This window comes from Sus scrofa, chromosome 13 (assembly GCF_000003025.6).
Source record: "Sus scrofa isolate TJ Tabasco breed Duroc chromosome 13, Sscrofa11.1, whole genome shotgun sequence".
Lineage (NCBI taxonomy): Eukaryota > Metazoa > Chordata > Mammalia > Artiodactyla > Suidae > Sus > Sus scrofa.
In genome coordinates, this window is record NC_010455.5 from 25,081,568 (window position 1) to 26,178,483 (window position 1,096,916).

Sequence of the window (1,096,916 nt, forward strand, 5' to 3'; positions counted from 1 at the left end):
GTGCAGACTTGGGGGATGTGCAGCAGCAGGTGCCTCAGTCTGAAAGATGGGAAGCAGGTTTGGGAGAACCTCCACTGCCACCAGGAGGGGCTGCATATTGTTCTATGGAGAACAGTATGGAGGTTCCTTAAAAACTGAAAATGGAGTTACTATGTGATCCAGTGATCCCATTCCTGGGTATATATATGGAAAAGACAAAAGCTCTAATTCGAAGAGATAGATGCACCCCAATGTTCATAGCTACAATTTATAACAGCCAAGGCATAGGGCAACCTAAATGTCCATCGGCAGAGGAACGGATATAGATGTGGTACATATATACAATGGAATACTATTCAGCCATAATAAAGACTGAAATAATACCATTTGCAGCAACATGGGTAAAACTAGAGATTATCATCCTAAGAGAAGTAGGTCAGAGAAAGATATCACGAATGTGGAATCTAAAAAATGGTACAAATGAACTTTTTTATAAAACAGAAACAGACTTAAAGACATGAAAAACAAACTTAAAGTTACCAAAAGGGGGAGGTGGTGATAAATTAGGGGTATGAGACTAACAGGTAAATACTACTATATGTAAAATAAATAACAAGGGCCTACTGTATAGCACAGAGAACTATATTCAATATCTTATAATAACCTATAAGGAAAAGAATCTTTAAAAGACCAGATATACGTATATAAGTATAACCACATTATTTTGCTGTACACCTGAATCTAACACAATATGGTAAGTCAACTGTATCTCAATTAAAAAAAAAAGAGGGCCTACAGTAGAATGCCCACCTATCAGAAGCCTGGATAGGAGCATGGGGGTTTCTCAGTGTGGCCAGCAGTGCCCACAGCAGGCCTGGGCTTGGCAAAGGATGGTTACATCACAGCTACCACCGATAACCAATAACCTGGTCTGACAGTAGCCCACTAAGCTATTCTTGGAGATCCCAGGAGAACCCTGGAATGGTGCTTGAAAAAGACTGGGGTACTTATTAACAATTAATGTTGCATAGTCCTCCCCCACCCCCGTGAACAGTGAGGCTTAGGGATGGCTGGTTACAATGCTCTAACTTAAACCAAAATGCACCTTGAGTTCCTCATGCAGCCCTCATTGATAGAAGTGTTACCAGAGTTTCTGAAGATGGGCTGCTTAGGCTGCAATCTCAGTTCAGCACCTACTAGGTGTGTGCGGGGACATGGCTGTAATGCATTTACTTCTTTTGTAAAATTGATATATTATTTGTAATTGCCAGGGGATTTGTGATGAGGATTAAACAAGATTCTGCATTTAGAGCCCTTAGCATACAGTGCAATTGCTTAGTACCTGTTAGAGAATATTCTTACCATCAGCATTCAATTTCTCAATTCTCAACTAAAGCTTTATTAATGAATTTTGATCATTTTATTTGACCATCCAGTGTCTGAACCTCCTTTTTATTTGAGGAATCCCCTGCTTTTTGGGTCCTCCTTGTCTTGGATGCCTGCCACCCCTTGTAGACGGTGACAACAACAGAAAAACTGGGATTCCCAACAGTTTTTGCAAACCAGAGCACAAGCCATCTCCAGGACCTACCAACCCTGTGCCTACCTGGGCTTTGACTGAGGATCCAGGAGCAGAAACCATGGAGTTCTTTCCCTCTCTGCTGCAGATTCAAGTTAGTGGCACAGAGATGGCAGCACTATCACCCAGGGTTCATTGGTAGCAACAGAATTTTCTCCACCCCCACTTCAGCCACACGATTCTAGATGTCGCCCCAGGCTGCTTATCCCCCAGCTCAGTCATCTGCCTCCCAACTAATTTTCTAGCTGTCCAGTGTCTTTTCCATCAAACTTTCTTCTGTTTTGATCAGCAGAGGTTGGCCTCTGATACATATAACTAAGAACCCCTGCAATGTAACCAAGCCACAGCCTGGCACTCACACTGCCTCTGCCTATGAGCACCTTGAGTCACCAGCAGTCCCATATTTCTAAATCCAAAGCCAGTGCAAAGCCATGACTCATGAGGCCCTGGTGTCTTCTCACTTGTGTTACTGAGTCTCCCCTCAGCCCAGCCTCCACAATAGTCAAAGAAATGCTTATAGAAACACAGATCTGGATCACCACCCCCTCCCCCTGGGTCCTCAGTTTCTTCAAAGTACTAACAGCTCCCAGTACATCCATGGTCTCTTCTGACCACTTCTTTGTTACATTTCCTTCCCACCTAGCCTTGACCCTCAACACACAAACACCCACCTGGACAGACATGCCATGTCCCGCCACTTATATTTCACAGGAACTGCTCAAGCACTAAGTTATACTCCTCCTTTATCCAGAAAGGCTTAATTCAGAAGTCAACACCTCCAAGAAGCCTTCTCTTCCTCAGATGAGTTAGGTATTAGTGTCTCCTGGACATACATTTATTGACGCAATTTTCAAACTCCTTGATAATTGCCCATGTCTTTGTGTAAGTCTACCCTGTGTCCCCCTGATAAGGATTCTGCTCTTCCTGTCTGTACCCCCAGTGCCTAGAGAGGGGTGAGAGTTTTGTCAGTGTCTCCTGAGTTACTTTAGAGTCATTGCTATGCCAAGCTCCCATCCTCTCCCGGGTCCCCTCAGCCCTATGTTTCAGCATCTAAGTCTTTTTTTTTTTTTTTAATCTTTTTAGGGCCATACCCATGACACTTGGAAGTTCCAAGGCTAGGGGTCGAATTGGAGCTAGAGCTGCTGGCCTATGCCACAGCCATAGCCACAGCAATGCAGGATCTGAGCCACATCTGTGACCTGTACCATAGCTCACAGCAACGCCAGATGCTTAACCCACTGAGTGAAGCCAGGGATCAGTCCCACATCCTCACAGATACTAGTCGGGTTCCTTAATGCTGAGCCCTGACAGGAACTCCCATTAGTCTTTTCAGTGGTTCTTGATGAGCACGTCTTGTCCATCTTGGGCATTACAGCCCAAGGTCATATATCCAGTGTTTGTGAACCTGGATTTAATCTGAGTCCACAAAGTGAGCTGGAATCCTGTGCTGCTCATGTTGACCACACTGCAGAATTGTGGAAATTCTGTCCAAACCCCTTTGGTGATTCTCCTACTCCTTTTCTCCCCCCAGGATGAGTGCTGCCCATCAGTCCCTGCCCACAAAGCCTCCTTAAGCACAGGATCTCAGAGCTATCTGACCATCTTCAGAGTAAGAGAGTGGGATACCAAACTCTCCTGCAGTGCCCAAGAGAGGTCAACTGTATGACAGGGCTGGAAGGGGCAGGTAAAGTTGGCCCCAGACCAGGTACCCAGAACTCTGGACCCTTTTCCTAGTGGCCCAGTTCTTTTCCTGTGGTTTCCTGGCTGTGTCTAGGACCTTTCCATCCCCAAGGAAATCAGGAAAAGAAGGCACATAGCAGCTGCAAGTATGTGTGTAGAAGAGGTGCAGAGGTGTGTGAACTTACTCACTTATGTCTACACTCCAGAGCTTAAAGAAAGGTTTTAAAGCAACTTAAAACAAAAATTACCTCCTCCTATCTTTACCCTTCCTTTCCACTCTGCATCTGGCGTCACCAGAAGTGCAGCTTGGTTGGCCCCCAAAGCACTGTGCCCAGGATTCTAATTATTCCACCCAGTGGCAGTTCATCTCCATCCCTCTTCTTCCATTCTCTTCTGTTGGCTGTGAAATGAGGCAGACTTGGGTCCCCACATGGTTCCTCTCAGTCTCAGCTTATTCATCTGTAAAATGGGATCAATAATACTTCTTTTGCAAAACTGGTAATGGGATGACCATTTTAGGGCTTTAAAAGACATCCTATAAATGTTGGTCCTTCTCTTTTCTTAACTTTGATCCTGGCAGCCTAAGGCTCACAGTATGGAGGGCCATGTGTGGCTGCAGCCCAGGAAGGTTCAGCACTAATAGATAAGATAGAGGGAGGGAGGAGCCGGTGGACTGGCAAGGATGCCAGGGATGAAAAATGATTGAGCCATTTTGTAGTAGAGGATGATGCTCCCGGGCTTGGAGGAGTGGTCCCTGGGCCACACCCTTCATAAAGCATCAGGAAATGCCTATCCACATCAAAGCAGTCAATTCCTTGGTCTCTGCATCTTTAAATCATAAACCCAATCAATACTGGACTCGGAAAGTTACAGCAGCCCTTCATCCAGAGGCTCCTAGGGGGACCACAAACAAGACAGGTTGCCAGCCCACTCCTGCAGATGGATCAGCATCTGATGGATGGAGCTGCACTCCTTGAGTCCTGTTGCATTCTGGGAGTCAGGGGGCAAAACTGTGTACCCATTAGTAACATCTCCATTTCTTTGGTGGTTTTGCATGACAGGGTGACAGAACCCAACCAGAGCTATGTGATCTTGTACAAGTGAAACTGAATTTCCACCTTCTTAGGTCAGATTCCCTGAAGGCAGAGCTTGCCAGATCCTTTGATATGCCAATACCCTCAGTAACACTTTGTATGTCTAAATACCTATAGTTTGTGCAGGTTTGGATACAAACATCTCATCTAAATCCCAACAGCATCATTTTGTGAAGTGGATAGAGCAAGAAAGTTTTTCTTCATTTGAAAAAGTAGAAAATAAGATTCAGAAAGAATAAGTAGCTTCCTGCTAGGAACTCTCAGGCCTAGAACTCCAGCACTTGTCACAGTCAAGACTCCAACACCGGTTTTCTCCTTTAAATTTTTACTACTGGATGGTTCTGCTTCTCTGACACCCTGCACTTTAAAGTTATCAGAGCATTCAGCTCATTGGCTTAACAGTCACGTCACCTAGACTGACATGTCTCTTGCTCATGTGCATATCTCCAGTGTCTAGTATAATCCTGCTTTCTACATGAACTCCATTGATTGAAGCAATGGTAGATGCACCTGAGAAGTGACCAAGAACAGGCCATGCATGGCCTCAAATGCCAGGCAAAGGAAATTATACTTAATCCCATAGAGTGGAGATCAACCGAAGGTCTTAGGAAGGGCTGTAGGATAATCAGATTCGCATAACAGAATCTGTATAGGTCTGTGTGGAAGACGGCACGAAGACACCTTCCATCACTGTTTTAACATATGACAATGCAACAAACATGAGAGAGGTTTGCTGAAGAAGCTGTATTATTCTAGGGGACCTTGGGGAGGGAAGAGAGGGTTAGATCCAGAATTCTCTAACCTAGATTTCAGAACCATTCATGAAAGATCACTTCCCCACCCCCTCCAGCCTTATGCACCTTACTTCGTGTTTTGTACCCCAGTCATTTCAAGCTACTTACACTTCCTGAAAAGGCCACACTAATTCCAGACACCACACTTTTGCCTGCAGTGCCTTCCATTCTCATCTCCTTGGGAAGTTCCTACTCAGGTGTATAATATGTAGGGCAAATTCTAGGTCTCTTTCTGTCACGTAGCCCACTCCCTAAAGCACTGCTGATGGGATAGGTTAGTTTTAAGGACATTTATTGGGACTCATTGTGGAACTTTTGGTGTAACCAAGGAAGGTCAAACCTCTAAGCCTTTGGGAAGCCCAGTAGCCAGAATGCATAGTCAAGAGTTTAATTGGAGATTTTTCAGTACAGAAAAAAAATGAAATTAAACAATCTTGAGCAAGTTTCTCTAGAAGTTAGGCTGTGAAATATCATTCATATTTTCCAGCATATTCTGGGTTACATTTGTAGCTCTGGTGGTCAGTTTTATGTGCTATTTTTGACTATGCTCTATCCCAGGTTATTCAAGCAAAAACTAATCTAGGTAGATGTGATAAGCATCTATAAGCAGTGGACCTCATGTAAAGGAGATTATCCTTAGTAATCCAGATGGGCTCCCTTCAATCAGTTGAAAGGCTTCAAGAAAAGACCTGAGGCTTTCCTGACAAAGAGGACATTCTGCCTGTCAACAGCAGTATTTGCTCCCACCTGACAGCTCCAGTCCACTCTTCCTGGCAGCCTGCCCTCTAGGTTTTGAACATCCCTGGCCATGTCCCACAATTGAATAAGCCAATTCCTTACAATAAATCTTTGAATACATACACATCCTCCTGATTCTTTTTCTGTAGCTGACCCTGACTGATACAGTGGTCCTCATCAATGAAGCACAGTAACCATCTTTGAGAGAGTCCCTGGACCGTTATTCACAGATGGCACAGACAGAACATGATGCAGCATCATGAGTAATGATAAGACCAGCATTAAATAGGTGGCTTTAGGGAACTGCAGAGGCAAGAAGATCTATTTTGTCTCAATACAAGAGGTTTCTAAAAGTCATGGCACTGTGAGTGTGGCTATCTTTTTCTTAGAGTGGGACATATGAAATTACCAAGGAATGGTGCATTTCACAATAAAGAACATGAACAGATGGTTTTTAGACCTAAAAAGGAAGAGTTAGTGCCTGGAGCCCACAAAGAATCTTCACATGCACATGATTCAACTTATTATTGTTTATTATTTATTATTATAATGTTTATATTTATTTGATAATTTTCTAATAATAACTACTTAGAATTGTTTCAAATTGTTTATATAGACAGGGACCCTGCAAAGAATATTTTCATGGAGCCCACACTCTAAGGGTGTTCATGTCTTCCCCTTCTGCACCTGTTTCCCCCTTAGAAGAATTTGACTGGTTCTCCTTCAGAGTTCCTTCCAGCTCTAATAGTCTGATTCATTTCCCAAGGAATTCAAAGCACCTTTGATCTAGAGTTAGAAGAACTTTCAGGCCAGCAGGTGGGGTTTTAAATTTGGCTTAAAGGAAATGCTCCCTTCTCCTCTTGTCCATCCAGGGCCTCTTGCTCAATTCAAAGAGGGGATGTCATGGCTCCATTCTCTGACCGAGAACATTCTCCTAAAGACCTCTCCCACCTGGACTCTATGGCATATAGCTAGCCCAGGCCAGGGGGTGAAGTTGGGTTAGAGCACCAGCCTTACATCTTCGCTTCCTCTATAAATTCTATCTGGTCCTTCTATGCTGGTAGGACACAGATATTTTACTTAAACTTGACCTTAAAGCAGTATAGCCACTGCTGCAAGCATCTCCACACACAATGCCCTGATTCCTGCCTAGAACTCACACTTGCACATGAACGAGCACATGAAAGGAATGCTTGGCTGAGACTCAGGTGCTCCAAGTCCAGCTCTCCCCATAATTAGCAACGTGAAACTGGACCTCAGTTTCTTCATCTACTAAAGTGGGAAAATTAGACTAAGACATTAAGGTTCCTTTCAGTTCTCACGTGCTGTGTTTTTTTTTTAAATATGTAAAATAAATTTGAAAGAACATACAAATAATAATTTAACATAGTTACCATATTCCTTCCACTTGGGGTGTGTGTGTGTGTGTGTGTACGTATTTGTGTGCATGTGTGTATATATTTAGTTTAATTTTTGTAGGTAAAATATTCTTTTTTAAAAAGTGAAGAAATCAAGCATATATGATGCTTTTGGTACCTAGGGGGACATCTGAATCAGCAGTTTTTAATGGCAGTCCTTGGTCTTGATTGGTTCACAGATGTGTTTGCTTTGGTCAATATATATATATATGTCTTTCAATGGGGCATGTGTTCCCCTGGTTCCCATTATAGTCCCTCTCCCCCCGACTCCCTATCTACCACACTTCACTCATAGGTACACAACCCATCAGGGCCCCAAAGGCATTTGAGTTTTGTGAACATCAATTTATTATGCCTACCTGAGAACAGAAATATGATGAGTCTTTCCTATCCCTTTCCCATTTCGCCTCCACTGTATCTCCCCAGAGGTATTACACAGACAGTGAAGCACTTAGAAGTTTGTTTTTCATGCTGTGGATTAATTTTATCCCGACATAACACAAGCAGAACATGGGCTTGGAATGAAAATCTTGAGGCCAGATTCCAGCTCTATACTTGACTTCTTCACTCAGAGCCTTCATTCTTCATTTACCAGGCCAGAGATTTTGCAGTGATCAGCAAAAGCATCTGGCACAGGGAAGCACATAGCAGGAGCTCAATAAATGCTAATTCCTTCTCTCCTCTTGGTGCAGAATCAGCCTGAACCTCTCACCAGTTTCTTCTCCAGGGAAAGGATCTTGTGGGCCCACCCAGCCTGGGCTGTGATGCACAGCTCCTCATTAAGAGATGTAAAGAGCCTGGAAATCAAAAAGCTGGGGCTGGGGACATGGTGGGGGGAGCAGGGGCTGCCTCTTTTGTGTCCTTTGCAATCACACATGACCGTGGGGAGCAGTGTTGTGAGCAGGGAACATGTGACAGTAGCACAGGTCAAATGCAAATGGCCGTCCAGAAATGCCCTAAGGCAGCACAGCTTTTGGCAGCCCCTTTTTTACTAATCAGGGCAAAGATCTGTCCAAAAAAAAAAAAAAAATCACACAGCAAAGGAAGCCAAAGGAATGTTGGTGCCTGTCTCTAGAAGCCACATATATCTATTTTTGGTTCCCAGTAAAGCCCAGTACACTGTAATTAGTGTAATAACATGCTCTCTTCATAAAGACAGATGACACAGTTGACCCCCAGTCCCCATCTGGGCCCAGGACGTGTGCTGTGGGTTGTTTTGTCAGCTGTGGACTTGGATGACTTGTCGGTACCCTCTCATCTAGTTTGGAGTGGGACCAAGCATTTGCAGGAAGATAAGGCAAGATGAGTGTGGGGTCAGCTAGACCTCTGAAGAAAGAATGGGTAGATGTGGAGTCTGAGGGCATCAGGAGTGAGATTAGTGTGGAATTTGGCCAAAGAATCACTTCAGTAAAGACCAAATGGCTCCTGGCCCTTGAGGACTCAAACCCTTTACCTTAGCCTTTTCACCTGAGACTGGTGGACTCCTTTCAGGTCCCCTACTACCCAACCACAGGAAGCTGACTTGCCCTCAAGGCTACCCTCCAGTACACTCCAAAGTCCAGCCTCCCAGTCAGATGTCAGATATGTACTTCGGGCAGCCTCCCTGAATACAGTAAAACCCAGCTGCCCATAGGTGGACAGAAGCTGTAGAACACTGTTCATTACTGCTCTTGGCCCTCCACAGAATACAAGTCCCCATACTCTCCTGATGCCTAGGTCTTCCTTTTCGTTGCATCCTCAAGCTTTCTCTCCTCAGAGAGACTGTCCCGGCCACCAAGCTGCCCGCTACACTTTCTCTTCTCGCCTCTCACGTGCTTTATTCTTCTTTTGGTGCCCATTGCTGTCTCAAATTATCCTACTTCTTTTATTGAAATATAGGTGATTTATGATGTTTCAGGTGTACAGAAAATGATTCCGTTACACACATACATACACATTCTTTTTCGGATTCTTTTCCATTATGGGTTATTATAAGATACTGAATATAGTTCCTGTGCTATACAGTAGGTCCTTGTTTATCTATTATATATAGTAGTGTGTCTCTGTTAAAACCAAATCCCCCATCTAGGAATGAATAGTGTGAGGACATGTAAAGAAGAATCTGTATCAAGTCATCTCAGGTGTAAAGCTTTCCAAATACTCTCCTTTGAAAACAGGTAGCTTTTGCACAGCAAAGGAAACCAAAAAGAAAACAAAAAGACAGCTTACAAAATGGGAGAAAGTACTTTCAAATGATGCAACTGACAAGGGCTTAATCTCTAGAGTATAAAAGCCACTTATACAACTCAACAGCAAAAAAGTCAACAACCCAATTGAAAAATGGACAACAGACTTGAATAGACATTTCTCCAAGGAAGATATACAGATAGCCAACAAGCACTTGAAACAATGCTCAACATCCCTGATTATTAGAGAAATGAATATCAAGACTACCATGAGGTACAACCTCACACCAGTCAGAATGGCCACATTAATAAGTCCACAAATAAGAAATGCTGGAGGGAGTGTGGAGAAAAGGGAACCCTCCTGCACTGTTGGTGGGAATGCAAGTTGGTACAACCACTATGGAGAACAGTATGGAGGTACCTTAGAAAATTATACATAGAACTACCATATGACCCAGCAACTCCACTCATGGGCATATATCTGGACAAAACTTTCCTTAAAAAAGACACATGCACCCTCATGTTCATTGCAGCACTATTCACAATAGCCAAGACATGGAAACGACCCAAACATCCATTGACAGATGATTGGAATAGGAAGAAGTGGTATATATACACAGTGGAATACTACTTAGCCATAAGAAAGAACAAAATAATGCCATTTGCAGCAACATGGATGGAACTAGAGACTCTCATCCTGAGTGAAGTAAGTCAGAAAGAAAAAGACAAATCCCATATGATATCACTTATATCTGGAAAGTGATATGGCACAAATGAACTTTTCCACAGAAAAGAAAATCATGGACTTGGAGAATAGACTTGTGGTTGCCAAGGGGGAGGGGGAGGGAGTGGGATGGATTGGGAGCTTAGGGTTAATAGATGCAAACTCTTGCTTTTGGGCTGGATTAGCAATGAGATCCTGCTGTGTAGCGCTGAGAACTATGTCTAGTCACCTATGATGGGGCATGATAATGGGGAAAAAAAGTATGTATACGTGTATGTGTAACTGGGTCACCATGCTATACAGTAGAAAAAAGCTGTATTGGGGAAATAATAAAAATTTTTTAATTAAAAAAAAGTAATAGGAATTATTTAAAAAAAAAAAAAAAAACAGGTAGCATTTTCCAGCTACCCAGAACCTTCCCTTCCTGCTCTCCCAGTCATCTTAATTTCTGATTCCAGTCTGCTCCCCTCCCACCAAGTGATCCAAGCTTTCCAGTATTACATTTCAATGTTACAGGTCTTTGGTCCCTGCCTACCCTTGAGTCATTTGCCTCTAAGCCTCAATGTCATTGTGCTAGCCCTGGAGAGGGTACAAAGGAATCTCTTACCAAACCTCATTGTCCTCATTTGTAAAGTACAGATGGTCTTAGGCCTCTTCAGAGCTAATCATTCCTAATCCCAAGAATTGCTTGTCCAACTGTGAGCAACCTGATCTAAGCCTATCAACACTGGATACTCTCATATGCGTCTCTATGGGTGTGTCGTGCATAAGCACTTAGAGACAGATATGCATGTGCACGTGACAGCCATCCTTTATGAAAGCCATCGCAACCTGCAATTATAAAGACCTTACTCATTCACATGGTAGCATTTGGTCTTTATATAAACTGAATATAGGTGGGCAGGTGTTGCTACTCATGCATATCTGACTCTGAGGCAGTGTTATCTTTGTGACCCCACATTGTGTTCCTGGTAAGCAGAGGCACTGTGAGTGTGTGTGTCTCAGAGAGACCAGGTAAAGGGGGCACTCTTCCCCCAGGTTCTTGAAGCCAGTATCCCTGAAGTTAAGAGCCAGGCTCTGCATCAGATTAATCTGAATTTGAATCTTAGCTCTGCCATTCAGTGGAAGTGTACTCCTTTTTTTGAATTGAAGTGTAGTTGATTTACAATGTGTTAATTTCAGGTGTACAGCAAAGTTATTCATATATATGTGTATGTATGCAAGCCATCACAACCTGCAATTATATATATTCTCTTTTAGATTCTTTTCCATTATAGGTTATTATAAGATACTGAATTAGTTCCCTGTGCTAGACAGTAGGTCCTTGTTTATTTTATGTATGGTAACGTGTATATGTTAATCTCAAACTCTTAATTTATTCCTCCACCTCTTTTCCCCTTTGGTAAATTTTCTGTGTCTGTGACTCTGTTTCTGTTTTGTAAATAAGCTCACTTGTGTCATTTTTTTATATTTCTCATATAATTATCTTTGTCTGACTTCACTTAATATGATAATCTCTAGGTAGGTCCATCCATGTTCCTGAAAATGACACTATTTCATTGTGTTTTTATGGCTGAGTAATATTCCATTGTATATATGTACCACATCTTCTTTATCCATTCATCTGTCAATGGATATTTAGGATATTTAGCCATGTCTTGGCTATTGTAAATGGTGCTGCTACAAACAGCATGAGGTGCGTGTATCTTTTCAAATTATAGTTTTCTCCAGATATCTGCCTAGAAATGAGATTTCTCAATCATATGATAACTCTATTTTCAGTTTTGTTTGTTTGTTTGTTTGTTTTTTGCCATTTCTTGGGCCCCTCCCGTGGCATATGGAGGTTCCCAGGCTAGGGGTCTAATCAGAGCTGTAGCCACTGGCCTACACCAGAGCCACAGCAATGTGGGATCCAAGCCACATCTGCAACCTACACCACAGCTCACGGCAATGCCGGATCCTTAACCCACTGAGCAAGGCCAGGGATCAAACCCGCAACCTCATGGTTCCTAGTCGAATTCGTTAACCACTGAGCCACGATGGGAACTCCTATTTTCAATTTTTTAAGGAACGTCCATGCTGTCCTACAGTGGCTGCACCAATTTATATACCCACCAAGAGTGTAGAAGGGTTCCTTTTTCTCCACACCCTCTCCGGCATTTGTTATTTGTAGACTTTTTAATGATGACCATTCTAACTGGTGTGAGTGACTGTGTACTCTTGATCAAGTTACTTAATAACTCTGAGCCTCAGTTTTATCCTCTGTGACATGAAGGAATCAATAATATATACATTACAATGTAGTTATGAGGATTAAGTGAATTGCTTCATGGAGTGCTTAGTGTAGATTGGATACACAGAGCCCAATAAATAACATTACTATTTAGATTAATATTGATATTAACATGTACTAATTCCCAAAGTGTTTCTTGCCACAAACGTTCAGAATAGTTTTAAGTTTTAAAATCCAGTAGTATTACACCACTCCTAGTGGAAACTATGAGTCTCATTTGAGGTTAGCTGAGCAGGTTCAGAAAGGATATTTGAGAAATCTGATGGCAGGAAAGGCACCACCTCTTGTAAAATTCTGTGGTCTTCCAGATGCGGTAACGCCCATGATTCATGCATCACTAACGCAGAGCAAATCGCGTGTCGATAAACAGAGCTGCCCACAGGAATAGCTGACAGGTCTCTTTAAGGAAGCACCAATCCCAATAAAAAGCCATAAGTAAGAATGAACAATAGCAAGAACTTCGACTTTCAACACAGGACACATTTCCTGCACGGGGCCTGTACTAAGCACTTAAGGATCCAGCTGGAAACAACATTAGGCAGAAGTGGGGCTTGCAGCCAGGTCAGAACAATTTACCCTCAGCCCAGCTCCTTCACAGTCAGAGGTTTAGGGTAAATCTTCTTCCACATCCCAGGTAAGCAGCTGCTGCCTGGGGTGTGGTTTTGGGGAAAAACCTCTCCCAAACCCTGAGTAAATAAAGCATATGTCCCCACATGAAGGGGTTAACTACAAGGTTCCCAATGGAATCCACTTTTCCAACCACCCCACGGAAGAGTCTGAGTCCATTGGTTTGATTTTGTTGTTGTTGTTTTTTCTTTTTAAAGTGTTATTGAAGTATAGTTAATTCAAAATATTGCGTTAATTTCTGCTGTACAGCAAAGTGACTGAATTATACACACACATATATATATACTTCTTCGTGTTACTTTCCATTATGGTTTATTACCGGTCATTGAATATAGTTCCCTGTGCTATATAGTAGGGTCTTGTTGTTTATCCTTCCTGTATATACTAGTTTGCATATGCTAATCCCAAACTCCCAATCCTTCCCTTTCCCATCGCCCTCCCCTTGGCAACAAGTATGTTCTCTGAGTCTGTGAGTCTGTTTCTGTTTATTTGATATATGCATTTGTGTCATATTTTATTTATTTTTTCTTTTGTGGCTGCATCTGCAGCATATGGAAGTTCCCAGGCTAGGGACTGAATCGAAGCCACAGCTGCTGGCCTACACCACAGCCACAGCCACAGCCACACCAGATCCAAGTCATGTTTGTGACCTATGCTACAGCTTGTGGCAATGCTGGATCCTTAACCCACTGAGCAAGGTCAGGGATTGAGCTCATGTCCTCACAGAGACAACATCAGGTCCTTAACCCACTGAGCCACAACAGGAACTCCCCATTTGTGTCATATTTTAGATTCTGCATATAAATGGTATAATATGGTATTTGTCTTTCTCTTTCTGACTCACTTCTCTTAGTATGAGAATCTCTAGTTCATCCATGTTGCTGTAAATGGCATTATTTCATTTTTTATGGCTGAGTAGTATTCCATTGTGTGTGTATGTGTGTGTGTGTGTGTGTGTGTGTGTGTGTGTGTGTGTGTGTATATACACACCACATCTTCTTTATCCATTCCTCTGTGGATGGACATTTAGGTTGCTTCCATGTCTTGGCTATGGTAAATAGTGCTGCTATGAACACAGGGATGCATGTACCTTTTTAAATTATAATTTTGTATGGGCATTAGGTTTGGTTTTTAAGTGACTGTTGAACTCTCATCTCCAATAGCCTCAGGGAGCCTTCTGTCTAAGACATCTGGTCCTCCCAAACCTATTGCATCTTTTAAATGTAAATGGGAGAGCAAAGATTTAAGCATCTTAGGAGGAAATCCAAAGAGAGACATAATGGACCCAAGTTAGAGCTCTGGCCCAAGGCTGGGGAGCCCTGAGTCCTGGCTTTGTCTCTTGCCTCAGTGATCCACCAACCTGTCAAGGTTAAGGTTAGAGTTAGCATTTCCATGCCAAGCTGACCCTCCGACTGTGGACCTGCTCAGGGGAGATACAAGTTTCCAGGTTGGGGAGGCTGAGAAGATCCTGAAACCCTTTATATTCTGAGGTTCTGCTTTCCTTCCCTCCCCTGGACCGCAGCTATTAAACATGGAGCCTGGGCAGGCCCCTAAGCTGCACATTTGCAACAGGATGATATTGCCCCTAAGGAGACAAAAATTGGTTCTTGGAAGAAGAAATGAAAAAATTCTTTTTTCTTTATATATAAAAACAGAAATAAATAGATGTGCAGGACATAGCATAAATGTTAAGACTGTACTTGCAGCCTGTTTCATTGCTTGGTGTTCCATAGAGGATGGATAAAAGAGGTTCTTCCTCTTTATAAAGCCCCAGGTCTTCTTTAATCTAAGGGGTCACCAGATACCCTGCTTCTCAAACCAAGCTCTGTCCGTAAGCCACTTGTCCTCTATTCACGTTTTAAAAAATATGCCCATGTCACTGAGTGCCCTGATACTTAGCCCTGGAGTTAGGAGTAGGATCTGGCCATGACACCGTCCAGGGGAGGCCATGGCCATCAGGCAGACAGGTTAACTCTGGGAAACACACTTAGCACCTTGAACATCTAGTCTCTTCTGGGCAAGACTCCTTCAATTCTAAGCAGTTCTGAAGTAGGGCCTTACACTTGAGAGTAGCCAAATGTTTACCATCCAAAAAAGGATACTTCTGTGAGTGAAGGAGGGTGCTATTAATATACACATCTGGATCCTGGGAGTTCCTGGGACTGCCCCAGGTGAACTGGGAGGGGCATATGATCATCACACTTGAACATAATCTATGAAGGAGAGTCTGCAAGGATCTCATCACTAGCCCAGGACAAGAATAGATGGCCCAGGGTGGCCATGCATGGGGTGAATTTTGGTTGACATATTGATCTGGGGGTATCCTGGCATCGAGTTAGTGGGAGCCAGAGATACTAAGTGCCTGGCAATGTACAAAATAGTTCCAGAAACAAGGAGTTGCCTGGCCCCAAATGCCATTTACTATTGAGAAATAGCGATTGATATGGTGTTTTAATAATAATATAAAATTCAAGATGACAATTTCAGATGCCTCCAAGGCCAGTCAGAGATTGAAGAATTTATTCCCTTTCTTAAGATATTCAAATTCAAATCTTTAAAACAAGATCTTTTATGCACTGACTTGGGCTTTTGGTCTCTAGATTGTAGCTTTTTAATTTAAGTTTACTGATCAGAAAAGATGTCTATATACTAAGTGACAACAAAAGGCTGCTGATCAGTATGATCCCATTTTACACATCTGCATATACGTATGTGTGTACAAAAATGCATACATGTATTTTCTCTTCATCTATACACACATCACAGATGTGGAGAGACATACTTACATATGTATGAGGTATATCAGTTATGTATGTATGTGTGTGTGTGTGCCAAAATTCTGGAAGAATACGGAATGAGAAGGAGGCTAACAAGAAGAGAGAATGACCCAAAACTGAAGTGTTTTCCCCTTTAAAGTTTTCTAGAGCTTTAGGGAAATATGGAGCTTTTTAGCAGAGATTGGCAACTGCTTAGGACAGAGGTCCCCTAGGAATAGTCTATGAAAAGAAACAACAGCCACAAGTGTAGGGTCGGTGCCTGTGATTGTCATCACGTCCCAAATGATTTTTTCTAACCCTCAATCAGGCTTCTGATGGACGTCAGTCCACGCCCCTGGGCACAGCCTGCTGGCCCACAGGAATTGGAGCAATTTTGCGGGTGGGGTGCAGACCAGTGGAGCGGTGGGGTGGGGGTGGGGGTGGGGGTTGCTGGCTGCAAATGAGCAAACCATTCCCCACTTGCATGCTCTTCTGTGAGGAAAACACGGGCCCGGGCCACCAAGACGATCATTTCTGGGCTCCCAAACAGGAAGAAAGTCACTAAACACTACCTTGTCAGCATAAAGAGCAGAGCAGGTTTGCCAAGAGCACAGCTCTGTCCTGACTGGGACATTGGCAGAATCGCTAAGGGTGGGACCCATGATTTCTGGCCAGGTGTATGGTTTCCAAGGCAAAGAGCAAGCCCCACCTGCCTCAGGCCTCCTCTGATGGCTCTAGGATAGTCTGAATCCAGGTCTGCGGCTGATGTGGGAGCACTGGGACAGTTTTCTCATTCATGTGGAAGGAGACATCTTTTCCAGGCTCATCTCTGCTGGGCTCCATGCTGCATGACTTCCCCCACCCTTCCTAAGGATCCTGCAATGAGTAGGCCCTCACACATACTGTGTCATTTAATCCTAATGGTGACCCTCTCAGGCAAATATTATCATCCCCATTTTACTGATGAAGAAACTGAGGCTCAAGGAGGTTAAGTCCCACAGTAAGCCAGTGTCTAGTTTCAGGTCTAAAGTTGTCAGTGCCCTGATCATTACCTTCCTCTGCTCACTCACCCCTTCACACACCTTCAAGGAGTGGCAGAAGGAGCTCAGATGGTTTTGTGGGTGGTATAGCCATTACTGGTGGCTTTCCTTGGAGGTAATGTCCAAAGATGAGAGAGGCTCTGGAAGTAGGCCTTTGGAGACTGGATATACACTGACCATCCAGTTTATTGGCTGTGCCACTGATCTAGATCAGCCAGAAAATTTCCCCTATAATGCCCAGTAAAATTAAGTTTAAGGGACAATGGCTTTCATTTGTAGCAAGAGCTGAATGTGGGGAAAGGGACACACATCACTTTCTCTGACTCTCAGATCTCATCCAACTTTGTTAAATGATGTATTAGTTATCTATTCCTACATAACACACATCCCCAAAACTAAGTGGCCTAAAAGCGTACTATTTCTCCAGCTCACAATATCATGTCCTGGCAGTTGGGACTGGGCTCAGTGGGTGGTCCTTCTGACTGTGGCGAGGCCCCCTCATACCCCTGCAGTCAGGTGCAAGTCAGCTGTTGGGTGGCTTTGTTGATAGTCCCACATTTCTGAGGCCTGCCCTAGACAACCAGGCTGGCACAACTCTGGTCCACTTGGTCTCATCATCCAGCAGGCTAGTCTGGGCTTGTCCACATGACTGGACAGGTTTTCAAGAGAGAAAAATCCACAAAGCCTCTTGAGTCCTAGGCTCAGGCCTGTCAGTGTCACTTCTGCCACTTTCTATTGGCTAGAGCAGGTCATAAGCCAGTCCAGAATTAAGAGGCAGGGAAAGAGCAGCAAAGTCATTGCAAAGAGACATGGCTGTAGAGAGAGGAATAATTACTGTGGTAAATAATAGTGCACAACTGGTTTAACATCAGCCCTGTTAGGATCCACATCCTACTTCCCAAGATGGTCCTCACTACTGCCCCTCCCATTTCAGTTCAGGATACCCTGAAAAACCCCAACCAGGTACCTGCTCAACCTCATTCCCACTCCATTTTATTTACCTTGTGTCTAATGGGCTTCTTCAGTTCTTCCAGAAACAGCCTAAGGAGACAGCCCCTGTACCTACACATGCAACTAACTAGCGTGGGACAGCCCATTGCTTCTTCTTTGAAGGACCTTACCTCAGCTAGATCCCCGTCTATTTCTTCATGAGCTCATTCTCTTTAAAAAAGCACTCATTGGGCCCCTGTGATATGCTTGTCAGTGTTCTAGCATCTAGGAATATAAGGAAAAGACTAGAGCTAGTTCCTGTCTTCATGGAATTTACACCCTAGTTTTACAGATTACAAATGAGACCATTTTAATCTGTTGGTTGAAAGTCAATGGTAGGAATGAACACAGGACTGTAGCCCAGAGGGGCCAGTAAGACTTGGAGGAAAGAAGAGACAGGGCAGGCTGACCTCTGAAATGAATCCTAAAGGTGATGAACTTTGGGAAGGTGCTCTGTGGAGAAGGATGAGCAGTGAGAAAAATCAGGGACTAGTAGGATGTGGGCTGGAATCTGGAGTTCTTCATCTCACCAGAGCACATGAAGCTGGAACCGTGGGCTTTGTGGGCTGTGTTGAAGATTTTGGATTTACTGCTGAGGCCAATAAGGCTGGAGAGATTTAAGCATGAAACAATTGGGATAATCTGTAGTTTATATCATCCCGGTACCTGTGTAGGAAGTATATTCTCAGGGTAAGCTGGGAGGGAGTCAGTCACTTCAGAAATGATGGTAGTAATTCTCTTGAGAGATGAAGTGGTTTGGGCTTGGAGCATGGAGGTGAGCATGAAGAAGTGATCTTTCTGAAATACTTAAGAGGTCACATTTGGCAGAGCTTGTAGACTGACTGGCTGAAAAGGCTGTAAGAGGGGAAGTCAGTAGTTCCATGTTAGCTGAGTGTAATTACTAACAGAAACACAGAACATAAAAGAAAAATCAGGCTGCAGGAGATGATGGTTGGTGTGACCTATGGCGAGTTTTGAAGTGTCTGTGGAGCTTCTAGGTAGAGGAGGCAACTGGATATTACGATTAAGATCAAGAGAAAAGACTGGAGTCGTTGAGCCACAGAAGAGTATGAAACCAAGAAAGCAGATGAAATTAGGGAGAAGGTGCAGCATGGAAATAAGAGGAGTATTTAGGATGAACCTGAGGGAACATCAACATGTAGAAGATTCTTGAAGAAGGAGGAAGTTGTGAAAGAAGAGAAGGAACAACTCATGAAAGAAAAAGAAAAAAGAGCTGGAAGAGTGTGAGAGAACCAGAAGAATTCAGTGTCAGTGGATACCCCAAACCAGGAAGTTCAAGATTATGGGAGTGGCCAATAGTTTCCAGTGCATTCCAGTAAGATAAAGAAAATGCCCAGTTGATTTGGCAGTTTGAGAGGTAATCAGTGAATTTAATTAACAGTAGCAAACAGTTACCTAATATCTCCACGTTCTAGACGTCAATCTAAGCCATGCATATACATTTTTCAAGTAATCCTTACAACAACCCTTCAATTAATAAATTCTAGCAGATATTAAGTGATATCTATGTGTTATGGATCAGCTAACTTATAACAGTCCCTATAACAATCGTATGAGGCAAGTTCTATTGTTATCCCCATTTTTAAGTAGGCTTGCCCAAGGTCACAAGGTCACAAGGTCACACAACTGATAAATAGTATGGATGAGATTCAAGGCCAAGGTCACAAGTTATAAGTGATGGGGATGAGATTCAAGACCAGGTAGTCCAGAGAGCTTGTGCTCTGAACCATGATACTCTAATGCCTCGCTTCATAATTATTGTCTGCATTTCACAAATGAGGACAGTAGGCCCAACATCACAGAGTTAATACATGCCATGGCCTGGATTTAAACCTGAGCATGTCCACTGCCCAGCCCCCATGTTTATTACTGCCATACTACACAGTGATAGTAAGAGCGGCCTCTGCAGAGTATGGTAATAAAATCCCAACCAATCACAGGAGACGTTGACGTTTGGGGGGGTATAGGGAATGGAACTGTAAGAATGTCCCCTTAGAACCCTCCTACATTGTTGGCGGGGATGTAAATTGGTGCAGACACTATGGAAAAAAGTATGGAGTTTCCTTAAAAACCTAAAAATAGTTTTTTTGTTTGTTTGTCTTTTTGTCTTTTCTAGGATGCACCCATGGAATATGGAGATTCCCAGGCTAGGGGTCTAATCAGAGCTGTAGCCACTGGCCTACGCCAGAGCCACAGCAATGCGGCATCTGAGCCGTGTCTGCAACCTACACCACAGCTCACGGCAACACCGGATCCTTTACCCACTGAGCAAGGCCAGGGATCGAACCCACAACCTCATGGTTCCTAGTCGGATTCGTTAGGCACTGAGCCACGACGGGAACTCCTAAAAATAGTTTTTATTTGATAAAATTAATATGATCCAGCAATCCCACTCCTGAGCAAATATCTGGAAAAGACAAAAACTCTAATTCAAAAAGATACATGCACCTCTGTGTTCATAGCAGCACTATACAGTAGCCAAGACATGGACGCAACCTAAATGTCCACTGACAGATAAAGATGTGGTGTGTGTGTGTGTACACAGGAATATTACTCAGCCATATAAAAAAATGAAATAATGACCTTTTTAGCAACATGGATGGACCTAGAAATTATCATATTAAGTGAAGTAAGTCAGAGAAATGCAAATAACATATGATATCACTTATATATGGAATCTAAAAAATGATACAAATGAAAGTATATACAAAACAGAAACATAGTCACAGACATGGAAAACAAACTTACCAAAGGGAAGCGGGGAGTGATAGATTAGAGGTATGAGATTAACACACACAAAATATAGTGTATTAGGAGTTCCTATTGTGGCTCAATGGGTTAAGGACTTGATGTTGCCTCTGTGAGGATGCAGGTTCAATCTCTGTCCTTGCTTAGTGGGTTAAGGATCCAGCATTGCTGAAAGCTGCAGTGAAGGTCACAGATGTGGCTTGGATCCAGTGTTATGGCTGTGGTGTAAGCTATAGCTATAGCTTTGATTCAACCCCTGGCCCAGGAATTTCCATATGCCACAGGTGCGGCTATAAAAAAGAAAAAACAAAAACAAAATATAGTGTGTTTATCTACTATGTATAAAATATATAAGCAACAAGGATTTACTGTATAACACAGGGAACTATGTTCAATGTCTTATAATAACTTATGATGGAAAATAATCTTATTTAATCATTTTGCTCTACACCTGAAATTAATACCATATTGTAAATCAACTGAAGAAAAAAATGTCCCCTTAGGGTGACACAGTGGGGAAAAAGCAGAGAGAAGGAAACTGGGCAGAGCTCTTCCAGCTGCAGACACCCAGAGAGCTATGGAGAAGCTGGAAGTCCAGTCCCTCTGCTGAAAAGTTGAGCTCACATGTGTACCTGAACAGGACCTTAGAGCATGGGGGCACAGCTCCTTTCCTCCTGCCAAAGATGTTGATGTAACTTCCAAAGTGGTCTTGACAGGTACCCTTGCTGCTCTCCCCAAGGGCCAGGCAGTACTGCTCCTTAAAGAGAGTAAGGAGATGTGTTGGCTCTGGATGTGTTCCTCCAGTGCACCAATTTATCTTCATCGTGATCCAGCAGTTATTTACTTCATTCCCACGGGTGCAGCGCCAGCTGGAGCCAAACTTGGTCATCGTTTCCTGCTTTATCCTCAGCAATTGTGTATTACATTCCAGCTGATGGTGCATACACCGATATAAATTGTTCACCAATAAACACGTCTCTTAAGAGCCTTATTTATCTTTGGGAAGCTTCATGAAATAATCATACAGATTCATCACGCCATATTCTGCCCTTAGACTTTATAGGTGAGTCCTCATTAACTTTAATGGGGAAGGTTGTTAGGTGTCTTTTTCCCCCTCCCTTAGCATAGATCAAGGTTAGTGTGTGGCTAATAAAAGACACGTTTTTCAAAAGACCTACTGGGTCCCTTCTCCCCACCTCCTCAATGACAGCAAAGTGTGTTCTCCCAGGATGGTTTCTCTTGTTTTGCCCTCGTCACAGTGGAACGACCTCAGCCTTTTGACCTCAGCCCCCACGGTCCTAGTATGTATTGATCTCATGCTGGGAAAACTTTCCTGCCTGAAAGCACCACAATTCTTCCTTTTCTTCATCCAGCATCTTTCTACTCACTGTTAAACAGTGTACACCTCTTCCCACTGTGCCCACCTAAAGTTGTGGCTATCTTCTGGAGGTGCTCCCAGCTCCTGGGCAGCCCTTTGCCCTTGGTCTTCCTCCATTCTGTATTCACCCAAAGCGTCTCATCTTTCAGGCTTTCTTCCCTAGTTGGAATATGTCACTTTCTACCTTCTGATTTTCTGCTGGTTCATTGGTTCATTTTGAAATTGGCTCTTGTATTAGGTAAAGGTTAAGCTACTCTACCAAAAAGACTCCCAAGATCCTATGGTTTGGGGAAAGATTTCTTTTCTCTTTCAGGTAATGGTCCTGAGGGAAGCGGTGGGAGGAAGCTCTGCTCTGCCTACTCATCTCAGAACCTCCGTTTCCTCCATCTTATTTCTCCACAATTCTTGGCTTATGGTCACAGCCAAGTCATTGGCATAACTGCTATCAGTGTTTGAGCTTATGGGGTAGTAGAAGAGGGAAGATGCCTTCTCTTTCTACAGCAAAAATAACACTTCAAGAGTCCCCATTGTGTCTTAGTGGGTTAAGAACCCAACACAGTGTCCGTGAGGATCTGGATTTGATCCCTGAGTTAAGGATCCAGCATTGCCACAAACTGTGGCACAGGTCGCAAATGCAGATCCAATTCAACCCTAGCCTGGGAACTCCCATACGCTGCAGGTACAACCATAAAAAGAAAAAAAAAAAAAAAAGACACTTCCACTCTCCTCCCGTTGGCTCCCAGAGATGCATCTAGCTGCCCCACACCCAGTGTGAATTTTGCTGCTATGTATGAGAATGGAGGAGAGCGGATTTTTGTAGAAGTCTAGCAGTCTCCCCCACAGCTGTGCTTGGTTGGCATACTCAAAATCAAACTTAGTTAAAAGGAAATCTTTCATCAAAGTAAGATGTATGTAGAGGAAAGAAGTACAAACCAGAGAGCTGAGTGGTGGACTCTGCCACCATACCTCAAAGCTTCCTAAACCAAAACACTTTATTTAAAGTTAAAACAGGGAGTTCCCGTCATGGTGCAGTGGTTAACGAATCCGACTAGGAACCATGAGGTTGTGGGTTCGATCCCTGGCCTTGCTCAATGGGTTAAGGATTCGGCGTTGCCGTGAGCTATGGTGTGGGTCACAGACTCAGCTCGGATCCCACATTGCTATGGCTCTGGAGTAGGCCAGTGGCTACAGCTCTGATTAGACCCCTAGCCTGGGAACCTCCATATGCCATGGAAGCGGCTCAAGAAAAGGCAAAAAGACAAAAAAAAAAAAAAAATTAAAACAGGAAACAGCCTTAATAGAAAGAGATCATCTTGTCTTCTTTCTCATACACAGCACATCTGATCCATCAGCAGATACTGTGAGTTCTTTCTAGATGTTGTATTCAGAATATAACCCCTTTCTTCACCCCTGCTACCAATCCGACAGCCATCAGCTTTCTCCTGGGTAATTTCAATAGATTGTTAATGATTGGAAATCTGCACTCCTACAGTTATGTACTCAACATAGCAGCCAGAGTGATCTTTTTAAAACATAAATCAGAACATGTCACTACTCAGCTCAAAATCATCCAGGGATGTCTATCTCAAATTAAGGGTAAAGCCAAAATATTTGCAATGACCTATAAAGTCTACACTTGCTCTGACCTCCTACTAGTCTCCTCCTTGCCCCCAGTTTCATCACTTACCACCCTTCTCCTGCTCCCCAGCCCCTCTAAATCTTTTTCAGCTACACAAGCCTCATTTCTGTTTCTAAAACTTGCCAACCACATCCTGCCTCAGGACTTCGCACCAGCTGTTCCCTCTGTCTGGAATGCTTTTCCCCCGGATATCCATAAGCCTCCTCCCCCACCTCCTCCAGGTCCAGTGACACATTCTCGGTGAGATTTTCAGTGACTAACCCACACAAAATAACAACACTGTATCCAGTTGTGAGCTGATAAAAATTTAAAAACAAGCTTTTCCTGACTTACAGAATTTTATGTGTGTGATGTCAATGCTTCTATGATGGCCAATTTCAAGCTGCCTATGTGAAGTCATTAGACATGAGTTGGGGAGGGATGTACACAATTTTCAAGAGATGGTGAAAACTAGCTCCAGAACACCATTGGCCACATTTCCCCAGCATCTTCTGTCCCTTGCCCTATTTTAGTTTGGGTTTCCTTAGCACTTATCACTACCTGATATATTATTTGTTCACTCACTTGTTAATAGTGTGTGTGCTCCAGGAAACTGTGAGCTAGATGAGGGCAGAGACTATATTTTCATGATTATACTTCTACCATCCAGAATACCTTAAACACTCAGTAATATTTGTTAGAATGAAAGAATGAGTGAGTGAAATGGCAAAGGACATAAATAACTCCCACAAAAGAAAGCACATTATAATCAAATGTCTGGGAAAATATTCTTTACCACTTGCAGTAATTGTCTGCATCAGCGCTTACCATCAGGAGAGGGAGGGATGTGTCCAGAGAGCATGGAACAGTAATTCCTTAATTGAAACAATCGGAGGAGTTGACGAGACAGAAAACATGCCATGCTAGAAGAATCTGGAAGAGAATCAAATCTGGCAGTTGCCAGGGGCAAGCAGGGAGAGTCCACCCAGCTTTACGGATCAGTGAAAATAGATTTAGGGTTGAGTTGGGGGCTGCAGGGATGTTCTAAAAAGTTAAGGTCAGCAGGGCATGGTGGATTGCTAGATTGTGGCGTAAAGGGTCAGAAAGAGGGAAGAGCATAATAATTCAAGAAACGAAATTGAGGAAATTCCCTTAGTGGCTCAGTGGTTAATGAGCCCAACTAGGAACCATGTGGATGAGGGTTCAATCCCTAGCCTCACTCAGTGGATTAAGGATCTGGCGTTGCTATGGCTGTGGTGTAGGCTGGCAGCTGCAGCTCCAATACAGCTCCTAGCCTGGGAACTTCCATATGCCACGGGTATGGCCCTAAAAAGTCGAGAAAAAAAAAGGAAAGAAAAGAAATGGAATTGAAGCAGACATAGGGTACTATAAAAATTAGTAAGACAAATTTGTGTTGCAACTGTCAATGTGAGAGAAGTTGGGAAGGAAATGGTACACACAGACATAGCTGGTAACATTGTAAATTTGTTCTTTTCTAAGAGGGTGTGTGTGTGTGTGTGTGTGTTGGTACGCACAGACATAGCTGGTAACATTGTAAATTTGTTCTTTTCTAAGAGGGTGTGTGTGTGTGTGTGTGTGTGTGTGTGTGTTGGTACGCACAGACATAGCTGGTACCATTGTAAATTTGTTCTTTTCTAAGAGGGGGTGTGTGTGTGTGTGTGTTTCATGGCTGTATCTGCCACATATGGCAAGGATTGAATCCAAACTGCAGCTGCTACCTATGCTGTAAGTGCAGCAACACTGGATCTTTTTAACCCACTACGCAGGGCCTAGGGTGCAACCTGTGCCTCTGCAGTGCCCCAAGCTGCTGCAGTTGGATTCTTAACTGCAGAATATGTATTAAGAAGGAAAAAAATGTTCATACCTTTCAACCGAGTAAGCCCATTCCCTATATTTTATTCTAAGGAAGAATTTAATAAAAGAAGCTGACTGTAAATACAGACATTCATACAGTAGTCACCATTCTAGCCAAATGCTGAAAATGGTCTAAATATTCATTAATAGGGAATGACTAAATGATGGTCTAGTAACTCAATGCAATCTATGTCATAAAGCTCTAAAAATTATTATGAAATCATAGAGCAACACTAATGATGCTTATGACATAACGTTGAGTGAAAACCAGACTACAGATTGTAGACTATTGGCTGCAAAACTTTAAAACTCTATGGACAGCATGGCTAAGACTGAAGGAGAAAATGCAAAACTGATTGTGTTGGTGGGAAGGGGATTTTTTTTTCTTTCTCTAAAGTTGACATGATTTAATTACTAAAGTTTTGATGTTAATAAGCTTTTGATAAAAGAAAATTACTTTTACGCCAAAAATTGGCAGGTTAAGGTTTGGGGAGAAGACACCTCTCTTGGTGGCCAATCAACGCCTCCTGCCCCATGAAATCCACTAGAGCTAGGAAATCACTGCAGCACACAGATGCAGGCCTTCTGCCAGAAGCACCACCCAGCCTGGCCACAGTGAGCACTTGATCTGTTCTATCTACAGGGTTGAAGGCAGAAAACCACCAGGACATTGGGTTTGAATGGCTGCTTGGGGTTCCAGCTCTCAGAGAGCTGGGGGCTTCTAGCAATTATTTGATTAATGTCTGAGCCCACCGGCGCCTTGCCCTCAGAACAACCTCAGTGCAAGAGCCAAAGTGGCATAATTTCTTCCTTTCGCAACTTGTCTTTTTTAATAGCTCAGTTTTCCAATCTCCACCACGCCCCACAATAAGAGCCATATAATCTCACAGAGACGATACTTGTTCAGGTCAGATCATCTGTCTCCTGACTCTGGGCAAATCTACGTTTAAAAATTCCCCATAAAAATCATTGTCAGCCTTTGCCTCACTCTGTTCCTCAGAAAAATACTCTCTGACCTCCTGTGACTATTCTTATTTGAAAAGCAAAGCAGTATCCCACAGCTCCACACACCTGAAATTCCAACTAATTGAATTATTTTCCACACCACTGCAGTTTTACCACCCATCTTCCCTTTCTTCTTGTGATCGGAAACAGAAAATAATGGCAGGTCAGAATTATTATCATCATCATCACCATTGCATTTCCTGAGACCCTTTGGTATGCAAGGCACCTCCCCAAACTTTATCTACCCATTTAATCTTTACAACACTTCAATATAGGAGGGAGGTATTGTTATTATTCCCATTTTACAGGTGAGAAAACTGAGGCAGTGCAAAGTAAGTAACTTGGCCAAAGTCATATTACAAGTAGAAGAACTGGGATTTGAACTACTTTAGCTCATTGCCAGGACCTGCCCACATCACTCTTCCCTGCCTTCCTCTACAGAATTATTGACACAACAGAAGAGAAGCACAGTGTTCACCATGGAAAAGCCTCCAAAATCAGTTTGCTTTCTAAAATATGTCTGAGTTGCTGGGCATTTACTTAAACACAACCATAAATTCCCACTGATGATTTGCCTGCCTCGGGGGAGGCTGAAATGCTTCCAGCAGTGTCTCAAACCAGCAAAGCTTTCTTTTAAAAGTGAGCCTCAAGGAGTTCCTGTAGTGGCACAGCAGAAACGAATCTGACTAGTATCCATGAGGACGTGGGTTCCATCCCTGGCCTCACTCAGTGGGTTAAGGGTCCAGCGTTGCCATGACCTGTGCTGTAGGTTGCAGACAAGGCTCGGATCCTGTGTTGCAGTGGCTATGGCTATGGCTGGCAGCAACAGCTCTGATTTGACCCCTAGCCTGGGAACTTCCATACACTTCAAGTGTGGCCGTGCAAAAAAAAAAAAAAAAAAAAAAAAAAAAAAAAAAAAAAAAAAGAAGAAGAAGAAGAAGAAAAAATGAGCCTCAAATCATGCTCTGGGAAGACAGTGAGGGTCTTAAATGAAAACAGAAGTATGGACAAGAACCTTACACTTCTTTAATAGGAAAAAAAAAAAGTCTGAATTTAAAAAAAGAAGAAGATGGGGAGTTCCCTTTATGTCTTGGAGGTTAACAAACCTGACTAGTATTCATGAGGATGCGGGTTCAATCCATGGCCTCACTCAGCAGGTTAAGGATCCAGCATTGCCCTGAGCTGTGGTCTAGGTCACAGAGAGGCTTGGATCCCCAGCTGCTGTGGCTGTGGCCAGCGGCTATAGCTCCAATTCGACCCCTAGCCTGGGAACTTCCTTATGCCATGAGTGCAGCCCTAAAAAGCAAAAAAAAATAAAATAAATAAATAAATAAATAAATAAATAAAGGCAGAGAAGACGAAGTTTGCCAAAACCCTGTGATACTTCTGGGCCTGAGTCATGCTGCCATGGGGCCCTCTAAGAAGACTGATCACAGAAAAGTAACATCTCTACATGTGGGAGAGGGGAGCACAGGTGACCTCTATGAACCTGAGGAGGCAGGGAAGCCACCTTCAGCCCAAGGCTGGAGAGGTCTGTGGTGCCTGGCAGCAAGAGACCCTGGAATTAACAGCAGGAGCCTCCCCCTTAGGGTCCCCCGAGGATATTATAGCTGGGGTGGGGTTCTTCCCTTCAGCAGGTGGGAAGTGGATATGAAATTACAGGAACAAACCAGGATCTCAATTTGACAGTAACTTCACTTGTACCCACAGTCTGGTAAGGAAGGAAGAATCCCAGTTCCAGTCCTAAAAACAAAGCTAATCACAGGACTTCCTGTTCAGAGACCTCTGTTGTTTCCCAATAACCTAGAGGATAAAGCTCCGATTCCTTTACTTGGCACACAAGACCCTTTCTGGTCCGACTGCCCCCTCCCTCCCCAGCCTCAGCTCTCAGGACTGCAGACCTCCAGGCTGCAGAACTCTATTTTTTCCTCCACAAATACACCAGTCTCTGCACCCATGCCCTCCACACAATCTCTAGAAAGCCCGGCTTTCCTTTTCCTATCCGATGACTTATTTTCCAAGGCCTGTTAAGCTGGTCTAACTCCCTAACTCACACCTCTTATCTCCCCTTCTGCTTCCTACTCCCCAGTCGGTCATCCTTTTCTTTGGGCTCCAAAATACACACCGTTCAGCTTTATTTAAACAATCACTGCATGGTGTTATAATTGTTGGTTGCCATCACTGTTTCCCTTACTCTAGCAGGAGCAACCAGAAGACAACCACATCCCTCTCATCCTTATCCCTCACACCCTTTCCTACTTCCTTTCCTTGAGGCTTTTGAGTCAAATATTACAAACATAAGGGGACAATTTTAAATCAGTAGGCAAGTTAATCCCATGTCTAAATTAACAAAAGGAGGCTCTTAGGAATCTAGATAGCAGCAGATATTTTTTTTGGAAGGTGAGGCACAGAATGCTGGGTGCTAAATGACTCAGGGACAGGTGACCCAGGAAATGAACCTGCCTGATGCCTGGGGTTCATTGGACACTCTCTGAGTACTGGTTGAAACCATGCTTTCCACTGATGTGGATTCTTGTGTTCCTACATACAAGGTTGGGTTTGCACTTGGCAATCATTTGCCAAGGAGACTCTGTCACAATTTCCCTAAATCATCCATAGAAAAACTCCTTTTAGCATAAAGATTAGTTTTTCATTCAGGAAACAAAGAGAATCAAAAAATATTAACCAGCCGGGTTGTGTCCCCTCACCATGCTCCCTAACTCCTTGGCAGGGTCACTGTAGCCTCGTGCACCCCTCAGTCCCTGGTTCCAGGAGCACTCCTCCCCAGTCTCTGTCCCTGCTCTTCCTCACTCTCTTCTGCCGGGATCATTTGCTAGGCTGGTCGCTTCAACCTCCCTGGCCACATGATAAAGGACAGCGTTCACAGCACCAGCAGTTCCTACGCTGCAGGTCACTTTACTGAGTCATCTGTTCTCATGTTATCAAACACACCACGTTCTGAGCGCTCGCTTCCAAAAATGACACTGGCTATTCAGATTTCTAAAAGGCTCCTCTTGCAGATTTATTTTAGGGTAGACACAGGATTACCTGGCCTTCGGGCTTATGGGTCCTCTTCATATTTTAATAGGGTTTGACGCAGAAGCTTCAAGAAAAGAGACGCAAGTTGGCTTTTTCAGTCTATCCCAGAATATTTGACTCTCTTAAAATAATTCATCCTTGGCAATCAGCCAGGAACATCAATGGAACCTTGTGCATTTGGATTCAAAGGGGCTCAAATGCCTTCATTTTCCATTTCAATTCGAGGCTGAGAAGATCACCAGCTTCACTTGAACAGATGTGACCATCGTGGTCCCCTCTGCAGGAGTTCTTCATCAACCTGGAAGTCAAGAATCACTTTAGCATTTATGTCTTAGGCACGTGACCTCCAAGGGATGATCAGCAAATCTTTTATGACCCGCCCTACCACCACTAGGGCCTTCTTAGCTTCATTCAGCTGCATTTCCCAGCAATAACTCATTGTAGAGCATTTATAGGCACTATTCATGTGTGTTGTGGTTAATGTTTTTATAACCTCCAGAAGTCACAGCATAAGGCTACCCTGGGCTCTTTAAATCAGTAGCCACTTGCCATGTGTGGCTTTCTAAATTTAAGTGAACTAAGATTAAAAATGCAGGGTTCTCAGGAGTTCCCACTGTGGCTCAGTGGGTTAAGAATCCTTGGATTTCCCGTTGTGGTGCAGTGGAAATGAATCCGACTAGGAACCATGAGGTTGCAGGTTCGATCCCTGGCCTCACTCAGTGAGTTAAGGATCAGGCGTTGCCATGAGCTGTGGTGTAGGTCACAGGCACAGCTCAGATCCTGCATTGCTGTGGCTGTGGCATAGGCCAGCAGCTGTAGCTCCTATTGGACCCCTAGCCTGGAACCTCCATATGACACAAGTGCAGCCCTGAAAAGCTAAAAAAAAAAAAAAAAAAAAGAATCCTGCTACCCATGAGGGCGTGGGTTTGATCCCTGGCCTTGTTCAGTGGGTTAAGGATCCAGCATTGCTGTGAGCTGTGGCATAGGTCGCAGTCAGCTTGCATCTTGCAATACTGTGGCTGTGGTGTAGGCCAGCAGCTGCAGCTCCAGTTTGACTCCTAGCCTGGGAACTTCCATATGCCACAGGCGCGGCCCTAAAAAATAAAAAAAAAATTGAAAAGAGCAAAGTTCTTGTCCACCCTCAGCACATTTCAAGGGCCCAACTGCCATACATGTCTAGTGGCTATTGTGTCAGCATGTGTTAGAGAAATTTCCTATAATCACAGAAACTTTTCTTGGACATTTCCTACACCACTCCTCTTTTTGGACTTAGCTGTCACAGAGCACCTTTCCGCAAATCAATTTGGATTTGGAAGGAAGTACATCCTCCTACTCTGCAAAGGCACGAAACCATACCCCTCCCCCCTCAAAGCTGACAGGAGTAATAATTGTGAACTGCAACTGTGGATTTACTAGGCGCCAGGCACTCTGCTAAACACAGCCACTTCCCCCTAACTCCAAAGTGTGGGCATACTTTTAAATATAATGAGAAATTTTAGTGAAGGAAATATTCTCCCATTCATTGTAAGTCATTTGTTGGGAAGAAATGCTTTAATATGCTGCTCAGGGTAAAGGGTGAGACTCCCAGATCATGCCCAAGAAATAAAAGGCATTCTTCAAGTTACTCTCTAATAATTTATTTTTTCTGCTGTGGAGTGAGCAGAGGACAGAAAAAGGCAGCCTCAGGAGGATGTAAGCGTGAGGCACACGTGGAACTAGAAGTTCTCTTTACAAAGCCTCATGTGTTGTAAGAAGGAGCCTCAGATATAGGCTGGGGGCAGCAGAGCACAGAGACAGGCAGTGTGGCCTGGTGTCTCCCAGAAAAGGAAGCCAGAAAGATGTCTGCTAAATTCTGGGTTCCCAGGCTATGAGAGCTTGCTCAAGCCTCGGTGTTCGGACCTGCAGGATGGGGTCGGCACCTTCTAACATAGACATTTGCTTGAGGTCAGCATGGAAGGAGAGATGGGGGCTTCAGCAATGCCACCTCCCAGGCCACTAACACTTCCATGACCTTTGCCTTGAGATGGGCACCAACAGAGCTACTGAGGTGGCACTTTCATGCCAAAGCCAACCGATACAGAGCTATACAGATTGGGGAGGGGCTTGTCTGAGCCGCTTCCCGCAGCACCCATCAGCCTGGGAGCTGCTGGGAGAGGAGATGGGATCAAGTCAGCGTTTTGGGTGCTCCCAGTCCCCCAAGCAGAGGAGATGATGGAAACGTGTAGTGCCCTGAAATATTTGATGCCAGCAAAAAGCAGCAAGGTGCGTCTATCTTTGCAATTCAGCATGCCTCGGAGTGGGAGCCCCAGCACTCCCTGACATATTAGGCTTTAAACCTGTCACAGTAAATAGTCAGGAATTAATACACTGACTCCCCAACTCTGGCAGTGCAATTTGCCATCTAAATTGTTACCTTCCACAGAGCGGTACATAAACAAAACGAGTGGGTCGCAGGGCCATTTCAGCAGACCTGGCCCTCATAGAGAACAAGTTCTTCCCCAAGAAGGGGGAGGGGATGTCATAGGGCAGGGAGTTGGCATTTCACAGATTCCTGCTGTGGCCAAGCAGGGGGCCAGGTGCTTAGCAGGCTCTGCCTCTCTAATCTCTACAACCACCCTGGGAGGGAGGGAGGAATTGCTATTCCCATCTTGCCTTGGAGGAAAGTGAAGGTCAGAGTCATTTGCTCAAGGTCACAAAGCCGGTGAGTTAAGGAGTCACCCTCAGCCTTGGTGGTTCTGGCCCGTTTCACACTCCTCCACTCAGTCAGGTCTTTTTTTTTTTTTTTTTTTTTTTGTCATTTATTGGGCCGCTCCCGCGGCATATGGAGGTTCCCAGGCTAGGGGTCGAATCGGAGCTATAGCCACCGGCCTATGCCAGAGCCACAGCAACGAGGGATCCGAGCCGCGTCTGCAACCTACACCACAGCTCACGGCAACGCCGGATCGTTAACCCACTTAGCAAGGGCAGGGATCGAACCCGCAACCTCATGGTTGCTCGTCGGATTCGTTAACCACTGCGCCACGACAGGAACTCCCGAGTCAGGTCTTAAAACAGTTCCCTGTAGAGGAATCAACATGAGGTGTGGGAGCAGCTCAGCCACAAAGTGGGACCGTGGACAGAGCTCTGCTCATCCCAGAGACATTCCTTTGATTCCTTGGACCCTTTCTGTGCACCCCTCCCCCAGCAGTGGGTTCCCTTGGTTCCAACAGCTGTGCCTGCCTCTCCCCTGGGAGCACTGTCTACAGACTGCGAAAGCACTCTGCTCACAAGAGCAAAACACTCCAAGTACCCGGAGGTTCCTGACCTCCCGGGAGCCCCTTCGCCAAGGTCTGACTGTTTGGGGACTGGAAAAGCCCACCAACCCCAAGGCGTGACCTTCCCAGAACACAGCTGTGGGGTCCGGCGCAGACTGGGGCTCTGCGTGGGCTGACAGCCCTGCCCGGCTCCTGTCCTGCTCCCCCATCTCTCCCTCATTTCCTTTGGGAGCACCTCCCTAATAAATCTGTTTCTCACAGATCCCTGTGTCAGGGTCTGCTTCTGAGAAACCTACCCTCCTGAGACAGCCTTTCCTCACTGAAGACAGCGACTTGGACCTGGGACAGTGTGGCTAGAACGACTCAGGCGTCTCTTCCTTCATTAATAAGTCTCTGGAGGCTAATTCCTGTCTTTCCGTGTCCACGAAAATGGCAGCACTTTGTCCTGTTGGTGAGTAGCAACTGATAGAACATATGCTTTTGTATGTACAATGAGTCCAAATTGGAACCCAAATCCAAAAGTGCACATTTTTAAAATTTCACCTCCAAAAGACGTTCCCTCTTCCCAAAGATATATGACTGGGGTGTCCCATTCAACCAGCCATTATCTTTTCTATTCTTTAATCACTCAACTCCCATCTTCCCTTCTCATCTGGAAGAAGTTTCCTCCTTTGGACCTTCTCTATCTCCATCTCCCGATACTCTTGGGCCTTACAGACTTAAAGAGGTCAGTCCTACCTTTAAATGCCTGATGGAGCGAGAGCAAGAGCCTGCCCAATCTTGTTCCTGCTATTGCTTCTGTGGCTGCCATATGGTGTCACGTTGAAAACTGGTCCTGCAGAGTTGGATGGATGCTCCTCCATTGGGATCAGAGCCACAGCGCCTGCCACGCAGGCTGCAGCCCAGCTTCATGGGTGCTGTTCTCACTCACAGCCATGTGACCATAGGATACAAACATGCCGTCTGCAGCTGTTACAACTATGCACAGAGATGTCGCTCTGCTCGTACAAGCCTTTGCACAGCCTGTGGTGCCCCAGCTCAGGCTCCAGTTCTTTGATCTGCATTCACACGCTCAGCAGATTCCATATGTAAAGTTGAAAGAACATCTAGCCCCAGCTCCTCTCCCCACCCCTCACTCTCCCCCACACCTCACACCCACGCACACCAGCCTCTAGGCCATGCTGGTGAGCCTGGATCCACAGCCTAGGCCTCCCCTCCTCCATAGTGAGCTCAGCTTTGCTCCCTGCAGTGTCCTCTGAACAAGGGGCCTCAGAATGACACAGTGCACCATGGAGGCCCTAACATCTCTGAACATTAGCAGCTAGGGGCACAATTACTAATGCCCCCTCTGTTCCCTAGTCACCCAGCTCCCACCTTCCCATCCCCTCCTCCCCAGAAGCCTATTAGAGACAGGATTGTACCTTCAAAATTCATATGTTGACAACCTAATCCCCAGGACCCCACCCTAGGACCTTTTTCGGAGATAGGGCCTTTAATGAAGGTAAACTAGAGGTCACATGGTGAGCCCTACCTTAGTATGACCAGCAGAGTCCTTAAAAGAAGAGGGCATTAGATCACAGACCTGCACAGAGGGAAGACCATGTGAGGACACAGGAAGAAGACGGCCACCTGCAGACAAGGAGAGAGGCCTCAGAAGAAAGTTACCCTGCTGACACCTTACTCTTGGACATATGGCCCCCAGAATTGTGAGAAAGTAAATTTCCGTAGTCTAGGCCACCCAGTTTGTGGGACTTTGTTATGGCCATCCCAGCAGATGGCTAGAAAGCCACTGGCAAACCTTCCCCCCTGCCAGCTCTGTCTCCCAAGGGGTACTGGGAAGAGGCATCTTTGTTCACACCCAGAGGGTGTCTGCTTTTGCCCTGGGATGACGTTGCCCCTCATCTGACATTTTTCATGATGAAGAGGAACCATTCTCTTGTTCAAGGTGCATCCTGCACTCCTCCCCCACCCCCAGCCAGAGAAGGGCCTGGAAGTGTCTTCCTCTATGACCTCTCATTACTCATGACCAAAATAACCAAGTTTTGCAGCGACCACCTCCAGCAACCCACTCCCCACCTCGGGGTCTAAGGGTTTTTGTCTTGTCTTGAGCCCTGAAGCAGTGCTGGTCCTCCTGATACTGGATACTGTAGTGTGGTAAGGACTCTACCTACTGCTCTATTTCACCTTCCAGAATTGGAGAAGGAGTCTGCAGAATGTTACTTAAAAAAAAAAAAAAAAAAAAAAAGAATTAGCTCCTGGAAAGAAGTCACTGCTCTCACACTCGGAAAAGAAAATGCATATTATCTCCCCCACGTGCAGAGCTACCTTGAACGCCTAAGGGACATCCCCCAGAGAGATCCGAAGCGACGCTGGACCCCAGAGATGGGAGTCACTGCTAATTTGGTTCCCTGGGTCACATAGAAATGGAAGGAGGTGGTGTAGGGAGAGGGAGCCTGGCGCTTTCTCTCTGTTCACAGGGCTGCGGTACACTTTACATTTCCCAAAGGCCATAATTATTTCCTGGAGAAGAAATTCAAATGACCCAGATAGTTAATTCAGTGAGATTGGCCCAAAAAGTATTTACCTAAAAGGCAGTTTTGTAGAAAAGAACATCACAACATAGTCAGGGTTTGCTCTCATCGCCTCAAAAATGCAGGTGCCAGATCCAAGGCTGAAGCCTAATGTCATTAGGGAGGGAGGAGGTTTGGGAGTTTGAGAGGCAGAGAGGGAGAAGGGAGAGAAAGGGTAAGGGAAGGAAAGGGGAGGTTCTCATGGCCTGGGAGGGGCTGTCCGTGAACCCCATAGATCCTAGGACCTCCCTCTGCATGGAACAAAGTGGAAACACAGGAGAAGCTTCTCTTTGGCAACTTCTGCCTCCTTTCCCACGTCCATCTTTGACCTCCTAGGACCCTCTTTCCTGCCTCCAAGGCTCCAGGTCCTCCAAAGCCCTATGACTGAGCCTCAATCCCACAGTGATCTCCTTCTCCTTCCCTAATAAAAATACTCTTTCTATTAGTATAGAGAGCTCAGCTCTGAGCCAAGAGGGAACTTGCTAGTGGCATGAATTCACCCAACAGCTACTGTGTGCCCAGCATCATGCTCAGGGCCCCTGGATGAGGAAAGCTAGACGTGAGCTAAGTTGTTAGTGGTCAAATAAAAAAAAAAATGGGACCAAAAGTGCTCTACAAAAACATTATGCTATTGGTGTAAGGGGTCCTGTTTGATGCCTGAGGCTGGATAAGCCTCCACAGCAAAACGGAAATAGTAATTCCTCTCATGCAAGGTATTTGCAAGGGCTAATTCACAAATGCAAGGATGTTTTCGTCCTTAGTTTGAAGGGATACATTTTAGGTAGGGCTGAAAATGTGGGGCAAAAAGACCAATGCGAGTAAGGAAGGGAGGCCAGAGACCATGGGGGCCCATCTGAGCACTTAGCGCAGTTAGTGCTGCTAGAGGACAGTCTGTGGGCTCAACCAGAATCCTTCTACAGCCTTCTCAGGGTTCTGAGGCTAAGACCAGTGTCTCCGCATTTGGTCTGCGCCTTCCCACACATTGGAGCATAACTAGCACAGCTCGGGGGTCAACAGGACCCCCGGGTCCCGTGTGTCAGTCTGGTCTTCCCAGTCAGAACATAAGCTCCTTGTCTCACACAGGGCATCTCTGTCTGCCCACAGACCTGGGCACAGAGCTGGTACAGAGCAGCCCCTCAATAAATATTTGCAGATTGTCTGCCGGGAATGGGGCCTGACTTAGGCCAACCGCGTCATAGACCTGCCACCTCTCAGCCTGAGGCTACCTCTCAGATCTTGATTCCACAGCTGGAATGGGACTTCTATCCACTGTGGATGAAAGAAGCTTCTCCTTGGTCTCTGAGGGGAGGAAGAGCCAAGACAGGTGTCTTCAGGGCCACATGGAGGCATGGCGAAGGGTCAGGTGACAGCTGACTTTTCTCTCTGGCAGGGGCATTGTCACCTGGGCTGTTTGCAGCAGGGCCTACAGGAGAAAGAGCGGAAGGGAGGGCAGGAAATCCCAGCAAAGCCCCACACACTGCAGTGACGTGGTGCCCGGGCCACGCCCGGCCACCCGGCGGCTCCAGTGGGGAAATAACTTCCTTTTGTGGTCTGACCTTGGCTGGCGGCCAGGGCTTCCACCAGAGCCTTGTGACGTGCACTTTGAAATGCATTGGGGGTGCGGAATGGCATGTCTAACCCATGTTTGATGCCCGGCAGCGTTTACATCTCTTTCCCACGCCCACGGATGCAGACAGGCCGTGGGTGGGAGCCGCGGTGTCCAGCCATCCTCATGCCTGACCGTGTGGCCCAACACACTTCCTTTGACCTTCAGCCTGACCTCTGTCAGGGTATGGCTCCCTTAGAGGGGGACGAGAGAAGGCAAAGGGAGTTATACCTGATCATTAGCTGCTGGACATGCGTTAGGTCGTCTTTAATCCTCGCAATGATTAGGTAAAGTGTTATGGCCCCCATTTTACAGATGGGAAAACTGAGACTCAGAGAGATTAAATCTTTGGCTCAGAGTAACACAGCCAGAACATGGTAGAGCAGGGACGCAACCCCAGCCTATCTCTAGTCTAGCAATGACTCTGCCCAGACACCTTGCCCCTTTCTTAGGAGGCTCATTCTTCCCAGAATCTTTTTCCATAAGGATAGAGGCAGTGGCAGCCCCTCTCCATATTGCTACTGCCTGCACCTGCCTGGCAGATGACCCTTGGTAACCAGAGTTTAAGAACCAAGATAAGCCAGGTCTGCCCACTCCAAGCTCAGGGTTTATTTCAAGGGCATTTGACTAAATCTGGATTGCTAACTCTCAAAGCATGTCTGTCAAAATGCAGAAATTACTGTGCTTATTCTTATCCCACTATTTTCTTGTTTTGCTGCTGTTTATTGATTAAAGCAGCTCCTGCCACATAGTCATAGAGACACACTTTGACTCCAGCACATTCTGTGAGTGGTCTCCAGGCAACCCAGACAAGAATGATGTGCAAGAAGTTCCCTTTGTGGCTCAGCAGGTTAAGAACCTGACTAGTATCTATGAGGGTTTGATTCCTGGCCTCACTCAGTGGGTTAAAGATCTGGCATTACCATGAGCTGTGGTGTAGGTCACAGACAGGGCTTGGATCCCACGTTGCTGTGGCTGTAGTGTAGGCTGGCAGCTGCAGCTCCAATTCGACTCCTAGCCTGAGAACTTCCATATGCTGCACGTCCAGCCCTAAAAAGAAAAAAAGAAAAAAAAGAGAGATGTGTCATGCTTTACATGGTGGTGATGGAACCCAGCATGGTCACAGGCACTGGGAGGAAACCACTGTAACCACACAGTCCCTGGGGTCAGTGTGGGGTCCCCCAGAGGCTTAGAATTGGAGGGAACATGGTTCATTGTGAGGCCACCCCAGAAACCTGCAGGCAAGTAGTAGGGGAAGTGGGACAAGGAAGGATAGACGATTCGGGGGGTGTTGGTGGGCAGGTCACCTCTGTGGGCACCTGGGGTGTTCTGGGAAACTGTGTTGACATGACTCAGAGTTGTGCCATCCAAAGGACAAGGAAGACGGAACATTTATCCACAGGAATTGGCTTAGTTCTGCTCCAAGGCCAAACACACTTGTGGTCAGAGTCCTCAGGCAGAGAGAGACACGCATGCCTTTGAGCAGAAACTGCAGCAGGTGTGGGAATGGTCAGCGCTGAGGGGATGTGACAGGGGCCCCCACAGTGGTGCTGTGCTGGACGCCAGGAGTTCAGGACAGACTTCTTGCCTTCTTTCCCCTCCTCCCTCTCATGGGTCTAGATTTCGAAGATGCTCCAGCAAGACTCTTGGCCACCTGGTCTCTCAGCACACACACCTTCTCAGGCATTTCAGGCCAGGAAAGGAGGAATCAGGTCACTTCCCAATTTGGGGGAAGCTGAAAGGATATAGATGAGGTACTTGGAGTTGTCATCAATCAAACAGCAACCTTCCAGAGAGGAAAGACTGCTGACCCAGAGATCCTTCAGCACACTGGGCACAGAAGCTAAGGCATCGCTTGACTTCTTGCCAAGCTGGTGGTCTGCAGTGATGGGAGGATTCACGTGTTCTTCCTGGGAGATGCCCATTAGAAGCAAAGATGATTTTCAAATAAACTCCTCTGCAAACACGGTGAGGGGCTAGAGAATAGGAAGAACAGATCATTGCAACCTGGGGGCGGGTCCTGTGTCTCATTCCATCTCATTATCCAGCAGTGAACCCATTGCTGATCCTCCTCCTTCCCTCTGTCTATCTGGCTTGTCTCCGCTTTTCCCCGCGGGCTTCTGTTCCCACTTATGTTGTCTGTGTGTCTGCGTCTCTGTTTCTCTCTCTCTTCCTGCCACTGGGTGTCTAAGATGCTCACCATGATCTCCAATCTCAGCCCTCTCTCTTCCTTCTCCCTCCACCTCTCCCGTCTGTCTCCTTGGGCTCCTTCCTCAGCCTTCTTTGGAGAACTATCTACTCCCCTGGGAAGGCTTAGAGTCTCAGTGCTGGGAGCTGCATAAGTAGCCAGCAGGAGGGCATGGGGCATACGTATCCAGGTGGCACGCTGCCTGTGTAGGCATCAGACCTGAGTCTGACAGCTCATCCATTGTCCAAGGCTGCTCCCAGCGTCAGGCACCGGCAGCCTTCCCTCCACCCGCCTCCTTTAAGCCATGATCAACATTTCAAAAGCGAACGCACAGACCTACAGTTGGTTCCTATAATTCACCCAGGGGTTGCGCCTGCCTGCCGCTGGGAGACAAGCCGCATTCTTCTCTCTGAGTGAGCTATTTTTAAGACCGCTCCCCCCACCTCTTTTCCAGTTCCCATTTCAGTCCAAACACTGAATGAGATTCTTTCTTCATTTTGTAGGCTCCCCGTCTCTGTTATTATATAAAACCATTTCAGCCCTTAAGGAGTTGGCATCTGACATCCACAGCTTCTGAATCCCCAGAACAGAGAAGGGAAGGAATAAACAGAGAGGAGGGAAAGAAATGTTCTGTTTCCGCTCCAGCAACATGAATCGTCAGAGAGTTAAATAGCAACAAAGTATTTGGTGTTAATCTTTAATATTCCCAGGAACTTGTCACCTCCTCCTTCAATCCCTGAGCTGCTGTTCTCCAAGTGATTCTGGCGCCTCTCACAAGATATCACACCTTCTATTATGCTCTAAAAAAAGTACCCACCAGAGGGGAGTTTGGAGTGATTAGACTGCCAAAAAAAGGGGAGGGGGAGGTGCTCATTGATATTTACCAGGAAATGACTGAAAAGGAGGAGCCACGGGTTCCTTTGCCATCAGTCTCGCCAATTTTAAACAGACCTTTCCTGAGCTCATCCTCAGATGCAATCTCTCCCCTCCTCAGTCTCCAGAGCCAGGGGGTGGAATTTGACAAATGTCTAGGGATGCAGGTGACATTTGGGGGGACAACAGGGAGTCTGCACAAGCTGTCAGTGACAGAGTCCTGAGTACACTGGTGGAACCAAATCCAAGGGTAAGATGAGCTTTGGATAACTACGTAAACGGGGACCTGACCAAGTCCTACAGCGCGTTGACATTTAATGAGGGATGGAGTAAGAGAACCCCCCCTCCAAAGAGACTGAAAACTGTCAGAGGTGTAGCTGAGTGTGGTGTCGCAGAGGCTACACCACATCCCGGTGAGCAGTCCCCCACCAGGGAGGAACACGAGTTGGTGAATAAATGCCCCAACATCCTTCCCAGTAGATTGAGCCCCCCCTTCCCACGGGGGTGACCTGCTCATTAACGCTCCCTGGATCAGCTTCCTTCCCTCCCCTGTCCCACACCCCCACACCCCCCTAGCACTTCCCTGATCTGCTTTTGGAGGACCCTACACTTAAGACCGGGCCTCGATAAGCGCTCTGTGAGTGTTATTATGATGCTGTTTCTAGGACTCCACACTTTTTGCTCAGGGCAGGCTAAAGCCAGAGCCTCCCTGAGCCCCAGCCACAAACCGAGGGATTTATTTTGAAACTCGTAGGCCTGGATCTTTGGGTCGCATTGTCCCCGATCCAGCCAGCTCTGGCTCTGACAGATCAGACCGCTCCCTAAATTTAATGCCCCGCTGAGCTATGACAACAGCAACCACCCAAAAAGAGAGAAAGGAAGAAAGAAAGAAACGCCATCAGATACTCCTCTAAGAAAATAATAATATCTGTGTCTCTGATGGTGAGGTCAGGAGATATTTTATTTTCACACATTTACGCTGCACCTTCTCAAGCCAAACCCATGAATCCTTAGTCTTTATCTTGAAATATATATTAAATGGACATTAAACTGAGCGATAGTGATCGCTTCTCATGGGAGGCTCAAGCCCCTTTGAGAGGAAGTAGTTGGCAATGCTGGGCCCATGAGGCAGGAAGGCAGCTCTCCCAGGGATGCTGGGGACTGTGTTTCTAGTCCTTGGTGCAAATACCACTCAGCACCTGTTGCCTTGATTGCTTCCTGGGAAAATCAAGCCCTACAGGGAAACTGGCCTTTCACTCCTCACTCTCCCCAGCATTTAAAGGAAGCACTGCTTATTAGAGCTGCCTTCCTGGGGACAAACAATGGTGAGGCAAGAGGTTGCTTTGAGGTTGAACTTTAGTGCTTCCAGTATTACCTCAATCTAGATTTGAAAGCTTGGCTTAACATTTTAAGTCTGTGTCTATGTTCTAGAAAGACAAAGCAGGAGAGAGGGTATGATGATGAGCCAAAGAATAAAGCCTACTTCATCTCACTCCCCATTTGTGTCAAGAAAATTTATAGTGATTCTTAACCTTTTTTGGGTCAGGTACCCCTGAGGCACTGATGAGAGCTCTGGACCTTGTCCCTGGAAACATAATCGTTCACCCAAACATGAGAAGTGTGCCACCCATTGGCCCTTAGATTAAGGACTTCTGATAAGTCAGGAGGAGGAAGAAGGGTGAAAATAAGAAAGAAAAGCAGGGAGTCCCTGTTGTGGTTCAGTGGGTTAAGAACCCAACTAGTATTGATGAGGACGAGGGTTAAATCCCTGGCCTTGCTCAGTGGGTTAAGGATCCGGTGTTGCTACAAGCTGCTGTGTAGTTTGCAGCTGTAACTTGGATCTGGCATTGCTGTGGTGTAGGCCAGCAGCTGCAGTTCCATTTTGACCTCTAGCTTGGGAATGTCCATATGCCAAGGGTGCAGCCCTGAAAAGACCAAAAAAAAAAGAAAGAAAGAAAGAACTGTGGAACACCACAGTTCCAGCTGTGGTGCAGTGGGTTAAGAATCAATGTAGCAGATGGGCTTGCTGTGGAGGTGAAGGTCCATCCCCTGTCCAGTGCAGTAGGTTAAAGTAGCCAGTGTAGGTTGCAGCTATGGCTCAAATTCAGTCCCCGGCCCCAGGAATTTCCATATGCCATGGGTGCAGTCATTAAAAAAAAACAAACAAAAAATAAATAAATAAAAGAAGAAGAAGAAAAAGGAAAAAAAGGAGAAATGCTTGAATGGCACTTTGTAGTTTAAAGTCATCTTCACATATGTTAACTGCTGGATGCCACAGAAAAAACCTGAAGGGTAGGTCATTCCTCCACAGAAAGACATGGAAGAAGCTCCCAAAGCCAACCTGGGGGCAGAATGGCTCCAAGGCATCTTGGAAGAGGTGCTTCGAAGGTGAGATCCCGAAAGAAGAATAGGAATCCACCAACCAAGAGGGGAAGAAAGAGGGTTCAAGGCCAAGAGATGAGAGGGTGGAAGGTTCTGAAGGGAGGGGAAATGGAAAGATAGGGGTGGGTTAGAGGCTAATTAGGCTTTGTTAATGACTAGCGACTGAATGGTTAAGGCTGGGTGCGGGGGGGAGAGCAAGGAGACTCTGCTTGGTCAACTGAGTGGAGGATGGTCACTAGGACAAGCAAAAGAGAGAAGCAGCTCTGGTTGGGAACAAGGGTGCTGCTTGGTGCCTACTGGCAGGCATAAACCTGTAAAATTAGTAAAATATTTATTAATTTTATAAATATTTTCCAATCATAAAACCATAACTGGTAGGCCTGGAAGGGATTTCAGAGTGACTCGGCCAGTATCTTCACAATCACTCAAGCAAGGCCATGAAAGGGGACACATTTCCATCTATAGGCAGTGAGATTGCAAAAATAAGGACGAGCCAGGCTGTGGAGAGAGCGATCTGAACCAAGATACTAGAAAACACATCCTGGCAATAGTGTGCTGGATGGACTGATGGGAAAAGATGGAACAAAGTTTGCAGTAAGAATGATTTTCCTTTAAGCCTTGGGAGCCAGAAGAAACTGAGTCCCTAACTGTGGCCTTCAGGTTGTCACATCACCACCGTAGAATCCTGTTGCCACCTATAGAAGGGGAGATCTTGACATTTATCTCAGGAGGTGAATGAAACAGCATCTCAGTGTCTGGCACATAGTAGGTGCTTCATAAACACTTGTTTCCTTTTTAAAAAATTTTTATTAGAATATAGTTGACTTACAATGTTGTATTAATTTCAGGTGTGCAGCAAAGTGAATCAGTGATACATATACACATATCCATTCCTTTTCAGATTCTTTCCCCACATAGGTTATTACAGAAGATTGAGTCAAGTTCCCTATGCTCTGCAGTAGGTCCTTGTCAGTTATCTACTTTATATATAGTAGTATGTACATGTTAATCCCAGCCTCCTAATTTTTCCCCATGTTTCCCCTTTGGTAACCATAAGTTTTGATTTTGAAATCTGTGAGTCTGTTCCTGTTTTATAAATAAGTTCTTTTGTGTCATTTTTATTAGATTCTATATACAAGTGGTATCATATGACATTTGTCTTTCTCTGTCTGACTTACTTCACTTAGTATGATAATTTCTGTGTCCATCCATGTTGCTGCAAAAGGTATTATTTCATTTTTTACAGCTGAGTAATATTCCATTGTATATATGTACCACATCTTCTTTCTCATTCCTCTGTCGATGGGCATTTAGGTTGCTTCCATGTCTTGGCTATCACAAACAGTGCTGCTATGAACAGTACGGGGTGCATGTACCTTCTCAAATTATGTTTTCTCTGGATATATACCCAGGAGTGGGATTGCTAGATCATATGGTAGTTCTCTTTTGAGAGACCTCCATGCTGTTTTCCATAGTGGTTGTACCAGTTTACATTCCTACCAAGAGTGTAGGAGGGGTTCTTTTCTCCATACCCTCTCCAGCATTTATTGTTTGTAGAGTTTTTGATGATGGCCATTCTGTGCAGTGTGAGGTGATTCCTCGTTGTAGTTTTGATTCTCATTTCTCTAGTAATTAGTGATATTGTGCATTTTTTCATGTTCTTTTTGGCCTTCTGTCCCTCTTCTTTGGAGACTTGTCTATTTAGATTTTCTGACCATTTTTCAATTGTGTATATATATATATATATTTATATATTTATATATATAAAGCTGCATAAGATGCATAAATATTTGTTTCTTAGCGTCTTCCTCCTTGTTCCTTTGTAATTCACCTCTGCCTTCTGAAGATGCCCTTACTGGAACTGCAACTACATTCACAGTTTTCCAGGCTGTCTAAGCCCACCCTCTCCAGTCCCCAGTTCAGTCACTCTGAACTCTTCCTCACCCCTTTTCCTCCCCTCCACAGGGCTGGTTTGTCCAAGAAGCATATAAATGTACATGGCTGGGGATGACGATGCAGTTGTCTGACTGGATGTTTCGGGCTGACGTGTAGAAGCCTGTAAGGTCTGCCTCCCATCCCATTTTAAGAGGACACATTGGCTCAGATCTGTTAGGAAGACTCCTCTCATGTGTTAATTATGCCCCCACTAATTATACAGAAGGGCTCTGGCAGCATTATGGGAAGGGATGGGCCCTGAGCAGCCAGGGAAAGGACTGATGAGTTTGGCTCTTGCCTCGCACTTGAATCCAGTCTGAATTTCAAAAAAGATTTTCCTTCATTCTCTTCTTACAAGGGGTGGGGTTTTCTAGCCCCTGATCTGGTGGCAGCTGAGCTGTGACAGGGCTGGAGGTGAAGAGATAAATGAGGAGCATCTTTGGTTCCTGACTCTAGGAACTGTCCCACCAACTGTCCCGTGCAGCCCCTATTTAGTAACAGCTTCAGGAAGAGCCAGGGAGAGATCACGGCCACACTCAGTGTCCACTTCCCATCACAGGTGCATTGGAGTGCAAAAGAAAAATTGTCTGGAGATTGAGGAAATGTGACATCTGTTTTGCACGCAAGAGATGAAAAGAAAGGCTAGAGGGCTCAGAAACCCAGATCTTGAGTCCAGGATAAGGACCCTTTCTGCCTGCCCGCACTACCCCAGGAACTCCCCTCCAGATGCAGGAGCCCCTGAAAACCCGTCAGGCCCACTATCCCCTTCTCTAGGAAGGCGGTTATCCTCTGGATTATCAACTGAAGTCTTCCCAGGCATGGTCAGTGGCCACCAACTGCCAAGGAAAGGTGCAGGGTCACCTGATTGTTTGTGAAAAGTAGATCCCGGAGCGATCCAAGTACATTGCACACCCTGGCCCCACCCTCAAGGCTTTGGCAACTGCAGCCACCTCCCACCTCCCCTAATTCTGCTGGGGGAGGATGAATCTGTAAAAAATACATGCGGCCCCAAAATACGTGGGATTTATTTATAAGATGGTGCTAACAAACAGCTTATTTGTCCTGAGATAAAATGAGCCAAATAAGTAATTTCAGGCTGTTTGAAACAATCTAATAGACTCTTTTAATATGTTTAATAATATTTTTAATAAGCTAAAGAACACATGTTCATGGTAGAAAAAATGAAAAATCAGAAAGCTTGCACATCAGTGACATACTTGTCCATAAAGTCACATGCACTAGGATGTTCTCTGCAACATTGTTTCAGAAAATAAATAAATGGAAGCTACTTAAATGTCCAACAATGTGCAAGGGTTCAGTAAATTAAGGACCCCCTTGGAGCATGGAAACAGGTTATTGATAGAGTCAGACATAGAACGGTATACATGGTGTGGAAAAATTACTTTAAACTCCATGGATGGAAAAATTACTTTAAAAGTTTTTATGCATTTACAGAGAGGAGTCTGGAAAGAAATCCAGCCAATGGATATGTGTTGCCTCTAAGGAGGAGTTGCAGGGCAGATGGTGGTGAGAGGAGTAAAAGTTTTTGTTTTAGCATACTTACATCAGAATTCTTTGAAAGTTTGAAAGTCTTACTTCACTTTCTAATTCAGAATAGAGAAGATGAGAAAATCCACATTAGCAATATATAAAAACTATGCATAGTAAAAACCCATAAATAACCTTGGTTGGTGGATATTCCTCTTCCAGTTTCACTCTACAAATAAGATTGACTTCTTAACTTAAATTTTCTTTAAAATAATATATCATGCATATCTTTCCAAGTCAATAAGCAAACATATTTTTAAGAACTATCTCATATTCCATGGCATATTTAAGCAGTAGACATTAGGTTGTTTCTAAATTACATTTTTTTTCTTTTTCCTTTTTTTTTTTTTTTTTTTTTTGGCCACACCCACAGCATGTGGAAGTTCCTGGGCCAGGCTTCAAAGCCAGACCGCAGCTGCAACCTGTGCCACAACCAGTGCAACACTGGATCCTTAACCCTCTGTGCCACAGGGGAACTTCCCTTTCTCTCTTTTTCAAAAACAAAATGCAGTAATGAATGAACATCCTTATTACTAGATTGTGGCATGTCATCACAGTTATGTTCTTATAACTAATTCCTAGAAGCAAAGTTATTGGGTGAAAAGGTATGTATATTTTAAGATTCTTAATATGTGTTGTCAAATTGCCCTCCAGGAAGACCACAAGGTGTGTAATCCCTTATCCACAAAACTCTGAAAACTGAAAATGCTTTAATAAGTTTAATAACTAAACTCATTTGGTGGCAGACCCTGTCCTGAACAGACACATGAGGCTATTTACAGCCTTTATTTATCCCACTTAGTATGAATATCTGTGCCTTTCATGCAGACACGTAAGCATGTGTATTCCCCTAGTTTCTGCAGAGAATATAATATACAATTTATACACCGTGTTGCTTTTCAAAAATCTGAGAAATTCTAAATTCCAACTTCTGTCCCCAAAAGTTTTGGATAATGGATTGTGGACCCATGGTCATTTATGCTTCCCCAGCAATGTATGAGAGTGTCGTTTTCTTCATGTGCTCACCAATACTCAATGTTATCAATCATTTTCATATTTGCCAACCTGATCTTTAAAAAGCGTGAGTGAGGTGGAGCCTCTTCCAGGGTTATTGGGCCATTCGAAGGCCTCCTCGCTTAGCCTGTCAGGTGCTGTCTGTAGTTCTGAGCCTCTGGTCCAGCACCCCCTGGACAGGCTTTGGGGCTCAAAATCTCTGCATACCAATGGCTGACCAGCCCCCCTCAGGGACCAAACTCCCCATGTCCACTCTTCCTCTGCCTTCAGGGGAGCTTCTCACCCTCTGCCTTCTGATCTCTGGTTATCACTTCCAGCAGGTGAGAAGGGACACCACTGCCTTCTAACTCATTCAGCTGGTGGGTGGAAGAAAGGAGTGGTCCCACAGCAGCGTGGCAGGAACCGTGGTAATACCATTACTACAGGAAGTTCTCTTGATTCCAGGAGGCCTAGGATTCTGAAAGGGGGCACTGGGTTGGTATACATTCTGGTGAGCCTCACTCTGACCATAACCCACACCTCTGTCACTGAGGCCAACCCACCTCACCAGAGTCATGCTGCACATGGGTTATTTTTCTACCGTCGTCATTTACACCAGTAAGAATGACCATGAAATTACAGGTAGAGCCGTTCAGGGAGACTGATCCTAGCACATGATATCATTGGGGTCAAGAAGGCTGTAGGAAACCCAGGCAGGTGACTGAAGGGAGTCCCTGGGAGAGATATCGGGACAAGACTTGCCAGCAGGAACGTGACACTGACATCCAAGACCATGGGCCTTTGTAGCTGCCCCAGGTGTTTAGAAGTTGATGGCCATGCCTGCCTCCAAATACACCTTTGAAACAGAGGATCAGCTCCTGGCTGATACATGCAGATTCCTGCCTCTAGCCCAAGGCCCGAGCCTTTTGTGGACTCACCTGTGTGCTAGGGCAAGGCATCGGGAACACAAAGAAGGGGCTGCCATCAGGAAGGCATTCCAGAGAGCACTGCTCAGGCTTGGGGAAGGGGTAGCTGACTCCTGATAAAGCATTCCCCCGAGAACCTATAGAAGCAGCTCTAGCCAATGTAGACGTGAACAACAACAACAACAACAACAACAAAACTATTGACACAGAGCCTTCAAGAGGACATATGTAATCATTCATGTCCTCAGGACAAACAGTATCTGATTGCCCAAGACCACGTAAGCAGGCTCTGCGAAGTGGGCCAATGGGATATGTGGGTATTTTTAAAAACAGTGTATTCTCATGGCTCTTAATCTGGGTTACTATCTAGGTTCTAGCACTTCAGGAAACTATTAAATTTTCTGTGCCTAATTTTTCTCATCTGTAGAATAGGGATAGTTATTAGGGTTAAAAGAGATCATACGTATAATGTACCTGAAACAATGCCTGGTGCATAGTAAGCACTCAATAAATGTAAGCTATTGTTGCTTTATTGTTACTTTGAGTGGTTATTAATAGGGAGTTCCCATTGTGGCTCAGTAGGTTAAGAACCCACCATACCGTCTGTGAGGACACATGTTTGAGCCCTTGCCCCCCCATTAGTGGGTTAAGGATCTGGCATTTCTGCAAGCTGCAGTGTAGGTTGCAGATGCAGCTCAGATCCTGTGTTGCTGTGGGTGTGGTGTAGGCCTGCAACTGCAGCTCCAATTCAACTCCTAGCCCAGAAACTTCCATATGCCACAGGTGCAGCCCTAGAAAGAAAAAAAAAATTATATTAAAGAGTAAAAATGTCTTTCATCCAAGAGCCTGGACAGCTCATTATGGAAAGTAGGAGAGAAAAGAAAAAAAAAAAAAAACCACAAAGAAAGTGTTGTTATCAAGGCTGGAGTTGTGATTGCCAGTCCACAGGGAATCCCCCAGTTCTCCTCATTAATAAAATGAATATGAGATGATACAGAGGAAGAACTTGAGTCCCAAGACAACAAAAAAGGAATGCACAGAAACTGAGGGGACTGCAAGGAAACCCACCAGGACCCTGGAGGCAGGGCAGGTGAGCCCTTAACTTATAGATACAACTGGAAGGTCTCCACAAGGTGAAGCCTGTCCCCAAGAGAAATATGGAAGCAAAGATAGATTGGACTCAGTGCATCAGTGAGATGTCACAAGTCTCCATAATTTTTTCTTCTCCATGGCCTGTGTAGGGAGGGCTGAGGCCTGAGGGCTGAAGCGTCCCCTCATCATGGAGAGGCAGCAGTGCTGGAACACTAAGGAGGGGGCTGGGGAAAAGGGTGGTAGTAGTGGGTCTGGACTGGGAGAGGTGCAGGGGCTGTCTAATAAACAAGCCTCACTTGATCAATTTCAGCTGTTCAGTCTCCGCTCTGGGTGGCAAGTTTGGGCTCTGTGCGGATAGCCTTGCCACCATCCAAGTTCCGTGGAAGCTAGACAGAGGCAGAGAAGTGCCTGTAGACCACTTACCAATTTTAAAAGCTAAAGGTCTTGACTTGTTGCTCCATAAATGTCAGTTATGCCCACCTTTGGTAAAGAAGATAAGAAACATAACATAAAAAGAAGGAAGCTCCAATAACATAAAAAGGAGGAGGCTCCAATTTTGAAGAGATACCAACAGTGGCTCCAATTCACCAGTGTCAAGAAATAAAAGACCTTCTTGGAGTTAAGGGCATATCATCAAAGAGTTATGAAGGACTATTTCAGGATAACAGAATCCCTTCTGGAATTTTCAAGCTAGAGTTTTTGTTTTTGTTTTGTTTTTTGCCTTTTTTAAGGGTAGCATCCACTGCATGTGGAAGTTCCCAGGCTAGAGGTCAAATCTGAAAATTTGAGCTACAGTTGCCAGCCTATAGCACAGCCAAAGAAACACAGGATCCTTAACCCACTGAGTGAGGCCAGGGATTGAACCTACACCCTCATGGATACTAGTCAGATTCATTACCACTGAGCCACAACAGAAAGTCCCCAACCTAGAGTTACGAAATAAATGGCAGGAGTTCCCTGGTGGCTTAGTTATTAAGGATCCAGTTTGTGGCTCAGGTTTGATCCCTGGCCTGGAAACTTGAATATGATGCAGGTGCAGCCAAAAAAATTAATTATAGTAATAAAGTTGCAAAAGGGAGAGGGACACAAAATATTACCAATTTTCTATAGGCATATATGGGTGTGAGGGGTTGGGATGTGGGGTGTACATGTCTTTTTATTTATTTATTTATTTTTGCTTTTTAGGACTGAACCTGCAGCATATGAAAGTTCCCAAGCTAGGGGTCAAATGGGAGCTGAAGCTGCTGGCGGTCGCCACAGCCACAACAACATGAGATCCGAGCCACCGTGCAACCTACACCACAGCGATGGCAACACCGGATCCTTAAGCCACTGAAGGAGGCCAGGGATCCAACCTGCGTCCTCATGGATACTAGTCAGATTCATTTCTGCTGAGCCACAGTGGGAACTCCCGGGTGTACATATATGAATACATGCACATGCAGATACCAAAGAGTGAATATTTACCAAAATTAGTCTGATTTGATTTATCACTGTATAAGTGAACACAATATAGAGAGAAAAAGGATTAGAATAAATATATCATAAATGTCAATACTGGGATTCTGCAAGGTAGGACTACAGATCATCGTTTTCTTTCTAGAATTTTTCTTTATTTTTCAAATTTCCAGTGTTTGGGGGTTTGGTTTAGGTTTAATTGTTTTAGAGATGTCAGATCTCTATGCCCTGTCTCCCAGAGCGCTTCTTGACATTGACTAAATGTGCCCACCTTGTCCTGAGCAACCTCACATGAGGCAAGTATGAGGAGATGCAACAGCAAAGTCAAAAAAAGCCCTCCCTCTGAGTTCCCGCTGTGGTGCAGTGGATTAAGAATTCGACTACAGTGGCTTGGGATGCTGTTGAGGCATAGGTTCGATTCCTGGTCTGGTGCAGTGGGTTAAAGGATCCTTGGCTAAGGCAGATTCTATTCCTGGTCCAGGAACTTTCATATGCTGTGGATGCAGCCATTAAAAAAAAAAAAAAAAAAAAAAAAAAAAAAAAAAAAGTCCTGCTGTATCTTTCTCCCACTCTGATTGCTCACAAAAACGAATTTTTCCATGGCAACCTACAGCCTCCTTGGTTAGACACAGAGGCCACTGGCAACTTTCAAATAGCAGCTTCCTGCCCTGCTCCTCTTCACATGTACAACTTGAGAGAAAAGTCTGGGAGAGGCCCGCCACACTGTTGTGACTCTGTCTTCAAATTGGCCATGGTTGCCTGGGTGTGAGATCAAAGATGATCATTATCTTTCTTCTTTAGACTCTTGTTATGATACAAATTTTTAACATAATAACATATATTGGTTATATACCCATAGCAAAAAAAAATAGTTTTATTTTGGGGGGGACAAAACAGAAAACCTCATTGCTTCTCCATGACCTTGGGAGAAAACCGAATCTCTTTACATGGCTCATAAGGCCCCACATGATCTTATCCCTGACAGTTTAGTGACACTTTAACTATTTGGTTGAACCATATGACACTGTTGTCAAAAATGGTCCATTATTGGCAACTTTAGAGGCTTGAGTTCACCCAAAGCCCTCATATTTCACCAGATGCTGCTCCCTCAGCTGCAAAACCCCATCCCCTTCTGCCTTGCTAACTCCTGCCCTTTCTTCAAGTCTTCTGGTCTCTCATTTCTAACAAGTAGCCTGGATTCTGGATTAGGCACCCATCCTAGGGACTTTTCCTCATTCACTTATTTATTCACTCAGTGATGACATACCCACCGAATTCTAGGCGGTAGGGACATGGTAATGACAAAGCCAGTGACCCCTTGTCATACTCTACTGTAATCCTGTCTGGATTCTTATTTCTAATCTCCTCCACTGGGCACTGAACTCTTCTCAGTCAAATTCCATGTCCTGTACAGCATGAAACAGCCCCAGCTTCACATACCTGACACATGATAATCATATACACATCTAATGAAAAATAAACAAAATTACTCAAATTTATCAAAGTAGAATATACCTGATTTCATTTCTCTTCTGTTCCATTTTTTTTTTAAGTTATTACTCTCACAATTTATCTTCTGACAAAAGGAAACAGCTGATAAAAGAAGCCCTCCTTTGTTCTGGATTTCCTGGCTAGGTCGTGCAAGTCCTGTTTGCTTTGACCGCCTCTGGAGTGCTTGCTGGGTGAGGTCAGGGAAGGGAAGGAGAACACCGCCCGCCTGTTGTCGGAGCCACAGGAAGCCAACTGTAAGCTCCGCTGCATGGAGAGGGGGCAGGGGGTGGTAGGGGGAGGACGAATGACCAGCCTGGACAAACCCCAGCCTGGGAAGTGTGTCCTTAACACCTATGCCAGCCCCGGGACCTGCCCAGCAAAAGCAGCTCATACATATATTCAGGTCCCAGAATTCCATGGGACAGATGGGGAAATTAAGACCCCAAGCAGAGTCAGCATTTGCCAAGATCACAGAGCCAGACAACAAAGCCAAGCATCAAATCTAGCTGGCCATCCCAAAGTCCTTGCGTTTTCAAGGAACAGAGCTGGGGGTGTGTGTGGGTGTGTGTGTCTTGAGGGATGGGGTATCTAAAACTCATAGCTCTTGGCTGCCACTCAAACTGTATGACCTTGGGTGATTAATCCACCCACCACTTTTCACTGAGCACCTATTATTTTCCAGCACCTGTCTAGGTAGGCAATAGTGGAAAAGGCAAATTCCCACCCTTGAAAATCCCCACAGTGGGAGTGATATAATTTGTGGCGTCCATAAAATTGTGCAACTCACCTGGGTGAATCAGAGTCTGAGGCTCTGGAAGTCTTTGAAGGGGGAGGTGCCTCTTTGGCCAGCCCCTCCCTCCCAGAAGCGTAGGCTCTGCTCCCTGAGTCCCGCCTCTTCATAGTGGAAGCTTCTGCTAGTCTGAGGCATGCAAGAGACTTGAGAACCAGGATGACACAGCAGAGGGAAGAGAATATTCCAGTTGGCCATCTACAGTGGGCTAGGCCCTGTGCCAAGGCCTATACATGCTATGTCCTTTGTTCCTTAATACAGTTCTCTACAGACTAAGACTGAAAGCAGAGAGGACCGGGTTCTGGAGTGTCTGCTGCAAAGTTCCCAGCACTGGATTGTTTCCTTACATTCATTACACGTTAGCACAGGGATCCCAAGCACACCTTCTGTAGCAAGTGGTCCAAGGCCCTTCAGTGTGTCCATATTGGACAACACACATTTTAGAGGACCCTTCATCATCTCAGACAGTTCTATTAAGTAGCAGTGAACTAAGTCATGAGAGCAGGCATCTCATAAAAGCACTTTTCCCCTTCCTGCATCTCCCACCCTCACCCCTTCTAAAAGTGGCCATGGAACAGGGGATGTTGCAAGTGCTTAATGAATATTTGCAGGATGAATGGGGAAGGTCTGGCCTGAAGAGCAAGAAAGAAGTGGCTGCAGAGGTGAAAGTAACTCCAATTTAATTGAGAAATATTTGCTGCATGGTTGAGAGCATGGGCAGACCAACAGGTCCTTCCTTCATCACCCATCCCCACCTATGAAAACACAGAAGCGAATAGTGATATAATTTATTAGAGCAATAAAATCCATACCTACCCATTACCTTTTCAAATGACTCATGTCTGACTGTGTGCACTTGCAGTAAAGCATTCCAACTGGACCAAACAGAGGTTAACTGATGCAGGCAAGAACACCTGGTTAAAGTGAAATTTTTTAGTCCTGCTCAGGCCAGAGCTTGAGAGCTAGTATCCTGGAATTCCTGGATTCCAGCTCCTTTGAGGTACAGGTGGGGAAACTGAGGCCTGGCCTGTGGTCACACAGCTGGGTTTTATCAGAACTGTTTACTTGCCCACTTGTCAGCTGGAATTCAGGCCAGCATGAGAACAGATGCTCTTTGTCAGGATCAAGGCACAGGAGACGCGGATGGCCAGAGAGCCAAGGTTGAGATCAAGTTGATGAACAAACCAGGAGCAAAATGAGGCATTAGGCTGGGAACAAACCCAGAGCTGTCAGGTCGTCCAGATGCATGTTAAGAAGGGGAAGGCGAGTGGAAGTCACTTATGAAGTCAATATGCTGGTGGAACTGCATATTGGTGGGGCCCTTCAGAGGACAATTTGATATTATCTAGTAGAATTAAAAATGCACAACCCTATGAGTCAGGAGTTCACTGCTTCTCTAGGGAAATGCCTGTATGTGGGCACAAAAAAAATAAAACACTCCATGGCAGCATTGCCTATGATCACAAGAAACTAGAAAAAACTTAGATGACCGACCATGGGGATGCACATCAAAACAATATATCCATACCAGGGACTACTACAAAGCAATTAAATAGAGCATAGAGGATCCATCCAGGATCACCACATCACATACTGTATCTTTGAATGAATTAAAAAAAGATAGTCCTCTCTGGGTAAACCAGTTAGAGAAAGGCAGCCCTCCCTTTGGGCTAAGCTAGCAGAGAAGGGCTGAGTTTCAGCCTTCCTCATGCCCTCCCAGCTGTGTGACCAGACAGATGGCTCTGAGTTCAGTCCTTCCAACCTAAAGGACCGTGTCAAGTGGAAAAACAAATTGTAGAATAGTATACAAAACAGGATGGCTTTAATAAATTTAAACACACCTTCCTTGTAGTTTCTATAGGGACATAAATATATAACATGCATGTTAATGAGTAGAACAAGCACTGGAGGGATACACACCTTGTTGCAATAGCTATTACCTCTTTGGTGACAGGTGGGGGGTGGGCACTGTTCCTCAAACTGGCCTTTAATCTTTCCAAAGTGTTTTAATTTTTCACAAGGAGGATGCATTTCTTTGTTACTAGTATAATTAATTTTTAAGAACTAAAAATTGGGAAGTTGGGTTTTTGAGATAAAAGAAGAAATCTGTCATCGTAGGTGACAACCCACCACCAGCACCACCTCTAAATTTAAAGGCATATTGCTCCATGGGCCAGAAACCCATACAAATTCCTTTTGGACCTCAATTTCTCTGATCTCAATTTCTGGGGTAGAAAGTGAGAGAGCTCAGGTTGGATGGAAGAAGTTTTTAAAATCAAAGAAAATTAAGCCTAGTGAGACTCTCTCTCTCTCCTACGTATGCCTGCAGCCAACCTTGGTGACTTCAGCTTCAAGAATCCCAGCTTTGGAATTCCCGTTGTGGTTCAGAGGGTTAAGAACCTGACATAATGTCTGTGAAAAGGTGGGTTCGATCCCTGGCCTTGCTCAGTGGGTTAAGGACTGGCATTACCACAAGCTGCGGTGTAGGTCTGGTGTTGCCATGATTGTGGTGTAGCCCACAGAGCTCCAATTCAACTCCTAGCCCAGGAAATTCCATATGCTGCAGGTGTGGCTGAAAAAAAAAAAAGAACCCCAGCTTTCTCCCCAAAGCTGGAAAACAACTAGAAAAAATAGGCAGAAGGAACTGAGGTTTCTCCTTTCCCCATCTTACATTTTTTTTCAAGCAAGGAGCACCTCGCTGCCACCAGGGGAAGTGGTGAGAGAGTCAACACACCAACCTGAGCAAGATCAAAAGAACCATCCAATAACTTTGGGGGGCTTTATCACAGTGAAAAGAAGGTGAGGGAAGTTGACTGGTCTCGAAATTGTTTTTTAATGGTTTGATTTCACGGTCTTATTGTTACTTAAGTACCATTCATCTTCTTTCAAATCTCTAGCAGGAGCTTCATATGGCTTGGCAGCTCAATTTCCTTTTAGCCCACCAGATGAGACAAAAGGTCCACCGGTCACTTATCTAGGAAAAGCACATTGGCAACCATTAGAACCTGCACCACCTAGCCTGGGCATCCCCTCTTTGCAAGATGTACAGCCCCCGTGGGAAAGGACTTATATCTCCAAATACTTGGTACTCTTGTCATCTCCATTCAGAAGCAACCCTTGTATTGATTGTCCCTGCTTTAAGGACTGTTTAATTATCTCTCAGAACAATCAGCCAGTCAGACAAGGAGACTTCACTGAAATGACAATGATGTTGGACTTGAATGTGCGACTGTAAAGGAACAAATAGCCCCACACCAATTTCCCCATTTCCTGCACTATCCTTCCCTTTGCCTAGACCACCCACTGTCGTGCCCACCCACAAAGCATCTGCTCCAGGGCAATGATTACTGACTGGTGCCATTTCTGTGATGGACGCTCTATGCCAGGGAGTGGCCCTGGTGGCATTTACCAAGGCCCACTCCACGCAAGACAGATTTGGCTTTCAAGGCAGAGGCAGCAATTCTCTTCAAGAACTGGGAAAAAAGGAAAAATCTGGAGTGAAAGGGCAGCAAACAGAATGACAAAAAACTAAAAGAGTAAATCAGCATCTAAAAGCTGTGGCCTGGAGTTCCCGTTGTGGAGCAAGGGAAATGAATCTGAGCAGTATCCATGAGAATTTGGGTTTGATCCCTGGGTAGGCCAGGTATCCAGCATTGCCACGAGTTGTGCTGTAGGTCACAGACTCATCTCAGATCCCGAGTTGCTGTGGTGTGAGCTGGCAGCTGTAGCTCCAATTCGACCCCTAGCCTGGGAACTTACATATGCTGCAGGTGCAGCCATAAAAAGCAAAATAAATAAATAAGTAAAAGCCATGCCAGTGGAAGGAGGGAATGCTGGCTCCAAGCTGAGCTTCCAGGTCACAGATGGGCTTGGATCTGGTGTTCCTGTAGCGTAGGCCGGCAGCTGCAGCTCTGATTCAACCCCTAGCCTGGGAACAAACCGGGAAAGGCACAGAGTCAGCCTGTTACCCTGGAGGAAGGGCTGCCCTGGAGAAAAGGCACGGGGGCCGAGATTGGCTGCACCTGCACATTCAGGGAAAGAGGCAACACATGCGCGTGTTGTTCGCGATCTAGGGACGCAAGACTGCTATCTTCACAGAAGCGAAGGTGTTGAGCACAACGTTCCAGCTGAAGCGCCTCGTTCAGGGCATCCTCCACCAGACGACCAGCTTCTGGAAGCAAGACACTGGGCGAGTGTGGCTTCGCCAGCCAGACAGCACAGCCTCAGGCCTTAGCCGCGGTGGAGCTCGCTTTGCAGACAAATGAAAGTTTGAGGCTCTGTGCAGAGAGCCCTTCTCCCGCACACCTGAGCTGCCCGATGTCATGAAGCTGCAGGACTCAGGAAGCAGTGCCAGTGAACAAGCTGTGCAGTGAGAGGCCTCCTGGCCTAGGCTGGCCCCCCATGCCCCATCAACCCTTTTTTTGGGGGGGTAAAAAAAGAAAAAAAGGAACGTGTTAATCTAGCCACTTACCGCTGTGCATGAGAAGAGATCCAATCCCCGTGGCGGCTTCAGGCAAACAGCATGGCACTGTTTGCCAAACACCTCTAAGCTGTTCCACTTGAGGGGCAAAGACTTGGGGTCTTTGTCCTCCAGCTTCCACCCACCTGTTGGCGGAAGTCACCTAGGACCCTAGCTCTCTAGCACTTCCAGCCTGCCTAGCATACTTTGTAGAAAAATCGTTAAGCTGAGAGCCATACGTGCATGTGATAACAGGTGCCATGTCCTGGATGGCAAATCTGAGGGACAGGGGCTGTGAACCTGTTTGGAGGGTGTGGGAGGAGACTCGTGAATGTCTCTGGAAGGTGTGAACATCCTCATCTTACCTGGAGATAGGAGGCTTAGAAGAGGCTCATGCGATGAGTGTCCAGGAAGAAAAAGAGAAGCAGAAGGAACATGGCAGTAAGAGGGGGAGACAGGAACTGTGAAGCTACCCATGTGTTCCCAAGCCAAGAGAGGAGGTGACCTTCAAAAAGGGCATGGGGACCTGAACTGCCAGGGGGGCTGACCAGAGGCATGGCCACCCCTGAAGTCTTCAGCAATGGAGAAAAATGGGATGAAACAGCACAGCCCCCAAGAAAACCACACAGAGATGGCCACATCAGAAAAGACTTGAAGCTTCAGACAGACCATACTGAACCAGAGAGAAGTCAAGGCCACCTCACCACCTGAGAGTCATGTAAGTTGTTCCCATCCCTCCCCCACTGCCCCAGTGTAGACCAGCTAGAAAGACGAGGGAGGGGGAATAAGGGAAAGGGAGGCCATGTTTCCTCTCCATACAAGTCCTCTGAGCCGCAAGTCTAGGCAGCATTGGCAGAGGAGAGATCATGGCATCGGATAGAAGAGTGGTGTTTTTATCAGGACCTGGCTGAATGTAATCATTGCAAGTAGCCTGGAAGTTATGGAATCTGCCAAGATAAATTAAAGATCACAAAAAGCAGGTATCACAGAGCTCAACAATGAATAGGAGAAAAATATCTCCTGGTTCAAGCTCTACCGCACCGAGTGTTCCCAGTGAACCATTTACATTTGGATTCTCCTAACTGACCTATTTTCCCTAATCCTTTTGAGACATTCAGAACTTATTTTTACGTATCCTTTTAGGGATGAAAAACAAAACCAGAACTCTCTGTCTCTCTCTACTTTGCTTATATCTGCTTGGCTTGTTCTTGCTTGGCAGATAGTCTTTCTCTGGGTGGCTGGGAATAAGGCCACTTTCTTCCTGAACTTCAACTCCTTTCTGGTCCATAACCCCTGGAAAGGGCCTCTTCTCCAATTCCAACTGAAAAGCCTCAGATTGAGATCCTGATTGGTTTTGCTCGGGTCACATGATTCCCCCAGCAAACGGTTAGAATCTTGTAACTGTCAACACACACACACACCCCACATGCACCCAGGTCATTTCCTTGGAGTTGAGGATGTGCAGTTCCCAAGAGCAAGGATGGGGCATGCTGGAACAGACAAAATGCTGCAGAGGGCCCACATGGTACTATGGCGCTTCTTCAGTAAGCACAGCTTTCATTCTTCTGATATCTTAGAATTTTTGTTGCTTGACTTACTTTTAAAAGATAATTTGAATCATGGAGATTTTTTAAAATTCCTTTTAACAGAATCAAGTGTTTATGAGACAAAAAAAGGGTGACTGAAACTTCAGTGTTTTATTTTCCTCTTCTCTAAAAGTCAGAAAGGCCCATTTGTTAAAAAAAAAAAAAAAAAAGAACCTGTCTTTAGTCATCCTTTTCCTTTCTTTTGACAGTAACCAGGGCTTCTAGAAAAGACTAATTTTCTTTTCTACTGGAATCGTATCCACTTATTCACATTTTGAATATTTGGAAAAGTTAAATTTGAGTAATATTCAACTATCTAAGCAGGACATTGAAAACAATCAATTGCCCTTCAATCTATCCCTTACCCCCAGAGACCTCTAGTTTGGTCTTCAGATTAACTACTTCAGGAACTTTAGAGCTGCACAGAATAGAACGTTGCTAAATAGCCCTCTTGCTTTTTGCAGGAATGATCTCAAAAGCTCTGTCCTCTCTGACCGACCACCCACCCATTCTAACCCAAGTGAAACTGACCACGCCCATTTCTGTGTCCCTATCATTGTTCTGAGGTCTACCAATCATAACAGGAAGAATATTGTGTTGAAGGTAATGGGGCCATGTTTGTTTCTCTCTCTCTTCCTTCCAGACTGTGGGTTTCTTAGGTTCGTGTCTGATTCACTTCCGTATTCTCTACATGCAACTGAGAGTATGTTACAAGTGGCAATCTCTGAAATGGATGGATGGATGGATGGATGGATGATGAAGTTCCTCTTGATTCTGAGAGTGTAGGTGATTCATGAGTATGAAAGCCTAAGGATTTTCTAGTGACTCAGGCCAGAATCTAGGCCTGCAACTGCCAGTGTGTTAGCTACTAGCTATGTGTGGCCATTTAAAACTGCTTGAATTAGGAGTTCCCTTTGTAGCTTAGCAGGTTAAGAGTCTGATTAGCATCCATGAGGATGCAGGTTCAATCCCTGGCCTTGCTCAGTGGGTTAAGCCAAAAGCTTTGATGTAGGTCACAGATGTGGCTCATATCCCGTATTGCTGTGGTTGTGGTGTAGGCCGGCAGCAGCTGAAGCTCCAATCAACCCCTAGCCTGGGAACTTCCATATGCTGCAGGTGCAGCCTTAATACGAAAAAAAAATTATATGAATTAAAATTTTAAAGTCAGTTTTTTAGCTGTACTAGCCATATTTCAAGTTCTCTTTTCATGTGCTGAGTGATTACTGTTGGAACAGCACCGATAGTAGAACATTTCTGTCATCACAGAAAGTTCTATTAGGCAGCTTCATAGAGGCCACAAGCACAAGCAGATGGAGTCAAGAGAACACTGGTGAGCAGAGCAAGGCAAATAGGAACCAGAAGAAACCAACTGCCAGAGGGCAAGGCCAGCCAGCAGAGATCGGGAGTCCCACAGAAACTGCTAGAGGTTACATGAGGTTCCAGTTTGGGAGGTGGGAGTAACCCTTTAATTCCTTCTAGGTCTAGTTCCTTCCTCCCTGGCAGGTACCCAATTCCAACCAGTGGAAGGAGGTTAGTAGGAATAGCTGACTTGAGTGAGAAGGGTAGCAGCTCAAGGCAAGAATAGGTTTACCCCAGAAATTTCCCAGTGGTGCAACGGGCTAAAGATCTGATGTTTCAGCCACAGCGGTGGCACAGGTTCAGTCCCTAGCCCAGGAACTTCCACATGCCATGGGTGCAGCCAAAAAACAAACAGAAAAAAAACAAACAAAAAAAAACCACACTATAGATTTGCCCCACACATGTGTACAAGTACATATGTGAAAATAAGTGCAAAACTCAGAAAAGGGATAAATGGATTTAAGTCATTGTGAGGGTCTTTCTTATTCAGGATATGGTAAAAAGTTCTAATTCAAGGTAGACTGTGATAAGTTAAGGCTGTGTTTTGTAATTTTTAGGCTTATCACTAAAAGAATGAAACCATGAAGCATAACAGAAAAGCTAATAGAGGAGGTAAAGTGGGAGGGAAAAAAAGGAAATTTGCAAAGACATGTTACCCAGGCAGCAAAGAGGCCAGCATCAATCTGAGACTTCAGTAAGCCTGAAAGAAACTTGGAAATAAGATAAACTTGGTATTTTGTATTCAGAGTTTTCTAATGCTGCATCTGTGACTTCTCCTGTGTCCTTGGTGAAGTGGGTACCAGGCTTTGAAATCTGGGTCACCCAATGAATATGACAAGGAGGCTCTCCCATTATTAGGACTGGTGCTTGGAGCTGAGTGTCTGTATCTGCCTTACTTTTCTCATAGGACAAATTTCAGAGCAGACCTGGATTCCACATACTGTGTAGAAAGAGCCGGATACCGCTAACCAGAGGCTTTCCTGCCGACCAGTAGTTGTCAAGTGAGGGAGATTTGGCCCTTCAAAGGGTATTTGACGATGTTGGGAGACGTTTTGGGTTGTCACAACTTAGGAGAGGAGGACCACTGCAAACATTTCAATGCCAGAGCTGCTGCTAAATACCCTGCGATGCACAGGATAGCCCCAGAGAACAGAGATCAGGACCAAAATGTCAGCAGTGCCAAGGTTGAAAAATTCTGCTTTAAGGCAAAATTAATCACAATACCAAACTGGAAGCTCAAGTCAAAGCCAAGAGGAAGGGAGTTGGCAACATGGATGCATCTGCCCTGAATTCCACACTGGAAGACAAATTTTCAGCCCCACCACCCTGGGCTAAAGTCAGATGCACCATTAACTGTAACACTCTTCTCAAAGAGATTGGTGACTGATTCCAGGACACTGAAAAAGCTCTAGTTTCACAAAGATGAAATCTTGGAAATGAATTAAAGACCTTTCCTAACATCAGACCCCAGAGAGATCTCATGATAGAAATACAGTTAAGAAATGCTGTTTTGGGAGTTCCCGTCGTGGCGCAGTGGTTAACGAATCCGACTAGGAACCATGAGGTTGCGGGTTCGGTCCCTGCCCTTGCTCAGTGGGTTAACGATCCGGCGTTGCCGTGAGCTGTGGTGTAGGTTGCAGATGCGGCTCGGATCTCGCGTTGCTGTGGCCCTGGCGTAGGCTGGTGGCTACAGCTCCGATTCAACCCCTAGCCTGGGAACCTCCATATGCCACAGGAGCGGCCCAAGAAATAGCAACGACAACAACAACAACAAAAAAAAAAGACAAAAAAAAAAGAAGTGCTGTTTTGATGGGGCGTGTCCATAGGATGTATGATGAGTGGAAAAAATGACGTCCCTGACAACAGAGGACCCCGTGGTCAGTCTTGTGCCTCAAAAGATTTTCAGGGAGAATGAATCACTTTGTCCATCTTTGCTTTACTTGACCATATAGGGCACAGTCTGGTATGTTTCTCTTTCCTGGGCAGCTGTGGATCACTTCTCCCAGTACTCACCTGTGAACCACCACCAGGCAAGGCTGCCACTCTCACCTCCTTCTCTGCCAGAGCAGAGGCTTCTGGAGCCAACATACTGCCCCCAAGAAGTTCCAGGCCTTGGGGGAATGCTGCCCTCCTGTCTCCCACTAAGAGCCATGGCTCTGCAGGGCCTCAGAGGAGAGAAAGCAAAGTTCCCCAGAGGCCCAGTGCTGCCTGACAGGCATCCCCAGGGATTCAGGGCAGGCAGAGAACTGTCTCAGGAGCGGGCTTCCCTTCCTCTGGGTGATGGCTCTACGCAGAAGATGGGGAGGGAATGGGACATTGTGTGCAACGGCAGGGACCAGAGGGAAGGGCAGATACTCCTCTGAGAGTGCTCATCTCCCGGCCTCCAGCCATGCACACAATCTCCCCATTGCTTCTCCTGCAAGTTCTCCAGAAGCTGCCATCTCTGGAGGTGCAGCCTGGCTCCCCCGCCTGAGGACCTCAGGGTTGCCTTGATGTCAAAGCCAGTGCTGTGTTAGATGGACACGCTCTCTCATCCACAGCTGGAACTAACCACCACAGTGCAGAGCTTACCACACTCTGGGCCTCCATTGTCAGGGAGGATCAACCCCCAAGGCTTCCCACAAGTCCCCCAAACTCAGCATGTCCCAAAACTCACTTTCCCCCAGGCCTACTCTTCATCCTATCTTGGGTAGTGTGACGTTCCAGCCAGAAGTGTGAGAGCCACTCTCCCCACTACCCACTCCTGCACCCAACCATTCACAGCTGATCTTACCTTTTGACCTTGCACATACCATTTCTCCCCTCAGCCCTCTCTCCATTCCCATTGCCCTGGCTGATCTAGGTGGGTCACCTCTTACCTGATTGATGGGGAGTCCATCGCTGGTCTCCCTCACCTGCCTCCTGCCTTACTCTGTGGCCCTCTACAGACACCTATGGGTGTACAGTGTCTTCGCTTGTGATTTTCCCCTGCTGCTGAAAATCTTTGAAAACTCCAAATCCTTTTGTATTGGGCAGAAACTCCTATAGGAATATGATCCCTCTTTTTCTTGAGCTCATCTCTGGACCGTCACACCCCAGGGAGAGTGATAATTAGATCAGTCACAGGGAGAGCAAAACCTTCTGGGCCTGTGGCTCTACCCATTGTAAAGTTCATCCAGGCAGAGGCAGCCACCCATGCCAGGGAGGTGGGTCAGAGTTGAAGGCACCTCGCTGCCACTTCAAAGGCATTTTCCCCGACTCCCCCCCCCCCCCCCGTTCATGCTCCTGCACCCCTCAGGATAACATCTCTAAGGATTCCAGGCTCCAGGAAGCTTATGTCTCTCCCTGCCCACATTTGAGTAAAAGGGTAGTGATTGATATTCATGATTAATGTTCAGTAAGTTCTGACTTATGTTCCAGGTACCAGGCTAAGCCCTTCTCCTGCCCTGTCTCATTTAATCTTCAGAGCACCCCTGTGAGGCAGTACAATTTTAACCCCCATTTTACAGATGGCCGACTTGTGTCCCAGAGGTCAGGTAGCTTGCCCAAGATCACACCTACAGGGAGTGGCAGAGCAGGGATTGATAATCATGGGTATTCCCTATACCACTAGGTCATAATGTTTCTTAGGTTTTGGAAGCCAAAGCGCTTCCAAGTTCAGAATGGAGAGGGCACTCCACAGCACGTTGTTTATTCTCGTGTGTATATTTCCAACCCATGGAAGCCAGCAGCTGATTTGGCATCTCTTCTGAAAACTTGCTTTTGCCCCCTTTGAGGATTTGTGCATCCTGTTTAACGGAAGAGATTCAGAAGTATCTACGTAGTGAGTTGCAGCTTGGCCTACAGATCCTGGAAGAATTTGTCTTGGCCAAGTTCGGGGAGAAAAAGAAGAAGCTCCCCTTGGTCACTATAATCTCAGAGGCTGCAGGCAGGGAATCTCAGTTCAGAAAATGACTTCCCACATGCCCCAAAGTGAGTTTGATTGTCCCTAGGGTTCCATTAGGGACGGGGGCAGGGGGCATGTGCTCTGAATCTCAGAAATGGTAACTGAGATGTATGAGTCCTGTGTCACCTTCCTTGTCACCTCTTGCAGACAATAGGAGGCAAGACCACAGCCCCAAAGATCCTGCACAGGGAGGATCTCCAGAGGGGCTGTGTAGGAAGCGCTGTATTAGATGTGAGGACTGGCACGTGCAGGCAGAGATGAAATTTCACAGCTACGGCTGATGCCTTAAAAAGCGAATCTCTTAAGCAGCCTTTTTCATCCTTGTGGCTCTTCTGCATCTATTTTGCTTTGGATTTAAGGTCAGTGAAACTGTATAGCACAGGATATTCAGGAACTACCTCTAAGGATGCAGCTGCTTCCTTCACGGTGGAAACAGGGAATTGGCCTGTGTTCTCCCGTCCGCGGGCGGCCCTGAGGAGCCAGCCTTGAGGATTGGGGATGAGCAGAAGCTGACCCCGCCTGCAGGGCAGTGCCCTCGGGGTGGATGTGTATTCCTGGCATTTAGGAGAACACCTCTCTCTCAAGATTTATGACTTCATTTCATGTTTTAATGCTTTCTGTCACAATTCCAAGCCACGGTGACTGATGGGCAGCGTGGAAAGGGGAAGCGCGCTCTAGTGGAAACAGCCCAGAAGGGTTTGAAGTGAACGAGCACTTACTCAGCAAACATCTCCCGAGCACCTACCATACCCTCCTTGCTGACTCCCAGGAAGGCAGAGAGCCATAGCCTCTGGAAGGACACTCTGAAGGCTCTTGCAATGCCAGACCTCCTGGGAGAATGAAGGCAATCCTTCCAGTGGGGCGAGGTTGGGGGCAGAGTAGCATCTTAGAGGAGCTCCAGTTCATGCCAGCCCCTCCCCAACCAGCAGTGAAGCTTCAGAAAAACTGAGCCCGGGAGCTGACCCAGGGCTGAGAGAGCCAAGGATCAGCTCTTTGCTCTTTCCTGATTCTAGATGCTAAATCCTGCATGTCCCCAAGCACCCACCAGTTAGACCTGACTCTGGCCCTGCTGATGTCTGCCCAACCTCATCCCTCTGCCACCAAGACAGCCTCCCCATAGGCCACCTAAAACCTCTTGCCAAAGAGCCAGAAGCCCCGCCTTGAGGAGCGTGGTGTCCCTGCTCCAGCCTCTCCTTTGAAATAAATGTATTCAATACAAAGATACAAAATGGATGAAACAGTTGTTTTTAAATGCTGATTTCATGCCCCTCCCAAAGGCACTCTTTTGTTCTGTTTAATTTTTACATCACATCGACAATAACAAACTCTAGGGCGGATTCATCAAAGGAAACTGATAATTGCTAACTGTACATTTTATTTGGTTCATTATTTTGTTAACACCTGATTCTGAAAAATACTCCTTCTGAATGGGCTGGAAGCGGCATAAAAATTAGGAGCAACAAAGAGATCTTTTCTCTTGCATTGAAATAGGTTTATGACCTGCCAGCTACAGTAAGTGTGTGGGACTCCCTTTGTGACAGCCAGTAACATGTAGCAAGCCTCTCTCCACCTGCCTCCAGGTAAACAAACATCTTCTAACCAAAGGGCTGCGTTCTGTTTTGCTCTGCAGAAATGTACCCCTGTTGTGCTGGTTAGGATTCCAGGTGGGTGGAAACTAGAGTACCTGGGACGTGGAGTCAAAAAGTGGACCTGGGGCAGCGCTCCCCCCCAAAAAAGGGCAACAAGGTGTAGGCTGTCCTAAGGGTTGGTTGAAGAGGCCATACTGGGGGATCCCAAAATCACTGAGAGAGTGGAAAGTGTGTGTGTGATTCATTCCATGTTTATGAAGTACTTCCGGTGTACACAGTCAGCAGCTGAATTCAGATGTATATCATTGGTGGGTATTGGATACATCTGGATGCCTCCCAGCATCATTAAACTCCCTCCCAGTGTTTGGGGAAGTTCCCTGTTTTAGGATCCTATGCCTCCTCAAGGTAGAAGCTAGACTCCCTCTTGCCCAGCAGCTCTTGTTGATAAGGTACAGGCAGGAGATGGTGCTCACCAGCCTGACACCCACATGAGACTTTGATTGGGAAGCTAATGCCATGAAGTGATGGCACGTGGAACCCATTCTGCTGAGCCCAGTGGCAGACTGACCAGCTCCCAGTGATGAAGGTTCCAAATAGCTTCCGAGCCCCTTACTTGGGTGCGTGACCGTGGTATTTGTAGCAGGGATGTATTCTATTGGTGAGAGAAACCAGTTGCTATTCTTTGCTGCTGGGCCTTCAGGTTTGTTCCTCTGGACTGCTCAGATTCTGTGAGTTGATCTGATATGCTTGAGCAAATTCCTTTTCTACTGAAACTGGCTAGAATGAGTTTCTGATGTTTGCTACTGGAAGCCAAAGCGTACTCATAGCTCTGTATACTGCAAATGACAGAGGCCCAAGGACATTTGCTGGATTGTGAAATTGAAAACATCCAGGAGTATGTGGCTTCAGATAGGGTTAGATATACAGGGATTGGGACCAGGTATATAATTTGCAAGGCCCCAAACAAAATGAAAATGCAGGGCCCTTTTTTTAAAAATGGTATTAAAAGTTTCAAGATGACAATAGAAGAGCATTGAGCCAAGTATAGGGCCCTTCTAACTGCAGAGCTCTATGACCACATGGATTGCATGCCCATAAAGCTGGCCCTGCCAAGGGCTCAGTCATTGTCACCAGGACCCCTGTGTCTTTCTACCTCTTGGTTCTGCCAAGTCCCACCTGATCCCTTGCCTGCCCACACACTCCAGTGTTCAAGAGGGAAAGGCCTGTCTGAATTCACACAGTTAAGGCTCCCAGACCAGTTGTACCCACAGCGTGCTCAGGCATGCAGTCCGCCAGCACACTGATTAGCCTGGTATGTGGACTATGGACTTAGTTCCAGCCCCCAAAAGCAGCCTCTGCCATGAGGATTAGTGCGCAGGGGATTTCTAAAGGAAGTGCTCTCAGGCAAGCTGGGAAGTAGGACAGGGAAGGGGAGGAAACTAAGCAAAGATGTGAGCGCCCGCAGAGGTCCTCAGAGGGAGGGGCCTTGCCTGATCCTACAAGGAGCTCTAGAGTGTGAGTGATGCCTCAGAGTTGGTTGCACCTGAGACAAGGAAGCTGGCATTTCAGTGCTCCCTGTGTGGGCCCCCCAGTCACTGATTAAGGGCCACTCCCCATGTGGGTGTGGCATGTCCAGTTCCCGGGCACTGCTGGCTCTCTGTGGTATGGACAACATGGGTCCCAGTAGACTGTGGGCTGACTTCAGAGAAAGAAACTCAAGTGCCAGCTTTTGGAGGTTAACACCAAAGTGAAGGGAGGCGTCCCACAATGGTACAGGCAATCTAAGATGTGGGCAGAGCACAGCCCTGGATTCAATGACATCCCAGCATATGGACCCTACCTGTGGCTGGCCTGAAAAAATCCTGAGTATCTGACCCCAAAGTTCCACTGGGAACATTCCTGTGTGATCCTTTCAGCCAGTGAATCAGGAAGTACCAGGTGCTGGGCGAGTGGTGATTAGAAGATGATGTGTATTTCTGAGCTTTTATTTACCCTAATATTTTAAAAATTAATCTTAGACCACCTGAGCATGTAGTACAAAACTTATATTCCCTATTTTGAAGTGAATGAATTGCATCACAATGGCTTGTAAGAACTGTGTGAGGTTCTGAGTCAGTCACAGGAACAAACTTTGCACAAACTCTGCTCACCTCCTTTGACACCTGCACTTAGTCACAAGTGAACACATGTTGCTCTTGAAAGATGCATATTATTAGATTCACTAAGGATGGAATCCTAGAAGAATAAGATTACTTTTTAACAGTCAAATCTATGAATACATTTTCATAATAGCTGTGTGGATGTGTAATTCACATACCCTACAATTTCCCTATTTAAAGTGTACATTTCAGTCATTTTTTAGTATATTCATAAAACTTGGCAACAAGCACCACAGTCAAGTTTAGAAAGTTGGTGTCACTCTAAAAAGAAAGCCCATATCCATTAGCATTCTTCATTCCTACCCTCCGAACCCCTAGTCCTAAGCAAAAAAGTTTTAGGGCTGGTGCACCATCCCTCTTGTTCCTAATTTCAAGAACCATCCAGAAAGCCCTATGAGAAAGAAAGCTCTGGAAAGTCCCGCATTATCTACACATGCCTGGGAGAGTCATGACTTTGGAGAGCCTTTCTGATTGCCGGCTCAGTGACTGGCAAGTCAACAGAAAGAGAAACGGAATGGCTCTAGCAACTCAGTTGAGCCATGCAGATAAATCGGGCCCGGGTGACATCCATGGCTGTCCTGAGACCTGAGAGCAGCAGTCTCCTCCAGCACATGAGGCAGAGGTGTGGCCTGTTTCCTTCCTGAACACCGAGGGGACCTCAAGTCACTTCCTAAAGAGGTTCTGCAGCTCCAAATTCCAGCTTGGGCAAAACAGGGCATTCTGTACACAGAAAGCTGGCCATGCTGGTTGGACCAATTTATATACTTCTTTTTTTTCTTTCTTTCTTTTTTTAAAAGCCACCTTGCCTTTTTGGAGAAATGAGCAAGGGAACACTCAGCTAAGCATATTAAAAAACCTTTAAGAAATAAATTAACAACATGAAGAAGGGATTTATGTCTAATCAAACATATTTTTAAAAATTCTTCTAAGCGATGGAAGGAGTTTAGAAAAAAATTATCTATGAGACCAAAGATTATGAAGTCACATAATACCTGCATGTACCTTTGCTGTAATAAAAATCTTGGCTAGAGTGTAGTGTGACCAAGGCTACAGTATAGTGTGACCAAGTGAGGTACATTAAGTAAACACTCATTTGAAGACCTTTCCACTGGAACATAGGAATGAAGCGGTGAAAAGAATATGTGTTCTGAACATCACGTTGGTCCCATTAAGAGGGCTCTGTGATCACATTATTATGTGCTTTGTCTTCAGAGACTTCCCTGTCTTTTTCACCCATATGCAGAAAGAGTCCTCTCCATCTCATTATCAGGCTCCGGGAGCCCGATCTCTCTGATGTGTCTCCCTCCCTCACTTTGGAGCTTGACTTCCTTGAGATCTGTCATTGTCACCTTTATTATAATGGAGTCTTACAATCCCACAGCTAGTGACACTCAGGGGAGGAGTATTCTGATGAGGAGGGTGGGGGTGCCTGGAGGAGATGTGTGTGATGAAGTTTCCACAGAGGCGACACTGCAAACCCGAGGGAAGAATGAAGGACTGGTAGGGAGGTGGGCATTTCGCCACCCAATTCCCCTCCCCTGGTGTCGTGCAAGAAGAAGGCAGAAAGGCCGTGGAGAATGTCCAGGACAGTGGAGCCTGCATTATTGTAGTCGCAGCAGGCAGGAAAATTCTCTCATTAGGAGAGGCCAGCAGAGTCTGGTACCCCCAGAGGCAGTTGAGTGAATAGGTAGAGGTGAGCATTTTCTTTATATCACATGTGGGCAAAGGGAGCTAAAAGGCCTGTGGGAGGAAGGAAGGATCACTGGTTTCCTTTCCTCTCACTGCCCGACTCAATGTTAACCAGGTCAATAGAACATGAGCTTCTTTCATTCTAAGAAGATGCTAGCCCTCCATGGGTTCTGCTTAAGTAAGAGAAGGCCAAAGGTCATTGAGTATGATTCACCCACACTGAGGGGGCAGAAGTGACCTAGAATGCCATAAAAAAAAAGCACCAGAAGTACAAGAGCAATATTTTTAGAAACATGCCTAAGGGATAGCCAAACAAAAAGGCAGCAACCAATCAAAAAAGGTTTAATCCTTCCAGTTATCTACTTTCACCAAAACAATAGAAATTAATCAAGTTCATGTGCATATGTGATTTGCGGGACTTGTTTAGCATTCTATAGATGAATATAGATCACATCTATCTGTCTCTATCTATCTATCTATCTATCTATCTATCTATCTATCTATCTTCTATCTATTTTTGATATTTTTCTCCCTAAGAGTGAACAACTCTCAAAACAAAAGTAAATTTAAAACATACACTGCAACGTGCTGTGTGGCAGAAGGACCCCACAGATTTATAAAATTGCTTGTGTCATGCTCAGTCTTTTTCATTACTTTTTGAGGCTACAATGAAAAACACGCTACAATCTTTGAGGAGAAATCGAGTCCAGTATCATATGAAAATGGCACATAAGTTGCTCTGCCATTGGAACAGAACAAAAGAAAAAAAAAAGAGTTGTGGGAAAGGAAGAAAATAGACACTATCAGCTGAGATAAAATATGGGCTCAGTAAGGAAAAAGATACAGTGGAGACGGGGGGCTACTGCAATAGAGAAGTACTGTAGCAGGAAACTCTTCTGCTAATAAGGGTAGTAAAGGCCAAGTTAAGAGGAAAACCAGGAGACCCAGAATCATCTACAAGAGGAAATAGTTTGAGGCAGTGAAATATGACACCTCACTCCAAGGGCAGTTTCAGAGGGGTGGGTGATTCTAGGAGAGATCACAGTGCAGGAAAAGCATAATGAAGGTAAAAGTTGACTCACTAGGTTAAATTCCAATGAGTTAAAGATTCAAACTGTAAAGAATTTTTTTAAAAAAATGTATTATTAGAAAACATGGAATTCTTTTTCTCTAACTTGGAATGGAGGAGAACATTTCTTACCATGACTGAAAATACAGAAGAGACAAAAGAGAAGATTGATTAATTTGTTTACATAAAAATTAAAACTTCTGAATGGCAAAAAAAAAAAAAAGAGAGAGAGAGAGAAGAAAACAGAAAAAATAAAAAGGCAACAAACTGGAAAAATAATCATAGCATAGGTGAAGAGCTACTCTTCCTATGATAGAGTGATTTTATAGAAATTTAAGAGACTAATAGGCAAAAGATATGGCCATCAGTTCACAGAAATAGAAATAAAAATAGCTCAAATATGTGGCTATATGTTCAACTTCATTCACAAGAGAAATGCAAATTCAAATTACACTGAGATATCACTTAGATAATTCCAAATTTTTGATGACAGACTGTTAGATTGGGTTCTCCTAGAAGCAGACCCTGAGACAAATATTTTAGTGTAGGTAGTTTATTTAGGAGGTGATGAGAGGAAGCACGCGTAGGGAAGTAAGGAGAAAAGGGAAAGATACTACGAAGGGTGTATTCTGAAGCCCAAGCCTGAAGCTCAGCTGGAGAACTGTGGGAGCCAGTGCAGAACACACTCCAGACTTATCCCCTCTAAGACTGAGAGAGCTGGGGTATTTATCCACCTGACCCTCATCCGTGGATGGTTGTTTGTGAAGAATTCCCTCTCAGGCATTTCTGCCCTGTCCATTTCCCAGGCTCACACACAGGTCAAACCTGCTTCCAGAAGACAGAAAAAAAGCCCCAGGGCAGGGTTGCAGCTGTAGTTTAGAGAACTCTTTCTAGAGGGTCTGGGTGAGGCACAGCAGCATCTTCCTACAGTTAAGATGGACATAGTGACACATGTATAAGATTATTTATGCAGCTCTATTTGTAAGGATGAACTCAGAAACAATCTAATGTCCTTCGTTTGGAGGGAGGCAAATGAAAATGCAGCTTTTTAAGAAAAAGTATTGTTGCTATACAATATTATATAATTTACAGGTATAGAATACAGTGATTCACGTTTTTCTGCATTTTTTATTATAGTCATTTACAATGTTGTGCCAATTTCTGCTATACAGCACAGTGACCCAGTCTCTCTCTCTCTGTCACACATATATGTATATACACACACGTATTTCTCTCATATCATCCCCCATTATGTTCTATCCCAAGAGATTGAACACAGTTCCCTGTGCTACACAGTAGGACCTCACCTCACTGCTTATCCATTCCAAATGTAATAGTTTGTATATACTAACCCCAAACTCCCAGTCCATCCCACTCCCCCCCGCTCCCCCCAGCAACCACAAGTCTGCTCTCCATGTCTTTTTTTTTTTTTGTGATTCACAATTTTTAAAGGATATTCTCCATTTATAGTTATTGTAAAATATTGGCTATATTCCTTGTATTGTACAATATATTCTTGTAGCTTACTTTATACCTAAAACTTTGTACCTCTTAATCCCCTACCCCTGTATTTCCAAGATATGTTAAGTGACAAAGGTAAAGTGCAAGAAGATTATATCATCTTTTGTATAAAAAGGAGGATAGGAGTTCCTGTTTTGACTCAGTGGGTAATGAACCCGACTAGTATCCATAAGGATGGGGGTTCAATCCCTGGCCTTGCTCAGTGGGTTAAGGATTTGGTGTTGCCATGAGTGTGGTATAGGTTGCAGACTCAGCTCGGATCTGGTGTTGCTGTGGCTGTGGTGTAGGCCAGCAGCTGCTGCTCCGATTCAACCCCCAGCCTGGGAACTTCCATATGCCACAGGTATGGCCCTAAAAAGCAAAAAAAAGGGGGGGGAGGGGTGGATAGAAGGAAAACAACAGAAGCTCATATTTGTTTATATATGCATAGAGAAACTGGCAGGATACAGAAGAAATTAATAACACTTAAGGTGAGGGTTGTAGTGATGGTAACTGGTGAATAGCGTGAAGTACATGTAAAACATGTGAATCCATTATTTAATTCAGAAATTAAATTTAGAAATGCTGATAAACATGGACATCTAAAGGGCATGGAATTACTAGCACTTTTTCATTCTACATAATATATTTCTGATTTGTTTGAATGTTTTACATAGTGCCTGTGTTACTTTGCAATGTGAAAAGATAGTAGTGATATAATGACTAAATACAAACTAGGGAGGTGGATAGATGACAGTCAAAAATATAGTACAATGGAAACATCAGAGCAGGTGTTGAGCTGCAAGGAATAGGAAATGACTGGCTGGCTAAGGCAGAGAAAGAATGTACTGAAAGGCTATTGAAGAGTTCACAAGACCACCAGGAAGGTAGAAGCAACAGGCTCAAAATAAAAGCAGAAGCCCAAGGAGGCAAGGAAACAATACACACAGAACCATCTGATGGTGACACTGTTGCCATCACCCCCACCAGACCTGGTTCCCTCTGTCGTCCCTAGGGGAGCAAGAAGTCAGCCCAGAGGTTCAAGTGATCCACAAAGATATGACAATTTTTAGATGTCAGAGTAAGATGTGGGGCAGGTCACCAGGCAGAAATGTCAAAGCAGATGACTCAGAACCAGGTGCAGTGAGAACATGAAAGGGATGAGAGATTAAGATTGGAGGCAAGTCCTTGAAGAGGACCTCAGAGGGACTGTTGTGGAGTCCCTCTGTGCCCAAGGGAGTGGCAGAGTGTTCTGGCAGGGGGGCTGCCAAAGAACCCACAGAAATGTCCACAACGAAGCCACTTTAAACATTGGCTGGACCCAGAGAGCCAGCTGACAACAGTAACCAGTCTGTTAAGAAATACCACATTCCTCTTAACTTTCCTCGTGGCCCCAACCCTGAAAGGATCAAAAATAGCAGCTGGGCAATGGGAAGGATGTGATGGTGAGAGCAAGGAGTCAACCCACCCTCTTTGCATCCCTAGCTGGGACAGGGAGGAGAGATTTTACCTTTGACTGAAGATAGAACTGTAAAATTGAAACCATGTTTTGCAACTTAATGATTAGAAGACTTTGTTAGCAAACAAAGACCAGAAAGGTCATGGGCATTCATTTCACGTGGCATCGGCATCCAGTGGTAAAGATGGGACCACCCCTATGAAGGAGGCTTAAGGGAGTGTTGGCTTGGGGTGGACAAAATAAAGTTGCTTTTAAGATTAACCATTGCATACCCAGTAAAGTGACAGTTGCATAGAAATTGACATTACTGCTGCAGTCACTGAAATAATTAAATCTGCTTCTTGATGTCATCTACTCTAGTTTCAAAGTCCCAAGCAGAGAATCTGATTGGCTGAGCTGAGGCATCAGGCCCACAATCCAGCTGCCATGGCTCATGTTGCCTGCAATATACTACCTGCTGAACTCTTCTAATTTAGGGAAAGGGTTCAAAAAGTGGACGGACAAAAACTGTCACGTGTGCACTATAACGGAAGGCTCTGCATTCACTTCTGATGCCCCCTGCTAAGGGCTGGGATCAGGGGGAAGGAGGAAGGGATTCCAAGAAGAGTAACATAGACCCTTCCTTCAATGAAGTGGAGTCCTATACTATTATAGCAGCTACAACATAAAAGTATCTACTTTTACCCCAAACTTTAAGCTTACAAAGCTTTCATGTCTATTACATTTGTCCTTGACAACGACGCAGTGAGATAAATCTCCATTGTCCAACATGGTGCCTGGCACATAGTAGGTATTCAGTAAATGTTTGGTAAAGGATGGACTAGTAAAGCAAAGCATGGGTAAGGAAGAATTAAATCCAGGGGCAAAAGTATAGCCTTTGTAATTAGTCCATCTTGTTCAGCACTGCCCAGTGGAACTGTGACAATGGCTCTTTATCTGCTCTGTGCAATATGGTAGCCATGCACAGCTATTGAGTGCTTCAGATGTGCTGATGGGACTGAGGAATTGACATTTAATTTTTTAAAATTTTAATTTACATAGCCACTTGCATCCAATGGCTACTGCACTGGACAAAACAGGTCCAGAATTCAAATTTCAGTTCTATTTAGCTTTTAACCGGAGCAAACATCTTAATTTCCCGAAGTCTCAATTTCCCCAAATGTGAAATAGGGAAAATAATGTTCCGCTACCTCCCTGGTTGTGATGGTGAAAGAGGGCTTAGTGGGAAACGTGAAGTGCTCTGGGTTCATACCTGGCAGAAGCCTAGCAAATGGAAGTCATCATTTGCATGACTGTGAGTCCCACCACCACGACTCAGAGAGGTTCAAGAGTCTGTCCAGGTCACTGAGCTAGTGCACACAGAGTGGGACTTGCATCTCCTGTTTTCATTCCTGCAGTGGCTTTCTTGTCACCAAGTTAGGCAAGGGCCAGCATAGCCCAGACAGGCGCTAAGAATCATCTGTGCACTAAAAAACAAGCCTTCCACATATGTTTGTGATTAGTATTCACATTCATGTAGAGTCCACAGAGACTAATAAAATATAAATTTGTTTAAAAACATTACCGACTTTATAGTAGCTTTTTGTCATCATGCAGATTCTTAATCAGCAGATACTAAAAGTTCAGCTATTATCACGCGAGGTATCGCAGAAGCTTTTGTCACTGAAAAGCATCCTCATCCTCTTTGTTGAAAATGTCATTTACGCCTCCTCCTCGAAACATAGCTAAAGAAAGGAAAGACCTGGGGATACGTATATGTACACTGAAGAGTTACATATCAAGAGAAAATGGTGATGCAAGAAACCCCACAAACCAGTATATATTCTAGGTACACTTGCTAGACACACAAATGGTAGTTTTTACCAAAGGTGTTTATTTAAACTCAGTTAATAGAAAAGATCAGAGTGTATAATTCCCCAAAGGATTCTGCAACAAACAGCAACAATAGTAAATAAAAGTCAGTTTAGTTTTAAAATAAACAAATTGCACCCATTCAGAACAGGTGAAAAAAAAATGCTTTGACTTTAGTTTTAAAATAAAAAGTTGCACTCATTCAGAATAGGTGGGAAAAAAATGCTTTAAAGCAGATTTTGTGAAATATTTCAGAGTTTTAGAAGAGTGAATATAACCTAAGTAGAGTGAATATAACCCAAAAGGTGCCCATGAGGATGTATTGGGATGAGGAAATAAAATCCTGCAACTCCGATGTTGACTTTTTAATCTTAAAAAAAAGAAGCCAAGCTTCACTATACTTAATATATGTATTGACAGCATAATTTAAATAAATGGACATCTAGAGAACACATCCTCAAATTATTTTACTAACCAGACTGCATAATTTAAAATCTTTAGACATTTTTGTTTCAGAAGACAACAAGCTCAGGATAAATCTGCACTATGATGTGATTATTAAAAACAAGCCAAAATTAAATCATTTTCTTTCTGTTACTTAGCTTTTCCTTTGAAACAAACCACCCCAAGACAAATTGGTTTACAACAACCACTGTTTACTATTTAGAACTTGCAAAACATCTCTTGTACTGTCAACGTCATGTGAGGAAGGGTTGAAAGAATTGGGATGGTGATGCTAGGAAAAGAGAGCATTCACAGCAAAGAGGAATACGTATTAGACATTCAACAATCTTGATTTCTTACAGTTCAAAGTCTGATACAATTTATAGTGGAAAGAAAAATATTTTGAATGGACAATCCCTTGAAGCAACAGAATTTTTTTTCTCTAATTGATTTAATGCTTATAAAACTATATGATTTCAGAGAGTTTCATTTGTGTGGAATGACACAGTCGGCTAACATCAGAATTACTGGAAAATCTCAAAGGAGATGGAGGTATTTCATACTTATCAACTTTTCTTATTTTTAGCAAAAAATTGGCTACTTCTTTCTCCTCTTTTTATAAGAAAAACAATACAGTCTTTGTTTCTATTTCTTCCCCCCCATTCAAATTCTATAATTGTAAATTCAAAATATGGGCAGATTTGAAAATGGACTATGAAGAAAAGGCTTTAGCATAAACAAAAGAAACATGGAGTAAAATGCATTTCTGTCAATGCATGAGAAATTGTGTGACACATACACGGTATCTTTTTCTAGAGAATGGTGGTGACACAGAGCATTGCTGTCCACCTGAAAGAATATGTGAAATAAAATATATTTAAACAAAAACCCATGCAAATGCAGTGTCCCTTCTGGATGTAGCTGGAACAGTGTTCTGTTTGAATCATTTTATATTCTCTCCTAGAAATAAAATTTCTGCAAGGTTAAATCAAAATGCTATAGAAAATCTGTGCATTGTTTAAGAAACTAACCTAATTTGTTGTAAGATTTCTAACTAAATTTTAAGATCATCCAATAAAATAAATTTCAATAACCTTGAAAATTTTGATCAATGATAAAATTTATATATTTTTTTGCTTTTAAACAACAAACTAAGGCTGCAATGGAAACAAAAATGTCATTTCCTTCGGTAGCATTATTGAGAGAAAACTCAGAAATGACTAAGAGAATTTTTTTTTTTTTTTGGTTAAGTGGTTAAAAAAAAATCAATCTATATGTTCCTCCACTTTTCCAGGCTCAAAGTAATTTTTTGCTGAGTGGTGCAAAACAGAAAATGGACATTTGCTTCTGGCACTGTGACCTTCTCCAGGACCTGTCCACGCTGCCCTCCCGAATGCAGTGTATTTCTGGAACACACTTGTGATATAACCAGTAACTAGTCTCCGTAAACACTCAACTTGACAGCAAGTGAGAGTTAAAAAAAAAAAAAGTGTGTCTTTCGCATCAATGAAGAGTGCCACACTACAAATATATTTCCTTTTTTCGTCAGATAGATGATTTTTTAAAAAGATCAATTCAGATGGACTATAGTTCACTTATTTTTCTTCTGGCTGTACACACGAATACACTCATTTTTGTTTTAAAACCAATAGAGCTCTTAAGTATTATCAACTATTGCTAATTTAAATAAAGAATGTATAGCTGATCTATACATTTTCCAATTAAGACAGCATAAAACCTCCATATGTTTAAGAATGCTGTACCCTCCACCTGCGTGCATGCACATTCATACACATTCACACCCGATCCAACTCCACACTTCTCCACTGATGACTAAACCATTTGAGATGGGTTGGTGGGGGACGGGAAAAGGGGCTGGGGAGGATTTTTTTTTTTTACAATAGGCATGCATAATATTTACTGAACAAGACATTTTACTCTGTATTTTTTTAGTATGTGGGGGAGAATCATCATTTTGTTTAGACTTTATACGGCATGGGTTACTCAGTTCACAGCAGAGGCACCTGCACCAAATTACTTTGTTGTAGCACATTAATTATCTCATAGCTTCTATTTAGTCTGCAGCTGTTGCTTTTATGTTAATATTTTTTATCACCACTGTATACAACAGGTTATGGCAGGAATAGAAATATCTCTATTTTTTGTCCCCCCCCCCCTCTTGTTTCCATGCTTCTATGTCAGAAGGGAAGGCTGGAAGAAATTTAGGCAAATTAAGCCCCAAAGCACACTATAATTTTCTATCTCTGAACCGATTTGTGAGAGAATGGGTAACTGAAATTAGCAAAGAATCACCCCACACAAAGATGGCGCGTGCAGAATTTGTGAAAGCGAAAAAGAAGACGAAGGAGAAGCAACAGAGGGACCGAATACTGCAGTGCTGGGGTGGTGAGTGTTTGGATGGGGGCGGGGAAAAGCTGCAGTTTTCATGAAATAATAAGGTGGGGGAAAAAAGGCATACAAAGAGTAGGTTTTTCATTGTTTGTAAAATATAAACACAGATGAATTCTGTCTTTGGTTTGTTCATGCTTTTCACTCTGCACAGCAGGGATGTTCTTAAGAAGTTGCCCTCTGCGAAATTTCACTAAATGGGAACCGTGGACCCTGCATGATGGGATTATAATCACACCAGCCACTCCTTTTACATAATTTTTTGTTTAAGATCCAGTAAGACTCCCTGTTTTTAATATATATAAAGCAATAGACCTGGATATGTCGATAAACTGAGGGTTTGCGTCCCTATAGCCTAGTGCAAGCTAAAACAAAACACCGGTGGTAGCACATCTACAAATCTCAATGGATTCAAAAACAATATGAAAATTTTTAGCTGACAAGAACATGTCTGCTGCCTGCAGTCCCTGCAATAGCTCACCATGTTGCCTACTAACCGAAAGATCAAAAATTATCGATTTCATGGCGCTGCGTGCTCTGGAAAGAAAAAGCTACTTTAAAATTTGCATTGTTTAAGAAATGAGTTAAAAGAAAAGAATCATTTTTTTTTTCCTGAACACTCTGGAATGTGAAAATAGCTTGTTTTAATCTTATCCATGATTGACTATAATTCTATTATTTTTAGCAGCTGGAGTCCAGAAATGATTTTTTTCGATGAATTTAGGATTTTGCCGCAGTATACATCTGCAGTCCCAGAATCCTCCGGTAAGTTAATCCTTCTTTCGATGGGAAACGCCTTTAGCCTTCTTGTGAATGAAATATCTGCAACCATTTTGAAATTTTTAATAGAGGGGTGTGTGTATGTGTTTGTGTGTGTGTGGTAGGGGGGTATGTCTCCAAAGCACGCTTTCTTAGCAATGCAGCGGTATTTGTCTTAGTTCTTAGAAACATTGGGAAACATATACCTTTGTGCTCTTTGAATATCATGGAGATGTCTCCATTGCCTCCCCTTACACTTCCTATGGTAGCCGTTAAAATGTATTTCCTTAGTATGGCAAAGACTGTTGTGTCAAACCAGTGAAGGCCTGGAGAACACATAACTCCAAGCACGAAGAGTGTTCCTGGCATAACTGAAGCGGCCATGAACATAACTACCTCTGCTACTGCCACTGCCACCACCATGGCCATCACCTCCCACCACCTTCACCGCCCCTCCCTGTTCAGCAGTGCACACCAGATGCAAGCTTTCCATAGTGGCTCTCCGCCGAATTTGCCCAGTGGGTTCCTAGATTACTTCTGTGTGCAAGAATAGCCAACCATGTAGTCTGACAAGAGGTATTTACAACTGAGCCTGTTCAGCTGGAAAGAAATCAAAAGATAACACTGAACCCTGAGATGATGGATTGCAAATCAAAGCCCCAATCCATAAATAGCCCACTTGATGAACTGCTAACTGAAAAGCTGATCCTGATTATTGTCCAGTGTTTGCAGGCTGTCAAAAAGAAGTAATTTTTTTTAACAAGACTTGAGAGTCGGCATGCATTGTTTATAAATGCATGGAATATTATTTAGTCTTACCTTTCTGCTGAGAGAGGATTCTTCCCAAGGAGATTCAGATTGTCCAGAAGAGACCACACCCTCATTTCACTGTTTTCTACTGTTTCTGTTTATTTTCAAGTAGGGCTTATTACCAGTTACAATTATATGTTCATTTAAGAGTCCTAATCAAAAGGAACCAGTCATCTATTTCTCTCTTTAAAGGAAGCTCATTGTCTTAGTGCTCAATAAATGTTTAATTAGTGGATTTGATAGAATTAACTGTCCCAAAAGTGAACAGGCCATCTTTGCAACGTGGGCTTGATTCATATTTCTGTGGGAAGTGAAGAAACAATCTGGGCATTTATTTCTTTGGCTAAAAAGTGGTTCAAAAGCATATGTTTTAGTGAAGGGATGCAGTACCTTCAGGTTCCATGGAGCAACTGCATGATGTGCCAATGGTCTGATATCATGACAAGTAATGCTTTCACTGTTAAGCCAGCTGGAGACACTTTTGGTTTCTAGGAACACAGCCTGAAATTTAGAACCATTTGTCTTCTGCAGTTTCACAAAATGGATTAATATATGTCAAACCCAAATGGCTGGATCTAGAAGGTAAAAAAAGATAACCAAGTGTTTTTTCATGAAATGTATTGGCCAAAGTCAATTCTTAAAAATCATTTTCACAAAATCACTTATTTTACCAACTCATCAGGAATGCTTGTATTTCTTGTTGGTTTACTATCTGTCTTCATTGCAGCGAAGCTATTCATTTCATATTTTTGGTGAGGCAATTGGAGCAAATTCTGGTTTTGGGGAGAAGCAAATAAAAATTCTGAGCAATCTGTTAAATTTAACTAATTTGTCTTAATTTAACTAGTCACCCAGTAATTCTTTAGTATATTTCAAATTTGAAGGGAAAAATAGCTTGCTGCACTATTGCAAATTTTTCATTTCCTTTATGAACATGTTTGCTTAAAGTATGACTAGAGACTTTAAATATTAATTATAAATTTAGATTGAGATATCTAAATTGAAAAAATGCTTCAATTATTTTGGCATCCAATAGAGAAATGTAAATATAGAAGAGTTTTTATCCTTTAGATGTTCTAATAGTACAAATATTTCTTAACCAGTTTTAACGGTGTGTCTTATTCAGCAAAACAAAAACAAAACTGAACATAGAAAAAGGAAACATCTATAAAAATTAATATTTATTAGTCATCTGATTTTAAATATATGACTTTAATCAAATCAAATATATATTCTTTAACTCTATATGAACATTAATATTGGGGATCAGTACCGGAAAAATGCCGTTTACACTTTTGAGTTCATATTCAAAACACTGCTTTGATGAAGTATCTTTTTCTGTTCAGTCTGTTCAAATTATGACCATTCGGTTTAACCATCCGCTACAGTTAATTCTACAGAATTACTAGCAAAGACACAAATGAGAAAGTCATTCTAGACAATGGATCTCACGGAACATCATCTTAGTGTGCAGACTTTTTCCACTGCAGGGGCCCATGCTATGGTGATAGATAACAGTTTAACATTACCTCGGTGTGTAGTAAAATATCTTTAAGATGGGGGAAAATTGAATTACTTCAGGAACATGTTGGCCCTGTTTAGCATTAGCTATGCCTAAAAACTATATAGCCTACTCCATGAGTGAATGAGTAAATAGGTTTCCTGTCTGTACCTATGCATAAAGACCTATTGTTTGCATGCATTAATTACAGGGATAAAAGCCTGAAGATAACTTTCACTGTTGCTTTTTGTATGCTCTTCATTGTTTTGAAGGAAAAATAAGCATACAATAGACTAGACAAAGTGAATGGATCATAATTTTTTCATCTTTGACAAATGCCAATCTTGCTGGATTACAATGGAGACATTTCGAAGGGAAACGAAGACCCAGCTTCAGCCTATTAGGACGAATTAGAAAATGTTTTTAAGAATAGAAAATTCGTTTTTAAAAATTAGAAGCTGCCTGATAGCTCCTTCCATAAACAACAACTTGGATTTCTCAACTAAGTAATATCTATACATGAACTTCCTCCGAGGAAAAATCCTCCCCCAACAAATTTATTGATACTTAGTAAAGTGGAACCAGATAAAATTGAAATCTGTAAGAATTAACCTAGTTGACAGGGCTCTAGAGCTAGTCCATTTCTATCAGTCATTTGTTCACAGTAGGGACTAAGGACTTGTTGAATTGCGGGCTAGGCGCCCGTTCTAACACGAGTTCAGTCTTTGGGATTGGGTTAACAGGAGGCTCGGCCCGGTACTTCACTTCCAGATTCAAGCCGGTAGGGATGCGGAATCTACGATTCAGACCGTGGAGGTAATGTGCGGCTCGGCTAGGAGCCAAGTCCTGCAGAGAGCTTGGGGCCCAGACCGCAAAGACGGCGAAAGCACGATCGCGCCGGGGTCCCTCGACTTGCATAGGGGCAGCAGCAGCGCCCGGCAGCGCCGGGAGCGGGCGGGCCCCGACCTCAGCACTGCGGTTGGCCCGGTCCCGAACTTCCGCCCTCCTGGGACCTGTGCCGCTCGGCCTCGTAGGGCCGGGGTCCGGGTGCCGCCTCCCACGGGCAGCAAGCGGCCAGTCCAGCGTCCGCTCTCTTGGCACTGGACGAGTGAGAGCCGGGGGGCTTCGGGATCCCGATAGTGGAGAATTTCGGGGTCGCCCTCCCCCAGCCCATCCCGGCCCGCGGGTGCCCTGGCCGCCCCATCTCGGCCGACAGCGCCTTGGCGGATCTGTCCTGCGGTCCCGCGCGGCCCGGCAGCCGCCGGCCTCTAACCCCCGGGAGCGCCCGAAGAGCTCGCAAGCGCCCCGCCCCAGCCCGAGGCGGGCGGCTCGGCGGAGCGGGGACTACTTTCCGCCGCCCGCCCGCGCCCCGCCCCTTGTCCTCGCGCGGCGGAACGCTCCGCGCTGCGCCGCTGGCGGCAGGATACAGCGGATTCTGCGCGACTTATAAGAGCTCCTTGTGCGGCGCCATTTTAAGCCTCTCGGTCTGTGGCAGCCGCGTTAACCCGGCTCCGGGAGCTGAGAGCGAGGGGAGGCGGAGACGGAGGAAGGTCCGAGGAGCAGCTCCGGTCTCCGCCGAGCCGCCACCGCAGGCCGAGGACGGTCGGACTCCCGCGGCGGGAGGAGCCTGTTCCCCTGAGGTGCTTGGGTGCTCCTTTCCTTACCCTTCCGGGGCTGCTCCCGCTCCTCTTCGGAGCCAAACTTCGTCGCGGGCGCGCGGTCCCGGCGGCGGCTGGAAGCCGGGCCCGGTGCAGCCCGGAGGGCCGGGGTGGGGAGCTGGGGGCTGACTGGGGGCGCCGGGGAGGCGGCGGGGGCGGGCCCGGCCCGAGGGGCGGAGGGCGGCGGCCGGGCCCGGGTTCCGGTCGCGCGGCTCTTTGGGGGCCCCGGGTTTGCCGCTTGCGGGGAGGGGGCGCCGCGAGGGCGCGTTCGGGAGCTCCGTTGTCTGGCGGGGGATAGTAGGGGGGTCTGTGGTTTCCGTCCCGGGCTCCGGCCGCGGCCGAGTTTGGGGGAGGGACCCTGCGCCTCTGGATGCGCCGGGGCCGGGGTGGGGGGCGGGGTGGGGACGGGGGACTCCGCCTTCCGGGCCTTCAAGGGGAGTTGGGGTACAGGCGCTGGGCCTGGGACCCGAGGTCCCATCTGCCATGAGGAGAGGACCAGTAGACTTTCTCTTCAGAGTCCCTCTTTCGTGCTTAAGGACGAATTAAGAGAATCGTTAGTATTATTTTAATGCTCTGCTGGTGTGTTTGGTTTTGGCTCCTGTTTAAATCGGAGCAACTTTAAACCGTAGAGGATCCAAACTATTATTGCAGACGGAGCGATGCTCCAGGAGGAGTTGCACAAATAAAATCCATATCTAGCACCTTTATTTTCTTGTACGGTGCAGGTGAGTGAAAGCAGTGTGCAAGGAAGGTCCTGGGAAAAATAAGGGCGAGGGCGACTGGCTTACTGTCTCTTACCAAGTGACCCGCCGGACTCAGCCTCTGACTGCTTCGAGAATTTTGTTCGTGGAAATTCTTTATTTAGATAATTTCATGCCAGCTAAACTTGATTTTGAGAGCACTTTCCAGCGAGATGAATTTTTCCCTCGCTACGAAATTGCCCGAAGGAAATTCAAGCGTTGCAACTTCGTTCCGTGTTTTGTCTGGGGCGAGGACTTGGAATGCAGTTTCGAAGTTCAGTTCTCAAAGCCCGCTACTGGATCCGCTAAACTTGAAAGCTTTGGCAGTTGGGTGTAGTTGATTCCTTCGTTTTCAGTTCCCTGTTGGAGGGAGCATTGTCTCCTACTTTGTATCTTCCAGACATCTGTGGTCTCCCCTCCCCCCCGAGTTTGTGAGTGGTGAATGAGGAGACTGGCCTGCTGGTATGCAGAGGTCCGCAAAAGGAAATCGAGGAGTGGTTTTAGTGAAACGAGAGCTTTGTGTCGTGAATAGTGGTGGCTTAGACTAGACAGCAACTTGAAGCGACGGCTAGCCTTTGATAAAGTCTGGACTGATGTTTTTCAGATCGCTGAGTTATAAAGTATTTTGTCTGGAACTTAGGAAGCCATTTCGTTATTGTCCCTTGGTGTGCATTCAGTACCTTCAGCTATCTTCACCTTAACTTGTCTTCAGAAATGTTGGACATAGCTTGAAATATTATTTACCATAATGCTACTGTTTAGTATCTGCTTAAATCAGTGACAAAAACATACTTTGGAGGGTTTTTTGTGGGTTTTTTTTTTTTTTTTTTTTTTTTTGTCTGAACTAAGGCGATGGCTGCATTTATTTTACTTTTACATTTAAACCCACAAAATCTCTGGGTTAAAAAAAAAAGTGCCATTAACGTTTGAGAATATCCTTGCACAAAATTTGATTAATTTGCACCCAATATTCATTACTTTGACCTAGTCTTTGTTCTAAAGGCCATGTACAAGGCCCTAAAGTGATTGCAACAGTAACTCGAAAAACTTGCAGAAGACTCTTCTATAGGATTAAAGGAATGCTGAGACTATTCAAGTCTAAGGTCCTTGAGGGGGAAATAAAAAAACTAAACTAGAAAGTTTAGTATAGCATGTAGCTTAGAGCCCTTGTGGAGTTCTAGGCTTAGATTTTTCCATAGGCTAGAATAATCATTTAAGATAGCTTTCAGGAAAAACCAATTTTTAAAAATAAAGTGGCAAAAAAAAGGACAAAAAAGAAACATTTAGCAGTGTTCAAGTGTCAATAGGTATTCAAGAGTTTTCTTTTGAAACGTTATCCGACTACTTCCTCTACCAAGATAATTATGTAGAAAAGTATGGATCCCAGTATTAAAACATAAGCTGAATTGAACTTCCTACTGTTGCCAGTGATGACTGGAATAAAAATTATCCATGTAAGTGAAGTAGTGTATTTTTGTTTTCATAGATACTTCCCTCCTCCACCCCCCCCCATAGGAAGGAAAACATGAATTAGGCATATTTCTCTAAGGGTATTTTGAGATTTGGTCTTTCAGGAAAACTATCTGCAAATACTGTTTTTTTTTATTGGGAGGGGTGAAAAGAGGAGCAGAAGTATTATTAAAACTGGGGATGTGGAGAATTCAAAAGTTTGATTCTCTGTCATTAAAAGTAGCAGTGAGATTAAAACCCTAGATATGGACTATATAAGTATCTTCAGCCAGTGAAACTTGTGTTATTGAAATAATACATCTATCCAGTTACAATAGGATTTTGTTTCTCTCTTCATGATTTACTAGTTACTGATAATAATTGTAGAGGAGTAGGTGGTAAATTTTAAGTTTGTACTTTGAGCTAGGGTGGAAGCATGCTTGATTGCCAACCCAGGACAAAAAAGGATGAATGCATTTAGAGCAGGGCACCTTCTAATAAAAAGTATTGGCAACTCTTTAGTGCTCCAAATTATTGACTTGTGTGACAGTGGTTGTGAAAACATTAATTGGTTAACTTAGTTGTATTCTTTTAAAAAAAGTTATTGAGAAAACTTAGTCGTATGCTCATAGCCTGCTTTTTTACTGGAAATATGGTATCTTTTTGTTGAAACAGCTGACTAAAAACCTTTTTATACCATACAAATAAATAGTAAAACATAGACTGTGAGCTATTTTCTCATTAGTATAGAGCATTTAGCTATGGCTTCTTGTACCCTCATTGAGAGGATACTGATTTGCAGAATCAGTTCTGATTCTCTAACAGACTTTTGCTTATGTAATACTGTTCTAATCATGATGTAATAGATAACTAGACTAATAGGCTAAAATAAATGTATACTTCTTAAGTTGCACAGAAGGAAAATATGTGATTTTTGTTGCTTGCAGATGATTAGTAGTTAACTTGTGTACTTTTTCATTGCTTAAACTCTGGAGAAAGTTCTTTTATTTCCTCTGTTTACTTAAGAATGCTGCTTTTGTGTTTTATGCAAGTCTGAGCTTGACTGAATTTGAAATCCAGGTCTTTCTGTTGAGTTCTGAATCCTGCTGTTCTTGAAGTGTGTATTTAATGTGCTTTCTCCCTAACGAAAAAGTCACTCTAGGAACCCTTTTTAGGGTTTAACTATCTTTTTAAATTTGTTAATTGTGGGCATCTCTTTCTTTTAAGAGACATTCCCCTCACCCAAAGTCTCCCTCAAACCTGATGTCGCTGAGTGAGAATAGAGTTAGGGCATGTTTTCATTGCATGCTTTGGTCATGTTGAGTGCCCTCCAGTGGATATAATGTAATGCTTGTGTTTTTTTTTTTTTTTTTTTTTTTTTTGCTCCTGCAAATATGAATGGTTTTGATGAGAAAGCATCAATCAGTAAACTTTTAAAATTCTAAAATAATTTATTCATATTAATTCTGCTAATAAAAAGATTGGCATGCGAACACATCCTCTCAACCATTATTTGCAGAAGAAAGGTCAAAGTTAAATCAGGGATTAAATTTTATTTGTCGCTTTAAATAGTGTAATAATATCAGCTTAAATATAACATAATTATAAACCAAAAACTCAATATAATAATTTTAGGGTAAACAGTTCTAATGTTTATCCATATTAATGAATTATAGAAACTAAAAGTCTCAGAAAAAGGTAACAAAGAAGTGAATTGTTAATTTGTCTAAAATCTGTTACACAGTAAAATATGAGTAAGTCCTCAACTCTTATATTTTCTGGGAATATTATGTCCATTAAGAACTGGATATCAACAAAGCTAGACGCTCTTGAGTCAACTTGTGTGAATTCTGGAGTATAATGCCTAGTTACTATAGGTTCTCGTTTGTATAGTGTTGTGATACACTATACCAATATTTTGCCCTTTAAATTTTTCAATAAAAACCTTCTTCTGTGCTTTTTTGTTAAAGTTCGTGCTCTTTCTATTAATAGCATTCTTTTATGAGAATACTTTTGTCAAATCAGATTCTGATTAGTAACAGAAATAAGGCCTATTTTAAAATAGCTTTTAGAAGTCACATGGCCATTTTATGAAAAATTATCAGAGTTTAGAAAAAAATTTTTCAACTTTGTTTTCCATAAATAGGTGGTTGAAATGAAATTTAGAGGTTGATGGGGGGAGTATCACTTACTGATCCATTTTGCTCTTGGAATTCAGTATAATTTTGTGGAAATACTGTTAATGTCTTTTGACTAAGAAATATATTTTTGTTATCTTTTTTAAAAAATAAAGCAAGAATGCCTCAATTGTTCTATGTAAATGGCTATTTTAGAGTGAGCTGTGATCTTTCATAAAGGATCCTATATGGAATAAATAATGTCCAAGTCCATAACTAGTATTGGAAGCATTTATTGTCTGTAGGTCAAATAGCATATTTACAATTTTCCAAGATTTTTATGAGATATGAGAAAATTTGAAAATTATGTACATTTTACTTAAAAAAAAATTCCACCTCTTAGGGACCTAATTTATCTCTTAGAAATTGGATACTTGTCTTCATTTGTGTAGCATACAACACTTTGACATTCAGGATAAGTAACTAAAGTAAGATTGCTATCATAAACCATAGAGGATTGATCTTACATGGCAGTGGGAGTAGCTACTCACTGTCTCCTGGGCCAGGCAGGTATGGGGACCCTGTGGACTACAACAAATTGGAGGACACTTCTCATCTAAGCAACCAGTCTTCAGCTCCAGCCATTGTGTGGGAAAGTACGTTTCCACATCATCTGAAAGTTTATTTTCTCTAAGATAACAGGAAATCCAGATTAATGTGCATCCCATAATTTGCACACATTGGTGAATGAAATTTGTGTTTTAAGACACTGTTTTAACACAAATTAAATACATCTGTTGGCAAGATACTGCCAGTTTGTAACATCTGTAGTAGTCCATTTAGAGTAGTTGTTTATAATCATAATTCTGCTAAATGAATAAAGGTAATAATTGTGTATGTGTATACACACTATGTGTATATATATGTATAATTTAGGAAGTAAGACTTATTAAACTATTAGGTTTATATCTGGCACTTGAAAAATGCCTTGTATCAATTAATTATAGATTTGGAACTTAAAATAGGTTCCATTATTAACTTTGTGAAATCTGAGAAACCCACACTTCTAAGTTTAGGAATAGGACAGATTGGGTCAAGGAAAAGGAGGAGAAATAACTTGTTCATTACTTAATCATCTTAAATACAGTTTTTAAAAGTGCATTCTTAAAAGAGGGCTCAAAACTTAATCTCTGAAGACACTTAAAATACTGGACAAATTCTGGCTGTGTGCACAGAGTTATGTCAGCCTGAAATTTTATTGATGTCTTTAAACTCTGTTCTGGTTTTCAGCCAAAGTCTGCATTTCTGTGATTAACTATTACCAGACTGATCGAAAACTGAAAAACAAAGTTTAGATAGTGAAAAATTAATTGAGTATTAGTTTTATTTAAATTAGTGGCTTCTTCCTATTTGACCAGAATCAGTTTATGCAGGCAATTAAATAGATATTGGTTGAATCTTTTACAGCTAGGACAAGGTTTTTCATTTCCAGAATTTGAGAGCTTGGGTATTTAGTCTTCACACTACATGTTTAAATGGTAAATTGTGTTTGAACTGACAGTGCAAAGCATAGGCCAGAGTTGGTTTTAAAAAAACGTCATACTGAAAATAGTGCTGTAGACTGCAGTTGTTTTTATATGATATGGAATAGAATGCAAGTCAAACTGATCGGGGTGCTTTTCACAAAACATTTATCCTAGAGGTGTCACCCCTTGGCCTGTCCCACAATCTCATATAACTTTACAGAGCCACTGTAAAGTTTCTCTTGTAGCAATCCAGAAATTTCCTGCCTCTTTTCTTTTGAACTTGTTGAAAAGCCACCCCCCCCAACAGTTTGAAGAGTGTAAACAGCTGGATAATGCTTCATAGCAGTGCCCATTTGTTTCCCTGTTCATTTCCATCTATTTCTTCACTACTATTTCCATGGTTTTACTGTGATTCCAAAACTCACATGTTGCTGGACTGATGTTTTTAACTGATTTAACAGATGTGTTAGATAATTAGTTAAAAATTGGGGATGGAGGAGATATTTTTAAGCTCTTTAAAATTCTTTCAAGTTCATCAGTTCTCATGGCATACAAATGGTATTTGATAAATCGTAAATGCTGGTCGCTGATATGCTTGAAAGTAAAAGATGTGCTCGTGCTAAAGGGTTAGTTAATAAATTCATTAACAGGATTTTATGGTAGCTAAAATAATTGTGATACATATGTACACACACACTTTATTGTACATTATCCATATAAAAATGTGAGAAGTTAGATTTACTGCAAAATTTCTTAGGATGATTTTTTAATTTTTATTTTTTGTCCTTTTTTTGCCTTTTCTAGGCATATGGAGGTTCCTAGGCTAGGGGTCTAATTGGAGCTGTAGCCACTGGCCTAAGCCAGAGCCATAGCAACAAGGGATCCGAGCCATGTCTGCACCTACATCACAGCCCACAGCAACGCTGGATCCTCAACCCACTGAGCAAGGCTAGGGATGGAACCCGCAACTTCATGGTCCCTAGTCGGGTTCATTAACCGTTGAGCCACGACGGGAACTGCTGAAGATGATCTTATTGATTGTGATTTGCTTCACTATGGCATGGTTGTGAAGCTCACTCCATTCTTTTTTAAAGTATAATGAAGTGGTTTGGGGGTAAGTATAATGAAGTGGTTTGGAGGTAAGGGTGTAGGGAGTGAGTCTGTCTTTGAAGTTTTCCATATACTAGATGAATGACACATGTGTAAGGGAGGAACAAGAGTTTCTTCAAGTATTTTTCAGTGCAACTAACTATGGAGATTTTCAAGTAGAGTTCTGTTCTCTTGTGTAGAAAGTGCTGAGGTGGACACTTAAAATCTTTCATGAGCTACTGAAAGAATGTAGCAATGTCAGAGCTTACTTTCTACCTAACAGTTCAGTTAGATACAAAAGTAGACACAAAATAAATGTTATATAAAAAACATAATGTGCTGACATAGTACTCTTTAGATAGTCATAAGGTTTAGTCTTTCTTGCATTTTGCTTAATTTAAAAGTTGTTTTAAAGTTTGTTTAGTTTTTATTTTATTAATTTTTAAATTTGATATCTCTGTTGGAAAAGCCACATGAGAATATGAAGTGAGGTTTATATTCGGTTTATATTGTTCTAAATTTTACTTTTTTTTTTTTACTGCCACACCTGTGGCATATGAAAATTCCTGGGCTTGGGATGGAATCAGCTGCAGCTGAGGTATTCACCACAGCCATGGCAGCATTGGATCTGAGCTGCATCTGTAGCCTCCCCCACAGCTTACGACAGTGGTGAATCCTTAACCCACTGCATCATCACAGAGACAGCGTTGGGTCTTTAACCTCTTGAGCCACAGAAGGAACTCCAATATTATTCTCCCTTTGGTTTTGAGTGTTCTCTGTAGTCCATTTATGTAGTAAAATACATTTTGTTTCTGGTAGTTGTCCTGTGTAGGTCACTGTTTCCTGCCTTCTGATGGTGTTTTTGCTAGGTCCTGAGTCAGAGTGCCAGCCAGTCTATTTCCCATAGAATGAAAAGTAAGAGGCTAGAAAGAGATTAGAAGCCTGGAAGTCACTCATAAGGCAGAATAATGATAGTCAAAATACTAAAGTTGGGGAGTTCCCTGGTAGCCTCTTGTTTAAGGACTCAGCATTGTCCCTGCTTTGGATCGGATTACTGCTGTGGCCCAGGTTTGATCCCTGGCCCAGGAACTTCTGCATGTAAAATTGGATTTTTTTTTTTTTTTTTTAACATTCTTGAATCATGTTTGAAGAATGCCCTGACTATATGCTAAAGGGCCTCAGGTTTCTCCTTATTACCATTATACCCCAGATCATATTACGTTTCTCTAGAAAGCCCTAAGACAGGAAGACTGTCAGCCTTCTCTTTGCTCCTCAAACTAGTCCTGTCCCCTCCTTCACCTCCTTATCATCAATCTGCATGGAGGGTCCATTGTTATATTGGAGGGAGCATTATAGTCTAGTCAGAGGCCAGGCCTAACAAATGCCTTTTCAAGGGCTTTGTTCTTTATTTTTGCCTCGCTCTTCTGTGTGCATTAGCCCTTATACCTCCAGACTCTAATCCCATTGGCTTTTTTTGTCTTCATCTCCTACATTTTATAATTTCCTGAATCTATTCATGTGCCTTCTGGAACTCATAGTCCTTAGCAAATCCTTTTTATTGTCAGTCTGTCCGGGAATATTTCCTTCTCTTTCTTGCTCCAGCTGAATCCTAGCCTCTCCCCTGATAGTGCTGCTGACCTGGGAGCTCTCTCAAGTGGTAAATGTTTCCTTTTGCACATCTTTTATTGCTGAACCAAGAGGTAGAGTGTCTTCCTTATAACTCATTGTCATTTCTTGACCATTCTTTTCCAAAACTTTGACACTCATTCTGTCAAATTATACACCCAGGACCCCTCTTTATTTCAGTCATCTGCCAACTTTCCTGGGTCATTCCCCTCTTTCCTTGAATGCTGTTAGTTCTGACTCACTGTCGTCTTTATTTCTGTTGTAATTCTTGGTTCTTAGTGATATCAGTGCCATTAGAGCAGTGATACTCTGAAATGTCACCTGATCTGTGAACCAGTATGAATTGCAGTAAGGAGTTTGTGCCCAAATGTATATCACTTATGTCATTAAGTTCACTGTTGAATTCAGCTGACTTTTTTTATAGCAAAACTTTTGATGAAGGAATCAATGTGTTGATTTATATAATCTGGCACAAGCTCCTTAGGGTGTCTTGGTCTGTTCCTTTGAGTAATACTGATGTAGAGGATGCTTCCCATATTCTGACCTCTTAGTTCCTTGATTTCTTCTCCAAGTGAGCTTATTTTTCAGTGTGATTCAGCCACCCTGTATTTGAGTTTCAGCAGCTCTTCAGCCCCACTGAAACTTGCACATTGTTTATCCATATAAGCTTTTCAGTGTCCCTCACTCTCACTTCTACCCAACTGAAATTTCATGTTGAATCATATCACTTTCTTATATACACTCTCAACAACCTTGTCCCTTGTCTGGCTTCATGCCTGGTGGTTCTTGGTGTAAAGAAGTTCCTGGAGTTCCTGTTGTGGCTCAGTGGTTAACGAATCCAACTAGGAACCATGAGGTTGTGGGTTCGATCACTGGCCTCACTCAGTGGGTTAAGGATCCCGCGTTGCCATGGGCTGTGGTGTAGGTCGCACACGTGGTCGCTGTGGTTGTAGTTTTGGCCAGCAACTACAACTCCGATGAGACCCCTAGCCTGGAAACCTCCATATGCCACGGGTGTGGCCCTAGAAAAGGCAAAAAAAAAAAAGTTCCTTCATTCTTCTCTTCTCAAATCTCCTAACACCTCTTCCGCCACTCTCACACCCCCATTTCTATTTCATAAAGCATATTGAATAACTAAGAATTCCGGAATGTTCCGACATCAGTGACTTTGTCCTTTATCTCCACCTTTGTCATTTGGATAAACTGTTGTGTTCAGAGATAAGAACAGCCAGCTCATTTGTAAACTAGATCCCATTCCCTCTTGCTCTCAAGAATATTATTCTGTCAGTCTCCTTTCTCCTGCACCACTGGTTTTTCCTTCTCTACTGACTCTTCCCATGAGCATACAAACAAGATACTATTTTTCTCATTTACACAAAAAATCTTCATGTTTCCCAGTCTGCGTCTCTTTTGAACAAAACACCTTGAAACAATTGCTTGGGTACACTCTCTCCCCTTTTCTTTTGAACCCCTACCGGTGACCTCCATGTTATAAATCTCCAGACTTCATCTCACGTAACCTCTTGGTAGCATTTGGCACAGTTGTTTGACGAAGTTTAATTTGGCTTCTGGGCCACCACATCTACTAGCAGATTTTCTTCCTCCTTCATTGTGGTTCCTTCTTAGTCTCCTTTGCTTTTTCTGTGACTCCTGTGTTGAAATGGCTGAAAATATTACTCAAACTTAAAACTTTGCTATTCTTGACTGTCTTTCTCTCACTCCATATCAAGTCCTGTTTGAAAATTGTGTCTGCTTTCCTAAAATACATCCAAATTCTAGGCATTTCTTACCATGGCATTTTATAGTCATCCCATCTTAATCTTTTGCCTGGATTTCTGCAAAGGCCTTCTAACTGGTCTGCCTGCATACATCCTTGTTCTCCTTAACTGTATTCTCAACAGAGTAGCCAAATAATTCTTTTGAAGTAATAGATCTGTAACTTTTCAAAAACCTCCAAGGACTTATCTCATTCTGTAAAAGCTGAAACTCCTGTGTTGGGACTATTCTATCACCTACTACTTTCCTCCTTTCACTTGTCATGGAAATAAAACTGAAAGGGGGCAAGAAGAAAGAGGAGACCAGTAAAACACCTACAGCAATCATCCAGGTGACAGGTGATGGTTAGGGTAGTAGCACTAGGCACAGAGTAGAAACAGTAGGCTCTGCAAACTCAATAAGAGTGCAGTTCTTCTCCAACTTCCAGTCTCCATTCTTGCTTTATGTTTTTCTTAGCCCTCATCATTAGCTAACATAATAGATATTTTATCCTTTTCCCCCTTTTTCTTAGCCTCCTAGAACGTAAGGTCTAGGAAAATAGGTGTTATTAGACAGTAATTTAATAAGTTTTCTTACTGTGTTCTTCCCAGTGCCTAGAATTGTAGTACATACTAGTTGATCAGTAAATACGTGTTAACTGAAAGACTTTTAAACTTTATTTTGGATCATTCCCACTAGCATACAAATATATTCCAGACCTGGAGTTCCCATCATGGCTCAGTGGGTTGAGAAGACCTGACTAGTATCCTTGAGGATATGAGTTTGATCCCTGGCCTCATTAGAGGATTAAGGATATGGCGTTGCTGTGAGCTGTGCTGTAGGTTGCAGACATAGCTCAAATTGCATATGGCTGTGGCTGGCAGCTGCAGCTCTGATTCGACCCCTAGCCTGGGAATTTCCATATGCTCCAGGTGCGGCCCTAAAAAGACCAAATATATATATATGTACTTCAGACTTTTGCAGAGGTGGTTCCTTCCTGTCATTTATGGCTCATGTCAGATTGAGTTCTTCCTTGTCACTACCCATTTTCACTTTATCATATTCTGCTCTTTTATTTAGTTTGTGGCACTTAATCATACTCTGAAGAAACATTTTACTTGTTTTTTCCCCCGTCACAGTCTTGTCCTGATTTTGTATGCCTGTACCCAGAACAGTATTTGGAAGTTATAGGTGCCAGTAAAGTTTTGCTGCATGGATGAATATTCTGGAATCGCACAACCTTTGTTTTTATTCCAGCTCTTTATTCCCTTTAATTTTTCTGTTCTCTTTCACAGAGTGAAGGAGATATCCTATGGACATGTCTCCATTTTTCATCTTCTATTTCAGTTTATGTTCCGCTTTCATTGCTTCAGTATACATGTTCTTGCTGAGCTCACTATTGCATCCCCATGCTAACCAGTCAAAGAAGTGCTTTTAGTCTTGCTGGACCACTCAGCATTTGGTGCATTTTTTTTTTTTTTAAACTTCTTCTGGAACAGCATTGTCCAGTAGAACTAACTTTCTGTGATTTTGGAAATGTTCTACATCTGTGCAGTCTGATGTGCACCAGCTACACCTGGCTGTTGAGCACTTGGAATGTGGATTAACCCACTGATAATGTGATTGATAAGCTAAATTTTAATAAAATTTAAATGTAAATAGCTATGTGTGAGTAGTAGCTACTGTCTGTACTGGACAGTGCAGTTCTAGAAATACTCTCCTTTTTTTTCTCATATTGCAACAAATTCGGTAAATATCAACCTATTTCCTCAAGCCAAACACCTACGTGTCATCTTTAATTCCTCTCATCTAATTTAATTTCCCCCATCTACTACAACCAGTCCATCAACATCCTCTTTTTTTCTATTTACAAAGTATTTCTCTAATCTAGCTATTTTTTGTGCCTAGTGCTGTTACCCTCGCTTAAGCCACTGCCATCTGTCACCTGGATTGTTGCTATAGTTGCTTTACTGACTTCTTTTCTTTATGGTCCCCTTTCAGTTTTTAAAAACTTACATAGGCTCTTGTTGTTCACCTGCTTATAATCTTAGGTGGATTTCCAGTGGCACTTAGAGTGGAAAAAAAATGCATTTTTTCACAAAGGCTGGAGAGCTCTACATGATCTGGCTATTTTCAACCTCATTGCAGTCGCCCTTTCCCACTGTAATTGAACCACTATGATCTCAAGATTTAGATTTTAAAAGATGATGAGGTCCGAAAGATTCTGGGTTTCTGCATTTGATTCATTATTTTTGGAATGTTCCTGCTCTTCTCCTTACATTTTGGCTCTTTTGCATTTTTCTTTAGGTCTCAGCTTGAAGGTGTGGCCACGAAGTAAAGCCTTCCACTTGTCCATGTATCATTCCACTCCCTTTTCCCACTTGTTGCTTAGTTGTATACACTTAATCACACTTTGTAATTGTTTATTCAGTCATTGCCTCTCTATCAAGAATGCAAAATCATGTTTCTTAATCACCACTATATACCCAGAGTCTACTACTCCTTGGTATGTAGTAGTTTAAAAATTGTTGAATAAATGAAGTCTATACATACATTGCATTCATGCTGTTGGTATTGCTGTATTGTAACTACTGAGTTAAGTGAAGGAATTGTGGGAAGGATTTCTAGTGGAACAGAAAAGTCTCTTGATTAACTTCGAAATTTGGTAAATTGAGAATATATATCAGTGGGGCATTCCTATTTAGCTCCGGGTTATGTCATTTATTGGTGTATTTTTGGGCTCGCTATAGAATAGAGATTTAGAATTCCTTGAAGTTATTGGTATTGAGGTAACAAAAGCAGTAACATTTTGAAGATAAAAACTTCCTAGCTTACTGTATGTTCCGTAATATTCCATTACTTTTCCTAAATGTAAGAGAGCCTCATAATTATAAGACCTAGTACTATGTGTAAGACTGTCAAAGGCAGCAAGATATCCTGCTTGGGAGAGTACCGTAAACTTGATGTGCATGGTGAAGGACAGAAGATTGCTGAGAATTAAGTTAGAATATGTGCCGTCTTAATGAATAGATGCTTCTCAAGGAGCTGATATTAGGGTTACTCCGTGGAGTCAGGTTTATAATTTTTTCTTTTTTGTTTGTTTTTTAGCTTGGGTTACTAACTAATGTACACATTAGTCTACATTTGTGACCCTTTGCTCTGGAGATAACAGCATTGGCAATATGTATGGTACTTTAAAAAGTAATATAGTGCCAAGGTCTTATCCCCACCTACTGATAGAAAACCATGGGGATGGAGCTTGGTCATATGTTTTTTTAAAGTTGCAGATTAGAGCCTTTGGAAGGATCTGGTTTTCATTATAAAGGTTTCTCCAAGCAAGCCTGAAGACCTTTATAATAAATTACAAATTTAAAAGGGGAAATTGGATGAAGGCAGTCAAGAGGTACAGACTTCATGTTATAAAACAAGTGAGTAATAGGGATGTAATGTACAACATGATAAGTATAATTAACACTGCTGTATGTTATATAAGAAAGTTGCTAAGAGAATAAATCCTAAGAATTCTTGGCACTAGAAAGGTTTTTTCTCTATTTCTTTAATTTTGTTTCTGTATCTATATGAAATGATGGATATTTGCTAAATATATTGTGATAATCCCTTCATGATGTGTGTAAATCAAATCATGATGCTATATATCTTATACAGTGTTATATGTCAGTTATAACTTAGTAAAACTTGAAGGAAAAACTATGTATAAACTCTGGGGGGGGGGGGGAATGCCTGTTTGAAGATGCCAGAGAGCAGTCGAAAGAAGACAAGTTTGAGGAGATGTCACTCACTGGGTGACATCCATGTATTCAAGACTTCACTAATGAGAGCAGTCTTTTTGGTACAGGATGATTAAAACTCATAAAGTATCAGAGAGAGAGGAGCTCAGGGTTGCCATGATGGCTAGAAATGAAATGGTGTGTAGGTAGATCCAGAATGGAGGGAGTCTCAGAGGGGAGCTTTAGAATCTACCTATAAACTCACTTTAAATCTTTGGCTGATCCCAGAACTGTGTGTGTTGCAGGGTGGAGGAATCCCCAGGAACTCAGTTTAAAGCAATACATGGAACACTGAAAAATATGAGCAAAGATTTTACCTTCCTCCCTTACAATAAAGAAGTGTTTAGAGTTTGAGTCCTGCCAGGTTGGGGGGAGTGGTCTTGGTATACACCTCATGGTTTTCCTTTCTAACCAGAGAAGGGTCAGTCACACCTTAAGAGCAAGGTATTCATTAAGTCTTTTAAAATCTGAACAAAATCCCTCCTAACAAAGTTTAAGACCAAGATGATTTATTTGCCTTAAAGAAAAACTCAGTGCTCTTTGGAAAAAAACTCCAAAAAACCAAAGTCTCCATTATATCCAGTACACCATAATGTATGCTATATACAATCAAGAATTAGTAGACATGTGAAAAAATAAGAAAAAAAAGTCACCAAAGATCAAGAGAAAAAAACATGGTGAAATAACCCAGATTTTAGGATTTGCAGACAAAAATAAGACAGGAGGCATTCTCTCTTGGCTCTGCTGGCATGCACACTGCTGTGGCAGAGGTTTGATCCCTGGGCTGGGAACTTCTGCATGCTCTGAGTATGGCCAAAAAAATTAAAATGAAAAATAATTTAAAAAAAATTACTTTTGGAGTTCCCTGGTGGCTCAGTGGGTTAAGGATTCTATGTTGTCATTGTTTTGGTTAGGGTAACCACTGTGGTGCTGCTTCAGTCCCTGAAACTTCCACATGCTGCAGGTGTAGCCAACAACAAAGAAACAAAAAAGGAATAAGACCAACATATAATTTATAACAAATGAAATAAATCCTGTTTATAAAAAAGCTCTCAAACTGGGTTAAGAAAAGATTACATCCAACTTCATATTCAATATATGAGGCACATTTAAAACAAAAAGATTTTAAAAATAGAATTAGCAAAAACAGCAATATATAAAACTGAAGTTACAGTATTTTTTTTTAATCAAAGTCAATTTGCTATAAGGGATTTAAAATCTTTGGTAATCTGTACACTTTTACAGAATTTGGTATTATATCGACATCCATTGGTATCTCCATGAAACATTTAGTTAAAAAATTCTTCAGAAAACACATTTGGTATGAAGATAGGTAGTACAGTTGACCCATGAAGAATGCAAGTTTGAACTGCATGTGTCTGCTGAAATGCTTTTTTCCCCCAGTCAATATAGCTGCCTGTATTTTGATCATTAATTAATAAAAACAACTTTTTTTTTTTTTTTTTTTTGGTGCAGCATATGGAAGTTCCTGGGCTAGGGATCAGACCTGTGCCATGGCAGTGCCCTGAACCACAGCAGTGACAATGCCAAGTCCTTAACCTGCTAGGCCACCAGGGAACTCCTTTTTGTATTTTTTTTTTTTTCTTGTTTTTGTTTTTTGAACAGTGAGTAACATTTTTTATGGGGGAAAAGGCAGGCATATATTGAGGTCATATTCTACTTTAGCATGTACCAGATTTTAGTGGCCTGAAATTTTTTCCCAAGCACATGGTCTTGATGTGGCTTTCCTATATCATTTGGTTCAGTGTCATTTTTTTAATATAACTTGTTTTTGAAGATATTTAAGGGAAAAAAGTATAGATTTTTCTTAGTAACTTAGTAGCCCACTTAAACCCTTTCTGTTGTTGGTCTTCACATTTAGGTTTAAGGTACTTAATTAAAGTGTAAACTTGCCTTTGGTTTGTTCTTAGTAAAAATAAGGAATAAACAGATGAGGGGTTGGTGAACTGCTGCCTATCACCTGTTTTTGTATGGCTCTAGAATTAAGAATGATTTTTACTTTTTTTTTTTTTGGTCTTTTTGCCATTTCTTGGGCCGCTCCTGTGGCATATGGAGGTTCCCAGGCTAGGGGTCTGATCGGAGCTGTAGCTGCCAGCCTACGCCAGAGCCACAGCAACATGGGATCCGAGCCGCATCTGTGACCTACACCACAGCTCACAGCAACGCCGGATCGTTAACCCACTGAGCAAGGGCAGGGATCGAACCCGCAACCTCATGGTTCCTAGTCGGATTCGTTAACCACAGCGCCATGACGGGAACTCCTGATTTTTACATTTTTAAATAGCTGCTAAAAAAATGAAAAGGATAATATTTCGTGAGACATGAAATTTATGAAATAAATAAATTTAGAAAGCCCAGAAATAAACCCAAGCACCTATGGTCAACTAATCTATGACAAAGGAGGCAAGAACATACAGTGGAAGAAGGATAGTTTCTTCAGTAAGTGGTACTGGGAAAACTAGAAAACTACATGTAAAAGAATGAAATTGGAATACTCTTAAACACCATATACAAAAATAAACTCAAAATGGATTAAAGACCTAAATATAAGGCCAGATACTATAAAACTCCTAGAGGAAAACATAGGCAGAATGCTCTTTGACATAAATCACAGCAACATCTTGTCTGATTCACCTCCTAGAATGACAGTAAAAACAAATAAACCCCGGACCTAATTAAACTCAGAAAGGTTTCGCACAACAAAGGAAACCATAAACAAAATGAAAAGACAACTCACAGAATGGGAGAAAATCTTTGCAAATGATTCAGCTGACAAGGGCCTAGTCTACAAAATAAACAGCTCATATAACTCAACAACAACAAAAAACCCAATTAAAAAATGGGCAGAAAACCTAAATAGACATTTCTCCAAAGAAGACATACCGTTGGCCAGTAGGCACATGAAAAACTGCTCAACATCACTAATTATTAAAGAAATGCAATCAAAACTACAATGAGGTACCACCTCACACCAGTCAGAACAGTCATCATTAACAAGTCAACAAATAACAAATGCTGGAGAGGGTATGGAGAAAAGAGAACTCTTCTTCACTGTTAGTGGGGATGTAAATTGGTACAACCACTATGGAAAACAGTATGAAGGTTCCTTAGAAAACTAAATATGGTCCACATGGTCCAGCAATCCCAATCCTAAGCATATATCTGGAAAAAACTTTCATTCAAAATGGTATGTGCATCCTTATGTTCACTGCAGCACTATTCACAATAGCCAAGACATAGAAACAACCTAAATGTCCATCAACAGATAAATGGATTAAGAAGATGTGGTATATATACATGATGGACTCTGCCATAAAAAAGAACAAAATGATGCCATTTGCAGCAACATGGATGCAGCTAGAGATTCTCATACTAAGTGAAGTAAATCAGAAAGAGACAAATACAGTATGATAGTAGTTGTATGTGGAATCTAAAATATGGCACAAATGAACCTATCTACAGAACAGAAACAAAGAGAATGGACTTATGGTTGCCAAGGGGGAGGGGGAGGAAGTGGAATGGACGGGGAGTTTGGGATAAGTAGATGCAAACTGTTACATTTAGAAGGGTTAAGCAGCATGGTCCAACTATATAGCGCAGGGAACTGTGTTCATTCTGTATGAGCAGAACATGGATTACTATGCTGTACAGCAGAAATTGACATGACACTGTGAATCAACCATACTCTAATAAGTTTGCTGACTTCTGTTCTAGATAGGTTATGTTGTTCACAAATGAATCCTTCCTGTTCCTAAAGACATTTAAGAATTCTCTTAGGTTATGTTTAATTTGTTGGCTGTCTAAGCCTTTATATTACAATTTATTGTTCAGCTGCCTACTTTTATTTTTTTAATAATGATTTTTTATTTTTTCCGTTATACCTGGTTTACAGTGTTCTGTCAACTTTCTGCTGTATGACCCAGTCACACATACATGTATACATTCCTTTTTCTCATATTATCATGCTCCATCGTAAGTGATTAGATATAGTTCCCAGTGCTATACAGCAGGATTTCATTGTTTATCTCAACTGCCTACTTTTAGAACATTGTTCTTATTTTTAGCACATTTTTTTCCATCAAGTATTTAAGGGCTTAATCTGTGTAAGCACTTATAGAAACAATGAGGAACTAAAGGTATAGTCCCAAGCCCTCACAGAGTTCACTCTTTGAGGTTTTTTGTTTGTTTGTTTTTGTCAGTGTGCTAGAATGGTGGGGAAGGGAAACTCTTATAACAAGTGGAGAAGGGAGAAGTTGTTTTGGGATATTAAACAATGCATTAAATTATTTTTGGAAGTCATTAATGTCCTAATCCTGCCTGTAGCCTGAACTTAGAGATAAACATCTAGAAACTTTCTTAAAGTAAAATCTTCCGTTTCCTTGGCATGGTATACTCATGTTTGAAAATCCTGCGTGTTCTTATCAGCATTTGTGCTAGTCACAGAGTCAAGTATGGAGCATGTGGTGATTCAGATCTTAGAAGTTTTTAAAATTATTTTTTTATTTTTTTGTTAGGGTTACTATTCAGAGAATGTGGTTCTTCAGTATTGCTTATGAATCTTTTATCTGAAAATTGTGCTCTTGGGCTTATTTGCATCAGTGATGGCTAAGTACTAATTGTCTATAACTTTGGGGTGGCGATGGGATAAATGATCGAAAGGGCATGCACATAACAGGACAACTTGAATTTAATAAAGCAGTTTTACTAGCTGTACTCATTAATTGCTGCTAGTCATTTTCTCAGCTGATGATTTGGGGAATGTTTTCTATAATGTTGCAGGGAAAATCCTATGAGATAAAATTGGGCTCAGAACTGAAGTTCTAGGCATTTTAGTTAAGCTACTTTGTTAAGTATTTCAAGGGCAAGGTAAGATGTTTACCTGATACTGCAAGGCAACATCCTAAAATTATGGTTTAGAAGACATTATTTAAGGTAATATAAATCATCTAATCAGAAATCTGTCATTACTTTGTGTTGCAGTTGAGTTTTAGAATATCACTACCTTAATACTTTAGTAGAATAAGAACTGAATGAAAATGTCTATTAAGTTTCTAAAAATAGAAATTTATTAATATATTGAAATAAAGACATTTGCCTAAATATCTTTAAGAATTACAGTAAGTTTGATTTCCTTGATTTTAGAAAACACCGATTATTTTTCCAAAGAATAGGTCTTTTTTATTTTTTAAGCAATTTGCACCTTGAGGTACTGATGGTCTGCTGAGTTACTTTCTACCTTTCTTTTGCAGAAAGCCCATTTTCTAGGCCACTTAGCTTTTATGCTTAGAAACATTTACTTAGCTGTACATCACTGTTTGGTTAACATATAGTGGGCTGAATGATAGATACTTTCTTGGACAATTATTTTTTGGGGCAATGAGTATTTCTAATACTAATGTATTTCTATGCATTTTGTTCTATAAATGTATGTAAAAATATCTACTTAAAAGTATGCAAATTAGTAATTGCATACTAGGTATGTTTTGCATTTTTTCTATTTTTCATTTTTAATGGCTACATAGTAATCCCCTACTCCCTTCACCTGGATGATTTACAGTAGTCTCTTAACTTTTCTCACTGCTTTGCTTTTGCCCATCATGGTCTTTTTTCTATATTGACACTAGAGTGAACTTTACAAATCTTAAATCACAGATGTTAGTTATTCCAATGGCTTCCCACAGGGTACTCTGAATTTATTCTATGCCCTTATCATTCTTCTCCCCTGACTTCTGGTTATGCTGGTGACCTTTCAGTACTGCTTCCCTTCAGCTCTTTTCTTCCTTTGCAATTTGTTTTCTTCATGGAGAATTCTGCCCCATCCCTACCTGGCTAGCTCTTCCTCCTGTCATTTCCTTCCTCATCACTCACTCTTACCTAGTGTAGCCAGCCCTCTGCCCCTACTAGTCACTCTATTCTTATCTTGTTTATTTTCTTCACAGCAGTTCTCCCTCTTTAAATTGTGTTGTTTATTGCTTAACTCTCTAACAGTGGAATGCAGGCTTTGATATATGCATGACTTGACTCTCTCTCATTCATTGTTTCTGCAATGCCAGTAACATAAAAGGTAATTAAATATTTGTTCAGTAGATGAATATACATTCCACTCAATGGATAAATTATTTTTTATTCACTCCCTTATTGATGAGCATTTGGGTAGTTTCCAGCTTTTTCTCTATGAATGCTTTACTGTGCAGATCTCTTGGCATGCTTCTGTGAATATTCCTGCAGAATACAGTTCTATTTTAAACATGGAATTTTTATATGAAAGAATGTTTTTACAATTAAATTTATTGGGTAGTGTCAACTTACCATCCGAAAGCTTAAGCTGCCAGTTTAACTGTATCCATGTCAGCAGTGGGTATTATTAATCTTTTCAATCTACCTTTCTAATATGCAGAAATAAATAAGTTTAAAACTCTTTTGCATGTATTTATTGCTTACTTTCTATTTTTCCTTTTTAAGTGATGGTTCCTGCCCTTTTTCTGCTGTATTTATTGATTTCTCCTCAGCTCTTTGTTTCCTATGGATATTAGCCTTTAATCATATTTCACATGTCTGGTGTCCAGTATTTCATTTTTTTAAAAAAATATTTTATTTTTTTAAATTTTTTATTTATTTATTTATTTTTGTCTTTTTGCTATTTCGTGGGCTGCTCTCGCGGCATATGGAGGTTCCCAGGCTAGGGGTCGAATTGGAGCTATAGCTGCCAGCCTATGCCAGAGCCACAGCAACGCAGGATCCGAGCCGCGTCTGCAACCTACACCACAGCTCACGGCAACGCCGGATCGTTAACCCACTGAGCAAGGGCAGGGATCGAACCCGCAACCTCATCGTTCCTAGTCTGATTTGTTAACCACTGCGCCACGACGGGAACTCCCAGTATTTCATTTTTAAAAAGACATTATATGTAGTGGTTTTTTGCTTATAATTTTAAAATTCAACACACACTATACTGTCTTTCCTTTTTGGTTTCATAGTTCCAAGCCGTGCTTACATTAGACTTCTTACCATGGTTTTGTTTCCACCTTTGCTTGTACACTCTTATTTTGTCTTTAAAAAAAAATTCTGGAGTTCCTGTCGTGGCTCAGAGGAAATGAATCTGACTAGTATCCATGAAGACACAAATTTGATCCCTGGCCTGGCTCAGTGGGTTAAGGATACAGTGTTGCTGTGAGCTTGGTGTCCACGTGGCTGGGAACTGGCGTTGCTGTTGCCATGGCATAGGCCAGTAGCTACAGCTCTATTTCAGCCCTAACCTGGGAACCTCCATATGCCATGGGTGCGGCCCTAAAAAGACAAAAAAATTAATAATAATCAAATTTAAAAAATAAAATCTTGTAAATATTTGGCAGATGTAGGTTTAATTTAGTAAAGTAAGGATGAAAAAAACTTTTTTTTTTTAACAAGGACAAGCCCCTTTCTGCTAATACTATTAATCAAGTAATCCAGCTTTCTCCCACCAGTTGAAATACCATCTTTTACATTTTTTAAATTGCCACATTATGTCTGGGTGTTTTCTGATTACTGTTAAGTTTCTCAACCATCCCTACGACCCCCAGTAATACAGTTGTTTAATTGCTGTGACTGCTGATTTATAACGTATTTTGGTATCTGATAGAATTGGTCTGTTCTCATTCTTATTTTAGCTTTTCTGTTATCTTTACACTTCCATTACAGATGAATTTAAGAATCATTTTCACTCCTAAAGAAATCTAATTGAGAATTTTGTTGGGATTATATTGAATTTATAAACTAAGAGAAAACTGGCATTTTTATACAGTACAAAAATCTTTTAGTCAAGAACAAGACGTCTTTTAATTTTGTATGTACCTTTTATTAAAAATTTAGTTGAACTGTTTTCTGTGCAGTTTTATCAGACTGTAAAATTCAGTTAAAATGGATATAAAAGTGTCTCTAGAATGTTAACAAGGAGTTCTTAGTTTAAAAGTATTTAGCCAGTCATCACTTTGAACTTTGAGAAACAGAATTTTCAGTTTCAGGATGTAATGGAAACAAATTCTCCTGTTTAGCTATAATTCTTAGCCTTTTTGAAATAGACGTGTAGCGTGTTCAGCTTTTGGACTGCTACCTTTTCAAGGAGATGGAAATCCTTTATTTTATTCTCATATTGGAGACTTGAGTTTGTAAGGTTTAGCTGGTTGAACAAAAGTGTCCATAAAATACTCATGACTATTTTGGGTAACTCCATTTTAATGAACTTTAAAAGAGCAAAGTACAAAGGGGGAGTTCCTGTTGTGGCTCAGTGGGTTGAGAACTGGGTTGAATATGTGAGTTCAATCCCTGGCCTCACTCAGTGGGTTAAGCTTCTGGGGTTGCCGCAAGCTGCAGCGTAGATCACAGATGTGGCTCAGATCCAGTTGTGGCTGTAGCTGTGGTGTAGGCATGCAGCTGAGGCTCCCATTCAACCCCTAGCCTGGGAATTTCCATATGCTGCACATATGGCCATTAAAAAAAAAAATTTACAAAGGTATTCTTATTTTAAAATTATATTTGGAGTTTATCTCAGATACAAATGTATAGCTGTTTTCTTATTTTCAGTTATTTTTGCAATGCAAACTGTAGAGAGTAATGTAACAAATACCCATGTACTCATCACCCAGATTAACAGATGTAATTTTACTGTGTGTGTTTGATTACATAAGCACACAGCTAGAGTTGAAGCCATCTTTAATATCCTTTCTTATCCTATTCCTTTTGCCCCTGAATATTAAGAAGCTGGTGTATATTCTTTATACTTTTACTGCATAAACAATAGGAAGTGGATTTTTAATTTGCATAAAATTATATTTGGAAATTATAAAAATATGCCTGGGTAGATAAAGGCTTTCCTGAATGTATTTTGAATTAGCTATTCTTTAATCAATCTTACACTCACAGCAGTGTTCATGGCACTATTTACAATAGCCAAGACATGGAAGCACCCTAAGTGTTTATTAATAGATGAATGGATAAAGATGTGGTATACATATGCAGTGGACTATTACTCAGCACAAAGAAGAGTGAATAATGCCATTTGCAGCAAGGTAGACGGACCAGAAATTATATTAGTTAAGTCACAAAGACAAATATTATATGCTATCACTTATATGTGGAATCTTAAAAAAATAATACAAATGGATAGAAATAGACTCAGACATAGAAAAGAAACTAGGGGAAAGGGGCGAGGGAGGCATAAATTAGGAATATGGAATTAACAGATTCACACCACTATATATAAAATAGATTAACAACATAGATTTATTGTATGGAGCTCAGGGAACTGTATTCACTATCTTATAATGACCTATAATGGAAAAGAATCTGAAGCTGTACCCCTGAAACTAACACAGTATTTTAAACCAGTTATAGTTAAATAAAAAGAAAGGGCGAAAGAAAAAAGTTAAAAATACACCAGTCTTTTTGGTTGCTTATGTTCGTAGAAGCCAGAGAAGAAGTTTCTACTTTGTAATAATTTGTTCTTATGGTGGATCAAGTGAATATTTGTCTTAAAACATTTCTTTTGAAGGATCAGGACTATTTAGGATTGTATTACTGACCAAAGATTTTAGTGTGAAGTTACTCATTGCTGAGACTAACAGTGTATCATACATGTAAAGGATGTTGCCATAATTATTTTAGTAAAATCATATTCTTAAGACACACACAGTTTGTTTAAATGTACTGTGTCAGTGATTATTCAAGTGACTTCTTATACATAAGATATACATGTACTTTATAAAAATGTAAAATGATTACATAAAAATCTGGCAAGTCAGAAGGCTACATGTAGGGTTAAAATTTAAGCATTTAATCTCTGAATTTAGAAAGACTTGTGGGGGGGTGGTATATATGTACATTAGATGGGTGGACATAGCTTTGTCTGAAATAACAGTTGATGATAGATAGGCCCTTGGGAGTCTGGCCAGTAGTACAATGTCTTCTTTGAAAGTTATATCAATTTATGCTCCCATTAATATTTTGGAGTAATACTGTAACTTTTAAAAGTTCTTATCCTTTAACCTAGTAGTTGGAGCATTCCTTAGGTGGAAGGGAAGTTAAAGAAATTTACGAGAATTCTTTATATACCAAGATGTTTTTTCAGCATTGTTTGAATAGCAAACTAAATAAGAAAGACAAACAATATTCAAGAATGGGAGCTTTGGTTAAATTATATAGGTCAATGATACAGTACGAATAATATTTGATAAGAGTGTACAACACAAGGAATTGGCTTTTATATTTTTTATATTGAAAGAATACCTAATGGTAACGTTTAATAACAAATAAACCAAAATGTCATTATTATGGGAACGCCAAGGAAGAATAATATTTTATAATCATATTATTTTATGGATGAGCTAGAGGAGACAGTAAAATGAAAATGATCAGGACATCCTGATTTTTCCTAGCCTCAGACAGTTCATATTTGCAATAGTCATTTTTTCACCTATAAGGATAATACTAAGGGCATTAACGTAGGTTTCTTTTCAGAGGAGCAAAAGTGTCATTAGATGTTCAAGAAGACCCCTCCCAGGATATACACATGCGCACACACACACAGCTGAGAAGTAAAAGCAGAAAGGAAACTAGAGTAAGTTGTGATTTAAAAGTGTTAGTGTTGAATGAAATGCTGAAACAGGCAGATTTGAGGACACTGTAAAATTTTAAATGGCAAGGTATTAGTAGTGGTAATTAATAAAAATGCATATATATGTGCTTTTAAACTTTCAAAATAGATTTTACTCTGAACTTTTTTAAATCCCCAAGAATATACAGAAATTTATCATGTTCCTGAAATAGAGTTGTACTTTTTAACTAGATTATTGGGAAAGTGAATTGTTAGCATAACTGCCAGTATAAAACTGGTTTTATAACTTTTATTTTATATAGTGAAGTTACTTCTAGTTAGTATTCAAACTTTTAAAATTCATGGTAATTAAGATAATTTTGTGTTCATGGGTGAAATCTGTATCGTGTCAAGATTTCTCACATAGATTTTGATCAAAGGCCATTTAAAGTACAGAAGGTGAAGTAGAGCCTCCAACAATCATTTTGAAGTTAGGTGTAAGGCTAATCTTTTATAATAATGTAAGAAAATTTCCTTACTTTTTATAGCTACATAATATACTAATGTATGTAATTTAGTTTAAAATCATTCTATAGGAAGGCGCCAGTATAGCACAATATTAACAACATCAACAACTGTTAAATATAGGTGTGTTCATTATAAAGTTGTGTCTACTTTTCTTCATATTTGAAAATTTTCAATAAAAATCATTATTAAAAAAACCCCAAACTTGTGGTTGCTGAGGGGGAGAGAGTAGGATGAACTGGGAGTATGGGGTTAGTACAGATGCAAACTATTGTCTTTGGAATGGATAAGCAACGAGATTCTGCTGTATAGCATTGGGAACTATATCTAGTCACTTATGATGGAGCATGATAATGTGAGAAAAAGGAATGTATACATGTATGTGTAACTGGGCCAACTTGCTATATAGTAGAAATGGACAGAACACTATAAACCAGCTATAATAGAAAAAATAAAAATCATTTAAAAAAATTTTTCATAATAAATTTAGCTTGTTAGAAAAGCTGAAGGAAAATTTACTCATAGTAATAATTTGAATTAAGGTATTGTTCAGGATGAACTTTCTTCTGAGATAGAAATTATTATATATGTAATGGATAATATAGTTTTCTAAACCTTACAGATTTTAAATCAGAAGTAGATGAGTTCTTCAAAGTGTTCTTTACAAAATATGTAACTGGAAAGAGTATATGTTTGAAAAGCAAAAAAATAAAAGGGTGCGTGTGTCCATTGCTTCATCAGACTGGATAAGTTGTTCTCTCAGCACCCTGGTTTTTTTTTTGTTTGTTTTGTTTTTTTGAGTTTATATGATTTTTTATTTTTTCCATTATAGTTAATTTACAGTGTTTCTGTCAGTTTCTGCTGTGCAGCAAAGTGACCTGATCATATATATACGTGTGTGTGTGTGTGTGTTCTTTTTCTCATCTTATCCATCATCATGTTCCATCTTTTTATGGTTGCACCAGTGGCATATATAAGTTCCCAGACCAGGGGTTGAGTCAGAACTGCAGCTGCTGGCATGCGCCACAGCCAACACCAGATCTGAACCACATCTGTGACCTTTGCTGTAGCTTGTGCAACGCCAGATCCTCAACCACTGAGGGAGGCCAGGGATCAAACCCACATCCTCACGGGATATTATGTCTGGTTCTTAACTTGCTCAGCCACTACAGGAACTCTGACACCCCCTCTCTTTGTCAGAGCACCAGTTAGTGGTGCTGGCAGGACACAAAGCATTGAAATGTAGTCTGTAGTTAGCAATCACTTGGATTTGTGAACATTAAGTACTACATAATTTTTAAACATCAACCCTCCTTTATCTTGATTGGTACTTAGTGGGCTTTTCCCCATTTTTGTATCTCATAATTCTTTTTGAAGTGCCTGTTTAGTTGGAGCTTTGATATCCTGGGTTGATCCCCTTGCTTCTTTTTTTGCTATTCCATGTGTCTTTCTACTTTATGCTCTAGGATTTTCCTCAACTTCAGTTATCTATTCAACTTTTTATTTATTCTCTTCAGTCTTTATGAGGGTAATAAAGTGAAACTTTCTATTTCCCTCTCCACTTTATCCTGATTTTTTTTTTTTTTTTGTCTTTTGTCTTTTGTTGTTGTTGTTGTTGTTGCTATTTCTTGGGCCACTCCCGCGGCACATGGATTTTCCCAGGCTAGGGGTCGAATCGGAGCTGTAGCCACCAGCCTACGCCAGAGCCACAGCAACGCGGAATCCAAGCCTCGTCTGCAACCTACACCACAGCTCACGGCAACGCCGGATCGTTAACCCACCGAGCAAGGGCAGGGACCGAACCCGCAACCTCATGGTTCCTAGTCGGATTCGTTAACCACTGCGCCACGACGGGAACTCCTATCCTGATTTTTAAGTTCTGTTTCTCTGGAGTGTGGTTTTCCTGGCAAGCCTTAGCTGATTAGGAGCTCTAGGCCCTTAATGATTGGCAGGGGAAATGGAGGGGGGCCAACCCATGGCCTGAAAGCTCTGCCCAGAGGAAGAATGAAGAAAGCTTTCCTTTGAGGTGAGATTCTGCCCTGGTTCTCCGGACAGCATACTCAATTTCTTTAGTAAGTAATTATCAGATTTAAGGTAAATCTGGATTTGTCTTCAGAACAGCGCAGGGGTAGGTTGGTATATGCTTCTGCTTAGGTATATCCATTTTCTTTTTTTTCTTTGGTCTTTCTAGGGCCGCACCTACAGCATATGAAGTTTCCTAGGCTAGGGGTCGAATCAGAGTTATAGCTGCTGGCCTACGTCATAGCCACAGCAACGCCAGATCCGAGCCGCATCTGTGACCTATACCACAGCTCATGGCAACACTGGATTCTTGACCCACTGAGTGAGCAAGGCCAAGGATTGAACCTCATTCTCATTAATGCTAGTCAGATTCGTTTCCACTGAGCCACAATGGAAACTTCGGTAGATCCATTTTCATTCTTACTTTTTCTTCTTTACCTGCTGATTGACATTTACCTTCTGTCACTTCAGAGGGTTGCTGTGAAGAGCACGGATAATTTTTTTGTATGTTGCATAATGTTGTATAAATTTGAAAGTACTATAAAAATAATATTAAGAGGTCCCCAACATTCAAATAGATATTTTAACTTTTGAACATTAATTTGCTTTATTCCATGAAATCATAAATCATGGTCAAATTACTAGCTCAGCCCACCTAAATTTTCTCCAGTAATAACGTGGTTAATATGTTTTGCCTTTGTATCAACAAGGAAAAAATGCTATAAATGTTATTTTCCTTGATGCCAGCATGTTTTAACACAGCTGCATAGCCTATAGATGTGACTAGTAGGTTTCTGAGCTCTATGGCATTGGCCAGAGGAGTTCACTGTAGAACACTTAATTCCCCTTCCCAGGAGCATATTGTGAGCTGGAGTGGGGAATCCATTTTTCAGAGGGGTAGAGAAATGGTTAAATAGCCAGTCACAAAGATAGTCTAAAGATAAAGGCTAAAATACAGCCTCAGTGGACAGAGAACCTGGGTTCCTTCCATCAGTTTTTCTCAAAGTGTGGTCTGAAGATCACTTTCTGCATCCTATAATGTTCATTAAAGTGCAGGTTTCTACGCTCCACTCCCGTCCTGTTGAATGGAAGCATTAAACACATAATCCTATGTCGTACCAGATTTTAAAATAGAAGTTTCTTCTTGACAGGAATTATCGTTATTATTTTCTGCCTTAGAAGTAAATTGTCAGTTGTTCTTACTGTGGACACATAGCATCCACAACTTTTGTGGGATTTCCCATGTGGCTCACAACACAGCTCTTGTGAGCTTTAGGTGTCAAGTGGTCTTTGTGGTTGTAAAAACTTAGTTTTAGAAGAGCAATTCCAGAAATAATAAACACAGGCTTCCTTTACATAGAGGAAAAGGACTTCAGAGTAGTTTCTAGTTGCATGAAACATAATTAAATTTTTGCACATTGATAGAAAACACAGTTCACACTTAAATATCTTAGTCCATATCTTTCCACATTGGTAATCTACATCTAATATTTAATTTGTAGTGCAAGATGAACTTGTTTAGGGGGCAGACTTTGTAATAAAGGAAATTTTGTTATTAGGAATATCTAGACACCGTGAACCCTTTAAATGGTTTCATTTGCCGATAGCTCCCTGTGTAATTCATTGTTTTCCTGAATTTTCTTGGACACAGTAAAGCCAAAATGCAGACATATAGATGCTTTTCTATACACACACACACAAACACACACACACACGTAAATGATTTTACATTGATCAAAGCATTCTATTTAGTAATACTTGTATTTGTAATAAATTATGCTATAAATTTGAACTTGAAAAACTTAACTAAAAACGGTACTTTTAGTTTGTGTCGCAAACTTTCACTTGAAAAGGTAATTTTACTTATTAAAAAATCTCCAGTTCTGATCCAGTCACCAAAATCTGTTTTATAACGGTATTTTGGATGTCACTGTATTATATCAGAAAAGAAAACAATAACAGTTGACTCATTTAATGAAAATTTGGTGTTTTTAAAATCCCATTGGACCTGTATTGTCTGAAGAAGACCTATGAATTTTTCCAGTGAAAGAAGTTAAAAAGGGAGAGGGGAGGACTTTGGAACTCAAGGAGGAGGTGATTTGGAGTAGTTTTTTCTCCTCTCTGGCTTTCATTACTACAGTGTCTGTGTTTTCTTTGACGTCTTCAATAGTTGGGCTTTTTGACATCTTGTATGTTTGTAATTTGTATTTCTACTGAAAAGAAGTGCTTATTAATGAGAGGTTTTCTCTTAAAAGTTCAGCAATGATAGAGCTGTAGTTGAGGTGTGTGGAGGAGACCATGAGGTGTGTGTTTCACTATATCACATGGTAAAAGAGGACTTGGGGCTTTTTGTGGATGTGGTGCGTGATGTTTAGTGGCTTAATGAGTGTTAAAATCAAACTAATTTTAAATCCTAATGACCTTTGATTAACTCTTTTAGGATCTCTGAAGTACATACACCATACTACGGCTTTAAATATCCTGCGTGGACAATGGCTACCCAAGGTTTGTATCATAAGCCTTTAGTTACTGAATTGGGGCTCTGCTTCATTGCCATTAACCCAGTCTGGCTCAGATTCCCCTGCTTTCCTCTCTCCCTGCTTACTTGTCAGGCTACCCTTTGCTCCATTTTCTGCTCACTCCTCCTAATGGCTTGGTGAAATAGCAAACAAGCCAGCAGCAGGAATCTAGGCTGGATGAATGCTTCTGGAGCCTGGATGCAGTACCATTCTTCCACTGATGCAGTGAGTAACTGTTAGGTGGTCCCCTAAGAGTATAGATTTTTCATCACTGAGCTGATCCTGGCCATCATTCTGTTTTCCTTGGCTATCTTCAGATTTGACTTTATTTCTAAAAAGATTTCAGTGGGTCCTGTCACAGATTTTTATTTTCAAATTAAGATACCATTTTCCTAGTAGTGATACTAATGCTTTTGATTTTTATAGCTGATTTGATGGAGCTGGACATGGCTATGGAGCCAGACAGAAAAGCGGCTGTTAGTCACTGGCAGCAACAGTCTTACCTGGACTCTGGAATCCATTCTGGTGCCACGACCACAGCTCCTTCTCTAAGTGGTAAAGGCAATCCTGAAGAAGAGGATGTGGATACCACCCAAGTCCTATATGAGTGGGAGCAGGGATTTTCTCAGTCCTTCACTCAAGAACAAGTGGCTGGTAAGAGTATTATTGCCCTACTGAAAGTCAGAATGCAGTTTTGATAATTAAATAGTTATTCTTATGAAAGTTAGCATATAATAGCTTAAATAAAATGGTGTGGTAAAGAAAAGGGAGTGATTGCAATGTCATCATCACCATTTAGGATAGCAAATATTCAGGTGCATGCTGAGCTGTGGATAGTGAGTGTTGAATTTACCTTTTCCAGATATTGATGGACAGTATGCAATGACTCGCGCTCAGAGGGTACGAGCTGCTATGTTCCCTGAGACATTAGATGAGGGCATGCAGATCCCATCTACACAGTTTGACGCTGCTCATCCCACTAATGTCCAGCGTCTGGCTGAACCATCACAGATGCTGAAACATGCAGTTGTAAATTTGATTAACTATCAAGATGATGCAGAACTTGCCACACGTGCAATCCCCGAATTGACAAAATTGCTAAATGATGAAGACCAGGTAAGTAGTGATATGGCTGACTTAATAATCTACTTTGAAGGAAACTCCCAAGGAAGTAGTCTCAAAATGGCTACCCAGTATCAGTCTTTGAAAACTGATGTCTCTTAATTCCTGTACATTATAGGTAGTGGTGAATAAGGCTGCAGTTATGGTCCATCAGCTTTCCAAAAAGGAAGCTTCCAGACATGCCATCATGCGTTCTCCTCAGATGGTGTCTGCAATTGTACGTACCATGCAGAATACAAATGATGTAGAAACGGCTCGCTGTACTGCTGGGACCTTGCACAATCTTTCCCATCATCGTGAGGGCTTGCTGGCCATCTTTAAATCTGGGGGCATTCCTGCCCTAGTGAAGATGCTTGGGTAAGAAAACATGGTCCGAATGCTTGAAACTCAGGAGAAGAGTGCAGTCACAACATTGCTGATGAGACTTTTTTTTTCTTTTTCCCAGTTCACCAGTGGATTCTGTATTGTTTTATGCCATTACAACTCTTCACAACCTTTTATTGCATCAGGAAGGAGCTAAAATGGCAGTGCGTTTAGCTGGCGGGCTGCAGAAAATGGTTGCCTTGCTCAACAAAACAAATGTTAAATTCTTGGCTATTACAACAGACTGCCTTCAGATTTTAGCTTACGGCAATCAAGAAAGCAAGGTAAAAGAATTTTTCTGAATATGGTTTTCATAGAGCATTGGAGACCCCATTGTCATGCCCTTTTATGGATTTTTTGCAAATTCATTGTACACCTTGCCCTTTATATGTATCTTAGAAAAATTGGACATCTCTGTTTCTTAAATATTAAATATTTGAGTTGTGGGTATGTAAAGCACTATGCTGGGTGATGGGGATATAGCATGCAAGAGAGACACTGAAATAGTAACTTAATTACTGTCTAATTATATGTATTAGGAAGAAGGAGAAAGGGGATATGAGAGCATGTAAGGGAACCAGACCCTCTTTTGAGGGTTCAGGATTTCTTAGAGAAAGTGATAGTTGAGTTCAGCTCTCAAGGGTGATAAGGGGTTGACCAAGGTGAAGGTTAGGGAGAGGAAGTGTCATTTTTGAAACTCCTACTGTGAGAGGAGCAGGGTGAGTTTTGGAAATGAAATACAAAGAGTAGGAAGAGGAAAGGTTTGAGATGAAACTGTTGAGATAGGCAGGGCAGATCCTACAGGGTTTAGCAGAACATGTTAAAAAAACAGTGGGAAACAAAGAGTTTTTAGCAGAGGCATGAAGTAATGAGATTTGTTTTTGTGTTTTTAGAAAGTCAGGGTAGCATCAGGAATTGGGTGTATGCAGGGAAGTAAAGGGCAAGAATGGATATTTTATATGATTAGGAAAAGCAAAGAGCCAAATCATTAGAAGTTTTTCAGTACCCATTATGGTTTAAGTTTTTACCCTACAAATCAGCTTTGATAGAACTTTTGTATCTGGGCATTACTGTTTCATACAACACTCTTTCTCTCTTTTTTTTTTTTTTCCTTTTACTATGATCAGTGAGGGAAGAAGAAAATTGAGCCAGAGTGGATATATTTGAGGGAAGACTGAGCTGCATGATTTTGAGCTAAACATTGTAGAAGGAGGGGTTAAATAAGGCCCTAATAAAGAGCGGGGGAGGGTCTAGGTAATGATGACCAGGAATACGTTTAAGTCATTGGCAAGCTAGCAGAAACTCTTGTATAATAGTTTGATAGTAGTGGCTTTTCTTAGGCATTTGAACAAGATTCCATGACTAACAATATATACACATCGTTCTAGCTGATCATTCTGGCTAGTGGTGGACCTCAAGCTTTAGTGAATATAATGAGGACCTACACTTATGAGAAACTACTGTGGACCACAAGCCGAGTACTGAAGGTGCTCTCTGTCTGCTCTAGTAATAAGCCAGCTATTGTAGAAGCTGGTAAGTATTACTTGTTCTGTGTGCAACATGTGCAATTCTAATGAGATTACCTTTCTTAGGAAAAGGGAGATAGAACTGACCTGAACAGGCTGAAAGTAGATGGTCCTATTCACTTTGCAACCAAAGTCTCATTCAAAGAGTGTGTTCTGCTTGACACCTGCTTTGGTGCTATTCAAGCCTAGTTTAGGCAGAGTTCTTATTACCCCTCAAAAACAGTGGCTAATCCTTGGCTTGATAACAGCTATTCCAGAAATACCTGTAATGCTTGAAAGAACAGATTTTTTTTTTTTTTTTCAGACTTTTTAAATCAGAATCCCTAGAGTGTTGAAATGACAAGAAGGTCAATAGGTAGCTTGAAGTGTATGGGACTGGAGGCTTAGGAAAGAGCATTTTTAAGAAGTTCCCCCAGATTATTCTGAAAATATTCAGCCCTTGTGTAATAAGCACATGGTAGACATTGGGTAGCAAAGTTGGTATGGTCCCTTTATTTATTCGTATAGTCTGGGGAGGGTGACAAAAAAATGCAAAAAGATGGATTTATCACAAATTGGAATGAGTGTTATGAGAGAAATGAACAGCAAATAGTAATTAGAATTAATGGGGGCGGCTTCCCTGAGAAGGGAATGTTAAATGAAGTTACAGAATTAGAAGGCATCTGTCTATTATCTGTAGGAGAAATGAGGATTAAGTACCTTCTAGGTGGTCCTGAAGGTAGGAAAGAGTTTGTTGGGTTTTAGGTGCTGAGGAGAAGGTCTTTGTAACCAGAATCTAGTGGTAGGATATATAGCTCAGGATGCTATATCTTGCAGGACTTTTTAGGTCCCTGTAAGATGTTTTTTCATGCTTTATTCCAGTTTTGGAATCATAGGTATGGAATCTGAGATCAATTTGGAATGGTAGGTAGGATCTGAATTTTAAAGGGTTCCTTAAGGTTATGCTAAAGAATTGTGGTCTTTATCTTACAGATAATGAGATGCTGTCAGTGCTTCTCACACAATGAGGTGTGCTGTTTGGAATTTTTTGTTTTTTTGTTTTTTTGTTTTTTTTTTTTTTTTGCTTTTTAGGGCCACACCTGCAGCATATGGAGGTTCCCAGGCTAAGGGTCGAATCAGAGCTGTAGCCGCTGGCCTACACTACAGCTCATGGCAGTGCCAGATCCTTAACCCCCTGAGCAAGGCTAGGGATTGAACCTGGGTCCTCATGGATGCCAGTCAGATTCATTAACCACTGAGCCATGGCGGGTTTGAAATAGTAATACCAGCATTGTGGGAGGTCCTGCTGTGGTTACGAACCCAACTAGTATCCATGAGGATGTGCGTTTGATCCCTGGCCCCACTCCATGGGTTAAGGATCTGGTGTTACCATTAGCTGCAGCATAGTCGCAGACATGGCTCAGATCTGGAGTTGCTGTGGGTGTGGCATAGGCTGGCAGCTGTAGCTCCGATTTGACCCCTAGCCTGGGAACTTGCAAATGCCGCAAGTGCAGCCCTGAAAAGCAAAAAAAAAAAAAAATTGCAAGCATTGTATGACAGTTTGAATAACCAAAGGCAAGCAGACCAGGCCACTGAGATGTGTTATAGCCTCCTAGGAATGAAACTGTTTGATATTAAATATATGTAGCAAAGGGTAAATGTTACTTAAGAAGCTCACATATTCAAAGTGACTAAAAGGTCAGTAGGTAGCTAGAAATACATACTACTGGAATGCAAGGGAAGACTGGGCTAGTATAGAGATTTGGGAGTTGCCCTCTTAGTGTATGTGGGTGAGGGCTACAGGGAAGAGGTAGGGCTCCCTCACAGTCATCTGCACAGGACTTTGATCCTAGACAGGTGGAATCAGAATGTGTGTCTTTTTAAGTCTCTACAGGCTATCCGGAATTGATATCCACCCTCGTGAGAGTTAATACTTATAGTAAAGGGAGGAAACGAAGTCTGTGAGGGAGAAAAGGTAGAAGGGAATTGAGTCATTTAAGAAATACTGAGCATCAGCCTTGTGCAGGTCACTTTCTTAGCAGCTGGAGCTTCTGTGAGGAAGAAACCAGGCAGGGATGATCTTGTCTTGTAGGAGAGGAAGGCTAAATTATAGTTGTGTTTGATGCTGTGAAGAAAAAGTACGAGGTGCCTTGAGAATTATAGCAAATAGACATAACCTAATTGAGGGACTAAAACAGACCTGAAGAGATGAACAAGGAGACAAGGGACAGTGTATTTCACTGCATTTACAAGGGATTTCAGTAGGAGAGAGAGAGTGAAGTTAAGCCAATCTGTAGGGAACTGAGCCTCCATTTAGATTCCTCTGCCAGTGTCAGTCAGAGACCTAAATGACAGAAGGTTGTGAATCTTTGGAGCACAGCTTTTGGAGTCAGTGCCTTTTACAGAGCCTCAGGCAATAAGCATTCCATTGCCTTTTTTTGGATTGTTCTCACTTCATGAGATTATATAGCTCCTTCAGGTCTTTGCACAGATGTCACCTTCACACTGACCTAAGTATGCTCTTTACCCCTCAGTTCCCTTTTTTTTGTAGCACTTAACACCATTTGACGTACTATATTTAGCTTACTAATTTGTATGCGTGTTTCTTGTCTGTCTCCAATTAGACCATAAGCTCTATGAAGGTAGGAATTTTAGGCTATTTTCCTCACTGGTATAGCTCCAACTCTAAACAGGGCCTGTTATTAAATATTTTTGAAATGACAGGATGAAAGGAAATACGTAATAGTCATATTACCTACAAGGAGGACTGTGGAGGTAATGAAAGCTCTTTTCACATAGGGAAGAAACTACAGGTACTTGACAGAAGTTGTCACTAGTTGAAGTAAACTGAAAAGGGGAAACTGAGCAGCATTCTAGACACAAAAGGAAATAAAGGACTCAGATTGGGGGAACAAGCAATGACAATAAAGAGGGGCATCCTCTAAGACTAGAGAAGACACTTAGTAGGAATTGTGAGCTAGTAGACATCGCCTTAGATATTTTTTAATCATTTCAGGTGGAATGCAAGCTTTAGGACTTCATCTGACAGATCCAAGTCAACGTCTTGTTCAGAACTGTCTTTGGACTCTTAGGAATCTTTCAGATGCTGCAACTAAACAGGTAAATTCTCAGTAAAGTGGCACCATAGTGATAAAAGTCAAGCTGAATTTGTACTGAGCGTCTGTTTTCATCTCCATAGGAAGGGATGGAAGGTCTTCTTGGGACCCTTGTTCAGCTTCTGGGCTCGGATGATATAAATGTGGTTACCTGTGCAGCTGGAATTCTTTCTAATCTCACTTGCAATAATTATAAAAACAAGATGATGGTGTGCCAAGTGGGTGGTATAGAGGCTCTTGTGCGTACTGTCCTTCGTGCTGGTGACAGGGAGGACATCACTGAACCTGCCATCTGTGCTCTCCGTCATCTGACCAGCCGACACCAGGAAGCTGAGATGGCCCAGAATGCTGTTCGCCTTCACTACGGACTACCAGTTGTGGTTAAACTCCTACATCCACCATCCCATTGGCCTCTCATCAAGGTAAGTTGTCAATCAGAGTAGAAGGTTGCTGAATTGAAAATGAACTATCTCTAGCTGTTATTAGATGGCTGTCTAGGTGTCAGGGATTGATAAATAGGAGTTGTATTCTTTACTAAATAGGAAATAATAACTGGGATGGGGTAGGGGTTTGAAGCGTTTGTGTAGTCAGCTCTGCTTTCAAGTGATAGCAATAGATTTAGTGTGGCAGGGATTTTAAGATAAGAAAATGATTTTGCTGAGTTGTATGACAGTTTGTCACTCGTCCTTCTTGTCTACAGGCTACCGTTGGATTGATTCGAAATCTTGCCCTTTGTCCAGCAAATCATGCACCTTTGCGAGAGCAGGGTGCCATTCCACGACTAGTTCAGTTGCTGGTTCGTGCTCATCAGGATACCCAGCGCCGTACGTCCATGGGTGGAACACAGCAACAGTTTGTGGTAGGTAAATCTTAATAGTGACATCCACTTATTTAAAAGGAATGCATAAATCCATAGAATCCTAAACTATTTGGTTATTGGCTCCCCTCCATCCATCTTCCTGCCTGCTGAAGGGCTGCTTGCTAATGGTTAAAAAACAAAAAACAAAAACCCAACATGTCACTGTGGTTGCAGAAAAGATCCTTATTTGGAGTAATGTGTCCCCTAGTGATATTTCCCTTGACATGGCCTTAATATCATTGCCTCATCAGTCTTACAAAGGGAGTGTGGAGAGTGTAACTTCTTGTTGTGGGGTCTCAATTAATCCACACACAGGTTCAACTCCTCAGAAAATAGCAGAGCCATAATTTGAATCCAAGTCTGATTTCAGAGCTACATTTCTATCTATAAATATTTAACACACCTTTTACTATCTCTTCTAAGAGTGATTTAAACTATTTTCATGGACTTAAGAATACCAACAAATTACAAGAATAAGTAGTAGCATTTCTGAAATCTTCTTAGCCTTAAGGCGTTGAGGTCAAGTTTGCAGTCTTGAAACTAGCTCTTCATTACAAGTATCTAAAGATACTTCTGATTCCTCAGAATGTATTTTAAAATGACCCAGACCTTCAAAGAGTCTCATTTAATCAGGTTACTTTAGAGAACAAGACCTAACCAGAACAGGTCTTAAGACTTATTGGTGGTTGTGATATGTATGCATTTGTTAGGGGGCTTTGGCTTTCTCCATTTATGACTTGGTATTGGCCCATCTCCATGAGGTGACTTAATAGGATGCAAAGGGTACTTTTTATCTATCCATTAATTCAAAGGATACCTTTCAAAATCTCTTTTGAAGAAAGGAATTTTAGTGTCTTCATAAAAATCAAGTTGAGGGAGTTTCCACTGTAGCACAGTAGGTTAAGGATCCAGTGTTGCCACAGCTGTGGCGTAGGTCACAGATATGGCTCAGATTCAGTCTCTGGCCCAGGAACTTTCATATGTTGAGGGTTCAGCCGAGGGGGAAAAAAAAAAGGTTGAATATAAAAACTTCTAAAATTAGCAGAATTTTAACCTTATTTAAAACTCAGAAACAGGGAAAGCAGAATAGTCTCAGAAGGAGGTGAGTGGGTTTTCTACTGGCAGCTCAACAGAATTTTAGCAGTTGGTAATAAAACTTTTAGATGTACAAAGATAGAGGGAGTATCTGAAAGAAAACACTGATACAGCACATTTCTTTACCATCTTTGTGTATCTTTTTAAAAATTTTATTGGAGTGTAGTTGGCTTACAAAGTTGTGTTAGCTTTAGGTGTACAGAAAAGTAAATCAGTTATGTGTATACATATCCATTCCTTTTCTGATTCTTTTGCCTTATAGGTTATTACAAAATATTGAGTAGATTAGCCTGTGCTATAGAATTGGTCCTTGTTACCGATTTTATATGGAGTAATGTGTATATGTCAATCCCAACCTCCCTTTTTATCCCTCCCCCCCAGCGTTTCCCCTATGGCAACTATAAGTTTGTTTTTGGTTTGTTTTTTTTTTTTTTGCTTTTTAGGGCGGCACCTGTGGCATGTAAGTTCTCAGGCTAGGGGATGAATCAGAGGTACAGCTGCCAGCCTACACCACAGCTACAGCCACTGCCACAGCCACCTAGGATCCGAGCCATGTCTGCAGCCTACACCACAGCTCATGGTAGCGATGGTTCCCCAACCCACTTAGCGAGGCCAGGGATCAAACCCGCAGCCTCACGGATACTAGTTGGATTCGTTTCTGCTACACCACACTGGGAACTCCCATAAATTTGTTTTTGAAATCTTTATGTCTGTTTTGTAAACTCTTTTATATCATGTTTATTAGATTCCACATATTAGTGATCTCATATGATACTTTTATTTCAGTTAGTATGATAATTCCTAGATTACCTTTTCTTTATATATCCCTCTTACCCAGAGTTATGGGGGCCGTGACTGTAAAGAAGTTATCTTTGGGATGCAGATGTGTATTTAAGTTGTGCTTCATTGTACACGGTACTTTGTATCAGGGAGAGGTGCTGTCAAGAGGCCCCCGTTCAGAAAGTGACATTCAATTTAATGGAGTCCTCTTTCATTCCTGAACCTATTGTAAATTCTGGGGAACTTTGGGTTTATAATGTGAATAACTAGTCTAGTCATTACTACTTAAAACAGAAAGCCTTTTAAGTATATAAACTTTAGAGAGGAGAATACCCTATTTATTAATTCTGTTTCTTCTGATAGGAGGGGGTCCGCATGGAAGAAATAGTTGAAGGTTGTACTGGAGCCCTTCATATCCTAGCTCGGGATGTTCACAACCGAATTGTTATCAGAGGACTAAATACCATTCCATTGTTTGTGCAGGTATGTTGGTTTTAAGTGAGACATTCTAGGTTTTATATGTCAATCAAATTTCAGGATTTTAAAGATAAACAAAATTTCATGAAATTAGGGACCAAAATAGGGGCACCAGCATTTAATTTTTCATTTACTAAAATGGCAATACTGTCCATGAATCTCAATGTATAATGTCTTTTTAGTTGAATATATTTAATTTTACAAAAATTCCCTTTATTCGTCTTGGGCAGTAGAAGGAGAATCACTGAATGTCAAGAAGAGGGAGGAGATAACTCTCTGCTTTGAGAGGTGCTCAGTTTTGAAGGAGTGAAAGCTGATCTGGCTGCTAGAGCACAGGCCTCCAACCACCTCTGGAGTTTCCAAATCGTAGCTTAAATAAAATTGTCTCTTAAGAAAAGGTTTGCTGCTAAAAACACTCCAGAAAACCAGTCCTCCAGAGCATCAAACATTCAAGAACATATATTTAGAGTATATGATTTAATGTAAGTAGTACAAATACTGCCTGCAGTCTGAATTGGGAATGTTTGCACCACAGTGGGGTGCCTGCCTTGTTTCTACTTTAGGTTTCTACTTTTGGTAGTCTTTTTTCTCTTATATTCTTTTCAATTATGGTTTATCATAGACCACTGAATATAGTTCTCTGTGCTATACAGTAGAATCTTGTTCAACTTTATATTTAATTAGGGGTTTGTGTGTGTGTGTGTGTTTTCTCCTTAGCTGCTTTATTCTCCCATCGAAAATATCCAAAGAGTAGCTGCAGGGGTCCTCTGTGAACTTGCTCAGGACAAGGAGGCTGCAGAAGCTATTGAAGCTGAGGGAGCCACAGCACCTCTGACAGAATTACTCCACTCTAGGAATGAAGGTGTGGGTAAGTAGGAAAGGAACCAAAGCCTTTGGCTGGTGTGTATGGTGAAGCCTCAGCTTTTCCTCAAAGACCTTTTTTCCCATCCTCTCCCAGCAACATACGCAGCTGCTGTTTTGTTCCGAATGTCTGAGGACAAGCCCCAGGATTATAAGAAACGGCTTTCGGTTGAGCTGACCAGTTCTCTTTTCAGAACAGAGCCAATGGCTTGGAATGAGGTAGGCACATTTATTTGGGTGTTTGTCAGAGCGGGTAAGGCAGTTTGTGGTTTCTTCTCTACTCAGTCCACATTCATTTGCATTGACTGCATCCTTGGCTTAAATATTCCTTCTTTTACACTACCTTATCAACTGCTGTGAGGGAAAATTAACAGCTTTAAACAGCCTGTTCAGAACAAACCAGCTACACAGTTTAACAGTAGAATTTGTAAGGGAGATAGATGAAAAAGTTACCAGATTAAAAAACATTTTTCAGGAGTTCCTGTTATGGCTCAGTGGTTAACGAATCTGACTAGGAACCATGAGTTGCGGGTTCAATCCCTGGCCTTGCTCAGTGGGTTAAGGATCCAGCATTGCCGTGAGCTGTGGTGTAGGTCGCAGATGCGGCTCGGATCTGGCGTTGCTGTGACTCTGGCGTAGGCTGGCAGCTATAGCTCCGATTGGACCCCTAGCCTGGGAACCTCCATATGCCACAGGAGCGGCCCTAGGAAAGACACACAGATGCACACACACAAAAGAACATTTTTCAAAAGGCTGTTAGGAAAGAAGTAATCATTAAACACTGTTAGGTGGAGGTCACTTTATCAATACTTCTTAAAAAATGCTCAACTTTTCACCTATTTTCTACTCAAATTTCTATTAATTTATTCAGTATTTGTCCTCAGTACAGACTTGTTCACTGAAACATTAGAACCATCCTGAAGGTTTATTCAACTATGGTATATAGGCATAAAGTGAATTATATTTGTTGAATGAATATAGAGAGACCCTACATATGTTGTTAGGTGGGAAAAAAATAAACTGCCAAACTGTAGTATGTTAGTTGGTTTTTTAATAGGCAATCCTAACATGTTCCAACTTGAGCCCTAAACTTCTCACCTACTCCCTTTCTCCAGACCTGTTCCTGTAACAGTTAATGGCAGCTTCATTCTTCTAGCTGCTCAAGCTCTAACTTTTCATATAATAAATCCTGTCAGTAACTGCTACTGAGGATAGACACTGCCTGTTTTGTTTCCTGTTAAATCTCTAGCACTTAGAATAGTGCCTGGCACGTAGTAAGTACTTAATATACATTTGCTGTGAGAATAAATTAGCATTTTTAATAGTATGTGCGGTGAGAAAACATGTTTCTCTAGGTATCAGTGGTTAATCTTTGAAGGGTAGAGTTGAAAGTATTTCTGCATTGTATACTTCTGTATTTTGAAGTAATTATGTATTTTCTAAGTATGTATGTCATATTCGAGTTCTTTGTTCTTTTGTAATCTGAAAGTATATTCTCTATTTTGAAAACACACTTATTTTGAGTTGAGAATTTTCATTTTGCTTCCTTGCCTTGTACTGCTTATCTAGACTGCTGATCTTGGACTTGATATTGGTGCCCAGGGAGAACCCCTTGGATATCGCCAGGATGGTAGGTGACTCACATTTCTTGATTATCTCCAGATCAAGCTAAAGGTCCAAATCTTTGTCAAGAGCTGGTTTGCGCATCTGGGAAACCAGTGTTGGCAATAAAGCGGTGGCAGCAATTAAAGGCAGTTTTAAAATTCTGGAGTCAGCAATATTATCTTTAGTGGAGCACAGGGGATTCTGAGCCATACACTGAGCAAGCAACAGGATCACACCAACAAATACATGTCACTACTCCAGGCCTCTGCAGTGCAGTGCCGGCTTTTTGTTCACCTTTTTGGTCATAGAACCTATAATACCTGTGTCTACAAACCCACTCAGGGAGTGAGAGTACTAGGAAACTTTTGCCACAAGCTCAGATCTGGGATGGGTATTTATAGGGTTGTATTATCAGAGTTTTATGAAAAGCTAATTAAAATCTGGATAATGGCAATAGAATATATTTGGGGTAGACCACTAAAAGCTGTAATTATTCATCTTAAATTTATAATCTTAACCTAGTTTTTCCTAGTTACTAAACCACTAAAGCTCATAAGCCTCTTACCCTGACATGTATATATATGTGTCAACATAAAACATATAAAGGTTTTATTAGAAACTGTTGCATTTTCTCAGTATTTTTATGGGTATCACCTAGACCTTTCAACTAATAGATTATATGTGCCAGACCTTCTTTTTAGTGCCTTCATCTGCTACCACAACCCCTCAGTGCTCATACACAGTATTGCCGCTGTGCTGCTCCTCGGGAATCTGTGTCTCTGCCTTGCTAGGTGCTCCACGTCCAGGATTAGAACCTGCTGGTCTGCCTTTGGTAGAAACAGGCTGTGTAGCCTCACAGGTGGCCTGGCACTGGATAATTACTTAGCTGAAAAGTGCGGAAGTTGAAGAGGTTATAAAGCAGTTCTTCCTGACAAGTTTGCTGCCATTGGAGGCCCCTGACCTCAGTGTTCACTTTTATGTGTTGTCTCCCTCTCTCTTTCTCCCTTGCGCAACCTTGATGCTCTTCTAGATCCCAGCTATCGTTCTTTTCACTCTGGTGGATACGGCCAGGATGCCTTGGGTATGGACCCCATGATGGAGCATGAGATGGGTGGCCACCACCCCGGTGCTGACTATCCAGTTGATGGGCTGCCAGATCTGGGGCATGCCCAGGACCTCATGGATGGGCTGCCTCCAGGTGACAGCAATCAGCTGGCCTGGTTTGATACTGACCTGTAAATCATCCTTTAGGTAAGAAGTTAAAAAAGCCAGTTTGGGTAAAATACTTTTACTCTGCCTACAGAACTTCAGAAAGACTTGGTTGGTAGGGTGGGAGTGGTTTAGGCCTATTTGTAAATCTGCCACAAAAAAGATACATACTTTGAAAGAGATGTCTTAGAACATTTGAATGTTCTCAGATTTCTGGTTGTTCGTGGTCATGTGTGGAAGTTATTAACTTTAATGTTTTTTGCCACAGCTTTTGCAACTTAATACTCAAATGAGTAACATTTGCTGTTTTAAACATTAATAGCAGCCTTTCTCTCTTTATACAGCTGTATTGTCTGAACTTGCATTGTGATTGGCCTGTAGAGTTGCTGAGAGGGCTCGAGGGGTGGGCTGGTATCTCAGAAAGTGCCTGACACACTAACCAAGCTGAGTTTCCTATGGGAACAATTGAAGTAAACTTTTTGTTCTGGTCCTTTTTGGTCGAGGAGTAACAATACAAATGGATTTTGGGAGTGACTCAAGAAGTGAAGAATGCACAAGAATGGATCACAAGATGGAATTTATCAAACTCTAGCCTTGCTTGTTAAAACACTTTTTTTTTAAATATCTGTAATGGTACTGACTTTGCTTGCTTTGAAGTAGCTCTTTCTTTGTTTCTTTCCTTTTTTTGCAGTAACTGTTAGTTTTTTAAGTCTCATAGTGTTAAGTTATAGTGAATACTGCTACAGCAATTTCTAATTTTTAAGAATTGAGTAATGGTGTAGAACACTAATTCATAATCACTCTAATTGTAATCTGAATAAAGTGTAACATTGTGTAGCCTTTTTGTATAAAATAGACAAATAGAAATGGTCCAATTAGTTTCCTTTTTAATATGCTTAAAATAAGCAGGTGGATCTATTTCATGTTTTTGATCAAAAACTTTATTTGGGATATGTATGGTTAGGGTAAATCAGTAAGAGGTGTTATTTGGAACCTTGTTTTGAACAGTTTACCAGTTGCCTTTTATCCCAAAGTTGTTGTAACCTGCTGTGATACAATGCTTCAAGAGAAAATGCGGTTATAAAAATGGTTCAGAATTAAACTTTTAATTCATTCGATTGTGTCATCTTTTTTTTCCTAGAGACTAACTTATTCTCACAAATGACTTATTCAGCTCAACTTCATCATGAGGAAAACACAGTGAAATAATTTAAGTTGTAATGATAGAATTATTTGCCAAGTTTCTCTAGCATGGGACCCTGAGTTAAACTGCATCAAAAGTATTTCAGCCTTGAACATTGATTCTGAGCTTAGGTAAGAGAGGCCACCATCTCCAACTGAAGGACTCTGGGCTGAGAGCTTATGGCCAAGACTCCTTCAGCCTGAATGAGGTCAGGTGTGTAATCTTGCCCGAGTGACCAGAGGCCTCCTCATCCTCAGTTCAAAGGCATCTAGTTCTTGGGCTACACAGAACAAAACTGAAAGCCGCACAGGCACCCCCCCCCCCCCACAAACCCCATCAGATGGTTTCTTTCCATTAAGGTAATCATGAGGAATTAAGTACCTGGATTTGGACTTAAAGCACCTTCACAGACTCATTTGAAGAGGGGAGTTCCTTCAGCTCCGCTTTGAACTGATAATTAAGACAGTTGAAGTGTCGATATTTATCTGAACATAATCAGAACTAGAATGGGCCTTCTTCATGCTGTCTGCCTGGTGAGCCTGTTATCGTGGTGGGAGGTCTGACAGGCTTAGTTCATCCTGGAGGGCAGAGTCAGTAGATCTGTTAGAACTTGTGTCTGGTCTTTAAAATGCGTGAAAGTGTTTTGTGCTTAGGGAGTGCTGTCTCTGATTTACACTGCATTTAAACATATACTCAGTTCCTTTTTTGTTGAAGACCTTTTGTGAAAGCTTCATAAATTCTTCCCTGGGGTCTGTGATGGGGTTGGAGCGGAGACACCTGCATACCTGATAAGGGGCAGTTCTACTTCCAGTGCCTGAGACACAGAGCCAAGGCCGTATTACGAGAAGCTCAGAGCAGCTACTAGTAGGTTAGCAGAGTGAAGATCTTTCATGAGGTCAGCTTTTAACATACAGAACTACAGCATGCTGTTTTATTTAAAGAACTTCTTAAAACCAGGAAACATTTTTTTTTTTTTTTGTCTTTTGGTCTTTTTAGGGTCACACCTGCATATGGAGGTTCCCAGGCTAGGGTTCTAACCAGAGTTGTAGCCGCCGGCCTACACCACAGCCACTGCAACCCCAGATCCGAGCTGCATCTGCGACCTGCAACACCGGATCCTTGACCCACTGAGTGAGGCCAGGGATCAAACCCAAAACCTCATGGTTTCTAGTTGGATTTGTTTCCACTGCACTATGTCGGGAACTCCTGGAAAACATTTTTTAGAGCTTATCTAATATTATTGGAGTTTTGAAGTTCCATTTAAAAACTTAATATGAAGGTTACTCTGATTCAGCAAGGTAGTTAGTTCTGCAGTGTACTTAGAAGGACACAGGGCCAAGAACAGCCAAGACGCTCGTGAAGAATAAAATGGGAAAACTTGTTCTACCAGCCATCAAGACCTAACTCTAAAGGTAGGCGTAGTTAGTGCTGTGATTAATGCTGTAAAGGGCATGTGGACAGAAGTATAGACTAAGGGAACAGAATAAGGTGAAGACAGTAGACACTTAGAGGTAGCTTTGGAGGTCAGTGTGAAAAAGAGGGACTTTAGTAAAAGTATGGTAGCTATTTGGATAAAACTGAAATTAATGCAAAAAAAATATCTATGACCAACAAAATATCAAAAGCCCATGTGTCCAGTAATTGCTTTATCCAGATAAGGAAACGGCCACACTGCAGTAAAAAAAGCTACAGCTTCAACACAATAATATGGGTATATCTATCTCAAATAATGATATTGACCAAGTCAAGTCACAAATGCATGCCATAGGACTTAACTGGTGCAAAAAAATAAAGGGGGGGCACACTCTTTTAAGGAAATCATCCACATTAAACTAAAAAGCAAGGAAATTATTAGATTACTACAGAAATCAGAATAGCGGGTTACCTGGGGACAAAGGTGCAGAGGACATCTGATCCCACTGCAGTTATCACCATTGAGCTGATAAATGAAGCTTTTCCTTGTTGGAGATGTTCTAGACATGAGGCTTTGATCTGGTTATTCGACCATCAAAGATCTTGAGATGAATATGCTCTTTGATTCTTGTTTTCATCAGTGTGATAAAAACAGAAGATCCGAACTGTGCTGTTTGGTTTATAAAATTCAGATAGCTGAAGTGGCTCCACCAAAGTTTTTAATAGTAGGTGAGAATCTTAACCGAACACCCATCAGATACAACTAGAAAATAATGGGGAGGGATGGCAAAAAGGGTAATGCTTCCTTTTTCTTAGCCATCAGAGTCCTTTGTGGAGTAAGCTAGAGGGAGGTGACAGGCTGCCTTTGCCACCTCAGCATCAAGCTTCTGAGGGGCCGGGTGTAAAAAGCCAGTCTTCTTCCAGGTCATGTGAGGACTCCACACCGCCCTGGTCCTTGCTCTACACCAAGGCTTCTCTCGTTGCTGCTCCCCTGCCTCAGCCCCACCAAAGTTTGTAGCTCTTGGGGCCAGTGCCTCCCAAACTTAGGTAAGTCTTGTCCCCACCCTGCTCTAGACAGCTCTCCCAAGAGACCAAGCCCTTTCAGGCTTTTGTGGCTCCTTGCCTCCCCTCCCCTGCCAATTCCTTCCTTACTTAGGCTCTTACCTTAGTCCCTACATAAATTCATATACCAGAGAGATGGGTTTATACATGTTTTTCTGTTGCTGGAAGAGGAAGAAAATAGGGCATTTTGCTTCAAGTGGAAGCAGGAGAAACCCAGCTCCTCTTCTGTCACTCTGAGCAAGAGCCTTAGCCACTAGACTCCCCACTTTCCGAGCTATCCCACAGGAGTAAGACCTGACCTGCATTTGCAGAATTGACCTGAGAACTTCAAGGTAATAATAGTGGAAATATGGTTATAGAGGAAGAGCTAGACCAGTACAAAGAACCCCAAGATGGCAAATTTCATTGCTCCATCCTACAGACCCACTTCCTAAGCTGCAAGATGACTGTCAAGTCTCGGGCCACCATCACTCCAAAAAGAGGGGCAGCTCGCTGAGCACCCACTCAGGCTGTAAGCAGAGGCGGAGTCTTAAAGCATTGGGTGTCCTGTCAATGACAGAAAGAGGGCAGCCTGGTGCAGCCACTTGCTTGGGCCTCTCCATGCAAGGCATGCCCTTGCTGCCTCCTTTGCCCCTCTATCTGCAACTTCACTGCCACCATTCATCCCAAATAGCTAAAGCTCCAAGGTGGTAGGCAGGGGAGGGCCAGTAGGTGCCTTAGCCTCTTACCACTGCCAGAATCCTCAGAACTCTCTTAGGTGGCCAGGGGCCAGCTCTTCTCAGAACTGGAGCCAGCCTGGGAAGCCAAATACAAGGGTATGAGCCTCTTGTGTGGGACAGGGACAGGTTACTGCCCTCAGCCTCCCTCTGCCTACTCAAACAGACTGCTCATGTTCCCCTATCTTTGAGCTCACTAAGACTGGGAAGACAAGAGGCTAAGAAATTTGCTTTGCAGATGGTGGGACTTAAGTGACATACATGCCTTTGATGGAGTGGGGCACAGAGCTGCCATTTTCATTACAAAGCGAAATGGAAGCTGGCATACCAATCCGACCCCAGTGGCACAGTGTGACCAGCTTCCCATGATGCAATAGATGCGGTCACCCAGTGTGCCCGTGTGGCTTCCACTTCTGCCTGCCCTGCCCATCCTACCTGCACAGGCGCTTCTGTCCAGCACAATCCCATCTGGGCCTGGGCAGTGTGTTAGTGGGCAGATCCCCTCTCTCTAAGAAGCCCAGAGCACTGCAGCCACTGATCTAACTCTTTCATTGTGCAGTGGGGAAAACTGAGGCCCCAGGGAGGAGGCCAAGGAATGTTCTCACTTGCTCACTTGGTTGGAGCTGCCCCAGATCCACCCCTACCTTCCTCAATACAACAGTCCAACACCTTGTAGCAGCGTCCATCAAATATTTTCACAGGCTTGACTCTTACAAAGGAGATGCTTAAGGGCGTATTGTGAGCAAGAAGCTGGAAAGAGTTCAAGGATAAAGGCGTCATTGGTAGGAGTTGGGATGATTCTACCTTGATGCCATCGTCCCATCTAGATGGGCAGACCTTCAAGGAAGCCAGCGTTGAGTGTTTTGCATTCCTTTGGGCAAACTTAACTACCTGTGTCCGTTTAGTAGAGTCTTGCCCAATTCTCCTGAGATTCTTGGAATCAGTTCACCCCTGAAATGAAGCAAAGCCAGGCTGGTGAAAGTGGGAGGAAGACAAGAGGCTAAGACTGTTTCCAAAGGCTTGCTCTGGAGCTGTGGCTGGAAGAACATGCCTGCCTAGTCCTGCCTGTTAAATCTCCAGAGGAGAAAGACGCTTAGAGACACCAACAGACTGAGGATGGCAGCTTCTCCTCTTTGATTAGTACAGGCAGTGACCTGCCCCTCTGACAGACCTACCCGTCCACACAGGGAGGAAAAGAACATTGAGACCAGCTAGCAAACCTGGGGTTTCTAGATGTGTTCCACAGGAGATGAGGAGGTCTGTTCTGAGTGGGTTTTCTAGGATCCAGAGCTAGAGCACCTCAGCCCGAGGTTCTGAGTTCAGCTGACTTTATTAGATCCAAATAGAGCTGTAGGTGGCCATGTGGTGAGTGTGTGTAGTCGAGGGTGAGTGCCGCAGGGCTTGTGTTAAGTGCCTTCTTGCCTAGTGTCCAGCAGCTTGGAGGATTTCGAGGGCCAAGGAAGCCACTGCACTGTTGGCCGATGAACTGTGAGAAAAACCAAAGTAAAAACATTTAGTGGAGTTCCCTGATGGGCTAGTAGTTAAAGATTTGGCATTGTCACTGCTGTGGCTCGGGTTCAATCCCTGGCCTGGCGATTTTCATGCTGTGGGTATGGCGAAAAAAACACACAAAACAAAAACACTTGGGCATCTCCAGGTAAAAATGCTTGCTGTCTTCCAAAGGGGCTGGCCTGTTTTGCACCTGAGTATCTGATGGACCAGCTGCTTGCCAGAGCTGCCTGCCCCAAGCAGCATCTTGAGAAGCAGAAACTGGATTCTTAGGACCCCTCAGCCCACAGTCCCACTGGGGCTCAGCACTGGCCCTGCCAGCACCCAAAGTCCGATTCATTTTGGCCAAGTGCACTGATGCTGAGCTCTGAGGGCAAGTCAGGCAGACGGCAGCCAGAGCCTGCCAGCCTGGGGACTGCAATGAGCCTGCCTGGCGCCTGCCTGCAGCTGGCTTGTGCTAACCAGCAGAGATCCCAGTGGCTGACTCTCCTGCTCCATGTGGCCCCTTCCTGGCCAATCAGCCAGCAGCATGAGGTTTCTTCTTCTCATAGGTGTGGATGTGCAATTAAGTGCTTAAAATGGAAACAGTTACAGGAGCAAACTATTTGAGATACACTTAAACGTATGCCTTAACAACTGTTATCAAAGAAAAGTATGGCACATCACAATGTGCCTTGAAGTGTTAAATTAGCTGGTGGCACACTCTTGATTACACAAAAATAAAGCTGTTGCCAAACAACAGGGTGGGGGTGTTACATACAAGAGGTGGGTTGCAGGGGGCTGGGGCTGCAGTCAGAGACTGAAGTGCATTCCTACTCTGCAGGTCAAAGGTCCCAAAGGATGCGGGAATGCACTTGAACTAGGCCTGTTCCCAGCTGAGGCCAGGCTAGTCCCATGGAGCCATGCTGCCCACCCAACCTGCCAGAGCAGCCCTAGGGCTGGGGGAGTGGGGTGGGCAGTGACCAATAAGGAGGGCACACCAACCTGACAAGGTCCCATCAGTATAGAAGGCTGCCATTTATTCACTCTTGGTCAACTTAAAAACCCATCTGAACAAAGGTCAAATAAGACAACCTCAGAGCAGCAACCTGCAGACCCATATGAGATCTGCCTGGTGTAGATGTGTCTGTTGCTGGAGTCTTACATGTGGGTACAGAAGAGGCCACCACCTTCAGGGAGCCTTGTTTTGACACATTTGGTCTTAATTTGGGTTCAGCTCTCCCAAACTGGTGCAGCATGAGGATGTGCTGGCTTTGGCACCTGCTGGGTGAGGAGTCCCACAGAGGCAGGCCCTGGGGAGCTCCTAGGAGCTACCTATCAACTCCACGTCTCCAAGTGGCTCTCCTATCCCTCCCCAGCACAAACCTGCTTGTAGGGTCTGCATCTCAGCTGTCTGTTCAAGGCCAGGGTCCCTACTGCTCATAAACCAGTCTAGCAGAAAGTCTATGGCCCCACCAGGGGAGCCACTGTCCACACCTTAACCATAGTGGCCCCTCTCATCCAAGTCAGCCTGTCCTTCCCCTCAGCTCATAGGAACCAGGGATAAGAACCCATGTCTTTAGCTTAAGCTAAAGAGGAAAGGGGGTGGGGGTGGGGTAGCCCAGGAGATGCTGTCCCCCTCCCCCACCCAAATCAATTAGTGCAAAGAGGCTGGTTGGAGCTGAGCCTTCTCCACAGACTCTCCTTCTCAGCAATATCTCAACCACCTATTTTTTCCCCCATTAATACAAAATCCAAAACACCAGGAAGCAGATTTCAGAGAACCCTGTGGTTCTGAAAACAAACTACCAGGAAATTCCAGGCACCATCCCATGTCATGCACACCCAGTAAAGGCCAGGCACCCCTTAGCCGGGTGGGTCCTTCTCCCCAGGGCAAGGAGAGCAACTGGGGCTCAGGGATCACCATATCCTCCAGCCACCTCACTCGCTCTGGGGACAGTGCATCCACTGAGTCATTTAATCAAACCACCTGAGTCCTCCCCACCTCACCATGGCCAGGCACCAGCACTGTCACAGGCAGTGAGCCATTGTACTCAGGTGACTAAAGGGTGGATGATACCTGGGGGCAATTTTCTCTGTACCCCATGCAATTTTTCTTTTGTCACTTGGCACTAACATTTTAAATAAACTAAAACTCATCAGCCTTACTACCTCCACCCCCACCCCTGCCACCACCTCTCAAGTTCAGGGAGTGCAGGGGCAGGGGGTAGTCATGGGAAGAACCCTCCCAGCGCTCTGATCACCCCAGCATCAGCACCACCTTGGGGCTGGCTGAGATGCCAGTTCCTCCCTCCACAGCCATCAGCAGGTTCCTGGGTGACAGGGCTGCCCTTGTCTCTGCACCTCACTCCTGAGATGTTCTAGACATACTGACTGTGGAGCTGAGGACTGGGAGGCTGACCTAACCTCTTACAGTCAGCTTCTTGGTATCTCATAGTCTATTCTGGGGATTCAAATTTTCCCTCTGAAGGCAGCCGGGACTGTTGAGCAGGCTGAGCTGTGTTCTGACCCCAGCATTTCAGACCCTCTCCAATGTGGTGGTGATAATGGTGCCTCTGCTGATGGGGCCATGCATGCATGCGCAGGCCAGGTGCTGCTTTCCTTAGGAGGAGGGTCGTCACATATCCCTCCTGGTGTCCCCTCCCACTTGGTCATAACCCTCCACCCACACACACCTCAGTCCCTATAGATGGGACTATTGCCACTCCCACCCCCAGCAGGGCTAGGATATCCTACTTATCTCCCTCCCATGACCTCCCCTACCAGGGGGCTGGAGGGGCAGAGTGGCCCGTCCCACACTGGGAGGAGTCTCAGTGGGCAATGACGGGCTCGATGGTGATGGTCCCTGGGGGAGGGGAGAGGAGAAAAGAATGGGTGAGAGTATTTGCTGAGCCCACTCGTGCTCCGAACAGCTCCTCCTGGCCGTCCTGGGCTCCTCACCCGCCATCCGGGGCCAGCCACTCCAGAGCCCGCAGGAGGCTGCCTGCATGCTTGAGGCTTTCGAGGTGCTTCTCACTGGAGGTGATCTGCAAGGGAGGAAGACGAAAATGGTTGGCTGGCCCATCCCCAACATGCTGCATGCCCCCACCCCCACCCCAAGTCTCAGACTCTGTGTGTTATAGGACAGAGCCCAGAGCCCCAGTGTACTGCTGACCCCTGAGACAGAAGCAGACATGGGCAACACTTGGGAGTGAGCTGGAGATGTGCCAGGTAAGGATGGGGTGCCTCCTGTCAGTCCCTCGGGGGGTGGGGGTGGGGATTGTGTTCTGGGAACCTGAACATTTCGGTTAAAGCTAATTATGGGTAAACAAACGTTCCAGTTGTCAGTTCCTGGACCCAGTGTGCCTACTGTCCCAAGCCTAACACAATCTCTTTCATAACAATGGAAGGATGATGATTCTGGGTTCCCAATGACCTCGGGATCCTGGGAGAAGGAAATGACACAGGTCCTACCCAGGAACCTGGGGAAGTCCTGCCATGGTCCTGGGAGAAAGAGAGGAAGACCTTTGGGCATCCTTGACTCTGTGGCAACATATGCAGAATCAAAAACTCTCAGGGTTGGAAGGGACCTGGATACATGCTGACCCAACCCAGGATCCCAGAGACTCCTAATTCAGCCCCTCCATAGAACATTCCATGCCCTACAAGACAGAGGAGATAAGGCTTTAGGAATGAACCTGAATTCTAGTATTAGAGTTGCTCTTCTTAATTCACAATTTGTGTCCTATTTTTATCTTTGTTATTTTTAAATATTTTCTAGGACTTCTCTTATGGCTCAGTGGGTTAAGGATCCAGCATTGTCACTGCAGCAGCTCCACTTACTGCTGTGGCGTGGGTTTGATCCCTGGCCCGGGGAACTTCTGCCTACTGCGGGTGTGGCCAAAAAAGAAAAAAAAAAATTCTAATAAACGCTTCTGTGGCGCTTCACATTTCAGAAGGCTCTGAGGTTTCCTGTACATTTTCTCACTTAACTCTTTTCAACAGCCCCTTGCAAGGTAAGGACGTAGTATGTTTTATAGATGAGGTAACTGAGGCTTAGTGAGACGCAGGGGCCACTAGAGCAGTCACAGGGAGCCTGATCCTAAACCCACATGAGGCTGGAACCAGGCTGGCCTCAGCTGCCCTCATCCTTCTCTGTCTTTCCACATGATCACAGCAACCAAGGCTAGATCATCCTCTCCCTAGTTCTCAAGAAGAGGCTGAGCATTTTGTAACCAATCATTCATGGTAATAGGAAGGTCAAAGGGGGTAAATAGACCTTCATGTGGACTCTGAATTACATGTGAATGAATCTGCACCTCCACTGAGACCCTTACCCGGCTTCCTGAGGGTGGCAGGGACCAGCTGCCAGCCCTACTGCCATCAGCTGTAATTTCGGCAAAGATTTGCATCTGAAAAGAGCTGCATGTAAATCTGTTCTGAAATTACCCCCAACTGGATGAGTTCAAAAGGCTGCTGTTGGAAGATGTCAGCTGTAGTTCAATTATGTCTGAAGCAAACACCAGCTTACCCTGAAAGGGTCTTCGCTGAGGACTCCTACCTAATTCTCCTCAAAACTGTGCCTCACACAGCTCAGTCGAGCTACATCCAGACTCTCTGCCCTGACCAGCCCGACTCAGGGATTTGTGTATGAGACGCGGTGCTCCAAGGAAATCACCCCACAAGTGGCAAAGAAACAAGACTCCATTCCCTTACAAGGCCAGATGGAAGATGCAAATAGACGAGATCAGGCGCAGTCAGGGAGGAGAAGGGGACCCAGAAGGTGCGAATAGAAAACACAGTGAAAATAACGTGATCAAAGAAAGAGACCAAAATAGCATCTACTGTAGCTGACATAAATGTAAGCATAAGCAAAGCCAAAAGAATTAATTGAAAACTATGCGATTTGGCCACTAACCCAAACTCTTATTAACAACGTCAACTGGTGTCCTATCTATAAAGATGAGTTAATTAGAAAATTAAAATTTTAAATAGTATCAGTCAGAGGTTCCAGGGGAAGACAAAGAAAATACATGCCACTCTTTCTCTCCACATAAAACCTGAGCAGAATGCAGAGCACAGCTGTTGGAGAGCACTGAAAAGTAAATGGCACTGGCAGACTGGGGAAGGATACCACAACCAGGGCACCATCATGTCTTTCCTCCCGTACAGCCCATCACGAACTGATGAACACAGCCAAGCTGCAGGGTGAGCATCGAGGGGCAGGAGAGAGAGCTCCAGGAGAAGCAAGGCTTGGGGAATGGGAAAGGAAACTTCCCAAAGCTCAGAAAGTGGAGATGAAACCCCGCTTCCTTTTCCTCACTTCTCTTTGGCCCCAGGTCCCAGGCAATTCTGTGGTGGCCGTGGTGGCCATCAGCCAAAACCCCCTCTCTCTCTGTTCTCACACTGTTTGGCCCAGACACAACTATTGAGGAAGTGAGCAGCGGAGGGGAACCCAGGAAAAGTACTGGGGAGGCAATAGGGAAAAACTCAAGAAAGCAACCCTATAAAATTGTTTATCAACTCCTAGGCTCACCCTCGACCTGTGCTGGTGAAAAAAAGAGATGCTACACAAACATGAACCAACAGAAAGCTAGAGTGGCTATGTTAATATCAGGCAAAGAAGACTTTAGAACAAAGAAAATGACCAGGGATAAAGACATAATATTTTGATAAAAGGGTTCTGTCACCAAAAGATATAACAATAAATGTGTTTGCATTTAATAACAGAAACTTAAAATACACAAAGCAAGGGAAAAACAGACAAATCCACAATTTTCTTGAAAGGAAAAACAGACAAATCCACAATTTCAGTTGCAGACTTCAAAACTACTCTCATAGTGAAAAAGGAACCCTCCTACACTGTTGGTGGGACTGTAAGTAGGCTGGTGCAACCACTATGGAGAATAGTATGGAGGTTCCTTAAAAAACTAAAAAATAGAACTATCATATTACCCAGCAATCATGCTCCTGGGCATATATCCGGAGAAAACCATAATCTGAAAAGATACCTGCATTCCTATGTTCACAGCAGCATTGTTTATAGTAGCCAAGACATGAGTGCAACCTAAATGTCTATCAATGGAGAAATGGATATAGAAGATGTGGTAAATATATACTGTGGAATATTACTCAGCCATAAAAAATAAAATAATGCCATTTGTAGCAACATGGATGGACCTAGAGTTTATCAGACTAAGTAAAGTTAGTCAGATAGTGAAAGACAAACATCATATGATCACTTATATGTGGAATCTCAAAAAAGGATAAGGATACAAATGAATTTATTTGCAGAACAGAAACAGACTCACAGACTTTGACAACAAACTTATGGTTACCAAAGAGACAAGGAGGGGAAGGATAAATTGGGAGTATGGAATGACAGATGCACATTACTCTATGTTAAATAAATGAACAACAAGGATTTATTGTCTAGCACAGGGAACTATATTCAATACCTTGTAATAAACTATAATTGAAAAGAGTCGAAAAAAGAATATATCCAGAACATAAAAAGAACATGTAAAGAACATACGAAGAACTAAAACATATAAAGAACCCCAGAACCTATGAAGAACTTTAAAATTCAACAGAACAACCAACCCAATTCTTTAGATAGGCAGGAAATCTGAATAGACACTTCATCAAAGAAGGTACTGTATCTGGCACACCAGCACATGAAAAGATACTCAATATCATCTGTCAGTAGGGAAATGCAAATTCGAACTGCAATGCAATACCACCACATACTTATTCAAATGCCTAAAATTCATAATACTGACAATAACAAATGCCAGCCGGATGGACAGTAACAGAAACTCTCATTCATTGCTGGTGGGAGTGCAAAACGGTATAGCCACTTTGGAAGACAGATTGGCTCTTCTCTACAGAATTAAACACAGTCTTTTTCACATGGCCCAGCAATTGCACTCTTAGGTATTTACCCAAGAGGACTGAACACTTATGTCCACACAAAAACCTGTGTGTCAAAGTCTATTGCAGCTTTATTTGAAAATTATTAAAAAGCAAAAGGAGCCGAGATGTCCTTCAACAAGGAAATGGAAAAGCTACAAGGAAAGCCTTCATGACTTACTTGGTGTATAGGTTGATTTGACTTTTAGAATGAGATATCAGCAAAGCTAAGTCTAGATAATTTTTGAAAAGATAAGAGTTTTCATTGGCCTTGCTAGTTTATTTTGTCCTATGATGCCAATTTTCTTACACTCAATCAAGCTTGTGATATTAGAATTTTAAATGGCTTTGAAATGATCCTTAGGAAGGAGTTACTCCTTTCTTCCAGGGTTGGTCTCCTCATAGGCCACTGAAAGTTATAAATTATGATGGGAACCAAGCTTCTTTTAGAAACATCCCATGGCTTCTATCAGACAATATGGCCTTTAACGTTCTATTTTCTCAGTACTTAAACTTTCTTATAAACCAAGTTGTGGGTCTGCTCGAAAATCATCCTACCTACTTCTCCTTTCAGCTACCTAAGCAGAGGATGTGCTGTGCACAATGAGACCCATAGAAAAATCTCCTTACCATTCTGAATAAGGTAGGCATCAAAGTGCCACTTGTTGACTGAGACACTGAATCTGCGGCTGGGCACCTGTTGGAGAATTTCTCACAGCTCTGACTATAGTAATGAGAGTGATCCCTGTGGTAACTCTTTAGGAAAAGAAGTACTGCAAGAGGAAACTAGCAAAGGGTGTCACACAATACCTTCCTCCTGAAGTTAATACTGTCATTACATGCTAGTCAATTCCATGAGCCCAAGACAAGCAAACTCAATTTCACTTTGCAAAAATGTTCTATAGCAGAGGTTCTTGGACCTCTAAGAGTCCATGAATGGATTATTATTTCAAAACATCTAATAGTGGATGTCCATATCCTGCAAACAAAGTCATGTCTGCCTTACAGGTCTCTGCTTTATGGTAAAAAGGCATCAACTGAATATGAAGGGCTAGCCATCACCTTCTGCTGCAAAGGTATATGATGGGAGCTGGACGGCTAAAATCAATCAAAATGGAGCCAGGAACTAAACTAAATTCATGCAGTTCATCTCGCAGACAGGGATCATTCAAACCATGGGGTCTTTAAGGGAACGATCATAAAAAAGTTGGGAATTTGAGCTTAGAATTAAGATCAACTTGGAAAGACAATTCCTCCACATCTGTTTACTTGAGGATATATAAAAAGGCAGATGATGGGCTTTGAATAAATAAATGCTACTTTATTCAACCTTCTGCTATGGTCCCTTGAGCCTGGGTTTACATCCATGAGCATTCAGGAATCACGTGGTGTAACCAAAGCATGAAAGGCTCATGAGGAGTTCCCTGGTGGCACAGCGGGTTGAGAATCTGGTGTTGTTACCGCAATGGCCCAGGTCACTGCTGTGTCAAAGTTTTGATCCTCAGTCTGGGAACTTCCACATGTTTCCCACCAGGCTCACGAATGGTAGTGGATTGTTTCTGGCCACACCCATGGCACGTGGAAGTTCCCAGGCCAGGGAACTCACACCACAGCAGCAACCCAAGCTGCAGCGGTGATAACACTGGACCCATAACCCACTGTGCCACAAAGGAAATCCAGCAGCAGATTTCTTTTAATGCATACTTCCTTCAGGATGGAGTTTGGGTTGGCTCCTTTCTGGATTTCAGCTTCCCAAATGCAAACTAACAGAAGAAACATTTCAGGTCCCTGGTAAGAGCAGGACCCTGGGGAGTTCCCGTTGTGGCTCAGTGGTTAACTAATCTGACTAGCATCCATGAGGATGCAGGTTCAATCCCTGGCCTCGCTCAGTGGGTTAAGGATCCGGCGTGGCATGAGCTGTGTGGCGTAGGTCACAGATGAGGCTCAGATCTGATGTTGCTGTGGCTGTGGTGTAGGCCAGCGGCTATAGCTCAGATTCAACCCCTAGCCTGGGAATCTCCATATGCCATGGGTGCGGCCCTTAAAAAAAAAAAAAAAGCAGGACCCTGAAGCCTGTGGCCTCCTCAGGATGAGAGAGCAGAGAAGACCATGGCTCGCCGAGGGCAGAGTGGCCACCAGGGGACACAGCCAGGCCTGGTGCCAACATTCTTCAGGTCTTAAAAATGTCTTAAAAACGTGTGTCAGAATGCACTTCAACTTGTACCACCATGATCCATCATGAATGTATGCTCATAAATCTGACTCATAGCAACATCCCCATGAAGCTCATAAAATGCTCTGATGCCAGCTTCCCTGCTTTGAAACAGTTTCAGATGAGCAGCACTCCGTGGCCAAGAGTGAGTCAGGCAGGCAGACACGAGGGTCTCTGATACGAATGTGTGATCCTATGCGCCTGCCTTTTCTCTGATCCTGAATGTGTGTGGCAAAATGAAGCCAAGTGAACCTCAGTTTTTCAGATCATGCGTTCCCCTAGACAGGCCCGGGCAGCACGGACAGAGGGAAAAAAGCCCGGGCAGTGGAGCTGACGACAGTGAGCGCAGCCCAGGTGCGCCCTGGCGCATGTTGTTCCAGACACACGCTTCACACACAGGGAGGATTATTTTAATTCCGTGGCCTTCAGATCTCGTAAACACAAGTAAAAACAAGCAGGTAACTATGACAATTCAACTTCAGAGACTTTTGATTTCAAAAATAAACCTATCCCTCAAGCCCCTTTATCTTGTTCTCTTAACATCGACTTTGTCTTCTCCTCAGCTAAGGTTTTTGTTACTTCAAAGCCATTTCTACCTGCTTGCACAATGAGACGCGCTATCCCCTTGCCTGAAGATGCCACGATGGAATCCAGGAAGAACCTCTGGTTGGCATGATGGACTCGAGCAGTCCCTCCCCACTTCCCAGCTGGAGCTGTAGGGCTCATTCTGGGCCTCTCTAGAAACTTCGAGGACTGCCTTTCCCATTCTCATTTATAGCAAAACTGTGTGAATACAAGCTGTTCTGCATCCAGGCCCGTGTACACATCACGTCTTCTAAGACTGCATCTGGGGTGGGATGGAGTAAAGCTCACACATGGCCTTCGGCCTCATAGACACTGTGCCTCCCCAGGAGTCTACTTAGAAATGAGAAATGGGAAGTTCCCTTCATGGCTCAGTGGTTAACAATCCCAACTAGGATCCATGAGGACGTGGGTTTGATCCCTGGCCTCGCTCAGTGGGTTGGGGATGCAGCATTGCCATGAGCTGTGGTGTAGGTCACAGATGCCACTCCAACCTGGAGTTGCTGTGGCTGTGGTGTAGGCCAGCAGCTGCAGCTCCACTTACACCTCTAGCCTGGGAACTTCCACATGCCGTGGGTGTGGCCCTAAAAAGCAAACAAAAACAAAAAAGAAAAAACAAAACAAAAAAAGAAACAGAAATGAGAGATGTTATGTTTCTCAACAAAACAAATGAGGCCCCTTCTGACCAGGGCTAGTAATCAGGGGTATGATCTGAGGGAAATCCAGAGGCATCCCTAAGGATATCTGGCAGTGGTTTTGCTGATCCCCAAGGAGTGAGGGGGTACAGATGAAATCTACCCTTGGCCATCGGGAGGGCAGAGGTGGGCTCTTGAAGGCCCAGATCTAAAGCCTTGCTCACCTGGATTTGGCCCAGACGCCCTCAACTTAGGTTCTCTGCAGTGAAATCAAGATATTACACAAAACCTGGATGGCATTGGGGCAGAAGCAGCACCATCTTTGCAGCCAGGGCGGCCACTATGGAGGCACTCTGCCTTGCAGGGCATGAAGCACAGTGTAGCTTTAACTCATTGGAGAGCTCCCAGCAGTGAGCTGCCTGGGGAAACGGCAGCATCTGGATACAGTGATTCTCCCAGCTGAAGGAGGCCAGTGCAGAGGAAGAAGAAAATACCTGAGCATCTCTTGTTCGAAGGCACCCACGACTTTCCACACTGAGCCCTCAAGGAGAATGGGTTGGGGAGAGTGTGTGGGCATCTGCTGGTATGCGAGGGAAGAGCTAACAAAACCTAGGATTCAGGTAAAAACTATTGTGATTCACCTACGTCTATAAGACTTATTGAGAGTCAAAAGGCCTTAGAGTAAAAAGAACTTGGAATTTGTGTCAAGAAAGTAAATCTACATTTCTGAGTGCCTATTATGTGCAGGAACAGTCAGGTGCTTTTAAATATGTTATCTTCTTTCTGACAACCTTGAAAAAGAAGTATTCCTGTGTTCATTTTGCAGAAGAGGAAACGGAAGCGGGCAGGGCTTATGTGGTGTGCCCAAGGTCTCCTAGCCAGCAGGCTGTGGCCCTGAGCTATGACCCAAGCTCAGGGCTAATCCACATGGTGTTTCACTCCTAGTTCCACTGCCTACATGCCAGTGAGGGTATAAAGGCTGACCAGCCTGGGCTGCCAGGTGCCCCCACCCCCTGTAAGTCGTCTGGCCTCCTCTGCCCTCGTCATTGCTGCTGCTGCTGGTCCTCATCATTGGCAGGGGGAGCAGCGAGCACAGCGTCTCCGTCTTTGACAGAACCAGGGGTTGCTGGTCTTGACCCAGGGAGTCCGTGGATCCTACGTCCTGGCTGCTAAATGCTTCCTGGTGTGAAGACCAGCCCTCTCTTGGCAATTTCTCTGTGCCTGGCTACTGCGAGGCTTTTCTGCATTTCCCCTCACACCCTCAGGTGAAGGACTGTTGCCACGGGCAATGGGAAATGAACTAACAGTTTGCAGACCATTGTCTCCTGTTGTTTTCACAATGACCCTAAGAGGAAGGTCTTCTGTGACCCCATGTTAGAGTTGGGGTGAGGCTGCTGGTCAGCAGCGGGGCTGGCGTGGAGACCCAGGTCTGGCTGATACACTGCATTGCTCCCCGCCCCCCGACCCCAGTCGCCACGCTGCCCTTTGCCTGCCCCCCACAAGGGTCTGGCTGCAGGAGCACCCTCCACAGTGTGGGCCAGTGCCTGCTGGGGAAGACAGGAGCTGACGCCTTTCACAAACACTGGGGAGGCTGCTTTTCTGGCCTGGGGGGAGCCAGCCCCAGCTTCCAGGAGCGCAGGTCCCCGGAAGAATGGCCTCGCCTGCGGTATTTAAGACCAGCCTCTAGAGCCAGGGTCAAAGTGGGGAGCACACTCGAGTGATAGATTTGGAAAAGCAGCAAGCAAAGGAGGAGGTATGGTAGGCAAATGTTTGAGTTATCGAGTGGTGGGAGTGAGCTGACTTCAGTGACAGGACACCAGTGTGGAAGCATCTTCGGCTTTCTGTGGACCTTCCTCTCCTCCTCCTGGGGTCTGGATGCATCTCAACGTGGCCTGACACCTCCCTGACCATCTCTCCCACTCAAACTCCTGTCTGTGGCTCTGGGTACAGACACCACGGAAACGACATGCTGAGGGTTTGGATGTTTTTCTATTTCACCCCATAAGACAGGATTATTTTCTAGAAGAAAATTATCCATACCTACCCTCTGCATTCTAGGCCAACCAATTCTCTGAGCTCTCTTCAGGGCAGTAAAAATGCCCTTATTGCTGAGAAACTGTTCATAATTGCATCCATTTCTGGCCATTAAATCCAGTAAGTTTAAAATGTTGAATATAATATAGCTGGTTTGGGAAATCTTTTAGACCTGCTCCAACTAACTAACTACAACAGCCAGGTCCCAATTAAGTGAGGAAAAAACGGTTCTGATTGGCAAAGAAATGGAATTGTGGACCCCTTGTGGATGTAAGAATAAACTATAAGTTGGCCCAAAGAAAGTTCTGGGGAGACACAGGATGAAGCTGCACCATTTCCCCCGAGGGCCTGGTCCAAGTGCTCAGAAAGGCAGACACGAGAGAACGGGTTTCCAAGGCAGTGGTACGGGGAAGTCAACCATGGGATGTGGCTGAAATCAGTTCCTCACAAGAGAAAACACTCAAGGCAGTAGCCAATCCTATGATTTAATAAGTGTGAAAACTTGGGTTGTGAGAAATGAACTTGACCCAAATGAATCTCAGCTGATTCTTAGGGATGCTCTGGGGGGTCATCCCAAAGGGGCTATTTGACAATGCAGTCACTGCAAGTGTGGTGTATCTGTGTGTGTGCGAATGGCAGGGCTTTGAGGTGCAAAAGAAGTAGACAGTAGAAGTGGCTTACCTGGTGCCCATTTCCAGCCCCTTCTCTGAATTATTAGATGGTGAGTAAAAGGAGGGGAAAGAGTAGAGCAATGTCAGGTCCACAGGGCTTAATAGGCCCCTCAGGTTCCTTCCTTCCCAGTTTCTCACTTGACCAGGTGAGGACACTCAGCCACTCTGCTGTGATGTAGCCATCATCAATGAGAACAATGAGGAAAATGCACATCACTAATGTTAGGCAGAAAGCAGAACATATAACAACAATGTGCGGAACATGACTGCAATTATATGAAATGAGAATGGGGATGTTCTCAGTTTGAGGCCTCGAGTGTTACAATCCTCGCTCCCAAGGCTCTCAGTCTAGTGAGAGGTGGGCAGAAGAGCAATCACAGCCCACCATGAGCTGAGGACACATGAATGCTCTTTCTGCAGCTATAAAGGGTCACAGGAATATTAGTGTGATTCTGTGGTGAACAAGGAAAGGTGTCTTGAGCCCCTGCTATGTGTCAAGCCCTGTTTAGATTCTGGGGATACAGTGTAGGGTGCCTGGCAAAGCAGAGCTTTCAACCATGAGGAACACAGTTAAAAAGTAAAGGACACTCTTAAAAAACTAAAAAAAAAAAAAGAGTTGCCATAGGATCCAGCAATTCCACTCCTGGGCATATACTCAGAAAAGACAAAAACTGTAACTCTAAAAGACGCATGCACCCCTATGTTCATGGCAGCACTGTTCACAAAAGCCAAGACATGTAAACAACCTAAATGTCCATCAATAGATGAATGGAGAAAGAAGGTATAGTACGTATATACAATGGAATACTACTCAGCCACAAAAAGAGTGGAATATTGCCATTTGCAGCAACATGGATGGATCTAGAGATTATCATGTAAGTGAATTAGGTCAGAGAAAGACAAATACCATACAGTATCACTTATATGCATAATTTTAAAAAGATACATATGAACATATTTACAAAACAGCAATGGATTCACAGACATAGAAAACAAACTTATGGTTACCAAAGGGGAAAGGGCAGAGAGGGATAAACTGGGAATTTGGATTTAACAGAGACAACAAGGCCCTTCTACAGAGCACAATGAACTATATTCAATATCTTGTAATAACCTGTAAGAGGAAGGAATCTGGAAGAGAATACACACACACACACACGTATGCATGTATGTATAAATGAATCACCTCACTGTACACCTGAAACACTGTAAATCAACTGTAGTTCAATTTTAAAAAGTAAAAAGAATAAACTGAGATGGCAGTGGGCATAACAAAGAATCAAGCAGGGGTGAGCAGGGAGGAGAAAGTACGGTACGTGGCTGGGTGGCCAGTACAGTCTCCCTGAGGAGGTGAAGCCTGAGATGCAACAATGAAGAAGAATCAGGCACAAGAAGAATCTGAAAGAGAAAGACAAACACCATATGACAGCACTTATATCTGGAATCTAATACACAGCACAAATGAACATTTCTACAGAAAAGAAACTCATGGACTTGGAGAATAGATTTGTGGTTGCCAAGGGGGAGAGGGAGGGAGTGGGATGGACTAGGAATCCAGGGTTAATAGATGCAAACTATCTTTGGAATGGATAAGCAATGAGATCCTGCTGGATAGCACAGGGAACAATATCTAGTCACTTGTGATGAAGCATATGGAGGATAATGTAAGAAAAAGAATGTATATTATATATGTATATGTATGACTGGATCACTTTGCTGTATAGCAGAAACTGACAGAACATTGTAAATCAACTATAATGGAAAAAATTAAAAATTTTTAAAAATAATAAAAAATAAAAACAAAAAAGAAATAAAGCCACTCAAGGACTCTTCTAAGAGGAGGAAAAGTTAGGCTTGGAAAGCTTAGATTTGAAAGCAGGTAACCTGGCATACATATTAATTCTCAGAGTGGAGGCAGGATAAGGTACCGACAATTTTTAGCAAGCCTATAAACAGACTTAGTAGATGAGTGTTTTATTTTATGGCAAGTGGCCACTTTTTTTTGGCCTCACCTGTGGCATGTGGAGGTTCCCAGGCCAGGGACTGAACCAGCGTCACAGCAGTCACCAGAGTCACAGCAGGGACAACACCATATCCTTAAGCCACTGTGCCACCAGGGAACTCCAAGTGACTACTTTTTAAAAATATAGATTGTTTATTTAAATTTGCATTTTTTCTTTCCCTTTCTTTCCTTCCTTCCTTCCTTTTTCCTTCTTCCTCCTTTTTGCTTTTTTAGGGCCATACCTGTGGCATATGGAAGTTCCCAGGCTAGGGGTCGAATTGGACCTACAGCTGCCAGCCTACACCGCAGCCACAGCCACAGTAAAGCGGGACCCAAGCCATGTCTGCGACCTATACCAGAGCTCACAGCAACGCCGGATCCTTAACCTACCGAGCGAGGCCAGGGACTGAATCCGCATTCTCGTGGATACTAGTTGGGTTCTTTACCACTAAGCCACAACAGGAACTCTCAAGTGACCACTTTTTAACACATAGTGAAACTGTCACCTAAATGAGTGAAGGCTTCCACCTCCACCTGAAACACATGTCACAAGTGGGGGGAAAGGTTAGTTGGTTATGGCAACTGTAATTTTTGCTTATAATCACACTGCACTGAGCAGAAACCCACTGCAGCTGTAAGTCCATTGCATTCACAAATATCAAGGGAAACTTGGGAGAGTCATGGAGCTGGGGCCCAGGACCTTGTCCCCATAGGCTCTTGGGGCAGCCCAAGGACTCTAGAAACATCAAGTTGGGACAGAGGGCCTCAGGGGCCCAGGATCAAGGCAGCCAGCCTGGAGACTGGGCTGGAACCCTCAGCCTGGCCTCCAGCCAGGAAGGCAAGTGAGGGGCCACTCAGGGCCATTAGGCAGATCTGCAGCCACAAGAAGTCAGGACCAGCAAAAGCGTGGCCGCAGGAAGCGACCTGCTTTGCGAGGGACCCAGAGGTAGGCGCTTCCATGAGGCTCAAGGTCACATGAGCAGCATTCTTGACCTGCATCAGAATGAGGCTGGCCAGTTGGGCAGCGCTGGTGGAGATTCTCGAGCTAAGAATCCGCTTGCTTCCTCTGCTGTCTTGCACTTTCCACCAAACTTTTCCTTATCCTCTGGGAGGAGATCTCTAAGAAAACATTAGGGGCTGCTGTGGTTTCCTCAGATTGACAACATTGGGAGGGAAATGGAAAGGAAAATTAAAGCACATTTGGTCGACATGATGAAAGCCATCAGGCTCCAATTAGCCCAAATTTAGGCCAGACATTGACTGCTGGACGGCTGAAAAATCCCCTGGTGGCTGTTTTGTGCATTGAGGGACTTGAGCAAATACTCTATTTGGAAACATTTTACTAATGACCATTTTTAGAGAATGAGCAGTTCCTTTGAGATCTCACCCTCCCCTCCCACAGGCCAGACCATAGCTGGAGGATGTTCTTGGTGAAACTTTTGAGAAAGGCTGGCCCCACGATAGGGGAGGGCGGTGGTGAAGTTCCTGGATTTTCAGCTCAGAGAGACAGGTCAGCTGTCAGTTGACCCCAAAGCATTCATTCTGTACAGCTGGGTGGTGACAAGGAGCTGTGTGTGCGGTACAGAGGGTGGGCTTGGAAGACTCCCAGGAGAAGTCAGCTGACCCACACATTCCCCGCTCTAGGCGAACCTGATGGACCACACTGAGCCAAGCAGAATTGGTATGTGCAGGAAACAACTTCCTGGACAAGTGTCCAACTGGCCTTGGGATAAAATTAACTGAAGCAAGGTCTCAGAGGCTTCCGGGACAACATCAAAGAGCCTGGACAGTCCTCTGAAAAAGGCTTTGGCAGGCAGAGCTGGCCAACCTCCGCCCTCACCCTTGCGAGGCCCCTGGTGGAGGAAGGGGAGCAGGGAGAGTAGCCAGTGCTAGTGACAGGACAGGGTGAGGGTCCTGGACTCCGGGAGCTATGACCACCACATGGCAATCACTCATGTGGCCTCCTCCTGGGCCCCCCCCAGGCACTTTAATAGGGACCAGAGCTTTGGTCCAAGCGAGTCTCTAAAGGGTAGGTGTCTAGGAAAGCCTCAGGTTGACAGCAACTCTGCCCATACTTCTTTGTAGAGTTGACGGGGACACAGGGGACCTCGAAGAGTCAAGGTCTCTGAGACCAAGAAGGCCTCCCTCCCAACCTGGGTGAGCTACCACAGGCGAATTCTCTGGCAGAGGTGGTTTGGCCACCAACAGGCTAGACCATGGTTTCTCCACATTTTCCCCAGTGGCTCCTAGTACAAAGCCAAGCCTCTGGGAAGCCAAGGAGCGTGACCCCAGAGAAAACCTTTCAATGCTTCCAGATGAGGTCGAGTATTCATGACTTAAAGTGCTTCATGAACCCGACTTCAAAAGCAAACAGACACTAAGGGCATTTTCACTGAGCAGAGTCTGGAAAATAAACTGAGATGGAGAAAAGGGTTTTATTCAAGGGGAGGAGGGGGATCCCTTGCTCCTCGTTCTAATTGAAGAGTCATTTCACCTTTTCCCCAAAGGGCCTCCTCTACTCCTGGGTCCTTTAAACCTCTCTGCTCTGGAGTTGGCTCGCCCAGAACTATGGCGATGCTGATGGGAGGGTGCGGCTGCCTCTGAGAAGAGGAGGTGGTGGGTGTGTCATTAAGTGTGTATGTCTCTGTGTGTTTGTGTGTGTGGAGGTGTTAAGGCTTTTAAAAACTAATCTTAGATAGATTCCCTTATCCTGAAATGGGGAACACGGCAGAGGGCAAAATGGCAGAAATTCCATGGACCTTAACACACTCACTTCTGCATGACTTTTAGGTCTTAACTTGACAGTGGGAGTGGGTGAGGGGGATGGGGGAGACCTTTACCTGCATTACCCTGAGTGATTTCAGAACAACATGGGTCCTGGGGCCCTCTTATTCCACAGAGGGGGAAACTGCCACCTGAGTGGCTAGCCAAGGCCCTCCTGACTCAAAGCCCTTGATCTTCATCATCAAGTGACACTGAGGGAACATGAAGGGCCAAGTCAGGAGTATGAGCTGAGCTGTCGACAAGATCAACAGAGGTTGTAAAATAGGAGCCAAGCTGTTGCTGTGACTGATGGGCTGGGTTCCTGAGTCAGTCTATTCCTTCACATCGGTGTGTCTCTGCTGGGGGAAACCCATCCCCTAGAGGACCTTTGGCAACACCTGGAGACATTGTTGTCAAGACATTGTTGTCAGGGTAGGTGCTGGGCTCTTAACCCACTGCGCCACAGTAGGAACTCCCATGATATCCTTATTTTGTACCCAGAGTATAATCACTCGATCATCATTCCAAGGTTTCCCTTGGAAATGGATAATTCCATCCTCTTCCATTTGCTTCACTAATAATTTCAGAGCAAACCCATGCAAAGAATAAAGGCCATGGGCCGTAGGAATTTGACATGTCTCTCAACATGTCACTTTACAGAAAATCCCAGAAACAATCACTGAGCCTAGGATAGGTGAGTTCGAGGTTGTGTGCAAATGCACAGTCTTCTAATATCTGGATGAGAGGGCTTCAGAAGAATGTAGGCTCCCTTCATTTAAGGCTATTATGAGGCTATTATCCATTTTACCCAATGACAAAGTGGTAACAGGATCCACTAATACCTTGATGAGATGCTTTGGTTCATAATAATTGAGTTAAGAACATAGAATGGATTCTAGGCTGTGTTAAGGAAATGCAACTTTATGACAAATTCTTTTGCACATTATCTACACAATAGACCTTCATTGGATTCCTTTAAATAGTACAATCTTCATGCCTCTTAAAGTTATTCAAATGATAAACATTTGGCTTTACAGTTTCCTAGACCATTAAATCACTTACTTAGTCAAGAGAAGTGTACAACAAAGCACTTGAATATAATTGTAGTTGGAAAAAGCTGGAGAAAATCCTTGACTCTTGGGTGGCTCATCTTTTCTCCACCCTCAATACTCTGTGACGACTCTACCTCTAGCTTGAAGGTGCAATAAAAATACCATTTATCAGTATGAACTGTTATGTGTGAACATAAAGACTTTTCTGTATCAGTTGGAATATATGCATCCGTGAGAATAAACACACATACACGTCACTGTAAGAAACCCAGGATAATGATAGACCAGGCTCTTAACTAATGTGAAAGCCAAGAGTCACTCAGGAAAAAAAAAATTATCTATAATACACAGTAAAAACTACCTCCTGAAATAGGAGGCTCAGAGTCCAGAAAAAGAGGTGAGGATGAGGCAGTCAGATGGGGGAAGATACAAACCCCAACCAGGCGGGAGTCTGAGGGCTGGGACTGGACGCGCAGGGACGGTACTCACTCCACCCATCATGCTGCACCCAGTTGAGGGTCTGTGACCTTGGAGCAAGCCTCCAAGGGCTCCATATCCTTACCTGTCCACCCTTCTCCCCCCGGGGACCTGAAGAACCGCTCTGCATTCCTGTGAGGTTTCTGCCCTCAGAGTCAGGACGCATTAACACAGATCTTGAGCCCTTCCCTTCCCTCCATAGCTCTTTTTTAGCTTTTGGTGCTTGTCCCTGAGTATTCAGAAATGGGAAAATCAACGCTCTAAAGCTCAATCTTCCATTGGTCCTTCTTGGATCCAAGGTAGCCTTGTGGCAACACTCTGTTAGAAGCTGGACCACAGGGGCGAATGCTTATTGAGTATTCACTGTATGCCATGTACTACTGTTCTAAGAACTTAGTTGAATGCTGCTAAAGCTCTATTTTACATATGAAGAAATTATGGCACAGAAAATTTATATTTCCATCAAAGCTATTGAAAACCTTAAATAGAGAAATTGAAATTCCAATCCATAAAAATGACAAGATCTGAGAATAGAGAGCATTTTTTTGCCTTCTATTTATTCACTTTTGTAATATTAAAACAACTGGCAAGATGATTGTAATAACTTTTTTCTAAAATAACCATCTTTCTGAACTTTTTTTTTAACCATCTATATAGCACATGTAGTTTCTACCTAATTGATATAAAAAATCTTTTTATATGTCCTTTTATATCCTGATCACTTCTGTTCTGTCTTCACAGAGTAATTTTTAATAGTTTTACTGAGGCTTGGATGGCATGATAAACTACACAAATAGAAATTGTACGATTTGTTAAATTGTACATAGGTATACAGCTGTATACACATGGGAAGCAAACACTGCAATCAACATGGTGAACAAATCCGTCACCCTAAAAACTTTCCTCACGTCCATGTGTACCTTGCCCTTCTCCTCCCAACTCCTGCCTCCATATCCAGGTAACCACTCATCTGCCTTCTGTCACAATGTGCCACTTTGCATCTCATAAAATTTTATATAAATGGAGACATATAGTATATGTTCTTTTTTGTCTAGCTTCTTTTACTCAACATAATTATGTTCAAAGTCACCCATGCTGTGGCATACATCCATTTTCATTACTGAGTAGTACTTCATTGTATGGCTGTACTGGTTTGTTTATCTGATCACTTATTATAAATAAGTTTTTTTTTTTTTTTTTTTTGTCTTTTTGCCATTTTTTTGGGCCGCTCCTGCGGCACATGGAGGTTCCCAGGCTAGGGGTCGAATCGGAGCCGTAGCCACCGGCCTACACCAGAGCCACAGCAATGAGAGATCTGAGCCACGTCCGCGACCCACACCACAGCCCATGGCAACGCCAGATCCCCAACCCACTGAGCAAGGCCAGGGATCGAACCTGCAACCCCATGGTTCCTAGTCGGATTCGTCAACCACTGAGCCACGACAGGAACTCCTATAAATAAGTTTTAATTGAGTTTTTCTTTATCACTTGGGAACCAAAATAACCATATGTGATACAATCTATAATAACCAGTTAGAAAAGAAAACTGGGAAAAGTCAATTAACAAGAAATGCACAAGCCTTATATTAAGAAAACTAAAAACTTCTAAAGAAGATTCAAATACAGAGAGAGAAATAATGTGCTCGAGGATAAGAAAATATATAAAGATGTCAGCTCTTTCAGGGTTCACCGAGAAATCCAATGCATCCTAATAAAATTTCAATGAGATTTTTGGGGGGATGGAATTTAATAAGATGGTTAAAGTTCTGTCTGGAAGAGAAAATACATAAAATCCCAAGCAATCACCCCAAGAAGCTCCTCCTTTGAAGTGTCCAGAGCAGCCCCTTTCCTGACAGCCAGCGGCACACCCAGGCCATGGCTCTAGCCACACCCCTTCTAAAGACCCCCGCAGAGAGCCACTCCTCAGTGTATCCCAGGAGTACGGTCCTGGTAGGCAAACGTGTTAGGATCTGGGATACAGCCTGTCAGGATGGGAGCAGGATCTGAATTGTCCAGAGCCCTTTCTTCTGGATTTTTCTTTGAGTGTGGTTTGGATAAGGTCGATATCTACCTTTCCTTTGGGGGTGGGCACATGAGCAAAGCCTATCTAAGAATTCCCAGTGGAATATCACCCAAACAGGCCACGGAGACTCAATTCTAGGCTGTTGGCTACTGTGTAGGACTGTTGTGTACTGTCTTTCAGAGCTCACTTTCTTCCACTGCCTGATGCCCAGGGTCTTAAAAACCACTGTTTTATTATAAATATATAAATACATAATAAAATATATATATAATTAAAACGTATATATAATATACAAATATGTATATATATTACATATACATAATAACCAATAACCTATACATATAGTTTACATACACACTGCTGTTGTTTCAGGCAAGAGGGTAAACCCCGCCCTAGTCCTCCGTCTTGCTCTGAAGTGGAAGCCCTCATCTCTTACTTTGTGACACTTACACGTCCAAGATTTATTTAAATATTCCTCTCTCATTGGATACCTAGAATATGTCCAGTTTTTCCTTTTTTTTATGCACATGCATTAGTTTGCAATATATGTTAAGGTCGTGCAGCAAACACGGATGGCCAACAACACAGTGAGGTTCAGACACAGTGGCAATATTTTTCTTCAGAAAACATATATTAATTATCTTTAAAAAAATAAATAAATAAAGCCCCAAGGACTGAGGACCGACTCATGGATTTAAAGACACGGGTGACAACCACAGAATCTCAAATTCTTTTTTTTTTTTTGTCTTTTTAGGGCCACACTTGTGGCATATGGAGGTTCCCAGGCTAGGGGTAGAATCGAATTGGAGCTGTGGCCGCTGAAATGCCAGATGCGAGCCACCTCTGTGACCTACATCACACAGCAACTCCAGTTGCTTAACCCACCGAGTGAGGCCAGGGATAGAACCTGCATCCTCATGGATACCAGTCAGATTTGTTTCTGCTGAGCCACAACAGGAACTCCTGAGAATCTCAAATTCTTATTCATGGGAATCTTTTGCCACAGATACTGCCAAGTTAATTACAGGCCTTGACCTGGAATATACGACTATAACCATACTGAAGCAGAACCTGGTGGACTTGATGCACCGTAGTTCACCTAGATTTCTGGCACTTCAGCAAGCAGTACAGACACCTACATCCCACAGAGCTGTGCTCAGGTTGGTGGAATTGCTCTGCGTCCCGTATCTCAATGGCCTCGTGTGCCTAAGACTTTTATCTAGTGATGGCAGGGAAGATGAAGGGTGATGAGAAAAGAATGCCTCCATCATAGCTCCCTGATGCTGATAACCTGGATGCCGTGCCCTGTCCACTAACAGGTCTGTGGGAACTGGAAACTCCTGACAGATCTGTGCCCTGCACTGCCTACTGCACTGGTCAGAGACCCAAACCCCAATGGGGTGACCCAGGTAAACTCACAACCATCACGAGAAAGACAGAGACCCACTGCACACCCTGTGGTCCTCGGTAGACGCCCTGCAAGAACTTATCTATCTCTTCTTTTAAAGTATATGAGGACAGTGACATGACAAAGCAGAGTGACTGCCATGCCATTTGCTGTCTGGACTTTGGTGGGGGTGGGGTCGTCAGACTGGCTAAGCTCTCCACCTCCTATCAGGTTCAAAACCATTTGCCAGTCGCAAGGGGCAATTTAATAGCACTTTGTCAGGGGTTACGATAAAGCACAGGTATGGGTTTTGCTTTTGAAAAGTATTTGTCTTATTTGACCTGATATTTAGGTGATTTTGAAGCAAACCATTAAGTACACAGAAACAAAACATTAGATCAAAAGATCAAACTTAAAAAGAATGCCTACAAGATCAAAGCCTCCTGTTCATCTTCTCTGGCTGCAGGAGTGTCTAGCAGAGAGAGAAAACATTTCTTTTGAGAAATACTCTTTTCAAAGAAAGATTAGAATGTGGCTTTAAGAGAATGGCCAAAGGGTGGAGAGATAACGGGTGGGGAAGAGTCAGTAATGGTGTGCAGAGCCGACATTTCCGCTACTGGTCCAGACAAGTTGATGCAGCCGTCAGATCTTTGAAAGCTTGTGAGAGAACCACCCAGCTGCTGGTGAACCTGCTCAGAATATTTCCCAACATCTGCAGGATCCAGGGTCCAGGGCCCAGGGCGAGTCACGTGCCCAGGAAACCAGAGGCTCTGCCGTGCCCTCTGACCAAGACTGACTCAGCTGCTGCCATCATCAGCTCGCAGGCAGAGCCAGTGGTGGCAAGCTGTCCTCAGTGGGCATGGACTTGGCCACAGTTGTGTTTAGCAAGGGACATCGACGCAGAAAGGACTGAGGACCAGCCCCTTTTCCAGCCCCTGACTCTGGGATTCCACACTCCCACTATCTGGCAGAGTACGTAATGGCTGTGACTACTGTTGAGCCACAGGGCCTGACTTAGCCTCTCATGGGGGAAATGAGCTTAAGGAAGCCACCTGTGAGTGGTGGACACCTGCCCCAGTGGTGCACTTCACACTGTGTGGATTTCAATTCTCTGACCAGGTGAATTCTCTCATTCTCCTACAGTGGTCTGATGACCAACCCCAACTGAACACAAGACACTTCTCAGAGCGCTGGGACATTGCCAGGTTCTGGCTGCCTGACCTTTGAGTCCACCCTTCACTTCGAGTCGCACCTGCGTTTCCCATCTGGCCCAAGGCTCAAGGTTTCGGACTTTCTCCTCCTTCTTTGGACCATCTCAGGGCAAACCCAAGCCCTTGCACCTTCCCACGGCTGACGGGAAAGATCAGAGCCTCACAACACGTGGCAGAGAAAGCAAAAGGGTTTGAAACAGACTCCTTTGAAAGCTCAGAGTTGAACAACGCTTTGTTCTCATTCTCTCCTTCCAGAGAATTATGACAGAAACTTGATTACATAAAATCAAATTCTGCATGGAAACCACCGATATGAATAGAATCCAAAGGTAAACAATAAGTTAGGAAAATGTTTGCAACATATTTCACAAAGGGCTTCTTTCCTGAGTCAAGAGCACCTACAAATCAATAAGCATAGGTTAACTTTTAAAAATGGGCAAAACATGAAACACAGTTCACAAGAAAGGAAACCACATGGCTTTTAGACAGGAAACTGTCTCACAGTAAGTAAAAGACAAATGAAAACTATAGCAAAATACCATGTCCACATCTCTGATGGGCAAAGATAAAGCAACTGAGGGGAGGGGTTCCCATCCTGGCACAGCAGAAATGAATCTGACTAGTATCGATGAGGACGAGGATTTGATCCCTAGCCCTGCTCAATGGGTTAAGAGATCCGGCATCAATGTGAGCTGTGGTGTAGGTCGCAGACGAGACTCAGAGCCCGCATTGCTGTGACTGTGGTGTAGGCTGGCGGCTACAGCTCTGATTTGACCCCTAGCCTGGGAACCTCCATATGCCGTGGGAGCGGCCCTAAAAAAGACCAAAAAAAAAAAAAAAAAAAAAAAAGCAAAAAGCACCTGAGGGGCTATTACCAGAGAGGAAGCTGCCCCCTGTGTAGAACAGGGAGGGGATGACCAGCCAACACTTTCTTCTTGAACATGAAGCGTCTCTGGAGACGTGTCCAGAAAACAATCATTTTGACTGCCTTCAGAGAGGAGACTCTGGTGACTGGAAAACAAGATTAAATGGGAGATTGTTCACTCTATATTCTTTTCGTCACCTGAAATTGGAACACAAGAGTCCAATCTTGAGTTTGAGCCGAACTCATTCTGTCAATATCTAGGGATGATCTTTTCTGGGATCTCATTCTGATGGACGTACCAGCCTGTCAAGCTGAACGAGATTCTGCACCTTCAGAGATCAATATGGAATAATTTCCTTTAAAAATACAACAGATCTGTGCATTAGGGTGTGTGAAGGTCTTTCATGCATTATCTTCCGGAATCCTTGTTAAGAACCTTCTGAGGTGTGCATAATTTTTATCTTGGTTTATCAGAGGGGGTGAGCGTGGCTCAGAGAGGCAGCTTTCTTGGGCCAGACAGAGAAGTTCCAGGGCCTGGTTTGGCACTAAATTAACCGGGTAGCCTCACAACACTGCATTTTTAGATCTGCCCAGCCCAGGATTCAGAGGTCATGAACCTTCCCTAAGCCACAGGGGAAGCAGACAGGGTAGTGAGCGAGGGCAGCTGGCAGCCTGAAGCTGTGATGACCAGCAGAGGGTCCCCGCCTTGGGTGTAGCCCTGAGACCTGTCCAGACCCTCAGGAGAGGAGACAGGGCCCAGGGTAGAAGGAGAGATAAGAGCCTCTCCAGGGTCCCAGTAACACCTCAGGATGTGGCCATAGCCATGGCTAGGGAGGAGGGAGGCAGAGGCCAGGTGAAGAAAGATGGCCTTGAATGCACACTTAGAACGATGTGGGAGCACAGGTTTGGGGTGAGGCTTCCTGCCCAAACCACAGGGCATCTTCCTTCCCCTCTGTGCTCAGGCCTTTTCCCACTCAGGGCCGCCTTCTCTCCCCACACCAGCCCTCGCTGCCTCTTGCCTTCAGCCCCTGTGAAGACCCTCACCCTGGAAGTGACAGTTATCCAGGACACTCGCCAAGGAGGTCCACCATCCTCACCCAGCTGCATCTCTCCAGGACCCTGGGACTGCGAGGCCTGGAGGCCCAGATGGTGTCTGTCTCAGGGACAAGATGCTGTGATTCGGTCTTGAGATGCACTGGTCATGTTCGTGCAAACTGCTCACTGAGGATGGCAGAGGCCGCGCCCAGCAGAGGGCCCAGCGTTAACTCCAGGAGCTCAGGGAAGAGCCTGGTCAAAATCTCACAGGATACAGCAAGGTCAGGGTGGGGCTGAATCTAGCAGGGAATAAAGAGGGGAGCAGAGGAGCAGAGGTGAGGAAGGTCACCGAGCAGGCAAGGGAGGGGGGCGGGCAAGAAAGCCTTAGGAAAGGGGGTAGGGACCAAGGAGCAGGAAGAAACGTTTCCTGTTTAACTTGGTGGAAGGAGAGGAAGGAGGGCCGAGTGGCAGAGAGATGGATACAATTTCCTGCTGGCTCCAGAACTGAAATGATGTGAAGAGCAAAACCAAGGCAGCTTCCTCTGTTTTCTGCCCCTGGGATAGAGCTTTCAGCTGTGCCTGTGATGCTTATCTTTATATGGATTTTTCTCTGTCCAAAATGCCTTCAGAAATGAAATAAGATCAAATGGGGCCCCCTGTGCGGTGAGCTTTTGTTATTTTATTTTATTTATTTTTATTTTTTGCTTTTCAGGGCTGCACCCACTGCATGTGGAAGTTCCCTGGCTAGGGGTCAAACTGAAGCTGTAGTCTCTGGCCTACGGCACAGCCACAGCAATGAGGGATTCAAGCCTTGTCTAGACCTACACCACAGCTCACGGCAACACCAGATCCTTAACCCAGTGAGCAAGGCCAGGGATCGAACCCGCATCCTCATGGATACTAGTCAGGTTCATTACCATTGGGCCACAATGGGAACTCCAGGTGAACTTTGGGTTGTGTAATTTCACTCTGCAGAGACTGGGACACAGAGCTGTGATGGCCAGGGAACATGTTTTAGGCCCCTCCTCTCACCCTTCAGATACCACCACTCTGGGGGTTTGAAACATCTTCAGACCAAGCTGGTTTTCCGGCTTAGAAATCTGGGTGTCGCAGAAGCAGAGTTTTTTCCTCAACCAAATCCTCCCAGTAAAAGCCTCAACCCTTCCTAGGACTCTATTAACATGTGCCGGAGTCCAAATATATATGAATGAGACCCACTGGCAAAGTACTGCACTAAAGCGGAAGTCACGTCTGGTTGTGAAGTTTAGTCCAGTGAATCTAATTATGTACGAGCGCTACACAGGAGGACGACATTTGAGGACAGAGGTTACAAGCCTTGTTTTCTTCAACTAGCTTGAAACTTCTTTTGGGTCTTGATCCCATCAATCTGTGTAACATTACGCAATTGGGTTAAGTATCTTTAGAGTGACCCTCAAGGGGTTTGAGTCTGAGATGCAGTCTGGGTGTAAAAAGACCTATAGGGAGCACAGTGATTTCTTGGACAAGGATGAGAATTACAGTAAAATCCAGTTTGAGTCTGGTTATTTTTCGTATGTAGTTTTGTGGGAAAACTCAACTTCAAGTGATTTCACAAACAGAAAAAAAAATACGGCACGTTTGATTATAAAATACCTTTCTTACACTTTTCCCTTCCTGAGCCCCAATTTTCATCAGGTGTGCAACCCCCTTCATACACTTGCCTCAGGGAAGCTGAGCCCCCTAGGTACAAGAGGACTTTTCTTTCCTTTTTTTTTCTTTTTATGGCCATACCCGTGGCATATGGAGGTTCCCAGGCTAGGGGTTACTTGGAGCTGTAGCTGCCAGCCTGCACCTCAGCCACAGCAATGCTGGATCCAAGCTGCATCTGTGACCTACACCACAGCTCACGGCACTTCCAGGTCCTTCACCCTTTGAGCAGAGCCAGGAATCGAATCTGTGTCTTCACGGACACTGTGTCAGGTTCTTAATCCACTGAGCCCCAAGGGGAACTCCCAGGAGGTCATTTCTGACTGAGTCCAGATAGCAGTTTGTCAGCCAGGGCCCTGACCCACATCTGATTGCTGAGACTTAAGAGCAAGACTGGGCTTCTTGGCAAGGCTTCCTGCTCTATAAGAGGGCTTAGAGAACCTTTGGAGGGCCTGCCTTGGTGTGATCCAGAATTGTGGCAAATGTCCTGCTACAGCCCGAGAAAGTGGCTCATGGGAGAAGGGCAGCTCAGAACCTCCTTTACCTCCAGACTCCCTTCCATGAGAGGGAACACACCCACTCTGTGCTGAAGCAGAGTGACTCAGAGTTCCTGTGACTGGCTGATAATAGGACTACACTAGTACCTAATTCATGACCCTCAGAATGCTTTGAAGGACCTTGATTTACCATAGCCCAAGGAATGCCAACTCCACTCACAGACCTGCCCAGTGGCTGTTAACTCAGAGAAGAACCCTCCTCCAGGCAATTCTTTGCGTGGCCATCGTTTTCAATTTAGTCTTAAAAGGTTTGATGGTCAAAGACGGTGAACCTTTGGGACTCTCCTTGCTCCGGTTCACAAGAGAGCCAGCACTCCCAAGCTGCACCCCCTCCACTGTTGGGGACCCTCAGCACCAAGCACTCCAGGGTGTGTGTGTGTGTGGGGGGGTCTGTGTCAGGGAGCACTGTGCAGGGAGCACATGAAGCAGCTGGGCAACCCCTGAGGCTTTCAACTTTTTTCTGTTACAGCTGCATCTCTCATATGTTTACACATTTTTAGTTAACCTATTTAAATTGTTTCATTATTGCTGATGTTAGGACAAGTATAAACCATAGACTTCAAATATTCTCTTTTTTTTTTTTTTTTTTTTTTTTTTTTTTTGGTCTTTTTAGGGCCTCACCTGCCACTTACGGAAGTTCCCAGCTTAGAGGTTGAATCCAAGCTGTAGCTGCCGGCCTACGCCACAGCCACAGCAATGCCAGATCTGAGCTGCGTCTGTGACCTATCCCACAGCTCACAGCAACACTGGATCCTTAACCCACTAAGCGAGGCCAGGGATTGAACCTGCATCCTCATGGATACTAGTCAGATTGGTTTCTGCTTAGCCGCGATGGGAACTCCTTCAAATGCTCTTAATTTTGAAATAAGACACCATCATTTGAGTGCCCCAACCATATAAAAATCATGGCTACTGCTTACTGACTTTACTGTTTCAGGTGCAAGAGGGAAGGGACATGGTGCATGAAAATGTCTGGAATAAACAATTACATTCCCAAGGGCAATGCAATACTCTGAATTCTTCATTAGGTTTTATAACTTCTGTACCCCAAAGCCCTAAGAAGAATGATAAATACTGTCACAAAATTCCCACAGAAATTGAACATTATTGGAAATATCCACAAAATACAAAGTTAGTTTACTATGACTTGGTGACTCTACACAGACATGTGCTGATGACAAAAGGCCGAGGTTGAAGTGAACTTTTGCAAGAATGAAAGCCAGGTAGCACCCTGGGGCATCACACAGACTCTCAGGCTGAGGGTGGCGGCAGAGTTCAAGGTCGACAGAGCGGGAGGAATCTGGGGGCAGTTTTTCCAGCCTCCCCTCATTGTACAGAGGCAACAAGGCTCAGACTGCAGAGGAGCAGCCACGGACTGGACCCTGACCCTCACCTTCTCCATCAGCACAACCTTACTTTGGTACAAGGCCTGGTAAGGTCTCTGCTGTATGTTATTACAGGGATGACAGTGACGACGATGATGGCGATGACAATGGTGACAGCTACATTTCCTGAAGACTGGCTATGTAACGGTATGTACTGCATAAATACTTTATACGTATGAACTCGTTTAATCAGACAACAGCTGGGTGCAGATGAACCGGTATTACCTCCATTTAACAGATGGGGAAATTGAGACAGAGCTCATGTAACTTCTGCCCAGCTGGAAAGTGGAGGAGCTGGGATTTGAACCCTCACCATCTGGTTTCCAAAACTCTGCTCTTACTTTCGAGGTGATACTGCTTCTCTCCTGGGCTTCTGCCATCTTCTGGCATGACTCCTCGATGAACCCTTTCCAGCTATGGGAGGGTATCAGGGATGGGTGGGCTTTGCCCTGGGAAGGGCTTGGGGAGGCCCAAGTAACTGCATGGCGTTCTCCTGCCGAGATGCTGCATGTCTGGGAGGCGGCACCATAAAGCACGTGCCAGGTGCTGCCCAGAAACTCCCTGAGGGGAAGGACTGTGGCACGTGTGTGCTGAATATCATTTCTTGGTACTCTAGTCTATCACTACCCTTCTAGGCTCTTGCCTGTAAGCAGGAACCCTGGAAACTATAATTCCCAGACTCCCTTTCTAGCTGGTGCCAGATGAGATTTTGCTGGAGAGAGAAGCCAGGATCCACTGGAAGCAGGCAGCTGGGCACTAGCAGATGGCAGGTGTGAGGTGGGTGGAGAAGGCTTCATGGTGGAGGACAATGTGTCTCCATCACGAAGGATTAGAGGCAGTTTGTGAGATGGAGAGGAAGCCAAACAACTCCCTGTGAGCCAAGGCACGATGGTGTGAAGGGTGTGGGGAGCACAGGACCCAGCCCGGGGGGGAGCGGTGACACTGGTGGAGTCCTGGGTGGTGGGGGTGTCGTGAAAAGGTGCAGGTGGAGAGCACGTGGGGCCAGTAACAGGCTTTGTGCACCGTGCTAAGGAGCCTGCACCTTACTCTGTTGGGAGGAGAGAATCCTGACACTTGTTGGAAAGGAAGGGATCTGATTTGGTTTATAATGATCATGTGACTTCGGGTCACCAGGGCCAGCAGCAATGATGTGGGAAGTCCCTCCTTTTGTCAAAACACACTGGAATGCTGGGCAGTATAGAACCAAAATGACAAGAAGACACATTACTTAGTCTGCAAGAAAGGGAAAGAATCCCTAGAGGGTTGTGGAGAGCAGGGTAGGAAGCCAAACCCTCTGGGCATCCGGATTAAGGTGCCACTGCAAGGGTGGCTGTAGCATCAGCCTGGTGGGTGCTCGAGGCCACAAGGTCCAAGACTTGCTAAACCAGAGCTGGGCTCCTTGGCTCAAGGTAGGAGGCGGGAAGGTCTGAAGAACAAACACAGAAAACTGTGCAGCAGCTGGGGACCGTGGTAGCATGGGGGGAACCACCACCTCAGTGCCATTGGTACCAGAAGAATCATCTGTGAGATATTAAAGGCCCAAAGTGGGGGGTGACATTTATGCTGAGGCCTGAAGGAGAAAGGGAGGCAGCCACGAGAGGAACCAGAGGAAGAGAAGAGCATCAGGGCATTGTGAGCAGAGGGAGCGCAAGGCCCACAGCTCTAGGCCAACAAAGGGCCTGAGCCAGAAGCCCGGAGTCTCCATGGCCAGAAGCTCATCAGTGAGAGGGGGAGGAGAGTTGGAGCCAGGCTGCAAAAGGCCTTGGGGCGTCATCCAGATCGAGGCAGAACAAGCTCAATGGGGGTCATAGAAGGAAGGATGGAAGAAGGAGGAAGAACCGCATTGGGGAAATGGACAGTGAACACAGGGCTAAGGCCTGATCTCCCCCATTTTCCCCAAGCAGAGGCCTACAGGCTTCAGGCCTCAGCAAATGGGGCCTGAGACAGTGAGAGGGCAGTGCCCACAGGTGATGCAATATGCCAGCTCCCTGCCATGAATGTGCTCTCTCCTTGACTCGCTGAAGCCCAATGTCTTCAGAAACTTCAGGGACCCAATGTCTTCAGAAACTTCTCTTCGTCCCACAGCCTCTATGCGTGCCTACCATGCTATGGCCTGCACTTATTTTCTGCTCAGTTTTCCTGTGCATATGCTTTGTAATCCTGGATTCCTCCTGGACCCCTAGGTCCTACCTCTCTGTAATCACGGATGCCTGTCACCTGCAGGGGGTGGCTTCTTCCTGCTACAGACACTTGGAAAGCAGAAGAGAGGGCATGCCTTAACTTCTTGATTTTGAGTCTGACGCCATAAGATAGGAGGGTCCCACAAAGTTTTGCAGCATCTTGCACTGGCAATGTAGGAGACCAAAGGATGCTGATGTCAAGGCCTCCTTGAAGGACTGGCTAACATTCCTTCCTCAGAATGCAGGTCTAATCCAGGGGCTCTCAACCCCTGCTGCACATCAGAACTGCCTCTACAGCTTTGAAACACCGATTTCCAGGTCCCTCCAGACCCAGCAAGTCAGAATCTTTGGAGGCTAGGGGCCCACACTTTCTTAAAGCTCCATAGGTTAAGAGCCACTGAAATCAACAGAAGCCACAGAAAAATTCATGCTAGTAACTGTGTTTTCTCCGACACCTGAGGTGCTTTCTGCGGGGCCACTGCGGCTTTCCAAAGCAAACTGCCTGGCCAGACACAGCCTCTCTCACTGTAAGAGGCTGAGGATGGTCAGGCCGTCAGAAGTTCCCGGACAGACTAATACATTATCATACTGCGGAAGAGTATGAACTTCAACTCGCTATCCCAAGTGACAAAGGACATATGTCCTGGCAGGACAACACCCACATTCGTAGCAGACCCATAGGTCAAAGGCCTAACACAAATCAACACGTCCTCAGTCAGCAACTGACTAGGCGGCACTTCGCCTCATGGGTTTATAGCAGAAAAAAACTTGCTTGTCTCTACTGAGGATATTGCCTCCATCACTGGATTCTGCAAATGAGTGGAAGAAACAAATGCCCAAATAGTATCACGCACCATATACAGCAAGTGACATTCAGCTTTAAAGGCAAGAGATGAAAAATAATATTTGGTTTACAAGGCTCATACATAAACTCAAACCAGAAAGCCACTGAAAGACTTTTAAAAATTGACTTTTTGTGGGAAAAGAATCTGAAAGCGAATGGATGTGTGTACACGTATAACTTAATCACTTTGTTTTAATGGCAGAAATTATCGCAACCTTGTAAATCAGCTATACTTCAAAACTTTAAAAAATTAAAAAATAAAAAGTGGCTTTTGGGTTTCTGATAGAGGAACTATTTCAGTTTTTCTGCCCATTAGGAGAAAGAACATTGAGATACCAAGGATGAAAGTAGTAGCTTTTGTCAAGAGTTTAAAGATTAGAAAGTTAAAAGAGTTTAAGGCTCTCTATTCAACCCCATATTGGTCAGTCCCCCAAAGAGAGAATTTCAACATTATGCCATTTTTGTCCTTGTCTACTCATGTTTTCCTGTCTTTAACATAAATAAATTAATCAGAATTAGTGATGTTTGGAAATATTTATATCTTTCTATTCTTGTCCCCCCTCCACCCACCCAATCACAAAAAGAAGATTTTGATCTAGAAATAAGAGATACAGGGTCCCAGATTCCAGAGTTACGTTCTGTGTCATTGAAAGTCAAATTATTTAACAATTAGGTTGTCCTTCTTCAGACTGTATATTAGAGGAGCGATAACCCTGGGAAGGTTGTAAATTTTCACACATATCAGGAGTCCTCCAATCAGAGAGGGTTAAACAGAAGAAAAATTCAAAATACTTCAGAACTGGTGTAGCATGGGACTGAGCACTCAGAATGGACACCATGGCCAATCCCGTGTGGTCTGAGTGTTTGCATCTCAGGCTGGGGTAAAACATCAGGCTTGGAACAGCCAAACTCTTTAGAGAATCCCTGAGGGTTATAAGGATGTCAATTGTTCAATAGGTTGGTGAGGTAGAACACTTGTATAAATGGCTGCAATGATTCTCCTCTTTGCATCTACACCTCTGACTATGTTACCTACGGCTCCTCCCATCAAGAGGTGGAGTTTGTTTCCCACTCCCGAATCCTGGTTGACCTTGTAATTTGCTCTGGCCAATTGGATGTGATGGAAGCGACACCTGTACCAGTTCTAAGTCTAGGATTCAAGAGGTTTTCCACACTGCCCTTCTCCCGGTTGGTCTTATGTTTTAGAGAACAAATCCAGGTTAGCCTGCTAGAGAAGAAGAGGCCACATGGGGCAGAACTGGCCCAGGTCTGCCCGCCAACGTCCCAAATACATGAGACAGCCCAGCTCTCCTGCAGAGCCACCTCCCTGACCTGTAGCTGAGCAAGGATACATGAGAGAAACCAAGCAAGGCCAGCTAAAAAATCGCCAGCACCTCCTAGCCTAGGTGGCTGACTTACAGAATCATGAGCTCTGGGTGTGGCTATGTGGTTGTTTTTGTTGGCCTCACTAGTGGCAAGTGGAAGTTCCCAGGCCAGGGAATCAAACTTGCACCACAGCAGCAACACAAGCTCTTGCAGGGACAACACTGGCCAGGGAATCAAACTTGCACCACAGCAGCAACACAAGCTCTTGCAGGGACAACACTGGATCCTTAATGCAAGGGAACTCCTGGCTCTAGTTTTAAGCTGCTAAGTTTCAGGGTGATTAGTTAATGCAGCAACACTTAATTGATGCAACTGGAGTATCTCCTAGAAATTTGGATGGGGAGATTCTTATGTTCTGTGAGTCTTTGCTCAGGAGTAACAGTTCGTAAGCCCGGGGAAGATACAATTTTTGTGTTGCTTTACTTCCAACCAGTATAGCCCACATCTTTTTCCACACTGCTAATATGTAGTTATTATAATAATTTCTGACTATAAAATGTTCCACTGAAAGAGGATAATATCATTTACCTAATCCTGCCCATGTTGGTGGGCTGTTAGCTTGGTAGTAATTTCTGAGAATTATAAATAATTTTAACCATATAACATTTCCCTTGTTTTGGATGATGTCTCTAGGACAGATTCTTTGGGACAAAATTACTAAGTCAAGGTTGTGAACAATAACATGGCCCTTGAAATACGCCATCAGCTACTTTCCACAGGGGCTGAACCAATTTCCACTGACACCAGCAGGGTTTGAGCACCCGTGTCATCACACATTTGCCAGCACTGGATTTATTTTTAGGAGGTACAAATTTAGTAGATGAAAAATTGAAAAATGGGAGCTTTGGTTACAGTTCTTTGACTGGATGAAAGCCTAGGGCAACCACGGAGCTGTCTGATGTATATACCACTGGATAAATGAGGTTGGCTTAAAATTTTGAAAATGCAGAGAACTAAGGAAAAGGTAAATGTTACTTAGATATTTATTTCTGGAACATTTACAGCAGCTGTAAATTGTAGAAAGTGGTGGGTACTGGCTTTTCTAAATGAGTTTTCAGAGGAGGAACTTTCATCACTCTAGGTATGGTGTCTGACGCTACCTTTACTTTCCTCCAAATGCATGTTTTTAATGGGTATTATTTAACATAATCCTAGAAAGGGGATAACAGGATTTTGCAGTAGGTTTTCACTGAGTTCTGTGTTAAAATTATTCTGTGATTGTGCAACACTCCCCAAATAATGTGAGCCCTGCTGGGAGAAGCTTCCTCCCAATCTGAAGTGGGCTGCACACAGCTACCAGACAGGCTGGTGAGGGCAGAAGACACTTCCACAGCATATCCAGATGGTGACAAGAAAGCATACACATGTCTCAGCTAGGAGAATGCCATGGTGCCATCTTTCTAGTACAAGCGATTTGTGGCTGATAGTAGTTAAAGCACTGACAGTTATAAAAGAATTCATTTGCTCCTCCTAGAAAACAAACGAGACACTCAAGGTTACCACCTAGAAATGTTAAGATCACTTTCTTGCATTCTGGCAGGCTCTTTGTGTGGCAAGTTAAGGGGGGAGGTTATAGCTAAAGCTGTAGGAACTCAGTATCACTTTCAGCTTATCACATCCACGCGACAGCAAGGAAATTCCAGAAGCTTCTGGACACAGGCACATGCCTTGCCAAGAGCAAGTCAATACCAAGATTGGAAGGAAAGTCCAATTATGCTGGTGGGACATCTGCATAGCTCACAGGCATCTCAAGTTTAACATGTCCTAAACTGAACTTGCCATCCTGCCCTTGAAGTCTACTCTACCTGCAGGTGTTTTTGACTCCTTTTTCCTATGCCCCCAAATCCAGTCTGTCAGGAAATCCAGTTCTGCATCCAAAATATATATAAAACCTTGACCATTTCTCACCACCCCAGCTGCTACCACCCTGGGCCCAGTCACGATTGTCTTTTTCCTTGAGACTGTAATAAGTGATGTGACCTCACTCTGCACTGTTCTCCTGCTACCCTTTACTACTCCATCTACACTGGCCTCCCTGCTAATCCTTGAACCCACAAGGTTTCTTGCTGTTCCTTGAACCTCCTGGTTTTTGAGTAAGTCAGGTGCACTCCCATCTCAGGGCCTTTGCACCTGCTGTTCCTTCTGCCTAGTGTTCTTCTCCCAGATACCTACCGGGCTCACACCCTCATCTCCTTCAGGTCTTTACACAGATATCACCTTCCCAATTGCAGCCAAACCCTTTCATACCTACAGTCCCATTCCTTTGTGAATTAGTCCTTCGTCCTTAGTACTTTCTGCTATCCTGTGCAATTCATAGTACACTGTACGACATACTGTGTGTTTGTTGTTGATGGTCAGCTTCCCCTCATTAGAATGTAAAGTCTGTAAGAGCAGGGATTAGGTCTGTTATATTTCACTGATGCATCCCCAAATCTTGGAACAAATCTAGTGCAGAGTAGGCAAGAATTTTTTCCTCTCCTTAGTTTTAGACCCTGGAATCCGGGATAAGAAAGAGAAAAATGATGAAACCCCCAACTCTAAAAGAGGTCATGGTAATTTGCAGCCACAAAACAGTAAAAGATGTTATTCACAGAGGGGCATTCCCAGTTGGACTCTAGAAAAGCCAGAAACACCATGATGCTTTATTGAACATCAGTCCCAGGAAGGCTCTTGAGCTCAGATCTCACAATAAAGACTGAACACTTTCTAGATTGAATATAATCAAATGTTGACCATTTCAAAGATTTGTGGGGGGCTTCTAGAATCTTTAATCTAGAATAGCTGGGAGGTGAAGTCACAATAAGGAAGCAGCTGAATCCCGACTGAGAAGCAAGATCATGGAAGTGTCTGCTATGATGGGCTGAGGGACTTGTCTGAGGTCACACCACCAAGTGGATGGAGCAGGAGCCAGGAAGGGTCCGAGGAAGCTGCTGCATTTTGCTCCCAAAAGAAAAGGTGTGCTTTCTGAATCATTTATTGCCCAGGGATCATCCACACTGCTGGCCGCCTTCATTAGTCAAGACTGAGCTGAGCAAAATGGGGAAAAATCAATACCTGCAGGGATGGTGCCACTGATTTTATACCAAGAATAAGATATAGTGAAGAATTTTATACTAAGTAGGTTTTTTCCCTCTCTTAACCAGCTGGCATTTTATTTTGTTTTTAAGTGAAATGCTATTCAGTCTTTTAAGATGAGGGAAAATGTGCTTTTCAACAGAACAATAGAATACAATGGACTGAATCTCCCCAAGACCCAAGATAACTTCTAATTAGCTCTGAGTTATCCACCAGGAACTCATATAATGTGTGATCACTAACTTATTTAATGGTACAGAGATAGCTAAAAAGATTTTACACCAATCCTAATTTATTTAACTTTCAACCAGACAACAGCTTAAGCCCTGTGTAAATGGCTGCTCATGATTTTCTACAGAAACAGGCTTTCTGGTGTAGTATTTACTAGGCTGTTTTATCTGCTTATGGTAATGGAATGCATCTTTAAGAATCTACAAAAACAAATGAAGAAATGCGAAAAATATAAAATCAAGAGTTTGGTTGCCAGTTAATAAACATTGTCAGATATGTGCTCGCTAAAAGATCTCATAGCCAAAATACATAAAGAGAAAACATGTCTGTGAATATAAGTTAGTCTGAATCCACGATGAATGTAATACCCCTTAGGAGGGGGTACTCTATTTCTAAGAGTGATATGATTTTGATTATCTCCAGTACAACTTAGTTTAAGGTTCTAAAACAATCTTGGTTTCTTGATTAATAAATGTTTTTTAATAATGTTAATACATGAAAGATTTTCGATTTAGGGTGGAACTAGAATACACCTTCACACCATGCACAAAAATAAACTCAAAAGACTTAAACATGAGACAAGATACCGTCAAACTCCTAGAAGAGAACATAGGTTTAAAGACTTAAACATGAGATAAGACACCATCAAACTCCTAGATGAGAACATAGGTTTAAAGACTTAAACATGAGACAAGATACCGTCAAACTCCTAGAAGAGAACATAGGCAAAACATTCTCTGACATTGACTGTACACATGTTTTCTTAGGTCAGTCTCTCAAGGCAATAGAAATAAAAACAAAAATACACTAATGGGACCTAATCAAACTGACAAGTTTTTGCACAGCAAAGGAAACCATTAAAAACAAACAAACAAACAAAGAGACCATCTATGGAATGGGAGAAAATAGTTTCAAATGAAACAATGGACAAGGGCTTAATCTCTAAAAGATTCAAACAATTTATACAACTCAACAGCAAAAAAAACCAACAACCCAATTGAAAAATGGGCAAAAGACCAAAGAGATATTTCTCTAAAGAAGATATGCAGATGACCAACAGGCACATGAAAAAAACGCTCAACATCACTAATTACTAGAGAAATGCAAATAGAACCTAGAATGAGGTACCACCTCACACGGGTCAGAATGGCTATCATTAAGAAGTCTACAAATAACAAATGCTGGAGAGGATATGGAGAAAAGGGAATCTTCCTGAACTGTTGATGGGAATGTAAATTGGACAACCACTATGGAAAACAGTATGGAGGTTTCTCAGAAAAACTAAATATAGAACTACCATATGGTCCAGCAGTCCCACTCCTGGGCATATATCTAGAAAAAAACTTTCCCTGAAAAAGATAACATGCACTTCTATGTTCATCACAGCACTATTTGCAATAGTCAAGACATGGAAACAACCTAAATGTCCATTGACAGATGAACAAAGATGTGGTGCATATACACAATGGAATACTACTCAGCCATAAAAAGAACAAAATAATGCCATTTGCAGCAACATGGATGGAACTAGAGATTCTCATACTAAGTGAAATAAGTCAGAAAAAGACAAATCCATATGATATAACTTATCTGGGAGCCAAAATATGTACAGCAAAAATGAACCTACCTACAGAAAAGAAACAAACTCACGGACATGGAGAACAGACCTGTGGTTGCCAAGAGGGAGTGGGATGGATTAGGAGTTTGGGGTTGGTTGATGCAAACTATTGCATTTGGAGTGGATAAGAAACAAGATCCTGCTGTACAGCACAGGGAACTATATCCAATCACTTGTGATAGAACATGATGGAAGATAATGTGAGAAAAAGAATGTGTGTGTGTGTGTGTGTGTGTATATATATACACACACACACACACACACACACGTATAACTGGGTCACTCTGTTGTACAGCAGAAATTGACAGAACACTGTAAATCAACTATTAAAAAAAATCGACACTGAAGCCCAGGCTCAATTGGGAATGGATGGCATGCTGATGATGTCAGAATCAGAACAAGAACAGGGGGAAATTATAATTACTGGAAGCCCTTTTATCTACAGAATCACTATGAAGAATACCTGGCTAATGGAGACTTGAACAGACGTATCCGAAAAGTTTGACCATTGGTTTAACATAAATTTAGCTTTCAGAGATAAATGGAGTTTTCTCCAACTCTAGATTGACTGGAAACAAAATGATATGTGAATCAGGACCCAGTGAGTTGTTTAAGCAAGTAAGTAAATAAGGCTTTTCATTTGTTTGGAATCCATAATATGAGAGGGAACAGGGATGCCGGTGGAGGCCATTTATTTATTTTTTATAATGATTTTTATTTTTTCCATTATAGTTGGCTTACAGTGTTATGTCAGTTTCTACTGTATGGCAAAGTGACCCAGTCTTATATCTACATAGATTCTTTTTTTCCCATTATCCTCCATCATGTTCCATCACAAGTGACTACATATAGTTCCCTGTGCTATATATACAGGAGGATCTTATCACTTATCCACTCCAAATGCAATAGTTACTTTTAAATGTCTGGTGGCCTTTTGTAGAAGAACACAGAAGAATGGACAGCTGATGGGAACCACACAGTGAGAGATTATTCTCTGAATAACCACATTTGTGATCAAAAGAGGTAGTTTTATGAAAACTCAGCATGTTGTGATGAGCCGTGTATTCTATTTCCCAAGCACTAGGAAGACTGAGAATATTGCTCCATTGTAGCACACGTTTACTGACTTCCCAAAAAGTTCAGATTGCAGGTGCAAAACCATCCTTATTTAAAGTGAACAGAGAATTTTAAAATGAAGAAAAATAATGAAAAGCTATGATCCCAAATAAAAAATTCATGATGAATGACTGTCAGGGAGTATGGATAATTTCAAACATTTCAGTGAGCTATGTTAGCAAAGCAGCTATCTTTGCCTCTCTCTATGTCAAATTTTAGATAAACAAGTTTATTTAAATATTTAAAAATCTAAATAATTTATCTCTAATTTGATGTAGATATCATAAGAGAATTTCATAATATTAAAAAATAAGTTAAATTTCTCTTAAAATGAAATACACTAAAACCGGCTATAGTAAAAGATTAAAAGAATTATGCATTTATGTCAGAAGGACCAAAAATCAATATCATGTTCAAAATTCATAGAACATCAAACATTCAAATGTAAATGAGCAAATGTTATCATTACTCTTAAGTCATTACAATTTTTAAAAACTACAGCACTGGCTCTGATAATCATTATTTGGCTGTTAACTGATTTTGACATTGTCTTTGTGAGGTTTGGGAGAAAAGATTTTCCTATTCTTGAAGAATATTTAAAGAATTTCCAGGTTGGTTGGAAGCCTGCTTTGTGATATTTCACTCTGCCTAAATCAAGATTAAATCACCGAAGGTGTCATAGCAAGAAGTAAAACTCTAGGGAGGCTATTAACAATTTAGCGTTTCTAGTTCATGCTGGAGTGTTAATTCCACTTCCTAAAGAAAACGGGAGAAGCAGGTAGTCATTAAAATTAAGATCTTGTGACTGCAGAAATGTGCCACCACATTTATATTAGAGCACGTTCAGAGTAACATGCAAATGTCCCCACAGAGGCAGTGAGGTTTAGTGAGGTGTAGCTTGATTTCTCCCTAACTTACTTCTTCACAGTAAAATAAATACAGATAACCAACTTCTCATGATTCGCGAACAGAAGTGAGTTTCTGCGGACATGTCTAGCAGTGTCCTCTGAGACAAGGAGTTCTCTGGGCCAGGGAATAGTGGTCATCATTAAGACCACAGCTGTCATCAAACCCATGAGGACTCAGGTTTGATCCCTGCCCTCACTCAGTGGGTTAAGGATCCAGCGTTGCTGTGGCTGTGGTGTAGGCTGTCAGCTGTAGCTCTGATTGGACCTCTAGCCTGGGAACCTCCATATGCCGTGGGTGCGGCCCTAAAAAGACAAAAGACAAAAAAGAAAACAAAACGAAAAAACCATGTCTGTGTATCTGTCTTTTCTGCACTGTAGTTTCCTTCTATCCTGCTCAAGCTGGTGACTGGGAGTCATTCTGAATAGCAAGCTCTTAGGTATGCGAGGCTGGGAGGGCAGCAGCCTGGAGAAGTGACCGGGAGTGAAGCTGGGTAAGAGGTGTCAGCCAAGATCTCTGAGAATTCTCAGAAATACATGGGAGGGGCTAGACATCTCGTAATCAAGTCCAACCGGTGTTCTACTCGTATTTGCCACTAAAGAGAGGGGCATGTTTGAAGGCTTGGAAAAACGTTCAGTAGAGAGTACTCAGTATTACGTGTAAAATAGTGAACAATCTGCCTGGAGGTTCCTTCCTTAAGAGAGCATGGACTTGTGTGCTCAGTAAAAATGGGTACTTTTTTTTTTTTTCCCTTCTTTTTTCTTTTTGCAGCCGCACTTGCAGCATATGGAAGTTCCCAGGCTAGGAGTTGAATTGGAACTGCAGCTGCCAGCCTACACCACAGTCACAGCAATGCCAGATCTGAGCAGCATTTACAACCTATGTCACAGCTTACAGCAACATCAGATCCTTAACCCACCCAGCGAAGCCCAGGGATTGAACCCGCATCTTCATGGACAGTATGTCAAGTTCTTAACCCACTGAACCACAGTGGGAATTCCAGAAATGGAAACCTTTAATGTGGATAAATGTAACACTTGGACTCTTGGTTTTTAGCAGCAACTTTCCAAGATCAACCCTGGCTGACTTGAGCAGAGAGATATTATGGGCTGACAATTTGAGGGGCAGTGGTAAGCCTTAAGCCTAAGCTTTCAGGGACAAAGCCCCCGGCAATCACTGCCACTGCTATAAGGTACCACCTCAGCTTGCACCAGGGCCACTGCTGACTGGGAAGGCCATTACCCTGCAGCCATGGCTGGATGTAGCCCTGCTTTGGCTTGGTAGGGCCAGGAAGTCACCTGGCAAACTGGGCTCCCATCACTTCTCCCTTGCTTCTCAACGTCACAAGCTCCTACATCAGAATGTGCAATGAGGAAGTCTGAGCAGTACAGCTGAGACCTCCACCTGTGGCCCAGCTGCAAGGGAGGCTGGGATCAGAGCACAAAGTATAATTATTGGAGGCAGCCTTGGCAGCTTCCCATCAAGAGTTATAAAGGTGGATGGAGTTCCTGTCGTGGGTCAGCAGTAACAAACCCGACTAATATCCGTGAGAGTGCAGCAGTAACAAACCTCACATCCCTGGCCTTGCTCAGTGGGTTAAGGATCTGGTGATGCCGAGAGCTATGGTGTAGGTCATAGACACGATTCTGCATTGCTGTGGCTGTGGTGTAGGCCAGTGGCTACAGCTCCAATTCGACCCCTAGCCTGGGAGTCTCCATATGCTGTGGGCGTAACCCTAAAAAAAAAAAGTCAAGAAGAATTATAAAGGTGGAGAACATCCCCCTAATATGGAGAGGGGTGCACATGCTGGGCCATCAAAATGACAGAGCCAGGCTCAGAGGGAGAGGGTTTCCACAATGGGGAGGAAAACTCCAGCCCTCTGAAAAGGTGGGACGCTTTGTTTTCTTTAAATTAAATACATTAATATTTTTCCTGACGATACAGATGCATTGTGAGAGTCTTCCATTTCTAACATTAAGGCCTAGATGAAAAATTCTCAGACTAAAATGGCCTAGATGTGCTGATAAAATATAGCCCACATTTCCTTAAATATACAGCTGAACCAGCAAGGAAATGAGGGAAGTCCCCAGTGGGAAAACACAAGGATGAAATTAAAACCTGGAGCGGTGGTGGCTGCCTCAGAACATGCTCATTCTGGAACCCAAAGGCTTGAGTTCCCACTTCCTTTCTCCTATTTACCCAAGGTCTCACCTTCCATCCTTATGTTTAGGAAACTCAATCTCTATATTAATCTCACTGTGAACTAGGACAAAAAAGTTCTTGGATTGGCACCAATCTATGGTTCATGCTTTGAGTAACTCTGCATTTAGACTTTGTTAAATCAATCACACCTGTTAATTTTTTAAAGCTAATTCCTAAATAAAAGAAATAGAATGTACCTATATTCCAAACCAGTAGAAGAAGAAAAAAGGCATACATTTCTTTACCTCTCAATCAATTTATAGGAAGCCAGAAGAAAGGGGAGAGGGGAAAGAATCAGAAAAACACAAAAATAAAATAGAACAAATTAACTCTAAATATGATCATAATAAGTTCAAATAAAATAAATGGACAAGTTACAAGGCAGAGGTTGTCAGATAAGATAAAAAATAACAGCAAAATCTAGTTTTATATTATTTACAGGAAACTGACCTAAAAGCACAAAAGCAGAGCAAGGCTGAGAATAAGCAAAATAAAGCAAAAGAAAGTTAAAAGAGACCTTAAGGTAAAAAAGCATTAGGGGCAATACCGGGGTAGGGGAGTAAGAGGAACAAACTATTAGGTATAAAATAAGTTGCAAGGATATATTGTACATCATGGGGAATAGAGCCAATATTGTATAATAGCTATAAATGGAGCATAACTTTTAAAAACTATGAATCACTACATTGTATACCTGTAACAGACAATATTATACACCAACTGTATTTCAATAAAAGAATTAAAAGAATGAAAATGAAGAAGTCCTGAACATACTGATAAAAAAAACAATTCTCTAGGAAGTTTGCCAGGAGGCTAACAGCTGTGATGTTCATACACACAAATGCCACAATCCTAAAATATACAAAGTAGAAATGAACAAATTATAAGGAGATACTGAAATCTATAATCACAGTGGGCGATTCTACTGGGCAGCCAAAAATATTGGGAAGATAAAGATACGAATGTTACAGAACTAATAAGTATAATAGACACACACAGAATTATGTACTCATACAGCTGAAGCATAGATTTTCTTCTCAAACATGAAAAAACTGCAAAAATTGACCAAAAATTAGGCTGCAAAGATAGTATCGATGAATAGCTCACAACTATTATTACCAGATGGTATTTTCTAACCTATGATACAGTTAAAATGGAAAAAATAATTAAAAGATATATTTTTAAAAATATGTAAAATTTTGATTATTTAAAACATACTGAGCAGCACAAGGGTGAACGCATGGAGCACAGAATATACTTCATGGAACACTGAACGTATTTTGAATTTAAAAAGAATAGAAAGAATTACATACTGAAATTTGCAGTTTTTAACTAAAGGGCTACTGAAAGGATAAATTTAAAGCCTTATGTGCTTTTCTTTTTTTTTAAGAAAATAAAAGAAAATTTAAAACTAATGGGGAAAGATGGTGAAATTATGAATAAAAGCAAGGGGGTGATTCACTGAAGCAAGGAGAGTGGTTACATTTAAGAGAAGAGCAGAACGTGGTGGGAGAAGGTACACAAATGTTGCCAAGGGACTGCCAGTGTTGCTTCCTAAACCACACCAGTTACCCATCTGTTTGCATAATGATTATTCTTGTTTTTTCTTTCCTTTTTAGGGCCATACCTGCTGCATATGGAAGTTCCTAGGCTAGGGGTCATCTCAGAGCTGTAGCTGCTGGTCTAAGCCACAGCCACAGCCACAGCAACGTGGGATCCGAGCCACATCTGTGACCTACACCACAGCTCACGGCAATGCCAGATCCTTAACCTACTGAGCGAGGCCAGGGATAGAACCTGCATCCTTATGGATGCTAGTCAGATTCGTTAACTGCTGAGCCATGAGGGGAACTCCATGATTATGCTTACATACCCTTCTGTATGAAAGTTATTTTACCATAAGAGTTAAACTAAGAAAACAAAAGTGTAACTGAGATAGTCATACAAAGAGTAACACACAAAACAAAATCCAACTTCATGCTCTTTATAAGTGACACTTCTAAAAAAAAGATACGGAAAGGTTGCAGGAAAAAAACCTACCAGGAAAGTAATAATCAAAGAAATCTAGCATGAATTAATTTATAAAATAGATCTTAAGATAAAAATCACTATTAGGGCTAGAAAAAGTTACAATAAAATATTAAAATTTTCAAATCACCAAAAAAATAAAATAATTCTTAACACTGAATGCACAAGTAAAATAGTGTCAAAATATAGGGAGCAAAAATTTATAGAACTATAGGGAGAAATGTACAAATTTACAACATGGCTGATTATCAGGTGGATACAAAGTTTAAGTAGACATAAAATACCTCAACAAAATAATTAATAAGCTCAATTAAATGATTATATATAGAACTTGACACTCAACAACTGAAGGCCATATATTCTTCTAATGCACATTTTAACACTAGTGATAATAAAACTAGGCCATAAGGCAAGTCTCAAAAGTTTTCAAGAATTAGAATCTATATAGATAAGGTTCTCTGACCATAGTGCAATTCAATTAGAAGTCAGTAAAAACAAAACAACCTGAATGTTTGGAACCCCAAAACCTCACTTAAAAATAACTCGTTATCCTGGAGTTCCCGCTGTGGCACAGTGGGTTAAGAATCCAATTACAGTGGCTCAGGTTGCAGTGAGTTAAAGGATCCAGTGTTGCTGCAGCTGTGGTACACGTCACATCTGTGGCTTGGATTCAATCCCTGACCCAGGAACTTCAATATGCCATAAATGTGGCCATAAAATTAAAAAAAAAAAAAGGAGTTCCCATCATGTCTCAGTGGAAATGAATCTGACTAATATCCATAAGGACACAGGTTCAATCCCTGGCCTTGCTCAGTGGGTTGAGGATCCGGCATTGCTGTAAGCTGAGGTGTAGGTCGCAGAAGTGGCTCGGATCTGGCGTTGCTGCGGCTGTGGTGTAGGCTGGCAGCTACAGCTCCAATTCGACCCCTGTCCTGGGAACCTCCATATGCCGTGGGTGTGGCCCTAAAGAGGTAAAAGACCAAAAAAAAAAAAAAATTAAAAAAACAAAAACTCATGGTCTAAAGAAGGTATAATAAAATTAAGAAATTTAGATCTGTGTGATAATAAGAATGCTATATATCAAAAATTATACAACTGTACAAGTGACCCTATGAAGGATATTTAGAGCCCTAAATGATTATATTAGAAAAGAAGAAAGGCTGAAAATTAATAAAAGGTAGAAAAAGAAAAGAATAAACCTAAAGAAAAGAGAACTGTAGGAGTAAAGATGAATGAAACAGAAACAAACATATATAAAATCAACAAAGTCAAGAGATGGTTCTTAGAAATCAAGAGCGTCGATAAACCTCTGGAATAGTTACTCAGAAAATGAGAGAAGATATAAAACACCATTAGGAATCAAAAGAGGTGCATAATTACAGATACTGCAGGGCACTCAGTGGCTATGTGTCCCATGGGCAAATTATTCAACCTCTATAATGCTCTGGTTTCATCATCTGCAAATTAGGGTTATCTAAAGTACTAATCTCATATGATTTTCCTGGAAGTTAAACTGGTTAATGTATGTAGTATGCTTAGATCAGTCCTTGACAACGAAAACAGTAACTAATACACTGACTTTGTTGTTCCCATTGTTGGTACTTTGTTGTTTTCTTTAGTTAGCTGGACTATTTTATTAGTATTTTCTAAGAACATCTTTTGATTGTGTAGATCTTTCCATTTATTGCACTATTTTCTGTTTTATTAATTTCTTCTCTTATATCTAGCATTCCCTTCCTCTGCTTTCTTTGGGCTTAATCTGTTGTTCTTTTTTTACAAGCTTCTTTGGTTGAACATTCAATGCATTTATTTTCAAAGTTTCTTGTTTCCAAATTTTTTGTTTTAATGCTAAAAATGTGCTTCCAGCCAAGGTACTAAAGTGCTGCCTAAGTTAAACTGTATAATTTTATTACGTCAATTCTAGAGAAGTTTAAAAACATGCCCAGGAGTTCTGTGATAACCCTCTATCAAAAGCTACAGTCTAATCTCCAGCTTCCTTCAGCCTTAGTGACTGACCTCAAGTGGAGGGAAGTAATGGGGAGTGGCTCCTCAAAGGTCATACAGCTTTACACCTTCCCAAAGGCTCTACTGAGACTCATCCTTAGGATGAGTCACTGTGTTCTGGGGAAGCCCAGGCCACGTGCAGAGGCCAAGTCTAGGTGTTCTAGCTGACAGCTACCATCAACTGCTGGACACAAGAGGAAGCCTTCAGATGATTCCAACCCCCTTGCCTTTGAGATGTGCCAGCTGATGCCCATGGGGCAGAGGAGCAGAGACATGGTAACTTTTCTAATTTCAAACCAAACTAGAGATTTCTCAGCAAAATAAATGTCTTTTTTTTTTTTTTCCTTTAGTCACTAAGTTTCAGTGTGGTTTGTTTTGTGGCAATAGATAACCACAACAGTCCTAAATAATTTCAATTTTAACGTTACAAAATTCTTTTAAAGCCATTAGTTATTTAATGCTATGTGTATTCCATAGGTTCCAAACAAATAATGGTAATGGTGGTAGTGGGGATAGGATAGTTTATTATATTACTCATTTCTAATTTAATTTGACTGTGGTTGGTAATGTGGTCTGAGTATGTAATTTATTTTAAATTTGTTAAGAAATTTTGTAATAATCTATAAGTATAATTGTTTCATGTGTTCTTGTAAAGAATATATCTGGAGTTCCCGTCGTGGCGCAGTGGTTAACGAATCCGACTAGGAACCATGAGGTTGCAGGTTCGGTCCCTGCCCTTGCTCAGTGGGTTAACGATCCGGCGTTGCCGTGAGCTGTGGTGTAGGTTGCAGACGCAGCTCGGATCCCACGTTGCTGTGGTTCTGGTGTAGGCCGGTGGCTACAGCTCCGATTCAACCCCTAGCCCGGGAACCTCCATATGCCGCGGGAGCGGCCCAAGAAATAGCAACAACAGCAACAGCAACAACAGACAAAAAGACAAAAAAAAAAAAAAAAAAAAAAAAAAAAAAAAAAAAAAGAATATATCTGTTCAGTGTGGGCTTTCATACATGCATGTATTTGTGTGTATATATATATCTATACTTACACATTATATATACACACACATATGTAAAAATACACAAAAACACACATATAAAAACACTGATCTAACAGAGATTACACAGAAGTCTACATTAGAAGAGTGGTTTTCAAACTTTCTAGTCTCAGGACCCTTTACATTTTAAAAAACGGAGGACCTTGAAGACTTTTGGTTTATGTGGGGTATCAACATTTATTGAAACAGAAATTAAAGCTGAGATGCTTAAAATTTATAAATTCATTTAAAATTATAATAATAAAACCATCCGTATTAGCAAATATTTAACTTTAAAAAATGCACTTTTCAAAACAAGGAAATTTAGGAACACAAGTTGTGCTGTTTTATATTTTTGAAAATTCTTTAGTGTATGGTGTATTAAAAAGGGAGTTGGGCTCTCATATTTGCTTCTGCATTCAGTCTGCTGGGATATATTTTTTGGTTGAAGTACGTGGAGAAAATTCATCCTCACATAGATACATAATTAGAAAAGGAAGAAGTATCATAATTATCTTTCCGGGGAACTGCGGCTATTCTTCTTTAATGCTACCCCAAAGTTCAACAAGTGGTAGTTTCTTAAGGGTAGCTGTGACATGGAATAGAAACCATATCAATTAACTTTTCATACTCTATTACACCGAAATCAACTGGCTTATCATGCTTTGAATGGGTATTTTTAAACCATATAAAATTTGGTAACATGCTTTGTTTGTCATCTCAAAAATATAGGTCCATTGTATTGTAAAGATGTGCCTAAATGTCGACACACTTCATTCTTTAATATAAAAAAAATCACATTCATTAATGCTACTACTGACCTCATCAGAAAAGTCTTTAAGTGCTGGGAAGCCGTCAAACTTTCAGTGGTGATTACACATTTCTAAAATTCTAATTTTTGCTTGGAAACTCAATTTTGTAGCAATAAATGTGTTTTCTCCAAAGTGACAGACTTCATTCATTTTTGAAAAAATGACTGCCAAATGCTCAAACCTACTCACAGTCTGTCCATGGTTGTTCTTTTCAGTAAAAATGGTGTTCCCGACTTTTGGAACGACAGTGTGGGAAGCTCCATGGACCCAATCCCCAGAAAAACAAGCATAATTGATAGAAATTATAATTTCTTTCGGCCATGCCCATGGCATGTGGAAACTGGCCAGGGATCAAAATGGCCAGAGATCAAACCCATGCCACAGTAGTAACCCCAGCTGCTGCAATAACAATGCCAGATCTTTAACCCACTGTGCCACAAGGGAATTCCCTAGAAATTATTTTTAAGGGTCTAAAATTGTCTGAAAGGCATAATCAAATGAAATAGTTATTCAAGAAATCAACTAACACTCAAAGTCTGTGGCATTTCAACCATGACCCATTCTATTCCTCCCCTTTTCCAGCTCAGTATGATGAAAACTCCACACCAAGAATACAGGACTCCCTTTCTTGCCAGTTCTCACTTAAGGGCTATGATATGCCCCCAGGAGGGACAAGTAACCTGTGTTTTTCATCTTGCCCAACTATGCGTTACAGAGACTAAACTCTAGACAAATACAGCTGAGAGCTTAAAGGTTCCCTTCCTCCACCCAGCTCCCACTCAGAGAGTAAACGCTCAGCGTCAGGTGTGGCACATGAAGAATGTTGGTGCTAAATAACAAATGCTGGAGAGGGTATGGAGAAAAGGGAACACTTCTACACTGTTGGTGGGAATGTAAATTGATACAACCACTATGGAAAACAGTATGGAGGTTCCTCAGAAAACTACAGAACTACCACATGATCCATCAATACCACTCCTGGGCATATATCCAGACAAAACTTCCCCTGAAAAAGACACATGCATCCCTATATTCATTGCAGCACTGTTCACAATAGGCAAGACATGGAAACCACCTAAATGTCCATCAACAGAGGAATGGATTAAGAAGATGTGGTATACATACACAATGGAATACTACTCAACCATAAAAAAGAACAAAATAACGCCATTTGCAGCAACATGGATGGAACTAGAGACTCTCATACTAAGCGAAGTAAGTCAGAAAAAGAAAGACAAATACCATATGATATTGCTTACATCTGGAATCTAATATACGGCACATATGAACCATTTCACAGAAAAGAAACTCATGAACTTGGAGAATAGGCTTGTGGTTGCCAAGGAGGAGGGGGAGGGAGTGGGATGGACTGGGAATCTGGGGTTAATAGATGCAAACTATTGCATCTGGAGTGGATAATCAATGAGATCCTGCTGTATAGAACAGGGAACAATATCTAGTCACTTGTGATGAAGCGTGATGGAGAATAATGTGAGCAAAAGAATGTATATATATATGTGTGTGTGTGACTGGGTCACTTTGCTGTACAGTAGAAATTGACAGAACTCTGTAAACCAACTATAATGGAAAAAATAAAAATCATTAAAAAAAAAAAAAGAATGTTGATGCACTGATTGCCCTAGCTCCAGGGCAGAGGTTTCACCCTGGAATATGTAAGCTGAGAAGGCCAGAGGCTACAGCCTTCACCTGACTCTGCTGATAAAACAAGGGTGTCACTCTAAGAGAAACTGGTCACTGTCCCCTCCCTTAGCTCCAGATTTGTGGATTAGAGATTTTGCCCAGGGGAAGAGGCAGCATGTAAAAACAAAGACCTCCAGAGCTCTTTCCAAAGGAACTGATTTTATTTGGAACAGATTATGAGGACGCTCAAGCCCAAGGATGCTCGCAAAACCAAAGAAGTCTTTGGTGGTAAGCAAGCAAGAGGAGGCTAGCAGTTTAATCATAGCAAGAAGCTAAACTGCAGGCCGGTTTCTTTACCAGAGAGAACCAAGAAAAGAGAAGGCTCAGACAAGTCTTCCTGAGGTCAGAACAAACCTCAAAGACTGGCCTCAAAAAATTCCCTTAGGAAAGGGGCCTAAATTTAATTGGATCAGACTGTGGAGCAATTTTTGCCCTGAGCATCTTGTAAATAAACATGGTAATCAGCAATTAATAAAGGATCACAGCTGGATATTATACCAAAAAATGCAGAGAGTTTATTGGAGAAATTAGGCAAAAAGACAGCTTACTACAACATGATCATTCCAGGGTGACTAGGTAATACTTCCAAGGCTGCATGCCTGAGAAAGCTTCATGAGAGGATTCATGAAGAGGGCAAGGAGAAAGAGACTCCACTCCAATAACTTACCAATCACTGTAAAGTAAAGTAAACAAGCAAATAACAATAACAAGCTCTGAGGGAAGGGGGGCCAGTAAGCACAGCTTCTACAATGTATATCCCAAATATCTAGTTACCAACAAGAAATTATGAACATGCAAAGAAGCAGAAAAATAGGATCCAAACAGGGAAAACAAAAAAGAAACAAACAAAAAAAAGGCAACAGAAATTATGACAGGACCCAGATACTAGATTTAACAGATATAAACTTCAGAGCAGCATTATAAATATGCTCAAAGATTTAATGGAAATCATGTTTAAAGAAGTAAAGCAAAGTGTTTTGGCAATGTTTCATCAAATACAGAATATCAACATAGAGAAATTAAAAAAAATTAACTCTGCTGCTGAAAAGTACAAAAATGAAATGGAAAGTCCACTGAAGACCCTCAACAGTAGATTTCAAAGTGCAGAAAAATGAATCTGCAAACTTGAAGTTATATCAACCAAGACTAAGCAATCCAAAGAATAAAGAAAAAAACAAGAATGAAGAAAACTCAACAGAGGACTTGACTGTCAAGATAGAGTAGAGAGACCTGAGCTTGCCTTCTCTCATGGCACACCAAAATTACAAATATTTACAAAACGACTACCAATAAAAAAGACAGGAAACTACCAGAAAAGATTTTCTACATCTAGCAATATAAAGAAGGAATCACAGTAAGATAGGTAGGGCAGCAGGGGTAGAGTTACAATACAGTCAAGAACCACAACCCCAGGGGAGCAATCCAAACACAGAATAATTACAACTGCAGAGGTTCTTCTTAAGGAGTGAAGAGTCTGAGCCTCACATGAGGAGCCCCACCCTGAGGGTCCTGTGGTGGAAAGATGACCCCCTAGAACATGGCTTTGAAGGCCAGTAGAACTTACTTTCAGGAGACCCAGAGAGCTGTGGAAAATAAAGACTCCACTCTTAAAGGGTGCACACAAAATTCCACGTGTTCCAGGACCCAGGACAGAAGTAATGTGAAAGGAGCCTGGGTCAGATCCACCTGCTGATCTTAGCTTCCTAGAGAGGCAGGAGGCAACTGGAGCTCACCCTGGGAACACAGACACTGGCAAGAACTATTTGGGGGAGCTTGTTTTATCACATAGACATTGGTACTGGTAAGCACCAATGGAATTCTACCTCTAGCTTATCTGCTTAAGCACCCAGCACCACTTTCACCTACCAGTATGTACCACCAGTACTGGGATGCCTCAGGCCAAGCAACTAACTGGGCAAGGACAGAGCCCCATTCACCAGCAGACAGGCTGCCTTAGGACCTGGTGAGCCCAGAGCCGCCCCTGCATATGGCCCTGCTCATGAGAAGGTCCAGGACCTAGTCCCATAGACCAGTGCACAGACACTGGACCCAAGATCCCCAGGGACCTGCATTCAGAAGCCCCTGGACCCAGCTCTGCAAACCTAGAACATTTTTCACAGAATTTGAACAAATACTTTTAAAATTTATATCGAAACTCAGAAGACTCTGAATAGCCAAAACAATCCTGAGAAAGAAAAGAGCTAGAGATATTACGCCCCCTGGCTTCAGACTATATTACAAAGCTACCATGATCAAAAGAGTATAGTATTGGTACAAAAATAGATACAAAGATCAATGGAATAGAATAGAGAGCCCAGAAATAAATCCATGCACTTATGGTCAATTAATCTATGACAAAAGAGGCAAGAATATACAATGGAGAAAAGACAGTCTCTTCAATATGTATTCTATGAAAACTGGACAGCTATATATGAAAAAGTGAAATTAGAACATTTTTTAAACACTATATACAAAAATAAACTCAAAATGGATTAAAGACCTAAATATAAGTCCAGAAACTAGAAAACTTCTAGAAGAAAACAAAGGCAGGACATTCTTCAATACAAATCATAGCAATATGTTTTTGGATTTGTTTCTTTGAGTAAAGGAAACAAAAGCAAACATAAACAAATGGAGCCTAGTAAAACTTACAAGCTTTTGCATAGCAAAGGATATCATCAACAAAGCAAAAAGATGACCTATTGTATGGGAGAAAATATTTGTAAATGATATGACCTATAAGGGGTTAATATCCAAAATACATAGTATCCAATATACAACTCAATATTAAAAAACCTATTAAAAATGGGCAGAAGACTTGAAAAGACATTTTTCTTCCTTTCTTTGTGTGTGTGTGTGTGTGTGTAGGGCTGCACCTGTGGCCTATGGAGGTTCCCAAGCTAGGGGTCTAATTGGAGCTACGGCTGCCAGCCTATGCCACAGTCACAGCAACACCCAATCTGAGCTGCGTCTGTGACCTACACCAGAGCTCACAGCAACGCTGGATCCTTAACCCACTGAGCGAGGCCGGGGATTGAACCTGTGACCTCATGGATACTAGTCAGGTTTGTTAACTGCTGAGCCATGATGGGAATTCCCAAAAAGATATTTTTCTAAAGAAGTCATACAGATCACCCACAGGCACATGAAAAGATACTCAAATCACTAATCATCAGAGAAATGCAAATCAAAACCACAATGAAATACTAACTCACACCTGTCCAGAATGGCTACCATCAGAAAGAACACAAATCACAAATAACAAATATTGGCAAGCATGCAGAAATAAGGAAACCCTTGTTCACTGACGGTGGGAATGTAAATTGGTGCAGCCACTGTGGAAAACAGTATGGAGGTTCTTCAAAAAACTAAAAATGGAACAATCATAGCAGCAATTTCACTCCTGTGTATATATCTAAAGAAAATAAAATTAATTTGAAAGGCTGCATGTACCCCAATGTTCATGACAGCATTGTTATTTTTTTCTTTTTCTTTTTGTCTTTTTAGGGCCACACCCATGACATATGGAGGTTCCCAGGCTAGGGGTCCAATTGATGCTGTAGCCGAGGGCCTACGCCAGAGGCACCACAACACAGGATCCAAGTCGCATCTGTGACCTACGTCACAGTTCACGGCAACGCTGGATTCTTAACCCACTTGAGTGAGGCCAGGGATAGAACCTGTACCCTCATGGATGCTAGTGGGGTTTGATAACCACTGAGCCACGATGGGAACTCTGGCAGCACTGTTTACAGTAGTCAAGATATGGAAGCAATCTAAGTGTCACTGATAGATAAATGTATAAAGAAGATATGGTACATATATACAATAGAATACTACTCAGCCATAAAAAAGAATGAAAATTTTGCCATTTGCAGCAACATGGATGGTCTTGGACTTGGGCAGTATTATACTAAACGAAATAAGTCAAACAGAGAAAAAAACACTATGTTACTTATATGTGGAATCTAAACTATAAAACAAACTAGGAAATACAACAAAAAAGAAACAGACTCAGAGATAGAGAGAACAAAGTGGTGGATATCAGTGGAGAGAGGGAAGGAGGGGGGCAAGATAAAGATTGAGAATTAAAAGGTAAAAACTACTATGTACAAAATAAATATGCTCTAAGGATATACTGTATAGCACAGGGAACATAGCCAATATTTTACAATCACTGTAAGTGGAGTATAACCTTTAAAAATTGTGAATCACTATGTTGTACACCTGAAACATATACAACCGCACATCAACTATACCTCGATTAAAAAAAAAAAAACAGAATCAGACTCACAGATGTAGAAAGCCAACCTGTGGTTACTAAAGGGAAAGGGGGGAGGGACAAATTAGGAGTATGGGATTAATGGATACAAACTCCTAAGCAACAAGTATATATTATATAGCACAGGGAATTATAGCCATTAGCTTCTAATAACTTTTAATGGAATATAATCTGCAAAAATACTGAATCACTGTGTTATACACCTAAAACTAACAGACTATTATAAATCAGCTATACCTCAATTAAAAAAACAAAAAAAACCTCTTATGCTGTGCCTTCTCCCCCCAGCTGGTGTACAAGCTCCAAGAAGGCAGGAAACTTTCTTTGGTTCACCACCGTCTGTCAGCACTTACAACAGCATCTAGTACATAAAAGGCACTCAAATCTTTGTTAAATGAATCAGTTAACATCTTTGGAATATGTTCCTCTTCTTTTGCTCTTTGCCCGTATATTTTTCTATGAAATTTTAAAAACATATCATTCTCTAAAAACATTAACTCTCTCCTTTAACATTTTAATGTTCGAAGGATTGAATATTTTAATGTAAAATAAGCAATTACATCTACTCTCTCAGCACGTCAAACTCTCTTCTTCTGATTTTGAAACACTGTCATCTTACTTTTTAGGTTTTGAGTCCCTGCACAGCTGATTACTTACAAAGGTAACAAATCTAATACAAGGGTTTGTTACCTCTGTAACAGAAGAGGGGATGACACAGTCCATTTCCAGCCTGATGTCCTCTTTTCCACATACATACAACTGACCAAGACACAACGACCATTTTTTTTTTTCCTGGTCAAATATACATCCTTCTGAACAACAACAAATTACTGATTTTATCACAGTTAAGAACCTCAGGATAAATGGCAGAACTGAAATTCTGATGGAGAAATTCATCAAAATACTCCAGAAGGTGTTTTGACTTATCTTACAGTGCTGTCTAAACCGCAGACTGGGGTTCTGCCACCCACTAGAATAACTTCCCATGATTACAGACAAGAAAGACCTACTTTCTGGTCCTGAGGTTGGGCAAGTTGCTGCCAACTTGTCCCGTTTGATAGCTGTGTACTGTTAGCTCACATATGTCACAACGAATGGGGCACTTGACCTCCCTGCTCCTGATGAGGCAGTTTTACTGACCCTTTAACTAATGGGTGGATCCTGCGCTATTGCCCCAGGCATTAAGGTAAATTATTAATGAGTTTTAAGGCAAAAACTGCTCATAACTCCTTATCTTGCCTCTTGAAAAAAATCCCAATAAAGAAAATATAGGTTAAAAAAAAAATAAGACAGAAAGAAAAAACGACCCACTTGTTTTGTTCTTCCATTCCATGAGTGGCAAATGGTAAATGGAAATAATGTTTTTTTTTTGTTTTTTTTTTGTTTTTGCAAAGAGAGTTGAGAAGATATTTTAATTAATTAGTTAAATTATTTATTTTGGCCACACCCACAGCATGCAGAGGTTCCTGGGCCAGGGACTGAACCTGAGCCATAGCAGCAACCAGAGCTACAATAGTGACAATGCCAGATCCTTAACCACTAGGCCACCAGGGAACTTCCAAAAAGATTTTTTTTTTAATTTTTTTCTTTTTTGACTGCTCTACGGCATGTGGAGTTCTCTGGCCAGGGATAAGATCTGAGCTGCAGTTGCCATCTGGCTCTCAGCTGTGGCAACGCCAGATCCTTAATCCACTATGCTGGGATCGAACCTGCGTCCCAGCGCTCCCAGGGCCCTGCCAATCCTGATGCACCACAGCAGAAACTCCCCAAGATGATATTTTTAAAACGTGGGTCTCAAAACAAAATTTCAGTTTTTAGAGTAAGTTTGATATTATAAGAAGTCCACATCTATTTGAACTGGGTTGTTAGGTTAATTTTTAAAAAATGGTTATTTACATATTTTTATAAGATCGAACACTTGACTTTGGTTTTGAATTCAGTGGGTAGGCATAGTCATATCTAGTTTTGAGTTCAAAACTTTAGTTTTTTTAAGTGTAAACATAACAGTACTAGAAGACATGCCACAAATGAAGATTTGTTGGAGGCTACCAAATCCTAAAACATTTTCGTGAGAATCTTCTATGTAGTTCGGATACTATGCACAATGCTGATAGAAAGAAAAGTCCAGGTATGTGATGTGCCCTGAGGGAAATCCCAGCGAACAGGGTCAGCCAGCCACCTGAGTCATCTCAGAGTGACAGCAGCAGGTAATCAGCAGTATGGTCTGTGAGGTCAGAGTAAAGCTAGAAAAACAGCTTTTTGTTTGTTCAACACTGTGCGGACAATCAGGGCTTACAGAGAAAATGGGTAGCATTTGGAACGAAGAGGTCTTAATCCCCCGTAACCAGTAGAAGGTGACAATCCATTTTGACAACTTAATTCCAGTGTGTGATAATTGTGTTCTAAAAAGAACCATGGAGGAGTCAGTACCACTGATTCTATTAGGATGGATTATGAGGCCTAAAGGATTGTGTCTGAAAAGGTATGAGGCCTATGAAAATAAGTTCAGATGTTTCTTGTGTGATTTTATTTAAATGCAATATTAAAACTAGTACAAGATGGCCCCAGAGACATTTAAGTGGCCATGTGGAGACCGAGGCAGCCTATGGAGTGGATGTGAAGCTGGGTTTCTCTCTCAGGTGTCCATCCTGTGGGGTGGGGGCTTTGAGGACTGGTACAGGAGAGTGCTCTTGACCACAATTTATACTGAAAACCAGATGATTTCCATCGTCAGAGCTACTGAGACACTAGATTTAAAAGTGCTTGCCGTGTCATACACGCATGGTTATAACTCATCAAGAAGGAACTGGTGTTTAAGTGCTATAACAATCTGGGGAGAGCTCAGATCAAAAGGGAGAATCTGCAGGTCTGTGGCTCTCTCAAAATCTAGGTTCTATTAGACAACAAGAAACCTTTGCACATACTGTTTTACTAGACTAAATATACTCCGGTATGTGGTCAAAGCAAATACATCTCCAGTCTGTCAAGGCAAATGCCATCATATCGCCACAGTCATTTTATAACCATCTAATATTTATCATTTACCATATACTTGATACTTTTCTAAACACATTCTATGTATTAGGTCATGCAAGCCTCTTGAAAGCTACCTGAAATGGGTATTGCTATTATATCCAAATAATAAAACTGGAAAGTGAGGTCAAAGAGGTTAAATAACTCTCCCAGATCAGTGAATTAAGGAGAGTGGAGCCAGGAGTTCCTTGGTGGCACAGCTGGTTAAGGATCCTGCACTGTCACTGCTGTGCCTTAGTGGCATACCACAGGTGTGGCCAAATAAACAAACTAACTAACAAAACCAAAAAGAAGACATAGAGCCAGTCAGAGACAGTGAATTAACACGTGAAGAGCTCAAACTTGTATCTACTGATTTCATAGTGGTTTCTTCATGTATAAAGATGTAAAATTTCCTCATAACTTAGTAAAACTCAGTAGTGATATAAACATGCTATATTTCAAATGTTTAAAAGTTTAAACAAAATAAACCTGAATTTTCTTTAAATTATGGAACAGGGCCACACATGATTAGAAAAATCTGCTATTTGAATTCTGATTCTAGCTCTGTTTACTGGTGATGAGACTCAAAGAAAATTCTCTTAGTGATTCTGAGCCTCTGCTTCCTCAAATATAAAAGTATAGATTTCTTGGGAGGATTAAGGGTAATGTACATAAAGCCCCCATCTTATTATGGGCACATGAAAAAAGGGATCCATTATTATTTTTATTATGAGAAAATCTAGGGCAAATTCCTGTGTTAACTGTACTCCATGAATCCAGAGGGTATCGCTATTATTACCCTGAAAATGACAACGAAATGGGATAATACATGGCAACTGCTGGAATCACAGCATATTTCTCAATAACAAGGGAAGTGGTTGGGTCCCTAAGAGCCTCACACAGTTAGCAAAAAATTCCTCCAGTGCCTACAGGAACAAGGGGACATTTGCTAGCCTTGCCCAACCCTACAACCCAGGCTGGGCACTGAGAACAACTTCCACCTGCCACTACCCTGGACAAAATGTTTTGAATAGGCTCCTGAATTGATCCTGAGAAGCCCATGCTTCAAATAAGTTATCTAGGTGCTTCAGAACAAGTTTTAAGATCCAGTGATTTAATGCAATTATATCCTGCTGCCTTTTTTTTTTTTTTTTTAAGCCTGGAAACAGTCCATGGGTCTTAATTGCCAGTCTCTCTGTTCTTACTTCTTCCCTTCATAATACAGCAAATTTGGGCCCTGGGAAGGTTTTTTATCTCCCAAGACCTCACATTTCCATTATTACTTCATTATCTCCATTACTACTTCAGGGGACTCCTTTAAAAGATGAGGGGTGGAGTTCCCAATGCAGCTCAGCAGAAACATATCCGACTAGTATCCATGAGGATGTGGGTTTGATCCCTGGCCTTGCTCAGTGGGTTAAGGATCCAGCATTACCCTGAGCTGTGGTCTAGGTCGAAGACGTGGCTTCATCCTGTGTTGCTGTGGCTGTGGTGTGGGCCAGCAGCTACATCTCTGATTCCACCCCTAGCCTGGGAACTTCCATATGCTGCAGGTTCAGCCCTAAAAAGACAAAAAAGAAAAAGAAAGAAAAAAAAAAAGCTCTTGCCCACTGGTTGTCGGTGAAGGGGGACGTCATACTTTAGACGGGAGTCCATCCTCCCCCCGACCGTTCCCCCACTGATTTTGGCATGTGAAACAAAGCCAATTTTCCTTTCCACCAACCTTGCCTCTTTACTGGCTTTAGAAGAGCAAGCAGCTGGACCCTACTTTCGGTTACACTAGCTACAGACCACCTGCATCAGAACCACCTAGAATTGAATTAAGAGCAGAGCCTGACCCAGACCTAATGAACCAGAACCTTTCATAGGGACCAAGGATCCACATTTCTTCAAAGCTCCCAGGTAATTTATATGAGCACTAAAGTTTAGGAACCACTGGTGAACAAAATGACAGATAATTCCTTCTGGGCAAATTAATGTTCGGCAGATGGCCGTTAGCCTACATCACAAATATATTAAAACCATAGTCAAGATTTTCGCTTCACTCAGAAAGAAACAGAAATAAATGTGTGCCAAAGATTTCCTGGATGACATTTTGAAAATTCAAGTGAAAAGAACACATCATAGGAGGTTATCTTTATGACGAGGATAAGGGCTTTTCCTTCTTAAGCGAGCCTCCAAAGGTACAAACCAAAAGCACACAGCTGCTATTTTTCTGGTTAATGAAGCACGTCATAGGCAAAGTTAACAAGCATGACAAGTATGAAGATAATATCTGCCATCTTTAGATCTAAATATCTAGAACATATAAGCAGTACCTGCAAATCAACCAGAAGAAGCCAAGGATACCAACAGAACAATAAGCAAAGAATAGGAATAGAAAATTCACAGAAGCACTAATTTGCAGAGAAACACAAATAAAATTTACAATGAGATCTTACTTGACACCCATCAAAATGGATATAAGTGCCCAGCAAACAGAAAGTTGGATAATACCAAATCCTGCAAGGAGGTGCAGAAGCCAAGAACCTTCAAAAACCACCTTAACTTAGTGTAGCCACTCTGTCAAATCAAGGCAAATCATCTTTCCACACTTACTGCAAGAAAGCATGCCCGTGATCTATGTGTGGTCCAGCAAGTCCATCTAGGATCTATATTCCAGATGCAAAGAACTACATGTACATAGAGTATTATGAACGCAGTTTTTTAAAGTTGAGTGTTGGGGAGTTCCTGTTGTGGCTCAGTGGTTAACGAATTCGACTAGGGACCATGAGGTTGCGGGTTCTATCCCTGCCCTTGCTCAGGGTTAAGGATCTGGCATTGCCGTGAACTGTGGTGTAGGTCACAGATGCAGCTCAGATCCTGCGTTGCTGTGGCTCTGGTATAGGCCGTCGGCTACAACTCTGACTAGACCCCCAGCCCAGGAACCTCCAAATGCCGTGAGTACAGCCCTACAAGAGACAAAAAGACAAAAAAATAATAATAATAAAGTTGAGTGTTGGGGGAAAATGTTTAAAAAAAGAACATCATCAATGGTACAATATCATTTGTGTATTGAAAAAGTGCATAGTGTAAGAGTTCTGTGTGTGAGAGTGGAGATTGGAAAGAGAAAAGAAAAAACTAAATCCTGGACTCCTAGCTGAGTTAGAACAACAAACAACAAAGAACAGTGGGCAGGGTAAGTCGATCTAGAGAGAGAAACAAAATTCATCTCTAAGACAAAGGAATGAATATTTTTGTTAATTAGGATGTACAGTACTGACTGTAAATGGCCTTAGCACTGCTGTACTTAAAGGTAGATCTTTGTGGGCTGGCCAGGAGCTGACATCCAGGAATCCTGCAGCCATGCCCTGCCCAGGGCCCTACCTGCTCAGAGCCCACCACGCAGGGCTGGGTGCAAAGACACCTGCAAGTTTACTGAGAGTCCCCTTTCCCCCAACACCCACCTCCCAATCTCACTCCCCTGATCACCTGCAGATGGTATAAAAGACAGATATGGTGATGGGGGGGGAGCTGCTTTAGGGGTATTTTTCCTGAGTCAACACAAAGTAACAAGCAAAATAAGTGCAATTCAAGAGGGAATAGACAGAATCAGAATTTTAAAAAGAAAAAAAAAGAAAGAGATATTTGAAACGTTTCCCCTTTCCTGTGGGTGGTGTAGGTTAGTGACTTCCCTAAATGGAGGAAGTCCTGGATCCCTAGATGGAGGAAGGCAGCCAAGCCTGCACCTGGTTATCTCCAGCTGTCTCAGCGTTTCAGTTCTTTTGCGTTGAGGAGGGCTGTCACTGCAGGTTGGGCCCAAGAGGAAGCCAGGCCAGCCCACGCTCTGGGTTCTGAGCTGGCAGCTATTTCATTTGGGGCCAGAGCATCAGGAAGGTGGCCCTTTCTCTTCCTTTCAATTCAGAGAGAGGGCTCCGGTGTGCCTGATCTGTGCGTGGGACACAAGGGGACACAAAGAAGATGGGGCCTGGCCGCTGGGGAGGAAGTATCTAGTGAGTGTCACTATATCATCTTCTGTTCAACAGTCAGCTATCAATCCTCTGCAGAGTAAGAAAGCTAACCTAAGAGAGGGAGACCACTGAACATCTTATGAGATCTTTGATCAAATTCACTTTTTGAGTATCTACTGCATGTCCAGAGCCACACAAAGGCATGTGATATGGGAGAGGAGATATGAAAAGTTTAATAAGAACTCAGTAACCAGAGAGCAAGGTGCTGAGAACTACCCTCAGGTACAGAGGATTAAGTGTGACTTAGCGGGGCAAATACTCACTGTGCAGACAGCAGAGGAGGGAGCTGACAGCTTGAGAGAGCAGATGTGGCAGTGGGTCTTGAAGGATGAATGGGATTCAGATAAGTGGAAAGAACAATGGGAAACAGTAAGAGCAAAAGCAAAGGGTTTGAGGCGAAAGGATCCCCTCTCTCTGGAATTCTACCCGCTGACATTTTTCTCTTCATTTCATCTAAGTACACCTTCCTCTTTCACGCTGTGCCCCATGATCTTAGACGAGTCTCTTCTGGTTTTCTTGTTTCTCATTCAGCATCTCATGACAACTATGAAACTATGCATGCTTCACTCCTATGTGGAGGAAGTCTTGTACTAAAACATTAGGTTGGGAAAACATTAGTGCCACAAGAATAAAGACAAATCATCATTTTTCCAAAGGAGGTAATTACCCAGCCAAGCGAGATCATCTACACTAGCAGAGAAAGAGGGAAGAACCAGTAGGGCTTTTACAAGTGGTAAGACTGTCCCTCATTTCTTCAGAGTGGAACCTACAATCTTCTGATGGTTTCAATGATATGCCTTTCATTAACATATACCTGGGCACAATACACTCAGCCCCTGGTGACTCAAAGATAGGTATAATAGCAACATTCTCCAAGACCCCCCAAGGTAAAGCTCTCCTTCCAGAAAGTGACAATGTCAGCTTGGTTACTCAGAAAAATGAGAACAGGTGAAAGAAGCCCAGGAGGTGGGGTACCCTGGGGAGTTGGAAGAATTCAGACACGTGGATGAGAGGCTGAAACAACTTTTCAAAAAATATTTATATTTACATATAAGTTGTTCATTGGTTTCTTAGCAGAAAGATAAGTGTTGAAACCCAATATAAAGAAGAAATCAGACTTTACGTTATCATGTAAAGCAGACACTTTCAATACAAATTATTTATTCATTCAGTAAATTCTAGAATTTATGTTATTATCTTGGTTGCAAATGATTTTCAGAGACCCTGAAATTGCACATGAGGAGAGAAGTTCTGGCATTGAAGTTGTTTTTAATGAAAGAACAGATTTTTATTTCACATATTATATATGCAAGTATAAGATACATAATTCATGCATATGTATACATGCATGTATGTTTATGTCTGTACACATCTATATAGATATATGTATATATTTACATAGCTATATAAAATAATGCTCTTATATATGTAATAAAATTAAGCCAGGTCTTTACCACACTCTATGAAAATCCCTGTACACAATGACTAGGCTTCTGACTCCCCACCAGCAGGGACTATGTGCTTCAGCATAGCTGGGGCTCCCCCAGAACAGACTCCCCTGATCCACTCTCTCGTTCTCTCTGCAGGCAGCAAATTCACAGCATTCTGATCACGAGAAGCACCATTATACCTCACAAATCAATACGGACAACTCCTCAAATTCGATTCTTGAATACAAGTTTGCAGCTAATTCCTGCAAGAATTTCATTATTAACTGAAGCGCAATTTAGAATCTGTGATTGAAACGCCTGCCGGCTACAATTCCCAATTCTCCTCTTCAGCTAGATTACCCTACATTTGTTGGGAAATGTATTAACCTTAAGTTAAAGAAAGTCCCATTTGTGTGCTTATATATACACAAGAACACGCATAAAGTGGATAACATTATATACTACCTACTTCCTCTGTTGAAAAAGAGTAAAAAGAAAAATATTAGGTCCATGGCAGACTTAAAGCAAAAGAAGCTTACAATCAACACAGTACAAGTTTGGTGATTTGAGAATAAAGGAAGAGCTCACATGAAATCTGTATTTTAATGGCCATGTGCAAAGTCTACTTGACAGAAAGTTTAAGCTGTTTTTAATGAAGCTTCTTCTTTTCTTTCTCCCCGAGTCACTTCACTTAGATTGGCAGGATGGGCAGTTTGACTATTTTAAGGTCACTCATAAAAGGGCCCTTTTGACAGTGTCTGATGCTTTGGGAGAGACACAGTGAAGAAGGTGGAGGCGCCATTAGCCAGACCAGCAACCAGAGGGACCACCCACCTAGAAGCCACATGCTCCCTCTCCCCCATCAAGAGTAGGCCTTTAGAACCTAGTGGCAGATGTTTTAGGTAATAGCTCCAAACCGAATGCAGTCTCTTGGTCAACGAGTTCAGCAATAGCTATATAAAACAGCTCAGGTTTGGTAACGTTGCACTTGTACGTTGAGCTCTCTGTCCTGATGTTCCAAGCTTTTGATAAGATGAACCAGCACAGAATTTTTGCTTCTGCGGTGATTTTAGTTATTTGTTTTTGGTGAAATGAGAAAAAAAAAAAGAATTTTGGAATTAAACACCTGATTTCTAGAAGGAGAAACAAAAGACAATCTAGCACCTTCTCCCTCTACCCTCATAGCCTGAGCAATCTGTTAGAAGAAGTCTTGCTGGACGAAATCCACAGGGGACTTAGTTCAGAAGCAAATTGCACCAAATCCCTGGCCTACTTAATTTACCTCATTATAGCCGAGAGCACTTTTTAATCATGCCAACAAATTGCTTCAATGACCATTTATAATTTGCTTTTCCTTTAGCTAGTGTTCTCACTTTTCTCCACAGAGTCTCTACTTGCTTTCATGTCCTTTTGCCCTCACACTGGCACCGGGTCCCCGGCCACCTGCCTTTTCTGTCCTCTCCAGCACCACTCCCCTCCAGGACCCAGGAAGAGAAGCTGCTTCAGAATTCCTGATGATTAACATAATTAACACCTTTTCATTCTAGAACAGACCAGTAGTCACCTTTCAAGTGTGGCAATTATGGAAATAAGATACGCAGATGTGTAGTAATTCCATAATAACTACCCACCTATGAAGTTCCAGAGGAAGCCGCAAGGTTTCCAACCTGCTTAAATATGCAGTGATGCTAATTAGGGTGATAACTTGTGTTTATGCGGCGCCATCCTGCCCCAGCCACCTAAACTGGCATCAAGGCATCCAATTAACAGTCACCTGTAAAGAGTGACAACATTCAGAACACAAGAGGAATCTTTTCAGAAAGGAACACAGGCAGAGGAAACCTTAGGGCATACTGGCATTTCTTTTCTTGTGGAAGAGACTCTCCCTGTGAGTTAGGTAATGGGGCAGAAAGGAAGTTCAGACTTCTCCCTCCTTCAATTCTTTTAGAAGATGAAGATGGTGGAGAGGAAGATGTGGCATGACTGAGCCCAAGGCTACTCCAGATGCCAGAACCCTGCAGGTTGCAAAGTGATCTGGAAAGTTCAGGATGGTCACCCTAGGAAGACCAACTGAACAGGGTAAATTTGGAAATCTGCGGTGAAAGAACGAACCTGCTCCTACTGAACAGGATGGGGAGCTGAGGCTTCATAGCAGCATGTGTAAAGAGACAGTGTTTGCACACTTTAGGTCCATTGAGCAATACAGCTTCTAGAGACAGAGAAGCAACCATCAGTGTCCCTAACCGAAAAGCTCTTCAAATCTGCAAGAGAGCAGGCCAGCTCTGTCCTCTAGGTCCAACCACAGGCAAGGGATGCACATTCACTCTCGCCCCTACATTTTCAGAGGGATGCTGGCAAATGAAGCAGGAGATAAAAGAGATCACAGAGGTGGAAGGTCTGGAAATCAGTGTAGCTGGATAAGCAAAGAAACAGTTCTGAGAAGCAGAGGTGGGATGCTGAGAGGGCAGAGATGTACCTGTGATATACAGATGTTTCTGGAGTTTTAAGAGAGGCTGGACTTAGTTTTATTTCATTGCCAGTAAACAAAATTAGATTCCACTGGTGGAAGTTACAGAGAAGAAGTTACACTGAAGGCATACATGTCAATCTAATATGAAGTCTTGAAATGGGCTGAGCTTCCTGATATGGGATTTGCTCAAACAGAAACTGAACAACTCCTTATAGGTCTTGGGTGGGGGACCTGATCATGGGCAGTGGGAGGGTACGGCTGCCTCTGAGCCTCAACCAAGGAGAGCAAGGCCTGCAGAGTGGGTGGATAAATGGAGCCGAACAATTGTAAGACCACAGCCATGCTCTTACGTGGGCTCAGACACACAACCTTCCTTGGTTTCCTGTTCCTTTAATTTATTCTCCTGCTTTCATTTTCTTTTTTAAGTTTTTAAAATTAGTATACAGTGAAATATAATTTTCTGTGAATAGTTCTATGAATTCTGGCATGTAACTTGCATGTTTACCATCACCTTACCGAGACACAGAGCGATTGTATCACCAAAATAAATTCCCATCTGTTGCCCCTTTTCCCAAACCCTGGTAACCACTGATGCCTTCCCCATAGTTATGTCATTTTGAGGGTGTCAGATAAATGGAATCCCATTGCTTATAACTTTTTGACACTGGCTTTTTTCATTCAGCCCAACACCTCTGAGATGCATCCAAGTTGTTATGTGTATCAACAGTTCAAATTCTTTTTTTTTTTTTTTTGGCTTTTTGCCTTTTCTTGGGCCACTACCATGGCATGTGGAGGTTCCCAGGCTAGGGGTCTAATTGGACCGTAGCCGGCAGCCTATGCCAGAGCCACAGCAACAAGGGAGCCGAGCCACATCTGCGACCTACATCACAGCTCACAGCAACGCTGGATCCCTAACCCACTAAGCAAGGCCAGGGATCAAACCCTCAACCTCATGGTTCCTAGTCGGATTCATTAACCACTGAGCCATGACAGGAACTCCCTCAACAGTTCAAATTCTTAAACAGAGGATGATGGGGAACATCCATTGGCTACTTTGAAATCTCTGGTTTTCCAAACTTCTTGGCTCATTTGGAGAGCAATGAATCTGTTTAAGGAAATTATAGTATCTGATGCCTCTAGTGACCTTTTTCTTTCCGCTGATGTTTAATTTTAAAGGAACCTGAATTCTAAAAAAAGAAAAAAGTACATGCTCACCATAAAAAATCCATAGATCAATCCATATATATATATATGGATAAGAAAATGAAATTTTCCCTCTACAACTTTTCCCTTTAGAGGAATACACTATTAATAATATGATCCCTATCCATTATAGCCTCTTTTCTACACTAACTTAGGCATGTCTATTCAGTATTTATAAAAATGGGAGCTTAATAAAAATACAGTTGTACAACCCAATACTATAAACATCTTTCCCCATCAATTCATATAGTTCTACCTCACTATTTTTAAGAACTGCATCATATTCCATTACACAGATGGACCAACATTTACATAATAGGACCCCAAGTGATGAATATTTAGACTATTTCCAACTTTTCACTTCTGTAATGCAGCAATAAACACTTGTTTATATATCTCAGGGTTTAAAAGCATTTGAAAAAAATAGAGCTCTTCAGAAGAAAAGGTATTTACTGGAAGAGAATATTAGGTTTAAGAAATGGTATTGCATGCAGGAAGAAGAACATAGAAACATACAGGATTATTAAAAAGAAGCACCAGAATTAAAGCTTCCTGACTTGTACGAGCCTGAAGATGTTTCAGATTAATATCACATTAATTGGTCTCACATCCACAGACTCAGTGGTTCCTCTTTAGACAGTTAAATGTGTTTCTCCCCCGAAGCTAAGAGCTGTTTCCTGCCACGGATTTTACAATCCTGCTGTCACTGAGCTTTCTGGACTCAGTGCACTGGAGTTGATGCCAGAGAGATTAGAAGTTGCCAGCGTAAGGATGCAGGGCATCGTTTGGATCCCCGTACCTCTTTCCTTCTTGCTCCATTCCATCAACTTCTATCTCCTCCCCGCAGGCCTATAGGGACGGATTTTGCTTCCCCAAGAAAACTGATCTTACACTGGCTTCTTTTGATGAGTCTTGTGAATGACCTGACAATTCAAGCACATTTGGACCTTTCTCAAGGCTGGCCGCTGCTCTCACACTACCCCAATTCTTCAGATGATGCTTACCTAGGCAGTTTTTACAGGTAAAACCAGGGAGGTGAGGTCTCACTATTCTCCAACTATTCCACAAACCCAGCCAGGAATGAGGGCTCAGGGACCCCAGCTGGGTGCAGACAAGCAATGATGCTGTAAGAAACATGTAGATCATCAAAGGTGAGGGATGCCTGGAGAGTCAGAGGCTCAGAGCCAAGTCGCAGACTAGAGACCCATTTACTCTGAAGCCATCTGTAAACTCCAAAGAATCCTTTGCCCCCAGCACTCCATGGCTTAAATGGACTTTTATACCCACAATTTCATTTGGGCCCCATTAAGTTCCAGGCAGTAGGGCTAAACCTGCAAAATCTGTCTGGGGTTCTGGGCTTTTACTCAGCCACACTGCTATACTCACAGGGCCTACAAAGGTCATGGAGAAATGAGGTGAGGAGGCCAAAGGGAGGCCAGGAGGAGCGGCCCATCTCTGCTGGTCTCTGTAGGGGGTCACATGAGATGTGGAGCTTAGCAGTTGGCACTGCAGTCTCCCAAAGACTAAAGAGTTTGCTCACCCCCCCTCCACACACACACAACACACACTATTATTAAACTCCCTAAAGAACTCTTTCAGGCATAGCAACCCTTTGCGTGAAAGAAGGGAGTTGCCCCCAGACCGACTTAGGTATCTGTTAGTTCTGCAAGTCTGGCCTGTAACCATTCATTAGGGGAAGAGATCTAGTTAGTCCGGATTGTGTCAGGCAGGACTGTCCACCGGGGTGGGGAAGCTCCTCTGGGCCAACAGTTGAGGATGTGGCAGAGCAGTGAGGTATGTAAGGGACTCATCAAGAGAGCAGAGACATTTGGGCAAGTCAACTTAAACTGGGCATCTATTCCAGCATTCTTGACAGCTAATCTACTCCAATTAACTGAAGAAAATGGAGTGTTCTTGGATAATAACGTGTGCAATTATAGAATAAGTCCAGGCTGCTTAATTCTTTGCCTTTAGATCCTTAGGAAAAAAGTAAAAACATGAGGAGGGAAAATGTCTACCTGAGGTTATTCCTATGCTCTTCTTTTCTCTCCACACTCCCAACCCGAGGATACCAAAAGTGTCACAGTGTCATTTAGGATTCCTTGGGTTCTCCTTTTTTATATTCACTTACACACTCTCTTAAATGTGTTATAGATTCAAGTGAAATGAACTTTCTCGCTGCAATCCATTTCCCTCATTAGCACCATTGCCAAACCCATGAAATCTCCACAGTTGTTTGAGGCAAATTTCTAAGTACTTTGTTTTATACACTTGGATTTAGTGAGAGATCCCTTAAATAATTCAACTGGTTTCTGTTTGGTTGACTATCAATAACTTCAGATTCTTCCTTAGTGCCTTAAAAAGGGCAAGGGACCAGTGAATATTTGTTAATATGGAATGAGTAGACATATAATTAGAAGAAAATACACCAAAATTATAACCAACAATTTATCTCAGACTATGGTATAATTTTTCTTTCCTTTTAAATGTCTTTCCAACTTTTCATAAGCTAAAATAAATAGCTTTTAAAGATGAAATGTAAAAATATATGAAACTAAAATATAGAAATATATAAAAATTTTAAAATATATATTTATATTTATATATAAAATATATAAAATTTTATAAGATGTAATACATATTTTATAATAGATTTATATAAAACATAACATTTTATAAAATAAGATATTATATATTAAGAAAATAACATATTGTAATATTTATGTGCAAATTTTTATAAAATTATATAAGATATAAAATATAAAAAATAAAATGTAAAAATATGGTGGTGTAGAAGTACTGCAAGGTCATGATTAAATACAGTAAGATCTTGGGGTGCTGAATCTTTTTTTTTTTTTTGTCTTTCTGTCTTTTCTAGGGCCACACCCACGGCATATGGAGGTTCCCAGGCTAGGGGTCTAATCAGAGTTGTAGCCACCGGCCTACACCACAACTACAGCAACACATGATCCAAGCTGCATCTGCAACCTACACCACAGCTCACAGCAATGCCGGATCCTTAACCCACTGAGTGGGGCCAGGGATCGAACCCTCAACCTCATGGTTCCACTGAGTTATGATGGGAACTCCAGAGTGTTGAATCTTAAAAGCTCATGAATCTTACTTTTGGACTCAGTGGAATTCTGAGCAGAACCACCATATGCCCTATCAGAAAGGGCCGATTCTTCCAGTAAGCAGAGATTCTTCAGCCATGAGGGAAAGAAAGAAAATACAAACCAGCAAGCCCACATTTCATTTCAAAGCTGATCGACTCCAAAAGCACCAATTACAAAGCAGATCTGGGGGCCACATCAATATTTGTGAATTCCAATCAAATATTCAAGTGACTTTAGGAAAATTCTGGCAAACAGGCAGGTCCAAGTAAGAATCCACTTGATTTAATGATACTAAGTGCTACAAAAACACAGTTATTTAGAGCTTTCCATCTTCCCCATGTCAGTGTTGGTCAGAAGCCAGAAATCTCAGTTCTCAACAGATTAAGCCTGAACTGTGCTGCTTGGAAGGCCAGAGGGTATAGCAGAGAATAGAAACAAAGTGTAAGAGCCCTTCTTCAAGAAGGTTGGTACCAATCTTTAAACCAATCCAAATCAATCTTTCAAAATACTTTCTAATCATCTTAGCTGGAATTTCTGAAACAAATCTTTTCTTTCTTCAAGCAAAGCATTGTGTGTTGAGATCCAGAGGGAAGGAAAATAAGACGCTTCTGCATAACTTCTGCATGGCCGTGATGAGTCCACACAACATGGCAGGGAATCTTTCCCCAAGGTCTCATTTCAGACTATATCAGAGTCAGGCTAACTGTGAGGACATCATCCTGAAATGTTTCATATCAAATCACTAAATTGAATCATGCAGACAAGTTGTGACTTTGATAATTTCAAACTGCAAACTGATTGCCCGTGGCAGCTATGGAAATTAATGTCGTAGCAGGAAAACCCAATGGTGTACACAACTTCAACAGACCTGCACTGACAGAAGGGAACTGGTGATTCATAGTCCTCACACATTTCTGCTTGTGACTGTGATACCTTCTACACTTTTCAATGGAGATGCACTGTAAACCATGGAAAACTTAGTGCTGAGAAGTTGGATACACAGAACTGGGGGATCTATGTGGGGCCTCTGCCTGGGGAAAGAGTTGAAATCAGCAGGTGTTTCATACTCACCTGGGCCTGCATTACTCTTAATTTGCCCCAGTGTCTGGTATTTTTTAAACTCTGAAATCATTCATAATTTACCTAAGGGTAACTAAAGGTATTGTACTGTCACCTTGCGATAATTTTCTTTTTGGTCTAAAACAGATCATGAAGGGTTTTTTGACATTCAGGCAAGGTTTGCACTGAGCTGTTTTATTTTTTATCTATTTGCTACCTAGGACACATAGAGTTTGGATGCTGGCCATTCAGGACAGGTATAGCATAAAAGAAATCATGACTGGTAAACCCGGTAGTACCTCCGTGGAGAATATTTACAATTCAGACTCCTGGGCACCATGACTGGAGATTGTGATACAAGGTGGTCTGGACTGGGGTCTAATTGATTCCAACGCAGCTGGGCCACAGATTGGCCCTTGGGAACCATTGATCTAAGTGAAATACTTAGTGCCAAGTTATTAAAGCGTCCAGGCCTGGCTTCCCATTTTAATGGCCTGGTGCTATTTATTATAGAATGTTAAGATCTTGAGAGGAGAACAAAAGTTCACAGGATAGGACGACGAAGGAAAAAACACACACAATGGTAAAACTGAGGATAGGAGACACATTTGCAAAACTGCTTCTTCCCCTCTAGTTGTTTATTACAAGTGTGTTGCTATGGTGATGGGAAGAGGGCTGAACATAGAGGTCTGTGAAAGGGGCTGCAAATTGGAGAGGGCTTAACCTGCAGAAACCTTTGTTAGAATTATTTTGCTGAATTGGGTTGAGAGGCTGCCTCATCTACTCTCAGCTAGAGGTCTGTCAAGTCTCTTAAGGTTCTATTAGCCACTGTATTCTTTGTTTCTCTCTGTCATGCTGGGGGACCCAAAGCCTTGGCTACAAAGAGACTGTGTCCAACCTGATACCCTAGGTTCCTTTCAGCTCTAAATTCCTAGACCTCTATTCTGATTTTGGGGGATTTTTGTTTTTAGGAGCTTTTTTTTTTTTTCTGTTTAGGCCATATATTTACAGAAATATAAATAAATAAATATGAAGATATTTTTAAATTGGTGTGCCTGCTTTAAGCTCTTCGGGGGTTTCGTGCTTGTCCATAAGTACACATAACTGTGAGCCATGAGGGCGATACCCATGTGTGCTCTGTTGGTGCTCCTCTCTGCTACTGCTCCCCACTCAACTTCCACACACTCTCCAAGTGGGGTGATGGGAAGTCCCCTTGTGTGGATACATACCTTTTAAACAAAAAAAGTGTTCTGGGTCCTTGAAGATTAATTACTGCCTAAGAAAGATATTTGAGATGTGTATACTAATATCAGAAGAAATCTGAATTTTGTGGAAAGGAATTACCCAAAAACAGTAAAAAAAAAAAAAAATAGTTCATGTTTAATTAATTTTTTGGCCACACCTTTGGCATGTGAAAGTTCCCATGCCAGGGACTAAACCTGCACCAGAACAGTAGCCAGAGCCACAGCTGTGGCAATGCCCAACCTTTAACCTGCTGAGTCACTAGGGAACCCCCTAATTAACTTGGGTTTTAATTCACCCTTTGAAGGAGTGATGAAGATTTAGATAAAGGAGGAAGGAAAAACTGAACAGGGCTCTGGAATGTCACAGCTTGAGGGGAAAGGGACAGTCAGAATGATGGTTCATTTCCTGGGGAGAAAGAAATTAAAGCAAGACGAAAATTTATAGAGTTGAGAGTGAAAGAGAGAAATGTCAACGAAGGTAAATTGCTATTTACAAAAGAAATGATGGTTATACAAGTGAGATAAACAAAATTTTGACAATTCTAAATTGATTTTTGAAAGGTGCTTCTTTTTTTTTTTTAACAGTGGCACAAGATACTTTCCTCAAAATAGTGTTCCCTACAAGACAAGTAGAATGAGTAATTAAGTGACGAAAAATAATAGTAAGTATACTTATTAAGGGTGGAGTTTTAGGGAGTTCCCATTGTGGCTCAGTGGGAAAAAAATCTGTCTCGTATGCCTGAGGTTGCAGGGTCGATACCTGGCCTTGTTCAGTGGGTTAAGAATTCGGCATTGCCATGAGCTACAGTGTAGGTTACAGATGCAGCTCAGATCTGGCATTGCTGTGGTTGTGGTGTAGGGCGGCAGCCACAGCTCTGATTTTACCCCTAGCCTGGGAACTTATATGCTGCAGGTGCAGCTCTAAAAAAATTAAAAAAAATTTTTTTAAAAAGAGTGGAGTTTTACTCCCAGCTAACAAAAGTCCAGGACTAGATGCCTTCAAAGATGAATTCTACAAAACATTTAGAGAAGAGTTAACACCTATCTTCCTCAAATTCCAAAAATCTGGAGGGCAAGCAATACTTCTGAACTCATTCTATGAAGCCAGCATTACTTTGATACCAAATGAGATAAAGATATCACAAAAAAGAAAATTATTGGACAATTTCACTGATGAACATAGACACAAAAATCCTCAAACAGATATTAGAAAACCAAATGCCACACTATATTAAAAGGATCACACACCAAGATCAAGTGGGATTATACCAGGGATGCAATGATGATTCAAAATTTGAAAATTGATAAATGCAATACACCACATTAACGAATGAAGAATATAAACCATATGGTCATATCAACAGATGAAGAAAAAGTAACTGACAAAAATTCAATGCCCATTTTTGATAAACACTGGCAACAAAGTGGGCATAGAGGGAACCTACCTCAACATAACAGTATATGACATACCCACAGCTAACATCATACTCAATGTTGATGAACTGAAAGCACTTCCTCTAAGATCACCACTTTTATTCAACACAGAATTGGAAATCCTAGCCTCAGCAATCAGACAAGAAAAAGAAATAATAATCAGACAAGAAAAAATAATCCAAATTGGAAAGGAAAAAGTAAAAGTGTCACTCACTGTAGATGATATGATGGTATACACAGACAATTCTAAAAAGGCCACCAAAATACTACTAAAACTCATCAATGAATTCAGTAAAGTTGCAGAATACAAAATTAATACATAGAAATCCATGGTATTTTTATACATTAATGAGGAGCTATTGGAAGGAGAAATTGAGAAGACAATCCAATTTACAATCACATCAAAAAATAAAATAAAATACCTAGGAATAAATCTAACTAAGGAGGTAAAAGACCTATATTCTGAAAACAGACACTGATGAAAAAAATTGAAGAAGACAAAATCATGGAGTTCCTGTTGTGGAGAAGCAGGAAAGAGTTCAACTAGGAACCAGGGGGTTGTGGGTCCAATCCCTGGCCTTGCTCAGTGGGTTAAGGATCTGGTGTTACCATAAGCTGTGGTGGTTCAGATCCTCCATCACTTTGGCTGTGGTGCAGGCCAGCCAAATATGACCCTAGCCTGGGAATCTTCCTATGCTGTAGGTGTGGCCCTAAAAAGCAGAAAAACCCCAAAAAACAAAAAACAAAAACAAAAACAAAACAAAAGGAAAGATATGCCATCATCATTGACTAGAAGAATTAATTTTGTTAAAATGATAATACTTTCCAAGGCAATCTACAGATTCAATGCAATCCCCATCAACATACCAAAGGCATTCTTCATAGAATTAGGACAAATAATTCTAAAATGTGTAAGGAAACACACAAGATTCAGAATAGCCAAAACAATCTTAAGAAAGAATAACAAAGCTGGAGATAATCCGCAATCTTTGGTTTCAAACTATGCTACAAAGCTATAGTCATCAAAACAGTATGATACTGGCACACACAAAAAAAGACATTTAGATGAAAGGGCCAGAACTGAGGGCCCAGCAATGAACCTGCACTTACATGGGCAATTAACCTGCAACAAAGGAGGCAAGAATATACAATGGGGAAAAGGAAGCCTCTTCAATAAATGGTGCTGAGAAAACTGGAAAGCTACATGCAGAAGAAGCAAACTAGACTACTTTTTCACACCATATACAAAAGTAAATTTAACTTTTTAATCCATTTTGAGTTTAAGACCTGAAACCATAAAACTTCTAGAAGAAAACATAGGCAGTATGCTCTTTGACATCCATATTAGCAATGTTTTTTGGATATGTCTCCTTGGGCAAGGGGAACAAAAAGCAAAAATAAACAAATGGACTACATCAAACTAAAAAGCTTTTATGCAGTGAAGGAAACTATCAACAAATGAAAAGGCAGCCTACTAAATAGGAGAAGCTAGTTGCTATCAATCTTTCATATAAGGGGCTAATATCCAAAATATAGAAATAACTCATACAACTCAATAGCAAAACGAAAAACAAATGAATGAAGGGATTCAGAAGACATGGTATACAGACACTGTGGAATACTACTCAGCCATAAAAAAGAACAAAATAATGCCATTTGCAGCAACATGGATGGAACTAGAGACTCTCATACTAAGTGAAATGTCAGAAAAAGAAAGACAAATACCATATGATATCACTTATATCTAGAATCTAATACATAGCACAAATAAATCCTTCCACAGAAAAGAAACTCATAAACTTGGAGAACAGACCTGTGGCTACCAAGGGGGAGGCAGAGGGAGTGGGATGGACTGGGAATCTTGGGTTTATAGATGAAAATATTGCCTTTGGAGTAGATAAGCAATGAGATCCTGCTGAATAGCACTGGGAACTATATCTAGTCACTTGTGATGGAGCATGATGGAAGTTAATGTGAGAAAAAGAATGTATATATATATGTGTGTGTGTGTGATTGGACTGGTTTGCTGCACAGCAGAAAACTGACAGAACATGGTAAACTACCTATAATGGAAAAAATAAAAATCATTAAAAAATGTAAAGATCTAAATAGACATTTTTACAAAGAAGACATACAGATGGCCAAGAAGTACATGAAAAGACATTCAAAATCAGGAGCCATCAGGAAAATGAAAGTCAAAACTATTGTTAGATATCATCTCATATCTGTCAGAATGGCTATTATCCAAAAGACAACCAGTAGCAAATATTGCGAGGATGCAGAGAAAAGGGAATGCTTATGCACTGCTGGTGGGAAGGTAAACTGGTGCAGCCACTATGGAAAACAGCATGGAGTTTCCTCACAAAATTAAAAATAGAACTACCATATGATCTAGCAATTCCACTCCTGGGTCTTTAACCACAGAAAACAAAAATACTAATTCAAAAAGATATGCATCCCTGTGTTCATTGCAGCATTATTTACAACACCCAAGATATGGAAGCAACCTAAGTGCCCACTGATAGATGACTGGATAAAGTAGATGTGTATATATACACACACATACAGGCACAGACAGTGGAATATTACCCAGCCATAAAGAATGAAATCTTGCCATTTGCGACATGTATGGACCTAGAGAGTATGATTCTAACTGAAATAACTCAGAGAAAGACAAATACCATATGATTTAACCTACATGTGGAATAAAGAAAAAAAGAAACAAATGAAACAAACATAACAAAATACAAACAGACTCATAGATATGGAGAGCAAACAGGTAGTTGCCAGGGTGTTGGAGGGAAGAATTAAGAGGTATACAAACTTTCAGTTACATTATAAATGAGTCAAGGGTATGAAATGTACCATGTGGGGAATATAGTCAATCATGTTATATCTTTGTGGAAAAATAAAATTTTTTTTAAAGATAGCTAAAAACCAAACCAAAACAAACAAAAAGAGTGGAGTTTTAAATTTAGCTAAATTTGAGGTAGGAACTAAGGCTCCAGTCCTTTAATGCTGGTTAACTTCCCAGTAAGATGATCTGAGGGTAAAGAATCATATTTCATGACCTGGAACATAAGGAGTGACAATAGAATTCATCAGTGACTGAATATTTACCAAATCTATTTCCTTTTATTTACTAAATCCTTAAGTAGGTAGATGAGAGTATCATCAAGTTTAACAGGATTGGAAATTACTAAAATATTTCCTTATGGCTGATGTTTCTTGCGGACAGGCTAAAAATACAGGAAATATTATGATAAAATGAAATATTTTTTCCCTTTGCAAAACACTAATGACACAAGATGCAAGAATATTATAGCCTGTAAGGTGTATAAACAAAGGACTATTTTGTTCAAGAATACTATGCCTAATGCTGACCCAGACCACGGAAAATGGTAATTAGACAGCAGGTGTGTCCTGGAGGCATGAGGAATTTAAGGGAGTTGAATATCACACATGAGGACAGAAAGGAAGGATGCACTTGGTCTTTGAATATCACCAATGTTTTCACCTCAAATTCTTATTTTAGATATTTTTTAAATGCCCATCCCTCTAAGGAAATATGCGAAAGATGAGAAGAAACACAAAAAATGCTACACACTCTTGTAAAGAAATACTTAACAAGAAAATACAAACGAAATAAAAACTGTAAACCTGTTCTAGAACAAGGCAGAGAAAGAGAGGGAGAGAGAGGTGGGTGAGGTGGGGAAGATGTTACACAGAGGGAAGAGGGAACCAGCTATGCAGGCTGACTGCCTGGTCTGCCACAAAGAACATGAGCCGTCCTCCACCCAGACTCACTGGCTCCCCCTGGAGACCATGCTGGGAAAGTGAGTGGGTGATTCAGGGCTCAGCTCATCTTCCCTGCAACAGGCTGAGTTCCAGCCTCGGTCGCTGGTTCCAGCAGAATCCCAGTACTGTTACCAGGAAAACCTCCACGATAATGAAACTGCCTCTGGAGGAAGTCACTTTGTGTTCAAAACAAACCACTAAAAGGAGCTCTTGGAAAATAACCTATAATAAAGCTTCCTCTATACTAAGTTGAAAACTTCTAAGAAAAAGTAAAGGAAAATGATGGTTGGGAGAACTGCAAGCCCCATGTGAAATATTCTCCACCATTCCTGGGGTCCAGCTTGGGAAAGACAAAGCGTTCAGAATGCCATATGGATGTCTGTCCCATGTTACTCTGCAAGGTGGAGAATGAACCAACATGGCGCTCTGCTTCTTCATCTATACAACAGAAGAGGGGCTACATCAAAAGTCCAAATGTTCTACTAAAGATGCTGATAACAACAGCTCTGTGTGTGCTGTCCAGGTCACCATACTTTTCAAATGTCATCCTACTGGACTGTCACACAATCCTTCCTCTTGGGCCTTAGCCTCATTTTCTGGATGGGGAATTGGAGTCCCAGAGTGATCGCAGGTCACATGAGTCAACAGCAAATTCAGGTCTCAGGTCCATGTCTTCTTACAATCCTGATGATGATTCAATTTGTATTTTGAATTTTATATTTCTGGGCTCTAAAATACTACTCTACAGTATGTATTTATTATATTGATTTTAAAATGCACTGTAAAATAAAACTGACATTGTTTTGACAGACTCCTTGTGTGGGCTGGGGTTGGGGGAAGGGTTCTGGGATAAGAGTGGCTGTCACCCTCCCCTCTGTCATTGGGGCTGTCTGGAAGGGGCCTGGGTGAAGAAGGGGCCTCCTTACATTCTCTGTTCTAGGGGGCAGGGTGGGGCAAGGGCTGGTAACTGAAGGCACATCAACACCAGCAACTCTTGCAAGGATAGGAAAAAGCACACACACACACACACACACACACACACACACACACACATACACACACACACGAGAAAGCATGTACATGCACATACATATAGCATTCTAAAATCCTGAAGCCCAGAATTCCCACCATCATCATCGACAGCTAAAAACACACAGCACTTTACAGTTTACAATTTCCCCTCTGCACAATGTTCTCATTTCAGGAGGTGACATTATCAAAGCCATTTAGGGGCAGAACTTGCTTCAACCCAGACTGTAAATTGGTTCTTCTCCCACTGTGTGGGCTTGGGCCACAGTCTCTGAGCCTGCCATCCTAATAGATATCCCAGAATCTCAGGCAGCTCTGGATACGGCGGCCCTTGAAGCACAGTGATTAGGGGACACAGTGAGCCACGGGGAGAACGCATGAGTCTGTCTATCTCATAAAACCCAGAGGGAAAGCTGATGAGGGCCAATCTAGTCCTCATAGGCTCACACCCTCTCTTCTCTCAAAGGCAAAGAGGTTTCTCAAATGGAACAAAGCAATTTCTTTGCCAAGAGGGCTTTTATGTTCACCTTCCAAATAGCATTTCTGCTTTTTCAGAAAGAGCCCATCAGAGGAACACCTTCTTTGAAAGGGAGGAAGTAAATAAGAAGAGAGATTGTGTCTGGGGCTCCAATTTTTCTCCAATAGGATCTGAGTGCTTCGACCTAAGGTACCTGCGCTAGGAATGCCAGTTTCTTCCCCTGATTATGCCCAGGCCTGGGGAGGTTGCTGCGATGCTGGCAGGAATCACTGTAGCATTCCCAGGGTTTATAAGGAAATTCCCAGATGCTAGAGAAAATAAAAAACATCAAGTCTTAATGTATGGATTCTATGGCCTTGCCTGTGATGTTCTCGCCATCTGTACATCTTCCTTATGGGTGCTCCACTGTTCAGCCCTCTGTTTAAACCTTGAAGACTGCTGTTAAAATACCAATGTGATCTGATAGAGTAATAACCATTATGAAAGAAATCCTGGTTGCCTGGACATAGTGTAACAAGAAGATCTCCAGTGCCACTGGGGAGACTCCAGGGAAGAGAGGCTGTGTGCTTGGGAGGAAGGACAGCAAGGGGTGCCGGCTGTGGGCAGGGGCCCGGGATATGTTTCTAGTGGATACCACCAGCACTCTGCCCAATCCCCTTGGGTCTCTCCTCCCAGGTCCACACAGCCCATCCAAGGGCCTACGCCAGTGGCTGTTGACCTGCCAGTCTGTACTCTCAGATGGCTGCAGGTGCCTGGGGATTCACATCCCACAAGATGACTTTTGCCAAGGACTGACTGAAGGGCCACGGATGCAGTCCAGTCCCCTTCTCAAGTGGGCACCAATTCTGAGGCATAGCTTATGTCCAGGGTTCCTGTAGAATTAGAACTCATCAGAGTGCTGAGATGGCACTTGGGTCTGGCTTTCTTTCCTTCCGTGTCCTGTGTCTCCCAGCCCCTTAGAGGTTTCCTCGGGAAGCACTTTCTCAGTCAACTACTTGTACACAAATCCTGATTTCAAGGTCGCTTCTGAAGAACCCACCCCAGGACAGAGGTCCTGACTGCAAAGGACCAGTGGAATGGGGCTCCTCGGATGAGGTGGGGGCAACACAATCTATACCTACTCTTCAATTTCCAGCTGCCCCCCTACCCCTGCCAGAGCAAAGATGAGAATTATACTTGGAATTTAGAATTCTCCAAGCAGCTAAAGGAAATTAGCCCTTTCTCAACACAGCAGCTGTGCTTACCAGTGTATTTAATCACATTCATAGCTCCAGACCCATCTAGCGCTGCCGCCTAACACTTGTGGGCAGTAGGGCTGGTAACAGCGGCTGTTTTCTCAACAGTGATTAATATTATTTGCATAAATTTGTAGAGGCACTTATCACAAAGAAAGTCTCCACCTAGGCAGTGCATGAAAATCAGCATAATATTAACCAAAAGAGGAAATTAAAAAGGAAAATGGCACCAGAAATTTTAGCTTATCAATCTTCATTCCTCCCCTTTAACACTGTTTCGCTGCTGCTTATATCACATTTGCATAATTAAATTGCTGGGAGCGTGTGTTTTAATTTGGATGGAAAGTATATATTATTTCTACTGTGTAAAAATTATTTGATGTTTGATTGAGTTTTTAATGCTCACTCTTCAAACTACTAAAGGCAGAAAAATAGTTTTGTTTTTCTGTTTCCACCCCCGCCCCCAACCTATTTAAGCATGAGGTATTCGGACATTGCTAGAAGGTTACAAGACTACAGAAGTGAGACCAAACTAATGCAAACAGGTCTTGAGGAGGTGACATGGTGCGGGAGAGTGCCCAGGCCAACCTGCCCCAGGCTCTTATTTTGGAGGTAACTGTGTGACCCTGGGGTGGGGGTCATTTTCCTCTTTCTCGTTCATTCATCCATTTATTCCTTCAAGAAATATCTAGTGATGTCTACTCTGGGCCAACAGGGAATTAACTAGAGCTACTTATAATATGGAGTGACTAGCTCCATATGGCTATCCAAGTATAAACCTAAATTAATTAAAACGCAGTTCTTCAATTCCATTAGACGCCTCTGAAGAGCTCAACAGCCACCCATGGCTGCTGTACTGGACTGCATAACACAGACCACTGCCACCTGCAGATACAGAACATTTTGACCTGCGGAAGATTCTACTGGACAGTACTGAACTTCATGATCACTCAGTCTTTTCATCTCAAATGTTCTATGACTGAAATGATGGGAAAATATGCCCAAGTTCATACTGGTAACCACTGTTTAGTGCAAGGCTGAAGTTTCTGCCATCTAGAGTCTTCGATAGAAGTGGATGGGGGTGAGGCGGAAACACCAGGGACAAAGGGACGAGTTTCTCCTCTTGAAGGACATGAGAGCCCACTGGAGGAGACAGACACATGTACAAAGAGTGCACTGGGGGTGGGGGCAAGAGAATGGGTTCTAAGCTGAGTATAGAACCAGCCTCTTCAAATTTCCAAATGGAAGCCTGGCTGTTGTGCCAACCACCTGGGAACGTCCGAGGCTGATGCCATAATTGGTGCTCCCTCAGGATAAAGAGCCTATAATGTTTTTCAATACGTGAGCTCTTAATTCTCCTGCAAGTACTATGGGTACCATAAGGGCATTAAGACTCCTCCACAGAGGTGGTTATAGTTCAGCATAAGGAACAAGAGAAGAACAAGTAGACTGTGAGGAGATTTACCTTCCGTAACCAGGCCCTGGGATGGTGTGACAGTTTATGTTATTGTCCACAACTCTTCACTTGGCCTTGGCCATGTGACTTGATTTGGCCAATGGGGTGTTAGTGGACAGCACACAAGCAGAAGATGGGGATGTCTTCACATGGTTGGGTTTGGTCTTTTGTGCATCTGCCAGTGCCAGAGGCCTTGTTCTGATTGGCCTTCTCGCCCTGAGGGATGGAGCAGAGCTGAATCCAGCCTGTGGGCTGCAGGGAGCGGGGCTCGCTAAGCCTAGTGTAGAGCAGAGAAGCCCTGATGATTTGCAATCACATGACTAAGAAATAGATACTTACTGATGCAATGCTACAGAATCCTATAGTGGTCTGTTATATTATTGAGCTGGAGTTCCTGTCATGGCTCAATGGTTAATGAACTCGACTAGCATCCATGAGGACGTGGGTTCGATCCCTGGCCTCACTCAGTGGATTAAGGATCCAGTGTTGCCGTGAGCTGTGGTGTAGGTCACAGACGTGGCTATGATCTTGCATTGCTGTGGCTGTGGTGCAGGCTGGTGGCTACAGCTCCAGTTGGACCCCTAGCCTGGGAACTTCCATATGCCGTGGATGCAGCCATAGAAAGACAAAAAAGACAAAAATAAATAAATGTTATTGTGCTGATAGCAGACCATTACAGATGGTGAAAAAAGGGAGGGTGAGGCCCAGTTCAGAAAAAGTATTGTGATTTTGTTTGGTAACTGAGCTCTTTAAAGGGGCTGGCCTAGTAGCACCACATTAAGCAAAATGAAGACGGACCATGGAAGCTTTAACAACCACAGCCCCACGTGTGAAAGTTCAGCTATACCATGGAAACCTGTCCAAACCAGAACAGCAACTTAAAGAGAGAAACCTTGATGCTGGAACCATCACCCTATCATAACGCTGATTTCACAAAAGACATAAGTGCCCAAGCCATCCTCAATGAACATATTATTTGCCTCTACTGTAAATTCTTTATAACTGAGAGGGGAAGGGGAAACTTTAAATATATTGGAGTTCCCATACTGGCTCAGTGGTAATGAATTTGACTAGGATCCATGAAGCTGGGGGTCAGATCCCTGGCCTCACTCAGAGGGTTAAAGATCTGGCATTGCCATGAGCTGTGGTGTAGGTCACAAACATGACTTGGATCTGGCATTGCTGTGTCTCTGGTGTAGGGAGGCATCTGCAACTCCAATTTGAACTCTAGCCTGGGAAACTCCATAGGCCATGGCTGTGGCCCTAAAAAGCAAGCAAGCAAACAAACAAATAAATATAAACACATCCCTCAACTCTTCATTTCTTTTGTCTTCTATCAACGTTATCATCAGACATCCCTGGGGATAACATTACCACCGTGTAACAGCATCTGGCCCAGGAGGAAAGACGAACAAAGACAGATATGAGAGAAGACGTGAGCCAATCCCCTTGCCTGCTCCATGCTCCACGCCTGCTCCCTGTGGGCCAGACACCCCTCTCACTGCTGCCCCTTGGATTCAGGGCTACACTCCCTGGTGATCTGTGAGGGAGCTGGTGGCATCTCCTGCTAGAGGCAACAGGGAAAAGAACAAGACCTAAAGCATCTGTAAAATTGCCTCACATATCAGAACACTTCCTAAACCATATATGAAATGCCGCTATATTAACAGCCAAGAAGTCACCAAAATTCAGCAGACATGTTAAGTATGTCATCTTCAGAGGAAAATACCAGAAATGTGGTTTGTTATAAGATGTGGATGAAATGGAAGAAAGTGCTATGATCATTTAATAAGTTTTTCTCTTTCAAGTTCTTGGTTGACATTGCGTAGAGAAGAGTATGGGGAGGGGATATTAATGGGGCAAGAGTCAGAATCAAGCTTCTCCATTTGAATTTTTGTGCACTGAAACAGGCATATGAGGAATGCACAGCCATGGGCCACTGCAGAGCCAGAGGAAAGGGATGGGCACAGAGAGGAAAGGGCCACCCGTGAGACTAATGGACTCGCATCACAATCGAATGCCTGCGTCCCGACTTTCTGATGAGTTGAGGCTTCTAATAGATTTTCCTTGTCTGTATTACAATCAAAGCCAGTTTAGAGGCCTCTCATAATTAGGATGTTGCTACTGATTTTAGAGCTAAAGTCATGTAGGAAATATGCAAGGCAGCTACTGCCTAATAAAGAGTCAGAGGAACAAAGAAGCAGACCACTACTGATAAGACAAGCCATGGTCTTGTTTTAATTTGCATCCCGTTGCATTGTAATCGTTCATAACAATGAATAAGCCTCTGTCACCGTGGAAGATGCTCCCAGAGCCTAACACTAATTATCTTTTTCTTTCCCACCTGGAGCCTCGTGAGGTGATTACTGACGTGAACAGGGAAACTCAGCAGAGCTGACATGCCCTTCTCTTTTATTTTACGCAGTGTACGCAAAAAACAGCCACTGCGCTTTGGGCATCTTTATATTGGCTTTATATTTTCTAACACTTTAAAAAAGATAATAGTGTTTCATGCCCTAGTTTGATAAGTTTGTATATACTTTCCCAGCCATATTCTTTGTTATCACAGCAACTGGTGAAATTGAGCCAGCTCTGGATAAAGGGTAAACCTTACTTTGAGTGGCTCATCAGAACAGTATTAATGCTGAATGTGCCCTCCTCCCTGTTCATGGCAGAGAGGGAGAGAAGGAAAGAGGGAGGGTGGAGGAGGGAGGGAGAGAGGGAAGGAGGAAGGGGGGAGGGAGGGAGGAGGTGGGAGGGAAGGAGAGCACCTGCAGGTGGAGGAAGGCAGCCTTGGGAGCTTTTCTATGATTTGGGGGATGTAAGCCCAGAGATTCTCAGTGTCCCTGCAAAGCACAAAGCTTGATCCAATCACCTCAAGAAGAAACAAGGTGGGTCCTGTTGGCACCTGTGTCTGCAGATGGCAACCTCACCAGCCAGCGTTCCATCCAGCGCAGCCTCCTCACCCAACCCCCACTCCACCCCTGGGACCCCTGAGGTCTGTAGCAAGGCCTCACTCTCATGCTCAGAAGCTGCCCTAAGGGGCTTCAGCACACTTGGTCTGGACCACCATTCTATGCTTTCTCCTGTTGTATTTTTTACTAATTTAGTGCAAATCTCTCTTCCCCACTAGGCTGTAAGCTCCTTCTTGTGGGTGAGGGGATTGCTTTTTAAACTGATGTTTTATTGCCAGTGCCTGACTCAATCTGTGGCAGGCATTCAATTCTCTCTCCTTCTTCCTCCTCCCTTCTTTCCTTCCTCCGTTCTTCTGTGCTCTCCCTGTCTTGAGTGTCTTTATATACGTTCCATACACTCTGCTAACTGCTAGCGGATTGCGAACAAGACGGGTCCTCAAAGACCATTCCATCGAGATGCAGAAACTAAACATGATAATGTCATAAAATGCTACAGTACAAGAAGCTCAAGATATTACCCGACTCTGGTTAGAAAAGGCTGGGAACTGAGCCTCAGAGACAGCAGCGATTTGCCAGAGGAAGAAGGCGAGCAGAGGAGGTGGGGCTGGGGAGGAATACTGCTCCTGGGAGAGGGAACAGCTCAAAGGTGGGCAAGAGTCAGACCAGCGAGGGGGACTGTCAGTGGCAAGAGTAGCTGCAGTGAGAGGACACGGAGGGAGGAGGGCAAGGCAGCATTAGGGAGATGAAGTCAGCAGGGACTTTGAAAGCCAAGTTCAAGACTCCAGGCTTTATCCTGAGGGCACTGGACTCAGTGAAGGGCTTTAAGCAGGATAGTAAGTTGCTTTCTCGAGGTGCTTAATCAATAACTGCCGAGTGGATTACCTGACGCACTGAGGACACATTCACTGGGACTATCATTCTTGCCACCTTTGACATGACCCACCACTCATGTCTGGACCCATAATGCCACCAGGACTTAATTTTTCCAGCCTCTTTAAAGTTCCCATTGCCTCTTTCTTATATGTGCATCACAATTAACACTAGATTTCTGGGAGTTCCCATCGTGGCGCAGTGGTTAACGAATCCGACTAGGAACCATGAGGTTGCGGGTTCGGTCCCTGCCCTTGCTCAGTGGGTTAAGGATCCGGCGTTGCCGTGAGCTGTGGTGTAGGTTGCAGACGCGGCTCGGATCCAGCGTTGCTGTGGCTCTGGCGTAGGCCGGTGGCTATGGCTCCAATTAGACCCCTAGCCTGGGAACCTCCATATGCCGCGGGAGCGGCTTAAGAAATAGCAAAAAGACAAAAAAACAAAAAAAAAAAACCCACTAGATTTCTTCTTCCACAGCATCAATCCCATCCTTTTTGGCTACTGAAGTCTTTGGTTTTCTTGTTCTGCAGAAGCCAAGCTCCACAAGCATCCACTTGGTGATTCTACTAGTGCCCAGAACATGAAGCCCAGCAGAGCAGGAGGCATGTCTATGGCAGAAGTGGGGAGGGCAGCTAAAAGGGACAAGAAGAAGGATCCTGCCATTCAATATTTTCAATCTTTTGGATGATGTTAATTTTCACTGTGAACAATTTTTCATAATAACTGTAAAACAAATAAGGAAGTGTATTTATGTACGCCATGGAAAATACATCTTAGGCAAAATAATTGAAAAAGATAGCAGCAAGCAGAGATGCTATATCCTTGAGTTCTCTCCCATTTTGTTTTGTTTTGTTTTGGCCACACCTGTGGCATGAAGAAGTTCCCAGGCCAGAGATCAAACCTGCACCACAGCTGCGACCCGAGCCACAGCAGTGATAATGCTGGATCCTTAACCTGCTGTGCCACCAGGGAACTCCTGAGTTCCCTGGTTCTAAAATAATTCACCTAAAAAATTATTTTCCAAGTAGTTTTGAGTATATAGCTCTGAATGTGACAAAAGAGGGTAGTGAGTTAGTCGTTTGATTTGAGGACTCTTGTCACATACAGACCCATTGGTTTTTCTGATGAGCTTCCAACTTTTCTAATGACTTAAAAATAACCTATAATACATGAGTCATTACTCAGGATTTATCTTCAAAGAACTCCAATTACAGAATGTAGGCACTGGAATCCCCCCTTTTAGATACAGGAACAAGTATTTAGTTAAAAAAATCATAAGATTCACACGTAAAGATTTATACTTTTTTTCTGAATAGAATGGGCACTAAATAAAAGTGCCACCCCTGCAGCTCTAGCCAAGTTCAAAGGCACATTGTATCAGAGTGAAAGTTTATCCCAATGGTAAACTCAGTCCAAAGTTACACATGTTCTAACTAGACTTGCTTGTCTATTGCTTTCAAGTCTTCAGCATGCAAAATGTTTCTTTACCTTTGGACAAATCATACAGTTCCTGGTCTAAAAAAAGGGGAGACCTGATAGCCTATACTGTTGCAGAGAAACATGACAGATATTCTCCCCAGCTCTCAAAAGATGGAGAGATGGCCAAGCCCCTCCAGATCAGGCTCTGATTCATCTTGCCAACTTCACTTCTTCCTCTTCTCTTTCATGCATTTAGCACTCCACCTAGAAAAGGGAACCCTCCTATCTCACTGCTGGTGGGAATGTAAATTGGTATAGCCACAGAGAGAACAGTATGGAGGTTTCTTAAAAAACTAAAGATAGAGCTACCAAATGATCCAGGATTCCCACTCTTGAGCATATATCCAGAAAAGACAAAAACTCAAATTCAAAAAGATACATGTACTGCTATGTTCACAGCTGTACCACCCACAATAGCCAAGACAAGGAAGCAAGCTAAATGTCCACTGACAGAGGATTGGACTAAGATCTGGTACATGTAGGCAATGGGATATTACTCCGTCATAAAAAGAATGAAATAATGCCATTTGCAGTAACATGGATGGACCTAGAGATTATCATACTAAGTGAAGTCAGAAAGGGAAAGACAAATGCCCTATGATATCGCCTATATGTGGAATATAAAAATGATAAAAATGAACTTATTTACAAACCAGAGATAGATTCACAGACAAAGAAGACAAACTAATGATTACCAAAGGATAAAGGAAGAGGAAGGGATAAATTAGGAATTTGAAATTAAGAGATACACACCGCTATACATAAAATAAACAACAAGGACCTACTGTATAGCAGGAGGAACCATATTCAAGTCTTTTATAAGCTGTATGTTCTTTTTCAGAAGCATGTGTATGTGCAAATAAACCTGAACCACTTTGCTGTACACTTATAACATTGTAAATCAACTATATACTTCAATAAGAACCTAAATTAAAGAAACACAAACACTCCATCTAAAATTTCCTTTCCTTCCCCATATATAGACCTTCCTTTTCTGCATCTACACTCTTGCTCATGCTGTTCCCTGTCTCTGGAATGCTCTTCCCTCCATATCTGCATGTCCAAATCATATACCTGTGTTTCAAACTCATCTCAGATACTGCCTTCTCTAAGCAGCCCTAGTATTTGCAGAAAAAAAGGAGCCTCTTCTCCCAGTGGAATTCTCCCCATGCATGGACCACCTTGTGCCATCTACTCTGGGCTCTGTGAGGGCTGCCAAAACCACTGGTCATCTCTAACGTAGAGCTTTATTTACAACAGGCATCAGTGCCTGTTCCCTACATGAGCAGTAGGGTATTGGTAAGTTAGGAAGAGGCAGATTTGCTGATTTAATTAAGTTAGAAAAGTAAATGGATAGCGAGGAGGCAATAAGAAGAACAAGGCCTCAAACACGAAAGGATGAAGTTTCAGCCCAGGTGTAGCACTGACCACCAGCATACACTATTTGGCATTTCGGGTCCCTACACAAGGTATCCTGGAGAACAAGACAAAGGCTACTATTGAGTGTGTCTGTGACATGCCAGGGTTTGTGCAAGTATCTTTTTCTTTAGGGCTGCACCTGCAGCATATGGAAGCTCCCTCACTAGGGGCTGAATTGGAGCTATAGTTGCTGACCAAACCACAGCCACAGCAATGCAAGATCCAAGCCACATCTGCAACCTACACCACAGCTTGCAGCAACACCAGATCCTTAACCCATTGGGTGAGGGCCAGGGATCGAACCCCATGGATACTAGTGGGGTTTGTTATTGCTGAGCCATGACAGGCACTCTCTATGCAAGTGCAATCTTGACACTGGTTTATTTATTTCTCAAATACGATTCTAGAATGTATGTGCTATCACTCCTGCTTCACAGAGGAGGAATGGTGGTCAGCGAGACTATGTGAGCTCAGGGAGGTCCAAACAGCTGAAATTCCTTCTCCTCCAAAGCCTATGTTCCACTCCTTATGCTGCCCCAAGAATATCACATTCTAAGAGAGAGAAACATAATTGAACACACACACCAAGCTCCAAAATCTTAAGAGATCAATAGAAGTCCCTCACATCTGCATAATATATCACACTTCCCAGAGCTTCCTTCCCCATCCACAAGTCTGCTTACCTACTAGATTCAGCATGTTCAGAAACAGGGTTTGGCTGTGCCTTGCCAGAGAGGGCCACAGCTCCTGATTCTCATCTTATGTAAGACTCAGAAAGCTCAGTGACTTCAAAGAAGAGAACAGCTTCTGTAAGGTTCCCAGGAACCAGGAGAGCCAAGGAACCAAAGCGCCCTCATAAAGTTGGGATCTGAGGGGATCACTCTTCCCTCAGTTGGTCTCTAAGGTATCAGTGTCAAGAGAGATGGGGCAGATCTGGAAAATCAGAGGATCCCCAGCGGTCGGGCCATACTAGTAGGACACAGAGGGAAGGCTGAACTCCTGCTGAATTTACCACATACATTGCTGAATTTACCACATACATTGCTTTCTACAATAAGCAATAAATAGTTTACAACACAACAATAAAACATCCCTCCATCTCTCCACCCTATCTATTTCTATGTCCTCTTTTTTTTTTTATTTAGGGCAGCACCCATGGCATATGGAAGTTCCCAGGCTAGGGGTCAAATTGGAGCTACAGCTGTCAGTCTACACCACAGCCACAGCAACATGGGATCCAAGCTGCATCGGTGACCTACACCACAGCTCGTGGTAACACCGGATCCTTAACCCATTGAGTGAGGCCAGGGATCAAACCCATGTCCTCATGGATTCTAGTTGGGTTCGTTACCACTGAGCCACGACGGGAACTCCCTCTCCATCCTATCTAATATAGCTCCTAGAAGGCAGTCACGACTTGACCAGGGGCAAAAGAAGCACCTGCAGAAGAGTGCATGCTCAGGAAGTACAGGTCTCTGGGGTCATCCTCTGGGCAGCCTGGTTATCTATATTGGTTCCTGAGAGCTGGCTCCAAAGTCCATCCAACTCGGGAACTCCTCCACTCTCAGCCCCTATGCCTGATGCTTCCCCAGGGGTCAGAGTGCAACTTTCACACTCATCAATACTCAACATGTCTTGGGCAGGCATATCAGAAGGACCTGTAGTGGCAGAACTAGTAGTAATAGTACTCACAATAGTATTACTAGTAGTAGTCATAAGGAAGCAGCTTCTAAAGTCCTATCCTTCATGTAGACCTGAACTCTAGCAAAGGCGAAGGAAGGCTTTAGAAGGGCAAAACAGGAATAGGGTCTTTTCTACCTTCACCCCATTTATCAAATATAAACATAAAGCCAATTTCCCCTTGGAGCTCTGGTACACATACAAGGCATACAGGCATATAAGCGTCTCCTTGGAGGGGTCTTGCTATGGAATGGAAGGCCCAAGGTACTTCATTCTTACTTTCGATGAAACAGCATAATTTTTCTTTATGTAGGTTTTTCCTCAATAAAGTGAAGGAAATATCACCATGGCACCACTGTCAAGGCCACACATACCCTTCTGAAAAATAAGACTTGGATTATTTTGTCCATCGTGCCATTATTAATACGGACATAAATTCTCTATGCTATTTCATGGGTATATTTCCAGGCGCATGGTGTATAGTTTATAATTTAATACTGCATTGTGATAAATGTGATTTGTGAGAGTCATTCCTTCACAAACACAGATCTTTTCCATATTTTATGCAAGCCTACTATTCATCATATTTAGTGTCCTCATATTTAACTAAGAAGATAATGAAAGTGTAAGTCAAAGGAATCATTTTATAAAACTCTTAACTTGGCGTTTCTCTCTCCTCTATAAACGGGTGGCTGTCCTTGACCTTTTGTTTTTGATTTTATCTTTCCTGTTTCTGTTTTGAGTCACAGGCCTTTTTAAGACTAAAATAAAAGTTATGGATCTTCTACAGAAAAATGTGCATGAACAGAAACACACAGTTTTCATATAATTATATTTCCTTGCAAATTTATTTAAGATTAATACAATGTAGAAGTGATCTTTATAAAACTCTTTATAAAGAGTTCTATAACTTTCATTATTTTTATGCTTATTGTGCACATAAACCAAAAAGTAATCCTCAAGAACAAACTTCAGTTTGAAAGCTTGCTATTATATTTAGCTTCAGTAAGAAATTCAGATTATGGCAAGGAATTTGAGAGCCAGGGGTGTGCGTGTGTGTGTACGCATGTGTGTGTATGGGTGAGTTTTAATATATCCAAAGCTAGGCTTTCATCAAGCAACTCCAGAATTATCAGTCTTCTTTTGCAGTAAATTCATGGTTCACTCTTTACAATGGCTTTCAAGAAGTGTCTTTGTGTTTGGCAAGGTTTGCTTCACTGGGGCTGCCTCTGTCATCACAGAACAGATCCAGAAATTCAGATTTCCATTTAAAGTCTCTGAGCAGGAATAGCCCTCAAAGGAGTTGGGTGGTGTTGCATGGATTTCTTTCTGTAGAGAAATTAAAGAGGCTTTGTTCTTTTGGAGACTAAGCGGCAGGGCCTCTTCCTCCAGCACAGGGAAGTTCACAAGACAGCCGTCTCCATCCTGCTCTTCTAGATTGAAAGCTCAGTCAAAAGAACTCAGGGTTTCTTGGGAGCATCAGTGATGGCAAATGTAGGGGCATACTTTTCACTTGACACAGGAGCTCTCTGGATGGAAGATGAGTCAAGCCGCTCAACAGTTGTTCTCTGGACATCCAGCAAGCCCCTGGGCAGGAGTAGGGAACTTCATACCCTGAGTCACCACTTGATAAACCCCTTTGAAGCCGGTGAGGCAAGGCCTTGGCTCTCCTAAACGACAACTTAGCCTGGCAGGAAATACTTCTGGGATTGCCAAGGGAAGGCTGGGTACCAGAATGCATGGAAGCAGAGACTAATGGTCCTTCCTTCTTTACAAAAGGAATCAAACCAGAAGCTCTTTGGTTGAAACAACACACATCTGATGGACAAAAGCCATGGCTTGGTCTCCCAGAAATACATTAAGAATCTCATCCAGTTGCAACTTAGGAAAAGCGTAACTGCCAATTTCTCCATGATATATTTTAAAATAATTAGAAATCTCAGGCATTCCAGAGTGGATGGTATTTGACAGGTCACTGCTTCGTTCTTTCTCTTCTTATTCCAGCCAGAGGCCATAGATACCCACTGCCCACACTCCAGGATTGCTCCCAGAGCCTTCCTAGTTGCTTAAAGACAAAGCTTCCCTCGGAGACAAATCCAAGTTTCTGCCTTTTCAAAGGTAGCCATCTTCTGTACCATCTGGTGAACCTCCACGGCAGATGGACAGATGTTCCCTTCAGTTGTGTCCAGCGTCAGTCACCCAAGGGACAACTGGGGTCACCCTGTCCACAGGCTAGAGAATCTGACCTTTCCCCCTCTAACCAGGTCATTTCTAGGACGTGTGTTCTCAACAGGGTGATATTGCTGCCAAAAAGGTAGAATGTGGCTTTTTGGTAGGGGGTGGGGGTGGGGGGCGAACATGACTACCTCTTAGCTTTTAAAACGATTTGTGGCCCTCCTAAGAACCACTATATGTATATATACATGCATACAAACACATGTATGCACACACGTGCACACACACACGTGGTATTTAAATTTTATATAGAGGAGTAATTAGGAAAAACGCCTTAAATTCCCTTGGGTACAAAACAACAAGAAAAAAGACAAGCACTGCTCTGGTGTATTTGAGGGTGTTGGGATGTCTCCAGACTGTTCCCATGTCTACCTGTGGCCTCGGGTTCTTTGCTCAACTGCAGATGCCCTCTGACTCAGCTCCTGGGTACCACCCAGATTCAGGGACCACTGACTCCTTCCACACAAGTGCTCCGATCAACACTGCAGCCGTAGAAGAAAGGTGAGGTCACACCCCACACTGTCTCTGCTCCCCCTTCCTTTATCCCTCAAGTCATCACTTTCTTGACCAGCATTTACAACGGTATTTACTGAGATCATGAGAAAGGATTTGCCATTCCAAAAGAGACATAAAAGTCACTATCAAGTTTTTGGTGCTCCTCTAGGGATCTGAGCTTGTCCCTTCTTCCCAGGGACAAGGCTCTTGTCCTGCCTTCACCCCCCTACAACTGATGGGACTCGCCCCTTTCATGTATGATCTCATTCTCCCGGCGCACCAAGGCTCAGGACTCTCCAGCCTCCAAGAAGAAGTCAAAAGTACTTAACATCATACTAACCTCCCCTCCCAGAAAAGTACCCTTCTGATTTGCCCAGAAGAACAGCTTAGCTCCTCTGGGCTTAACCTCCTCCTTTAGACTAGGTTTTCACCACTGCAGAGGCCAAAACTCAAAACAGGAAGCTGTGTGGCATATGGAGGAAGGCAGATGACTCAGGGCTGGCTAATGGGGAATGAGAAAGCTCTTAAGGTCAGACAAGGCCACCTCACAAGAGAGCAGGGTACAAGCATTTTCTTATTTTTTATTTTTTGATTGTTATTTCCCCAATACAATTTCTTTTCTTTTTTTTTTTTGGAATACATTTTTTTTTCTACTGTACAGCATGGTGACCCAGTTATACATATATGTACACATTCTATTTTCTCCCATTATCATGCTCCATCATAAGTGACTAGATACAGCTCCCAGTGCTACACAGCAGGATCTCATTGCTAATCCATTCCAAAGGCAATAGTTTGCATTTATTAACCCCAAGCTCCTAATCCACCCCTGCTCCCCCTCCCCCCTGGCAACCACAAGTCTGTTCTCCAAGTCCACAAGTTTCTTTTCTGTGGAAAGGTTCATTTGTGCCATATATTAGAGTCCAGATATCAGTGATAACATATGGCATTTGTCTTTCTCTTTCTGACTTACTTCACTCAGTATGAGAGTCTCTAGCTCTATCCATGTTGCTGCAAATGGCATTATTTTGTTCTTTTTTATGGCTGAGTAGTATTCCATTATATATATATCACTTCTTCCCAATCCAATCCTCTGTCAATGGACATTTGGGTTGTTTCCATGTCTTGGCTACTGTGAAAAGAGCTGCAATGAACATGAAGGTGGCATGTGTCTTTTTCAAGGAAAGTTTTGTCCGGATATATGCTCAAGAGTGGAATTGCTGGGTCATATGGTAGTTTTAGGCATAGTTTTCTAAGGTAACTCCATATTGTTCTCCATAGTGGTTATACCAGCTTACATTCCCACCAACAGTGCAGGAGGGTTCCCTTTTCTCCGCATCCCCTCCAGCATTTCTTATTTGCGGACTTATTAATGATGGCCATTCTGACTGGTATAAGGTGGTACCTCATGGTTGTTTTGATTTGCATTTCTCTAATAATAAGGGATGTGGAGCATTGTTTCAAGTGCTTGTTGGCCATCTGTATATCTCCCTTAGAGAAATGTCTATTCAGGTCTTTTGCCCATTTTTCAATTGGGTTGTTGGCTTTTTTGCTGGTGAGCTATATAAGTTGGTTGCATATTTTAGAGATTAGGCTCTTGTCAGTTGCATCATTTGAAGCTATTTTCTCCCATTCTGTGAGTTGTCTTTTTGTTTTCTTTTTAGTTTCCTTTGCTGTGCAAAAACTTGTCAGTTTGATTAGGTCCCATCAGTTTATTTTTGCTCTTATTTCTGTTGCTTTGGGAGACTGACCTGAGAAAACATTTGTAAGGTTGATGTCAGAGAATGTTTTGCCTATGTTCTCTTCCAGGAGTTTGATGGTGTCTTCTCTTATAGTTAAGTCTTTCAGCCATTTTGAGTTTATTTTTGTGCATGGTGTGAGGGTGTGTGCCAGTTTCGTTGACCTGCATGCAGCTGCCCAGGTTTCCCAGCAATACTTGCTGAATAGACTTTCTTTTTCCCATTTTATGTTCTTGCCTCCTTTGTCAAAGATTAATTGACCATAGGTGTCTGGGTTTATTTCTGGGTTCTCTATTTTGTTTCATTGGTCTGTATGTCTGTTTTGGTACCAGTACCACACTGTCTTGATGACTGCGGCTTTATAATACTGCCTGAAGTCTGGGAGAGTTAGGCCTTCTGCTTGGTTTTTGTTCCTCAGAATTGCTTTGGGAATTCTGGGTCTTTTTTGGTTCTATGTAACTTTTTGGATTGTTTGTTCTAGTTCCATGAAAAATGTCATGGATAATTTGATAGGGATTGCATTGAATCTGTAGATCGCTTTGGATAGTATGGCCATTTTTACAATATTAATTTTTCCAACCCAGGAGCATGACTATCCTTCCATTTCTTAAGCATTTTCAAATCACAGAAATAAATCGGAAGCATCCACCACCCACTGGGTCAGAATGGTGCCCATGGGCCTTGAAATCTGCTTTCTAGTCTTTTCTTCCCATGACTTTCCTTACCTGGACTTTCGAGGCCATCAGTATCTGGCAGCCTCCCTCTTTGGGCTTAAAGAATCTAAGAAACCACTTGACTCTGGCCTCTCCTAGGGATACTGTCTCCTACTTACTCTATGAAGTTATAAGCTTAGTACCCATTGCTCTTGGGTCTCCTCCATTCAGAAGCCTCTCTGGACATCAGGGCCCCACTGGTTAGAACAAGCAGAGCTTGGCTCCACTAAGCAGTGACCTACTTTACTGAATAAAACCAGATAAAGCTCTCCTCAGGGGGCCAGTGAAATAGGCACACATCCATACTGATGTATTTGATTAACAATCTGGAGTAGCAGAGTATTAACAAGAAGTCAGTAATAATTAAAGTAAAACAAGGAAATGCCATGTTACAACTTTCCATCTTGCTTCCACTGGGTAAAACCTACTTGCTACATTAGTTAAAATAACGCTAAATTAACAAACACTCCCCACTATTCCCTCTACCCCAATCTTAGGGGCTTAATGCCCTTGAAGTTTATTTTCTGTCTCCTCTAACAGTTCAATTCAAGCTTCAAAGGTGACCTGCCACCTGATGCCTCCAAGGCACATGTTCTTTCCATCTTGTGGTTCCACTGTCCTGTGGGGGGGGGTCTCACAGCCCTGTGTATCCAGCAGGCAAACAGGGAAAGAGGTGGTGGGAAAAGAACCTCTGCCTCCTAAGGAACCTCAAACCAGAGGCCACACACATGTTCACACCCATTGGCTAGAACCTTAACGCAAGGGATGCTGGGATATGTAGTCCAGTTGTAAGCCACATGAGAGGATGACCATGGTTGGTGCATCACTGGCAACCCCATCACCCTCCTTCTCCCATCAGTCCACAGGGGCTGAGCAGAGGCTGTGCTGGGGTCATGATCTCATGGGGAGGGGCCTTATGAGACCGTGAAGACCAATCTCCTTTTGCTGAAGGCTAGAGGAACCTGGCAGGGGCTTCTCCTTTCTCAAGCGTCACCGCCTGCCATTTTCATAGACTGCAAGAATTACAAATCAAGCCTCTCTGGCTCTTTCAGGAATTTCCAAGGAGAATAGGTTTCAATGAGCTATCTTATTTATCTACAGGTAATTATCATTTTTGTTCCAGTTTTTCTTGATTTCATCCCCTAAATTACAAATGATGTGTGGTAACAGGCTTCTTGCCTATTAAGACTGGGAGCTCTTTGAGGTCAAAATAAAACAGAGTACCCTTTTAGTACTTTATCTGCTTTTAAGTTAGGAACCAGAGAGAAGCTTAACAGAAGCCAACTTAAAAAACGGTCCTGGAATCTCAGGAAATGAGAGCCCTCCTCTGAGAACAGAGCAAACAAACTCTGCTAGGTTAAGGCCAGCCCACCAAAGAAACTGTGTTTACTACAGTGTAACTTGTCTTCCAAATCGGTACTAATTCCACACACATGTAATTGCAGACAAGAACTAGGGTGTAGTCTTGTCTAGGTAAACACTTGCCTTCTGTTATAGTGTGGAAATTCAGAATGGTCTGCTGGCCTCACTCCTACCTTATGGCTTCCCCTCCCCACAATGATCTGAGTCATCTTCTTTCCTTTCCTCCAACACCTTTGTCAAAGCACTTCCATATTCCTAGCATGGTTATCTTTTTTTTTTTCCTTTTTTTCTTTTTTTTTTTTTTTTTCGCTTTTTAGGGCCGCACCTATGGCATATGGAAGTTTCCAGGTTAAGGGTTGAAGTGGAGCTAAAGCTGCTGGCCACAGCCACAGCCACAGCAATGTGGGATCCAAGCCAAGTCTGCAACCTACACCATAGCTCATGGCACGCCAGATCCTTAGCCCACTGAGGCCAGAGATCAAACCCGTGTCCTCATGGATACTAGTTGGGTTCATTACTGCCGAGCCATGAAAGGAACTTCCTGTTCATCATTCCTGAAAGAGTTGCTCTCAGCTCTCTACCAGAGTTGGAAGGCTGCTATAAAATTCCTATTTGCCAAGGAACTAACTGTGCTAAGGGTAAATAAATCACTTTTTTTTAGAGAAATGTCTAGTTAAGTCTTCTGCACACTTTTTGATTGTTTTTTGTTTTGTTTTGTTTTTTTGTTGTTGAGTTGTATGAGTTGTTTGTATATTTTGGAGATTAGGCCCTTGTTGGCTGCATCATTTGCAAAGATTTTCTCCCATTTTGCAGGTTGTCTTTTCATTTTGTTTATCATTTCATTTGCTGTGAAAAAGCTTTTGAATTTAATTAGGTCCCACTGGTTTATTTTTGTTTTTATTGTCATTATTCTAGAGGTGGATCAAACAAGATGTTGCTGCGATTTATGTCAAAGAGCACCTCTAGGAGTTTTATAGTATCTGGCCTTATGATTAGGTCTTTAATCCATTTTGAGTTTATTTTTATGTGTAGTGTTAGAGAATGTTCTAATTTTAGTCTTTTAAATGCAGCTATCCAATCTTCCCAGCACCACTTATTGAAGAGACTATCTTTCCTCTGCTTGATGTTCTTGCCTATTTTGTCATAGATTAGTTGACCATAGGTACTTAGATTAATTTCTGGGATTTCTATCCTGTTCCATTAACCTATATTTCTGTTTTTATGCCAATACCACACTGTTTTGATTACTGAAGCTTTGTAGTGTAGTCTAAAAGCCGTATGGATAGCCAATATGTACATGAAGAGATGCTCAACATCACTAATTATTAGAGAAATGCAAATCAAAACTACAATGAGGTACCACCTCACACTGGCCAGAATGGTGATCATTAGTAAGTCTGCAAATAATAAATACTGGAGAGGATACAAAGAAATGGTACCCCTCCTTCACTGTTGGTGGGAATGTAAATTGGTTCAACCACTATGGAAAACAGTATGGAGGTTACTCAGAAAACTAAATACAGAATCACCATATGGTCCAGCAATCCCAATCCTGGGCCTATATCCAGAAAAAAATATGTAATTCAAAAAAGATAGACGCACCCCTATGTTCACTGCAGCATTATTCACAATAGCCCAGACATGGAAACAACCTAAATGTCTACCAACAGATGAATGGATTAAGAAGATGCAATGGAATACTACTCAGCCAAAAAAATGCAATAATGCCATGCGTAGCAACATGGATGCAACTAGATATTCTCATGCTAAGTGAAGTAAGTTAAAAAGAGAAAGACAAATACAATATGATATCAATTACATGTGGAATCTAAAATAGGGCACTAATGAACCTATCTACAAAACAGAAACAGACTCACAGACACAGAGAACAGACTTGTGGTTGACAAGGGGGTGGGGGCAAGGCAGAGGGAGTGGGATGGACTGGCAGTCTGAGGTTAGCAGATGCAGACTATTACATTTAGAATGGATAAGCAACAAGGTCCTACAGTACAACCCAGGGAACTACATCCAACCTCTTGGGATAGAACATGATGGAAGACAGCATGAGAAAAAGAATATATAGATATGATTGGGTCATTACACTGTACAGCAGAAATTGACACAACACTATAAATCAACTACACTTTAGTAAAAAAAATTTTTTAAATAAAAAAAGACATCACTTTTCCAAGAGTGCCTGCCTACTAATGAGCACTTGTTCCCCAAAGAAAGATCTCTGGTGGTGGAATTTTAGGAACTGATTATGAGTTTCAGGGAGAACCTTTGCCCTGGGGAGAAAATTCCAATGCTGGGTTGAATCTTCACCTCTAAACCCAAGAATGCCCTTGGGCTTAGCAAAAGCCCTGCAGAACCTGATGTCTGCTTATAGCCCAATTATTGCACCCATCTTGAAGACCTGGTGCTGTTTTCTGGTGTCATCATCGCTACAGATACATTCTTAATAGAGATTTGGGGGTAGAAAGTCTTCAGGGAAATAGTCATAATCAATCAGCACTCCCTTATTGTAAGAGAGCTGATTGTCAAGACTGTTGTTGGGGAAAAATATTTTAGAAGGTCTCAAATCAAACTGTATAATCAGCACTCATGTTTTATGCAAATTAGAAGATATATTCTTACACTGCATCATAGGAACTAATCACCCCAGCACCATCGCTCAGAGAAAGCATCTGCCACCCAAAATTTAGAACAATAATTCACAGCACATGGAACAGTGCATCACTGCAGATTAGACTTGTTATAAATTTATAATGATTTCATATAAAAACATTACATTTTAATAGTTTCAAGAAATGACAGGGTAGGGCTGGTATAAATGTTTAACTAGCACTGTCTCATATTTCACACTTTGTTTATTTCATTACGGGGTATGCTAAAATGAAACTGCTAGCTTAAAAAAAAAGTCACCAAGTTCAAAACCGAAAACTTAGGAACAAATACTCTCAGTAAACCAGATTTCTAGCCCCGAGGATATTCCACAGCCTCTTTGAGATAAATACCTGGGTATTTCATCTAACTATCTAGTAATTTTTCCATACAGGTAATTTTTAAAAAATCATCCTTACCTGGGTGAGAGGAAAAATAAGGCCCAGCCCTCATAATTGAATTTATATCCATAGTGAAGGCTACCATGGAGGGTCTTGTCCCCTCATGTTCTCTGGGCTGAACTGTACACCAATCTACTGTGACTTTACATGTATATCCATAAAGGAATGAGGATCACTCAAAAAACATCAGGTCCTGTTACAGGAGAATGAGATGTGACAGTCACTGGGATGTGTCAGACAAACAGATGAGACCTGAAGCTGCCTGGCAGGAAAGCATCTGATTTGTTATTGTCAGGTGTGCTCTATTATCAGCCAGTGCCCTTTCTCTTGATAATCTCTCTTTAAATTCGCGGTGAGTCTACCCTTTCTTTTCTGACGCAATCACTCACAGAAGTCCAAGGAGGCAGTGGTATTCCAGATCACAGCATTAGAAACGCTATCTTTCCTATTTATTAACTGTACATGAACCAGACTTAAAACTCCGTGCCATACCCATCAGTGCAAAGGGGCAGTTGTGCGACAGTATGTTTAGCTGTTCTCTGTCTTCTGGGATTTTTAACCTTCTTAGTCATTTCTGCAACATTGAATGATTATGACCAAAGGCCAGATGTTATCTGTACAATCAGCAAATAAAGATTTATTTTTGCTAGCTAAGGAAAAAAAAAAGTTCCTGTGGTCTAGATGGGCCACAAGGAAGACAGTGTCAGGGTAGAAGGCGGGGGTAAAACCAGGCAAAGCCCATGAGAGCCAGGAGCTTGGGGAACAGCTTCAAGTGGCATGGGCAAGCCTCAGGTAGGGAACAAGTCCTGGGGAGCAGGAGCTAGAAGAACAGGGCAGCCTGAGAGGTGGGGTGCAAGGCAGAATAAAGCCAACAGTTTAGGCAGCAGGCTGAAAACACTCCATTCTCCATCCTTGGGAAAGTGGGACTCTGAGGAAGGAAGGACGGTTGCTCAGGTCCAAGGTCTAGGCAAGGCAGGGACGGAAAGGTCAGCAGCAAGGCCGTGATGGTGAGTTGGCAGGAAGGAATTCAGGTTGTAAGTAATCTATAGAATCTAAACCCCCTTCACATTCCAGGCATCCTCTGAAACCCTGGGAGAGCACTGGACCCTATGGTTTACCCTAGAGACGAAAGTCTTGAATATATGAAGACATTTGCATAAACATTTGATCCTCATAATAACCTATGGGGCAGATGCTTTAATCTCTAGTTTATCAATTACAAAAAGAATGGGAGTTCCCTCTGTGGCTCAATGGGTTAAGAACCCGACATGGTGTCTGTGAGGATGTGGGTCTGATCCCTGGCCTCACTCTGTGGGTTAAGGATCTGGCATTGCTGTAAGCGGCAGAGTAGGTCACAGATGCAGCTCCAGTGTTGATGTGTCTACAACATAGGTGGGCAGCTGCAGCTCCAATTCAACCCTGAGCCTGGGAACTTCCATATGCCAAGGGTGCAGCCCTAAAAAGAAAAAAAAAATGTTTAAGGAAGTTAAGTAACTTATCCAAGGTTTTCCCACGGTGTAATGAGGGACTTAAACCTGAAAATAAAACCTTGTCTCTTCAAGAGCAGTATCTTGGAGGAAATGAACAGCAGCCCCAATCAGCAGCTTTGAGCCAACTGTGAGAATGTGTCAGTGGTGTGGGACCGAACATTCCTCTGAGTGCTGGCAGGAGGGCCACACCAGCCTTGGGGTGGGTGAGAACCAGTGAGATGAAATCACAGACTGCCTTTGGGCTCCTTCCCTCATTGACAGCTCAATACGGCAGGGCTGAGAGCTCCCTGAGACTGGAGATTGACCTGGGTTCGCTCATTACTTCTTTGCCCCACGCCCAGCACAGAGCAAGGTACAGATAGGGCTCAGCGCCTTAGCTGAATGCACTCATGAAGTGGGAGTGGCTTGGGTATCAGGCTTCTGCCTGCCAACCTGACCTGCAACCCACTCTTCTTAGGTTGTCTTCCTGCTGGAGACCAGGAGATTTGATGAGAGCCCACTTAATTCAGGCTACAAGGGGGCAGGTCTCATGGCAGGCAGACCCAAAGATAAACAAAAACCACAGAGCCAACACTTAGATGGTAAGTATGATTCTAACTGTTTTTCAGAAGTAACTCTTCTGGAGATGCCATCGTGGCTCAGTGGAAACGAATCTGACTAGGATCCATGAGGATGTGGGTTTGATCCCTGGCGTCGCTCAGTGGGTTAAGGATCCAGTGTTGCTATAGCTGTGGTGTAGGTCGCAGACATGGCTCAGATCTGGCATTGCTGTGGCTGTGGTATAGGCTGGCAGCTATAGCTCCAATTCGACCCCTAGCCTAGAAACCTCCATATGCCTTGGGGGCAGCCCTAAAAAACAAAAAACAAAAGAAGTAACTTGTTTGATCATCACAATAACCCTATACATGGAGAGTATTATTAGACTCCCATCTCACAGATGAAGACATTGAGACACTGCAGGTTAGGTAACCAGAGGTCACAGTGCTAGTAAGTGGAGCCAGGTTTTAAACCAGATATTTTGCCACACTGCTTCTTGCACAATCTCCAGCCTCAGGGCATTTGGGGGTAAACACACCATGAAGGAGTGGACTCTGCAGGACAGCTTGTGCTTGAGTCCCTCCGGGGAGGAACAGGTGCAAAGTTCACAAAAAGAACTCATTTACCCAAACAAACCATAGCCCCAGTACAACTCTGGGTGCTAAGGACACAGTAAAGATGCTAAAAACAGACTTCAGAGTGCTGAAGGATATAAACAATAGAAAATAAGCAGGCAAAGAGACCAGACACCGGAAGAGGATGAGTATAATAGAGAAAAAACAAGCTGGGTCAGGAGGCAGAGGACACAGAAGCAGGGTGGGGGGGGGTGCAGGGGCAGTTCACGGAGGCTGGTCAGGGAAGGGTCTTCCTGTCCAGGTGACACATGAGTAAAGACCTGAAAGGAGGAGAGAAGCCTTGTAGGGGAGAGAAAGCATCTTCCAGAAAGAGAGGCCTTGAGGTAAAAGCATGCCTGCTGTGTCTGAGGGGCAGCAGGCATGTCTGGATTGGAGAGATCAAGAAGAGTGGCAGGAGGGATGCTGAGGTATGACAAGAGCTGAAGCCAAACCGTGACAGCCCTGCAGGTGAGGAAGGGCTGGGATGTTCCTCTGAGATGAGACGCGAGCCGTATCTCACTCAGGGGTGGAGGATAGCCCCAGAGGTCCCTGTGATTCAGTGGCTTAAGGATCCGGCATTGTCACTGCTGTGGCTCAGGCTCGATCCCTGGCCTGGGAACTTCCGCGTGACACGGGTGCAGCCGAGAAATAAAAAATAAAAGGATGGCCCTGGCTGCCGTGTTGAGGACAGGATGTGGGCTGCAGGCGGGGGGCACTGGTGAAGCAGGAAGACAAGTTCTGGCAGTTACAGTAATTCCAGTGAGAGATCAGCACGGTGGGGGTGTTGACAATGATAAGGTCCTTTTTTTTTTTTCCTCTTTTTATGGCTGCACCCATGACATATGGAAGTTCCCAGGGGTCAAATCGGAGCTACAGCTGCCAGCCTACACCACAGTCTCAGCAACACAGGATCTGCGCCGAGTCTGCAGCCTATACCACAGCTCATGGCAATGCTGGATCCTTAATCCACTGAGCGAGGCCAGGGATCGAACCTGCATCCTCATGGATCCTAGTTGGGTTCGCTAACCCCTGAGCCACAATGGAAACTCTCAACAGTGATCAGGTAAGAACAACAGGGGTAGGGGTAGAGAGGAAGCAGTTAAAGATGACTTGACTTGTTCCCTCACTTCCTCCGGGCCCCGATGAAGAAGCATTCCTAGCCTGTGCAAGGTATGGCTTGAGCGGCTCAAGCTGCCATGGCTGAGCTGGGGGGTAAAAGGAGGTGACGGGGCAGCAAGTCCAGGAAAGGAAGGCTCCAGAATGTCCGCGATGCCCATGGTCAGCTGAGCAAAGATGGGGAGCAGGCTGTCGACACCATCAGACCTGAGTTCAGAGTCTTGGGTGCTAAAGGTGCAAACTCAAGAGATGACAGGAAAGGCAAGGACCTGGCTGAGCTCCCGGAGGAACCAGTATAGTTGGAGAGAAACGGGCTTCATGAGGCATTTTCAGCACAGTGGTGTTCAGAGAGACCAGCACAGGAAACTGAGAGGAATGGCCTGTGTGTCAGGAGGGGATGCAAGAGTGTGATGTCCCAGAAACCACAGGAGGGGAGTTCCCTGAAGGAGCCACTGGCTGTGCCAAAGGCCGAGGGGAAGGACCCCAAGAAGTATTGTTCACAAGCTACCACGCTCAGGGCTGCTTTGATGGAGGCGTGGGTATGGAAGCTTGACTAACCAGACCCCAAGGAGATCTGCTGGGAAGGAGAGGGAGAAACGGGACAGTAAGACAAGGATGTGGGTCAAGAAAGTTTCTTCTCCTTTTTGAAGATGGCTGATGTAACAGCGTATCGTACACTGATGGGAGTGACCCAGCTGAGGGGACTGCTGGTGATACAGGAGAGACAGGGAAAGATGCTAGAGGCATGTCTTTGCATAAGAGGAGGGGACAGGTCTGAGGCAGAAGCAGAGGGCTTGGTCCCCCGGGGGAAGAGGAGGGAAGGAGAGTTGCAGAGAGATGGCAGTGTTGAGGGTGGGAGCTTACGGCAGTTCGCTCCTGAACTCTTCTATTTGCTCAGCAAAATAGGAAGAAAAGGCATCAGCCAAGAGAGAAGATGGGGAGAAAGTGATGGGTCTGGATATCTTTTCAAATATTTTAAAGATGAAACAGTAAATTTGGATTTGACTGAGAGAAAACTCTTAATTGATGAGATAAACCTCAGGGAAAAAAAATAGGCAAAATTACCAAAGTACTAATTCCTTCTCCTGTTGTTGGAAAAGTGCCCTGGGACATAAACTCATCTTTTTCCTGGGATCACGGCTGATGTGGGCCTTCCTGGAGGATGCGGGTGACTGAATCCATCAGAACTTATCGCATAACCTCCAGAAAACTGCTTCGAAGTTCAAAACATGCACTGTTGAAAATACATCATTATCTGGGGATTATGTTATGTTACGATATTACTGTAAATTTTCATATCCTGTGTGACTAAAATATTTCTTCAAAGCAGCATCTTATTGGGTGGTAGTTACACAAGTGTCTATCATTTTGTTCTTTGCACACATCTGTGGTGTGTAATATCAGTAATGATAATAAAATGCAGAACCTTACTCAGATGTTGATATAATGAATGTGTATTCACATGCCAGTTTCTGCCATAATATCTTTAAAGATAGATTCTAAAGCTTTGGTGTTGTTTCTAGGGAAGGTGGATTTTTTTCCCCATTCATATCAAGATAAATTAAGAGCATCAGCCAGTTTGTAAAAAAAAAAAAACAAAATAACTGAGTGAGCCTATAGTTGGTGTTTTGCTGTACACAACATTACATAGCTCACTGTCTATTTAGAAAGGAGTTCAAAATAGTCAAGCAAAGATGAATTTGTGTTTAGAGGAGTTGTGCAGGTAAATATGTATCAAATTTTGCTGGTATGTAGTGAATTAAATGACTATATTCTAGTTTCCTGAGACACCATTAGTTGGAAGCCTTTAATAAAATATAGGCCACTTCTCAGGCCAGATCAGAGAGCAGAGGTATAGGACTTTAAGTAAGTGGTCCTACAGGCCTAGAACTGTGTATTAAACAGCATGAAAGATGCAACCCGTCAGAGTACAGCTGCGCAGAATCAACAGAAAGTTCCTAGGTACGACAGCACTAAATTATTTGGGGATTTTTTTTTTTTTTTGAGAAAAGACAATTTTAAGAGAAAAGACAGAATTTGTGACTAAATTAGAGACTGACATATTCAGGCTACTACTGATAAAGCAGAGATCAGTCAGGACCATTCAAATCAGCAAAACATTTATAAAAATAGGTCCTTGCAGGATTTGTCAATTCTTCCTTTCCTGTTTTTCATTTTCTTAAATTGTGGTAAAATCCACATAAAATAACATTTACCATCTTAACCATTTTGGGTGAAATTTCTTCCTTACTTGGAATAGGTATGAAACCATATACACTATTCTTCATGGTTAAAGATGTTAAAAATATCTGGATTCAAATCCTGGATCTACCACATACTCACCTGGCCACCTGTGCCTCAGTTTCCTCATCTGAGGAAAATGGAGTTTTCCTATCTCCCCTCATAGGGTTGCTCTAATGTTATCCAGATCAGTGACTCAGCTTAGTGGCCCAGTCCGGAGAAAACACTCAATACACAGCGGCTTTTTTATCATCATTAAGTGGTCTAGACAGTAACTTTTAAGAAAACCATTTCCTAGTCTTTAGTCACCTGATTAACAGTGGGTGACGATCACTGAAATGTCCCTCAGCAGCAGGGAACCTTCCAGCATCGCCATGGCTCAGAAGCTCAGGAGAACAGAGCCCCACTCTGGCTGCCCTGCTCCTGGGAAGTTGCTGGGCAGCGACACAGTCTCCAGCATCCATCACTGCAGCCGCAGCCCTGTCCCCAGCCTGGCCAGCTTCCAGCCTTTGTCGTGGTCATGGAGGCTGCCAGCCTGCATACCACCTCACAGTAGGTTCTCAGAGCCATGCTGCCGTCCTCAGAATGCCATGGGCCCACTGATGGGACTGATACTGGCTCTGGCTCTCAGTGGTCACGGAATTAAGCCTAATAAGGCACAAGGAGCTCCTTGCAGGACACACAGGGATGCCCACAGTAATTGGCCACAGGCCTCTGATTCCCCGGGGGCTAAGGATTATGTGCTGGCAGCAGGGAAGGGCCCAAGACGGCTCAAGACCTTGAGGGGGGCCAGATGGGATCACCTGGCTTCATGCATAAGTCATGAGCAGCTCTGCTGACTGCTCTGTGCTCTCCTGTGCCAGACACGGTGAGGCCGAGCCCTGGTTCCAGGAAATAGACAACAGGGGCCTCCCCTGTGCTAGGAGATGGCTCTGGCCCAGGGCTGCTTCCCCACCTCTGACTGTGGCTGTGAGAAAGCTGACTTCAGAGCTCTGGGTTCTTGCAGAGACAAGCAATAAAAACATGCATTAGGCAGTGTGTGTTTTCATCTGGTCGCCACTGAACCCCTCAGCAAAAGGTGTATAACTCTTGACAGGAAGGGTGTGCCTTTCACACAAAAACGGCTTTACTGAGGTTCTTTCTAAGACAGGTGAAATGTGGAAGGGATGTATGCCTGGGTCCCGGATATTTATGAAGACACTTGCCATTTCCAAAGGACCTCTCTGCGTGTGTGTGCACGTGCAGGTATGTCTTTTATTGATGGCTTTCTCTGTGTGGTAACAAAGGATGCACTGCACTGTGGTCAACCCTGTGTGTCACACCTCCTATAATCCCAACATAAGGACCCTACCAAGTAAATCAGCACTTGGCTTTGAGATGTTAAGTGACTCGTCCAAGGACACACAGCATGTAAGGGACAGAGTGAACCTGCCCACCTGTGTCCAAGTTGACTTCTGTTAATCCAGGCACTGGAGCCCGACTCTAAAAGCGCTCACTCAGTGCTCCCCCAGCTCAGGTCCTGGCCTCTGTGCCTGAATTGATGATGGGTCACCAACAATTCTAGTCCACCTGCCCTCCGCCAGACCCTGAGTAGGGCGCTTTGCTCTGGTTACATTATTAATGCATTTGTAAGTGAATGGTACCATTTACACAGGTAGGAAAACTCTCGTACTTCCTGCTAGCCTGTTTCAAAGCTTTATTTAATCAGTTTTCTCTTTCTGATATTTCTCTTCTAGTGCTGCTCCAAATATCCCCCCTTGTGAATTCTTTACTTGATACACTAGCCTTTAGAGACAGAAATCCTAAACAGTTGTGTCAATTTTGAATGTCATTATCATTTTGAATATGGGGTAAAGTAAGAAATAAAAACGATTCTCAGTAGAAATCCAGATATAAATAGACAGACACAAATTAGAGATCCGGTCCCTTTCCCCACAAACATAAATGAAAGTATCTGGAATTGGCTAAAGACAGACTAGATTCTGAAAGGGGAATCTCTCAGACCCAAATCTGGTTTATAGCTTTGTTAACCACCCTTTCTGGATTTTCAGAAGTCACCTCTAGACCATGTTAGCTTTTAGAACCACTTTGGAACCATGTTAAAGCACAGATTCTGATTCAACAGGCACAGGGTGGGACCTGAGACTCTGAATTTCACATAAGTTTCCAAGTACTGGAACTCCTAATGGTCTGGGATCACGATTTGAGTAGCAAGGGGCTGGAGGTAACTTTATCACACCATCTAACTATCCCCAAGAAGGCACTTTTTCAATATTTTCACTAAACTGAAATTCTAAAGTAAGTTTTCAAAAATAAACAAATGGGACCTGATTAAACTTAAAAGCCTATGCACAGCAAAGGAGACTGTAGACAATGAGAAAAGACAATTTACTGAATGGGAATGTTTGCAAATAATATGATTGATAAGGAGTTAATATCCAAAATATATAAATAGTTCAAACAACTCAACATCAAAAAAAAAAAAAAACCTGATTTAAAAATGGGCAGAAGATCTGACTAGACATTTTTTCAAAGAGGACATGCAGATAGCCAACAGGCATGCAAAAAGATGCTCAGTCTTGTGCTTGCTTTGGCAGTAAATATACTAAAATTAAGACGATACAGAGAAGATTATCATGACCCCTACACAAGGATGACATGAAAATTCATGAAATGTTTCATTTTTTACCAATGGCATTTTTCACCAAACTAGAAGAAAAATAAATTTTAAATTTGTGTGGAAATACAAAAGACCCTGAATGGCCAAAGCAATCCTGAGAAAGAAAAACAGAACAGGAGGCATCAGGTTCCCTGACTTCAAACTGTACCATGAAGCTATAGTCATCAAAACAGTATGGTACTGGCACAAAAACAGAAATACTGATCCATGGAACAGGACACGATGATCAGAGATAAACCTATACACCTATGGTCAATTAATCTATGACAAAGAAGGCAAGAATATACAAAGGAAAAATGACAGTCTCTTCAATAAGTGGTGATGGGAAACTGGAAAAGAATCTAAAGCCACATGTAAAAGAATGATATCAGAACACTAAGACCATCCAGAAAAATAAACTCAAAACAGATTAAAGACCTAAACATAATACCAGAGACTATAAAACTCTTAGGGGAAAACATAGGCAGAACACTCTTTGACATAAATCACAGCAATATCTTTTTTTGATCCAGCTCCTAGAGAAATGAAAATAAAAATGGAAATAAACAAATGGGACCTAATTAAACTTAAAAGATTTTGCACAGCAAAGGAAACCATAAAGAAAATGAAAAGACAACCCACAAAATTAGAGACAATATTTGCAAACAAAGCAATGGACAGGGATTAACCTCCAAAATACATAAACATATGTTATAGCTTTATATTCAAAAAACAAAGAACTCTATTGAAAAATGGTCAGAAAATCTAAATAGACATTTCTCCAAAGAAGACAGAAAGATGGCCAAGAAACACATGAAAAGATGCTCAGGAGTTCCCGTCGTGGCGCAGTGGTTAACGAATCCGACTAGGAACCATGAGGTTGCGGGTTCGGTCCCTGCCCTTGCTCAGTGGGTTAACGATCCGGCGTTGCCGTGAGCTGTGGTGTAGGTTGCAGACGTGGCTCGGATCCCGCGTTGCTGTGGCTCTGGCGTAGGCTGGTGGCTACAGCTCCCATTCAACCCCTAGCCTGGGAACCTCCATATGCCGCGGGAGCGGCCCAAGAAATAGCAACAACAACAAAAAGACAAAAGACAAAAAAAAAAAAAAAAAAAAAAAGAAAAGATGCTCAAACACTGCTCATTATTAAGAGAAATGTAAATCAAAACTACAATGAGGTACCACCTCCCACAGGTCAGAATGGCCATCATCAAAAAGTCTACAAAAAATAAAAGCTGAAGAGGGTGTGGAGAAAAGAGAGCCCTCCTACACTGCTGGTGGGAGTATAAATTGCTGTACCCATTATGGAGAACAGTAAGATGACTCCTTAAAAAACTAAATATAGAACAACCATATGATCCAGTAATTCCTGGGCATCTATCCAGAGAAAACCTTAATTCAAAAAGATACATGCACCCCAATGTTCATTGCAGCACTATTTACAACAGCCAAAATAAGAAAGCAACCTAAGTGTCTATCAACAGAGGAATGAGTAAAGAAGATGTGGCATTTATATATATACAAAATGGAATACCACTTGGCCACAAAAAGGATGAAATAATGTCATCTGCAGCAACATGGATGGATATAGAGATTATCTTGTTAGGTTAGAGAAAGACAAATATCATATGAGATCACTAATATGTGAAATATAATAAAAATGATAAAAAATAACTCATTCATAAAACGGAAAGAAACTCAAAGGTTTCAAAACCAAAGTTACAGTTACCAAAGGGGAAATGTTTTGAGGAGGGATAAATTGGGAGGTTGGGACTGACAGATGCACACTACTGCATATGGAATGGATGAGTAATAAGGACCTACTTATACACAGGGAAATCTACTCAATACTCTGTAGTGATGTATCCATGGCGAAATAATCTGAAAAGGAATAGATCTATGTATATGTGTAACTGATTCACTTCGCTCTACAGAACATTGTACCTATCCCCAAGACAGCACTTTTTAACACAACATTGTAAGTCAACTATACTCCAATTAAATTTTAAAAAGATGCTCAATCTGGCTAATTATCAGGGAACTACAAATCAAAACCACAATGAGATATCACCTTATACCTGTCAAAATGGCCATCATCAAAAAGAACACAATTAATAAATGTTGGCAAGGATGTGGAGAAAAGGGAACCCTGACACACTGTTGGTGGCAATGTAAACTGGTTGCAAGCCACTATGGAAAAGAGTGTGGAGGTTCCTAAAAAACTAAAAATGGAACTGCCATATGACCCAGCAATTCCACTCCTGGGTAAAAAAACTCCAAAACTGAAAAAAAGTCCAACACACTAATTGCAAAAAATACATGCATTCCAGTGTTCATAGAAGCTTTATGTACAATATCCAAGATATGGAAGCAACCTACATGTCTATCAATAGGCAAATGGATGAAGATGACGTGGTTTATGCATACAAAGGAATATTACTCAGTCATAAAAAAGAATGAAATCTTGTCATTTGCAACAACATAGATGAACTTGGAGGGTATCACACTTAGTGAAGTTAAGTAAGAGAGAGAAAGATAAATACTGTATGTCACTTATATATGAAATATAAAACCACACAACGAACTAGTGGGTATAATAAAAAGAGAAGCAGACTCACAGATAAAGAACAAACTAGTGGTTACTGGTGGGAAGATGTAAGGAAGGTGGGGCAATATGAAGGTGAGAGATTAAGAGATAACAACTATTAGGTATAAAATAAGCTACAAGTACAACCACTATGGCAAACAGTATGGGGTTCCTTAAAAAGCTAAATATAGAACTACCATATGATCTAGCAATTCTACTCCTGGGCATACATCTGAAGAAAAATATAATTTGAAGAGATATAGGCACCCCCAATATTCATTGAAACACTATTTACAATAGCCAAAACATGGAAGAAATCAAAATGTCCATCAACAAGGGACTGGATAAAGAAGATGTGGCATATATATATACAAACGTATGTTACTCAGCTATAAAAAAAAAAAGCATGAAATAATGCCACTTGCTGCAACATGGATAGACCTAGAAATTATCATACTAAGTGAAATAAGTCAAATATAAATACTGTGTGATAGTACTAATATGTGAAATCTAACAGAAATAGTACAATAGAACTTACAAAACAGAAACAGACTCAAAAATTTTGAAACCAGACTTATGTTTACCAAAGGGGAAACTTGTGGGGGAGGGGGGATAAATTAGGGGTTGGAATTGATATACACACATACTGTACATAGAATAGATAGGATATGGGGACCTTTTTTATGGCACAGGGAAATTTACTCTTCTGTGTGGTAACCTATATGGGTAAAGAATCTAAAAAAGAATAGATATGTGTATATGTATAATCGATTTACTTTGTTATAAGCCTGAAATTAACACAGCTTTGTGGAGTTCCTATCGTGGCTCAGTGGTTAACGAATCCAACTAGGAACCATGAGATTGTGGGTTCAATCCCTGGCCTTGCTCAGTGAGTTAAGGATCCAGCATTGCCGTGAGCTGTGGTGTAGGATGCAGGCGCAGCTCAGATCCCCCATTGCTGTGGCTCTGGTGTAGGCTGGCAGCTATAGCTCCGATTAGACCCCTAGCCTGGGAACCTCCATATGCCACGGGAGTGGCCCTAAAAAAGACGAAAAAAAAGACAAAAAAAAAAAAAAAGACAAAAACAAAATCCCCCAAAAGAAAAAAAAAACACAGAAAACAAAAAATACAGTTTTGTAAGTTAGCTATATTCCAATTTTAAAAAAGAAAAAATAAAATAAGCTGCAAGAATATATTATACAGCACAGGGGATATAGCCAATATTTTATAGTAACTATAAATGGAGTATAACCTTTAAAAACTGTGAATCACTATACTGTACACCTATATACTTGTATAATATTATACAGCACCTATACTTCAATAAAAGAAGAGCCTTTTGGGAGTCTCTTGTGGTGCAACAGGTTAAGGATCTGCCTTTGTCACTGCAGCAGCTTGGGTCACCGCTGTGGTGGGGGTTCAATCCCTGTCCTGGGAATTCCATGTGCTGTGGGTATGGCCAAAAAAAGGGGGGCAGGGGGAGAGACTCTTGCTCAATCATCTTAGTATCTGCTCTAGAAAATCTAGTTGTCCTACTAGGGCCTGTGATGAGTGAGTTTCACATCCCAGGAAACAGTAACACTTGGCCTCATTTAAGAAAAACAAGAAGGGAATATATATAAACATACACATTGGTCTCCTGTGAAGGATGTGGGGAAACTGCCCACATACCACAGCTGAGTGTTCTATGGCTTTTCTCTGCCAGGAGGGTGGATCACCAGAGCTGCAAATATACCATTCTCATGAAGAGCTGAGGGATTTCCTGGACCCATCTGCCACAATTCTTAACATTTATCTCACTGTGAGTTCAGAAAGAACTCTTCAAGTTGGTTTCATAAATAATTCACTTGGCTTTTGTCAGAGTTTATTCTGTTATTCAATCCCTCTGTTGGGTTTTAAAATTTGAAAGTCATGTTCTGTGTTATGGATGCAATCATCTTTGAAGTCTTTGTGAGAATACTAATTAGAAATTTTTTAAAGAGTCTTATTTCTTATATTATTTTCCCTGTGGCCATTGGCTTTTCTGGTTCAGCTGTGGCCACTCTACGGCCACAGACTTTCCTCAAATGTCCAGTGATTCTTCTTTGTACATCTTCATAAATGAAGATCTAATGAATGAATCCTCAGCAGGTTAAGAGGTTATCTATGAGGATAAGGGTTTGATTCCTACCCTCACTCAGTGGGTTAAGGATCCAGTGTTGCTGTAAGCTGCAGCATAGGTCGCAGATGCGGCTCAGATCCTGCATTACTATGGCTATGGCATAGGCTGGCAGCTGCAGCTCTGATTTGACCCCTAGCCTGGGAACTTCCATGTGCCGCAGGTGGGACCATGAAAAGGAAAAAAAAAGAAGAGTTCTGGAACTCAGGAATTTTTAAGATCTTAACTTTGATTTCCTTGGGTAACCTGTTCCTGAAGGATGCTTCTGAGAGCTGTGGGCAGCCTTGCCCTTGGGTAGGTTAGTGAGAAATAAAGAAGAAATGAATGAAGATTTCAATTCAGTGGAGGACCAGGGGTGAGAGGGTGAATATCTACTTTGGTGGAAGGTAGAGGCTCTGGGGGGGCCAGATCAGCCCAGCCTAGAATTCAGTTATTCTTGTGCCCAACACAGGGCACCTTGGTGAAGACTCTGGATGAACAGCTCCAAGGTCTGGCTGACCCTGGGCCCTGCCCTTCCTCCCAGGCCCTGCTGTCCCTGAGTCCAGGGTTCTTCCAGAGCTTCTCAGTACTCCTATTTCTTTCCCTCCAGTGGTCTGTGGTCTCCTAACTTCTGAAAACTCTTTCTGTTAAACTGTGTCTTCTAGAAATTTCATCAATTATGGTGAGGTTGTGCATTTTCACTCATTTTTATACTTATTTTGATTATTTCATGACTTGGGGAGGCAATCAAGATTAAAAAACACATGAAATTTTTCACTATCATAATTTAAAATCTCAACTTGTTTAGAAATATATGTCAATATATGCATATCTGTTTATGTGCACGTGTGTACACACAAACACGTCGTGTGTCTAGAAAGACGTAAAACATTAACTATGTTAATGTATGGACTGTGAGTTTAAGGATGATATTTTCTTTTTACTCTCACGTATTTCCCAAGTTTTATACCAGGACTGCCTATTCCCTTTTTTTGATGCTGTAATTTTTTAATAACAAAGTCACATGCCATAAAATTCACCATTTTAAAGTATGCAGTGGGTTTTAGTCTAGTCATAAAGGTGTATAATCATCACCACCATTGGTTTTATAATACCTTCATCACCCATCCTCCCCAAACGTCCAAATTTATCAGCAGTCACATTCCTCTTTCTCCCCAGCCCCTGGAAACCACTAATCTTTCTGTCTCTATAGATTTGTCTAGTCTAGTATTTCATAAAAATGAAATTTTACAGAGTGTGGAACTTTGCATCTGAGCTTAGCAAAATGCTCTTAATGTTCATCCATGTGGTGGCATCTATCTGTATTTCATTTCTTTTTTAAATGATTTTTATTTTTTCCACTATAGCTTGTTTACAGTGTTCTGTCATTTTTCTACTGTATGGCAAAGTGATCCAGTCGCACATGCATATATACATTCTTTTTTTCACATCATCCTCCATCGTGCTCCATTACAAGTGACCAAACATAGTTTCCAGTGCTATACAGCAGGATCTCATTCTTATCCACTCCAAAGGCAATAGTTTTCATCATTGTATTTCATTCCTTTTTATGGTTGCATTATATTTCACTGCATGGATATACCACATTCATTTATCCATTCATCAAGGAGTTGGTGGACATTTGGGTTGTTTCTAGTTTGGGGTCATTATGAATAATGCTGTTATGAACTTAATGTGCAAATTGCATATTACTTTTATACTTAAGACTGCTTTAGAAAAACTATAAAAATATCCTCTAAAATACAGTTAATAAGTAACCCTTTTCACTAATGTAGACTGGCTTTGTTCCTATTACTCTAAAGCATTTGGTTTTACTTTACTCTTAAAACCCTTCTAATACCTGCAAATACTTGGATTTAATACATTAAGTAGAAGTAAGCATTCTTACATTAACTGGTGGTCAACTAATAAATTTAGTCTTCTTTTCAACATGATGAAAGTACACTAATACATGTTAACAATTTCTACGGTATTTACAATCACTATTTCAGAAGAGTAGGTCTCCCTGTTAAGAATATCATCTTAGAATATATTTCATTCTGTCACATGCAACATTCAGAAAACAATACTTGTGCACTGAATTAAAAACCTGCCCAGACTGTGAAAAGGAAAAAAAAAAAATCTATTTTGCCGCCCACTCCTGGAGTGCAACCTTTAGAAAGGGATTATTTCCATTACATTTTCATCAGGGACTGGCAAAGAAAAGTATATCATGTTATTACAGAGCCTAGAAATGTAATGACTTCCAGGTTGCTAAGCAACGCCGCAATGTTAAAGGCCCCAGTATCTGTGATCTCTAGAGACACTCTCAAATTTCATTAAACCTTCTCATAACCATTACACAAAAAGTCCATGTGGAGTTTATAAACAGACTCTATTTCTTGACATAATAATGAAGGAATTAATAAAAACAAGTGGCATCAAAACTTTTGCGGTACTTAAAACCAAGTATTTTGGTTTTAATTAATGAAACCTAAAATGTTTCTTGGGGGTTCATAGAAACAAAGGAAGTACTACCGGTTTATAGTAAATAGTTTATAGTTAATATCCTGATGAAATTTATACTGTGTAGAACTTTGCGACTTTCTTTCAAGAAAGGATAACTATACTGTGTGTATAAATGGGGAAGGGAGGCAGGGGTAATTGTAAATGACAGTCCCAATCATTATTTGCTTGAAGGAGGGTCGTGATAGTAGCATGTTTTCAAGTGAAATAGGAAAGCAAGATGGTACAGGAAACAATTCTCAGGAACTCTTTCAATATATTTCCTTTAGCAACGGTGTTGGAAACAGCTAATCCTTGAAAGAGAAAAAGTTATGACGCGTCTCAATAACAACCCCATGTGTGTCACTGGGATGCTGCTATAGGAGTTTTGGCTCAACTTCCTAAGATGCTACTGAGAGCTGGCGTCTCTGCATCACACCCATAGGTGTGGGCCCCCTAACCTCCTCATCCATCTCCTGAAGTTCCAAGGGGGAAGGGTGGAAAGAGATCGTGTAGTTTTACACAGTCTTACTCATCTAGCCCACAAATCAAAACATGAAAAGATCAAAGTAAACATCTACTGACACAGATCAAAAGGGTTATTTATCATGATGGTTGATTTTAAAACCAAATTCTCTAGCAGAAACTAGGCCTGCGTGTGGGACCATCAGATTTGCTAACCTAAAATGGGGGTTTCAGAGTTGCAGTGTGTTCTTATTACTCAAAACCCCCAGGAACCCTGACTTGGGAAGCACGTGTCCTTGATATGAATTAGTTCACCGATAAATGGATGGGTGGTTCTCTCTCTCTCTCTCTCTCTCTCTCTCTCTCACACACACACACACACACACACACAGAGTCATCCAGGCCTAGGCACAATGTTTCTAGTTTTCAATTAGTCAGTATATCTGAGCTACACGAATCAACTGCAAAGTGAAAATTCAGATTTTGCAAAAGATATGGGACTTCATATAATCATTATCAGTGATGGTGGAAGAATTACAGCCAGAGCCTTCTGACAGAAAGACAAGACTGGATGGTCAAGTATGAAGACAGGGCAGGCACTTTAAAGGGAGATACTAATTTGAATAGCAATGAAAAATTAATGAAGACATTAAACAGTTTTCCAAAAAAAGACCTCATTTTATGATGATGTTGAGAAGGTTAATCTGGAAGCTGTTATAATGTGCCATCATGCAATTTTGATAATGTGAAAGATGACACACAAAAAAGTATAGAGTTGCTGGTAGAGCCGAATGTGACGGAGTGAAAGGGCCAAGCTACAGGCCACCCTGGCAGGGCCCAAGTGGGGTCTTCACACTCAGAGTAACACCAGCCTCTGCTGACTCTCATGGGCAGGGCAATGTGGGGTCACCTCTATCCTGGCTGGAGTCAGGAGAGGTCCCAGAATTCTGCAGGCACCAGCAAAGTCCCTGCCTCTTGCTCCCAGGCTCTCCCATCCCATCTGCCCAATCTCAATTGGAACCAATCTCAATACCACATTATCCTAGTTTACACTGGTCACTAGACAGAGCCCAGTCCTCCAGGGTTACCGCTCTTCCCTAGGACTCTCACTCCCATAATGCTCTGTTCAGCCCTCTCTCAGGCTCCTTGTTCACCCCTATTTAACTCTGACCACTGAGCACTGTGGACAGTCACCAGCAAAATCTTCTCTACATCCTCATCCTCTTCCAAGGATGTTCCCTTCACTGTCTCACTCTAAATCAAACACTGGGCTTTCCCCGCATGACACTGCTTCTCCCGCAGGCATCTTTGATTATATTATTTGCCTTCCAGCCCATATACCACCTGCTAGCAAATTCAACTGGATCCATTTTCAAGATTTATCCAACATAAAACCACTCCAGCCATGACCAGGACTCCCCAGGATTAGAGGAACCTGCTGACATCTCTCATTCTTCACCCTCTTCAATGATTACTCTCAGTGCAGCAACCAGATCTTCTCACGCCTCTGCTCAAAAGCCTCCAGAGGCTCCCATCTCACTCAGGATAAAGGTTACTTTGTATAAGGACTTAAGGCCTTAATGATGTCCTCCCTCCACCAAACCCATTATCTCCCTTTTACCCCTTGTTCATTTTGCTTTGGATACACCAGCCCTTTGGGGCTTCCTAGCACATATTGTGAGGCACCTGCTGTAGTAGCTGTCCCTGTTTAGTGTGTCCTGCTCCAAATAGTGCCCTGCTTCCTCCAGGTCTGACTCAGATGTCATCTCAGTGAGACCTTCCCTGGCCACATTAACTAGACTTGCAAACTTGCTGCTTCATGTCCTTTCATTCCTTCTATATTCTTTTTCTTAGTGCTTTTACTATCTAAAATATAGTTTCTTTCAGTTTAATATAAAAACATAAATAGTTTATTCAAATAGCAGCTATCATCTCACTCTCCCCACTAAGCTTCAGTAGAGCAGGGATGTGGGTCTGTGCTGTTCATAGCTGCAGCCCCAGCACTGAGAACACTGCCTGCCCCCAAACAGACATTTCTTAACTACTGAGAGAATGGTCACTCTCAGTGAAGACTTTTTCTGCATAGTATTACAAAATGCTAAGTAACCCATTATAAGAATGCCTTCATAATGTTGTTAAAAGACAAAATCAATTTATTTAAATAAATTTCAGTTCCATTTCTTGAGGTCAAGCTCCAACCAAACATTTTAGCATCATTTACCACAATTGTTAGGTGGCTAGTTTAATCAGACTTAGATTAAGTGATTTAGTTTGCCAGTATTATCTGTTCTGGACCAAAAAAGAACTCTTGTATAGCAAAATCATATACCCAAACTTGGTCAAATATTTCTGATGATGAATTTCAAAACACTAGCATATACAAAACAACAAGAGGTCATAATGCACCTTTAATTTCTTTTTAAAATTTTCTTTTTCGGGTTGTACCTGCCTCATACATAAGTTCCAGGGCTAGGAGTCGAATCAGAGCTGCAGCTGCAGGCCTATGCCACAGCCATCAAAGCAATGCAGGATCTGAGCAGCATTTTCGAGCTATGCTGCAGCTTGTAGCAATGCTGGATCCTTAACCCACTGAGCAAGGCTAGGGATCAAACCTGTATCCTCATGGACGCTATGTCAGGTTCTTAAACAACTAAGCCACAATGGGAACTTCTTTTAAAAAATTTTTTTATTCATAACTCATCATCATTTAACTTTTTCTAACAGCTAGGATTTAAAATACTCCTTCTGATAAATATTTAAAATATCAACTGAAACTTTTTTACCTTCAGCTCTTTCAATGATTATTTAAAAACTGAAAACCTAGAAACTCAAGTTTGGTTCTTTATTACATACAGCATAACTACCTGGAAACAATCTTTTTGAGAAAAGAAAGATATTCCTGTGTATATAGTGTAGTCATTAACTATTCTTTCTTTCTTTTTTTAGGTTTTCATTTTTTCTATTGTAGTTGATTTACATTGCTGTCAAATTCTGCAATATCGCAAAGCAATCCAGTCTTACACACACACACATATTCTTTTTCTCACATTATCCTCCATCATGTTCCATCACAAGTGACTATATATAGTTCCCTGCACTAGCAGGTTCTCATTGCTTAGCCACTCCAAATGCAGTGTTATTTCTTTCAGTGGTTGGAATTCACTTATTAAAATTGTTACAGACTACATAAAGGAAATTTGTATTTACAATATTCTTTTAAAAGCAAAAATTAGAAACATTTAATGCAGGTCTCCCTAAGGAAAGGGCCTCTAGAACAATTTTTGTTGCAGCCCTTGTCCACAAGGAAGTACCTCTCAAACGTGCTCGTTCTAATTCTTAACATGCTTAGAGTGCTCACTATTTTAAGAATGGTTTTGTTAAAAGCCTGTCATTAAAGAAATCCCACATGACCATGGGAGTCTAGAGCATTCTGCACAGCGACAGCTGCACAGTGGGGCTGATGATGGTCAGAGTGATCACTAAGAACTGGGAAAACTGCACAGTAACTCATAATGACTATAATTTGAATCACATAAGAAGTCCCTGTAAATGGGAATATTCAGAGTTTGCATAAATAAATGATGCCTCCCAGCTTCCTCCCCCCGCCCCTCTTGGTTGTGAGGAGGATACAGAACATAAATTCCAGGGACTCTTGACTTGTTACTTACAATTGACAATGGGGAGATTCTCAATAGATCAGTAGATTTCCTCTCCTTTTGAGGGATATGATATCTGTTCCCAAGGACAGCAGATTGTGATCCTCTCTACACGTTCTTACTGCTTAAAGTTAGCTGTTTCTTTCGCTCCATGACATGATTCCATTTGTATAGTTTTTGCCCTTTGCTTTAAAAGGCTAAGAGGAATACAGATATTCACACAGTGCGAACGCATCTCTGGAAGGACGACTTAGTAACCACAAAGGGAAACACGTATCTACATGATGGGGAGAAGCAGCATATACCTCCTTACCCAAGCAGTCAACCTGAAAGCAGGGCAGCCTGGCAGCATGTGCTTCCTAATGCAATACAATATAATGGGCTGTTTTCAATGAGATAAGGCGACTAAAAATGTCACAAGGAAATAGTCCTACTATTTCAGACTATTGGACATTCTACCCAGGCAACTAAGTCGTGCTCTTCAAAAAGTCAGTTTCATGGGCGGGGGAGGGGGGACGGGGGAAGCTAGATAAGTCATAGTTTAAAGGAGGCACACATATATGAGACTGGGTCACTTTGCTATACAGCAGAAACTGACATAGCATTGTAAATTAACTATAATTTTGTTTAAAAAGGAGACTGAAAAAACAACAATTAAATTCAGTATATGAGCCTTGATTAGAAAATGGCTTTAGGAGTTCCCATCGTGGCTCAGTGGTTAACGAATCCAATTAAGAACCATGAGGTTGCAGGTTCGGTCCCTGCCCTTGCTCAGTGGGTTAAGGATCCAGCATTGCTGTGAGCTGTGGTGTAAGTTAAAGATGCGACTCAGATCCTGCGTTGCTGTGGCTCTGGCATAGGCCAGTGACTACAGCTCTGATTCGACCCCTAGCCTGGGAACCTCCATATGCCGCAGGAGCAGCCCAAGAAAATGGCAAAAAGACCAAAAAAAAAAAAAAAATGAAAATGGCTTTTAAAAAAAAATCTCTAGAGTCATTCTTTGACAACTAGGAAAATTAAACATGAACTATATAGTAATGATATTATGAAATCGTTATTAATTTCTTGGGTGTGATAATGTGATTATAGTTAAGGGCCAAGTGTTATGATGCCTTTGATTTCAAGTGATTTAAAAAACACACATGTAGGAGTTCCCGTCGTGGCGCAGTGGTTAACGAATCCGACTAGGAACCATGAGGTTGAGGGTTCGGTCCCTGCCCTTGCTCAGTGGGTTAACGATCCGGCATTGCCGTGAGCTGTGGTGTAGGTTGCAGACGCGGCTTGGATCCCATGTTGCTGTGGCTCTGGCGTAGGCCGGTGGCTATGGCTCCGATTCGACCCCTAGCCTGGGAACCTCCATATGCCGCAGGGGCGGCCCAAGAAATAGCAGAAAGACAAAAAAAAAAAAAAAAAAAAAAAAAAAACCACACATGTAGAAATAAAAAATACCCAGGTGACAATACTGTGTGCAAATAAAGGACATATGTATGGAGAACTTGAAAAAATATGGCAAAATGATAACAATTCTGAGAATAATTCTTGATTCCACAGGTGTTCATCATACTCCTCTTCCAACTATTCTGTGGTTTTGAAATTTTTCATAATAGAAAAGTGGGTAAAAATATCATCCATGGCAATGGGAACTTGAAAGAGGAGAGGTCTTGTTTGAGAATGAATATTATTTGAAAGTGGAATTTCAAGAGGTGGGTTGGGAGCTGAATATCTTGAGATAAGAAGTCAAAACAGAAGCGAAATTATGCTGTCCAGGGCCCACAGACATCAGATTGAAGAAGAAGGCGCGCAGCCTGGCCAGGAGGAGCCTCCATGTGTGAAGGTGCAGGGCTGGGAGGCAGGCAGATGCTCGAAGGAAATGTGGAATTTATTTTTTTTATCTTTTGTCTTTTTGCCATTTCTTGGACCACTCCTGCGGCATATGGAGGTTCCCAGGCTAGGGGTCTAATCGGAGCTGTAGCTGCCAGCCTACCCCAGAGCCACAGCAACGCGGGATCCAAGCCACGTCTGCAACCTACACCACAGCTCACGGCAATGCCAGATCCTTAACCCACTGAGCAAGGCCCACAACCTCATGGTTCCTAGTCGGATTCGTTAACCACTGAGCCACGACGGGAACTCCCAGGAAATGTGTAATTTAAAGAAGCTTTCTCTGTCAACTGATAGAACATTGTAAATAAATATGATAGAAAAAATAAAAATCTTAAAAAGAAAAAAAGAAGCTTTCTCTGTCACTTGAACATCCTTAGGAAACCTATGGCAAAGGTCTACATACCTCCTCAGGCTCTTTGAGATGGATGTTGTTTCACTCACAGAAACACAGACGTTTCGGTCCAGAGAGTGACTGGCTGTAAGTGACTCTAACCCACTGGTCATATGCTTCTTGATTTTGTCTTCCTCAAAATCTCAGAAATGTTTCCTCAGGGAACTAAGGAAAAATTTTTAGCCAAGGTATTTCTTTTCTTTGTTGGAAAGATACAACTAAATTGTTCAAAGGGTTCTCAATGAACTTGCGAATTCTATGGCCATCATGGGCAGAAATGCTTAGCCAGTGTAACAACAAATGGTGCCTAGTCATGGCAAGATCCCTCTTGGAAACTCCTAAGAGGGTCCTCTCAGTATCTCAGGAAAATGTTTTAAGGGACAAGATTTCACAAAAATTTATTATTCTTACTTTTTCTCCTTTGGGTACCTAGTGTTTCTCTAAAAATTTTCACTGGTTTCACAAGAATCTCTCCACTTTTCTTTTTCCTTTAGGAAAGTAAGTCAAGAAAAGAAGGTCTTACCATGAGAAAAATAAGCTAGGAGGGAGAGGGGTATCATTTAGACTTTTTGCTACATTTCAAGGAATAGTTCTTTACATTCAGGTTCCTTCTGATTCTAAATCCACAACTCATCCTGCTCCTAAAACAGCCAAAGAATGGCTGCAGAATTCCTAGTTTCCTCATTTCTTCTCTATAGAGCTTTAAAAACTTTATATGTGAAGAAATGCTGGTACACTGATTTTCAGCAGGATAACATCTCTGCTCTCATGGTGACATGGAAAGGACAAGGGGACCTACATAAGAATCTGGAAGAAAAATGATGGGGAGCACAGCAAAGTTTTCTGCAAGCCACAGGGTAAAGGGTCCCCAAGGGATGGGTATTTGTAATAATCTTTAACACCAGGCGTCTTCAGAGAGTGATCCCAAGCCCCACTCATGCCAACTCTGCTGTACCAGGTAGATGAGTGGGTGGGCAAGTGAAAGGAGTGAGTGACCTCAGCAGGTTCCAATCACCCTCTGCTTTCAGAGAGTAGTCAACAGTATACGTTTAAGCCAATTTCAAAGAACGAGTCTGTGGCGGTTTGTGTGTAGCCAATGTTTTGAGTTTTGGAGTAAGTGAGCTTTAATTAAGAGACAACTAGGTAATCTATGATCATTACCCTGAGAAAAGTCCCACTGATATCAAGTTTAAGAGACAGGTAAACTTGGGAGCAACTTGAAAAATTTGCATCACATTTTTAAAGCTAGAGTACAAAGTATAATTATAAAACCACCAAACTTCCTGGTAAATTACAGTAGATAATTAAATTCTTAGGTTTCCCAAACATTTGCACAACATTCTAAATACAGACTAAATAAGGAAGAGCACCCTGGGGGCAAAACATATCCCAATTCCATTAGCACAAATTAGACATCCTATTTCTTTCATCTGTTAGTGAAAATTGTGCTTTTAGAAAGTTACTGTCACAAGACTGGGAGTTTAAACAGATATGCCAAGAAAGGGCCTTTTGTGAGGTAACTCATAGGAAGGAATCCATCACATTATCCCAAGACAGAGCTCTAATAACCACAGTTCACCAGGCACAGATATGCTCATCACCTATTTAATGGCAGAAAACATCTGCACCTAATATATCTGATAAGGGGCTAATATTCAAAACATAGAAAGAACGCATACAACTTAATAAAACAAACAATCTGAATAAAAAAATGGGCAGAAGATATGAATAGATATTTTTCCAAAGAAGACATACAGATAGCCAACAGATACATGAGAAGATGCACAAAATTACTAATCATCAGGAAAATGCAAATTGAAACCACAATGAGATATCACCTGTCAGGATGGTTATCAAAAAGACAACAAGTAACAAATGCTGGCAAGGGTGTAGAGAAGACAACCTTTGTGCATGGTTGGTGGGAATGTAAATTGGTACAACCACCATGAAAAACAATAGGGAGGTTCCTCAAAAAACTAAAAATAGACCTTAAATAAGACCCCAAAATTCCATTTCTAGTCGTTTATCCAAATAAAATAAAAATACTAAATCAAAAGGATATTATACATATAATGTATAATATATATATCCCCACCTTCACTGCAGAATCACTTACAATAACCAAGATACAGAAACTATCTAAGTGTACAATGATAGCAAAATGGATAAAGAAAACACAATACACATACACATGCACATACACACACAGAGGAATACTATTCCATCATAAAAATAATGAAATCTTACCATTTGTGACAACATGGATAGACCCTGAGGGAATTTCACTAAGTGAAATAATCAGACAGAGGAAGACAAATTTCACATAATCTCACTTATGTGTAGAATTTTAAAAGAAAAAAAATAATAAAAAACCAAGTTCATAGATACAGAGAATAGATTGGTGGTGAGGGGTGCGGAGTGGGCGAAATGGGTGAAGGGATGGAAAGGAACAATTTTCGATTCTAAAATAAATGAGTCACAGGATACAATGTATTGCATGGTGACTATAATTAAGAATACTCTATTGTATATTTGAAAGTTGCTGAGAAAGTAAGTCTCAAAAGCTCTCATCATAATAAAAAAAACTGTGTATGGCTATAGATGTTAATTAGACTTACTGTGGTAATCAATTTGTAATAGATACAAACATCAAATCATGATTTTATACACCTAAAACATATAATCTAATGTTACATGAGAGTTTTACCTTAATTAAGGAAAAAAAAAAAAAGTGCTCCTGGAGGGAAAAATGTCCTCTGAGGCATGTCCTAAAGGAGGTTGTCTTTTCCTCCTTCACTTCTTACCATCAGAAGGGTATCCTTAACAGGCCTCTTTAATCCAATTACTGAATCAGGTAGCAAATTAGAGTAGTCCCTGCCTGTCTATCAAATCTGGTTCCTCAGCCCACTGAGGAGAGCCTTGAGAGATCAGGCCCTGTAAAATCGCAGGAAATCTTTGCTTGCATTCTTTCTGTCTCCAGGGTTCCCATCGTCTATGCATCTGCCTAACTAATCTCACCGACTCCTAGGAACCTGGCAGGAGTGGTGTGGACAAGACTGGAGCATCTAACTGTGGACTAACTAACTGCCTTTTAAGGTCCCCCTCATTCTGACCTGTGCATCTACAAAGCACACAAGATGAGCCCACAATTAACCCTGAAGAGCAAAAACGAACAATGGCCAATAACAAAAGTATAGATATTTCTTACTCAATTCAGTGGATGTTTACTAAATGCCAAAGACATGCCAGGTACTGTGATAAAGCTTTATTGCACAGTAACCATAATCTGAATTCAACTAAGATGCTGCCATTGCCCTTTAACTTCAGAGACCAGAAATTCCTAATTCTAACAATGGTGCCCAAACTTCAAATGCTATTAAGACCCATGTTTGGTACCCTCTGGCCTTTCCTGGCCATTTCTTGTGTCTCTCAGTCTAGCCCCAAAGATTTCAGGGCCTTTGCTCAGGATGTGTTTCTTCCTGGTCTATGCAGTAGATGACCAGCAAATTGTTTTACACTCAGCTCAAGCATCATGTCCTGGTTGATCTCCTCCCTGAGGGACTGTTTCTGTGTCACTTTACTGGCTCCTCTACTGTAGCACTAATCATGTTCTGCTTAATGAAGTTGGTGTTTCTCTCTGGTTAGAGATCCTTGGCAGCAGGGAGCAGGAAGACGTATCTTACTATCTTAGCATCCTCAGTGAAGCATATACACACGGAAATAACTCTACTATTTTCCCATGACTGAAAGAAAGAATCTCTCAGGTGACTTCTAGATTGAAATTCGGTCAAATTCAGCTTGATGAATTTGTACTGGGCAGAGCAACAGCAAGGCTGTTTTTGAATCTGTACTGGGCAATACTGGGCAGAGCAACAGCAAGGCAGCCATGAGTTGGAGTCAGTTCAACCTGGCTGACTTCAGCTCTGCCATGCCCTAGTGGGTGACCTTGGGAATGTTACAGAAGCTCTTTGAGCCTTAGTTTTTAACCTGTAAAACAGGAATAGTCACTAGAGCCTGGCTGACTTCAGCTCTGCCATGACCTAGTGGGTGACCTTGGGAATGTTACAGAAGCTCTTTGAGCCTTAGTTTTTAACCTGTAAAACAGGAATAGTCACTAGAGCTAACCTCTGAGGTTGCTATGAACATTAATGAGATAATACATCAAAAGTTCTTAATACAGAGACTAGTACAGCTAGAAATATCATCTGCTGACCACCTTTCATGGGTGTAACATGCTGTAAGACACTGACAATACAGCAATGAACAAGGCCATGTCACTACCATGAACAGACAGTAAGGGGACAGCTACAGAACAATGACAGCCATGGAGGGGAAGACAGGAAGCAGTGAGACAGAGAGGAAGAAGGACCACATCCACCCGAGAGTGGGGGCTGGCTTCATACAAGTCATCTGTGGCTATTTCTCTCTAAATGTACTGAACTCAAAACTAAGTTTAAGCAGAAGTGAGGTTAAGAATAGGCAAGTTCAAGGTCCACTTGGGCAGACTGAGTCCCAGAATCCCTGACTCTGTGTTTTGTACAACTTGAACCTGACATTGACCGATCCGCAGGTAATTTAGAAAGTTTTCAGAAACTTATAAAGCATTGATAACAAATAGCGGATAAATTTTATGCTCTGTTCATTTAACTACAATTAAAAAAAATTTTTTGAGCAGCACCAGAAACTTTTCTTCTGCAAACAAACCTACCTGGCCCTACATGTGGCAGGTCAGGAAGTATGAGGAAATCATTTTAGACAGTAAAACGGTCTAAGAGTTCACATCGTGGCTCAGTGGTTAATGAACCTAATTAGGATCTATGAGGACACAGGTTTGACCCCTGGCCTCGCTCAGTGGGTTAAGGATCCTGAGTTGCTGTGGCTGTGGCTGTGGCTGGCAGATATAGCTCCAATTAGAGCCCTAGCCTGGGAACCTCATATGCTGCAGGTGCTGCCCTAAAAAGACAAAAAAAAGAAAGAAAAACTAAATGGTCTGATCTGGCTACATAGACCATGTTTTCTGCATGATTAAATTAATCTAGTTTTGGAAAATGATGTAACTTATTTCAAAGACAGGTCCATAATCTCTCATCTGCAATTCTGAAATCTAGAAAGCCCTGAAAAATCCAAACTGTTTTTCCTATGTTTGGTTCAAAAACATATTTGGTGGCAAAATCTGACCTAACCCACACGGGGTCACACATAGTTTTATTTACCCATTTGGTATGAATATTCATTCCTATGTTTACAGCTTGTTGACGGTACCACCCTGGTGACTCCTATGGAGGCCATATGACATATAATATAAGCACCATGTCAAAAATATCTGAAAATTATGAATTCCAAACTAAATCCAGCTGTAAGATTTTTCAAGTAAGAGATGGTAGATCTCTATAAAAATTAATCGTGTTAGATATTAGGTCAATAGTCCTCAAGCTTTTGCCATTCTGTACCAAATACACAATACACCCCCTCTGTGTAGCACTCGTATTACTATACTTTCTAGCACTTGTCTTCACATTGACTCGCTTTTTTTAATTAAATAAAATTATTTTAAAAGAAATATCTTTTCTTTACTGAAGAAGCTGGTCATCCAAAAGGCTTACTCTACGTTAAGAAGGGACATTCTGCAGGATTCAAGAGGTTCTTTTTTTTTTTTAAAGACAAATGGTACTAAACTGAAACTCACCTTTGATCATCAGAAAGTTGAAAATAAGATGGAAAAGGAAACCCTTGCCTTACTATGGGATTCAACGTCATCTGGGGCTAGGCTGGCGAACCATCTCCAGGATCTACCGTCCCCGGAAGTATTTATCCTCCACCTAGGGAGGCTCGCCTCGACTGTCATCATCCCAGTCCTGAGGAACGACCCCACAAGGCAGTAAGCACTGCTGGGTTGGGGAGACCTGGCTGTATAAAAGCATAATGTAGCAGCGAGGAGGACGACTCTTTACATCCCTTCTAGTTCTGTCACCCCTAACCTGCTGGGTAGATGTAGCTGGGTCACGCGCGACCACTATTTACCAAAATAGCACAAAACCCACCTTGAATACAACTCTTTGGAGCATCCACAGCCTCTGCTGCCAAAGGGCCCCTCAAGATACCTGGATCTAGAGGTGAACCCAGACTGACAAGCCAGAACATGACACAGTCTAATGGGACCTCTACTCCTTGACCAACCTCAACAACAGCTCGTGTAAATAATGGCCTTCAAAACCAGCAGAACAAGATCTATTGTACAAAGAAAGCAAGTCAGCCTTCAAAAGTACCTTCCAGTAAACATCAGCTATACCTATTTTTCAAAAATTAAATGGGGCAAAAGGGAAAATCTTTCCTACAGTATAGTACTGGGAGTTAGAAATGTTGGGAGGTGGAGAAAAATCTTCATTTTGTAACCATTACAAAATTTAGGATAATAACCACACATCAATCAATGAGGTGATCAAAATTAACATCACCAGTAAATGGCAAACAGATATCACAAGCCTCTGGATATGACGGATTGAGGAGGAAAAGAGATTTCTTCTGGGACTTCCCTGACTCTAAGCAGAAAGCATCAGGGAGACCCAAACCAAGGGAGAATTTACAAAATACCTCCCATCCTTCCACAAGTGTATGAAAGACAAAGCAAGGCTGCAGAACTATTCCAGATCAAAGACACACGTCTACTAAAATACATCATCCTGCACCGGATTCCAGAAAACAAGCTATGAAGGACATAATCAGGACAGTTGGCAGAATAGGAACATGGATGGCAGATCAGTAAAAGATTTGTACCAATGTTAAATTTCATGATTTTGTTAACTGTAGGTAAGTGAAGAGAACACCCATTCTGTTATAAGAAATACACTCACATATTAAAAGATAAAGAAGGATGTCTCTAATTTACTCTGCAATAGTTCAGAAAAAAAATTGTGTATATAGAGAGACAGGCAGACTATGATAAATGTTAGCAGTAGGTGCCTATGGGGAAAGGCAACTGGGTGTTCTTCATGAAACTAGGTCAAAGAGAATGACTGCTCCACTTCTGGCTGCCGCTGAAGCCACCCACCTAAGCCTGTTTCTGTGCGGACTCACCATTCTCCTGAGGATCCTCAGCAGAAGCTTCTGCTCCTTTGGGTCCTCTTTGGATGTCAGTAAATCAGCAAAGTTCTCTGCATTTTCAGGAGACAGGCTGTCTGGGTTTTCCCCTCCGTACAGCTGAACCAGTATAGACAGACACTTGGATGAGATGTCAAAAATTTCAGGATCCTCACTAGGAAGCTGAAAATGAACAAATAGGACTATTTAAGTTTAAGTGAGGATGAGATTGGTATTCCTCAAGAACTATACAGTACCATTTGGCTTAGTGGGGAGAATTTCGGTCTGAGTACAAAGTTTAATTAACTGAACATTTTTTTAAAAGGATCTTTTTCAAAATGCATACAGGAACTCAAACAAAGCTAACAGTATAAAATCAGAAGTAAACCCTGTAGTCCTTTAATCCACAGTGATGAATCATCTGTGACAAGCAAAGGAACAACTTATATTTTTTATGCATATTTACACATGAACACATTCATGCAGGTGGCATATGTGTGTCTATGGGTGTAGAAACAGTTTTGTTTTTCCAAGGCACAACCCTTATATTCTTGTTTACTTAACTCGTTTAGGAAAATCCAATTCCTAGAATATATTACGGAACTTCTCTGTCTCCAAGTCATTATTGACTAATGAGGTAGGAGAAAAAGTATTGCTTCTGTATGAAAAGATACATTATGAAATAATTATCATACCACAAGCACTTTAAACTTTTAATTTTTACAGTTTTCTTTCTTTCTTTCTTTTTTTTTTTTTCTGTCTTTTTAGGGCCACACTTGTGTCATATGGAGGTTCCCAGGTTAGGAGTCAAATCGGAGCTACAGCTGCCAGCCTACACCACAGCCACAGCAACTCAGGATCCAAGCTGTATCTGTGACCTACACCACAGCTCATGGCAACACCAGATCCTTAACCCACTGAGCGAGACCAGGGATTGAACCCACATCCTCATGGATACTGGTCAGGTTCATTAACCACTGAGCCACGACAGAACTCCTGAAGTTTTATTCCTATGCCATACAACACAATTTTTAACATATACCTGTCATTCAACAGCTTTTACTACACTCAGTTATGCAACTACCATCAGAACCAATTTTAGATTTTTTCATTTGAAAAAAACCCCTGTACTCTTTAACAGTTACCCTGACATCACTCCCTCTTCCTCAGTTCCTGCCCAGTGCTAACCTGCTTTCTGTCTCTCTGGATTTGCTATTCTGGACATTTCAGATACTTGAAATCAAACAAAATATGATCCTTTGTGACTGGCTTCTTTCACTTAATGTGTTTTCAAGATTCATCCATGCTGTAACATGTATTGGTATTTCAATTCTTTTTATCACCCAATAATACTCCCTTTGTATAGATGTACCCTGTTTTGTTTATCCATTCATCAGTTGATGGACATACAAGGTGCTTTCACTTGGCTAGTATGAACAATACTGCTGTGAACATTTGTGTATAAGTTTTTGTCCAAACATGTTTCTGCTTCTCTTGGGTCTATACTTAGAAGTGGAGTTGCTGAGTCATTTGGTAACTCTGTGTTTAACTTTCTGAGGAACTTCCAGACTGTTTCCAAAGCTGCCATTAGCACAGCAATGCAGGAGGATTCCAGTTTCCCTACACCCTCACCAACCCTTGTTATTACCTATCTTTTAAATTACAGCCATCCTAACAAGTTTGGAATGTTAAATCATGGCGGTTTTTCATTGGTACTTCCCTGATGGCCAAATCTTTTTATGTACTTATTGGCGATTCATATATCTTCTTTGGAGAAATGTCTATTCAGATCCTTTGCCCATTTTAAAAAATAGGCTGTCTTTATAACTGAGTCTAAGTGTTCTTTATACGTTTTGAATACAATTCCCTTAGGAGATAAATGATCTTCAAAAATATGTTCCCATTCTGTGGGTTATCTTTTCACTTTCTTGACAGTGTCCTTTGAAGAACAAAATATTTTTTTATTTTTATGATGTCAATTATCTATTCATTTTATTGCTTGTAATTTTGTGTCATGCCTAAGAAACCATCGCCTATTTCAAGTCCTGTAATTCATGCTGCTTCTAAAACTTTTGTTTTAGCTCTTGCATTTATTTTTTTCTTTTAAGAACTTTATAGTTGCAGCTTTTACAATTAAATCTTGATCCATTTTGAGTTAGTTTTTATATATGATATGTGACCAACTTCATTCTTATGCATGTGAGTGAAACTTATTTTGAGATATTTACAGGTTCATATGCAGTTGTAAGAAACAATACAGACAGATGCCGTATATATGTCACCCAACCCCCCTAATGAAAACATCTTGCATAACGATAGTACAATCTGGCAACCAGGAAATTAACATGTATATTAAGACAGCGACTCCTGCTTTTTAAAAATTAATATTTGCATAGTATACACTTTTCAACCTTTTACTTTCACCCTGCTTGTATTATTATATTTGAAGTGAGACTTTTGTAGACAATCTACTTACTATTGGATCAAGTTTTGTTATCCTCTCTAATCATCTCTGTCTTTTAATTGGTACATTAGAACATTTTCATTTTTAAGATAAATACTAAGATGCTAGGGTTTAAGTCTAACATGGAATTTTTTATTATTTGTCTTCTGTTTCCTCTGTCTCTCCTTTTTCTGACTCTGTCTCTCCTTTTTTAATCCTCCTGTGGGCTACTCAAACATTTGTTTTATGTTTTCACTAAGAATTACTGAATTCTCTTTAACTCCCAATATCAGTTTTATTTTTTGTTTTTTGTTTTTTGTTTGTTTGTTTTTGCTTTTTAGAGCCACACCTGCAGAATATGAAAGTTCCCAGGCTGGGGGTCAACTTGGAGCCACACTGGATCTGAGCCACATCTGCAACCTTCACTACAGCTCACGGCAACATCAGATCCACAATTTACACTTTTGCTGTGATTAGTTACTCAAATGAGCTAACATCTGAGAGCTGGTCCTGAAACAAGGAACCAGGAAAAACAAGTTTTTTCAAGATTGATGGGCAGTAAAAAGTCTGCAGCATGTTGTGCAAAGGCAGCTGTAGGCGATAGTTCTGACTGTTAGAAGCTAAACTAAAAAACCCTGTCAATTACCCAACAGTTATACAAACATAACTCTAAATTCACAGTGTCTTTGTTTTCAAAAGTTTTTCATTAGACATAACATGCTGTTCCCGTGTCACATCATTTTTGGTTAACAGTCACTGCTGCTTTCCTTCATTGAACACTTAGACTGAAAAAACTCAAGAATAAAATTCATCCGATTTTTACCTCAGCTATTTAGTATTTGATATCCAGGTAATAAAATAAATAATATAGACTTTCTTAACTGTTGACATGCAGGACTGTTTGCAATGGTGGCCAGGCAGGGAAATGGCATTTTTCAAGGTGAATGATTGACACAGCATAGCCTATGGGCCATATCTGGTCCACAGCCTCATTTTACATATGGTTTTCTTGGTGCACAGCCACACTTATTCACTTATAGTAATGTTGTCCATCACTGCTTTTACACTGTAATGGCAGCATTGGGTAGTTATTGCAAAGTTATCATTTATGGTCCACAAAATCTAAAATATTTACTATCTAGTCCTTTGGAGAAAATGTTTGCCAACCTTGCTCTAGACTGTTAGAGAAATGGAGGGAAAACTTTTTTCTAACCATTTTCCAACCATTCTGAAGCAGGGAAACCAAATAGGTTTGGCCTAGTGAAAAAAACCTTGAACAAAAAAAAAAACCTAATCATATGGTTGTTGACCTTTTTCTTTTAAGTTGCATAATTAATACTCTAATATACAAATGGGACAATGGAATATGGGCCTTATTGATCATTAACTGTGGGAAGAAGAAAGACAGTATGCAACACTTAACAGCTCACCAAATACCCTTCAAAAAAAGAGGGGAAAAACATATAATTGAAGGGGCCAGAGAGGGAAGGAGCTGAGAGAGAATCCATTCAAAGCTGTAGTTTCCTCATCTGTCCAATGAGAGCCCTGAGCTTCTCCATAGGGCCCTGGCCTGGGTTTCCAAGGACCCTCAATCGGTAGCTTCCTGGGCTTTCCCTGAGCCAGCACAAAATCCCAAGACTTTATGTCCCCAAAGCCAGCATCCTATATTCACTTTCAGATTTGTTTGTTCTGGAATCCTGCCATCAACAACCATCAGCCACGGAAGCATCTATTCAGACTATCTTTAGTGTTGTATTTGACCTGATTTTGTTTGTGTATCAATTGTAGATTTTGGTTTGCAGTTATTCTGAAGTTTTGATATGAGTCTATATGTATATGAGATTGTTTTTAAGTTGTTCTCTTAATTGCAAGTTCATCTCCAGTGTCCTGCATTTGTACCCACCTCTTCTCATTATTTCTGATTTGGGTGGTATAATTGTTCATGGATGATTTCGTATCTTTACTGTATATATACCTTTACTGGTGAGCCTTGTCATTTGTGGAATTTTTGTTTCCTGTTGCTGTGTTTTCTTTTCTGCCTAGAGAAGTTCCTTTAGTATTTGTTGTAAGGCTGGTTTAGTGTTGCTGAATTCTCTCAGCTTTTGCTTATCTGTGAAGGTTTTGATTTCTCCTTCAAATCTGAATGAAAGCTTTGCTGGGTAAATTAATCTTGGTTGGAGGTTTTTTCCTTTCATCACATTAAGTATATCATGCCACTCCCTTCTGGCCTGCAGAGTTTCTGTTGAAAAATCTTCTGATAACCTTATTGGGGTTCCCTTGCATGCTATTTGTTTCTTTTCCCTAGCTGCTTCCAAGATTTTCTCTGTCTTTAATTTTGGTCAGTTTGATTAATATGTGTCTCGGGGTATTCCTCCTTGGGTTTTTTTATATGGTACTCATTGTGCTTCCTGGATTTGAGTGAGTGGTTCCTTTCCCATGTTAGGGAAGTTTTTGGCTATTATCTCTTGGAATATTTTTTCTGTCCCCTTCTCTCTTCTCCTTCTGGCACCCCTATAATATGGATGTTGGTGTGTTTAACTTTGTCCCAGAGTTCTCTGAGACTCTCCTCATTTGTTTTCAATCTTTTTTCTCTTTTCTGTTCTGCATTTGTAATTTCCACTCATCTGTCCTCCACCTCGCTTATTTGTTCTTCTGCCTCCTGTATTCTGCTGTTAGCTGCTTCTAATGAATTTTTTATTTCAGTTATTATATTTTGCATTTCTTCTTGTTTAAGTTTTCTTTCTTGTATGTCTTGGCTCAGTGTTTCCTGTAAGTTCTCCATCTTTGCCTCCAGTTTATTTCCAATGTCTTGCATCATCTTCAGCATCAACAGTCTAAAGTCTTTTTCCTGGAGGCTGAGAATCTCCTCATTACTTAGCTGATTTTCTGGGGTTTTTTCTTTCTCCCTCATCTGAGCTATAGTTCTCTGTCTTTTCATTTTTATAGGTTTTTGGTGTGGTGACCTTTTTACAGATAAGAGAGTTGTAGCCTCTCTTACTTCTGGTGTCTGCCCCCCTGTGGCTGAAGTCGGTATGGGGGGCTTGCTGTAGGCTTTCTGATGGGAGGGGCTGATGCCTGCCCACTGGTAGGTGGAGCTGATTCCTATCCCTCTGGTGGGTGGGGCTTAGTCTCTGGATGGGATTAGAGGCGGCTGTGTGCCTGGGGGATCTTTAGGTAGCCTGTTTACTGAGGGGTGGGGCCATGATCCCACCTGGATTGTTGTTTGCCCTGGGGCTTCTCAGCACTGACTGACGGATGGGGCCAGATGTTCCCAACATGGCCACCTCCAGAGAAAGGCATGCTGCTGAATATTCCCAAGAGCTTTGCTTCCAGTATCCTTCCCCCACAACAAGCCACATTCAACCCTCTTTTCCCAGGAGGGCTTCTAAGAACTGCAGTCAGGTTTGACCCAGATTCCTATGGAGACTTTGCTTGGTCCTGGGACCCAGTGCACATGAAAGTCTGTGTGCCCCTTTTAAGAATGGGGTCTCCTGGAGTTCCTGTTGTGGCGCAGTGGTTAACGAATCCGACTAGGAACCATGAGGTTGCGGGTTCGGTCCCTGCCCTTGCTCAGTGGGTTAACGATCCGGCATTGCCGTGAGCTGTGGTGGAGGTCACAGACGTGGCTCGGATCCTGCGTTGCTGTGGCTCTGGTGTAGGCCGGTGGCTACAGCTCCGATTCAACCCCTAGCCTGGGAACCTCCATATGCCGCGGGAGCGGCCCAAGAAATAGCAACAACAACGACAAAAGACAAAAGACAAAAAAAAAAAAAAAAGAATGGGGTCTCCATTTCCCCAAGTGCCGTGGAGCTCCTACGCACAAGCCCCACTGGCCTTCGGTGCCAGATGCTCCAGGGGCTCTTTCTCCCAGTGCCAGATCCCCACATGTGAGAGTTTGATTTGGAGCTCAGAACCCTCACTCCTGAAGGTGAGTCTCTGTGAACCAGTTAGTTTCCAGTCTGTGGGGGTTCCTACCCAGGAGGTATGGGGTTGTTTATATTGTGAAATCGCCCCTCCTACCTCTTGATGTGGCCTCCTATTTTTCTTCTGGAATAGGATATCTTTTTTAAGGTTTCTGATCCATTTGGGTGGAGATTGCTCAGTCTTTAGTTGTGAATTTTGTTGTTTTTAGTAGAGAAGTTGAGCTCCAACTCTATTCCACCATTTAATGCCATCTCCCAAAATGAGTTTCTTGAGGCTGCCATAACAAAGTTACCACAAACGGGGTGGCATGAACAACTGAAATTTATTATCTCATATTTCTAGAAGCTAGAAGTTCAAAATCAAATAGCAGGACCCTGCTCCCTCTGAAACCCGTAGTAGAACCTTCCTTTGCTACTTGCCAGCTTGGGGTGATTTGCTGGAAATCACTGGCATTCCTTATCTTACAGGTGCATAATTCCAATCTCTGCCTTCACCAGGGCAGGGCATTCTCCCTGTGTGTCTCTGACTTTACACCCTTGTCTCTGACTTTGTATATCAGTCAGACTGGGATAGGGGCCCACCCTATTTGAGTATGACCTCATCTTAACTAACCACTGTCTGGATGGTCACTATTTCCAAATAAGGTTTAATAGCCAGAGGTCCTGGGATTTAGGACTTCAACATATCAATTTTGCAGGGAACACAATTCAACCCTTTACACCTCCTGTCAACTTTGTTTCTTCTGTGCTCAGCTGTTTATTCACCTTGGTTTCTCTGCTTCATGCTGTTACGCTACCCCAAATATCTGGTGGTCTCAGGCTTTCTATTTTATGAATGAAAGATCACTATAGGAAGCTGGCTTCACCTTCCTTTGCATTTTTTTTGTTTGTTTGTTTGTTTTTTGTCTTTTCTTGGGCCTCTCCCGAGGCATATGTAGGTTCCCAGGCTAGGGATCGAATCGGAGCTGTAACTTTCAGCCTACAACAGAGCCACAGCAACGCTGGATCTGAGCCACGTCTGTGACCTACACCACAACTCATAGCAACACCAGATCCTTAACCCACTGAGCAGGGCCAGGGATCGAACTGTAACCTCACGGTTCCTAGTTGGATTCATTAACTACTGAACCATGACGGGCACTCCTCCTTTGCATTTGTGTATGTCAGTTTCCTCCAGTTTCTTCCCCCATGTTCTGTGATTTCCTCAAACTCCACAATGCTTCTTTCTAGGCCATAGCCCCATACTCAAAATAACATGAGACAAACAGTTCATCCTCCCTATATTGAAGTTCTTGACTTATTGTGCTAGAATAAAGCAGAGCAAAATGAATAAGGGAAGAGGCCTGATTGGTCTTCCTGTTCTAAATGTTAATCTTCAATTAGCCTGGTAAGTGCCTAGGGCTTCCATCAGTTTTCCTCTTGGAGTTTACAGATCATCTGCATCTGTTCCTACCTTCTGGTTGATTTTCTCCTATGTATGTTCTGGATAATAGGTTTCTTCACTAGACTTTGATTCAGGCCCATCTGCTTTCTATCATCTAGTAATTACACAAAATTTCTTTTCCACTAACATCTTCTCTCTCTGCTCTCCCATGACTGTAAGATATTTATTTAATCCTTTCTCTGTTTTCATAGCTGTGGGGTAGTTAGTGAGATGGGCACAGATATTCATGTTTCTATTTCAATTTACTTTAACATTCCTTCATTTTTGAGTTTTGCTTCATTGTTCAAATGATGGAAGGATGTTTATCATAAGCAATAATCTCAAGTTTGGCTTATTTTTTAGATCCTTGAAAACCTGATAATGTTCCTGTTTTGTTATATTTTGTTTGTGTCCTGCCCCACTACCACAAAAAGAATGTGATGTACAAAAATCTTTGCATATTTCCTCATAAAACAGGATAAAGACATACCCACCTGCCTGCAAAAACAAATCAGTAGGAAAATATACGAAATAATGGTTTTTAAGACACAAGACATTAGGAGTTCCTATCGTGGCTCAGTGGAAACAAATCTGACTGGCATCCATGAGGATGCAGGTTTGATCCCTGGCCTTGCTCGGTGGGTTAAGGATTTGCAGTTGCCATGATCTGTGGTGTAGGTCGCAGACGTGGCTTGGATCCTGCATTGCTGTGGCTGTGATGTAGGCCGAAAGCTACAGCTCCGATTCGACCCCGAGCCAGGGAACCTTCATGTGCTGCAGGTACCGCCCTAAAAAGACAAAAAAAAAAAAAAAAAAAAAAAAAAAAAAGACACAAAACACCAGACAAGGCAGAACAGTGATGCCCAAGGGATGGAAAACAATTGAGACTCCAGGCCTAAGCATGGGGAAGGCAAATGAGGTGGATACAGAGTGAAAAGTCTCAGAAAACCAATGCATCTTGGTTTCATAGGACAAAGTATCAGAGAGGAGAGAGGAGGCCAAGGCTCATGCAGAAGAAACAAGTAACCTGGAAAGCACCTTATCCATTAGAGAAAAGAATTTTCAGTTTAAAAACTTTCCTACGAAGAAAACTACAGGCCTAGATGGCCTTACTGGTGAAGTCTGCCAAAAGTTCAAGGAAGAAGTAGTAGCAAGCTTATACAAACTTTCCAGAAAGTTAAAAGAAAATGGAAACTTGCAAACTCATTCTACCTGGCCAGTACCACCCTGATACCAAAAGCAGAAAAAGACATTCCGAGGAAAGAGAACTACAGACCAAGAGCCCTTATGAATACAGATGCAAAATTCTTCAACAAAGTATTGGCAAACCAAATTTAGCAACATATTAAAAGGGTTTTGTACCATGGCCAAGTGGGATTTATCCTAGGAATTCAAGGCTAGTTTAGCATCTAAAAATCAAGTGATGTTATGTGCAATATTTACAGAATACAAGACAAAAATTCTATGAGCCTGTCAGTAGTCACAGAATAAGCATTTGACAAAGTAAGACACCCTTTTATAATTTAAAAAACACTCAACAAATTATAAGTGGAAGAGAACATTTTTAAACTGATAAAGGATATCTAGGGAAAATCTATAGTTGACACCATGATTAATGAGTAAAAAGTAATTTCTTTCCCTCTAAGATTATTAACAGGACAGACATCCATTCTTGCCATTTCTATTCAGCATTGTATTAGAAGTTCTATCTAGGGCAATTACACAGGGAAAAGAAAAAAAACAAAAGTCATCTAGAAAGGAAAGCTTTATCGGAAGATGACATGATTTTACATACAGAAAATTCCAAAGAATCTGCTAAGAACTGTAAGAATAAACAAGTTCAGCAAGGTGACAGAATATGAGATCAATACACAAAAATCATCTGTATGTTTATATATTAGCCATTAAGAACCTGAAAAGGAAATTAAGAAAACAATTCCATTTATAATAGCATCAAAAAGAATATTTAGAATTAAATTTAAAAGGAGTATATGAATTATACACTGAAAACTATGAAACTTCGGACAAAAATTAAAGAAGGTGCATAAATGGAAAAACATTCCATATTCAAGGATCATAAGAGTTATTATCATTCAGAGGCAATATGCTCCAAACTGATCTACAGATTGAAAGCATTCAGAGTTGCAGCTGGCCCTTTTTATTTTTATTTTTTTTTACAGAAATGGTTAAGCTAATTCTAAAATGTATATGGAAATGCAAGGAACAAAAACCAAAACAATCCTTAAAAACAGGAGCAAATTTGGAGGGCTAATTCCCAATTTCAAATTTTGCTACAAAGCTACAGTAATCTAGTCAATGTGGTACTAGCATAAGGCTATACATAAAGATCAATGAAAAAGAATTTAGAGCCCAGAGACAAACCTTTAATCATGATAAAAGTGATTTTTGACAAGATTGCCAAGACAATTAAATGGGGGAAAAATGGTCTTTTCACCAAATGGTGCTGAGACAAGATATATCCACATGCAAAAGAATGAAGTTGGACCCACACATCACACCATATGCAAAAATTATCTAAAAATGGATCAAATATCTAAATAGAAGAGCTAAACATAAAAGTTTTAGAAGAAAACATAGGAGTAATTAAATCTTAGTGACCTTGGATTAGGTTTCTTGGGTATGACATAAAAAGCACAAACAACAAAAGAAAAAAATAGATAAACTAGACTTTAGACTTGATCAAAATTAAAATGTTCTGGACTGTAAATTACACTATGAAGAAAGTAAGAAAGATCACCTGCAGAAGAAGGGGAATTTGCTATAAATATAATATCTAATAAGGGACTTGTATATACACAACATATAAAAACAACTCAGTAATAAAAAGACAAATAATCTAATTTTTCAAAGGGCAAAGAAATAGATATTTCTCCCAAAAAGGTATATAAATGGCTGATAAACATAGGAGAAGATATTCAACATCACTAGCCATCAGGGAAATGAAAATCAAAACCACTATAAGATACCATTTCACACCCACTAGAATGGGTATAATTAAAAACACAGATAATGACAAGTACTGATAATGATACGGGGAAAACTAGAACCTTCATACATAAGTGGTACTAAAGGCAGTTGTGGAAAATCCTCTGTATTTCCTCAAAAGACTGAGAAAATGGACTCAATATTGCATGGACTGACATGGACTGACCATACGACACAGGAATTTCACTCCTAGATACATGCTAAAGAGAAAGAAAGCAGATGTTTACACAAAGACTTGTACACGATTGTTCACAGCAGCATTATTCAAAATAGCCAAAAGTGGAAACAACACAAATGTCCACAAGCTAAAAAATGGTTAAACAAATATGGTACCTCTATACAATGGAATATTATTTGCCAAAACAAAGATGGAGGTACTGACACATGCTACAAACATAAATGAACCTTGAAAAAAACATCATGCTAACAAAAAGGCCACATATAATTCTATATATAAGAAATATCTAGAATAGGTCGATCTATAGAAATAAAGAGTAAATTAGTAATTGACAAGGGTTTGGAGAGGAGGGAATGGGAAGTAACTTTTAATAAGTACAGAATTTCATTTTAGGGTGATGGAGATGTTCTGGAATTAGATCATGGTGATGGCTGCACAACTCTGAGAATACACGAATCAGCATTGAATGTATGCTTTAAAGGGATTAAAGGTACAAATTATTTATCAGTAGAACTTTTTAAAAAAGCCAATACCAGGAGTTCCCATTGCGGCTCAGCAGGATACGGATCTGACATAGCCTCTGTGAGAATGCAGGTTTGATCCCTGGCCTTGTTTAGTGGGTTAAGGATCCTGTGTTGCCATGAGCTGTGGCATAGGTCACAGGTGCAGCTCAGTTGTGGCTGTGGCCTGCAGCTGCAGCTCTTATTTGCCCCCTACCCTGGGAACTTAGGGCAGGTGTGGCTGAAAAAAGAAAAAAACAAAAAGCCAATACCAACTCTACACAGTCTCTAAGAAAAGTGAAGAGGAGGGAATACTTCCCAAATCATTTTCTCCAAGATCAACTATACCAAAACCAGACAAAAAAGTAAGCTACAAAGCAATATCCCTCATGAACACAGATGCACAAATTCATAAACAAAATGATAACAAATCAAAGCCAACAAAATATTAACAGGATAATAATAAAGATAACACATCCTGACTAAAATAGGGTGTATTCTAGGAATGTAGCTCAGTTTAATGTTTTTAAAAAATCACTCAATGTAATACATCATATGAATTAGTTTCCCATCATATGAATTGTTATCATAATAAAGGACCTTCAACACCTATTTCTAACAAAAACTCAGCAAATGAAGAGTAGCAGGAAACTTCCTCAACCTGATAAAAACCATATCTGAGACTGAATACCCGACCCTGAGATCAGGAAGACAGACTGGGACATTTGCTCTCACCACTTCCAATCAGTGTGGGAGGTTCTGGCCAGTGAAGTCAGGTCAAGATTAAATAAATAAATAAATGGCATTCAGATCAGAAAGGAAGATAACTGCTTTTTTTGCAGAAGACATGATTCTCAATGTAGAGACTCCTGGGGAATTCACAAGCAAACCACTAGAGCCTAAAAATCAGTTTAGTACAGTTATAAACAAAAACACTAAATGGGAAAGGTACATACACCCTCATGTTCCTAGAAGCATTATTTACAATTGCTAAGATATGGAAGCAACCTACGTGTCCATCAGCAGATGACTGGATAAAACATATACACACACACACACACCAAACACACACACACATACATACACATATACATACAATGGAATACTACTTGGCCATAAAAAAGAATTAAAATTTGCCACTTGTAGCAACATGGAGAGACCTGGAGAATATTATGCTAAATGAAACAAGGCATATAGAAAAAGACAAATACTGTAGGATATCACTTATATGTGGAATCTAAAAAAAAAAAAAAAACCTAGTGAATGTAACAAAAAAGAAGAAGACTTGCAGATATAGAGAACAAATTAGTGGTTACAAGTGGGGAGAGGGAAAGGAGGAGAGGCAATGTAGGGGTGGGGGACTAAGAGGTACAAACAATTAAGTATAAAATAATGTACAATTAACTCAAAATTTGTTGTACAAAATGTTACACAACACAGGGACTAAACCAATATTTTATAATAACTATAAATGGAGTATAACTTCTAAAAATTATGAATCATTATTATATACCTACAACTTATATAACATTATAGTAGCAACTATACCTCATATAAAAATAGTAATAATAAAAACCTAAAGAAATAATCAGAGATGTGAGTACAGTTGCCTGTACAAAGTTACTCAAAATAATGCTGTAAGTGAAAAAATTATAAACAATCTAACTGTCCCAACAATAAAGAATTATAATAATACATAAATTTAAAAAAACAAACAGAAAAACCCCAAATAATACTATGTACAAGAACATCTAGAACACTGAAATATTTAGGGGTAAATCTGGCAAAAGATGAAAGATCTGTACACTAAAAAATATAAAATATTGCCAACAGACATTAAACAGGATCCAAATAAATGGAGGCACATACCTTGTTCATGAGTCAGAAGAAGTCGATTTTGTTAAAATGCCAGTTCTCCCCAAATTTTGATTGCCATGCCAATCAAAATCCCAACAGAGTTTTTTTCACATTTTTTGGTAGAAATCAACAAAATGATTCTAAGTTTTTATATTTTATGTACATACAAATGTGTACATACGTCTGTATGTGTTTTAGCTAAAAGACTATAATTACCTGATTTCAAGACTTATTATAAAGCTGAAATAATCAAAACAGTATGGCATCGACATAAAGTTATAGACACAGATCAAGGAAACAGAATTGAGTGGCCAGGAATTAGACCCTTACAGTCAACTGACTTTTGACAAAGGTGCAATGGCAATGCAGTTGAAAATACATTTTCAACAAATGGTGCTCAAACAACATGCAAAATCATAAACTTCAGTCTACGCTTTTTACCGCGTACCAAAATTAATTCAAAACGGTTGATGGCATATGTCACTTCTAGCTAAGGTGGCACAGAACTGCCAAGGAACATCCACACTCAATGAAAGAAACCAGACTCCTCAGGAATCCCCGAACTCATTTGGTTCTTTAAAGAAATATATTGATAGACCTAAATATAAAGACTAAAATTGTAGAATTTCTAAGAGAAAACATCGGCAAAAATCTTTTTGACCTTGGAAGTGGGAAAGATTTCTTAGACATGATGCAAAAATGCAATTTACAAACAGAGGGAGCGGGGAGGCAAAGTGGATTTCATCTGAATTAAAAACTCTTGGAAAAATACTGTCTAGTTCATAAAATGCTCAATAAAGGGTAGCTATTACCATCACAACCCTCATCACAAAGTGTTCCTTTAATGGAGGCCCATGAACAGTGTTCCTTCAGGCCCCAAACTAGAAAGAACATTTTGCCCTAAGGAACTCTCACCTCACTACCTGCCCCACTTTCTATTTCCATTTCTGTCTGGCAACCAGAACTCTCAAGGTCAAAAGCACTGCCCAACTTAGCAGTTACATTAGACTTCATTCATATTTGTACAGAAACTTCACCCTATCTTACCTTCATGGTTTTTTTCATGTTTTCTACTTAGGACTGCCAGACTTTGAAAAATAAGGAACACCCAATTACGTTTGAATTTCAGATAAACAATTTATCTTTTTTTAGCATAAGTATCCCCTTTTGGCAATCTTGTGATTTATCAGTCAACTCTTTATTGCAAACATTCTTATTAGCCAAATCAAATGCTTTGTGGGAGAAATGAGATAATAAATATAAATACACAAATTGGAAATATCTCAAAGTAAACTTATACTTGAATTTTGAAAACTGTTCTACAACAATTAAAAATCAGTCGTACTGTTTACTTCCTTTTATTCAATATACACAGTACAATGCAGCATTTCAACTTTATCCCATAGGCAATTTTTTTTTTTTTTTGTCTTTTTTAGGCTTCAACCTGCAGCATATAGAGGTTCCTAGACTAGGTGTCGAATCAGAGCTGCAGCCACTAGCCTACACCGCAGCCGCACCAGATCCGGGCTGTTTCTGCAATCTACTGATACCCAACTAGTATCCATGAGGATGCACGTTCGATCCCTGCCCTCGCTCAGTGCATTAAGGTTGCTGTGAGGTGTGGTGTAGGTCGCAGATGTGGCTCAGATCCCGCATTGCTGTGGCTGTGGCCCAGGCCAGCAGCTGCAGCTCTGATTCAACCCCTAGCCTGGGAACCTCCATATGCTGCAGGTGTGGCCCTAAAAAGACTCTCTCTATATATATGTATAGCCTGTGGCAGTGTTTTGTCAAAAATTATAAGGGAATACTTATTTTCAGAAAAGAGAATATACTGACCAAGAAAGAAAAGAAATCCACTTAATTAAGCAAAGTTTTCTACACTTTTGTTGCCATTCTAAAGTACCTGGAGAAAAGAGTCCCTCTGTTTTTAATAAGACATTTTTAACAAGATTTCGCATTAGGCCATGAATCCCTGTTCCTCTTCATTTTAATGTATTACTTCTGCACAAACTCAGCTGAAGAAGCAGCAGCAAATATCATTAAGCTGATGAATGAGAGTAATTTCATATGCCATCACCCACAGAAACACTAATGCCCACTGCCTTGACACGGCCCCCTCTGCCTGAGAAGTAAGAATACTCTAAGTCTCAATGACCCCCACCCAAGCACGTTATATTCCTAAATGTGGAAATTTCGAGGGAAGAAAACATGCCATTACCATTATTGATTTAGTTGAGAGTCTATATATCATAGACTAGAGTACCAGGGTTTAAAAAGAATACCCAAAACAATTTGAAAGTCGCTGGGGAGTTCCCGTCGTGGCGCAGTGGTTAACGAATCCGACTAGGAACCATGAGGTTGCGGGTTCGGTCCCTGCCCTTGCTCAGTGGGTTAACGATCCGGCGTTGCTGCCATGAGCTGTGGTGTAGGTTGCAGACGTGGCTCGGATCCTGCGTTGCTGTGGCTCTGGTGTAGGCCAGTGGCTACAGCTCCGATTCGACCCCTAGCCTGGGAACCTCCATATGCCGCAGGAGCGCCCAAGAAATAGCAACAACAACAACAACAACAACAAAGACAAAAGACAAAAAAAAAAAAAAAAAAAAAGAGAAGAAGAAGAGTTCCCGTCGTGGCTCAGTGGTTAATGAACCTGACCAGTACCCATGAGGACTCAGGTTTGATCCCTGGCCTCGCTCAGCGGGTTAAAGATCCAGCATTGCCGTGATCTGTGGCTCCGATCCCACATGGCTGTGGTGTAGGCCAGCAGCTACAGCTCTGATTCGACCCTAGGCTGGGAACCTCCAGATGCCGCAGAGGTGGCCCCAAATAGACAAAAGATTAAAAAAAAAAAAAAGAAAGTCGCTGGTAAGTCAAATCGGCTTTGACTTCTGGGCCTCTCAACTAGCTTTCAAAATAAACTTCGCACTTTCCTTGTCAATAACCAAAGGATGGGAAAACATAGTTCACTTTAAAAGTCACAACCAGTTAATACAGAAGGAGATGTAAACAATTCTACTAAAGCAGTAAAGCTGCAGAAACCACAGCGAGGAAATATGTCAGCACTGACTGCTAAGATAATAGGTTTTGTGTAAAAGCTTTGGCCTGATCATAGGTCACTTTCTGCTCTTTGTCTCTCCACCTTAGACATCCAGGTGGATTCTGCTGTTGTCACTGGATGACAGGAACGTGTGCGAGGCAGATACCCAAGAAGTAATTCAACGTTCTACCATGCTCCCCTTGGATTTTCCTACAATCTTTTTTTCCTACCTGAAGCCACAGTGACTTTTTAAAAAACTTTAATCAGATCATATCACCCTCCTGCTTGAAACCTCCAAAGACTTCTCAATGCATATAGCATCTAATCCAAAGGTCTTGCTGTGGCCAACGAGACCCCGTCTGAGCAATGAGGCAGCATGACTGTAGTGAATGTGCTAGAAGAGGCTAGACGATGAGGCCAGAGGGAGCAGAAGGACAGAGAAGCCTGCAAAAACCTAAGGCATCATGAATCATTCACTGCTCAAACCACTATAGGCTTGGATATTTTTATGGAGATGTTATAGTCGGACTGTAAGATATGTGAGTATAGAGCTGCGGGGACAGGTCATGGCTCAAGATACAAACTTGGGGAGTTCCTGTCGTGGCGCAGTGGAAACGAATCTAACTAGGGACCATGGGGTTGCGGGTTCGATCCCTGGCCTCACTCAGTGGGTTAAGGATCCGGTGTGGCCGTGAGCTGTGGTGTAGGTTGCAGACACGGCTCAGATTCCACTCTGTTGTGGCTCTGGTGTAGGCCGGCGGCTACAGCTCCGATTGGACCCCTAGCCTGGGAACCTCCATATGCCGTGGGTGCAGCCCTAAAAAGACAAAAGGGGGGAAAAAGATATTAACTTGGAAACCCTCCTCATGTAGACACCACTGAAGTTGGAGCTGAATGAGATCCCTTTCAGAGAGGAAGGTAGCCCAGCTCTATAGTGTGTGTGTGTGGAGCTTGGAAAGCTTCTCTTTAGGGAAGTTTCATCATCAATTCTACCACCACCCCTCCTCAAAAAATTTGGGGATGCTCCACTCTGGGGTGCTGTCTGATTTCTTCTCAACTTCAATTCCTTTAGGAAAAGTCCTGGCATTATCTTGGAGGACATACAGCTCCTTGGCCTTCTGCATGTGGAAACTGGAGAAGAGCAGAAGAGGGATCAAATGTAGAGGTTTCTTCCCAGACTTTTGAAAATTCCCCTATTTTCACTATGGCCCCAGGGAGCCAGAAGTGCTATGGGGTTTTGGCAGGAAGGCCAACTCCCACCTCCATACTGGGCACCTCGCAGGGTGTTTGAGGGCCAGGTTTCTTCTGCCTGTTTAATCCTTCTACAGGCTTCCTTCTGTTCCCTAGAAATAGGCTGAAATCTTAATATTCTACTGACTCCCACGTCCCTTTTCTCTTCATTGTTCCTGCAATGTTTTTCGGAATGTTTATTCTTTCCTAAGTTCCTGGACTTTTCCTTTAAAGGCATCTTTTGAGAGACAGGAGATGAGTGTGAAAAATAAGAATAGCTATCCTATCAGCCAAGATTTGTATCATGAAAACAGCAGGGTTTCTGGAGTTCCCTGGTGGCTCGGCAGGTTAAGGATCCAGCACTGCCACTGCTGTGGCTTTGGTCACCACCGTGGCACAGGACTGATCCCTGGCCTAGGAACTTCCTCATGCTGTGGATGAGGCCAAAAAAAAAAAAAAGTTTCTATTCCTTGAAAATTGAGAACTCACTTGTAAAACCAGCTAGGCCTGCAAAATTTTAATGATGGATGTTGTAGATGCAAAATGGCACATTACTATAATCAAGTTGTCTGGGGATTTTTTTCCCCATATTTTAAGGTTTTTTTCTTTTGGTACTAATAGTATTCTAGCATTTACACTCCAAACTGGCAGCACGTCTGTTTGTGAAAGAAATCTTAGCAGGATAATAAAGGGGAAAATGTTCCTTCTTTCCCTGCAGCTGCAGAAAAGAAGAATCTATTCTAATAAAAGTAGTCTTTGAAAATATCATTTCTAATAACAAAATCTTATAAGACATGTTGAAGGCAGAGAGGGAGATCATGTCCTTTGTAATAAATAGTTAACTTTTATTTATTTATTTACTTATTTATTTTTTTCTTTTTAGGGCCACACCCACGGCATATGGAGGTTCCCAGGCTAGGGGTCCAATCGGAGCTGTGTATGGGGTCCAGCATACGCCAAAGCCACAGCAACACAGGATCAGAACTGTGTCTGTGACCTACACCATAGCTCACAGCAACACCGGATCCTCAACCCACTGAGTGAGGCCAGGGATTGAACCTGCATCCTCATGGATGCTAGTCGGGTTCATTAACACTGAGCCATGGTGTGAGTGAACTCCATCAACAGTTAACTTTTAAAACATAAATAATTCTGATTGGTTATTCACCTAACGATGTTTGCTTTGGTGACAATATTTATATTGACATCTTGGATTTCTATGTACTTGTAAGATTTCTTTGTTGGATTGCCATAGCCTTCTTTTCCACCTGCTTGTGGTAAAAAACAGATTAGACTTTGTGGATTTCTATTTAAACATACAGTATGGGAGATGTATATCATTAGATGATCAAATTTTAATTTTATTTATTTATTTATTTTTGTCTTTTCTATGCCCTCACCCACGGCAATATGGAGGTTCCCAGGCTAGGAGTCGAATTGGAGCTGTAGCCGAATCGGAGCTGTAGCCGCCGGCCTACACCAAAGCTACAGCAATGTGGGATCTGAGCAGAGTCTGTGACCTACACCACAGCTCACAGCAATGCCAGATCCTTAACCCACTGAGCAAGGCCAGGGATCAAACCACAACCTCATGGTTCCTAGTCAGATTCATTAACCACTGAGCCACGATGGGAACTCCTATCTCCTAGACTTTTTACTTCAGGGTACATTCCCTACCTCAAACCTACATTATTTAGATGTGAGCTTTTCAGAAAGGGATTGTTATAGTACCAAGAGGACTTCAGGTATCTTTTTTCATATCCTGGATTTAGTGAACAGTAATTTTAGCAGAGTTATAAACTATGTAATTCTGTAATATGTTTTTGAATCTTAAAACCAAAAAGTAAAAAGTTCAAGTTTCTTTGTTCATTATTTGGTGGTCATAGAAAGTCATGAAGGTCTGTTCCTTGGACCTGTGAAAGGCAGCCTTGGCTCTTCACGTCTTCCCCAGCCGTTATCATTTGTTATAGCAGGTCTTGCATTTGACTCTGGGTTGGTCCATGAGGGTTATTATAGGGGGTACCCATAAAATTTCCCCTTGTTTAAATTTTAGGGGTACAGAAGGCAGATTTATTCAGATATTTGAATTACAGAAGGTGCCACAAGCCCATTATAACAGCTTTGAATAATATACAAGTGATAAAAGTAAAACTAAACTCTCCCCTCCTAGTACCATGGCACTGCCTCCAGTGTAGCCACTGCTTGCATTTGGCATGTGTCCTGGTATTCTTTTTACTTCCCTTACAATCACATGCACTTGTATCATCATTTCTAAAAATAGGTCCATGGTATAGATAATTTGTATCTGGACATCTTTCCAAGTTAGTACTTATATGTTGATCTCATTCTTTTTAATAGCTGCATAGTATTTCATAGTATGTATGTACCATTACTTACTCGGTTGAAACATCTCCTGATGAATGGCCATTCAGGTTGTTTCCACTTATTTGCTAATACAAGCATGATGCAATACACATCTTTGTATGGGTTTAGACACTTCTCTATTTCCTTAGGTTAAATAATCACCCAGAAATGAGATGGCTAGGTTAAAATTTGTAGGTTGCAGATGTGGCTCGGATCCTACATTGCTGTGTCTCTGGTGTAGGCCAGTGGCTACAGCTCCGATTAGACCCCTAGCCTGGGAACCTCCATAGGCCATGGGAGTGGCCCTAGAAAAAGGCAAAAAGACAAAAAAAAAAATTCTAGGAGATAATACATTCAATCCCTAAAAGGGTTATTTACATTAAATGAATGGATATTTTATAGTAAAATTGCAAGGCTAATAAAATGAAAAAAAAAAAACCCTTCCTAACAGTAAAAACATATCAAATCAGGCAATTTTTACAGCTGGAAGAAGAAAATTCTCTTCATAAAACTGGTTAATCATCATTATGGCTTTATTATCTAGACATTTAGCATAAATTCCATAAGGTAAAGTGTCAGCTTTATAAACCAATGGTTCATTTATTCAGAGACTGATCTAGAATTAAAATCAAACTGAGACTGTTTGTCTGAAGTTTTACGCTGTAGGACTGTGTTGTCCCCAAAGCAGCTTTACTGGGAGGCTCTGCCCTTTGTACTTTGTGATCTGTGAAACACTGCAGGGGACTCACTCATTGGAGCTGAAGTGGCAAGTTTTCCCACGGATAGTGCCATTAGGGCAGCTCATTTTAGAGCTACAACGAAATTGCTGGAAATACCCCTGGGTACATTATTTCAGCACATTAATGAGGCTGTTCACAAAGAGAGTTTATTACAATAAGAGATAGATGTTTATTAGATCAGTAATATGATTACAGAACCTGCTGTATGGGAAGGGCCTCTGGGAGCCGTAGGCAGGATAATTTTGCAAGCATTAAACAAAACAAAAAAGCCAAACATCATTATCAAAACTGCTAACTTCACTGTATCACAGTTATGGGTAAATATCCACACTATTAAATATCCACATATTTTCCTGCTTCAGAAATGGTGCATAGGCATGCTTTCTGAATTAATACAAAATCAAAGGGCTCTTTCCAATAAAACAAAGCAAACTCAGGGTGTTGACTGCTCATCTTAAATATGGCCCATTTCTGAAGACACCTGGGAATTGTATTTTGAGATAGTAGCCATAATTGGTTTTTTATTCCCACCTTATTGTACTAATGAGTAATAAAGATAATATCACAATTGGTAACGATACAACAGAGACAGAAAAGCACACATTGGTGGAGGTGGAGGGGGGGTTACTATGTGCCAAGTGCTGTGCTAACAGTTCTTTACACACTATTTCTTTAGTCCTCCTAACAAGGCTGTGAGACATTAAATTTTTCTCCTTTCTTTTTTCTTTTTTTTTGGACATGGAAATGGAGACATACTAACCTGACCAAGATCATTCATCTGGTATTCAATGAAGCCAACTCAACCATAGTTAAATGAATGGGTGTTCAGAGATGACCCAACTTCACCATGGAAATGCCACTGTGTCCTGCCAAAGAGCCTCACATGGACTGTCAAATCAATCAGCTAAGGTTGTTTTGTTTTCCCTTTTTAAACAGGTAACCATTTTTCTTTTTGTTGCTATTTCCTATAAATGGAGAGCATCATGTTATTAGGCTATTATCCCTGCTGAAGACAAAGTAACGACAGTCTACACTTTCAAAACTCTAGCATAGGCTGTAGGAAGCTGAGAAATTAAAGCCCAGCACTGACAAAGTAAAATGCAATCAGTATGACCTTGACGTAGATGTTAAATACATATATATATATACACACACATATATACATATGTATATATGCATGTGCACACACACACACACACAATATAGCAAGTTATCTGTTATTCATCAACACCTCTCAACTTTAAATGGAGGTTTCTTCATTACCCTCACCTATCTTGAGTGTGACTGTTTCTCTTTAATGAACTAGTGGAAAAAGGTGTCTTTCTGAAAACTTCCTGAAAATGATCTTCTGTGTAACCTTGGGGGGAATGCATTAGATAGTTCTCCCACTTGAAAGCCACTATTCACTTCCTTTTCTTGCTATAAAAGAATCATTAAGGCTTCATCCCCTTTTGTTTAGTTTTATTAGGATGACAAATAAATTAAGTCAAAGAGATGATATTTTCATAGGACATGCTTTCCTATTATTTCTTAAGACACTAACTACTCCCAATTATTTAATGATTATAGTACAAAGAATAAATATAATATAACCAATTGTTATGTTATATGAAAGATACAGTATTTTTATAAGATATGCCAGTGTTGCTCCCATTTATCAGATAATTATATGGTGAAGGATATAAAACAAAATCTTAACAGTACTTGATTTTGAACTTTTTACAGAGAGACCACCACAAAGATATCTACTCTACTCCTTACAACAAAATAATCCTGACTAAATCAAATATCAAATGTAAAAACCAAACATGAAGTACTAGAAGAAACTATTGGTAAATATATTTATAATTCCTGGAGTGGAAACACCTCCTAAAACATGACATAAAACTCAAAAGTCATAAGGAAAAACAGTGATAAATTTGATCATTAAATGGAAACTACCTTTATAACTAAAGTACCAATAAAAATATCTGAAATATGAAGAGAAAATGAGAAAGCCTATTTGCTATGACAAGAATTATAAACTTCTTAATATATAAAGAATTCTTAAAAATCAATAGAAAAAAATAGATTAAATAGAAAAAAATGAGCAAAGTTTACATGGAAGCAAGTCATAAAAAAAAAGAAATGGCTAACAAACCCATGAAAAGATGCTAATTATATTCACAACTAAATAAATATAAAAACACAAAGACACATGAAATTTCCTACATAGAAAAGCAAAAGGTTACAATTTCATAAAACTCAGAACCAGCAAAGGTGTGGGGAAACAGGCAGTCCCTCTTTAGTGAGAATGAAAACTGGTACTCTACCTTTTAAGGAGGGCATTTTGGCAATACATATCAAAATGAAAAATGTACAACCCTTTCACTTAGTATATTAGATAGGATTCTTTGGAGAAAGAACCAGTAAGAGTTATATTTATGCAGAAAGGTTTACTGTGAAGGACTGGCTCACATGGTTATGGAGGCTAAGAAGTTCCACGATCTGCCATTTGCAAGCTCGAAGCCCAAGAAAGCTGATGGGATAGTTCTCATGCAACCCAAAGGCCTGGAAACTAAGGGAGCCAATGGTGTAAATCCTAGTCTTGAGTCTAAGCATCTGGTATATGATGTCAGAAGATGGATGGCACAGAGCAAATTCACCCTTCCTCTGCCCTTTAGTTCTATTCAGGCTCTCAAACAACTGAGCAATGCCCCTTCACTTTGCCAAGAAAGATCTGCTTTTCTACTGATTCGAATGCTAGTCTATTCCAGAAACACCCCTTGCAGGCACACCCAGAAACAGTGTTTCACTCTAAACATTACAAAGAAACAAACAACAAAAATTCAGAAGGGAGCTGTTCTGTCCATACATCAGGATTACCAACTGGTTTTTCATTTGTACTTTTTGGTCTCATGTATGTGAGGTGCCAGAATAAAAATGTTCTAGTGTATTATTATTTTATATTTTAGTACTTGATATTTTCCCAGTGTTAGTGCTCAAAGTGTTTTGAACTGATTTTTATTTTTTTATTTTTTAATGATTTTTATTTTTTTCCATGATAGCTGGTTTATGGTGTTCTGTCAATTTGCTACTGCACAGCAGGGTTAACCAATCACACATACACATATACATTCCTTTTTCTCACATGATCATGCTCCATCATAAGTGACCAGATATAGTTCCCAGTGCTATACAGCAGGATCTCATTGCTTATCCATTCCAAAGGCAATAGTTTGCATCTATTTTTAACTGATTTTTAAACAATAACTACAGGAAAAAGTAGGTTAGTTCTTAAATATTCAATTTATTTTTCTCTCAGTGATAAATTAAGAGAAACTGATCACTGGGTTACACATTGAATTTTCTGTATTTGCAGTGTTTCTGCATGATGGATTTTGTAATTATCTAGGCCTCCACGTTCCAAACAGCTTTTGAGGTTTCATTTACATGAAATGCGAGTTTCCTATTTTTGCCTCAAGTGTATCTTTAATTATGTGCTAAACCGTACTTATAAAAAAAAAGTTAGGAGCAGAAAACTTAACCCTTCAATTCACACTGTCAAAAAAGATAGGAAAAGCTTAAGCAAACAGTTTATACTCAATTTTACTTCTCTATACAAGGAGTGGTTGTCTATTGCATTTGAAAATGTGTAGACCAGGAGTTCCCGTCGTGGCGCAGTGGTTAACGAATCCGACTAGGAACCATGAGGTTGTGGGTTCGATCCCTGCCCTTGCTCAGTGGGTTAACTATCCGGCGTTGCCGTGAGCTGTGGTGTAGGTCACAGACTTGACTCAGATCCCGCGTTGCTGTGGCCCTGGCGTAGGCTGGTGGCTACAGCTCCGATTGGACCCCTAGCCTGGGAGCCTCCATATGCCATGGGAGTGGCCCAAGAAATGGCAAAAAGACAAAAAAAAAAAAAGAAAAAGAAAATGTGTAGACCAAAAGGCCTGCACCTGTTGGAATATGATCATAGGAAATGAATTCCATGTGACAAGTCTTTGGCGACGTCATATTCTCGTTCCTGAAGACAGCTGAATTCCAAGGACAGACAAACTATGGACCACAGAGAATCCAGTCAAAATAAAAAGGAAATACCTATTAGAAGTTACACACACAGGCTTACAATTCACAACAATACACCAGTTTCTAAGAATCATGCTAGTAGGTGCAAATCATTCAAAACTGATGATTTTCAATCTGCAGACATGGTCCCAAATAAGTCTAAAATTGCTAAATAAGATTCTCAGAGTTCCCGTCATGGTTCAGTGGTTAACAAACCAGACTAGTATCCATGAGGACTCAGATTCGATCCCCGGCCTCACTCAGTAGTTAAAGATCCGGCATTGCGGTGAGCTGTGGTGTAGGTCGTAGCCGGGGCTCAGATCCAGCGTTGCTATGGTTGTGACATAGGCTGGCAGCTGTAGCTCCAATTAGACCCCTAATCTGGAAACCTCAATATGCCATGGGTGTGGCCCTAAAAAGTCAAAAAGAAAGAAAGAAAAGAAAAAAGATTCTATGTGAGAATAAATTATAACTTTGAACTAAGTGTGAATACACACTTTTTGGCCCAAGTGATACTTTAAATGTAGGAACATGGAATTTCATGTAACCAAGATTTCTTGAGGATATTTTTGGTTGATACGTTTTAAAAGTGCTATCACTTTTCAAACGGATGTTAGATATTTTTCATTATCGACTGAGTGACTTTTAAAATGACAAGAGCTTGAAGGAGTCAGCAGAGCTCTTCCAGTCCAGCTACTGACTTACTGGCAGGACATGGTCATTCTAATCCCCTGGTGAATCACACAAACTGGATGAAAAAGGTGCCTTTACACATTATGTGCATTGGCTGTGCTGGGTCACTGGATGAGGACATGTGAGGGCCCATTTGTCCAAAACAGCCTGCTTGGGAAGGGGGACCAGGCAGTAATGCTCTCTGACAGTAAGCAGAGGGCAGGCCCAGAGGTGGCTACCAGTGACCCGGCTATTCAGAGAGGGCATCAAAAACTAATTATGATTAGCAAATCATCACAATGAATAGAGATCAAAAACACTTCACCTGCTTTTCTCTAAAAGAAGTGCCCATTCCTATCATTTCACGGATGTAGCACAGGTGCCAAAACATGGAACTTACTGAGTTTGAAAGTAGAACAACATCTGAAAATTCAACATAATGTTTTATGTTCTGCTGTGACATATCTAGCTGCTTATTTGGGAGGACCAAAATAGAGTTCATTACAGCACTACAGAGCCAATTTATTGCCACAGGAAATCCAGCTAAATTGTTTTTCGTCTCCAACTCAGCAGTTGGAGTATGTTGACCTTTACTGGCAGAATTAAAGAGTGAATTCTGTGGGTAGCAGCTACTGTGAGAAACTTAGGAGTTGCAGAGCTGGTGAATATTTATGAAGTGTTCCTACTGTGCTGGCCACTGGCAGAGAGGGTGGGAGAGAAGTGTGCTTCTGAATCCTTCAAGAAGCTTGTGGTTACTTATCAGAGCTGACTCAGATTTCAAATCCTAAATTTAGAAAAAAATTCACTGTTTACTAAAAATGTTAAGTGTATTGGGAAAAACATTCAAGAGTCTGAAGCTAAAATTCCACTTCAGATACAGCTCTCCATTTGATGGCAAGAATGTCAGGTATCTCCAGAGTGGAAAGAGCTGGCTTTACCCTGCTTCCTTGCTTTGCTTCCATGCCTTACATAGTATACTCTGGGTGATGCAGGAAGACCCCCTTGGTCCCCACTGAGGCAGGGTGAGAGATGCCCTGAAGCCAGTTTCTGTCCACCCCCTGAATGAAGAGTATTTCTGAGACTGAGGCTGAATGTCACCTTCTTGTGCCCTCTCAGGAGCACCCCTGCCCCACCTCATTACACTAAGCTCTTCTATTTTACAACTCATACCCTAAGTCAAAATTTTAATTAAAAAAATCATCGAGAAATGCCCTATTAAGTCCTTGGTATAAATTCACTCCACCCTCACTTTTTTTTGTGTCCTTTATAGGTGCATACAGACAGTATGACATAAATCAGCTCATATTTTTATACTGTTTTGTTACTACATTTTGGCACTTGCTATATCTTATTCATGCACTCCAGAATTATTTATTGAGAGCTTGTGATGGCCAAGTATTTTGAAAGTGCCGGTAAAAAGGCTGGGAACTAAACAGACTCGTGACTTCCAGTCAAGATACTGATTGACTTCAAAGTTTGTACCAACACCTCCATGATAACTAAAAGAAGAAACAATTTTAAAGCTACAGATAAATATCTTTCTGAACCAGAAATGAAACACACAAGGAACTGGAGGTTCAAAACCTATCAGAAGGAGAAACTAGGAAATAGGACCTTTGGTATAACTGGGGCCACAATCCCATATGAGGCAAGGTCAAAAGTCAGACACACTCTGCAATGAGGTTGGGATTCCCTGTCCACAAAAAAGAAGCTGAACTAGCTGTTCCACTCTTGGGGTTCCAGCTAATAAATGAAGCTGCTGTACCATTGAAAATAGCAGCAACAGAACCTGTACCAAATCCCCTGCAGGCTCAATGTCTGAGTTTGTGATAAATCCATATCACCATGAGATGAAAATCTGGTGACCCAGGACAGATTTGAGGTAACCAAAGCATCACCAGATAGCAAGGGGTTGGTACAGACAAAAGATACAGCACATCACAAAACACAAACAACTTTCGTACATGATGAGTTTGACTAGGAAGGAAGGTTAAATGGAGAAAAGGAACCACCAAACACAATGACTGCCAGGTGACTTCATTCAAGAAGAAATGAAAGTCACAGTGAAACTTCAAAAGGACTTTTTTTTTTTGGCAGGGCAGGGCAACTACAGCATGTGGAAGTTCCCAGGCCAGGCCAAAGATTGAACCTATGCCACAGCAATGACAATGCCAGATCCTTAACCTGTTGAGCCACATGGGGACTCTGAAAAAAGACTAAATTTCAACAGCTTCCTTGAAACATAATTGATATGCAAAAATAAATAAATAAGTAAACTACACATACTTATACAGCAATCAAGATAATGAACACATCCATGAACCTCAATATTATCTTTCCCTCAATACTACACTATTTTGATTGTAGCAACTTCATAGTACATTTTGACATCAGGTAGTATTAACCCTCCAACATTTTTTCCCCATGTTATTTCAGTTATACTAAGGCCTTCTGTATTTCATGAACATTTTAGAACAAATTGAACAATTTCTACAAACTCCTGCTGGAAAAATTCCCAGGAACACAAAATCTACCAAGACTAAATCATGAAAAAGTAGAAAATGTAAAAAGAACTATAACTAGTTAGCAGACTGAATCAGTAATCAAAAATGTTCTGATAAAGGAAAGCCCCGGACCTGATGGATTCACCAATGAGTGCTGTCGAACATTTAAAAAATATTACTCCTTCTCATACTTTCCCCACACATTGAAGGGAATGCCTAACTTGTTCTATGAGGCCAGCATGATCCTGACTCCAAATCCAGACAAAAACACTGCAAGAAAAGAAAACTGCAGATCAGGATCCCTCATGGCCACTGATGCAAAATTCTGGCATATCTAATTCAGCAGCATATTTAAAATGTTAGATACCAGGAACAAGAGGGTTTATTCCTAGAATGCCAGGATGGTTCAGCATATGAAAATCAATCAATATAGTAATATACAACAATATCCAAAGCAATCTACAGGTTTCAATGCAATTTGTATCAAAAGCCGAACAATGTTCTTCTGCAAAAATTCAAATGTAGAGGGTGGAGCGAGACAGCAGAGGAGTAAGAGGTCATGCTCACCTTCTCCCACAAACACATCAAAAAAACATACCTGCACATACAACTACTCACACAGAATATCAACTGAATGCTGGCAGAAGAACTGAAACCTCCAAAAAGGGCAAGAAACTCTTGACATAACTGGGCAGAACAAAAGAAAAAAAGAGAAGGAGAGAAAAGGAATCAGGACAGGACTAGCATTGGTGAGAGGGAGCTGTGAAGGAGAAAAGGAGCCCACATCTTGGGAAGCCACCTAACTGACAGAAAGATCAGCCGAGTCAGAGGGACCTCAAAGTTGCCAAGAAAAGCACAGCAGCTGGACTGAGATCAGCAAAGCAGAATGAGAGCCGCACAGATCATCTGAACCACCAGCCTGGATGCCACAGCCTGAGATGCTTGGGCGGGGGCTGGGCACTGAGACTCAGGCTCCAGGGGTCAATCCCAGGGAGAGGACTGGGGCTGGCAGCTTGGAGACAGCCTAAGGGGCTAAGGAGCAGTGTGCTGAGGAGGGGAACACCATTGCAGAGGGAACCCAGGAGAAGGTCCAGATCTGCAGAAGAAGCAAGGCACATTGTTGGGGAGGGGAGAGGAGGAGGGCAGACTGCCATAGGAAACTCCCTGCACTGGAGTGTGCGCATGCCCACAGGCTCTCAGAGGGCAGGGTGGCTCTGGCACAGGCTAGGGGTGCTGAAAAGTCTCTTGCTCCTTTAGGGGTGACTGGACACTTCTTGTGCAGGCTACCAGTGGCCAGGCACCTCTTGTGCGGGCTAAGGGCATCAGGGGGCTAAGAGTGACATGGTGCCTCTTACACAATCTAGAGCTGGCCACAGTGGTCATCTCAGAGGCCAGAGGGAGGCGTGGCTTGCCACCACTGGGGGTCTGTGAGTGGGCTCCACTTGTGATCCCAATCACCTCAGGGGTTGGCAAAAAAAGAAAAAAAGAAGGCACTGCAACCAAGCACCAAACGCTATTGCTCTCACTCCCCTGGGAACACACCTGCCCTGAAACTGCCACTGCCAAACACCCTGGGCGGCGCCCAGACACTTGGTCACTGTCCTTTCCCAAAGCCCTACAACTAGGAGCAGCTGGTGCAGCACCTCCTGCATGGGCTAAGTGGGACAGGGTGCTCCTTGCATGGTCTGCAGTTGGCGGGGGCAAACCACCGCAGTTATCTCTGACTCCAGAGGTGGCTGTGGCCACCGCCACTGGGGATACCTGAACAGAAATCACATGCAGCCCCAACCACCTCAGAGGGCACCACAGAGAAAGACACTACAACAGAACACCACCTGACTTTGCTCTTGCTCCTCTGTGAGCACACACACCCTGCTGCTGCCACTGCCAAACACTTTGGGCATTACCCAGATGCTTGATCGCTGTCCCTTCCCAGGAACCCGCAACAAGAAGCTTGTGCAGCACCTCCTAAGGGGGCTAAGCAGGACGAGGTGCTTCCGGCATGGTCTACAGGAGGTGGGGGCAAACCATCACAGTTATCTCTGGCTCCAGAGGTGGGAGTGGCTCACCACCACTAGAGGTCCACGAACAGACACCACTTGCAGCACCATTCACCTCAAGAGCACCACAGAGGAAAGCAACAGAAGAAATGGACAACTTTCTAGAGACATACAGCCTGCCAAAACTGAATCAAGAAGAAAGAGAGCAACTGAGCAGACTGATCATTAGAAATGAAATTGAATATATCATAAGAACACTCCCTACAAATAAAAAAAACAGGACCGGATGGCTTCACAGGCAAATTCTACCAAACATACAAAGAGGAACTTATACCCATCCTCCTTAAACTTTTTCAAAAGGTTGAAGAAGAAGGAACACTCCCAAAGACATTCTATGATGCCACCATCACCCTAATTCCAAAACCAGACAGAGATACCACCAAAAAAGAAAACTATAGGCCAATATCTTTGATGAATACAGACACAGAAACTCTCAACAAAATTTTAGCCATCCAAATCCAGCAATATATAAATAAGATCATACACCACGACTAGGTGGGATTCATCCCAGGTGCACAAGGATGGTTCAACATACACAACTCAATCAACCTCACACACCACAATAATAAAAAGTAAAAACCACATGATCATCTCAACAGATGCAGAAAAAGCATTTGAAAAAGTCCAACATCCATTCATGATCAAAATTCTTACCAAAGTGGGTATAGAGGGAACATACCTTAACCTAATAAAAGCCATTTATGACAAACCCACAGCAAATATAATACTCAATAGAGAAAAGCTGAAAGCCCTCCCACTAAAATCTGGAACAAGACAAGGATGCCCACTCTCACCACTGTTATTCAACATAGTATTAGAAGTCCTAGCCACAGCAATCACACAAACAAAAGAAATAAAAGTCATCCAAATAGGAAGAGAAGAGGTAAAACTGTCACTGCATGCAGATGACATGATACTATATATGGAAAATCCTAAGGACTCAACCCCAAAACTACTTGAACTGATCAACAAATTCAGCAAAGCAGAAGGATATAAGATTAACATTCAGAAATCAGTCCCATTTCTGTATACTAATAGTGAAATATTAGAAAAGGAATACAAAAATACAATACCTTTTAAAATTGCACCCCAAAAAATCAAATACCTGGGAATACACCTGACCAAGGAAGTGAAAGACTTATATGCCGAAAACTATAAAACATTAATCAAGGAAATTAAAGAAGATGTAAAGAAATGGAAAAATATTCTATGCTCCTGTGTTGGAAAAATTAATATTGTAAAAATGGCCAACAACTATCAAAAGCGATTTACAGACTCAATGCAATCCCTACCAAATTACCCATGACATTTTTCATGGAACTAGAACAAACAATCCAAAAAGTTATGTAGAACCAAAAAAGACCCAGAATTGCCAAAGCAATTCTGAGGAACAAAAACCAAGCAGAAGGCCTAACTCTCCCAGACTTCAGGCAGTATTATAAAGCCAGCAATACTGGTACCAAAGCAGACATACAGACCAATGGAACAAAATAGAGAACCCAGAAATAAACCCAGACACCTATGGTCAATTAATCTTTGACAAAGGAGGCAAGAACATAAAATGGGAAAATGACAGTCTTTTCAGCAAGTATTGCTGGGAAACCTGGGCAGCTGCATGCAGGTCAATGAAACTGGCACACACCCTCACACCATGCACAAAAATAAACTCAAAATGGCTGAAAGACTTAACTATAAGACAAGACACCATCAAACTCCTGGAAGAGAACATAGGCAAAACATTCTCTAACATCAACCTTACAAATGTTTTCTCAGGTCAGTCTCCCAAAGCAACAGAAATAAGAGCAAAAATAGGAGTTCCCATCATGGCGCAGTGGTTAACGAATCCGACCAGGAACCATGAGGTTGCGGGTTCGATCCCTGGCCTTGCTCAGTGGGTTAAGGATCCAGCGTTGCCGTGAGGTGTGGTGTAGGTTGCAGATGCGGTTTGGATCCCGCATTGCTGTGGCTCTGGCGTAGGCCGGTGGCTACAGCTCCGATTAGACCCCTAGCCTGGGAATCTCCATGTGCTGCGGGAGCGGCCCAAGAAATAGTAAAAAGACCCCAAAAAATAAATAAATAAACCAATGGGACCTCATCAAACTGACAAGCTTTTGCACAGCAAAGGAAACAAAAAGGCAACTTACAAAATGGGAGAAAACACTTTCAAATGATGCAACTGACAAGGGCCTAATCTCTAAAATATACAAGCAACTTATACAACTCACCAGCAAAAAAGCCAACAATCCAATTGAAAAATGGGCAAAAGACCTGAAGAGACATTTCTCCAAGGGAGATATACAGATGGCCAACAAGCACTTGAAACAATGCTCAACATCCCTGATTATTAGAGAAATGCAAATCAAAACTACCATGAGATACCACCTCACACCAGTCACAATGGCCATCATTAATAAGTCCACAAATAAGAAATGCTGGAGGGGGTGCGGAGAAAAGGGAACCCTCCTGCACTGTTGGTGGGAATGCAAGTTGGTACAACCACTATGGAAAACAGTATGGAGGTACCTTAGAAAACTATACATAGAAATACCATATGACACAGTGATCCCATTCCTGGGCATATATCCAGACAAAACTTTCCTTAAAAAAGACACGTGCACCCCCATGTTCATTGCAGCACTATTGACAATAGCCAAGACATGGAAACAACCCAAATGTCCATTGACAGACGATTGGATTAGGAAGAAGTGGTATATATACACAATGGAATACTACTCAGCCATTAAAAAGAACAAAATAATGCCATTTGCAGCAACATGGATGGAACTAGAGAGTCTTATAATGAGTGAAGTAAGTCAAAAAAACAAAGACAAATACCATATGATGTTACTGATATCTGGAATGCGATATATGGCACAAATGAACCTTTCCACAGAAAAGAAACTTGTGGACTTGGAGAATAGACTTGATTGCTGAGGGGGATGGAGATGGGGAGGAAATGGGATGGATTGGGAGCTTGGGGTTAATAGATGCAGACTATTGACTTTGGAATGGATAAGCAATGAGATCCTGCTGTGGTAGCACTGGCAACTGTGTAGTCACTTATGATGGAGCATAATATGAGAAAAGATAATCTATACATGTATGTGTAACTGGGTCACCATGTTGTACAGTAGAAAACATAGAATACTGTAAACCAGGTAAAATGGAAAAAAAAATCATTATATGAAAAAAACCAAGCAAACAAACACCCACCAAAAAATAAACACAGACCAAATACTGGGTCTTTGAAACAACCCCTCCACCAAAAAAAAAATTCAAATGTAATTTCTTTTTTATTTTTCAAAGTTTATTGAAATACGGTTGATTTTCAATGTTGTAATATTTTCTGCTGTACAACAAAATGATTCAGTTATACATACACACACACACACACACACACACACACACATTCTTTTTCAGATTCTTTCCTCATATAGATTATGACGGAATTTGGGTAGAGCTCTCTGTGCTATAAAGCAGGTTCCATCGGCCAGTCATTCCATATACCACAGTGTACATATGCCAATCCCAAACCCCCAGTCTCAAATGTTATTTCAAGCAGTTTCAAATAGCCAAAACAATCTTGAAAAAAGATAACAAAGGTGGACTTCCTGCTTTTAAAACTTATTCTGCAATGACCAAATCAGTGTACTAATGGCATGAAGACTGACATAAAATATTTCATACCATATCTTTGATAATGGATTAATATTCATAGTATAGAGAATGTTCCAATACTCAGCAACAAAGAATCAAACTAATTCAAAAATGGGCAAAGGACTTGAACAGACATTTCTTCAAAGAAGACATTTAAATGACCAATAAGCCCATGAAAAGGTGCTCAATATCGCTAATAATTAGAGAAACGTACATTCAGACTAAAATGAGATGCCTCTTCATACCCATTAGGATGGGTACAATAAAAAAAGAGGAAATAAAAAGTGTTTAAGGACGTGAAGATAGTGGAACACTAACACTAGGAATGTAAAATGGTACAGTCACTATGGAAAACAGTTATTTCAAAAAATTAAAAATACACAGAGTTGCCATTGTGGTGCAGTGGAAATGAATCCGATTAGTATCCATAAGGATGCGGGCTCGATCCCTGACTTCACCCAGTGGGTTAAGGATCCAGCGTTGCTGTGAGCTGTGGATTGCTGTGAGATCCTGGATTGCTGTGGCTGTGGCATAGGCCAGTGGCCACAGCTCCGCTTGGACCCCTAGCCTGGGAACCTCTATATGCTGCAGGTGCAGCCCTAAAAAGATTAAAAAAAAAAATTAAACAGAATTACCATAGGATCTAGCAATTCCACTTCTGGGTATATAGTTAAAGAAGGTAGAAGCAGAATGTCAAAATGATATTTGTACACTCATGTTCATAGCAGCATTACTCACAACAGCTAAAAGGGAAAAGCCACCCAAGTGGTCTATACATATAATGGAATATTGTCCAACCTTAAAAAGGGAGGAAATTCTGACATATGCTACAATATGGGTGAACCTTGAGACATTATGCTAAATAAAGTAAGTCAGTCACAAAATGATAAATACTCTATGACTCCATATGCATGAGGTACTTCAAATAGTCAAAACAGAAAGAATTAGAAACAGAAAATAGAACGCTGGTCAATAGGGGCTGTGGGGAGACGGGAACAGATAGTTATTGTTTTATGGGTACGGACTTTCAGTTTTATAAGATGAAAAGAATTACAGAGGCAGATGGTCGTGATGACTACACAATGTTATGAATGGGTTTAATACCAGTGGGCTGTACACCTAAAACACGGTTAAGGGGGTAAATTTTATGTTTATTTCACCACAATAAAAAATGACAAAAATTCAAACAGCCCTTTCTCCTTGGCCCAAATCATGTAGTTAGTTGTTCCCTCCACAGAGTCCCAAGGAACCTAGAAGCATTATCGGAAAATTTTCTATATTGTACTGCGTGATTAAACTGGCATGTCTGTGTACCCAGTGGCTGTTCCTTGATTATATGCATGATGCTTATGAAGGTTTACTGAGGATCCTATATATTCCTATCTGCAAAGTTTATCCTGCATCTCCGTAATTCAAGAAGTTCTTGTCAGGAGGCTGCAGGTGCACAGCCAAGAAGAGCTGCTAGACGCTTCTCTAAGATAAAAGTTATCCGGAAGATGTCATAGATCAAGAGTGGAGAATAACTTCGCAGTAAGATTAGAAAAAGGCCTGAAGCGACCTGCTGTTGGCTGATGGAAAGGGGTATCGCTGATTAACCAGAGGGTATTACAAAGCCGGGACGGGACAGAGAAGGCAAAAATTCAATTTTATAAATTGTTTTTGATGAGTAAAACTGAATTACATGAGTAGAAATGGGGATATTAAACTTGTTAGGATTATAATAGTAACAAATGTTCAATTTACGAAATTCAAAGTTTACAGATGGTATAAAGAAAATAGAAATCACATGTACTTCTACCACCCAGAGTTCACCACTGCAGGCATAATCCTAAACTATGTACAGGTACTCTTTATTTTGCATCGTAGTACAGGACCATAAAAATGAACACACAACTTTAACCCATGCAAAATTATCTTACTGAATGGGGAAAATATAATTGTTCCATTACCTTTAAAATTTGTTATCAAAATGTTAAAAACTCTCTCAGTGTCAGTTATAAGTGTGCAGTTATAAATGAGTATGGGACTAATAAAAGAGTAAACATTATTTGTTGCTGTAATTTGAACCATTAGAAACAATGAGAAATTAAACTGTTTGGGTTTCTTTTATTCTTTTGCTTTGTTTTGTTTCTTTATAAAGTACTTATTAAGAGTAGTTTGAACAGTCCTTGCTGCCTTTTTCTCACGTAAGTTAAAATACAGAGAGAGTAGCTTATGCCTTGGGGAACTGTCATGTTCCTTTCTAGGTCTGGATCAGCTCCCAACATTTTACTCCTTGCTCTTTCAGTGTTGTAAAAGCACCTCCCAGAGTTTTATTCATGTAGAGCTTTGCCTGCATCACTTCCTCTCAGAATTCTTCATTCTTTTCTTCAAAATCACTTTTCTTATTCGTGTAGATAACTTCACTCCCAATAAGTTCCCCTAGCTGCATGTCTAGGGCCTCTGGAAAGTCTTACAGTTTGCTATTTCTTCTACAACTCCATTTACATTAGATTAAGATTTCACTTCTAGTATTACCACTTTTAATTTCTTTTCTTTGCTGCCTTACTCCTTTGTTGGATAATTCCCTCTTTCATCTACCTATTTTCGTAAAATGCTATGTGGATTTATCATAGGAAGACAATGAGGAAACAGAACTACATGCTTGCTGTCTGTGTGAACATAGTAATAATACACAGTGACCTACTGCTAACAGATTTTGAAAGAAGTATGTGATGATGATACACATCTATTATTTACACAGGGACATTCACTGAAGAGCTAGCAGTAAAGTTGGCACTTCATGCAATTACTAACAGGTAATATATCATGGTAGCTGAAATTTAACCATGTTGTGGGGGGACTAGTATTGTTTAGCTGAAATTTATACATCTCAAACCTATAAAACAAGGACTGCTTCTGTGTAAGTATTAGGATATATTATAAAATGATGATAGTTTAAAAAATATGTTTTAAAAGGTCATTTGCAGCAATAGGGATGCAACTAGAGATTCTGAAACTAAGTGAAGTAAGTCATAAAGAGAAAGACAAATACCATATATCACTTACATGTGGAATCTATAATACAGCACAGATGAACCTATTTACAAAACACAAAAAGATCCACAGGCATAGAGAACAGACTTGTGGTTGCCAAGGGGAAGTGGGAATGGACTAGGAGTTTGGGGTAGTAGATGCAAACTATTACATTTAGAATGAATACACAATGAGGTCCTGCTGCATAGCACAGTGAACTGTATCTAGTCTTTTGGGATAGACCATGATGGAAGATAATATAAGAAAGAGAATGTATACTGGGTCACTTTGCTGTACAGCAGAAATTGGCACAACATTGTAAATCAGCTATAATTAAAATATTCGTTTAAAAGTTTTAAATATGCAAAATTTCAATTATATAGACATTTCAATACACTTTAATTAGCATACTATAATTAATATATATTCTGACATTTCATTTAATCTTATGTATGCATATTTTCCCACTTTGTTAAATATGCTTGGATAATATGACATTTAATAGCATCACAGAATTGTACCCTAAGAATGAAATTTAATTAACTTCCAGTTGAATGGCATAGAAGTTATTACCAAAGTATTTGCTACTAAAGATAATATTGAGAAAATCTGTTTACACAAGTCATTCTTTATGTTTCTAATTCTTTCCTGTGCATAAACTTCTAGAAGTCTAATGACTATATTGAAGGACATAAATAATTTTAAGCTTTTGATATATACAAATTTATGTTTTTACAATTTTTATCCCCTAAATCACCTTCCAACTCTGAAGACTGTAGTGCATTTCTTAAACTTTCCATTTATTACCAGTGAGCTTAAATGGTTTGGTGAAAGTAGCATTGGGCATTTGTATTTTTGTTGTGAACTGCCTACTCAAGTCCTTTGCCTACTTTTCTCTTGGAATATCTATTTATAAATGATTTATATGACCTCTTTATATGCATCGCCTCCTTACAGACACCGTACCTCAAAAAAGAATGATTTCTGGAACCCAAAAAAATCATGGGTTATTACTTTCCTATCCATTGCTCACATAAGTGAAATAAATATAAAATGACACTAAAATTCTGATTTTTTTTTTTTTGGCTGATCCCATGGCATGGAGAAGTTCCTGGGCCAGGGAATGAACCTTTGCCACAGCAGCAACTCGAGCCACAGCAGTGACAACACCAGATCCTTAACCCACCACACTACAAGGGAACTCCCAAATTTCTGATGTTTTACATAGCTTTAACGATTAAACTTTAGAAGTTGGTTATAAAGGTCTGTTTATGAATACTTGCTTTCCTCATTGATACTCATAAAAATTTAACACAAATTAGGAAGAATTATTGTTATCCTCCATTTTTAAATCAAGGCAAGTCTCCTGGGGACAGAGAATAAAGCACACCCTAAAAAGTTAACTATATTTTGCTTTCAGCATGAACCATGTTTCACAGGCACACATTCAATTCTTCTATCTCTCTAACTCCCACTTGCTTCTCTTCTTCCACTGGTCCATCCTGCTATTCCAGTTTTGTTCTGTGAAACAAGTGACATGCATTCACACTAAAGCATTACTATTTGAAAGAAAGCTTGAAAACAGTAGGATAACCATGGAAAACAGTATGGAGGTTCCTCAGAAAACTAAGTAAAGAACTACCATATGATCCAGTAATCCCACTCCTAAGCATATTTTCAGACAAACTTTTATTGAAAAAGATACATGCACCCCTGTGTTCACTGCAGCACTATTCACAACAGCCAAGACATGGAAACAACCTAAATGTCCATCAATAAGTGAATGATTAAGAAGATGTGGTACATATATACAATGCAATACTACTCCACCATAAAAAGGACAAAAATCGATGGCATTTGCAGCAATGTGGATGCAACCAGAGATTCTCTTACTAAGTGACATCAGAAAGAGAAAGACAAGTACCATATGATGTCACTTATATGTGGAATCCAAAATATGGCACAAATGATCCTATCTACAAAACAGAAACAGATCATGGAAAGCACTTGTGGTTGCCGGGGGGAGGAAGCAGGATGGATGGGGAGTTTGGGGTTGGTGGATGCAGACTATTGGGTTTAGAATGGATAAGCAATAGGATCCTACTGTACAGCACAGGGAACTGTGTCCCAACGATTGGGGTAGAATGTGACGGAAGATAGTATGAGAAAGAGAATGTATATATATGTATGACTGGGTCACTATGCTGTACAGAAGAAACTAACAACATTGTAAATCAACTTTAATTTTTTAAAAAGCATACCTAGCTTTGTTCTTCTTTCTCAGGTTTGCTTGGGCTATTCAGGGTCTATTGTGGTTTCATACCAATTTTAAGATTATATGTTCTAGTGCTGTGAAAAATGTCACTGGTATAATAGAGATTGCACTGAATCTGTAGATTTCTTTCAGCAGTATGAACATTTTAACAATACTGATTCTTCCATTTATTTGTGTAATCTTCAATTTCTTTCATCAATGTCTTACAATTTTCAGACTCTTTCACCTTCTTAATTCAATTTTACTCCTAGGTATTTTTATTCATTTTGATGCAACTTTAAATGGTATTGTTTTCTTAATTTCTCTTTCTGATAGCTCATTAGTGTACAGAAACATAAATGATTTCTGTATATTGATTTTGTATCCTGCAACTTTACCAAATTCATTTATTAGTTATAATCTTTTTTTTTTTTTTTGGTGGCGTCTTTGGGATTTTCTATTTCTAGTATCATGTCATTTGCAAATAATGACATTTTACCAATTGGATGAATTCTTTCTTACAAATTGGATGACTTATTTCTTTTCTTGCCTAATTAGTGTGGCTAGAACTTCCAATGCTATGTCGAATGAAAGTGGTGAAAGTGGACACCCTTGTCTTTTCTTGATCTTAAAGAAAAAGCTTTCAGCTATTCACCACTGAATATGATGTTAGCTGTGCGTTTGTCATATCTGGTCTTTATTATGTTGGTGTATGTTTCCTCTGAACTCACTTTGTAGAGTGTTTTTACCATAAATTGATGTTGAATTTTATCAAATGCACTTTCTGTGTCTGTTGAGATAATCATATAATGCTTATCCTTCATTTTGTTAATGAAAATGAACATTAACAATGAATCAATCTGTTTGATTGATTTGAGAATGTTAAATCCTCCCTGCATCCTGGGAATAAATCCCACTTGATCATTATATAATACTTTTAGTGTATTGTGGAATTTAGCTTGCTAAACTTTGTTGAGAAATTTTGCATCTATGTTCATCAGGAATATTGGCCTATAATTTCCTTCCTTCCTTCCTTCTTTCCTTCTTTTTCCCTTCCTTCTTCCCTCCCTTCCTTCCTTCCCTCCCTCTCTCCCCTCCTCCCTCTCTCTCTCTCTTCCTTTTTTGTAGTGTCCTTGTCTGGTTTTGGTACCAGGCTAACAGTGGTCTTGTAAAGTAAGTTTGGAAGTGCTCCATCCTCTTTGATTTGGGGGAATACTTTAAGAAACACAGGTATTAACACTTCTTTAAATTTCTGGTAAAATTCACCTGTGAAGCCATCTGAATCTGAACCTCTGTTTGTTGGGAGTTTTTTGGTTAATGACTCAATTTCATAACTAGCAGGTCAGTTTATTCAGATTTTCTATTTTGTCATGATTCAGACTTGGAATATTACATGTTTCTAGAAATGTGTTCATTTCTTCTAGGTTTCTTCTAATATGCTGCCATATAATTATTCACAATCATCTCTTATGACACTGTGTACTCTGGTGGTATTGGTTATAATTTGTCCTCTTGCATTTCTGATTTTATTTGTTTGGGCTCTCATTTTTTCCTGATCAATCTAGTGAAAGGTTTGTCAATTTCATTCAGATTTTCAAAGAACCACCTCTCAGGGTTTTTTTTGCTTGTTTTGTCTTGTTTTTTGTTTCGCTGCACCCAGAAGTTCCCAGGTCAAGGATCAAACCCAAGCCATGGCAGCGACAATGCCAGATCTTTAACACACTAGGCCACCAGGCAAATCCTCACTGATCTTTCCTTTGCTTTTTAGTCTCTATTTCTTTTATTTCCACTCCAATCTTTTGCTTCCTTCTATTAACTTCTATCTTTACTTACATAGTATGGTACTCAAAATCAAAATAGTATGGTGCTTGCACAAAAACAGACATATATATCAATGGAATGAATAGAGAGTCCTGAAATAAATCCACACTATGGTCAATTAATTTACAATGAAGAAGGCAAGAATATACAATGGGGAGAAGGCAATCTCTTCAATAAATGGTGCTGGGAAAAATGAACAGCTACATGGAAAAGAATAAAACTGGACCACCTTCTTCTTATACCATATGCAAAAATAAATTCAAAACAGATTAAAGACTTAAATTTAAGACCTGAAAACATAAAACTCCTTAAAGAAAACATAGCATGCTCTTTGACATCAGTCTTAGCAATATTTTTTTAGATGTGTCTCCTCAGGCAAGGCTAAAAAAGCAAAAATAAACAAACGGGACCTATATCAAACTAAAAAGCTTTTGCACAGCAAAGGAAACTACTAACAAAATGAAAAGGCAACCTACTCAATAGGAGAAGATATTTACAAATGTTATATCCAATAAGGGCTTGATATCCAAAATATATAAAGAACTTATATAGTTAATATTTTTAAAAAAAGGATTACAAAATGGGCAAAGGAACTAAATAGGCATTTTTTCCAAAGTGGACAGGCAGATGACCAAGAGGCACATGAAAAGATGCTTAACATCATTAATTATCATGGAAATGCAAATCAAAACCACAATGAGTGACACCTCTATCCCAGTGCCTAGTCACTTAGCACAGTGGGGCAAAGTGTAACATATGTTGTACATAGTAAATGCTAGGTTTGAATATATTAAAATCCTGTTTCTCAAAAAAAAACCAAAAACAAAACCTACACAATGAAGTATCATCTCACACTTGTCAAAATGGCTATTAGCAAAAAAACAAACAAACAAACAAACAAACAAACAAAAAAAACCCACCAAAAACAGAAAAAAACAAGAGTTAGTGATGATGTACAGAAAAGGGACCCTCGTACACTACTGGTGGGAATGTAAATTGGTACAACCACTATGGAAACCAGTATGGACGTTCCTCAAAAACCTAAAAGTAGAACTACCATACCATCCAGGAATTCTCCTTCTGGCTATTTATCTGAAAAAAACAAAAAACAAAAACACTAATTTGAAAAGACATTATGAACTCTTTATGTTCAATGCAGCATTATTTACAATAGCCAAGATATGGATGCAACCTGAGTGTCTATTGATAGATAAAGAAGATGTGGTGTATACATACGATGGGTTATTACTCAGTCATAAAAAGAATGAAATCTTGCCTTTCACAATAACATGGATGGACCTGGCAGATATTAAGCTAAGGGAAATAACTCAGAAAACAACAAATATTTCATATTATCACTTACATGTGGAGTCTAAAAAAATTAAGCAAATGAATGAATACCACAAAACGGAAACACAGATGTAGAGAATACTGATGGTAACCAGAGGGGAGACAGGTGAGGAGACGGGCAAAACAGGAGAAGGGATTAAGAAGTAGAGTTTCTGGCTACAAGATAAATAAGTCATGGAAATGTAATGTACAGCACAGGGAACAGAGTCCGTGTTTAATAACTCTGTATAGTGACATATGGAAACTAGACTTGTCACGTTGATTAGCTGTAAATATCACATCGCCATGTTGTATACCTGAAACTAATATAATACTGTACGTTTTTTAAAAATGATAGAAGGGTCTTTTGAAAGAATACTTTTTTAAAAAGGTATATTATATTGCTATATGACAGCTATTTCAAGACAAAGTTCTGCAGCAACATCAGATTCCTAACCCACTGCACCACAGTGGGAACTCCTGAATCTACATTTTTACCACACTTGGTCTATTCTCTGTTACACTGAGGAAAGGTAAGAAATCTACATTGGTTAGCAATTTGCTTCCTTTCCTATGCAAATATTAATCAAATCCTTTCTCTGCACCAGGCCCCAAAGTGAAGCAAATCAATATGGCTCCTGCCTTCCTAGGGCTTACAGTCTACAGGGAGAGAGAGAGACACAAACGAGCTATTTAGGTATCATTTAATAAGTGTTGGGACTTATTATAAGTGAATCTGAAGTATCTGTGGTGCATCCAGTGGAAATGTCCAGTAGAAACACGGCAGTGTCTGATCAGAAAGAGGGGTATCTCTCCTTAGAGCAAACACTTAATGTAGAACTAATAAGATGCCCAATCTCTTGGGTTTGACTTGCAAATGGACTACGTAGTACCTCTGGGCTCTACCACCATAAACCATTACTCATATTTCATGCTACTGACTATGAAGGCAACAGGCAAGAGAAAGAACAGACAAGTCCAAGTCTATTCCTAAAGTTGAGGACTTCCTGTCATGGCTCAGTGGCTTCAATCCCGGGCCTTGCTCAGTGGGTTAGGTATCTGGCATTGCTGTGAGCTGTGGTATTGGTTGGCATGGCTCAGATCCCGTGTTGCTGTGGCTGTGGCATAGGCTGGCAGCTGCAGCTCCGATTCAACCCCTAGCCCAGGAGCTTCCATATATCATAGGTGTGGCCCTTTAAAAAAAAAAAAAAAAAAAAGATGAACTATCTGCTTAGTTGTTTCTTAAGAGGAAGAAATTAGAAAATGAAAAAAAGAAATTGTTCTTTCCTACACTTTGTGTAGGATATACTTTTAAAATTGGCACACTTATCTCAGAAACATGAACAGGAGTTCCCATTGTGGCTCAGTGGGTTAAGAATCAGACACTGTCTCTTGAGGATGCAAGTTCAATCTCTGGCCTTGCTCAGTGGGTTAGGGATCTGATGTTGCCACGAGCTGCAGCCTAGGTCACAGACATGGCTCAGATCCAGGTTTGCTGTGGCTGTGGTATAGGCAGGCAGCTGTCACTCCGATTGGATCCCTAGCCTGGGAACTTCCATATGCTGCAGGTGCGGTCGTAAAAAGGAGGAAAAAAAAAAAAAAAAAAAAAAAAAAGGACCTGTAGTTCTGAGACCTTTCTTTCCTAACAGCTGAGTATCACATGAACACAGGCTAAAATGTTACTGGCAAAGTCATGAATCACTCCAGTGATGTCTCAGCACCCTCGTCATCCAGCACCATAAGGAGTCCACATTAGGATGCTAGGCGAGGACTACGATCCTACCCGGGCTGCAGAGGGACACCTGTCTAAGCCAGGCTAAAGACTGGCATTTGTGACATACGATAAATAAAAAAATTAAAAAACAATCTCTCATATATTTGAAAACACCTATTTTAATAAAAGAGGTAACATATAATTTAATTTCCACAGCGTGTGGAAGTCCTTAGGCCAGGGATTGAATTCACATCACAGTAGTGACCTGAGCTGCTGCAGTGACAATGCCAGGTCCTTAACCTGCTGCACCACAAGGGAACCCCTATCATATAATTTCTTATAGCAATTAATTATTTAGTTATAAAACTCACCTGGGATGTATAGCCTGGCTTTCTGGATTTTTTTTAATAAAATACTTAGGTCAAACAACCTGGCTCAATCTTTTCTTCATGAGACATAGCCAACTTGTTCTATCTTTTATTTGCCATATCTTGTACTACTGTTACCAAATGAGGATTCAAAGATTCACTTGAAATTGTGTACACAACTTTGCATATAAGTGAATTTAGGCATATTATTGGGAAGAAGGTCTAGGATCATCAGATTCTCTTAGCAGTTCACACACAAAAGAGACTAAGAATCATTGTCTTAAACCCACATTTCACTATGATTCTATAGTGTCTAATATAAACATGGGTCATAAATTATGGTTTGACAGGGTTCATATTCCCTGAAGGGTAAGTACGTTTACTTTCACAAGACCCCATCTGGCAAGAACCTCAAAAGTTAACATGTTCCTTCTCCTTTCTTTAGGTAAAATACATCTAAAATCATCCAAGTCTGATAAAAACTAAAAGTCTGTTTATTTTCCCTGTGGGAAGGCAATTCCAGCACCTCATTCTGTAACCTATTACATTTTTTAACAACCACCGTAAAATTTATCTTTGGTCTGAATGTGCTCTGGTTTAGGCCCTCAATAGCCTTACTACTATTTTTCTTCAGTTTATACACCGCTATAAACGTGTGTTAATCTTTTTTCAGAGAAGATATATTGAATGTTTTTGTCACAGGCCATTTTTAAACCTAATGACTCCAGTGATAAATGTATGTACACAAACAACACAGCACACACACCTTAGACAGATGGTTAGGCAATATGTAAGAACTTAAGTCTGATCAAGTTTGTAGTAACAGGAGTTCAGAGTTCCAAAAGGCTGGGGAAAAATATCTTAGAGGACACACTGCCACAAGAAGGGACTCTCCTGCTGTTTTTGGCAGCTGTAACCTCGGCCAGAGGTGTGGGTGTGATGGCACCTAGTGGAGATCTGACCTTTCCGTGGACCCAAAATGAGCCCCCCCCCCCCCCGTGCAGCCCTCATCCTGGAGGCCTGTGATCACAATCCCATTGCTCTCCCCAGTGGATGCCACGCACACCAGGCTCCCCAGGACACTGGCACCCCCGTGCCCCCTGCTTGCCTGCCTCCAGGAGCCCCCTGCCTCCCTCTGTGTATCTGCCCACTGGCTCCCGCTCATCTGCACTCTGAAAGTTTGCTTCCTGCTCCCCCCGGGAGTCTGGACCAGCTCTGGCCTAGACAGCTCAACAAATCTGTCCATTGTCTTGTAAGCTGCAGTCACGCTTTCTCCACTGAGCTCTAACCCACAGCCTTGGGGAAGGGGTATCCCTTTCAAGTTCGTCCTTCCTTGGATCCTCTTCCTTCACTTTCGAATATCCTACAGAGTTCTCTCTAAATCTTATGGTTATTCTTCTATTATAGCTTAATAATTCTTTCTTGTTTTGGTTTGGTTTTCGGTCATGACACGTGGAAGTTCCTGGGCCAAGGATCAAACCTGTGCCACAGCAGTGACGCAAGCCACAGCAGTAAGAACACCAGATCCTTAACCTGTTGAGTCACCAGGGGAGTCCAATAATTCTTTATACTACAATTCTGCTTAAGTCACTATGTGGTTTGTCTTCTGACTGGACCCAGACTAATAGAATCAAAATGTCTTTGCCATTGATAATATTTGCTAACAGTGTATTTTTTATTGTTTTTATTTGTCCTTCTAGTTTAAGTGTATTAAATTAAAGAATGTGGTCTGTACCATTCCTACTTAACTGAAATTTATTGATACTTTTCCTTCTTCTTTTTCTTTTTTGGCTTCCCCGCAGCATATGGAGTTCCCAGGCCAGGGATCAAATCCAAGCCATAGGTGCAACCTATGCCACAGCTACGGCAATGCCAGATCCTTAACCCAGTTCACTGGGCCAGGGTCTAAATCCGCATCCCTGCAGGTGCAGAGACGCTGTCGATTGATTGCGCAGCAGAGGGAACTCCACTATTGATATTCTTTTAACTTAACACCTGGTCAACTTTTTAAAGTGTTTCCAGAAAAACGAAAAGAAGGCACAGCCTCTATTTTCAGGGTAGAGAAATTGATCTATTTCTATAAGAATCTATCATATTTAAGTTTTCATATTCTCTATACCAGGGGTCACAAAAGATTTTCTATAAAGAGCCATAGAGGAAAAAACACAGGATTGTGGACTACAGAGTCTCTGTTCTAATCCCTCAATTTTACTGCTGAGGTACAAAAAGAGACATAGACAATGTATAAATGAATTGTCTGTGTGGCTGTATTCAATAAAACTTTATTTATAAAAAAGGCAGTGGGCCAGAGTTAGCCCACAGGCCCTAGTTTGTCAACCCTTGCTCTACATCATTATTTTCATCAATTTGATTTGTCAAGCAATGAGAAAGATAGGTTAAATCTCTTGATACTACTGTGTTCTTTTCTCTTTTTCCTGTATGTTTTTGGTCCTTCTCTGTTTTTATACTACTATGTTCTGATATCTGACATGAAAAAAGTTCATAGTTCTTCTATGTTCCTGTGAATTTTATGCCTTACCATTGTAGAATGCTTCTCTTTGTCCAGTTAAAGGTTTTTGGTTTTGCATTAAACCTTACATCCAAAAAACAGGAAAACATTTAGAAAGAAAATATTCAATAAGACAATAAAATCACTAGAAATGAAATTGAAGAGGTCATAAAAACACTCCCTACAAACAAAAGTCCAGGACCAGATGGCTTCACAGGCAAATTCTACCAAACATGCAAAGAAGAACTTATACCCATCCTTCTCAAACTTTTCCCAAAGGTTGAAGAAGAAGGAACAGTCCCAAAGACATTCTATGATACCATCATCACCTTAAAACCAAAACCAAAGATATTATCAAAAAAGAAAATTACAGGCCAATATCTTGGATGAATATGGATGCAAAAATTCTCAACAAAATTTTAGCCAACCAAATGCAAAAACATACAAAAAAGATCATATGCCACAACCAACTGGGATTCATCTCAAGATCACAAGGATGGTTCAACATATGCAAATCAATCAACCTCATACATCACATTAACAAAAGTCAAAAACCACATGATCATCTCAATAGATGCAGAAAAAGCATTTGACAAAGTCCAACATCCATTCATGATGAAAACTCCTACGAAAATGGATATAGAGAGAACATACATTAACATAATAAAAGCCATTTATGACAAACCCACAGCCAACAGAATATTCAACAGAGAAAAGTTGAAAGCCTTCCTGCTAAAATCTGGAACAAGATAAGGATGTCCACTCTTACCACTTTTATTCAACATAGCATTGGAAGTCCTACCCACAGTAATCAGACAAAAAAAATAAATAAAAGGCATCCAAATTGGGGGAGAGGAGGTAAAATTGTCACACTATGCAGATGACATGATACTACATACAGAAAACCCTGAGGACTCCACACAAAAACTACTCAAACGGATCAATGAATTCAGCAAAGTAGCAGGATGCAAGATTAACATTCAGAAATCAGTTGCATTTCTGTATACTAACAATGAAATATTAGAAAAGGAATATAATGGTACAATACCTTTTAAAATCACACATGAAAAATTAAATACTTAGGAATAAACCTGACCAAGGAAGTGGAAGACTTATATGCCCTCAGATCTACAAGAGGGCTGGCCATCAGGCTTCAGCCCTCCTACCATGACTTGGAACCCTTAGTGTGGATAACTTCATGCAAAGTCTACACTCTGCAGGGTCATGTCCAGATCCTGGGGTTTGGGTTTGTTCCTTCACTTCCTTTTGACCCCAGTGTCACTTGTTTGTGACTGCTCTATTCCATATGTGATATTAACAGAACCCAGTAATGACTGATTTTTCCCCCTCTTTTTTGTTCTCCCTCAGGTGAACCAAACCTTTATTTGCTGAATACAATTAAATCTATAGGATTAGTCATCCAAACTGCATTTGCCTTCAGGGCAGAAGGCGACAAATCCAAGCAACCTTTAGCTATTGGCCACTGGTAACACGGTTTCTGGGTTACCTGTAACTTAGTCCTCAGACCCACAAGTCTGGAGAGGCTGTCAGGAGGTGACCAACCAACCCTCTGACTGACTGCATTGTCCAAGGCTCTGGAGTCATGTGTCTATATACTGGGTCCTCCTCACATCTGGTCAAAACTGTTCAGTTGGTCCAAATTCCAAGTCTCCATTTGGTTCTTTCCATGTATTCAGTGATCCTGTGCAATCTCACTTGTCTTCATGTAATTTCACTTATCTCATTTCCTTCATGTGAAGAATGAGGTGAGTATGCTCTAGGTATGTCTGTGCCTCTGCATTCTAGGGGAGTCCTACATCCAAGTCTAACTTCAAAATATTTTTTGTAAGAGAATCAATCCCAGTTAATGGATTTCTTCTTCCTTTTTAAAAGCACCCCCCACCCCCGGCTTTTTAGGGCCACACCTGCAGCATATGGAAGTTCCCAGGCTAGGGGTCCAATCAGAGGTGCAGCTGTCCACCTAAGTCACAGCCATAGAAATGCCAGATCCAAGCCATGTCTACGACCTACACCACAGTTCACAGCAACGCTGGATCCTTGACCCACGAGGTGGGGCCAGGGATTGAACCCTCATCCTCATGGATAACAGTCAGGTTAGTTACCATTGAGACACAACAAGAACACCGTAAAGCCATTTTTGATTTTTTTTTTTTTTAGTTCACTTCCATTAAGAAGAATTTGACACTCTACCTTATTTAAATTCCCACCTCAACAAACAATAAGCCACCTGGGTGTTAAAGTAGGAATTTAGTATTGCCAGGATAAATAATCTGAAATTGCTTTTAGTTCTAGTTTTGTAAGGAATCAAAATAGCATGGAAACTCAAGACATCGTGAAATTCAAATGCACCCTCGGCAAAGAGTTGAGAGATAAACAAACAGGTGTATGAACTCTTACCAGCGGGATAAGCAGGCTGACGAGATCTGTCAGGGGCTTGCTGAGCAGGAGCAGGTCTTCTGCAGCCTGAGTGCTCCCTCCTGAGCCTGACTTCTGTGCCTGAAACACAGGGAGGAGAGGAGAGGGGATTTTGGAGATGAGTCAGCTCATCTATAGGAGAGAGGTTCCCCCAGTCTCACAGATGACAATGGGAGCCAAGGAAGCATTCGACCTTGGGCCTCTGAAGACGAGTTATGCTTGGTTATCATATGACAAAGGGCACACACTGCCAACAGCTCAGGCCCCAGAGGCAGACCCAGGCGGCTGACAGATGAAGCAATTACAAGCCTGTGGTCAGAGGGATGATGCTGAAGTTCACTACTCTGTGGGTCAAGCACTCTATCCTCCTAACCATCCTGGGATGAGGTGCTGGTATCCTCATTTTTCAGGTGAGAAAACTGAAGCTCAGAGAGGTTAAGTAGTTTGTTTAAAGTCCCACAGACAGACAATGGGTGACAAAGCTAGAGGCCAAACTCAGGGTAAATGACTCCAAATCTTACAAACCCACTTCTTCTGGGCATTTTCATGCACATTATATGATGCAGACCAAAGGCATTCTGCTATGCTTTCCTTCTCTATATGCATAGACCTGCTCAAATAACACCTAAAATGTTTACCCAATCAATAGGCTTTGGACTACTGCATGAATAGGCTTCAGATACAGGTCTACCTTGCTTAGGAAGCATGCAATGGAAACTGGAAATGAGAAGAGTGGCTCTAATTTTAAGTGTGTCTTTTCCCAAGAATTTTATAGAATTAATTCCAGAGGAGATTTCTATCATGGAGATGAATATGTTATGCTGAGAGAAGGCACTGATTATTTATTGTGTTTGCTGTGGTATAGATACATTTCATTCACATGCACCCTCTCTGTTTTTCAATTGGACTCAGAACAAAACTACTTTTAGGTAATGACCTTTGCCAGAGCCTTTAGAGCAGGATGCAGGCCTCCCCTTCTCAGGTCATTAACCTGGATTCCAGGGGCCCTGCCTTTTTTTTCTTTTTAGAGCTGCCCCTGCAGCATATGGAAATTCTCAGGCTACGGGTTACATCGGAGCTACAGCTGCCAGCCTATACCACAGCCACAGCAACATTACATCCGAGATATGTCTGTGACCTACCACAGCTCAAGGCAACACCAGATCTCTGACCCACTGAGTGAGGCTAGGGATCGAACCCGCATCCTCATGGATACCAGTGGGATTTGTTTCTGCTGCACCACAAGGGGAATTCCACACCCGCCTTTTAACAATTTGCCCCTCTCTACAGCCAAGGGGGATAACGGTAATCAGAAGCTGGGCATCTCCTCTCACTGCTCCCTTCCCCTCCCCCACCCCTACCAAGGCCTCTAGAGAAGGTAGAATTTCCTCCCAGAAGACAAATGTGTATACTAACCTAGAGGTTCGAACCTTTCTGAAGCTCGGCTGTTATTTCTGCCTTCTGAAGCGTGATGTGAGATAAATATCAGCCTTTCACACTAACACTGTTTAGAGCAGAGCAATTATTTCTTGAGAAAGGTAAGGCAGTCTTGCACACCTCAGCAGGGAGGGGCATGGTGCCACTGCTTCCTCTACAAACACACATCAGCAAGCCCACATGGCTACAAGCACCAACACACACGGCAGGGCTCTTCCCAGCCAGATGTCCAGTGGTCCCCCGGACCCTCCAAGATCTAGACAGTCACTTATTACCATCACCAACAAACATCCAGACCCTGCCTACCTTCAAGTCCCACCTCCTTGCAAAGTTGTCAGGGGTTCTAGAGAGAGAATGCACTTTTGCACATCAGGAATGCTTTCAACTCTCCTCACAAAAAAAAAAAAAAAAAAAAAAAAAATGGGTCCATAGTGGAAGCTCTGAGCACCCAGGGGATCGTGGATGGCAAGCTGAGCAACAAATACAGGGGCCCGGCCAGCCTCTCCCCAACTGCCCTCTCTCCAGAGTCAGCCTCTGGACTAAGATCCGTGGCCCAACATCATGCACATTTTGCAAAGGGCCCCTTCCATGGCAGGAAGACCCCAACTCCACCCTGATGTTGCTACTGTCCTCTCCCTCCAGTGCTCTGCCTTTGCGTCTGGTCCCACTGACCTCTTTCCAAAACTAACTCCCCCAGTCAATGCTGGTGATAACTGACCCCACTCCTGGCCATCCACGGTTCTTGGTCCCCCCAGCTGTTACAGTTTGGGCAAGAGGAGATGATGGACTGAGCCAGGGTGCAAGCAGCAGGGCTTGAAGTAAAATCTACATGATATGGTGGCAGATTAGAGGAGAAATATGAAAATGGGAAATTTTAAGAATGACTCCCAGGCCTCTTGTTTGCATGGCAGGATGAGAGCAGCAGTTTGCTGACAGGGGAATGGTTTGGGGAAATGAATCTTGAGTTCTGCTTTGGATATGTTGCATTTCAGGTGATTATGGGGCCAATCTAGGGGTCATGTTTAGGAAGTTACTGGATACAGTAAGTATGGATCTCAGAGAACTCTAAGTAGAAATACATATTCCATAGCTGTAAACATATAAACATGGGCATGTCAACTTATGAGCCATATGTAATATTAAATGGCAAGATAGCATTACCCAAAATGAAATAAAGGGATACTGCTAACTTCCTGGCATTAGTAAAAGGCCAGGGAACTTGCACACTGAGGTATATGGAATGACTGGCCAATGGGGACCTGCTGTACAGCACAGAGAACTCTATCCAATATTCTGTGATAATCTATGTGGGAAAAGAATCTGAAAAAGAATGGACATGTGTATATGAACAACTGAGTCAGTTATACAGCAGAAATTATCACAACCTTGTAAATCGACTATACTTCAATAAAACTCTTATTTTTGTATTTTTTTTAATCTTTTTGCTATTTCTTGGACCGCTCCTGCGGCGTATGGAGATTCCCAGGCTAGGGGTCCAATCAGAGCTGTAGCCGCCAGCCTACACCAGAGACACAGCAACGCGGGATCCGAGCTGCGTCTGCGACCTACACCACAGCTCACAGCAACGCCGGATCGTTAACCCACTGAGCAAGGGCAGGGATCGAACCCACAACCTCATGGTTCCTAGTCAGATTCGTTAACCACTGTGCCACGACGGGAACTCCCAATAAAACTTTTAAAAGGGGGGCAGGAAGAACATAATTCTATTACATCCAGCATTGCTACAGGAACCAGTGCACAGGGGGCAGGGACTCAACAGAGGTGTGCTGCACAAACACAGAAGTAAGGCATTTAAGGAGAACAAGAGGCAGTCAGTTCCTCCAGGAGTTGCTGTCTGCTGTCCTAGGCAGGTTTAAGCAAAACAGAGCAAGGCATGCAAGAGTGTGACCCCGTGTGCTCCCCAAACACCATCAAGCAGACACTTGTGACACACAGATGACACAACTCAGTCCCCACGCTGTGGAACTTCATGGTTTCATTAAAAGAACAGCAAGCTTTCAGATAACTTCACTAAAGGTAGAGTGTGGAAAATGCTATAGTGGATGTGGAGATAGAGCTGGAAAGGGAAAAGGAAAAAGGTGACACGACTTCATCCTTTGGATGGTGGGGAGGGGACGAAGGGAGTGACGTGGAGAGGAGAAGCTTCAAGTGCTGAAATCAAATGAGGAAAGGTCTGAGTGATAAGGTGCAGGATCCACTTGGAAAATGCCAAGGCAACTGCCTGGCATGGGCACGGGCAGCACGGAGGACAGGCAGACAAGTCTGGAAAATCACCCTGGTGCTGATCACACAGGGTCTTGATTGTCTTGCCAAGGACTTAGAAAATAATGTCATAGGTAATGAGATGTCATCGAAGTTTTCAAAGGGAGGAAGAGACACTATGGGCTACCACAGACAAATGTCACCTGCATTTGACCACCAGACAGAGGGGGGCTCAAGGGGGAGGGCGACAAGGGGAAGGCGCAGAGGAGTGAAACTGGTAACTCCAACAGATACTGAAATAGAGGCTGCAGCCCCCCTCCCTCCAGCCTCCACATGCGTATGAGACCAAGGAGGATTCAGGGGCTTCATTCCAGTCTTATGGGGCATCAGTGATGCATCTGCCCATCAAGAGCAGTTTAACCATCCAGCTCTCAGAAGAGTAATACAGCAAGGCTCCCATCACCTCGGAAATGACAGACAAGGCCCAGATTGGGAAGTCAGGTGACCTGGAGGTTAATACTGAATATCAGTCTTCCCTAGCACCCCAACTCGGTAAGCCCCTTCTGCCCCTCCCACGTTCATGATGCAAGACCCTGGACCTTCCAGGGGTGCTGCTCTCAACAGTGTGTTAGGATGATGATTCATTTGCTCCACGGTTTGTGTTTTGATGGCCTTACCAAAATCAAGCTCCCTGAGACTTAACACCCTTCCTCTCTTGATCCCTGCCAAAATCACAGGTGCCAAGCCATAAATTAATATCTCATAATATTAGTTTACTATTTAGTAAATATGAACTGAGTGGCCACCCAAGTGCCAGGACACAGAAATGAGGAAATTGTGACCTGCAAGAAGGTGAGGTAAGCACCTTTCCTCCTGTGGCTATTAATGATATAGCAATCTTTTTTTTTTTTGTCTTTTTAGGGCTGTACCTGAGGCATATATAGGTCCCCAGGCGAAGTGTTGCATCAGAGCTATAGCTGCCAGCCCATACCACAGCCACAGCTCATGGCAACACTGGATCCTTAACCCACTGAGCAAGCCAGGGATCAAACCTGCGTCCTCATGAATACTAGTCAAATTCATTTCTGCTGAGCCATGACAGGAACTCCAGCAATCATTTATTGGTTACCTTCCCTGGGCCAGGTATGTGGAAGGCACTTTATATTTACATATATTTACATCTCTTGTATTTTCTCATTTAAGGCCCTCAGCAACCTGCAAGCGTAGTTATCATATCTCCTTTACAGATGAGGAAATGTTCTCTGACAGGTGAAGTGACAGGTGAAGTCACATGCCCAGAGTCTCACAGGTGGGAAGTGATGTGGCTGGGATTTGAATCCAAGGTATCCCAGCCTACAAAGCCCATGTGCCATCATCGTACCAGTGAGTCCTGAGCATGGATCTGTCTCCGCTTCCACATCTGTCACACAACCCTCAGGGGAGTGTGGGGGTCACTTAAACTAAGAATGATTCTGAATTGCCAGGCAGGCTGGGAGTAGGGACCGGCCTCCTAAGAGAGATTCTGCTACCTGCCTCCCCCCGCTCCACACCCCTGCATCATATTACCCTGCTCCCTGAAAAAGCAAAGTCCTTCATAAATCTAAGCACTATTATCACTTTAAACATTGGCCACTTTCAGTTCTTCTACTTGCAAGAAGTTGAAGCAGACAGGTTTTGAATGCAGATGAATCCCAGGTGTGGAGTATGTTTATAAATGTCTTGGCGACTCACAGAGTGGAAAGAACTGACAGCTCGGTGTTCCAGAAGTATGTGTCTTTGATGCCCACTCCATTTCTTTTTCCAACCCTTTCCTCTAATTCAGTGTCAAGGACTCTACCTCTTTCAAATGGATACCAGGTATCACAGAGATCAAAGTTGGTCATCAAGGTCAAAAGCAATACCTGGCAGATATTACAGGAAAAGATTTAGAAAGACGACAGCAGTAAAATATAAAGTGGTCCTGAAGGAAATGAAAGAATAAAAAACTGTAATCTCGTGGTACACTACCACATTGAAAAAAAGAGAATTAGAAAACATTTTGTATTAAGGAGTTTTCTTTTAAACACCCTTGAATATCTATCTGATCACTTAAAATTAAAGAGCACTTCCATTGTTCCGGAATTTACAAAATTTTAAACTTCTGATCCTTTTTATCTACAATCTATACAACCTTTTATAGATTGATATCATCAAAGTGTCTTTGAGAGTAACAGTGACTGCACCTGGAAGAATTACGGAAAACCACCACTGCAGAAAGGGAAATAAGAAGCAAAGCTTCTGAAAAGACACTTCCTTGAAAAGAGAGGAAAAACTAAGAAGAAGTTGATAATTCAGGATCCCCTAAGTATTTCACCATGATTTTCTGTTCATTTAGACTAATCACAGGTGAGGAAATTAAAACAACTAGGTAGTTCAAAGGCTATTTCCATCTACTGGCTTTACAAATTTGGCTTAAAACTTATTGACTATCATCTTTGTTGAGAAGGATCTTGGAATTACTTATTAAACCACAGGAGATGTGCTAAATACTTTACCAGCTTAACTGTGGATAAAAGATGCCATTTATCATAATGATGAATAACAGAGACAAAACCACGGTCTGGGGATTCCTTCTTGGCTCTGCTCCTCTGACTCTTGGCAAAGGTATCAGAGCACTTTGGTTTCAACCTCAACTTCTGCATCTATCGAAGCTGGGATGCTACCACTGATACACATTTCCTGCAATTTCACCCAGATTTTCCATATAACAATGAATTCATATTGGCTATGTGCTTTAACATGATCTAAGTATCAGCTGCCTCGGTTAGAGAAAACACAAAAGGAAAGAGGCAGGTGGTGCTACATACCACCCACCACGGAAAGTACTCAATAAACCTGCAGTTCCCAGAAAATGAATCTAACTAGTATCCATGAGGATGTGGGTTCGATCCCTGGCCTTGCTCAGTGGGTTAAGGCTTCGTAGAGAGCTGTGGTGTAGGTCGCAGACGTGGCTTGGATCCCACATTGCTGCGGCTGTGGCGTAGGCCAGAAGCTGTAGCTCCAATTTGGGAACTTTCATATGCCACGAATGCGGCCCTAAAAAGAAAAAGAAAGAAAGAAAAGCACTCAATAAACCCACATGGCATTTCTTTCTTAGAGCATGATGCCAAGTAAATCCAGGGTACAGTCTGGGGCAACCTGACTTTTCCATAGCCACTAAATATATCTCTAGTGTTCAAAACCACCCTGCAATTCCACATTACTGGTCATAAGGGAAAGCAATTACGCGGGTTTATGTATTAACGATGCATATGTACATATGTGTGCCTATCTATGCACATACACACACCTTATGTGCGTGTGTGTGTGTGTGTGTGTGTGTGTGTGTGTGTGCGTGCACCTAAAATCTCAATCCATTGCCCCTAGCGAGCTAATCCATCCTTTTGGGAGTGGACTGGAGCATGATCTCTGGATAAGAAAGAATGCACACTGCTTGGCCAGCCCCACAGCACGAATGATGCCCTGCGTCATGAGCAGTTCCCTAACTAGTACCAAGTCTGCTTGGGCCTCTCCTGCTTTCTTTTCAGATTTTGGGTTCAAATTCTCTCTCCTTGACACTGGTCACCCCAAGATGGCTGTGTCTTATAAGATAGTATCTCTCTATAGAATCATATGGCCTTTTTTCAAAATAAAGACACACTTGAGGAAAATGAGAGAGAAGAGGATGAAAGGGAAGTGTGACGTGGGTGGGGCTGTTTGAGGTGCAGGGAAAGGGCCTCTACCTGCAGCGCCAGCCTCACGACCCCAGATGTATACGTCAGCATGCTGTGCAAAATTTCAAGCAGGGAAAAGAGCAGGGCGGCTGCCGTCTCGTCGTTGTTTTTATTGTCCACATCCAAGCACAGTGTGGCAGTTTCAGTGAATAGGTTACAGACATGATGGACTAGTCCTGAGGGTAAAAAAGGAGAAAGGGTAAAATATTCATCATAAATTATAAAAATAATGTATCACTTAAACCCAAGAGAACAGGCATAGGTATCCTATGTATAGAAATTCCTTCAATTGTATCTGTACCAGACATACTTGGGAAAGTTTTTTGTTTTTTTGTTTTTTTGGTTTTTTTTTGCTATTTCTTGGGCTGCTCCTGCGGCATATGGAGGTTCCCAGGCTAGGGGTCTAATCGGAGCCATAGCCACCAGCCTACGCCACAGCCACAGCAACGCAGGATCCGAGCCGCATCTGCAACCTACACCACAGCTCACGGCAACGCCGGATCCTTAACCCACTGAGCAAGGGCAGGGACCGAACCCACAACCTCATGGTTCCTAGTCGGATTCCTTAACCACTGCGCCACGACGGGAACTCCTGGGAAAGTTTTTTTTAAAGTACTCAGTGTCTGCACAGGAGCCTGGGGTGGGAGCTAGGAATATACCTGTTAAAAGGCTCCCCCAAGTGATTTTGATGGAAGGGTTCCCCAAATTACACTTTGAGAAACACTCTCCCACATGGCCAAGGTTCACAGGAATGAAAGACAATGACACTGAAAGAAAACATGTTGTATGAGAAGCACCCTGTCCCCAGGTCTCTGCTTGAAGGCACAGTTCTTCATGGTACGGCTCAAGGGCCACAGGGGAGCCTGGGTGGGGATCTATCATAGATTGACAAGTAGCTGGGTTATCTCAAGAGGATCAAGCAATAAAATGATTTTTTTCCCACAGGCATTCCCCAAATCCTGAAAGGTAAGATTATAATTTTAAGCACTCTGAAATTGAGAAACTGCCAGGTGCTATCACTTCGTCTCTGCACACCTCATGTTCTCAGTGTGACTGGTCTTCATCAGCTTTTAGTTTGATGTAGTTTGTTACAACAAATACATTTAAGTTAGCCTTTCCATTTAAGTTGCTATTGTTATGCAGCATTACACTTTGAATTTCCAAGGTGATTCAGATGAAAAAAAAAAAATTCTAAGCAAAGTGATTCATATGTAACCATGGTGAAAAGACACGAAACGTTATAAATTCAAACAGGGAAGGGGTCCTTCAGCATTAATAGATCATCTAAACGTTCTAGAAAAAGTAAGTCTTCAAATATAAACATTTTACACAAGCAGATGGGGAAAAAACATGGTAAGGAGTTATGACACGTGTTGTAAGCTTGACATGCTATCCATTTATTTATTGGACCTGCAATCCATTTGTCCCCAGTTCTCAGATGATCAACTGGATGGAAACTCTGCCAAGCACAGTCATCCAAGCTTTGATATCTTTTCCAAACAATGCTCATTGTCATTTCCAGTAAACCAATCTAGTTTTCCCAGACAAGCGCAAAGTAATTAGACTACAAAAGTAATTAATTTTGTCACTAAAGGCAGAGGGAAACCAAAATTACAGAGCACTATTCAGAGCTGTACTTCTTGCGGCAAGAAAGCTGGCACAAGCCACAAAGCTGAAAATAAATATACTGAAAAGGAAGGCAGAATGAATTACTGGCAAAATTTCTCTTTCAAATGACAAGGTTTGATGGCACAAATCATCAACGACACACACTACAGAAGACCAATTATTAGGACATGTGTGTTCCACCAGCAGGCCTCCTCCTTTGAATTAGAATGCATCACTCACGCATATACTACGGATCAGTACTTGGCATTCCTGAGCTGCAGGTAGGGTAGGAGGAGCGCTTTAGAATGTGGTATTTGGTAAACACATGCTGTGAGAGAAGACGCTTTCCTTCGGGGAGCTTATGGTTATTTTGTGATGCATCATGCCGACGGTCACAGGCACAGTGGACCCAGCTCTGTGAACAGGAGCGAAGGACACGGCTCTTCAGAAAGTGGAGGTGGACCCATGAACACCAACCATCTACATGCTGCCTGATTCAAACAGAAAGCAGGGTCACGCGACAAAGCACAGTCCAATGATGTAACGCATGGAGACATGATGTAAGAAGGCCTGGGGAGCTGAGCTAAAGCAGGGTCCTGTAATGTAGACAGCTGATGCACAACAGAGCTCTCCTTGATTTTCATCCAGGCTTCAAGAAAGGAACAAACATTGACTGCAATCAGATCCCTGCTGGGCTGGAAAGCCGTTCCCACCTGCTGTGTAAAAAAACAGGCAACAAACACCAAGCTCTGACTTTATGCATGGACGTCACCTGCTGTCAGGAAAGCTGCTCATATGAGATTAGAAATGAAGTCCGACGTAAATATTTCTCCACAACAGCGATAATGCCAGCAAAGCCCATTACTGTGATGTCAATAGCCTAATGCAGCTATAGAGTCACTGCCCTTCATGGCCAGAACTTTCACTTAGAATGAAAATACATGATTGTTGGTTGTTCACCCTTTCAATTATAAAAACAGTCATAAAAGGAAAGAGAAAAAACCTACTCCATGGAGACTAAACAACATGCTACTAAAAAACCAATGGGTCAATGAGGAAATCAAGAAGGAAATTAAAAACTACCTTGAAACAAATGATAATGAAAACACAACCTCTCAAAATCTATGGGATGCTGCGAAAGCAGTGCTCAGAGGGAAATTTATAGCAATCCAGGCCTTTCTCAAAAAAGAAGAAAGATCCCAAATTGACAACTTAACCCTCCACCTAAACGAATTAGAAAAAGAAGAACAAAAAAGTCCTAAAGTCAGCAGAAGGAAGGAAATTATAAAGATCAAAGAAGAAATCAATAAAATAGAGACTCAAAAACAATAGAGAAAATTAATAAAACCAAGAGCTGGTTCTTTGAAAAGGTAAACAAAATTGACAAACCCCTGGCCACACTCACTAAAAAGAGGAGAGAAAGAACCCAAATAACCAAAATTAGAAATGAAAAAGGAGAAATCACAACGGATACAGCAGAAATACAAAAAACCATAAGAGAATACTATGAACAACTATACGGCAACAAGTTTGACAATCTGGAAGAAATGGACAATTTTCTAGAATCTTACAGCCTGCCAAAACTGAATCAAGCAGAAACAGACCAACTGAACAGACCAACCACTAGAAATGAAATTGAAGAGGTCATAAAATCACTCCCTACAAATACAAGTCCAGGACTAGATGGCTTCACAGGTGAATTCTATCAAACATATAAAGAGGAATTGGTGGATCGGAGGACAAGATGGCAGAGGAGTAGGGGGACACGCTCGCCCTCTCCCACAAACACAACAAAAAAAGCACATCTAGAGAATAAATGACTCGCACAGAACAGCAACCAATCGCTGGCAGAGGAACCTAAACTCCAATAACGGCAAGAAGTTCGTGACATTATTGGGCAGAACGGGAGAAAAGAGGAGAGTGAGAGAAGGTGAATCCGAGCGGGACGGGCGCTCCCGAAAGGGAACTGCGGAGGAGAAAGGGATCCCGCACCCTGGAAAGTCACCTACCGGGGGAAAGATCAAACGAACCGGAGGAATCCCCAGATGCAGAGAAGAGTGTAGCAGTAAGTCGGAGTACGGAAAAACCGATCAAGAACCCAACGGACCATCTGAACTACGGGCACAGTCACCAAAAATTGAGACGCCTGGGTGGGGGCTGGGCACCGAGACCTTGGCCCCGGAGGTTAGTCCCCGGGATGGGGGGGGCGGGGCGGAGCGGAAACTGCTTGGGAGGTCTCTAAACCATTTGACGGGGCAGAGACTGCCTGGGAGACTAGAAAACAAAGCTGTCCCAGAGGAAGGGAACAATACTCTAGGGGCAGGGAAGTGGAAAGCCGCCTCAGAGGGAACCTGGGAGAAGAGCCTGGTCTGCGCCCGTGCTGGGGAGGGGAGAAAAGAAGGGGTGGGTCCCCATAGAATACCCCCCACGCCACAGCAAGCTTACAGGCCCGCTAGCTAGCAGAAAGCTGTGCTTCCCAGTGCATTCCCTCCCCCCACCCCCGCCACCCCCTACGCTCTCGCCGAACCTGGGGCTGCCTGCCATCCAGGAGGGCTGGCCTCAACAATTGCCTGAAGCCTACCACCGCAGGGGCTGTCCCTGCACAGGCCTGCTTGCCCTTTGGAGGGGCTACACTTCCACAGAGCAGCACCAAACACCACCAGCCCCCTAGAAAAGGCCTGCAGCCCAGAAAAGCTAGAACAAGCCTAGCCAGGCCGTGAATAGATCGGCCTAATTCTCTGACGGTTTTTCTGAGACGGGCTGCCCCGGGGAGGAGCCTCTTGGGTCTCCAAGGGCCTTGCTACCCGCCCAAGACCCCAGGGGGTGCTGAGACCTAGTGGACCAGCTGCATAGGACTGCCAGCTCCAGGCAGGACCCCCTGCAGCCCAGAAAAGCTGCAACAAGCCTGGCCGAGTCGGGAAAAGATCTCAGACAGTCTTTCTGAGTCGGGCTGCCCTGGGGAGGAGCCTCTTGGGTCTCCAAGGGCCCTGCTACCCGCCCAAGCTCCCAGGGGGTGCCCGACTCCCGTGAAATAACTGCTCAGCACCAGCAGCCCCCTGGAAGAGCCCCTGCAGCCCAGAAAAGCTGCAACAAGCTCGGCCAGACTGTGAAAAGATCCGCCTACATTCTCAGGCTGTCCTTCTGAGTTGGGCTGCCCTAGGGAAGAGCCTCTCAGGTTCTCAGTGACCCAGATAGCTGCTCCAGCCCCCAGGGGGTGATGCACCCCTGAAGAGCAGCTGCCCAACATTGCCAACTCCCTGCAAGAACCCCACAGCCTAAAAACACCAGAGCAAGCTCTGCATGACCAAGTGAAATCTGCTACCATCGTGGGGTGGACCTCCCAGTCCTGTCTGCCCTCAGGAAGTCCTCCTTTGCTTCAAAGAAACACTGTTAGCCCCATCAACACTCCAGAAAAGCCACACTGCCTCAAAAAAGATTGACCAACAACGCCAGCCCTCAGGAAATATTCCACGGCAGTGACAAGGCAAACACTACCAGATAACGGAGAGTACAACTCCCTCAGGAGAAAGAAGACAACAAGCAAGATGAAGAAGCTGAGAAACCACCCCCAGTCAAACCAACAGGAGAACTCACCTAAAACAGTCAACAATGAAACAGATCTCTGCAGTCAGACAGACCTGGAGTTCAAAAGAGAAATAGTGAAAATACTGATGGAATTAAGAGAAGATATGAACAGTAATGCAGATACCCTCAGAAAGGAACTAGAAAATATAAGGAAGAGCCAAGAAAAACTAGAACATTCATTTGCAGAGATGCAAACTGAACTAGGGGCAGTAAAAACCAGAATGAATAATGCAGAAGAACGAATCAGTGATATGGAAGATAGAATAATGGAAATCACTCAATCTGGTCAACAGACAGAAAACCGAATCAAAAAACTGGAAAGCAATATAAGAGACCTATGGGATAATATAAAGGGGGCCAATCTACGCATAATAGGAATTCCAGAAGGAGTAGAAAAAGATAAGGGAATGGAAAATATATTTGAAGAAATTATTGCTGGAAACTTCCCAAGTCTAAAGGATACTGGATTCAAGATACAAGAAGCACAGAGGGCCCCAAACAAACTGAACCCAAACAGACCCACACCAAGACACATCATAATAAAAATGGCAAAAGTTAGTGATAAAGAGAGGATCCTCAAGGCAGCAAGAGAAAAACAGAATGTTACCTACAAGGGAACCCCCATAAGAATATCAGCTGATTTCTCTACAGAAACACTACAGGTCAGGAGGGAATGGCAAGAGATATTTAAAGTGCTAAAAGGAAAAAATATGCAACCTAGAATACTCTATCCAGCAAGAATATCATTTAAAATAGAAGGGGAAATAAAAATTTTTCCCAACAAACAAAAACTTAAAGAATACAGCAACACAAAACCCAGGTTAAAGGAAATATTGAAAGGGCTTCTCTAAACCAAAAAGAAAGGAAGGAAAGGGAAGAAAAAATAAAAAAAAAGAAGAAGAAGAAGAAGAAGAGGAAGAACTAGGACTGAGGAAACCGCAATCAGAGAGCAGTCACTCAAATAAGCCAGCATATAGATTTAATCATGAACATGCTTCAAACAAAATAAAATTAAAAAGAAAAAAATAAAAGAGTCATCAAAACCATAAAATGTGGGCAAGGGATGTTAGGAGGTAAATAACCCTTTTTGTTTGTATGTATGTCTCTCTTCTTAATTTTAATATAGTAATGAAGTGTTTGAACTTACAGGACCATCAGGCTAAAACACACAATTATGGGAAGGGGTTAGCATACTTAAAAAACAGGGCAACCACAAGCCAAAACCAAATATTGCATTTGCAAAAAATGAAAAAAAAAATACACTCAAGCAGATAATAACAGGAGACCATCCAACCAAAAAAAAAAAAAAAAAAAAAAAAGAAAGAAAAAGAAAGGAAGAATGGAGAACCATAGAATCAACTGGAACACGAGGTTCAAATGGCAATAAATAATCATCTATCAATTATCACCTTAAATGTCAATGGACTGAATGCCCCAATCAAAAGACACAGGGTGGCTGAGTGGATAAAAAGGCAAAAACCTTCAATATGCTGCCTATAAGAAACTCACCTTAGGACAAAAGATACATATAGATTGAAAATGAAAGGGTGGGGAAAAATATTTCACGCCAATAGACAAGACAGAAAAACAGGAGTCGCAACACTCATATCAGACAAAATAGACTTTAAAACAAAAGACATAAAGAAAGACAAAGAAGGACACTATTTAATGATTAAGGGATCCATCCAAGGAGAGGATGTTACTATTGTCAACATATATGCCCCAAACATAGGAGCACCCAGATACATACAACAAATATTAACAGACATAAAGGGAGATACTGATGCGAATACAATCATAGTAGGAGACCTAAATACCCCCCTCACATCAATGGACAGATCCTCTAGACAGAAAACCAATAAAGCAACAGAGATCCTAAAGGAAACAATAGAAAAGTTAGACTTAATTGATATCTTCAGGACACTACATCCAAAAAAATCAGAATACACATTCTTCTCAAATGCTCATGGAACATTCTCAAGAATCGACCACATATTGGGACATAAAGCGAATCTCAATAAATTTAGGAGCATAGAAATTATCTCAAGTATCTTCTCTGACCACAATGCCATGAAAGTAGAAATCAACCATGGGAAAAGCAAAGAGAAAAAACCTACTCCATGGAGACTAAACAACATGCTACTAAAAAACCAATGGGTCAATGAGGAAATCAAGAAGGAAATTAAAAACTACCTTGAAACAAATGATAATGAAAACACAACCTCTCAAAATCTATGGGATGCTGCGAAAGCAGTGCTCAGAGGGAAATTTATAGCAATCCAGGCCTTTCTCAAAAAAGAAGAAAGATCCCAAATTGACAACTTAACCCTCCACCTAAACGAATTAGAAAAAGAAGAACAAAAAAGTCCTAAAGTCAGCAGAAGGAAGGAAATTATAAAGATCAAAGAAGAAATCAATAAAATAGAGACTCAAAAACAATAGAGAAAATTAATAAAACCAAGAGCTGGTTCTTTGAAAAGGTAAACAAAATTGACAAACCCCTGGCCACACTCACTAAAAAGAGGAGAGAAAGAACCCAAATAACCAAAATTAGAAATGAAAAAGGAGAAATCACAACGGATACAGCAGAAATACAAAAAACCATAAGAGAATACTATGAACAACTATACGGCAACAAGTTTGACAATCTGGAAGAAATGGACAATTTTCTAGAATCTTACAGCCTGCCAAAACTGAATCAAGCAGAAACAGACCAACTGAACAGACCAACCACTAGAAATGAAATTGAAGAGGTCATAAAATCACTCCCTACAAATACAAGTCCAGGACCAGATGGCTTCACAGGTGAATTCTATCAAACATATAAAGAGGAATTGGTGCCCATCCTCCTTAAACTCTTTCAAAAGGTTGAAGAAGAAGGAATACTCCCAAAGACATTCTATGATGCCACCATCACCCTCATTCCAAAACCAGGCAGAGATACCACCAAAAAAGAAAACTATCGCCCAATATCATTGATGAATATAGATGCAAAAATTCTCAACAAAATCTTAGCCAACCGAATCCAACAACATACCAAAAAAATTATACACCATGACCAGGTTGGGTTCATCCCAGGTTCACAAGGATGGTTCAACATATGCAAATCAATCAGCATCATACACCACATTAACAAAAAAAAAAGTCAAAAATCATATGATCATCTCAATAGATGCAGAAAAAGCACTTGACAAAGTCCAACATCCATTCATGATCAAGACCCTCGCCAAAGTGGGTATAAAGGGAACATTCCTGAATATAATCAAAGCCATTTATGATAAACCCACAGCAAATATAATCCTCAATGAGGAAAAACTGAAAGCCTTCTCACTCAAATCTGGAACAAGACAGGGATGCCCACTCTCACCACTGCTCTTCAACATCGTTTTGGAAGTCCTGGCCACAGCAATTAGACAAACAAAAGAAATAAAAGGCATCCATATAGGAAGAGAAGAGATCAAACTGTCACTGTATGCAGATGATATGATACTATACATAGAAAACCCTAAGGACTCAACCCCAAAACTACCTGAACTGATTAATAAATTCAGCAAAGTAGCAGGATATAAGATTAACACTCAGAAGTCAGTTGCATTTCTGTATACCAGCAATGAAACATTAGAAAAGGAATACAAAAATACGATACCTTTTAAAATTGTACCTCACAAAATCAAATACCTCGGAATACACCTGACCAAGGAGGTAAAGGACCTATATGCCGAGAACTATAAAACTTTAATCAAAGAAATCAAAGAAGATGTAAAGAAATGGAAAGATATTCCATGTTCCTGGATTGGGAAAATCAATATTGTAAAAATGGCCATCCTACCCAAAGCAATCTACAGATTCAATGCAATCCCTATCAAATTACCCAGGACATTTTTCACAGAACTAGAACAAACAATCCAAACATTTATATGGAACAACAAAAGACCCAGAATCGCCAAAGCAATCCTGAGAAACAAAAACCAAGCAGGAGGCATAACTCTCCCAGACGTCAAGAAATACTACAAAGCCACAGTCATCAAAACAGTGTGGTATTGGTATCAAAACAGACAGACAGACCAATGGAACAGAATAGAGAATCCGGAAATAAACCCTGACACCTATGGTCAATTAATCTTTGACAAGGGAGGCAAGAACATAAAATGGGAAAAAGAAAGTCTATTCAGCAAGCATTGCTGGGAAACCTGGACAGCTGCATGCAAAGCAATGAAACTAGAACACACCTTCACACCAGGCACAAAAATAAACTCCAAATGGCTGAAAGACTTAAATATACGACAGGACACCATCAAACTCCTAGAAGAAAACATAGGCAAAACACTCTCTGACATCAACAGCATGAATATTTTCTCAGGTCAGTCTCCCAAAGCAATAGAAATTAGAGCAAAAATAAACCCATGGGACCTCATCAAACTGAAAAGCTTTTGCACAGCAAAGGAAACCAAAAAGAAAACAAAAAGACAACTTACAGAATGGGAGAAAATAGTTTCAAATGATGCAACTGACAAGGGCTTAATCTCTAGAATATATAAACAACTTATACAACCCAACAGCAAAAAAACCAATCAATCAATGGAAAAATGGGCAAAAGACCTGAATAGACATTTCTCCAAAGAAATTATACAGATGGCCAACAAACACATGAAAAAATGCTCAACATCGCTGACTATAAGAGAAATGCAAATCAAAACTACCATGAGATATCACCTCACACCAGTCAGAATGGCCATCATTAAGAAATCCACAAATAACAAGTGCTGGAGGGGCTGTGGAGAAAAGGGAACCCTCCTGCACTGCTGGTGGGAATGTAAACTGGTACAGCCACTATGGAGAACAGTTTGGAGATACCTTAGAAATCTATACATAGAACTTCCATATGACTCAGAAATCCCACTCTTGGGCATATATCCGGACAAAAGTTTCCTTGAAAAAGACACATGCACCCGCATGTTCATTGCAGCACTATTCACAATAGTCAAGACATGGAAACAACCCAAATGTCCATCAACAGATGATTGGATTCGGAAGAGGTGGGATATATACACAATGGAATACTACTCAGCCATAAAAAAGGATGACATAATGCCATTTGCAGCAACATGGATGGAGCTAGAGAATCTCATCCTGAGTGAAATGAGCCAGAAAGACAAAGACAAATACCATATGATATCACTTATAACTGGAATCTAATATCCAGCACAAATGAACATCTCCTCAGAAAAGAAAACCATGGACTTAGAGAAGAGACTTGTGGTTGCCTGATGGGAGGGGGAGGGAGTGGGAGGGATCGGGAGCTTGGGCTTATCAGACACAACCTAGAATAGATTTACAAGGAGATCCTGCTGAATAGCATTGAGAACTTTGTCTAGATACTCATGTTGGAACAGAAGAAAGGGTGGGGGAAAAATGTAATTGTAATGTATACATGTAAGGATAACCTGACCCCCTTGCTGTACAGTGGGAAAATAAAAAAAAAAATTAAAAAATTAAAACAAAGTCATGAGACATTTCAGTAAAATGAATCCTTATGACCCTCTTCAATAATTATCAACAGTTTACCAATATTATTTATTCTCATTTATTCTTTTAGTATTATAAAGAAAACTCCAGACATCATCTTATTTCTCTTTAAATACTTCTAAGTCTAACAAATAATTTTTTTAAACTAACCACAATGCCATTACCTCTTAATACAATTAACATACCTTATTTTTTATTTTATTTTATTTTTTTTTTTTGCCGCCCTGTGGCATATGGAGTTCCCGAGCCAGGGATCAGCTCCGAGCCATAGTTGTGACCTAAGTCGCCACTGCAACAACACTGGATCCTTAATCCACTGTGATGGGCCAGGAATCAAACGTGTGTTCCAGCACTCCCGAGATGCCACTAATCCCATTGGGCCAAAGAGGGAACTTAAATTAACATACTTCTTAACATACTAAATATACCTTCTGTGTTCAAAACTCAGCTAGAGTAAAACTTTTTTTTTTTTAATTTGTTCATTTGACTCAAGAAAGCAGGTCCACACACTCCATTGAGTTGCACCTCTTAAGTCTCCTTCAACCTCTAACAGTCCCTTTCATACCTGCAATTTTTTATCCCATTAGATGGACAAATTATAACATTATTCCCCAAAGATGTGCTTATAGTGTTGTTTTTATATGCTTGCACTTTCTGTAAAGTGGTAATGAGACCTAGAAACTCCATTTAACTCAGGTTCAATTATTTTGGCAATTATACTTGGCGCTTGATATCCGTATTTCTTGTTGCATTATATTTGGAAGGATAAACTGTCTGGTTGTTACACTCTTTTTTTTTTTTTTTCTCTTTTTAGGGCCACACCCGTGGCATATGGAAGTTTCCCAGGCTAGGGGTTGAATCAGAGCTGCCAGCCTACACCACAGCCACAGCAACTTGGGATTGAAGCCACATCTATGAGCTACACCACAGCTCAAGGCAACACTGGATTCTTAACCCATTAAGCGAGGCCAGGGATCGAACCTACATCCTCATGAATACTAGTCAAGTTCATTATTGCTGGGCCACAATGGGAACTCCTGGTTGTTCCACTCTTTATGATGTTGAAATGGATCCATGGGTTCAGGGGTTGTTAGCCTAACCCATCCACTATAACGTTCCCCATAAAACGTTATATATTAATGACCATTGTCTGCTTCCATTATTTTATTACATATGGCAATATGGAAATTTCAAATTCTGTCATTTCTTCTGTATTTTTTCAGCTGGTTTTCTTCTATAAAGAACCTTCCTTTGTCAACTTATTTGGTTATCATACAATATGGTTTGTAAAGGAAAAGCAAAGCAAACACTTCTTGGTTGTCATTTAGCACTTTTCATAACAGTGATTTTGGAGTGTTGGTAAATCCCAAATGTGACCAAGGTGGGGAGTGGGTAGGAGAAGGTAGAAATGACCAAGGTTACTAATAAGTTCACTCTGGAGCATCACTGGGGATATAATGGATTTTTAAAAATATATTACATGGTTTTTAATTGACTTCAATCATTATTTTTTTTTTGATGCTAAACCTGTTCCATCTTTGACCACTGAGTCCCTAGAAAGTGTCCTACTTTCTGTTAAGATAGTACGTGTGTCCCATGTTCATCTTATGAATTCCTGCCCAAGACTGGGCATGAGCTACCTCTCCAAGGAGTTCTGGGCTCTTTCAATAAGAAATGGCATTTAGATACTATGGTCTGATGGCTAGGAAATTCATTGCTACTGGGTCATTGATTCCGTGCACAGAGATAAGGATTATACATCTTTTGAACAATGAGTTCATGCAAATATTTCCAATTCCAGAGCCAGAGGTAGGACCCTCATCTATAAGGCCAAATGATTTTCAACAAGGGAATTCTTAAGAAAAAGGAAGTTATTTTCCACAAAAGAGAATGTTAAAACTGACTATCCACATGAGGGAATAAAACCCTTGACCTCTGTCCTCACATTAGGTGAAAACATTTATAAATTATATGTCTAATAAACAACTTATATCCAGAATATATAAACAATTCCTAAACTCAATAACAAATTAAAATACCCAATTTGTGAAATGGATAATAGACCAGAACACTTAGTTTACAAAAGATTTGTCAATAAGCACATGAACGGCACTCAACATCATTAGTTATCAGGAAAACATAAATTGAAACCACAATGAGGTATCACCACACACAAACAGGAATACTTATAATGAAAAAAAAAAAAAATGACTACACCAAATGTTAGTAAGGATGTGGGATGACCAGCACTCACAAACATCGCTGATGAGAAACAGTTGGCAGATTTTTTTTTTTATAAATTTAAATACATTTTTATGGTATCACCTGGCAATTCCACTCTTAGGTACTTATCCAAGTAAAGTGAAAACATATGTCCACATAAAGACTCATTAGACTTGTATTCAAAATAGCCCCAAACTAGAAGTGGTCCATCCACAGGGAATGGATAAACAAATTGAGATACTTCCATACCATGGAATACTACTCGGCATTAAAAAGGAATGAACTATGGAATCCCACAACACGGTTCAATCTCAGAGACAGATCTGAGAGACAAAAGAAACAAAAGAAGCCCATGAACTCAGTTGTATGAATACATTGAAAGAAAACTCGTCTAAGTTGATTGCAAACAGCACAGACAGTAGTTGCTTCTGAGGGAAGGACAGGGCAGAATTATCCAGGGTGGCAGAAATGTTCTCTACTTGAACAAGGTGGTTCAAGTGGTGGTGGTGGTCACATGAACAGGAGCATTTTTCACAACTGACATTTGTCCATTTCACTGTATATAAACTACACTTAAATTTTAAAAGGTGGAGCTAAAGAAAATCAGCTGGGATAGATGGAGCAGGGTTGGAGGATGCTAAATGAAGCAGGGGGTGGGTCTTTACTGGGACAATAGCAGTGTTTACTGAGCACCTGCTTCCTGCTCCCCGTTGGGCCTTTATTTGGCTTTTTACATTTAATATTTCAATATTTCACCCAAATGCTCTAAAAGCTCCAGGAGACAGATGCTGACATCTCCATTTTCTAGATGTGAAAATAAAAACCCAGGGTACTGAAGTAACAAGTTCAAGGTCAAAGAGTAAGCAGGAGTTACAGAGAGATCTGAACCTGCATTTAACTCTGAGGTCCACGGATTTTGTCAATACCTCAGAGCCTCTGCAAGCCACCAGTGGGGAATTAAGACTAGAAGGCCAGAGGGGAGGCCTCTGCAGTCATGCCAGAACCTAGTGGCAGTGTTGTGGGAAACAAGGAGGGGGTAGAAACATCACTAAATGAGTGTGACTTGTGACTTGGTGGCAACAGTAAGGTGCAGCCAAAAAGCCACAGTAAGAAATGGAACTAGACCATCCCTGGAAGAAGTGGGTGAGTAGGTTTTCTAGGAACTATAATAGAAGTTAGCCTTTAAGATGTGCTGACTTTGAGATAACACCCAAAAGCCAAGGCCCAAAGACCAATGGAGACAAAGGTCTAGAAACCAGGTAGCAGTCAGACTGGAGAAAGAGGGGTGGCAAATGACTGGAGAGAGAGAAAAAGTTTCCAAGGGCAGGCGAGAAGGAGGCTCAGAGTCAAAGACTGGATGTGAGCAGACCCCCAACAGGGCAGGGATTCATAGGGAAATGGAAGCCAAGGCGCTGACATAAAAGAGGAAGATGCAGGACAACTTAATGCCACAGATATCAGGGAGCGACTAGAATCAAACAGAAAAAGGGCATCAGGGGTGTCTGGCTGATGCAGGTCAAAGCCTGAGAAAAGTTCACCGACTAGGTTGTTTCTAGGTCACTGATGACTGTCGTTGGTAAAATTGGTTAGGTCTTGTGACCTGAGGTCAGACCTCACGTTCGTTGCCAGACCATCCGTGTCGCATTTTCCCACATGCTATGTAGGTTTTGACATATTGGCTTCCACACCATCCAGAATTTCCCCATAGAGGGAGTTAGGAAATACAGTTTCTTGGAAGGAAGGAGGGCTTGGACTGGTATTTACATAAAGTCGACAACATCCACAGTGGGGGCAAAGGAGGCAGCCTGTGCGCCCCTCTCCTCTCCCCATGGGACCTGAGGATTGGAACTTGAGGCAGCGCTCTGCAAACAAGCTAACACATGATACATTTCACCGAAGTGAAGGAATAAATGTGAGGAGGCAAAGGCAAGCAAAGGAAGTTAACATCCCCTAATTCTGTACTTTTCATTCCTCTCCCCAAAGAAATATGCTCCTCCTCCAAAGAGACAGAGTGAAGTTCAAGGGTACTGCCAGGGCTGTGTTCTCCAGAATGAAAACTTTCCCAGGCATCAACCTGGCAGTGGGCATGTGCACAGAGCTCCCTTCCATCTTCCTCCCCCACGAAGAAGGCTAGCGACAATGCTGCAGAGGCCTGAGCCCCTGGGAAGGGCTCAGCCATTCCTTTTGTTGCTGTTTTGGGTTTTTTTTTCCCCCTCCCTTTCTCTCACCAGACCCAGACTACTATAGGAAATGAGGCAAAAAGCAGTCCTCTAAGTAGACTGGTAAACAAAAAGGGTTCCTATGGCTTGCCTGCCTGTCATCTCCCTCAGAGATGTTCAAAGACATCTGGGATAATGTTCTAGGGTTTCCCAGTCCTCTGGCCAAATGCCCTCTTAATACTCCATCCCGACATCTCTAAAAGCAATCCAAATTCATTAAGCCCAAGAATTATTTTTGCATGAATTATAACCACTTCTTCAAAATATCCAAGAATTACCCTACATTAATTATAAGCAAACCTCTAAAGGAGTCATCCCCATGAGTTATTTTCAGTGTTTAATGTTCTAGGAATATCAATATGCAGGCACTATTCCCAGCATTGGTCACTGTGTCCTTATTATACTATTACTTTTTCAAAATCTGTTGGAGCAGAGAATATAAGAAACACACTCTGAAATTCCAGGCTTTGAAAGTGCTTTCTGTCATTAATGATTCAAAAACAACACTCTAAATCTAAATGCAACCTCCCTACACAGAGGCTTCCTTACAGAAAATGTTACATTTACATCAGACAAACATGTGGTTACTTCCACTAGGGTTCAGCAGACACAACCTAAGCAGACATCCTGGAAGAGGAGTATTAAAAACATCTGTGAAATCCGATGTGGGGAAATGGTTTTTCTTCTTCCCCAAATTGATCAATGCTTAATCACCAAAATCACACCACATCAACTGAATTAAAATTCTTCTTTTATTTTATTTTTTAAGTTTTTTTATTGTTATTTTCCCAATACAATTTTTTTTTTTCTACTGTACTTAGAGAAAATTCTTCTTTTAAATAGGACAACATGGAGGGTGAAAGTAGCAATGCCATCCTGGACGCACTGAAGTGTAAAGAGAGGTAGCTGTGCACTTTAGGTTCTTAGCCACATGAAAATACACCTTACCACTTATATGTGGAATCTAATATATATGGCACAAATAAACCAATATGCAAAACAGAAACAGACTCCCAGACACAGAGAAGGGACTTACAGTGGCCAAGGGGTGGGGGGAGGCAGTTGGATAGAAGATAGGCGGGGAGTTTGGGGTTAGTGGATGCAAACTCTTACATTTAGAGTGGGTAAGCTCCTGGAGCTCTTGTCATGGCTCAGTGGAAACAAATCTGAGTAGCATCCTTGAGGATACAGGTTTGATCTCTGGCCTCGCTCAGTGGGTTGAAGATCCGGCGTTGACGTGAGCTGTGGTATAGGTCGCAGATATGGTTTGGATCCCGCATTGTTGTGGCTGTGGTGTAGGCCAGCAACCACAGCTCGGATTTGAACCCTAGCCTGGGAACCTCCATATGCCATGGTGCGGCCCTAAAAAGACAAAAAAAAAAAAAAGGGTACACAATAGGGTCCTACTGTACAGCACAGGGAACTATATCTAGTCTCTTGGGATAGGCCCTGATGGAAAAAAATATAAGAAAAGGAATGTATGTATACGTATGCTGGGTTGCTTCACTGTACAGCAGAAATTGGCACAATATTGTAAATCAACTATACTCTAATAAAATGCCAGATAGATAGGAAGGAAGGAAGGAAATATGGCCAAACATCTCTGAGGTTAAAAATTACCGAGCTATCTCAATGCAGGTCTTTACCTCTATGCCTTCAGCTGCATTAAACGATGTCTAACCTGCTTGCACAGGCTGGCAAGAGGCCCTTCCTAAGAACCCTGGGTGTCCACACGGGTGCCAGGCCAACCCCTCAACCTTGCCTTCATGTTTCTCCTGCATCTACCCTCCCAGTCCTGCATCCCCTGTCCTGGAGCTCTGGCATCCACACTTATCTAAAGCCCTCATCCTCACACCCCTCCCACACACCAAGGGCCTCACTTGATGAGAATGACTAGCTAATTCATAATTCTGTTCCATGAAACCACTAACTCATAGAATCTGAAAGTACCTCATAGGCTGGGGACTTCTCAAATATGACAGATGCTAATGTCTGAATGACATTTGTTCTCCTGAAAACCTGAAGGGACCCTGGATTCAGGGTATTCACTCTCATTTATTTTCCTAAGAAAAGTTTATCTATGAGAGTATCTTAAAAATAAAGTTACTCCAGCTCCCCTGAGTCTATGATTCCTGGATCCTCCTGTGATTAGCACCGAATCACTTAATTCCATAGCTAAAGAACATTGTATTGAATTATTCCAAGTGTATGGTTTATTCTGGCCACTTGTCTCATAGCTTCATAGCTGGCAATACCCTTTTCTTTCCTTTTCTTTCTTTCTTTCTTTTTTTTTTTTTTGCTTTTTTAGGGCTGCACTGTGGCGTATGTTAGTTTCCAGGCTAGGGGTCGAATCAGAGCTACAGATGCTGGCCCACCCCACAGCCACAGCAACGTGGGATCCAAGCCGCGTCTGTGACCTACACGACAGTTCATGGCAATGCTGGATCCTTAACCCACTGAACAAGGCCAGGGATCGAACCCACATCCTCTTAGTTACTAGTTGGGTTCATTACTGCTGAGTCACAACAGGAACTCCTGCAAATGCCCTTTTCTAGTTTAAACAGAGACCCTGATTTTTAGCAACATGTAAACCTATTTCTGTGTGACCAAAAGGAGCCTCTAATTGCATATGTGAGTGGCAAAAGTTTTAGATAGAATGAACTCAGTTATTAAGAACCACTGACTGGAAAAGTTTAACACTTAAGGGATTTATGCACCCAAGATATATCGATTACTCAGCGATAGCTAAAAGAGCTTAGGATTAATTTAAACAAATAATACCTAGAACAATTTTGAAAGCACCTTGGGAATCTGACTACAGCCTCCCTCTCACAGGCCCTATATTCCAGCCTTCACACAAGGACTTGACTATGGTAGGTTCAAACTCAAGTGTAAATCTCTCAGGTGTCTTGACCAAAACTAATGAATCCCTGCTCCCCTCTTCTCCTGTCCAAATCCTCATGTCCCACCAAGGCCACTTCCAGTCCCTCCCTCCTCAAGAACCCTTGCCCTGCCCTCCCTGTGATCATCCCTCTTTGGTGGCACCCAGCTGGCATTTCACTCTGCAATGTGTTTCCCATGTGGATATCTTTTCATGGGTCTTGAAGGGAAGGAGCCATTCCTTGAGCATTTTCCCAGCTCCCTCATTGCCTGGCATGATGAAATTTCTACTAAATGCTCAGGGTATTACAAAGGACCAGTGGGTGACTGATGCATATTTTCTCCTGAATGTTAACCCACCAGCTTGGAGCTGGGTGGTAGGAGAAGGAAAAGGAAGGACTGAAAATCTAGGATGCTGGCCTCGAGACCACCTCTCAAGCTCAGGGCCAGCTCATAAAATCCCCTGCATAATTCAGCAAGTGCTGGGTTACAGTTGGAAGGGAATCAGACAAGGGTTTCAGGCTTGTGGGGAGAAGGAGGCACGCTCCTTGGGCAGTGTTGCTGCTGAGTCCTCCTCCCCCACAAGAGGGTTTCCTTCCCTGGTCCTCCACCCCAGTCTCTTCCAGCACTTTCTGGGCACTGCCCATATATGATTCATTGTTCTTTACCCATTAATTTCCTGATAAAAATTAGAAAGTCTATGCACCTTTGAGCTAATAAAATTTACATTTTGCTTTGTCATAAATGATATTGTGTCTTAAGTTTCAGGTATAAAACTGGCATCTACTTTTACTTTTAGCATTTGTGCACAGCGGGTCTATTATTTCACAACGTTCTTCCACTTCAACAACATCCTTCCACATTAGTTAATTAGCAGGTGCCAATCACACAGTGAGCCCGTTCTAGCTGATGGTGCAGGAGATGCAGAGCAATATTAGATATTCAACACCAGTGCTGTCAAGTAAATGACAACAATCAGCAGGGAATGCATTTCATTTTCCGTTTTCTGGTGGAGAAAATAAATATTAGGAAGAATTTGATATGCAGCTTTTCATCTCAAATTTCTGGAAAATTTAAAGTCACACCGGAAATCAACTCATGCTATAAAAGGACTGATAAAAGCTCACTTAAATATAAATGTAAAGGATGAAGCTGGGAGACATAACAATAGAAGAAAATTAAGGAAGAAACATAGTTAGAAACAGAAGAACATAATACTCAGGCTTTACCTCATGGAACCTGACCTCGCAACGGCTCTTGACATATTGGAAACGCTATATTCTCTTGTCCTACAAGACATGCCACTCTTCTGGGTTCCCCTCCACCACCCACACCTTCTCAGTGTCCTGAAGCTCTTTTCTCCTTCACCCTACAGCCAAGTGTGTATACTTATCTGTTAAGTTGTCTGTCTTCCCTTCTAGACCATAAATTCTATAAGAGCAGGAGACACATTTTGGAGGGCTATTCCTATTTCACTTAAGCCTAGCACAGTCCTTGGCTCATAGTAGGTACTCAAGAAACATGTGTTGAGTAACTAACATTACAGCAAGATCAAAGAAGGGCTCATTCTAGAAATTCATAACTAATTAATCATCATAAAATCTATTAATAAAAACATATACTTAACAGTGTGCAGAAATAATCAAATATCATCCAAATGAGAAGAAAGAGGGGCTATTCAGAGCTCATTACAGCAAAGGAGTCTGCCACGATCACTTGGGTTTGGCAGAGACTTGGAGCCTGGCAGGGAAGAAAGAAAGTTTTATAGTGAAAAGACAAGAAGGCTTTGCTTGTGCACTAACTCGAGGCTGATGGCATGGGGAAGGAAGCTGGAGGTGGGTTAACTAAAAGCAGGGACACCTTGTCATTGGTTTGGGGAGTGTATTTGGCTTTTTATGCCTGGTCCTGAGTTGGAAGCAGGGGCAAAAATTAAGGAAGCTGGCAGTTATTGACTAAATCCTGACCAGTTTGGGCCAAATGCTACAGAGGTGGTGGTCTGGCATCCTGAACTGGTTGCTGCAGGGGATATGAGTCAAAAGTCTATTTTCATATATGATCTGATTATTGTCCACTTATATCTGACCAATCAACAGTAGGAGCATACCAATTAAGGTCCAGGAACAAAAAGAAGATGCCCACTTTCACAATATTCCTGAAAAAATTCCATTGGAAAATAATAATGATTTACTTTGCAGCAAGGGAACTATATTCAATATCTTATAATAATCTATAATGGAAAAGAATATGAAAAAGAGTTAATATGTGTGTGTGTGTATATATATATATATAAAAACACAAAACCTAGAGATAGCAGAAGAAAGAAAATAATAAAGATCAAAGAGGAAATAAATAAAATAGAGATTAAAAAATAGGAAAAAAATCAATAAAACCAGGAGCTAGTTCTTTGAAAGAATAAACAAAATTGACAAAGCTCTGGTCAGGTTCACTGAGAAGAAAAGAGAGAGGACATAAATAAACAAAATAAGTGATAATGAGCCCAACTACTATCCATGAGGATGTGGGTGCAATTCCTGGCCTCACTCAGTGGGTTAAGGATCTGGCATTGCTGTGAACTGTGGTATAGGTCGCAAACATGGCTGGGATCCCATGTTGCTATGGTTCTGGTATAGGCTGGCAGCTATAGCTCCAATTCGACCTCTAACCTGGGAACTTTCATATGTTGCACTTTTTACGGTGTGGCCATAAAAAAGCAAAAAAAAAAAAAAAGAAAGAAAGAAAGAGGAGAAATAACAACTAATACCACAGTAATACATAAAAACTATAAAAGAATAAGAGAATACTATGAAAAATTACATACCAACAAATTGGGCAACTAGAAGAAATGGACAAGTTATTATAAACATATATCCCACCTAAACTGAATTAAGAAATAGATAACTTGAACAGATCAATCACTAGAAGTGAAAGAGAACCTATAATTTAAAAAAAAAAAAAAATTGCCTGTGAATGAAAGTCCAGGACCAGATGGCTCACTGGAGAATGCTACCAAACATACAAAGAACTTACATCAATCCTTCTCAAACTTTTCCAAAAGGCTAAAGAGGCAGGAACACTCCTAAGGTCATACTATGAAGCCACCATTACCCTGATACCAAAACGAATAAAGACACTAACAAAAAGAAAATTACAAGTTAATATCTTTGACGAATATATATGCAAAATTTCTCAACAAAATATTAGCAATCCAACAATACATAAAAAAGATCATATGCCACATGATCAAATTGGATTAATCCCCAGGGTCATAAAAAATGGTTCAACATAGGCAAATTAATCAACATGATATATCACATCAACAAAATACAAAAAAAAACCAAAAACCATGTGATTATCTCAATAGATGAAGGAAAAAGTATTTGATAAAATTCAACATCCATTCATGATATAAAACAAAACATCTTACTAAAGAGGATATAGAGGGAATTTATCTCAACAGAATAAAAGCTATTTATGACAAAACCACAGCCAAGATAACAGTCGCTGGTGAAAAGCTGGAAGCCTTACCTCTAAAATCTGGAATAAGACAAGGATTCCCACTCTCACCGCTACTATTCAACATAGTATTGGAAGTTCTAGCCGCAGCAATTAGACAAGAAAAAGAAATTAAAGGTATTCATATTAGAAGAGACGAGGTAAAATTTTCATTATTAAGCAGATAACATGATACTATACATAGAAAACCCTAAAGATTCCATTCAAAAACTACCAGAACTGATAAATTCAGCAAAATAGTAGGATACAAGGGTAACATACAGAAATCTGTTTACATTCTTTACACTAACAATGAAATATCAGAAGGGGGAAGTTTTAAAAATCCCTTTTAAAATTTCATTTTAAAAAAACAAAAACAAAAACCTTTTGAATAAACCGGAACAAGGAGGGGAAAGGCTTATATGCTGAGAACTATAAAACATTATCCTACAACAACACAAAATGATACTATGTTCTGAGAAAAATGTGATTTTTTTTACTCATGATATAAATACATTTTAGAAGCAAGGATTCTGAAAAGAGGAGCTAGAACTAGAAATACTGAAATCCAGAACCTCGACGCTCAAAATTATTCATCTGAATCAAGGCTGTGGTTTCAGCAATAGGAGAGACCATTTTGGTTGAGACAAAATAGGCAAAAGAAATGCAAACAAAAGAAAAGCACCCCACCAAAGTAGATTATATTTTTAAAAATGTTTATTTTGAGTCATTTGATTTCTAATGAAGACTGGAGTATTCAGTTGGTAAGGTAAAGGACGCTCATTCCCTTCACAATGATGTGATTTTCTCTTCCTTCCCTAATGTCTCTGGTTGGATGCCATCTTAAAAGAGAAGCCTTCCCCAAACATCCTATATACAACAACTCCTCTCTCACATGTCCTATGCCGTTATTCATGCTATGATCTGACATATATTTGACACACAAATTATTTATGCTCTCCTCCAGAATGTAATTAATCACCGTTTAGACAAGGGCCTTTGTTTTATCCATTGCTGTGACCAGTGTCAAGAAGAGTATTTAAATAAATGAATGTGTGAATGACTGAGTCTCTAGAAATAAAAGTCATTTCTGTTATTTTGAAGTATAAAATGGCTCAGGTTTTCAGACTGATGTATGCAAATATGAAAGTGTAGAGCATAACTTTGAGTTTCATTTTCCATCAATGTCTGATTACCTACTGATTAAATGTGACAAGCTTCAAAGAGAGAAAAATCATTATTAGATCCCAACCTATCATCTATAACAACCTAAATGTAACTAATAATATGTTTTATTACACATAATAGCTTTTAGAGGGAAAAAATATATGGCTACAAACTCACTGTAAAAAATTTTGAATGAACTCTGCTCTATATATAAACATAGCTAAATATATAGTTAGACTTTCATCTCAAATGTAAACTATAAACATATATTTAGAGATGCTGTTTCATTTGTTAAAAGGATCATTTTAAATCTAATCATAAGTCATAATATAAAATTCACAGAGTCAGTGCTATCACAGATGTCTATGTGTATACATACACTAATTTATAAATATATACACATATACATGTAATTTTTTCACACATTCACACACACATGCACTGCACCTTACAGGGAAGGAAATGTGCATTTTCTCAGTGACACCTATGTGACATATTAATTATCAATATAACTAAACAATGATGATATTATTCCCATTTTACAGATGAAGTAGTTCACACCTGTGCGCTAGCTGGGTGCACAAGGTCACAGAGCTATTATGTGATAGTATCAAATGACAAACCAATCTGACTCACTGAATCGAAGGTACACATATACTCAGTGTTAACCTACCATCTGTGTTATACAAATAGTAATAGACTTTTTAGAAAAACTTATTGCTGTAGACAAAACAAAATATGTAAATGTCATAAGTGCACAGTTAGATAAATTTCCCCAAACCGACAACACCTGCCTAACAGGCTGCAGCTTGAGAAAGAGAAAACCATCACCACCCAGAATTCTCTCATACCCTTGCCACATTATCCCCTCCACAAAAGTCACTACCACTCTGACTTCTAATATTAAGGATTAGCTGCCTGGTTTTGAAGTCTGTATAACAGGAATCACAAGTTACCTTAAGACCCAATCAAACTGTCGTAATAGTAGTTGTACTTAACTATCCTCATTGTCATGTAGCATCCCAACATGTGAATACACTAAAGCTTATTTAAACATTCTAAAGTTGATGAGCATTTGAGTAGTTTACGTTTTCTGTAAGTATAAATATTGTACTATGCAAGTCCTTGTACATGGCTCTGAATAATGTTTTATAGTTTTCAGGTATAGCTATTTTTTCCATGAGATTTATTCCTAGTTACTTATACATGTGGTAAGTCTTAAATTTTTTGTTTATATTTGGTGGAAACATGATTGGTTTATTTATATGTATCTTATACCAATTGATTTTTATATTGACCTTATAACGGATCACCTTTATAAGTTGCTTATTAATGTCATAGTTCACAGATTTTTTAAAACATTTTTCCAGGTTCACATTCATGTCATCTGAAAATATGGTAGTCTTTCTTAATTCGTTTTCTTCTTTGTCTTTTTAGGGCTGCACCCAGGGCATGTGGAGGTTCCCAGATTCGTTTCCGCTGCGCCACAATGAGAATTCCTCTTTCTAATTCTTATGCATCTATTTCTTTTTCTTACCTAGTTGCACTGGTTAGGACCTTCAACACAGTGCTTAATAAAAGTAATGATGGTGAACACCTTTGATTTGTTTCCAGCCTCAGGATGATGTTCTCAATGTTCCAATATTGAATATGACATTTGCTTTAGTTTTTTAAAATATTCTTTATCAAACTAAGGCAATTCCCTTCTAATCTTAGCAAGCTAAGTTTTAAAATTATAAAGTGTTGAAGTTCCCATCTGTGGCTCAGTGGTTAATGAATTCGACTAGGAACCATGAGGTTGCAGGTTCGATCCCTGGCCTCGCTCAGTGGGTTAAGGATCTGGCGTTGTTGTGAGCTGTGGTGTAGGTTGCAGACAAGGCTTGGATTCCACGTTGCTGTGGCTGTGGCATAGGCCTGTGGCTACAGCTCCGATTCTACCCCTAACCTGGGACCGCAAGTGTGGCCCTAAAAAAGGACAAAAGACAAAAGACAAAAAAAAAAAAAAAAAAATATATATATATATATATATAAAGTGTTATATTTTGTCAAATGCATTTTCCTGTAGTGTTATTCTTTTAACTATCCATATAGCAAGAAAAACTAAACTAGAAATGCCAGTCTCCTATAGTTTATTTTTCCTCTCAGATCAATTTTCCTGCCTTCCAACCCTGAGTCCTTCCTTAATGAATCATTTCCCTGTTCTCTATTACTTAAGGTAACGTTTTTGTTATTTCAGACCTTAGGTCTCCAAAGTAATAAACTGGAGTGTGATTTAAAAAGAATATAACAACTTGAGTTACAATTATTTTTATAAAAAAAAAAAAAAAGAAGAAGAAGGTCTTGGAGTTCTCAGCAGTAATAACCCTGACTAGTGTCAATGAGGATGACGGCATGATCCCTGGCCTCGCTCAGTGGGTTAAGGATCCAGCTCTGCCATGAGCTGTAGTGTAGGTCACAGACACGGCTCAGATCTGGGCAGCTTGGATCCCGCATTGCTGTGGCTGGGGCGTAGGCCAGCAGCTGCAGCTCCGATTTGACCCCTAGCCTGGGAACTTACATATGCTGGGGGTGCGGCCCTAAAAAGCAAAATAAAAGCTCTTTCTGCTGGATCTATGCATCATTTTCTGCACAAAGAGAGTGGTACTCTGGTATCTAGAGGAAAAAGCATGGGCTACATGACTCAGGAAGGCAAGAGTGGGCAATCTCATGGGTTTTGTAAAATTACAGCACACTGGGACATAAGAGCAGTTCATGTGCATCTGGTTAAATGAATGTACCTATTATTTACTTTTAACTAAATTATAATCAAAAGGTAGATAAGAAACTCATTCCTGAAAAAAGAGGACTTGCAGGTGGATAGTAACAACATGAACAAACAAAAATTCAGAAATATTCTGCTTCCTACATTTTTCCTCAGCCACAGTATGAGGCTAAACAATAACTTCATCATATCTGAAAAGAACTCAGTTTAAAAAATTACAAGTATGAAAGCTACTACTATTACAATGAATCTTACCACATATTTTGATATTTTAGCTAGAAATATATATTAATAGCATTAATTTCCATCATAATTGTTAAGAAAATTTATAACTAAGTACCTGCAATAGAAAATAAAACTCTTGGAGTTCCTGTCGTGGCTTAGTGGTTAATGAATCCAACTAGTATCCATGAGGACGCTGGTTTGATCCCTGGCCTCGCTCAGATGGCTAAGGATCCGGTATTGCTCTGAGCTGTGGTGTAGGTCACAGACATGGCTCAGATCCTGCATTACTGTGGCTGTGGTATAGACCAGCAGCTGTAGCTCTGATTCGACCCCTAGCCCGGGACCCTCCATATATGCCATAGGTACAACCCTAAAAAGACAAAAGACAAAAAAAAGAAAGAAAAGAAAAAAAAGAAAACTATTTCATGTGATTCTCAGTCAAGTATTTCTCATTTTAGGAAACAATGAAAAATATACAGAAGCCCCACTGAGGTTTCATGCTTGACAGTATTTGAATATATAATACTTATGGAGCATGAATTTTGTACAAGACAACATCCTGACCTCTTTACATTTGTTCTCATGTAATATTTGCACCAACCCCCTATACTGGACACTGCAATTAAACCTATTATTGCAGGTGAGGCCACTGAGGCACAGATGAGTTAAGAGTTGCCCAAGGTCATGGTGGATATAAGTTTAAGAACCAGGACTTAAACCCAGGCAATCTGGGTCACGAGTGCCTACTCTCAAACTCTAAGCCAGTGATGTGGTTAGTTTTATCAAAACAAGATCTTTAAAATAGGGGGGTCTTTACAAATTTTGTAATGAGATACAGAGTGATCAGAAAAATACATGAATTCACTGCTTACCTCATAGCCAAGATCTTTTTTTGGGGGGGGGGGCAGCGCATTCATGGCATATGGAGTTTCCCAGGCTAGGGGTCCAATCGGAGCTACAGCCACTGGTCTACACCACATCCATAGCAACATGGGATCCGAGCCACAGCTGTGACCTACGCCACAGCTCACAGCAATGCCAGATCCTTAATCCACTGAGCGAGGCAGGGATCGAACTCCCGTCCTCATGGATCCTAGTCAGGTTTGTTAACCGCTGAGCCATGAAGGGAACTCCCCTCATGGCCAAGATCTTAAAAGAGCTACCAAACTTGAAAGTGACTTATGTAGTTTGGTCTTTACCAGAAAAAGATACTAAGATTTTTAAGTTATAACAAATTCGTTTTTAGTATGCTAACAGAGGAACACACATGCACACAACACACATGTACCTTCTTAACATATGCACTTCATTTGTCCCTTCAGGATGAAGGAGAAGTATTAATATTGAGTGAAAAAGTTAACTACAATAAAGAGAGCATTTGAAAAAGGATGTTTGAAAAACTTTCAAGCATCATCTGACAGAGTTTTTCTACACAATAATTTGTTCTAATAGGTGGTGAAAAATCTCACATCTATACCATAAGAAAAATTAGACAAAGAAAAAAGGTCTTCAAATAATACAGAATACAAAAAATGAACCATGACCACTATATCACACTATACACAAAAATTAATTTGAGATGTTTCCTAGATCTATATATAAAAGGAAAGTAATAAGGCTTATTGAAGAAAGCCTAGGAAATTATCTTGATGACTATGGAACTGCAAAAGTTCCTAAACAAGGCACAAAAACATTAACCACAAAAATATAAATTATTTTTCATTAAATTAAGGACATTTGCTCATTAAGTTTACCACTAAAGGAGGTATAAAGGCACACTACAAAATTGAAGAAAATACTTACATCCAACAAAGAAATCTTACAATACATAAAGAAACCTATAAATCCATAAGGGAAAACACAAATCAATGTGAGAAAGGAGTGAAAGATATGCAAGGAAGAAAAGAGGATTTTTTTTTTTTCCTGTTTAGGGCCAAATCTGCGGCATATGGAAGCTCCCAGGCTAGGGGTCAAACTGGAGCTGCAGCTGTTGGCCTACCTCACAGCCAAAGCAACATAGGATCAGAGCTGCATCTGCGACCTACACCATAGCTCATGGCAAAGCTAGATCCTTAACCCACTGAGTGAGACCAGGGATCGAACCTGTATCCTCATGGATATTCCTCTGATTCATTTCCACTGAGCCACAACAGAAATTCCCAAAGAAGATATTCTAATAACTGATCAATATGTGAAAATGTTACAAGTTTAAAACATGAGATACCACTACATACCAAGAGAAAGACTAAAATTAAAAAAAAAAAAAAAAAAAAGAAAAGAAAAGAAAAGAAAAAAAGATCAGGAGAGTTCCTGTCATGGCTTAGAGAGTTACAAACTCAACTACTATCCATGGGGATGTGGGACTGGTCCCCGGCCTTGCTCAGTGGGTTAGGGATCTGGCATTGCCCTGAACTGTAGTGTAGGCTGCAGACACATCTCAGATCCCAAGTTGCTGTGACTGTGGTGTAGGTCAGCAGCTGCAGCTCGGATTCAACCCTTAGCCTGGAAATTTCCATATGCCACAGGTACGGCCCTAAGAAGAAAAACAAAAACAAAGATCAGGAATTCCCTTGTGGCACAGCGGGTTAAGTATCATCACTGCAGCAGGTCAAGTTGCTGCTGTGGCACATGTTCAAGCCCTAGCCTGGGAACGTCCACATGCCATGAGCGCAGCCGAAATACCCCAAACATGGACAGCAACTGGAATCCTCTCACTTGGCCAGTCCCCCTGCGAATTAGCATAAGACTTTAGAAAACTATTTGGCAAAATCTATTAAAGGATAATATATGTCCTGCCTGTGACTCTGCAGTTCACTAGTAGGTGTATGTATGTCTGTGCGTGTTTCTATATGTATCCAAAATAAATGAAGAGATAGCTCCACAAAAAGAGAAAAACAAGAGCGTTCACAGCAGCTTTATTCATAACTGCCATAATTAGAAAAACAATCCAAACATTCATCAACAAGAAAAGAGAGAAACTCGAATATATTCATAAAGTGGGACACTAAGTAGCAATTTTTAAGTTAAAAAAAAAAAACAAAACACAACCTTTCAGTCTCTTGAGTTAGAAGAAACAATGCAGATGATTCTCACAGCAATTATGCCAAGAAAGCAGCCAGATACAAAAGTGGGTATACTTTATATTTCTTTTATATGAAGTTCATGATCAATGATGACACAACTCAGAATATACTGACCAGCTCTGAATATGAGCAAGGGCTGGGAAAGGACTTGAAGGAATTTTCTGCTGTAGTAAAAATGTTCTTTATCTGGATCTATGTGCTAGTTTTATAAATTTATACATATGCAAGTATGCTTAAAAATTAGTGTAGTTTATTACCACATGTTAATGCTCATTAAAAAGTAAATAAAATATGACCCAAATGGAGGCTATTTTTGCACGCCCGTTAAGTGTTTTCCAACCAAATCTCAGTGGGTCTTGAATTTATAGAAGAATGTGACATGTTCCAATTAGTTTGTAAGAATACGCAATGTTCTAGGAAAATGAAATTTTACTAGACAAATAATTACTAAAATGTTTGCATAACTGGTTTTGAAAATAAGTATAATTAAGGAAGCAGAGTCAATGGTGCATCTTCTCCATCCAGATCTATGCACTGTGATGAGGCTTACTTTTTAGCTATAATGGCCATTAAAGTCAAGCATCAAAACTAATCAAACCAGAAGGAAATAAAAAGATAAGCCACAGACCGGGAGAAAATATTGGCACAACGCATATCTGAGAAAGGACTTGTATCCAAAATACAGGAAGAATCCTTAGAAGGCAACAATAAGAAAACAACTCAAAAACAGGCAAAAAGATCTGAACACATACTTCATCAAAGATACACAGATGCCAAAGAAGCATATGAAAAGATGCTCCTCATCGTGTCAGTGGGGAATTGCAAATTAAAGCAGGCACGACCACTAACTTATTGGAACGTAGAAAATCCAAAGCATGGACACCAAATGCTGGCAAGGATGTGAAGTTAACAACTCTCATTCACTGCTGGTGGGAAAGCAAAATGGTACAGCCACAGTGGAAGAGTCTGGCACTCACAAAATTAAATATAGCCTTCCAGTCCAGCCAGCTGTGCTCCTCAGTATTTAGTTGAATGAGCTGAAAACTTTATAAGTCCACACAAAAACTTGCAAAGGGATATTTATACCAGCTTTATTTATCATTATCAGAACTTAGAAGCAACAAAGATATTTTTCAATAGGTAAGTGAATAAACAAACCATGGTAATCCAATGGAATACTGATGGAATATATATGGTAAATACAAGGACAGTAATAAAAGGAAACGAGCTATCAAGCCACAAAAAGACATGGAGGAACCTTAAAATACATATTGTTACGTAAAAGAAACCAGTATGAAAAGGCTAACATTTGGATGCTTCCAAATATACGGCATTCTGAGAGTTTCCTAGTGGCCTAGGGGTTAAGGATCTAGCATTGTCATTGAATGGCTCGGGTTCTATTCCTGACCCAGGAACTTGCACATGCTGTGGATGTAGCCAAAAGCAAACAAACAAAAAGAATGGCTACCAATATAAGACACTCTGGAAAAAGTAAAAGTCGAAAAAAATTACAAAGATTATAGGCTTGGGGTGGGATGGAGGGAGAGACGAATTGTTGAAACAGGATTTTTAGGGCAGTAAAACTATCCTGTATGATACTGTAATGGTGGACACATGACATTGTATATCTGGCAAAACCCATAGAATTGTACAATACAAAGAAGGAACCCTAAAGTAAATTACGGATTTTATATAATAATAATGTATTAATACCAGTCCAAATATAATAAATATAACACACTAATGCAAAATGTTACTAAGAAGGGACTCTATATGGGAGGCTGGGGCAGGGGGATGACATACCAGGACCCCTCTGTGCTTTCTGCTCAGCTTTTCTGTAAACTTGAAACTGCTTTAAAAATGAAAATCTACTTAATTAAGAAAAAAATAAACTAAACCAAATCTGCGAACTGCAAACTGCTCTATCATAAAATGCTAAATCACATTTTCAAAAAAAACAGAGCCTATGTGATTAAACCCTAAAAGGCATGTCATACCAATCAAATAAATACATTCAGTTTAAAATAATGTTTTTTTCATTTGTGCCGCATCATAAGGGGATCCAAAGAGCCTCTCCCTTCCCCCAGCCCCACAAGGGCACACAGGAGGCAGCCCTCTAGACCCAGACTATTTTAGGGACAGGCAGGAGAGGATAAAGTGTCCTCAAAGGGAAATGGGTTTTGAAAGGAATGCAGACTGATTTACAATAGGGCCATTTTAACCAAGAATTAGACACATTTAATTTTAAAGTCCAGGTTTGAGGAGTCAACTTCAGGGTTTTTCATGCATGCGTGTGTGCGTGTGTGTGTTTATGCTACACAGTTGCAATGGGGGCTTGTGAAGATGTTTACATTTATATATATTTGTATATTTCTGCTCTTTCAACAATATATTAGTCTACAGCATCATTGGCCACGTACTTTTTCACCTTGGGAGACTTCAACTTTAGAGTAAAATGTGCCCACAGGCCAAAACCAGGTTCTACTTCCACGTTGCCATTCTGAAAGCTCCCTTTATGTGCTCCCAAGATGTGGAGGACTGGTCTTCCTCAAGACACGTTCACCCTGCCAAGTAAAGAACCCAACTCAGAGTTGTTCAGTGTTAGACTGCTTGGTCTTTAGAAAACATGCCATCTTGGGTTCCACATCTTATTATTGTGATTATTGTCATTATTTTTATTATTGGATCTACTCTTTCTCTTCTCACCTGATCCTCGCACAAGCACATACCCTATGCAACTATCTTTAATTTTCAAGTTCATTTGTTCATTCATTCTTTCGCCGATCTATTGAATAAATATTTATTGAGCAAAAATGACCTGACTGGGGATGTGCTAGAAAAATCTGAATGGGTAACCCTTTCTCCAGTAACAAATACCTGATCAACTATCTGAGGAAAAACCCTTTGGTTTGGCCGTTCAGTCAAGACATGGTTAGGAGGACTAACAATTTTATAATCATCTTACCAAACTGCTCGCTGCTTCAATTTCATAAAATGGACCTGTCCCCAAACAATTCATCTTTCTGCTTTATTTCAAATGCAATAACTCCTCACTTTTTCAATTATTTGAAACTTATCTTTAAAGTATCAGGTTTTCCGGAGTTCCCATCGTGGCTCAGTGGTTAACGAATCCAACTAGGAACGATGAGGTTGCGGGTTCGATCCCTGGCCTCGTTCAGTGGGTTAAGGATCCAGCGTTGCCATGGGCTGTGGTGTAGGTCGCAGACACGGCTCAGATCCCGCATTGCTATGGCTCGGGTGTAGGCTGGCAGCTACAGCTCTGATTAGACCCCTATCCTGGGAACCTCCATATGCCGCAGGAGTGGCCCAAGAAAATGGCAAAAAGACAAAAAATAAAATAAAATAAAGTATCAGGTTTTCCTTACCAGTTATATATCAGAGCACTAGGGTGCATGCCATCCCTAGGTGGAGAGCTCTGCTGGTAGAAGCCAGGGATTAAAGAAGGCATGGCTTTATTCTCTGGGCAGAGATGCCTTTTCTTAGCACTGGACAGATCTCTTTAAAAAAAAAAAAAAAAAAAAAAGGCACACCCCAGCTCACCAAGGACTTCAAGAGAGAAGATGATGATCCCCGTCTAGTCTGTAAAGGAGGGATCGTGAGTTATCAGTAATATTGCCCTCAAAGTGAGAAGGATGCATTCCAGTCAATTTCATCAGCAGCAAACAAAACTAAAGCAAAAGTCTGGTTCCAAATGAGAGGATGAAGAGAATACCTAATGGTGCTTTGATGAAACACTTGCAGTTCTGAAGACGGCGGTGAGCCAGCCCTTGGTGAGGGCATTAGGAGCAAGAGGGCTCAAGTCAGAACCTCTATATCTCAGGGTCATCCCAGCTGCTTTTACGTCGGGGAGAGCTTGGGGCAAGTTTCTGCACTTGGTTGACCTCATTTTCATCATCCATACAATGAGGGGCTTGAATAAATGATTTTTAGGAATACTTCAACTCTAAACCCTCTGTGATTCAAAAAAGGGTTGCTGAATGCAACTGAAGGAAACAAAACCCAAATCAGAAGAACTGTCTCCAACAGGAAAGTGCATCTTCTAGGCAAGGCGCAGTTAAAGAGCTCTTCGCAGGGAGGGAAGGACAAACTATAATGCCCAGAAAGACTCGATTATGATAGAAACTGTTAACAGAATGAGAAATAAAATGTCATGATTTATTCAGCTATGTATAGCTAATATCCAAGAGACACCTAGAGAAAAAGACTGGATTAAGTCCAGTACCTGGTGCCTATATAGACAGAAGATCATTTTATTGTCTGCCAATCACTCATACATATGTAAATGGAAAGAGCTGATAGCTTACATTTATTGAAAACGTTAAAACTAAATCATCGCTCTCTGGGGACTCACTTTTTAAGAGTTCAAAATTCTGCAGGCTTTAACAATAAGATGCACATAAAGACATTTGAAATCTAAGTGATCTCCTGACATCTGACTAAAAGTCAAAGCAGTGGACCACAGGACAAATAGAATACTTCACCCATGAAGGTTGACTATTAGCTTTGTTTCATGATCTGTAAATGAGTTATTAAACTCCTCTATAAAGTTTTATTACTGTTCTAATCCCATTAATAACTGTCCTCACTTTAAACGTCCTGTTTGCTGAATATGCCAGCAACACGCTGCTATAATGGCTGCCTGGTGTTAGATTTTTCTCTCTAAAACTAAGGATATAAAAGAGGAGGTGTTAGAGACACTATGCAATACTGATTGTATCATTTAAAGGAAAAACAAGCAAGCCAGATGTGTGCTGTCTCTCTTTGTACGAGTATAACCTGCTTGATTCCACATTTCCATCTTTAGTTCCTGAGTGTCAGCAGCCTAGACAGAAGGGAATAAAAGTGAATGTGTGTTTCAGCACATTGGGAAAGCATTTAACAGAGAAAACAATTTACATTTTAATAGCTTTTTTTCATTACATTAACTCCTCCTCTGCTTTTCATCCTGGAGGTGGCATGAATGTTTCAAACTATTGGCAAGTATAAGAATCAAAGAAACTCTAGAGCTATCAAGGGGCTCTAGAGGCCATAATCCACCCTCCTATCAGCACTGGAATTGTTTCTCAGTTTGGTCTCCCTTCAAGACTTGTGGTACTCAATTTGTCCAGAATTTGACCTCTCCTGACCAAGTATCTTATGCTGAACAGGAAGTGGCTGCCCTGGAATTTTCCCTAGACCCAAGGTCCTGCCTATTGGAGCAACTCACAGCATGAATCTCTTCTTGCTTCCCAGGAGAGGTGAACACATCTGAAGACAGTGCTAGGAGCTCTAATCAGACATCTGGCTTATCGGTCAAACACCCCAGCACCTTCTGCCACTCCTTAGAAGACATGCTTTCCATGTGCCTTGCCATGAAGGATGCCTAAAACTAAGAACGTCTAGTTTTAGCTACATTTCTTTAATGTTCCATCTAGAAGTAAATTCAACATTTTCCTTACACAGAACAGACATGCAACACCCCACATTTGAGCTGTCAGACAGTAGTCCTTCTCCTGAAAACACTGTGGTTGAGAAGTCAAAGTTGAAGCACATATGAACATACAGGGAAAACAGGGACAGGAAAACCAAAGCAAATTCATGGAAACCTTAACAAGAAGACATGGGAAAAAAACTTAAAAAAAAAAAAAAACCCTAAGAAACATTGTATTCATTTTAAATATTTAAAATGAGTACAATGAAGCCTTTAATATTAATATCTTTTACCTGGTTCATGCTTTTTAAGAACTTTAGGATCTTCTGATCCGACACTTTCAAGGAAGTGACTCCCAAATTGGATTTGCTGTCTTGCAAAATACATACATATGAAATAAAATGTGTTTGAACTCGGTCTTTGAGGCCAAGATAGTTGGTGTCCACAAAATATTCATGCTCTTCCTTCCAAACTCTGGAGTCTTTGCTGGGAAGTGGCTGCTCGGCCAGGCTGTCTATCCCCCAAAGTCCCTATTTCCTAACATGGCTCGGACACCAGTTCTCACTCATGGGATGTGAGCAAGAGGGATGCATTGTCACTTTCAGCTTGGTTTCCTGGTTAATTGTGGTATATGTGTGTGTGTGTGTGTACATACATACATACAAATAAATGTATATATTCATAGGTATGCATAATACAAAATAAAAATTAACATTTAAAAAATTTTAGGTAGACAACTTACATTCATAATTTTGTATGACACTGCCACAATTTTCACCATCCCAAACAGAATCTCTATAGCCATTAAGCAAAACTCCCATTTCTCCCTTCTTCCAGCCCTTGGTAAATACTCCCTTACTTTCTGTTTCTAGGAATTTGTCTTTTCTAGGTACTTCGCATAAGTAAAACCATATACTATTTGATCTTTTGTGTGTGGCTTCTAACATTTAGCATAATGTTTTCAAGGTTCATCCATGCAGTAGCATATATCAGAATTTTATTTTTTTATGGCTAGATAACAGTCTATTGTACGTATGTACTACATTTGTTGTCCATTCTTCTGTGGATGGGCACGTGGATCATTTCCACCTTTTGGCTATTATAAATAATGAGGATGCAGCAATGAACATTCTTGTGTAACTACCTGTTTAAGGCCCTGTTTCACTTCTTTCAAGCATATACCTAGGAGAGGAATTGCTAGATCATATGGCAATTCTATGTATAACTTTTGAGGAATCATCTTACTGTTTTCCACAGCAGCCACACCATTTCACATTGCTACAAGCAATGCATGAAGATTCCAATTTCTCTATATCTAATACTTGTTGTTTTCTTTAAAAAAAAAAAAAGTTGCGATCCTAATAAATGTGAAGCAGTATCTCATTATAGTTTTTTTTTTTTTTTTTGGACTTTTTAGGGCTGCACCTTCAGCTTATGGAGGTTCACCAATAGGGATTGGAGCTGTAGCCTCTAGACTATGCTACAGCCAGAGCAACACCAGATCCAAGCAGCATCGGCGACCTACACAACAGCTCACCACAGTGCCACATCCTTAACCCACTGAGCAAGGCCAGGGATCGAACATGCATGAGGATGGATGGATGCTAGTCAGATTCATTTCTGCTGAGCCACAAGGGGAATTGCTCATTATACTTTTTTTGTTTGTTTGGGTTTTTGTTTTTGTTTTTGTTTTGTCTTTTTTAGGGCTGCACCTGCAGCATATGGAGGTTCCCAGGCTAGGAGTCTAATTGGAGCTGTAGCCGCCGGCCTATGCCACAGCCACAGCTATGCAGGATCCGAGCCGTGTCTGCGACCTACACCACAGTTCACGGCAATGCCAGATCCTTAACCCACTGAGTGAGGCCAGGCATCGAACCCGCAACCTCTTGGTTCCTAGTCAGAATCATTAACCACTGAGCCACGAAGGGAATTCCTCATTATAGTTTTGATTTGAATTTCCCTGATGACAAATAATGTTGTACATCTTTTCATGTGCTTAGTAGCTATTTGTGTGTGTTTGGTTTTGAAAAAATATGTATACAGATCCTTTGTCCATTTCTGAAATAAGTTATTTGTTTTTGGGGTTTGTTTGGCCATAGTGTGTAGTGGCCTGATGTGGGATCTCAGTTCCCAAACCAGGGACTGAACCCAGGCTGCAGCAGTGAAAGCACTAAGTTCTACCTACTAGACCACCAGGAAACTCCTTGTTTAGTTTTGCTGCTGTTGAATTGTAGGAGGTCTTTATATATTCTAGAAGTTAATTCCCTATCAGATAGATGATTTGCAAATATTTTCACCTCTAGCTGGAGTTCTTGAGAAAAGTGCTTTTGCCACTACATTACTCTTCTGCCTGCTTGGATGCAGAGGATTTGAAGACCCAGGGCAGTGACGGATCCATGAAATGGAAGGAGATGGGTACCACATGGGTACACCGACCAGCAAGGCCACAAATTCTATGATTATGTAAATGATAAACTTATTTGCATTAATCTACTGAAATGTTGGTTCCTTTTTTCCACAAGCCAGCTTTATCCATTCTAACAGTTCTCTATCCAAAAGGTCTGATTGTATAATCTGAATTCTTAATTTTTATTTCCTCAATCTCATCTCCATTAGAGCCTCTTAAATATAGTGTCAGACCTTTCCTAATCAGACCTTCCTTTTTTAAAAAAAGACAGATTTTATTGGGGTATAGTTGACTTACAAAGTCGTGATTGTTTCAGGTATACAGGAAAGTGAATCAGTTATACATATATCCATTCCTTTTGATATTCTTTTCCTGTATAGATTATTACACAGTATTGAGTAGATTACCCTGCACTATACAGTATGTCCTTGTTACCTATTTTATATATAGTAGTGTGCATATGTCAACCCCAATGCCCTAATTTATCCCTCCCCCACCCCACATCTCCCCTTTGGTAACCATAAATTTGGTTTCAAAATCTCTAAGTCTGTTTCTGCTTTGTAAGTTCTTGTTTTTTTTTTTTTTTAATCTTTAACTTAATTTATATGCATATTTTTTCTACTGTACAGCATGGTGACCCAGTTACACATACATGTATACATTCTTTTTTCTCACATTACGTGTTTCATCATAAGTGACTAGACAGAGTTCCCAAAGCTACACAGCAGGATCCCATTGCTACTCCATCCTGAAGGCTACATTCTGCATATATTTACCCCAAGTTTCCAGTCCCTCCCACTCCCTCCCCTTCCCCCTTGGCAATCACAAGTCTATTCTCCAACTTCATGAGCTTCTTTTCTGTGAAAAGTTTCCTTTGCGCCATATATCACATTCCAGGTATCAGTGATATCATATGGTATTTGTCTTTCTCTTTCTGATGTACTTCACTCAGTATGAGAGTCTCCAGTTCTATCCATGTTGCTGCAAATGGCATTATTTTGTTCTTTTTTATGGCTGAGTAGTATTCCATTGTGTATATATACCACTTCCTAATGCAATCATCTATCAGTGGACATTTGGGTTGATTCCATGTCTTGGCTATTGTGAATAGTGCTGCAATGAACATGGGGGGGGTGCATGGGTCTTTTTTAAGGAGAGTTTTGTCCAGATATATGTCCAAGAGTAGGATCACTGGGTCAAATGGTAGTTCTATGTATAAATTTCTAAGATACCGCCATACTGTTCTCCATAGTGGTTGTACCAGCTTGCATTCCCACCAACAGTACAGGAGGGTTCCTTTTTCTCCACACCCCCTCCAGCATTTGTTATCTGGGAACTTATTAATGATGGCCATTCTGACTGGTGTGAGGTGGTATCTCGTGGTAGTTTTGATTTGCACTTCTCTAATAATCAGGGATGTTGAGCATTGTTTCAAGTGCTTGTTGGCCATCTGCATATCTTCCTTTGAAAAATGTCTATTCAGGTCTTTTGCCCATTTTTCAATTGGGTTGTTGGCTTTTTTGCTGTTGAGTTGTATAAGCTGTGTGTATATTTTAGAGATTAAGCCCTGTCAGTTGCATCACTGGAAACTATTTTCTCCCATTTTGTAAGTTGTCTTTTTGTTTTCTTTTTGGTTTCCTTTGCTGTGCAAAAACTTCTCAGTTTGATGAGGTCCCATTGGTTTATTTTTGCTTTTATTTCTGTTGCTTTGGGAGACTGACCTGAGAAAACATTTGTAAGGTTGATGTCAGAGAATGTTTTGCCTATTTTCTCTTCCAGGAGTTTGATGGTGTCTTGTCTTATATTTTAGTCTTTCAGACATTTTGAGTTTATTTTGGTGCATGGTGTGAGGGTGTGTTCTAGTGTCACTGATTTGCATGCAGCTGTCCAGGTTTCCCAGTAATACTTGCTGAAAAGACTGTCTTTTCCCCATTTTATATTCTTGCCTCCTTTGTAAGTTCTTTTGTATCATTTTTCATTATATTCCACATATTAGTAATCTCATATTTGTCTTTTTCCTGCTGACTTAAATTACTCAATATGATAATCTCTAGGTCCATCTGTGTTGGTGCAAATGGCTTTATTTCATTCTTTTTATGGCTGAGTAATAGTCCACTGTATGTATGTACCACATGTTTATCCATTCTTCTGCTGTCAAGACATTTAGGCTGTTTCCATGTCCTGGCTATTGCAAAAAGTGCTGCAATGAATATTGGGGTGTATGTATCTTTTCAAACTATGGTTTGCTCAGGAGTGGGAGCTGCTGGCTTAGATAAAGTTCTATATTTAGTTTTTTAAGGAACCTCCATACTGTTCTCCATAGTGGTTGCACCAGCTTACATTCCCATCAATAGTGTAGGAAGGTTCCCTTTTCTCCAGACCCTCTCCAGCATTTATTGTTTGTAGACTTTCTGATGATGGCCATTCTGACTGGTGTGAGGTGATACCTCACCGTATTTTTGATTTGCGTTTCTCTGATAATTAGTGATACTGAGCATTTTTTCATGTGCTTTTTGGCCATCTGTCTTCTTCAGAGAAATGCCATTTAGATCTTCTGACCATTTTTTAATTGGATTGTTTGGTTTTTTTTTGCATAAAGCTGTAAGAGCTGCTTGTGTATTCTGGAGATTAATCCCATGTTGTAGACGTTCCTTTTTCTAATTATCATAACTAACTATATCATCATTTTATTGAGACAGATTTATCCACAGTTCCGAAATTCCTCCATTCCTCTTTATGTAAATGAGATATTTTCCATCCTAAGATCCTAGGCCCCCCATGTCTTTGCTATTTCTTAAGAACAATGGCTCTGAATATAAACTTCTAGTTTAAGATGAATAAGTTCTAGGGATCTAATGTACAGCATAGCAATTATATTTAGTAATACAGTATTATATACTTGAAAGTTTCTGAGACAGTAGTACTTAAATGTTCTTACTGGAAAAAGAAATGGTTAATTATGGGACGTGATATAATTTTGCAATGTATGTGTATCAAATCAACACACTGTATACCTTAAACATATATAATATGATATGTAAATTATATCTCAACAGAAGAAAGAGAGAGGGGGGAAGGAAGAAAGAAAAGAAGGATCCCACAAATAAATATCTCATTATAAAAAAAACAACAGCTGAGATAATATTTGTGTATTTTTCAGTATACTGCATTGTAACCTATTTGGAGTGGTAAAGTTTAACTCATTTAAAGTGCCTGATAGTGGAGTTCCAGAGTGGCACAGTGGTTAACGAATCCAACTAGGAACCATGAGTTTGCAAGTTCGATCCCTGGCCTCGCTCAGTGGGTTAAGGATCCGGCGTTGCTGTGAGCTGTGGTGTAGGTTGCAGACGAGGTTCGGATCTGGCGTAGCTGTGGCCCTGGTGTTAGGCCAGTGGCTACAGCTCCAATTGGACCCCTAGCCTGGGAACCTCCATGTGCCATGGGAGCGTCCCTAGAAAAGGCAAAAAAATAAATAAAATAAAATGCCTGATACTCGTGAGAATCTAATAACTTATCTTGAGCTTCACTTTTCTCATTCTAATGATCTGCTTAGATGATCCCATGTGAAGGCCACTCAGCTATCTTTAGTGCTTATTTTTAAATACTTTCACTAAGTTTATTAACTATACATGACAAATTTACATATATTATCATGTAATCCTCCAAACAAGTGTATGAATGAGGTGCCATTATCCTCGAGAGATGAAAACTCAAAGCATCTCACCAAATGAACCGTAGACTCAGGATCCAAACCCAGCTATTTCGGTGACCCTACCAGGTTAGTTTCTCCCACTCACACGCTAACTTTTCAAATTCTTCCTTAAATAATGGACTTAACATCTTCCCTTTTTCTTGGCAGACAGCTTCCAGTAGCTCTTTGAGATATTCCTAGAAGGCGGAACTCATCGTATGCTATTTCCCGACAGTGGTATAGATCTGCACCTTCTATTCTATGTCCCTCCTTCCTGTTTTTAACATGCTTTTAATCTGACCTCGTCAAAGAGCTTGTTAAATGTCTTCTTTTCTTTTTTGAACACTGGTGAGGAGACTCAGTGGAAGATGGGTAATGCCAGGCAGGCCATTCTGTCTCAGTGAAACATAAAGGAAGGAAAAGTGGGCAGATCAATCTATTTAACACATAGTTCTCCATATTTCAAGATTAAGGTCAAAGGGAAAGAAGCAAAAACAGGGGCACAGTTTGTAAGCTTGTAGCTCCCAAAAACTACTCTTCAAAATTCAAGGTTATGTTCTCAGTCTCAGCCAGTGATTTTCACTGTGCTCCAAAGCAGAAGGACTGGAACATGCTACAATATAGATAAAACTCAAAAACATCACACTAAGTGAAAGAAGCCAGTCACAAAAGACTACATATTATACTAGTCTACATAGATAAAATTTCTAGAATAGGTTTCTTAGGCAGAGAGGTTGGAGGGACGTGATGAACAGCTGCTGACAAGCATGGGGTTTCTTTCTAAGGTGATAAAAACATCCTAAAACTGACTGCACAACTCTGTGAACACACACACACACACAAACACCGAACTGTACCATTTTAGTGGCTGGGTTGTAACATATTTCAATCAAATCTCAACAAAGCTGTTTTTAAAAGTCTAAGCAGTGACTGACGGTAGAGGGAGACCAGGAACGGGTGATACCTTTTACCCAAACGCACCCTCCCCTCCCCCACTCTTATTCTCCAGTCTCTCACCTCAATCCTCCGAATGGACTTTCAAAGAGATGCCCAGTGGTGACCCGAGGAACAAATCAAAGGCCAACCAGGAGTCCAGGAGAAAGTACAGGGGAAAAAGAGTCACTACCACGGTGACTGGGACCAAGTGTGGAGGCCACTGGCCTGAGGCAGGCCTGAGACAGAAACACACTGAGAGAGGAAGAGGGACAAGGACTGAAATGAAGAGGGGAAGGCAAACATGGGTGAAAGGCAGGGCTGGGAGCATCACTGAAAAATACAACAGGGTCCACGTAAACACTGTCTCTGTTCTCTGCTGCGATTTACTCCATACAACTGTCCAACAGGAGCATCTGTACCAACAGAGCCAATGAAAGACACGTGAGAGACCCTCATCTCTCTGAGGTGAGACCAGAGTCCCACGGCATGGCTGGAGGGGAATTTAAGACAGTAAGGCACGTCATGACTTCATTTCTACATTGCCTGTTCTTATAAATAAAAAAGAGTCTAAAATAAAGGTCACCTTCTTGACTAACTACCAAGAGAAAATGATTTGGATTTAACTGCTGTATGTCTCCTGTTTCCCTTTCTGATCCAACTTGAAGCTAATATGAGCAGTTTGTTAATGGTAGGTTTTAGTGATATTACGGTAGTGAGAAATATGAAGAGTTCAAGTATGTGATGAAAATAACTTTTTAATTCAACATATAAAAGTTTCTTGGGGAATGGTAATTTAAATTATATTATTTGCACTCTTTCTTTTAACATTAACGTTTAAACATTTTGCTCAGTTAAAGAAACCAAACACAAAGGCTGAGTATTGTATGATTCCATTTATATGAAATGTCTGGAATAGGCAAATCCATAGAGACATCAAGATTAGTGGTTGCTGGGGAAAGAAATGAATGGGAATTACTGCTAAAGGGTACAGAGGGGTTTCTGAAGTCATGAGAATGTTCTAGAACTAGACAGTGGAGATATCACAGCCTTGTGATTATACTAAAAGCCTATACTAATTTAAAGTGAATTGTGCACTTCAAAATGGTGAATTTTGTGGCATGTGAATTATGCTAATTTTTTAAACTACACCTTGAAACAAGCGAAATTTTACTGAATACAGAAGGGTATTTTCTAAAACTGCCTTGAGATAACCTTTTTTTAAAAAAATCAATCCTCAAAAATCAGTCCTTCCTCCTACATCACAGACTCTCTAGGCAAAGAGAGCACAGGAACTGCTGCTGGGTAGAGCAGAGCACTCAGAAAGATGGGGGCACAGAACGCTGAAGAGAAATGCTTGGGCCATTAAGGAAATTAAGCCACAGTAGTCAGGGAGTCTCATAGGGGTCCTTGTGTCATCAAAGACTATCATGCTTACTTTGGTGACATTGAGCATGTCATTCAATGCATTTGAAGACTAGGACAGCTTAATCCAGAACCAGCGAGAACCGCAGAAGAACCCAGCTTCACTAGGGTCCCACTGGAGTTGCCTAATTTTAGTCAATGTGTTAATGTAAAACTTTTCACAGCCTAGCCTAGAGCTGAGCCCCCAGTGAACCCACAGACACGAGAGTCAAAGTACCAGATTTTTGTTTTATTTCATTGAGTTATGCGGTAGTTTGTAATCCAACAACAGCCAACAGAACTTGAAATAAACTCCATCTAGAATGAATGTAACTGAATAAAGTCTCCTCAACAAAGGACAAATAAAGTGAACACTAAAACCAAGGAACACCAAACATTGACAGATACGTTAACAAAGGATGCTATGAATAGCTAAATAGAGTAGTAAAAAAATAAATATGACTCTTACCAAGAGTTAGCTGAAAAATCAAGAAATACTTCCGGCTTCTTAAACATGAGATGTTCTAAGACACCAACTGTGCTATTACTACAGACTAAACTTGACTTGAACACTTAACACTGGAAGGTATTTTATTCCTCCTCCAAGTGAAGGAAATAACAAATATTATCTAAGTAGTTCCAACGGGGAAAAACTAGAATCAACTAGGGTAGAAATTTAGAGAGAAGCCCAGCTTTACTTCAAAGTAAAGAAACACTTTCTAACCATTAGAATTTTTCAAAGGTGGATGTGCTGCCTTAAGTATGAAAAGGACTTTCTAATCCCAGACTATTTACACAGCATTTTCTCAGGGTAAGAGTGTACAAGGATGCTGACTCTGGGTGGAAGCTGGGTCTACAGCAAAGCTTTTCCAATGGATTATCATTATAGCCTTACCTGAGAAGCCCAGTCCCACTGATTCCCAAACCACTGGTCCAGTCTTCACAAGTCGTCTGTGAAGGCAGTCAGTAACTACTAGCTCATTTCCTAATCCACTGTTCAAAGTGAACTGCAGTTTAAAGTTTCCAAATGACCTTAATGCTTTCAGTAGCTTTTGACAATGAATGCACCAACCAGTTCTGCTGGGTTTACCTTCTGCTCTCCCAGAGGTTTCTCTGCTGCAGCCACACTGCCCTCCCTGCTGTTCCCCTGACCTGCCAGGAAGGTGCCCACCTTCCCCCTGGTATCTGCATGGCTGCTTCCTCACTTCCTTCCAGCTTTTACTTAACAACCACCTTCACAGTGAGGCCTTCCTTTGATTTCCCAAGAGAGAATTTCAACCCCACTCCCATCCAGACATCTCATATCCCCTCTTCCTTCCCCCACCCTCAGTACTCATCATCACAAAATGTTATCTACCATAAACTTCTTGATCATTTTTTTGGCCTGTGGTTTATTTTTTCCACCAGAATGTAAGCTCCATGAAGGCAGTGGTCTTGCCAGTTTTGTTCCTTGCTATATTCCTTGTACTGAGAACAATACATGGCATACAAATATTTGTTGAAAGACTGAATGATCTAAATGGTGGGGGGACAGGATTCACCTGTTTTGTAAAAAATTTTTATTAAGACACAATCATGCTCATCCTTTTATGTATTTATTTATTGTCTATGACTGTTTTTGTGCTACAAGAGCAGAACTGAGCAGATGGAACAGATTATGGCCATCACAGCCTACAATATGTAAAGTCTGGCTCTCTCCAAAGCAGTTTGCCAACCTCAAGGGCATCAGTCATGTTGTCATATAAAGCTCTGATTCTAAATTTGTAGGTAACTTACTAGGTTAACAATGGCCACGGATTCACTGCAGCTCTTCACATCAAAGACGGAACCTTTCTTCCCATCCCTTGAACCAGGCTGGCCTAGTGATTTCTTTCAACCAATGCATGTGATGGGAGTGACAGAAGCTTTCAGAGTCTAGGCCACAAGGGGCCTTGCAGCTTCCACTCAGACTCTTCTTGAATGCCACTACCGTGGGGAAAATCCCGAGGGGGGTTCCTTAAGGCTAAGGGTCCCCCTCAGCCCCACTAAGGCTCCATCTCACACACACACACACGGGAGCCCAGCTGACACCAGCAGAGCCAAACCTGTGCTGCTGACCCACAGAAGAGTAAGCAAATAAATGACTCTTATTTTAAGCCATTTAGTTTTAAGGGGTGGTTTATTAATTGACCCAGCGAAATATATCTATTATGATTTTTAGATTAAACTCTGAGGGCAAATTTTCTGCTTCCTCTTCATACATCTTCATACTACTGTGAAGGCAGCAGCCTCTTTCCGAGTGTATTCCTTTAAAAATAATTTCCGGTAACTTCTTGAGTTAAACCACAGTTTGATAACTAAATCTTACACATACGTGGATGTGGAATTTCCAGAGTCGTTTTGGGACAGTCTGCGTTAGTTACTAAACAGCAGGGGTTGGAAAACCACAGCCAGTGGGCAGGCCAGCGGATTTCGTAAAGAAAATGTATGGACACAAGGCCATGCCCATTCATGCATGAATTCTCTAGGGCTGCTTTCCTGCTATATCAGCAGTATTGCGCAGCAGTGACAAAGCCCATACTGCCTACAAGCCTATAAAATCTTCACTATCTAGCCCTTACAGGAAAAGTTTGCGAACCCCTGCTCTACAGCATCATTTTGAAAGGTATTCTTAAATGTAAAAGAATCTGAGCGAGCTATCAAGTACACCTTCAAAGCCCAAATGACGCTCATGGTAATTTTCTGGCCTCCTGAGGAAACACCCATTTAGGCAGTTTTCTAATAAACCTAGCAAGAAATGAGTGTTTGGATTTCTGACATACCATAAACCTATGGGGACAAACATAATTTCCTTAAATGTTCCTTTGGAGGTGCGAGAGATTTGGGGCTGCTGCCGTGCATCATGTAAATCCATTATGTTGACAACTCTGCTGGTAAAACTGAAGGTGGAATGAATATCCATTATCAAAAGGTCACTGCACAGGGATGAGCCAGCAGCCAACTTTAAAATGTTAATAACTCAAATATTTTGCAAATATAAACAAAAGGTCTTGCTTTGTTTTTTAATTTTTTCCCAAAATGCTTCATTTAAAAATGAAAATCTAGAGCTCCCATTGTGGCTGTGAGGATGTGGGTTTGATCCCTGGCCTCACTCAGTGGATTAAGGATCAGAATTGGCGCAGACTGCAGCACAGGTCACAGATGCTGCTCGGAGCTTGTATTGTCATGGCTGTGGCGTAGGCATGCAGCTGCACCTCCGATTTGACCAGGAAGTTCCATATGCCACAGATGCAGCTGTAAAAAGAAAAAATAAAATAAAAATATTTAAGCAAACAAACAAACAAAAACAGAAGAAAAATAACCTGAATTATATACAATGCAGCTGTATACTGGTGATGTCAGCGAACCCACTTCTCAGAGTCTGTGTACTTGGTGGGATGCCTATCAGGTGGCAGACCCTGCACTGTGGTCCTCACAGGTATTACCCACTGTACCTCACTGAGTCTAAGATGCCACAGATCAGAAGGAAGGGCATTATTTTATGAACCACTAAGAAAGGAAAAATGCCACCAATCACATATACCACGCTTTATCACCTAGAACTTCATCTGACACTCGATGTAAGTGCTCTGAGACTTATTTTGATATGGGTTTTCTCACATATTCCCTCTATAATACATAAAAAGGAATGTGTAAGTAAAAGCAAACTTTCTAAAAAGTTCTTCCCATTCAGAGGCTGACTTGTCATCTGTTAACTCGGAATCAGCCACATCCATGTTGTTCCATAAGCTTTGCTCCATCAGTGCCCAGACACAGGAGAACACGGTGAAGCATACTTTTTCTGGGCTCTCTGGGTTTACTTTTAGGGCACTTACAGTGGACCCAAAAGGTTCAATACACACATGCCAGCAGCAAAATTGTATCAAGACTGCCACCTGACAGTAATGGTTGATGTATTTATTTCAGAGATATGAAAATGCGAGAGCGGGGAAAAATGTACGCCTTCTAATTTATCCTACCATGAGCTGTTAGTGTGTAGTCTGAGAATGAAGCTCAGTTTGATACAGGCCTAACACAGCGCTGTCACGAAGCACTTAAAGGCAGGAATAACCATTTCTATCTCATCTGCATTATAGTTCACTTATATTGGGGTGATAAAGTATGAAGGCTACAAATGACTGTGTGTTTGGCATAGGGAATTTAATTCCATATGAAATGTAATGAATATATAAGCCAATGATTGAGCCAGAATTGATTCAAAAAAAAACTTAACAAGATTTCATTCACATTCTTGTTATTGTTGTTGTTTGTTTGTTCTGGCTGCACCTGATGTATTTGGAACTTCCCAAGATCGGGATCAAACCCAAGCCACAAGAAGTGACCCAAGCACAGGAGTGACAATGCCAGGTTCTTAACCACTAGGCCACAAGGGAACTCCAAGAAGATTTCATTCAAACCAACCACATACATTCAAGCCCACAGAGTGGCAGATCATTAGCGACTCTCATGTGGCCATGCTCCACTGGATCTTAATAAACTCTGGGTTTGCAAACGCCAAACAGATCTTTTACCCAACTTTGGAAAAATCAGCCCACACATTGAAGAGCCAAAGAATTCGGAGAGCAGCAGAGTATAATAAAAAGTCAGACCTGGTGTTATCTCTGGAGAATGAAATCAAACTTTCTGCAGGCCACAAGAGGCCCCCCTCCCCTCCCCTCTAACCTCCACTAGCAAGGGCCGGGAAGGAGTCTGTGTGCTCCTGAATCCCCACTACCCTGCTCCATACCACCACACTTGCAGCCTGACCACCCTTCTCAGCCTTAAGGCCGTCTGGACTCATCATACCCTCTGTCTCTTCTTACGATGTCACAAGAAGCTCAGGACTCCCAGCCACCCACAATCTCCTGCAGTCCAAACAGCAAGAGGATTTGCACATCTCCTTTCAGAAGCCACATCCCACCCATGCCCAACCTCTGAACCCCTTCTGCTCTGATATCTGGCGCTCATAGTTAGTTATCAGCTACATCCCTCCAATCATCCACTTCTTATCTATATGTACCTTTTAACTACATGCTCCATCTGAAACCTGCCCCTTTTAGAACCTTGTCTCCTCAGCAGGCCCTTAAGGTAATGGCTACTTCTTTGTCCACTCAGTCTGCTTTTACCAAGGGGCCTTGGTGGTGTCACCGTGTTTCCCCAATGCTGCTTCTAGACCAATTTTTTTCTTAAAAAGCTCTAGGGAAAGCATTTTAGTCTTTATCTCAACTACTCAATATTGCCATTACACAACAAAACCATAGGCAACATGCAAATGAATGGGCATATCTACGTTTCAACAAAAATTTCTTTGTGAAAGCAAGCAGTGAGCTGGCATGTTATAACACATCAAAAGTCCCACCTACTTCACCTCCTCCAACTGCCATCATCCTCAGGCCACCAAATCAACCCTCTCTTATTCCCTGAGCTGATGGTTACCCTAACACTACTCCTGCCATAATTATTTTTTTGTGATTTTCATTTCACTCCACAAAACATGGAAAGGGGATAGATATTATGAGAACTGAAGCTTATACAGCTGGGGAGTAGGGATGGACTAGCAGAAGAAAACAATTATGAACGTAAAACTATCCTTGTGTAAATGCGGGTCCTTGACACTTCAGCTTTATGGTAAATCCACCTGTGCTTCTTCTGGTGCTCCAATTCTGACAGGACAATGAACACAAAATGTCAGTAGCCGCCCTGATGATGTCAAAAACAATCCTTCCTTGCCTGACTTCTCAATTCCCTAAGAGCCTGTCTTCTAGGATTTTTTTTTCCCTGCCTTTATCCTACCTTAGCCAGGTAACCCCATGCTTTCATGGGACAGTAGCTGCAAATTCTGTCATCTCAATTTCAAGGATCCGACTCCTCATTCACTTTCTCAGGCAGCCAACAGGACTACTAAGAATCTCACAGGCACTGTTCCATAGTATCCTGATTCTTTTTTTTTTTTTTTTTTTTTCTCGTCTTTTGTCTTTTGAGGGATGCACCTGCGCCATATGAAGGTTCCCAGGTTAGGGGTCTAATCAAAGCTGTAGCCACCAGCCTACACCACAGCCACAGCAACGTGAAATCCCATCTGCATCTGTGACCTACACCACAGCTCACAGCAACGCCGGATCCTTAACCCACTGAGTGAGGCCAAGGATCAAACCCCCAACCTCATGCTTGCTAGTCGGATTTGTTAACCACTGAGCCATGACGGGAATTCCAGTTTCCTAATTCTTGGTCCAAGTTATGGAGGAGAATATTTTGAAGGATTCATGGGTAGGCTTTTTGTTTAATGGCATAAACATCAATAATATTTATAGAATACTAACAAAGTTTTTGCTAGAATTTTAATGTCACAAGAACCACCTGCTTGTATTAAAAAAACAAAACAAAACAAAGATAATTCATTTTCAGAACATAAAAAGGTCTTGGGGCCCCTAACTCTACGTATAAGAAGCAGGCTAAGAAACCTACTAAGCTAAAAACATGGGTCATTCTGAAGGAAAAGGAATAAGGATTCAGATGTTTGAATAGTTTAAACAGTTTTAATAGTTTCCCTTTCTAGAAATTTCATCTAAGCTATCTAATTTATTGGGATATAGTTCGTTCACAGCATTCCATTATAATCCTTTTTATTTCTATAACATCAGTAGTAAGGAGCTACCAATCCTCCACTGAACTGATTCTTTCTTCTGACAATTTCAACCTACTGTCAAGCACCTCAAGTAAATGATTCATTTTAGGTATTAAACTTTTCAACTAATATTTTACAATTTCCTTGTTTGTTTTGTTTTGTTTTTTCCACTTTTTAGGGCCACACCTGAGGCATATGGAAGTTCCCAGGCTAAGGATTGGATTCAGTTGGAGCTGCAGCTGCAACCTACACCACAGCTCATGGCAACGCCAGGTCCTTAACCTACTGAATGAGGCCAGGGATCAAACCCACATCCTCATGGATACTAGTTTTGTTTGTAACCTGCTGAGCCTCAAGGGGAACTCCCCATTTGGGTTTGTTTGTTTGTTTTTTTATAATGTTATCTCTTTATCTATATTCTCAAATTGGGCAGACATCAGTTTCACACTTTAATTCTTTAGACGTGGTTTCCTATAGTTTTTGCATGTATTTAAAACAGCTGACTTTAAATCTTTGTCTAGTTAATCTAACCTATGAGTCCCCTCTGAAATAGTTTTATTAACTGCACTTTTCCTGTATATGGGCCATACTTTCCTATTTTTATTTTTGGGGATGCTCTATAAATATTGATTAAAACTGGACATCTTACATCACATAATGTGTGAACTTTGGACCCCTCCACATATATCCCAATGGTTTTTAGTTACTGCTGTTTTGTTGTAGTTAGTTAATTGACTTTCTTGTGCTAATTCTTTACATATGAATTACCTGTAGTGTCTACCTGCAGAAGCCTCTGTCATTTAGCTCAAAGGCCAACTAATAACTGGCCAGAGATTTCCTTAAATGCCTTCAATCAGTAAGTCTTCCACACTTTGTCAAAGGGCTTTCTGTGTGGAGGATGCCTTTAGCATTTAGGTGGTTTACAGCTCTGTGCAGGGCCTCAACTTCAACCAGAGAGCCTTCTGTTCTTACTGAGACTCAACAGTTTTCCTTGAATTAACATTGCTTATATTGTTGCAACCCTTTAGTAATTTAATAATATACAAAGTTGATTACCATTTGTTTGTCCAGTGTTTTTGTTGTTTTTATGGCAAGAAAGGTTTATGGGGGTCATCAATGCACCATTCCAGAAGCATGTCTAGTCAGTTTTCTTTGAAAGAATTTCAGAAGAGAAAAAAAAATTTATATTTAAAATATTCGTTTATATTTAAGCACTTCCTTGTGTATTTCATTTCTTGCTGCAGGTTTGAGTTTTAGCTTTCACCTGTTACTGCTTCACTTTATCACACCAACAGAGGATCCTTAACCCACTGAGTGAGGCCAGGAATCGAAACTGTGTCCTCATGGATGCTAGTCAGATTTGTTCCCACTGAGCCACAACGGAAACTCCCTATAATAGGTGTTTTAAAAGCCTGATCTGCTAATTCCAACATCTGGGTGATCTTGGGTTTTGTTCGAATTGACATTATTATTATTATTTTCATCATCATCACGGGCCACATTTTCCAGCTTCTTTTTCATCAAGTCTATTGAGTTTGGGTTATATGCTTGTCACTGTGGATAATATGTTGTTAGAGAGTGTGGATTGTACTGTCATCTTTTAAGTGGTATTGATTTTGTTCTAGCAAGCAGTTAAATTTCTTGTGAATCTTTTTGCCATGAGGGCTTAGTTTTATTCTTTGTTAGGTCTATAGTGGTTTAATCCTTAGTCCCAGGACATGGTGGAAACTCTATGGCAGGTCTGGAATAGCCTTAGTTTCAGGTTGGGGTAACCTTACTTAAGTATCTCCACTGGTTAGGCTGGAATTCCTCCATCTCCCATCACTGCATACTTTCTGCTACCTCAGTTCATCCCTCAACCTAATGGTATCTGCTCTATCCTCTTCTAGGCCTACCAGAACTCTGCTCTCTGCATGTGCAGTGCAGCCCAGCCCTCACAAAGGACCTATGTGCAAACTCCATGTAGATTTCTGGGCCCTATTCCCCCGGCAACCCTTCTCTTATACTCTGCCCTGTGAATATTCACCAGTTCACATCCCTGAACACAACTCTTACTCTCTAGCTTAGCAAGACCTCTGTATTCTTCTTGGACTCTGCTTCCCTAACCAGGCAAACAAACAAACAAAAAACCTGAGAATGTTATGAGGTTCATGTCCTGTGTTTCCCTTCTCAAGGCTCATATAGCCCAACTCTGCCTACTTTCCAATGACTTAAAACAACTGCTTCATATATTTTGTTGACTTTTACTATTGTTTTGGGGAGGAGGGCATGATAATATCAGTGATTGTCGGGGGAGAATGCCAATATGAATTTTTTCCAGTGCAAATAATAAATCATGAAAATTAACTATATATTAGGCATAAGAAACTGTACTACCAACATTTGCTGATCAACGTACAGTAACACCAGAAATAACAAAATTAATAAAACAAAATATGCCCTCAGTCCTAAACAATTATTGGCTCAATGAAGGAAAATAAACCAAAATTGAAATACATGTAGAAAACAAAATGTGTATACGTAGAAGCACTCCAGGTTGGAATCTTGAGTGAAGCAATACACGAATAAAATTCATAGCCTTAAATTCTTTACTGATCAAACAAAAAAAAAGGAAATAAATGGTTTAAGAATCTTATTCAAAAAGATTCCAAAGAATGACAAAACAAACGCAGCAAAAGCATAAGCAAGTTAATAGGTTAAAAAAAGAAATTTTTTTTAAGTGGTAGTATTAAGTAAATTCCCAACTGGTCTAAAAAAACTACAAACACACAAACATATACCTAAGAGTAAAACCATTATCATAACTACTCAATAAAAATACGAAAGTGAAAATATATAGGAAACGGGAATGGGAAGATAGCTTCTGAAACCTAGCAAAATAAAAGAATTACGAGAACCTATTCTGTCCAAATCTATGACAATAGATTTGAAAGTGTGTATGAAATGAAAACGTTCTAGGAAAATAGACTACAACAAACTCTGTAAAAGATGGGAAGATATAATAAAAGATTTATTACCACTGTAGGAATAGAGAATGGCATCAAAGAGCTACCACAACCAACATACCTCTAAGAAACAGCCAGATGGCCTCACGAGGGAATTTCACCAAACTTTTAAAGAGTAGATAATTTCAATATCTGAATTGTTTCAGAGCCACAAGGGATAAAACAGTATTTTGAAAAAATGTAACACAGTGCTAACACCAACATCTAGCAAAAAAATTTTCAAAAGAAATAAAGGAATAATGGAGTTCCCATCATGGCTCAGTGGTTAATGAATGTGATTAGGAACCATGAGGTTGCGGGTTTGATCCCTGGCCTTGCTCAGTGGGTTAAGGATCTGGCGTTGCTGTGAGCTGTGGTGTAAGTCGCAGACATGGCTGGGATCCCATGTTGCTGTGTCTGTGGTGTAGGCCAGCGGCTACAGCTCCGATTAGACCCTTAGCCTGGGAACCTCCATATGCCACAGGTTCGGCCCTAGAAAAGACAAAAGAAAGAAAGAAAGAAAGGAATAAGAAACAAAACTACAGACCAATCACACTTACAAATGGCAACGGAAAATCCTGAACAAAATATTGACAAAGAACTTAAGCAGCACAATTAAAGAATAATATGTCACAATTAAGTGTGGTTACTGACTTAAATACAGGATGGTTCAATGTTAGGTAATCTATTAAATATAATCCATTACAGGAATAGATACAAGGAAAAAATCATTTGATCATTTCCAGAGCTGCCGAAAAAGCATTTTGACAAAAGTCATTATTTATTCTTGAATACAAAAGATAAAATTTAAATAGATGGGTACTCCCTTAACCAGAAAAAAAGATTCTGAGGCAATACCAAGATATCCTCTACCTATTCTCTTTGAATCTTTGCAGTTGGAAAAGAAAGAAAAAGTAGAACTATAAATGTTGGAAAGATTGTCACTATTTGCAATAATTAACACATAACTAGAAAATTACAAAGAATTACTTAAAAACCATTACTTTGGAAAGTAGTAAGAGAGTTAACCTAAGTAAAAAGTTAATAAACAGAAATCAAAAACTTTCAAACACATACTAAAAACTGAAAACTACAGTGGCAGGAAATTCCTATTTTCTAATAGCAAGGAAAAAAAGGATAAAATACCTGGGAAGAGATAAACAGGAAATGAGTACAGCCTATATAAAGAAAACTATAAATAAACACAACAAAGTCTTGAACAAATGGGAAAACAGCTCTTAGATCTGAAGACAAGCAATCTCACATGCCTTATAGAAGTGTAAAGTGGCAGATTCCTTAGAACAATTTGTCAATATCTAATGATATTACAAATGCACACACTCCTTGATCCAGCTATTCTAACCCAGAATTTACCCTATAGATAGGTCTGCTTCCATGTGCAAGTACGTATGCATAAAGCTATTCATTGCAGAACTGTCTCTAATATCAAAAGATTGGAGATTCCCATAATCATTAGCACACTGGTTTATTATGACATTTCCATAAAACAGAATAGGGTGCTGCTGCATAAAAAAAAAAAAAATATCTCTATGTATTAAAATCCCTCAACTGTTGGTAATACTTATTATTGTTGGAAATGCACATTTTTCTTAGGTGAGGAAAAATATGGCCAACATGTAAATATAATGACCACAGAGATACAAAACTAAGTTCTTAGAGAAAAAAATCAGAAAAGTGACACTGATTTTATTCAGACTGGTCTTATCCCTGTCTTCTTTTTATGAACAATTCAAGTGAAAGCTTTTATTAATATAAAAGTAGGACATACTATGTTTAAAATCTAACAATATTCCCAACTCGACCCATAGATTCAATGTCATCCCAATCAAAGTCCAAGTAAATTACTTCATGAATATCAACACACTGATTCTAAGGGTTATATGGAAAAGCAAAAGACCCACAGTAGCCAGCACAAGATATTAAGGAGAAAAACAAAGCTGGGGGACTGATGCCATCTGACTTCAAGATTTACTATAAAACTACAGTAATCAAGACAGTATGGCTCTGTTGAAAGAATAAGCAAATAGATGAATGGAACAGAAGAGAGAACCCAGAAACAGACTGACATAAGTACAGTTAAATAATCTTTGGTAAAGGAAGGAAGGCAATATAATGGAGCAAAGACAGTCTCTTCAACAGATAGTATTAGAACTAGACAGCAACACACACACACACACACACACACACAACCATATATCCTTCAAAAGAAATCAACTGAAGATGGATCAAAGACCTAGTTGTAAAAAGGCAAAACCCTGAAACTCCTGGAGGATAACATAGGAGAAAACCTAGATGACTTTGGGCCTGGTGATGACTTTTTAGATACAGCACCACAGACACAACCCATTAAAGAAATAATTGTTAAGCTCAACTAAATTAAAATTAAAAACTTCTAAAAAAAAAAAAAAGAAAAAAGAAAAAAGGGAGTTCCCGTCATGGCTCAGCAGTTAACAAACCTGACTAGTATCTTTAAGGACTCGTGTTTGATCCCTGGCCTCGCTCAGTGGGTTAAGGATCTGGCGTTGCCGTGAGCTGCGGAGTAGGTCGTAGGTCGCAGTCGTGGCTCGAATTCCTCATTGCTGTGGCTCTGGCATAGGCTGGCAGCTACTGCTCCAATTTGACCCCTAGCCTGGGAACCTCCACATACCATGGGTGTGGCTCTAAAAAAGACCAAAAAAACCCAAACAGAAACATAAAAAGTTTCTGCTTTGCAAAAGACAGTACCAACAGATTAGAGGAAAAGCCACAGACTGAGAGACACTATTTGCAAAAGACACACTGATAAAGGACTATTATCCAAAAGATACAAAGAACTCTTAAAACCCAACAGTAAGACAACAAATAACCCAATTAAAAATCAGGTTAAAGACCTTAGCAGATACCTTCACCAGAGAAGATGTGCAGATGAGAAACAAGAATATGAAAAGATACTTCACATCATGTACCATCAGGGAAATGCAGATGAAAATACAGAGCCACTACTACACATCTATTAGAATGTCCAAAATCCAGAATGCTGACAACACCAAATGCTAGCAAGGATGTTGAGAAACATGAACTCTCATTCACTGTGGGAGGGCAAAATGGTCAGCCACTCTGGAAGACAGTTGGGCAGTTCCTTATCAAATTAAACAGTTCACATATAATTAGCGATTGCACTCCTCGGATTTCCATAAAGGAGTTCAAAACGTACGCCCACACAAAAATCTAAACACAGTTATTTACGGCAGCTTTATTCATAATTGCCAAAACCTGGAAGCAACCAAGACATCCTTCATTAGGTAAGTGGATTAAAAACTATAGTACACCCAGACAACGGAGAATTATTCAGTGTTAAAAAGAACTGAGGAGTTCCCTTCATGGCTCAGGTGTAACAAACCTGACTAATATCCAGGAGGATGTGGGTTCAATTCCTGGCCTCACTCAGTGAGTTGGGGATCCAGTGTTGCCATGACCTGTGGTGTAGGCTGTGGACATGGCTCAGATCCTGTGCTGCTGTGGCTGTGATGTAGGCCAGCAGCAACTGCTCCAATTCAACCCCTAATCTAGGAACTTCCATGTGCCACGGGTGCAGCCCTAAAAAGACCAAAAAAAAAAAAAAAAAAAAAAAAAAAAAAAAGAAAGAAAGGAAGTGAGCTATCAAGCCATGAAAAGACATGGACGAACCTTAAATAAACATTACTAAGTGAAAGAAGTCAATGTTGAAAAGGTTACATATTATTTGACTCAAATTATATGATACTCTGGAAAAGGCAAAACTATGGAGACAATAAAGAGACCATCGGTTGCAGAGCAAAGAGGATTTGGGGGGCAATGAAAATACTCTACATAATATCATAATGATGGATATATGTCATTATACATTTGTCTAAACACATAGCATGCACAACACCAAGAGTGTAAACTATGGGTTTTTTGGGTTGTTTTTTTTTTTTTTTTGTAGTGACTAACCTTTATTATATTGTGTTACATTACACAGTTGTGTGATGGTTCTTGATGTCAATAGGCTATTTCCCATTCCACAGACTGGACTCACTTGACTTCCTGTTTATTTAAGTAACACTTTTGTTTGAAATTCTGGGTGCCTCTTTTTTTTTTCCTCAATTATTTATTTATTTTCTTCTTAAATGATTTTCTTTTTTTCCATTATAGCTGGTTTACACTGTTCTGTCAATTTTTTACAGTACAACAAAGAGACCCAGTCACACATTCATGTATACATTCTTTTTCTCACATTATCATGCTCCATCATAAGTGAACTAGATATAGTTCCCAATGCTATACAGCAGGATCTCATTGCTTATCCATTTCAAAGGCAATAGTTTGCATCTATTGACCCCATAAACTATGGATTTTGAGTGATTATAATGTCAATGTAGGATTAACTTTGGTAAAAAAAAAAATATATATATATATATATATATATATATATATATATATATACACACATACACACACATACACACACACCACTTTGGTGAGTGTTGATCATGGGCTGTGCATGTGCTGGGGCAGGAAATACAGGGGAAATCTCTACCTCCCTCTCAGTTTGGTTTTAAACTTGAAGCCTTTAAATTTTTAAAATTTTAATATTATAGATGTGCATAAGATGTAAAGTAAAGCCACCCTCAACTCATCCAGTCTCATTTTCCAAGGTGCTTTTGACCATATAAGTTTTTATTTTGATTGGCAGCAGTAAGTCTAAATATTCTGCTTACACTTCTATTTCTTGGTTTATCATCCATAAGAAGTGCCTATTGATTTTGTGCTATGAAGGAGAATTAATTAACTCAGAGAAACTATCACAATCTAACCACACCTCCCATTTTTGCTGGCAATATTATCATTACATGTAGACCTTTAAACATCTATTTTGATTGATCACCTTTAAATAGTCTTTCTTGACTGTCTACTATGTAAGATGATGAAATGCACAAATAGGTAAAACTCTAACATAACCAAGGACAAATCCTAAGAAGTATTTACCTTGCTCATAAAGTAGCTTCATATTCGAATCTTTGCAGGTGATCAGATTGTTGAGCAACGCAATCACACTTTGCATGGTGTTACCCAGAATGTTCTGCTGATGGTCCTGCAACAGAACACCATTTTCATCAGAGCTATACAAAAACAGAATTACATCCTGACGAAGACAAATGATCAAATGGCCTCCATCCCTTCATTCTTTGCCCAAGATGGAATGATCATCTTTTTGCACCTGAATGGAGCAGCTCCCTCTGTGTTAGGCAAGCTCCAGCCTTGGGTGAGGGGAGCTGGGAGCCGGCAGGAATCTGTCAGAGCACCAGCACTGCTATGCACAGTCCCCTGCCTGTGAGCTGAGGGGCAACCGTACAGTGTGCTTCAGGTGGGCAACGAAGGAGTCAGAGTGACCAGAAATTAAGTACGGGGAACTTAGGAGACCACACCTGATTTCGAGATGACAAAAGAAAAACTTCACAGAGAAATATTTCGTAGTTTTGAGAGTAAAGCTGGCACTGCTCTTTTTCCTGCTTTAGACTTAAAACATTTGACAGGCTGGATATGACTTGCTGCATCACTGCTTCAGTGTAATTGACTACATTTGGGACCTAAAACAGTGAACTGTGTTTTCCCTAACACTTCACATCAGATAGCAGGGAGTAACTTGGGTCCTAAAAAGAATGAGGAAAACTAGTAATGCTTTGGTCTTTATTTCGCACTGTAAAGACAAAAAACAAACAACTCCTTTGTAACTTTTAAGGGATCTCAAAAGTTAACTTGCTTTAGCTTTTTTTTCCTTTTTCACTCCTCTGAATATAAAAAAATAAAAATAAAGTAGCACTGATTGTAACTGAAACTGTAAAATTTCAAACAGTGTAAAAATACAACCTTTAAGCTCCAGGGCTACATGAGGCAAGCCAGATGCACACAAAGTATAGAAAGAAAGGCTCTCAGGTCTGTCCCAACACAAGCACTTGCTGAGACAGAGTGGTTCTAGGGGCGCAGCTTGCCTCACACCAGCCACAGTCCCACCCCTTGACCACTTGACAATAACCAGTCCTGCCCTAAAGAGTAGCAGGTCCATCGGATGGACCTAGAAATTATCATACTAAGTGAAGTCAGACAGAGGAAGACAAATATCATCTGATATCACTTATCCATGGGATCTAATAAAAACGATACAAAAGAACTTATTGACACACACACACACACACACAAAAAAAAAAACTCATAGATTTTGAAATCAAACTTCTGGTTACCAAAGTGGGAACATTGGGGGGAGGGATAAATTGGGAGGTGGGATTAACATATATACACTACTAAATATAAAACAGATGACTGACAAGGACCTACTCTAAAGCACAGGGAAACCTACTCAACATTCTGTAATAACTTACATGGGAAAAGAATGAGAAAGAATGGATATATGTGTAAGTATAACTGATTCAATGCACTGTCACCTGAAACTAACACAACAGTATAAGTCAACTATCCTTCAATAAAATTTTTTAAAAGTTAATATCAACTTACTAGGCTCTATCCAGATCCTTTCCTATTTTCACACACATACACACAAACAGCAATACATGGTTTGCTCTGTTTTAAGACAGACATTCTATCGCATTTATTCTCAACAAATGATTAATGGAGAGCTGTTCTATACAGGGCATTGTTCCAGGCACCTGAGGGGACAAAACTAGGTTCCTTGTCCTCTTGGAAACAGACAACAAACAGGCACAGGAAATAAGTAAACTGGATTATGTGTTAGAAGAGAGTAATTGCTGTGGCAGAAAAAGAAAAGAGAAGAGCAGAAAAAGAGGGTTGGGAGTTCAGCAGTGGGGCTGTACATCATTTAAAACTGTGTCGTCAGGAGTTCCCGTCATGGCGCAGTGGTTAACGAATCCGACTAGGAACCATGAGGTTGCGGGTTCAGTCCCTGCCCTTGCTCAGTGGGTTAACGATCCGGCGTTGCCATGAGCTGTGGTGTAGGTCTCAGATGTGGCTTGGATCCCGCGTTGCTGTGGCTCTGGCATAGGCCAGCGGCTACAGCTCCGCTTCGACCCCTAGCCTGGGAACCTCCATATGCCGTGGGAGCGGCCCAAGAAATAGCAAAAAAAAGACAAAAACAAACAAACAAACAAACAAAACTGTGTGGTCAGGGTGTTGAGAAGGTGTTACTGAATGGAAATTTTATTTTACCTTTTTTTGGCCATGCCCACAGCCTGCAGAAGTTCCTAGGGTCAGGGATCAAATCCGAGCCACAGCAGGGACACCAGATCCTTAACTGCAGGGCTATCAGGGAACTCCCTTATCTCACTTTTTAAATGGTGGAGCATCTTAGAATTCTTTGGATTAATTTAGTTTTAATAAATTTTTCTTTTGAAATAACTTTAGGCAGTGACAACACTGGATCCTTAACCCACGAGGCCACCAGGAAGCTCCCTATTCCACAAATATTTATTGGGTACCCAGTATCTATTTCTGAGTGATACAGTAGAGCTCACTAATAAAAGCAACTGGGCTCAGTGTATTTTTACCAGGAGATTTTTCAATCTTTTTTTGAAAAACATCAATTTACTCGGAATTCTACACAGTGACCCAATTTTGTTTAATTCTATTTTCCAAGAAAATCATCTGTAATGTCCAGGTTTTCACACATATTGTAACAGAATCATACAGAGCAGTCTTTTCTACCTTCACTTACCTCTGCTGAACCTACGAACCTCACCTTTCACACTGTCTCCTCCCTCTTTATTGATTGATTAGACTCACCAAAGCCTTGCCTATTTCACCCATCTATTTAAGGAACCGGCTTTCTGTTTTATTTATTTATTTATTTGTTTGTTTGTTTAGTCTTTTTAGGGCCACATCCACGGCATCTGGAGGTTCCCAGGCTAGGGGTCCAATCGGAGCTGTAGCTGCTGGCCTACACCACAGCCACAGCAACACCAGACCTGAGCCAAGTCTGTGACCCACACCACAGCTCACAGCAACGCTGGATCCTTAACCCACTGAGCAAGGCCAGGGATGGAACCTGCATCCTCATGGATCCAAGTCAGATTCGCTTCAGCTGAGCCATAATGGGAACTCCCAGCTTCCCCATTTTAACCATCTTTCCATATGTGCAGCTCTGAGTACACCGTTTCCCACTTCTCTCCCCTAGATACACAATAGGACAGCACCTCCCTGCCCACTCATAACTAAAGATGCCCGTGAGACTTACTCCGGCCAATGAAATTCATTTAGGCAGAAGTTTTAAGGCCCAGAGAGGGCTTTGTCATCTGTCTCTCCTCTGCCCTCAGGACCAGTGATGGTCTAGAGGGTAGAGGCTCCAACAGCCCAGGTCCCAGAGTGAGGACATGCAGCAGAGCTGCTGGGAGTCCCTTGTGGAACACATGGCTTCCAAAGCTTGCAAAAATACCAACACAGCATCCTCTGGCTCTGAAACTGCTGTCAAGAGATGTGTCCATCCCTCCGAGCATCACTTGATTTCATGAGCCCCACCATCTCCATCTTTGATACAAGACAAAAGCTTTGTTTTCCAAATATCAATGCCTGAAATTTTCTGTTCTTTAGAAACACATGCTTCAGAGTGGATGTTAATGTCTGAATGTTTTGCTGACACCAGCTTAAGAAGATTAATGTGGAAGCAATGGGCTACCACCAATTTCATGTAATTATTCTTAAGTTAGCTGGAAGGAAAGGGTGATTAATAAGTATCAGATGACATGACATGTTACTCATGATAAAGTAACTAACGATACATAGGAAACCTACTCTTGCGAAGAATAAAGAAGCTAACAAATCTTTTTGGTCCCATTTGGTAAAATAATACTCCTTGTTCAAAGGCCAGTCTTTCAGCAAATACAGATCAGTTTTATTGGACATACACCCATTGTTTGTCCTATATACATATTTTAAAATTAAATGTACCTTTTCTACGCTCTTGGCAGTATTTCTGGCTCGTTGTTAAGCCAATACTTCAGTCTTTCCCTGTGCTCAAGGGGTGGGTACCATTTGTTGATATAGGTGTTTCCTTGAAGCATGAAAGCCAACTTTCCAAATCTCTGTTACCCCTGAACACTAAGGACCCAGGATGGTGGCCCAGCCAACCAGGTTCTGAGATGCCTGGCCTGGAGTTTCCAGAGTCACTGCAGAAGAAACGGCTCTGCCAACCCCATTACCGAATCTGCAGAGGGACACAGAGGGACATTCTGATTATCAAAAGTCCCACTAAACCTTATTCCTGGGCAGACTCCGGGCACAATAGTTGATGCCAAAAAGAGAAACCAGACTGGGAGACATGGTTCCTTTCTATTCTAGCCATTAAGAAAGACACTCTTGTGTTTTGGTTACTTTGTTTTGGATTTTCAAACAATTCAGAGACTGGGAACTCTGTTCCGTGTAAAATAGGGGCTTTATAAAAATTACATTACAGAATTATATTTAATTCCTCTTCCTTCATGTCGATACATATGCTTCTTACCTAGTATTTGAGGGAGAGAGACCACAGAACAGAGTCAATGTTTCTACTCAGATGATGACACGGTTCTCCAGGGGAACCAAGACAGTTACTGCTGTGGCCTCACCCTAATTCCCCCCACAGGGAATGCTAAAGACATGTGAGCTGCAGTTGAGAAAGTATAAATATGGATTCAGCACACTTCTACTAATTCTATCAAATTGAGTTATTTCATTGCTCTTAGTAACCTTAATACGTTCTTGCTGTTCACAACACGTTCAGAGCCCATGAGGGATAAATTATGCCTTGGAAAACATCATATTTACTTTCAAAGTCAGAGTAGATTACATGAAGGGAGAAAACACCAGGGGAAACATGTGGGGCTAGAATTCTTCTTGGAACACTGGCTTCAAGAGGAAAGGGGGAGTTCTCATTGTGGCTCAGTGGTAACGAACCCGACTACAATCCATGCCGATGTGGGTTCAATATCAGCCTTCGATCAGTGGGTTAAGGATCCAGCGTTGCCATGGCCATCATGTAGGCCAGCAGCTCGGATTCAGCCCCTAGCCTGGGAACTTCCATCTGCCGTGGGTGCCGCCCTAAAAAGAAAAAAAAAAAAAAAAATGAGGAAAGAGAATCACAAATTTGATTCAAAGGCCAGAGTAGGAGGGGAGGGAGGATTTTGATTAAAGGTTGTGTCTTCATCAGATGTGTCTCTAAGACTGCCCCTCTCCCTAAAAAGTCTGCTTGAGCCCCAGGGAGAAAGGACTGTAACAAAGCCTAGGTAAAATCCAGGTGTCTTTTTGTTAATCCTCATGGCTCACTAAGAAAACCAAGAGCCCACACCATGGGCACCCTAACACATGCAAGCAAAGGGGTCTAAGGAGAGAAAGAAGCATTTTAGGGCCTGCAACAGGGCCTCTAGCAAAGGGTCAGGGACCCAGGCACTGGCAGCTTTGGCGGGGGTGGCAGCAGATGGCAATAGAGCAGAGCCAGGACAAGGCAGAACTGATGATATACTGATGTGGTACTATGTGCCAAGGTCTGTACCTCAAGCACTCTACCTTAAATCCCCACAAAAACCCTAAAGTAGCTACAGGTCCCCCTTTTACAGCCATGGAAACTGGGGTTAGTGAGATGAAGTGTCACTTGCCAAGGTCATGCAGCTTCTTGATGGTGAAGCTGGGATTCGGTCTGTGGGATGGCAGGTGCAAGCAACATTGCCTGGTGACCATACTAACGGAGCAGGAGAGAGGAGGGCGGGGTGTCAAGAGTCACCAGTCAGCACACCCCAGATTAACCAACACGACCTGAGGACCCAAGGACTTCAAGGAATCTGGAGTAGGGGGTGGAAAGAGGGCAAAGAAATATTGACTTGGGGCCGCAGCTGTAATGCTGCCCTCCCTCTTCTCCTGCTACAACGCACCCCCTCTCTTGAGTCACCACCACTGGGATCTCCTAGTTTCACAAGAGCCCTTAACATACATCACTTGCTATAAAACATGCACCCCAGGAAGCAAGACACAGGTACTGGGCCACTAGAGGAAAGGAAAGAATGCACTACCAGCCCTAAGAACAAAATTACATCCTAGAGCCACCACCAACAGCCACACAATTCAGACACTCTGCATTAGCGTTGCCTGAAGGGTGAGAAGGGAAGCTGAGCTAATGGGAGAAGCCACCCCTGATTTCCCACAAGGACACTGAAGGTCATCCAAACGCACTTTAAGATTATGACAAAAATTTTTAACTCCTTCATCCATAACCCAGTAAGCACAGCTGACCTAATTTGTGTGCCCAACAGCATAGGGTATGGACATTTAATCAACAGGGCACTTGAGAGTTCTAATAAAGCATTGCATTTGCCAGTAGAGATAATTAGAATTGAAGCAACAAAATTCTCGTGTTTGGCAACATAGATGAAACAACTTCATTAAAATGTACAGCTTCAGCAAATGAAAGGCAGGAGAGCACTGGACCCTGAAAGAATCAGCCTTCTCAAAACTAATTGCTTCAGCGCTTAAAGAGGACAGCTCTGCAACACCAAGGGCACAGCAAGGAAACACCGCTAAAAAATGATCCGCCTTCCCAAAGTGCTCCCACTGTAAACACAGCGTTAGACTCAATTCTAGTATCTGAAGATGGATAGGGCACTAGAAGACTTCAGATGCCCAGATGGAAAAGTTGGGCTGGGGCCTCAACAGTCAAGGTAGGAAATACTTTTAATGATCAAAACGAACTATGAACCCAGGTCACTCTCTTCTGCCCTTGGTGTAGGTCAGAATTCAAAAGGTGACGGACAAGTTAGACCACAAGAACCCATCCTCGGGGGTTAGAGACCATCGAGAGGATGGAGAGCAGAAGTACGTGTGGCACATGTGACAACCACAATCTCTTAGGAATAAACAGACAGCATTTCCTAGTCAATACACACTTAGATTGCAGGGCCCAGGTGCTGTCCCGGGACAAAGTAGGGTTCCACCTGCTCTCCCTTTCATACGTTCTCCTGTGTGGCTAGAGTCCTCAGATCTGGAGCCTGCAGATAGGAGTTTTCAAAGGAGGGAAGCATCCAAAGGAGGGAAGCACATTTGTGGGGAAGAGGACCTTGAACATTATTCATCCTTCACAGGGCTGTACCACAGGCAGTTCAAACTCAATGGACTCTAAGCTGAACTCGGCTCCTTTCCCGTTTCACTGACTCACCCTCCAGCCTGCCCAGCCATACATCTTGGAATCACCCAGGATGACGGCCTCTGTTCTCATCTCCCACATCCAAAAGGCCACAAAGACCCCTTGGCTCTCCCCGAGCCCCTCTTGAATCCATGGTCTGCTCTCCATCTGCATGGCCACTGCCCTGTTTGGCTGGGGCCACCACCATCTCCTCCAGTATCTCTACCTCTGGCCTCAGCTTTCTGACTGCCAACCAGGTTCCTCTTTCCACAGTGGCAGAGATGAGTCTCCGCTCCTGGGGCTTAGGTCTGGGGCCACAGGCCTGGGGAGTGAGGACCCTAGGGTGTACGGTGGGCCCAGGATGGAGGGAGGATCACTCTTCCCACAGTCCAGTCTGCATCCAAAGTCCCAGGGGGATTCAAAGGCCTGAAACTCAGAGAATCTAAAAGAACCAGAAGATGGCAGAAGAAAGGGCACTGGAGCGCCAGCACTTCGACCCAGGAAAAGCAGTGCATTATGCTGTTGGAAAGAGTCTTGATACTAAATGAGCCAAATACCAACCCCTTGGGGGGGGGGGGGTGAGGCAGAGAGAAGGAAACAAACTGGATTAAACTGAAAGGGTACAGAGTAATTTAAAACTGTTCCCCTCATTGGCCTCTTAAATATATACACGGGATTACCTGGAAAGAAAAGCCAGGATTTGGGGTCCAAAGCAGAACTGTTTGGAGTGTGAGGAATTTGGCGCTGGAGGAGCTGCCACAGGGCCTTTGCTCTGCCGCCTATGAAGCAGTCCAAGAGCTCCTCTGCTCTGTGGTCAGGGTTTCATGGGGCTTAGAAGGCTCTGAGAAGACTAAGGAAAGACCTGGAAACATACTTTTCTCCCATCTGTAGCCAAAAACATATGGTTCTCTCACCCTAAGAGCCTGGAGGTATGAGATTAAGTCCCTTCTTTGGTGTGGGTCATTCATCATTTGAAGATCTCCCTCCATCTTGCTGGTTAAAGACACGGGAGAGCAAAGAATTTTAAATTGTTTTTAGATTTGACTGACAGATATGGTAAAGGCCCTCTGGCTACAATCACAAGTTGTTATTCTTGATACATTCCAGCTGGCAGAGAAGGGAGGCTTTGGATCAACTGGTACCATCTGCCAATCAGCAGGCTGAGCTCAGCTTCAGAATCCCAGTCCTATGCAACACCAATGGCAGTGAGCCGTGGGTGCCCTTCCGGCAGGTTAATTGTGTCACTTGGCTTCCCCGGCCCTGTCCTTTCACGTTATTTAGGCTTTTAGCAGGAAGCTTCCAAACTCTGGGCTCCCAGCAGGGCCCGAGGCCTCAAGGCAGGCGCGGTGGGCCTGAGCCAACGCTGTTCAGGCGGGAGAACCCTGGGCACGGAGCCGAAGGGAAGCTGCCAGGACCAGAGTCTCCAGGGACCAACTGCGCCCCTTTCATGTGTCTGCCTCGAGTGCTGAAAGACAGGCGATCTGGCCCACAGCATGCTCTCTGAGCTAAATGTAGGCCGGAAGTAGAGGGAATGAATGAGAAAGAAAATAGCAATGTGCATCCAGACACACAACGCCTCCTGCTGTCTCCGTGCACCTCGGCCACCATCCCAAGCAAAACAACAGCAGCAGCAACAACAATAATAAAATAATAATAAAGCCTTGGAAAATTCTCATATTCATGCTTAAAAATTCAGGCGAGATATCATTTACTGAAGCTGGGGGTTGTGGGGAAGGCTGTCCCTCTCATGGTGAACCGAGCTGCCGGCACCCTCCTGTGCCTGCCTCGGTCACATCATCTACCACATCCCTTAACTGTTGTTCATCCCTTCCTTGTCTGATGCCGAGCCCTTGGAGGGAAAAACTGAGACTTCTGGCTGCGTCTCTGGAGCCTACAAGCGTTGCCCAGTACAGACAGCCCTGTGTCAAATTAAGGAAAGAACAATCTTGCTCCAGGTTGCTTGAATGATACAGCTGGGAAGGGATATACAGCTCAGAGGATGATCCTTTGAGAAATGAAGTTGTCAACAACTAGAAAATGCCTTCAATCAAGCCATCAATAAATATGGAGCACCTGAAATATGCTATTTAGTGGTGTGAAACAACTACAGAAAGATAAAAAATGATCTTTGTTTTTTTTTGTTTGTTTCTTTGTTTTTGTCTTTTTGCCTTTTCTAGGGCCGCTCCCACAGCATATGGAGATTCCCAGGCTAGGGGTTGAATCGGAGCCGTAGCCACCAGCCTACGCCACAGCCTCAGTGGGATCCAAGCTGCCTCTGCAGCCTACACCGCAGGTCACGGCAACACCAGATCCTCAACCCACTGAGCAAGGCCAAGGATTGAACCCACAACCTCATGGTTCCTAGTCGGATTCGTTAACCACTGCACCATGATGGGAACTCCAAAAACGATCTTTCTTCAAGCATTTTCAATCAGTATCTATTTACTTTTGAATAATGTTTGCAGTAAGTGATACATTCAGATCTTTTTACTTTAAATGAAATGCATAAAATCTCTTACCTGCTAAACATGTGTCAAGTACCCACTGAAACATTTGCATCAGCATGGAAAATACACACTCTAAAATTCTAAAAGGCAGTGACACGATTTTAAGTGGACTCTCCTTTAAAGGTAAATGCTCACAAAGATAAAGCAGTGTCCCATTCTAAACAAAGAAAACAGCACAGAAGCCAAAGATGAATGAAAAGGGCAACATACAGAATTACTACAAGACAGGTTTCAATTATAGCTATATCTTGACTGCGGGAGTTTGCAAAGGTTGTGCAGTGGGTGTTGACCAGGTGTTGGTACTCACAGTTCCGGTCTCAAAGGGGTGCTGGTAAATCCTTCCAGAAAAAGCTATTAGTGGGAACAGCCTGCAAGTTCACCCAAAACCTAGGGTATATAAAGGAATGGTGCAGCAAAAAAAGAAGAAAACTGGGCCCGGGATGGGATTAAGATGGCGGAATAGAAGGACTAGAGCTCAACTTCTCTCCTAAAAACAACAAAATTCACAACTAAAGGCTGAGCAATCTTCACCCCAATGGACCAGAAACCTTCAAAAAGATATCCTACTCCAGAAGAAAAAGAGGAGGCCACATCAAGAGGTAGGAGGGGCGATTACACAATATAAGCAACCCCATACCTCCCAGGTGGGAAGCCCCACAGACTGGAAACTAACTGGTTCACAGAGACTCACCTTCAGGAGTGAGAGTTCTCATCCCCACATCAAACTCCCATGTGTGGGGATCTGGCACTGGGAAAAAGAGCCCCCGGAGCATCTGGCATTGAAGGCCAGGGGGGCTTGTGCGCAGGAGCTCCATGGAACTGGGGGAAACGGAGACCCCTTCTTAAAAGGGGCACACAGACTTTCACGTGTATTGGGTCCCAGAGCAAAGCAAAGTCTCCATAGGAATCTAGGTCAAACCTGACTGCAGTTCTTAGAAGCCCTCCTGGGAAAACAGGGGTGAACGTGGCTTGTTGTGAGGGAAGGACATTGGAAGCAAAGTTCTTGGGAATATTCAGCAGCATGCCTTTCTCTGGAGGTGGCCATTCTGGGAACATCTGGTCCCACCCATGAGCGCTGAGAAGCCCCAGGGCAAACAACAATCCAGGTGGGATCACAGCCCCCACCTCAGTAAACAGGCTGCCTAAAGACCCCTCAGGCACACAGATGCCTCTAATCCCATCCAGAGACTAAGTCCCACCCACCAGAGGGATAGGAATCAGCTCCACCTACCAGTGGGCAGGCACCAGCCCCTCCCATCAGAAAGCCTACAGCAAGCCCCCCATACCGACTTCAGCCACAGGGGGGCAGACACCAGAAGTAAGAGAGGCTACAATTCTCTTATCTGTAAAAAAGTCACCACACCAAAAACCTATACAAATGAAAAGACAGAGAACTATAACTCAGATGAGGGAGAAAGAAAAAACCCCAGAAAAACAGCTAAGCCATGAGGAGATTCTCAGCCTCCAGGAAAAAGACTTTAGACTGTTGATGCTGAAGATGATGCAAGACATTAGAAATAAACTGAAGGCAAAGATGGAGAACTTACAGGAAACACTGAGCCAAGACATACAAGAAAGAAAACTTAAACAAGAAGAAATGCAAAATACAATATCTGAAATAAAAAATTCATTAGAAGCAGCTAACAGCAGAATACAGGAGGCAGAAGAACAAATAAGCGAGGTGGAGGACAGATGAGTGGAAATTACAAATGCAGAACAGAAAAGAGAAAAAGGATTGAAAACAAATGAAGAGAGTCTCAGAGAACTCTGGGACAAAGTCAAACACACCAACATCCGTATTATAGGGGTGCCAGAAGGAGAAGAAGGAGAGAAGGGGACAGAAGAAGATAAATGGCCGAAAAAAGGTCAGAGCTCCTGGGCCTGTTCCAAACCAGCTGGCAAACCTGGAGCAAAGCAAGAATGACACTACCAGACTTTGGAAGAATCTTAGATAACTTTTTAGGTCAATCATTTGACTTTTTTTTTTTCCCCTCTTTCTTTTCAGCTACGCCTGTGGCATATGGAAGTTTCCAGAGCAGGGATTGAGTTCAAGCCGCATGTGCAACCTACACAACTGCTGCAATGCCGGGCCTCGGATCAACCCAGAAACACCACAGAGGCAAGCCAGATCATTAATCCACTGTGGGAACTCCTCATTTGATTTTTAAGATGAAGAAATCGAGCCTTTGAGAAGGGAACATAAAGAGGAGGGCCAGGACTGAAACTCAGCAGTACAGCTCTCTCTCCCATTACCTCCCTTTGCCCTCATAATTCTTTTTTTTTTTTTTTATTCTTTTTTCTTTTTATTTATTTATTTATTTATTTTTCTTTTCTTTTTTTTTAATTTTCCCACTGTACAGCAAGGGGGTCAGGTTATCCTTACATGCATACATTACAATTACAGTTTTTCCCCCACCCTTTCTTCTGTTGCAACATGAGTATCTAGACAAAGTTCTCAATGCCTGCCCTCATAATTCTAAAACAACCTCTGGGTATGCATTCTCAAGGAGGTACCTTTAAAAATGGATAAAAATTTTGTGCACACTGGAGGAACACTTAAAGCACTGCTCGAGGGGGGCTGCAGATTCAGCCGCCCTTCACACCATCTTTGGCAGGTCAGCTCTCATCCATGAACAGCAAGTGGTAGGCAGGCTACCAGTTGAGGAAAGGAGTAAACCTCAGCATAATGCCTCCTGACCCCCCATGCCCTGGAAGCAAATACTTTCTAGAAATGATAAGCATTTTTCAACCAGCTTTTATTGCAAAGGGTGGTCTCTAAAGAGGTGAGAGGAGAGCCTAGCCATCTCACAGAGCAGAAATATTAAATAAGGAGCATCTTTTTCCAGTAAGTTATTCTGAGCAGGTAACAAATCAGATATCAGGGGAACTGCAAACACATACATGTGATGTTTAAAAATCAGCAGCATAAGGATCTCTATCACTCACCCTAGAATTTGCTGCACTTGGTATTTTATGCATGATCACACTTCTGTTCTCAGTCTCCTTAATGGAGGGTAATCAGTTTTCCTTTTCTTAGACTCTACTTAGATAATAACAGTTATATTTGTGGAATCACGTTGGAACATTCGATAAGCTCATTTTTGGCCACACAATGATAAAAACTATACCATCTGGGAGAATAAATTGGTTGCAATGGCATAAAATCATCCCAGGAATTTTTCATCTCATAGATGATATTCTGTGTCCTTACTGCCATTTTAAAAAAATCAGCTGGAATGGGAAGATTCCCTAGATATAAGCATTAACTGAACAGTGTTCACATGGGTCAAACAGGCCAGCGATGGGGGAGACCAAGAGGTCTTGTGCTGGGAAAAGGTTTGGGAGAAAGGATCAATAAATCCACAGATCCTGGCATAAGCAGGGTCTGGGCAAACAAGAATAAGGAGATTCCCGAAGAGTTAGGAGACTGACCAACTCAACCATGAGAGAAAGTGACCATGTACTCACCAGCACCCATTTCTTAAATCAAAGAGAGAACTCCTGAGAGCTTAAATCAATTTCTTAGGCCAAGCTAGGCTGGATGCCTAAAAGCCTTGAGACGTCAGCTGACCTGCCTCTTCATTATCTATTCTGGGACAAACACCCTTGGGGATCTTGGCCATACGCTGGTGTGAAGTGCCCATGTGGCCAGGCCCCTGTTTCTGCATCAAAGCAACAGTCCCACCAGTCCATGAGAAGTCCCTTGAGCTTAGGGATAAGGGTGTGGGGAGGAGGGGGAAAGGAAAGCTATACTGTTTTCCTATTTTTAACTTTTACATCCCAATAAAAGAGCTTCCACTTTAAGAGTTTAGAAGTCAAGACGCATGGATTAAGAAGAGGTGGTACATATACGCAATGAAATACTACTCAGCTATAAAAAAGAATAAAATAATGCCATTGGCAGCAACATAGATGCAACTAGAGATTCTCATACTAAGTGAAGTCAAGTCAGAAAGACAAATACCATATGATATCACTTATGTGTGAAATCTAAAATATGGTACAAATGAACTGATCTACAAAACAGAAACAGATTCACAGTCATGAAAAACAAAGTTGTAGTTGCCAAGTGGGAGAGAGGAGGGAGTGAGATGGATAGGGAGTTTGTGGTTAGCAGATGCAAACTATTGCCTTTGGAATGGATAAGCAATGAGGTCCTGCTGTATAGCACAGGGAAATATATACAATCACTTATGACAGAACATGATGGAAGATAATATGAGAAAAAGAATATATATAAATATATATATGACTGGGTCACTTTGCTGTACAACAGGAATTGACAGCACATTATAAATCAACTATACTCTAATTAAAAAGAATTTTTTTAAGAACTTAGAAGTCAAGATGGCTTCATTGAATTTTCCTTATGTAGATCTGAGAGAAAACCAGAACTCAGAATGAGTGATATAAATAAGGCGAGGGAAGAAGGATGGGAGGGAGACAGACTAGAGAGGAAGAGAGGATGGGAAGGGGGAAAACAGAGACAGAAGGATTTTCCCCAAGAGGAAAAGTGAGCCCAGTAGGGCTGAGCTCAAGGTACAACCCCTCATCTCCAGGTGCCACAGCAAGAGGTCTCTGCATCACAAAGCAGCTGTTTACCTCCATGCGGAACTAAAAGTGAGTCAACAGACCTAGCATATGTCCAGCAACTGGGTGCCTCCAAATAAACACTGACCAGCATCTCAGAGGGAAGTGCAGAGAGAGAGAGAGCTCTTGTCCCTGCATGTCACCACTGTATTCTGCCAGGCCCCATGTGACCCCTGCCATCCTCCACAGACAGGGAGCAGAAAAGCAAGAGATGCTCTTCAACTTTGGGCCTTTCTGACTGTTCCTGGATTCACATAGCACTTTGCCGGCTTGCTTTCTCGCTATTGCACTCTCACCTGTGAGTAATGGTGTCACAGCCCCTCCTGCGTGTGCATTTTGATGAGCTGCAAATGACTAGATGCCTGGTCCCCTAGGGCTGACTGGCTGGTCTGGAATCCTTCCTTCTGTTGGGATGCATGACAACGAACAGCACCTGTGGTGGCTGTCACACGCCTGTGTTGGTGTGGGGTTAGCAGAGAAGGGGGGTAATCTCTAGGAGATGCCCTTGAGCTTCAGAGGCATACGTATCCCATTCCAGGAGGACTGGATTTCATTATTCACCAATCTTATTGGCCAAACTTAGAACCTCATCTCTCAGGGCACAAGTAACAGGTTAAGCAGTCTGAGCAACCAAATCAAATCTATTTAGGAAGCAGAAGAAATAATTCACATCATTTCACTTGTGAAACATTTCACACCACTATGCTCTGAAGTTCAACACAACGTGGGCTCTGCTCCACCAGAAAGAGAGAGGCTGATGGCAATGACTCTGAGCCATGTCATCCAAGTCATTGTCACCAGATCCAACAAGGGCAGAGCAAGAGGTAAAACCTCAGGCAGCTGGAAATTTGTTGTCTAAAGTCACACAGATGACAGGGAGCCTTTTCCCCACAGCAACTGAGAGGGGCAGCGTGCCCAGCTGCATCATTTTGCAACAGCTGCCTCATCCAGGTGCAGGGCTGCCAGCTTCACTGGAAGCAAACAGCAGGGGGAAAGCTCTGCCTTGTACCTAAGGATACAGAAATGGATACCCAGGGAGAAATGATCTGCCTGGAGACTCAAGACCGGGTCTTTTTCTTCTCTAACATCCTTTGATGCTAAACCCAAGGCTCTGTCTTTCCAAATGAATCTCTGAATGAGAGGTTAAACAATGTCAAATTAGAACAATTTCTAAGCCTAATAACTGTTTTCAAACAAAACCCTTCTGCACAGTCTCAAATATTTCTCTGTGGAATGTGGCCAAGATCACTCAAATATAAGTTTTAGCAGTAGACTGGTGTCCCCCCATCCACCAGTCCCCAGAATGTTCACTAATCGACCCAAGAACAATAGAAAGTTGTGGTATAATGTGAGGAAAAAGTCCTTGGAGTCCTACCTTTCTCCAGCCCTCTAAAAGAATCCTACACACCGGAATCGAGCTGAGTTACAATGAAACCCAGCTTCACCAGGTAAATATTAGAAAGTAGGATGAAAAGATGATGTTTACGAATTACCACCCTCCTGATCACAGGGCTTTGCAATGCAGAAACAAAACTGACCTGGACAAAATAAATGGAAGGCAGCTAAGCGTCCACATTAAGGAAAAAAAAAAAAGAGGTTTTGACGTAAAACTGCAGAAATTTAAATACACACATTCACAAAACCCTTTTACAAAGTACTCTGTGAACAATTTATTGATTATTCATCATCTTGAAGAGTCTGCCCAACTGACAGAAAATAATCCTTCTGTATTAGAGAAAATGGAGTATGCTATTTTGGAAAAGGCAAAAAAAAAAAAAAAAAAAAAGAAAGGAAGCAGAGGTCAGGGCTGCCCTGGATCCTGATGAAGTTCCCCAAACCTGCCCTGAGATGCCTGCCACTGGGAAGCTCCCCATCCAGCAGGTGGGCAGGGCAGACAAAACTGGCTCGGGGCATGCTGGGTGCTAATCAAGCCAAGTCCTGCTTCAAGCAGCCCAGGGAGTGAGAGCTTGGTAAACTGAGAGGATGAGAGGAGACTTCAGGCAAGAGATGGAAATGGGACTGGGCAGGAAGAACCAGCAGACCAGGGGAGATCTAGAACCTGAGGAAGGGGACAGATCCTGTGACTCAGGAATACGCAGCTGAGGGACAGGAGACGTTACAAAGGCACACATGCTGTAGCGCACAGAGAACTCTAGCCAATAGTCTGTGATCATCTACACAGGAAAAGAATCTGAGAGAGAAGGGATGTGTGTACACATATAACGGAATCACTCTGCTGCACAGCAGAAATTATCACAATTTTGTACCTCAACTATACTTCGATAAAACGTAAAAAAAAATAAATAAATAAATAAAGGCACACTGAGGCCAATAACTGTGAATACTCACTCACCTGAGACTTTTAGAATCCACATTACATCCTGGTTTAAAATAAGTGCCTTGGCTATTAATTTGAGATGCAGTGGAGTTAAAAACAAACTAGAAGTGTACTGTCGTGGTGACTTGTGGAGACAAGTGACATCATCTCTGCACAGAGCAGGCAGAAGTGGCACCACGGCACCCTCAAGGTCACCTCCATGGGGCTCACTCCCTGCCAGCCTCTCCCAGCTCAACTCACCTCTGAGCAGACTTCATTACCAGGCCTCCACATCTCCCTTTCTGGGCCTCTGGGCATTGACTTCAAACCGAACCTCAGTAACCAGACTCTACCACTCTGGCTGAAAGGGTCAGTCAGCTTCCACTTCTTAGCTACAGCACACAGAGGGGGCAATACTTTCTGGGGGTTTCTAAGGCACATGGATTTTTAACTATTCCTCTATCATAAGGAGATGCCTAATACTACCGCTGATTCTGTTATCACCTGCAAGTATGGTTTATCAGTGGACATGCTTGAAGGCAAAGGGATAACCAGAGGGATTCTTAGGAATTCTCAGAGCCTCTGTGCTTTAAAGAAAGTCATCAGAAGTCTTAGTTTTGTTTTCAACTATGAAACCAAACTTCTTTTGTATGAAAGCTCTCAGATAATGATACATAGGGCTTTCAAGAGATGAGGTTAGAAAGAGAATATATGAAACTCTGGATGTGAGACGCCGATATCAAATAGCAAAAATGAAAGAACAGCACATTATTAGCTATTTTTGTTTTTTAATGGAACTCGCAGGCTTCTCTGTGCTCCCCAGAAATGCCTCAAAGTTGCGCTGTGGCCGGAAGCCTAAATGAGGTCTCTGAAAAGATAATGGAGCTTTAATGATGGAAATAGTAAGAAAATTAAATCTAATCATGTTCCATTAAGCATACTCTTAGCTCCCATTTGGACTAAATTATTTTATTATGATTTTGCCTCTGTCTATTGAAACAACCTTTTACAGCAATTTGATTTGCAAGCATAAATAAGTCTCATTTATTTTCTACGATGAAACCCAGTGGGATTAATAAGATGAGACGGATCCTCCAAATTTTACCCATTCTGCAATCGGGAAGTGACCATTCAGAGAGATGAATACTTTGTTTTATGTTTATTTGTGAGGAAAATATCGCCCTTCAATGAGAATCATGTTCAACAATAACATATTACCTGCTGGAGAGACAATCTTTGGCCAGGCAGCTTCCGCTAGACCAGCCCTGAAAGGGAGCCACGGCTGTCCCCACCTCACACGCTGGTGGGTCCCACACTACCTCGCCTCCTTAGGCCTTAGCCCTCATGCCTTCCTATCCCATCCACTCTTCAGTAGACTGGTACCATGTTCAGAGTGCCTTGTTATTCTGCACCAGAACTGCTGGACTGGTTTCATTCCAGCAGGAAGTCCGACAAAGCCAACTAGATGCAAGACCTTGAGTACCTCATTGTATGTAAACTGTTTTTCACCATGATGCTACCGCACACTTAACAGACTACAGTATAGAGTAAACAACTGCCATATATACTGGGAAATCAAAAAATGTGTGACTCGCTTTATCGTGAACAATTGTGCAATCTGCCAAGGGGGCGTGCAAACAATGGTCAACAGTCACACGATCTGTCACAGGATGAAGCAGAGGAAAATGGGAGAGGCTGCTCATTCTGGTCTCTGCAGAGAACAGGAGCACCTCTCAGAACAGGCAGGTGGGGTTTTAAACATTTTTTCCAGAGCATGTTTACCTCTAAAACAATCACAATCAGAAAGCTATGAAGCTGAATTAGAATCACAATGAGTCTCTGGGCCAAATCCTGAAGGAGGCGATTACGAATTAAAGGATTTTTTGGTGTGGAGCTGCAGAAGTTGTTTATAAAACAAACAAGCCTATCAAAAAATGGGCAGAAGATCTAAACAGACAATTCTCCAAAGAAGACATACAGATGGCCAAGAAACACATGAAAAATGTTCACCATCACTCATTATTAGAGAGATGCAAATCAGAACCACTCTGAGGTACCACCTTACACCAGCCAGAATGGCCATCATCAAAAAGTCTACAAACAATAAGTGCTGGAGAGGGTGTGGAGAAAAAGGAACACTAGTACACTGTTGGTGGGATTGTAAATTGGTGCAACTACTGTGGAAAACAGTATGGACATTCCTCAGAAAACTGAACATAGAACTACCATTTGATCCAGAAATCCCACTCCTAGGCATCTATCCAGAGAAAACCATGACTCACAAAGACACACATACTCCGATGTTCATTGCAACATTATTTACAATAGCCAAGACATGGAAACAACCTAAATGTCCATCGACAGAGGAGTGGATCCAGAAGATGTGGTACATATACACAATGGAATATTACTCAGCCATTAAAAAGAACGAAATACCAGCATTTTTTGCAACATGGATGGACCTAAAAACTCATGCTCAGGGAAGTCAGCCATACAATGAGACACCAACATCAAATGCGTTCACTGACATGTGGAATCTGAAAAAAGGACAGGCTGAACTTCTTTGCAGAACAGATGCTGACTCACAGACATTGAAAAACTTATGGTCTCCGGAGGAGACAGTTTGGGGGGTGGGGGGATGTGCTTGGGCTGTGGGATGGAAATCCTGTGAAATCAGATTGTTATGATCCTTATACAACTACAGAGGTGACAAATTCATTTGAGTAATTAAAATAAATAAATAAAAATTTAAAAAATAAAAAAATAATTAAAGGATTTGTGGGTTACAAACGCCTATTTAGAAAAAATGGTACCTATGGGAGATTAAGCTGGGAGAACCTTATATGATGGCCAGACATAAACCCATACCATTTTTCCATTAGACCTTGGTATTTAGGTCTGAAGAGAAAGAACAAAAAAATATTATAAAAGATACACTTATAAAACAATTTTAACTAGAGATCATAAAATAGAGTAAGTTCATAATGACTATTAATACATAACCAAAAACACAGCATTGACTCTCATAAATCAGAATAAGTAAAAGAAATACATGGGGAGTTCCCGTCATGGCGCAGTGGTTAACGAATCCGACTAAGAACCATGAGGTTGCAGGTTCGATCCCTGCCCTTGCTCAGTGGGTTAACGATCCGGCGTTGCCGTGAGCTGTGGTGTAGGTCGCAGACGCGGCTCGGATCCTGCGTTGCTGTGGCTCTGGTGTCCACATGCCGCAGGAGCGGCCCAAAGAAATAGCAAAAAGACAAAAAAAACAAACAAACAAACAAAAAAAAAAAAAACACATGGAAACACACTAATAATAGGGTGCTATGGATCAACTCCTTCAATTTAAGATAGGTTGATAGTAAGGCTATACATGACAACATGCTCCCTAAGATCTATCTTAAACATGTATGTCAAAATCTGAACCCTATAGAAAATGGGAGAATAACATTCAAGTATACACAGAGAATTCATAAACATTCACCATAGCAGACTCAAAGAAAACATTAATAAATTTCCCCCCAAAAAATTCTTCAATGCAATTATTCAACACTATTAATTAATTTTAAAACCAAACAAGCTTTTTTAAAAATGCTATTCTAAAACTCTTGAGGGAAATACAGACTGAAGTTGTCAAGTTTTATGAAAATAAGGCTAATGAAAACATAAAATATTAGTATCTATGGAATACTGCTAAAGTTATCAGAGGAAAATATGTAGCACTAGATACCTACAGTAAAAGTATACCAATAGGGAGTTCCCTCGTGGCGCAGCGGAAACGAATCCGACTAGGAACCATGAGGTTGCAGGTTGGATCCCTGGCCTTGCTCAGTGGGTTAAGGAACTGGCATTGCTGTGAGCTGTGGCGTAGGTCACAGACCTGGCTCGGATCTGGCATTGGTGTGGCTGTGATATTGGCTGGCAGCTACAGTTCCAATTAGACCCCTAGGCTGGGAAACTCCATATGCCTCGGGTGTGGCCCTAAAAAGACAGAAAGACCAAAAAAAAAAAAAAAAAAAAAAAGTATACCAATAAATACTCAATTTTTAAAATGCTAAGTAAAAAGTGAAGGAACCAAAACAAATCAAGAGGGAGCTACCACTGTGGAACAATGGGTGAATGATCTGGCTTGTCTCTGTGGAGGTGCTGTTTGTGATCCCCAGCCTGGTGCAGTGGGTTAAGGATCCAGTGTTGCTGCAGCTGTGGCATAGGCTGTAGCTCCAACTCAGATTCATTCCCTGGCCCTGGAACTTCCACATGCTGTGGATGCAGCAAAAAAAGAAAAACAAAAAGATGAAATTCAAAAAGATAAAAGCAGAATTTCATGAATTGAGACTTCTACCTCTACCCCTAGCAGAGTACAATAGGTGACACAGGCCAATAACACCACCTTATAGCAGCCAGAAAATTCCCTCAAAATAACAAAATCATATTTGTAGAGTTATGAGATATAGTTACAGAATCATCAAGAAGTCAGTGAACTAAAATTCCAGAAAATAGAGAACTTTTCCAGAATGAACTGATGCTTCCCAACATTTTTCCCCTAGGGGCAAGTTAGGCTGAGTACCTACAGAGGGCCTCCACTGAGGGCATGAGAAACTGGCAATGGTTTTAAATGGTTGTATTGGGCTAGAATGCAAAATAAGAAACTTGAGGGGCCTCAAATGCAAAAGCAGTATCCCCAGAAAACATCTGATGGATTTTGAATCTGCACAAGGCTGCCGAACCGAACAGAAAGTCTGTAAAGGCTGAGTAAAATCTCTTTACAATCCGTGATGCAGGCATAATGCAGAGATATTGTGAGTCACGTTTCAGACCACAAAAACACAAATACCACAGTCAAGCGAGTCACACCAATTTTTTGGTTTCCCAGTGCATATGGAAATTGTTTACACTATAGTCTATTAATTATGCAGTAGTAGTATGTCTTAAAAAACAATGAACAAACCTTAATTTAAATATACTTTATTGCTGGAGTTCCCTGATGGCTCAGCACATAAAGGATCCAGTGTTGTTACTGTTATGGTATGGGTTTAATCCTTGGCCTGGGAACTTCTGCATGCTGCAGGCGCAGCCAAAAAATAAAAATAAAAATACTTGTTAAAAAATGCTAATCATCACCTGAGCCTTTGGCAAGTCATAATCTTTTTGTCGGTGGAGGGTCTGGATGGCTTCTGTCTGGCCATGGGTGGTGACTGCTGAAGGCTGAGTGGCTGTGACAATTTCTTAAGATGACAATGAAGTTTGCTGCATCAATGGACTTGTCCTTTCATAAACGATTTCTCTGCAGTATGCAATGGTGTTTGAGAGCATTTTACCAATGGGAAAACTTCTTTCAAAACTCGAGTCTATCCTCTCGAACTCTGCCACTGCTTCACCAACTAAGTGTATCCAAATCCTTGGTTGTCATTTCAGCAATCTTCGCAGCATCTTCACCAGCAGTAGATTCTTTCTCAAGAACACACTTTCTTTGCTCACAAGAAATAATGCCTCATCCATTAAGTTTTATCATGAGATGGCAGCAACTGGGTCCCGTCTTCAGATTCTACTTCTAATTCTAGTTCTCTTGCTCTTTCTACCACATCTGCAGTTACCTTCCCAACTGAAGTTCTGAACCCTGCTAAATCATCCATGAAGGAAGGAATCAACTTCTTCTCAACTCCTATTCATATTGATAAGTTGACCTTTTCCCACAAATCACAAATGCTTTTTTAAAAAAAAGTTTTATTGAAGTATTGTTGATTTACAATGTTGTGGTAATTTCTGCTGTATGACAAAGTGATTCAGTCATACATATACACACATCCATTCTCTCTCAGATTCTTTTCCCATATAGGTTATCACAGAGTATCAGATAGAGTTCCTTGTGCTATACAGCATGTCCCACTGGCCAAACATATGTTCTTTTTTTTTTTTTTTTTTTGTTCTTAATGGCATTAAGAATGGTAAATCATTTCCAGAAGGTTTTCAACTTCTGGAATCACTCAGATTCCATCAGAGGAATCACTCTCTACGGCAGCTATAACCTTATGAAATGCCTTTTGTAAAGAATAAGACTCAAAAGTTGAAATGACTCCTTGATCCATGGGCTGCAGAATGGATCTTGTGTTAGCAGGTATGAAAACATTAATCTATTGCACATCTTCATCAGAGCTCTTCAGTGACTAGACGCATCGTCAATGAGCAGTAATATTTTGAAAGGAATCTTTTTTTTTTCCCCTGAGCAGTAGGTCTCAACAGTAAGCTTTAAAATTTTTAGTAAACCATGCTGTAAACAGATGTGCTGTCATCCAGACTTTGTTGTTCCATTTATAGCACACAGGCAGAGTAGATTTAGCACAATTCTTAAGGGCCCTAATTTTTGAAATGGTAAATGAGCACTGGCTCTGACTTAAAGTCATCAGCATTAGCCTCTCCTTTGAAACTTTGGAGTCAAGCATTAACTTTTTTCTAGCTATGAAAACTCTAGATGTCATCTCCTTCCAACAGAAAGCTGTTTTTTCTACATGGAAAATCTATTGTTGTTGTAATCCACCTTCATGAATTATCCTGGATAGATCTTAGCTTGCTGCAGCTTCCACACCAGCACTTGCTTCCTTCCCTTGAAAGGTTATGGAGAAGGCTACTTTCCTTCAACCTCATGAAGCAACCTCTGCTAGCTTTAAGCTTTTCTTTTGCAGCTTCCACACCTCTCTCAGCCTTTATAGAATAGAAGAGAGAGCCTGCCTCTGGATTGAGCTTTAGCTTAAGGGAATATTGGGGCTGATGTGAAATTCTATCTAGACCACTAAAATTTTCTCTATGTCAGCAATAAGGCTATTTTGCTTTCTTACCATTTGTGTGTTCACCGCAGTGTACCTGTAATGTACTTTAAGAACTCTTCCTTTGCATTCACAACTTGGCTGTCTGGCACAAGAGGCCTAACTTTCAACCTATCTCAGCTTTCAACATGCCTTCCTCAATAAGCTTAATCATTTCTAACTTTTTTTGTCTTTTTTTTTTCTTCTTTTTTTAGGGCCGTACCTGTGGCTCATGGAGGTTCCCAGGCTAGGGGTCCAATCGGAGCTGTGGCCACTGGCCTACACCATAGCCACAACAACACCGATTCCAAGCTGAATCTGCGACCTATACCACAGTTCACGGCAACACTGGATCCTTAACCCACTGAGTGAGGCCAGGGATGGAACCCGCAACCTCATGGCTCCTAGTTGGATTCATTTACACTGCACCAATACAGGAACTCCTCATTTCTAACTTTTGATTTAAGGTGAGAGACATGGCAGAATGGCCATCATTAATAAGTCCACAAATAACAATGCTGGAGGAGTTGTGGAGAAAAGGGAACCCTCCTGCACTGCTGGTGGGAATGTAAGCTGGTACAGCCACTATGGAGAACAATTTGGAGATACCTTAGAAATCTATACATAGAACTACCATATGACCCAGCAATCCCACTCTTGGGCGTATATCCGGACAAAAGTTTCCTTGAAAAAGACACATGCACCCGCATGTTCATTGCAGCACTATTCATAATAGTCAAGACATGGAAACAACCCAAATGTCCATCTACAGAAGATTGGATTAGGAAGAAGTGGTAATATATACACAATGGAATACTACTCAGCCATAAAAAAGAACGACATAATGCCATTTACAGCAACATGGATGGAACTAGAGACTCTCATACTGAGTGAATAAGTCAGAAAGACAAAGACAAATACCATGTGATATCACTTATAACTGGAATCTAATATACAGAACAAATGAACATTTCCACAGAAAAGAAAATCATGGACTTGGAGAATAGACTTGTGGCTGCCCAGGGGGAGAGGGAGGGAGTGGGAGGGATTGGCAGAATAGGGTTATCGGATGCAAACTATTGCTCTTGGAATGGATTTACAGTGAGATCCTGCTGTGTAGCATTGAGAACTACATCTAGATACTTATATCGCAACAGAACAAAGAGAGGGAAAAAAATGTATACATGTAAGTGTAACTTGGTTCCCATGCTGTACAGTGGAAAAAATAAAAAAATATATATATATAAAGTGAGAGACATGGGATTCTTCCTTTTACTTGAACACTTATAAGCCATTGTAAGATTATTAATTGGACTAATTTCAATATTGCTGTGTCTCCGGACATAGGGGCGCCTGAAGAGAGGGAGAGAGTGGGGAACGGCCGGTCACTGCAGCCGTTGGAACAAACACATTATTTACCAATGAAGTTTACTGTCTTCTATGTGCGCAGATCGTGGTGACCCAAAACAATTACAATAGCAATATCAAAGATCACTGATCACCACAGCAAGTAAAATAATAGTGAAATGTTTGAAACATTGCAAGAATTACCGAAGTGGGAGTTCCTGTTGTGGCACAGTGGTTAACGAATCCGACTAGGAACCATGAGGTTGCGGGTTCGGTCCCTGCCCTTGCTCAGTGGGTTAACGATCCGGCGTTGCCATGAGCTGTGGTGTAGGTTGCAGATGCGGCTCGGATCCCGCGTTGCTGTGGCCCTGGCGTAGGCCAGTGGCTACAGTTCCGATTTGACCCCTAGCCTGGGAACCTCCATATGCTGCGGGAGCGGCCCAAAGAAATAGCAAAAAGACAAAAAAAAAAAAAAAAGAATTACCCAAGGGTGTGACATGAAGTGATCGAAAGCTGTCGGAAAAAAGGTGCTGACAGACTTTCTCGGCACAGGGTTGCCAGAACCTTTCAATGTATAAAAAATGCAGTTATCTACAAAGTGCAATAAACAGAGGTGTGCCTATCCTTAAGAAACAATGACCAGTCAGAAAAAGCAATCCATACCTAGAGTTCCTAGAATGGAAGTGTCAATATTCCCACAGCTTTTTATCTCTAACTCTATTTATTTATTATTATTCAAATACAGAAATACACTAAATGTTAAGCATGTTAAGCATTATCCTTGGGTATGGGATTATGGCTAATTTCTATATTCTTCTTTGGGTTTTTCTGTGTATTTTAGCTTTGATACAATAAAGATCTAAATGTAACACCTGTATTTAAAAGGGAAAACCAGGAGTTCCCATCGTGGCTCAGTGGTTAACAAATCCGACTAGGAACCATGAGATTGCAGGTTCGATCCCTGGCCTTGCTCAGTGGGTTAACGATCCGGCGTTGCCATGAGCTGTGGTGTAGGTCGCAGATGCAGCTCAGATCCTGCGTTGCTGTGGCTCTGGCGTAGGCCGGCAGCTACAGCTCCAATTGGAACCCTAGCCTGAGAATCTCCATGTGCCATGGGTACGGCCCTATAAAGCAAAAAAAAAAAAAAAAAAAAAAACAATAAAAGGGAAAACCAAAGTTCCCGTCATGGCGCAGTAGAAACAAATCTGACTAGGAACTATGAGGTTTCAGGTTCAATCCCTGGCCTCGATCAGTGGGTTGAGGATCCAGTCTTGCCATGAGCTGTGGTGCAGGTTGCAGACTCGGCTCGGATCCCGCATTGCTGTGGCTGTGGTGTGAGCCGGCGGCTACAGTTCCAGTTAGACCCCTAGCCTGGGAACCTCCATGTGCTACAGGTACGGCCCTAAAAAGACAATCATCATCATCATCATCTGGCATAAATTATTTCTCCTCAATAATATGCATGCAGTGAGTTTGCCTGAGAAAATGTCAAAGGAAAAATGTTGTTGTGTACACGTCAATAAATGTGCAGATGTGTATACGTAGTTAAAGCACAAAACAACACGGTAGGTGAAACAAAAACTTGCACTACCCTTTGCTTGACCTAGGAGTTTACCAAACTCTATTCATATATCATGGCAAGTGTTTTGCCCTTGAATGGCCCCGTAACTTGAAATGCGAAAGCAGAAATACATGCACCAACAATCGTGTATAAAATAATTCTACCAATAAGTAGACTACTTATATAATGGCTTTCTGGTTTCACATTAACATTTCCAAGCTAGTTTTTTGGTGAGTGTATGTTTGTTAAGCAACTAATTACCACTGATTTCATTACGGGCAAACTACACACAGAAAAACAAAATATATTTAGTTGACATTCAGTAATACAGAACCACAAAATCTGCACTGCAAAATTTGAATGTTGCCACGGGCCACTCAATACATATTTGTTGTCACTTTTCAGCTGAACCCAAACCTTACATAATCCACGCATAATACAAGCCAAATGACACGCTTCAGGTGACTTTTTTTTTTTTTTTCCGAGGATCAACCATTAACACTGACAATTACTTCACACCTATCCATATCTATCTATTAGAAAATAATGTGGTCCCCAAAGTAGCCCACCAGTTCTCAAGTCTCATCGTAAGAAATCTGCTACAAGTATTGACATATGAAACGCTCTATGAAAACACTCAATGGAAAAAATTCTTTCTGGGATGACATCATTCATCTCTATGACAGAAACCGTTTTGTGGTTAGGCTCACCTAAAGAAAAACATGCTGGCATAACAAAAGGTACAGAATTTTATTTACAGATCAGTTTGGAATGGTGCCATACATAATGCCAATCTCAAGAAGACAAAAGGTTACCCACCGGTATTCTTCCTATTCTCCCTGCTCATCCCAGTTTCCAATGACTACTGTTTCATATAATGGATTCTTTTAGTCCTTTCAGAAACAATAGGTTATATAACAATCCTTTCTATGAAACAATGGGTTTGTGTTATTTAACTTTTTCTTGTAAACCCAAATCATTTATGCTGTAACGAGGAAAGTTTTGTGAAAATAAAACCTCTGAAAGTCCCAGTAGAGAAGCTGGGGGTGTTGGCACATCTCCTGCTCCAGCCCAGTAATGATAGTAATAGCAATGGAGAAGGAAAGAGTAACCCTGGAAACTCAGCATTCTTCTCTCCCCGACAGAAATTGGCACAGGAGGATGGATTTCAATGCCTCGTCTCATTTCAGTGAAATCATTATTACTCATTAACTATATAAGGCTGACAGGAAGGATATAAATGGAATTTAGAGAAAGAATGTGGAAAATGACACATTATCCTCTTCTCAACATTTATAATTATTAAGCATCTATTTTGTCACTGGCATTGTGCCAACCATGTTCATACTACAATCTCATAGCCAATGAAGATTTGACATGCAGTGGCTATAGAGTTGTGTCAGCATAGCATGAAAAAGTAATTCCTTTTATCCTACTAGGAGTCTATACATGATTCCTTATAATAAAGCCAGTATTTAGAGAACTGAAACAAACCTCAGTAGAGAAGAATAAAGTATTTAAAGACTAATTTCAAAACCAAAATCTTGAAGTATATAGACATGACTTCAAAATTATTTCTTTTCCATTTTTCTTTTTTCTTTCTTCCCTTTTTTTTTTTTTTTTTCAGCTGCACCCACAGCATATGAACGTTCCCAGGCCAGGGATGAAATCCGAGCCAGAGCTGCCACTTACATCATAGCTGCAGCAACACCAGATCCTTAACCCACTGTGCCAGGCCAGGGATCGAACCCGTGCCACCACAGAGACAATGCTGGATCCTTAACCCACTGTGCCATAGCAGTTAACTTCTCAAAATTATTTCAAATGTCTGTCTAAAATCAACAAATACAACTAAAAGCCAAATGGCAAAGGAAGCAAAAATATAAGTCATAGGTGATAAATCTAATGTAAATAAATACATATAGAGCTCTTTATAAATCAATAAGAAAATATAAATTTGTAATATCAAAAAATGGGCAAAGGCCACAAAGAGGCAACTGACAGAAAAATAAATCACACAGTTCTAGTAATGCCACTTCCTCTTCCAGGTGCTGGGGTTTCAGTGCTGAATGTGGCAAAGACTGTCCCTGCTCTTACGGAGCTTACATCTTACTGAGTGGAGACACGAAAGAGACAAATAAGCAAGAAAAATGTCAGGAAGTACTAAGGGCCCCACTTAAAATTAACATTGTGTGATCTGATAGAAAGTGACTAAGTATGTACTCGGTCGGGAGGGAAATACCTCCCAGATGAGGCGTGATTTGGACGGAAACTTGAATGATAGCTAGGCAGGCACCAGCCATACAAGGTGAAGGGAGCGCGTTCCAGGGAAATGGAGCTTCACGCGGTGATCCCAAGTGGACACGAGGTTGACAAGCTGGACACACAGGACAGCCGCTATGGCTGAAGTAAGTGTCGGGGCCAGTGGTGAGAGATGAAAGGCAGAGATGATGTGGGGCTTTGTGAGTCTGAGCAAAGAGGTTTGGTTTTCTTTTCAGTTGGATGTCAAGCCCTGGCAGGTTTTTAAGCTGGAGAGAGATATATACTTTTCCTTTTAAGAAAGTAAAATCTGGCTGCCATTTCGAGCATGGATAGAAGAAAAAGAAAACTCAAAACAGGGAGATGAATCGGGACACACTGCGGCAATCCGGGTAGTGTAACAGAGACAGAAAAAGTAAGCAAACTGAGGTGTGCTTCGGAGAAGAAAGGATGATCTCAGATTATCTTACATGGATAGAGAGAGGTTTTTTGTGTTTTGTTTTTTGGGCCTTGCCCGCAGCAGGCAGAAATTCCTGGGCCCAGGGATCGAACACACACCACAGGAGTGACAACTCTGTATTTTTAACCACTGGGCCACCAGGGAACTCTGAGAGAGGTCTATTTTACAGAGATGGAGAAAACTACCGAAGAGACAGTCAGGGTGCGTGTGAGGAAAGGCACAGGACACACAATCAGAAGATCTCCCGGGCTGTGTGAAGTCTGAGGTGCTGCTAAGATGCCTATGTGAGGATTTCCAAAGGGCTGTTAAGCACAAGACCTGGGCTTCAAAGGAAAGATCAAGGTTGGCCAGAGAATTTGGAGGTCTGCAGTGGATACAGAGACTGTAATTAGATTCCAGGTGGTGCCCAGACAGATGGCACACACCAAAGGCACTAACTGAAAAGAACAGAGTGAAGGGACTCTTCATAGATGTGTAGGCCTGCTGAGGAAAGCCAGCAGGCTGTGAGGCACCCAGGGACCAGCAGCGGCTACTGCCCTTAGGGCTGAAGTGACAAGGGAAAGAGATGGTGTTGTCACAGCCCAGGGGGAGCCGAAGTCACTGAGGAGGGGATGCCCAACAGGAATTGTACCTTTCAAGGAATTCAGCCACTGCCTGCACTGTCAGCAGGCAGGGAGGCAAGCAAGAGGACAAGCGCCCTGACCCTTCTCTTCCTGCCACCAACGCAGGCACGACAGCACCTCCTGGTGGCAGAACCCCAAAGAAGCCAGAGGCTACGGGGACCAGGTGATAGAGCCGGCTGGGTCAGCTTCCTGGGGCACTGACCAGGGTAGAAAGGCACTTTGTTAATCCTTGAAGGGAAGGTTAGTGGAGAATTACTAATATGGTATCTGAAGCTATGGACATGGATAGATTTACTTAGAGCAAAGAGTGTAGGGAATCAAGAGAGGGCGTCCCGAGACAGAGCTCTGAGGTGCTCTGAATCTTGGAGGTCAAGTACAGCTTGAGGAGTCTGCAGAGGAGTCCGAGGAGCAGGAGTTAGGGAGGTGGGAGGAAAACTGGAGAGGGTGGTGCCACGAGAGCCAAGCCCAAAGACGTCTCAGGAAGAGAGGGAGGGCAGTTTCACCAAGAACTGTTACTGTCAAGGAAGTAACAATGGAGACCACGGGATGTGCCAGTGTGCAAATCATCAGTGACACTGACAAAAGCCATCTCAGGAAAGACGTGAAAATCTACAGAGGAGCCGAGCAAACAGCCTGAGGCGAAAAAGGAAGAGAGCATCAAAGACAGCTCTTGCAAGAAATTTAGCTACCAGGGTGGTAAGAGAAATTAAGTTAGAACTTGTAAAGGAAATGGGATCAGGAATAGGCCTCCTGTTTCCTATCAAGATCTAAGGGAGAGCCAGAGAAGATAGCTGCTAGAAGAAAAGCCTTACAAAGGCCAGAGGGCTGGGCTCCGAACACAAGTCCAAGGTTCAGTTTGCTTTTGAGGAAAGCAGGGATATTCCAGTTATTCCATCAAGGGGCGGGGAGATAGGTACTCGTGCCTGGAAGTTGGCAGCTCTGGTGCAATGTCTCAGGGAGGGTGAAGCCTGCTGGGTACTGGGAGCCGTCGTTTGAGAGGGTGGGGACACAGAAAGCACCATGGATTCCCAGCTGAGCTTTAGTCAGTCACCTTAAAGAGAAACCAGTCAGTACAGCTGTGGGGTTTTCTCCAGGAGCTTTTAAGGTACCAGGTGCTGGTGAAAAGCAGAAGCGTTGGGCTTAATAAAAGCTGTGGCTCTGACAGGTAGGTAAGGGACAGGAAGGGGGGTAAGAGAATTGGGGTTCAAGGACAGAGAAAGAGAAGTGAAGACATAAGCAACAGGCAGACAGTGAGAGCAGTGGCATCAAGGGTAGGGACATTCCCTTGAGGCTGAGGACTCCCGAGGGATCTGTAGCAGGTGAGCTGGAAGGACGTGAGGGGCTGGCAGGGTGGCTTCTTGGAGCAAGACCATGATGGGAGTTCACTGATGAGTGATGACAAGGCCAGAAACGCGTCCACAGGCTGGTACGCGAGGTACGAGCAGGGGAGGGAATAGAAAACTAGAAAATGGTTGAGGTCCTGAATGGCCATCCACATGAAAACCGAAGCCACCAAGAATGATGACAGCAGTAGTCACAGGAAGGGAGAAGTGAGCCAGAGTCCAGGGCAAGCTTTAGAAATGTGGGAAGTACTGACCCCGGGGGTAGGTAGTTCTTTGTTGTGGAGCCCGTCCTGTGCATTGTATGCTATTTAGTATATCCCTGATTCCCACCCCTGAGACAGAGGTAGCCTCCCACCCAAGTCTGCTGTGGCTCTCTGAGTCGGTGGCCAGGCTTGCAAACAGGCCACCTCTGCAGACTCCTCAATTGGGAGTCAAGGATAAAATCCACTAAGCGCCCTGTTCTCAGGCAGCATGGAGGTGACTAAAAAGCAGTCCCACCCAGAGTGGGTACCCAGATGCTCTGCTGTCTCCCCACCCTGGTATGGGGCGTAGTGGAAAAGCCTTAAGGGACAGATGACCCCAGGTGCCACCCATAGGCAACCCCAAAGCTAACTCTTCTTCTGTAGCTGGGCCTTCCTGAGGGATTCTTGGAGCAACCAACCTGAATTCAAAAATTCTTTTCTCAAGGAACCCTCCTACACTGTGGTGGGAATATAAATTGGTCCAGCCACTCCGAAAACAATACGGAGTTTCCTCAAAAAACTCAAAATAGGGTTTCCATATGATCCAACAATCCCAATCCTGGGCAAATATCTGGACAAAACTATAATCAAGAGATACAGGCACCCCGATGTTCACAGCAGCACCACTCACAATAGCGAAAACATGGAAACAATCTACATCTCCATTGACAGATGAATGGATTAAGATGAATGGATGAAGATGCGTACATACATACAATTGAATACTACTCAGCCCTAAAAAATAATGCCATTTACAGCAACATAGATAGACCTCGAGATTATCACACTAAGCAAAGTAGGAAAGAGACGAATACCATATGATATCACTTACATGTGGAATCTAAAATGTTACACAAATGGCTTTATCTACAAAACAGAAACAGACTCATAGACAACAAACAGACCTGTGGTTGTGGGGGAGGGAAGGGCTGGGAGTTTAGGATTAGCAGATGCAAACTATTATATATAGGATGGATAAACAACAAGGTCCTATAGTACAGGGAACTATATTCAACATCCTATGACATTGCTCTGCTCTACAGCAGAAATTAATGCAACATTGTAAATCAATTATAGTTCAATTAAAAAAAAAATGCTGACCTGAGTGTGGGGAAAAAAAAGAATTTTCTCTGTGTGGACCAAGGGAGATACATTGGAAGCTTTTTTCTTTAGATTAGAAAACTGTCGGGTGTTTTACACAAGTCAGGCCATGGCACACTCTACATCTTTCATTTATAGCTTAACAAAAATTTGGCTTTCTGGACTTAATCCTCCTCTCCTTGCCCCTCCCCCCACAGCATAACCCAGGCTGGATTTTTTAGGCAGACAGTCTGACCTCTCATACAGTCAAGGCCCTGGTGACATACGACCATGAATTCAATGCTGGGCCACCTTGTGGTGGCCACTCTCACTCACTGCCCAGGTCATGGTCAGGGAGGTTCAGCCACATCTGAAAACCCAGGGGGCACCACAGGTTTTGAAGAGACCACACCACCAACCGGCAGATGCTCCTCTCCAGGGACCATCCAGGGACAACTGCTTTACCACCAGACAACTGAAAAGGAGGCCACAAAAGGAACAGTCTCCTTGAAACTTAGAGATTCGCAGGGAGGAGGGCAGAACAGCTCTGCAGAGGTAAAGTCTACAATTCAAAATATATCACTTGGCAAAAAGTGAAAAACAAACAAATACACAAAGCCCCAGAAATCCTAAGCACAGAGGGTACCCAGAATCCTCTTGACATGTACTTTTCTAAATTAAAAACAAATAATGACAACTTTCGTAAAATCTCATTTCTAAGCATGCCTCTCTCTACTGGCAGCCCCTGACTTCCCAAAGGATTTAAGCTAATAAACCTTAAGGCTTCCAAGGCCCCCGATGGCTGAGGGACCCACAGATAGTACGAGAATCCCCAATATGCAAAACCAATCAAAACAGACACACTCTGGTCCTAGCTGCCCCCCCAACTCCCTCCCTGAGCAACCTCCAGGGCAAGGACAAGGCTTGGCCTCGCTTCAGCTGCCGCCCCCGCCATCTATCCAAACACTTTTACAACACTGCATACCCTCTAAACTAAACCCTATGAAATATTAATTGTTAAAAAGTAGCTCAACTGGAGCTCTGGAAAACTATAAAACATTTTATAGTGAAGTAAAATCAAAATCCAGTGCTTCAACAGATATGGAGCATCTCAGGAGACCAGACAGAGGGAGAGAGAGACATGAGTGAGCATCTCCCAGAGCACACGAGTAATAGATATCAAACGGAAGCCTGTCACGGAGAGCAAAATGAATCATCTTTACAACAAAACCTAGAAACTGCCATAGTTACACAGAATGGTGGAGGTATTCACATGTGAATCATGAGGAGCAGCATGAGAAAAGGACATTATTTCTGCTTTGATCGACTGAGATCAAGAATCATAATGTGGGAGTTCCCGTTGAGGCAAAGCAGAAATGAATCTGACTAGGAACCATGAGGTTGCGGGTTCGATCCCTGGCCTTGCTCAGTGGGTTAAGGATCCAGTATTGCCGTGAGCTGTGGTGTCGGTCGCAGACACAGCTCAGATCCTGCATTGCTATTGCTGGCAGCTACAGCTTCAATTCAACCCCTAGCCTGGGAACTTCCATATGCCGTGGGTGCAGCCTTAAAAAGCCAAAAAAAAAAAAAAAAGAATCATAATGTGGCTTCTAATCTAAGAAAATATCAAATGTATGCGGATGTTTATATGACCCACCAAATACACACACACAAAAAGACCCAAGCAGATTTCCTGATTTATCTCAGTTGCTGCTTCTACAAAGGCTGCTCTGTTCCTCACGATGGTTTACGTGGCAGGCTTATTATGAGGGAGAGTAAGCGGTATTCCCTTTGTCCATTATTGCTGTAACACATTAACCGCAAACTTAGTGGCTTAACACAGATGTATTATTTTACAGTTCTGAAAGTCACAAGTCCAAGGCGGGTCTCACTGAAGAAGAAACCAAGCGGTTGGCAGGGCTGCATGCCTTCCTGGAAGTCTCCATCTCTTTTCCAGTTTCTGGAGGTGTTACGGCAGGCAGATAGTGAGATGTGAGCAGAGAAGGGGGGGCATGGGGCCAGGTGGCAGAAAATCCCGCATCGTACAAACAGTGGGGTCCATGGGCAAAGGAAAAGCAGGAACCTCCAGAATGACAGGAAACCACACATTTTGGGGTGACAGATGCCCTGGAATCAGACAAAGAAAAGGGGAAAGGGCGGCAGTCTCCAGCGTCTGAATGTAACCTGTTGCTCATTATGTCCTCTTTATAATAAAATCATAAGAAATTTTGCTATGCAGATAAGAAGTACTCATCATGCCCGAAGCCATGATACTTGTGATCAAAGTTACCTAAGGACAAAAATCCCTCCACCTTTTGGGAAGGTGGACCTGGGGTGAAAATTATGGAATACAACTCCCAAACCCCACCTTTCCAGTGAATATCCCACCCATGCAATTGGATTCCCCTTATAACTGACATGCCTCTAAGAGGTGTATTTCTCATTTAAAATCCTCACTTTTCTTTCTCAATTTCCCTCTCATTTCTGAATTTCTTCTGCAACAAGGCAAGAACCTAACCTTCAGGAACAGAGGCTGCCATATCCCTTGGCCTGTAGCTCTTACCTTCTGCCTTCAAAGCCAGCAGTGGCCAGGCAAGTCCTGCTCACAGCGTTTCATGCCACTTTGAAAACATCTCTGCCTCCTCCTTCCACAGTTAAGGACCCCACAATTACATTGGGCCCACCTGGACAACAGGCTAGTTTCCTTATCAGAAGGTCACCTGATTAACCACCTTAATTACACCTGAGACCTTAAATTCCCACCGCCGAGCAACCTAGCGTATACACAGGTTTCAGGGATTGAGATGTGAACTTCTTGGTGGGTGGAGGCAATATTCTACCAACCATAGGCACAAACTCTATAAACACCATCCCTAGCCACAGCACAGGAGAGAACCTACACAAGTGTGTAAAAACTGTGCCCAGAAAAGGCATTTTCAAAATGGGAAGTTTAGTGAATAATAACTATTGATTCATATCTACAAAAATTATCTATTTAACACTGCTTGTTTTATGTGTTCTAAAATGTGTTTTCCACACAAATAGTTCCCAGATTGCTCTTTCTAACTCAGACCTAACCACATCAAATCCTTGGTTAATATTCTTCTTAGGCTCTCAGAGGACAATATATAGAACCTCAACTCCTTGGCAAGGACATAAGGCTCTTCATAGTGTGGACCCAATGCACCTCACATATACCACCGCTCCCCCTTATGCGTCTGTGCAGGTATTCAATGAGCACCTACTATGTGCCAGTCCAGGATCTGACTGCAAGAATACAATGGTGACCAAACATGGCATAGTTCCAGCTTCACACAGTGAGTAATCCAGCTTTTAAACAACTAATCACACAGAACAAGCATAAAACTGCCAACTGTGACAAGAGCTATGAAGGACAGGGTACGTGCGCACCTGTGAGAAAGGCATCTCACCTGTCGAGGACTCCCTGGCAGGTAAACGTGGCAGCAAGGACAAGCACACCCTCCCTTTGGGGGAGAGAACAGGGCAAGTACACATAAGTCCCAACACGCAAAGTGCGATACTTCCAGCTCAGCACAAGTGTGCTTCTCTCCTGGAAGGAGAGCTCATCACCCCACACCCCTGACAGCAGGTATAATACAGAACAATGTGTATTATACACAGAACACATTGCTCTGTATTATACCTATTGAGATATGTCTGCCTCCACAATAAACTGTTTCAGTCTTCTCCCTAATCCCAGCAGTGCCTGAGGACCAAGTGACTGAGGAACAAGACCACCATAAACGTCTCAGCCCAAACCTCCACATGATACCTTCCTACTTCTCTCCCTGACAACCACTCTGCAAACAGACATAGCTCGGGTTGATCCTCGTTATCTCCCAGAAGGAAAATTGATAAATGGATAATAAAAGCACTTAAGAGACCAGGAAACAGACAAAATAATTCCAGTGAAAAGAGAAACAAGAATAATTCATGATTTTTTAAACTAATGTAGCAGAATAAAATCGTTGAATTGGTAAATAGTCAAGAGTTCGTAAACAGAAGGGAAAAAAAGCACTAAACACTAGCTAATTTAATGAAGACAAAATGAAAGAAGTCACAAATATACCAAATCAGGAAGAAGGGCAAATGTCTATGTGTGAAAATATTTATACAATATACTTTAATAAATAATGGATTGGATGATATTTTAGAAAAATTCAAATTTCCAAAGTAAATTGAAGGAAAAAAAAAAAACCTTGAAAAGCCAGTAACGAGGGGAAAATGTTTATAGTTGTCAAACAGTAAATAAATGAGAGAAATCTCCTGTAGAGAATTCCAAATACTTTATGTAGCTACTCTGCCCTCAAGAAGGTAAAACTTAATCCCCAACTTCTGAGTGCCAGACATGACTAAGGACTCACTTCCAAAGAGTAAAGTATGGAAATGGGGAGGAAAGTAACTTTACAGCCGAGAAACTGACAAATCCCAGCCCCATCGTCAAGGTTAACAGGCTCAGAGAAAGGTCAAGTTGACTGCATGTACTGTGATAGGGTATGATGAAAACAGCACTTCACCTTTGTCGTCTTCCTCCCCCAAACCCAAGACTATCTCACCATGAGGGAAACAAGAGACATGCTTGAATTATGGGACATTCTTCCCAACACCAGTAACACTTAAAATTGCCACGGTCATCAAAAACAAAGAAATTCTGAGGAAATGCCACAGACTAGAGGAGACTGAGACGTGATAAATACATGATCCACAGGAAGGCAGGAAAAAGAAAACAGAAAGAACAAAAAAAAGGTGGGGGGACAAAAAAATAAAACCACAAACTTAATACCTAACACATTAAAAGGTCTAAATAAACAACTGGAAAGACAGATTTGAAGAGTGGGTTAAGAAATAAAAATGATCCAACTGCATGCTGCCTAAAAAACTCATTTAAAATACAATAATAAAGGGAGATTAAAAAGATGAAAAGAGATATACCTTGCAAACACTAATCAAAACAAAGCAGGTATGGCTATATTGATATCAGAAAAAACAGACTTTAGAGAAAAGAAAACTAAATGGAATATAGATATTATGTAATGATAAAATGACATGATGATTCAAATCACCAAGAAAACATAATTCTAAATATGTGTGAGCCAAGCAAAAGAGATGGAAATACAAACCGGGAGATAAGGGAAAGAAATAAACCCACAACTACAATTAAAGACTTCAACACCCCTCTCTCCTCAATGGATCAAATAACCAGAAAGACAATCAGCAAGGATATAGAAGTCACAAGAACCACCAACCAACAGTGTCTAATCAACATTTACACAACTCCAACCAGTAAGAGCAGAATACATATTCCTTTTAAGCATCCACAGAACATAAAGCAAAACAGGCCCATATCTTTGGCCATAAAACAAACCTTGAAAAATGTACAAAAACTGAATGTTGCAGACACAGTATAGCAATGCAGATTTTCTACTTTTGATGTTGTACGGCAATTAAGTATGACTCAACTACTAGGGGAAAAAGAGTGCAGTACAGAGGACCCCTCTGTGCTACCTTTGCAATTTCTTGTGAAATTAAAAATACTCCACAACATAAAGTTAAAAACAGGAGTAGACTTGAAAACTACAGACCAATTTCATATACAAACACTTAGGTAAAAATCCTTTAAAAGTTTGCATATTATGGAGTTCCTGTTGTGGCTCAGTGGTTACGAAACCCGACTAGTAACCATGAAGACGAGAGTTTGATCCCTGGACTCACTCAGTGGGTTAAGGATCTGGCATTGCCGTGAGCTGTGGTGAAGGTTACAGATGTGGTTCAGATCCTGTGTTGCTATGGCTCTGGCACAGGCTTGCAGCTACAGCTCCAATTGGACCCCTAACCTGGGACCTCCATATGCTGTGGGTGTGGCCCTAAAAAGACAAAAAAAAGTTTGCATAATATACAATTTATACAACTTAACAGCAAAAAAGCCAACAACCCAACTGAAAAATGGGCAGAAGACCTGAATAGACATTTGTCCAAAGAAGATATACAGATGGCCAACAAGCACATGAAAAACTGCTCAACATTACTAATTATTAGAGTAATGCAAATCAAAACTATTATGAGGTACCACCTCACACCTATCAGAATGGTCTTCATTAACAAGTCAACAAATAACAAATGCTAGAGAGGATGTGGAGGATTCCTACACTGTTGGTGGGAATGTAAATTGGTACAACCACTATGGAAAACAGAATGGAGGTACTTCAGAAAAGTAAATATAGAACTACCATATGACCCAGCAATGCAACTCTTGGGCATATATCCGGACAAAACTTTCCTTGAACAAGACACATGCATCCATATGCTCATTGCAGCAATATTCACAATACCCAAGACATGGAAACAACCTAAATGTCCATCAACAGAGGAATGGATTAAGAAGATGTGGTATATATACATAACAGAATACTACTCAGCCATAAAAAAGAACAAAATAATACCATTTGCAGCAACATGGATGGAACTAGAGAATCTCATACTAAGTGAAGGAAATCAGAAAGACAAATACCATATGGTATCACTTATATCTGGAATCTAATATAAGGCACAAATAAACCTTCCCACAGAAAAGAAACTCACGGACTTGGAGAAAAGACTTGTGGTTGCCAAGGGGGAGAGGGAAGGAGCAGGATGGGCTGGGAGTCCGGGGTTAATAGATGCAAACTATTACATCTGGAGTGGAAAAGCAATGGGATCCCGCTATTTAGTACAGGGAACTATATCTAGTCACTTGTGATGGAACATGATGGTGGATAATGTGAGAAAAAGAATGTATACCTATATATGTGTGTCTGGGTCATGTTGCTATACAGTAGAAAATTGACAGAACACTGTAAACCAACTATAATAGAAAAATTAAAAGTCATTTAAAAAATAAAAGTTTGTATATTAAATGTAGCACAGCAGTATAAATAATAATGCATGATACCATAACTATTCAGTAGACACATAATGAGCAGTTACTTAACACCTAAGGCTATTTTGTGCCAGGTGACAAGTGAGGCTAGAGAGATAAGCATGGCCCCTTAGTCTCATAGTTTGAATGAGGCAGAAAGGTCTTTGTGAAATTTGAAGGATTGAGATGCACTGAGCCATGCAAGGGACAGGAAAAGAACATTCTAGGGAAAGGGATTAGTAAAAGCAAAGGTCCTGAGGAGGCGAAAAGTAGGCCTGTGCATAACCTATTCAGTAAACTGAGCTGTCAGCATGGTGACAGCACAGTCAGGAAGGAAAGGAGAAGATGACATGAGGCAGGAGAGGGAGCCACAGTCAGATCATGCAGGGTTTGGCATGAGCTCAATTTTAGGATGTATATGTTGAGAAGACACTAAGACTAGAAGGATGCTGCTGAAAGGTTCTTACATAGACATGAAGTGGTGCCAAGTACCCTTTCATATTACATAAAGGGTTTAATTCTGAGACGGAAGAAAAGAAATGGAATTTGTGGTATCTATATGATGTGACATATAAAGATAGAGCATAGGTGTGCTAGACATGAATAAAAGTTTGTGAAAGGACAAGAAGTTATCTAGTATACATGAGTCATTAAACATACCTAAGACATATGGACCCTAAATATTAAGATAATGCTAAAACAGGAAGCCCTAAATATTCAGAATACATGAAGTTTTAACTAAGCCACACACTGGTGACATCTCATTGGGTTCCGTGTGCTTTTTAAGAAACAAATAAAATCCATGGATGGTCAGCAAGTTCACTGTCAAGTACAAACAGGGTCCACTATATAGGCCTCGGTGTCTCACATGGCAAGCACGTGCTGTTGGCCTGAGATACTTTCTGTCGGTGATGCAGCAGAGAGGGTATGGTGGGTGGTGGGGGATATTAACATATCTTCCCCAGGATTCAAGTGGCATGTACTTCACGCTGCTTGCACTGTTTAAAATGTATTCATTTACCCCATGCCTTGCTTCTCACTGGATGTACTTAATTGATTCAATAAATCATGTGATGTGAGATTTTTATTTGGTCTATGATCCTTTATGCTCAATGAGCTCTTGGCTACTTTGGTAGTATATTGGGAGGCGACCACTTTGCCAAGGCAATTACCTACATGACAGTAGGTAACTGAGGTAAATTAAAGATGCATACTATAAAGCCTACACCCAACCACTAAGAGGGAGGAAAATACTCAACTGACATAAAAGGCAGCTAAAAAGGCCAAAATGAAAGAGAAAAACAGAAGGTACAATATAAAACTAGAGGTGGTAGATTTAAATGTGCTAATATACATAAGTACTTTGAACGAGAATGTCCTGAATAACTCAAACAGAAGACTAATATTGTAAGACCGAATAAAGAGGTAAAACCCAACTAATCTATCTCCAAGAAAATATCTTTAAATTTAATCAACAAATTAACCCAACACCTAAATGAATTAGAAAAAGAAGAACAAACAAAAGCTAAAGTCATCAGAAGGAAGGAAATCATAAAGATCAAAGAGGAAATCAATAAAATAGAGATTTAAAAAACAATTGAAGAAATCAATAAAACCAAGAGCTGGTTCTTTGAAAAGGTAAACAAAATTGACAAACCTCTGGATAGACTCACCAGGAAGAGGAGAGAAAAAAGCCCAAATAAACAAAATCAGAAATCAAAAAGGAGAAGTCACAGCGGATACTACAGAAATACAAAAAGCCATGAGAGAATACTATGAACAACTGTATGCAAACAAATTTGACAACCTGGAAGAAATGGACAACCTTCTAGAGACTTACAGCCTTCCAAAACTGAATTAAGAAGAAAGAGATCAACTGAACAGACTGATCACTAGGAATGAAATTGAATATGTCATAAAAACACTCCCTACAAATAAAAGTCCAGGACCAGATGGCTTCACAGGTGAATTCTACCAAAACATACAAAGAAGGAACTTACACCCATCCTCCTTAAACTTTTTCAAAAGGTTGAAGAAGAAGGAACACTCCCAAAGGCATTCTATGACACCATCATCACCCCAATTCCAAAACCAGAAAGAGATATCACCAAAAACAAAAACTATAGACCAATATCTTTTTTTAATCGATTATTTTTATTTCTTTATATATGTATTTTTTCTACTGTACAGCATGGTGACCCAGTTACACATACACGCATACATTCCTTTTTCTCACATTACATGTTCCATCATAAGTGACTAGACAGAGTTTCCAGTGCTACACAGCAGGATCTCATTGCTAATCCATCCCAAAGGCTATATTCTGCATCTATTTACCCCAAGCTCCCAGTCCCTCCCTTTCCCCCTTGGCAACCACAAATCTATTCTCCAAGTCCATGAGTTTCTTTTCTGTGGAAAGGTTCATTTGTGCCATATATCACATTCCAGATATCAGTGATATCATATGGTATTTGCCTTTCTCTTTCTGACTTACTTCACTCAGGATGAGAGTCTCTAGTTCCATCCATGTTGCTGTAAATGGCATTATGTTGTTCTTTTTTATGGCTAAGTAGTATTCCATTGTGTATATGTACCACATCTTCCTGATCCAATCATCTATCAGTGGACATTTAGGTTGTTTCCATGTCTTGACTATTGTGAATAGTGCTGCAATGAACATGAGGGTGCATGTGCATCTTTTTTAAGGAAAGTTTTGTCCGGATATATGCCCAAGAGTAGGATTGCTGGGTCATATGGTAGTTCTATGCATAATTTTCTAAGGTATCTCCATGCTGTTCTCCATAGTGGTTGTACCAGCTTACATTCCCACCAACAGTGCAGGAGGGTTCCCTTTTCTCCACACCCCCTCTAGCATTTGTTATTTATGGACTTATTAATGATGGCCATTCTCACTGGTGAGAGGTGGTATCTTGTAGTAGTTTTGATTCGTATTTCTCTAATAATTAATCAGGGATGTTGAGCATTTTTTCAAGTGCTAGTTGGCCATCTGTATATCTTCCTTGGAGAAATGTCTATTCAGGTCTTTTGTCCATTTTTCAATTGGGTTGTTGGCTTTTTTGCTGTTGAGTTGTATAAACTGTGTGTATATTTTAGAGATTAAGACCTGTCAGTTGCATCATTGGAAACTATTTTTTCCCATCCTGTAAGTTATCTTTTTGTTTTCTTTTTGGTTTCCATTGCTGTGCAAAAGCTTGTCAGTTTGATGAGGTCCCTTTGTATTACTTTTGCTTTTATTTCTGTTGCTTTGGGAGACTGACCTGAGAAAATATTTGTAAGGTTGATATCTTTAAAAATTAAAGTAGGAATTCCTGTCATGGCTCAGCAGAAACAAATCTGACTAGTATCCATGAGGATGCAAAAAAATATGTATATATTAAAGTAAAATCAGGGAGTTCCCATTGTGGCTCAGTGGATCATGTACCCAACTAGCATCTAAGAGGATGTGGGTTTGATTCATGGCCTTGCTCAGTGGGTTAAGGATCTGGCATTGCTGTGAGCTGTGGCAAACGTCGCAGACACAACTGAGATCCCACCTTGCTATGGCTGTGGTGTAGGCTGACAGCTACAGCTCCAATTTGACCCCTAGCCCGGGAACTTCCATATGCCCCAGGTGTGGCCCTAAAAAAGAAAAAAAAAATAGAATAAAATAAAAAAATGAAACCCAAAGGAAATAGGGGGAAAGGGCACAAATTAATGGGGGAAAAAAGGAACAAATCAATAAAACCACAAACTAGTTCTGAAAGAAGGCAAAAATTGGCAGTAAACTTCTAGCCAAGAAGGAAAAAAAAAAAAGATTCTCGACTTCTCATTGCTATTCAAATAAGCAATATCAGAAATAAGAAAGAGGCATCACAACAGATTCTCAAATACTTAAAGGATAATAAGAGAGTGTCATGAACAACTTTATGTCAACAAGTCTGACAGCTTAAATACAGTATACAAATTCCTGGAAAGATATCAAAAAGAAATAAACTGAAAAACCCTACATCCATTAGAAAAAATGAACTTATACCTTAAAAACTTCCCACAAATATAACTTCAGGCCCAAATGGCATTGCTGGTAATTTTTACTACACATTTAAGGAAAAATAATACCAATATAAAAAATTATTTTTCCAGGAGTTCCCGTCATGGCGCAGTGGTTAACGAATCCGACTAGGAACCATGAAGTTGTGGGTTTGGTCCCTGCCCTTGCTCAGTGGGTTAACGATCCGGCGTTGCCATGAGCTGTGGTGTAGGTTGCAGACACGGCTTGGATCCCGCGTTGCTGTGGCTCTGGCGTAGGCCGGTGGCTACAGCTCCGATTCGACCCCTAGCCTGGGAACATCCATATGCCGTGGGAGCGGCCCAAAGAAATAGCAAAAAAAAGACAAAAAAAATTATTTTTCCAAAAACTTGAAGAGAAGGGAACATGTTCCAACTCATTCCTTGGGGTCAATTATTACCCTGACACAAAAAAAATCAGGAAAAAAAAAAAAAAAAAAAAAAAAAAAAAAAAACAAGAAAAAAACCCAGGAAAACAATAGACCAATATCCTTTATGAACACAGTCACAAGAACATTTAAAATTTTTACCATGTCAAATCCAACATAATAAATAAAAAAATAACAGAGCATGATCACATAGGTTTTAACTCCAAGTGGCAAGATTGGTTTAACATACAAAAATCAATCAATACATTCACCATATTTTTCAAAAATATATAACAATTACACGATCACTTGAAGAGATGCAGGAAAAAAATCATCACTATGAAATCTCTCAGCAAATCAGGAAGGAAAGAGAATTTCTCAAGCTGCTAAAGGATTCTAACAAAACTCTACAGCTCACATCAGACCTAATGCTTTTTCCCTAGGAGAGAGTGAGCACACTCAATAAAAGAAACCAGGGGTTCATTTAAAAAGAAAAGAGCCCATCCCTTATTACTTGACATATAAAATTCAGGAAATGCAACCTAGTCTACAGAGACTGAAAGGAAATTCATAGTTTTGAACAGAGGAATGGAGGCAGGGAGGGATGGACTGATTACCTACAGGCACAAGGAAATTTTGGAGATGATGGATCTGTTCATTATCTTAAATGAATATATATGTAAACACTCATCAAATTACACATTTGATACACGTAGCTTATTGTTTATCAATACAGACAATAAACAATATATAAAGATACAGTGGGAGTTCCCGTCGTGGCGCAGTGGTTAACGAATCCGACTAGGAACCATGAGGTTGCGGGTTCGGTCCCTGCCCTTGCTCAGAGAGTTAAGGATCCAGCGTTGCCGTGAGCTGTGGTGTAGGTTGCAGATGCGGCTTGGATCCCGCGTTGCTGTGGCTCTGGCATAGGCCGGCGGCTATGGCTCCAATTCGACCCCTAGCCTGGGAACCTCCATACGCTGCGGGAGCAGCCCAAGAAATGGCAAAAAGACAAAAAAAAAAAAAAAAAGATACAGTGAATGAGTGATAAATATGGCGTTTCAAGTCACCATAATGATAGATTACATCAACAAACACCTTTGAAACAACAACTTGGTGGTGGTGAGAGAAAAGCTGGATTTGTAGTCATTCCTCACAACAATGTTATTAATCATGAAATGTGCGGCATAAAAGATGGATTAATAATTTACAACCTTGTTGAAGAGAACTTCTTTCCAAAGCATGCTGGAAAACACAGAAGCTATAAGCAAAAATACTGATAAACTTGATAGTAAAAAACATACAGGTCCAAGTATAAACAACTGACAATGTAAAAGATCAGTAATACTCAGTTGTGAGCATGGCAAGTCTGGTGTTGTTTTATACTACCACTCGGTGTGAAATTTCATATACCACTTTGGAGAGTAATATTAAAATATAGAAGATGCACATACTTTGGTGTAATAATGCAATTTTCAGGAACTTATCCTGTAGAAACTCACATAGATGTGAAAAGATGTGACAAAGATATTCTCTGTTCAGGGTTGCTTATATCAGCAAAAAGCTGGGGGAAAAAACTTGAAATGTCCATCAATGGAATTGGCTAAATAAATTATGCTAATACAAAAGATATATCACATGACCTTTAAACAGAAAAATTTTATACTCAGACACACACACACACACACTGCTGCCATGGACATTATAAAGTAAGAAAGAAACAAAATATATCACTTAGTGGATATAATACATACAAGGAAAATAATGAGAATAAGCATCAAGCTGTAGGCTGCGATATTAGAGAAGACCATCATGTTCTATGGTAGACATTTCTGTACCGTTTGAACTTTTTTACAAGTATGTATCATTTTGTTATCAGAAAAAGTAAACCAAAAAAATCCTATGTAATAACTTGTCTTTACTGGTTTCTCATCAGTCTTTCCCCAATTTGGTACCTCTAATAAATACAAAATGCAATCTCACTTGCTAGAGCTATTTAAAAAGCTCTCCTTTCCCCATAAATCTGTAAACTGCTTTAGTGCATCAGATTTCCTAGCTCGGCCTGAAAATCCTTTGCCGCTCTGGGTAAGTGCATAAATTCTGCTTTTTCTTGCCATCCAAGAAAAGAAGTGCAAAGAGTAGCCAAAGAAAATGCTAATAGATGTTTGCTGATTTATTTAATCAAAACTAGAAACTTTTTACTGATATTTCCACATTCTTAAAGAAGTAGGTATCCTCAATTATTTTGTTCCTTAGTAATTTTACGACCCTACCATTACTGAAGAATCGTGAGAAAAATAATATTGAGAATGAATAATCACTGATTTTGTACTTGGCTCTTCCAGTAATTCTTTATATGCACCCACGAGTCATTTTTCTTTGTTCCATCTATCAAGGGACTCTAAACACATAGGGCTTAGGGTAGTGAGAAGAGCAGAAGAGCAAGGCATTTTTAACACAAGCCTGAACCAAAGCTGACCAATGGCCAATGACTGGGCAGTCTGAGATATTACAGATTTAGAAGCAAAACTGAGTGTTACTACTAGTCATGGCCAAAATTCAGGGGAGCCATAACCACACCGCCTTTTCTGAGTACACGTCCTGAAGAACCCTGCACCTTCCTACCGTTTTGTCTTGCAATTCCATCATCAAGAGGACAAAGGTCAACCGTGAGTGCAATCTAGGAAGAAAGGGTCTAAATACAGTAGTCATGTCTCGCCTCTCTCAAGGGGTTCACTAATAAATCAAAATGTACGGAAATGAAAAGAGCAGGGAGGACCACGTGCCAGCAGCAAATGCTGTTGTACCACAAGTAAGCGTTTCTTTCTCAAGTGAAACTCACAATGTAACTGAGGATATAAGACAGGAAGTCACCGACTGCAGCACTACCCGATAGAAATATAATGCAAGCCATATATTTTTAATTCTGAAAGAATTGTTTTTAAAAAAGGCAACATAAAATTCATTTTAGTAGTATTTCACTTACCCCAATACATCGAAAATACTGTCATTTCAATATGCAATCAATATAAGAAAATTAATCAACGACTTTACATTCTCTCTCTTCTTGGAAATTTGGTATGTATTTGATACTCAGGGTGCATCTCAATTCAGACCAGCCGTATTTCAAGTGTTTGCTGCGCTTTATATGGCTACTGGCTACCACATTTAAAAGTGCAGGTCTACAAAGAGGTAAAGGACCTATATGCCGAGAACTATAAAACTTTAATCAAAGAAATCAAAGAAGATGTAAAGAAATGGAAAGATACTCCATGTTCCTGGATTGGAAAAATCAATATTGTGAAAATGGCCATACTACCCAAAGCAATCTACAGATTCAATGCAATCCCTATCAAATTACCCAGGACATTGTTCACAGAACTAGAACAAACAATCCAAACATTTAGATGGAACCACAAAAGACCCAGAATCGCCAAAGCAATCCTGAGAAACAAAAACCAAGCAGGAGGCATAACTCTCCCAGACTTCAAGAAATACTACAAAGCCACAGTCATCAAAACAGTGTGGTACTGGTACCAAAACAGACAGACCGACCAATGGAACAGAATAGAGAATCCGGAAATAAACCCTGACACCTATGGTCAATTAATCTTTGACAAGGGAGGCAAGAACATCAAATGGGAAAAGGAAAGTCTATTCAGCAAGCATTGCTGGGAAACCTGGACAGCTGCATGCAAAGCAATGAAACTAGAACACACCCTCACACCATACACAAAAATAAACTCCAAATGGCTGAAAGACTTAAATATACGACAGGACACCATCAAACTCCTACAAGAAAACATAGGCAAAACACTCTCTGACATCAACAGCATGAATATTTTCTCAGGTCAGTCTCCCAAAGCAATAGAAATTAGAGCAAAAATAAACCCATGGGACCTCATCAAACTGAAAAGCTTTTGCACAGCAAAGGAAACCAAAAAGAAAACAAAAAGACAACTTACAGAATGGGAGAAAATAGTTTCAAACGATGCAACTGACAAGGGCTTAATCTCTAGAATATACAAGCAACTTATACAACTCAACAGCAAAAAAACCAATCAATCAATGGAAAAATGGGCAAAAGACCTGAATAGACATTTCTCCAAAGAAGATATACAGATGGCCAACAAACACATGAAAAAAATGCTCCACATCGCTGATTATAAGAGAAATGCAAATCAAAACTACCATGAGATACCACCTCACACCAGTCACAATGGCCATCATTAATAAATCCACAAATAACAAGTGCTGGAGGGGCTGTGGAGAAAAGGGAACCCTCCTGCACTGCTGGTGGGAATGTAAACTGGTACAGCCACTATGGAGAACAGTTTGGAGATACCTTAGAAATCTATACATAGAACTTCCATATGACCCCGCAATCCCACTCTTGGGCATCTATCCGGACAAAGCTCTACTTAAAAGAGACACATGCACCCACATGTTCATTGCAGCACTATTCACAATAGCCAGGACATGGAAACAACCCAAATGTCCATCGACAGATGATTGGATTCGGAAGAGGTGGTATATATACACAATGGAATCCTACTCAGCCATAAAAAAGAATGACATAATGCCATTTGCAGCAACATGGATGGAACTAGAGAATCTCATACTGAGTGAAATGAGCCAGAAAGACAAAGACAAATACCATATGATATCACTTATAACTGGAATCTAATATCCAGCACAAATGAACATCTCCTCAGAAGAGAAAATCATGGACTTGGAGAAGAGACTTGTGGCTGCCTGATGGGAGGGGGAGGGAGTGGGAGGGATCGGGAGCTTGGGCTTATCAGACACAACCTAGAATAGATTTATAAGGAGATCCTGCTGAATAGCATTGAGAACTATGTCTAGATACTCATGTTGCAACAGAAGAAAGGGTGGGGGAAAAACTGTAATTGCAATGTATACATGTAAGGATAACCTGACCCCCTTGCTGTACAGTGGGAAAAAAAAAAAAAGTGCAGGTCTAGGGGGAAAATTAATGAACAGTCCTGGCAATGAGATGAGTGCAGAGGGAGAGGCTCACATAAGCAACAAGAGTTACAGACCTTCAAAAGACAACACTGCCCCTTTTTTCAGTATTATACTAACTCTTTTCAAAATTTGATCCATTGTTTAGTTCCTCTTGATTCTCCCTCTTTACACCTTACTGGACCACACCTCTCTCTTCACTTGTAACTCATTCTTGTTGAGGTTTCACTTAATGCTGTGCCCTAATTTTACCCTTACTTCTTCACAAGTCTCTTTCCACAGAATAAAATCAAAAAACACAAAAGCAGAGTTCGCATCGTGGCTCACCGGCTAGCACACCGGACTAGCATCCATGAGGACGTGAGTTCCATCCCTGGCCTCACTCAGTGGGTTAAAGATCCAGCGTTGCTGTGAGCTGTGGTGTAGGCCAGTGGTTACAAGCTCCAATTGGACCCCTAGCCTGGGGACCTCCATATGCCGCGAGTGTGGCTCTAAAAAGACAAAAAAAAAAAAAAACAACAAAAAAAAACCTTAGACCAGGCAAATACATTATTTAATGTCTCGTCACTTTCTACTTCTATGCTTTGTAATGAGACCACCTCCTTACAAAGAAGGAAGAGTATCTGTTTCCTCAAAGTGAAGCCCAGAAACTAATAGAGCAAAACCAGAAATGAGAATGTCAATGATAAAACTCAAGATTCCACTGGCCTGGAGGAAGCCTTATCTATGCTGCAAACTCCCAATGTTCTGTGATTTCCCAGAGAAATCCTAAGCTCTGGTTTAGCATTTCTTTAAAGTGGGTATAACGTAGAGTTTTTATCTTAATAAAGTCCATCTTCTTTCAAACCAATTGGGCTGATTATGCAGAAACTAGTTATGCTTCAGCTCAAGTTTACTGATAAAAGTTTATATTGCTTAGCTTCAACCCATTAATTCAGCTAACCAGATAACATGGAACTGATGAGATCAAAGCCATTAGTTCAGTTGTGATATGGGTAACTCCACTTCATTTAATCTACTGTCAATAGATTGCCCAAGCCCTAGAGAGTATATGCAAATATAAACTTATGACACAAGCCACTAAGAACAGGTCTGTGCAAATCCATTTCCTCCCCCACTCCACCCCCACCCTTGCTGAACAAAACACCTCAAAGTACATACTTTAATGGCAGTAACTTTAGCAGCGTGTAAAATCACCTTCGTATATAACAGGAATTGTTATAGAGCTCCATTTTACAATCTACAGAATCCATGATAGGTGTCCATGAAGACTGAAGAATCAGATTCATCCCCTGCATACATTAAGTATTCCTCATATAACTTTTAAAGTACTTTCCTAAATCAAGCATTTTGAAATCAAACCATGTTTTCTATTTTAGAAATGCATGCTCATGCGCAGAAAATTAACGGCATACTGGATATAAGCATGCAGATCCTTAAACTTATAAGGAACTTGTCATTTTAACACACCCTAAGAACCAATTAACGTTAGGTGGGTTATAACTAGAATGGAGCAAAGTAATTTTAAAGGCCTTGATGAATGGTCAAGATTGGAAACATCCCTTAAATGTAATATGGCTACCTATACGTACTACTTTGGAATCTCAGTGATTAAATCCTTTAGGCTCCAAAGGCCCATAAAAGACACTCTTTTCTAAAGACAGAGATGACTTGAAAGATTTACTCAAGTTTACTTCAACCGCTATCCTTGAGAACTGTTGAAACAATATAATTGTCAGCCTAGTGCATTGCTAATCCCATTTTTATTGTTAACATTTGCCAATGAAATTGCTCTTTGTTTGTTGTGGAATAGACGCATAAAATAGCATGACAGCAATATTTTGGCACATATTGGAAAATCTGTTATGAATATAGATTTCCCCCCAATAAAATACAGGTTGCCCATATTACTTGGCATTAAAATGATTCATGGAAGTAGGCCAAAACATCAACCACTGAAATAAAATGAGCGATTAGAGTGATAGCAAAATCCAAAGGCTGATCCATCCAAATTCATATTTAAGATACATTAAAAAGCAACATCCACTCTTTGGAAAGTGGGAAGGGAAGAAAAAGAATGCCTTCCATCCTGTTCATCCAGCAACTTTGCACTCAAATATCAAGCCATGAGGCCCTTCTATGACTGACTTTCCTCAGGAACCCGAATATATTAGGCAGATCCAAACTGCCTTAGTGTCACAGATCCTCAAGTCTGCGTATGGAAATTCATGCAGCTGTCTGAGCCTCCACTCCTCTCCCAACACAGCTACCTTGTGTTGCCAGTGACAAGGCAGTGCCCAACTGCTGTGACAGCTCCTTTTTGTAAGCTATCAGCTACCTGGTTTTCCCCACCGTGTGGCCTGTCAGGCAGGAGTGGGGAAACTTGCAGCTAGAACCCATGATGAAAAACATTCTGCCTGCTCTCTGCCCAAAATATAGTACTAGAACTTCTGGGCTTTTATATCAGATCTCTGAGACCCTTGTCTCTTTTAAGCTCCCTTCCCATAGTTACTTTGGCTGATCTTAAAAGCCTGGCTAATTGTGATTTGCAGACAACTCCCAGAATTCAGCTTTCAACCAGTTTCAAGTTTCCAGTATAAGCCTGATTCTTTCCTTGGACCCATCACATGGCTGGGCAGCCTACCTCCTCATGGCATATAGCCCCAACAGCAAAAGGGCTCAAACAGATTTTAGGTAAAGGATCCTGATTTTTTTTTGGACACACCCACAGCATGAGGAAATTCCTGGGTCAGGGATTGAATCTGTGCCACAGTAGTGACCAGATCCCTTTTTTTTGGGGGGGGGGGGCTCTTTTTAGGGCCACGCCTGAGGGCATGAGGAGATTCCCAGGCTAGAGGTTGAATCGGAGCTGTAGCTGCCAGCCTACACCACAGCTACAGCAATGCTGGATCCTTAAGCCACTGAGTAAGGCCAGGGATCAAACCTGCATCCTCTTGAGTGCTAGTCAGATTCATTTCCACTGAGCCACAACAGGAACTTCTGACAATGCAAGATCCTTAACCCGCTAAGCTGCCAGGGAACTCCAAGGATCCTTTTTTTTTTTTTTCCACTTTTTAGGGCCACACCCATGGCATATGGAGGTTCCCAGGCTAGTGATCTAATTGGAGCTACAGCTGATGGCCTACATCACAGCCACAGCAACACCAGATCCGAGCCGTGTCTGCGACCTACACCATAGTTCACAACAACGCTGGATCCTTAACCCACTGAGCAAGGCCAAGGATCGAACCTGCAACCTCATGGTTTCTAGTCAGATTCATTTCCGCTGCACTATGACAGGAACTTCAGATCCTGATATTTTTAATTTTAATTTTTTAATTTGATTTCAGCTCAGTTTATGTACAATATTATTTAAGTTACAGGTATATGATACAGTGATTCACATTTTTAAAGATTATACTCCATTTATAGTTATTGTAAAACCTTGGCTATATTCCCTGTGTTGTACAGTATAGCCTTGTAGCTTATTTTATACATAATAATTTTATCTCTTAATCCTCTCCTCCAATATTGCCCCCCTCTCCCCACTGGTAACCACTAGTTTATTTGGAGGATCCTCATTTTGAAAAGCCTAAATTATTTGCAAAGCCAACAAATATGAAAGAACAACAGCATAAAGCCCTTCAGGATCTGATCCTAAACTGCTCACTCCCTACCATCTCTCCATCACCCTGATCCAGGCACATTTAAGCACCCACCATCCCCTAAGTTGGAATGCTCCTCATAACAGCCCCCTCTAGGCCCCATTCAAAGGTTACTTTTTCTCAGACTCCCCTCCCCACACTGAGCAGAGCTGATCATGTCCTGTCCCTGGAACTCACAGTATTCTCTTTCTCCCTCAATAAAGCTCCTACCAAACAGGACATCAAATTCAGACCTCTGCTGCCTTCATCTTCACCTTCCTCCAGGCCTGCAGGAAAGACACAGCAGTTGGCCACAATTCCAGCACCACCAGAAGAGGCAGTTTTACTTTCTTAACAGAAAACATCTAGGAGAGGATACATTGCTGATAAGAGCATATCATAGGAGGAACTCTAGAAAAGAAGGAAGTTATAAAGTCCATCATCAGGCTTTAAGTATATCAAACAGAAGATGGAAAAGAGTTATGGGCTAAGAGTAAAGAAAAACATCAAGAGGTCACAATGGACCATGAGTTGAAAAAGCCAAATGCTGGGGGGAGGGGGTTGTTTGTCCAGCTGGAGTGTTTTGGGCTTTCATGTGGAAGTTCCAGGGCCAGAGATCAAAGCCTCTCCACAGCAGCAACCTGCACCAAAGCAGAACCCAAGTCACAGCACTGACAACACAAGATCCTTAACCCGCTATGCCACAAGGGAACTCCTTTTTGTTGGGTTTTGTTTTGTTTTTTTAATGAGTGGTTATAAGATACAAACAGCAAACAATGGATCCCATGCAATCTTTTTTTTTTTTTTTTTTTTTAGATTTTATGGCTGCCCTCGAGGTATATGGAAATTCCAGGGCCAGGGATTAAATCTGAGCCACAACAGTGGCAGTGATGGACACTTTAAACTACTGTGCCAGGCCAGGGATAAAACCCACACCCCCACAGCATTCAGTCGGATTTTTAATCCTCTTTGCCATGGCAGGATCACCAAAGGTTAGGATGAGAACTTTCTTCCAGTTACAAAAAGAGCTGTATAGACCTTAGCAGGTCAGAAGCCCTCCTGCCACAGCAAGGCCTGAGTCACATGCATGAGTTTAAGGCTCACTCTAGCCTTATGTCTCATTCTGATCAATCCGTTGCTAGAAACAGCTATGTATACGCTAGACAGCACCTAGGCCCTTGAACTTAGAAACCAAATCTAACTGAAGTACATACTGTGCTTCCTTTAATCTAGGAATCCATCGGTTCTATAATACACCATTATTTTATTAAGCACTAAGAAAGAAAAATGCTGCCAACTAAATTATGACATGGCTTCTTATTACTTAGAATTTTCATTTTATTTTTATTGAAAGAGCTCTTTTAAACACAGTCAGACATATTTTTATAATATATCACTCTGGGGCACTAATAAAAAGAAAAATAAAAGTGAAATGAATTGGTTAAGGCAATGACAACCAGGTCACCTGGCTGAAAGCAACTGTAAAATGTCATCAGTTTGGAAAGTGCAGCCTGGTTTCAGAAATGCTAAAACTGAAAAAAAATGTACAGCAAAGAATCAATAAAATATTTTGTCTGGCTTGGTGACAAAAATTTAGAAAGGGCAAAGTAATAGTTCACAGTATAACTGCTACAAAGATTTCACTGATTAAAAATGTATTTATACAGAGAAAAATTTGAGATTATCTAACTCAAGAAAGACAGGAGTAGAATAGGGATTCAATAATATTCTTTGGACTTCAAAGAGCCCTCTCCCAAAAAGCAGTCATTTCCAAATTCTGTTCTTTTCTTTTCTTCCCTCCCCCCCTTCCTTCCTCCCTCCCTTTCTTTTTTAGCAGCAGGACCTCTTTTTAAAATAAGAGCCTACAAAAAATTTGAGTATGGACCTGTTCTGACTAGAGGAAAAACCTCATTCCAGAAATGCATCCAAGTCATAGGGCTCAGGACCAGCTGAAATCCTGACCTAGAGAGCATACGGCACCTCTAATCATGCCCTGCGACAGCTATGACATAATGACAAGGGTTTAAATGGTGGCATTAATCAATTAAACACTTGTAAAATATGAAGCCTTGTTAGGTGCTTATTACACAAAGATTCATCACGTATGGAGGAGACTTGGTAACCTACAAGGAAGAATTTTTCATGAATTGGATTTGAGAACTTGAGATGATCACCAAAGGTTAGGATGAGAACTTTCTTCCAGTCACAAAAAGAGTTGTATAGACCTTAGCAGGTCAGAAGCTCTCCTGCCACAGCAAGGCCTGAGTCACATGCATGAGTTTAAGGCCCACTCTAGCCCCAGCTCTCATCTGGCTGTAACACCAATTTCTTTTTCTTTTCTTTGTCTTTTATCTTTCCTTTTTTTTTTTTTTTCTTTTTCTTTTTAGGACTGTATCTGCGGCATATGGAAGCTTCCAGGCTAGGGGTCGAACTGGAGCTGCAGCTGCTGATCTGTGCCACAGCAACAGCATGCAGGATCCCAGCCACATCTGTGACCTACACCACAGCTCATGGCAACGCCAGATCCTTAACCCACTGAGCAAGGCCAGGGATTGAACCCACATTCTCTTGGATACTAGAGATTGGATACTAAAGTAGGGTTCTTAATCCTCTGAGCCACAGCAGGAACTCCAAACACCAGTCTCTTTTCAAATGCAAGCCAGATGTGGCTGAGCATGGACAACTCTGGTTCCTGCCTCATTTGGCCAAACCCAGCCATTTACAGCATCCAAGGTCCTCCAAAAACAAATACAACTCCACAACAAGTGAGCAAGTTGGGTATGTCCTACTATCAGCAGAAGCCACACACACCACCAAGCAAAGCCTCAAAGAAACCACTGGCCAGCTCTTCATATCCATGGTTCTTTATCTCATTTTTCTCTATTTCTTCTCCTGATACCACCTCTAAAATCTCCTTTTACCCTTTGAAGCAATGCAATCCTCTGGGTCATCTTATCGTCACTCGAGTCCGCTTTAGGAACACTACCCACAAACTACTCCTAGCTCCCCTAATTCAAATAGCTCCACAAACACAAAAGCTCTCCTCAAAGGAAATGGACAATCTGCAGCTGAGAAAAATAACATTTTCACCATACAGCCCTATCAGCACACAAACAACTTGTAGATTAATATTTTAGAATCATTAAAGAGAGCTCATTTTCCATGTGTAGGGTTATCAGACAATAACAGCTATTGTTCTGTTGACAACTGACAACCAAGGTGGGGTAGGCTGATCTGGCTGGGGATATGTCCCCTGCACTGTCAGTTAGCTACAGAGGGAAAGCTATTGGTCCAAGGGGACAAACCACTCAGGTTCAAGAGAACATTTCTTTGGCCAAGGGCGCTCCTTCACTCTATCTACTCAGTTATCAGCCTAATTCTCAGACTGGAATGAAGTACAGAGAGGGCTTTATCAGAAGTGAGAAAAGCCGACCCTACATTCAGTTTTATTCTCTACACACAGGAACCAGAGAGGAAAGGTTTCCATCCAGTTGCATTCTTTGAATAGAAAAAACAGAGTCTGGAAGTTAAGCTATTCTACGTTCTGAGGAAGACAGCTTCCTGCCATAGGCATAAAATTGTTGATCAGACCCAGCGTCTACAAAGTCAGAGTGCTTCATACTGAACATCAGAAAATTTACACTGAAGCACAGTGATCATCATTCTGCCCTTCCTCCATAAGCCAACCTCAAATAAAATATTCCTTCTATAATTGGTAACTTTTTTTTTTTTTAGGGCTGAACCCACAGCATATGGAGGTTGCCAGGCTAGGGGTCCAATTGGAGCTACAGCTGCCAGTCTGCACCACAGCCACAGCAATGCAGGATCCAAGCTGCATATTCAACCTACACCACAGCTCGCAGCAACGCTAGATCCTTAACCCACTGAGCAAGGACAGGGATCAAACCCACAACCTCATGGTGCCTAGTTAGATTCATTTTCACTGCAGCACAATGGGAACTCCTATAATAAGTAACATTTTGTAGCTCAATAGAAATAAAATGCACAAGATTTGTGAAAAGAGGGCAGATGTTACATGGTGTCTCTATACCATTTCAGAATTGGACAGAAGCTCAGATAAGGAAACTGAAGCCCAATAAGGCCAAGTGAGACAATGGACACAATTCTTTTGGGCAGAGTTATGGGTAGAACCCAACCAAACAATGTGGACAAAACTTTAAAAATATTTTTTTGAATTTCAGAAACACGCTTCTTCTCTTACCAGAATTACTTCGAAAATGCGTGGGATCAATTTGCTTTCTTCCACAAGTCTGTTAAAAAAATTAAAAGATAATTTGTTAATTATTTTTTAATTAATTATTTAACTGCTATCCTGATATGGCACACTGCAGCCCCATGTTTCATTGTTTAAATTCTATGACCAAGAAATAGTAAGATTAAATCTCGTTTTAATACACTGAACCACATCTACTAAACACAAGAAACATGGGGCTTCTTTAATGACTATTAGATTAGCCTCACTGATCTGTGGCAAGTTAAATCTCAAATGAATTGATATCTGTAAATGTAAAACTTTATTAAAATTCACAATTATTATAAAGACTATCAAAATAGACAATACCAACTGAAATAATATGACCAATTCTCCGTGCAGTTAAATTATAAGCATCCCACACTGTAATCTTTCAAATATGCCTCATTAGTTATCTTCACAGCATTAAAGATTTAATGAACAATGATTTTTAACAATCTTTAACTTTAAAAAAAAGTAGACACCAGGACTTCTCTTGTGGGGCAGCCAGGTTAAGGATCCGGTGTTGTTACTATAGCAACTTGGGGTGTCACTGAGGCACAGGTGCAATTCCTGGCCTGAGAATATCCACATGCCACAGGCATAGCCAAAAAAAAAAAAAAAAAAAAAGAGACACTAATCACCCAGTTGTTTCCAGGCACTTTCTCTCATCAAACCTAGTTATAAACCGTCACCTATTTGTAACAAAAGAATTTTTTCATGTGATTTAAGGGAAAATAGCCTTGATTCAAAAGAAGTGGGGTGGGATCTATACAGAGAACTTCCATATGACCCCGCAATCCCACTCTTGGGCATCTATCCGGACAAAGCACTACTTAAAAGAGACACGTGCACCCGCATGTTCATTGCAGCACTATTCATAATAGCCAGGACATGGAAACAACCCAAATGTCCATCGACAGATGATTGGATTCGGAAGATGTGGTATATATACACAATGGAATACTACTCAGCCATAAAAAAAGAATGACATAATGCCATTTGCAGCAACATGGATGGAACTAGAGAATCTCATCCTGAGTGAAATGAGCCAGAAAGACAAAGACAAATACCATATGATATCACTTATAACTGGAATCTAATATCCAGCACAAATGAACATCTCCTCAGAAAAGAAAATCATGGACTTGGAGAAGAGACTTGTGGTTGCCTGATGGGAGGGGGAGGGAGTGGGAGGGATCGGGAGCTTGGGCTTATCAGACACAACTTAGAATAGATTTACAAGGAGATCCTGCTGAATAGCATTGAGAACTTTGTCTAGATACTCATGTTGCAACAGAAGAAAGGGTGGGGGAAAAAATTATAATTGTAATGTATACATGTAAGGATAACCTGACCCCCTTGCTGTACAGTGGAAAAATAAAAAAAAAAAAGTGGTAGTTTTTAAAAGAATAATATTTTAATCTCTAAATATTCCTTTAGTCCAGGGGTCAGTAAACTTTTCTCTATAAAGAGCCAGATAGTAAATATTCTAGGTTTTGCAGGTTACACAGTTTCTATAGCAACTTTTTACCTTTGTCAATGTAATGTAAAAGCTGGCATAAATAGTACATAAATGAATAGGTATGGTTGTATTCCAATAAAATTTTATTAACAAAAACAGGCAGTGGCCATATTTGACCCACAAGCTGTAATTTGCTGATCTTGCTTCAGTGAAAGAAAAAAACAGGTTCCTTAACTTCATTAGAATACTTTGTAGAATAAACTATTGCACTTAAGATAAGCACGTTGCTCCTATGGTAGATATGTGCTGTTTGTCTCTCTCTCTCTCAGAAAATACCAGGTGGATAGAAAGGGAATTTGTCATCTGGCTTCCCTAGAGCTTGTTTGTCTATGATCATACAGTGATGAAAGAAAAGCCTATGAGACTATCCCAAAAAAAGATCACAGTGTATTACAAATATCTGTTAAGGGAACGTGAGATACAGAGAGAGTTCCCAAAGACTCAAACACTTAGAAAGCCTGAGCTCAGGATCTAGCAAAAACAAACATGATGATTTCTCTGTAGTCTCAGTATATTAGAGGGAAAATGTTTTGATGACGGATGTTAAATTCATTTACATTCTCTCACTTTCCTGGGCAAGAGAAGGCTTGGGTATGAAGACAGAGCTCCTCATGATAATGTGAGAAAAAAAAATGCATTATGTGTGCAGTTCCCACCGTGGAGCATCGGAAAGGAATCCGACTAGGAATCATGAAGTTGTGGCCTCAATCAGTGGGTTAAGGATCTGGCGTTGCCGTGAGCTGTGGTGTGGCTCGAAGACGCAGCTCGGATCCCGAGTTGCTGTGTGTGGTGTAGGCCAGCAGCTACAGCTCCAATTATACCCCTAGCCTGGGAACCTCCAAATGCTGCAGGTGCAGCCCTTAAAAAAGTCAAAAAGACAGAAAAAAAAATGAAAAATGAAAAAAAAATGTATATGTGTATGTGTTACTGGGTCACCTTGCTGTATGGTAGAAATCTGAAAGAACACTGTAAACCAGCTATAAAGGAAAAAAATAAAAATCATTAAAAAAATAAAAAAGATGGAGCTCCTTATACCATGCCTGGATAGGATGGAAAACGCAGACTCAGGATGCATTCGGGCTAGCACAGCCTTAATCCTCTTCCTCAACTTCCAAATGTTAACCATATCATTTCTTAAATTCATCTTAAATATTTTTTTCTTTTCTTTTTTTTTTTTTTTTTGGCCACCCTGTGGCATATGGAGTTCCTGGACCAGGGATCAGAACCGAGCCATGGTTGCAACCTACACCACAACTGTGACAATGCCAGATCCTTAACCAGGCTGGAGATTGAACCTGCGTCCAGAGATACTACTGATCCTGTTGTGCCACAATGGGAACTCCTCTTTTAAATATTTATCATATATACTCTTATTAGGCTCAGCATAAACATCTCTGTGTTGCCTTAGCAACCAAAGCCAAGAAGATCACAGGGACAGAGGTACCACTGCTTCCCCAGAGGTACCTAAAAGTTACAGCTGTATCACAGCCCACCCTGACATTCAGATCCAAAAGCAGCCACTCACAACACCAAATTTTCCATGATGGTATTTTTAAATATATTCAATTTTTCTTTCTTTCTTTCCTTCTTTTCTTTCTTTCTTTTTTGCTTTTTAGGGCCACATGTGCGGCATGTGAAGTTTCCAGGCTAGGGGTGGAATCGGAACAACAGCTTCCAGCCTATGCCATAGCCACAGCAATGGGGGATCTGAGCCACGTCTGTAATCTACACCACAGCTCATAGCAACTCTAGATCCTTAACTCACTGAGCAGGGCCAGGGATCGAACCCACATCCTCATGGATACTACTTGAGTGATACCACTGAGCCACAACGGGAACTCCAAAATACTCAATTTCTAACATATGGCTACATAAAGAATCTTAATTATTTTTTTTTCTTTTAATAGGGCATACAGAAGATCCCCGGCTAGGAATCAAAGCAGAGCTGCAGCTGCCAGCCTACACCACAGCCATAGCAACAATGGATCTGAGCCTCTTCTGCAACTTACGCCACAGTGGCAGCAACTTGGGATTCTTAACCCACTGAGGGAGGCCAGGGATCAAACCCACATCCTCACAGACACTATGTCAGGTTCTTTACCCGCTGAGCCATAACAGGGACTCCCTTAATTAATTCTTTAAAATTACTGCTAGTTCTTCTCTGGTTCTCTCCATGAGGAGCAGGCTGGCCTGGACTAACTCTTAAGTCTATTAACTTCAGGTTCTAACACAACCAACCAGAATAACTGTGTTCTTTAATTTGACTAACACATAATTTAGAGCCACATCTGGTAAATAAAAAGGGGAACTCAAGCTAAATGAAACTGCTTTTAGTGAAAAGCAATTTTTTTCTATGATATTTTCTGTGACTCATGAACAAACCTCAAATGTAACTCCAAAAGACCTCTAAAGCAGGTACAGAACACGGGCGACTGCAAGAGCTTACAACTATCTAAGGTAGTGTTTTTCCAGACTGTGGGAACTGACTAATAAAATAAGCAATGAGATGAGTTTACTGAGTATTGACTAGCATTTTCTCAATTTTTTAAAAAAAAACATTTTGTCTTGGAGTCCCCATTGTGGCACAGCAGAAACGAATTCTACTAGGAACCATGAGGTTGCGGGTTCAATCCCTGGCCTCACTCAGTCGGTTAAGGGTCCAGCATTGCTGTGAGCTGTGGTATAAGTCACAGACGTGGCTCAGATTTGGTGTCGCTGTGGCTCTGGCATGGGTTGGTGGCTACAACTCCGATTAGATCCCTAGCCTGGGAACCTCCATATGCCGCAGGAGTGGCCCTAAAATGACCAAAAAAAAAAAAAAAAAAAAAAACTACCTTTTTAGGGCTGCACCCACAATATACGGAAGTTCCTAGGCTACACGTCAAATCGGAGCTGTTGCTGCCAGCCTATGCCACAGCCACAGCCAGGCCAGGGATGGAACCTACATCCTCATGGATATTAGTTGGAACATAGTATTGTTCCATGGCATTTTTATTTCACTTATACGTCTGAATATGTGTACTGGGTAATGATATAAATGCATTTTTTAATTGTGAACTATGGATTAAACATCTGAAATCCACATATTTTAGACTGCTTTAGAGACCATAGGTCTTCAATCTGCTCTTAATTTTTTTTTTTCTGTCTTTTGCCTTTTTAGGGCCACACTGTTGGCACATGGAGATTCCCAGGCTAGGGGTCTAATCGGAGCTACTGATGCTTCCCTATGCCATAGCCACAGCAATGCTGGATCTGAGCCGCATCTGCGACCCACACCACAGCTCACGGCAACACTGGATCCTTAACCCACTGAGCGAGGCCAGGGATCGAATCCGCATCCTTATGAATACTAGTTGGGGTCCTTAACCACTAAGCCATGACAGCAACTCCCTGTTCTTAAATTTTGATTTTACAAAGTAACTCTCCATACTTTAAGCATCTCCTTTCATGCACCACCAGAGGCACAAATAGTGGCTCAGGTCTCAAATGATCAAACCTTTGATGTGCTATGAGTAATGGACTCTGTTCCTCTGGTGTGGTACTACTCTGGAGGGCGGCTCTGGTGCCCTGACCTCTGCAGACCAGGGAGGACAAGGCTTGCCTCTAAACAAAGTGCCTGACTCCCAGGGAATTATTCAAGCAGCAAGTCTTAAATCACTACAGCAGATGCTGGAAAAATCATGATGCAAAAGGTTATCTTATTTGGGGGCTCCATTGTAGCTGGCCCCATGATTTAAATGACCAGAATCATTTTAGTATATGAGTCTATTATTTCCTAAATTCGAAAAGAATGAATTTCTATGGTTTATGGACAGCCTGAAGGACAGGAAGGGAAAAGCTTCATCTGAATGTTTTTAAACCAAAAACAAAGTAGAGATCTTTTCGAAATTATCCTGAATCTTCAAAGGATTGTGAAGATATTAACTATATTACAGTAAGCTTTTCTTCCTTTATGTTAGTCATGTAAGCATGCTGTGTTTAAGTAATTCCAGATGATTAAACTGAAATATAGTGCCCTTTCCAAATTCCATTCCTGGGACCACTTTACCTCAGGTATTTCTGTTTCAAGGGGTGTCTTTTTCCCCTTGACAGTGTAACTTAATGATAAGATGGTGTGTGGTGAGTTTTCCTTACAAAGTTTTGTTTCAGGAGAGTCACTGAGATTTTGTATACCTGTGGGTTATATTATGAACAAAAGAGGTTCTGTTTGAATTAAAAATTTTGAATGAACTTATGGAAATCTTTAGGATACATTATTTGGCATTCTAATTCCCTCCTGTTGGTGTTGGCCATTGGTGTTGGGAAATGTTTTAAAATGTATTGATTGATAATTTATTTATTGATTGATAAGTTTTAAGTGATATCTTATTTTACTTACTGCTAAAAATGTATTTATTAATGCTTGAGAACTCATTTAAAATACCATACATTTAAATTCTGATAATTACTTAGTTGAGATTTATCTATGGAAGCTACAAGCACAAATATATAAGATTTTATCACAAAATGTGCCATGACTACGAGAAAAATTTAAGCGCATATTTTATTTATTTTATTTTTTTATTTTATGTTTTTTCTCTTCTAGGGCTGCACCCGTGGCATATGGAGGTTCCCAGGCTAGGGGTCTAATCGGAGCCACAACTGCCAGCCTACGCCAGAGCCACAGCACTGCAGGATCCAAGCCGCGTCTATGACCTATACCACAGCTCACAGCAACGCCGGATCCTTAACCCACTGAGTGAGGCCAAGAGATCGAACCCACAACCTCATGGTTCCTAGTCAGTTTCGTTAACCGCTGAGCCACGACGGGAACTCCTAAATGCAAATTTTAAATAATAGCTCAACACTTTTGATATAAGAAAGAACAAGTACTTTTGAGTTAAAATTATTGGCAGTGACCTATGGAATCATGACGGCCTTGGTTTTCTCTATTTTCTGGCACAATTACATTTCTTAGAAAATAGGGCTAAATATCAATCTAGCAGTATTTAGATATAAAAGACTAGTCAGGTGCAACTTAGGAAAAACTAGGAACATATTGATCAGTCCACTTCTATTCTAAGAGCCAACTACAGCAGCAATTGGGCTGAATTTCAAACTATTATTAACATTTTTAAAAGTTTCCTTCAACACTTAAAACAGGAAGAAATGCAGAGAGAAGAAGGCAGAGGATCTCTGCCTGCCCTTTGCTCAGTTTTGCAGGACAAGAAAGTGGTCCCCAAAAGCAATAAAACAGGCCTAAGGAGACACAGGGGTCCATCCATGGAGTGCACTGTCTTGGGTTTGCTTCCTTGATTCAAGTTTTTATCTAGTCATGGCATAGAGAGAATACACATGAAGGAGGACCAGATGTCCACAGCCTCAATGTCCATTGGTGGATCTGTTCAACCAGGGACACTGTCCTCCCCAGAAGACTTCTCTACCCACTGTCTCTGCATTTCTAGAATCCATCTGGTCACACAGATCTAACTTATTATTGGATATGTTTTTTTCCTGGAAACTGTCTCAATTTATGGTTAACATTATTGAACTCTTGCCATGGGCTCATCTTATAAACTCAAAATCCATGCCCTCAAGTTCAGAGTCAAATGACTTGACAGATATATAACCAAATATAAAAACAAAATTCAACTTCTATCAGAGGTATAGGCACAGGCTATAGGGGACCAGACATGGGGGAAACTTACTGAGCCCAGATTACTGAGAAGAAGGTTCATGAGCCTTGAAATACAGAGGATTGTCTAGTGAAAACAATTGTGGTGTGTGTGAAGGAGACAGACGCGCCTATGTGGAGACAATGGTGAGAGTAAGTGGAACAGTCTAGTAAAGGGATAATGTGAAAGATGGAGCAGAATGACATAATCTTGACCATCAGGCTCAGAAGTTTGGTTTTCGCCGCAGAAGTATGGGAAGTCTCTGACAGATTTTAAACAGAACAATGACACAGTTGGATTTGCTATTCAAACTCCAATCTGATGGTAACAGGAAAAATGAACTAGTGAAGGAATGCAACCTGGAACAAGTACTTTTCAAAAGTGTGGTCTGCAGACCAGAGCCAACCTGCAAACAGCCACAGACCTATGACAATGGAACAATGGAAACTGGAAAGACTAAGTTTATATCTGTGGGATCTAATGAGAAATTTTAACTTTGTGGCAGTTTTAAAACATGGCCCCACCCAAATATGATGAAAGAACACCTGCAAGTCTCAAAGGACCTGTCTACGAGCTATTTACAGTGGAGAATCCTGGCAGGGACCCCCTTACCCCCTAGGAAACATATCTTACATCACCAGGAATAGGACATACTGATGTCAGGTCCACCCTGATATCACCGACTAAGAAGGGTACATCATCACTTCTGAAAAATGTGCAACCCTAATCTAAACATGATAAATTCAAGCAACTTTGGGGGGTATCTTACAAAACAACTACCCACACACTTCTAAAGTGTCACAGTCATGAAAGACCAGGGAAGGGTAAGAACCATCCTAGGCTGGAATAGACCAAGGAGACAGGAAAACTAAATGCACTGTGCAGTCCACAATTAGACCAGGGAACAGAGAAAGGACGTTATTGGGAAAAACTGACAGAACTGGAATAAGACGGGCAGATTAGCTAATAGTATTATTAACAATGGTAACTTCCTGGCTTTGACAACTGTCTTATGGTTCCATAAGATGTTATCATTCGTGGAAGCTGAGTGAAGGGCAGATGGAAATTCTTTGTCTTATTTTTGCAACTTTTCTCTAAAGTTAAAATTATTTCAAATTTTAAAGTTTTTTTTTTTTAATGGCTCCCAAATTCTTCAAGTCTCCTCTCTTTGAAAGGTGAGGTCTGCTTCCTCTCCTTTTAAATCTGGGTCAGTCTTTAAATGCTTTGACCAATACGGTAGCATAGATTATGTGATTTCTGCTTATATTGTTTTTTTTTTTTAATTTCACTTTCATAGCATTTTATAAAAATGCTTATTCTGGTTGTCTGTGGGTACATAACCCACAAGCCCAAGTATAGTCTCGGCAAGCAATAACTACCTTATGACATTCACGGATTCTGTGGGTCATGAACTTGGACACGGTACAGTGGGGATGACTTGTCTTTGTCCCCTATGTTTGAGGCCTCAGCTAGGAAGACACAAAGGAAGGCTATGGTTGACTAGACTAGCTTAGGGGCTATAATTATCTGAAGGCTTCTTTATTCACATGTCAGGCTTCTTGGCTGGGATGACTCAAGGAAGGCTGTTAATTCTGCTAACTAGATCACCCAGTACTGCCCTCTCCACGTGGCTTGGCCTCTCACAGCATGGTAGCTGGGTGCCAAGGAGGAGCGTTCCTAGAGAACCAGGCAGAAGCCCCATGGTCTTTTCTAATTGAGCCGTGGAACACAGAGCATCACTTGATATCAAGAAGTGGTTATAAGCCAGTTATTAGGGCTAGCCGAAGCAGAGGGAACGAGAGCCTCCTGATGTGGGAGTGGCGTGGTCACGTGACAGAAGAGCACAGGATGGGAGATGTTTTTGCAGCCATCTTCGTAAAATACAACCTGCCACAGCATTAGTCTGCAAGACACTGACATTTCAGAAACTGTGTCTTCACCAAATCGTTTGAGTAACACTGGTCTAGAACAAGAGAGACCAAATAATAGGCTACTAGAGTGACACAAAGGAGATATGATTGAGGCTTTACTTTAGTTTTCTATTGTTGACTAACAAATTACCACAGACTTCGCAGCTTAAAGCACAGCCATTGATTGGCTCGAAGGTCTGTAGTTCAGAGGCCTAGCTCAACTTGGCAGGGTTACCTGCTCAGAGTATCAGAAGTCTAGAATCAAGACGCCAGCTAGGCTAAGTTAAGTTTCCATCTGGAGAGTGGAAGGGATTCATTTTCAATTGTGTTGTTGATAGAATTGTGTTCCCTGCACTTGTAGAACCGAGGTACCTACCTCCTTGTTGGCTGTCCGCGAGGGGTCCCTCTCAGGTTCCAGAGGCCACTCACGTACCATGCCACATGGCCTCCTTCATCTCCAAAACTAGCAATGGAAAATCTCCTCCATGCGGAATCCATCTCAAGCTTCAAAGCTCTTTGATTTCCCTTTCTCTGACCTCTATACCAGATTTATTTACTTACTTATGTATGTATCTATTTATTTATTTTTATTTTTGGCTGCCATAAGGCACATAGAGCTCCCGGGCCAGGGATCAGATCTGAGCTGCAGTCACAACCTAAGCTGCAGCTGTGGCAATGCCAGATCCTCAACCCACTGTGCTGGGTCAGGGATGAAACCTGCATCTCAGCACTCCCAAGATGCCACAAATCCCACTGTGCCATAGCAGGAGCTCTCAGACCAGATTTAAATGGTTCATATGATTAGTCAGGCCCACCCAGATGATCTCCAATATAAGGTCAACTAGTTTGGGACTGGTTTAATGACATCTGCAGTAACCCCTCAGAGAAACTCTAAACTAGTGTTTAACTGAATAACTGGGAGAAGATAGGCTGGGAGTCTTGAAGGTCATTTAGGATTGCCCACCACAGACCTGAACTTGCACCCATTCCAATTCCATCTTATCCCTGCCTCCTTTTTCAAAAAAATAATTCACATTTGATTCTTTGAACAAGCTGCTTCTGGCCAACTTGTGTACAAACCCAAAATAGATGCTGGAAATTTGTAAGCTTTCCAACAATGTTGGTTAGGAGTTTTATATTTCTTATTTGTTCATAACTGAGCACTAGACTACAAAGCTTTTTCATTTCTTATGGCTTACATAACTTACCAGCCTTGTGGACCAACAACAGTCATTTAAAATAAAAGGTCTCTAACATCGAGCTGAATTTCAAATTATTGGTTCAGTGCATCAGCTTCAAAAGGAAATGGTTTCATAATGTTTAGTTATGGCATGATATTATGTCCATCTTGAAAGCAAGAATATTTGTACTATTTCTCCTGGAAATGTTTGCCCTAGCCTGCAATGTTTGATAATCCTCTTGCAGAGAACTGTAAGAGTCTTACCAATAAAGGTACACATATAAAGACATTATTTTTCCCATACAAAAAGGGCAGGATTAAGAGTTGAGCAGCTTTAGCACAGAGGATTTCAGATCCGGTCATTTTACAAAGATCTACAGAGTTCTTCTCATGGATGGGCCTGAGACTTCTTCCCTGAGGAAATCTGCACCTCAGTGGTCACGAAACATACAGAATAAAAATAACTTAATCCAAGTTATAAGGCTGACTGCTTCATTTGCTGAGGAAGTGTTAAAATTAAGTTAGCAGATGAGCCATACCAGAAAGCCCTCTGACACAAAAATCTCCCATTGCCTAAAATAGCGTGAAAAAGACATGAACTTCAGTAAGAGAAAATCTGGCTAGGTAAAAAGTGTTTCCCAACAGAAAGGAGATTTTAGGTGGGAAGAGGAGAATCTTACATTACATTAGCAACTCTGCAAAATGCTTTTCTACCTGTTAACTCAACAGATGTGCAATATAGCCCTGTGATAATAATGTATACCTGCTGAATGAATCCAGGCAACAGAATGTTTCTACCACAGAAAGTACAGAAGTTGAGAAGAAAGAGCTGCAGTCAAGAGGCTCTCCATGCAGCATGTGAAGCTCTCTGACAAGACACCTCTGACTCTACATGCTGTGATGTGCCTGAAAGACCAGTTTGTCCACAGCTTTACATGAACTGTCTCTGCACCGGCAATAATGCCCTTGTGAACCAGCCAAGGGCTCAATCTCCACCTCCCCACATCCAGCCCAGTGCTTTCTGTTCTGCTCAGTCCTAAGCCCTCACCTTCCATCTTTCTGAACCCTGTGGCCCTGCAGATGGCCTCCTTTTGCTAATAATTCTTTGAACCTTTGGCACTCTCCCCAAGACATAAACCTGTACTGGCCCCACAGCTCCACGCATTGAAACTACAGGTAGTAAGGAGCATGCTTGTCCTTGCAGCAGAGAAGGGAAGGGAATGAACAGAAAGAAGCACAGTCATTGAGATAAAAGACTGGCAGGGGCACAAGGTTTCTAAGAGGACAGGAGACTGTACGTGTGGCCAGCATTGCTTTCCTCCTACAGAAATGAGCCTAACAAAAAAAAAAAAAAAAAAAAAAGCAACTGTATATGACATGTTTTAAAATTTATTTTCAATTTAGTAAACTTGTTTATTTTTGTCCTGTTACTTAGTGAAATGCAAGAGATTTTTATCTTGGAATCCACTTGAAGTCAGGCTAAGATTTCTCCCTTTTCTCTCTCATGCACTTAATAAACATTTACTGAGTGTCTCTTATTACAGTGTGATGCATAGGGCTGAGAGCGCTATCAAGTACCACAAGTGCTATGATAGCTGTCTAAAAAGGGTGCAGAAGGGACAAGAGAAACCGTCTCTTCTATCTGAGGTGCAGAGTAAACATGGACTGCAGAGTTACTCTGTGGAACACGTGATTCCCAGTGCTGGCCGTGTGCTGGCTCAGTGGACTCTAACGGGGGAGGGGGAGGAGGGGGCGGAGGGGGAGGGGGGGAGGAGGAGAGGGAGGAGAAGAAGAAACACAAGCAGCCTGGATCAGCATCCTCCCTGCACAGAATGAGTACTGATTGAGTCAAGCCTTGAATGAGGAGTCGGTTATCAGTAAGTGGTGGAGGAAGAAAGGGTGGAAGGGGAAGGAGGACAGGAAAGAATGATCTATGTCCTGGGCAAAGGGAACAGAATGACAGAAAGCAAAAGCAGGATGGCTCATTAAGGACAGAGAAAAGCTAAGTTCATGGCCTAAATGGAAGTGGGAAAGAGAAGGTAGCAAAAGATGAGGCTGGAGGAATAAGCCGGGGCAGATCGCAAAAGACCTTGTTAGCCAGGCCAAGAAGCCTGAACTTGGTAAATTCCCACCTAGAGGGCGACCCCTGCACCCACAAGCTAAGAATGGTTGTTAGGTTTCTAAATCATTGGGGGAAAAAATCAAAACAGGGGGAGTTCCCACTGTGGCACTGTGGGTTAATGATCTGGTGTTGTCTCTGTGGTGGTGTGAGTTCGACCCCTGGTTTGATTCAGTAGGTTAAGGATCCAGTGTAGGTCACAGCTATGTCTTGGATTCAATCCCAGGCCTGAGAACTTCCATATTCCTTGCATGTAACTAAAAAAGAAAAAAAAAAAATCAAAAGAATATTCCATGACAGGGAGTTCTGTTGGCTCAGTGGTAATGAAGCCGACTAGTATCCACGAGGATACAGATTCGATCCCTGGCTTCTTTCAGTGGGTCAAGGATCCAGTGTTGACATGAGGTGTGGTGCAAGTCACAGACTGGGCTCGGATCTGGCGTTGTTGGGGCTGTGGTGTAGACCGGCAGCTGCAGCTCCAATTCAACCCCTGGCCTGGGAACCTCCACAAGCCACAGGTACGGCCCTAAAAAGACCAAAGGAAAAAAAAAATTTCATGACATGTGAAAATTGCATGAAATTCAAATTTCAGCTTCCATAAATAAAGTTTTTTTTTGTTTGGCTGCATCTGTGGCATGTGGATGTTCCCAGGCCAGGGACTGAACCTGCACCACAAGAGCGACATGTACTACTGCAGTGACCACTTGGGATACTTAACATACTGTGCCACAAGGGAATTCCCATAAATAGAGTTTGACTGGCACATATCCAAGCTCATTTATTCACATATTGTTTATGGCTCCTTTCACATCACAATGGTGGAGCTGAGTAGCTACAACAGAGACCACACGTCCTGCAAGACCTAAAATATTTACAATCTGGCCTTTCACAGAAAAAAAAATTGCTGAGTTAGCACATGTTCCTGCTCTGGGGAACTGGGTGCCACTGATGGAAGGATTACGTAATATGATATCATTACCAGCTTTACATTTTTATGAGGACTACGCAGGCCACGTGAGAGGATGGACTGAACACAAACGCGACTAGAAATGGGAAGATCCATTAGCTGCCAGTGACCACTCTCAAAGGGAAGAGCTGATAAGAATCAAAGCAGGAATAATTACGAAAAGACAAAGATGAGAGAGATTAACCAGGATCTATCAACAGGATCTATCTACTGGATGCAAGAACGGAAAAGGAAGAAAGAAATACAGAATGACTCCAGGCACTTGATCTGTCCTACCTGGAGATCCCCCACCATGACTACCACCAGAACTACAAACATCACAGCAAACCGCCTCATCCATGCCAACTCCTATGCAAGAAGGCAATGGGGCTTAGGGTGTCACCTCTTACTTAACCCTGACTTGAGGAGGACACTCGCACTGAATGTTATCCAAGGTACGCAGCAAATATGCTTCAGAGTTCATGATTTTAACTGCTCTAAGATACAATATGAAGGTAATGTATGGGGAAAAGACTAGTTTGGATAGGCAAGATGAGCTATGTTTGGAAAGTGAAGTGAGTAGTGAGCTGAGGACAAAAACCCATGGAACACCAAGGTTTAAAGAGCTGGCAGGAGAAAGAAAATCGGGACATCTCAGTGTTCACATGATGTAGAAAGCAAGGTCACCATGACTTTGTTGACCATGAAGACCTTAAGATTGGGTTATAGATAGTCATATCATGTTATAGATAGCTTGTGTTTGTGTGTGTATGTGTTTAATAAATGCATGTTTTTTCCTTCATTATAAAAATTATTGAAAACCATAATAAATGTATACATCTACTTCTGTAAAGTATATAAATACAGAGGCATAAAAATCATTTATTGATGTTACCTTTGGGAGACTAGCAAAGAATTACAAATAAAATATATTCCCAGCACTCTAAGAAAATCATTAATAGGTTTTGATATATTATTTCATTGTTTTTCCCATTGAGAAAGGACATAGGATCAACCTCATCTTTAAAATAACATGCATGTATTCTGTGTCATTGCTGGAAAAGCCATGCCTCATTTTATGTCTAATAACCACAGGTGAGTCCATTTTACAGAGGAAATCATTAATACTTAGGCTAGTGAAGCCATCTGCTCACTATCACTCACAAAGCCAACAATGGATTTGGGACTAGAAGTAGAATCTACTTTAACAAACTGTTAGGTATATTATATCACGACAGAGAGTGAGAGAAAAAGTCAAATCAGACTGCATACAGTAAGATATTTTAACATATTAAAAACACTTCCTACGTCATTACATATTCAATTAAAATAGGAGTTCTCAAATCTACATACTTTTCTGGTTTTCTGTCATTAGGGCCAACTTTTTTTTAATTGAAGTATAGTTGATTTGCAATGTTGTATTAGTTTCAGGTGTACAGAAAAGTTACTTTGTTATACATACGTACTTTTTCTGATTCTTTTCCCTTATAGATTATTACAAAATATTGAGTAAAGTTCCCTGTGTTATTATACAGTAGGTCCTTGTTGGTTGTCTATGTTAAACATAGTAGTATGTATTTGTTAATTCCAAACTCCTAATTTAACCCTCCCTACCCTTTCCCCTTTGGTAAGCATAAGTTTGTTTTCTATGTTTGTGGGTCTATTTCTGTCTTGTAAATAAGTTCATTTGTATCTTTTTTTTTTTTTAAGATTCCACATATTAGTGATCTCATAGGATGTTTGCCTTTCTCTGACTGACTTCACTTCATATGATAATCTCTAGATCCATCCATGTTGCTACACATGGAATTATTTCAATCTTTTTATGGCTGAGTAATATTTCACTGTATACTTTTCTAACGTACATTGTATTTAACTGGTCCTCTATTGAGGGAGTCCTGTCTTCCCCTTTCTACTAGTATTCATTAGGGAAAAATCAAATGCAGTGGCTAAGGGATGGTATCGAATGAGCTCAAATCCTCAATGACTCTTCCCAGCTCTGTGCTCCTGGAAAAGCACATAACACCAAGCCTTACTTTCTTCCTATGTGATACCGCTGCCTGTTTCATTGCCTGACAGTGAGGAGCAAATAAGATCGTGTCTGTAAAGCCCTCGCCCTGTCTGGTACATAAAAAGTTGTCTGTCAAGAGAGATAGTAGCTGTTCTGACTGTTCCTGTTGTTCTCAACAATGTTTTAACGGACACTCTTGTATCTAAGTATTTGCATATATCTTTTACTATTTTCTTAGGCTAAATTCTTAGAAGTGGAATCAAAGGCTATATTTAAGGTTTAACACATACTAGCAGTTTGCCTGTCACGAAAGATGTACTAATGCATGACAGGGCATGTTTCACTAACCTCTCAACAAGTGCTATTAAACAACCAAAAAAAACCTCTACCAAGTTGATGTTTTTCTTATCCTGGTGGAATTTTCTTTGATTACTAACAAGGGCAACGCTTTTTCACATTTATTGTTAGGACTGGCCTTTTCAAGATCTTTGTCTATTTTTCCTTTGGGTGTCCCCTTTAGAATTTCAAGATACCCAATGAAGTCTGCCCTAAAAGTTGACCATTATGTCAACTCTGTCAACAGTTGGTTTAAGAAGGATTTATGACTCCAAGCAGAGAAGAAAGACGCACATACATGAACAGTGCATCCTCAGGGTGCAAGGTACCTCAGAGGCATTTATCTCCTTGAAGAACCGGGCTTAGTCTCCCTCAATGCCTGGCTTTTTTCCTCTGTCATCTGCTACAGCAAAGAATGCTAAGCAATAACACATGTTCAAGATGGTGATAAAAACGTGCCAAGGAAGTCACAGAACATTATTTGAAACTCAGACCACTGTTTAGTCTGGCAGCTCTCATGCTCTTTAATTACATGACAAAGGCCCTGTCTGTATAGCAAACACTGTAATATATTCTGACCAATAACTGTCATCACATACAATCAGAAGACTTGACATGGAAGAGGGTTTGGTGCAGACATGAGAACTGAAGTGAGAGTCTGTGCTTTGTGGCTCCGATTACATTCCATTCGGTTGGGTTTCACTTTGTTCTACAAAGCTGACTGACAGTGACAGGTGAGTGTGATGGATTCACAGATAATGCCTGGCTTTGTTAAGAGTATATTAACAACAACAACATAAAGGAGTTTGGAGCCTAAGTATATTGCTTATTCTAAAATGCTAATTTATCAGGAGTAACCTGGTGGCTCAGTGGGTTCAGGATCCAGCATTGTCACTGCTGTGGCTCTGGCTACTGCTGTGGTGTGGGTTTCATTCCTGGCCCAGGTACTTCCACATGCCACAGGTGTGGTCAAAAAAAATTTTTTTTTTAATTTGTAAATGCTAATGTACCTTGGTAAATCACCAAAAGAAAGTGCCAACCTGACAAAGAGAATTATGAGGCTAAAACCTGCCAAATATTACAAAGGGGCTGAATCTTTCAGACTTTGGAGGGTAGATTCTACCAAAAGACTGTGTTTAACTGTCACTTCTACAGTAAGGAGGCCACCATGGTTTTGCCGGCTGTAATAACCAAGTAACCAAAGGTTTCTAAATCAACTGGGATTTGTAAAGAGATCCAATAAACATATCGACACAAAATATAAGGGCACCCCAGAAATGCTTCATTGCCAGACAATGATATCTTTTCACTTTTGCCTTTGTTTTCACTACTGCACATTTTAACACCATCAAAAGTAAAACCAATTTGTTTTACAAATACAAAATAACCAAAAGGCATTAGTTGATGAGTCAAAAATGAAAGACACCACTAAGAAAAGTCAGAAACCCCCATCAGGCAAAGATAAATAAATATATCAGTTGAAATAAACATATCGTACATTCATATTCTGGTCCAAGGCAATTGGTTTATCTTGACACACTGCTTAATGAACCAATTGAATGAAGATGTCAATCTGATGTTAAATAAACAAATAATTTAAAGAATATTCCTTTTAAATCCTGGAGAAAATGATGCCTATGGTGGCTAGATAAAGAAATGGAAAACTGCTCATTATGGCAAAGGATAAGGTAGGTTGCCTTGATGGGACATCCTCTATGTATATGACAAGTCAAGTGTCTCACAGGAGGGTACCAATGTTTAGATGGCAATGACTTATGAAAGCTTGCAACGGTCTGGGTTTTACCAGTGCCCACGGCTGCTATCTAGCCACAGGCACTGACATTGTCACCCTAGAACGGTCCAAGGGGAAGGTCTCATTTCTGCTGGCACACAGGCCACTTAATGGCTTTCACCTCCTCACTGAACTGGCTGGAAATGGACTCACACATATAAAACTGTCTGCACAAACCCCAGAGAGAGGTTTCTCCATGTGACTGAGTCATTTCCTAATAATGACTGGTGAGTTGAGGAGCCTGCCACCAAACTAAGGCCAATGTTTAACTACTCAGGGCACTTGGAATGCAGCCCTAGAATTTACAATACACTCAGACAGCCCAGGCTAGACCTCCTGCACGAAGACAACTATGGTACGTGAGCCCTACTCTCTTCACAACACATATGTAGCATCTTCACAACTAGCCACAGAGTCTGCAGCACAGTCTCTGGCTTGGTCTAGGGGCCCAAGAAGCCCAGAGCTCTTGATAGTGAATTGAGGAGGAGATGATCAGGGACCTAAGGGCTGCACACACTGCCCACCACTCCATGCTCCAGCTGCACCAGAAAAGACGGGAGAATCACAGGCCCAAACTGTGTCCCGAATGCATACATATGAGCAAATAATGGGCAGGCAATAAAATATGCTCAAAGGCACAATACGCTTGAGATTTAACCAATATTCTGTGGTTAGATATGCTTCTAGATAGAAGATATCTATTCTAGATAGATGCAGGCCATAAAGCACCCCTAAGAAGGGTTCCAGAGAGGACCAAGCTCTGTCCCATTTGAAAGAGCTAAGAGTTAATAGTAATACTGCTTAAATGGTTTATTAAGGGAAATACAACACATTTTCCACAGGGAAAATAATGTCTAAATCATTTTTTTAAAGGCAAGTATAAAAAGAGGCACTCAGGAGATCCCTGAGGCCCAGTGGGCTAAGGACCCAGTGCTGTCACTGCTGTGGCAGAGGTTTGATCCCTGGCCCAGGGAACTTTTCCATGCCATAGGCACAGTTAAAAAAAAAAAAAAAAAAAGAGGAACACATAAAAAATAATGCCCACATAATAACCACAATGTAACTAATAATCATAGTTACCATTTTACTCTCTTTCTTAAAGTAGGAAAAAATGGATAGTAACAAGTGACAGTAGCCCCAAACAGAAAGATGAGGCTTTAGTACAGTATTGTTTTTATAAATATTCTAGAAATAGGAATATAGAATACAATTTCCAATTATCCAAATAAAAATACCTTGACCTCTCAATTCATTGACCTATCACTTACAAACTCTTTTCTAATCCCCCGTCCAGTCAGCCAGCTTCTAGACAGTTTTATGATTATTAACTGCACCACTTCAAGTGTCTCACTTTCAAGCATCCCAACTTGTATTGCTTCCCAGCTTCCTGGCTCAATTATCCCTGTGTTTGCATACTGGATTCTAACACCCCTCTCCCTTAGGGAGCACAGCAAGGGTTACCCCCTAGGAGGCAAGGATGTCAATCTAGCAAAGCACAGACAGCTTTTACCCTTCCCATGAGATCAAGGGTTGGGAAACTTTTCCAGTAAAGAGCCAGAAGTAAATACTTTTGGCTTTGCAAGCCACGTGGTCTCTTTCAAAACTACTCAGCTCTGCCACCGTAGCATAAAAGCAGCCAGAGACAATAAATAAATGAATCAGTGTGGCTGTGATAATATTTATAAAAGCAAGTGGGCTGGATTTGACCCAGAAGCTGTAATTTACCAAGCTCTGCAACTAGATCTTCCTCATCAACAGAGAAGCATCACTGAAATATTAAGAACAAACCCCAATAATTGCTTTGACCCCATATCTCCCTCCAGCTCCTCATTTTCCAGCTCTGCTTTATAGCAAAACTCTTGTTAAAATCATTGCTGTTTCCTGTCTCCACGTCACCATTCCCTCCTCAAAAACTCCACCATGTTTTTGCCCCTGAACGCCACTAAAAATAACCCCTGAGAAATGATGCCTGTTGGCAATCTAATGGTCAATTCTCCATTCTCATCTTACTGACACGCTAAGCCGCATCTGACACTGGTGTTATTCCCTTCATCTCTAAGTCCCAGCTTGGAAATGAAGCTAGCATTTACACAGCTAGACAGCTCCCTCACCTCGATCTTTTATGTCACCTTCCCAAAGAACCTCTGACAACCCTCTTGAAGACAGCTGACCCCAGCCCATCCTTCTCTATTCTCTAACCCTGCTTTACTATTCTCATATCACTAGCTGAAATTGTGGCTTTTTTTTTTTCTTTTTTGCTGATTTCCTTGTTTATTGTCTGTTAGCCCCACGTATTCATAAGCTTCTTGAAAATCAGGACCATGTGTGTTTTGTCCAACTCAGAGAACACAATGATTTGCAGGATGAAGCAATGACTGAATACATAATACTAACGTCTCCTGGAGGTAGAAAAATACCAAAGTTGATTCTGCTCCAAAGTTCCATAATTCTATGATGGAAATGAATTGCAAAACTTCAAGAGACTTTGAAAATAAGAGAAAAGAAGCAAATGAATTTTCTTGTGGGCAAGGAATGAAATACTTGAGGAGACTACTAGGCAGCAGTCTGTTAAAGATCTCTGAACATCTATTTAAATACAGAAGGAAGGAATTATAAATTATTTATTTTTGATTGTAGGCTCTCCACCACCCCCACCACCCCCCACCCAAACATCAGGGACCATTGTGACCAAAGACTTCGACTAAATGCTAACTTCCAACACAGCATGTAAGTGGCTCAAGCCCAGGCCCATGTGACCAGATACTTCAGCATGTAGGGCGGCTCTTGGCCAGGCGCTGGGTGCCCCTCCATAATGAAAGCTGTCACCGAACCCATGCAAGTCAGAGGAGGATAACTGAAATGAGGAGGCCTCCAGCATACAGGGCTGCTATGGGAATATGGATTCAAAAGATTAAATTGGTTCTAAGGACAGAGATGACCAGTCTCAGTGGACCCAACACAACTCCATACAATAAGGACAGGCAGTGAAATGTGTATCAAGTCACCATGAACTTAGGGAAAATCTCTGTGATGATTAAACAAGATGATGGAAGAAAATGAGCAGAAGTATAACTACCTCCTGCACCAGGAAAAACTTAGATAAGAGGTTTTTATTTCCTGAAAAGATTTTTAAAAGTCAAAATAGATTTAAGTCAATTTTTAGTGATCTTCCTCACAAATCACTACAGAAAACCGAAGGCCTTGGATCAAACTCCTAGGGTTCAAGAAAGGTATCCTTCTGTAATCCTATCAGAATCCTGAGATGGAGGGAGAGAGTGAATACTGACTCCATGAGTACCTATGTAAAGACTTACATTAGTTCCTGAAGGAGGCAGGATGATGAGCTGTATCATAATTAACATAATGAGGAAGGATTTCAACCCTGTAAATATAATTTAAGTCATGACTAGAGGAGGGTACAAAGCCCAAGAGGAGGACAGAGGGAAGAGGTCAGGAATTTCAATCACCTTACTGACCAGAAATGTGCCAGGAGCTGCTTTGATGATAAAAGAGAGAGAGATGAGCACCAGCACCAAATGATGACGGCAGAGGGAAACAAAGGAGAATCAGGCATGGGCTGTGATCACATCCACACTGACATGAAGATGGCTACGTGGAAGAACTGGACCAGTCTTACAAGGAAATGTGTGACACAAAGAAACTTAAGCAATTCAACTACAAAGTCCATTGTGATACTCGCATGGGTTTCTTTTTTAAAGTGGCCCTGCTAGCTAGTACGAGGAAAAATGGACCAAGAGGTCTAAATCCAAAATCTGACCTTCTCATTGACAGTGGGGTCTAGAGCACACAAATGCCTTGGGGAACCCATTTTCTCAAGTGAAAAATGAAGACACTGGCCCAGGATACCAATCGTGTTTTTTATTCTGCATGTTTGATTCCTTGACATCTTAAGACCTGGCCAACTCTGGAGGGGACACCCCTCCCAAGGCCAGCTAGTTCCCAGCAATAACTTGTCTCCTTTGAGTCTGCCTTTCCTACGCAAACCAACCACCACCGCCCCCCACCCCCACCCCCACCCCCAGAAGCCTCCTTGGTGGAGCTCTTAAACTCCAGGTCACTATGTCTCTGCCCTAATCATTCCACGATCAGGTACCAGATAACTACAGATAAACACCACACCACAGAGCCTAGTGAAATCATTCAAACTAGCCAACCCTAAGCCTGCTCACCTATTCCTTCCCTTGCAAACTACAGCAAAGCCTATTGCCCACCTTTTCCTCTCGCTCCCTCTGCCTCCTGATGGCCTCTGGTGCTTCCCCGGGTGGCCCTCCCAGGGTGTGGTTTACCCTCTGCTCTCAGGATCTGTGTGGGTAACAAACTACCTCTTCCAGGTCTGTTGAACCCATCATACAAGGATAATTTTTTTTTAATGTACATTTACAAGCACCAGATGACCTCCAAAGCCCCACATAGCCTTAATATTTCTAACATTTCTGTATTCACATGAACAAAGGCAAAAAAAAAAAAGTGCTACTCCTTCAGTTCAGGGGCTGGAGACATTTTCTGAAAAGGCCTAGAAAGTATGTATTTTAGGCTTTGCCAGACACAAGGTCTCTGTGCCTCATATTCACTTGTGTGTATAAACTGTACAACCCTTTAAAAATGTAAACCCCACTCTTACCTGTAAAAACAGGCTGCAAGCCAGCTCACCCTGTGGGGCAGCATTTGTGAATCTTTAGAAAACAGGGGTACATCTACAGATCAGGATGTCTTGTGCAACACAAAAAGCTTTACTGGGCGTTCCCATTGTGCTGCAGCAGAAACAAATCCAACGAGGAACCATGGTTGTGGGTGATCCCTGGCCTCGCTCAGTGGGTTAAGGATCCAGCATTGCCATGTAGATCGCAGATGCAGCTCAGATCCTATGTTGCTGTAGCTGTGGAAGAGACTGGCAGCTGCAGCTCTGATTGGACCCCTAGCCTGGGAACCTCCATATGCCGTGGGTGCAGCCCTAAAAAGCCAAAAGAAAAAGCTTTATTGAATCCCTACTCAGATTTACTGGCCCCTCTGTAGTACATGACTGGAGAACCACTACTTTTAAAGGGGTGCAATAAACTCTAAGTGTTTTCCTTATAAATGTCACACCACAAAAATAATCTGAAACCATCCACTTCTGACCCTGAAATAGCTGCTAAGTATTCATGTAACCATGAATTCGCATCTGTGTTGAAAGAAAACAATGAGAAAAGATCACTTTGCCGAAATCATCATCCTGACTAGAGGTCACAAACTCAATAGGGTCACAAATTAAAAAGTCGTTTACCAGAAAAACATATGGACATTCTAATACACTTAGACACTCTGGATTTCTCTAGAACCAGACAATATAAAATAAACACAGGAATTCCCATTGTGGCACAGCAGAAATGAATCCAACTAGGAACCGTGAGGTTGCAGGTTCAATACCTGGCCTCGCTCAGTGGGTTAAGGATCCAGCGTTGCTGTGAGCTGTGGTGTAGGTCGTAGACGCAGCTCAGATCTGGCGTTGCTGTGGCTGTGGCGTAGGCTGGCAGCTGTAGCTCTGATTGAATCCCTAGCCTAGGAACCTCCATATGCCCTGGGTGTTGCCCCAAAAAGCAAAATATATAAATAAATAAAATAAAATAAACACAGCCAACTATAAAATCGTCCACAAGAATGGAAAGTATATTTTACTAACAGTTTTCAAAAACTAGTTAACAGCAGTGGAAATCCATCAAGATGACAGAGTAGGGGAATGTGGAACTCACCTGCCCCACAAAAAAAAAAAATCAAAAACACATCTCCATGTAGAACAATTCTCAATGAAATCTTACTGGAAACTGGCAAAAAGACTCCTATACAACCAAGGCTGTAAAAAAGATCCACACGTACTTGGCTAGTATAAAGGAGCAGGGCCCTGTGAGAGGGCTTCCCAGAGTGGACCCCCACTCATGTCCTCCACCTGCCTTCTTGTCTATAGAAAAACTTCAAAGAATCAATTTAATCAGGGGAGTGAGAAAATACAGAGAAAAAGGAAAACGGTCAAGCAAGACAGAATAATAATAGTTTAGCCATTCAACAAAGTCGAGGACCTTCAGTCCTTCCTCAAGGACTGTAGATAGTAGTCTGAGCCACATCCTTAGAGTGCTTTGCAGGTGCACCCACCGGGTGGAAGAAGTTAACTGTATGCCGCCCACAAGCCTGTAGAGCCCAGACCAGGTGGAGCCAGAAGGTGGATGACACCGACTCTCAAATACCTCACCAGCAACCCATCAGGAAAATGTCCATGAGCTGATCACGCCCTGCTCCATTAACACTGTAAGACTCCTCACTACCCGCTCCAAAGCAGGCACAGTCCTCGAGGCACTAGCCTGCCGTGTTCCCCCTTTGCCTGGCAATTAAAGCTCCCTTTTCTGTTTCCTCCAACTCTATCTCCTCGTTTCTATTTGGGCACTGGCAACAGTAGGAAGGTAAGAAAGGCGATGGGGTCAGGACCTGCTGCCTAGAAGAAACTCAGAGGAAACAGGAGGACACAGAGGTGGAGACCCCCCTTGGGGAGGAACTGCTTTGGGTCACAGACTGAGTGCCCCAGCCCTGGGGTCCTACACAGGGAAGACAGCCCCCTTGGCTGGTTGGAGGACCAACAGGATGAACAGGAGGGCTGCGAGAAACCTGGATTCCACTTGTGAAGAACAAACACAGGCTGGTTGCCCCCAGGCAAGGTGTACAGGGTGGACACAGTGCTGCTCAAAGGGATGCCAGAGTTCCCATGGCTGCCTTTGTGCTCTGGAGACCTAGCTGAGCCGACACTTCAGCCCCGCTTATTCTACATCACAGCACAGAACTGGATCTAGGGTTGCCACAACTGGGAAAAAGCTCAGCCAAGGGACACAGAGGCAAGTTGATCCTGGGGCGGAGGGGGGGGTCTGACTGGGGCAGAAGCGGCCACTGTTGGTATTCAAGCAGCACCTCAGAAGCAGCCCAAAACTCTGACAGCAGCCGATCCATCACAGCTCATACGCCAGAGAGTCCATGTGGACTCTGCCTGCCCTGCAGTGCATCTACACAACAGGGTGGGGAACAGAAGACTAGGGAGAATGATGAGCCATGAGGGACAAAGGGGACTGGGTCCCCAGGCTGCATCTGAGCAGGACAAGAGAAACTACTGCTGATGACTCCACAGGCAGCATCTGGGAAACAGATTGGACCTCTATTTGCAGCTGACATGAGCCAAAAGCCCCCATGGCACCCTTGCTTCAGCACTGCCCCTCTCTGGGGCAAGGATCCAAACACTAGAAGCAGGGAAGGCAAATACTTAAAGGGAAAGAGCCAGCTCAGGACTGACCATCAGGGCTTCTGCTCCATAACTTGGGATCAGACCCTGCTCTTGATAGAGCAGTGACAGCCACAGAACAGAGGGGAAGTCCCGCCTCATTCCAGGCTCCAGCTCCAGCCCCTCCATCTTCAGCTCCACCCCCTATCAAGGAGAAAGCTGCCAGCACACACTGAGCAAAGATGTGATTTGTGTCCACAAATCCAGATCTCCCACAAAATGCACTGGGCACACGCAGTCTGCAAAGGGACACCCTACATATGGACAACACTTTAAGACTGCAATTTGTAAATATTTCCCCTAAATTTATAGAGGCAGAGTTAGTGAAGCAAAGTGAAAAGGCAGAGAAACTGATCTCAATTGAAAGAACAAAAGAAAACTGCTGAAAAAAAAAAAATCAGAAGACATGAAGTGGCTGACTGGATTTAAAAAACAAGACCCATATGCATGCTGCCTACAAGAGACTATCTTTAGAGCAAAACTGACACACACAAACTGAAGTGATGGATAAAGATATTTCATATAAACAAAATGAGAAGAAAGCAGGGTAGCAATACTTATATCAATAGTGGACTTTTTTAAGAGGCCATAAAGAAAGACAAAGAAGAGCATTATATAATGATAAAGGGTCGATACAGGAAGTAGATACTATACTCAATAACATATATGCACCCCATACAGAAACATCTAACTATATAAAGTAAATACTAATAGACTTAAAGACAGAAATTGACAATACAATCATAGTAGGGGAATTTTAACACCTTACTTACCTCAATGGACAGATCATCCAGACAGAAAATTAATGAGGCAAGAATGGTCTTAAATGACACAATAAGTAGGTTGGACAAGAAATACTGACAAGACACTACATCCAAATACAACAAAATACACCTTCTTTTCTTTTCAAGTGCACATGGAACGTATTCCAATACACATCACATGACAGGACACTAAACAGGTCTCATAAACTTAAGAGGACAGAAATTATATCAGGTATTTTTCCTGACCACAGTAGTATAAAACTGGAAATCAATTATAGAAAGAAAAAAGGGAAAATTACAAACACATAGAGACTAAACAACATGCTACCAAAAAAGGGGCTAATGCATTTGTAGCAACATGGATGAACTAGAGACTCTCATACTCAGTGAAGTAAGTCAGAAAAAGACAAATACCATATGATATCACTTATATCTGGACTCTAATATAGGGCACAAATGAACCTTTGCACAGAAAAGAAAATCATGGACATGGAGAACAGACTTGTGGTTGCCAAGGGGGAGGGAGAGGGGTGAGATGGACTGGGAATCTGGGATTAATAGATGCAAACTATTGCCTTTGGAATGGATAAGCAATGGGATCCTGCTGTGTAGTACTGGGAACTGTCTAGTCACTCACGATGGAGCATGATGGAGGATAATTTGAGAAAAAGAATGTAAATATGTATGTGTGACTGGGTCAGTGTGCTGTACAGTAGAAAACTGACAGAACACTGTAAGCCAACTATAACGGAAAAAAATAATCATTTCAAAAGGGGGCTGGTAATAAAAACAATGAGGAAATCAGAAAATACCTTGAGACAAATGAAAATATATATACACATACTCAACATACATCATATTCAAAACCTATGGTGTGCAGCAAAAGCAGTTCTATTTTTTTTTAATTTTTTTTGTCTTTTTAGGGCTGTTCCTGCAGTATATGGAGGTTCCCAGGCTAGGGGTCTAATTGGAGCTGTAGCTGCCGGCCTACGCCAGAGCCACAGCAACACGGGATCCGAGCCAAGTCTGCAACCTATACCACAGCTCACAGCAACGCTGGATCCTTAACCCACTAAGCAAGGCCAGGGATCGAACCCACAACCTCATGGTTCCTTGTCGGATTCGTTAACCACTGAGCCACGATGGAAACTCCAGCAAAAGCAGTTCTAAAAGGGTAGTTTCTAGCAATACAGGCCTTCCTCAAGAAACAAGAAAAACTTCATCTAAACAATCTACCCTACCATCCAAAGGAATCAGATAAAGAAGAACAAACAAAGCCCAAAGCTAGCAGAAGGAAGGAAATAATAAAGATCAGAAAAAGAGACACACAAACACAAAAGAACAATGAAACCAAGAGGTGGTTTTTTTGAAAAGATAAACAAAACTGATAAATCTCTAGTCAGGCTCAAATGAAATTACCTCACTTCACTAAGAAGTACGGATATGTACCCAGTATGAACAAGTAGCTAAGAACTCTAGAACATGAACTATCTCTCAGAAGAGATAAAAGCAAGGGAAAAACTGATGTGCAAAGGTTCAGCTGGAGAATACTTGTATTCCCCAAGCACTAAGAAAGAATAAACCGGAAAGCCACGGAAGAGTAACCCTAAAATGGAGAAGAAAGCCTTAGAGACTAAGAGATTGGTTTGTTTCTCATTATGAGGCTTTTTGATAACTATTAGCAACCTGAGAAGTAATAAATTATTTCTGGAGAAATCTATTCACTCTAATTTTAACAATGAAGTTTTGCTTTGTTACATAGGTATTTTATTCATTGAGATTTCATCAGAGGAAATATTTAGCTGTGTAAATTCAGCTGAGGGATAAACACACCTAACTGACTTATTTTCACAACAGGGAATCATTTCAAACATTTCTGGTATCTCCAATATTTGAGCTTTTAGTTTAACTATACCACAAAATTTTAATTAAAACATATCAGAATCTAGAGTTCCCATCATGCCTCGGCAGTAATGAACCTGACTCATCATGAGGATGCGGGTTCAATCCCTGGCCTCGCTCAGTGGGTTAAGGATCCAGCATTGCAGTGAGCTGTGGTATAGATCTCAGACGCAGCTCTGATCCTGCATTGCTGTGGCTGTGGTGCAGACCAGCAGCTATAGCTCCGATTCAGATTCAACCCCTATTCTAGGAACTTCCATATCCCACAGTTGTGGCCCTTAAAAAGCAAAAAAAAAATTAAAATTAGAAAAAACCATATCAGAATATGGCAAAATTAATTTTATTAAGATAGGTAAATTGGAAGGCAAATGCAAAGGGAAAATAACTTGTGACTGGGGAGTTCTCTTTGGCTTTCACAACTTTGTTAACCAAATCAAACCAATAAGACTGTCCCATTTCTGGAGTTCCCATCATGGTGCAGTACAAACAAATCCAACTAGGAACCGTGAGATTGTGGGTTTGATCCCTGGCCTCACTCCATGGGTTAAGGATCCAGCATTGCCATAAGCTGTGGTGTAGGTCTCAGACTTGGCTCAGATCCTGCGTTGTTGTGGCTGTGGTGTAAGCCGGCAGTTTTAGCTCCGATTCGACCCCTAGCCTGGGAACCTCCATATGCCATGGGTGGGGCCCTACAAAAAAGACAAAAAAAAAGACTGGAAAAAAAAAAAAACACCCATGAGGAAAGTCAATAGAAACTGTAAGAGCAGAAAAAATTCACCATGAACTTCATTTAAGAGATCATTGAAATTTCATTTTGTTAAAAAGCATTTATGTGAATCTTGCCCTAAGATAAAAGAGCTCCAACATTTTTTAAGGAAACTAAAATGATAATTCTTAATACAGAGCATAAACATTTTTTTCTAATTCCAGAAAAAAAAAAGCTAAATTTTGCTCCAAAAGAACTCAAGAAATTAAAATGTAATTTGTTTGCTATGGAAGGTTTGCTGAAAGCTAATTAGCTCTTAATGGAAACAAGCTACTGGGGTATTACTCTCTCTGAGAGCAATAGTTTGGTGCAACCTACTGTAAAATGAAGGAGAGAGAAAAGGGCACAGCTCTGGGGAGTTAACACACTCCTTCTGATAGAAAAATGAACCACACAGCAAACAATTTACTTTTCTGCTATAAACCCAATAATAAACTAGATTTCACTAGGGCAGTGGTGTTCTAAAAAAATTCCTGTCAGGTACAAGAATGATTTGATCATGCTCCATCCCTTATCTGAAGGGGAACAATAAATTCTCAGTTGTACCATGACTAAGCTTTTGAAGATGTCTTTATCCACTAAGAATCCTATAAGAAGAAACATAATAAAATAATAAATGCTGCCCTAGACATAAAATGATTTAATGTTCCAACAGTTATTACTTGGCATTCTAAAGTCTAATATACACCATCTAAATTAGGATGACCATCCTTTAAAGAGCCAATAAATAAGTTACAACAAATGGTTCATAATTGTCTTTATATTATTAGAAATCTATTTGCACATAAAAATTAAGCACATTAATTTGCACATTCTACTCTTGATTTACACTTAAAGTATTTTGCCTAAAAAACATCATCACTGGAGAGGATGCTATAAGTTAATGAGTTACCATTTTAGGCACTAGCTAAAATTAAGGGTGGGTGACACCTGTATCAGGGTTAGGCCTAACTCTGTTTTGGTTACAGGAAGCAATTAAAGAATATTCACAAAAATTAATCACCTGTTAGACCACAAATAAAATCAAACAATAAAAATTATAAATAGACTATATGATCTGATCACAATGCAATTAAACTAGAAATTGATAGCAAAGAGGCAAATTTCACCTATGATCAAACACTTACATACACTAATTTAACAAAAGTTGGCCAACAGGCACTCTCATACACTGCTAGCACAACCTATATTTGGGGTAACTTGGCAATATCTTTCAATGTTAGAAATGCTTTATGGATGGAAGTAGAGACTCTCATACTAAGTGAAGTAAGTCAGAAAGAGAAAGACAAATACCACATGATATCTCATATCTGGAATCTAACATATGGCACAAATAAACCTTTCCACAGAAAAGAAAATCATGGACATGGAGAAGAGACTTGTGGTTGCCAAGGGATGGACTGGGAGCTTGGGGTTAATAGATGCAAACTATTGCCTTTGGAATGGATAAGCAATGGGATCCTGCTGTATAGCACTGGGAACCATATCCAGTCACTTATGAAGGAGCATGATAATGTGAAAAAAAAAGAATGTATACATGTATGTGTGACTGGGTCACCCTGCTATATTGTAGAAAATTGACAGAACATTGTAAACCAGCTATAATGGAAAAAAATAAGAATTATTACATACAAAAATAAATAATTTTTTTAAAAAAGAAATGCTTAGACCATTTTACAGTAGGTTGCACCAAACCAACTTGTTTGATTAGGAAACACCTAGTGAGCATCAAAAACTACTGATGCCATGTCTAGTCCTAGAGATTGGGATTGGGATACAGCCTGGGTTTTAAACCTTTTAAAAGATTCCCCAGATGATATTAACACACAAACAAGTTTGTGAATCTCTGGCTTATGCATCCTTTGATGAAGCAATTCTACTTATTATTATTTATCTTATGCTTGTATATTCACACATGTGATGAATAACCTACATCTTTAATTGCAGCTTTGTTTTATAATACCAACAGATTAGAAAAACATAAATGTCCACCAAACGGTAACTTGTTAAATAAACATGGAATATTCACAAAATGTAAAACTATGTATCTGTTAAGAAAGAGTACAGGTGGTATGTGAATTATATCTCAATAAGACTGTTATATATTTTTTTGAAATGAAATGCAGAATGGTGCAGTCAACATACTATCACCTATGTGAAAAAAAATATACACACACACAAAGCTGTTCAAAGAATGGCTATCTCCTGGGGTGAAAATATGCCTTTTCTGTGTAAACGCTTTTAAATACTGGAATCTGTACTGTGTTATGTATTAACTCTTAAAAAATAAATTTTAAAAATAAAATATAAAATCAGTCTGGTCATATCATTCTCCAGGAAAACAGAATTTTTAGAAACTAAACATTCAAAGGGAATTCTGAAACATTTCAGAAATGATGGAAATACTCTATCTTGATAGTGATGGTGGTTGCACAATTGTCTATGTTTCTCAAAACTCAGAGAACTGCATTCCTAAAGTGAGTGAACTTTAGGTAAGTTTGTATTTCAATAAAGTTGACTTTAAAAAATTTTTTAAACTCTTACATGACAATTGGACCTCTTGAACAATACCAGGAGAAATGCAAATTGGCACAATCAATTTGGAAACCTGGTTGGCAGTATCCGCTGGATCTGGGCAGGCACAAACTCTGTGAGCAAGTATTTCCACTCCAGCCTGGGTACCCAATGAAAACACACACATTGATTCACCGAGGAGCATACCAAGTAACAGTCATGGTCACGCTCAAGACTGCATAAATGAATAAGTACATACATACACAGGAACCATGTAAACACTGTAAAAAGTAAAATGGACCAGCAGATTGTAGTGTACTTGAGCAATGGAAAGCCAGGTGGGAGGTGTTTCAGTGTGAAGTTGGATATTGCCAAGAGCAAGGACTGATGGCAAAGAGCATGAGCCAAAAGCAAAACACAAGTGGCCCTTAAGCATATAAAGAAATATTCAACTTCATACCTGAGAGGAAAAATACACAGTTAGAATTACACTTAGATAAACTATCTCATCACACTGGCAAAAGTCCGAAATTTATCAACAAATTCTGATGGCAAGGTTGCAGGGAACTAGGCATCCTCAAACACATCCCTTGGAGATGTACAAATGGTAAAATCCTCACGTTGGGAAATTTGGCCAAATCGTTTAAAAAAAAAAAAAAAGTTCAGTTCATTTATCTTTTGACACACAAATACCCTACCTGGAGATTTATCCTGTAAGATGTACATGTTTACCTAAAAAATGATGTCTGTTTAAGATTATTCATTGCTTGCTCTATCACAAGATGAGAAATAAATCAAGTCTATCTATTAGATATTAATGAGATAAAGTATGGTACACCCATACAACAGAAGACTTTATAACTGTAAAACACAATGTGGGAACAAAACTGGGAGAAAAATCATGGAGTAGAAAAACGTACATAATATGCTATTTGTGTGTGAAAGGGAGAAATGAGAAAACAGTCACACTAGTTTGCCTTTGGACACAGAAATGAATAAAAGTAGTGAACCATACAGGAAAATGGAAAGATGAGGGAAGAACACAGTGGACAGAGGCAGGAACAAGACTTCTCAGTATTATCTTTTTATATCTTTCCCCAAATAGAAATTTATTCCCATTTTGAAATGTTGGGCTTAATCATTTTTGAAAAAAAAAAAAAAAGAAAGAAAACAAAAACCCAATTAGGGAAATAAAAACATCCTTTCCCCACCACTCCTTTCAAGAGGTAAGAATGGATTTTGCAAACTGCACAGCAGTTGCTGGGGCCTGTGGGGTCTAGGACCTCCCTTGAGAAGGGGTAGCGGTGATAGGAGAGCAGGTGGGTAGCAATAGGCAGGCCTTTCATGTTTTGTTCTTGACCTCTGAAGCCTCAGCTAATAATGACATAACTCTTATTTTAATATCCGGTTTCAAGAGAAAGGCAAACAGATAGAAGAGAATAATGAATATAAAAAGAGACCCTACAAAAGGAAAAAGGGTATTAAAATGGAGTTTGGGAGTGATAATAATTTCAGTTAACAAAATTATTTGGGTATCTTTTATAGCAGTATTCAAAATGTATCTTGCCCTTTCAAACTGCTACACGGTTATGTTGATTATGGCTATAACAATTTAATTTTAAAATCATTTTTCTCCTTTTTAAAAATTATTTGCCGAGGTGGAAGTCTTTGTGCATATATGACTTTTTCTCTAGACAGATACTTAGAACTGAAGGTAGAAGGCTACATACCTTTTCCAGTTTAATTAAACTAGAATGAATAAATATTAAGAGGTTTGAGGTTATCAGTAGGTAAGTGAATGCAAAATAAAAGTCCCATTTTCAACTGTTAGTTTGGTAAAGATATTGCCAAGAGGGTGAATAAATACTGTCATGAAGAGATTTTCACATAGTTTTGATAAATGAAAAGGCAAATTTCAGAAAAACAGAGCCAATGATACTATATGTTTTTTAAAAAATCAATGACCACAAAGTGAAGCTAGTTATTCCTGTATAAACATAATGAATTTAAATAGCCCCCCCCAAAAGTTCTGAAAGGACATACACCAAAATAGTAACTATTAGCCCTGGGGGGAGACAAGAGCAGCATGGTGGGGAGTGAGGAAGCCAAGAGGAACTCTTGATTATTCTCTTGAAATTCAGAACAGAGATAGGATATTCAAATATTAATTACAGAATTAAAAACAAAAAAGGAGGAGTTCCCATTGTGGCTCAGTGAGCTAAGAACCTGACTAGTGTCCACGAGGATGTGGGTTCAATCCCTGACCTTTCTCAGTGGGTTAAAGATCTGGCATTGCCGCAAGCTGTGGGGTAGGTCCCAGATACGGCTTGGATCCCACATTGCTGTGGCTCTGGCACTGGACAGCAGCTGCAGCTCCAATTTGACCCCTAGCCTAGGAACTTCCATAGCTGCAGTTGCAGTTCTTAAAAAAAAAAAAAAAAAAAAAAGAAAAAGAAAAAGTCCATAAAGATTAATCCATTGAATTCTGCTTGTAAACTATCTTAAAAAAAATAAACTGACTTCTAAACCTAGTGTCTAACATTCTAAAATAAAAATGTTATAAACTGTTTCTACCTCACTAGGTTTTATCCCCTCAATGTGAGGAAACTCAGATGAATTTAATAAAGAGTTGGAAAGAAAACAGCTGTGAAAACATGCCACATGAACCTGCAAGAGTCAATATTAAAAAAAAAAAAAAAGTAAATTCAATCTGTTCAACCTAAAGAAAGGATAAAATTAGTATACATTGTTACTACTTGGGTATCAAAGATGCAGTAAAGAAACAATTATGTGAATTTGGATTTAACTTCTAAAAGATTCACTCTTTAGATTGAAATTTCTTCTGTAGGAAGAAAGAATGGTATCTTCTGAGTGAGAAACTTGTAAGGCTCACTGGACAAAAATTTAAAAGGCTATGGAAATATAGGATTTAGAATTGACAAGAACATACAGAGTGAAGTGCTGCCCAAATTCTGTTGCAACATGGCAGAGAGAGTACCATCTATGGGGCAATATTCACATGTCACTCTCTGGAAATGAAGGAGGCTGCTCACAGCAGAGGGAAACAGCCTAAGGGCTGCAACAGCCCCAGCACAGTGGCTGACCTGGGGATCCAGAGCACCAGGGCAGCCCTGTTACGGGTCATGGCATGGCCTGGGTCCTGGCACACCCAGGGAAGGCTCTCTTGGTTCAGCCTTTCACTCAGTATGGACACCCTCTACAAAGAGCCTTTCTTGTTCAGTAGTAACAACAGTGACAGTGGCTCATCACTAGGTAGGACTTGCAAACAGCAGGCCAGATGAAATCCAAGTGATTGGGGCTATGATTTAGTTCCCTGGGAAACACTAAAGGGCAACTCCACAGGTGAGCTGAACCTATAGGTGGATCCAAACCCAAAATGTCTGCAATCACCACCCATACAACCATGACTAGTGTTCCTGTTTGAAAGCAATGACCCTTCTCTTCTCCTTCCGCAGACCTAGGTGCTCTCTTCTTTGCAAGACTGAGACAGTTGCCATGACCCCTGATATTGTACTAAAAAAATTGCAGGTAGTCTCTTTGATAAAGGTAAAAAGCCCTCCACTTCTCAATGAAAGTATGTCAACTAAATAAAATAGCAGCAAAATTACAGTTTGTAATACTATAGAGATTTAATAAAAACTCAATATAATGAGATGCCAATTGAATATAAGTATGTGTTCAATTTTCTTATTAAAAATTTATAATTTTAAAGCATTATGAATTCCACAGTATGCAAATGCTAAAAAGGGATAAAAATGTGGTAATGTGACTCAAAACACCATAAATGACAGACACTACAAACCATAAAACATGAACATTTACCACTTTGGTAACTCAAACATTAGTCTTATAGAATCTCATCACCTTTAACAACATTTTGGAACACATAAAATTCACTTTATAGATGAGAAACAAAAAAAGAAAATTTGTAACACACAGAAATCCCTTGCATTTTTTTTGTTTGTTTTTTTTAGGGCCGCACCCATGGCATATGGAGGTTCCCAGGCTAGGGGTTGAATTGGAGCTGTAGCCACTGGCTGCCTAATGCCACAGCCATAGCAATGCAGGATCTGAGCAGTGTGCATGACCTACACCACAGCTCACAGCATGTGGGATCCTTAACCCTCTAAGCAAGGCCAGGGATTGAACCTGCTTCCTCATGGATACTAGTCAGGTTCATTAACCACTAAGCCACTACGGGGAACTCCACCCTTGCATTTCTATAAACAATAAAAGGTCAGAAAAGAGAAATTATTAAGGAAATAATCCCATTTACCATGACATCGAAAAGAATAAAATACAGAGGAATAAACCTACCTAAAGAGGCAAAAGACCTGTACTCTAGAAACTATGACACTAATGAAGGAAATCAAAGATGACACAAACAGATGGAAAGAAATACCATGTTCTCAGACTGGAAGAATCAACATTGTCAAAATGACTATCCTACCCAAGGCAATCTACAAATTCATTGTGATCCCTATCAAACTACCAATGGCATTTTTCGCAAAACTAGAAAAAAAAGTTTAAATTCATATGAAACAAAAAATTTTTTTTTTTTTTTTTTTTTTTTTTTTTTAAAAATATGAAAACAAAAAAAAAAAAAAAAAAAAAAAAAAAAAAAAAAAAAAAACAATCTTGAAAAAGAAGTATGAAGCTGGAGGAAATCAGGCTTCCTGACTTCACACTATACTACAAAGCTATAGTCATCAATACAGTAATACAGACCAGTGCAACAGGATAGAAAGCCCAGAAATAAATCCACCCACATATGGTCAATTAATCTATGACAAAGGAGGCAAGAACATACAAAGGAGAAAAGACAGTCTCTTCAGTAAGTAGTGATGGAAAAACTGAACAGCTGCATGAAAAATAATGAAATTAGAACATTCTCTTACACAATGCTCAAAAATAAATTCAAAATAAAATTAAAAAATAAAAAAAAAAAAAAAAAAAAAAAAAAAAAAAAAAAAAATAAAACAAAATGGATAATTAAACTCTTAGAGGAAAATATAGGCAGAACACTCTTTGACATAAATTGTAGCAATATCTTTTTGGACCCACCTTCTAGAGTCATGAAAATAAAACAAAAATAAACAAATGAGACCTAAATAAAGTTAAAAGTATTGCCCAGGAGTTCCATTGTGGCTCAGCAGTAATGAACTCAACTAGTATCCATAAGGATGCAGGTACAAACCCTGGCCTTGCTCAGGACCCAGCACTGCTGTGAGCTGTGGTGTAGATCACAGACACAGCTCGGATCCACACATTGCTGTCTGTGGTTGAGACATAGGCTGGCAGCCACAGCTCCAATTCGACCCCCTAACCTGGGAACTTCCATATGTCACAGGTATGGCCCTAAAAAAAAAAAAAAAAAAAAAAAAAACTTTTGCACTGAAAAGGAAACCATTTTTTAAAAAATGAAAAGGCAACCCACAGAAACAGGGGAAAATCTTTGAAAACAAAGCAACCAACAAGGGATTAATCTCCAAAATACACAAAAATTTCATATAGCTTTATATAAAAAAAAAATCAAAAAATGGTCAAAAGATCTAAATAGACATTTCTCCAAAGAATACAGCTGACCAAAAAAAAAAAAAAAATACATGAAAAGATGGTCAACATCACTAATTACTAGTGAAATGCAAATCAAAATTAAAGTAAGATATCACCTCATACCAGTCAGAATAGTCATCATCAAAAAGGCTACAAAACAGTAATTAATGCTGGAGAGGGTGTAGAGATAAGGGAACCTGCCTACACTGCTGGTGGGAATGTAGGTTGGTACAACCACTATGGAGAATGGTATGGAGATTCCTTAAAAAACTCAATATAGAACTACTACATGATCCAGCAATCCCACTCCTAGACACATATCTGGAGAAAATGATAATTCAAAAAGATACATGCACCCCAGTGTCCACTGCAGCAATATTTACAGTGGCCAAGACACGCAAGAAACCTAAATCTCCATCAATGGAGGAATGGATAAAGATATGGTGCATATATACAGTGGAATATTATTCAGCTATAAAAAGAATTATTGAAATAATGCCATTTGCAGCAACACGAACAGACCTAGAGATCATCACATTAAGTCAAACCAAACCAAACAACATATGAGATCACTAACATGTGGAATCTAGTAAAAATGATACAAAAAGACTTATTCACAAAACAGAAAGAGACCCAAAGACTTTAAAACCAAACTTATGGTTACCAAAGGGGAAGAGTTGTGGGGAGGGACAAATTGGGAGGCTGACATTGGCATGTACACGCTACTATATGCAAAACAGATAGGTAACAAGAACCTAGTGTGTAGCACAGGGAAATCTACTTAATACTTTGCGATAACCTATATGGGAAAAGAATCTGAAAAAGAACTGATATATGTATACGCATAACTGATTCACTTTGCTCTACACCTGAAACTAACAAAACACTGTAAGCCAACTATACGCCAATAAAATTTTAAAAAAAGAAAAAGGAAAGGAAATTTGGAGTGACAATACCTGGTAAAAGTTGGGCTGTGTTCCGTCATAGCGACAAGCAGCTTCAGAGCATATGCTGGGACGGGGTCAGGCTCCATGAGGATGTGCTCATACCTGAAATTACAAGCCATTAAAAAACGCTCAGTGGAATTGCCAAAGCAATCCTGAGGAACAAACACCAAGCAGGAGGCATAACTCTCCCAGATTTCAGGCAATATTATAAAGCCACAGTCATCAAGACAGTGTGGTACTGGTACCGAAATAGACATACAGACCAATAGAACAGTATAGAGAACCCAGAAATAAACCCAGACACCTATGGTCAATTAATCTTCAACAAAGGAAGGAGGAATATAAAATGGGAAAAAGTCTCTTCAGCAAGTGGTGCTGGGAAAACTGGACAGCAGCATGTATATCAATGAAACTAGAACACACTCTCACACCATGCACAAAAATAAATTCGAAATTGCTTAAAGACTTAAACATAAGACAAGATACCATCAAACTCCTAAAAGAAAACATTCTCTAACATCAGCCATAAAAATGTTTTCTTAGGTTAGTCTCCCAAGACAAAAGACATAAAAACAAAAGTAAACCAATGGGACCTAATCAAACTTGCAAGCTTTTGCACAGTAAAGGAAGCCATTAAAAAAAAACCAAAAAACAACCTATGGAATGGGAGAAAATAGTTTCAAATGATGCAACCGACAAGGGCCTCATCTCCAAAATACACAAACTCAAACAACTTAACAAAAAAACAAACAACCCAATTGAAAAATGGGTAGAAGACCCGAATAGACATTTCTCCAAAGACATATGGATGGCCAACAGGCACACGCAAAAATGCTCAACATCACTAATTACTAGAGAAATGCAAATCAAAAATACAGTGAGGTACCACTTCACACCAGTCAGAATGGCCATCATCAGTAAGTGTACAAATAGCAAATACTTGGAGAGAGTGAGGAGAAAAGGGAACCCTCCTACACTGTTGGTGGGAATGTAAACTGGCACAACCAGTATGGAAAACAATACAGAGGTACCTCAGAAAACTAAATAAAGAACTACCATATGATCCAGCAATCCCACTCCTGGGTATATACCCAGACAAAACTTTCATTGAAAAAGATACATCCACCCTTATCTTCATTGCAGCACTATTCACAATAGCCAAGACATGGAAACAACCTAAACGTCCATTAACGGAGGAATGGATTAGGAAGATGTGGTACATATACACAATAGCATACTACTCAGTCATAAAAAAGAACAAAATAACACCATTTGCAGCAACATAGATGCAACTAGAGATTCTCATACAGAGTGAATGAGTCAGAAAGAGAAAGACATCACATGATATGTATATGAGGAGCCTAAAATATGGCACAAATGATCTATCTACAAAACAGAAACACATCATGGACATGGAGGACAGACTTGTGGTTGCCAAGGGGGAGGGGAGGGAGTGGGATGGAGTGAGACTTTGGGGTTAATAGATGCAAACTATAACATTTAGAGTGGATAAGCATTGAGATATTGATGTATCACAGGGAACTATATCTAATCACTTGTGATGGAACATGATGGAGAAAAATGTGAAGAAAAACAAGGTAATATATGCATAACTGGGTCCCTTTGCATACAGAAGAAATTGACAGAACATTTTAAATCAACCATAATAAAACAAACAACGACAACACTCAGTGCTTTTCCTCACTTAAACTCTCCTCTGAACAACGCAACCAATGTTCCATAAGGTTCAAACATGTAGGGGAAAAAACAGATACTAAAATATATCCTACACAAATATGTTATAGGACATGCACTTTGTCAGTGGCGGTGATGATACTGCCCTACCTCCAAGAGCACTGTTGTTGGGAAGATTCAATGAGAAAATGCAGGTAAAATGGTTAGTAATGAGCTGTACAGCAGTAATGTTAGCAGCTCTTTGCAGGAACCCGCCCTCAGCAGGAAGCCCCTTTCCTTGTTACTTCAGCAAAGCTATATTGTAACCAATTCTTAACCAGGCACCCCGATCCTCTACTCATCTCTGGCCCAAGTATACCTTTCAAATCTTTCCATCATATAATACCTTGCCTTTACCTGTCGGTTCTTTCCGTAGATCAAAGAAGTAGAAAGGAATGAAAAATAATTACCAGATGACTATAGCTCTTCCCTAGCTTCCCCTTCAGCAACCTCCCAAACAAACTGTGGGACCAAACTGTGTGACCAAACTGTGTGAACAAGATCACGCCTAGAGGAGGGTCACCAGGAGCCGATGAGCCTGCCCAGGCTGCGGGGACGACAAGGACTCTGACATCTATCACAACAATTAACGGAGGTTACTTCCCTGTTCAAAGCTTTCGTGGCTGAGCACACTCTTCAGGGGTGGTTTTGGGGGGACGTTAAGTCCACCACTTCCCCAGATTGCCAGCATTCTGATTAGAGGCACCTTTCCTTTCTATCAACATCTGTGAGTACTGATTTTGTAAGCAGCGAGCAGTGGGACCTGATTCATTTGATTATATTACGAAACTCAGAAACCACTAGGCATTTATGTCAGGTGTTCCCAAGACACCCTCATATTCAGAGATTCGCCAGAGGTCTCAGGAGACACACATCCAGTCGTACTCAGAATGCAGACTTGGTACAGTGACATAGCAAGGGCACAGGGCTGAGGCAAGGGAAATGGACACAGGTAGAGGCTGGAAGATGCGATGTGCAGGCTTCCTTATCCTATCTTCCTCCCACAGGGGGTCCCACAGAGCGCACTCATTCCCCCAGCCACAAAAACGTAGCATGTGTGTGATGTTTCTGCCCAAGGGAACCCATAAAAGACTCAAGGGACCAAGGTATTTACTGGGTGGAGGCTGGTTGCATAGGCAAGCTCGGTCTAACATGTATAAAAATCCCAGACTCCTAGAAAGAAAGCGGGTGTCCCGCATAAATCATGCTGTCTGCTCAGTCAGGCACAGCGAATTACCCTCATCAGTTACATGCCGACTGCCAGCTCTCCGAGAGCCCAGTTCTAAGACGCCGGCCAAGGGCCAACCTTGCCAGCAGGCCCTTCTAAGAACAGCAGTCTCAGGCCTGGTATGTCAGCTCTTTTCGTATGGCATTCTTATTACTACTTTAGAACCCGAAATGAAAATTGTGACCAGAGAGAATAAAACGCAAAATATCTTCATCAAAATTTTCCACCACAAAGCTCAGACTGGGCTCCCATGTTACTTGCCAGACAAAACCTGGTCTATACACGGGGTCTTACCTACTTGGGCTCAGCTCTCCAGTAGACAGCACCGTGTAGATGCTCAATTAATAAGCACAGCATGAATGAACGTATGAACAAACTAACCCATCAACTTTATGACTTCTCTCTCTGGAACAACCAATTAACGAGGGTCTCCAAAATCCAAAATGCGTATTTAAAACTCCACGACATGAAGCAGATGCTTTCCATGTAGAGAAGAGGGCCCCAGGCTCTTACTCAGAGCCTATTTACTCTCATTTTGGAAATCATTATGTAACAAGCTTAATTTTGCGGCCTCTGAGCCCACAGTCATTAAAAAAGAGCCAAGTAAAGGGAGGAGAGGGACCATTACAGAAAGGCAACCTGAGAATTTTAAGAAGTGGGGCTTGAAAGCAAAGGAAAAACAAGAGAGCAAACCCAAGAACTCCTAGCAGAGAGCAGCCTGGAGAGCATTTAAGGCAAAGAAAGGAAGCAGCCGCTCACATCCCAACGGGACCTGAGGGCCCATTCCACACCATAATGTTCAAACTAGAGCCAGTGAGTCAAGAAAATGTTAAATTGGGTAGATCACTCTCTTTAAGGATGCAGGAAATACCATATTTTAGTAACTTTTCTTATGAACTATTTCTAAATTAGAGCCAAGATTCGTCCATGTATGACAAAAAGACAAAATACCAACTGTTTATGATAAATCATAACTAAAATATTAATAAATCAAGGAGAATAGTATGTTAAATAATATAGCAAGCCCAAGCATAAGTAATTTTAAGAATGAAAAAAATCAAACTGAGGAAAACAATAAATTTGATCATAAATAAAACAAAAATCAAGAAACATATAAAAGGTGATAAAAACGTATTTGTAAAAATTAACATACAATTCAAAAAAATTTTTAAAAAGCAACAACTCAATGTTATCCTTACTCTGATTAATAGTCTTTTAAAATAAAAAGCTCTAATCATCCTAAATTGGGGGCACCCAGGACTACAATGATTTGCTAGATGGATTCACAGAACCCAGAAAAACTGTTCTGCTCTGGATTATGGTTTATTACAGAGAAAGGGTATTGGTTCAATCCAGCAAAGGTGAAAGGTGCATAAAGGCAGAGTCCAAGAGGGACAAGGAACAAGCTTCTAGTTGTCCTCTCTCCATGGAGTGGTGTGGACAGGGCTCCAGCCTCCCAGGAACAATGTGTAACCACACAAGTGAAGCACTACCAGCCAGGGAAGCTGACTCAAGTGCTGGCATCCAGGGTTTCCTTTAGAGGTCAGTCAGTTAAGCGTGGAGAGCCTATGTGGCCAGCATCACTCAGTCTCCAGCCTCTCCTGGGGTCAAGCTCATGGTGTGGCCCAGAGCCCCACCATAACTGACACTATTAGCATCAATTATCCTGGCATGGCTCAAGGCCCCAGGCACACAGAGACTCTCATATCAGGCAGGATTTTCCAAATGCTCATAAATTCTCTTCCAGAAGGTGGTCATGAGACAGTTTCTTTGTAATATACAGGGTTTGAACCACCCCACATCTGCTGAGCTCACCCTTGCAGCCCATATCCTTAACAGGGAAACAGAGGCATGGAAGAATTTAAAGTGAGGCATTAAAGTCAGAGAAGAATTCTTCCACCAATTACTGGTATTTTGAAATCATCAGCCAGAGAATTTCAATTGAAGTGGGGGTAAGAAACTTCTTAGAAATCACTTCCTGACCCCTGATAAGCAGTAGCCCTAGTCTCCCCCACCCCGCCAGACTGACTGAAATCATGGAGGAAAAGACCATAGACTCATGAATTTAAAAAATAAAAAAAAAAAAAAAAAACAACTTCCCATGTGATCATCTTACATGCTTGCGTAGAAAGCATAGGAGAAAATATAGACAACTAGTTAGAAATATAGGAAAGAAAACAATCTCAAGAGGACTGAAAAAATCAAATATTTTTAAATGGACTTAACAAGAATATGCAGTACTTCCATTTAAAGAGAAAACACAGATGAAACATTTACTGTCTGAAATACAAATGTGTTGAGGTTGTTTGAGGTATCTAACCTTGAAACAGGAGGGAAGGATGTACCAGCCTATGCATGAAAATTTTCCCAAAGGATACTGTTATGTTTTTTTCCCCTTGGAAAAAGAAGGATAAAATTCATAATGGATATGTTTAGAATATAGATATTGAATATACTGAATATATTTTAGTTTAATCAAAGATAGGTTTGTAATGGTCAGCAAGAACTAGCCAAAAGGACGCTGTGATTTATTGAGCTTGTCTTCTAAAGAGGGAGAAAACAGTTAAGCTGATAGTCATTGGATCTCACACTCCTCTGAATGCAACTTGGCAGGGGGAAAAAAAAAAACAAACAAACAGTGATAACCCCAGACTCCTGAAATGGCTATGAAGGAGAGTGGCCAGTGAGGAGCAGGCCCTAAGATCCTATTCTTCCACATCAAGGACCCTCCCCAAATAAGTGGTCTTTGCTAGGTCCCAAACAGCTGGAAATCAGATAGGAGAAGCCATTCATATTAAGTTCCCTATCCGAGAGAGAGAAAACTTCTAAAAATCACCCATTCGGGGATACAAGGGATAGACTCTTCCCTACACTGTCCAGTGCCTGGAGGAGCCAGTAGTGCCCAATTAGGTAGGAGTCTCGTGAGATGTACCCAGTAGTACTTCTGGATGCTTGGGAGAAGTTATTCTGGGGGTATGAATTGGCCAAGTGGAAAGAAGTGCCTATCTCGCTGAGGGAAAGTGGAGGCATCATATAATTAAGAGGTTCACTCTGCTGGGATTAAACCCCAACCTCACATTTCACATGCCAATGAGTGTAGTCTGAGAATCTGGAAAGAGAGAGTCATTCCAGAATATCCAAGGAACTTTAAGGGGAAGTACAATGAGGAAGAGCCTTCTAAATGAAAAGCCGAAGTACTTTACCAAACCAACTAGAATGGTTAAATGTAGGGTGGGACTAAGAATATACACACATAAATTAAAAAGAAAGAAAGGTGGCCCAACATTGGACAACAAAGAGTCATCTTAGAAAGGGAGACAGATGGTCAGGCCTTATCTTATGAAAATGTATCACCAATAAATTAAAAATTTAAGTAAAAAATGTTTAACCTTGTTAAAATACTAAAGTAAGTAGTCACATATTCTTGGAAGAGAAGGCCTTGAGCATGACAACAAAAGAGAAATGAACCCCCAAAATATATATAGCTTTCAAGTTTTTAAGTATTAAATATTTCTCAAAGGCAAAACCACCATAAACAAAACAAATGAGGGAAAATTTATTTGCGGGATGTTGGCATGCTTTATACATCCTTATATAAAGAGTTACTGCAAACCAATAGCCACCCACCAAGAAAAAAAAAGGGACAAAATCCACCTCAGAAGAATATAAAAAGGGCCAACAAACATGGGGGGAAATGGTCAACATCATCAATATCTGAAGGAATGCAAGTTCATGCTGACAAGGGTACAATAAAAAAGGCAGTTTCATGAAGGGAAGCTAGTAGTATAAAATGTTCATCATCTAAGAATTGCAAAAATGTGTCAAATGCCCTATATAACTTTTAACACAGGGAATAAAAGGAAATAAGTACATACCCAAAGAAGTACCATGAAAATAAATCCTAGATAGTCACTAACCAGAAATTGTTTCAATGATTTTAATACATTTATAAACGTAAGTGTAGATAAGCAGGTAACAAGTCAGTCAATAAAGTATTGTTACGTAAGTATAGATAAGATGTTTACAGTATGATGAATAAGGTAGGAGGAAGAAGGAAATTTCAGAAAATACTAAGTCAATCTCACCAAGAATGGAGAATCCACATAGTGGAGCAGGCGGATATGAACACAAAATGGTAGGCATGAGGCAAAACACTGAGAGTCCTGAGTGGCTGGGTAAGAACTGTTAAGTTATTTTCTCCAGTGCAAACGTCTCATGGTTCTGAGCAAGGGAATGGTATGGGGAAGGGAGTGTATTCAATTGCATACCTAACAGTGCAGGATGGAGTCGAGGCTTAAAGAGTTTACAGGAAGGAGACGTGTGGGGTTAGATAAAGAGAAGACTACCAAATGGCAAAAGCATGGAGATAAAATCTACCTTTGGAGAAGGCTGAGGACTTTCTTGCACTGCTATGAGAAAGGGGTTGATAACCTACTCTTATTGGCATTTTCTGCACAGTCTCTTCCAAAATTACACTAGGTGATATCCTGAATCAACTCCAAAATTTTAGAAACTGAGAGCAGGCATAAATCAAATAAATAGTTGATATGTGGAGGCTTTCTAGTCTTGTGTTTTTATGTAACCTGAGTTCTATGTGACCCTCCACTGTTTTGTATGGATGGACAGACACCTAAGAACATCAATAGTTACATGAATATACAGGTGGATGGAGAAATAAACAGATGAGTGGGAAGATATATATATATATTCTATTTTTTCAAGTGAGAGAAAAACAAATGTTAAATATCATTTCAGATAATAAGCTCTAATGTCTAGGCTTCTTCAAAAAAATCAACAGCAAATTTTCATTATGAAGGCCTGAAATGCTTTTAAAAAAAAATGACTTCAATAAAGCAATACTCAAGGTTTACAAAATATTATCCAAAAAAACTGGGGCACTAGAATTATCCTGAATCAGAGGGATGAAGAAGTACTTATTCTTGCTCTAACTCCCAAATTATCCCAATTTAGATTCCTGTAGATTGTAACCCCTGGGGCGTGGGGGCGGGGGAGGGGGTTGGGAGGGAAATCACTCTACCTAAATGCACTGATTCAAGTACACACTCAAAACAGAAAAGGATTAAGTAAAAGGAACAAAGCAAGACTTTCTGGTGCAAAATCATGTGTGAATCAGAGTTCCCATTGTGGCTCAGTGGTTAACAAATCTGACTAGTATCCATGAGGATGCAGGTTTGATCCCTGGGCTCGCTCAGTGGGTTAAGGTAAGCATCTGGTGTTGCTGTGAGCTGTGGTGTAGATCACAGACGCGGCCCAGATCCCATGTTGCTGTGGCTGTGGTGTGGGCCAACGGCTACAGCTTGGATTAGACCCCTGGCCTGGGAACCTCCATACGCCACAACTGAGGCCCTAAAAAGCAAAATAGATAAATAAATAAAAATATGTGAATTAAATTTCACCTGCAAAAAAAATTATCTATGGAAAGGCCGAAAATGAACTCCTCTTTTACATACTGATTCCCATGAAAGATGGCCAAGTTGATGCCTATTTTAACACAGAATACTTGCAGTTAAGGAAGACAAAGTTACAGAGCAGAACCAACTGGAGGTCCTCTGAGCCACTACCATAGAAATCAAGTAGCCAAACTCATGATTTTTGTTGGTTACTATTTCAGAGACAGAGAAAAAACTCTACAGTGCGTTGCCACTAATAAAATCCACTTATAAATTCAAATTTCTAAAAGGAAATACAATTCTCATTTGTCCAGAAAAAAGTCCTTTCTCAGATAGAATACAAAGCCTTAGTAATTTATGAAGTCATTATGGCCCTGATGCCTGCACAGGTCACAAGAGAATTATACAAAAAGAAACAAAGGCACTACTTGCTTTCCCCAGGAGAGAAATGCTGAACGCCCTATTGTCATAAAAACATTGTAAACACATTTATATCAGCATGATCTCTCCTCAATACAAAACACTCAAAGCTAAAGAAAATAAGAAAATAGAACAAAACATGTTGGCAAAGTGATTCTACTCTACCAAAGGCAAACTGCATGGCACATTTTTCCCCAGGGCCTGCTACCTGGAATAAAGCCTTCCAAGACTACGCTATCTAAATAAAATAGCCTCCCCCACCACCCTGACACACCACCACTCCCCTTGATGACTAGAGGAAAAAAAAAAAAAAAAAAAAAAAAGCATAACCTAAAAGTTGAGAATTTATTTATTTATTTATTTATTTATTTATTTTTGCTTTTTAGGGCCACACCCAAGGCATGTGGAGGTTCCCAGGCTAGGGGTGGTATCGGAGCTGCAGCTGCCAGCCTACTACCACTGCAACAATGGATCCAAGCTGCGTCTGTGACCTACACCACAGCTCACGGCAACGCTGGCTCCTTAACCCACTGAGCAAGGCCAGAATTGAACCCACAACCTCATGGTACCTAGTCGGATTCGTTTCCGCTGCGCCAGGATGCGAACTCCAAGAATTGGCCTTTTATTGGGCAGACTTGCTGAGGACTTAAGCCTGGGAGGTAGTCTCTCAGACAGCTCTAAGGGACTGCTCTGAAGAGGTGAGGGAGAAGCCAGGATATATAAGGTTTTGCAAAAAAAAAAAAAAAATAGGTAGTTGGATCATCAAAAGATTACTGCTAATTAAAGAAAAAACAGACATCTCAAGTTAATGAATTAAGCACTCTTCTATGTAAGGGAAGATGTGAGAGGCTGTGCTCACTGGAATCATTCCTTTGATATGCACCTTAGCTATCTAGGGATAGTATCCTCTTCTTTTCTCCAGCCTGAATCCCCTCAGAGTGCGCAGTCTGGGGCAGGTGCAGTGGCTGATGGCCTCAACATCCTTTGTTTAGGTGGGTGACATGCTTCTTCCACACCCTTATCATCATTCTCTATCTTCCTATAACGTTTTCCTTTCCTTTTTTTTTCTTTTCTTTTCTTTTTAGGGCTACACCCACAACACATGGAAGTTCCCAGGCTAGGGGTCAAATCAGAGCTGTAGCCGCCAGCCTGCACCACAATCACAGCAACACAGATCCAAGACACATCTGCAACCTAAGCCACAGCTCAGGGCAAACGCTGGATCCTTAACCCACTGAGAGAGGTCAGGGATCAAACCTGGATCCTCACGGACACTACATCGGGTTCCTAACCCACCGAGCCACAGTGGGAACTCCTGTTTTTGGTTTTTTTCTTCACGGCACTTACAATTAAGTCATCTAATATATTTATTTGTTTACTTCTTTCCCCCTCCCACTAGGCACTGAGGGACAGGGTTTCAGTCCTGAGTGCCTGGCACATGGAAATCACTTGATATATCACTTATTGAATAAATTAACTAAGAAAGAAAGGAGAAAGAGAAGAGAGAAAGGGTTTTGAAGCTTCTATGAACAATCACACAAGGTAGTACAAATTACATTATTTACATTTGTATGAATATTAAAATTTCCTCTTCCCCAAGAATAGTAATGATGTGTTTCCTGAGGGAAGGATCTAGTCCCATTTATAGCTAAATTTTGAAAGAGCAATGCCCTCCCCTTACATAACAAGTGTCACAAAAAAAAAAAAAAGTTCAAATGGTCAGCAGGAGACCATTTTCAGGATTAAAATTTCATTGATAATGACTTTGATATAAAACTTCTCAGAGGTTCTGATTTTAATTAATAAGGTCATTCTGGCCTTAAATTCCATTAAATATAGCCTCTTTTCTTTGTCGTGAACCTTTAAAATTAAATCTTGTCTCTACGCTGGTTTATCTTTCTTTCTGGGACAGGGCAGGGGGGAGGAAATGACTTTTTCTCATTGATCATACAGATAACAGTTATGTTCCTGGCATTCCAACTATCTTGAAGAAAAGAGGAGGGACTGAAAGAAGAAAGAAGGGGCAGGAAGTGAGGGCACACACACCAAGTCAGTCAGTGGCAGATACAAGATTTGAATATAAATACATTCTTTTTTTTTTTAAGGCTATATCCACACCTGCTGCATATGGAAGTTCCTGGGCTAGGGGTCCAACTGGAGCTACATCTGTGCCCTACACCACAGCTTCAGCTTTCAGCAACGCCTGATCTTTAACCCACTGAGCAAGGCCAGGGATTGAACCCACAACCTCACAGAGGATGTCCTTAACCTACTCACTGAGCCACAATGGGAACTCCATGGATACAAATATATTTAATCACAAGATGCAGATTACCAGTGACAAATATTATCAACTTTAAGAAGCTGACAGTTTTCTCAAGCTGGTGGCCAAAGAGGAAGTCAGACCAACGCCAAGCACAAGGGGGATTTGACAAACCACTGCTGGCTTGAAGATGCAGGGGCCGCATGAAAAGAATTTCGGGCACAGAAAAGAATGTGAAGCAGTGCAGAAACAGGGACTTTGTCCTGCAACTGTGTACTGGGGTGAATAATAGCTCCCTAAAGATATGCCAAGTCCTAAGCCCTGTAAACGTGACTTATTTGGAAAAAGCGTCTTTGCCGATAAGATGGATCTTGAGATAAGTGGTCCTGACTTTAGGGCAGGCCCCAAGTATGGTGATAGCTGTCCTTAAAAGAAAGAGGCAGAGGCAAATGTGAGGCAGACGCAAAGGGGGAAAGGCCTGTGGAGACTGCCAGAGACTGGAGAGCTGTTGCCTTAAATCCAGCACTGCTGGCAGCCATCAGGAGCTGAGAGAGAGGTGTGGCTTCTCCCCACTGTCTCCAAAAGAACATAACCCTGCTGACTTCTGGCCTCCTGAATTCTGAAAGAATAAATTTCTGTTGTTTTAAGCCATTCAGTTTGTGATCATTTGTTACAGCAGCCCTAAGAAACTAATACAAACCCCAAGAAACAATGCTGCCAACAGCCTAAATGAGCTTGGAAGCAGATTCCTCCAGGAGTCTTAAGATGAGGACTCAGCCCAAGAGACATGTGATTTCAGGGGCAAGAGATCCTGAGCATAGAAACCTGTCACATGACGTCACACTTCTGACCTACAAAGTGTGACCTAATCAACAGATGTGGATTTAAACCTTGAAAGTGTGTGTTAACTTGCTATGCATCGATAAGAAAGCTAAGAGAACATTTAAATTTTCCTGTACTATTAGTTATTATTTAGAATCCAGAGTTAAAGTTTTGATGGTGAGCATCCTTTTCTTGCTCCTGACATGGAAATGCCCTGAATGGAGCAGTATCTAAAGGTCATGATCAAAGGAACCTAGAGTTCTGGGCGATGTGAACAGACCGTAGCAAATAGTGTCCTAATGTCATGCAATGTTGAGAAACCCCGAGCTTTAAAAAGTTAAATGGGTGAGACTCAAAAGCAAAGGAATATTAACCAAACAGAATGTTTCGGAAAAAGCATGTGCCCCATAGCATGTTTTCTGAACAGGATGTAGGCCCAGAGTTTAAGAAAGGTGGTCAATATTTAATTTAAAGCTAAGTAAACATTTTCACTTGCATCATTCACAAACTTCAGTTAAAAAAAATTATGAATTTTGGAACTGTCTGGCTCAACCAGACAGTACATTCCACAAAGGCAGCAGCTATGCCCTCTTGGTCATTATTAGAAACATGCTTGTTAAATAATATGGAACCAAGGAGGATCAGTAAATAAATGGCTGATGAAGAGAGAAAACACTCTCTCCCAAGCTTATTTCATGTGACTCTCACATGCAGATTTTTGCTGGAAATAAGCCGATCTGCTTACCACCCCCTACTCTGCCTCTTCCACACTGTGGCTTACTCCATTCTTGCCTGAGGTGCCCACTGCTTTTCTATCCAATCATATGCAGGCTTCAAAGTCTAACTCAAACACCATCTCTCTGTAAGTAGTATTATATAATCCTCCACATACAAAAGGTGCTAAACAAATTATTGTACCTAGAGCTCATCTCTTCAAAGAGCGAAGCATGTACAGTGAGAAGAGTAACAGTTCTTTACATGTAATACAGCAAACTGTTCACCCACACTATCCATTATAGTTGAGGTGATGGTTAATTTTACACAGCAATGTGACTAGGCCACAGGCCACAAGTGTTTGACAGACAGGTCAAACATTATTCTGGGTGTGTCAGTGACAGTGTTTCTGGATGAGATTAAATTTGAGTCAGTAAACTGAGTAAAGCAGATGAGACTCCCTAATCAAATGATGACCAAAAGAGAGCAAAAGGGCTGAGTAAGAGGGAGTCCTCCTGCCCCACCTCCGTGAGCTGGGACATTGGCCTTTTGCTGCTTTTAGACTTGAGTGGAAACATGGGCTCTTCCTGGGTCTTCCGGCCTCTCAGCTTTGAGACTGGTATTTCCACTATCAGCTCTCCTGGTTCTCAGGCCTTCCAACTCAAATTAGCAGTACATTCTCTTCTGGGTCCCAGCTTGCAGCCTGCAGATCTTAGGACTTCTCAGCCTCCATAATCTCATAAGCAATTCCTTCTAATAAAGGAATCCTATCCTATTGGTTCTGTCTAAGAACCATAACTAATATTTATTTTAACAGATATTTATTCTTACAACTGAGTTTTCATTCATATCACACAACAGTTCTGAGAAGCACCTGAACACAGGTATTACATGGTATTTAGTGAGAGTGAATTACTGTCCTCTGTGAAAATTTTGCCAGAGCTATTAAAAAAGTCCTGCACTTTTTCCCTAGGATTATTGCCTAGGAGCCATTGAACCATCAAGTCGAAAGAGCCTCTTTGAAAAGAAAGCCACATAGATACAGGCAGAGTAGAGATGGTGAGAAAGACACACACACAGTACTGTAAACATAATTCAAATCCCGGAGTCCAGCTGTATTTGACATCAGCACAAGTTTGACTTCTCAGCTATGTGAGCAAATGATTATGTTCCAAGTTACTCTGGGTTAAGTGTTATTGTTCACAAATAAAATTGTCTTGACTAATACCTCCAGGGTGAAAACTGGAGGGGCCGTGAAAAGACAGTCACCTTGGCTTTATCCAAAGTATTGCTTAAGGCCAAAGAAGGACTAAAACTTAAAAAAAAAAGTGTTCTCTTGTGGCTTATCTTAAGAATGGATATGTGCATATGTGTACCTGATTCACTTTGCTGTACATCTGAAACTAAAATAACCACCTAAGTTAACTACACTCCAATAAAATCAAAAAAACAAAATAAAATAAAAAATAAAACAAAAAGAAAAAAAAGGCTCCCTGAGCTGACACAGAAGGGTTGTCACACACTGGCTACATGCTTCATAAAACATACCTTCCTAAGCCAAAAGGGAGTGGTCAAACACTTCAGAATGTAATTAGATCTGGTTTCTACATTGCAGGGGAAAAAAAAAAAAAACTATTTTTTTAATGAGAGCAGATCTTGAGAAGTTCAACAAACAGTGGGGTGGAACTACCATCCTTTAAAACTTGAACTGACTCAGAGGGCAACCCAGGACCTGGCAGCAGCATCAGGCATGTGCATTAAGGCCTACACACCACCCAAGGGGGTTAATTTTGTAAAAATGTGTTTAATAGTGTGATGTGGTAGACACTTTTTTTAAACTTCAATTTATTTTGTTTGATTTGTCTGATAAAATTCACCATGTTGCCTAAATTATAAGGTGCCTTTGAGAGATTTAACATATTTTCACTGGGTGCTCTCAGCTGTCACCCTACTGTGTATGTTTGCCATGTCAGCAATGGAGTAAAAGGAAAAAAATAACCCTTTCTGTTAATTAATACTCATTTCCGGAGTTCCCGTCGTGGCGCAGTGGTTAACGAACCCGACTAGGAACCTTGAGGTTGCGGGTTCGGTCCCTGCCCTTGCTCAGTGGGTTAATGATCCGGTGTTGCCGTGAGCTGTGGTGTAGGCTGCAGACGCGGCTCGGATCCCGCGTTGCTGTGGCTCTGGTGTAGGCCAGTGGCTACAGCTCCAATTCGACCCCTAGCCTGGGAACCTCCATATGCCGCGGGAGCGGCCCAAAGAAATAGCAAAAAGACAAAATTAATTAATTAATTAATTAAAAAAAAAAAACTCATTTCCTGTTCCACCACCATCCCTCCACAACAAATATTCTGTTTGTAACTAAACTTAATTTCCACTCCAAAGGTTTGGCGAGGGTGGGAAGGAAGATTTCTTTCCATCTCTATTATTTCTGAGTGGGTCCAGGAAAAGTCCCAATTCCATGTTCCAGTAGTGTTGTCATGCTGACCATGAATAATAAACCTTACCCTTTTAGCCACAAATACCTTTAAATCTGCAAAACTTTAGTCATGTGCCTTGAAGAAAATAGGTAAAGCCCTAAAGGGATGTTTCTGAAGACAGATGAGACTCTCCTGGTCCAGTGCAGTGGAGTAGCTATTGTCTCTCTTCCTAGACCGGTTTTACAGGAAGTGCACAAGCATACAAACAAAAACATAAGGACCCTGACAGTGCAAACCCATCACTCGTCCTCATTTGACAGAAGCATCCAGGCACCCTACATGTCTCTGTCTGAATGCAGCGCATGGGACTTACTGGGGAAGTAAGGACTCTCTAATGAGGCCCAGAAGACTGCTGTCAGAATCAACGTTCGCCTCCTTCTTGCCATCGTCAACCTCCTGGTTCACAAGAAGAGATGTGGTTTCTGAGAGCAATCGCAAGCTGAAGAGTCTCCACTCCACTTGAAAGAAAAACAAACACCAAGAACGTGACCACGTGGACACGGAATGAAAACAACGTGTAACTGATGGAATTCCGCTGACGTGGTCACACTTACCATTTTGGCTCTGAACCAAGGAGACCAAGGGTGGCAGGATATAGTCAACCACCTAAAAGAACAGACATGAAAGATTTGGTTCTGATCCCTACAAACACAAAACTGAGAGTAACCACTATCCATTCCTTTTCCAGTGACAGAATCATTAGTCAAAGGCATGGGGGGGGGGGAGGCTAAATTTATCCTGGATTGAAAGTTGGCATGACATTTAATAACCACCAAGTTCATTTAACTCTGAAAAAGTCCTCAGATCAAAATGATACTATGATCAAAACAGGAATGTAGCAAACCTTCAGAGTTTATGAAAGGGAACTTTAGTATATAATACAAAATCTGGTTGGCATGGGTTGACATTAAAAAGTCAAATTAACATATATAAACTGGTGGTCATTACTCAAATTTAAACTAAACAACAATCAAAATGTTGGAAAAAAAGGAGATATACAATCCTCATCTTTTACCAAATACATCAAAAGCTATGACAAGTTAATCCAGTTGAGTTTTAGAAATAGATTGAAAAGACGTAAATCCATTAAACGAACTACCCCTATGATTTTCTAGTTATAACAAGCACAATCAAATACAGTTTAAAACTTACTCCAAAATAACAATTTGTGCACCAAATGAAAATGGATGATGAAGAAAGGACAATTCACTTCCACAATCTAGTTTTGAGAACTGCTATCTCATTTGGTGAACTATTTTGGTGACAACAGACAAAATTCCTATTGTTTAAACCTGAATATCTACCTGATCTTAAGATGTGTATTTGTTCTCACAACGCTGATGCGAGGGCAGGAGAAGTTGTCCATAGCCAAACAACACCCTCCTGTTGTACAAACCAATGAAAGGATGCCCTATACAGGTAAAGATCTCCACTCATGGGTAATGGCCCATTAATGGCACCCTGTTCTAGCTCTTGCGTAAAGTTATATGTAACATTACATCTATATATTTGCACAAGAACCCAGAGAATCAGGGATGTTTGGTTTAATCTCTTCTATTAAGTGACATCACATCACTCAAAACACAGATAGCAAGTTTCACTAAGGAATTGTGGAACTCTAAACTCCTAGTTAGCAAAAGCAAAAACCATGCAAAGAAAAGAAATATATCCCACTATCAACCCCACCAATATGTTCAACACCCATCGTGAAGGTTTAAGAGAGTATGCCAAGGGAGTTCCATCGTGGCTCAGAGGTAACAAAACTAACTAGTACCCATGAGGATGCAGGTTCGATCCCTGGCCTCACTCAGTGCGTTAAGGTTCTGACATTGCCGTGAGCTGTGGTGTAGGTCACAGACGTGGCTCAGATCCCGTGTTGTTGTGGCTGTGGCCTAGGCAGGCAGCTGTAGCTCAATTCGATCCCTAGCCTCAGAACTTCCACATGCCGTGCTGTAGCCCTAAAAAGACCAAAAAATAAAAATAAAAAGAGAGCGAGTATATTAAGAGAAGAGTGAGAAGGAAATAAAAATTATCTATGTGTCCAACTACCCTGTGCTTCACTAAGTTTGAAAAATAATTTAATGTGGTCAAAAAAGCAAGACAGCAGATGAATAGACAAAAATCAACAGTATTCCCATATGCCTAGTACAATCAATTAAATAACAACTGGGGAAAGATACCACTTACAACAGCAATAAAATTTTAAGGTATGATATCATGATTTTTACAGGAAAAATATATATATAAAATATTTACAAGTATGACAGTCACTGGTGGACTTCTAAAAAAGCCTGAAAGATGTCACAACCATGCTCAGGACAAGAAAAAGCTAAATAACCTGCAAATCAACAAGGCTTCTCAGATACATCAAAGTCACAAGGCAAATCAGCTATTCCTCAAAACTGAAGAGACAGGCAAAAACGGAAACCACCACCAGAGCCAGCAACTGGTACAAAAATTTAAAGAGTAATTGACTAATGGTTGGAGCCTGAACTGAAGAGATTAAAAATTGCTGGAGGCCCAGCCTTAGTGCAGCCACTATGCTCCTAAGTTTTATATCCCAAAGCTCCACCCAATTGCCAGGCTGAAAGTCAGAGAAGAATCCAAGAAAAATTAACCATTTTGAAGTATGGTCAGAGTATCCTTTTCTCCTTAACCAAGGCCTGACTGGACTCAAGAGACACTACTTTACCAAAAGCCTAACCTACTGGGGTTTTACCAGAACCTAAGTGAGCTGAGGAGGGCGGGGGATACCCAACTCTAGCACCCTCTAAGACTTGCTGGCTCATAAATTGGGGAGTCAGGGTGGGAGTGGCTGAGAAGCACTTGTGAAGGTCCCAGCCCAGGCAAACAGGCTCAGAAAAGGGGTGAGGCCTAATCACAGGGACTATGGGACACTCCCCCCCCCCAAACTACAACATCAATAGGATTAAAACTGAGGCAGTACTAAGACACAGGCTTTATTTAAGAAGGACTTATTAGGGAAACTCAAGGACAACAGGAGAGACAAAACACGGATATTACAGGGTATTTTAACCTCTGAAACCTACAGCTACAGTAAACAGTAAACAAAGCCTTGCTCCTAGTCAGATAAACATAAAACTTCATACTAATGGATCATTTATCTCAGTTTATTTTACCTGATACATCATGTTGGAGTAAAATATTTAAACTGTTGAGAGAGAAAGAAACACCAACTTAGAATTCTAAGTGAAATTATCCATCAAGAGTAAAAGGAGAAATAAAGATTTTCTCACACAAATAATAACAAGTGTTTTGCCAGCAGGCCTGCCTTGCAAGAAATGTTCAAAGCTCTTCAGAGAAAAGGAAAACAACATAGGTAAGATACTCAGATCTCTATGTTAGAAAAAAAAATAAATGAAGGTAAGATAAAGCCATTGATGAGAAGCCTCAGAGAGGCCCACTCTCCAAATTTACCTGCAATTCCAATATAATACAAAAAAAAAAAAAATTCTAGCAAGGTTTGAGTGAACTCCTCCTACTGAGTCTATAATCTATTTGGAAAGAAGAGGGTCAAGAACAACAGAAAATTTTTTGAAAAACCATGAGGCAGATTTGTTTACCTTCTTAAGCTTCCAAGTTTACCATGATGGGAATAATGTGGTACAAGCTTAGGGCTAGACAAAGAAATGCATAGACAAGACTGGAAAGCCTAGAAAGAGACACATACCAGAACTCAGCTGAGGGCGGGGTGAGGACTACCCATAGCGGGAAAACATACAGACTATTCATTGAAGGGTATAGGTACAATTAGTTACCTATTTAGCAAAAAAAAAAAAAAAAAAAAAGAAAATCATTATACTAAAAAAAAATTACAGGAGGCTTAGAGATCTAACAGTTAAAAAAAAAAAAAAGGCTTTTAAGGGAAAATATGAGAGAATAGCTCTGTGATACTAGAGTAGGAAAGGCACCTAAAAAGTATAAACTCAAAGGAAAATACACATAAATTTGACATTAAAATGAAAACATTTGTTGCAGAGGAGTCCTCATAAACAAGATGAGAAGAAAAGCCACTGGGTAGCCCAAAGTTCTGCAAGCCCCATACCTGACAAGGGATTAATATGCTGACTACACGCACAGGTGGTTCCCAAGGGAAAACCCAAATGGCCAACAATCACATCACAGCCCACTCACCTCTGCTAATAAAGAGAGTAAAGAAAGACAGAACAAAACTTAGAGACCAAGTTACACAAATCCAGCCAGAAAATCATGACATACCAAGTACTTATAAGACTGGGGGAAATGGGTACTCAGGTACCATTAAAAAAAAAAAATCAGTAAATCAGTTTTATACTTGGAAGAACAATTTCACAATGCTAATCAGAGCTGAGGATGAACAAATACAACTCACAATTCAGCTTCTGTGTAACATATTTTTTAAAATATACTGCAAAAATACATAAATAAATAAAACCTTATTGCAGATCTGATTTCAGGAGTAAGAAGAGTGGATAAATCATTACATTTATATTTCATTATATTCAGTGAAAACAATATAGGCAGCATGACACTTTGTATCCTGAACAAAACCTGTAATCTTAAATATGAACTAAATGTATATTTCTGTATTAAATATGTATTTTACCTACTTTTAAAAGAAGAAATCTATTTAATTATACCATTTAATTTTTTAATTAACACAGTTTTCCTCTGACTGACTCAAGGCAATTATGACAGTATCCCAAGATGATGTAAATATAATCCTTCCAATTGAGAACAATCTTTGAGAAGTAACAGGTGGAGGATGATAATGGAAAAATAAAATGCTTTGTTTATATGTAAATTAAGACTACAAGAAAACTTAGAAGACTGACTATCCCCCCCCCCTTTTTTTCTTTTGGTCTTTTCATAGACACACCCATGGCATAAGGAAGTTCCTAGGCTACAGGTTGCATCAGAGCAGCAGTTGCCAGCCTATGCCACAGCCACAGCAACGCGGGATCTGAGCTGCGTCTGTGAACTACACCACAGTTCACGGCAACACTGGATCCTTAACCCACTGAGCGAGGCTAGGGATCAAATCCGCATCTCATGGATACTAGTAGGGTTTGTTAACACTGAGCCAAGACAGGAATTCCCTTGACTATTCACTTTAATTCTTATATTGTTATCTTTTAATGCATATTTTTGCTGAACAATGACAGTTGATTACTTTATCAAATGAAAGCTACCCATTAAAACACGAACTGAAAAATAAAATGACACTGAAAATGTCTGCATGCTTAGCTAGTCAAACCAGGTAAGGGATATAAACTACATAGATTTTATTCAATAACTACATAGATTGAAATAATAAATGGTTTTCAGGAAAAGACAGTTGTTTTAAAAATCATGACAAGAAAAGGAGACCACACATTTCTTGGTAAATGTTTACTTAAATATATAATGATTCCAGAAAAAATAAAAAGAAAATAAAACTTTAAAATTTTAGCTACTTCAGATGCTAAAAAACATCTTTAGTTCCTGGAGTAGGTTTTAGGCAGAAAATATAAAAAATATTTTAAAAAGGAAGTTTAAGAAAATAAAACATTTCAATAAATTTCCATAAAAGTCAGAAGGGTATCTACCTGCAACAAAATGTATAAATGATACATTCCATTTACAAACATTAACTGAAAGTAAACCCACCTAAGTGTGTATACATACCCACAACACCCACACACATAACGTATGATTCAGATGAGCTCATGCTATGTAGGTAAGGGAATTTTATCACCACTACTATCAAAACTCAATAGCTACTAAGTCCAGAGGGGAAATTAGTCATTTATAAATACACATGCAGATAAGGATAAAACAACTAACATTACATAAATTGGGATGTGTAGATGAGCTATAGTTTCTTGGAGGTAGTATGGTGGGTGGGTGGGGGGGGATCATTTTGTTTCTGTTGCCACTGCCCTTGAAATAAAGAGCTGCCAGAAGTTAGATTTAGAGGCCTCAAGAGGCACACAATGGGAGTTCCCGTCGTGGCGCAGTGGTTAATGAATCCGACTAGGAACCATGAGATTGCAGGTTCAGTCTCTGCCCTTGCTCAGTGGGTTAACGATCCGGTGTTGCCGTGAGCTGTGGTGTAGTAGACCGGCTTGGATCCCGAGTTGCTGTGGCTCTGGCGTAGGCCGGTGGCTACAGCTCCGATTCGACCCCTAGCCTGGGAGCCTCCATATGCCGCAGGAGTGGCCGGAAGAAATAGCAAAAAGACAAAAAAAAAAAAAAGAGGCACACAATGACCTAGACTGTCTTTTTTTTTTTTTTTTTAAGATATTTAGAGTAACTTACTCTGAATTTAATTGGAAAATATTCAGATGCAAATTAAAACAATCGTCTAGATATACAATGTATAAGATTCCAATCAGGGATGAGAAAGGAACTCTAAATTGAGAGCCTCAGCCTCTGGCCCCTCATCCCTGGAGACTGACTCGCTCACTGAAGGGGGCTGACATAAACTAAGAGAGCAGCTCCAACAGTGCTCAAAGTGATCTGGAGGTGCAGGGGCAACAAACAGCAAGAGGCTCCTGCAAACAGGAGTAATGATGATTACCTGGGCCCAGCAGCAGAGAAAATCTGTTTTTAAAAAATATTTTGATAACTACATTTCAGTACAAATGGCTTCCTCTATATAGCCCTATGCATTTAATTTTGCTTTATGCATTTAAAAACATCATTCTGAGGAGTTCTGGTTGTGATGCAGCAGAAACGAATCTGACTAGTATCCATGAGGATGTAGGTTCCATCCCTGGCCCAGCTCAGTGGGTTAAGGATCCATGTTCCTGTGAGCTGTGGTATATTGGTCTCAGACTCAGCTCAGATCCTGTGTTGCTGTGGCTGTGGTGCAGGCCGGCGGCCACAGCTCCAATTCGACCCCTAGCCTGGGAACCTCCATATGCTGCAGGTGCGGCCCTAAAAAGTAAAAAATAAATAAAAATTAAAAATAAATAAAAACATCATTCTAGGAATGAGTCCGCAGATCTCAGCAGACGCCCAAGGTTTCCAACGTACAAAACACAGGAACAAAGCAGCCAGTGCCAAGAACACCACTCTGATGGGCTCACTGGATTCTTGAACCCTTCCAAAGGTGGGCCACCTGTACAGTATCTCTAGCCAATCTATATATATTGGAAATAAGGACAAATTTCACCAATAAAAAAATTATTTCGAACAAAGGGATCATCAAGATAAAGACACCTCGAGTATGAAGTTCTGATCAGAGTCTTTCAAATGCTCACCAATCATCACTGCAGGGGGTATTCCTGAAAGTGTACTTCACATATACACTGACCTCTCCTAGGACAGAGATTAAAACCAACTCACGCAAAGAGACTCAGACATAGAAAACAAACTTATGGTTGCCAAAGGGAAAGGGGGTGGGGGAGGGATAAATTAGGAGTTTGGGATTAGCAGATACACACTACTATATAAAAAGCAGATAAACATTAGGTCCTACTGTATAGCACAGGGAACTATATTCAATATCTTGTAATAACCTCTAATAGAAAAGAACCTGAAAAAGTACCTATTATATATATAATATACATGTATATAAACTGAATCACTTTGCTATATACCAGAAACTAACACAACACTGTAAATCAACCATACTTTTAATTAAAAAAAAACTAACTCATGCATATAATTTCACACCTCTACAGTTCAGTATTTTTAAGTAAATTGCTCTTAAGTTATGTATTTTATATATATACATATATATATATAAAATCATTTCACATTCCTCCCTGTCTGAATACACAATTTTGTTCTGCCTAAAACACCCACTCCTCACCCGAGAGCCCATCAGGAGTTGATTCCCTACTTGCCTCCAAGATGTAGTTCAAGAATTGCCTCCTCTAAGGAGTTCCGTCGTGGCATAGCAGAAACAAATCCAACTAGTATCCATAAGGATGAGGGTTTGATCCCTCCAATTTCACCCCTACCCTGGGAACTTCCCTGTCGCGGGTGTGGCACTAAAAAGAAAAAAAAAAAAAGCACTGCCTCCTCCAAAAATGATCCCCAGACCCTGTTAGACTGAGCAGGGCTCTTGGCAAGCCCCGTGCATACCACCAACAGAGCACTCTTCACACTTGGGTCCAATCTTTGCTTCTTATATCGATCCTTTCCTCCCAATCAATATTGAACAAATTCAGGTCAGGACCTACTTCCAGCTCCCTAGTGTGTTCTCAGTGCTTCCTGTAAATAAGTAGTTTGCAAATGGCACAGACTATGAATATATGAGTAAACCAAATACTTTGATGTTTTCTGGGTCCATTTTTATATCATTGCTATAACTCTATCCATGCTAACTTATCCTACTAATATGTAAAGGATGTTTAAAAAAAAGTTTTGAAACTAAAAGATACTTGGGCCACAGAATGCCAGTTTCTCAAAAAGAAAAAAAGAAAACAAAAACTAATTTGATTTTGTATCCTAGCTATCAGCTGACATCACTCCAAACTTGGAATTTTAAGGAAAACCCTCAGCCCTGCATACCATAAGAAATCCAGCATTCTCTCTAAGATTTATAGGAATGTGCAAAGGCTTATTTCCTTTTCATGGTTCATTGCTATCTCTGGAGTTTTGACCTCATGACTCTAGTATTTTATTTGCTTTTCACCGTCACAAAAATTTGGTTTAATTCAAGTTAAATTTCTCAGTATTTATTAGCTTCCAGTCTTCAGTTTCAAAATTTACAAAAGGATGGGCTTTTCATAAAAAGGATATTATGACTTAGCTTATTTTTCTAAGTTAAAGCAATTAAACTATATTTTAGGCAACTTATGTATATTATTGCTAGAACTTTCTAATACAGAATCACCTTTATTATTCCCTTTACGATTACCATTTTTTTGAAATCACTGTGAATGGGAACAAACTCTCTGCCCAAACCCAATCGCTGGGGTATTCTGAACTGTTCTCTAGGCCACAATGATAATTTCCAAGCACTGAATGATCTAAACTCTGGGAAAAATCTGCATTAAGCATTTGTTCTCAGCAAGAATTAAATACATGTAACCGCTTCCATATAATAAAGTATTGATCAAGTAGCCTTGAATAGTTTGTGCTGATATTTTAAACAGTGTTACGCTCCTCTAGGTGCTGGATCTTCAATTTCATGTATTCCAGTCATGCTCAAGAGGAGGTAATTAGAGGGTTTCCCATGAGTTATAGCATTAAAAACTATTTTTTAGGAAGTCCGTGAGTTACAACGATGTCTTTCTCCTATCATAACACAGGCTGTCTTTTCGATGAATATTATGATAGCATTTCATGATTAGAAAGCAAATTAACTAAATGACTCATTAAATGTAAATACAGACATTTGGAAATACTGGATCTTAACGAATTATCCACGGGATTACCGTTCATTAGGGAAAAGAATCAACAAGCAACACTCAAGCAACTAATCTCTCAGTGGAAGACTGAGAAATGACTGCTAAGAAAGTGACAGTAACAGGGGAGTTCCCATCGTGGCGCAGTGGTTAATGAATCCAACTAGGAACCATGAGATTGTGGGTTTGATCCCTGGCCTCGCTCAGTGGGTTAAGGATCTGGCATTGCCATGAGCTGTGGTGTAGGGCCCAGACGAGGCTCAGATCCCGCGTTGCTGTGGCTCTGGCGTAGGCCGTGGCTACAGCTCCGATTAGACCCCTAGCTGGGAACCTCCATATGCTGAGGGAAGCGGCCCTAGAAAAGGCAAAAAGACCAAAAAAAAAAAAAAAAAAAGAAAGAAAGTGACTGTAACAAACAGAATTTCTGGCAACAGAGGGTATGGTTATTTGGATTAACTATCTCACTAAAAACTCACAATGAAAAATGCCAGATAAAATATAAACAAACCTTTGAAACATTTAAGAGAGGGGAGCTTTCAGGCCAGTTTCTGAATGAAAACCTTAACCAGAGAGTTGAGTGGAACATATGAGCGAGGAACTGATTGTGCCATTGAGGCATTTACCAGTAACACGAACACAAATCCCCAGTGGAAGCCAGTGGGACCAGAGACAGAGAGGTCTGAGTTCAGGGCTGCCCAGCATATGGAGCTTTGTGAGTCGTCTACACTGAGCTGGCCACTGGGGAGGGGGGAATGACTCTCCCTGAGTTAGGAAAACCAGGCCTAGTCCCAACCCATCCACACAGATTCCAGCTCCTGGGAACAACTGAGAAGGCTGCCCTGGGAAGTTATGTTCTCAGACCTACACTGGGTACAAAGGACTGTGGTCGGAGGTAGCCCTGACTGGCAGGGCCCTCAAACAAACATGAAGCTTCTCGGAGAAACAACATCCACAAGAGGCTTCAGGGAAGGCCCACAAAGAGATTTCAAGGCCCATGACCAACATGCAGTAACCATTAATAAGGTTTCCAAGAAAACAAGATGAGGTTGGCATGAACAAGATACAACAGACATCATATCACAGTCTTCAGTCACTGAAAATATCAGACATCATGTAAAAATATCTAACAACTGCGAATAAGTAAAGCACAAAATGGGAGATATCTATGAGGAAAAGGAAATTATAAAAAGCAATAGAGCAGAATTTCTTGTGATAATTTCTACACGTGAAAATCCCGATTTAAAATATCGTAACTGTATTTGGCACCAGAATGAACAGAGAAGACAGAAACAAAGCAAATACGAGTATCCAGAACACAACACTAAGAGACAAAAAGATGAAATATACAGAAAGACAGTAAGAAGTATAGGAAATAAGTGAGAAAGTGTAATAGCCATAGGATCGGAGTTGCTAAAGGAGACTGAGCAGAGAGAAGATAAACAGAGATGAGGGGTAAGAATTGCGCACAGTTGAGAAAAAGGCCAATCCACAGATTCGAGAGGCACATAAAACCTAAGCAGAATCTACAAAAGAAGTTCATGTTTAGCTGCAACACAGTGACCCTATAGAAAATCAAAAACCCTCCCCCTCCCCAGCAAAAAAAAAGGTCTTAAAAGGAAACAAGGAACAAAGAGACAGACTATCCTTACAGGAAAAACCAACTATCAGCTAACCCCTCAGTAGCAACTAATAAGATAATGAAATAATATCTTTGTACTAAATAGCAACAAAATTAACTGCTAATCTAGAATTTAATATTAAGGAAAAAATTTCCCTCAAGAAATAATACTTTTGGGGATTAACAAATACACACACTACAGATAAAATAGGTAAACAACAAGGATCTACTGTAGAGCATGGGGAACTATATTCAATATTTTGTAATAACCTATAACATAAAAGAATCTGAAAAAGAATACATATATGTATATCTGTGTAACTGAATCATTTTGCTATATACTAAAACTAACACAACATTGTAAATTAACTATATTTCAACTAAAAAAATAACAATAGCAACAACAAAAACAATGACTTCTCAAAGGGTTGCCACTAGCACACCCAAAGTTAAGGAAAATTATGAAGGATGTATGTTATTCAGAAATAAGTGAAGCCAGATGGAAGCAGTAAGAATTTAGAAAGAAAGAAAAGAAAAAAAAGGAAGTAAACACGTGGGCAAAAGCAAATGAGCATATATTATAGTAATAATAAGGAGTATTCTGTTATCATTTTATAACAAAAGAGAGTTAAAAAGAGAGAAATAAGACAAGACAAACTTTAAAATGTCAGGCAAAAATAACACACATGGCCTGAGAGGACTCAATGCAAAGGAATACGCCATGGCCTGTATTTTAGTTAAACATCTTTTTTTTTTAAGTTCAGCTTTTAATGCCAACCTTACATAAAGGAAAAATTAATGGAAAAAAACGTTAGTCAATAGAAAAAAGATAAAGTAGAAGCGGGAAAAGAGAAAATATGTATGACAAAGAAGATGGTGGAATCAATCCAAATACACTAACAATTACAGTGAATGTAAATGGAATACATATTATGTAAAAAGTCAAATTAGACTTTCTAAAAAAATACTATATGATATTTACATGACCAAGATCTAAACATAAAGACAGAGAGCTGCTGAAAAGAAAAGAATGAGAGAAGATATATCAGGAAGAAAGCAGGTATGATTTTATTGAGATGGGACAAAATAGACCTTAAGGCAAAAAGTATTAGAAACAAAGTTCATTTCACAATGAAAAAGAAGGTTGATTTCCTAACATGATATAATATTAAATTTGATGCATCTAATAATATGGCTTCAAAATATATAAAACAAAAACTGACAGAACTACACAAGAAGAAATAGACAAATTCATAACAGCCTTGAGGGAGATTTGTACACATCTGTCTCGTAATTTATAGACAAAAACTGATAAAAATTGGTAAGGATAGGAAAGATTTAAGCAAGATAATAATTAGCCTAATGGACATATACCAAATGCTGTACCCAAGAGTTCAAAAATACATGTTCTTCCATATACATACAGAACATCTACCAAAAAAAATCTTATAATGGATGGTGAAACAAGTCTTAATAAATTTCAAAGAATGAAATTAGAGTATTTCTCTAACTTCAATGCAAGTGAGAAATCAGTTTAGAATGACTAAAAAGTGCCTGCATGTTTGAAAATTTAAATATATTTATCTTAATAACCCATGAGTAAAAGCTAATATTTTAACTTAAAAGATACCAAAAATGCTACAACCAAAGGAGACGCAATTTTCAATGCATATATTAGACAGGAAGAAATAAAAAAAAATCAACAAACTAAATATTTATCTCAGAAAGTTAGGAAAAGAATGCAAAAAAAAGAAAAAAGAAAATGCAGGAGTTCCTGTTGTGGCGCAGCAGAAACGAATCTTACTAGGAACCATGAGGTTGCAGGTTCGACCCCTGGCTTCGCTCAGTGGGTTAAGGAGCCAGCGTTGCCATGAGCTGTAGTGTAGGTGGCAGACGCGGCTTGGATCCAGCATTGCTGTGGCTCTGGCATAGGGCGCTATCGACCCCTAGCCTGAGAACCTCCATATGCCGCGGGAGCGGCCCAATAAATAGCAAAAAGCAAAAAAAAAAAAAAAAAAAAAGAAAATCAAAATCTTAAAAAGACCTAACGAGCGTCTCATCAAAGAGTATTCCCAAACGGCCAGTAAACATTAGAAAAACTATTCAGCCTCATTAGTAGTCTTGACTATACAATTTAAAACTATGGTGAAATGTCACTACACACCCATACATTTAAAGGCTGATATCACAAGAACTTGGAAGGATGAGGAGATCTGGTCCTGTGCTGCTGGTGTGAGGGTAAACCAGAACCACCTCTTTGGAAAACACAATGGCACTTCCAAACAAACCGAGTTTGAATATGTCCTATAACCACCGATTGCATTCCTAAGGACGTACCCCAGCAGGAATGCACGCTTATGTGGGGCAAAACACATAAACAAGAATCTGCAGCAGTATTTTTTCTAAGTGCCAAAAACTAGAAACAGCCTAATGTTTATCAAGCATAAACAGGTTGTGTTACATGCATATATTCAGATTTCAATGATGGGACATTACACACTGATGAAAAATTAAACTTAAGGATACTTAACAACATGAATGTCCTACAAACACTGAGGGAAAAAAATCAAGTCACAAAGGAATACATATTGTTTTGATACAAAAGGCAAAAGTAGGCAAATCCAACCTTTATCATTTAAGAAGGCATGCACAGGCTGACAAAGGAATATGCATGATTAGTGTGAATGTCAGGATAGTGGTCCCCTCCTCAAAGAGCAAAGAATTTGTAGTTAAAATGACTTTGGGGCTGTGGTAATGTTTAATTTTTTTTTAACTGAGTGGCAATTTCTGGAGCACGTCTTTTGCAACTACTTGTTGAACTACACATATTTCAATACATTTTTCTGTACTTTATGTTTTACAGTAAAACAGATTAAAACAACAAGAACAACCAAAAAAAAGAAAATAACCATAAAGACTTGGTGGAGGAGTTCCCACTGTGGCACGCTGGGTTAAGAATCCAACTGTAGCAGCTCAGGTCACTGCGGAGGGCATGGGTTCAATCCTCAGCCTGACACAGTGGGTTAAAAAAATCTGGCATCGTTGAAGCTGCTGTTTGGATTCAACCCCTGGCCCAGGAACTTCCCTATGCTGTGGAAAAAAAGTTGGTGGAAATTTCCTCAAAAAATAATTATCCTCTCTCTCTCGAGATATCAATCTTTAGAGTCCTGAGCTACCACATAAGAAGGCAGACTACCCTGAAGTCTCCCTGCTGGAGAGACCACATAGAGATGGAGAAAGATGCCTACAGAGTCTCAACTGGAGGCACACACATGAGGGAATGACTTGCAGGTGATTCCAGCCCCAGGCACCACTGACTGGTACCTCCTGAAAGACCCTGAGTGAGAACTCTCTTGCTGAGCTATGTCAGCCCCTACAACCAGAAGAGAATACAAAAATGACTGCTGTGGTCTCCTCTTACCTGGCTCCTTTTCTTGGGTGCTTCTGCTGATGAGAACGTAGTCATAAAACTTTCCTCCTTCCTACATTCACCACTCAGCTCACCTAAGGATCACCCTAATGCAGAGGTTCTCAAAAGAGGGCAATCTTGCTGCCTGGAAGATACCCAGCAATGTGTAGACACTTTCTGCTTGTTGCAACTGGGGGGGTCTGGAATGGGTGTTACCCACATCTACTACATAGAGGCCAGGAAAGCTGCTAAACATCTACAATGCCCAGGACAGCCCCCACAACAAAGACCTGTCCATCTCCAAATGCCCATAGGTTAAGAAGCTGTTCTAAGAGTTTATGCTATTGGATACAACAAATAATCAGGCAAGGAGAAAGAAGCAGCAAGCTGAGGTTAAGTTGGGACTGCAAGGAAAGAGAATAATGAGCAAAGAGAAGTCCAAAATAAAGTCAACAAGGAAGGAAGGGATTTCTTATGTTCATCCTATCAGGGGCACAGCTTTTCTCAAAGCTTATTTCACCTGAGGAACATGTAGGCACCAAGCATGTGTAAACTAGTCTCTTTAGATACAGAATTACCAAGTAAACCAAAAAATATCTTTTTTCAAAAGCTGCCAGTACTAACCGTAGAGCAATAGTCTTTCAATAAAATAGGATACTGTATCACAGCTTCAAAAGCCGACAGCGTGATCTTGATAAATTCTTCTGATGCCATCAGTCCTAGAAGTACAGTTAATTATTACAGGAGTTTATTTATAAGTCCAAAATCACAATATCACAATACCTCAAGCAAAGATGTAAAATGTGCCATGGTTTACTTACCTATGGCTCCATCTATATTAGTTTCTCCTGAGTCTACTGATTTAATATGACTCTGTAAAAAAAAATTAAAATGTTAAATAGACTTCAAAGTAACTAATATAAATATAAATAACAGTGCTTGCTTTGGCAGCATACATACTAAAATTGGAATGACAGATTATTAGCATGGCCCGAGCATGGACGACGCACAAATTTGTGAAGCATTCCATATTTAAAAAAATTAAAATAAACCAAATATAAATAACATGATCAATTGTTCTTAATGACATAACTTTTGGAAGCCATTAAGTACTACATGCATGTTATGAACACTGTAATTATAAATTTAAAATATGATCATATAAACAGTATATATCATCATAAACTGTAATCATTTTTAAATATACAAATCACTATCAGTGAGATTAAATGTTAGGATAAAATCAATAGCAATATAAGCACAGAAAGGTCAACCTGCAAAAATGAGGATAATCAACCAACCCATAAACCTTTTCCAATATGTCACGCTTACTTGCTACCTTGGGACACTAATGAGGATAGCACGGAATCAGTCATCTCAAAGGAAGGCCAAGCCTTAGCTACCTCAGTATCAGTACTGTACTGCATCAAGATGCAGCCATTTAAGGCCTGTCTTCAAATTTCTCCAGTGTTCTGAGTTCCACCTATGTATTTCCTACCTCAGTCCTAACTCCCCACACACCATGCCTGCGTTGTCATATATCTTTTATATATGACAACAAATACCAAATAAAATATAAAAATGGCCTTGGATTTTAAAATATAAGTAAGTAATTGGCCTGGAGTGGCAAATGAATTACTATAGTCCAATGATTCTTCTTAAAATATTCAGTAAATGTAAAAGGCTACACATAACAGGAGTTCCTGTTGTGGGTGAGCAGTAATGAACCCTACTAGCATCCATGAGGACAGGGGTTCAATTCCTGGTCTTGCTCAGTGGGTTAAGGCTCTGGTGTTGCTGTAGCTGTGGTGCAGGCCAGCAGCTATTGCCCCAATTCAAACCCTAGCCTGGGAACTTCCATATGCCACAGGTGCAGCCCTAAAAAGAAAAGACTATACATAACATACCCAAAGAATATACATGGAGATTTTATGCTATAAAGAATAAAGAAGACCCTGAAACCTACCATTTGAGGTAAAAACTAAGATAGTCCCAATTCTTTGATGAGTTTCCCATCCCACCAGCCTATCATTCCTCCAAAGATAATCATTATTCATGAATTTATTATTTCCTCAGCATTTTAAAATAGTTTTACCACATATACATGTATCCCTGAATAGTATATTGTTTGCTTGGGTATTTTTAAACTTCACTGAAATGAGATCAAACCGTGTACAGTTCATACAGATGGGACAGTATATAGCCATTAAAATGGGGAAACACATTTAAGATACAGGAAAATAGTTATGATACAATGTTAAATGGAAAAAAGATACATATATGTACACACACAACATAGTTTCAAACACATGTACTGGTATAAGTGGTATAAGTCATATACATACGTTGTACATACATGCATAGTTTTCCTGCACACAAATGCATACACATGGATTGAAAACACTAAGTAAACAACAATATGCTAATAATGGTTGCTAACCACTGAGAGTGGCAGGGTTATGGGTGATTTTTTTTTTTCAAATATCACTATAATTTTCTACATTTTCTTCAATAAGCATATATTTTACACATGATTGAATTCTTTTTTTCAGTTTCTAACTAAGCAAACAAAAAAGACTATTAAAGAACTAATGTAATAAAGGGGCACTGTAAGCATTTCATGATAATTTGGTTGAAATAATTTCACAAAATGCCAACATGAGCACATGACTTTTGCTGAATAAAGATGGATTTGATGTTGAAAAATTCAGAGAAAAATGTCTTTGACTCAATCTACTTAAATGTCTATAGATTAAGTAAAAAAGAACAGAGGGAATATGTTTATACTATGATCTTGCTATGCAATTTTTTAAAGAATATAGATAATACATAAATATAAATGTGAACAAAGATTTTCGAGGAAGAAATCACAGGAACCACCCAGAGAAGCTCCCTTTGAGGAGAAATGCTGGCCCAGGATGTGTGCTTTATTCATTTTCCGCCTTTCTGCACGGTTGGAATTTTCTAACCATGTATGTATATTAATTTTTTTTTCTTTTTTAAATGGTAACAAGGGTTTTCTAGACGGTCAAACACTAGGCTGCTTTTATTTTCTTCCTTATACTTCCCCTGTTTAATTTTTTTTAATCCATATGAATGTTTCGTTGATTTACCAATTTGCATCTCTCTAGATCTATTTCTTCTTCTTCATTCTCAGTGTAATAGGAATTAATCAAATGAGAGTGACGACAGGAGGGTAGGAGGCATTGGACATTCAGGAGAGGAGGGAATGTCTGAACACCCATCCAGGTGAGCGTGACGATATATAAATTAGGAAAAGGACCACATGTCCCAGTCTGCAGACGGGGCTCACTTGAGAGAAGCAGTCATGAATACAAAGTGAGACTGGTTATTTCTGTCCTGTTTTCTCTAGCCATATTTAGTCACTCAAAACAGGGATGGGGTCCATAGAGAATTTAAACTGACCCAGAGAACAATGGAGGGAGTGAAAAGGAATAAGGAGTGTGTGGGAGGCAGTGATGGGGGCTGAAGCAGGGACTCTAAGCTGGTAAAGATAAGAGTGAAGTCACAGGGCCGGGGAGGGCAGGCTGGTGAGTACAAAGTGCTAAGGCCAAAGAAGTCTCAGAGGGATTAAAGGGCTCTTGGAGACAGGGGGGCAAAGTTAGTGAGCTGAAAATGAGGCATGGTAGCCAGGTAGTGTGATGCTGAAAATAAGGTCAAGGGTATAGGCAGCAGAGGGAAGAAAAGACAAACTCCTGGGGAGAGAAGTAGTCGGGGAGCTGAGAGGCTGAGGTGTTGGAAGGATCCTCCACAAAGACAGCTGATTCTCTAAGAATGATAGTGAGCCTTGGGCTCTAAGGAACTAGGAGCAACGACCTCCCCAATAAATCTACAGATGACCACAGTACAGGGGGGCGCAGGCCATCTTGTGAGGGTGTGAGCTTCAAAGCTGGGAGTTTTAGCGGGGGAGTAAAAAGAATGGACACTTACTCCACAGCTTGGCTCACTGGGTGGAGGAGTGTGGGGCAGGAAATGGTCCCACCTGAAGGAAAAAGGGAAAGTTATGTCTCCAGGACAGGCCATCCCCCTTAATATCATTCCGTACTTCAGAGAAGCAGAGAATCAGCTCTCTAAGCAAGCTGGATACACGAATTCAGGATTTTGTTTTGTTTTTTTAAAGAGAGAAAAACCTCATAATAAGACATTTGCATGGCAATGAATATGTATATAATATCATATTTTTTAAAAATAAGAGTAAACCCACCCTGCATTAACTATTACAACAGAAGTCAAAAATCTATCAACGAACCAACATTCACTTCAAATCAAAGTCTACAGAGGACTGTCTTTTATTTCAATAATTCTCTCAATGCCTCCATAATAAGGAGGATTATCATTATATTCTTGTATGGAAATCAGAATAATTTCATTTCTTTTATTTGAAAAGCTGAATTCTCTTATCTTTTTACAAAAGACTCCAACCATCACAAAAACCACTGTACTTTTTTTTTCTTTTCTCTTTTTAAGGCCACAACCACGGCATATGGAGGTTCCCAGGCTAGGGTCCAATCAGAGCTGTAGCCGCTGGCCTACACCACAGCCACAGCAACATGGGATCCGAGCCATGTGTGCAAACCACTCCATAGCTCACGGCAATGCCAGATCCTTAACCCACTGAGCAATGCCAAGGATCGAACCCACAACCCCTTAACTTCTGGCCCATAAGTTTATAAAAGTACAGCGGTTTAGGGAGTTCCCATCTGGCACAGCGGAAACAAATCCAACTAGAAACCAGGAGGATCTGGCATTGCCATGAGCTGTGGTGTAGGTCTCAGATGTGGCTTGGATCCCATCTGCTGTGGCTGTGGCAGAGGATGGCAGCTCCTGCTCCAATTCGCCCTCTAGCCTGGGAATTTCCATATATGCTGTAGGTGTGGCCTTAAAAAGCAAAAAAAAAAAAAAAAAAAAAGTCTATAAGTCAAACAGGAAAACCACACCTGGTGCCAGTAGGAAAACTAAAGCCAAGAGGAAGCACAATTCCAACACCCCCTCTAGTCTGTGCCATCAGGACCCTTTGATGAGGGGAGTTCACAGCAATCCTGACTGCTGTCTCCGCACTACCCAAGGCAGGCCAGCAGCTCCTGGAGAGCTCCTTTAGCAGAAGTCCAAGAAGTTCTTAGCAAATTTGGTGGACCAGATTTGAAACCTCAAATCAAGGCATATTATTAAAATATAAAAGGACTGCCATAATACAGTAGCTACTCAACCAGATATATTTTGAAAAACATGAAAACCAATATTTATCACCAGAGAGAACAAGGCGGCTTTCAAATCACACTGCCAAGGGTAGACACATGAATGGTCTGGTCCCTCATGTCACCGGGAAAGGAGAAGCACTGTGCTGTGGCCAGTCCCACAGGCCATTCTGTGTCCCAGCCCACAAAACACTAACAGGTCTGCAGCCTCTCCTCTCCACAATCCCACCCCCCCCCGCCCCCAAAATTCTCAAACAACTTCAGGAAAGTTTTTCCCAGGCAAAATTTAAAATAATTCTTTTAAAGCAGAAAACTCAAGAGGCTTTAAAGTGCTAATCTTCACCACGGACTTCCCAGGGGCTTCAGGCTGCTGCAGGAGCTGACTGGGCCTCACAGCACCAGGGAGGCAATCATATTTTTGGCATCCTCTGGACAGATTGTGGATGAACTCACTGAAGCAAAGTCCAACTCTCAACAGTTCATAGGAACTAGAACAGGGTTGGAGAACTAAATCTAGGTCCTTAATTTCAGTCAATACTGCTCTCCCTGGACTACTGTCTCATCAGTGCTACCAACACTGAGTAAAGAAAGATAAACATACAGCTAAGGCCCAATGACAGGTGTGGTAAGAAAAATAATGAAAGAATTCTGGGACTGGCCATGACTCAAACTGGGAAAACAGCTTAAAGACAACAAGAGAGCTTTTCCATTATGTGCCAAAACTCTCTGTTACTTGAGCAACATTATCAAGGGAAAGGCTGCTAAAGAATTTTTAGGCATTCCCAATTGTGGCTCAGCAGTAAATGAACCCAGTTAGTATCCATGAGGACACAGGTTCGAACCTTGGCCTCACTCAGTGTGTGAAGGATCCAGCAAGCCAAAGAAAAAAAGGAATTTTCAGTATCACAATTACCTTTGAACCAGACAAATTATTTCCATTTCCTAAAAGGGCCTCTAAGAAGAGAACCCTCACAGAGCCCTCAGAACACCTTCCACTTGCAAAGGGAACACCCTCTTCTGGGAGGAGGTGGGGAAGCCCTTCCTCAGTTGGTCTCTTCTCTTGTTCCTAAGAATACTGTTACATGGGACCAGATGAGGTCTTCCTAAAAGATATACATATAATTCCTGAAAGTCCATAGTCTTTTATATGGGAGACATTTGATACTTCCTTGAAGATGTCAAGGGGATTCAAGTTAATGTAGGCAGAGAAAAGTACTACATGTTAAAAAGAATAACAATAGAGAATGAAAACAGGACAATCATACCTATTCCAAACAAATAAACACTGTGCCAAAATACCCCAAGGTGGGCTGCAAGGGCAAATAATTTCTGGCATCAATTCACCAGTGCAATGGAATTATAAATATAGAATTACAGTCCTGCTAAAAATGATGCCCATATTGTACTTTAAAAAAGACTAACAGCCAAATTAGAGGAGGTGGCAGACAAAATTATATTAATTTTTCGATTCATGAATGTATTTGGGAGAGTTCAGAATTTGAGAATTATCACGATATGAAATTGAGTACAAAAGGACACCTTCTGCATTACCTAAACACACGACGTCCTAAAAGTCGGCAACCTCTACTCAACATTCTTACATCAAAAAAATAAAAGTTAAAACAAAATTTTTAATTAAAAAAAAAAAAAAAAGGAGTTCCCGTCACGGCGCAGCGGAAACCCATGAGGTTGCAGGTTCAATCCCTGGCCTCAATCAGTGGGTTAAGGATTCAGCATTACTGTGAGCTGTGGTGTAGGTCACAGATGCGGCTTGGATCTGGCCTTGCTGTGGCTTTGGTGTAGGCCAGTGGCTGTACCTTCAATTAGCCTGGGAACCTCCATACGCCACTGGTGTGGCCCTAAAAAGCAAAAAACAAAACAAAACAAAACATTCTTACTTCAAAATATCATACTTGACCCCATGAGGAACCTTCTAGAAAACTAGATTCTCACTTGTGGGTGGCAATCACGTTTTTATTCCAAATCAGATAATAAAATTGAGATGTTTAATTAGATGTCTGCATGATATGGCATTTTGAAAATCTCAGTTCAGTGTTTCTTATTAATATCAAAGTAGGCTGGAGAGGCTGCCTGAGAAATGTCTTAGTTTTCCCTAAAAACAGCTCCCCATTTGATCAACAGTATATACCATAACTATTCCAGGCAAAGGAAAAAGGTAACATAATTCACAAGTCACAACTTGAATGAAGGCTTTTTTGTGAGTAAAATCAAAGGGAAAGGTAATACAATGATTTGTTTTTCACTGCTACTCATCTCATCAAAATTAAATTAAAGATAAGGTTAAATTGAGCTTAACTTAGAGAAATGCCATCATTAAACCCTGTACATAAGTGGACAATGTTAGCCAAGGTAAATGATGACACTATATTCCCAGGATTCCATTTTTACCAGTGTTACTGTTTTTAAATTTTTTCATGAGGTTTAATACCAAAACCTATGGAAATGTTTTCTATGGACTTATTTACCCCACTTGGGTTTGTCTCTGAACAAAACACATTATCGAGAGAGAATGTATTTTTCCCAAATGTCAAATTTTATTACAGTCAACAGATAAAAATACAGAAAGGTCACTTCCCTAGAGACAAATAAATTCCACTAGGATTTTAAAATTACCTCATTCTGACACCAAATTCCACAAACAGTAGAGATAGTCACATTTTTATTAGGAACATAAAAAAAAAAGAAAGAAAAATTGAGCGTTACTCACAAGAATAGTTCCATAACTGAAAAGGAACTCTTCTGTCACAACATGAGGTCGAAATACCTGTGTGATGAAAGTTTCCACAGATTTAATCCCGAAAGCCATGTATAAGAAAGAAATGAAGATGCTTTATCTGAGCTGATGTTTCTCGGCTCCAGTTTACAAAGAAGGGAGCCACATTTTTATCTATTTTTTCTAAATAAGATGCTACCTGAGAAGTTACGAGGTGAAGCACTATAGGCATCAGCGGGAGACACATCTTCAGCTGCTTTGCTTGAACTGTGGATGGGTGTTTACGACCAGAAATGTTAGCCAAGGCGTTAAGGATGTCACCTGCAAGGACATCCCAGAGCACACGCAAAGTTAAAGACCATAAAACCTTAGGGACCCTGGTTGTTGGCTGAACACTGGTGGGAATGCTGAGGCAATTAAGCTCTAAATAAAAGAAATGGAAGCTATATTATTTTCGTTAAACAATTTTTGACATTACAACAGAAAGTTGTGGCCTCTCAGGACAGAATCGACATAAACTTGATCGCTTATCTAGAAATATAAAATAGAATTTATAAATGATTCTTCTTCTTCTTCTTCTTTTTTCTTTTTTTTTCTTTTTTTTTTTGTACTTTACAAATGAAGAGGTTCCTGGGCCAGGGATCAAACCCATACCATGGCAGTGACAATGCCAGATCTTTAACCCACTGAGCCACCAGGGATTTCCCACTCCATACTTTTGTAAACAGGAAAAAACTTATTAAAAATTGTGAGGCAGAGTTCCCGTGGTGGCTCAGTGATTAATGAACCCAACTAGTATCCATGAGGACTCGGGTTTGATCCCTGACCTTGCTCAGTGGGTTAAGGATCTAGCGTTGCCATGAGCTGTGGTGTAGGTTGCAGACACGGCTCGGACCCCACATTGCTATGGCTGTGGTGTAGGCCAGCAGCTACAGTTCCGATTGGACCCCTAGCCTGGGAACCTCCATATGCCTTGGGTGTGGCCCTTAAAGACCAAAAAAAAAAAAAAAATTGTGAGGAGTTCCCCGTGGCCTAGTGGTTAAGGATTGTCACTGCTGTGGCTTGGGTTCAATCCCTGGCCCTGGAACCTGGCCCTGGAACTTCCACATGCCATGGGTGTGGCCAAAAATGATACATGGACAGAATACAGATCAGAATATTTGTTTGTTTTGTCTTTTTAGGGCCACACCCATGGCACATAAAGGTTCCCAGGCTAAGGGTCAAATTGTAGCTACAGCCGCTGGCCTACACCACAGTAACAGCAACACCAGATCTGAGCCACGTCTGCAACCCACACCACAGCTCATGACAATGCCAGATCCTTAACCCACTGAGCAAGGCCAGGGATCAAACCTTCATCTTCATGGATGCTAGTCAGATTCATTTCCAATGAGCCATGACAGGAATTCCCAGAATGTTTTAATAACAGAAATAAGATGGAAGTAATAAGAGATCAATTCCTAAAATTTCTCATTGGGAAGGCAAGTCCAAGAACAAATAAAATCTGCATTGTAGATATCTGAATCTTAATTAACATTTATCCTAAGACAGAATGAGTCAGGTAACAAGAAACTTAACTACCAACTGACCAGCTCATAGCCTGTAAGTTGGAGATTTTAAAAAGGTACAATCCAAATAAATTATGAAATGCTCTATTTTCAGTCATTAATAGGAAGAAATCTGCCACAGTGTTAGTACTGAACAAAAAGTTACTGGCCATCAGCCATGAAGATATTTTCATTGCTTTAATAGTCTGAATTTCTGAGTCTAAATATCTTTTACCATAATGGGTTGGATCAAATTTAACATTTTAAACATTTCTGGTTTATAGCTACACCTGCTGGATAAGCATGGAATGAGATTCAACTAAATAGATGCATTCCTTTGATTATTTTCCTGTCCATAAATAACAATGGAATAACATACTTTGTTTGCTGTAACAAATATCCTTTGTAGATCATTATTATCTTAAATTTTAGAAACCAAAGAAATTTTCAAACTTTGAACTTCAGCATTATAATTCTTTAATATTGTTCATACCTATGCATTTTTAAATTCTTTTACCAAAACATAAATTTGTGGCTGTAACCTGAAGGAAAATTTTTTTCTTCAGTACTATGCAGAGAGAAATCTCAAGAAAACTTACCTAAAATAATAGCCTAAGTCAGTCTTAAGCAACTAAAATGCTCCCCTACTATTTTCCAAAATTGCCAATTTACTACAACGAATACCTCAATAAAACTTTGGCCTCACTGCATCATGTCAGTTACACAAAATAATCATGAAAACAGATAAGGCACACTGAAATTTTGAAACTGGACATTTAAGAAAAAGTGTCATTGCACTTGCCTGAAAAAACAGACCAGTAAGAATTAAGGGAAGAAAAAAAAAAAAAAAAAAGCTGATGCCTAAAAGCCAAGTCACAGAAAGGTAAGCGGCAAGGGGCCTGAGGACAAGACTCCAATTTACCCAGGATTCGAGGCAACTCCTGCACGATGTGACGGATGAGAAGGTCCAGGCATTTGGACAGGTATGCACTGCCGCTTTGCTGCTCCTTGCCTGGAGTGGTCTTTCTGCTGTCTCTCTCAATGTACATCACCAGTCTACACACAGCAAAGTGCAAAAGATTACCTCTCATGATAAAACAGTTGATAGCATCTGTCCAAAAAATGCCACCGAGGCAAATATTTCCAGGGGGCACAGTCCCAATCATGTTGACATTTAGATTTGTAACAACCTGTCAGGCACAGTCTATTTGTGCCTTAGAAAAATCTAAATGTTCATGCAGAGAGAAGATAAGGCAACTCTGAATATCTCCGCCAGTGTGTTACAACAATGCCTTGACTTCATTTGCCTCTGCCCGTGAAAAGAAACCACATTCTTCACATGAGAAATGAAAGGCAAACAACAGCATCCAGAGAGAAGGGGGCTTTGGTGTTTCAAAGACTCAAGTTCAACCACAAGTTGTCTGCACTTTTGCTGGTCGTTCGTCTTAAACTTGCTTGGAACTCCAGGCAAGTCACATGAATTCCTGTCCTTTCACTAAGTTGTATACATAAATCCAAAGGAAAAGTTTCATTTCAGCACTGGGTGATACAGAGTGCAGACACTATATGAACATCTGGATTTCACATGCCCTTCTGTCCACTGGTTTTATGATCTCTGTCTCTTAATAAGCGTACTGCTTCTTTAAGCCACTGGCATCCACTGAACATCAGTTCTGAATCAACTGCTTCCAACTGCTAGGGGACAGAGTGAACCATTACTCTGAGTACTTAAAGAGTATTTTTGAAAAGTTTTAGGCTCATGTTTCATCCGCTCTGCTGGACCCACGAGTTACCTCCCCAAGCTCCTAGTTCTCTCAGCTCTCTAAATGGCAATGAGCTCACTGATTTCATCACACAAAAGCTCCTTTCCACAATCTCCCTTGCTGGACCCCCTTGCCATCATCCACCTCTCCAGCTCTGTTGCAATCACTCATCTCATCCAACTTCTACTTCTCAGAACTTCCAGAGACTTCCACTGTAAACTGGGAAGGGGCAGGGGTATACACAATACATATGTAAAGTACAATGAAATCTTAACACATAGTATTCATGCGGTACTCTTGGTCAATGTATGCATACTTTGGTCTTCCTACTTATTATTATTTGGAGCCCTATTAGTAAAAACGTCTGGAAATGAAACCAAATCAAAAGTTCCACATAAGCCAGTTAGCATCTCTGTTTCAACCACTAATTACAGCCTTAGTCATACTCTAACAAATACATGCTATTGGTCAAAATGCAGGGAAAATACTGATGCGTCAGCAGAAATATGTCAACATGACTTAAATAATTTAGAGCATAGAACTTCTTGATAATGATTAAACCATAGAGATGAGATCCTACTGTTTCATGGTGAGTATAAACCAAAAATGTCATGTAAGATGTGATGTGATATAAGAAGTGATGAAATGAACGGGACCAGCCTGGTCAGCTTGGCACTCCCAGGAAGCTGCAACAGGACATGCTGTCAATGGGGCTGGACTTCCAAAGGAATAGAAGGGACTCTGAGAATTTTTGATTAGTTGACACCTGTTCCATGATCCCAATCTAAGGAGCAGAACCGGAAAATATGATCTTCCTTTTCTGTTCCCCAAGACAGATGAACAGATTTTCCAACGTTAAAAACTAGGGCATTTTGGAGTTCCTGTCATAGTGCAGTGGTTAACGAATCCAACTAGGAACCATGAGGTTGCGGGTTCGATCCCTGGCCTTGCTCAGTGGGTTAATGATCCGGCGTTGCCGTGAGCTGTGGTGTAGGTCGCAGATGCGGCTCGGATCCTGCGTTGCTATGGCTCTGGCGTAGGCCGGTGACTACAGCTCTGATTGGACCCCTAGCATGGGAACCTCCATATGCCGCAGGAGCGGCCCTAGAAAAGGCAAAAAAGACAAAAAAGAAAAAAAGATTAGGGCATTTAGTTGCATCCCCTCCAAGCTAAACATTTCAAGCTCCTCTTCTGACCATAACCTGTTCTTGTTCCTACTTGCATGTTCTTCCACTGTGACAGTTCCTCACCATCTAGGAAATTCCACTAACTGAATCCAATTCACCCATCCTCTCCCAATCCATCAGCGCTTTCTTTTCTTCACTTACTTCCTGCTTTGATTATATCCCACTGTCCATCATTTGATTAAACTCTTGCCCTCTTTCTTTTCTCTGCACTGTGTAGCCAGGTGATTTGGATGAATCCAATAGTTTACTTTCTGTATGTCTACAGAGAAGCTGCTGAAGTTAAACATGGAGCAGAGTCACCACTGCGTAAATGCATGACACCAACACTGAATGGTACAGGATACTACCTGCAAACCCAACTACATTTCACTGGTCAACTTATTCCCAGTCTATTTTCAAATTTTTCTTCTCTTTAAACTCCAGCCCTTCCATCCTCTCATGAGACTCTCAGTGAGCGATTCTGCCTCTGTTTACACAGAGAAAATAGAAGGTATCAGGAAGAAACTTTTTTTCTAATTCTCTCTCTTTTTTTCTTACTGTGAATCACATCCTAGCCTCCTTCCTATCCCTCCTTCCAACTATTCTTTGCATCACGTTCCCTTCTACTTTCTCAGAACCTTAAAACTGCCAATTACTCACTTTCCTTTTTATATATTCACTATCCCATTTAACAGTTTTCATGTCCTTCTAGCAACTTCCCTGTTGCCTCTCTCCTCCCTTTCTTGGTCACAATGTAGACTTTAAATATCTTACAATTTTATATCTCAGTTATATCTCAATAAAACTAAAAAAAAATTTAAGATAAATTGGGGAAAACATTTCCAATTCCTATTACAAAAGGCTAATATTACATGTATACACACACATATATACATACATATATATGCACACATAGATATCCCTCTCAGATATCAATCAGAAAAAGACTAACAAAGCAAGAGGAAAAAATGAGCACAGGATTAGAAAAGACAGTATGCAGACAAGAAAATATAAATGGCCCAAGCGAAAAGATGCTCCACTTTGCCCATAATGAGAAAAATATGTTATTACAATTATATCACCCAGCAATCCCACTCTTGGGCATATATCCAGACAAAACTTTCCTTGAAAAAGACACATGCAGCCACATCTTCACTGAAGCACTAATCGCAATAGCCAAGACATGGAAAAAACCTAAATGTCCACTGATAGATGATTGGATCAGGAAGATGTGGTATATATACACAATGGAATACTACTCAGCCATAAAAAAGAACAAAATAATGCCATTTGAGCAACATGGATGGAAATAGAGAGTCTCATACTAAGTGAAATAAGTCAGAAAGAGAAAGACAAATACCATATGATATCACTTACATCTGGAATCTAATATATAGCACAAAGGAACCTTTCCACAGAAAAGAAAATCATGGACATGGAGAACAGACTTGTGGCTGCCAAGGGACACGGGGAGAGAATGACATGGACTGGGAGTCTGGGGTTAGTAGATGTAAACTATTACCTTTGGAATGAATAAGCAATGAGATCCTGCTGTACAGCACTGGGCTATATATAGTCACTTATGATGGAGCATGATAATGTGAGAAAATAGAATGTATACATGTATGTGTAACTGGGTCACCTTGCTGTATAGTAGAAAATCGACAGAACACTGTAAACCAGCTATAATGGAAAAAATAAAAATCATTATAAAATAAATATATATATATGTATTTTTTAACACCTTAGGTGGACAAAATTTAGAAAGTTTGGTGGTAAATACTCTAAGGCTCCGAGGATACCAATACTCTCATACATTGCTGGTAGAAATGCAACTTGGTATAAATCCCAAGAAGAGTAGGTGGGCAGTATTTTCAAAATTTAAAATCTAGTACATAATTATTCCTCTAGGAAGAAAATGTTCTATAGATATACTTGTACATATATGATATAGAGCAAAAACTTTAGGTGAAACTGCCCAGCAAAAAGAGGATTGGGAAAATAAAATATGGTCCATCATTACAATGCAGCTATCAAAAAAAAATGAGGAGAGCCTATATTTATTTTGGAAAGAATTACAAGCAAAGTTCAAAACAGTATGCTTTTGTGCAACAAGAGAGTAATATAATCTATATTCACTTTTGCTTGGATTAAAAAGAAAATTCTGGTAGTTTCTGGTGGCCTAGCGATTAAGAACTCAGCATTGCCACTACTGTGAAAAGGGTTTGATCCCTGGCTTGGGAACCTCCTCACGCCTCAGAAGAGGCCAAAAAACAAAACAAACGAAAAAAATTCTGGCAATATAGGCAAGTAAAAATGATTAATTTTGCATGAGGGTGAGCTGGGGCTAGGGAGCATTAGATGGATAATTTCTTACTTTTTGAATTTTGGGGGTTTATGAACCATGAGTAGGCATTATCTATATAAAACTTAAAAAGTTTTAAAATCTGAAGTAATATCATTATTCTACAGAGCCAATTTAAAAAAAAAAATTAGGTGATGTAATGCTCGATTACACAAGATACCCAGCAGATCATAAATGCCAGGTGCCCACAAGATGACTAGATCCAGAGAACCACGTTTTTGCACAGTGCCAAGCGTCAGGCTGACTTTTAAAAAGAAGTTATCAATAGCAATATCACAGCAGCACCCCAAAACTTTATTATGGCCTGGGGCCCATTATGATCTCTAGGTTTATTTTTCTCCTTCAGTACAGTCATTCTCTGTCTCTCTCTCTCTCTTTTTTTTTTTTTTTTTTTGTCTTTTTAGGGACACACTCCCGGCAAGTGGAAGTTCCCAGGCTAGGGGTCGAATCAGAGCTACAGCTGCCAGCCTACACCAAACCACGTCTGTGACCTACACCACAGCTTAGGGCAATGCCAGATCCTTAACCCACTAAGCAAGGCCAGGGATTGAACTTACATCCTCACAGATACTGGCCGGGTTTGTTTCCATTGCACCACAACAGGAACTCCATGGTCATTCTTTTAACTTGATAATATTAAGACAGAGACTGCAACAAATCTGGATATAATTCCTGGGCTCAGCACTTCCTAACAGCGTGATCTCAAACAACCTTCTCAAGCTCTTCAAGCTTTAGCGTTCTAATTATGAATGAGATAACAATGCCTGCCTTGTAGGACTACTGTGATAGCTAAATGAGAGAATAGTCTGGGGCATGACACAAGGTCAATACTCAAGAAATGGTAGCTGCTAGTATTAATAATAATAATTGTTGCTATGAACTGTTAAAATTAATTATTATTACCACCAAACTCAAGATACTGCTTTCTGCAGTAAACAGAGCTTAAGAGAAAATTCCCAGAGAAGGCTAACCCTGCTTCTCATCCTCCACTCTGCCTCTCAAAGCCCCACAGTCACAAATCCTGCCTCCAGGTCCCCTGCATTTTGGAGCAGCCCCTCAACTGATGCAAATGAGATGGACGGTGACATCTCTCTGCAGATAGTGTAGAAATATATGTCACTTAAACATTTCTACTCCTTTTGATGTAAGAAAAATGCAAATATTTTCTTTAAGGAAATAAATACTGGTTTTGTTTTGTTTTAAAGGATCATGCAAATTGCAAAACTATTTACCCATTCCTCAACTAAGACATTGGGCTGCTCTCAGCCTTAGTTCTGATAAATGATGCTGCTGTGAACACTGCGGCATCTGTCTCCCAGTGAACAAGTTCAAGAGTCTGCTAGGGAGTTCCTGTCGTGGCACAGTGGTTAATGAATCCGACTAGGAACCATGAGGTTACAGGTTCGATCCCTGGCCTTGCTCAGTGGGTTAAGGATCCAGCGTTGCCGTGAGCTGTGGTGTAGGTTGCAGACGTGGCTCGGATCCCGTGTTGCTGTGGCTCTGGAGTAGGCTGGTGGCTACAGCTCCGATTAGACCCCTGGCCTGGGAACCTCCATATGCCGCAGAAGCAACCCTAGAAAAGGCAAAAGACAGGGAAAAAAAAAAAAGAAGTCTGGAGATTTATTCTCTAGAGAAAGGAAAACAGAAAGTTTCTAGACTAGGAGGAAGCAAACCAAGTCAAAGAGGGGACCACCAAACAAAATATGGGGACTAGATGAATTTCTGCACAACAAATTCTGGGACTTCCAGCACCCTTCCCCAGGAGGCTCCCCAGACTCAGGTAGCCAGGTCCCCACCTTCCAAGCTGACAAATGGAATGTTCTTCATGGTCCTTGGTGAAAATAACTAGCCCAAGAGAAACATCCTAGAGATACTGATGCTAAAGTTCATGTCAAAAATGCCCATACAAAAACAAAACAAACAAACAAAACCAAGGAGTTCCCACACAGCTCAGTAGATTAAGGATCTGGCACTGTCACTGCAGGGGATTGGGTCACTGCTATGGTGCAGACCTGGGAACTTCCCCATGCCACGGGCACAGACAAAAAAAGAACAAATAAAAAATGTCCATACAGATGATCTTAGTGTGAAGCTCAAAGTCAACAAACTCTACACATGCACTGGGAACTTCAAGAACAGGCTGCCTTTCCCTTAACTCTTAATTATGACCAGAAAAAAATTAACAGTTATTTGAGTGCATAGCTTCTTTGTTTGACATTACAGTCACAACTATTCCTCCATGTTCTTTTTCACTGCTGCATAGTATTCCAGTGTGTGAACATATCACAATTTATTCATTTTACTATTGATGGACATTGGGGTTGTTTCAATTTATGAATACTGCCAAGCATATCTAATGCCGGATACTTGGAAACATTTCTGCTGGATATATATTTGGAAATGAAATGTTGGATCACGAAGCATGCCTACCTACAGTTTAACTGACACTGCCAATGATCAGTTTTCCAAAGTGATTAAGTTAATTTGCATTGCAACAAGCAGGTATAAGAATTCCAGTTGCTTTGCATCCTTACCACAATTCTGCGTTATCAGGCTTTTTAATTATAGCCATTCTGGTGGGCATCTATTGGTATCTCATTGCAATTAAACTGTATTTTCTTGATGATTAATAATACATATTGTTATGCATTAAATGCCCACCAGAAGATAACCAGTTTTGTAACGCTCCTGTTCAAGTCTGTGCTCATTCTTCTATTGGGTTACCTGCCCTTCAGTTCTTTATATATTTCAGTTAAAAGCCCACGTTGATGATGTGTGTAGCAGATACTTTCCCCTACTCTGGCTTGTCTTGTTACTTTTTTTTTTTTTAGGACTGCACCTGTGGCATATGGACATTCCCAGGCCAGGGGTTGAATCAGAGCTGCAGCTGCCGGCCTATAGCCACAGCCAACACCAGATCTGAGCCACATCTGCAACCTACGCCACAGCTTGTGGTAACACCAGATCCTTAACCTGCTGAGTCGCAACGGAACTCTGTCTTGTTACTTTCTTAGTGATGCCTTTGATAAACAGAACTTCGTAATTTTAAATTAATCCAACTTATCAATACTTTCCTTTGTAACAGTGTTCTTGTGTCCTGCTAAAAAAAAAAATCTTGGTATACTCCAAAATAATCAAGAAATTTTCATATGCTATCTACTAGAAACTTGTTTTGTCTTTTTACAGTTAAATGTGCAATCTACATGAATTAACTTCTTTGTACAGTGAAATTTAGAGAGGAAGGATTGTTTTTTGTTATATTGATACCAAAATGATCCAGCTCCATTTACTGTAAAAACCATCATTTTCCCCTATTTATCTCTGGCTCTTCAACATCTTTTCCATCCTTTTGTCTCTATTGATCCCAGATGACTTCAGTACAGTTTATTAATTTTCTATTCAGCTGTGCCTAACCTGTGGTTAACCCAATCCACCAAGGTCTTCATTTCAGTTACTGAACATCCATTTTCTTCATTTTTATAGTTCTAGTTCTCTACTGAAATGCTCTAAATTCCTAGAATATACTGATTATAGTTATTTCAAGGTCTATATTTTATTAACTCCATTGTCTGCAACCCCTGGAGGTACTGTAGTTCATTTCATTTGCTTTTGTATTATATCATCTAATCTCCTTATAGGCCTGATTACTTTCTGTTGAGTGTTAGACTCTATACATAAAGTTTGTGAAAAGCAGGAAGATATTTTGAGGCTACAGTTAGACTTCTCCACACAGGATTTACATATAACCCTGGATCACCCTAATTCAACCTGAGTCTCAGATGATACAAAAGTGAGATTGTCCCCCTGATCCAGAAAATCCTCCAAATAACAGGGACCCCAGAAACAGAAGGCAGAGAAAATGGAAACATTTATCTTTTGGAAATCAGAGACTCTAAAAGTAATCCCATCAAAATGTAAAGAGTATAAAGAGTAAATTCACACTTGTCTATAAGGAATCAATTTTTTCTTAAATTTAAATTATCAATTACAAAATTTAATAATATGCTGTTTAATTACCATAGTATGAAATACATTCTTTTTCTTTCTTTCATTTTTTTTTTTTTTTGGTGGGGGGGCAGCTCCCGCAGCATGTGGAAGTTCCCAGGCCAGGGGTCAAACCTGTGCCACAGCAGTGACCCGGGCCACTGCAGTGACAACACTGAATCCTTCACCTACTGCACCACAAGGGAACTCCTGAAATACCTTTTCTTGAGGGCAAAAACTACTCAGGTTTTTTTTTGTTTTTGTTTTTGTTTTTTGTTTTTTGGTCTTTTTGCTATTTCTTGGGCTGCTCTCGCGGCATATAGAGGTTCCCAGGCTAGGGGTCGAATTGGAGCTGTAGCCACTGGCCTACGCCACAGCTCATGGCAACACCGGATCGTTAACCCACTGAGCAAGGGCAGGGATCGAACCCGCAACCTCATGGTTCCTAGTCAGATTCGTTAACCACTGCGCCACGACGAGAACTCCAAAACTACTCAGTTTTTAACCACTAGTACAGACTGTTAACACCTAAGGAAATATCTACTACCTCTGCTGGTAGAAATAAAAGACTGATGGGATCCATAACAATACAGCTCACTAGAATGCTGCTCCATTGCTCCCTGCCCTCCCCATGCCTTCCCATTACAGGATGCGTTAACACAGGCTAGAGAGTAAACTGACTCTACTGACAAGCGAACATTAGTTACTGAAAGAATTCACATTCTATGAAGGAAATAAAATGTAGAAACATTTGAGTGTAGTGTCCATAAACACTTTACAATTGTTCTACAAGGAAAGTGCAAATGTTCTTTCTTAATGTTCTACAAGAGTATCAGGTTAAAAAGATCAACAATCTGAATAGTAATCCAAGCATTATTGAGATGGGGGAGTTTGGGGGGGAGATGGATTTAGGGAGATTTGGGTCATTTATGGCAATTTAAAGATTTCTTGGCAGTTCCCGTCGTGGTGCAGTGGTTAACAAATCCGACTAGAAAGCATGAGGTTGCAGGTTGGATCCCTGGCCTCGCTCAGTGCATTAAGGATCCAGCGTTGCCCTGAGATGTGGTGTAGGTCACAGACACAGCTCGGATCTGGCGTTGCCGTGGCTGTGGTGTAGGCCGGCAGCTGTAGCTCCAATTCGACCCCTAGCCTGGGAACCTCCATATGCCATGGGTGTGGCCTTAGAAAAGACAAAAAGACGAAAAAAAAAAAAAGATTTTATCTTGCGCATGCCATTGACTATGTTAAGATAATATAAGCCTAGAGTATGGAGAGGTCATATGACTGCACATCAATAGATAGGTGGTATTTGAAGCCACTGGATTAGATGAAATCACCAGAGGACGGTAATGAAAGAGACACAAAAAAGGGCCCAGGAAGACGCAGAAGAGTGGGAACCAGCTAAGAGACTGAGGTGGGAAGAAAGCAAAGAACCTATGTTAACTTCCTACTATGAGCCCTGTAACTGCAATGGTGACAATGGTGAGTTCTAGTTCAAGTTGGCCAACTGAACCCAAGCATTTTATTTCCCTTTTCTCCCACATTCCCAAAGGAAATCCACACTACCCCTAAAAACAGGAAACTGTACCATTCCCAGTCAGAGCCTTTGAAGCAGTTCCTAAAGTCAAGGGGGCAATTATAAGTAGATTAAGGGAAGGTCCCAGCACACTTGAAGGACAAACCTTCCTGAGAAGCAGGACCCAAGCAGCACCCGAGCTGTACATGGCAGGGGAACAAGACACGCTTAGGCTTCAGAGCGGATAAGAAGAGGTGAGTTTCTCAACCCTATGGACCATTTTGAAAGGAACCAGTATCAGCAAACCTGGCACAAATGCCATGCTAACTAAAAGGAGAGAGACTGCAGGGACATTGTAGTAAGGCAATTTGTCTTAAAGCACAGCAATGACTTGATGAAGGTGGCATCTGAGGGATATGAATCTGGCAGTGGCAGAGATAAATGACAAAAGAGGAAGTAAGCCAGACAGGTAATTAGGAGTCACAAGTGTGCAGGTTAAGAGGAGAAACGGAAAGGAACTCGAGAAAAGAAGAGACTGCCTGGAAATGGTGGGCATCAGAGACAAGACTCCAATAGTCTCTTATTTTTCTTTCTTTCTTTCTTTTTGTCTTTTTAGGACTGCACTTGCAGCATAGGGAGGCTCTCAGGCTGGGGGTCCAATCAGAGCTGTAGCTGCCGGCCTATGCCAGAGCCACAGCAACGCCAGATCCAAGCCGTGTCCACGACCTACACCACAGCTTGCGGCAACGCCAGATCCTTAGCCCACTGAGCAAGGCCAGGGATCGAACCCGAAACCTCATGGGTTCTTAATCGGATTCGTTTCCACTACGCCACAACGGGAGCTCCCAATAGTCTCTTCTTGAGAAAATGGCACAGTCATATCGTGGGAAATAATTACATGTGTTTGAAAAATGGATAAGTCATACTCCTTTTACTTTAACTAAATCCAGGCTCCTCCAGGAGCCCATCACGCCTGCCTCCCTGACATCCCTACCCCCTCAGACACCCTCACCCTCCTACAGGGCCTCCTGAGCTCACTGCACCCATCAATGGACTGCTCCACTGTCTATTTCCACCGCAGCTCTTCCCATGTGCAGTATGACACTCGCCTAAGATGCGAACTGGGGCTAAGCCATCCCATTTGGATTCACCCTGGACCACTTCACAACTGGTTCCCTGCTGAGACTATACACTATTACAGAAAACCAAAACACCACACTTTTCTTTGCTGCACTTCACTCTAAGCCCATTTTTATCTATCTATTGCACATTCTTTAAATTACAACTGTGTTTTCTCCCTTCAGGAAAAATGTGTACTTTAATAGGATCCTCAGCAAGCTCATCATCCAGTTCAATACTTCTGTTTGTAATTAAAGCTACACTCTCCTGGGTTATGATAAGGGAGAGTCAGTTTGGGCTGAAATTCAAATTACATTGGCCCACCATATTACAGACCTAATCTGCGGATATTTCTCCTGTTCCTAAAGGTAACACTGGAATAGACATACTTAGCAACCAGCAGAATCCATACATTAGCTATTTCATTTGTGCAGTGAGGGCTATTATGATAAAAGGGGACAAACAGAAGTCCCTAGCATGTCCTCTCTTTAAAAAGATAGTATGAGTTATCACATCAAGAGAAAATCAGGAGTTCCCGTCGTGGCGCAGTGGTTAACAATCCGACTAGGAACCATGAGGTTGCGGGTTCGATCCCCGGCCTTGCTCAGTGGGTTAATGATCCGGCGTTGCCGTGAGCTGTGGTGTAGGTTGCAGACGCAGCTCGGATCCCGCGTTGCTGTGGCTCTGGCGTAGGCCGGTGGCTACAGCTCCGATTCAACCCCTAGCCTGAGAACCTCCATATGCCGCAGGAGCGGCCCAAAGAAATAGCAACAACAACAACAACAACAAAAGATAAAAGACAAAAAAAAAAAAAAAAAAAAAGAGAAAATCAAATCCAAGAAACAGACACCAACATCAAAAAGTCGAAAGGTACAGGGATGATAAAATCTGTCATATCCCCATTTGTCTATCGGACCTGTTCAGAATCTTAGAAAATGACTGTGATAGGTCTGGAATGACTTTGGCGATGGCTTTTTTCTACATTTGAATGTGGAAGAACCACCAGCACGGGTTTGCTCTCTACTCATCAGGGCAAACAGTAAATGTTCACTGCCTTGTCTCTGAGCTATGCCAACGATCCTGCCCTTGGCTATCAAACAGTCAGCAATGACCTGGATCATCTTGCTGTCCCACCAACATCACACTTGTCCCTGCACACAAGCATTTTGATAACATTAAGCTGATTGGACCTGAGGAACTCTTAGCAGTAAGCACTCTAGTTGGCTTAGTAAGACATAAGAGAGACAGAGAAACCCCATAAAAATCCACGCATCTACTAGTCCTCAATGAAGTTTCTATGGCTCAGTGGTCTAGAGCATGTTGGGCTCTCCCTCCAGGTCACAAGTTGCTCCTCTATCTGTACTTTGGATATAAAATAGTAGTAGTGTTTTTCTCCTTACTTTGACATTATGATGGATAGAAATAGTATTTGGTTATCATTTTAATTTGCATTTCTCTGATTACTCTTAAGCTAAATATCTTTATGAATCTCTTCACAGTACATAAACTAATTCTATGGTATGTACAATGCAAAAATTTACAGACTTTTCTTAGCATAGAAATTTTCTTTATGAATTGCAGGCAACATAAAAGTTTCTAAACTGTATATAGCCAAACTCTCAGTATTTGCTTTTATGGTTTCTTTCATTGCTTTTCTGCTCAGAAAAGCTTTCTTTGCCCATATTTAAACATGTTTTCTTCCAGCTGTTTATAATTTCTTTCTCATAATTCTTTAATCCATCTGGAATTGACTTTTGTATGGTTTAAGCTGAGAAAATAATTTTTCCCACACAGTTAACCAATTACACAAATGTTTCTTTAAATAAAAAACAAAACAAAAAAAAACTTTCTTTCAAGATCAAAGCAGATTTTCTCCTCACTGATTATAATATTAATAGCAATGCTAAGGGGAAGAAAAAAAAATCCTCTAGGAAAACCTGATCCATCAGAAGGCCCTGACATTTCAGGTTCATGGCAAACTTATACAATGAACTTACAAGACTATTCATCCTCTAAAAGGGTTATCATTTCTAGAGACACATAAGACCCTATTTTATTGCCTGTCATTTTCAATATGAGTATGAAGCCATTTGGAGAAATAGGTAGACTTTGGGGGGCTATCATTTCATTTTTATCTAATCCTGACAGCTCAATTTCACTGCCTGTCATGCTAGATAGATGTGAGAGCTGACATCATAGAAAATGCGCTGAAATTTAATCCATAAAAGGCTGCTTTATAAAAATAAGCAGGAAAAAATATCTACATAATGTAGCAAAGGTTATCATGGGCTCCTGATGTGGGGTTTCAGCTTTTGGGCTGGTGGGCAGCATCATGGTTAGCTCAGAAATCCAGCTGCTAATGGAGTTCCAAGTTACAGGTGTGGAAGTGAGAACAGTTTTCTACACAAACTCAACAGAGAATTTTTTTCTTTTATTATTATTATTTTTAAGTGATTTCCCCAATATAATTTTTTTTCTACTGTACAGCATGGTGACCCAGTTACACATTCTATTTTCTCATATTATCATGCTTCATCATAAGTGACTTGACATAGTTCCCAGGGCTACACAACAGGATGTCACTGCAAATCCATTCCAAAGGCAATAGTTTGTATCTATTAACCCCAAGCTCCACAACCATGCCACTCCCTCCCCTTCCCTCTTGGCAACCACAAGTCTATCTCCAAGTCCATGGTTTTCTTTTCTGTGGAAAGGTTCATTTGCGCCTTATATTAGATTCCAGATACAAGTGATATCATATGGTATTTGTCTTTCTCTTTCTGACTTATTTTACTCAGTACTGAGAGTCTCTAGTTCCATCCATGTTCCTGCAAATGGCATTATTTTGTTCTTTTTTATGGCTGAGTAGTATTCCATTGTCAACACAGAGAATTTTAACATTCCTCCAGCATTTAGTCTGCCTCCCTTTTGCACACCTTTACATTCAACATCACGTTTTATATTCACCCTAATGTAACACCCAGGTTGTGACCCATGAAGATACAAATACCAACCATTTTTCCATTGTCTGGACTGGCTACCTATGTGCTTTTGAGAGCAATTTACAACTAATTTGAATCTACAAACCTAAACAAATTGAGTTTACATTAAAGATTCCCCTAATCCTTCAAAATCAGGTGGTGTCGACTGATAACATTGATTTTAGTTTTGGGGGGTTTTTTGGCTTCATTAGATTTTCTTTTCTTAATTACAGGTGAAACATGTAATTTCAACAGGTGAATCATGCTTATTATAACAAGACTGAATAAAGATAATCTCCCAATGCCATTTTGCTCAAATAAATTTGGTATTATCCTTCCACACGTTTTCCTTCTAATACATTTTTGTACAAATAGGAGAGTTTTTTCATTTTTACATGTTCTTTTATAAAAATAACTGCATAATTAATATGTAATTCTGCACTTTCAATTTTTAAAGATATTAACATACTTCCAATTTCATCAAATGAGTCATTTTATATATGCACATTATATATATCATATTATACCCTTACCATCATTCACTGAAGCATTTCAAAACCAATGGATATTAACAATATTTCCAAGTACTGACCACTAGCGACAATACTACACTGGACACCCACATGCATATATCCTGAATAATTCATATTTCTATTTCTATTCCTAACAACTAAACACCAAATGAAGGTCTATTAGAACCAAAGCTATATTATTAATAAGCATAACTATATTCAATATCCTATGAGAATCCATAATGGAAAAGAATATGAAAAATATATATGTATAACTGAGTCACTTTGCTATACAGCAGAAATACAACACTGTAAATCAACTCTACTTCAATACAATTTTTTTAAATAATAATTTTTATTTTTTCCATTACAGCTGGTTTACAGTGTCTGTCAATTTTCTACAGTACAGTCACACATTAACGTATACATTCTTTTTTCTCACATTATCATGCTCCATCATAAGTAACTGGAAATAGCTCCCAGTGCTGTACAGCAGGATCTCATTGCTTATCCATTCCAAAGACAATAGTTTGCATCTATTTAAAAATATAACAATCATAGATGTTTCTGAATTACTCTCCAAAGAGCTGCAACAACAGCTATTTCCATAAGCAATCTGTAAAAGTGACTTTGGATTTCCAGTTATGCCAAGATGGAGGAGAGCCATTCCCCCTAGGTCCTCTCTCTTATAACTAGAAGTCGCTGGCAGAATACAAAAACAAGCATAGGAAGACGTGGCAAGGTGGAAAGAAGATGGACTACCCAGAGAACAGAGGACTTGAGGAATAGGGCAGGAAGTCTCCTCGGTTTCCTTACGGCCTTTCCTCTGTGAGAAAGGATGCTACAGAAGCCTCCAAACCAGAACTGCCCCCCAAAGAGAAAGCCTGTTGCCCACTAGCTGCAGAAGCAGTGAAAAGATGGCCTAACTGAAAACTAGCAAAACACTAGAAAACTGCATAAACCCTCTCCCTCCTCCATAGTTTTAACAGAATCAAAGGGTGAGTTTATTCTCCACCTCGACCCCAAGTTCAAGCGGGCAGCCTACACCCCAGTCCAAGTAAGAGAAATGTGCAAGGCCAAACAAGGAGCTAATGCCTGGTGGGAGGGGGCAACGCAACCTGATTCCCCTGGAGGCATAGTATCTGTAAGACAGCAGCAGCTGATCCTCCAATTCCCACCCAGCCAAAGCAACCACTTTTCTGATGTCCCTACAGAGATGGTGACAGCGTGTCTGAGCAGGAAGCTGATCTTCCATTTCCCAACCAGAACAAGCCAACAGCAATCCGATTCCCCACCAGGTAAGTATTAATGAGTCTAATGATGAGCTGGACCTCCACAGTTCAGCTAGCAGCAACCCAAGACACAGAGTGAGGTAAAGACATGGTCTAAGATAAAATACAAAATGTCCAGAATAAAATTTTTATAATGATGGTTCATAGCAAGAATCAGGAAAATCACATGAATCAAAAAAAAAAAAAAAAATCAACAGATGCTAACACCAATATGAACCACATGCTAGAAGAATCTAATAAGAATTTTTAAGCAGCCATCATAAAAATATTTTTTTATTTTTTTTGCTTTATAGGGCCACACCCTCGGCATATGGACGTTCCCAGGCTAGGGGCTGAATTGGAGCTACAGCTGCTGGCCTACGCCACAGCCACAGCAACGTGGGATCCGAGCCTCGTCTGTGACCTACACCATAGCTCTGGAAAACACCAAATCCTTAACCCACTGAGTGAGGCCAGGGATCAAACCACATCCTCATGGATCCTAGTCAGGTTCATTACCCCTGAGCCATGACTGGAACTCCATAAAAATGTTTTAATCTGTCTGAAAACCAATGAAAGAACTGAAAATTTGGGGGGGGGGTTAAATAACCAGTGTAAACTATACAAGTTTTGAAAACTACAATAACCAAAAGTGAAAAGTCAATGGGTAGGCTCAGTAACAGAGTACAGTTGACAGAGAACCTAATCAGTGAGCTTAAGCACAAATTAATTGAATTTATAGTAGCTGATAATTCAGTTTAAAAAAAAGCAAAAAATAAAGAGAAATAAAGAAAGAGCTTTAGTCTCTGTTTCTGTCAGTTCCTTTTATCTGTTGGTGAGTTTTGGCTTCTGAGCTCCATGTTAGAGTTCCACATTTCCTTAAACGTCTGGTGATTCTCAGCTGTCCATGCATATTTTAAGAAGACACACTAAGTGTTTTTGCAAGTTTGCATTCAGGAGTGGGGCTCATGACTGATGGGCTCTACTACAGGAATATCAGGCAGACATTCCCTAGTCACAGCAGGGGACACACAAATGTCAGCCCCTAGGAACCTTTACTGGGGATGGATCAGCTTCCCTGAGATCAATGTCCAATCTCTGGTCAAAAGGATGCCAGCCAGGCTGCCAAGAGTCTTCAGGTCAAGGAGGGGTACGGGGTGGAAGTCCTCACCCTGGAGAGTAAGCAGGCTTTCCTAGCATCCTCCAGTTTCTCACAAAGCACCTCATCTCCTGCTGATCTGTCTGGAACCCCTCATCTGCAGCCTTTCTGGTTCCCTCCTCCCAGAACACATCTCAAGTATCCTGCAACAGGGGGGTAGAGGGGTCCCCCGTTTGCTCAGGGTTATAGAGGAAGGCTCAGAATCAAATCTCCATGCCAATTTCCATCAGTTCTCCTATCCTGAGTCACTTGCCTCTTACCACTGCCTTCAAAGGTACCTTTACATCCACTTTCCCAACCTTTCCAGGGTTCTGTCACCTCTCCAGAGTCACGTCTGCAGTGGTCAGGTCTCCTCACAGCCTTTCCCTTTGCAGACAGTAACGGCCTCCGTAATCTTCACTCTGCTAAATCAGTCAGTGTTCATCTGCCAGCTTTCCAGTGTCCAAAATGCAAAGACAGGGGATGAGGCTCATCTGCTTTGGCCTTTTTTCCCTTTCCCTTTGTGGTTCTGTGACTTTTTAATTCCTTTACTCACAGTGCAGGACAGCATAAGAGGAGAGCATGTTCAAGCAGAAGATGACAACCAAGATTTCTTCAATTAGAAACCCTCCTCCATCCATTCCTCCTCCTGGAGCGCCTGGCTCCCTGCATGTGAGGTCTCAGACCCACGCTCCATCTTTCCTACTGTTGCCACATGAATTTACTGTGTCTTTGTACTTGGCTCTGGGTGAGTTGATGCATACCCTCCAAAGCACTAATGCTGTTCCGAGCTGAGGTCATTTCTTTTTTTTCTTTTCTTTTTTTTGGTCTTTTTAGGGCCACGCTCGTGGCATATGGAGGTTCTCAAGCTAGAGGCTGAATAAAAGCTGTAGCTGCCGGCCATAGCCACAGCCACAACCATGCCAGAACTCAGGCGAGTCTGTGACCTACACCACAGCTCATGGCAACACCAGAGCCTTAACCCACTGAGTGAGGCCAGGGATTGAACCTGTGTCCTCATAGTTACTAGTTGGGTCCGTTAACCACTGAGCCACGATGGGAACTCCCCAAGAGGTCACTGCTTTCAGTTCTGCTGAATCTCAAAAAACGCCTCTCCATAGTTTTCATTCCTCATTTGTGAAAATCCTGCCTGTTCCATTGGTTCTGCTCCAGCAGGAGCTGCCTGTTCTTGTCCTTCCCTCTTCGAGTATGCTCAGTGTCTCCCTCAGTGTGACAAATCTCTGCTTGCTCAAGACTTCTTCCCCCACTCAGCACCTGTTCAGGCCGGTTGTGGCAAAGAAGCAGGTGAGAGGGACCTGTTCTCTCAGGTGCTGGCAAGTGAGGTCATCTCCCTGCCATCTCAAATTCAGTCCCACCTTTGGTCCTGGGGACAGGAGTGCCGGCCCCAACAACTGCACACAGAAAGCACCTGCATTTTGGACCCAACACAAGCACTAGGCCTGCTATTTACCCAGGCTCAGAGGACAGGCTGTCATCTCTGCCCCAGAGCACAGGAAGAATAGGGCTCCCCTTTACCTCTCCCTTGGCGCCAAGACTCACCTTCCAGGCGCCCCACCCCTACCCTCTCCGGAGACAGAGCAGAGTGGAAGTCAGGGTCAGGGCATGCATTCAGGCCAGCATCTCCCCACCAAGGCTAAAGTTTCTAAATATTCACTCAGAGACACAGAAATCACACCAATTTCCTGGGAGCACCAAGCGTGTCACACTCAGGTTCTTCCGGTCTGAGTGATTTACTTCTTTCCAGTTAGAGAGTTTCCGAGTTGGGGTTATGAGGGAGGATGCGATATCGCAAGATCAGAACAAGTAACCCTTAAATTGAACAGAAACCTGAACAGGCTGAGGAAGCCAGACACGTGCACATGGGGGGGGGGGACAGTGGTAAGTGTGCACTGTGGGCACAGGGAACTGAACAGCAACTGGGAAACCCCTGAGGGGAGTGTCATAGGTTAGCATGTTCAGAAAGCAATAAGAACTGTGAGGCTGGAATGGAGTGGGAGCAAAGAGGAGCTGTAGGAGAGGAGGGCTGAGAGGTGGGAAGGGAAGAGACCAAGTGTGGCAGAGATGCCCACAGTCAGAGCATATGGGGTATTATTTCAGCAGAACAGGATGTTACTAGGAATGTCTGAGCAGGGAAGAAACAAAAGCTGATTCACACTGTGTGTGAGACACTTTAGCTGCTACATGGAGACCGGACTGTGAGTCTAAGAAATGAGGTAAGAACATCTGCTGAAAAACTGTGTTATTTTCCCCAGATAAAAAAATGATTATAGACACAAGGAGAGGTCAGAGGCAGCAAAGCCAGTGATGAGGTCTTAGGAGATAGACTAGAGCCACTTTTGTTCCCAGCCCTGATCAACTTATAGGAGCAGGGCACACCCTCCCATCTCAAACAATTACAAGAGAGGCAAAACTTAGGACACATGAGTATCAAGACACTGGACATAAGACAATGAAGGACGGTGATCCCTGAGAGATGGGGGCCAGAGGAGGCTTGTGAGAGTTTCCACATGACCTTCACCTAGAAGGGACTCATCTGTCAGGCAAGGACATGCTAAAGGCAGATATCAAGGAAGAGTCTAATGGGAAACTACAAATGTCTTCCACGTGATGAATATGCTCCACTAAAATCATGTGCCCAGGTATGGATATTGATATGCAGGGGTCCTGATTCCTATGAAAAAACATTTCCAAAGATAAGATACAAAAAACTGCATTAGGGAGCAGCAGCCACAGGTACATTTGCAATCAGATTTGATGAGGGCTCTCAATTTGACCCCTAATTAACTAAAATATTATCTTTTCCTCCAAAAAAGAATTCTATTCTTCTCATTGTTAGATCTATGCTACAAAAAATTATACTCAATTATTAGTAGTATATATTTTTCTTTCTTGATTTATTGAAGTATAGTTGATTTATGATGTTTTGCTAATTTCTGCTGTACAGCAAAGTGAGTCAGTTATACATATATATATACTTTTTCATATTCTCTTCCATTACAGTTTATCGCAGGATGTTGAATATAGTTCCCTGGACTATACAGTAGGACCTAATTGTTTATCCATTCTATATGTAATCGTTTGCATCTACTAACCCCAAATCCCTGGATGGATTAGGAGTAGTATGTTTTTTTATTATGTCAACAAAGATTTGAGGAAATTTGTTTTCTCTCTTGTAATAGAAGTACATACATATCCACAATTTTGTCTCTTGACCTGTAAATGTTCAAACATTTACTCCCTGTTTGCAGAAGAAAGTTTTACAGTCCTTAATCTAGCTCCATTTCAGCAACTCTAGGATCTCCCCAGTAACCTACAGTAAGTAAAAAGCCATACTGAGAAAGAGACAGTAAAACACATGTTCAAGTTTCCTCTAAGTTTTAACGGAGCATACACGGACCAGACGTTCAGATGTTTATGGGGAAGCATCAGAGGGTGAAGGGAACCTGAGGTGTCCCAGGACAGCTTTTCCTCTTAGGGGAAGGAGTTGAGACCCAGAGACAGTGAGAGACCCGCCCAGTTAAGGACCAGTCCATACAGTCCTGATCCCCCCTCTGCCTCTTCCTCGGCTTCACAGGGCTGATCCTCTGGGCTTTCAGCTACTCTTTCCAAAATTTTTTACAAACAAGAACTATGACCAAATCACCAGTCAAGAATGGCTCAAAAGCAGACAAACCAGAACCAGACTGTACTCAGATCTAAGAAATTCCAGGTACTGGAGTTCCCGTCATGGCTCAGCAGAAACAAATCTGACTAGCATCCATGAGGATGCAGATTCGATCCCTGGCCTTACTCAGTGCGTTAAGGATCCAGGGTTGCTGTGGCTGTGGTGTAAGCTGGCATCTACAGCTCTGATTGGACCCCTAGCCTGGGAACCTCCATATGCCATGGGTACAGCCCTAAAAAGACCGGAAAAAAAAAGGAAAAAAAATTTCAGGTACTTCCCAGCACCCTGATTTAGTGTTTCCAAGTTGAGGTACTAAGTGAAACATTAAACCCTTGGAAAAATCTAGGAAAAAGAAAATTCAATGCCAGGTACACAGGAGTCAAAAAATACTACTAGTAAAACTAATGGGGGGGGGCACACTGAAGTCACTGGTAACTACCAGAGAAAAATCTTACCTTGCTTGGCAGCTGAGCAGCAGCATCTCATGGTTATGAATCAAAATATATAAAAGAACCAGGAAGGCTTTGGCTCTAATGGTAGTTGAGGGGCTATCAAGTAAACGGATAATTGTGGAGACAAAATCCTGTGGAAGACATCAAAATATTTTTTGAGAAAACATGAAGCAAATTAAAAAAGCAGTCAACTCCAAGGGCCAATAGATAATAATAAGCAAAGAGATGGCAGAAAATAAAATATCAAGCTACTTCTTTGCATTTTTAATTTGTCCTGCACTCTATACTGAGTAGTTAACATATATGATCTCATTTAAACCCAAAAATCACCTGTAAAGAATTGATAATAGTATCCCTATTTTAAAAAGGAAAACGAGTCTTCAGAAATTAAGCACTTTTCCCAAATTTGCAAAATTGGATTCAATTCCAGGCCAGATGGACAACAAAACCTGCTTCTAACGCACTCCATCACACAACTACAAGTGTGGCAATAAATAACTAGAACTGAAAGTCACAACTGCATGTAGGCATGACATCTGATGAAACCTGCATATACAGAGATCACACTGCTAGTCTACACAGCTGAGGTCCTACAGACATAAAATAAAAACAATACTCGATATGGGACACAAAAGAAAAACCTCTATTACTATAACATTCTGTAATTAAAGGCTTACTACAATACAGAGGAAGAAGTGTTGACAAGCATTAGTGTCATTTTCTCTTCCTTCAGGTGCCTACTGATATGCAAGAAGGGAATACACAAGCGTGTGAGCGTGCACACACACACACACACACACACACACACACACACACGGTTAATGAATGTAAGCAGGCAGAAATACAGAATTGTATTGTTAGCAAGATGGCTACAGAAAGCAGTTTCCAAGAGTCCCTGACAAAGAGGCAAGCACTTAGCAGTGAACTTGTGTGTTCGAGGTAGATGTAATTAGCAGGGTTTTCTTTTTCTTTTTGCCACACCACAGTCCTTTTACCTTGGATGCCATCATGTCAGGCAGGAAGAGTTAACACAGTCAGGTATTTGCTTCCGTTTAAGGATCGAGACGTATCTATATATCTACATGTTTTTCTATGCATTGGTCTCATCAGTTCCTGAACCAAATACACTAATTCATCAACTAGGGTGAAAAAAAGAATCAATACCAACACACCCTTGAGTAATAGCTCTCTTTCCACCTTTCCAGCATGTAGACCTTAGAAAGCCCATTCCCCACAGTCAGCTCCCAGTTCTAATGTATACAGTGATCCAAGGACCACAATCACAAATCTGTTTCCCACACTAACACCACTTCCCACACACAAACATGCAACAATTCCAAAACCATTCAAATATCCACTACCATAACTAAAACAGTGTTCTAGACTACAGAAGAATAAATAGGATAAATAACTGCAATTCAAGATATAGAAGTTTTGGAGTTCCTGTCATGGCTCAGCAGAAATGAATCTGACAAGCATCCATGAGAATGCAGGTTCAATCCCTGGCCTTGCTCAGTGGGTTAAGGATCAGGCATTGCCATGAACTGTGGTATAGGTCGCATATATGGCTTGGATCCTACATTGCTGTGGTTGTGGTGTAGGCCAGCAGCTACAGCTCCAATTCGACCCTTAGCCTGGGAACCTCCGTATGCCATGGGTATGGTGCTAAAAAGCAAAAAATAAATAAATAAACAAACTCATGAAAGGATGTTCAATACCATAATTATTACAGTAACAGAAATTAAGACCACAAGACACCACTATGCATTTATTAGAAGGACTAAAATGAAAAATGACAAGTATATGTAGCAAATAGAATTCTACATACATTTCTGGTGGGAACATAAAATGGCACAATTATCCTGGAAAACAGTATGGTAGTTTTATAAAAATGTTAAACACACTCCTATCATATATGCCCCAGCCACTATACCTCTGAGTATTTAATGAAATGAAAACTGATATTCACAGAAAAAAGTACATATAAAAGTTGATGGCAACATTACTCATAATAGTCAAAAACTGGCAGCAACCCATCAGTCCTTGAATGGGCACACGGATAAAGAAACTGTGTTGTGGAGTTCCCGTCGTGGCGCAGTGGTTAACAAATCCGACTAGGAACCATGAGGTTGCGGGTTCGGTCCCTGCCCTTGCTCAGTGGGTTAACGATCTGGCGTTGCCGTGAGCTGTGGTGTAGGTTGCAGACGCGGCTCGGATCCTGCGTTGCTGTGGCTCTGGCGTAGGCCGGTGGCTACAGCTCCGATTCGACCCCTAGCCTGGGGACCTCCATATGCCGCGGGAGCGGCCCAAGAAATAGCTAAAAAGACAAAAAAAAAAAAAAGAAAGAAAAAAGAAACTGTGTTGTATCTACATAATGGAATAGTACTCAGCAATAAAAAGGAGTGAACCAACAATACACAAAACAATATGGAGGAATCTCAAATGTATTATGTTAAGTAAAAGAAACCAGTCTTGAAGATTACATTCAATAAGATCTCATGTATATAATATTTTAGAAAAGTTAAAATCATATGGGCAGAGAAGACTGAATGCTAAGGACTGGGATGGGATGTGGTTTGGCTAAAAAGGCAGCAGCACAAGGTCATTCTTTGGGATGTTGGAATTGCTGTATCCTTCTTGTGGTGATGGTGACAAGATTCTATGCATATAACTATACTCCAAAAATATGAATCGCAGTGTATGTAAATTTTATATATACATCAATGCACATACATACACACCAGGTGAATTCAAGAAAAAAAAAAAAAAGAAAGTTTGTTCCAGCTATACGAAGAATTACATGATTCTTCCTGACCTACAGTGTAGGATTTTAGGTCAAAAAGTAGTAAACAAAACAACATCTTTTAAGGCCAAAGACCCCTGTTCACAACATGAACACAACACACCTGAATGTAGTAATGAAGATTATGCTTTACACAGTATAGCAAATGCCTTTGAAAAGTGGAAACTGGTACAGTAGAAAAAAATATACACATAAATAAAAGATAAAAAACAGATGTATGAATGTAATCAAGAAGGCAATTCAATTATTACATTGTACTTATATTCAGTTTACCATCTGCATAGATTCTTATTTACTGGCTCTTCAATAACAAAATGATCTATTCAGTTATTTTATTAAAGACAGACTTCTGCCTTTCCTTAATCCTTTTGGAACATAACTAAATAAACTCTGGAATAGATTAAAAAAAAAAAAAGTGAAAACTGGGAGTTTCCGTCGTGGCACAGCAGAAACAAACCCAACTAGAAACCATGAGGTGGCGGATCTGATCCCTGGCCTCACGCAGTAGGTTAAGGATCCGGTGTTGCCATGAGCTGTGGTGTAGGTCACAGGTGCGACTCAGATCTGGCACTGCTGTGGCTGTGGTGTAGGCTGGCAGCTGTAGCTCCAATCAGAGCCCTAGCCTGGGAACCTCCATATGTCATGGGTGCAGCCCTAAAAAGAAAAAAGATAAAGTGGAAACTACAGGAGATGATAGAAACAATAGAAGACTTAATCACAACCATTTTCAGTCCTTAACCATCATGGGAACAAAAACAATGATACAGAAGACTAAATATCATAATTAATAGATTAGATGTTATGGATATGTATTTAAATTTAGATTAAAATAACAGAAAATACATCTTTTTTGTCTTTTTAGGGCCATACCCACAAGCACATGGACGTTCTCAGACTAGGGGTCGAATCAGAGCTACAGCTGTCAGCGTACACCAGAGCCTCAGATATCATATCTGAGTTGTGTCTGTGACCTACACCACAGCTCACAGCAACACCAGATCCTTAATCTACTGACAGAGGCCAGGGATTGAACCCGTGTCCTCACAGATACTAAATGGGTTCATTAACACTGAGCCATGATGGCAACTCCAAAAATATACCTTTTTAAATCAAACATGCAATGTTCCTCTAAGTTGACTACATAATAGGTGACGAAGAAAACCTTACTAGAATCCATAAAGTAAAAAAAAAAAATGTCATGATCACAATGCTACAAAAGTACAAATGAATTAAAAAAAAATCAACAATTCAAAAGGCCCTTCCACCTGAAACATTTTAAAACTCTCTATTAAATAATCATCACATAAAGGAAAAATGCAAACCAAACTTGCAGCATTTAAAGAGATAATAGTAAAAATACTATATATAAAAATCTTGGCATTCCCATCATGGTTCAGTGGTAAGGAACCTGAATAGTATCCATGAGGACACAGGTTCAAACCCCACTCTCACTCAGTGGGTTAAGAATCCAGCACTGCCGTGAGCTGTGATATAGGTCGCAGACACAGATCAGACCTCATGATGCTGTGGCTGTGGCATAGGCCGGCAGCTGCAGTTCCAATTCGACCTCTAGCCTGGGAACTTCCATATGACACAGGTGCAGCCCTGAAAAGACAAAAAATAAGAGAAAAATCTACAGGATACAATTAAAGCAGTAATCAGAAGACAATGCAACCTATAAGTACATTTTATAAGTTAAAATAAAAGAATAAAAATATGTGAACTAAATTCCCAAAACAAAAAGCTGAAAAAAGAACAGGGTAAAGTAAAATGAAGCAAAAGGGAGAAAATAAAGATGTAAGCAGAAACTAATATGGTAAAAAAATAGAAAAAAAAGTAAAATGACAGATTAAAATGCCACCACTTAGAAAAATATCAGCAAAACAGATAAAGCACTAAGTTAATCAGGAAAAAGAGGAAACATCAAAGATACACAAAACTCAATTTCATGGTGTGAACATCAGCTATGTTATACATAGAAGTAGTTCATATTTTCTTGCTGCATAATATTCCACTGTGTGAACATAGAAAAATGTATATATCCATTTTATTCTTGGACATTTGGGTTGTTCGTGGAGTTTAGAACTATAATAAGTAAAGCTGCTATGGACATTCTTATATATGCCTTTTTGTGAACACATAAATATGTGTTCTATAATAGAATAACAAAGGAGTTTCCACAGTGGTGCTGTGGGTTAAGAGGCCAACTGCAGCAGCTCAGATAGCTGCGGCGGCATGCGTTCAACCCCTGGCCCAGTAGTGTATGAGAATCTGAGGTTGTCAAACATGTGGCTCAGATTCAGTCCCTGGCCCAGGAACTTCCATATATTGCAGGTGCAGCCATTTAAAAAAAAATAAAAATAAAAAATGACAAAAATAGAAACCATTAAAAAAAAAACTTAGAAATGTATGACTTAAAGAAAACTACTGATTGTTATTGAGTGATAAGGAAACACTTGGGGGAAGAGTGTCTATTGTGGCTCAACGGTTACAAACCCAACTAGTATCCATAAGGATGCGGGTTCGATCCCTGACCTCACTCAGTGGGTTAAGGATCTGGCACTGCCATGAGCTGTGGTGTAGGTCAAAGATGGGGTTTGGATCCTGAGTTGCTGTGGCTGTGGTGTAGGCTGGCAGCTGCAGCTCTGATTTGACCCCCAGCCTGGGAACTTCCATATGCCATGGGTGGCCCTAAAAGAGAAAAAAAGAAAGAAAGAAAAGAAAACACTGGAAAAAATTTAGTATCTTAATGTACTGGTAAAGAACTTGGTATCTGAAGTCAAGAAACCTGAGCACAAATACCACATTCCTCAACAAAACAGCCCCTCTCTGATTCAGTTACCTCAACTTTAAAATAAAGTGGAGATGATTACACTTATACATTTCATAGGCTTGATATAATCATTGAAGGCTTTTGTCCAACTAAATACTAGATCACACACACACACACACACACACACACACACACAAAGGAGTTCCCGTCATGGCGCAGCAGAAACGAATCCGACTAGGAACCATGAGGTTGCAGGTTCAATCCCTGGCCTTGCTCAGTGGGTTCAGGATCTGGCGTTGCTGTGAGCTGCGGCGTAGGTCTCAGACAGGGCTCGGATCTGGCGTTGCTGTGGCTTTGGTGTAGGCTGGTGGCTACACCTCCAATTAGCCCCCTAGCCTGGGAACCTCCATATGTCACTGGTGTGGCCCTAAAAAAAGGAAAAAAGACAAAAAAAAAGAAAAAGAAAATATCACAAAGCATAAAGCTCTAAGAACTACAATTTTGAAACATGTATGGAAAAGTTAAATAAAACAATAGAGGAATACAATCACAAGTATATTTAAGACTATAGCAAATAAAAAAGATAAAGGACTATTCATCTAATGATGTCCTTACTTTACTACCTTTACTAGAAGACTCCAAACAGGTTGTAAAAATTTAAATAAGGGAGGAAAACAAACTTAATAAGACTATACATCTGTCAAAATAAATACACGATCCTGGAAAAAATATTTGAAACATTTGAAACTTTTAACAAAGAATCATTATCTTTAGGTATAAATAACTTTTACCAATAAAAAAATTTATGAACACTCTGGTTTAAAAAATTACAGGAACATGCAAACAACTAATGAAAGAACTCTAAACTGTCTACAAGCAAAAAACTCATGTACCCTCACTAATAGGCAAAGAAATGCAAATTTAGGAAGAGTAAGAATCTGTTTTACTACAAAGCAGACTAGCAAAGATGAGTTGGCACGGTCATGGGTAAATGGGTAAATCTTAAATACAGCTCATGTGAAAATAAGCATTCAACCTTTCCTCTGGCTGGTAGAAAACTGAGTTGTTTCTCAGAAGTCTTAAAACGGTTATTTTCTTCCCACACAATTGTTACATCTCAAGAATTTTAGCCGAACAAAGTGATGAACAAAATAGCTTTAATTATGAGAATACTTGTACCACGAGGCAGTATTGTTTGTAAGACAAGAACAAAAACAAGAAACAACCTTAACATCTCCAAATAGGGAATTTGTCAAATTGTAATTGTAGCAAAGATTGTGTCTACCTATGCTCAGTTTCACCTTCTTTCATTACAAAGGCTAATCATGTACATGGGGAGGGCAGGTGGGAGGGGCAGGGAATAGGAAAGAGAAATCAGAGAAGTGACACTGCAAGATTTCCAAGGCCAGGTTTGGAAAGGCCATGCAGCTTCTGCCTGGCTCCCTAGAGATACTCTCTCTTGGAACTCAGCTGCCAAGCACTGAGGAACCCAAGCAGCCTTTGGGAGTCCATATGGAAAGTAACTGAGGCTCCCAGCCCAGAGCTCCAGCTGGGTTCCCAGGGAATTGCAAGCACCAACTTGCCAGTCAGAAGAGTGAGCCATCTGGGAAGTTTGTTCTCCAGTCCCCACTCAATTTTTCCCAGCTTTGCCCAGATTATAGATTTGTGAGCAAAATAAATTACTGGTCTTATTTAAGCCACTATGTTTTGAAGTAGTTACACAGCAAGAGATAAGTGAAATATAGCTTAGGTAATAATGTAAGAGAAAATTTTTTCAGGCACAACAAAGTTTCATACAGCCACAATCATAATTTTAAAACACAGAAATGTCACTGAGAAGTGATGATGAGGTCTGCTTGTATTTCTTATTGATCTAGTGTTATGCAGCCATTACTAACAATCTTGCAAAACTAAAACAATGTTTATGATTTCTAGTTAGTTTATGAAACAAACTAGACAAGCTATAGCAAATACCAAAGATAAAAGAAACTGTACACAAGATTTGTTTGGAACAATAATTCTGAGCCCCTTAGAATACACATTATAGACTAATTTGGGAGCTAAACCTAAAAGCATCTTGTGCCCTAAATAAATTCTCATTTAGTCATTTCAGAAAACCTAAATCAACAGTAGTAACTCCCTAAAACTAATTGCCCAGGGCAACATACTTAATCTTAAGCAACATGCACTAGACCTCTGGAACAGTATTAATCTTACAACACTGAGGAGGGAAGATTACAGGCTGCAGGCAAAGACTAGTGCCAAGGATAAATAATCAAAACTACCTTTAGAGAACCAAAAATGACCTCAGGTCACTTCAGTTTGCAATCCACTATGTATTCAGCTTTGATTGAAATTCATCTTGCCATCCAGCTCAACATAACTAAATTTTACATGTGAAGGCAAAAAAGGCAGAAGCTGTTTAGGTCTATAACCCAAACCACAGAAGGATGAGTTTATGTCCAACATTCAAATGGTTTTTGGCAGTGATTTCAGAACAGATCTATCTGTAACATGAAGATGGTATGATGCAATGTTCACAATGTTAAGAATTGGTCAAAATATGTGAAGCTTCCATCACAAACAAAATGGTGTCATTACCAAAATTAAGCAAAAGGATAAAAGCCCTCCAGCACATATCACAAAGATAAAATTACGAGATGAATAAAAAACAAAGCTGATGTAGAGAACTTCAAAGTTATTTACTTTCTGCACATCTCAAGAGGTAAAATTGATCTGTTTCAATCAACCGTCACAGGTAAAAATCAATGAGTACTGCATGGCCATCAAACGATAACAGCCTCAAAAAAAAAAAGAGGGAGTTCCAATTGGCTCAGCAGTAACAACACCCAACTAGAATCCATGAGGATGTGGGTTCAATCCCTGGCCTCACTCAGTGGATTAAGGATCCAGTGTTGCTGTGAGCTGTGCTGTAGGTCACAGATGCGGCTCAGATCTGGCATTGCTGTGACTGTGGTGTAGGCCAACAGATGCAGCTCCCATTCAACCCCTAGCCTGGGAACTTCTATATGCCACAGGTGCAGCCCTAAAAAAAGACAGAGAGAGAAAGTTCATGTGGATAACTACACTGACACAATTCTCCTATTTAATGCTGATGGAAGTGAAAAATGCGCTGATTAAACCTAAAATTGTTTTTGGATCATACTTTCCTTAAAGAAGTTTAGCCCAGTTATACTCAGTGTAACTCCTCAATCTCATTTAAAAACGGTTATGACATTCCGCCAAGCAAAGCACGAAGGTGTCCCAGTCCATTCCAGCAGTTCACTACTGTACCTTTAAGAATTTTCACACACTTCTAACATCATTGAATGGGAAAAGTATGAACAAACAATATACAATTGATGCAATTTCTGTTAGAAAAATTCTAAGAGTGTGTGTGTGGCAGCAGGGAAGAGAAAATATGTGAATGTCTGTGTCCATGTGTACAAATAAATACAAATTTGAAAGGTATATGTCAAAATTTTTGAAGAGATTATTTGGGGGAAGGTTAAGTACTTTAGTCTTCTGAATTCTATATTCCATATATTTGGGGTTTTCAACATTAACCTAAAATTCATAAAAGCTATAAACACAATCCAATAAAAATAAATTAAAATGGCATTAGCTACTTTAAGTGTCCAGATATTATAATTAAGGAAAATTGTAATGACCTCATCCAATACATTTCTTCCTAGCAAAACAACAGGAAACACACTTATGCACTCCTAAAATCCTCCAGCCCCAGATCTTAAGATGGAATATTTATATAACACATTAACAGCAGTTCCCGTCGTGGCACAGTGGAAATGAATCTGACTAGGAACCATGAAGTTGTGGGTTCGATCCCTGGCCTTGTTCATTGGGTTAAGGATCTGGCATTGCTGTGGCTGTGGTGTAGGCCGGCAGCAATAGCTCCAATTCAACCCCTTGCCTGAGAACCTCCATATGCCACAGATACAGCCCTAAAAAAAGACAAAAGCCCCCCCCCAAAAAAAGAACACATTAACAGCTTCGAAGAATCAGAAAAATAAAACTACAAAGTAAACCAGGGATTTTAAAAAAAATAAAAAAAAAAAACAGGGCACAGATTAGTAAATAAACTCACACCAAACTTACAAGTTTTTATTTTTTATGCCTGGTCAAGCCTTCCAGAAGCTTCTTGTTCAAGTCATTCAAGCAACTGAACTGAATTGTGAAAACATTATCAATTCCCTATATCTAACAAAGACGCAAGAATTACATATAAAGTACCATCTACCAAAGAGCATACTATTAAGAGTTTGTTTTTTTGTGGGGTTTTTTTTTTTTTTTTTTTTTTTGGAAGGAGGTATGGAAAAATAGTTTGTCACTTTTTTGCTTTGCCCCATGTCTCCAATTACTAGAATACATAGAACACATGATGTGTAACTCAAGCGAGTCCTCTGTCACGCTCATCATTCTATACCTATGTGAAAGCTGAACTTTTCTTATCACAATTTACACAAACCATTCAGGTAGTACTTTTTCTAATGCAGTGACAAAATTTCCAAGTCTTTAAAGGTTTCTTACAGCAAAAATGGGATACAGACTATTGGAAAGAAAATACTTTCTCTGAGGCTCAAATTTCCTAGAAGAATCTAACTCAGACTAATTAGAGTAAAGGCAAGAAGTGGTTTGCTTTCTATTTTGACTTTCAAAAATCAAGTTTGCTATGTAAGCTTGACAACTATTCATATTAATTACTGACATTTTAACTTTTATGAGAAAACAAATTTAGGAGTTCCTGTTGTGGCTGTTGCGGCTCAGTAGGTTAAGAACGCAACTATCATCCGTGAGGATGCATGTTCAATCACCGGCCTTGCTCAGTGGGTTAAGGATCCGGCATTGCTGCAAACTGTGGCATAGGTCACAGATGCAGCTCAGATCCCACATTTACATGGCTGGCTGCTGCAGCTCTGATTTCACCCCTAGCTCGGGAACTTCCATATGCCACAAGTGTAGTCTTAAAAAAAAATAACAAGACAAATTTAACACATTGCATTTCATGCAGAGGAACCAGAGTAAACACTCTATTTAAATGGCTCCCTCCACCCTTATCAGGAGTGTTAACTTCACCACGTTCTACAAAACTTCAGTGTGACAGGTTCTCCCCTTGGAAAAGGGGAAATTGGTCCAATAACTGCATACCACATTCACCTCATGAAGATTTATAATACACAAGAACACACAAAAAACTGGGAAAGGTGACACAAGTAAAAGTATGTCCTTGATGCATTGCTTTCCAAAGATGTACATATAGCCATGGTCCACTTTTTTTACCTGTTAACATCTCACTAAACACTAATATTCTAGGGCAGGGCTTCTCCAACCATCAAGTTCCAACAGTTCCTCTGGAGACCACACTAAGATGTCAGTTCTGATCCAGCAGGTCTGCATGGGACCTGAAGGGCTGTGTTTCCAGCATACTCCCAGGTGATTCCACTATTTCTGGTCCAGGGACCATTCCTTAGCAGTTGGCTAGAGAAGACACTTTGAGGAAAGCCCCTAGAGACTTCTTTGTAGCCATCCAGTTTTGTGATAGAAACTGAACACTTACAAATGCTACAGCACATGAAATAAAGGTGGATCAAAGGATGAGACGGAGACTAGGTAAAAAACAAGAGAAAGGGAGCTCTGAAGGTGATGTGTATTGGCTGAGTATTAGGATGAGGAAAGGAATAAAAATGAGTCAGTAAGCAGAGAATATAAAGAGAGCCCCTCCAAGGCAGGCAAAGGATATGGAAAAACAGTTAGGGGCTGAGGACAAGGAGGTATAAGAAATATTAGCAAGTAGGAAGGACTCATAAATTTTCTGGCTTTTCATTATTGAAATGGGACAAGCAGGCAGAGCCATTTACTGGATTTCTATTTTAATCACTAAAAGACTCTTAACAACATCTTTAGATGAATGGCCTGTGGTACAGAGGTTGGCCAAGTTCATAAAGGCCCCTTGAGATGAAAAATAAATTCTACAGAGATGTGTTTAGCGGTTTAGTTGAACCACTAAAATGGCAGAAGAAAACAACAATTTTGTTAAGTAGAGCAATAGAGAAATTCTGAGTCAAACCTTTTCTTGTATTAGCCTCTGAAGATGAATCCCACAGGACAGCATAGCAGTGAATAAGGTCAACAGGTACTGCTGGATTTTGCAGATGGCAGAGGCCAAGGAGTTTATCACCGAGGTCAGTCCCACCTTCTCAATGACGTTCTGGAAGGCCGTGGGGGAATGGCGAGTGAGTCTACACAAGGCCTGCAGGGACAAGAGAACAGACCTGTCAGACAACTCCAAGTGCACGGACCAGTCCCCAGAAAGAAAACAAGTACCACCTGTGGAGAGTAGAAAGTGCTTACCCTGCTCCTTCATTACTTATTGGGGGATAAGAAAGTTGGACAACCTCAACACATTTAAAATTAAAACAATAAGCCAGCTGCCAATAAAAACTTCAGTTGTTTTAAAAGACTAGAAACTCTTGGAATTATCATCAACATTAAGAGTTAAGTAAAGTGATAAAATAATTTATAAGTCTATACAGAAAAACTTTCCTTCAAGCAATTAAAAACATTAAGATAATACTTCTTTAAAGAAAAGAAAAAGAGAAGAAAAGAAGAGGAATTCCCTGGTGGCCTGGTGGTTAAGGACCTGGTGTTGTCACTGATGTGGCTCCAATTCTATCCCTGGTCCAGAAACTTGCACAAAAAAAAAAAAAAAAAAAAAAGAATAAAAAAGATACTTATTCTTTGTGCAGATACTAAGCTAAAGGCTAAAAAAAAAAATGGTCCTAAGAGTAAATATCTAATATTTATTGTTTAATACATAAATAACACAATCTGAGAACATCTAAAGACTATTTCATTTAATGCTTCTAAATAACATATAAGGTACTATTATTTTATCGGTGATAAAAATAAGGGATAGAATATTTAAGCGATTTGTCCAAAGGCAGATTGCTAATCAGTGGCAAAGTTAATTCAAGTCAAGGCGATCATATCCCAAGCTAAACTAAGTTACTCAGCAATAAAAATGAAGGTTATAACTAATAAACTAATAGAATTTAATAAGGGCGCAAATATGCTTGGAAAAGAAAGTCAACAAAAGCTACCTAAAGAAAATGATATATTGAGCCAGTTTTTTTGTTTTTGTTTTTTTTGTCTTTTTAGGGCCGCACCTGCAGCATATGGAGATTCCCAGGATAGGGGTCAAATCAGAGCTGTAGCCGCCTGCCTACGCCAGAGCCACAGCAACGTGGGATCCAAGCCTCGTCTGCAATCTACACCACAGCTCACAGCAACGCCAGATCCTGTACCCACTGAGCGAGGCCAGGGATCGAACCCGCAACCTCATGGTTCCCAGTCGGATTTGCTTCCCCTACACCACGACAGGAACTCCTTGACCCAGTTTTTGGAGGTAAGGGGGAAATGGACAATTAGAAAAGTAAGTAAAGAAAATTCTAGCCAGAGAGAGGAGAACAAGTATTCACACAGAGACTTGAAGATGCAGATCATGTTCCAGAAGGACAAGATGTCTGATGCAACTCTCAGGTGAAGGAGAGGCAGAGAGCAGAGCAGGAAAGAGGAAAAAGTGATGACCCATCTGGGAAAAGCAGGCTGGAACCACAGGTGGTCCGCCAAGCCAGTGTCTTTGAATTTCACACCACGAGCAATGAGAAGACCTCAAAAGTTTTTAGGCATGGGAGTTCCCATCATGGCTCCAGCTCCAATTAGACCCCTTGCCTGGGATCCTCCATATGCAGTGGGTGCAGTCCTAGAAAAGACAAAAAAAAAAAGTTTTTAGGCAAAAGAAAGGGATGGTCATATTCCATGTTACATGGGGAGACAACAAAGAGAAACACAATGAAGCCAGAAATAATTTTTACAAACACATTCATTATGATTGACATCCTATAACCTTCTTCCTGATATTTTAAACAGATTTATAAACTTAATAATGAAAATATCAAATGTATTGAACTGTTAAAAATACTATGTGAAAAGAAAGAAAGGAGGGTGGGAAAAGGTAAAGACTTTGACAAATATTCTCATTTTCTTGAAATTATCAGGAAAAAAATTAATTTTTTTCTATCTCCAAGAACAAACAAACAGCTTTAAAAGTTACTCTTATTGATAAAGTAAGGAAAACAAGTGTAAAACTCAATCTTCCACCAAAACAAAATGTTTAAAGTAGTTGTATTTACTTTCTGGTAAAGCTTAGTGTTAATCTTCATGAAAATGCTGATGTGACCTTATTGCAACCAGAAAGGAAAAGATATATGCAACTAATAACAATGAAAATCTAGTAGGACCATTTCAAATGCTTTCATCTGGAAGCGGGGTTGAAAGATGAGAGGCAGGAAAAGGGCAGGGAAGAGTCTCCAACCTTTTATATCTGCACTGTTCATATTTTTCAAATTAATGCTTATTATTTTAGAGTACTTTTTAGGTTCCAGTGCCATAATTCTATTACACATTTAATTATACAGACATAAACATTTACAGGAGAAGTCACTTTGTTGATAAATAATGTATGTAATTACTACTATATCTATATGCACTGAAAAATGACCATTTGCAAAGCACTAATATATACACTATTCCCTAAAAAGGGGGGGGGGTGCTTTTCCTCATGGAACTGGTTATCATATGGGACACTTATCTTAATTATCACTGACAAATGAAAACAGGATCTCAAAGATATATCTGCTTCCCCATGTTCATTGCAGCACTATTCACAACGGCTAAGATATAGAAAAAACCTACATGGTCGCTGATGAATGAATCGACGTGGCATTACATACACTGTGGAATATTAGTCAGCCATGAGAAAGAAGGAAATCCTGCCACTTGCAACAAGATGGATGGACCTTGAGAGCATTATGCTAAGTGAAATAAGTCAAAGAGAGAAAGACAAATACTGTGTTATGTCACTTCTGTGTGGAATCTAAGAAAGCTGAACTCATAGAAACAGAAACTAGAATGAAGGTTACCAAAGTCTGGGGGTGGGAAAAATAGGGAAATGTTGGACAAAGAGCACAAACTTCCAATTTTCTGATGAATAAGTTCTGGGAAGCTAATGTACAAGATGGTTATAGTTAATTATAGTTAAAACTGTAGTATTATAATTCAAAGTTCCTCAGACAATAGATCTTAAATGTTTACACCACAAAAAAGAAACGATAGGTATGTAAAGTGATAAAGGTATTAGCTAATGCTATGGTAGTAATAATTTTGCAAAACATAAACCAATAAGTTGGAGTTCCCGATCCCTGGCCTCACTCACTGGGTTAAGGATCTGGTGTTGCCACCAGCTATGGTGTACGTTGCAGCTGTAGACTTTAGCTGCAGCTCCAATTTGATCCCTAGCCCAGGAACTTACATATGCCACAGGTACAGTCTTTAAAAAAAAATTTTTAATTCAATAAATCAACATCCTATGCACCTTAAATTTACACCATGTTTTATGTCAATTTTGTCTCAATAAAGCTGGAAAAAATAGTAATAATCATTGACTCTGTTTCAAACATAGAGCAGGAATTTGTACCCAGCTACACATAGCCATATCAGAATGATACTCCATGAAATAATGAAACTCTACTTTGGACAGCTATCATAATATTTCAGTCTCTCATCTTCCTTCCAATGGACTTAAAGATAGATAAGTTAGCCATCATGATCCACAAACTATGAAAGTAAGGTTCTTTAAGCCTAAAATCCAAACTACGTAAGTTTCAGTAGAAAACCAGCAGCTAATACATGAAAATAGGAATATGAAAGATAAATTCAAAAAAGGAAAGCTGATTCTGATTAAAGAATTGCAAAAGTTTAAAAAAATTCATAATGAATCTAAAAAAATTGCTGTGTATGATGTCAAAACAATTGTTTTGATTTGCATTTCCCTAATAACTAGTGATATTGAGCATCTTTTTTAATCTTTATTTATATTTTTTTTCACTGTACAACATAGTGACCCAGTTACACATACATGTATATATTCTTTTTTCTCACATTATGTGTTCCATCATAAGTGACTAGACAGAGTTCCCAATGCTACACAGCAGGACCCAATTGCTAATTCATCCCAAAGGCAACATTCTGCATCTATTTACCCCAAGTTCCCAGTCCCTCCCACTCCCTCCCCTTCCCCCTTGGCAACCACAAGTCTATTCTCCAAGTCCATGATTTTCTTTCCTGTGGAAAGGTTCCTTTGTGCCATATATTAGATTCCAGATATAAGTGATATCATATGGTATTTGTCTTTCTCTTTCTGGCTTACTTCATTCAGGATGAGAGTCTCTAGTTCCATCCATGTTGCTGCAAATAGCATTATGTTGTTCTTTTTTATGGCTGAGTAGTATTCTATTGTGTATATATACCACTTCTTCCTGATCCAATCATCTACCAGTGGACATTTGGGTTGATTCCATGTCTTGGCTATTGTGAACAGTGTTGCAATGAACATATGGATGCATGTGTCTTTTTTAAGTAGAGTTTTGTCTATCAATAATCACCTTAAATGTCAATGGACTGAATGTTCCAATCAAAAGACACAGAGTGGCAGATTGAATAAAAAAGCAAAAACCTTCAATCTGCTGCCTGCAAGAGACTCACCTTAGGGCAAAGGACACTTATAGATTGAAAGTGAGGGGATGGAAAAAGATGTTTCATGCCAATGGACCAGACAGGAAAGCAGGAGTTGCAATACTCATATCAGACAAAAGAGACTTTAAAATGAAGGCCATTAAGAAAGACAAAGAAGGACACTATTTAGTGGTTAAAGCAGCCATACAAGAAAAGAATATCACAATCATCAATATATATGCCCCTAATATAGGAGCACCCAGATACCTATGACAAATACTAACAGACATAAAAGGAGAAATTGATGGGAATACAATCACAGTAAGAGACTTTAACACCCCATTCACATCAATGGATAGATCCTCTAGACAGAAAATCAATGAAGCAACAGAGATTCTAAAGGAAACAATAGAAAAGTTAGACTCAATCGACATTTTCAGGACATTACATCCAAAAATATCAGAATATACCTTCTTCTCAAGTGCACATGGAACAGAACTGATCACATACTGGGGCACAAAGCTAACAGCAACAAATTTAAGAGTATAAAAATTATTCAAGTATCTTCTCTGACCACAATGGCATGAAACTAGAAATCAACCACAGGAAAAGAAACGAGGAAAAAACCTACTACATGGAGACTAAACAACATGCTACTAAAAAACCAGTGGGTCAATGAGGAAATCAAGAAGGAAATTAAAAAAATACCTCGAGACAAATGACAATGAAGACACAACCACTTAAAAATCTATGGGATGCAGCAAAAGCAGTACTCAGAGGGAAGTTCATAGTGATACAGGCATTACTCAAAAAAGAAGAAAAATCTAAAATTGACAACTTAACCCACACTTGAATGAATTAGAAAAAGAAGAAAGGGAGTTTCCATCGTGGCTCAGTGGTTAACGAATCCGACTAGGAACCATGAGGTTGCGGGTTCGGTCCCTGCCCTTGCTCAGTGGATTAAGATTCTGGCGTTGCTGTGAGCTGTGGTGTAGGTCACAGACATGGCTCGGATCCTGCGTTGCTGTGGCTCTGGCATAGGCTAGTGGCTACGGCTCGGATTAGACCCCTAGCCTGGGGACCTCCATATGCTGCAGGAGTGGCCCAAGAAATGGCAAAAAAAAAAAAAAGAGGAGAGAGAAAAAGAAGAACAACCAAAAGCTAAAGTCAGCAGAAGGAAGGAAATCATAAAGGTCAAAGAGGAAATCAATAAAATAGAGATTCAAAAAACAATAGACAAAATCAATCAAACCAAGAGCTGGTTCTTTGAAAAGGTAAACAAAATTGACAAACCTCTGGCTAGACTCACCAAGAAAAGGAGAGAAAAAATCCAAATAAACAAAATAAGAAATGAAAAAGGAGAAATCACAACAGATACTGCAGAAACACAAAAAAACCATAAGAGAATACTATTGACAACTATACACCAACAAATTCGACAACCTAGAAGAAATGGACATCTTTCTAGAGACTTGCCAAAACTGAATCAAGAAGAAACAGATCAACTGAACAGACGAATCACTAGAAATGAAATTGAATATGTCATAAAAACACTCCCTACAAATAAAAGTCCAGGACCAGATGGCTTCACAGGAGCATCTTTTCGCATGTCTGTTGGCCATCCATTTCTCTTCTTTGGAAAAACATGGACTCAGTTCTTCTGCCCATTTTTTGATTGGGTTTTTTATTTTTTGATATTGAGTCAAGCGTACACTATTGCTAGAAAAGTAAATTAGCGCAGCTGCTGTGGAAAACAGAATGGAGATTCCTCAGAAGCCTATATGATCCAGCAATTGCACTCCTCATTATATACCCAGAAAAAAAATGAGAACATTCATTCAAAAAGAATAGAAGCAACCCCAGTGTTCCTCACAGTACTATTTACAATGCCCAAGATATCTGGAAGTAACGCAAACGTCCACCAACAGACATTTGAGAAAGAAGATGCAGTGTGTGTGGGTGTGTGCGTGTGCTGAAATATCACTCAGCCCTAAAAAAGAAAGAAATTCTGCCATTTGAAGCAATGTGGACAGATCCAGAGATTATGCTTAATGAAATAAATCAGAGAAAAACAAATACCATATGATATCACTTATACATGAAATCAAAAAGTAATGCAAATAAATATATAAAGCAAAACAGAAAGAGAATCACACATATTGAAAACAAACTGGTGGTTACCAGAGGGGAGAGGGAAACAGGGAGGGGCAAATTAGGGGTGTGGGATTAAGAGATACAATCTGTGTAAAATACATAAGCAACAAGGATATACTGCACAGCACAGAATATTATATCCATTATCTTTTAATAGCATTTATTGAAGTATAATTTGTAAAAATAGTGAATCACTGTGCTGTACACCTAAAACTAATATTATAAATCAACTATACCTCAATTTTAAAGAAGTAGAATTATTTCATTATTTCAGCATTATTTCAGAATTATTTAACCCTCGGATTAGAAAAATAAGAGCAATCTCAATGGAGTCCCTAAAGACCATGCTGCAATCAGAATTTTTTCAGGGCAATTAAAGGTTCTCCCAACAGTGACTTCAAAAGAGTGAACACTAAGTCTCATTAGCGCTGTAACAATTCTTGGCTTTCATAGCAAAACTGACTTTCTAGTGAGAAAAAAATCCCTACCCAATCATAGTGGGGATATTCCTTGATGCACGGTTTGTTCAGATAATGTCTAAACATATTCAAAGTAATATGAGGGCAGCCGGTATGTCTTGTCTTCGGAATGCTGCTCAAAAGCTGCTCCAGTTTGAAAGGCTCATGCAGAAAATAACCTTTTAACTCAACCCCTCCGAATATCAAACACAGTTGAGAGCGCCCAGAGGCGTAAAAGCACAGTTCTGTTTGTATTTTCCAAATCAAATCCTAAAATCCATCTTCAGTGATTCAGTTTTGAAATATTTTTTTTATTAAAATAGAGTCTGAGACTGTGTTTTAAAACTGGAAAGAACACGTCCAGTTAAAAATTCACCTCAAAATTTGCTTCAAAGAGGACACGGTGTTAACTCCAGGAGTTTTGACCATCTGCTCAATAAAAGCAATGGCCAAGAAAGAGACTAATTTATGGAATACGTTTAAGAACAATTTCTTTTCTGTCTTCTGAATAATGATTTTTAATGTCATTTCAACATTACCTTGGGAGCTTTTTCAAACAATACATAGTCTCCTCTGACCTCTGAGAGATCTTCAGATACATCAGAACAGGGGCAGAGGGTGGAAAGACAGGAGGAGGTAGTCGGTATTGTTCTAAAGAGGTGCCCGCCAACCCCAGTGAGATCCACTACCTAGGAAACCTGTTCACTTTTCCACCCTTCCTCTCAGCACTTCAGTCATTATAATTAGCCCAGTTACCGCCCTCATAGGAGTTATTCTACTCTATCCAACTGTACAGGTTTCTCCGGTTTCCACTGTGGTTTATATGGAGATTCTCTGTAATCCTAATAATTCCAAGAATCTTATCCATTTGATACATTTCCCCAAGTGAGGCCCACTCCCTCCAACAACCAATCCCTAAGCCAGAGATGCCACTCTTGAGTGGGAACGATTAATTAGCCATCCTTCAATCCAGCCACGCCAGTGTTTCCTGGGTGCTCCAAGATCTATGGCAGTGGTTCTTAAACGTCAGCAGGCATGAGAAGCGCCTGGAGGCTTGTTAGCATGCAGATGACTGGAACTCTTCACCCAGAGATTCTAGGTCAGCAAGGCTGGGTCAGGGTCCAAAAGCCTGTGGATCTAACAAGTTCCCAGGTGATGTTGATACTGCTGGTCTGGGGACCATATTGGTAAAAGGGACTCTATGGGGCCAAGAGGATACCAGAAGAAATCGGTTAGAAAAGCCGGTGACACAGGCTGTCACAAGCAGAACATAGAGCAGGCTGGTGACTCAGCACTGAGAAAACGACCCTCCAGCGGGTCATCAGATAGCCGCCAGGCACCTACCACGTGCACTCAGGAATACAACACAGGGAACAGGACTCCACCCTTCCTGGAAATGACATCCTGGCCCTTTGATTTCCTTCATCTGTCTCTTCCCTTCCCAATAGCAATACATCACATTCTGAGGAAAAGGGGCAGAGAGGGGGGATGGGAGCACTGAGCACCAGGGGCCCAGGAAGCAGAGTGGCAGTGACAGTGGCAAGGGAGGAAGAGGGTTACACAGAAGAGGCGGCCAGAATGGATGGAGTCCATTACGCTGAATAAGTAAACTAGCTGACTGAACAGATCAGTAACTGTACTGAGAATAATGGGAACTAGGTTTCTGTCTGAGAAGGGATTTACAAACACAGGAAATGAGAAAGCTAGAAAGAATAGAAGTATTGGATTAAAATTGGAAGTATCAATACAAATGCATGAGTTTTGTTCCAAATAACCTACTATGATAGGTATAAGAATAATTCTGTATGTGTCTGTATATGGGTACTTATATATTTTTCTAGCTCTAAATACCAAGAAGGCCTAAAAACAGTAACACTCCATAGTAAGAGACACAGCACCTACATTGCAGTTTCTAAATACCAAAGGTTCCCTGGAGGAATGACTGGTTCCAGGGCTGGGAGAGAAAAAGGACAAAAGTAGGCAAGAAATGGAGCTCCTACTGTGGCTGAGTAGGGTAAGGACCCAGCATAGTCTCCATGAGGATGTGGTTTCAATCCCTTACATCACTCAGTGGGTGAAGGATCCAGCATTGCTGCAAGTTGCAGAGCCGGTCACAGATGTGGCTCAGATGTGTTGCTGCGGCTGTGGTGCAGGCCTGAGCTGCAGCTCCAAATCCACCCCTAGCCCAGGAATTTCCATATGTCACTGGTGCAGCCAGGGGGGAAAAGAAAAAAAAAAAAAAAGGTAGCCCAGAAACTTGCACGGTGTCAGAAAATAAGGAAGTGATCACACAATGATAGAAATAGGTCACTAGGACACAGAAGCCAACTTGAAGGGCTTCTAAAATGATCTGAGCATCCAAACAATAAATAATAACAGTGGTAGTAGTAGCAGTAAAGTCACATTACAATTCATTAAATAAAACAGATACCCACAGTCATAATCCCACTGATAAACACGTGCATGTGGGTGAAGGGAAAGAGCTTCCTTACAGTACGATTCCAACCAACGCCAAAGGCCTGTTTCTGTACCCCTCGTGAGTACAATGTACAATGGTCTGTACATTTTTAAAGGGCTGGAAAACAAATGAGACAGAGGGAATATGGGACACAGACCATCTACAGCCACCAAAGCACCAAAGCCCAACATACATATGATCTGGCCCTTCATAGAAAATATGTGCCACCCTCTGATATAAAAGGAATGGAACAATTAAAGGGTCACCACATGGCAACCATCACAGAGGCGTCAGGTACAGGTAGGAGTCCTCAAGGGCGCTACAGAGGTTCAATGGTAAAATACCAGGCTTGCCCTACAAAATGCAAGCCCTGTGTCCTTTAAATGTGCAATGACATGAAGTTCCCAGGAAGACTGAGGAACTGTTTCAACCCAAGGAGATTAAAGAAATATGAAAACAATATACAACATGAGGCTGAACATGATCCTGGAGCAAAACAAAGAAACATTTGGGGGGAAAATGGCAAAATTTCACTGAAAAATGAGGGATTTAGATGAATGTTAAGAACAAAATATAAGAAGCCGAGAGGAAAGAGTGAAGCTTAATGTGTCAGATGAAGAAAGGGTTAGAAGGTATGAGACTTTGGGGCGAACAACTGGAAAGAACTTTGCCAAGAAAAGAAACCATGCTGAGCACAAAGATGAAAATGATAACATAAATCCAATTAAAGCAAGACAGGTCTTTTTTTTTTTTTTTTAAAGGCCCAGGATTAAAACGGATGCTTTAAGACATGATTCAAAGATGCCTTGAAAAACTTCACGTTACACTCAGTAAGTCTTTATGACAGTTTCTCCGTAATTACTAATACTGTAATTGGTGGTTGGTTTTTTATTTTTTTTTTTTTGGTAATTTTGAAATCATGTGGCTTGTGAAGCAGATGTGTGTGTGTGATGGATGCTACATATCCTTTGCTTGATGACATTCAGTGAGCAGGATTGATAGCCCTTGATTTTCCAAATAACACAGCAAATATTAAGAACAGAAAAATATCCATAAATATCCACAGGATTTAGCAACATGGAAGTCATTAGAGATCTCAGCTAGACTAGGTTCAGGGGCATTTTCGGGACAGACACTAGACTGAGTTGAAGAGGAAATGGGCTGGAAGGGAGCAAGTTTGTGGCCATAACCCTTCAAAGAAGTATGGTGGGGCTGGGGCAGCCTAGAGAACTTTGGTGTGCTTCTATATTTTCACCAGAGCAAAGAACACGTGAATGCTGTAGAAAGCATTCTGTCCTAGTGGACAAGGAGTGGTTAAAGATTTAGGAAAGACCAAAAATAACCATTTGAGTAAGGTCCTCAGGAAGGGATAGAAGAAAAATGGAGAGGTTTGTCTCTGACAGGAGAAGGGAGAGACACAGGAAAGAAAGAACTAAGACAGGATAGGTGTGGATGCAAACAGGTGCACAGACAGAAGCTGACATAATTCCCCCTGGATGTCTTCACTTCTTTGTGGGAAGTACAGGGAGGAGTCGCTTACTAGAGGATGTGAGAGGAAAAGTGGGATTGGAGAGGTAAGGAAAGAGGCATGAAACTGGCACCATCAAAAGCACAGGAATGAGGAGCTCCCTTTGTGGCTCAGTGGTTAACGAACCCAACTAGGAACCATGAGGATGCAGGTTCAATCCCTGGCCTCGTTCAGTGGGTTAAGGATCTGGCACTGCCGTGAGCCCAGATCCCGAGTGGCTATGGCTGTGGTGTAGGCCAGTGGCTATAGCTCTGATTCAACACCTAGCCTGGGAACTTCCATATGCCATGGTGCAGCCCTAAAAAGCAAAAGCAAAAACAAAACAAAACAAAACAAAACAGAGAGAAGCAGCAGCATGGGTTCCCATCATGGCTCAGAGGAAACAAATCTGACTAGCATCCATGAGGATGCAGGTTTAATTACTGGCCCTGCTCAGTGGGTTAAGGATCGGTGATGACATGAGCTGTGGTGTAGGAGCAGCTACTGCTCAGATTCAACCCCTAGCCTGGGAACCTCCATACACCTTGGGCACAGCCCTAAAAAGCAAAAAGAAAAAGAAAGAAGCACAGGAATGAGCAGACTAGAGAAATACAGGGAGGATGCCAGATAATGTTCAGAGTCCAGATAAGACTGCTGATCAAAAAGTATTTAAATAAATTATATGAGAAAGGGTTAAATCTGTTCAACTGACTATTAGACAGAAACAACCAGGTTAACACATCGTACATAATTGTCCATCAAGTCATAACCACGGAAGTGAAGTGGTAGACAACCAATCAAAATACAAAAACTACAAAAACCATAGACTCTGAATATGAATTCATTTAAATCACATGATAAATGCTTTTTTTTTCCCTTTTTAAGACCATACCCGCAGCATATGGGAGCTCCCAGGATAGGGGTCGAATCAGAGCTACAGCTACCAACCTACACCACAGCCACAGCAACTAGGGATCCGAGCCACATCTGTGACCTACACTATAGCTCACGGCAACACCAGATCCCCAACCCACTAAGCAAGGCCAAGGACCAAACCCTCACCCTCATGGATACTAGTCAGATTCGTTTCTACTGTGCCACAATGGGAACCTGCTAAACGTTTTTAACATAAAAATCTGATAGAGGGAGCCAACATGAAAAGGTGAGAAACACCAGAAATACACTAAACCAAATCCTATACCCTATCCATTGTCACAATTTTCCACTCTCACCTCCAGGTACTTTTTGAAACCATAACGTCATGGTCACACAAGATCCTACTGGAATTTCCTGACAAACCCAAGATTTTTCCAGCCCCCATTTTGAATCTCCTTTAGGATAAAATCAAATAATTGTTCTCACTTGTTTTTTTGTTGGTGGTAGTGGGTTTTGTTTTTGTTTTCTTGGCCATGCCCATGGCATGTGAATTCCCAGGCCAGGGGTTGAACCCACACCACAGCAGTGGCCAGAGCCACTGAAGTGGCAATGATGCCGCATCCTTAACCCACTGTACCACATGGAAATGCCCAAAACTGGTATTTAAATACCCACTAAGAGAGACCCAAAAGATGTTCCACCTTACCGATATTGCCGTTATCCGAAGAGAATCAATGGTAGAATGTTTGAACAGGTACCATAAAACAGGCCCAATTTCTCCTGTAATAAAGCCCTGAGCCTGAGCAGAAAAGGTAGTGCAGACATTTTCAATAATCTTGGCTGCCATGTGATTCACAACACGTTCTTCCTAGAGCAGGGGAGCAGAGAACAAGGAGACAACTCAATAGGTCTTATTTATGATGGGAAACAGATATACATCATTTCTTTGCAGCCATTACAAATAAAGGCCTGATACAAGAGTGAACCATCTGCCCCTGCATGTGTTAGGTATTTTCAGCGGTGGGCTCGCTTTTTCAGGCTATTACATTTGGTTAATTATCAAACCCAGTGTAACATAATTCTCCACATATTTTAATAAAAAGGTTGAAATAACATGGAAAATACACAATTATAACTTAGGGCATAACATAATTTTAAAATCATAAGGAATATGGGAGTTCCCATTGTGGCTCAGCAGGTTAAGAACCCAACTTGTACCATGAGGACATGGGTTCAACTCCTGGCCTCACTTAGTGGCTTAAGGATCCAGTGTTGCCATGAGCTGTGGTGTAGGTTGCAGACATGGCTCGGATCCCAAGTTGCTGTGGCTGTAGGCAGCAGCTGCAGCTGCGATTTGACCCCTAGCCTGGGAACTTCCATATACAGAGTTTGCAGCCCTAAAAAGAAAAAAATATCATAAGGAATATGCAGAACAATCTTAAGAAATTATTTAGGGCTGGAATAATTAGCATGCCAGTCTGCTAAAGAAGACCTAAATACAAGGCATCAGGGAAGGTCCTAAGAAATCGCTCCAGTGGTGGAACCAAAACAACCCTACACTAAAGGCTGTTCTGGATTGTCTAACAATGCTCAAAAGTCTCCAGAAGGATCCAACTGTTTCCAGGTAACTTAAATGAATCCAGAAAAAGCACAAAAGTACTAAAAAGAATATAAAAAACAAAACTACCTAACAACATAAAAATCACAACATCTAACATCCAATTAAATCCACACACACAAGCAGAAAATACGACTCAAAAGAAGAAAGCTCAATTAATAGAAATGACACAGGTAGAAAGAGTAAGAACAACATATTTAAATGGCTATTATAATTATAGTTCACATATTCAAGAAGAACGAAGACAGCATAAGAAGGATACGGAACAAAATAGAAGGTATAAAAACCACTATGGAAAACAGTACTGAGATTCCTCCAAAAACTAAATATACAACTACTATATGATCCAGCAATCCCACTCCTGGGCATCTTTCTGAAAAAAACCATAATTCAAAAAGACATATGCACCCCAATATTCACTGCAGCACACTATTCACAATAGCCAAGATATGGAAACAACCTAAATGTCCATCAACAAAGGAACAGATGAAGATGTGATACATTCATACAATGAAATATTAGCCATAAAAAAAGAATGAAATAGGGAATTCCTGCTGTACCACAGCAGCAATAAATCTGACTATCATTCATGAGGATGCAGGTTCAATCCCTTGCCTCGTTCAGTGGGTCAGGGATCCAGCACTGCCATTAGCTGTGGTATAGGCCAAAGATGTGGTCGGATCCCAAGTTGCTGTGGCTGTGGTATAGGTCTCAGCTGCAGCTCCAATTCAACCCCTAGCCCGAACTTCCATATGCTTCGGGTGTGACCCCAAAAAGCAAAAAAAAGAAATAAAGAATGAAATAATGCCTTTTGCAGCAATATGGATGGACCTAGAGATTACTGTACTAAGTGAATTAAGTCAGACAAAGACATCATATGACACCATTTATATGCAGAACCTTAAAAAAGGATACAAATGAAATAGTCTGTAGAACATAAATAGACTCATAGACTTCAAAAACAAACTTATGGGTACCAAAGGGGACACGTGGAGGGAGGGATGGATTGAGGATTTGGGATTGACATATGCACACTGAGGTATATGGAATGATTGGCCAACAGGCATCTGCTGAAGAGCATAGAGAACTCTACTCAATATTCTTCGATCATCTATATGGGAAAAAAAAATCTGAAAAAGAATGGATATGTGTATATGTATACCTGAATCACTTTTTAGTATAGCAGAAATTATCACACCACTATAAATCAACTAGACATTAAAACTTTAAAAAACTAAAAATAAAAATGACCCAATCAAAAGGATAGAGAGCATAATGTCTCATATGAAAAATACAATGAATTGGATTAACATATTAGACGCTTCGGACTCAATGATTAGTGAAGACACAGTAATTAGCAAAAAGAAAAAAGAAAAAAGAAAAAATTATCCAAAATAAAGACAGGAAAAAATAACATTAGAAGAAAGCCATAACAAAGTATCAGAACATCAGTGAAATGTGGACCAACTTCAAACAACCTAATTTATGTGCAATGAGAATCCCAGAAAAGGGGTGAGGGAGGCAGAAAAAGTATTTATTTGAAGAACTACCAACTGTAATTTTTTTCAAATTTATGAAAACTAATAATTCTCAATCTAAGAGACTCAATAAACCTCAAGTAGAAGAAAGAAAAATCACACCAGGGCACATCACAGTCAAACTGCCAAAAACCAGTAATAAAGAGAAACCCATAAAAAAATTAAAAAAAAAAAGCAGCTGGAGTAAAAAGACACATCATAATAAGAGGAACAAAAATAAGTATAACAGGAGACCTCGCATCAGAAACAATGCAAACCAGAAGACAGTGGAACGGTATCTTTAAAGTACAAAAAACAAACAAAAAAATCAACCTATAAGTCTATAACCAACAATAACACCTTTCAAAAACAAAGGTAAAAATGAGGAAAACAGGGACAGTTGGTAAAAAGTAGAAATTTCAAGCTATAAGATGAATAAAGCCTGAGGATCTAATGTAGAACACTGTGACTACAGTTGATAACACTATATTGTATAATCAAAATTTGCTAAAAGATAGAATTTAAATGTTCTCACCCCCACCACAAAAACAAAAAAGGTAAGAGGATAAAACATGCGAGGTAAGTTATGTATTAACTCAATGGGGGAATCCTTTCACAACGCATGCGTATATCAAATCACCACTTTGTACACCTTAAATATCTTACAATTTTATGGCAAATATACCTCAATAAAGCTGAAAAACAATTTAAATACATATCTCTGATAAAATAGACAATGACAATCAGCATAGACATAGAAGATTTATATCTATAACTATCTGATTAACAAGCTTGACTTAATGTGAGAAAAAAGGCCTATCACCCAACAATGGCAGAATTCACCTCCCCCCCCTCAAATATGAGTCATGAGAGATGTCTCAACAAACTTCAAAGATTTAAAACCATACATACACCATTCCCTATATCCATAATATCATTAAGTTAAAAATAATAATAAGCTAACTAGGAAAACTATAAGGACAGGTATTAAATGAGAAAGAAAGAAAAGGCACAGAATTTGTGAAGACTACAAAGCATGTAATGGAATTAAATAGTTAAATGAATATGAAAATTTACATAGAAATCCAACCAGTATAAATCCTAGAACCCTGTGGGGCCTCCCCTTAGAGGTGACCTGCCACAGGAGAAGAGGAGGTACAGACCTCACCATCACAGTGAAAATGCCATACTTTGCACCTCTTACCCCAAAGCTGTGGAAGCTGGACTACTCCCTACTCAGTGCTGACTCAGGACTGCTTCTTCATGCCATTCTCAAAGGTTCGCTTCAGGACACAGTAGGTTACCCCCATACTTGGTAAACCCTTTTGCATCCTACCAATAGCAGCATTCCAAATATCATTAATAGTGGTATTAGAAGGAAAACCACACAGAGTTCCTTGGCGGCTCAGTGAGTTATGGATCCAGTGTTGTCACTACTGTGGCTCAAGTCACTGCTGTGGCACAGGTTTGATCCCTGGCCTAAGAACTTCTGCATGCCATGGCACGGCCAAAAAGAAAAACACAAAAAACTCTGCCTCATTCCTATTCCACATACATGCCACCCACTTTCACTACATAAAGTCAAGGAGAAATGTAGGCCTGATGTTGATGGCACACACATTCTTTAATCTTCCTATTAGGATTAAACTGTGACAATAATAGAAACAGAAAATGTAATTGCACATTTTCACTTTTATCAAATATCAAGAATGTTAACTCATCTCTCCTCATTCTAGGTAGCCAGTGTCTAAAACATTTCAAAGGCAATACAGTAAATGGTTAACACCTCTATACTATTTTTAATTCAACCCCAGTCTTTTCTTATTAAATACATAGGAAATTTAGTACTACTTTTCTTTTTTGAAAGCACTAATTTAAAACCGAAAATTAAATTTCCTCTGAAAAGAAGTTAGGGGAAAAAAAAAAAAAAAAGAGTTCCCATCGTGGCTCAGTGGTTAACAAATCTGACTAGGAATTATGAGGTTGCAGGTTCAATCCCTGGCCTCGCTCAATGGGTTAAGGATCCGGTGTTGCCTGAGCTGTGGTGTAGGTTGCAGACGCAGCTATATCCCGCACTGCTGTAGCTGTGGTGTAGGCTGGCAGCCACAGCTCTGATTAGACCCCTAGCCTGGGAACCTCCATATGTTGTGGGTGCGGCCCTAGAAAAGACAAACAGACAAAAAGACACAACAAACAAAAAAAAAGTTTGCTACTTCAAAATTAACAAATTATTGTTCAGAAATAAATAATAAACAATTTATTTTTCGAGCCCCACATTTTTAACTACAACATAGGCCAGGTGTCAGCTCAGCACTCATAATTATATACAGACTATTGTGTATAATTGTATATTGTATACAATATTGTACTGTATATTATACAATTGTATATTGTATAATTGTATACTGTATATTGTAGATATGGCTGATTAGATGCAAATGCATAAATTAATCTTTTCCTCTAAACATGCGGAAACACTCTAGGAGCTATCTCCAACTTCTGTGCGCATTTTAGAGTAGGTTGCTACCTATCCAGATAATAATAACGACTTTCAAGAAAAGCCAACTTTCTCAGCCTCCCTCTCCCATGCACATAGGGAACACATGCCAAGTAAGTTGAATGCTAAATATTCCGGAGATCAATACTGCAACAATCTCAAGAAGAGAACTGCTCTTTGCCAATGCATACAAGGTCAAACCAATGGAAGGGAAAGTTGTCAGAAAGAGCCTAAGCCAAAAGCATGTGGAAGATCCCCAGCACAGGTATCTTTCTTTACAGAAAACATCAGGTGGGGCCCCAGGGCTTGTCCAAGATTAAACTATTCAGGAGTGCACACCTGGGGCCAAAATCCACATCCTCTAACTCCCACAGCCCAAGTCGCTGAAATTCCAGCCCCAAATCTGAAACAATGACGCTGTGTCATCAAGGATACTTTTTTCCTAGATGGCTACACTCTTTTTAAAACAGTTACACTAGATACTTGTGTGTGTGTGTGTGTGTGTGTGTGTGTTCCACCTTAATTCTCCCACACTAAATATTTCTTCAGAATGCTCTTTCCACCTGAGCATTCACACCTACAACAAGATTGAAAGCATTTGACTCACATTTCTACTACTGTTCAAGTTAACAGAAATTATGATTATAAAGCAAGCTAACCTGTTTGGAAAACGTAATGATCTCTTAGGTATCCTTGAAAAGAGAAAACATATGGAAACTATTTAAACAAACTCACGAGAGTTCCAGTGTAAGACAACCTTCCTCTCCCAAAGTGCACCCCAAACATACCTCAGAGTAAGGTAGGTCTGTGGGCAAATAACTTTGAAAATGTCGCATACACTGTGATGGAAAATGATGGAGGATAATGTGAGAAAAAGAATGTATGTGTGTATGTAGGACTGGGTCACTTTGCTGTACAGTAGAAACTGATAGAATACTGTAAATCAACTATAATGAAAAAATAAAAATCATAAAAAATAAAAATAAAGTGAATCATCAAAAATTAAAGATTGAAATAAAATTTGAAAATGAAAATGCTGCATACAATATGCCCCCAAGTAGATTCATAATTAAAAGTTCTTAAAAGTACTAAATACAAACAAACCAAACTATTCAACCTTGTTCAACCCAGTGTGTTCCAATGTATTTGACGAGAAAACCCTTACACTTACACATATCCCATGGCAAAGCTAGTTTTCTAGGCAAAGTGAACAAAAACAAAATTTATAATTTGAAACTAAAAATGCCTTCTAAGAAGTCTACATATCAATTAAAACCAAAAAAGTAAAATTTCCATACTGCTTTTTTCTCAATGCACAGATTACAGGGAGAAGAAAAGGGGTTAAAACCAGAATCAATGGCCCACGTTCAACAAGGCAAATTACTAAGTTTTCAAAGTGGAAAGAAGTCAGTAAGTTGGGCAAGAAACACCTCAATGTATTTTAAAACAACAGAAATAGCACAACAAATGTAAATGTACATAATGCCACTGAACTGTATACTTAATGGTTAAAATGGTATATTTTCATTATACACTTTTTACCACAATTCAAAAAAAAAAAAAAAAAAAACAAGAGAAATAGACAACATTCTTGCCTTTGTTATTTTAACAAAAGACAACAGAAGCAATAAAACCCCACCCACCTGCGAAAGTTTAAACCATCCGATAAACAACCCTGGACCAAGAAAAACATTTTAAAATAGGAATTATCGGAGTTCCCGTTGTGGCGCAGTGGTTAACGAATCCGACTAGGAACCATGAGGTTGCGGGTTCGATCCCTGCCCTTGCTCAGTGGGTTAACGATCTGGCGTTGCCGTGAGCTGTGGTGTAGGTTGCAGACGCGGCTCGGATCCCGCGTTGCTGTGGCTCTGGCGTAGGCCGGTGGCTACAGCTCCGATTCAACCCCTAGCCTGGGAACCTCCATGTGCTGCGGGAGCGGTCCAAGAAATAGCAAAATAACAACAACAACAACAACAACAAAAAGACAAAAGACAAAAAAAAAAAAAAAAAGTAAATAAAAAATAAATAAATAAAAACAAGAGAAACTTATTAAAAAAAAATAAAATAAAATAAAATAGGAATTATCCACAAAATAACAATAATGGAAACACGACACATCAAAATAATGGGATATAACTAACACTAGGTTGAGAGGAAAGTTAATAGCCTTAAATGTCTTACTATGACACAAGAAAGGAGAAAAAAATAAAAAAGCAAATGTAGTTATAAAACAACAAGTGGCATACAAAACCAGGGATAAAAAGATTTCTCTTTCTTAATAAACAAAGATCAGGCAGAGTCATAATCATCTTTGCCTCTCCAGTATTCAGCCAGAACAGAATCTTTGTTTCATAAAGTTAACCTCTTAACAAGTGAGAGCTATATCTGAGAAAGTTAACTTAAGCTGTGAATTAGCTGAATGTCACAAACAATTCAAAGGAACTTCAATCATCTTATTCCAGTTTTTTTTAACCAAATGTGTCATTCTCTTGTCAGTCTTCTCATTGAGTATGCCTTCCATTTTCTCTCACATCAAGCAATTCTCAAATTTATTCACAGGAGTTCCCGTAGTGACGCAGTGGTTAACGAATCCGACTAGGAACCATGAGGTTGCGGGTTCGGTCCCTGCCCTTGCTCAGGGGTTAACGATCCGGCGTTGCCGTGAGCTGTGGTGTAGGTTGCAGACGCGGCTCGGATCCCGAGTTGCTGTGGCTCTGGTGTAGGCCGGTGGCTACAGCTCCGATTCAACCCCTAGCCTGGGAACCTCCATATGCCGAGGGAGCGGCCCAAGAAATAGCAACCACAATAACAACAACAACAAAAGACAAAAAAAAAAAAAAAATTATTCACAGATATACATACATATATTCTCAATCAACAGCCCAACAGGTGAACTTATATGTAAGTAAAAAAGGAGTAAGAACAAAAAATGCTAAGAAACTCATGAAAAAGGTTACAATGGTAGGGGAAAACTTCCGTGTATATTTTTTAAATTATTAAAAATAAAGACTATTAATTTAAACAGCATGGCACAGATTAACAGGCCAACAGAACTAAATGGAGCCCAGGTAGAGAGGTGTATACGGACATGACAGAGGTGACACTGCAGAGCTGTGAGGAGAAGACAGACTTTCCATTAAGTGATGCTGGGATAACTGATCATATTTGTTTTAAAAAATAAAACTGGGAGTTCCCTCGTGACCTAACAGTTAAGGATCTGGTGTTGTCACTGCTGTGGCATGAGTTTGATCCCTCTCCCAGGAACTTCCACATGCTGCAAGCGTGGCCCAAATAAATAGCTAAAAATAAATAAAATGGGACTCACCCAAAGCACCACACACCAAATAATTACAAAGAGATTAAAATTCTAAATGGAAAACGGAAAAATAATAAAACTTTTAAAAGAACATGTAATAGACCACCTTAATGATGCTGGAGTAGAGAAGCATTTCTGAAGACACAAAACAAACCCATAAATCATGAAGGAATGGATTCATAAATTTCTATTAAAATTAAGAACCTCTGTGTATCAACATATACTGAAAATGAAACGAAAAGCCTCAAACACCTGACAAACTAGAAAGTAGCTGTGATACATATAAATGACAGAAGATTATTATCCAAACTACATAAAAATATTCCTATGGATAGAGTGCCATGACATGTTTAATTTTTTCAAACAGTTCAGAAATAAATGAATAATAAATACACATATATGGATTACATATACACACATTTATCACAACAAAGCAAAGAAGGCAAAATGTAAACTGTTCAATCTAGGTGATGGAAATAAAGGTGATCATGCTAATTTTCTTTCCTTTTTGAATACTTTCAACTTTTTTCTTTTTTTGTCTTTTTAGGGCAGCACCTACGGCATATGGAAGTTCCCAGGCTAGGGGGGTTCGAATCAGAGCTGCAGCTGCCAGCCTATACCACAGCCACAGCAATGCCAGATCCAAGCCGGGTCTGTGACCTACACCACAGCTCAAGGCAACGCCAGATTCTTAACTCACTGAGCAGGGTCAGGGATTGACCCTGCATCCTCACAGATACTAGTCAGGTTCTTAATCCACTGAGCCACACCAGGAACTCCCAAAACATTTTTTAACAATAAGCCAAAGAGGAGGGGCAGTGCAGAATTCATCTGAAGGAACAGAAAAAGAGTAGTTTAAGACCTGAGACACTTTTCAAAACAGGAAACTCCAAAAGCCAAGATAAACAGAAATATGGTCATCCTCATTACTAATCAAGAAAATACATATTAAAACTACTTTGAGGAGTTCCCGTTGTGGCGCAGTGGTTAACGAATCCGACTAGGAACCATGAGGTTGCGAGTTCGATCCCTGCCCTTGCTCAGTGGGTTAACGATCCGGGGTTGCCGTGAGCTGTGGTGTAGGTTGCAGACGCGGCTCGGATCCCGAGTTGCTGTGGCTCTGGTGTAGGCTGGTGGCTACAGCTCCGTTTGGACCCCTAGCCTGGGAACCTCCATATGCCGCAGGAGCGGCCCAAGAAATAGCAAAAAGACAAAAAAAAAAAAACTACTTTGAGAAACCATTTAATGTCAATGGGATTGAAAAAAATTTATAGTGTGACTATATTAAATATTCAAGAAGATGTAGGTTAATCTGTACTCCACTCTGCTGATGGGAGAGAGTATAAATGAATCCACACACAGGCTGGTGGCTACAGCTCTGATTGGACCCCTAGCCTGGGAACCTCCATATGCCAAGGGAGCAGCTCAAGAAATGGCAAAAAAAAAAAAAAAAAAAAGAATATGGTGCCAGTCCATTTATACAGAGTTCAACACTTAGAATCAACCAATGTAATATTCAGCAATGCATTTAAAAAGGGAGAAAATGCCTCTGAGGCTTATCGGGTTAAGATGCTGCAGCTGAGGCACAGGTCACAACTGCGGTGCCGGTTTGATCCCTGGCCTGGGAACTTCCAAATGTCACAGAGGCAGAAAAAAAAAAAAAAAAAGTGGGGTAAACACTATAAACAAAAACTCTGGAAAATAAAATTTTAAGACAGAAAAAAAAAAAAAAAAGAGAAAAACTTGGAAAAGTTTATCACCGAAGTCAGAACAGTGGTTACTTTCAAGGAAAGAAAATACAAATTGCAATCCAAGATGACTGGAAAAAATTCTCTAAGCAACTGGACCTCTTTGTATCCTGAGTTTAAATGGGTCAAGGTATATGCTTTTAATCATATTCACACATTTAATACACTCTTCTGTATACGAGGTACATTTCACAAGAAAAGAAGCTACATTCAGAAATACCAGCAGGGGCTGAGAAAAAAAAATTTTTAATCATTGAAGATAAGCGGCTTAAAAATTATTTTTCCTTCAACCATGTCCTGAATGCATTAGACAAATAAGCTCAAGAATTGCTACAAGTGAATTATTTCTGTAAGGACAGAAATCCCTCTTTAGGGAGAATAATTACCTCTCAATTTATCTGTTTTATAGGGACAATATTAATGTACATGCTGCCAAAGCATATACCGAAATGCTCTTCAAACACATAAAAATTTTATAAATTAGAGAGTTTTGGACTTTACTCTTTAATAAGAAATATATAAGGCTTGCCATACATACCAAGTCGATAAGAGACAAGTTTGTATATTCTTTACCATTAACTACATCATGAGCTACATCACTATTTGACAATTATTATTAATTGTTTGTTAACAATACACATGTATATCAAACACTCTTCTTCATAAAATGTACTCAATGAAAAACACATTGAGTGGGGAGGAGATATTTAATGAAGGATACTACCTCCTAGATTGGAATTAATTTTTTCACTACACATTAAAGTTTTATAATTAAATAGCACAGTTTTAAAAATGTCTTTACACCACTTAAAAAAACCCCTAAAAGACTCCTTTCTCCCTTGAGCCCCTTTACTTCATCCTTTTGCATTTATGCATTTGACATATTCTACTGTGTTCTTATGTCCCACAATAGGTAGGATCTGTGCATGAACAGGCATTTCTCCTTCTTCACCAGTGAGCCCAGGTGTGCTGGCAGGCCTTAAATGATAAAATGATAAACCCAAACGTGTCTTTTGACTCTAGATGAAAACAACTCAATTCTCATGCTGTCGATAAAGTACAATTTACTGGCTTCATTCACATCCCACGATGACAAGTGACTATATCTTCAACCCCACAGGCTGGGAAGTGTTCAAACTTCCTCTCCAGGTCACTAGGGGAAAACCATGCTGAGATTTTCTACACTTGGAACATTATTCCATTACCATATGCCGCAGGAAGTAATGAACTCAAAAGGAAGATGTTTATTTTGACACTTTTTTCATTCCTTAAGGAATGTTTTTAGCCCCCGGCTTTGCCTTGGGTGAAACTATGTCAAGGTTTAAAGCAAACAGAAAATGCCAACCTTTTAGGTCAGTGACTACACCCTCCACATAGTTACACATAGCAGCTATATATACAAGGTGGTTGGCTGGCCAGCTAGCTGATTTTCAGCCATTAACAATAGCAAGTGAAGGGATGTGAATCAACTGAAAATCATGTCACGTAATAAATACTACTTAATATTAAAATCAATGGATGCAAGTGGCCACTTCCCTGGTTTTGAACCACAAAAAACGGCAACCTGACAAGACAATCACAGGGCTTTTGAGGCTCACAGGAAACTCTCTGCATACACCTTGTCTGTGAAACTGGTCTATCAATAAACTTAAAAGGGGAGAGATTAAGAATATGTTATTGAAAGCTAATTAGGTTGTTTATACTTGCTTTCATCTCTTAAAAAACAAGACGTTTAAACAAGTCAACAAGAGCGCTACATTTGCTCCACCGTAGGTCACTGGCTCACGGGGGCTTGTCGAGATTATTTAAATTCACGAGCAAGATTTGGTTGACAGGTCCCGCACTGCTGCAGGCTACAATCCTCCCAGAGTGCCTGCAGGGTTATTACAATTGCAGGCGGCTACAGAGGACAACAAAGGAGCCTTACCCCTTCCCGAAGGCACCTCATTAGCACCGTGTACGCAGCCAAGGGAACAGCCCAGCATTCTCGGGGGTTCTTTTTTTTTTCTTCCTAAAATAAAGTGGAAGGAAAGGCAGTGAAGCTCACAGCACAAAAGATATTAACCCATTCAAGAAAAAGGCACGGTTTCATATACACAAACGACCTATAACTTCTTAATATTCTATTGAAGGTACAACTTCCTACCTGACAATTTCGACCTGATTAGGGGTCTTTTACTGCACTGTATGTACCAGGGATTTCTTCTATGTCCCACACGATGTTGTTAAGATGCCCTCATCAGAAGCTAGATGAAAAGAACTAAGAAGTGACAATATAATCTGGTGGATAGAGAAACCATTCCATTGATAATTATAAATGATGATACAGATAGTCCTATATAAAAGGTCTGACATTATCTGGAAGGATTTGAAAGAACTGAAGAATACACAGCTTTGAGTGGTATCTCATAGGAACAAGTAAAAGGCAGCAGGCTACTCAGCAGGACAATGAGCTCAATAAAAGTCAGAAATTATGATCATCAGGTACACTTATTTTAATGGCACCAGGAAAAATGCTTTCACAGAGGAGCCCAAGTAGAGAGACAACCACAAGAACACCCCTGTAACCTATCGAAAAAAATTACAAAGTAAATCAGGGGCTACAGAGAAAGGTGGGGAAAAAATAATCTCTTTAAAGAGACCACAGCAATCAGACACAACCTAGAATAGATTTATAAGGAGATCCTGCTGAATAGCATTGAGAACTATGTCTAGATACTCATGTCGCAACAGAAGAAAGGGTGGGGGAAAAAACTGTAACTGCAATGTATACATCTAAGGATGACCTGACCCCCTTGCTGTACAGTGGGAAAATAAAAAAAAATAAAATAAAATAAAAAAATAAAAGGATTTGACCAGAAAAAAATAAATAAATAAAGAGACCACAGCAATACAGAGATACTATAAAAAATAAATATGGAAAATGTGGATTTGAAAAGTAAAATAATAATAATAATCCTTCAGGAATTCCCATTGTGGTTCAGTGGATTAAGGACCCAATGGTGTCTCTGTGAGGATGCAGTTTTGATTCCTGGCCTAGCTCAGGGGATTAAGGATCCAGCATTGCCACAAGCTGTGGTGTAGGCCACAGTTGCAGCTCCAATTGAACTCCTGGCCAGGGAATTCCATATGCCACAGGTACAGCCTTAAAAAGAAAAAAAATCAAATAAAAAAGAGGGAAAAAAAAATCTTTAAAGCAGAAGAAATTAGGTTCTGCTTAGAGAGAAAATTTCAACATGTTAAAATTCATAATAATCCAAAAGTATTTAATAGCCATGGTGGGAACTGTGACCCATTAAAGATGGACCCTTAATCACAGAACATCTCATATGGTCATAATCTAGACATTATCATCCAGAGCTGCTCCAGTTCAAAAATCACTGATTCAACACCCAATTTAACTTCCAAATACAACTTTCTTCTCTTCCAGCTCATTTATTTGAAACGCCCTCCACAACCTTTCCTTACCTCGCTGGATGCTGCGCCCCATCTCCCCAGCCACCCCCTTTTCTTGCCCCCAGTCTATCCCCAATCCTCCCTGGCAGCCACTTTGATTCCCTGGTCTATCATTTAACCACTCTTGCCAAAGGCCTCTGCCTTTGGAGCTCCCATGTCTGGGGAAACGCAACCTTGGAGGTAGCCCAGGAGCAGCAGGGCTCCTGGATGGGGTGACACCCAGAACACAGAGTTGGAAGTTCCCATTGTAGCTCAGTGGGTTAAAAACCTGACTAGTATCCATGAGGATGTGGGTTCAATCCCTTGTCTCACTCAGTGGTTAAGGATCCAGCATCTGCTGCAAGCTGTGGTGTAGGTCTCAGATGAGGTTCAGATCCTGCATTGCTGTGGCTCTGGTGTAGGCCAGCAGCTCCAGCTCCAGTAAGACCCCTAGTCTGGGAACTTCCATATGCCACAGGTGTGGCCCTAAAAAAAAAAAAGAACAGAGTCCACAAATGACTTAGGATTGGCAAGCCCAGTGACCTTCCACGTCACCCTCCAGGCCTGTTTCTCTCTCCGACCAATTCCTTCTCCACAGTATTTCAACCCCATGACCTTCCTGCCACTTCACCTACTCTTCTCCTTCACAGAGACCATGGAAGCGTGAGAAAGGAATGACTAACTCACCTCCACCTCAAACCATCTGATCATGTAAGCACCCCTCCCACATGGGCTCACGACCCTGTCCCCAGCCTGCTTTCTTCAGCATAAGGTTCTGGACTAGCCCTGATTGCTCCTGAGTGCTCAGAGTCCTGTCTCCACAGGAGCCTTTCCATTTCCACTAGAATCAGTGGTCTCTCACTGTCAGAAGAGCCCCTCACCCCCCTCTCTTTCCATAACCATTCTGGCTTTATATGGACTTTCTCGATGACCTCACCTCTCCTAAATCCTCAACACACAGCAATTGGACATTTTTTTGCCTCCCTCACTCCATGTTAAATAAATAAATACATAAAACAGCTCGAGTTTGGTTACCAGGGACTTTCGTGTCACTCAATCCAGTGACTGTGGTTCTTTTTCTTGGACCTTATGCTACACATTCAGCCCTATTGACTTTTCTCTCTTCTGAAATCCCCACTTCTCTCTTAATTTTGCTCCTGCTTCACTTAATCTCAGTTAGGGGCTCAGAAGCCTTTCTTACCATTTCCCAATCTAGTCTTCACATTTAAACCAGAGTCATCTTCGTGGCACTTAAAACAGATGACATCCTTCCCCTTCTCAAAACTCTTTACTCCCCTTGCCCTTAGGATCAATACCCAGGCATCCAACTTGGCTGAGGAGCCCTCCATGGTCACGTCCCTGCCAGTCTCTACAGCCCCTGCCTCCTGCTCACTTCCCTCCTGTCACACTGGCCTTGGTGCAGTTCATGAGTGAGGAAAAAAAAAAAAAAAGCATCTACTATGTGCCAGGAACTCTTCTCAACAATAGCCACGCAGACATGAGCAAGATAGATAAACATTCTGTCTTTATGGTATTTAGTGGGAGATGAATTTTTTTTAATTAAACAAGTCAACATATTGATGAATGCTATAAAGGAAAGCACAGAAGGGTAAGGAGTCAGAGGAAGGCTGTAGGGTGGGGTCTCCATCTCCCATGGCTCAGGACCAAGAGAAGGCTCTGCAGGGATCCACGTGAGCAGACAGAAACTGCAAACATCTGGGGGAAAACACTGCAAGAAGGAGGGACAATGCAAAGGTGTGGAGGTAGGATCAGGGCATGAGCAGTTCCAACTCCCCTCGGGAAGGGTGAGTGGGGATCATGAAGGGACTGGGGAGACAACTCACAAGGGCCCAGAAGGCAACGAGAGGGATTCAGCTGTGACAGCAAGAAGACAGGAAGCCCGGGAGGGCTCTGGGGAATGACACTGTAGTCTCATGAGCTTTAACAGGCTCACTCCAGCTGACATCTGGGAAAAGACTCTAATGGGCACAAGGGTGAAGCAATAAGACCAGCTGGGAGCTCTTACGGCAGGTCAGGTGAAGAGATGATTATGGGCTGAACAACAACAAAAAGACAAAACACAAGAATAGCTAGACTCAAGGCGGTATGTATCCTTGACAAAAGAAAAAAAATTATAAATCTATTGCCTCGTAGTACCCTCTGCACAATCACAGTCTGGCCTTCTATTCTCAAGCTGGTAACCTTGGGGTGTTACCAGAGAATCAAAAGAACAAGGCTTAGGTGTCTACATCATATACCACATGCATGCATGTAAGTATGGATGTGTATACATATATCAATCACTTTAGGTCAGTCACATGAAGCACTGACCTGAGATTTTAAGTTTTACCTATACTCAAGGTGACAATGCCACAAACAGCCTCATCTCATAAGCCATTAATGATTTTTGCGGATCCAGGGACAAAACTTCCTTTTCCGGTTTGCTGACATACTATGTGGTCAAGGAATTCTCTTCTGGCCTAGAGGTTAAGGATCTGGCATTGTCACTGCTGTGGTTCAGGTCACTGCCAAGGCAGTGGTTCAGTCCCTGGCCGGGGAACATCCACATGCCATGGGTACGACCAAAAGATAAATAAATAAGATGTGGTCAAAGGTCAAGGCCACAGAATCATCCCTTTATTAAAATAGCCATGCTTATATCCAGTCGAAGTAACTACCAAGGGAAATGATTCTCTAGACTACTTCTAGAAACAAATAGAAATATATTATTCCATTTATATAAGACTCTAGAAAATGCAAACTAGTCTATAGGACAGAAGACCAATCAATGGTTGCCTGAGGACCCAGAGGGGGCAGGAGGGAGGAATTACAAAGGACCCTGAGGAAACCTATGGAAGCCATAGATATTCTCATTATCATGACTGTGGTCATGGTTTCAATGACATACAACTATCAATGTTCATCAAAACTGGAATCTTAAAACATGTGCAGTTTATGTATGCAAACTGTATGTCAATTAAGCTGGGGGGTGAAAAAAATAGGAGACACATACACGCAAAGCACTGGGCTGGACTCCTATCCCTGATAAAATGGCAGCCTAGGTACCTGACTGCTCTTCTAATGAAAGCAACCAGTTTTATTCTGCCAGCCTTAAAATGCCTCAGAGATCCGGAAAGAAAACAAAGAATGATTAAGCCAAAAATCAGCAGCATGCATGAAGGGATAAACTCAGCTTCCTTTTAGTCTGAGGACCTGCAGAGCCAGGTGAATTTGGGCTTTGATGTCAAGGCCATCAGGGCCCAAGGTAAGAGTCAAGTTGACATAAATACTCCAGCCCCACAAAGAACTGCAAGGAAAACTACCTTTCACAAAACTTGGCACACAAGAGAATGTGCCAGTGCAGGAGGAAGACAGGAGGAAGCTCTAAGTACTAACTAGGAAAGACATCCATATTAATTATTAAGAAATAGCTCCAGTGTGTGTTTCTCCATGCACTTTTTTTCTTTTTTTTTTTTTTTTTTTTTTTTTTTGGTTTTTAAGGCTGCAGCCACGGCATATGGAAGTTACCAGGTTAGGGGTTGAATCGGAGCTACAGCTGCTGGCCTACGCCACAGCCACACAGGATCCGAGCCACATCTGTGACCTACACCAAAGCTCATGTTAATGCCAGATCTTTAACCCACTGTGCAAGGCTAGAGATCGAACCCACATCCTCATGGATAGTAGTCAGGCTCATAACCCACTTAGCCACAATGGGAACTCCATAGGCTAGTCTTAATACGGTACAACTATTAAGTGAAAAAAGTTGTGCTACTTGTTACATAAAATGAGACAAAATTAGAATCAAAATTTCTACTTGCTCATAAGTGCAAAAGTAACTCTGTAAATGTAAGAAATTAACTGCAACAGCTATTTTGGGGGGAACTACACAGATGGGGGACAAAAATAGGAAAGAGACCCTTTCCTGTATGTTTTTCCCTATGTCCAAGTTTTCTAGCTTCATGAATTTTATCTCTTCAAAATATAAAATAACTTGAGAATAAATTCAACCAAGCTAAACGCATAAAAGCTTTATGAGCAGAGTGAAGTAACTTAAATGAAAATATTGTATAATATAAATATATGGAAATACCATGTTTTTGTGCTTTAAAGGACAACATACCATAAATGTACTAATATTTTCCTAATAGATACACAGATTTAGGACAATTCCAAATATTGCTGGAGGACATAAAATTATAAAGGTATTATAGTATTTCCAAATTGACCTACTAGTATTTCCCAAATTGATCTGCATAGTCAATGCAGTTTTTAAAAGATTTTTTTACAATCATCATAGGAAGTAGTGTTAATACATTTTTGGTTTGAAGATGTTCAGAGTAGGTATGGCTGCGAGGAGTTAATCTCGGTAAAACAGGTATAAATAATACTAAGCTCTGTGGGTTATATGAAGATTAATTGGGGAGTTCCCACTATGGCACAGGGAGTTAATGATCCAGCTTGTCTCTGCAGAGGCGCTGCTTCAATCCCTGGTCTGGCACAGTGGGTTAAGGATCCGGCATTAATGCAACTGTGGTGCAGGCCACAGCTTCAGCTCAGATTCAACCCCTAGCCTGGGAACTTCCACATGCCGCAGGTGCGGCCAAAAAAAACAGAACAAGAAAATTGGGATATTGAGTTTGGTGCCTAAATTCTTATTTTATGATCTGCAAACATTAGGTATTATTAATATAACAAAATGAAAAATATTTTTTAAAAGATGATTCCAAAATTTATTCTGACATGCAAAGAGCTAGAACTAGCTAAGACATCTATGAAAAGGAAGAATAAGGAGGAGAAATTTGTTGTACCAGCTATCAATGTTAATTATGGAACTAAATGATTTTAAAGACTGATGTTTCATAACAATTATGTTAGTTGCCTTAAAATGACGTCATCAGAAGTTGTGGCGCAGTGGTTAACGAATCGATAGAACATGAGTTGCGGTTCAGTCCTGCCTTGCTCAGTGGTTAAGGATCGCGTTGCGTGAGCTGGTGTAGGTGCAGATGCGGCTCGGATCCGCGTGCTGTGGCTGGCGTAGGCGGTGGCTACAGCTCGATTAGACCCTAGCTGGAACCTCATATGCCGGGAGCGGCCAAAGAAATAGCAAAAAAAAAAAAAAAAAAAAAAAAAAAAAAAAAATGACGGTCATCCAGAAAGTCAATTTAAGTTAGATTCTAAGGATACTCAGGTTACATAACATTCAACCAAGTTCTGAAACCAAAACTTAAGTACAAGGAGAGAACTTTTTCATTAACTTATAACTTGCACTTATTTAAAACACTCAGAGCACCAGGTGAATAACTCATAATTTATCTATGTCTACTCAATATATTCCCCCAGAATAAGACATCAAATTCTGCAGTCCCAAATTCTCATGGCCATGTTAAGAACTATGTTTGCAGATCGTATTTTAAATGGTAATGGAGGAGTTCCCCTTGTGGCTCAGTGATAATGCACCCAACTAGCATCCATGAGGATGCGGGTTTGATCCCTGGCCCTGCTCAGTGGGTTAAGGATCAGGCACTGCCATGAGCCGTGGTGTAGGCTGCAGATGCAGCTCAGATCCAGTGTTGCTGTGGCTGTGGTGTAGGCCAGCAGCTGCAGCTCTGATTAGACCCCTAGCCTGGGAAATTCCTCCCATATGCCACACCTGCGGCCCTAAAAAAATAAATAATGAATTAAATGGTAATGAAGCTTTTATAGGGAGAACCAATGGCATCCTCTAGCCAAAGATGGCAGAAACCTAGGGAGCCCTCTGGGGACTCTGGTCCATTGGTTTTAACATAAGGTCTAAGATTTTCCTATACTTTAAAGCAAAAGAGGCACTCGGAGAGAGGGAAGACAGACAGACAGAGGGAAAGAAAGAAAGATGCCGAGAGCCTCTCTCCTCCAGTGGTAAAATTTTCCCTAAGTTCCTTAGGTATGCTCAAAGAGGTAAAGTCAAAAACTTATACCTGATATTAATACTTGTCAGCCACATATGTCAGAACACATCAAAGAGCAACAGAATTAACCAGAGAGTCTCACCTGTGTGGCTACAAGGTAGATCAGCTCCCCCAGGGTGGGTAAAAGGCACTGTTTTAATTTGCTGTTCCTGAAGTTTTCCCTAATTAATTCCGTTAGGAGAGTAATTGCCTGAAAAGAGGTGGGGAAAGTATATTATTTCATGGGTCTCTCTCAGTTCTTTTAACCTATTAGACAAAAGGCAAGCCACTCTACAAAATTTACCTTCCATTTTTAAGAACTGGTTTCCAAAGTATTTTCAATACAGAGACCTTATTTCTGAAGAAAACAACAGTAACTCTTTCAGAAGCAGATGCAAATATGTCCAATGAAATAAACTTACCTGCTTATAGCACTTGTCAGTTACCAAGTACCTTGTATCACCATCTTCTGTGAGGCAACTGCTGCTCTATCTTTAAAGCCAGAAAACCAAGGCTGAGGGGGTTGCAGCAACTTATCCCACATCATCCAGTCCCCCTGGAAGCCAGGATCTGAACACAAATTTTCCCATGCCAGATCCCTAGGACGTTCCAGCACACTCCAGTTAGAAAAACCCCTACACTTTATTAAACTTTTCAATGATTCCTTCAAAAATATGAGAGTGGCTATATTATACCAACATTTCAATACAAGTCACTTTGACATTCTGCAGCATACTTTATCAGATCTAGTTAATTTACTAGGACTCATTCTGAGAAAATCACGTACACTCCATGCCAAAATTTATATCCCAGAACACAAGGTAATCAAATCGCAGTGTGACCATGAAGCAAGGCTGAATGGTTTCAGAATGATACATATAGAATGAGATGGGGGAAAAAAAGGTATATAAGATAGTGTGGAAACACTGCTCTGAAACAGTGTGACAAAAGTGTGGTGCACAAGCAAGACAATTTCGTATCATCGACACGACAGAAGTTTTTATTTTTTTATTTTTATGTATTTATTTTATTTTTTTAAGGCTGCACCCACGGCATATTGAGGTTCCCAGGCTAGGGGTTGAATCAGAGCTGTAGCCGCTGGCCTACACCACAGCCACAACAGATCTGAGCCACGTCCGTGACCTACACGACAAGCTCATGACACTGGATCCTTGACCCACTGAGCAAGGCCAGGGATCAAACCTGTGTCCTCATTGATATTAGTCAGATTCATTTCCACTGAGCCACAATGGAACATATATCAAAACATTACGTTGTACATCTAAAACTAACACAATGTTTATGTTAATTATACCTCACTTTAAAATTAATTTTAAAAGTTTAAAAATTTAAAATAAGCATTTAAAAACTGTCAGAGCAAATGGACAATGCTATGAACATCCCACCATGCAACCACTGGTCCTGTTTTACAAATAAGAGTATGGGAAAGTTGGAGATGCATGTCAGGTAACTGCACAAAAGACATGCACAGAAGGAACACTTGTTGATGTGGTGGGGTTTTTTGGTTTGTTTGTTTTGTTTGCTTGTTTTTTTAGCTGTACCCACAGGATGCAGAAGTTCCCACGGACTGAAGCTGCACCACAGCAGTGCTAAGGCCAAATCTTTAACCACTAGGCCACCAGGGAACTGTGACATATTTTTTTCCAAATAGCTTTATTCAGTAACAACTGACCTACAATGAAATCTATTTAAAGTGTACAATTAGGTATCTTTGACATATGCACACACCTGTGAAATCATCACTACAATCGAGACAGCAACCCCCCAAAGTGTTTCTTCAAGTCCCCTTAGAATCCCTCCATCCATCCCACTACCTTTCCCTCCTCCTACAGATGTCTTTTCTGTCATTAGTTCGCATTTTCTAGAATTCATTTAAATGGGATCATATACTGTGTATTATTTGCCTGGCTTTTTCACGTAGCATAATGCATTTGTGATTCTCCATGTTGCTGTATTTACATACAGTTCATTCATTGTTATTGCTGAGCAGTATTCCCCTGTACGGGGATACCACCTTGTGCAACTCCCACCACCCATTGCCTTACACACAGAGAATCCCCTATAGAAAGAGGCTGAGGAGGAAAAAGGAATCACACACATCCCATTAGCCCTAGAAGGCTACCTCTAGACGCAGTCTTCCTTTTCCTTCAACCTCTACTGATCATCCACTGACCACCCACTAGTATTACACCGAACCATCTGAAATCAACAACATTCAGCCTTTTTCTTTTTTAACCTACAGAAACAGCAATCTGTCACCAGCACACTTGCTATAAAAGAACGGATAAAGGAATTATTATAAAGAGAGAGGAAATGATTTTTAAAAAGGAACCTTGGAAATTTGAGGAAGGAAGCAAAAACAGAGTGGGCAAAAATACTGCTAAAAACAATAGGCTCTCCTTCTCTTGTTTTCTAAATTATATATGATGATGCTTGAACTAAGTATAAAAATGTTTGATTTGGTTCTAAATGAACTTAGATGATATATTTGAGACAACTATATAAAAATGAGGAGGTTAAATGGCTGAAAAGGGAGGTGAGTTTCTGTTCTTCACTTGAACCGGTAAAATGATGACACCACTAGATTATGCTAAGGTAGGTATAATTATTTACATGTATAATATAAATTAAACAATGTTTTTAAAAGTCAAAAAAATCTAAATAATGTATTTTTATGTGTGCATGTGTACTTTATTTTCTGTATATTATGATGTTTTGACATACATAAAAATCTGGCTAGGGAGAGAATGACCCTCCCAGGGACAGCCAATTCTTAGAAAGAGCAAAGGCCCCAGACAGCATGTCATTAATATGCAAACAAGCCCATCCAGAGCCATAAATTCTCTATCTGACCTTTACACTCCAGGAGGCAATATTCTTTGTTTTGTTTTGCTTTTTCTTTTTTTCTTTATATGGATGCACCTATAGCATACAGAAGTTCCCAGGCTAGGGGTTGAATCGGAGCTACAGCTGCTGGCCTACACCAGAGACACAGTACCACAGGATCCAAGCCTCTGTAACCTAGACCACAGCTTGCAGAAATGCGGGATCCTTAACCCCCTGAGCAAGGCCAGGGATCAAACGTGCATCCTCATGGATACTAGTCTGGTTCTTAACCCACTGAGCCAAAACAGGAATTCTAGGAGGCAATATATTCTTCTGCCTTAACCATCCCAAGGCCAAGCACCAAGGAACTGGCTACTATCTCAATAGCCCAAAGCCTGCTGAAACCTAAGCCATTTACCCTGCCCTGACTTTCCCCAGGAAACCCCAGTAAATATCATGGCCAAAGCACCCCTGTCTTCTGCCTCCAGACTATACTGGGGTTTTCCACATGGCCCCGTGTGCCATACCTATCTCCAGGACCTGTGAGTACAATAAACTTCATTTCCCTGAGCCTCTCCTCTTCTGGCCATCTCATAAATATATACAAAAAAGAGATATACTACATTTATGGATAGTAAGACTCACAGTTAAGATGTCAATTTTCCCCAAACTGATAGCCTGGTTTATTGAAATTCCTGTCAAAATCCTAGCAAGACTTTTTAGATATCGACAAAATTATTCTAAAATTCATGTGGAAAAAGAAAAATTATTAGAATAGCTGAAACAATTTTGAAAAAGAATAAAGTGGTTGAAGTTGTTCTACCTAGTTTTAAGACTTATTATACAGCTAAAGGAATTAAGACTGTGTTGCATCATCAGATAGACACTCAGCTCAATGGACCAGAACAGAGAATCCAGAGCTAGCTCCACACAAATATGACCCACTGATTTTTGACAAAGGTACAAAGGCAATACCGTGAAGCAAAGCCAATCTTCTCAAAAAATGATGCCAAAGCAGCTGGCTCTTCACTGGAAAAACAAAAAGTAAACCTCGATCTAAGTCTGACACTTTTTTTTTAGGGCCGCACCCTAAAAAATGTGTGTTTCCTGTGGCACATGGAAGTTCCCAGGCTAGGGATCAAATTGGAGCTGTAGCCACAGGCCTACCCTAAAGCCACAGCAACACGGGATTTGAGCCACATCTGTGACCTACACCACAGCTCACAGCAACCACTTAACCCACTTAACTCAGTGGATCCTTAACCCACTGAGCAAGGCCAGGGATCAAACCCACATCCTCATAGATACTAAAATAAAGTTTATTACCACTGAGCCAGAACAGGAACTCTGTAAGTCTGACACTTTATAAAAAATATTAACTCATGGAGTTCCCGTCGTGGCGCAGTGGTTAACGAATCCGACTAGGAACCATGAGGTTGTGGGTTCGGTCCCTGCCCTTGCTCAGTGGGTTAAGGATCTGGCGTTGCCGTGAGCTATGGTGTAGGTTGCAGACGCGGCTCGGATCCCACGTTGCTGTAGCTCTGGCGTAGGCCGGTGGCTACAGCTCCGATTTGACCAGCCTGGGAACCGCCATATGCCGCAGGAGCGGCCGAAGAAATAGCAAAAAGACAGAAAAAAAAATTAACTCAAAACAAATCACGGACTCACATGTAAAATATAAAACTGGAAAACCAGAAGGAAAAAAAAATAAGATAAAGTCTTTAGGAGCCAGGTAAAGAATAGATTCGATACTAAAAGCACAGAGACACTGTACCAAAGAAGATATCTAGCTGGCAAATAAGCACATGAAAAATGTTCAACATCACTGGCAATTAGGGAAATAAAAATTAAAACCACAATGAGTCATCACCACACAACTATCAGAATTGCAAAAAAAAAAAAAAAAAAAAGGTGGGAGAACACCAACTGCTGCTGAAGATGAGAGAAAATGGATCATTGCTGTGGGGATGTAGGTACAACCACTCTGGAGAACAGTTTAGCAATTTCTCAAAAACAAAACAAATGAACCAGTAAACATGCGGCCACCATAGGACCCAGCAACTGTACTCAACAACATTTACCCCGGAGAAATGAAGATGTTCATCCACACAAAAACCTGCACATCAACGTTCATACGCAGCAACTTTATTTGTAACTGTCAAAACCGGAAATGACCCAGGTATCTTTCAGGAGGTAGATGGTTAAATAAATTAGGGTACAATCATGCTATGGAGAACTCTGAAGCAATATAAAGTAACAATCGTTACCACCTACAACAACCAGGATGAAGAGCCACAGAAGTATGTTAAATGAAAAAAGCCAACTCTGGCAAGTTACACACCATACAATTCCATTTATATATTCTCAAAATGACAGATGTATAGAAATGGAGAACAGATAGTGGTTACCAGGGGCTGGAGGAGGGGACCGGGACGTGATAGAGGGAAGCAGCTATGGTTAAAAACGGCAATAATGGGGATCCCTCTGGTGACAAAACTGTTCTGTCTGCTAACTACCCCAATACCAACATTCTGGTTGTAACATTGCACTGCAGTTCTCCAAGATGTCACAATCGGAGAAAACTGGATCAGGTACCCCCAGGGTTTCTCTGTACTATTTCTTACAACTGCATGGGACTCTACAATTATCTCAAAATAAAAGGTTTACTTTTTTTTCAGGTCAATCTCATACTAAATTCAAAGCCCATATCTAACTTTCTGCTTCACAAAATCAGTAGGAGGAACTTATGTAGCCTTTCTCCATTTTATCATTCATTGGCATTCTGTATTAGTAGTCATCACAGGAAATTCAAAACATTTTAACGCTGCAGACCCTTAAAGAAAATAAAACTGTTTGCACTGCCTCCAGCATAACAGAAATTGCTTTGGAATTCAGGGTCTTGTAAATAGACAAACATCACATAAACTACGCAGTAATGATGCAGCAGTCCGACATCTCACTTGCAGTTTAACTTTGGATACCACTAAACAACACGCAACAGATAATGTTTTCCTGCTTTGTCATTTGTGTAGATTTTCCACTTTTTCTATAAAAACTGAAAGAAATATTAACATTACAAAGGAAAACTCTAAGAATAATAAATATATCACAAAAACAACAACACCAAGAAGAAAAAGACATTTTTGGGAGTTCCTATTGTGGCACAATGGAAAGGAATCTGACTAGGAGCCATGAGGTTGCAGGTTCAATCCCTGGCCTTGCTCAGTGGGTTAAGGATCTGGCATTGCTGTGAGCTGTGATGTAGGTCGCTGAAGCGGCTTGGATCCCGTATTGCTATGGCTGTGGTGTAGGCTGGAGGCTGCAGCTCCGATTGACCCCTAGCCTGGGAACCTCCATATGCCGCGGGTGTGGCCCTTAAGAAAAAAAAAAAAAAAAAAAGACATTTTTGTTGACCGAGGTATGACATTCAAATATGCCAAAACTAAACAAAGCAAAAAAGGTAAAATGGATTGTTCTTTGAACTCAGAAACCCAAGTAACATGGAGATGTTGTTCTTATGCATGTTTTCCTGTAATCTGTAAAAATTCGCCTGGCCTTGTAACACTGAAACTAAAAGACAAAAAAATTAGGACAGATATTCAAGTATTATGCTACTATTACGTGTGTATTTTGGAAAATCCAAGTAAAGGAAAATGAGGGGTTGGGGGGTCGGGGGTATCTCACTTCTAGTACCACTATGGTTTGAGACATATCTACACCACCACTGGTTCTATTTTACTAATAGAAATTCTCCTTCCACAACCATGGCCATGACTGGTTGCTTGATTACTACAAATAAGAATTTAAGGTTGCAACACTATTTCCTAAACTCCTTTGAAACCAAAACCCCATTTTACAACAACTTTAACCAGGTGAGGCCAGGCCTCTTTTGGCTTTACCTGAAATCGCCAGATAGATATTAAAAGGTCAAATCTGTTTCAACCTCACATATCCTGGACTGAGTCTCTTAGGCAGAAAGACAGAAAATTGATGAATTAAGAAGTTTCATGTTTACAAAACCAATATTCTGAACTTAAACAAATATAGCTTGCTAGCTCTTGACTCTCCAAATACAGTTTTTAAATATCCACATTAATGGGTATACAATTAACAGCTAAAAATAGAATCTGAATTAAACTCCAGATCTAGTATTTTACTAGGCCAAAGAGATAGTTTTTAAACCCTATTTAACTATTCCCAATGGGAGATACAATAGCAGTCATCACCAAAACAAAATCTTTTTCTTTTCTTTTTTTTTTTTCTGGCCCATGCTCGCGGCATGGGGAAGTTCCTGGATCAGGGATCGAACCCCCATGGCACAGCTATAACCAAAGCCACAGCAGTACCACCACCAGATCCTTAACCTGCTGAGGCATAAGGGAGCTCCCAAAAAGCAGGCTTGTGGTTGCCAAAGGGGAGGAGGGTGGGAGGGGGACAGAGTGGGAGGTTGAAGTTAGAAGATGTAAGCTATTATACATGGAGGGAATAAACAAGGTCCTAGAGTGTAGCATAGAGAACTATATTCAATGTTTTATGATAAACCATAATGGAAAAGAGTATTTTTAAAAAGAGCATGTGTCTGTGTGTGTTTATCTGAATCACTCTGCTGTACAGCATAACTTAATGCAACAACGTAAATCAACTATAGTTCAATTAAATAAACTAGATGCTGTTCAGTATTCTTCCCTAACCCCTGAAGTAAGAGGCATTCCACCACCTCAAATGAACGGAGAATTCCAATTCAAATCACACTTCGCCCAGCACTATTTTTTTTTTTTTATTTAGAATACCATTTTCAATGTCCCACACATGGCAAAGGCACATAAAATAAGAGCCTCATAATCCTTTCTTCAATTTTATTTGTGTTAAATCTTAGATTCCTCTGGGTATTGTATTTCTGATTAAGCTTGGCAAATAAAATCCCATCTGTAGACTTGACACTCCAAACCCTCTTTTTCACAAGCGTTGGTTTAAAAAATGTCAGAGAAAAGACACACTGGACAGGTAAGAGGCCCACAACACAGGAGCAGAAAGACGGTAATCCTCTTTGAAGAGAAAAAAAAAAATCCATTCTGTATTTTATAACTGAAAATGTTATTACTATGTTGCAATACTGTAAGCTGTTCTCCTTGGTGAGGTCCAGATATCAAAACTGTAACATTTGCATCTGTAGATGTAACCTTTAATCTCTAATTATCTGTGTTGATTGGGTAACAGCATGCAAACTGGCATCTAACTCCTAAAAGTTGAGAATCTGGAGAAGCAGCAGCAACTGCTATCTTGTCACTTCCCTGGTGAGGCCTAAATGTAAACAAACAACGTGTAGCTAGTGGATTTTTTCTCTTAAAGATAATGAACTGTCAGGAAAAGCAAATCAAATGCCTAGATAGATTTCTCAGTCTTTTAGAGTCATAGAAAAAATTTGGAAGTACTAGGTACACAAACTTTATCTAAAGTTTCTGGATTTTTTTTTTTTTTAATTAGATGTCAACAAATTTTAACTGCAAAAGAATTTGTCATTTTTTTGGTCACCAGTCTCCCAGTCCCTCTACCTAATACCACTCAAACTCCTTTTAAAGAAGTACCTCTTCCATACTGTGCTTAGTCTGTGGGGATGACAAAGCAGGCGCTGGGAGGGAAGCTCTTCAAATATGGAACCTGCCAGGGTCCCTGGCTCTCTTCAGAAACATCTTTCCTCCCACAGTCTGGTTCAGTGACGGGGAAGCCACAACCCAAACAGCCGGCAAGGCCCTCGCTCAGAAATCTGAACTTGAATGGAGTGACAGAGAATAAAGGAACAGCTGAAGTTCAAGTGTTCTTTCTAGCAATTGGCCCAAGCAAGAGGGTCTAAGAGGGTCCTGCTCCAAAGGCCCTCTGGGGCTGCCAAGTCCTCATTGTTCCAAACCTTCTCTTGGAGTCTTGAACCTTGCTCATTTCCTCCTAATAAAAACCCTTTATGCTTAATTAAGTTAGGCAGAGTCAATGTGCCAAAGCGGTAAAGAGTGCTTGCGACATGCAGTTCTACTCCCTTCCTGGACACACACAACTATTTCCCAGTTCCCCTGGGATTGGTTGGGGCCTCATGACTAGTTCCAACCAAGTGGCTGAACACAGAAATGATGTACATACACATGTATGCTACTGTCCATACCCTATTCCTTCTCTGCCCCAGGAGACTTGAAAGCATCATGCTGGATGGAGAAGCCATGTGAGATGGAAGTAGCCTAGAATGCTGGGGTCAGCTGCCTTCAGGGCCACCTAGGGCAGTAGCAAGAGCATCTTAAGCCTCTGACATTTTGATGGTCTCCATGACCACAACATTAGCTGGTCAAATGCTGACTGAGACAGAACCCTAAGTCATCCAATTTAAACAGACCACTCTAGTTATACACAGTAATGACAGAGTTTTCATATTTTAAAATAATCACCAACAAAACAAGTCAGTAAACTACTTTGCTCATATTTTAGGGGAGAAAAAGATCACTTGTGTGGGAGCTAAGGATCTGCCATTAAGATTTATATTATGGAGGAGTTCCTGTAGTGGCTCGGGGGTTAATGAATCTGACTAGGAACCATGAGGTGGCAGGTTCGATCCCTGGCCTCGCTCATGTGCAGGTGGCTCAGACTCCCAAAGCACCTATCCCCCATTGGATGATGCCAATTGTAGTGGCAGTTTCAGATGTGGCATCTTTACAGAAGCAAATCGACACAGCTCCTGGCACTTGGAATGCCTTCTTTTCTGTTCCGATCAATGAATAAAATCAGAAGCAGTTTCTACTTGCTGAACTGCTCCATATCAAATCTCCCGCTCACTCCTAATATGGTCCAGAGGAACCCTGACCATCTGATAATCTGCAGGACATCACACTGTTCCATTAGGTTGATGACATTATGGGAACTGGACCTGGTAAACAGCACCCTAATTGCATGCCACAGCACAGGAGATAAATCCTGCAAAAAGTTCTTGGTCTATTAACACTGGTGAAGTTTCTAGGCATCCAGTAGTCTTGGAGCATGTGATCACATTCCTTCCAAAGCAAGAGAATTTGCTGCACTAGGCACCACCCACCAAGATCAGGAGGTCCAATGATTAGTGAGCCTATCTGGATTTTATAGCCTCCAACCTATTTAGTGATCACCGATAAGGCTGTCAGTTTTAAGAGTGGCCAGTTTTAAGAGAGGCCAAAGAAAGAGTTCTGCAGTGGTCCAAGCCGCTCTGCCAAGGTCAGCAGAAATACTGCTGTTGGAACTGACTGTGGCAGACAAGGATGTTACAGAAAGCCTGTGGCAACCCCTAGTAGCAGGATCATCGCATAGATCCCCTAGGAATTTGGAATAAGGTCTTGCCCTCCTCTCTGCCAACCACCATTCTCTTAGAAAAGCAGTTCCTGGCTTGTTGCTGGGCCCTGGCTGAGACTGAATGTCTGCCTCCAGAATACTAAGGGACCTGATCTGCCCATCAAGAACTAAGTGTTACCATAAAATTCATTAGGTACAATGGCACTTTATTTCAAGATTGCAGTGGTATGTATGAGCCCAAGCCAAGCAGATTTACTCACTCACATCCCATGTGCAGGTGGCTCAGACTCCCATGGCCCCTATTCCCACTGCTCAGCCACATCTCCCTTCTCAGCCATCCCCGTGCCATCCTAGAGAGTTCTCTATTTCCTCCCTCCCACAGGAAGACCTAGGGCACACATGGGTTGGCACGTTACATCTGCACCCATAGAAAGTGGATGGCCACCTCACTACAATCCCATCCAAAGGTGGCCCAGAAAGACAACGGTGAAAGGAGTGGGCAGAACTTTGTTTACAGTAAATGTACATGGACTGCCCAGAGAGAGGTGGACTCAGGGGTGCACACCTGTATCAAATAGGCTTGTCAGGGGGTCAGAAACTCAGAAAGGAAGCAATTGCACCAAAAAAAAATATATATATATATTAAAGTCTGGGAGAGAGAAGTATTGATGGGATCTTAGAATGGGAACAGAGGGTAAAGACATTCATAACCCACCATTGAAATGCCTGCAAGAGGGCATCACTAGGATGCCAGTCGGCATCTTCCACCAGTTATACTGGTGCTCACTCAACAAGCCCACATACAAAGAACGGGAAGGCAAGAATGGAAGCAATGCATGGGTTCAACAACATGGACTTCCTGCCACCAAGACGGACCTGGCTACTGCTACTGCTGAGTGCCCAACCTACCATGAACAGAGGCCAACACTGAGCCACAATGTGGCTCTAGTCGCAGAGGGGCCTGGCTCGCCGGCCAGCAGCAGGTTGATGACACTGAAACCCTCTGATCATGGAGGGGACAGCACTGTGCCCTCACAGGGAGAGATGCTTATTCCAGGTATGGATCAGCCATTCCTGCCCCCTGCACCTGCCAACTCTACCATCCATGGTCCTGTTCCCTTCAATCAGACTCCCAAATGCAGCACCTTCTGGGTTCCGGAATCCCACCCTCCCCACCTTCCTTATTCTTTCTGAGCCAAAAGGTGAAAGCAACTCTATTGCCACCCCTGGATGATGCCCCACCCCTGACAGTCAGTCACCTCTTTACAAATAAACTATCGAGTTATCCCGATCTGAGCGTGCCGTCGGTGAGGGACCGATAGAGTCCCCTTTGAAAAGCTTCGCTGTCCAGTTTCTCCCTAACGACCCTGGGAAACCTATTAATCCTGAAAACCACACGTCCACCGCAATAGCTGGATTCATCCTTTCCCCCTTGGAAAAGAACAGTGGAAAACCAACATCACACACTTAGACTGACCAATGAATAAGCTGTAAGTTTTCACTTCGAGCAACAGCTTTTGAAGCTCTCATCAACCATTAGCTTTATGGTTTTGAGTTCATTTTACTCAAATTTTATAAAAGGAAAGAAACTGTTGGAATTGCTAGGGACACGGAAGTCACACATCTCAGCATCAGAGAATCAGCCTCTGAACCCCGCTTCTTGGTCACTCACTGAGCAGCGATGTGCACTGAAGGCAACTGTGCAGCAGCAGCTAAAGTGGGTGGTGCCAAGTAGACACCGGTGGCCTGCACAGACCTCCATCTAGAACCCACCTACGACCATGAGAACAGTAACGCTGTCCTAACGAGTGTCTCACACCATCATGGGGCACTGAAGTCAGGACTCCTGGCAGCTATACTGGAAAGAGGTGCACATACTGACTTTCCACTCTGGGAACCACAAACTAAACCGGACAAAGAGAGAGGAAGAGGCCATTCCAGGCAGAGGAAGCCAAGCCAGACACAGATTCCAGGTACAGACACACACTGGCAGGTCCCCTAATGTAAGGCAAGAATCTACTGGGGTTCCAAACAATTTTATATATATAAAAAATTGTAGGTTAAATGATATTTTTAGTTGGGAACAGAACACAATTATATTCACTACATGTTTTCCTAAGAAATTACTATTGTCCTTTCTTAAAACTGAATTTTTTAGATGCATAATGATTCAAAAGCTATAGCACAAAGAACATAGCTCCAGCACTGCAGTTTTGAGCTTGCTCTATATAACGAGTATTATTTATTTGTTACCATATTCTTAATAGTCATCTTTTCAATACTCCTCAAATAGAAATACAAGGGGAGCTCATTTTTAAATTTCACTTTTCTGCTTCAGGGATCAGCTCTGATTAGCTGTATTTTCGGCAATTCTTTCCATCACCAATTCTCTTCCCACATTTCTCTCATCTAATAGAAAATTAAATGCAACGCTTTGCTAGGTTCCCAAGGATTAATAAATTACATCACATTCAAATATTGATGCCTCACAACTGCTGCTCCAAAAACATTATAACAAAGGTATATTCACGGCCTAGGTAAAATGAGCATAAAAATTAGAGCAGAAAACACAGAAGCAAAAAATTGTTCTACAAGATGTGAGGTAAGAAATTAAGTGAATTCTATCATTATAAGAAATTAGGAAGCATGCCTTTTAAATAGCCTTTGATGTGAGATGTTTAATTTGTATGCAAAACTGATTCAAACATGGCAATTCCCCAAATGATAGGCACTTCAGCCTCATGGCTTAATACAACAAACCCAGAATGTTTCACTTCATTCTACGTAAGGGTGTGAATATTACTCAACTCTGCTTTATCATTTTCAACAAATTTGTCTCTCATGCTGTCCAAAGAGTAAGAGAAAAAGAAGTTTGTTGAGCAGGGAGGAACGAGGGCAAATTTGCTGATACTGACAGCGTGGAGGATTATGAACGATAATCAGTCCCAGCTCAGGGCCTCAAACAAGCCAGAAATGGTCACGTGGTGTCTGGTGCGAAAGATGGCATCTTACAGCCCCTCTACCCAGAAACTACTGAAGAGATGACACCGAGGCAGCAGGGGGAACAAAGCACCCAATGGGGCATTAGTAACGATGAATGGGGGGGTGAATGTAAAAAAACGACGTAGTTTTTTCAGGAAAAAGCATCCAGCACCATCTTTACAAACTGCCGTCAATGAGAAAAACCCGCCCAAATGCAGGTTTTAGAAAGAAAAGTGTTCACAAAAACACGGTTAACTAATTCATTAAAAGTTCTTCCCACCGACAACATTTTGGCCAGTGTTCTGTCTCAGGCTGTAACCCAAACACTTGACACCACAGCACTGCTGTTAAGCACATCCTTACCCTAGGCCAAGTTGAAATAGCACTTTCTCCAAAGGAGAGAAAAGATCATTTTCTCAGAGATTTTGGTGGAAAATCTACATCTCTCTCTGCTTCCTGTTGCCCTGCCAGGCAGTCATCATGACCTTGACCTGACTGAAGCCTATCTTGAGGTGAGAGGAGGCTGGCAACCTCCTCGCTCTGGCTAACACTCTCCAATCCTGTGTCTCGCCCAAGAACCCATGATTCTGAGTTTTACATCGTCTTATCACACTGTCCCCTCTGGAGTGCCTCGGCTGCTGACCCCCTGCAGACACGGGCTCCTGGCCCACCACCTTCCTCCCCACCTCTGTTCCTGTCCTCACCTTCAGCAAAGCGGATGGAACCCTGACCATACAACCATCCCTTGAGCTCATCACTCAGTTCTTTGACCTGTTCCCCTACCCCAACTCAGCCACCCACATAGAGTCACGCCTGGAGCACACAATGACGTTCCTGGTATTTCTCAAATTCACCCTTCCACTTCCACTCGAACCTTCTTTCAAGCTTCCTTACTCAAAGCCCTTCAGTAATATTTTTTTAAACATCCAAGCCAATGAGCCTACCACCTTCTCACAGTCTTTCTTTAGATGATTTCCTACAGTGACTAGGTTCCCGGGCATATGAAAGAAGGTTTGAAAATGATCACTCTCTCCCTTCAAAAGACTCAATTCCTCCCTTGATGGAAACCCAACTATCTTCTGGAGACTATCATACAACTAGGCAGATTTATTTGTTTCGCCTTCAATTCTTTAGCACAAACTTGGTTTCTGTGAAACCCTATTCTCTTTCCCATTGTGAGATGACAACTTCCTATCTTCTCCTCTACCTCCATCTGGGGATGACCTTGACGTACTCCATTGTCAGAAGCCATGAGATACAAGATCCCTCATTTTCCCACCACCGAATCTTACCCCTCTACTCCACCTACACGTACTAAATAAGCCTTTCCTCCTGTTATACTGAAATAAGTATCTCCTCTATAAGGCCAATCACCCTGTTAACATTTATGCTCTGTTGCCTAGGTTCTATTTTCTCATAAAGCTAAGTAAACTTTATGTTGAGTTTACATACTCTTACACATGTATATGCTAATATGGGGGGGGAGGGCTTGAATTCACCAGTGACATCATATAAGCCCAGAGCTGTTTTGGAAGGAAGATTTTTAATAATGTAAGAACAGACACAGGTTTTCCAAATTATTGTCTTCTTCTATCAATTCCAAATAGTAGTACCATTTTGGAGTTCCCGTCATGGCTCAGTGGTTAATGAATCCGACTAGGAACCATGAGGCTGCGGGTTCGATCCCTGACCTTGTTCAGTGGGTTAAGCATGTGTGTTGCGGTGAGCTGAGGTGTAGGTCGCAGATGCAGTTCAGATCTGGCGTTGCTGTGGCTGTGGTGTAGGCCGGAGGCTACAGCTCCAATTAGACCCCTAGCCTGGGAATCTCCATATGCCACGGGAGCAGCCCTAGAAAAGGCAGAAAGACAAAAAAAAAAAAAAAAAAAAAAAAAGTAGTGCTATTCAGGAAACTTGTCCATTTAAGTTGTCGTGTAATTAGGCATAAAATTATTCAGATTATCCCCTTAGTATGTTTTAATGGGTGTTAGATCTACTCCCTACTTTTTCCCTTTTAGTCCTGACGTTGGTTATCCGTACTTTATTTTTCTTTTCATCAATTTGATGAAAATTGAGGTTTAATAATTTTAAGTTGTCTAAGTCAGAACTACCAGTTTTATTGCTTTCTAAATATTGCTACTTTTCCAGTTTACTGACTTCAGCTCTTATGTTTATTATTTCCTTTATTTTAATTGCATTGGGTTGAACTTGCTCTTTCTCTAGCTTCTTAAACTGTAATTAAAATATTCTTGGTTTGTAATATAGTGGTTCTCAAAGTATAGTCCCTGAACCAGCAGCATTAAAAAGCCATCTGGAAACTTATTAAAATACAACTTCTTATGCCCCACACCAGACCTACAGAATGAGCAACTCTGGAGGTGAGGTGCAACAATCTGGGTTTTAATGAACCTTCCAAGTAAATCTGACACACATTAGACTGTTCTATTATAAGCATTTAAAAGTGTGGGTTATGTCCCTCTTATTCTCACTTTAACAGCATCACAAAAATCTTGATGTGTTAAGTGTCCATTACCATTCAGTTTAAAATTTACCTAAATCCTCTTGAGAGTTCTTCCTTAACACACGAGGTATGGTTGGCAGGACAGCAAATTGGTAGAGCCGCTATGGACAACGGTATGGAGTTTTCTTTCTGTTTTTTTGCTTTTGTTTTTATCTTTTTTGTCTTTTTAGGGCTGCACCTGCAGCATATGGAGGTTCCCAGGCTAGGGATCCAATCAGAGCTGTAGCCACCAGCCTACACCACAGGCACAGCATCTCATGATTCGAGCCGCCTCTTCGACCTACACCATAGTTCACGGCAACGCCAGATCCTTAACCCACTGAGCAAGGCCAGGGATCGAACCCGCAACCTCATGGTTCCTAGTCGGATTCGTTAGCCACTGAGCCTTGACGGGAACTCCGGACTGTTGGTTCTTGTAATACTATGTCCATATCTCATCTCCTCATGGTTGCTAGTTGGGTTCGTTAACCACTGAGCCACAATGGGAACTCCAGTATGGAGATTTGTTAAACTAAAAATAGAGTTATTATATGACCCAGAAATCCCATTCCTGGACATATATCTGGAGAAAACTATAATTCAAAAAGATAATGCACCCCAATGTTCACTGCAGCACTATTTACAATAGTCAAGACACTGAAGCAACCTAAATGTTCACTGACGGAGAAATGGATAAAGAAGTGGTGTGTGTGTGTGTGTACACACATGTATACACACTCACACATATAAAATGGAATATTACTCAGCCATGAAAAAGAATGAGATAGGAGTTCCTGTTGTGATGCAGCAGAAACGAATCCAACTAGGAACCATGAGGTTGTGGGTTTGATCCCTGGCATTGCTCAATGGGTTAAGGATCTGGCATTGCCAGGAGCTGTGGTTTAGGTTGAAGACATGGCTCATATCTGACATTACTGTGCCTGTGGCGTAGGCTGGGAGCTGTAACTTCAATTAGACCCCTAGCCTGGGAACCTCCATATGCCACAGGTGTGGCCTTAAAAAGACAAAAAAAAAAGAATAAAATAATGCCATTTGCAGCAACATGCATAGACCTAGAGATTATCATATTAAGTGAGCCAGACAGAAAAAGACAAATATCACATGATATTGCTTATATCTGGAATCTAAAATATATATACATATATATATATGTGTGTGTATATATATATATATATATATATGAACTTATTTACAAAAGAGAAATAGAACCACAGACATAAAACATACTTAGGATTACCACCTGGGAGAGAAGGGATAAATTAGGACTTTGGGATTAACATATACTCCTATATAAAAAAGACACAACTGGAGTTCCCATCATGGCTCAGTGGGTAATGAATCCAACTAGTATCCATGAGGACACAGGTTCGATTCCTGGCTTTGTTCGGTGGGTCAAGGATCTGGCATTGCTGTGAGCTGTGATATAGGTCACAGATATGGCTCAAGTCCTGCATTGCTGTGGCTGTGGTGTAGGCCGGCAGCTACAGTTCTGATTCCACCCCTAGCCTAGGAACCTATTACATATGCTGCGGGTGCAACACTAAAAAAAAAATTATTTTTAAGTGATTTTTATTTTTTCCATTATAGCTGGTTTACAGTGATCTGTCAATTTTCTACAGTATAGCAGAGACCCAGTCACACATACATACATACATTCTTAAATTTTTTAATTAAAAAAATTAAAAAGACATAACTAACAAAGACTTACTGTATAGCACAGGAAAAAAACTATACTCAATATTTTGTAATAACCTATAAGAAAATAGAATCTGAAAAATATATATATATTATGTATATATAGCTGAATCACTGCACTGTACACCTGAAACACAACATTGTAAATCAATTATACTTTCATTTGAAAAAAATTTAAAGGAGAATGAAATGAATGAAAAAAATAAAAAATATGAGTTACTCAAAAAAGTTTTCTGCTTAATTTCTAAACATTTGGGTGATTTTCTAGATTTCCCCTTATTCAGTCCTAATTTAATTCCACTGTGGTCAGAGAATTAAGAGTTAGAATTTATAAGAAAGGGTGGGGGAAAAATGTAATTGTAATGTATACATGTAAGGATAACCTGACCCCCTTGCTGTACAGTGGGAATATAAAAAAAATTATTAAAAAAAAAAGAGTTAGAATTTATAGCTATACAACAACGGTGTGCATTTTAAATGAATGTATTTTACAGTTGTTGGAATTAATGTTCTATAAACATCGATTAGTTCAATTTCACTCATATGTTCACTCTGACTTTTTGTCTTGTTTGATTGAAAAATATCCAATGACAATAATAGATTTGTCTACTTCTCCTTTTATTTCTGTCTGTTTTCCCTTCATCTATTTTAAAATGCTCTTAGTTGGTAATACAAATTAAGGATCATTAATGCTTCCTAATGAATTGAAACATCTATTAGAAATACCCATCTCTATGTCTAGTGTTACTCCCTTAATATCTCCTTGGTTGTTACCACAGCCATGCAAGCTTTGTTACTAGTGTTTCCATGCTACCTCTTTTCCATGTTTTCAGTCTATCTTCATATTTAAAGTCTGTTTTATGTAAATTGTATATAACCAGGTTTCTCTTTTTAATCCAGTATGACAATCTGTGCGTTTTGACTGAAGTATCTAGGACAATGAAATTTAATATAATTATTAATGTGGTGTTGTTTAAGTCTTATCACCTTGCTATTCGCTTTCTATTTGTCCCATTTGATCTTTCTTCCTTTAATCTTCCTTTCCTGACTTATTTTTTCCTTTTTTTTAAGATTTTATTGTTTCTATTGATTTACAATGTACTATCAATTTCTGCTGTACAAAGTGACCCAGTTATATACATATGCACACACACACACACACACACACATATATATACACAGCCTTTTTCCCATGTTATCCTCCATCATGTTTCACTACAAGTGACTAGATATAGTTCTTTGGGCTATACAGCAGGATCTCATTGCTTATCTACTCCAAATACAAAAGTTTGCATCTATTAACCCCAAACTCCCAATCCATTCCACCCCCTCTCCCTCGGCAACCACAAGTCTTCTCCAAGACCATGAGTTTGTTTCTTTTCTATAAATAGGTTCATCTGTACCATATATTAGATTTCAGATATAAGTGATATCATATGGTACTGGTCTTTATGACTTACTTCACCTAGTATGAGAGTTTCTAGTTCCATGTATGTTGCTGCAAATGGCATCATTTTGTTTTTTGTGGCTGAGTAGTATTCCACTGTGTGTATGTACCACATCTTCTTAATTCATTCAACTGTCAATGAACATTTAGGTTGTTTCCATGTCTTGGCTATTGCGAATAGTGCTGCAATGAACATATGGGTGCATGTATCTTTTTCAATGACAGTTTTGTCCAGATATATGCCCAGGAGTGGGATTGTTGGGTCACATCATAGATCTAGTTTTAAGAGGTAACTTCATACTGTTTTGCACAGCGGTTATACCTACCAATTTACATTCCCACCAACAGTGAAGGAGGGTACCCTTTTCTCTACCCCTTCTCCAGCATTTGTTATTTGTTGACTTACTAATGATGGCCATTCTGACTGGTGTGAAGTGGTACCTCACTCAAGTTTTGATCTACATTTCTCTAATAATTAGTGATGTTGAGCATTTTTTCATGTGCCTGTTGGCCATCTGTTTATCTTTTTTTTTTTTTTTCTTTGTTGTTGTTGTTGCTATTTCTTGGGCCGCTCCCGCGGCATATGGAGGTTCCCAGGCTAGGGGTCGAATCGTAGCTGTAGCCACCGGCCTACGCCAGAGCCACAGCAACGCGGGATCTGAGCCGCGTCTGCAATCTACACCACAGCTCACAGCAATGCCGGATCGTTAACCCACTGAGCAAGGGCAGGGACCGAACCCGCAACCTCATGGTTCCTAGTCGGATTCGTTAACCACTGCGCCACAACAGGAACTCCCTGTTTATCTTCATTAGAGAAATGTCTATTCAGGTCTTCTGGCCATTTTTCAATTGGGTTGTTGGTTTTTTTGCTGTTGAGTTGTTTAAGTTGTTTGTATATTTTAGAGATTAAGCCCTTGTCAGTTGCATCATTGGAAACTATTTTCTCCCATTCCATAGGTTGTCTTTTTGGGGTTTTTTACGGTTTCCTCTGCTGTGCAAAAGCTTGCAAGTTTGATTAGGTCCCATTGGTTTATTTTTGTTTTTATTTCTATTGACTTGGGAGACTGACCTAAGAAAACATTTGCACACTTGATGTCAGAGAATGTTTTGCCTGTGTTCTCTTCTAGGAGTTTGATGGTGTCTTATCTTATGTTTAAGTCTTTCAGCCATTTTGAGTTTATTTTTGTGCATGGTGTGAGGCTGTGCTCCAGTTTCATTGATTTATCTGCAGCTGTCTGGTTTTGCCAGCACCACTTGCTGAAGAGACTGTCTTTTTCCCACTTCACATTCTTGCCACCTTTGTCCAAGATTAATTGACCACAGGCATCTGGGTTTATTTCTGGGCTTTCTATTCTGTTCCATTGGTCTGTATGTCTGTTTTCATACTATAGCTTTGTAATATTGTCTGAAATCTGGAGAGTTATGCCTCCTGCTTGGTTTTTGTTCCTCAGGATTGCTTCGGCAATTCTGGGTTTCTTATGGTTCCATATAAGTTTGGGGGTTGTTCTAGTTCTGTGAAAAATGTCATGAGTAATTTGATAGGGATCACACTGAATCTGTAGATTGTTTTAGGTATTATGGCCATTTTAATGATATTAATTCTTCTAATCCAGGAGCATGGAATATCTTCCCATTTCTTTGAATCCTCTTTAACTTCCTTGATTAATGTTTTATAGTTCTCAGCATATAAGTCTTTCACCTCATTAGTCAGGTTTATTCCTAGGTATTTTAATCTTGGGGGTGCAATTTTAAAAGGTATTGTATTTTTAAATTCCTGATTTTGAATTATTACTTAGAATTCTATTTCATTTCTTCTACTGACCAAATTAGCTATGGTTCTTTGTTTACATTTTTACTGATATTCTTCAGATTACAAGAGTATCCATTAAGTTAACACATTTCACCTTAAATCAACATTATCCTATTTCGCATTTGGTACAAAAACACATACAATATGTACATACCACACAATATACACATAAAATATAGAAGGAGACATAGAAATTGTTTGATAGAATAATCACTGAAATTTTTCCAAAACTGATAACAGACATCAGCACACATTTCCAAGAATCTCACTGACCCTCGACCAAAATATATATAAAGAGAATTACATCTAGGCATGTCAGTCAAATTTCTGAAAATCAAAACTAATGAAAAAATCCTGAAAGCAATTATAAAAATACTATGCATTACATACCAGGGAACAGTTACATGCACGAACAGAGTTTTCATCAGAAACCACTGATGCTTATAAGACAGTGGAACATTTTTAAAGTGTTGAAAGAAAAAAAAAATGTAATCCCAGGATTCTTTATGTAGTAAAAATACGCTCAAAAATAAGGGAGAAATAAACAGAAAATGGGCAAATTATTCTCCAAACTGACAGAACTTAACAAGAAATGTTAAATTAAGTTTTTCAGGTCAAAGGAAAATGAGCCTAGATATAAAGCAATGTTTACAAGAATAAAGAATACTAGAGTTCCCATAGTGGCTCAGTGCTAACAAACCTGACCAATATCCATGAGGATATGGTTCAATCCCTGGCCTCACTCACTAGGTTAAGGAATTAACCCAGCTCAGGCATTGCCGTGAGCTGTGGTGTATGTCGCAGATGCGGCTCGGATCTGGCCTTGCTGTAGCTGTGGCGTAGGTCGGCAGATAAGGCTCCAATTAGACCCCTGGCCTGGGAACCTCCATATGCTGCAAGTGTAGAACTAAAAAGAAAAAAAAAAAAAAGATTATTATCATGGTATCACTTATATCTGCAATCTAATATATGGAACCAACGAAACTACCTACAGAAAAGAAACAAATTCATGGACTTCGATTACAGACTTGTGGTTGCCAAGGTGGAGGGGGAGGGAATTGGAAAGACCGGGAGTTTGGGGTTAGTAGATGCAAACAATTGCATATGGGATGGATAAGCAATGAGATCCTGCTGAATAGCATAGGGAACTATATCTAGTCACTTGTGATGGAACATGATGGAGGATAATGTGAGAAAAAGAATGCATATATATATATGTATATGTATGACTAGGTCACTTTGCTGTACAGCAGAAATTGAAAGAATATTGTAAATCAACTATAGTAAAAAAAATCTAAAAAAGAATATTATCATGGCAAATACATTGAAAAATATAAAACACTTTTTAACTTAAAGACTCACAAAAAGTCTAAGAAATCTTTGCCTAACTCAGAGTCACAATGAGTTTTTCCTCTGAACACGGTGCATAATATGTACTAAAGACTCTGGATAATTTAATTTTCTTCTAAGAAGTGCTGAGTTTTGCCCCTGCAGGCAGTCACTTCAATCATGTGAAGGCTTGGTTTTTCGTTTAATCCTGGGGTGTCTCTAGCAGTTGCAGGAGAGTTCAGCTCTTTTGGAATTTCAACAGATATCCCATGGTGTTTACCAAGACCTTCTTTTTTTTTTTTTTTTTTTTTAATCTTTATGGCCACACCCAAGTTACCAGGCTAGGGGTTGAATCTGAGCTACAGCTGCCAGCCTACGCCACAGCCACAGCAATGCCATATCCGAGCCACATCTACAACCTACACCACAGCTCACGGCAATGCCGGATCCTTAGCCCACTGAGCAAGGCCAGGGATTGAACCTGCATCCTCATGGATACTAATCCAGTTCATTAACTGCTGAGCCACAACAGGAACTCCAAGCACCTCTTAACTTGGTGGAACTTGACCTCTATCTCCCCAACACTCGGCAACTGTTGAAATTTCTGCTCAACTCTTTGACTTCTCACCTACTGCTTTCTGCTGGGTCCAAAGAGTATCACTCAACACACACACACAGCCTCCAGGTCCGCCAAGGATTTTAGAAAATTCTGGATGTTTTTCAACAATTATCCCACTGATTTTTTTTTCCTGTCTCATTCTACATTTTACATATACATTATGGTGCATGAACATATTACATGTGTTTTTGCACTGTATACAAAATAGAGCAATGTTGATTTCAGGGAATTTGCACACATATTTCACGGCTCTGCTCTTGCAAAATTTCCCCTGCTCATTTTCCACCCTGCCTCTAGCAAAGCCAAGTTCCAACTATAGTTCCTTGGTCCAGAAAGACTGCTGGCATCTACCTGAATGCTGTTGTCCTTTAAGAACTCAGAGCACCTCAGGAGAAGCCAGTTAAAAGCACAGCCCACAGAGCCAGCTTTCTTTCCTTCAAGTGCTATGTCCCCTCCTGCTCCTACTTACTTCTATTTTTATATTCTGTCCAGATTATCATTATTGGCAGAAGCTTGTCAATCATTACCAGAACCAGAACTCCAACCCAAGTCGGATTTCTTTTATTGGCCATGCCCGCAGCATGTAGAAGTTCCCAGGCTGGAGATCAAAACCATGCCATAGCAGTGACGCCAATGGTTCCTTAACCACTAAGTCACCAGGGAGCTCCCCATATCTAATTCTTTTTTTTTATAGTTATCTCCCCAATACAATTTTTTTCTACTGTATAGCATGGTGACCCAGTTACACATACATGTATACATTCTACTTTTGCACATTATCAAGCTCCGTCATAAGTGACTAGACATAGTTCCCAGTGCTACACAGCAGGATCTCATTGCTAATCCATTCCAAAGGCAATAGTTTGCATCTATTAACCCCAAGCTCCCAATCCACCCCACTCCCTCTCCCTCCACCTTGGCAACCACAAGTCTATTTTCCAAGTCCATGAGTTTCTTTTCTGTGGAAAGGTTCACTTGTGCCATATATTAGATTCCAGATATAAGTGATATCACATGGTATTTGTCTTTCTCTTTCTGACTTACTTCACTCAGGATGAGAGTCTCTAGTTCCATCCATGTTGCTGTAAATGGCATTATGTAGTTCTTTTTTATGGCTGAGTAGTATTCTATTGTGTGTTATGCACCACATCTTCCTAATCCAATCATCTGTTGATGGACATTTGGGTTGATTCCATGTCTTGGCTATTGTGAATAGAGCTGCAATGAATATGCAGGTGCATGTATCTCTTTTAAGGAGAGTTTTGTCTGGCTATATGCCCAAGAGTGGGATTCCTGGGTCATATGGTAGTTCTATGCATAGTTTTCTAAGGTATCTCCATACTGTTTTCCATAGTGGTTGTACCAACTTACATTCCCACCAACAGTGCAGGAGGGTTCCCTTTTCTCCACACGCCCTCCAGCATTTGTTATTTGTGGACTTATTAATGATGGCCATTCTGACTGGTGTGAGGTGGTATCTCATGGTACTTTTGATTTGCATTTCTCTAATAATAAGTGTTGTGTAGCATTTTTTCATGTGCTTGTTGGCCATCTGTACATTATTCTTGAAAAAATGTCTCTTCAGGTCTTTTGCCCATTTTTCAATTGGGTTGTTGGCTTTTTTGCTGTTGAGTTGTGTAAGTTGCTTGTATATTCTAGAGATAATGTCAGCTGCATTGTTTGAAACTATTTTCTCCCATTCTGTAAATTGTCTTTTTGTTTTTTGGGTTTTTTTTTTGTTTGTTTTGGTTTGTTTTTTTTTTTTTTTTTTTTGGTTTCCTTTGCTGTGCAAAAGCTTGCAAGTTTGATGAGGTCTCATTGGTTTATTTTTGGTCTTATTTCTGTTGTTTTGAGAGACTGACCTGAGAAAATATTTGTAAGGTTGATGTCAGAGAATGTTTTGCCTGTGTTCTCTTCTAGGAGTTTGATGGTGTCTTATCTTATATTTAAGTCTTTCAGCCATTTTTTGTTTATTTTCATGTATGGTGTGAGGGTGGGTTCTAGTTTCACTGATTTAAATGCAGCTGTCCAGGTTTCCCAGCAACACTTGCTGAAAAGACTCTCTTTTTCCCATTTTATGTTCTTGCCCCCTTTGTCAAAGATTAATTGACCATAGGTGTCTGGGTTTATTTCTGCATTCTCTGTTCTGTTCCATTGGTCTATATGTCTGTTTTGGTACCAGCACCACACTGTCTTGATGACTGTGGCTTTGTAATACTGCCTGAAGTCTGGGAGAGTTATGCCTCCTGCTTGGTTTTTGTTCTTCAGAATTGCTTTGGCAATTCTGGGTCTTTTGTGGTTCCATATAAATTTTTGGATTGTTTGTTCTAGTTCTGTGAAAAATGTCATAGGTAATTTGATAGGGACTGCATTGAATCTGTAGATTGCTTGGGTAGTATAGCCATTATTACAATATTAATTTTTCCAACCCAGGAGCATGGAATATGTTTCCATTCTTAAGTTATTTTCTCAATTGGAAAGAAGTATAAATTCACATTCCAAATATTAATGAGACTCAAAATGAGGTTACAAATTTATACAAAGACCTTTTTTTTTTTAACCTTTCTAGAGCTGAAGATAAAAGCTTCCTTATAATATCCCTGTGTAGATAAATGGGCTACTCCTTTTTTACTCTCCCTGCAAATTCCCCTTTTACTAAAAGGACAGGTTTTCAAGGCTCTTAGTTCCAACTAACTGCCACTGGGGAACCTAAGGCCTCATCCTCTATTCTTAAGTTCTACCAGATCTCAAAACTAACAGCAAAAACCACCACCCATCCCTTCCTCAGAAAGCCTCAAAGTCTTACCATTTCATGTTTCAGTTCCCCATTTCTGACTTTTGAGAATTTCCCTTAATACCTGTGCATCCAATCAATATTTTAAAGTCTTTTTGTTATATTTCATCCTGCATGTCTAGATATTTATTTTGCTGTGTAAGGATTTTCAGGTAATCTCAGCAGCTTAAGTTGTCCTAATTAGAAAAACCATTATTTTTTAAGGAAAAAAGGCATAATAAAACACTATATGGAAAAACTCCAAGGAAAAACAATCTCACTGATGTACACAAACTACATACATGTCCAAAAGTGCAACAAGTATCATTTGTTCTTCAAATAAGTTATAAGTGCAAATTAGGATTGTGGAAAATAAGGACCATGACAGAACTTACTGTATGCTGTTGTTCCAGCAATGAAAAGCTATAGTACGTGAAGCACCAGGGCAGCAGCAGAAGTGGTGCAATTGTGCAGCCTAAGAGCGAACAGGAGCCCAAAGCTCACTATACCACAACCTCTAAAATAGATGCCAAACAGCCTAGTGTCCCTAAGTACAGTTCATCATACCCAGTGTTTAGAGTTCCAAAAGCACACAATGTTCAGAAACAACTAGTGCTTCAAATCACCATATATCTACTGCTTAACATAAAAATCAATTCTAAAACCAATTCAGTAGAAAGCTCAATAACAGTGCCAATATTCTTAAGCCAAGAATTCCTAGATCTCATCTTTCGAGCAACTGAATCACAAAATGTGCTTATCCTACAAAAAAAAAAAAAAAAAATTAGGACATAAAAAGCAAAATAAATCTGAAAATTCGATTAATTTCAAAACTGTAATAGCAATAATAATGTTGCATAGCACGATGAACTTAGTGAATTAATCTGTTGAAAAATGAAAGAGAAAAATGCAATGGCAATTAATGACAGTTGATTAACATGTCAGGAACTAATGAACTGCTCACTTCAATTTGGAAAAAGGTTAAAACAAGGGAGTTATAATCCATATAACTTTTAAAATTATTTTCTTATTCAATACTCAACACGGCAGTGAAAGCGACACTGCAGAGAGAAAAGATGGGTCTTTACAAGGGAGATAGCTGGCATCGGCTGTTTAATCAGGTGATCCAAATAAGTACAATTAATAGGGGAAATTCAACACTATATGCTTCCTAATATGATGAAAATATGAAGCACCTGACATCATCTATGATATACTCTTACCCCAAAAAAGTTTCATCTGAATCTAATCAAGCCTCCAGACCTAACTTACAATTTAGAGGAAATTTAGGGACTAGAAAATCAAGTCTAATGATACCAAGTGAAGGCAAGTAGACAAATCTAGAATGTGGAACATTCCACAAGACAACTGGCTTGGACTCTTCATGTCCTTGGCAGGGGTGAGGGGGAGGCAGAAATGGGGAGACAAATCCAGAAGCAATATTAGTGAAAAGAATCCAACAGTGCATTACAAAGATGTATCATCATGAGACAAGTAGAGTAACTGCTCAAAGCAGTAGAGTGGCTTAATTTTTGGAATGCCACTGATATACTCCACCTCTTAATAGAGATAGGAGGAAGCCCATACATAACCTGTATAGATCTCATATAACCAAATTCAAGGTTCTTTAGTGTTAAAAATGAACTTGATAGATACTGATTTAACACTGTTTTATACCAAAACCAAGTATTAATGAGAATACAGAGCACTGGAAATTCTCTTTCATTGGTGAAAGGATTTTAAATTTATACAACTGTTCTGAAAAAAAGTTTAAATTACCCTCTAAAGGTGAACATACACATACTCTATGACCTAGCAAGTCTTACTCCTAGGCTTACCCAATAGCAAGTTCCTCTAAGCGCAGTAAGTGCATAAAATGTTTTTATAAGATTGATTTATAATAGCCAAATATGGAAAACAACTTAAATGTCCATCACTAGTGGTGTGACATAGTCATTTAATGAAAATGAAACTACACTGCAGCAGTATTCACAACAGCCAAGACATGGAAACAACCCAAATGTCCATCGACAGAGGAATGGATTAAGATGTGGTATATATACACTATGGAATACTACTCAGACATAAAAAAAAAACAATAATGACAGGTGTAGCAACATAGATGGAACTAGAGACTCTCATACTAAGTGAACTAAGTCAGAAAGAGAAAGACCAATACCATATGATATCACTTACGTCTGGAATCTAAAATATGACACAAATGAACCTTTCCATAGAAAAGAAACCCATGGACTTGGAGAACAGACTTGTGGTTGCCTAGGGGGAGGGAGTGGAATGGACTGGGAGTTTGGGGTTAGTAGATGCAAACTATTGCATTTGGAGTGGATAAGCAATGAGATCCTGCTATATACCACAGGGAACTATATCTAGTCATTTGTGACAGAACATGATGGAAGTTAACGTAAGAAAAATGATACATATGTGTATATGTGTGACTGAGTCACTTTGCTGTACAGCAGAAATTGACAGAACACTGTAGATCAACTATAATGGAAAAAAACTAAAATCATAAAAAAAAAGAAAATGAAACTACAGATGCCTAAAACAATATGTAACAAAATAAGCCAGGTACCAAATGAAAACATGTCATGTGATTCATTTAAATAAAATTCAAAAACAAGCAAAATGATCACAGTATCAGCAAGTACAGTAGTAGTCTTTAGAGCAAAGGGAGACACTAATGATGGAGAAAGGGCAAATGGGGTTTCCTGGCCTGCCAGCAATGTCCCATTTCTTGAACCAGTAGCAGTTTCCTGAGTTTTCACTGTGAAAATTAGTGAGCATGAAATTTATGTTTTGTACACATTTCTGTATAACTCTTAAGTAAAAAAGCATTACCATTTTTAACTCAAAAAGAAAGCACAAAGCAATCCCTAAATATCTAATCCCAAAATATGTAACACAATTTAAAATATATATATAATTACATATATTGGTGACAGGAGTACAAAGGGAAGAATTATTTGGTTTTTTTGTCTTGTTTTTCTTTTTGGCCTCACCTGTGGCATGTGTAAGTTCCCAGGCAATGGATCAAACTCACGTGACAGCAATGACCCAAGCTGTTGCAGTGACAATGCTAGGTCCTTAATCAGCTCACCACAAGGGAACTCCCAAGATTTATTTGAATTGCCCAGAAAACTCAGTATTTTGACTGCACATATCATCCAGTAGATTATATCCCAAGGACCAAAAAAACAGAAAAACTTTTTAAACAGCACTTTGTAGTTTTATCATTAGTAATGTTGGCATTATATTTCAACTATTCTAAACTACAGGTTAAAGAAGATAATTGTGCTAATATCATCAGCAGCCAAGAATTTCAACTTATAAGAAAATTAAAATTTTATATCAAAAAGGTAAAAATTCTAATTTTAAAATGTGAGCAGAAAGTAGTGCTACGAACGAACTTGTGATTTTTTTTTTTTTTTTTTTTTTTTTTTTTTTTTTTTGCTTTTTAGGTCTGAACCCATGGCATATCAAAGTTCCCAGGCTAGGGATACAATCGGAGCTTCAGCTACCAGCCTACACCACAGCCACAGCAATGCCAGATCCGAGCTGCATCTGCGACCTACACCACAGCTCACAGCAATGCCGGATCCTTAACCCACTGAGTGAGGCCAGGGATTGAACCTGCAACCTCATGGCTCCTAGTCGGATTCATTTCCACTGAGCCATGATGGGAACTCCAACTTATGATTTCTTTTGAAGAAATATTTCCTAGCACTAATCTGTGAAAAGTTCTAAAATAAACAACAATCCCAGTAGCAATGAGCACCCTTACCTAGAAAGCATCCTCTTCAACTAAAGCACCATTTTCAACTAAAATTAAATAAGATTCTTTAAAGAATTGAGTTCTGACTAGAGCTGACTAGTCCCAAGATAAGCCTATGAAATCTCGTAGACAGACAGCAAGTAAGTTATCAGAGGCAGTAGTAGGGTCATGTAGAAAGGAGAGAGAATCAAACTTGAACAGGCTCCCACTGGACTAAGTTGGAAGAATTAAGCATCAAAAAGACTACTGACTACAAAAGACTGAAATATACAAACACACACATGTAAATCCACAATTTCTTGATAATATAAAAAAACTCATTGGATACATTAAGGTTACTAAGGCACCAGCTTATTATTCTGAATATTCTTCTATAAGGGGAGATAATCACTTCCCTGCCTTTGCTGAACAAACTCTAATTTAGGATATCGAAATAGCTATATGGGAAAGTTCTTCTGTAAGAAAAACTCCTAGCTATAAAGGGAAAAGGAACTATAGAATGACATTTATTTTTGCAATCCTAAAGGACTAATGCATCTACGCAATGATCACCATTGGATGCTAAAACTACAAGTAAATGAGTGATAAGAAAGATCATAATGATGGGGCAGACAACACCCGACGTCAATGAGCAACTGTAATAACACTAGTAGTGAGGCAACCAGATAATACATGCATCTCTCTATGAGGCAACAGGAAATACACAGCACCAACTAGGAAGATGTACTTGAATCTAAGCAAGGCCCGCATCTAACAACAGTTCACAGGAAATACAGGTGATAAAGGACCACGAGACCAAAATGAATAAAACATCCAACATTCCAGCTCTGGCTAAAATGAATGTCAACTTGTCTTGGATAAATAAATGGCACTAAAAATAATAGGGAAATGTTCGAATTTAAGGGACTTAAGAGTCAGTATTATAAAAATGCAATAAAGGACCTTGGTTGAATCCTAGCTCAATGAAAAATTACTAAATGACATATATGATACCATCAAGAAAATCTGAACACTGACTGGATATTATATGCTATTAAGAAACCACACGTGAGAGTGCCTGTCATAGCTCAGTGGTTAACGAATCCAACTAAGAACCATGAGGTTGTGGGTTCAATCCCTGGCCTTGCTCAGTGGGTTAAGGATCCGGGGTTGCCATGACCTATGGTGTAGGCTGCAGATGGGGCTCGGATCCCACGTTGCTGTGGTTGTGGGGTAGGCAGCAGCTACAGCTCCGATTAGACCCCCAGCCTGGGAATCTCCCTATGCCGCGGGAGCGACCCAGAAAATGGCAAAAAGACAAAAAAAAAAAAGAAAAGAAAAGAAACCACCCATGATATTATTGGGTATGATAAGAGTATCATGGTTATAGATTTTTAAAGCCTTTTCTATTAGATAGATATACACACATAAAGTATTTATGAGTAAAATACGATGTCTGGGATTTTTTTAAGATACTATAGCAAGGGGAAAAGGGAGGAGGAAGAGAGAGGGAGGAGAGACGGAATGGAATGGAGGGGGATGAGTGAGAGAGATAGGACAAGAAACAATATTGGCAAAGTTCAAATAATTGTTGGAAGTAAGTGATATCTCACTATTTCAGTCTCTTCTACTTTTATGTATATTGAGATTTTCCAAAACAAAAACGTTTAATGAAAAGATCAAACTAAAGAGTCTGTTAATATTCCTTCCACTTCTAAATTTTACAGTTCTATATTCAATTTCCTAAAATATATCGACTGCATGCTTAAGACGGAATATATGTGACATGATATCATAATGTCTCTTTAAAATTATTATACCTAAAAACCACAACAAGGAGTTCCTACCGTGGCACAATGGGATCAACCAGTGTCTCTGCACTGGTTAAGGATCCAGCACTGCTGCAGCTGTGGCACAGGTCAAAGCCGTGGCTCAAATCCAATCCCTGGCCCAGGAACTCCATATGCCATGGGGCAGCTAAAAAAGAAAAGAAAAAAAAAAAAAAAAAAAAAAGGGAACCACAAGTACAGGGTGATAAATGTGTTATCTAGGAGGAAAAGTTTAAGAGGCTGGCAATATTTTTCTGTATAAAAGATAAGAATTTAATAAATGTTTCTAAACACATATAAGAGATCATGACCAGCTCTTTTCTGCAACCACTGATGACTGAATAGATGGAAAAGACAAACTGTATCTTAAGGATAGCAAAATAGATTTTTCTCCATCTCTTCTATCTCTGTAACAAAGTATACTGCCATATTTGCTTGTCATTCTTTTAATCATTAAATCCTTCAGCATTGACCGAATGCCTGAAATACATGTTACTTGACTGGCAAGGCACTGTGGATACGATGATGAGTAACAACACAAGGTTCTACACCTACAGGGGCGTTCCCTCTGTGGCTCAGCAGGTTACAAATCCGACTGCTATACATGAGGATGAGAGTTCCATTCCCAGCCTTGCTCAGTGGGTTAAGGATCTGGCATTGCTGTGGCTGTGGTGTAGGCCAGCAGCTGCAGCTCCATTTCAACCCCTAGCCTGGGAACTTCCATGTACCACAAGTGCAGCCCCCAAAAAAGTTAAATAAGAAAAAAAGAAAAAAGAAAAAAAAGAAGTTACTGTCAAATAACATTTCAGGCATTCCCTTTGAGGCTCTGCATTAACAAATCTGACTAGTATCCATGAGGACGTGGGTTTGATCCCTGGCCCCACTCATGGGGTTAAGGATCCAGCATTGCTGTGAGCTGAGGTGTAGGTTGAAAATACTGCTCGGATCTGGCATTGCTGTGGCTATGGCATAGGCCAGAGGCTGCAGCTCTCATTCGACTCCTAGCCTGGGAACTTCCATTTGCTGAAGTTGCAGCCCTAAAAATAAATACATAAAAATAAAATAAATAAAATACAATGGCTACAGGATCTTCAACCACAAGTTTTACTGTCCACTGGTAATAAACCTATTAAAGAAATCAGGACACATCTCACACTTGAAAATTTATCAATGATTTACTGAAAAACTGTGTGTGAAAACACAATTCTGAGTGTTACAGAAACCTGGCCTCCAGAGCTCTGAACCTAAATCTCACAGACTGGTCTCAAAAGGTTCCCAAATCCCCTGTAATGATGGCATTGTTCTACAGGGGCTGTCCTGGCTTTTGTTAATCTCAGATGGCAATAATCGCAAATAGAATAGAACCAAACTTCATGTAACAGAAACCAGCAAAAAAAGGGAAAAGATGAACACAATACCATCTACCCACCAAGCCTACTCCTTCTGAAGTTGAAAAATACCTAACCGGGTATAACTTTCTTTCCGGTGATTGGGTGCCCTCTAGTGGCCATTTCAATTATGACAGCCAACTGCTCAGAGTAGGACCTGATAAAGAACTAAAAAGTGATTTAAGAAATAACAGGATAAAAGGTGGCATTGCAAAGGAGCACCTGACACAATATTAATTATTCTGTAGACTCATTATCCAACATAACTGAATTCACAGTACATGCTAATTCTTAAAATTTTTTCCTAGATAGCTAAATATACACTATTATTTTTTAATGAATATGATTAAAACAGTATGCAAAAATATCATACTTAATAGTATGATATTACTTTTTGATATGATAAACTTTTTTTCCCAAGTTGCATTTAAAATTAATAAAACATTAGCAAATACCCAGAAAGGTAAAAGGAAGAAATGCAGGGTACGAGAACCTCAGGAATACGCACTCCCTTCTCCCATCGCAGGCAGCATCAGGAACGAAATATTTAATAAGGGACAGCAACAGAAACTGGAGAAGTACTTTGAGAAGACAAGGTACTCCATATCTGAAGGGAGGGACGCACCAGCCAAAGAATTCAACGTGCGTGAGCACAGGGACAAGCAGCAGCAATTGTCAGAAGGACCAGGACAGAGGCATGGAACCAGGGCAAGCTGGACACATCACCCGAGGTGACTGAAGCCTTCCGCCCAGACCTGCCCAGTTTCTATGGCACCAGAATACACTGTCCCAACAGAACCACAGGAGTCCTGAGCACAAGGATCCTGGCAGGTGTGTGGGCAGCCTCTCAGCTCCAGTCCTGCCCTCTGACATGTCTTCCCCAGACTGTGCCACGAGGCACCCCTCATCTCCATGACTCCTACCTGCATACACCTTGCCCTCATCAGGTATGGCACCAAGGAAGAGCCCACCCCCTCACCAAGAACCATCACAGCCCCAGGACATTGCTGAATATATAGGTCAGTTATTCCCCAGGGAATGTCTCACTGAGGTCTAGGACCACAGTCTCTGACCAGGGGATTCATCCCAGCTTGTTGCCCAATGTTGTGGTCCATCATTGGTGATACCGTTTCGTGTTCCACTGTGTCAGGGTGACACATTTTATCCCCTCTGCTACTGACAGACACATGGGTTGTTTCAAAGTTAGGGCTATCAGGAATGATGCTGGAAAAACATATTCCTGTGCGAGGCATCAGGTACACTGGGTGACGTGCTCAGCTTCGGAGATCTTCCAGGGCAGCTGTGCCCCCATTTTCATCCCCAGCAGCAGCACAGGAGCACTCCTGCTGCTCAGGCTGCCACCAACACTATGCCTTGGGAGCCTTTTTAATTTCTGCCAATGGCTAACCACCTCAATATGTTCATTTTGGTTTTAACTTGCATCTCCCTGCTATCTCAGCACTTTTCATAATGAATATTAGGATTTATACTGACCAGACTTGGTTACTAAAATTTGCCTCCAGATATCCTAACAATCAGCAAATCTGTCAATACCCATTAAAATCTATCCAGGAAGGAGTTCCCATCATGGTGCAGCAGAAACGAATCTGACTAGGAACCATGAGGTTGCTGGTTCAATCCCTGGCCTCGCTCAGTGGGTTAAGGATCCAGAGTTGCCTTGAGCTGTGGTACAGGTCGCAGAGGCAGATCCCAAGTTGCTGTGGCTGTGGTACAGGCCAGCAGCTGTAGCTTCTGATTCGACCCCTAGCCTGGGAACCTCCCTATACCGCAGGCGCGCCCCCCCCCAAAAAAAAAGACAAAAAAAAATCTATCCAGGAAAAAAAAAGGTATCCAGAATAAAAACACTTTCACTCTCTCCACCACTACAAACCTGGTTCAAGGTGCCACCCTCCCTCATCTCATGTACCACAGCCCCCTAAACTGGTCTGATTGCACCTTACCCTTGACCTCGTAACTCAGTGAAGCTTTGCAAATATCAGCCACACCGAGGCACTCCTCTGCTCAAAATCCTCCAGCGGATTTATCCTCTCCTTCAGGATAAAATCCCAGGTTCCAACCATGGTTTATGACAAGTTTCCAGATGGCCTCCCTCCTGGCCCCACTGCTGCAGCACCGCCCTCCCCCACCCCCACCTCCACTAAGTTGCTAACCTCACCTCCCACCCTTCTCATGCTCAGCTCCAGCTACACTCACCTCCTCATTGCTCCTCGAAACATGCCAATCACTTTTCTCTCCCCAGCCCTTTGCAACCATCGTTCACCCCACCTGGAACACACTTCCCCAGGTGAGGGACCTATTGCTTCAATTCCTTCTGGTCTCTGCTCAGCCTTGCCTGACCACTTCTCTCTAAACAGGGCAGCCGCTGTCTCATCGTTCCCAAACCTCACTACCCTACCTTTGCCTTTTCCACTGCGTTTATCGCCACTTGGCATCTTATACTTTCACTTGTTTATTATCTCTCTCCTCACACCGGAGCACAAGCTCCATCAGAACGGGGATATTTCTCTCTCTTATCCAACACTGCAGCCCCGGGACCCAGACAGCACCGAGTACATATGCAAATGCTGACAAGTATTTGTTCAGAATATGAGCATCAACGCCAAGAATAAAACAGATTACCAATGCCAAGAAAAAAACCAGCATCTACGAATTCCTTCCAGGACAAGAACTTGGAATGATGGTCTGACAGCTTGTAACACAGGCTCTGCCCACCACACACACTCTGTAAATGTTCATTTCATAAAACAACAAAAGAATTTGCCTCTTCCTTCCCCATTCCCTTCTCCCTACCTTTTCAGATCCTCTAAAATAATGTCGAATTTCCGTGCTACTATTGTTTTTTTTTTTTTTTTTGGCTTTTTGCTATTTCTGGGGCCGCTCCCGCGGCATATGGAGGTTCCCAGGCTAGGGGTCAATCGGAGCTGTAGCCGCTGGCCTACGCCAGAGCCACAGCAACGCGGGATCCGAGCCGCGTCTGCAACCTACACCACAGCTCACGGCAACGCCGGATCCTTAACCCACTGAGCAAGGGCAGGGATTGAACTCGCAACCTCATGGTTCCTAGTCGGATTCGTTAACCACTGCACCACGACGGGAACTCCTACTACTGATTTTTTTAAGTATACATAATTCTTTTTCAAGAATCCATTCTTTCCACATCACACTTGACAACAACATTAGCAGCTATTATTTAGACTTAAATTTGGGGAGTTCCTGTCGTGGCCCAGTGGTTAATGAATCCGACTAGGAACCATGAGGTTTCGGGTTCGGTCCCTGCCCTTGCTCAGTGGGTAAAGGATCCAGCGTTGCCGTGAGCTGTGGTGTAGGCTGCAGACTCGGCTCAGATCCCCGTTGCTGTGGCTCTGGCATAGGCCAGCAGCTACAGCTCCGATTAGACCCCTAGTCTGGGAACCTCCATATGCCGCGGGAGCGGCCCAAGAAATAGCAAAAAGACCCTTAGACTTAAATTTGAATGTATTCTTCATTTATATGTGTTTCTTCTTTATGCTATCTTTAAAACTTAGGAGGGAAAGGGGCAGGTTCTCAAGTAACTTGCTCAAGTGAACTTTTCTACAAATGTTGGTGAAATTCAAATTGAATTTCTGAATTTCTGAAAATGTCTTTTGTCCCCACAAGTAAGCTTTATGGCGGCTGTAACAGAGAAAGTTAAGGTCCGATGATGCTTTGTCATTTCATTTCCACCATTTTCTTTATCTCCTAGTCTTTAGTGTTGCCAAATAAATTAAACCTAAGTCTGATTTGCTTTTATTTATAATCTGGATTTTGGTTTCCTTTTTCTCTTTGAAATTACCTATTTCACCAGGATATGTCTACATGTGCATCTTTTTTCAATGTTTTGCCTGACGTGCTAAAACCTTTCATCTATAGATTTGAGTCTTTCTTTAGCTCCAGGTGAAAATTTTCCCTATTGTTTTCCATAAATGTTTCACTTTTGTTTGCTCTGATCTCTCTTCCTGAAAATCCCATCGTGTTTATCTTAGATAAGTGCTGTCCCACAGAAAGAGAATTCCAGCCACATGGATAGTTTTCTAGTATCCACATTTAAAAAATATATATTAAAAGTAAGTATTTTTTTCTTTTTATGGTCGCACCCACAGCCTATGGAAGTTCCCAGACCAGAAGTCGAATAGGATCTGCAGCTGCCAGGCTACACCACAGCCACAGCAACAATGGACCTGAGCCACATCTTCAACCTATACTGCAGCTCACAGCAACGCCAGATCTTTAACGCCCTGAGCAAGGCCAGGTATCGAACCCACATTCTCATGGACACTGCATCAGGTCCTAAACCCACTGAGGCACAAAGGGAACTCCCAATAAAATTTTAACATTTACCCAAATAATCCAAAATAGTATTGTTTGGAAATGTAAAGACAATTACAGGTAAGATACTTTTTTTATATACATATATTGACTCGTCAAACTCCAGTGTGTGTTCTCCCGTGCAGCTCATCTCAATTCAGACCAGCTGCTTTTCAATGGCCCAGTAGCCTCTTCTGGCTGGGGGGTACCATACTTGACAGCGTAAGAGACTGTCTACAACTGTTTTCCATGATTTTTTAGTTTGTACTTATCCTTTTTTCCTTCTGAATCCTAGAGAATTCACCCAACTGATCTTCAAATTCACTAACTCTAGGCTACCCCATCTCCTACTTGTTACTGCATTTACCGGACATTTTAATTCAACAGTCATATTTTCCATCTTCAGAGGCTCTCTCCTCATGGCACACTGCTTCTGAGCAAGGACTACCTATGCTGGTCCAGAATGTCAGGACTTTCCCTTAGAATTTTCATCAGGTTCTCTCCTATCTTCTCCAGCTGCTCAATTTCATCGAAGATCCTTTGTTCTGAGTCATTACGTTTGAGCTCCTAAGCCTTCTCTTCTGCCCAAGTGAGTCTGGCCTATCTGCTTGTCTTTTAGATAAAAATCTAGTTTATAAATCTCTGATAGCCAAGTTGGGTACCATTAATGACCGTACAGGTCACAACTCATTTTTCTTGGTCCCAGAAAGAAGAAAGGGAAAATTCAGATTTGGTAACAATTTTCTTTAGCAGATCAGAGGTCTAGTGATTGCAGGAAATGGCAATGGAATTCTAAGCAGAAGAAATGCAGTGAGCTTAACTTCATCTCCCAATCATTTCCACCTAACTATGTGAGGGCTAATGGGATATGAACCCAACAACTGGCTACAGTACTGGACCACAGATACAGAATTGTTTTCATCTCTGCAGACAGTTCTATTAAACAGTACTCGGCTAGCCAATTCCTCTTAAGGCTCCAAAGAGCACACTACCAAGTCTGGCTCTACAAAATCCCCTCTTCTAACCATTTTCTCCTTCCTCCAGGAGTTCCTGCCCTTCCTCCTAAAAGCCTTAGTTCTTTTCACCTATTTTAACTCTTGACACTCTCCTACTTCAAGGCAGAAAAATCTACTATGAATTAAGTTTGAAACACATTAACAGGAAGGAAAGAAAGTAGTTTCCAGTGTTAGGGAACATTCAAAAAGGCAGGACAATGGTCACGTTCACTTCGTGGAACTTGGAATTACTGGTTAACTAAGAAGGATTTAGTATTAGTATTTGAAAGAAGTTGATACAGTTGTTTCTCAGCATGCTGGGGGATCAGTTTCAGGATCCCACGCACAAATACCAAAATTCACAGATGCTCTTAAATAAAATGGCCTAGTATTTTCATATAGCCTATGCACATCCTCCCATATACTTTAAATCATCTCTAGATTAGTTATAATGCTTAATATAATGTAGATGTTATGTAAACACTTGACAGTGTGTACCAAATTCAAGTTTTGCTCTTCGAAACTTCTTGGAATTTTTTTTTTTTCTAAATATTTTCAATCCATGGTAGGTTGAATCCACAGGTGCAAAACCCGTGGATATGCGGAGGGCCGACTATATTTGAAGGTATCTTTAGTGCTTGCATCACAGTGAAATACTGCAATCACTGTCAGAAGTAACTGACAAGGGGTGGAGCTAAATTAAAGTGAAAAGCCAAAAATATTTTTATTTTGAATTATGAGTTGGGTTTCAACTAAAAAATAACATTAGTTATAATAAAACGTTGAGCAGCCGATAAGAAAACTAGTCATGAAATAAGCCTTATGCAAAAATTACTAAAATAATGATCAGTAGAGCCCCCAAGCCTTGTAACCCCACCAGGCCACCTTTAATAACACATGATGTTGTAAATGAGCTGCTGTGTTTAAGTCCAAAGGTCTATTGCAGTTATAACAACTGCCACAGTTCCACAAAGGAAAATTAAGTTGAATACCCATGAAAGCTACAGCTTTTAAAATCAAGAACGATCTTTGTCATCGATAAGATTTCAGTAATAAAAGAAATTACCTCAATGACAGGTGTATTTTCCTGGAGCCCAGTTGTGTGCGAGGCGAGTAAGCCAATCACCCGAGCAACCTTGGCCCTTCTGTAAAAGGAGAGAAAACGGGCTCTGTAGTGGAGAGTAAGGAACACAGCAAAGCAACCTCAGTCACGTTACATGATGGTAAGCATTAACATGAGATGGGGAAAAAGAAAGAAAGAAAAAAAAAAATGAGATGGAAATGCAATGAGACGGGGTGAGAATACATCCCCCTATGTTTGTGGCCAAGAGAACCGACCCCTCCTGCACACGGGGAGACATGAACACAACGCCCCTCTGCAGGACTATTTATAAGAGTGACAAAAATTGAACAAGCTATGCTTTAATAGTCAAATAGAAAATAAAATTTTTAAAAGGGTCTTAGAGAGAACAAGGAAATAGTAATTATCTCTTATTTCTGAGCACAGCAGTATTTGGCTAACAGTCCCTGTTATACCTATTAATAAATCAATGATTTTATAAATAAGTAGTAAATAATTAGTATCAGAACAGTTAAACATATATGTATGTATATATTCACTTTATTTATTTATTTATTTATTTAGTCTTTTTGCTATTTCTTTGTGCCGCTCCCGCGGCATATGGAGGTTCCCAGGCTAGGGGTTGAATCGGAGCTGTAGCCGCTGGCCTAAGCCAGAGCCACAGCAACGCGGGATCTGAGCCGCGTCTCAACCTACACCACAGCTCACGGCAACGCCGGATCCTTAACCCACTGAGCGAGGCCAGGGACCGAAACCGCAACCTCACAGGTCCTAGTTGGATTCGTTAACCACTTCGCCACGACGGGAACTCCTATATATTCACTTTAACGGAAATCTTTACAAGAAGTCGTACAGACATTGTAAAAAGACTACTTTCAGTGAGGTGTTTCTGTTTTATCACTCAGCAGAAAATGAAGGTGATAAATTATTACACAGCACTTCAGGTGATTTGGAAAAGTCTGTTTCATGGAGAAAATTAGTTCTGATATGATTTTTTAATAGAAAAAAATGATTAGGAGTTCTTTTGGGGCTCAGCAGGTTAAGGATCCAGTGTTGTCACTGCAGTGGCTTGGGTCGCTGCAGTAGCGAGGGTTTGATCTCTAGCCTGGGAACATCCACATGCTGTGGGGATGATTAAAAAAAAAAAAAAGGCTGAATGTATGAGTTGATGAGAACCTCACTCTTATTTTTCAATGCTTGCATATTCTCTAGACTAATCAGTGTGAACCTCAGCCAGAGAGTCTCTACTCTTCAGGTTCCTAAAATAAACCATGCAAGACAAATCAGTCTCAGCAGCACCACAAGGAAGTGCTCACATTGTCAGAAATCTAACATACAGATAATTCTTATGGGTTTCAATGTTTCTTGGATTAGTCATTCAAATCTCTTAACATATTCAGATTAGAGGAGTCTTAGACATTTGCATGATGATCATCATCCTGCCTCTGAATGAAAAGATTTTATTCATTTATTTACTTTTTGCTTTTTAGAGCCACACCCACAGCATTTGTAAGTTCCCAGGCTAGGGATCGAATCTCAGCTGCAGCTGCCAATCTACACCACACCACAGCAATGCTGGATCCGAGCCAGGTCCTCTATCTACACCACTGCTCACGGCAATGCCAGATCCTCAACCCACTGAGCAAGGCCAGAGATTGAACCTGAAACTCCATGGACACTAATCAGGTTTATTACTGCTGAGTCAATGGGAACTCCAAGACTATATTGTAAAAAAAGATTTTGTAGGACAGTGGCCCAAAATTTATGAGAAAAAGCTTCAAACCACAGCTCTGCCACTGACCAGTTCTGTGACCACAGTCAATTATGCTTCAATTTCCAATTGCTAAATAAATTTTTTCTAATTTTCCAATTGATTAAATGTGTTCAGTTTAAAAGGACAGAGGATTAACTTCTAAGTTTTTTCACAGTGGTAAAACAAATGCTTATCATCAAAAGCTCACTGACGGGAGTTCCCATCGTGGCTCAGTGGTTAACAAACCCGACTAATGTACATGAGGTTGCGAGTTCGATCCCTGGCCTCACTCAGTGGGTTAAGGATCCGGCACTGCTGTGGCTGTGGTGAAGGCCTGCAGCTACAGCTCCGATTGGACCCCTAGCCTGGGAACCTCCATATGCCCCGGGTACAAAAGACAAAAGACCAAACAAACACACCACTCACTGATGAATTAGAGGATACAAGGCAAAAACTTATTCTTCTCAAAGACAGGCCCAAAATACTTATGAAACTCTGAAGCATTTTTTCAGTCTACAAAGTTAAATAATGGCCACCAGATCTATTCAACTAAAAGAAAACTCTATCAGAATATGGTAATTCAATACTTTACCCATTCTCACATTCCTATCTTAATGAAAGAAAACATACTACCTTAAAACCCTTATAAAGTTATAAACTATTAAAGCAATAATATTTATCAACTTACACCAACTGTATCTATACATAACACCCTCACAAAACTGCCTCCTTCTCAGAATTCAGGTTTCTTCATAAATGTCACCATTTCAGGTGCCCCTAATGACCCATACCACTGTACCTCAGAACATCCCCACATCCATGACAGCATGTAAAGCTGCACTGGCCAATAAAGCTTCGTGCAAGGACAGAGATGTTCCATATATACATTGCTCAATACAGTATCCACCACATGTATGTGACTATCAAGCACTTCAAGTATGGCTGGTACAATTAAAGAACTAAATATATACATACAAATAAATGCATGCACATGTACATATAAATATACGTATATACACATAGACAGACACACAAAATTTACCTTTGTTTATGGACCTAGTTTTTTATTGAACTATGCTTAATGTATAAGTTACAGGTGTAGACAATAGTGACTCACAATTTTTAAAGGTTATACTCCACTTATAGTTACTATACAATATTGTCTATACTCCCTGTGTTGTCCAATCGATCCTTGTAGCTTATTTTATACATAATAGTTTGTACCTCTTAATCCCTTACCCCTATCTCGCCCCTCCTCCCCTCCCTCTTCTGACTGGTAACCACTAGTTTCTTCCCTGTGAAGTCTGCTTCTTTTTTGTCATATCCACTAGTTTGCTGGGGTTTTCTTTATATTCCACACAATAGTGATACCATACAGTATTTATCTCGGTCTGACTTACTTCACTTAGCATAATGACCTCCAAGGCCACCCACGTTGCTGTAAATGGCAATATCTCATTTTTGTTTTCTCTTTTAATGGCTGCACCTGCAACATATGGAAGTTCCCAGGCCAGGGACTGCATCTGAGCCACAGCTGTGACTTATGCCACAGCAGTGGCAACACCAGATCCTTTAACCCACTGTGCTAGGCTGACTATTGTAAATAGTGCTGCTATGAACCACACCCAAGCCACTGTAGTTGGGATTCTTAACCCACTGTGCCACAGCGGGAACTCTAAAATCTCATTTTTTATTGCTGAGTAGGGTTCCGTTGCATAGATGCGTCACATATTCTTAATCCATTCCTCTATTGATGGATATGTAGGTGGCTTCCATGTCTTGACTATTGTAAATAGTGCTGCTATGAACCTTGGGGTGCCATGGATCTTTTCCTGTTAGGTTTTTTTGGGTTTTTTTGTTGTTGTTGTTGTTTTTCAGATATATACCAAGGAGTGGAATTGTTAGGTCATATAGTAATTCTATTTTCACTTTTTTGAGAAATATGGAACTAGCTTTCACTTTAAGTTCAACCTATTAGAGCAGATCTAAAATGTTGTAGTTACTTCTTCACATTTAATAAAACAGATTGTTTATCATCTGTCTCCCCCACCAGCACACAAAGTCCACCAAGGCAGGGCTTTGTCTTACCACTGCAGACACCAAGACAGTACTTGGCATAAAGGAGGCCCTCAATGACTGTTTGTTAAATGAATATTATATCAACATCAACAGTAAAGTAACACATTAGTAGGAAAGGAGTGGGTAAAAATGGAACGAGGTAAACAACGAAGTAAAAACAAAAGTGGAACAGGATTTCCCAAGTAAGACTCAAAGTAGAAATTAAGGATAAAGGAGTTCCTGTTGTGGTGTAACAGAAACAAATGCAGCTAGTATCCATGAGGATGTGGGTTTGATCCCTGGCCTAGCTCAGTGGGTCAGGGATCCAGCGTTGCTGTGAGCTGTGGTGTAGGTCGCAAGGCATGGCTTGGATCCTGTGTCACTGTGGCTATGGTATCGGCTGGCAGCTATAGCTGCAATTTGACCCCAGTCTGGGAACTTCCATATGCCACAGGTACAGACCTAATAAAAAGTGGAAAAAAAAAAAAAAAGAAACAAAGAGAGAAAGAAAGAAAGGATAAAAATCACTAAGTGAGAAAAACAGTTCCTTGAAAACTGAAAATGGTATGACCAACAAATGTTACAAAGTGTGAATCGTTAAACACTGTACTAATGAAAAAATAAAAAGCAAACCCAATAGTAGTGGGAAACCCCAATCTACCTTGCTCCCAAGCATAGCAAGAAGGTCACAGTGAATACAAAAAAAACAAACCATCCACAGTAAAACGAACAAGGTCAAAGTCACAGACATACATATCAAACAATCTATAGCCTACAAGCAGTGACCACACTTACTCAGTACGAAGCTGTCTGTATAGGATGGTGTTTGTAACTGTGGAATGAAATCTCCAAAGGCCAGTCATGGCCCCGCGGCAGAGTGGGCCAGAGTGGGCGGGTTGAGAAGAAATCCTGGGTTACTCATCCCTCACATGCCTCATTACTTTATATAATAACTAGGACTCAAAACAGTATGTACCTCATTGAGTTGTTTAAAGAATTAAAGGAAAATTCCCAAGGCAACAGAAATAAAAGCAAAAATAAATCAATAGAAAAAAAAAAAAAAAAAAGGAGTTCCCGTCACGGTGCATGGGAAACAAATATGACTAGGATCCATGAGGACGCAGGTTCAATCCCTGGCCTCACTCAGTGGGTTAAGAATCCAGCATTGCCATGAGCTATCGTGTAGGCCAACAGCTACAGCTCTGATTCAACCCTTAGCCTGGGAACCTCCATATGCCACAGGTGTGGCCCTAAAAAGGCGAAAATAATAATAATAATAAACTTTAAAAATAAATAAATAAATGAGACCTAATCAAACTGACAAGCTTTTGACAGCCAAGGGAAGCCATTAAAAAAAAGAAGAATAAGACAACCTATGGAATGGGAGAAAGTATTTTCAAACAATGCAGCTGACAAGAGCTTAAGCTCTGAATCACACAAACAACTTATATAACTCAACAGCAAAAAAGCCAAAAACCCAGTTGAAAAATGGCCAGAAGAGCTGAACAGACATTTCTCCAAAGAAGACATACAGATGGCCAACAAGCACATGAAAAAATGCTCAGCATCACTGATTATTAGATAAATGCAAATCAAAACTACTATGAGGTACCACCTCACACTAATCAGAATGGCCATCATTAATAAGTCCACAAATAACAAATGCTGGAGAGGGTGTGGGGAAAAGGGAACCCTCCTACACTGTTAGTGGGAATGTAAATTGGTACAACCAAAGTGGAAAACAGTATGGAGGTACCTTAGAAAACTAAATATAGGGTGTTCCAAAAAGAAAGAAAGAAAGAAAGAGCAAAAATAAATAAATAATAAATAAATAAAATTATAAAATAAAAAGTAAAAATAAAGAAAAAAACATAGGCCAGCGGCTCTAGATCCGATTCGACCCCTAGCCTGGGAACCTCCATATGCCGCAGGAGTGGCCCAAAGAAACAGCAAAAAGACAAAAAAAAAAAAAAAAGAAAAAAAAAAGAAAATGAAAGAAGAGAAATAAAGAAAGAAAAAGAAACTTTAAGATCGGAGTTCCCGTCGTGGCGCAGTGGTTAACGAATCCGACTAGGAACCATGAGGTTGCAGGTTCGGTCCCTGCCCCTTGCTCAGTGGGTTAACGATCCGGCGTTGCGGTGAGCTGTGGTGTAGGTTGCAGACTCGGCTCGGATCCCACGTTGCTGTGGCTCTGGCGTAGGCCGGTGGCTACAGCTCCGATTCAACCCCTAGCCTGGGAATCTCCATATGCCGAGGGAGCAGCCCAAGAAATAGCAACAACAACAACAAAAGACAAAAAAGACAAAAAAAAACAAAACAAAACGAAAACCAAAGAAAAAAACAAAATAAAGCTTTATGATATTGGACTTGGCAATGATTTCTTAGATATAACTCTAAAAGCATGGGCAACAAAAGAAAAATAAAGAACTGGGTTTCACTAAAATTTAAACTTTTATTCATCAAAGGAAACCATCAACAGAGTGAAAATGCAACCCACAGAATGGGAGAAAATATTTAAATCATATACCGAATAAGAGGACAATATTCAGAGTATACAGAGAACTCTCATAAATAAATGACATAAAACAAACAACCCGGAATTCCTGTCATGGCTCTGTAGATAACGAATCTAACTAGGAACCATGAGGTTGCAGGTTCAATCCCTGCCCTTGCTCAGTGGGTTAACGATCCGGCGTTGCCGTCAGCTGTGGTGTAGGTTGCAGACGCGGCTCGGATCCTGCATTGCTGTGGCTCTGGCGTAGGCCAGGCGGCTACAGCTCCGATTTGACCCCTAGCCTGGGAATCTCCATATGCTGTGTGAGCAGCCCAAGAAATGGCAAAAAAAAAATAAAAATAAATAAATAAAATAAATTTTAAAAAATAAAACAAACAACCCAATTAGAAAATGGGCAAAGGACCTGAACTGACATTTTTCCAAAGAAGATAAACAAATGGCCAATAAGCACATAAAAAGATGACAGACATAACTAGTCATTAGTGAAATGCAAAGCAAAACCACAATGACATATAACTTCATACCAATTAGGACAGCTGCTATTAAAAAGGAAAAGAAAAAAAAAAGAAAAAGACAAAACAAGGGTTGAAGAGTATCTGGAGAAATTAAAACCTTCATGCATTGTTGGTGAGAATGTAAAATGGTGCTGCCACTGTGGAAAACAATGCGATGGTTTCTCAAAAGTATAACATTATCAAATGATCCAGCAATTCCACTCCTAGATACATATCAAAACAAAAACAAACAAACTAAAAACACTGAAAGCAGCCAATGGAACAGGTATTTTATATACCAATGCTCATAGCAGCACTATTTGCAATAGACAAAGGTAGAAGCAACCAAGTATCCATCAACAGATGAAAAGATAAACTGTGGTGTATACATATGTGGAATAGTATTCAGCCTTAAAAAATGAATGACATTCTGATGCATACTGAAACATGGATGAACTGTGAAAATAAGCCAGACACAAAAGAACAAATATATGACCCCACTTATATTAGGTATCTATCTATAATAAGGAAATTCATGGAAAAAAGAAAGTACAACAAATATTACCAGGGGTTGGGAGAAGGGGGAAATGAGGAGTTACTGGAATTAGAGCTTCTGTTTGGAATTAAGAAAAACTGGAAATTGACAGTGATCATGGTTGCACAACAGGGTGAATATACCTAATACCACCGAATTATACACTTAAAATGGCTACAATGGTAAGTTTTTCATGTATATTCTATAACTAATAAAATTTTAATTGAAATATGTATTATATATTGATTATACCTCAATAAGTTTGATTGGCAAAGGTTATAAAACTTAAATAGCTATTGCTTCAAGTTCTAACAACAGGGCGTTTTTACCCACACTGACTGGGAATGCATGTTGATACAATGTTTCTGCAGAGCATTTTGCAATTTATCAGAAGTCAAGAAATATCTATTGCCCTCTACCCAATCATTCAAATTCTATAAATCTGCCCTAAGGGGAAAGAGGGAAAAAAAAAAAACAGTTAGGCACAAAGATTTAAGCACAAAAATTTTTATCAATATATTGTTTAAATATTATAATACTATCCAAATATAGAGACAGGGTAAATAAAATGATCAAACATTCACAGCATATAAAAAGAGATATATCGGAGTTCCGGTCTTGGCTCAGTGGAAACGAATCTGACTAGCATTCATAAGGATGCAGTTTGATCCCTGGCCTCACTCAATGGGTTAAGGATCAGGTGTTGTCGTGAGCTAAGGTGTAGGTCGCAGATCTGGGGTTGCTGTGGCTGTGATGCAGGCCAGCAGCTACAGCTCTGAGTTCCCCCCTAGCCTAGGAACCTCCATATGCTGCGGGTGGGGCCTTAAAAAGAAAAAAAAAAATCACAATATGTATACTTTAAAAAAAAAACCTAAACAAATAACTAATAACATTTAAAAATACATAATGTTATAAAGGGAAGAGAAACTTATAAAATTATATCATGTTGTTCTGCTTCTCTTTAAGTTGAACAAAGTCAAGGAACAAACTTACATACTTCAATAGTGATTATCTCTTAGCTAAATTAAAGACCCTTATCATAAGCTATCAAGGTGATATGACCCAGGTCAGAGCAGACCTCACTGCTAGAAGCAGTATTTAAAGAAGAGTGTTAAAAAAAAATCCAAACAGAGGGCTTATCTATTCATCATTTTCATCAAATTAGAATTGTTTTACAATTAAACTTCAATCTGAAAAAGAAAAAAACAAAAGTACTTTGGAAAGGATTTTAAATGTCTCTTTTTTAAAACCAGTAGAGGGCACCCCATTCAAGGATATAGTTTAAATTTTAGCTGACATGTTAAGAATTTATTTTCTTTCTTGTGAACATACCACAAACTTAAAAATACTCATAAATGACCTAAAAAGCCCTATTTTGTAATGCCACATTTTAACTTGGGAGAGTAACATTAGAAAATGCGTTAAGAATAATTATCCAAATCCCATGAAATTGGGTTGTTATGATCATTATACAACTACAGATGTGATAAATTCATTTGAGTAATAAAAAAAATTTTTTCTAAAGAATAATTATTCAAAAAAAGCATTTTGTGAACACCTATTGTTTCTACCATATTTTGCAGCATGGAAGCTTACTATTCCACCACTGGCACATTTCACAAACCACTTAACCTTTATGATTTCATGTTCTCCTCAAAAATCAAGTAGGCTTGACAACACCAACTACAATTTCTAAACCCCATATACTAAGCACCCACTAAGAACCAGGCACTGTGCAAAGTATTCCATATAACTTTCTCATTCAAAATTTTATACATATATACATACATTCTATAAAATGGAATCACTTTGCCCTATCTGAAACTAATACAACATTTTAAATCAACTATACTTCAATTTTAAAAATTTTATGTCTGTCAATCTTTCTGTTCTGTAGATATGTTTATTTGTGCCATATCTTAGATTCCATATATAAGTGATATCATACGGTATTTGTCTTTCTCTTGCTGACTTTATTTCACTCAGTATGAAAATCTCAAATTGCATCCATGTTGCTACAAAGTTGCCAAGGGGGAGGGAGAGGGAGTGGGATGGACTGGGAGTTTGGGGTTAACAGATGCAAACTATTACATTTAGAAGGGATACAATGAGATCCTACTGTACAGCACAGGGAACTATATCCAGTCTCTTGGGGTAGACCATGAAGGAAGATAGTAAGAAAAAAAGAATGTTCATACACACACACACACAGACACATAACTGAATCACTCTGCTGTACAGCAAAAATTGGCACATTATAAATCAACCATACTTTAATGAATAAATAAATAAATTGTTACCAATCTATGAATTACATACACTATCCCCATTTTAAAGATGAGGAAACTGACTCCACAATTATAATAATTTGCCCAGGGGGCAGATCTGTGATCCACATCCACTAGCCTGGGAACCTCCATATGCTGATGCAGGTGTGGCCCTAAAAAGACAAAAAGACAAAAAAAAAAAAAAAAAGAAAAGAAAGAAAGAAATACAAAAGTCACGTGCAGAAGATGTGATGCAAGGATGTAAAAAAGGAGTCTTTTGTTTTATTAAAGTATAGTTGATTGACAACTGAATCCAAAGCACTTTCATTATCCCACAAAGATTTCCCAGGAAGCAGAGACTCAGAAAGAGGCAATCAATCATCTTATCATGATTTATTGGCAACCAGAGCCCAGAGCCTACAAACATTTTATCCGCTGTGCTTTTCAGCATGCATGTTGCCACCATAGTAAGTACACATCCTTCCATCGGGAATTTATATATTGTAATCTCGTTAGTTTTTTGTTTTGTTTTGTTTTGCTTTTTTTGTCTTTTAGGGCCGCACCTGCGGCATATGGAGGTTCCCAGGCTAGGGGTCCAAGTGGAGCTGTAGCTGCCAGCCTGCACCACAGCTGCAGCAACACCAGATTCGAGCCAAGTCTGCAACCTACACCACAGCTCACCGCAACACTGGATCCTTAACCCACTGAGCATGGCCAGGGATTGAACCCACGTCCTCACAGATGCCAGTCGGGTTCGCTAACCACTGAGCCATGACCAGAACTCCCTCATTAGATTTTTTAAATCATCTTAAGGAAAGAAAGTGACAAGGGAAAACTCCTTAGGAAGCATAACTAAATTAAGATAGAGGGATAAGTGTAAAGTATTTGATAAAGAGCATTCAAAAGAATAACCATTATGGAGCTCACAACGGTTCAGCAGGTTAAGGGCCCAGCATTGTCTCTGTGAGGAAGTAGGTTCGACCCCTGGTTCAGTGGATTTAGAATGTGGTGTTGCTGTAAGCTACAGCATAGGTCACAGATGTAGCTCAGATCCAATGTTACTGTGGCTGTGGCGTAGCTGCAGCTCCAATTTAACCCTTGCCTGGGAACTTCCATATACCACAAGTGTGGCTGTAAGAAGAAAAAAAAAAGAGTAACCATTAACAAAATTTTCAAGGGAATCCTTCTACACTATCAGTGGGAATGTAAGAATGTAAATTGGTGCAACCACTATGGAGAACGATACCGAGGTTCCTTTGAAAACAATATACATATGATCCAGCAATCCCATTCCTGGACATATATCCAAAAAAAAATCATAATTCGAAAGATACACGCACCTCAATGTTCAATGCAGCACTATTTACAAGAGCCAAGACATGGAAGCAACCTAAATGTCCATCCACAGAGGAATGGATAAAGAAGACCTCATACATATACACAATGGAATACTACTCAGCCACGGAAAAGAATGAAATAATGCCATTTGCAGCCACATGAATGGAACTAAAGACTCTCATACTAAGTGAAGTAAGTCAGAAAGAGAAAGACAAATATGATATCACTTATATATGGAATCTAATAAAATGATACAAAAGAACTAATTTATAAAACAAAAACAAACTTACAGACTTCAAAAATAAAACTTAGGGTTACCATAGGGGAAATGGTGATGGGGAGATATAAACAAGGAAGAAAGGAAAAACATATACACACTACAGTATATAAAATAGATAATGAACAAGGATCTACTACAGAGCACAGGAAAATCTACTCAATAGTCTATAATAACTAATATGGGGGAAAAGAATGTATACATGTATATGTATATAGTTTATGCCAACTATACTCCAAAAAAAATTTTTAATAAAAATTAAGAAATAAAATTTTCAGAGGTCCCACTGTGGCACAATGGGATCAGCAATGTCACCGCAGCACTGGGACACAGGTTCAATCCCTGTCCCACCACAGTGGGTTAAAGGATCTGGCATTGCCATAGTTGCAGCATAGGTCACAACTGTGGCTGGATCTGATCCCTGGCCTGGAACTTCGTGTGCCTCAGGGTGGCCAAAAAAAAAAGTTTTCAGATGTAGTTTATACAATCCTAGATTTTATTTAAAATATTAGGATAAGAACTATTATGTAATCTTTTTAAATTTACCATTGGATGCCTATAGAAATTGCCTACGATTCAGAATAATGATTGCTTTAGAAAATTTTGTGATAAGTACTTAGGACTATGTGCTTCTAGCAAATATATGTGTTTTAACTACTTAATAAGGATAATTTATTAATATAAATGTTACTTACATATCCCAGTTTGGAGCTGTTCGCAAATTCTGTATTAGCAACTGGAACTAGAATAAAAAATTAAAATGTATTTCATTCTTGAAATGACTACAGAAAGTGATGACTAAGTTAACAAATCAAACCTGTGTACAAATGAAATGCAAATCCTGAAATAACTACTTACAAAGATGCAGAAGTGTTGAATATATAAAATAAAACTAGTACTTTCAGTTTCTCCAACTCAATTATATTCCCAAAAGTATGCCCCCAACCCCTCACCCCACAAACACATGCACCAAGTACCAAATAAGGCAAATGAAGAAAACATTTTTCAAGCCAGTTTCCAAATGAAGACCCACAAAGTAAAATGCCCCAGATCCCTGTAACTCCTTTCCAAGGATGACTTCGAAAGCTGTTAAATTCCCATGCTTTCATCAATGAACCAAGACAGTCCAAGAAATAATATTACTAGGGGAAAAGGGGGAAAAAAATGTTTAGAGACTCAGTGCTCCCTTCAGTGTCACATCAGAAACCTTAAGAGTTCACCAACAGAAAGACTCAGTAGAAGAACCCCTATTCCACGTGGGCGACTCACTCCAGCAGCTGATGAAAAAATGTCTTAGAATGTCAGAGATGAAAAATATCTTTACAGTTATTACAAGTGAACATAAAATGCAAGATGAGTGTTACAGAAGAAGTTCACAATCACTGTTAACTCAAGTGCATTGAGATCTAAGCGTTTAACAGAATAATTTTGACAAACCTACAACCTTGATATCTCACTTTTTTCACTGTAACTAAATCAAATTAGTATTTCAGCGCTTGTTTTAATCTCCATCGAAATACAAAAGTTACATAGTTTCCATCATGACACAGCAGAAATGAATCTGACTGGGAACCATGAGGTTGCAGGTTCGATCCCTGGCCTGGCTCAGTGGGTTAAGGATCCGGCGTTGCCGTGAGCTGTGGTGTATTGTAGGTCCCAGACGCAGCTCGGATCCCATGCTGCTGTGGCTGTGGCACAGGCCGGTGGCTGCCGCTCCGATAAGACCCCTAGCCTGAGAACCTCCATATGCTGATGTAGGTGTGGCCCTAAAAAGACAAAAAGATTTAAAAAAAAAAAAAAAGAAAGAAAGAAATACAAAAGTTACATGCAGAAGATGTGATGCAAGGACGTAAAAAAGGAGTCTTTGTTTTATTAAAGTATAGTTGACTGACAATGTTATCGTGACTTCGCAACTAAACTACCCACCAGAGGAGAATGCAGGAGCCTAGTGGCCACTTCCCTGTGCCCCGCCACCACACACAAATAGCAAAGGAGGTTCAGCTTGGCTCGGGAGGCTCCTGTGCTCTTCTCAGTGGAGTCGATCTGTGAGCACACTTGTTGCAAAAAGTCATTCCAGTCTTGGTCTTTTAGAAACACCAACTTCTCCACTGAAGAAGAAAGGAAATAGTAGAAGTGGGTATCATGTGAAAAAGGACTGCTGAGAACACTACAAGAAAAATAAAACGGAATACAGAATTTCAGTAGCTAAGATGAAGACACAGAAAATAGTAATTTACACTGTCGAAACCCAACAGATTCCAAAGATGTCACTATTTTTATTTACTCTTCTAGGTTAATTTATCTTTTTCTACCCATGGAGATGTTTTAAACTATGTCAATGGAAAACTACGTTTTAAAAAAGTGGTGGGGGGGGGGAGTAGTTTCCATTGTGGCGAAATGGAAAGGAATCCAACTGGTATCCATGAGGATGCGGGTTCGATCCCTGGCCTTGATCAGTGGGTCAAGGATCTGGCATTGCTGTGAGCTGTGGTGTAGGTCGCAGACACAGCTCACATCCTGTGTTGCTGTGGCTGTGGTGTAGGCCAGCAGCTGTAGCTCCAATTCAACCCCTGGCCTGGGAACTTCCATAAGCCGAAAGTACAGCCCTAAAGAGAGAAAAAAAAAAAAGAAGAAGAAGGTAGAGGAAGTTCCCTGGTAGTCTAGTGGTTAGGGCTCGGGGCAGTGGTTTCACCACTGCGGCCAGGTTCAATCCCCAGTCTGGGAACTGCTATCTCGCATCCAGTCACTACAAAAGTAGATACCTAAAAGAGAATTATGCTGCAACCAAGAACATAACAAAATGCAAAGTTAAATAAAACTTTATTATGAAGAAGTAAGATAGCCTTTGTATAAATAAAGTAACCTAACCTTAAAATACTGAAAAGGCCAAAAATTTTACAGTTGTTAAAAGGCTCCACTGAAGTTACTGGTAAATGTAGCCAGGTTTATATAATAGCTGAAAGCACCTGGGAGTCCCCCCTTCAAATCCCTATACAAACAAAAGACAAAATCTGGGAAATGAGATGCTGTTTAAAATTAGCATTGTTTCTCCTCATCTCTATATTTAAACAGAATAAGCTGTAACAATAATCTCCTAAAATAACTCAAAGTAAAGAGGAAAAGGGAAGGAGTATTATTTTAAAATCATAATCCTCTTGGTTTTCATAAATAGTGTATCTACTTGCCATAGTTTATTTTAATCTGAACATATTTTATTTTGAATTTACTCTGATGTGATTTCAAATCATAGATTCTACTCTAGCTATGATAAAGATTTGTTTTTCCAGATCTAATTTAACAGCTTCAAATACAACTTATCAAACAAAATACATTAAAATATAAGGTATAAAAAAATTCTTGCAGTTTCTGTCATGGCCCAGCAGTTGACTAATGAACCCAACTAGCATTAGTGAGGACGCCTGTTCAATCCCTGGCCTCACTCAGTGGGTTAAGGATCTGGTGTTGCGGTGAGCTGTGGTGTGGGTCACAGACATGGCTCGGATCCTGCATTACTGTAGCTGTGACGCAGGCCAGCAGCTACAGCTCCTAATCGACCCCCAGCCTGAGAACCTCCATGTGCCATGGGTGCAGCCCTAGAAAGACAGAAAGACAAAAGCAGTAATTCTTACCTTCACCTTAAATAAGACTTTCCATAAGGGAAAAGGAAATGTTACAATCATCCTTCAAGCATCTCTAATCCTACACCCTCCTCACAAAAATGAGCCATTTTTTCTGTGGTCAACTGCCCTACTCTCTCAAGTAAATTCTTTTTTTTTTTTTTTTTGTCTTTTTTGTTGTTGTTGTTGTTGTTGTTGTTGCTATTTCTTGGGCCGCTCCCGCGGCACATGGAGGTTCCCAGGCTAGGGGTCTAATCGGAGCTGTAGCCACCGGCCTACGCCAGAGCCACAGCAATGCGGGATCCGAGCCGCGTCTGCAACCTACACCACAGCTCACGGCAACGACGGATCCTTAACCCACTGAGCAAGGGCAGGGACCGAACCCGCAACCTCATGGTTCCTAGTCGGATTCGTTAACCACTGCGCCACGACGGGAACTCCTCGAGTAAATTCTTCATTGTGGTTTCCAACCTTCTGCACCCACAAGAGCACCATAAATGTTGGAGATCTAATTGGCTTTACAAAGCAAGGGGCAGGAGAAGGGCCCACCCATTCAACAGGAAAACTCACCCAGCTTCACAGGAACTTTCCCACCCACCAGAGTACAGGGCAGCCCAAACCCAGCTGAGTAAGGTCAAAGGCCAGTACAAATAGATTACAGGTTGTTTAAAATTTATAGAACAATGCCTCAAGAACACAGCCAGTTGGCAAGAAAATAAAAATGTAGCTATTCATAAATAAAATATTCCATGTGCTACTAAATTTCATATTTGTGTTTGTCTGCCATAAATCTATGTGCTTGATAAGCCCCATATGATCCTACCTGAATGTGCTGGTAGATGCAATATTTTGGGATCAAATTTAATTGGTGGTTGTTTCATTATCTGTGGTTAAAAAACAAACAAACAAACAAAACTTTTGAGATGGGTTATCGGTCTCCTGCTCTATCTCCTATACCAGATTATAAATCAATGAGGACAGGAAAAAACACTGTAAAATGTGTCACCAACAAGAATAAGCATTCAACAGAACCTTTCCAGATTAAAATACACAAATATACTTAATATATAAAAATAAAATCATTTCAGTTGATATCTGCAATAAAGGAAAACTCCAGGGAAAAGGGCCAACCCCCTATCTTGGCTTATAATTTACCTCTTGGTTAGAAATTTAGTTATTCAACAAATAGTTACTGGGTACCTGTCAAGGTGAGGCACTTAACAAGGACGAAGGGGGATACAAAGATATAAAAGGCATGACCTTACATCTGAGAGCCAACACTCTGGGAAAAGACAAACATCTCTTAAACAACAGAAAAACAGAAAATATTTAATTTAGAATGCAAAACAGGCAGAACATAATTGCAGACAAAATACTTCACAGAAAGTTTTCTAAGAAGTTAGAGAATGCAGTCAGGGCAGGGTTTATGGAAGAGGGGAAGGTGGGCCGAGGTCTGGAAGGAAGGTTAGGACTTGATGGTTGAATTAGATAAGATGCCACTCCAGGAAGCTGTAATCACCACGAATAGGAAAGTACACGATTTTCTCAAGCAAAGTGAAGAAAACATGTAGTAGCTGCATCTGTGAGTTTGGAGTAGCTGGAGTACTTCATCTTGAGATTTTAATTTAAAAATTCAACCATCATATATACCTATGTCTAACTTCTCCAAAACCTCTCTGCAGAGCATTTTTAAAACTTTTGCTGGTATTGTTCTCCCCAAAATAGCATAACCTCATTCTAATCATGAGAAATGCTTAGACAAACCCCCAAGTGAGGGACAGTCTACACAGTATTTGTCCGGTACTCTTCAAAGTGTCAAGGTCATGAAAGACAAACAGAGAATAAGAAATTACCACAAGACCATGAAGGACAAGGACAAATTGGAGGACACTAAGGAGACATAGAACCTATGTAAGGTGGGGTCCTGGAACAGAAAAAGGACATCGGTGGCACAGCTAAATAAAATTTGAGTAAGTTCAATGGTTTAGTTACTAGCCTTGTACCAGTGTTAATTCCCTGGTTTGGTTAACCATACTCTGTTCTTGTATGATATTAGTATTAGGAGATGCTTGCAAAAGGTATACAGGACCACTACTATTTCTGAATGTTTTCTACAAGTCTAAAACTAGTTCAGAATAAAAAGCTTAAAAAAAACAAGTATAAGGAAACAACTGGAAACAACTGGTGTTGGAAACAACTAAGTGGTGTTATAAAAAGAAATAAAGAGGAGTTTCCGTTGTGGCACAGTGGAAACGAATCGGACTAGGAACCACGAGGTTGCAGGTTCGATCACTGGCCTTGCTCAGTGCATTAAGGATCCACCGTTGCCGTGAGCTGTAGTGTAGGTTGCAGACGCGGCTTGGATCCCGAGTTGCTGTGGCTCTGGTGTAGGCCGGTGGCTACAGCTCCGATTAGACCCCTAGACTGGGAACCTCCATATGCTGCAGGAGCGGCCCTCGAAAAGACAAAAAAAAAAAAAAAAAAAAAAAAAGAAATAAAGTAATAGAGTATAGTCAAATTATTCTGGAAGTTCCAGTGGGGAAACGCATCATTAAACATTAAATTTGGCAGAGTATACAGTTACTCTGCCAAATATCTTGAACTCATAAAAAGAAATAGCTCCATTATGAAAAATAGTTGGGTGATCTATATTAAATGTTGTCTACTGAGTAAATAAATATGCATCCAAGAACCCATTTATTCTAAACTATAGTAACGTCTCCAATGAGATGAGAAGAAACAGTCATAAATTAATACATAAAAAGACATTTTTTAAAAAGGAAGCAATAAAATACAGACTAGGTGGTGGAATATGAGTGTGTTAGAGACTGGAAATCAATAGAAAGCAGGAGAACTGAGAAATTTTTTTTTTTAAGGAAAGCAATCAACATTCCCAAATAATATAGTATTACATTCCAAAGACAGGAAGCAACAAAAACCACACTGGGGAGCCCCTGTCGTGGCACAGCGGAAACGAATCTGACTAGGAACCACGAGGGGTTCGATCCCTGGCCTTGCCCTAGTCTGGGAACCTCCATATGCCGCAGGTGTGGCCCTAAGAAGAAAAAAAAAAAAAACTGAAAGTGATGACGGCATTGTCAATCATGGATCTAGAACCATTTCAATTAGCATTTATTGAGAATGTCATCCAGGAGGGAAATAAGGAAGTTGCAGAACACATGGCCACTGCCCTCAGGGAGTCTGAAAGCAATCAAGAGGAAAGAAAAAAAAAAAAAAAACCAAAACCACACTGGGTTAGAAGTGCATTGTAACCATGTCCCCCCAAGCTCCCTGTGTCTGCCCACCATAGACTGCTATCCTGACCGACTAGGAGAGGTGTGGTCTCTATGCGATCTCCCCACTCACCCACCCCAGCCCGATAAGCCCTGCTCACTGACACCTGCCTTCACAGCACATCAGTGAGGAAAACGTCTGGAGTCCTTCACCAGAGTGGATACGGAGAAGTGGAGGAAGCGAGGCTAAGGTCTGAGGTGTAGTAGTCAGCAGCCACTTCCCAGCCAGTGTACTTACAGAAGGCAGAGCTGCCACAGAGGGGGAAGAAAACTTACCTCTCCTGGGAAATGGAAAGTCATGCAGGAAGAAGAGAGAGTTACAGACAAGGTGGGGATTAGAAATGTAGACATGTGGCAAGAAAGAAAGAAAAGCAGGCAGCAGTAAGACCAGGCAAGAGAATAAGGCAAAGAATATTGGGAATGAAAACATCACCCAGATTTAAGCCCCTGGTTGCTAGGGTGTCTTTCCACACCTTTGGATTATCTATAATGGGAGTGACGACCAGATCTGAGTCTGTGTAGATAAGGTCTCTCATCCGGGACTCCAGGTCCTGCTGACTCAGGTGTGCCCCTGTAATCTGAAACAGAAACAAAAATTACACTTTGTTTCTGTGACTAGAAAAGAGCAAGACAGAGGTAATAAGATGCAGAAGAGACGTCACCGAAAAAGCTCCCCTTTATCAAAGGACCTCCGCTGCTATTCAAAGCACTTTCACAGATTGTCTCATCTGATGCTCACAAAAATCCTAAAACTTGTATACCATTGTTCCCATTTTGAGATGAAAAACACAAGGCTCAGAAAGTAAGTGACTTGCTTGTGTTTACCATGAAGGCTGGTTAGTACTAGAAAACAGATCTTCTACAGTTTGATGTTCTAAGCTATGATGAGGCAAACTGATCTTTCAATTACAGCATGGCTTTTATCTTTCATCTACCAAAAATTAATCATCTTATTTCTGCTTTACAGAATATTCGATATGAAGCTTAAATTACATCCTAAAAAATTCTCAGGCTAAAATACTGACTTGTGATACAAGTATTAAATATCAGAAAAAAGAGACTTACGCATTAAGAACTTCCATTGAAACAATGACCAATAAATTGCTAACCAGAAAGCCCAGTCAGTGAAGAGAAAAATAAGTAGAAAAAAAAAATTATCCCAAACTGAGGTAGAGGCATGGATAAAGGGACAGAATAATCAGCCAATAAAGTTCCTGGAAACTAAGACCATCCCTTTGCAACTTGGGAGACAGACATATAAAAAACACATGAAGAGGGAGTTCCCATTGTGGCCTCGGCAGGTTAGGAACCCAATTAGCATCCAGGAGGATGCAGGTTCAATCCCTGGCCTCACTCAGTGGGTTAAGGATCTGGCAGTGCTGCAAGCTGCAGTATAGGCTGGCAGCTGCAGCTCTGATTCAACCCTGGCCTGGAAACTTCCATATGCCACAGGAGAAGCCCTTAAAAAAAAAAAAAAAAAATTAAGGAGAAACTCTGCAAAAAATGTTTTCAGAAGGTTAGGATATGGACTTTCCAAAAAGAAAGACCTGAAAGAAAAGCCAAAATGAAATCAACTGAAAAACTATTAATATAACCTAAGAATTAGTAAGGTAGACCAATTAGAAAATTATACATAAAAATTAACTTCATATACATATAAGCTGAATGTATGCACAAATAACAGGTTATAAAAATATATCTCATTCACAATAGCAAAAAAATAAAATGTTAAGGAATAAACTAAGTGATCAAAAATTGAGGCCTTATTTATTAAAGAAATTAAGTCATAAAACTATGCCCCCTTATTTGAAAATTATATATATATATATATATATAAATACAAATCTTAAAAAAAAACTAAAATCTTTTAGGCTACAGAGGACACCAACAAGAAAGGGAAAGGACACAGAATGGGAGAAAATCATTTATCTAGAATACATAAAGAATTCCTGGGAGTTCCCATTGTGGCACAGTGGTTAATGAATCCGACTAGGAACCATGGGGTTGCTGGTTCAATCCCTGGCCTTGCTCAGTGGGTTGGGGATCCAGCGTTGCGATGGGCCATGGTGTGGGTCACGGACGTGACTCAGAACCCGCATTGCTATGTCTCTGGTGTAGGCCAGTGGCTACAGCTCTGATTGGACCCCTAGCCTGGGAACCTCCATGTGCCGCGGGTGTGGCCCTAAAAGGAGAAAAAAGGGAAAAAGGATTAAAGAATTCCTGGAGTTCCCGTTGTGACTCAGCAGTTAATGAACCCTACTAGTATTCATGAGGATGTGAGTTTAAGGATCTGGCATTGCCATGAGCTGTGGTGTAGGTCGCAGATGCAGCTCAGATCTGGTGTTGCTGTGGCTGTGGTGTAGGCCAGTGACTACAGCTCCAATTAGACTACTAGCCTGGGAACCTCCAGATGCCCTGGGTATGGTCCTAAAAAGACAAGAAAAAAAAAGAATTCCTACAAGTCAGTAATGGGCAAAAGGTTTGAACAGACATTCGTCCAAAGAAGATAAACAAATGGCCAATAAGCACATAAAAAGATGCTCAACATCATTAGACAACAGAGAAATAAAAATCAAAACTACAGTGAGATAAAATCTCACACCCATTAGGATGGCTATTATCAAAGAGAGACAACAGAGCACTATTCACAATAGTCAAGGAGTTCCCACTGTGGCTCAGTAGGTTAGGAACCCAACTAGTATCCATAAGGATGTAGGTTCATTCCCTTGCCTTGCTCAGTGGGTTAAAGGATCCAGCATTGCTGCGAGCTGCAGTGTAGGTCACAGATGTGGCTTGGATTTGGTTGTGGTAGCTGTGGCATAGGCTGGCATCTATGACTCTGACTGAACCCCTAGCCTGGGAACCTCCATATGGTGCAGTTCTAAAAACAACAGCCAAAAGGTTGAAGCAATCCAAGCATCCACTGAAAGATGAATGAATTTGTACATACACACAATGGAATCTTATTCAGTCTTAAAAAGGAATGAAATTCTTTTTGGTTTATTTTTTTAGGGCTGCACCCAGCATATGGAAGTTTCATATGTGGCAACCATGAGCTATGCCACAGCTCGAGGCAACACCAGATCCTTAACCCACTGAGCGGGGCCAGGGATTGAACCCACATCCTTTTGGATACTAGTGAGAGTCTTAACCTGCTGAGCCACAGCAGGAATGCCATTAAGGGGTAAAATTCTGATACATGATACAACATAAAGGGACCATGAAGACATTATGCTGACTAAAATAAGCCAGACACAAAAGGATAAATATTGTATAATTCCACTTATATAAGGTTACTAGGCAAATTCATAGAGGCAGAAAGTAAAATATTGTTTGCCATCCAGGAGAATGTGGGGAATGGGTAGTGGTGATGGTTGCATAACATTGTGAATGTACTCAATGCCACTGAACTGTATATTTCAGAAAGGTTAAAATGGTAAATTTTACATGTGTATTTTACCACAATTTTTAAAAAGACAGGCAATAATAAGTTTTGCTAAGGATGTGTAAAAATTGAAACCCTCACACACTACTGCTAAGAATGGTGCAGCTGCTCTGGAAAACGATTTGGCAGTTCTTCAAAAGGTTAAACATGGTTACCATATGGTGCAGTATGAAGCACACACCTACACAAAAATGTGCCCAAATATTCATACCAGCATTATTCATAATAGCCAAAAGGGGAAAATAACACAAATGTCCACAAACTGATGAATGGAAAAACAGAATATAACAGGATATTATTGGGCAATGAAAAGGAATATAGTACTGATACATGCTACAACTTGGATGAATCTTAAAGACATTATGTTCAATGAAAAAAGCCAGTCACAAAAGATCGCATATTATTATGATTCCACTTATTAAAAAACATCCAGCATAGGCAGATTTCTAAGGACAGAAAGTGGCTGCCTAGGACAAGAGGGTAGAGAAACTGGCAGAAAATAGGAGTAACTGCTAATGGATACAGGGTTTCTTTATGGGATGATGACAGTGTTCTAAAATTGACTGTGGCAATGACTGCATAACTCTGACTATGCCAAAAGCCCCTGAATTATATACTTTGAACAGGTGAATTACATGGTGTGTCAATAAAGCTGTTATCAAGAACACCTATGAAGCATCTCTCTCTCGAATACTTACTAAAATAAAAAACCAGTGATAATCAAGAAAGATGACTTAATTGCAAATTTTGCAATTACAAACACAGTTCAGAGATTAACTTGCAATTATTCTCCTGCATCTGTATATTATGTCAAAAAAAAAATTCTATCTCTGCTCACCTTGGTCAAAGGAGAAGTCTTCTGTGGTGAATTCTGAGTCATATCCTCACCAGGACTTAATGTCACTGCAGTGCTAGTTCTTGGAGTAGGACGAGAACTGAAAAACACACACCAACTCACATTATTCAGATTTCAGAAACTTTATCCTCTGTTTAGTATTTCTGGGAAAAACACATCTCATGAAAAACACTAGACCACGATGATTCTACATGATCTCATTACATAATAAGTTTAAGTTCTAATTCGTATTTATATGATACTATTATTTTTTAACCTTTTTTATTCATTTATTTTTGGCCATACCCACGGCATGTGGAAGTTCCAGAGCCAGGAAGTGAACCCACACCACAGCAGTGACAACGTGGGATCCTTAACCCCTTGAGCCACCAGGGAACTCCTTGTTATTTATTTATTTATTTTGACCATGCCCGTGACATGAAGAAGTTCTCAGCCCAGTGATCAAACTCAAGCCACAGCAATGACAACGCCAAGTCCTCAACTGCTAGGCCACCAGAGGATTCCCATGATTTTATTAATTTTTTAATGCCTGCTGGTCTGGCAGGACTTATGTAATAAAGTGGATCTGATATTCTACAAACCATGAAAAATACTTAATTTTATTTCGTGAAATATTTGAAATGGAAAATTACCTGGGTCCCTACTTAAGTAATAAGTTATAATGTGAATCTATTTATGACTCTTATCCTTATCAAAGGCTACCATACTCTGTGGGCTGCTCCATTATACCTGGGTCTCTGATTTTGAGTTTTTCATAGCTTAAGAAATTCTTCCACTTAGATCATTAGACTTTTTTTAAATGAATGCCTTTGAATTCCCAAATATCAAGATTCTTGCTCCTCTTGCCTTTTTATTCATTCCTTCAACAAGTACTAAGGTTACGAAGCATGTCAGAGATTGTACTAAGTTTTTAAAAAAAAAACTGAATGTAAAATGCCTAAGATGTATTTAGATAAATTTAACACTTTGCATTTATTTATTTGTCTTTTTAGGATTGCACCCGTGGCATATGGAGGTTCCCAGGTTAGGGGTCAGATTGGAGCTGCAGCCACTGGCCTACGCCACAGCCACAGTAACGCCAGATCCTTAATCCACTTAGCGAGGCCAGGGATTGAACCTGCATCCTCATGGATACTAGTCAGATTTGTTTCTGCTGAGCCATGATGGGAACTCCCAACACTTCATATTTAAATATAGGTTAAACAAATCAAGACGTTTTAGCTTACCATAACACCTGTTGTGAAATTAAGCTATTTCTTTATGAGACTAAAACTATAAATAAAACACAATATTTATACCCCATTAAAATTTTAAATACATGGTCTTAATAACTTTTAAAATACCATTCTGATTTTATTGTTTCAATGATTACAAACATCATTTAAGCCTCACAGATAAAATGACATTTAAAGAAAAACACAACTTGTTCTATTCTTCAGGTTTTTATCCAAATAAAGTCGGATTTTTTTTTTTTTTTTTTTCTTTTTAGGGCTACACCTGAGGCATATTCCACCAGGGTAGGCATTGAATCGGAGCTGCAGCCACCGGCGTATGCCACAGCCACACCATGATGGATCCAAGCCACAGCTTGTAGCAATGCTGGATCCTTAACCCACTGAGAGAGGCCAGGCATCAAACCTGCTTCCTCATGGATACTAGGCAGGTTGTTAACCCACTGAGCCACAACAGGAACTCTCTGTTTTATTTTGAGCCATGCCTGCGGCATACAGTAGTTCCTGGGCCAGCGATCAAAGCCACACCATAGCAGTGACCTGAGCCACAGCAATGACAAAGCCAGATCCTCAATCCACTGAGCCACCAGGGAACTCCAGAAATTTTAAATTCAATTTTATTTGAAGTACAAAATGAGGAAGTTTTAATCCAAATAAAAATAGGAAAGATAAGGTGGTTTGGTTAAGAATTTTTAAGAATACATAGCGAAGACTACATTTCATTGGCCAGCACTCAACAGTAACTTTGAGAGTAGAGAGTCAAACTGGAATTTGGCTTTTACCCCTGTCCTTTACTTCTGTGTAACATAGTTTGCCACCAAGATGATAGATACTACAAAAGATTTAGCTTTCCTCTCCCATGGATTCCTTACCTCTCTGTCATCTTACATACCTCAGAAGAAACATGGACTCATTCAACTGAGTACCCCCAACAGTACTCTTAGGCTGCAACTCTGATGGATTTTCTGTGGCAGCAAGATAAAACAATATTATAAAACAATACTGATAAACAAGAATATGAATAGGACATAATGCTCAGAAAGAGATTAAGAGAAAGATAACACAAATCAAGAACTTTCAGAAAAAGGCTTTCTTAGCAGCAAGAACATGCCCAAGTGAAAGCTCACCTAGCCTGAAGGAGTGACTGAGTCGCTGACCACTCTTATCCCCTTTGGCTTGTGCACCCTGAAGGCTCTGCAGAAGCTCCTTGGCATCTTGTGACCTGGAATACGCCATGTTTTTGCTGTTCAACAAGAGAAACCCAACACAAGCAAGCTTACCACTGAGTTTTCTATAGTTTTCTGTGAACAGAAGGTTGGAAAAGATACTTAAACTGCACATGAGATGTGGCAAAACTATGGAGTTAGAAAAGTAGTATTTTTCATTCAATGACTAAAATGAGCACTTACTACATGCAAGGCATTGTACAAAGAGATCTATAAATGTTATCCCGGAAAAATTAATAGCAGCGGACAGACTGGAGAAGGAAACAAGCACTCAAATTATCAATGAGCCAGTAGTTAAGTTTCCCTTTTATTTTTCCCCTTTTGGTACTGCCCAGCCTGGACTCAAAGGCAGAAAATACAATCAGAAGCCCCATGAGAAACCCTCTATTTCTGTTCCAAGGAACAGGAAAGGGGACCACTAAGGGTCAGAGCAGGGGAAATCCTCTAGTTTTATTGTTTGGTCTTCTGTTTCTCTTTTTCCATTTTGTCTGGCCCCAGCCTCCAGGTAACCCTGCAGCAGCTAGTAGGGGACAGCAGTCACTTCTGGCCAGGACCTAAAACCCTGACAGAGAGATAGCCTTTTCTCTAACCTGAGAGCTATGATCCCAAGAGGCAAAGCCCTATTGCTGTGTTCTCTTGTTTTTCCCACTTTGATTGTCCTCCTGCCACACGGCCCCAAACACATCCAGCAAGACATGAAAAACTGTAATACACATGACTAAGTGACGTTTACTATGGGAATGCAAGGCTGGTTCCATGCTGGAAAACCAATTTATCTAAAAGTCCATAATGAGAGTCTAAAGAAGAAAAATCACAGGATCATATCAACTTATACAAAAAGGCATTTGACAAAATTCAACATTCATTCAAACTGAAAAAAGGCAGTGACAAAAACCACTAGTTCATCAGAGTGGGCAAAGGCAAAATGCTTTTATCCTAAAATCAGATACCAGACAAGAATGTTCACTGTCATCACTCCTGGTTCAATATCTTATTGTTAAAAAAAAAAAAAAAAAAAAAAAAAAAGCCCTATCAAGGGCAGTAAGGTACGAAAAAGAAATAAAATGCATACTAATTAAAAAGGAAGACAGCCTCTTGGGGCAGAACATGATGGAAGATGGTATGAGAAAAAAAATGTATATAAAATGTATTGTATGACTGGGTCACTACGCTGTACAGCAGAAATTGTCACAACACTGTAAATCAACTATACTCTAATTAAAAATGGGGGAGGGGAGATAGCAAAATAAGGTTAGAGGTGTTCTGACACTTGCTGAGGCTGACAGACCAGGTCCTAAGTCCAGTTTTCTGTACTTTGCATAGACTCTAATACAACGTGGAAACATAGTTGAAGCTCAATGGATCACAGAAATCGAAGTGCAGGAGAGACCTTAAATAGAATTCAGATTTCTCTACCCAAGACACTGAATTTGCCATGATTAAAATTAAGAAGTAGGAGTTCTCGTTGTAGCTCAGTGGGTTAAAAACCCAACATTATCACTGTGAGGATGCAGGTTCAATCCCCGGCCTCTCTCAAGAGGTCAAATATTCAGCATTGCCGCAAGCTGCGTTGTAGATCACAGATGCAGCTCAGTTCCAGGGTTGCTGTGGCTGTGGCATAGGCCTCAGCTGCAGCTCTGATTCAACCCCTGGCCCAGGAATTCCCATATTCCACAGGTGCAGCCATAAAAAGAAAAAATTTTTTAAAAAATTAAGAAGCAGACAACCAGTTACCATTAAATGAACTGAGATGGGGAAACAGTCAATAAACAGGATTTTGCCTCTATTCAGTCACTTCTCACCTTGTTCTTTTCAAAATACCATCACTTTTATAAGTGTCCTGCACTAAGATGATTCGATAATAAAAATAAAGCATATTCATCAGGATGAGCTAAATTATGCTGTGATAACATACAATCCATAAATCCATGTGACTCAGAATCTCCTAACTTTATGTCTCACTCATTCATGTAGCCACTGAAGGCTGGCAAGAATGTTATGCTCGCTGTAGTCACTAAAGACCAGCCTGAAAGCAAGTCCATTTGGACGTTTTCTTCCCAATCACCTCATCAGGAGAAAGAAAGCTGGTAAATCACACAGCGGCTCTTCAAGTTTCTATCCAGAAATAACAACACATCCTTTCTGCTCACAGGTCATTAGCCAAAGCAAGTCCCATGACTGCACCTAACTTGAAAGGGGAATATGAGACCCTACCGTGTGCTGGCAAGGTGGGAAGCCAGGTGAGCAGAAGTAATGACTGCTGTACCAAATCCCTGCCTGAAGAATAAGCAACTGACCATAAAATAAGCAAAATCAAGAGCACAAAATGTCATGACTAAACTCTTTATGCAACCCTTAATTAAACACATGCTTGATTTTCTTATTATGAAACCACTGAAATTCACGTCATTGAGGCTGCAATAACAATAACGGTACAAGTGTTTAATAATCAGGGACAATACACAAAGATAAGTTTACACTACCTGACGTTGGAATCCTCGGTGCTCGAGTCCTGATCTTGTCTAGTGAAAGCGTCCTTCCAAAATGAATGCTGCAGGAGGCCTGCCCAAGTTAATCTTTATAAAACATAAAATGTTAAAATTCTATTTTAACATGGTTTACCATGGAGAATTCCCAAAACATGTCCCAGTTACATCCATCAGGTTTGTTTCACACATTCCTTTTTTTGAAGTTCACTTTTAGAACTTCATTCAGAAACAACTAAGATCATCAACCTCATGACTCTACATAGTCACACTTCTGTTTAGGAATCAAAACATTAACTAGTTGACCCATATTAAAATGACTTTAGGCTTTCTTTAAAACCCAGCCTCGGAGTTCCCGTCGTGGCGCAGTGGTTAACGAATCCGACTAGGAACCATGAGGTTGCGGGTTCGGTCCCTGCCCTTGCTCAGTGGGTTAAGGATCCGTCATTGCCGTGAGCTGTGGTGTAGGTTGCAGACGCGGCTCGGATCCCACGTTGCTGTGGCTCTGGCGTAGGCCGGTGGCTACAGCTCCGATTAGACCCCTAGCCTGGGAACCTCCATGTGCTGCGGGAGCGGCCCAAGAAATAGCAAAAAGACAAAAAAAAAAAAAAAAAAAAAAAAAACCAGCCGCATTAAGTTTTACTACTTAGAGTATACTTGAGTACTCAGAATGGTTAAGCCTGACTAAAATTCAGAAGCAAAAAATAAAGTAATTTCTATCTGATTCATAGAACTACTTTGATTAAAATTAAAGCACAAATGATAAAGAGAAACAATTTGAAACCACATATAAAAGCTCTTTCATACAAAGGACTCCAAAAACTCACTAACATCAGAGAAATAAAAATTACCAATAAAATGGAATTTCTTTTTCATCCATCAGATTGGCAAAAATTTGTAAGAACAAAGCCCACTGCAGGAAATAACGGGAGGGAAGGAGCTTTCTGATGTCACTGGAGCTATAAATCCACCAGCGTTCCTAGGATGTGCGGCAAATACAAATCAAACTTTTTAATGTTCTTAGCCTTTGGCCAGGGACCTTAGTTTGGGCAATTTATCCAAAGGAGGTAACTGCCCAAGTGAATCCCCAAAAAATATTTACCGTAGCAGTCAGTGTATATGATATTCTATATCAAGAAGTGCTCTAAATGTTGTTATTATAGGTTATCATATGCAGCCATTTAAAATTACCAAGTTGATACATGGAGAGAAAAAAAAACTAGGCTATGCAGAACGGTAGTCTCTTTTATGCAAAAAAGTACTTAATGGGATATAAATATGTGGCAATGTGTCCTAAATAAAAAGTTCTAAATAAAATAAAATAAATGAAGTATATTTATATCCTGTTAAAAGATAGGAGATTATCCACCAAACCAACACTAATTCTAAAAGCATTCTGTTGTAACATAGGAGTATCTTACAATTTCTACAAGCAGCATTTTCTTCTACAGTTTTTCTCTTATATTTAATGAAGATACATTATATGCTACACTAAATTTATTCTTCATTTTATACTCTGAAGCAGACACCCCAAACACTTGCCTTCAAACCCCTAGTTACCTAGCAGCAGAACCTGAGCTAGAAACTAACTTCTCTTGTTTCCCAGGCCAGGGAGACCACTGCTCCATTCACTTCCCACTCCCCCCTGCCCTACACCACTCCATACCATAAGGATTTCTAACTTCTTGCCAGCACTGCAAATCACACAAAAAATTCACACTGCACCTATTTTCTAATCACTTGATATCCCCAGTATGACCAGGTTATTCTAAAATCACAATATTGCTCAGTTAGAAGTTACTACATTAAGTATCTTGACAGTATTTCCCTATTCTAACAGTCTAAGACAGTTTTAGCCTGAAATCCACAGTGGAAAAAAATGTTACTTTTTGTATTTGGGAGTTACAAGAAAATCTGTCATACTACAAGGCGGCTATTTGATACATTAAAAGACAAAGTCACTCAGTGTAAACTCAGATTTTTTTTTTTTTTTTTTTTTTTTTGTCTTTTTCCGGGGCCACACCCATAGCATATGAAGGTTCCTAGGCTAGGGGTGGAATTGGAGCTGTAGCCGCCAGCCTACACCACAGCCACAGCAACACCAGATCCGAGCTGCATCTGCGACCCACACCACAACTCACAGCAACGCCAGATCCTTAACCCACAGAGTGAGGCCAGGGCTCGAACCCGCAACCTCATGGTTCCCAGTCGGATTCACTAACAACTGAGCCATGATGGGAACTCCTCTTTAAAAAAAAAAAAAAAAAAAAAAAAAAAAAACAGATAATTTGAACAGCTCTTCCTATATTAAGAACAGTACAATTTTAGAAGTACATTAAGGGAAAAAAAAGATTCCACTCCTAATTCTCGTTAAAATACTATCCATACATACCTTTTCTGAGGATCTTTTTGAAGTAAACCATCAAGCAAATTAATAAAATCTGAAGAAGCTTTAGGACAAGAAGAATCTATACACAAAGTAATACCCAAAAAGGAAAAAAAAGCAGTAAGTAGCTGAACATACATCCTATAACAACATTTAAAGTAATAATACTTTTTCATTTGTTTGTTTTTAGCCACACCAGGAGCATGTGGAAGGCCAGGGAATCAAACCCATGCCTCAGCAGTGACAGTGCTGGATCCTTAACCTGGGAACTCCAAAGTAATGGTATTTTAAGCACATACATTATTTTTAAGAGAAGACTGAATACATTACTAACAATTACAGCCTCCATTTAAAGGGGGAGGGGACGAAAACTAAAAACATGTTTCCCTGGACCACAAAAAACATGAATCTCAAAAACTAAGTTCTTGCTAACCTCTAAACTTTCTTTTCATTGAACAGCCCCAGGGAAGCTTACCAGCCTGACAAACTCATACCCTTTTGTCTTCAACTATTATGCCTCACTTTTCAGAGGCATTCTTAACTTGACCAGCTTTGTTTTAGAATACACTATGATTAGAATACTTGCAATTCCTATTTTAAAGATCTTATAACATGAAAACAATCACAACATTTTGATACTGTCCAATCCCATTCATTGCCAAGTATTTGTCTTTTTAAATTAGACAGGTATATACCGTGGTCAAATCATCAGCCTATGGTTAAAAGAAGTGGCCATGAAGACACTGGCTAAAGACATAACAAAGCATCCCTGAAACGAAGCCATCAAAACAGACGGTGCTACTGGGCGCTGTGGCCACAGGCTGATGAAGATCCCTGTGAAATAATTACACTTGGGTCACCAGTGGTATCCTGACTGGAGCTTTGATGTGTTCATCCTCAGATTTCTCTTCCCTGCATAAAAAAAACCTTTAACTTACAGGAAAAAACAAAAATCAATGCTATGAGTATTTAAAAAAAAAAGCAGGAAATCATTATAGGAGACAGTAATGAGTGATTTCTACAAAATCACTAATAAAAAAGAAATGTGCCTTTTTAAGAAATATCATCCATTTTTCAAAACAAAGAGTTTTGGTTTTTTCATCCAGGATGATTCTCTAAATATTAAAAATATTCTGTATTCCTATTTCTTCCATTAATCACTTCTGAAATTTTTTTTCTTTTAAAAACTCACAACCAGAATTCCCGCTGTGGCGCAGTGGAAATGAATCTGATTAGGAACCATGAGATTGTGGATTCAATCCCTGGTCTCGCTCAGTGGGTTAAGGATCTGGCTGTAAGCTGTGGTGTAGGTCGCAGACACGGCTCGGATCCGGCGTTGCTGTGGCTCTGGTGTAGGACGGCGGCTACAGCTCTGATTCAACCCCTAGCCTGGGAACCTCCATATGCTGTGGGTGCGGCTCTATAAAGCAAAAAAATAAATTAATAAAAATAAAAACTCGCAACCTTATTTTTCATAAAGTCCTGTTTTTATTTCTATGTCTTAAGAATCACACCTTTGTGGTGTACAAACAAGTATATTATGTTTTACCTTTTTGGTTTTTTACATCCTTTCCTTAAAATTGTTAATGGTAAATCGTCACATTAATTACAATTTGTATGATTATGATTAAATTTCTAACACTTTAAAAATACTACAACTATATATCTTCATTAAAAGACTTTAAGGAGTTCCCACAATGGTGCAGCAGAAACGAATCCGACTAGGAACCATGAGGTTGCGGGTTCAATCCCTGGCCTCACTCAGCAGATTAAGGATCCAGCATTGCCATGAGGTGTGGTGTAGATTGCAGACTCGGCTTGGATTCTGTGTTGCTGTGGCTGTGACGTAGGCCAGCAGCCTAGCCTGGGAATCTCCATATGTCACAGTGCGGCACTAAAAGAAAGCAAAAAAAAAAAAAAAAAAGGAGTTAACAGACTTTAAAAGCTTATCAGGGTAGCATTCTGATTCATCAAAATAAGGGCTGAGAAATGCCTAGTTTGTTCCTATACTAAATAGAAATAACTAAATGGGACATGAGTACATTAAGTACATACAAAAAAACAAAAGCTTGAGTTTTTTAAATATTTAAATTAGACTTCTTTTGATATAGAAGCACAAAGTGTATTTTTAAATGAGGGAAATTCTTAGTAGTACTTTGAATCCTCTTAAAAATGGCAAAGGAAAGGCTAACATTCCTAAAAATACCATTTTTTGACTAGAAAATATAAACTTGAGGGATTATGAATCAATAAAAACAAACTTTTGGATAAAAGTGCACCTGAGTCACTGTAAAAAATAATTACATTTATAATAAAAAATCTTACCTTTTGGAATAGGTGGCAAAGGATCTTCATAAAGAATCTTTTCAACTAATTCTGATAAACTTTCTGAGAAGAATGGAGGTTTTCCTAAAATCATGTGAAAATTGCACAATTAAACAACAGTTTGCTATCATCAAATAATAATTATTAATAAATCTCATGAATAATTCTTAATAAATCTTAACTATAGATAATTCAGCATTACTTGATTTCCAGGAAAAAAATACGTATACAGCAATAACTACTTATTGATTGCCTAGTACTTACCAAACACACTGCCTATACATTTTTTACAGTGCTGTAATTCAAAATTCATCATGCTAACAAATACGCAAATTCACTTATGGACCACTACCATGACCCAAGAGCTACACAGGCCCCAGGACATATCTGACAATTCATAGTGACAGGTGCCTTTGGAAGATTTTCTGCTAATACTCACTTTTTAGTAGTTAGGCATACCTAACATTGCAGATGATCATCATGAAAAATACCTCTATGTCCAAAGTCCCTAAAATATTGTATACGCCTACACACCAAGCAAGTCAATCAAAATCAATATATAGAAAAATTTGGAAAAAGCAGCTTTTTCGCATTTTATAGGTAAACTATGTGCAACTATAGATTTAACCTTTTTTTTCCCACTTTTTTTTTAGGGCCACACCTGTAGCATATGGAAGTTCCCAGGCTAGGGGTTAACTTGGAGCTGGAGCTGTCGGCCTACACCAGAGTCACAGCAACACCAGATCCAAGAAGGATCTGCAACTTACGCTGCACCTTGCAGCAACACCAAATCCTTAACCCACTAAGCAAGGCCAGGGATCGAACCCACATCCTTACGGATACTATGTTGGGTTCTTAACCAACTGAGTCACAATGGGAACTTGTAGATTTAACCTTTATGTGTGTGCCCTGCTCTGATTTTAAACTTAACCATAAAGTAATCACCTGCAAACATTTCATAAAGCAGACAGCCCAAAGACCAGAGGTCACTGGTGATGGAGAAGTCGGTACCCTTCACAATTTCTGGAGCTGTATAGATAGGAGATCCTAAAAACACAGGAGAAAGGACAGCTTTATTAGGCATTTGTATTGTTCCCAACACAAATCTACCTAAAAGAGACCAGGTGAGGTGAAAAAAGATGGGAGGAAAACATGCTCATGAATATAACTTCATGCATAGATCACATTTTTAACATTTTCTAATGTTATGGTTCCATTTTGCAAGACTATGTGAAAATATTTTTAAAAACTAACATTAACACCAACATTAATAGATCCTTCAGGCTATACACCACTCCCAGAGACCAGCGGTCAAGCCCACCACAAAAGCCAGCCACTGACGGATGTCAAAAAGCAAGGTTTTTACTTCAAGTGCCTACTGATCAACACACTTAAGACTGTGAGTTTGCAAAGCCTCCAGAGAAACAGAAATGGTTTTACTTTATCTTTATTCCACAGGGATATGAAGGTGAGGACTAATGCATATGACGGCATCCTTCATCCTTGATCAAAGAGGCTAATGTGCTCCCATCATGGGGACTGTTCTTAAGATTAAGCTCAGAAATAACTCAAGAGTCACTGGTGGAAACTGCCATTTCTCCTTAACACAGCCCTCTTTCCCTAATGAAAGGGGAAGATTTCAAATACACGTTCCTGAAATCTATTGCCGTCCCTATTTTCTATAATAAAAGCATAGCCCACAATATTCATTTTCAAAGAATGCCAGTCATATGACAAAAGCATAGTCCACAATACTCATTTTCAAAGAATGCCAGAATGTAACTTGGGGATTTAAAAAGCCTTCTTCTTGGGCACAAAATTTTACTCCAAGACCAGCCCAGAAAGTTAAATTTCCTTTGTTCATATTAATGAGGCCTATGGTCACCTGCTATTCCCCATCCCTTTCCCTCTTTCCCCACATCCAGGGCCATGCGATACAAGCCCAAGGATGGTCCCCTCTTCCACAGTGCCCCTGGCTTGCTGGTGAGTCTCCACAGCTTCAGTGGTCCAAAGTCTCAAGTACTTGCACTGGGAACTTAAGGAAAAAAGACCTTTACCATTTCTCGCAAAAGTTCTGGTATAAGGAGTTCCCATTGTGTGGTTCAGCAGGTTAAGTACTTGACTAGTATCCATGAGGAAGCAGGTTCGATCCCTGGCCTCGCTCAGAGGGTTAAGGATCTGGCATTGTTGCAAGCTTCGGCTTACGTCACAGACACGACTCAGATCTGGCATTGCTGTGCCTATGGTGCAGGCCAGCCACTACAGCTCTGATTTGACCCCTAGCCTAGGAATCTCCGTAAGCCACAGGTGCGGCCCTAAAAAGAAAAAAAAAAAAAAAAAAGTTCTGATATAAGAGGAGTTCTCACTATTTCATGGGTGAGTTAATGATCTGGCTTGTTTCTCCGGCCTTGCCAATTGGACCCCCTGCCCTGCACACTGAGTTAAGGATCCGGCACTGCCACAGCAGCTGCAGCTTGCAGTCAGTCCCTGACCTGGGAACTTCCATATGCTGTGGGTGCAGCCAAAAAAGGGGGAAAAAGTTTAGGTATAAGAAATATAACTTCACACTCTCCCCTCAATTTCCGCAATCTAACAGCCCAGGCCCCATCTCACTGTCAAAAGCACCCTCCCAAGGATGCACCCCTAAAAAAAATTGCCCTTACTTCCAGAACAGCAGGTATACAACTGAGTATCTCCTGAACCACTAGTATGTGCCAAACACTGCTTTAAGTGCCAGGGATTCAGCAGCAAGGGAGACAATACCTACCTCCTCGTGTTCACAAGGAGTGACCAGTGACAAGCCACAGGGAAAACTTCAGGCCCTGGACAAAGCCATCCTTAAATCCAGACTTCTCCTGGTCATTATTATTGTCAATACATTATTTGAGTGGCAATGTAAAAGGTGGCTATTACCTCATAAACACACGACATGGGCAGCCCACAACTCAAGTTCTGATCTTGAAGCCCTCCACATACTTTTATTTTTTTTTTCCTCTTGTCTTTTTGCCATTTCTTGGGCTGCTCCCACAGCATATGGAGGTTCACAGGCTAGGGGTTGAATCGGAGCTGTAGCCACCGGCCTACACCAGGCCACAGCAACGCAGGATCCAAGCCGCATCTGCAACCTACACCACAGCTCACGGCAACGCCGGATCGTTAACCCACTGAGCAAGGCAGGATTGAACCCACAACCTCACGGTTCCTAGTCAGATTCGTTAACCACTGAGCCATGACGGGAACTCCCCTTCACATACCTTTGACTCTACTTTTCATGTTTTTCTTCGGTACATTTTCTCCACTATCACCTCCTCCTTCTTCTGCTGCCACCAAGGCAAAGAACTCTTCCAAATTTTCACCTTCTACTTTGGCCAAGCAAAAATTACTGAACTTCAGTGTGCCAGGCCCTTCCAAGAGTATCTATAAAGATTAAAAAAAAATAACACATGTTCAGAAACAAATTTATTTCAAATTGCAACTCCATTAGTACTAGTACCTCTTACAATCTCACTACAGCATTAAGTACTAGCTTTCTTGCTTCATCATAATTCAGACAATTAAAAAGAAGCCAAAGAAAAATAAATCCAACATTTGAATAATAATACAATCATATATTAAACTGTCCATTCTCCGATGTATGTGATAAATGTATCATATAATCACAGAGAGAAAGTACAGTCTTTTGGGAAAGATTAAAAAAAAACAATCTATATTCATCAGCCCTCTGTGACAACTAAAAGAGGATTTAAAGACCCACCCATCCTAGATTTGTTTATCAAAGGAGGAAGTATGGATTTTGAAGTTAGAGACCTAGATATGAGCCTAGGTCCACTACTTACTGGCAGTCTGACCTGCACAATTCACTTAACCTCAATCTGAGTCTCTTCACCTATAAAATGGGGGAAATGATTTGGATTGTTGTAAGGATTGAGGTTATAAGTAACACAAAGGGCTTTTATTTATTTATTTATTTATTTTTTGTCTTTTTGCCATTTCTTGGGCAGCTCCCGCAGCACATGGAGGTTCCCAGGCTAGGCCGCTGGGCTATGCCAGAGCCACAGCAACGCGGGATCTGAGCCACGTCTACGACCTACACCACAGCTCACGGCAACGCCGGATCGTTAACCCACTGAGCAAGGCCAGGGACCGAACCCGCAACCTCATGGTTCCTAGTCGAATTCATTAACCACTACTCCACGACGGGAATTCCCACAAAGGGCTTTTAACAGTGAGTGGCTAGAGTTCCCACCATGGCTCAGCAGTTAAGGAACCTGACTACGATCCATGTGGATGTGGGTTTGATCCCTGGCCTCATTCAGTGGGTTGAGGATCCGGCGTTGCCATGAACTGTGGTGTGGGTGGCGGACTCGGCTCAGACCTGGTATGTTGCTATGGCTATGGCTGTGGCATAGGCCAGCAGCTGTAGCTCTGATTGGACCCCCAGCCTGGGAACCTCCCTATTATGCCGTGGGTGTGGCCCGAAAAATTAAAAAAAAAAAAAAGTGAGTGGCATGTGATAGGTGTCAAGTCTGATATAATTTGTGATAAGAAGTAATCTGTTGATCATTGAAATCATGCCAGGAACCCCTATTCTATCTTATCTTCCCTTGCAATGGGTGAGGGAGGGCTTTTTGGTCTTTAAAGAGCAGTTTAAAGTCTACTCAACTTCTAATCATAAATACCAAGGATGTCTGTTAGTCTCCCACAGTGACTTTTAAACTTCTTTTGAGCACCTGGAGGCCTTGTTCAGAAAAACTACTAGTCCTACCCCCAGAATTTCTGATTCAACAAGTCTGGGGTGGAGCCCAAGAATCTGCATTTCTAACAAGTCCCAGGTAATGCTGATGCTGCCGGTCCAGGGAACACACTTTTTGAATCACCAGCAGGGAGCAGAAAAAAAAAATTTTTTAAATCAGTCAATATTTTAGACTTTGCAAGCCATAAGGTCTCTGTCCTGACTGGAAGCTCCTAGATTATAAACAGCTGACACTAGACCTTATTAAAGAGCTCCCAGGAGTTCCCGTCGTGGCGCAGTGGTTAACGGATCTGACTAGGAACCATGACGTTGCGGGTTCGGTCCCTGCCCTTGCTCAGTGGGTTAACGATCTGGCGTTGCCGTGAGCTGTGGTGTAGGTTGCAGACTCGGCTCGGATCCCGCGTTGCTGTGGCTCTGGCGTAGGCTGGTGGCTACAGCTCCGATTCGACCCCTAGCCTGGGAACCTCCATATGCTGTGGGAGCGGCCCAAAGAAATAGCAAAAAGACAAAAAAAAAAAAGAGCTCCCATACAGAGATGGGCACATTACAGTCTTTGGGCCAAATTCTGCTACTGCCTATATTTGCGCAAGCACAAGCCAAGAGTGGTTTTTGTGTTTCTAAACTGTTGAAAAAAATAAAAGTAATATTTCTTTTCTATTTTTTGTTTGTTTGTTTTTTTAGGGCCACACTCCCAGCAAATGAAAGTTCCCAGGCTAGGGGTCAAATTGGAGCTGCAGCTGCCAGTCTACACCACAGGCACAGAAACGTCAGGTCCAAGCCGCGTCCCTGACGTAGGCCACAGCTCATGGCAACACCGGATCCTTTAAATCACTGGGGCCAGGAATCGAACCTGCATCCCATGGACACCAGTAGGCTTGGTTTCCACAACCGGAACTCCCCAAAAAGTAACATTTCTTGACATTTGATAATTACAGGAAATTTACATTTCAGTGTCCATAAATACAGTTTTCTTGAAACAAAGCCACATTTACAAACTGTCTATAGCTGCTTTCATGGCTGTAACACAGTTAAGTGGTTATAGACATGACCTAAGTATACAAATATTTCAAACAAGAACTTCTAGTCATTATATAGAGTTTTTAAGGAGTTTTTTTTTTTTTTAAGTTCACTTATGTCCTTATACCGATGGCCTACAATAATGCTTAACCAGGAAATATTCAACTTTTCATTTCATTGCGTTCACACTAACAAAGGAAAAGTAGCAGACCTATAACACATACAAACGTGTAAGAGCTCCAACTTATAAAGATAACAACAGATGTCACTGAGAGCATACTATCTCCCAGAAAGTGTTCTAGAAGTTTAACATAAATATACTACGTAATCCTCACATCTCCCTGAAATACGTATCTCCATTATCACAGGCAAGAAAACTAAGGTGCAAAAAGAAAGAAAGGGTAACTCGTCCAGGGCACACAGCTTCTAAATGGCAGTCAATGTCACTAAGACACTAAACAGGTGTTATGACCCTTTTTCACTGAAACACATTTATTTATGGGTAGTTTTACCAGAAAAATATTTAATCCATAATATTAGTAACCATACATATAGAGCCAAGAATGCTATTATCAAATTAAAATTACGGCTTTTAACTGCGTACTATAGGAATGAAGAGTCTCGTTTTATACATCTATTGAGCTCATCATTCACAATAAACCTCAAGAACAGTCATTACTCAAAGAACCCTCAAAGGAGGGGACACTTTGCATTCTAAAAGCTACTTCAATGGGTAGCTAAATAGGAACCTAAAGTACAATACTGTATGTTTCCCTTAATTAAAAAAAAAAAAATGTTAACTTAAAATTTCAAGACGTTCTATATCGAAATTGCATCTAAAAATAAAAACCCCTTTCTGGAAGCATTTATAAACTAAGACATAAACAGGAAATCAAACTTTCATGAATTACCTTCCCAGGAGAAATGTCACAAAAGAGAATTCCGAGTTGATGAAGATGATGTAATCCAGTAATCAGGTCAATCCCAAATTCTCTCACAACATCTTCAGGAAGGTTTTCATCTTGAGCAATAACCATTTCTAAGGAACCACCTGCAAGTTGAGTTAAATTCCCCACTTAATTTTGTGTTTCTTTCTTTCTTTTTTTCGGCTGCCCTGCAGCATATGGAGTTTCCGGACCAGGGATCAGATCTAAGCCACAGTGGCGGCAATGCCAGATCCTTAACCCACTACGCTGGGCTGAGGATCGAACCTGCAGCGTTCCCAAGATGCTGCTGATCCCCTTACACCACAATGCGAACTCCTAAATCACCCACTTGTACCCACCAAATTACATAGTGCCTCTGAGAGGTTCCATGCTGGGACCTTTGCATTAAAACATGGTAACATCAGTACACCTGCAATCTGCCAGGAAAAACATACATATGAACCAACAGTGATCCATGCACCCCCCAAAAAATCCCCACGCTCCAGAGCCAGGTCAGGAAGAACCACCACCAGGTCTGGAAGAGTGGTCAATAAGAATGCTGGGAGGATGAAGGGAGAAATCATTCTGGTGCTATGATTTCTCATTCCAAATCCCTCAAGGGGAAAAAAAAAAAAAAAAAAAGTACAAAAATTTAGGTTAGTTTATTGACCTAAACTGTGCATCAATCACATTAGCGTAATCATGTTGATTCCTATGCAAGGTTAGGTCACATTGTACAAGTACTGTATGGCCAAAAAAAAAAAAAAAAAAAAGTTCTCTTCCTTAAAGGTTAGAAAATCACCAACTTCAATGCATACCACTGATGAAATTAAGGTCCAAAGGCAGACACACTGGGAATTCCATCTCTGTACCTTTTCAGGGTCCCAGTCACATCTCTACCATCTAAGGACTGGAAACAAACTTTTTTTTTTAGGGTCAAAATAACAACAGGAGTTGAGTTCAGAGAAAGTACACTTCTTAGCTGGCAACTGACAGTGCAATCAGAATTACTGTGATGAAAGTAGAAGATACTCTGGGCTTTGTTCATTTGTTTGGTGAGTGAAGAATCATTTCAAACACAGACATATATCAGAGTTAAGCTATTACAGTGGCCAGGGGTCACGAATAACAGCTGAAGCAAAAAGGAATATAGACTGAGTGTCCTGATCACCTCAACAGTATGAATACACCTTATGAAAGTAATTAAACCATAGTCCCCTCCTTTTGATTCAGAAAAATCCAAAGGAGTTATTATTCCAAATAATCTCTTGCATGATTCTATTTTATAAATGCTAAGTGCCAACAGATAAGAGACTCATAAAGCTAGAAATATTTATACCTTCACATTTAATGATTCTTTATTATTACTCACTATACAAACAGAAATACACTGTGGTACTTGTTACTTTTTCCTAAAGACACTGAAACTAAAAGCCAGATAATCTCTATGTATTTAGTCACGTTTCACCATGTATATAGGTCTAGAAAGTTATATCAAGCAAGAGCAGTAACATGCTATCTCTAATTATTGTTAGGCGGTGTTATTTGTTGAGTCATCTTTGTACTTTCCCACACTGCTTAAGTTTTTATTAAGAGCAAGTATTCTTTGCATAAAAGTAAAAAGATGAGCACTTTACAAACTAATTAGCTAAGAGCTAGCTGACCTAAAATAGTTTTTTATGTATTGAGAAAGCTTGTTTGATAAGCACTAAAAATATTTCTAAGTTTCCTATAGGTGATTTCATAGTATTTTATACCAAAGTAAACCCCAAATTGAATTTTACATTGTCTTCCTCTTACCAAACATCTTAGCTCTTTTCCTGTCCCTGGTATCAAACCATTGTTGTTCAAGTTAACGTAGTCAATAGTATTAACACTATTTATATTTTTAATAGAAGGAAAAACAGAAAATAACAAAAGCTACATGATATGTTTTTTAAAAACCACATAAGGTGGCTGTAATTGTAGCACCTCTTACACACTTACCTGTGCAGAGTTCTACAACTAGCCAGAGATGATTGCTGGTTTCATACCATTCGTGAAAAGTTACAATATTCTTGTGTTTAATTTCATGGGTGAGACGGACCTATAAAAACACACAGCATTCACACATCAAAAAAAAGTTCTTAAAACCCTTGTATCTACGAAGAAACCCCTAGACACACAACTGGAAAATACATAAAGAAACAGTGGAATTTATGTAGTGGACTTCTATATAGACATTAAGAATGATGTTTATGAAAGCTGGTGACATGGAAAAACACTAATTCAATGTATAATCGTTAAAAAAGAACAAAACCTAATGTAATAGTTTTGAGTATTTGTGTGAATTTACACTGAGGAAACAGTCATAGGAAAATGAGCACAGGTTACACAACAAAATAGCACTGTTGTGAGTAGAATTACTGAAGTTTTTAAATTTTTTCTACTTCTCATTTTCTGTTTCCTATAGTAACTATACAGTACTTTAATAATCAGAAAAAAAAATAATTTTGAAGGAGGAAAAAAAGCTTTACTAAGTAAAAATAACCTAAAGGCTCAATAATATAATAATAGTTAAATAAGTTGTATATCAGGAGTTCCCTTAGAGGCTCAGCAGTTTAATGAACCCGACTAGGATCCATGAGGATGTGGGTTTGATCCCTGGTCTCGCTGAGTAGCTAAGGATCTGGCGTTGCTGTGAGCTGCAGTGCAGATGGCAAACAAAGCTCAGATCTGGTGTTGCAGTAGATGTGGTGTAGGCCAGAGCTGTAGCTCTGATTTGACCCCCTGCCTGGGAACCTCCATATGCCACTGATGCAGCCCTAAAATGACCAAAAAAAAAAAAGTTGTACATCAACTTATTATTAGGCCAACATGAAAGTATTTACTGAATTTTATAACAACATGGAAAAATGACATTGTTACAACGTTAAGTGAAAGAAGCAAGAAACAAAAATACCATGATAAAAAATTTTTTAAACTCTTAGAAAAAAAAGACTGGAAGAAACAAACCAAAACAGAACAGTGATTGTATTCAGATAACACAATAATGCTGCTTTCTTCCTTCTGTTTATTTTCCATATTCTCTAAATTTTCTATAATGACAATGTGTATTACTTTTATAATTTTTAAAAGAAATCTCAAAGAATTCCGTAATTTTCTTTGTAAACATATTCCTAGTGAATCCTAATATCAATTTATTTAGATTACTAAAAGAGGAATCACTACAAGTATACTGATCTTAAAATGTACACTTCCAAAAAAAACATTGAGTTAAAGAAAATTTTTTAATTAAAATGTATATTTAGATTACAAGAATATCTGTGCAACAAAAACAAGAGTGAATTTAAAACTCAATAGTAAAGATGTAAAAGCCTGTCCATTAAAAAATACTAAGGCAGGAGTTCCTGTCATGGTACAGTGGAAACGAATCTGACTAGGAACCATGAGTTGTGGGTTCGATCCCTAGCCTTGCTCAGTGGGTTAAGCAAGGCCAGGCGTTGCCCTGAGCTGTGGTGTAGATTGTGCAGACTGAGCTCGGATCTGGCATTGCTGTGGCTATGGTGTAGGCCAGCAGCTGAGCTGTAGTTCTGATTAGACCCATAGCCTGGAAATCTCCATAAGCCACAGGTGTGGCCAGAAAAAGCAAAAAAAAAAAAAAAAAAAAAATATATATATATATATATATATATATATATACATACACACACACACACACACACACACACACACACACACACACACACACACTAAGGTGCTTTGGAGATTTTGCTTTCTCCCTTGAAAAATCCCATTAAATATAAAAAGAACTAAACCACAAAACTATACATTATTAGCAAACCATCAAGAGTCAGAATTGCTGATGACTACCAACATGCTGTGGATCCTCACTGCCTCATTTTCTTTAAAAAAAAAAAAGAAGGGAGTTCCCGTCGTGGCGCAGTGGTTAACGAATCCGACTAGGAACCATGAGGTTGCGGGTTCGGTCCCTGCCCTTGCTCAGTGGGTTAACGATCCGGCATTGCCGTGAGCTGTGGTGTAGGTTGCAGACACGGCTCGGATCCTGCGTTGCTGTGGCTCTGGCGTAGGCCGGTGGCTACAGCTCCGATTCAACCCCTAGCCTGGGAACCTCCATATGCCGCGGGAGCGGCCCAAGAAATAGCAACAACAACAACAAAAAGACAAAAGACAAAAAAAAAAAAATCATGGCATTCCCATCATGGCTCAGCGGAAACGAATCCAAGTAGGACCCATGAGGTTGTGGGTTCGATCCCTGGCCTCACTCAGTGGGTTAAGGATCCAGTGTTGCTGTGCACTGCGGTGTAGGCCAGCTGCTACAGCTCCAACTCAACCCCTAGCCTGGGAACCTCCATACGCCGTGAGTGCAGCCCTAAAAAGACAAAAAGACCAAAAAAAAAAAAAAATCATATATAGGAGTTCCCTGGTGGCTCAGCAGGTTAAGGATCTGGCATTGTCAGTGTTGTCTCTCTGATTACTGCTGTGGCACAGGTTCAGTCCCTGGCCTGGGAACTTCTGCATGCCATGGACAAGACCAAAAATATCATATACAAATTCAACTGTCACTCAAAACAGGCTATTGGCCCCTAATTTGTAGAAATATAGAGCTCTTTGTTTCAGAAACAGAATTTAGCACACTCTAGGGACAACTAGGTGGGCTCATGTTGTAACAAAAATAAAGGAAAAATGGGGACTTCCCAGTGTGGCTCAATAGGTTAAGAATCCAATGTCAGCAGCTCGGGTCCATGAGGAGGCACAGGTTCAATCCCTGGCCCAGGAACTTCCATATGCTTCAGGTGCGGCCATAAATAAATAAATAAATAATAAAGGAAAATCAATCTACATGACTTAGAAGACAGATGGGAAGAAAACCAAACATCTGAGTGAAGAAGGGAGAATTGGAGGAACACCTTGTAATACATCCCAACATGAGGTCACGAGGGAATGGGGAGGACACTAGATGAGCATATTTTAACACACAGCCACTGATTCAGGCAGGAGAAGGGGGTCCTCGTGAAAAGGCAAAAGGAGTATGGAAACCCCAACAGAATTCAGGCTACAGCACACTCCTCCAAACTTCCCCATCACTCAAAATATATCAACTGCCTACTGTTCCTGACACTGGGCTACCAGTCTCACCCTCCACCCTCACCTCAACCACCCATCTGTGGCCTGTGCTGGCCGCCAGGGGAAACTTGCCACAAAGGGCTACTGTGCTCTTGAGAAGCAGCTGGTCTGAACTGGGATGAGCCCCCAAGTATAAAATACACACCAGATGCTCAATATTTAACATCAAAAGAAGAAAAATGATCAATATTTTATATTGATTCCATGTTGAAATAATACATTGCACATAATAGATTAACACACATTAATAAAATCAATTTCACCTATTTATTTTCCTTTTTTTTTTTTTTAGGACCACACCCAAGCATATGGTGGTTCCCAGGCTAGGGGTTGTATCAGAGCTGTAGCTGCTGACCAACACCACAGCCACAGCAACACAGGATCTGAACCGCGTCTGCAACCTACACCACAGCTCACAGCAACACCAGATCCTTAACCCACTGAGAGAGGCCAGGGATTGAACCTGAGTCTTCCTGGATACTAGTTGGGTTCGTTAACCACTGAGTTACCATGGGAACTCCTATTTTCCCTTTTTCAATTTAGATACTATGAACTTTGAAATTAGATGTATAGCCCCCACTGTATTGCTATTAGATAGTATTGCTAGATTTTTTTACTAATGACTGTATTTTCTCCAAAATCTCTTCTACACACCCTAGTCCATGACTATCACTCACTCTCTAGTTCACTCACTCTAGTACTCCAAGTCTGGTTCAATTCAATCCTCCACAGAGACACAGACCAGGCAGAGCTACTTCCATTCAGGATTCCCAATCTCCAATGGCCCCAGTCAGTCTGTCCTCCAAGTGACTATTCACACCTTTTCTTTCCTCTTTTCTAGAACACTGCCTTCCCCTTCCCCCAACTCCTAACTCAAGACTTAATCTTCTCATCTCAGAGAAATTCCTCAGGTTCCCAACTCCAAATCTACCAACTAACGTGTATCTTGTCTCATATAGCTAGCTGTCTTCCCTTAACTGTTCACATTACTTTCAAAAGCCAACACCTTCTCCTGCCCCTAAGAACAGCTGTTTTCAAAAATCAAAAGACAAAAAACAACGAAAATAACAAATGTTGTCGAGGATGTATAAAAATGGGATCCCTTGTGTACTGTTGGTGGGAATGTAAAATGGTATACTCTCTGGAAAACAGAACGGCATGGCAATCCCTCAAAAAATTAAACAGAATTACCATAGAAGAGTTCCCCCTGTGGCACAGTAGATTAAGGATCCAGCATTGCTGCAACTGCGACGTAGGTCACAGCTGTGGCTCAGATTTGATTTCTGGCCTGGGAACTTCCACATGCCGTGCATGCAGCCGAAAAAGAAAAAAAAAAAAAAAAAAAAAAAACAAGGAATTAACATAGGATCCAGCAATTCCACACATGGGTATGTGATTAAAAGCAGGATCTTGACATATCTGTATACACATGACCAAAGCAGCATTACTCACAATAGCCAAAAGGTAGAAGCAAACAAAGGGCCCAGAGACAGGTGAGTAAGAAGCAAAATGTGGTATGAACACATGGTAGAATACTATTGTCTTAAAAACAAAAGAAATTCCGACATATGCTACAATGTGGATGAGCCCTGAGGCAACCATGCTAAGTGAAATAAGTCACAAAAAGACAAATTTTGCATGATTCCACTCACAGGAGGTACCTTTCAGAGATAGAAAGTTAGAGTGGTGATTACCAGAGGCCAGGAAAAGAGAAAATGGGAAGTTATTGTTTAATGTGTACAGAGTTTCAGTTCTGCAAGATGAGAAGAGTTCTGGATGATTCAACAATTGAACTCTTGGTACTTACCCAAAAGAGTTGAAAACTTATGTTCACACAAAAACCTGCCCTCAGGGAAATCTCTGTACCTTCTCCTTAATTTTGCTATGAATCTCAAAGCACTACTAAAAAAAAACCTTAAAAAGGAATTCCCATTGTGGCACAATGGGATTGGTGGCATCTCTGCAGCATCAGTTTGCAGGTTCAATCCCCAGCCCGGCACAGGGGGTTAAGCATCCAGTGTTGCTGCAGCTACAGCTTAGTTCCAACTGCAGCTCGGATCTGATCCCTGGCTGGAAACTCCATATGCGGCAGGCTGCCAATAAAGAAAAGAAAAAAAAAAACTGTAAAAAAAAGTTCTGGAGATGGTGATGGCTGCACAGCAATATGCATGTGCTTAATATCAAACTGTACACTTTATTTTTTATTACTCAATGAATTTATTACATTTATAGTTGTACAATGATCATCATGATCCAATTTTGTAGGGTTTCCAACCCACAACCCCTACACATTCCCCCACTCCCCAAATCAAACTGTACACTTTAAATGGTTAAGATGGGAGTTCCCATCATGGCTCAGCAGAAACAAATCTGACTAGTATCCTTGAGGATGCAGGTTCAATCCCTGGCCTGGGTCAGTGGGTTAAGCATTTGGCGTTGCCGTGAGCTGTGGCGTAGGTTGCAGACATGGCTTGGATCTGACATTGCTGTGGCTGTGGTGTAGACCAGCAGCTACAGCTCTGATTAGACCCCTAGCCTGGGAACTTCCATGTGCCGTGGGTACAGCCCTAAAAAGACAAAAATAAAATGAAATGAAATAAAAAATAAAATGGTTAGGATGATAAATTTTATGTGATGTGTATTTTACAACTTTTTTTATTTCCCCAATACATTATTTTTTTTTCTACTGTATGGCATGGTGACCCACTTACTACCTCACACCAGTCAGAATGACCATCATTAATAAGTCCACAAATTAACAAATGCTGGAGGGGGTGTGGAGAAAAGGGAACCCTCCTGCACTGTTGGTGGAAATGCAAGTTGGTACAACCACTATGGAGAACAGTATGGAGGTACCTTAGAAATCTATACATAGAACTACCATATGACCCAGCCATCCCACTCTTGGGCACATATCCGACAAAACTCCTTAAAAAAGACACATGTACCTGCATGTTCATTGCAGCACTATTCACAATAGCCAAGACAACCCAATGCCCATTGACAGATGATTGGATTAGGAAGATGTGATGTGGTCTATATACACAATGGAATACTGCTCAGCCATAAAAAAGAATGACATAATGCCATTTACAGCAACATGGATGGAACTAGAGACTCTCATACTGAATGAAATAAGTCAGAAAGAGAAAGACAAATACCATATGATATCACTTATATCTGGACTCTAATATACGCTACAAATGAACCTCTCCACAGAAAAGAATACCACAACTTTTTTCGAAGGTTTGATAGGGATGGAGTAGGCACAGTTAGTTGTAGAAGTCCCAGTAAAGGATCATAGATAGAGAGGGAAATCTAGGGGACTTTGGGAGATCACTGTAAGTTAATAATTAGCTCAGAAAAGCCATCAGGGCTGCTTGACTAGTGGAACTACAAGAATTGCCTCAGGTCATTGGGTGGGAATGGGATTAGGCCTGCATTCAGATTCAGACCAAGGGCAGGAGTTTGAGGACCACCTTTCTGCTGATTTGAATACACACCTTACCGGATACTAAGGAGGAGCTACCACTCCCAGAAAGGAAGAGATGGGCTTTTCTAACCCCCACACCCCTTGAAGGATAAAAACTGCAGCCCAACGGCTCCTGGGGCAGAGCTGCAGCTCTCACAAGGGTCCTATCTTAATAAATCTATTTCTTATGTATCACTTTGTCTCTCGCTGAATTCCTTCTGCCAGGAGAAATGAAGAACCTGAATCTCAGTCAGTCCAGATACAGGGTGAGTGATTCTAATTTAAAACCGTGGGTTTAAGTCCTAATCTGGGTTTAGGCTGGGTTAGAGTTCCAGCACCTGGGTTCAAGTCCCAGTCTGTGTTCTGGCGAGGTTCAGGCTATTAGTACTGTCAGTTTCAGGTTGGGGGAAAAAAATCAGCTTTGGTCCAAGCCTGGACTGTAAAGCAGTACAGCTATTCCAAACTCAAGTCACTCTCACCCAGTGTCCTTCCTTCAGAAAGCCTCATAATCACACAATAAATTTAAAAGCAAATGATTTCATATAGATTCTATTTTCCCTGACTCTAACAAAAAAAAAAAAAAAAAACTGTTAAATTGCTAATTTTGGGGGGTATGTTTATTAGTCATTATTCAGGATTGGTGGCACTCAACAGACAGAAGTTGTCCATTCCAGCCTGAAAATGCACCATTTGCTATAGAGAGTTCAATGGCTTCTGGTTACATGCTACTTACTCTATCTGATCATAGCTCTGTCTTTTTCCAAAGGGAGGGAAACATGCTTGACTTACCCAATTGGTTATTTCAGGCCTCTTGCACTTATCAGTACAAAGAATAGCTACAAAATTGATTGTTCCCTTCCGTCGCCCTTTATAGACAACAGTTTTGCTTCCTCTGCCAATCTCCTCGTACAGAATGAAGTTTTCCATCTCTGGGCTGACTTCTCACATTCGATAAAATGACAGCCTAATAGCATCTCTAGCTCCTAAAAAGTAAACAAAACATAACACTTAAAAATGCAAGCTATGTTGGAAAAACGAATGGATATAGGTATACGTATGACTGATTCACTTTGCTGTACACCTGAAACTAATACATTTTAAGTCAACTATACTCCAATAAAATTAAGTTTTTAAAAAATACAAACTACCTGAATGACCAATTAGGCTAGGATATTTAAATGTAAATAAATCTAATAATTCTATAAATTCAAAAATGTTGAATACTAGTGTCCTTCTTTTGTACAGTGATGAAAGCGAAATGAAAATAAATAAACAATTCACAAACCAATATTCAACTCCCTAGCAACAAGATCTTAACAAAGATAATGAAAATGACAGGATATTTCCAACACATGGGACAAATTCAGGGATATGAATGAAAGTTTGGCCAAGTTTTTTTTTTTTTTTTTTTTCTTTTCTTTGTTAAGGCTGCACTTACAGCATATGGTAGTTCCCAGGCTAGGGGTCCAATCAGAGCTGCAGCTGCCAGCCTACCACAGACACAGCAACGCTGGATGCTCTAACCCACTAAGCGAGGCCAGGGATCGAACCCAATTCTTCATGAATACTAGTGGGAATCTTAACCAGACGAGCCACAACAGGAACTCCCTCAGCCAAGTGTGCTGACACCTCTTACTTTCTCTGATACAGTAGAAAGCACTTTGTGTCAATATCTGTATAACAAATGGGGTAGTACATGTCCCACCTAAACCCAAGTTCTGAGAAATGAGAAAATGTATGTGAAAACCCTTTATGAACAAATAATGGAGTGGTAGTACTTCTATCTAATCCATACAGATTTTTTAAGAGTCTCAAATATTCAAAGTAAATGGTCAGCAAACTACTGTTTTCTGGGCCAAATCCAGCCTTCTGTCTATTCTGTAAATAAAACATTAATTGGAACATAGCCATGCTCATTCATATATATATTAAGGCTGCCTTCAGGCTACTACTATGGCGAAATTAAGCAGTTGTGACAGAGACCCCCATGACCTACACACACTCTAAAATATTTACTATCTGGCCCTCTATAGAAAAATTTTGTCAACTCCAGTTTTAAATCAAGATTTTTTTTTTAAACCATCCACTTCATTATTGAGGATATAAGCAGCTCATTTTCTTGGGAAAAAAAAATCTGCTAATTTTCATGAGTGAATATCGATTTGATACATAGTATTTTATTAGTATATATTTTTATTTAAAATTGAAATAATGGATTCAACATATTAAACATAGTTACAACAACATAAAGTAATTACCCAACTAAAAATATCTTTTTTTTCTTTTTAAGGCCACACCTGAAGCATATGGAAGTTCCTGCACCAAGGGTCGAGTCCGAGCTGCACTGGCAGCTGCAGCCACAGCCATAACAATGTTGGATCTGAGTCGCATCTGCAACCTATGCCACAGCTTGTGGCAACACCATATCCATAACCCACTGAACAAGGCCAGGGATCAAACCCACATCATCATGGACACTATCAGTTCTTAACCCGCTGAGCCACAATGAGAACTCCCTAAAAATACCTTTTAAACTGGCATCTCGGAGTTCCCGTCGTGGCTCAGTGGTTAACGAATCCGACTAGGAACCATGAGGTTGCGGGTTCGATCCATGCCCTTGCTCAGTGGGTTAACGATCCAGCATTGCCATGAGCTGTGGCGTAGGTTGCAGATGCGGCTCGGATCCCGAGTTGCTGTGGCTCTGGCGTAGGCTAGTGGCTACAGCTCCGATTCAACCCCTAGCCTGGGAACCTCCATATGTTGTGGGAGCGGCCCAAGAAATGGCAAAAAGACAAAAAAAAAAAAAAAAAAAACTAAACTGGCATCTCTTTGAGAGGATTATGCACACAGAAAACTTTCCAGAAATCATCCAAGCAGCAAGAGAGCCTCTTTAAAAACAGCCTGTGTTTCTGTGATACCCAGTAAGTCAGAACCTATAGCAAAATCCCTATGAAATAGAGAATTTAAAAAAGCAGGTTAGGGAGTTCCCGTCATGGCGCAGTGGTTAACGAATCCGACTAGGAACCATGAGGTTGCGGGTTCGGTCCCTGCCCTTGCTCAGTGGGTTAACGATCCGGCGTTGCCGTGAGCTGTGGTGTAGGTTGCAGACGCGGCTCGGATCCCGAGTTGCTGTGGCTCTGGCGTAGGCCAGTGGCTACAGCTCTGATTCGACCCTTAGCCTGGGAACCTCCATATGCCGCAGGAGCGGCCCAAAGAAATAGCAAAAAGACCAAAAAAAAAAAAAAAAAAGCAGGTTAATGGGCACTGGGTTTCTTTGGGGGCAGATGAAAATGTTCTAGAATTTGATAGTGCTAAAAGTTGTAAAACTTTGCAAATACAGTAAAAACCACTGAATATTACATTTTAAAGGGGTGAATTTTATAGTATGTGAATTTTATCTCAATATTTTTATTGAGACATAACTGACATGTCACAATATCTAAACTTAAGGTGTATAATGTATTGATTTTATATGGTTATAATATGATTACCATCACAGCATTAGTCTACACTATCACTTCACATAATTATCATTTCTTGTTGTGAGAAAGTTTTAAGATCTAGTCTCTTAGAAACTTTGAAGTATATTAATACATTATTATGGACTATGATTACATTTATCTCCAGAATTAATTCACCTTTGGTTATAAGCCATACAAAAACAGATATGGCAATTCCAGCCATAGTGCAGTGGGTTAAGAATCCGACTGCAGCAGCTAGGGTCACTGCAGAGCCATGGATTCACTCTCTGGGCCTGGCTCCAGGTAGGTTAAAAGATCTGGCTTTGCCCCAGCTGTGGCAAGGGTCACGGCTGTGCTCAGATTCAATCCCTGGCTCAGGAACTTCCACATGGTAAGGGTGCAGAAAAAAAAAAAAAAAAGATAGGGCCAGTAGGCAGCAGTTTACTGATTCCTATCTTGGTATAGGGAACCATTAATCTAAGAATTTAGGAGTAACTCATTCTATGATTCCATCTCCAGTGAAATTAAAACTTACTGCAAAATGGGGAAAATATGATACAAACTTACAGTCTAGTAATTACATTTAGTCATTTGGATTATAAACCTGGTATCTGGATCAAATCAGAAGAAATCCATTGACAGCAAAATTCTAAGTAGGAAAAATGTGGGAGAGTTTTGAATTTAAATCAATCAAACCCAAAAAAGGCACGGGTAGCATCCATTCATTTATTTATTTATTTATGGGTTGTTTTGTTTGTTTGTTTTTTGTCTTTCCTGGGGCCGCACCCAAGGCATATGGAGGTTCCCAGGTTAGGGGTCTAATCGGAGCTGTAGCTGCCAACCTACACCAGAGTCACGGCAACGCAGGATCCCAGCCACACCTGTGACCTACACTATAGCTCACGGCAACGCCGGATCCTTAACCCACTGAGCAAGGGCAGGGACCGAACCCGCAACCTCATGGTTCCTAGTCGGATTCATTAACCACTGAGCCACAACGGGAACTCCATCAACTATTTATTTTAATGAACAGTTTTACAAAGTTCCCCTTACATTCCTCTCCTAAAACCCATTCACTAAAAAAAAAAAAAAAAAAAAAAAAAAAAAAAAAAACCTGTAAAAAATTAATAAACAGAAACACAGGAGGACATCCACTTGTTGAATCTTTTAGCCTTAAAGAGACATAAGGTTGCCAAAAAAACTGCAGTTTGCCTGAACCCAGGTTCAATATTTAGGGCATCTACTATCAGAATAAGGGCTACACCTAGATCTAGACAGACTTCCTGGCATCCTAAATTTCCCAAAACTAAGCACCAACTATGAGGCTTTCCTCAGCGTAGTTGGTTACTGCAGAAATTGAATTCCAAACTTCTCTTATGTTCTACTCAACAATAACAACCCTGACCCAGTTTTAAAAGAAGGACCAGAAGACATAGCCTTTGAGGCCGTAAAGGAGAGTTTGATGAACCAACCTGCCCTTGGGCATCCCAATGATCACTTCCCCTTTCTCCTTTCTGTATATGAAAAGTAAGAAAATGTCCCTGGAGTACCCACCCAAAAACTTGGGGACCACCATCAACCCTGAGAGTATTAGAGCCAACCACTGGACCCTGTAGCATGGTGATACCCTCTTGCCTTAGAGCAAGTACAGCCACTGCCCCTTGGTTAAGGCCACTGAGAAAATCGTTGCAGGGTCCCTTTTAACCATTCATACATACCTCATGCAACAGAAGCTCCCCCGAATTCTCATTTCACTCAACATTTCTCAGCTGGCCACCTCCTGTGAAATCCTTTTGTTAACTGCCCCTCACATAAGTCTTCTGTTGTAAAAACCTTAACCTGGTTAGTCTTCTTCCCTCTTTCACCAACGAAGTACCTCTCTCACTACTCAACACTGATAAACTGCTTTGTGATGATCTACAGGAAATTCCAGAGTAACACTGACTTCTCATGGTTCACAGACAGTTCTTATGTAGAAGGTAACAATGGCAAATATTATGCCCAGTATGCTACTGCAACCCCTTTTGATGTTGTTGAGGCAGCCTCTTTACCTTTGGCTACTTTAGCCCAACATGCTGAATTATTATATGCCCTTACATGGGCTTGTACTTTAGCCAAGGACAAAACTGTCAATATTTATCCTGACACTGATAGTAGATGTGCTTTCAGAGTAGCTCATGATTTTAGAATGTTATGGAAGTAACATGGCTTCCTTACTTCCCGTGGAAATAAGGAATTATCAGGAATTATTGAATGCTATATTTTTACATGCCACTTTAGCTATTCAGATTTCAGGGCACTGTAAACGACTCTCTGGAAGCAAAAGGAAATCACCTTGCTGATACTTCTGTGAAGGATGCTGCCCTTAGAGGGACCAACAGCACCCAAACCTGTTACAGTCCAAAGGGATATTTCCCCAAATGATAATTTAGAAAAACTGGCTATAAAGACTTAATAGCTGGCCTCAGAAAAAGTGGGGGGGAGACTGGAAATTCATCAATTGTTGGTTTTATAAAAGAAAAAACTCTGGTTTGGACTAAATTACAACCCAGCCCTATGGGAGACCGAAGTTTCCACTCCTCACCACTGTACGTGCATTAAACCATCAGGCTATTGACAAAATTATGGCCTCCATGAATCAATTCTGGTGGGGAAACATTAACAGGGCCACAAAAGGTGCCTATCTCCTTTGTCCCACTTGTCAAACACAACCTGGGGAAGCCTGTTCAATCCACTACTGGACATTTTAATCTGCCTAATGGACAATTCAAGGTCTGGCAAATGGATATCATGTGACTTCCTCCATCTAACGGATAAAAGTATGTTTTAGGCATAGTCTGTATGTTTTCAAATTGGAATGAAGCCTTCCCCTGCAGACACACTACTACCTTTTCTGTGGCTAAAGTCATTTTTTAAAATACTAACTCTACCTGGGAAACTCCTCTCGATATTCACAGTGACAGAGGAACCCATTCTACCAACCAGGTACTTGGGCAAGTATGTGCTGTTGGCTGGTTTTACAGCACTTTCCTTACCATACTCAATCCTCTAATTTATTTGCTTTTTCAGGCCACACCTGCAGCATATGGAAGTTCTCAGGCTGGGGTCGAATCAGAGCTACAGCCACTGGCCCATTTCACAGCCACAGTGGATCCGAGCCCCATCTGCAACCTACATCACAGCTCACAGCAACGTGGGATCCCTGACCCAGTGAGCAAAGCCAAGGATTGAACCCACATCCTCATGGATACTAGTTGGATTCATTTCTTTTTTTTTTTTTTTAATTTTATTTTATTTATTTTTTTTGTCTTTTGTCTTTTTGTTGTTGTTGCTATTTCTTGGGCCACTCCCGCGGCATATGGAGGTTCCCAGGCTAGGGGTTGAATCGGAGCTGTAGCCACCGGCCTACGCCAGAGCCACAGCAACTCGGGATCCGAGCTGCGTCTGCAACCTACACCACAGCTCACGGCAACGCCGGATCCTTAACCCACTGAGCAAGGGCAGGGACCGAACCCGCAACCTCATGGTTCCTAGTCGGTTTCGTTAACCACTGCGCCACGACGGGAACTCCTGGATTCATTTCTGCTTCGCCACAGTGGGAACTCCCTCAATCCTCTGATTTAGTCAAACATAACTAACAGAAGTAAGACTCAATTGGCAAAACGTGTAGAGGCCCTCCACACACCTTGGCCAAAAGCATTGCTGTTAGTCCTTCCAAATCCCAGATCCACTCCTTTTGGAACTCAACAAACTCTCACCCTTTGAGACAGTCATGGGATGCCTATGATCCATGACTAATAAAAGGAGAGATACTCCGATATTCAAAGGCCTAACTGCTTCTTTTAAAAATAACCATGTGTTGGTAGAGCAATCTTTTCACAGTTTGCCCTCAGGAAATAAAGACCTTGCATCATACCTTGAAACCTGGAGGTTACGTTTAGTGGAAAAGAAAAGACAATTCCAGAAGAACTCCTTTCAACCTCACTGGAAGGACCCTACCAAGTACTAATAAGCAACCATTGTGCCGCCAAACTCCAAAGAATAGACTCTAGGACTCATGACACAACTGAAAAAAAGCACTGAACCCTGACTGGATCTGCATATCACCTGATGACCTCAAAGTAAAGATCTCCCAGAACTGAAGCAGACAACATCTGATGAGACAGCTCTCCCAAGATATTCAGATGAGGCCGCCTGGAATTGTCACTGCTAGACTGCACACTGAGGGCCTAGAAGCCTCATAGTAATGGCCCAGCTTCAAGACCAAAGAAAGAGCCCAGAGTCAGCAATAGAGACACCAATGGCTTATTGGACAGAGAATCTTACACATTTGACGCAAGGTCCTGGAGTGACACCCCACCGTGCACAGCATCCAGCAGGCAGAACATGGCAACAGCCTTTACTACTTGAGAGAGGGGCGGCTACCATTTATAGGGGGTATTGATGTGGGCTCATCAGTTACCAAGAACTAATTAAACCTATAATTAAGAAATTGGATAGTCATGCGAGTAATCCAGGGCCTGATCAAGCAGGGGAGTGTAGAGAAGAGAACAGCCATCTTGAATGGCCTAACAATACAGTTACCAAACCTTAGCATGATCTCCAATGTTTATGATCTTGATAACATATGGATTTTAGATTAAAATCGCCTGAGAGTTCTCCCTTCTACCCTTCCTTGTTATCTCTGACCTAATAGGTTTCCAATCTCTGCACTTTCCCTCCAACACTATACCCAGGAAAGTTTCTTCCCAACACTGAGAGACAAAAAAACCAGTAAAACTGGAAAACCTGAATCATGGAGTTCCCACCGTGGTGCAGTAGAAACGACTCCAACTAGGAACCATGAGGTTGTGGTTCAATCCCTGGCCTCACTCAGTGGGTTAAGGATCTGGCATTGCTGTGGCTGTGGTATAGGCCAGCAGCAACAGCTCCAATTGGACCCCTAGCCTGGAAACCTCCATATGCCATGGGTGCAGCCCTAAAAAGACAAAAAAAAAAAAAAAAAGAAAGAAAGAAAGAAAAGAAAACATGACCCTTGATCAGCAATGCTTTCAGAGAAAGATCTTGATCAAAAGGGTGAAATGTAGGGGTTCCCACTGTGGCACAACAGGATCAGTGGCATCTGTGGAGTGCTAAGACACAGGTTCAATCCCCTGCCCAGCACAGTGGGTTAAAGATGCAGCACTGCTGTAGCTGCAGCATAGGTCACAACTGCAGCTAAGATCTGATCCCTGGTCTGGGATTTCCATGTGCCATGGGGTAGCCAAAAACGAAAGGGGTGTGGGGAGAAATGAAAAAAATATAGAGAAGCCTCAAGTAGAGTTGGGAAATCAGAATCATGCCCTCTGAAGATAGTAGAGCCCAACAGAAAGATGAAAGACTCCTTTCCTAGGAAGGATTCAACAAATGAAGTGCTATGGACTCTTTGTGTATTGTAGCCCTCTCAACTTTTTTTCCTCTCTATAAAAGCCTTCTCCTTCCCTGCCATGCCGGGGAATTTCATGATGGCTTGTCAGGGTTAGAGACCTCCGACTACAATTCCCTGATGATGCCAAATAAACCCATCTTGCTGGAAAAAGGCTGGAAAAATATCTAGCAGTCTTTTGGTTCAGGTAAAGAGAAGCAATCCTGACTCCCGACCCATGAAAAACACAGCCTTAACAGGAATAATTACGTGGCCAGAGGTCAACAATATGTGTAATATAACCAAATTGGAGTTCCTGCTGTGGCACAGTGGATTAAAAATTTGACTGCAGCAGCTTGGGTCTCTGTGAAGGTGTGGGTTTAATATTGGGCCTGGAGCAGTGGGTTGAAGGATCCAGCTGTTACTACAGCTGTGGCTTGGATTCAATCCCTGACCCAGGAACTTCCATATGCTGTGGGTACATTTAGAAAAAAAAAAAAAAAATATATATATATATATATATAGAGAGAGAGAGAGAGAAAATATGTTAAGATGTAGAAGTTATTAAAGCAGGAAAAAAATAAACAGAAAACTTAGGCAAATGTTTACAAATGAGGACACAACATGATAAAATGGTGAATATAAAGTTTTTATGTAAGAATAACTGATTCCTCAAAAACAACGTTTTAGGCTATAAGGGAAAAAAAAAACCTTAAAATTTTAAATTTGAGTCAGATCAAATTCATTTCCTCAATCTCTTACTAAATAGAAGCACCTGAGCAAAGCACTCATCCTGAAATTAACATAATACATCAATTAACAAAGTGGCTTTGACAAGGGTGGGTTTATTACCATCAGCAGGTCCCCTCTGTGAGGGCCCAATTTTTTTAGAGTAAAACAAAGAATTGGATCAGATGATCTTCTAAGTTGTCTTTCAAATTTGAAATCCCCATGACCTTTGAGATTCTTTTTGACTCAATCCTCAAATGTTCCTCAACTGAAACTTCCTAAGAAGCGTTTTTTAAAATCTGTAACCTCTTAAACTGTAAAATAAAACGTCTCTTTTAATCTATAAATTCACCTAGGTATATATGTACCATCTGAGAAGACAGAAGTCAGAAAAATAACGTATTTGAGAAATTGAGGTATTTAAGATTCAGGGGCCATGACCTACTCTCAACGAACTCTGAAACAGACTAGGTGGTAGGGGCACGTTGATAAAAATTGGAACCCTTTTCCTTCAGATCATTAACTCCCACACTAGCGGCATCAGCAGCGCTCAGGAACTTGGCAGAAATGCAAATTCTTGGCCCGGGCCCAGACCTACTGAATCGGAAACTCTAGAAGCGGGGCCGAGCAATCCGTGTTTTAACTCGCCCTCTCGTTGCGCAGCTATCTTCGAAAACCGCAGGCCAAGTCAACCTTACCCGAGGACACAAAAGGTGGCAGGCACTACGCTAAGCACTCAACAGGTGCTCCCCCTCCGCACTTCACCGACCGAATCAACTGCAGGCTTTGAGCTCGGGGACCTCGAAAGTGCAGGCTCTAAGTCGCTACGTAAACACTCCCTCCTCCCCAACCCCAAGTAGCTCGCCGCCAGCAAACGGGCTGCTTTCAGTGCCTTCTCCAAGTCCACCGACACCCGGGAAGCTAAGCCTGAGTTTTAAGAGCCCAAGTTTTAAACTGCGAACTCGGGCGTCTGTACAGCGCAACTCGCGAAACAAGGGGTGTCCCGTGTACCCTGAACAAAAAGTTGTGTAGAGTTTAATACAGCACAAAGCAGAGCCCGAAGAGAGGGGGGGTGGGGGGGTGCACAGGGTCCGCCCAGAGGGGGACGGTAGCTGGACGGCTCCCCTACAGATCTGTAATCGCTCCAGCGAACGCTAAGAGAGACCGGAACCCAGATTCAGCGCCCCTAAAGCCTCCACTGCCACTCACCTGCTCACCAGGTGGGGAGAAGCCGCAGGTCCACCAGACCGCTGCAGCGAGTGCGCGCGTCTTAGCCCCCACCCCTCAGGACGAGTCCACTGGTCAAAGCCAGGGACGAAGTAATGGAGCAAGGCGGGACGCGCAGAAACAGCGTGAAACCTTACAGGTCCATCACCCCTTCGCATTTGGATTAGGCCTGCACGTCTCCAGGGCAGCACGCAGAACGCCGGAAGGAGCGCTGGCTGCTGATTGGCTGATCAGTATCAGTTCCTATTGGCTGGAGTCTGGAAATGAAGCCGCTAGGCACCTCCCTCAACAACAACGGCCTTGCTCCCTGCGTTAGGGCTAGTCCACCGACCGACCCTAAATTGCGGTAGAAAATGCTTGGGGAAACCCGGCTCAGAGCGTGGCCTCTGGCCTTGCGAGTTCCACCCACCTCCGCGTTTGGATTGGCCCATCACGTCTCCTGGGCAGCACTCAACCGTGGAAGGAGCGCTAGGGCTGCTTTTGGTTACTGGTGGCTGCGGCACGGAATTGGGTGGCTGGGACCGAGAGTTGGTCCACCCTGACGGGGGTGGGACTGGAGTTTGGGTGGATCGAGGGGACTTTCGTGGGCAGTAGTTGCATAGTTGGTGGCAATGCAGTCCTGGGCCCTCGTCATTTTTCCTGCTCCCACTGTCCTCCGTTTCCTTCCATCGTTTTTCTTATGCCCTCTGGAGCTCAGATGGACGCGGCGACATAATGTGGGTAACAAATGTCTCCTCACTCTTTAGAAAGGAGTAGGCTGTGGATTATCTTCCTTCTTGTACATGAAAAAAAAATAGATCAGATCCTCTGATCTCAATTTAGTTGCTTAGGACTTTCAAAGATCCACGCCCTCAAATAGCAACTGCCAGGCACGTTAGCACCAGCTCCCCTTTCCTTCCACTAGAGTTAGCGCAGTGTTTCTCAACTTTAGCATCAGAATCAGCTGCAGTGCTGGTTAAAACAAGCTCCACACCTACCCACAGAATGTTCGATTCTGTAGATCTGGATGAGGCCCTAAATTTTGCATTTCTATCAAGTTAACAGGTGATGTGGATCTTGCCATAAGGGACCGCGTTTGAAAACCTACCTGGAGGAACTCTGCCTCTCTAATGGCAGGTTATTACCTCTCCTATTTACTTTCCTTCTCAGGAATCTTATTAGCCGTTATTGTCAATTTAATAGATTTGATGTGGGAAAAAATCCTCATGGAACAATTCCTAATTAATCAAGACTTAAAATGAAATTGGAACTAGTTTATTCCAAGCTTGATAGCCTTAGCATTAATGTCAGAAACAATATCAAATCCTGGTGCTTCTTAGCCTACATTTTTTGGATGCCTCCAGAGAACACATGTTCCTGTCAAGAGAGCTAAAATGTGTGCATGTGCATTTTTCTGGATGGGAATCCATGGTTTGATCAGATTCTCAAAGGTACCAATGATCCAGCAAAGTTTAAGAACTCCTGCTAGAGACAATTTTGAGACAATATCATAAACACAAGCTAGAAAGTACATGGACCCAGCTCATTAACCACTACTGGACCAAAAGTTGGACCTCAGCAGGCATTATTAGTTCAATGTCAAAAAATAAAAACCAGCTAAATGCTGTTTAGGCTCTTAAACAGGGCAGAACTCAAACATGTTTTGAATTGCTTCAGTTCCTGAGCACTTTCAGGGTAAACGTCACCTCAATTTTAGATAATTCCTTCTCGTTATAGTTGATAATAATGAATCTGACTTGAAGGATTCGATACCAAAACCTGAGTTATGCAAGTGACCTCTTCCTCATGTCTATATTATCATAATCTAGGTCAAGAATCTCTTCATTCAGTCACACAGAAAGTTCCTTTGGACAAAGCACTATGTTAGACTTGCAGAGGAGGAAAAACATCTTTTATTGTTACCTTCATTCAAAGGAGCATACAAAATAATAATACATGTAAAGTTAGCAAAAAAAAATTGGGAAGGAAACAAATTAAGATTAGCTTGGATCCTAGGGAATTTAGAACAACAACAAAATACATATTTTGGTGGGGTTTTTCTTTCTTTCTTTTCTTTTTTTTTTTTTTTTTTTGGTCTTTTTTTGTTGTTATAGGGCCATACCCATGGCATATGGAGGTTCCCAGGCTAGGGGTCTAATCGGAGCTACAACTGCCAGCCTACACCACAGCTCACAGCAACGCCGCATCCTTAACCCACTGAGTGAGGCCAGGGATCAAACCCACAACTTCATGATTCCTAGTCAGATTTGTTTCCGCTGTGCCATGACAGGAACTCCAAAAATACATATTTTGAAGACAGAAGAAATGCAAGTGCTCAGGGTGGGCCCTGAAATGGGCTTTGTATATTCTAGCTGCTAGTAGAAAAGCATAACCCTTAAATCTTCTACTGGCTACAAAGTAAAAACAAATCATTTAGTCAGGAAAAATCTTAACTAGTCCTGAAAGAAATGCATTCCCTAGGTCTTCAACATGCTGTGAAGAGCTCTGTGGTTGTAAACACCATGAGTTCATAGGCAGATTCCTTTGCATGTTCCCTCCAAAAAAACCAGCCTTACCCCCATTCAATGACTGGCTCTGCAGGAATGGATATGCTTCAGGACAAACACTCAGCTCTCTTGGTCTGTTTGGTCTGGGGAAGCTTTCAAGTAGAAGCTCAGCAGAGAAACTTCCTTTGCCACTTCACTTGGAGGTCACAGCTTTTAAAGATAGAAGAGTTTAGAGTTCCCCTTATGGCTCAGTAGAGACAAATCCGACTAGGAACTACAAGGTTTTGGGTTCGATCCCTGGCCTTGCTCAGTGGGTTAAGGATCTGGCATTGCTGTGGCTGTGGTGTAGACTGGTAGCTACAGCTCCGATTAGACCCTTAGCCTGGGAACCTCCATATGCCACAAGTATAGCCCTAAAAAATAAAATAAAATAAAATAAAATAAAAAAGGAAAGATAGAAGAGATTTAAATCCAGGTAAACACCTAGTTCTTTAAAACCGGCTAAATATGCAACACCTGTGCTGAAGAAGGTCCCACATTCTTGGGATAACTGGGGGACCTGAGAAAGATGCTCTACTTCTACGTAGAAGGAAGCCAAACCAGGACACTTGGGAAAGGCTGTAACTGTCCTCACAAAATAATTTGGACTCATGATTCAAGGAACTGAACATGAACTTTCCATGCAGCCTCCCAAAACCTCACTGAAATGACTGAACCAAGATTTAAACCATAAGAGCACTGATGAATAAGGAAGAAAAATGGAAAAGCTGAGGCTTTTTTGGAACACAGAAAGCACTTGGCTTCAGATAAGCAGAGGGCCCGTAGCAAAAGTAACCGCAACTCAGACACCACCTCCCTCTTGGATGATGATTTTCAACCTTATGATACTAACCCCTGCCCCTTAAAATGTCTGGCATCCTAGGATGTCTTTTTCCTTTAATAACCAAGTTAATCACTCTAACACAAATACACAAATACGGTGGCAACTCCAGGATGGACTAGATTTCCAGTGAAAAAAAAAAATTTTTCTTTTTGTCTTTTTGCCTCTTCTAGGGCCACTCCCACAGCATATGGAGGTTCCCAGGCTAGGGGTTGAATTGAACTGTAGCCGCCAGCCTACACCACAGCCACAGCAACTCGGGATCCAAGCCACATCTGCAACCTACACCACAGCTCACAGCAACGCCAGATCCTTAACCCACTGAGCAAGGCCAGGGATCGAACCCACAACCTCATGGTTCCTAGTCAGATTTATTAACCACTGAGCCACGACGGGAACTCCTCCAGTGAAATTTTTTTTTCGGTCACTTCTTGCAGCAAATTTCTTTCTTTCTGGTTTTTGTTTTGTTTTGTTTTGTTTGTTTGCTTGCTTGCTTTTTAGGGCCACATCTGCGGCATATGGAGGTTCCCAGGCTAGGGGTTTAATCAGAGCTACAGCTGCCGGCCTACACCACAGCCACAGCAACAGCAGATCCTTAACCCACTGAGTGAGGCCAGGGATCAAACCCAATGACTCATGGTTCCTTGTCGGATTCGTTTCCGATGTGCCATAATGAGAACTCCCATCTTGCAGCAAATTTCTTTATGGTTGGTCCCTTCCCACTGTCTTATCTCCAGCACATCCTGTTCACATAAGGCCCTGATTCCCCTCATGGACCTGATGGTGCTTTCTTCTTTTTCCTTTCCCAAAGCCCACGTTACTGTGTGAGACAGATTTTACTGAAGGTATAGCAATAACAGAGGGAGTTCTCATTGTGGCTCAGTGAAATCAAACCTGAATAGTATCCATGAGGATGTCAATTCGATCCCTGGCCTTGCTCAGTGGGTTACGGATCCAGTGTTGCCACAAACTGTAGCATAGGTCACAGGTGTATCTTGGACCCTGCATTGCTGTGGCTGTGATGCAGGCCGGGAGCTGCAGCTCTGACTTGACCCCTAGCCTGGGAACATCCATATGCTGCAGGAGCGTCCCACTCCCACACCCCCCACACCCCCCAAAAAATACATATTGAAGTTATCTAGTAGCACAGTGGGTTAAGGACCTGGTATTGTCACTGCAGTGGCTTGGGTCACTGCTGTGGCACGGGTTCCATCCCTGGCCTGAAAACTTCCACATGCTATGGGTGTGGCCAAAAAATTTAAAAAAATTTTTAAATAAAAAGTATATATGTGTGAGTATGTATAAATCACTTTTCTGTATACCTGAAACAAACACAACATTGTAAATCAAATATATCTTAATTAAAAGAATTTAAATTGGATATAAGACATGATGCTGGTAAGAATGTTAGAAAGCAGGTACTTTCACACTGCTGATGGGAGAGCAATTTGGCAATGTATGTGAAAACAATAAATGCACATACCCATTGACCCAGAAATTTTCTACTTCTAAAAATATTTCAGCAAATAAATTCTTACATTTGCAAAATGACACGTGCACAAAAGTATTCACTGAAGCTTTGTTTGTAATTTTTAAAAACTGGAAATAACTCAAATGTCCATCATCAGGACACCAATTAAATCAGAAATGAATTTGCTCTCTGTGTATTGATATGAAAATATCTTCAAGACTAATGATTAAGAGGGAAAAGCAAAATACAGGACACTGAGTATACTAGACTACAATTTGTAGAGAAGGAAAAAAAAAAGGAGCAAGAATATATGCCAGGGAGTTCCCGCTGTGATGAAATGGGATCAGCAGCATCTTGGCAGTGTTGGGACACAGGTTCGAACCCCCGGCTAGCACGGCTGGTTAAGAATCTGGCATTGCCTCAGCTGCAGCTTAGGTTGCAACTGCTGCTAGGATCTGATCCCTGGCCCAGGAACTCCATATGCCATGGGGTGGCCGGGAAAAAAAAAAAAAGGATATATGTCGGTATTTGCTCATATATAAAAAAATAGATCCAGCATCTGAAAGCAAGCAATCACTACTGACACGGTGGTGGAGGGGGAAGTGGATGGGTGTGTGACCAGGTATAAGAAATGCATTTTGAACAGTTCAAACTTGAAAGAAAATAACTGAACTACCTATTCTATCTGTTCACCACGTAATTTAAGTGAGTATATAGGTTTAAATTATACATTACATATGCGTTTACATTATAAACACACATATATAATATACATATACATACATAGTTACATCATTTAAGTGGACAGAATGGAGTGTAGCCCATCTACATTCTGCAAGTCCTCCCATAAGTAACCATGCATGATGCCCTCCTCCCTAGGATTCTCCCTACAGCTCTATTTTCCCTTCTTATCTCTTCTACCCATCCAAGACTTTGCCCCATTTTCTTCCTTGGCCTCAGGGAAAAATTGTCTCAGCATGTTATCTGCTGGAGCATCTGAACTCTCAATCCATTACTCACCTCCCTCTAGACAGAACTGACCTAATCTAATCTTTCATCATCAGCAGTCACTAAGGAGTTTGCCTAAACCCTCTCTTCTCCGCCATCCTATGTACCATTGAATTAATTCCTCTCCATGTCTTCTCACAAGACTTTCAGGATCAAGGAATTTCTGGCCAAGAGGCAAAAGCAGAATTGTCCCATCCCCCAATGGATTCGAATGAAAACTGGTAATAAAATCAGGTACAACTCAAATAGAAGAAGACTCTGGAGAAGAACCAAGCTGGGTCTATAAGGAGCCTCCGCACATGAGGTGGCACACATATTCATATTGTGTGGTGGTCACTTCCTTGCATTTTACCATATCTGAAAACAGCATAGCCGCAGTTGGATATATCAGGAAATGGCTTCTCTTTCTGTTGTTTCTCTATAGCACTTTGCCTCAGTATAAAATACGTAAAGGCCTCTTGTTGGAGGGAGAAAAAAAAAGAAGTTTGCCTAAGCAAATGTCACCCACTCCTGACTTTTACTTTTAGCAGGGCAAGTAATCAGCAGATTCAATAATTATTTGATTTTAGATCTTTCTCTTACAAATCTCAGGCCAAATTTATTAGTTAGCCTCCCTGACAGTCTCTGATAGGGAAGGGGAGAGGCAGGCTCTCCATGTCCAGAGTAAAAGCCAGTTTCTTTCCCTCATTCCTGATGCATAGATAACATTGAAATGAGCATTCTTATACATTCATCTTGGCAAGTGTCTCTGATTTTTCTGCCTGAGGATAAAATCATATGTGATATGATAGTGTCAAAAGTTTAACATTTCCTTTGTGATTTTTGTTTTTCTTCTTTTGGCCTCCCCAGAGCACATGAAGTTCCCTGGACAAAGGATCAGATCTGAGCCACAGTTGTGACCAGCAGCGGCAGTGCTAGATCCTCAACCCACTGTGCCAGGCCAGGGATCGAACCTGGCCTCAGCACTCCACAGATGCCACAGCAGAAACTACTCCTTTGTGATTAAAAAATAAATAAATAAATTTAGGCATTTCCCACATGGAGATTAAATATTCACCTACTTTTCTATCTATTTTGTTGCAGTTTTTAATGTCAGATTACTTAGTCCATCTGTAATTTCTTTTGATGAACATTGGTAAGTTAGGTTATAACTTCATTACTCCTCAGAATAATTAGCCAACTATCCCAGCACTAAAATTCTCCCTTTCCTCAGGAATTTGTGGCACCCCCTTCATTTTAGATCAATTTTTTAGTGTGCACACTGAGGTCTGTTTCTAGCTTATTAATGTTGCTCTATTGATCTATTTTTGAACTAGTTGGAGATGGCTCTTAGTAATGTGCATTTAAAATTTTTATAATACAGAAGAAAAAAAATTGTCTGCAGAGAATGAAACGACAGGGATGACAATGAAAAGATAAAGAGAAAATGGTTAAGCCAAGGCAGAGTGGTTTATATGACTGGGAGTCATTTAGAGTCGAGGCACTGAGCTCTCTCACAACCTGGCTGTGGCTGGAGAATCTCAAATTATGACAGAAAAAGTCTGGCATCATGACGTCAGCAGCTGTCTAGGAGCAGGATCAGAGGAGTCATATGTATCATCTGTCTATTCATTCGACAAATATATATTGAGGACCCACTATGTGTTAGGCACTACAGTAGCTCCTGAGAATAAAGCAGTGAAAAAAAAGGGTTTTGCCTCCTGGACCTTACTGAAAACAGAGAAATATTGTCCCTGCAGTAGAATATGTAGTCAATGGGGGTTATGCATCTTGTTTCCTTTAGTTAGTAAGATCGGCATTGCAAGTGGTTGTCAATTCTTTACAGCTCAGAACATGAATCTCCTTTTTATAATCAGGTTGTTGATCGCTACCTTAGGTTAGGTTGCTAAGAAGAAGAATGTGGGAAGGGAATTCTTGTGTATGTGATTTATTGGGAAAGTGCCCGTAGGGAGGAGAGCAGTGAGGGAAACAGGACAGGGCACAGAAAGAGCTAAGCAATGGAGACTACATTTGGTCTGAATCCACTGGGCGCTCTAGAGTTGGTCCCACCTAGGGGCAAGTGTGTCGCTTTAGAATGTCCAGAGCAGTCAACCTTTGGCTGAAAGCTACTAGAGATGGGCCGCCTAATCTCCAAGGTTAAGGTTGTTACAGTTAAGAGTACATTTCAGGAGAAGGAAGTGAATGGAAGATGAGCACACTAGCCAGGTAAAGAAAATCTGGGTGAGAAATCAAGAATACCTACTACAGGAGTTCCCTGGTGGCTCAGTGGGTTAAGAACCTGGAGTTGTCACTGCTGTGGCTCTGGTGGCTGCTGTGGTGTGGGTTTGATCCCTGGCCCAGGAACTTCAGCTGGGGGCGTGAACCTCCCAAAAGAAAAAGAACAAATACTACATGCACGATATGAGCATTCTATTGGCCTTAACCCTAAACCTAATTATAACACTGGATGAAGCCCTGTCTCCACCCTATGGCTCTCTGTCATAAGATTAACAAATGCCCTAAACCAAGCCCAAGCCATAACCCTAAAAGACTCACTCTGTTACAACCTTAGATCTAACCTTAGCCCTAAATCTAATCTTAGCCCAGTTGTAATGCTTATATTTAACAGTAAGATTATATGATGTCTGGGACTGGGATTTGTTTCAAAATAATTCAAGGGATGAGGGCATTTAGGTGAAGATAGAGAGAGAGTGGCCCTGCATTGATAATTGTTGAAGCTGATGATGAATATGTAGAGCTCATTATATTATTCTGTTTTTTATTTATTTTTTGCTTTTTAGGGCCATAGCCATAGCATATGGAGGTTCCCAGGCTAGGGGGTCAGCTGGAGCTACAGCTGCCAGCCTACACCACAGTTCACAGCAACACCAGATCCTTAACCCATGGAGCGAGGCCAGGGATGGAACCTGCAACCTCAGGGTTCCTAGTGGGATTCATTTCCACTGTGCTACAATGGGAACTCCTCATTATGTGATTCTGTTTTTATGTTGGAAATTTTTCATAATATAACTTTTGGGGAAAAAAACTGTCAAATGTATTGGTGGTGACTCTTCATCCGGAATATTAAAGAATGAGGCAAGGCCCCTAGAGATAGACTATCAGGATCAACTCTTTTAAAAGAGGAAGAAGAACTAAGAGGAAATTAGAGAAGAATGGAACACTTAGAAAATCATTTTGAAAAATGTTTTCTGTGGATTGCCCCAGGATTTTCCTAAAACTCATGATACAGTGGGCACCAGCGGAATTATAAAACTTTTTACAGTTTTCTTCCAGTAAAACAGTTTCTATTTGAGTATTCAGGAATCCAAAGAATGTAAAATGAGGGGGAAATAGTGTCTTGTTAGCCATAAAACTAAAATCTCATGGATACATTATTCTGTTCTTCGACAACCATTTCTGTGCAATTGGTGTATCTGCTATTTCTGTGACATAATTAACTTCTTAATTACTGTCACTTTATGTTATATTTTGCTTTTTGGTCAAAATTAGTACCCCTTGATTTTTTAAAATTGTCTTATATATTCATGTGTATTTATTTTTCTGTATGAACTTTAGGATACATTATCATTTCCCTTAAAATTTCTTTGGCATTTAATTGAAATTACATAAAATTCATGGATTAATTTGGGGATACATGACATATCACAACATGAAGTCTTTCTATCTGGTTAACTGGACTAACATATAATTACTACCCTCGGGTCTCAGTCAGCTCTAATTAAACATGACAGCCTTACATTAGCTGTGCTCGGGCAGACAGTTGGGGGACCTCAGAGTGGCATTGACTAGTGGGGTCTGCAGAGGCAAGAAGCCTGCAATGAATCATTTAGAGGCCCAACGCAAGAAGTGACAAGAATATAATGGGATGGACTGCTGGAAAATGTAAAGACTTTTCAGGATCCTCACATTTTTCTGGGGGAAAGGGCAGAGAGTTCTTTTCAGGAAAAAGATTCCCCCTTCCTGCAGAAGATCCAAGATGGTCAGACTTAGGTGCCCTGCACTTTGCCCTGGGGTTTGTGCTTTCGTTGCCAGTAATGTCCTGTCCTCCAGTAACATCCTCCCGCGTGGGATGAGGCGGCTTTTGTGTCCTGTCCCAGGGGATGATTAAACTAAAATGAAAGTAATGAGCGTTTCGTTCTGTTCCTCAAAGTCCTTCTTTGTCCACTAAGCTAACAGGGCCGGCATTTTCCTTTAAGAGCCTGCTACTGCTGTATCTTCAGTTTAATTGGTCCATGTGGGGTGGCCTTGGGAGGAATAAGGTAAATTGTGTTTCCCCACTTTATTCTATCAGCTAACTCGACTTCATCTTGTTATACCTTACATGGAGTTGGTTTCTTATTGGTTTATTTATTCCTAGCGCCCCAGTCAAAGAAATAGGAACCTATTCATATTGGGTCCACAGCTTTATTTTGCTCAGTGGGATAAATTTGGTAACACCAGGGAGTAAAATGTTTTACTTGCTGGGGCTGAGCAGTGTAAGATTATTATTTTGTTTTCTTCTCAGAGTCCTTAACTGCAGAAACAGCTGACACTGCCTGTCTTCACCTCAATTCCATTCTGACATAATCAGAGTGTCTAAAGAGTTTCCTTAGAGTTCCTTTGCTTAGCTTTGACAGTTTCCAACATAGTTTGTACTGAGCACAAACACTAACTAATACGCATAATCTCATGGCAGAATAGGTGTCTTAGTTTGAGTTCCTCCAGAAGACTCAGAGCTATGCAAGCAATTTATTTGGTGATCACAGAAAACAGGCGGGAGAGCAGAGAAGGAAGACAGGAGAAGGAAGATACCCCACGAAGGATGTTTAATCAAGCAAAAATAATTGGAACTTAATCACCTGGAGGAAGTCTGGGAGCCAGCATAAAACATACATTGTTCTAAGGGACAAAGGAACTTCTGGTACAAGGCCATAAATTCCCCCAGAACTTGCAGGCCTCTGTACTGAGCAGAGCAGCCTTCGGTGGCCAGGAGAGGCAGCCAGTGAAAGAGATACAGGGGCTGGCAGTTGGTACTGGCTACATGAAACTATAAGGCCACAAGGGGTATGGGTGGAGCCCCAACAGGTCCTGCACAATAGGTTTTTCTCAATTCTTATTAACAAGAAATTATTTCAGATGTTATAACATGGCATGATGGTGTGACTGTGCTTGTACCTTGCCAGCCCATATGTACTGGCATCTTTCATTAGTGACAGACCATAAACCTAAGTCCTTACAGTCCAATGACCCAGCTGGGCCAGTGAAATAACGTCATGATTCCTGGTGATGCATAAAGTATAGTAACATAAGCTTACTAAATTAAAAACATAAGCTTTTAATTTATAGTGAGGGAGTTCCCACTGTAGCTCAGCAGAAATGAACCTGACTAGCATCCATGAGGATGAAGGTTCGATCCCTGGCCTCAATCAGTGGGTTAAGGCCCTGGCACTGCCATGAGCTGCAGTGCAGGTCGCAGACAAGGCTCAGATCCTGAGTTGCTGTGGTGTGGCATAGGCCAGCAGCTGCACCTCGATTCGACCCCTAGCCTGGGAACTTCCATATGCCACAGAAGTGACCCTAAAAAGAAAAAAAAAAATAGGATTAATAAAAAATAATTTAAACTGATAAACAAGTTTTTCATACTTTTCAAAATAACACAAAATAAATGGAATATTAAAATTTATTTTGTGACTTAAAAACTTAAATATGAGACATGACACCATAAAATTCCTATAAGAGATCACAGGCAAAACATTCTCTGACATAAATCACACCAATGTTTTCTTAGGTCAGTCTTCCAAGGCAATAGAAATAAAAACAAAAATAACAAATAGGACCTAATCAAACTTACAAGCGTTTACGCAGGAAAGAAAACCATAAACAAAATGAAAAGACAACCTACAGAATGAGAAAAAATATTTGCAAATGATGCAACCAACAAGGACCAAATTACCAAAATACATAAGCAGCTCATACACCTCAACAACAAAAAAGCAAACAACCCAACTGAAAAATGCTCAGAAGATCTAAACAGACGTTTCTCCAAAGAAGAAATACAAATGGCCAATAGGCACATGAAAAAATGCTCAACATTGCTGAATATTAGAGAAACACAAATCAAAACTACAATGAGGTACCACCTCACACTGGTCAGAACGGCCATTATTAAAAAGTCTACAAATAACAAATGCTGGAGAGGATGTGGAGGAAAGGGAACCCTCCTACACTGCTGGTGGGGATGTAAGTTGCTACAGCTACTATGGAGAATAGTATGGAGGTTCCTCAGAAAACTAAGCATAGAGCTACCATATGATATAGCAATCCTGCTTCTGGGCATATATCCAGACAAAACTATAATTCAAAAAGATACATGCACTTCTATTTTCAGAGCAGCTGTGTTCCCAATAGCCAAGACATGGAAACAACCTAAATACTGATCAATAGATGAATGGGGAGTTCCCGTCGTGGCGCAGTGGTTAACAAATCCGACTAGGAACCATGAGGTTGCGGGTTCGGTCCCTGCCCTTGCTCAGTGGGTTAACGATCTGGCGTTGCCGTGAGCTGTGGTGTAGGTTGCAGACGCGGCTCGGATCCCGTGTTGCTGTGGCTCTGGCATAGGCCGGTGGCTACAGGTCCGATTCAACCCCTAGCCTGGGAATCTCCATATGCCGCGGGAGCGGCCCAAGAAATAGCAACAACAACAACAACAAAAGACAAAAGACAAAAGACAAAAAAAAAAAAAATAGATGAATGGATTAAGATGTGGTACATATATACAATAGAATACCACTCGGCCATAAAAAAGGAACAAAATAATGCCATTTGCAGCAACATGGATACAACTAGAGAGAGTCTCACACTAAGTGAAGTAAGTCAGAAAGAGAAAGACAAATACCATATGATATCACTTATATGTGGAATCTAAAAAATGACGCTAATGTGAGTTCCCCTTGTTGCTCAGTGGGTTAAGAACCTGACACAGTATCCTTGAGGATGTGCATTTGATCCCTGGCCTTACTCAGTGCATTTAAGATCTGGTGTTGCTGCGTAGGTCACAGATGCGGTTCAGATCTGGTCTTGTGGTTGTGGTGTAGGCTGGCAGCTGCAGCTCAGATTGGACTCCTGGACCAGGAACTTCCATATGCCACAGGTGCGGCAGTAAAAAGAAAAAAAAATATGACACAAATGAATCTGTCTACAAAACAGAAACAGATTCATGGACAAGGAGAACAGACTTGTGGTTGCCAAGGGGGAGGAGGTTGCCGGAAGGATGGAGTCAGAGGCTGAGGTCAGCAGATCTAAGCCATTATACATGGAAGGGTTAAACAACAAGATCTTACAATATAGCACAGAGAACTATATCCAGTATCCTATGATAAATCATAATGGAAAAGAATATTTTTTAAAAGTGTATCTGTGTGTGTGTATATATACATATATATATATCTGAATCATTTTGCTGTACAACAGAAATTAACACATTATAAATAAACTATATGTGTGTGTGTGTGTATAGTATATGTATCCAGTTTTCAAACCCACTTCAGCAGAAAATGCTAGCTGAGAACCAAAATCTATTCTGCTTTTCTTCCTGGTTATTCAACCAGACCATATTTCTGCCTCCCTTGAAGTTAAGTGTGGCCATAACACTAAGACCTCTAGCCAGTGAAATTTGAGCAGAAGTGACATGTGTGGCCCTGCCAGGTCTGACTCATAAAACCTTCCATACAGAGGGAGTGGGATGGATTGGGAATTTGGGGTTAATAGATGCAAACTATCGCCTTTGGAATGGATCAGCAATGGGATCCTGCTGTGTAGCACTGGGAACCATGGCCAGTCACTTATGATGGAGCATGATAATGGGAAAAAAAAGAATATATACATGTATGTGTAACTGGGTCACCTTGCTGTACAGTAGAAAATTGACAGAATACTGTAAACCAGCTACAATGGAAAAAACAAAAATCATTTAAAAAAAGAAAAAAAGAAAAGAAAACCTCCCATACAAACTCCTCCATGCTCTTTACCCTAGACCCTAAATGCGATGGCGAGACACAGGACCACCGAAAATGGTAAAATCAAAGTTAGCCCACATCCTTTAATAAGTGTGTGAAACAATCTGGAATTACTCTCAACTTTTGCTTGAGCAAAAAACAAGCCATTGTTTTCAGCCATTACATTTTAGAGTAACCTGTTATATCACTTTGGTCTACTCTAATTAGTACACCCAAACACCCATCCTTGGACCTCCACTGACCCTGGATGAAGAATCCTTGTTCAGGGGAAAATAGAGTAAAACATGGACATACAACACAAGGAAACTGGCTACTAGGATAACATTGGCCACACTTAAAATATGTACCAGAAACTCAGAAAGGCATATACATTTGAAAAGATTTAGTTAGAAGAAACTAGAGAATTAAAATGACAGAGGTAGTTTTCCATCAGGCTAAACTGAGATTAGGACTCTAGCTTAGGAAGAGGATTAGATGAGCACAAAGTCCATGAAAGCTTGAGGTTTAGCTGGTGTCAACAGAGTCATCCAATGAAACATGGAATCCTGGAACTGGAGATAAGAAGTTCCCTTATGCTATAATCAGAAAGTAATATGGGACATCTTTTACCCCAAGAATAATACTGTAGATCTTGAAAACAAATAGGATCCAGCAGGTTTTTGACAGATGGCCACGTCAATGGTCTGTGAAAAGGATGTTAATGTTCAGGATGTAATCTCAAGCTCTTTTAACCTTGATATAAAAAATTACTACAGTCTCCACCCACTAAACAATAAAATTGTTGATCTCTGTTTAAATTCTGAAGGCTTGATCATGCCACAAGTATTTATTGAGCAACTACTATGTTCTAGATATTGTGCTGAGAATACCTTGTGAATCAAGAAGGAGGAGATGGAAAATAATAACTTGTTTTCATCTTTTTGCCTTTTCTAGGGCCACTCCCACGGCATATGGAGGTTCCCAGGCTAGGGGTCTAACTGGAGCTGTAGACACTGGCCTACGCCAGAGCCACAGCAACGCGGGATCCAAGCCACGTCTGCGACCTATATCACAGCTCACGGCAATGCCGGATCCTTAACCCACTGAGCAAGGCCAGGGATCGAACCTGCAACCTTGTGGTTCCTAGTCAGATTCGTTAACCACTGCGCCACGACGGGAACTCCGGAAAATAATAGTTTTTATAAGATTATAAAACATGCTAAATAAGAAAAAAAATAGAGAAGGGCAGGGTATTAGGATGCCAGGGGGGAAGAAATGGCATTATGAAATGAGATGGTTCAAGGAGCCCTCTTTGAGAAGGTGAGGGGAAGGGTATTCCAGGCAAAGGGAACAGAGCAAAAGTGCTGGAGTGAGTGTGTCCCTGGCATGTTCATGGAACCACAATGAGACCATTGTGTCTGTGGAGTCAGTGAGTTTGAGGGAAGAGGAAAATAAGGACAGGGGACAGACCAAGAAGGTCTTATGGGCCATTGGGAAGACTTTTTCTTATATTCTGGGAGAAGTGAGGAGACATTAGACCTTTAAGAGAGGAAGGCCATGATATGACTTACATTGGCTTCTGTGTTGACAATGGGCTGTGGAGAAGCTGGGGGCCAGGGGAGCAAGCAGTATTTAGATGGCTCTTACAGGAATCTGGGAGATATGACAGTGCTTTGGAATACGATGGAAGCAGTGAAGGTGGTGAGAAGTAGATTCTGGATTATTTGCCTTTTAGGGCCACACCAGCAGCATATGGAAGTTCCAAGTCTAGGGCTCGAGTCAGAACTAGAGCTGCTGGCCTACACCACAGCCAAGGCAACATGGGATCCAAGCTGGGTCTGCAACCTACACCCTAGCTCATGGCAATGCTGGAACCCTGACCCACTGAGCAAGGACAGGGATTGAACTCACATCCTCATGGATACTAGTTGGATTTGTTTCCACTGCACCACAGTGGGAACTCCTGGATTATATTTTGAAGGTAGAATCAACAGACTTGCTAATAGATTGGATATGGGGTGGAAAAAAGACAGAAATCCAAAAATGAGGAGGAGGTTTTTGCCCTGAGCAACTGAAATCCAGGAACTTGGACGAGCAGAACTTGGGAAAGACCAGCAGTTCGGGTTAGGGCAGAGAAGGCTGACATGTCCATTAGACATCCACATGACAGGGTCAAGTAGGAAGCTTGTTTACATGAGGTGGGAGTTCAGGAGGGAAAGTCAGGTTTAGAAGCATAAATGTGGAAATTATCCACGCATAGATGGGGTTTAAAATCTCAAGATTAGCAGCAGATGCAATAAAGAAGTTACTGGTATTAATTTTTTTTTCTTCTAAGGAATCCGTGAGCCATGGGTCAGCATTTTAAACGTAAAGGCTATGTGTCTTAATATCAGGATTCTTTTCCTATTTCAATCTTTACTTATCCCTTCTTCCCATCTTTCAAGACTGAGGTTGGTTCTCCTTTACTTTGCAGGGGAACAAAAGCAATGTGTTTAATTAGTCACATGGGGCTAGAAGGCTGGATTGGATTCTGACCTTGTCAATAGCATGTGACTCTGGGTAAATAACTTCTCTGAGGCTCAGTTCCTTATCTATAAACTGCAGGAGATAACAGTTATCTCACAGAGTTGCTGTGAATATTCAGTGAGCTGATGTTATTAAAGCACCTAGTACTGTGCGTGGTATGTATATGTGCTCAATAAATATAAGATTAAAACTCCAGGATAAGATATTGAATGATAACGTGAATGTGGATCTAATGCAGTTGGACCTTTGCTCTTGTTCTAGGATAGTGGCAGGTTCAAGTTCTTTTCTTGGAAGAGGTGGTTATAGATGAGAACCCCACAATCATTTAGGGTATTCTCTGCTCAGTTTAAGCTGATGCATTGTTTGTGATAACTGGTCCATTTCCTACATATTTACTAAATGAATAGAAAATATTTTTCCCCACATAGTAATTGTAAGGTTGTCTGAGAAATACTGATTTTAATTAATTAATTAATTTGCTTTTTAGGGCCACACCCACAGCATATGGAAGTTCCCAGGCTGGGGGCTAAATTGGAGCTACAGCTGCCAGTCGGTACCACAGCCACAGCAATGCGGGATCCAAGCCGTGTCTGCGACCTACACCATAGCTCATGGCAACACCAGATCCCCGACCCACTGAACAAGGGCAGGGATGGAACACACATCCTCATGGATACTAGTCAGATTCCTTTCTGATGCACCACAACGGGAACTCTGAGAAATATTGATTTTAATTCAGTTATGCAACACTACACTTTACCAGTTGAACTTAGGGGGCCCACTTACATTTCAGTGGGGTGTTAGCATATCACTGAAGTATTACTGGTGGGTAATAGCGGTGGTGGAGGTAGATGCCACGGAAGTTATACCTCCCCGGTTGGTCCTCTTTACACCCTCAAGAGCCACAGGCTGTTCTTGGTTGTCCACTTGAGTCCATCCTCCATACAGCAGCTGGAGGGGGCTTTTAAAAATCTGCACTTGAGGAGTTCCTCTTGTGGCTCAGCAGGTGCGGGTTCCCGCCTTGGCCTCACTCAGTGGGTTAAGGATCCAGTGTTGCTGCAGGCTGCGCCATAGTTTGCAGATGAGACTTGGATCCCGAGTTGCTGTGGCTGTGGCATAGGCCGGCAGCTACAGCTCCGATTCAACCCCTAGCCTGGGACCTTCCATATGTCACAGGTGTGGCACTAAAAAGAAAAGAAAAAAGAATCTGCATTTAACCACATCACCACATCACTCCTTTACCTAAAACTCTTTTCTCCTTACCCAAACTATGATAGGCCCATGATCTGGCTCCTCCCCACAGTTCCAGCCACTGAGGGTCTTTGCTACCTCTGGGTCTTTATCTCATGCTGCCTCCTCTCCTTTGCATGGTTGGCTCCTGTTCCTCTTCTGGTCTCAACTTCAGTATCATCTCCTTAGATAGGTCCTCCCAGACCAACTAATCTATCATAAATTTGCCTATTACCTACTTCTGGTGCCTGCATTCTCTCCCCCCTTTTTTTTCTTTTTAGGGCTGCACCTGTGGCATATATAAGTTCCAGGCTAGGGGATCAAATCAGAGCTTGCAGCTGCTGGCCTACACCACAGCCACAGCAATGCAGGATCTGAGCCGCATCTGTGACCTATGCCGCAGCTTGTGGCAACACCAGATTCTTACCCTACTGAGGGGGCCTCTTGGATACTATGTTGAGTTCTTAACCCTCCCAGCCACAATAGGAACTCCCTCCATCCCTTTCTTTGTAGCCCTTGTTACAAGCTAATATGTGTAAATGTATCATATTATCTGACTCCTCTCCTGGACTGAAAGGTCCAACAGGGCCAGGACTGTACCTGTTTTATTTACTATACCATCACACTAGCCTCTCCAATACTTGGCACAAGCAGGCACACACCCAAAAAAAAATTGTTGAAAAATGACTTATACACCTTTTTTTTTTTTTTTTGGTCTTTTTGCCTTTTCTAGGGCCACTCCTGTGGCATATGGAGGTTCCCAGGCTAGGGGTCCAATCGGAGCTGTTGCTGCTGGCCTATGCCAGAGCCACAGCAACGCAGGATCTGAGCCACGTCTGCAAACTACACCACAGCTCACAGCAACGCCGGATCCTTAGTCCACTGAGCGAGGCCAGGGATCGAACCCGCAACCTCATGGTTGCTAGTCGGATTCGTTAACCACTGCACCGTGACGGGAACTCCCTACACCTATTTTTTGTAATTTCTCTTATTATTGACCTAAGCTGGAATTTCATTCATTCTCTCTCTATTGATCGGGCGTCTACGATGAATCAGGCACTGTTCTGGTTGCTGGGAAAGCAACAATGAACAAAGCAGACAAAACTCCCTGCCCTCTGGCTGCTTTTTTACTGGTGAGTCAGGCATCGTTTTCTGTACGTATGTCCATTGTCATACTTTCTTGGTTCACTTTTTTTGCTCAGCATCCACTTGACCAAAGGGAGATAGGATCTGGTGGATAAACGCCCCCTCCTCTTCTTGCATTTTATGCAATTCCCCAGAGAGAGCCTGCCAGTAGGACGGAGCCCAGTTGCTCACAGAAATGATCACCTAGATGACTCACCCTTGGATGGGTTTTCTCTGCCTCCTTGTTTTGTGCTTTTCCAGTCCTGATTTGTTTTACTACCAATAGTCCAAGGGATCAATTCTCAAAAGTGATCACTGCCCTCAAGTCCTTCTCCAACACTGCTTTTGGGGAGAACCTGCACCAGAAAAGCTTTCTTTCATCAGGTCATTTTGTACATTTCTATCTTGGGTCCCTGGCTATATTTTGGATTCCCTAGAAGGCAGGGATCAGATATGAGAGTTTCTTTGTTTCTTTGCTTGTTTTTGTATTTTCCCACAGCTACTAATTCAAATAAATATCAATAAACATATGTTGATTCTGATCTTATTTGACAAAAGGAAAAATGCAGTGGCTAGGAAGTTCTCATCGTGGCGCAGTGGAAACAAATCTGACCAGTATCCATGAGGATGTGGGTTTCATCCCTGGCCTCATTCAGTGGGTTAAGGATCTGGTGTTGCCATGAGCTGCAGTGTAGGTTGCAAACGTGGCCTGGATCCCATATTGCTGTGGCTGTGGTGTAGACTGGCAGCTGTAGCTCTGATTTGACCCCTAGCCTGGGAACCTCCACATACCACGAGTGTGGCCCTAAAAAGTAAAAGAAAAAAGAATGCATTGGCTATCTGTGGCCCAGGGTAGGCTTAAGCCGCTTCTGGTGCAGAGGCCTCTGCCTGATGTTGGATGAGGCTGGGACCTGCTAGGGCAATTAGTGTTTTCTCTTCTGTGTGCCTGTCCCTCCCTCCCATGGCCCTGCACTCTTGGCTTGCAGCAGCAGCAGCAGCAGCAGCAGCAGATTATCAGCAGTTCCAAGTAGCTCAGGGGCCATAGCTGGGGAGGCTGGTTCACTCCAGAGGTTCCACCTGCCACCTGCTTCTTCCAAGCTGGGGACACCAGAGGGAGATCAGCCTCTCTTCCTCACATGTGGGATACACAGTCTGTCATCTGGTGCTGGAAACCAAATGTCAAGCCCCTGGTCCCACAAGGTCAGCGACTCCAAATGACTGAATGAATGACTTCAAAATTGTGTACCAACTTTGACTGAATCTCAGGGATATAGAGAGTGACAGGCAGCTGGTAAAGGTGCAAAGCGTATCGGTCATATTCAGCAGACAAGGCTTGTAGTTATGGGTCTACCACTAATTTGATGCTGCTCTGGTCATGTACCACTTTTCTGCCCGCAGTTTCCTGAAAATGAGAAGGTTGGACTAGATGATCTCAAGGATCCCCCAGCTCTAGCATTCTTAAATTACAGAACTGGAAGGAACCTGATCTGTCAGTTATACTTCAAATAGTCTTTTTTTTCTCCTTCTTCTTTTTCTTCTTCTTAAAAAACTCCTCGGTGTTGGGAACAGCTCCATACCTGCTCTAAACCTACTAGAAGTCAGCTCCAGCACATTTGCTCTTCTAACTCCCAGGCAGCCATGCTCATTTACATATGAACCTGGCATGTACTTGGTCATCTTGATCATTTGTTGTTGTTGCTTTTTTTTTTTTTTTTTTTTAGCTCCACATGCTTGGCATAAGGAAGTTCCCAGGCTAGGGGTCAAATCAGAGCTACAGCTGCCAGCCTATGCCACAGCCACAACAACTCAGGATCCGAGCCATGTCTGCGACCTCTATCACAGCTCACCTGAGTGAGGCCAGGGATCAAACCCACATCCACATAGATACTAGTCAGATTCATTTCCACTGTACCACAAAGGGAACTCCTTGACCATTTTTTTTTTTTTTTTTGTAATTGAAACTTTAAGGAGATAATTATAGATTCACATCAGTCATGAGAAATAATACACTTACTAATAATACACTTTGCCCAACTTCCCCTGATAACGTTTTGCAAAACTTAATATGGTATCACAACTATGATATTGACATTCATACAATCCACCTATCTTACTCAATTTCCCCAGGTTTACTTGTACTTATGTGTAAGTTCTGTATGAATTTTATCACCTGTTTCTAAAGTCACAAGTACTAAAAGCAGAAATAGACCTGTGTTGTCCATTTATACCACTTCTTGCCTTCCTCCCATCTCACCTCATCCCCTACTTGGTGACTTTTCAAAATCCTTTTATTTGGAAATAATTTCAAACTTACAGAAATGTTCCAATACATCCTACAACCAGATTCACTAAGTGTTAACATGTTGCCCATTTACTTTATCGTTTTTTCCTTAGCAGCATATTTTTTCCTGAATGGCCTGAAGACAGGTTGCATACATCATGCCTCTTTTCCTCTTTACAATACTTCACTGTGTATTTCCAAGAATAGGGATATTCTTGTACATGACCACAGTACAAGTCATCAGCATCAGCAAATCTAACATTGATTTAAAACTTTAATCAACTATCAGGATTCCGATTCCAATTTTATCCATTAGAATGTCCTTTATAGCATCCTTCTCCCCACCTCCTCCAGAATCCAGGTTAGGACCAGGTATCACACTGAGTTGTTATGACTTTTTAGCACTCTTTAATCTGGAACATTTCCCAAGCCTTCTTCTGCGACATTGACATTCTTGAAGAATACAGCCGTTGCCCATTTTTAATAGATATTTCCTCATTTGGGGTTTGCCTGGGGTTTCATTATCCTTAGATTCGGGTTATACATTTTCCCTGGAAATACTGCATAGGTGATGTGTTCTCCCAGCATGACCTGCTTTTACTGATGATGTGGATTTTGCTGCAGGTCAAGGTGCTGTCCCTCTGCCCCTTTGTATATTAAATATTTCTCTTTCTACTAATAAGCCTAAACCAACTATAGGGAGACACATTAACCCAGGCAAATACCTGCTCCCCCAATAAATCCTCCCTAGGGTTAGCATCCATTGATGATTCTTGCCTGAACCAATCTTTACTGTGTACTTTTGTCTCTTCAAGTCTTGGGGTACTGGAAATCAGGTTTTCTCAGGTTTGGTTTCCTTGGGTCTTCGGTTCTGGTCTGCGTCTTCTCCAGGTCTTCCCAATGTCCTCTGTGACCTTTGGGCAGGGACGAGGTCAACGCTGTAGACTCAGCAGCCTCAACTGGAAATGAGGTCATGTGTTCCCAGTTAAACCGTCCAGCGGTGATTTGCATAATAGAGTAAGTAGCCTGTGAGCACTTACTTCCTGGATCATTTCCTGATCCCCCACACCTCTGTCCCCCTCCCTCTTTGGTGGCATTTTGTTCAGACTGCTCATCCATATTCCCCTCATCTCCTGGCTCAGTTCCACCCCGGCTTAAGTCTAAGGGTTGCCTTCCTAGGGGACGGCCTGGCCTGCAGGAACGGAACGCCTGGACTTACACTGCGTTCGTGGCAAAGTATCCGCGTGAGTTCCCTAAGACTGGCTGGACTGACATCGAGACGGGCTAGAAGTATATAAGCTCTCGTTTGGGGCGCGGGTGGTGGAGTGCGATAGCTTGTCACGAACCAGGTATTTTTCCAGGGGCTTCTCCAGGCCTAGATCGGGTAAAGGCTCTGGAGCGGGCCACCTGCCGCGACCGGAGAGGTAGGAGGGGCGCGGCTCCGGAAGGCTGGGGCACACTCCCGGCGGGCGTCCTGGAGGGCCACCCGCAGGTGGCGGCGCTGGCCTGCGGGCGGGGCCGGGGAAGGGGAGGGCTAGACGCGCGTCGGTTGGTGACGGCAGCGCGGAGGGGAGGTGCGAAGCGCCCGCCCGCTGAGAGCCATGGCGAGAGGCCGCGCAGCGGCGCCCGCTTCAGTACCCCGGTCCGCAGCAGCGCCCCCGCCCGCCGCCCCCGGGCCCACCCGGCCGCCGCCCCCGTGCACCCCAAGCCCCTGATCGCTGCGCGCTGTGAGCCAGGCGCCCCGGGAGAGGGGCCGCGCGCGGGAGGGCGGCACGGGAGGGAGCGCGCGGGAGCCCGAGCGCCCCGACGACCCCCGCGTCCCGGAACCCCGGATCTCTAGCTGGGAGCGCGAAGTCGGCGGCCGGGCAGCATCAGGAGGAGGAGACGCCAAAGCCCAGCCCGCCGTGTGCGCCCTGGTGCCGCCCGGCCGCCTGCTGTGGAGGGAACCAGAGCCGCCGGGCGGCCCGGGCCGGGCCGAGGACACCGAGGAGGAGGCAGCCAGGAGTGTCGATCGCCCGGGCAGCCCTGCGCCGGAGGCTCCCGGGGCCGCGCCTGCTACGGGGCTGCACTCCGCGCGCCTCTAGAGGGTAAGCCCGTGGACCGCTGACTTGTTCCGGCGCATCGGCCCCGGGGATGGGTGGAGAAGGACACGAGTGTTCTAAGAGTGTCGGTGCTTGATGTGGTGGCGGCGGGAAGGGCCGGGCGCGGAGATCCTGCTAGGGCAGCACTCCTCCCGCATCGGCCGCACCTGGTGCCCATTGTGTACCGTGTTGGTCACGCCGCGTGGCCTGGATTCTGGGCTCCGGCACTCCGAAGTGACAGTGAGGCGACCTTCAAAGAGCCCAGAGCTGAGCAAGGCCAGAGTGCGAGCGCACCCAGATTCCCACTCACCCGCAAAATGAATGTAAATTACATCTTCTGAGAGTGTTTGGGACGAGACAAATGGCTTTCAGGACCCCTCCTTTCCATCCTGAAAGTTAACAAGTTCGCTTCGTCACTTTTTTGTTTTGACCTGAGTTTTTTTCAATTCTTTTCGAATCTCCAAGGTCAGCCTCCTGCAGGTAACAAACTTAGTGAAATGTGTTGCTTCTTTTGTTACGTTGTGTTTAGGGAAGCAGCAGTCAAAAGCCTGCTGTTGAGGCTGGGGCTGGATGCCACCTACCCAAGCCTAAGTGTTTTAGAACCTTTGGCTGCACTTGTTCAGAAACTGAAATTAGCGTCCACTTTGAGCACCTTCTGAGTATGTGTCTAGGCCTCTGATTAAAAAAAAAAATTTTTTTTTCTGATATGCTTCACCAGAACTTTGCTTCAAACAAGTGTGTGAATGTTGTCAGTGCAAGTGTGAAGGTAGGTGGGTGCCTTTTGCTGGAGCATCTTTTGGTTATCGGTGGTGGGGACACATACACCCCAGGGAAACAAGCTAGGAACAGGGTCCTTCCAGTTTCCAGATGCAAGAGCAGCAGAGAGGGAGGTGGCCACACTGCTGGGCAGTCTGTGGCAGGGAGGGTGTCCCAAGTCCCAATAAAGGATGACAGGTTGGCTGGCAGGTTCAGAATTGGGCCTGGAGTGACGGATGGAACCTTCCTCTCTCTCTTGATTTGGAAAGCTCGCACTCGTGTGCCCTTTGATCTCTGGCCCCAGCTTTATCACAGAGGTGCCTAGACAATTGCGGCTTGAGCTACCAGGAACACTGAGATGGGCTTGGAGATGCTGTGCTGGATTAGAAAGCCCATGTCTATGCGCAGCAGGTTTGGCAGGAGTTGGATTTCAGCTTGGCCCCAGCACCAGCCATTTCCTGTTTGATGCCCTGGGGACCTGTGGGATTTGGTTTCCCATCCCTAGCTCTCCAAAGAGGGTGCCTCCGCTCTGGCTCTGTTGCTCAGGCTCCTTCTCTCTGGTGTGTTAAAAAAGAACTTTGGCCTTGGAATGGGAAACTTGGATGCACATTCCAGCTTCTCTCTTTCTTTACTGGCTGTGTGACCTTGGGCCCTTATTTAAACCTCTGACTTGGCTCTCCCCTCTCTTGGATTGCATGCCCCCCACCAAAAAAAATCCCCAAATAAAACCCAAACAAACCTCATTGGACTATTGTAAAGATTAAGGAGTGTGTTGTTTGGTTCTTTTTTGGCTGCGCCCATGGCATGCAGAAGTTCCTGGGCCAGGGATCAAACCTGTACCATAGCACTGACCTGAACTGCAGCAGTGACAACACTAGATGCTTAATCTGCAGAGCCACAAGGGAGCTCCAAGAGTGTTTTTTTATTTGTTTGTTTTTGTTTTTTTCTTTTTTGGCTGACTCCCGGGCCAGGCATCAGATCCACGCTGTAGTTGCAACCTATGCCGCAGCTGTGGTAATACCAGATGCTTAACCCACTGTGCTGGGCCAGGAATCAAACCTACATCCGAATGCTCAAGACCCTTAGGTGCCACAGCAGAAAATCCTTCAAGAGTGTTTTGAATGAAAGCGTCTATAAAAGTTTGAATGACCTGGGAGGATTTTCAGGTCTCATTCCAACATAGATTTGTGACTTGGTAACCTTTTTGAGCCCTAATGGAGATAAAAGAGCAGATATAACAGCAATTGTTATTCTTCTTATAGGTTTACTGTGAGGGTCAAATCAGATTTTGTAAAAGAGCTTTGAAAATAAAACACATAAAACAGAATTATTCGCTTTGAGAGGAGTTCCTAAACTTTGTTTCCATGAGCAGCACTTTACACTTTGCCATCTGATGTGGATTTTTTTTCCTTCTGAGCCTCTTTTTCTGACCTTGCACAGAGTATGTCTCTGTAATTGTTAGATGAGTCTGGAATTAACCCTATGGGAGCCCCTCTTGACTGCCAGTTCCCAAAGTGGAGAACAGACCTTGGGCTTTCTCTGTCCCATCAGCCATTCAGACTTGACTGTTGCACTGTACATCCTGGAAGGCAGCCCAGGAGGGCAAGTGGGCCGGTGGCTGCTTTTCCTAAAGGGGCAGGTTATTTATTTCTCCTTTAGGGCTCCAGCAAGAAAGGCATTGGAGGGTGAAGAGTTCATTTAAACTCACTGAGGATTGCAGATATGAAATCAGGCCTTTCACCTGTCTTGCAAGTTTGATAAACTTGGAGATAATGTTAGAAAGGCCAGCCTCTTCAGGTATATGATTATATGATGTTGGTTTTCAAAGTGGACTCTGATCTCTTTAACCCATCTGTATTTGGTATGCAGCATGATTTTTGTGGAAGGACCAAGGGATGCTCCTTTTTAAGAGATGAAGATGTTAGGAGGAGAACTGTTTCCACCAACCCCAGGGCTCTTGTGGGTTCTTAGATTTTATTTTATGGTCTTGGGTGGGTTTCTGTTGTATAGAGATACACCATTGAGTGGGTCTTCTGGTCCCTCCCCCATTCTTTTTACTTCTTTCTGAACAAATATTCCCTATTTTGACTTGCCTTCCTATTAAGTGTATCCAAATGGAGGCCACCTGCAGCGTTGAAAAGTTTAAAGTTTTAGGGAAGAGACAGTACATAATAGCATATGTGTCAATTGGGTGCCTCTGAGCTAAGTGTAAGACCAAATGATGCGCAGCTGGTTAAAGAAAGGATTTGACGTGTGTTTATGAAGGGCTGTGTGGCTTCATTATTCATTGAGAAGCATATTTAATTATGTGTTTGTTCATGGTGCACCTGAGGTAGAAGAGGGTGGAACAGAGTGGACGTGAGCTCTTAAAATCCTTGCTTGGGCTTCTGCTCCAGCATTCTAGGAAGGACTGCTCCCAGCCTCACCTGGGTGGCGGTGAGAAGCACTGTAAATCTCCCTGAAGACTAACAAGGAGCAGTGACTTCTCAGTGGCCATTCACACACAGCCTTGGGATAATCTTTTTTGATCTCCATGTCTCCAGCTGGGAAATGGATTCTCTTGATGCTGCTGCAACTTGCCCTCATAAACCTTCAGGGCAAAGGTACCCTGGAAAGGAAATGGGGGAGCTCAGCCTGAGGTTTCTGATACTTCTCAGTGAATTTTCAGTGTTACGTCAGTGATTCCTTTGATGAAGAATAGAGTGCAGGATTCATCTTGTTTAATAGGAAAACGTTCTAAATTACTGCCTTGAGCCAAAAAGCACTCAAGGAAGATGTACCTTCTTTTCCTGGGGGTTCTGGGGGCTCACAGAAGCGCAAATATGTGTATTCCAGTTTGACAGTCTTGGAGCTGGAGTATTTCTAGGGTCTTTTCTAGTTCCAGACTTGATGATATGCCAGGACATTGAAAAGCAGAAGGTGAGCTTCCCAGAAGAAATGCATTTTGTACTGACATCTGAAAAGGATGCTCCATTATTTAGACGAAATAAGTATATGAGTAAATTAAAGAACTACCACAATATAAATTATCTGGATGTGAAAGTTAACAAAAACCCTGCTGTGGGTATTCAGGGGACTTTGAGATTTCTTTTTTTTTTTTTTTTTTTTTTGGTCTTTTGTCTTTTTTTGTTGTTGTTGTTGTTGTTGCTATTTCTTGGGCCGCTCCCGCGGCATATGGAGGTTCCCAGGCTAGGGGTTGAATCGGAGCTGTAGCCACTGGCCTATGCCAGAGCCACAGCAACGAGGGATCCGAGCCGCATCTGCAACCTACACCACAGCTCACGGCAACGCCGGATCCTTAACCCCCTGAGCAAGGGCAGGGACCGAACCCGCAACCTCATGGTTCCTAGTCGGATTCGTTAACCACTGCGCCACGACGGGAACTCCTATTCAGGGGACTTTGAAATCTTTTTTTTTTTCCTTTTTTTCTTCAAAGAATTAGTTGAAAATAACCATGAAGAGGTGGAGTAAGTGGTTTGAGTTTTTCTGACAAGTACCCTTTAGCACACCATTCAGTGAGCTTCACTCTTTTTGTTTTTTGTACTCCTCCTTAATGCCTAGACTTAGGTACTAGATAGTGTGATTACACTCACTAAAAAAAAGCTGCTGTTTCCTGACTTGCGTTTACGCAGATTAGCTATTGGTACATCCTACATTTTATAACATAGATTCAAGTGTATTTGCAGCTCTTAAAATAGATATTAGAATAGGGATGTGAGATTTTATTCTTTCTTCTCTCAGCACATTTGAAGAGAAGAAGCACCCATGCATATGGAGAACCTGGGGATTTTAGAGGTTCTCCATCAGGTCCTCTGATGTTTTGGTAAAAGCAAAAAGTCCTTCCAGGCAGTTCTTTAATATCAACAGCACATGCTTTGGGTGGGCCTGAAGCTTTTGTTTTGATTTGATGGTAGCATTCTGCAAGCTCTCCGTTTAAGTTTTGTATAAAATAGAGGAGGCATGATCTGGTGTAGGCTCACCTCCTTTTACTATGGTCTTTAACACCTAATTTCCAGCTTAAGATGTTGTCAGGGATCAGTTGTCTTCCTAGAGTTTTGGAAATACGTTTGGCCTCACTTGTCTTACTGAATCATGTATTTTAACCAGGAGGAGCAGGTCAGCAATGAGTGCAGAAGCCATCCTTGAGTTTCTGTTTGAAGACAATGGGGACACTTTCCTTGCTCAGTGGGGAGGAAAACTTTCTTTGACCTCTAGGAGCATCGGGTGTCCTCATTCTGATGAGAAAGGCAGGAAGTGAGTGACTGCAGACAGCTCAGTTATTTATGCCAGTGTGGTTAAGGGTCCAGATTCATGGTGGAACCAAATGGCTGTGGCCTGGGCAGAGAATGGCAGTGGGAAGAAGGCGAAACTCTTGATCGGGAGATCCTGCCTGATGCCATTTCTGTCTGACCTTGGTCCCTGCTGATTGCAGGAATGTCAGGCCTCTGCTGTGTAGTGTGTGGTGGGTGGGCCTGCAGCATCACTTTGGAGCTTGTTAGGCCTGCAGAATGGCAGACCCTGCCCCAGTCCTGCTAAATTTTTTTTGGTTTGTTTTGATTTTTGTCTTTTTAGGGCTGCACCCGAGGCATATGGAGGTTCCCAGACTAGGGACTGAATGGGAGCTGTAGCCACCAGCTTACGCCACAGCCACAGCAACGCGGGATCCAAGCCACATCTGCGACCTGCGACAGATCCGTAATCCACTGAGCAAAGCCAGGAATCGAACCTGCATCCTCCTGGATACTAGTCAGATTCATTTCCACCGAGCCACAAAGGGAAGTCTGGTCCTTCTAATCTAAATCATTTTATTTATTTATTTATTATTTTAAAAATTGTTTATTTATTTATTTATTTATTTATTTATTTATTTATTTATCTTTTTGCTATTTCTTGGGCCACTCCTGCGGCATATGGAGGTTCCCAAGCTAGAGGTCGAATCGGAGCTGTAGCTGTCGGCCTACGCCAGAGCCACAGCAACGCGGGATCCGAGCCACATCTGCAACCTACACCACAGCTCACGGCAACGTTAACCCACTGAGCAAGGGCAGGGACCAAACCCACAACCTCATGGTTCCTAGTCGGATTCGTTAACCACTGCGCCACGATGGGAACTCCTAAATCTTCATTTTAAACATGTCCCCAAGTGGTATTAATTGTCAGGCATTCCTTCATGGTTACATAGAATATTCTTTTCAGATGCACAAGGAAAAGGAAGTGACCAGCACACACTTGCTCCCTACATTGCTGGGGAGAGTTGGTGCTCAAAGCTGGGTTCAACCTCTCACTCTCCACCACAAAAAGGAAAGGGGCTGGGGTTTTTCAGAAGATCGCTGAACCCATTTCCCTTCCCATTGCCCATCTCTTCCCTTCCCTCGCTTGTATGCAAGATGTTGTCAAATGGGAGGACCCAAGAGGGAAGGGACAAACTCATTCTAAGTCAGTAGTGAGGAAAAACAGCCCCAAATTTAGCCAGTGGTTTACTCTCCCTACCCTAACATTGGGAGGCGTTTCGAGTAAAAATATGCCAGAGCAGTCAACAGGCAGTTCTCCCCACATTTTAGCTAAGTAGTTAAAACATCCGTCCATTCATCCATCCACCTATACACTCACCTACTCTTTGAAGAGTAAATCTTCAGTCCTGGGTCATGTGCACTGTGAATATGGGAGACCACAAGAATGACAGAAAGGGAGCCATTGGTTGGTAAGTGGACCTGACCCAGTATATGCAGCAGGTGCAGAGCTATAGGGCTGCCATGCTCTTTCCATAACCTCATGTGCGAGTAGGCAGGTGGCCTATCTTTGCCAAATTCTTTTCTTTCTTTTTTTTTTTTTGCCCCAGAGGTGCCCAAGTGCCCCAGTCTCAGAGGTGAAGGGAAATTCCTAATGCAGTGACTGCCTTTTATTTCTTTTCTTTTTTTTTTTTTTTAACAAAATCATGGTAAGGTAAATGTAACATGAAATTGACCATTTTAGTGATTTTCAAGTGCAGTTTTATGGCATTAAGTACATTGTTGTGCAAATATCACCACTATCATCTCCTGAACTTTCTCTTATGCCAATGAAAGTCTATACTGAATAAACACTGACTTCCCATTTCCCCCATCCCTTCAACCCACAGTTGACACCATTCTACTTTCTGTCCCTATGAATTTGAATATTCTAGGAACCTCATGTAAGAGCAATCATACGGTATAATGTCTTTAAGATTCATCCAGGTTGTAGCATATCAGAATTTCCTTCCTTTTTAAAGCTGAATGTACCATACTTTGTTTATCTATTCATCCACCTGTGGACACTTGGGTTGCTTCCATCTTTTGACTCTGATGAATAATGCTGCTGTGAACGTGGGTGTGACATCTATTTGAGTCCCAGCTTTCACTTCTTTTGGGTATACATCCAGAAGTGGAATTGCTGGATACTGTAGTAATTCTGTTGTTAACTCTTGAAGAATCACCACACTGTTATCCTCACAGACTGCACTATTTTGTATTCCTGCCAACAATGCACAGGGTTCCAATTTCTCAGCATCCTCGCCAACCATGTGATTTTCTGTTTTGATAACTGGATGTGACGTGGTTATTTCAAGTCACTTTTCTCCGTTCATTTCATTATTCTCCCGACACGAGCCATGGTCTTTGCCTTGCTTTAAGTTGTGGGGAATTCCTGAAAAGTGGTCGATACTAGAAGCGCTTGCTTTAACCCTTGCTGCCAATTGCTGTTTAACTCTGAGGACATCACATTTAATTTATTTAGTAAGTGCAGTGGGACTCAGGTTAATAAGGTTTCTAGAGGCTGCTGGTGTTTTAGGGTCTGTGCGTTTATGGTCTTTATCTCCATTCTTGCCTCGCCTTTTTTATTTTGAATGGAAATTGGAGTGTGTGAATTGAGGGATCAAAGAGGATGAGAAGAGAAGGGCAACTGAATAAGACGATCCATTACATTTTGTGATTCTGAGTTCTAACAATGAATTTGGTTTGCCTTTTGGGCCTTGACTTTCCAGTGGAGGGGTTGGTGGTGTGACATTGGCAGAGATCTGGCAAAGAACATGTCAAGGACCTTTTTAGCAAAAATGAAAAGAGGGGTCCAGAGATGTGTACCTTGGAAAATTTCAAGCCTGGAAAGAAAACTGGAGGTTTATTTCACCTAAAGGGCGATTCTTGTTGAGTTACAGAGTTGAATGAAGTTGGAACTGGTAAGCTTTGTACTGGGGGATTAAAAACACCAACTAAACAAATGATGACCCAAACCTATGATTCTGGAATAGCAGTGTAATGATTTAGAGGAAAGGTGGGGAACAGGAAAAGGAGCAATTTGTTACAGGTCTGACTCACTGGGGTTGTGCCTGTGAATGTTACATTTGGGTGTAGAATTTCTGAGACAATTGGCTTACTGGCTTTCATTGAGGAGAAGAAAAGGGTGTCATTCAGCCAGTGGGTATTTTATTCCCACCTTGCATCTAGAATGTTTTAAATAAAATACTGAGTATTATGGGAATTGTATAGTTCTGCTTTATGGACCTGAGTGGGAGTGTTTTTTCATTTGTTAAAAAATACTACCCCCCCTCCCCGTGATTTAACAATCTGTCTGGATAGACTAGCATATTGTTGATGTGTTTGAAGCCATGTTCTTTTTTTTCCCTTCAAGATTGGTGCTTTGTCAGGGCTAGAAGTATTGAACCCAGCAAAGAACTGTTTATGACAGTCAGTTCCTAAATTATTACCTTACATGAGAACCTCATATGGTTATTAAGAGGGTTACATGAATTGATATGTATGTTGGACTCATCATTTTGTGTTAGCCATTTTTTGGTTTTTGTTTTTTGTCTTTTTAGGGCCATACCCGAGGCATATGGAGGTTCCCAGGCTAGGGGTCCAATCGGAGCGAGGTACTTGCGAGGTAGGGAAATTGTGTGTATTATTAAACAAGGAACTACTTGATAAGTCCAAGAGGACTGTCATAGCAATTATTGAATGTTAACTTGAAAAACTTTTAGCTGGGCTAAATCTCTTGATACTGGAAGAGAAACGATATGCATATGGAAGGGAATAAAGAAAATAAATATTCCTGGGAGTATGGTTATCTTATACACACGTGTGTCATTTATGATACACTGAATTCTCAATTTGGCTAGAGGCAGCGTGACAGGATAATCAAGTCTGAAAATTTCCCTCACAAACTCAGAAGCTGCAGCTACATTTGTTTGCAAGGGTGCAAAAGGGAAGCAGTCTGTAGACTTTCCTAAGAGAAAGCTATGGCAAGGCAGGGGCCTCGTTAGGACAGGCGGCTGGCTTTCCCTTGGTGAACGTGCCCTGGCTGGCATGGGGTCCCGGGACTCATCCACGTCTGGGGTTGACTAAGACCAGGACTGAAAGCTCTGGCTTTACCCAAAGAGAGACAGGATGGAGACCTGCCTGGGCTTCTAAGTGATCCTGCTGGAAGGAAGTGGATTCCTGTGAGTGCTGTTTGGGGGTGAGCCTGCTCTTTGAAGAGATGGTGGTAGGGTCGGGAGGAGCGGAGTCAAGGATGGGGCTGAAATTTCCAAATTGGATTCATATCACTCCATTGTGCAGGGGGTGAAGGTGAGGAGCCTATTTTGGTTTTGTTTTTGTTTTTTGTCTTTTTTTGTCTTTTCTAGGGCCGCACACATGGCATATGGAGGTTCCCAGGCTAGGGGTCGAATTGGAGCTGCAGCTGCCGGCCTACACCACAGCCACAGCAACTTGGGATCCGAGCTGTGTCTGAGACTTACACCACAGCTCATGGCAATGCCAGATCCTTAATCCACTGATCGAGGCCAGGGATCAAATGGTTCCTCATGGTTCCTAGTCAGATTCATTAACCACTGAGCCACTATGGGAACTCCGAGGATCCTATTTTGAATGTGCTAAGTTTGATGTGCTCATGAGATTTCCAAGGGGAGATATTTAGAACAGCGGGACATCTGGGGCTGATGCTGGGAAGAGAGATCCGAGTGTGAGGTAAGGCTCTGGTGGCCATTCCTGGGTGGCCAGTGGGTGATACCATGTGTAGAAGCACTTAGAGAGGCCTGCCCAGAGGCTGACCAGGGGGAAACCAAAGTGCTAGGGGAAGTGTTCTTGCGGCTATAGGTGGGGTTCGTAGTGTCACTCTGCTGTGAGAGGCCAAGTAGGATAAAGGCTAAAACGTCCTTTGGGTTCATTTATACATAGTAGGTGTACAAATATTTGTAGATTTGTATCACTCAGTTCTCCATGGTTCTGAAGAGATACTGGCTTAGTCTTGTAAACATCTTATAGTAACACATTGACTAAAAATTCTTGTGGTATTTGTGAACATTTGCAGGTTTCCTTGCCAAGCATCATGTGTGTTTGTCTCACATATTGCTGTGTCCATATTTTTATGAATTCCTGAAATAATGAGCCCTGAGTTAGATATTTTTCTGTGCTTTCTTGTGACTCTTATACTTCTTACTTGTGGTTTTATAGTTTGTACTCTCGGCTATTGAATCATGGTAAAAACTGAAGAGAATCAGAAACTGCTTGTTTTAGCAAAGATGTTCTGCAGCCCCATCAGAATGGATGGAATAAGAAATTGGACATTATAAACTTCTGGTGAGAATGTGGAACAGCTTGAAGCCTCATACACCACATACAAAGATCAAACACTTGGAACATCAGCAATGTTTACTAAAGCTGAGCGTATACATTATGACCCAGTGATTTACTTTTGGGCAAATATGCAGCAGAAACCCATGCTCTTTACTTAGTTCATAGCAACTTTACTAACAATAGCTCCAAACTGGAAAAAAGCCCAAGTGTCCATTCACTGGCGACTTTATACACAAATTGGTATAACTACACAATGGAATACTACTCAGCAATAAAAAGAAATGGAATACCAATCTTTGCAACAAATGAATGAAAGTTTGAGGCAAAATGTTGAGCAAAAGAGAAAAGGTACAAAAGTATATACACTATAAGATTCCATTTTCAGGTGGTTCAAAAACAGGCAAAACCATCCTGTAATAAGGGTCAGAACAGTGGTTACCTCTGAGAAGGTATTGATTCTACAAGGTACATATGTAAATAAAAATGAATGGAGCTGAATGCATGAGATTATTAAAAGTTCTAGTTAATTTGGTGACTATTAGATTTTAATGCAATGTGATGTAAAATAGTTGCTCCATAGAATTTAACTGTGCTTGAACTTGTGATTTTCATACCATTTCCCCTGGTCCTTGGAATCATTTAGAACACACGCCCACACATACCCTTAGAAGATGGTCCTTAAGGCAGCTCTTGTCCAGTCTTTGGGGTAGTTAATGAAGCCGGAATATTTTTTTCTTTTTCATTGGTTTCCCCAGGGTGTATTGTTATTATTGTGGGCTAGGACCTAGGCTAAGGTGAAGTGACTGAGTCTCTTTTATAAGGTACAAAATTTAAGGCCAGGTCATAAGTTGCCAAAAAATTTAAGTACTCAAGATCAATTCTATTTTAGTGCAGCATTTCTAAAAAAAATCTAAAATAATGCAAAGAAATCTAAGATGAAAAAATAAAAAATTTTTAAAAAGGCAGAATTGGTATTACTGATTTTTTCCTTTTACCTGATGCCCCAACATGGCTTGGTCAGGTGTACGGTTGTGGGCTGAAAATGGAGCCAAGAGGAATCTCTAAGACTTGCGAAACATAGACTTGTCCTGAATGCATGATTTTAAAAGAGTGAAAGTGAAAGGACAGAATTGCTAAAGACTGAATTGATTCTGTTATGCTTTTAGTGTTTTGTGAATGGAAGCAACTGTTATTCTTGGGAAGGATTCTCAGTATAGTAAACATTTTAACAAAGGGAATAATGTCTAAAAGTACTTATGATAGCCTTTAAAATACCACGATTGTTCCTTGAATTTTTGTGAATTTTGCTATGTTAATTTACGGCAAGGATGGCATAGGAGTTATAAATCAAAACAGGAGGTCGTCAAGGCTTAGATAACTTATTCATGGCATTAACAAGTTATAAAACACTGTCTTTTGGTGTGTAACAGTGTTTAACAGTAGAAAAAGTTAATGATTGTCCACCTTTCAGCTAATCATGTGATTGCTGTTGCTATAATTACTTGGTAGGCAGGGTTAGACTCATGTAATTTGCTAGCCTTGGTTCTGGATGCTTACAAACATCCATGCTATTGTGTGTCACCAAGCTTGGTTTCTGAAACGTGGGCTTCTTTGTCTTTTACTAGTGAATAGTCCCCAAGATTCATGTCCATTTGGCTCTTCATTGCGACCGAGATGTGTTGCATGGAGAGAGAGAGAGCGATTCCAGGTTTTTCAGCTTCTTTTCCAATTGCTATGGATACGGCGTCAGTGCCAAGTGGAGTTTCCTCTCCATCAATTTCCTAGGTTTCCCCTTAGAAGCTGAAATTCTTGCCCATCCTGATAGTAAGGTGCATTTTTTTCAAATGCCAGAAGGCTTTTAAAAGTGTACTGTGATGAGAATTGGTTTCAAAAAATTATACCAGAGAGGGTTACAACTTCCCAAACTTGTAAAACCTCACTTCTTTGTTCCCCCAGCGCCTTCCTTTCCAATTTTGCTGTGCATGGTTTCCTCCTAGTAACAGGCAGTGATCGGTGGGAAAGTCAAGCTGGCTGAGAGCCTCCCTGTCAAGAGACAGTGAATCTCCTTGGTTCCTGGAGGAGCCCGTACCCTGTCAGCAAAGCCCACGTGGTGGCATCCTGGCCTTTCCTTGGATGTGGAAAGGTTTTTCATTAGGCCTTCTTTAATAGATATTGGGCTTTTCAGATCTTTTCTTTCCTCTAGTATTAGTTTTGGTCAGTTGCATATTTCAAGGAGCAGGTCCATTTCATCTAAGCTGTTGAATTATTGTCTTTTTAACATCCGGAAGATCTTTTGGGATGTCCCCCCATCTTTTATTTCTCTTTTCTAAGGAACTGCTGGATCAGAGTAAGTTAGCTCAGGAAAATGGGTGGGAGTGGTTTCAGGAAAGGGTGGACGGAGGCGGTGGAGGAAAAGAGCTTGGACGTGGGGGAGGGCGGGGGGCGGGGCCTGGGCTGCCCTTGGCACCTCCTCTCTCTGGAGGAGCCGTGGAGGAAGGGCGGTCACGTGGACGGTGAGCTCATTAGGCAGGGGACACCAGCTGTGCTGTTATTAGGGCTTTAAAAGTCCCTGGCAGATGTGCTTAGGCGGAGTTCCAGCCTCGTTCACATCCCACATATGGCATAATACAGTACATGGAAAAAGAGCGACTCGGAAACAAATAGCTTTTCCATGAAACACATCATTCCTTTTTTCCCATGAACTTTTTCCTTTTCTTTCTTTCTCTGTCACTCTCTTGGTGTCATTTTCTCTCTCTGCTGTTCCTTTTGTCTTTCTCTCCTTTTCTCTGCGTGTTTCTTCTTTTTCCCTCTTTGTTTCTCTCTCTGCTGTTGTTCTCTCTCTCCCCCCACACACTTTCTCTTTTCTCCTCTTGTCACCTCCCCTCGGCTCCCCTCGGCTCCCCTCCCCTCCTCTCGCCTCTCCTCCCTTCCCCTCCCCTCCCCTCTCCTTCGTTTGTGTTCCTGTATTTTCACTCCCGTCACTCCCCCAGTCTTCTTCCATACTTCCTTATTTTCTCCTCTTCGGACTTTTTAAAAAAATTATTGTGTTGAAGTATAGTTGATTTCTGCTCTACAGCAAAGTGATTCAGTTATACATATATGTACATTCTTTTCTTAAAACTTTTTATTTTATTTTTTATGACTGTACCCATAGCATATGGAAATTCCCACGCCAGGGATTGAATCTGAGCCACAGCTGCAGCTGCTGCAACGCTGAATCCTTTAATGCACTGCTTCAGGCTGGGGATTGAACCCATACTTCCTCAGCCAGCCAAGCCACTGCAGTCAGATTCTTAACCCATTGTGCCGCAGCGGGAACTCCCTATATAAACATTCTTTTTCATACACTTTTTTTTCCATTATGGTTTATCACAGGATATTGAATATAGTTTCCTGTGCTATACAGTAGGATCTTGTTGTTTATCCATCCTATAGTTTGTGTTTGCTAATCCCAGTAGGCCCTTTTTGTTAATCCTGGGTGGAACTAGAAAAAGACACAATAGGACATGAAGAAAATTTGCCCATTTTAGGTGAAAAGTGAATCTCAGCATTTCAAGAAAGTATAAGGAGTGGAGGTAAATCAGAGTGATCCTACCCTGGCAGTTGTTTGGCTATGCACCTGTTTCAAATGCCTTCTTCACTCCTCTGGTGCCCTGGTGGCTACAAGGTCACTCTAAACCCAACAGGCCGATGAGACGGCCCAGGGCAGTGGTAATTTCTGTTTAGTTTGGCTCACAGTTTGTGTGTTGTTGGTTCTGCCGATAACCTCTCCTCCCACTGTTGTCCTGCATCTCATTGACCAACTTTTCTCAGTCCACTTCCTCAGGGCTCCCCCCTCCCCCTTTTATAGTAACTTACATCTCAGCTTGGACTCACAAGAGAGAATCAATATCAAATTGACTTCCGTTCTTGTTTTAGGGGACTGGATTTCTGCAGGTTATGTGCTATTATGTAATACGACCTCAGTTTATATTCTTTAAAGTTCAGAGTGATGCAAGCTTCATTATACAAGTTTCCTACTGTTTATATCAGTGCTGATGTTTTGATATATTTACATTAATTTTGTAGCTATTATACAACATTATATGCTTATTTCAAAAAAAAAGGAAATAATACATGCATATATTAGCTTTATTTCATATTCTAATGAATCTGACTAGGAACCATGAGGTTTCGGGTTTGATCCCTGGCCTTGCTCAGTGGGTTCAGGATCTGGCGATGCCGTGAGCTGTGGTGTAGATTGAAGATGTGGCTCAGCTCCTGCGTTGCTGTGGCTGTGCTGTAGGCCAGCAGCTATAGCTCTGATTTGATCCCTAGCCTGGGAACCTCCATATGCCACAGGTGTGGCCCTAAAAAGCAGGGAAATAAAAAAGCTTCTGAAATCTAGGCATTTTTCTTCTAGAGAAAATATAACTTTTTTGAAAACACTTTTTTGAATTTAGAAAAACACTTTTTTGAATTTAAAATTATTTAGTTGTAAAAAAGATAAAAATAAAAACACCCCAAACCTAAACTATAGAGTGCGTTAAGTATGAGAAAAGTGATAAGGAACTGGGCAACTAATTATTCCCACTGATTTCTCTGCTGATTGAGAGATTGGGAAAGAAAAATAGGAGTAGCCTTTTTTCATTTTCCTAACTCTGTCTGTAGAAGGAGAATCTTACAGACTGGTAGGTGAGGGTGCCTGAGCTCTGGGCTGCGGGGCAGAGATATATACGTGCCCAATGCCTTATATTTGCTGAGTGGTTTATGCTTATTCCAGAAATGTGGTTGGTTCTGATTTCTTAAGTCGTCAGGAGGTGAGAGTCACCTTTGGTTGGAGTCAGTGCATTCTTGGGAGAGTAGGGAGCTGGGATCTACTTAGAAGAAAAATTGCTAAGTGTGTGTGGAGTGGCTTCCCTGCACCAGGCATTGAGAATTGCTGGTAAATTTCACAATCCTGGTCTGGGGGCCGGCAAGAGGGACACAAAAGAGTAACAGATGTTCTCTGTAGTGTCAGGTAGCAAGCAACTAGGGGTAATGGAGAGACGGTGGAGTGGCTGCGCAGGCTTGTTTAGGGAGGTTGTGAGTGAGTAGAGGCCCAGTCACCGTGGGGGTAGGGGAATGAGCCTTGGAAAAATATGGAGGCCCAGAGTCCCTGGCAGGGCAGACAGCAAGTGCCCAGACCTCTGCAAGAAGGCCAGTTCGGCTGAAGGGCAGGAGCCCCCAGGCAGATGGACACAGGGGGGTGGTCAGGGCAGGCCTGCATCCCACTGGCTTTCCAGACCATGGTTGGGAGTTGAAATTTTAATCTGAGTAGGATTGGAAGGATGCTGCTGGAGGATTTTGCACAGGGAAGTGACATGAATTGACTGATTTTTTTCACAGATTCCCCCAGCTACAGTGTGGAGAGCCTGCAGGATATGGGGCTAGTGGTAGAAACAGGGAGAGAGGAGAGGTTGTCACAGCTCAAGGCCAGTGGAAGGTTGTGATGTGGCCCAGGGGCTGGAGGCTCAGGACAGTTGGCTGTGGGTGTGAGAAGCCATAGGCAGAGAAAATTGAGTGTAATGGCTTGGATCTTAACACAAATTCTAAGTGGAATTTTTTGGTCCACTCCCTGGGGCCTATAGAAATTCCCAGGCCAGGCATCAGACCTGAGCTACAGCAGTGAAAATGCTAGATCCTTAACCTGCTGCGCCACCAGGGAACTCCCTAAATGGAATTTTTAACATTGCAAAGCAATTTACACAGTTTTAAAATCCTGGTGTTAGAAATCATTACAGGTAATTTATTGGTCAGGCAGTTGGTAGGGACACTGGGGTTTAAGTTTTCCCAACACTAAAGAAATGAATAGAGTCATCATCTCAAGCTGGAGTGAAGGAGTGAGAGGGACAAGAATGTGGTTTTCTTTTACGGCTGAGAAATGACTCTTGGAAGAAGTACAAGGTACAGCTCAAACTTCACCCCAATTCAACAAGCATGAAGTAACCATTGAACAGATTACTGAGAAAGAGGAGCCATATGCCTCAGAGCACAGTAACAATTGATGATAGTTAACCTTAGCAATGAGGATTTTCAAAATAGAAAAATTCCCAAAGAGTCTTAAAGGAAATTGATGATATTGTCCCAGTATAAGTATGCACATTTGCTTAGCCGGTGTCAGGAAATAGTGCCAATAGTGGGTATTGACTATTTTATACAGTTATTTTTATTTCTTATTGAAACATAATTGACTTACAATGTTGTGTTTCTGATATACAGCAAAGTGATTCTGGTTTTATATATATATGTATATAAGTATGTATGTGTGTATATATGTATATATACATATATATATTCTTTTTTGATTCTTTTCCATTACAGTTTATTACAAGATATTTAATATAGTTCCCTGTGATATACAGCAGGACTTTGTTTATATATATGTATTATATATAGTAGTTTGTATCAGCTAATCCCAAACTCCTAATTTATCCCTTCCCCTACCCTTTCCCCTTTGGTCACCATAAGTTTGTTTTCTATGTCTGTGAATCTGTTTCTGTTTTGTAAATAAGTTCATTTTTATCATTTTTTAGATTCCACATATAAGTGTTATCATATGACATTTACCTTTCTCTGACTTACTTTGCCTAATATGATAATCTCCAGGTCCCTCCATGTTACTGCAAATGGCATTAGGAAATTGGCTATTTCAAAAATGCTTCTCTTATAAACTAGAGTGGGGCTGTCTGGGTGCATTTCCGGTTTCCTCACAATGCATGTGGTTGACAGTATTTCCCCCCACCCCGCCCCAGGAAGATCAGAATTTCAGGGACCAGGGAGATTAAAGAGATTAAACAGCTGATCCAAGGTTTATCATTATCACTGTTGCTCACCTCAGCAATCTGAGATTATTTCCCTTCCCGTAAGGCTGGCCTTGAGGCATGGCACTGGCGGGAAATGAGACAGTCACAGCTCCTGAGAAGTGACGGGATGTGGCTGGGTCTACCTGTCGCCTTGGAGGGTCTGAGTTCTGAGTTAAAAACGCTTAGCAGGTTCCCTTGTAAAGCAGGTGCTGATGCTTCGGGTGGGTGAGAGGCTGAGGTTTTGGGTAAAGAATTTGGAGGGTGCATTCTCTCAGAATCTGAAGTATGTGAGGACAGAAAACACGCTGCTTTCTGGCAGAGGATGGTCAGAGTAATCAACACAAGAGCTGAGCTTATTTGGGGACTGCAGGAAGTGAGGATGAGTGGGACATGCCTGGTTATTCCGGAATGAGCTTTTGCTTCCTAGGCAGTGGCCGTGGGGCTTGTGTTTTCAGTGTGTGCAGCATGAAGGGGCTGCCCATTGCCCTGTGCTGTTTAAGGCCAGGAGAGTCGTGCCAGGTACGCTGTGAAGCCCCAGTATATTGCTCTCATGTACCTCAAGTGTATCAACCTGGAAAGATTTCTTCCCAACCATTGAGCTCTTCTAGGCCTTTCCAGTATGCCTTACTGGCATCTGAATAGATATCAAAACGATTAAGAATCACACTAATTCTTTCGGCCATTTCATTTTTTACTACTGGCTACACGACCGTTGTCCTGTTTTATTTCCTCAAGTTTTTTTTTTTTTTTTTTAATCACCCTGAGACTGTGACACCAATCTTTCTTAACTTCTTAAAACAAGTGTGGTAGGCTGCTGTCCTCCTTAAAATGAAACTCCATTGTCATTGGAATTAAAACACTGGCTGACTGATTTGGTTGGAAACGTGGGGAGGAAGAAATTTTTTCTTTTGAGTTGGATCAGGTCAGCTCTTTTAGAAATATGAATTCCAGCCTAGTGTTTTCCTTAAAAAATAATATTTCCGTATGTTTATTCCGGAATGATTAGCACATCGCAATCTGGTTCTTTTTAATGGGCTCTGGGTAATTACTGTCGCCTCTCATCTCAGCCAGTACAGTCAGCCATTCAGGAGGACATCTGGTTGCTTATTAGCCACCAGCGGGTGGCCTCCGACCCCTCCTCCTTGGAGATGGTGTAAGGCACAATTAGAGAGGCCTTGCATGGGCATAACTGATTGCTGGGGCATAAATAATGCAATCTACGCTATCTCTCTGTGAATGTGGTGGGGGTGAACTGATTTGATGTTCAGAAACCTGAACTTCCTATTCTGGGTCCAGCATGGCTCAGGCTCTGTGACCTTGGGCAAGTTCTTAGCCAATGAGCCTCTATTTTTCTATCCAAAGAGAAAGACTGTATAGTGTGATTGTGTAGATTGAAGGTGGGGACGTACAGAAAGGTTTGTTTGCCTTGTTCTTGTTGGCAGCACACAGTAGGCACTTAGTGAAGGAGCACTGAGCTTGTTCCTTCCGGGCTAGTGAATTTCAGCGTATTATCACCTCCTTCCTCCTTTTGCTCCCCACCTCGCTGCTGCCACCAGGGAAGACTTAAGCATTTGATTTAAGGTCATCTTCCCCTGATCTACTTCTGAATCATTTTGGATTCCGATGACTCACCTAGCACCTTGCCTGTCCCCACTCCAGCAGTGGCCTCTCAGCCCTGCTTTACCCATGGCCCCAGTCACGGCTGGACTGTGTCATCTCTTGGAGTTAGAAGTTTCACCTCTGAGATCCTAGGCGTAACCACCCTGCTCTCTGAACCCCAGTCCTTCTGGCCTTTTTGCACACATTCTTTGCCCATCCAGGTTCCGGCTTCTCCCCTCCACCCCATCTTGTCCTCACTGAGTACCTGCTGCCCTTCCTTGCCACCTGGCAGGACTCTGCCCCTGCCTTTCAGAGGTGCTTGGGAGTTCCCGTCGTGGCGCAGTGGTTAACGAATCCGACTAGGAACCATGAGGTTGCGGGTTCGGTCCCTGCCCTTGCTCAGTGGGTTAACGATCCGGCGTTGCCGTGAGCTGTGGTGTAGGTTGCAGACGCGGCTCGGATCCCGCGTTGCTGTGGCTCTGGCGTAGGCCGGTGGCTACAGCTCCGATTCAACCCCTAGCCTGGGAACCTCCATATGCCGCGGGAGCGGCCCAAGAAATAGCAACAATAACAACAACAAAAAAAAGACAAAAGACAGAGGTGCTTGGAGAAATTATTTAATCACCTGTCACCCAGCGTGATGACCCTGTAAAGCAGCTTTAGCTGGCTCTTGGGCTCTGGCCAGTGGTTCCCTTGTGTTTCCTTGGGCTTCTCTCTTTGCCTTTTTGCCACAGTGACTATTCTAGACTTCCCATGTCTTTCTCAGATGCCTAACCGCTTGCCTTCAGTAGATACTCTTAACAAAGTGAACCAGAGCCATCGGACTAATTGCCCTCCAGCCTTTCTGCCCAGCTTTCTAGATGGGAGGAATACCCTACCTCCTGTGAAGCCATACTCCTGCCTGAGCTTAATCTGCACCATCTTGTTGGATCCCATCTTTTCCCACCCAATCAGGGCTGGTGGTTGGTCCATCAGCCCTCCTTTCTGTCTCTTAGGAGCGCCCCATCCTATCTGTGGACGCCTACCCGCACCTCACCCCCAGTATCCTATACCATACTCAGTTCTCTACCGTCTTTCTAGAGCCCATGTAGTTCTTTCCTCCCCTTGGCTGCCAGGCTCACGGAATGGCCTCTCCTCCTCTCCCTGGCCCTGTTGCCATGAGGCACCCAAGCCTATGATTCCACTGCCGCTAGCCAGTGAATTTGGTCCTAAGTCCAAGGCACAGCCTCCAGTCCTGGCGTTCTTGACCTTTGACAGCACAGGCTATCTTATTGCATCCTTTCTATCCTGAAATGCTCTTTTCCCTTGGCTTCTGGAAAGCTACACCCGGCTGACTTCCCTCCTCCTCCTCCTACCACCCTGCCTTGGCAGGCTGAGCCTCCTCTGCCCCCATGTAGCCTTTGAATGGTGGTGTCCTCGGGACGTGTCACTTCAGGTGAGCACCTTGCCGTCTGCTGTGCCCCTGGAAACCACAATGCCAGTGTCCTCTGTCGCCATCACTGCCCAAATCTTGTCTCCTGAGCTCAGGACCCTTTCACCTACCCTCTTGCCCTCTGCACACCTCTGTTTTAAGATGCATGAACCCTGCCCAGCTCATTACATTACTGCCACTGTGTACCCCCCTCACCTCCTCCTCCTCCCCACTGAAGAAGGGGTCTGCCTAGTCACATGGAGGGCATCACTGTTCTCAGCTGCCCAGGCAGGATCCTGGACCTTTTCGTGAACTGCCATTTCTGTCATTCCCTCCCTTCTGGGTGGTTGCCTCCCAGATCTCCCCGAACGCCCTGCTGGGCTTGGCTACTCCAATATTTTCTCTACTCTGCTGCTAAGATGACCTTTCTAAAGTGCAAATCGAACCCCATCAATCTCCTTACTTAAAACCCTTTCAGGAACTCCCCACGGGGCCAAAGAGGCGGCTGCCCCTTCTTCCCTTGCTGAAGCCATTCAGAGCTTTTTCAGTTCCCTAACTGGGCCATGCTTCCTTCCTCCTCTGGGACTTGGCCTCTGCCCTTACCTCTGCCTGTGGAAGCAGCCCCCACTCCCCACCTCCCTTCTCTGCACAGCTTCCTGGCAGCCTGGCTAATTCCTGCTCACCTTTTAGTTCTGACCTGAGGTTGGCCTTGAAAGCCTTCCCTGACACCAGGTTACCCATCTGTATCAGCAATTTTTTTTCCCCCCGTCACTGCTGATATTTTTGTCTGCAGAAAAATATTTGGCTCCTTGAGGGTCAAAAACATCGTGAGAGGCTTCAGTTGGATGGTGGAGGGCATGTAGACGTCTGACCAGGCATTCAGTCATTGACCCAAAGGGCCCTTCTTGTCTGTGTGGTACAGAACTTGTTGAGATAATTACTCCTCACAGACTGCAGGTTCCATGAGAACGGGGATTTTTTTTTGGTCAGACTCATTTTCTGCTGTATTCCCAGTACCAGTAAGGGCACATGGTGGTGCTTGGCATGTAGTAGACACTCAATAAATATTTGTCAGAAGACTGAAGAGCAGAAGTGAGCTTTTTGATCTTAACTCGGTCAGTTTTCATGATGCTAATTTAAGTTGCTCTGTCCCTCTGCCAGGGTGCTCGAAGGGCACGGATTTGGAAATAGGAGCCAGCCTCACAGGAGCCAACTTTCTCCACAGCCTCCCTGTGCTCTCTTTTATCACACATTTGTGAACCTTTTAAAATCACAAGTTGTAATCACCACAGCCATGTAACAGAATTCCTGGGTCATGAGATAGCCGTGGCGGCTCTGACTCATGTCACAACTGGGGAAAATTGATGTGTTTCTTGTTCTGAGGATTAGATGCAGAATCTCCTTACTTTCAGGCCAGATCTGTCTCTGTCTGTTGAAGTGCTTTTTAAACCTTCTGGGGAGTTTATACTCCTTTGAAATTAACCTGGCAGAGCACAGCAGATAGCGCTGCAGAACTAAGGAACAGAACAGTGCTGTTGGGACCTGATACAAATGGAAGCTGCTTTGATAATTTTAGGAGTCAAGTAACTAATTGGAGAAGGTTCTTTTGTCATTCTTTTATTGGGCAAATACTTATGGCATGTTCATCTTTTGCCCCTTTTCTTTTACAATCTTTCTCATTGTTTTATGGGTTTATGAGTTTTATTTTCAGCCTTTCCCCTGAATAGAATGGCAGCTGCTGGAGGTGAGGGGCCTCATATGTCGTGTGTACTGGGGATGCTCAGGACCTAGCACGGTGCCTGCTTTCTGTGTTTTCAAATAGAGACAGTATTGTTTTTTCCTTTCCTATCCATATGCCTTTCATTTCCATTTCCTGCCCAATTGCACTGGCCAGAACTTCCAGCATTGTGTTGAGTGAGTGGTAGAAGGGTACACACTTGCCTTATTTCTGACCTTAGAGGGTGTGATGGTTACTTCATTGTATCATTGGGGCTAGGCCATGGTGTTATGCAAACACTAATCTAGTTGTTATTGTGAAGAGATTCTGCAAACATGATTAAGGTCCCTAATCAGCTGGTTTTAAGTAAAGATTATTCTAGATAATTAGCAGAGTGGGGTTTTTTTGTTTGTTTGTTTTTGTTTTTTGTTTTTGAATGAATGGCAGGCAGGGTACTTGGAATGGTGAGCAGACAGACACTCAGCCCTGTCCCTTGGAGTTTATAGTAGGGTTTTGTAGATGGACACAATGCAATTTCATAAGCAAATGGAAAGTTGTAGCTGTGACCAAGAGGCCACTGTGCTTGGAGGGCCATCGTAGGAGCTTTTGGCTTAGGGAGTTCAGGAAGGCTCCCCCGAGGAGCCGAGCGCTAGAGGAAAAGTATCCAGTCAAAGGGAGGGGGCAAGACCATTCAGATGGAGGGAGCATCATGGTCTGTGTTGGGAGAGTGTGTTAGAGGAGCCAACCTGAGCAAGATCACTTTCAGTTTCTAAAACCGGGCTGTAATACGTACCTCTCCTTCCTTAATGATCACAATAGGTAACTTTTATTGAGCATTTACATGGATTATAGCATTTATCCTCCCAGTAACCCCTGTGAGATAGGTTCATAGCCGTGTGGGTGAAAGGTTCACATCCAGGCAACCTCACTGCACAGCCCACACTTCTGATGTGATTGTGTATGGTGTGATGTGCCGCCGATGCCATCAGTCCTGGATCCCTAAGAGGTGATTCAGGGGGATGCTGCAGGGAGAGCTGCTGGATCATGAATAAGTGAAAGATACAGTTATAATATCCTCAGCAACTGGCCTGACACAGTGTGGATCAGGGAGCTCTGTTGCCTTTTTCTGATGGGGGACTTCAAATGCAGGGAGGCAGCAGATTAGGGCTTCACAGAGGGTTATGACCCACTGGATAATACAAGAGCTAAAATCTTTCAAGTAGAGTCTCCTTCTAGGGGTCATGCATGAGTGTTGGGATATTCCATTATACAGATACATGTTTTATTTATGTATTCATCAGTTAGTTGATGGATGTTAGGTTGTCCCCACCTTTTTTTTTTTTTTTTTTCCTTTTTTTCTTTTTAGGGCCATACCCTTGTTGGCATATGGAAGTTTCTAGACTAGGGGTCAAATCTGAGCCATAGCTGCTGGCCTACACCACAACCACAGCAACCCAGATCCAAGTACATCTTCGACCTACACCACAGCTTGTGGCAACACTGGATCCTTAACCCACTGAGTGAGGCTAGGGATCGAACTCGCATCCTGATAGAAACTAGTCGAGTTCTTAACCTGCTGAGCCATGATAGAAACTCTTGTTTCCACTTTTTGGCTTTTATAAGTAATGGTTCCATGAATATTTGTGTTACATGTTTTTATATAGATGTGTGACCCGTGTTTTCATTTTACCTGTTATATACCTGGTGGAGTTGCTGGTCATATTGTAGAACCTCCAGGACAGTGTTGAATGGAGGTGGTAAGAGTGGACATCCTTGTCTCGTTCCTGATCATTGGGAGAAAACATTCAGTATTTCACTATTAAGTTTGATGATATCTGTGAGTTTGTCATAGATGCTCCTTATCAAGTTGAAGATGTTTCCTTTTATTCTTAGTTTGTTGAATTTTTATTTTTATTTTATTTTTTTAATGGCTGCACTCAGTGGCATATGGAAGTTCATAGGCCAAAGGCTGAATCAGAGCCACAGCTGCAACCTACACCACGCTTCAGCAATGCCTGATCTTTTAACCCACTGCCCCAGGTTGGGGATCAAACCTGCACCTCTGCAGCAACCCCTGAGATGCTGCCCGTGGATTCTTTTTTTTTTTTTGTCTTTTTAGGGCCTCACTGGTGGCATATGGAGGTTCCCAGGCTAGGGGTCCAATCAGAGCTTACAGATGCCAGCCATAGCCACAGCCATAGCAACACAGGATCAGAGCTGTGTCTGCGACCTATACCACAGCTCACAGCAATGCCAGATCCTTAACCCACTGAACAAGGCCAGGGATAGAACCCACGTCCTCATGGATACTAGTTGGGTTCGTTAACCACTGAGCCACAATGGGAACTCCTGCAGTTGGATTCTTAACCCACTGCCCCACAGCAGGAACTCCTTTTGAATGTTTTTATCATGAAAGATTGTTGAATTTTGTGAAATATGCATTTTCTTAATCTCCTGAGCTAGCCATGGGGCTTTGGTCCTTTATTAATACGGTATATTACAATAAATGATTTTCAGAAGTGGCCTCAATACTCTTTTAAATATTATTTTTCAGAACTGCCATTGAGGGAAATTACCTTTTCTTTTCAATGAAATACAGACTTCTCAGTAGAAATTGCTGGTGCTTGCAAATTGCTTTTTATTGAACTAAAAGTTCTTTGTCCTTTTTTCTTTTGGAAAATGAACCCATAAGAGTGATCACTTCATAGTATATGTCCCAGAGAAGAAATGCAATTCTTAATTTGGATGATGAATGGGCAGCTTCACTCTCTAGGGCTGATTATGTATTGTTGCTACTGCTCCGATTACTGTCTCTAACACTGAAGTAGTCCCTGACCTGTCATGGTCTGGAAGTGCTGCTAATTATACTGATCGCTTCGTCTCATCTTTTAAAAAGAATGATGATCCTGGGTTCTTATTACCGGAGGATATTGGTCTCCTTTGTAAAGAGTACATTAGGAAGGATGCTTATGTGGAATTTGATCCGGGAACTCTGCTTTACAGTTCTTGCTGACCTTTCCTCCCCTTTTCTGGGTAAGGATTAGCGTATCTGTGACCGTTATTGTGGGTTTATGGGCAGGAGCTTAGCAACCGTTTCATGGCGCTCAGCTGTCTCAGTTTGTCTCTGCTTTTAGTTCTCCTGCTGCCTGTCCTGCCCCCTCCCCACTCCCCTCCCCTTCTCCACCTTGCCCCCTCTTCTCACGTCCTTCCCCCCCCTTCTCTTCCTCCTGTCCCTTCCTCCCTCCTCCTCGCCCCCGCTTCTCTCCTGATCACTTCTTTTCTTTTTCTAGTCCCCTCCTCCTGACCCCTGCCGTCCCCTTTCCCCCTTTGTCTAGGGAATCCTTTGTCCTTACTCTGACCCCAGCCCCCCAGCTTTAGATGGAAGTTGTCTTTGGCTCCTTGCCTCTGGGTTTCTCCAACTCAAGACCCCATGTCCTGTTTCCTCCCTGGAGATGGGGAGTTAAGGGGATGCCAGCGTTCATGGTCCCAGACAGGCTGTGTCGGCAGAGTCTGGCCATTTCTGAGCCAGTCTGTGGCTTGGCTCCTTGGTGTCCCCAGTTGTCACAGTGGCCTGTTGAGGGAGCAGGAGCCCTTCCCCCCTCCCTCCCCAGGGGCCTGGGATTTGGAAGAGGACAATGATTTGGCCTCTTAAAGCTCGTGTTGACTTGATGGACAGCTTTCTTCCTGGCACTTTAAAAATGCTTTGGTTCGCAGGAGGCAGTATAGTTTAAATAAAACAAAATGATGATTTTGATAATAGTATAGTATTTTGAAAATGGAAACCCAAGTGTTTGCTGTCTGATTGGGATTCTTTGTCTTGCTCTCCAGAAGTCGATTGGTTTGGGATGGAAAGTGTGGCCTGTGACCAGCTAGTTCTCTCGACTTGCTGGAACCCATGTGCCCCTGTCCCCTGGTCTGGGTACAACCCCACCTTTCAGGTAGCTTCAAGCACTTGGTTGTCTTAGCTTGTGGACCATAAAAGTGATGTTGGAAGTTTCTTTCTCTCTCTCTTTTTTTTACTTCTTTTGTTTTTATTGTTTGGAGTTTTTAAATATTGTTTTTTCAGTATTACTTCAGTACTCTCTTACTCCCATGTACCCTTTAGGTTTTTTTTTTTCCCCAAAGGCCATTTTGGACATTGTGTTATGTAGAAGGAGCTTTCTCTGTATAAGAGGGCAACTTTCCTAGAAGGTGGAGCCAATAAATTGGATTTGCCAGTACAAGTTTTGTCTTGCCGTGCCAAGAGTCCAGAGCCAGACCGCCCAGGTTCTGTCTACCTCTGTGCCACTTGCCAGCTCTGTGGCCATTTCCCAAGTTTCTTTTCTTTCTTTCTTTTTTTTTTTTTGTCTTTTTGTCTTTTCTAGGGCTGCTCCCGCGGCATATGGAGGTTCCCAGGCTAGGGGTCTAATCGGAGCTGTAGCCGCTGGCCTACACCACAGCCACAGCAATGCCGGATCCAAGCCACGTCTGCGACCTACACTTCAGCTCATGGCAATGCCAGATCCTTAACCCACTGAGCAAGGCCAGGGATCGAACCCGTCCTCATGGATGCAAGTCGGGTTCATTAACCACTGAGCCACGACGGGAACTCCCGTTTCCTAAGTTTCTAAAGTTGCATTCTCCTCCTCAGTAGAACTGAGATGAGATGCCTCTTTCATCAGGTGGTGAGGGTGAGGACAGGTGGTATGGGTGAAGTGTTTATTAATAAAAGCTATCTATTAGTTATTACAAATAGTAGCAAAGGTCAGCCCATGAAACAACCATGAGCCTGCTGTCCATTTTCTTTTTTTTCTTTCTGCAACTCTGTTTTTTCACTGAGTTACATGATTTCTCTGGATTTTTAGGTTAGCCCAGTTTAAGAAATTAAAGCCGTAAAACCAATTTCCTTGAAGAAAATAAAATCTTTACCAGCTGATGCCTGCGTGCTTCTTAGAAGATGTGGCAGTTTTAAAATGTGATGATTAAAATTTCTCAAAGCAGAAACCTATTGGTACCATAAACTTCTGTTCGTGAGGACACGCTTTATAGCATATTATATCTATAAATATATACCTCTTCATTTTATAATCTTATTAAGAAACTAGACTCATCTTCATTTAAAGGAAACCCAGTGTGGAAACTGTTCCATTTTAGAAGTTATAAAGGTGGAATCACATTGTTATTTGATTCACTTAAACAAAAACAGAAGGTCAGAGTTCCCACTGTGGTTCAATGGGATCAATGGCAGTGTCTCTGCAGTGCTGGGACACAGGTTTGATCCCCAGCCCGGTACAGTGGTTTAAGGATTGGCGTTGCTGCAACTGAGGCATAGGTTGCAAGTGTGGTTTGGATCTCATCCCTGGCCTGGGAACTCCATATGTTTGGGGGCAACCGAAAAGAAAAAACAAAAACAAAAACTGAAGGCTCTCTGTGAGGTTGGGGGTAGCTGTGGGTCCAATCTGGGTGGGATAAGGGAGATTAGACACCCTTTGTCTAATGCTAATATTTGAAGATTGGGCCTCAGAGGCCCCTGGACTCTCCATTTACTGCCATGGTTGGGCCCCAGACTGGACCCATTTCTCACCCCAGCCTGTGGTTGTCCTGTGATCCTGAGGCCTTGCCCTTGTCTTTCACCCTTAGCCAAGACTCCTTCACCTGGGAGCGGTAGAAAGCAGGCCCTTGTGTTTAGTAAATTGAAGCACTGCCTAGTGTACTCTTTATTCAGAGGTCCTTCTGACTTTTTTTGTCTTTTTAGGGCCACACCTATGGCATATGGAGGTTCCCAAGCTAGGGGTCTAGTCGGAGCTGTAGCCGCCGGCCTACACCAGAGCCACAGCAACGCCAGATCCAAGCCACATCTGCAACCTACATCCACAGTTCACGGCAACACTGTATCCTTAACCTACTGAGCAAGGCCAGGGATTGAACCTGAGTCCTCACTGGTACTAGTGAGATTCGTTTCCACTGAGCCCTGACTGGAATTCCCTTAGAGGTCCTTCTGAATCAGCCCCATACTCCAGGGCCATTGTTATAATCACCCATTACATATAATGGTAATTTTAAAAGTCTGTTTATTTGAACTTTTTGGTTATGTGAACTTTAGGTAAGTAAACGATTTAGTCTATCCTATATAGCCTTGTGCCTACAGAGGTTGGCTTTCTTTCCCCGTCGCCCTTGCTCTTGTGCCAGGCCAGCATCTAAGTCAGTAATGTGTATTCTGGGCAGTGGTCTCCCAACTGAATGGCAAATAGAACTACTGGGGTCTCACTTGGGGGGAGATACCACATTTGAAACTGGAAGCATTGTGTTTTGACTGAGCAACTATTTTATTCTTTATATTGATTCAGGTCTGCCATCCAGCACATTTGCAAAAAAAAAAAAAATTCACATATAATTTCTGCACCATTCCAGAACTCCTAAGAGCCCCTCAGATGGCCATAAGTGTGGGCAGGCAGGGGGAGTTAGCCAACTGTGGGCAGATGTGGGTTCTGTCTGTGGCCCCTGTGCTGCCTTGCGTGGTTGCTGGTAAAAGACCTTCCTCTTCTGGCTCATCTGCTGGCTGGGAGGATACACCAGCTCGTCCCTGGAGTTCCCACTCCTGGGAAGATGGAATTCAGAGGATGTCTACTGCGTGCTTAGAGCCTGTCTGACGGGGGGAAGATGGATCAATGTGTTCATAGTTGTTAACATTTGGATTTAGGCTGGAAGGTACCTGGTCTGCTGGAATTTACAATACTCATTTGGGGAGGGGGAAATGGAAACGTTTTCCCCTAAGACTCGCTGCCAGTCATTAACCCATAAAGCACTAATGGGTCTTATTTCTGGTGCTATTAAGTAGCTTTCTCCTCCTTTCCAGTAAATGTGTGCTTTTTGGTTATTGATTCTGAACACCACGAGTTTTGGTATTTTCGGAGGGGCCTGCAATAACTTTATTTCTTGTTCATTAGGATTGCCTTTTCCCCCTTCTAAGAGTGTCCTCCATGGCCCAGAGACACCCTGGTGACTCATTGTGTGATTTGCAGCTGCCCCATGGCCTCATGATATGATAGTTTACTTAGCTTGTGCCCAGCTTGTGAATGATGACTTCTGCAGGTTCCCTTGGAAGCAAGGAATCGTCAATGAAACCCAGATTCACAAAGAATATAAAGGAGGTTACAGATCAGAAACACCCCATCCCCGGTAGGGCTCCGCAGGGCATGGCATCAGCCCTGTGCTGGAGTTCAGCATGTACGTATCTTCGGGATACGTTCGGCTTGAAATTACTTGTTGGTTGAGAACAGTGGTCCCTCATTAGGGTCCCCAACCAGCCACATCAGCCTCACCTGTGAGCTTGTCTGAAATGCAAATTCTTGGGCCTTACTCCAAGACCACAGAAACTCAGGCTCGGGGCCCAGCAATCTGTGCTGTCACAGGCCTCTAGATGGTTCTCGTGCACATGAACTGGTTTAGATGAACTTGTAGACACACAGAGAAGACAGTTGTTGTGGGCTTGGGGTTTAGTCCCAGAAAGCCTGGAAAGCTCTTCCCCCAGGGAGCGGTGATCTCATTTGGGGCTTCCTGAGGGAAATATCCATGGAGCATCACTGTCTATGGCTTCTTAGGCCATTGTTGAGAGTTTCATCCTCTGATGTGGGAAAGTAGCCAGCTGGACCCAAAGCATGATTAAATCTTGAAGGAAAAAATAACTTGTCTTATTGTACATCATGTGAAGAACTAACAAGGTCTGTGTGTGGATGCTGGTGATAACAGCAGTTGGCATTCCTTGGGTTCCTTCCAGTCTTTATTCTGTGTGCATATGGGTCTAGGATGTGCATTTAACCTGGCTGACGTCACACTATATGCATTGTTCTCCTCTAACCCTCTCTGCCCCCGTCACAAAAGAGCCCTAGATACCAATGTGCTTAGGACAAGGGTGGTGAGGGGCCCCAGGCTTTGAATTCTGCTTATCAGAAGACCCTGAACCCTGAGAAAACTGGGGGCTGGGTGCATAGGCCCTCAAAAAGTCATGTTCCCATGGCATTTGGAGTTGTTGGTGCTCCTGGCTCCTCTAGAGCTTCTGTTAAGGGGGATAGGGATGGGGGAGCTGGCTGACCGGCCACTCCACTGCCATTTAGATTCCCTGACTCTGCAAGCTGGCTGAATGTTGCTTTTTCATGTGCTGCCTGGAATAAAGCCGTCGGATTCTTTCCTCCTGAACAATGGCTGTTTTTATGAGTTCTTGCTTCTCCCAGGCAATGCCCCACACAATGAAATCTTTTCTTTTTCATTTGTTTAAGCTGCTAGACCTTATGGACCCTGTCTGATTGACTTTTAGCAAACGTTTACAGTTTGCATAGTGTGATAGCTGAGCTCACTCTTTGCATGAAGCAAAGGAAAAGGTGGATGACACCCCCTATTTCCTTGGGAGGAAAATAAAACAAAACAAAAAACCGAACCCACTATGAGGGAGAAAATACCACACCCCCATTCAGAATTAGAGATCAAGTTGGTATCAAAGGAAGAGGATAAAAGAGGACACTTGGGGCAAGCAGCTCCTTTTGTTGGGGGCACTGGGGAGTGTCTCCTCTTTGTGAGGGAGCTGGGTGCACTCTACTTAGGCTCCCATTCTGTGTGTGGTTTGGTACCTTTCTTCCTGGACCCAAAGGAAGCCTGGAGAAATCCTTGCCAGAGGAGCCACTGCCTCCCCCACCCCCGCCCCCAGGATCCAGGCCCAGAGGAGCCTGTGCTAAAAGCCTGGTCCGAGCCAAGTTCACATTAACCCTGCTTGGCCTGGCTGGTCAGGTAGAATAGGCCCGAACTGGCCGGAGCAGAAAGGATTTCTGTATCCAGGGACACTGCCTTCCCTCCCTCCTTGACGTGCCTGAGACTGAGACCCCTGTCTGCTGAGGGTTTCCACAACCAGTGATGGATTTACTGCTCATCTCACACAGTCGGGAACAAAAATCTCTCTCCCTGCAGACAGCCTACCCCACCCTGATACTTAGGTTAGCTGTGACAAAAGACACACACAAGTTCTATTTTCAATTTTAGTAGAATTTTCTCTACCCACCTATATTCTTCTTGAATCTTCCCTCTGACTTCTAAGACCAGTTTGGTGGATGTTGAGGATACAGGGTCGGCAGAGACCTGTCCTTAGGAAGCTGACATTGGTGTATGTGTGCCTGTCTTTGTGTGTGTGTGTAACTTGTGTGTCTATAACAGTAGCTCTTGGTTATTGAGGGCTTATAGGTGCTAGTTACTGGGCTTGGCACTGAGTCAACATGATCAATAAACCCTGTGGAGTGAATGACCTCCTTCACTCTTGCCTTTGGCTGCAGAGCCAGGCCTGGCTGGTTTCATGGCCCCTGCTGTCCTGCCTTGTCCTGGCCTCCAGCCTGGTACAGCCAGATGCATGCTGCACAGAGAGAGCCTTGCAGGCCAGCATCAAGAGCTCAGATTTTATTGTAGCAATGATGGGAAGCTCCAGTAGGTTTAAGCAGGAGGATCCGAAATAACTCACTCCAGGTCATCACCTCACCATCTAGCCAGATGCATAGCCAGCCCCGCTTCTTGCCTAGCGGCTAGAAGCAGCAGCATTATGTTGGGAGACTCCATTATTTCCTGTCAAAATGGCCTTCTGCTCTTTTATTACCATCGTGCTTGTTCCCATCATGATTGAAATATTTGGAGGGGATGTTACAATTTATATAGGATGGTAAGTGGAGGTGACTTCGTTATTTCATTCACGGAAGCAAATACAGCCAAGTCAAAAGAGGTAGGTCATTCCCTGTCTTTTTTTTTTTTTTTTAAGGGCCGCACCTGTGGCATATGGAGGTTCCCAGGCTAGAGGTCGAATTGGAGCTGTAGCTGCCAGCCTACTCCACAGCTACAGCAACTCAGGATCTGAGCCGTGTCTGTGACCTATACCATAGCTCACAGCAATGCCTGAGCCTTAACCCACTGAGCCAGGCCAGGGATTGAACCTGCATCCTCATGGATGCTAGTCAGATTCCTTTCCGATGAGCCACAACTGGAACTCCTGTTCCCTGTCTTATAAACCAATCACTGATGTGATTATCTTTGAGCATTTGTTCATAATACATTAGCTGTGGATGCCCCAAGCCATAGACTTGGTGAAAAATGTTTGTTTTTCAAATTGCCATAAAGTGAAATAGACTTTTTATCTTTTGGCATCCACTTACATGAATTTTAACACATGTATAGAATTATGTAACCAGCACCAGGATACAGAATAGTTCCATCACTCCAAAGGAACTGCCCTGTGCCTATCCCTTTATTGTCACTCCCTTCCACAGACTTTTTTCATAAGTTTTTAAAAAATGGCTCTATTGCGATATTTCACATACCATACAGTTCACTCCTTTAAAGTGTAGAATTCACTGGTTTTTAGTGTATTCACAGAGTTGCATAACCATCACCATAATCAATTTTAAACACGTTCATCACCCTCAAAAGGACCCCCTTACGCATTAGCACTTCCTCCGTATTTCCCCAATCATCCAGCCCCAGGCAACCACTCATCTACTTTGCTTCTTTAGATTTGCCTGTTCTGGACATGTCACCTAAATGGAATCATATAATAGTGTCCTCTGTTCTGGCTCCTTTGACTCAGCATGATTTTTGTTTGTTTGTTTGTCTGTCTTTTTAGAGCCACACCCGAGGCATATGGAGGTTCCCAGGCTAGGGGCAAATGGCAGTCTGTGACCTATGTCACAGCTCATGGCAACGCCGGGTCCTCAACCCACTGAGCGAGGCCAGGGAGGGAACCTGTGTCCTCATGGATCCTAGTCAGGTTCATTAACTGCTGAGTCACGGTGGGAAATCCAGCATGATGTTTTGGGGGTTCTTCCATGATGTAGCAGGTATCATTACTTCATTCCCTTTTTATTGCCAAATAATATTCCATGTGTGGATATAGACCACATTTTGTTTATCCATGTATCAGTTCATGAACTTTGGGATTGTTTGTACTTTTTAATTTCTATGAGTAAAGCTGCTACAAACATTTAGAGACAAGATTTTGTGTGGACATCTGTTTCATTTCTCTTGGGTAGACTGGAAGGAGTGGAATTGCTGGATCATATGGTGACCTTTTGGAGAACTGCCAGACTGTTTTCCAAAGTAGCTGCACCCTTTTACATTTTCCTACAAGCAGTGTATTAAGATTTCAGTGTGTCCATGTCCTTACCAACACTTGCTATTATCTTTTGATTTAGTTATCCCAGAGGGTGTGAATTGGTGTCTCACTCCAGTTTTGATTTGCATTTACCTGATGGCTGCTGCTATTGGACATCTTTTCATGTGACTACTGGCCGTTTGTGTCACACAAACTTTTGAAATCATTTTGTTTAATTGAAATATATCTTGGGTTAGGTATCCTGCAATAAATGCTTAAAATATTTCAACAGAAATAAAAATACACCCTTTTCTCTTGAATCACTGATTTTAAAAACTAGAGATAGTATACTCTTTTTTTTTTTTTTTTTTTTTTTTTTTTTGTCTTTTTGCCTTTTCTAGGGCTGCTCCTGTGGCATATGGAGGTTCCCAGGCTAGGGGTCCAATTGGAGCTGTAGCCACTGGCCTACACCAGAGCCACAGCAATGCTGGATCCGAGCTGCGTCTGCAACCTACACCATAGCTCACGGCAACGCCGGATCGTTAAGCCACTGAGCAAGGGCAGGGATCGAACCCACAACCTCATGGTTCCTAGTCAGATTCATTAACCACTGCACCACGACGGGAACTCCTTTTTTTTTTTGGCTTTTTAGGGCTGCACCCATGGCATAGGGAAGTTCTCAGGCTAAGGGTTGAATCAGAGCTATAGCTGCTGGTCTGCACCACTGCCACAGCAACTCAGGATCTGAGCTGCACCTGTGACCTACTCCACAGCTCATGGCCACGCCAGATCCTTAACCCACTGAGCAAGGCTAGGGATTGAACCCACATCCTCATGGATCCTAGTCAGTTTTGTTACCACTGAGCCATGAAAGTTACTCCGGAGAGAGTATACTTATTAACTGACATGAAATGGGTTATTTCACTCAGATGAATATTAGAAATTGTAAAATCAAAAGCAATCTTATCTGGAGGAACAAAACCAAGCAGGAGGCATAACTCTCCCAGGCAATATTACAAAGCCACAGTCATCAAGACAGTGTGGTATTGGTACCAAAACAGACATACAGACCAATGGAACAGAATAGAGGACCCAGAAATAAACCCAGACAACTATGGTCAATTAATCTTTGACAAAGGAGGCAAGAACACAAAATGGGACAGTCTTTTCAGCAAGTATTGCTGGGAAACCTGGACAGCTGCATGCAAATCAATGAAACTAGAACCCACCCTCACACCATGCATGAAAATAAACTCAAAATGGCTGAAAGACTTAAATATAAGACAAGACACCATCAAACTCCTGGAAGAGAATATAGGCAAAACACTCTCTGACATCAACCTCATGAATATTTTCTCAGGTCATTCTCCCAAAGCAACAGAAATAAGAGCAAATATAAACCAATGGGACCCAATCAAACTGACAAACTTTTGCACAGCAAAGGAAACCAAAAAGAAAACAAAAAGACAACTTACAGAATGGGAGAAAATAGTTTCAAACAATGCAACTGACAAGGGCTTAATCTCTAAAATATACAGACAACTTCTACAACTCAACAGCAAAAAAGCCAACAACCCAATTGAAAAGTGGGCAGAAGACCTGAATAGACAGCTCTCCAAGGAAGATATACAGATGGCCAACAAGCACATGAAAAAATGCTCAACACCCCTGATTATTAGAGAAATGCAAATCAAAACTACCATGAGGTACCACCTCACACCAGTCAGAATGGCCGTCATTAATAAGTCCACAAATAACAAATGCTGGAGGGGGTGTGGAGAAAAGGGAACCCTCCTGCACTGTTGGTGGGAATGTAAATTGGTACAACCACTATGGAGAACAGTATGGCAATATCTTAGAAAACTATGCATAGAACTACCATATGAGCCAGCCATCACACTCTTGGGCATATATCCAGACAAAACTTTCCTTAACAAAGACACATGCACCTACATGTTCATTGCAGCACTATTCACAATAGCCAAGACATGGAAACAACCCAAATGTCCATCAACAGATGATTGGATTAGGAAGAAGTGGTATATATACACAATGGAATACTACTCAGCCAAAAAAGAACAACATAATGCCATTTGCAGCAACATGGATGGAACTAGAGACTCTCATCCTGAATGAAGTAAGTCAGAAAGAGAAAGACAAATACCATGTGATATCACTTATATCTGGAATCTAATATAAGGCACAAATGAACCTTTCCACAGAAAAGAAACTCATGGACTTGGAGAATAGACTTGTAGTTGCCAAGGGGGAGGGGGAAGGAGTGGGGTGGATTAGGACCTTGGGGTTAGTAGGTGGAAACTATTGCCCTTGGAATGGATTAGCAGTGAGATCCTGCTGTGTAGCACTGGGAACTATGTACAGTCACTTATGATGGAGCATGATAATGTGAGAAAATAGTATGTATACATGTATGTGTAACTGGGTCATCACGCTGCACATAGAAAAAAAATTGTGTTGTGGAAATAACAATTTAAAAAAAAAGAACAAAGAAAAACATTATTGAGTTGCGCGCGCGTGCACACACACACACATCAAAAGCAATCCTTTTTTTGTTCCATTCACTCAGAAATCTTGTAGAAACGAGGTGAGAAATCCTGCTTTTTACTGTCCCAGTTGCAATGGAATAGTATGCATTTTTTTCATAGCTGAAACTTTAAATGTGTGCCATGTGAGGATACGACATTGAGTACTTGGGATTTTTTGTTGTTGCTGTTTTTTTTTGAAAATCACAAGTCCTTACTTTTTTCTGGCCTTGATAGTAGTAGTAGACTGCTCTATATCCTTTCTAATATAGTTCAACATCGATTCTTCTGTTGCCAGGACTAGGGTTTTAAAAATAAGAATCTCATGTGAGAGACAAAGTTAAGGACTAGAGTTGCCTCAGTCGTTGGAGCTAATTTTATATAGATTTGAAGAACCAACCTGTAACCTGAGTCACGCACAGTTGCTGTTAATAGGATGGGGCCTTGGGAAGGGCACCTTCTGCTGCCTCAGCCCGTTCAGATCAAGCAGCTTCCCAGCCAGCAGTGATCATGGAGATGGGAAGTGGAGCGCTGCTGCATTTTAAGGTGTAGTAATTAAAATCACTCTGAAACCGATAAATTACTCTTTGATAGGTAGACTGCCTGGGGTGTCCAGTGCTGCTTTGACTGTCATGGAAATGGAATATTCTTATGTAAATATGGCTGTACTCTGAGCTCCTGCAGGGCCCCAATCCAGTTCTGGGCGAGAGTTTTGTACACAAAGACTGTCAGCGGGCTCACAGTGGTGCTTCTTGAATGAATGAATGAACAAACGAGTGAATGAATGATGGGAGCTGCTGAAACTCTTTGCCAACCCACGTACCCGTCTTCTACCACACTTTGTGCTTTAGTAATAGAATCCAGATTTGAAGCGGGGGAGGCACGGCAGGCATTGATTGGTCCAGAGCCATCACTGTGGTCCCACCCCCACCATTCCTCCCACTCCACTTCCCCCAACCCCCCACCCCACCCACCCCACCACAGTTTTTTCTTTAACTCATTTTTATCAAAGTATAGTTGATTTACAATGTTGTATTAATATCCGGGGTACAGCAAAGTGATTCAGTTACACATAATATCCATTCTTTTTCAGATTCTTTTCCATAGAGATTATTACAGAATATTGAGGTATCTGCACTATACAGCAGTTCCTTGTTGATTATCTATTTTATATATAGTGGTGTGTATATGTACATGTGTCTGTCAAAACCATGGTGGGGTTGCAATTAGGACGAATCTACTTCGGTCTCCTGAGGAAGGTTCTTGTGGGTAAGAAGGAGACATGTGAAGACTGCCCCTCTCCTTCCCCTGGGCACTTGTTGTCCCTTTGCATGTGGGAGAGTGGAGGCAGAGAGGCACTGATGAGGTGGGAAGGCTTAGGAGCATAATAACTGACTGACTGCCTGTCCTGCAGCCATGGTTTCACTCAACAGTCTCCCTGGGGTATAGTTGCAGCCTGTCATGGGGAGGGGGAAAATGTCTTCATGTTGAGATTAAACGCTCACAGTGTGTTTTGCAGTCCTTTGGGGACTTCATTTCGGCGTCATCGTGGGCCTAAATAAATTGACCCTCTGAGGGATTTGATGACTTATGCAGAAGCAGCCTTTGGAAACTAGAAGGATATACTTCAAGTCTTCAAGTTGACCTAAAGTTTATTTATTTATTTTTAAATTCTTTATTATGGTGTAATTTTAGATTTACAGAACAGTTGCAAAGAGAGTGCAGACAGTTCCCACACACCCTTGACCCAGCTTCCCCTGATGTTAACATCTTACATAACCATTGACCTTCAGTGAGGGGTTTGTGTGTACATGTCCAGGCAGACACACACACACCCACAGAGTGAGAGAGGCAGCTTTGTTATCTGTGAGTCCTTTGATAGCTCGTCACCCTCACACCTCCTGGGTACAACATGGACTCTGGCCATGGCAGGAGCAGGCAAGGAGCTACTTTGAAGCTGAAGTTCCAAAGCAGGAGATACTAGGAGAACAATCAGCTGTCTAGAGAGCTCTGGGTATCATGTGAACTCAACGCCACTTGAACTTTATTTAGTAGATGATTGGCCTGAGATCCTTAATATAGACATCCCGCTATCATGTGAGAATTCCATTCTGCTCAAGTACAAATGCAAGGGAATTTGGGAATGTTTGCTTTTGCTTATCTCATGCTAAGTCATCTCACTTCTTTCCCATGTAATTTCTGAGTCAGAAGACCAGCAATATGTATCAGTTTATTAATTTTGAATCAGGAGCAACAAGTCCATCCATCCATCCAACCATCCATCCATCCATCCATTTTCCTGGATTTTAACTTTATTCAGTAGTTTGTTGGTCTGGAAGTGGTCGAGATTGCATTGGAAGGGGACATTCAATCCAAATGATGACAGCTGTTGGCACTCACTCTGGAGCTTAGGAAAGAGCCCATGCCCTTCTAACACCATCCCACCAGAATGCAGCTGTCTCTCCTGGACACTGTTCTGGCCAGGGCTGCCCAGCTGTGGGAGCAGGGGACCTTGAAATGCAAGAGGAGTCATAGCTGAGTTCCTGCTTATGTGGGTAAGCAAGAAAATTCTGCGGCGAACAAGGTTTTGACAGTGCACAAACCACTTTAACTTCTAATATATCCACCTTCCTGTGGATGAATGGAATTTTCCAAAAGCGGGAGTAGAATGCTGCCAGTTATTCATGTAGAAATCTTATTTTCTTAGAGGACTACTGGTATTACAAAGGGCTGCCTAATAGTGGAGATGCAAACAAAATACTTTAATGCTTTAAATTCCTCTTGGCTAAGGATAGGTTTTTTTTTTTTTTTAATTTTGAATACTTTTTTTTTTTTTTTCTATCAGGGCCAATTTTAGAAAAGTAAAGCATGCACTCAGATGTTTGAAAAATTCCAGTTATGTCTTTAGCATTAAATATGTATAAATGCACCTAATCCAGACAAAACAAAACTTGTCACAGAGACTAATTTTTGTTTAACCTTTCAGGAGCTACAAAACCAGCTTAAATACAGTATGATTATTGTGCTGCACCTCTGAACAAACTTTCTATTTGAGTAATCACACTTCTGAGGCTTGCTTTTTTTTTTTTTTTCTTTTATTTTCTTTTCACTGACCATGTAAGCTACTTATTTGTGAAAAACCAGTCGTGTCAACGCTGTCCATAAGCCTTAAAACAAAGTATTTTGCTATTGAGAAAGAGCAAAACAGGCCAGGTCTCTCAGAAAGACTATTCGGTCTGCTGGGAAATAGAATTTTCATCAGCAAAGGTTCCATTTCATTGGGCAACAGTGGGGACAGTCCCTCTGTCCTGCCCACTAGATTTCCCTGTGACCCCCTCCAGAGGAGTTGTTCTCCAGGCCCTGCAGGCTAGAACCAAGGCTTGTGTGCCTTACTGAGGCAGGAGGGTTGTACACTTTCACGTGTATCCCTTCCTACAACCACCTTGGAAAATGAATGGCATTAACTCTATGTTTTAGATACAGAAGGAAACATCAGAAAGTTTAAGAACCTCAACTCAGGGCACATGGGTAGTGAGTAGTAAAGTCAGAATTCCAGGTCTGATTTTCCAGTCACAAATCCAGCACTCCTTCTCCCAGACCAAAGCTCAACAAATTCTGTCTTGTAGGCCAGTTCTGTCTCACCACCTGGTGTAAATAAAGTCTTCTTGGGACACAGGCACATCCATGCATTTGTGTATTACCTATGGCTGCTTTCCTGCCACTGTGGCAGAGCTGGATTGTGGTGACAGAGACCATACGGCCCTCAAAGCATGACATATTTATTCTCTTTTCCTTTATAGAAAAAGTTTGCCAACTCCTGTCCTTGACCATAGCTGAAGAAGCATTCAGTTTCTTTGTGTTGTCAGACGTTTCATCCAAGAAAGGCTTTGTGTCTCTCCAATTTCTTGTTCTTTTGAAAGAGTATGAACCACACGGTGAACAAAGAAAAAGTCAGCAGGGGCAGCACAGCTCTGCCTTATTGTCTGAAGGTAGTGAGGCAGTCTTGCCCTGGGCTTGGCCACAGCGTCTTGCCACACAGTGGTGGAGAGTGGGAGTGTGTATCTTTTCTCCCTGAATCTGGGGCTGGCCTTGGGACTTTCACCAATAGATTGTGGCAGAAGTGACACTGTGTAACTCTCAAGACCGAGTTTAAAATAAAGAGATCTGCAGTTTCTGTCTAGTACTGTGAACACTCCTTCTTGGAGTCAGTCCCACCTCCACTGGAGAAGCCCAAGTAGCCCCATAGAAGTAACAGGTTTCCACATGACAGAGAGGTCCTAGACTTGCAGCCATTCCTTCCAAGGTGCCAGACATGTGGAGAACTCATTTAAAATGCTCTAGCCCTTGTTGTCATCTGACGAACTTCCTGAGAGACCCCAAGTGAGACCAGCCAGAAGGACCACCCAGCTAAGTCTCTGCCACACCCACAGACATCTGTGAGTCTGTCATGGCTCTTTGTAGCAACTGTGTTTTGGGGTGGTTTGCTGCATAACAGGAGATAACTGAAACACTCCAAGATCAAGGTGAGGGGGAATTTGGGGCACATGCTGCAGAAACCTTCGGGATTGGGTGATGGTGACACATCACAAAACTTTGAATTATGAAACAGTTATGAACTTGCTGACTTATGCAAATGTGATTCCTAAGAACTCTTACACAGTTGTCAATTGGAATCATGTGACTCTAGACTCATAAGAATAGAATGAATCTTGCTTTATTATTAACTTATCAGGGAAAAGCAAATAAAAAATACACATTTTAAGCAGCTTACAGAATATTTCCTAAAGTACTGAAGTTAAAATCTTGGTGCTAGATGACTTCTTAAAGATGAAAAAGCTTTTCTGAAAATGATCTATAAATTGATTTTTACCATAGACTATTAAGGATATATTTTCTTTTTTTGTTTTGATTTGCTTTTTAGGGGCGTGTCCGTGGCATATGGAAGTTGCTAGGCTAGGGGTCGAATCAGAGCTGCAGCTGCCGGACTACCTCACTGCCACAGCAACGCCAGATCCAAACCACATCTGCAACCTACACCACAGCTCATGGTGACACCTGATCCTTAACCCACTGAGTGAGGCCAGGTATTGAACCTGTGTCCTCATGGATCCTAGTTAGGTGCATTACCACTGAGCCACAATGGAAACTCCAGGATATATTTTCAATGGATAAGTAGTTATATTAGGTAAAGGCCATTCACTTTGATATTGTTTGATTCTAATCAGAGAATTGCGCAAATTAAAACACATGCCTTTCTTTCTGTGGGTCTGAATTGGTCAGACTCGTTTGTACTGAGTGAATATTCCACACCTCCAGGCCATGTAGCTCTCTCATGTCAACACCCATGACTCCTTTAACTCATTGAGCATCTCAGAGTGAACTCTGCAGCAGAGAGAGCGTCTGCCATGGTGGATTATTTGCCTATTGGACAAAGGCCAAGCTCTTTTTAGCGCAGAGTGTGAGGCCAGGTCCACCTTCGTATACAATTACATAGATTACAGTGTAAGTAGGAGCCCCTGAATTGTGTGCTGAAGTGGCCTGCATCTGGTCCTGCCTCGCCAGCTTGAAGCTTAAATTCCGCCTATGTTGAACCTTTTTAGGGTTTTCTTGCAACTTTTGCGAAAAATGCCTTCCTGCCCTTCCAACCCAACTAACAACCCCAAACCTTGTCACAAACCTATCTATTTACATTGCACCCCAAATAATTTAAAAATTGGCTATACTCATACCACTACCATTAAGAAAGCTACTAAATAAAATTCAAGATTTACTTTTTGGGAGTTTCCGTCGTGGCACAGCAGAAACAAATCCAACTAGGAACCATGAGGTTGTGGGTTCAATCCCTGGCCTTGAGTGGGTTAAGGATGTGGCATTGCTGTGAGCTGTGGTGTATAGGTCACAGATGTGGCTCCGATCTGACCTTGCTGTGGCTGTGGTGTAGCCTGGCAGCTATACCTCCAATTGGCCCCCTAGCCTGGAAACCTCCATATGCCGCGGGTGCGGCCCTAGAAAAAACAAACAAACAAAAAAAAGATTTACTTTTTGTAGATCTTTCTGACCTCAGAACATATCCCTCGTTGAGTACAGAGTATTGTGTGCAAGAGTGACATGGATTGGTGCTTCCTTTCTTTTTTCTTTTTGACAGATGCTTTCTTTTCTTTGAGTGCTAAGGTTGCCAAGGTTGTTATTGTTTGCTCTATGGTTATGTTCATTTTTTTCTGCTCACAAGCTGTATTAGTCTCCATCTTCATTGACTTAATTGAATTTTTAGATTATGTAAAACATTAACATAAAGTCCAAAGTGCAGGAAAAGCTGTACCCAAGGGTGGCTCTTACTTTCTTAATTCTTTCACCTTCTTCCTACCCACCCCAAAGGTAGTCCATTTCTAGTTGCTAGTTTATCCCGTTTCTCTTTTTGTAAAAATAAATAGCTACTTATGTATGAATATTTTATTTCCTCTTCTTCCTTGGAAAGAAAGTAGTAACCTTTCATACCTTTCTTTTTCACTTAGCAGTATATTCCAGAGACTGTTCTAGAATTAGTTTATGGAGATCTTCCTGATACTTTTTTTTTTTTTTTTTTTTTTTTTTGCTATTTCTTGGGCCGCTCCCACGGCATATGGAGGTTCCCAGGCTAGGGGTCGAATCGGAGCTGTAGCTGCCAGCCTATGCCAGAGCCACAGCAACTCGGGATCCGAGCCGCGTCTGCAACCTACACCACAGCTCACGGCAACGCTGGATCCTTAACCCACTGAGCAAGGGAAGGGACCGAACCCGCAACCTCATGGTTCCTAGTCGGATTCGTTAACCACTGCGCCACAACGGGAACTCCCCCCCTTTTTTTTTTTTTTTTTTGTCTTTTTTCTAGGGCCGCACCCAGGATATATAGAGGTTCCTAGGCTAGGGGTCCAATTGGAGCTGTAGCTGCTGGCCTACACCACAGCCGGAGCAATGCGGGATCATAGCCGAGTCTGCCACCTACACCACAGCTCACGGCAAAGCCAGATTCTTAACCCACTGAGCAAGGCCATGGTTCCTAGTCAGATTCGTTTCCGCTGAGCCACAATAGGAACGCCCATATTTTTTTTTTTTACTCTTGTGAAGTATTCCTTTGTTTGGTTGAACAAACTCCTGTATGTGAATGTTGAGGTTGCTTCCAATAATTTGTTCTTACAAGTAATTCATGTCATAATGAGTTACTGTGTAATTTTTAAAAACTGTTTTCTTGTGTTTTCCATATTTCTGGTTCAGTTTATTTCTGCATATTTTATTTTACTGTCCTATGTGGCGTTTTATCTTTCATTGTATCTGCTAACTGGTTATTGTTCAGGGATATAAGGGCTGTTGATTGTTGTGCTCATATATCCTGCTACTTTACTGAGTTCCTTTATTGTTTGGATTTGTTTTGTAATTATTTCTCTTGGATTTTCCCTGAGAGGTATATGATCGTATCAGCAAAGTCATTTTACTTCTTCTTTTCCCATTCTTCTGCCACTAACTATTTTCTTTCATCTAATTGTATTAGCTAATAACACCAATACTTTGTTATATCATCTTGAAGATACTGGAATAGTGCTTATACCTTTGCTCCTAAACATAATGAGAATGCTGCTGGCGCTTCCCTGTGGAATAAGATGTTGGCCCTAGTACTGTCTGATGTCTTGTATTCATGTTACGGCAGTGTCCATTAATTCCTATTTTGTGAAGTGTTTGTCTGTTTGTTTGTTTGTTTTTGTCTTTTCTAGGGCCACACCCATGGCACGTGGAGGTTCCCAGGCTAGGGGTCTAATCGGAGCTGTAGCTGCTGGCCTACGCCAGGGCCACAGCAATGCTGGATCCGAGCTGTGTCTGCGACCTACACCACAGCTCACGGCAACACCAGATCGGTAACCCACTGAGTGAGGCCAGGGATTGAACCCACAACCTCATGGTTCCTAGTTGGATTCATTAACCGCTGAGCCATTACGGGAACTCCGACAATGGATTTTTAGATGTGGAACCATCCTTATGTACCTGGAATAGGTCCCATGGTGTCTGTACATGTGTGTGTGTGTTTTAATGTGGTAGCAGATGTTGTTGCTTATGTCACATTAAGTTTTTTTGTTGCTGTTCGTGAGATTAGGCTTTACTTTTTTTTTTTTTTGTGCTGTATTTATCTGTTTTAGGTGTCAGTATTATATTTACTTCATGAAAAGAAATGGACTTTTTTTTTTCCCCGTTTCCTATGCTCTAGAATAATTTAAGTGTAATTAGAATTATCTAGTCTTTGAAGGTCTAACAGAATTCTCCTATGAAATTCTGATTGTAATATAGTAGAATTTGTTGGAGAAAATTCTCATTATGTGAAGTTTAAGGATTTCTTAATAGAAAACTTTTTAAGTTGGGTTATATGTCACGATTATAAGTATAAACAATAAGCTAGTCAGAGCTTTATCTTAAATCAACCCCCCTTTCCAAAGAGTCTTTAATTGGAATTTTGCAAAATGACCCTGATATAAAAAAAGAGGACCTGCCTAGACTGGACTTATTCTGTATTAGTGGAAGCAAAACTATTCCAGAATGTTGCCCTTTTTTCTATATAACATGCTAATAGATAACACAAAGGGATAACCCAGGTGGATAAGACAAAGGGATGAGACCAACTGGGTACCAGATGCTAGGACTGTGGCAAATTGGAGGGCAACTGCTTTCTAGCTCCTGCCCAAGTATTATTTTTCAGTAATATCTTAGGAATGTGAGTCTGAAGTTGCCAGATCTCCAAATTTATCAAGAGGGGCTGAGAAATCCAGATTTTTTTTTAAATCTGAAAACTTAGGATTTTTAAGAATTGCCAGTAAGTTCAAAAATTAAAAAAAAAAAAAAAAACTGTTGGCAAAACATAACACAGTTGAAAAAATGTGACCCCATTAGTTCCCCTGAGGCCCTGTGGGTGGTGTAGTTTTGACGCTGTGGGCAAGCTGTCTTTGCTGGGTCTGCCAATCACCTTTCACTTGTGAATTGAAGTTGGGAGGTGTGTAAGACCCACCAAAGCAGTGGAGGGACATGGTTTTTCTGTGTTGGAAAGATGTTGGAGAGAGAAAGCGATGGCCCAGCTTTGCTAAATAAAGCTGCCTGTCTTGGTTCCTCTGAGCAAGGTCATCGACAGGAAGTGGTGCCTCTGCAGGGCCTCCCACTGTTGGCACCCTCGGGGTGGTGGCTGGCAGGGACCAGTGAGCGCCAGCCCTCTTTTGCTTGGGGATGACTAGGTCCCCCTGCCCCCCGCCATCCACTTCCTAGCTGGTGTGTTTCCTCCTTTCACTTCCTGTCCTGCTGTGGCCTTTGTGCCTCGTGCTTATCATGGCCCCTCACCCAAGGGAGATCCTGCCATCCCAGAAGTTCTGTGACTGAGGCCCAGCTGTCAGTATTGGCTCAGTGTGTACATGGCTGTTTTGACCAGTTCCCTAGTAACAGCCCCGCTAATGTCAGTCAGAAAGACTAATTAGGTGCTTTTTTTCTGGGGGAAAATATGCTTCCTTCATCCCCTTGGTGGCTCTATTCTCTGACCTCACTGCTTCCTGGGATATTCTTATCTAGAGACTTGGGGCTTCTGCTCTCAATACCACACATTCCTAATTATTTCTGCTACTTCACAATTAATTCCAAGGTCTGCTTTGGATTACTTACCGAAAGTGATGATAAAAATTGAACTAAGATTTCCCATTCCTTTCTCGTCTTTTCAAGATGCCTGCTTTACCGCTTTGTAGAGAATTTCTTCTTTGCCATCAAGCTGGGTTAAGTCTAGAATCTGACGACTTTGAATGTGGGCCGAGTGAAACCCACTTGCCTCTTGGGGGATTATTGAGAATTAGTAGAATCAGGAACGGGACCCTTTTTTTTTTTTTTTCCCACGCATGTGCCTGCAGTATGAATTGTTAGCTGAAGGAACTTTTACATGGTACAGTTTGTCTGGAGAATTAAGAATTTAAGGGCCTCATTTAATGATTATGGTAAAGCACATTTTATTGAAAAGAAAAATATTTGTAGCTAAGCCTCTGTGTCGAAGCTGAGATGTTTCTTCTCCCTTGATCCTACAGTGAAGTCAGTATACAGTGACAACGTCTGTTTCCATGGCTGCGGAATCTGTTTTCAAAAACACAAGGCCATGATTGCACTGATGGTCAGTGCTCATTGAGAAGGCGATATGGAAATGCAGCTTTCTTCAAAACACAATTTAAAACAAGAACTTCCGGTCCTTCTTTGATGCGTAGATGAGATCCCGCCTTTCAATTTTGTGGGTTAATTTCAGAGGCTGACTTCGAAATGATCTTTTGTCATTCAGGAAGCCCCTGAGATATTTCCTTCTCATGTCCTAATATAACAGATGGCTCAGTGGAAATCCATTGTTTTTCACAGACACTGCAGTTGTATAGTTGTGGTTAAGACAGGACCCTTGGCTTGGTTGTCTTGAGTAGGTTTGAGCATAGCGGGCGAGTCATTGAATTCATTCTACACTTGAGCTTTCACAGTGTTCCAGGCACAACAGTGAACAAAACAGACAGAAATGAATATTTTATTCGGTTTCTGCCCATATCATATGAGGCATGGAATATAAATTGTGTGTGCTTGGACTTTTTTATAAAGCCCAATTGTAGGAAAATGTATATTGAAATAGGGTCCCCATTTCTTCAACAGGTTAACCCCCATTTCTGGGGATTTTTCTCAGCGTTCTGAGCAGAGCTGTTATTTATTGAGCATTTACTAAGGGCTTAGAGTACATTTGACTTACACTATTATCTCCTTTAATCCCCATTGAGAGTCCTGCACGGTTAGGTATTAATGTTACTGCCCATTGTACAGATGAGAAAACTGAAGCTTGTAGAAGTTAACTGACTTTCACTTACCCAACATCCTATAGTGACTAATGGTGACTGTGCCTGTCTCTCCCCACAGGGGTTGAGCTTGTAGTGGATATGCTTTAGGAAGTGGATTTGTGCCTGTGTGGCCGTGGTGAGGAAATGTGTTCATATCCAGGTTGTTTGAACATGGGGGCTGGTAGGATGGTGCAGCAGTGCTGCCGCTCACCCCACCATGGGGAGGTGAGGGCTGGATTGTGGTGCTGGAGGATAGCCAAGGGCCTAATAAGGAGAGGGTAACAGGACTGCTGGGCGTAGTCCTGTGGGTGGGAAAAGGATGCCTGCAAGGATGAAATTACACTCTTTAATTGTATTATATGTGTCTCATTTTTATTAAAACAGAGACGGTATATTCTAGGCCCTGTTTTATGGCCTGCCTTTTTCCCATTCACTCTTTCATATGCATCTCTTCTTGGCTTCCATGGGTTTCTCTACAGCATCATTAGAAATGGTGCTGTGGGGAGACGTATGTAGACCTGTTATATAGATGGGTCGTGCTTTATTTCATTGAAATCTGTAGTATTAGACATTTTAATTTTCCAGTTTTTCTCTGTGATGCAGTGCTGAAAGAGGAACGTTCACCTTCTGTATACAGTTCTGATTTTTTCTTAGGAAATAATTTTAGAAGTGGAACTGCTTTTGCTGCATGCTCCCTGGTGTGAATGACTTTGTTACCCACACGATCAGTGGCCCAGGTTATAACTAGGGGAAAAAGCTTGCAGGTTGGATAGATAACAAGACAGTATGTCATACCTGTCTTCATTTTCATTTCTCTGATTACTTGTGATTTTTCTCTTGAAAACTTTTTTTTTTTTCATTTTTTGGCCATACCTGTGGCATATGGAAGTTCCTGGACTAGGGGTCGAATTGGAGCTCCCGCTGCTGGCCTACACTACAGCTACAGCAACACCAGGTCCCACCCACATCTGTGACCTAACCCACAGCTAGTGGCAACACCAGATCCTTAACCCAACATTGTGTTGGGTTCTTAACCCCCTGAGCCACAACAGGAACTCCAAAACTACTTTTTTTTTTTTTTTTTTTTTTTTTTTTTTGTCTTTTTAGGGCTGCACCCTCAGCACATGGAGGTTCCCAGGCTAGGGGCAGAATGAGAGGTGTAGCTGACAGCCTATGCCACAGCCATAGCAATGCCAGATCCAAGCCACGTCTGCAGCCTACACCACAGCTCACGGCAATACTGGATCCCAAACCCACTGAGTGAGGCCAGGGATTGAACCTGGGTCCTCGTGGATGCGAGTCAGATTCATTTCCACTGAACCACGACGGAAACTCCTCCAAAACTACTATTGAATTTTCTCTGAAAATGATTCCTACATGAGCATCTCTATTGGGAGTGTTAACATTTTTCAGTGTAAAATGATCATCATGATTTTTTCAATGTATTTGTCTTGAAATTGACATTATCTTATAATCTTTAAACTTTTTTTTCACAGAGGATTGCTCTTTTTTGTGTCCCAACTGTTTTTGAAAAATTTCAGATCTACATTAATGGTAAGAGAATACCATGACCTTAGCGTGCTGTTGAGCTTAAGCATTTTTTGGCGTGATTGCCGTGCCTTAAGGCCTTAAACACGTTTGGGTTCAACACCAGTCCCAGCACTGATTTCCCCATTGGCAACTGGAAGAGGCCATGAGGCAGGCCAGCAGAGCTTCTGTGAGTTTCAGTTCCCTGAGGTAATGCACCCAGGCCCGGTTGGACTCACGGTCACTGAGGTTACTGCAAACCATTCATATTCTTTGCTTGTTGGAGTCATTATGGTTTTTTAAGAACCAAACTCCACCTTGGGAGTGAGTGCAGTAAAAGCCAGGACCCAAGGAGGGGGTCATGTACAGAGAAATGTTCTCTTCCCCTCTCCAATCCTTGTCCCACATTCCTGAGCCTCTTGCTCACTCTGGTTATTATTTTAACTTTATCCTTGAGCATGACAGCTGGGCAGCCGCTGTGCTGGCCGGGTGAGATTTGTCACTAACTCCGGCTTCAGGTACAACTCTCCCCCTCCCCTGCAGAGACTCCACACCACTTTGAACTGACAGCACCCACAGTGTGACCTGCAGGGCTTCCTCATTTATGGCATCTGGGTCTTCTCAGGCAAAGTTTTCCTCTTCAGAGCAACGGCTATTTAACCCAGAATCATAGAGATGTCCAACAAGCCACCCCACAGGGATTTGGGATGAGTTTCCTGCTCCTGTCACCCTGCCCGGCTTGGGCCAGCCTCCAAGATTCCTCCCCTGACCTGGGAATGTGGAAAGAACACTGCTGCAGGTCTGGATTTTCTGATGGGGGTTAGAAGTGGGGCAGGGAGCATAGGGCCTGGATGCTCCACCAAGAAGTGCCCGCCACCCGCCCGGCTGGCCTCACACTCCCTGGCCGGCCGGCTGAAATGTCCAAAGGCCACTATTTGTCCTGACTTGATCTCGGAGCACAGAGCAACCCTATCTGCCTGGCGTGCTGTGGGTGGGTTAGGCTGCAGAGCACTGGGCTGTGGGTATAGTTTCTATGCTGGCGTGGGAGACAGTGCTCCCTGAATGTCTTGTTCAGCTTTTAGGGTCTCTTAGGTGACACAAGTCCGTTCTGGGCCTGGGCCAGATGCTCTCACTGAACTCGCTTTCTGCTGAAGACACATGAAGGTTCCACTGGGGACAAAAGAGGAGAGGCAGGCTGTCAGTGTGGCTCTGCAGCTCAGCCTCTCAGCCTGGTCTCCTTTCCCCAGAGAGGGAGCTATTTATGGCACGTTATAAATCTGCTGCTGCCAGCGCGAGAGATGGGGCTGTTACGTAAGGCTGTCCGAGTGTGCTGCCTTTTTATTCTCCTTTCTTTCTTATTTTGGGAGACAGGGCTGGGCTTGCAGAAGGTAGCGTGCCTGGGCATTTCTGTTCTCCTGGTTGCAGCAGAATTATTTTTGGAAACTGGTGAATTTGGTCACATGGTAGCAGTTTTCATTCATGAGACCCAAACGATGTGATGAAATTGACCTTACTTCTTAGGCTTCTGCAGGGGGCAGTGCCTTGTGTTGGTGGGTTTGCTTCTGTCCTCAGCACAGTTTAGAAACAGAATGCTGAGTTAGGAGACCTCGCTGGGTCAGAGTCATTTTTCTCCACTTGCCTTGAGTGATGAAAATTTTCTTTGGGTGATTCTTGATTAAAAAAAAAAAAAAGGAGTTCCTGTCGTGGCGCAGTGGTTAATGAATCTGACTAGGAACCATGAGGTTGCGGGTTCGGTCCCTGCCCTTGCTCAGTGGGTTAAGGATCCGGCGTTGCCGTGAGCTGTGGTGTAGGTTGCAGACGCGGCTCGGATCCCGCGTTGCTGTGGTTCTGGCGTAGGCCGGTGGCTGCAGCTCCGATTCAACCCCTAGCCTGGGAATCTCCATATGCCGCGGGAGCGGCCCAAGAAATAGCAACAATAACAACAACAACAAAAAGACAAAAGACAAAAAAAAAAAAAAAAAAAATTGGGCAGTGGGGAAAATTCACCTTCAGAGCTGGAGAATGGTATAGCCTTAAGAATGGCATTTATTTCACATGTGTATGTCAGTGTACCTGTGTGTTTATGTGTGTCTTAGGATGAGAGCATGGGGAAAGAGAGAACAAAGGCAGAAAGACACACGTGACCTGCATTATGTGACAGGCGCACCTGACGGGCGCATGTGTGCAGCCCCCATTTCACGCTCAAGTTCTCCCTGCAGTCAGTGGAAACCTTGGCAGCACCTGCCTTAATCTCCAGCTGTCTTGGCCTCTCCTTTTCTAGGGACACTTAGGGACTCTTATGGGACTTCATAGAAGGCCCTGATAGCCACCTTGAAAACCATATGGCGTCTCCTTTCCTGTGCCTCTGGTTACCCCACGTGGCTCTGACTTTCTGGCTATAGTTGCCGACATCTGCTCCTCCAAGTATTCTTCCTTGTTCTGTGGGGCTCACACATGCCCTCTCCCAAGATCTTCCTGCCTTCGGCAGAGTGGGATAGCAGTAGTTGAAATTTTTGAGTAAATAAGAAATGCTTCCAGGTCTGCTTCTGCCCTTTTTTGAGATAAAACTTTGAGCAAGTCACTTAACCTTTCCCCTCACCCTACCTTGCAGAATGAGAATGGTTCTACCAAACTATAACATAGATTTATTTCAGGAGACAAACGGCATTATGATGTGAAAGCCCTCAGTGAGCAGCATCGTCCTGCAGGGCCAGTGGCTGCTTCCTGGTGGCCCTGCTTTTCCTCCCACTTGGCACCGTTGATGCAAAACTGCAGTGCATCTTCTCCTCCAGCTGTTCAACTCTTACATGATGTTTTCCACTCCTTAGGCCCTTGTCTCAGTATTGAAGGAACTGGCCTGGACTGATGGGAGGGCCAAAAAGGTCAGAGGAGGTGCAGTATGATGAAGGAGAAGAGGAACAGACCTTCATGGGTGCCCGTCAGCTGTCTGCCAGCCCAGCTTGGCCCCGGAGGTCAGATACCCCTCTTTGGGCTGGCTGGGGTATGCATATATCTTTTTTTTTTTTTTTTAGGGCCTCACCCATGGCATATGAATGATCCCAGGCTAGGGGTCAAATTGGAGCTGCAGCTGCCCCACAGCAACGCCAGATCCCCGACCCACTGAGTGAGGCCAGGGATAGAACCCGCATCCCCATGGATACTAGTCCGATTCATTTCTGCTGTGCCACAATGGGAACTCCCAGGGTGTGCATATTTCTTGTAAAGACTTGTCTCAGTGGGATTTTCTCTATGAGTTCCTTTGCCCCTGTTATGGCAAGTGGGCTATTTTGAGAGCCGGTAGACAGATGTAGGAGAATGGTCATTGGTCAAGGATCACATGGAATGTATGATTCTCCACTGGACTGTGAACAATTTTAAGCACAAACACAATACGCTCACAACTGCAACAGAGAGCGTAGCACCTTTGAAGCCACTCACATCCTAAGCAGGTTACTTCATCCCTCTGAGCCTGTTTTCTCTCCTGTCGAAAAGCAGATTCTGATATTATTTTTATAGGTTGTGAGCCTGAAATCAGATCATGTGTATAAATGACCAAGCCCAGTGCCAGACCTGTAGCTCCTTGGGCAAGGAGTGCTGGAGCTGTCTGCCCTTTCAAAAAGCACACATTGGTCTTATCACCTTCTGAGCAGGCAGCAGTTTGCTCAGAGAAGTAAGTGTAAGGTGGCAGCATAACAAATGGTCCTGGCCAGAGAGGAGGAGACCCTGCTGCCAGTCATGCCTTAACCAAGATCCTTTGCTGGCCAGTCTGCCTCAAGCAGGTGTCGAGGAGTGCTCACTCCAACTTCAAATGGCTCTTTTTCTTTAGGGCCATCCACAGCCTGCAAGTTCCCTGGCCTCATGTGATTATTCCTGAGATAGAAACAATGTGTGGAAAAAGTGCCTCCATTGCATGTTCAGGCGCTAAATGCTTATGATCCCTATGGCAGGTCTCCAGACTTCTGATTCAGTCTCAACCCTGCTGTCCTAGGCCTGGCAGGCCATCTGCTTTCATTGTGTCTGCTTCTTCCACCAACTTGACAGCCAGTTGGTGGTACTGACATTTTATAGATGAGACATCCTGGAACCTGACCCAGGAGTGTGGTCAGTAGGCGGTGGCTGAGCTGGGATTAAACCCCAGCCTGCGTGGTGCCCATGATTGCATCTAAATCATCTTCCTCTGGAGCCAGAAGGGTCTAAGGCTGACCTTGGTTTACCTTCTCACGGGGCTTGGAGCAACACAGGGGCTTTAAGCCTAAGGCACACAGAACCTAAGACCCTTGTGGGAGGCAAAATTCTTAAGTTGTTCCCTCAGGATTTGTGTCTCCTGGTTATTCGGTCAAGCAGTAACGTAGCTACTGCTATGATGATACTTTGCAGATGGAATTAAGGTTATTGATCACATGACTTTAAGGTAGGGAGACGATCCTAAATTTATCTGAGTGTAATTACACAAATGCTTACAGACAGAAAAGGACAGGCTGCTAGAAAGATGTAGCAGAAGGAAAAGATAGAGAAATTCTTGCCTTTGAGGTGTGGGGCCATGTGCAGGCACCAGGGAGAGGCCTCTAGGGGAACATGGCAAGCATGAGAAGGAACATGAGCAGCCTCTAGGGACAAAAACCAGCCTCTGGCTAACAGCCAGCAAGGAAATATGGACTTACGGTCCTGCAACCATAACGAACTGATTTTTGCCAACAACCTGAATAAACTTGGATATAGGTTCTTTCTTCCCCCAGAGCCCCGGGAAGGAGTACAGCCCTGCTGATGCCTCAGCTGGAGCCCAATGAGCGTGTTGGTGCTAACCTACAGGACTGTGACTTGATAAATGGTCATTTCAGGCCACTAAATTTATGGCAATTTGTCACAGCAGCAATAGAGACCTTATTAATCCCGGTGAACAATTTGTCCCTTTATGCAAACTTTTGCTGTATTGGGACACATTTGTTCAAAATTGCTGAACTGGGGCAATAAGTCAGTCCCCAGATATACCAGCTGCCTTTGCCCTCACATCATAAACTGTGAAAGTCCAAGCATCTGGCTGACCATGGAGAGGAATCACCCAGCACCAGCTTCTCCTTGTCACCTGTTGAGCCTGGTTCTCTCCTACCACCTCTGAGTTTGTCCTAGAGAAAGCTCCTCCTTTAGCACTTGGGAAACAGGTGATCTGTATTCACAAAGGACAGCTGTATCACTTGGCTCTCCTGCCAGAAGCCACTTACGTGTGGGTGGCAGAGGGTTCATGCTCATAGCACTGAGGGAGTGGGGGAAGGGCTGACTGGGACACAGAGGCCCTCCTTGTAGCTCCACCTGCCCGCTTTGGGGGATCCTGGCATGGCTTAGCTGCAAGGCCACTGGCTTGCTAATGCTCATTTCATCCCTACTTTGTTTAGGGGAGGAGGCTGAAGCCCAGAGGAGTGAGACCACCCCCTCAGTGTCACACAGCTCTGGAGGTTTTAGCTAAGATTCTGAGCCACAAAAGCACCATGCTGGAGAGGAAGGAAGGCATAGGAACATGCATACGTGTATTTTTTCAGCAACAAACCGGACTAGGCTTGAGCAGCCTGGCCAGTGCCCTTTGACAGCCTGGGGGAACTGTGAACTGTGGAGTCTAGGAGAAGAATGAGGCAGGCAACCTGGGCCAAGCACTCCAGGCGAGAGGCAGGAAAACACTCTCAGCTCAAATGCAAAACGGCCTCCATGTGCACTTTTTTCTGCTTCTTTTCCCAGCACCTCTTTTGCTGAAAAATTGACCAGGTTGCAGAATTTCTCACTCCTCTGCTAAGAAAAATCCCTCTTTCCCGCAGGCTCCCCAAACACAACCCAGTGAGACAGAGGCGCTTTCATCTTTCAGGGCTGTCCACTCTCACTTTGCTTAAGCCTTGTTTGTTTCCTCTGCCTGAAAGAAGCTTTTTGCTTGGTGTGCTAGGGTTGGCTGGATCCAGAGAGTGTCCAGTGCTGCGGCTGCTTTGTTCCTGAGCCCCGTTTGAGGCCTCAGAAATGACTGCCTACATTAGAGTGAGGGGCAATAACCAGGTGCCAAGGATTATTTTCCCACTGGGTTCCCATCACTTGTCTAAATCAGACCCAGATTACCCCTTTTGCTGGCTCTGTGACCTTTGGAAAGTTACTGAACCTCTCCGAGCATTCTTGTTCTCAGCTGTAAAACGGGACTGGTTAACGGTGCCCAGCTATGAGGGAGGTGACCCAGCAGTGGGCGGTAGAAATTAGAGATTCCAAAACACTTGGCACAGTGTCTGGTGTACACCATGAGTCTCAATAAAAGTTGATATTGTTAGGATTTTACAGATGTGCACTGCTTTATAGAGTACTGGAGTGCAAACTGTATAAATTTAGGAACATGCAAGGATCATGTCTCCTAGACAGTAAATGAATAATTTTGAGGGGGAGGTGACCAGTTTAAAAGTGTGTAAAATTGGAGGGTTAGCTCTGTACTTAGCACCTTTGTTTGCCTCCATGTTTGTAATCCTTTTAACAGTCTGAGAGGTTGTGGGTATCATTACCCCAGAGAGGAGGAAACAGGCTGGAGACCTGCAGGAGCTCATCTCTGTCCTCTTCTCCCCAGTGTTTTGGGGTTGTTGGGGCCATGTGCTGGGTGACCTCCCCCTGGCAGTAGTGGCTGCTTGCCTTCTACGAGTCTGATCAAATATCTGGCTCGTTCTTTCTTTCTTTTCTTTCTCTTTCTTTCTTTCTTTCTTTCTTTCTTTCTTTCTTTCTTTCTTTCTTTCTTTCTTTCTTTCTCTTTTTTTCTTTCTTCCTTCCTTCCTTCTTTCCTTCCTTCCTTCTTTCTTTTTTTGGTTGTTCCTGTGGAATGTGAAAGTACTCGGGCCAGGGATCGAACCTAAGCCACTGCAGTGACAATGCCAGATCCTTACTCGCTGCACAAGAGAACTCCATGGCTCTGTTTATTTTCACTCCTTGAGCTGTTAGAGATCCTTAGTTATCAGCAGGAAAAAAAAAATGCATTATGAATGCAAACACTGACAAACAGTTGTTCTGAGAAATCAACTCATTATGGTGTCCTCCTCAGCACCACTCACCACTCCAAGGTCCCTGGGTCTCCTGTGACTCTTTCTTCTAATTGAGTGAGGGACCTGCAGCCCGGGTTTTGAATGGTCTATACAATGAGGCTTCCTGATTCCTGAATTGTATGTGAGTGACCTTACCCCATTTAATCATGACATCACATTTGGTGTATATTGGTCTGTGTTGGAAAGGATGAGGTGAGGTTCCATGGAAGCCATCCTGGAGGGTCCATGGGGGATGGGCTGCATCCTTGGAACATCTCAGGAGTGCTTTAGAAAGTTTTCCCATTGATTTCTGTGAATCTTCAAGGTTAGCTGTGTGTGATTTAGGAGTTTCCACCCTTTGGTTCCTGTATGGATCATAGAACCACAGCCTCATAGCTTCAGGAAATCCTCAAGGCAATATGGACCAAATCCCTTGTTTCATTCATTATTGTTTATTCTGCAAATATTTACTCAGTACATAACAGAAGCCAGGGCCAGCCCATGCTTTCCAGGAGCTCACAACCTGTGGGTGAGATGAGTTCTCAGCAAGGGGTGACAAAGATATAGAGGTTTGCCAAATACAGAGAAGCTTTACCCAAAGTCTATACCATGAAATATATACCATGGGACCAGGTACCCTGTGGTGAAAGGTTTCATGGTGAAATAGGCTTGGAAGTGTTGACATATGAATATTGTGGGGAGACCAAGAAAGGTGCCTAATTGCAAAAATCTGGAAATTACACTGTCAGTGATAATGATTATTTTGAGAATTTGATATGTACCTAGCTTGGATGTGTCTTGCATGAATTATTTTATAAAATCCATAGTGGTAGTCCTCTTTAAGAAATCTTTATGTTTAGGACCTTTTGTTTAAAAAAAAAATACTGACTGATGGGGACGGATGGTTGGCAGACTTATCATGGTGATCATTTCAAAATGTATGCAATTGTCCGATCACTGTAGTACACTTGAAACTAACAGAACATTGTACATGAGCTCTATTTCGATTAAAAAGAGCTCGATCAATTTCAGTAGAACAATGACATTTTGCAAAGGGAAAAACTATTTCAAACTTGTGCATGAGGATCATATAGAGGATTCATCTAAGTACAGATTAAAGAAGATTTGAATGAGGTTTCAATCTCTTAATGGGTCTTAAAACCTTTTAGAGTCCATGTTCATTATCTATCACATCTCTGTGTAGAGCATCCTTCCACGCTGATAAATTCATATTTGCTCTGAGACTTCCTTTTCGCAGCTGCAGCCTTCACTTCTCCATGGCTGCGTCATAATTGGCTCCATCCTCTCTGTTACGTGTTAGCTTGTTCTTAGCCTTTCATTGTGGTCAACACCCTTGGCCCATGTATCCTAGGGACAAAGAGCCACATGTATTTATCCAGGCTGTCCTTCGGAATGTATTACCCTTCCCCTCATGGGTTGTTTAAAACTCTTGTCACCCTTGCTGTACAGTGGGAAAATAAAAAAAAAATTTTTAATAAAAAAAAAAACTCTTGTCAGATTGAGCATTGTTATCATTTTAAAATCTTTGTCAGTCTGATAGATTTTCTTTAGATCACAATTTATTAAGATTTTGTTCGTTTTTAAGAGACTCTAGGTAACTGTGCTCCTCTCTCTGGATTGTCCCACAGAGTCCCAGTGAGGAGCCCCTGCTGGTGTGCCAGACCTCTGGGGGGCTGTCCGCCCGACTGCTCCAGACTCCGGCAGCGGGGCCTCCGATGGCAGTGGGCACCTCCCCGTGAAACCTGCCAAGCTGGACGCCACAGCTCTGCACGACGACGCTTTGGCCAACTCTGTGCCCCCTTCGGAGGCGTGCAACCATGCAGTCCTAGCCTGCAGCCCGGGCATCCCTGAGGAGCACTATGTAAGCGAGGCTGTGGAAGATGCTCCCAGCTCCAGAGGGTACCGGGATGCCTGCACCATCACCGGTAAGGGCACTTCTCCCTGTCACGGATGGAGACAGTCAGTGAGGACCAGGGAAGAGTGGGGCCACAGGACTGGGTCTGGGGGAGGGATGTGGAGAGTTGGTGAGCTGGGGGGACCACCAAATGGCAAAGAGTCAGAGCTTTTGTGTGTGTGTGTTTTAGGGCTGCACCAGTGGCATATGGGGGTTCCCAGGCTAGGGGTCGAATGAGAGCTGCAGCTGCTGGCCTATACCACAGCCATAGCAACTCGGGATCTGAGTTGAATCTGCAACTTACACCATAGCTCCTGGCAACACTGGGTCCTTAACCCACTGAATGAGGCCAGGGATCAAACCCCCAGCCTCATGGATACTAATCAGGTTTGTTACCACTGATCACCAACAGGAACTCCCTCAAGGAATTATTGAGACAGGTACTTGGAGCCAGCAAAAGAGCGGGCTCTGAGTGGGAATGGTGTGGGTTGGTGTGTGGAACAGCAGTGAGGAGCATAATGATAACTAAATCCAACTGCATTCATATCAGAATTTGTCCATTCTCATCTTGTCTGCATCACTGCACAGTGACAGTTTAAAATGTGCAGATTTGCTTGCAGTAGGTTTTTTTGTTTTGGTTTTTGGCCACTCCTGTGGCTTGGAATCAACTCTATGCCACAGCAGTGACCAGAGCCACTACAGTGACAATGGCTGGATCCTTAATCTGCTGTGCCACAGGGGAACTCCATCCAGTAGCTTTTTCCTGTTTTCTCTTACCAGTTAAGCATTGAGAATACCCCTTGTGTCAAGAGCGTCCTGGGTATGAGGGGCACTGAGGTGCCTGGGATCCCAGCCTGGCAGTGCTGCTTTGCCTAACCCAGGAAGGACATGGTTTCAGCACCTGCCCTTTCCCTACTATGACATGTTTCCCCTTGCTTCCTATTAGCACAAAAACATGGTCTGATAGCTCCCTTCTTAAAAAGAATCCTTCTTCCTCCCACTTTCCTTGCAGCCAGGGCCCATGTCTCTGCTCTTTTGTTTGCGACTATTTCTTTGTTTTCCTCTCCTGTTCACTCCTGTGTCCAGTGTGAGCAGGCTTGTGACCCCACCATGCAGCATGGTTAGCACAGTGATAAGCACAGGCCATGGGAGAACACCAAGGAGGGTGCCTGGCCGAGGAGATCAGGAGGGCTCCTCAGAGGAGGCAATGTCTCAACTACGTCTTCATTTGTCCAGACACATCAACTAATCACTTGGATTCCAGCGGCGTCTGTGCCAGTGAAATCCAGGAAACATCTAGCCTATTAAAGTTGTTTCACGTTGAACGTGACAGCCGAGGGCAAATTAATGGCAGAAAGCAGTACTAACTTCAAACCCTGTGGGGTGTGGCAACAGGGGGTTTTTTGCTGGGACATCTGTAGCAAGCACTGTAGGGCAGCTGAGAAACAGCTCAGGGCTGTCACTTTTGGCAGTGGCTTCGTAAACAGGAGTGTAAAACATAGGCACTATTATCCGTTTAAGTGCTAGGCAGCGAGGCAATGCAGAACATGCTCAGGTTCAAGTCTTGTTTGATTGTTGTTGAGAAGAAGACACAGGATAGAAAACATTCTCGAGAGACCTGGCTTCTCCCCGAGAATGCGTATGTGAACTTCAAGGGCTTTGCCAAGTGCAGTCCTGGGAGACCGCTTGGCATCCAGCCTCTGATAAATCTGTGCCACCCCCTGTTCCCAGGGAGTGCTGAGTTGAACAGCAGGCCTTTTGTTCCTCTGTAATTTTTAGGCAAAGCCAAATGCCCATCACAAAGCCCTGCTCCCCTCTTCCTCCCCCTACCCCCAACTCAGGGATATCATATTTTGGGGTGCGGCATTTTCTGTTTGGGGCGGTTTAACAAGATGAGCCGATAGGGTGCCCAGACTGCCTGGAGTTACGTAACCCATTGTGCTTCCAAGGCTGTGCACAGTCTTAGGATTTGCCCCAACAAGCAAACTCAGAGAACTGCTGAGTAGGTGCTGGAGGTGGCTGTGCCGAGGTGCTACTCAGGCTGGGTGCTCATGGAGGATCGCTCCGCTTTCTGAACTGCCTTTGGACTTTCCTTCTGCACATGGCATTGGTATTCCAGTTTGGGCAGCCCGCGAGGGCCCAGCCTCTGCCAGGACTCTGCCCAGGCAGCCTCATTCGGACAGGCTCATGTGGTAAGTGTGTTTGCCTGGTATTTTTGCTGTTGCTCTTGTTTGTAAAAGTTGTGGCCGGAAGGGTGAAGAGGCCACAGGAGAAGTCATTTCTCTCCTGCTCTGTTCTACTTAGACGGTTGTCCTTGGACCTGGGGTGGGAAGTGGCAATACTGAGTTATTGACAGGCAGAGGAGGGACCGTGGAAGCTGCTCAGCCCCTGATCCAGCCTCAGCAGTATCAAGTGACCCCTGTGAGGCCGTGAGCAGCAGGTCTGAGTTGGGACCAGGTTTCCGGACTCTCACCATCTCGCCCTTCCAAGTTCTGTGTAGTGACTGACCGAGGTTTCTAAGGCCCCTTCTGGCCTCTCCAACTCTGTGATTTTCCTGCTCCATCTCTTTATCCTGGTTTCTTAGAGCTTCACTTGGTGTCCTGTGTCTTTATCCTGGTTTCTTAGAGCCTCACCTGGTGTCCTGTGTCTTTATCCTGGTTTCGTAGAGCTTTACCTGCTGTCTAGGTCAGCAAGGAATTTTTCAGAAGGTAAAGAACAGAGTCAGACAGTGACTGCCTCCCTCCATCCCTCTTTTCTGCCCTCACTTTTCTATCTTTTTTTTTCTGTACTCAATGGGCTTGGCCCTCGACCTCCCATCCACACCCAGGTGATGGCAGTGGTGGTGGTGATGGCAAGCTTGCTAATCCGTTCTGCTCTGGCTTGTCTCTTGCTATGGGCTTTTGTTTCTCCTCACTTCCTCTAAGCTCATCAGAGTCCGATGGGTGATGACCCATCTGGTTTCTGTCCTGTCTGTACGCTGCTACCCACGAGCTGTCTGGGCCACAAACCAGTAAATTCCTCAGACGCCGGAGCTCTTCTTAGCCCTTCCCACTCAATTTTAGGTTTCAAGATATATGAGACTGGATGGGAGATTATGGAGACGCTGTGCTATAAGTGTGTACGTATGTGTGTGCATATTTAAAGTGTCTTCATGCTTATTCAATAATTCTGTTCAATTAGCATCTGTCTGAGGCCAGCTTTTTGGTGGGATCCATAGATGAGATCTCCATGCAGAGCCCCAGAGGCGGGAGAGGTAGAAATGACCTGCTGTGACCCTGGCCGGGATTGTTCCCACTGTGCTTAAAGCTGCCTTGTCTAAGCACCCTCATTATCACAGGGCCACCCTCAGACTTGATGATCTATCCTCTGAAAATATGTTGAAATAAAATATCATGGAATTCTTTCTTGAATGTATAAATGTAAAGTTTAACTTATCAGTCCCTGACTAGTGTGATATTTTTATGGTGTTTTCCATTGAACATGTAGAATGTACATGGTGCTTACTTGGCTAAGTGAAAGAGAAAAGAATAGACTGTGAAACATCCCTTCTTTCACAGAGTGAGAACTAGGATCTGGGGAATTATAAATCTTTCTTCAGATTCATAGCTTAGAAATGTCCTTTGCTTCTTCTCTTGGTGGAACGGCCCCTATTTAGTGGTCGGTTCGTTTTCTTAAATGCAGTGCAGGAGGAGGGCCCTTTTCGGTGGCTCTTAGAACTGATGCTTAATCTTCAGCCGAGCACAAAAACATTCCCATTTGTTTTTTAAACATGCTGCAAATGATTTGGGGGCGGGGGGCACCAGGTGGCTTTACTTCCTCTCTGTTCCTCATCCTTAGGTGAGGGAATAGACTGTTTATCAGACAAGGTTTTGATGTATACTGTAAAATTTAGTTAAAATGTGTAAGATTCTTGACATGTGATTGGGAGGCCCTGTTCCAGAGGCTTGACGTATTTTTGTCTTCCTAATTGGTTTTCATTCTGAATTTGAAACAGTTTTTCCATGTATCTAACGTACTTTGACTTTGCCCACTTCAGTTTTGGGAAGCTGGCAAATAATAAATTATGATAAAAAATAAAGTGTAATCTCATTAAAGATTTGATCAGAGGTGCTTTGCGGGGGCTTCACGATATCCATCCCAACTACAAATAGCATTCTTGAGGGTGTTCTTTTAGGTGCCAAGTTTTCATATTGGATTTACATAAATTTGTTTTGCAAGTGTCAGAGTGTCACTTCACACATACTTTGTTCAAGGCGCTCTTTGGTGGGACTGGACTGGACCAGGGTTCGAAGGCAGTTGCTGGTGGAGGGGTGGCATGGGCCTCAGCACTTTGTCCCACTCAGCTAAGGTTTGCTGCAGGGCCTTTCCAGGGATTCACTGAAAGAGGGTGCTGGGTGAACCTTGCAGGTGTGTTTGGGTGTTCTCCCAGCCACATAGTTCACAGGTAACTCTGGGGACTCCTGGCCCAGAGAAACCTGTCTTTGTTCTCTGACCTCTGATCTTGTCTGATCTTGTGTGAACACTGACAAACTTGAGCAAATCAAGCTGAAACTATGAGAACAGGAACTTTATAAGTATAATTAGACCTGGAACAAATCAAATTTCATAAATCTTGTATTAGTCAGGGCTCTCCAGAAGAACAGAACCGACAGGATATATATGTATATATATGTGTGTGTGTGTATATATATATATATATACATATATATATATATATATATAAATCAAGAGGTGTGTTATAAGGAATTGGCTTCCACAGTTATGGAGACTGACAAGTCCTAAGATCTGTAGGTAGCAAGCTGGAAAACCAGTGATGTAATCACCATCCAAAGATCTGCAGGCTCGCCATTGTAGGAAGAGCTGATGTTTCAGTTGGAGTCCAAAGGTAGGAAAATTCTGATGTCAGCTGGAGGGCAGTCAGGAAGGAAGAATTCTGTCTTCCTTGAGGGGCAGTCAGCCTTTTTGTTCTATTCAGACCTTCAGTGGATTGGGTGAAGCCTGCCCACATCACTGAGGGGAATCTGCTTCACTCAGTCTACCAATTTAAATCTTAATCTCATTCTCAAACACCCTCACAGAAACATCCAGCACAATGTTTGGCCAGATATCTGGGTACCCTGCGGCTCAATCAAGTTGATAATTAGCCGCCACAGATCTTAAAGGAAAGCACTTACTGAGTAGTTGCTCTGTGCCTGGCAGGCCTCCAGGCACTGCCCTGGAAACTCACCTTTTTCTCAGCGCTACCCTGCCAGGTGGGAACTGTTTCCACCCTCACCTTTGAGGAGGTGCGGAGTGGGGTGACCTGTCTTCCCATGTAAACCAAGTATCCTTGGGGATTAGACCCAGCAATGTTGTTTTCTGACCCTATTTTAACGTCCTTCATTGTGGATTTCTCTCTTCCAATGATGTCCTTTACCTAGGTTTTTTGGGGGGATTTTTTGGGTTTTGTTTTGTTTTGGTTTTTGGCTGCCCTTTGGCAGATGGAGTTCCTGGGCCGGGGATCAGATTTGAACTGCAGTTGTGACCTACACTGCAGCCGTGGTAACACTGGATCCTTTAAGCCATGTGCTGGCTGAGGGATTGAACCAGCATCCTTGGCAAGGCAGAGACACTGCTGATCCCTCCCACTGCGCCATGGTGGGAACTCCTAACTAGGGTTTAAATTTAAAAAATAACAATATGCAAATGGTAAAAGTTGAAATTGTACCAAAGCATAGTAACAATCACCTTTCTATCTGTACAATTTAACCATTTTTAAAAAAAATCATTCCAGAAGTTTTTATGTAATTTTTTTCCCTAAAGCTATGCACATGGGGCCATACTGTATACCCTAAGCTGCATTTAAAAAATTAACGTATTACTTAGGATTGTTTCATTATAGTACATAGAGTGTTGCTTATTCCTTGAAGTAGCTCTGTAGTTGCCCATTATTTGAATTTATCATCATCATCTTCCATTTATTGGAACCAGCAGTTCTCAGATATAATATTTCTTTCTTTCTTTCTTTCTTTCTTTTTTTTTTTTTTTTTTGGTCTTTTTAGGGCTGTGCTCGCATACAGAGGTTCCCAGGCTAGGGGTCCAATCAGAGCTGTAGCCTCCAGCCTATGTCAGAGCCACAGCAACTCAGGATCCGAAGCACATCTGCGACCTACACCACAGCTCATGACAACTTTAGATCCTTAACCCACTGAGCAAAGCCAGGGATCGAACCTGCATCCTAATGGCTGCTAGTCGGGTTCGCTAACCACTGAGCCACAACGGGAACTCCTCTGATATAATATTTATAACATTGTGTCATTCCTACTTTATTAATCAGAAATTAATAGGTAACGAATCCTCCTAAAGACATAATTTTAGAAGAACCCATGTAATGCCTTACAGTAACGTAAAGGAGAAACTAATGTAAAATGATGGAGCCTGGATTCTGGTTGTAGCTGTGTGGACCTGGCTGGCCTCATTAGGGTGGCAGACCCCACCCCTGCAGATAGGGCTGCGGTGCAGGTGGCAGCTACAAGAGCAACTAAGCTTACTGGCCACTCCATGGCCAAGAAAGAGCTGCTGTTTTTATCAGTCCCCTCTAGATGGATGCTTTAAGTTGTTTCCAGTGTTTGTAACAGTGCTCCAAGGAACAGTGTTCTTGCATATACATCTTGAGTCAGTTATCTTGTATGTCTGTAGGTGAACAGGGAATGATGCAGCTCACAACAAGGCCCTCCAGAGAGCCTGTGCCCATCAAGTGCCCAACACCCGCGTGGGGAAGGGGCAGTTCCCAGCAGTTTCTTGCCAACTCTGGGAATGATCAGCCTTTTTCATCATGGTTAATCAGTCACAAAAAATGGTGTTTCATTTTATTTTGTTTCTTTTAAATTATGAATGAGTCTGTGCCTCCTTTCTGTCCTATTTTCTGCAAACAGCCTGTTTTTTTGTCTTTGCTCATTTTTCTCGTGGGTTGTTGGCCTTTAAGTGGTATTCTTGAGATTCTGTTGTATGTACAGAGGATAAGGCAATGTGCCAGGTTTGAGATTCTTTTATATTTCAGGAGAGAAAAAAGTCTTGAAAATAGTTACACAAATTACTTTTTAACTATGACTACATTTGACATTCACAAAAGTTTAGGGTTCTAAGAGATTGTGTAAAGGGGATTTCTGAAGTGGCATTTCCAAGAAGCCTTCTGTGAAAAAAGCAGAAATCTGAAAGATATGTAGGAGTTAGCAGGGAGGAAGGGAGGAGGGAAAGAGCATTCCAAGCAGTGAAAATAGCATAAGCAAAGGCCCTGTGGTGGGAAGATACTGTGATAAGAGTAGCTAACATTGATAGAGCACTTACTATGTGCTAGACACTGTCCTAAATGCCTTTTATGTCTAACTCCATTTAATTCTCATCTATTAGTTATCTACTGCTGTGTAACAAATTTCCCTAAACCCTGGCAGCTTAAAACAACAAACACTGATAGTCTCCCTTCTGGCTGGGTGGTTCTGGCTCAGGGTCCTTAATGATGCTACAGTCAAGGTAACAGTTTGCACCATGGAAGACAGTCTGGTAGTCCCTCAAAAGGTTAAACATGTTAGTTACTATTTGACTTATCAGTTCTACTCCTAGGTATGCACCTAAGAGAAATGAAAACATAAGTCCACACAAAACCTTATACGTGAGTGTTCCAAGCAGCATTATTCACAATAGCCAAAAAATAGAAGCAACCCACCTGTCTATCAACTGATGAACAGATCAACAAAAAGAGGTATATTCATACTATGGAATATGGTTCAGGAATAAAAAGGAATGGAGTACTGATACATGCTACAGTGTGGATGACCCTTGAAAGCAGTATGCTGAGTTAAAGAAGCCAGACACATGTGATTACATGTGAAATATCCAGAATAGGCAAATCCATAGAGCTAGAAAGTCCATAAGTGGTTGCCAGAGACTGGAGGTGGAGAAGATGGGCAGTGACTGCTAATGGGAGCAGTTACTTTTGGGAGATGATGAAAATTTTCTAAAATTAGGTAATATTGATGGTTGCACAGTTCTGTGAATATACTGATATTTACTAAATTGTACATTTAAAAGGTGAATTTTATGGTATGCAAATAATGTCTCAATAAAGCTTTTACTTACAAAAAGTAAAAGCTTAGCTGTGGCTTCCAAGATGGTTTACTTACTTGCCTGGCAAGTTGGTGCTGGCCCTTGGGGGGTGGTGCAGCTGGGCTGTTCACCACATAGGTCTCTCCAAAGGGCCACTTCAGAGTTATAATGACAGTTTGCAGCTGGCTTCTTAAAGAATGAGCAACCCAAGAGCAGGACCAACGTGAAACTCCAGTGTCTTGCATGACCTAGCCCCAGAAGTCAGATATAGTTATTTCCTTCATATGCTGTTGGGCTCGCAGGCTCACCATGGTTCATTGTGGGTGGGTACCATAAGGCAGATGAGGCAACTGGGGCCCATCTCAGAGGCTGGCAGTCACACCACCTGTGAAGCGCATCTTATCTCCCTTTTACAGATGAAGAAACTGAGGCACAGAGAGCTTAAGTAACCTGTGCAGTGTCACACAACTTATTGGTGGTGGAGTTAGGGTTTGAATCCAGGCAGTTTGCCATTAGAGCCCACTTTCCTAACCACTTTTATGAGTCTTGACTGTGACCCACATTAAAAAAAAAGAAAAGAAAAGAAAAGAAAGAAAAGAAAAAAGAAAGAAAGAAAGAAAAATCTTCATTTATACCATGACCCAGCACCCTCATACACAGACCTAAAACAGAAGTTCCACTAAGGACCTTCCTTATTACTTGGGAGTCACTTGGATATTTTCTGTTCTATTTCTCCCAGAAAACAAATGCCAATTGTGATTCATCATATTGTTTGCCTATCACCTTGCTTGAAAAATTTTATTCTGTGCCTACTGTTTGCCTCCTTCTCCTTTTAAAATTTGTCTCTAACTGGGAACATACACTAAACATATTTGTGCCTTAATTTTTCTGCTCAGTAATGTATATTGGAGACCTTTCTAGCAGTCATATCTGTCACATTGTTTTTGTTGGTGCCTAATATTCACTGTGTGCAAGCCCCAATGTTGTTTTACTACTCTTCCCTATTGACAGGCATGTAGTTTGCACATACGAATGAGGCTGCAGGTGAGAGGTCTGCCCCCACATGTTTGAGCAAATAAGTGATGAAGTACTTGTGAGAAGTGCTAGAGTGGGGACTTTAGTTCTTATGGATGTGGCCAGAGAGGTTGTGCTTTTTGTGTTATTCAGATACGGTGGGACTGCCGGGCCCACACCCTCTGCACCCGGGATCAGCAAACATCTAGCTCTTTGCCACTTGAGGTGCATCAAACTGCATTCAAGTGTGGTCTTGACTCATCTTCCTCTTAGTGGGAAGAGGCTACACATCTTTCACTATTTCCTAGAGGAATTTTTATTTTCATTTTCTGTGATTCGAGATAGAAGCTTCTTAAGGGTTTCTGATATAGCTCATGAAGGGAGGTATTACCTCCATAATTCTTTGCCCCCATAATTCTAAATATAATAATTACTGCTTATACTTTCCTTTTTACTAACTCTAGAGAGGATCTCACTGTAGCACCCACTGCACTGGATTGCTATGAGATTGTGTGAGAATTGCATGAGTGAATGCATACAGAGTACTTAATGTGTTTTTGGCACATAGTATGTGTTCAATTAATGTTTTCTTTGCTGTTATTATTTCTAGTGAGCTAGCTAGCTATCAGTCAGTCGATCTCTCATCTGTCTGTCTGCCTATCTCACTGTCATATCCATCCACCTCTCCGTATTTGGCCTGGAGGAAAACTGGGATTCCTGGTGCTGGGTGAGTAGGTATAGGGTAAAGGCAGGGGACAGCAGTTGGCATAGTTGTTTTATGTTATTATTTTTTTCAAAAATAAAGTAATAATTCTTTACAATCTCACCACCCAGAGACAAGCATGGATTACCCTGAGGTACATGTCCTTTCAGTTCTTGTCTGTTGCCCCTTAATTTGCCCTCTGTTTACAAGCCCCTACTCCATCTTCTGTCTTCCTTCTGTCTCTGTAACTGTCCCATGGCTGCTCTTACATCTTCTGGGCTTATTCTTTCTTCTGTCAACACACTCCAACCCAACATGTTAGGTTTCGAATCTGATAAATATAACTCTACTTTTTTTTCGGGTAACTCAGGCTGTCATAACTGCAGGCTTGAACTCCATTGCTCAATGCTGTTTTTTTCCCTATTTAAGTGGGGATTTGTGGTGAGAAGAAATGGGAAGGAGCAAGTCTGAATTTGAGAAGGGCCTGGGAGTCTTCTGGTTGCCTCTTCTCCCTTTGTCCCAGGCATGGAGGGAGGGAGTGGGCCTTCCCCAGGCACGGCTGCAGCACCACCTAGTGGGCCAGGGAAGCACTAGCAGCAGGACTGGCAGCCTTAACCTAGAGACCAGACACCTGCAGTGCCCTGGGTTTGCAACTTTTGAAGTGGAATGGAAGAAAGAGGAGTTAATTGTCTAGGGAGTCTTGAGAGGTAAGGCAGGCAACTTCAGATGTGTGGAACAAAAGAAATCTCTTCCCATCCCCTCTCTTGCCTAGTTCCATCCCACCTTTGTTCCCATCGGTTGTTTGCTAGAGTTAATTCCGGAAGTTGTTTTTGTAAGGGAGGGTATTATGAAAGCCAAGTGTGGTCACATCTTTTTTGTTTAGAATACCTGCTAGGAGATTCTGACGGTGATGGGATTTTAGTCTTATGTGGTGAACTTTATAGTTACATTTGCCCTTTAGGTTGAATGAGATTAAGATGAAGGTTGGCACTGATACACATATTAACTGATTGTAAGTTCTTTGCCTATATTTAAAAATATGCTAAGAAAGTGTGTTTAGAAACTGGAGTTCCTGCTGTGGTGCAGTAGAAATGAATCAGACTAGGAACCATGAGGTTGCTGGTTCCATCCCTGGCCTCACTCAGTGGGTTAAGGATCCAGCGTTGCCATGAACTGAGGTGTAGGTCACAGATGCGGCTCGGATCTGACTTTGCTGTGGCATAGGCCAGTGGCTACAGCTCTGATTCAGCCTCTAGCCTGAGAACCTCCATATGCCACAGGCAGCCCTAAAAAGACAAAAAAAAAAAAAAAAAAAAAAGGCGTGTGTCAGGTTTTACTGTAGAAATGCTGGGTAACAAATGACTCCCAAATCCACAGTGGCTACTGCAATGCTAATTCCGTGCTCCTGGTCATGAGTTACAGTGCCTGGGCTTCAGTTCAGGTCTTGAACTTGCTGCACTTGTCTCATTTGAAGATTTGGGCTGACGGATGCAGCTGTCTGGGACCGTGCTCTTCTCCTGGCAGAGGACAGGAGCTCAAGGGGACAAATGCAGCCACACGGGCACATTCACAGCCTACGTGTCTGGTTGGACATGCAGTAAGTGATGTCAGCTCATATTACATTGGCCAAGCAAGGGAAGTTGCATGGCCCGGCTCAAGGTCACAGAGTGGTGAAATAGTTTGTTCCCAGTGAGGCATAGCCAGGGTGGGGAGTGAGGGAAGAACTGTGAATAAAATGAACAAACAGCCTGCATTTTAGGAGATCCTTAAGGAGCAGAAGTGGCCTTGAGTAGCTCACGGGCACAGATGGTCTTCAGAGAAGCCTCACGTCAGTGACTCTAGGCCCTTTGCTCTGCTGGCCAGGGGACTGGGTGGGGGTGGGTGGAGGAGGGACATGGGCTCCAGAGGCCTAGAGCAGGGACTGCTCCCTAAAGGGCCGGAGAGTAAATATTTTAGGTTTGTGGGTTCCATGATCTCTGGTGTTGTAGCTGACAGCATTTGCAGACGATAGGTAAAGGAATGCGCATAGCTCTGTTCCAGTGCCGTTTTTATTTGTGAAAACAGGCAGGGGCGTGGGGAGGGCTGAATTTTACTGTGGGCTGTAGTTGGTAGCCCCCTGGTCTAGACCTTCGAGCCCTGATCTGTATCAGGACATCAACTTAACGGTAAGAGAGAAATATTCCTTTTTAGCTGGGAAGCCAAAAAAAGAAAAAAAAAAAAATTCAAAGGGCTGTTGAGTCCAGTAATACCCTATCCACGCAGCATTGCTAGGCCGTGAGGAGTTGTTCCATCTCATTGGATTCTCCGGGCAGCCAGAGCTTTTTGTTTCTAAGCATGGAATGTCATTTTGCTTAACTCATTTTCAGTAGATACGGCTGTGAAAGGTATTAGAAATTCCTTGGGCTTTCCAAGGACGATGGAGAAGACAGTTTAACCTTTCAGGTGGACTCAGCTGCATCTTTCATGCACAGTGTTTGGCGGGAGGTTTGGAGATGTGCCCAAGGGTGGTAGGTGTGCGGGCAACCTTTTTCCACATTCCTTATGGTTGCATTTTGTATGTGTGAGTAACCGCTTCATTGAGATAGAATACCATATAATGCGTCCATTTATAGTGTATGATTTGATGGTTGTCAGTATGTTCACAGGGTTGTGCAATTATCAGCTCAATCAAATTTTGGAAGATTATCATCACCCCAAAAAGATACTCCAGGCCCTTTAGCTATCACCCATCAATATATTCACCTGTCCCCCTACGTGGCTGCGTTCTTAATAAGCTTTCAGTAAGTTACCTCTTGGTTTCCGCTGCCCTTCTTTTTCTTGGCTCTAACAGGTCCATTCCTGGCCTTGGAGAGCTGAGCAAGGGATGTTCTTGGGAGGTCACCCAGGCTGTTCAAGTGCAGACCTAATTAACTGATCCTGACGCTACATCACCTGATGAGATAACATATTTTTCCTTTATTATAGCTTTGTATTTCTTCATTTGTATTGTGCTTTGTAGGAGGTTATCCTTTGTAGTTTTCTACATTTTGAATGTATGTTTGTATTGGTTTGAAACCTGGTTCAAATAATGTGAAATTATTTCATGCTCAGATTTTATTCTTTTATCTGTTTTGTTTAACTGTTTATTAGGCTGTGGTGACTTTTTGTTTTTGATGAGTTTGAAATCTTTTAATATCCAGATGATCTCATGTGATGTTTTGAAAAAGTAACCATTGTTCATTTGTAAACAGAATTTCCTGTTCAGGAAGTTAATTTAAATTTACAATAAAACGTTGACTACATTGAATAGTAGAGGCACAGTAGGTATTATGGGTTCACAAAATTTTGTTCTATTAATAAAGTTTCTGTAACTTGGCACATAACTCTTTATCTCAAAGTTTACCCTTTATGCTTACTGACTTCCAGTATCCCCTAGCAAGGGCAAACTTTGGGAAGGAGAGAAGAGGCAGAAGGATTGGGCCTGAAATCTGGTAGCTGCTCAGGCTGCCTTTAAGGTCTTAGAGACTCTAACTATAAATAATAGATATAAGTGTTTTTGGAAAACAGAAAGCAAATGTTGGAGTTCCCGTTGTGGCACAGTGGTTAATGAATCCGACTAGGAACCATGGAGGTTGTGGATTTGATCCTTGCCCTTGCTCAGTGGGTTAACGATCTGGCGTTGCCATGAGCTGTGGTGTGGGCCATAGACACAGCTGGGATCCTACGTTGCTGTGGCTCTGGCATAGGCTGGTGGCTACAGCTCCAATTCAACCCCTAGCCTGGGAACCTCCATATACCGCAGGAGCGGCCCAAGAAATGGCAAAAAGACAAAAAAAAAAAAAAAAAAAAAAAAAAAGAAAGAAAGCAAATGTAAGTATAAAGAGTTAACAATTTGAAGACAAGAAATTGGATCTGAAATCCCAGATTAGAGTGGGAAAACCCCAGGGGAGGGAGGTTAGTGAGATGAAATATAAGCAAGTTATCCTATTTTTGCTATGGATGATGAAAGAAATAATAGATTTACCTTCTAGTAATTTCAAGGTAACTACCTATATCAGTAAGGCTTAGGCTTAGATGCATAGAACAGTGCTTTCACCTGATAGGATTTATTTTTCTTTCACATAAAAGAAGTTTAGAGGGAGGCTCTGCAGTGCTGGTGTAACCCTTCTGACTTCAGTTCTACCATGCTTGCTGTGGTTTCTATCTTTAAGGACACCTCATGGTCTCAGAAGGCTGCTGAAGCTCCAGCTATCACATCCAAGTTCCAGGCTATAGGAAGGCAGCCTTTGGGAAAGCCTCAGTGTACCACTGCTTAAATCTCAATGGCCAGAACTTAGCACTCTTGGTCACATCTTGCTACGAGGGAGCTTGAGAAATGTAGTCTTCCCAGGTCTTTGATACTAAGGCAAGTGGGAGAATATGAGTGGTTGGGAAACCACTAACAGTGTCTACCATGCCTCTTTGATGTAATATCATAAGATGTCTTATCTTTTTTTTCTTTTTACGACCACACCTGCAGCATATGGAAGTTCCTGGATTAGGGGTCAAATCAGAGCTACAGCTGCAGGCCTATACCACAGCCATGGTAGCACCGGATCTGAGCTGCATCTGCAACCTACACTGCATCTTGCAGCAATGCCAGATCCTTAACCCACTGAGTGAGGCCAGGGATTGAACCCACATCTTCACAGAGACATTGGGTCCTTAACACACTGAGCCGTAACAGGAACTCCCAAGATGTTGTATCTTAAAGATAGAATGTGAACCTTCCAAATTAGTGTGTCCTCATCTTTCACGTCATAACCCCCCCCCAAGAAAATGATGATGTTTGCATAGCTCAAGGGGTAAACGGTGATGGTAACTCATAGCTGGAGGCCACCCTCCACAGTGCCAGGCACCATCCATTCCCAATACTTGGAGGAAGCTCCGCCCTGAATCACTAGGGGAAAAAAAGAATCTGGTGGCACATATTCTATAAAACAAAAGACAGCTAACTAATGAAACCTCAGGAGAGTGGCACCACCAGGAGACAGGACAGAAGTGAGATCGGTCATGTCTGACATGCTCCTATTCGAAGACAAAGTCTCTGAATGGGTCAAAAAGTGAAGCTTTAGCAATGTGCTGTGTTTCAGGATATCTCACAGTAAAGTACTCAAGGGGCTGAAAGTTGAAGAGGAGGAAATTTTAGAGAAAGAAGAGTTATAAAGGAGGAATTTTTTTTTTTAATTTATTTTCCCACTGTACAGCAAGGGGGTCAGGTTATCCTTACATGTATACATTACAATTACAGTTTTTCCCCCACCATTTCTTCTGTTGCAACATGAGTATCTAGACATAGTTCTCAATGCTATTCAGCGGGATCTCCTTGTAAATCTATTCTAGGTTGTGACTGATAAGCCCAAGCTCCCGATCCCTCCCACTCCCTCCCCCTCCCATCAGGCAACCACAAGTCTCTTCTCCAAGTCCATGATTTTCTTTTCTGAGGAGATGTTCATTTGTGCTGGATATTAGATTCCAGTTATAAGTGATATCATATGGTATTTGTCTTTGTCTTTCTGGCTCATTTCACTCAGTATGAAATTCTCTAGTTCCATCCATGTTGCTGCAAATGGCATTATGTCATCCGTTTTTATGGCTGAGTAGTATTCCATTGTGTATATATACCACATCTTCCGAATCCAATCCTCTGTCGATGGACATTTGGATTGTTTCCATGTCCTGGCTATTGTGAATAGTGCTGCAATGAACATGCGGGTGCATGTGTCTCTTTTAAGTAGAGTTTTGTCTGGATAGATGCCCAAGAGTGGGATTGCGGGGTCATATGGAAGTTCTATGTATAGATTTCTAAGGTATCTCCAAACTGTTCTCCATAGTGGCTGTACCAGTTTACATTCCCACCAGCAGTGCAGGAGGGTTCCCTTTTCTCCACAGCCCCTCCAGCACTTGTTATTTGTGAATTTATTAATGATGGCCATTCTGACTGGTGTGAGGTGGTATCTCATGGTAGTTTTGATTTGCATTTCTCTTATAATCAGCGATGTGGAGCATTTTTTCATGTGTTTGTTGGCCATCTGTATATCTTCTTTGGAGAAATGTCTATTCAGGTCTTTTGCCCATTTTTCCATTGATTGATTGGTTTTTTTGCTGTTGAGTTGTATAAGTTGCTTATATATTCTAGAGATTAAGCCCTTGTCAGTTGCATCATTTGAAACTATTTTCTCCCATTCTGTAAGTTGTCTTTTTGTTTTCTTTTGGGTTTCCTTTGCTGTGCAAAAGCTTTTCAGTTTGATGAGGTCCCATGGGTTTATTTTTGCTCTAATTTCTATTGCTTTGGGAGACTGACCTGAGAAAATATTCATGCTGTTGATGTCAGAGAGAGTCTTGCCTATGTTTTCTTCTAGGAGTTTGATGGTGTCCTGTCGTATATTTAAGTCTTTCAGCCATTTGGAGTTTATTTTTGTGCATGGTGTGAGGGTGTGTTCTAGTGTCATTGCTTTGCATGCAGCTGTCCAGGTTTCCCAGCAATGCTTGCTGAATAGACTTTCCTTTTCCCATTTGATGTTCTTGCCTCCCTTGTCAAAGATTAATTGACCATAGGTGTCAGGGTTTATTTCCGGATTCTCTATTCTGTTCCATTGGTCTGTCTGTCTGTTTTGATACCAGTACCACACTGTTTTGATGACTGTGGCTTTGTAGTATTTCTTGAAGTCTGGGAGAGTTATGCCTCCTGCTTGGTTTTTGTTTCTCAGGATTGCTTTGGCGATTCTGGGTCTTTTGTGGTTCCATATAAATGTTTGGATTGTTTCTTCTAGTTCTGTGAACAATGTCATGGGTAATTTGATAGGGATTGCATTGAATCTGTAGATTGCTTTGGGTAGGATGGCCATTTTCACAATATTGATTTTTCCAATCCAGGAACATGGAATATCTTTAAAAGGAGGAATTTTTTATCAGTGAGGGTAAAGGGCCAGAAGCAGCATGGGTGGCAGCTGTGGCCATGGTTGCCAGTTCCAGACTCTGCATCAGAAAACCAAGCCCACTCTTGACTCTGTGATGTGCGACCAGTCATTCAACCTATCCGTGCCTTAGTTTCTCTTTCTGCAAAATGGGGATGATAACCGTCTCCACCTTTAGGGTGTTGGGAAGTTTAAACAAATTAGTGGAGGTAAATGCTGAGAGATGGCAGCACTCCATAAATATTTGCCCTGATTGTCACTGTTGTTTGTTATCATTATAAAAGTACAGGCGGGAGTTCCCGCCGTGGCGCAGTGGTTAACGATTCCGACTAGGAACCATGAGGTTGCGGGAACCATGAGGTTGCGGGTTCGGTCCCTGCCCTTGCTCAGTGGGTTAACTATCAGGCGTTGCCGTGAGCTGTGGTGTAGGTTGCAGACGCGGCTCAGATCCCGCGTTGCTGTGGCTCTGGCATAGGCCGGTGGCTACAGCTCCGATTCAACCCCTAGCCTGGGAACCTCCATATGCCGCGGGAGCGGCCCAAGAAATAGCAACAACAACAACAACAAAAAGACAAAAATAAATAAATATAAATAAATAAATAAAAGTACAGGCGGATCCCTAAATAACTCCTTCAAACCCAATAAAATCCAGGTGGCTCAAAGAGAAAATGTTAGACATAAGTATGGCTGGATAGTTTAATAATCTTGAGAAGTGGGAGGCCATCCTAAGCATGACCCAAAGTCTAGAATTATAAAGAAAATGACTGATCAGTTTGACTCCACAGTGAGGGGGATTAAGAGATACAAACTTCCAGCTGCAAAATAAATGAGCCATGGTATGGAATGTATAATGTGGGGGAGTATAGTTTATACTTACAGTGTCTTTGTATGGTGACAGGTTGTAACTAGAACTATCCTGGTGATCATTTTGAGGTGTAGAGAAATATGGAATTACTGTTTTGGGTAACAGGAACTAACATACTGTTGTTGGTCAATTATACTTCAAAAGCAGACAAATTCATAAAGAAAGAGATCAGATTTGTGGAGGTGGGGGATTGGGAGAATGGGAGCTCGATGGAGGCAGAGAAAAGGTACACAGTTCCAGTTATAAGCTAAACAAGTACAAGGATGTAATGTACAACCTGATAAATATAATCAACACAACACTGCTGTATGTTATGTATGAAAGTTGTTAAGAGAGTAAATCCTAAGAGTTCATCACATGGGAAAGATGTTTTTCTTTAATTTTGTATCTATATGAGATGATGAACGTGCACTAAACTTATTGTGATAATCATTTCGTGATGTATGTAAGTCTAATCAGTATGCTGTACAGTTTAACTTTATACAGTGTTGTATTGGCAATTATATCTCAATAAAACTGGTGGAAAAATTTGACTGCCAAAAATTAAATTCATCTGTGAGCATTTTAATTATAATCACACACTGGCTATTTTCGTGTAAAATTCTTTCCCCCAGCAATTTAATATTGATAAGATATAGAAATAGATACACTTTTAAGAGCAATTATCAAGAAAACTGGAAAACCAAAGTATTGTTTCTGTTTATTTCCTAGTAGAACAAATTCAAATGAACATTAACATCTCCCTCCCATTTTTTGAACATTTTCCGGGAGGTTTAACTCTTAAAATTAACACATTAATTTTTCCTTTAAAAAAATGTCTGTGCAGTTCTGGCTTTATGTTTTAGGATTAGAATCAGCCTAACCTGTAGTGTGGCATAGATTTCTGTGCAAAGCCTATTGGAGTAAATATTTCTGCAGAGCACTGCATCTAGTTTTGACATCCTGGGGCCTCCATAGCTGGGTCCTTCTGGCTTGGCTTTGTCCCGCCTCTTCCTGCCCTCTCATTGCACAACACCCCGGCCTGTGTGAGTGGATGGAGCCACCTTTGGTTGCACAACGTGGCACTTTGGCCTTGTGTTGGAGACCCTGCTTGTGAAGGCAGCTGCCGGGTGGCTCAGCCACCTCTGCCTGTGCTGGTGTTGTGTCTGATCAAACAACAGCTCAGAACCTGACACCCCATCTGCATGGAACTGAACCAGGTCATTATTTATCCTTTTTCTTAGAAAGAGTCGCTTCTGGTGGCACGAAAGGCCACGGCCATCCAGTGTCGAGTTTTGTTTCTGTCTCTGAATCTTGGTTTCCTTGGTCTTTTCTTTCTACTTCTCTGTGGGTGCCTTTGTTTGTCCTTCTCCCTCCTGGAGACCCTGGTTTCTGCTCATGGTGCAGTGGGGCGAGGCAGCAAGGAAGAGAAGAGAAAGCTGGCACTTATCCCTGTCCCCTGTCCCTGTGGGGCTGGACCGTGACCGGGAGATTGTGCATGCAGAGGTGAGTTCAGGATGGGAGGATAGGAGGGCATCAGGGGTCCTGGCATTCAGTCCCAGCACTGTTCAGCCATGAGACCTGACCCAGGTCCCTGCACCTCGGGGCCTCAGGGTCCCCTTCTGTAACAGATGGGAGAGGGCTGGCTCATGGGTAAGCTTATACTGGCTCTGGGGAGGAGTCTGAGAAATCCCGTGTGGAGGTGGGGAGAGGGCAGGTGGGTGGGGGGGATAGCAGGGGGACCAGCTTGCCCTTTTATTCTGTCTGAAACTGCCATATGCCTTATTCATTGATTTAAAAAAATAATAAATAAATCATATTTACTAAAAAGAAAAATCTGTAGCTAGTATATAGACCTCAAAATGACTTGCATATTAATTTATCAACACACTCAAAAGGGTGTATAGAATTAGGAGAAGGCATTGTTTTTTTAAGAAAGCAGATTTAGTTCATTAAAGTCATGAAGGGGCTGTCAACTCTCAAATGTTGATGGGCAAGATCCCCTTGGAGGAGGAGGACTTGATGTAAAAGGCAGCTCCCAGGTCCCACCCTCGTAGATCCTGGTGCATGAGGTCTGGGGTGGAGCCAAAGGAGCATCTAAAGACCCTGCTACAGAAGTGCAAGGTTTGTAGTGTGCTGCTGCCATTCCAGAAGGAAGTTTGGCAGACACCAGTTACAAAGTATCACGTGCATCACCAGCATGGTCTGTGTATGAGTCTCTGAGTCAATGCCCTTTAATCTTAATAACTCAAGAAAAAGGCACTGTTTCCAAGTCTGTACAGAATGCTTTGTGAGCGGCTCTCGTCTTAAACAGACTTCAAAACACGGCCCTAAGTTTGCGGTCATGGCCAAGGGTAATGGGTGGTGAGGGGAGCTTACTGCCCCCAGCCACAGCTTCCTCTTGCACAGTCTGGGGTCAGGCTCCTTGGTGTGTAAATGGAGTAGCATTGGGCTGGGGAGGAAAAAAAAAAAAAGAAAAACAGAAAAAAAGTGGGCCCTTAGAATATGGCCAGTTTGGATGTGTTAATATTCCTTTTCTCATTTTTTGATTGTTGTCTTTAACGTAGTCTAGGACCTTCTCCCAAGGCCCAGGGTGAGACACCAGGATGAGAAATCCTGGCATACAAACTGGAGGCACAGGTGTTTAATCTGGCCCTCAGATGTTTACGGAATTCTATACTAGCATCCAGTGTTTAAAAGTCAGGGTATCTCATGTAAAAATACAGATCCCTGGCCTCTCAAAAGAAGTCGGCATATCCAGGTGCTATGGGGCCTTCTCAGTGGAAAAGGGCTGTACTACCAGGAGCAGCTGCCACCCCCAGACACAGCCCTTGCTCTGGCAGCTCAGTGACCTTTGGGGTCTGGTGGCTCAGAGACATTTTGGGTAGCAAGAGACTTTTCTGTAACCTGATGCCTTTATTCTACGGATGGAGAGACTGGGTCCCAGACAAACCAAGATATGACTTGCGGGGTGACATGGAGAAGCTGGGTGCAGGGCCAGGGCTGGGAGCCCTTTCTCCAGACTCTTGGAGCAGCTCCCGGGCTACACGAAGGTCCCTGGTGTTTGCCAGCAGGTGGCAGTTGTGGTGAGGCTGATCTGCCTCCCACTCCAGTTTTCTTCTTCCCCCCTTTTCCTGTGCCCTCCCGTTCCTCCCTTCCTTTGATTTTGCCAGTTTTTCTCTGGCCAAGAAGCTTTTCCTCTTTGTCCAGCACTGCACCCTTTTTCTCCTTTTATTCTTTCTTCCTCCTGCTGTTTTTCCTAGGATCTCCAGGAGCCTGGGGGAGTGTTCAGGATCCTGTCCTGCAGGGCAGTAACTGTGATTTTAAAAGTGTCTTTCCATAGATGGGGCTAGCAGCTACGTGGCCACACTCATGGGGGCTGTTGTAATTGGGGAGGGGGAGATGCTGAGGTTAAGTCCACTGGACTGCCTGGGTGAGCTTGGCCTTTTGACAATTTGACAGGCCTGGGAGTCCCTGGGTTGGATCCAAACTGCAATTGCTGTAGATCTGCCAGAAGCTGTGGACTTCTTGGGGTCTGGGTTCAATTAGGTGGATGCCCTTCATTTGAGAGTTAACCTGAGACTACATTTTACAGCTTGTTAAGAGTGTAAGTTAGAGCTGTGGAGAAATGATGACTGTGGAGAGCGTTAAGGCTCCTTTCCTGTAGGCTGGACCAGCAGCGTCCCTTCACACAATGAGCCTGAGTAAGTGCCAAGAAGGGGGCAGGTCTGTGAACAAATTACTTTGGTTCTTGGCTCTGCTTCCTGTGCTCTGGAAAGGAAAATCATCTGGACACCTCCCTAATTTGTCAGTGTGTTTTGATGAGCACCTCTCTCACACTTAGGAAACCTTCCACCTGTGTAGAACAAAAACTTCCTGATGAGAACAGCCTGGGAATTCCCGAGCATTTCTAGTGTGCCCGCCTGGGAGATGGGCAGCAGATGGCAGAGGGAGGGGCACAGCTTTTAGTCAGACGGCTGAGGCTTCTCATACCTGATCTGCCACTTACTTAGCTGTGTGACCTTGACCAGCAAGATATTCCACAGGCTCTGTGAATCTCAGCTTCCTCACCTCTAAGTCAGAGCAAATATCATCTACGTCTCCGGTCGCCGGGAGGGTCAGAGAACGCACTGGAGGTGCTTGGCATGGTGAAAGCGTGCCAGGCTCCCGTGTTTACCCAACCTCAGGCCCCAGTTGTGTCTACTCTGTGTGGCAAAGGTGGTGTCCCCCTCCACAGGAGGTCCTTGGGGCCCTGGCCCTGCAGCCAAGGTCAAGGAGCACTCCTGGGGCACTCTCTACAACCCTCTCCTATGTCCTAATTCTCTGGGCCTGCCAGGCAGCTGAAAACTTGCTGATATTTACATGACTGATCACATTACGGAAAAATCAAATATACCGAGTTTTTTAAAAAGGCTTTTTGGCACAGCCTAACCTTTTGATACCTTATCTCTGTGGTCATCACATGCTTTAAGGAAACTGATATGTCTTGGGCACAAGGACCCACACTGTAAATAGGTTGACCTTCAGCCCTGGGAATGTGGAAGGACAGGGGAGTCTCAGCATTTGAGCAGCTGCCGGTGCCCTCACAAGTGACACAGTATTCTTAGAAGGGACTTTATTTTTACTTTTTGGAGTCCGTTGCCTTTCCCACCACCAAATGGCAATGACACCAGAAGATTCTAGCCTGTTGTGTGGGCGCATCATCCCAGAATGTGTTGGTACCAGGCCCGTTCTCCTAGAGACAGGCTGGTGTGGCCTTTTGTGGAGTAGATCTGTGTTTAGCCAAGAGCTGCTGTCAGTGGGGTGTCAGCCCTCCCTGACTCCCATCCCCTCAGCGAGATGGTGGTGATTTTATGGCTGTGAGGCCTTTCCTTGAGATGAGCTTTGTGAGAATTGATTCCCCACTGGATTGCAAGACAAGGCAATATTTGCTTAGTTAGGAGCCCCTCTGGAGCCTTTTGGATGGTGTTTTGTCAATCAGTGGGACATGATGAAGGAATATGAGGCGTCTTCTGCCTGGAGGGTGGGCTGTTGGCTCTGGCCAAGGGGAGGACATCACTCCGTCCTCCACAGACCTTTGCAAAGTGGCGGGGCAGCTCTGGCCTGGCTGGGGCTGGCTGAACTGCCACGTGCACTCGCTGTGCCATTTCCCATGTGAGGCAGAGCATCCTGAGCACCAGATCTGCGCTCTCATCTCTCCTTCCTCTTCCCTCCAGACGTGTGCAACAGCACCGACCTTCCAGAAGTCGAGATCATCAGCCTGCTGGAAGAGCAGCTGCCCCATTACAAGCTAAGAGCTGACACCATCTACGGTTATGACCACGACGACTGGCTGCACACCCCCGTCATTTCTCCAGATGCCAACATCGACCTCACAACCGAGCAGATTGAGGAGACGCTGAAATACTTCCGTGAGTAGTTCCCCCTTCCTGGGATGTCCCATCCTCCTTAGCCACAGCCTCACGTGCGCACTCTCCAGGCTGCTGCATCTTGCGGCCTGCCATCCGTGCAAAGGAAATGCAGCTGTGGGAGTTCACCCATGAAAGGCCTCGACCTTGAGTCTTCTGAATAGAAATGTTGGAGTAGGAGGGATGTTACCAAAAGTGAGGTGTGGCTATTCACTGATCTAAAGCCAATAAAGAGGCAAAGTTGATGGAAAGGAAAGTTCGCTTTATTTCAGAGGCCAGCAACCCAGGGGGCTTGAAAGGGGGATCTCCTGTCTAAAGGCTGACTCTCCTCCACTCACAGTCAATGGGCAAAAGCTTTTATAGGTGGAAGGGATATATGCAGAAACAGCAGTCAGCTCTAATAGTCATCTTGAAATGGGTCATCTGGTCATCTGGTGGTCTGACCAGTGTCATCTTGATTGTTTTAAGTACAGTTCCGGAGTTGGTTTGTTCCCAATTTCCTTGAGGCCAATTCTTAGAATTGTGGCAACTTAAGTTGTGACTATAGTCTGGTCATCTTGTAGTTAACTTCTTGCACCCGGTGGGGGTTTTCAGTTTCTATAAAACAGCTTAAAGGATTCAGCTAAGAATATGATCTATAGCCCTTGAGGAGGAACTAAAGGTCCTTGACTTTGCTTACTGACTAAACTGCTATTGTTTTGTCCTGTTTGATTGTCTTCCTTTGCTTCTACATTTTCTTACCTCTCTGATTAAACTTATTCTTTGGCTGAAGTTTTTCTACAGACAATAGGCAGGTGGAAGACATAAGGTAGGGTAAGGAACTGGGGTAAGGTTCTGCTCTGTTTCAATCCTCCCTTTTCCCTGATGCTCCTCAATCTTGAGGAGGAACAGGTACAGAACAAGAAATGGAATAAAGCTTTGGATAGAGAAATTAATCATAAACTCAGCAGGGGAACTTGGGTTTAGTTCCATTTCTCTTTCAATTTTCCCCAGCTCTTTGAGAGAATGGGGAAATGACTGCTGTGGCTACTTCGTGCTGAAATGGGGCGTAGTCCTGCCTAATTTGGGGAGTGGACACAGAGTTAGAAATAAACTTGGGTTCCAGGCATGAGTATTTTGTAATAGTAAATATTACATCAATGAAAATATTACCTCTGTCTTTGATTGCTTTGCCATAGCACTTGGACAAACAGTTGAAAATTATCAGGCATATTACAATGAGGATAATAATCAAAATGCATCTTCGTACTATTCTCTGAATGTATTTTTTTCTTTAATGATTAAAGCAGATGTACAATGCCATGTACAATGTACAAGGCAATAAACAGGCTGTTTTGGTTAGCCTGAAGTTCAAATTCAATAATGTATAAGCTAGACTGACTTCCCCACACCTCAGTATGTGAAAAATTCATTATTCCCCTTTTAACTGCAAATCTCTTCATAGAAAGCATTGACAATCTACATTTTTCCAACATTGCCAGAGCGGCTCAGTTTCCTGCTCTGGGTGCATTTATGTCCATTGGAGTTAAGCCTCTTTTTGGCCTCATTCTCTATTTTGGGGCAAAACAAATCAGACATAAAAGACAAGCATAGGTATGCTGACAGGGAAACATTTTATAAGCTACATACACATTTTATCAGTTACACCCAGTCATCACACAAACCTTATACATGTGCTTCAAGCAGTAAACTTAAAGCCAGCAGTGACATACATGAGTATTTATACTCAGACAGCTTCATTATACAGTATTTTCCCATCCTGAATATTGGAATCAAAGGTATGGTCAGAAGTAAAACTAGAATTCTTTACATTTCTTGCCAATATTTCTCTCTAAAATGCCCCAGGGGCCCTCTGGAAAACTCAAAGTTACCTAGACAAAGAAACTTACAAACTGTAATCAAAAGCAGCTTACTAACAGATGGCCAAAAACACGTGAAAAGGAGTTGTCATTGTGGCTAAGTGGTTAACAAACCCGACTAGGATCCATGACGCTGCAGGTTTGATCCCTGGCCTCGCTCAGTGGGTTAAGGATCCATTGTTGCCATGAGCTGTGGTGTAGGTCGCAGACATGACCCCTAGCCTGGGAACCTCCATATGCAGCGAGTGCGGCCCTAAAAAGACAAAATGGCCAAAAAAAAAAAAAAAAAAAAAAAACACACACATGAAAAGATGTTCAACATCACTAATTATTGGAGCAATGCAAATCAAAAGTACTATGAGGTACCTCCGTAAACCGGCCAGAATGGCCATCATCAAAAAGTCTACAAACAATAAGTGCTAGAGACGGTGTGGAGAAAAGGGAACCCTAGTACACCGTTGGTAGGAATGTAAATTGGTGCAACCACTGTGGAAAAGAGTATGGAGATTCCTCAGAAAACTAAACATAGAACTACCATTTGATCCAGCAATCCCACTCCTGGGCATCTACCCAGAGAAAACCATGACTTGAAAAGATACATGTACTCCAGTGTTCATTGCAGCAGTATATACAATAGCCAAGATATGGAAGCAACCTCAATGTCCATCAACAGAGGAGTGGCTAAAGAAGATGTGGTACATATACACAATGAAATATTACTCAGCCATAAAAAGGAATGAAATAATGGCATTTGCAGCAACTTGGATGGACCTAGAAATTATCATGCTAGGAGAAGTTAGTCAGTGAGAAACCGTCATATGCTATCAATTATATGCAGAATCTTAAAAAAGGACACAGTGAACTTCTTTGTGGAACAGAAACTGACCCTCAGACTTTGAAAAGCTTATGGTTACCAAAGGGGACAGATTGGAGGGGAATGGGATGGTGGTTTGGGGTAGAAATAATGTGAAATCGGGTTGTGATGATGGTTGTACAACTGTAAATGTAATAAAATTCATTGATTTTTTTTTTCAAAAAAAAAAAAAAAAAAAAAAGCAGCTTACTAGTCCAGGAAAACTTTGTTCTCTTAAAGAGAAAACCAAATTCCAGCCTTGTACCAACTTACGGTTACTAAAATCCAACACCCATTTCTGATAAAAACCCTTCAGAAAGTGGGCATGGAGGGAACCTACTCAACATAATAAAGGCCACATATGACAAACCCCGAGCTAACATCATTCTCAATGGTGAAAAGTTGAAAGAATTCCCTCTGAGATCAGGAACAAGGATACCCACTCTCGCCACTACTATTCAGCTAGTTTTGGAAGCCCAAGCCACGGCAATCAGAGAAGAAAAAGAAATAAGTGGAAAAGAAGTAAAACTATCACTATTTGCAGAAGACACGATATTATACCTAGAGAATCCTAAAGACTCTACCAGAAAACTGCTAGAGCTCATCAACAAATCTGGCAAAGCCAAAGGACACAAAATTAATACACAGAAATCGACGGCATTTCTATACACTAACAATGAAAGATCAGAAAGAAATTAGGGAAGCAATCCCACTTAGCATTGCATCCAAAAGCATAAACCTGATTTTGCAGACTTGAAAAAAGTAATTTAAAAAAATTCACACCAATGATATTTTTTCTTTTTTAAAAAATTGAGATATAGTTGATTTATAACATACCAATAAATTTCTGATGTTCATTCAAGAGGTGCTTTTTAGATGTCATTCTTCTCTTTAGAGATTCACGGCAGCCCTATGAGATTGGTAAGACCTCTTATTTTGACAACACCTCCGACTTTAATTTCTAAACTAGTGACATCATTCAAAAAGTGACATCATTTACATATCTGGACTTCCTGTCATAGCTCAGCAGTTAATGAATCTGACTAGCATCCATGAGGACACAGGTTCAATCCCTGGCCTGGCTCAGTGGGTTAAGGATCTCACGTTGCCATGAGCTATGGTATAGGTAGCAGACGCGGCTCAGATCTGGCGTTGCTGTGGCTGTGGCGTCGGCTAGCACCTATAGTTCCAATTCAGCCCCTAGCCTGGCATATTCAACCTCCATATGCTAAGGGTACAGCCCTAAAAAGACAAAAAAAAAAAAAAAAAATCTGTGTATCATTGTGTCACCTTTAAAAAAAAGTACAGCAGTCCTGCTTCTACTTGTAAGTAGAAAGCAAACCCAGCTTATCATGCACCTGTAAGGTTTTCTGTAATTATTTTCTCTAATACAAACCAGTCTCCAGTATTCTTGAATTTGTGAAGTCGTTAATATAAACATGTCAGAACTGTTAAATTTTTTCTTTATAGTGCTATCTGTTTTCACATTTTCTCTATTAGACATTATTAATAAGAAAGGAATTTTATTTAAAATTGGCCTCTATTTTTATATGTAGTGTAAACCCCTCAGTCTCTTTTGTGAGCAGGGCAGATATTCAGTTTCAATAGAAATAAAAATAGAATAATCTAAAACAGGGTAGATACGAAGGCATTAGACTCGTAGTAATGTTCAAGTTGACACTTTAGAACTTCCAGTGTGTCTTGGAGACGACAGTAGGCTCTTTACAAGTCACCTTTGTTTACTCGTGGTATCTGTACGCCCAGGGAGGTGTGGTATTGGGTGGAAAGCCTCGTCCTGGATGACCTCCCTGCCAGGTTTCATATTTGGTGCCTTCGGACTGCTTCACAGTAGGATTCACAGCAGAACTATTTGTCCTGAAATCCTGAGTGTTATTTACTCTTCCTTAATAGATCCTCCTAAGATTCTGCAGGACCTCACTTGGCCATTTCTATGGAGGGAGTTTCCCAGGTCCCTTCTCCTACACACTGATTAATCGCACACATTCACAGCGCGATTGGAACACCACCCAAGGGTAATACGTCATTGTTGTCAGAGACCTTTCATATGAATTGCCTCATTTCCTCCCCGTAAAATGTCTACAGTTTGGGCCAGGCTGGTTTTATTAGCAAGGAAATTGAGGTGTGAACTCATGGTATTTATTCCATAGCTCCAGTATACAGCTTCTAAAATCCTTTTAACAGTAGACTTGGGAGTTCCCGTCGTGGCGCAGTGGTTAACGAATCCGACTAGGAACCATGAGGTTGCGGGTTTGACTCCTGGCCTTGCTCAGTGGGTTAACGATCCGGCGTTGCTGTGAGCTGTGGTGTAGGTTGCAGACGCGGCTCGGATCCCGCATTGCTGTGGCTCTGGTGTAAGCCGGTAGCTACAGCTCCGATTGGACCCCTAGCCTGGGAATCTCCATTTGCCACGGAAGCGGCCCAAGAAATAGCAAAAAGACAAAAAAACAAAAAAACAGTAGACTTGAACAGACACTGTGGCCTATTATTACTTCTTGGTTTATTTGTTTTGCTTCTAGGGATGTATTTAAAGGTGAGGGAAAAAAAAATCCTGGTAGATTTGGCAGTGTGTAACACAAATTATAATAAAACTGGAAGAATAACAAAAAACAAAAAAATGTTAAGCAGAGATTCTGAAAGTTCTTACAGTATGGTTGCATCCAAGTCTTACCCTGATTCTGTATTCTCTTCAGAGGTACCGGTGCTTAGAGCTAAATATCAATTAAATAAATGATCAAGCATTAACTCTTAAATATAGCACCTTCTAGAGCAGGGTTTTCAAACTGAGGTCTGTAGAGAGAAATTGGAGGTTCTATTAATTTGTAAAGGAAAAAAATTACATCTTTAATTGTATGAACTTCTAACTGAAACGCAGCATTTTCTTTCATCATGAACGTAGAAAGCAAAGCACAGTGGTATTACTAGGACCTGTGACTTAGTCACCAGTAGAAATTGCAGATATTTTCATGTTATGCTACAGGGGAAGCAAACACTTTGAAATAAAATCTTTACTAATCTGCTTTGAAATTACATTCATCATTAGATATTTTGATAGATCTTGTTTAGTGTGCATTGATAAAGCAGCACTTATACACAGACTTTTTTGAGGTTTTAATAACTGCAGCATATTGGAGTTCCCACTGCAGCTCAGTGGAAATGAACCTGACTCGTATCCATGAGGATGCAGATTCTAACTCCGGTCTCACTCAGTGGGTAAAGGATTCAGCGCTGTCGTGAACTCTGGTGTAGGCTGAGGATGTGGCTCAGATCTTGCTTTGCTGTAGCTGTGGCATAGGCTGCCAGCTGCAGCTCAGATTTGACCCCTAGCCTACGAACTTCCATATGCTGTAGGTGCCCTGAAAGATAATCTGGCTGTCACCTGACTTGGTAAGAAGAGGCAAGAACTTTGGGTATGTCTGCCTTTACCAGGTTGTCGAATGACCTTTTTCAGACAAATTTCAACAATCAAGTGGATTTTTTTTTTGTGTATGTGTCTTTTTGGGGGCCGCGCCCTCAGCATATGGAGGTTTCCAGCCTAGGGGCAAATAGGAGCTACAGCTGCCAGCCTATGCCACAGCCACAGCAACTTGGGATCTGAGCCGAGTCTTTGACCTACACCACAGCTCACAGAAACACCAGATCCTTAACCCACTGAGCGAGGCCAGGGATCAAACTCACATCCTCATGGATCCTAGTTGGGTTCACTAACCGCTGAGCCGCAATGGGAATTCTGAAGTGGATTTTCTTCATTCCTGTTGAGTCTAAGAAACACAGAAAATTAAAATGACCCACAGAGCAAGTATATCCACAAATATGGGACATTTAGGATTCATTTGTCCAACAAGAAGAAAGAGTAGTTAACCTTGAGTGTTTCTTGTGTACTGGGCATGGTTTTCAGTGCTTTAACATGTATCTCATTTAATTCTCACAGTGACCTCTGACTGAAATAGTCTTGCTATCCCCATTCCACAGATGAGAACACCAAGGCTCAGGGAAGTTAAGAAGCTTGCCCCAAATCGCACAATTAGTAAGGTGGGATACTGAGTTTCAAAACTAGGTTGTCTGGTCTAACTTTATGTCTTAGTTAACCATTCTCTCAGAGGAGCTAAATGAGAAAAAGAAAATTATACTTAAGAAGAAAGCTCATTTGGTAAACTTGAATAAAAGCAAACCCTCAGTTTTCATATATGTCTGTAGCTTCTTTATTTATAAATGTGTCTGACATATTCAGAATCCTTTTTTTTTTCACTCAAGGTCACAGTTCTAGGTAGCTTTTTTTTTTTTTCCCCTGCCTTTTCTAGGGCCCTTCCCACGGCATATGGAGGTTCCCAGGCTAGGGGTCGAATCGGAGATGTAGCCGCCAGCCTACACCAGAGCCACAGCAATGCGGGGATCCAAGCTGCGTCTGCAACCCACACCACAGCTCACGGCAACACCGGATCCTCAACCCACTGAACAAGGCCAGGGATCAAACACGCAACCTCATGGTTCCTAGTCAGATTTGTTAACCTCTGAGCCACGACGGGAACTCCTCCAGGTAGCTTAATTTCAAGATGAGGTTTCCTTCTTCCTTGTGATTTTTGCCCCTGTGTCCATTGGTCTATATATCATGCTTCCTCAGATTCAAGTGGAAATGACTCTGTGTGATATAGATTCTTCTTATCACTTAACATTCAGCAGACACTAGCCATGAGCGTTGCTATGTTGGTATGTGGGTGGCTATGGTTCCTTTTCCAGGGGCCATGCTTATTGGTAACTTTTTGGTTAAGGGGCATTTGTCAAGAAAAGAAATCTCTCTGGCTCAAGTGCAAATAATCTACTGACCACTTCACCTCTGAATATACCTGGCACAATCCTTTTCCTAAGGAGAAGAGAAGGTTATGAAGCAAATTAGGAGTTTCAAGTCATCATTCTCTTGTTTGCCTTTGCTGTAAAGTATTATTAATGAATCAGTCAACAAGTATTTATTGAGTGCCTGGCGTGAACCCATAATCTTTTGTGAGCTTGACTGTTTTGAGTTCCAGCGGATATTTTGTGGCTAAGTAAGTGACAATATCTGATTATTCATTTTCTTTCATTATCTAACTAGGGACTTTGCACTGGGTTGGGCTGCACAGGACACTCGATTGAGGCTCTTGGCTGACATTCTGTACCTAGTTGTCTACCTTGCTTGTGTAGGAGGAGTGAGTGGGGTGTAGAAACCTGCATATTATACCAGCTCCCTGTCCCATTTTATATTTGTAAAATTTAATTTAAACAACGCAAAAATCAAAGATCAAAGATCTAGTCCAACCATAATTACACAGCCCATGTCTGCTTCATGTTTGAATAGGCCCAAGTCTTCAGGCCAGCGCCTAGCATTACATAGGTGCTTAATAAGTGCTTCTGAAATTAGAGAAAATGCAAAACATCTTTTTTTTCTTTTTTGCTTTTTAGGGCCACACCTGTGACATATGGAGTTTCCCAGGCTAGGGGTCAAATTGGAGCTACCGCTGCTGGCCTACACCACAGCCACAGCAACATAGGATCTGAGGCGAGTCTGGGACCCAGCATAGCTCATGGCAATGCCAAATCCTTAACCCACTGAGCAAGGCCAGGCATCGAACTTGAAACCTCATGGTTACTAGTCGGATTTGTTTCCACTGCACCACAATGGGAACTTCGATATTTTTAAATTTCATTTATTTATTTTTATGATTTTTATTTTTCCCATTATAGTTGATTTACAGTGTTCTGTCAATTTCTATTGTACAGCAAAGTGACCCAGTCATACATATGTATATATGTTTTTTCACATTATGTTCCATCGCAAGTGACTGAATGTAATTCCCTGTTCTGTACGGCAGGATCCCCTTGCTTATCCACTCTAAATGCAATAGGTAAAACGTCTTTTTAAATTAAAAACAAGTTTTTCCCCTTTCTTATCTTTTTTGTAAAAACCAAGCCAAATTAAAACCCACATACAGAATAGAAAAATCATTTTATTTGTTCCCACCTTCCAAAGATTGCCTTCATCTAACTAAAATCCTAAATGAAACAAAAATAGAGGCACCATAGTATGCACTAAGTCTTTGCAAATTAAAGGGATAGATAACACACAGTGCTTACCTTCTGAAGGGAGGGGTCAAAAGCTGCATGAGGGAGTTCCCATCGTGGCTCAAGGGTGGTGAACCCTACTAGGATCCACAAGGATGCAGGTTTGACCCCTGGCCTTGCTCAGTGGGTTTAAGATCCAGAGTTGCCGTGAGCTGTCACGTAGGTTGCAGACGAGGCTCGGATCTCAGGTTGCTATGGCTGTGGTGTAGGCTGGCAGCTGTAGCTCCGATTCAACCCCTAGCCTGGGAACCTCCATATGCTGCACTTGCGGCCCTAAAAAAAACAAAAAAACAACAACAAAAAACACAGCTATATGAGGTGATGACCTAATGTGTGTGTGGTGGGTTGGGGGGAGGTGCCACATGGAGCACTGCCAAACATTGTGGTGGGTGGGGTTGAAGGAAGGAAGGAAAAATATATGAAGGAAGTGAGGAGAGGTTGTGCGAGGGATGGGGACGGGACCAGAGAAAACTTTGCATTATCTGTGCTGACAAAAATCATACTAAAATGTATACATTATAATGGATTTATAAATAGTTGCCACAAGTTTCTCTCTTGGAAATGCCCACGTACTGGTTGTGTCCTTTCTGCTGTTCCCAAGTCCTGGGGCCATTTTGTTTCCGGGTGAGGACCTGACCTTCTCCCCTCTCTTGCTCACTCCTCCTGTGACGGGCCTCTTCCTTGGGGCCATTTTCCCTGCTTTTAGAAGTCTACAGGGTCAAAGGTGGAAGCAGAGAAGCTCTGGCTGCACAGTTTCTCCCCACGTCTCAGTCACATGGTCATGACCCCCCCCCCACCTCCCAGGTGTGTGCCTGGGTGCCAGGCGTTGGGGGGAATTGGAGGTGCTATTATCTCTGAAGGTCCGAAGCAACCATAGGCATGCAGAGTGCTGACAGCATCAGGAGCCCTGGGCACAGTGTCTGGCGAGCAGGGCAACCGGGTACTCAACCCTGTGGGCAGATTATCCTGGGACCCTTAAGCCTACTTCATTACCTGCCACCTGTCAGCTTGCACTCCTTCTCATCAATTCAGATTCCAGTGTTGATTTATCTTTGCTTTTTCCTTTAAGAATAAAAATGCTTGGCAAGCAATTCTGTACAGATTGACTGTTCTCCCTTTCTTGTGAATCCAGCATGTCTAAGACAAAGCTGGAACGGACTCAGGTGGGAAATTGACATGATGGCTCAGCTTGCAGCCTGGCGGCCCCTCCTGGGTGATGGGCTCAGACAGACCATAGCGGTTTCGAGTTACAGTTTGTACTCTGAGCTTCTGGTTTGTATTTTGAAGCCTGTGACATAGGCCACATGACCTGCTAGTCCCGGGAGTGAGATGCCTGTGCAGTCCTCCCAGGGGAAACTTGGAATCACACAACACATCCCAACTCTCTTTCTTCTCTGTTTCCTTCTCAGATGCACGGGTGGTTTTAACGAGGACTGCATCCAGGCCAGGGTGTACTTCGGCTCTTGGGCTGCTCTGTTGGGTGCCATCTCTGGCCTTTGTTCGGTCCCCACCTTCCCCATGGAGGTGGCCTGGGCTCCCGCTTTTCCTGTGCCTGAAATGAGGTGGAGATGGTTTGGGAGGGGGGTGATTGACAGCAAGCTGTTTGTTAGCAGCCTGCCTTCTGCCACGGGAGCTCAGTGACTGGCAGTGACAGTGTTTTAAAAAATAAAGATCAGAAAGAGAACTCTGCAGAAGCATCCTGTTAGTTAATTTTTTTGTAGCAAGTGGAGGGAAGGCCTGCTTGTGAGGCTATGAGCCCCACCGCCCCATCAAGAAAGGAAAGTTAGGAAGCCCCTTTGGGACCTTCCCCTCTTCTGTCTTAGGCTCCCGGCTGCCCTTGAGTGCAGGTAGGAGGCGGGCAGTACTTCCTGAAGGGAGGAAAGCACTGGAGACTGGGGGCGTGTTGCAGAGCAGGGTTGGGGCAGGAGGGAGAAGCACAGGGAGCCATCCTCCTACGATCTGCTTGTTCAGTCAGCTGTGCTAGCACCCGGACATGGCCTGTGCTGATCATCTGGGGCATGGAGGAAGGTGGCATGTGGCTTATAACATCTGAGACACCTTGGGGCAAACTCATAAATGCATCGTTAGTACTTTAATCCAAAATTTTAATGTTTATTCATTTTTAAAATGTATTAAATAACTATTTAAAATTCTTACTGTATACATATGTGTGTGTATATATATATAATTGTATATGTGATTGCGAATATGTATTCACACAACTAATGATTAGAAACTTAGAAACTTTATTAAATTCTTATAAACATTTACATTTGATTCCAAGTTTATTTAGTTAGAGTCTTCTTAACCTTGCAGACCAAATCTATTAGATTCTCTTAAATGCTTACAAAAGAGAATATACAGCTAACTTTGCAGCCCAGGGTCCAATCCACCTGCCTCCTCATTTCATATCCGGTTGGCTTATTCATAGGCACCCTACCTAGAGATGTTCATGCAATGCTTAATAAAAGATATTATTGGCAGAAACAGAACAGTCACACACACCTACCCTCCCCTACTTCTTAAGATGAATTAAAAATATCTTCCTATTATATTCCCCTTTCCTTTATATACCAGTTGCCTTATTCACTTGGTTGCCGTTTTTTTATATATATATTCAGGGATAGTCATGGCCTTTACAGAGTTTGCCTATTTCCTTTAACTGTACTTTCTTTTTGATGTTCAAATGATCACAAGCTGGCCAGTGAGCATCCATTTAAGCAGACTTCTCACTTCTACCCCAGACCTTTGGGAGTGGCCTTTTGCTTTCATGCAACATGCTGTTACAGGCCCATCCTGATTTTTCCTGTCCTAAGACATGAAATCAGCAACTTTCCAGGGAGACCTGTTAAGATTCAACCCAAATCTGGGCACCAGAATGTTGACCTTCTGGTGATGGGTATAGCGATGTCCTTGTGGGGCCACTTTCTTGACAGAGCTGGAAATACAGCCCTACCTCCCTTTATTGTGCCATGCTTCACTGCAGTTAAAAAACTACATTTTCTACAAATTGGAGGTTTGTAATGAGCAGCTCTATTGGCACCATTTTTCCAACAGCCTTTATTCACTTTGTGTGTCTGCGTCACATTTTGAGAATTCTCTCAGTATTTCAAAATTTTAAATTATTATTATATTTATTACGGTGATGTGAGGAATGATCTTTGATATCACTATTGCCAAAAGATTACCACTTGCTGAAGGTTCAGATGACAGTTAGCATTTTTTTTAGCCATAATATATTTTTATTTTTTTATTTGACATATGGAAGTTCCCAGGCTAGGGGTCGAATCAGAGCTGCAGCTGCCAGCTGACACCACAGCCACAGCAATTCGGGATCCGAGCCCTGTCTGCGACCTACACTACAGCCCATGGCATCGCCAGATCCTTAATCCATTGAACGATGCCAGGGATTAAACCTACATCCTCGTGGATGCTAGTCAGATTCGTTTCTGCCAAGCCATGACGGGAACTCCAGCAATGTTATTTTTAAGTGAAGGTATGTACATATTTTTAAGACATGATGCTATTGCACACTTAATAGACTATAGTATACGGTAAACATAATTTTATATGCACTTTGAAACCAAAAAAATTCATGTGACTCATTTTATTGCAATGTTTGCTTTGTCAAAACAGTGGCCTAGGACTGAAAACATGCTATCTCCGAGGTAGGCCTGTAGAATTATTTTTTAGTATCACAAAAGTCACACTGATAATTTTTTTTTTCTCTTTTGGCCACACCCATGGCATATGGAAGTTCCCAGGCCTGGGGCCGAATCTAAGCCACAGCTTCGACCTACACTACAGCTGTGGCAACATCAGATCCTTTACCTGCTGTCACAGCAGGAACTCCCACATTGATAATTTTAACTTAACTCTTACTTATTTTTTATTTCATTCTTTAAATAACTTTTCAGTTGTTTTCTCTGTGTGATGCCAACTTGAGGTTTTATCTCCATTATTCTAACCCCCTTTTCTTTTTTCTTTCAAATTCTATTTGTAAATAATCTTTGGATATTTTCTTAATTATTGACAGAAAAGGCTTTGGAGGTGGTCGGTGCTGGGTTTGTATCCAGATGCTCTTGGTTTTTGCTGTGTGATCCTAGGCAAGCAACTTAAGCTTTCTGAGCCCCTTTCCTCGTCTACCCCATGAGGCGGGTATTAGGTAGCAGCGGTCTGAGGAGTGAGTGAGATGCAAAGGGCTGATGGCTGCTGTGCAGCCAGCACTTCTCAAATGGTGTTGGATGAACATGAGAGTAAGTGAGGGGGAGCTTCTCTGAGGCTGCTCCTGGGACCTGTCCTGGTTCCTGATCCTCCTGGTGTGGGGCAGGGATGGAGGAGCCCAGGATCATCAGAGAAGGAGGTGCTTTTTCAGCTGCAGTAAGCCTGGGTGGAGGGAGGGCTGACCCTCAGGAGTCATGGGACATTGGAGGCAAGTGTGGATTTGAAGGCAGATACATCTAAGTTTTAACCATGGCACCATCTCTGTAGAGTTGTGGATGGATTACTTTATTCTTCTGAGCCTTTCACACAGGAATTGTGGTGTCGAAATTCAATTTAAGACTTGCTCAAGGCCTGTAAGGTTCACCCATAAATGATACTATTTCCTTATTTATATACACTTGGTTTTCTTTCTTTCCTATTTTCTTAAAAAGTAATTTGGGTATATGCAGTGTTTGGACTTGATCTAAGTTGTGTTCAGTAATATGTTACTGTCTAGATATGGCCCCACCCCACCCCCCAGACTTCCACTCCTTGTTTTTGTGAACTCAACGCCTTTTAATTAATTATGCTGGGGAAAGCTAATAAATGATGATTCTATCTCACTTCCCTAATTATAGCTTAGAATACTGTCCTCTCTTTTTAATTGCTCATGCTGGCTTGTTTCCTTTTGTAAAGAATTAGGGTGATGAAGATGATCGCAACTAACATTTAGTGCAAACTCACTTTGTCCCAGGCACTGTGCTAAGTGCTCTGCCATGCATTAATTAATTAATGCCTCACCCCATCTATGCGGCAGGTATTATAGTCACCCCATTTAGCAGATAAGACTCAGGTGTCTAAGAAGAGCCCAGAGATGGCAAATGAGGATCCTGGACCAAACCTCAGGCCATCTGACTCCAAAAGCCATTGCTCTTAGCTGTGATATTAAACTGCCTGCCATAGTCCATCCATCTATTACCCATCCTTTCATCTATCTGTATTTTTTGATTTTATGGCCAGGTGGGATGAATAAAAAATATTTTTTTTTCGTTCATAGCCCTTGAGGTAAATGTATCAAGTCTTGGGTTTCTAATTGCCCTGGACTCTTCTGTGATGTTTTGCAGAATTTGCATTTCCTATTCCTTTATTGTATCTTCATTTTGCAAATTCATATTAGAAACTCCCCCCCAGCACACACACACACACACACACACACACACACACACACACACACACACACACACGGGATTGAAGCTAGTGAATGTGCTGATTTTGAGGAACCTGTTAACTGTTGATTGGTTAACTTATAAGGCCTATAATCATCTTTTTAGAAACAGCTTAAGGAACTTTAACAAACGTAATGTTGTAAAACCTTAGGACACCAGCCTCAGCTCTCCTGTCCTAAGCGATGACATCTGAGAAGGCCACCTGGTGGTGTGCTGTGAGGCTCTTGAGGGACCGTCACTGCCAGTCCATGATAAGGACTAAGGGGAGAGATGAGATGGGTTCAGATAATGGGGGCAGTTACAGCAGGAATTAAAATCATTGGCTGCTGATTTTAAATAGGTGAACGTCCTAGAAAATTTTCAATGTGTATCTAAGTTGGGGTCAAGGAGAGGGAAGGGCCTCATACACACAAACACACACACACATAGTTCTCTTCTAAATTTTCTACTACTCACACAAATAGCAGATAGACACACATAAACTATAAAATCCACTCACTCCCAATCTATCCATCCTATGCAAGAGCCTCCATTGTGGCTCCACCCCTCCACATCCAGCGTGGCTGGGAGACCAGCAGCATTGGTATCATGTGGGAACTTGTTAGACATGCCGAATCCTGGGCCCCACTGCAGACCTGCTGCATTAGAATCTGCGCTTTAGCAAGAGCTCCAGATAATTCACATGTACATTAAAGCCTGGGAAGCCCTGCCCTAGAGGAATAAATGCCTTCTCCTCCAAGTTCATTAACTGGAGCGTCATACGCCGTTGGAAGAATAAAGGGAAATCATCCCTGTTTGATCACTGCGGAAGCAAAGAAGCTTGCTTTCCCAGCACTGGTAAAGAGTCCTTTTAACATGACTCATCTGCAAATTATATAGCCTTGAGTAGAAAATTAAGAGGAAAACTGAACTAAGGCCACATTTGTTTGTTTGTTTAAATTTTGGGGGGTCTTTTTAGGGCCGCACTTGCAGCATATGGAAGTTCCCAGGCTAGTGGTCGAATCAGAGATGTAGCTGCTGGCCTACACCACGGCCACAGCAACACAGGATCCAATCCGCGTCTGCAACCTACACCACAGCTCATGGCAATGCCGGATCCTTAACCCACTGAGCAAGGCCAGGGATCAAACCCGAATCCTCATGGACACTAGTTGGGTTCATTATCACTGAGCCATGACCAGAGCCCCCCAACTTGTTGACACCAGCAGATGGTTACAGTACCTGACCAATAGGCTGGTGAGGTTCTGTGGGTAGTTTCGCTTCAGGGCAGTGGTTTTCAAGGGAGATTTCCTCCCTGTGTCATTTGGCAGCATCTGGAGATATTTTTACACATCACATCTACAGAGAGAGGGTGATGTTTCTGGCATCTAAATGAATAGAGGCCAGGGGTGCTGCTAAACATCCTGCAGTGCCCAGGACAGCGCCCCACAACACAGAATGATCTGACCTTAGATGTCAGTAGTGCTGAGGTTGAGAAGCCCTGCTTTCGGGGACAGAGTTTAACCTATTGTAAGTCTGAGGTCTGTTTAATTCTGTTTAATTATCCATTACTCATTTAAATGAAAAAAAAATTTTTTTGTCTTTTTGCCTTCTCTAGGCCCGCACCCGCAGCATATGGAGGTTCCCAGGCTAGGGGTCGAATCGGAGCTGTAGCCACCAGCCTATGCCAGAGCCATAGCAACGCGGGATCCGAGCCGCGTCTTCGACCTACACCACAGCTCACGGCAACGCTGGATCCTTAACCCACTGAGCCAGGCCAGGGATCGAACCTGAAAACTCATGGTTCCTAGTCGGATTCGTTAACCACTGAGCCACGATGGGAACTCCTAAATGAAATATTTCTTACATGCTGAACACTTAGGACCAATAAACATTAACTTCACTTTTTTGTAGGAAATAAAACATTACTGATGCATTTGTAAGGACTATTTCAGTCCCATTCTCTCACTCCTGTCCCAGAGGGACCCACCGTCCTGAAGGTGGGCTGTTTCCTTCTAGTATGTATGTTGGTACTTTGGTTACATAGATAAAACACTATATCATATTGCACGGGCCCTTTGTAATGGCGTTCTCCTCTGTTTGTATGCTGCAGGCTTTTTTTCCAGGAGTTTGAGCAGAGGCCTGAGCAGAGAACAGGACTGTATCTGAATGAAAACAGACTTCTTTAGGTGCTGATCCACATTTTTAAGGGAAGATGGTTAATGTTTAAAATCAGGTTGAGGAAAGAAGTAACAGTGGTAGATTTTTAAAGGTGGCATTTTTCAAATGCGGAGTCTGTAGTGACCCAGAATTAAGCAAATGAACTTGTCCTGACATTTGTTGGAGGTGATGATGGTGGTAAAGTCCCCGCCCATCTACCTGCACCCTCCCTTCTCCCAACGTGGCATCTCTCAGCCGCTGCTCCCAGCATCCTTCGAAGACATTTCCTCTACCTCCGCATCATTTTTCAGATCCAGCCAGTTTCTATGGCAACTGTTAGATTGAAAGATGAGCGGGAGCGGGAGGCGAGGCTGGAGTGAGACCTCAGGGTGGTGGTGTGTGTCCCTGACGTCACCTTCTGTGCTTCCGGATAGGACGATTCTGGCTACTCCCATTCAGGGCTGCTGGCCGGTGCTGCTTTATTAGCAGGGCTGCCTGGGTCTGATCGCTGTGCAAATCGCCTCCTTCTGCTTCTCTTCCTCCCCCGCTGCAATTTTTCTTTCCACTGCCCCTTTTCTCTTTTGGCTCCAGACTGTCATTAAGAATGCATAGCTTAATTCTGGCATGTTTGGGGACGCTATTCTGCCCAGTGTTCTGGAAGGGCAGGGAGGCATGGCAGCGTTTCACTTGACGTCGATGGCGCCGTGAAGTCCATTCTTTCCTCTGCAAGAATACTGACTATGCAGAAATTTATCGAAGCGGATTATTATGAACTAGACTGGTATTATGAAGAATGCTCAGACGGTAATTATGACTCCAGCAAAAGAGAGCGGGGATGTGCAGGGCCATTGTCTTCTTCTGGGGGAGGGGGTGCCCTGGAGCCATCCTGGGGACGCCGATGGAAGGAGGGGCCCCAGGACCAGCACTACATGGCTCTGACTGTTGATAAGACATGGTGGAGGAGACGGCAGGTGGGCAGGGCAGGTGGGCAGGGCTCGTGACCCTGGGAGGATCTTTGGCAGTTTGTCTGAACAGGAGATGGTGTTGGTATGCAGGGCTTGCAAGCATTGCACTTCTGTGGGATTGAATTCTCTTCAGGTGATGTGTGTGTGTGTGTGTGTGTGTGTGTGTGTGTGTGCAAGCAGAGATGTGGTCCTTAGTATCCAGGAACCAGTATCTTTAGGAGGTGGTTCTCAGGACTATCAGCAGCAGACCTGGGAGAATCCACCTTTTCCTGAGGCCAGACGTGGGGGCTGTAGGGAGAAAAGGCAGAAGCGCCTCCCACCTGGCAAGCGAGTCAAATGAATTTTCCTTGTGGGATCCCACAGGGACGGGGGTGGGGAGATGTTGGCAGGGGCTGGAAGAGCCTGTATCCTTCGCCGCTGCCACCGTTTGTGCAAGGAGGGTGTGGCACATTCCAGAGGAGACTGGGTGGAGTTTGTGTGCCTGGACCGGGGAGGCCCAGGCACCAGGAAATGGCACTGAGGTGCATTCTCAGGACACTGGGGTGGGGCTTCTGGTTCCTGTGGTGTTGGGCATCAAATAGTATACGACATAGTTAACATGTCTTCTTCAATTTCTTCTTTAAAGTGACCTCCATCTCATGCCTTCACACACACACGCACACACACACACACACACACAATTAATATATACACTTAGAAGGTCCGTTCCCCAGTGATGTTATGCTCCCAGCCCCTCACAAGCCACTAATAGGTAAGGTAACTGCTTTTTAATTGAATCGAGAGTTTCAGATCATTCTGACATGACCACATTTGATTAACCTGAATGATGTAACAGGCTGGGACCTGGCCTCATTAGTAAGCTAAAGAACTCCATAATTATCTCTCTATCAGCGGATTTCTGCCTTAACCATGGGTTCCAGGAGAAGGGCCAAGAGGCTTTCTTGGGGTGGGGGGAATATTTAAATGATTGAGAAACATCCCCAGCTGAATCCTGCTGTCCCCTAGCATTACATGAAGACAGTGTCATGCTGAGTCCCTGTGCATCTTTAAACATCTTGATTAATGATGGTGGTGGGCAGCTCTCAGGGTCTTGAGGGGAAAAGATGACTCCGTTTTTTTCTTTTGGATATATTATTCTTGAAGCAAGTTCCCATCCTGTTACCCAATGCCAGGAGCAGTTATCAGGATGCTTCTTTTTCAGAAACCATCATTGAACTCTTGAAGTTTCTTTGGTGATTTGTGACTCACTGAACCCTTCGTAACTTTTTTAAGTCTGTACCACTGGGTCATGGAGCACTGGTTATAGCAGAGGACCTGTCCCATGCCCTGTGGATGTGTTGGGTGTGGCTGTGGCTCCGTGGGAAGTGGGGGTGGAAGGGTTCTTACTGTTTTGACCCAGTTGCTACACCATCCAGCTCTCTTTACACCCTTGTCTGAGGAAATGAAGCCAGTCACTCTCGGTGGTCAATCTGAAGGGTGAGCGGTGGCGGCTTGCTCTTATCTGGGTGTCTATCAGAATGATTTTCTCACCCAGCCCATTTCTCAGTTGAGTCTTTTGGCCCCCGAGGCAGCCAGATCTCTCCTTCCAACAGAAAAGGAAAATAGAAGAGGCGGCTCATCTGTCCAAGGGTAAATACATGTTGATTGCCGTTACTGTCAGAATGTGTGTTGAGCAAAAAGCCTTGATCCCCCATCCCAATTTGGGTGAAGTGGAGAAGGCCATTGGGATGGACTTTACTGGAACGAGTGACATTTTCATAGTCCCATTTTTAAAACGGTTAGCAAAACAAGAGACTAAAAGGAATGGAAGCCCAGAACTAATCTGGTTTAGGAAACCCCACGAAAGGGAGGGAATTCAAGAATATGTTAAATGTTGCAGTTACTTGTTTCTGCTTGTCTAACTAGTTGGATTCTTTCCTGACCTGGCAGGTTAGTCTGGAAACAAAGACAATTTGCCTCTGTTTATATGCATCTTTAAAATTGCAAATCAGCCTTTGAATAGCCCTTTCATCTCCTGGTGCTGAACTTCCTGCTCTGGAGGCCAGGTAGGGGTTAGACACACCGCGTTGCTTTGTCTCTCTTATTTGCCATTCGAATCTTTAAAGAGGGTAACTTCTAGGGAACTTTCGATACTAATAACAAAAGATGAGTCAAATGTTTTGGAAAAGATGCAAAATCATCATTTATGTCAAAGTTAAATTGCAGGGTTAGCACTGAAAAAGTAATACAAGTGACTGGAACTATAGACTGCAGGACGATTAGGGACTCTTTTAACCATGGAATTAAGAAATGGCTGCTGTTCTCTTTTATCTTTGAGGTTCAGGAGAGCTTTATTCAATCTAATGCATCCTTCCCCTTTAATTAGTTTTAGTTGTGGAGTCTAATAAATCCTCTGTTCCTTCCAGCCCCCCAAACTTATAGACAGGCCCCAGAGGGTCTAACAAGGGGCATGGGGCAGGGCCTTAGAAGAGTAAGAAATTGGAGGGGCTAATTACCTAATTAATACCTTGAAGTAATTCTTAGAAGTTTGAAATAGCCAGGGGTCAACACAGTGTAGCAGTGGTTCTCGCAGACTTGCACACGCATACTCAGTGTTCACAGTTTAAACCCTGGTGTGAAGCAGGGTTGTCTGTGCCCCACCTCTCATTGCACGAAGCTCTAAGACTTGGCAAATCATGACAATCATCTGCTTGTTAAAGCAGATGCTTAGACTCACTCTAGACCAGGAGAGGCCCTGAGAAATCTGAACCTTTAGTGTGTGCTTCAGGTGACTCTTTATAGCAGGTGTGTTTGGAAAACTGTACCAGTGTGAGTGGACCATTCCCAGACATAGTTCATCCTCTCCTGATGGACCCTACCCACCCCCCAAAGAAAGATGAGAACCCAGTGATTCTGCAATGCAATCTTATGTTGTTTTTTTCTTATGTTGTTTCTTGGCTACACCAGTCACTTTAAAAATGTATGCTTAGAAAGAGTGTGAGGCCTTTTTAATTTTCAGAAGGGCTTGGGTTCAAGAATATGTCCCTAAGTTAAAGAAACAGTGTACTTTTGTGGTTATTCTAGAAATAGGTAGAACAGCAGAAAGAACACTGGCCTGGAGTCTGCCTCTGAGGCCTGTTTTGCATTCTGTGTGGCTGTGTGGTGCTAAAAAACAAAATTCAGCTGATAAACTTAAGGATCAAATTGGCTGTCCTTAATAATCCGTGAACTGAGCAGAATCCCATCTAGCAAGTAGAAAGGAGTTTGGAGGAGCTGATATAATGGGAGGCTTTAATAGACAGAAGGGGACAGGGATAAGCAGAAAGCAAATTTTCTCACCTTTCTTTGGGGGATGGATGGGGTCTGTCAGGTGAATTATTTCATCCCTGCTGACTGGGAAATTGCAGACTGACTGGTTAAGGCTCCATTCCTGACAGAGGCTGAAGTTGCAATTAGATTAGGTATTAAGCCTTGGTTGGCTGCCCTGGGGCTTAGCACAAGTGACTCCATTGTGGGCCTGTTGTTTCTTTTTACCAAGTAGTTGGGCACATCCTGGGACCTTGGTGAGCCTCTGTCAACAGATTCCCCATCTAGAAAATGGGGATAACCACACTGACCAGAACCATCTTGAAGGCAGGTAAAACATGTAAATAATGTTAAAGCTCTTTGTTACCTACCGTGTGCCAGATCACAGTGCTTGATTTTATTTTTTCAGAAATAATACTAGTTATTAACTTCTTTTTAAAAATCCCTTTGAAGAGGTAACTGGTATTTTGAACAAGGTATAGTATTTTGACCACTGTTTCTTGCAGCCATCTCTTTTATAATCGTCCACCGTCATTTCCTGTTTTACAACATTACAGATTTGAATGGTGGGGCAGGCTGTGGTCTAGTTCACACTGATTTTTTACATGAAGGCACTCAGGTAGATTGCACAGGGGTTGTTCTTGAGCCTTCTTATTTCATAACGAAAATCTGTGGCATTCCACACAGGTAGCACGTGTGTTGTTCCTTGATTGAAGTGACCTCTAAAATGTCACCCAGGGTCGAGGTGGCTGGTTTGTGAGTGAAGTTTTGTCAGGTGTATTTTAAGCATTAGTTGAAAAGCTGCTACTAAACTTTTTTTTTTTTTTTTTTTTTTTTTTTTGGTCTTTTTGCTATTTCTTTGGGCCGCTCCTACAGCATATGGAGGTTCCCAGGCTAGGGGTCAAATCGGAGCTGTAGCCACCGGCCTACGCCAGAGCCACAGCAACGTGGGATCCGAGCCGCGTCTGCAACCTACACCACAGCTCACGGCAACACCGGATCGTTAACCCACTGAGCAAGGGCAGGGACCGAACCCGCAACCTCATGGTTCCTCGTTGGATTCGTTAACCACTGCGCCAAGACGGGAACTCCTGCTACTAAACTTTTGAGATGAGTTTCTCTTTTTGGCTGCGCCCGTGGCATGCGGAAGTTCCTGGGCCAGGGATCGAACCCGTGCCACAGCGGTGGCAATGCTGGATCCTGAACCAGCTGAGAAAGCAGGGAACCCCCTGCAGATGGATTTTCTAGCTTTCCTGCACTTGTGTCTTTGACATCTGTGTTTATTGTGGGATGTGTCATTGGAGGTAGAGGCTGATTTTCCCTTTCTAGACACAACACTCTTCAGAATGGCTGTTCAGGCAATTTTTAAAAAAGGAATTAAAAGTAAATGTGTAATGTGACTGTACCTCTTTACCACCAGCTTTGGAAAAGCAGAGGTAAGGTCTTTCCTCAGATGTAGAAGAGGAGGACTGGAGAGCTGAGAGAGGGCCAGGGGGAGCTTAGAGCCCAAGTTTTTTATAGCTTTGTGTTTCTGATTTTTTAAAATAGCATAAGAGAGGGCCTTGGGGACATGACCCTCAAGGATGGGCCACCCTGTTCTGTATGAAATAAAAGGATGGGAAGATGTGTGGAGAGAGGAGCATGGGGTACAGAGAGGAAGGTACCTCATGGCAGAGGGTATGGGGGTGGGGGTCAGTGGGAGCCAGATGCAGGGGAGACACAGGCTGAGGAGGCCAAGGAGCACCAAGCTCACATCTGAAGATGAAGGGCATCCTTGGAGCGTCTGTCCAATGGGATTTTGTGTGATGATGGAAACGTTCTGTGTTGTGCTGTCCTGAATGGTAGTCACTAGCCCCGTGTGGCTACGGAGCACCTAAGAGGCGGCCAGTGCAACTGAATTTTGGACTGTATTTCATTTTAATCCATTGAGATTTCAGTGTAAATAGCCCCAGTGGCTCATGACTGCTCTTTGGACTGTGGAAGATGACTTCTGTGGTGGTATGTGGAGTAGATTTGGGGAGGACAGGCACAGGAAGGGAGGGGAGACACTTCCCTCATGTGGCCTTCAACTTTCCCAGACCTGGGTCCGAACCCACTCCCTGTCTCCCTGCTCTGGGCCTCGGTGTTGGTCCTGGCCGCTGGGACAGCACGAACTGCAGCTGCTGGACTGTCCAGGGGTGAGCAGCTTCTCCAAAGCAGGGTCGGGCCAACCTCAGTTCTATGTCCCGTGTCAGTGTCCACTGGCCCATCTCTTCCCTGGCACAGGGCTTCCCGGGCTTTCTTGCTGGTCTTTAGTGGTCACATTCTGCTTTCTTTGTCTTTTGTAAAAACTGCTTTCGTAGAGAAGATACACTTTGGCCCATCTCTGCCTTTCACCTTGAAGTGAATGCAGATGTGGATGAGGTTGGCTCCTCCCCTCCGCAGAGGGAGTGAGGGTAGGAGGAGGGTTTGAGTGGGGTGGGAAGTATCCTGAAGAGTGAAGAAACTGACAGAAATAGGGTGATGTGGGGAGGCTGGTCTGGTCTTGTGTTCATAATACCATGTCTCTTTAAAGTTTGTATATGTTTTTATTTTTATAATATAATACATAGAGACTTGGTCATCATTTACTAAGGGTAGCCTAGAATATGAGTTAAAAGATGAGGATGACCAACTAGTTATGAGTAACATCACTTAAAAATATTTTCAGGAACTCCTGTTGTGGTGCAGTAGAAACGAATCCAACTAGGAACCATGAGGTTGTAGATTCGATCCCTGGCCTTGCTCAGTGGGTTAAGGATCGGGCATTGCCATGAGCCATGGTGTAGATTACAGATGCGGCTCGGATCTGGTGTGGCTGTTGCTGTGACATTGCCGTGGCTGTGGTGTAGGCCAGCAGCTATAGTTCTGATTAGACACCTAGCCTGGGAACCTCCATATGCCGCAGGAGGCCCTTAAAAAAAAAAAAAAAAAAAGTGTTTTCAAATACAAGAACTCAGCTTTTGTTTTCATTTCTATACACCACAGCACCGCCCAGTATCCTACACATCTTATAGTCAATCTGATACTTGCCGAATGAATAATGCATGAGGTGGGGATTTTTCCCTCCCTCCCTTCCCAGGGCTCCAGACTCACTGTCATTTGAATTGAATTAACAAGCCCAATTTGATAATGTTTACTGAGATTAAAGAAAGATTTTTTCCCCTGAGTGTGCATCTTTATAAACTTTGTATTTAAAGCTTATGAAGATTTTCAAAATGTGATTTTGCACTCCTTGACTGAATTTCTATTGACTCTACTTTTTCCAAATTTTTACTCTCACATTTTTTAACATTATAAAATGCAGCAATCATTTTCAGGTTCCAGAAAAGTACCTGACACCACATATTACCTCTAGGTTTTAATTTTTTAATAAAAATCTTTGTTCTGCTTTTCTATTTATAGGCACTGATCTGTGGTCTTCTATTCATTTTTATGGAGGTAGCGATTCACTTTAGCAGATATTTTAACTGCCCAAGGAGGAACTGAAGCCCTTAGGATTCAAAGATGGATGAGACCTTGCCCCTGAACTTGTGCAGAGGATTCTTGGGGACAGTCTTGCCTCTGCTAAAAGCCCCCTTGGTTATCCGAGGGAGGTGACCTGGCGGCAAGGTGGGCTAGGTCTCCTGGTGGAGCTCTCGGGAGCAGGGAGACCTGCCCCAGTGTAGCAGGAAGGCAGCTGTAGCACAGAAATTGTAAAATGTGCCATGATTCTCCGAGACACCAGTGCTTCAGGCCACCTGTCAGTGGGTTTGATGGAAGGACCTGCCATTTCACTGTAACAGGCAGAATCAAACAGTGCAGAGGAATTCATAGTGAGATAGGCAATGAAGCTGGATTCTCTTTCCAGGTAACATCACAAACTATTAGGCTATAGATTTTTTTCTTTCCTTATTCTGAAGTTAGAAAAGATCTTTATAAATTTGGCTGTGAATCCACAGATGTCGAGAGAGAATGGGGTTTATAAAATACAGTTTAAAAAAGAGCAAATGCAATATATTATTACCAAAGAAGGACTGGGATGAATTAAGCTTAACACAAGTAATGGTTACTGCAGTTTTTTCTTTTCCTCTTGCTAGAAACCAGAATGATCTTTTCCTTCCCTGTTCAGCACTGTGTCAGGCTGTTGTCACAATCAAATTTGTCTTAATTTTTGAGGCACGCCCACAGGAACTCTCTCATCTGAGGGCATTGGGCAATCATCGGCCAGGGCGCCTCTTCCACCAGAGCCCCACCTTTAGATAGGTATACCTGCCTGAGGCATGGTTGGTATGGCTCTGTGCAGTTGCAGTGAAACTTCCAGGAAGCTACCATTCCTCGCTGCTTCTGGGGGAGGAAAAGCGGGCAAAGAATCTGGCTGCAGAGAGCTGGCCCAAGGCTGTGCACCTGCCTGCCTCCCCTCTGACTCCACAGCACCTGGCAGAGTCACCCTGGGGCTGGGCAGGGCTTTCCCAGCCTGATAGGTGCTTCTCCTCCTCCACCCCGCCTCCTGGTTTTGGGGCCACCCTCTTCCGGGTCCACCTGGGTGACGATGGGCCAGTGGCTCTGTGTACACCCTCCACTCCAGCTGAGCCAGGGCATGTCCACAGCCCCAGCTGGGCCAAGTGTGCGCCCCACGGGCTCCGGCCCCAATGCCTCCTCCGGGCAGGCAGCCAGGAGCTCCCTCAAGGGCAGCCCCTTAGGGGATGTTTTGGCTTTGGGGTGACTTCAGCAATGTCCCTAAGAGATCTGGGAGGGGAAGAAGAATGTTTTGAGTACGACTGCCAGGATGAAGAGACGAAGCCCACCCATGAGCAGCCTGAAACCCTGGACCTCTTGGAGGAGGGTAAATTCTGTTCTTTGCTCCAGTCTGATTCTTTCCCTGTTAGTGTCTGTTTAGGCCTGGATTGTTTACTGATCTCACAGCAGTCTTTTATTTTCTTGATGGGGTATGAGGTCAAGTCCACCTGTCTTATGTGGTGAATATAAAGCCACCAGGAGAGAAGCTGCATTTTCAGCACGCTGGGAAGTCCCCTTGCCCCCCCCTTTCTGGTTTATGCCTTCCTCCTGGGTGACCAGTGTTCTGACTTGTATCACCTTGGATATACTGTGCCTGTTCTCAATCTATGTAAATGGAATCAAACAGCATATATTCTTTTGTCTAGCTTCTTTTGCTTAACTAAGATCTTTGAAATTCATCATCATGGTTGCAAATATCAGTAGTCCCCCCCCTGCCCCCCCACTCTGTGGCATTCCAGCACTAGTTTTAAGGGTTTTGTTTTCTTTTGACTAAATGGATTTTGGCGTGTTAATGGACAAGAGACTGAGTCATTATTAAATAGTATATTTTTGTTTATTTTAGAAAAATTGTTTAAAAAGTATTTATCATCAATTTGAAATAGGGATTTTTTTTTTTTTTTTTTGTCTTTTTAGGGCCATACCTGCGGCACATGGAGGTTCCCAGGCTAGGGGTCCAATCAGAGCTGTAGCCACCGGCCTATGCCAGAGCCACAGCAACGGGGGATCCGAGCCTCCTCTGCAACCTACACCACAGCTCACGGCAACACTGGATCCTTAACCCACTGAACGAGGCCAGGGATCGAACCCGCAACCTCATGGTTCCTAGTTGGATTCGTTAACCAACCACTGAGCCACGATGGGATCTCCGATTTTTTTTTTTTGCTATTTCTTGGGCCACTCCCTCAGCATATGGAGGTTCCCAGGCTAGGGGTCAAATCGGAGCTGTAGCCACCGGCCTACACCAGAGCCACAGCAACTCGGGATCCGAGCCACGTCTGCAACCTACACCACAGCTCACGGCAACGCCAGATCGTTAACCCACTGAGCAAGGGCAGGGACCGAACCCGCAACCTCATGGTTCCTTGTCGGATTCGCTAACCACTGCACCACGACGGGAACTCCGATTTTTTTTTTTTTTTTTAATGTAGAAATATTTTACATAGGAAAGTACAAGAGCTGACATTGAAATCACCTAGGAATCCAATACTGGGCTGTATCAGAGGGGTGCTGTTTTTTGGAGAAGAGGGAGAGTATTAAATAAAGATACACCCAAATGCTGCGTGTAAATTTCCTAGTTGGGCTTTTGGGGCTTTCACTCAACAGCCCAGAAGAGGGGACTTTTTTTTGGAGTAAAACAGGATTTTTTTTTTTTTTTTTTTTTGGCTGTGCCCACAGCCTGCAAAAGTTCCCAGGTCAGGGATCAAACCCATGCTAACAGCAATGACAGTGCTGGATCCTTAACTGCTAGGCTGCCTGGGAACTCCTGAAAGAGGATGTTTGAAGAGTGACTGCAGGAAGTTCTTTAGGTCTTGAGTAAAAGCAAGTGGAAAACTTTTTCAAAATTCTGCTCTGCGATGGCCTATTTTCATGTCTCAGAATAACTTTTATCTTTTAAAAGATTTGTATCTGACCACTGTTTTTATTTGGAGGTTATTGTCCTGAAAATATTAATCGTTCACCTATAGGACAGTTAAAAGGGTTTAACCGAGGAGTGGAGGCGGGGGGAACAGGGCTGAAGGCCGGTCCTGCCTGGTCCTTTCATGATCGCAATGGTGGAGGTGAAAGGAAAAGGGAGCCACAGACCAACAGGGACGGAACATTTGTTGGGTTCTTGGAAGTGATCAAGAGAGAAAGACATCTGCCTGCTCTTAGAGAACTAGGGCCAGTCCACATTTCACTGAATTAGCTTGTGTTCCTTAAACACAGGCTACTCAGCATGCGGCCTGGGTACTCACATCACCTGGAGGCTGATTGAAATGCAGACTCTCAGGCCCCACTCTGACCCACTGAATCAGAATCTGCAGTTTAACAAGATCCACAGGGGATTCCTGTGCGCATGAAAGTAAGATTGAGCTGCTGCCTTAAAGCATAATAAGATGATTTTTAAAATCAATTATTGAACTATAGTGATTCTAAATGAAGGTTGTACTAGGTTCTAGAGCAATGTCATACCCTAGTCAAGAGAGGAAAAAATTATATTGCACATATTTTATATAAAGATTTCATATATATATTTAAATATTAAAAAAAAAAAAAACCCTGAGAGCCAGGAGTTCCACTGTGGCTCAGGGGGTTAAGGACCCGATGTAGTCTCCACGAGGATGTGGGTTTGATCCCTGGCCACAGTGCGTTAAGGATCTGGCATTGCTGAAAGGTTCAGCATAAATCGAAGATGCGGTGTTGCTGTGGCTGTAGCATAGGTACTTGCTGCAACTCTTATCTGACCCCTGGCCTGGGAATTCCATATGCCTCAAGTGCGACCATAAAAAGAAATAAAATAGAATAAAAAATTAAAACTGGAGTTCCCATCATGGCTCAGTGTTTAACGAACCTAACTAGTAACCATGAGGTTGTGGGTTCAATTCCTGGCCTCACTCAGTGGGTTAAGGATCTGGCGTTGCCGTGAGCTGTGTTGTAGGTCACAGACGTGGCTCGGATCAGACGTTGCTGTGGCTGTGGTATAGGCCGGCAGCTAAGGCTCCGATTGGACCCCTAGCCTGGGAACCTCCATGTGACCCGGGTGCGGCCCTAAAACCTGAGAGCTAGTTTTTAACGATGATAGTCAATGTTGATTATGTACTTACTGTGTGCCAGGCACCATTCCAAGTACTTTAAGTGGATTCACACATTTAATCCTTATAATAACCATAGGAGGTTAAGGACTGTTATGATTTTCCATTTCATAGGCTTATAAGAGGAAACTTAAGCAGCTCATCTAAAAGACTGGCTCTAGGGCCCTACATAGACAGCTCTTAACTACTGTGCTGGCAGTTCTCAAGGCGGCATCAGTATCACCTATATTAGAGATGCACCTTCTTGGGTCCCGCCCAGACCTGCTGAATCACACTGGGGTGGGGCTCAGCAATCTGGGTTTTAGGACACCCTCTGGGTGTCTGGACCACGTTTTGCTCTGACACTGTCACACTGCCATATGTGCAAGAGAAATGCTCTGTGGAGAGTTGAAAATATGTGAAGGATAGGGCTGTAACTGTGTTTGCTGGATGCTGAGGTGGGCTGGATGGTTTTCTAGACTGTTAACAGTTCTAGAACAAATGCTTTGATTGAAAACTGAAGGACAAAATCAGTTTGAGGTAACACTAATATTAATAGCCATGGATACAGGAGACATTTGTTGTTCCCTCCCAAGTCACCTCTTGGGGGTGACAGGTACTTCCTGGTGTCCCTTGCCTGATTTTCAAAACAGCCTTTGAAATAAGCATTATTCCCACTTTGCAGTCAAAGCGACTGAGGCTCGGATAGGTTGTCCAGAGTCCAAGGGCTGTGAGCACAGGGCCCTCACCCTGCCTTGGGGTCTTTCCCCCACCCCCACCCCCCGCCACACCCAGGCTCTCAGTTAACAGAGCATGGGCCTTTGTTTCACGTGGTCTCATGTAATCCTCGTAACCCATGGCGTGGGTGCTCATGGGGAGACTGGGCACCTGGAGAAGCAGCTTGCTCAGATCACACAGCTGTTGGAGGCAGCATTCCATTTACTGCCTTCAGGAGAGAAAATACCTAGACTCTGTCCTCTGGTCGCTGGAGACTTGCACCATACAGAAACTGCATTGATATCAAGTGATTTCTTGCTGAGTGGCATTGGTGAAGGAGGGCTTTGCTTGTGCGGCCCCATCCCTTCTGCTCAGGGTGAGATGGAGCAGGGGGAATCACGGTGCTGCTGTGTGTGAAGTGGTGGTCATGCCCTCTCTGCCTGAGTGGCAGTGCTGGCACCAGGAAAACACTGGTGAAAAGTGGAATTTTGTCACCACGCCCTTGTGGTCTCTTGCGAGGCCACTTCCCACTGCTTTCTTAATGAAGCCTGACTTTGTAATGTTTTCTCAGGCTGTTCCCAATTGCAAGATTGGTCAGTCAGTTCCTGGCAGGTGTCATTCAGGATTTCCCTTAGGTGGCAGGATTTGGAAAGCGTGTGTGGGATGGTCTGGGGTTTGCTGAATGCTCTCAGGATGTTTACATTTTCTGTTCCTGAGACTGCAGCAGAGTGGGCATCCCCTCAGAGGTGGCTGCTGATGGTCAGCATGTCAGTCTTTAGCACAAAAGGCAGTTTTCAGCACTAAGCAGTAATTATTGTCTGCAAAGCCCAAGATAAAAACAATGCCATTGACAGCGGGAACCCAGAGCCTGAGGGAGTGCCTCGGGCCAGCCTCTCGAGTCCTAATTCTCCAGTGGGTTCCAAGGTGAAGCACAAAGAGCAGCATAAAGGGGGCATTTCTCCAGTTTGAGAGGATGTCCTGGGCTGCAGGGGAAAGTTGGGCCACGTGGAGAATGGCTGGATCCAGGTGTCCACAAGTGGTTGTGAGGTCGTGTGGGGTGGGAGCATTCACCCCAGAGGAGCCATGGAGTCCAGCCCAAGGTCTGTATTGACAGCAACACTGCTGTGTAGGACTCTCGCTGACCTATCTTATCAGCATGGACCTCAGCACTGTTACAAAGGTCTCTCTGCTCCTTTTCATTGCCTTGATTTCAGCCTGGGGTTGTTTGTTAGTATCCATGGCTACCCCATGCAGGCATCCAATGATGTTCCTTGCTCAGGATGATCCTCTTACTGGAGTGGGGGGTACCAGCATCACTCCAGGGCTGGCCAGGGGCAAAGCTGACCCACAGTCTGTGCATTTTGGGGTCCCCTTGCTGTTCTCCCCACTTCAGGCACCTGTTCCCTAGTCCCCAAGAGCATTTCTCACCTGCCACTTCCTGCCTGTTCCTCTGTGTTATGCCAATTCATACATGGGTCTTACTTTCTCAATGAGGCCTGGAATGCCTTGAGGGTAGGACTCATTTATTTACTCAGCTGTGATCTAGAGTACCAACTTGAGGGGCAAAAAGATCAGGCCCTCCCATTATAGCTCTGTGATCTTGTGTAATTTCTTTATGTCTAAAATGTGGGCAATAGTAGTACTATCTTCGTAGGGTGAATGTAGACACTGAATGAGACGGTCAACATCCAGTACCTAGCAGAGTGCTGAGCACACCATGAGCAGTCCATAAGTGAGTCATTGGGTTATTACCAAGGAGATCCTCATTAAATACCCTGGTGATGAGCAGCCACCATAGGTCAACTCTGAGTATTCCAGGCTGGGGCCAGTAGATGATTATGGCATCCAGCAGACCAGGTTCAAGTCCATGGTTATGTCCTGCCTGACTTTGGACACGCCATTTTTGACATGAAGCCATTGAGACAAGAAAACAAAGACTTCGTTCTGCCTTTTTTCATTTTATTCTCATTACTGACAAATAAGCATTATTACCAAAGACTGTGGGCCTCATCCTATTCCTGTGCACACTTCAAGGGCTGCATCAAAATAGTTAGGTTTTATTTATTTTTAAACCAAATCATGCATATCTTATGGGTCCTAGTAGTTAATACACTTGGGTTATTATTATTATTGTTATTATTATTGGTCCTTTTAGGGCCACACCCACAGCATATGGAAGTTCCCAGGCTAGGGGTCTGACCAGAGCGGTAGCCACTGGCCTACGCCACAGGCACAACAATGCAGCATACTTTAACCCTGTGAGCGAGGCCAGGGGTCAAACCCACGTCTTCATGGGTACCAGCCCCGTTTGTTACCACTAAGCCACAACAGGAACTCCAAGTCTAAATTATTTTGAAGATAGAAGGGGGTGGCTGGATCTCTGAGAAGTGGCTATAACTTAGAGGAAGGTGGAAAAGTGAAAACGGGGTTTCTTTTGTGGCTTAGTGGGTTAAGGACCTGATGTTATCTCTCTGAGGATATGGGTCTGATCACTGCCCTTGATCAAGGGGTTAAGGATGAGATGTTGCCATGCTGCGGCGTAGGCTGGCAACTACAGCTCTGATTCAGTCCTTAGCCCAGGAACTTCCATATGCCTTGCATGCAGCCATAACAAGAAAAAGGGGGTGAAAACAGGAGACGGCTTATGGATGTATCATGAAATTTTTCTGCCATCTGAGCAAATATTTATGACAATTATCTAGTTAAAAATAGCCTGTGTGGGGTTAGATTGGTACATTTATGTGGCATTTATCACTGCTGATTTTCTAGTGGGCGATTAGCTATTCCCAACAGTCTTGCTGTCCAAGAACATCCTTGAGGCCCAAGGCTCAGTCATGAGAGCATGAAAGAATATGTTTACCTTGTCATGTTATGGGGAAGGGGTTGCAATAGGGCAATGTAGTTCAGAGATGCTTATTTGAATGTTATTTGGTGGTAACTTAAAATAGTGAGGTGTAATTTACATACCATAAGTGAACAATTTAATGTGCTTCAGTAAATTTACTGAGTTGGTGGCCAGCAACAGAATTCAGTTTCTGAACATACACATCTCTCCTCCCACTGTAAGATCCTTGGTACCTGTTTACAGTTAAACCCCATTCCTACTTGTGAATTCAGGGAATTACGGATCTGCTTTCTGTCTCTATAAGGTGCTTATTCTGGATACTTTATATGAACCGAGTCCTATAATATACAGGGGTTTTCTCCTTTCCTTTTTTTTTTTTAATGTTATGCAAAGCTGCCAGTCACATTTATTGACTTTCTGTCCTACCAACAGTGGGAAAATTGACATCATCTCCCACTCCGCATGTTAGATCTTGACAATGAGTGAGCAGAATCTTTTGCGTTCCCCAAAACCAATTATTTTCATCTTGATGTGGCTTCTTCTTTGTCTTTGGGGGTAGGATATCTTTTTTGGTGGTTGGTTCCCTGTCTATTTTACTGATGGTTGTTCTGTAGTTCGTTGTAATATTGGTGTTTTCGTGAGAGAAGGTGAACTTAAGTCCTTCTACTCTACCATCTTGTCCCAAAATCTCTATAATATATGGCCTTTATTGAGCATAAAGTTTTTGTTTGTTTTGGACCCCTTTTGGGGGGAAGTGGATATATTTGGTAGGGCTTCCTTGGTCAGAAGTGGAACCTTTATTTGAAATACTGTTCCCATGGAGAGAGAAACTTGAGACTGTTTATTGTAGACTGAGTGTCTGAAAATTGGTGCTTGCGAAGTGCAGCCTATATGGCCTTTAAAGCGTCATTTGTTAGTCCTCATTTCTTGTAAGAGGAAACCCAAGACACACGATTACTGGGTTTACCCAGGGCCTCATCATCTTGATAGAGTCTCCTACGAAAACCTAAGCCTCAGGGCCCCAGGGTCAGAGATCTGACCTATACCCCAGGTGGTTTTTTCTTTCTTTATGCTTCCTAAACATTCTTGATTTGTGCAGGCCTTGCACCCTCTATGGCTCCCTAGTTTAGTACTGGAGCCAGACTGGTCTCAGTCCCTGCCTCATTTGCAGTGACCTTGGTCAGGTCCTTAACTTCTCTGTGCCTCGGTTTCCTCATCTGTGGAGTAGTCATCAGAACAGGCTTACCCTGCAGGGTTGTTCTGAGGAATAAACAAAAGAAGCACTTTAAATCCCCAGACACGGGAGTTCCCGTCTTTACTGTGGCGCAGTGGTTAACGAATCCGACTAGGAACCATGAGGTTCCGGGTTCGATCCCTGCCCTTGCTTAGTGGGTTAAGGATCTGGCGTTGCTGTGAGCTGTGGTGTAGGTTGCAGACATGGCTCGGATCCCGCGTTGCTGTGGCTCTGGCATAGGCCGGTGGCTACAGCTCCGATTAGACCCCTAGCCTGGGAACCTCCATATGCCACAGGAACGGCCCTAGAAAAAGGCAAAAAGACAAAAATAAATAAATACATAAATAAATAAATAAATAAATCCCCAGACACAGTAGGGACTCCATGAATATTAGCTGCTGCCCTTGCTAGGAGTCTCCTTTTACCTTTAAATTTGCCTTTTGCTAGCTGTGTGGCATTGGATGAGTTAATTAACCTCTCTGGGCCTCATTTTCTCATTTGTAAATTGGGCTTGAGTGAGTGTCTACCCTGCTCCAAGGTTTGAGATAATCCATTTAGAGGAGCTAGGAACAGGGCCAGGCTGTAGTCAGCATGCTTGGTAAAAGTAGGCTGCTGCTGTTACTAATTTCCCTTAAAAGCTACCTCAGGGAGGACCCTGTATTGCAGTTAACCTTATACTTTCTGAAAAATATTTTAACTAATGTTTTCCTTATCAGCACATGATCACTCCAAAAAAATTTTTTTGTCTTTTTTTTTTTTTTTTTTTGTCTCTTTTTGAGGGCCACACCCAAGGCATATGGAGGTTCCCAGGTTAGGGTGTCTAATTGGAGCTGTAGCTGCCAACCTACACCACAGCCACAGCAATGCCAGATCCTTAACCCACTGATTGAGGCCAGGGATCGAACCCGAAACCTCATGGTTCCTAGTCGGATTTGTTTTCGCTGTGCCACTACGGTATCTCCCCCCAAAATTTTTTAAGCACAAAAAAATTCAAATTTATTATTATGTCCAAATGTCAGTGTAGTTTCTGCTTAAAACAACTCCAGAGAAAAAAGCAGCTCTGAATCTTGTTATGTTAGGGTTACAGAGAGCTAAGTTTAGTTTAAAAGGTAGCCTAGTTGTCTTTTTTTTTCCAGGAGAGCAGAGGACTTGGTCCTTTGAGGAGAGCAAGGGGGACATTAGCTGGCCTTGGCTTCACAGCACAAGCTTGAACACAGATGCCTTTGTAGCTGTTGTGGTCCGTTTTCCGTTGGTGACACGGGCAGGCTGTGCTGTCCTAGAGGGAGCTGGCTGGAGGGCTCCGCTATCTTGTCTGCCCTGTTGCAGAGCATCACAGCCGTGCATTGTGAAAAGCAACTCCTGTCCGCAGCATAGGAATCTTCACTTAAAGATTTCTTGTGACCTCGAGCCAATGGACTGCTTAGAGCAATTTGAGCTGAACTTCATCTCCATTAAATTAAATTCTGTTTTAAACCAATCCTGTACATTTCCTTTGCTTTTCCTGTGGGACGAGGAGAGAAGGAAAGTGCCCAAGGCAGAGTTTTTTCCTCCAGCCTGTGGCCAGAGGGTTCCTGCCATCAAGTGCTCAGTAGGGGAGAGGCCGGCAGAGGAGCTCGCTGTTCTGGCTCTGAGGGCCCAGTGTTGGGAGGATTTCAGATTTGGAACCAGATTTCAGGTCTCCTCCTTAAACTAGAAAATCATTCTCACAGATCAGATTTCTCTGAGCTCACCCACTAGGATGATCTCTACTTGCATTTATAAAATATTTAGAGACCTATTGCTTTCCAGTTGCAGAGGGCCATTAGGAAGGCTGCTGAGTTTGGTTTAGGGATATACTTCAATTCCCAAAGGCCATGCTTGGGCAAGTGGGTCATTGTGAAAGCTGAAGTCTTCTACTCTTAAAAGAATCATTTTCTAGAGTCTTAATTTTGAGGAGTTGCTAAGAAGATATTATTTAGCCCCAAAGTGGCAGGTTTAAAACAATGTTACACTTTGGCCCTAAATCCATCCCCCTCCTTTCTCTTCACAATAAACCCCACCTACCCTCATGGTATTTGAACTGCAAATTGATTCCTTGCCATTGATTTAAAGTGAAACGACTCAGATTTTTCTGGAAATGAAGGCTTTCTTTCAGTACACACCCTTTTCCTCCAATAGAACAAAAACACACTCCTAAAGTGGCCTGCAGACAGCCTCTTAAGACCTCAGCCAATGGCATACGTCAGGAAATACTGTGTGCATTGTGGGGGAAGGGGAAGAGAATGGATTAAAAAAAAAAAAAATCTGTCACCCAGTTTTCATGGTCTGGAAACTGGTTACATAGCCTTAGAATTTAGGCCGTTCAGGGAAGAGGGCTCTGTGCCATTATAAAATTATCAGCTAAGACTGTCGTTTAATAATCATACTAAGAGCTGCTTTTGAAAGGATCCACATGGGTCTCTGCAGTTAGTGGGGTCTAGATTCTGTGGGTCTTTCTGACAGTTGGTACATCAGTGGCTGTGCTACTGACCCACTTTGGTTGCTCAGCGTGTGTGAGGCCAGACCCCATTCCACTCCAGTGCCCCGCCCTGAGCACCACCCACCAGTGTGCACGTGCATATGTGCATGCACGCACACGCACGCACACACACACACATGCAGTGTCAAGGCTTTGCAGTGATTCGCAGTCCCCCTGCCCCCTTGTCTCCCAGAGCTTAGAGCTTTTCTCTGGAACTAGGGACTGAAACCTGACAAAAACCAACCACCCTTCGTGTCCCATATGCAGGCACAACTTGAGACGTACTTTTTTAGGTGGGTTGTTTATTTGAAACAGCATCCATTGTTTCACTGTCATTTTTATTTCTTGCAGTTTTATGTGCTGAAAGAGTTGGCCAGATGACTAAGACATATAATGACATAGATGCTGTAACTCGGCTTCTTGAGGAGGTAAGTGATTCTGGGGAAAGCAAAGAGTGGTTTATTATTGACTGATTATAATTTGTGTTGATTAAAGCATACATCGCTGTCTTTCTCAGTGAAGAATCTCAGAAGTTGGGCCCTCTCAGGATATAAATCAGAGGCTTTATGTTATTTTTTGAACCGGTACCTCTGGAGGCCTTTGTCACTGTCACTTTGTACAAGGTATTTGGGGTTTTAAAAGGACTATAATGGTGATACAAAGTAGAGTAGCATTTAAATACTTGCTGTAGAATACCCGGTTTAAGATTTAAAAACCTTTAAAATGTATACATGCATTTCAAGAGTATACAAAAAATGTCAGAAAATACATCATTATCCATGTCTTTGTAATGTTTTTGTTCTGTTTTGTTTTGCTTTCACTTACATCAGGGTAAGGGAGTGTCAGCATGGAAATAACGAAAATAACCATCACATGAGAAATTTAGGAAACTTGCTTGTGCCTAGAGGAACTGTGGGTATTTGAGAGACTAAGGTTTTCTCAATCTCTTAGCATTCTGTTGACAATTGAGAATTGAGGTGCTGTGGTGGCCTCTAGAAGTAGGTGAGTATAATATGTGTATCCTCCTGCCAGGGACAGGCCAGAACATGGTAGGGTCACAGTATTTATTGACCATGTGCCCATCCTTCAAGAGTCCCTTCTACTCTCTCCCCAAATCAGGCCTCGAGGGCAGGGGTGGTTACTTTCAGACCCCGGTTTCTGCTCTAGAATCCAGAATGATCAGGGGGTCATATGACTATTCCTTAGCCCTTCCTGAAGAGGAGAGGAGTAGAAAGATTTGGGAGACACAGAAATGACCATTTTCAGCCAGGGGCAGGACAAACTTGAAGCAGGACCAGGCAGGAGTGTGGGACCTGGAGGGTATCTTTTCACCCCATTTTTATGTCTCTTTTCCTTTCTGTTCCTTTCTGTACATCCAGGGTTCTCCTACCTTCTCTGAGGGCTGGACCCTTTCAATCCCTGCTCACCTGCCCTGCTGCCCGCTCCCCTCCTACTCTACTGAAGGTCACCCACTGGCAGAGCTGAGACAGGGCAGGGGCTGAGACTTGCTTGTCTGGGAAGCTATGAACTTATCAGCCCCAAATAAATGAGATTAGACTTTTTGGCTGGGTGACAGGGCTGTTAGCACGGCATTTTAGGGCACTAGCCTCCTGGTGTCTGTCCAGTTGCAGCCACCTTGGCAGCTGGCATTAGCTCCCTCATAGACTAGCTCGGTTGACACCAGTGATGTTTGAAAATGGTTTTTACGGACCCCTTCCTGCTGTCTTTTTCACCAAGAATGCAGTGTTTCTAGATCCAGTCCTCACCTTGTACCCAGTTAGTCATCAAGTTTTCAGAGGAGGGCCTACGTCTGTACCTTTAGTTTTTTTTTTTTTTTTTTTGTCTTTTTAGGGCTGTACCCAAGGCATGTGGAGGTTCTCAGCCTAGGGGTCTAATCGAAGCTGTAGCCGCCGGCCTATACCACAGCCACAGCAACACCAGATCCGAGCCGCATCGGCGACCTACACCACAGCTCCCGGCAACACTGAGCGAGGCCCAGGATCGAACCCAAAACTTCATGGTTCCTAGTCCGCTGCGCCATGACGGGAACTCCTGTACCTTTAGTTTTTCTTCCAAACCCACCACTCCAGCTCCTAGAGCCCCCTGCAGTGAGATCTGAGTTTCTCTTTACTCTGTTCTTCCCTGTAGCTGCCATACTCCCAAGCTCCCTGTCATGACCTTACCCACCCCCAACACTCAGAACTCCCCGACATGGCATTCAAGGCCACAGGCTTGATCCCGTTCCTGAATCCTCCTCTCACTCATCACCAGGACCTGCCTCCTCTCTCCCATTCGTGACCTTTTGCACTGTTTGGCCTCCTCTGTCTTTTCTTGCCTTTGAATGTCATACCACAGGGCTCACTGGGGACCTCTGAAGCTGTCACACCCTCCCCCAGCCCCAGGTGGTGCGTGCCCCTGCCAGCCCGAGCACGAGAGCCATCCTCTCCTTCTGTTTGTTTTGTTCATCCAGCTGGACTGGTTAGAAGTTTTTCCAAGATAGGGACCCTGATGGATGATATCTTTCCGCCTTTTAATCTTGGAAATGACAGGCCTTGCATAAATGCCTATGTCTGTGGTCATGCTTATTATTAAGGGTAAACTTGCACTGAGAGCTGGGTGTTGTCTGTGCATCATCTGAGACGACTGAATCTGAGAAGACAGAAGATGCCCAGAACACACCGATGCTTTCAAACTTGGGCCCTTAACCACTGTGCATGTGGCCCTGTTGCTTTTGGCTATAGCGTTTACTGCCCTCTTTATTTCACTTTGAGGAATATGGTCAGTTGATTGTCCACGGGATACTTTTACTTAAAAACATGAATGGGCCAACTTTTATGTGGGCTAACTTCAGTGAGAGTGCGTGGCCCACTGGCTCCTGCTGAGTGTGAGCTGGCAGGGCTGAGTGAGGCCTCTGCAGGGCAAGTGCTTGGATGTTTGAGGATCACTTTCAGAGGTGCCTGGGACTCCAGCTCTGTGTGCAAATCCTTCAACACTTCACAGATAATTTCCTAAAAAGTGTCACTATATAAAAAGTATGCTGTTGTCTTAAAAAAAAAATTGCTTTGCTGAAAAGAATATTTGTGGGACAGTTTCTTCAGCAGCTGTTTGCTGTGCCTTCTGTTTTATTTTTAGCAGCTCACCATGGGCGAGGTCTGTGTGTATCTGTATGTTTGGTATATGATGCCATTTGTCTCTTTGTCCTGATAATCACATCTGAGTTGCCGCCTTTCTTTGGAACTAGGCGGGTTTCCTGGTTAAAGTCTCACTGCCCCCGTCATGTGACTGTGCTGTGCTTTTCTTGGCTTTGGTTCCATTTCCTCTGGTCGTTGCTTTGGTTTTGCATGCCTGGCACATGCAGGCGGGGTGCTGGCGGGATTTGCACAGGATGCCAGTGTGTAGCTCTTGGCTGGGGTGAAGAGTTTGCTTCTGGATTGAAGGGGAAAAGGATTCTGCTGCTTGCCCTGGCTTGCTGCTGTTTGGAATCTACCTTCGGGCAAAGCTGTCTCCTCCCCATTACAGAGAGGGTTATTCCGGGGGCCCCTTAGTCATGCTTTTTATCTTGAAATTGGTGAATGAGATGAGTCAGCTGCTCAGTGTGGGAGGCAGGCTGCTCTCCATCTCCAGGGCTGTGCCAGGTGGCATGAGTATTCATTGGTAAAAGACGCTGAGACACAGGTCACAGTCTTTTAAGGTTTCAGACTGCAGAGAGGAAACTAGTAGAGCCCCACCTGGCCACATCTCCCAGGGAATAAAAGAACCAGTTCTTTTAATAGCTTATTTCAAAGGGCGTCCATTTCTTCGTGGTCTCATTTTCTCACTGTACTTTGATCCAGTGGTCATTTCCTAGCTGTTTTCCTATTTTTAGAAGTGAATGTTTTATCATATGTTGGCTGTTTGTAAGAAACGAGACTCTTCATTCCTGAAATTCTCAAAGAGAAACTCAACCGGCCTTACGCCTTAATAAGTTAGAGAAACCGGAGACATTCTGATAAGTTTTTTGTTTAAGGTTTTAATTTCCTCTCTGAATACTTTTACTTTAATTTCTTGCCTTTTTTTTTTCTTTCCCCAGCAGAGCATTCACGTTACTATAAAGATTAGATTTTTGGTGTAGACAGGGTGAGAGTTGCCACCTCATTAGGGCCAGGAGGTTCTCGGGTCTGAGGTTTGGGGTGTATTAAAGCATAGTGGGAGGGGTGAGGGGCTTTGTTGTTGAGCCCACCCCCATCCCACTTGTTTCCTTCCCCTGCCTGCTTCCCATTCCCCTTGAGCTCTGGCTCCCATGCGCCATGGGAAGCCTTCAGCATCCTTCATGTGCTGGCAGTGCCTTGTCCGGCCTGTCTTCATTATTGTGATTTTGGCTTGATTTGTTCACAGTGAAACAAAAACACAGGTAAGGTGTATGGCATGTCTGTGCGTGCTAGAACTCAGCGGCTTGGGTGCACGATGGCAAGCAACGCAGAGCAGTCAGTAGGCAGCGAGCTGATGAGCATAAAGAACCTGCTGGGTGTTCAGTCTGAGGCCTTGTTCTAGTAGAGAGATTTAGTAGACTCGAGTGAGATTTGCAGAGACCACACTTCCATAGGGAAATGAACAATGGTACTACAGTTTTAACTGAGGGCTAGCCAGCTGAAACCACCTGCATTTATGCTAATTTTGAGTGACTCCCTAGAGAGGCGGGTTCCCCCACACAATCCCTGTGGGTCCTTTCCTCCAGGTGCCAAATTCATGCAACTGTTTTATCTAAGAAGAGACAAAGCGCCACTGAGATAAGGACCCTGCTTGGTAGACATGGTAGCCGGTAGCCAGTAGCCGGTACGGATGAATGCACAGAGATGGGCATCTCGGTTGGTTGGGCAGACTCATTGGTCCCCTTTGTTTCCTGGGAGGGCATGAGGGGGAGGCACAAATTGTGAGAATGGCTATTTATTTATGGCTCACTTGACATGACACCCGGCTGGCTTCTGGGACAGTAGTGACAGCAGTTACAGATCATGCAAGAGCTCCAGGAAGCCAAATTGCTGGCAAATCCAGTCTTTCCAAATTATGCTTTGACCTCCCGTGCACTGTCTGTAATTCAGTGAAACTCCTGTGGTAAGCAATAGGAGGTGTACTACTACTGCATGGAATAATTTGGTGAGTACATAAGAAGTCAGAAATAAAAGCTGCTTTAAAAAAACAGTCATAGGAGTTCCCGTCGTGGTGCAGTGGTTAACGAATCTGACTAGGAACCATGAGGTTGCGGGTTCGATCCCTGCCCTTGCTCAGTGGGTTAACGATCCAGTGTTGCCGTGAGCTGTGGTGTAGGTTGCAGATGCAGCTCGGATCCCATGTTGCTGTGGCTCTGGCATAGGCTGGCAGCTACAGCTCCGATTAGACCCCTAGCCTGGGAACCTCCATATGCCGTGGGAGCGGCCCAAGAAATGGCAAAAAGACAAAACAACAACAACAACAAAAACCAATCATAGAACTCAATGAATCATAAAGCCAATTCTTTCCAGGGTATCTCAGCCAGTACCCCCCTCCACCCTACCTCATCTCCTAGGTGAGGGCACTGGGCTCCAAGATGTTCAGTCAGAACCCAGACTCTCAAGTTTTAGAGTAGAACAGTTCACCTGGAGCAGTTAAAATTCTATTGGGTACTCACTCCCTGTAAGAAGTGCATCTTAGGTTGTGACCCAGTACTCACCTAAGTAGATATGTGACAAGCAAAATTTAATCATGGAATTATAACCTTATAAAATGGAATGCACTTTGGTATTTCAGTTTTGTGCTCTTGAATTTCATTTGAAACAAAATGTCAGTTGCCATGACTAAAATAATTCTCAGCCTACTGATGGTTTATAATCTGTGCTTGGCACAGGGAACTATATCCAGTCTCTTAGGATAGAACATGTTGGAAGACAGTATGAGAAAAAGAAATGTGTATATATATATGTGTGTGTACACACACATACATATGATATGTGTATATATACACATACACACACACATATATATATATGACTAGGTTACTTTGCTGCACAGCAGAAATTGGCACAACATTGTAAATCAACTATACTTAAATTAAAAATAAAAATAATCTGAGTTTGGAAGCAACGAATCTGGAGGGTACTCGATCCTTGTTAAGTGGAAGCCATAAGGTCACGTGGTTATCAGCAGCTAGGATTTCTCCCCAGCTTTTTTCTGTCTAAAACTACGAGTTCCTGTTCTTTTGCTTTTTACACCAGGTGAACAGAATAATTAGCATAGGCTCCTAAAAGGATTTCATTTTTCAGGGTTCCCCTTCCCATGCCAACCCCAACCTAAAAGCGAGCAAATACATGGTGGCCAGCAGTTTCGCTGTCAAGGATCAGTGAGTCTGCATTTAGTGATGGCGTCCCCCCCACGGTCTGCGCTGTCAGGGGACAGCTTTCGTCCCATAGAGGCAGCTGTACTTTTATATGCCACTAAAGAATTCCCTCTGTGCACTGCTGTACTCTAAATGTCAGCAGTGGAGCTAAGAGAAAAATTCTGTGTCTGCAGCACAGTCTTTGTCTCTGAAGTAGGGCAATTTTATGCATTCTTTCTCCATTTTAAAGGCCATTTCTTTACAAATAAAGCCTAAGTAGCCTACTTACTGTAAGTAAAAGAAACATGTAACTATATTCTATTTTAGAGTAACTTTAAACATTTTTGTTTCATATGAGGTAAATACAAGGAACTCAGTAAATTACAGCTTAACGTGCGCCAAGGAGGCTGCCTTGGCTTTACACGCACGTGGGAATTTCTGGATGCATTACTGCATTTACTTGTGTTGCACACTGGCAATGCAATAGCCTAGCCCTGGGGTGGAGAGAAAGGTTATCAAATGATTACATAAGGACCAAAAGCAGTTGCAGAGAAGGATTTTTGGAACCATGTTTCTCTTATGGGAAGAAGCTTGTTTTGATGAGTTTGAAAGGTTCTCTTTCATGGCTTGGGGTCCAAGTAACTCTTGCACATCATGTGGGCTGAGCGTGCTCCTCTTTGGATGGGTGCGAGATGCTGGGGAGTGGATGGTGAATCAGTAATTCCTTTGCTTTTGCTGGATACCCTTGTTTTCCTGGGTTGGCACTGAATCCTGTGGGCTCCTGCAGGAAGCACCGGTTTTCTGAACGTCTGCTCTCGCTTCTGCTTTTCACAGAAAGAGCGGGATTTAGAGTTGGCTGCTCGGATCGGCCAGTCGTTGCTGAAGAAGAACAAGACCCTAACCGAGAGGAACGAGCTACTGGAGGAGCAGGTGGAACACATTAGGGAGGAGGTGAGGAGCTGGCAGCAGAGGCGTCTGTAGGTGCCTGGGTGTGGTGGATCAGCCACAGTCCCTGTCCTCCAAGAGTCCAGAACATCACATCGGCTGAGAAGGACATTCAGTGCTTGGAAAAGTGCACACAGGCTATTCCAACAATGAGCAGAGATTCCTGAACAGGGGTGGGTATGGGCAGGTGGAGAAGGAACCATACCCAGAGGTCAACCATGCTGCAGAGTGAGGCAGTGACTGCATCTTCATCCTACCAAAATAATTTTGTGTTCATAATGTAAACCCAAAAATAACCTGTTGTTCTCATAATAGAAACTTTACTGTTTTCATGATACAGGTCTTGGCTGATGAATAGCCTTGTGGGAGGAGCAGGGGATGTATGTTTTAGGCATAACTTAGGGGCTGAGGTTTCAGAGGAGCACCACTGATGTTCTGGGGTGGGGGGATGTGGTGTGGACTGGAGGAAGGCTGTGGTGTCCGGCAGGGTTGCTAGAACAAGAGTTGAATCTGGAATTCCTGGCAGTGTATTGTTTAAAGGATCTGGTGGTATCACTGTTGTAGCGATGTGGGTTCAATCCCTGGCATGGGAATTTCTGCATGCTGCTGGTATGGCCAAAAAAAAAAAAAGTTAGTCCTGCTATATAGCACTGGGAACTATATCTAGTCACTTATGATGACGCATGATGGAGGATAATATGAGAAAAAGAATGTATATATGTATGTGTGACTGGGTCATCTTACTGTACAGAAGAAAATTGACAGAACACTGTAAACCAGCTATAATGGAAAAAATAAAAATCATTTAAAAAAAAAAGTTAGAAGCTTAGAGCCAGGCCTCACTTGTTAGCGTCTTTCCCATGATAACTATCCTTTGAACGGTGAATTTGAACCATGAGGATTTTGATTTGTTTTCCTTCCTCTCATTTCTTCTCTCTCATTTTATAACAGAAACTTTCTCAAAAAGACAAAAAGACAAAAAAAAAAAAAAGAAACTTTCTTAGTGGGAGGAGATAGCCTTATTTATGTCCCCAAGATATATTCAGACTTTTGTCTCATTAAAGCTATTCCCAGCTATTGTTGTCTGGGTTTCATAATGGTTTTAATACGATGAGATAGTCACCATATATAAGAAAAGGGTTTTTTAAAGGTTTGTTTTAATTTTTGATTTTTTACCTTCTGCTTTTACTGAGATATAATTGACTTACAACACCATATAAAGCAAAGTTTTAATCCTGGGCTTTCTTTAAAAGATGCTGAGGTTGGAGTTCCCATGGTGGCACAGTGGTTAACAAACCCGACTAGGAACCATGAGGTTGCGGGTTCGATCCCTGCCCTTGCTCAGTGGGTTAAGGATCCGGCGTTGCCGTGAGCTGTGGTGTAGGTTGCAGATGCGGCTCGGATCCCGCATTGCTGTGGCTCTGGCGTAGGCCAGAGACTACAGCTCCGATTAGACCCCTAGCCTGGGAATCTCTACTTGCCACGGGAGCGGCCCTAGAAAAGGCAAAAAAAAAAAAAAAAAAGATGCTGAGGTAGAATACGGCTGTGTTCTAGGAGAAATAAAGTTGACCCCTGCTTTCTCTGCCTCTAGCATGATAACCTGAATTCCCTTTCTCCCAAGTATTAGAGAAGGTCAGCCTAGCCCTCTACTCAGCCCCTTCTGAGCAGAGGAACATGGCATCAAAACCAGTAAGTGGCCACCTGTCATCCCTCACATGCTGTTTCTCCACGTTGCTGCCATTACTTAGGGCTTCCTTGCCTCCCACTAAGAGCATCCTACACTGTGGGGTGGGAATGCCTTTTTTTCCTTGGAAAGGCGCTGAGTTTGAAAACTGTTTCCCTTTGGCACCTCATTACATCATCAGTCTAGGTGCTGAAGCTAAAGCCTGTACACCTAAAACTGGCTTCTCTGTGGAAGATAAAAGATACTCACTATTTTGTGTAGGGAAATTGAAATAAAGTGTAGACTCCAAATCAAATTAGAAACAAAGAGGAATTAAGACAGAATTATAATTCTTACCCATAGCACCGGTTCATTGGTGCAGAATAGTGAAAGGGCAGGTGAAAAATTTTATGGCTTGGGTTTATTTTAAACCTGAAGTATAAATAAGTGTGATGTGCAGGACCATCCTAGCAGTAGTCAATATGGTCATTTCCTGATGGGGTCGCCTCTTTTCTTCCTACATCTAGAATTTCTCTCTTGTAATCATCGAGTACAAAGAAAGGACTGGCCAAGCTTGGCCAGGATTCCTATGAAGGTGTAGCAGTCACAAGATGGTGCTGCGAGGTTTTCCAGTGGGAGAATAGGGTGGACCAGCTAGCCGCTTGTAGTTGCCCACCCAGAATTGGCATCACCAGGGTCCTGGTCCTAGATGGGATTTAATTCCACCAGAAGACGTCTTCTTTCATTTGGTAACATGATCCATTTCTCTGGGTGTTTGTCCAGCTGGTCGTTTGGCTGCTCACAAAGCCCGTGTGCTGTCTTGTGCCCCCCAGCCATCATTCTAGAACCTTCTAGTCCCTTCTTGCCTCTCCTCCATACTAAGGTAAATACCACACATTTAAGCAGAGGGATTTCTACAAATATAGATAGCAGGGGAAAACAAAACTGTACTTTTCTTAAATGGGATCAAACTCAGCCCTTTGTTTTTCTCGCATAGCACAAAATCAGTGACATGACTTCTCTCATAATGAGGAATTAAAAACTTGTTGTCCCTGAGCAGTGTTTGAGCACATGTGGGGACGCTGTCACATTTGGAGAGAGCATGATGGGTCCCGGCTGTGTTTTTGCAGGTGTCACAGCTCCGGCATGAACTGTCCATGAAGGATGAGCTGCTTCAGTTCTACACCAGCGCTGCGGAGGAGAGCGAGCCGGAGTCCGTGTGCTCCACTCCGTAAGTCACCCGAGGGAGGGCCTATCTCTGGAGGTCAGCACGTGGGCTGGCTGTGATCCCCATCCTTGGAGTGGCCTAGACAGGGTCACCTTAACTGGCAGCACAGGTCAGCTGCGCTCAGCCTTTTCCAGGCCAAGCATCTCCGAGTGCCTCCAACACATTGATTTTCCTGTTATGGTGGGATTTTAGATTTCTTCTTCCTGGGTCTTACTGCTTATTTGTCAGTTTACATTGATTTGGCCTGGCTGTTAATGAGTGACAGGCAAGGCTCTACTATTGGAAGAAATACGGGGTTCTGGAGCCAGCAGTGCTGTGGTCCTTGGGACAAAAGGTATGGGGGCTTCTCTAAGTCATCAGAGTCTCCTATTAGAAACATGAATTCCAGAGCCCAGTGGCCTGAGTTCAGATCTTGGCTCTGTGGCTCACCAGCTGTGTGGCTGTGACCAAGTTACTTAACCTGTCTGTGCTTGTTTCCTCATTTGTAAAGGGAAAATAAAAATAGTACTTAGTTCATAGGACTATGAGCATTAAGTGAGCTCATCCATATGGAGTATTTAAAATAGTTCTTGGCACATAGAAGCCATCCCAGAATTGTGTAGGCTTCAAATAGAGTTGATTCCCCTGAATTCTTTTTTTTTTTTTTTTTTTCCTTTTTAGGGCTGCACCAGCAGCATATGGAGGTTCCCAGGCTAGGGGTAGAATCGGAGCGACAGCTGCCAGCCTACGCCACAGCCATAGCAATGCAGGATCCAAGCTGCGTCTGCTACCTACCCCACAGCTCATGGCAACACCAGATGCCCCACCCACTGAGCAAGGCCAGGGATCGAACCCACATCCTCATGGATACTAGTTGGATTCATTTCTGCTGTGCCACAGTGGGAACTCCAATTCCCCTGAATTCTGACGCGATATGGCAGTGAGGGTTGGAATGTGGGTCTAAGGTACTGTGAGCCTGTGCTCTTTTCCCAGGGGTGAAGGAGCAACCTGATAGGCCATTGTCATGCCTGTGCCTTTCGTGAGCTTTCCTCCAGACAGCCACTCTTGATGCTTCCCTGTGGTTTTCCAGGTGGTGGGAGGAAGTGTTTACCTCCCTAGAAAATGTACTTTCTCCCCCAGGTTGAAGAGGAATGAGTCGTCCTCCTCCGTCCAGAATTACTTCCACCTGGATTCTCTCCAGAAGAAGCTGAAGGACCTGGAAGAGGAGAATGTTGTACTTCGATCAGAGGTGAAGTGCACTCCCTGCCTCGTCACCACCTCCCCCCTCAGCCTCGCCCCCCCCCCCCCCGCCCGGAGGGTGGTGGCCCCATTTGCTTATCCAGTGAGAAGAACCACGATTATAGCCCCACTGGTCTCAAGGGTGATGGTCTGTGGGAGAGCCCGCCTGAACCTGGGGTCACAGACACACCGGGTGCCCAGTGGGTGTGCCTTATTTATAAGCTGGGCATTGCCTTCCAAGAGCAGCATGTACTGCCTGGCTGTGGCAGACGGACTGGTGAATAATGCAGCGTGGGGGTGGGCAAGAGCAGCAAAGCCCCCTCCTCCACAGTTGGGGCAAAAGCTCATGGAAAGTGGGGCCTTGCATGGCCACCTCCAGCTCTGACATAGAGAGGACTTGGAGACCTTGTATGAAAGCCTCATTTTCATGTTACTGCAGGTCAAGTAGGCTCTAAGGGAATAGTACATGAGAACTTGAACACATATTTCTTAGACAGTAATCTCAAAAAGGTTGAGCTAAGGTGGCTTGAAATTCATGCTTTCGAGCAGTTCTGAGTGGCTAGTGTACTTTGCCTGCATTCTTTAAAAAAAAAAAAAAAAATCTTCACAACAAGGCTAGAAGCTGGTTACGTTGATTCTCATTTACAGTAGGGAAAACCAAGACCCAGGCTGCTAGGCATTTTGATTGCCCAAGGTCTTGCAAATTAGTGAACAACAAAGCCAGGGTTTGCAAGTCTCTGTGACTCCAAACCCCACCTTATTTCCCTTCACCCACTGCTCCTATCTAGAAACATAGACGCATGCAAATTTGGTACTCTGTGTTTAATTATCAGTGAATGTATGCTCTGTGCAGGCCTGTTTATCAGGCCCTTGTTTGTCAAGTTTGGGCTGCACGGTAGCCTAAGCCGGCCCAGGGCTCCCGAAGTCCTTTCCAATAGGGCAGACAACCTGTCACCTTGAACTTGCCCCACACACTGGAAAGAGCCTCATGTCTGGGCCTAACAGGATATGTTCTTATGCTTGAGAAAAGGGTCAAGTGTCTTAGCCCCCACCTCTTCCAGCTCCGCGTTTACTTATGGGAGATGTAAACCCAGAGTGACCAAGTGGGTTGCCCAAGCCTTATCTGCCAGCAGTGCTGAGCCAAGACTACAGCCTAGTTTTCCCCATTCTGAGTTTCATGTTGGGAGTAAATGCTCTAGTCCCAGGCACAGGGAGAGCGGTCCCTCTGTCAATCTTCACCTAAAGCAAGCAGAGGGAATCTGATCCCAGACACGGATTCTGGCTCCGCCACCTGGCTTTCAGGAGTGTGGCATCTCTCTGGGGCCAGGACCTGGGCTCAGAGATGTCCTCGAACTGGGACATTTTCTTGGGGCCTTTAGATCTCTATATCTTCCCAACTTTTCAGCCAGGAGCAAAGCCATCCAGAGTCTGGGGTAGCTCTTGGGTCTCTGAACTTTAATGCTTTCATATTGTACCTTGTTTTTGCTGAGGTGAGTACACTAACACGAACTCAGAACCTCATAGGACCATGCCTGGCATATAGTAGGTGTGATACTTGTTAGCCATTCTTGCAGTGGTAGTTAACCTTAGAATGTCTGCAGTAGGTAGGGCTGTGTCGTAGGTACTCTTTGGGTCACAAAAGGGGTCAGGGGAGACACAAGTGCATAGACCAGTGGACTGACAGAAGGGGGCACTCACAAAGTTTTAGCAACTTCTTTGTGTGGTTCTCTCAGCTTTGAGTCTGCAATTCATTCATTCATTCAGTGGGGAATTGGGACTGACTTTCGACATTTGAGCACAGAGTGGATGACAGCTGGGGAGATGATGAAGGGTGGCTTTCTAGACCCAGGTTAGCCCTTGCTCCATGTCCCAGCCTGTCCAGATGTGACTGCGGGGCCTCTGACCTGAGTCCTGTCCACAGGCCTGCCAGCTGAAGACAGAGACCATCACCTATGAAGAGAAGGAGCAGCAGCTAGTCAACGACTGCGTGAAGGAACTGAGTATGGCCTGGCCCCCACCTCTCTGCTCCTGTCCCCTTCTTTTACTTTCCCCATCCGCCATCGTTACGACCAAATGAATTTGCATCACCTAATAGAATGAGGTCTTCCTGCCAGCCTAGGCTCAGCAGCATTTTTTTCTGAAAACTAGAGCCCTCTCTAATCTAATGTGACACCCCTCACCCTGGCTTATGAGAATTGGGCATGAGGATGTCAGCCATACATTCTTACTCTCTCGCTGAGATGGATATTTAATTTTAATTTTTGGCTTTCTGCTGGAATACTGGTTATGTAATGGCTAAGTTAGGTCCAGCTTCAGAGTCCTGAGCTAAAGATGTAGAAAAACAACTTTCTAGTAATTTGATGTATGAACATTGAGCCCAGAGTTCCCAGCCTGGCAAATATTATGTCCTTCCCCCCACCCTCTCCATTGTAAGTTTACATTAAGATAAGACAAAAGGGCAAACAGTAAACAGTGTCAGCCAAATACTAAGTCAATGAAACACACCTCGTGTTTCAATCTAGTAAAATGAGTTATGGCTCTGAATGTGGGTTGAAAATGCCCAAGGGAATTGTGTTGTGTGTTGTGCTTGGCGATAGTTCCTTTCTGGAACAGAGTGCAGCAGAGGCTCCTGTTACCGATTGAGGTACGTTCATGTGTGGAATGTGCAGAATTGGCCAGAGGCCCCTTTTGTTTGTGTGGCACCTCTGGCTAACTGCCAGCACTTGCCTGATTTTCTCTCGGGAGGTGGCTCTAGTCAGGTGGGTGAAGCCTAGGAGCCACAGCTGAGGGATTGCTTCCTCCTTATGGCAAGTCGAGCCCATATAGGAAACAGGGACTCTGATGCCAAGGCAACTTCATATGCCCTGCACGCCTCCCCCTACCCTGATCTTAAAATAACAACACCTTTTCTTGATCAAAGGGGACGCCAATGTGCAGATTGCCAGTATCTCAGAGGAACTGGCCAAGAAGACAGAAGATGCTGCCCGCCAGCAGGAGGAGATCACACACCTGCTCTCGCAAATAGTCGATTTGCAGAAGAAGGCAAAAGCGGTAAGGCTTCTGTGTCTCTGGCTGATACAAAACGAGCTGTTCTGAGTTCTACGAGAAGCATTTACCCCAAAGACAGTACCCTTTAGATTCATATTTTAGAGATTTGGGCTTCCCCTTTAGAGAAGAAGTTTAGCGGATTCAGTAGCATAAAACCAGTCATCCTAATAAATTAGTGATGGGATCATATTTATCACTACTTATCTTCTAAGAAAAAGATGCACGTTAATAGAACTCATTAAGAAAGGTAAAGGTGAAGTTCCTTCGTGGCCTAGAGAGGTAAGGATCTGATGTTGTCACTGCTGTGGTACGGGTTCAATCCCTGGCCTAGGAACTTCTACATGCCATGGAAAAAAAAAAAAAGGAAGAAGAAGAAAGAAAGGTGGAGGTACTGTAAATAGAGAGTCTGTCCACTTTAGATTTAAGATGAAGCAGCAAAATAAATAAGAAATTAACTAATTAATTAAAATAAAATTTAGTTACCCACTTAAGCCTTTGCTAAAAGCCTGAGGTGAGACGCTTCCAGAGAGCAGCTGTGACAGCAGAGGTGGAGGTGGGTGATGGGGAATGAATACAGATGTAGGAAAGACGTTGCCTCCAAAGCTATATAGAAGACAAAATTTTACTGAGATCAAAGTCTCCCTGTGGGCATGTGATAGGATCGTAACAGATTAGGTAATGAGAGGAAAAATGTTAGACTTCAAGTCTAGAAGACAAGCTGATTTAATCTTGCCACATTCTAGTGTGCAGTGGAAAATGAAGAACTGGTCCAGCACTTGGGAGCCGCTAAGGATGCCCAGCGGCAGCTCACGGCTGAGGTGAGTGGCTCTCCCTCCTTTCATCGGGGGCTCTGATCCCAGGTGGGGTGCATCAGCCTCCCTCTGACAGACTGTGGGTCCCGTCCATCTTAACAACCATTTTGATCTTGAATTGAATGTCATTCTTAACTCCGAAGGCGACTCCCAGCTCCTCTGACACTGGTCGTGAGCACCTGGGAGGCTGGGCTCTCCACCACCCTGGAGACTGGCATGCATGGGCTCCTGAAAAACATTCCAATGAGGGTTTTCCATTGTGGCTCAGTGGGTTATGAACCCGCCTAGTATCCATGAGTATGTGGGTTTAGGATCTGGTGTTGCTGTGAGCTGTGGTATAGGTCACAGACATGGCTCAGATCCCACAAAACAAGGGAGTGATGATTTGCCCTCTTCGTTTGATTTTAGTTGTGTTTTATCTCAGTTGCCCATTGGTAGTGTTCTAGGAGATTTCTTCATCTGCAAGCTTGCCCTAAGTAGAAGGAAAACTGCCCTGAGGGCTCTTTGGCCTCAGCCCACAAGGCAGCTGGTTCTGTAGGATTTGGGGCCTCTGTTAGTGGTCCTGTGTCTTCCGGGCTCTCTGGCGGGTGGGAAGGTGGCACCTGATCTCATCATCCACGACTTCTGCACTTTCCTGGTCTCCTGCAGCTGCGTGAGCTGGAGGACAAGTATGCCGAGTGCATGGAGATGCTCCACGAGGCACAGGAGGAGCTCAAGAACCTCCGGAACAAGACCATGCCCAACACCACGTCCCGTCGCTACCACTCCCTGGGCCTATTTCCCATGGTGAGTACTTGCCTGCCATCTGACCTGACCCCCTCTTCCCACTCACAGGCCTGCAGGCGCTCCAGGGAGGAGGGCGGGTCTGAAGCTGAGTCTCTGCAGGTGGCTTCTCCTTTTGCACCTTAGATCTGGATCCCAGTTGAGGGCTTACAACCCCAGCCAGTGGCTCCTTAACCACATAAGACAAATTGGTTCTTTACTTTCCATCCTTCTGAATCTGTTGCCTTTTCTACTCCTGCCCTTAGAAGGTAAATTTAGCAGAAACAGATTTAGTAGGCACCTCACATATTTGGAAGATTCTATTTATACATTATTTTTTCTGACCTTATTAGAGTATGTGCTATTTTGGCCTCACAAGTGCCTTATGGTTAAATTGCCTTACGGTTCTGCTGGTTCTTTCTATGCTTCTTTTTAGGGCCACGCTTGTGACATAAGGAAGTTCCCAGGCTAGGGGTCCCAGATGCTGGCCTATGCCACAGCCGGAGCAATGCCAGATCCTAAACCCAGTGAGCAAGGCCAGGGATCAAACCTGTATCCTCATGGATGCCAGTCGGATTCGTTACTGCTGAGCCATGGCAGAAACTCCTCTTTGTATGCTTCTTAACCCTTTTCCTGGTAGCTCTCAGTATCTGTGATCTGAGAAAATATTTCCCTCTATGCTGGGTGTGGCATTTTCATATTTTTCTTATTGTTTCCTCACAATTTTATTTCTTTAGCCCTGGCCTGATCTGATTCATGTTTAAGTTTTAGAGGTTGGGAAGAGGGCTTTCCAGGAGGCAGAACACTCCCTATGGGGGTTGAGCAGCATAAGTGGTTGGCCTCTGCTGGTCATTTCCCAGTAATATTGGGGAAACTTTCTCATTTTATCTTCTGTCAGGTTAGGGCCCCTTGAAGATGGGGACATGTCATGTTTTCTCTTCCCTCCTTCCCTCTGTTTCACACTGTGCACCTAGCACAGGGCTTGGTATGTTCTAGAGTCATAGACGCTTACTAGATATTAGATCTGGCTGGCTGACCTGACAGACTAAAAAACAAACCACCAAGAACTTTTCAGGCTCTGTTTCCAGGGTTTGAGGAGATAGCATTTTTCTCTGAGGAGAGAACTTTTGAGAGAAACTCATATAAATGAGATAGGAGTGAAGGGCTGTATACTTGTCCCTTTACTGGAGGCTCTATTTCCCCCGCCCCGCCCCATTGCTAACACTGTCCCTTCTCTCACTGTCTGACCCACTTTTCCTAAATCATAATCTCCTTTTCCTCTTTAATTTCACACGTAACATCTGGTTAGAACTCTATCTCTCCCTTGCTCTTGCTCTCTCGCCCTCAATATCCTTTTCTTCTTTAATTTCACATACTAAGTTTCATACTAAGTCAGGTTGGAATTTCGCTCTCACTCCCGCTCTTGCTCTCTCACTCTCGCTCTCTTGCCCTCAATCTTCTTCTTTTTTTTTTTTTTTTTTTTTTTGTCTTTTTGCTATTTCTTGGGCCGCTCCCGCGGCATATGGAGGTTCCCAGGCTAGGGGTTGAATCAGAGCTGCAGCCACCGGCCTACGCCAGAGCCACAGCAACGCGGGATCCGAGCCGCGTCTGCGACTTACACCACAGCTCACGGCAACGCCGGATCGTTAACCCGCAAGGGCAGGGATCGAACCCGCAACCTCATGGTTCCTAGTCGGATTCGTTAACCACTGCGCCACGACGGGAACTCCTCCTTTTCTTCTTAATTTCACGTATTAAGTCAGGTTGGAACTCGCTCTCTGATTCGCGCTCGCGCGCGCGCGCGCTCACACTCACGCTCTCAGTCCCCCTTTCTCCTTTAATCTCACAGAGTAAATCAGGTTGGAACTCTCTCGCTCTCTCACTGTCTTGTTCTCGCTCTCGACCTAATTGAAGTCTAAGGGAAACTCAAAAGAAAGACATAAGTAGTCAGCTTTCCAAGGAGTGGATTCCAGGAATCCCAGTGAAGGCAGCGAAGATCTTCTACCCTCCTGAATCCCCCTTCTAGAGCTGACTATGCTCGGCTCACAGCCCGGCTGCGCAGCCCTGTACACTTCCGGCCTCACTTTTCTCCTTCCGGTCTTGGCATCTCCCCGGGCTTGTTTCCTGCACACCTGGATTGACTCACCTGCGTCCCCTGCTCTCAAGGACAGACCTGTGTTTTAAAACTGAACCATGACATAAGAAAAGTTGATGAATTGGGGTTTCATATGGAGGGATTGGTTCTCAGCTTTTATTTGCTGAGGTGGAGATTTTGTTTGCCTTTTTCTGCTTTCGGCAGAACTCAGTTTTTAAAGATGGCTGTTTTTAAAGTGTATTATGCATGAAAGGTTATTTAAGGCAATCTAAATCTTGCATCATGCCTGTGTTTCTGGAGCAGAACACCCAGATCTGCCTCTCTTGCTCCCAGCCCTTCTATCTGCTGAATAAAATAGCGACTAGCAGTTTTTGCTCAAATATGTTCCAAATTCTCTTGCCTTAGGGCAAGAGTTCTTAACCTGGGATCTTCAGACAGGATTCAGGGGGCCCTTGAACTTCGAGGGAAGATCATATCTTTTATGTTGATTACTCCCTCGCTGTATTTGGGGTTGCTCTATTTGGGGTTTCCTTACCTCAGGAAGGTAGGTAACAAACCACAGCAACATTGGCATCCCTGTGACTTTGTCATCTGTTGAAATCACAGCTATTTTCATAGCACATGTCAGTTGTTGTGATGTCCCAAAACACCACCTAGGCTAATCTCTACTTCACAGTGCCAGTCATGACTCATTCTGAAGTCAGATCCTGTGTGTTACTCTATCACGCTTACTGTTACTTTTAGTGATTAACTCGATATAGCTGGCTTCCTCTTTAATCCTAATTATTTTATTCATTTCAAAATATTGTTATGAGGAGGGATCTATGCTCATCCCCAGACAGCCCCAGGGGGCAGCATGGCAGTGTCACTGTAGTTTGGTATCTTGTTTATCTTAGGTGGTATGGCGTTCCTTTCCTCTTGCAGAACTCAGAATGTAAACAGTACTAAGAAAAATAAACTGGCCTAAAATGTCAGGCTCACTTCGTGAAGCCCTTTACTGCAGGGGTATGCAGTAATCACTAAATGAAATCGCATGTTTGTGAATAGCAATTGAACAAAAACCCACTAACCTGTTAATGATCAAGCTTCCTCCAGGCTCCTGACTGGTTTCTCCACTTAATTTTAGCTTCCAGACAGGAGTAACACCAGAGGATGGTGGGGCCCTGGAAATGGACACCCTGGGGTGCCCACAGCGTCAGCTGGGAAGTCACTGCCCACAATGGCTATATAAATTTACATCAGTTAAAATGAATGCAGTTGAGGAGTTCCCATTGTGGCTCATTGGGTTAGGAACCCAACTAGTATCCATGAGGATGTGGGTTTGATCCCTGGCCTCACTCAGTGGGTTAAGGATGTGGTGTTGCCGTGAGCTGCGGTGTAGGTTGCAGATGGATATGGCTCAGATCTGGCGTTGCTGTGGCTGTGCCTTAGGCAAGCAGGCAACTGCAGCTCCGATTTGACCCCTAGCCCAGAGACTAACATATGCCACAAGTGCAGCCCCCCCTAAAAAAGAGTGCAATTGAGAATTCAGTTCTTCAGTCACACTGATCACATTTCAAGTGCTAAATAGCCACCTGTGGCCAGTGGCTCCTGAACCAGATGGTGCAGAAAGAGAACATTCCTGTCCTCAAAGGAAGTTCTGTTGGTTAGCACAGATTAAGCTTTTGTGCACACTCCTGTGTGAGTGTGAGGGCTTGTTTGTCAAGCTCCACCTCCCCTGGGGAGGAGTGGGGTTCACATCAGGCCCTGCATTGTTGAATCTCAGCTTGGGGCTCAGCCCATTCAGGAGGTGAGAAGTCCCCTCGTGACTGGTCTTCCCCAGACCCACAACATTCATGACCTGGCTAGAGAAAGACACAAGTGGACTTTTGAGAGAACTGGCAGGGTCTTAACATGCTGAGTGTCTCTTTGGGGAGGCGATGACGAATTCCTGGTGGAAATGAGATGTGAGCCGGTCTAAAGGTGGGTGGGCCATGGATTGTTGGTGGGGCAGGAGCTTTCCCTGCAGGAGGCCAGGAGTCCCAAGAGCAGAGGCCCAGGTGACAGTGCCCACCACTCAGGTCCTCCTCCCCTCCCCCGCCCCTGCCCCTAGCTTTCCACCTCTCCCATAGTCACCATCACATCTCCATGGTTTGGCCCAAGGAATGTAGTAGAGTTTTGCCGTGGATATTGCTCAGCCAGGGTTTCTGCCAGTGATGAATGCTGTCACCCTTGAGAAGTGGGAAGTCTGTGGCTTTTGAGGCCTCAGTTTACCCTCTTGGTCAGCCTAGCTGCCTGCCTTTTCTAGAAACAGAGCTCCCTTGAATTGCTGCTCACTCGATGTGTGTCTCCCGGCTTTTCCCAGGACTCCTTGGCGGCAGAGATCGAGGGAACCATGCGCAAGGAGCTGCAGCTGGAAGAGCCCGAGTCGCCAGATATCGCGTACGGCCTTGGTTCCCCCAGAGACTGTGGGGTGGGCCCCAGACGCCGACAGTGATCACTGTGGTCCTTTGGCACATGGTTCAAATTAAGGGAAATTAGGGAGGGCAGCTGAACCCCCCTCCCTCCACCCCCCAGCTCCTCCGGTTGGGTTTTAAAGATAGATTGATTGTGAACTTGCAGAAAGTTAGGGAAGGACGGATGTTGTTCCCATCACTCTTCACACAAACTTCGTCTTGACACTACCATTGATTTGTATTTCTTTGCAGTGGAAAATATTACTTTTAAGAAATGTAATTTTTCTTGTTAGAAAAAGAGAAGTACAGAGCGCTCATGGAGAGGAGTAAGCAAGGCTTCCATTATCCTTCTGGATATGTTTAGGGATATAGGCCCGTCCCATCTCTCTTCCTAACTTGAAACCTTGCACTTGGTCTGCTTGGAGGTGTAAGGAACCTGTGGCTGTGATTTCATAAAGCTTTTTCTGTAAGGGAACCCCATAGACAGAACTTAAACAGGATCATGGGAGCAACTGGTATCCCTGAGCCTCGATGCTTGTGGGAAGCCCCTTGCCTCCCAGAAAGAAGCAGCCACTTTCTCTTTCTCTATTTTTTTTTCTTTTTTCTTTTTTTTTATTTTTTTTGACTTTTCTAGGGCCACTCCCTCGGCATATGGAGGTTCCCAGGCTAGGAGTCTAATTGGAGTTGCAGCCACCGGCCTATACCAGGGCCACAGCAACGTGGTATCCAAGCCGTGTCTGCAACCTGCACCACAGCTCAAGGATCCTTAACCCACTGAGCAAGGCCAGGGATCAAACCCTCAACCTCATGGTTCCTAGTCGGATTCGTTAACCACTGCGCCACGACAGGGACTCCAAAGCCACTTTCTATAACACACTTACCTTCTTCTTAAAAGGGAACAAATGAGCATCAAAGTGTGGTTCTGCTCTTAGAGGTTTCTTTCAAAAACCAGAACACTAGGAGTTCCCGTCATGGCTCAGCGGAAACGAATTTTTGTGTTTTTTTGTTTGTTTGTTTGTTTGTTTTGCTTTTTTAGGACTGCACCCTTGGCATATGGAGGTTCCCAGGCTAGGGGTCTAATCAGAGCTATGGCTGTTGGCCTACACCACAGCCACAGCAACAGGGGATCCGAGCCGCGTCTGCCACCTACACCACAGCTCATGGCAATGCTGGATCCTTAACCCACTGAGCTAGGACAGGGATCGAAACCGCAACCTCATGGTTCTTACTCAGATTCGTTTTCACTGCGCCATGATGGGAATTCCTGGAAATGAATCTTGACTATGTCCATGAGGACACAGGTTCGATCCCTGGCCTCGCTCAGTGGGTTATGGATCTGGCATTGCCGTGAGCTGTGGTGTAGGTTGCAGACGCAGCTCAGATCTGGTGTTGCTATGGCTGTGGCGTAGGCCGGTGGCTACAGTTCCAATTCAACCCCTCGCCTGGGAACCTCCATATGCCAAGAGTGTGACCCTAAAAAGACAAAAAATAAAATAAAATAAATAAGTAAATAAAAACAAAAAGACTAATCTGATGTTTATCATCTCATTATAGAAGCTTAAGACTAAGTCTTACTTTTGTAGTATATATATGAATGGTCAACAAAGACTCATCCTACAAAAACTTATTGAGCCCAGTTATAGGCTGAGCAGTGGACCCTGCCCTCCCAGAATTTGCACTCTAGAGGTTATCATGAGAGAAGAAAACTAGCTGGGAGACAAAAGTTCCTATTACATATCTTTATTTGTAGGTCAAATTTAAGGGAAGTAGGACACGGCATTATTCTTGCGAGCATCACTTTCAGGACACAACCATGTCAGGGAGCCCTGAATTCTGTGGGTGTTGCATCTCTTGAATTCTAACCAACACCCTAAGAAACACATGGAAGGCACAGCTGGTGGGTTGCTTGGGGGTCATGGCGGGCCAGCTGCCAACTGGCTCTTCAGTGGATAGTGTTTGGAGGGTTGAACTCCAAGGTCATTCTGGTATCTGCTTAGTCATGGATGATGTTGTATATTCTCCCCAGTCATCAGAAGCGAGTCTTTGAAACTGTGAGAAACATCAATCAGGTCGTCAAGCAGAGGTCTCTTACCCCATCCCCTATGAACATCCCCGGCTCCAACCAGTCCTCGGCCATGAACTCCCTCCTGTCTAGCTGTGTCAGCACTCCCCGGTCCAGCTTCTACGGCAGCGATGTCGGCAACGTCGTTCTGGACAACAAGACCAACAGCATCATCCTGGAAGCAGAGTCAGCTGACCTGGGGTGAGCCAGCCAGAGGCTTTTATCTTTCTGTTGTGGGGACAGGTAGGGGGATTGAGCACAGCTTCAGTAATGAGGCGAGGGAAGCTGATAAGAGTCACCTGAGAAGTGTAGCCCTTTCAGTTCTCAAATCTGTTGTCCCAGCCTGCTGAGCTTATGCTTATCCTTGATACTGCTGTGTTCACCACAGCAAAGAGTAAAACAGGATGTCAGCTTTTCTGTAAAACGCTGGAGGGGAGGATAAATGAGTATGTTTTTCTGTTAAGCTTTATCTGTTAGGCTACAGACTAGACATTTGTAGCTCAGATTCTGAAACGCTAAGGAGCACTCAGGCTCTGTCTCATGACCAGAATCTGATTTGTTTCAGAAGGTGGGGTGGAGGGTGCCTGGCAGGTGCCTGTCACACTGTGTGTTGGGGGGGTGGATCCTCCTCAACAGTAGTCTGTCCCTTTTCGTCCTGAAGCCCTGCAGTTTCCCCAACCCCACCCTATTGTCCATCCTTTTCCTATGACTTAACAAAATTGGTTTTTCTGACCGAGGGGTCAGACAGTTGGAAACTACTTGATCAGAACTTGGGGAGGGGTTGGACTTTATTATTTTTTTTTATTGAATTATAGTTGTTGTACAATATTACATAGGTTACAAGTGTACAATATAGTGGTTCGCAATTTTTTAAAGGTTATACCTCCATTTATAGATATTATAAAATATTGGCTATATTCCCAGTGTTGTACAATATACCGTTTAGCTTATTTTATATCTAATAGTTTTTAACCTCTTGATCCCCTCCCCCGATGCTCCCCCTCCCCCTCCCCTCTCTCCACTGGTAACCACTAGTTCGGAGCAGAACTCTTTCTGAGATCTCAGCTCCTTAAAATCAAGAAGAAAGAGGTTCATCCCTTGAGCCAGCTGTCCTCCTGTTAACCAGGACCTGCAGCCTGAACGAGGTTTCTTCCTAAGTCATCGTGAGGGAAATGTTTGTAAAGGCTGGATTTTATGTAGTATGTGCAAATTTTCCTTCCAGCTTAGTACTCTCTCCTCTCCTCCCTGAAAAAGAGAAAAAAAGAAAAAGAAAAGAAAAGAAAAGCCCCAAAGAGAATTGTTCTTCTGGGCAGGCATTCGTTTCCCCATTTTTGCCTAAGTGTCAGCGGTTTCCCTTGGTTTCCTTAAGAGCCGTGTCCCTTAGGCGGCGAGGCCGTAGTTGTCTGGCGCCCCCTGGTGGCTGCTCCGAGCTCACCCCCTGTTTTTCCTCCTTCCAGAAACGGGGAGCGGAGTAAGAAGCCAGGCACGCCAGGAACGCCAGGGTCCCACGATCTGGAGACGGCGCTGCGAAGGCTGTCCCTCCGCCGGGAGAACTACCTCTCGGAGAGGAGGTTCTTCGAGGAGGAGCAGGAGCGGAAGCTCAGGGAGCTGGCGGAGAAGGGCGAGCTGCTCAGCGGCTCCCTGACGCCCACCGAGAGCATCATGTCCCTCGGCACCCACTCGCGGTTCTCCGAGTTCACCGGCTTCTCTGGCATGTCATTCAGCAGCCGCTCCTACCTGCCCGAGAAGCTGCAGATCGTCAAGCCGCTGGAAGGTGATCACAGGGGTCCTCGACCCCTCTCTGCCCTCCTCAGCGACTCCCTGTGGTCCCTGATCCACCACCGGAAAACGGGCAACCTCTGTAACGCCTACTCCTTTTTCTTCCGAGATAGCCACCCGCGCTGCTGGTTTGAGTTCCTCTGAGCGTCCGGACCTCCACCTCTCCCGGTGCAGGTTTGGAAATGTACTTACGGCAGCTGGGACTAACCTTCGTCAACTAAGCCAGAGAAAAGAAAATGTGTTGGCGTCGGTTTCCTAGTGCATTTAGAACAAATCTTTTGGGAAGGCAGAGGCGCTCCTAACGTCCCCTGAAGATAATTAGGTCGTGCCTGGGGGTCTAAGTGTAGAGAATTAATGCTTTGACGTTTCAGAAATGTCGGTGTCTGGGAGGAAGGGGTGCAAAGCAAATAATGTTGTTTTTCCATCACCACGGAAAATGGTTTGCTATTTGTTGACGCACAAGCTCTGCGTTGATCTTCAAGTAAAGAGGGTGTGGCCTTTTTCACTGCAGTGTGTTCTGAGCAAGACTTCTAGACCTCACAGTTTCGGGGCCAGGAAGGGGGTGGCTCTGGAGGAAAGTGAGGTGTGTACCTCCTTAAGCTTACCTTTACCAGGGGCAATTTTTCAGCTTTTAGTATTCAGGGACACCCTATGTGATTAAACTCTGGAAAGACTCAGCTTTTTTCTTTCTTTCTTCTGGCTTTAGACATTATAAAATGTCTTTCATTTACCACCACTCTAACGAGAGCCTCCAAGTGTTTATAATTTTCATTTTTTTTCTTCCTATAGTTTGGAAATCTGTGAGCGTTTAAAAAGTATTTCAGAATTCTGTATTACATATCTAAGGCAAAGCCAAATCAGAAATTCTACAAGGCAGTATTTCTCAACTTTTTTTTTGGGGGGGGCTCCTTTTAGAAGCCGTTTTAGACATTAATTCCTAATCCCTCCTCCCAGAAAATTTAATGCCAACAGATACACTGTTTATGTATTGTATGTGTATCTGTGCCTAAAAAGAGTCCAGTTATTCACCCCAAAATAACCAGGTTTCAATTCTGGGGGGGGCAGTATCCGTGTTAGGATATGTGCTGTAAGATGAGTCTGTATTTGTTAAAGACCCAAGAAATGCTGGGTGCCATATTCTCCAAAGGAAGGAAGAAGGTGGACCTTTTTTCATGATTACTTTTTAATTGTATAATTTAGGTACTTCTTAGATTTCAGAAAAGGGATGGCTCATCCTTTCTTTAATTGTTTATTCAGTTGTAAGCTTGGTGATTGTTTTCTGATCCACAATTATGTCTGTTTTTCTTTCAATAAAATCTTCCATTTCTGCAATTTTACTTTTTGCCTTTCTTTTCTTTTTTTCTCCTTTGTCTCTGTAAGGTCATTGGAATTTAGCATCTCTATCTTGTCTGCTTTCTATATTTTACTTTGTGTTTCATTAGATCATCTAAGAATATGTTCTTAGATTCATTTTCCAAAATATTATAGGAAGAGTTTTTTTTTATTATTTTGACCAATTCATCTTTTTCTCTCTTAATCTGGTGACTTAGATATCAGTATTATTGTGATAAATTAATAGAGCAAGAGGGAATCCTATTAGATTTGCAAAATAAATTTCATCTGCAGTACCCTGCTTACCAGGAACTTATGCCACTACCATTAAAAAGTCATGTCTCGTGTGGCTCAGTGGGTTGAAGATCTGGTGTTGCCCCTGCAGTGGCTTGGGTTCCTTCTGTGGCATGGGTTCAATCCCTGGCCTGGGAACTTCTGCATACCTAAGCTTCGCCAAAGGAAAAAAAAAAGTCATGTCTCATCACTATGGCCTGTAAGGCATCCTCATGATAGAGATCTATCACTTTGGCTCCATTTTGTAGTTCTCTGACTTCTTAGCTGTTTAAAATACAACCAATATTTCCTTCTTTCTCTCTTCCACAATTACTTTTTTATATTACTACATTTAATTTGATCTGGTAGAGTGCTGACGTGGAAGTCTGCCTGATGCTGGGTTCAGGACAGCTCTAACTGTGGTACTGGTTAAGTTACCTCACCTTTTTGAGGCCTGTTTCCCTTATTGTGAAATAGGGCTCACATCTGCCACATGAGATTGTGGCAAGGAGTAAATGTGATGATGTATTTTGTATTAAGCTCAGCACCTAACAGATGCTTATTAAAACAGAGGCTCCTTGACCTTGCCCCTATTCTAGTAACTCAGGTAAAAAGGGCAGCCTTACCAGCGTTGAGACCTGGACCAGCATTGTGCTGGGGCCATGTTCTTAAAACATACTTTTCCATTGGTCCACTAAGAAGCTGATAGGATTTTTGTGCTCTCCAATGGCCCAGGTAAATGTACCTGGGGTGAAGCCCCTGGAGAATGTTGACTGGGTTCATAGCAGATAGCCAGTCTGTGTCTTCCATCTATGTCTTCCTTCCCTATTTAATTAATCCTGCTGTCTGCTCACTGGTGTCAGCCAAAATAGCCGGGCTAGATGTTTAAGATGCTAGCACTCTTGTCTCTTCATCATACCTTTTAAGCAGGGGGAGAATAAACATCCAAACGGGAATGAGATATATCTTCATTAAAAAGATGAATTGGGCAATATTTCCCCCCCTGTATTTTTCTCTTCCTTTCTGATCAATTATAACCAAATAGTATTTCCAAATAAATTAATATGTAATTGGGGGAAAGTATACACTTCTAAACTGTACATTATCCAGCAGGTTTAGTGCTAAAAGGACCAGGGTGCTCTGCCGACATAAATAGACTTAGTTTTCTTCTTCTTTGGTGATGAAAACTTTTTACTTAGAACGGTGGGGTATAGAAGGACAGCAAACAGAAGGAAAGGGACCATGACCACAATTGCATTTTCTGTGCCGTCCACGCCCTGCTCCATAGACCATCTCCGGGTCAGCTAGGAGCATGAAAGCGCCTCTCTTTGCCTGCCTGGTCCTGGTGATTATGCCTGCACACATCCCCAGGGGTGGGAATGTGTGCATCTCCTGGAGAGCTCTGGACACCCCCAGGAAAATCTCACTGCCCAGCATTTATTCTTCCATATTCTAAGTCCAGGTTCCTGCAAGGGATGCTGATGGCCTTGCTTGTTTTCAGACCTGTGATGGGGGGAGGTAGACAGTGTGAAGTTAAGGAGAGCACTGGGCCTTTAGCATGGAACTCTGCTTCTGCTACATTGACTTTGGAAGTTAGGTAACTTCAGTGAATCTCTTTCTGTGAGATAGGAGTAATAATACTTATCCGGTGGGGCAGTTTTGAGGCGTGAGTGAAGGTGATACAGGTTAACAAGCTGCCCTGCAGGCCCATTTCCATACAGAGTAGCATTTTTAAAAATGGTGCTGTGGTGCCTGGGACTCAGGACCCCAGGAACTGGTTTGGACATGTCTGCAGAGCCCTGGCCAGTGACGCCCGGCCCCAATTGCATGAGAGCTCCTTTAGGGAGAGAGTTCACAACTCTTTCGGGGTCTCAAAGGATCTATGAATTAAGAACCAGAGCAGCTCTGGATCAGGGTTCCTTGGTCTTGGCCCTGTTGACACTTGGGGTAGATAGTTCTTTGTGGTGGGGCTGTGCTGGGTATTACAAGATGTATCTCAGCATCCCAAGTTCTGCCCACTAGATGCCATTAGCCTCCCTCTCCCTCCATAACCAAAAATGTCTCCAGGCGTTACCTAGCGTCAGATCATCTCTGGTTGAGAACCACGGCTCCGAGTGTATCTTCCCACCCAGTGGGAGAACAAGTATGTGAGGCCCTCTTTCATTATCTGCACTTCTCATCTTTTTTTTTTTTTTTTTTTTTTTTTTTGCATTAGGAATATTTTCTATTTACATTCAGTAGAGTCAGGTTAAGTAGGTTGCTATTGTACTTGTGACCCTTCAGTACAAACTGGGATAGACCCCAAAGTTTTTTCTCTTTTACGTGGATTCGAAATTGCCTGTTTACAAAATCCTTTTTAAGCGGGAGCTGTCCCGTGAGAAGTTTCTTCTCAGCTGTGCTGTGGAGGCGGTACCCTCACTGAGAGGAGGGTTGGGGAACTCAATCACATTCCTGGCTCACTTCCTGGCCCCACCGCTCCACTGCCTTTCCCTTCTTTCACCCTGACTCCTGAGCTGCTGGCTCCTGGCATCCCTGGTTCCCTTTTCGGATGTCCCCCAGGACAGCCTGATAGCCCACAGGGATTCTTGTCCTCCCCTCAGAGGACGCCCTCTGGAAACCAGCAGTGACAGTCTGGGAGGCCAGTTGGGCAGGAGCTTTTTCATGGCTGGGAACCACTCTCAAAGTCTGTCTTTTGAGTGTGGACTGCTGTTCGTGTGGCTAGCTTCTTCATCTGTGGAATTGGGATAGAACGCCCAGCCTCATGGACCGGGTACCCCCAATACCATGGCCGTGGGAGCAGTAATAAGTGTCCCAAGAGGAAAAGGGTTGCTCTGGCAGGTGGAGTGGGCAGAATCCTGGTACAGAGCAATCTGCTAAAGGTTCTGAGATGTTGTTCCTCACTGAATACACTTCTTGGCCCATGTTTCCTAAGCGGTCTTGGTCTTGGAACGCATCTCTTGATGAACACCTGATACACATCCTCAGAGACATACTGTGGTCTTATTACAGACCTTGTACGGTGACATCTGAGTCCTGGGGCCTAGTGTCACTGAGGAGATGGGTTCCTCTGCTTCTGACCTCTGTGTGGACTTACGTGTTCCTAAATCACATCTCTTTAAGCCAATTCCCACTCCCCAAACCTGCAGCCTGTCAAGGTTGCTGCCAGGATACAGAAAACCTAGGTGAAGGTGAGGCCATGCCTACCACTTACTTATGTATGTGCTACTTTAATTTCTTTTTGCTCTTCTTGTTGTGGGCCCTAGAGATGGTTTAACATCATCTTATGCTGCTTCTGCTGTGTCTTCCCTGTTCCTAGCAGGGAAGTGTGTACTTGGCATAGAATCTGTACATATCCACCGCCTGCCGCCCCCCGCCCCCCTTCTGTGCTTGCATCTCGTATTTTTTCCTCTTCTGTTCTAAAGTGATCCTGCGTTGGATTTGGGGATTAACATCAGTTGATTAAAATAGTTTGTCACCAAACATAGGATGACATTAATTTTTTCTTTTTTTAAAAAAATTGATTGCTGGCCTTACATTGACACCCCTTGCGGGCATGGAAGGGGGATTAGCAAGCAAGGGCAGCTGTGTGGGTGGCCCTACCTGAGCCCACCTGCGGTGCCCCGGGCCCTCGGGGCTCCCACTCCACACTGGAGGGAGGTGAACAGCCATGGGCTCAGACTCCCGTCCTAACCCTCTCTTCTCCCTGTCGCCCCCTCTGCCCTTTCTTCCACAAGGTTCTGCCACCCTTCACCACTGGCAGCAGCTGGCTCAGCCTCACCTTGGGGGCATCCTGGACCCCCGGCCCGGTGTGGTCACCAAGGGCTTCCGGACTCTGGACGTTGACCTGGACGAAGTGTACTGCCTTAACGACTTTGAGGAAGACGACACAGGTGACCACATTTCCCTCCCGGGCCTAGCTACCTCCACGCCAGTTCAGCACCCAGAGACCTCAGGTGAGAGGTCCCGAGCACGCGTGACTGTCTCAGGCAGCAGAAGTTACCCGAGCCGGCCTCAGGCTTCCCCAGAGGAGATGCAGGAGCCGCCAGCGGCCGAGAAGGAGGAGGAGGAGGAGGGGTCTGGTGAGGGCACCGCGATCAGTCCTGTAAACCTGGCGCCTCTCCCGGAGGCAGAGTTCCGGGCCATTCTCACCTCTGTTCCGAGCACCATCCGTAGTGCCTCTCTGTCTGTAGCTTCCGCTCGTCTGTGTGGGTGATGATGAAGCATTCCCATCGTGCGGGTCTGTTTTTTAATAGAGTCAGATGCCTCCTTTTGTAACAAGTAGGTCTGGCTCCCTGCCCATCTTGGAGGTGCATGGCCCAGCGGGCTCTCGAAGGGGAGCAGGAAAGGCTGCTAAAAAGACGTGGGTTATTACCCCCTCACACACACACATCGCCCCCAGAACATCAGCTCCCCGTTCCTGGTCTGGGTCCCTCGCCATGTCTAACAGGCAGCTTCTCGAGTCCCCTGGTGGCTTCCAAACTGAGCTGAGCCGACTTGGGCAGTTTTATGAGTGCCGGATTGTTCAGAAGGTGAAAGGCAGAATCTGTTACCTACACAATGCATTAAAATTGGAAGAAGCCCAGAAAGGGTTTGGGATTTCAGACAACACATCATACATCAGCCTGTTCCCTTTCCTAACTGCAGTGAAGGCGTATGAGTTTTCGCTCCAGCTTATTACATGTGTTCAAAATGGATTTTTTAAAAGTGTTTTAGCAATGTTCCTTAATCCAACAAGCCCTCAGAGGATGTCGGTCAGCTCTTTTAGAGAACTCTAGATGAATCTGGAAAGAGCCTTGACAGATCTCTGTGCACCTACCTCTTCCCCATAGTAAATACAGGACCATGAGTTTGCAGAATTACTCACACATCCTAGGCATCTCTGAGATGAAAAGCTTTGTGATCAGGGCCCTGGGATCACAGGGTCATGTGGTTTTACTGTGTATCCCAGACTTCCTGGACCTCCTGGTTGCTTGGGCTGAGGGGAGAGACCCAGAAAAAGATGAATTAACTCAGTGTCATCATCTTCATGACATTCTCAAGTCACCTGGTTTGAGGAGAGGACGTTTGTCTTTGTGGCTGGTAATTTTCATTCATGAAAAGCCCAACACTCCCCACAAAGTACAGGGCAGGGGAGAGCTGAGGTTCACGGTGGTATCTCCCCTCCCCTGGCTAAGTTCACACACCTGTGGCCAAGGGACTTTTTGCTTCGAGTGAACTTTAGAGGTATCATCATGTAAAAAGAATTGTTTAGCTCCTAGGTTTATTTATGGTTTATTTTTATTTTTTAGCTATTAAGTTACCAGGTTAAGCTTGCAAGGGAATGAAAATCCTTATTCTTTAGGATCTTCTCACTTAAGAAAAGGAAACCAGCTTTAGCATTGTTACCTGTCTTTGTCATCAGCACTGGTGTGCTTCCAGAAGACACCATGTCTGCTGATGTTATAGCCAAAGGGGCAGGCATTGTATTGCAGGCTTCGCTGCAGCCCTACAGGTGGAATAGAAGGTGAATCCTGTAAATTTAAAGAAGCACCATTAGGTTCTTCTCTGAGAAGTTGAAGAGAAGGAATAAACCTTATCAGGTCAGCTAAGACCATCTCTCTGAGGACAGAGGGAGTGAGGGTACCAGATACAAGGAGCTAAGTCCCAATCACTTTCCTTACAACACAAAAAGGCGTTATCCGTCACTTCTCTCTTTACTCAAACCTGTAGCAAGTCCATTCCAGCAACTTTGAGGAGAGGCACACAAACGTACTGTGGAGGGGTCATGCTGGAACTGCATGACCAAAAAGAATGGATATAGGAAGTTCCCATTGTGGCTTAGCAGTAATAAGCCTGACTAGTATCCATGAGGATTCGGGTTCAATGCCTGGCCTCACTCAGTGGGTTAAGGATCTGGTGTTGCCATAAGCCGTGGTGTAGGTCACAAACACGGCTCAGATCCCAAGTTGCTGTGGCTGTGGCTGGCAGCTGTAGCTCTGATTCAGTCCCTAGCCAGGGCTCTTCTAAATGCTGCGGGTGCAGCCCTGAAAAGCAAAATAAAATAAAAAATAAAAGAAAGGAAGGAAGAAAAAAAGAATGTTAGGGATTGCTCAAGGTAATTTAGGGAAGGTCTGATCAACTAGACCTGGATTCTTTTAAGCTTGTTTTCTGGGTAGAACTTATTAAAAGTTCAACACAGGAGGGAAAGGCACGAGCAGTGACTTGGCTCTGTTTTCCCTCTATGTGGAATGACAGGGCCGTTTTGAGTCTTGGAATGTGAGAAGCACATCACTCTACATAAAACATCTCAGAGGCCCCGAGTGGCACTATGCACACAATCTTGGAGTCACAGGAAGACAGAGAGGCTTCAGTGGGAAGGCCTGGGGCATCCTCTGTCTTGGGATGGCCTGATCCCTGCCTTGGTCTGTTCTTTCCTGGTGCCAAACAGCACAATTCCAGGAGCTGCCATGTGCCTGGGAAAAAGTAGTTGGGAGAAACTCTGAAAACAGAAGGTGATTAACCTTTTTAAAAAAAAAAAAAAAACTGGTCTTATGAAAAGAAATTGGGAAAATTTTGTATATTAGGCACTTTGTCTAGAGCCTGATCTCTCATGGACAAAAAATTTTGAGTACTGAAAAAATTTATTAGTATATTTAATGTATTATTGTTATCATCATTTGATTTTTATAATCCCATGTCTTTAAGAAGGATGAATCCTTGTTGTTCTATTTGTAAATAATTTAGATGATTAAAATGGATTATTTAAAACAATTTTTAGATTATAGTTTTACTTTATTTCAGTGACTATTATGTTTTAATTCATATAGAAAGTACACTTTTATCAGAAATAGATATAATCTCATACTACCAGTGTTCTGAATATTAGGTATTTCATGTGTAGAGAAGAGCCTGCATGTGGTGAAGGATTAAGATCAGCGTTTTTTTAAAGTCACACAGTTATGCTGGTAGATGGTTGACTGGATGGACAGTCCAGTTGAATTATCTCAGTTATTATTGCCTTAATTCTTTTTTTTTTTTTTTGAGTTTAAAAGGCCAGCCAAAAAGAGGTTTTTTTTTAAATTATTCAACGAATTTTATTACATTTATAGTTGTACCTTAATTCTTAAAGGGCAGGCAGAGGCAGGATTAAAGCAACATAGAAAAAAGCAAAAGTCAGTTTAATACTCATGCATGTGGAGACCATTTCCAGTAAGAAAAATCTCCTAAAATAGTCTACAAATCATGGCAGCCTTTCTGACAGTGGTCCTGCAGGGAAGCTGTGTCATATTTAGGGCTAAGATCCTAAAGTAAGTGTTGAAGGCAAAAATCACATTTGGTCAGCAGTGCCCTTGAAAATCTCTGATGCTGCAGCACATGGGTCCCCAGAAGCAAAAGCCAACAGCTAGCTTCTTTTGTAGCTTTCTTTGATACATGGGTCTAGCTAGGTTCTGTTCAGGAGCAGTTACTTGAAGGGAAGGGAGCATCTGGTGGATGAAAGGAGGCAGAGGAAAAGCTCAGGAGCTGAGGATTACTCCAGCTTCTTTCAGGATGGGTGTAAGCACAGCCCCTTACCCCCCTCTCCCCCCACCTCCCACCACGGGCATCCTGCTACCCTGCCAGCCCCGCTGCAGAAGCAGGACTCAGGTGAGCTTGTGAGGAAACATTGGCTGTGGAACCTGACGGATCTGGAAGGAAAAATCTGGCACCTTCTATTCAGAGACCGTCGGGTCTGAGAAGGTTTCCTTCTGGTCCCCACAAAGAGAGTTGACAACGAGTTCCCACTCTGTGAGACTTTTCAAGCCAGCCCCGGTGTGCAGCGGTTACAGGAGTTGGCTCACTATGGACAGAGCAGGGGTCTGCTCCTACTCCCCTGTATTAGGAGGTGGTGAGGAATCCCTGTGCTCTTCCATCAAAATATATATTAAACCGGAACAGGCCAACTGCAGCCCAAAGTGGAAAAATAAATGAAGAACCAGATAACGGACTTCTTCAAGACAGCTTGGAGTCAACCCTGCTTAAAATTTCCAGAACAAGCCCACTTGCTGGAAGCACTTTCTCTATGGAACCTCACCTCTGAAAACCACAGGAGAGCCCTCTCACACTCCGAGGGGCACGACATGGACTGTTGAGTGGGCGCCTGCACTCCGCCCATTTTCCACCCCCTCTTCAGGCTCCGAGGGCCCCTGAGGAAGTACGCGGGTGGGTGTAGAGGCTCAGATACGGTTTCCGGTTGCGCCGCCTAGTGGCTCATAGGAGCAGTGCACTTTTGAGCTGGCTCCTGGATCACACTGGATGATGGTCTTGATGCAGCTTAGCCAGGCCCCTTCCTGGTGTCACCACAGAAAGACTGAGAGAAAGGCAGAGAGCATGTGGTCCAGCTTTGTTGGCATCTGAAGGCTCCAGAGAGATTTGTTTTGCATTTTTCCTTTTTGACATTTTAACAGCCTTCTGAAAAATCCCTTTATCTCCTGCAGCCACTTGAGGGAATTTCTTGTCCTCTCTGTGCAAAACTATGAGATTGTCCCTCTGGTAACTCGTATACTTTTTAGATGAAACGGACTAGACAGCTTAGTATAGTAGGATGAGTAGACTTTTCATTTTTAAAATTTTTGCAGAAACCAAAAATAAGTTGTGCAGAAACCAGAAAAAAGATCTTGTGATGTGGTTCACATTCTCTGTAACAGAAACCTCCCAAAGGCCTATGGGCTGGATGTCTGCAAAGGGGATTCAGAGGTCCTTAGAGCTGCAGGAGCAGACAAGGACTGTGTTGAAGAAATACTTAAGAAGCAGAGAAAAATAGTTGCAGGTCCATGTCAGTCCTGGAACTAAAGGCTTTAAAGATGTCCTTATAACACTGTGTAGTTTAAAAATCACTTTCATCTTATTGTTTTAAAAAGAAAAGCTGTACTACTGTATCTGAAATAGCGCTTGGTTCCCCACCCCCCAAAGAAGAACTCTTGTTGAAATGACTTTGATCATGAGCTTTTCCCACATGAACTCATCATAGAACTTTTTTTTTGAGAGAAGTTCATGCACAGAAGTGATAGAAAAAGTCTTTAGAGCATTTTCTATGCCCCGAGAGTTTAGTTTTTTAGGAAGAATTCTAAATCATTGTTTTTTGCTTTTATGAATGGGCATATAGTTGACAGGTAAAGATACACCCCCCTCCCCAGTGGGGTGTGTGTGTGTGTGTGTGTGTGTTGGTGAATGAGTTTATAGAAATGGCAGAGTAGATCCAAGTTGTGTGACAGCAGCTTCGCATGACATGTTCAAGTGGCATTTTGTTTTATTTTACTCAAGGTGACCACTTCCCATGATGTATGAGAAAAAATATGGAGGGCTCTCAGTGTGTCGTAAAGACAGACCCTTTTTCCAAGATTTTGGGTCATCTTTGTAATTTTAAAAAAATATTTTAGTAAATTACTTCTGTGAGCAAAAACATAGCTTGGATGTCCAGCATTCCTCTGTCCTCTTTGATTCCCGGGGAAGCAGCCTGGGTGGGGAGAGGGTGTCACAGTACCTGCTAGAGCTCGGTGGCCCAGCTGCACCCTGACAGCTGTGCAGGCTCAGGGGAGGGTCCTTTTAAGGACTGTGTGCTACAGTGGCCTTTAGAGAGAAACGTTTCTGGTCTCCCCAGCTCACTCCTGCTTGGCCTTCCCCATGGATAGGGGAAGGGAGGCACTCTTCAGATTGAGTGACATGCGTGAGTAGTGTATGCGGATCTATCTCATCACGTGGACAGACAGGCTGCAAAGCTCAGTCATCCTGCAGGTCCCCATCAGTGTGTCTGGCCTTGACCGTGTTCCTTTCCTCTTCTCACCTTTGGAGCCTTGGGGTGCGGGGAGAGCAGTGGATTTTCCTGCCCATCTTCCCTGGAGCTTTCCGCTAAGCTGCAGTTATCCTACGGAGCACACATGCAGATAATCCGCAGCGCCATCTTCAGGGGCATCCAGGGAGGAAGCCCCTGCTCACTGGAGACTGGCAGCCGGCCCAGGAGTCCCCCACGACTGGCTGCAGAGCCAGATCCCAAGCACCCAATTTTCCAGTTGGAATCAGGTACCACACACCCCCAGGGGAGCACAGCCAGTTAGAACCATTTACCAAGTGCACCTGGGTCAGTCACGGAGAAAGTGAGCAGAGTGACTCTCCCCCATACAAAGCCCTCTGAGGCCCCCACCTTGGCTGAAGGATGTGTGCTTACACTTGGCTCATTTTCAGGACAAAAAAATCTACGAGATAGCATACTGTATGTAGTTCACCAATGTAGCAGATCTTGAATAATCCAGAAGTAATTAAATTTAAGTATTCTCTTTGATAGATTAGGATTGTGGAACAGTAAGAACCTGAGGGAGAAGCAAATAAAAATAATAAAGGATCAGGGATTGGGGGAGTACAAGTTCATTCCTAAATAAAATACTTGACGAACACGCTTGTCAGTGTTAAATACACACTGCTGTCCTTCGGTCAGACTGAGAAAAAGAATGAGGATTTAAGTAGTAAGTCAGAGCACTGAATTCAAGAAACACAGTCCTTGGAGGCCCCAGGTGAGCAGCACGAGGTGAACTCACAGCACCTAAGGCAGGATCTTGGGGTGTGGTGGGGACTGTGGCAGTGAGCCCTCAATGAGCCCCTGCTCCCTGCCCAGAAGACTCCTGGTGCCTCGTGCTTTGGGAATGTGCTCTCTTCCTGTACACAGAGCTGTAGGAATCAGCCCCTGGCAGCTCTGTGGCAGCACAAGGAGCCTTGGGCGACTCATTCTCTCTGTGTTGTGTCCCAAGGAAGGGAGATGCTGCAGCGGCCCGGCGGGCAGTGGTGACTCGGAGAGCTGGCGGGTCCAGGCGTCCCAGTGGTATTTCAGAGGGGCTGAACCTCTGGCTTTGGCACTTTTGATACTCGTTGATCTTCTTTGGTCTTCTAAAGCTGTCCATTGCTTCTGGGGAATGATGACCTCTGAATTTTAGCAGCCTTTTCCTATTCCCAAAACCCATTTGCGTAAGATGGGTTTTGCTTCTGCTGATGCAACTGTGTCTCTAAAATGTCCATCTCACACTAGCTGTTTCAATTGGAGATCCAGTACATAATGGGGTGGAGGAGGAAGTGAACTTGTGTGACCTTTTGATTTGATGTTCTGGCCCTGTGTTTAAATGGGGTATGCTTCTAAGTTGAAATCCAGCCTTGCCTTTGATTTAAAAAAAAAAAATACTCTCTTTCACCTGTTCTGTCTTAATTACTTCTACTTCCTGCATTTTTCTTTCCTCCCTTGCAAATAACCCTTCATACCTGTTATTTGGGATGCTTTTCTCAGGTTTTTTGTTGTTTTTGTTTTTAGATTTTATTGCAGTCAGAGAATCGTGATTGGTTGGTTGCCTTTTCTTCATAGCTTCTTCCATTTTTGTTTTGCTTGCAGCAGTTTTTAGTTATCTGAGTTCCTAAACTATGACCTTTATTGGTTGAGAAACAAAGATGCCTAAAGGCCATTTTTACATGCGTTTTTGACCCTCCTCCTGCTTTGCCTGGAGCTCCCTGTGGCTGGCAGTTTGCTCTTGTGGCCCTGGTGCTGGCTGCCATACCAGGGCCCACGGCAGCCTTCCTTGACACAGAGAGATGGGTCAGATGACAGTAATCAGGGCAAACAAGTCTTGCATTGCTCCTGAGTCACCGCCACCATTTTTTGTGCTCTGGCTCTGTCCTGCCTGCCTTCAATTTGCGTCTCTCTGATATTTTTTGTTTGTTTGTTTCATCTGGTTTCTAGGGTTTTTTTGTTTTTGTTTTTGTTTTTTAAAGACACTATCACCTGTGTGTGGATCTGTAGGTTTGGGGCACGGATCTCTTCTGGTTTGTTTTCCTTTTCCTTTTTGTCCAATCCAAGAGAAAACTCGCCACAAAGAGCTAGAAGATTCTAGTTCCCAGCCTTCTGAATCTTCAGCGTGCTCGTGGCCGTTGATATCCGTTTTCTCCCAGGAGGTCTCTGGGGGCTGAGCTGCAGCAGGGGTGGAGTGGGTGGAGAGGGGCCATCCTGGACTTCACCGTGCATGCTTTTGGGAGCAGCGTCTTTTTTTTTTTTTTTTTTTTTTTTTTACTTTTTTCTTTTTTACATTTGAGTTATGAATGAGGATGACCTCTACAATCATGATGTCTCCTGTAGCCTCTCTTCCTATTTATCACTTGCCAGCTCTCTGATGCATGGTCCTAACACTTCTGTGATTTACTTTGCTCTACATCCTAGTCTTCAGCTGCCTTAACAACTCTTTAGGGCTTTCAAAGGGAATAAGTTGAGGACAGTTCTGATTCGTTTTCATTAGAAACCAGACATCCTGGAGATGGCAAGAAAGCAGCCCAGAGGGACTGGTGCTGCTCACACTGCTGTGTGTCAGCCCAGCCCTGGCCTTGGAGCCTCAGCCCTGCAGAGAACCTGGGCTCTGGGATCCCTGCCACATTGTTGCTGAGGCAGCTGAGGCCCCATCTCCCTTTCTGCCGACCACAGATAGGCAGTAGTGGAGCCAGCTTCCTCAAGCCCCTTTTTGTGTAAACTGAAAAGGGAGCCTGTGAGCCTTGCCCTGTTTCCAGGTGCAAGTGCCTCTCTCCATCCCGCACCCCCCCCCCCCCCCGCGGCAGAGTTTGGCACCTGTTTGCCAATGGAAAGAAATGTAAAGCAACAAAAGACGGAAGCAGATTCGGACCTCTGAGGAGGGAACCCAAATTTACCCCCAGGGGCCCTTTAGCCCTTCAAACTGGATCCACTACTGGCCAAAGAACGCTGATGGGGAAACCCTGTCTGGATTGGGTTGGAAGCTGGAATTCGATGCTCTGCACACCAGTGCTCAAAAGTGTGGTTATTTTTGAGGGACCACCTTCGATCCAGAACATTTGCCTTTCACCTTCCTCGCCCAGATCCAGTTCACAAGGTAGCTCATCGCTTCTTGCATCTGTCGAGGGCCATATGGGATTTGGACTTCTCTCATGGGTGTACTTGGATGCAAGGACTATGTTTTGTTCCTTCCCTGCCCCTCCCCCCAATTTAGCTCACCACCCTGGGAAGTGCATGTCACAGACCAACTCCACCTTCACCTTCACCACCTGTCGCATCCTGCATCCTTCAGACGAGCTCACGCGGGTCACACCAAGGTAAGGGACTCCCCCGGTGGGGTGGGCAAGGTGGGGTGAGGGTGGAGTTGCATCCCTGTGAGACTTAATGTCAAGGAAAGCTGAAGTAGAGAAGCGCATTCAAAATCAGCTCTAGGAGTTCCTGTTGTGATGCAGCGGAAACAAATCTGACTAGGAACCATGAGGTGGCGGGTTCAATCCCTGGCCTCACTCAGTGGGTTTAGGGTCTGGCATTGCCGTGAGCTGTGCTGTAGGTGGCAGACGCGGCTCGGATCCTGTGTTGCTGTGGCTGTGGCTGTGGCCAGCAGCTGTAGCTCTGAATAGACCTCTAGCCTGGGAACCTCCATGTGCCGTGGGTGCGGCCCCCCCCCCAAAAAAAAAGAAAAGCAAAAAGCAAAAAACAAGCAACAAGCAACAACCACAAAACAAAATCAGCTCTAGCCAGCAGAGGCATCTTGCAAGATTGCAGTCACCTGTTCTGAGTCCCATCTTTTTGTTTTTTTTGGAATCAAAACTTCTGTTGATTCAGATCCAGCACAGATAGAGACACCTGGACCCACCTTTAGTTGCCCTTTTATTGGCTGTGGAAATTCTTACGCTCCTCCTTCACCAGCTAAAGCTTAGGACACTTCCACAGGCCCTGAGGCCAAGTCTGTTGGTTTTTTGCCCCAAAGTTTGCCAGAGAGTGTGGAGTTGTTTCACAGAGTGGAGTCCCTGAGCCCTTATGCCTCTGGAAATGGCCCCAGGAACCATGCATCCCGGCCACACTATAATGACCAATATGATAAAACTTGAATGGAACCACATGCCCAGCGTGTTCACTTTCCCTCGGGCACCTCTAAGAAGCCATCCAAGTTGGCACCTTCTGGCTAGGGGACTTGTAAGGCCTGGGGTGGTCTGCGTGGCTGGATGTCAGGCCTCCACCGGAGCTTCCAGTAAGAGGAACCTGGTCTCCCCTGGCATGGTGGCGTGACCCACTCAGCCTTTTTCTCTGTGGTGCGAGGTGCCTGAGTGAGTGGTAAAGCAGACTGGAGGGAGGCGAGCAGGGCCAGCGCGGAGGGAGCACCCCCCCCCCCCCCGCCCCAGGAGCACCTTCAACTATGAATAATTCTCCGCAGGTCATGTGAGGAGGACGACGAAGCAGCCCCAGGCCCCGTTGAGCTGAGAGCAGATGTAGGGCAGAGAGTGAGCCCACAGGCGAGGCAGGGGGTGAGCACGCCGCCCGCAGGGTCTGCCTGGCACGGCCCGTGAAGGAGCTGTGTGTGCACGCGTGGCCGCCACTAACCCGGGACGGAGGCGTTGGATGTGTCTCTGTGGTTGTGCCTGGCTAACTCGGCCTTGACAGTGGATACCCCTAACCTGTCTAAATACCCCAGTTGAGCCGAGCACCAGCACTAATCCAGGCCTAACCGAGGTTCTTACCGGAAGGGGATCTCTAAGTGTCTCTCTGTCTCCCTTCCTGCCTCTGGAGGACCCGGCTTCCCCATCCCTCGCCTTGTGTTTGGAGACCACGGGACAGAGCTCCCCCCCGGGAGAGGCTGGCATCCCTGTGCTCTTCTGATTGTAGCCATAGGACTCAAAACCGTACACCTGCCCTCCTCTCTAAGTCCTCTGGCCTTGAGTCAGGGATGAGAAAGCAAGAGAAGCTTTTTGCCTGAGTTTGCGAGAATGGTGGCTTGAAGCAAAATGGAAGATATCCCTAGGAATGGCTCTGAGGAAAAGATTTTAAGTCCAGATTTTTAGGGCCCTCTATTGCTTGTGCAGCAACATTTTGTAGGATTCCACCTGTGTCTTTTGAAGAATCCACCTTTGAACCTTAGGCATCTGCTGTGGTTTCTAATCCCATGTTCCTCGCAGTGCTCCCCACCCACCAGCATCCTCACCCAGAGCTTATGTGAACGGGCCTGTTCGGGGTTCCTCACCCTGTGCTGACTGGCCAGTGGTGAGGTCACCTGAGTGTGGCACCAAGGGATGCTTCAGCTTGTACTTGGCTTTCGACCTGTCCCTCCTGTGGGGGCGGGGGGGGGGGGGGGAACCTGCTCCAGAGCCCACCCCCTTCCTCCCCTTTCCCTAAATTGGTGCTTTGCCCAGGATATCTGGCCCCACGCCTGTCAGGCTGGGGAGAGAGGGCCTGCCCCACTTCCTGGGGACCAGCCAGCTGGCTGTGTGGCCTCAGCCCCCATCCTTGTAGCAGCTGTGAAAAGAGAGTTTCCCCTGGTGCTCAGGCAGACAGCAGTGCATTCCCCACTGCTGCCCACTCTACTTTCTGCCCTAACTCCGCTCACTACTGGACTCCAGATTCTGGATTATAGTGGGTCCTCAGTCAGTATGCCGTGGATAGGTGAAGGAATCTTGCCACTTCTTCTTAGTAGCCAGGTTTCACACACCCAGTGGATCTCTTTCTAGGTGGCTCCCTAGGTGAAGATGGGTAGTACATGATGTGTCTTCTGCTGACCCTGTAACTCCATTCATCAGGATGGACTTGGACACCCAGGGGAAGAGGACTAAGGGGCAGTGGGGTGCAGAGGAAAGAGCACTGTGGTGGGAGTCAAGAGGCTGGGGTCTGTTCCTGCCTTGATGTGCACCTTCAGCCTCAGTCTCCCCATCACCCAAAGGCCCTCAACCTGGATATTGCACCAGCTTCAGACATGCCCAGGATAAACTGTCATAGCCCATAGTCCTGCTTAACTTCTTGCCTCAGGGAAGTGATTCTTAGGAAGGGACACAGGAGTTTAAGTAAATTTGGTAGGGATGTAAAGCCTCTCTGCTAAAGGGCTTCCTCCCCGCCTTTGAGGTTGCTGAGACTTGGTTTCAAATCCAGCGTCTTCCACTGAATAACTGTGATGTTGGGGAAGCCACCTAATCTGAGCCTCAGTTTCCTCATCTGCAAAGGGGACAGTTGTACCCATCCTCCAGGCTGAGAGAAGGGAATCACATGCAGCTTCCTGTTAATTTAAAACGCCCCCCCCCACTTCTTCAGCTTAGTCTGGGGGAGTCCCCTCAGCATGTCCCAGGCCTGCCCTGTGCCCCTGCAGGGGGCTGGCCACGGACCCTTTTCTTGGTGTTCGTGGGCATTTTCTGATAAATGACCTGTTGTCTTTCCTTATCAGCCTTAACTCGGCCCCGACTCCTGCTTGTGGCAGCGCCAGCCACTTGAAGTCCACACCAGTGGCCACGCCGTGCACTCCCCGGAGACTGAGCCTGGCAGAGTCTTTCACTAACGTCCGTGAGTCCACCACCACCATGAGCACATCCCTGGGGCTGGTGTGGCTGCTGAAGGAGCGGGGCATTTCTGCGGCTGTGTACGATCCCCAGAGCTGGGATAGGGCCGGCCGGGGCTCCCTCCTGCGCTCTGGCACTCCCAGGATGGCCGTGATCCCCTCTACCCCGCCCAACTCGCCTATGCAGACACCCACGTCTTCCTCACCCTCCTTCGAATTCAAGTGCACGAGCCCTCCCTATGACAACTTCCTGGCTTCCAAGCCGGCCAGCTCCATCCTGAGGGAGGTGAGGGAGAAGAAGGTGGTCCGGAGCAGTGAGAGCCAGACCGACGTGTCTGTGTCCAACCTCAACCTCGTGGACAAAGTCAGGAGGTTTGGCGTGGCCAAAGTGGTGAACTCGGGGCGAGCCCACGTCCCCACCTTGACTGAGGACCAGGGACCTCTCCTCTGTGGGCCCCCAGGCCCCGCGCAGGCCCTTGTCCCCGGAGGCCTGGTGCCCGAGGGGCTGCCCCTCGGATGCCCCACTGTCACCAGTGCCATCGGCGGGCTCCAGCTCAACAGTGGCATCCGACGGAATCGCAGCTTCCCCACCATGGTGGGGTCCAGCATGCAGATGAAAGCCCCTGTGACACTCACCTCGGGCATCTTGATGGGTGCTAAGCTCCCCAAACAAACTAGCTTACGGTGAGGCTGGGAGGGGGCCCTGCCCCAGACAAGACCAACCTTGCTCCCGCCTCCCTCTCTCCTCGCCTGCACTGCGCGCTCTCCCTCTGCCCTCCTCTGCCCATCCCCTCCTGAGCTAGACAGACAAATCAACCTCGTGCCTAATGGGGGCAGAACGGAGACTCTGTAAAATGTGTACATAGGACTTGGAGACCTGTTTCCACCCTGCTCTTCCTTCGAATCCCCCGTGGGAAGCGCCCTGGCACTGGCTTTGCTCTCTTGAGGACTTGGCCTGTGTAAGCTGGGGGCAGGGGCAGTCGGGTCGCCTCCCTCTCCTTTCTTTTGAGAAGCACTGAACCCCCCTCCCCCGAAAAATGTGTTCTTATCCCATGGATAGGAAACCAGTGAATATGTGGCCGGTTGCCAGAGCCACACATCCCGAGCTGTCACGTGGCACAGTGGCTCTGCCGCCCGGTATCACTGGACACCTCACCGCGCCCGCCCTGTAAGAGCATAAGGGGCCTCCGTCTGCAGCCACGTGCAGCTGCTGTAGCTTTCACAGTGGGAGAGCTGTTCTTTCTCGGGTCCCAGCTTCTTCAAGACCTTCACTGCTAGGCCCCAACAGATGGTCACTTCTTTTTTTCAGCTGTGACTTTTTCTTCTCATGCCTTCAACCCGAAGTTGTCCTTTCATGTTTTTAATCCACTGTCAAAAGAGAATGTATTTACACTCCTGCTGCACTGTTCGGCAGCCCCTGTATGTTTTGTGTGATTTGTTTTGTTTTTCCAGTTTTTGTTTGTGTATTTTTTTTTTTTTTTATATGCAGGGAGGTAATGGTACTAGATGGGACGTCACAGTGGATGTTCTCTCTGTGGTTCCGTGACACTGAAACACAAGTTTCAGATATACCAAGCCGCTAATGAGAGAGCAGCTTTTTTTGCTGGGATCCAGTGTCATAACCAAATTAAGATCAGACCTAAGACGATTTCAACAACAGGATCATAAGGAAAGGGGGTTTGGGGAAAGGTGGTAAGTTTGTCAGCAGTAAAGGGAAAAGAAAAGAACCACGGCCAAAGGTGATACCAAACCGGTTCACAGAGCAATGAGGCTTTGGTGATCCGCTGTCTCTGGTCCTAACCGGTGAGTGTTCTTTCACGCCTGTGGTCTTCCGCTGCAGCCATTCAATGCCCATGTGTTTTGCCTTCTTGTTTCAGAACAAGAGTGGTCCCAACAAAGCCTTTCTGTCCTTGTGCCACTTTTTATCCTTAGGAAAATGTAGAGGCATTGCAAGAAGAACCACAAACAAACAGGAAGCCTGGTCTCATCGCTGTCGCCAAGTTTTGAACTTTTATTTATTATTTGTGTGTGTCATATTTTAAACAAACATCCTCTGTCCTCTCCAGCTTGGTCACCGTGCGTCTGCAGTTTTCCAGTCCAAGCAGGTCATTAATTTATTCTGATCTGAGGACCGCAATTCACATCACCGTGCCCTGTAGCCATTTGTTCTAGACACTGATGGAAGGATAGCATCATATGCAAGCAAAATAATTATTTTATGTGTGTGCGCACGTGTCCGCCCACACACACACGCATGCATGCACACACACAAACACACATACACACCATTCCTCTTCTCTCCCCACCTTGGCAAAAGATGTATCCTTCAATTAAGTAAGTGTGACCTTATGTCCGCTGAAGATACTTTGAGAAAGTCCCCTGGAGCAAGCTTCGGTCCCACAATTTCAGACTATTTATTCTCCAGACACGAAGGTGTTGGTTAATTATGTTTTTAAGTCTCCTCGCTGTGGTATATGTGCACTCACTGCAAGGGACTTATATCTTTTTATTTGAATGTATTTCAAAGCAGTTAGTAGAATAACAAAGGAATATAAAAAACACGGACTGAATGGACCATTTTATGTTTTCAGAAAGAGGAGCCACCCACCATCACAAAGGAAATACCTGTATAAAAATTGGCAATTTGGAGGTGTCAGTATTTAGCATAGTCAATAAATGATCAACATTGTGCAACCACTACCAAAAAGTGTGTTGTAATGCATCCAAAATCAACAAAAGTTTATTTGCTAATGAGTACCAATAAAATAAGTTCAAATGATGGAAACCACACTGCTACTCAGATTTGTATTTTGTTCTTATCCTTTCATCAAGAAGATGATCTCTTCATAAAAGACTTGACTCTTCAGGGAAATAAAATGAGAGACATATACTTCTGTCATGTCCCCCCTTTTTAATGAAATATTGTGCCTTAGATAAACTTCCAATCAGAACCTGAAGTCCTTCCTCCCTTTTCAGGGCTGTATACTATTCTGTCACATGAACACACTGTGTTTGAATACAAGCACACTCCCATGGAGCTTTAAGTTAATTCTATACGTTTGCTATCACAACACTGTAATGAAAAACCTTGCATGTATGAATTTATGTATATCTGAGCCCTGGCCCCAGCCCAGGAAGTTCTTGCAGAGGGCACCATGGCCCAAAGGGAAGTTGTCAAAGAGGGGGTTGATGGGACCAGAGAGCAAAGATGTCAAAGTCTTGGTTTTTAGTTATGAAGAAAGAAAAGGCTGAGTATATGCATTTTGGTATAAGACCAAAAGATTTGGATTGAAAATTTACTGAACCAGTGTTTCTACTACTTACCCTCCTCCCCTATGCTCCCCTCCACCCCTCCCAGGGCCCAAACAAGTTCACCAAAGTGGTGCAGGAATGAGGGAGCTGGCCGAGTCCAGGGCCTAGGAAAAGCCTTGGATGAGTCTGGAGATCAGAGGATAAGCCAGTTTCCCATGGAAAACCTGAGAAAGTGGAGCTGTTCCAGAACCTCAGCCTACCTCTCATCACAAGGCAGTGACCACAAGGGGCAGGGAGAGAGGAAATGGCAGCAAGGGGATCTCAATGGAGAGCTCCCCAGGAGATTCCCAAGTCTCTAGCACCAGAGAAATGTGGGACTCACTTCCAAACATTGTCTGGGAGCCCAGGCAGGTATGCCCTGGGGGCCTTTCTGACTGGACAAAGAAAGTGGACAGGGTCCTCCCCCTAGGATCTAATGGAAGCAGCATGCAGAACTGAGATGTTTCCTGGGGAGAAGCTGCTGGAAATGGAAAGTTATTCTGACCTACCTGAATTGATTTGAGATCATAATAAGGATTAAGTCAAGATTTTAAAAAATAAAATTATTTTTTGCACATTTGGGCTTCTGGCTGGAAAACACCATATCCTGGGAGGATTTATTTTTTTCATTTATTTTCTACGTCCAGTAGAGGGCACTTGGAGGCAGCAGGTGACCTGAAGGAACCTGCCCTGATGTGATACAATCCTAAAATCAGGTGGGTGTGCTTTTCCCTGGAAAGCAATTTAAGGCAGGCGCTGTCCTAGTAGACACTTTGAGGAGAGTCCTGAGGCCAGGTCCATGTTCACCAGGTGAACTCGAGGGAGGCATTCACAGCCAAGGAGGAATCATACACACAGGCTTGGGGTATTAGTGAAAATGCTGAGCATAGAATGGGGAGGAAACCAACTCAGATATCCTCTTGCTACACCCAGCAGACAGAGGAAAGCATCTTTAAAAATTATATACAAAATATATTCTATATCAAGCTATTTCCACCTTTGGAAATTAATCCATCCACCCCCCCTTAATACATCTTTCTTTTAAAAATAATTCTTCTTTTTTTTTTTTTTTTTTTTTTTTTTGGTCTTTTAGGCCCACACCCGCAGCAGATAGAGGTTCCCAGGCTAAGGGTCTAATTGCAGCTGTAGCTACTGGCCTACACCAGAGCCACAGCAACTCGGGATTCAAGCTGCGTCTGCGACCTACACCACGGCTCGCGGCAATGCGGATCCTTTAAAAATAATTCTTATTCTTTAGATTGAATTCAGGGTTGGAGGAGATACTGGTCCAGTGGACCTTGGGAACTCACCTCAGCAAATGCTAAGGTTCAGGCTGATTGTGTTCTAAAGTCCCAAAGTGCTGAAAACCAGAGATGGAACGGGGGGCCTTCAGCTTGGACCAGCAGCATGGAGGCCCAGCAATGCCTGAGTAGATGTAAGAGACCCAGGCAAAGAAAGCAAGACAGGAAAGCAGCCCCATCCCACGAATGTAGGGCAGAGCATTATTCGGCAGGGTTTTCTAGGGCCAGGCAGCTGCAGCACTGGGGGGCCATTCGAAGTGGACACTCACAAATGCAGGCCAAAGCTCAGGGACGTTTTTTTTTTTTTTTTTTTTTCAGAAGAGAAAAGCCAGAGACGTGTTGTTCTCCCAAGCCTCCCAAGACATAAACGCTTGGTCCTCCCAGGGACCTCTCTTAGTCACCGGTGACACTAAGTCAGAGTAGCAGTGGCAGCTACTGGTTACCTGACTTCCAGCTACCCCTTGGGCCGCTAGTATGTGACTGACTGGAGAAGCAATTTCATTGTGTTCTCACCTGATCTGAGTGGCCGATCCACCGAAGAAATGGTTGCCTGTCTCAGGAACTGGGTGGGAAGGTACCTTCACCCCCTTCAGCTGATATTCAGTCTCTGGCCCCTTCTGAGGCTGTCTGTTCAAGGCCAGAGTTCTGATCAGCAGATAAAACAGGGATGAATACAGGGAGCTTAGCCGGGTGTCCACCTCCAGCCAAGCCCCTGGGACGTCAAGAACATGCAGCACGGTATTTCTCAACCCCTGGTGGCAAAGGATTGGTTGGTTGGTTTTGTTTTTTAACTTGATCTATCATGGACCAATATTTATGATAAGTCACAGAAAAAAATAAAATTTAAAAATACAAAAGGCAAGGCCAACTTTTCTGTTTGTTTTGCTTTTCAGGGCCACACCTGAGGCATATGAAAGTTCGCAGGCTAGGGGTCAAATCGGAGCTGTACCTGCTGGCCTACACCACAGTTCACAGCAACATGAGAGCCTTAACCCACTGAGCTGGGCCAGGGATCAACCCCACATCTTCATGGATACAAGTCGGGTTTGTTCACTGAGCCGCAGCAGGAGCTCCCAAGACCAACTTTTTAATTACTAGATTCAATAGAGGTTAAATTACATTTCAAAAGTACATTACACGCACTCAGTGGAACCTAACATTTTTACTAATTTGGAATTGTTTTTCATTTCAGTTTTCCTCCACTCAAATCTAGAAAGCATAAGGTGTTCACTAATTAGAGGTAACCATAGTTACCAAGTTGTCTTCAAAATACACGTAAGTGTTCTTTTTTTTCCCTCTTGGTTTTAATTCTACAAAGAGCATTTCACTTGTCAGTGAGTTTTGTTCTCTTTTCAGTTTCATTGGATGATTTTCCAAGCCCGGGAGCCTTTTGGCAACCATATTAAAGTTCTAACATTAAAATAAAATAAATTATCCACTCAAAATAAACAGTCTCAGATCCTGAATTATCTGGTTTTAAAATTTCAGCAGACTGGGTAGGACAACCAGCAGGTTGGCAAGAAGTGGGTCTGAATCCTGCAGCTTCAACGTGTGAACATGTGTGCACAGCTATTTCTCTGTGCAGAGAAGCTGGCTCCCACAGGGGTGTGGTTTAAAAAACAACAGCAAAAAACTCTTCACTTGAGGTCATTGTCGTCTTCTACAGGGGAGGAATTAATGCTCATTTCTTCAGTTAGGTAAGTTACTAAGTATGAAGAAATTCACTGACACCAGGATTCCAATTAGCTGCAGTGGTTCTTAGGTGTCCCTTGGAGACTGGCACCCCAGGGCAGCTGCTTGGCTGCCTTGCCCCTTAATTCAGGCAGCTGCTCTGTTCTCTCTCTCTGCCTCTGCCTGTTACCTGCCATCATTCTTGGAACATCAAACCACGATTTTGTGAATCTCCCACTTGGGCTCTTTGTGGCTATACTCACCGCATCAGCACAGTGCCTTACACTCAGGTGCATTTCCCTGTATGTCATTGAACCAGGGGAGGGCTCCCCACAAGTTGATACAAGAGAGCAGATGAATGCTTTCCAGAATGGAACTTGAAAAATGATCCAACACATTGGAGTCGCTCTGGCTGTGACTCCAGAGGTGTTAGCGTAGGTAAGGCTTGAACTCTTGCCAATTCTACCTGCTTCTATGTGCATGTGAGCCAGGGGAAGGGAAGGTAGAAAACCTGCTAGTCTTGCAGCTCGATTCAATGAAACATCCCACTCCTTGGTCACTCTTCCACTCTTTTGAGATTTTTTCAAACCAGAAGCCTGGTGGGAGTCATATAAAAGGATTCAAGTTTAAGATAATAAAATAAGCCACCCACTCCTAGAGAATAGCCTGATATCATGAATGACTGGGTTTTTAAATTTTAGCCATGTCTTGAAATAGTTTATGAAGATTCTAGAGTTCCAGCAGAAACTACCAGGCCCTGGCAAGCAGAGAGGAAACAAGAGGGAATCCTAAAGGCCATGGGGCAGGGGGGCCTTCCTTGAACCTAGACACGGCTGAAGACTAGCAGTGGGGTCTGGGGCACAGAGAGCTCCAGGAGCTGCGCTTAAGTTCTAGCTGAAGGAGTGAAAAAAAGGAATTCCTAATGGCCAGAGACCATGAACCTTCCCTAGTGTTTTTCTTTCTTCTTTTTCTTCTGTGCCATAGTCCCCAGGCAAACACATAGCCACAGTGGTGAGTCAGTCATGAGACTGGCCAGAGCCGAAACTCTGAGGAAGGGGAATCTTGCTCTTGGATCAGAGGACCTGTGATCCTAAGATGCTGGAGTCAACCCCCATTGCTTTTTTTATTCTCTGTTCTTCTGCTACTTGGACCTGCACTTGGGCCCAAACATAGGATTGTGTGGCAGAACAGGGTAATCAGAACCCCAAGATTTGGGGTGGAAGATCAAAAAGGGAAGCACCAGGGAGCTGGAAAGTACTAGGGAGGTTGCAGAGAGGGAGGAGCTTGGGAAAGCTACCCCGTATAGTTGATGGCGAACTCCGAGGCTCACCCCCAGCCCTGCATGCATGAATCTGGTCCTAATTAGCATATCAAAGACATTGAGAACTGAAGTAATACACAGACCATCATCCACTTCCCAGACTGGTCCCTGGGTGATCCACAACTGATGTGGAACCAAAAAACAGTACGACTTCTCTGAAAACTGAACTGACTACCATTCTCTCCCATGTCTGTCCCCTTTGGGGCTGCGGGTCCTGTTGCATCGAGCCACCTGGGGCCTTTGCTATGTAAGAACCCAGGATTCCCAGAGGCCTCAGCCACAAGGCACAGAAAGGCTGCTCTGTGGTAACTAGTGTTAGATCATCCTTGAACTTGACCTCTTTGCTGATCCCTTTGGAGACCCAGCAGAGGGTGCAGACAATGAAAGGAGAGCTTCTGCCCTGGCTCACTACCAGAGGGCCCCCTTCTCCCTCCACCTGGCCCCAACACCCTGTAATACATCTCTGGAATACGATGAGATCCAAGCGGTTGTAATCACAGACTCTTCTCTACACTGCCCTGTCTTCAAGTGTGGTCCAGGGCCAGACATCACCCAGGGGCTTGCTCAGGCCACAGCCCAGAGCCACTGAGTTAGAACATGTGGTTTAACAAGATTCCCAGGTGATTCATACCTACTCCAGAATCTGAGACATGCCAACAGAGGTCACACTAACCTAGGAGCAACACGCCCTCAAGACCAGTGGCGCCCCATAATTTGTTCAAAGGCCAAAAGAATCCTAAAGAAACCCTGGTATGGGATGGAGTTAGCAGATGAGGACAACTCATGGGGATGGGCAGATAGAAGACTCCATTCCCAACTGCCTCTCTTGGCTTCACCCAGACAAACGAGTGCCCATTACAAGCTAGCCTGGTTCTTTTTTGCAATGGAGCCCCACTGGGGCCCAGGGTGGCCAGGGGGCTGTGCCGCTGACACTGGCAACCTGGCCTGCAGCAGGGAGCCAGCTCTATGCCCGACCCTCATTTCTCAGGCCCTTTCTGGGACCATGTACCACAGGGATTCATCCCTGGGCCCGGCACATCAGGAACCCTTCTTTGAATGTTCCGAGGACTACATGGATCCTTTGCCCTTGGCAGACAAGGGGAACAAGGGGCAGAACAAAATCACTTTAATAGCATAGGGACACTTTCACACCAGGGGTCACAGATGAGGGAAACATTTTATCTTCCATTTGTACATTTTTGTTGAGGTGCGTGGTTGCATTGGACAATGTTACAGACAGATTTTTCACATTGAAAACTTAATAAATAGATACTTTAAATGTCAGACGTCAGAGACCAGAGTTGTGAGTGTGATTGTTTTCTTCTGCCTCCTCTGAGTCAGGAGGTGGCTTCCAGTGGCGCTGACCAAGGCGGGGTCTTCTAGGAGGTATATTCATACTCCTCTGCACTGCGCCGGCCAAAATCCATCCAGCCCATGTAGTCCCGGTCACTTATTCTGTGGCTGGGGTCCAGGCTCTGCAGATTCTTAATCATAGATACTCGGCCAGAAGGTGCTACATGGGGCAGAGAGGAAGGAAAGGGGGCTGGGGTGGGGTGGAGGGTCACTCAATGATTCCTATTGTATTGGGGACCCCCACTGCTCATGATGCTGGCACTGAGCCCGTCTGTATGAGGCTGCTCTTGCCAACTCCTGCCCATAGGCTGCATCGAGTCAGATCACGGCTTATTTACTGATGACACTGCAGGAGCCGGTACTCTGTCTTGTTGGATAATCCAATAAAGCTGGCTAAATTAGAAACCAGAAACAACCGCACAAAACAATGTCCCCACCCTTTCTTCCTCTCCCTTCCCATCCCCCCATCCCTTCCCAGTCTTGGGACTAAGTGTCACCCCAGCACATTCCAGCCCTTTTGCAGGTATTTCCAGCCTGTGCAGAAGAAAAACCGCTCCTGCTGTTTAATTGTTCTACGGCTTTCAGGGAAAATATTAGTCCTCCTATTCAGCAAAACTTGCATATCTGTGCACAGTCACACAGAAATATGCCCCATCCTCCTGCCTGTTGTTGCTGAATGCCTGCTCCAAGGGCTGGGCACAGCCAGAAGTTCTACTGAGCGAAAGCAAAGTGAGCAGCAATCTCAGTGGCTGGTAGGGACACTCTGTATAGCCTTGGAATCTGCACCTGTTACAGCCATAATTTCCCCCTTCTACACATGGTTCTGTGCATTTACCAGAGTTTTCACTCACTTCTCCAGTGTGAACACAGAGTTAGCACTTACAACCAATTTATAGAATTGAAAGTCCTGGCTCCTCGAAATTTTAAAACCTTGAATGGGCAGTATAGCCAGGAAGCTGGATGGCTTCCAGGCCTTCTGGGGAGGGCAGGACTTGAAGAGACTCTCAGCTCTGATGCTGCGTAGATGTGCCACCTCATGTAGGTCATTCAGTCTTCTGGAATCCCAGCTTCCACATTGGGACCACCTACTGTGCCTCAGTGGCACAGTGAGGATAATAGACCTTACTGTGCTGGGCTGTTGTGAGGATGAAAAGAGACAATACAGATGTAGCACTGGGCTTTGCTGGGCTTGGGCAGGTGTATGCTAGAAACCCCTCTTTGCCCTCAGTTGCTTCTCAGATGATTGAAAGCTCCGCACAGTGAAACACAAACATGTGATATCACTTATGTGTGGAATCTATTTTAAAAGGCCACAAATGAACTTAATTGCAGAACAGAAACAAACTCACAGACTTTGAAAAACTTATGGTTACCAAAGGGGACAGGTAGGAGAGGGGGAGGAAGGACTGGGAGTTTGGGATTGGCATATGTACACTGAGGTACATGGAATGATTGGCCAACAGAGACCTGCTATATAGCACAGAGAACTCTACCCAATATTTTTTGATAATCTATGTGGAAAAAGAATCTAAAAGAGAATGGATATGTGTACATGTATCTGCGTGTAAGTGAACCACTTTTGTTGTATGGCAGAAATTATCACAACCTTGTAAATCAACTATACTTCAATAAAACTTTAAAAAAAAGAAAAAAGGAAAGAAAGCTCCACAGAGAGTTCCTGATGATAAACTCTTGAGCATTCCCTAAAGGGTGCATTATCTTGTTTAGACTCTTTAAGCATAATATATACTACAGCAGAGTAAATATTTGCTGTAATCTCAAAATGTGTAAAATATTCAAAGAAACTGTATAGATGTAGATATTTATTCCTAGTTCATATTTGTCAAATAGAAGAGCATGATTGTGTTCTAGCTAGCACTGATCCTGGGTGTTGGCAGCTAAAGTTCCAAGTGGCAGTTATTCCCAGATGGGTTTGTCACTGCAGGCGGAAGGCAAAGTGAGAAAGGGGCTGAGAAGAGGCACCAGGAAGGACCTTCCAGCTAAGATTTGTGGTATAAAGCCACTGTGGAGCGCCAGTTCTGGGGAAATCTTTCGGTAACTGGCTTCTTTCCCAGCAATGTTTCTGGTGGTACTTTCCTGATGGTGGGGAAGGATTTCCAGATTACAGTCAATGGAAACCCTAGGATATTTCAGACTGGTCTGGCTGAAATTCAACCCATATCCAAGGACAGATATTAAATTACTTTCAGACAATCAGCAGGAACCCCAAAAGTTTTCAGACTTTCTCTGTCATCTGACAAATACTTCCACATCATTCAATTTAATCAGCAGGAAAGCAAAAGAGAAGACAGTAATTGGGACAGTTTGCCAAAGAGAGGATGGAATATAAAAAATCAGCTTCTGTTCTTTCCTTCTGAAATTCCCTGGTCAAAAAGGTCCCATCTCACCTTCACAGGGAATTATAGGATATTCTGGAGAGCTAAGCCCTCTATTTTCTCCCCATCTAGGCAAGCCATGAGAGCTGGTTCGAATCCAGGCCCTGGCACAACAGTAGGGTGAGAGAGCCTCATGGGAAAGGAGCCCAGCTTCCACCCTTCCCATTATTTGCTGTGGCTGATTGTCCAGCTGCATTGGTCCAGTTTAACACACTGCCCCACAGCCAATGTGTTCACCATCAGTGTCACTGTGGATAAAAATGGTAGGAAAAATTTTGATCCCGCTCTAATTCACGATTTCCAAGGACCGTAGAGATGAACGAACCTCTTCCTGCATCATAAAAAGAGCTGGAAGGGGCCAAGGGGAACCCTATCTTCATGACATCTTTATAGATGAGGCAATCAGGCCCAGGACAGGGCTGTCCATATGCCACTTAGCTACTGAGATGCTGAATCACGTTATTCCTGGAGAAAGACTTTGACGCTGAGAAAAGTGTGGCTTATTTAGTTCCTGCTGCAACTGGGACCGTCTTTCCAACAGCAAAATGAAAACAAACACATCTCTTGTTGGGTAATCATCTTAAATTACTTGCCAAGGAGAACTCAGAACTGCTCCTGATTCTTTCCTCCTCTTACCCACTTTCGCAGAAATTGACAACTGTCACTTTTTAAACCGTTGTGGTCAGATTTCAAGCATTCTCAGCACTGACCACTGCCCGACAGAGGTTTTCCAAAGGTAGTGTTACCTGGGTGGCTCCTGGGTCCTTTGCATTTACAGTAGAGGGTGTTTAGTAGATCTACAAACCCTTTTTGAGTCAGTAACTTGTTCAGTAATTATCTTTTAATATCTTCATAATATTGTGTTGAACTTAAAGAGCAACATTGTGCCAACAGTTAGTTTAAAGAAAGCTTGTTTAAAAAGGTTTCCCTTAATAAATTAAGTCCTCCACGCTGGCTCTCAGTTTGCAACAAAGAATGCCCAGAAAACTGCACTGTCCAGAGCAGGATAACTCGGGAGAAGAAAGTGAAAAATCTTTCAGCTTTATATGTGACCTGTGTTTCCTCCCAAGGGGTTACCCACCTCCATCAGCCTGATGGTAAGAAGAGGGTCAGGAATGAGGGCAGAAGTGAGGGGCAGGGACGGGATATGTGTACCTTTTCGAGCCTGCTGGATGTATCTGGCCAGCAGCGCGCCCAGGTGCGCTCGGGACTCGCCGTCTACCTTTTGCACCGCCCTCAGCTGCCGCCGGTGCGCCTCCTCCTCCTGTGCCCCGGGGACCGCGGAGTCCGCGGGAGGCACCGGCTGCGCCAGGGTGCCTGCCGCCAGGACCGCCATCAGCACACACAGGCACAAGCCGCCGTTCATGGCTGCGGGGAGCAGAGGAGAGGGGATGTGAACGAAAAGGCAGGGCATTCAAGGGCTCTATGGAAGAGTCTGGCACCGAGGTACAGAGAAAGGGGGCTCAGCCCAAACGCACGGGGCTCCGGACACGCCAGCCGGGTGCAAGCACCAGGGAGCTAGTGGCTCCAGCACTCGCATCCCAGCGCGCCGCATTTTCCTTTGGGCTGAACCACGCCTGAGTCCTCAGAGTGGTGCGGGGGGAGGGGGAAGGGGAGTAGGGGGAGGCGGGGAAGAGACCCTGTCTTCTGCCCTGTTTAGCAGACCGAATGTCTTCTGCTTTCCTTTAGTTTGAGGAAATGTTAGAGCTTCGTCCCTCTTCTCCTAACCGGAAAAGCAAAAGATTAAGGGTAAGTGAAAATTATCCTAAAGGTAAGACTGTATGGGAGAAATAGAAGGAAGCACCTTTTCAGAGAGATAAGAAGCTTCCAATAGGGAAACACATGGTGGGGAAAAAAAAATAAGAAGCACGATTAGAAACAAATAAATGCCGTAATTTTCAAGTTTCTTCAATGTGCACACGGGAAATGGTAATAAACTATGCAAAACACGGGCAGGGTTTGAAAAAGTCAAAAATATGCCCTGGTACTCTGCCTCCACCAAACATTTCATTCTAGATCCTAGGACAGATAAAACATTCCCATGCTTCTGTCCCCAAAGCCTTGAATTTTTCTGCATTATTTAGAAAATGCATTTAAATCTTAAAACCTCTCGGTAGTTTGTTTGAAAAGATTGCAAAGTACACTGCTCCACCGTGACATCTAGCAAATCACAATTTGCATGTTAATCCCAGCAAATAGATACTGGGAGAAGGAGAGAAGAACAAAGCCTGAGAGTAGAAGTCTGTAAAGCAGCTCTACCCACCCAGCCCGAAATGTCCTTTCTGACTTCAAAAAACATCTTTCGAGTGGTGGGAAAGAAGACAGAGAAAACATAAAAATGAAATGGAAGTGGCGCAAAAGTGAAGACAGCCTTCTTCAAGGACACTTGGCACCCCCGATCCCCAAGAGCAGAGAACCTACCTTCGAGATAGGACGCAGCGGGCTTCGTGTTCCGCCAGAGCAGTGGGGGAGTCAAGTTCAGGGTGGGCGGGCATAGGCTGCCTCTTAAATAGCCCCGCCTGAGCCGTCGGCCAGTCATCTGTTTACCCAGTGCTGACGCAGAAGGGCAATGACACGTGCTCAGAGGGCGGCCACTGGGGTGACAAAAGATTGGGGGGCTGTCAGGACAAAGGGGTCAATAGCCAGATGAACCTCTCCCAGGCAGGGTGTCTGGCGTCAGCTCTGTCTTTTTCAGAGGAGCTTCCTCACCCAGCTGGGTGCACCCCCTCTCCCTTGCTCATTCCAGCGCAGAGTGCGGAGCTCCCGGTCTCCAGGATGGGATGCCTAGGAATGGGGTCTCTCTTCTGGGATGGAGAGAAGCTGCCCACATACACATGTAGTCCGCTTTGGGGACCAGAGCAGCCAGAGAGGAAACTTGGTCGGGAGTGGAAGGAACTAGACAGGGCTGGGTGTCAGTAAAGTCTAATTCTGAGATGGAGAGAGTGTCCACCCCTCTAGGAGCATCAAGGCTGCTCTGGTCTTTTGACCCGAGAGTGGATTCCTCTGGGGGTGGCAGGAGGGGTCCTCACTTTATTCTCAGCCTCAGGATCCTGAGGGCAAGGGTTCCCAGGTTAGTGAAAGGGCTGGCAGTTTGCACCCTGGGACCCTGTTTCCTCTTTAGCTGTAAAATGAGGATGACACCATTGAGCTTGGCTGGGAGTTTGGGAAAGGGCTGTGCTTTCTTCTGGGCGGAGCTACCTCCTGGCGGTGGCGCCCTCTTTGTCGCCAAGTGGCGCCAGCGAGTATCCCAAAGAGCTCTCCGGTTCCTGTTCTCCTCTGGCTTTGGCATCCGCCCCTCCCACCTTCTCCAGAGTACCCAAGCTCTCACACCTGGCCCAGTCCAAACCGGAGTTGAAATCAGGACCTCTCCCCTCATCACTCATTTGCCTGATGGGGGCCACTGTGTGCCTAGGCCCTGGAGTGGGGAGACCGCCAGCCACTGGGCCACAGGGGTCTACACTGACCTCCACCCAGAAGCCATCTGCGTTAGAATCCACTGGTTGGTACTCCAGTTCACTCCAGTTTTCCACTTCATGCAAAAGTCACTGGCAGCCACATTTCACCATGGGCAACTGAGGCAGAACAGGAGCAGTGCCTAGTCATGATTCTGCCTCAAACCCCTGGTGCCTCCTTCCAGCCTGAGACCTGGAGGTCTCTACCCATCCCTTGTCCCATCCCAAGGCCCTCTAATCCTCCCCCTTTTTTATCTTCTGGAGAAAGATTTGGAAGTTCTTCTTTCAAAATCAGAATCAGCTATGGGACTATGGGAGTCAGAGGAGCTTGGTCAGGAGAAGCCTCTGGTTGCCCTCCCCTTTCTAAACTCTAGAGGCGGCTGCATTTCTGCAACCCAAAGGCAACATTTTTGAAACAGAGCTGCAGATTAGATGTTTTCCCAGAGGCTGCTGTTCATGTAATTAGGTGGGAGAAACAAGTTTTTTTTGTGACTTTGGCCAAGACATGTCTGAGAACATAAATTTAATTACAGCAGAATCACCTGAAGGGCTTGTTCAAATACCCCCTCCCAGGGAAGGTTCTTAGTTTTACAAATTAAAGTGGTTTGAATAGGTATTAAATATAATATAAATATAATTCAAAAATTTAAAGGTAGAAAAGGGTATGTGGTTAAAACTAAGTGTCCCCCTTACCCCTGTCATGGCATAATTCTACCTCAGTGTAAAGATATAGATATAGATACAGATATAGATGTAGACATAGGTATAGATATAGAGAACACTTCATTGTATGGGATGTACCTTAATTCATCTAGCCAATACCCTATTGATAAAAACTTAAATAGCTTCCAGCATGTTCCAATTATAAATGAGGCTCCTTGACTATATATCATTATGTCCATGCACAGGTTTACCTTTGGGATGAATTTCTAGAAGTGGAGTTGCTGAATTAAAGAGTATGTACGCTTAAAATTTTGCTAGGTATTACCAAGTTACCCTTTGGGCGACTGGTCCCTGCTGTCAAGGACAGCATGTTTATCTTCTCTTGCTTAGTAATGCTTCAGCTCCAACTACTTGGCCGACTGCTCAGCAAGCTTCACAGCCTGAAAACATTATCTCTGAAGTGGTAGAGCACTGGCCTCACTGAGCCACTGGGGTTAATCTTTGGGTCACCGTTCTATTTCAATTAATGTGGCCTGTGCATGTAGAGCGCAAAAGGTGGGTGATGCTTCTCAATGTGGCTGGTACTGCTCTCTAGGTCACATTATGGAAAATTATGAGCAATTTTGGGGTAATCGGAACCTGCAACCTCATGGTTCCTAGACAGCTTTGGTATTCCAAAGATACATGACGTGCATGTTATCTTTTCAAATTATGATTTTCTCTGGTTAGATGCCAGGAGTGGAACTGCTGGATCACATATATGGTAGTTCTATATTTAGATTTTTAAGGAATTTTCACACTATGGTATTTGAGTTCCCTCTGTGACACACTTCTATTGGTCCATGTATCTAGCTGTCCTACTCACAAACTCCTGTGTTTATATTACTTAACCTTTATTTCAAGTTATCAAATGTAAAGAAAAAGATCTATAAAATTCAGTTGCAAACTGTGCTGCTTGTTTTAAACCCAGACTTCTTCTAAGTAGGCAAACATCTGACAACTGTCTTCTAGTAGCTGTGCCTGGACATTTACATAGTGAGATACATAGTATTGTATTCTAAATTGCCTTCCTTTTCTATTATAGAATATATTTTATATGCTTATTATGTTATATTGGGGGCATTATATTGCTTTTAAAATAATACTATGTGTATAGGTATATATTGCAAGTGTTATAAATGGTATTTTAGGCCAGTAAAGGGAGGATGTGAAATATCTATGATCTAAAGCAGATGTGGAGTCAGGCGTTGATGGGAACCCAGACCTTCAGAGCATGGATGCTTCCGGCCTACTACTGCTCCACCTGTCTCTTGCTAGTCTAACTCAACCTGGGAAAGTAGAAGGACAAACATTAGGAGCAGGGATTGAAGGCAGGGACTCCAGAAAGATGAGATGGAGCATGAGAGTGTGTGGTGGGATGGGGGAGGAGGGGTTTCAGGATGCAGTTGCCAAAAAAGAGAGATGGTTCAGAAAGAGCACTGAGTATACATTTCTTCTTCCTCCTCACCACGCTACTGACTGTCGGGCCTGACCACACCATCCCATCTGCACTAGCTTCTCCAGAGACCTGAGGATGGAAAGGGATGTCCCAGGTTTTAGCACAGAGGTGGGCAGAGCCAGCTGAGCTGCTCCTGAGGTTTGGGGTTTTAGGAAAAGCGAGTTTGGTGCTATTTGCCTAGCTAGGGATAAGGCTGGGTAACGTGCAAAGAGCATGTTGATGGAAAGGTAGCCAAAAGGAACAGAGAAAATCATTTCATGTTAAAAAGCAGTGGGAATTTTACCATGAAAGCAAAAGTTCTATTTAGATTTTCACATCTATTCCTTAAGGAATGGCACAAACTTACAGCATGTGCAGAAACTGGCAGCCCGGAAATGAGGGATCTGTGCATAGATTTTCCAGGCACTGGGGATGATGAGAGAAGGAACAAGTTTGTTTACCAGCTTCTGAGACTCCCCGGGAGATGCTGGCAACAGACAGGCCTCCAGCTGAGCAGGGAGAGTCAGGGTGCGGGGCCCAGGGGCGCCATAGACTTGCAGAGGAGTGAGAATATGATGGTAGCTGCCAGATTGTGTTTCTTATGTAAGTTTCTGGAGCTTGGAGTGGGGAGGAAAAAGAGATTCAGTCAGCCTTCAAGCAGGAACGTTGGCTTATATTTTGGTTCCTTTGGGAAAGTCTGGTTGCAGGTAGTATGTTTGGGAGGGCAACCCAGGTGGGGAAGAGAGAAAAGTTGATACACTGTGGGTTAAAGAACAGGTGAGTCCTGGGGCAACTGGAGCCTAGAGAAGCTGTATAGAAAACACTTCAGAATTTTCTCACTAGAGTCTTTATCCATGACTCCTATGTCCTGTTGTTTGAGGGTTACTATGGCAGGTGCAAAAGAGGGGGACCCAATACAAGCAGAGAAAGAGAGATACAGGTATTGGGTTTGGGAAGCCATCATTTGGTACAAAGACTGCCTTCAGGAAAGACTCCATTGCTTTCATGAACTGTAAAAATACACGTCTCCCTATTTTGTTCTTGTTGTTTGGGGAGTAATGTTCAAGAAACATGTTGTCTTTCTTACGCCAAGCACTGTTTTCTTTCTTCTCTGACACTGGGAACTTCGTAGTGAAAAGGATACCAGATCTAAGTCCTAGGTCTCACACCCACAATTTGTGTCACACAGAGCAAGCCACTTTGGTTTCAACACCTTGCATTTGCCCAACCATCCAACAAGGCAAGGAGGAATCACTTCCTAGAAAGCTGTCAACGCTCAATGGGATAAACCTTAGCCTGTGAGGTGAGGGCTTGGGGACAAGAAAACTTGCGCCTCCAGCCTTTTCCACACGCAGAAATTCTTGGAACAAAAAGATTGATCCCAGAATGAGATACTGAGGAGGAGACAGCCCCTGAGAGGAGAGAGCAGAAGTGAGAGGCATCTTGGGATTGTTCCAGTTTTACAGATCCCGGCCAAGATTCCAGAATTTTATCACCTGCTCTCTGTTCTGAGAAGAGAGGCTCCATTGATGTCAAAGTGGGGAGAGAACAACACTCAGGCTCAAGTCCACTGACACCATCAAGTTTTAGGAGGTTTATTCTCTGCTCCCTGAGGCCACCCCCTTGTATAAGAAGATGCTAATTTTAACAGGAGATCATGCATCCCAAGAGCAGGAGTGAACGTGCAGCTATTTCTTGGCAACCCTAACTGCCACCAGAGTTGCCAGGCTGCTAAAGGCATTCGCCTGTGCTGTACACACAGCTGGGAAATCAGAAGCAAGGAGCTGGGTTTGTTACCAGCCAAAGCCCTGGAACTCACAAGGCAATCTGCTCTCCTTGGGAAGGTACAGATGGGTCTTAAGGATTTGTCTTGAGAAAATGCTGCTGGTTTCTTGGCTATGGTTGTGTTTCTTTTTCTTCTGCCCATAACAATTTGCTTTCTTGCTTTAAACAGGCCCATGCAATAGGCACTGTGATTGGAAAGAATTTGCCTTCACAGAGCAGACTCCCACATATTAGTGGAGATGCTTCATCAGATGCCAGGGGTGCCCTGCCCGTGTCTCTTTGGCACTTACTTTCCTGTGTGGGTCGTTCTGACTTTCAGCTCCCAGCCCCCATGGCTCTTTGCCGGAGTGTTCTGTCTGGTAGAGGGGAGGCTGCTTCAAGTGCTGAGGGATGAATGTCAAGGAGGGAGCTGGCTTCCATAGGTCCCTAGCAGGGTTCAGCCCTAAAGGCCCTTGATGGTATTGTGCTCAGTAATGAACCCTTTATTGATCCTTCCCCAACCTGTCTCACTTCCTTTTTTCCATCCCTGGGCTTCCTGGGATCACCTCCCAAATAAACAACTTGTCTTCAAAGCCTTTGCTTACAGTCTACTTCTGGGAAAAACCCAAATTATGATTGACTCTTCGGCTTCCTTTAGCCTGGGTCATATTCCAGGGTTAAATGTGTGCCTCCTGCGTATTACCTTATGCATGGGCTATAAACTCCTGCTGGCCATGTAGCTAAAAGACCCACACTGTCCTAGGATGCTGTGGTGAGTAGGATGTGGTGTTATCTTTGAAGAGTCATTTTCTCCCAGTGGCCAGGGGTTGACGTGTGGATGTGAACACTAGGGTTTATCTAGGCAAATTGTGGAAACTTCTTTTTGTATAAGTTGGAAAAGTATTTGCTGAATGTTTCATGGCCCCTAATCCACAGGAGTGGTCTCACTTCAGAATCCAGACTGTCATGTGTATTTAAGATCATCAAACCACATGATAACCCTAAGTGTACCTTTCCTTGCATCTGAATCACTCATTCTGGACCAATCATTTTCAGAGTGGAATCTATAGATCCATCCCCTACTTCACAATCATCAAGTTGCCTGTTAAGAAGGCAGAGATGGGGAGTTCCCACTGTGGCTCAGCGGGTTAGAAATCTGACATAGTATCCGTGAGGATATGGGTTCAATTCCTGGCCTTGCTCAATGGGTTAAGGATCCGGCGTTGCTACAAGCTGTGGTGTAGGTCACAGAGGTGGCTCAGATCCAGTGTTGCTGTGGCTGTGGTGCAGACATTCAGCTGCAGCTCCAATTTGACCCCTAGCCTGGGAACTTCCATGTGCCACAGATATGGCCATAAAAAAAAGCAAAAATAAAATAAATAGGGAATTAGCTTCCTCTTACACCTACTGCTTTAGAACCTCTGGAGATGGGTCAGGGGTCTTCTTTTGAACAAGTTCAGCTCCCCAGAAGTCCATCTGAGTGATGCACCAGGCAGTGTTTCCAGGGGAGAATGGTCAAAGACTGAGGGAGGAGAGGGGCTGAGCTTTTGTAGTCCGACACCCGCCAGTCATTGGCTAAGAGCTGCCTTGGACAGGTGAGCTCACTGGCACTTTGGTTTCTCTGTAGGTAAAGGCAGAGACTCTAGTAGCCTGAGCACAGCCTTCTAGATAAAATCATAAGTGGGAGCCAATAAAAGCTGGGGGAGGGAGCAGAGAAGAAGCAAAATGGATACAGACTGTGTCCATGAGGCTGGTAATGCTTATTTGAAATCAGGCTCCTGGACTAAAATTAACTCCATGGAGCGGAGATGGCGGTAGGGGTTGGACAGTGTGTGTGTGAATGTGTGTATGGTTTGTAGGGGGTGTTTGTGTTGGACAATTCCAGGTAGGCCTGGCTCTCCAAGCCAGCTCCTTTTGACATGCCCCCACCACTGAGATGTGCAAACGTGCCTGATCATTCTTCCTGGTTGTCTGATGGTTAACTTTCAGTGCACGAGCGTGTGCATACCCATGTTGTTTAGTAATCATAGTTGGGAAGCTTCTCTCTGCTGGAAGGGAAGGAGGCTCCTCAGGGTTTTGCCAAGTTCCTCCCCTTCCCAAAGAAGGACACCCCAATCCCTCATGGGGTTTCCCAATGCAGAGGTGGGTGTAATTACCTGAAACATGGGAGAGAGTCACTTCACTGAGTGTTGTTTTTAAGCAGCTGCCTTGGTGTCAAGCACTAGGACTCTCCTGGTTTCCCAAGCTTATTAGTATTTCTTTGGGGTGGCGCAGGATTATGTCCACATAAAGTAAATGCATTTTTGTATCATGATGAGAAGGAAATACGAGTGGATATAGCTAGGAAAGGATGGGGGGGGGTGCCAGAAGCTGCTGGACCTCGTTACCTGCCCCACCCTCACCTGCTTTTCTATTTGTCGCCCACAGCAGCCACCTCTCAAGAACACTCTTCAGAAGGACTTGACATTGAGGTCAATGAAGCCTCTGTGTGGCTAGAACCTGATCATCACTTCGAATGAAAACACATTCTTCCTTTCAGGGAAATTTTAGAGTAGACCTTTAACTGGGGCAGTGACCGAAATTATTTGATGGTTTGTTATTCAATCTGGAAGGTTTGGACAGAGAAAATTCTGGCTGCTGGATTATGTGCATGTCTATCTGGACTTAGAGGCTCTGAGCTTTCTGGGTCAAATTGAAGGTGATTTTTTTTTTTTTTCCTCTCTCTCTCTCAGTCTAGAGTTCAGGTTCTCATGGGCTCATACCTGGGCTGTTATTATAGCCTCTGGATCTCACCCTCCCTCCTCCTCTTCCCTCCCTTCTGGTATCAATCGCTGCATGACAGATAACTCCCCAAACTGAACAGAAGGGTTTTTTGGGCAGTGATCTCCACATCCCCCTGATATCCCAGTCTCCCCACCTGCATCTGTCCCCTGTCTGGGCAACATCTGGGACCAAACCAGAGTAAGGGCATCTGAGGGAAAATATTTCTCTGACCAGAGGCTCCTCATTTTTACCCTGGAGCCTCTCCCTCCTAAGTTTTACCTTTCACACCTGAAGCCAAATGTGGCTCAAGAATACCTGGGGGCATATTCTCCTACCCCCTTTTAAGGCTAACATTAGTTTAAAGGACTGAGTGAGTGCTGGAAAGCTGATAATCTTCACTTTGGGGGATGTTAGCAAACCAGGTGTGGACCAAGCCTGTTGTGTTTGGAAAATGGGATGCTGGCTGAGCCTCTCCCCCATTCTCCAGGACAGGACTTTTACTGCCAATTGTGGGCTTTCTGTGCAGTCATGGGTGTGGATTTAACATTTAATCTTCACTTACTTTCCCAGACAGTCTTTTGGATGGAGCACTATTTTTGATTGAGACAGCAGGTGATACTTGGAAGGGGGTTGAATGGAGAGGCTGAGGAGTTAAAGGAGGATCTTCTTTGAGTCATAAGATTTGGTGTCAGACAATCTCAAGTTTAAATCCCTGCTTTGCCCCCATCGGCCGTGTGACCTTGCCTGTCTGATTCTAAATTTTCTCACCTACAACAGGAGCATAACAATGGCACCTCCTTCTCTTGACAGCTGTCAGGATTATGTGCACATGAAGTCCTAACACATACATAGTACATCACATATGCCAACTATTGCCATCACCCTGAAGATTAAAACATACCTTGTGCTTGTTGGGATTTCCTACATCTTTTAGACAAAATTCTTGGAATATTGGAAAATCAAAAACCACCACCAACAGGAGTTCCCGTCATGGCTCAGTGGTTAATGAATCCAGCTAGCATCCATGAGGATGCAGGTTCGATCTCTGGCCTCGCTCAGTGGGTTAAGGATCTGGCATTGCCATGAGCTGTGGTGTAGGTTGCAGACACAGCTCAGATCCTGCATTGATGTGGCTGTGGTGTAGGCCAGCAGCTAAGCTCTGATTGGACCCCTAGCTTGGGAACCTCCATATGCTGAGGGTATGGCCCTAAAAAGACAAAAAGACCAAAAAACAAACAAACAAACCAACAAAAGATGTTTCATTTTCAGGATTAGTCCTGGGATATAAACTCTTACCCTGCCTAAGTAGCTTATAATGCTGGAAAAGTTAAATGCTTTATAAGTCAGGTGTTTTTTAGTTTTTGTTTGTTTTGTTTTTGGCTGTGACCACATCTTGTGGAAGTTCCTGGGCCAGGGATCAAACTTGTGCCACAGCTGCACCCCAAGCCACCATAGTAACAATGCAGGATCCTTAACTCACTGCACCACAAAGGAACTCCTGAAAAGGGGGGGGTGTTTATTTGTTTGTTTTTATTTTTAGGGTCTCACCTGCAGCATATGGAGGTTCTGAGGGCTAGGGGCAGAATCGGAGCTGCAGCTGCCAGCCTATGGCACAGCCACAGCAACGTGGGATCCGAGCTACCTCTGTGACATAGACCACAGCTTGCGGCAACACTGGACCCTTCACCCACTGAATGAGGCGGGGGGTCAAACCCACATCCTCACAGACACTATGTTGGGTTCTTAACTGCTGAGCCACAATATGTACTCCTAAAATTCGTGTGTTTTAAGGAGGTTGTATCACTCACGTCTGTTTCCAGGGATGAGGGTGGGGAGGACGGTGTGGCATTTCACTCATCTGTGCCACCCCTCCCTCAGGACACAGATAGAGTCTGGGAACTGCCTTGGTCTTGCTCCCAAGAGAGGCTACATGTCCAGAGCAATGTCCTTCCCCCCATATGCTTGAGACCGAGGCATTCAAATTCATCACTGAGTCCGAAAGGGCGACTCTTGGCTGAAGTCAGTTCCTGCGGCCACAGATGATTGACACTCTCCCAGCAGGGAGTGTGCGGTGAGAGCAAGGGGTGTCCTTCAGCCCACACTGTAATTACTTTCATTTTATGAGAAGTGTGCTCGAATTGCAGTCCTGTTTGCAAAACTAGGCCAACGAGCAGGTCAATAAGCGATGCAACTTTGGAGAGCCCTTGAAGATGTCAAATGGGAACAGCAATTAGAAGACCTTTCGTGAACAAATTGTTTCCTTTTGGACATGGTTTTATCTCATGTAAGTGTATGTGTGTATATATAATTTATGTTTGCCATCATTTATATAATTTTTTTCACCTTTTAACACTTGAAATCAGGCACCTTACAATTGCTGGAGACTAAATGGCTGTGGTGATATTGATATCATTTCGTTCCATAATAATGGCATTGTTGTTGTGTGTTGACTTTAAACACTATTTAAAATGTCTTTAGAAAGGTTACACTGCAATTTGGCATCATAATGAAAGGTTGTTCTGTGCAGAGGACCTAGAAACAGAGCAAAACCTAGAGATATTGTCAGTGAAGCAAACATTCATTGTTGGAGAAAGGACTGTAACTCCATATTTTCTCAGCAAACAATAGTCAGGTACTTTATATAGGTCATAAAAAGGAAGATCCCCACAAGCAGAGGAAACTGTGCTGCATTTTGAATCAAGATACTTGCAAAAAGATTGCCCAGTACCCTCTGAGCCGTGCAACTGAAGGCAAGAAAGATGGCCAAATTTCTGAGACGAATAAAAGAAATTTCAAAGCAGCAAGAGGTGGGTGTGACTGATATATGATCATACAGGATGATTATCAAGGAATTGTGTTTAACCAACAGCACATTTTCCTTTCAATGTTCCTAAAATGACAACAGAATCTCTCTCTCTCTCTCTTTCTCTCTCTCTCTCGCTCTCTCTTTTTGGCTGCTGTGTGCTGTGGCTTGATGTTGGACCTCAGTTCCCAGACCAGGGATTGAATCAATGCCCTAGTGGTAAAATGCACCAAGTCCTAACCACTGGACCACCGGGGAACTCCCTCAACAGAGTCTTAAGAGTCCATGAAACATGGTGTGTTGAAAATGAAAATCATTAGTGTCAAATACTGACATTACCTAGAAAATATGTTTAGTATTTTGCAATGATTAGCAAATAATGGAAACCCCTCCAAAAAAACTACACTGCTGTTCTTTTGCCCTCCTGTAAACAATTCTAAAACTAAGAACTACAAAATATATAAACAATTACTTTTAGCACAAGACAGCAGCCAGTGAAAAATTCTGATTCTTGAGAGTAGAAAAATTCACATTTGCCCTGGCCCTATGCTGAGAGCACTTTCCAGACTGGCATAGCAAACCTGACTTCAAATGGAACACAAGGGTCTTGCTAGGTGGAGGAGGCAAAGAATGGAGTCTTGGGTTACTAGGATAGCTTCTATTAGTGACAGAATGCCTAAGAGGAGAAAATGCACAAGGGTGAGCCCTCTGGGGATGTTAGAGAGGTAGCCATGGAGAGGTACCTGTGGGAAGCCCAGGCTCCGAACTTGGAAATGCTTCCTCCCCGCAGGCCCTGGAGGCCTTCTATCTGCTGAAGAGGAGACACCACCTCCTTTTCCAAAACAGAAATCTGGCAACACTCTTCAGGTCTCCACTTTTTTTTTTTTTTTTTTTTTTTTTTTGGCCATGTCCATGGCATGCAAAAGATCCTGGGCTAGGAATCAAATCTGCACCACAGCAGTGACAAACAACATCAAGTCCTTAACCTGCTGAGCCACTAAGGACCTCCCAGGTTTCCACTGTAATTTGACCAGCGTGTCTTCTGGAAGCAGAGGACGATTTTTGGATTCCCTCAAGCTCAAACAGTCTGTTTAACCTTGGCTGTTTCACATGTGAGGAGACAACCCCAGCCTTCATGGATGAGGGGCATGGACATAATGATGACCATGACAGTCCCCTGATGCCTGGTCCCTCTCCTCCACAGCCCTCTGACCATGTAAGCAAGGCCCCAGTTAGCACATAAGGCAATTTTCTTTCTTTTTTTTCCTTTTTTCTTTTTCTTTTCTTTTTTTTTTTTTTTCTTTTTTGCTATTTTAGGGCTGCACTCTTGGCATATGGAGGTTCCCAGGCTAGGGGTCAAATAGGAGCTACAGCTGCCAACCTACACCACAGCCACAGCAACGCCAGATCCAAGCCACATCTGCGGCCCACACCACAGCTCACGGCAACGCTGGATCCTTAACCCACTGAGTGAGGCCAGGGATCAAACCCACATCCTCATGGATCCTAGTCGGGATCATTAACTGCCCAGCCACGAAGGGAACACCAAAGGCAAATTTTAAAAAGGAACGACCATATTAATCTAAAATTGTGGCCGTCATTAAATAAATAAAGAGATAAAGCTATGCTAGCAAAGATTTTTCAATCAGGACTTTATAATCATGCCATAAATGTTGTGTTCCCTGACTCCTGTGAGAGCAATTAGACTCCTTCTTTAAAGGAAAGCGTTTCAAAGAATGTGGATGTCTTTCTAAAACAATCACCCTGAGTTACCTGTGGGAGTTCCTTATGGAGACACCCAGGGGACTTTTGGCTCCAGGGGCCTGAAGACTTACAAACTGGTCTAAGCTGCAGGCATGGATTTGTGATAGAAGGCAGATCCTGAGAAGCTTAGAAGGACAGGAGGTTGCAGTCAGGGAGTTTAAGGCTCTAGAGTTAAAGCAATGGCAGGTTATGCTGAGTTCTAGCATGTGCACATGATGTTCTTAAAGCATTAGGGTGAACTATATGAAATGACTGATTTTGTAGGTCAAAAGTGGTAGAACATCAGGAGCTTTGTACCGTTCAACCTACATAGGTATCGGTGGAAGTCAACTCAAGTAGAGTTTTCTTGTTTGTTAGTTTTGCTTCTCAGGGCCACACTTGCAGCACATGGAGGTTCCCAGGCTAGGGGTCTAATCAGAGCTACAGCCACTGGCCTACACCACAGCCATAGCAACACCAGATCTGAGCTGCGTCTGCCAACTACACCACAGCTCATGGCAACGCTGGATCCTTAACGCACTGAGCGAGGCCAGGGATCAAACCCACAACCTCATGGTTCTTAGTCGGATTCGTTTCTGCTGCGCCACAATGGGAGCTGCTAAAGTAGTTTCTAAACCTGGCTTCTGGCTGAAGACCCTTGTTCGTATATGCTCTGTCCTTCTAACAAAAGGACCGGCTAGTTTTTTCTTTTCACTCGTTTGTGTTTACCTTACCTGACTTCTTATTTGCTTTCAGAAAACTGGTTGTCATGTTGGAATAAATGCATCTGCCTTCATCCTTGGAAAGCTTTCTTTGAGCTTTTCCCATCTCAGTTGGGTCAAAAACCATGTGATTGAATGGATTCTGTATGTGAGTCCATGTGATGAAATCTTAGAGCTATCACTCCTAAATTGAGAGTCAGAAATAAAATTTAAAGACTATTTCCTTCACAAACATATTAAAAATAATTACTGTCAAGTGGCAGCAAAATGTATCCTTGGTGTCTGAGCCAAAGTTAGTGTGCATACTTTCGAGAGCTCCTGCTAAAGTGACTATCACATTTGCTGGAATATTGCACTAAAGGGAGAAAAGGCATTCTCATAGACCAGATACTAAATGAAAATCATCCCAAAGAATTATCATAATCTCCTTCATATCTTATAATTTTATGGGCTGACGCAAGTAGCTTCTTTCTGTCTGTCAAAAGGCTTTATAAACGGCATGGGAAATAAGTACCCCTTGGCCAGCATCTATTAACAAGATGAACATCCTGGGCACACTCTTTCAATAACTCCCACTGGCTCCCAGAGGTATAATTAGAGTTGAATTTTTCATGAACACAAACATCATATTCTTTGTCCACTATGCCGTGCTTTGTGCTTGACTATTTCCAGCACTCCACTCAGGAAAATAGAAACGGAGAGAAGAGAGTCATGTCCTCAGCAAATGGAAATGATTCTGGGGTAGAAAAGTGTCCTTCAGGCCCTGGCCATGGTGCTGGGGGGCCACTTCCTGACTAGGTGTGCCCCCTCTAGCTCACACTGAGGTTGGTTGAAGACCCAGCACAGTCTCTTGAACCTGAATCTCCTTAGCAAGACTTTCAGGGTTTGAAAGCGGGAGGAAAAAAATTAGAAAATAGCCTTCACATTTAGTCAAAAATAGATTTACTTACTCCCCAATTTTTAAGCCATTAAAGGAAAAAAAAAAAGCGATATGTCTGAGAATTTTTTTCTTTTCTGGACCTCATCTGTTCATCCTCCAGGCTTATTCAGTGGCGTGGTATCTGGTCTGATTTACACTTGTGTTTGAAATGTTTTGTCAGGAGTTCCCTTCGTGGCTCAGCGTTTAACGAACCCGACTAGGAGCCACAAGGATGTAGATTCGATCCCTGAACTTGCTCAGTGGGTTAAGGATCCGGTGTTGCCGTAAGCTGTGGCGTAGTTCGCAGATGGGGTTCAGATACGGCGTTGCTGAGGCTGTGGTGTAGGCTACAGCTTCTAATTGATCCCTAGCCTGGGAACTTCCATAGGCTGAGGGTTCAGCCTTAAAAAGCAAAAGGCAAAAAAAAAGGAATGAAATGTTTTGTCAATGTAATTCAATAGCCATTGCCTTCATAAGAATCTTACTAAAATATAAATCTAATCATGCCATTCCCCTGCTTAAAGCCTCTTGGTGGTCTTTTACACCATGGAAGAAAGTCCAGGATTTCTAACATAGCCTGTGAGGTCTGCGTGATCTCCCCCTAATGGTCTCCATCCGCATTTCCTGCCTGTTCTATGACAGGCAACCTACCCTCCTGCCACTCACAATTAAAATTACTTACTGGCTGTGCTCTGAGTGTGCCTTTCTTTTTTTTTTCTTTTTTTCCCCCTTTTTAGGGCTCCATCTGCAGCATACGAATGTTCCCAGCCTAGGGGCTGAATTGGAGCTGCAGCTGCCAGCCTACACCAGAGCCACAGCAGCTCAGGATCTGAGCCACATCTGTGACCTACACCACAGCTTGTGGCAATGCCAGATACTTAACCCACTGATAGAGGCCAGGGATTGAACCCACATCCTCATGGATATTAGTTGAGTTCTTAACCTGCTGAGCCACAACAGGATCTCCAAGTGTGCCTTTCTTTTACAAAATCCTGGAACATAATTTCCTTTAATTCTCCTGCTGGCTAAAAGGGTACTTCAAAAGTTAGGTTAAGTTCTGATAAAATAGATATGTTTCAACCCAAAGGCCAGCTTCTTATTCAAGGGGGAAATACTGAAGACATTCCTGCTGATGATAGGAACAAGGCAAGGAAGAAACTATTGCCACTACTCTTTAGTGTCAGAGAGATAAAATATCTAGAAATAAACTGAACAAGAAATGAATACTGAAATAAACTTCAAATTGATCAGAGATCTACATGTGAAAAATGAAATCACAAGTACTAAAGATAATATGGATGGATTCCTTTATTTATTTATTTATTTGTCTTTTTTTTTTTTTTTTTTTTTTTTTTGCTATTTCTTTGGGCCGCTCCCACGGCATATGGAGGTTCCCAGGCCAGGGGTCGAATCGGAGCTGTAGCCATCGGCCTACGCCAGAGCCACAGCAACACGGGATCCAAGCCACGTCTGCAACCTACACCACAGCTCACAGCAACGCCGGATCGTTAACCCACCGAGCAAGGGCAGGGATCGAACTCGCAACCTCATGGTTCCTAGTCGGATTCGTTGACCACTGCGCCACGACGGGAACTCATGGATGGATTCCTTTAAAAACCTGAAGCTGGTTTTTAAGCTAACTTGTTCTTGCTTAATGTGAAACTCTGTCTTATTCCATCTGAAGTTTTACTCTCTTGGTTAACTATGCTTCCTCGGGTGTTAATTCTGCTCTTTGTTTCATTAGTGCCTCTCTTGTGTAATCTTGATTTTCTTCAGGTGTTTTGTAAATCTTGGTTGTGTGTTCATTTTTGCAATCGAGTGGTCCTGAAAGCCTGTCTGTGTGTGTGCTGTTATTTACCATAGTCTACCATCACTGCTGCAGGCAGTGGGCAACAGGCAGCTGCCTGGGAAGGGTCCAGATTTCTGGATGTGGGGACCACTCATTTCTTTTTGAGTCAGTGGCCATGAAGTGTGGTGCCTGCCCGGTGACCTAAACATCTACACTTACTGTTCCCACCTGAACACTGACACTTTCCTCACCTAGTGCTGACATAAACAGTGGGAGGTGTGAGAAGTTCTGAAGCACCTGTCTGCTTCTCCTGCCATATCCCAACCGGACCCCTTCAGATCTCTGTACCCACCTCTCCCAAACTCGGAGCTTTCCCTAAACTACCTTCCTCCTTTTTATGAGTCCTTTCCTTCTCATATTTTAGAATTTGGTTTCCTCCTTCAAATTGATCCCATTTGCCTTCTGACTTTCAGGCATCCCTCACAATTTCCACTAAAGGTACCATTTCTTGTTTTCCAAAATGATTATGAATTTTTAAAAGATACATTTTCTTACATTTCTGGGGATTTAAATGGGGAGACTATATATGATTCTCTTGATCCAAGAGATGTACTTTTGAAAAAGTATAACCAGGCAATTAGACAGCATTGCTGAGGATGTCCTTGGGTTCCCAGAGCAGGAATGGAAACTGCAAAATTAGGATCTGGACTGTTTCCTATTAACGATCCTAAGACTGCCAAGGAAGGACCCTAGGGAATCATGGGGTTCTCGATTCCCATTCCTGTCAAGGATTTATCTATTATCCACTGTAATAACAATGACTTGGTCACTATTTGGTGATGCTACTGTTGTCTGGAAAACATTCAGATCTATAGTGTTTAGAGCTAAATCAATCCCATTGATTGTAAGGTGATTAATGATCCCAAGGCACAATCCATATACCTGGTAATTGCCACTTTATCAAAGGAAGACATATTTAAACAAATTTTTTTTTCTTCTCTTTGGTCTTTTTTAGGGCTGCACCCTCAGCATATGGAGGTTCCCAGGCTAGGGGTCTAATCGGAGCTGTAGCCGCCGGCCTAAGCCACTGCCACGGCAATGCCAGATCTGAGCCGCGTCTGTGACCTACACCACAGCTCACAGCAACGCCAGATCCTTAACCCACTGAGCAAGGCCAGGAATCGAACCCGAAACCTCATGGTTCCTAGTCAGATTCGTTTTCGCTGTGTCATGAGGGGAACTCCTAAACACACTTTAATAAGAATATTCAATGTTTTGTAGGTAAGAACTTGAGAATCACACATGGGAAGCAGTCATGGTGGAAAGAGGTTAAATTTATTTGCAAAGTGATAGGGACCTCTGTGATAGAGGAGAAATGGCCCATGAAAGCAATAGAAGTAATAAGAATGCTCAAGCTAGCCTACCTTCCCCAGCTCCTCTGAGAAGGAGCAATAAACGGCATTGCCCACTACCCATGGGCCTCTCCTGCCTGGTTCCTGACCCTACAGACAGTAAGAGTGGAAACCACAGCACTAAGGAATTCCTGACTTCATTTGCTGATGGCAGAGGGGCCTGGGTGAACTCTAGGGACCTTCATGTCTCTAACTTTTGTCACAATGGCTTCATCTCAACCTTCTCAGGCCAGGGCAAGTGGACCTACCCCAATGAAGCTTTGCAGCATCCCAGCAATATGAGCAGTCATTACATGAAAGTACTGCTTTTACCTGGAGTATCAATTTTTCCAGAAAGCTTCAGGGGAAAACTTCACATTTTTATGTAAGCAAACAAACGTAGACATGTTATGGAGTAGAAGTCAATTGTACCATTAATTTTTAAGGTAAAACAAGAGATGTCAGACAGACGTTAGAATGGTGGAAAGTGGCTTAGGACTCTTTGTCTTCACAGATTTTATTTATTTATTTATTTATTTATTTATTTTGTCTTTTCTAGGGCCATACCCTCGGCATGTGGATGTTCCCAGACCAGGGGTTTAATCAGAGCTGTAGCCGCTGGCCTACACCACAGCCACAGCAACGCGGGATCCGAGCCGCATCTTCGACCTACACCACAGCTCAAGGCAATGCCGGATCCTTAACCAACTGAGTGAGGCCAGGGATCGAACCCGCAACCTCATGGTTCCTAGTCGGATTCGTTAACTACTGAGCCAGGATGGGAACTTACATACTATTTATTTGATTCCCCTCTTACCATCTTTCTTGAAAGTTTCACTGGAAGAATCTGGGGAGCCACTCTTATAGGGGCAGCTACTATAGGCAGAATCACTCAATACCCACCACAGGCTTTCCTCTTCTGCTTGCCTTCTTGTCCTGCCGCCTCTGGAAAACTAAAAACTAACATCTCCCAGACTTCTTTGCAGCAAGATTTCCTAATTTGAACAGAGCTAACTTGCCCATTCGGATATCTGAAATCAAGGACCAAGGTGATTTGTCTGTGATGTCTAGGTCAGTGCCATGGTGCCCTTTTCTTGGCTAAGGACATTATATGCCCCCTCCCCTCTCCTGCAAAGATAGTGGAAAGAGCATAGATAAAGACCCAGTTCCCACTATGGCATTTCAGAGCAAGTGCACGGCCATATAGAACAAGATAAGCCTCTATCACAGGAGCAGACCAAGTCCCACTACAGCTGGAAGAAATGGCATCTGTGGTTTGGCTGCTCCTCTTCCTCTTAGAAGTCTCCAAACTTGCAGACACAGGTCAAATGTTCCAGAAGGTTTCTGACCTCAAGAAAAAACTCACCAAGAGGTCTCCAGGATTAGTCAGTGTTTGGGGGACTTTACCTTCCCCTCTCCCATAACTGCCACCAGCCCCTCACCAGGTCATTCCAAATAAACCATCTAGGTAAAAAGAATGACCTGGTTATGCAAATACACTTCACACAAGTTCTCTTACTACATGCCAACCAAATTGCTGGCTTTTCCCTTTCCTCCCCACCCACCACCCCAGTCAACTCCTGGAGAAATTCTGAAGCCACAGCAATGAATGGTAGGAGTTAGAAAGTTGGGATGGCTCAGGAGTATTTTATCGTTCATTTTAACTTTTTTTTTTTTTTTTGACAACTGCACCCTCGGCATATGAAAGTTACCGGGTTAGGGGTCAAATTGGAGCTGTAGCTGCTGGACTACTCCACAGCCACAGCAACACCAGATCAGAGGCACATATTCAACCTATGCCACACCTTGCGGCAACTCTGGATCCTTAACCCACTGAGCAAGGCCAGGGATCCAATCTGCATCCTCATGGACACTCTGTTTGGTTCTTAACCTGATGAACCACAGGGGAGCTCCATTTTCACTTTTCATTATGGAAATTTTTGAACACATATAGAAGTAGAGAACATAGTATAACAAATTCTCATTTACCCATTCCCGCATCCATCTTTTATTTGTATGCAAATCCCAGAGTGCTTATCACTTCATTAATAAATCATTCAGTAGACATCTGTAAAATATAAAGATTCTTTCATTAGAAGCATAACCGCAATACCATTATCAACACCCCAAAATTCTCAATAATGACCTAATACCATCACATTTTATTTGTTTATTTTGCTAATTGGTACTTTTCTACAAAACAAGCATTGCATTTCCATCCTTCTCTTCCCTCTCCTGAAGCAGCCCCTTGAAGCTCAGGTAAACCACCTCAGCCCAGCTACACCTGTGTCCCCATTTACATCTCTCTCCATGTGACTCTGGTCCAGGGACAGTCTTGTCTTTCCTTACTTGAGGTTGTTTATTATATTTAAGGGAAATTTCTGAGTTTCTTTCATAGCTCTCAAGCTGGACAGAAAAAATTATAACCATTTTGATATTCTAGCCTCGACTTCAAGATCCCTCCAGGGTCTTCATTATTTTATTTTCACTGTAAGCTTTAAACACTGGGTCCTTTATTTAAAAAGCACCCTTGGGTTTTGTTTCTACCAACAGCCCGATAAGCAGTTCCAAACGCTGCAATACAAAACCAGCATTATTTAGAACAGCTTGTTAGCAAAAGCTTCCTGTGATCAGGCTGAGAAGCCAGTTGGAAAAGAAAACACTACCCAGTGGCCTCATTCACTCCGTTGAAACTTATATTGGGCATCAATGACATGCATATCTGGCATTGCATAAGGGCTGTGAGGAAAGTGATTTCAGGGACTTTCCACTCTAGTTGAGAGCTAAAACTTTTGCACAAAAAAGTGACTAACACTCATGGTCAATCTAGGGGCTAAAGTAGCAGCTCGGATCACGGTCCAAGTATTGCTCCCTCAAGCTGCAGTGGACTGGACGGGTTCCTGGAGGAGGGAACTGTGCCTAGAAGTCTGGGACCATCTGCTGGGAGCATAGAGGGCATGGGAGGAGGAGAGGGACGACAGACACCACGGACAGCGACAGTGAGATGGGGAATAGGTGGTGGGTTCCAGCCTCCAAGCTGTGGGGACAGTTATGGTAGAGACCAGAGCTCTGGCAGGCAGAGTGACGGTTTGGAGGTCAGATGACAGCTTCTGAATACAGGAGCCAAGTCCAAAGCCAGAGCATGCAGAGTCTAGAAACTAGGGATAGGAGATCAGGTCAAGGGGGGAAGAGAGCCCTCCAGAGAGCTAGGGTGGGGTGCAGAAAGAACCCCTGATTCTCCACCCAACCAGGAAAGCCTGCCCTGATGGGTGATCCTCAGCCCAAGGTGGTGGGTTTGGGAGCCCTTCCTGCTGGCCTTGAGTTCCACTGGGTTCTCAGGCCCCACCCCCCTCTCTGACTTTTGCTGACCCAGACTTTTGTCCAAATCCCTAGGTTCTTGCTCTCCAGTCTCCCACCTTTCACCTCTGGCCCCTGCGCTTGTGGGAGCCCTGGATAGAGACCTGATTGACTGAGTGCCCCCCTCTCCTCCATTTTTTCCCTCTCCTCGATCCCTGAGTGGCCTCGGACCCCTCCTCTCACCTTCTGGGCTTCAGACATTTTGCCTTTTCACTCTATTTTTGTCTTCTCTGAGCCTGACCACTGCCTGTCAGGCTGCAGTCATACTTCCACCTCATCCTCACTCCCTGACAAATCCAAACTGTGTAATTACATTTTAACATGAAATCTGCTCTAAAGTCAATTTTAATCAGATGATGGTGTTTGGTGTGAATGAAAAAATGGGCTCATTGAATGGTCCCCACATGGTCAACCCATGGCACCTTTGACAGCCAACCACATGGATCTGGCTTTCTGCACCACCTTAGTCTTCTTTGGCGGGGAATCAGAGCTTAATACTGTTATTTCAAATGAACAGGAAGGGAAGTATTTTTCTTTTTCTTTTCTTTATTAACTCAGTTTGGAAAACAGAAGCCCCTGAGCCAGATAATGCCTGAGATTTCTTCCACCTTAAACATTTGTTTTTATCATCTTGCTTTTGCTAAATTGAATAACTTGAATAAATTTCACATAGCTTTTTAGAAACAAACTGGCTTTTGTGTAACTTTTTATCCCCAGTTCAAATGTTCTGTGGCTTTAATGAGTTCTCTTACCCTACAGTTTTTGTCTGAGCATCTGAGATATTTTCAAGTAAGAAGCCATGGAGATTGGAAGAGCTACCCCTGCAGCAAAATCAGCCTTGTGTTATGTACAGGCTGGCCTGTGACAACAAGCCCTGGGGACACTGGGGTTCCAGCCCTGCTCAGCCGAGGTGAGGAGTGGGCTCAGTAGAAGTGTTTTTCAGGGCCCAGCATACCTGTGGGCAGAGTCGGGCACCTCTTACCCATCCTGGGGTTTATATAGCTGAGAAAATTCTGGAAGTCATGTTCCAAATCATAGACAAGGTAAACCCTACAAAACCAGGCTGCTCATCTTGCTATTCAAGTCAGGATATTTTCAATTGTGAGAGAGTGACTCACAATCGAATCTCTGAATAATACAGAGGAATTAATTGGTTCCTATAACCAAAAAGTCCTGGGAGTATATGGCTTTAGGCGTGGCTGAATCAGAAGCTCAGATAATAGCTACAAGAAACCTTCTCTGCATTTTTTGTCTTTGCTCTCTTTTGTGTTTACTTCATTTAGAAATAGGCAACTATGGCCCCTTGCTGTTTCAAGTTTTTATTCTACAGCTTAACTTCAGAGGAAAGAGACCAACTCTTCACTTTTTGTAAGAGCTTTCTTGAAATATAACTCATGTATTAAACAGCTTACCCTGGGATTTCCCTGGTGGCCTAGTGGGATAGGCCAAGCTTTTTATTATCTGTCATTTTGATTGTAGCCACCCTAGTGGGTGTTAAGTGGTACCTCATTAAGGTTTTGATCTGTGTTTCCCTTGGAAGGAAAGGAGGTAAGGGGACTCCTTGAGTGGTGAATATCATCATTTCAGACATGAAGTTTGAACTTAGAATTAACCGAATATTTACACAAAAGGGGTATTCAAATCAGAAGAGACAGAATTACTTTTAATTGATAAATGTAGATGTTTTCTGCCCTCAGAGGAAAATTACTCTAAAGCAAGATGTTGTCATTTAAAACATCACATATCGGAGTTCCCGTCGTGGCGCAGTGGTTAACGAATCCGACTAGGAACCATGAGGTTGCGGGTTCGATCCCTGCCCTTGCTCAGTGGGTTAAGGATCCGGCGTTGCCGTGAGCTGTGGTGTAGGTTGCAGACACGGCTCGGATCCCGCGTTGCTGTGGCTCTGGCGTAGGCCGGTGGCTACAGCTCCGATTCAACCCCTAGCCTGGGAACCTCCATATGCCGCGGGAGCGGCCCAAGAAATAGCAACAATAACAACAACAACAACAACAACAATAAGACAAAAGACAAAAAAAAAAAAATCACATATCATACATACATACACACAAACACACACCCACACCACACACACACACACAAAATTACATTTGGTGCCCGTCTGAGTTTTGGTGGGTAAATATTGATGCAGATACATTTGATGCAAAAGATATGCCAGACACTTGATTATTATAATATCATTCAAATACCTTATTTCGTTTAATATTTTCCATCTTTTTTAGGGCTTCACTCATGGCATATGGAGGTTCCCAGGCTAGGGGGCGAATCAGAGCTACAGCTGCCAGCCTACACCACAGCCACAGCAACATGGGATCTGAGCCACGTCTGCAATCTACACCACAGCTGGCGGCAATGCTGGATCCTTAACCCATTGAGCGAGGCTCGGGATTGAACCTGTGTCCTCATGGATCCTAGTCGTGTTTGTTAACCGCTGAGCCACAACAGGAACTGAGAAATATCTTATTTTATAAGTTTAAAAAAATAAGCTGAGACCCAAGGCTGTTAAGGGGCAGAAAATTGGAGACAGGTCTGGATCTTCTAATTTTCTGACCAGTGCTCCCTTCACCACATCACATGTCCATTCTCTGAATCTTTGGGGGTACACTGTTCATGGGTGATGTGGTGTGTTGAGTTTGATTCATTTGTTTTCTTTTTTGTTTGTTTGTTTGGTCTTTTGTCCTTTTAGGGCTGCACCCACGGCATATGGAGGTTCCCAGGCTAGGGGTCTAATTGGAGCTGTTGCTGCCGGCCTACACCATAGCCACAGCAACGCCAGATCTGAGCTGTGTCTGCGAACTCAAGGCAACGTCTGATTCTTAATCCACTGAGCGAGGCCAGGGATGGAGCCCGTAACCTCATGGTTCCTATTCGGATTAGTTTCCGCTGCACCAGGAAGGGAACTCTGTGAGTTTGATTCGTTTCTAATCATGAAGCACTGAAAGGTACAAAATTGCATAGGAAGAAAAGCCTAGGATGATGACAGAAACAGAGTGATGATAAATGCTAACTCTGACAGGAGAAAATGTTCCTTATTTTTCTGTATGGATAATCAACTCCCACAGGCCATCGCCTGAATGTACTCTTTGTTTGGGTCTCCAGCTTCATGCATTATGGATGAAGATTGTCGATGCGCAGACTTCAGGGACATGGCTCCTCCAAAGCAAAATCAACACTCCATGCAACCACTACCTACCAACAGCTGTTGTCCAGGGCTTGAAAGATGGTAATAATGAATCTGAGATAAGAGGCAAGCTTATCTTCAGGGCCTCAGGTCCAAGGGTGAGGCTGAAGGTAGGAACCCCACCCTGGGTTATCACCTCACATTTGGCAATCCCCTGGGTTTCTTAGCAAAAGAGAAAAGCAACTGTTAAAGCAGCCATCACCCAGGAGGCAAGGAGCCCCACCCTGACTGTGCGGGCGTTTACCCAGGGCACGTGTGCACTCACCTCATCAGAGATGCCTCTCCCCTTCCCTGCACTCTTTTCTAGCACATCTGGAAAAGGATGGCTTGCAGGATTCTAAGGACTCTTCAAGGATGGGCCACCCATTTCTGGAGCCTTCCCAAGTGAAGGGAAACTGGGATTTCCCAAGTCAGAGAATACCAGCCACTCTGATACTTCAGAGCTGCCTCAAACTATCCCTCAGGGAGCCATATGGGATTTCTGGAAGGTAGCCATGTGTATTCTGAGGGGGACATGTGCCAGGGGAAAATAAATTTGGGAAGCATGGCATACTGTATTTTCTTCTTAGAGCTTCATAACCACATTAGGAGATTAAAGGTTCTGAGAAGTCCTGCAACTAAAGACAAAAATGTGGAGTTCCCTGGGGGCACAATGGGTTAAAGATCTGTATTGCCACTGCTGTGGCTTGGGTTGCTACTGTGGCACCTGTTCAATCCCTGGCCCAGGAACTTCCACATGTCATGGGCATGGCCAAAAAGAAAAAAGTTTAAAAAAAAATCTAAAAAAAAATGTGCTCACATTTATGTCAGCCAGTTTCTCCAGACTTATCTAAGCACAGAGGACAATTTTTTCCCTAGAATGCTGGTTAATCCTCTGCTGACTTGACTCTGCTGTTTGTGTCTAGCTGTCAGTCACTCTCCTATGTCTGGGTGGTTTCTGTGAGGTCAGGGGTGGTTCCCTCTGTCAGCATTAATAGATGGGCAGAGGGAGAGGAGGATTATAGCCCTGACTGCTTCCAGGTGGGTCCTCAAACAACCCAAGCCAGGAGGAGTCAGACTGCTCATCGTCAGGATGACCAAATGGCCTGGTTTGTCCAAGACAGTTGGGTTTACACCCATGTTTCCAAGCACAATTGTAATCATCTCTTTCACTCTCAAAAGTGACCCAGTTTGGACACTGAGTCACATAACTTGCCACCCCCTGCCACTGAAAGCCTTCCAGAGCTGCGCCCTGGTTGAGCCCCCCAGAGTGGAATTAAGTGAGTTAATGTGGTCTTGGATGTGTGAGCCCAGAAAGAGGCCTCTGGTAGCAAGATACTGCCTGGGAGAACCAGGCAGGGAGGGGGAGGGCAGGAAACCAGGATATTGCCTCGGGGTTGTTCCAAGCAGAAAATCCAGGACCCTCAAGCAGCTTTTTGCTGCTTCTCCTGGATTTTGAGGGTTAAAAACCTGTCCTCGAGTATATCGCTAATTTTTCTCATGTTGGAGTTTTGAGAGTTCATTTCCTTTTCCCCTTCGTTTTTAGTAAAATTCTTCAAAATGTTAGTCTGCATAGATTGTGCTAAAGAGAAAAAAACAAACAGTTTTTATCGACTGCAGTGTTTGAAGGTCATAGAGCAACCTGAGGCCTGGGACTGAGGGAGCCAGGGATTATGTTGCAAAATTCCCAAGGCAAGGATGATCACAGGAGGCAGAGGCAGGAAAAGTGAAGTCCATGGCCAGAGGGGGAAGCTCGAGGCTTTCTTAAGACAGGGGTCAGGGGGATCCTCCACAGGAGGAAGCTGCATAAAGCAGAGGTACTGTATTATTTTCCTATTGCTGCTGCAAAAATTACCTCAAAGGTAGTGGTTTAAAACCATGCAGGAGTTCCCGTCGTGGCTCAGTGGTTGACGAATCTGACTGGAAACCATGGGGTTGTGGGTTCGATCCCTGGCTTTGCTTAGTGGGTTAAGGATCCGGCATTGCCATGAGCTATGGTGTAGGTTGCAGACGTGGCTCGGATCCTGCGTTGCTGTGGCTCTGGTGTAGGCCAGCGGCTACGGCTCTGATTCGCCCCCTAGCCTGGGAACCTCCATATACCGCAGGAGCAGCCCAAGAAATTGCAAAAAGATCAAAAAAAAAAAAAAAAATGCACACTTACTACCTTAAAATTCTGGAGGTCAGAATTCTGAAATGGATGTCACTGGGCTAAAATCAAGGTGTCAGAAGGGCTGCATTACTTTATGGAAGCTCTAGAGTCCATTTTCTTGACTTTTCTATTTTCTAGAGACTATATGAATTCCTTAGCTTGTGGCTCATCTAGTCTTCAAAGCTGGCAATAGCATCATTTTCATCTCTGCTTCCTTTTATCCCATTTTCTCTTTCTCTGGCTTCTTTCACTTATAAGAACCCCTGGATTATGTTGAGCCCACCCAGATTATCCAAGGCATTCTCCTCATCACAAGACCCTTAATTTAATCACATCTGCAAAGTCTCTTTGGCCACTTCAGGTAACATGTTCACAGATGTAACATTTGGAAAATGCAGAAAAGTATACCCTGTGAGGATATATAACGGTGGCTAGTATTGACTGAGTTCTTGCTAAGAGCCAGGCACACAGTATCTCACAGACCTTACAAGAACCCTGAGAGGTAGGTACTATTATTATTCCCATCTAATAGGTGAGGAAACTCAGGCTCAGGAAAGAAACAATCTGCCCAGAATCACTTATTGGCAAACGAGAGAGCCCACATTCCAACACAGGCAATCTGGCTTCCAGAAGTTAACCACAAGTAACCTTTAGGTTTATAGCTGCTGCAGGCCCAGGGTATGTGCTAAGGAACCCCCGGGTGCTGCATAGCCTCACAGGGGTACTGTGGGTGCATAGCAACATTTGTTGGACACAGTACAAACTAGTACTATTAAGTTGTTGCTTTTTTTTTTTTTTTTTTGCTTTTTAGGGTGGTCCACAGGCTAGGCGTCAGATCAGAGCAGCAGCTGCCAGCCTACACCACAGCCACAGCAACTGGGGATCTGAGCTGTGTCTGCAACCTACACCACAGCTCGCAGCAACACCAATCCTTAACCCACTGAGTGAGGCCAGGGATCGAACCCATAGCCTCATGGATCCTAGTAGGGTTCATTAACTACTGAGCCACAAAGGGAACTCCCCCAACTTCTTAATAAACCAAACTGTTGGGTTTTCATTTGCGGGGAGGTGGGGACAGTGTCTAGGTACCTGTGAAAGAATTACTGAGAACTGAAAATTCCATGAACTGAGAAAGTCTGGGAAACCTCCAGTGTAGAATATTCTTTGCCAGTATAGATGATTTTCTTTTTCATTATACGAAACTGGACTCATAAAGTGTCTGCAATTTTATAACCTGTTTTTTCCCCTCACAATTTTGAGAATACTTCTGCATGTGATTAAATGCTTTCCTTTTACCAAACATCCCATTGTTAGATTTTTTTTCGAAATTTCCCTTTTTATACATATTGCTGCATGAATGTCTTTGTAAATAAGGACACCACACTGCTGGGTCAAAAGACACTTAATATGTTTCCCACTTCCAATATGTGGCCAAGCAGCTTTCCAGAAAGGTCTTCTCTATCCACACTCCAACAGTGTATCAAAATAGCAGTTATTCTATAGATTGCCCATCGTGTATAATATCATTTAAAAAATACTTGCCATTTAATAGATTAAAAATGCTTTCTCATTATTGTTTTAATATATTTCCTCAGTTGCTAATGAGTTGGGATAATTTTGATTTGTTTATTGGCCACTTGTGGTTCTTTTGTGAATTGCCTATTCATGTTCTCTGCTAATTTTTCACTTGCAAAGCTTGTCTATTCTGTATTGATTTGCAAGAGCCTCCATCCAATTTTAATGAAAAGTTTAAATCCTCGACGCAGCTGTCAGAACAGCTTATGACTGCAGTTCTCTGCAGATCTAATTGTTTTAATAAGTTCCACTAATGACTCAGAGGCTAATGAAGGTGTAGATCTGATTGATGGAGCTTAGAAAAGCGATGTAATTAGAAGTTTCCTTTCCCAATCAAAAGAGCAACTATATTTGTCAGTTCAACTTCCTACTTTTTTTTCCTATTTTGAAAAATACATTTAAATATATCCCACTAGTCTTAGCAGGGTGGTGAGAAGGGCATGAGAACCATGTCTGCCTGTTACATAACCCTCCAATTAATTTAGGGTCTTATTTCCTCTTTCAGTTTTCATATTTTGTCTTGAAATAGGAAGTTGCAGATCCTTGGGTTCGTATCTGCTTTGGCTGCCTCCAGAACCAGGAGTGAGGCTGTCACCTAGCAACGAGCTCTCTGCTTATAGAAACCTAAGCTGTGGCCAGCCAAGAGAGGAAAATCACCCACTGGAATGAAAAGTTTTAGCTTTCAACTCGAGAGCAGCCAGAAGCCCAGCACCAAGTGGGATGCAAGAGCCAAGGCGTCGTCCCAGGGGAACCCCAGGCTCATGGAGCCCTGATGCAGAGTTGGAGTTGGGGGGTAGCTTTAAGTACGACGACCTCTGGGAGTTTTGTTCTCCACCCTGAGGGGTGACCAGAAGCTCGGTGCTTTCAACTTGGGTGCCACAACTCCTGAGTGATCTGATGCAGGTAGCTTAGGTTCTTGGAACCCCTGCTGCTCCTCAGTGGTCAGTACTGGGGGGCCACTAGGCTCAAGGCTTCCATCAAAACTTTGGGCATGAAGGATGCTCCCTGGGGGTTCAGGCTTCAGGCCTACTGTCTGAATTTGAGCAGGAATGTGTAAAACCACCCAAGGGTTTCCCACACCATGAGGCTAGGAGATGATATTAACACTCCAGGGTGTTCTACATCTCTGCATCAGAAATAGGGAAAAGCTGGAGCTGCTGAGGTTCTGAGGCAAGTAGGGGGCTCTGGCTGCTCGTCCCCAGTGTTGTATTCCTACTGGCAAATTGCCTATTTAGTAGTCATAGCATCTTTCCTTGAAACAACAGCCCTCCTCTCCTAGACACTTACCTACATTTCTCGTGGATCCCCACTTTCTTATTTTTCCTTCTCTTTCTCCATGGGACTTGCTCTGGCCATTGGAATATTTCTGAGCATGTCAGGAGCAGAGGTCTTAAATGTCCTGCATGTGGTTTGGTTTGCTCTTCTGCCCTGTGCTACAAGAAGATAAGCCCCAGGTAGCCTCAGGTCCAAGGAGAATGAGGAGATAGGTATTACATACTTGAACTTAGCTATAGCCTGAAACAGAGGCATCCTAGCCAGCTGCCAGGTCCAGAACAAGAGAAATGAAAGGTTGTGAGTCACTGATATTCAAGGACTGTTTGTTGAGAGACTTTATTGTAGCAAGACCTGACTAATACACTGTCCATTACTCTTACCATTGTTTACTTCTAAGTGTCGTGGTTCCTGTATTTTCTGAGACCTGGTTGGTCAGCTTTTCCTTCATTTTTGCAGGCTTTATCATATCCTCCTAATAAATTCTTCTCTCTGCTAAAGTTAGTTGGAATTGATTTCTGTGGCTTTTAACACAATCATGATTGGTAGAGCTCAGCAGCCAAGTCTCTGCAGAGCTGCCCACTTCTTGGTCTAAATTCAGAAGCTCTCTCATATGATCTAAATGCTTGATTCCAGCCTTTTCCCACCATCCTTTTCTTTTCCAGTGGCCTCTGCTGCATCCAACTGAAATAGTGCGTGCCCTAGACAATGTCTAGGGGCTTTTCATACAGTTGCTTTGCCTGAAACATCCTCTTCCATCCCCAAATGCTGACGGCCTGTGCACCTCTCAGGACTCCACCCAAACACCATGTCCTCTGTGAAGCCATTCCTGGCTGTCTGGACACCCCCTCTCCCCCCTGCAATACCGGAAGCAGTTGCCCCTAGTCTGAAGGGAGCTTACCTTCCTCTGTGAGCTGCTATTTATTGCCCTATGTGGGGGGCAGGGTGGGGGGAACTCACTGAGGCCATCACTCACCGAGGCCATTGCTCGGCAGAAGCAGAAAGCCCAAGTCCTTTTCCATCACACTCATCCCTGTTAATCACTTTTTAGTGACATTTCAGAACACTTGAGATTAGGGTCTATTTTTGTATCCATGGTGTCAAGCTCAGGGCTCAGAACAAAGGTAAACTCTAAAGAGCTGTTGACCATTTGAATGCAGGCATGAACAAATGTCCCTCTTTTCTAGAATCTCAGGCCAGAATCACTGTGTAATAGAAATGCATTTTTGGCCGATGATGTGTTTCCTTCAATCCTTAGATGGGACATGGCTACCATCTTATTTACCCTGTCCAAGGATAAAGTTGGATCTGGAGTCAACCACAGGCCAAACGTTATGGGAAAACATCCAAATGAAGTACCCACCAATTAACATTCACTCAACACTTCCTGCTGCTGTTGAGGGGACTGTGTTATCCTGTGCTCATAGCTTCAGCGTATGTAACCCATGATACCGAGGTCAACTGTGGGGAAGCAGGAAGCCAAAACTCACACAGACAGTGAAGAGAAGGGTGGGAATTAGAAGCCCAGACTCCAAATTGTTAGTCCTCTATTTCTTCCAAGGGGTAGAAGACCAGAAAGGGTCTGAGCTGGGTTTTTCCACTGGGTCTTCCTACACAGCCTGTCTCTGGGGAGGGCATCAGCATCCCCATGCCAACCTCCACAGACACAAAGGCTGCTATTCTGTGCCCAGGAGGATTCTCAAAATAATAGTGCTGCCTGCCTCTGTGGGCTGGAGCCAGCTGTCTTGGTACACTCTGTTCCTGAATTACAATTTCCTGCTCTTTACTTGTGGTGATAATTGGTGTCACAGTAACTGGTCAGCCATGCTGACTCCTATCCTGGTAGCCAAGGCTTGAACAGGCAGGAGAGACATCCAGGATGGAAGGAACCAGGTGAGTGTCATGTGATGGGACCAACAGGACTTTTGGAGCCAGAAAGATCTGAGTTCAAATCCTGGCTCTGCCACTTGCTGGCCCTGTGGCCTCATTTTCTCACTTGTAAAGTGGAAGTAAAAACAGCATCCACCTTGGGGAGCTGACATGAGGTGAATATTGTGTCTCACACACAAAAAGTGGTCAATGAGTATTATCTTACTCTACAGGATAAGAAGGAGGCCTGTCTTTGACTCGGGCCCCAGAAGCAGACCCTAAATCAAGTTTATTTAGGAGGTGATCCTAGGAAACACCAGTATGAGAATTAGGTTAGGGAATGTTTTAAAGTGTAGGCTCCCCTTGTGAACAATTAAGTTCAGAGTTCAGCCCTTTGGGATCTCTGGGAGACAGGTGGAACACACTACAGATCCAGCAAAGGGTGAGAAAGTGGAAATATTTACTCACTCCAAAGACCGTCCACCATTGGTTGAGGGCTTCTGAGTGATGGGGCTAATTTCCCAGCACAGCTTGCTTCTTGTGCCAGTGGGCATAAATAGCCAAAGAAAGCCTTCTTAGGGTAGCAAGTTACAGCTGCTGGGAACTGAATATTACAGGGCTCAAGTGCATGGGAATGGTCAGGGCAGGCCACCTACAGTATTTGCTTCAAGGGAACACAGCTCAACAGGAGAAGTCAAATCTGTCGTATCCGTTCTGAGCTTGTGCTAGAATTAGGATGCAAAACCTAAACGTCAAGAGCTGGTGCAGTGGCCCTGGGAGGTAGGGAGTGAGTCAGGAATGAGGTAAGGGGTCCTGGACATTTGTCCATAAACTGTCCTGGAGCCCCAAGCCCTATGCTCCTGGGTGCTGGCCATAGTGTGAGGCAGATCAGTTTTTGCTCTGCCAGAATGACCTGGGACTATGTTGAGATTTTTCCTCACTCTTTCAAAACATAAGGGTCCCTGTTTCCCATACATACCCTCACTCAGCACTCAGTACCAGCTCTTTAGATTCATCCCAAACATGAGAGCAGGGGTGTGTGAATGTGTGTGTACAGGTCCTGGGAGGACTGTGGGGGGACGGCCACTTCTCTCATCAAATGAAGTGATTTCAAACTGGGCAGAGCTGAATAGCACAATAGAGATGGGCAACATGGAAGGACTGGAGAACAGAATTAAGCAGCCCTGTGCTGGAGAAGGCGGCTGAGTTGTGTGTGACTCCTTCTGAGGCACAGCCTCCCTGAAAGGCCAGTGGGTAGCAGTATTGGGAGATGCCTTTTGCTGTGTGAGTCAAATGTCAAAAATTCCTACGGGGCTTGGATTTGAATGGATTACTTGAGTTCCCTGAATGCTTTGCAGATAGATTTACCAAAAAAGTGCTAGGCTTTGTGACTTCCCAATGTAAGTATAATGAAATGAGAGAGTAACATCAAAATGCCTCACCATTCTCATGGAAAAATCACCTGGGAAAAGAGCTTTTATTTATTTATTTATTTATTTTTCTTTTTGGCATTTCTTGTGCTGCTCTCGAGGCATATGGAGGTTCCCAGGCTAGGGGTCGAATTGGAGCTGTAGCCGCCAGCCTACGCCAGAGCCACAGCAATGCGAGATCTGAGCCGCGTCTGCAACCTGCACCACAGCTCACGGCAACGCCGGATCCTTCACCCACTGAGCAAGGGCAGGGATCGAACCCGCAACCTCATGGTTCCTAGTTGGATTCATTAACCACTGCGCCACAGCGGGAACTCCAGAAAAGAGCTTTTAGAATACAAGTTTCATCAGAGTTTTTCTGAGAGTTTATAAATACATGTGCTGATAATAATCATTATTATTATCAATAATAATGATCACCATTGCTATTTCAGCAAGCACCATTTCTTGAGAATCTTACATCTACTAGTTATCTTGATTTTCAAATCTTATTTCATTGAAGTCTCACAAGAATTCAGATATGAGGAAATGAAGGCACCAAGAAGGTAAACGATTTTCCCAAGTTTGCACAGAAGGTTACGTTGTTGGGCTGGGATTTAGCACCAGATTTGTCAGGTTTCTTTTCTTTTTTTTTTTTTTTTCCCTTTCTAGGGCCGCACCCATGACATATGGAGGCTTCCAGGCTAGGAAGCTATAGCTGCCGGCCTACTCCAGAGCCACAGCAATGCAGGATCCGAGCAGCGTCTGAGACCCACACCACAGCTCATGGCAATGCCGGATCCCTAACACACGGAGCAAGGCCAGGGACCAAACCCGCAACCCCATGGTTCTTAGTCAGATTCGTTAACGACTGTGCCACGATGGGAACTCCAGATTTCTCAGGGTTCAAAGCCTGCTTTTTAAATTCTTCACTCCATGTACAAGGTGATATGCTTGAAATTGATTTCCTTTTAGTGGTAAAATGGTATTCTTATAAGCATTGAGGTCATTTCTTGACCTCTTCATCTATAGTTTATCATACACAGAACTTACAGAATCCCCACAGTCACATGGAATCCATGGTTTGGATTCAACTTCCATGACAACCAATTGACAAGGCTGCAAATTTATAGACCAGATCCTACATGCAGATTTGCTTACATTGGCCTACACAGTGTTTAAAAGTAATTTGAATTTACACTTACTACTTGGGAGAATTGATATCAAAATAAAGATTTTCTGCTCTTTTTGAATAATTGAGGTGTCTAAAGCACTGATTGTGGCTCCCGCTTCTGTTCACTGCAGTCCCCACCTGTCTCTATTGCCTCCCTGTCATTAGTGCCAAATGACAGAAGCCACATGGAATTACACTTTGCACTGTGTTTTATCTTAGGGTAAGCTAGGTTTTTCTTTTCTTTTTTTCTTTCTTTTTAGGGCTGTACCTGCAGTACATGGAAGTTCCAGGCTAAGAGTCAAATTGGAGCTGCAGCCACAGGCTTATGCCACAGCCACAGCAATGCTAGATCTGAGCCTCATCTGTGATTTATATTGCAGTTTGCAGCAATGCAAACCCACATCCTGACACCACGTCAGGTTCTTAACCCACTGAGCCACAACAGGAACTCCAAGCTAGGTTCTTCTAATTCCTTTACCCCCTCAACTGTTTTACCTCCTGGCCTGTGAAGTCCTTTGAGGTTTTGACACTTGAAAATCAATTTCTGGAGTTCCTGCTATGGTGCAGTGGGTTAAAAATCAGGGTTGCTGTGAAGAATGCAGGTTTGATTCCCCAGCCCAGCACAATGGGCTAAAGGATCCAGCATTGCCTCAGCTGTGGCATAGGTCACAGCTGTAGCTCAGATTTAATCCCTGGCCTGGGAACTTCTGTATGTTGCAAGTGTGGCCATTAAAAAAAAAAGAAAATTGATTTCCTTAGATGAGTTCAATGGAATTGTTGTTTGATACTCTTTATTAGCCATTTAAAAACTGTACTTCCTTGGTGGCTTAGCAGATTAAGGATCCAGTGTTGTCACTGCTGCAGCTCAGGTTGCTGCTGTGGCATGGAATCAATCCTAGCATGGGAACTTCTGCATGCCATGCCACAGACAGAGCCAAAAAAAATGAATAAACACATTCTTCTTCACCAGTTAAAAAAAAAAAAAAAAAAGGAAAATCAGCTTCTCCAGTTTGATTTTTTAGAGATACCAGGAAACCATTCCTGTTTTCCCTTGCATCCTTCCTCTTGTGCTCTTATCCTGGTAAACGGCACAAAGATACCAACACACCCTCTAACAAGCCTTTTTAACACTGGATCTCTCTTTTTATTGCTGGATCTCATACTTGTTACTGTGACCTCAGGCAACTTTCTCAACTTCCCCAGCCTCAACTTTCTTAATAAGGAAAGGGACTCCAGGTCGCTTAACATGGGCAGTTAATCAAAGGCCAAACCAAATGGCCAGTTCACCCAAAACACTGAGAGCCATCTGCCAAATGAGTAACTCACCAAATCATTTGATTCTTTGAAGTAACTGCTTTTGTTGATCAGCTCTGGTCTTTTCTCCATACCAGGATTTTATGGGATATTTAGGTCTTGTCTTCCCTAGCCCTCTATTGTTGCAGCTGGAGACTGAAGCATGGAGATTGAAGGGGGTAAAAGAAGCTAAAGAAAGGCAGGCTGGGGTGGGGGCCGGGGGCAGATGCATAAGGAGAATATGCAGTCTCTTTTTTTAAGAAGACTCATAAATATGTTATCTGTGTGAAGAAAGCATGAAAGAAGAATATGCTCATAAGAATTGTCTTTATTAAAGAATATGTTACTCTTCTTTCCCTCCATCTCTCCACCCTTAGGCTCCAGCAGCAATAGTAGTAAACAGGAGCAAGAATACACTGAGTATTCCTTTTAAGTGTTGTTTCGAAGACAAAACGAAAACTTCAATCAAAATGAAATGATTAGGAGTTCCCGTCGTGGCGCAGCAGAAATGAATCCGACTAGGAACCCTGAGGTGGCGGGTTTAATCCCTGGCCTCGTTCAGTGCGTTAAGGATCCAACGTTGCCTTGAGCTGTGGTGTAGGTCGCAGATGCAGCTCAAATCCCATGTTTCTGTGGCTCTGGTGTAGGTCGGCAGCTACAGCTCTCATTAACCCCTAGCCTGGTAACCTCCATATGCCACGGGTGTGGCCCTAAAAAGACCAAAAAAGAAAGAAAAAATTAAATAAAGCAAGTGAATTTTGTCTCTTTTTTTGTTTGTTTCCATTCAGCCTGTTGGGAAATATACTGGTACACTGGGAGGATTACATGAGCTGAAGATTCTGAGGTCTGCGTACAGGGCTCTGCACACAGAAACTATTGTAGTGCTTCTCAGGTTGGTGCCACCGTCCAGCCTGCCACCCAAATCTACAACTTGAGTCAACCTTAACTTCTCCCTCCTGCCCACCCTCAGGTCCAGTCCAAACCAAAATTCTATCTGCATGGTGACTAAAAGAGACCCCCAAGAATGTGGAAAGGAAGGAATTAAGGATGTCTGAAGAGTTAAGCCAGGAAATCAGCCCGAGATCGAATGAACAGAGAGGCCCCAGGCCCGCCCCCACGAGGGACTCAAACTTTGGTGGGGAGAAGGCATGCCTCAGAGAAGGCTGATACACCAGAAAGCCTGAAGGAGGGGCAGAGCTCACACTTGGTGGGGTCTGCCCGCCCTCCGCCCCAAGAGATCTGAGCCATTAAAAGTTCACCTTCTGAGTTCCTGTTCACCAAAGTAACATCAGATAACCTGGCTTCCTGATGAGCCATGCCTCCAGAGAGACAATGTTCTCGCCTTGCTGTTGTCAACTTCCAGGCTCCTTGAAATTAGTAATTTTCTTTCTGGCTTGTTCTCAGTTCCCTTAGCGGTTATGTTTACTCAAGCATCAATAACTTCTAGGACTTAAAAGATTGAAATTCTGAGCTTACATGGGTGAAGGCCAGAATTGAATGACTGATTCATTCCCCAAGGTCAATGTTCCCTAGAGGGGGCCTCTCTGTATGGCTGGGACAGAGACCCACTGTGACTAAAGCCTCCTCCTTCTGGCAGCCTCAACCACTTTGACAAGAAATCAGGTCTGGTGCAGGAGATTGGACTGCTGCAAAACAGAATCAGGTTTGAAGTTCCCTGTGAGGCACCAGCAAATTCTGTTCTTGATCAGGACTTATGGCCTTTCCTAATAGTGCTGGAGAGGAAGGGGGAAAGTTCTTCCCTGTATTAGCCTTAAAATCTAATTGAGGAAAATTCTGTTGCCTAGACAATGGTATATTATTAAATTGTTTAGCAAAAGCAAAAATTTATAAAAAATTGTCCCTGATCTATAAGAACTAGAGAACTTAATAAATCTTCCAGGATTTTTAGCCATGCTTACAATATATCATGCTCAGAAATTACATTAGTATGTAGATGACATAGGCAGAGGCCTGTGGGCTCCTGAATCGACAGGACAATAGTCCAGGGCATTCTGGACTCTTATGGAAATGAGTGTGTCTCCCGAGTCTGCACCCAAGGGAAGGGGGAAGGGAGAGGGGAATGTGTGTTGTGTGTACTGATGACCTACTTTGTGCAGACACAGGACTGGCAACTTTAACTATATAGTAGCAAATCTTTGAAATGTCACAGTGTAAATCATTTCTTTTTTTTTTCTTTTTTTTTTTTTTTTTGGCTTTTGTCTTTTTAGGGTCGCACCTGAGGCATATGGAGGTTCCCAGGCTTGGAGTCAAATTGGAGCTGTAGCCACTGACCTACACCACAGCCAGAGCAACGCCAGATCCAAGCTGCATCTTCGACCTACACTACAGCTCACAGCAACTTCATATCCTTAACCCACTGAGCAGGGCCAGGGATCAAACCCGTGTCCTCATGGATATTAGTCAGCCACTGAGCCACCATGGGAACTTCTGTTTTGTTTTGTTTTAATCTCAATTATATTGTTTCTTAGGGTGGCAAATGAGAGAAGCCCATTCTGACTGGCTTCAATAAAAAGCAGTACTTACCATATAAATACTGCTGGATCTCACACAGTAAAAAGGAACAGCCAAACCAAGGCTAGAGAAGGGCGGGAGCCAGTGGCAGGCCTGTGGACTCAGCAGTAAGTTTGCTGATGGCCTCTCTTGTGAACTGACTTGTCCATGACTCAGCAATGCAAGCTCCAGCCCCCAGGCTAGGACAGAGGATATGATGGATGACCTTGGCCAAAATTGCATTCTCCCTTATACCTGTCAGGGATGGTCAAGGACATGGGAATATGCAGGGAAGAGTAGACAAAACCTAGGAGGGCTCATCCACACAGGATTTGTGAGCTATTCCCAGAGATGCAGAAACGGTAAGGTCCCCAGGGTCCAGCAGGAAGTGCTGGGGCTGGGCACCAAATCGACATCCTTGTCTCTTTAAGCTTCTCCCATCATCTCTATTCCAGGGGCCTACAGCTCCTAATCTTACTGTCCCACTCTTAAATATATACCAGTTAGCAGGGATCAATAGACATCTGAGAAAATATTTTAAATAAAATAAGTAACAAAAAGGAAAAAAATTTAAAGAGAGAGACTCTGCTTCGAGAAGAAACCAACAACAAAGCCTATCTTGAGGAGTTCCCTGGTGGCTCAGTGTGTTAAGGACCTGGTGTTGTCACTTCTGTGGCACCGGTTTGACCCCTGGCCTGAGAACTTCCACATGCCAAGGACTCAGCCAAAAAATCCGTTATGAAAAGAAAACACATATAACAGGATGCTTTAAAAAGGAAAGAAAAAAAAATTCAGAGGGCAAATAAAACCCTTAGAAGTTAAAAAGCATGAAAATAGAAATTTTAAAAAAATCAATGGAAGATCAGGAAAAAAAAGGTGAGCAAATTTCCCAGAAAATAAAGGAAAAAAATCTAAGAGAAAGAAAATACTAAATGAATGAATGAGAAAAACAAGATGCACAGCATCCATCTAATAGGAATGCCAGAAAGAGAGAAGAGAGGAGTTCCCGTCATGGCGCAGTGGTTAACGAATCCGACTAGGAACCATGAGGTTGCGGGTTCGGTCCCTGCCCTTGCTCAGTGGGTTCACGATCCGGCGTTGCCGTGAGCTGTGGTGTAGGTTGCAGACGCGGCTCGGATCCCGAGTTGCTGTGGCTCTGGCGTAGGCCGGTGGCTACAGCTCCAACTGGACCCCTAGCCTGGGAACCTCCATATGCCGCGGGAGCAGCCCAAAGAAATAGAAAAAAAGACAAAAAAAAAAAAAAAAGAGAGAGAGAGAGAGAGAGAGAAGAGAGAAATCAGAAAAGAATAATCCAAGACAATTGCCCAGAATTGAAGAACATAGATTTCCAGATTGAAAGTTCCCATTATATTGGAACTTTAAGCACATTAAGGCATGTTATAGTGAAATTTCAGAATCCTGGGTCATCCTACAATCTTCCAGAAAGGAAAGACAGGTAATATACAAAGAATCAGAATGTCTTCAGACTAGTCAAGAGCAATGTAATCAACATTCTTTAAAGGAAAATGATTTTTTTTTTGTTTTGTTTTGGTCTTTTTAGGGCCTCACCCGCGGTGCATGGAGGTTTCCAGGCTAGGGGTTGAATCAGAGCTGTAGCTGTCTGCCTACACCACAGCCACAACAACGCCAGATCCCAGCTGTGTCTGCGACCTACACCGCAGCTCATGACAGCACCGGATCCTTAATCCACTGAGCCAGGGATCGAGCCTGCATCCTCATGTCAGATGATGGGAACTCTGGAAAATGATACCCCAACCAAAGTATTAGCCAAGTGTTAAGTGGGATAAAGACATTTTCAGACGTACAAAATCTCAAAAAATTTCAAAAAGTTCCCATGCACTAGTTCTAAGAAAGTTTGTGGAGGATGTACGCCAATGAAACAAGGGAGTGAGCCAGGAAAGAGTAAGGTATGCACTTTAGGCAGCAAGGGGTCTAACCCAGGAGGAAGACAAAGGTGATGGTGGCAGAGGAAGAGTCCAGAACAACAAGTACGCATGAGGCAAAAGACCAGTGAAGACTGAAGCAATCAGAAGGGAGACTTCTTGAAGAAAATGAACTGGAAGAAAGTCTAACTTATCTGAATATTCTAAGAGGAGAAGTGGACAATTGGAGAAACATTTGGGGCTAAAGGAGTGATAATTATGTAGGAAACTAAGCAAAAAAAGAAGCAAAACCAGACAATGATTCACGGAGGAGGAGACTGTGTCGTTCAGGAAAGGGAAGTAATCAGAGAGGATCCTCCAAGGCTCAGCTGTGAAGAGCATATTCAGAGCCACGGTGGAGACCACACATTGATAAGAACCTAAATTAGAACTGGACTATATTGTATGTAGGATGGGGGCCATCAGGGCCCATGTGTGCGGTGGAGATAAAGGAGCAAAAAAGAGCTGAACTTCCACGTTCTTAGTCCAGGGGAACCCTCAATTTTAACACAGACTAAGAAATAAGAGGATATTCTTCAGAGAATTGGAACTCCCAAAAGCATCAGCCGAAAGAGTGGGTTGTGTTTTTTTTCCTAAGGAGAGGAAAGTGAGAAAGATGAGTGTTAATTTTCACAACAAAACCTGTTTTGCTCTCTATATTATGAGCTTATATAATGATGTAAAAATGAATAATTAAAAGAAACAAATTGCATTAACTCCAAAGTTTTTCACTTAACAAATTAACCTAATTAAATCAGACCTCTCTGAGGATTTGGACAGTCCTTTTTGTCTCTTTTTAAGGAAATGACTCTCCTACTGAGGAAGAGACGGCTTTAAGAGCAATACACCTGCTTCTCTTCTGTCCCCTGGGAGGGAGGAAGTGGAGCCCTGGGAGGTGCAGTTTTGGCTTCCCTACATTTGCAGAAATTTAAAAGGCAGGAGAGAGGTAATAGACATTCTCCATCTCGCAGAAACTGGTGCACGTCGAGACACCAAAGGCCAGAGTTCTTGAAGCAGCCATGACTCAGTAGATAGGGGCACGGCCAGGGAATCAGCATTTAAAACAGCCACCCCAGGTGATTTTCATGACAGAAGTGCGGAAACATTGCAAGTCACCCCACTGCCTTCTCCATTGATCTTCTGTAACCAAGAAAGTTATTTCATCTCCTAGGTCTTCAAATTCTTGCCTTCAGATTGGACACTATGGCAGTGACCCACTGTTCTGTGCTAGTTGCCTAAAACTTCTTCAATGCAAAGTCTGTAATTAAAAACCTAGAGACCCAGAGTTCCCATTGTGGCTCAGTGAGTTAAGGACCCAATATAGTCTCCATGAGGATATGGGTTTGATCCCTGGCTTCTCTCACTCAGTGGGTTAAGGATCCGGTGTTGCAGCAAGCTGCAGCCTAGGTCACAGATGTGGCTCAGACCCATGACTATGGCCTAGGCCTCAGCTGCCGCTCCAGTTCAACCCCTATACTGGGAACATTCATTCTGCACAGGAGAGGCCATTAAAAGAAAAAATAAATAAATAACTAGAGACCCGATTTTCCAGCTAATGAATGGAATAGAAAAGTAACACCAATACAGTACCAGGGTTTGGAGGGCATGTGTGGGGAAGCTGTAGGTTTTGGGGAGATACCCATTCCATCTCCATAACTTATCAGGCTGGAGCAAAGCCAGGAGCCAAGTTATTTAGCCCCTGCAGACCTCAATTTCTCCACCTGTGATATGGCTACGATTGATAACTACCTTGTAAGATTTGCAAGGTCTGAAAATATTGTATGTAAAGGCCTATGCATAATATTTGTAAAACTGGAGTCGATACGGTAGCTGCTGGCGATAGAAATAGTAGTAACACAAGTCACTATTAGTGAGATTTTTAAATCTAGCTTTGATCGTTCTGTAAACCAGACAGGGAGATCTGGCTTGGGATGAGTGCTCATTCTAACGCCCGTTATCAGTGGCTTTGAGAGCATCATGCCAGAAGCTGATGTTGGGAAACCCCAGAGAGGCCAGTCCAATCAATACACTAACATTTGTTCTGTCCTCAAGCCTCATGTCCATGTTGACATAAGTGGCCATTAGAGGACGGTGATGAGCCGTGGCAGAAGTAATGGGCTGGAAGGAGGCGGCAGCACGCTGGATGTGGCACTCGAGGAGATAGCATTTTAATCAATTGTAGGTGGTCATTAATGTCTGAGATAAGGTTGGGTTGAGGTTGGTTACATTATCGCACTCGAGCCCAGCCTCGGAAACAGTGTGGGTTCCCAGGTCAATAAGGAAGCTACTCTCAGGGTCTCAAAACCTTCTCATTGACCACAGCAGCAAGTGAGGCTGCCGGCAGGAATTTTACTGTATGATTCATGTGTGGTTGGAAGCCACCAAATACCCTTTTCTCTAGAGATGAAGGAAAAAAACAAATAACATATGATATCACTTATATCTGGAATCTAATATATGGCACAAATGAACCTATCTACAGAAAAGAAACAAACTCCAGGACATGGGGAACAGACTTGTGGTTGCCAAGGGGGAGGGGGGGAGCTGGAAGGACTGGGAGTTTGGGGTTAGTAGATGCAAACTATTGCATTTGGGATGGATAAGCAATGAGATTCTGCTGCATAGCCCAAGAAACTATATCTGATCACTTGTGATGGAACATGATGGAGGATAATGTGAAAAAAAAAGAATGCATATATATGTATAACTGGGTTACTTTGCTATACAGCAGAAATTGACAGAACACTATAAATCAACTATAATAAAATTTTAAAAAAACTAATTAAGCTCATCAGTCAGTACATAATGTAGTCAAATTTCTGCCCCCCCCCCTTTTTTCCCCACAACCACACCTGTGGCACACGGAAGTTCCCAGGATAGGAGTCAGAGCTGTGGCTGCAGGCCTAGGCCACAGCCATACCAATACCAGATCCGAGGTGCTTCTGTGATGTACTCCTCAGCTTGGGGCAATGCCAGATCCTTTAACCCACTGAGCGAGGCCAGGGATCAAACCCGCATCCTCATAGATACTAATCAGATTATTCCCAGTTCTACAAAAGGAACTCACAAAACAACTTTTTATAAGAAAGAGCAATTGTCTCTGGATTCTCTCCACAGAAGTAAAGAGAAAAGGTTGTGGTCTCATTGCCACCTGTGTGTCCCAGTGTGGACACAAGCTGGTGTTGGGGACCGGCTGGCACCAGCCTATCTTCCTCCCTTCTTAGACTCCCCTTCCCGTCCCTGTATCTTTTCATCCTTTCCCTATTTAACATTGACATTCATGGACACATCGTGTTTTCTAGATAGTTTCCTTCCTTCAAATACTCCACCTGAGATTAAGCAATAATGAAGCATGATTGAGGTAAATAATGATTATCGTTGTAACAATCACAGTAGACTAAGACAAATGGAGATCTTTGGTCCAGGTTGAATAACTAGCGGTTTATTCTGCATCCTGCATCCCTGGATGAAGCAAACTTTTGCCCTTTTCCATCAGGAGCTGTCAAGCAGTGAGCTAATCAACGGGATTGAGTGAAGGCAGTGAACAGGAAAGCAGCTTCATTCAGAAGATGCCAGTGGCGAGTGTGGTGAGGGCTGCCAGGCAGCTACAGCTTGCACCCGTCCAACCACCGCGCCAGAGTGTCAGAGTTCTGGCAGTTCAGGGTCCAGGAAGGCCTGTGGAGAGGAAGGCCGGGGAGAGTGAGCAGGAGGGGGCTCCCCACAGACACAGCTCGGCATCTCCAGAGAGCTCAGCCCCCGCTAACCCATTTACACCCCCTGCCTGGCCCTGGAGCATTTGAGTGGGTGCATTTCTGAAGCCTTTTGCGCATCCCAAGCATGCCTCTCTTGATGTCTCCACCACATGCTGGCATGAGTGCTGGCACTTCCTCCATCCTCCTGCTCACAACAGCCCCACCTCTTCCCCCAAACCCCACACTGTGAGATGGGGAGGCTGAGCTGTGAGCTGTGAAATCCTTCTCCAACCCTGCAAGGTAAGTATTTTTAACTTCTCTGAAGTGAGCATCAGAGAAGTTTTAAGACGTGTATGGTGAGTACTTGGCAGACCCTAGGTCTGAAATGGGAATCCTTGACCCTGGCCAGGCAGGGCCTCTGCCACCTTTCCATGCACCTGCTTCACCCCTCACCTTCACAAATTCTTTCCAGCTCCTCAACCCTACCCCAGTCTACTGGACTGAGTTTCTCTAACCTCTTCTCCTGGTGTCCCAAATCACAACCTTCTTAAGATTCCCAGCCTGTGGGCTGGCACCCAGACCCCAGGTCCTCCTATCCCCTCCTAGAAGCTGCAGGAGTCACCAGGCCAGCTGCAGGCCATTGGAAATCCTGTTAGTTCATCTTATCCCTAGGCCAAGCATGAAGCTCCATGGGGAGGTCTTCCAGGGTAGGGTGTCCCACCACAGGAAGAGAGGCTGTGGCCCCCCTGGCCCCTCCCTCTTAGCTACAGAGCTGCAGGAAAACACACACACATATTTCAGAAATCACAGCGCCCTCCATAGCCTCAGTCAGGCATTGCAAAACGGACTCCTGGGGGTGTGCTGGGGCCTGGGTCTTCTCTCATCCTGTCTACCCCAGCTCTACAGACCAGCCTGATCTGAGTTTTGGAAAGGCCTTGGCGTCTTATTAGCTTAATAAAAGCTCACTTCACTGGGAATCTTGAGCAAATAAGAGGCCTTGATCAGCGTGGCCCAGCATGTCTCTACTTAGTGCCGTATGATGAAGATGATTTTAGCTCATTAGTGCTTATCCTAGGGGGCCAGCCAAGCTTCCAGATTAATTGGAAAGTCAAGACTATGTATGAAAGATATTTCAAACACTCAGAAGACAGTTGACATTAACAAAAGGATTCCCACTTTACAATGCAATCTTTTAAATTAATGAGGAAAAAAAATGGGTTAATGAGTAAGTGTTGAAACCACCGACCAGCCATTTGGAAAATAGAAAGCTGGACACTCTAGCTCACTTTTTATACCAAAATAAATTCCAAGAAGGTCCAATATTTAAGTATAAAAACATGAAAATTCTATTTTTTAATTTATTTAAGAAAAGCTTAACATAGGGTACTTTGAGCCAGGCACTTGCTAATACAGAGGAAAACATGGCTTGATTTCTTTACAGTCTTTAATTTTAATCTTGGCTTAATCTTGGTTGCTACACATCTAAAGTCCCAAACTAATGGGACTTGATAAGTAGGTGAAAGTCATTAATACAGGCTATTTAAAGATGTACCATTTGGAGTTCCCATTGTGATGAAGCAGAAACTAATCCGACTAGGAACCATGAGGTTGTAGGTTCAATCCCTGGCCTCACTCAGTGGGTTAAGGATCAGGCATTGCCATGAGCTGTGATATAGGTCGCAGACCCAGCTTGGATCTGGTGTTGCTGTGGCTGTGTAGTAGGCCTGCAGCTGTAGCTCCAACTAGACCCCTAGCCTGAGAACTTCCATATGCCATGAGTGTGGCCCTAAAAAAAAAAAAAAAAAAAGGTACCACTTACCATGCTCCCATCCCTCTTTTTCCTTGTACAATTTTCTTAGCACACTTAATTGTCTCCTTTAAATTCGGATTCAGTAAAGCTGTGAAGAAAATTAAGTGGAATGATAACATGCCACCACTTGGCAGCTAAGTCAGATTGATATCAAGGAAGATACCAGGTGTTCACATTAGACAGGCTTCCATATGATTGCAAAAATAAATCTATCCCTCGATTTTTCTCAGATGACACCACAAAGTAGCAAGATGTGGTCACCTTTTATTAAATTATTTTTCCCAATAGTTATTATGACATTATTTTCATTAAAACTGTATATTGGAGTGAATATTATGTGCTAGGCAATATAAGAAGCAATGGAGACAGTGAGAAACACAATCAGTCTGTCCCTGCCTTCATAGAGCCTACAGTCTGGAAGGGGGTAGATAAATCTTATAATTATAATACAAAGGATACCTGGAATGATGGGGGAATGCAGAATTGGGGGGGCATCTAATTCAGACTTGAATAGAGGGTCAGGGAAGGGTTGTTGGGCCAAATGACAACTAGTGGATTAGGTAAGGAAAGGAAATTGGGGACATGACAGAAGGAAAACTGATCCAGGCAGAAGGAACCGTATGTGAGAGGGCCCAGAGGTGCCCTTGAGGAACCAACCTGTCTATGTATCCATCTTTCCATTTCCTCCTGGAAAGCTGAAACCTGAAACCAAGCCTTACCACCTGAGACCATTGCAATACACCCCCCTCCTTCTTGCCCGTATGACAAGTCTCCCCACTTCCATAATCTAGTCTGATTGCTTCTCCCTAAATCATCACTTCAGTGCCCCCTTGTTGTTTGCAGAACAGCCTCAAATCCTTCACTTAGTCCACCTTTGTCCAACCTGGCTTTCCACTCTCATTGCTTTCCTCCATGACCCCACCACTCAAGACATGTCAGAGGGCAGGCTTGTGGTTACAAATTCCCAGGGAAGACGGTCCTCCTCCTTTCTTTATAACAGCTTCACTTTGAGGATTTTCTAGCTGATCCGTTTCAGCTCACAGGGGTCTTGGCTCTCTGTGGAGGTCTCCAGTGCACCTCCTCGCCCTGCTCAGGCCCTGTCTACACTGTGACCTCAAACCCCCAGGGTCATTATCTGCTTCAGTCTTCCCTTATCTATCTGGATTCTTGCTCCTCTTTTTAGCCTCTAGGGATTTCTTTACTTCCTTGCCAGCTCAGCCAGGTACCTTAAAAGATGTGGGGAGAGGGGTTTACATTTTTCTAGTTGAGGGGGTTCAGAATATATAGTTCACCATATTTTCATCACAGTGCCCAATACTACCTCTAGGATAGATAATTGTCTGTTTCTCCTTTGAATTCTGGGGAGATATATACACAATCTTTTTATGAAATATAAAGTATGGGAGTTCCCGTCGTGGCACAGTGGATAATGAATCTGACTAGGAACCATGAGGTTGCAGGTTCGATCCCTGGCCTTGCTCAGTGGGTTAATGATACAGCGTGGCCGTGAGCAGTGGTGTGGGTCACGGACGCGACTCGGATCCCCCGTTGCTGTGGCTCTGGCATAGGCCAGTGGCTACAGCTCCGATTCGACCCCTAGCCTGGGAACTTCATATGCCGCGGGAGCAGCCCTAGAAAAGGCAAAAAGACGGAAAAAATAAATAAATAAAATAAATAAATAAAGTATGGACCTGTCTTCTCCAGTGATCATTCCTGCCTGTCAAAGTGGCAGCCTTTGTTCCCCTTGAAGAAGAGTGGGTTATATTAGGTGCAGCCATTCTCACCCTTCAGGCTCCTCCTGACTCCTTCCTGTCTCCTCTGCCCATTTGGATGCGGGTCTCCATCGCTGCATCCCAGACCACTGTGCCTGACTCACCACAGCCCTTTTCCCTTGTGAACCCTCGGCAGTGCAGCACCTAGCCTTCCCAGGCTCCACCTGGGATCTGGCTCAGCCCAGCCTTTGCCAGCACCGCCCCCACCCCCCAACCAGGGCCAAACTTGTAAACTCTGGCCACTGGGAATGCAGCCCTCTGAGCCCAGGGCATCAGCCCCAGCACCCTATGGAGGAGGGGGAGAGGGACCTACCAGAGCAGGACACATGGCAGCGGTTCTTGCCATGGTCACACCAGTCATGATTGCGGATCTGAAAGAGGCCATAGCCGGTGTAGTCACCACGAAGGTTATCATAGACGGCCGTGGGGTTGAACTTGCTCTCAAAATAAGCCAGGCACACCCCTAAGACAGAACAGGAGGGGTGTGGCTTGAAGGAGAGCTGAGGAAGCCCGAGCGAGGGCCGAGGACCGGTAGGGAAAGAGGCGAGGAGGTGAGGGCTGACAGGGCCTACTCACAGTTTTCAAGGCTATATCCCTCATAGTCACTCAGGCCTCCTTCGTGGAGCTTCTTGGCCACGACACAGCGCCCCAAGACAGCAGCACCACTTGGAACCACCAAGTACCCAATGAGGGAGAGCACCACAGACGCCTTCATCTCCTCCCGCTCGGGAGGATGGCTGCCAGGTGATCGGACAGGGTCACAGATAATTTCCACCAAGATCACAGGGACTCTAGGGGAAAAGAAGGGTGCTGTGGGGATGGAGGTGAGCAATTCAGTGTGTTCAGCAAAAGGGAAGGCCCTCTCTGCACGCCCCCCCTCACTTCCCCAGCACCCACAATCCTGCTAATTCTCACCTGGTGTCTTCACACATGGTTCTTCCCAATGCGCAGGCCCTACCATGCCTCTCCCCACCCAAATAGGGCTCCATCTTCAGGTTTCCCTCGCCCCCAGGTGCCGTCTTCTTGAAAGCTAATGCAATCCTCTAGGAACGTTTCCTCTCTGAGCCCCTATTACCTTCAGAATCACCTCTAGAACACCTAGCCAGTTTTGTGCTATGTCCCACTCTCAGAATAGAATGGAAATCATAATTGGAAATCACAACATGTCTTCTTTCTCACACGCCCCATAGCCCCTGACACTGCAAAGATATCAATTGGATATTTAATTGCACCTGCTAGTTTGTCATCCTTCACAGATATATTCACCTGCTCCAGCCCATATATTCACCTGCAGCCGTTCTTAACCTTAGCACTCGGGCTGGAAAATTCCTTGTTCTGAGAGCTCTTCCATGCACTGAAGATTGTTAAGGATCAAACCTGACTTCTACATGCCAGTAACTCCACCCCCTTGGTTGTGACAAGCAAAAATGTGTCCAGATGTAGCCAAATGTCTCCTGGGGCACAAACTTTCCCTTCTATTGAGAACCAATGACCTAATGTCTAACCTGGAAAAATGTTGGAAATAAATAAGTCTCTCCATGAATTAGAAGAATTGCACTTTTCAGACATTTGTTTAAACTTTCAAGCTGCATAATTAGTTACAGACATGACTAGTACACCAAGTTTATTGTCAAGGAGGGCCTGCATTTACGTGCTAAGACTTGGAGTCAGATTGCCTGGGTCCAAATCCTGGCTTTGCTTCCTCAGGAGCTGGGATCTTAATGATCCCAGAAGTAATCTAAGACAGTTAACCTCTCTGTGCCTCAGTTTTCTCATCTACAGTAGAGGTTAAAATACTATTTATCGGAGTTCCCGTCGTGGCGCAGTGGTTAACGAATCCGACTAGGAACCATGAGGTTGCGGGTTCGGTCCCCGCCCTTGCTCAGTGGGTTAACGATCCGGCGTTGCCGTGAACTGTGGTGTAGGTTGCAGATGCGGCTCGGATCCCGCGTTGCTGTGGCTCTGGCGTAGGCCGGCGGCTACAGCTCCGATTGGACCCCTAGCCTGGGAACCTCCATATGCCGCGGGAGCGGCCCAAGAAATAGCAACAACAACAACAACAACAACAAAGACAAAAAAAAGACCAAATAAATAAATAAATAAATAAATAAATAAATAAATACAAATTAAAAAAAAAATACTATTTATCTAATTGGGTTGATTTAAAGAGTAAATGAGCTAAATCTGCAATGCACTCTATCCCCTGTAGACATTCGTTTTTCTGAGCTGTGGTTGTGCTCCACGGCCTTAGCTTAATGACTGAATTCCAACACATGAGAGAAGTCCATGTTTACACTTCCCAGCAGAGTCAATAGTATTGTCATGCGGTGTCTGTTTCCTAGAGGGGAGACCCCTTTCTCAGCTCATAAAAGCCAGGCTGAGTCCTCTCTCCTTTCCTCTTTCCCAGCAGCCAGTTCATCAGGAACTCTGTCCCTTCTTCCAAATCCTATCCATCTCTCCCCTTCTCCTCCACCACCACCCTTGTCTAGATCAGCATCATCGCTCACTTCTGTAGAGATTTCCTAACTATACTCCTGTAAGTCACCCTTCTCTCCTGGTCCCACTCTCCACCTAGCAGCTAGAAAAGCCTTTCTGAAAACACACATCCAGGGTTTCTGTTGTGGCTCAGTGGGTTAAGAACCCAACATAGTGTTCATGAGAATGCAGGTTCAATCCCTGGCCTCCCTCAGTGGGTTAAGGATCCAGTGTTGTTGTGGCTGTGGTGTAGACCACAGCTGTAGCTCCAATTCAACCCTTAGCCTGGGAACTTCCATATGCCGAAAGTGCAGCTGTAAAAAAACTACAACAAAAATAAAAAACCATGCATCCAGTCACACCACCTGCCTCCAATGAATTCCCCTTGCACTTTAAGGTCCTAACTCCTCAACCTGGATACAAGACCCTTCTTACTCTAGCCTTCTGGAGTTTGATTTCACACCTTTCTCCCCTTTGTTCACCTTCATGCTGCCACATTCACTTGTTTTCTGCTTTATCCTCAGAACTTAAAGCCTGGGGCATGGTAGGGCCTCAGGAAATCTTTGACGAATGAATGAATGGATGAAACCTCCTCTTCTCAAAAGAACTGTCATCAGATGAGCAATAAGTGAATCCACTGATGAGTGTTTCCTGCAGCTGGAGATCGTCACGCCTGTCCTAGCTCCTGCCCACATACTCTCACTTACCGTCCTTCCTCAGGCCCTTGGTGACTCCCCAGGGTGGGAAAGAGCAGCCACTGTTGGCAGCCTAGACGTTTATTGCAGGAAAGTTCTTCTGTCTAACTCTTTTCCCTGGACTTTTCAGATGCCACTTCCTTGATGCCTGTTTGCCTTCACTCAAGAGCTTCTAAACCCTAAGTCCTTCTTTGGGACCTGCTCTTCTAGAATCTTTCCTATGACATCAGTTGCCAGGCACCAGGATATTCCGAAACAGGGAAGGGTCAGTCACCGCCATGTGTGTATTAGTTTTCTATTGCTGCTATAACGAGTTACCTCAAACTTAGCAGCTTAAACAACACAAATGTATTTTCTTCAAATTCTATGGATCAGAAGTCCAATAGACCTCACCAGGCTAATAGCAAGGTGTTGACAGAACTGTACTCCTTTCTCCAGGCCCTAGAAGAGGAGCCATTCTCTTTCTCATCCAAGTTATTGGCAGAATATGGTCATTATAGCTATAGCACTGAGATTTCTGTGTCTTTATCGGCTGTCAGCTGAGAGTCACTCCCAGCTGTGAGGGGCCATCTGCATTTCTTGGCTCTACCTCCTTCCTCTATCCTCCAGCCAGCAAGGGTGTGTCAAACCCTCTCTCACCTTGGATCTCACCTACCTCTCCTTCTGTTGTATCTCATGCACTCACCTTCTGCTTCCTCTCCTAGTGTTAAGGACGCATATGATTAGTTTGGTTCACCCCAACAATCCAGGATAATCTCCCCCCCACTTTTTTTTTTTTTTTTTTTTGCTTTTTAGGGCCACACCCATGGCAAATGGAGGTTCCCAGGCTAGGGGTCTAATAAGAGCTGTTGCTGCCGGCCTATGCCACAGCCACAGCAACGCCAGATCCGAGCCACATCTGCAACCTACACCACAGCTCACCACAACACCAGATCCGTAACCCACTGATACAGGCCAGGGATCAAACCTGCATCCTCTTGGATCCTAGTCAGGTTCATTAACTGCTGAGCCATGATGGGAACTCCAATCTCCCCATTTATGTCATGGGAAGATGAGTTAGTCCCAAACAACTTCTGCCAGTAGGCCTGGACTGGAGGAATAAGAGTATGTTCATTTCTGTTATAGGACAGCCATGGCTGCTTCTGGGAGGCCTCTGGTTTCCCAGGGGAGCAGCCCTGGCTGGTCTGTGATTCCCAGAAGCTCTGATGCCATACGCTTCCTCTAAGGTGTGATGCATCAGCACCCACTCCTCAATGGCCATGACCTGAACCAAATTTGTGTGAGGGGAGAAATGTGTGGCCTTGGGAGTTGATATTATATGTGCTTATTATTATCTGGACGTTCTCCATGTCCTGGGAATGGGAGGAGACATGCTTGTTCTCAGGAAGGGGCACTGCTGCAACCATCTTCTGCTGTAGTCCTCGAGCCTGATGTAGTCTCCTTCCCTCCCTGGCCTGTATTCATTACAGAGGGGAAAATGTGCTTTGTGTGGAGAAATCTGGAGGGCACCACTTTAACCAAGGCCTCAGGCTCAGCACCGACAGTAGTGGGATGGCCTGACATGATATGCCTCTGATGTCCTATAGAAAAAGCTATGAAATATCACAATGGCCACTCATCTTCTATCCTCAGGCCTGGTGACCCCAGAGGAGACATCAATCACTAAGGTCCCTGTTCTCGAGTCTCACAGCAAAGCTGCTAGGATCCCTCCTCCCACAAGTGGAGAATACCTGCATCCACAGGAAGGTCACCTTTGGCTCCAGAAAGCAGAGATGTGCACATAAGGGGGACCTGGCCAGCTGTTCCATCAAAGTTTTAGTTTTTGTAGAGATCATTTGTCAACCATCTTTCAGTGAGATAGATTTGGCTGTTTCAAGTCCCAAGTCCCTTAAAGAGCCAGGATCCCTGAATTGGATCCTGCCTCTGCCATTTCTAACTCGGGGATGGGAAGCCACCCCTGAATCCCTGAGTCTCACCTGCTCTCCCAAGGCTGAGGCCTCTCCATTTGCCCCAGTCCTGGGAGCGTAGCTGGACTTCTCCTGAGCTTTCCCCAACAGATGGATCACCATCTGCTCTCAGATATCACCCGATAACACAATCTATAATTACATTTGTATCTGTGTCAATATCTGCATATATATCTGTACAGTGTCTGAAAAAAAAAAATGCCTGGAGACAAGAAAATATGCTTGCCAGCCAATCCTGCAGACACTCAAAAACATCAAAGGTAGAAGTTTCCTTTGAAACGGTCCTGTTCTCAAAAGCGTTTCTTGCCATGGAGCCAGTCTCAGGCAGAAACCCTCACTGCCAGCTCACCTTTCTTGCTTCTTTTGCGAGTGGCCCATAGGGGCCATATCAAGGCTTGAGGAAGATGCATCCTGTTCATCATATTATTTATACCCGAACAAGACAGAAACAAGACCAGGACTGGAACTCAGGGTTTCTGAGCCCAAAGAAAGAGGTCTGGGAATACATTTTTGGTCATCCAGCCAAAGACACCCCTCCCCAAAAGGACCTCACTAGTGTTTAGGTATTGGGCAGAGACCCCTGAATTGTAAAGAAAGGTATATGATCCAGTTCTTGCCAGTAGGATGTAAGGAGAGGTGCGCTGGGGAGAGGGCTCCTGGGGATGAGTTCCTCCCAGAAAGAGAGAGGCAAGGAAGGAGAGAGTCCTGTTCAAGGCCATCTTGCTTCCTCTTTGTATTCAGCCCCATAAAACACGATGTTTGGGGTTTCTGTTACCATTATTTGACAGGAAGGGACCCAGAGGATGCACGGATGCCAAATCAGAGCCTGACACTCCTGATCCCTGAATCACTGTTAACAGCCGCCCATTTCCAGACTTCTTCTTATGCAAGAAAAAGGAAGGGGGCTGTGGTGTGAGCCCCCTTTATTCACACATTGTACTTGCTGCTGAAAGCATCTCTGACGGATTCAAGGGATTTGTGTAAATCTGCCACACGTTTATTTTCAAATCCAAGCATTTTTAGCTGTGGTGTTGCTTGCCTAGTTTAAAAATATTCAACTACATCTGAAATGTCATCAGAAAGAAAACAGCCCCCCTTTTTGTGTACTCACTGAGTGCTTGTCTGAGGCAAAGGGTGTTTGCAGCCCTGAGAAAGGGGGAGAGAAGAGGAGGTGTTTTTCTTTTATGAACACTCTTGTTATTGCCCATATAGAACAAAGCCTCCCTCAGCTACTGAAATCGAAGGAGAAAGACCTCAGGCTGTGCCAAGAGAGATGCTGAGCAGGGAGCAAGCAGGAGACCCATCACAACCTTGAGTCCTGGCATGGGGGGCAAGTGACAGCAAACATTCCCATCCTGGGGCATGTGGGCCCCCATCGCAAAGAGGATGAGAAAAACCAGCAGGAACCACCTCACATCAAATGGCTGTCCACTAAGAAGGAAAGCTGAAAGGCACAGAGCTATTGGGCTTGCGTAAGGAAGGGCATTGCCCAGACCCATGTGGTTGGGGTGGGGCAACCAACTGACCCCAGCCGTCTGGGATTAAGGGGTCCCCAGGGATATTTTGTTAAAACTGGGAAAGTCCTGGGTGTGGAGCTTCTAAATAGTAGTTCCTTGCACACAAGATGAAGCCTCTACCTCCTCAGCCCTCCAGCCCCCAGCATAGGGGGAAATAAGGGGCAGAGCCAGCCTGACCTAGGTTTGGGGGATTCAGGCTGAGTTATCTTCAGTCACTCCAAAGGGTCTGAGTGAACAGAGGCAATGAATGAATGAATAATTAAAGGAATGGATGACTCCAACAGGGTAATTACCTATACGACAGTTCTGTTTCCAATAATTATTTTCCACTGACCAACATTTAAATTCCATCAATTTGGGAGTTCCTGTCTTGGCTCAGTGGAAATGAATCTGACTAGCATCCATGAGGATGCAGGTTTGCTCCCTGGACTTGCTCAATGGGTTAAGGATCAAGCATTGGTGTGGCTGTGGTATAGGCTGGCAGCTACAGCTTGGATTGGACCCCTAGCCTGGGAACCTCCATATGCTGCAGGTGTGGCCCTAAAAAGAGAAAAATAAAATAAAATAAATTCTGTCAATTGATAAACACTGGTGAATCCACTACCTCCCATAACAAGAACTCTTGGGGCAAAGTAAACCCATTTGAGGCTCTGAATCTAAAAAATCACATTCACACACTTTTTAGACTTCTACCTTTCTGCTTTGAAGGAAATTACTTTCCACTTGAAGAGTTGATGTGAGCACAGAAAAGATGAGTTGCATTCAGAAATCTGCCTAGTGCCAAAGAAGAGGGGCCCATGGGAAGTGCTAGGGAAACGATGATAATGTCTCCCAGGGCCCAGGTTCTAGGGGCACGGCTTATACAGGTCATGCCATTTTATGCTCCTGCCAGCCCTGAGAAATGGGTATCTCCTCCTCACCTCCATTTGGCAGAATCCAGGTAACATGCTGAATCTGGGTAGGTGGTAGACCCCAGGTCTTTCTGACTCCAGAGGCCATCCTCTTAAACCCACACTCTGCTGGTTTTGTGCTCCAGGGACCAAAGATCTGGGTGGGTCTTGATGCTGCTGTTTAATAGCCATATGACATAAGGCAAGATACATCCTTTTCCAAACTTCAGTTTCTCTGCCTGCAGGAGACGGGTAGAAGTAGTGCTGACTTCATCAGGTTGTGTGGAAAGTTCTAGTCCATAACAAGCTCTCTGTGAATGTCAAGGACAACAGAGAAGGGTATCCTTGAGCACCGTGGAGAGGTTGTGTGAGCAGGCCAGGCTGGCAGTGACCAGAGGTAGCAGGCAGATGTTGAAGGTTAAGGGGTCAGCCCAGCAGTTCTCAACCCTGGCTGCATGTCAGAATCACCTGGGATGTGATTTACCTCAAACCAAGTAAATCCGAACATCTGAAAGTAGGGCTCAGGCACCAGTATTTCTACAACTCCCCAGGTGCCTGCAGTGTGCAGCCAGGGTTGAGACCCATTGGCTTAGCCCTTTGCTCTGAGATGTGTGGACCTTGGAGAAGCATGGGTGTCACTGGGACCATGTTAGAAATGCAGGATCTCAAGCCCACTTCAGATCGACTGAATCGGAATCTGCATTTAAACAAGACCCCTGGGTGATTCGTGGACACATTAAAGTCTAAGCATCCCTGGGCTAGCCCATGGGTTATGAACGGGGGAAATCAGCAAAATGCAAGGCTTTGAACATGATTAAAAGCCAAAGTGCAAGTGAGAGGGGGAAATGAGGGGCGGCTATTTACAGCAATTGCTCACGGATAACCTCATCTCCTGGCAAACGCAAAGGGCAAGGGCAGAGTAGGTCTCTGTGTGTTTAAACTTCAATGAATCTACGATTGTGGATGTTCAGGAAGTCGGAGATTCTGCCAGCCGCCCAGTGTTTGCTCATCCGCCACTGTATCAACCAGAAGACTAACATTATCTGGTGTCAACAATGCACCTGGCCTGGGATTAGCAGGAAAATATCAGCCTGCATGAGGCCTTGGAATCATGACAGAGAATTAATTCCCCAAGAGCCTGTTCTTCACCCAGAATGAGCAGCTTTCCATCCCTGGACAAACAGGGGCTGCTGAGGCTGGCTCTGAGAAGAGCATGTGACAGCTGGGTCCCCAACAGGGCCGTGAGCTCACTCTCTGTGACAGAGCTTGGGACAGCCTCTGTTGTGGTCTCAGAAATAGGGCTTTCTTGGGAGGGAAAAGGGGTCTACAATTTCTGGGACGTGAAGGATGATATAAACTAAAGTTTGATCAGTATTTTCTATCTATGGTAATCCCCATGGGTTCAACGTCATTTGATATAAGACAGCTGGAAAGCAGATTCTACATCTTATATTGAAAACATTCAAGAAGGCAGTACAAGGTCTCAGTTTTGAAAAAGCAGTTCAGTCAGGTTCAATATTCACCATTATCTTAGAAAAGCCAGCACTTGGAGTTCCTGTCATGGTGCAGTGGTTAACGAATCCAACTAGGAACCATGAGGTTGTGGGTTCAATCCCTGGCCTTGCTAAGTGGGTTAACAATCCGGCGTTGCCATGAGCTGTGGTGTAGGTTACAAACACAGCTCGAATCCTGAGTTGCTGTGGCTCTGGCATAGGCCGGGGGCTACAGCTCCGATTGGACCCCTAGCCTGGGAACCTCCATCTGCCGTGGGAGCGGCCCAAAAAAATAGCAAAAAGACAAAAAAAAAAAAAAAAAAAAAAAAAAGAAAAGAAAAGCCAGCTCTTCATGTTGGCCTTTGATAATCTCATTAAAGCTCTGGGAGCTCCCGTCATGGCTTAGCGGAGACGAATTTGACTGGCATCCATGAGGACGCAGGTTGGATTCCTGGCCTTTCTCAGTGGGTTAAGGATCCAGTGTTGTCATGAGCTATGGTCACAGACTCGGCTCTGATCTGGTGTTGTTGTGGCTGTGGTGTAGGCCAGCGACTACAGCTCCGATTCGACCCTTAGCCTAGGAACCTCCATATGCTGCAGGTTTGACCCTAAAAAGACAAAAAAAAAAAAAAAAAAAAAGAAAGAAAGAAAGAAAAAAAAAAGAAAAGAAATAAAAAGCTCTGGCAATCTCCTTTAAAAAGGGACAGAAACACAGACTACCAACACAAAGCACCTACAACTTCAGGAACTCCGCAAACCCTCTGAATCCCTTCCTTGAATCCATCTTAGATTGTTCTGGAGCAGATGAAAATGTAATTCTGCTGGTTTGCTTCCCACTACTCATTGGCGCGTCTAATAATGCCGCATTATTAGATCTACCCACTTCCAGTGCCAGTACATAAGATTGGAGCATGTGACCTGGGGCTGAGCCACACGGGGCATCCTGTTCCCTCGGCAAGAGTGACTGGTTCAGGGATGGACACATGTACTCATTCAGGACAAATAGGCTCAGTGAAAGTAGGCCCTTTACTCTTTCCTGTTGAAGGGAAACAGGAAGGCTGTAGCCACAGCAGCAAGAAGCTGGCAGTTGCCATCTTGGGATCACAAAGGAGGGTCTTTGTGCTAATGGGTTCAACACATAGGAAACAGAGCCCAGAGAAGAAGAGAGAACACAGATCTATAGCACAGCATTTGAGCCTTGAAGTCCCGTTGGATCTATCTTTGGACGGTTTAGTAAATAAAAGCATAAGCCCATGCTTATACCAGTATGAGTTACATGCAACAAAAAGCACTCAGACAGATAATCTTCATTAATTCATCATATAGACTGATGGCCCTTGTGCAGCTACCAATTAAACATAGTCACTCTACAAGAGTTTTTTATGACCTATGTTAGCCTTTCAGTTTCAGTAAATCTCTTTATCCCTATGGTTAATCCTTTGCTTATCCCAAACTCCTTTATAAATAAACACCTCCTGATATAAGATTCCTTCAATTACACATACCAATGATGTTTATCACGTCAAATTGTGATATCATACCATATTGCAATAGGTAAATTTTATAAATCTGATTAAAGCAGCCTAGCCTGAGGTCCATCTTTTGAGAAACAACTTAACAAAATCAGTATTCTGAAATCAAACAGTTCAAAGCTGTAATCGTCATTAAATGCAACTTTAAGTAAGGTTTAGTCTTAGGCCTCAATGATACACATCATTTTTTCAAACTATAAAATGTTGATTTCTAGCAAGCCAGACTGGGAAGAGGCTTCAGGCAGCCAGATCCCAGATTTAGGTGAACTCTTTACAGCTGTATGAATAAGGTTGTGCCATGCAGTAAAACCAGGCAGATCCGAGAAAAAATTTGGCTCTTCCAATTATAAACTCATGCCATGTCTGAGTCTCTAGTCCCCATCTATAAGAATGGATGTATTTACTACTGTATATAAAATAAACAAACAACAAGGACCCACTGAATAGCACAGGGAACTATATTCAATACCTTCTAATAAACTATAATGAAAAAGAATATCTGAATCACTTTGCCGTACACCAGAAACTAACGCAACCCTATAAATCAACTCTACTTCAATTTAAAAAATAATTCAAGATTGTGATTTTAAAATTTCACTCTTGTGTAATTTATACCTCAATTTTTAAAAACACAGACTAATACACACACACACACACGCCATATGCACACTACACACACATATAATGCATTATATATAATATATACGTATGCATTGTATTTTATAAATATATATCATATATTACATACATATTGCCATTTCCAAATCTAACCAAGAATTTATTCTTTTTTTTTTTTTTTTTTCTGCCTTTTCTAGGGCCGCTCCCGCGGCATATGGAAATTCCCAGGCTAGGGGTCTAATTGGAGTTGTAGCAGCCGGCCTACACCAGAGCCACAGCAACGCGGGATCCGAGCTGCGTCTGCGACCTGAGCCACAGCTCACGGCAATGCCGGATCCTTCACCCAATGAGCAAGGCCAGGGATTGAACTCGCAACCTCATGGTTCCTAGTCGGATTCGTTAACCATTGAGCCACAACGGGAACTCCAAGAATTTACTCTTTTGGCTACTTTTCTTTTACTCTGGCACAGTTGTGATTTTTGCTTTCCTCAAAATCAATCTCCTTTCCAACTCTTTAAATTTTGACTTTATTAATACGATTCTACTGTTGGCAAAAATGTATTTCAAGCTTTTAATATTTTCTAAATAGCTGACTCATCAGGAGTCATATAGTGCTACTCCTAAAATGCCAGGGGTCCAGCCCATTCTTCCCAAACACACTGCACAAACTTCCTCCTTATGAGATCTTGCCCTCTCCCCCAGGATCCACCAGAAGTGGAAAAGGTCCTCTGTCTCAGACATCTATCTCTTCACACATGCTGTTCCCTCTGCCTGGAAAACCCTTTCTTCTTTCTTTGTCTGACTTCCACACAGCCTTCAAAACCCAACCGTTCTTCTTGGCATCTACCTCTTATTCTTATCTGTTTTCCAAGACCCCTGTATCTGATTTCTTCCCTCTGAACTCCAATTGTCTGTTTTCACCTCTGAATTTCTCCAGCTCATGGAGAAATTGCCTCCATGGGCTTTGCATCCCCTTCCAACAGCTCCCAGCAAATTGCTGGGGCCACAGTTTGTCAGGCCATGACCCCCAAATGAATGGATGAATCTTATGTTCAATGGCAGCATAGCAGTTTTACAATGTTTTCCTAAATAAAAAATCTCCAATATTTCAAAAATTCATCTAGAGACTGAGGAAATGAAGTGTTCATAAAAACAAAAGTGCTGTGAATGCAACTGTGTAAATGAGAAGCCTCTCTTTTCTATGAAAACTAATTGCCCCCACAGGCTGACAGCAAAAAGGGAGTAATGAAGGATGCCAGAATTATATATAAAATCTGGCTCCTGTAGCTTTGATAAATTTATCATGAAATGCCCTACAGAACCTCAACCCCAGTGGGAGCCTGTTGCTTCTGTGATCACAACTTGAGATGTGTTTAAGGTTCTGCCTCGGGCTGGGTTTCAGAAACATCAAATGCCTGAATTATGTGTGTGTCTGTGTGCGTGTGTGCACGCACGTAGGAAAAGTCATAAAAGCTTTGAAAACCTAAAGAACTGATTATTTGGAAATGCATCTCATCAGAGACTGCAAGTCTCTGAAATATCTATTCCAAATCCCCACGCATTTTCTTCTCTGAAATTCCTGGGTAGAAAGATACAGAAGACCTAATTTTGTGATTAAATCCAGCCTTCCAACATAGAAATCAGGTGGACATTAGTGATTCTTGGGGATACAAAGAAAAATCTCTGAGTAAAAACCTCAGTTCCACACAAGATTTGTGATCCCAGAGATCTCGCCAGTCCCTCTCCCCAAAGCCATCTTGCCACCACCTCCCCCTCTGGGGCTTTCCTTCAATGTATGAAGTATTTTTAGTGAATAAGTTGCAGGAAGAGGAAGAAGGAAGTCAGGTGGGGGTAATCATCATCTGAGCATCTCTGGACCCTCTCCTGGTAGCTCTGGGAAGACATAAATGTTAACAAGACCTGAAAGTAACATCTCTCCATAAATTCATGGAAAACAGCATCTTGCTCCTTGTGATTCTATTCTACTCTTTGGCTGTGAGGTAATCTCTCAAAGTTTCCATTTCCTTATCTGTAAAGTAGGGACATAGACACCTACTATACAGGCTTATTGTGAGAACTGAGTAAGATAATAAGATCAGGTGTATGAACTGCTTAGTATGCTATTAGAACACAGGATACAGCACATCATAAGCAGATGCTAATATTAATATCAGTAATAGTATTAAAGGATGTGATATGCATGGCCTCAGAGGTATTTTCATTCATTCATTCACTGACTCACTCATTCATTCATTGAGTGAACACATACTGAGGGCTACTTTGTGTATGACAGTGTCCATCGCACAGGGGATACAGCAGAGAACAAGTCAGGGGAGAAATCCTACAACATACTTCTACTCAGCCATAAAAACAAATGAAATTTTAAAATTTACTGCAACATGGATGGACTTTTATGGCATTATGCTAAGTGAAATAAGACAGAGAAAGACAAACACTGTATGATATCACTTAAATGTGGAATCTAAAAAGTACAATAAACTAATGTATATAACAAAAAAGAGGCAGACTCAATGAAAGAGAATAAACTAGTGGTTATCACTGGGGAAAGAGAGGGGAAGGACAATTATGGGGGTAGTGGGAGGTACAAACAATTGGGTGTAAGATAGGCTATAAGAATGTACTATTCAACATGAGGAATACAGCCAATATTCTGTAGTAACTATAAATGGAGTATAGGGGGAGAAATATTCTAGTAGGGAGAGCAATACTACACAGACATACAGATGTGGTAAATATCAGACAGAGATAGATGGAGGCCTCCAGGCCTTCCCTCAGAGCAGCTCACATTCAGGTTTTTCATTTTGGCCTTTAAATGAGATTTCCCTTGAACCCATAGACCTCAAGTATGAAAAACTGTATTCCCACTGTATTCCTAAGACATTCCAAGATGCTTCTTAGGCAAACACAGCATCTCGGGCATAAATGTTCTTTCCACATTCGATCTTAATGACATGACCTAAAAGAGGCCTTCTTCCCATCTTACAAAACTGAATTTCCCATCATTTTCAGAGAAAGCTATTCCTCCCAGAAAGCACAATTCCAAGTAGTCATCGAGATTCATGGTGATAATAGGGCCTTGTGTCTCTCTGATTCAGTTTGGATCTTTCAAAAATGCCTTGATTAAATTTGGCTCTTCTGAAATGTCAGTGGCTTTGACTCAGGAAGTGTGAATTCTCAGCAAGTTTGCCAAGTGTAGGACGCTTCCCTTCGTCACACATTCACTGTCTTCGGTGACTAAGGCCTGTGTCTTACACAAATGGGTGCATTTTTAGCCTGATGGCTGAGGAAAAACTCTTTTCAGAATTAAATTCCCATTTCCTTTTGCCTTTCAGGCTCACTGTGCCGTGTGGGGACATCACACCCAGGTTCCCTCAGTCTCCTGAGCTGGGCTGGGCAGGTTCCCAGCCCATTCAGTAGTGACACTCAAATGACAAGGGGACATTGAGGCAACATCTCCTGGAAGGTGTATTTGGCTGCGATAAACCACTTCAAAGTTTTCAGAAGTCTCTGCAACCTCCTCTATCTTCTCTCCCTCCTGAGCTCATGGCAGGGAGATGGGCTGAGATTCTCTGATGCGGTGCTTTTGGCTGACAGAACAGACACAATGACAGTCCCCTCTGGGAAGCAGCTCCAAAAGCTGACTGCCGTATTTCCTGACAGATGACAAGGGAGGAGGATGTGAACAGACGAGGTACACCTGTCCTTTAATAGCCTGACACCTGTAACAACCACCACCCCAGTAGCCATGGAAACAAAGAACAGGGTTAGGACAGAAATAACGCTGAGACCATGAGAAGATTTCAGTGAGACCCTCTGTGCACTGCTGGGGAATATGTGGAAATATTATTTACATTTTCTCATGTGTCCTGATTCTTCCTCCCTCGGCCCAACAGTTAAGATATCCCATAGGGACAGGATAAGAGAACAAGAGAGGTAAAACCTTGCTTGGGTTTCAAAGTCAAAACTCAACTGAGTCATAAGAAACTGAAGGACTTGGCATGAAATTTCAGACAATCTAGAAACCTGGAAGACTTGTGATAGGTCAGAGCCAGTTTTCCATACTTCAGAGGAGAGCAGGGTCCCAAGACTAAGGAAGCGAGCACCTCTGGGAAGTCACATGGGCAGCAGGGGAGGTAGACACTGGGGGTATCCCTGGTCCTCCACCACCAGCCAGATGGAACCTGCAGGGGAATAAAGAATAGGACAGAGACCTCAGACAGACATGGGGGTCCCAGTGAAGAGGGCCCATGCCTAAATTGCAGATAAAATATCAGATGCATACTAAAAAATCACTCGTTGTTTATCTGAAATTCAAATTTAACTGAATGACCTATATTTTTAGTTGCCAAATCTGGCATCCCTACTACCCTACTTCACTTCCTTGGAGGATCTCAAAGGCCCCCTCACCTTGAACTTGAAGAGAAAGACAGAGGCAAGGGAGGGCTGCAGGACACAGCCACCTGGGGCGGCCTGGGAGCATCACCACCCCACAGCAGCAGCAGAGGAAGGAAAATGCTTGCTTTGCGTCTGGAGAGCCCCAGAGCCAGCCTCTGGGTAAGGATTCAGAAGTCAGATAGGAGGACACAGCTGCCACCTGCCGGGAGCACTCTCCTCAGACAGCACCACTGTGGACTGACACCATCACTCACTTGGACCAGATTTTCACACAACACACACACACACACACACACACACACACACACACACACACATATGCCTCTGTGCAAAAACAATAAAGGCCCATATGTATCAAGTATTTGCTATATGCCATTGGCTGTTCACATCATTTTATGCCTAATACTTTCTAAATATATTTCCTGTCAGCGCCTCTACCCTTGCAATAACCCCATAAGGTGTGTATGTCTTATTTCCATTTTCCAGGTAAGGGAACAAAGACAAAGAAATTAGGTGAGTATCCCAGAGTCACCCGGCTGGCTGGTGGCAAAACTGAAGGGTAAGGCTGGCTATTTGGTTCTAGAACCCTCACTCTTAACCTCCATAGGTCTGGCCTGAGGAATTCCATAGTGGGAAGCCACCCCAGCAGACCCTGTACCTAAGCACAGCACTAGCAACAATATTCGCAGGACTGTGAAGAGGGTGATCCCAGCTCAGAAGATGCTTGGAATCTCCAGACAGCCCCCCTGTCAGCACTGGCCTGCTGGGAACACAGGATATACTGGGAGACAGGAAGGGGGGTGTTGAGATGAGATTTAGACACTGAGGATGGACAGCAAAAGGAGTAATGGCACCAAAGAGAACTGGCAATGTCTCCCTTGCAAATCCCCACATACTCTTAGCCTGGACAGAGACTCCATTGATATGAAGTAGAAAGAATTTTCACAGGTAGTAGAAGCTGTTTCTTCCAGATGCAAAAGAAGTTAGCATCTTACAGCAGACTCTCCTAACAGTGTTAGGTCCCCAGGTCATGGACTCTGGAAAACTGGTGAGGATTTGGGGAGGCCTGTTCCAGAAGCATCTCTCTTTGTATTTCTTCTGATTTTACTATCTTCCCAATACTTAGTCTCTGCCACAGACTATGGCCAGTGACAATAAAGTGCGAGCAGAATGTAACATATGTTGGTGTTAGACGTAGAATGACATAATGGTTAGGCAAGAGGGGCTCTGAAGCCAGCCTGCTTGGGTTCAAATGTCAGCTCTGCTGTGTGACACTGGACAAGTTGCTGAACCTCTCTGTGCCCCAGTTTGCTCATCTGGAAAATGAGGATGATAATAGAATGTGCTTCACAGGCTTTTCTGAGGAGGAAATGAGATAATATATGTAAAGACCTTAGAGCAGGCCTGAAACATAACAAGCCCTCAGTAAAGTATGATTCTGGGAGAGTGAGGCTTAGTTTAAAAGCTTTTGCAGTGACACTGTTAGCTCTGACTTTGAGAGAGGAAAGTAGGGCACAAATCCAGCCACTCGCCCGAGGCCTGGAGCCACTAAGTGGCAGAGCAGTAATTCTCATTTTATCTAGATGGCTCTAGAGCCCAGCTGTATTCTTTACACCCTTCTCTTTTTACTTATTTACAGCATGTAAACTGACTGTGCCAAATGGTGTCCCAAGGCCTTAGGAACTTGGTGACACTGCCACCTGGTGGTGATGCAGCCACATGACCCATGGCTGGGGCTCCCACTGAAAACAGTGGAGTTGAAAATAAGTCATCAGAATGGAGGACCTCTATGGAGTAGAAATACCAGTGAAATGAGACAGGTTCCCAAAGCTTCTCTGGAAACCTTGTCCACAGAGGGTTCAAGATTCTGGAGAGTAGAGTCTCTCCTCTTCGAAAAGATTCTTTGATATGAATGTTTGCCAAGGTTTGTGTGTGTGATTAACACATTAATATGTTAGTTATTTTACCAGATTAGCCAGCTGTTGTGTTGGAGAAAGGTCAAAGGGGATGGGACATGGGACAGGTAAATTTTGATGGACAAGATGCAATTCAAAAAGGCTTAAATCCTAGGCTTCACCTAAGGAGGTCAGATTTAGGTTTCTGTATATTCATATTGGAGGCACTTAACATGATCTGAGGGTGGAGTTCTCTAGCTCCCTGTCTGTCATGGGACATCTGTGCAGGACAAGTTTTAGGGTCTGTGGTCCCAACCAGCCTCCAAGTGGCTTGCACTGGTAGGGAACTGATTCCAAGTTCCCATAAAACAACTTCGCCCAGTTCCATGAAGCTGGGAAGGTATGCAATTAAAAAGAAGAAAAAAGAAAGAAGGAAGGAAAGAAAGAAAAAGAAAGAAAGAGAAAAAGAAAGCAAGCAAGCAAACTTAATGAAGGCAGTTTACAAGCAAAGAGGTTTTAACAAATTGTTCCCTTATTTGTTGTTCTGGAAGCCAAGTTCAAGAATTTCTAAAAAAAAAATAAAAAGGAGTTCCCATCGTGGCTCAGCCGTTAACAAACCCAACTAGTATCCGTGAGGATGCAGGTTCCATCCCTGGCCTCACTCAGTGGGTTAAGGATCTGGTATTGCTGTGAGCCGAGGTGTAGGTCACAGACATGGCTCAGATCTGGTGTTGCTGTGGCTGTGGTGTAAGCCAGCAGCTGCAGCTCTCATTGGACCCCTAACCTGGGAACCTCTATATGCCATGGGTGCAGCCCTATAAAGACAAAAAAAAAAATTCTAAATCAACTATAATTCAATTAAAAATTAATTAAAAATAAAAATTTCTATTAGTTATCAGCTTGTTAGCTCTATAGGATCTTGTTCTACTTGCTTAAGCAAATTCATGTAGGTTTCCATTACTTGTAACTGATGTAACTAATTCAGCCTTTACTGATATGTTCCCCCCTCCTGATGCACCCCCTCCTCTCTGCTTTTTGCCTGTTTTTTCATCCACTGGTCTTTCATCACAGCTCCTCCTTGAAGCCTGACAACCCACCCTGCAGCCCCTAGCGGGTTCCTCCATCATACCTAGAACCCCTTGGACACAGCTGTACACTCTTTGGTTTTACAGAAATCCTTTGAGATTATGTGGGAAACCCACTTGGCCAATAGTACTGAAAATTTTGTGCTTCAATGGGAAACTATGCCTTGTGAGAACATACTGGTTCTGGTTTTCTGACTTTGTTTTTGATAGGAGCTAATGTGCAACTCTGTAAATTGTAGATATGTGATAGCAATGCAAAATCATTCTAGCCTAGAAACATGTAAATAAGTTCCGTGTGCACAGGAGGGATGACCTCTCCTCTATGGAAAAGCCAGTTTTGCATTCATTTGTACTCTTATTTCAATATTCCTAATCTGTATGACACAGAGTAGGGCCCTATTCTCCTTCCCCACTCATGTCCTCCGCTTGTCTTTTGTCTGTAGAAAAACTTAAGGCAAATAAATTTAATCAAAGAGGTGAGAAAATGCAGAAAAAAAGGAAATTAATCGAACAGGACAAAATAGTAATAGCATGGTCATTAAGGGAAGTCAAGGACCTCTCAGGGACTATTCTGAGCCATATCCTTTGAGTTGTTTTGTAGATGTTGAAATCCCCAGGAGGCAGAAAAAGTTAACTACATGAGGACCAGACTGTAATCATGACAAGAGCTGCCACAGTTCCAACATCTGGCTTCAAGGAAATGGAACTGAAGACTAACTGCACTTAAAATAATCAAGATGATGCCGATCAGACCAGTGCAAGACCAATTTCAAGATGACTGTCAGAGCTGACTGCTATTTCTGCCTATAACCCCCTCTGCTCACCTATAAAAGCTCTTGCCCACTGGTTGTCAGTCATGGGGAGTCACCCTTCAGACAGGAACCCACCCACTCTCCCAGCTGCTGGCCTGCAAAATAAAGTAAGCTTTCCATTCCCACCAGACTTGTCTCTTTACTGGCTTTTGAGCACTGAGCAGGTGGACCCACGTTTGCTAAATTCTTTGTGCCCAATGTGGGGCTGCACTCTTGTGATATCTAGCTCCCCAAGTTTTCCCAAGTAGAGCCACCACCATGATAGCACTGGGACGGCCACAATGAGCCTGCTGCTTGTGGCTACTGGCCTCAGAAGGGGATTTAAGGGATGCTCCTCTCAGCTGCCGAAACTGTTTGTTTCAAGGATCCTCCCTGTTTCTTCCCTGCTCAGCACCGGCTGCCAACTTAGGCTTTCCCTTGGTGGGAGAGAAAAATGCATCTGGATGAGCTGATGAACCCCAAGACTGAGTAAATCCACTGGTGTGCACCCTGCAAACCTCTCTTTTGAGCGTGAAGTGCTATTTGGGCATTTTACCAATTGACGCTGATGTATGTCTGCCAATAAGGATCATGTGTGTTGGGAGTGTGTATTTGGGACTCAGTATTGGTCATCCTCTCAGGGGATTTGTGACAGTTCTGTCTTCTGGTGTGTGAGTATGTATTCCATTTGTGTGACTGGTATTCTTGTTGCCTTTTTGTACAGTGAGAAATTCAGGTGAAATTCATTAGAAAGATTTTAGCTATGAAACTATGAATAAAGAAAAAGGAAGATGATTTTTTCAAAATAGTCTGTGGTCACCAACGGTATTCTTCAAACTCTCGGAAAAAATGGTTAAGATTAAACCTTTTGTAAATTCCAAAACTGGTTATTTTTTCATATGCAGTTAGGGAAAGCTAGCTTGATAAAAATACTTTTTTTCAGAATTCTGACCTAGGAGAAAGTGTGAAATTAACTCTTGTCATGTCCTTGAAATACAAAAGTAGCCCACTTTGCCTGAGACTTCACTTTGGGTTAATTAATAGAACTTTAAGCCAAAAAAAAGAAGAAGGTTTAGGTTTATTAAATACACATCTTGTATCACATTCAAGAGAAGTTGTGCTATGATAAAACTGTATGTTTTTAGAGGTTATAGATTTTGTTCTTAAGTTTGCCAATCAGAAAATGCTGGTATAACAGTTCACTTGTTTGTTGGTTTTGTTGAGGTTTTAAGGCTTAAAAATTGTGATATATAAAAATTATAAGGGAAGCATTTCAGTATGTAAAGCAAGTAGGATACATGTTGGTGAGAGAAAGTATAAAGAATGGAGGTATTTTTGTTGAGAAAAATGCTGATAAATTTATCTTACAGTTGGTTGTTTCTAGATAAAAAATATTGGACAAATTAATATGTATACAGAAAGTAATAGATGGTTTCTTAAAAAAGGAATGTTGAAAAAATAATTCTGTATGTTGTCAGAGTTGATTATGATTGTATTAGATGTAATTAGACAAATTAACTTTGTTCTTAATGGTAAGTTGGTACAAGACAGGAATTTGGATTTCTTTCTCCCTGTTAAAAGAACAAGTTTTCCTAGAATATTGAGCTGCTGTGATAAAAGACTATACGATTCTTTATCTAGCTCACTTTAAGTTTTCCAGAGGTTACATGAGGTATCTCAGAGAAAACTATTCATATTTAAATCTCAGAGAAAACTACTCATATTTAGAGAATTCTAGTGGAAATTTATTGTTTTACTTGTAACCATACTTTATATGTCAAGATGGAAAAAAAAATCCTCTACTGAAATTGTCACGAGTATGGCTACTCATGATGTTTAGCACTGATAGGTTTAACTTTACTGCTAGAATGAAATATTTGGGTCCCTGAGGAGGCTCTGTGTCTCCCCCTCACTGTGGCTTCTCAAGGTCAGGCTGTTGCTTTCAGTGTGGAGCTCCCTGATGAAGAGCTCTAAAGCCCTATCTCCCTCTCAGGGTGTGGCTCCTCTGAAGCAGAGCTGTGTTGTCTCATAATAAGTCTCCATGAGGTGAGCAGTATCTACCCTCACATTTGGCTCCTTATGTACAGGGCTGTGTTTTCCTTGGATTCGGGCTCTTGAGAATAAGCGCTTTCTCAACTGAGAATGTGGATCCCTGAAGTAAGGATGTTTTCCCCTCAGATTTGCACTCCCTGAGACAGGGCTATGTTTCAGATTCTGGCTTCCTGAGGGCAGGTCAAGTCTCCCCTCAGATTATGGGTCCCTGAGGAAGATCTGTATCTCCTCTTTGCTGTGACTGCTCAAGGACAGTGTTGTCTCCCCTCAGATTGGAGCTCCCTGAGGAAGGGCTATATTCCCCCCTCAGATGTGGATCTTTAAATGCACTTCCATGTTTGTTCATAGTAAGGCTTCCTGAGGTAGGACAATGTCTCCCCTCAGATTGAGGTCCCTCTGGGAAGGGCTATGTTCCCTCAGGTTCTGATGTTTCCCCTTAGAGTGTGGCTTTTTGAGGAAAAGGGCTGGGTTTTCCTCAGATTGTGCTCTCTGGGAAGGGGTTAATCTCCCCTGAGAATGGGGCTCCCTGAAGGAAATAATTTTTTCCCTTCAGATTCATAGTCCTAAGGAAAGACTGTGTTTCAGACTCAGGCCTCTCTGTCAGAATAGAGCTCTATGAGGAGTTCCCGTCGTGGCGCAGTGGTTAACGAATCCGACTAGGAACCATGAGGTTGCGGGTTCGGTCCCTGCCCTTGCTCAGTGGGTTAACGATCCGGCGTTGCCGTGAGCTGTGGTGTAGGTTGCAGACACGGCTAGGATCCCGCGTTGCTGTGGCTCTGGCGTAGGCCGGTGGCTACAGCTCTGATTCGACCCCTAGCCTGGGAACCTCCATATGCCGCGGGAGCGGCCCAAGAAATAGCAACAATAACAACAACAACAACAAAAAGACAAAAGACAAAAAGACAAAAAAAAAAAAAAAAAGAATAGAGCTCTATGAGGTAGGTCTGTGTCTCCACTCAGACTCATGCAGTGAGGACTATTTTTCTTTTCAGAGTAGCCCACGCTGAGGCAGGGTTATGTCTTCTATCAGTCTAAAGCTCTCTGAGGTAGGTCACTATCCTCTCTCAAACATGGGCTCTCTAAAGCAGAGCTGTGTCTCCCCTTAGATTGAGGCTCCTAAGGTATGTCTGTTTTAACCTATTAGGGCTCTGTGAAGCCACAGCTGTTTCCCCTCAGAGTAGGACTCTCTGTGGATAAGGCTTTATTTTGCTCAGATTCAGTGTTTGCTACACTCCCCTCAGAAGGGGCTCCCATGGACAGGTCTGTGTCTCCACTCCAACCCAGGCTCTTAATGTCAGGAAGTTGTTTCCCCTCAGAGTGGTGCACCCTGAAGCAGGGCTATCTATGTCTTTTATCAGACTGAGGCTCCCTGAGGTAGATCTCTAACTGGCCCACACTTGGGCTCCCTGAATTCAGGGTTGTTTCTCCTCTGAGTGGCACCCCCAGAGGTACGACTGTATCTTTCCTTAGACTCAGGCTCTCTGAAGCAGGGCTGTGTCTCCCCTCAGATTGAGGCTCCTAAGGTAGGTTTGGTTTTTCCCTCAGTCTTGGGCTCTGTAAAGTCAAGACTGTTTCCCCAAAAAGTGGGGTTTTCTGCGGAGAGCATTTTATTTCCCTCCTATTCAGTCTCTCTGAGGAAGGGCTATATCTAACCTCAGAAAGGGGGTCCGTGAAAACAAGGCTCTTATTCTCCTCAGGTTCCGGATCCCTGGAGGAAGGACTGTTCCATCTCCTCAGGTTATATGTACCTAAGGAAGCACTGTATCTCCCACTCACTGTGCCTCCTCAAGGAAAGGGTGTCTCCTCTCTATCTCTACCTCAGGTTGTGGCTATTCAAAAGCAGAGCTCTATTTCCTCATAGTAAGGCACCCTGAGGTAGGGCAGAATCTCTCCTTAGTTTAAGGCTCCCTCTAGGCAAGACTGTTTCCTTCAGAGTCCAGCTCTCTGGGGGAAAAACTTTATCTCCTGTGGAATGGAGCTCTGTTGAAGTGGGAGATTTAACTAAGAGACATAACCCCCCTTGTCTGAAAAAGCAGCTGGGTGCCTTTTCAGTTCTGCTGGCCTCATCCCATCCTTCTTGTAATTATGTAGCAACTATATGTGCCCTATGTCCAAGCCAGCAGCTCTGCTAATGGTGCTAGAAGCATTGCTTATCAGTTTCTTTTCTGTAACCTTGCTTGCTCAGTTTCTTAGGCAGAAACACTGTCTGCTCTGGGAAGGGGAGGTCTGGGCTGCTTACATGGGAAAGACAAGACCCTGTATGGTGTAAAAGTTGCAGAGAACAAAGATGCCATGCTCAGATTCTGGAGGTGACTCCTCTGAGCTCGCACCCTGAATAAACCTTGCTTTTCTGCATCTCTGAGTGCCTTTTGTCTCCTACCACTGCCACAGTTTCTGCAGTTTCTGTAACACTATGAGGCAGGTCTGTGTCTCTTCACAGACTCATGAAGTCAGGACTAGGTTTCTCGTCACTGTGACGCACGCTGAATCAGGACTATGTCTTTTATCAGACGGAGGCTCCCTGAGGTAGATCTCAAACCTCTGTCAACCCTGGGTTCCCTGAAGTCAGGGCTGTTTTCTCCTCAGAGTGGCACTCCCTGAGGCATGGCTGTATCTTTCCTCAGACTTGGGCTTTCTAAAGCAGGGCTGTTTCCCCCCTTAGATTATGGGTCCCTGAGGAAGCTGTTTCTTCCCCTTACTGTGGTTCCTCAAGGACAGGGCTGTCTCCCCTAAGATGAGATCCCTGAGGCAGGGCCCTATTTCCCCCTCAGACTGTGGCTGTTCAAAGCAGGGCTGTGTTTCCTCATAGAAAGTCTCTCAGAGATAGGGCAGTGTCTCCCCTGAGCTTGAGGCTCCCTCCTGGCAGGGCCGTGTTTCCCTGAGATTCTGTCTTCCTGGGGAGGACTGTATCTCTTTTCAGAAATAAGCTCCCTGAAGTAAAGGAGTGTGTTTTCCTCAGATTTGGGCTCTCTGTGGAAGGGCTGAATCTCCTCTAAGAAGGGGGATTCTCAAAAGAAAGTGTTTTATTTCTCCCCTTCAGATTCATACTGTTGCGGAAACTGCAAAAACCGTGGAAGGAGACAAACAGCACTCGGAGATATGGAAAAGTAAGGTTTATTCAGCACTGGTGCGGGCTCAGAGGAGTCACCTCCAGAGTCTGAGCACCAGGTCTTTGGTCTCAGTAACTTTTATACACTACAAGGTCTTGATTTTCCCATGTAAGCATCCCAGACCTCCTTCATCCCCAAGCAGACAGTGTTCCTCCCTAAGAAACTGAGCAAGCAAGGTTACAGAAGCGGAACTGATAAGCAAAGCTGGGTACCTGATTAGCAGGGCTGCTGGCTTGGACAGAGGGCACACAGTTGTTACATTATTACAAGAAGGGTGGTATAGTGATGAGCATAGCTGGAAAGGCTTGCAGCTGCCTTCTTAGCCAAGGGGGGTTGTTCTTTAGTTAAAACTCTATTTCATTCCCCCCTCTTGATGTTCAGGGTGCATCTGCACCCTTTAGAGATCATCATCAATCATAACCCTTAGGTAGCCTCTGATAAGTAGCAGGTGGGAGGCCGTTTTTCTTTCAACCGTGGTTTTTATAAAACCTTTTATAATATTTATCAGGAGAGGTACAAGGCAGGGAACAAGTAGGCACCCTGTGAGTATAACCATGATTATCCCTACCATTGTCTTAATCCCTCCCAACCAAGAGAACCATTTACCAAAGAGACTGTCTGCATCCCATCCTTTTCAAGTTTGTACAGGCACATGGGCAAGTTTAGTCATGCGGTCAGCAATTTCTTTTACCACCTTTTCAGTGTCATCTATTTGTAGACAGCAATTACTTAAGTTAAATTTTCCACAAACCCCTCTTTCAGAAGCAAGTAAATAATCCAAGGTCAAGCGATTTTGGTAGATTGCACTGCACATTTTAGTTTGTTGTTGGGCCAATATAGTCAAGACCCTTGCAGTGTCATTTGTTATAAGTTCCAAAACCGCCTGTAGTCTGATGATGTGGTTCAGCATATAGACAGGGGTGCGATATCCCCAAGAGCCATCCTCTGCCCAGGTGGCAGGCCCATAATATTGAATTATTCTTTCTGGGGGCCATTCATCATCTTTCCAGTCTCCAATTTGGAGAGCCCTCCGGTCTCTCTGGCACCCTGTGCCCTATATATACGAACTCCCAGTTGTTCCCCTAGTGACAGTGGGAGCAGGAAGAAGGAAGGTCTGATTGTTCCCAGTACACATGCCCCAGCCCAATTCGGGGGAAGTATGGAATAGGCCATTTTTTCACAAATCCAATATAATCCCTTTGGTGCCCGCCATTGGATATTAGCACTGATATCTTTCCATGCTTGTCGGAGGTGGGAAAAATTGGACAAGGGATTAGGCTTGGGCTCTGAGAGATTGGAGGATGACCACCACTGAGTCTTTTGGGAAGTCAGATTATAATACCTTAGGCCTAAACATGTTAGGCTTCCAAATGAAGCATTAAACCGTCCTCCCCACCTCACAAGACAATTTCTCCCTATGATAGCAGTCCTGAGGATCCATACCCCATTGGTGAGTTGGGGGTATGCAGTCTCATTATGAGGCTCTAATGGGTCCAGTTCTCTGGCTTGCCAAGGCCAGTGGTCTCCTGTGTTCGTTCCCCTGCATATATAACAAGAGGAGACCTTGAGAGTTTGTGCAACAGTTTCTGCCAGGGCTAAGAATAAGTTCTCAGTTGTGGCCAGAATGGGAGGTGGGGTGTTTTTTATCTCTTCATAAAAGGAATGAAAGACCCTGTGAGAGGCAGTTTGGAGTGCAAACGTGATTCTCTGGAAATGTAGCACAGCTCCAGGGTCTAGGCCTCTTCCGTCAATGGGTTACAAGCTTTTGTCTGACAGTCTGGAGGGGCTGTACCCTTTTGAAGGACAGCTGTTTTGTCTCCCTTATTCCAGGTTGCCCAGGTCACACAGCTCCAGTAAGTGCATTCCTGGCAACCGCTCCAGGTGGTCCCCCAGCACATATATTTATGCTGGAGCCTATATTCTCTTTCCCATGACGGGCTTCCACATGGTCTAGTAGAAGTCCAGGACCCATTCATAGCTTCACGGGCATCAAAAAGTATTGATACTGGCAAATTGGGGTTGGTAATTTGGGTCCGATTAATTAGCTGCCCTGATTTATGAGAGCACCCGACTTCTAACCATTCCTCAGTTGGTGAGTATCGTGGATCAAGGCAAGTATATTGGTCCCCCTGTTGGCAGATAGAATAAGTGGTCCTGTTGTGAGTACAACTTCCATGAATTTCTCCAGAACAGGAGAAATGAGTGGAGTAAAGCAAAGTCCATGTAACCCCTTAATCTGATCGGTTCACTAGAATGCATTGGTCACATGAGGAAGTGAATCCTGGCAGAACCAAAGGGGACCAGATTAACAGCAACAGGCAGCAAACATACATTGGTCATAAGATAACAGTATATAACACTAAGAAAGTCTCTTGTGGAAGGTAGGTAAGGCAGTTTATTTTACCAGGCAGCCAATTCCTCAAGCTTCAGCCATGCATTGACTGACCAGCTTCCGGTGTGGTCAGAGCAGGGCTTTGAGATCATCGTCTCCTCCTCTATATTGTCAGGCGAAGAGGTCTCTCCAGATTGAGGGCAGTCTCCCACTCTTCACGGTCATCAGCAGGGCCAGCCGGTTTAACTCTGGAATGATGGATCCACTATTCCTGTTACTTTAAGAGCAGTGGGGGTGGTTAGAATTACAGTATAGGGGCCCTTCCATACCGGCCTCAAAGGCTCCTTATTCCAGTCCTTTATCCACACCTGGTCCCCCGGCTTGTGGGGGTGTACTGTTATACCTAAGGACACAGGTATTCTGTCTGTGACCCATTTATGTATCTGAGAAATAGTGAGCCCCGGTCCTTGTAATTGTTTGCATAATTCCAAGTCTCCCAACTCCCTGGTGTTTCCTTTTAAACTGATTAGTGGAGGTGGCCTCCCATATAATATTTTAAATGGCAAGAATACTATTTCTGTTCGGGGTGAACATCTCACTTTTAGGAGGGCCACCAGCAGCATGTCTACCCAGGGCAAGCCAGTTTCCTGACATAACTTTGCCAGTGTCTGTTTAAGGGTCTGGTTCATGTGTTCTACTTTCCCTGAACTTTGAGGGCAATAAGCAGAATGTAGTTTCCGTCGGATCTGTAAAGCTTTTGCCACCTGTTGTACTGTTTTGGCCACAAATGCCAGTCCATTATCTGACCTGATGGTCAGAGGCATTCCATATCTGGGAATAATGTCTCTCAGGAGTGCCTTAGTTACTTCCCTTGTCTTTTCAGTTTGGGTAGGGAAGGCTTTTACCCGTCCTGAAAAAGTACAGATAAAAATTAGTAAATATTTGTACCCCTTACTAGGGGTGACCTCAGTGAAGTTCACTTCCATATCCTTAAATGGGGACAGTCCACAGTGTTGTGCCCCAGCTGGTCTGTTGGGCCCCTGGCAGGCATTATTCTGCAAACAGGTTATGCATCTTTGGGAGACAGAGGAGCAGAGTGCAGGAAGACGAGCAATGAGATAGTACCGGCCCAGTAGGGTCTCTAAGGCAGTTTTGCCCATGTGGGTTAGCTCGTGTTGTTGGTGGACCGGTTTGTAGGCCAGCTGTTCTGGAACATAAACTCGGTCGTCCCGTGTGACCCACCATCCTGTTCTAGTTTTAGTTCCTCCTTCCTCCCTTATCCATTTTTCTTCCTCTGGAGAATATCTGGGGACAGCTGGCACTTCTGGGGCCAGCAAGACCTTAGGTTTGTCTGGCTGTTGTCCCCGGGCTGCCTGTCTGGCAGCTGCATCAGCACTACGGTTTCCTTTTGTCACTGGGTCGTCTCCCTTTTGGTGGCCTTTATAGTGGATAACTGCAACTTCTTTAGGTTCCCATACTGCCTCTAGAAGCTTTAAGATTTCAGCCTTGTTTTTAATCCCTTTTCCTTCAGCAGTGAGGAGTCCTCTTTCTTTATATAAGGCTCTGTGAACATGCAAAGTTGCAAAGGCATACCGTGAGTCAGTATAGATATTAACTCACTGGTCTTGGCTGAGCTCCAGTGCTCTGTTTAAGGCCCATAATTCTGCTCTCTGTGCTGACCAGCCTTGTTGAAGCACCTCTGCTTCTATCACTTTTAAGTCAGATACCACAGCATATCCTGCCATCTTTTTCCATCCTCCATAAAGCTGCTGCCATCAGTATATAAAACCAGGTCAGGATTTTGGAGTGGTTTATCAGTCAAGTCAGGCCTGCTGGAAAATACCTCATCTAGTACCTCCAAGCAGTTATGGTCTGGGGGCCCTGCTTCATCTGGCAGAAAAGTGGCTGGGTTCAGAGTTCGTACAACCTCCAGTTTTACCCGTGGATTTTCACATAGTAACCCTTGATATTGAGTCATTCGTGCATGTGTGAGCCAATGGTGGCCTCTGGTATCCATCAGGGTTACAACTGAGTGTGGGACTTTAATATTGAGGTTTTGTCCCAGAGTCAACTTGTCAGCCTCTCTCACCAAAAAGGTGGTAGCTGCCAGTGCTCAGAGGCAGGGAGGCCATCCGGCTGCAACTGAGTCAATTTGTTTAGACAGATATGCCACTGCCCTCTGCCAAGGCCCAAATTTTTGAGTTAAGACTCCTAAAGCCATCCCATTTTTTTTTCATGAACAAAAAGGTTAAATTCTCTGGTTACATCAGGAAGTCCCAAGGCTGGAGCCTCAGTGAGTTTGGTTTTGATTGTCTGAAATGCTGCCTCCTGGCTTGGTCCCCATTCAAGGGGAGCCTTTTCTTCCCCTTTTAGAGCTGCATACAGAGGCCTGGCCAAGTCTGAAAACCTGGGGATCCATATCTGGCAGAATCCTGCTGCCCCTAGGAACTCACGAACTTTCTGGCGGGTGGTAGGGACAGGAATGGCACAAACTGCCTGCTTTCTTTCAGTCCCCAGCATTCATCAGCCCTGCATGATGTTAAATCCCAGATACTTGACTTGTTTTTTAAAGATTTGTGCTTTTTTTTTTTTTTTTTTTTTTTTTTTTTTGATACCTGATACCCTGCCTCCATCAGTAGGGAAAGGAGAGCTCTTGTTCCCTCTAGGCACTGAGCCTCCGTAGTGCCAGCTAGTAAGAGGTCATCAACATATTGTAGTAAAACACAGCCCAATTTTTGTCCAGGAAATTCAGCCAGATCAGCGGCTAGGGCGCCGCTAAAAAGAGTGGGAGAGTTTTTGAATCCTTATGGGAGTCTAGTTCAGGTGAGCTGTTCCTTTGTCCCTGTATGTGGATTTTCCCATTCAAAAGCAAACAAGGGCTGACTGGCAGGTGCCACCTGGAGGCAGAAAAAGGCATCTTTTAAGTCCAGGCAAGTAAACCACTCAGCAGTGGAGGGGATCAGCCCTAGCAGGGTATATGGGTTAGGGACGGACGGGTGTAATGTGACTGTTGCTTCATTTATGGCTCTCAAGTCCTGAACTGGGCGGTAGTATTGTGTTCCCAGGTTTTTTTATGGGCAGTAAAGGGGTGTTCCAAGGGGACTGACATTTTATTAACAGTCCGTGCTGAAGCTGCCTATCCAGGTGAACCTGGATTCCCAGTCGAGCTTCTCTGGGAATTGAGTATTGTAGCTTTACCGGTTTAGCTCCGGGGTTTAGATCAATCAAGACAGGAGCATGGCATTTTGCCAGTCCTGGTGGGTTTCCTTCAGCCCAAACCAATGGGTATTTAGTCTCTAGTTCTGGGGAATGGTCCCCATTTCTGAAGGGGGAGAGTACAAGCACCATTTTTCTTCCCTTTTTACAGCAAGAGCCATGATTAAAGGAGAGGGGGGTTCTGTCAATTTGAGTTGGGCCGATCCGTCAGTAGAAAAGGAAATTTGTGCCCTTATTTTAGTCAGCAGGTCTCTTCCCATCAGGGGGACTGGGCAGTCAGGCAGGTAAAGAAATTTATGTATTACTTCATGGCCTCCTAATCGACATCATCGAGGACCACAGAAGGGTTTGTGGGTTTGGTTACCTGTGGCCCCAACAATGGTGGTTTCTTTCCCCGAGAGGGGAGCCACAGGTTGTGTAACCACAGAAAGTTTGGCACCTGTGTCAACCATAAAGTCTATGGGGTGGCTCCCTACTTGAATTCTGACCATAGGCTTTCGGGGGCCCAGTTGGAGAGAGCCTGGTCCCCCCAATCAGACTCAGCTAGGCCGATCAGGTTGGTGCTGAATGGCTTAGATCAGTACTGGCTAGGTGGGCCTTGGTCTTTTTCTCAGGACAGTTGGGGCATTCATTTTTCCAATGTCCCTTTTCTTTGTAGTAAGCACATTGGTCATGTTCCAGGGGACTCCTTTCCCCTGGCCTTGGGCCTTGTCCCCTATGGGGTGGTCCCACTGGGGGCACCGGTTTTGACAGGGCAGCCACCAGAAGAGTCACTTTTTGTTTCATTCTCTTTTCTGCATCACGGCGGGCCACCTGGTCTCGGTTAATAAAAACCTTGTTGGCTATTTCCAACAGTTTAGTGTCATTCTCTCCTGCAAATCCTTCTAATTTCTGTAGCTTTTTACAGATATCTGATTGGGCTTGTCCCACAAAGGCAGCATTTATCATCCGTTGGTTCTCAGGAGCCTCGGGATCAAAAGGGGTGTAGATTCGGAAAGCCTCACATAGTCTCTCATAGAATTTGGCTGGGCTTTCATTCAGCTCTTGTAGTATCTCACTGGTCTTAGCTACATTAGTAGGCCTTTTAGCCCCAGTTTTTGCCCCCTGTAGGAAGGCCTGCTGGTACCTCTCTAGGTTACGTTTCCCTTCTTCAGTGTCATAGTCCCAGTGGGGGTTTTCTTCTGGGAAGGCTTCCCTTACCCAGTTTGCCAAGTCTGCTCGACCCCCCACATTGGCCTGAAGCCATTTTTGGGCTTCTGTTACAATTTGCCAGCGCTCTTCAGTGTCAAACAGAGTAAAAAGGAGTTGCCAGCAGTCTATCCAGGTGGGACAGTGTGTCTGGAAAATGAATTCTAAGAGATCAATCAGTGCCTGAGGCTTTTCAGAATATGAGGGAGTATGGTGCTTCCAGTTGAGGAAATCAGCAGTGGAAAAGGGCTGGTAATAAAAAACTCGTCCTCCCTCTTGTATGGTCCCATTGGGGGCAACTTGCAGTGGTCCCCGTGTCTCCCGTAAGGGCATTTGCAATGCTGGAGTGGCTGCTCCCTGAGCTGACCGGAGGCGCCTGCTCATTGGTTCTGGAGAATCTGGCTGTGGGGGTGACATTGCCTTGGGAACTTCAGAAGCAGAAGGAGGAGAAGAAACAGAAGGCGGTGGGCCATCTGGCATCTGGGGACCTTCGGCTCCCAGAGGTGGGGCTGGCAGCACATAAGGTGGTGGCATAGGGGGCGAGTCCTCAGGTTCCCCTTGAAAAATAGGTGGCACCTTTTTTTGAGACAAGGTTTTCTTCTTGGACTGGGCTACTAGCACCCTACACTGTCCCTGGTCTGTGGTGCAGAACCGAACCCATGGGGGCCTCAAATAGGCAATTTCCAACCATTGATCAATATATGGAAATGGTCTGGGTGTCCAGGGTCTCCTGTTATAACATTATATACTGCTGCAACTGTGAACTCATCTAAGGTCCCTTCCAGAGGCCAGCCAACACCAAAGGAGGGCCACTCTAGGGTACAGAGGGTACACAGTTTTCCAGGACTCAGTTTAACACCATAATCTCTAGAAAATCCTTTCTTAAAATTCTTAACCATACACTCTAAGACAGTGGGCTTGGAAGCCGATTTACCCATTGTGTAAAGTCCCACCCTGTGACAGTGATGCAAGACAAACAGTGAGGACAAGGCCTCAGGTAACAATCACTTTGTCCGCCTGACCACTCCCCCGGAGGAGATATTTCAGGCGCCTCTTAGTATAGGTGGGACTGTATAAACCCCAATGTCAAGATCCCTCCAAAGAGGGCCACCATAAGCTGTATGAGGGTCGCTGCGGAACTGCAGGTTAGGACTCACTCTGACTCCGTAGTCCAAGGACGGTGGAGCACAAGCTCTCGTTCTCTCCAGTCTCTCTCTCTCTCTCTCTCTCTCTCTCCCTCTCTCTCTCTCTCTCTCTCTCTCTCTCTCTCTCTCTCTCTCTCTCTCTGTCTCTCTCTCTCTCTCTCTCTCACACACACACACACACACACACACACACACACACACACCAGAATTGACAAGCCTCCTGATCCCAAGGGAGCAAACCCTGACCTGAGTGACCCCTTTGGTCACTGAGAGGTCATCAGTCTCTCCTTCCACCATATGACGGGTCCTGACTCGGACAGATGTCCCCAGGGCACTCACCAGTTCAATGTGCTGTCCTGGAACCTGTTTCCCCTCTCCTTCTGAGTCTGTTTGGGAAGCGGTGTGAGCCAAGGCCAGCACAGCCCAAGTGAGGGTTTGGATCTGGCAAAATGGCCAGTGCGCGCTATCCACCTGCCACCGGGCTGGCAACTGTGGCCTCTCCCGGTTCCCCAACAACGGTGGCACAAGAGGCCAGCTCGGTTGTCGGATTCCCGGCCAACGCACCAAAATGTTGCAGAAACCGCAAAAACTGTGGCAATGGAAGGAGACAAACAGCACTCGGAGATATGGAAAAGCAAGGTTTATTCAGCACCGGTGTGGGCTCAGAGGAGTCACCTCCAGAGTCTGAGCACCAGGTCTTTGGTCTCAGTAACTTTTATACACCACAAGGTCTTGATTTTCCCATGTAAGCATCCCAGACCTCCCCCATCCCCAAGCAGACAGTGTTCCTCCCTAAGAAACTGAGCAAGCAAGGTTACAGAAGCGGAACTGATAAGCAAAGCTGGGTACCTGATTAGCAGGGCTGCTGGCTTGGACAGAGGGCACACAGTTGTTACATTATTACAAGAAGGGTGGTATAGTGACGAGCATAGCTGGAAAGGCTTGCAGCTGCCTTCTTAGCCAAGGGGAGTTGTTCTTTAGTTAAAACTCCATTTCAATACTCCTGAGGAAAGTCTGTGTTTCTCTCAGATTCTGGCTTTCTGAGGAAGGGCTCTATCTCCTGTTATAATGGGGCTCCCTGAGGTAGGTCTGTGTCTCCCCTCAAATTCGTGAAGTCAGGTCTATGTTTTCCCTCAGAGTGGTGCACCCTGAGGCAGGGTTATGTCTTTTATCAGACTGAGGCTTCCTGAGGTAGATCTCTATCCTCCTCAAACTTGGGCTCCCTGAATTCAGGGCTGTATTTCTCCTCAGAGTGGCACTAACTAGGGCATAGCTGTATCTGGCCTCAGACTTTGGCTTTCTGAAGCAGAACTGTGTTTCCCCTCAGATTGAGGCTCCTAAGGTAACCCTCAGACTTGAGCTCTGTGAACTAAGGGCTGTTTCCCCTCAGATTTGGTCTCTCTGAGGAAAGGCTGTATCTCCCCTGAGAATGGAAATCCTTGAGAACAAGGCTGTTATTCCCCTCAGGTTCTGGCTCCCTGAGGGCAGAACTGTTTCTCCCCTCAGATTGTGGGTCCCTGAGGAAGTTCTGTATCTCCCCCTTACTGTGGTTCCTCAAAGACAGGGCTAGCTCCCCTAAGACTGGAGATCCCTGAGGCAGGGCTCTATATCCCCTCCCCCAAGACTGTGGCTGTTCAAAGCAGGGCTGTGCTCCTTCATTGTAAGGCTCCCCTTGGTAGGGGAGTATCTCCCCTCAGATCCAGTCCTACTGGGAAGGACTGAGTTTCCCTCAGATTCAGGCTTCCTGAGGAGGGCTGTTATCTCCCCCTGAAAAAGGCTCCAAGAGGTCAGTTTCAGGTCAGTTTCTCCCCCTCAGCCTTGGGTTTCCTGAAGTAGGGCTCTGTTCTTCAGCGCAGAGTGGAACTCCCTAAGGCAGAGTTATATCTCCTCAGAGTCTCCCCTGGTCAGGGTGGTGTTTCCCTCAGATTCTGCTGGCTCCCTGAGGCAGGATGGTATCTCGCCTTCGAATGTGGCTCCCTGAAGTAAGGGGCTGTGTTTTCCTCAGATTTGGGCTCTCTGAGGAAGGGCTGGAACTCCCCTAAAAATAAGGATACCTGAAGGAAAGGTGTTTTTTCCACTCAGATTCATGCTCCTGAGGAATGGCTGTTTCTCTCAAATTTAGGCTCTCTGAGAAAGGGCTCCATCTCCCCTCAGACTAGGGCTCCAGGAGGACAGAGCTATATTTCCCCTCAGAGTGGGCCTCTCTGCAGACAGTGTTTATTTCCCTCCAGTTCAGCCTCTCTGAGGAAGGGCTGTGTTTCAGACACAGGCCGTCTGAGGATCGGCTGTGTCTCCCCTCAGAATGTGGTTTCCCTGAAGTAAGGGGCTGTGTTTTCCTCAGATTTGGGGTCTCTGCGGAAGGCTGGATCTTTCCTAAGAGCAGGGATCCCTAAAGTAACAGTGTTTTTCAGATTCATGCTCCTGAGTAAGGGCTGTGTTTCTCTCAGATTTGTGGCTCTTAAGGAAACACTGTATCGCCCCCACAGACTTGGGCTTCCTGAAGACAGATTTATATGTTTCCCCTCAAAATGGGGCTCTCTGCCAACAGGGCTTTATTTCCCTCTGATTCAGTCTCTCTGAGGAAGAGCTGTACTTCCCCTCGAAAAGCGGCTCCCTGAGGTAGGTCTGTGTCTCCACTTGGACCCAGACTCCTATAACATCAGAAATTTGTTTCCCTGCAGAGTAACACACCCTCAGTCTTTTATCAGACTGAGGCTCCCTGAAGTAGATCGCTAACTGCCCTTAAACTTGGGATCCCTGAAGTCAGCACTGTTTCTTCTCAGAGTGGCACTCCTTGAGGCAGGGCTGTATCTTCCCTCACACTGAGTTTCCCAAGGCAGAGTTGTTTGTCCTCTCAGGCTGAGGGTCCCTGAAGTTAGAGCTTTATTTCCTTTGATTCAGGGAGGATGATTCATGAGGATGCCTGGATACAAAGCTGTAATTCCTCTCACATTCAAGCTTTCTAAGGCTGGGCTTTCTTTCCCCATATTTTTGCTCCCTGAAGTCAGGGATGTATCTCCCCTCAGACTGAGGCTTTCTGAAGCAGGGCTATATCGCTCCCTCAAACTGTGGCTTTTTTAGAGCAGGGCTGTCCCCCCTCAGATTGGGCTACATTTCCTCTCAGATTTAATCTCTCTAAGGAAAGGCTACATCTCCTCTCAAATGAGGGCCCCTGAATGCAAGGCTGTTTTCCCCCTCAGTTTGGCCTCTCTGAAGTAGAGTGTTGTTTCCCTCAGAGGAGGGCTCCCTAAGGTAGGTCTTTTTCTCCTCTCAGTATAGGAATCCTTGAGGCAGGGTTTGTCTACCCTCAGGTTAGAGCTCTTTAAGGGCAGGGCTTTTTTTTTTATTTATTTTATTTTTTAAAAAAATTTTTGTCTTATTAGGGCTGTATTTGCAGCATATGGAGGTTCCTGGGCTAGAGGTCAAATCAGAGCTGTAGCTGCCGCCCTACGCCACAGCAACAGCAACGCCAGATCTGAGAGGCATTTGCAACCTACACCACAGCTCACAGTAATGCCTAATCCTTAACCCACTGATTGAGGCCAGGGATCTAACCTGCATCCTCATGGATACTAATCAGGTTTGTTATCTCTGAGCCTCAACAGGAACTCCAGGGCTGTGTTTTTACAGTGGAGCTCCCGGAGACAGGGCTCTGTTTCTCCTCAGAGTGAGGCTGCGTGAAGGCAGGGTTATCTCCCCTCGGACTTTGTCTCCCTGAAATCAGGGCTGTGTCCTCAGAGTGGGGCTGCCTGAGGCAAGGCCGTGTCTCATCCTAAATTTGGACTCCTTAAGGCAGGGCTGTCTCCCCTCACACTGGGACTTCCTGAGGGAAGGGCTATTTCTCCCCTCAGATTTCAGGTCCCTGAGTGAGCCCTGTATATCCTCCTCACTGTGGGTCTTCAAGACCAAGGCTGTATTTTCTCAGAGGAAGTTATCTGAGGTAGGTCTATGTCTCCCCTCAAGCTTGGGCTCCCTGAAGTCAGGGCTGTGTTTCCCCTCAGTCTGGGGATTTCTGAGGCAGGGTTGTCTCCCTCCTTATATCATAGCTCCTCAAGGGCAGGGCTGTGTTTTTTAAGAGTGGGCTCCCTAAGGCAGAGCTGTTTCTCTCCTGAAACTGGGGCTCCCTGAAGTCAGGGCTGTGTTTCCCCTCAGACTGGGGCTCCCTGAAGTCAGAGCTGTGAATCTCCTCAGACTCAGACAGAACCCATTGGGTTGGGAACCAGAGGAAGGGATTTATAGATGAAAGGTAGTTGTGATAACTACCCCCAAATGCCCTGGAGATTCCCAACCTTGAGGCCCTGGCCCCTCTCTGGGGGCCATTGACACCAAGAGTCAGGGGCTGCCTGCCAAAAGTCAGCCACACATTCTTATTCTCCATGGCAGATGATATGGATTGTGGTCAGAAGTCTGGCTAGGCCAAGGCCAGTGATCAGAAGTTAGGTATCATCCTGGGGTCATGGGTTACTCTGGGGCTAGCGCCCATGATCAGGATCAAAGGTGAGTCTGGATCAAGACCCATGATAAAGGTTAGGGGTCAGGCTGGAGTCAAGAACCAGTCTAGGGTCATGGATAACTCTGGGTAGAGGCCTGGGATCATAGGGATCAACCTGTGATCAAGGGTCAGATTTAGCCTAGAGTTAAAGATAGGTCTAAGCAGGAAAGTATCACTGGAGGAGCTCCATCTCTCTTGCTTATCCGGTCATCACCACTCTGGGCCTATCATCCCAGGAGAGGTTCCAGAAGTCTTCCCAGAGCAGGTGGCTGACATGAACCCAAGCCCTGAGACATGAGCAAGTCTCCCCTGAGTGACATGCGGAGGAAAGCATTTCTGGCAGAAGGAACAGCCCAGCAATGGCAGGGAGGCATGAAAGAGCTTGGTGTCCTACAAGACACCAGGCTTGGATGGAGGCAGGGAAGAGCCGCCAAGGCTAGTCTAGGAGGGGCCAGGAGGTGGTTCCCTGGAAGCCTGTGAGAGGGCAGCTTTAGAATCCTGGGACAGCAGGAAGGCAGCATCAGCTACGGCTTTTAGGAAGAATGATTCACTTATTTGTTCAGTCAATAAATATGACTGTGTGCCAGGCACCATTCCAGGGACTTGAGATATATCTGGGAACAAAACACCTGAAAATCCCTGCCCTCGTGGAATTCTGTTCTAGCAGGGAGAAACAGACAATAAGGGTAATAAAAATAAATTCACAAATAACTAAAGGACATGGTAACTTAGGAGGTGATAAGCACAATGGGGAAAAATGTAGACAGGGTGAGGGGGCCCAGGAGTTGGAAGGGAGGAAGTGGTTTACAGTATGAAGTAAGGGAGTTAGCCTTGAAGAGAAAAGTTGGGAGCCATGGTAATACCTGGGGAAGAGCATTCTAAGCAGAGGGACCTAAAACCAAGCGTGGGCTAGGATCAGAAAATAAACTCATGGTTATCAAAGGGGACGGGAGCAGGAGGATGAATTAGGAGTTTGGAATTAATATATACACACTACTATATATAAAATAGACAAACAACAGGTCCTAGCAACAGGAATTATATTCAATATCTTATAATAACCTATAATGGAAATGAATACATGAAAAATATACATATGTATAACTGAATCACTTTGCTATATATCAGAAATGAACACAACATTGTAAATCAATTACACTTCAGTTAAAAAAAAGTGGCTGGGGTGTGTGTGTGGGGGGAATTCCCTTTGTAGCTCAGCAGTAATAAACCTGACTAATATCCATGAGGATGCAGGTTTGATCCCTGGCCTCGCTCACTGGGTTAGGGATCTGGCATTGCTATAAGTTGTGATGTAGGTAGCAGACACGGCTCAGATCCCACGTTGCTGTGGTTGAGGCATAGGCAGGTAGCTGCAGCTCTGATTCACAGTGGGTTAAGGATTCAGCTGCAGCAGCTCAGGTCCCTGCAGAGGTAAGGGTTCAATCCAGGCCAGGCACGGTGGGTTAAACGATCCAACAGTTATATGCCACAGACACAGCATAAAAATAAAAAAAATAAAAAGAGTAGGCCAGGGATGAGTCCTTAGAATAGCAGAGAGGCCAGTGTGGCTGGAAACAAGAGTGGAAGAAGCAGAGAAGAGGTAAAGGAGAGGTGATTAGAGGACTCACTCAGGATCTGTGGGTACTTTGAACTAAGGATCAAAAGCATTTCACTTTTGAAAACACTCTAAGATGTGTTTTCAAATAATCAGTCTTAGAGGAGTAAAATAGTTAAATAACACCTCAGAAATCATCACCAAAACTCTGACTGTTGGAAGACAGTGGACAAGACCAACCCAGTTTCTTCCAAGGAGAACTTTTAAGGAAAAGAGAGGCAGATGGATGGAGCAAGCCTCTGTACTGAATTAATTGAATTAATGTGTGAGCCTCATTTAAGCAAAAAACTAGTAGGGAGAAAAAAGAATGAAAAATAAAAGAGAGGTTGGGGCGTGGGCTGGGGATATGGGAGGGAAATATTATAAAATTGGATCGTGATGATCATTGTACAACTATAAATGTAATAAATTCATTGAGTGATAAAAATAAAGAAAAATAATGACTTTAATGATGTTAAGGAATTTGGGAGATGGCTAATATAAAAATGTATTGTGGGGTTTTTTCGTTTTGGGTTTTTTTTAGTCTTTGTCCTTTTATGTTACAGATAAAAATGATAGATTGGTGATATGATTTAAAATGATCATGACTGGAGTGGGGGCACAGAGGAAACAAAATGATTGGGGGGATACATGGGAGTTCATTATGTTTTTTATCCACTTTTTTATATTTTGAAGCTTTTATTAATAAATTAAAAACAAGGAGTTCCCATTGTGGCTCAGTGGTAATGAACCTGACTAGTATCCATGAGGATTAGGGTTTGATATCTGGCCTCTCTCAGTGGGTTAAGGATCCAGAGTTGCTGTGAGTTGTGGTATAGGTGGCAGAAGCAGCTCGGCGCTGGCATGGCTGTAGCTGTGGTGTAGGCTGGCAGCTGTAGCTCCAATACAACCCCTAGCCCAGGAACTTCCATATGCCACACATGTGGTGCTGACAAAAATTTTTTTAATTAAAAAAATTAAAAACAATAATAATAATTAGCTTGGCTGCTGAGATTGGAGAGTGGAGAATCAACATTTTGATCTCCACAGAGGACCTATCTAGACCATCTCCAGATTTCTGACCTACACAAAATGTGAGATAATAAATGGGTGTTGCTTAAGCTGCAAAGTTTGTGGCAATTTGTAACACAGCAAGAGAAAACTAGTATAGTTTCCTTTCCCCTTTCCCCTCCCTCGCCTTACAAAGAGAAAACATTTATCATTTGGACATTTATCTTTCCTGGTCATTTTTAATTTATACATATTATTGTATCTATAAAAGTTATATAGTATTGTTTGCAGGTTTTAAGTTCTTATTTTGTATGGTACATCTTATTCTGCAACCTGCTTTGCCTGCTCAATACCATATTTTGAGATATCTATCCCTTCTAGGAAATGCAGCTCTAGTTGATTTCTTTTGACAGCTGAATGGAATTCCTGAAGGAAGGGTGTTCAAGTCTTCCATTCGGACTATAGATTTGACAGTTCATCCTTTTTTATATATCTTAAGGCTCTATCATTAGATGCATAAATGTTTATGATGTTTCATATTCTTGATAGATTGAATGTTCAAATGATATGACCTATTCCTCTTAAATTTCCCATCTTAAATTCTCCTCTCTTTACATTTACTGTGATGATTAATGTTTGTCATTATTTCTAATATCTGATTTTATGTTTCTATGTATCATGTATTCTTGTCTCCAGTCCCCTCCAGAAATACAATTATTTATTGGCGTGATGGAGTTTTCTCTGTTTTATTTTTCCTTCTTTTAGTTGCTTGGGAGTTCCACAGAGACTTCCATTTTTTTTCAGTTGATAGCCTTAAATTTTTAACACACACACTAATCTCTGATGGCATCAATTACGTTACTTAAGCCCCAGGTTTGTTTTGTCCCACTGACATTATCTTACTTTTCCAGAATCTCTATCCAAGGTCAGCTACACATTGATTCACAGGAACTCAGGACTAGGAGTGGGGATGTGAATGTGGGAACTTCAATCTTCTGTGGACTTAGTCTGAGCACCCTGCTGACGTGAAAGTGCCCCAATCCCCATGCAGTCCCCTGCTCCAGGAAGGAGCTCCGGAGCGAGGGTCTTAGGCACTCACTCTGAGACTCATTCTCTGCTGCAACCACCCAGAGCCTTGCCCCCAACTCGACCTCCTTCTAGTACACACTGGCCAAGCCCTGCTCTCAGACCCCAGCTGGAAGCAGATGTCTGTCCTGACTCTTGCCCATAGATAAGGACACACACTCACGTGCTCCCATTACACAGACGGACACACACACACACATACACACGCACACGCGCGCGCGGCAGTAAGCATTTGGCCAAGAGACTGTGAGTGCTATTAGGGAGTAAACTGGCAGGGACATGCAGGGAGGCCTCCCCTCCAGTCTCCCAGACTGTGCACCATGAGCCCCATGCCAAGCTGCCTGATGACACACTGCTGACCTCCTGGACCAAACTGAGCCCTGAGATTCTGGGGAAAGGTATTCTTTCTCAAGTCGTCCTTGTCTATGCCCAGGAGAGGCATTTCCCCAAGGCTAGGACCTAAGTCTTCTCTTCCTCTATATCCTGGAGCAGGAACTCTCCTACTGCCTTCATTTTCCATGCCTCAGTTTCCCCTCTGCGGTAGTCACAGACATGCATCACGTGGATCTCCCGTCAAGAAAGAATCTGCCATTCCACTGTGGGGAATGCGGTGAGCTGACAGCCTCTAGCAGTATAGCCCTCAGGATCCATCACAGCGTTTGAGGACGTTCTTCCCATGAGGCCCCCGGCCACTGACTGAGCATGGCAGGGTTACTAAGGTGTCTGTGTGCCATCTTTGCTCTGCCCTCACAGTCAGAGCTGCATCACAGTCTTGAGGTTTTTCCCTGCAGGGTCCTGATTTCTCCTCCTTTGTCTTTCACCAGGTCCCCCTGCCATCCAATAAATTTCCAGTGATGCTAACTCCACAGCTACCCTTCCCACCCCACTGCAGACCTCACCATCTGAAGTTCCTGAGCTGGGAGCCTTGAAGCTGTGAGTGCACGACTCAGGGAGGTGGGTGAAGGACTGGGGGAGGCAAGGGTGGCACCCACTGCAGGGATGAGGCAGGAAGCCAGGAAGTCAGGCAGGCTCCAAATGAGTAACTGAAGATTCTTTCCTGCTGTGCCTGTCATCGCGGGGGAAGGTAAGTGTTTGCCTCTCCCCCCACCACCACCTTCTGCACCCCTGTGGTTCCCGCATCCAGCGGGAGGTGGGGCTTCGGACTGGTTCCAGAGATCCAAGAGAAAAGACCTCAGGGCAGAATACCCTGGATGACTCCAAGCAAGAGGACACAGGGGAACAAGAGGGGGTGGATGTGGCCTCCTCCCCAAACCTGGACTGATGAGGCAAAGGCCAACTCCACAGGGACTTGGGCTATGGACAGGGTGGGGGGGATGGGGAACAGAGATCCGAGTTACTGCTTCCCGCCCTATCAGGTAGCCTATCTCAGCGCCCCCTGTCCCTCCCATAAAACCTCCTGCTTCTGGTATTCCCCCCCTCCCCCCGCAACTCCAGAAGCCTTCACAGATCATCAGACAAGTGAAAGGATGGCTTTCTCATTGGATCCTACAAAACTCATGTGTGACCCCACACACAAGGGCCTCAGGACATAGAAGTGGATATGTGGGAACAATTGGCCAACATAAAGTCAAACTTACTCTTGGCTGAATTTTTTAGTTTTTTGTTTGTTTTTACTACTTTCTTTTTCCTGCTCCTTATTTTACTTCTGAAGTTGTTCTGTACCTTTTGATAGGAAAGGGAGGGTGAGTCTCCTAGGAGAACAATTCTGAAAGAACAAAGAAGTCATTTTCTTTGCAAAGAATCTGCATGGAAACTGTTTCCTCAGTCACCTGCTTCCTTCCTGGAAGCCTGGGAGCTGCAAGGGCATCCAGGAGCCCTACCAGCCACTTTCACTGTCACCAGTCTACCCATATAGCCCTCAAACCAAGGAGGGGGTTTCTCATGGACACCCTCTAGAATAAGAGGAGAGGCAGCCCCCCCCCCCAGCTAGGAGCCTTAAGATTCCCACCCCTCCCCCATCTGCCACCTGCTGGGCCTGGCTGAGGGTCACTTAGTAAAGTGAGGTCTGGCTCCCCACTAGTCCCCAGTCCTCACCCCCCTCAATACATTCTCAAGTACCTGTCCTCAGAGAGAGGAGAACTTCAAAGGGCCAAAGGACATGCTTTAACGGTGGGATTTCAGCATTCTGCAGCTGGTTAGGGGTGTGTGTGTGTGTGTGTGTGTGTGTGTGTGTGTGTGTGTGTGTGTAGAGTGGACAAGAGTTTATGAGAGCCAAAGCCCATGGATCTGCCATTCATATATAGGATTCCTAGGGCACTGTGCCAGCAGAGGTGACTCTCCAGAATGAGGACAAAATGCCACGGCCCTGCTAGAGAACTGAGGCTTGAGAAGGGGTACTGGCAGGGTCACGGGGAGAGGCAAGGAGCTCTGAGCCTAACCTGGTCTCCAGAAGTGGAACTGCTGAGGAGATGGCTGGTGATTCTTCAAACAATTCCTCCCCTCAGGAGTTGACTCCAAACTCCAGAATGGCCAGGGCAAAGGTATCTCCACAGTTCGCCTGTCTGGGGAAGGGCTTATGACCAGACTCACTGATTGTAACTGGAAGGAACTGGAAATTTAGGGGAATACAGTAGCTTCCCAGGTCCTCCTCAAGCAAGAGATGTTAATGTCTTATCCATCCCCATGCCCCAGGGCACAGCAGAGAGCCAGGCATACGGCAAACTATTAATGAATGTTCAAGGAAAGGAGGGATGGAGGGTGGGAGGAAGGAAGGAGGAAAGGAAAGAAAGGGAGGGAGCGAGGAAGGATGGAAGGAAAAAAGAAAAGGGAGATGGGAGGACGGGAAAGTAGAGAGCAAATACTAGCACCCCAAATAAGCCAAAATCAAAGAGGAGCTGGGCGTTCCTGCCTTCCTGACTTTTCCGCGTCTCTCCATAACTCCAAGCAATCCCAGATCAGCCGCCCGAATGCCCCGCGCTGGAGTGCGGGAAACCTGGGTGGGTCCGCAAGGAACTCTGACGCACCTGCCGGTCAGCAATAGAACCTCCTTCAAGCAGCCACACACATCCAAAGACGCCCAGGGACGCTCAGCCCTCTCTGCCTCTTCACTGAACACCGCCCTCCCCACTCCCCCGTAACAGTCACCAACCAGCCACCCTATCCCCACAGCCACCTCCAGCCTCGACTGCACCCTTTTGAACCCTCGGAAAGACGGTCAAGCAGCCACCTGCATTTGGTTCACAAGAATACGCCCTCATTCTAAAGACAATAAACCAATTCCTGAGAATGCGAGGTAGAGGCAGGCTGGCCCGAGGTCCCTGCTGAGCCCTGGAAGCGAGACATTAGAGGCAGGCGGCCCTGATCCGGGCCTTTCTCTGTACCTCAGTTTCCCAGACTGTAAAATCGGTAAAGCAGGAGGAGGTTGTTTTAGGTCGGAGTCTGGGCCCGAGCGCAGGAACAAACCTTCCCTCCCCGCGTGGGGGCGCTGGAACTTCGGCCCTGCCTCCCTCCAGAGGTGCTAAGGCTGAGACAAGGGAGGGCGCGGACGCACCACCCTCCCTGAAGCACGACCCCCATTCCTCGCCGTGAAAGGTCCAGGAGCTCAGCCCGTGCCGAGCACGCCCTGCCACGTTGCCAGGGCTCAGGGGAGGCACCATGGAACCAAGAATCGGGTCTCACTCGCGCCCTGGCTTCCCCTCGCCTGGCCTCTCTGGCGCGGGGAGGTTGGGTCGATTGAAAATGGATCAAACAGTGAGCCCCACTACCTGGGGCACTTGTAGCCTAGGACCCTACGCGGGCTGCAGCCCTCAGACTAGTGGATAAGAAGTAACAAGTTTCGTGGTCCGGCCCTCCTGCACTAGCCCTATGAGGCAGGAAGTGGAAAATGGGGAGAGTGGCGGGGAGGCCTTCTGGAGGAGATGGTTCCGAAGGCGTGAGGTGTACGAGCCGAGCGCCCTTAGGTGGGGCTGAGGGGGTGTTTCCAGTCAGCCAGGCTCTCCGAAACGTCGTGAGCCCAGCAGGGAAGGCTGGGGTGTGCTGGGGTCTCGGGACTCCTGGAGATGCAGTCCGAGGGGACAAAGGCCTGTCCACCCCTCGCGACTGAGGACTGACGTGTGGGACTAGCGGCGGGAGCGCAGGGACTCCCTGCTCGCTGGAGTGCCCCCGGTCCCGCCCCACACCTGCGCGGCCGCCCCACTTCTGCCAAGCCATTGGCTGGACCCGCCGCCCGTCAGACGAGCCCCCGGAGCCCGCCCCCGCCCCAGCGGCGCCTCTTAGCGTTGGGGCTACCGCGGCAGCGCAGCTCAGTCAGGCTCCCCACCGTCCGCCGCGTGGTGCGCCGCCCGCCCCCGTCGCTCGCCCATTACTGGCGCGGCGCCGCCCGCCGCAGGCTCGCAGCAGACCATGCGCCCCCTGAGCCCGCCGCCGGCCGGCTGGTTCTGCGTGCTGGCCGGCGTCCTCGCCTGTGTCCTCGGCCCCGTGGTGAGTGTCCGCCGGGCCACCCGGAGTCCCAGCAGCTGGGGGTGGAACGAGGGTGACGGGAGCCCGGCCGTGTGCTCACGTCTGTGTGGACGGGATAAGGGGCGCGGAGCACGCTGTCTCCCCTCCTGCGCGCCCCAGACCCGACCTAGACCCGAGGGAAGGGTGGGGTCTCAGTCACACCGATTCCCTTCCAGCGCAGCCAGGAGCGGGCCTCTAGGACGCCGGTGGAGGGACGGCGGGCAAGTGCAGCTCCTAACTCGCCTTTCGTGCAGAGGCTGTGGGGTGGGAAGGTCACTGGATTCAGGGTTGGGGACTGTGGTCCATTGAAACGGAAGGCTTGGTAGACGGTGAGAGGGAGGCTCTAAGTGTCATGGTTGTGTGCTGTGCCCGTCTGGACGCGTCTGTGGGGCATTAAGCTACTTGTAGGAGTGACGTCTCAGCAGCAGACCCAGAGCCTTCAGCTCTGGGTCCTGGGAAGGGGTTTTGGGGATCAGATGGCTGGCAGGGAGACCCTTCCTTTACCCTCCCTCTGAGCGAAGCTGAAAGGTATGAAGCCCAAGGTCGAAGGTGGTGGGCAGTGAGGGTTTGAGGTGTGTTTACCAGGGAGGGCCAGACATGTGCCTGGGGAAAGCGGAGCAGGGAGCAGTCAACAAGCAGTGGCCACCCTCTTTCTCCCACTTGTGCTTCATCCCCATATGGGTGTGTGTGTGTGTGCCCCTAGTGCATGTGTTCCCAGCATGCCCTGTGTATGCTGTGCCCATGTGTGTGTCTGAGGATGGCTCACCTGGGCTGCAGGGCAGATTCTGATTGAGGCGGTAGATGCATGGGTTACCTTCTTGCAAGATCAGGGAAGACATGAAGGCTACCAAAGCCCATTTTACAGATGGGTAAAGTGAAGCCCAAAGATACCAGAGCCACACCTGTCCCTGACCCATCAGACGAGGACTGAGGTTGATTTCTCTCTAACCCTACCCCATGACTTGAGGAAATCTGGGGCTGGTGCTTGGGCAGGACCTAAAACTTGTTTCCAGGTCTGACACTAAACTCCAGGCTGGCTGGTAGGTGGGTGAAATATATTGGTCATTTAGTCTATTCTGTCCCATGATTACCTCTGTTCCCATCAACTCCACCAAGACAGGAATCTCTGTTTCCATCTAGCTAATGTCTTGCACAGCCTGGGGATAGGCAGCTGTCCTGGAGATGGGATGCCAGTCCTGGGAGCAGACCTTATGGCAATTGGCAGGATCCCTCCCTCCTCCCACTGACAGCAGAGGTGAGACCCACCTCCTGGGCATTCAAACCTCCACCAAATTCTGGCCCTGAGGCCACAGCTCTGGTACCACTTACAGCCTCTCAGGGTCACAGAGCCTCCAGGCCTCACCAGCAACCCTCTGGCTCTCCCACCCCGGGTTCCAACCCTTCAAATTCTCTTTGGATGAATCAAGGCTCTTGGGATCACTACTGGTACCCTGTTCCCCCTCCATGGAAGCTTCTCAGCCCAGGGACAGAGTGGTTTCAGTGGGACTCCCTCTCATGCTAGGCAGCATCTGCCCCCTACCTCCTGAGACAGTTTAAGCCTGGCTCCTCCAATGCTCCCCTGTCTTTCCGCATCTCATTCATTAGTTCTCAACTCCAGCACCTCCTCCAGACTGCCTTCCCTGATTGCTCCACCCCACTCAGCCCTCCCCACTTTGACCCCACCCCTTCAACCCTACTCATCTCCCAGGCTGGGATCTTCTGACCATCCCATGGGATCAAGGGCTAAGGTCTCTCACCCTCCCACATCCCCTACAGTTCAGTGCTGGGCTGGGCCCACAGAGGGAGGAGAAGGGACTCGCCCAGGAATGGGTGAGGGCAGGCTAGAATGAGGAGGCCCCATTTCCCTCTCTACTTCTCCTTCCTCCCCACCAGCCACCACTTGCTCTTGGGCTAAATGGACACCAGGCAGTCCTCTTCCAGCCCGACCAGGGTTGCAGGGTGGGGGGGCGGTGGGCGGGGGGTGGGGGTGGTGTGACATTATCAGAGTCATAAAATGGCAGCTGCAAAGTTCAGTCTGAAAGCCCAAGGCCTTATCACTCTTGTTTATGGTGCCCTGACCTCAGCCTGGGAAAGGGAAATCTCTGAACAGGGAAGGAAAAAAAAAAAAAAGGAAAGAAAACCTCCAGTGTCTCAGAAGAGGAAGTCCTCCCCAAGGCCACCCTTTAGGCCTTCCACTGTCCCTACCCCCTTGACAGCAGGCACAGGGACTCCTCACTGGTAGCAGAACTGCTCAAGCCAGTGCCCAGGCCAGAGGCAGGGTGGGAGGTGTCATAGAGAAGGAGCCGACCCACACTCTGCCCTGGGAAGTTTCTCTAGCTGGTGGGGGAGAGCAGAGCCAGTGACCTAGGAGGACGGGCCCAGGTGGGTGTGGGTGCCGCCTTTAGAACTGGGGCAAGAGTTGCTGAGAAGAGCAGTCAGAGAAGACTCCCTGGAGGAGGCAGGCCAGCCCCTGAAGAATTCGGCCAAATGGTCCAACCTTCCACCTGAGACCATAAAACAGCCTCTGTTGGCAGGACCAATGGGCCTGACCTCAGAAAGAGGAGGAAGTCCCTAGCTCTCCCACTGAGGCTGGAATGACCAAGGGGTTCAGGGAGGCTTGGCTCCTCTGACTCCCCTCTGAGGCGGATTCCTGACCACCTGTTCCTGAAGGCCTCACCTTGCCTTGGGGATCCTGCCCTGGCCATCTGCTTCCAGCTATTCCAGAAGCCGCCCATGGCTGCCCAACCCTCGTGGCCCCCAGCAGGCTACCCTGTGGGCTTTAGGAAACAAGGTTACAGCAGGGCCAGGCCTCCTCCTTAAGTCAAGTGACAATGTCAGTCAGGCCTACCGGGGCCTCTTTGAGGGCTATGCTGGAAAAGCAAGCTCCCATTGGAGGTCTCCACCCTCCCTGCTGCCCTGAGTCTCAGTCTCCCCTGATGTTTCTAGAGCTTCCATTATAAGGAGCCTTAGCTGGGGCCAGGAGACCAGTCCTTACCCTACTCCCTGGCATTGGCTAGTTAACCTGGAGAACATGTTTCATCCCTGCGGAAGGGCCTCAGTTTCCTCATCACAAAAAGGAGGGTGAGAACCCTTGGCCCAACATGCAGAAGAAATGGGAAGAGAGGCTGCCTCCACCCCTGACAGACAGAGTCTCCGCCTACACCACCCCACCCCCAATCTCACCACTGACTCTGAACCTCTCTTGGCCTCCCTTTCAGGACTTCTGTGAGACTTGAAGGAGGTGAAAGTACTCCGTGAACTGTGTGACAGGTTGTTCCTTCCTCTTGATCCCCAGCTTGGGAGCTTGTGGACCCCTCTTTAGCCCTCTCTTGCTTCCACCTGCCCAGGGTTTCCAGGGCAGGAAGGACTCCTGGGGACAGAGGGTGTCACATGCTCACGAGGTGGCAAGACAATTTGAAGGGTGAGGCTCCAGGCCCAGGCAGGTGACAGATCCTCTCAGGGAGGGCTGGGTGATAGGTGACAGGCCTCCCCACACAGCTGGAAGCCTCATGGCAACTCTGGATGCAGGAATTCGGCCAGAGGACTAGACCTATCCCCGTCTCCCTGCTTCTTCTTCTTAACCTCCCAGACTTCACTCTTCCCTGTCTGGCTTCCCAGCACAAAGCTATTCTCAGTGCATCCAGGAAAATGTACAATAAAAGAAACAGTTTCAGAGTTCCTGTCGTGGCTCAGTGGTTAACGAATCCGACTAGGAACCATGAGGTTGTGGGTTCAATCCCTTGCCTTGCTCAGTGGGTTAAGGATCTGGCGTTGCCATGAGCTGTGGTGTAGGTTGCAGACGCTGCTGAGATCCCGAGTTGCTGCTGTGGCTCTGGCGTAGGCCGGTGGCTACAGCTCCGATTTGACCCCTAGCCTGGGAACCTCCATATGCCGTGGGAGCAGCCCAAGAAATGGCAAAAAAAAAAAAAAAAAAAAAAAAAAGAAAGAAAGAAAGAAAGGAAGAAAACGTTTGATCTTGCTACCACATTGTATGTTTTTTTTGAAATTTTATTGTGAACATTTTCAATTTTTTTTAAAAAAAAGTAGAGCAAATAGTATAATGAACCTGGAAATATCCAGTTCTTGGGGTGATGTTACCAAAATGGCAGTCTGGGAACTTCCAGTGCTCATTCCCCCCCATTTTCTAGGCTTGGCAGTTATGAACTTTTAACCATTAATATTTGCATCAGATGCAAATTATTGCATTTGGAATGCATAAGCAATGAGATCCTGCTCTATAGCACAGGGAACCATGTCTAATCACTTGTGATAAAAAGAATGTATAACTGGGTCACTTTGCTGTACAGCAGAAGTTGACAGAACATTGAATCAACTATAGTAAAAAAAAATTTTTTTTTTTAAATCACTGCTTGTTGGAGTTCCCTTTGTGGTGCAGCGGAAACGAATCCGACTAGGAACCATGACGTTGTGGGTTCGATCCCTGGCCTTGCTCAGTGGGTTAAGGATCCGGCGTTGCCATGAGCTGTGGTATAGGCTGGCAGGTATAGCTCTGATTAGACCCCTAGCCTGGGAACCTCCATGTGCCAAAGGTGCGGCCCTAAAAAGGCAAAAGAAAAAAATCACTACTTGTTAAAAAATTTTTGCATTATTTTCCAGTTTTGGCTGAAGTACCTTAAAAATACCTTATAGGAGTTCCCGTCATGGCTCAGTGGTTAACAAATCCGACTAGGAACCATGAGGTTATAGGTTCCATCCCTGGCCTCGCTCAGTGGGTTAAGGATGTGGCGTTGCCATGAGCTGTGGTGTAGGTCGAAGACGTGGCTTGGATGCTAGGTTGCTGTGGCTGTGGCGTAGGCCAGTGGCTAGAGCTCCAGTTAGACCCCTAGCCTGAGAACCTCCAAATGCTGTGGGTGCGGCCCTAGAAAAGACAAAAAAAATTAAAATAAATAAATAAATAAAAATACCTTATAGACATCGTAGACCAAATTATTTTAAGATGCATCTCTAAAACCAAAGGACATTTTCCTGTATAACTATGATACCAAAATCACACCTAACGAATTTAACAGGGATTCCTTAATATGCAATATTCAGGTATCTCCCAGCAGTATTTCATCATAAAATGAAGAGTGTTATTATTGGGGGAGGGCATGGTGTTTGTAGATTTATTGCAAGGAGCTCTCCTGCCTATGTCAAGGTGGGACACTACAGCAAGCTGGCAGCTGGGTCAGGAGAAAAGCAGGGGGTCTTGAGCAGGAGAGGGTGAGCAGCAGGCTGGACTTCACTGGCCAGGGCCCGGTCTTATATTCACCCACTCTCACATGGCCCATTTTGTGAAGGTCCAAATCTCTCAGGAAGTGCCTTCCACTCTCTTAAAAACAAGTTCTTCCAGCCCAGGGGGTCATCAGGGAAGGGAAGCCACCAGCCAAAGTCTCAAGGATTCATGGCTCCCTGTTATGGTGCCCTGCTCTCTGTGGGCGACCCAACACTAACATCACCCACCGTGTTTGTAAATTTAGTGTTCTTTCCCCAGCAGTGCCCAGGATGACTTTTAAGAGCAGAGGATTTAAACCTGAGTCCCTGCTGCCCCTCTTTCACTGGTCATCCTTGCAATGATCCTCTGCAAAGAAAGCCTGAAAGATTTCATACCCAAAAGTAAATCTTGCAACAGGGCCTTTTTATGGGACCTGCCTGAACCCCAAGCTGAACGCCTTTGCTTGCATTCTCCTAATCATGAGAGCCCTTGTCCTGATACCACCCTGAGCTGCAGAGAGTTTTTTCCTTGCCCCAAGCCCAAGCCTGCATCCCTATGTCTCCCACTTTTTCTTACCCCCAAAACCCTCCCAACACCAGTTCTCACTCCACCCTCCTACCCCCCTGCTTAGAGCTCAGCCTTTCCCAGGAGGAGGTGTGGCTGGCAAAATTTGAATTTGCAGAGATGGGAGGCTTCGGACTATTGGCAAAAGGTTATGAAAACACAGAGAGGAAAAGAGAAATCAGGCTGTAGTAGGGGGCAAGGGGAAAACCAGGCTTGAGACCTCTCCCCTGGTGGGCATGGCTGCCACATATCCACTTGTAGGCCATTCAGACTGTCTGGGGTGATGCAGGGCAGTCAGGCTGGGGGTAGGCTGGGATCTGGATGGAGACAGCAAGGCAGCTGAGCATGAGGGGCCTGGCTGGGGCTTTGGCAACAACTGCTAACACTTCTTGGCATTCCCCTCGTGTCCTTTACATGTGACCCTCAGCACAGCCCTGGATGTGGGCTGTGCTGTCATTATCCCCATTTTACAGGTGAAGTGGAGTGACTTGCCTGCTGTCACCCAGCAAGGAGGTAGCAGACAGTCTGATTCTAGAACTTGTGGACTTAACTAGGCCCTGCTGTCTTAGAAGAGAAGCTACTTCTTTGAAAGTGGCTGGCATGCCACATGATGCTCTGGGACTTTAGAGATAGTTTTTAATTAGCGAAATTACGAATCAGAAGTGACAGCTCAGGGAGTTGCCCCACACGTGTGCACCTGTGTAGCCACCACACAATTCAAGCTGTTATACGTTCCCATCAGCCCAGCAGACTCCCTTGTGTCTCTTCCCAATAAGATGAGGTTTAATTTCAACTTCTTTTAGTGCCCTCTGCAAAACTGGGAGCATGTTTCTCCTCTTTTCTGTGACTACTGGATCCCTTCTGTGATTTACCTTATCTTCCTATGACCATCCCCATTCTTTTCTCCTCTTACTCCTCTCCTCTTTCCCTTGGCCTCCTACTCAACTCCAAGGTCTCCATCTCCTTACCAATTCAAACACAAAAGGCAAAATGAAGGGGGAAGCTGGGGAAGCTGGATTGCGGTCCTGTGTGCACCTCTTTCTCTCTGGGTCCTCAGTTTCCCCTCATGACTCTTTGTTACCCTGTTATTTCAATGGGGAGGGGGCTTAAATAAATCATGAGATATGAAATGGTAATGGGAGAATGGTAAATAGGACCCTCCTGAGCCCTGGCCTTCTATTCCCCATTCTCCACCTTGCTCCAGCCATCCTTAGTGGGAAAAAAAGAAGAGAAGAAAAAGAAAGAACCCTCCTTTGACAAACCTCAGAAGCACAAATGATCCATGTTGGACCCTGTACTTGGTAATTTACAGGCAGGAAGTTCTTTCTCCTGTCTCACCTATTGCAGCCTGCTGCATTCTAGACCCCTCTCACAGACTGTTCTCACAGGCTGTTCCTCAGAGGGACTCATGTACACTCACAGCCCCGCTTCTGTCCCCCTCAGCTTCTCCTGCCTTCTTCAGCCTCCAGCTGGGGGTTCTGATTCAAGGTCAGTAGCTGTGGTCTCAAGCCTCCCTTGAGGGGGTTGACTATGGCCCACGACACCTGAGCTGGGCTCACCCTGTCTTTCTGAGCCCCTGCTTCTAACAGCCACAACTCCCAGAATCTTCACCCTTTCCCCCAAACCTCAGCCTTTGTCCTAAATCTCAGCAAGCCCCACATTAGGAGGAGAAAGTAGTACTCTCTCCCAAGCCCCTCGCAGTGGGGATAGAGAGGAGGGGATCTACTGAGCAGGCGGAATTAGCGAGACTTGGCTAATCCAGGCCCCAGCCAGATACTCAGGACTCTTTTGCCAACCCCGAGTCAGTCACCTCCCACATCTAGCCAACAAAATGGCAGGAGACACAGGATCAGGATTGAAAGGGTGCAGTGGACCTCTTCATTCTTGTCTGAGTCTCTTCTTCTCAGCTTAAGAACTCCTGTCCCAGAGAAGGTGTTGGGGGCCCAGTCTGGCATGAAACTTTCATCTTAACCCAACTGCAAAGTGAGACTGACTTTGAGCTTACTTGGCCTTCAGCCCAGCACAGGAATGAGTGCAGGCTTGGGAGAAAGCCCTGCTTTCTCCTCTCATGAGGTGGCAGGAGACAAGTTGGGAGATGTAGGCAGTAGTGGGTTTAGAAAGGGGCTTGAATGCCAGTTTCGGTGTGTGCACTTTGACTCCTAGGACCATCAGAGATTTGATGCAGGAAAATGAGGATAGGGATATATATTTTACAAAGATCCCTCAGGTTGCAGGTGGTGGGACTAAATGCTATTGCACTAGTCCAGGCAGGAGCTGATAAGGCCTGGCCCCACCTTGCCTTTCCCACCTTGTCTCCTGATGCCTTCAATGCCCCTTGCTGCAGCCACATCAGGCTTCTTGCAACCTCGAATGTATTGGGCATTTTCATGCTTCTGTGCTTCTGCACACACTGCTCCTATTTTCTGGAATGCTCTTACTCCACTTCTAATGGTGAAATTCTCATACAACCTCAAAGGCCCACCTCTACTTCCCTTTCTCTGCAAATCCCACACTCCAGTTATATCTTCCCTGGAACACTTCCCTGGGACTAGTAGTCTTGGCTGTATCTGGCTGGGAACTTTCCAATTTTGTGTGTCTGATGTCCAGAGGGAAAATGAGGATGTTTAGAACAGGGAAATAAGTGGAAGAGGAAGTCTGAAGTCCGCTTGAATTCCTCAGTGATAAGGGCTAGAGGGAGCTGCCCTGGCCCTGTCCTTCAAAGGGCAGTGGTTGACCAGATGGCCCAAGGCAAGGTCATGGATAGGGATTGATGCTCTCCAGATTGGTGGTCAGAGACTTAAGTCCCTCTGGGAATGTACATTTGCTGAGTGACCTCAGGTCCCTCCTTGGTCTCTATTTCCTCTACCCTTCTCCAGATGGTGTCCAGCACTCAACTAAATTGTGATGAAGACAGAACTCATTTTCCAGACCATTTCCACTTTATTCAGAGATACCCCAGGCTCCCAGGTTACCACAGGGGCTCCTGCCCTTCCTCTGAACATTGAATGCCTCTCAAGAGAGACTCGGTAGCTGTCCTGCTGAGGTAGCAGAGGTGATTAGAGAAGCTAAGCCCATACCCCTCTACCCTCAAAGAGTAACAGGCAAAAGCCACCAGGAGTCCTATAATTCCCTCGGTGATTGGAAAAAAAACATGTCTTGACAAACAGCATGGCCATAGCCCTGGCTTAAGAGGGTTCAGCAAATGAGAGCATCCGTTGTCCTGTCCTCAGAGTACAAGTCTGGACTCTAGATTACAGGGACAGAAAACTCAACTGGCTCAAGCTATTAGGAAAAGTATTGAGTCGGAGTTCCCATTGTGGCACAGCAGAAACAAATCTGACTAAGGACCATGAGGTTGCAGGTTTGATCCTGGCCTCGCTCAGTGGGTTAAGGATTTGATGTTGCCATGAGCTGTGGTGTAAGTTGCAGATGCGGCTCAGATCTGGTGTGGCTATGGCTGTGGCTGGCAGCTGTAGCTCCAATTAGACCCCTAGCCTGGGAACCTCCATATGCCATGGGTGCGGCCCTAAAAAGAAAAAAAAAAAAAAAAAAGGTATTGAGTCAAAACAAGGCAAGCCTCAGACCAGCAATAAATTACTCAATTTGGAGTTTAAAAAAAAGGTACTAACTGATGTTGCCAAGAGCAGCACTGATTTCAGGCATGGCTGCCTTCAGGGGTGCAGAATGTCAGGAGGATCCAGTTTTTCTCCATCTCTTTATTCTGCTTTAGCTGTGTGGCTTTCATCATTGTGTTTTACTTGGCAACAAGATGGTGGCAGTAGTTCTAGCCCCTGCGTACTTTGAGGTTTCCAGTCCAGTGGGAATGAACAAATCCACTTGCCTGATCGCTTAATCCAAAGTCCCAGGAATGAGCTTCCTGGCTCTGAAGAGCCTGACTTGGGCCATGTGCCGGGCACTATGGCCAGGAATGCTCTGACTGGCTTGCATCTGGTCACATGTTGATCCTCTGGAAGAGAGTTCATCAGAACCCCATGGACTCAGAGTGGGGAAGAAAGTGGTTTCCCGAACATAGATGAGAACATGGCACCAGAGGAGGGTAAAGGATGGTAAAAGCCAGCAACACAGATGTCTACTGCCATCCATCCTGCTTTCATGTTGTGGGGTGATGACAGATGAAAAATGGGCAGGAGAAGCAGGCAAAGCAGGGAAGGCAGCAGAAGCCATAATAAACCCTGTTGTTGGGAGACAACAGGCTGGGAAGGTACTTCAGGGAGAAATGTGCTCCAAGCAGGCAAGAGAGACCAATGGTGGGACACAAGCTCAGGTGGCCAGTCCCTGGGTTCCTCTTCCAGAGGCCACCTCTGGGATCCCTCTGGTCACCCCTTTTTCCATGCCCCAGCAGGATGAGGCTGACACAGATCCCTTAAAACAAAGCATCATGAGTTTTTCCATCTCAGTGACCCTTTTTGGCAAGAGGGGAAGCATGTGACCCCAAAGAGGGACTACAGCGCAATATTTCCTTAAATCTATCTTTTAAGCATTATACAAACAACTATATCCTGCTACATAATAGATCTGTGTTACTGTCCATATGCCAGGTGTTTTTTTGTTTTTTGTCTTTTTAGGACCACACCCACAGCATATGGAATTTACCAGGCTAGGGGTCCAAACGGAGCTACATACAGCTGCCAGCCTACACCACAGTCTCAGCAATGTGGGATCTGAGCTGTGTCTGCGAACTACTCCGCAACTGACAGCAACACTAGATCCTTAACCCACTGAGCATGGCCAGGGATGGAACCCACATCCTCATGGATACTAGTTGGGTTCATTACCGCTGAACCACGACAGAAACTCTGTCCATGTGCCAGGTTTTAAATGACTTACCAGCTAATACCTTTACCCTAATTGACTGATAGAGTTAATGGTTCAAGATCAAATCTAGGCTCACTGTATGGCTTCCAGGCTCATGGCACATGGGCGAGCAAGGTCAGGGTGCTAGGGAGTCTGAGATGCACTGTAGACAAGGAGGCCTTCCCTGGGACCTGGGCTACCTCAGCCCTGATGCTTGCCTGCATATGGGAAAGTTAGACAATGAGGACGTTCCACCAAAGTCTTCAACAAAGAATGAGAGATGAAAGAGTGTTGAAGTGGAAGGGACTTAGCCGTGTGGCCTCTTGAGCACTGAGTTGTCCATCTTTAGTTTGGATCACGCCCCCACCCCGCCCCATGCCCCGCCCCATGCCCTGCTCGCGACAGCAATAGAGAGTTCACTGGTACCTGGGACGCTTAATGTAGTTGACTTACTTAGAACAGTGGTCAAAGTTGCACCCTTGGTGCCTACAGGCCAGACAGGGACCCCCTTAAAGGCAGGAAATAAGAGGAAGCTCCCACCTAAGCTCCCACTAAAGCCCTCCTACAAGAAGCCTTTGAGTCAGCAGGGGAGGTGGTTGAGGCCCATTTGGCCCACAGGGAAACTGAGGTCCAGGGAGGTAAGGGGAACAAGCTGGAGGAGACACTGAGAAGCTCCGATTCTGGAGCAGTCTTGTTGGATTCTCCCCACAGCCCTGTTGGGAGCTATGACATTCTTCTCCCTGGCAGAGATGAGGAAGCTGATGTGGGGTGGCAACCACTTCCCTAAAGCTTGAGACAGGTAGAAGCTGCCACCACCCAGTGATTCCAAGGACGTGGAGACCTTTACCCACCTTCCCCACCCAGTGGCTCCCAAGACTTTTTTTTCTGGATGTTCCCAGGCAGCTATCACCCCTACTCACACATGAGCCCCAGTGCCACTGTCTTCTTGGCACACAGGTCTGTCCCCAGCCCTGACCTCCAGCCAGCATGCAGGGGAGCGGAGGGGAGAAGCTTAAGCTCTCCCATCCCTTCTCCCCACCTCCCAGAGAGAGGAGGCCTGGTAGGATCGAAAACCTTCCGAAAGGAGTCCTCTCTTACTTCCTGAGCCCTTCCCCTGCCCTCACTAGATCTGATACAGCTTGAAATAGTTAGATGCTAAGGAGGCAGAGAAGCTTTGGTCAACGAGACCCAGCATCACCTTCCCAGCCTGGTGACCCAGGGGGCTGAGCACAGGCTCCTTGAATGGGGATAGAGGCTGGGAGATGCAGCCAGACTCCTGGATTCCTCCCAGGAGTTGGACCAGAAGGCAGGGTCCAACTCCTGATAATAAGGTAGCACCAGCCAGGCCCCACTCATTCACAGAGACTGAGATAGGGAGCAAGAGCTCCCAACCCAAGCTGGAAAGTCTAGTGGGCCAGCTCTGGGCTCTAAGGAAAGGTCCCCTAACCTCTGTCCAAAATCATGCCACCAACAAAGAGACAATGTTGTTACAGCCACAGTACTATCAGAGCCACCAGGGAGCCATGACAGGGCTCTCAAGGCAGATCCTCTTTGGGGACAATGGACAAGAGTTTAGGGTCAGAGCCAGGTCAAGGTCAGGCTTCAGTCTAAGGTCAAATTCAATCTGAGTTGGAATTGGGGTTCAGGCAGAAATTTGCATCAGTCCATCATTTTCCTGGGGTCTGTGGATGACAGGTAGGCTATGGATGAGGCTGATGCCCACCCCCCCCACACACCCTGTCTCTGTCCCCCAGGGCAGCTGGGCAGTCGGGTTGCAGCAGGAGGAGTGTGACTATCTGCAGATGATCAAGGTACAGCACAAGCAGTGCCTGGAGGAAGCCCAGCTGGAGAATGAAACATCAGGTGAGGCCCCCACAGCTCCCCAAGGAGCCTGCTTTCCCTTGCACATGAGTCCAGGTCCAGGTCATATTCATTCCACATATGTGGGATGGGGATAGCACCAAGGAACTGCTGGGTGGTGAGGAAAAGGTGCTGGGAGGAGCTGGGAGAGCCATATGGAACAAGGAAGAGGCTAGCAGGCCTCTATGCTCCCATCACCCCACCCCAGGTCTGGGGAGCTCCCTGCTATAGGCTGGGGAGAATTATTAAACTGGGGTTCTGAAAAGTGATGGAAGCCAACTCTGCTCTTGGAGATGAGGGTGTCCTACCCTTCTTCTCCAGGAAGAGAGAAGATGACATCCATGGCTTCCAGCCCATCTGGAATGGGAGGCCCTGATGCACAAGGTGGGGGCCTGTGCCACTAAGGACCCCTGGCCCAGCCCAAAGAAGGGCTGGGATAGCTCACTGGTGGGAGCCCCCCCAGGCCAGATTTCTTAGCCTCTGACTTAGTTTGGAGCTGAGATACAGAGAACTGGCCCCAGAAAACCACACTCTGGGATTAAGTCATCATGAGGTGTTAGCATCTCAGAGGAAGAGCAGAAGACATTTGGTGACAGCATGTGACCACCATAGGGCACGTGGAAGCTCAAAGCCATCTTGGCAGCCTAGAGCAAGAAGGAGCCTGCCAGCCTGCACAGGTCTGGAAGACTCACCACAGAATGGGGAAGCTGAAGCCCAGCTCCTTTCAATACTAAGCTCTGCCAGCCAGCACAATGCCCAAAGGTGACACCACATGCATAGGTACCTAGGCACAAACACTGGCCTTGCTATCCTAATCCACCCTTAGCAGGCCACATGAACCATTAATTCATCCTGCTGATTAGACAAGGTCAGACTCAGAGGCTGAGCACATGTGGACCCAAATTCCCAGGAAGTCTGGGACAACTCAGGCCTGGCAGTGTGAAGGGAGGTGCCAGGGATGCCCTCAGGCCAGCTGCAGGGCTATCAGATCAAATGACAGCACTGTGTAATCTTTTTTTTTTTTTTTAACTTTTTAAAAGCTCTAGGGTTTTATTGTTCACACTTAGAATTGATTTTTTTGCTCACTGTGAGATATGGATCCCCATATGTATATCCCATGTTACCAGCATATTTTTTATTGAAGTATAGTTGATTTATAATATTGTGCCAATTTCTGCCATACAGCAAAGTGACTCAGTCATACATATATATATACATTCTTTTTTATATTATTTTCCATCATGATCTATCCCAGGAGATTGGATATAGTTCCCTGTGCAGGACTTTATGGTTCCCTGTGCAGAACCTATAGTTCCCTGTGTAGGACCTTGTTCATCCATTCTAAATGTAATAGTTTTCATCTACTAATCCCAGACTCCCAGTCCATCCCACTCCTTACTTCCTCCCCCTTGGCAACCACAAGTCTGTTCTCCATGTCTGTGAGCCTGTTTCTATCCTGTAGATGGCTTTGTTTTGCCATATTTTAGAGTCCATGTATGAGTGATATCATACGGTATTTGTCTTTTTCTTTTCTCTTTTTTTTTTTTTTTTTTTTTTTTTGTCTTTTCAGCTATTTCTTGGGCCGCTCCCGCAGCATATGGAGGTTCCCAGGCTAGGGGTCGAATCGGAGCTGTAGCCACTGGCCTACGCCAGAGCCACAGCAACGCGGGATCCGAGCCGCGTCTGCAACCTACACCACAGCCCACGGCAACACCGGATCCTTAACCCACTGAGCAAGGGCAGGAACCGAACCCGCAACCCCATGGTTCCTAGTCGGATTCGTTAACCACTGCGCCACGACGGGAACTCCTGTCTTTCTCTTTCTGACTGACTTCACTTAGTATGATAATCTGTAGTTGCATACACGTTGCTGCAAATGGCATTATTTCATTCTTTTTTATGGCTGAGTAGTATTCCATTGTGTATACATATCACATTTAATCCATTCATCTGTCAATGGACATTTAGGTTGTTTCCATGACCTGGCTATGGTGAATAGCAGCACCCTCTAATCTTCACTCCCCTACCCTGTGTGCCCCACACTTGGCTCAGCAGTACTGTGGTAGGAACGGGTAAAAGTATAAGACTTCCTTTGAAAGGTGCCATTTGACTCAGAAGGGCAGATAGAATTTGGAGAAGCAGAGAGGCTGAGAAGTTGGAGGTGCCAAGATAGACTTCCCATGGTGAGCAAGGAGTGGGTATAGGGTTCAAGGCTCATTGAGAGGGAGAAGGATGGGAGAGAGCAGTGGGGTGCCTGTGCCAGCTCTGTGCCTCCCTCCCAAGTCACCTCCCAGAGGCCGAGCTTACAGTTTATGTAGCAGCCTCACTCAGGAGCAGGGAGCATCTTTTCTTCCTGCTCCCCGGTCCAACCCCTGTCTCTGGGGCTGACAGTTGTATACCTCCTCCTGGGTCCCTCCTTTGGGGCCCTGATGCCCAGGCTCTGTGCCTCCCGCACCGTAAGTATGTGTAGCTTCACAGATGGCCTTTGCCTCTCCCAGCTCTAAAGGAGGAACCAACCCCTGTCTCCTGGGGCCCTGAGACTGTGACCTGGGTGGAGGGGTGGCCGGCCCTGCCTGGTGCCTATGTACCCCCGATCCTCCAGGGAAGATGGGCAGCACCAAGCTGCAGACAGGGACTTGGAAGGCCCCAACAGTGGGATCCGGGATCGTGGCAGCCCAGAGAGGCCCTGACTTCAGAATCTAGGCCCCACTGTAGCACCTCCCAGGCCCTGAGGGCAGGCCACCCTCGTGATCCCAGTGAGGTCATTGCTGGCACAGGGTGCCTGTCAGGTGCCAACAACCTAAAGCCAGGCAGTTGGCCTGGGATCCTGAGGAGAGCATGTTTGGGTCTGTGGGTGGTGAGTCTGCCCATGGCCTTGTGAGGGGCTCTGTGCATGTTCATGCATATCCAGCTGTGTGTTCCTGGCTCATGTCTGTCTGGGGCTGCATCTGTGCCTCTGGTGTCTGTAGCTCCAGGTCTGACTCTGAGTTTGTGTGTCAGGAAAATGTGTCTGGGTAAGCTTGGACCTGCGTGGATATGTCTGCCTGGTATGTTGTACCTCTGTGTGTTGGAGTGTGTGTGTGTGTGTGTGTGTGTGTGTGTGTTGGGGGGGGTGTGAATGTCTATGATACGCTCAGTTGTGTCTATAAATGTTGTGTCTGTGAGTTGTGTGTGTCTCTCTGTGCCTGAATTTGCTTGTGTCTGGCCTTTTCATGTCCAAGTACATGTATGTGTGTATATGTTTGCATGTGTGCCTGTGATTCTATATGCCTGGGAGTGCTTGTCAGTATGTTGTCATTCTATGCGCATATGTCTATAAAAAATGACACAGCAGAGGTCCCAACCATGCCTTGCCATCCCTCACCCCAAGCTGGGCTTTCTTTCCTGTTGAGATGGTAGCCCCAGTGGACACACATAGCCATCCTGGGCCCTTTGTCTCTGTGGGCCTGGTGACATGTGTGGTGGGACCTTTGTGGCCTCTCTGGGGGCAGATACACAGAGAATACTCCCAAGCCCAGCTCACAACAATAGGCCCTCCAGGCACCCAGCATTTTCTTGGGTGTCATCCTCTCTCAGCTCCTGACCCTGCTCTCTCCTGTAGGAACCCTCCCTGACCATGTTCTCCCTACTGGCCCCTCTTTTCTGGCTGTCCCCCCTTGCTCAGCACAGTCTATAGCCCAGCCCTGGTGGTACTGAGATTCCTTGAGCCTAGCATGCTCCCACACACACTGAGGGCAGAGCCCAGCCTCCCCACTGTGCCACTTTTGGTGAAGCTGAACTCAGGGCCAGAGACTCAGCTCTGAATCCACTCCTGACCTGGGCTGCTGGAGATCCAGAGAGCCCAAAGCCTGGCAAAGACTCAGACATAATAGCTGGCCTGCAAGACAGGGTGTGTCCAGCATTGTCAAGGCTATACACAATCCAGCCGAGCAAAATTCCCACAGAAAGAGGATAGAGCCCTTCAGACCAAGCAGAGTGCAAGAGGTTTGCTGGAGACAGAGCATGTGAACAGGCTGTCCCCCTCACCAGCAGTGTGATCTGGGGCTAGTTACCTAATTGCTCTGTGCCTCAGTTGCTCATCTGAAAAATGGCAGGTTTAAATGAGTTATTCACGTAAAGAGGGTAGAACAGTCTCCTGCATGTAAAGACTACATACATGTTTTCTGCTGATATTAACAGGGTCTTAAATCACTAGCAGGATTTGACTGGTCTGGAGGACAACTACATGGCCTCCAGAGAGGCTGGCACAGGAATGGAGGAGAGACTGGGAGCCGGAGTGAGGCCACAGAAGACTCAAGATAGGATGGGCAGTAGCAGATGGGGTCCCTGAGGCACAGAGGCTGTGCTCTCTGACCAAGCCTCGGAGATCCAGGTGTTCTCAGCCTTCTGCTGCAGGTGCCACCTGGCTGCCAGAGCCTGGAAAGGTCCCACACCTTGCTGCCAGCCCACTTCAGCACTCAGGCCTGAGGTTCTTCCCCAAGTGGGGATGTCCTTCCACCTCCTCCTCCCAGGCCCCCTGCTTGGGAACTCGTGAACCTTCGGACCTGGGCTGGGCTGGGTTTGGCCCAGCTGGCATTGACTTTGGCTCAGGGGTTGGGTTTCCTGAGTAAATCTATGGGACTGGCAGGGTTGCAAAGAGACAATTAAACCTCCCTTAGGGGAGGGCATCCAGAGGAGGCCTTGTTTCTCAAGGGCACCCATACCCTGAACAGGCAAAACCTTTGCATCTGCCTATTAAAGCAGACCCCTGGGGACCTCACTGTGCATCCTTCACCAGCCAACCCGCCAAGGCTAATAGGTACACAGTGGACAGAACACAGCCCGCCATGCAGGGTTTTCTCCGAATTCACTGCCTGGTCACCACCCCCTGTCACAATTCATAGTTCGACTTGGTTGGGGGCATCTATGTTGTTCTGTGAGTTTTATGAAGACGGCTCATCTTATCATTCCCAACAGCTCCTTTTTATAACAAATATTTTCTAATGTCTCCTTACTATTATAAAATGAAATTTAGGACACACGTTTTTTAACGATGTTCTAGTTGTAGCGTAAAACAAAAATGAAGAGTAAAGAAATGTACAATAAAACACTGTGTACACATTCCAGCATGATCACACCAAAAGATAAGAAAACATAGTCTAAAGGTTGTACCTATAAATATAACTTCTGGGAATGTGAGAGCTTTAAATGTAGATTGATATATATGGGAGTTGATTCACCATCCCAGGTTCACTGGCAGCACTGCTATAGGTAATGTGATTTTCCAAAACATTGAACAGCTCTTAGTATCATTCAGAGCACAGCAAAGCCCAATCTTCTCTCCCTTTACTCCGTGGTTGCATTTATGGAAAACCTGTGTTGTTGAATGCGTACAATGAGTACCTTGTGTTTATGTGTAAAATGAAGTAAGAGTCTAGGCTTTGGTCATTACAAAAACTTTTCACCTATGCAAACACTTAGCAGCTCAGTGGAAAGTCCCAAATGCTACCCAATTCATCGTTGTGCAGGACCGTGCAGGACCATGCGGGGTGGCTGCCTGGCATCCCTATTGCCTGCCCAAATCTCTGCAACAAACAAAACCCTCACCACTGTTCATAGCACCCCCAGGGGGCGTTCTGCCACTCACCGAGGACCATGGGACAGCAGTTATGCCGCCTTCTCCCCACTCCCTATCCAGCCCTGTACAGCCTGGGTGGGACTGTGCCTCCCCTCTCAGACTGGAGGCTTCTCAAGATGAAAGCCTGGAGGAGGAGGAGAGTGGGTGCCTGTGGGTTCAGGCCTCAAGGCTGGAGGCATCTGGTGGCCATGCTGACCCATGTGTCCTATGCCTTCACCCCACAGGCTGCAGCAAGATGTGGGACAACCTCACCTGCTGGCCGGCCACCCCTCGGGGACAGGTGGTTGTCTTAGCTTGCCCTCTCATCTTTAAGCTCTTCTCTCCCACTCAAGGTAAGAGCCCTGAGTTGAAGGGTGGGAGCTGGGTGGCAGGAGTCGGGTCTGCTGGAGTGGGGCTCACCTCTTTTTTTTTTTTTTTTTGTCTTTTTGCTATTTCTTTGGGCCGCTCCTGCGGCATATGGAGGCTCCCAGGCTAGGGGTCAAATCGGAGCTGTAGCCACTGGCCTATGCCAGAGCCACAGCAATGCGGGATCCGAGCCGCGTCTGCAACCTACACCACAGCTCACGGCAACACCGGATCGTTAACCCACTGAGCAAGGGCAGGGACCGAACCCGCAAGCTCATGGTTCCTAGTCGGATTCGTTAACCACTGCGCCACGACGGGAACTCCGGGACTCACCTCTTAAGGAAATGGGAAGGCAAAGTAGGTCTGCAGAGGTGCTGGAGCAATCAGGGGGGGCTTCCTGAAAGAGGCTGCACTGGCACTAGTTCTCTGAAGAACTCATGGGATTTGATTAGCTCTTCACAGAAAGATAAGCATGTGAGAACGGCTCACTAAATATTTGCTCAGCAATTGATAACTGATTGACTGACAGATACTTGATTAAATTACGGCTCCCATGTTCCCATTGTTTGAGGCTGGTTATGATTCCATCTTTCACTGCCTGGAAGCAGTGATCTTTCAGACTCTGCAAAACCAGCCTTGCTTACACACCTTCTCATGTTCTGCTTAAGTGAATGTTCACATATAAGACAGAAAAGAAAAGGAAGTGGGCTGCCTTGCTGCTGCATAATTAAAGAGGCTTAGGGTACATAGTCAGCCATCCTTTCATTCAGTGAATGTTCATTCAGCACCTACTAGTTTGACCAGTATGGGGCTAGACAAAACACAGAGGAGTAAAATGCTGTCTGTCCATAGGGAACTAACATTCTAGTTGGAGAGACAAACACACGTATTAGAAATGGTAAGTGGTACTCAGAGGGAGAAGAGGTTAAAGCAAAGGCCAGAATCATGGCGGCCTCCCTGAGGAGGTGATACTTCAGCTGAGGTCTGAGGACCTGGGCTGGGAAAGAGCCTCAAAGATGCTGGAGGTGGAACCGCTGAGAGGATCAAAAGCCCACGGGATGAGCCCTGAGGAAACTCAGAGGCCAGTGTGGCTGGAGTGGAGAGTCAGGGGAGGGAGAAGAGGAAAGAGGCCAGCGGGCAGAGGCCAGACCACGCAGCTCCTACAGATGGGACTTGCGCTTTTCCCAAGTTCACGGAGAAGCCACTGTGGGGGTTTAGCGGGTGACAGACACAGTCCAGTTCAGGCTTTTAACTTTATCATTGATGGTTTCTGGGAGAAGAAATGATTCTCAGAGTACAAAGGGGAAGACACTGCCCCAAGGCAGATGAGAGATGATGATGGTTTGGACTCGGGTGGAGAGCAGGGCAGGGGAGGGTGGGAGGAGGGGTATGTGAAGGGGAGGGAGGAGTCAAGTGTGCCCCCACTCAGGTCTAGGTTTGATGAGCTGGGGAGGACAGAGGGAGGAGCAGGGCTGGGATGGAAAAGGTTGATGATGGACAGGACCTAGGTAAGGATTCAGAGGATGAGCAGAAAGTCTCTCGCTCCAGGTTGCCTTTCCCTCTCTGGACCTGTTTCTCTCTTTGTAAAGCGGGGATGGGAAGTAGACCAAATGGCCCCATTGGGACAGGCCAGTTTTGCTCCCCAGTGCTCAGTGCTGCAGCCTCAGCAGTGAAGGGGAGATCTGGACACCTTCCCTGAGGATGCCCTTCCTAAGGGAGCAGCCACGGGTGTGGAGTATTACAGGCCAGCGCCCACCTAGCCCAGCCCTCTTCCAGGGGGACCCCATGCCTGGGTAGCTCCTCCAGCAGCCCTCACTCCCATCAGCAGAGCTTGGCAACCATTCTTTCCTCAGATCCCTGGAAGCGCCTGCTAATTGCATTCCACTCTGACACTATGCTAATTGCATTCCTCCGGAGGCTCTTCCTTCTGTCCCTGATGGAATTGTAAAGGCAGCTCCTTCACTTGAGAACCTGGACTGCAGCCCACCATCTGGCTAACTCTGAGGCTGCCAGCCTCAGTGGAGCCCACACTGAGCCTTTGGGCACATGAAAGAATGGCGGCCCTTCCTCAGGTGGAGTCACCCTCTCACCAGAACCCATCTGGTGACCAGCTGAATATGAAGTAAACTTTGGCCCCTGGACCACGAGCCAGATGCCCCTGTGCAGCAAACAACCTGCACCGCTGTATTTGGCAGCCTTAGCCTCTGAAAATGACGGCAGGAAATAGGAGACTGGGTTGGAGGCTGAATGTGTAAAGGAAAGGGGGTGTGTTTTCCTGGGCAACTAAATGAAAAAGGTGTGAGCAACTGACCCTAAATTCCAAAGAGAAAAGTTCACAAGTAAGGGAAGTGTGGGGTAGGGATGACAGCAACCCTAACGCCTGCCCCTTTGGGTAATAAGAATGGGGAAGGAGTGTCTTCCCTGGAAGGGTTTGAAGGGACCTGGTTCTACAGGGAAAGTTGAAGAAACCTTGTAGATGATAAAGATAGTAGGGAGTTAAAAATAAGTCATTTGCCCAGGCCGGGTAAAGAACCTGGGAAGAAGGGTTGGCCAGGCAAAGATTGCTCACCAAGGCACCAAAATGTTTATGGAGGCTTAGGCCTTTTATTTGCAGTCTGCATGCCTTTCATCTGTGTTGTTTTTGCCTTTAAATATTTGAGGAGACTTTTTTTTTTTTTTTTTAAGAGTAAGAGATAGGGTAGCTATTTTGATGAGGAAACACCACAGTGTATATCGCCTGTGTCTATGGGGTCTGTAGGAGACTCCCTGCCTTGTGAGGCCATAGATAAGGCAGTCTTGTCAACCTAAGATGACTGTCCTGGCTGGCTGGGACAGGGTGCCATTGACAGCATTTTAGCAAGAGCCGCCATGGTCAGGCCTAGATTTTAGAACAATCCCTCTGGCTCTCTCGTGATAGCAGGGTGAAGGGGGTAAGAAAGCAGGGCAACCCATCGGAAGGCTCCTACCTAATTCAGGGAGATGAGGTGGTGCTGGTGCTGAGGAAAGAGAGGCTGGGACAGGCCTGGTGACAGATGGGAAGAAAGTGGGGGGAGTGGGGAGGAGATGATTCCTGATTTCTACTTCTAATCACTGAGTGGGGTTTTCACCTGGAGAACCAAGGGAGGTGAGGGGGCAGGAAGGCCGTGACTTCTTTTAGAGACATGGTGAGAGGAAGGAGACTGGGAGAATGGGGGGTGTCCTTCCCGGGACAGGGTTAGAGTCCCTTGCCCCTCTGTGTCTCTTTTACATACACAAGGTCTGTCAGTTCACAGGCCCAGAAGAGGGGGGAAAGAGACTCTTGGCTGCTTCTTGGGGTCCCTTGGTGTCTTCCACTGAGATCTCCTCCAGAGCAGATTCCTTTGAGGCCTGGGCCACAGTCCCAGGCCCTTCAAAGAGGCTGTCCAGCCCTGAAGATGACCTATTCCCCACTGCTGTCCCCTGCCATCCAGGTAGTGCCAGCTCTGGGGAACAGGGCGCCCCTTCAGACACTGTTGGGGACCTGGAAAGATGTGGAGTTGAGCTGACCTAGGTCTGCATCCAAGGCCTGCTTCTTCCTTGCTATGTGACCATAAGCAAGTCACCCAACCTCTCTCAGCCTTGATACTCTCATCCTCTTTTTTTTTTTTTTTTTTTTTTTTGCCTTTTTAGGGCCGAACCTGCAGCATATGGAAGTTCCCAGGCTAAGGGTCTAATTGGAGCTGCAGCTGCAGAGCTACACCACAGCCACCACAACTCGGGATCAGGGCCCCATCTGTAACCTGCATCACAGCTTGAGGCAACACTGGGTCCTTAACCCACTGAGCGAGACCAGGGGTTGAACCCACATCCTCATGTATACTAGTCAGGTTCTTAACCCACTGAGTCACAACAGGAACTCCAACTCTCCCATCTTTTAATGGGACTAATGATGACTCCTGATCACTAACCTTAACACATTAATGTTTGCTTTCTGCTGCCCCCACAGAAGGCATGTGAAGCAGTGTGTAGACACTGATGAGTCACCCAAGCTCACTAGCCTAATGAAAGATGACACCAGGTGCCTGCTAGGTCATGGGCGTGGCCTCATTAAGCCCTGGGCCCTCTGGTGAGTGGAGAGCCCAAAGCCTGAGGCCTTAGTGTCCTTGCTTCAAGCCTGGCTGATTTGGCCTTGTTCCTGTTTCCTACTTACCTTTGCCTCAACAATTAGCTCCTAGCAGGGGGCATGGCCTCAGAGCCCCCAGTGAGCTCCTAAGACCTGGGGCCAAAGTGGACCAGCAGTTTGCTGAGGGGCTAGTTGAAGCCTCTAGCTTGGCTTACCCAGAGCTGCAGTGGGGGAAAGATGAGGGGCTGAGAAGTGGCAGCAACAGGACTTTTCTTGCGCCCTGGGAGCTTCCTGCAGCAGTATGATTGGGAGGCCTGTACAGAAAAAGGGACACCAAGGTAGAAAGGCCCCGCCCAGTGTCCCTTCCCCAGCAGAGTCGTTCCTGCCACTCCTGAGACCTCATAGTGGAAAGAGATCCAGCTAGATGCTCCTTCCTGGTGATCCCCCCACTCCCACCTGTCCCTCAGTTCCTCATCCATAAAGTAGGGTGACAAGAACCTCTTTCAAATGGTGCAGGAGGATTTACAGAAGTAGTGACTGGGGAATTTGCCTGGGATGTTCCAAGCACCTGGCAAAGCTGGAAATATTAAACATGCATGCACAGTGACCCTCCCTGAGCTCAGGACAGCTTGATGCTTCCTACAGCCCTGCACCTGCACACCTGAAATGAGTTCTCCATCACCTCAGTGCAGGTGAGGGCCAAGGTTATCTGGAAAGACTCTAGAGACCACACTTGCTCTGCCTGTCCTCTCTATGTATCCTTGGGCAAGTGACCAGCCTCTTGGAGCCTTACTTCTCATCTGTAACATGGTATTACCTTCCTCACTGGCTGCTCCAGGGGCTTCAACAAAATAATGTGCCTGAAGTGTTCTGTACAGCTGTACATGTAGAAAGTTCTCAAAGTGAGCATTGTGACCATGGTGGTGATGCTGGTGGTGCTGATGGTGTTGGTGCAGGGGGGGGAAAGGAGCTAGAGGGCAAGGATGTCAGGACCCATCTCTCTCAGCTCTTCCTCATCACTTCGCCTTATCTTTCCTACTTTTCTCTCCCTCCTCCTTACCTCCTCCTCCTAGCTCTTCTCTCTCCCTCTCCTTTCCTCCCCCTCCTTCCTCTTCTCCTTCCTCCTTCTCCCTCCCTCCCCCACAACAAGCCTGGCCAGCCAGCTCTCTCCTGGACTCAATGTCTCTGTAATGAGTCCTGGGATGGGGGGGGGCTCTTTCTATTTTCTATTCAACCCCTCCTCTCCCTGGAGTGTGGGGAGCCTTAGGGGTACCCCTCATCTCACATGCTCGCTTAGTGGTTCTGTGTTTTAGCTTCAGAACTGGGCCTCCAGGGACAGTGGAGAGTGCCGCTGGCCTGGAGCCCCAGCCTCAATGGTTCAGCCCAGAGATCCTGTACCCCTTTGCTGCTTGATTCTTCTCATGCTTGACTTTGCCTTAGCAGGTGCTCCTGCCAGGAACTCCTGCTTCCCCATCTGTAAGGACTTCACATCTGTGACCTTATCTAACCCCCACCCATCTCCTGCCTCACCTTTGGTCCCTCTCCAGCAGCACATCTGAACCCCCGCCCCCAACCCCCAGTGTGGGGGGAAACCCAGGCCCGTAGGTCCAGGCAGACCAACCCAGGAGGACTGGGCAGGCCTGGGCCCCTCACCCCAGCCAGAGGCTGCTGTCTGTGCCCACAGGAATAAGAAGCCATCTGCCCCGCCAGGTCCATGGCCCTGCAATGTGGGTTAGCATTCAACTCATGCCAGGGGTCAGGAACCATTCTGTGCCAAGGATCCAGGCTACCTGTGACAAGGATCAGAGTTTAAATTGCACCTGGGGTCAGGTTTAGACATGACAAGGGGCAGCACTGAGCCCAGAAATGTCTGCTGGGACTGCTATCTGTGGTGGAGGATCCCCTGATAGCCCTGGAGAGGCTTCTCCCTGCCCCGGGCTACCCCATGGTGCCCTGGGCATCTAGGTCAGAACGGCAGGAGCCTAATGCCATGGGGGCGGGGTGGGAAGGAATAGCGCTGAGCACAGACAGCCAGGCCCCATGCCTGCTACACCATCCTGTCCACTCTGAGCCTCATCCTCTCTCCTCTCCACCCCTGCCCTCCACCCAGGCCTCAACGTGAGCCGCAACTGCACAGACGAGGGCTGGACGCCCCTGGAGCCTGGCCCCTACCCCATTGCCTGTGGCATGGATGACAAGGCATCGGGTTTGGACGAGGTGGGCTTTGGTGCACCCCACAAACACCCCAGAGTGCCCTGGCTTGCTAGCTCCTCCCACTCTCTCCCACCAAGGGGCATAGTTGCCTTCTGTGTGGGAGTCAGGATGCCAGGGGTCTGCCTTCCCCAAATCTCCTTCCTCTCCAGGCCCCCATTCCCAAAGGCTCACCCCCTGGCTCCCCTGACAGGGCGCAGGAGGGGGCTTCCAGAATGACTCACAGCAGCAAACACGAAGCAGCACCCTCAGGTCAGCCCACCCCACTCCTTCATGGGAGCCTTGCTCCAGCCCTGGAGATGGGAGGGCAGAGAGAGCCCATGGAGAGGGGAAACTGAGGTGCGGATCCTGGAAGGAACCAGCCTCAGACACCCATCAGCCAGTCAGGGATAGGACCATTGTCCTCAGCCCCAGGTCAGGGATCCGCCCTGGAGCAGGTGAAGCAGGGGTGGTCTCTGTAAGGATGTGGGGCCAGAAGCCAGGGAGGGATATTAATGGGGAGGCTAGAGTGTAATTGGAGTCCTGAGCTAGGGTCCGTCTCTGCTTTGGTGGGTGCAGGCAGTCTGTCTGTCTGAGATGACATCTGTCCCATCCCTGACACCCTTTGCAGACAGGGCTTTCACTCCTGCCAAGAGGCCAGCAATTTCCTCAGAGGCCTTCCACGCCCACCCTCAGGCAGGATCTAAATCCCTTAAATCCCTTTTCACCCCCAGCCTCTATTCTGGAAGAGTGCAAGGGATAGGAAGGACGGGGGTGGGGAGGGGGGGCTGCCCAGTGACTGTGGCTCTGCGTGTATCCATGGGAGGGGCCAGCAGGGAGCCCTTGGCATCTAGGTCCTGCCTCCCCAGAAAGGCCAGATCGTCCTCCTCCCGCTAACCCCAGCCCCTGAGTGTCGCAATTAGGGAATTACCCTTCCCCCTCGGTGTCTTTACTGCTCTCCATTCCTCACCACCCGGCAAGGGGGTCTTGTGTAGGGACAAGAGGGACAAGCATTCTTGTCCCCAAGGATGGCCCAGAAGGGCTGTTGGACGTGTGACTGAAGAATGAATGGGTGGACCAAATGGAACATGTGACATTTCCCTCCTGAAGGAGCAGACAGAAGGGTTGAGTTCAACCTCCACCCCACCCTGGGAAGCTGTACTGTCTCAACTGTGGATACCAGGGGTCAGGAGTCTGGGGATGAGAGGGGGCCACTCAGCTTCTCTTGGGAGCCCTGGGCCTCAGGCTTCTCATCTGCCAAGGCAGGGAAGGGAGGCAGGATATATAGGGCACCCCGCTCCTGCCAATACCCCCTAGGTGAGCCCCCCCAATGCTCCACCCAAGATAATCACCCACCTCCCTCTAGCAGCAGCAGACAGTGTTCTACAATTCTGTGAAGACCGGCTACACCATCGGCTACAGCTTGTCCCTCGCCGCCCTCCTGGTCGCCACCGCCATCTTGAGCCTGTTCAGGTGAGGTCCAGCCCCAGCAACAGGCCTCAAAGCAGACCAGCCAGGTCACTCCTCACCCAGGTGTGCTCTGCCCTCCTCCACTGACAGCCTGCAGCACATGGCCCTGCCCCAGCCCCCCCTGCAAGGCCAGCCTCCCCTAGAGACAGCAGGCTGCTCAGCATTCACCTATCTCAGCCTTGTCCCTCACAGGATGGCCCTGCACCTGGGAACAGGGCACCAGAGGCTGGGGCCTGTGCCCTGGGAGGAAGCATCTGTGGGCCAGGCTGCACACATGGGTGGGGTACCTGGGGACAGGGTTCCCCTTCAGGACAGGGCCTGAACTCAGAGGCTACAAGCTCCGCCGCCCCACTGATGAGCACTGGACCATGTTGGTTGGGTGGGGGTCTGATCTTCGGCCTCCCAGATCTGGCCGCCTCCCACAGGAAGCTCCACTGCACTCGGAACTACATCCACATGCACCTCTTCATATCCTTCATCCTGAGGGCCACCGCCGTCTTCATCAAAGACTTGGCCCTCTTCGACAGCGAGGAATCAGACCACTGCTCCAAGGGCTCGGTGAGGACCCGCCCAGGCCCACCTCCCTCTTCTGTCCCTCCTCTGAATCCCCTCTTCTCCCTTTCTTCCCCCTCGTCCTTCCTCCTGTCTCCCCCTTCCTCTCTCTCCCTCTCTCTCCAAAGATAGCCAACCCCTCTCCAACCTTGCCTTCTAGCTCCTTGCATCCTCCTTCCCTCCCAGCACCAGGAGATGGTGTTCGGCCATCTGGGGAGTTCACAGACCTGCTCCACAAGACCTCTTCTCAGTGGGAAATGGGTCTTCATGCCAAAGCCCACAGCCCTCATCCCTGCCTCTGTTGCTAACTTCCCATGTGACCTTGGGGAACTCCCTGGCTCAGTTTCCCCATTTGTGCAAGGACATCCAAGCCTTCTTCCAACTCTCCCCTCTGCCATTTGCATACCCAGGGCTCTGCTCACCCTGCCACCCTTCTTACTCTCGCCCCACGCCCGTTGCCATCTGGAGCTACTCCAAACCCACACAGCCCTCCTCTCCTATTCTTCCTCTGCCATCAGTCACCTCTGAACCTTCCTAGGGAAGGGAGTTTAAGTAAGCACTTAAGGAATTCAGTGCCCATCACTAACAGGGCCATTTCCAGGTGAATCTGAGCTCAAGCACACCCCCCCCACACCCCCTGGAGCTGAGACCAGTCCTGCTCCCACCCACCCCTTGTAGTCAGTGACGCATTGTCTCATAAGTGGCCTCAGAGGCAGTGTATTATTTCAGGGGTCAGCAGTGCCTTCTCCCTGAAGAGTGAAATTGAAAGTGAATCTCTGCAGAGATTGATGATGGAATCTTAGGCATCTCAACAAGGAGGAGGGAACATTCAGTGGAACCACCCTGGCCATTCCCAGAGCTCCTCAGAGGATCCTGCTCAGGAGCTGGGCTCAGACCTGTGCAGTGTGAGCCTTGGAGCCTGGGGAACAGCCTCCAGCCTCCAGCATGCTTGTTGAGGATAATTGTGGAGGCGGGCTTCCCAATTCACTAGCAGCTCTGCAGAGCTTTTCTAAGGCAAGGAGAAGCACAGATAATTGTCCAGTTAAAGAGCAGAGTTATTCTTGCTGTAAAGCAGATGGGGGAGAGTTGGGGAAATAGCATGTAATGGGAGGGACTGAAGTAAGACCTGAGCAAGGACTTTGCAACCTTTGAGAGAGGAGGACATCTGAGGATGTCTCAAAGCGAAGGGCACAGGAAGGGAGGGTGGGAACCTGTATTCTGGGTAGAGGGAGGAGTAAAAGCAGAGGGCTTCCTGGAGGAGGGTGGCCTTAACCTCTGGCTCACAGGTTCTGGTCTTGATCTGAAATGGGAGACTAATTCTGGGAGAGGACAGAGGGCCCAGAAGATCTTCTAATCATGCCATGTGGGCCACCCAGAGCCCCTGATTGCCCTACTCAGGTATTCCCCTGAATCGGTATTGTCCTCACCTGCCTGGGGCACTTATTCTTCCATCACTTCCTCTGGCCCCCAGGAAGAATAATCATCCCTCCCCTTGCCTCTTTTTTCTCGCTTCTACTTTCCTCTCCTCTTCCCTCTTTTCCTTCTCTATCTCTCCCCAAAAATTCCACCTAAGCCCTGCTCCACAATCCACAGCCCTTCTTCCTACTCATTTCAGGGACTCTTGCAAATACAAGCAAGACTTCTTCCTCATGCCTCTCCCAGCAACCTTCCATCATAATTGGAATCAGATAAATGAATAATGAGGGTGATAAATGAATGGGTTGGGAGATGGGTGGATGAGTAAATAGTGTGTATATGACTAAGAGTATAGATGGATAAAGAAAAATTAGATAGATGATGGGTAGAGGGTGTGGGTGGGTAGACTGATGAGTAGATGGATACACAGATTGATGGACAAGTGGATACATGGATGGCTGGATAGATGGCTAAGTGTCTGAGTTGACAGTGGATGTCTGGTAGGTGGACAGTAGATGAATGGAGAGAAAAATAGGTGAGTATGTGGATGGATTGATAGATGAAAGCTGATGGGTGCAGAGAGATAATAATGGAGAGACGCATGGCTGGTAGATGGGTAAATAGGTGAGTTGGCAGTGGTTGTCTAATGGGTGGATAGGTGGATGTCTGGATTGGTAGGTGGGTGGATAGACATATAGACTGGAAGATGAATAGATGATAATTGATGGATGGATAATTTGAATTGCAAGCTTATTCTAAAGCCTCAGATGATCTAAAATTAGAGATAATGAGAAAGCCACTGAGTACATTTTAAGGTGATAATACAAAAATAACGAGATTAAACAGTCTGTATTGCAAATCTGTCACCCCAGAGATGTGATCAGGCAGGGACCCCTACAGCTCCAGTGAGCCCCCTGTCTCCTGCTCCCTTTGCAGGTGGGCTGTAAGGCAGCCGTGGTTTTATTCCAGTACTGTGTCATGGCCAACTTCTTCTGGCTGCTGGTGGAGGGCCTCTACCTGCACACCCTACTTGCCGTGTCCTTCTTCTCTGAGCGGAAGTACTTCTGGGGGTACATATTCGTCGGCTGGGGTATGGTACCAGGGAGGGCTACCAGGCTGGGGACAAGGGGGCAAAGCTGGGGAGCTCATTAGGGGAGGGGTTGCCACCTCAGCCTGCAGCCTTAGGTCTTGCTGGGATGTAGGTCTTGCCTTCAAGTTTCTCAGCCAGTGGTTGATAAAAGTCCCCCAATTGTCTGTTCCCAGAGCAGGTGCCCTCTGGCTACAGCTGCACCTCAGGCTGACCTGGGGGCCCAACAGGTCCTCTGAATGTCCTTCCATTTCCCCTTTAGCCCTTCAGATACCCAGGGCTACTGCTAGTCTATACAATGCCTCTGCCCAGATTAGAAAAAGACCTTTAGGTGAACACAGTCCCTCTGGCATATAGCTGTATCCCCTCAGTGGAGCCTCTTTGCCCAGTGAACAACCTGAGTACGTATATGCCACTAGAGGTGGCCATGGTGGAAGCCCACCTTTTCTCCTTGCCTTTCCCTGGTTCTTCCTTCCCAATATCTCCCTCTGCCTCCCATGCCCTCTCCTCTTTCTCTCCCCTTTGGCCCCGACAGGGGTACCCAGCACCTTCATCATGGTGTGGACCATCGTCAGAATCCATTTTGAGGATTATGGGTAAGCTGTCACCCTGCCCCCTCCTCCTGGCTGACATCACTTGGGGGAGGACTCCTGGTGGGGTGAGGGGGACCTGGGAGTAATAGACTCTGGGCCAGCGGTCCCTGAAGGGTTTGGGGGCAGAGCCGGGGACAGCAGGAGGACTGCTGACTCTCTCTGGCTGAGGACAACCTCTCTCATTTCCCCCCCACCGCACCCTATCCAGATGCTGGGACACCATCCACTCCTCACTGTGGTGGATCATAAAGGCCCCCATCCTCGCCTCCATCCTGGTAAGGTGTCCTCCCACCATGTAGGGATGGGGAAACTGAGGCCCAGAGTGGGTAGACAACAGGTCTTCCAAGGTCCCACAGAAAACTTGTGTCTAGGTCGAAACTGAACCCTAGGCTTCCCAATCCCTAACGCAGGATTGTCCCCATCCCTTTCTCCACTAGATCTTCCTCTAGAGTAGAGAAAGCGGATTGGGAGGCCCAGTCCTTGGGGATGTGAAGAACAGTTCCTGGATAACTTTCCCAAAGGGGGAAGAGCTAGGGGGTGGTAAGATGGAAGGGTAGGAATTCCCATTGTGGCTCAGTGGAAACGAATCTGACTAGCATCCATGAGGACATGGGTTCAATCCCTGGCCTTGCTCAGTGGGTTAAGGATCCGGGGTTGCCATGAGCTGTGGTATATAGGTCGCAGACAAGGCTCGGATCCTCCATTGCTGTGGCTTTAGTGTGGGCCGGCAGCTACAGCTCCAATTCAACCCCTAGCCTGGGAATCTCTGTATGCTGCAAGTGCGACCCTAAAAAGACACAAATAAATTTTAAAAAGATGGAAGGGTAGCCAGGCCCTGCATTCCCTCTCTGACCAACCGACCTTGGCCCCCACCCACCAGGTGAACTTCATCCTATTCATTCGCATCATCGGAATCTTGGTTCAGAAACTGCGACCCCCAGATGTCGGGAAGAGTGACAACAGCCCATACTCGTGAGTATGAGTCCAGGGTCCTGGCCTCCCTAGTGTCCCCAGTCCCACTCCTCAGAATTATCCCACATCCCCTGAAGGCTCCCTCCAGAATCACCAAAAAGCTGCCTTGCTCTTGCCCACCTCTGCCCGCATGACCTGGCTTAGTCCGTGCATATCCCCTGCCCAGCCTCACCCTCACCAGGCCCGTGAGCCCCAGGTCTGCTTCTCCTGCATGATTTCCCTACCAGGTGATCTGGCCCACTGTGTATCTACTGCCAATCAGGGAGCTTAAGAAAACAGTAGATAACCCATGTCCGTTCACACCATGTTCAAAGTCCCTGGCATGTGCCTGGCACAGAAAGGGGGCACAGGGAGTTCCCTTCGTGGCTCAGTGGTTAACGAACCTGACTAGTATCCATGACGAAGTGGGTTCCATCCCTGGCCTTGGTCAGTGGGTTAAGGATCCAGCGTTCCTGTGAGCTGAGGTGTAGGTTGCAGACATGGCTGGGATCTGGCATTGCTGTGGCTATGGTGTAGGCCAGCAGCTACATTCCACTCAACCCCTAGCCTGGGAACCTCCAAATGCCATGAATGCAGCCCTAAAAAGACAAAAAAAAAAAAAAAGAAAAAAGGGGGCATAATATATGCACAGCAGATGAATGCCCCCGGGGGGCTCCCAGTCAACCAAGGAGACAGCCATATTCAGGACTCAGCACTCCCCAGCAGTAATAACGGCATCCACAGTTTCTACGCCAGGCGTGTGCTTGGGGTTTCCAGGCATCCTCCCATTTCATATGTACAGTCTCCTCTAAATTGTCCCCATTTCACAGATGAGGAAACTGACAAGAATTCCCTCCTCCTCTAGGGTTTGGGAACACATTGCTTCGGCAGGGGGAGGGCACAGTGTCTGTGGGACGTGGTCATACCCTTGCTTAGAAAGTGTGAGGGCTGTTTCTGAGCTTGGGAGGACTGGAGAACAGGCAGGCTTTCCTGAGAACAAGGCTTAAAGACAGCACCACAGAAACATGAAGGGGGCGGCTGCAGGAAGGTGAGTAGACACAGATGGGAATGGGAGATTGATTACCAGGGCTGCATAAACAAGACAAACCTGGGGCATCCCATAAGGGCCTTCCAGTCCTGGGATTCTAGAATGTTCTCCTTGGCCTGGCTTCTCTTGCAGGAATATGTGCTGTGGTTCTAAGATTCCTGGCTAGAATGTCACGAGCTGCTGGATTTAGGATTCTATTCTGGAATCCTGTGATTCTCTCTGATGAGACTAAGACTCACGTTCCTGGTGTGACAGCACTCCCTCCTGTGGAGTGTGGAGGTGGAGCTTCTCTTCCAGTTTGAGAAGGGAAGGCCCCTCAGGGGTCTGTGGTCTGCCAAGGGGTAGCACAGCAGGCCTGTGCCCTCTCTTCCTCCACTTTGCCTGTGGGGCTTGTTTTCCCCAACACACAACTGCTCCCAGGGGCTTAAATCTGAGGCAAAGAAAACTGGTCATTGCCAGGTTCACGTGGGTGAGGTGGAAACTGAACAGCTGTCGGCAGGCAGAAGGGGTGGGGGGAGTAGGAGATGGAGCTCCCCTCAGAGGGGCTGTCAGCTCCCACTCTCCACCTCCCCAAAGCCTTCAATTTAAAGAAAGCCTCCATCTGTCAGCCTCAGGCGCGTGGGCTAAGTTTGCGGCCAAGGAGAGCTGGGCAGTGCTTGGATATTGGTGTGGCTGGGAACGAGGTCCAGGAAGGAGTGGGAGGATCAAGGCCAGCTTCTCTGCCCCCAGTTTGCTGTGGGTCCTCAGGCCCAGGCTTAGGCTTCCCGGGACTGACTGCCAAGGCAGGAAAGAGAGAGGCAGAGACACACCCCACCCCTCAGATCTCCAGCCAGGGAATCGTGGGGTCACACTGCCTGAGTCAGCTGTCAGCTCAAGTGGCTGGGAAGCCTAAACCAGAATGAGCCCTGCTCCATGGGAGAGGGGCAAGTCATTGAGAGTGACTCTGGACCCTGTCAAGCACACAAGGCTAGTGAAGGAGGAGCTGGTCCTTCAGAGAATGCTGGAGGTGTGTGTATTGGTGTCGAGAGTGAAGGGTAGGAGTGCCATCCCAGAAGAGGCGGCGATTTCTGAGGAAGTGGACACAGCAGAGAAGGCAAAGACAGGGCAGTACTGGTTGACCTTGAGTCATTCTTGGTTACTAGGCACAAACTTGAGCACCCACCATCCTCCCAAGTGGCCTTGGGCATGTGTAGTTAGCAACCTAATTACAAAGACTTCTTTCCCAAATGCCCTCATTCCCGGTAGCCAATTGGTCTCGCATGATGCCCTGCACTTTATAGCACCCAAAGCACTTCCAAGTTTACAGCAGGCCCCACTCTGTTACGTGCTGAGCATACACTTGCTCCATGGTACAAACTGGGGAAATTGAGACTAGGGGAGGGGAAACAGGATCACTTGTTGCTCAAGAACATATCCCCATTGGCAGTCACAGAGCTTGAAATACCACTCCTGTGCATTGTCCTTGGGGTTTAGCACTGGCCCTCCTTTATACACTCTCCGCTAGAATGCGAAAATAGGGGGGTGTCTCTCTCGCATGCTTCTGTCCAGGCAAGGAAGACTGTGGGGCAAGAGACAATGCAGGTACTGCAGATATGGAACAGAAAGAGATATGGACATAGTATTACAAGAACCAACAGTCCGGAGTTCTCGTCATGGCTAACAAATCCGACCAGGAACCATGAGGTTGCGGGTTTGATCCCTGGCCTTGCTCAGTGGGTTAAGGATCTGGCATTGCCGTGAACTATGGTGTAGGTTGCAGGCGCAGCTTAGGTCGTGAGATGCTGTGCCTGTGGTGTAGGCTGGTGGCTACAGCTCCGATTAGACCCCTAGCCTGGGAACCTCCATATGTTGTGGGTGCGGCCCTAGAAAAGGCAAAAAGACACACACACACACACACACACACACACACACACACACACACAAAACAGTCCATCCTCATATCCTTGTCCTTGTTTCCATCTTCTGTGTCCTGTGTGTCCTCACGTGTAGACGCCTATACCCAGTGCCTGCCCCTCCCCTGTCCCCAGGAGACTAGCCAAGTCCACTCTTCTGCTGATCCCCCTATTTGGAGTGCACTACATCATGTTTGCCTTCTTCCCTGACAATTTTAAGGCCGAAGTGAAAATGGTCTTTGAGCTCATCGTGGGATCTTTCCAGGTATGAACTATCGACTTGAGGCTGCATTCTTCTCTGGGCTTTAAGGAAATTCGCCTGGCGCCTTGGCCTCTTACCACTAGATTCTAGTCTTTTCTTTGTAATAAGCATTTATTAAGCACCTACTGTGTGTTTAGCCTTTTGCTTCACCAGAGGAACATGGGGGTGGGGCAGGGCTGGGGGCTCCCAAGTTCTGCCTGCCTTACCTCTCCTGCTCCCTTCCTCTCCAGGGTTTTGTGGTGGCCATCCTCTACTGCTTCCTCAATGGTGAGGTAAGCCCCTCCCAGACTTTAGGAGCAGAGAAACAGAACTCTGATAGCCCACGGGTCCAGAAATACTGATGGGATATGTACAGAGCAAGGAAAGGTCAAACCTTGCTACTTCGAGGTTGTGGTCTTTGTGTAAAATGCTGATTTCAGAGCCCACCCCAGGCCTGCTGACTTTGAATCTGCTTTTTAAGAAGACCTCAGGGGATTCATGCACACATCAGAGTTTGAGATGTACTGTGTTAGGTGGCTGTGTGCAGAGGGAGTGAGAATGGGTGGAGGCAGTGAAGAAAGTTGAGTCACTCTGGGGCTCTGGTTACAAAACACAGCAATCTACTTGGATGAGCTTAAGAGAGCTGGAGGGCAGGGATCAGAAGATGGGGATACACCCACCCCCCACCCCACCCCCCACCCCCAGGAAGTATCCCTCTCCCTCTCTGGACTGAATTCTCTGATCCTCTCTGGCTCTCACCTCTCCTCACTCCAGTTCCTTGACTGGACCTGGCTCCTAAGAGGTCCCAACTCTGCACCACCCAAGGTAGCCTCTGATCTCTCAAGTTAGATCTGATCTCCCCACAAGGATGTGACTAGCTAGTTCCACACCCTAAATGGAGTACAGCCCAATCAGCAGGGCTGAAGGCTTCCTAGTGGCGGGCTTGACCACCCTCCCTTCTCCCAGGTGCAGGCAGAGCTGCGGCGGAAGTGGCGGCGCTGGCACCAGCAGGGCGTCTTGGGCTGGGACTCCAAATACCAGCACCCGTCAGGAGGCAGCAACGGGGCCACGTGCAGCACGCAGGTCTCCATGCTGACCCGTGTCAGCCCCAGTGCGCGCCGCTCCTCCAGCTTCCAGGCCGAAGTCTCCCTGGTCTGACCGCTGGGTGCTTAGAGGCCCAGGGCGGCCCCTCCTGCCTGCGCCCACCTACCCTCCATGGCACCAGGGGCAGAGGCTTGCTGGGTGAGGTCAGACCCAGTCCTGGGCTCAGAGGCTGCCTGGGCCCCCAGGTCACTGTCCAGAATTTTCTGGAGAACGCTGCCCTTGCACCTGCCTCGGGAGACAAGAGTGCTTAGACTGGGGAGTGCTGAGAGCTCTCACCTGGAAGTTGTGGGGCGGAGCTATCATCAGACTCCGCCCCCAAGCGTTCTACCAATCAAGGGCAAGATATTTGCATACGCCCAAGACTCCAGTCCCTGGTAACTCTCAAGAGGACGGCAACTGCCTATACCGAGACAATGCATATGGGAACATGCATCATCTGAAGGAACAAAGGTCTTACACCGAAAGGTCACCTGCCACCACCACCTCAATAGTGCCTGAAGTTCTCCCATTGAAGTGGAGTGGTCCCAGGATAGCTGGGACAATTTGAAGAGACTGCCACCAGCCCTACCCATCCCTATGGGCTGTGGGGACTGCCCTTGGCTACCTACCTGTGTGCCAGCTGTTAGACTCAGGCTCAGAGATGTGCACTTAGTGGGTCCCTTAATCCTCATATCAACCCAGCAAGGCAAGAACTTCTGTCCCTGTTTCACAGTGAGCCTTATAGAGAACAGATTCTTCACCTTATCACACAGACAGGATTTGAACTCAGATCTTGCTGATGGTAAAGTGAAAACACATTTTTTTTTAAATTTTATGGCCACACCTGCAGCACATGGAAGTTCCTGGGCCAGGGATTGAATCCAAGCCACAGCTGTGGCAATGCCAGATACTTTAACCCACATTTCCCCAGTTACCCGAGCTGCTGCAGTTTCTTAACCCACTGTGCCACAGCGGGAACTCTGAAAACACATACCCTTAACTGCTGCCATCTATGTATTGTAACAAGCTGGATCTCTTGGTTATTTGTATTGCCACTGATATTGTTATTACCACCATCTCTGCAACCCCATCCTCACCCCACCCTCTGGAGTGTGGCTAAGGTGTCCTCAGGGCCATGTACCATCTGGACAAGAGCCTGGTGGTTGTCACATCCTGGGTCTGCTGTGCACTCCTGAGGCCACACAGCTTCCTACCCATGCCATAGCCAGAAGATCCCTTGGGGTTGCAAACAGGCTGGTGCAATAATAAATGCTGGGTTGGATTGGCTTGGTTTTCCTGGTGGTTGATGTTCCCTTGTGGGCAAGGTGGGTACCAGCTTCCAACTTGTGGCCATCTCCCCCCATTCCAAGGAGAGCTGGTCCAAAACATCACTGAAGCCAGGCATCACCACCCCTCTGGCTTCCATGTGAGGAACACATGGTTCTAATGGCCTTCAACTCACACCTTGTTGAGCAGTACTCTCTCTCCTCTGAGTGTGGTGAAGTTATACCCTGGCTTCATAGTGTTCTCCCAACCCCTATATCCAACCAAAAGGAGAAATTCTATTCTTGGCTCAATACAAAACAGCTGACAGAGCTGCCCTTGGTCCCAGAAATGGTTCTGTGTGGCTACCTGCATCCAAGAAGCACGCGGAGTATGAGATGACCATGTTCCTACTGCCCAGGGTTCAGCCAAGAAGAGGAAGATTGAGGCCAGAACAAATGTCACCAAAGCCGAGACAAAACAGCTAATACAAAGGTTTAAACACAAAGGCTGCAGGGCAAAGAAGATGATGCCAGTCAGCAAGGGATGGATTCAAAGGCATTGCTCCAGCTGACTTCCCTGGGTTCTCCTTCTTTCAAACTTCCTGCCTGGACCTGGCCCATCCACCACCATGCCTGAAATCCTACCATTAGTGAGTCAAGTCTGGGGAGACAAGCAGAGTTATCAGCTAGGAGGGTGAAAGTGAATAAAACATAGACCCAAAACAAGGACAATAGAAAGGAAGGACATAGGTGAGGTCCTGCCTGGTAGGTGGCAGGAGATGAAAAGCCCCCCTGGGGTAGGGGAATAATCAGGAATGGGGAGAGGCTGAGACACTGTCCTAAGCTGGTAAAGGTCATGGGCACACATCCCAGGCTTCCCATCATGTGGGAGTGGGATGGGAGTAACCAGGAGCAGAATTTCTCTTGTACCCCCTTTTCCCTCTAATTCTGGGGTCCTTCTCCTGCCTTGCAAGGCACTGTCAGACCAGACCAGACCAGCTCATCTCTGTCGCCACCTGGTGGGTGCTTCAAGGACTTCACCAAGGTTGGCCTTAGGGACCCAAATACCGAGGTCTCCCCAAGAAGCCAGGTGACAAAGAGGGTAGACCTTCCTCCTTGGCTGCATCTCAGAGCTAAATACAAGAGAAAAGAGGTGGTGAGGACCCAGGGTTGATGACCCCATTGACAGCCCATGATTAAGGAGACCCAGGTCTTGGCCCTCAGACCAAGGCCCCTGACCTTGTGACAGTGATCCCAGCCCTAGACCCAGCTGTGACCCCAGGTAAAACCAGACCTCTGGTTGTTCACAGGCTGGACCCAGGCCCCTGACCGAGCCTGACTCCAGATTCTGAGGGCAAAGCCGAGATAACTCTGGTTGGCCCCCTCTGGGAAGACGAAGACAAGGAGGCCCCCACCATCCTGGCAAAGAGGGCCACCATGTGGATGATTCTGGCCACCCCAGGGCACAGGCTGCCCAAGGAGGGTGGCCAGTCTGCCAGCAGGATGGATAGGGAGCATCTTCCCAGATGAGGAGGAATCCCTGAGGACAAGGTAGTGAAGTCTTTAGACCCCAAAGGATCCTGAGAGGTGCCGGCAACAACTGAATCCAGGTGAGCGGGTTCCAGAGGCACTTTACAGCAGGAACCCAATGGGCGCTTCTTACAGGAGTCCAAGGAGGGTTTGGGACAGGCCACTCTGGCTGCTGAGAAGGGCCCCAGGGGCAAGCCAAAGAAAAGCTGCCAGTCCACCCAGGTAAAGGAGGATTTGGTTTGGGACATGCTGTGGGACATCTCGAGAGAAGTCCCAAGGCTTTTGGGAACCAGAAGCTAAAGCAACAGGGCCTAGGCAGGAGGTAGGGAGACCAGGGCAGTGGCCCAGCGGTAGGGTACAGGGAGTCTGTATCCCCAGGCACTCCCATCTGGCGGGTGGGGCCGGGTAGGGTAAGGAAATGGTGTCAGCACCTTCATTCCCACCGCTTGCCCAGGGCCTGGTTTAATGAGCAATGTCCCCCCTTCCCTCCATGTGGGAACTGAAACTGCTCTTATCTCTCCTGGGGGAGGGGGCCAGAGCCACAGCTGGCAGTCATTAAACACCCTGATCAGGCCAGGGATGGCTGAGATATTAATAGCCAGGAGTCGATGGCCCTGGAGACACAGTCTCCCAGAAAGAGGGACAGTAACCTCTGCAGGCTATGGAGATGAGGAGGATGGGTCAGGAGGCCATCCTGGTGATGTCCCAGCCCCCACGCAGGACAGAGGAAGTCCAGAGAGAAGGGAAGGTCTTTCTTGGGAGGACCAGCAAGTCATTAGTACAGCCCAGACTCCTTGAACCCAGTTCTAACAATCCCCATCTCAGTTGTCGAAAGTGAGATTCATTGGGATTGCCCTGTGTGGAAATGTAAAAGCAGACCTCGTTGATGACCCTGAGTCTTCATTGTCTTTAAAGTCTTGGTATTTTTTGTTCAGTTTGTATATTTACATTAGTTTTGATTAGTTTGATTTTTTTTGAAATATTAACCTTAAAATATTATTTGTCCTGATTACCTACTGAGGGTTTTTTTTTTTTTGCAACATCTTTCAATTTTGCATCCAAGGACACCCTGTTCCCAGCCCAGCTCCCAGAGGTCCCAGCATCTTTGAGCCTAGCACGTCGGCATGGAAAAAACTTTGAAGATTGGAGTTTCCGTTGTGGCGCAGTGGAAATGAATCCGACTAGTATCCATGAGGATGCAGGTTCCATCCCTGGCCTTGCTCAGCGGGTCAGGGATCTAGCGTTGTTGTGAACTGTGGTGTAGGTCACAGATGCTGCTCCAATCCCAAGTTGCTATGGCTGTGGTATAGGCTGGCAGCTGCAGCTTCAATTAGACCTGTAGCCTGGGAACTTCCATATGCCGCAGGCACAACCCCAAAACACAAAAACAAAACAAAACAAAATTTTGCAGAGCTCTGAACCAATCTCTATGTGGCCCAGAGGGAAGGGGTCCTGCCAGGGTGATGCCCACTAGAGGTAGGGAGCTCCAAGGTTAATTCAGCAGCTGAACAGTGTCAACACAGGCCTAGGTATTTTCTACCTGTCCACCTGCCATCTTCAATATGTTGATTTTCATCCACAGATTTATGCCCTCTTGACTGCTAGATGGCTGCTACTGCTCTAAGCATCGTGTTCTCAGAACACCAACCACTGGCAGGAAGGGAATGCATTCTGTGTGTCTCCTCAGCCAGAAAGATAAGCTATCCCAGAACTCAACTTCTGCACATTCTCTTCAGGTTCCTCAGCCAGGACTAGGTCACATACCCAAGCCCTGGCTGTAAGAGAGACCAGGCTTCCAAAGGGAAGTTGATTTGATGAGGAAGAAAGATTGAGGTGATAAGGGAAGATGGCAGTCAAGTTGGCAACCAACAGAGTCAAACTCTCAATCTGCTCTTGGACGTCTCTTTGGGTAAGTGCGTGGCCTTTCAGATTCCCTCCAGCTGAGACTAGTGGTGTGGTAGATGGTGAAGGAGAGGAAGCCGAAAAAATTATGATTCAGTGTAGGAAACGGAAAACACTCTTGGTCTTTTGTGCAGAAAGAGGTTTAACTTAGGGACTTAAACATATAAAGGTTTGAAGGAATGAAAACTAGGGCACACCTAACTTCATGGTCACACCACCCCAGCTGCCACCTTGTAGGAAATTATTGCCAACGTCCTCGTTGCCCATCCATTAAACTGGTGACAAGGAAGTGAAAGGAACTCAGTGTCCTACTGCTACAAAGAGTCACATCTGCCAGATCCCACCCAGCAGGCGCCACACCACAGGAAGAGTGGCCTCCACCTCCCTTCTGCCTTCCAACTCTCTCCCGCAGCGCTTCCCTCTAAGTTGCATCCAGTTCCCCAGCAGCAAGGGAGTCTGGGAAAGGCAGTCTTTAGCCTTCTAGCCCCGAAGCACAGAAGAATATGGAAGGAGCCAGAGAGGGACTCTAAGTGCCAAGAGACAGTTTCTAGCCTAGAGGCTCAAATGGCCTTGTAGCCTCACTCCCCAGAAAGAAGAGCCCATGACCAGGAAACAGGAGCAGGGAACAGAGAAGTGTGACATGGAGAAATAGAGAAAGCCAAAATCAAGATGGGTTATTGAGCTTGTCACTGCTGTGCCAATGGGAATCGGGACCCTCTGAGGAGCGGGCAGAACACGCCTCAGAATCAATTTCCCAGGGAACAGGAGAGCAGTAGTTGCTGACCTCCACCACCCAGCGCTCATGTTCTGCCCATGACAGCACCCTCAGGCTGCTAATCTGGGCAGGTCTGAGTGTAAGCAGGCAGGTCCCTGCAGGCATCCCACACCATGATTCCAGAGGGACAAAGGCAGAATGTAGGAGCTGTGAGGGAAAGCTGAGGAGGGGGGATGGTCACCTTATTCCCACAGGATCTGGCAAAGGTAGATGAATAAGATACAAGGCAGAGAGTCCAAACAGGTGGCCTCCTGGTGGCAGAGAAAAGGAGCCTGGCACAAAGCTAGGCTAGGGTTTTCTACTAGGGTCTTCTTGGTGGAAACTCATGGTGTCTGGGTGCTTGTAGCTCATGAGTTCACTGCTGAGTCTCTTGCTTGGGGCCACCTCGGCTCACTCTAGCTCCTCAGACCCCTCCAGCCTCAGCCATGCCCCCATCCAGCCTTGGGGGAGGGAGCCACTCTCACCTCAGCACGGGCCGTGGCAGTGCCCAGACAGGCCCACCAGTCCCAACTCAGCCACATTCCCTGTGCCCTCTGGAGCACACAGGAACCTCTGGACCCTTCCAGGCCTCTGGGAGCAGAAGGAGGCTTGAGAGGAAGGCACTCACTCTGACCTTCTTGCCATCAAATCTGTTGCTCCACTGTTTTTATCCAGCAGGGCCACCTGAGGGCCTCAGGCTGCCTAGGAGGCTGTCTTCTAAGGCTGAGTGGGACACATGCCCTCTCTACCTTCAGCTTTCAGTTTCTTTCCCTTTAGGATTTCATCCCAGAGGATAAGACCAGGACACATGTCTGAGAGATGCACCCCCTTCCCTTCCCACCACTCACCAGCTGAGGGTGGGCTTTCCTCCTCCCCCTCCATCCTCCCTTCCCCCTGAGACTGCTTTACTGACCCCTACCCTTCCCTGGTCATTGTGGTGGAAGGGCTTCAAAGGAATACGATTTCAGGGATTCGGAAATGAGAATTATATCGGTTTAATATTTTCAAAGTATTAACGTCATCATATTCACTCAGCAAATAGTTACTGAGCACTTTACTGGGTGCACAGTTCCAACCAGTGACCAATGCAGAGGTCCTGCATGCACCGAGCTGAGCCTCTAACGGAGGAAGCCTCTAACGGAGGAAGCCTCTAACGGAGGAGTCGATAATAAATGAGGAAATTTACAGAAGAAAGAAGGCAGGAAGCGGGGCTAGGGTAAGGGCTGCTCTACTGGTTGGGGTGGTTGGAGGTCTCCCCAGAGGCTGAGAGTGGAGTAGTAACAGGTCATTCTCCCTCCCAGGTAATCAGGATTTTAAACCATATACGTCAGAACTGGGGTCCGGAGACCTTAAGGTCTAGGTCAAAATGTCCAGGGTCCTGCCTCTGCAGCTGTGGCCTGGACAGTATGTGAAAGACACGTGATGGGGCTTGGGGCCTCAGTGCTGCCTGAACCCCACCAGGTGGGGGCTCTAGTGCCCACCGCTTGCCCAGTCACGGAGAGGGGATTCCTGCCCGGAACACGGTAAGAGTTGTTTCTTGGGGCTGCATTGTGGCAGTGACCTGGGTCCAAAAATTTCATCTGGGCATAGGGGCCAAGAGGTTCCCCCCCACTGCCCCGGGTTCAGTGTTCTCCGTGCCAAGTGACAGAGAACAGGCAGCTCTTGAAAAGACTAATATTTACTCTTCGAATGGGAGCTGGCACAGGCTATTTCCTGCAACTGGCGTCTGGCTCACCCCGTGGGATGGACACAACAGGAGCCACTTCGGGAGATAGGCAGATGTCCCCGCAGACACCAGCATCCTGGAGGAGACAATGTCTCTGAGATGGGGACAGCATGTTCCAAGGTCCCATCTGATACATCTCATCTCGGCTTGCACACCGCCTTCCTGGTGGAGCACTCACCACCGCCCTCAGCCCTGTTGGACAGCTCTGTGAGAAAGTTCATCCTCATTCTGGCCCCGCGTTCCTTGCTTCTGGCCCTGGCTCTTATCCCTGGGGCCTCAGAAAATGTGCCTGGAACAACCCCACAGGGCAGTCACGGTCCTGGTCACCTACATGCCTCCCAGCCCCGCCCCCCTGCGGCTTCACTTCCCCAAGCTCACACAGCTCGCTCCGTGGCCAGAACAGACTATTTCTGGGGTGGGAGGAAGATCTTGCCTTGGGTGCACCTCTGTCCCCCTGCAGCTGTGTTCATTGTCCCTGTGAGAGCCCTTTAGCTGAGTGCCTCAAGGGGGAAAGAGCCTCCACCAGGAAACTACAAGTCAGAGGGCCTGAATCTGGGAAGGAGAGAGTCCCCGGTGGCCAGAGCCAGCTCCCGCCCGCCTGCATTCCCTCTGCAGCCCCTCTCCTCTCTGCTTTATCCTCTCTCCCCTCCCTCATGGGTCCCAGAAGCCCTCCCTGCCCATTACAGCCCCTGGCCTTGGCTTTAGTTCCCACCACCACCACCAATCCCCATCGGCCAGTGGAGAAGCCCTGGAAGCGAAAACACTGGCAGCACTTGGGGCTTTGAAGGCCCCCAGAGACAGGCCCTCAGCATCATCAAGTCCAGTCAGGGCTGGGCACCCTGGAAAAGATCAGGGGCAACAGAGTCACCTTGGTTCTCCCAGGGATCTCAGACCTGACTGCTGATTCTAGCCAGCTCCCCCCACCCACCACTTTTTTTTTAATTCCTTATTATCTCTACACCTAACTCCCAAGCTCCTGACCCTTTGTAGGCAACCATTCAAATGAACCTAACCTATAAATGAACCTAATATATATCTTTCAGAATATATTCTTAGGAAATATTTTATCATTTTCTGCACATATATTTCTAATCATAAAAATGTTATTTTCCCCTCAGTTCTATGATCTGAAGATGTATCCAGGCTGCTATGTTACATCTAACTCTGGTACTTCTGCCTGTTGCCTGCTGTTCCATGGTGAGCCTGCATGCTTTATCTGTCCATGGTAGACACACAGATTGCTTTCTGCCAACACAAATAATGCTTCAGTAAACATTTATCTTCAAACATGTCCCCTTAAGGATCTGTGTAAGAATCTCCCAGGGACATAACTAGGAGTGAAGTTTCCATATCATGAGATGTGTACATACTAAAGTCGGGTAGGCAGCTGTGTTAGTTTGTTAGGGCCACCATGACAAAGTTCCACAGGCTGGGTGAATTGAAGAACAGAAATTTATTTTCTCACTTTTCTGGAGGCTAGAAGTTGAAGATCAGGGTGCCAGTAGGGCTGGTTTCTTCTGAGACCTTTCTTCTTGGCTTGTAGAGGGCCACCTTCTCCTTGTGCTTTCCCACAGTCCTCTTCTGTATGTGTCTGTATCCTAATCTCTCTTTTTTTTTTTTTTCCTGTCTTTTTAGGGCCACACCCACGGCATATGGAAATTACCAGGCTAGGGTTTGAATCAGAGCTGCAGCTGCCAGCCCACGGCACAGCCACAGCATGGCGGGATCTGAGCCACATCTGCAACCTACACCATAGCCCATGGTAACACCAGATCCTTAACCCACTGAGCAAGGCCAGGGATCGAACCCATGTCCTCATGGATACCAGTCGGGTTCATTAACTACTGAGCCACAATGGGAACTCCCTGGCATTTTTTTTTTAAACGTTATTTACCTCTTTAAAGACCCTATCTCCAAATACAGTCACACTTTGATGTACTGGGGGTTAGGATTTCAACATATGAATTTAGGGAGGACACAAGTCAACCCATAACAGTAGCTCTGCTCTTGAGGTTGGTTATAGTAGCTGTACATGAAGTCCTCTATCCCCACTCTCATTCCAGTACTTTGTACCACACAGCTAAGTTTTGCTAAACTCATGGACATGGTTGTGAATAGTTTACTATTATTTTAATATGTATTTCTCTGTAATGATTTTAAGCATCTTCATATGCTTAGTAGCTTTCTGGGCTTTCTCTTCTTTTCTGCTCATTTTTCTATTGAAATTGCTGTCCTTCTTTCTGACTTAAGAAATTGCTTGTATATTAATCCTAGCTTCAGACCTTGTAAATATCTTCTCCTACACTTTTAATTTGGCCCATGAAGTCCATATTTGTATGTCATCACATTGATCATTTTGCCTTAAGGGCTGTGCCTGTGACATTTTGAAGAAGCACTTCTGCATCCTAGGTCACAGATTCTCTCCTTCGTGTTCTTCAATGAATTTTTTTCCCTGCACATTTGATCCAGGGACATCTTAGAGCTGACTCAGCAGAGTCAGGCACACTCAGGTAGGCCCCTTGCTGTCTGAACCTCACTCCTCTGCTGGCACTGCCCAAGGGTGCCAGGCAGCTGTGAGGCAGCACTTCTGGTACCTGGACCCAGAGCAGGTAGAGTCCAAGAAAAAGAAAGGCAATTCACCAGCCTGAACTGGCACCCAGCCATCCTGGCACACAAAGGGCACCCTTCATGAGCCAAGATCCCTTTTTATTCTTTGTGGGTGCTGCCAAGTGGTAGATGGCACCTTGTTCTCAGCCCATGGGACAGAGCTCTGGGCTACACTGTCACTGGCTACCTGGGACAGACCTCAGTTTCCCCACTTGAGCAATAAAGGGGTTGAACCAGATAGCATATAAGGCTCAGCCAATTCCCCAATCCCAGAACTCATAATTCAGATGCTTATTTCGGAAGTCTTTGCCCTCCTCCAAAAGATCTTCACTCTGAACAGGTAGTGAAGAGAAGCTTGGAGCTGTGCGGTCCCCAGTGTGGTTAGAGCATGGTCAGGAGAGGTTGGTGCATTTGCTTCCTTTCTGGAAATTTTATCAACTGCTGAAGGAACGACCTTGAAACAGTACAATCCCCTGGGTTGGGAACCTGATGTTGTGCCCCCTGGTGGCCTCTTCCTGACAGGGCTGATCCTGAAAAAGGAAAACTACATCACCCTCAGAGCTTGGAGAGCTGAGACCAGAGCAGGGCATAGTGCCTGCCCAGGGCACTATGCCCAGGGCACAGAGCCCGGCAGGAGCTAAGCTTCCATCGAAGGCATTCCTCTCAACCCCCAAGGCAGCACCGAGATTGCTATTTTGGTTTTTCTCAGGGCTTTTCTAGACCCATGATTGCATTCCGAAGTCTGGGGATTAGTGCCGAAGACTATTTGAGCCCTTGCACCTGTCTAGACCTCACTGGACAAGAGAACCTGAATTTGCTTTCTCTCACATTATGCCTCCCCTGTCCAGTGCCAGGCCCACATCACTCCACCCGGGAAAATGGACCCCCAACTCAGAATTTTCCACACAAACACACAAGTCAATAAGCACCTTAGATTTATTCTCCTCCCACTCCTGAAGCCACCTCATTGAATTTATATATACATAGTATATAAATGGCTATACAACATTCTTTACCTACATTAACACAATTTGGCTTTACTACTGTGTAAAATTTTGTTAAAATGTACTCATCATTTACTCAAAATAGATCTTTGTTATTACACGAAAACAGTAAGAAGCTTATATAATATGGACAGCAAGCATTCAAAATGAATACATGAAAGTAAATGGTTTTGCCCTGGCTAAATCAGCCTCAATCTTTTATGCCCTTAGTAGAAAAGTCCATTAAACAAAATGGAATCCTGGGAGTCACATCACTTCTGAAACCACCCCCAGAATCATATAAGGGTTAAAGAAGGTCATGTGTACCAAGCACAGGGTAGAGGAACAGAATGGATTTGATAATTTTACCCTAAATAAAAAGCGCTTGTGGGCAACAGCTCTGCCATCGGTACACAAGGGCAGATGTTTCCATATCCGGTCATTCCCAGATTTTACTGACAAGCCTCTTTTCACAGGTTCTCTGCCAATGATGTTTCCCGAGCAACAGAATTTTGACATCACTGCTCCACAGATGGGAGAATCAGAGCTCTTCTCATTTGGGTCTTCTGACGGGCCATGAAGTTTGGTCCAACCAGCAGAACTGGCCTCCCTGGATCCTGGAGGACCCAACACCACAGGTACCGAGGGCTCTGTGCCTACAAGGCAGGAGGCAGGTCCAGGGGGAGGAAGAGAGGCCACTATGTTTTTGGAGTGAAAGCATGAGGCCATTTACATTGCAGCATTATTAACACCCTTTTTGTAAAGGCCAGAAGACACACTGAGCTGCCTGAAGCATGCACATCCTCAATGTGTTGGGTGATGGAACTCAAAGGCTCCCTTCTCCTACACACAAATGGGGGATTCACCCAGCATCCCCTCCCACTACCACTTTTACCCTCCTGACAGTATGCCAGGGGAGCAGGAGGACGTCACCACTATTTCCCAGGAGAGATCATTGGGGCCGAAGGCAGCAACTTACTCATGGTGGCACTGGATCAAGGCGAAGAGCCTCCAGGCCTCAGACTGACTGGGCACTGGGCCCTCCTTCCCCTCTCATCTCTCAAAGGCACATCTACTCTCTCTCCCACCATTGTTAACACTCACGGTGCACACAGGGCTTCCCTCTGCCTGGGCAGGAAGGATTCTGTATAGAATCACCTGGAATGTGAGTAATGTTGGGGCAGGGGTCTGCCTGCATATCTGGTTGCTGTAAACATTCCCTCCCCACAGGTCCTCACCTGTGCTGCACTGTTCTCTGAGGGCCACCTGTCCTGCATGTTACAGCAGCCCACTCCTTCAAGGAACAGCAAACAGCAGCCCTGAATGAAGGTGCGATACACAGCCCACATGCCAAGAAGCAGCTGCTGTCTTGCAGCAGCAGATAGCCAGACCCCAGCTCCCCTCCCCACCTAACCCCTGCTTCCCGTGCCCCAAACATCTAGCTGTGCTGTGCACCAGGGCTCCTGGAGGTGCCCAGGGTTAGGGCCAGGCCTTGTGCAATCTGCTCTCTCTCTCTGAAGTTCCTGGGCCAACCCTGGACATTACAATAAAAGGTGGCTTCCTCATCCCTGCAGAGACTCCAGCTTCAGCCTCTGTCCCTAGGACTGAAGTATAGAGTGAAAAGAGTCAAGGGAGACCTGAACAGGGGCACCTAGGAAAAGAACAGGAAACTCAAGGTAGGGTTGGTAGAAATGATGTTAAATGTTCTAATTTCAGCTCTCCTCCCCAAACCCTCTTCCCCACCCCTTGAAGAACTTTCAAAGTGTTGAGCCTTGACTCCCAGATGAATACAAGCTGAAAGAAATCCCACCCCAATATGCCCCCACCCAGGAAAAGAAAGCCACGCATGGTACTCATCACAGTCAGGCGCACCTGGGGAAGGGAAAGCAGAGTCTACATGGTTCCCTCATTACCGCACTTTCAGAAAGGGAACCCTTGTGCTTCGACCCTTTGGCTGGGCAACTGCCAGAAAGCACTGAGCTACATCCCCGCCCAGATACAGCACATGGGGCGTCACACATGCTGATGCTTGAGATCTTGCCACATCTGACAGCAAAAGGCACTTAATAAGGTTTTTCCAGCATTACCCCATATCTCCCTGGATCTAACCCTGTGAAGTCAGCTGGGCAACCACTAAGAAGACAAAGGTGCTCGAACAAATAGAAAAGGTCTCTGGCAGAGCGAGGGTAATTCCTATAACATGGACTCAACTTTCTAGCATTAAGGATGGCACAGGGTGCTACAAAACTCCAGGCCCGAACCAAAGCTTGTGCCTAGGACTTCCCTTGGATAAAATCTCCAGAATGCCTTTCCTATATCATTGGGTGAGCTGAGACTTCTCTTAGCTGGATTTCAGTTAAATAATGTTTATGTGGTCATTATTTTGTACCGTTTGTCAAGTGCGTCTTTTCCCTTTTGTTGTCAAAAGTAAATCTCAAACCTGTGTAGATGTTAACTGATGCCTCACTCATCTAAGTGTGGATAACTTCTCCGCAAGGACAGAAGGCATTCACTAGGATGGGCTCCTCTACAAGAAATGGGCTTCACTACTTGCTGACTATGGATCACAGGATCAGGGGTCCAGGGCTACATGGCAGCACCAATAGTACACAGGCTTGTAAGCAGTTCTAACCAACTTTTAAAGGCTTTTGTGTGCGATTCTAATACAAAAGGATTTGTATCCCCTCCTTAGCTTCTATTTCAATATATTTTCAAAATTATGTCTCAGAAAACCTGCTGGGTATACAGGCAATTATGCAGATGCAAAATCAGTGAAAAGATGACTCTGAAGTTTACATCTGAGGATGCTGCCAATGTAACTTTCACATCCAGATACTTCGATTAAAAATAGGAAATTCTATTATAAGAAAATAAAATTACCATGGCAACATTTTCCCAACACAGTTCACAGTCACAGGATCTTGTTTTCCTTTAAAGTGACACCAAAGTAGCTCAATTACCATGCACCACCAGTAATGACCAAGTACAAGTGAATCCCCAAAAACGACATCCTGGCTTTTAACATCTACTCAGTAACTCTTACAGTGGCTTTTGACATTTAAAAACTACCAAAGAGCATTTTTTAATGTATCAAGACCACATGATTCAACCCAGAGTATTCTATGCAATTGTGGTGGAGCTATTTCAGACTTCTACCAAGAACAATCCAAAGACCCCCAAAACGGCCTCCTGAATGTACTGCACAACCCAGGCTGAAATTTCCAGACACCTAAGAGATCATATTCAGAGAGAAATTTTGGAAAACTATGATCAGTCGATATTTTGACAATGAGAGAAAGAAAAGTAACTTTTCAGAGCACAGGGTTAATTATATCTTTATAAAGCTTTAAAAAAGGTAACACACTGGAGTTCCCACTGTGGTGAAATGGGTTATGAATCCAACTGCAGCAGCTCCAGTGGCTGCAGAGGTGCAGGACTGATCCCGCACCCTGGCACAGTGGGTTAAAGGATCCAGCATTTCCACAGCTGCAGCTGTGCTTGTTTTCAATCCCTGGCTTGGGAACTTCCACATGCTGTGGGTACAGCAAGAAAATTAAAAAAAAAAAAAAACAAAAAAAAAACACACACTTAACTTTTGTTTGTTAAAAAAAAAAAAAAGAAAGAAAGAAAGAAAGAAGGCCCTTAATCTTTTTTTTTGTGGGGGAGGGCACACCCACGGCATATGGAGGTTCCCAGGCTAGGGGTCAAATTGGAGCTTCAGCTGCTGACCTCACAGTCGAAGCAACGCCAGATCCAAGCCACATCTGTGACCTACACCATAGTTCAGGGCAATGCCAGATCCATAACCCCCTGAGTGAGTCCAGGGATTGAACCTGCATCCTCTAGGATACTAGTCAGATTTGTTTCTGCTGTGCCATGATGGGTGCACTCCCCCAAGGCCCTTAATCTAATTAAGATGATTGGGAAATGTGTGCAGGAGTATTTGGGAGTTCTGAGAACAAGTACACAGGGGCAAGTGTTAAATGACATCATTGAAATGACAGGCACTTGGCCACCACATACAAGGCTGATGGCAGCAGCCTCTGCCACCTGTGACTTCAAAGTGCCACTGTGTGAATCTGTGAGACTCACCTGCTCCAGTTTGTGGCCAACTGCAAGAAATCCTGAAATTCTCATTTCTGCTCATGCTTAAAAGCTTATGATCCAGTAGTACTGGTGACCCAATTTTTAAAATATTCAGAAACCCTGCAAATAAATACAAAACATTTCTGTACCCCTACAGTCCCACCACCACAAAAAGTTATAAATAAATTAAATTCAGCTTTCTTAACTATTTTCTCAGCTCAAATTTGTCCTTACCCCAAATGAAGATAAGTTCAATTTATATCCAAAATATAAATATTTTAAAGGTATCATATCAGATCTAAGTTATCAAAAATGTAAACAGAATTTATCTAGCTTATCATTATAAACCACTTTTTAAAGTTTTTAATTCACCCTGTACTGATCCTCTAAAAAACTGACCAAGTCACACTTAGATTGAAAAGCTGATACAGATTTTTAAGTGGTTCCTCGGAGACAACTGCTAATTACTAAAACTAGTGTTATTGAATCTAGTGGTTTATTGCATCATTCGATTTAAAAGACCAAAATAATTCCATTTTGGTCTTCCACTAATGCTCCTTCTGAATGAGCCCCCGATTCTGCTGTCCAAAGTAAACGAGCTGAACTGGAGATTCCGCAGTAACACTCAGGACAAAACCAGGACTGGGTGTCAAACAACCTCATGCTTTCAACTGCACCTGTGAAAAATCCCCAATTCTCGGTGGCAGTCTGCTTTAGTCGAAAGGAACTTCAAGGATGGAAACTTGAGGTGAAGTCAAGAAGCAGAAAGGGAAACACTGATGACCCTCATAAGGAAATCAACGGATCTGTTCATCCCACAATGTCATCCTCACACTCCACAGTCAGACTGCTTCTCCTGAAGCTGCCTCGTCAGTATCTGATGTGAAGACAGGAAAGCCACTCCTATGTGGAAAAGGATTTGCCAGAGGTTCCTCAGCCCATGCAGGTACATGTTGCCCAGGCAAATGAAAAGCAGCATCAGCACCACCTTCATAGTTCTGGCTGGACTATAGAACAGGTACAAGTAACACTGAAATGACACCAGAGGAGGGAGTCTCCCATCAGAGATAATAAAGTGGCCAAGGTCAAACGCAGGATTTACTTATCATACCTGCCATGCACAATACACATTAGCTTATTCATACACATTAGCTTATTAAACTGAAGTCATTACAATGAAACCTGGACTCACTGGATCAGCTGCTGTTAATCACTGGATGTAAGTGGGGATTTGGAAGAGATAAGCAAAGTGAAATAGACATCACAGGGGGAACTAGAATGCAGTACTCTTGGAAGAATTTAAGAAATAAAGACAGAGGAGTTCCCATTGTGGCTCAGCAGTAACGAACCTGACTAGTATCCATGAGGATGTGGGTTCCAGCCCTGGCCTCGCTCAGTGGGTTAAAGGATCCAGCATTACCATGAGCTGTGGTGTAGGTTACATACTCAGCTCAGATCTGGCGTTGCCATGGCTGTGGTGCAGCTCCGATTCAACCCCTAGCCTGAGAACTTCCATATGCTGCAGGTGTGCACCCCTAAAAAAAAGTTATAAAGAAGAAATATAGACAGAAATGCCCAGGCTGTGCTACAGAAAAAGAAGAGGGGAGTTCCCGTCGTGGCGCAGTGGTTAACGAATCCGACTAGGAACCATGAGGTTGCAGGTTCGGTCCCTGCCCTTGCTCAGTGGGTTAACGATCCGGCGTTGCCGTGAGCTGTGGTGTAGGTTGCAGATGTGGCTCGGATCCCGAGTTGCTGTGGCTCTGGCGTAGGCCGGTGGCTACAGCTCCGATTCGACCCCTAGCCTGGGAACCTCCATATGCCGAGGGAGCAGCCCAAGAAATAGCAACAACAACAAGACAAAAGACAAAAAAAAAAAAAGAAGAGGTGCAGATCAGGGGCAGACAGCCAGAAAAGTATACTCTAACAAGACTGGCCTCCAAACAAGTCTTTCCTTCAGGGGAGTCATAACAGGTAAAAAAAGAAAAGAAAAAAAAAGCCAATGAGAGAAACTGTGCTTTCACTATTTTAGTTTTTCCTGAGTTACAACTACATAGGGGACCACTGTTCCCTAAACAGCCCTCTTATTATGTTTTCAAAAGCATCTCTGACTCAGGGAAAGGTCTCACAGCAGGGAGTGTGACTGATATTTTGTGTAGGGCTATCACACAAGAAGAAGCCATTCTTGTTCTGCAAAAGGTGGAAATAGTTTTTTTGGTTCAATGTTTAAAAAAAAAAAAGCACAGGAGTTCCCATTGTGGCTTAGCGGGTTAAGAACCCAACTAGTATCCCTGAGGATGTGGGTCCAAGGTTGCTGTGTCTGTGGCCAGCTCTGATTTGACCCAGGAACTTCCATATGCTGCAGGTGTGGCCCTAAAAGAAAAAAAAAAAGAAGCACATTGTCAAAACCCCGAGCAATCTGACAAAAGCTCAAGTTACAGTGAGAAAGAGTTCCCTGTTGAAAGAGCTATCTGAGGAAGACTGCGATTGAGGGGATGAAGATGGAATTGTAAGATCCTTGCAGCCCTGAAACACAGGCTTCAGGAAACTTTTCCTGGCAATACCCAAGGTTTTGGAGACTTGTTTTCTAAAATCTGAGTGCATTTTAAATCTTGGGTTGAAAATTTCTTTCTGCACAATCAGATAATTCTTAATAGACCGTCTAGGATATATGTGGAAAACAGGAAGTACCCTGAGAACAGAAATTTTAATTTAAAAAAAAAAGAAGAAGAAGCAGCTTAAACATGCAGAGAAGGTACTAAAATCCTAGCCCATGTGAAGGATGAGGAAAGAGAGTAAGGTTTTTACTAGAACTAACTCTTCCCATAGGGGATTCAAAAGCTCCCTTTAACCCCACTCCTTAGGTATACAACTTATTTGAAAATAACTAGTCAGGGAGTTCCCATCGTGGCTAAGTGGTTAGTGAATCTGACCAGGAACCATGAGGTTGTGGGTTCGATCCCTGGTCTTGCTCAGTGGGTTAAGGATCCGGCATTGCCATGAGCTGTGGTGTGGGTCACAGACTCAGCTTGGATTGCTGTGGCTCTGGTGTAGGCCAGTGGCTACAGCTCTGATTGGACCCCTAGCCTGGGAACCTCCATATGCCACGGGAGTGGCTCAAGAAAAGACAAAAAAAAAAAAAAAAAAAAAAAGAAAGAAAGAAAGAAAGAAAATAACTAATCCAGCAACTAATCCTAGCCCAGGAACTTCCATATGCTGTCATGGCTCACTGGAAACGAATCTGACTAGTATCCATGAGGATGCAGGTTTGATCCCTGACCTCGATCAGCAAGTTAAGGATCCTGTGTTGCCACCAGCTGTGGTGTAGGTTGCAGACGGGGTTAAGGATCCTGCGTTGCTGTGGCTGTGGTGTAGTTTGGAAGCTACAGCTCCGATTCAACCCCTAGCCTGGGAACCTCCATATGCCACAGGTGCAGCCCTAAAAAGACAACAAAAAAATATTTTTTTGCCCAGTCTTGTGTTTGAAAAAAAATACATATATGTAGGTGCCACCTCTGCAGAAGGACATTTCTGTACTTGGACTCCTCGACAATAAGCACAAGGCAGGACCCTGCCTCATACTAGTCAGGCCCAGCCCAATCCCCACAGCAATCTCACCCCTCATTTCCTGGAAGCCAGGTCCAAATTCCTGGTTTCTATTCTCTACTGTCAAAGGCCCTATGGCCTAGGCCAAGTGGCTTTCCCCTTCTGAGCCCAAAGATCTTTTCTCTATAAAATGAGAAGACTGGGCAAGATGGGCCAAGGGTTCTTTCTAAGGGCTGGTATTGTCTATGATTTGAACCAAGGCTTTAGTAGAACAAAAGAAGAATTTAGAAACTTGTTTATGGTTCCAGCAGAACAAAATAAGGCCAGGGTCTAGCCCACTTACTAAAACATCAATGTTTCACTCACCTGGAAAATGCAGGCTACAAAAGGAATAAGAAAAGCCAGGATATTTCCAATTTCTTCATGTGCAACCTAAGACAAATGTGAGGAACACACAAAAAAGAAGTATTTAGAGGAAAGGAAACACTATGACATGAAATGCTTTACTCCTCATTGGGTCTAGTATGGTTGACAGTTCAAAATCTCTAGCTGGGTGAGAAACAAGGCCACATTCAGCCATCAGACCAGGGTATGATACCAGGTATGAAATCCTTCTGAATGGTCTGGTCACACTAAGCATCCTCTCATCTCCATGCATCTATACCGAGCCCTCAACCTGAAATGACGCCACCCTCAAAATCCTACTTACCTGTCAGTACTAAGCTTTCCCCAATTCCTCCCACCCTCAGGTACTGCCACCTCCTTAGTGATTTTGCCACACTCAACCTTGTGCCCCAAGGCAGGGACTACATCCTGACAACAAGTGCCTGTTCTCGTGCCTACAGACACTTGGTAAGTATCTGCATGATATAAATCAGTCCATGAGACAACTCTTCCCAGTGGGAAGAGCCTGAACCTTAAAGTCTAAGAGTCAAGCATTTGCCTTGGATGAATAATACAGCCCCTGCAGTGACTCCTGGGGTCCCTAGGACCACAGGGTGGCCTGATCTCCTAGGAGCAAGTTGTCCATTCCTCACCATTATCCCAGCAGGCCCCTTTGGCTTCTTAGGAAAACAGATGCAAAAGAGCAAGTTTCATATTCAACCTACTATAGAGAATTAAATGAGAAGTAGTTTTTACTTGAATTTTGTTTTGTTTTTGTTTTGCTATTTTAGGGCCATACTGGTGGCATATGGAGGTTCCCAGGCTAGGAGTCCAATCAGAGCTACAGTTGCTGGCCTATGCCACAGCCACAGCAATGCCAGATCCAACCCATGTCTGTGACCTACACCCAGCTCACGGCAACGCCAGATCCTTAACCCACTGATCGAGTCCAGGGATCGAACCCGCATCTTCATGGATCCTAGTCGGGGTTTGCCACGAAGGGAACTCCTCTTGAATTTTTTTAATGTAGTGCATAATAACCTTATAAATGATACATATCCCCATCCATTTCTTCCATCAAGTGTCTTTCAATTTAAACTGTATAGAAAAGGTTACCTGTAAAGAATGTTCTGCAAGGTGAATTCCACGAATGAGGTTCAGGGCAGCACACATGATGTTGAGAATAAGGGAAAGAACACCTAGGGCCGTCACTGGCTCCATTCGGAAATTAGGAGCTTCACAGTGAAAAAGAAAGAAGAGTCTAGTGAAAATAATTTCTATGTGAAAGAAAAATAAAGACATTAACTAGACCTCCAATAATGAAAAGGTCTGTTACACTAAACACACAATTGCAAACATATTAATTTAAAAAGTTAGCTGTAATTAAAGGAAGGAAAGGCAAGAAATGAAGGACAGAATGGATCTCGGACTCTGAGGTGAATTTCTTCTACAAAGAGGCCCTTCTCTGAGCAAGCACAAATTTTTCAAGTGCTTCATTTCCTTTCCATTTAAAACTGGTTCTTGGCCAGAGACAGTATGGCCCCTCAATGATCAGTGGCAATGTTTAAAGACATTTTGGGTTATCCCTACTGGGGACAGGTTGCTATAGGCATTCACAGTGGGTAGAGGCCATGAATGCTTCTAAACATCCTACAATGCACAAGACAGCCCCCACAACAAAGCATTATCCAGAACAAAAATTCAACAGGGCTTAGGTTGAGAAATCCTGATTTAAAGCAATTTATGGCTTTAATTGTAAATTGACTGTCAAATTTGAAAGCATTTATTTCTATTACACACCTCAACCCTCAGCTTGTAAAATGTTTCACTCTTTTTCTGAAAAGGACACTATCCAGTGTCATGCATGGGAAGAGGAGGGAACATTGATTATTTCAGCTTACAAGTTGTTTCTAACACTCTAATTAGGACAAATGATCATCTTCTCTTTAAAGACAACTGCTAAAATGGATTCTGGTTCACACAGTTAAATGGTGTCCCAATCATTTTCTTGCTACGCTCTTATTAAATCATCCTTTCTTGTCCTTACATTTCCCACATACAAATACTCGCACAAAATATCTAGCCACAACCCAACCAATGCCTACGGTTAGTGTGTTAGAGTTTCCATCTAGCAATTCAAAGTTCCTGTTAGAACAGAGCATGCTACCTGTAAAGATTCTAGCCTTAGGGCAATAGGAGGAGTCAAACCACAGTAAAATGTCCTAGAAAGATAAGCAAGTTGACACTTTCCGGATTTGCTCCTTTTGTCTAAATGGTTAAAAAACAAGATATATCACAAAGTTACCCTGTTTTCAGATATGACAAAGCAGAAGCTTGGGGTTCAATTATCTAGTCTTCCTTCCACAAAAGTTCAATTCAACCCCAGTATAAATTACAACTTATTGAATGGCATAAGAGCCAATCCAGGAATTTACTGGTTGAAACCAAATTGAAACAAAGTGAAGCCAAAAATGTGAACATTTTTAATATACCACTTTCAAAATTCAAGCAATGACTTTAGTATAAAACTGTTAACATAGGGAGTTCCCATCATGACTCAGCAGAAACAAATCTGACTAGTAGCCATGCTGACACAGGTTTGATACCTGGCCTCACTCAGTGGGTTAAGGATGCAGCTTTGCCATGAGCTGTGGTATAGATCGCAGATGCAGCTCAGATCCTGCGTTGCTATGGCTATGGTGTAGGCCGGCAGCTGTAGCTCCGGTTAGATCCCTAGCCTGGGAACCTCCGAATGCTTTGGGTGTGGCCCTCAAAAGGCAACAAAACAAAATAGGGAATTCCCATTGTGGTCCAGCGGAAACGAATCCAACCAGTATCCATTAAAATGTGGGTTGGATCCTCGCCTTGCTCAGTGGGTTGGGGAGCTGGCGTTGCTGTGAGCTATGGTGTATGTAGGTCACAGATGCAGCTCAGATCCCACATGACTGTGGATGTGGCTGGCAGCTACAGCTCCAATTCACCCTCTAGCCTGGGAACTCCCATATGCCACAAGTATAGCCCTAAAAAGCAAAAAAAAAACAAAAAACAAAAACAAACAAACAAAAAAAAACCCCACCAAAAACCAAAACAAAACTAGACTTTTCAAGTATAGACAGCTCTGTCTTCCAGAGAAAGATTCAGCTCTTACACCATTACAGAATTCTTAGAATGTAAATATCCTCTTTACCTAAAAATTGGTTTAACTGTGTAATTGTAACAAGGAATGCCAAAAAAGCACCTTTGTTATGTGCTAGGCATTGAGTTGAACTGGTGTTAAGGCCAGATTAAGTCACGGACACCAGGGCACTGTGAGCACGTTCATTAACATTTCTTTCCTCAGAGAAGGACTCAGAAATCCAAAGGGAAAGAAGGATGTCCCACAGAGAACCAGACAGAGAGAGGTCTAGAAGCCCTGGCTCCGGCCCCCGCTCACTTGCATCCCCATAGCCCTCCCCTTCCTCCATCAAGGAGAGGGGCTTTCTCAGTGCAGATCTGCAGTGTTTCACTAAGGGATGATAGAAGGACTCACTGTCAAAGGGAAAAAGAGAGAGAGAGAGAATGTGCAAAACTGTACAGTTCAATAAATGACTTCCAGCAAAAGAAAATGAAAATCTCCTTGATAACATTTAAACATGTAGACTTTACCCTGGTTAGGAAAACAACCTGCCAAGTCACTCTTCTGAATTTCCTCAGAAGAGCTGACTCTTTTCAGATCAACTCATTGTCACAACAATCAAGTTGTTGTTTGTTTGTTTTTTTTTAATAACAGCCACTGGAAATAAGATCAGCCCACATTTTTCCCCACATATTTTATACACCGCCCCTGACCCAAACACCTTCCCAGTAAAACAATCGATGTCTATTAGAAGGAAACACACAATCTCACTGCATCTGCATCAACATCAGAGAGCAGCAGGCCAATTACCAGGTTCCAAGTGCATCCGTGTGTGACCATTCATCACCCCATTGGCCACATCTGTGTCCTCCAGAGTGAGAACCACTGGGGGCTGGAACTTGAGGTCCTCCTGAATTTTTTCTAAGCTGTTCTCCATCTGGGTAGAACTTACATAGTTAAAATGCCACTTCACTTTCTGAATGACACTGTCTGTGAAAAAAAGAGCAACCTAAGCTGAGTGTTTTCGTCACAATGGATGTTATAAGACAATATGTTTATACAATGATGTTACAGCGAATCAGTCAGCCAGACTCTGAAGAGTGTCAACTACATATGAAGGGTCAAATGATTAGTACATATCAGGACTGGCCTCATCAATCTCTTCAAAGCAGAATAATCCAAAAGTAACAGTCTGTCTATCAGAACCTCAGTGGCGAGAGAGTCAGGGGACAGGGGCTTGAGTCTTAGCTCAAGTACAATCCTGGGCCATTCACAGAGTATTTCTAAGCTTGAAAAATGAGGACAGTTATCCTTGAGTTTTAATAAGTAGTTGAAGTTTCATACATACTAGCACAGCAAAATCATGTATAATTCTAAAATCCATGTACTTTTACTCATAGTCTACCCTCACTCAGTAATGAGTAAGTGTGATCCTGGGAAAGGTCTCCTGTCAGACTAAGCCCAATGCTTTGGAAGAAGGCACATGCAGAAATTAAAGGAGAGAAGAACACAGGTCCACCAGCTGCCAACCAAATAACAGGCAAGGGATGCTGCAGCTGTGCTTGGCTTGGGGACAGCGTACTCTCTTGCTAAGAAGAAGTTAAGTGGGGCTGAGAGCAGCAGTTGGATCAGAGTCTCATAGACAGACTCTGGGTCTGTGTCACAGGCCTACCACCGGAGGCCCACAGACAAGGGAGGTCCCTGGCATCTATCTTCAAGTGACACCAAAAGAGGCTGCTGGCCCCATCGCTGATAGCCTGGCCCCAGACCACACGAGGGGATGTGAGGGCTACCGCAGGAGTTGCCAGAAAGCATAAATGGCAGCCCTTCAGGTGCCGCCCTGCAGCTAACCCTGAGTACCAAATGCTGCCAGCCCCTCCTTCAAGAGCTTCACAGCGATCCTGGTGATTGACACCGAGACCAGAGAATGTTCCCCAACTCCCACCTCTACTTCTGTTCTCCAAGAGCTCAAACTGACTTGAATCACACCTGAGAGAAACAGTGCACACACTATAGTCATCCTGCTGTGTTCCAAAGCCCTGAGCCTCCACCCAGCCTCTCTGGCAGGGCCTAGAAAAGGAGTTTCCTCTTCCAGAGCAGTGCTTCTCAAACCTCTGCATGAAGGAGCAGTTTTTCTTATTTCCAAGCAGTTGTAGATGGATACTTTGATAAAATACAATAAAAAAAATATCGCGGGAGTGTCAAATTACCTCTAAACTCTTATTCTCACTTTCTGTCCCTCACGCTCAAAGAACGGGTCTGTGTACCACCATAAGCAGTGCTGCTCTAGAGTAAGGTTGGCAAGGTGTTCTCAGAGTGCCACAGAGTCAATGCTTTGGGCTTAGAGGCCCTAGGTGGTCTAGTCACCATAGCCCACCTCTGCCAGGGAAGGGCAAAAGCAGCCACAAACAACCCATAATAGAATGAGGGCTGTGTTCTACTTTGTTTACAAAAACAGGCCTGAGGCCACAGTTTGCTGACCCCTGCTCCAGAATTAGACATGCGGGTTTCACCATTCCTTCACCTTGCCCCTAGGCTCTGGAGAGATGAAAAGCCAGAATGTTAAACCTCCAAGCTTGAAGGCCACCTCCACAGCTGTGAAATCTCATGGTACAAGGCCATTCTCCAGTGACATGTTGCTGCACGTCCAGTGGTTTTCCCTGATGGTCAAAGCCAAATCCAGACTGGGAAATTCTATACATATAATGTCATAAAAGAGATAATACAAAAGAGGGTTACAAACCAAATTCGAGAAAGGCGTATGGCCTGGAGGCTAGGCCAATGCAGGTGGTATCATAGGAAGCTGTGAATTCCCACCACAGGGTCTCCAGGAAGTAGAAGGCCATGGCAGATGGACACTGGTGGGAGCAGATAGCCATGCAGGCCACATCCCTCGAAGAAGAGAAACTGGAACAAAAAGGTGTCATCCATGTTACCAGGGAACAGATTCATGTATTCATAGCCCGTGCCTGGATACCACCATTCCTCAACTACGGACTTCCTGGGCTTTGAACAGTCCCACAGCTGTTTGTTGCATATATACCATTTCTTCAGCTAGACCTGCCTGGGGCTGAGCCTTTCTTATACTTCCTCTCCTATGTGCGTAGCGCTATGTGTCGCCGACAATGTGTGATCATTCTGACTTTTTTTTTTTAATTTTTTTTGCTGCACCCACAGCATGTGGGAGTTCCTAGGCTAAGGATCAAACCCATGCCACAGCAGTGACCGCAGCCACTTCAGTTACAACGCTGGATCCTTAATCTGCTGTGCCACAAGGGAACTCCCTGACTTATTATTTATTTATTTATTTAGTCTTTCTGTCTTTTCTAGGGCCACACCCATGGCATATGGAGGTTCCCAGGTTAGGGGTCTAATCGGAGCTATAGCTGCCGGCCTATGCCAGAGCCACAGCAACTCGGGATCCGAGTCAAGTCTGCAACCTACACCACAGCTCATGGCAACGCCGGATCCTTAACCCACTGAGCAAGGCCAGGGATCAAACCCGCAACCTCATGGTTCCCAGTTGGATTCGTTAACCGCTGAGCCACAACGGGAACTCCAATAATGGTGAGTTTTTAAGTCAAAATAGAAATGAGCAGAACATTTTTTTTTTTTTTTTTGGTCTTTTTAGAGCTGCGTGTGTGGCATAGGGAAGTTCCTAGCTAATGGTCAAACTGGAGCTGCAAGCTGCCGGCCACAGCCACAGCCACAGCAGATCCGAGCCACATCTGTGACCTACACCACAGCTCATGGCAGTGCTGGATCCTTAACCCACTGAGTAGGGCCAGTGATCAAACCTGCATCCTTGAGGATACTAGTCAGGTTTGTTTCCACTGAGCCACAACAGAATATAGGAACTCCTATATTCTACTTTTCAAAAAAATGACTGTAGTACCTAGAATTTCATTTGAAGTCACAGGTTGTTTTTTTTTTTTTTTTTTTTTCCTTAACAAAGAAAAACCTTCCTATTTGAGGTACAGCACAAAGTTCACATAGTTTGTTAGGTAATCACAGCATAATGAGGAAGGGACCACCGAGGAAAGTGTTTTGAGGCTCCCAGAGAAAGGAGCTGCAGATGCAGCTCAGGGTTTGCTTCCAAGCACCCGAGCCCACAGCACAGATGACAGCTGCATATATATCCCTGCCACCAGGTTCCCTCTTCATGCCATGACTCTTCTCATCCAACACCACCATCAAGCCTGCAGTCAGGCCTGGACTTTTCCCTTTGTTTTTCTGATTCTGAGGCAGAATTCCCCTAAAAGGATCCCACCTTATCGGGTCAACTAAAAATTTACTGTTCAAAGGGAGCAAAAGGGACTTGGTAAGTGAAGGTCTAGAAAATTTCACTTGGTAAGTGAAATTCTAGAAAATGATCATGAAAATCTCCAACAAGCCATTTTGGTATCTGAAAGCCTGCCTTGCCCTTATCCCTCCATAGACTGGCTTCCTGCTCTAAGCCCTAGAATAAGAAATGATGGAATACATGAGAAACAGACCTTGGTGCCTGGTTGCCTGCATTCAAATCCTGGCTCTACTAGTTAACCACCAGTGTAATCTTAGGTAAATCACTTAACCTCAGTTTCCTCCTATGTAAAACAGGTATGATGTTATCATCTACCTAATAAGCCAACACAGCACTTAGAATAGTGACTGACCCAGGAAAACACTCAATAGTGTTAGCTCTGATTACCACGATTACTGTAACCACTTGGTTCCTACTTCCACTGATAGCATTTGCCACACTGTATTGTATTCAGTTCGGTATTTCTCTTGTCCCCTCATTCGACTTAAGAGTTCCTTGAGAAGAGGGGCCCTACTTGTGTCCATTTTTCACTCCCCTACTCCTGTCAAATAAAAATTTAATTAAAAAAATTTTAAGTGAAAAAATTAAGAAGCCAAAACTGAAAGCAAAAACTCTTAAGTTTTTTTCCTTTTTTGGCTTCCTCACTCTTGTCCTTTTCCTTTTCTGACATTTTAATCACGTATCTTCTCCTTCCTCCCGTTTTTTTTCCTACCTTTGCACCAAATACAGAAAAAACTACCAAACTAAAGGCATGAAGACTGGATGCTCATGGGAGCTCTGCTCATACAAAGGTGGGAGTTGGGGCAGCAGTGCTTGAGCCCCCTTGATTCTGCTGTAAATATAACACAACCTTGGGCCACTGTCTGACGTGAGACCGCTTTTATTTATTTTTTATTTATTTATTTATTTATTTATTTATTTATTTATTTATTTATTTATTTTGTCTTTTTTGCTATTTCTTGGGCCGCTCCCGCGGCATATGGAGGTTCCCAGGCTAGGGGTCGAATCGGAGCTGTAGCCTCCGGCCTACGCCAGAGCCACAGCAATGCGGGATCCGAGCCGCGTCTGCAACCTACACCACAGCTCACGGCAACGCCGGATCGTTAACCCACTGAGCAAGGGCAGGGACCGAACCTGCAACCTCATGGTTCCTAGTCAGATTCATTAACCACTGGGCCACGACGGGAACTCCTGAGACCGCTTTTAAATACGCAGTGGGATCAGCATAATGTCACCTCCATATGTGGTTAAGAGTAACCCAAATTGGGCTGACATTCCAGAACAGTGAACATGCTTGCTTACTGGATACTGAAGTCACGTCCTTTTGCAGAACCTCGACCTGGATACTGGGCCAATCGCAAGGCTAAAGTCTTGAGCCGTCTCCTGCATTCCAGAAAATCTTGGGTGTGGTAAAAGTCAGTGGAGGCCGAGAGAGGCAGTCCATCCCTCACCCTTACCACACAGGCAAAAAGGATCATGGACATGGTCCGCAAAAGAAGTCATGAGGACACCTGAGGAAAGCAAGGTCACCTTATTACTGTGGGCTGGATGATGGTGCCAGGGACACCCCCCAAAAAATGTCTACTCTGGGTTGTTTCACCCTCACCCCCACCACAAAGGCAAATGTGGCTTTTATTATTATTTCCCGGACCTCTACTGCTATGTCACTACCAGCTTTCCTCCCACCATTAGCCTCCCTGTCTCTTCTTCACTTACAGTCCTCCTTTTCCTTCTCTCTAATGGACCTCTCCACTTCCAGAATTAAACCAACTGCAATGAGGGAGCAGAGATGTGAAGAAGCAGGACCAGAAGGGCTTGGGAGAGACAGCAATGACAGCAGGAAGCAAGACACAGGTGGCAAGATGGCCCCAAAGGGACAGGAAGAACCTGACACTGAAGCACCAGGGGCAGAATCCAGTGACCTGTGCATTTCAGGTCACCCAGCAAGGTAGGAGCTGAGCCATATCCTCTCCTGCAGTGGAGTGATTCTGAGCATTTACCCCAAAGCTGGTGGCAAGGAAAGCAGAAGGCAAAAATAAAACAGGACAGTATGTCCTCTTGAATCTTTGCACATGTTTGCCACAGAGCCAGTCTTCAAAATGATGTGAGTACCTACAGATGGTTAGTGGAAGTCATTTAGAAAATTATATTACAGTAAAACACTAAATATTTAGCCATGGTATTTCAGCCCCATAAGAAACAAAAGGAAACACAGATTCTGAGGCCTCATGGTGCCTGTGGCAAATTAGAACAAAGTGCTTCTCAGGGTAGAAACAGCCCTGGACCAGTTCTGCTGGAGAGTCTGGCTGGGTTTCAGCTCTCACCTGTTAACTCTGCAGGTGCTCATGCAAGGCATAACCTGCACATCTGCATGTAGGATGCCCTGCAACCAGGGATTAGTTGAGGTGGCTATTACAGCTTTAATACATCTTTCCATGCAGCTACACATCCTGTTTCACAGATCCTGTTGTCAGCTCCTCTACCTGATAAGATATTAACAGGTATGTGCACTGATGGACCTTTCTTTCAAAGAACACGAGGGGTGTGATCTGGCATCTCAATTCCCATGGGCAGCAGCAAACAGGAGCCCCAGGATGCATGCTACTCTTTTCACCTCTGTGCCTCTGTGCATTCTTCCCCTATGCCTACATTCCTCTGATTTCCCCATATGCAAATCCACACCAGGGTCTATCTCCAATACACCCTCCTACAAGTACTTTTACCTCCTGTAAATTCCCAGAGGAACTACCTCTTTGTTCTCTATTTTACTGACTTAGTTCCACTACCTAAGTGTAAGTTCTAAGAATAAAGACCATATCTGTAATGGACGAATGAATAATTATTCCCAGTTTATACATGAAGAAACTGCAGTGGTATAAAAATAAGAGAAGTCAAAACAAAAAACTGGTCTACCAGGCAAGAGACCGTACACAGCACATTTTGTCCCATCTCTCCACACTTTCCATTGAGGAATAAAAATGTGAAAAGTCTCAGGAAATAGGAAAGGAAGAAATAAAACTATGCCTACCTGCAGATGATATAACTGTCTACATGGAAAATCCTCAAAAGCCTACCAAAAAACCTCCTAAAATGACTGAGTTCAAGAGATCAACATACAAAAATCAATTCTTTTTCTACATACCAGCAATGAACACATAGGAACCAAATTTAAAAATAAAATACCAACACCAATATCAAATGCTATCACTGACATGTGGAATCTGAAGAAAGGACACAATGAACTTCTTTGTAGAACACATACTGATTCACAGACTTTGAAAACCTCATGGTTTCAAAAAGGAGACAGTTTGGGGGGGTAGGGGGATGTGCTGGAAGTGTGGGATGGAAATGCTATAAAATTGGATTGTGATGATCATTGTACAACTATAAATGTAATAAATTCATTGAGTAATAAAAAATAAATAAAAAGTAAAAATAAAATACCATTTATAATCATCTAAAAATGATTTCAATAAAGCTGTAATTTTTTTGTAATGCAATACTTATGTGTAAATCTAACAAAAGATGTACAGGTCTTATATGTCGGAAACTACAAAATACTGCTGAAAGAAATTTTTAAAAGTGGTGATATACCATGTTGTGAATTGGAAGATTCAACATAGTAAAGATATCAATTCTCTCCCAAAGTGATATACAGATTTAATATAATTCCTGTAAAAATATCAGCAAGATAGTTTGTAGATATAGATAAGATTATTCTAAAATGTATATGGAAAGGCAAAGAAACTAGCTGAAACAATTCTGAAAAAGAATAAATGAACAGAAACACACTATCCTACCTCAAGACTTACTGTATAGCTACAGTAACTAAGATTGTGTGGTACTGGCACAGGGAGAAACACACAGATCAATGAAACAATATGGAACCCAGAAAGAGATGTAAACAAGAAGAGCCAAATGATTTTTGACAATGGTGCAAAAGCAGTTAAACACAGGAAGGATAGTCTCTTCAGCAAATGGTACTGGAGCAATGAATATCTACAGGAAAAAAAGAAAGAAAAGAATCTTGACCTGATCTCACACCTCACATGAAAAGGAGATGAAAATATATCATAAATTGAGATGTAAAAAATAAAGCTACAGGAGTTCCTGCTGTGGCCCAACGGGATCAGCAGTGTCTTGGTAGCCCTGGGTTGCAGGATGGATCCCTGGCAGGGCATGGTGGATTAAGGATCTGGTGTTGCTACAGCGGTGGCTGTGGCTCAGATCGGATCCCTGGACCAGGAACTCCATATGCCACGGGGCAGCCAAAGAAAAAAAATATTTTTAATTAAAAAATCAAAAAATAAAGCTATAAAAGTTGAATAATATAGAAAATCTTCAGGCCTTGGGAAAGAGGTTTTTTTTTTTTTTTTTTTTTTTTTGTCTTTTCTAGGCCCGCTCCTGTGGCATATGGAGGTTCCCAGGCTAGGGGTTGAATCGGAGCTGTAGCCACTGGCCTACGCCACAGCCACGGCAACGCAGGATTCAAGCCATGTCTGCAACCCACACCACAGCTCACGAGAATGCCACATCCTTAACCCACTGAGCAAGGCCACGGATCGAACCCACAGCCCCATGGTTCCTAGTCGGATTTGTTAACCACTGTGCCAGGATGGGAACTCCCAGGAAAGAGTTCTTATGTATGACACAAAAGTATAATCTATAAAAGAAAAAACAGTAAATTGGGTTTGACCAAAATTTAAATCTTTTGCGGTGCAAAAGCCCACATGAAAAGGATGAAAAGAAAAGCTAGAGCCTGGGAAGAAATATTTTTAAACCACATACCTAATATGGGACTCTACATATATAGAACTTATTAACAAACTCTCAAAACTCAACAGTTATAAAACAAACAATTCAGTTAAAAATGGACAAAGTACATGAACAGACATTTCACCAAAGAGAATATAAAGATGGCAAAAAAGAACATGAAAAGATATTTAGCATCACTAGGTATTAAGGGAAATACAACTAAGATCACAATGAGATAATAATACATAATTACCAGAAGAGCTAAAATTATTAAAGTCAATATCAAATGCTGGTAAGCATACGCAGGAAATGGATCTCTCACACGTTACCGGTAGGACTGTAAAATGGCACAGTCACTCTGGAAAACACTTTGGCAGTTTCTTTTAAAACTAAACATGCAATTGTCATACAATCTATCAGTTATACTCAGTACTACCTCTGCAACTTCCTGTGACTTTAATTACTTTAAAAGTTGAAAAAAAAGTACTAACTTAAGGTTTTTATATTCACCTACTTAATTTATTCTCATTCTTGCTTTTTATGTTTAAATGTCATTTTAAAATATCTCTACCAGGGAGTTCCCTTCATGGATCAGAGGTTAACAAACCAGACTAGGTTCCATGAGGATGCGAGTTTAGTCCCTGGCCTCCCTCGGTAAATTAAGGATCAGGTGTTACCATGAGCTGTGGTGTAGGTTGCAGATGTGGCTTGGATCTGGTGTTGCTATGGCTGTGGTGTGGGCTAGTGGCTACAGCTCCAATTCAACCCCTAGCCTGGGAACCTCCATATCCCGTGGGTTAGGCCCTAAAAAGACAAACAAACTCTACCAGAACAATAATCTTTTCTGCTAATTAACTATAATTTTTACAATTTATGCATGAATGTTGAAGGGCATGTTTTATGGTGGGCAGCTCTATAACTACATGACATTTTCAAACTGGAACGTACTATAATCTCTGGATTCATTAAGATAAAAGCCACTTGCAGATAACTAGTATTCAGTTTAAGATAGGAAAGCAGCAGCATGAATCCGGAAAAATCATGCTACAGTTACAGAAAAAATGTCAGTTACACCAGAACTCTGAGGCAGCCTCAGAGTGTTCAGAAAAACATACTAATCTGTCTTCCAGGTCTTACCAGCTCCTTCTATAGGCCATGGACCCTGTAACCTGGCACATATTAGGAAGCCCCCAATCAAAACTTTTAAACTAATAAAACATAAATTTCTAAAACTAATAAAAACTTTTCCACAATAAATCTCCATTTGAGAGAGAAAGATATTTACATAAAGGAAACGTTTTTTCAAACTTTTTTTTTTTTTGGTCTTTTTTCCATTTCTTGGGCCGCTCCCGCAGCATATGGAGGTTCCCAGGCTAGGGGTTGAATCGGAGCTGTAGCCACCGGCCTACACCAGAGTCACAGAGACGTGGGATCCCAGCTGGGTCTGCAACGTATACCACAGCTCACAGCAACACCGGATTCTTAACCCACTGAGCAAGGCCAGGGATCAAACCTGCAACCTCACGGTTCCTGGTCGGATTCGTTAACCATTGAGCCACGGAGGGAACTCCATTTTTTAAACTTTTAATTCTCTTGTTTATTCTCCTTTTATTGGACTATCAGAAGCATTCCAATGGGTTGTTTCACAATATTTGCAGTGTGAAACATACCAGAAATGATATGAGAAAAAAGAATACATATGTATGACTGGGTCACCTTGTGCACAGCAGAAACTAACAGAACACTGTAAATCAACTACAACAAAAAAATTAAAAAAAAAGAAACATACCAGAAAATTTGGTGATATCCCAGCTGTGTACATCTTAAAATTTTTTACAAACAGAAATTGAAGTAGTAATCAAATACAGCACCCTAGTTACTATTAGATTTTATAAAAATTATATTTTAAGCTAAATTCCCCCCCCCCCGTTTCCTAAATCCTCTTCTCAGCATCTATTTATAAACTATTCACGTCATAGATTATCCCTACTCTACTGCAAAGATTGTATTTAGCTGGAGGATGCTCTTGTTCTCATTGTTCCTTTTCATCCCTGCACCCTTAGCCTTCTCCCAAATCCCTACCCCACACACTTCTCCTCCTTCAAAAATTGAGAAAGAAAGAAAGGGGGAGACAACATTAAACAACCAAGCCTTGCCAAATAGTAATTCAGACAAAAAAAATCAAGTTTCACTTGACAAATATTCAAACACAAGCATTCACCCTAAGACATATTATCCACTCTTCAAATCCACAATACAGAAGACAGAATTATGTCACTCTTACTGAATTCACCTTACAGCCACCAGACTTGAGAACTAGTTACCTAATTTGTAGTTCACAAAAGCACCTTGGCCCCATGAGTTGCTTGTGGATGGCATGGGGAGGAGTGTGGAGGACAACTCTGTCATTTGTTAGGAGCTAAGAAGAGGAAGGGACTCAAGTTGATAGCAACTAATATTACATGCCAGATACTGTGCTAGGAACTTTTGTACTGACAGTGATATTTAATGCTCATAACTATCTCTGAGGTAGGCATAATCTCTTTGGACAGATGAGAAAACTGTAGCTCCAAGGCTCAAGTGACAGAACCAGTTTTCCACCTAAAACTTCCTTATTCAAAATACTAGAAAGTCTATGATCTTTCCATTACACACTGCTTCTTTAAATCCAGTCTTTGGGATTATAGCTACTCTGTTTGTCTAAAACAATTCCTTCCCCTGGAGCACTAATACTTAGAACTAATCAGAGACCTGTTAATAAAAGAAGTTCAGGCCTAGGGTTGTACTAGTTACCACTGCTCCTTACTCACTGCATTACTTTGGGTAATCAGTTTTCCTCTCTGACCATCAGTCACCTTTCCAAATCCTTAGAAGGATCTCTACGGCTCCTTCTAAGAATAAAAAGCTTTAGGACCCCAAATGTCCTCTATGTCCTAAATACAAACATTGAGAGCTATTACAACCCCATCTGTGTGTATTTTCCACATAAACTATTATGTGTCGACTTTATTCTATTTAGCAATATAAAAGCACTTCCAATTATTTACATTTCCATTTTACTAAAATTACCTGTATCAGGATTAATTCCTTTCTTTGCACAGTTTAATGAAGATTTACTGTCTATTGTCTGAGCTTTATTTCTTTTCTGATCATGTCACAAATTTCACCACTTTTCACCTCTGAGAATATTCTTTTGTGTCTTTGATTTCTACAAACCTAATTTTTCCTGGAATGCTTAGTACTTCTGGCTCTGGAGGCCTAGATGTAACCCTATAACAGGACACAAATGTACATCACCTCATACACCTGATGTTCAGAAAAGCTGGTCTGCTGCACCCAACATCTGGTAAATCCAATCCAATAATCGGCAAGCTAACGGGAGTTTGCCATTAAAGTTAAACAACACTCTGACGTGAGGTTCGTGGATAATTAAGAAAATAATCACCCCTTCTTTCGTTTGGACACACCCCGTCTCCTCCTACTGGAGGCAGCGCTCGACGCGCATCGGGCAGCTGTGGGTTCCTGCAAGCGCGCACCTCGGGTTGTCCCGGAGTCAGGAGAGCAGCCGGCAGCACAAAGCAGGACTGAAGTCTCCTGGAAGCCCCACGAAGCTCTGAAAAACTAAGCTGGGCCTGATGGCGGGGCGGGCCCGGGGGAGGGGCCCCCTCCACCTCCAGGCCCGCCCTGCGCCACACCCGACCCCGCCTGCTCCTGGCTAACGGACCGCATTGCCCACCTCTGCCCTCCAGCCCTCACCTCGCCCCGACGGCGGCCTCAGGGTGTCGGCGCCCTCCCGCGCGCCGCCGCACCACCCACCGCCTCCTCCGCAACCTTAGCCCATCCGGCTGCCCCAGCCCGGGTCCCCGGCGGCCCAGGCGCAGGTAGGCGGAGGTGCGCATGCGCCAATCTTGAGCCCCCCCCATTTGCTGCTGCTGAGCAACACCTACACCCGAACCGACCAATCCTGGAGCGCATCCATTACCGGGTCCCGACAGAGTCGTGAATGAAGTGGTTCTTAAAGGGCTGCGACCCAAACATAGAGGGGGCGTGCCTGAGGCGCACCAACTTCACCCCCATCTCTCAGCTCTCACCCGAGTGGGTCTGAGGTCCAAGATTGTGATCCCCACGTCCGGAGGTGCGACGAAATTTCGTAGTTTAAGCTCGATTCCTGTCGGGGTAGCGGACGGGACTGATGGGTAGAAGCAGGGAGGTTCTGCGTGACGACGCGACACGCCCTGGCGGCGAGTTCAGCTGTCTGGGCGGCTAGGCTGGAGGCCCGAGATAGGCAAACCAAAGAGCACAGCGTCCTGCCAGCTTGGATGAGGTGTTAAAGTCCGACCCGGAGGGACACACCCCAGTCTGGGGCTGGACGTAGTCACCGATGGCCGGCTGAAAGGAAATAAGGAAGACCTCTATTTATTCATTCAACAAATTTTGAGCACCTCCTGCGTGCCAGACACTATGCCAGGCACTGGGGACACAGCAAGAAACGCCAAACACTAAAAACTATGTTAAAAGAGGAGAGCTGAGTGAGAGCACCTATCCCACAGTCGCAACACGTGTTTAAATACAAACTGAGGAGTTCCCGCCGTGGCGCAGTGGTTAACGAATCCGACTAGGATCCATGAGGTTGCGGGTTTGATCCCTGGCCTTGCTCAGTGGGTTAACGATCTGGCGTTGCCTTGAGCTGTGGTGTAGGTCGCAGACGCGGCTCGGATCCCGCGTTGCTGTGGCTCTGGTGTAGGCCGGTGGCTACAGCTCCGATTTGACCCCAAGCCTGGGGATCTCCATATGCCGCGGAAGCGGCCCAAGAAAAAAAAGACAATAAATAAATAAATAAATACAAACTGAGCTATGTTGCTCTTCTGAGAGGAGCACGTTTTTTGTGAAAATTTACAGCTTTTGACCTAAACTTGGAGGTTAAGGAAGATTCCTTGAGAACGTGACTCTGGCCAAGTAGTAGCTAACTAGGCAAGAGATCCAAAGCCAGAACCGCTTCTGTTCAGATACTGGCTTTGCCCTTATATGAGATTTTGGGCCAGTTACTTAACCTCTCTCTCCTTATAAAATGGAGAAGATGATAGTGCTTTTTTAGGGTTGTAAATCTTCTAAGCATTATTAATGCCTAAAGGGAAAAAAAAGGCCTTCATGGGAGTTCCTCTCTCAGCAAAGAGTAAACCTGACACCAGTGTTTTCCTTGGCCTTGCGGGGTTTGGCTTGGCAGGAGGCAATGCTCAGGGTTCACGCTCCAGATGCAAACCTGCAGGCACCACAGAGACGTCGAAAGAGGAGTGGATTTGAAGTCAGATAGCGGATTCCAGCCTTGATTCCTGTGCGAACCGGGGCTACGTGACCCGCAACACAGGTAGTACGTAAAAGGCGTGGAGCTGACGCCGGGCCCCGCCCCTGAGGCTAGTCCTGCAAACTGCGCAAACGCGAGTGATTCGCAAACAGCTTTCCGCGCCCCAGGGGCGGGGCCGGAGGAAGAGGACGCAGAGCTTCGCTTTTGAGCACCCAATCACCAATGACTTTCTGCCTGTTCCCCCCACCCCCGCCAGGTTGGGAGGACCCAATCAACGTCGAGAGTGTAGGCCCAACTATCTCGGGTATTGCAACTTGAGCTGCTCGCTGGCTCTGGTCTAAATGCGCCGGCGTCTTTAGGGCCTAAGGCTGGGTTCCAACCTGGCTTCCTGAGATGTCGGTGGCCTTCGTACCCGACTCGTTGAGAGGCAAGGCGGAAGTCAATCAGGAGACTATCCAGCGGGTGAGCGCTAACGCGGGCAGAGATTTTTTTAGTAGGGACCCTGAAGGGCCGCGGGTGCAGGAAGCTTCCTGGAGTGAACGGCATTCCAGCTGAGACTTGTGATATGCATAGGGTGACTTGCTGGCGTATGGAGTGAGATGGAAAATAAGGTCAGCAGAGGCGCTGGGGCTGGAAAGCCTGGCACTGTGTCGGGGAGGGGGAGCAGTGGTCCTCGCCGTCCTGATGCGCTGCACTGACCTTTTGTCTCAATTTTCAGCTCTTAGAGGAGAATGACCAGCTGATCCGCTGTATCGTGGAATATCAGAACAAAGGCCGGGCTAATGAGTGCGTCCAGTAAGTCTCTTCCCTACTTTCCTGACTTTTGAGTTGGAGGGGAAGCCAGTGTAGAGATACAACAGCTGATCTGAACAATCAGTCTTAGGTGATTGATTGCAGATGAGGCTCAGAGAGGCTTTTCTTTTTCCTTTTTTGAGGGGCTCCTGTGGCGTATGGGAGTTCCCAGGCCAGGGATCGAATCCCAGGCCAGGGCTGCAGCAATGCCGGGTCCTTAACCCAAGGCTCCGGGCTGATAATCAAACTGAAGCCTCCCCAGCACCCTAGCCCCTGCAGCCAGGTCCTTAACCCACTACGTCATAGCAGGAACTGCTCACAGAGGTTTCTTACCTGCCTAAGACCATACGGACAGTACATTGTGAATCCTGGAGTCAGTTTTGGCTTCCTCTTCAAAACTTGAATTGTGCTCCTTGCAAAGACTTCTTCATGTCAGCCAGTAACAACAGGGATGTGGAGGAGAGCACACAGCAAACTAGTTTCCGGAGATGAGAGCTTTGGCTGCTTTCTCATCATGGATCCCTGGCTCATCCTTTTTCTGTTAAATGAAGGTCAGACCATTTGACTGCTACGTTCCGTCCCATTTCTAACTTAAAATCAGTCTGTAACACACACAAAGACGAATAATAAAAGAATTACACATTAAGCCAAAGGTAAATTTTGCACAGTAATTTAATGTGCTCTCTACCCATATGCCAGAATGACCAAAAGTCTCTTTTCTAAATGTAGTCCAAGAAATATGCCCCATTTGTTACAGAAAAAAAAAAAATTACATCATTGTTACTGAAGTCATGCTTTTACTACCCCCTAAAAATAACCTGCAGGAGCTCCCATTATGGCTCACCAGGTTAAGAACCCTATTAGTAGCCATGAGGATGTGGGTTCGATCCGTGGCCTCACTCAGTGGGTTGAGGATCCAGCCTTGCTGAAAGCTGTAGGTGTTGGTGTGGCTGCGACGTAGTCTGGCGGCTACAGCTCCAATTGGACCCCTAGCCTGGGAACTTCATATGCCAAAGGTGCGGCCCTAGGGAAAATAAAAAGTAACCTGCAATCCCTCACTGAACAACTCAGTAGACTAGTAGTGATATCCATCTTTGGGTAAGTCTTTCCATTAAAAACTGGCGTTTGGTAATTTGCTTTTTTACCATTTATAGTAAACCCTTTCTCATTTTTCTACATGGAAAAGAGTTGTAAAACATTCCACTTGGCACAGTGATTCTCAACCTACGGGGAAGAAAGTCATCAAAATCTCCTAGTGGTTTCTCATTGCACAGTTCATGCTTCCTGCCCCTTCATCTGATTTAACTTTCTGGGTGGGGCGCTCTACCCCAAATTGAGAATCACTATTATAGTTAAGTGTGCACTGATCATGGAACTGTTTTGGCTCTTTTAAAATTTTGGTTCAAAATATTTTATAAATAATACAGAGTACCAGCCACTGTTTCAGCTACTGGGGAATCAGTACCAAAACTGATACCAGCTCTGCTTTCATGGAGCTTACATTTGTAGGCTCCAGAATCATATAATTAGGCACATACTAGAAATCCTTTTTTTTTTTTTTTGTCTTTTTAGGGCCACACCCGTGCATATGAAGGTTCCCAGGCTGGGGGTCAAACCGGAGCTGTAGCTGCTGGCCTACTCCACAGCACAGCAGCTCAGGATCTGAGCCACGTCTGCAACCTACACCTCAGCTCATGGCAATGCTGGATCCTTAATCCACTGAGCGAGGCCAGGGATCCAACCTAGGTCTTCATGGTTACTAGTCAGATTAATTTCCGCTGAGCTATGATGGCTTCTGATGTGACCTTTGAGTAGACCCCTTAAGTGAGGGAGGCAGCTGTGGAGATATGTATACCAGAGAGAGCAACAGGTGAAAATGTCCACAGGCTAGAGTATGCTGGATAACTTTAAGTCAGAGCAAGGGGGCCATGCTGGCCAGAACTCAGTGAGTAAAGGGAAAGTGGTGGAAGATGAGAGCAAAAAGGGTAACTAGAGGCCGTGATCATGTAGGCCCTTATAGGCCAGCAGAAGGGCTTAGCTTTATTCTTAATGAAATGGGAGCCTTCTACGGGTTTTGAACAGAGGTATGACATGATCTTGACTTAAATTGTGCATTGATTAGAGTTCCGGTTGTGGCGCAGCAAAAAAGAATCCAGCTAGTCACCATGAAGATGCAGTTCAATCCCTGGCCTCTCTCAGTGGGTTAAGTATCCGGCGTTGCTGTGATCTGTGGTGTAGGTTTCAGATGCAGCTTGGATTGCTGTGTTTGTGGTGTAGGCCAGCAGCCGTAGCTCTGATTTGACCCCTAGCCTGGGAACTTCCATATGCCACAGGTGCGGCCCTAAAAAGAAAAAAAAAAAAATTGTGCATTGATCACTCAGGCTCTATGTGAGGTAGGGTTGCAAAGATAAAGCAGGGAGACCAGTTAGGAGACTGGTCCAATAAAGTATTCTAAACAAGAAGTGATAGTGGCTTGGGCTCAGAGAGGTGTCTGTGGAAGTAAGAAGTCAGAACAGATAGATGTGGAATATTACTTTCTTCCAATATGTTAAATAGGGTTGATAACACTGAGTAATCCAATCAGTGGATGAGCCATTCATTACGCTGGGTAAATTCTTTTCCAGTTCTTTGTATGTTCACTAAAAACAAGCCTCTACTTTTTTTCCTGTTTTTCACCCATAGGTACCAGCATGTGTTACACAGAAATCTCATTTATTTGGCTACCATCGCAGATGCCAACCCAACCAGTGTTTCAAAAGCAATGGAATAATCTTCCAGTTGATTGCTCTGAGGAGTAATTGAATGTAACCTATTTCCTGTGACATAGAAACAGGATGTTTACCAACTCAACTGCTTAGAACATGAATGGAACTTCAGTGGCTCTTTTAAAAATGTGAAAATGTGAAGAAAGCTACTAAGTTAACCATGTTCTCAATGTAAATATTTATTTTAATAATTGGATTCCCTCAATTAAGTTGACTCCAGGTGTCCTCCTTCCTGAAATAGGCATGTTTGGATAACAAAGACATTACAGGCATCTTCAAGTCTGCCTTTTTAGTTTCAGCCTGAAGAGGAGACTGAACAGGTGTTGGGCAATTAGCAGACTCCCCCAACTGAGACCCTGTCACATGGCCAAGTAACTATGTGCTCCCTCCTTCCAGTGTGTGGTTGTAGACCCCCTGGCTGCTCTTTACAGGTCGTTTTGAAATAAAAACCCTTGGAGTTCCCATCGTGGCTCAGTGGTTAACGAATCCGACTAGGAACCATGAGGTTGCGGGTTGGATTCCTGGCCTTGCTCAATGGGTTGAGGATCCGGTGTTGCCATGACCTGTGGTGTAGGTTGCAGACGCGGCTCGGATCCCACGTTGCTGTTGCTCTGGCGTAGGCCAGCAGCTACAGCTCCGATTCAACCCCTAGCCTGGGAACCTCCATATGCCGAGAAATGGCAAAAAGACCAAAAAAAAAAAAAAAAAGAAATAAAAAATAAAAACCCTTGGAGAAGCTAGATACAGAAAAACAAGCTAGCTGTTTATGTTAGGTCCACTTTTAAAACAAAAAGCTCCCAAACTTTCCTAAGGTATACTTTTCTAGCTACCCTTTGGCCTATGTCTAGCCCCTGGATCCTTGATGATTGTTCTTTTTGATCCATTCAGGATTTTTAAATGAATAAATAGGAAAAGAAAAAAGAAAAAAAAAAGTGTTTCTAAAGATAGCAGTCTCAGACCTATTACATTAAATCTTTTCTGTATAATTTCCCACTTAAGATCTAGGATATCCTTTTATTTTAAAAATGGAATGAGCAAATAAGGTAGAATTATATATCCTCTCATTGGATTCCTTTTATATCCTTTTGTTCAGCTCTTTTCTTCTTTCCCTAAATTGTAAAAATCTAAGTTACTTTGTGGGGAAGGTTGGAGCAGGGGTCTCTGCTTGAGGCTGAATTGCGTATTATAGAGATTTACTGTAGGAGCTCGGAGGCAATACATTGATAACCAGTACACCATACACAGGGATAATTGTGTGCCTTTTCTATCATATATAAGTAGAGAACATAACTCAAAAATCCCCATGTACCCATCACCTAGATATAATATCAAAATTTTGCCACATTTGTTTCACTTGTTATCCATTACACATTTTTTTCTTTCTTTTTTCTTTGATGATATATTTTAAAGCCAATCTCAGACAGACATCATGTTTTTATCCCTAAATACTTCAGTATGCATGTCTAAAAAACCAAGGACATTTTCTTACATAACCTAAATTTCATGATCACAAACAGCAAAATTAGATTTTTTGGTTTCATATAATAATCTAGACCATAATCAAATTTTCTATTTGGTTGTGTCAAAATGTCTTTCACAATTGTTTGGAGGGAGATTAGGGATTATTAATTCAGTGTCTTCAGTGGTTACTGGTTTATTGAGGGTTTCTCTTTTGAGTCAATTTTGGTAATTTCTATTTTCTAGAAAGTTATCTATTTCATCCAAATTTCCCCAGAAGCACTCCTGATTAGTTCTGCCAGAGTCCTATCCATTGAAGTGATGTGATCCCACTCTAAAAGGCTAACCACCCCAGATCATTACCTGAAAACTGCTAGTACCAAAGGTTCTTTGTGATAATCATAGCCAAAGTAAGCCTGAGTTTATAAATTCATTGGACACCAATTTCCTTTTACTTTTAAGAACAAGAAAGGAAGTATAAGTCCCTTTGATAGATGCTAGCCCTAGGCCTGCCTTGTCCCACAGTTTCTTCACCTTAACCACAGGCCAAATAGCATACTCTATCTTCTATTATCTGAAATATAATTTCAACTCACAGGGCAGAAAAGAAGAATTTTGAATAAGGAGGGAACTTAGAAGGAAAGTATTTCATCCTGCCTACTTTACAGATGAAGAAACTTAACTCCAGAGACATCGAAATGATTTGCCCCAGGTCACATGATCAATGGCAGGAAGAAAACTATTGGAATGTCAAGACTGAATTCCAGGAGCTTTAAAATACTTTTAAGTACACACCCAAATTAAGTAATTCATTCCTGTGCTCTAAAAACACTGGAGCTGGCTCTCCAAAGCACAATGCTCCCCAACCTTTCCTTTCATGAATCTAAGAAAGCTTTACCAACCCATTTCATCTCCAAATAGGCATGTAAATTTTAAGTTTTTCAAAGGTATATATGATTAGCTGTAACACCGTAAGCAAAAGCAAACCCAGGACCACTGAGCTCCTCAGTTCGGTGTAGGTTACAAATGTGAAACCCAGGAGACTTGCAAACTCCAACAGGGATAGCACTTCTTTGATGGTGTGAAAGAGTCAAAAATCTGCTTTACCCAAGTAGCACAGGTGAAGAAACTACCTTAGTGACTGATTTTGATTACAATGAAGCTACAGTAGTCAAAACACTGTCACTTCTCACCCAGTAGGTTGGCAATTAATGAAAAAAAAAAAAAGCAAACTGTTGGAGAGGATGTAAAGAAAATGAAACTCCTGTGCAATGACAGCGGGAATGTAAAATAGTTAAGTCACTATGGAAAACATAAGATGACAGTTCCTCAAAAAATTAAAAATTAGCTTATGACCTAGAGATTCCACTTCTGGGTACATATCCCAAAGAACTGAAAGGATCTCAAAGATACACCTATCTTCACAGCAGTGTGATTCACAATAGCCAAAAGGTGGAAGAAACCCAAATGTCCATCACCCGACGAAGTGATAAAGAAGATATGGTATATACACAGAGGAATATTTTTTAGCCTTAAAAAGGAAAGAAATCTTGCAATATGTAACAAAATAAATCTTGAGGACCTTATGCTAAGTGAAATAAGCCAGTCAGGGAAGGATTCATTACTGCATGATTCCACTTATATGAGACACCTAAAATAGTCAAACTCAGCAGCAAACAATAAATAGTGGTTGCCAGCGGATGGGTGGAAAGGGAAAGCTGGTGTTAATAAGCTCAAAATTTTAGTTACAGGAGATGAATAAATACTTGGGAGATCCTGTAGTGGCTCAGATGGCTCAGCAGTAATGAATCTGACTAGTATCCATGAGGATGCGGTTCAATCCCTGACCTTGCTCAGTGGGTTAAGGATCTGGTGTTGCCACAAGCTGTGGTGTAGGTCGAAGACACCCCTCCAGTCTGGCGTGGCTGTGGCTGGCAGCTGCAGCTCCAATTTGACCCCTAGTCTGGGAACTTCCAAATGCCAAAGATGTGGACCTAAAAAGCAAAATAATAATAATAATAATAAATTCTATAAATCCGCTATACAACATTATGCCTATAGATAACAATACCACTTGATCTCAGAGAGACAACAGTGAGTTATGACTTGGAGTGAGATCTTAATTTTCTGCTCAGAAATTGAACCTGGGCAGCCTGGTTGAAAACCAGGAATCCTAGCCACTAGACTAACTAGAGGCTAGAAGCAGAATTGCCCTGATTCTTGTCCCCTGTTGAAAGCAAGACTGTTTCAAGGAGGCAAAGACTGTAAAAACAGGTATAAAGCTTATTGTTAGAGTCACTGTACATGTGGGAGAGCACACAGAGAAGTAGTTTATTTAAGTTAGAAGCAAAGAAGTAATACCCTAAATAAGAGTGTGGATGTGGCCGTCCTCCTCAATGAGGTGGGAGCCAGAGAAGTGAGTTAAATCACTTATATAGGACAGTTCCTCCTGGCCTTTGTTTATCTTTAGCTAATTATCTTGTTTTAATTCTCACACCTGACAGGACATAGGACCCTCCCCAATATGCATGAGCATCTTTTGACAAAGATGGACTCCAGAGCAAAGGATGCTGGGATGGTATCAGGACTTATTATGGCCTGGCACCCCCTCCCTTTCTGACCCCTAGGAATCTTACTGAGCATGTGTAATTGGGGAGATATCCTTGACCCCAGAGGGACTGAAATGTTCATCTTTCTCAGGTGGAAAATGAAACAAGGCCTAAAACGACACAGACTCCTTATCCAACAGGCCCATGTAACAGTAACGGATGAGTTCCCAAAGACAAAGATAGCCCCAAGGCCACAGACTACATGGCTCAACAAAATGACCCATGTCTATAAAAAACCAAGCACTCCCCTGCAGTGGGGGAACCCGGGTCTCGCCTGCTCAGAGCTCCCTACCACTCTGTTGGTCAACAAACTCGACTTGGAATCTCTTTGCTCCAGCCTCTGCCTTCTTCTTTCCCACTGTTCTAACCATTCTCTCTCTACTCCAGCTGAGCTCAGCTCCTTCAAATTTTTCCTTGATGTGTCAAAGAGAAATAAGGACCAATTTACTCAGCCTAACAAGTCCTAGGAGTTCTCAGTCCAGCGGCCCATCTACCTCCTATCTCACAGTGAACACTTTAGAAAATCTTTTAAAAGGGTGGAAAAAAAAAAGTAGAGAGTGGTTGTCAGAGTCTGGGTAGAGGGGAGAATGAGGAGTTTTAGGGGTGCACTAGCGGCATAGGGAGGTTCCCAGGCTAGGGGTTGAATGGAGCTGCAGCTGCCGGCCTATGCCACAGCCACAGCAACGCAGAATCGGAGCCAAGTCTGCGACCTACACCACAGCTCAAGGCAATTAGATCCTTAACCCACTGAGCAAGGCTAGGGATCAAACTCTCATCCTCATAGATACTAGTTGGGTTCATTACCAATGAGCCACAAGGGGAACTACGTGGCCCTTCTTAATCAACAGAAATTGATAAGGCCAAACAAGAAATTCAGGCAAGGCTTTATTGGGACCCCCTATAACAGAAGGGATTAGAAATAAATTACATGTTTCCTTGGTTGTTCCCAAGGCTGGGGTGGGAGGCATGGGGAGCTGGTTACTGATACAGGGTGAGGGTTGGAGTCAGGCCAGAGAGCTGGCTTATGTATTCGCTCACCCCTTGGTGGTACTGCATGCAGGTTACATGCCTTCTACCCTGCTTTTGCTCTCAACATTTCAGAAGTGGCACTTGGGTTTTTGGACTTTTTGTATCTTATTGTCCATAATTCGCTCTGCTTTTGCACAGTTACTTTTAGTCCCTTACAGTGTTTCCCTATGTTGTTGCTCAAGGAGACTTTGTCTAGGTGCAAGCACTGCAGCAAAGGGTCCCAGGTCCCACCCTATCCCACCTATAGAAGAAAAAAAAAAAGAACGACTTTTTTTTTTCTTTTTTTTTTCTTTTTTTTGGCCTTTTCTAGGGCCACCTGCACAGCATATGGAGGTTCCCAGGCTAGGGATCTAATTGGAGTTGTATTTGCTGGCCTACATCAGAGTCACAGCAAATTGGGATCTGAGCTACATCTGTGACCTACACTACAGCTCACAGAAACGCCAGATCCTTTACTGACTGAGCCAGGCCAGGGATCGAACCTGCAACCTCATGCTTCCTAGTTAGATTCATTAACCACTGAGCCACGATGGGAACTCCAGAACCTCAACTTCTGATGTGATATCAAAAAATTCTAATAAAGCATAGACTTACACCTAAAACACTATGAAATTTTTGTTGGTTTTTGTTTTGGGTTTTTTTTTTTTTTTCCTTTGGACTGCACCTGAGGCATGTTGTAATTTCTAAAGACTACAAAACTTCTAAAAGAAGACAGAAGAGGAGTTCCCGTCGTGGCGCAGTGGTTAACGAATCCGACTAGGAACCATGAGGTTGCGGGTTCGGTCCCTGCCCTTGCTCAGTGGGTTAACGATCCGGCGTTGCCGTGAGCTGTGGTGTAGGTTGCAGACGCGGCTCGGATCCCGCGTTGCTGTGGCTCTGGCGTAGGCCAGTGGCTACAGCTCCGACTAGACCCCTAGCCTGGGAACTTCCATATGCCACGGGAGCGGCCCAAGAAATAGCAACAACAACAACAACAAAAAGACAAAAGACAAAAGACAAAAGACAAAAAAAAAAAAAAAAAGAAGACAGAAGAGAGGAGATGGGATTAAGATGGTAAAGAGAAGGACTGGAGCTCAACTTATCTCCTAAAAACAACAAAATTCACAACTAAAGGCTGAGCAATCTTCAAGAAAATGAACCAGAAACCTTCAAAAAGATATCCTATTCCAGAAGACAAAGAGGAGGCTACATCAAGAGCTAGGAGGGGCAATTACGTGATATAAACAACCTCCTGGGTGGGAAGCCCCATAGACTGGAAAGTAACTGGTTCACAGAGACTCACCTACAGGAGTAAGAGTTCTGAGCAACACATCAAACTCTCACTTGTGGGGATCTGGCATGGGGAGAAAGAGCCCCTGGAGCATCTGGAATTGAAGGCCAGTGGGGCTTGTACACAGGAGCTCCATGGGGCTGGGGGAAACAGAGACCCCATTCTTAAAAGGTGCACACACATTTTCATGTGCACTGGGTCACAGGGCAAAGCAAAGGCTCCACAGGAATCTGGGTCAAACCCGACTGCAGTTCTTGGAGGACATCCTGGGAAAACAGGGGTGAATGTGGCTTGTTGTGAGGAAGGACATTGGAAGCAAAGCTCTCAGGAATATTCAGCAGTGTGCCTTTCTCTGGAGGTGGCCATTTTGGGAAAATCTTGCCCCACCCATCAGCGCTGGAGAAGCCCTAGGGCAAACAACAATCCTGGTGGGATCACAACCCTGACCCTCAGGAAACAGGCTGCCTAAAGACCCCTCAGGCACATAGCCACCTCTAATCCCATCCAGAGACTAAGCCCCACCCACCAGAGGGATTAGAATCAGCTCCACCTATCAATAGGCAGGCATCAGTCCCTCCCATCAGAAAGCCTACAGCAAGCCCCTGTACCAACTTCAGCCACAAGGGGGCAGCCACCAGAAGTAAGAGAGGCTACAAGTCTATTATGTGTAAAAAGGTCACCACATCAAAAACCTATAAAAATGAAAAGACAGAGAACTATAACTCAGATGAGGGAGAAAGAAAAAAACCCAGAAAATCAGCTAAGTGATGAGGAGATGCTCATCCTCCAGGAAAAAGACTTTAGACTGTTGATACTGAAGATGTTGCAAAACATTGGAAATAAACTGGAGGCAAATATGGGTAAGTTATAGGAAACACTGAGCAAAGAGATACAAGATATAAAACTTAAACAAGAAGAGATGCAAAATACAATAACAGAAACACAACATTCACTAGAAGCAAGCAGCTAACAGCAGAATCCAGGAGGCAGAAGAACAAACAAGCGAGGTGGACAACAGATTAGTAGAAATTATGAATGCGGAACAGGAGAGAGAAAAAAGATGGAAAACAATGAAGAGAGCCTCAGAGAACTCTGGGACACCAACATCTGTATTATAGGGGTGCCAGAAGGAGAAGAGAGAGAGAGAGAAGGGGACAGAGAAAATATTCCAAGAGATAATAGCCGAAAACTTCCCTAACATGGGAAAGGAACCACTCACTCAAATCTAGAAAGCACAAACAGTACCATATAAAATAAACCCAAGGAGGAACACCCCGAGACACATATTAATCAAACTGACCAAAATTAAAGACAAAGAGAACATCTAGAAAGCAGCTAGGGAAAAGAAACAAATATCATACAAGGGAACCCCGATAAGGTTATCGGCAGATTTTTCAGCAGCAACACTGCAGGCCATAAGGGAGTGGCACCATATACTTAACATGATGAAAGGAAAAAACCTCCAACCAAGATTACTCTACCCAGCAAGGCTCTCATTCAGATTGGAAGGAGAAATCAAAACCTTCACAGATAAGCAAAAGCTAAGAGAATTCAGCAACACTAAACCAGCCTTACAACAAATACTAAAGGAACTTCTCTAGGCAGACAAGAAAAGACAGCAGCAGGAAACATAAATTCCACAAATGACAAGGCTCACCAGGAAAGGTATATATACAGTAAAGATTCGAAATCATCCATGCACAATTATGCCACCAAAATCAGAAATCATGAGACGAGGTGTGTACAAATGCAGGACACTGGAGATGCACCTGCAATTAAGAGAACAACAAATTAAAACAATCTCATATACATATAGCCTCTTACATCAAAACTTCAGAATAACTGCTAACCAAAAATCTACAATGGATACACACACAAATAAGAAAAATCAACTCAAATACAACGCTAAAGACAGTCATCAAACCAGAAGAGGAGAGAACAAGAGAAGAAGGAAAGAAAAAAGAGCAACAAAAACAAATCCAAAGCAATTAATAAAATACCAAGAAGAACATACATATCGATAATTATCTTAAATGTTAGTGGACTAAACGCCCCAACCAAAAGACACAGACTGGATGAATGGATACAAAAACAAGATCCATATATATTCTGTCTTCTAGAGACCCACTTCACTTCTAGGGATGCATACAAATTGAAAGTGAGATGATGGAAGAAAATATTTCATGCAAATGAGGATCAAAAGAAAGCTGGAGTAGCAATACTCATAACAGACAAAATAGACTTTAAAATGAAGAATGTTATAAGGAACATAGAAGGTCATTACACAATGATCAAAGGATCAATCCAAAAAGAAGATGTAACAATTTTAAATATCTACACGCCCAACACAGGTTCACCACAACATAGAAGGCAACTGCTAACGACCTTAAAAGGAGAAATCGACAATAACACAATCATAGTGGGAGACTTTAACACCTCACTTACAGCAATGGACAGATCAACCAGACAGAAAATCAGTAAGGAAACACAGGCTCTGAATGAAGCATTAAACCACATGGACTTCATAGATATTTATAGGACATTCCATCCAAAAGCAACAGAATACACATTCTTCTCAAGGGCACATGGAACATTTTCTAAGACTGAGCACATCCTGGGCTACAAATTCAACCTCGGTAACTTTACGAAAATTAAAATCATATCAAGCATCTTTTCCGACAACAACACTGTATGACTAGAAATCAACAAGAAAAACTGCAAAAAACACAAACACGTGGAGACTTAACAACATGCTACTAAACTACCAATGGATCACTGAAGAAATCAAAGAGGAAACTAAAAAATACCTAGAAGCAAATGACAACAAAGATATGACACTCCAAAACCTATGGGATGCAGCAAAAGCCGTCCTAAGAGAAAAGTTTATCGTAATACAAGCCCATCTCACAAAACAAGAAAAAGCCCAAATAAACAACCTAACTTTACATCTGAAGCAGGTCAAGAGAGAAGAACAGACAAGACCTAAAGTTAGTAGAAGGAAAGAAATCATAAACATCAGAGCAGAAATCAATGAAATAGAAACAAAGAAAACCATAGAAAAGATCAATGAAACGAAAACCTGGTTCTTTGAAAAGATCAACAAAATTGACAAACCCCTAGCCAGACTTATCAAGCAAAAGAGAGGACTCAAATCAATAAAATTAGAAATGAAAAAGGAGAAGTAACAGCAGACATCACAGAAATACAAAGGATCAAAAGAGACTACTATATGCAACTATAAGCCAATAAAATGGAAAACCTAGAAGAAATGGAAAAGTACAATCTTCTAAGACTAAACCAAGATGAAATAGAAAACATGAATGGACCCATCACAAGAACTGAAATTGAAACTGTGAGTAAAACACTTCCAACAAACAAAAGTCCAGGACCAGATGGCTTCACAGGTGAATTCTATCAAACATTTAGAGAAGAGCTAACACCTCTCCTTCTGAAACCATTTCAAAAAATTGCAGAGGGAGGAATACTCCCAAACTCCTTCTATGAGGCCACCATCACCCTGATACCAAAACCAGACAAAGATACCACAAAAAAAAGGAAAACTACAGGCCAATTTCACTGATGAACATCGATGCAAAAATCCTCAACAAAATACTAACAAACTGCATCCAACAATACATCAAAAGAATTGTACATCATGATCGAGCAGGATTTATCCCAGGGATGCAAGGGTTCTTCAAGGTCCACAAATCCACCAGTGTGATACACCACATTAACAAACTGAAGAATAAAAACCATATGATCCTCTCAATAGACATAGAAAGAGCCTTTGACAAAATCCAACACCCATTTCTGATAAAAACCCTTCAGAAAGTGGGCATAGTGTGAACCTACCTCAACATAATAAAGGCCATGTATGCAAACCCACAGTAAACATCATTCTCAATGGTGAAAAGATGAAAGAATTCCCACTGAAGATTAGGAACAAGACAAGGATGTCTGCTCTCGCCACTACTCTTCAACATGGTTTTGGAAGTCCTAGCCATGGCAATCAGAGAAGTGAAAGAAATAAAAGGAATCCAAATTGGAAAGGAAGAAGTAAAACTATCACTATTTGCAGATGATATGATACTATACCTAGAGAATCCTAAAGACTCTACCAGAAAACTGCTAGAGCTCATCCACGAATTTGGCAAAGTTGCAGAAATCGATGGCATTTCTATACACTAACAATGAAAGAGCACAAAGAGAAATTAGGGAAGCAATCCCATTTACTATCACATCCAAAAGAATAAAATACCTAGGAGTAAACCTACCTAAAGAGACAAAAGACCTGTACTCTGAAAACTATAAGACACTGATGAAAGAAATCAAAGAGGACACAAATAGATGGAAAGATATACCATGCTCGTGGATTGGAAGAATCAATATTATCAAAATGACTATACTACTCAAGGTAATCTACAGATTCAATGCAATCCCTATCAAATTACCAAGGACATTTTTCACAGAACTTCAACAAAATAGTTTAAAGTTTGCTTGGAAGCACAAAAGACCCAGAATAGCCAAAGATATCCTGCAAAAGGAAGATGGATCTGGAGGAATCAGGATCCCAGACTTCAGACTATACTACAAAGCAACAATCACCAAAACTGCATGGTACTAGCACAAAGAAATATAGATCAGTGGAACAGGATAGAAAGCCCAGAACGAAACCCACACACCTACAGCCAACTCATCTATGACAAAGGAGGCAGGAATATACAATGGACAAAGGACAGCTTGTTCAATAAGTCATGCTGGGAAAACTGGATAGCTACATGGAAAAGAATGGCATTAGAACACTCCCTGACACCATACACAAAAATAAACTCCAAATGGATTAAAGACCTAGATATAAGACCAGACACTATAAAACTCCTAGATGAAAACATAGGCCAAACATTCTCTGACATAAATAACAGCAACATCTTCTCGATCCACCTCTTAGAGTAATGACAGTAAAAACAAAAATAAACAACTGGGACCTAATTAAACTTAAGTTTCTGCACATCAAAGGAAACCCTAAACAAAATGAAAAGACAACCCACAGAATGGGAGAGAATCTTTGCAAATCAATTGACTGACAAGGGATTAATCTCCAAAATTTATAACACCTTCTGCAGCTCAATACCAAAAAAACAAACACCCCATCAAAATATGGGCAGAAGATTTAAACAGACAGTTCTCCAAAGAAGACATACAGATGGCCAAAAAACACAGGAAAAGATGTTCAAATCAGTCTTTCTCAGAGAAATGCAAATCAAAACCACTCTGAGGTACCACCTTACACCAGCCAGAATGGCCGTCATCCAAAAGTCTACAAACAATAAGTGCTGGAGAGGGTGTGGAGGAAAAGGAACCCTAGTACACTGTTGGTGGGATTGTAAATTGGTGCAACCACTGTGGAAAACAGTATGGAGATGCCTCAGAAAACTAAACATAGAACTACCATTTGATCCAGCAATCCCACTCCTGGGCATCTATCCAGAGAAAACCATGACTCACGAAGACACATGTACTCCGATGTTCACTGCAGCACTCTTCTCAATAGCCAAAACGTGGAAGCAACCTAAATGTCCATTGAGAGAGGAGTGGATCAAGAAGATGTGGTACATATACACAATGGAATATTACTCAGCCATTAAAATGAACGAAATACCAGCATTTTTAGCAACATGGACGGACCTAGAAATTATCATGCTATGTGAAGTCAGTCATACAATGAGACACCAACATCAAATGTTCCCTGACATGTGGAAACTGAAAAAAGGACAGACGGAACTTCTTTGCAGAACAGATGCTGACTCCAGACTTTGAAAAACTTATGGTCTCCAGAGGAGACAGTTTGCGGGGTGGGGGGAATGTGCTTGGGTTGTGGGACGGAAATCCTGTGAAATTGGATTGTGATAATTAGTATACAACTACAGATGTGATAAATTCAGTGAGTGATTAAAAAAAAAAAGTTCTCAAGTAAAAAAATCTAAATATAAAAAAAAAAAACAGAAGAAAATCTTCACAAGCTTCAGGTAGGCAGACGTTTCTTACACAAGGAGCACAAACCATAAAAGAAAAAAAAATGATCATTAACTTCTTCAAAAATTAAAAACTGCTTTGCGCTGTCAAAACAATGAAAAGACAAGGCACGCGGATTGAGAAAATATTCCCAGCTATATAAACCTAACAAAAGATTCGCATTTAGAACATACATATACAGCATTTAAGAACACATTAGTATCCAGGAGTTCACCTCCTGGCGTAGTGGTTAACGAATCCAACTAGGAACCATGAGGTTGCGGGTTAGATCTCTGGCCTAGCTCACTGGGTTAAGGATCCCGTGATGTAGGTCGCAGACGAGGCTCAGATCTGGCGTTGCTGTGGCTCTGGTGTATGCCAGCAGCTACAGCTCTGATGGACCCCTAGGCTGGGAACTTCCATATGCCGCTGGTGCGGCCCTAAAAGGACAAAATCAAAACAAAAACAACAATAAAAAAACCAACCAACCAACCAAAACGCATTAGTATCCAGAACTCTTGCATTCTATAAGATGAAGAACGCGATTGAAGTAAAGGGAAAGGTCTTGAACTGACTTCACAAAGGAGGTAGAATGAACTTGGACCCAACTAACGCAGACGCCAAAACAGGAAGCACACGTCAACCTAAAGGGCCTTTGAAGTGAGACAAACGGTCTAACAGGATGGTATCGTAACTACTTCCTGAGAAAAACAAAAGCCAAAGCCCTGTCGGCTCATTAAACCTTAAGAACTTAATTCTCACAAGTCTCTCAGAGGTGTACACAACAGGATAACCTCCCGAAATTCGCAAATGCGTAGACATGGCCTTTCGGAAAGGATGACAGGAAGTAAAGAGCGCAGGCGTGTCCAGAGCTCCCAGATTGGGCGACTGCTTCCAACGTAAAGGGAGAAAGAGGCGGGGCAAAAAAGAAGAACCTTTCAGCTGGCGGCTCCTTGAGCTCCCAGACACGCCCACGTACGCGTACTCCCTTAGGTTAATCACTTCCTTCGAGACCGTGCTCTCGCGGTATTTGTCCCGACTCTCGCGGGGTTTAGCGTGGCACTGGGAGGCCGGACCAGGGGGCGGTGGGGGGATGTTGGTGGTCCGTTAAGTGGCGTTGAGGTCCAGCGCCGGTGGCAGCGCTTTCTTTTCTTCTCACGCGGAGCTGCTCAGGTTGGAAGCCTGCAAGGTGAAAAGCTCGTCTGCATGTGTGTGCGCGCTCCAAGGGAGCCGGGCGGCCTGGGGTGAGAGGGAGCACTGTCTCGGCCTCCGGCGCTGTCGCAACAGGCCGGCGGGAGGCAACTGTGGCGCGGGCTCCGCCCCAGCCCCCGCCCTAGCTCCCGCCCTGACCGCTTTCCTTCCCCTCTCTCCCAGCTCTTGCCGCTGCCTCGGTCGCGATGGGGGCGCAGGACCGGCCGCAGTGCCACTTCGACATCGAGATCAACCGAGAGCCGGGTGAGCCGGGAGACTGAGGAGCCCTGCCGGGCCTGGGCTTGCCTTGGGGAAGGGGAGGGGTCTACCCTCATCAACCCTCCCCCAAGCCTTTTTGGGAGCTGGTTGGCGCAGTCAGCTGTCCCTTTTCTCCTGAGCCAGAATCTGTGGAGAAGAGGGGGCCCTGGATACTCCAATCCTAATCAGAGTACAGGCCTCGTCCTCTCAAGCCCCATGCCCCCCTGTACCCCCGAACTGAGCGTTCATGCCAAGCCTAGCGCCAAGAAAAACGGTGCAGTCCTTTTTGGACTTTATCTGTCTCAGTTTTTCTAGGGGGCAAACACTCCCAAATCGGATTTCTGGTATCTCGCTCTGTACAGTGAGCTTTGGATTTGTATAGTCTATATTTCCCAATCCTAGTGTATCATTAATAGGTTAGCTCCACTTGTATATTTCGTTAAGTATGTTTAGCCAGGATTTCTTGGTTCGTGGCAAAAGGACCTAGCGCATGTCTTGGGTGATAAACCAAAGCATTCTGTACTAGCAGACTTGCAGCGTGTGGGCACTTAGCATAAATGTTTTGTCTTTAGAGAATCCAGCCATTCGTTAGTATATTTTGTTGGAAATAAAATATTTTCTTGTAAAGAGTAGTTGTTTCATTCTAAGTAGCAGAGCGTGCAGGGTTTCAAACTGTTGCCTATTTTTTTTGTTTGTTTGTTTGTTTGTTTTAGTATCTTTGTATGGAAAGTTTTAATTGGAGGCATATATACAGTCTTTGTGTCCAATCTCCTTCTGCAGATTCTACCTGCTACTGTTCTAGACTCTGTGGATATAGCAATGAATAAAACAAAGGCTTCTCTTCCTTGTAGTTTATATTCTATTGGGGGAGGCAGACAATAAATCAGGAAAAAAAAAAAGTGCCTTGTAGTAAGGGTACAGTTTTAATAGGTTGGTCAGAAAAGGCCATTTTGAGAAGATAACATTTAAGCAGATCCGAAGGAGATGAGGACATGTGCCCTGTGGATATTTTTGAGAACAGCATTCCTGGTAGAATAGTTAATACAAAGGCCCTGAAGAGTGTATCTGCTTGTCTCAGGAACAGCAGGAAGCCCAGGAGAGCTGGAGTACAGGCAGGAGACTAGCAGGAAATGGGTAAAGGCCATAGTAAGAACTTTGACTCCCCTGAGATAAGATATTGAAGGGTTTTGAGCAAAGGAATGAAGTGATTTTAGAAATTCTGCTGCACTCTTTCTTGTTCACATTTTGAGCCTTGATGGATGTTAATCCTTATCCATAGTGAACGTATGTTTCAAATAATAGGTTTTGTATTTTTTAAAGAATTAAAAATAGAAGGCTCCTGAAAAGTTTAGGTAAAGCAAAGATTCTGTAGCCCTGTAAAATATTCTTTTCCTTGTACCTGTTCATATCCTAGTTTTGCAAATAACTTTTGTTGTGAAATGTCTCTAGAATATGTTTGGTAAATGTTGAATGAACTTTAGTCCTCAACATCGAAGGTAATTTATTATAATACCATTCTGGTAGAAATGTCTGGCCTATTTGAGAACACTGAATCATGTAGAAAACAAGGAATGCTTATTTTGTCCTAGGATGAACCAGTTGATAATTGGCAACTTCGTACGGTTCATTCTCTTCTGTAATACTTCTGTAAGCATTTTCCAGTATATTATCTAAGTAGTAGGTACTGATTTTTACACAGCTTTTAAGGATCACTTCGTTTGTTTAAAGTGAGATGTACTTTTTTGTAGGATTTAAACATTAGTACATATGTCACTGAGTACTTACTCAAGTAATGCTTTTGAACTTTTTTTTTTTTTTTGGTCTTTTTGGTCTTTTTGCCATTTCTTGGGCCACTCCCATGGCATATGGAGGTTCCCAGGTTAGGGGTTGAATCCGAGCTGTAGCCGCCTGCCTACGCCAGAGCCAAGCAACGTGGGATCCGAGCTCGTCTGCAGCCTACACCACAGCTCATGGCAACACTGGATCCTTAACCCACTGAGCAAGGGCAGGGATCGAACCCGTAACCTCATGGTTCCTAGTCGGATTCGTTAACCACTGAGCCACGAGGGGATCTCCAAGTAATGCTTTTGACCTCTCTGTATAGTTAATGATTCACTTGATGTAAATACAAAGTAATATTGATATCTTTGATTTACTCTGGTAAGGAAAGATCCTTTAAGAGTTGCCATACTGTCCACATTAATGAAAGATCAAGAAGTACTGATAAAAATTGTGTTGAATACAGCACAATACGTATTCTTCTCCATTTCTCTCAATGGAAATTGCTGTATTTTATAGCAAACAAGTTAACTAGACTTGGGAATTCTAAAGCTACCAGATAAATACAAGTGTATATTAAAAGAGGAAAAGTCTTTACTTGAGTATAGTTATGGAACTATTCATGTTGTTATTTCTCTTTGGCGGTTTGTGGCTTTTAAGCAATTGATCCCTCCCAACATAGTCTTTAATTTAGTATCTGTGGCTTCTGCAGTGATATCTCCTTCATTCCTCATATTCATAACTTGTGCCTATTATCTTTTTTCTTTGGCCAGTTTGGCTAGAGGTTTATCAATTTTACTGTAAATTCATTTCGTTGATTTTTTTGTATTCTGTTTTCAGTTTCATTGATTTCTGTTCTTTTTTTTTCTTTTTTTCCTTTTTTTTGTCTTTTTGTCTTTTTAGGGCTGCACTCAGGGCATATGAAAGTTCCCAGGCCAGGGGGTCTAATCGTCTAATTGGAGCTGCAGCTGCTGGCCTACACCAGTGCCACAGCAGCACCAGATCCAAGCTGCCTCTGTGATCTACACTACAGCTCACGGCTGTATGAATGTCTATTCTACTTTTTTTGGGCGGGGGGAGCTGCACCTGTGGCATATGGAAATTCCTAGGCTAGGGGTCCAGTTAGAGCTGCAGCTGCTGGCCTATGCCACAGCCACACCAAATCCTAGACGTGTCTGCAACCTACACCACAGCTCATGGCAATGCCGATCCTTAACCCATGATCAAGGCCAGGGATCAAACCTGCATCCTCATAGATACGAGTTGGGTTCATTACTACTGAGCCACAATGGGAACTCCTATTCTACTGTTTTTGTGGAGAATGTTCTAAAATATCAGTTAGACCCAGTTGGCTGATAGTGTTTTTCATTTCTTCTATAACCTGACTGATTTTCTGTTTACTTGTTTTATTGATTATGAAGAGAGGAATATTGAAATCTCTAGTTATAATTGTAGATTTGTTTATTTCTCCTTTTAGTTCTATCAGTTCTTGCTTCATTTACTTTGGGGCTCTTTTGTTAAGTAGATGCGTGCACATTTAGGATTGTTCTCTCTTAAAGAATTAACCCATTTATGATTATATAATGACCCTTTTTATTCCTGGTAATTTTCCTTGCTCCAAAGTCCACATTATCTGATACGAATATAGCTCCTTCACCTTTCTTTTTATTAGTGTTCAAATGGTATGTTATTTTCTACTTTTAACCTACTTATATTTAAAGTGGGTTTTTTGGAGATAGCAAATTGATTGGTCTTGGTTTTTTATCCATTCTCACAATCTCTGTCTTTTAATCAATATATTTCAACTATTCACATTTAATTTAATTGTTATGTTTGGATTGGTCTCTTTAATAATTGTTTTTGCTTCCTCTGTTTTTATTGTTTTTATTCTTTTTTCTTGCCTTCTGGATTATTTAAATGTTTTTGTGTATTTCAAAACTCTGTTGAATTTTTGGATATATATCTCTGTATAGGTTTTAGTTTTTTGGTTTTTTTTTAATGATTACTTTAGAGATTATAATATGTATATTTGGCTTTTCACAGTGTACTTAGAATTAATATTTTACCACTTAAAGTGAACTGTTAAAATCATCCCACACACTACATCCTTTACTTCTCACCTTATATAAAGGATGTAATGTATGGGATGATTTTGTCATATGTATTACATTTTGTCATGTGTATTACATCTACAAACACTGAAAATTTGCTTTCAGATGTCACATGTATTTTAAAGAGCTTAAGAGGAGAAAAAAATATGCTTATCTTTACCTTTTCTGTTGCTGTTTGTTCATTTTTGTTATTTAGGTTTTTGTTTTGTTTTGGCCATGCCTGTCACGTGCAGAAGCTCCCAGGCCAAGGACTAAACCTGTGCCACAGCATGGCAATGCTAGATTTTTTTTTTTTGTCTTTTTTTTTTTTTTTTTTGCCATTTCTTGGGCCACTGCCACGGCATATGGAGATTCCCAGGCTAGGGGTCTAATCGGAGCTGTAGCCGCCGGCCTATGCCACAGCCGCAGCCACGCAGGATCCAAGCCACGGCTGCAACTTACACCACAGCTCACGGCGACACCGAATCCTTAACCCACTGATCAAGGCCAGGGATCAAACCCGAAACGTCATGGTTCCTAGTTGGATTTGTTAACCACTGCACCACGATGGGAACTCCAACAATGCTAGATTCTTACTCCCCTATGCCACCAGGGAACTCCAGTTGTTCATTTTTGAAGTCTCAAGTTTCTTCTGGTAGCATTTCCCTTCTACTTGAAGAATTTGCTGTTAGCATTTCTTTAGAACAGATCTTCTGGCAGCAAATTCTCTTTGTTTTCTTTCAAGTGCAAGTTTATTTGTTTTTTATTAAAATTTTTTTTTTTTTCCTTTTTTTGGCTACCTCCACAGCATATGGAAGTTTCTGGGCCAGGGGTGGAATCCAAGCCAGAGCTGCAGCCTACCCCACAGCTGCAATGATGGGTCCTTAACCCACTGTGTTATGCTGGGGATCAAACTAGTACCTCCACAGAGACAAGCCAGATCACTAACCCACTGTGCCACAGCGGGAACTCCCTTCAAGTGCAAGTTTGTTCTTATTTATCTTTTTTTTTTTTTTTTTTTTCACTTTTTAGGGCTGCACCCCTGGCATATGGAGGTTCCTGGACTAGGGGTCGAATCGGAGCTACAGCTGCTGTCCTACACCACAGCCACAGCAATGGCAGATCCTTAACCCACTGAGAGAGGCCAGGGATCAAACCCGAATCCTCATGGATCCTAGTTGGATTAGTTTCTGCTGCACAGCAATGGAAACTCCTGTTTTGCCTTTGCTCTTAAAAGATACTTTTACTAGATACAAATTTGGGTTGATAGTTATTTTAACACTTGAAAAATGTTCCAGTACCTTCTGGTCTACATGGTTCCTGATAAGAAATCTGTAGTCATTTGAATTGCTCCCCCACATGTAAATGTATTGTTCTTGTCTGATTTCTTTTTAAGATTTTTGTCTTTAGATTTTAGCATTTTATCGTAGTATGAATTTCTTTGTGTTTATTCTCTTTGGGGTTTGCTCTTGACTCTGTGTGTATCTTTTGCCAAATTGAGAAAGTTTGCACCTATTATTTCTTCAAATATGTTTTCCAACACTCTCCTCTCTTTCTGGGATTTGATAACACAAATGTCAGACCTTTTGATATTATCACACAGGTCCCTGAGGCTCTGTTTTATTTTTTCCATCTTTTTTTCCTGTTTTTCAGATTGGATAATTTCTATTAACTAGTCTTTAAGTTTACTAACTTTTTCCATTGTGTCTCTATCCTGTTGAGCCTACCCAGTGAATCTTTAATTCTGGTTATTTTTTCATTTTAACATTTCCTTTTGGTTTAGCTTGAGGCTTTCTATTTTTCTATTTATTTTAAGAATATTTGTCCTTATTTTGTAGAGTGTGGTTATAATAGCTGCTTTAAGGACTTTGTCTAATAATTCCAACATGGAGTTACTGTCTTTGTCTTCTTTCCCATTATGAGATAGATTTTCTTGGTTCTTTAAATGTTGATAAATGTTGAATTGTATCCTGAACATTTTGTGTATTATATTATATAACCCTAGGTCTAGTTTAAATTCTGGGGAGAATATTGATTTTTGTTGTTGTTTATGATGATGTTGGTATAGCAGGCAGTTGTCCCATGTAAGTTCAACCTTCAAGTTCCTACCCACCTTCTGCTGTTTAGAGTCAGATCTACACATGCATGGTTCATGGATAAGCCCAGGAATTCATGTACAACTTAATGGGATTATTTTCTTGAGTTCCCTCTTCTTTGAGATCTGACCCTTAGAGACTTCCTTTTTTTCTTGGTCATCTGGCTAGAAAGCCAGGGTTTTCGTTTCCATGTTCTGCCATGTATTTCCCATGACTCTGTCTGTCTCTGAGGGTAAGTGGTAAAAAGATAGTAAAATGAAACAGGGATTCTTCCTGAACTTTGCAACCCAGTTCCTCTAGTCAGAGAGAACAGTTCACCTCCCTTGGAATTTTATGTGTTTGCCCAGTTACCACTGTTCTCACTGCTACCACCATTGAGAAATTGCCTAGCATCTGGGATACAAGAGAATGGAAAAGGTAGACCAAAAAATGAGATTTTTCCCCCCTTCATTCTGATCTGTAGGGGCCCCCTTTCTAGGTATAGAGGGCTTTTCTTAGAGCTCTTTCTCTGTGTACCCAGTATGCAGTTCAGTTTTCAAATTGCTTTTTATTCCAGGCCAAGAGATATGGGAAGAAAAATAAATTCATTACCAGTTCAGTGGGCTTTTATGTTCTGATGTCCTTCCCCAATCCACCTGCCACCATTTATTTTTCATTCCTTAGATAATTGCTCCATACTTTGTGTCCAAGTATTTTTTAGTTGCATTCAATAAGATAGGGTGGGATATATTTACTCCATCTTGACCAAATTTAGAATTCCTTATAAATTTTTAAAGATGTTAACTGATTAGCCAGTCCTTTTTAGTTTTTACAAATAAATTCATTTCCTGAAACATTAGCTTTTTGTGTGAAATATGACACCCAATTTAGAAGTATAGGTATGAAATCCTTATCGACAACTTTCTTTTTCTTTTTTTTCTTTTTTTGGCTGTGCTTGCAACATGTGGAAGTTTCCTGGGCCAGGGATCGAACCTGTGCCACAGCAGCAACCTGAGCTGCTGCAGTGACAATGCCAGATCCTTAACCTGCTGCACCACAAGGGAACTCTGACAACTTCATTTTCTGACAGGCAGGCTCACCTTTCTCTGGTTAAATAAATGTTAGTTCTCTCTAGGGTTGTTAGTGGTTGGTAAAACTGAAGACCTTCCAGGGCAGACATGAAATAGGAATTCCACCCCACCCCTATACCCGTGACATGTGAGAGTTTCAGGACCAGAGATCAAACCTGGCACCACGGTAGTGACCCAAGCTGCTACAGTGACAACACAGGATCTTTAATCTGCTGCACCACAAGGGAACTCCTGGAATCTTATTTTTCCTTCTTTGGTGCTTCAGAAGCTTGCCTTTTACTTGCTTTTTACTTGCCTTATTCAGATCTTATATCAAGAAATGGATATTTGGAGCCCAGGGAGCCAGGTTTTCTGTATTTATTGCATACTGATTCAGTGATTGCTATTAGATTCTTTTTAGACTTATCAGGGAATCACTGGTAAGTTAGGTGATAGCTAGCTATAGATTGCCTTTGTCACAGCCTTGCCACCAGGGCTCAGTGAGAGCAAGTCACATTTGCCACAGGTAGATGTTGGCAAGCAAGTATGCACACACATGTCATATAACCAGTTCTGTAAGTTTGATGAAGTTCCAGTTCTGTCCTTTTCAGTGCTCCAAGCACTCTTTATGTGAAACATCCTGGTCTTGAAAATTGTCATGTGAATTTTTTGGAACTGTGTATCAGAATCCTCCAAAATCTTGGCTGGACCCAGGACCTTTTTGGTGGACCTAGCCTCAGGTTCCACTCCAAAGGGTGACTCTACAGATTTATGTGTTTATTTATATGCAAGGGTATGGACTATCTCTAAATGTTTTTATTCAGTCTTTGTTTTCCAGACATCGCTAATTTACCAATAAAAACCCATTTCTAACATTCATCTTGCTAATTAGAAGGCTCTGGTTGATTAAAGATACAGATAGCAAAAGTACTGTTAGAAGCCACCTCTGGATTATGGCTTTTGATATGTCACTGCTGGAAGGTGTTTGTTTCTTCTTTTTTTTTTTTGCCCGCCCTGTGGCATATAAAGTTCCCAGGCCAGGGATTGGATAAGAGCCGTAGTTTCCACCTAAGCCACAGCTGCAGCAATGCCTGATCCTTAACCTGTTGTGCTGCGATGGGCATCCAGTCTGTCACAGAACTCCGAAGATGCCACCGATCTTGTGTCACAGCGGGAGCTCCAAGGGCATTTGTTTCTTAAAGGCCTAAGGTATGATTTTAAAACTCACATGATTCCTTTATATGAGAATGTCTGTGTAAGGTATTTTATTTATTTTTATTTTTTAAATTTTTATTTATTAATTTTTAGATTTTTTATTACTCAAATGAATTTATCACATCTGTAGTTGTATAATGATCATAACTATCTGATTTCACAGGATTTCCATCCCACAGCCCAGGCACATCTCCCCCACCCCCCAAACTGTCTCCTCCGGAGACCATAAGTTTTTCAATGTCTGTGAGTCAGCATCTGTTCTGCATAGAAGTTCAGTCTGTCCTTTTTTCAGATTCTACATGTCAGTGAAAGCATTGGATGTTGGTGTCTCTTTTTTATTTTTTATTTTTTTGTCTTTTTGCCATTTCTTGGACCGCTCCCACGGCATATGGAGGTTCCCAGGCTAGGGGTCTAATTGGAGCTATAGCCACCAGCCTATGCCAGAGCCACAGCAACGTGGCAGCCGAGCTGCGTCTGCAACCTACACCACAGCTCAAGGCAATGCCGGATTGTTAACCCACTGAGCAAGGGCAGGGATCGAACCTGCAACCTCATGGTTCCTAGTCGGATTCGTTAACCACTGCCACGACGGGAACTCTGGATGTTGCTGTCTCATTGTATGGCTGACTTCACTTAGCATGATCGTTTCTAGGTCCATCCATGTTGCAAAAAATGCTGGTATTTTGTTCCTTTTAATGGCTGAGTAATATTCCACTGTGTATATGTACCACATCTTCTTGATCCACTCCTCTGTCAATGGACATTTAGGTTGTTTCCATGTCTTGGCTAGTGTAAATAGGGCTGCAATGAACATTGGAGTACATGTGTCTTTGCGAGTCGTGGTTTTCTCTGGATAGATGCCCAGGAGTGGGATTGCTGGATCAAATGGTAGTTCTCTTTTTAGTTTTCTGAGGAATCTCCATACTGCTTTCCACAGTGAAATAAATTATAGTTGTAGTATACTACATTATAGTAGTATAATGGTGTAGACCTTTTGTTTTCAAATTACAAAATGAGGCCAGGAGGAGTCAAACGCCCATTTTTTTTCACTCCCATTCTGTTATTGTACAGTAGAATTTTCCAAAGGCTTCATGATATGTGATGAGACAACAGATTGATTGCTGAAGCAGATAGGAAAATCTATCTTCTATTACACTAGACATTAATGAGATTTACAACAATGCAAAACAGTGACACTCATTTCATTAAATTTTTCATGTTTGAAAGTAAATTGTTTTTGAAAACCATTATAACAAGTTTTTAGGGTCTTTATTAATTGATTAGATTATAGAGGGATTCTGAGACCAAAAAGTTTGAGAGCTGCTGTTGTAGACACATGATTTCATAGAACTCAAACACTGGAATTTATATCTGGATGTTTTAGACTTTTTATTTGGATATAAATTCACATTTATAAGAAGTTTAAAAATAGTAAGAATGTCCATCTTTTCTTTACCTTGATTCACCTATTTACATTTTATAACATTTGCTTTGTTAATCTCTCCCTTTCTCTCTCTCTCCCACACACAATTCTTTCTGAACCATTTGAGGGTGACTTACCCACATCATGTCTCTTTACTCCTAAATATTTGTGTTTATTTATTTATTTTTATTTATTTTGTCTTTTTGCCTTTTCTAGAGCCGCTCCCGTGGCATTTGGAGGTTCCCAGGCTAGGGGTCTAAATAGAGCTGTAGCCACCGGCCTATGCCACAGCCACAGCAACGTGGCATCCAAGCCGCATCTGTGACCTACACCACAGCTCACGGCAACACCAGATCCTTAACCCACTTAGCAAGGCCAGGGATGAAACCCGCAACCTCATGGTCCCTAGTCGGATTCATTAACCACTGCACCACGACAGGAACTCCAATACTTGTGTTTATTTGTTAAAAATAAGGATATTCATCATGAGAAGGAGTCTTAAGAAATGTAAAAAAATAAGGAGTTCCTGTCGTGGCTCAGTGGTTAACGAATCCGACTAGGATCCATGAGGTTGCGGGTTCGGTCCCTGCCCTTGCTCAGTGGGTTAACGATCCGGCGTTGCCATGAGCTGTGGTGTAGGTTGCAGATGCAGCTCGGATCCCGCGTTGCTGTGGCTCTGGCGTAGGTTGGTGGCTACAGCTCTGATTCGACCCCTAGCCTGGGAACCTCCATACGCCGCAGGAGTGGCCCAAGAAATAGCAAAAAGACAAAAAAAAAAAAAAAAAAAAAAGAAATGTAAAAAAATAAAAGAATAGGGATATTCTTCTACATGACCACAAAGTTATCAGCTTCATAAATGTATATTGATACAGTACTTAAATCTACTATCTATGTATCCCTTTCTTTTCCCCCCTTTTTTTGACTGCCCTTTGGCACATGGAATTCCTTGGTCAGGGATCTGATCTAAGCTGCAGTTGGAACCTACGCCACAGCTACAGCAATGTTAGATCCTTTAACTCACTGTGGTCAGCCAGGGTTTGAAACTGCGCTCTGGTGCTACAGAGAAGCCGCCCATCCTGTTGCACCACAGCAGGAATTCCTCTGTATTCCATTTTTGTCAGTTGGCCTAAAAATTAAGTTAACAGTTCCCCTCCCAATACAAAATCCAGTCTGCATCAGATAATACATTCAGCTGTCATATGTCTGTATCCTCCATTTTTATAGCCCCCTCCCTTTTTTTGTCTTTTATGACATTGGTATTTTAAAGGAATACAGCCCCCTTCCCTTCTTTTTTGCTTTTTAGGACCACATGTGCAGCATATGGAAGTTCCCAGGCTAGGGATCAAATTGAAGTTGCAGCTGCAAGCCTATCCCACAGCACTGCCATGTCTGCGACCTACACCACAGCTCGTGGCGATGCTGGATCCTTAACTTATTGAGCAAGGCCAGGGATTGAACCCACATCCTTATGGATAATAGGTTCATTACTGCTGAGCCACAATGGGAACTACTTTTTTTTTTCCCTTCTCTCCTTCGTAAATAAAATATTACTCATTTTGTATTTGTCAGAGGCTTAAAGTTGGTTTTCCAAAGTGATAATCAGGATGTTTCTTTAAAGGAATGCTTTACTTCAGAATTTTTCTTTATGTGGGCCTCAGAGCAATATCATAAAACCCTGGCAGTTTATCAATATAGATAAAATGGGGATATCATTGAAATGGGTATGTTAACTCAACTGTTCAAGGTTCACATGGATCAAAGAAATGGAATTGAAAGTGTACTCTTAGTAAACATTGTAAAGTATTTAGAACCAAAACCAAGAAATTAGTTTTAAGTAAAGAGGAAGGCAAATGTTTGAGTACTGCTTATGACTTTGGGCAAGCCACTTGACCTCTTTGTAAATGGAAGTACTATATAGTTTTATTACTGTAGTTCCAAAGATAGCAGTATGGCAAAACTTGATTGTAATCAAAGTTACCCTTTAACCTTTAGGCTCACATTCAAGGTAGTTTATACTTGGAGATAGAACAAGGCATATGACATCTGATTTGTACTTAGGAACAGGAAAAAATGCATTTCTCAAGCTCACCCTGGGTCATAAGCTCATGAATATAGTGACTGGCTGCTGTGGTCTGCACTATTTAAATTATCCCCCCCCCCTTTTTGCCCAGTTTCATGGTTTTACTAACGCAAATACAATGTGCACCTGAGCTGTCTATTCATTTTCTTTGCTGCACAGCCTGGCATTGGGCTTGGTGACCTTGATGGCCAGGTGAGCTCTTACATGGCTTTTAGGTTCTTGAGGAGACATGTGAGCAGTCTTACCACAGTAAAACTTGTACCATGGTATTGAGCCCAAAACAGTTTGGTTTGTTCAGTTTTTTTCTTTTGCTCTTAACAACACAGTGTTTTGGAAAAGACAAAAACCTCTGCTCTGACCCCTGCCCCATGAGATTCAGAAGTCAATGGAAAAATTTTTTTTCTTCAGCAGGTTAGAGGGTGTGATATTAGAAGTGAGTGTTTTGTTTTGTTTTAAATCATTGTAGTTATCTTTCCCTCTATGAATAGTAGACCTGGAAATGTAATCGCATTTAACCATTTTCATATGTATTGTACTACTAGAGGGTTCATTAACTCCTAATCATCTGTAAACTGAAAATTTTTGAAACTTTCAACAGTTTTCATTTGGAAGCATTAAAGGTTTTTGGGGAAAAAAAAAACCTTGGATATTGGAGTTATGTATTCCTAAAAAGGCTAGGTTTCAGTTGTTTTAATTATATCTTTTATTCTGAAAATTAACTATCATAAAGGGATTCCGAAGATCTAAGTATGTTCTAGTTTGCAAAGCTAGCTGATTTTGAACTTTACACCCACCTAGCCAGCCAGTTCCTAGGAATTTATGAGGAGTGATAAAAATACTTTTATCACACTAGTAAAATATTTCCATGTAAATACAAAGAGTGATGTTTAATATTACTAATATTACATGCATTTTTAAAAATTCTGAAATGATTTTAGATTCATTGCTGCCTGCCTTTTTGCTTTCTTTTCCTATCTTTTCCTTCATTCCCTTAGATAGCAAAATCAGCTAGAAGGTTTTGAAATTGCTTTAAAATTTGTTTAGATTTTTTTTTTTGTCTTTTTAGGGCTACACCTGCAGCATATGGAGGTTCCAAGGTCAAGGGTCCAATTGGAGCTGTAGCTGCCTGCCTACACCAGAGCCACAGCAACATGGGATCTGAACCATGTCTGCAGCCTACACCATAGCTCACGGCAATGCCAGATCCTTAACCCACTGAGCGAGCCCGGGGACCAAACCTGCATCCTCATGGATGCCAGTCAAGTTTGCTAACTGCTGAGCCATTTGACAGGAACTCCCAAAATTGCTTTAAAATTTGATTCCAGCACTCCATTTGGCAGTGTTGACACAGGGAAGTCTTCTTATATGATTCCATCCTCCCACTTTTTATTTTTTAAGGTTGTCTATTGTGCAGTAGTTTTGTTTTGTCCTCAAAGGAACTGACCGATGTGGCCAGGAATAAGTTAAAATCTTAGTGATACAGTGGCCAGGAATAAGTTAAAAGTTAAATCAAGTCACTTTGTATCTGTACTAAAAATGACTTATGCTTGGTCCATAGTTAATTTGATTTATTCTAGTCTCTGAGTGTATACAAATATTCATTATGGAAAAGATTTTGTAGAATAAAGGGAAAGGGAAGTTAAGAAAGTGATTGTAAACCAAAATTCCATTTCTTATTTTTTTGAGACTGTTTCAGGAGGTCTGCAAAGTTAAAACTATTTTTAGAATAATGCGACTTGCATTTTGCACTCCGATTCACAGGTCAAGTTTTCCAGATTACACAGTATGTGATGATATCATTCTGACAGCTGATGGAACGCGTGCTTATGTATTGTTGTGTTTTAATTTATAACACAGTAAATAGCAACATATAATCCATTTTTTTTTTCCCTTTTAGGGCCGAACCTGCTGCATATGAAAATTTCCAGACTAGGGGTCACATTGGAGCTGTAGCTGCCGGCCATAGCCACAGCAACACCAGATCGGAGCTGTATCTGCGACTTAGGCAGTTTGTGGCAGTGCTGGATCCTTAACCCACTGAGCAAGGCCAGAGATTAAATCCCCATTCTCATGGATACTAGTTAGCTTCCTATCCCCCCCCCCCCCCCCCCCGATAAGACACAATGGGAACTCCATAATCCACATTTTAAAAATTTAATCATTTTTAAGCGTTCCGATACCAAAAAATTTGTGAAACACTTTTTGGCATAGTTAAATCGATTTTGCAGGCTTGCTTGTTCTTATTCCCTGTTTATTGTAGGGCTATTTGTTTGTTTTTAGGAACCATAATCTATTCTCTTTCTGCTCTCAGAATAGAATGTGCGTTTTAGTTGTGAGTGGCAGTTTAGGAAGTTGGCCCTAGACAGTTCTTGTAGAAAGGTAAAAAGCTGAATATAAAGGGCATAACTTTCTTCTAACAGTACTGGCTGGAATTTACTGTCTTCATCACTGGAGGGGTTTAAGCATAAATGTGACAACTATTATTGAGAGTATTTTTATTTATTTATTTTTGTCTTTTTTTTGTCTTTTTCTAGGGCCGCACCCCCAGCATTTGGAGGTTCCCAGGCTAGGGGTCTAATCAGAGCCTTTGCCACTGGCCTACACCAGAGCCACAGCAACACGGGATCCGAGCCATGTCTGCGACCTACACCACAGCTCACGGCAACACCAGATCCTTAACCCACTGAGCAAGGCCAGGAATCGAATCCACAACCTTATGGTTCCTAGTCGGATTCGTTAACCACTGTGCCACGAGGGGAACTCCTAGAGTATTTTTAAAGAAAATCAATAGTTCAGATAGGGACATGAGTGGAGTACTTGTTAGTTGGTATTGCCCAGTTAAATTCTTTACTGTTTAATCTTTTAAAAAATTGAGATGAATTATAAAAATTGACCTATTTGTTAATTCTGTTTTATTTCTCCCACATAAAATGTGACATAGGGGTTCCCATTGTGGCTCAGCAGGTTAAGAACCCAACATAGTTTCCACAAGGATGCAGGTTCAATGCCTGACCTTGCTCAGTGGGTTAAGGATCCAGTGTTGCCACCAGCTGCAATGTAGGTCACAGATGTGGCTGGAATCCAGTGTTGCTGTGGCTGTGGCGTAGACCTGCAACTGCAGCTTTGATTTAGTCCCTGGCCCAGGAACTTGCGTATGCTGCAGGTGCGGCTGTAAAAAGAAGAGAGGGGGAAAAAAAATAAAATTAAAAAAAAATGTGATCTATTTAATCAACTTGCTTACTTTTTTTTCATGTGTTTCATTTCAGTTGGTCGCATTATGTTTCAGCTCTTCTCAGATATATGCCCAAAAACATGCAAAAACTTCCTTTGCCTATGCTCAGGTAAATGAGTTATTAATTTATTTCCAATGAGAAGTCATGCTTACAGTTTTACTTTGCTTAGCAGAGTTGATATTTTCCTTAAAATGTGAAACGAGTTTAGCAAATATTATTTTCACTAGTAAGAAGTCAGGGAAGCATTTCTTAAAGGGAGAAGAGGGGAAAAAAATAGTCTTAAAAATGAAAAAGAGGAGTTACCGTTGTGGTTCAGTGGGTTAAGAACTCGACTAGTATCCATGAGAATGTGGCTTTAATCCCTGGCCTTGCTCAGTAGGTTAAGGATCCAATGTTGCCACAAGCTATGACGTAGGTCAAAGATGTGGCTTGGATCTGGCATGGCTGTGGCTGTGGTGTAGGCCAGCAGCTGCAGCTCATATTCGACCCCTAGGGTGTAGCCCTAAAAAAATGACCAAAAAAGAAGAAAAAAAGTACCACTGTATGTAATGAAACCTTTATCCACTGTAGTTTATAAAATAATAGTATATTCAAAACTGATTTATTTTGGTAGAATTTTACAAATTTTAGTACTTTGAACAAATTTAGCATTCCAGATATCACAAGGAATTTAGAATTAGAAGATAGAGAAGCAAAGCATAGTGAAGTTGTTCTTTGTTATATGTAATTGGATTTGTATTTTTTTAAAAGTAGGGAATGCATTTATAAAGTTACTTTAAAATTAGAAGTAGCAAAGTTCCCATTGTGGCTCAGCAGGTTACGGGTTACCAACCTGACTAATATCCACAAGGATGCAGGCTTGATCCCTGGCCTTGTTCAGTGGGTTAAGGATCCAGCATTGCCTTCATCTGTGGTGTAGGTAGCAGATGCAGCTCAGATCTGGCCTTGCTGTGGTTGTGTTGTGGCTGTGGCCAAGGCTGGTAGCTGCAGTTCACAATTCAGCCTCTAGCCTGAGAACTTCCATATGCTGCAGGTGCAGCCCTAAAAAGCAAAAAAAAATTAAAATAGAAGTAGAAAATTACATTTTAAAATCTATGCATGGGTACACTTGTATACATATGTAATATTTGTACCAATTCCTTGATTACATTCTTTTATTGGAATGGTAACATTTTCTATTCTTGCTTGTCTCCTGTAGCATATAGAGGAAGTACCACAAAATTTAACTTTTATAGGCTGCTTTGTATTATGTATTTTAGTCTGTGTGTATGAGTTAGATTGTTACACTGTCTACTTTATGTGTCTCTTACATTGCCCATCATAGGGGAAGAGAGGAATTGACAAAGGAATAGTTAGATGGTTCTTTCCTTGAAAGGATATTTTATAACTAAACTCCACTTCTTTTTTTTTTTTTTTTCCCCAGGGGAAAAAGGCCTTGGGAAAACAACTGGGAAGAAGTTATGTTATAAAGGTTCTACATTCCATCGTGTGGTTAAAAACTTTATGATTCAGGGTGGGGACTTCAGTGAAGGTAGAGCTAAAAGTTATGCTCTTAATAACTTCATCTGTCATTTTCTAAAGCAGCTCATTACTTTAAAATGTAAATGTGTCACTTTCAGTACACTGTAAATATTAGTTGGTTAGAGAATAGTTGTTGGATGAATAAATGTTGTAGACTAAGAATATACAAAAAGCAAAGTACTCAGACTTTTTTTTGTTTTTATGCAGTTTTTTTGTTGGTTTGGCTGCGTTTGCAGCACATGGATGTTCCCAGGCTAGGGATCGAACCTGTGCCATAGCAGCAACCCAAGCCACTGCAGTGACAATGCCGAATCCAAAAACTTCTGTACCACGAGGGAGCTCCTGTTTTAGTACAATTACTTGTTGAATTCCCTACAGTGAATGCAGAAGTACTGTTCAGTTTTTATAATTTTAAAATTTTGTTGGTGTGATTACTGTTTGAAATAAACAGGTTAAGGAGAGAGTTTTTAAAATATTATTTATTGGAATTTCTGCTGTGGCACAGCAGGATTGGTGACATCTCTGCAGCACCAGGACACAGGTTCAGTCCCCCTACCACCTGCACGGTAGGTTAGAGGATCTGGCATTGCCGAAGCTGCAACATAGGTTGCAACTGCAGCTTGGATCTGTTCCTTGGGCCAGGGATTCTGTATGCCACAGGGTGGCCAAAAATTAAAAAAAAAAAAGATAAATAAAATAGTATTTATTATAATGTGATTGGAGATATATATATATATATAGTGTGTGTGTGTCTTTTTCTTCCTTTTTTTTTCTTTTTAAGGGCATCACCAGCGGCATATGGAAGTTCTCAGGCCGGGGGTTGAATTGGAGCCATGATGGGAACTCCTGGCTTTATATTTTAAAGTGAGATTATCTGAAGAGTCTTAGAATTTTGACCATTTGCAGCAATTACAAGGTGTTAACTCCTTCAGCAGACTGGAACCATAAAAAATATTCTATGTATTAATATATTTTTAGTTTTCATTGTTTATTTGATGTGTTTGTGGGAGAAAGTGGGTGTCATGTCTTACTCCTCTGCCATCTTGATTTCTCTCCCATTCATTATTGTTTAATATAGCTCATTATTTTCAGGTAATGGAAAAGGTGGAGAATCGATTTATGGTGGATATTTTAAAGGTAAGGCTTAATATTTTATGGTCTTTTGTTTCAGTTCTGTTATTAAAGCAGTTTGATATCATGTACTTTTAATGAGAAGAGGTTTACTTATAGTTCACTTTTTGCATGAAACTAATGCTGCATGAAAATACTTTATTTGCATGGACTTGGGGATAAATTATATTGTAATATATAACTTTTAATTGACAAGATTAATTAAGGCTAACTTTATGGTTAAACATGACTTTCAGCATGGAGGTTAGGCAACTATATACATGAATACTCCTATCTTCCTGCCTAAAACTGTCAACATATTCTTTTGTTTATAGAGAATGTGGTCTTTTGCAAAATGAAAAGGTAAGAGAACGAAGCTCAGTAACACAAACTCCAATTCTGTTCCCTTCCACCCTTCCTGATAAATTTATGGACAGTCTGGGTCAGGTTGTGTCTGGATTTCTTATATTGCTTGAAGACTTGGGAAATTCTGTATACTATTTCACACATGCATCTGTATCCTTATTTTTCTTTTCCCAGTGGGTTATTAATTCCACATCAGGGAAAAGAATCCGGTTGTGTTTTGTTTGTTTTTTTCTCTAAACCAAGCAATTTCTTTGAATAAAAGTTGGTATTTCTTCCTTTGTCAAAGGTTTGTATGTCTTTTACATGCTAGAACTATATGATTGTTTTATTCCTACAGTAGTATTTACTTAAATCTAACTATTGCACTTGCCCCAAAAAGCCTTAGAAAAGTCAGTTGCAGAGATTTATAATGGGATCCAATATTACTAGGTTTTCATGCCATATAGCTTCAGTGTTATAATAGTCTTTTATATTTCTTTTGGGGGAAAATGGATTACTACTCTTTTTCAGAAGCCTGTTCCCAAGGTAATCTTCTTTTTAAAGTTTTCTGTGTTTTTGTTTGTTTTAAAGAAAGATTTGTTTGTATGAATGTTAAAAGGAAATTTAAATTAGTTTTGGGGATATTTCTGTTGGAATTAAAACCATCTCTTAAGTGATATTTATGATGGCATTTTTTCCATTGAACTAGTAGGAAACAGCTCTTTAGCTGATTCTATTAGCATGTAGCAAGTTGAAACTAATAACTGTAGTCTACTTTAATGTGGTTTTTCTCTGTGGCAGAAACTTGTATATAGTAAAACTGTTTTCTGCTACTTAAATTTTTGCTTTTATGGAACTTTTTCCTTAGATAATTTTTGATCCTATTGATTAGAAGGAATCCACATACTTAATTTAGTTTAGGCGTGTCCCTACAACTTAATTTATTGTAATGTTTTGGTTTTTGCTCTCGTAGTCTAGCATCAATTTAGTTGAGTTTATCCATGTAGAAATTAAACACCTAAGAGATTATTAAACTCCTACGTTTAGTAAACGCATTATGCAGGATAATTGGAAATTTGGAAGAAATGAGCTTTACTATAAACGTTTTTCTAAAATTTCCTTTCTAGTTTTCCCTGAAAGTTAATAGTTTAAATATCAATCAGTGAAAGTATGTTACTACTAAAAGTGACTATTCTAAGGCTGTTTGTAAAAAGTATTAAATGTATATTCTTTTCCTCAAGGCTAAGTAGTAATAAGTAGTATTTTTTGGTCTTTTTATGCTTTTGTTATTTATTTAGTTAAAAGAATTTTTTCAAAATACTCAATCAAGTATCTGTAACTGACCAGAAGAGGAATTTCATCCTTTGCTTTCTATTTATTACTGTGAACATAACACTTTAAAAGTGGCTTATAATTGGAGACTGACAAATTTGTGTTTTCTTCAAACAGATGAAAACTTTATTCTCAAACATGACAGAGCGTTCCTTTTGTCAATGGCAAATCGAGGGAAACATACCAATGGTTCCCAGTTTTTCATGTGAGTAGGCATAATTCAGAGATAAACTTTTCTTAAACAGAGAAGCGCTGTTCATGAGAAAGATGGAATAGTTAAGCCAAGTTAAATGCTGTTAATTCTGTCAACTTGGATTTTATTATGTGATAGTAATTGGTAAACTCTTAACAACCATCTCAGCAAATATTCTGCATTTTAAGAATGGTACTTAGAAAGGCACTTGAAGAGGTACATTATTTTTCAAAATATGTTATCATCTTAAAAGAAATTGACTTTGACTCTTAACAAGTTTGGGGGCTCAGTTTATCAAGGCTAGATTGGAGAATAAACTGTTGATTAACATTTAAAAATTGTTCATGCCTATGGCTAGATGTACCTTTGGCATGGAAGACAGTTGGTTTGAGTAAACCATAGTATGTTTGCTTTTTCCTTTTACTGTTGCTGTTTGAGTCAGTTTGAGAGAGGTGCCATTATTTCTTGACAATGTATAGAGATAAATGATTTGGTGTTAAGCCAGCATTGTCAAAAATATAAACTTTGTGAGATCTCTATTCATAATTGAATTAACCCAATGTTGCTGTCATTTCTGCCAAAATTTATGAGATTATCACTTAGAAAACTTCGGAATGCTAAGTTTGTATTTTGAAAAACAAATACCTTTACATGTACATGTATACACAACCAAAACCTTACTTATTTTTCATCTGAAAGACCTTTGGCATAATTTTAGTTATATTCTTATCTAAAGCTACTCTAAAACCTATTTTTATTATAATCACATGATATAGAAAGATAATTGCCTAGCATAGAGTTTAATGCTTTTGATTGGAAATAAATCTCTATAGTTGTGCTATGTATGTTGGAAAAATATTTTATCCATGGTTTACCAGAAAAAAGTTTTGTCATCTTTCTGAATGAACGAGTATGAATGGCGCTTCCCTGTCTTTAAAGGAGTGAATTATTCATATAAAAGAAACTTCTCATTTTAAGTTTATGTGAAAAGTAGATTCCAACATGATCTGATAAAGTTCAGATAAGGGGCATTCTGTTCCTAAGAATGTCCTAAAAATGGAAAGCTGGTAGAAGATAATAATGCTTGGATTTGTGCAGGAAAAGAAGGAACAACTTAAACTCCTGTATCTTATTTTGATCCCATGGAGTGTTAGTTATTATACTTCTTTACTAGAGTATTTTCTATTCTTAAAGTCCTTATGGTCCAAAAAAAGGTAGTGGGAAATATTTTGAAAAACTTTTATAGTAATTTAGTGTAAAAGCTGCTTACTCTTTGATTGAGGTTTCCCATTTCCATTTTTAAGCTTATCTGAACTGTGAACATGATAAACTAATGATTCATTGGTCAAGAAGCTACCATCTGAGGGCTCTAAAGTTTCTTTTAGATTTCCTTTTTTATATCAGTACATATAAATTTTAATTTTATCAGGTAGCAGCAGCTTCTTTCCATTGTTACATACCAATTAACTTATTTTTAAAATGTTAGTTAAAGCCCGTGCACCTACATACATATTAATCAAAATCCAGTATATGAGATTCTCTTTTCAAAAAATTTAGTGTCTTGTTTTTATGTTATTTACTATTTTTTTGCCAATGAGCATCAAATTAAAATTTTAACATCCGTAAATTAGGATTAAATTTTTTAATCTTGTTTTTAATAATTAACTAACAGTGGATGGTACTACAATCACTGTGAACTTGTGATTGAAAGAAAATTTTCTGCTTTTAGTTTCAAATTTACTTCCGGAAATGAGTTTTCAGTTAAAAGCAATCTTGGAAGTAATTAAACATTTTTTCAGTCAAAAAAAATCCTTGTCTCTTTCTTTTTATGTACATGCTTTTTAAAAATGTGGGCTGAAAGTAACAATTTCTTGTGGGTTGCAGGATAAGATAAAAGTAATGTTTATTTTTCTAAACAAAATGTTTTCTTTTATAGAAAGGGTAAATAAAATAGAGATGGTGGCCCATGACAGAGAAATCGTTGAAAATCTATGTCTGGCAAGCCCAAATCTTTTTGGAGTTGGAAGTAGTAAAAAATTATAATGTACTATCTTCAAATTGTGTAGTGATCACAGATATAATCACTCTAAAAGTTGAGGTTCTGAGGATTGATGGCCACTGTCTAATGACTTCCCAAGGGTGGCTCCTTTGTTGTATCCTTTCCCACAGCTCATCCTATGGCACCTTGAGCAACAGTCTTGGAGTCTGAAAAAGAAAGGATAGTGTAAGAGTGGAGTAAAATGCCGGGAACTGCCCTTATAGTTCCTGTTTTATATAAAGGCTTCAGAAGGACTTTTAACATATCCTTGCGAAATTGTATTTGTAGTTTATGTTATAAATCTGTTTACTTTATAATTCCTAAGGAGTGAGTTTGGTGCTCTTAGGGTGGGTACATGAGCAAAATGTTCCTTGAGGATTCTTATGCATTGTGCAGCTATTGTTTTCCTTACTTAAACATCTAAAACCTCCCCTTCCTAAGGCATACATCATTTTATTAAACATAATTTTGCATAGATTGCTTTCTTTGGAAGAATTATGCATATGATGAAAACCAGGTTTTCTTCTATAAAGCTGTTTTTAATTTTTGCAAATGTATTTACTACTGTTATTAGTCATAGTAACTTTGCTTTTGAGGACCTAAATAGAAGAAAACTAATTGGTTTTGAAATAGTAGGGCTCAAAAAATGTGAAAGAAGCGATCGATATATGGCACTATCCCCACAAGTCACTGAGGAAGTAATGGTTTGTTCACACTGAGGTATTTTTCAAGGAATTGAATGACTTGGGACCAAACTAATAACCAGGTTAACTTGGTATTTAGTATTTTGTCCATTTTATTATTATTTATTTTTTAAGCCAAAGACTAGGAAGAAACAGTAAAAGCTATAGGATTACAAAGTCTTAGACTCAAAAAGAATTTCGACATCATCTAGTCCAGTCTTTTTGTTCTGTATAAATAAATGCTAAATAAGGAAGAAAAGACATATGAAGTCCTGGTTATAGGAATTCTACTCATAATCTTGAATTGATTGAATTGATAGCTAAAAAGAATGCGGCACAGTGGTTCTAGTCTTAGCTGCATAGTTTTATTGGCTTGCTCTGCTCTGAATTTATTTTTATTTTATTAAGTTTTAGAAAGAGGAAAATAAAATGACATGCAGGAAAACATTGCTCTTTTCCTTTGGCTAAGATTAGTTAGTTTCCTTGTGATGCAGTAGGTTACATATCCGGTATCACTGCAGTGGCTCTGGTTGCTGCTGTGGCACAGGTTTGATTCTTGGCCCAGGAACTTTTGCATGCCGCAGGTGCGGCCAAAAGATTATTAAAGTTAAGAAAAGAAAAAGATTAGCTAGGTAATTTGTAGCTTTGTATTAAATAACTATTCTCCTGGGTTAGAGCATTAACCTAGCTATCAGGAAACCTTGGTTCCAATCTTATTTACTATGTATCTTGAGTTAGTTCTGTTTTTCATTTTCTATTTGTAAAGTATCTACCGCACTTTCAAAAAATAAACATTTTTTTTTTTTGTTCAAGAGCAGATATGAAAAGAAAGTATCTTGTAGATTGATCCTAAGTTTCTGAATATGTGGAATGATATATATGCAGATATTGTCTTGCCTAAAGGAAATAGTTGTAATTGCTTAATTTTCATCCGTCTGACAGGTGTTGCAAAGAAGCTTTGGCTCACGTTGTCTAAATCAGCCCCAGTCTCTTCATCAGCTGCTCTTAGAACATGGAAGTGGAGGTTGCATTCCTTCCCCTTGGCTTAGTCTCTGTGGGCCTTATATCACAATCAGGGAGTAGAAAGACCTGAAGAACAGGCTTTATCATAGTCTTCTGCCAGTGGTCATGATAATTATAAAAATATAAGAAAACAAAATGATGTAGAAAAGTCCATTTTAAACACACAAAAAAAGTGTTTAGTATATTTTAACAGTCATAAATAGGACTGTGAGAGGAAAACATAAATTCTGGAATTATGTCATTTAAGAATGGCTATTCACCAAAGTGGGAGAGAAGTGCTGATGATTTCAGAGCAACAAAGCAAGGAGAGTTGAGAGGTGGTTTGATTTTGAGGGATTTATAAAGCTTTATATTTTGGGTAGCAGAAGTAGGTTTGGATAGAAATGTTTGTTTTCTCAACATATTCATGAATTTATTTGAGAAGCAATGCTAATAAGTATGAATAACCTGTGCAGTTCTGGATTTTTTTTTTACTTTTTTGGAGGTAATACCTTCATATGGTAATTTCAAGGTTTTTCGTGAACAGATATCATGACACTTAACCATAAGCCAAATTCTCTGGATATTAAGTGTCATCCCTAACATCCAGTCTTAATATTATTTAGTGTTTATGTGACATTTGTATTAGCAACTTAGAAGGAATTTTGTATCTAGTAGTTTATGGGGTATGTTATGTTAATTAGTGCTGACTTTTTGAAAGCTTTTCTAATTTGGTGACTTCTGAAACGATAGGTAGAGCACTGTAAACATGGCTTTATTAGTTTCCATTGCCCTTACATGAGTTTGTCACTCTGTACAATTTGGTGCCTCTTACATGAATGATGTGATAATTTCAGGAGTTGAAGGGGAAAATTGCATGTTAAAGACTACTTTAGACAATACGGTATCTTTATTTCCTTCTCCCATACTACTTTACAACTAGAGCCACTTTTTAAAAAATAACATTCCTTGGAAATGGCACATTCTTTGAATCCATTCTTTGGATCCTATTCTTTTTTTTACAGTAACTCATGTATCAGTGCCTTTATAAGAAATTAAAACTATTTTCGGAGTTCCCATTGTGGCTCAGTGGTTAAAGAACCCGACTAGTAACCATGAGGTTGTGGGTTCAATCCCTGGCCTCGCTCAGTGGGTTAAGGATCCCGCGTTGCCCTGAGCTGAGGTGTAGGTAACAGACGCAGCTCAGATCTGGCATTGCTGTGGCTGTGGCCTGTGGCTACAGTCCAGTTGGACCCCTAGCCTGGGAACCTCCATGTGCTGCTGGTGCAGTCCTAAAAAGAAAAAAAAATTAAAACTGTATTTTAATATTTCAAAATGTACTATGTCCAAAATAAAGAATTTTGCCCACTGTATATAATGTGGCTTTTAGTCTGAATAGTAATAGATACGTTTACAATTTAATAGAGTTAAAATTGGTCAGACAGTTGTATATTCTTTGAACAAAAAATTTTCATAAAGGGGGAAATCAGAGGTTAGATGGGAAAAGAAATCTATGGCCAGGATTTGACAGCATACTTTTTCTTATACTTTCATCTCTCTTGCCTTTTTATCCTTTGAGAAGATCCTTAAAATTCTAAATATGCTACTTTATTATTTTTATTTCTATTGTTATTTTCAATGACTTAACGATAAGAGTATTTGTAATGGCAGTGGACAGAACCTATAGTCTAAACTTTTGCTCATTAACTCTTGATGGTGATCTGTTGTGATGTGTTTCACATTAAAAACATGAGAAGTTCTTTAACTATTTGAAGTGAATTAAAAAAAAGTTCCCTGAAATTTTGTTTTGAAGTCTCTTAACTCAGTTCTTACAATTGAAATTTTTGTTTTCCACTGCTAGTGGAAACTGCCCCTCGCCATTCAGACTTTTGTATTTATGTATGTGCTCAGGATACATTATTCTTTTTTTGAGATAGTTGACTAAGCCAGTTTCTAGGGTTTGTGAAGTGAAATGTAATGTTTTGTTTCTAACTGTTATTCACAATATTATGGACCTGAGCAGATCCCGCTTCAACCACAGCATAATTCATCTCTACATACTTATCCTATATCAAAGAAAATTTAGAGCCCTCCATTTTAAAAAGCTTTCTTGCTTTGCATAAATCTTGAAAGTATTTAATTTCAAAGTTATATTGATATTAAAACATAGATTCAGTCTTGTCTTAAAAGTGTATTACAATTCTTGCCATTTTTGTGTAAAATTTACAGAAAGAGTGTTACACCGTGCGCTCCAAAGGTAATGTCTCATTACTCTAAGGCTCTCTTTTTCTTTCTTTGCCTTTATCTCTTTAATCCTGTTGTTATGTGCATTGAACCATTTTAAGAAAAAAAACTTTCTGCTTGAGCTGTGGCAGCAATACATATAAAGCAAGTATGTTTTATTGTTCATGGTTAATCCTGGGAAGTATAATTTTAATTTCAGTGGCTTGTTACTACCAAGTTTCCACACATCTTGGAGACTGGGATAAATTGTATATGATGGTTTAGATCTCATTTTAGTACAGAACTGTTAATTTCTGTGTAAGGCCAAAAGCTGCTTTGTTAATGGTAAAAACAAAAAACAAAACAAAAACGTAGATTGTCTTTTGGAGTAACGTGGTGCTTTTCAGTTTCTAGGGTTTACAAGGTTTAAATGAACCCTTGTGCATATATTTTTAAAGCAGATTAATAAGAGGTGGGAAAAATGCGAAAATCAGCGTGTAAGTGACAGGAGAAAATGGAAATGTGAAAATACTGAACGCTTTTCTAATTTGAAATGTTTTTTGTGTTTGCTTCTCCTTTAGGTATGTTTTCATAAGCAGTGTATAAAACCTACATATTTGTTTAAGGTCTTTGGCCTTGATAACATCTTTATTTACTGAGCATATGCCACTACTGCATGGGTCTTTACAGCTGTTTAGTTTTGGAAAACCAATACAATTAAAAGTTGGTGGAATGAAATCTCTTTGTCCATTTTAGTAAAATTGATTGGCTTGGACTGAGTATACCATTTCCCCCTGCCCTTTTGTAAACCCCTTTGGCAATGCTCTCTGTTAATCCATGTTTAGTGTCAGCCCAGTATCATTAAGCCTGCTTTACATTGGGTTTTCTACCCTCAGAATGTAGTCAGAGAACCCCAGAGGGCTTCTTTTATTAAGATACTTTTGTTATACTTAATATGTATTCTAAGCCAATTAAAGTATAACTTTGTATTTCTGTATCCTGAATTGGCAGGTGCTAGTAATGAAATTAATTACCACACCAATTTAGGCACAGCAGGCCTGTTGAAATGTTATGCCATTGAAAAAATTTTTTCTTGTCCTCATTTGTTTTCTTTACTACCACAATAAAGGACCAAGTTTGTCTTCAGTTTTCATTTGAATTAAAAACTTGAATCTGTCATAAGGGTAGTAAACCCATCCTCTGATTTTTAGAGTTTCAAGTAGTATGTTGCTGCAACACTGTGGTTAACTCCAGTGTTTTAATCTCTCCTTTTGCTTCAAAGCAGGTTTTGACAGAACTTCTATTAGCCAAGGTGGCAAATTTAATTGGGTTCTGTGTTTTAAGAAAATCTATAGGCTTTTCCCCAGTACCAGAAGATCTGAGGGTTATGAGAGAAAGGATTAAGGAATGGAGAGGAATGTGTCTAACCAATAAATAATCCATTCATTAGAAGGAATGAAGAGGAATGTGTCTAATCAAGAAATAATTCATTTTCATAAATGCTACACATTTGAGACTGATCTCTTACATTGTAGAACATTTTTACATTTAAAATTTCACCTCTTTACATCTTTCCTACAGTGGAATCACTGTCTAGCTTATGTACTAACTGATTTCATACTATCTTCAGTGTGCTTGGTAAAGTTTTAAAATTATGGGAAACACATTCTATCTTAAAGTTATTGTCCAGGGTAGTTTCTGGATGCTCATTTCACCAGTTTGCTAGATTTTCTTTTACTTCTTTCTTCTGCCTGTTTTTATTAATTTTTACTGTTACATTGGCTTGAAGATCACTTCTTGATCTTCTAAGGAAAGTTTGAGACCAGTAGGGTTTTTTTGGTCCTTTAGTATTTATTTGTTTATTTTAATTTTTATTTTTTTCCATTATAGCTTGTTTACAGTGTTCTGTCAATTTTCTTCTGTACAGTAAGGTGACCCAGTCACACATACGTATATACGTTCTTTTTTCTCACATGATCATGCTCCATCATAAGTGACTAGATATAGTTCCCAGTGCTATACAGCAGGGTCGCATTGCTAATCCATTCCATAGGCAATAGTTTGCATCTATTAACCCCAAATTCCCAGTCCATCCCACTCCTTCTCAGCCCCCACCCCTTTTTTTTTTTCATTTTAGGGCCACACCTGCAGCATATGGAGGTTCCCAGGCTAGGGGTTGAATCGGAACTGCAGCTACCAGCCTGTGCCGCAGCCACAGCAACATAGGATCCAAGCTTTGTCTGCAGCCTACACTGCAGCTCATAGCAACACCAAATCCTTAATCCACTGAGCAATACCAGGGATCGAACCCTCATCCTCATGGATACTAGTCTGGTTCATTACTGCTGAGCCACAGTGGGACCTCTGAGAATAGTAGTTTTAAAACTTAAGGTTACCTTTAAAGTTCTGGCACTTCTCAAGTTGATATTTTAATTTTTTTTAACTAAATTCTGTAGTGCTCTAACAATTGAATATTCTTAGTGTAAGTATAAGTGTTACATTTCCTGGTAGAATAATAATTTTTAACATTGTTGTGAAGATTAAAATTGTGTTTTATTGACTTACCTGTCTTAGAATTGCCTTAAAATGAATGTAAGTGATATGGGAGCTTCTAGTACAATTGACTACTTTAACATGGCCAGTGACCTTTCTTTCAAATACTCTTTCTCATTCATTTTTTGTTTTTGTTTTTTTGTCTTTTTAGGGCTGCTCTCCTGGCATATGGAAGTTCCCAGGCTAGGAGTCAATTTGGAGCTATAGCCACCGGCCTGTGCTACAGCCCTAGCCATGCCAGATCTGAGCCTTGAATGTGACCTACACTACAGCTAGTAGCAACGCCGGGTCCTTAACCCACTGAGTGAGGCCAGGGATTGAACCCGAATTGTCATGGATACTAGTCTGGTTCTTAACCCTCTGAGTCACAACAGGAACTCCCCGCCCTTTTTTAAAGATGCTTGTGATATATACTTCTGAGTCTAGTTATCTGCTTTTGAATTTTTTTTTCCACTGCAATTCACATAGCCTGAAGATATGTGAAAATGCTATGGGAAAACTAGCTTGGATTCATAATATATTAACCAGATGTACCCCATAGTTTCCCAAGAGTGACTATCTGCCAGTTTGTGACTGTAGAAGAAACCGGTTGGGTGTTTGCTGGGCCATGGAAATTTAAAGTATCTATAGTGTTATCCATGATTACTTATTTTGCTGTCGCAAGTGTTGGCAAATTGAAGGTTTGCTCCCTATTTCATTTTCAGAGTTGCTGTATGTGGCAGAGCTTCACCTTAGGTGAAGGAGAGGGGGCAGGAAGTTCTGAAAACAGGACTCGTGAGGCTTGCTTCTGTCTGCCTGCCTAAAAGATGGAGAGTGACTCAGTATGAAAAATAGCAATAGAAGTCATTTAAGTGTGTGGAGAAAGTGTCAAGTGTTGATCATACTTTTCTTTCCATAGGGCAAATCCTAGGTGTATTTTATTCTTGTTAAATTATCTTGATAAATTTTAAATTTGTTTTTGTTGTTGTTTTGGATTTGAGAGTAACTTTAATTTTAATATATATTGTTGCTGTATATTTCAAAACTATTTTATATATATTTATATATATATATAGTCTTCATATTGGAGAAAGATAGGATTTTATAATACGTTATAATCTGGAGGGTTTTTTCAATCAGTAAAATCATTGCTGTTGCTGTTTTTAAGCTTATTAAGTTTAAATGTATACCATGTTTAACTTTTCCCCCTATCTTTTTATCTTTACCTCTTTGTCCTCTACACGCTGTGCTTTAAACCCTTGTGCTCTGTTCACCTGAACATCTGGTTTTTGCCATCTTCTTTGTGTTGATGTTTGTTACACAGTACCACAAAACCTGCTCCGCACCTGGATGGGTAAGAGTTACATTCTTATTACCTTGGGGATGTGCTGGGTTGGCCAATCCAAGACAGATTAGACCATGGGTGAATCTTCAAGGAGGTGCTCTTGATCTCTGAATTAATTTCTCATAGCCATACTTTTACTAAGGATTATAGGGTGTAGTAGTCTTGAGACCTCATGTCACTGCAGGGGTCTTTATCTGGGCTCATGGATGGACTTCTTAGCTGTGCTCTCTTCAGTGATCCTATAAGGATGGTGTCTGGTTGTTATCAGAGTCTACCATAAAATAGTTAAGAACCATTGTTTTAAAGGCAGAAAACTTAAGTTTGAGCGATTTTTTCCTTTTATAAGCATATTTCAAGCTCTAATTCCCTTCTAGTTGCTTCATATTCCAGGCATTTTGCTTTTATTTTTAGGTCTGTAGATGTGTCATTTACAACAGTTGTCTTGATTATTGCTCATGATTTAATTATCGTCCAACCAGTTTTTTCTTGAATTTGTATTGTAACAGGGTGCATGTTGTCTTTGGACTAGTTATTTCTGGTTTTGAAGTAATCGAACAAATTGAAAATCTGAAAACTGATGCTGCAAGTAGACCTTATGCAGATGTGCGAGTTATTGACTGTGGGGTGCTTGCCACGAAATCAACAAAAGACGGTAAGAGTGTTTGGGAGGTAGAGGGAGCTAGGATACAGGTAATCATGTTGAAGACTATAACTTGAAGATACCACTGAGATTTGAGTGGTAGAACAAACTCCTATGAGTAGTATAGCAGTAACCCTGATGCCTATCTGTCATACCCTAGAACCAATCCATCAGCAAATCTCTTCAAATCTGATCTTTTCTTTTTACGTCCCATGCAATCAGCCTGGTCCAAACCCAGGTATCTTTTACATGGAATACAGTAGCCTCATTACTATTCATTCTGCCTCTGTCCTTTTTCCTGTATAATCTTTTCTCAGCAATGCTAGCCTCCTTACTGGTCTCATTGCTTATACTCTTGGCCTTCTTTAGTCTTCTGTAGCAACCAGAGCAATCTCCAAGGGCTTCCTCTCTATCAGTCAAAGCTAAAGTCTTGACAGTGGTCTGTAATGGATTCTGGCTTTCTGCTTTTTCTCTATAACTTTGTCCCCCTCATTCATTGTCTTCCCAGCCATATTGACCTTTACTCAGACAGGCCAAGCACTTGGGGACTTTATGCTGGCTATCTTCTGTCTGGGACACTCTAGTTCAGATATCTGCATGACCCCCTCCCTCACTTCTTCAAGTTCTCTGCTCTCAAATGTTAAATTACCTTGAGTCTCCCTATTCCCTTTACCCTGCTCTTTCTTTTCCTACTTGTTTTAGCACTTATTATTTGTCATATTATGTAGTTAGTTATTTTCTTATCTGATCTAACTGGAATATAGACCTCCTGAAGGCTTACAGTCTCACCAACCAATTGTATTATCAACTTGGAAAAAGAGTTTATTTAAATCTCATTTTTAGTTCTCTTTATATAAAGCATCTTTTACAGTACTTGATAATCATGTTTTTTTTACTCTGAAAGGTAGGCAATGAAGTTCAGTACTAATATTTTTGTTAATATTTCTTAAAAGTTTTTGAGAAAAAAAAGAAGAAACCAACTCATTCAGAAGTCTCGGATTCCTCTTCCAATTCCTCTTCCTCTTCAGAATCATCCTCAGAGAGTGAAATTGAACATGAGAGAAGCAGAAGAAGGAAACATAAGAGGAGGCCAAAAGTTAAACATTCTAAAAAGAGACGGAAGGAAGCAAGCAGTTCAGTAGAGCCAAGGAATAAACATATGAGCCCAAAAGGGTAAGACTACCAGGGTAGTCTTATCTAAAAAACAAACACCCTGGAACAGGGAAAGTATGGTGATTCTGTAAGCTTTGTTACCTGTTCTCGAAAAAGTTTTGTGGACTTTAAGTTGAAATCTTACAAATCTATGGGTAGCACAAATGTTTCATATCAAAGGTGTATGTGTTTGCAGGTGAAAATAATCCCTGAAACTCTTAAAAGAAAAAAGGATCATTTGGCAATTCTCATATCAGAATTTTAGTGCTTTGGCTTTTTTACTGATTTGATGCTTTATAAAATGACATCTTTATGAAAATTGTATAAACCTTTTGAGTGAGATTTGTAAGGTATCAGTAGTTTTGCTATTAATAGTAATTATATTATTGTTATATTATTATTTAATTATCTTATAAAATGCAGACATTACACATCTTAATTGGTGATTTGCTTTGTTCTAAGTCACTCTGAGAGGAGTGATACCAATGAAAAACGGTCAACTGATTTAAATGCTAAGAGGGAAAAGCCTGTGGTCCGCCCAGAAGAGATTCCTCCAGTGCCTGAGAACCGATTTTTACTGAGAAGAGATATGCCTCTTGTCACAGTGGAGCCTGAACCGTAAGGATGATTAACCGCTATGTTTTTGTTTCTCTGATTGATGATTCCCTAGCTCATTGCAGTTCCACGCTTATTTATTGAGTGTTAACCATAGTCAGAAAGATACTATGGGAGATTCTGGGTTCATGAATGACATATACCCTACCTTTTAAAATTAATATTCTAAGGAGTTTCCTTCATGGCTTAGCAGTTAATGAACCTGACTAGGATCCATGAGGATGCGAGTTCAATCTCTGGCCTCGCTCAGTGAGTTAAGGATCTGGCGTTGCCTGTGAGCTGTGGTGTTGGTCGCAAATGTGGCTCAGATCCTGAGTTGCTGTGGCTGTGGTGTAGGCCAGCAGCTGTAGCTCCTATTCGACCCCTAGCCTGGGAACTTCCATATGCTGCAGGTGCAGCCCTAAAAAGCAAAAAATAATAATATTAATAAAATTAAATTAATATTCTACTAGTAGAGAAAGAGGGTTTGGCAAGTTGACTGGGGATAAATTCTTATTGGAGGTTTGGAAAGATTTCATCACTAATCTCATTTCCTTGGCCTTCCAATGAGGTGAAATTTTGATTGTTAGAGGGTTAGTTGACCTCTTTGGATCCAATCCAGTGATAGAATGTGTTCCAATTTATAGTGCAAAATTGCTTGGTGACTAGAGATAAAAATTAGTGTCATATGTTAACTGCTATTAGCTTGCTCAGTGATAATGTCTCTATATTGGAAAAGCTAACGTTTAGCTTTAGATTTGGCCTCAAAAGATAGTAATTAGTGTATTTTGTGTGTTACACTCAAATTTAGAATTGTTAAGAGAAATGTTGTATGAACAGAAGTACCATAATGTAGTTGGTGTAATTGATAAATTTCCTCGAAGAGTTATATAGAAGCCTGAGAAGTTATGCAAGTGTCTTTATTCACAATCAAGTCTCTACATAAGATTATTGTTTACGTAAGAAAGTTCCCAGGCTAGGGGTCAAATCAGAGCTGCAGCTGCCAGCTTACACCACAGCCACAACAATGCAGGATCCAAGTTGCAAGTGTGACCGCTGTAGGTCTGCTCTCACCAACACTGATCCCATTGAGCAAGGCCAGGATGCCTTGAACCTGCATCCTCATGGATACTAGTTGAGTCATTACTGCTGAGTCACAAGGGGAACTCCCCATTAAATTTTTTTTTCTTGCTTTTTAGGGCTGCTCTCGAGGCATATGGCAAATCCCATGCCAGGGGTCCAATCAGAGCTACAACTGCTGGCCTACACCACAGTCACAGCAACTCAGGATCTGAGCTTCATCCTCAACTTACACCACAGCTCACGGCAACGCCAGATCCTTAACCCACTGAGCGAGGCCAGGGATCAAACCCGAAACCTCGTGGATCTTAGAAAGGTTTGTTTGCTTTTTATTTTATTTTATTTTTTTTTAACTTTTAATTTTTTTTTTTTTTTTTTTTTTTTTTTTTGTCTTTTGTCTTTTGTCTTTTTTAGGGCCACACCCATGGCATACGGAGGTTCCCAGGCTAGGGGTCGAATCAGAGCCGTAGCTGCCGGCCTACACCAGCGCCACAGCAACTCGAGATCCGAGCCACGTCTGTGACCTACACCACAGCGCATAGCAGTGCCAGATCCTTAACCCACTGACTGAGGCCAGGGATCAAACCTGCAACCTCATGGTTCCTAGTCGGATTCGTTTCTGCTGTGCCACGAGGAGAACTCCCCTAGTCAGGTTTGTTAATAACTCCTAAGCCACGTAGGGAACTCCCTCCATTAAATATTTTTAAATCCTATATTGTTTCATTTTAAAAAGCTATTATGAAATGGAATATATCTTTGAACTAATAGCTTAACATACTGATGTTTCCATTTTTAAAAATTCTGGCTTGTGAACAGATTTTTGTGGGATCCTTCTTAAAATACAACACACCATTCATTGATCAAATCCACTTGGTTTTCAGAAGGTAGAGACTTGAAATTTTAGTGTCATCAATTTCAGTGTATTCTGGCTGGGGGGGTCAGCAAACTTTTGTTGTCTGTGGGCTAAATTTGGAGTATTGCCTGGTTTTGTACAGCACATGAATTAAATGTGGTTTTCATGTTTTTAAATGTTTGTGGAGGAGTTCCTGTAGTGGCTCAGAGTCTGTCTAGCATCCATGAGGATGCAGGTTCAATCCCTGGCCTTGCTCAGTGGGTTAAGGATCTGGCGTTGCCATGAGCTGTGATGTAGGTCACAAATATGGCTTGGATCCCAAGTTGCTATGGCTGTGGCTGTGGTGTAGGCTGGCAGCTGCAGCTCTGATTCAACCCCTAGCCTGGAAACCTCCAAATGCCACTGAAGCAGCCCTAAAAAAAGAAAGAAAGAAAGAAAAATGTTTGTGGAAAAGTCAAAAGAATAATATTTTGTAACATGTAAAAAGTTATGAAATTCAAATTTCATTGTCTATAAATAAAGATTTATTGGAATACAGTCAACATCCATTTGTTCACTATTTTCTTGGACTGTTTTTGTGCTATAGCTACATAATCAAATAGTTGCAAAGAGTTTATATATGGTGCTCTCATTGCTTTATACTTGCTACTCACATCATAGTGATGCAGTTACAGGTCTTCAGTATTTCAGGTGCTATGTACATAATCCATCTATGTGAAAAGGTATTTTAAGAGATGAAGTATGGGAATTCCCGTTGTGGCTTAGTGGTAATGAATCTGACTGGTATCCATGAGGATGCAGGTTTGAGCCCTGACCTCACTCGGTGGGCTCAGGATCTGGTATTGCTGTGAGCTATGGTGTAGGTCACAGATACTGGTCGGAACCTGTGTTGCTGTGGCTATGGCTTAGGCCAGCAGCTACAACTCTGATTCATCCCCTAGCCTGGGAACTTTCATATGCCACGGGTGAGGCCCTAAAAAGACCCCCCCCAAAAAAAGAGAGAGATGACATAGGTAAAATGTCATTACAGATCAGTATTATCAGATTAACATTATCTATTTTGATAGGGAACACTGAACTCTAATTAAAGTGTAGTTATTCTCCCTAAAAAGGAATTCTGCTCCTTGTTACTAGATCTATATTACAAAAAAATGATCAGTTAATATATTTCAAATTTCACTGTTAAAATATTTGTGAAAACTTGCTTTCTTTCTTGTTATATATGTACCTACATAATAGTCTTAATTTTCTTCTTGGCCTAAAAAAATCCTAAAATATTTACTCTTGGACTCTTTTTTTTTTTTTTTTTTTTCCGGCCATGACTGGAAGTTCTTGGGCTAGGGGTTGAACCTGTGCCACAGCAGTGACAACGCTGAGGCCACCAGAGAACTCCCAAATTTTGGCATTTAAAGGATTTGGTTAGGAAATTAGGTTATGTGGAGTGCCTCATTCTACCAAAGTGTTGGCTCTGAATCAAGTGTTTTTATATTGCAGGAGCATAAATTCTGCATTTGAACACTGAGAAAACTATCTGGCATTTGCTTAGTTTTAATTTTCAGTCTTCTTTTCCAGGAAGATTCCTGATGTTACACCCATTGTAAGTGATCAGAAACCATCTGTATCAAAGTCTGGACGGAGGATTAAAGGAAGGGGCACAATTGTATGTGTGTTGAAACTTTTCTTTTTTCAAATTAATTATCTAAGCAGTAAAATGTTTTAACGTATAGGCAGAATTCTAACTTTAATCTTAGGTGTAGTTCAAAGACTGTTTGAGGAACTAGTTGTAGTCTCTATAGTTATGGGAAGGCACTGCTGTTACATCAGTGTTTATTGCTGTGTTTGAATGGATTTAAGTATGAAATGAATGTGTGAAACAATCAGTATGTTGGAAATCTTAATATGTTGAATAATCTAGGCTAATTAGGACTTCAAAGATGAAATTTTTACGTGTGATTATAGGTGAATCTCTGCCTTTCCCATTTCTTTTTAGTTTGACATAACTTTATATCATCCTTTTGGTACTTCAGTCATATTGCCTTTGAATGGCATCTGAAATTGGGTCTTACACATACCTCTGTCCTGTAGCAGACTATTTGAGAGATATTTCTAAAATTATTGTTCCTAACTTTTTTTTTTTTTAAAGCGCTATCACACACCTCCAAGATCAAGATCCTGTTCTGAATCAGATGATGATGATAGCAGTGAAACTCCTCCTCACTGGAAAGAAGAAATGCAGAGATTAAGAGCATATAGACCACCTAGTGGAGAAAAATGGAGTAAAGGAGATAAGTAAGTATAAGCACAATCCTGTGTCTGTTGTATTTTAAGTGTTATGAAGATGGAGACATACTTCTGGATTTGTCATTAAAGATTTACATTTCAAATTAGACTGTAACCAAAGAGAATGCATTTGGGAATGCTTGGTGAAGTGGGAGGAGGGATGATTGACTTGAGGTGCTTTTAAATCAAAATTCCATTTTTCCTCACAAGACTATAACCCTGCTAAATTTCTGAAAGGTTTCTTGTTCAACTTTAGAAATAATCAGGACTTAAAAAAATTATATACCAGGAGTTCCCATGTGACTCAGCAGGTTAAGGATCTGGCTTTGTCAGTACAGTGGCTCGAGTAGCTGCTGTGGCATGGGTTTGATCCCTAGCGCAGGAACTTCCATATGCTTCAGGTGTGCCCCACCCCAACAAAAATTGTATACCAGACTCTTTCCAGTTCTCTTAGTCACTATGAATAAATAGGAAGGTAATATTAACTTCTGACCCCAGGGTCTTGCTTCTTCAGAAATGTGCTCACCTCTTGCTCTCAGTGATACCCATAGTGGAATATCTTTTTTTTTTTTTTTTGGCTTTTTAGGGCCACACCTGTGGCATATGGAAGTTCCAGGCTAGAGGTCGAATTGGAGCTACAGCTGTTGGTCTATGCCAAAGCCATAGCAGTGCCAGATCAGTAACCCAGTGAGTGGGGCCAGGGATTGTACCTGCATCTTCATGGATACTGATCAGGTGCATTGCCTCTGAGCTACAGTGGGAACTCCTAGAGTATCTCTTTTTTAAATTTTGCTTTTTAGGGCCACACCTGCAACATATGGAGGTTCCCAGGCTAGGAGTTGAATCAGGGCTACAGCTACCGGCCTACACCACAGCCACAGCAAGGCAGGATCCAAGCCATGTCTGTGACCTACACCACAGCTCAAGCCAATGCCAGATCCTTAACCCACTGAGCGAGGCCAGGGATCGAACCCAAAACCTCACGGTGCCTAGTCAAGATTCACCTCCTCTGCACCACAATGGGAACTCCTTAATTTTTATTTTTGGCCACTCTTGCAGCATATGGAAGTTCCCAGGCCTGGAATTAAACCTACACCATAACTGTGGCAACGCTGGATCCTTTAACCCACTGTGCTGGGCCAGGGATCAGAACCCACATCTCCACAGCAACCCAAGCCACTGCAGCCAAATTAACCCACTGCACCACAGCGAGAACTCCCTAGAACTCTCAATTTTGAGCCTTGACATTACTACTGAGATTGTAAAGCATGCATCTATTTTCATGTACCTTTCCCCCAATTTTTGTACTAAGTAGTTTAATACCTTAGGGGAAAGTCCTTGACTACCTGTGTAGGCTGAGATAAAATAGTTGTGCCAGCTTCTCTCTCTCTTTTTTTTTTTTTTTTTTTGTCTTTTTGTCCTTTTGGGGCCGCACCTGCGGCATATGGAAGTTCCCAGGCTAGACATCTAATCGAAGCTGTTGCTGCTGGCCTATACCACAGCCACAGCAACTCTGGATCCTTAATCCACTGAGCGAGACCAGGGATCCAGCCCGCAACCTCACGGTGCCTAGTCGGATTTGTTTCCACTGCGCCACAACAGGAACTCCCAAGAGAGGCTTTTCTTAAAGTTTAGGCAGCTATCCTGTGTCTGCGGAGAATCACCAGAATTTTTTGGAAACTTGATTTGACTGTCCCTCAGAAATTATTCTTGGAGGCAGAGCATCATGAATGGATCATAGCCAGGAATTTGGTAGGTCAGCAGTGCTCTTCTGATTGGTTGGTTTGGTTTTCAAAACTCTTTTCTATCAGATTTGAAATTTTTGGCTTGGCTCTGGGAAAAAAAAAAATCCTTTTATAAGTGAATCTGTTAGTAGTTGTCTCTTTGAAATTGAAAGGTCAAGATTAGACCTATCACTCTTTGGTTTATCCTTCCTACATGGGCTTAAAGTGTTGATAGAGTCAGTACTTTGTTGTTAACTAGGCTTTTTATTGATGCATTTGCTTTGACAACACATGCGTTTTAATTTTAAAGTATAGAACGCAATGCTTGTAAATAATGGCATGCATATTCTTTCCTTTCCTATAGGTTAAGTGACCCCTGTTCAAGCCGATGGGATGAAAGAAGCTTGTCCCAGAGATCCCGATCCTGGTCCTATAATGGATATTATTCAGATCTTAGTATAGCAAGACACTCTGATGGCCACCATAAAAAACGCAGAAAAGAGAAAAAGCTTAAGCATAAAAAGAAAGCTAAAAAGCAGAAACATTGCAGAAGACGCAAACAGACCAAGAAGAAAAGGATTATTGTACCATCTGACATAGAATCTTCAAAATCATCTACACGACGACTGAAATCCTCCTGTGATAGAGAAAGGCGATCTCGTTCTTCCTCATTGTCATCTCAACATTCATCCAAAAGGGACTGGTCTAAATCTGATAAGGATGACCAGAGCTCTTCAACCCATTCCAGCAGAGACTCATACAGATCAAAGTCACACTCACAGTCTTATTCTAGAGGAAGCTCAAGATCAAGAACTCCATCAAAATCCTTATCACATTCTCGAAGTAGATCAAAGTCCAGATCTAGTTCAAAGTCAGGGCACCAAAGAATAGCATCAAAATCACCAAGGAGAACAGCCTCTCAGTTAAGTGAAAATAAACTTGTTAAAACAGAACCTTTAAGAGCAGCAGCAGCACAAAATGAAAATGTTGTAGTACAACCAGTGGTGGCGGAAAGTATTCCTGTGATACCACTGAGTGATAGTCCCCCTCCTTCAAGATGGAAGCCTGGGCAGAAGCCCTGGAAGCCGTCTTATGAACGAATCCAGGAGATGAAAGCGAAAACAACCCATTTGCTGCCTATTCAAAGCACTTATAGTTTAGCAAATATTAAAGAGACTGGCAGTTCATCATCTTACCGTAAAAGAGAGAAAAATTCAGAAAGTGATCGAAGTGCTTATTCAAAATACAGTGATAGAAGTTCAGAAAGTTCACTAAGGTCAAGGAGCAGATCTTCTAGGAGTAGATCTTATTCCAGATCATATACAAGGTCACGAAGTCTAGCTAGTTCACATTCAAGGTCTAGGTCTCCCTCATCTAGATCTCATTCACGAAACAAATACAGTGATCACTCACGTTGTAGTAGATCATCTTCTTACTCTTCTGTTAGCAGTGATGATGGGAGACGAGCCAAGAGAAAATTTAGATCCAGTGGGAAAAAAAATTACACTTCAAATAAAAGGCACAGCAGCAGCTCTGAAAAGACACTTCGTAATAAATATGTCAAAGGCAGAGAAAAGTCTTCATGTCAGAGAAAGCATAGCGAAAGCAGGTCATCTTTAGATTATTCTTCAGACAGTGAACAGTCAAGTGTTCAGGTTACACAGTCAGCCCTGGACAAAGAGAAGCAGGCCCAGGTGGAAATGAGTACTAAACAAGAGAAAAACAGAGTTGAAGAGAAATCTAAGCCTGCACAGGAATGCCCACGTACAAAAAAAAGAACTTTGAAAGAAAATCTTTCCGATCACTTTAGAAATGGCAGTAAGCCCAAAAGGAAGAATTATGCTGGGAGTAAATGGGACTCTGAGTCAAATTCTGAACGAGATATAACTAGAAACAGTAAAAATAATTCCCGGCTATCTTCTGATAAAGAAGAAGGTGAGGCCACTTCAGATTCTGAGTCAGAGTTGGGTGAAATTCATATCAAAGTCAAACCCACAACAAAGTCTTCAGCAGATACTTCACTAACTGATGATAACAGTGGTTGGAAATCAAGCAAACAGCCGTCATCAACCTCTGATTCTGAGGAGTTCTATTCCAATTCAGAAAACACTAGAGGAAAGCCACATAAGCACAAACACAGCATAAAGGAGAATCTGAAAAGGGAACACACCAAAAAATCGAAAGAGAAATCGAAAGGGAAAAAAGACAAAAAGTACAAGGCTCCAAAACGCAAACAAGCATTTCACTGGCAGCCTCCATTAGAATTTGGTGAAGAAGAAGAGGAGGAGATTAATGAAAAACAAGTTACTCAGGAATCAAAAGAGAGAAAACAAATTTCTGAAAACAGTGAAACCACAAAAGAAAATATTCCCCCAACTAAGAAACCCTGTGAGAACAGCAGCCTTTCAGGTAAACATAATACAGTAGCAGTTTCATCAGATATTGATCAGTCTACCAGAGATGAGAGTAAACTCAGCATTTCTCCCATAGCTTTAAATGCTGAAGAAAATGTACTCAGTTCTCCCTTGAACATTCAGCATTTTGAAGAGATTGTCCCAAGTGGAGCAGAGGATGTGTTTCAGACAGATGACAACATGGAAATATGCACTCCTGACAGGAGTTCCCCAACAAAGGTTGAGGGAGCTTCCCCTCTGGGAAGTTCAAGGCTTGACACTTCAGACATAAATATTGTTCTAAAACAGGATATACCAACAGAGCATCCTGAGGCAGAGGTAGGAAAACAGGAAAGCAGCATGTCAGAAAGCAAAACAGAGAGTGAAGTGGGAAAACAAGACAGCAGCTCTGCCACCTTGGCCAGTGCTGTAGAAAGCACTATGAAGAAGGAGGTGGCCGAGAAAAGCCAGACCAGCCTCATGGATAATAAATGGAAGCCCCTGCAAGGTGTAGGGAACCTGGTAGCATCAGCTGCTACCACATCCAGTGCTGTAGATGTAAAGACATTGACTACTGTGCCTGAAATGAAACCACAAGGCTTAAGAATAGAAATTAAAAGCAAAAATAAAGTTCGGCCTGGGTCTCTCTTTGATGAAGTAAGAAAGACCGCACGCTTAAACCGGAGGCCCAGAAATCAGGAGAGTTCAAGTGATGAGCAGACGCCTAGTCGGGATGGTGATAGCCACTCCAGGAGTCCAAGTAGATCTCGAAGTAAATCTGAAACCAAATCAAGGCACAGAACAAGGTCTGTCTCCTACAGTCACTCAAGAAGTCGCTCGAGAAGTTCCACATCATCCTCTCGGTAAGCATCATTCTCTTTCCTTTTTTTCTCCCAAAGAGAGTCTGTTACTGTTTAGCACAAAAGAATATCAGAGTTAGGGACGGGATCACTATTTCCAAATATTTGGGAGAAGGCTTGTGCTGTGTGACTCACAGAGCAGACTGAAGACACATGGAGATTTCAAGGGAAGAAATTTGGCCTCAGGATAGAAAGCTATTGCTACCCGCTAAAGCTCCTTGGCAGTGGCAGTGAGTTACCTTGATAGGTGGCAAGTTCTCAGTCTTTAAGGGAGTGAGGCTGCTCTTTCACCTGTCAGTGATTGATGTCTTAGAAGGGAGTCTTGAATATACAGAATATAGAATTTAGAGATCAGTAATAATCCTCCATTTAGAGGCAGAGTTACCTGCCCAAGACATGCATCTAGTTGATCTTTATTCACGGGGCACAAGGGGTAGGAAATGGTAAATATCATTTTTAGGTTTATTTATTTGTTTTATTTATTTTGGTTCAAGTTTCATCTGACTTTTGTCATCAGCATAGACTGATCAGAGAATGAGCATTTTTTAAAACTAAAAAAAATTGGTAATGGTGATAAGTTAATAAATAGTTTTCTTTTCCTTGTAAATGTTTTGTGGTTTTGTCTCACTGCCTCTTACTCATATCCTTTATTATATTGTGCTTGATTTTCATCACTTCATTTTCTTTCTTTTTTTTTTTTTTTTTTTGTCTCTTTGCTATTTCTTTGGGCTGCTTCCTCGGCATGTGGAGGTTCCCAGGCTAGGGGTCGAATTGGAGCTGTAGCCCCCGGCCTACGCCAGAGCCACAGCAATGCAGGATCCAAGCTGCGTCTGCAACCTACACCACAGCTCACGGCAACGCCGGATTGTTAACCTACTGAGCAAGGCCAGGGATCGAACCCGCAACCTCATGGTTCCTAGTCGGATTTGTTAACCACTGCGCCACGACGGGAACTCCGATTTTCATCACTTGAACCTAAAATACAGTAAAAATATTTAACTGTTTTTTTCTTCCTAGTTATTTATCAGTTGTTTTCTTCCCTTACCCAGACTTCTTTAAAAATAGGAACAACATTTACCATCTGTAATAACCTTCTCCAATTTACTCGGTTCCTGGCAGTCTGCATCCTGTGCCTTCCCTCTCCCATCTCACTTAACTGACTAAGGTTTTCAGGTACTTTGGCATGGCCAGTGCCAGGGCATATTTTTAGTCCTGGAAGCCCTTTATTAGCTCTCCTCATCCCTCTCAGACTAGTTTATGCCTGAGTTGTGAGCTCCTCTTCCTTCTCCTGCTCTTGACTCCTAACAAGGCCCAGAGAGCTAGTAGACTGCTAGACTTTTCTCTTAAGATTTGTGTTCAAGATGCAGCTGTTGAGCTACTCCAGCCTCCTGTCGGCCAAGTGTCTGCTTACCGTAGGCACTTAACCATAGACAGCTCTGAGCTGTCGGTGATACTGGCCACTCTGATTTAGTTTCCTACCCCTGCCTTTGGAGTGGGTAGTATTTCATTTTATAAATAAAGACAGTGAGGCATGGAAAGGCTAAGGAATTTGCTCTATGTTGGGTGGTTAACAGGTAGTAGGCTGAGATAGCTAAACTTTGCCTCCCCATTTTGTCTACCCTGTGCCTGACCCCCCTGCGGGCCTGCCAACTTGAAGTCAGGGATTGTTTGCTTCTCATCTTTCAGTCACCTCACAGACTTTGCTCTATAATTGTTGAGTAAATGACTAGAATATCATTACAGAATGTGTTCTTGCAAATAAACTGCAACTGTTTTCTAAAACATAAGTACGTACTGAATGAAACTTATAAAGATATTACATAAGTAACTTATGCAAAGCATTATTGTTCTGTTCCCGAATGATAGGTACAAACTAGGGGAAGAAGGGTGAGAAGCCAAGGTTGGGGCAGAATTGCATTTAAGTTTCTTGTTTGTTTTATTAAGTATTAGGTATAAATTTATTTAATGGTTAAGGTATAAAAAATCATTTTAAATGTCATCTAGCTTAAACAGTAGAGCTCTGACATATCTGGTGTGGCCTTACCTTTCTCTCCTTTCCTAGAGTTAATCATTATTCTAAATATCTATTACAATTTTGTTGTTTTTCTTTATAGTTTTACTATAAATGTTTCTATCTGTATACAATGGTGTTTTTGTGTGTTTTCAAACAAAATCTTTTTTATATATACAGATATTCTACATTTACCTTTTTTCACTCAACATTATGTTCCCAAAAGTTACTTCTGTTGATACATGTAGCTGTAGTTTATTTATTCAGAATATTTCAGAATGTATCTGTGTTAATTTTTTTTAAACCCATCCTACCATTTATGCAGATTTGGATTATTTTCCTCTTCTGGTTTCACAGATAGGGCTCCTGTGAACATACCTGTACTAGCCTTTTCTGTTTTTTCTTTATTTCATTCTGTTCAGTTTAAACCCTCATTAGCTGTTGCTGTCACACCCCGCTGTGAGGAATTCATAAGAGACCTTTCCAAAGACCTTTCCTCTTATTGGGTTTTTCCCTTCCTCCCCTACCAGTGATTAATTTTAACAGCATAATAAATTAGGATAATCTTATTTTTTACACTGTTAATTGTAGATCAAGAAGCTACTCTAGAAGTCGGAGCAGAGGGTGGTACAGCAGAGGTCGCACAAGAAGCCGGAGCAGTTCCTACCGCAGTTACAAAAGTCATAGGTGAGCTGGTGAATCCTGCCCTACTGTGTGGTCTCATCTGTCTGCTTTTCAAGGCCTGCCCTGCACAGGCAGGGTGGGATAACTTGAAAAGAATCTTGTCATTACTGAATAACAGTTAGGCCTACTTTCTCATCTAGTTCTTTCTTTCAAAGAGCTATTGGATTCTTACTGGCTATTCTAAGGATGGGATCTTACCAGTGTGAGGAAAGAAAAACAGTAGAGATATTTAAGAGGCCCTCACTACTACCTCAACCCGCAATGCATCTTCTTTAACCTAAGTTCCCATCTGGAGTCATCTCTTGGCTTGAGTTAGAGATTGGGAATGGAGGATTGTTAAAAGGGGACAAAGGGGAGTTCCCACTGTGGTGTCTCTGCAGTGCCGGGATGTAAGTTGATCCCTGGCCCAGCATAGTGGATTAAGAATCCACTGTTGCTGCAATTGCAGTGTAGGTTACAACTGCAGCTCAGATCTGATCCCTGGCCCAGAAATTCATATGCCATGGTGCAGCCAAAAAAGAGAAAAGAAAAAAAAGACAAAAGGAAGAAGCGCCGGGGGAGGGCAGTGACCCAAAGTTTCTGGTTCTTCCAGCTTCTTCCACCCCTCTTTTGCCTCTCAGGTATTTTTCACTGCTGCAGCTTCATTTTACTTATAGGTATCCCACCTGTGTCTTTCCTCTCCCCACCCAGTTCCTCTCCAATGACTTTATGTGCACCTCATAGAAGAAATGTGTAAAGCTTAGAATCTTATGATATACAACATGCTTTAAAAAAAAAAATTTGAGGAGTTCCTGTCATGGCTCAGCAGAAACTAACCCAACTGGTATCCATGAGGACACAGGTTTGATCTCTGGCCTCACTCAGTGGGTTAAACATCCAGCGTTGCCGTGAGCTGTGGTGTAGGTCACAGATGCGGCTCGGATCCCACCTACAGCTCCGATTTGACCCCTAGCCTGGGAACTTCCATATGCCGTGAATGTGGCCCTAAAAAGATCTAAAAAAAAAAAAGAAAAGAAAAAAAATTCCAGTATACTTTTGATAAGAAAATGAAATAAATATAGCTTCTGGATTTCATTGTGTTTTCTCCTTGATGGGCAAATAAATGTCTAGATTTTTGATATAGCCTGTCCTGATCCACAAGATGATGGTCCCTCATGTGATTAACATTAGGACATCCAGCAGGAGCAGATCCAGGAGCAGCTCATATGATCCCCACAGTCGGTCCAGGTATGGACAGGGATTGGGTATAACCACCTGCAGGGGCAGAATTAAAAGGCCTAGTTTTATAAAACCCTTAATTCCCTTTTTTAAAATGTTGTGTTTTATGGGAGTTCCCTGGTGGCTCAGTGGGTTAAGGATCCGGCTCGTCACTGCTGTGATTCAGGTCACCGCCTGTGGCGCGGATTCAATCCCTGGCCCTGGAAATTCCACATGCTGCAGACACAGCCAAAAAAAAAAAAGTGTATTTTATTGAAAAACATGTTTTTGTCCTTTTAAACTCTTTTTATCTGTCAGCCCATTGTACTCTAGTGTCAAAAGTGACAGTTGATGTAAAATTGTAATGACAGGTATTTATTGACTATAATTGCCTAGTAATATCCACCAGATTCAATTAAACTAAATCAGTGTTAATTTTGTGATATTTTTTAATGCAGAAAAGAAATTAACATTTTTCTGTTTAATATGGTAAGTCTAATTTGGGGCAGTTGTTAAATGTTTCCAGTACTTGTTATGCAGACATGTCTTCATTACTGTCATATAGCATCCATGTTCTAAGAGGACATTTGAGATCCTAAAAAGAAATGGGAATATATGAGTATTCGAATGGGAAAATTTAGTGTTTGTTATTACTGTTAAAGCAGGTCCTACACTTATGATAGCTACTATAGCAGGAGTCGGAGCCGAAGTAGAAGCCAGAGGAGTGACAGTTATCACCGAGGCAGAAGCTACAATAGGCGGTCCAGGTGGGTCTCTCTCCTCTTGAGCACTGTAAGTTACTGTAGGCCCTTGATATGTGAGGTAATAGACTGCTAGTAGAAGAGAAAGCATTGTCTTTTGAGGACAGAAATACTACTTTCTCTTCTTGAATTTTATTTTATTTTTTTTCTTCTTGAATTTTATCAACAGAAAGACAGTTATTGAAAGTGGTCTTTGTATTAAGAGTTACTGGGCAATGTTGGATTTCCTTTTGTGGCGCAGTGGAAATGAATCCACTAGGAACTGTGAGGTTGCGGGTTCAATCCCTGGCCTCGCTCAGTGGGTTAAGGATCCAGCACTGCCGTGAGCTGTGGTATAGTTTGCAGTAGCCAGTGGCTACAGCTTCGATTAGACCTCTAGCCTGGGAACCTCCATATGCCATGGGTGTGGCCCTAGAAATACCAAAAAAAAAAAAAAAAAGTTACTGGGCAATGTTTATTGGTTGTTGGTTTTTGTTTTTTTCTTTTCTAGGGCCGCACCTGTGGCATATGGATGTTCCAGGCTAGGGGTCTAATTGGAGCTGGAGCCTCCAGCCTACGCCAGAGCCATGGCAACTCAGGATCCAAGCCGCATCTGCGACCTACACCACAGTTCATGGCAATGCCAGATCCTTAACCCACTGAGGGAGGCCAGGGATCGAACCCACAACCTCATGGTTCCTAGTTGGATTCATTAACCACTGAGCCATGACGGGAATTCTGGTTGTTTATGTTTGGATCTAAAATGGATTTTTAAATATTCACATACCTTTGGATAAACATTTCTTTTGGAAGGAATAGAGAGAAGGCCACTCAAACCATGGCCTACATCTTTAAATAGGGCTAGTTGCCAGTAACAGCAAAGCCAATCTGTCAGTGTTTTAAATTGTAAAAATGTAATGTTAAAAAAAAAAATGCAACATATAATAAAATGTCATAATCATTTGCATCAGTAGCAGGATTGAGGTTTATATGATCAAAAATGTTTTTCATATCTTTATAGATATGTTTTATATAGCATATTTTAGCTAGTAATGCAGAAGTCTGTGGTTACTAAAATATCCCTTTCCCAGTGCCTTCTGATCTTACCCTTCCCCCCATGCCTTGCAGCTGCAATCTTGCTTGTAGAATATCAGTGTGATCCGGACTCTCCCTTGTTTGAAACACTTCAAGGACATGCCACTGCTCTCAAGGGCAGCTCCGATGCTCCTCAGCATTGCATGGAGCCCTCTTCACCAACCAACTCCAGCTTGGACTTTTCTGTCTTCCCTGCACTAATGTTCTGAACCTTCTTTTTCTGCCTACAGATTCACATGCCCACTTCTCCATCCCCCCTCTGGCCTCTTGAAATGGCCAATTCCCACCTATTTTCCAGGGCTCTGCTTCAGTCCACTCACTGCCCCTGGGAAGCCCTTCCTGATTGCTAACCCTGAAATGTCACCCTCACTCATGTCTTGGCCCCTATTCTGTACTATCCTTGAGACTCTACTTGGTCTGGTGTGTGTCTCCTTAGCATCCAGCAGAGTGACTGGCTCTCTGTGATTTTTTTTTGCTTTTTAGGGCTGCAGCCATGGCATATGGAAGGTCCCAGGCTAGGGGATGAATCGGAGCTGTAGCTGCTGGTCTACACCACAGCCACAGCAACACTGAATCTGAATCATGTCTGTGATCTATACCACAGCTCACGGCAGTGCCGGATCCTTAACCCACTGAACAAGGCCAGGGATCGAACCCACATTCTCATGGACACTGGTTGGATTTGTTACCACTGAGCCACAATGGGAACTCCTTTGTGAATATTTTTCAAAATAACTGAATGATGATTATAACCGGGTCTTCTTGAATCACTATCCCAGTGGTCCTGTCCATTCCCCACCTCACCTTCATTGCTCATTTTGATTTGATTTTGATTTCCTTGTCTTTCATGAAATCCTAATTAAATATTGATGTTCATTTTGGGTAGTATGGAAAATTATTTTCATTAGCATGAGTGGGTTTCAAGTAATTCCCCAAGAAGTGATGTCTCTTTATTTTATCTTAACCTTGATATTACCACCATCTGTTTTTGACATCTTTGAGAGGTCCACAGTGTTGCCACAGTCAGTACCCTACTTGTCCACCCACTATGCTGTGCCTCATCAGTATTGCTTTCAGGCCACTCATATCAGAAAAGCAGCTACAAGAGGAGTTCAAAGGGTTGACAATTAAAAGGTGTTTGTTATTTGTTTTGTTTTGTTATACAGGAGTTGTAGATCCTATGGCTCTGACAGTGAAAGTGACCGAAGTTACTCTCATCACCGGAGTCCCAGTGAAAGCAGCAGATATAGTTAAAAGTGTCCCCTTTCTTTTTTTTTTTTTTTTGATACAAATTATATCTTAATTTGTAAATATCTGGTAACTTAAAAGTTTAAGAAACTTAATGGCAGTCTGTTGTTCTGTTTCAATATTAGAGACAAATTTGAAAAATAGACACTTCTTAATTATTACTCATTCATTTATATATGCACAGGATTTAAAATACAGATACGTCTCCTAAAAATATTTGTATGCCACACTTTACAGCCAACTATGGAAATGAATTTCATTTTCTTGAATCAAGAAATCATGAAATTTAATTATAATTCGCAATATTATTTTAGATAGACTATTTTCTCCATCTCATGTATTTCCTAGAAAACAGATTCTTTTTGCCCATTTTCCAGGTTTTGGCATGTATGCTGCTAAGCAAAGAACTGTGAAGGAGAACTGATAAAGGTGGCCAGATATTTGTATACCATTTTCACAGAGTCTTATACATATGTGCTCTTAAAAACAAACCACCCAGCACTGACACTAATGGTAGCCAGGAGTATAAGGCAGTGGCTCTGGGGTTCTTAATTCATTGCTTTTTTGACTCAGAGGATCAGGAAAGTGGTCACCATACAGCCTGCTGTCTGTATTATTTCAGGCTGGCGGGTGAGGGTAAGAAGAATAAATCAGCCTTAACTATAAATACCTGCACTGTCTCTAAGGCCCTGATGTTTTATGTGCTTTTTAATAAATACTATGAGAAGTTCAGTTTGTTAAAAAAATAATTCTATTCCAGTTTCTGCTTTGGTGCTTGGTACCTTTTGGTGCCTCTTTAAGCATTATTCTTATATACTATACATTAAAATTCCGTAAGAGAGAGAAATGATTTTTTTTTAATTCACTGGCACCAACATGGTTCCTTCTGAGCTATATTCACTTCTAATATTTGGAGGGCTGGAGTTCCTGTCTTGGCGCAGCAGAAACAACTCCGACTAGGAACCATGAGGTTGCAAGTTCAATTCCTGGCCCTGCTCAGTGGGTTAAGGATCTGGTGTTGCCGTGAGCTGTCGTGTAGGTCACAGACGTGACTCGGATCCTGTGTGGCTGTGGCTGTGGCATAGGCCAGCAGCTGCAGCTCTGATTAGACCCCTAGTCTGGGAATCTCCACATGCCTCGGGTACGGCCCTAAAAAGCAAAAAAAAAAAAAAAAAAAAAAGTATTTGGAGGGCTTCTCTCAAGCACAGGTGTGGGCTGGAGGGTCCTGGAGCAGGCAGGATTGGCATGGGGCTGTGTGGCGACTCCTGTGTGTGTGGTCCTAGAAGAGTCTATTGGAGAATGGACCTCAAAAGTAACACCGAGATCTACCTGCCACCACCCTGGACACATTTTTGCAGGGCTTTATTTTTTTAAGTCTTTCATTTTAGAGATAGACAACAAGGGCAGTCAAACTGTTCTAAGCACCTGCCAGCATGTTTCCCTGTCTGCCATGGCCCAGTGAAGCCTTATGTGACATGGTAAACCTGGAACAACAGACAAGGCAAGTAGGGTGTGCGGTACTGCATAAATTACACATTTTCACAGTCTTGGGTGGTTCCTGCAAAGATGATTTGACCTATAAAAACTGGTGAGATTTTTTTTTCATCTTTAGTTTGAATTTTTTCCCCAAGTGTACTTAATCACCTTAGTGCCAGTTTAATCCAGTTATGCAGAAATCATAATGGATGTTTAATGCAGAACTCTGTGCCATCCTACTCCAGGCCCTTCCTGGTGTACTTGGGAAGTGGGAAAGAGCCCTCAGTTGGAGGGATCTGATCACTCCTGATGGATGGAGGGGTGACCTTGGATGTATTAAAACCCTCACCCTTAAAAGGTTAATAAACAGGGTTAAGTGACCAGTTGTTTGCCAAGTTGATAGCTGAGAATACCTTAGATAATAGGACTTAAGTCAAACAAATGTACTTTGTAGTGAATGCAAAATAGTGTGATTCATATGAAGAGTTTTCAGAGGTTGCCTGCAGAGGGGAATATTGCTTTAGTAATACTCAGTGAAAAAAACTGCATTTCAAACCCAAATAATAACTGCCAAATCTAATTACAATAAGAAGAGTTATCTTTGGGCATTGTGTTAGTTTTCTATTGCTGTGTAACAAATTACCCCAAATAATAACAGCTTAAACCAGCACTCACTTCTTAGCTTACAGTTCTGTAGCTCATGAGTCCAGCACTATGGCTGGATTCTCTGCTCAGGGTCTCACAAGGCTGAAATCAAGGGTCAGCAGGGCAGGATTCCTTTATGGAGGCTCTGGGGAAGAATCTGCTTCTAAGTTGATTCAGGTTGTCGGCAGTATTCAGTTCCTCGCTGGCTGTCAGCCGGGGGCCTCTCTCTCAGCTCCGTAAGGCTTCTCGAATTCCTTCTTGTGTGTTCCCCTCCATCCTCAAACCAGCAGTCAAGACCTTCTTATGCTTCAGACCTCTCTGCCTTCCTCTTCTTTTAAAGTTTGTGTGATTAGATCAAACCTGCTGAGATAGTCTCCCTATATTAAGGTCAGCTGTGCCATAGAACATACCATTATCACAGCAGTGATGTATTCACTGGGATTGGGGCATGAAATAGGAGGGGTATTTTACAATTCTGCCTCCCACAGGCAGTAACTCTGCCCATCACACTATGGGTGGAATTTTCTCCTGAAAAGGTGGGCCCTAGAAGCCTCATTTGTTTTCTCCATGGAAAAGAACAGCCCTCAGCTGCAGCATTCAACTTGTGTGTTTACTGAATGGACTACAGAAATAGCTTTTCTTCCTAAAGGGGATTATTCTGTATTTTAAGTTATTTTTTAATAAAATTTAATTATGTTGTGTATTGTGCTTCTTAACAGAAAATGCATTATTGGACTCTTTTTGTAATGTCCTGTTTACTGCACATGAAACGTGATATAGCTGGTATTGTTCAAAAACTGTAGAAAATACTTTTGTACATGTTGGTAATGTCTAATTTGTATACACTTCATTTAAATTTCCCTAAAACTTGAAAGGGGGACCTTGTAGAAATTAAAATATATACTTAGTCTTAAGTTTGAGTCTGTGCATGTTTCATCCTTCTTTATTCATCCAGACTCCAAATAGTCTTTCTGAAATGGAAACCCAGCCAGTGAAGAGACTTCTCATCTCTCTGCAGCTCATTTTCATCTTCTGACGGAGTATTAGTGGCAGAGCACATGGTGGAACTAGAGAGAACTTCAGGCAGAAATGTTGGCCTACGCAGAGAACCATTGGTGGAGATTGGTCTACCTTCCCCTGCCAACTCTAAGTCTCTCTTTCCAAGTCCCTCCAGCCTCTGTTGTCATCCCGCTGAGATGACCAGCATACAGCTGTCTCTGCTCCTAAAGAGGAAGTATGTCCTACACTGTGAGTTGCTGCTTGGGGACAGCACAGTTACCTGCCGTGTCCTTACACAGTCCACCTACAGCCTCCACATTTCCTCCCAAACAGTGGTTCACCAGGCAGGCACGTAGCTCTCCTAGAGGAAATATTCATTGTGGTATTTTTAGCATCCATATGAGAATTTGCAGGGCAAGTACAATTAACTTTGTTCTCCTCAGCACTCAAAGGGATTTGTATTTTCTTAGTGAATAAAACATAAGGTCTCTCACAGTAAGACTTGCAGAGGTTCAATTTTCAAAGTTAACAGTAAACCCCCAGGTCAGGCAATCTCTGAAAATAGTAAAAGATGGATATGTTGCCTTAAAATTTTTCCTTTTATGGCCACACCTGTGGCATATGGAAGTTCCCAGGACAGGGTCAAATTGGAGCAGCAGCTGCCAGCCTATGCTACAGCCACAGCAACGCTAGATCCGAGTTGCATCTGCAACCTACACCGCAGCTTGTGGCAACGCTGGATCCTTAACCCACTGAGCCACATGGAGAACTCCATGCAGTTAGGTTCTTAACCTGTTGTGCCACAGGGGGGAGTCCACCTTAAATTTTAAAGTCAATTGCAGTCAGTTTGCTGTAGGGAAATCCCGAAGTGAAGTTCCTTTAAGGTCTTATTTTTTAGAGGACTCCATGGTCTTTACTCATGTTCTGATAATGATCATCTTGGTCCGCTGGAGAGTACTGGGACAAAAATGTGTCAAGGGCTTTGGTTTTGACTATTCTGAATTAGGTGGCAAGAGAATTCAAGGGAAATGCCCCTGTCATGAGTGATCATGAATTCTGATCACTGGAAGAAAGTGGAGGCTTCACCTGGTGCAGAGTGAGTGACACAAACTGTGTGGCTAGTTGAGGGGCTTGGAAGACATGGCCTATGTGAGAGGAGCCTATGCTCAGATGGCTGGTCTTTAGAAGAGGAAATCCACTCTGCTGCTGCCCAGAGTGAGAGGTAAGAGCCTGCATCCCATGAGGGACTTGTGATAGAATGGGCTGGGCAGAGTGCCAGGAGGGCTTCTCAGCAGGGGGAAGTTCTTAGATGCTGTAATGGTGGCATCTAGAGGTCAGGGAGAGGAGCTGATAGCCTGAAAGTAGTTGGCACCTGCTTGGAGACAGACCCTGGGCAGCTCCAGTCAGTGCTTGATGAACGTGAGGCAGGAGAGCCTACCTTGGCAACACAGGAGCAGAGATCAAACCCACATAGCAGTGACAATGCTGGATCCTTAACCACTAGGCCTCCAAGGAACTCCCTGGATTTTCTTTAAAGGTTTTGGTAGAAGGTAGAGGCAGTATTCCTTGCCCCTGCCTTCTTTCCTCTCTGAATCAAAAGGCCTCCAATGGGGCTGTGCCAAGCCTGGGGCCAAGCATTTCTGCCTCTTGGAGACCCCGACTCACCATTCACTATCTGTAGCCATTAAACTCCAGCTACACTGAGTTGAGTTTTACTGTCTTCAGGATGCAGACTAGCCTGGGGAAGTTTGCATCTCTTCAGCCATACTAGAGTCCTGATGAGGACTCTGGGGTTAAAAAAAAGAGTGACGTGAGGTCTCAGGACAGACCTGTGCTTCTGGAGGTCTCTCATCTGTAATGTGAGACAAATAATCCTGTTTCTCAGCTATAAGCCCCCAAAGACGGAGCACTGAGACCACGTGAGAACCAGGGGTGTGATCCCCTTCTTTGGCCTAGAGATGAGTCAGCCTCCCAGAGGACCCATAGAGGATAGGGCTCTGGGA

General features: G+C 42.7%; 11 protein-coding genes and 2 pseudogenes across 97 annotated transcripts; 8 read left to right on the forward strand and 5 right to left on the reverse strand.

The window, feature by feature from the left end:
- Window positions 53,237-57,887, forward strand: LOC110256269 (annotated as a pseudogene).
- On the reverse strand, window positions 79,815-87,282 carry LOC106505576 (basic proline-rich protein-like). The gene is made up of 4 exons (XM_021069211.1): window positions 87,275-87,282; window positions 82,900-83,320; window positions 80,406-80,507; window positions 79,815-80,309 (listed from the first exon to the last, which is right to left on the reverse strand). Exons 1-4 carry the CDS (start codon window positions 87,280-87,282, stop codon window positions 80,280-80,282), a joined length of 561 nt encoding a protein of 186 aa, XP_020924870.1. The 3' UTR covers window positions 79,815-80,279.
- Window positions 81,983-126,747, forward strand: CTNNB1 (catenin beta 1). Of its 6 annotated transcripts, none has more exons than XM_005669377.3 (16): window positions 81,983-82,875; window positions 112,559-112,623; window positions 113,064-113,291; window positions 113,500-113,753; window positions 113,878-114,116; window positions 114,205-114,406; window positions 115,511-115,655; window positions 118,644-118,747; window positions 118,827-119,165; window positions 119,444-119,602; window positions 121,841-121,960; window positions 122,672-122,822; window positions 122,913-123,034; window positions 124,385-124,445; window positions 125,451-125,671; window positions 125,974-126,745. In XM_005669377.3, exons 2-15 carry the CDS (start codon window positions 112,611-112,613, stop codon window positions 125,657-125,659), a joined length of 2,346 nt encoding a protein of 781 aa, XP_005669434.1. In that variant the 5' UTR covers window positions 81,983-82,875; window positions 112,559-112,610; the 3' UTR covers window positions 125,660-125,671; window positions 125,974-126,745.
- On the reverse strand, window positions 126,323-669,898 carry ULK4 (unc-51 like kinase 4). Of its 9 annotated transcripts, none has more exons than XR_002337917.1 (38): window positions 669,708-669,898; window positions 659,694-659,887; window positions 652,292-652,391; window positions 650,291-650,430; window positions 646,864-647,026; window positions 644,555-644,656; window positions 643,610-643,693; window positions 641,291-641,366; window positions 638,896-638,988; window positions 636,314-636,429; window positions 636,079-636,151; window positions 633,937-634,033; window positions 630,127-630,231; window positions 627,184-627,244; window positions 624,670-624,851; window positions 623,439-623,485; window positions 611,492-611,570; window positions 572,882-572,989; window positions 565,344-565,427; window positions 553,427-553,588; window positions 540,763-540,945; window positions 529,105-529,232; window positions 508,072-508,205; window positions 505,802-505,923; window positions 505,597-505,653; window positions 498,474-498,525; window positions 498,277-498,371; window positions 483,836-483,887; window positions 483,595-483,739; window positions 468,219-468,311; window positions 430,922-430,970; window positions 374,466-374,571; window positions 317,206-317,372; window positions 309,767-309,865; window positions 260,698-260,883; window positions 134,453-134,538; window positions 131,224-131,489; window positions 126,323-130,954 (listed from the first exon to the last, which is right to left on the reverse strand). XR_002337917.1 is itself a non-coding variant. In XM_021070410.1 (37 exons), exons 2-37 carry the CDS (start codon window positions 659,829-659,831, stop codon window positions 131,426-131,428), a joined length of 3,807 nt encoding a protein of 1,268 aa, XP_020926069.1. In that variant the 5' UTR covers window positions 659,832-659,887; window positions 669,708-669,898; the 3' UTR covers window positions 126,323-131,425. The 9 variants fall into 9 exon arrangements, 5 of the variants coding, with proteins under 5 accessions (XP_020926069.1, XP_020926068.1, XP_020926070.1 ...); XR_002337916.1 differs by having other exon boundaries at window positions 126,323-127,390; window positions 128,698-131,489; XM_021070410.1 differs by having other exon boundaries at window positions 126,323-131,489; window positions 636,314-636,408.
- On the forward strand, window positions 675,698-675,856 carry LOC100521402 (annotated as a pseudogene).
- TRAK1 (trafficking kinesin protein 1) lies at window positions 691,778-853,203 on the forward strand. Of its 18 annotated transcripts, none has more exons than XM_021071690.1 (17): window positions 691,778-691,949; window positions 749,373-749,669; window positions 772,433-772,627; window positions 808,481-808,557; window positions 815,292-815,408; window positions 818,196-818,296; window positions 819,413-819,521; window positions 821,433-821,511; window positions 822,432-822,562; window positions 823,303-823,377; window positions 824,020-824,157; window positions 828,573-828,649; window positions 830,690-830,926; window positions 832,183-832,499; window positions 837,844-838,188; window positions 847,111-847,213; window positions 850,303-853,203. In XM_021071690.1, the coding sequence occupies exons 4-17, from the start codon at window positions 808,507-808,509 to the stop codon at window positions 851,099-851,101; spliced, it is 2,679 nt and encodes an 892-aa protein (XP_020927349.1). In that variant the 5' UTR covers window positions 691,778-691,949; window positions 749,373-749,669; window positions 772,433-772,627; window positions 808,481-808,506; the 3' UTR covers window positions 851,102-853,203. The 18 variants fall into 18 exon arrangements, with proteins under 18 accessions (XP_020927349.1, XP_020927348.1, XP_020927355.1 ...); XM_021071689.1 differs by lacking the exon at window positions 691,778-691,949 and adding an exon at window positions 692,652-692,792; XM_021071696.1 differs by lacking the exon at window positions 691,778-691,949 and adding an exon at window positions 692,652-692,792 and having other exon boundaries at window positions 837,844-838,062.
- Window positions 859,107-864,312, reverse strand: CCK (cholecystokinin). Of its 3 annotated transcripts, none has more exons than XM_021068544.1 (3): window positions 864,168-864,312; window positions 862,902-863,114; window positions 859,107-859,510 (listed from the first exon to the last, which is right to left on the reverse strand). In XM_021068544.1, the coding sequence occupies exons 1-3, from the start codon at window positions 864,283-864,285 to the stop codon at window positions 859,377-859,379; spliced, it is 465 nt and encodes a 154-aa protein (XP_020924203.1). In that variant the 5' UTR covers window positions 864,286-864,312; the 3' UTR covers window positions 859,107-859,376. The 3 variants fall into 3 exon arrangements, with proteins under 3 accessions (XP_020924203.1, XP_005669459.3, NP_999402.1); XM_005669402.3 differs by having other exon boundaries at window positions 859,107-859,540; window positions 864,168-864,304; NM_214237.2 differs by having other exon boundaries at window positions 864,168-864,226.
- LOC110256272 lies at window positions 864,881-899,058 on the forward strand. The gene is made up of 5 exons (XM_021069216.1): window positions 864,881-865,245; window positions 868,990-869,182; window positions 885,349-885,499; window positions 887,707-887,830; window positions 898,886-899,058. The coding sequence occupies exons 1-5, from the start codon at window positions 864,881-864,883 to the stop codon at window positions 898,899-898,901; spliced, it is 849 nt and encodes a 282-aa protein (XP_020924875.1). The 3' UTR covers window positions 898,902-899,058.
- On the reverse strand, window positions 906,095-911,040 carry LYZL4 (lysozyme like 4). Its single transcript, XM_021071120.1, has 4 exons — window positions 910,813-911,040; window positions 910,550-910,699; window positions 908,474-908,552; window positions 906,095-906,637 (listed from the first exon to the last, which is right to left on the reverse strand). Exons 1-4 carry the CDS (start codon window positions 910,949-910,951, stop codon window positions 906,568-906,570), a joined length of 438 nt encoding a protein of 145 aa, XP_020926779.1. The 5' UTR covers window positions 910,952-911,040; the 3' UTR covers window positions 906,095-906,567.
- Window positions 955,043-991,601, forward strand: VIPR1 (vasoactive intestinal peptide receptor 1). Of its 8 annotated transcripts, none has more exons than XM_013981508.2 (14): window positions 955,179-955,276; window positions 956,435-956,549; window positions 967,643-967,751; window positions 973,590-973,697; window positions 979,902-980,008; window positions 981,351-981,454; window positions 981,877-982,009; window positions 984,356-984,509; window positions 985,042-985,102; window positions 985,308-985,374; window positions 985,980-986,071; window positions 989,126-989,255; window positions 989,483-989,524; window positions 990,198-991,601. In XM_013981508.2, exons 3-14 carry the CDS (start codon window positions 967,691-967,693, stop codon window positions 990,387-990,389), a joined length of 1,251 nt encoding a protein of 416 aa, XP_013836962.1. In that variant the 5' UTR covers window positions 955,179-955,276; window positions 956,435-956,549; window positions 967,643-967,690; the 3' UTR covers window positions 990,390-991,601.
- On the reverse strand, window positions 999,367-1,043,553 carry SEC22C (SEC22 homolog C, vesicle trafficking protein). 18 transcript variants are annotated; one of them, XM_021068234.1, is made up of 9 exons: window positions 1,043,440-1,043,553; window positions 1,027,695-1,027,963; window positions 1,025,359-1,025,656; window positions 1,017,815-1,018,023; window positions 1,014,953-1,015,116; window positions 1,013,020-1,013,199; window positions 1,010,211-1,010,329; window positions 1,009,077-1,009,142; window positions 1,001,017-1,006,197 (listed from the first exon to the last, which is right to left on the reverse strand). In XM_021068234.1, exons 4-9 carry the CDS (start codon window positions 1,017,994-1,017,996, stop codon window positions 1,005,997-1,005,999), a joined length of 912 nt encoding a protein of 303 aa, XP_020923893.1. In that variant the 5' UTR covers window positions 1,017,997-1,018,023; window positions 1,025,359-1,025,656; window positions 1,027,695-1,027,963; window positions 1,043,440-1,043,553; the 3' UTR covers window positions 1,001,017-1,005,996. The 18 variants fall into 18 exon arrangements, 15 of the variants coding, with proteins under 15 accessions (XP_020923899.1, XP_020923893.1, XP_005669444.1 ...); XM_005669387.3 differs by lacking the exon at window positions 1,043,440-1,043,553 and adding an exon at window positions 1,043,267-1,043,376; XM_021068236.1 differs by lacking the exon at window positions 1,043,440-1,043,553 and adding an exon at window positions 1,043,267-1,043,283 and having other exon boundaries at window positions 1,027,695-1,027,899.
- SS18L2 (SS18 like 2) lies at window positions 1,026,720-1,031,058 on the forward strand. The gene is made up of 3 exons (XM_003132133.3): window positions 1,026,720-1,027,031; window positions 1,027,288-1,027,364; window positions 1,030,044-1,031,058. Exons 1-3 carry the CDS (start codon window positions 1,026,963-1,026,965, stop codon window positions 1,030,129-1,030,131), a joined length of 234 nt encoding a protein of 77 aa, XP_003132181.1. The 5' UTR covers window positions 1,026,720-1,026,962; the 3' UTR covers window positions 1,030,132-1,031,058.
- NKTR (natural killer cell triggering receptor) lies at window positions 1,043,497-1,094,828 on the forward strand. 31 transcript variants are annotated; one of them, XR_002338234.1, is made up of 19 exons: window positions 1,043,548-1,043,693; window positions 1,043,879-1,043,959; window positions 1,058,952-1,059,026; window positions 1,060,342-1,060,449; window positions 1,061,532-1,061,576; window positions 1,061,885-1,061,912; window positions 1,063,344-1,063,431; window positions 1,069,372-1,069,399; window positions 1,073,222-1,073,251; window positions 1,073,749-1,073,894; window positions 1,074,836-1,075,055; window positions 1,075,497-1,075,652; window positions 1,079,134-1,079,221; window positions 1,079,705-1,079,850; window positions 1,081,930-1,084,821; window positions 1,087,421-1,087,516; window positions 1,088,684-1,088,740; window positions 1,089,376-1,089,477; window positions 1,091,712-1,094,828. XR_002338234.1 is itself a non-coding variant. In XM_021071705.1 (19 exons), the coding sequence occupies exons 11-19, from the start codon at window positions 1,075,042-1,075,044 to the stop codon at window positions 1,091,797-1,091,799; spliced, it is 3,639 nt and encodes a 1,212-aa protein (XP_020927364.1). In that variant the 5' UTR covers window positions 1,043,563-1,043,693; window positions 1,043,879-1,043,959; window positions 1,058,952-1,059,026; window positions 1,060,342-1,060,449; window positions 1,061,532-1,061,576; window positions 1,061,885-1,061,912; window positions 1,063,344-1,063,431; window positions 1,067,083-1,069,399; window positions 1,073,222-1,073,251; window positions 1,073,749-1,073,894; window positions 1,074,836-1,075,041; the 3' UTR covers window positions 1,091,800-1,092,525. The 31 variants fall into 31 exon arrangements, 10 of the variants coding, with proteins under 10 accessions (XP_005669463.1, XP_020927360.1, XP_005669469.1 ...); XM_021071705.1 differs by having other exon boundaries at window positions 1,043,563-1,043,693; window positions 1,067,083-1,069,399; window positions 1,091,712-1,092,525; XR_002338233.1 differs by having other exon boundaries at window positions 1,043,497-1,043,693; window positions 1,069,372-1,073,251.

Excerpts from the sequence above, each read along its gene's own strand:
- SEC22C (XM_021068234.1), bottom strand. The coding sequence starts at position 1,017,996 with ATGTCCATGATCCTTTTTGCCTGTGTGGTAAGGGTGAGGGATGGACTG. Across the intron at positions 1,010,330-1,013,019 it reads ACGGATGCACTTGGAACCTG|CTCCTAATTTCCGAATGGAG; the intron begins GTAATTGGCCTG and ends TTCACTGTGAAG. Across the intron at positions 1,006,198-1,009,076 it reads TTGTAGCCTGCATTTTCCAG|TGTTACTTGTACCTGTTCTA; the intron begins GTGAGTGAAACA and ends GTGTCATTTCAG.
- LOC110256272 (XM_021069216.1), top strand. The coding sequence starts at position 864,881 with ATGACACCATTGAGCTTGGCTGGGAGTTTGGGAAAGGGCTGTGCTTTC. Across the intron at positions 869,183-885,348 it reads AATCTGCTCTCCTTGGGAAG|TTTTTGTCTGAGCATCTGAG; the intron begins GTACAGATGGGT and ends CTTACCCTACAG. Across the intron at positions 885,500-887,706 it reads TCCAGCCCTGCTCAGCCGAG|CTTCATGCATTATGGATGAA; the intron begins GTGAGGAGTGGG and ends TTGGGTCTCCAG.
- LYZL4 (XM_021071120.1), bottom strand. The coding sequence starts at position 910,951 with ATGAAGGCGTCTGTGGTGCTCTCCCTCATTGGGTACTTGGTGGTTCCA. Across the intron at positions 910,700-910,812 it reads GGGATATAGCCTTGAAAACT|GGGTGTGCCTGGCTTATTTT; the intron begins GTGAGTAGGCCC and ends GTTCTGTCTTAG. Across the intron at positions 908,553-910,549 it reads CTGCCATGTGTCCTGCTCTG|CTTTACTGAATCCGAATTTA; the intron begins GTAGGTCCCTCT and ends TTTTCTTCACAG.
- ULK4 (XM_021070409.1), bottom strand. The coding sequence starts at position 659,831 with ATGGAAAACTTCATTCTGTACGAGGAGATTGGCAGAGGAAGCAAAACT. Across the intron at positions 483,740-483,835 it reads CTTGGTTCAGAGCCAAAATG|TGGAGTGGAGACTCTTCAGC; the intron begins GTAAGTGTGACC and ends TTTTCTTTCAAG. Across the intron at positions 260,884-309,766 it reads TCAGCCTGCTTATCCCGCTG|CTTCCTAGTGAGGATCCTGA; the intron begins GTAAGAGTTCAT and ends GTTCATTTTCAG.
- SS18L2 (XM_003132133.3), top strand. The coding sequence starts at position 1,026,963 with ATGTCGGTGGCCTTCGTACCCGACTCGTTGAGAGGCAAGGCGGAAGTC. Across the intron at positions 1,027,032-1,027,287 it reads ATCAGGAGACTATCCAGCGG|CTCTTAGAGGAGAATGACCA; the intron begins GTGAGCGCTAAC and ends CTCAATTTTCAG. Across the intron at positions 1,027,365-1,030,043 it reads CGGGCTAATGAGTGCGTCCA|GTACCAGCATGTGTTACACA; the intron begins GTAAGTCTCTTC and ends TTTCACCCATAG.
- LOC106505576 (XM_021069211.1), bottom strand. Across the intron at positions 80,508-82,899 it reads GCGGGAGCAGCCCCGGAAGG|AATTTGCTCCAATTGCCTCA; the intron begins GTAAGGAAAGGA and ends CCCCAAAACCAG. Across the intron at positions 80,310-80,405 it reads CAAGCATTCCTGATGAGTTG|ATCCAGCCATTTGGGTTTGA; the intron begins GTAAAATAAGTG and ends TTTACCTTCTAG.
- CTNNB1 (XM_013981492.2), top strand. Across the intron at positions 113,292-113,499 it reads CACTCAAGAACAAGTGGCTG|ATATTGATGGACAGTATGCA; the intron begins GTAAGAGTATTA and ends TACCTTTTCCAG. Across the intron at positions 115,656-118,643 it reads GCCAGCTATTGTAGAAGCTG|GTGGAATGCAAGCTTTAGGA; the intron begins GTAAGTATTACT and ends TAATCATTTCAG.
- NKTR (XM_005669406.3), top strand. The coding sequence starts at position 1,043,902 with ATGGGGGCGCAGGACCGGCCGCAGTGCCACTTCGACATCGAGATCAAC. Across the intron at positions 1,075,653-1,079,133 it reads GTCACAGTGGAGCCTGAACC|GAAGATTCCTGATGTTACAC; the intron begins GTAAGGATGATT and ends CTTCTTTTCCAG. Across the intron at positions 1,084,822-1,087,420 it reads AGTTCCACATCATCCTCTCG|ATCAAGAAGCTACTCTAGAA; the intron begins GTAAGCATCATT and ends TGTTAATTGTAG.
- TRAK1 (XM_021071685.1), top strand. The coding sequence starts at position 751,740 with ATGGCATTGGTATTCCAGTTTGGGCAGCCCGCGAGGGCCCAGCCTCTG. Across the intron at positions 818,297-819,412 it reads GAGTCCGTGTGCTCCACTCC|GTTGAAGAGGAATGAGTCGT; the intron begins GTAAGTCACCCG and ends TTTCTCCCCCAG. Across the intron at positions 823,378-824,019 it reads AGCGGCAGCTCACGGCTGAG|CTGCGTGAGCTGGAGGACAA; the intron begins GTGAGTGGCTCT and ends GGTCTCCTGCAG.
- CCK (XM_005669402.3), bottom strand. The coding sequence starts at position 864,285 with ATGACTGGCCGACGGCTCAGGCGGGGCTATTTAAGAGGCAGCCTATGC. Across the intron at positions 863,115-864,167 it reads CGCTGCGTCCTATCTCGAAG|CCATGAACGGCGGCTTGTGC; the intron begins GTAGGTTCTCTG and ends TGCTCCCCGCAG. Across the intron at positions 859,541-862,901 it reads CATCCAGCAGGCTCGAAAAG|CCCCCTTTCCTTCCTCTCTG; the intron begins GTACACATATCC and ends ACCCCACCCCAG.
- VIPR1 (XM_005669395.3), top strand. The coding sequence starts at position 955,199 with ATGCGCCCCCTGAGCCCGCCGCCGGCCGGCTGGTTCTGCGTGCTGGCC. Across the intron at positions 981,455-981,876 it reads GCCATCTTGAGCCTGTTCAG|GAAGCTCCACTGCACTCGGA; the intron begins GTGAGGTCCAGC and ends CGCCTCCCACAG. Across the intron at positions 989,256-989,482 it reads TCATCGTGGGATCTTTCCAG|GGTTTTGTGGTGGCCATCCT; the intron begins GTATGAACTATC and ends CTTCCTCTCCAG.